At 40.7% G+C, this 905,756-nt stretch overlaps 3 protein-coding genes across 10 annotated transcripts; 2 read left to right on the top strand and 1 right to left on the bottom strand.

Moving 5' to 3' along the window:
* Positions 1 to 276,785: 276,785 nt before the first annotated feature.
* LOC124171785 (plexin-B) lies at positions 276,786 to 892,510 on the top strand. Of its 6 annotated transcripts, none has more exons than XM_046551100.1 (23): positions 276,786 to 277,316; positions 279,447 to 280,721; positions 386,452 to 386,628; positions 553,093 to 553,236; positions 650,996 to 651,096; positions 762,249 to 762,381; positions 848,930 to 849,322; positions 849,582 to 849,818; positions 851,677 to 851,934; positions 852,089 to 852,337; positions 852,425 to 852,841; positions 853,207 to 853,506; positions 854,062 to 854,482; positions 857,638 to 857,694; positions 865,743 to 865,879; positions 866,596 to 866,729; positions 866,847 to 867,195; positions 877,977 to 878,130; positions 882,282 to 882,404; positions 884,960 to 885,145; positions 886,055 to 886,412; positions 886,942 to 887,305; positions 887,405 to 892,510. In XM_046551100.1, the coding sequence occupies exons 2-23, from the start codon at positions 279,480 to 279,482 to the stop codon at positions 887,510 to 887,512; spliced, it is 6,042 nt and encodes a 2,013-aa protein (XP_046407056.1). In that variant the 5' UTR covers positions 276,786 to 277,316; positions 279,447 to 279,479; the 3' UTR covers positions 887,513 to 892,510. The 6 variants fall into 6 exon arrangements, with proteins under 6 accessions (XP_046407056.1, XP_046407057.1, XP_046407060.1 ...); XM_046551101.1 differs by having other exon boundaries at positions 848,930 to 849,295; XM_046551104.1 differs by lacking the exon at positions 882,282 to 882,404.
* LOC124171786 lies at positions 418,542 to 424,993 on the top strand. 2 transcript variants are annotated; one of them, XM_046551106.1, is made up of 5 exons: positions 418,542 to 419,583; positions 419,665 to 419,847; positions 422,543 to 422,780; positions 423,354 to 423,489; positions 424,911 to 424,993. In XM_046551106.1, exons 1-5 carry the CDS (start codon positions 419,440 to 419,442, stop codon positions 424,939 to 424,941), a joined length of 732 nt encoding a protein of 243 aa, XP_046407062.1. In that variant the 5' UTR covers positions 418,542 to 419,439; the 3' UTR covers positions 424,942 to 424,993. The 2 variants fall into 2 exon arrangements, with proteins under 2 accessions (XP_046407062.1, XP_046407063.1); XM_046551107.1 differs by having other exon boundaries at positions 419,674 to 419,847.
* On the bottom strand, positions 422,703 to 426,211 carry LOC124171787 (putative nuclease HARBI1). 2 transcript variants are annotated; one of them, XR_006867962.1, is made up of 6 exons: positions 425,579 to 426,031; positions 425,308 to 425,504; positions 424,725 to 424,857; positions 424,502 to 424,643; positions 423,534 to 423,920; positions 422,703 to 422,790 (listed from the first exon to the last, which is right to left on the bottom strand). XR_006867962.1 is itself a non-coding variant. In XM_046551108.1 (5 exons), exons 2-5 carry the CDS (start codon positions 425,813 to 425,815, stop codon positions 424,578 to 424,580), a joined length of 633 nt encoding a protein of 210 aa, XP_046407064.1. In that variant the 5' UTR covers positions 426,081 to 426,211; the 3' UTR covers positions 424,232 to 424,577. The 2 variants fall into 2 exon arrangements, 1 of the variants encoding a protein (XP_046407064.1); XM_046551108.1 differs by lacking the exons at positions 422,703 to 422,790; positions 423,534 to 423,920 and adding an exon at positions 426,081 to 426,211 and having other exon boundaries at positions 424,232 to 424,643; positions 425,579 to 425,815.
* Positions 892,511 to 905,756: the final 13,246 nt, after the last annotated feature.

The following is a 905,756-nucleotide window of genomic DNA, read 5'->3' on the forward strand; positions in this document are numbered from 1 at the left end:
CGTGCTCATTCCGTGCCTTACTGTTGGCGCGCATGCGCTAAGTTAACGGTCGGATGGTTGGCCTTCCTCGGCGTGATGACCAGCGGCCATAATTCGAACGATGGCAAGCACATGAACATTGCAGTCGCATGGTTCGTTCTTCTACGCATCAAGTGACACTCCACCATGTTAGTAATGGGTTGATAATGTGACGAGTCTCGGTCCAAACGACTCCATTCCCGGCTTCCGTAAGCAAGAGCAGTGGAAGCCAGACGAGGGTGTTTCAAGGTTTATCCCGGGGGCACATGAACGCTTTCATGGGAGCTGTAAGAAATGGCGAGGAGCACTAAGCAAGAGGTTCAGCAGCAATGGGGAGCGGCCGTTTTCAACCTACTTTTATGATCCTTTGGAACAAAGTAAAGAGTGCCTTTCTGGAGGAACAGGGATGAGGAAATCGATGAAAATAGAAGTTGCCCTGCACTCCACTAAATCCACTAAATTACGGGTTACTTCGTCATATATTGTTTAAGGTATTCTCAGTGCTCTTCTTGTGTGCTACAAATATCACTCTAGGCATTTACTCCTGCGTTTGATCGTGAAAATCTTTCCTCTTTAACAGGAAATCATTGAATTACGTTCATTCTTAACGCAAATGAACATGAAACACGTCAAGCATCATTAAACTCCATTATTTATTTTTATGGTGCGTGTAAAACTATTTTTATTTTTTTAACCGTTCCTAAAATAATTCAAAAGCAAAGTATACTTAACGTTAATATGTTTTCGATGAACTTATAACTTCATGATGGCTTTTATTCTCTTTTTTCCCAGCGGAGTTTATGTGTATGTTGGCGGAGGTCATGAGAAATTTTTTTCTTGAAATATCATCAAATATTAAACGCATAAAAATTCAACCTTTTTCAGGATTATTTCATACCCTATGGTGGCATCTTTGAGGAAAATCTGACCCCCCTTATCTCATTCTCGGCTTTTCTCCCTATTTCTCTGGCATATATGATTATACGGACATTATTTCAGTAGAGCATCCACCAAACACATTTTACTTAACCAAAATAAGCCACACAGGCTTTATTTGTATTGCCATAATTGCTCTTAAAATGTGAAATAATGTTATGAGCCTTGAAAATTTCTTCTGGAATGGCTTATAGCAACGTTATCCACAATCGTATTGATTTTGCGCGGCATATCTTTTCTTGGACAACTAGTCGTTCACAACTCTTCACTTTCCCCTTCACTTGGGCTATTGCACCATTTCCTTCTTGCTTGGTCCATGGCAGCTGTCACCCACGCACCACATTCCCTCTCCTCCTCTAGTGTGGAGTTTCCCGGTTTCAAGCTTGTCTTTGCCTCTTCCCTTCCACTGCATACCAATACTTCAGTTTTCTACTCGATGATTTTCATATCGTATCTAGTAATTATGTTTTCCATATTTAATAGAATGTCCTCGCGTCCCTCTCTGCCTCTGCTATAACTGCTGTGTCATCGACAAATCACAGCATGCTAAGTTACTCAATCCTGGCAATTTCTCTTTCATTACATTCTTTTTCTGAACATGTTTAGTCTATTTGTCTCTTTCATTGATGGAATCTTACAGTTGATTTTAACCCAATAGGTAAGTTTCCTTCATCAAAGAAAACGAAAGGCATTGGTTGCGATTCGTTACCCACCATTGGTATATTCATAATATGCAAATCGTTTGGTTTTAGAAATCCCAGTTAAGACGAATGTTGATGGTCAATTTTAGCCTCATTTCAAAAAGGTCAAATAGGCTCCCATGCGATTCCACTCCACGTGACGTCACAGGAGCCTAGATGCTATACGAGTAGTCAGGAGTTTTACATCGTCTGAGATTACCAATGCATGCATGAGGCACAGACTTCAGGGAAACATCTTTTAATGATCACCTATTAAAACTACCTAAGGTCGGAAAGTTTCCTTCGTTTGATAGAGTATTAATAATCCATATTTAAGCCAAGCGCTACCTGCTAGCAGGGTACTCTGCTACCTTTCACAATTTTCGCTTTTTATTTAATCGCGAAAAATAGTATCGTCATTTGAAAATGTAATAGCGTGAAACATGAACTCAGGAGTAATAATCTTTCGATTTAAGCAGTAAAAAAATAATAGGAGACCATTCTATTCCTATTGTCGGATCTGTTTAAACTTTGGTACACATTCCTGCTTCTGATGACTAGGCAATATTCAAGAATCAGACATTTCAGATTTTGTTCAATTGTTCTCAACTTTATCAACTTACTTCCATAGGGAAAAATATTTTTAAATTTCTCAAAAAATGGCGTATGTTTTAATTTTTTTGGCAGAAATTTCTTTCACAGCTATGGTTTATCGATTACAAGTTTCAACACTAAAACGTAAGAAAAAATAAAATAAGATTTAACTAAATCACACTTTACCAAAAAGGGTAAAAAATGTAATGAAAAGTAAAAATAATGTTTTCATCACTTCGAGAATAAATCTTGATTACGTTTGGAGAGAAATGTTCCTGGTCGATCCTTCCTCGCCAATCTCTCTTGCTCTTGTCTACTCATTCCTAGATGACCTAATCAGCACTCACTATTCACTCTCCCAGTGCTAAATATATATTTTTTTACTTCTTACTGCATTCCATAGTACTGTTTTTGGATAAATCGAGCTTTTTACTTTTTATTTCGTTGCCTCTGATGAAACTGATGTGCCATCGGCAGCGTGTTCAGTTTCTCATTGTAAATCATTACTCCTGGCGCTTTCTCAATGAATACATTTAAAATTACCTCAGAGAGCACACCCTTGTCTCAACCCATCCCTTATTCTTGCTTACATTTATTACTAATTGGTTTTAAGGGTGTTCTATCCTAATTCAAAAATCCAAATTCAACCGTCGCCGGATTTTAGTTGCGAAGTCGGCCGCTACGGCAAGTGGAATGGGAAGCCTCCTTGGGTGGAGGGGAGTGTTCGCTGATCGAAGGAAAAAAAAGGAAAGGAGGAGGGGTCGAGCTTCGCTCCGACCGAAAAAAACACCCGACGCTGTATCAAGTTTCACTGCGGAGGGGCGATATTGAGAGTGGTCAGGATTCGGAGGTTGATTTTTGCTCTCTGGCGGCATTAGTCCCACCTCAGCCACTCGGTTGCCATTTCTTGGAAGAATCCAAATACGCACGCTCTCGACGAGGCTGGGAAGTGCGGCCGGCTTCTATGAAGAAAGGCGATTACTTGCATTGTTCTCTCCTTATTCGACTCTCCTCGAAGGGGAGAGCTGGTCAACGTTCATATCACAAAATTGCTAAGTGCTATTCAAAAAATCGTAAAAGTCAATTACGCTAGCCGAAATGCGCGTACTTCGTGAAACTTTTTTTTTAAGTACAACTTTATATTTTTACGTTATTCCTCAGTATGAATGAAATAGTAATCACCCACGTCCATTTGAAAACGTGTATTCAATACAGTTACTTTCCGGAACATGTTTATTCAGGGAGAACACTAATGAGACAAATGACAATTAATGCATGAACGAAAATTGATTTTCTATCATCTTTAATATTTATTGATTTAAATGGTAGGAATATCATAAATTGCATATTGCATCAGACATCACATACAGCTTTAATAAGGCCAATAACCCTGAATAGATCGCATCGGGTCATATTGACTTTTTCTTCGATGTTTTTTTAATAAAATGATGTCGTTCGAACTAGAGTTTTTCTGGTCTCTAATTTCTTGTAATTCTAACTCTAAGTAACGTTTAATATTCAAAGTGTTCCCTAGTTTTGCTGCAACCGAAGTTTTGACCCGATGCGACCGAAAGTGTTACAATTTATTCTCGCTTCCGATCCATCGTGAAGACGATTAAAATTCATTCGCTCGCATTTGGCTTGATGAAATCGCCGATGACTCATCTTCCTGGAATACACCCATGTGCAAAAAGTGTGTGTGATGAATCATCAGCATTTCGCCTCTTTTTGCGCAGAATTATTAGTTATAATTGTGAAAATCACAAATCTCTACTTTAATTCTGTTTCTGGAAATTATGCAAGAGATCGTGATACTAGGCAGTTGAGTGAAGATGAACTAGCTCTTATTAGTCCCCTTTTTCTCTCAGGTGCGTATAAAATTTCCCGTGTTGATATTAGGGAGATTTGGAGCAAAGAAGTCTATCAAATTTTTTCCCGTACACTGGGCTATCGGATTTTTTTTCTACGGTGCATTAGTTTATATGACCTTAGCACTAGACTACAAAATAAGAAAATTGACTAGTAAGTCGCAGTTACTGAGTTCATTAATAAAATATCCAAAAAAATTTGAATTTACAAATACACCATCAGAGTACATCACGATCCTTGACCAACTTATACCATTTCGAGGCCGATGTCCTGTAACGCAGTATCTATCCAAAAGCAAAAGAAATATGGTATTGAAGTCATTGCTATGGTGGATGCTAGGAAAATTTACCTAAAAATTGAAATTTATATGGGCACGTAGCCAGATGCCCTTTCAAAGAATCCAATTCACCTCATGAAATTGCCAAACGCTTAGCAGAGCACATTGAATGCAGAGGAAGAAATATTACCAGTAACAATTGGTGTACCAGCATGCCTTTAACAGTAGAACTTTATCAAAAAAAGATTGGCTACAGTAAGGACGATGAGTAAGAACAAAGCAGACGTTCCTCCTGAATTTCCCCCAAGAAAAAATAGAACCTTACATCATAGGCGAGGGGCAGGGGGGGCAGCTGCCCCCCCTCCAGAGGCAAAAATCGCAAAAGTCTTTCATCATAATCAGTACTGAATTGAAACGAAAGTATTCAACAAATTTTCTTTAAAACCACGAAAAATGATATGCATTAGTAGGTATAAGATATGTAAGTAAAATAAAAATATTTTTTCTAGGAAATGATATCATAATCTAATAATGTGCTGTTATGATTTTCTTAAAATATTTGTTTCATTCACCTTTTCCATGCTAAAATGTCACAACTTGGCTTGCGCCCCCTTCTAGACTATGGCTTGCCCCCCCCCCCCTAGTTATGACCCTGGGTATGCCCTTGTCTTACATCCTTCCCTTTTTGGCTTTACTCCCGACATTTCCGCATTGTAATACCTACGTTTCAATAAAATCCGTATAGTACTTACTTCTGCCATTATCCATGACGCAAGTATTACTGCCTCAAGTGGTAACAAAATGCTTCCTGACATTATATCATTTTACAAAACTATGAAGGGGGTGTGGATTCAAATGATCAGCTTTGCTCAAATTATAATTCCTTCGAATTCACATGTAAAATGACCTCCTAAATCCGAATATGAACTCTGTTTTTCTCCATCACCCACCATTTTTGGGGGAACTCCCCCCCCCCCCCTCCAATTTTTACCACTTTTCGGTCATTTGGAGAAATTAAAAGGATTATTTTAGCATTTAAATTTTTCCTAGGGATTTTGAGGGGTGCAAAATTCTGAAAAAAATAATATTAATGGTAAAGATGTAGATTTGAGGGAAATTAGTCTCCGTAAATTGTGTAATAACGCATTAAAATGACCAATTTTGCCATTTTTCGCAAATTTTCACGTATTTTAAAACATTTCCAGCTTCTATTTCACATCATCCTCCCCGAAAGATAATAATACATTACAGCAAGAAACTGCAGTATTAATAAAAATATTTTGCTGTATAGCATAGCAACAATAATTAAAATATGTAGCAATAGCTCGGAAGATTCACTTTACTACTCTGGCCCTCGCAGTGCCTCTCCCGCTAAGGATTGGACGGCAATTCTCTTGATTTCGCAGCTAAAAAAAAAGAAATGTAATACTTTCTAGTTCCATGCAGAATATAAAACTGAGATTTTATATTTTCATTGGATTAAAAAAGATGATTTTTAAAGTGTTTTTTTTTAGTCATTAACGGAAACTAATCCCCCTAAATGTACATCCTTACCATTAATTATCATGTTTTAGAACTTTTATACTCTCAAAAGCCAAATAAGAAATATAAATTCTAAAATAATCCTTTCCATTCCTCCAAATTATTGCAAAATTGATGAAAATTATAGGGGGCCTTCCCCCAAAAAATGGTGGGTGATGGAGGAAAACGGATGTCATATTCGGATTCAGGTGGTCATTTTATATAAGAATCAGCAGGAATGGTACCAGGGCTCGAGAAAAATTATTTTTTCCGTCCAGTGTTACAGTATCGGCCGAAGAACGAAAATGTGTCCCTTTCCATGGGATATTGTCTCCCTTTTCCGACGCAAAGCGACTGATACCCTTCCCGTATTATATTTAATTTCTTTGCGATTTCCCTCCACCTGTTCCAGTAGTTGCACAATAAATGATTTATGCACTCTATTACGGTATCAACTGCCCAGTACTGGGCAGTTGATACCATAGGGTGGTACTTCAATCAATTTCTTCGTAACGCTGCTGTCGCCATCACCTACGAATGAAATGACAGTATTATAGTATCTTCCAGAACAATAACAATGAATTATTCCGTGCCTTATATTATCGTACCAATTATCCAATGATATTTTAATTCGCGCATCTTTATACCTGTTTCGAACCCTTCGACTAATATGTCAGCTTCCATTGCTGTCGAGGATTTGCTCCAATTTTTGTAGCATTGCTCTTTCACCTCCGATTTTGTATCGCTACTTCTCGCCCAAATACAGCAGTATCTGTTCCTCACTTCAATAAACAAGACCTTCTGAGTTCGAAAGCCGACAATACGGGCCTGTGAAATGAGAGAGAATTTTAATTTTAATGCTATCAAAATGTAGTTTAAAATAAAAAAATTACATCCAATATTGTCCTACAGAAGAATCTCTCTCTTATTCCAATAGTAGATATTAATGCCAATGTGTTGACAAAATTCATACTGCTACATTTGGGCAATAGTAAAAATTGTTGGACTAGTGTGCTTCTCAATATTTCTGCTCTTCTAGGTACCGAGGGATTATAGGTATGAGATCATAATTATTAGTCAACAATCCTAAGATTGATTTGACGCAGCTCTCCATTCGTCTCTCCTACCCGCTAGCCTCTTTATAGCGACATATGTCTTCCCTTTTGCATCCTTTATAACCTTTCCAATGTAACTCATTCGGGAGCGTCCCTTGCCATTCTTCCCTTCCACTTGTCCTTCTATGAATGTTTTCATCAGGCCATCAGGTCTCATAATGTGGACAAGTAAGTTGTCCCGTCTTCTGCTTAAGGTTTTTAGAAGTCTTATTTTTTATCCCACTTCTTTTGCACTCATTCATTATTTACACGTTCGATCAATTTTATATTCATCATTCTTCGGTAGCAACACATTTCGAATGCTTCCACTCTTTGACTTCTCTGCTGCTATCAACGTCTAAGCCTCACTTCCTTAGAGAATCATACTCCATATGTAGCATATGATGAATTGTTTCCTTACTTCTATGCTTGTATTCTCAGATGTAAGAAGATTCATCTTTTTGTAGTAAGCCCTCTTCGCCAGCGCTATTCTACTATTTCTTTCTTGCTTCGTCCATCGTTGGTAATTCGGCTTCCCTGGTAAGAAAACGCTTTCACCTCTTCTAACTTTTGATTTCTTAGCTTAATGTTTGTCCTAGCCTCCTCTCTTTTGCTCCATACTAATATCTTAGTCTTCCTTTTGTTGATTTTCAACTGATATCTGGCCATATTCCTTTATATATTTGTCAAAGTCTTTAAAAATTCTTCTCTGTCTCGGCTATGACTGCTATGTCGTCAGCGAATCGTAGCATACTATTTTCTCTCCGTTAATATTGACACCCAAAGCCTTCTCCTTACAATCACCTAAAATTATAAGGTTTTCTTCACCTGTTTGATTACTGATTTGATATCTTCATAGACGTCTTTAACTTCTTCATCCTAGTAGTCCGTCGTAGGTATGTTAACATGTACCACTACGGTATCTACCGGCTTAGTCTCAAGCTTTACCATAATTATCCTTTTATTTAGCGCGGAACCTTTTTCCATGAATATCGATCGTATGATCCTTATCTTTTACATAATTAACGGAAGGAGGAATATTTCTCGCAGTTTTTCAAAGGAAATTAGTAAAGGCATTAGAAATAATTTATCCCCTACGAAATTAAAGCGGGCCAAATGTTGGCAAAGTCGAATCCATTAGTTCGTAATCAGACATAGCTTAGTCCCAAGAAGATACATTGAATGAATTACACACGATTTGTACGTTGAAGATGTTGTTATAACATTGAAACTTCACACAGCATTACTGCTGGTCACATTAACTTTTCTTATAATCGTGGAAAATTGCAAGTGTTTCTTTCAATATGGAAAAATTCCGCTCCATCACGTTTGAATCTTCGGATTTTATTTGTAAGTTGAATTAAGTATATGTTTTTATGTAGAGCGTTTTGAAAATCATTAATCATTCTACCAAATAAAGTTGTTAAGCATGGAACGGCAACTAAAAATTATCTACCGTGTAGTGGTTAGAGTTATTCGTAAAAGAGGATATTCCAGCGTCACATGCAAAAGGTTTTGTGCTCTCACTCATACAAAGTACTACATTGAACAAGCAAATTTGTACGCAGTCACGCGCACGAGTGCATAGTTAAATACACTAGTGCATAGTTAAATAAGTATGATAATCGACATGAAAAAATCATTTGACTAACCTGGGATTCGAACCCGGATATCCCCGATGGCCGGTTAAATATGCTACCACTTATACCACGAAGCAACCTTTTTCCTTGAATATGAAATTCACTGACTCTTCAATGACTCTTTTTACTTGTGTCTAAGATTCGCCTAGAAAAATTTACTTGGTAATGTAACGGACCGGCAATCGGGAGGATCTGGGTTTGAATCGCGGCTAACATAAGCGAAATGTTGTTGAAGTTTATTCGGGATTGCCACCGGATAAGGTTCTCCATCTCTGCCGACGTTTCGATGGCCGAGTCGTCTATCGTCATCAGGGCATCGTCATCAAGCCCTGATGACGATGGACGACTCGGCCATCGAAACGTCGGCAGAGATGGAGAACCTTATCCGGTGGCAATCCCGAATAAACTTCAACAACAGCATGCGCCGGGAAAACCTCAGATCTTTCTTCATAAGCGAAATGTTTTTTTCGTGGCAAATAACAGTCTTGGTATACATGTATTCTCATTCATATTAAATAATAGTGGAGTATAAGATCTAAAATTCCCTTCGAAATTAAAAAAATGGGAGACATATTAAGTACAAGACCTAACTTCAATGCAGGGTTCCATCCCGGAAGGGTAATACAGTGTACTCGAGGGGTAGAGAAAAATTGATCGGGTAATGCTCCTGAGAAATTTTAGTTTCTTCCCAATGACTACAACCGCCCTGCGGTGATGTTAGAATCATTCTAAACTGAAGAACTTTTAATGATATTACATTTAGTTGTCATAAATTTCTAGACGTCTTACTATGCCGAATAATTTCAACAGTTAAATATAATGAGTCTACCTGATCCTGCGCACTAGTATTTTACATGAAGTCTCGCATATTTATACCGCAATGTGGTCGTTTACTCTGGCACGAAATCTTAATTTTAGTTAATAACTCGGTCGATGGATGGGTAAAAATAACTAACTACCTCGTTCAGTCATTCTCACAAAAATTAGCATTGAAAAATCGCGGAAGTTGCCGCCCACTTCTGAGAAAAGTTGCATTCATCATCAGAGTTTCGGTTCATTACGACCTGTAGTGAGAACAATTCATTGAGAGAATCAATCGCTCAGAAGAGTGTAAGCAGCACGTGAAACAGGTTGTTGGTGAGAGATATAACGCGAAGTTAGTTTGCATAACTTCACTCGAGCGAAATAAATATCCCACATTCGAGTTTTATCCGTGTGTATTGTTTGTTTTCTCGTCACTCCTGCTACACAAGTAAAATTCTTGTCTTATACTTGTAAAACTGGTTTGCAGGTTCATTGGATCTCGTGTATCTAATTTTTGCATACAACAAGCATATTTACGCAAATAGTTAGATAGATAGTTAAAGATTAAATTCGGTCATCTAGACGTCGTCGCTGTATTACATCGACCAAACATCAACCCCTGCTTAGTGATACGGTGGTTCAAGTTCAAATTCTTTCTTTTGGGTGACTCATGTAATGATTATTAATAGTAATTTTAATAAATAAGAATATTTTTATAAGAAAATAACTTTTCGAAGTTTTCTCCCTCGGTTGCAAGTTATCGAGAAACATATATGTCGGAAACACGAGACAAATAAACCAACGTGATACTTTTCATATCGTGTTTTGATGACATAACGGTTACTTTTGAAAATATTTAGACACGAAATGAAGATATGCACGTTATATTACCTACTCGGTGAAATATTTTTTCTTGGTTAGCGTCAGCAAGAACTTAAAAGGCAATGGTGCAACCTAGAATCTAATTGATAATGTGCAGTATATTCTCTGTATTCATCTTATTTTCAATGCTTGGTTACAAAAAATTAATATATTATAGTCACAGCCAATAAATTATCGAGAGGTAGGTACTTACTTTAAAGCAGTTTTTCCTTCTGTAGTGTAAATAACATCTATTATTGCAGGTTTCTAATGAATAAAATGGTTAAAATAATTTGATAGTCTATTTCTTAGCTGCATCACGTTTTTACAGATTTTACGTGGATGAAAATACGTGTCTAAAGATATACTAACTGTTAATAATGTAGCACACTTAAAAAGGATTTATACATTCACCATTATTCCTAGTACTTCTTTTCCACCTTCCCACAAAAGATATGCTTCCTCTTTGATTTCCTTTCACTTTCCATGCATAAGAACAGAAAACTTGAAAACTCCAGCTAGCCCCGTTTCAAACATGCCGCTCGCAACACAAGAACACAGGGCTTCGGATAATAACGAAAAGAAAACTGTTGGCCTGCTGGGTCAGACGGGCTTCTTAGGTCGAGGAAAGCATAGAGGAAAAAAAAAAAACAGATGGAGGGGACCCAAGAGACGATGGAGGGGAGGTAGTGAGAGAGACTGCTGTGGGGTGAGAAGCTCTTTCACCGAGAGTGGGGGATCATACAGCAGCGCCATGGAAGAAAAGATCGTAAGCGCTTGACGTTGAGAAAACACGCTCGGGAAATTGAGCTATAGTGTGGTTATTACAAATATTACATTAATGAAACGTATCTTATTTCTAAGAAGAAGGATGAATGTTCTCATTTCCCGAAAAAAAATTCAAATCGCGTTTTCTACGTGGTAGAATTACATCGAGAAAATAGGCGTTTTATTGTGTTTTTCAGCGCAAATAACTAATTAACAAATGCTTTTCAAATAATTTTTTTTCACTTGCCAATAACAATAATCTTAGCTTAAACCATATCCAAAACAAGTTCTCTCCAGAGTGTATAATAAGCGAGCAAATGGCGAGCAACCTAAAGTCTGCAGAGCCGTTTTTCGCGGAGGTATAGAACACCCTTAATATGAATTTTGAATAATCTTCGGTCATTGTAAAACAACGCATTTTTTCAGTATCGCGAGTATTTCATTCCATTTCACGCTATCAAAAGCCTTCTCTTTCACAATCGCAATGAATGTAGGTTTTCTATACATATATATCTCTCTTTTTTATGTGCTTCTGTGTTTTTTTAATGGTAAATTTTGTCCGCTCGATCGGTTATATACATATGAATTCATATGTATAATATGCGTTCTCCTCTCATTGCTCCTTTCATTTCTTCAAATTTTCCCCACTTTCAATTAGGAGAACGCCGTTTTTGGTCGTAATGTCATCGCATTTGCCGCTCTGCATACTTCAAGGAGTAAGCTGCGTCTACTTTTCCACGTGAGAGGTTATTCTGAACATCTTCGCAGATCTTCTTCATCCGCATTTCTCTAGCTTTCCTCTCTTTCGTACCTTCCTTTGTTTGAGTGAAATTGCCTTTCTTCAGTTTTTGTATTCTTTCTTTTGTACTTTTTATCTTTCTTCAATGAGTTCTAAACATTCAATTGTTATCTATGAATTTTTCTTGCTACTTTTTATCTTCTTCGAAGAAAATTTTGACGGCCTCCGTTGTCCTCTTTAATGGTCTTTCTAACCATCATCCTTTTTTCACTCTCTACTGCTTCTTGAAATCCCAGCTGATGCTGTGCCTTTTTAAATTTTTTATACCTGCCAAATATTTTTCACAGCTCTCTTCAGTTTCATGAACATTAGGTGACATTTCATGTCGATATCTGCCCCCAGGTAGCTTTTGCAGTCTTTTTCCTGGTTTTTAAATCTTTGTTCAATATAGTCTTTTTTAAATATCTCACTTCTCCTGGAATTTTATTATGTTTGGTTACGTTTGTTGTCACATGCATGTTTTTTTTCGGTTATGATTTTTAAATAGTGTTCGCAACCCCTAGACAGTATTTCATGCAAAATTCCTCTCTCCTATTTCATTTCATTTACCTTATCCATATTCTCCGCTTATTTTGTCCGTCTTGACCTTCTCCAACGACAGCGTTCTAATCTACAAAAATAATTATATTCTCTTCCCCTCCTTATTCGATTACTTCCGCATTTTTCTTGTACACGCCTTATATTTCTTTATTCTCATAGTACGTCGTAAGCATATAAACCTGTACCACCACGGTATTTACCGGTTTAGTCTTGATGTCAACCATGATTATCCTGTCATCATACTGCCGGAAGCTTTTTTCCGCATTCTGCTGCTCCTTCTTTGCACTCTCCACACCCCAGTTTTCCCATTTATCGATCTTGTGTATATGATTCTGTAGCTTCCGCTCCAGAAGTCTCCGTCTTCAAGGTAATTAATGCCACTCTTTCCTAAAACGTGGAGGTTCATTCTTCTCATTTCCACCCTCAGGTTCTCTATCCTAAAGCAAGTACGAAGTGATCTCGCATCCCATATTCCTATCCTTATTATTCTAACCCATTTTACCGATGGACCCTCTTGAGTCGTCCCCCGCCGGAGACTCGAATCGGGGACTTGTTTCTCTCCGGAATACTTACCAGAGAGAATTATGTCGTGATTTTTATATAAGTGGTTGGAGTAGCTGAGACACCTCGGGATAAGAATGTGGTGGTTTCTCCTTGCATTCCTCAGTGTAGTATCTAAGCTGTTAAAGTTGACCGCGCCTGCAGTGATGCGAGTGTTGCTCTGGTCTCCGCCTTCACTCACTGTTGAGTGGAGGTGGAGATGTGAGGAGTTGCTGCCCAATCCTCCGATTGTTGGAAAAGTAAGATTTTTGGAGGCATTCCGTCGCCAAGTCACGGCATTTTCGCAGATTTCGGTGTCATTTCAATTGCCTGCTTTACCAAATGATAGATCAACACTCCCACCCCCGCCGTTGCCATGTGTCCACGACAGCTTATTCAACTCGCAAACTCGCTTCTCTCGCAGCTAACCTCTGTATCTTGACCCATCACCCGCAACCCGGTGGACGAACTCCAAATGTGATAATGTGATGAAATTCTTGCTACAATAGCCGTGTGATTAAATCCAATGGTGGTTATGGTGAGTTGACACATAAAATATCTCCGCGCAGCTAGTATATATCGAGTTGTAAATGTGAGCGTGAAATTTGGACAACAGTCTAACATGACTTACAGGGACATTTCCGCAATGTCAGTGATTTCATAGGAAGCCATTATCAACATTAAAGTAATATCAGGGTGAGTCCTCTAAATCAAGGGTATATATGAGAAAAATTTCATGAGAATTCACTTTTAACTGTTCATTTTTATGAAGCACATATTTTTTAGACTAAACTTATGACTATTTCTTAAAACGGCCCGAGTTCATAGCAATTTTAGCATGGCCCAAAAAACTTCATTATCTCATTCCTAATGCCACAATTCGTAATCCGTGTACAAGATGACACAACCAGACTAGAAGGATTTCGTCATTACGTTGAACTTTTTGATTACCCAGCAGAAGATGTGGAGGAGCTTTTTGTCTTTGGGGGCATACAGAGTGATCATTCCAAGGCATCGTTGCCCCACTCGGAAGCTGTAACGTTTTATCAAATTAATAATTTTGCACGAAACTTGAGAATATCACCTTGATTACATCGAAAGCTTTTCTAGCTCAACGTACTTTAAAGATGTGATTACTTTCGCAATTTACTTGATTCATCAAGGCTCTGTTCTTCATAGCCTATATATCATTCTTGAGTATTTCTGCACCCATTATCCTTAAAATATAAAGCTTCCAATGTCTCTAATACTGGATTGAATTTTTTTCTTTCATTAATATGAGGTGTTTTCGGTTTGCTACTATCTCCTAATTTATTTGAAAGGCAATATGGGCCCCTATGGACCAGTGCTAGCCCATTACCTCATATCCAGTTCTGGGAGTTGGTCCAAAGCACAATCCCTATCAAGAATTCACCCATCAAAATGATTCTCTAGACGAGTTTTTGAATTGGCATAAAGACTCCGTCCCAGGGGTGCAGCAAATCCATGGCGTTTTGTTCGGAGCATGCGGTGTTGAAATGCCCCCAGGAATTGATTACTCTCCCGACGACCCCGACATAATCTCCCCGGAATAATTCCGACCAGGAATTGGTTTCAACCACAAACCCCTCTGGTTATTTCATCCGCTCAAAGCGAGGAATCAGAACGTTATGTCCCACGGGCCACCGTAGCTTTACAGCCGCTCTGGCATGCGTATTATATCATCAATGGTATTCCACTGCATGACAGGTAAGCCATCAAGCATCCCTGCATGCAATATCAATGATCACTGGGTTCGTCTTCACAAAGATCATTGAAATCTTTACTTATTATTTTGCATTCCATTGGAAAGAGATGAAGATAAAATTCAATCTGTATTTATAGATTTTGTTATCATTCCAGTAGTCTTTACAGTGCCACAATTACAAATATTGAAGCGAGTACGCTGAATGGAAACAAATCTTTTTTTGTCAGATTGCTGATGTGTTGCGAGAAAATCAAGTTAACATTAGTCAAATTTTACAGCTAGTCAGAGGAGACTTGCTACTTGACGGCATTTTCAGAGCACTAAATTGAACTGTTTCGACATTAGGAATAGATTGCATCAGGATGGGATGGAGTCGAAGAGAGCTGTGAGCAGGCAGAGGTGCAGAGCCCTTCGTATTCAGTGAGACGTGCCCAGATTTCAGTTCTTCCTATTTTTTTAAATGAACGCCATTTTATATATTAATTATAATTACACTTCTTGCTATCTCTTTCCCTTTCACATTTATACAGTCCGTCCTAATCTCACATGGTCCATAGTCTTTAGCATGAAGTGACTAATGTGATTATCGTCACACAAGTGTTTTGAGATAGTTGAATACGGTAGAGTTAAATTAGAAATTTCTTTTGGTATTTATCGATAAATGCGACTCATTTGAACGATATTTGGTGCGTCACAATTTTTACTATATTCTTGTTTTTCCTACAGTCGCATTTCCAGACGAGTTATTTTTATCCTCGGTACCGTAATGTTAGCTTTAATTTTTGTCACGAAAAGCTATTCTCATGTAGTTCGTGCGGGAGATTAATTCCATCATTTCCATACGCCATCGTGTCCGCAGTTGAATTTTCCAATCCATTTTCAGGCAGGCTTTAATTTTATTCGTATGAACTGTAATCGTTTCCATTTTCGTCGGAACGATTGTGACCGGGAACTGCAAAATCTGCATATGTATCCACCAGGAATACTTAATAAGAGAATGCAATTATTACTGATACTGAAATTCATTCCGCGTCAATCAGGGCTAGTGAAATCGTCTTCTTCTGGTGTAAAATAGAATGAAATGTAATCGAAATAAACATAAAATTGGAGAGTTTTAAGCACTGAAGGATATTTAGCCAGTTAGTTTACTTGGGGGGCAGGTGAGAGTGGTGCGGGTGGTCAGATAGGACTCGACGAGACGCTACCGCACTTCACAACGTCCCTCAAGTCTTGGTTATCACTTCAACTCGCCTTGGTCGCCAATTTGCTATCACAACATAGAAACACAAAAAAAGAAACACTCACACGGGAAAATAAAACTGGGAGCTTTCGAAGTAGTGACTTCTTCATCTTCTTGATTCTTACTCAGGTTTATGAAGAAGTCACTTCTTCGAAAGCTCCCAGTATTATTTTCCCATGTGAGTGTTTCTTTTTTTGTTTTTCTATGTTTAGTGATATTGGATATGAGAAAGAGATAATATGTATATAAGAATTAGTTCCAAACGCTGTTGCGCACTGTTTTAGAAGAAATTGGTGCAAACGTAGAAAGCAACCTATAGGCAGGCTTAAAGAAACCTGGAGTAGTGCCTATGGACGAAAATCAGATTACAAGCCATTTTCCAAATCCATAAAAATCCAAAGCAAATGCAGACTTGTCTATGATTAAGAATGCATTTCTTCAATGATTTCAGGAGAAGAGAGGTGAGTTTGTTACACCTCACACTACTTAGAAGAAAAGTAGTCCAAGTGTCACCTGGATAAAGAGTAAGAGTGTCTTACTTCTTCTCTACCAGTGCCTACGTGGAAAACAGCACCCACCAGGAAAAAGGTCCTAAAGTGAGGGCGCCATAAGAAACCAAGACCAACATTCGAAAAAAGAAACAAAAACATTGGAAGACTCTGCATCAGAAGAACATGACGGGTACAGCTTTAGAGCAGGAGCCAACAGCGAAATCAGCCTCTGAAATAGTGATGAGGAGCATATAGGACACGTGCCTATGTGTTATATCCAAGCCACATCATCATCAGCACCGGAATTTGGGAGGAAAGATGACCTAGAAATAGCCAATTTCGTTTTGGTAAAATATGGAACGAGAAAGAATATCTTAGAATCATCCTGGCTCTCAGAGCAGAATGTGTGAGAGTCGACTGCATGGAGCCCACGATCTAAGCTTGGAAGTTGCCCAAAAACATGGTGTCTTGTCGTACTAATTTGAAGATGTGGCCTTGAAAATTGAACCCCCAAAATCGATAAAAAGAAGTTAATTTTCTTTTACTGGATTCTAAACATTGCTATACGCAAATCTGCTTTTGTTTGTACAATATCTTTACGTTGTTGCTCAAACTCTTGTTTCAAGTGCATTTTTGAAATTAATATTCTTAAATCATGTTTTTAATAATAATTTATCTTAAAATTTACGTTTTGAAGCTTACGGGATGATTATAAATTATTTATTTTAATAACTGTTGCTGTATTTGAACTCAAACTGCCTACAAATGTTTGTTCCTATGAGAATTATGGTCTGGGGCCATGTAACCCAAATTTAAGGTTAACTTCAGCCGAAATAAAATTTAAAAAATAAAAGTATTTACTATGTCACAAAAAATTCGTTTTGTGTGTTAAAGTATTCATAATTAAATATATTTTTAACATATAAAATGATTATGCCAAAAAATATGTTTAGCCACGATTTAAATGCAAATGAAATGGAGGTTGAAAAACTAGAGCTATCATTAGTCAACAATCCTAGGATTGTTTTGACGCAGCTCTCCATTTCTCTAGCCTTTTTACAGCTACATATTTCTTCTCTTTTACATCCTTTATAACCTGTCATTTGTAACTCATTCATGGCCTCCTTCCTTTTTCCTTTCCACTCGTCCTTCAACGATAGTCTTCATCAGGCCATTGTGCCTTAAAATGTGGCCAACTAAGTTGTCCCGTAGGGTGTTGCTTATTTTTTATTTTTTCTCAGAGTTTTGATTTCTACCTCTTAAAATATGCTATAGGTTGCAGAATGGATATCCTAAAAATTAAAGCTCAATTGTTTAACATTTAGGGGTCGCTCAAAGAGCATAAATACAATAACATTAAATTTCCCCGATTTTTTGAAGTAACATCATTTTCAGGGGTAACGCACGATTTTGCAGTTCTTAAGGGCCAAAATTTGCTCCATTTTAACGTCTGCTCAACAGTTTTCCAGGAATGCAATACTTTTCCGCGAGCTACAGCAGCGCGTCACACCCCTGAAGGCGAGCTGGTCGCTCGCAGGCCGCATTCACAGTCAGCGACCGTCATTGCCTTAAGCAGTGCGTAATACGCACCCGTCGCGCCTTCCCTAACGAGAGTCGGTGGAAGAAGGGGGGAGTACCTGAATTGTTTTACATTGTTATAAATTCACCAGAATTTCGTTGAGATTAAGCAGAATAGATGGAACCATGGAGAATGATGTTTAGAGACAACTATGTGTATGTTTTCTTACCCGAGTTTGCGTGTTTCACACCCCCTTTAACCTCATCGCAGTTGGATTTTGAATGGCGTGGAGTAAATTTTCGGAGTGGAGACGCTATTGATAAAAACAATGTCGTTTATCGCGCGCAAGTCTATTGAAGTATTCCTAATCGGCGTCCCAGCAGCTATAGCCGCTTGTTTCGCGAAAAATAAGCTACCTTTGAATCGTGGAGTGCTGCAGGTGTTCTATCACCATCACTTAACCCTGAAACAGGGAGTGTGTGCAAATACGAGACTAACGATGAGGTTCGTGGTTCCATTCCGGACCATTATGTCGAGAATTCAAATTATTCAAGAAATACGTGGAATATATAAAATGGAGACACTGTGCAGTGAGCTGTAATAATTCAAGATTTATTTTTGACGGCGACCTATGCAACAGCTAAAGAATGGCATGGGATTGAATGAAAAATTGGATCGGTTGTTTGATATTGCCGCGGTAAATGCTCTGGGAGTAATTCAAAATGATGTGGATAAAGTGCTCTTGAAAATACAGAGGCGAGCAGGATACCTGCTTCAAAAGATACTAAGTTAGCACTTAGAGAGTTTTCAAAATATTTTTTTTTCTGAAAAACTTCCTCACAATTATTACTTTCAAGTTTCTGCTAGCACCAAAAAACTAATCTCCCACATCATAGACAAATGCACATTATATGAAATGCATTTTAAACTGGCTGATTGGGGTGGACTTAGTTTACCGGGATAGCTATAACTCGCCTTTTGCTTGCCAAATAATGAGATCCTTATCTAGCATTTAATAGAGTGAGGAGTCAGAGAAGTCAGCGCGTCGATTGGAGAGGAAGAGAAGATATGACGAGTAGATAGAAGAGAAGATAGATGGGAAGCAAAATCCTAATTACACCCCAAATTGCACTGATCTTTGATGACTTGGGGATTAGCGCGAGAGGAGCGGCAACGGTTCTTGTTGCTACTATGTTGTGGTAACAGGGGTTACTGTCTACTAAAGGAAATATTTGCTAATTCGTTGAATCAAGTAAGTAGATACTATTTTGCATATTACGTCGTTAAATGGTTCTATAAATCTCATGGCCGATTGATGAAATAAAAAAAAACATTAAAGATTCCATAACTCACCGGAACTGCCAGTGGCCGGGCCACTGCTGAGATTGTTCATGACTGCGTTGAATAGTGGAGATTAGCGAACATAATAAAGCATTTTCAATTGATTCGACAAGCGTATATAGTATTAACTAACTACTTCCATATCTTAGGTTCTCAGTCTATCATATTTTTTTGGATTCTTAACATGAAAATTGCTTTTTTTAATCATTAATTAGGTTCGAAGAACAGTGATGGAGTTATTTTAAAGGATAAACTACAGCAAACACTCGGTATGGAAAACGCCAACATAGTATTCGACTCCTTCCTTATTCGACTCCGACTTTCGCCTGCAAATGACGGTCGCTGACTGTGAATGCGGCCTGCGAGCGACCAGCTCGCCGTCAGGGGTGTGACGCGCTGCTATAGCTCGCGGAAAAGTATTGTATTCCTGGAAAACTGTTGAGCAGACGTTAAAATGGAGCGAATTTTGGCCCTCAAGGTCTGCAAAATCGTGCGTTACCCCTGAAAATGATGTTACTTCAAAAAATCTGGGAAATTTAATGTTATTGCATTTATGCTCTTTGAGCGACCTCTAAATGTTAAACAATTGAGCTGAAATTTTTTGGATATCCATTCTGTACCCCATAGCATATTTTAAGAGGTAGAAATAAAAAATCAGAGAAAAAATAAAAAATAAGCAACACCCTATTGTCCCGTCTTCCTCTTAAGGTTTTTCGGAGGCTTCTCTTTTCTCCCACACTTCTTAGCACTTCCTCGTACCTTACAAGGCCAACCCATTTTATCTTCATCATTCTTCGGTAGCACCACATTTCGAATTGCTTCCACTCTTGACTTCTCTGCTGCCGTCAACGTGCAAACCTCGATTCCATAGAGAAATACATGTATAATCCATATGTAGCATCTGATGAATCGTTTCCTTACTTCTATGCTTGTATTCCCAGCTGTAAGAAGATTCTTATGTTTGTAGAAAGCCCTCTTCACCTACGCTATTTTACTGACTATTTCTTTCTTGTTTCGTTCATCGTTGCTAACTCGGCTTCCCGGGTAATAAAACTATTTCACCTCTTCAAGCTTATGCTTTCCTAGGTTAATCTTTGTCTTAGCCTCCACTCTTTTGCTACAGACTAATATCTTAGCCTTTTTGTTGATTTTCAGCTCAAACCTGGCCCTTGTCCTTTCCATATTTGTCAAATTCTTCTTCAAATCCTTCTCTGTCTCGGCTATGACGTCAGCAGTTCGCATACTAATCTTTTCTCCGTGGATATTGACACCTGAAGCTTTCTCCTTGATTTCATTGATGGCTTTCTCTATGCAAACATTAAAAATGAAGGGGGAAATTGCTCACCCTTGTCTCACCCCTTTTCTTATTCTTACTTCTGCACCGTTGGGTCCACATTTGATCACAACTACTTGGTTGTTATACTAACTATGAACTATTCTACGATCATTGTAGAGCACTCCGATTTCTTTAAGAATTCTAAGCATTGAATTCCATTCCACGTTATCAAATGCCTTCTCTAAATCGACAAATGCTATGAAAGTCGGTTTGTTTATCTCCATTCTCTTCTCTATGAGAAGCCTAAGTGCCAAAATTGCTTCTTTTGTGCCCTTGCTTTTTCTAAATATTAATCTTGTTAGAATCTTCGACGCATTTGTCGTAGGGCTTAAGGTCCTAAAGTCTTCGCACTTCTCTGCTCTCTTCTTTTGGGGATAGTGATGATGATGTTCTTCTCGAAGTCACCAAGTAAATCTCCTGTTGAGTACATATCGCAGATAGTTTCATACAGCTGAGTTAAGACATTTCCTCCTGCATTTTTGATTAGCTCTTCTGGAATGTCATCTATTCCTGGGGCCTTTTTCTTTCGCATGTCTCTTATTGCACCGTCAAATTCCGATCTTAAGATGCTCAGTCCAATGTCATCCTTTTCAATTTCACTTTCCTCTTCGAGAATTTTTTAGCTAAGTTTGCTTCCGTTGTATAATTCCTCTTGGCTTTGTCTTCGTTATCAATTAGAATATTTTCATTCTTATCCCTTATGGTATTACATCTTTTGCTTCGTTCTTTGAAATCGTTCCTCACTAGTCATAGGCCGCTTCAACTTTCCCTTGTACGAGATTATTTTGTACGTCCTTGCATATGTTTCTCATCCACGCTCCTCTGGCTTTTCTTGTTTTGCGACAAATCTCGTTCTTTATCCTCTTGTAACAAGCATGTCCTTCATCAGTATTTCTTTTATAATACTTTCTCCATTTTTCAATATTTTCAGGTCAAAAACTTCATCCGTGAGCTATGGCTTTTTCTCAACACATTTTCTTCTCCCTAGAACTTCTCTAGCGACCTCCTGAAGCCCACTTTTTATACTTGTCCAGCTATTCTCCAATTATTTGTCAGTCTGGTCCAATGCTATCTTGCTCTCACCACTTCTTAAAATCCTGTTGATTTTTTTGGCTGCTTTAGTTTCTCTAATTGCCATGCGTTCTTCGCTGATTTCTTTAATTTCTTCAATGTCAGATGGCATTTCATTAACACTATATTATGATCACTGTCGATATCTGCCCCCGGGTAGCTTTTACAGTCCTTTATCTGGTTCCTTAACCTCTGCTTCACGAAAATATAGTCTAGCTGAAATCTTCTTTTGTCTCCTGGCATTTTCCATGTAAATCTTCTTCGCGTGTGATTCCTAAATAGCGTGTTGGCAACCACTAATTTGCATTCTGAGCAGAATTTCATGAGTCTTTCTCCTCTTTCATTTCGATTTCCTAATTCATATTTTCCAGTTTTTCTTCCATCCTGACCTTCGCCGACCACAGCGTTCCAATCACCTAAAACAATATGATTTTCCTCACCCCTTACCTGTTTGATTACTTCCCTAATATCATCGTAGACGTCTTCAAATTCTTCATCCTCGTAGTCTGTCGTAGGCATGTAAACCTGTACCACTATGGTATCTACCGGCTTAGTCTCTACCTTTACCATAACTATCCTTTCATTGTACTGTGCGAAGCTTTTCACACGCATTCCGGCGCTCTTTCAGAGCTTAATGCCAACCCCAGTATTACCGAGTAATTTTAGTTGTACTTTCCTTAAGCCAAAACTTGCTGTTGCCAACAAGTTTAGCATTCTAATGTTCAAAATATGCGTGCAAATAATTAAATACCACACAACAAAAAACATCTTTTAGTTTTAGTGTGCACAATAAAACTGTTATGACATAACTAAAAACGTTTTATGATTCATTTGAACTAAGTTTCCATTCCGTGCGGCGTATATCCCGCGTGAGGGAAATGCGGCATGTGTACCGAAGTTTCAGTGTGGCGTCTCTCCGTCTCTCTATAACCTCGTGACTCTATGGCCTTTAAGGCCAATATGGCGTGGCTAGACTGAAAAAATTCCAAGCAGAGCTTACTGTTGATGCAAACCTCGACCAATCGTAATATAGCGGTAGTTCGATGTCCGATACGAATTTAGTGTAAGACGAGGAAAAATTTTGAAGGTAAAATACCATACTTATCTTAGACATTGCGCTTTAAAATCTGTAAAACAAATATAACACAAACGGGACATTCTCACTTATTCCCTGGCACCTACTGTGTGCCCCTCTATTGCGCAGCAATCTGTGAGGAAACGCCGAAACTAAGGGGGGTGCGCAGTCTATTCCGCATGCGGAGTCTCTCCCCGAATCACCCTGCTGTAAATAAAAGTTCAGTTGGCATGGATTTAATTATTTAAATTGATATATCAATTAAAGATTTCATGGAAGAAATAAAGTTTCCGTTAAAAATAATAAAAATTGAAGCAATTAAACTTAAGCTGTATTGATGAAGTTCCCTGTTTTATTCGCTCTACTTCTCACATAGTATTATTTGTACGAGGAAATTTTCTTTTCATTCATTAAGAGGGAGATGAGAGGGATTCATTATCTTCTTTGACAATGACATCTGATAGAAATTGAAATAATCTCCGTAATGCAACCTCAACTTCCCAGCCAAGTGACGCTGTAGTGCACCTATTAATGGAGAGTCCGACTCAAATTACGCCTAAGGTTAGCTACCCTTTGCACCAAAAGTCGACTTTTTTGTCATGAAATTTTATTTTACTAAAAAATTATCAAGAGATGCATTTAATGTATGATATATTAAATAAAGAAAACATAACTGATGAAAAACCATTCTTTCTTGCAGACTTAATTAATTCTTATTCTTTGAAGGAGATTTTCATAATTGTAAAAATTCAATCAAATGTTTTTTTCTGTTGGGTGAGACGACAGTTATTATAGTTTGAAATCATACATAGTTTTTAGTCTACTTTAACAAGCGTCTCATATTCATAGCTCATATATACTTCTCAAATATATTTCTAAGTACCATGGCTTTTCTTGGCGGCGTTCTAGGTTCGGATTTTCTATGAGCGCTTTCCACTTATGAAATCTCCATTTTCATGCGATCAATATCTCCTAAAATGGCTCTGAGAGCTACAGGTTCCCTCGACAAGGGTCTCAAATGCAATAGAACGATGCCATTTTGCTGTTTTTTTCCTCCCAAACCACAATCTTCCATTGTACGTAATTTCTTTTGGCATTGTCACAATGCCATCGTGTATAACTTCTCTCCCATCAACTCTGTAAATTTATTCTTGCTATATATTTGTAATAATGAAATATTTACACGTCAGGCGCTATGGAATTGTTTCTTGCCCATTTTTACGTTTAAAAACAAAAATTCATAGAAGTACATTTGTGGATGATTGGAACTAAATGTACCGATTTGAACAGAATCACAGGGTGTAAATTTTATGATTTTTTTACCGTGATAGCGTATTTATCTGCTAATTGTAGTGCTGCCCTCATAATGGAGCTTATTAAGTATTTCATAGCAACTTCATTTCAAACTTTCAAATGCTATATGCCATACTTCATTCGATGCTCCCACAAACGTAATGTTAACAGTAAAACTTGCGAAATGGAACAAGTTCGAAACCTAGGTCAGGTTGAGGAATGAAGAGTGGAAGTTTATAAAAGCGAACGAAGTTTCTTTGCTTCGAAATTGATGAGCACTGTTATATTAACAGCACATACGCCGAGGACGGGAGGCTGCCTTCGCCTCACCCACTCGACGCAGCTGTGCACCGATCAAAATTACATGATTTTGTCTGCAGTGGCGCAAGTGTAATTTTCGTTCGTCTTGCTGCAGGCGGCGCCGCTGTAGCGTAGGTATTCTTCGCTCCTCTAAGCCTCGCCGTGGGCAGCTAGCAAGAGGAAACTGTTCTTCGGGCTTCATCGCCCCCCGCTGTGCCGTGGCGATTCATTCCGAGCCGTGGATAGATGGCGCGGATGTCGTGAGGAGGGCACGAGGCAAGAGAGGTGGTGGAGTAAATTGTTCTCGCCAGGCCCGCCATCAATTGTATTGGCTCAGGGGCCGAAGATGAGTAATTGAATTAACGCTCTCACCAAACGGCGGGCGAGCAGGCCAGAAGGAAAATGTTATTTCATCGAATATCTTGCGCGGGGTGGAGATAACTTGGCGGCTGATTGGTGCACCTCCCACCCCCGCGCTTCCTCGTGAGGTACGAGTTTAAATTTGCCCAAACCCCTCCCCCCCAACCATCTCCCGCCGTCGCCATTGTTATGTCTATCGCTTGATCGATACATTCCTCCGATCCACTCCATTCGTTTGTTCCGTTGATACCTGCTCCGCTCTTCCCTTCGAAAGTGAACAGAAAACGAAAACTTGTTCCCACACCTCTGTCTTCCCGCCACTCTCATGCAGGTTGCCAATTATTTCTCTCACGGAGTCATTGCTCCACCGCTCCACGAAGTGGTGTAAAGTGGCTGAAAGAAGATGTGCGCGGACAACTCACCAGCAACAGTCGATTCAAGTGGAAGGGGCTCAAAGTATGAGATGTGATCGATTGACTATTTCTCACGCACAAAATGAATATTTATGTCCCTTTTTTAGGTTTAGGAAACCATTGGGAATATGCGCGGATCGCATCAAAACATCTTCTTATCTGAGATTTTATCTTTTTCTTGTGAAAGTACGCAATAAAAATGAGGTCAAGTGAGAACTGCGCTTATTTTTTGCTATTATTTTTGTTACCATAAGCCCTGCGTTTGTTTACCTTTAATTCTCGCTTGCTCCCGTATGTCATTTTATTGTTAGCGTATCACTAAGGAAGCCCAGACTTATATATGCAGCGCTGCATTCATGGAAACCAGCCTCTCACACAGCAATTTATCCGAATTAATTTTCTCTCTCGCTGCCACACGCGACTCGTTTGTATTTTGTTTGACGTGCACCTATTGGGAACGTAATCATCGGAGAAATTTTATTGCTGACATCAACAATGATGAAGTGTCATCGCTTCGTCGAAAACTGTTCCCTGAACATTGTCATATTCTCGGAGTTATTGGGAAATTGGCTCAAACCCTGGCGTTAACCTCATGGTTAAATAGAGTCAGCACATACGAAAAAAAAACATTTTCGGCAGACTTTGTATTTCTAAAACCTTGAAGAAATTAACAGTTTGGTTATAGGCATTAATTACTGTTTTTATGAGTGCGATGGGTATTGTTGTTAATATTTATTCTCAATGAATTGCATTACAAACTGATAAATAATCGTATTTTCAACAATCAAATCAAATTCCTCGCGGAATACACAGATGTAAAAGGTATTCGTGTTTTTGACCTTGTTTCACCAATTTAAAAAATCTGAAAAAAAACAGGAATATTCTTTGATATAAGGGTAACAACATATATTTTTTCGGCGCGTCTATTGCTTCCTAAAATTTTTTAATTAATTTAAATTTAACTTCCTGATATTTAAAAATCTACGTAGAATTATATTTTTCGGGCAAAAAGTTTTTGAAAAAAATGAGGATGGTAAACATAATAGCATATACATATTAAGAATAAGAAAACGTTTTTCCAAAAATAAGAACTGGAGATATGGTTAAAAAACTAAAAATCGTGTTTCAATATTTTTGGGGTTAATTGCTATTGTTGAGGCCTGAAACTTTGGAGAAACACATGATTTTTTATGTGCTTGAAGTGTTTATTTTTTATTTTTCAAAACATCTGGGGGCACTTAACCTGCTAGACTTTTACTTCAAAACGAAAGTATTTTTTTTGTACCAAAGAAAAGTGATATTAGTACATACAAATCATGTAATTAAAATATATATATTTTTCGAGCAAATAATTTTAAAACCAACAAAGCGCTGTTATAGTTATCTTGAGATTTTGGTTTCCTTAACCTTTTCTGTTTTGCAACTTGAACAACCACGACTTGTCCCCCCCTCCCTCAGTTTTGATCGGTACGCCCTTGATATGGACCATATCCTCTTTGGTTGTGCCCTTGGCTATATTGTTTTCGTGAAAATTTTAACGTCACAGTTTATCTTGCCTTTCACCGAAAGTCCTCGTGGTGCTTAGAAAATAGGTTCGATGAATGGCTGGTATCTCTGGGTGCGATTGAAAACAAGAATATCGCTAAGGTAAGAGAAAGTTGTTTCAACCCTGCTTTCCACCCCTTCGGTAACATTTATAATTTGCCTCACTACCCTTCTGGAATTATTTTCCTCCTATTCATTTGATGCTGCAGTTTATCTCTCTGTATGCTCAAATAACTAGTTTGGCGTATCAGCTTTTCCAGCTTCCATCTATTACATTATTTTATCCTCCTGTGGCCGATGGATCATTGTTATTCCCGTTTCAATAAAGTCCACCGTCTGCTCTGTCGCTCAGGCCAAATATTCTCCATTTTGTTCTCCTCCCATTTGTCTCGTTTCTTTTTCCTTTCCCAATCTACATTCCACTGTCTTCTGCTCTTTGTTAGTCCATCCTAAGCTCCAGCCTCTCACGCATCTCCGATTCTCCATTATAGTTTGCAATCGTCATATTATTAGCTAGTGATCACAACCTAACAACAAATCTATGACGATGAGTGCAGAATCTAATCTGGAATAAATTTGATGCATTCCTTCATTTCTAAAATTCTTATATTTATACATGCGTATGTACCTATGTATGTGCAAGAATCCTTTTTTAAATCCATTAGTGTTTACTGATTTTTTTTTACTTTCGCTGTTTTGAGGAAATATTCATTCTTGTTCCCTACCCAGCTAAGCTTAGTGTCATGCAAAAAATTCACTTAATTTTTCCTCAATTTATACTAGCCATACCTCGTTCGTTTTGACCATCTGAATCCCACTTTTGGTTGTCTCATCTAAATACCCGAAATTCCTATTTTTCTTGTGGTAACACTCCAAACCGGTTTCTTCCACATCTTGCTTCGTAATAACACCAATAATGTCCCCTCTTTTTCATCTCGCTTCATTCACACAATCCATGCCTCAATGCTTTTCTCATTTCACGTTCTATTTTCCGCCGTTGCTCTCTTATCCACATCTTGATCTTGGTCTTGCATTTCAGCGATCAATTCTGTCGTGGCTGCTCTAACGTCCTTGGACTTCCACTACCCTTATCTTCCGACCGTGGTGGGCGCGATGCATTTCCCCTGTCCTCCGCTCAAATGGACGCAGTCATTGAAAGCATCAACACTGCTGGCCTCGCAATGTCTTTGAAGGCGACATCATCTCACGGACGACATCTCGCCTGCCTCCTTCCTGTATTCGCGCCCGTCTCTTCCCCCTTTAAGCGCAAATGGGAGTCGTTGTGACTTACAAGTGCTGTCAATATGGCTGTGTAGCAAGCCAACGGCATTTTACCTGAAAATTTTGAATTGCAGTGAGACTTTAACATCAACAGTTATCATGATGGCATTTGAGTTTCATGAGAATCGGTACTAAAAATCAAATTATTTCTTAGGCCTCTATAATCCCCAAGTTCGTCATTTTTCTCTAATTATTTTTATTTGTAGGCATAAATACGTTCTTGCCTCAAATTTCACTCTGAGAAAATGTCTAACGGGTACTTATGCCTGAATTATCGATGCGCGGATCCTCAAATGTTTTCCTGGATTAATGGGATAAAATTTTATCCCCTCAGACTTCCTTCAATTATTACATTCAAAAAACAATTTGACTCAGGATACTGTGAGAAAAGTATCCAGTATCCAGTAAAATGAAATAGATCGCTGTATGTTATGCATGAAATGAAATTATCTTTGGCATAGATTATGATAAGGGAACTATTATTCATATGCATAAGACTAAGAGTAATCATTCAATTTTAACTTTCAGGACTTCACTCGTTTATACATGGTCAATCCCATTGAAAGTGCGGATTGGTAAAAATATACCTGTGAATGTTTAATGCAACACAGTAAGTATCGAAATCTTTGGGGCTGGAACTCAGGATTCTCAGGAACATTGCTCAAAGTGAAGGCTAGGTAATCCTGGTGAGTTTTCAAATCGCTATACGATATAAAGAACTGTAATTTCGGTGGATGGACTGCGTAGAAATGCAACTCTCTCATTTCACACAAGTGTTCATTATAGCGTAGAGATTGGAGGGTGTATATTTTGTGAGCAGTGGGGCTAGTACAAATGTTGGAAGAAGACAAACGCGGAATAGAGCTAAGCGTTTAACATACTTAATTAAACCTGTTACTCCGTTGGTCCTCTAGTTTTTAAAAGACGAAAGTTCTTAGCAGAAGGAAGTAATGTAATTATGATTTTTTTTACAGCTGCACCATTTAGGCAACGCCATTTTTATGCGATACACTTTTACTAACTCCACGTTATTCCCGCAATCCATGTTACAAGACAATTACCAGTTAAGTGAGAAGTTCATTATTGAGAAGGAGAAAAAGAGGTATTATTGCTAAATAAATTTCTATAGGAATTACTGACTTTGGCAATTTTTGCCCTTTCATGAATATGCACGTCTTTTTTATATTTGTTATTTTATTACCGCGTGGTGTGCTTGTGGCGGTCCTCATGCATTTTGGTAATTGATCACCCCCTGCCAAACACCTTAGAGGTTGCTCGCACAGTAGTATGTAGATGCACTTGTTGATGATGGATGAAAATAAGTTAACAAGGATGCAAATAGCTCGCAGGGAAAGAACACTTTTGAAAGAGATAAGAACCTGTCGAGCCAATGGGGTCGTTTCCTATTATTTTTTTAATTGCCTAAATCGAAAGATTATTATTACTCCTGGAGTACGCATTTCACGCTTTTAGATTTTTAAATGGCGATATCTATTTTTCGCGATAAAATGAAAAGTGAAAATTTTCAAGCGCGCGAATACGCGACGGATAACAAGGGGAGACCACGTACAGTCGGATTCAAAAGTATTGCAACAAATGGAGCGGCGCCACTTTCGCCACAGTTTTGAAATCGAGTTTCGGTATTTTCTATTGCACCAGTGGGAGGGAAATTTGAACAACATTCCCACTTCCCGCAATAATTTTGTAACAACTATATAATCCTTTTGGAATAATATCCACCATTTAATATGCGCATCGCCCGTACAGCTAGAACCTAAGCAAATGAGGAGCATGGTTATAAGGTGGGTTTAATGATATAAGTTACAGTTATTATCCATTTTATTTTAAAGAAACCACTATTTCTTATTACGAATAAATTTAGCCTTCATAGCATTAATGCAAATAATAGTCTTTCGTAGCTACATTAAGGCCAAAAGGAACGTCCATCTCGATCGAGGCATTAAACATTCATACATCAATCGAAGTGTATTGAATGCGTTCATCGCTACCAATGAAATCTAGTAAACAACCGTTTATACTTAGAAAGACATGCAGCGTTTTTAAAATCAAATCATGGAACACTCCTCCAGAGATTATTTAGGACCAAAGGGCACGTTCAGAGGAGGGTGTTTGTTATCCACAGTTGAAAATGTTGCTTGAAATGGTTGGCTTCCCACCCGGTGGGCTCGGGTTCAAATCCCGGCGGTGGCAGAGAATTTCCAGAGACTGCCCGATCCCTGCTTGAGTGTTGTGTGGAGGACATTTCAAGCATAGCACTCCGTCCGTTGGATGGGACGTTAAGCCGTGGTCCCCTTTCCTCAAGAGCAGGCTAATGCCTACGCCGGGTTTCTCTCCACCCTTCCTTCCATACCCTTCCCTCATGGCGCAAATGACCTCAGCTGTCGGTCGCCTCTATATTTTATTCTAAAATACCATACTATATTTTATGGGAATGTCACTACAAATTCAATTTCGGTCTCAGATGTGAAATGTCTACCTTTAAGGTACAGGCGCATTATGACAGACGTCATCTCCATATCCCAAGAAGCTTACAAGACATTAGCCTAGATTTTAAACGAATAACATTATATGAAGAAAACTCAAAACACGCCCTATAGGCCACTCAATGAAAATACCTTTCGCCCTCTCAGCAGAGAAAGCTTTTCAAAATGTTTCACTCGAGCTGCCACACTCGCCTCGCAATGAAATGGAGGATTATCGCGATTTTTAAAATAATATTCAATCTTAAAGAGGACCCGTGACAGTGAAAATGTTCATAATATTTTGCCTAAGTTATGAGCATCACGTGAGGGGAAAGCCAAAATTGGAGCGGTTGAGCAAGAGTAATTCCCATCCTTCGGTAAACTCATCCTTCCCTCCCAACCCGTCTATTGTTCCCTTCAAACGTTCGCTTTTATCTAGATATTGTTGGAGAATCTAAATTAGGCCATGATCAACATGCTCGATTTCAAATTATAAAATTTTACCTCAGTGTTTTCTTATATGTAAAAGCTTTATCCTTGAGGAGCCATAAAATATCATTAACAGTCTGCGCAATGTACTTTGAGCAATTGAGGAGCATCGAGTAAATTTCAGGAGACGAAGAGGTCACCACAAGAGACGGCTGAGCGTTGACGACGCCTTTTCTCGAGTCCATTCCTCTAGCCCTTTCATCCACCAAGTGATGCGAGGCGAAAATGTGAGGGGATATCGTGTCGCGAGCCCCAATTGCACTTGGCGGTGTGACGACAGAGCGTCCATTCCGTCCGCCGGGCCGCACCGTGGCCTTCGACCCCGTGTGCTGCGCTCGCGATGAATGCCCTCTTTGAGCCCGGTGTCGAGATGCGGCTCGGTGGACGAAGCAAAGCGCTCTCGTCGGGAGCAGGGCTCGTGTTCCCCAGGAGTAGGCCCCACCCACTCGGCTACCACTACTCTAGTATCCGGATAGGTATTACAGTACCAACATGGGTAATCTAGTACTCAAATTGGCCATCGAGTACCTAGGCAAGTATACGAATGCCAATGTTGTCAGACGAATTTTTTTCCTCTCGAGTCAACGAGTGTCTTCCTTCCCAACGACGCGGCTATTTGGATGCCTTCGAAAGCAATTCGACGAAACATAACGGCTGCCTGGGTGAATGCCGCCATTTGCCCCTCCGTTTGTCTGATAAGTCGATTTCTCGAGAAATAAATTGATGAGTATTGAGAACTCTAGCAATTCAACTCAATTGCAGTCTAGTCGAATACAATCTGGGTACTCCAACGCCTGCGCTTTAACGGATTCGCTGCACTCCCAGAGAGTAAGAAAGTTGGAAAATGACTCCACGGGCAAAACGATGTGCATTCATTACCTTGTTTTTATATATCGAACCCCCTTCGCAATAGCGTCCATAGCTAAATATTTTTTACTGTTCTTTAATATTTAGTCATTTGTATTTTATTAATTACGGAATGGAAATCATAATCATCAAGTTACGGTCAATATAAAATTAATAAAGTTATTTGAACACTTTGGAATTCTAATCGCCTTAACGTTTTAATGGCGCCCTTCCCTGAACTGATATCACAATTATAATCAGTATTTCCCGTCCTCAGCAGCGTCACATTGAATGTAGGTATTTGGCGTTAAGAGTCACTATTCACTTTATTTAGTCAGCTTGTGCCAATAAAGGTGCGAGTTACTCGTTGTTGACAGAACTGAGTACACAGCCCTGGTCGTCGTTTGAATCTATTCAGGGTGAGCTAGTATTCAGGGAGCGTTCCATCCGCGTGCAAAAAATGGGGAGGCGCTGAATAGTAAAACCATATATATAGTATAAATTGTCAACTCAAAAGCGTCTCCACTCGCCGAGGGGAATTATCACTCCTTAATTCTGCATTAATGATAATTTTCCAGCACCCACCCTACATGAATATTTCAGTCGATGGTGCATTGACCCATTTCTCAATGTTTACTCTCGAATCGAGGGCAAAAATCCGTGTTCCGAATGTCACGGGCATGGAGGCGAGCGATGCTATCAAAGGAATGGGTTATTTTGTGGGTGGCTTCATTGCGGGTCTTATCGATAAAGGGAAGGAAGGGAAACGATGGAAAGGCTTTTAAATCCATGCAAATTGATCCCTTCGTAGATATCGTGTGAATGACATTCGAGAAGGGTTGGAATTTCGTCCAGCGTACGCCCTGCAGGCTGAGATTATTTTTCTGCACGATTGCGATTAAGGATAGTATCCTTAAATATTTTGTTCACGGACTCCTGTTTGTTTTCTGCAGTGATGTTGAAAACTTAAGAGCCGGTGATCATGAGCTGATGCTAATTTAGCTTTTGCATGGTTTGTTTTTAAACAAATGCAACAAAAGACTTGCCTACATAAATATTATATTATATATTCATTCTTTCGTATAGATTACACCAAAATTAGGATCGATGGAAGCATGATTTCAACAATTATGTTTCTAAAAGAAATAAAAAGGAGATGATTGTTTGAGTTTTAAAATTTAATAAAAAACATATTTCCGATGCATAATTTTCGGCCATTTCTCCGATTGACGGTCCAAAACGCCTCCAAACGAGCGCTTGTGATGGCATGGTGAAAGTCCTTGTTTTCCCGCACGCCTTGATTAATTCGTTCCCTCTGACATATCCTCACACCCCACCAGCTTGCAATAAGCATTAGAATAAATATATCGGTATCGATAGAGTTGGAACAAATGGAGAAGTATTTTCATCTCACTACGGAAAATACATTCTAATTGTGGATGGATATAATATACAGATCTAATGATGATAGAACTCCGTGGGGCCTAATTTGAAACTTAATCTAACCATGGCCAAATTTTCTGGACATTCCTTATTGAAGAGCCTCCTTTGTGCAACAAAGTTCAAGACGCGTATTATTTGAGAGCCTATATTTGTCTTATTACTTCATTTGATAAAAAAATATGCCAACTCCCACTTGATTCTAAGGAGAAATTTCTAATTTTGGTCCTATGAAGTGGCAGCATTGGATTATTTTTTTGTTTGTTTTCCCCTTAGAAATAATCTATATGGACCCACTCTTAATTCGTTAGTCTTTTTCAACATGAAACATTAATTATATTTCTAATTCAAGGCCTTTATAATGAGACATTGTATGTATTTTTTCTTTCTCATCAATGGGGGAATAGCTTCAAAGGCGAAAATTCAGACGTCACGGCCTTTTTACGTCTACTTCATTTATCTCAATTTTATCGGGATTTGCAAAGAACGAAGTCAGCCGACAAGATGATGTGAAAAATTTGCTAATTTGAAAGTTTTAGCAGAGAAACAATGAGTCAGACGTCAAGGTATCGAGCGAAGATTCTCTTTGAATTTATATTTTGCGGTAAAATAAGTGATTTTATTGAAATCTAAGCAATGTTCACCTCGTTATTCTTAATCTCAGTCAATTTATGCAATTTCATGTTGCTCATCAGATACAAAAAAGCCAAAATTTCAGTTTACGTGTGTCTTTCCGATTTGTTAGCTCGCCGACTATGCTGATGGTCGTGGGTTCGAATCCCGTCAATTTCATTTCAAATTTTCTATCATGGGTTAACTACAGTTTATACATCTTTATCTTTCACATCGTATCTCCTTTCCAAAATTACAATCGATGGAAACATCCTTTCAACAATTATTTTTTCCAAAAAAATTAAAAAGGAGATGATTGTTTGAGTTTTACACTTTTACTTTAAGTTTAAAATTCAGAAATATTCCATGGAAAACACACACCATACGGTAACAGGATATTGAGCAATATTATTGTTATGAATTGTTCGAGGCCCGAGGCAATGCGGAGAGAGAGGAGCAGGATAAACTTGAGGTGATTCGAGCGAGGGAGACTCCGAATTCTTGGCCAGCTGCGGAGAAGAGATATTATTCACTCGCTGGTTGTTCATTGGATAGCGGTGTTGAATGTGTGCCAACAATTCAACGATAATCAGTAAAATTAGTCCAAATTTGTGAAATTTCTATTAATTCTCGACCATAGTTACAATTTATCTCGGCCGTAGCCGAATTTTCATTGGATCTGTTCCTAAATTGCTCGGGGACATCTGAGGATAAAGCGCACTATTCGTGTTGGATGTGGATTATCGTAATGGATCCTACTCATGATGGTGATGTGACTCTAGCTGTGGTCCGACTGCGTGTCCTCCTTGCAGCGCACTTCGCGAGACGCATCAACTGATTCTTTGGGTTTTCCTTCCTCTGCATTCATTGATGAATCATTTGCTTCGAAAAATGAACGAAAACCTATAGGAAGAGTATTGGAGGATTAGAGCTCTTTCAGGGGAGTGTATACATAAATGCTAGTATCTGATCAAAATGTAGGATTACCTGGGTGAGCACCTTCTGCGATGATCCTAATTCAAAAGCAATTTGGAGGATGTTATTATGATTCTTTCTCACTTGACTCAATTATATCATAACGAAATCTCTACTATGTGAGAGTAATGGCATATCCAAAAGGGTTCCAGAAATTGAGTTAAACGGGTTTTTTCTAATTTTTGCTGCAGTTTAATATTTTAATTCTTGGGAAAATTTTATATATTTTTGTTACTCACTTCAAAATTTCATCTCCTCAATGCTGATAGATTTTTTACCTTGACTCAACAGTGCTTTAGCACTGGCAAATTGTTTAATGGATGATAAAAACTTCAATACTGAATGATTTATCTAAAAACAGGAATGCGTCAGAAAAATCTTTGATGTAAATATTCAACGAGGGTAAATAGAGTCCACCATTTTCAGTATATAATTCTATCTCAAACATACAAATTTTACGTGTGAGAAAGAAAAAAAATAGAAATACAAATATTAGAAAGCTTCACTCTATATTTTCTAAATGATTCTTGATATTATCAAAAGTTTAAAACATGTAATTCATGGCATTTAAAGACGGAAGGAGTGGGAGTGTTTTCCCGGTGAATTCGAAGTTTTGAGCGCTCCGAGAATTCCGCCTCCCATAAGGTGAGACCACGTGTGATTACTGCACTGACCGCCTCTCACTGAGGATCGGATGGCACCATTTGCGGCATTCATACGCAGTTGGCATTCGTCGCGAGTGAAGATGCGGTTTCCATAGCAAAGAAAAATCTTCTCCTGATCGAGTGCACATAAACAATCAACTAGTGGCGTGAAATCCATTATTTAGCCGTGTGGTGTAAAATAATTAATGCTTTTAAAAATCAACGAATAAAACTAAGTGAAACTTTTCCGTAACTACAGAAGCTTTGTGCGAACTTGAGTGTTTTCTTGCATCATTAAATTCTATCAAATAAGTTAATTTAGTCCTACGAATGGAGGCATGTTTTCATAAATGGTTAGTTATGATACGTATTTGCCTGAAAATGTTTGATGCACTTATTGTGGTCTATGAGTACTGTTACTTGTATAACGTGAAAAAATATCTTCCTATTCCCTCCCTCGTTGGGAACAAGTTCATTCGCTGCGAAATCGAAAATAAGCGTGAAAATATCGAAATGGATTAAATCCGGCATCACTTCTCTCAGTGTTCTATTTTAATAAATAATTTCGATTTTTCACAAAATATAACTTCATAAATTTATTTGAGACTTAAGAAGTAAATCCGCGCTGAAACGTGTGCCACCTGCCATCTAGAGGTGACTACGACAAGGCGGAGCACTTCTCCTCAGAATCTGCTCAATATCTATTCTCTTTTTTTCCGGGCATCGCCAAAGGTTATTTGGACATGGCCTCTGTGCGCAATGGGGAGACTGAAGGGATGGATTGGTCTAGCTTAGATTCTCTCTTGTGAAGGGTGACCGCTTGTTTGTTTGGCGGCGTGCAGGAAAAGGTCGTCGAAATTGACATTTTTAACGCCCTTGTCCCTCCACCCCACCGAATGCTAGGCGCCTCCACATACTCAAACATTTCTCTCTCCTTCGTAATAGTCACGCTTTTGCGCTGCGGTGGGTCTCTTCGGCGTACCAAATGAAGTGGTGGAACAGCAACCAAGTTAGAAACGAAAGTGAAGAGTCGAGTTTAAGTCAGCATGACTCGCATGAGTGCAGCTCAATATTTGCTCCAAATATTATTGAGAATGGTTAAGTGAATACTAGGTTCATCATTGGTTAGGGGTGCCATAATATTTTTTTCCATTGGATTTTTCCCTCTGCAATTGGTGAACAAGGTTTTTATTTCTCCTTATAAGCTATTTAGAAATATATGGACACAATAATGCCTTATAACGCACATGAATATGTATCTAAGTATGGATAAACTCCCGCCGATATCATGATAAATCTAAGCGTCCGGGTAGCGCAACTGGTAGAGCACCCGGCCGGCAACCTGCAGCTTCAGGGTTCGAGTCCCAGTCAGGCCAGATCTTTACCCTCTGATTTATATATTTTTCCATCTACCGCAGCACCGTTGTCCTCGTACTTTTTCTACTGTGTGTTCCTATCCCTTTCTTTCCATCTCATTTTCATGAACAATCATTGGATTGGAGGATTCGGAAATGCATTGCTTGTATCCTAGTATGACGTGGTACATCCTATTTGAATTCCTATCTGATTTCCAGGAATCTTCTTTTACCGAAATGGAAATCGAAACACTTGACATTGGGGAAGTGTATCTCAGTGCCTTGAACAATTGAAGCATAGTTAACAAGCAAAATTATCTCGTTATCTCATTTGTTCCTCGATTTATGTTCATTCATTGTTCACCAGACAATTGTGGTGCGCCATGAGTAGTTGAAGGACGATAACCTAGGCATCATTTCTCTTTCTGTCACTGATTGTCGGTTGCCTCCTGTCTCCATTGGTCGTCCTATTCTGTGATCGAGTGGGAGTATAGTAGTGACTAATGATATTCATGCGCTGGTGGCCTGATGAACATACGCTGCAGTGGTGAAAACTATTCGAAGCCGAATTCTAGAACCTGACTCAATCTTCAATCCTCCCTGCACCTCGCAGCTTTAGATCTCAAACTCCCGCTTCAATTTAGTGAGTATTTAGAAATTAACTTCAACTCCACTCAGTTCAGCTGGATTAACTGCATTGACATTTACATACCTATAAATGCATTTATCGAAACTATTTCCATGCAAGGTCTCCTGCTCGTCAAAAACTATCGTTACTGGAGTACATCATCAATTGGAAAAGTGTCTTTACGGGACAAATTTCATTTGAAGCGAGAAGCGATTGCGATGGACATCTTGTAACTTGGCGACTCGATTTGAGTTCGGATTTGATGAAGGTCCAGCAATACCAGCGTAGCAACCGAGTTGAGTTGGACTCGGGAGCCAAAGCTGAGTAACGTTCAGGAATACAGGCCTTGGTCTTAAGAGCTGAAGCAAGAGATGCCGGTTTCGTTACTTAATAATTCTGGCGTGATATTTAATTTCTTCTCTGTTACTTCTCCATGCAACAGTTTCCCTTCTCAATGGGTTGTAAACTATTGAATTCCACTGAAGGTCCATTCTGTCACCACGCCAATCTCTCTGCGTTACGCTGGAACTTATCTAAGGCTGGTGTCACAACTGAACTGTGTTGTGAGCTTCCTTAGTGTGTGGTATTTCAATGAGGCACGCTCAGTTTAGCGCAATTTCCTTTCATTCGTATAAATCGCATTTAGTGTTCCGTTGTGACTTACGTGGTAAATCATGCATTTCCTAAAGGAGAGAGTGAAGATGATACCAAACCCTGAACCGAAGATTCTTCGCACCACATACAATTGATTTATACACCAACAACTGCATTCTCTCTTTAATCTGGGATAACGTTCAAATAATATTATAAATGCAAAGCATCAATTATCTGGAGCCCATTCATATCAGGTCCGGTCAATATATAGCCAATTCATGTTAATTATTACAGCAAAAAATGAAAGCTTATGCTATTCAGGGAACGCTTCACTATAGTAATTATAAAAATGTATATTTAAGGGCAATAGAAATTCAAAGAAAGTATTTACCGGTGAAAATAGGATTTGAATATCACTACCCTTTCTCTTTGACTTTTATTCTTACATTCTACTTTGTATTTTTTAGCCTAAATTTTTGTTCTAAACAATTTTCAAATAACATTAGCTCTCGAATTTAATAACAGTAACATGGCAAGATATTTTTTCCGATTCCGGTACAAAAAATCAAAATCTTTTAGATCTTATGAACGTTTTCGGTTGGAAACCCTCTTTTTCCAAAATTTCCTTCAATCTGCTCTCCCTCCATTGGAGTAGAGATGAAATTTATTATTGTCATTGAATAAATATTATTCGTTAAAGTTGATTGGTCGCGAGGGGTGGGGGACATCATCGCTGCGGGACACCCACTCCACGTCACTCGCGTCCCTTCGTGCGAGTGTTGCTTCTCCTGTGTTGAGGAGCGAGGGGTGGAGCGGGGGGGTTGGGGATGAGGGGTGCAGGGGGAGGGGGGAAGCGCAAAAAAGAGAAAAGGTTCCCGAATTCCGTCGGCGGCGATGTTTTCAAAGGAAACAGTCGCCCGGGGAATGGGGGCGTTTGCGAGGGGGCAAATGTGATTATAGCGCGGTCGGGGTGGGTGCCTCTCCCCCCTCCGTCCGCCCCCCCCTCCTTCCCCCCTTCCTCCCCACCCCCTGCCATCGGACGCCCACCATCCCGCGATGCGATCATTTTCATGGAGACGAGAGCAGAGTTTCCCGAGTGCCGTGGGAGCAGTCCCTGCCTCGTGTGTGGCTACTGTAAGCAAGAGCGATTTTTCACTTGTGTGCATGCGACCAAGATGTCCACGGCGTGGCCGATGTATCTGATTGGCTGACCACGACGAAAGCGATCGTTCTCCTGCAATTTCTCTTTATTGTAAATTATATTTATATTAAATTTAGTTCTCACGAAAAAGAAGCAGCATCAGGGTTTTATAGTTTATTAATGTGAATTTCATGGACTAATTCTATACATTCCCCATTCAGAACTGGAGTTGGGTTTCGTCCAACTGGTTACTCCACAGCCAACTTAAAGCGCTCTGTCTTAACTCTGAGGTCATGGTATGCCGAAAGGCCGCTTTATAGAAACAATTATCAATGAATTATCAATGAGCGATGCCGTACAGCGCACGCTAATATTCTTCTATGAACGCCCCGTAGCTAATTTTATCGTTAATTTTATTTTGCCATAGCCGGCCGGCTTTCAATGTGATGGAGAGACAGATCAAGCGGTCCTCAACGCGTCATGGAAACAAAGGAATTTAGCATCCCTTGCGGAGCACTTGTAAATATTTACAAATTGTGTTTGGAGAGTTCGCCATATTTTGTTGTTAACTTCAATTGTATTCAGCTCACAGTATTCAGTGGCTATTTGAATTTTGTTTAGTTTTATATTTTAAATATGTGGGGATTTGTTGAAAAGAGACCAACTTGCTCCAAACCAAGCGCTACTTTGCATGCACCTCGTCAACAATAGCGAAATGCATTCTAGCAATGATACAATTATTTAAGTATATATAGTCATAGCATGAGTATTTTTAATTAACACTTGCTGTTTGTTATTTAATATAAAAGCGTTGTAATTGCTCTTTAATTTAGTACTGTGCGACCTATGTTTCGGCGTGGCACGTCATTACTAATTTGATGGATATGTGGTTCATAAGTAACGATAAGCTTTCACGAACATGCGTGCTACATTAATGCCATTAACTCCATCGCCTAATGTCTCAACGAACTTAAAAGGGGAATTATGTTTGAAGATATTACAAGCATGATAAATTTGCGCATTACTGGAATTGCTATTAAATGGTTGGTATATAATTTATTATTGAAGTTCTGGGCATTAAACTTAAATTCCATCCGACATTACTTGTCAAACTTTTTGAAGCTTACCAATCAATACATTCAATTGATGATCCGTGAGTTCGAGTTATATTTTCTTCTACATCCAGCTTCTTTCTTGCCCTTATGGTTGAAGGTCGGTAAAACGTAAATAATATCACACTTAACCCTTTTTCACTTAACGGGTAAATTGTTTAATTTATATATAATCGCTACTTACGCCATAATATTTTAATGTTATGAGGTTTTTTGGTCTCCGAAGCCATTTTCTGATTCAATATGACTCCACAAGTCCACAGATGCTGATGTCCAAATTTACTCATTGCATGCGAACTAATACCAGAAACGCGGACTTTTTCAAAGAGTTCTCAGCGCGACAGGGTAATCTTGACTCATCTTAAGTTTCACAACTTTTTCTACTCTTTTGCAAATAATTTCTGATATTCCATTGGTGAATTGTTAGGTTTAGACTTTAGGATTGCAGTTAATTTATATAGTTGAGTCATTCTACCCAAATTCACACAGGAGTTTACCCCTTGGATCACCGATTTCGACCAAATTAGGCAGATGGTCTTCAATTTATTAGGAAACGAAATCATCAAAGTCTTTTTGTAATGCATGTAACTGTTTGCAAGATGTTGAAATGCTGTAAAACTGCAATTTCATGAAAGCACTTTGGCATTATACGTTATATCTCCGGAAATAAGGAAAACTGCTGTCAATGCTACTTTGTCTTCCTAGCACCTATCATTATTGGCGGTGAGGAACACGAGCAAATTTTAGTTCACGCGTAGTTTAAAAAAATATGCTTATCATTATTAGATATTAAATATTTTAGTGAAAAAGTATATACTATGGTATAACTGCGTTGTTTTCCACTTTCATATGCATGTATCAGCAGAATAATTGAAAGTATGTGAGCGTTAAAAAATGTATTCCACCCGATACGAAGAGGCATATCATCGGTCACCGCAGGATATTGTTTTAATGGTCTATACGTATTGTATCAATGAATATATTAATATATCAGTACATTCATTTTCACAAGGATGAAAGAGTAACGACTGCTTTCGTTAAATCAGTTACAAACAACTCATCTCACCTAAAGTTCACCTTAAAAGGCGTTCTTCGGCCGGCAGCGATCCCGAAGGATTGTCCCCATGTTATCCATAGCAGATTGATTTCACGCCATATGCTCTCTAGAGACATTTTATTTTGATAAAAAATCACTTCAGGCGAAAGGTATTCATAAATGATGAACGAAGTGACCTTTAGGCAATAATATTTTTGTGAAAGTTTAGTGGCTCATACTTGCTTTCCCACATGATTGGCGAAGGACAAAGGTTCAAGCAGCTGTCTATCCCCAGGCTACCCAGAGCCTCGTATTGAGTTCTGCCAAACTTACATGATGCTGCAGCAGGGTGCGGGCAGTGGGTTCATCAGGAGTCGGTAATGCACTCAAGTGGGTGGCCCCCTGTGTGCACGCGGTTAATGAGTGATGAAACATCCGTCCATTTCCCGCCCTCCGCGCCCCATCAATCCGTCGGTCGAATGGCGCCCACCCTCCGCCAATCGGAATCGCCGCTCGCCCTCCAACATTCCCTCCAACAATTCAATATTTCCGGAGCGCGTCTTGCGAGGCGGCCAGACCATTAATGAGCTTCGAACGGCCCCAGGCGGCTTTCCCGCTCGCCCGCGAAATGAGAAACGATTTCAATTGTTTCCGTGCCCACCACAGTCCTCTCGTGTTATCAATCTCGCGAAAGTGAAAATTGAAACTTGTGTTAGCCCTCCACTTTTAGTCCTCGAATGATTTTTTTACGGGCACCAGTTATAGCCTACATAACAACAGTGCTGCCATTTCATGCGCTTTAACACGCATACTTAAAACTAGTTCTCTTGCGCGATATTTTAATCGAAGGATGGTAAAAAGAGGTATCGCAACTATCGCAACCAATGAAAATATATCCAAAATCCTATAATATTTCTTTATTTAGCCCTAAAGTCATCATTCGTACGTTTATTGCGATTGTATCCCATTGAGACTCATCCGCACTAGAACGCCAGGACGATCACTTGGACCGAGTTTGAGATTTAAAAAGGCGCCGATTCTTTATTTTTTGCCGCTTAAGATTATCCTATGGCGTCTTTTCCTTACGTAATTAAGGGGTATTTTAATGTTATAATTTCAGGATAGTGAACTGTTCTCTTAAAAAAGTTACTTCTACATGGAACGCCGATGCACAGGTGCAAAATACGAAGACTGATTCGTTTTCATTTATTATTATTTATATTTTATTGTATTTAAGCCGTACGATTGAAAAGCAGACATGTAACGGAGTTTATTAGCTATAGTCCCTCGTTTTTATGGTGGATAATAAGGATTTTGGCGAGATGGATTCTTTTAATTTTTCATTCTGGTATTATGCGATGTCTTTCATGATATTTCTGGAATTTTTTGCTGTACTGAATATAGAAAAGCGTCAACGGCAGTAGTAGATTCCTAAACATAGTAATCTCTTCAATTGGATCAGACTTCGGAGCTAGTATACCACTCTTAAAACAATGTAACACGTGCCGTCACTGAATTATTTAATTATCGAGGTAAATCTGCCTCTTATTCAAATATTGTTATTGGCCCAATAAACTTCAATTCAGTGTTGCAGTGCGTAAAAAATAGTTCCTAAATCAACTATAACACTGTCGCTTGTGGGCGAGTGTGAAGCATAGCTAAGGCTGAGAATTAAAGGAATTTCTTATGATTACTATTTTATTCTAAATGCAGCGTAAAAATTTGCGTAATTATGCCTCGAAAAATAGTAATTCAGGATTTCTGAAAGCCAATCCCTAATATTACGAGTACCATGGAATATAACAACCAGATGAATCGTATGGATCCACAAATTGAGGTGAAAATCGAAATAAATAAACTGATCTTAGCCAGATGAGCCTATGAGTCCTTTATTAAGTAGTACTTATTAAAATAATATACAACTGTTCTTGAGGTAATTGTTCCTTATTTACACAAAATCATATGAGTTACCTTATTCAACATCAATTTCAGCCTTAATCTTCATTTGTTCTCACTAATAAATTAAAAAAATGTAACTATACGAACAAAATAAGTAAAGAAATATTGGCGACTTTGGTTATTTTTTTATTAAAGCTTGATTCATATTGGACCGGTCTGGATCGATTTGAAAATTCTTACACATTCATAATAAACCTGATGAGTAAAGTAGCTAACGCTTCGTGGCAGGAAAAAAATTATTTTTTAAATATTTTACATTCGTTATTAGGACGAGCTACCAATTTTTATTTCTGCGATAGTTATGCGGCTATTGATGAAAAATGAAACAAGTTCAACAGATACTCAATTGGTGGAAGTTAGACATGTTTAAATAAATAAAAGATCGTAGCACTTTTCCACAATTTTTTTACTGCGTGCAAAAAAATATGGAAAAGTGCTACGATCTTTCATTTATTTAAGTAGAAAAATGAAACTTTTAGGTGCAACATGAAGTGAGGGATTTGAAAAATGCTCCTCTCCAGTTTTTGTTTCACATTTGAATTTAAAATAATTCAAAGTTGTACAACATTACTTACTTTATATTGACTCTTTAAAAAAATAACACCCTTCAAAATGATATTTTTCCCAGTCAATTGCAAGTGGAGATCACAAAAAATCACATTATACACATAGTTTTCCTGCGAAAATGTGGGAAAAAATAGGTATTAATTACGTCAAAAATATTTTATAAATTAAAAGGTCTTGAGATAAATTTTGCAATGATTAAACAACTAATTATAATTTATGATCAAAATGTCATGCCTCAATCGAGATGGAATTGACTGGAGTGAGCCGAAGTGACGGGGTGCCGAGGGAACTCGATTCCGGACTTCCGGCTGACCTTTTCCTTGCTCTTGGTCGTTGCAAGCGTTAACACACCCTTGCTCCTGCTCTGATCATGCTGGGGGCTGTCCTCTCGGAAGCTTAGGACCTCAACCGTCCGTCGTTGAATTCTTTCACTTGAATTTGAACAATAATATCTTTAAAATCCGCTCATTCCATTTGAGAATAAATTTCTTAAAATTAATCTCGTTAATTTTGAACTCTCTGATTGGTTGCAAACTTTTTCGTACATTTAATATTTTCTTTTCGCGCTCAAAAACAGAATTTTATTCGCTGGTAAACGGACGGATGCATCGAATATTCGAGTTCGTTGCAGTAAAGCGGATTAATGTATCAAAATCCGCTTTGAATATTTCGTGCGAGCTTTGTTTATGTTTACGCTATGTTTCATGAAGCTCATCTCTGTTACAGTCATCTTCGCATGGGTAATATTAAGTTATTTCCCATTCGGCGCCACCAAGGAAATCATTGTAAAATAATGCAATAAATAATCGTTATTTGATCCGGCATCTTGAAATCTTAGTCGTGCAAATGAAAGGAAATGAGTTGGAAGGCTAGGGAGGGGGAGGCGAGGAGTGAGCATATGGCATGTGTGGTCGGTGGGATGACGTAAAAACGGTCATCTGAGCCGTCATGGTCAGTTTGACTCGTCCAAGTGTATCGACCGCGGATCCTTATTTTCTACGCCGCACAGAGGTCCCAATTAGAAAACAGCTGGCCGAAATTCATTTTTTTCGAATTTTTGCGAGGAATTTTTGGATGTTGTATTCAGAGTATGCTCTAAAAATTACGCTACTTATTTGAAAATTTCGTTGATCAGAGCGGCTACAGGGACCCGTCAAACATGGAGCATTCAGCGTAAAAATGGCAGATGCGTGGAATTGGACGATTTCGAAGATGTCCAGTTTCGCGGAGGACAAACTTTACACAATATATTTATCCAAAAATCATTTTACCTATAAATATAAACGTTAGCGCATAGTGTAAAATATAGTTCATTCGATTTTTATTATGTTTACTGTTTTATATTTATTTTTAAACTTTTAGCGTTTTTTACCCAAATTTAAAATAAAATGTACCTACAATATCGTTTAGAGCGTCACTTTCCGTTGCGGTGTCTTTTGCATTAATACAAAAGAGATAGTATATGCAATGTGGCGATAAAGAAAATTTTTGCTGCTATTATATACCCTAACCTCAGCATTGATTTAACTACAATGATAGAATACGCTGACGCGGGCGGCTGCCGTGCCGGCGCGTGGTAGGGCTCGAGGAAATCCAATATTTATGGGTAATATTCCATGTTGTTGCATGTGTAATTTTGCATGACAAACATATATCTCATAAATAAATATCTCTTCACATAAATAGTACATTTTTGTGTCTATAAATGGTTTCCAATTGACATTACTTATTATTTACTTGTGCCGATGCTCTCCAAAAATAGCCTAAGAACTCGAGCGGAAGATAATAATTGCGGAACGAAATTAAGCAGCTGAGTATATATTAATCTACAAAAATTTGAATGCATTCAGAACCAAAAAATCTCTCTAAATGCCACTCCATCCTGTCCTATCGTTGGACCGATTAGTTTTCTTCCCTCACTTAGCAAACTGATCCTCTCTCACCTCCGTAGCGCCCTCCTCAACTGCTTGCACAGCAAACGGTTGCCGAAAAGGCAAAGGGATGAATGAATGGAGTGCGGAACCCTTCACACTTGATGTGAATTTTCTTGGAAAACGAAAATAAAAGCATTAACAACCTCACCCTGTGGAAAACTCAATTTACTCGATCGAGCATTCTCAACGTTTTGAGAAGATGACTGCAGGATTGAAGAAGAGAGGCCATAGAGTTTTGGTGTAACGTAGTTCATTACCCCTTTACATTTTTGCGATTATTTTTGGTGTAATTATGGCATTTGATTTGGTTATCTTTGTTTTTACTCTAAAACCACTCGGATAAGAGTTCAGTTGATATGAGAAACTTTACGCGTTTTCAAAAAACTTCCTTGAAGGTGGAAAAGTATCTATATCGTATTGGACTACTTAAGCAACAAGTTAAAGTTGGATGTGAATGTTAATGCAAAAATCGTATTAAAAAGCTATGTGAAAAAGTTTAAATGTCTTCCCAGTAAATGCGGTAAATATATGATACTGGATTTTTGTTGAGTTTAGAGTTGCATCCATATTTCTTACTTCAATATGTAAATAAAAACGCAACTGTTGAAGGTTAAACAGATTTAGCTGATATTGGTCGATCAAAAAACTCTTTGAGGATTGCACTGACAAAGAGAAGGAAAAATGATACATGGATCAGTCATCGCCAAAAAAGCTGCCCCTGTATTGGGACACATGTCCGAGGAAGCGATGAAGGCGAGGGTTTGCCAGATAATGATTATGAGTGTATTTAGAATTATTTCATAGCAATATCATTGAAATGTAAGGTAAATTGTTAATTTATTGATTTGACGGCTAAATAAACCCAAGTGAATGAAAAATCTCATTAAAATTATCATCTCAAATGATGTGCCCGATAATTTGATTCCCGACCACGAAAAAAACTTATTGCAAAGGGAACATTAAATTTGGCGTTTCACTTGAATTCATAGGATTCATGAAATATTGTTCAAGATATTTCATCGCTTGTATTAATGCCTTCATTGAACGTTGTGAAAGAAAGGACACAGTTTAAAAGTGATTCCAAATCTGTTGGCTCGTTTCATGCAACTTTTCAATTGACTGCGTCGACAGAATTATGATATGTTGTTATGCTATTTTTTATTAAAGCAGTCCAATAATATTTATCATAGACTTATTATATAAAATTCCAAATATTATTAACTTAGTATTAAATACAATCAAATATACAAGAGAGTTTACATTGTTATCTTGGTTTATTCACAATCAATTGTTTAAAGATTATCGAAAAATAAACAACAAAATTCATGAAATATATTGTTTTAAATAGCTAAATCAGTTTTATAAGATGCATAAATTGTTTTTACTACCGCGGAAATAATCGTAAAATCTATTGGCTTTCTCGAATTATCAGTTGTTTAAACAAACTGTGTAATAACAATAAAAGTATTGCAAATATATAAAAAATAGTTTGAAATTCAGAATAAGTGGATAAAACACTATGGTATAAAATATTTGCATGAAATATTTACGTAATAATAACAGCGTTATTAATTTTGGCCAGGTTTTGGGACCACTGTGTGCCGTCCCTGCGTCAGGTTCAGCTCAAGCCTACTCTTATCAGGTGTATTTGCGCCTCCTCCGTAACTCAATACGACGAACAGCCGAAGGCATTCATATTTGTTGAAGGTCAATGTCAAAGAAAATCGAAAAATTGGTCCATTGAAAATGCCCATCCACGATCGACAGCTGGCTCTGAGATAATAGGCATCCGGTCTCAACAATTGTTCTCCGCGCAATGCCGTAAGCTTCAGCGGATGCTGTACCTTGTCGCACTCTCTGCCTCCAGGGAGATGCCTTCCTCTGCACGCCATCAAAATATCATTCAACTGTCAGAGGGATGGAAGGAGGACGTCATGTCCCTCTTCCATCTGTCCTCCGTCTTCTCTTTCGCTGACTCCACGAGCCCTCCAAACTGCATCGTTTTGACCCAAAAATCACCACCAGAGGAAAAAGGACAAATTCCTCCGTTTTTTTGCGGAATAACGCGGTTCAATGGAGTTACCCTCAAAGGAGGAAGATATTTTCTGCGAACAAAATATTTTTTGGAGTGGCATTCGTCAGAAGATTGTGCTCACTAAACCCTTGGCCGCCCCAGATTTGCCAAATAATTCCGCCGCACTTGTTGTGACCCCCCTGCACCCCCAATCCTCTTTCCGCCGCCCACCACACAATCCCTTTGATTCCTCCTCCCCCCCCCCCACGAAATTCCCCCCAAAGACGCAACGAGTGATCGCGAAAGCCCCCTGGATGGTGCTTAAGCGGCGACAAGCGCTCCGAGGATTACGCCGGGGGGTGGGGGGGAGAAGCGGGGGTGAGGAGGCCCCAAAATGCCCCCCATTTCCCTCAATCATGTCAATATTTGGACCTTTTGCAGAGATGGAACTTTGTCAATTTTTCCGACCGAGTGGAATGCTCGTTTTTATCACGCTGTAAATACATCTCATCCATTTGGACAACCTATCAACATTTCACTCCTCTTATCGACTAGTAAATTAGTGATTTTGTTAAGCAATATCTTTCAAAAATCAATTGAGGAATAAACCGCAGAAATGGGCTTGGCCTTGAGAGCCGTGGAAGATAATGACTGGCTCATCGCGGAGAGTACCGACCACCTTCGTCGATGATGACAATGTCGCGACTGGACGACACTGCTACCTACTGGTATGTCTTCTGCCTGGATAAGGTCCCGAAGGGAGAGCGAATCAAATGCTCATTGGGAGTAATTAACACAGCTTTTATTGTTCGTTCTTATTCAGTTCTTGCACTTGCACGGGGGGGGGGGATTTGAGGCTGGCGCGCACGGAGGTGGAATGCTTGGGCAGAGAACTTACGTGGCGGCGAGTAGGGAGAGGCGGTGCCGATGTACGTGGACCTTGTTGTACCCGGCTCGATTCCCACTCGAGTCGTCGTTCGAGATCTACCGCAGCTCCCGCGTCTAGGTCCCGAAGAGTCCCCGGAGGAGAGTCGCAGCAGTCCCCGAACGACGAACTCGCTCTGCCCAAGCACTCCGCACTTGCTGTACTGCCCCGAAAAACTGTCCACCGCGGGCCACAATTTCTGCCCTATATAGCTATTTTCTGGGGGTGCGGGTGGAGGGAAAGGGGTCGCAGCGGGAAAGGGTAGAGTACCCTCGGGCGTGGTCCGAATTCTAAGAACTGCTACTTGGACCCACGCACCCTAGGGCGGGAAGAGTAGCGTCCCGCCTCCTTTCCCGCCACGCAGAGTATCTTCCGATTACCACATCACCCCCTTGGCAAATAAAGCTACGGGGGGGGGGGGGATTTGAAAAGGAGAGGGGTAGGTTTCATTGCGCTCCAGCCTCAAGTCAACATAAATATTTCAAATAAGAACTCATACGAAAAAAAAAACAATTCGCAAACACAATTGGCAAAAATAGACAATTACAACATACAATAAACATTGAAAGAAACCAAATGAAAAAATTCACAAAATTTTCAACGAGGGGGAAAATCAATTTACAATGCAAATATCAAGAATAAACACTTAAACAAAAAATACCTTGAAAAACACGAACATTTTTTAAAATCACTGAATGTTGCACTTAATGTGTCCAATGTAACTGTTTAGTCTTAAAATAAAATATAAAAAGCTCTACAACTTACGCTACAAAAGAATAACTGTGTCCATCGTCACTATAAACTCCTAGAATAAAATATTTAAAGAAAACACTGCACTGCATTTAATAAAAAGAATCTCTAAAATCACTGCACAAAAAATATCACTTGTGTGTCCAAAGTCGCACTGAGGAACAAAACAAATAAGCATAACATATAGAGCATAAAACCGAGTCTTCTGTCCTTTCACACACAAAAAACAAATTGACGGCTCGGAGCACTAGGGGGGTGGGGAATATTGTCCTGGTGTCCTCGGGCGTCCGACGTGTCAAATCGGTGGATCCTTCTCCTCCAACGCGTACCACCGAACGTTCCCACCAAAAGGGTGGTGAGTCGGAGTGCAGGGCGTCTCCGAGGGTGCGGCATGGTGAAGGGAGTGATTTCTAAGGGTGGATTCCACGACCTGGTAAGGGTCGAAGATTATAAGGATGACTTCGGGGGGTCGGGGGAGTGGGCAGCGACGCACTTTCTTCTTCGAGAGGTCTCAGAGAGGGCGTCCGGCGAGGCTCACAAGGGGGGGAGGGGGATGAGAGATCACTGCAGTCGGCCTGGAAAGTGGGTTGCGTTGGCACAGGATCAGGTGGTAGGGGTAAAAGGTTACGGCGGTGGGCAATGAGGGTTCTACCGTGCTGGGTGCTTTGAATATCATAGGTGACGGGACTTCTCACCTTAATTACTTCATATGGCCCAATCCACCGAGAGGCGAGCTTTTTACTCGCGCCACCTGGAAGCTTCATATTTCTCAGTAGGACCATTTGTCCGACCATCAGTGGGGGAAGAGATATCCCTTGATTATTCCTCTCCCTGTCGCTCTCTAAGTTCTCTTTACTGAATTCTGCGGCTTGCGAATGCGCCATTTGCAGCCTTCTTTTTATTACCAATTCGTAGGGGGGTTCCTCGGCGTAAGAAACGCTTGAGGGTTCTAATACGGCATCCCACGGCATTATAAGTTCTCTTCCGTACATTAAATAGGCAGGGGAATATCCTGTGATCCTATTTTTGCTATTCCGGTATACAAAAAGAGCAAAATTTAAATGGTCATCCCAGTCTGTGTGGTCCTGCGAGACATAGTGGGAAATTACATTCGCGAACGTTTGATGTGCTCGTTCTAGGCGACCGTTGGCAGCGGGGTTGTAAGGGGAGGTAAATATCGACTTAATTTGCAAAAGTTTACAGACATTTTTCATTAGGTTGGAGGTGAAATTCGCACCACGGTCTGTCAAAAGGTATTTCGGTACTCCGTGCCGACAGATAACATTTTCCACAAAAGCTCGCGCGATTGTTTCCGCGGATTGGTTGGGAATGGCCACGGCCTCGGGATACCGGGTGAAGTGGTCCTGGCAGGTTAAGATGTACTGATTTCCGCGGGAAGATTTCGGAAGAGGCCCCACGATATCCAATGCTAATTTTTCGAGGGGGTAGGAGGTTTCTTCTGTGGGCTGAGTCGGTATCCTTTGGGTTCTTGCCTTTCTCTTCTTGCACGTTAGACAGCCGTTAACATAGTTAGTCGTATCGACCGAGGATCCATCCCAAAAGAAGTGCCTGCGAACAAGTTCCAAAGTCTTCGTCACGCCTAGGTGTCCAGCTAATGGATTGTCATGACATCGCTCCATGATGTATCGACGCATAGCTTTTTCTTACGCCGAGGAACCCCCCTACGAATTGGTAATAAAAAGAAGGCTGCAAATGGCGCATTCGCAAGCCGCAGAATTCAGTAAAGAGAACTTAGAGAGCGACAGGGAGAGGAATAATCAAGGGATATCTCTTCCCCCACTGATGGTCGGACAAATGGTCCTACTGAGAAATATGAAGCTTCCAGGTGGCGCGAGTAAAAAGCTCGCCTCTCGGTGGATTGGGCCATATGAAGTAATTAACCTGGATCCGCCCAAAATATTTTTTTTGAGATTAATAATTCATATTCTAGGGGAATGGTAAGGGTCTCATTTTTACAACATTCTGAAAATATTTCGTTGATCGGTTGTGTAGTTTCCGAGATACAGGCTGTGACATAAATGTCACATTGGGCGGATCTGTTATCTTTTGGTGCAAGGTAATATTTCCCCAGAAAAAGCAAATATTTTTCGCATTTGAGCTGCACTGTTCATTTAAATGATAAAAAACATTATAAAAACATATTATTAATTACGTACACTATTTTCAAGCTTTTGTTTAAATTTAAAGTAAATTGTTTAAAAATTTAGCAATAATTTTTAGAGTTCCATTGCCCGCGATTCATCAATTTTTCGATGTAAATTGCGATTTTTTAAGATGTAGAAGTGTTTTGGATTTTTTCAATGCTATTTCACAAGTTTGGGGTATATTTAAATTTATAATGTTTATATTATAAACTTGTCAAATACACATCAAGAAAAATTATTTTAAATTTATGTAAAGTTTTCGGCAGTAGTGTTATGAAATTACAGAACCTTGAATTGACACAATCAATGGATTTGTTGAAGGTACATTTAAATAATATTTTTACATGGCTAATAAGTAACACAGTTGAAAATGCATTTCCCAATTTTGGAAAATACATAGAATAAATATACATGTTTGAAAAATATTCTCACAACATATAAGGGTGTAATACAGTAAAAAATTGAATTAAATTTGAATCAATTTGTTTCATATAAACTAAAGATTGCTTTAGAGTTCAATGCCGGCGTAAACGTACCATTTTGAGTGGTAAGTAGTAAAGCAATATTTGTCCATATTACATGCATATTGCAGTGCATTTGACGGAAGCGCAATGCTCTCCAGCACGGCGACGCAATCTTTTGAGACTAATTGATCATTAGCATCGTAACATATTTCACTGTCTGCCTCTGTTGAAAATGAAGTAGTACGGCGGCTATCCTTGCCTTTGCATCGATGTATGGTCAGTAATGTTTGCATTACTACACGCCTGATCTCTAATTGTGACATGCAATGACCAGATTTTGCTCGTGAACAGATTGTGAACAGCTTCAGATTGTGAACAGCTAATTCCAAAAGTCAAGGAAAATATTCCACCACCATCACCAAAACTGATTGTCTTCCGCCGAATGAATTACATGCAAGGATGGATACCAAAATACTCCACAATCATACTCCTGCCAAAAGAGAGTTTTCTCAGTGGGAAAAATCCCTCTGAAACATTCTTTCAATGTAGTGATCTACTGCGAAGCTACCACAATTTGTCTATTATGTCGGGCATCGTATTGTCTGCACAGTGAAGGTATCTACTCATCACAAAGAACCTATTCCTTCGCTAGGCTACGGTAACCATTGAGTTGTGAGCACCCCCAGAATCTTCCCAGGAGCATCGCTTGGATGGAAACCAGTTACAACCTCATAACAGTAAAATTCAAATGAATATTTTCATCTCCTCTTTACTGATGTTAGAAGATGAAAAAACTATAGAAGTAGTATAATTATCTAATTCTGCCATGAGAAAAAAGAATGTCATCCAAAAAAACTATTTTAAAAATTTCTACACCTAATTTTTCCCTCTATTCAGGAAGATCTGTTTCGGGGAATAACCTATTTCTTACTAAATGACCTTCTTGTCGCAAATTGGCTGCTTCTCTTTTTACTTTTTTCTATTGGAGAAGTGATGTAAGCTTCGTTGACTTCGAATCCTTTTCCTTACATCTAACTGGTACCGAAATACTTCCGGGCTTCTCTTGAAATTCATTAGTATTATCATTATCAAGCTGCAAAACAAGCTCCACTCTTGCCCGAAGTTGTCTTCCCGTTACATTTTCCACAATTCCACCAGCCTGGTCATCTCAATGTCCTCATCAGTGACAATGGCTGCTTCTGGTGGCTCAAGGTATATTGTACTTCGTCAAAGTCTTCGTTTTCCGGAAGCTATTTGGCTTCACACAGTGTAATATCTCTGAGCTATCGATACCACTAATATTAAAACATTTAATTCAAAAGTAATTACCGGTATAAAAGTTAATAAATGCAAATTTATCGAATAATTGATAAATAATAAATCTTTTGGCGGGAATACGAAGGAAAAAACGTTGAAAATTGAATAAATTCTGACTAGAGCATAAAATTCGAAACTTTGAAGATTTGCATAGGGATCCGCCCAATGTGACATTTATGTCACAGTAACATTTATCAGAGTATATTACAGAAATAGAAAGCAATACCAAACATATTAATGTATTATTAATAATTTTGTATCATTATGTTGATACATACCAAAAATTGTCGCTGTAGCGCATACAGTTAATGAAAAAATTAAATATTTACACAAAGCGAACGTCCATTTTTAGTGTCTAGGGAAGGCGCATAAGTACCAGGGGTACTCAAAGGATAGGTCTTCACTCTAACTTGACAATTCTTACCCTGAATTGAAGCACTTAGCTTCCTCTTTCTTATAAGGTATAAAACACAATAATATACCGTGCCCGAACGATGCAAGAGCCATTACAGTGGAGCGATACAGGGTGTGACATTTATGTTACATTGGGCGGATCCAGGTTAAGGTGAGAAGTCCCGTCACCTATGATATTCAAAGCACCCAGCACGGTAGAACCCTCATTGCCCACCGCCGTAACCTTTTACCCCTACCACCTGATCCTGTGCCAACGCAACCCACTTTCCAGGCCGACTGCAGTGATCTCTCATCCCCCTCCCCCCCTTGTGAGCCTCGCCGGACGCCCTCTCTGAGACCTCTCGAAGAAGAAAGTGCGTCGCTGCCCACTCCCCCGACCCCCCGAAGTCATCCTTATAATCTTCGACCCTTACCAGGTCGTGGAATCCACCCTTAGAAATCACTCCCTTCACCATGCCGCACCCTCGGAGACGCCCTGCACTCCGACTCACCACCCTTTTGGTGGGAACGTTCGGTGGTACGCGTTGGAGGAGAAGGATCCACCGATTTGACACGTCGGACGCCCGAGGACACCAGGACAATATTCCCCACCCCCCTAGTGCTCCGAGCCGTCAATTTGTTTTTTTTTTTTTTTTTTTTTTTTTTTTGGGAGTAATTAACACAGCTTTTATTGTTCGTTCTTATTCAGTTCTTGCACTTGCACGGGGGGGGGATTTGAGGCTGGCGCGCACGGAGGTGGAATGCTTGGGCAGAGAACTTACGTGGCGGCGAGTAGGGAGAGGCGGTGCCGATGTACGTGGACCTTGTTGTACCCGGCTCGATTCCCACTCGAGTCGTCGTTCGAGATCTACCGCAGCTCCCGCGTCTAGGTCCCGAAGAGTCCCCGGAGGAGAGTCGCAGCAGTCCCCGAACGACGAACTCGCTCTGCCCTAGCACTCCGCACTTGCTGTACTGCCCCGAAAAACTGTCCACCGCGGGCCACAATTTCTGCCCTATATAGCTATTTTCTGGGGGTGCGGGTGGAGGGAAAGGGGTCGCAGCGGGAAAGGGTAGAGTACCCTCGGGCGTGGTCCGAATTCTAAGAACTGCTACTTGGACCCACGCACCCTAGGGCGGGAAAAGTAGCGTCTGACCTTGTGACCAAGGGAGAGATATGCGACATGTATGATAAAAACGCTGATCTCCGACAAGAAAAGTTTCGAACGTATGCATATTTAAAGAAACGAGAAAAAATTACCCCCTATTCTGCAGTATTAATCGCCGCCTGGAATGAAGAAATAGCTGGAAAAGTCGTGTCAGTGGAGGGAGCGGACAATGAGACACTTGTAATCCCCTCTGTCTCTAAAGTTTCCGACGATGGAGCCGTGAACGTTCTCCTCAGTAATCTTACTAGTTCCGAACAAGTCCTGAAAGCTGGAACAGGGATTTGTGTGGAAGAAGAAAATGAGGAAATTATGTTCTTATCCATTCAGGAGGGAAAGGAAGAACCACCAATTTGGCCAGAAGAGGCGAAAAATGGTGATTTGCTATCACTATCTAAATTCGATAGCGTACCAGAAGGCGCGAGAGACTCCCTGAAAATTTTAATCAGCGAATATTCCGATATATTCACCCACGGATCCATTCCTCTCGGATGTACAAATCAAGTGAAGCACGTTATTAACGTTGGTGACGCCCGACCGATTAAAAAACAACCTTATCGCGTCCCCCATGGCCTTCGACCTATTCTAGAGAAATAAATTAATGAGATGCTCGCTCAAGGTGTCATATCACCTTCTACGAGTCCTTGGGCTGCGCCTCTGATTCTGGTGAAAAAGAAGTCATCATCAAATAATGGTATCCCGCAGTACCGTCCTTGCGTAGACTACCGGGCGCTTAACAATGTCACCGCTAAGGAAGTTTTCCCTCTGCCAAATATCGAGGAGACGTTTGATCAATTAGGAGGGGCAAAATATTTTTCTACGATGGACCTCTGCAGTGGGTATTGGCAGGTGGAGATGGATGAAGCAAGTAAACAATACACGGCCTTCAGTACACCAGACGGGCATTACGAGTGCAACCGCATGAGCTTCGGACTCGCGAATGCACCCTCCACGTTCATGCGCTTAATGATGAAGGTACTTCGTGGGATGATCAACCATGGCTGCGCCTGCTACCTGGACGATATCATACGCTATGATTCTACCCCCGAAGACCACATCAATGGGCTCCGAGAAGTTTTTAGCCGATTACGTAGTGCAAACCTACGACTTAAGCCGCAAAAATGTAACTTCTTCAAGGAGCGAGTAGGATTTTTGGGCCATGTGGTGTCGGTCGATGGAATACGGCCGGACAAAGAGAAAGTTGAGGCCATAAAAAACTTCCCTATACCTAAGAATGTTCAGGCAATACAATCCTTCCTCGGTCTCGTCGGATACTATAGACGTTTTATACCGGATTTCGCGGACGTTTCTTGCCATCTCACACGGCTGATAAAAAAAGGCAACGAATTTGTTTGGGAAGAGGAACAGCAACAGGCGTTCGAGAAATTAAGATTGGCTCTCTGCACTCAACCCGTTCTAAAATTTCCTGATTTTTCGAAACATGAATCCATTATTTCGGCCGGAGCATAGCTCGGATTTAATTGATTTTCGTCCATTAGTTAATACTATAACCCCAAATCATTCTCAGAATTTACCTAATCCGCCATCCCCTTCACCTATCTCCGCCATCCCTCACACTCTTGGGGGACAAGTATATTTTATTCCGCTATTCAGTGGGGATGATGACATATCAGTAGAAACTTTTTTCGAAAAATTAGATTTAATTCGCAATTTAAGTGCTTGGACCGAACATCAAACGTTATGTGTCGCGCGCTTACGCTTGGCAGGTTCCGCTGCTGAATATGTCTCTTCTAATCCACACGTAGTCAAAAGCTTCAGTGATTTTCTTAGATACTTAAAACAAAGATTTTCTGCCCGCATTTCACCTCTGTCTCTCGAGCGCTTATTTTCCTGCTGCACTCAGCAGCCTCTGGAAACAGTAGCAAACTACGCAACACGGCTGCGGAAAATTGCAAGGCAATTGGCTGAAACACTCGCGGATCCGTCCTCGGAAGTGGCCACGGCGATGATAGGAAACAGGCTTCTTTTGCAATTTTTGTCGGGATTACGAGAAGAAATAGGTCGCTTTGTGCAAGTCAGACACCCAAAGAGTATGTTAGAGGCCGAAGAGTATGCTCTGCAGGAGGAAGCGACTGTGAAGAGTTACGCCGCCAAAAAAATAGACGCGCAGTATGTGCATATGTTGGATAGCTTTCCCTATGACCCTGCCTTCCACATCCCTTTACCCCAAGCCGGGAGAATACCCTCACTCTCCCTTTCCTCTTCCAGCTTTCCTCGAGTGAACCACATCCCTGACAGACAAGGCCTTCGCCCACACCCTTCTCCTAGACCCTCTCCTGCCCATAAACCTGTCGTCCAAGATTACCCAACAAATGACAACCGAAGCTGCTATTCTTGCGGAAAGACAGGTCATATTTCTAAGAACTGTCGCTCGCAACCCCATCGCTGCTATAATTGTGGGGAAAATTCACACTTCTCCAAGGAATGTCCACTTCAGTGTTGTGGAATTTGTAAAGAAATCGGCCATCGCCCGCTCCATTGCCCCATCAAGAAGACCTCCGAGAAACCGGGAAATGGGATAACCCCGGCCGCGAGGTCGGGGACGAAGTAATTTTGGCAGTATCACCAGTATCGGGTATGGCAGTAAGAGTTCAAATATTGGGAAAGCCGTACCGTTTTTTAGTGGACACCGGAGCAGCAGTTACCATTATAAATGAGAAGAAATTTCCGCTTCATAATCTCCAGGTTCTGCCCTACAATCGACCAATTAAGAGCGCCTCGGGTCATTGTTTAAAAACTTCTGGCCAAAGCTACCTTCCATGCTTAATAGGTGGAATACCATACCCCCATGATGCTCTTATTGTTGACTTGGGAGAGACGGAGTATGATGGTATAATAGGATTAGATTTTATGACGCAGTATGGAAGTCAAATATGCCTCGCTAGCGGCACATTCAAAATTACACCGGATCACACCGTGGAGTTGCTCTCGAGAGATGCCCCTTTGGAAGAGATAAAATTAATTTCTTTCGAAGAGACTAGTGGTAGCAAGGAAAATAAATCAAACTATATTCCAATTAACGATACGGATTTGCTTTTCTGTATGGAAGAAGAAAAACATAAGGACTTACCGGAACCGATATTACCCCAACAGGCCTCCATCGCAGTAGGAAATTTGATCGACATTGACACATCCTGGTCGGTTGAAACAGAAACGCAAAATGGATTGAGTAATTTTCGGGAGACAAATGATATAATGCTTGAGGAATTTTCAGGACCTTTAAGGAGAATTAGTGAAAGTGGAGAGGAATACGAGAGAACGCCAGTGGACGAGTCAAATGGAGAGGATAAATGTGAGGTTATCGAAATCATCCCGGCCGAAAGGCAAGAACAGGATCATCTTGGAGAAATGGGAGAGATTGACGAGTATTATGGGCTGTCGGGGACTCTACCAGGGAAATTTTGGAGTACTGACGATGAAAGGGTATGTACCGCAATCTCTTCCGCCGAGAGGCAATCGCGAGATGACCTTGCGACCAAGGGAGAGATATGCGATGGTTATGAGCAAAGCATCACTGATCCTCTAAAGAATTATTTTGGGCCGTCAGGGACTCTACCAGGAAAATTTTGGAGTACTGACGATGAAATGGCGTGCACCGCAATCTTTCCCGCCGAGAGGCAATTACAAGATGACCTTGTGACCAAGGGAGAGATATGCGACATGTATGATAAAAACGCTGATCTCCGACAAGAAAAGTTTCGAACGTATGCATATTTAAAGAAACGAGAAAAAATTCCCCCCTATTCTGCAGTATTAATCGCCGCCTGGAATGAAGAAATAGCTGGAAAAGTCGTGTCAGTGGAGGGAGCGGACAATGAGACACTTGTAATCCCCTCTGTCTCTAAAGTTTCCGACGATGGAGCCGTGAACGTTCTCCTCAGTAATCTTACTAGTTCCGAACAAGTCCTGAAAGCTGGAACAGGGATTTGTGTGGAAGAAGAAAATGAGGAAATTATGTTCTTATCCATTCAGGAGGGAAAGGAAGAACCACCAATTTGGCCAGAAGAGGCGAAAAATGGTGATTTGCTATCACTATTTAAATTCGATAGCGTACCAGAAGGCGCGAGAGACTCCCTGAAAATTTTAATTAATTTTCCACCTGACACCAAAATGTCGCGACTGGACGACACTGCTACCTACTGGTAGGTCTTCTGCCTGGATAAGGTCCCGAAGGGAGAGCGAATCAAATGCTCATTGGGAGTAATTAACACAGCTTTTATTGTTCGTTCTTATTCAGTTCTTGCACTTGCACGGGGGGGGGGGGGATTTGAGGCTGGCGCGCACGGAGGTGGAATGCTTGGGCAGAGAACTTACGTGGCGGCGAGTAGGGAGAGGCGGTGCCGATGTACGTGGACCTTGTTGTACCCGGCTCGATTCCCACTCGAGTCGTCGTTCGAGATCTACCGCAGCTCCCGCGTCTAGGTCCCGAAGAGTCCCCGGAGGAGAGTCGCAGCAGTCCCCGAACGACGAACTCGCTCTGCCCAAGCACTCCGCACTTGCTGTACTGCCCCGAAAAACTGTCCACCGCGGGCCACAATTTCTGCCCTATATAGCTATTTTCTGGGGGTGCGGGTGGAGGGAAAGGGGTCGCAGCGGGAAAGGGTAGAGTACCCTCGGGCGTGGTCCGAATTCTAAGAACTGCTACTTGGACCCACGCACCCTAGGGCGGGAAAAGTAGCGTCCCGCCTCCTTTCCCGCCACGCAGAGTATCTTCCGATTACCACAACAATATTTGGATCCTGGCGCTTTAAAATGAAGGAACAACTTGAAATTTACCTCCTTGTAACACGCGTAGTTTGTTTATCTTACAGCATTAACGAATATTCAGCAAAACCGGATAAAAATAAATTAAATTTCTTATCTGTTCACCTCATAAGAATTACCTGCTCTTCTTGTCAAAAATAGAGGTTTTACGAATGAATGTTATGGGATAAACTCGCGGGATATACTGGCCAACCATACCAACTATACCAGGACCAACCTTCGGGTTTGATCCACGAGTCAGTGACGTTATGCAATGGGATCAGTGAAACATTGCTGTCTGAAATTGGGGTCCCATCACATCCGTCGATAATGTCAGCATTTGGAGAAAGCCGATTTACACAGATGTAACTTTGAGCTTGTTACTCAGGTTACCTACCGGCTAGGTTGCACATTTTAATCCAGTTTTTAGGCTAAATACGACGAGAGCCTTAGTTTCACATAATTCGAATGTTCCTCAAGAGATGGTACCACCATCGGGAGACCTCAGCGCCATAAGATAGTAATTACGTTACGTTACGTCCACCCCTCATACGCGTTCCTCCTCTCCGAAACCACCCAAAAGCCCTAAGATACCCAAGGCCATGGGTCGCGTAGATTACACGTCACGAAGACATTAAATCATTAGCTCCGAAAGAAAATATCATGTTACACGAAAACAATGAAACGTGTTTCACTCCTCCCCCTTTCGTGTCTAATTTTTAGCCTCCCTGCTTCAACTCTCCCTGTTTCTGGAGGCCAGCTGCTGCATGAGTCGCCGATTGAGCTCAAGAGTGTCTGCCAATGAATTTCGGAAATTATTATTGGATCATTATTGAACTAGAGTATGTAATATACCCGTAATTCATAAAAAATGAGACCAAATATGTTGCACATCTTTTATGCATCTTGAGCAAGGAACTAGTTGGCCCATGAAAAATTACAAATGGAATAGAATGAGGAGATTGAGGAGATAGAGCTCAGAGCTCCGTTTCTGGAGAAAGATTCATTGGCATCGAGCAAAAGTTTCAAGTTAACTGAGCACTGGTGATTCCTTTCAAATAATCTCTTTCCCATTCCCGTTTCATCAGTAAGACTGTTCGGACGATACTGCTCGATGATTCTTACAGGATATCGTTACGAAAAGACTCGTTTGAATAACTTGCGTTTATTTTCTCGTTTGAATAATTATTACAAAGACTGGCAAGGAGACGGGGCTCCCAGGCGACTACACAGAGACTAGCAGGCAGACTGGTGACTTGATGACTCGGCGACAGACTGAATGACTGCTTGTGACTGCCTGGCTTGACTGCTCCCGTTCAAGTCCCTGGACGACACATCATCGTTCGTCTCGTGCGATCGGTGCGTCAGCGCCCCTCGCGGCTCCCTGGTAGACCAACAGCGATACCAGGCGCGAACGACTCAAACATACCGCCCGCCTCGTTGTCATACTGCAACGATGAATCAAAGAGAAAATACAACAAAGAAAAATAAACTTACACAAGAAAAGTAATAAACTTCTGTTACAAAAAGAATCTCTGTGGATTTACCGCCCGCCGTAAAGGGACGGTTTTTTCTCAAGTCAGGCTCAGATAAAAACTGATGGCCTCAGCATCAGTAGGTAAACGAATAAGCTTTACGATAGGTCTTATCAGTTCCATTGTAGCTGTCTTAACTGTTGCAACACGGACCAATCCATCCGGGCCGGGGTGAAGCTTAGTGATCCTCCCAATGGGCCATCTTGTTGGGGGTGAGAGCTCGTCCTTGAGGATGACGATGTCTCCCTCTCGTAGATTCCGTATAGGCTTGAACCATTTATTCCGTTGTTGCATCTGATGTAGGATATCCTTCCTCCATGTCTTCCAGAAGGAGTTACGCATGCATGCCATCTGCTTCCATCTGGAACCAAATGTCTTCTGAGGGTCATCTTCCATAAATGGCTCTGGAGGTGCTAATAAAGATGAACCAATTAAAAAATGACCTGGGGTTAGTATGACAAAATCATTGAGTTCACTGTTGATGTATGTCAATGGCCTGGAATTTAGACAAGCCTCAATTTGCACCAACAAGGTCGACAACTCTTCATAAGTGAGTGTATTGTCTCCTAAAACTCTCTTTAAATGGTGTTTGAAGCTCCTCACTGCTGCCTCCCATATTCCACCAAAGTGTGGTGCCCTTGGTGGGATGAAAGTCCAAGAAGTACCCTCTTTGGCTATTTGTAATGCGACTTCGGCTGTCAATTTGGATGTAGCAGCGAATAGTCGATTGATCTCCTTTGCAGCACCTCGAAATGTAGTGGCGTTGTCGCTGTACAAAATTGAACAATGACCTCTTCGCCCTGTAAATCTATGATAGGCTGCTAAGAAAGAGTCTGTAGTCAAGTCAGTAACAATCTCTAGATGAATGGCTCTAGTTACAAGACAAATAAATACTACAATATAGCCCTTGTGAGATTTAGAACCTCTCCCTTTAGACGTTCTTAGCCATATAGGCCCTGCATAGTCTAATCCTGTGTAGGAGAATGGCCTTCTTGGGGTCAGTCTTTCAACTGGCAGTGGTGCCATTTGCTGTGACAGCGGTTGACCTACAAACCTAGTGCATTTTATACAGTTCCTAAAGACTCTTTGGACTAGTCTTCTTCCATGAATGATCCAGCAAAATCTATTTAGATAGCTTAACATAAGTTGGGGGCCACCGTGCAGTGTGGTAATGTGAGCATATTCTACCAGTAACTTGGTAAGTGGCTGTCTTTTGGGAGAATGATTGGATGTTTCTCCTCAAAAGGTAGGGTTGAATATTGTAATCGTCCTCCTACTCGGAGTAGTCCACTTTCACACAGAAAAGGGGACAAACGACGAAGTGCACTTCCCTTAGGTAAAATTTGACTTTTTTGGACACAAATAATTTCCCTCTTGAAATGTTGGTGCTGCACATTCCGCCAGAGAACTGTCTTTGCTTTCGCCAATTCTGCCGTTGTCAGCCACATTAGTTTTCTTTCATGGACCGGTAGCATCCACCTACCACAGTATGCCAAAATACGAATAATCTTTGAAAATGATGAAAACCGTTCAAAGTATTGTATGAAGGGCTCATCAACAGTTGAAGTGTAAAGTGAAACCTTTGATTTTTGCTCAATGTCTGTGGATAAAGAAATGCAATCATTATAAAGGGGCCATGTTGTTGGATCTTGCGAAATCCACTGTGGTCCATTCCACCACAACGATGATTCACGGAGTTTTTCTGATGTGTATCCTCTCGTTGCACAATCTGCGGGGTTATCTGATGATTTTATGTGGTGCCATTGTGCATTAGGACATTTTTCCAAAATTTCACTCACACGATTGGCAACAAATGTCTTCCAATTAGAAGGGTGTCCTTTTCGCCAACTCAAAACAACCTTAGAATCGGTCCAACAGTGTATTAACAGAGGCTTTGATGAAAATTCGGAAAGGATGTATGATATCACTCGTGCAAGTAATAAGGCTCCGCATAATTCTAACCTCGGAAAACTAACTGTTTTTACTGGTGCGACCTTGGCCTTTGCAAAGATGAGTCTTGCTTTTCCTTCTTTTGGAAGATAATAAATCGTGGCCGCATAAGCTCTTTCAGAGGCATCTGAACACCCGTGAAGTTCCCAATGCTCTGAATTAGTGACTCCAAGCCATCGCGGAATTTTCAACTCCTGAAGGGCTAACAGTTGTTTAGTGAGAAAGATCCAATCATCTGCCAGCTTGCCAGTGACTGGACTATCCCAATCAATCCCTGACAACCACAAATCTTGTAAAAGTATCTTGGCTGCAATTACAACTGGGGATAACCATCCCAAGGGGTCGAAGAGTTTAGCTACTTGGGATAGGATTGTCCTTTTAGTGATGATTGACGAAGAGGTTAACCAGTTAACATTGAATGAAAAATAGTCGAATTCTGGTGACCATTTTAGGCCTAGTGTGGGCACAGTGTCTGAATATACAATACACTTCTCATTGGACAAGGCAGTGTGAATTCCTGTGAGTAGAGTGGGATGATTTGATGACCACTTTCCTAATGGGAATCCGGCTGACTTGAGTATCTCAATAAGTTGATCTCTCTTGAGTATCGCGTCTTCAATAGTGTTTCCACCAGAAAATATGTCATCAACATAGGTTTGAGTTCGAAGAATCGCGGATCCCATCGGATACCGTTCTTCCTCATCTTCTGCCAATTGTAATAATGTTCTGATTGCAAGATAAGGTGCTGACGCTGTGCCATAAGTAACTGTTGTCAACTTGTAGTCTTGAATGGGTTTAGTGGGGTCTGATCGCCAAACGATTCGCTGATAGTCCGCATCATCCTCCCGCACTAGAATTTGCCAGAACATTTTGACAATGTCAGCACTAAACACATATTTGTACATTCTCCAACGAGTTAAAAGCATTGGCAAATCAAGTTGTAACTTTGGGCCTGACTTTAAGAAGTCATTGAGAGAAAACCCCGTGGTACAGCTTCTAGATGCATTGAATACTACCCTAATTTTTTGTGTTCCGTCAGTGCGAACAACTTCGTGGTGTGGCATGTAATAAGACGATTGTTTATGAGCATCTGCATGTGGAACTGTCACCATATGTCCCAAATTCTCGTACTCCTCCATGAAGTGGATGTAGGCTATGTTTAGTGTCGGTTTTCTTTGCCTACGATTTTCCGCTCTCAGAAATGTAGAAAGGGCCGTGTCTCTCGAGCCTGGAAAGTTTGGTGTGTCAAATAAAGGTAACTTTACCACATAGCGTCCCTCTTTGTTGCGATATACAGTCTCCTTGTAGAGTTGCTCACAGCGGCCATCCTCGGGTGATCTCCTGGGCTGCGATGGGAGTTCCTCCAATTCCCAAAGCCTGGAGAGCATTTCCGATGTATCTGGTTGCACCGTTGTCTGGAACGCGGCAATATGGTGACATGAAGAAACCTCCGGTCTGCCCGCGGCTGTTTGGCCTGTGAGGATCCAACCGAGGGCTGTCTCTTGTGCAACCGGTGTAGCCCGTGGTCCGCGCTTAACTCCATTTCTCAGCACAGCGGCATAGACATCAGCTCCAAGGATGCAGTCGATTGGTAGCCGCTTATAGTAGAAGGGATCTGCCAACTGCAGACCTTGGATATGAGGCCAGTTGTTGTGAGTGACCTCCCGGTTTGGTAAAACTGAAGTCAGCTTATTTAGAATAAGGACTGGAATTTTCAGAGAAAACGATGTATGAATGTTAGAACATAAATTAAGAGTGGCTGAACCATGTGAGATAGCATTAACCATTCCCCCCACTCCAGTGACTGAAACATTCACCTTCGTTCTTTTTAAATATAATGAATTGGCAACACTTTCTGAAATAAAGGACCTTTCTGCTGCCGGATCCAGTAATGCTCTAACAGTAATGGCACTACCAGTATTTGATTTTAGCACTACCCGTGCAGTGGCAAGTAAAACAGTTTTGCCAACCAATGACGTAAACACTGCAGCTGTTTCGTCAAGTTTCCCAGCTTGCGAAGAATTTGACGATTTTACATTATTGGAACTTGAGTTCTGTGTAACATTTGTCTTGGGACTCTCCAAATGTAACTTAGTATGATGTTTCTCATTACAAATTAAACATCGACTAGTGATATGGCACTCTGATAACAAATGATTTTGGCGAAGGCAATTCAAGCAAAGTTTGTTTCGCTGCACTACTTCCTTTCTTTCTGCCACCGTCATCTCACCGAACAGTGAACAAAAGCTTAAGGAATGATCACCCTTACATAAAATGCAAGATAAATCTCTCCTTTTCCTAGTGTTTGACTGAGCAACATTGACGTGAGTCTGCCTGAATTTATGATTGCCTTGCTTTGAGCTTTGAGTATTAGCTCTTTCGAATTTTTCTTCAAAATTAACTTGGCCTAATGATCTCACCCGTTTTTCTAAAAATACATTTAAACTTTTGTAAGTCGAGAAACCCTCAACGGTTTCCTGCGTTATTTCCCACGCTTCCCTTGTTTCTAAATCTAATTTTTGACAAATTAAATGAACAAACCATTGATCCCAATGATCAACAGGGCATTGCAAATCACGTAGACCTTGAATGGCTTCCTCAGCTATATCTATTAAGCGATTAATTTCACCAGGTGATTTATATTTCACAGGTTTTGCATGAATTAGCCTTTCTAGATGACTTGCCAAGCGAATTCGTGGGTTGTCATAGCGACGTAATAGTTTATCCCACGCCACTTCCAGATTCACGTCTGTTACATTAATTCCCTTTACTCGTTGAGCAGCGGGACCTTCCAAACTGTTTAACAAATATTGTAACTTTACAATAGGAGTAAGCTTGGGATTGTCTTCTATGATAGAACTGAATAAACCCTTAAAGGTTTCCCACTCTCGCTGTTTCCCGCTAAATTTCGGGAGGTTCAGCGAGGGTATAGGTTTAATACTTAAATCATAATTTTCAACTTGAACCTCGCATGCTTAGTTTTGTGAGTGTGAGCCAGAAGCCTCGACTACTTTACACTGGTGCTTATCGGCCATCAATATGGCTTTCGCGCTCAAGTATTCATCTTCGATTGCATTAAATGAATCGAATTTAAAATAATCATCTTCGTTCAATGACTCCTCAAATTCAATCAGTTTGTAATGTCTGGTATAGAATTCTTTCCAATAATTATCGAGTAATTCTAATCGACTCTGGAAGTAAAATTCCGTCTGAATCCTTTGAGACTTCTTCTCTTTCGTATTCTTTATGAAATTTAGGATTCGATTTGCAGTTACATTCTGCTTTCGTAACAAGGATTGCCCGTCGGATATCACTGCGAGAATAATTACTACTTGCGTAAATGAATTCAATTACGAAAAGAAATTTATACATTAATAACCAAGTTATACTGAAACGACTTGACTCCGTTAATTGGAGAGAGAAATGCAATCATTCCGAATCAGCGAGAGACTCCGACAAGAAAGAAAGGAATTATTAATACGTATCAGTCTGGGTCCGGGCGTGTTGAGAGAACAGCTGATTCTCCCCAAGGCGATGCACGAGCCGGTGTGCGTCGTGTCGAGGACAGTGGAACTCCACCCGACTCCTCCGGGCCGTCGGTCAAATGGACGACTGGAACTCTTGGTGATGTGGGCCACTAGCATCGCTCAGAAGTTCGCCTGTTGACTCGTTGACTTCGTCTTCATTAATTTTAGGCAATTAAGGGTGTTCTATACCTCCGCGAAAAACGGCTCTGCAGACTTCAGGTTGCTCGCCATTTGCTCGCTTATTATACACTCTGGAGAGAACTTGTTTTGGATATGGTTTAAGCTAAGATTATTGTTCTCGGCAAGCGAAAAAATAATATTTGAAAAGCATTTGTTAATTAGTTATTGGCGCTGAAAAACACAATAAAACGCCTGTTTTCTCGATGTAATTCTACCACGTAGAAAACGCGATTTGAATTTTTTTCCGGGAAATGATAACATTCATCCTTCTTCTTGGAAATAAGATACGTTTCATCAATGTAATATTTGTAATAACCACGCTATAGCTCAATTTCCCAAGCGTGTTTTCTCAACGTCAAGCGCTTACGATCTTTTCTTCCATGGCGCTGCTGTATGATCCCCCACTCTCGGTGAAAGAGCTTCTCACCCCACAGCAGTCTCTCTCACTACCTCCCCTCCATCGTCTCTTGCGTCCCCTACATGTTTTTTTTCCTCTATGCTTTCCTCGACCTAAGAAGCCCGTCTGACCCGTGGTCGGGCCCCAGCCCAGTTATTATCCGAGGCCCTATGTTCTTGTGTTGCGAGCGGCATGTTTGAAACGGGGCTAGCGCGAGTTTTCAAGTTTTCTGTTCTTATGCATGGAAAGTGAAAGGAAATCAAAGAGGAAGCATATCTTTTGTGGGAAGGTGGAAAAGAAATACTCGGAATAATGGTGAATATATAAATCCTTTTTAAGTGTGCTACATTATTAACAGTTAGTATATCTTTAGACAGGTATTTTCATCCACGTAAAATCTGCAAACACGTGATGCAGCTAAGAAATAGACTATCAAATTATTTTAACCATTTTAGTCATTACAAACCTGCAACAATAGATGCTATTTACACTGCAGAAGGAGAAACAGCTTTAAAGTAAGTACCTCTCGATAATGTATTGGCTCTGACTATAATATATTAATTTTTTGTAACCAAGCATTGAAAATAAGATGAATATAGAGAATATACTGCACATTATCAATTAGATTCTAGGTTACACCATTGCCTTTTAAGTTCTTGCTGACGCTAACCAAGAATAAATATTTCACCGAGTAGGTAATATAACGTGCACATCTTCATTTCGTGTCTAAATATTTTCAAAAGTTACCGTTATGTCATCAAAACACGATATGAAAAGTATCACGTTGTTTTATTTGTCTCGCATTTCCGACATATATGTTTCTCGATAACTTGCAACCGAGGGAGAAAACTTCGAAAAGTTATTTCCTTATAAAAATATTCTTATTTATTAAAATTACTATTATTAATCGTTACTTGAGTCACCCAAAAGAAAGAATTTGAACTTGAACCACCGTATCACTAAGCAAGGGTTGATGTTTGGTCGATGTAATACAGCGATGGCGTCTAGATGACCGAATTTAATCGTTAACTATCTCCTATTTGCGTAAATATGCTTGCGGTATGCAAAAAATAGATACACGAGATCCAATGAACCTGCGAACCAGTTTTACAAGTATAAGACAAGAATTTTACTTGTGTAGCAGGAGTGACGAGAAAACAAACAATACACACGGATAAAACTCGAATGTGGGATATTTATTTCGCTTGAGTGAAGTAATGCAAACTAACTTCGCGTTATATCTCTCACCAACAACCTGATTCACGTGCTGATTACACTCTTCTGAGCTATTGATTCTCTCAATGAATGGTTCTCACTACAGGTCGTAATGAACCGAAACTCTGATGATGAATGCAACTTTTCTCAGAAGTGGGCGGCAACTTCCGCGATTTTTCAATGCTAATTTTTGTGAGAATGACTGAACGAGGTAGTTAGTTATTTTTACCCATCCATCGACCGAATTATTAACTAAAATTACGATTTCGTGCCAGAGTAAACGACCACATTGCGATATAAATATGCGAGACTTCATGTAAAATACTAGTGCGCAGGATCAGGTATACTCATTATATTCAACTGTTGAAATTATTCGGCATAATAATACGTATAGAAATTTATGACAACTGAATGTAATTTCATTAAAATTTCTTCAGTTTAGAATGATACTAACATCACCGCAGAGCGGTTGTAGTCATTGGGAAGAAACTAAAATTTCTCAGGAGCATTACCCGATCAATTTTTCTCTACCCCTCAGTACACTGTATGACCCTTCCGGGATGGAATCCTGCATTGAAGTTGGGTCTTGTGCTTGATATGTTTCCCATTTTTTAATTGCGTAGGGAATTTTAGTTCTTATACTCCACTATTATTTAATATGAATGAGAATACATATATACCAAGACTGTTATTTGCCACGAAAAAAAAACATTTCGCTTATGTTAGCCGCGATTCAAACCCAGATCCTCCCGATTGCCGGTCAGTTACATTACCAAATAATTTTTTTCTAGGCAAATCTTAGACACAAGTAAAAAGAGTCATTGAAGAGTCAGTGAATTTCATATTCAAGGAAAAAGGTGGCTTCGTGGAATGAGTGGTAGCATATTTGACAGCAGCGTTACGAAGAAATTGATTGAAGTACCACCCTACGGTATCAACTGCCCAGTAGTAGAGTGCATAAATCTTTATTGTGCAACTACTGCAACAGGTGGAGGGAAATCGCAAAGAAAATAAACATAATACGGGAAGGGTATCAGTCGCTTTGCGTCAGAAAAGGGAGACAATATCCCATGGAAAGGTTCCAATATCCCATACATTTTCGTTCTTCGGCCGATGCTGTAACACTGGACGGAAAAAATAATTTTTTCTCGAGCCCTGATACCATTCCTACTGATTCTAATAAAAATCACCACCTGAATCCGAATATGACATCCTTTTTCCTCCATCACCCACCATTTTTGGGGGGAAGGCCCCACTCTAATTTTCATCAATTTTGCAATAATTTGGAGGAATGAAAAGGATTATTTTAGAATTTATATTTCTTATTTGGCTTTTGATAGGTGAAAAGTTCTAAAACATGATAATTAATGGTAAGGATGTACATTTAGGAGGATTAGTTTCCGTTAATGACTAAAAAAACACTTTAAAAATCATCAACCTTTCCTTTTTTCGCTTTCAAGAGAATTACCGTCCAATCAAGAGAATTACCGTCCAAGCCTGAGCGGGAGAGGCACTGCGAGGGCCAGAGTAGTAAAGTGAATCTGCCGAGCTATTGCTACATATTTTAATTATTGTTGCTATGCTATACAGAAAAATATTTTTATTAATACTGCTGTTTCTTGCTGTTATGTATTATTATCTTTCGGGAAGGATGATGGGAAATAGAAGCTGAAAATGTTTTAAAATACGTGAAAATTGCGAAAAAATGGCAAAATTGGTCATTTTAATGCGTTATTACACAATTTACGGAGACTAATTCCCCTCAAATCTACATCTTTACCATTAATATTATTTTTTCAGAATTTTGCACCCCTCAAAACCCCTAGAAAATATTTAAATGCTAAAATAATCCTTTTAATTTCTCCAAATGACCGAAAAGTGGTAAAAATTGGAGGGGGGGAGCTCCGCCGAAAATGGTGGGTGATGGAGAAAAACAAAGTTCATATTCGGATTTAGGAGGTCATTTTACATGCAATTACCAAGGAATTATAATTTGAGCAAAGCTGATCATTTGAATCCACACCCCCTTGATAGTTTTGTAAAATGATATAATGTCAGGAAGCATTTTGTTACCACTTGAGGCAGTAATACTTGCGTCATGGATAATAGCAGAAGTAAGTACTACATGGATTTTATTGAAACGTAGGTATTACAACGCGGAAATGTCGGGAGTAAAGCCAAAAAGGGAAGGATGTAAGACAAGGGCATACCCAGGGTCATAACTAGGGGGGGGGGGGGGCAAGCCATAGTCTAGAAGGGGAAGCAAGCCAAGTTGTGACATTTTAGCATGGAAAAGGTGAATGAAACAAATATTTTAAGAAAATTATAGCAGCGCATTATTAGTTTATGATATCATTTCCTAGAAAAAATATTTTTATTTTAGTTACATATCTTATACCTACTAATGCATGTCATTTTTCGTGGGTTTAAAGAAAATTTGTTGAATACTTTCGTTTCACTTCAGTACTGATTTTGCTTAAAGACTTTTGCGATTTTTTTCTTCTGGAGGGGGTCAGCTGCCCGCCCCCCCCCCCCCCAAATCTTTTTTTGATAAAGTTCTACTGTTAAAGGCATGCTGGTACACCAGTTGTCACTGGTAATATTTCTTCCTCTGCATTCAATGTGCTCTGCTAAGCGTTTGACAATTTCATGAGGTGAATTGGATTCTTTGAAAGGGCATCTGGCTACGTGCCCATATAAATTTCAATTTTTAGGTAAAATTTCCTAGCATCCACCGCAGCAATGACTTCAATACCATATTTCTTTGGCTTTTGGATAGATACTGCGTTAGAGGACATCGTCCTCGAAATGATATAAGTTGCTCAAGGATCGTGATGTACTCTGATGGTGTTTTTGAAAATTCAAATTTGTTGGATATTTTATTAATGAACTCAGTAGCTGCGGCTTACTATTCACTTTTATTGCTTTCTAGTCTAGTGCTGAGGTCATAAAAACTAATGCACCGTAGAAAAAAAAATCCGATAGCTCAGTGCACGGGAAAAAAAATTGATAGACTTCTTTGCTCCAAATCTCCCTAATATCAACATGGGAAATTTCATACGCACCTCAGAGAAAAAGGAGACTAATAAGAGCCAGTTATTCATCTTCACTCAACTGCCAAGTATCACGATCCTTTGCATAATTTCCAAAAACAGAATTAAAGTAGAAATTAGTGATTTTAACAATTATATGTAATAATTCTGTGCAAAAAGAGGCGAAATGCTGATAATTCTTCACACAAACTTTTAGCGCATGGGTGTATTCCAGGAAATTGAGTCATCGGCGATTTCATCAAGCCAAATGCGATGGAATGAATTTTAATCGTCTTCACGATGAATCGGAAGCGAGAATAAATTGTAACACTTATGATCGCATCGGGTCAAAACTTCGGTTGCAGCAAAACTAGGGAACACTTTGAATATTAAACGTTACTTATGGTTAGAATTACAAGAAATTAGAGACCGGAAAAACTATAGTTCGAACGGCATCATTTTATTAAAAAAACATCGAAGAAAAAGTCAATATGACCCGATGCGATCTATTCAGATTTATTGGCCTTATTAAATCTGTATGTGATGTCTGATGCAATATGCAATTTATGATGTTCTTACCATATAAATCAATAAATATTAAAGATGATTAAAAATCAGTTTTCGTTCATTCATTATTTGTCATATGACTCATTAGTGTTCTCCCTGCAGCGCTATGATTACTGAATAAACATGTTTCGGAAAGTAACTGTATTGAATACAAGTTTTCATATGGACGTGGGTGATTACTATTTCATTCATACTGAAGAATAACGTAAAAATGTAAAGTTGTACTTTTAAAAAAAGTTTCACGAAGTACGCGCATTTCGGTTAGCGTAATTGACTTTTACGATGCTTTGAATAGCACTTAACAATTTTGTGATATGAACGTTGACCAGCTCTCCCCTTCGAGGAGAGTCGAATAAGGAGAGAACGATACAAGTAATCGCCTTTCTTTATAGAAGCCGGCCGTACTTCCCAGCCTCGTCGAGAGCGTGCGTATTTGGATTCTTCCAAGAAACGGCAACCGAGTGGCTGAGGTGGGACTAATGCCGCCAGAGAGCAAAAATCAACCTCCGAATCCTGACCACTCTCAATATCGACCCTCCGCAGTGAAACTTGATACAGCGTCGGGTGTTTTTTTCGGTCGGAGCGAAGCTCGACCCCTCCTCCTTTCCTTTTTTTTCCTTCGATCAGCGAACACTCCCCTCCACCCAAGGAGGCTTCCAATTCCACTGGCCGTAGCGGCCGACTTCGCAACTAAAATCCGGCGACGGTTGAATTTGGATTTTTGAATTAGGATAGAACACCCTTAATAACGACGACAGCAACCATATGAAAAGCACGCTGGAGACTTGCACCCTCGTGGCGACTCGAACCGCAGCTCTGCTACCAAATGATGTTCGGACGATACTGCTCGATGATTCTTACAGGATATCGTTACCATAACCCAGAGGTCCGTGGATCGAAACCACGCTCTGCTACCAAATGATGTTCGGACGATACTGCTCGATGATTCTTACAGGATATCGTTACGAAAAGACTCGTTTGAATAACTTGCGTTTATTTTCTCGTTTGAATAATTATTACAAAGACTGGCAAGGAGACGGGGCTCCCAGGCGACTACACAGAGACTAGCAGGCAGACTGGTGACTTGACGACTCGGCGACAGACTGAATGACTGCTTGTGACTGCCTGGCTTGACTGCTCCCATTCAAGTCCCTGGACGACACATCATCGTTCGTCTCGTGCGATCGGTGCGTCAGCGCCCCTCGCGGCTCCCTGGTAGACCAACAGCGATACCAGGCGCGAACGACTCAAACAAAGACCCTTTCCACTCGACCTGTCTTCCAATTTTTTTACTAGCTGTTTGCATCCACCGTGTTTTCGGGTGACAACCGATTACTTTCCGCAGTTAGTTTTTTTGGCTCCATAGGATTCCAAGATTAGTAATATGCAGCTTGTATAAAAACAGTGAGACCATGCACGATGAATTCCTGACAATATTTAAGTTTGTTAAGTATAGTGCGATAACTTTCATTTATCGATTTGCTCTCGAATTTCGAGTTAATGCATTTGTCCGTACACAAAAAGCTCTTGGGAGTTTTCACTGTTAAACATTCTTTATATGTATGCCCTTTTTATGCCCAAAAATCGTCATTATTGTTTTCGTTTCCCCGCACGATACATTTCTTCACAAAGCAGCCCCTCCTTCTCCTCACTACGAAGAGAGGACGAAGCAATATCCAATGATATAATTACGTATTTCCTCCATACTTAGTGCATATTATATTTTTAAATAATAATTACGTGCGTATGTCTTTGTTTTTACATGTTTATACCCTTTTGTTTCTTAATTCTTTCTTAACGAATACACTTTCCAGATTGCGATTTGCAAAAATTTGAATAGATCGGGAAAAACTAGTACCATTTTTGAATTTAGCGAACATAAATGCATCGTGGCCCATCAAAAAAAACTTGGTAGAACCGGAGAAATTCACGATTTCATTTTTACCATTTCACTCAAACAAAGCGAGACGGACTGGAAACCAAAACTGCAAAAATCACTTACTGTTAGCCCACCCCTGTTTGCCTTGAAAGTAACGACATCACAACATTGTTCGAATCGATCTAACGTGTTCGTTCCTTAACTCCCTCGTTCGTAACCTTTCCAGAGCCTCGCAGCTAGGAAGACAGAACACGCTACATCCACTACACCGCGCCTCTCCTCAACGCACCTCCTGAACTTATTTTCCGATGATTTTTATGTATAATTCGATGTCAATATTTCTTTTTTCAGTGTTACATCAACTCTGAGTGTGGTTTGAAGCCCCTGAAGTTTACTTAATCTAATTCCCCGAGGTACGACGAAATTTCAACAATGCTCGTTCTCAAGGCCACATATATTCCACTGTCACATATTCTTCAAATATTTTTTACCATCTTTACCTTATTCTCAGTTTCCAGCTATGTGGAAAAAAGGCCTCACTACACCTCTACGAAAGGTCAGTAAAACCGAAAATTCCTCTATTTAATGACCTATTTCCATTCCCTGTGGCTCATCAAAATCACTGGAGAGAACTTTATACGCACAAGTCGCTGAATACCTCAAATTGCACCACAAGCTTTATCCATATCAGTAGGGCTTCCATTAATACTTCAGTGCCCAGACAGCCCTGCTCTAAGTCACGCACCGCATTCGCCCTGCCACTGACTACAAATAGATCGGAGTTATGGTACTATTTCACTCTACGGCCAATGGAAGTTGGCGTTCCTCAAGGATCCATTCTAAGTCCGCTTTTATTCACACTATTCGTCAACGACATGCCACATACATCAAACACTACCCTACACATGTACGCCGATGACACCGCTATAGCAGCGACGTCTCGGCGGGGAGACACAAACATTAACAAACTCAACACCCACCTGAAACTCATAAACAAATGGACACACACCTGGAAAATACAAATAAACGCCGCAAAAAGCACTCATATACACTTCTCACAAAGACGTAAATTTCCTCCACAGACATCACCTTACATAAACAAGAATAGAATACCAAGAGCACCCACCCACAAATTCCTCGGAGTCTTGCTAGACGAAAAACTTTCCTACCAACCCCACCTAAAGTACTGCACCGGCAAGGCATTGGCTGTTAGGCAGGCAATTGCCTCACTATGCTCTAAATCCTCACCTCTCTCTCATAATCACAGAGTGAGACTGTACACCTCAACAATCCGACCAGTTCTTCTGTACGGCTGCGAGATATTTGCTTTATCCAAAAATATAAGAGACAAGCTGGAAGTTTTCCAAAACAAAACCCTACGCCAACTCCTTCACCAATCCAGGTTGATCAGAATGTCCGATGTACGGTCCAAACATAACCTTCCCGCCATTAACACATTCATCACCAAATTAGCGATTAACTTTAAGTCCAGACTCGGGGCAACTAAAAACACATCAATCACAAACATATGGGATTATGATCCAACTATCCCCACCACATACAAACTGCCTCAACTAATCACTCGTCTATGAGTCTTTCCTATGTCTTTCTCTCTTGTAGAATAGTCTCCCAATGTAATATTATATTGAAGGTATCCTATATAAATTTCTATGTGCACTCCAATAATGAAAATGATGATGATGATGAAAAGAAAAAAAAATATAAACAATATATAAAGAACAAATCATGGAAAAAAAATACAAAAGATTGGAAAAGATAAATAAAAATATATAAATTTAAAAAAATAATAACAAAAAATAATAAACAAAATACAAAAAAGAATTTTAAAAAAAATATAAAAAAATGATAAATACTTTATTCAAAGAAATGAATAAAGACAAAAGAATGTCCATATGCATCATCAAAATTAAATATAGCTGTTAAAACCATGTTCTATCAATGTCAAGAAAATCTATCATTTTTTTTAGTTCAAAATGAACCTATGTATCAAATCAAAAATATGTATATGTAAAAATCCTCACTAGTTATAAGTTTCAGCTCACACAAGCAAAACACCACCCCCACAACACAGACAACTGCGCACCAAATATATTCAATGTAATCTGGCTGGTTAGGGTGAAGGAATTCACCGGGACAGCGAGACAGCGCCTTCGGCGCGTTATTTAATGAATGAGAGTACTATTTCACTCCAGCAAGGCCTTTGATCGAGCGAAACATTTTGTGCTCTTGAGCAAACTGAAATCTCAATTTCACTAGCTCCGACCCAAACTGGTTCCACTCCTGGTTGTCGGGCAGAACTCGAGCAGTTGAAGGACAGGGTGGTGAGCTATGTTCCTGGACCCAGGTATCAAGGCTCCGTCCTTGGGCCCCTCTTGTTTACTCTGTATTCTCTCGATCTGACAGAGAGCATCAATCACTGTTAAATAAATGCTTTACGCAGACGACTTACGAGTATATGCTCAATCTTCTTTAGAATAATTTCCATACGAAATCGGCATAATTAATTCCGAGATTCGCTCAACCTGCGATTGAGCTAAACTAAACTGTCTCTTGTAAAGCCCAAATAAAAACAAGCAGTATTTTTATGAAATAAAAGTCTTTCAAATACAATTGTTTATCGACCTTCCAAATTTATGAGCCACTTCCACCACTGGGCCGGTTACTAATATTGTCCGATATCTGGGACCCACGCTCCCCTGCAATCTATCATGGGATCAGCATGTCCCTGATGCATGTAGCGAAAGGAGTAAGGCTCTTTATTCATTGAAACTGCAAAAAAATAGTATCTTTTTCCACTAGAATTGTTTTTTTTTTTCATTAGTTACTTTACCTTCCCCATTAACGAATACTGTATACATTAGTTTGCAGTGACTTACCCAGCGTACTTGAAAAGAGTTTGCAACAACGAATTAACTCTTACGATTAAGATTCACTTTTGCTTTGCTTAGATATGTGTATTTTTCCAAGTTTTAAATCATATTTGAATTGGTTACCTCTTACCATTGCCGAGGAATTACTTCCTTAGATCATTTCATTTCTCAATATTTCAAAATAACTGCATACTTGGGTGAAATATTCATTCTCCCGCGAGAGAGTTACTGCGATGTCCACCCGATCTAATTCTGACCTCTTCCAAATTCCTGAAGCCCGCACCAATGTATATTTAAACTATTACCAACTTACCGCATCAATATTTTCGAATTCACTACCGATAAACAGAAAATCATTGCAATCCCTTCTATCCTTCAAAGATAGATTATGCACTTATTTGAGGGCCCGCATTTACGTTTTTCTGCCATTTTTTTGTGCTGATCGAAATATTCTACTCTTATGAGAGTTCGTTTCGATTTCTTCAAAACTGAACAGTTTAATTTTTGTGTCACTGATATTAAATATTTTTAATGGCATATATTTTTTTCTGACAGAAGACGATACGTAATTTATTTTCTTTTCTATTACAGGTCATACTACAGTATTAGTAAACCATTTCATAATTAATACATTCATAATAAGGAAGTTCCAGTTCAGTTTCGGGCCCACCCCATGTAATTAACATTGAAGCATTTATTTTTGAGCATTGTACCTTAAATGGGTTTTGATTCCAACTATACAAATCCTGTAGATATCTATACAAACCGACAGGCGAATTCAGTTAAACCCCAAAAGTTACAATATTTAGTTCCAAAATTATGAGCACGAAAGAATTGCATTTTTTATTTGTTTCAAAGGGTAAAAAACTGAGCAATCAAAATTATGGAAGTATGACTTTTTCACTCATTGCTGACTAATAATTAATGGCCTAAACTTAATCACGTCTCGGTTTTGAAATAGGGACTTTCTCCTTTGATGAGCACCTCTTCTGAATGTTTATTTTTGCAATTGTGATTCGTTTTGGAAATAAAAAATGGGAATTTACCTTAAGTAACGAAAGAATTCATTTTTGAACATATGACAACCACAGAGCCAGTGCTGAAGCCTCGGTGAAATTTTTCTGGGGTGGGTAATCTTTAACTCAATATGTTTACGTCATGTGTTTGAATATCTTAAATCAAATTAAGAAATTTGTACTAATTAGGCAATAGAGGGTGCATTTTCACATTTTGGTTCACGCGTATTAGATCATCCCTCACTAGTGTATAATATTTTAAAATAAATCTTTTGATATCTAAATACTTTCTAAATTTTTCCTGCTAAAACAACGTAGACCAAATTCGGTATTAACGAGGCATCTTTGGAGATTAACTCTGTGTCCTGACTTTTCGTTCTAAAAAAAGGTGAATTAGGGAATGTCCTGTCATAATGTAAAGGCACTTTGCTTGAATACTCGACATTAAAAAAATGCTATGCAATACTGATATCCTTTGTTGCCTTCTTATTGCCACTTATGATAACCTTGCCATATTGCTTTGAAATAACTTCGCTGTTTGAGCTCCAGAGCTAACAGATCGATCGCGCAAAAGTTCATTACATGGACTTGCATGCAAGCTACTCATGAAAAGAGCAAATTTTGGTCTTACGGTACCACTGAACTCATTTCACTTTTCTCCTCTGACTTTTATCCCGTATTCTCGGCTTTTTAAAAGTAACGTTTGATGACCTGCGACAGCATGGCTTACATCAATTTGAGGTCATGAGCGTGGAGCTTTTGAGCTGCAGCGCTAAGGGCATTTAAAGAGCGCCTGCAAAGTAGGCAAGATGTTAGCTCGTGTTTAAAAGCATGCCTCAGTTCCATTAATATAAATTAGGGATAGCGTTGGCCTTTCTCTCTCTCGTGATACGCCGTCGGAGTACTTAATGCAGGCTGAACCAGTTTGATCAGAGTCAGTGGATTTGCGCTCCGGGGACGCGAGTGTTCACGCCGCTTACTTTTGGCGGAGTTCTCTTGCATTTTGTCGCAATTCAAAGTTTCCATCGAATGTCCGCTCAAGTTCCAGAAAACTTCGATCCTCACCGAGTGCTCCAAAAAATCCCTCCTTTTCGAGAACGGAACCCTATCAGTGCTTGTTTGTCCTCAGTTTCCCGCTGGTACGTGCCTGCCTTGCTGCTTTGCGTAAACACTACGGGGCGTAATTGCAGTCCAAGTACACGATCCCATCATCGTGTACAAATTTCCACTTAACTTCGTTCACGTGCAGTTGATGAAAGCATTCATCTCCGCGAACCCAAGAGACAAACCGAAAACTTCATAAACGTCACCAAAATTCCACACCGGATTCACTGTGACTAAACACCACCTAAATTTCAAAAGGAGTAATATAAGATGTGGTATGGTAGAATTTCGTCGAAATCAGCAGCCCATGGCGGGAAGTATAGCATGACAGCAAATATCGTAGGAAAAAAGCACTGAGGAAAATACAAAGTAGTTGATATTTTAAAATGAAAGGCTTTATTCTCCTTTGATATCCTTTGATGTTGATTAAAATTACACTCGACTATATAGCCGTTACTTAGGTACAGGCGCTTTCAAAATTTATAGCAGAATCTTCACCACTTGTACTAATTTTTCTGTCGACTACATTGCCTGGTAGGGATTAGCCATTCCTGATTCTTTGCATGAATGTAAAAAGTTCAACTGATAAGCATTGACGAACAACTGTGGTAAAAAATGAAATAGCAGCCAGAACGTGTGAATGAGAATATCGCTCATGAAAGCTTAGATTAATGGCGAATTTTGATATCAAGGGAGGAGCTTCAGAACATACACTGATTCATCTACAAAAATTTACTCCACTAAATGCGACACTTGAAGGCAAAGTCATGTTGGCATTGAAGGCATGTATTTCCACAACTTGTGCCCCGGCGATGCGACAAAGTACTTTTCAATTTACGCACAGAGGGTTTAGTCATCATCGGAGACTCCTCGTGATGTCTGTGCCTCACTTTAAATTAAATATTGCCATTGAGAAGGGCTTCCAGTAAATGAATATCAAGCAATCTTCCTTTCATTCTTGCTTTTATGCTGTTATTTTCGGGTTTCGTGCGGCAAAAATGTCCACCCTTGTTTTGGTAGTATTTTATTTTTACTGTTCTATAAAATATAAAGCAAACCACTGTGAAATATATAGATGCTGGTTATACGTCACGAGCGTGTTAATAGTTTATTATGGATTTGTTTGAGATAAGTTCGTACTGATATGCATTTTACATGGGAAATAATTTCTAATTAAAATTATTCATTAATTTATTCTTTTGCTAAATTTTTCAAACTGTTGTGTTTACATTCTGAGAGGAACAAATTTTAGCTGTGTACTAAAGAACCACCAGGATTTTTTTAATGTTTCGGTTTTAGCTAACAGGTAAAAACCCAGTAAAAATAGAATGTCGTCGGGTGCTAGCTTTCTTTCGTTAGATGAGGGATGCCTAAATTAGGAATGAAGAATCTTAGAATCTCTTTTGTGATGCCATGCAAAGTACTTGATGGTCTTGAAGCTGTCACTCACATCTTGTTATTGAGTTCATTTCCATAGAATGCGTAATGGTTTTTAAAAATATTTCTGTTTTCCTCGATCTCTCGGCCAAAATGGAAATCTGCATTTCGAGCCATCCATCCAATGCTCTTTTTGATCCAATCGATGCGACATGTTCTTCAAACAAAAAGAGCTTCCGCCCTCAGAATTTCGTTGCATCACGTAGCAAACAAACCAGATGCTGGGCTACCTGGCAGTATTTCAATACTACCCCATTGTTTGCTAATTTCTCTCCATCCGTGTCTTGAAAGTATTACATGTATGATCGCAATCCATCCACAATTCATTTCAGGAGGTGTAAATATCATGTACTGTCAACTGGGCTGACTCTGTCTCAATTTGTGGATATTATTGTATAAAATATCGTCACACAGCCATTATATTATAGGCTCTTATTTGACATATATTTTCCCTTCAGAATTAGTCTAAAAGTCTACGCTATTAATCACTTCTTAGATTTTAATTTGTTTCCAAAATTTTTGTATATTTTTTTAAGTGGGGTAACTTTATCTTGTCATAGGGTGACTCAGTCGTATAATATCAATTGCATTCCAAGCAGGAAAACTCGGAAGTTGAATGAATGCCATTCTTATTGTTAGTATTTAAATAATGCTCTGCGTAGCGAGAGGCAATGTGGTATCTGAAAAAACTTTCATGTTTCTAATGTAACATATTACAGCTCAGAAAAAAGAAATAATTTCAGACTGGCACGATCAAGCTTAGATCTAAGTAAATACTGCAGGGGTAAGAAAACCAGTCATGCATTTCAATCATCATCATTAGTCAACAATCCTAAGATTGGTTTGACGCAGCTCTCCATTTCTCTCTCCTATCCGCTAATCTCTTCATAGCTACATATTTATTCTCTTTTACATCCTTTATAACCTGTCCGATATAACTCTTTCGGGGCCATCCCTTGCCCTTTTTCCCTTCCACTTGTCCTTCAACGATTGTCTTCATCAGACCATCGTGCCTCAAAATGTGGCCAACTAAGTTTTCCCTTCATCTGCTTAATGTTTTTTAGGAGGCTTCTCTTTTCTCCTACTCTCCTTAGCACTTCCTGGTTACTCACACGGTTAATCCATTTTATCTTCATCATTCTTCGGTAGCACCACATTTCGAATGCTTCCACTCTTGACTTCTCTGCTGCTGTCAACGTCCAAGCCTCGCTTCCATAGAGAATCATACTCCATATGAAGCATCTGATGAATTGTTTCCTTACTTCTATGCTGGTATTTTCAGCTGTAAGAAGATTCTTCTTTTTGTAGAAAGCCCTCCTCACCTGCGCTATTCTACTGTGTATTTCTTTCTTGCTCCGTCCATCGCTGGTAATTCGGCTTCCCAGGTAAGAGAACTCGTTCACATCTTCAAGCTTATGCTGTCCTAGGTTGATGTTTGTTTTAGCCTCCTCTCTTTTGCTGCAAACTAATATCTTAGTCTTCTTTTTGTTGATTTTCAGCTGATATCTGGCCATTGTCCTTTCCATGTTTGTCAACGTCTTCTTCAAATCCTTCTCTGTCTCGGCTATGACTGCTATGTCGTCAGCAAATCGCAGCATACTAATTTTTTCTCCGTGGATATTGACACCCGAAGCTTTCAGCTTGATATCGTTGATGGCTTTCTCTATGTAAACATTAAAAATTAAGGGGGAAAGCGCACAACCTTGTCTCACCCCTTTTCTTATTATCGCTTCTGCACCGTTTGGTCCACATTTGATCACAGCTACTTGGTTTTTATACAAACTATGAATAATTCTACGATCATTGTAGAGTACGCCGATTTCTTTCAAAATTCTAAGCATTGAATTCCATTCCACGTTATCAAAGGCCTTCTCTAAATCGACAAATGCTATGAAGGTTGGTTTGTTCTTCTCCATTCTCTTCTCTATGATCATCCTAGGAGCCAAAATTGCTTCCCTTGTGCCCCTGCTTTTCCTAAATCCGAATTGGTCCTCATCCAGGAATTCTTCTGCTCTTAGTTCAATTCCCCTGTAAATGATTCTTGTCAGAATCTTCGACGAATGTGTCGTAAGGCTTATGGTCCTAAATTCTTCGCACTTCTCAGCTCTCTTCTTTTTGGGTATTGGAATGATGATGTTCTTCTCGAAGTCATTAGGTACATCTCCTGTTGAGTACATATCGCAGATAGTTTTATACAGTTGAGTTAAGACCTTTTCTCCTGCATTTTTTAATAACTCTGCTGGAATGTCATTTATTCCTTGGGCCTTATTCTTTCGCAGGTCTCTTACTGCAGCGTCAAATTCCGATCTTAAGATGCTTGCTCCAATGTCATCCTTTTCAACTTCACTTTCCTCTTCGAGAACTTTTGAGCTAAGTTTGCTCCCGTTGTATAATTTCTCCAGGTATTCCTTCCATCTCTCGGCTTTGTCTTCGTTTTCAATTAGAATGTTTCCATTCCTGTCCCTTATGCTATTACATTTTGTGTTTCGTTCCTTGAAATGGTTCCTCACTATTCTACAGGACGCTTCCACTTTCCCTTTTACGAGGTTATTTTGTACGTCCTCACATATGTTCCTCATCCACGCTTCTCTTGCTTTCCTCGCTTGGCGGCAAATCTCGTTCCTTATTCTCTTGTAGCAAGCTTGTCCTTCCTCAGTATTCGTATTCTTATACTTTCTCCTTTCTTCAATGAGGTCTAGGATTTCATCCGTGATCCATGGCTTTTTCTTAACACATTTTCTTTTCCCTAGAACTTCTCTAGCGGCCTCCTGAAGTCCACTTCTTAAGGTAGTCCAGTTATTCTCAACTGAGTTTTCAGACTGATCTAGTCCTATCTTGCGGTCCACTCCTTCTTGAAAGGCCTGTTGATTTTTTGGCTCCTTTAGTTTCTCTAATTGCCAGGTGTTCTTTGCTGATTTTTTCAATTTCTTGAATTTCAGATGGCATTTCATCATCACTAGATTATGATCACTGTCGATATCTGCCCCCGGGTGGCTTTTACAGTCCTTTATCTGGTTTCTAAACCTTTGCTTCACTAAAATATAGTCTAGCTGAAATCTTCTTTTGTCTCCTGGCATTTTCCATGTGTATCTTCTTCGCATGTGATTCTTAAATAGAGTGTTGGCAACCACTAATTTGTGTTCTGTGCAGAACTCTAACAGCCTTTCTCCTCTTTCATTTCTATTTCCTAATCCATATTTTCCGGTTATTCTTCCATCCTGGCCTTCGCCGACGACAGCGTTCCAATCACCTAAAACAATTAGGTTTTCTTCACCCCTTACCTTTTTGATTACTTCCTTTATATCATCGTAGACGTCTTCAACTTCTTCATCTTCGTAGTCTGACGTGGGCATGTAGACTGGGCATGTACCACTACGGTATCTACTGGCTTAGTCTCTATCTTCACCATAACTATCCTTTCATTGTACTGTAGGAAGCTTTTCACACGCATTCTGGCGCTCTTTCTGAGCATTATCCCAACCCCAGCATAACCGTTCAGGGATCCTGTGTGTATAATCCTATAGCTTCCACTCCAAAAGTGTCCCTCCTCTGGCCATTTCATTTCGCTGATTCCTAGCACGTCGATATTCAATCTTTCCATTTCCACTTTAAGGTTTTCTAGCTTACCGCAAGTGATCTCACGTTCCATGTACCTATCCTCATAACTTTATCAAAATTGACCGATGTACCCTCTCGGGTAGTCCCCGCCCGGAGATCCAATTGGGGGACTAGTTTACCTCCGGAATTTTTTACCTGAGAGAATTCCCTCATGTCAGACAATTTAAAGTTGGAGTATCTGCGCCTCCTCGGGATAATAATGTGGTGGTTTCCCCTTGCCTTCCACATCGCAGTACTACAGCCGTTAAAGTAAATGTTACCACGCCTGAAGTGCAATGAGTGTCGCTGTACTGACCCTCGTGATCTCCACCTTCACTCATGTGAAGAAGAGCTGCTGCCCTCTCCTCCGGGTGATGTGAGGCATAATTGTTGGCGGCCTCTCATCGCCAAGTCACGGTATCTTCACAGGTTTAGTGTATTATTTAAATGGCCTATCTCACCCAGGGATAGACCCATACCACCTCGGATAACCGCCGCTTTTTGTCCACGACTGCTTATGCGGCAAGTAAACTTGCTGATATCGCAGCTAACCTTTATATCTAGAGGTTGACCCACCATCCGCAACCCGGTGGACGCACTCGGTGGCTTAAAGCTCAGCCGCGAGATGCATTTCAAATAATTATATAAATAACCATTTTAGCGACATTTTCAATTGACTATTCTAAGAAGATATATAAACCAAACCTAACCATCCAATATGAAAGAACTTGACTCTACTATCGGATTAGATAAGAAACAGCTCAACTAGTAACCTTGTCGTAGAGATGGAACCAATATTGCTCTATTTAGAAAAAGACATCGCAATTAACAGACCACAAGATGTGGTATTGATTCCACCGTTAAACAAAATGGGATGATGATAAACGGTACCACCATTGTGGTACCGTTTATCATCATCCCATTTTGTACTAAATATAAATTCTACTGCTTTCCTAAATAAGTTTTTCTATCGCACCAGTTGTTTCTTTGATCGGAATACACTTTTATTTGAGCAGTGAATTAGCATATTTAACCGTCAAAAAAGCGCTAGATGCATCAGTGAGGAACGCATACGTTAGTATTTGAGACGTTAGCAGGAAAAGAAGTTTTACATAAGTGTTGAATATATGAGGCTAACGTTGTTTGCTTGGACAAATAAATATATTTCTAACATAGATATTGAATGAATTTGCCTGATCATTACTCGGACATCAAGGTCAACAGTTTCTTTCAATAATTAAACATTTTTCTTTCCTTACATTAAATTTTCAATCGCACTCATTTATCGTGACGGGAAATGCACAAAATTCGTAGCATTATCTCAGCATATTTTGTGAACCTCCTTTGGATTCATAGCTTCATTTTCAATCTTACAGGTAAACACAGGTGAACTCTAGCTGATGCATATTTTTCTTTGCTGGCTCTCCTTGAACGTTTGTCCAATACATCGATTTCGTTTGATCATGAGCTCTCTTATTTGATTGGTCTTATTACTCCGTGCGTTCTACGCTGTTTCGCAACGTACCTAGTACATTAGGTTACATCATATTATTTATAAAATGCCTTTTTCAAAATGTTCCTTTGATTGATTTTAAGAAGTTAAATGTTCAAAATTGATATTCCTAATTGATTTTTTTAGGAAAAAGAGTGGTATTTTTTTTAAAGTTTTTTTGACATTTCATTATTCTTTGCAAACCTTGCAGAAAATGTTATTAAAATTACCTTTACGGAAATCCCAAATCGCAGTCACCAATACAGCTTCTAAATCTAAAACGGTTAGAAAATGTTCTCAAATAACTTCACGAGTATTGAGCTTTTCTACTACTAATAAACAGCACACTTTTAGTAATTTGCCAAAATAAATCAAATCAGTTATTAGCATTTTGAGCATTTAGCAGTTTTTTGCTTTCACGGCGAAAGACTTCTGTATATTTACGAAAGCTCGATTATCTCATTTAATAGGGAAGCCGGGATCATTAGTGCACTCCCCGGCAAAACCTTGGAAACGAGAGTTTTTTTTTGTTTAATGTAAAAGCTTTGTACGATTCCGCTGAAGTACAAATTATGCCAATCAATTTTACGACAGACAAACGACAATTATACGTGGATTTTATTTTACTCTGCTGAGAGAGATTTGTTTCATGTACTGGACATCGACATGGTTTCAACTTATCTTTATTGATACATTAAATGATGTATTGAAACCAGTTAATTGTTATTCAAAGCGCAAATACAAATGTAACTATCAAGTCTTTCTCTAGTTTCCTAGATTTTCTGATGATGGATAAATATATAAATAAACTGCGATGTGTCTTCCCTTGCCAAAGTTATTCCATTATCAAGAGCAAATCATACACAGAAAAGGGAAACATTCAAATCTCACAGTAATTATGACAAATTATTATGATTGTCGAGGCATGAATATTTGTCCTTCGATTATTGCTCCATGTTCTTCCTAGAATCTCTGAGGTTAATCATAGCTTTATTTATTTGGTAATATTTCCTTACAGATGACAAAAAAGGCAAATAGAAACTTCGCGTCAGGCAAGGTACGAGAAATTCCGGGCCTCAAAGTGAACAGGGCCATTCCTCCCGCGTCCATCGAGTGATGGTGCTCGCCGCCCATGTTCACTACACATTTCCTCATGGGGCTATTTCATCGTTGGAAAATCCCGCGAAGTCCCGGAAAGTCTCTTGTAGCGACTTTTTAAAATTTCATATTTAAAAATATATTTTATTCCATAGGTAATAGAATAATGAATATTTGCATTTATTTTTTATTTTTCAGGAAAAGTTTTGTACTTTCCACTCTTACTTTCGAACCGAACCGAAAAGCCTTTTTAGCGTACCTTACTCTATTATTTTCAGGTATACTGATTATCCAAATGATTTCATAAATTGAAACACTAGGGTCGGTTAACTGATGAATAAACCATTAGGCGGTGAATAGTGCTCTTATGTGTTGAGAGATAAGTTTTCTTTGGTAATCCAATCTTTGGATTGTATTCACTGGACTGGACTTTGGAATGCATTCATGCCGGGGATATCGATATGGAGTTGTCCCTCCTTGCAATACACGAGATTCTAGGGGACCTCAGACACGTCGATTCACTGATATTTACAGCAGTGTTTGCGAGCACTTCCTATGGCAGGAATCCATAATATTTAAGTTAAACATAAACATTTGGACGAAGAATTAAAAAAAATCCCTTTACCGCTCAAATGTGCTTTGATATCAGTCAGGTTGAAGCGCTAATCAAAGGCCCGATGCTCTTCTATATTCTCTCATGGTTGTCGCCGTGGCGGTCTGTTCTCTCTACACTTCCTTAGGAATTTCATCGTTATGCGAGTCGTCATGACATTCTAGATTCGCGAGATTTGTAGCCATGAATCACGGATTTTGTCTGAGCAGGGCTCTTTTGACCTGTGCTTCTCTTTTTCCTGCCCAAATTCCTTGGTGACCACTAATCCCCCGTGGGAAGGAAAACTGCCGAGAGTCCATAATTCGCATCGCGGAGGACGCGTGTGCCTCATCATTGTTCAAATCCCCCAACTCACCCTCCAGCCGATTGAATGTTCCATGAGTCTCGAGTGGAGCGGGCGCCGCTCACCCACCGCCTCATGTCTTACTCATTATTGATTTGGAAACTTTATGCTCTGCATTCAGTTAATGTCAACGCCTTCAAAGAGTCACGACTAAGCCGAGGCAAAGCTCCCGGGTGGCTGTTATAACCGGGGCTCGGAGTAAGCGCTCACTCATCAGTGGGCAAAGCGGGGCTCTTGTGTGCTCCCGTTTGCTTTTAAGGCGTTGAGGGCTGCTGTGTAGATATATATATTTTTTTTTTTATAGCTGCTCGCACCAGAGGAACCACTTCCATCGAGCCAACGTGATTCGCTCGGATTCATTGCCTCCAGGATCATTTGGAGCTCCTTGTCGGTGCAGTGGTCATTTTTCTTCCCTTCAATTCGATGATATGAAGAAGTGGATTGAAGTCGACGCTGTGTTTATCGATAGAGGGCGAATTTTTACCGGGGAGAGTTTATTGTTTCATTCATCTTTTACTTGAAATTAAATGCTGCGTGACGCTAATTTGATATTATTTAAGCCATTGTATTAAATTTTATTCAAAACTTCAGCGATTTTTATCCATGCATGAGACACGTATGTTAGCACTAAGAGGAGGTAGGACTGACGACCCTTTGCATCTTGCAATTGACATTGATGCAGCCAAACTGAGTCATCGCGTATTCATAGATTCGATGCTTGTGGTCTAAGCCTTGATGGGTTTTTTCTGTGGGTGTGGTTTCCTCTTCACTTGATATTGATGTGAAATACGTATCGGCAATTTTTCTAGATACGATGAATATTAATATTCCCGTCATCTATACAATGAAATATTCCGTACATAAAGCCTGCGCAGAAATTTTCGATCGATTCGAGTTCGAAACACCTCAAATTTTTGAGAATATGTGATGTCTTCGAAATCATTGGTGGCTGTGTCTTCCGCTCCTTCGCCTGTCCAAAGGTGACTCGTCGCCTGCCCTGAAACGTCTCACCCAGTGATACACGGTATTCCGGAACAAATTCAGTAGCCTTTCTACTTGGACAGCTGTTTACCGCCCTCCACCATGCCTATTATCATTCCACGTAAGGCTGGACTAAACCGCGTGCTCCTTTGCTCTTTCATAGCTCAGAAGTTCAAGACTGGGTCTGATTTATCGATGAAGTTTTTTTGTGAACCACAAGCTTTTCTATAGTTTGCTATTCCATGGTTGACGATTCCTAGGTCCTGTTCTCATGATTACCAATTCAAAACTATGGTAATCTTTTACTTTCACGCACTGGTAATTCTTGAAATGGGCAAGTAGCTAGAACGTTAAATTGCTGTGATGAAGTCTCAGGTTCGTACCCCCAATGAAGCTAATATTTTGCTCTAGAGATTCTATTATTTCATTCCATGCTTATTATTCAGTACTTACTCACAGTTTATAAATAGTTATAATGTTTTTATACCACTATATTTAATTAAAAGTTAAAGGAAGGCTGGGAAAAAGGAAAATTTTAATGTGCCTTTCCATACACTTTTCTTTTGCACGCTTCACCATCGTTTACGGTGCCATGATTCAAGTTTCCATAGTTATCACTGGAAAAATATTGCCTAAACATGCATTAGCGTCCAATTGATAACGTGGTGATATGGGGTGCGTATTGATTGATTGTCCTCGCTATTGGATGATTACTGAAATCTCTAGAAACTTAAAACCAAGATGTGCCATAAAATGCAAGATCCCTAGACGAAAAGGATTTCTGAGGATAAGGGTGCAATCCTTTGCTTCCTCATGAGTGTTGTTTAACTCCGAAATGGTAATAATAAGCAAAGCTGTCATAAAAACAGAAAAGTTATCAGAAAAAAATAAACAGATTAATTATATTCATAAGGGAAACTTGATACATATCATTCTTTTTTCAAAACAAACTGAAAAGCTTTCTAAACCTACTTTATTACCATTATCAGGTATATTAATCATTCACGTGAACCCATAAAGTGCATAACTTTGATCGGATGTCTGACGAATAATTAATGAGGATGTGAGCAATTTACCTTTGTGTCGCGGGAAAAAATTTTGCTCAGCCAATAATATTGGAATGCATTCGCTTCTTCAGTTTTTACCCTGAGATACTTGTTAAAATACATTTGAAGTGAAGCGTTGTACTTCCTTAGTTGAATCATTGGCGTTTTAATATTGAATAATAATAAATAAATGTCATATAAAGATATATTTATTGTGTTTAGGACTTTTCGTATAGTTATGAAGGTATCATATTGAAAGGGCGGACCTCTGCCGTCGCCGTGGGTAGTTGCAATAGCACCTTTTTCACCCACCTGCATTCATGCACGCTATCTCGGTTCACGGAGACTCAAGTTTGCGACTTTGCATCACTTAAACGGCTCTTCAGGTATTCAACTTGAGCGCTCCACGTGCTGGTGATTTTGTTCGCTAGAGGAACTTAAGGGACTTATGGAAGTAAATTCCAGGCGTGATACAGAATTTCAAGCAATTAATGTCCTCTCTTGATATTTTCTGCCACGACGTACCTTGAACGGCTCGTAGTAACCGAGAGATAGGATCCAGACAAAGAAAAATATGCAAATTCGTCAGTATGGAGAGCAAGTTCCGTCTAAAAGTATACTTCAAGCTTTGTGGAACTTGAGCCTGTCTCCTATGATAGCGCACGTATTATTTTGAATGATAGGCAATCAGAAAGATTCCTCTAGAAAGACCGGCTGAAGTAAATAGAGTTTGTGTGGTGGCTGAGTAACGAATATTATAATAGAGTCGGCCTCTATTTGTGTTCTTGTCGACCGCTCATTTAAATGTCTTTGGATAAGTTGCCACTCTCGTCGCTGACTGGCAGAGCGATTCGAATTTCTACGAGAAATGAGCTAACGGAAGAGCTGTACAGCGAAATTTATGATGCGATCTACGAAATTCATAAATTGTGATTTCTAGTCTTCACGATTGTAAACTTAATAATTGTTGAGAACCAATGGGCTGCTCTGATCTCAGCGCCGCACTGCGGGCATTAGCGAAAAGCAATTGAGTTACGCCCAAAAGTGGCGACAAAAATTAAACGTCAACAGGACAGACGACACGTCCATGCCGTCCCCTTGGCTACAGTGTTGGACTCCAATCCCAAGGAATCAGGTTCAAATTTCGGCGTAACTGTTGATCTTTTGACATAGTTTGGTTCTTGCGTGATGTGTTCAATTTACCGTAAGTACAGGACTCCAGCCGTCAGAAGAGACGTCCATCCGTGCTTCACCCGGCGCCTTTGATTGAGAGCAGTTTAGGTAACTGGTTTCTGTCCTACCTCCCTTCCCTACCCTTCTATTAGAGCAATAAATAATACGAAGTACTTGAGCCTTCCCCGAGCAGGCCCCGAGCCTCCCTACCATACATTACCGAATTCTAGCTGGTTGGAGGTACTCTGAAATGAAGTCCTTAACAAATTCATTCGTCACATGAGACAGGCTACCACTTGAGGAAAGTTCAAACGGAAGCGAGCATTACGATATTAATTTTCGTAGCCTCTGGCCGCCAAACAGTAATATGGGATGGAGGGGCATTTGGCGTAGACATTGAATCCTCCATTAGAGTTTTAACGTGAAATGAATTTACCAGAAGGAATGTGCCTCGATTTTCAGCCAGAAAACTTAGACTTTTACATCTCAGAACTATTTTTATTCCGTTGAGACATCCCACCGGGAAATAAACAATGATTTGTTAAAAAATTCATGTATGCTCCTTTCATGATCTCCATCGCACACTGCTATGTAAAATTTTGGGTTTTCAATATTTTAGTGTTTGGAGACCGCGAAATAGATTTTTTGCGAGGCCTGCGTTCGAAATGAAAAAAGATAGATCTCAACGAGAATGGCCATTTTAAAAGAACGAGTATTATTAGTGTCATTATAAACTTAGCATGTGTGTGGAAAGTCAGACACTAAATCACACTAAATTCGGAATAGTTAGCCAATGGAGGGTATGATGGAGCTCTTTACGTTAGGGTTACCTACGCTTAAACGGTGTATGTGTTCTATTAATTTTTAGCTGGTTGCGCGGAATGAAAACGAATTCATGTGACTAAAATCAATTGCTCGTCTCAATGTGAGCCATTTATCTCTATCAAATGCAGCCAAAGATCGAGTCTTCCACTCGACAGCTCACAGTGAAAGCTTTTGCATTGAAATAGTTTTCAATTTACGCGAAAGGTTTTGAGGGCAAGTTTTCTCTTCACATTCCTACACGCCTTAAAATTATATTCCGTGAGAGTTGAGTCGTTCATGAATGAATCGTTTAAATGGACGTTTCACTGACATGATCCGAATGAATAAAACTGTAGCTCTCAAATGAAGTCTTAGAATATGAATGAAATCTTTCATAGCGATTGATTAGTCCAACTCCAATTGAGTAAATTACGTTGATAGAGAATCGAGTGATATAGATGCTAACCAAATCCGCCGTTCTTAGTGAACGATTTATATTCAATGGATTCATATCGTAGCAGATTTATGTTTTGTGGTAAAGATGAAGAGGAAATTACAAGTCACTGCATTCGAAGAAAATTGTGTTATATGCAGTGCTTCAAATCGAATTACTTCATTAAAAGTGAATTACCAAATATATTCGTTCACTTGCCTGCATAGTAATATATTACATTATTTGTGGCTTGATTTTTCCTTTGCGAACCCAAGAGTGTCGACTGTGAGAGCATTTTATTGTGATGATGTTTACGATATGATGGATATGTCTTTTTAACCCTATAACCGTACTGACATCGTATTGAGCTCAAAAATGTTTTGCAGCGTACACAATGCACCTGAGGAAGATAGCAAACATTTGATACTAGAACTGAGTTATTTAATAAAGAACTTGCGTGCTCTCTTGGATGTAGCAGTACATTACGAATCTGCTATTAATACTTCCGCATCTTGTATGAGATAAGTTTAGTAGCTACTGCTTTAGATTAATTCGTCGCATTCATTTACAGAGGGAGACGAAATACTCTCCTCATTAAGTACGATGAATTTACCGGTGAATCAGAAGAAATTTGGAGCAATTTCATGGTATATTTAATGACTAAATCCAATATACATAATATTTTTGCCAAATACATAATGCTTTCTTCAGAAATAAAATGAAAATTAGCTGCCATTATTTTTTTCTTTTCAGCTGCTATAAGTGTTTTACAGTTTTTAGTAGTCAAACCCTTACATCAAAATGATAAATTTCCTCTTGAATTTCAAGTGCTTCTCAAGCTCATGTGACATAAATTATGCCGCATGACATAATAGATACATTCAAACTCATTGATATTTATCCGTATTCCATTCGTGCTCGCAAGTGCAAATTGTGTGCCATTATCGCCTTGTGCGAATGGTCCTCCCTTGCAGTCCCAACAAAAGTGTTGAACTGTCTAGCATTTCGAAAAGTACGGAAACTAATTCTTCTGAGTTGTTAAATTCACCATCATTCAGTAATACTAACGTCGCGTATGACTGTGTCACCATATTAACTCTGAAAATATTAGTGGTGTATTTTCACTCGGATTTTTTTTTGTATTTTCACCTGTCTAAGTATATTTATGTGTCAAATATGTAAAGTTTGGAGTTGTGTATAGCATCAACCGTAGTCGGAATAGTGAACTCGAAAGTTGGACATCTTGGGTACTTAGGCTCATATTGACCATTTGGTTTCACTATTCAGCTGCCTGGAGTTGTAAACACCCCCACAGCAGTGATAACATAATGATTTAGCCATTGAACGCGTTTCATTCCTAAATGCGAGTAGTCTCGAATCAGATGTTGTCATCACGTAGTAATAGGTGGATTAAAGCATTTTCAGAAAATATCCAAAATATCTCTCGCACGCTAAAATATCAAATTTCAGAGAAGTTTTCCTGAATTATCCACGTTACCCACGTGTTCCTTCAACGAGGCCGTCTGAATAATGCTGTTCTTTTCAATAATACTCGTACTCATCGGTGAGTGCGCTCGAAAGACAGCGGAAATACATGAAATCTAGATAATGACAGATTTTTCGAAATCCACGCCAACTTATAGTAACATTCTGTGGACCATAAAAACGTTTTACCATCATCATATTCCTTTTATTACTCATACTACTGAAATATGTTCATTAATTACTCTTCACGCATTTTAATGGCACTATCGTGCCCGTTATACTTCACTAATTTTAATGAACCTTTGTGGCATGCGTTCTTACATTCCTATGGGTAGTCAAAGGGTCGAGAAAATCATTTCATCTGTGAAACTGAGCATAAATTACTTTCTTTATTAACTTAAATGAAATTAATTTTCATAAGTAACAGAGGATGCAATTTTATTCACAACATTATATCTCACGGTGATTTTTTTTAGATTTTATTCGCCTTATGGAAAGTACAGTATATTAATTTCCTTGGATTTCTTTTCTTAGGAATTTCGAAATAATGCTTCTTATATTTCATCGTTTTCATTACCATGTAAAACTTGAGGGGTCAAGTTATGTATATTATTTTTGTTGCCCTCTTTCTTTTGAAGCCCGATGTAATTTCAGCGTAACTTTTTTATGGGGCTGGACGACAATATCCACCATTGAAAAATCTCTGCTATTTAAAGGTTTGATTATTCATCATTACATTTAAAATTTTGTATGGAAATAGTTGCAAATTTACGTGAAAAAGGTTTCAGATGCAGATTTTCTCTCCATATTCTCACACGGGTTACAATTCTCAAAGCTTTCGGCATATTTTTGGTACTGGAATGATTGCTTTATTCATCATATCATTGCATAAATCCAAAGTGCTATTTTGTGACAAGCCCATTCTTGATAAATCTGTCTAAATTTTGAATTATATTATCGTAAAAATGGAATTATTTATTCCATTTATTTTACTGATTATTTAATCATTTTAAGGAAACTAAGGATAAAGATCAGGAAGTGATGAAACTCTTTTAATGCACAACGTTAGGCGCTGATATTCTGCCAGTTCGGAGAAGACGCCAGGGCAGAGTGATAAATGACAGGGGATGCCTAAGGAAGTTCATTTAAAGCATGAATTATTAATCAGGATAGTTACCTTTTGTACCAAAATTGGCGAGTAAGGCGAATGCGTTGAGAAGCCTTCTGGTGAAAGGAATAAGTTTATTACTGTGAGTGTTCCATGTGGAATTTTCATCGATAGAACTCTTCGAGACATGAATGGAAATAATCAGTGTATCCGTGGAATTTATTGCAAGTGTCAGATTCCGGGGCTTTCGCCGAATATATAAAGAAAAGTTAGCTAAGAAAGATTTCCTCAAATCGTTTCACCCATCAACAATATGACAAAAGTAATTTTAAGCTTTAAGGCTTCAAAGAAAAACAACCATTATATTAACATCTTCATTCTTAGAATGTGTTCCAAGACACAATCATTTAAAGAAGTTTCGATAGCGGTTTGAAAGCATTGACCTATTCTTGCTGTTCTGATGATGGTCCCTCCGGAGAGTGACATTATCTGAAATCTATCATGTGGTCAGAAGTGAAAGAGGTATCATGTCTGCATATATGTCTACCATTTGAAATATGCGAAAACTAGGCACCGAACTCAATGATTTCCATACACTGGGATCTGGAATGGAGCCAATGTACAGTAAAATTGTTCCGATTACATACCTAGTTTGAGCACTACACCACTAAGGCTTCCTGCAATTTTTAGTACTAATGGGCTATAGAAATTTTGCTCTATTAAATATCCTTTCCCGAAGAGTTCTCTTTCCTTACATTCTTAGCCAGCCATTTCGCACACACACACGCATACACCAGCTCATAATAATTTTAACTTCTCCCTGGCTAATTCTAAGCTGCGCCCAACGACGGTTACGTTGGCCATTGAACGAAAAATTGTTCGAATTCATTGTTCTCTTCCTCGATGAGTGGGGCTTGGCCCACCTGAAGGCTAATACAGCCATCAAATCTGGGACGTGGATAAATCATGCGTAGGTTCTGCCCTCATCAGCTTCAGTGCAGTCAAAGGTTCAATAACGCCGCTAATGCGATTATTCTTATTAAATTAATAAACTTTGGAAGTCATGCAAACAATGAATAATGTTGCGGAGGATCATAATCGAAGCGGAAAAAGAACTATGTTCTAAATTTTCTAAACGTTTTCTTCTATCATTCTCATTTCACAGGTTTGAAAACTAGCCTATTTTTATAACAGTTGGTGAGTACTTCCGGCATTTAGCCAATTAACTACTGTAATATGTCATTCAAATATAAGAAAGGGTAGCATAAAATTTACACACATATGCATATGGAGGTGAAGAAGGGAGAAAATGTGGAATGAGGTCCTTTCCGTAAGCGCAAGCTTAAATCGTCGTTGAAGAAACAATACAAGGGATATTCCAATCTCCATTCTATATTGTTCAGAATAGTGAGATTGATGCCCTGAGCAAGTCCTCCCTGGAAAGAAATGCTTTACCCATTATTTTGAGCAAGGAAAAATATAGAAATGGTCAATCATCATCAGCACAGGTAAAAGGCACTTAATATGTAGCTGTTGTAGCTTGAATTTTGGAGAGGACGGAATTATCCGTTTACATTTCTAGTGTCATCTGCGTAGAAAGTGAGTTTAATACAGGATCATTCTGGATAATCATTAACCCAGCAATGCAGCATTGTGTTTTTCTCAAAATTCAGTATAAAATTTTTCCAGATAAATAGAAACTTTTGAGACAAGGAGTAATTTCGGAATCGTAAATAGTAGTCATGCAGCTTGTCGATTGCAAGCCCGTTTGATTGCTTTGGCGGACGCCTCGGAACAGAACTCCCGGTGATATCTAACTTCAATCACTAAATAGGTATAGCGAACATAAGTGATTAATAGTCAATGGATAGAAGTCAAGTAAGCCTTATACCGTATCATACACTCATTATGTGATAAAAAATCATGTATTCTCAACATGGAGGGTCACGAAAAAAATTTAGTAAATTTGTCCATTAGTCGTTTAATTATATTTGAAATTAGATGTGCCCATTCCAAGAGTAATTGCGTACTATGGCCGTCCTCAATTTCCGTGCAGCATTCTTTAAAGTGACGGTAAAGCTTGTTTGATTCCACCTTTTATCACCCATGAACTAACCAAGATTTCGGAATTTGATAACTCTTATTACACGTAGATATATGTAATCAAGAAGAGTTAAACTAGTTAAAAAGTTAAAGAGATCTTTAAACTTAGGTTTAGTTATTTCTTACTTATAAGTGGTTGATTTCTGAATTTCAAACTCAGAATCAAACTAAGTTGCCCTTTCAGTGTGCGCAGCGTGAAGTTGTAACGGAGACAGTTGTTTTATGCGTGCAGAGATATTTCGAGCCTCTGAAGAAGTAAGCGGCCACGCGAAAATTCCCAATTCCTTGCACGGACACTTTGGCGGTCCAAGAGTGATGTTGTGGTTGACAAGATCCCTCGCTCAAAACCTTTTCCGCCCAAAACCCGAATCCGCGACGCGAAGCAAGACGGTGAGTGATTTAATTCTTGGAATCGGATTCCGAAACTACTTTCCTAACTTTCCGCCAAGGATATGACACATGGGATTCATCATGCCTCGTCGAAGTGGAGGGCAAAAAACTGGATCGCTGTAAATAATTTATACCATGGAATTATTGATACACAGATCTGAATTTGTCATCGTGAGGTTCGAAGGGAAGTAATAAATTCTGCAAACCAAGAGGGACAAGTAGTGATGGCTCAGGAAAGTCCTAATATCGTGGCATTCGATTTAAAATCAGCAATGCATTATTCATCTCGACTGCGGAGAAATCTACGCAGCGATAAAACATTTCTTCCTTGGATTTTTGACCAGTTGTAAAACACTAGGCGAAATTTAAAATAATAAGTTGAAATGTTTTCCATTTAATGGAAGTACACACTCCTTCGCTGCTCTATCCTTTCCAGACGATTTAATCATTTACGTCTCAGCTATTTTCGTGTTCTTTTCTTATCGTGTGCGTGCTCGTGTACGAAATTATCGATTTCGAGAAATGAATCCGAGAGACACATGTCAGCGGCGCACGAGGCACAGACACAATTCTAGAGGTTTCCAAACGGGCGCCGCCGTTATTCAATCTAATTGGTTGTCATTAATCGTGAATTCCATGCATGGCGAATGTAAGTGCGCCCACTGGACACTCACTCTCGTTAAATAATTGTCGGCGGGCGTGCAGTGGCCGTGGAATGTGTGGTGGGCTCCCAGGGGCGAGGCGCGGGTCGATACGGGGATCGCGTGGCCACCCGCCGCCGACCGTTGACGCGTCGGCAAATTCAAACCATGCATAATTCCGGTCCGAGTCAAATTTGATTTCCTCGCCATTTTTAAGTTTAGGATCCCTGCCGCGCGGAACAGGGACGGGGTAGCGCCACTGTTTTGTTACATGGAGACAGAGATTCCGGTCCAACGTCCGCAATCAAATAACTTGCATATTCCGGAGAAATAATCACGGCAGCAAAATTTGGGGAAATTAGTGACATACCGTAGCAATCACGGCCACGAGTGTACAATGGAACTCTTATTTGCGATCCGTTTCGCAAACCTGTTGTCATATCGGCAGCGTTGGGCAAGAGACAACCGGATTCCAGCATTTGTTCTCGTAAAGCCCTTAGCAATGGATTTTTTGGCTCTTACTTTCATAGATTTTTCATGGAGTGCATATGATATGGATCATGTAACCTGCATGCTCAAATTACCTTGGGCATTCTCTCATTGGCTTGGTAGATGAATTGAATGCAATTTGTCGAATTATGACTTCTCCGGCATACATTAAACGCTAAAGAAGAGGAAGAGCGTCGCGATGCTTTCCAATTAAAGTACTATTTATACATAGATTGAATTTCGGGAACAAAAATTGCTCGTGGGTCTGTTTCCTCATTTTGTGTCAGTATTAGGGATATTTCATCCAAGCTTTGAAGATAAGGAGGTTATTGTTTCTAAAAATGATTCTTGGCCGTATTCTGAGATCAACTGCCTGCTATTTCCCTCGATATCCTACGCATAGTTCATTTTTTGTTTGAGTCTGAGAACGTGCGTGTATTCCCTAGTATTAGTTGTGAGCAGAGTCAGAGTATGTGAGCTGAATGGATTTGTGGTTGGTTCTCCGTCCTTAGATGTCCCCATCGATAAAGCATTTCCCCGCTCTGCATTCCTGGCTTATTGCCTCACAGAAGGCATTTTCATATTCAGGTTGGTTGGTCCTCCCCAGGTCTGAGGTGATCCCTAGCTCCTTTTTTACCCTTTAAATCGAATCAACCTTTTCCACAGACTGGTTCGGTCCTCCTCATCTAGATTTTCTCTGAACGCATACGCAAACGCTCAGTGGGATATATTATTTGACCGCAGTGTAATCGCTTCCCTCCTTTCTATGATGGAACTTGCCATGCAAAATATTTCTACCTGTATACTCGTGACGTAAGCTCCAAACATACTTCTAAATTCATGAAAAATCGTGCGACCATAAATGTTTGGACTAGTTTCTCTGTCATACGTCATACGTAAAGCTTTCATCTGTACCATAATTGTGCAATGATTCGTAATGGACTGATACTCTTAGTATATACCTCCCCGTCGATCTCATTTTGATATCATAAGTCCTTTGTGATCCGCTTGCCACGTGTTTCCTGCAAATCAGAATCTCAATTAAATATTTGATATCCTCGCGGTCATGCGATTTGGCATGTCACCAAAGTAAATAATTCCCGCAGCTTATTCATTCTGAATGTTTGCGCATACAACAATCGCGTTTTAAACTCTCCACTTCGGTCAAAAATCGTAAAACTCGAGGTAATTCGTGCTGATGTGTGAGTGCCAGGGAAAAAGTGTGCTGCGAGGCTGGAGGGAATGCGGTGAAAAGGAAAATAGGGAACGCTTCTAATTGAAAATTTGGACAGGTCATGCGATGCTATTTCAGTTCAACTCAGAAGAGCATTAAATTTTTTAGACGAAGAGCATCATAATTAGCGTTTATACTGTGGCGATTCCATTCCCTGCGATATCCGGAAAATATTGCATGACGAATTCTCATTTAGCTCCACGTGGATATTTGTGTTTTCCAAGGCATATCTCGGGGTAAGTTGTTCAAATTGATTTCTCGGCCAGAAAGAGATGTTGCAATGCTATTATTTCTTCACCGCACTGCCACGGTGATACACTAGGAGATAGATACTTCCTTCCCTGGTCTTCATGGTCTTCATTCAATACTTTTTCCTTGAATGCTATAAAAATGAAACGAAAGCGGAAATTTATGGTATTCATGGTTCTTTCTCAGGACGCAACCACTCATACCGCTAGAGGCAATGGAAAACCTTTTTTTGCAATGGTTTTGTCTCCCTTGCATATATTTATTATTAAAGTAAAATTCTGGATAATTTAAGGTCTATTTCGGAAATAAATTCATAGATTATAATAAAATCAGAAGTTCTCCATCGGCTTCTTTGAAGCGCACTATTTCCCAGACAAAAACGGAAGTTAAAGCAAAAATATTAATATGATTTAATATTGCAAGAGTAGGGTTGGCGTCATGCTCCTGAGTGTGAGTGCGGGCGTGGAGGCGCATGAATTCGAGTGTATGAATGAGCGTGAAACTAGATGGCCATATCATCACAAGCAGCTTCGGACCTCAATTATTCTCCACCATTCAGAGCTGATGAAAAGTATTCAGTATGAAAGAAAGAATACTTCCATTCACTAGAGTGCCATTGTCCGTTGAAACCTCGATCTACATTTTTCGATACACTCAATTAAATGAATATCAGCTTTCAATGACGGGAAAGAGGAAAATTTCAATTCACATTGTGGTCCAAATTAGTATTCATCGCCACAAAACCATGCACGCTCACTGAAGTGGTTCGTGAATGATTGCTCAAGTTCAAATGAAGGGTCGAACCAATATTAGTCCTCGTGTTTTTAATATTTGCCATAGCCCTTAATCTGATTACAATATCGATAAAAATATTTCTACATATTTTTCAGTGATTATGATGATTAAATATCCAGGGAGCAGAGGAATGAAAAACAGTTGCACGCAGACGTAGATATTAACTGTTATATTTCAAAAGGGAAATAATGTCGACTTTAGCATTTTGAGCGGTCCCAGGAATATGTTCCACGAGTATGTAACCAGAATCACGGAGGTGAATTTTGCTATAGGTACCTGCTGCGAAGCATTGACCACAGTGTACTGTGGTATAATTTTTATTCACATTTGTTGTGAGCATGACCAGTGTATGTTCATTTCATTTTATTTTTGACTGTCAATGATGAATGAGGGGAAATAGGGAAAAAACAAAGCATCATTTTGTTTCGCATTCTGTGAGTGTGAACGACCACGGGGAATGATTTCAAGGTGATGCAGAGATATAGGGATGATTTTTTTACTGTTTCCATTATACTCTTGCAAGGAACTTCATGGAAAATGTCCGTTGCATTTCTGTCACAATAAAAAGCAATCATACTAATTCAATCTATCGGTACGTTAGTTGAGAGAACTTTTTTTGGGCACTTAAATGTGCAGAACTTACTTAACGGAGGTGTCTGAAGCCAAGAGCACGAATTCAAATACATAACAAGTTGTGGAAATAGTGAGTTTAAATTTTCATGGAATGTATTTTAATAAAAGGATTTTAATCTGTTTACTCCCACACTTCTTTTTTATTTATTCACTTAGTTTAAGTCTGCAATGCTCAGAAGATGTTCAGTGTAATGAAAATAATGGTTACTGCTTATGTAAATCCTTTTGCGTTAATTTCGATGAAATGTCGTTTGGACTGTGCGATAACATTATTCCTAACAAAATCATCATCTTCCCTTGTTGAATTTTAATGAAATGGCATAAGTTTTTGTGAAGCTAGATGGCTATTATTTGAAGAAATTCGTACTGGGCACGTTTTGTAGGCAATGAATGAAATAGTTGCACTTCCAAAGCAAACATCAAATTCATGCTATCACCACAGATTGACCATAAAGTGACTTGTTCGTCTCATCTCTCTCTCTCTATTCTCCGATCTAAGCATGTTAGCAGTTGTTTCTAACTCTATGAAATCCAAAGCCTTGTTGAGGTACCCTTTTGCATTTTCTCGGCGCTATCATCTAATTGCATTATATTCCGTTCCTACGGTCACAATTGATTCGAACAAGCAGCATAACTTGCCGATATCGTTGTTTTTATGTCTTTCTACCATGAAGAAATGCGATTAAATTAGTCATGAACCATGCATGGAGATTAGCCATGTGGAAAAATGAGATCGAAATTTCAAGGAAACTGCATTTCGTCAAACTTTTTGACCCTAAAAGTACTCTATGAGCGAGCGACAATTGTTTAACTGTTCGGAATGCTATCGATTAAATGCAGGAATAACACGGCAGATGGCGCAGTAATGTTTCCCAGTTTTCCTCCCCGTCGATTTATCTTCGTGACGACAGTTTCGCCAGCGTTGCAAGTTCTTCCCCGTTTTACAGAGGACTTGGTTTGTGCCACGTGCGTCCTAATTGGTCGGTTTGTGGAAGAGTCTCCTCCAGGAATTGGAGAGCAAATAGCAAAAAGTCTAGGTAGCTGTCCTCCCTGTTGAAAGCGGATGTTTCGTCTATTTTGATAGCCTCTCATATGAGTTGGGGATAGTAATGCTCCTCTCTAGGCATAAGTCTAGCAAAGTCTACATTGTGCGTTGGACCTTCCCATACTTGCTCGACGATGGCTGATAAGTGCAACTGCATATTCTTGGTGGCCCTTCGGTGTTCCTCCGTTCTGCAGTTCCTGTCTCTTGACGTTTCGCCAATGTACTCCGCAAGAGGACTTGACTTCGTATATTCCGATTTGTATCTCCATGAGTACGCAGTCTTTGGCCTAACATAGGTCGGCTGTCTTCATGACACAATTGAAGCGTGTCATAATATTGTTATTTGCAAGAATTCTCGCGACTTTTTCGGATGTTCCTGCTACAAAGGGAATTAATGTACAATTGGAGCTTTTCTTCTCTTCTATTTCCCGCTCCGTTTCCCCGACGACCCTTTTCTGTACTTGCACTCGACAATCCAAACCAGAAGACGCCGGCGAAACTATCGCCACGAAGGCGAGTCGACGTGGAGGACAATCTGGACACTTCGCTGCGCCCTTCTTCAGCACCCCGCGGAAGCCTACATCAACAATAAGGCAGATGCTTAGGCCACCATCATGGAAACCATCTGACAGTTTTTGATTCGGCTTTTGCACCGTAATTTGCTCGGGCGAACTCTGTGGCGTGATCCTTGAGATGTTTTGAAGTGAGTGAGGGTGGGGGGGTTGAGGAAGGGTGTGCATCGACACTCCCCCCTCCACACCTGTTTTCCCTTCCGCTTCGCCATCTTTTTGTCTACACTACTGCTGCTGCACGTCCATGATCCTGCACTAATCGTAATAGCCGCCTATTGTTCATCCACCAACAGACATCTCCACGAAGTACCCTTAAATCAACCTCATATGGTGTTTGGTAGAGGGTGACATGCTGTCGTGATCGCCACGATCAAGGAGGGAGACTCGAGTGGCTGCGTCTCCCGGAATCGGGTTTAGGGCACCAAAGAATTGAAATTCACGCGAATCAATCACAGAGAGTTTAATGACTTAGGTTGGTTATGAGTTTTACAATTATCTGCGACGGGCAGCACACCCCGTCGCTCTCGTGTCTTCCCACCGACTGCCCCGGATTCCCGCGCTCGTGTCGTCAGGGCACAGGTCAACGCCTCTAAGACCAGGGGAAGGGTGGCTTCACTCCACCCACCCCGGGAAATGAGCAACCCATCCCCGTCAGCAAGACAATAACCTTATGTCCAGAAAATCCAGACGTTTATGACTGGTCGAGGAGACGCTGGCCCCAAAGGCCTCGACGACCGACGACCCAAATTTATGAACCCTTGCCCTCGACAATCCGGTGACGAGACGACAGCACCGCGCTCAAAGGATCGTCACGCTACCCTGGGATAAGACACACAATGCACACCGGATACATCCGACCCTTAGTCGTACACACTACAAAAAAACAAACACACAATATGACACACATTCATTACAATGCTCCAACATGCAGCATGCAGTACTGTACATACACCCTTCGTGTCTATTGATGAAAATAATTATAGCAATTATGGTCCGTCTGAAACTGGTGGCGCCTGCGCGGACCTCGGTTTCGAGCATAGGTGAAGGGGAGCCATCTGAGGGGGGCGTGAAATCTTGAAATCGCCTTTCCTCTGCTTGCGACTTGACTCTATTCGAGTCCTACGTTTGGCTCAGTGCTTCGCCTTCCCTCCGAAGTTAACCAAAGCCTCACTTGCTATATGGAGGATTCAGGGGCCAACTGTACTCATGTGAGCGGGTGGCGAGAGGTCGCACCTTGCATCCATTCAGCACAAATACGTATATAAAAAGAATAAAACAGCAGACATGGAAAATTAGCTAACGGTTGGTAATGTAAAATGTGCCGAAGCACACGAATTATTTTAGCCTTGAGAAGGTCGACGTATTTCGCCGATAATAAAAAAAGATAAAATCTTTCCTTATTACTAATGTTTGGTCTTTGTAAGTAAGGATAGCATTGGCCCAATCGAAGATGTTTATGTTCCAGAATGACGAACTCGTTTGAAAATCATAAACTTGAATTGTAAGCCATATTTATGAAATTCCTGATTGCTCCACATATTCCTCGTGATCGTGGCTGACTGCCAAACCATTACTTCCCTTAGCATGCATTTGCAATGCCCGCGGACCGAAAATTTCGCAAATGCATGCCGGAGTAATTTTTGGCATTTCATCCGTGAATTTTTTAAGTGGTCTAGGCAGTAGATTCATGACTGCGTGATCCAAAGTTAATACTTATCGCATATCTTTCTACATTCAATTGCGATTTTCATTGCGATCATCATCATCAGTCAACAATCCTAAGATTGGTTTGACGCAGCTCTCCATTTCTCTCTCCTATCCGCTAATCTCTTCATAGCTACATATTTATTCTCTTTTACATCCTTTATAACCTGTCCGATACAACTCATTCGGGGCCGTCCCTTGCCCTTTTTCCCTTCCACTTGTCCTTCAACAATTGTCTTCATCAGACCATCGTGCCACAAAATGTGGCCAACTAAGTTGTCCCTTCTTCTGCTTAATGTCTTTAGGAGGCTTCTCTTTTCTCCTACTCTCCTTAGCACTTCATGGTTACTCACACGGTCAATCCAATTTATCTTCATCATTCTTCGGTAGCACCACATTTCGAATGCTTCCACTCTTGACTTCTCTGCTGCTGTCAACGTCCAAGCCTCGCTTCCATAGAGAAACATACTCCATATGTAGCATCTGATTAATTGTTTCCTTACTTCTATGCTGGTATTTTCAGCTGTAAGAAGATTCTTCTTTTTGTAGAAAGCCCTCTTCGCCTGTGCTATTCTACTGTGTATTTCTTTCTTGCTCCGTCCATCGCTGGTAATTCGGCTTCCCAGGTAAGAGAACTCGTTCACCTCTTCAAGCTTATGCTGTCCTAGGTTGATGTTTGTTTTAGCCTCCTCTCTTTTGCTGCAAACTAATATCTTAGTCTTCTTTTTGTTGATTTTCAGCTGATATCTGGCCATTGTCCTTTCCATGTTTGTCAACGTCTTCTTCAAATCCTTCTCTGTCTCGGCTATGACTGCTATGTCGTCAGCAAATCGCAGCATACTAATTTTTTCTCCGTGGATATTGACACCCGAAGCTTTCTGCTTGATATCGTTGATGGCTTTCTCTATGTAAACATTAAAAATTAAGGGGGAAAGCGCACAACCTTGTCTCACCCCTTTTCTTATTCTCGCTTCTGTACCGTTTGGTCCACATTTGATCACAGCTACTTGGTTTTTATACAAACTATTCATTGCGATGCAAAACCAAAATAAGGAACAAAGAATTTTGATATTTCAATCTTGATATTTTAAAGTTAACACTTTCACGATTCTTTGGTCGACAGCTCCTTCTCCACGGTGTAAACGTGATTTTCTTACAGTTAAAGAATTCATTTTCTGATAATGTGAAAAAAATAAAGTTACGACTAAAATTTTTGCTTCTATCATGAACCCTAATGTGACCCCTCCCTATTCCATAAGGTCCATAATGTAATCCCTAATCTTAATTTTTCGTTGGCCAGTATAAGTTTTCGCAAAAACCTACATCAAAATGCGAATTTACAGATGAAATACGCAAAATATGTGGTACAGAAATCTATTTATTGTCTGGCAGTCAATGAAGTATGATACGAAGATTAAATTACGAAATTTCTAGGTAAGTGACATTTGATTCGCTTTTCGCATCAATTTTTTTGTGGGGTCGCATAACTCTCCACTGCTCGCATTCCATGCGACGCGCAAAAATTATCTCATATTTATGAAAATTTTAGACGGTAAAGAGTTAACCTTTTATTAAATTTACTAGTGCCTATCTCTAAATGGAAAATAATTCCATAAAGAAATTACTGCTGTGACATTTTCATATTTTATGCTGAGACAAATAATGGTAATGGTTTCCCCGGGCGCTTCGAATTTTTCAAGATGAAAGCGTTCGTTTTCAATGAGTAGCGGGGCGGAGAGGGGGTGGGGAGCGCGTCCGCATTTTTCCCGCGCGTATTCTTATGTCATGGAGTTGGAGGGATGTGTGCGCAGGGGCTTCGGGAAACCTTGGCCAGGCGGGCGGCGACTCACTTCCCGCTTGAGTCACGGGGGGGGGACCCTGCTGGCTGGGTTTGAAATGTTCCCCTTTAGAAGCGGGGAGAGAAGGAATGAAGTCACGAGAGCCTCACGTACAGGGGGGAAGGTTCATTCTTCCAGTAATCCATGCCAACCCGTGCGAAGTAAAGGGACTCAAATTGACACGCAGGCGAACGAGACGGAGTTGATCTGAAAGCTGAGTGATGAGGATTTTTTTCTTCATTTTTCGCGACGCACCCCACGCGAAGAAGCGAGCCCGCCGCTGTTGGAGGACATGTGCACCTGCACAGTACTTGGAGGAGGGGGGGGCGAGTGATGGGCTGGTGGCCAGGGATGCGATGCATTGGCGAAAAGACGCGAAAAGAGCGGCGCGGATGTTCCCTCCTTGGCTTTCCCGTGCAAATCCCTCGAAAGAAATGCGGTCGTGTTTGATGAATGCCCACTGCAAAAGAGAACGTAGAGATCACTCCCACCCATTCGGTCGTAATACGTCACTTTTCGGTTCGTATTAATTACTTTGAACGTGAGCTATCACCTTGAAATGCTCAGATTAAAGGAATAGGCATTCGGCAACATTTATATGTATGGCAAAGAAAAAAACCTTTTGAAATATAAAAAATATTGAGATAAATGTTAAGTACTTGTCATTCAGGGAAACTCGAGGAAGGCATACTGAATGAGACGACAAAATTTCAAGGTTTTTCAGGATTCAAAAAAGTAATACGTCAAGAAAAATACTAGTTGAGCGGGAGTGATAAGTCCCCTTAAGAGGCATTACTTTAAATATGCGGTACAGGCAGGCGTTGAACAGGATTTACTCATTACATCCAGAAAATTCCAATAATACGGCGTGAGTTTTCAGTGAGAAATGAGTCACGAATGAGACTAAACATTGAGAAACCGACATGAGCTCAAAAAAATTCAAATTGGAGACAATTTTTCACTGGCCTACTCTATATGCCTAGAAAATTTTAGAACAATTGAGCAGAGTTGTTAATTTACTCTTGCATTTCATGGGTGAAATTTTCTTGCTGAGTACCTGCATGCCGTAAGAACTTGAATTGAAATCAACACATTGATATCATATCTGAAACTTAAAATATTCATGTGAAGTGTTGGAAGATGGGTAAGTCATTACACGGTTAATATTCTCGTAATTCTCGTATTCTCGTAAACGTATTCTCTTCTATATTGAAGCTGGAAAAATTGGATTTCGTCTTATAAGCTAGAACATACGTTAGTCTGACATTAGTATAGTGCGACTGCAAAACAATTCATTCGTCATTGAAAACTCATGTGAAGAAGAGCTGCTACCTTCTTCTGCCATCTGGTGATGGAAGCCATAATTGTTGCTGGACTTCTGTTGCCAATTCTCGGCATTTTCACAGGCTTTGTTTGACATTAAAATTGCCTATCCTACCCAGGGATAGACCCATACCACCTCGAAATGTCGCCGCTTTTCGTCCACGGCTGCTTATTCCACTAGTAAACTCGCTTATCACCATCCGCAACCCGGTGGACGCACTCGGAGGCTAACAACGCCTGAGCTCACGAAGCTTGTCAGCCGCGAGGACCGAGCTGTCTCCCATCGTCCGAGTTGATTAGAGAGACCACGACGTTGTGGTCACTCGAGTGGACTGAAATATAGCGTTCGATCGTTTTGCTGGGGTTTTTCACTTTTTCGCCTCCTGAGGCACTTCCATGAGTTCACACATTGACTTGTACCTTCCTATTCGCTTATTGAGTTTAACAGAGCTGCTGGCCATGATTAAATAAATACCTGTATATGCTTCTATAATGAACTATTTATTTAATTATATTCTTGTATAATAAATTATTTTATCAAAACCCATTTAGTCGCAAGTAATTTATTTGCCTAAAAATGAAACCGAACTCTTTTAATGAAAGTAATAAATCCACAATTTTTCATGGACTTAGTGATTAGTTAATAATGATTCACATTTTATTTGGATATTGTTTGTGGAAAAAGGATTCGGATTGCTAGATTATAATAGTCGTAAAAGAATATGGTTTGATGAGCATTTTTAAAAACTCGTGTAATTTTATTATCTCTCTACATTTCCCGTCTACGAATTTCTCATATTTTGTACTTGCTAAGATTTTAAGAATTTATATTAGTTATAATTTTCCGTTTTCTTTGCTTTAATTGTTTTAAGTGGGATTTTATACTTCTTCTTTTATTAAGAATGTGGGTGTGTGTTAACGAAGTCCTGGTACGCGGAAAATAATTCTTTTTAAGCGTGTGTCGCGACTGGACGACACTGCTACCTACTGGTAGGTCTTCTGCCTGGATAAGGTCCCGAAGGGAGAGCGAATCAAATGCTCATTGGGAGTAATTAACACAGCTTTTATTGTTCGTTCTTATTCAGTTCTTGCACTTGCACCGGGGGGGATTTGAGGCTGGCGCGCACGGAGGTGGAATGCTTGGGCAGAGAACTTACGTGGCGGCGAGTAGGGAGAGGCGGTGCCGATGTACGTGGATCTTGTTGTACCCGGTTCGATTCCCACTCGAGTCGTCGTTCGAGATCTACCGCAGCTCCCGCGTCAAGGTCCCGAAGAGTCCCCGGAGGAGAGTCGCAGCAGTCCCCGAACGACGAACTCGCTCTGCCCAAGCACTCCGCACTTGCTGTACTGCCACGAAAAACTGTCCACCGCGGGCCACAATTTCTGCCCTATATAGCTATTTTCTGGGGGTGCGGGTGGAGGGAAAGGGGTCGCAGCGGGAAAGGGTAGAGTACCCTCGGGCGTGGTCCGAATTCTAAGAAATGCTACTTGGACCCACGCACCCTAGGGCGGGAAAAGTAGCGTCCCGCCTCCTTTCCCGCCACGCAGAGTATCTTCCGATTACCACATCACCCCCTTGGCAAATAAATCTACGGGGGGGGGGATTTGAAAAGGAGAGGGGTAGGTTTCATTGCGCTCCAGCCTCAATTCAGCATAAATATTTCATATAAGAACTCATACACAAAAAAAAACAATTCGCAAACACAATTGACAAAAATAGACAATTACCACATGCAAAAAACATTGAAAGAAACCAAATGAAAAAAATCACCAAATTTTCAACGAGGGGGAAAATCAATTTACAATGCAAATATCAAGAATAAACACTTAAACAAAAAATACCTTGAAAAACACGAACTTTTTTTAAAATCACTGAATGTTGCACTTAATGTGTCCAATGTAACTGTTTAGTCTTAAAATAAAATATAAAAAGCTCTACAACTTACGCTACAAAAGAATAACTGTGTCCATCGTCACTATAAACTCCTAGAATAAAATATTTAAAGAAAACACTGCACTGCATTTAATAAAAAGAATCTCTAAAATCACTGCACAAAAATATCACTTGTGTGTCCAAAGTCACACTGAGGAAAAAAAAACAAATAAGCATAACATATAGAGCATAAAACCGAGTCTTCTGTCCTTTCACACACACAAAAAAAAATTGACGGCTCGGAGCACTAGGGGGGTGGGGGAAAATGTCCTGGTGTCCTCGGGCGTCCGACGTGTCGAATCGGTGGATCCTTCTCCTCCAACTCGTACCTCCGAACGTTCCCACCAAAAGGGTGGTGAGTCGGAGTGCAGGGCGTCTCCGAGGGTGCGGCATGGTGAAGGGAGTGACTTCTAAGGGCGGATTCCACGACCTGGTAAGGGTCGAAGATTATAAGGATGACTTCGGGGGGTCGGGGGAGTGGACAGCGACGCACTTTCTTCTTCGAGAGGTCTCGGAGAGGGCGTCCGGCGAGGCTCACAAGGGGGGGAGGGGAATGAGAGATCACTGCAGTCGGCACGGAAAGTGGGTTGCGTTGGCACAGGATCAGGTGGTAGGGGTAAAAGGTTACGGCGGTGGGCAATCAGGGTTCTACCGTGCTGAGTGCTTTGAATATCATAGGTGACTGGACTTCTCACCTTTATTACTTCATATGGCCCAATCCACCGAGAGGCGAGCTTTTTACTCGCGCCACCTGGAAGCTTCATATTTCTCAGTAGGACCATTTGTCCGACCATCAGCGGGGAAAGAGATATCCCTTTATTATTCCTCTCCCTGTTGCTCTCTAAGTTCTCTTTACTGAATTCTGCGGCTTGCGAATGCGCTATCTGCAGCCTTCTTTTTATTACCAATTCGTAGGGGGGTTCCTCGGCGTAAGAAACGCTTGAGGGTTCTAATACGGCATCCCACGGCATTTTAAGTTCTCTTCCGTACATTAAATAGGCAGGGGAAAACCCTGTGATCCTATTTTTGCTATTCCGGTATACAAAAAGAGCAAAATTTAAATGGTCATCCCAGTCTGTGTGGTCCTGCGAGACATAGTGGGAAATTACATTCGCGAACGATTGATGCGCTCGTTCTAGGCGACCGTTGGCGGCGGGGTTGTAAGGGGAGGTAAATATCGACTTAATTTGCAAAAGTTTACAGACATTTTTCATTAGGTTGGAGGTGAAATTCGCACCACGGTCTGTCAAAAGGTATTTCGGTACTCCGTGACGACAGATAACATTTTCCACAAAAGCTCGCGCGATTGTTTCCGCGGATTGGTTGGGAATGGCCACGGCCTCGGGATACCGGGTGAAGTGGTCCTGGCAGGTTAAGATGTACTGATTTCCGCGGGAAGATTTCGGAAGAGGCCCCACGATATCCAATGCTAATTTTTCGAGGGGGTAGGAGGTTTCTTCTGTGGGCTGAGTCGGTATCCTTTGGGTTCTTGCCTTTCTCTTCTTACACGTTAGACAGCCGTTAACATAGTTAGTCGTATCGACCGAGGATCCATCCCAAAAGAAGTGCCTGCGAACAAGTTCCAAAGTCTTGGTCACGCCTAAGTGTCCAGCTAATGGATTGTCATGACATCGCTCCATGATGTATCGACGCATAGCTTTTGGTGCATATAGGGAAAATTTAGGATCGGGTGTGCCGGGGATAACTTTATAAAGGAGTCCATCTTCATCGTAGAAAAAGGATGGGTCATGAATTCGGGCCAAGTCATGGAGGGATTTTAAATGGGGACAGTTTTGTTGCTCATGCAGTATTTTCTCCTTATCCCACGTTGGCTCGTGAGTGACCATCTCCACCTCGAGGGCGTTAATCCCGGGAATTATTCTGGATAGCGCATCTACGTGGGGCAGTTGTTTGCCAGGTCGGTGTTGGATGTCGAACGTAAATTCAGTGATCTCCATGATCCAGCGCGCCAATCGCGGTTTCGGCTCTTTCTGGGTTAGCAACCATTTTAGCGGCTTATGATCTGTATAGAGGGTGAAGGTTCGTCCGAGCAAGTATACGCGAAATTTTTTAATCATTTCCACCACTGCTAAGCACTCTAGTTCTGTTGCGGAATATGACTTCTCAGCTTTACGCAACTGCCGGCTGGCACAGGCCACAGGGTGCTCACCATCTTCAAAATTTTGCGCCAATATTCCTCCCAACGCTTGAGTAGAGGCGTCCGTGTAAAGAAGAAATGGTTTCGAAAAATCAGGAAATTTTAGAACGGGTTGAGTGCAGAGAGCCAATCTTAATTTCTCGAACGCCTGTTGCTGTTCCTCTTCCCAAACAAATTCGTTGCCTTTTTTAATCAGCCGTGTGAGATGGCAAGAAACGTCCGCGAAATCCGGTATAAAACGTCTATAATATCCGACGAGACCGAGGAAGGATTGTATTGCCTGAACATTCTTAGGTATAGGGAAGTTTTTTATGGCCTCAACTTTCTCTTTGTCCGGCCGTATTCCATCGACCGACACCACATGGCCCAAAAATCCTACTCGCTCCTTGAAGAAGTTACATTTTTGCGGCTTAAGTCGTAGGTTTGCACTACGCAATCGGCTAAAAACTTCTCGGAGCCCATTGATGTGGTCTTCGGGGGTAGAATCATAGCGTATTATGTCGTCCAGGTAGCAGGCGCATCCATGGTTGATCATCCCACGAAGTACCTTCATCATTAAGCGCATGAACGTAGAGGGTGCATTCGCGAGTCCGAAGCTCATGCGGTTGCACTCGTAATGCCCGTCTGGTGTACTGAAGGCCGTGTATTGTTTACTTGCTTCATCCATCTCCACCTGCCAATACCCACTGCAGAGGTCCATCGTAGAAAAATATTTTGCCCCTCCTAATTGATCAAACGTTTCCTCGATATTTGGCAGAGGGAAAACTTCCTTAACGGTGACATTGTTAAGCGCCCGGTAGTCTACGCAAGGACGGTACTGCGGGATACCATTATTTGATGATGACTTCTTTTTCACCAGAATGAGAGGCGCAGCCCAAGGACTCGTAGAAGGTGATATGACACCTTGAGCGAGCATCTCATTAATTTCTTTCTCTAGAATAGGTCGAAGGCCATGGGGTACGCGATAAGGTTGTTTTTTAATCGGTCGGGCGTCACCAACGTTAATAACGTGCTTCACTAGATTTGTACATCCGAGAGGAATGGATCCGTGGGTGAATATATCGGAATATTCGCTGATTAAATTTTTCAAGGAGTCTCTCGCGCCTTCCGGTACGCTATCAAAGTTAAATAGTGATAACAAATCACCATTTATCGCCTCTTCTGGCCAAATTGGTGGTTCTTCCTTTCCCTCCTGAATGGATAAGAACATAATTTCCTCATTTTCTTCTTCCACACAAATCCCTGTTCCAGCTTTCAAGACTTGTTCGGAACTAGTAAGATTACTGAGGAGAACGTTCACGGCTCCATCGTCGGAAACTTTAGAGACAGAGGGGATTACAAGTGTCTCATTGTCCGCTGCCTCCACTGACACGACTTTTCCAGCTAATTCGTCATTCCAGGCGGCGATTAATACTGCAGAATAGGGGGGAATTTTTTCTCGTTTCTTTAAATATGCATACGTTCGAAACTTTTCTTGTCGGAGATCAGCGTTTTTATCATACATGTCGCATATCTCTCCCTTGGTCACAAGGTCATCTTGTAATTGCCTCTCGGCGGGAAAGATTGCGGTGCACGCCATTTCATCGTCAGTACTCCAAAATTTTCCTGGTAGAGTCCCTGACGGCCCAAAGTAATTCTTTAGAGGATCAGTGATGCTTTGCTCATAACCATCGCATATCTCTCCCTTGGTCGCAAGGTCATCTCGCGATTGCCTCTCGGCGGAAGAGATTGCGGTACATACCCTTTCATCGTCAGTACTCCAAAATTTCCCTGGTAGAGTCCCTGACGGCCCGTAATACTCGCCAATCTCTCCCATTTCTCCAAGATGATCCTGTTCTTGCCTTTCGGCCGGGATGATTTCGATAACCTCACATTTATCCTCTCCATTAGACTCGTCCACTGGCGTTTTCTCGTATTCCTCTCCACTTTCACTAATTCTCCTTGAAGGTCCTGAAAATTCCTCAAGCATTATATCATTTGTCTCCCGAATATTACTCAATCTATTTTGCGTTTCTGTTTCAACCAACCCGGATGTGTCAATGTCGATCAAATTTCCTACTGCGATGGAGGCCTGTAGGGGTAAAATCGGTTCCGGTAAGTCCTTATATTTTTCTTCTTCCATAAAGAAAAGTAAATCCGTATCGTTAATTGGAATATAGTTTGATTTATTTTCCTTGACACCACTAGTCTCTTCGAAAGAAATTAATTTTATCTCTTCCAAAGGGGCATCTCTCGAGAGCAACTCCACGGTGTGATCCGGTGTAATTTTGAAGGTGCCGCTAGCGAGGCATATTTGACTTCCATACTGCGTCATAAAATCTAATCCTAGTATACCATCATACTCCGTCTCTCCCAAGTCAACAATAAGAGCATCATGGGGGTATGGTATTCCATCTATTACGCATGGAATGTAGCTTTGGCCAGAAGTTTTTAAACAATGACCCGAGGCGCTCTTAATTGGTCGATTGTAAGGCAAAACCTGGAGAGTATGAAATGGAAATTTTTTCTCATTTATAATGGTAACTGCTGCTCCGGTGTCCACTAAAAAACGGTAAGGCTTTCCCAATATTTGAACTCTTACTGCCATACCCGATACTGGTGATACTGCCAGAATTACTTCGTCCCCGACCTCGCGGCCGGGGTTATCCCATTTCCCGGTTTCTCGGAGGTCTTCTTGATGGGGCAATGGAGCGGGCGATGGCCGATTTCTTTACAAATTCCACAACACTGAAGTGGACATTCCTGGGAGAAGTGTGAATTTTCCCCACAATTATAGCAGCGTTGGGCTTGCGAGCGACAGTACTTAGAAATATGACCTGTCTTACCGCAAGAATAGCAGCTTCGGTTGGCATTTGTTGGGCGATCTTGAACGACAGGTTTATGGGCAGGAGAGGGTCTGGGAGAAGGGTGTGGGCGAAGGCCTTGTCTGTCAGGGATGTGGTTCACTTGAGGAAAGCTGGAAGAGGAAAGGGAAAGTGAGGGTATTCTCCCGGCTTGGGGTGAAGGGATGTGGGAGGCAGGGTCATAGGGAAAGCTATCCAACATATGCACATACTGCGCGTCTATTTTTTTGGCGGCGTAACTCTTCACAGTCGCTTCCTCCTGCAGAGCACACTCTTCGGCCTCTAACATACTCTTTGGGTGTCTGACTTGCACAAAGCGACCTATTTCTTCTCGTAATCCCGACAGAAATTGCAAAAGGAGCCTGTTTCCTATCATCGCCGTGGCCACTTCCGAGGACGGATCCGCGAGTGTTTCAAGCAATTGCCTTGCAATTTTCCGAAGCCTTGTTGCGTAGTCTGCTACTGTTTCCAAAGGCTGCTGAGTGCAGCTGGAAAATAAGCGCTCGAGATACAGAGGTGAAATGCGGGCGGAAAATCTCTGTTTTAAATACCTAAGGAAATCACTGAAGCTTTTAACTACGTGTGGATTAGCCGACACATATTCAGCAGCGGAACCTGCCAAGCGTAAGCGCGCGACACATAACGTTTGATGTTCGGTCCAAGCACTTAAATTGCGAATTAAATCTAATTTTTCGAAAAAAGTTTCTACCGATATGTCATCATCCCCACTGAATAGCGGAATAAAATATACTTGTCCCCCAAGAGTGTGAGGGATGGCGGAGTTAGGTGAAGTGGATGGCGGATTAGGTAAATTCTCAGAATGATTTGGGGTTATAGTATTAACTGATGGACGAAAATCAATTAAATCCGAGCTATGCTCCGGCCGAAATAATGGATTCATGTTTCGATTGAAAAGGAAATTTCCCTGCGACCAGTCCATAGTGAAGTAATACCAAAATTCAACACAAACAAAAGTAAAAATAAAGCACGAAAATAACAAAAAATCGGAATAAATGTCCTTTAGATTATTCACTGTAAAACTAGCTCCCGAAAATTACAATTAATTTTCCACCTGACACCAAAATGTCGCGACTGGACGACACTGCTACCTACTGGTAGGTCTTCTGCCTGGATAAGGTCCCGAAGGGAGAGCGAATCAAATGCTCATTGGGAGTAATTAACACAGCTTTTATTGTTCGTTCTTATTCAGTTCTTGCACTTGCACCGGGGGGGATTTGAGGCTGGCGCGCACGGAGGTGGAATGCTTGGGCAGAGAACTTACGTGGCGGCGAGTAGGGAGAGGCGGTGCCGATGTACGTGGATCTTGTTGTACCCGGTTCGATTCCCACTCGAGTCGTCGTTCGAGATCTACCGCAGCTCCCGCGTCAAGGTCCCGAAGAGTCCCCGGAGGAGAGTCGCAGCAGTCCCCGAACGACGAACTCGCTCTGCCCAAGCACTCCGCACTTGCTGTACTGCCACGAAAAACTGTCCACCGCGGGCCACAATTTCTGCCCTATATAGCTATTTTCTGGGGGTGCGGGTGGAGGGAAAGGGGTCGCAGCGGGAAAGGGTAGAGTACCCTCGGGCGTGGTCCGAATTCTAAGAAATGCTACTTGGACCCACGCACCCTAGGGCGGGAAAAGTAGCGTCCCGCCTCCTTTCCCGCCACGCAGAGTATCTTCCGATTACCACACGTGCACGATCCTCCGTACAATTGCTAGAGAAATGGTATCGTTATATTTTATGTTTCAGAGTCACGCTTGGCATAGTGCTGGAGATCTGTCATCGTCATGCGTGTTTTATGTCGGCGTGCGGTGCGCAGTGTTCTTCAATCAGCTGCCTTGGATGGACAAGGCAAACCCTTGTGATGCAATTTTCTGGTTTGCACAACTTGGCTGGAAACCGCAGGTGGGCCAGGTAGAGGAGCTCGGGCCATCAAGTGGTGAAAGTTGCACGCCTGCGGGCTCAACTGGAAGTGGGATCCGACCCTAACTTTCAAAACCAACCTTCCGGCAATTGAAAGCAAGTGAAATTTGTTGCCTCGGACGCGCTGCTTGAATGGATGGACGAGCTGTGTGAGGGCGGAGCATATCATCTGAGGCATTGATTGAAACGGCGTCTTTGCTCTGAATCGTGCGTTTCATGCAGAGCAGCATGTTTTACATTCAAGTGTAAAACTGCGTTTATCCATTCCCTATCTCATTTTCCTCATCTCACTTGAAACTGCCGCCTGCATCTACATCTACATAATACCCTGCGATCCACCTCTAGGGTGTTTGGCAGGGGGTGATCAATCACCAGCAAGCATCATGCAATTAGAACATGCACACCCACACAGTACAAAATACGTCACGCATACTAACAAATTATACTACCATATGCTGTTATAAATAATAATAAAATTAAGAAACATGCATCAAGTTTTACATAGGTTAGTAGGCTACACTGCAAGCCATCTAATCTATTTATGAGTTTTATCGCTGCCGTTATAACCTCTTATTGATCGTGGAAAAAAAGACATTCTGAATCTGTCTGTTCTGCAGTCTATTTCTCTTATTTTATTTATATGATCTGATCTTCCGTAGTATGTTGGCGTCCGTAAGACATGGCTAACTTCGTTAGAAAAGACACTGCTCCTGAATTTATCTAAAAGGTTCAGTCTATTTTTCAATCTACGGTCTGACAGAGATTCGCATCCGAGTTTATCTAAGAGGTCAGTTACACTTTCAAGGCTATCGTAACGACCTTTCACGTACCTGGCAGCTCTTTTTTGCACGCGTTCTAACTCTGTTATTAAGCCTTTTTCATGAGGGTCCCAAACATTAGTAACGTATTATAAATGGGGTCTAACGAGGGAAAAGTAGCTAATTTCTCTCACTTTGTCGTCGCACTTTCCTAATATTCTTTTAACGAAACCCATTTTACGATTAGCTTGACCGGTTATTTCCCGAATATGTTTATTCCACGATAGATTATTATTGAGTCTAACTCCTAGATATTTCACGGATTCAACTGCCTTTAATTGGGTGCCCCTAATTATATAGCATCTTTACTTCACATGCTTACGCGCCTCATTCTTGAACTAACAATATATTAATCTCAAAATTTAAATTCTATTATCCACGAGATAGTCAAATTATGTTGAATAATGATAGTTGTAATTATTAGTGATGGAATTTTAAGATGTTGAAAGTCTTCTGGTATCCATTTTAACAAAAAATATACCATTCCTGGGATGCTCAATGCCTAAGATTAAACATCCAAGAGGTGCGTTTGTCGATTTTTAAGTTTGTACCCCTCATTTTAAAGTATTCTTATTCAATCTTCGGCAGCTCTGTAGGACAATTAGAAAATGAGTTTTGTATTCATGTCACGATCGAAAGTGTATCGAAATCCATAAATAGAATTCCTTCACAGTTAAATTTCAAAATTCACTATTGGATTCGAAATTTTGAGGATTATATTCTTAGAGGGACTTGTCTACATGAATAAAATTTAGCCTCGCGTTTTTCGTCAATCCACAATTATGCTTCTCATACGCGCATTGACTGAACGGAGGTTGCACTGACGCGATGAAGGCATAGAATACCATTTTCGATAGAATCTTGACACTTGTGCAGCTTCGTTTTATATATTGACGCTCGTTTATCTAAAGAATAGCTTTCCAAGTTGTGCGTTTAATAGTCAAATAGACGTTTTCCACCGTAATAATCATTGTTACTTTGCGCCACCTTTTGGTCATCTCAGCAATCTCGAAATATCAATTTGAATCGCACCTTCCAAAATAAAATATGACGGGAACGTGGAATTTGAAATAAAATTTTCTTGAGATCGCCACTCTTCATTTGTTAACCTCTTTCATTTATGATTCTATTGGTTGGCATTCAATCAAGCTGAATAAAAATGTCGCGCTTCGTGTGGGTCCTAAAGGAGTTGAAGGAGCATAAAGGCTGCCCCTGATGATAAGTCACAAATTTGACGATACTTCAGCCAAGCCCATTAGGTTTTTTTACCATGAACAAACATCCGTTGATAAAACCGTATAGAATTATCATAGTTACCTTTTGATTCTGGATGTCCACTTATAAATTATAGAAAACGTTCGTAATGAGTGCAATAAATATACGGTGAAAAAGAGGCACGCTACAAGGTGTATTGACGAAGGGAAACTGGGTCGTGATGGCTGAGTCACGGCCAGTCTGTCCGGCCGCGCACGCGTGCAGTGTTTCTTCGGTCCTTCCGCAACAGAGCAGAGGCTGCCTGTCGCTCTATGGCCTCGGACCACAATCCTCTCGCTGTGCCAGTCCACCACCGACTGACTCACAGAGCGCCGATTCAAGTGCAAGGGCAGATGCAATTAGTGCGGCAATGGGAGTGGCGAGCATTTTAATTCAGCCTCGCGGCGGATTCGCCGCCAATCCCTGCTCACGCACATGCGAGTTGCAGCTGCACTCTTTCCACTGCAATTACGGGATTTCTCCCCCCCCCTGCCACCTCTCCGCTGATATTTTCCACCTCATTCCCCGATTTATTTTTCTTTTGTGCTCGCTTTTCCTTTTTCATCTATCATCCCACTAAGCGGGGCAGCAGGAGAGCCTCACTCTTTAAAAAATAATAAAAGCCTTTTTTAGTGAAAAAAAACGCGAAAAAAGGACGGATGAGGGAGAAAATGAAATGTGGGTGAGTGCAGCTCGCGTCGTTAGGCTAGTTGGATCGGCGAATTAAGGTTTTCTTTTTTTTTCAAAACACTCGCGAGAGGAGGGGGTAGGTGTAGAAGGAGGCTTGCTCATCGAGATGAGGCGATCGCGGAAAGCTAAACAATCAAACGGCCCACGGCGCAGCGAGGCAGAACAAAAGAGTGGTGGGGGGCGGGCGGGCGGAGGGGGAGTGCATAACAGATGAATGGCGAGAACACTCTCCATTGGTGGCTGTTGGAGGAGTGTCTGCGCTGGTCGAGTGGCTGCTGCGAGACGTGCCTTTCGCACGTGCGTGCCCCCGCCCACCCCTGTGGCTCCATTATCCCGCATCGCCCATCCCAACTAGCCGTGCGCTTCCGCGCGACCCTCATCCTCCCGAAACACGCTTTCCCGCCAATTCAACGCGACGGTTTTTTTTCAGCCCCGCGAAGGTATAATTGCCGCGGGAGAAGAGTGACTTGCAGTGCATTCGCGACCTCTCCGTGCCCTGAGCACGCGTGCGTGAGCGCTTATGCGCCAGCGGGGTCGCAACGGGGTCCTCGAGCCGCCGAGGAAATGATGGTCGAATGCATGCCACTCCACGGTGTTATTTCAACATTTTCCCGGATCTGGATGCGTGGATGAGACAAAAATAATGAGCATTTTTCTCTCGCCGATGCATCGAGTACTCGAATCCACTTCCGGTGACTTAACGAGCGAGATTTGCTTTCGACAAAATGACCGGGGGAGGTTTGACATCGTTATGTTACCCGGGTCCTTAGCGCCGAGAATGATTCAGTTTGGAAAAGGGATCGACGGCTTGTATAAGCTGTCACGGGCGTTACGTTTTTGCGCTCGTTTATATACTTATATACCCAAGAGTAAAATAGTTTTACGACCCAATTATTATTGAATCCTTTAATGCAACTTCAAACGATAGCTTGCTTAGTGTATCCAAATCTTTGGCTTTTCCCACATGTTATTTTTATTTTGAAGAGCTAGAAGTAAATTCCAAGTGAAAATTGGGCATTCAAGTCATAAAATAAAGAGTAGTTTTATTCAACGTGTGTGGTTTACGATATATTAAGAGTCATAGCACATATCATCCGTGTGCTCTCATAGATGAGAAGTATTAGCAATATGAGATGTAGTTCCAACTTTTATCTATTTGATAGGAGGATGTGAAAGTCATTTGAATGCTTGAAAAGGCGAGTCAAATCTATTTTTCGAAAATAATTGTGTGTTCATTCGGTCCCCTTCAGAAATTTTAATTACCTCACTTAATGAATCCATGCTCAAAGAGACTTATTATCAGTTTTGAATACGAAATGGTTCATTCTAATTAGAAAAATAGTAGGCCATTAGTATAAATTCAGAAAACAAATGATTGAGAAAATTTAACTTTTTGCTATTCGCATTGGTATTCTTCCCTCACTGATAGGACCACTGTAGGAAATAAATTTTGATCCCCAAACGTAGTGGCCTTAATAATTGACAATAATATACATTTAATTTTTCCAGGTTTTTCAGTGAGACAAATCTCAAATTATATTTACTGATGATATCAATTCTTGGAGCGATTTTTGGAGAGGCGTTCCACTTTCTAAATAACAAACCGAAAGTGGAAAATATATTATAATAACGTAGCCATGAACCCATTTTTTGCGATTCATAAATCCACTTAATTTAACGAAAGTAGAAAAAACTAATTTAATTTCTTTATCAGTGAATAAAGTGAGGCAAATAAATATAACGGAAAACATAAATTGGAGCGAGGTTTAACATGGAAGAGAATTTTACCATTCCATCTCTTTCTGTTTTTCGTTGGAGATATCAAGTGTGCGCAGGCAAATTAGTCATGGTCATGGCAGAGAATATTCCTCCCATAATCCCTTCCACGGTTGCATTCAAACTAATGAGAGTAAATGAATCTTCAAATTTGAGAACAATATTTGAATTGCTACATTAGACTCTCGAAGGATTTTTGTCAGAAAAATATGAGCAATTGCCGTCCAAAAGTGAGCAATCTTTTTCATCTCCTAATTTTTGATGAAATATTTATTCAAATCCGGCGTCCGTATTTGAAGCTAACATATGATTTAAGAGGAATTTTTCCTGGTGAAAGTTGGATTGTGTATTATTCTATTCAATTAGGGATCTTTTATTTCCAGACTTTATTCAGCTTAGAGGGACAGTTGAGCAATTGAATGAGGACGTTGACCCATTTGACAATTTCCCGTTATTCATTTTCAGCATAATTTTATTTGTCAAGTTTTGCTGGCCATTGCTTAATCATTATATTTTCGCCTTCGAGTGTTGCTATGTTAATCACATTGAAATATGTTCCGTAATTTAGGGCTCTGTGTCGGAATGCTTACTTTAATATTATCCTCTGGTTCTGATTATTTATGAGCGCTGAATGAATATTCACTTAATTGAGTATACTATACATCTGACTTGCTGTCCATGGACGATACTTGTTTATCCTCCCGAGTTCCACAGTGAGCACTATAGTTTTGGAACTACAACCCAATCATTATCACGGATGCGTGCCGTAGCGAAGCTAACGTTTCGAGTAATTGCATAAAATTAACTGTCATGGTGCACATTACTGTGCGGTCGGTAATCAAATTTTGGTGTGTTTCTAGTCTAATTGGCTCCGTCTATCTTTGCGGTTACCCTCAGCACCAGATAACCAACCGAATTTTTCCCCGTTTCCTTTGTTTGGGCCATTGAAGCGAGGATTACGGTGAGTGAAAGGCCTGTTCTCAGCACAGATTTATTATTCATACTGATAGCAATGGCGGCACAAGCCAATTCAACGTAATCTTAATTAATTCAACGGCATTCAACGTAATCGTATCGTAATAAACAACGGGCTCTCTGAAAGCTCTGAACGTACTTACTAGCATGAGGGATACAGTGAAAAAATATGCAAAAAATAACTCTATTGTACATTTAGGCCAGGAGCTGACCAAAATTACGACCCCTGTCGATCCGTCCGGACAAAAAATCGGAGATTTTCCCTTCAAATGGGTTTCACCAATCAACAGTGTGTCACCAATGTTTTACACTGAGTTCTCTGCGCGTAGCTCACCTTTTCCTTTCACTCATTGCCTGGCAGTTTTGATCTGATTGTCCAACCATTTTTACCGTCGGGACATTTTCCTTGCCAAGCGACAGAGTAATTGGCTTTGTATCAAATTATTGGTGATCCGAGGATGCATATTTCTTGAGTTTATCAATGACGTTGGTTCGGGATTAGAATAGGATCAGCTGCCTGCTGAAAGCATGGCACACAAGTGACTTAATTCCCGGAAGAGATTAGTCGAGAGTCAGCGATGATGGAGGACAAGTTGAGTCGCCCATTTGTCGACGGAATTATTTACGTGACATTTTTATCGGTGAGTGCTGATTCCCGGTTTGATTTTGCTCGGCAATTGAGAGTGCAATTAGGGGGTCGTTGGAGGTGGTCGGCCAGGCGACCTTGCCCCCTTGCTCACGGCGGAATCACGCATTTTCATTTTCGGTTTCACTTGAAGCCGCTCCTCTCGTGACGATGGGAATGTTTGCCAGCAGCGCGATCATTTCATTCAGGGCACTTCGAGAGCGGCCGTTGAGCATGGAATACTTGGTGGAGCACTTATTGGAACTTTGTCAGGAGCCAAAGAGAAAGCCGCTGACTCGTCAATTATATTAATCTGTGAGAACGTACGGCGAAGTTAGAAGCAGTCAGGTGTCATCACGCGATAATAATATTAACAATGATGATGAAAATAATAATTTCATTTATTTTCTCGTGCACCAGGCCCATGAGAAAATAACTGTACATCACTTTTTGCAAGTTCCGAATCGATCCATGGATAAAATAAAAGAAAGAAGAATTCAAATTCAAACAAACGCACCGTGTGCGGACCGCCTATAGTGTGGACACAATTCATTATTACAATATTGTCAACGATAGAGGAATATTGCACTGTGATGTAACAGAAACCATTCACATCATAAGCGATGCAGAAAAAAATGTTCGCAACGTGATTTAACTGAACCAGAACTCAATTTGTTTTCAATTAAAATTTATAGCAAGAAAAAAATTTAAAAATGTATAAAAAAGAATTTTCAAAGAGTTCAAGCAAATGCATCGTGTGCGGACCGTCGATAATAAGGAGACAATTCATTATAACAATAATGTCAAACAAACAATAGTATTTACAAAAATTAGAATCACACTGTGGGTTAACAGAAACCTAAACTCGATTAACCATTAATTGACGTGAGTATCAAGAAAAAATTATTAAGCTATAAATGAATACAAACAAGATGACATGATTATATACGATGTTACTGAGGTATTTTCAGTATCCCGTACACACAATCACATTGTTTGAATACCCTAATGTTTATAGCATTTTTAAGTTGAAATGGAAGAGAGTTCCATAATCGAGAGGAGGTTACTGTGAACGATTTATTCATGTGAGGCGTGCGATGTTGTGGGATATGGTTGGTCAATTGTATGTTTTCGGGTAGGTATGTTGTGTACTTGTGTTTTTCTTACGAATTTCTCATGCAGGTAGGGCGGGCGGCAGATACTGAAGGGTAGGATTATTATCAGAAGGGTAGGACCCTCTTCATATTTAAGCGAGGTTATAAGAATAAAAGATATAGTGTCCGGCGTGATGCGGTGGAAATCTTTGATATTCAGCTTATTAAAACAACTTGTCTGTTTCCACACTATTTTATTTGGCACAAGTCGCCGAAACCATGGTCGGTGAAAATGAATTACTGTGGAAACAGACAAGCTGTTTTAATAAGCTGAATAGGTTATAAGAGTCGCTGATATGGTCCCATTTTTCAAAGTCGCAAATGAATGTAAGAGCTGAAATCATAGTAACTTGGGGTCTATTATCGTTGTCTTCGTTTGTGAACAAGGCTGCAAAATAAACCAAGTGAGGAAGGACTAGTGTTTTTACGAGAGTAATGCTTATATCCGGGGTTAGTATTTCACTAGCTCTAATAAATTGATGTAGGGATCCTAAGAATTTACGCCTGCGTAAGGGTTTGGGGCTTCCAGCTAAGGGTTCGATCAAACAACACCGAGGTTCTTTACAGTTTCCTCGTATGGCAAAGTGCTATTACCTATTCGAATTTTGGCAATTTTCAGGGTTTTATTGGGAAAAGAATTAGTTTCTCCCAATTATTATTTCTTTTGTTTTCCTTTTATTCAGAACCAAATGATTAATCTGTGCAAAACTGTTTATTTTCTCGATACCCGCAATGATTAGTGAGATTGGCAAATAGAGTCGAAAGCCTTGGTGAAGGCAAAATTTACTAGAATCATCACCTGACGTTTCTCATTGCATCGCGAATGTTCTCGGTAATTTTTAAGAGTGCTGTTAGGGTGCTATGCCCACCATGGAAGTCAGACTGCAAAGGGCTTAGTATGCTAATAGCGGAGATGTATGAGCTTGGTTGTTGAAATGCAAATCGCTCGAATATCTTGTCGGAAGAACATACGATTCCAATTGGTCTCAATTCGTCAGGTGTGGTGGGCTGGGGGCATTCAGCAATTGAGTTATAAAGGCCGTTTCACATGGGACACGTACTTGCACTATCTGTCGTTAACGAAGGTACAGTCAAAATTGCGTCGTGTAGAGCGTTGAATTGCTAGAACTCATGCGAAAATACGTGGATGTGAGATGGCAAAATAGCCCCTGTTCTAATTTCGTTCAAGCATTCGCGCAATTCCACGCCATTTTAGAAAATAATGCAGTTCCAACCCGTGTTCCGTGTAAAGTGGCCTTTAGGGAGTGCTTCCCGGTCGCAAGATAATGTGCAATTTAAAGTGCGTCTATTATATTTCAGAGTTTGGGCACAATGACCGGTAGAGCCTTTTCAATGCAAGAAATAAGAATTTTATCATGTCCTTTGGCATTGGAAGTGATTTTTTCCATGCGCTGATAACTGAAGACGGAATGACATATGAGAAGAACTGATTTTGATTTATTGGTTTTGGGATATGAGATCCGAGGGATATTTGCGGTTCAGTTTTGATAAAGTGATGGTTGAGGACTTCTGGATGGATATTTAAGATATTTTTATTAGTTTTTGGTGGTAAGATTCCAAAATTACGGAAGGATTTCCACTTAGATTTAGGATCAGTTTTTTTCCTTTTTCGTTGCGTACGAAATAAATCATTTTTTTACTGTTTATCATATTCATGGTGAAACAAAACACAGTACTATTCCACAAACTTTTATTTTAACAATCTACTAGTTTCGACGTTTACATCGTTTTCGACGTTTATCATATTCTTCACTCGGTTACGCAGGGTTCTATATCTAGTGAGAGTAACTGGAACTTTATAAAGAGACGCCAATGTTGAAGTTCCAGGCCTCTGAGGGCGTAAGTTTGACTTCTCACCCTTGCAGGCTTTCAGTCATTTATGCTTGATGTGCGCCTTCACAGCGCTCGCACGTGGGCGCTTCAAGGGTTGATGTTTTGCCAATCCCGTTGACTAGACCGGCCGCCTGCATCGGTCCCACCAGTGTGGAATATCTGCGGCCAGCATAGCAATGGTGTTGTGTCGGCTGTTCGCGGCTATTTGGTGGAAGTTCTTCGCTGCAGTCTCCGGACCATGTTGAAGCAGCAGTTTTTCTGTCAGGTCGCCGAAACATTGCTCGAGTAATAACTCTTTCTTTTATCTTCAACTTGATTTCTGGTGTGAGCCGCGATGTCGGAGTATGGGTGGCACACACTCTTCGGATTAGAGCATACGAGTCCAAAGTGTTGAGTAGTTGGAAGTTTAAGTCGTTTATATTGCTATCTATGGATATCTGTCTACTGATACAAAACCAAGTAATCTGGCTGAGATCGGTGATGAATTTTTCCTCGTCAACATTTTAGAAGTCTCTGAAGGATATAATTTTGGCTTCAAAGATGGAATCAATATTTTGTATGTTCGTGACATGATAGTGAAGGATCCGATGCTTGACCAGAGAATCTGATCCTATTAAGGTCATTAATACAGATGATATCAATCATATTTCTGATTTTCTTCGTATGACAGGTCATTTTGGACAATATTCAAACCACACACTTGTAATTGGTTAAAGATGACATCTCTATCTGCTGTTTCTTTTAAAAGATTGATGTGAAAGTCGCCCATGATTGCTAAATTTACATAGCAATGAACATTATTAAAAAGAAAACTTTCGAGTGCAAGCAATCCGTTGGACTACATACAGCTGTCACTAGTAATTTAAATATGGGCTGCTAATATCGAGAATGATCTACTCCAGTTGATTATCAACTGCATTGGCTGATCGACCACATCTTTGACTTTTAATGATGAGCGTATATGTATACCAACCCCTCCTCCTTGTTTTCCTTCTCTATAATTTCGGTGCAGTGCGAACCCAGGTAAGGAAACCAATGCAGAGTCAATTGATTCTTTTAGCAACGCTTCGCTCACACCGATTATATGAAACATGTTCGTGCAATAGTGATGTCTGACATCTTCGATGTAAGCTTGCAATGACTGAAAATTGTGAGCATTGACATGAGATACTCTTTTTTCCTCATGTGAGGTGGATACCACAGGTAACTGTACTGGAGCCCTTATTTGTTTTTCCATAAAAAGGTAAAGATCTTCCTTTTTTACAAATTGCATTTGCAGAGGATCCTGTCAATTTCTTCGCCAGAATTTGCCCACCACTGACACAGGTGAACTTGATTTGTCCCGCTTTCTTTAATTCTATCGTCAGCGCAAACAGCTTTTTGTTGACGAGTGCGAGAGACTCAACTTAATGTTTGGACTGGAGGAGTCCATTCCTATGTCCTGGGTGTTGAGATTCCTATGTGTTCGTCGTTATTTTAGAAACTCGTCTCTAACAAGCGGTCTTGTGAAACGAACAACAATAGGAGGAATTGTGGTAAGATCTCCCGGATTGAGAGAGCAACTTAGTCCGAAAACTTCGACGGTATCTTCTGGGATCACTTTGACACCTTATGCCCACTCCAGCTTTAATATTGTATCGATCAAACTGTAACAGGTGTTAACAGGGACGCCCCGAACTTCGAAAATGTTACTTTTGCCATCCTGTTCGTTCTAGTTGATTTTTAGATCAAGATCACATACTTTCTTTTGCAGACTTCTATTTTAAGCTTCCACTTTTTCCAGTTCATTGCACATCACTGATAGTTCCTTCTGTAGCGACCCTAGGAGCTTCGACAGATCGCTCAAGGAGGCACTGTTAGCACTTACCAGGTTAATTACTTCATATTGATTGGCCTGCAGAGCGTCGAGAATTTCTTGTTGCATGGTGCACATAAGTTGACTGTGGGAAGGGGTGGTCTCAGAAGACTCGAGTCTTGGTGCAGCTACCACGGCACGACACGGCATTTTGGTGCAACACGGGTCACAGTACCGTTGTCTGCACTGCTCACTCAGTACCTTGGAGTCGTCATCGGATATTGAGATGCATACCGAATGGTATAAGTCACCACATTCGCGGCTAGAAAGCCACTTTGTGTCTCGCTCAATGGGTTTCAGGCAAGCACTACAGTTGGGCATTTCTTCACACCAGGGTTCACGAGCAAGAGAGACAGACAGCGATCTGCACTGGTCTAAGGTTGAGCTGAGACTCGAATTGAAATATTTAAAGTTTTCCCAGGGAATGAGTCTGATAAATTTTTCCACGGAGTTAAGACCTCGGTAACGGATGACGAAATTTCATTTGGACACATTCCATTTGACTGTAGATCTAATCACGTTATCATATTATTATTATTATTGAATTATTTTTAAGGTAACAACACCACGGTAACGCAATGACTATATTTAAGATGTCAGTTTGTGGGTAGTAAAAATCCCCTAACGAACTGTGAATTTTACTTTTTGACATAACTTCTTGCACCTATTGGACAAATTACTAGTAAATTTTGGATAAACTTCTTTCACGTGTTTTTTCCTATATTCTGGTTCTGAATGCTAGTACATACACAATGAATAGAGTAAACACCATGCTTACATTAGATCATAACATTATTCTCTGCCACATCAATGGGCCAATGGGTTCAATCAATGGTTTATTTGCAGTATAATTTAAAAACGTTTTTTGGGGTTTTTCTCATTCATCAAATAATCGCCAAAGCTAATAAATATATGAATAAAACAACTCTTTGTACATTTTTGTATATGTTTGTGCGGAATTTCACATAGATATTTATCTGGAAATAAAAATTTTTCTTTACTTTTCATTCTTTTAATTAGTTTCCATAAAGTCAGGCCTGAAACAGCTTATTATATGAAGGTTCCCAAAGTTGAACCGGCTCCTAATTTCTTCCAACTCGGTAAAACGGAAGGATGTGGAATTTTGAGACTTCTGTAGTGCGCAGCTTCAACTTGGTCGTACAAGACGCCAACATACCAATCGCCCGCTTAATTCGTTCAAGAACGGTCTGTGCGTGAGAGAGCTAACTATTTTGCAGTTTTAAAGCAATTTTTTCTACACGTGGCTAAGGAAATAGCAACAATAAGGTACGAGGAAACAAACTGTATTACTTATTAGCTGAATATTCATATATTCGCGTCTGTTTTCACGAATATATTATTCTTTAACTCTTACGGTTAGTTACAAAGGAAATGACGATGACAAAGTGGCGGATTTGCCCATAATGTGCTACTTGCTGTTTCATATATAATACCGGTACGATATCGGGCAGCGTATAGCTATTAAATGAAGATTTGGCAGTTCTTTATATGTAAAGATATTTCTAGTTGATGTACTAGAGTGAATGTTATCCATTACTAATGTGCTACCAGAGCTCCAAGATCTGGACAGGGAGCTTGTGATTTGACGAGTAGTCAATATAAGGGAAAACTCAGATAAGCGAAAGAGGGTATGGCCAAACCTGCAAAATTACCCGAAAAATGAAATTTTTGGTGACACTGCGGTTAAATCAACAAAGAAACTAAGGGATGGAGCTGCGGTAGATCGAATGATATTGTGACCTGGGCGAGGGTGATAAATGAAAGAGATGATGCAATGAAAATATGGGTTATATATGAACTGCAAAATATGGATTCATGCTAACAGGGCGGGGGTTGGAAATGGAGTGAATTAGTTTTATGCAATGTCTGTAAATAGATGTATTGACTTGAAGGTACACTTATATTAATACTTAGATTAATAACATTACATACTAATAAATTAGTTAAATACTTATATTAATAACTGCTCTGAACCCAAATGGATTTATTTAGCATCTGCCACATAATCGTTAAGAGTAAATGTGTAGTCCAAATTATGAAACCACTGGTAAAAATTAGGAGACCAGTGTCCTAATTTGTACCACTTGCAGATATGTTTGAATTTAGAAACATTTTCCTTTAGACGATGTGATTTGGAACATTTTACTATCGAATTCTATACAATAGATCACACTGAACAAGATAAAATGGTATCAATCACTGTGTAACTTATTGTTTGAGCTGCATAAAATAAAATGTAAAAAGAGTACAATATAGGAAACTCTTCCCTAATATGTAGTTGTATTATTATTTTATACAAATACCGCATGCATGCTACCTATGCTGTCAATAAACGGAAAAAATTAAATGAAGAATGTGCAGTGAAATTCTTGTTTGAAATGAAAAGTTAACCACAGGAGGTTGTTTTATGGCGTTAATGAGTGCCGAAACTAGTGATACTTAAGAAGCTTGGTTGAATTGGGAAGCTATCGAAAAGGCGTCACTATTTTAACTAAAAAATTCAATGGTCCGAGTAGGTAGTGTGTTCATGGAGTTGCCAACCTATTATCTACTCAGTAAATCCATCGCGGGCCTGCGAAAAAAGCGTCTCATTCCGTCAGCACTATCTACAGTCGAGCATGCGTCACAGAAAAGGGCAGGATAAAGAGGGTGAATTTGCGAAAACGGTGGCGTCAAACCACGCATTTTGAATATTTTCCAAAGCTTTTATCATCGCTTTTTATCCGCGCCAGAAATTGATTCCCGAGGGAGTGGAGGCCTTTCCTCGTCTCGTATCGGCGCTCTCTTGCTTATCTCGCCTCGTGCATACATTCCCTCACCTTTTATTTCTCGAGGCGGCTCGGGGGGACCCTGGTTTCCCGTGGGGGGGGGCAGGGGGTGCCAGTTTATCATCCCTCGGGAGTCGCCGAATATTTCTTGGCACAGGTCAGCATTTCTCGCCGCTCCGCGCCCTCTATGGAGGACTTCCGGTGCGAGAGAGCTGAATTTTTTCCCCGTTCGGTCTCCGAGAGATTTCGGAAAATAAGGAGACATATTTCGGGGAATCGTCTCGATGAGACTTGTTTTTGGGAAATCTGTTGCGGTTTCATATCCCTCAAAGCTGCACATTTATCTCGGAAAACATCATTGACAGGAGTGAGAGTATAACGTTGAAGGTGAAGCTCCCTTAAGCTAACGTGATCTAAAGCAGTGTCGCAGCCAAAAAGTACTTGAAAATTATTTTCTCTCCGTCATCCAGTGTGTTTAACGTTGATCTTAAACTTGATGAATTGATCTTTCGTGACAAAAAATGAAAAATGCCCGTTTTCCATTTCAATTTCACTACCACATATGGCTACCATTCCTATCTATCACGGGCTCGATGTTCAGTTATTTTTATATTTCGGTGCATATATTTTACCCATTGAGCCACCGCAATTTCCTTGTGGTGGGTGTGGCTTGATCTCCTGCCTAGCGCTTGCAAAGTATATTAATAAGTACACGGAAATTTTTTTCATTTTTTCGTATATGGTCCTTTGGATATGAAAAATTTCACTGCCTTTAGTTATTTATTCCGTAATATTTGAGCAATTTATTTCGTATGTCAAACAAAAGGTCTCAGTCCATTGTAAATATTCATGTAGCCTCCTCATTTTGAAGGTATCGCGTATCAGCCAATTTGAGTGAACTTGGCCTCTGGTGTTTGTAGACGTTTTTCAGGTACCATTCATGAACCAATCATGAGAGAATCCTTGGTGAGGGGGAAAGGGTAAAGGAAACCTTCGGTAATCGGCAAACACTTGACATCACCTTGTTGCATTTCATGTCATGGGCGTGTGATGCTTGGCCGTCGGCACAATGCTCCGAAGTGGGAATGAGAGCGTCGGAAGAGCAGCGAGCACGATGCCCGCCATCTGCAGATCCTCCTCCCGTCTGTTTGCCACCGGCGGAGATAGATTCAGTGGTCCTGCCGCATGCAACCCCTTGTTTGGATGGCAGAACAATTGGTCCAGCAACAGGATCGTTTTGGGGCTTAGCGTCCTCGTCTCTGTTCCCGAGCGAATTGCTTTCGGAGAAATACCCATTTCACTCTCACAATCAGTGAGACTCACGACACCATTGTCTTCATGGTAACGATAGCGTGACTACATCATCATGAACATTACCATTGCGCGGCATATCTTTGATATACCTACGCAAGGCGAGAGCGAGCGCGATAGCCTTGTAGGTAGGTAACCAACCATAGCTTTCTGGGTCCACATCCCTGCCGGAGCAATCAAGACACTACCGAATGATAGTTCCGTATGTGTTTGGTGGCCTAGGAAACGGAGCTGTGCCCCCCGCAGACATGTCAATGTGAGAAATTCACTCGGAATGTAGCTTACTGTGGAGTGAGCTCTACCCTGACCACATATCGGGTTGAATCGCTGAGAGTGCTATTTCCGGCTCTCCTGTGTTTTCTTTCTCCAAGTCCAAACGCAGTGAATCCGCTCGAGCCTTTCAACCCAGGAAATTCTCCAGGTTTTCCTGTGTCTCTCGCTTGCTCTGGCCAAAATGCCAGAAGTTCCAACTCGGCGCGAGTCCCCGAGATCAAGCAGAGGCAAGTTGCTTTTCCTGCTTGAGTTATGCAGTTTTTCACGACTCTAGTAAGGCTCGCTATTCCGCCGTCATTTCTCAAATTGTTCTGAATGACTATAACGAGATTCTAATTATGATATCGGGATATTGTGACGCCGACATTTTTCGTGAAAGAAGTATCGGTCATTTTGTAACGCACGACAACATAATTATTATCCCGAACTTTTCTAATTTAATTAGCATGAATTACCATATTTACCGAATGAGACCGTAGATGCCGATCCATGAGCTTAATTTAAAACAGTAAATCTGGACGTTTTGTTCCATCTTCGTACCACCTAGCACCGGTCGTGAGATAGATCACCCGGCTGCTAACGCGATCCGTATGCAAGCGAGATTCGTCCGCGGAAACTGTTTGGGGCCGCGTTGGACGGTCACGTCGCGAACGCATTTGAATGCTACGCGAGGCGGAATGCAGACGAACGCGCGAAAGTTAAGATGTAAATAAAAGCAGAGGGAGCGGGTGGGAGGATGAGGCAGGGTTTCCACTCGGCCCCCAACCGCCCCCAACACAACCTCCCGCCCCCGGGGGCACGCCTTTATTCAAGGGAAGAGAAGGACGTCCCCGCTGTCTTACATTCTGAAGGAAAAGAGTAGTGCCCACGGGTCTCGGGGAAAAAATCAATATGGGAGCATAAAAAGGCCTCACAGACACTTGTCCTGCCGCCCACTCAACTCATTCACTCGGCCACTAACTCAACAATGACTCATGGCCAACGATGATTGCCCATCGCCAACCTGAAGAAGTTTCCGCCTCCTGCGATTCGCAAAAAATATCCACTTTCAACATTTACAACGCTGTATTTATGTGTCATAGTTTTCACAGATAAAACTACGAAGCTCTTGGACAAATCTAGGGTACGCAGGCGGCTGATTAGCGTATGTAAATGTCCCGAAGAAGTATTGGAATACAACATCAGTTTCATTCAGGCGTGATTTAACTCCAGTTACCGTATTTTATTTGCTAAAAAGTATTTTCTTGAGGTTCCTTTGTTTTATTTCTATAATAAACTTAACGATGGGACGGGCCTAAAGGTGAATATCAAAATAATTTATCTTTTTCATTTCACATTGCCATAAATGCATTCGTATTTTTTTTTTTAATTTGAGAAACAGTTTCCAATGAATATTTGAGTGAAAGTCCTATTATTTAGCAGATGACGGTGGAGGACCACATAAATGACCCATTTTTATATTTTTTGAACATTCATTTACTTCAACTCTCGATGGAACTTCCATAAGATTTTTTACTACCGAGATTATTATTTCTTTATAGTAAGTGCTAGATTAATTTTTCTCGCGAAATCATCGTTTCGTAATAGACATTTCTCAGTACATATCATGGAATCAACCGTGTCTTCATACGTAGTTCGATGATTTCACTTGATTACCATATTATTACGTTTAAAATGGCAATATCAAGCTATAAATTTCCAACGTAGTGCTATGTGGTGGTTTTTCTTAAAATCGTTCATGATACGTTACCACCCGGCCAAACACACACGAAAAAATGTTTTGCTGGAGCATTCGAAGCATCTGCTTCATCCTCAACATCCACACTGTAAGGTATAAGGGAGGCAGGGTCAAGGAAAATACTGGGCGAGGGAAGGGGAGAGAGGGGAGGGGTCATGAGGGGGGGTTAGGGGGTCAGCAGGCCACATTCAGACCAGGAGGGTCACACGCCTGTATCGCCAAATGCATACTGATTCCGGGTGCAGAGATTGAGGGCGGAGTCAGCGAGGGAAGGATACAATAGCAAAAACTTTGAAACAGTCATTAAAGAGGGAGTCGTGGGACAAAGAATGTGTGGGTGCTAGGAGAGATGCGTGGGGGATGACGGACAACAGGAGGCGAGGTGATTATTTATTCTGAGAATAAGGGTGGTGGTGGTGCATTCGCCTACATAGAAAGCGGTGCAGAAGTTGCAATGAAGGATGTAAATAATGTTGGTGGAGGTACGGGTGGCGGAGGGAAATGTCGGGAGGCATTTAAGTCAGAGAGAAATGAGGCAGAGGGTGGAGAAAATATCTTACAGGTTTTGCATCTGGGACAGTTAGAATGTGAGGGTGGGATGGTGGTGACTGGGTGGGATTTTTGAAGAGTACGTGTGGCTTTAAAAATGTTGCTTAGATTTGGAGGCCTTTTGGAAGTTATCCGTGGCGTAGTAGGGAAAATCTGGGAGGTGGATTGGTGGTTGGCGAGAATGGGGTACAAATCCTTCAGGATATTCTGTATGGCATGAGAGCCAGGAAAGTAGGAGGTGGGCGGAGAGGGGGAGCATTTTTATCGCGCGGGGTTTATTCGGGATATAAGGTTTTTGTCTAATTTTACGGTTTAAAATCTTTTCGGAGTACCCACGGTGAAAAAGAGAGGTGTGCAGTTTGGAGAGGACTTCCGCAGATCGTCAGGGTTATTGCAAATCCTATGTCCACGGATAGAGAGAGAATAAGGGGTGGAACATTTGGTGTGTGATGGATAGCAGCTATTGTAGTGGAGGTATCGCTGCTTGTTAGTGACTTTGATGTGAGTCGAGGTCTTTGATATGCTATTGCTAGAAAGGATTTATGTCCACATTCAAGAAGGAAATGTTAGTATAGGAAATAGAAGAAGTGAAAGAAACAGAGGCAGACGAATTGAGAGTAGAGACGAAGGTGTTAAGGGAGTTGATGTCATGAGTATGATTGACAGAATAAACTAAATGTTTCGTATTGTTAGAAAATGATCAAAAAACCGAATCAATGTACGTACTCTTCCAATTGCTATAATACGAGGAGAGAGTTTATTGACACAAGTCTCCACAAATGAGTAAAACTTTTTCGTTTTCAAATTTTTACAATTTAATTTTGCGAAAAAAACAATACGCACTTGAACACTAACGCGGTCAAGGTTACTTCCTTCGTCATCCATATGGATATCTTTAAGAGCGACACAGAGAACATAATCTTAGAGCCACACTATATTTCCAGGTCCGATAGAAGCGATAAATTAAGAGAGATGTTTTGCCGAACGGATAGATATGGGAATTCGATTTTCCCCCGAACCATAAACGACTTTAATAAACGCTAGTACCAACCTCGTTAGAGTACTTCATTTTTTTTAGCTGTAAACGGCTGGTGTCCTAGCACCCCCTGCCACACGCCTTTTAGGCGGCTTGCGGGGTATTATATAGATGTAGATGTATATATTACCCTGCAAGCCACATATAGAGGTGTTTGGCCGGCGCTAAACCAACACCACATGCAAGTTCACTTTCACGAGCATGCACTACGCAATATATACGCTACATATGACTCATCACCTATGGGAATAACCTATAACCTTTTTATGAAAGCAATCGGCCAATGAAGCTAGATCATGCAAAACATTTTGTTAGAATTACTAGGAAAATTCTAAAACATGCATTAAGGAATGCATGAGTTAGTAAGATTACACCACTCAATTAACCTATTTCTAAGTCCTGGCGATGTATTTATATTCTATTCATTCTTTTAGACATTCTAAATCAATCTGTTCTAAAGTACATCTCTTATTTAATTTTTATGATCTGATCTAATATAGTATTTGGCGTTCGTAAAATATGGCTAAATTCGTCGGAAAATAAGCTGCTCTTGAATTTATATAATTGGTTAAGTCTACGATCTGACAAAGATTCCCATCTGAGTTTATCTAAGAGGTCAGCGACACCAACAACACTATCGTAACGACTTTTCAAGTACATGGCTGCTCTCCTCTGCACGCGTTCTAACTCTGTTTCTAAGCCTATTTCGCAAAGATCACAAGCCCTTGCAGCGTATTCCTAATGGGGTATAATGAGGCAGAATTAGCTTATTTCTTCCATTTTTGTTGTCGCAATTTCCTAGTATTCTTTTAAAAATCTCAATTTGCGATCAGCTTGACCTGTTATTTTGCGAATATGTTTATTCCACTATAGATTATCGGTGAGTCTAACTTGGAGATATTTTCCGGAATCTACAGTATCTAATGGTGTGCCCTGGATGAAATGGCTGTGTATTGGGGGGATATTATTCCCTTGGCTTTGGGGATGCGTTGTCGTGCGTTCAGACGTGTGTTCTGGAGACCGTGGAGGGAGCAAGACGGCGATAAGTGGCATTTGAGTGCAGATCGGAGAGTTTCCTGTTCAAATTCCGGCTGAAGTCATCAGAGAATCTCAATGGAAATTTCTCGGAAGTGCGAGATGGAGCAGGGAAAAGGACATGACCCCATGCCCTGATTGTGTGCAATTCACACGCCAGTGGCTTAGTACAGGGTGAGCTCTTCCCCGCACTTCTCAAAGCTAACTTCGGGTTGAGGCGTGACCACGGGGATATATATTTTTATATATGGGGGAGAGGAGGAAACTCACCTACTCCAACGCTCTTGCTAATGTCCGCCATTCCTTGTGTGCTTAGTTTATTTTTCATATTCTACTTTTTTTAAATTGTGAAGGACTTATATTAACACGATTTATTTAGAATATGTTTAGTTTCTTTCCGTGTGATATAATTACGAAAAGTACAAAGCGAGGGAGACTTCCTTATTGCGTAAAATTTCCCACCAAATACGCGAGGCAGGAATGGTTTCGAGTCACCCATCGTCCTGAGATCCATCAATCCATAGTTTCCTCCCTTCGACCTCTAAGATGAACGGGTCTTAAATTCATCGAAACCTCAAAATAGGTGAAGTCTTTTCACCGGCTGCGAACACGAGGAAACTTCTTGAAATGTGATCACCATGAAAGCCTCGGACACTTTGTCAATCGGTTTTTGTAGGGCTCATTTAGCATCGGGTATAGAGTGATAGCTCCATTTGTGGGCTCGAGAGAGAAGTTGCTAGGCATCTTAGCGAGGAGTCCGCGCATCGATTCACGTTGATAAGATGAATCCTGAATCACACGATCATTTTTCCCATCCCTGTGAGTGTTAAAGTTTGCTTTGGAGTGGCCAACAAAGTGATTCCTCGACCCATCATTCTCTTAATGCACAAAGGTTCACTTCTTCCTTTTACCACCACTTTTTTAAAGTGTTTCTCGACCATAATGCTTATAACAGTCAATCCATTTAAAGCCAAACATAGCATCACAAACACCTTTATTGGTTATGCGTTCTGATTGGCTGAAAGACAGTTGGTTATCAGGACGAGAAACTGGACGTGCGGAGTGAAGGGATAAAGGATGGGATTCCCAACCCTGGATCTACCACGGATAGTGAGAGCGATAGTGAGAACGGACATTTCGCCACCATCATTGTGGCGAGCTATCGCTTCAAAGGGATGGAAAAAAATAATCGAGCGATTCAGGCGTTAGACAACCCCGAGCAAAGCCTTCGTGTGGTGAGGATACTCAGGGGAAGACCCGCTACCCTTTACCAGATCGCGAAAAAATGTGAAAGCCTGTTGCTAAATGTAGGGTGGGTGAGGCCATATCAATCCAGCTAATCTTTGCGTTGAACCGCATGAGTGATTAGGATCGGGGATAAGAAATGTAAGGAGATGGCAATTGCAGCGAGGTGTTTGAAACAGTGCCTTGGGAAGCGCAGTGATCCTGCTGATACGCGGCATTGGCACCCACCGCAGGAAGGAAGTCTCCCCTCTGGATTGCGAATGAAAATATTTTACTCCACCCCCTCGCTCATTCCCTGCGCCTACCCTTTCCTCGCTCCTAATTGAATGTAATTACCGCAACCAGTCCCCCGCCCCGATGCGAGAAATGCGGAATGCTCGCTTAAAATTCCATGGCCACGCGAGCATTTCCACGCGTTTTTTTTCATCGTCGCCGCGGCCGCGAAGTCACCTCCCCCCCCCCCCCCCCGCCCCCGTTCCTCACGCCGCCCCCTCCCCACCCCCAAAGGGGTCCGTCCGAAAGGGAAAAACAGTGTGCGGACGCAAAGCGAAGCTGTCTCACGTAGTATAGTGTTTGCACTCCTCACTCCTCGGGTCTCCTCCTCGAGACTCACGTTCGCAGCAATAGTGTGGGATTTGGAGGCGAGAACGCCGCTCACTCTCTTGGTTTTCATATCCACGGCTTCCTTGCTCGCCCACCTGATGGAGTGCTTTTAGCATGGGTGCTAAGACGGCATTACTAATTGCAGACTTCTCTCCTCATTATTCAAATTAAACTCTGAATAATTCTTACACTTCCACATCTAAGATTTCTGCTAAGTGAGTTCCATTTTGGCACCTGTTGGCCCTTGGCCTTGTTTGCCTTTAATGAATGTTTTGTAATAATAAACGGCTGTACATTGCCGTTTACAAGCACACGTAGCCATTATGTGCTTATCGTTCCCAGTCAATACGTTATATTCACATAATAAAGTTATAAACCCGTTTAACGTGAAAGTAGCATGTACTTAGAATATAATTAAAATGCATCGAAAAGAAGGAAGCAGTTAATTAGCTTTATCTAAAGTAAACTTATAATAAAATTTAAACTTTAATTCAACTTAAAATATAGCACTATCTTTTTCCATGAATAATGAAATGGGAACTTTTTGTGAGGTAGTGGCTTAAATGTGAGGTCTTTATTATTCCTGAAATCATATTTTAACGACCGTTTTTGGTTAAGCAATGGAAATGCGCCTTGTGCTCTTCGGATGAAATGGGAAGCATTCGATTTGGTGGTGCAAAGCCTCGATGGTCAGATTTTGGAGCGATGTTTGGGTTCGGACAATCGACGGCAAATTGGAAATTCAATGGATGCAACGACCCATGGATCCACGCATGAAATCCAACCAATTACTCGCATTCCACTTTATTTCCGGACTAAGAATTGGAAACGGAAAAGTGGAGTAGGCCACTAATCTTTGGCTTTAAGGGCTCTCTTGCTCATCGAAAGGATGCCTGGGAAACTGAGATTAAATTTCCGGCCAATTTCTTTCTTTGTTCCGAGAGGGATATTTTCAACGAAATCCACATTTTCCATGCCCACGGAAAATGGCCTCGAATCTAGAGGAAGGTATAAGGTTTCCATTCGGTTCAGTAAAAAAATCCGAAATGGACTTGAACAGTGAACAGCAGTTATAAATAATCAATAAACCTATATAGTATAATTAAAGAAGTTAGTTATGAACTTTTTACGATCGAGCAACTTATTCCTCTCTCATTGACGAATTTCTTACGCTCGAACAGTGTTTTTCCGCGACCAATTATTTGTTTAATAATAACGTTTATTATCTTGGAACGTGCAGGGTATAGAGAGTCGGCCCTTTTCAAAAAATTACCGTATCTCCAAAATTAAAATTGTGTTTTATTGTCTTGTCGGATGTATTATTTGGCACTTGAGATACGGGTAAATTGTTCAAAGGATTTAGGTACTTCATACCCATTCTGAACATTTCGAACAATTAGCTTACCTTTAAGACGAGTAACATGCCATGAAAGTGGACAAAGACCATCGCTAGAAGAGATGAGAGGCATCCTCGCAAACTTTTCAGCGCCGTTTTTTTCTATTTTTCGGGCTCTCCACGGGGTCAGGTCTTCATGGTGGGCGGCATTAAATCCATTGACGCCCAAGGGCTGAACGAGGGACAAGTGACTTTCTTCAACTTGAGCGCCGGAAAAATTTCCTATTGTGTATTTTTAATGAAACGTTTTCTATTTCAAAATCCATAAGTTCTTGAAACACATAAATAATCATATCAAATACCTTTTGCGAATTTTCTCAAAATTGTTGCTTTTCCAGGGTAATAGACTTCATGAGTCAGTAGTTATGACTTGAATTATGCCATTTTTGTGCCTTCTTTGAGATTTGAAGAATATATATACTTTTGAATTTTGAAGTCCTATACATTCACTTTATTTCCCTAAGAATGGGTTTTTGGAGATTAATTAAAATTTATTGCAATGTATTTGTGATATTTCAAAACTGATATTATGCTTACATTTTTTATATTACCTTTTCTCAGTCTATTCTTCTCTTAATCTCGATTAAAAATTAATGACCTTCTGCTTTATGGTAGTAGTTTTGCCTGGGAAATAAGTTTTTTTAAATTCCATTCTACTATTCATATTGGTAAATGAATGACAGTTCCTTTTTTTAATTTTTCTTTGAAAATCAGGAAATAATCGTATGCATCCGTCAATGATCTTTTTCAGCAATATATCTTCCAGCAATGAATGTTACAGTATTACGCTCTCCCTAAGACGGGCGTAAGTCATGACGGAAAAGTTGTTTGACTCTGGAGTCGTAGCGTAGGCAGAGGATTCGTAGTGGCTAAAAAGATGAGGAGGAGAAGGCGTCTGGTGAAGCCGTGCAGGAGTCGAACAATGTTGAGAGGAGGAGAGCGGATTGGTCGTGTGACTAATGAAGAGTGTGCTGCTGGAGGAGGAAGCGTTGGGGAGATGTTGACAAGGGGATGGCGACTAATTGGACACATTCGATTGGGGGCGATGATTGACGGAGGTGGGGGAAGCCACGGCCAAGAACGGAGGCGCGTCATCGCTGGATGGCGTCCACACACCACACACTACACTCCCATTGCTTTCATGCACGCTGAAAACCTTCTCTGGAATTTTTCAGCTGAAGTTTCTCCCAAATATTATTGAGCTAAAGCAATCACTGAGTTGAAGTGACTATTCAAATATTGCTTACAGTTACATTATTAGCTTAGAAAATTTTCCATCGCCATAAGAAACGATAACTAAGGAATATATTCTTCTACACAAAGTGACTCCCCTATGCGAGTTTTTTGCTCTGGTGAATGCGTAAAAAGCAATTAACTGAACAAATTTCCTATAGCTATGGGCTATTTTTACGTTTTCTAATTACTATAAATTTGTGTTGCGTTATTAAAGGTAGGTATCACATATTATGTATCATATTAATTTATCTTTTAATAAAACTAAATTATCTATCATTTTCAAATGTAATGCTTTTAAAAATGCGCAAGTAGATCTGAAAATGTGTTTTACTGTGACTGGGAGTTACAAAAAGCTTTCCTGATTATATACTACGAATTTATTTCGTTTTTAAATTGAAATTTACGTACTTTTTACCTCAGAAACTCTCTGTGGAGCAAATTTATGAGGCATGCAAGTGATAAAAATAAGAGATTAGGATGAATAATAAGAAGGTGGAGTTAAAGCCGAGTACACACGTTAATTAGTTTGGTAAAATTTGAAGGATAATGGTCGAAGTGGTGGGGGAAAGTCGGTGGGCGATGAGCTAGGGCGATGAGATGGAGTGGGAGTAAGATGTGAGGAAGGTGGGGAGTGGAAGTGACGTCATTGAAGCGAATACACTTTGAAGATTGGATGGAAGCAAAGGAGAGACGCTTTGATTGGCGGAGGGAGGGGGACGGCAGGCGGAGATGTCCGACTAGAAATGCTAAGTTTGGAAAGGAAGTCATTGAGAACAAAATTTAGGAAGAGTAATTAACCGTGGCCAATGGATTAAAGGAGAATTGGGTAGAGAAAAAGGACATTAAAAATATTGGGATATGGTTCGAATTGAGAAATTTTTCTTTATCATGAGAAAATTTGACTACCCGACTATGTCGCATAATTAGTATTTGATGGACACCACAGAGCCCTGTTGTTCGTTTCTGCTACGTGCGTGTGTTTTTAGCACCAATATAATGCCCAATAGCAGTAGATTTCGTCACAAATTTACCAAGGTAAACATTGTTAATTCCTCAAAATAATTTGCCAAAAGTATCATTATTTGCTATGAAATTTCTTACCCAATGAGCTATGATAGACGTATACGTATGCATCCTAAAACCTATGTTTGTTTGTTGAACTTGCATAGAAAACGACCAGTCTTCTTCTGTGATACTTCTGCTTGTTTCAGCAAATATAAATTCATGACCATTCGTAAACTTGGCAGAGTGTGTAATAATATGCGATTCCTTATCAGTCAGAATATATTTTTATCTAATAAATTGTCGTTACCTTGAAAATGGAAGAACGCAGCCAATATTGCTCCCGCCATGAAATTTTGCTTGTATTAAGTATAATTAAATCGCAGTAAGGCGCCTTTGAAATCAATTTATAGGCCACAGTGACTTTTAAATTTCGTGTTTAATCTAAGTGCTACAAACGCTATCCGTTGTTTTCACCCGAATATGTAGAAATTGTATGGGGATATCCTGAAATTGCATTCGGGTGTATAGCGTGTGGAGAGGATTGACTTGAAAATCGTTGTGGGGACATATTTGATATGAAAAGTCAAAGTGTTCTCTCTCGCTCATTTTTTTCAGGATAATGTGACTTGCTGACTTGCTATTAATTCTAGAGTACTTAGTTATGAAACAAAACCGTGGTTAATCGAGCTATTTTTGATGAAAAATATCAGATACCTTTACAACCTTGGATGGGGCATTCCCATCCGGCGACGGTGCATAAAATATTGAAATTGAAATATATTTAGTGGACTACTCATCGTGGAATTGGTATTAGTTGATTATGTTTACACATATTGGCCTAAAGAGGCTGTTACATCACTATGTTTATGATGTATGTGACGCTGGAAAATCTTGGAATTTTAACTATATTTGCTGATTTCGAGTGCTGATAATTCAATTTTGTACTAGAACTTACGCTAGACATTTATCAGCATGTCGTGGAAATTTATTAGTGGAAACAAGCCATCACAGAGAAAATAACCATGGACTTGTTAAAAATTGGCATCTGTAAAGGTATAAAGCAAAATCGGTAGCACATTAAACCCTTTATGCTGGGAATCACACCGAGGTCACTTACGATCTCTGGTCATGAGCATCAGGGAGCATCAAAAGTCGTAATTGATTTCAGATTCCCCTTGGCCCCCTAGAAGCCACAGAAAAACATTCTCGAAACATGATTCAATAAGAAAATGGGCTATTTTTACGTTTCCTATTGCTCCGGAATATTATTAAACATGTAGGCGTTTTTGGATGTTAAACCCGAATTCAAGCAGAATTTCACCGAATATCTTTAATGCTTTCGCGGAGCTCTGACAATTACCAACGGCTTTTTGTGATTCAAATGGAGAAGTATGCACCGTAAAATATCACTGTAGATGTTAGGAATTTAAAAACATCATCTCTACAAATTAAATTTAATTCCAAGTTAAATCATCTACATTAAACCTGAAATTATCAATGGAACATTTCAGCACCGTCCGCGGTTTTAGATACATAGTGAATTGCAGCCGTTATAGTATTAATCCTTATGGAGGACAAAAGCAGAATGGCTGGTCCAAAATTCTTACTTTGTACCAACGACAAATGTGAAAGGATCAGTTAAGAGTCAGTCAATGGTTTTGCTTGCACGCATTAATGGAGATATCCTGGCCAAAATACGAGGTAGACGTAGAAGGGTGCGAGGAGCGGTTTCAACGCGGCCGCGGCGTCGCCCTTCTATCGCTTGTTCCACCTCATCCTCGCCTCATCATCGCTCATCTAGTGGCCAATAGATACCATTTAGCAAAGCCATCAGAATTGAGCCGATAAGCTATGAAAAAACTAAACCTCGACGGCCACTACCCTTGAGGTCCAATCTCTTTAAGTTGCACTCCTGATGCATTACCTACACTAGCTCCGATTACAGACGTTGATGGTAATAATATAATTTGCTCAAAGAATGGCTGCTTTGGAGTGGTGAAGGAGTCTAAGGCATGACTTCGATATTTTCAAGTATGTCATAGCCAAAAGTAAACTTTCGCCAACAGATATCTATCTATTTATCAGTCATCTATCACTTACGATCTCTGGTCATGAGCATCAGGGAGCAGAAAAAGTCAACCTATATGTATAAAAGAGAGGATGTCTGTTTGTCTGTCCGCTGTGCGTTTCCATACGACTGCACTGACCAAAGGTAGTGCGTCGGTGCATCTCATGCTGCCAAACTCCGTTGTGCTAATTTCGGTTGCATTCCACGCGTCTTTTGCGTCGTGTTCTCATTACCGTTTCTTCTGTCGCGTCGTACAACTTCTGCGGTTGAACATCCTACCGGATAGGCACAACTCTTGACACGCTCAAAGGAAATAGAGAAATCAAACGATACTGCACTTACCTATTTATTTTCTCGGTGCACGCCACTTTGCTGGGGTATGCGGTCACATGACGTTTTTGTTCTTCGCACGTGCGGACAAATATGACGATCATTATTGTGGAGCGGGGTTAGCGTGGGAGCTGATCCGTGCTCGGTAACCGGAATTCGTTTTTCTCCGCTGTTTGCTGTTCAGCGTCTTCCGCTCACCGTCTCACTTCAATTTTGAGTCTATCGTGGGATACATTGGGGGTGGGACCGTCACCACTCCTGCTTCGTTCCTTTGTCTAAATCCGGCTGTGTGTCCATGAATTCCAAGTTTCCCAGATATCTGAGTGCCTACTATTCTTCCCGGGAAACGCCTCGTGGCCTGCTAGTATTCCAATATTGATTGCTGCAGCTCATTTGTCCTCAGGATTGTGTACACTTAATTAGAATATACCAGTTGTAATTTTTACGCCTATTCTTTGCTTATGAGTTACATTATTGCTAATCCAACGTATTTTTTTATCGTTTAAGACGAATAAAATAATCTCCCAGTAGAGATGTATGGCGTCTTCAGGCGTTACTGATTGAAAATAAAATAAAATATGGCCTTTCATTTTCTTCGGTAACAATTGTTTCTCAACGATAAGATAAAATGTATTTCTCAATGCTCTAAGTGAGACTTTCCTGTAAATTACGAAGTTTTTAGTGGTCGCTGATTGTAGAATCACTTTTAAAATACACGTATCCAGACAACAAAGTAACCCATAAACTAAGATAAAACGAAATGGCCCTAGGTTGATGAGACCATTTCCTATATTTAATATTTAGGAATGATGGTCGTTATTTTCTCTGAAGAAGACACTACCATCTTTTGGTTACTTTTACAAACTGTAGTTATTACTAAGGAGTGAATACAACATTCTTTCGTTCATGGTTAATGATATTCAAGTTAAATACAAAAGGTGCGAGTGCACTACACTGCGAAGGAGAAGTTTTATTGAAGTATTCGGGCGTAGATGTATTCCTGTTAAGAGCTATTAAAGCCATTGACGATGGTGGGAGAGATGGGGGTGCCTCTGTTTTCAAATCATGAGAACGTACACCTTCCTGACCTAGAGTCAACAAACTGTAAGCAAAAGTTTTAGGAGCATGTTGGTCGCCCAAATTTGCCTCCGCATTGACTAGATTATTAAAATCCTAGAAAGGTTGGTCTCCCTTGAGGTGAAATAAGCAAAAAATAAATGTCTACGGTAAGAAAGAGAAAAAGTTTCTCTTCAATTCTGCGTTGGGAGCGAAGCTGTTTCGCATAAATATTGAACACACAGCAGCGGTAACAAAATATTTTGCTCCATTGAGCTTCTTAAAAACCATGTGAATCCTTTGTCGGCTATAACGTTATATCATCAATCCATTTATGTGCCATTTTTATTCGAGATTATTCCACCATGTCAGCAAATTATTATTTTGCATTAAGTTTTTTTCGTTTTAATGTATTTCCTATCTACAGACATATTAATCATAGCTTATACCATTACCACTGAGTATTAAACACCTCAATTTAAACTTTCATTGATTTATTTATATATATTTATTACTCTTTAAAGATAAGTGACCCACTTCATTCTGATAATAATATGTTAAAATCATAAAACTTAGCTATCCTAAAATATACACAAGTAATGAGCTAGTTATTATCACGCCGAAAGAATGTGTTTATCTTCGAAAGTAACTTTTTACGCCAACGGGTCTGAGCTCTGAGATTTGAAGTATCCTGGAAAGAAACCCGTAAAAATACTTCAATCTTTTGTAAAACGCAGTCAAGCTCTCCGTTTTTCCCCAAACTTTTACTTAATTGGCTATACATTAGGCCGGCCCTTATTTTTCAGAATTGCGAAAAGTTATGTTTTCTTAGTCTCAAAATGACCCAAATGAGGTTTGTATTCACGTGTTAAAATTTGGTTACTTTAACATAACGGCAACCCGTGCCCCAAGGGCCCTGAGTACTGAGGACCTCAATTGAGTTTTTTGGGGCCGAAAAAGTGCTACCCCTATGTAAAACGTAAAAGTATAGCATTTTAGGGCCGATTTTCTGTTTGTTTTGACCTATCTTTAAGCATTTAGGAGATATTGTCCGTCGTAATGCAATCCACCCCCCAGGGCGCCACCCCGCACCGCAGCGCCGCAGAGGTACGGCCCGCTCCACTTACTAGAGACTTCCCCTCCACCCCCTCCCCTCCCTCGGCCAAGACTTTGCTCCTGATGACATGATCTAGCCTCTGAAGAAATATGGTCACGTTAGAAAGAATTTAATTTCGATGACAATATTTCCAATCAAAGCACTCAATTTATTTTCACTGTCCATGAATTTCAGCATATACCAACCAAAATAAAATACATTTTTATTGTATTTCTAATCTTTCATATTTGACAATCTTTGTGCATGTTAGGGATTGTGCTACGATGAAAATTCACACTTAGTAATAAATTTGGGAGCTCTCTTCGTGCTACGTGACTGACTTAAAATCTTGAATTAGATTCACCGCTCTCTCTGCACAATCATTTACCACTTAAGGACCCCGAATAATTTGCAAATCGTTCTTGGATGTTCATCCCATTTTCGCATGGGCACATCAAAGAATGCAGTGCATACTTACAATGTAAGAAATAGCTTTCTGGAATTAGTGGTGACAACATTTTATATAGATACCTTAGCAATGTGTTTATGTTTATAGAATGCCTTCTTCGGTGGATCATATTTTTCCTCACATATTCTCATACGGCGTATCACGCTTTCCGATTCACGCCTAGAAAAGGATCCGTCAAAGATTAACGGGCCTACCAACTCCTCACTCAAGTACCACAAGTGGTTTGAAAACCTCTTTTTAACTAGTTTAGCTATGTCCAGGTTAATACTTTCATAATCAACAAGTCTTTTTAGGAACTGCGGGTCACTGTTGGGAGCAGATGCAGCACAAGAAGCGGACAACCACACCTTTTTCTTTCTTCTTGAATATATTGAAATCTATTCCACCAATAACTACATGTCGTGCTCCTCTTTGATTACGTAAGAATTTTACTTCTTCAGCCCAAGCACATTTATCTGAGACATTTACTGTACTATCCTCCTCGTGCGTCAGAAATTCAATGGTACCGCCCTTTGCAATGTGAAACAAATCATCAAGTTTTGTCACAAAAGATTCCCTCCTCTTCATCTACACTGTAGTTCGCGCTCTCTCTTTGTGTCGTCGCACGTTCATCCATTCTTTGCGTAATTTTTCTAACTTTTCAACCGCCTTTTTTACCGTAATAACAGCAATTCACATTTTGTACCATGGATGAAACGCATTTCTTACGGTTTTCCTCGCCCTAAGTCTCATGCATTTCGAACCCATTAGATGATAGAGAAAATACACAGTACTTCTCTCACTGTAGGTAACTTTGAGCCTAGTTTTTCTTCACTTTCTTTTCCAATCAGTTCAATGCCTGGATTTAGTCTTGATTTCATGCCTTTCCTTGTTGGCCTACTTTTAAAATGAACGTCACGTGTATTCATGATAAACTACTAGTAGTTATTTCACCACTTTTCTCCTCAAATCCTAAAAACACCTTAGCGCTTCCTATTCTTTGCAGACTATACACAAGAATTAACTATCTCTACACATTGATCTACACCCGTGCACTGACTGCCTCGTTTCTTCTTCCTTGAATATTTCTATCTACTGTTGGAGCCCTGGAAGCCCTGCTCATTTCCTTCATTCCTTTATAAATCACAGACAAAATTGTATCACATGATTATAATAATTTGTACATAAAGAGCATTTTTGAACAAAGCATGCTGGAATGGTTCGCGGCCGTATGGTGGCAACAAATTAAGGTTTAAGGGGTCGGTACCCAGTACATAGGACGGCGTTTAAAGGTTAAAATTGACATTGTAGGCATTGACAAAAATAATTATGACACAAGAGGAACAACCTGTTCAATTCTGTATCACTAGCATGTAAATCTTGACATTAGGAGCAAAGTCTTGGCCGAGGGTGGGGAGGGGGTGGAGGGGAAGTCTCTAGTAAGTGGTGCGGGCCGTACCTCTGCGGCGCCGCGGTGCGGGGTGGCGCCCTGGGGGGTGGATTGCATTACGACGGACAATATCTCCTAAATGCTTAAAGATAGGTCAAAACAAACAGAAAATCGGCCCTAAAATGCTTTACTTTCACGTTTTACATAGGGGTAGCACTTTTTCGGCCTCAAAAAACTCAATTGAGGGTCCTCAGTACTCAGGGTCCTTGGGGCACGGGTTGCCGTTATCCGTAATTGCCGTAATCCCTTTTTATAGTAACCAAATTTTAACACGTGAATACAAACCTCATTTGGATCATTTTGAGACTAGGAAAACATAACTTTTCGCAATTCTGAAAAATAAGGGCCGGCCTACTATACATTACCCATTGTACCTTCAGCAACTTCTATATATTTTAAAATGAATCGAAAGGTTACGTGTAATATCTCTCGGCTACATTGAACTCATTTCATGACATGGTTTTATTTCAACAATTACGTACTTCAGGGGGAATTAAAATATATTTATGGTGTTGCCGATGCTGACTTATTCAATCATATTGGTTATATATACGTATAAATTCGTCAAAGAATAGCTTAAGTCTGTTTAAGAAATTCTTCTTTTTAATTCGTCATCTAGTAGGGATATGGATCCATATTGTAGGCATAACTAACAAATACAACTAACAGAATTTAAATTTCGATCTTGTTTAAACTTTTGTCGAATAAATGTTGCTTTGAAAAATGAATCGAAAAGAGTGGGCCAAGCCCGATTCGTGCCCTCCTCCCCTTAAATTGTTTACCCCGCCTAATGCCCTGCGCCACGTTAAGACCGCTTTACACGGTGAATGATTTCGGTGAATTTTCTGCGCAGAAATGATGCGCACAGGTGCGAATATCGGTAATGTATTTCGATTCTAACGATATTTCCGACCGTTTCTGACCACATGATTTGTTTTGAAAGTCGCAGACGACGAAATGCTTCGTTTACATGTGCACTTAGACGATTAGAACGGTCCGAATTGATAGCGGAAAACCACATCACCGTGTCTCTTTCTCTGTGTTGCCACAGAGTTATTTCGGGGTTGGTATACCCTCGTACACTTGTCCCCCATGTCTACTCGCTAGCTTCCTGCTAGGCTTTCTTTATTTTTAATAAATCGGCTTCACTGTTTCCATGTTTACTTCAGAGCGCGAGGGAACGAATCTCTTCGAACTCGCTCGATAGAAGCGGAAAACCACTTTCATAAATCGTGCGTTTTGTGATCCCGTAACGAAGTACATAATAGGTTATTCTCGCTGCAGAGCACCGATGATTATGCTTCAAGATAGTGCGCTCTAGAACATGATCATAAGGAAACTTACTCTTCGAATGGTCTTTTCCCTTACAATTCATTAAATTATAAAGTAAGTGAAAAACATTATTTGGGGCAAAACTGCACGTTGTTACTCGCTCAGAAAAATCCTACCTTGTGAATACTAGTCCCGTATTGACGCCGCAACGTCCAGCTCCAATTAAAAAAACACAATAAGCAAAGGCTCCACAAGAGTGACGGCCGGTCGACAATGAGTTTTTATGTTTGGGGTTCCGTCGGGTGCACAGCCTTCACAATTCAGTCGAACAAACGTCATTCCTGTGCGAGAGAAGAAAGGTACCGGGAAGAGAAAAAAGGAAGGGACCTGCTCTATTTTCGAAGGAGTGCGCTTCAGCATCCTCATACTTTCAAACATTGAGTTGGCTCAGTGTTATCTCATTGCTTGCTTCCCCATTATCGCAAGGCTACGAATGTTCTCAAGATATCCTGTGGGATATTGTGCGAAATTACAGTTAAAGGCTTTATGAGTACCTAAAATATTCACCACAGAGAATTCACTATTCTTTAAATATCGATGCAGGGGAAGAAAGTGGACTGTGGCATTCATGGCCTAGTTTATGGAGTTGACCCTTGACTTAAAGGCAACACGGTGAGATTGTGACTTCCTAGGTGGGCCAATTGATGTCACGGCTCGTTTTCGTTAGAATGTGTTCACCGAGGAAACAGAGATTTTGTCATTAATTGGGAGTCCTACCCCAAACTTTAGCGTTCAAATCATTAAATATATTTTAATTATTGTGAATGAAACAAAATATAGATGCAATGGATAAAAGCGACGTTATCATTCGTTAAATATCACGAATGTTAATTCCCATTTACCCACTTTAGAGAATTTATGTTTGTGAATTTATGTTCTCTCAAAGTACATATTAATTATTTGAGCTATCGCATGGGTTACTATGCTTCCAAAGTTATTATATATGATCTTAAACTTCCGAGGTGGTGCCAATGGCAAGATGGACGCCGTGGGCTCATATCATTCAAGCAAATTAGAACATGCCTGAAATTTCATTCAAATGATCATTCGAATGCAGGAAATTTCCGTTATACACGGTGAATGATGGTTATTCGCCTTTAAGAACGCCGTCGCGTTCCTCAAATCAAGGCGAGAATCACCGCTCCGTGACAGCCTAACATCTCCATTCCCCTCCATCCCCTCGTCCCCCGCCCGCTGCATTCACCCGTTCGCCCAACCTATCCTTTGCGGCGTTTCATCTCCAGGATGATCCCTGTGCCACAGGAAATTTTCGTGCCACAGAAATTTCCCCAATGTTTCCCAATCTTTTGATTGCCCAGGGATGCAAAACTATTAATGATTGATATCGAATAAATCATGGATTTTTACCTCATCAATTACATACAAGGGATTTTACTGTATGAAATATTCCACGTGTTGGTTTTAGATGGTAAATTGTTCTACTCGCCAAATCCCAGCATATCCAAATACTGAAATGATATTTTCGATATTGTGTGCAATTAAAAAAGGAGGTTAAATGGTAGAAAATATTTTAAAGAAATCATTTTCTGCACCTCATAGATGGTTATTCCCATGAATACTCTTCTAACGTCTTGTGCAATGTCAGTGTTTTTGGGGTCTCGCTTTATACGTTCTCAGTATCTATGTCTCGGGTATCAATTCCTCTTTAAGTCTGGAATTTTCTTTCACCTGGCGAACTCAACTAGAAACCGATTTTCAGTTACTACTTCGCCTTCAATCATTCGTTTCCAGGACACTTTCGGCGTTTTCCTGAAACTCCTCCATGCTTCCAATAACAAATACTCTCTTGTTCGTTGTACTTATTTCTGTTTATCGAAACCAATTCGTCTATCTCAATTAATATTTTCATTTATCATGATATTTCATTTCCCCGTTTTGTTTATCTTAAATGTGGCTTCTTCCACCGAATAATGTGCCCAACTACTTATTATATACTTCAGATAAACGCATTTATTATGATTGTAATGAGAATCCGTAATCCCTTTTTTATGAACCTTATTTCATGAACACTCATTATACTTCATAGTGGAGATCTCTATTTGGAAATTATCCGAGGTACGATATTAGTGTTGATAAGCGTGGAAATCTCTCATAGTTAGTGCGTAATTATTAGAAACGCAATAATTTAGAATTCCGAACCGGTGACTTCCCGCGTATGAGATGCACGTGATAACTCCCGAACTACGCTAAATTTGTCTTTCAGTGCAATTTAGTAATTCACTGCGGGATAAAAATGTGAGAAGAGGAGTATGTGTAGCTCGAACCACTGCTTACTTATGTAGTTTTTATTGCATTTCTTTATTTTTACGTTTATGTGGATCAATGGTATGTATGACCTGCATTGATAGCCAGGAAATGCGCATTGGAGGCATAGCATATTTCCGCAGACAATTTTTACAAGTTCAGAGCGTGCCCAGTCGGTTACTTTGACCACGATAAATAATGCGCTACAAAGGTTTCATGATAAATGAAATGTTGGTAAAATATCTTAATCTTTAATGAATGCTCCATGCATGAAACCTCCATTTTTCTCGGTTATGCTCACCAAAACTATCATGGAAATGAAAACGTTATTTCTCAAATATTTTCCTTTATAATTTCTCATTTTCCAATTGTTTTTGACCTACTAAAATTACGTCAAAGTCTCTCCGCCATAGCCGCAAGGTTGACATTGAAAAGCACCTCATTTTGGATTAGAAGCGCTGCACTTCACTGGGCATTTGAGTGGGACGACGAAGACCTCGAAATGTCTATCCTATTTTTTATTTATGCATGGCTGTTTACCCAGTGGAGTGCGTGCGGAGCCATGATTCATGCCATTTCATTATTTTTTGTTTCGAGTTTCGGTCATGACTTGGGACTCATTCGTGGCCGAAATGGCCGGAGATTTGAGTGGAGTTTTTGCAGCGGCCTGCGTTCCATCCATTCCAGTCGACTGCTGGGTCACCTCGCATCGGGGTCATGCACTCCGAAGAGTGACCCACAGTCCGTCCCGCCATCGCAGCCTGACCCCTCTGAGTGCACTTGCCGAAGCTGGACTAACGTGGATGCAGCGAGCCCTTTGCTGTGCTGACTATGCCGAGCACACCTCTGATGAGGACTATGAAAAGCCTCCGGATAAGACCACAGCAAATATTGATATTAGTTCCGCTCGTCTACCCTCTTTGCAGCAGACTCGACAAAAACGAAAAAGCCTAAGAGAAATTGGCCTGTTTGGTCTCTCTAGGTGACCACAATACTTCAGATACTTACGTTGCTCTTCCGCTAATCCGATTGAAAATGGGCTCTAGTTTGTGTGGTAAGATGTAATTGTCCCTCCATGTGAAAATATGTCTATTAGAGCCCTAAGTACGTATTGCAGTACTTCGATGGTAAGGGGCCAGAGTGCCAAGATATGTGTGATATATCTATGATATTTCCGAGTGAATGTTTACAACATGGTACTAAGGATGTATTTTATCTACAGCTGGCTAAGTCAGTACATGCGTGTCCCTCAACCATTCATTTACATCATCAATAATCCTTCTTCCTCTCCTCTACCCATGCTTTACTCTAAAAAAAAAGAGTATATCTACTAGAATACTAGGTAAGGGACACAAGGGGCATTGTGATACTCGTGGAATAGGCAGTGGATTTCTATGCGATCTTGGCAAAAAATGTGCGTTATCCCCATAGACATTTTCTCACTTTAGAGATTGAAAATTCAGATCTTTCCATTTATTTTCAGCTGTGTCGCCAGATATTTCAATGTTCGTGGTATTATTCCTCCGATTGTTATTCCAATCTTGCAGAATCCATAACGGAACCTGAAGCAGTCAAAACCTAGGTGTGTGAAAATTTGTTCTGAGAAAATAAACCTACCTGGGAATATCTGTAAACTTCTGTAAACAACTGTGGCTGTGAGGTTATAATTAAGACACGTAACTTTTAAAAAGTGATTCTACCTCTCTCAATAGTGACGATTGTGTTACGGATCATAGAGTAAATAATTCAAGTGTTTACTTCTGGTATCGAAACGTATTTCATTTGATAATGGCTGTAAGTTATCCAGGATAAAAGTTACTTCCGCTATTTGAAGGTGAAGCATATTAATTTATCTCGGAGGCATTGCAGTTTTTGTTCCACAATGCGGGAATAGTGAAAATACTTAAGCTGATGCTTTATAATTGGTTCATTAAGCCATTAATCCATACTGAACGGTCTGTAGAGAGGGTAGCAGTAGCTATTCTATAGTCATCAATTGTTTTTAGTCCGTATGTTGTCATCGAATATTTGCTTTGTTACCTCTTGAAGTGTCTCTTGATTACTGTACTATATTTGCGGATAGCTCTTGATAAAATTCATAGGCTTACAATAACTACATATTTTCCTCGTTTATTTTACTCGTTTACATTACTATTCAAACCATACTTTTGGACGTCACTCGCAATAGTTCACGGGTATTCCTCGGCAGAATATTTTAATGAGTACTAACTTTTTGCATGTCCGGCTAAGTTTCAACGATGAAATGTATAGGATAATGTAGGTAATCTGTAGTAATACGCGGAACATAGACATTTTTCTAACTCCTTGGCTTCTGCCACTAGACATTTGAGTTCCAAAGTACTCTTCTCGTTTGCTTCTTCCATGCATGTTTTAGATTTCAATAAAAATTAAATCACGGGACTTTAAAGTGAGCACGCTCAGCTCGTCTTGTATTTCGTAGGCTCAAAAGGGCTGAATAATTCTTTATTCAGCCCTTTTGAGCCTTCCCGACGACATATTTTTTGCTCCTAAGTGGGGAGTCATTGTCACTGTGAGTAAGGAAGTGCAAAGAGTGTTTCTCTTCGTTTTCCCCGCTTTTCTCTCTAATAACCTTTTATTAACTATAAATTAACATTTGATATCTGAAATAAATTACTCGTCAGCTCTAAAACTTGATTAACTAGTCAGCAATAGATTTTTGCGCTGCTCATCTTCGGACGGCGAGGTATGTGTGAATCATAGCAAACTAAAGAGGACTTGCTCACCATAGGCTTCCTGTTTGCCTGTTGACCGAAGATATCTCTCATTCATCCTTTTCCTTGGCCGCGTACGTAGTATTGCTTTCAGAACACGATGTCGTTCGGCAGGCCTTGAGACATGTCGGCTAAGCATTGAATGTTGCCGCCGATTGATTATTTAACTCCGCTTTATATCAAATTAAGCATCATCGGTTTGGTAGCACTGCTATTCTCGTACCCTCCCCTTCTCATTGTCCTACCTCCACCTCATTGGCATACCCCTTCCTCGATTCTTTGTGGCGTCCACGTGACCGCAAACAAGTTCCGTCTCCCATCCGGTAGGTGTTGGATTTGGTACACAGCGTCTGGTTGGAGCTTCATGAGCTCCGGCGGAGAGCAATCAATGATGAAGCAAGAGGAAGCTAAAAGCGATGCGCCAGTCCACCCATCGTATTGTGTGCCGAAGAGAGGATTCGCGTCCCATTTCGCACCCCTCTCAATTAGCCGCTTGTCTATGCACGCTCCTTCACTGCACTTCGACTCCACCTGATGCTCTAGGATAATGCGATTCGGAATGCATTGCACAGCTTAGGAGACTGCTTTCGCATCCTGTCGCTTTGGCAATCTCCTCATCGTAACTGCTTCCGTTGAGCAGCGGCGGACTCAAAAGAAAGTTGTATCCGGGCAAGAGTGAATTAGGTTTTTCGCTTATTCAGTGAGTGAAACCAATTCCTGCTTTGGATAGGTGAGGCTTGAGCTCACCCTGAGCTAGTTTACAGGCGTATGAGTTTCACACATTCAGGGTAGGTTCAGCAAGTAGAATCGGCTGCTTTTCTGGGCGTCGCAATTCGAGAAGTATTTCTTTGTAGAAAGACCAAATGCTTCACCCTAGTTGTGAACCCTTCACTTAGAATTCAAAATCTCTGCTCACCTGGGCCACCTCAAATTTGATTAGGGCCAGTTTTATGGTGTATGGCTTAAGTTTTTCTGAGTATGAAAACCGGAGTCAACAAATCCTTCCGTTAAAGTTCATGAGTTTATCCAAGCGTTACTGTGAAATACTATCACTTATTGTAACTTACAATTCTTCCCCAACAAGTGTTATGGCTGTATCATGTTCCGGTAAGCGCTGACCAGACATTATAAGACCGGCCCTTGGTGATGTAGGAAAAGCCAACATTTTATTCAGCCAAATGCGCTACTGGGAGCAGGTTGATAGGCGTAGAGACGTGGGAAGCGTCTTCACGAGGCCGATTCTTCTCATTAGCTCAACGAGGAGAATCCAAACCAAGTTGTCTCCACTCCCACCAACAAAGCTACAATGCTAAGAAAAAACACAATTTTTACTCTGTTCGAATATCGCTGCGCAACTGTCTTCGGGCCACGTCACATGCGGCTCGGCGGCAGACAGACCAGGCCATCATATCACTCGCTTACGTTCGCCTGTACCTGTGGCCTCGACTACTCCGGGGGAGAAGGCGTCGATCCGGTCACATATTCAAGCCCGACTCCATCGTTGTGTTCCTTTGTTATTTTGCATTCTAATACTACGAATATAGTTGTTTTTAATTAAGTGGAACGACGAATTTCATTTCGATTACCTCAACCACAGAAAACTCATCCTTAAAAAATTCTAGCATCATCCGAAGTAATGGTTCGAAGACCTGCAGAATCGGCGCGCACATACTCTTTGAAATAATGTTTCCCTCAAGAATCGATTACGCTTGGGAACTGCGTTGCTATAATTTGATATTTCTCAGAAAATTGAATGAATAAGCCAGTAGTGAACGTATTCCGCACATTCAGTGATTAAAATGAATACAAGAAACAAATATAAGGTGTTTCAACAACCATACTGTTCACTTTTATTTAGCGCAGATCAATCCCGTTTTAGAGAAAAACGTTCACTCATTGGTGTTTAATTAAACCCTGACTTACCCTAATAACCGTGAGCAGTAATACGTACCATAAAACTCGGTTTGGGGATGAATAATAACCTCATTACTATTTTCATGCATGAACTCCTGGGAAAAATAGTGAAATATTCTTTGGATCATATTAAACCGTCGCAATCCTTCTCGAAGAACTCCTCGAAAAAGAATGGGAGGTGCTGCTATCCCAGATGTAAGCCATGAGAGGCCGCGACTGGAAATGGGTAGATTTAGGAAGTGGATCAAGAGTGTTGTATGATTAATGGAGCCCAGTGCCGAGTGAACCCGGTCATGAGGTGCAATGGATGCTGCAGGAAACACGAGCGCTCAGACGGAAGAAAAAAACAAAAGAATCACCGTGGGCCATTGGTCGGGGAAAAAGACGAGGGCGAAGCGATCGAAAAAGTTGGGGGGGAGGGGCGTGGGTTGGGGGGATTTTTGGGCCGTAATCGGTGGGTAGGAAGTGCTTTTTCCGATCACTGGGATGTTCTGTGCCACGGGGGTCACAGGCAAACTCGCGCTCATCTCGTTTCAGACAAATTCAATCGATGGATTATTGAATCGATTCAAAGCTTAGGCTCGATAAATACTCAGGGGCTCGCGGGATTAAAAACTAATATTTACTCACACACTGCTCACCCTCATTTATGCTATTTACGGTTATTAATAATAAAATGGTACTTATTGTCAATTCCCACTTATTTATTTATGTTTTTTTGGTCTATGGCAACTTATGTCACAGTTTGATTGAAATTCGAGTTCTTTTGTAATTAATAATCGTGGATTAAAATAAATTGCTTTTTATTGAGTCATTAACTGTCGTAAGTTTAATTTTAGGTGATAATTTATATATGTGATTGTATGGTTTGAAACGCAGTACAGCGTTGTAGCAAGGTTTCGGGAAAGTGTTGATCACATAATGGCCTAAATTAATATGTCAAACTTCTTTCCAAAGGGTATTTCCTCCGACACTTCGAATTGAGACATTCGAGTCATGAATCCCCTCCCAAACGTCTCCTTTGCTGAATCCGCACTGCTTAACCTCTCGCCACTGGTGTCCATAAGTTAACCCACTACGTTCAGGATGATTTAAGTGCATTTGGAAGAACCACTCGTTCTAAATCAAGCAATCCTTCAGTACAAAGCGAATTAGGAATACTGGTTATTGCTCTGGCTTACTACCCAGAGAACTTACGCTTTGCCAGTCGGTTACATTTCTACTAATGCCGAAGCATTTCCCTGAAGAGGTATTCCACAGTACTTACCTTTTTCATTTTCATGATTCTTTTTATGCACACGTCATCATCACCATAAATTTTATATGGCGCAGCGCTCCACTCAATTCTCTTATGCGCTAAGCTTTTCACACCCTCATATTTTTTCTTGACGCGAACATTAAAATTTTGTTAATAAATGAAATTAGTTCTTAACTAATATTTCACTTACATTATGTTAACGTTTTTGTGCTCGAAATGTTAATCAGAACTGTTTCAGTTCCAATTTGGAACAAGATAATCTACTTTGTTCAGCATTGAAAATGATTTTGCTTAATTATTTTCGAATTTGGTATCCAATATTCCGTATTTAATAACGTCAACATAACTTGCATATTTTTGTACTAAGAAAAACGATGACATTGGTCTTCAATTTAATTCATAAAATGGTTTATTTCAATCATTTTTTATTCACTCGCCTGAAGCAAAAACATCAGCTGAGTACATCTTGTCTCCAAATATAAAGTTATGTCAGTATTTAAAGTTTATCCAGCTGATGACCTTCAAGCAAAAATATGACCATAATTTTCCATTCCTATATCTCTGGTCACTGATTTAAGAATGGAGAAACTCCTGGCCATACAAATGTATAAATATGCAAGTTGAATCGTGTTCAAACATTGCTACTGATGTAAATTATTGATGGAGTAACGGTTTCAATCTCATTTGAGGTGAAGTATTCTGCTCGCCTGTGAACATGGTTTTGGCAGTGCATTTGTTTATCCGATATAATCATTCAATAGACTTAGCTTCTAAAATAGCTTCTAAAATAGCACCAAAGTTTAAAAATTTGTGATCTAATAGGTGCACTATTGCTGAGCATTTATTTTGAGTGCGCGTAAGTTGACTCGTTAGAGTAGTAGTATTCGATGAAGAGGGGAATTACTTGAAGGATAAAGATTAAGGCATGAGTCTTTTTTTCGAGACAGAAGCTTAAAAAAGAGCGTATTATCTAACGAACAAAGCACCACACTTGAAAAGCTATCCAAACCATATTCTACTCCCAGGCCATCCATCAAAAGGATAATTTTTTCTTCGCTGGAACTTTTCCCGGAACAGATGCAGGAGATGTAAGAATGAATGAAAATGTACCCATTGTCGGTGGACTTTTAATTTCTTGATTTTAGGGCAAGATGAAGAACCTGAGTTACTAATGGAAATTTGATTTCCTTGAGGATGATAACTACTTTAAAATTCTCTAGCGCAAAATTACGAATCTCGCTTTCAATTAAATGTACGTACAATTTTAATGTAACCTCATTCAAGTTAAATGGAGCCAAAATGAGGATTTGACTGCCGACTGATATTATTACCGTGATTAAAACCGATAAAATATTTCAGCCCTTTACAGGAGCCGTGAGGGAGTCATTCGCGGAAATTCTCGCTCACCTTTGCGCTGCGAGATCGGGCCAATCAGCGCCCTCGAGTGCTTATCCACGGCCCATTCAGTGCCGCCGCCGGGGGAGAAATTTAATAACGGGCATTAAAATTTAGGCCCTAATGCCGAAAATGTCAGATTTCAGCGGCGGGTGGGGGAGCGAATTCCGCGGGGTGTCAGGAGGTGGCGGGCGTGGGAGGGGTCGGGTGTGGGGGGGAGCGTACCCCCCCCCCCCTTCCAACCCATCCCTCTCTAAAGCCTTTCTTTCAACGGCGTCCATCTTCCGGCGCTCCTCGCTTCCCTTCGCCGTAAATAATGAAATAAAGGCTTCTTCGGTGGCAGATGAATGCCCCGTGGAATTCCGTCAACGACCGGGATTAGTCTCGATAGGCGCTTGTCAATTGAGCAACCGTGGAGCTGGGTCGTTGCGCCGCATCTTCCTGGTGAACTAAAGTACACTTGCCGGCAAGGACGGTGTCAGCGGTATGCGGTCTATGGGGGGCCAAACTCATGCTTTAAAGATACGATCTCAAACGTACCCACTGTCCAGGAATCTTCCCGAAATGTACCCCCTGTACCTAATGAACCCCCTCCCCACACCCAATTTTGTTATGTCTGCAGAATTCCATACTGGGATCGGTTTAGCCTGTGTAGAGTCAGCTATATTGGCAAGGATTTTATTAATTGGATCCTACGGCTTCACCCAGGATTAGATTCTAGGGCCATCCGTTCAGTAGGCAAGGAATCCACCTTGTAAGCTGCAAGTTTACAGATAAAATCGTCTAACAACAGTCTACCTCTGAGCTAAATCACTCGCCTAGAAGCGCTGAAGTAAGACGGTGGCTAAGATGACTCATGTATTGAATGAGGACATTGATAAACTTATTGATTATAACTCGGGAACGGAAATAAACTAACAGCAATTTACATCGAACAAAAAAGTAGGAAGGTGATGGGTGCGAATGCGGAGCTTGTCCAGAGCATTCCTTTAGCTGTCTTTGCGCCCGTGCTAATGGACTGACTACGCCACAAACACGTCCATCCTTAACGGCTTTTGGCGACGTAAAGCTATTTCAAGGATCTTCTTGTATATTGTGTGCCAACGGTCCAGAGCTTACTCTATTCTGCTCCATTCAATTAGCTGGTGAATAGGGCATGGAAGGGACTCTTGGAAATGACTGTACATTGCCGCTGCTTCGATGACCTTTTATTCTTTCCCTCATTTACCGAAAACTCTATTTTGATGCCTCTGTTCACCCTGGCTATGAATCTTGAGCATACGGTCTGCATAACCAGGATCTCGCAACCGCCGTAGAACTTGCGTCGTGGAAACAAATTTTGAGTCGTTCGCCCGCACTGTAACGAAGACAATGGGCGGCTCGTCAATCAACACGTTTGCATCAATAGGCTAGTGGCATGGTTAAGCTTCTGAGAAAACTTGTAATGCCAATGCTGATCCACGTTACTTGGTGGTATCAATGATGATTGCAGTAACTTCGTGTTCCACACAAATTACAATAGCCTTCAGCCTGCAAAGCAACCTTGAAGTTGCGGGCTCAATTCCCGTCTGTCTGGCTTTCTCACCACCCAACACATTGATATACGTCATTTACTCACAAGTAAATGGCTCGAGAGGACTACATTTATCCACATTCAAAATAGAAGATCATCCAGAAGCAAGGGCATTTTTCCTGAAAATATTATAGGTAGCAACTACTTCCAATATATGAACTATTTCATTCTCAAATCATGAAAAAAGCCTTTATTAGTAGCATGTATGGTTTTTTAACAGTGGTGGGTAAATGCTTGAGGTCAGTGGCACTTATCGGATCTGAAATATGAACCTTTGGTAAGGCTGCTCAGAAATTCATTTAAGACTTGTAGACGTGGTTGTTGCGGTAGATGCTGAAGGATAGGTTGGAAAATGAGAAGTTGGTCATAAAAGTGTTATGAATGGAAAAATGGAAAGTAAATGCCTCAAGGGAGCCAGGGGTACTTGGGGGGGGATGAGGTAGACGAAGTACAGAAAGACGTGACCGAGTAGTTTTGCTAATCTGTTTACTTCGACTTTCAAATCTTGAAACTAGATATTGCTAGGATCATGGACATTTACTGCCCTAGTGGTACTGCGTAAACAATAAATTATTATTTTACTGCCCATTGTAATCATGTTGCATTAGGAATGCGTTTGCAGGTAAGTAAATTTAATTCTTACATATTTGCAATGTTCGTGCTATTGACGAATTCGAAAATTGATAGCAACAATTTCCTGCATACGCATTCCTAATGCAACATGGTTGTAATGGGCAGCAATATAATAATTTTTCGTTGACATATTACCGCTGGGGTATCATATCAGTGGACCTAAATTATCTCCATTTTTATCGCTTCCATATTGATTTTTCAACCTATTGTTGTTACTCATTTGATGTAGCCTACTTCTTGACTGAAAAAAAACTGGCCAAGTTTTCCCTTGAAACATTTTAAATGATTTTTTCTGTAAAACAATTTTCTTTACATATGTGAAATTTTCGCACATAAAATTTTATTCTACAGTATCACGAAAAGGATATTGAATTTTTTAAAAGTTATGATTCATCGCCTTTGAATTATTTCATTAAATATCGCAAAAACATTCTACATCGTTAGCGTCATCATTATCATATCATCATATAAGGTTACGTTATCATTCCATATCGTAAATAACGTTTTCATGTTTTCGCAACTATCGTAATAGAACTCCAGACACATTTTTGAGACTGAGAAATCCAGTCACCCGCTCGGAAACGAGTTGACATTGGCACGTCGAATAGTGATGACGCGGCAAGCAATCCGAAGGCTCGTAGTTAAAAATCTATATCAATGGATATATACGTCAGTATTATAGGACGAACGTTGCTAAGGCCTCTGTCATTTGGATGACATGATCTTTGATTATTGATGATCTGTTTTCGGGTTGGGCAAGAGTAAAATGGCGATGACGCTATTGGACATGTGTGCTGCCTGAATTGGAATCAGACTGTTAAAAAGGTTTCCATCTACATAAAAATACGTGTCTTAACAGCTCAATTTCAAGCGGCGTAAATCCTTGGAATTGTAAGAATGCATAACAAATAAAAAACTTTGGGATTTCCACTTTTAAATAGTGAAAGACAATAAAACAGTACTCGACTATTTCGCTTGACCCAAATAATATTACCTTGAATAGTGAATGACTTTGCCAAACAATCGAATAAGTATTTTTATACCGAAAAAGAAGTAAGCAAAAACATACTATCGCCCCCGAAATCCATACTTGCCCCAACCGGTGCTCGACTTGTAGTTGATAATAAAAGGGAATGAGTAACGAGTACCTTTACTGGCACTGCGAGCAACAAACAGTGGGAATTTTAAATCACATTGTAGGTGTGCCTTCACACACCCAGATGTTCATTTCGAAGATAGAATTTCTTTCATCGGCACTATTTAATTCACGATGGCCTCATTAGCACATTTCATGGAATTGAAAAAAATATTTATCTGACGAGTTTCCCTGGGTATGACTGCATTTGGTAAAAATATAATGCTAAAATGAACTCATCAACATGATTTATTTGTCTTAGAAGCTGCTAAATTAATATTAGTAATATATGTAATCACGATCACCGTCCGTGGCGTTTACTAGAGACAGGGCTACAAGGGTTGCATGCCTCGATGTCTTTCAAGGTAGCCCTGGAACCAATTACTTTTTTTACCGCATCGACTTGGAGCGATTTTCAATGCTTATAATATAAAAAGAATTAAGTTCAAACGAAAACCGACTTCGAGGAAACAGCTACTTCGTAATTGACTTCAATCATTCAATCTCGACACCCTTCCAGAGCTTAATTGGCGTCATTTCCGCAATTTTATTACGCGCGCGACTTATCGCCAATATTGCAAAATAATTTAAATACCTAACTGCGATACCTGATTGAAAATATCGCCCGATTTTGTCACCCTAATTATCAGAGACTTAATGTCTCTATATTCTATAAGGTTTTCAACAATAAAAATTGTGTTTGAAAATATTAATTTCATGTTTTGCGGCCGAATTTTATTGCTTAGGTCCTGTCGGGTTCTGCAAAGGAATAAAAACACAAAAGCAACCGATACTTCATGAAACGATTTTTGGTTGTAGAGTGTGAAACGAAAAGAGGGAAGATTGTGTCAATGGGCGAAACTCCGAAGCGATCTGAAGCGATTTGGTTCGTAGTTGATGCTCAAGATGAGACGTCGACATTCGTCGCCCTTGGTTAGCTTAGTGCTAAAGCATGGTTGGCTCTTTAGCGAAATTCTTAATTGTACTTAGCTTTTCTTCCATTATTAAGTCGTATGTTATTTATGGCGTCTATTTGTCGGAATGATTATTCGATCAATTATCTGCATAATAACAATGAAGTGAAGATAGTGTTTGGCTACGCTTAGGCAATGGTTGTGTTGATCGAGGAAGATAATGATGAATGAGAGAAGCGTAAAAGAATAGAAAGTGCCACCTCTCATTGGCTCACCGTTTCTGATGACTTGAGACACCAAGTAGTAATGAATCACGGGAACATGTCAGTCCATTTCAACAAAATATATATCCATGATTGCAGCGTTGGTTGTATGGAAATTTTAAAGATAGCCCACGAACAAAACGTGCTGTCTGAATAAATTCACCCATTTTAAACATATGACTGGCCTTTGGGTCTCAGATTTCAATCAAAAGTTTTGTGTAGGTATATATTCACCTCAAACTAAATATACTGTTTTGCGAAAAAAGTTTTCTATTAGTAAAAATAGTATGCCATAGCGGTCAAATAAGATTAAGAATTATTTATGAAAAGATACAATTTATGTTTATTCTTATTTAAATACTGCCGTGACGAATCCGGAAAATAACATATCGATATTTTGAGAATAAGGACTGCTGAACGTAACGCAAGATCACCTTTCATGTACACTGGCTGCTTTTACGGATGACTGACGGCGTTATTTTTGCACTCAACGCTGCAAGTAAGTTGTCTTTAGCGAAGTAAATGCACTTTACTTGAAATTGATCTCATAATGTGATCCTGAAAATGATCCTCACCAATGCTGTGTTGCGTCAAAAATTTCGCGTGTACTCAGTTTTGGCGTGTTGAACAGTTTTTCCAACCACCTCAGCGTTCAAAACGTGTTAGGCACTTCTTATAATCAGGTTGATCTCAAGGTCACGATGTAACTTCCCAACGCATATCTATGTATCTTAACTCATCATTTTACTGGTATGATTATTTTCTTCAAATGAATCTGAAAAGAGTCCCTCCAAGATTGAATACATTGGAGCACCAAATCATCATGATGTATAATTGTATAGAACAGAGAATATTCGTAAAAACAAATGAGTACCTACACTCTGGGGATAAAATTAATGTTGAAGAACAGATGGCATACGTTCCAGTGTAAAGACCACTGTCGGAATCACAAGATGGGGTTAATTTTTTTTAAACAAAGTTGCGACTTCTCCTGATTCACATGGCACTGTGTGTCGTATTCGACGCTAAATTTCGGGCGACTCCTGTGATATCGTTTTGTGGCTGAAAGCGCTAAGTTTCCTCCGTCGATATGTTACGCATCTCCCCTCCTCCAAAAAAAATGCCTTCAAATGAGGCAGATCACCTGAGTGGCTGGTCGGATCGGCAAATAACCAACCAAGTGGTCCTTGTGTCCAGAGAGAGAAATGTTCTGGCCCGTTCTTGATTGATATCAAATCGGATTGAAAAGGGCATTGGAAATAATTTCACTCCCAAATGGTTCCCCTGGATTTCCCTCGCAACACGGCAACCCTCTTTCCCCCGAACCCCCTCCACCACGCGAGGAAACCCCCTCCCCCATTGGATATTTCTTTCCCCTCCCCCTCCCGAGGCTTCTTTCCTCGCACCGCCCCCGCCCCAGCCCCCACCACACACCCTAAGGGTTTCCCGAGTACGGCAACTTCCCCTCCGACACTCAGCTGCCTTCCGAAAGGGCCCCGCTCCCCTCGCGCACGTTTCCGGGTTGTACTCCGGTGGTGGCCGATCAATAACTCCCCCGGCGTCCCCAACGCGCCCTCTCGCAGCCTCCTACTCCGATATTGGGGGTGGAGGATGTAAGGGGGAGGAGGGGAGGTTCCCCCCTCCTCCCCCTCTCCTCCTCGACGCGTTAATTGATGTGGGTGGGCGGATGGAGGTGGGCAAGGAGTGCACGCCTCCTTTAAGGTGGGAATCTACTTAGCGCGCACGTCACGCTACGTCACGCTCCGTGACGTCCAGTCACGCCCCATCCATTCGCCAGCGCTGCTCCCCATGCACTTGGGAGGGATGGCGAATTGGAGGCGAGAGGGTGTCCCCACGACTTGCGGAGGGCACACTGCATGCGACGCCGGCCTCAGTCGCACCGGCTGATATCCTTGGCACATGACGTCAGAGTCGATCTTACGAGTGTTCCGGTGTGTCGGTTGATTTTGAGAGAAAAACAACAATTCCCCTTTCGCGTGGACTTCCTCAGGTTGAGTGAAATCAATGGCCATAAGTAATGGACGGGGCTTGTCAATGTCCTGGCAAAGGCAGTTGGTCACTTGGTAGGTGGCACGGATGTGGAAGCGCTCTGGTATGTGCGAGCACGATGGCTTTGCTGTGTCCTGCAAGGAGTGATTGTAGTTATGCTAGTGCGCACTGAAAGTCACCCTCCGGCACGCATCAAGCACGTGCCTGCCATGGTTCCTAGGAGTTTGTCAGATAGACTCTAGTCAAGATAGTCCAGTACTCAGATGATACTCAAGCACCAAGAAAGGCACATGATTAGTCGTGTATTCGACGATTTATGCGAGTACCTACTTGTCCGTTTTAGACAACGCATCGTCACGCAAGCACACAAGCATCCCTTGATCCTTTAGAGTGGGATCTAATGAACTCGCATGTCACGCCACGTCACGTTGCGCCACACCCCATCCACTTACATGAGCCAGATGGTGTGGAGTACAGATATTCGAGTACTCATATTCTTACTCGAGCAGCATGAGTTGAGTACCATGAATTGAAATTGAGTTCCATTGCTGGTTAAGTAATATACATGTATTCGTCTGGTTTCGCATATCATTATCGATATTCACCGGCGACGGAATTATTCAATGCAGCACCCCCTTCGTATTCTTAGTCGTCTACTTACGGGGGGATTCAAGTACCTACCTCAGGTCGGGCCTCGGAAGGAGTCTGACTGCTTGCCAGTATATTCGCATTCGAGAAATCGAATTCGATTACGAGTACATGGGATATTGAGTACCCGTATGGGTTATCGAGATCCTGTCCGAGTGACCGAGTACTATCTAGGTAACTGTATTCTAGTAAATTTTTCTCAGTCCTAATGACTCGTCTGAACTCAGCGCGGATTAAAATTGAAAGCGAGAAAGTACGGGGTGCGAAGGCAATGTTGAGAGTGGAAAACATTGAGAGAGATTGTGGCGACGTGCCTGACGCCAGGAGTCTCTCCGTAGACTTTGAATCTAGTCACTCGGGCTTTTCTGTGCCCAAGCATAGGCAGTATGTGAGCTAACGTGCCGGTTGACAAAATCGTGTTGGCGTTCAAAACACCTTCAACCCGCCGTGCACGCTTTCCTGAAACTTAGGCTGTGTATATGGGAGTCCTGAGCTAGAGGCCAATCTCATCCTCAATTGCATGTACTCATTGTGAATGGTCCATGGTTGAGATCTGGCATCCAGCACGTGGCCCATCTCTCCTTCACCTCCGTGACAAACTCTCCGAATATTCAAGGTAAAAGAATGACATTGTCCAAACGATTCTATAGCGAGGATAAATGGTTAATGGGTCAGGGCATCACTATCATAGGTTTTTTTGTGGAACGGTAGCGGGCATAAAAGAAATAAGTGATATCTTTTTAACCCTTGGTAGTAGGATTTATTAGCTGCGCGCTTCAAGAGTCGTTTCGTCACGACACGCCATCGACTAGGGGCGTGCCCAGAGAAGCATCCCAGCGCTCGGGTTGTAATTTCATTAAAGGCAAAGTGGAGGTGAGAAAGTCACTATGTTCAGCGTGCCAGTATGTAAATGTAGTAGTAGCAGTACCTAAGTGACGAATTGTTTTAAGCTGTTGACGACAGTTGCTTTGGTATAGTTATATTAAATAAGGGGTATTTTTCAAGTGCTATTTTCAGAATGTGCAATACCATGGAGATTGCTTTGTTATAATCCCAAATTTTCGCCTCCAAAGTTCGGAACTGATGGACCGATAGTCCAGAGTAGGAATTGGAAATTTAAATTCAGAATTGATTTTCAATAAATCGACTCACGAGGATGGATTTCGTTCTTTCCCGGCGAATGCCGTTGATGAAATCCTCTCGGGAAATCAGCCGGGTGATGATGGCCATTGCTGCCAACGTTTCGATGGCCTTCTCTGCCATCGTATTCGCCCTGAAGACGATGGCAGAGAAGGCCATCGAAACGTTGGCAGCAATGGCCATCATCACCCCGCTGATTTCCCGAGAAGATTTCATCATCGACTCACGAGTTTTTGTTTTTAACGGTAATTATGTGGACATTCGATATTTTTCCAAATTAATCGAAAAATCGAAATAGATATTTTTGTATAGTAAAGTAATTGCGTAGTGAAATACTTTGTTGTAACAAAATACAAGATATAAATGCAATTAGCTCAACGCATGTTGTACGCTCAACAACGACTATGTCAAGTCATCGGCCAATTTTATCCACAAATTTCTAGATGGGCAGTAAGTGCCATAAATCCATCCGCAGAAGGCTCGTTTTTTGTCACTCTGAGATATTTACACTTAATAATTGACGCTCACGCAATGACGCAGAAATTCGTATACTTAGTATCAGGTCCCTTCATAGCATACCATTTATAGTCAATTGTTTCTTCATAGTAGGCAAGTACTTACTACGGCCAAAACTATCGATTTAACTTCGAGAATAACAATGGTATTCATTGAACAATAGTAATGTTAAATAGGGTGAAATAATAAGCGACCATCGGCAGTACATTCGAGAGAGGTAGTAAGTGGATTGAAAACGCTTTGAAAATATACCGCCTCTTTCGTAGAGTTGTATAAGGTAACAATTTCTTACGCATTCCTTATAGGATCCAAGCTATATTCGCTATTCATTGTCAATAGAAGTAAGACATTTTATTAGTTTGACATCAACGTTATTTCTTCTCCGAAAACAAAAAATATTATTTCTTACCACTATCTTTCAACTTAGCGTGTAAAGTAGTAGTTAGTATACCCCCATGTGTACTTATTGTTCCCATTTTATTATTTTCCTTCAAATCGTTTTATTATTGAGAAGCTATAACATACCATATGAACCACTGGACAACGGTACCTTTTTCTTGTATTTATAGGTACAACTATCATGAACTACTATTTTCTCCGCGGAGTCTGGTAAGTGATAATTTCAATGTGGGCCAAGATTTTGTTCATCAGCATATATATTGTCCATGCATAATGTTTCTGTTCAGCAGCAAGCTATTATTATGATCCCGTACTTGTGTTGCTAGGCGTGTAAACATAGAATCTTCATCCACCACAGAAATGCGGCAGTATCTGGCACTATAAGTACTTCGTTCATATTGAAGGAGTCCCGAAAATTAGTGACTCAAAAATGGAAAACATGCAATCATCAAACCGGGTTAAGAGGGTTTTTCCTAGGATTGGTATTATTCAAGAATCTTTTAAACTCTTAGAATTTGTTGCAGAAATGCGTTTCGTTTCAAAATAAAAGAGCGTTGAACTCATTTGCATCTGTCACAATTTTTAAACGTTCATATCTTCAACATCAGCTTTACAAAGATAAAAAATGAAGGTTCAATTTTTGCTCTCCAGCAAAAGGTGATTACTCCCAAAAAGCCTTCAATTATGTTAAGGCCGTTTTACACGGTACACGGAATTGCACAATCTGGCGTACGTGCGAAGGTGCAATCAAAATTGCGTCGTGTAAGGCGGTGAATTGCTGGAACACATGCGAGAATGCGAGGATGCGAGACGGCAAAATAGCCCCTGTTCTAATTTCGTTCATGCATTCGCGCAATTCCACGCCATTTTAGAAATTAATGCAGCTCTAACCTGCGCAATTCTGTGCCCCGTGTAAAACGGCCTTAAGGCAGGTTTTACTTGCATCTCTTCGAAAAAGAAATCTTGCCAACCAGCTCCTTATTTTACAGAATATTTAGCAATAGATCATCAATATTCTCGGGATCGCCACCGGGTCAGGAACTGCGTCACTTCCTAAGTTTCGATGTCCGACTCGGCCGTCGTCCTCCGGGCTGTGAGTGTCGAGTGAGATTTTTCCTTGCTTATGTACAGTCACTCACGTGGTCAGGTGACTGCTGATTGGCCGGCGTGTTGGTGATGATTTTTGCCTAGCCATTTTGATTGTTCGTGGAGTGTCATGCTGATTTTGATTGTTTTGAGCACAGGTTTCCAAGTGTTGCTCAATGCATATCTGGAATCTCTATTGAGTTTGTTTTTGGCTAGTCTAATTTCAGTTACCTTTGATAAGTCGATCCCAAAAATCTTTGTGTCGGCAGAGCATCATGGTCAACTTACATCCCATGGCTACACCGTCAGATTGCTCGTAGAACGGTCCATAATGTTGGAACATGGGCACAGTTCATTTTCTCCACTCACATCTTGACTACTTCGCTGCAAACCTTAGAGATGCGAGTGAAGAGCAGGGTGAAAGATTCCACCAAGACGTCAAAGACATGGAAAGAAGATATCAAGGAAGATGGAACGTCAACATGATAGAGGACTACTGCTGGATGATAAATAGAGATGATCCTCAAAGAGTCAACAGCCGGACAAGCAGTAAAAGAAACTTCGACAGAAAGCGAAAGCGTTATTATAAGGACTTATGGGGTTAAAGAGAAATGAAAATATGCAGGAAAGGTATTTTAGAACATTATTTATGAATGAACTTAAATGTTATAACGCTGGAAAATTTTGAAAAATTGTTTACATTTCGATATTACACCCAAACATACTCCCTACTTTTGAAAAAAACTGGACGTGAAAGACAAAATTGGATTGCATTTTTTTAAATCGCCGCTGAAAAGTAAATAAAAGTCAGTTATCAAATGTCAAACAACTTTCATAAAATATTTTTTCCAGACGTGTGTTATATATTTTCGTAAAGGTACAGTTTCTACCTGCTGATTTTCTAATGGTTTCCCGGTTTTCCCGTGCTGCGTGGGAAATAATTGATGCAGATGAGCGGAGAGAGAACGCACGAGAACGAACGATGGGTGAACTAGGGGAGCTCGGGTGAGCGACGGTTCATTCAGTTGACCTGATTCTGGTCACAAAATGATTCGTTCGCTCACGACGGACCCATGAATAATCACGATGAATTGTCTACATTACCATTGGCAACTCTAATTTAATCAGAACCTCATTGCATCTTTGATTCTACAATGCATAGAAGAAATAGGCTAGTCTCAGATGCGAGATCAAAGGTGTGTGTTTTTTTTCTGCTGGATTATAGCTGCATTGAAGAACGTTTGTTTGTTGAACTGTAGAATAATTTTTCTATTTCTGTTAACCAGGCGTGATAATTGATGTACTGGAGTAGTCAAACGGCGGGTATTCTTGTAATCGAGTACTTAAACAAATACGACTAGTTATCAGCCTCCGATACACCTGAGGCGGATGTTTGAATGCCCTCGTGAGCCGACGATTACCTTGACGAAAACAACTCCGCTATGACGTTGAATACAACCGCCTCTGCCAAATGAAAAAATGGGTACTTATTTGCCTGTCTTGCTACTGGAGTATTTATCTTGGCACTAAATTACCTATTTGTGAACTGGAGTACCATCTGAATTCTCGAATATGTTTTCTCGTGCGCATTTGGCACAAAATAGGCTAGTTTCGTGGGACTCTCTCTCCTTTTCGAGTATGAACAACCCTTTTTTCCATCAAATGGATGTTTTTTGTGGCTGGTACCCTTGCGGTATCTTCCGCGCTAATATTACGGCAAATGGCTAAGTGTCCTTCATTTCGCTGCCGTGTGGGTCGTGATTTCACAGTAAGTCAGATGTCGGGTCATTCGTCAGCCTTTGGCACACGAGTGCGTCTCGAGCGCCGAGGGAGAAGCGGCAGTAGGGCCGGCCAGTGCGACGTTTGAGCACCGGCCCTGATGGAGGGGGAGGTTGCCTCCAGGGGGTGGCTGGCTCACGTGAGACCATCCGGAGGCTCATTCATGTGAGGTGGGGGGACCCTTCCCTCTGCGGCCTTGCGCGGGGTCATCCGCAATAAAATATGCATCAGAGATTAAAAATGGATCTGAGAGCGCAGATTGCGGGCGAGCGGAGGGATTATTAAAGGTCCCTTGTCCACAGATTAGATGTAGGTTTGGGATGCTTCCTGAGCGCCATGCTTGATGGCCTAAAGCCGTGCGGATGCTTCCAAATCGAATCAAATCGACTCGTTTCAGGTGTTTTTTTATTTGATTCGCCAGTAGTCCTTTGTGACTGAAGGATTCGGAATTTTCAGTGACATTCGTTATCGGATCACTATGTACTTGACGAACTATGAACTTACACTATCTTTAGCTACCCTTGGCAAGTAGATTGGCATTTACAGCACCGAAAATTCTTAAATATCCACCATTATCTACCTCCAGTATCCATTAGTGTACACCTTGGAGTATCCATCATTATATATCTTTCAGAATACCCGTAATAGATAACTGCCAAAATATGGAGGTAGTGGTGAAGCAATGAGGTCTGTAGAAATCAGGATATTATAGTATTCGGTTAAATAGTTTTTTGGTTTCATTTACGTAGAACACAGTTCTTACGGAGACAACCAGCGGCTAATATATGGTGCGGTATTTCTTTGAACTGGGCCCCTCTGGGCTAATCTTTTTGGGAAGCTCATGTTTCACTGGATATTTATAAATGTAAACACTCTTTGAAATGGTGTCGAATCGGCGTTAATTTGATGTCATTCCATTCGATTCTCCAGAAGTTCGTTAAACTAGGGTACCGAAATATTCGAAATGCGACAGTTTTGAGTTGCTCGTTTTTCAATATTATCATCATATATTTATCGTTTTATGCACGAATCACATTTTTATGATTGGTTTGAAAACATTTTCCGAAAAAAAAATTGTTGTTTTTGTCAAATCTCGTTCAAATATTTTCATTGCATTGTCTTCGCATAGCTTTTATTTTGAAAGGAAAGTCGATTCCTAAAGAAAGTTACTTATAAGGGCAACGCTTCAATATTATGCGATTAAAATCTTTTTGTATTTACAAGTGCGTGTAGGTTTACATGGGGCATAGAACACCAGTTCTTTAATCTCCCTATCTCCACATGTAATCTGTAAACTTCCCAGAAGGAATTTGGTAGCAAGATAGCTGAAATTTAAACGTAGATCTCTCTTCAATTCTGTTCAAGGCTGTACCGAGCTTACAAACAGTACTAAGAGGGCAACATGATTTGTTGATATTTGGCGGAGAGCCACCAAGGCCGTAGGAGAGTAGACTTACCGTAGGTTGATGCTTATAAATTAAAGATAAATTTAATATTTAATGACCAGTACATCTCTTACAAGAATAACACAACTAAGTAAACAGGTCAGTGCCGTGTAAAATATTTCTTCATATTAAAGTTCTTCATGAAAACACTGCATAATAATAAATAAAAAGAAACATACAATTAGTTCATTTCAATTGCTTCAGGCATTAAAGGAGAAGAATATCTTCCTCTGAAAAGCGCAAGAAATCTAATTGATTAAAAATTATGTAACAACCTTACCACCAGTTTTCTACCACTTACAGCAGGTTTGCATTGTGCGTTACATCTTTGCTAACTTATCTGGATACTGTTCAAAAACATAAAAACTTACAACCGCTGGATGGGCAGTCGTTAACTGCGCAGTAGTAGAGCATTTCAGACGACACTCCAAAACTAGAAGCACTGTTACGATGCGAGAGACGCTAGTAATCGTCGCAATTCTTCGATTTCACCACCGAAATCCAAAACAACCACAATTAATGCTCCTTAGGAGCTCAAATGAGAGGATACGGATGACGCCTTCACTTGTTTTTCCTGTAATACTTCGACCAAAAACATGAGTAATTAGAGAGAGAGTTTTTCTTGTTTTAAAGAAAGGGAATACTGCTTAAATTTGAAAGTTATTCTTACGTTAAAGAGATAGCTCATCTTGAGGAGTATCTGTCGACGGGTGTATGCTCCAGAATAGTAAATTCTGTGTGAAATCTCGTGATGTTATATTAGCAATCCATGCAACGGATGCCACCTTCAATGCTATCCCTAAGGAAACATAACGTGCATTTGTGGTTCGGGAAGCTGTAAATATGTTGTCAAGAGCCCCCGATGGTTCCCGAAAGTGTACGTTTCCCCAAATGCCATTTAGCCGTAAATTTAGTCGATAAAATTTTTTTCAGTTAAAACGATTTTATAGGAGCATCGCTTTTGGAAACCATCTCATCCAGGGGTGGTGTGGGGTGCTTGGAGGCCCTCGGCTGGGGCTCGTGGTAGGGTCCCCCTTACCGGGGAATTCGGGGGTCGTACTCCGGAAAAAAAATATAAAATTTCATGCCCAGAAATTTGACGCTATTATGGCTATTAAAAACTAGATAAAAGGTAATAAAAATTAGCATTACGAATAAAAAACACCATGGAAAGCAATAATTTCAAGATTATAAAATTTAATTATGTGTTACGGTCCTATTATCTATTTAATGAATTTGTTCCCTAAAAGTACACTGACATCAAAAAGCTTCTGAAATAATCTTTTCAAATAACTCTTTCAAAAAAGCATCAGATTCTCTGATGCTTGCTTCATCAGATGTAGATCAGGTTCTCTTTTTTCTGCTGAAACCTTTATTTTATTAATTTTTACAAAATCTTTTTATAATGAGTATATAGTAAATATATCAGCCAATGAAAACGCACAATTATTTAATTGCAAGGAAACTTGGGCTTCAATTCATCTGTGTATTTTTTATTTCGCCTTTCATATACGCTTAACGATAGATGCGAGTATCGTAGGGCCCCCTGAGCTCGAGGCCCTCAGCGATCCGACCAGCCGACCTGGCCAGACCGCCCCTAATCTCACCAACTTTGGTTATATCAGTCAAAATATTCTCAGGCACCGTCAAAAAATCGCGAAAATCACATCACGCGCTCAGCACACTTTAATTCGTGTAATCACCCATCCGAAGCTTCGATTGTTGGACGTCTGGTTCAAAAAGTTTCGATTGTCAGACACTAAGTTTGCATTTGCGAGTTAAAATTGGTAAAGGATTCAAGCAGTGAGTTCACTTGCCTTTATCTGCCATGAAGTGAGGCGAAATAAACTCTATGAGATGAGCAGCAAATATTACTTTTGCGTATTAATTACGAAATATGAATGCATAGGATATGTGTACGACATCGCTCAAGTAAACCATTGGAAGTAGATGCGTGTCAAGGTGTGTGGATTTGCGAGTTGGTGTGTCAGCCAATAGGGTAGTTTCCTTCATCAAAGAAAACGAAAGGCATTGATTGCGATTCGTTACCCACCAGTAGTGTATTTATAATACACAAATTATTTGGTTTTAGAAATCCCTGTTTAGACGAATGGCAATTGTCAATTTTTATCGCATTTGAAAAAGGCCAGTTTGGCGCCCAGGTGATGCCACTCCACGTGACGTCACAGGGACCTAGTTTCTATACGAGTAGATAGGAGTTTTACATCGTCTGAGATTACCAATGCATGCATGAGGCACAGATCTAAGAGAAACATGTCTTAATAATCACCTATTAAAACTGGCTATGGTCGCAAAGTTTCCTTCGTTTGATAAGGTATTAATAATCCTTATTTAAGCCAAGCGCTACCTGCTAGCAGCCTGCATCGCAGCGGCGCACATGTTCTCGCCCCAAGGTCACCTCACACGGCGACAGTGGGAACCAGAATGAGGTCACACGGTTTTTTCCCAGCATTCATACTTAGCCGTCGCGTTTTCGCGCGCTTGAAAATTTTCACTTTTCATTTGATCGCGAAAAATTGATTTCGTCATTAAAAATCTAAAAGCGTAAAATGCGTACTCCAGGAGTAATAATCTTTCGATTTGGGCAATAAAAAATCATAGGAAAGCACCCTATTGGTCTGCTGGGAGCATTTGTGATGGGAAGTACTGGAGCATCGACGTCATCCCAGACAATCTGTACTCTGCATCATCTGCCACAGAAACCTTGGATGCATGGATGCCTCGGTGGCAGAACGTCATGTCACCGACAAGTGGACTGGCGGTCCAGTCAAATTTCTGTTACGACATTGCCTCCTGAGAGATAGATACCCACTCCTACTCTGACCTTAAGATAACCCACAAAATATAAAATTAAACTCTGAATTCTCTGAATCCTGTTAGAAGACTTTTTGAAGCTGATATTTGATGCATGTTTAGCTTCCTTACCTCATCAACAACCATCAATCCTAAGATTGGTTTGACGCAGCTCTACACGCACTCCTCCAATCTTTTAACACTGCATTATTCTTCTGATTAATATCCTTCGTCATCTACTCCCTCCGTGGCATACTCGCTTCTTCGTCCTGTAAATCCTCTATTTTCCACACACCCCTCTGTATGATTCATTGTTAATATCTCCGACGCGTGGTCCGATGATTTTCACAATTCTCGACTATCTTGTTTTTTGGAATACGAATGATGATATTCTTCTCGAATCCCCTTGCCATGTTTTCTGTTGTTTACCTGTTTCAGATGGTTTTGTGGAGCTGAGTTATGCCATGTCCCCAAGCTCTGCAGGAAATATTGTCAATTCTAGCTGCTTTATGTAAATGTGGGTCCTATATTGCGGCGTCAGATTCGGATCTTAAGATTGAAGCTTCCATACTATCCTTTTTTACTTCACTTTTCTATGCAATTATTTCCGTACGAGATAGTTCCGTTCCGTTCCTCTTCCAGATACTCCGTCCATCTCTTTAATCTGCCTCTATTTTCAAACTGGAGCTCTCCTTTCTTGCTCTCATTGGATTTGCATTTGGCGCTCTGCTCCATGAAGTGATTCCTCACCATACTATCGGCAACTTCTACTTTTCAACAAGAGATGTTGTTATGCACATCTTCGTAAATATTCTTCATCCACATTTCTCTAGCTTTCCTCGCCTTGCGACTTATTTCTTACCTTCCTTTGTTAAAGTTAAATTACCCTTCTTCGGTTATAGCATTCTTGTACTTTCTTCTTTGCTCAATGAGTTCTAAGAAATCACCTGTGATCTATGGATTTTTCTCGGTAGCTTTTCTTCTCCCAAGAACTTCTTTTGCTGTCCCTGGTCATCCGTCTCCTGTAGCTTTCTTAACTCAGAAGGGAATTTGAGTTTTATAACCATATCATAGGCTATTTTAGTGATGAATAGTCATGGTGATTGCTTCTAAATTGTTGATAACTACTTATTTTACCAAATCCACATTTTAGTTGTCATTTTGTAAACTATACTAGAAAATAAAATACACGTTTATGAATCGCATTCGCCCAATCGTTGATTCAAATTCAATGAGTGAATATAATTTTCCGTTTCACGCTTATTCTTGTCAATGAGTGCATTTGACACCCGCAATGGCTTGGATTTTTTATTCACCCTCTCAACTAATAACTATAGATTTTATAAAAAAATGTTGTCAAACATTCTAATTTGTATATTTATCGTTTAAATATCAATGGAAGTACTAGAATAAGACTAACTTTACGAATTCAATATTATTGAAATAATCAAGAATAGCAAAAGAATAATTTTCTCAAAATATACCGTATTTCCGATAACGGTAAATGTAACATTAAAATCAGCCATCGCATCAATAAGGAGTCTAAATGCGACTTATGTTCGTGCTTAGAAATATATATCGTACATGAATAAATTAATTATGCATGAAATGTGTGTGCCTCCAGGGATTTAAAATTTTACAATTTTGTGAGCACTGATTAATGATATCAATTGATAACATTGCTGTTTAATTTACATGTATTTAGACTATAAAGTCAACAAAAATGTATCATTTTTCACCAAGTCATTGATCACTTATTGACTCTCTCCTGTTTTTCCACAGTCATCAAAACTTGTCACTTCTTTACTCGATCTCTCACATTTTGTCGAAGGCAAGAGCGAGGGGGAAGCCATACATTTCACTTGGTCTGAGGAGAGTAAATGAACTTAACATACTAATTAGTTATATAAATTTTGACAATGTTGACCCCAGTTTGCTCTTTTAAAGATGTTTCACTGCAAGTAGGAGCTGCAATTCTGAAGGAAACATCCGCTAACTTGCGCCAGTTTCGTCTCAGTCTCGTTTTCTGACCTCGGGTATCGTCTCTAGTCTCGTCCCGTGAACCCCAGTCTCGTCTCGGTCTCGAGTCTCGGACGAGACTCTCGTCTCGTTACCCCCAAAATAGATTTAGCTCCATAAAAAGCTGTTTCCTTTGCGTATTTAATCGCTGAATCGGTACCTCGAAATAAGAAAGCCATTAATACAAATTTTGAAAATGTATTCACCTGGACACCAATCACGTCAATGCTTGTTAAATTATTGATTTTAATGATACTTAATGAACAAACTCGTAGCTTAAAACCAGGGGCGGTCTGGGGTGAATAGTGGCCCTCGGCTGGAGCTCATGATGGGGCCCCCCTAACCGGAGGATTCGCTCGCCTCCACTCCCTCTCCCCCCCCGGAAAATTTTAGGATTTCGCATGCCCGAAAATGGATTGAGACGTTATTTTGGCTCTAAAAAACAAGATAAAATTTCAAGAATAAAATTTTAAAAGGGCATTTTGGGGCAAGATAAAGACTTTTGGTTGTTATGTTTTAACTATGTCTAATTAATTTTTGCATAGCATATAGATGTAGTCACAAGTACGTAGCTTTTATCCATACTCGTTGGCTTTAATTGTTTTAAAGTGTAGATAAAAACTTGCGCAAAAATTGAGGCACTAATTTCGTAGAAAAATTAAAGCCTGAATTAACAAACATATCTCAAACTATTTTCTTTAAGGATAATGTGTGACAATTTGTTTCGTCCATATAAATCAGCTATCCAATAAAAACTGTTGGGTAGAGAAGGAAATAACAGGAAAATATTAGGATACAATTTTAATATTTTCATTTATTTTGATCTTTATATTAGAAAAGCTGTATTTTAAAATTGTATTTTGTCAGTAACTGTCAAATATGAATGGACCGATTCAATAATTCAATTATATAATGTGCTTTCCTTTCTAAGTGATTTTGTATTCAGAGACTCACAAAAAATACTCACAATATAAATAATTATAGCTGTAGTTATACAACCAACTTCTACACACTTAAGGTAAGAAATAAAACAATAGCATTTAAGGTCAATTCTACACTATTGACATTCTTTAAATGTTTGACTCAATTCCGAACTTGAAATCTAAAGTCTATCCGAAAACTCCCTTCAAGTAGCAGATGAGTATATGATATCAACACGGAGAACATGCATATTTCAAAGAACCGGGAAGCAACGCGCCCGCAGAAAATCCAGAGGAATAGTTCAGGAGATCAATTTCCTAACTTTTTCGGATCATTTTATTTCAAAGGTAGATTTATAATAGACGGCAGAGGTTTCCGAGGAGTCCATCCTCATGAAGGCCACATACCCTCCAAACTATCAAGATTCGGGACTCGTCAAAAACTGCTGCTGGTGTACAGAAAGCGTTACACGAATGTTAAACTAATTGAGCTGGGAGCCGCTAGAGACTCGGAGGCTGCGCGTTAGGCTTAGATTGCTTGGGAAGTTGAGAATGGATATCTTTAATTGTAAGAGCGACACGGAGATCATCATATAAGAAACCCCACTACATTTCCAGGTGCGACCAAAATGATTAAATAAGAGAGATATTTAGGCGATGTATATTTATATGGATGCGGAAATTCGTTATCTCCTCCGCACGACGAAGGACTTACGTACATGCTAGGCGTAATTTCTTTGGAACATTTCCTTTTTAAAAGGATGCGGCGGGTGTCCTGACATCCCCCACGACACGCCTATTGAGGCAGATTGCGGGGTAGTATGCAGATGTAGATGAACACCATAAAACTTTTACTAATGAATCGGCCTACTACGTGTACATAGTAGTCTTTATTTATCAAAGAATTCGCTCCAACCCGCCGTTTTTGAGTCTTGAAAATCCCAAATATCCCATATCCCCGAACCCCCTTCGGCCGACCCTCGGTTCCCCCCCCCCCCCTCTTTGGTCCAAACTTGTATCCGCCTCTGGTATCAGGTGTATCACTAGGGTGGTCCTTATTTTTTAAGTTTTCGAATTTCTTTTAGGACGCCCACCACTTTTGTTCTATTTGGTGAGAATATAAATCATGAAAATTATTTTTGCAATCGGATACCGGGAAAACACATATCCACATCGCACTAAAAGTTTTCAAATATTGGTATTTTTGGGTGTTTTTCGGACATAACTGAAGATGATGTCGCTCCTCCAGTCTTTTCTCGTCCGAAGTGTCCATAATGTATATAATGCACTACTCGATGATAATTTTCAAGCAATTTTAATAAATATTTATTTTTTTATGTATCTTGTTCTCTAAAGTAATTAATAAAATTTCAGTTTTCAAGGATTTAAATTTAATTTAGATTAAGCTGCGACAGCTCTAACATTCCATGCATTATTTTGTAATTTAAACATGATGTATTTTAGTGATTTGGGGTTGAAACTTTCATAACCAATTGGATGTTTTCGATAGGATTACCCGTTTCGCCTACTTGAAAATTCATAACTTCGCCCATTTCTTTGACTTTGTTATATTATTACCGAATTTTTCACATAGGCACTTACATTCTGTTGTTTCAAACATCAATATGGAAATTTTCAAATGACTTTACCTAAGTAATTCCGCTTTGTATGACATAATTGGAAGCAATTCATGCATAAGCTCACTGCATTATGTTCACACTAGAACACGCTGTTTCTTATTTTCCTATGATTGGTACAAAGTGCACACCTCATTTGGGGGTTTACTTCACAGCAGCAGGAATTCTCCTTACGAAATGTCTTTCGGTGAGTCTTGGTACTATATTGTCAAAGGAGTGACGGCCATGTCCAGACTGTCCGTATGGAGCTGCACATTTAAAAAATATTACCTCAACCAGCTGCACGCGAAGTGATAATGGGGCCATTTTTTATTCGTGTTTTCCCAGTGGATAACATATGAATTAATGACTGTTGAATACAATAGTCTCTTAAATAGCTTCATACACCACTTATTATGGCAAATCAAGGGATTTTGGTTCAAATCCCGGTTAGGGCAACTGATTTTTCATCTCAGAAACTTCTCACAGATCTGCAAACAGATTTTTTCGAGAGGTTTCCGGCCCCTTTTAGAATCGACTGCATGAAGTAATGCCGATCAGATGATCCAGTATGGACTTTTTCATTAAATGGACTCTTGGCTATCAAAATAAGGCAATGGAAAGCTAATTGTAGTTATCCTTTTTAATAGTAACATCCTGAACACAATTTAGCGACATTATGCTAAATATCCTCACAAACCTCGGAAGATATATCAAACAGGAAGAGGTACATAGTTATTTAAATTATCATCCGTCTTTCTGCCGAGGTAACGTGCTCTGCGCAATTCGAAATGGGCCATAATTTTCCCTTAGCAAGCAAACTATAAGAAGGATTGCAAGTGCCGCTGAGCGATACTTTACACATATGCGAGTACTATCCAAGATATTTTTGTCGTAGGAGTAAGCACTGAAAATTTCCTCTTTGGAAAATAGTTCAAGTTTTGCCGGATGAATTTTACAACGTTACTATCGCAGGAAACAAGGAAATGTTGTCAGCCATTAGCACTCCCTAACATGGCTCAGAAGTCACGCTCATGCATAAAATTCTTTTTTATAGTTAGATAATTTATCGGAAAGTTATTTTTGAATTATATTTCAAATTTAATGCTTAATGAAAACGCTAACGTTAATTCGTCTCAACAGTAGGATGTAGTTTTAGGGATAAAGCTATACCAAATATGTACCAAGGACATATATCTGTATTTCGAGAATTTCGAGAGTCTCGTGAAAGTGGTCCCGTCTCGAGTCTCGTCTCGAATTCTACCCAACGGTCTCGCCTCGAGTCTCGCGGCAACACTACTCTCTAAATTATTCCGCAGCTATTTTTGGGTTATCCAGCCTAATTGGGTTTTCATGGTTGAGACGAATTTTTGGTTTCGTGACATTAGCCATCTGTCTTTTTTCAGTTCAGGACAGGCAAAGTCTTAGGTTATGGGGATGGTAAACAGGACTTGAAGACGGGTGCCACATTGTAGCTAAAGCGGCGCAAATGGAGATTCAGAGTGATGGAGAAAGTTTTACTTAAAATATACTATCCTTTCCTCTACATTATGGCATACCTTGGCAACGTGGTATTACTTTTCCGTGTTCCATAACTAAATACCAGGCGAAGAGAGAATCTACTAAAAAAATAACACTATTATTTCCTTCACATATATTCGACTACCAAAATATCTCATGAAAATGTGATTTAAAAAAATTAATATTGTATTTTAATGACTTTGTAAAAAAAACGCCAGGCGTTTATTTTGCATTCGCATTACTTATGTGTGCTGTTGCGCACTATACGAGAGAGTGTTAGTATTTTCTACTCAGTACTTCAATCAACTGCGTTGGCTAAAATTCGCATTGAATGACTCTCCACCTATCCCATGTCAACGCTTCATTTGCAAAGCACTTTTTCAATTCTGAATGTGAGCATTTTATTTCTTCGATGAAAGATTAGAAAGTTTTGTGACAAATGATCGTTTTTTGGTGTTTCGGGTGCAGGGCGTTCGGATGTCCGATTAGCACTTGTGACCACGCCCAACATCACTGCTGGGATCCCTCCTCAGGTTGAGTCTCGTCCTGAGTTTGGGATCCTCCGATGGCTAATGGAACATGCCTAATGCATTGAATGGCCTAAATGCATTCCAGGGTGCTTTGCAGGGGAGATGCAGTTTCGGATAAAAAGCCCCCCCCCCCCCCCCGCTTTCCCCACCCCCCCACCACATCAACACCTCGCCTCTGTCAAAGCGCGCGCATTGGCCTCATCGCTCGCTCCTTCTCGCAACACGCCTCTTAGTTGATTGCTTGCTCGCCGTGCATCTCAGATGAGTCGCAAAGAGCCTCTGAGCCGGCGGCGTCATTACGAGCGTCGCGCTCTGCTCTTGAGACGGAGCCTCACGTGGGAAGTGATTTTTATCACCTCGGGGTGCGGTTGAGAGCCGAGTGCTTTCGTTCTCCCCGTGATCGACTTCAGCGAAACAGTCACGAATGAAATGAAGAACCAATCCGTTGGATCGAGTTTTCTTGGGTGTGCAGCCGTGGAAAAGAATGCATCGCGTCCGACGTCCCTCGCTGGTCACGCTTCTCGTCTTCAGGGACTGAAGAAATGGGACTATGTTATACTCAGATGAAATAGTTTATTGCCTTGAAAAATCCTCTTTTTTCGGAAGATAGAATACTGTTAAGTACTTATAATTATCTATCCAGGAATCTATTCAGCACAGTCGTATAATCGCCATGACTAGGCCGTAGGCGATTACTTAGTGGAGGTGATCCATGCTGACTTTTCCTATTCTCTCGTCTTTCCGCAAATTTTTTTAAAGAGAACATGAACTTCTGTCACGAGTTGGTGATCTTTTTTGTGAAAACCCTTGTCAAGCGCTTTTCAAAAATTTAGTGTGTCTTACTTCTCGTCCCGGAGATACTCCACATTCTTCAATGTTCCCGCCATATTAACGGGGAAATCTCGGAAAATATGCTCACCACTCATTAAAGTCTGCTTGGAAAAAATGCAGTTTCTCATAGACTGTTTGACGTCGCTTTATTTCCCGCTATAAATACATTTCACTGCACCCGCTTCTTCACTGTACGGAGAGAACAATGTATAATGTAATCAGGTAAAATTCATCCCCTCTCTAAAAGTACTGGAGAACCAAGGTAATGCCTTTTGGTCCTTGGTTCAATGAAAGGAAAATCCTGATGATCACCTCCTCGTGGTAGAGAGGGGGCAACGTTATTAAAAACGGCTAACGACACAGGGACCGAGTATCTCCCGGGATAAGGAGACCCCCCCTGTCAAAGCCAACAACCTCTGTAGAGGATGGATGAGCGGACAGGGGTTAGGGCACCCTCTTGCCCTTGGAATGGGAAATCATTCCAAAAGGCGGATGAACTCACAAGGTCAACGGCATAGGATGCGGAAGGCAAGGGGAAACCACCGCATTAAAGACCCTTACGGTATCCCTAGTCCCACTGGTCTACAATGAAAGCATGGTGATTCCTGAGAATATGAAATATTCCGGAGTAATATGCCCACATTCGGATCTCCGGGTGGGCACTATCCCAGGAGAACTGTGTGGTTTGAAAGAGAAGAGAAAGAAGAAGGGAAAGGTAACATCAGCATTGAGAATAGGAACATGGAATGTCAGAACAATGAATAGGAAAGGGAAGTTGGAAAATGTGAAGAAAGAAATGGTGGGACACAACATCAGTATTCTAGGATTAAGTGAAGTAAGATGGGAAGGAGAAGGAGAATTTGATTCAGGAGATTATAAGATTATTTATAAGGGAGGGGAATCTAAGGAAAATGGAGTCGGGTTGATATACAGAAAGAATTTGGAGAGAAATATAACTAAAGTTATGCCAGTAAGCGATAGAGTAGTGGCTATCAAGATACTGAGTAAGCCAGTAGATACATTAATTATCCAAGTGTACTTGCCAACATCAGATGCAGAAGAAGAAGAGATTGAACGGATATATGAGCAAATAGAGGAAGTATATGAAGAAAATGGAAAAGGCAAAGTAAGAACTATAATGATGGGAGATTGGAACAGTGTAGTGGGGAATGGAAGAAGGACGAATGTAGTTGGAGATTATGGTCTTGGAAGTAGAAATGAAAGAGGAGAAAAATTGATAAATTTTTGTGAGCGCTTGGAGTTATGGATTGCAAATACTTGGTTTAAAAATCATAAAAGAAGGTTGTACACGTGGAAAGCACCTGGAGATATTTCAAGATATCAGATAGATTTTATTATTGTCAATCAAAGGTTTAAGAATAGTGTTAAAATGGCAAAAACCTACCCAGGAGCAGATGCTGACTCTGACCACAATCTTCTAGTTACTGATATAAGAACACGATTGAAGCTTGTTAAGAAAGGGAGGTTGATAAGGAAATGGGATGTAATAAAGCTGAAAAATGAGAAGAATGAAGCATATAATAAAAATGTTGAGAAAAAATTGGAAGATGTAAGACAAAGTAATGAGGTATCAGAGGAATGGAATAACATTAGGGATGTAATATGGGAAGTCTTAGAAGAGGAAGTTGGTGTTGTACAAAAGGAAAGAAATAGGAAGGAATGGATCACTCAGAGCATGATAGATAAAATGGAGGAAAGGAGAAAGGAGAAAGTGGAAAAATGTTCACACTGAAGAAGGAAAAGGGCAATATAGGAAACTTAACAATGAACTACGAAGATTAACTGATAAGGCAAGAGAGGAGTGGCTGGAGAGAGAATGCGAAAAGATGGAAGTCCTAGAAGAACAAGGGAGATTGGAAGAAATGTATAAAACAGCTAAAAAGTTCACAAAAAGAGAGCCAAAGAAAATAAGTAAACAAGGAATGTTAAATAAATACGGAAAGATAACAACAGGTGTTGAGGAAAACAAAAACATATGGAAAGAATATGTGAAAGAACTATATGATAGTAAAGATGATCATTCTGAGATGGAGCTGGAAGAGGAATGGGAATGTGAAGAGGTGAATAGAGGACCAAACATACTGAGAAGAGAAGTGGAAAAGGCAATCAAGGATCTCAAGGAAAGGAAAGCAATGGGATGCGATAGAATACCATCAGAAGCATTAAAGAACCTAGGTAACAGTGCAATGAGTCGACTAACAAATTTAATCAATAGGATATATGATACCGGGAGCTGGCCTGATGATCTACTTAAAACTATTCTAATACCAATACCAAAGAAATGTAATGCCAAAGAATGTAAAGACTATAGGACAATTAGTCTTATATGCCATGTTACCAAAGTAATTACAAGGATTATATTAAAAAGAATCGAAGGAAGAATTAAAGAAAATATGGGAGAAGATCAATTTGGATTTAGAAAGGGTAAAGGGACTCGTGATGCAATAGGATGCTTGAGGATGATAGGAGAAAGAATGATGGAAGTGAATAGAGATTTGTACATTTGCTTTATTGATTGGGAAAAGGCATTTGATAAGGTTAATTGGAATGTGTTATTGAAAATTTTGAAAGACATTGGCATTGATTGGAAAGATAGGAGATTAATAAAGGAGATGTATTGTAGGCAGGTAGTAGTTATAAAAATTGGAGATGATGAAACAGAAGAAATTGGCATAGGAAGAGGAGTGAGGCAAGGGTGCTGCCTTTCTCCAGAGCTCTTCAATGTTTATGCAGAAAAAATGATGGAGAAAGCTTTAGAAAAAGCTAGAGGAGTTGTAATAGGAGGAGAAAGAATAAAAACAATTAAATATGCAGATGATCAGGCAGTGCTGGCAGAAAGTGAAGAAGATTTACAACAAGTGATGGATGATATAATGGATGTGGGGAGGGAATTTGGAATGAACTTAAACATAAATAAAACCAAGGTGATGAGAATCAGCAGAAAAGAAGGTTGTGTTTGTATATCCTTAGAAGGAAATATCATACAGCAAGTACAGACTTTCCAATATTTGGGAAGTCTGGTAAGATGGAATGGAAGTTGTACTGAGGAAATAAGAAGAAGGATATCAATAGGTAAAGGAGCGTATGGAAAGGTAAAAGCATTGTTAACAGCAAAAAGAATTCCAATAGAGATGAGGAAGAGGTTTATGAAATGTTTTGTGTGGAGTGTAGTGTTGTACGGATGTGAATCATGGACTGTTAAAAAGAAGGAGGAGAGATATTTAGAAAGTTTTGAAATGTGGGTATGGAGACGAATGTTGAAAGTGAAGTGGACTGACAGAGTGAAGAATGAGGAAGTTCTAAGAAGAATAGGCGAGGAAAGAAAATTAATACATATGATTCATAAGAGGAAGGCAAGTTGGTTAGGGCATATATTAAGAAGGAATTGTTTGGAACGGAGAATAATAGAAGGGAAGATAGAAGGAAAGAGAGGAAGAGGGAGAAGGAGGATGGGAATGTTGGATGATATAAGAAGAGGAAGAAAATACAAAGACCTAAAGGAGGATGCTCAGGATAGAGAAAGATGGAGAGAAGTCCAGTGGAAACCTGTCTAAGGACAGTAATCACTGATGATGAAAATTCATCCGGGGTGCTTCGCGGGATAATCCCATTGCGCAGCGTAAATATTCCACCATTGTGAACCGCTATTCGACGATAAAACGACGGGATCCGGCCTTTGATTGGGCGGGCGGCTTCTCCTCTGGGGCTTCATTTCACCCTAATGGCATTGGCTTGCAAGTAACCCATGCAGATGCAAATCTCGCCCTATCAAATCCACCAACTCTGTTTGACTTGAGCTTCGATGCGTGGTGGGAGGGGGGGCGAAGCCGTTGACGCGAGCAACTTCCAAAGTTCGCCGCGAGGGCGCGCCGCAGGGATTGTGCAAGTTGATGGCCTCCTCGCGGGAAACGGTCCAAGTGCTTTGGCCTTCCTCATCCCTCCCTGCGGACCCGAATGCTCATCCTGAACTCGAGCGTCGGTGGTCGAACCCAGGCCCCTGAGAATTCGTGCTCCATCTGTCGACATTCAATTAGAAGAATAAAGAGTAGTTGCTCAATGGGTTAAGCAAAATTTTAGAAGACATGACAGTCGAAATTCCAATAAAAGTTGGGAAAATTTATTTCAGAAAACGGGTTTCGATTTGTTTGGAAATCGTGTGCAGCGGGCAGGTAATCACCGGCCAAGGGCCTCGACAAGTAATAATGTTCTTGATCCTTATTAGCCGTTAGAATGCAATCGCCTATTCCTCTATCTGACGGCGATTGCCAGGTCAATCGAAAAAGCAGTATAGGAGAATTATTTTTCTTACTTAAATTGGCTTTCCGATTTCTCTGTCTTAGGTCCATTGCGTAATTTAATTAAAGGTATCAGTCAAGTTTTGGTGGAAAAGTAGTTGAACTTATGAGACTAACTTAACTGTTATTATTGTCCATTATTTAATATCACGAAAAAGGAAATGCTTGTGTGATATTGTGTTAACACTTGTAGTATATTTATAAGTGGTAAATGGTGAACAGTGTAAAAATTGCAAAATTTCACTAATTGATTGTCATTCAATCAATGTTTTGCAGTAATTTCAACGGAGTATACGACATGGGGCTGAAATGATCAATTTAAGGCCCGCAGACGCTCTGGAGTATATGGTAATGAGCTAATCCTTGTGGTCTGCTGTAATTTTAATGAAACTAAAGCACTCGCAGAGTAGAATTGAAATAATATACGTGTGTAATAATTATATGCATAGAAAATAAGTCAACTCCAAGGGAGATGTACAGTGTGAGCACTATCCTTTACTTTCATGTAGTGCACGTATTCTGTCAATACACCCATTAACTATATCCGAGGAAAAATAGCATTGTAAATATCCATTCATAAAATCCTGATTGTTATGCCATCTGCATCATTGGTGGCCGGTGAAAATGGCATTTATGCAATGACCGATTATCGTGGAACAGCTTGAGCAATAATTTATTACTTGAAGACATGAGCAAAATGAGAGGACTTGGTCTGCAATCGCAATTGTTTTTTCGATCCATATCGTTGCCATCCGATGTCCGTGGCTGCTTTCAGCTCCTCCGGGATGGTTTCCTTGCCGCCATGGAGACCAGTTCCATTATCACCTTGGTTCCCTTCCGTAAGTAGAAGCCTCGAGTGCGAAATGGCTGGCCCTGCAGCCCTTTCCACTCCTCGAGTGCAATTACTGGGAATAGCTCTTTCAGCTTGGTAATTATCGTTTCCGGCTAAACAGGGACCACAGGCGTCTCAAATTTTGTGGAGAATCGGTTTCTCTCAGTTGTAAGCCATCCTTTCCAGATGGCTAGAAAGGCTATTTGGGACCCGTTTCCAGGGCATAGAGAGCTATTCCAGGCATAGACTTTGCAAGGCGGATAAATCTCTGTGAAGCCGAACAAACCGTTTTTACCCAACCAATCAAAGGTCTCCACTTGCCTGGTGGGCTTTTTCTACACTTGCTTCGAGGTGGCGGCACGGTGCATCTGTCACTCTTCCGCTCACGAGTACTCCATTGAGGAGTGGCCATTCTATCCAATGAAAGGTTGATTTCTGTTCTGTCGCATTTTTATCGATTTTCAAAAATGCCCACAGCGCGGCGATGACCTCTAAACGATCCAATTTTTTTTTAATATTTTCAGTACAGCATTTTTAATTGTGAGGAATAGTAATGAGTAGTTATTAATTTGATAGGTTACATTAATAACAACATAAATTATTGCCAAAAGCCCTGATTTTAGCTTATTTCTCCGTAAAATTGGGATCGTAATTTTTGTAACAGTCGTACCTACACTCTTCCAGGACATAGAGGGTCTCTGCCCTCATAGCTCTGTCCTCGGAGTAAGCGTTAAAAGAGTATTTTCTTTAACCCGGCGCATTCCACCAAGATTGGCAGGAAAATTCCCAGATTGTCCAATCTTCCGCTCTTCCTCCTCCGAATTCTGTACCAGGGAAGATTGTCGCGCTTGCGTTTTCATAGTGATTATTTAGATTTAGAATTTAATTTCCATTAAAGTGAACCCCCAGGAAGGAGGAGGGGAGCCAGCATTTTAAAAATTTCTCATAGTGAAACGAAAAAAACGCTACCTTGTTCTAAATCGAACGCGTAGTCGTTTTAGAATCATAGCAGCAGCGATTACAACCTTGCGTTCAGTCATTTGTATCCATTTTTTTTACTGGCTACAAATTTACGATAAAAGATGACATCCTGAAAATTTTGACCCTCGGACAAATGTGAACGAGGAGGATGTGTCACAATGCTGTCTGTAAGGATGTGCGAAGGCGGGGCAATATTGTTACAGCGACACAAATTTCACTACAGGCTTTAACATTTACTTTAACGGCTGTAGTACTGCGATATAGAAGGCAGGATGAAACCAACACATTCTCATCCCGAGAAGTCGCAGCTACTCCACTCGCTATATATGACACGATGGTATTCTTTCGAGTAAAATATTCCGGAGGTAAACTAGTTCCAAATTCGGATCGGAGAATAGGGGAGGACAAGACCGATAAATCAGTGGAAGAGAGTTAGAAAACCATTATAAGTGGTCTGCAGGCAGAAGCTGAGTATTTGTTTGGTAAAAAAAGTCGTTATGAAAAAAACATGGATCACGCAGGAAGTATTCGATCTCATGGGAGATATAAGAAAATACAAATCTGCGAAAACAGTGGAATAGCGGAATTGTTACAATAGAATAAGTAACGGAATATGTCGAAAAGGTAGAGAAGTTATGGAAGGGCAGATGAAAAATATCTGTGAAGACGTACGAAACAATTTTTTGCATGTAAAAGTAGAGGCCGCCTATAGGATAGTGAGGAATCACTTTAAGGAAATAGACGTAAAAATTTGGAAATACACTTAGGAAAAAAACGGAGAACTAATGATTGAAAACGAAGACAAAGGCAAGTGATTGGGAATTTCTGGAAGATTTGTACAAAGGAAGCTGCCTGAGAACGAATGCTATCGAAAACGAGAGTGAATTGGATGAGGATGACATGGGAGCACCAATTTTAAGACCAGTTTTTAAAGCGGATGTGAGAGACTTTCGGATAAATAAAGCACCTGGAGATGATGATATTCCGGAAGAGCTAATTAAAAACGCAGAGGGAAAGAAGTTGAATCCGCTGTACAAATCAATAGTGAAATGTATTCGACAGGTGACATACCAAAATATTTCGTGAGAAACATAATAATCCCAATTAATGAGAGGAAAAAAGCGGAGAACTGCCAAGATTTTGAGGCCATAAGCCTGACTTCACATGCATCGAAATTGGAGTTCTTTACAATGACAGAAGAATCATCCACAGCTTATACAAAAATCAAGTGGCGGTGATAAAATCAGGGCCCAGCTGTGAAGAAACAATAAGGAAAGGAGTACGACAAGGCTGCGCTTTGTCACCCGCAATGTTCAACGTTTTCATCGAAAAAGCCAGTAGTGAAAGAAAATACATTGGGTGTGAATATCTAAAGAGAAAAAATTATCATGCTAAGATTTGCCGATGACATAGCGGTCATTGCAGAAACAGGGAAGAATTTGAAAATATTCTGGTTTATATGGGTAGGGTAATATCAGCTGAAAATAAGCATAAAGAAAACCAATGTAGTGGTATGCAGCAGAAGAGAAGAAGTCAATACTAACTTCAAAATAGGGAAGCAAACACTGAAGGAGGTGGATGGACTCTGTTATTTGGGAAGCAGAATCACTAGCGACGGGAGAAGCAAGAAAGAAATTATCAGCAGAATAGCCCAAGCAAAGAGAGCATTTCACCAACAGAGAGAACTGCTTACATCGGGAAACTTAAATATGGAATTTAAAAAAATGTATAAGAACCTACATTTGAAGTATGCTTCTATACAGAAGTGAAGCATGGACATTGACAGCAGCAGAGAAAGCAAGAGGCCTTCGAAATGTGGTGCTACAGAAGACTGATGAGTATAAAATCCATCGGCCGAGATAATAATGAGGACATCCTCAGAAGCGTAGGAGAGAAAAGCATCCTCATGAAATTCATAAAAAGAAGACGGAACTACCTTAGAGGCCACATCTTGAGACATAACGGCCTGATAAAGACAATCGTCGAGGGACAAGTGGAAGGCAAGAACGGAAAAGGAAGACCTCGAACAAAATATATGGAACAAGTAAAGAGGGATGTGAAAGAGAAGAAATACGTAGGTGTGAAAAGATTAGCTGAGAGGAGAACTGAGTGGAGAGCTGCGTCAAACTAATGTAAGTATTGTTGACCAGTGATGATGATCATGATCATTATTTTGGAATTAGTTGGCATTTTCATGTTTCACTAATAAATTCATATCTCCAAATCGTCTCAAATTCACAGCTTTTGTAACAATAAATTAAAGGCGCTTTAGGTAGCTTCAGTGGTTAACACCAGTATGGATGCTATCATCCTCATATTTGCACAACCCAATATTGGCGCTAATAGTCCGCCATCTAATTTCACGTCTACGGGTTACTTCCGAATGCGATTTCTTTGAGCGGAAGCGAATTATCTGAGTCATTTTTGGGGGTGTAGCGTGGCATATTTCAACGGCCGCGAGAGTCGAGCGCTTAACATCTTTCTTTACATGTTCGATCTGTGGGTCCTTGCGCCCCCTGCCCAAAGGAGCGCCTCCTCCTCACGCGTGTTCCAACGATGACCACACCATCCTCCCCAATTGTCGTCTCTCATCCCCGGCCCTCATTCGAGGGGTGACGGTGAAGGGGACACTATCCTTTGGCGCGAGGGGCGGCTGTGTAGGGGCGGCTGGGCTTCACCCTCCACCCGAGCGGGAGCCGAAAAATGGGGCTAAAGCCGTTTTGGTCTTCCAAAACTCTAAAATTCAAAATATATTGAACAGTAATAGAATGATGTAAAAGAGAAGAAATACGTAGGTGCGAAAAGATTAGCTGAGAGGAGAACTGAGTGGAGAGCTGCGTCAAACTAATGTAAGTATTGTTGACCAGTGATGATGATGACGATGACATACGATTCCTCTCTGAGAGAACGTTTAACATTCTTCATCCTTCTTAGATTTTATTTTTTAATTCTTTTGCCTTCTTATGTTACGTTTCTTTGGTTTAGTTATGAACTTAATGATTTGTTAAACTTTTTTTTTAAGTTTTGGATAAAAAAATATGCCTTGGGCGAATGATCGACATGGAAAAATCGAATTTAGGTCAAATTAAGAGGTAGGTAATAAGTGAAATTTGAGATTGAGATTGTTTTTTTTTTTTTTTTTTTATCGATTTCCCCGTAAACAGCACATGGCGGCCTTTTACAACGAGGGTTTCCAATATTAACTAAGCACAACACAAACATCCATGCCCTGGATAGGGATCACCTACCCAGGCGGGTTTCGAACCCACGACCTACGGTTTGGCAGGCGAGGACTTTACCCCACCGCCACCGAGGCCGGCAAAAAGTCAGTGATTTCCCGTTTAAAATGATGCCTCATTCATCACTCTAGGTGCGGTATTAACGGAGCGTATACGAAATGACAGAGAAAGACCTTTCTGTAATAACATATATTATTACGCAGCGTTTGGTGGCCAGTCATATTCAAAGTGATGATTGATTATTCAACCTGCAGAGTACAAGGGACGAGGTATGACTGTTATTCACCTTGTCTTTTGATAGGTAACATCGTTATTTGGATGTTTTGGATCATTACTAATTTCGGTCACTATGGATTCATTTATCGAGAATTATTTTAGCCTGGACATTTGCAGGTTGACTACACCACTAACGGAAACAATATCGTTTTAATTTATCAAATGTGCCTGGCAATTGAAAAATTACATGATTATTTTCAGCTTTTCTTGGCGTCCAAGGGGTGGTCTGCTAGTGATGAAAAAACGATGGAAACCTTGGTTCCCACTCCAGAAGAGGCTCGCTCGTTCTGCGTCTTGTCCGATCAGCGTTGGTGTCCTTAGCTTGAAATTTAATGTACCCAAGGCGCGCTCATGGATCAGTATTTGGCGCATAGTCTACGTTATGAGGAATCTGATCGCAGTTGGATAAATGTGGCACCAAATGTAGAATTATTTATCCCCTCTTTTTCACTGATGAGATAGTTAAAATATTCTCAATGAAGTCTTAACTTTTTTGCTCGAGCATTCTTGTGATGGGCACTTAAAAAGCAATTCCTAATTTTAGAATAAAGTATCTTCTCACTAATACAAAAATTCAGCTTCTATTCGACTGCTTTTCAACCTCCGGTCGCTCGGCGAAAACACCAGACAAGCGACGGATGGGTACTGCGCGGATAGGGCAACTGTGCATCCTCCGCACCACACGATCAAGTCATTTCTGATCGCAAGTTTTTAGTTTCAGGTTAGTGGCAATCTTATTAGCTACACTGACTCAACAGATTCTCCCACCAAATGTGCTCTGTGGAGCGACAGCCAGAGAACTTGCCGAATGGCTTCAGCATTGACGTGTCTTGACCTTAATGTCGATAAAAGAGAATTTTGAATGAATGTGGCTACAGATGAGACGGATTAAATACGGCTATCCTGAATCAAAACAAAAATCGCTACGGTTGATGCACCAAAAATCACCAGGCAAGCAAAGCCAATTCAGACGATCCTAACAGCAATCTTACACGTTATGCCACCGTGTTTCGGTTCAAAACAATGCTTTTCTCGTGGATTTCATGCAGCCAGTGACATCGTTAATGCAGCTGCTCGCTGTGAAACATTACTCCCATTCCCATACAAAACAAATGAAGAGACATCCTGACTTTGGAAATTTTACGATCCGTGACAACGCCCGTCATCTCAGCCCTGATGCAGCCCAACTGCTCCTTTAGCATGTTCAATGGGACATTTTTGACACCCGCCTTACGTTGCCGACCAAAGGCCGTGTGATTTCTATTATTACACTGAAATAAATATGTGGAAGAAGATTAGCGTTTACAAACGGGCGATGAGCTACAAGACTAAGGCAACATTCATCGGAAATCATAGGCGGCGACATTCTATGAGGCAGGTGTAATAAAGCTTGTCCACAGCCACGACCAATTCATCAATCGCCGAGGCTAATATGTCGCAAGGACATCACAAGTGTGCTCAATGTTTGCCTGTAAATTAATTTTTAATACATCATTTCGTCTTCTGTTCATAGACCATCGGAGCTTGAAAATTGGCCCTCGTATATAAAAAGTAAGTAAGCAATTGAGAGTTTTATGAAGTTTTATTTTTGATGCACAGGTCACAGTAGTAAATTAGTGGAGCTCGGTATACTAAGGCAATCAAAATGTCGTTGTGCAAAGCAGATTCCTAGATAGTTATCGATTCCTGGCTACATGAAAAGCCTTGGATAAGGACGCTTCGTCGAAGAAGAAAATAGGGCTTATGGGTAAAGTGCGTGCACTTGAAAGGCATTTTAATTTTGCTCATTGCAAACCGATGCAGGCTAGAATACACCCGTTAAACCTCCGCCCGCCTCGAATTGTTTTATTTAAGAAGTAAATCCTCTAATAATCGACATTTGTCACCGATACTTTTTTCTCATCCTTTCAAGGAGGGAGTCACTCCTAACTTACCTAAGACGATCTTTAGGTGTACAGAGCCTGCTAGGATTCCCCATAGAGGAATACTGCAACCCTTTCAGCAATTGCATGCTACTTGATTCCAATCAAATATTGATGTTCAAGTTGGGTGTTTGTGCTCGTGTGACTCAGAGGCGGAATATTGCGAGTCGCTTTTACATTGCGCGAGGAGAAACGCGCATGAGATGTGTGTTGGCTTTGCTCATCTCCGCTGAGAATTCGGTGAGTGCTGACTGTTGGAGCGAGCAGCAGTGTACGTTATCAGAGAAATTTGATACGTGCCACGAAATATATTCGAAAATAGCTAGGAGTAAATAATTTCTCCAGTCAATGTTTCGGGGTTATCAGATACTCTTCTGTGCTGTCGTAACTTATCCTTGGCCTAATTTTTCATGCAAAATTGTGAATAATAAAAGAATTTGAAAAACAATGGAATAATAAGAGGTTATTCCGGAACAATTTTGAGTTGAAATCGTTATTTTAATCTGTAATTCATGAAAATATGGGCAATTACCAAATAAGCTCGTCATGACAGATGTTAGTTAATATACATATCGTGTAAGGTGTGAATCAATGCGAAAATATTATTATCATTCCTTTTTTAGTAGTTTTTCACTTTCATTGATATGGAACTCCAAATTAGGTAAAAAATATATCAGTTCACGTGGGGAAGTGTTGAAGTTCGTCTTCTTAGCTTATCCTCTTATTCAATTGTATTAATTAAAGTATTAAAATTTATTCCTGAAATTTTATGTAAAAACAATGAAAAATAATTTTACTTTCAGTCCAAACAGTACAATACAAACCTAGTTGATAATACTTAAGGGCTGTCCCATATCTCGGTCTTCATTGCTGAGTTCACTAATTAAATGCTTGAGAAGAAGCAAAGTGAAATGTTATCCCCTACGCTCTAGTTAAGTAACTGGAAAAATGTCCTTGTTGGAAGTTCTTTTGGAGTTTACCTTGCTTTTTTTGATACTATAAATATTCTGGCTCCATAAAATATTTAGCAGAAGCATTTCGGATTGAAATATGTTTGCACTGACCATACTTGTGTCACTCAAAGCAGTTTATATGGTTCGATCTTTGAGAATTCTTTAGAATGGATGGAGGAGGGGAAACTGCTGAGAGGAAAGCGCGACAATAACTTCTTTGGATGCACAACGAGAGGACATGAGTGATTCGGCCGCAGCAAAGAGCATTCGCTCTCGATGGAGGTGGGCTGATGTTCGCGACACAGTCGTCCACGAGGCGGCCGTGTCCCACCCGTCGATGTCACCGTATCGCAACTGGCCACACCTGTGTCTTCTTCAGCCGGCGCGGTGGCCACTGGGAATGCAGCACGTGTTCGCCACGGGCAAAAAGAGAGGACAGCGAGGCCTTTCAACGGCGTCGGGTGCGGGCTTCGGGCGGAAACGCGACCCGGCCGACACCTGAGACGGTGGCCGACGGAGGGATGGGTGGATGGCGGCATCTGCGGGTTTCCCTCGCGCCATGCGACTCGACGCGGCGGGGTCGAGGTGCGTGCTCTCTCTCTCTCTCTCTCTCTCTCTCTCTCTCTCCAAGCATCGGGTGGGGTGGGGAAGGGCCAGTTTGAGGTGGCCCGCCAGCGAGAGCGATTTTCTCCGGTACTGCGAATATGACAAAGGTTGAAATGGCGAAATCGCAAGTCAAGCAATGGCTCTGATTGGATTACTAAAACAATTGTGTTTGTTTTCATTTTATTTACTTCAACGAAAAATTGTATTTACAATAAATTTAATGTTTACGAAAAATGATAAGTATCGATAATTTGCGGGATATACATGTGCATCCGTACAGGCAGGTAAACTTTTGGCACGTTTCACGCCCAATCCTAGTGGCGTCCAGAGTTCACTTTTCACCGGCATTTATCATTCCGGAATTCATTTCGTACACTCACCACCATTACAATCTCATTTTCCTTCTTCACCTTTTACCAAATTCCCATCCCTCTTACTCGTCCCAGTGACTGTTCAAAGCCGCCATCAAGTCCGTGGGGGGCGTTTGGGGAGGCTCAAGGATTTGAACCCCCTCCTCCCAAGTGACGTAGCCAGGAATTTGGTTCGGGGGGGGCCAGAACTAGGGGGTAAACTTTTTGAAAAACATGGTACTAAGTAATGGGTTTTAAACTAATGTTAACACTTTTCATAATCGAAAAAACTTCATTTGTTAAAGAAATATTTTGTAAACTCATGATTTTTCAATATTTTGTTTTCTTTTATGAAGGAACATAATTGTATTTTTATATTTCAATGGGGTCCGGTCTCCCTCTGGCTACGCCACTGCCCCTTCTCGAGAATTCTCTTTCGATATAAGGACACTCTTATGTGTACCCTACCAAATAAACTCCTCCCATAAAAATTTTTCTGGTCGCTGTCTTGGCTGCTGACTTTTTAGTCTATACTTTTCTAGCTCGTGGCATCTGGGATTATGAGTATTTAAACATTCTAATTGTAGTGATTGTTGCTGTAATCTGCGAGTACCTACCAAGTAGGTCATATCAGTTTCAAACTAACAGACCTGCGAGAATGGTATTTTTCATTTAAACAATTGCAGTCGTCAAGCTCATCGAGTGAAAGGACCGTATATAGGAGCCAAACTAGACGCTAAAACATGTACCTACTTTCCATTTGGGATTTTTTGTCAATAATTAGGCTTACATTCCTAGAAAACGTGAGATTTAACATTTTTATTCCGTTTTACCATGAGCGGTCATCGCCACCACGTAAACATATTTTGTTGTTTATCATCTTTTTCAATGTTTATTTTAATGATCATGATCATTAGCCTTTATGATGGTTGGAAACAAAATCTCTGTTCTCATCCTAGACGAGAATTAAATGTTTTTGCGTAGACGTATGAGGCAAAACATAAATGATTATCCCATGAATATGTACGAAAATCTCATTTTTTTCGGTTATCGAGGGAAAAGCAAACTTGAATTTAATAATTTACATGTGATAGGTCACAGACTACAGCTACGATGGCTAAGTGGTCTTCATATCCTCTCGAGCATAATTGAAAGTGATCATTCTATGCCGCAGGAAAGAGAGACAGTTATAGGGAATATGGAGACTTGTAAACTTAATGCAATGAATGTGCGTGCATAGGGTAGAGATGCGTAAAGGAGAATGGAGTTACCACAACGACCTGATATCTGAAATGAGCCTGTTCTAAAATGAACAGTTCCCTTAAACTCCTCGTTCACTGTTCATGTCTGAACTTCAGTCGTATTCGGGCCAGGAGGTATGCTCACCAACAGGTACTTTGCTCTGCACCTTAATCGCAAGCCAGCACTCTAGCAAGTGCGCTGTGGTTTCAACACTCATGTCATGAAATCGGGAAACTGCACAAAACCCAAAGTTTTTATTGTCGACGCAATCGATGTCACACTTAATATTATACGCTTAAAGAGCGCGCACACATAACTGTACAAATATTTCTCGTAAGCTCCGTAAAACATCTGACGACAATGTAAGCTTTTCAATTCAGGTGACGATGAGAGCGAAGAACGATAAGGCAGAGGGGTAAATGAGTGTTAACAAAATACCTCCCTTGATTTGAACTACTTCACTGAGAATAATATTATTCATGCAGAAGTCAGTTCAGTTATCAGAAAACTGTTAATCTCATTATTGACTTGAAGGTGGACGTAAATTTCCAAATCAATGAACTTCGTTCATCATTGCTATCGTGGGTCATGTTTTCAATGCTATAAAAAAGAATGTTTTGCAAAGCTGACATTAAAATCATTGAATCGTGTTATTGTTCCATTGGATCAAAGGTTTTCATGAAAAAGAATATGCGATGAAAGAGTTGATTGGACGCGTGGCGTCTACCAGGCAACGAGCCATTTTCTTTCCTTTACATGCATCGTGTTTTCAAAGTTAGGAAACTGTCCTTCCTTGTATCTTATTATTTTATGCTTCTGAATTAATCACCAATATGATTTAATGCTTCGTCGCATTTCTGGAATTAATACGAATATTTTGTTGCTTTTGATGTCTGGTAGACGCCACGCGACGACTTAAGTTACAATACGTTATATGCTAATTCCTTCGCGATATCCATTGCAAAGTTTTTAAATGCGTTTAATAAATTAAACGAACATTATTAACAACTATATAAAGCATTAAATTTGGCGTATGTGACTTTTAGCTACACATTTATGATTGTAATCAATGTATCACATGAATGAAACTATCATTGCTGTAAAAACACGTGTATTAAGTATTTTATTTACACGGATATCTCCATCATTATTATGCATATATTCGATGCCCATGCATGAAATATATGTTATATGAATAATTTTTTGTAGTTAAAACTGTTATTTCTACTAGCATGCATTTTTTACCATTTCTAAATGGCGTACTGGAGTAAATATCTCATTTCTGCACCTAAGAAGTTCGCAAAGAGGACTAACACATTGTTCTCATAGCAATATGATCCGTGTGAATCGCCCTCGACGAATAGCATTAAATGGTTTCGTGTGTCACGGGTATTAGGGAGGTGGAGAGATCTCATTTCATTTGTTTACAGGACTGCTTTCACATGGTAAAGTGATAGCCATAGGAACCCGAAATATAAACCTTTCCTGTGAAGAGACGGATTAAAAAAATACTGAAGTCGCAACGAAGGATGAACCATAGCGCTGTTACTCTGGTAATATAATCCATGTGGGACTCCAAAAGGTAATGCGATAGCTACCTTTTCGAGGCTCTGTGTAATTATAATAATAAAAAAGTCGCAAATAAGGGTAAACACGCTCTGTTCTCCTGGTAATATAATCCGTGTAAGGCACGAAATGGTAGCATGATAGCCGTGGGAGGTCGAAAGTGGACGTTTCCCGGGCGCAGATGACTTGAAAAAAATATCAAAAAAATCTCTTGGAAGTGTACACCGTCGCTATGGTCTCATGGTAATATGATCCATAATATGTCTCGGTGGAGTTTTAAGGGGGTGAAATATCTTGTCATTTGTTTGGAAAACAGAAACCAAGAGTTATGCCATAGCCATAGGAACCTGAAGTATTGAAGTTTCTGATGGCTTTTCAAAAATTAGGACCTCGCACGCACAAGGCGTCTGAGGGGGGAAATATACCCAGGAAATAAATCATGAAGGTTGATCGGAAACACTGAATCAACTCAGCAATACACTGGATGAACGTGGATATAAAATTGAGGACAATAATTCAAAAAATTAATACTTTCCTACGTGAATCATTTATAATTTTTTCTAATTGATCTGTGAAACATGTTTAAAAATTCATTACAGCCGGTGAAAAAGCCGTCACAAATAATCTGTTCTTTCGAAAACCATTTTATAAAATCATTCTCATTGTTAGTGAGCGTAGGAGTGATATAGTAGGTATGAATTACAAATTTTTCATTATTTGGTGGAGGGAATTCATAAAGACTGACATAAATAAATCCTGATAGCAGAAGGCATCTATAGGCTTAAAATTATTTTTACGAAGAATAGAATACGAAGCCCTTCAAATACTTTCTCAAGATGTACAATTTACGTGTATTCATAATGATTGCGCTCAATTACATTTCCTGTCTCTCCTAATAAATGTAATTCTTTCTCGTTACCTACTTCTTTTTGTTACGTCAATTGTGTAGTAATATTAAAACATTAAATACTGGTATAAAATGGATAACAGATAAAATTACATACATTTCCGCGCATGACAGTTGTTGCAAATTTCACCGACGTTGACGCAGCAAGCTCGAAATATTACACATTATCTCAAACATTAAATACCGCTATAAAATGAGGAGCAGAGATATATTTTTTTTCATGCTGGCAGCTGCGTCACTCCATGCGTATTGGCAACGCAGCTGCCAGCGACCTAAGTTTAAAAGTCGTCTACGCCGTCATAATGTGAAATTAAAAAAGTTATTCTTAAATAAGAAGTGATATGATGAATCTAAAATTATCGCGAAAAATACGAACAAAAATACATAAATTTCTAATTCAAATTAAAAATTTATTGCTCCTTCGCCCGATCACACAACAAGTTGTTTTGTTGCCTTAGCGTGAACCCCAATGTAATTTTAGCGCTATTTACACTTAAAGGATACGATTTTTGGGACTTTTGAGGAACCTAAACAAAATGATTTTGATACTGGATAGAAAGGGTTACAGAAACATTAATTCACTGCCGCTCTCAGTGCTTAATGGTTATATTCCCAGCCATGAAGGGGACATCAAAGTGATATAAGCTTCTGTCAGGAATTAAATAGGTGGCATTACCGACACTCCAGAAAACATTAAACAAAAATACAATAGTTAGTGATGATTGCGTGATCAGTGGCTAAGAGAAATGCTAAGAAATGTGTAGTAATGCAGAATTGTATTTGTTGTTTTGTTTTAATTAATAGCAATTGTTTCCCATTCAATTAATTTAGGTGATTTCCACTGGGAATTCATGAATTTTCCACCAATATTAAAAAATAAGCTTAGCTAAGAAAAACTAATGCTTCGTGTCATCATAAAAGATGTCAAATGCATTGATTGGGTTATTTGATAATTTCTTTCTGAAAAACCACATGAAGATTCCCCTAGGTGCCCCTTGGGAAGTGATCCCCTAGGGGCCTTCTGGGGAAACGACTATTCATACGGCCCTAGAAGAATCCTGAGTTTGAAGAAAACTTGCTAAATTTATTGAAAGAGAGGGGAGGATGATGATAACCGAACATTTCTAATAGGTACCTCGAACAAAATATATGGAACAAGAAAAGAGAGATGTGAAAGAGAAGAAATACGTAGGTGTGAAAAGATTATCTGATAGGAGACCTGAGTGGAGAGCTGCGTCAAACCAATCCTAGGATTGTTGACCAGTGATGATGATCCCTAATTACACCCATGAAATTATCAAACCGTGATCAAACTCCACTCTCAGGAGATCCAACTCCTCTGTTCGTTTAAAACTCAGCCAAACGTAAGTTTTCCCACCTTTCCTCCACACAACTTTCCGTAACGAACAATTGTCAATTTCGGTCCACCTCTAGCAAATGTAAACCGTCCCCAATCAATGCAATTGCAGCTGGGTCCGTCCCTTTCGAACGATGTCGCCACCCCTTGTAACTTAGCAGCAGTATCAAATGTGTTAGTATCGTCATGGCAGTCCTTGTCATAGTTATTCTAACGAGCGAATAATTTATATCTGAGTTACCCTTTCTGCAATTAATTAATGTTACCCTTTCGTGATCTGCGGAACCCTTTGAGGTATTTGACATTTTTTATCTAAAACGATCAATCCTTCTGCCTTCAGATTAACATGCCAACATCCTCGGCAACATCCTCGGCAACTGCCACTCACTCGGTCCGAGAGGTGGGCAACGTGCTCGGATCTTCGAGAGTGAGGACATCTCCCATCCTTCCAACAAGCCCATCAAATGCGAGGCCGAAGCGTCACGTTCAAGCCTAGTTAGTCATCGTATGCATGGCGGGTGGCCCGTTTCCAGGGTCGATTTATTTCATGAAATTCAACCTACGTGGACGACACAATTCTTAAAAATTAAGGATCAAGATGCATCCAAGGTGGGGCCCCTTACCTCTCTCACTTATCCGTTTAGTTTTCACATTAAAAAAATTGTTTTCATACTTAAACTCTATTTTCGCCGATTCACTCTTTTTCCCCCCTTAGGTTAACAGTCCCCCCCTGCACTTAGGGTACTTTTAAATGTTTGCTTTACACGGAAGCAAAAGGACTTGAAATATACAAGTAACCGTTCAGACATCAGGAAAATGGCATGCTAGTTTCATTGTGTTCCAAGTATAGCGGCATTCCTGACTTCGCTTTCACCAGTTTTAAATTAATTTGTTTGGGTGTACCAAAGTACTTACCTTGGTCTCGACGATTTACGGGAATGAAGAATTTTTTTTGAACGCCGAAAGATGTCTTTTGAATTTTATTCAAGAAGGGAAAATTAAGGGATTTTTTCCTATAGAAGCATGATTTAGTTAATTTCGATCACTATAAGTCATGCTAGCGCAACATTGATTCTTAATATTTGCCATATAATAATTACAATCGTGAGGAACAGCAATGAAAAGTAATGAATTTGATAAATTACATCATCGCGAATATATATTTCGGTAACAGCCTTAATTCTTATTTTTCCTTGATATTCGGATCGCTCTGCACATCAGCGACGCGAGTGGTGACTTTTGTAAAACCATTTAAACGCGCGGTGGGCGTCAACAGATCTGGATGCCGTCTGGAGAATCCTCTTTGGGAAATCTTCAGTGTATGACAATATTAAAAATACAACCATACCATTGGCAGGTCTTTGCCTAACCTAAAACCTTCCATATGTCCATGTCCCTTCCATACCTTCCGTGCACAGAGCGTTGAAGGCGGCTACAAGTTGTATGGCAGTCTGCCGAGGACATTATCCGCTTCCCCGTGCCGTCGCTACGAAGGTCGCCGCACGCGCATTTTCCATGTTTTATTTTGAGTAATAAACCTCTGGAGCAGATGGTAAAAGATTAGAAGTATATGTAGAACTGGTGGGATAAGTTACCCTCCACGGGATTGCTTTCACAAGTGTTGAATCCGGTGAAAAAAGTTACGATTCTGGAAAAATGCGCACCACAGATGTATAGCATAAGAGCAATGTGCACATCGACGACATCTTTTGAGAAGACTTTTCGAGTTCAGAGTAGAGTAACTATGATGACTTCCGCAAACATTTATAAAATACCAGGTCTAGTTCATTGAAACGCTATATATACTCCCTCGTGATGAATTCCATGCCATAGAGACCGCGTCCATGCCTGCCTCATAGAGTATTGTTCAACTTTTTCTCACGGCCGTATAACGCCAAGTCTTACATAACCGCCGCTATCTGCCGGAGCACCAAAATGGCAAGAGAAGAGCTCAAAGCCGCCCGTTGGGTTCCATTTAACGGGGGTAGAAAGCTCGCGAAACTAATTATGAATACGGCCAGGTGAGAAGGGTGGAGAAATGAGCTGTCGGAGCCAGCCAAAACTTCATGGGTGTTAAGTTTTGATCCGGATAGATAACACTCTCACGCGCCATACAACACGTTTCCCTTTGCAAGTTTTGTCTGGCAGATGCATCTGATTGATATCTCGCCGCATGCCCTGGATTCCTTGCATACTGTTACTAGAAAATGAAGAGCGGTTCCAGTGGAGGAAGGAGCGCGAGTATTTCATCGCCACAAAGCAAATAAGTGCCCTCGCATTCTCTCCGTGCTTTGGCCAAACTCGTGCAGTGGCCCGGCGCCATTCTCTCCGGAATCGCGAATATCTCGCGCGCCGAATGCCATTTGGTTATGATGAATGTAAAATTAGGTTAATGGGCAATTCAAGGCACACGGATGGGATCACACGCGGAGGACCCGAGAAGGATGCAAAACAGATGACTTGCGCCATGCGCCTCTGTCAAAAGTGCACTCTAACTTATTAAAGGAAATTTTTTTTGCATTGATTCGTGAAAACATTTTAAGCGTATCCTCTTCCTCAGGAGTACATCAGCCAAATGATTTTCCATGTAGCGTCGACCTCAAGGAGTTCTGTTTAATTGTCCAAAATAAAACGCGTTCATTTCCTTTAAAAGAATTTTTCCGCCAGCACTTTGAAGTTCTTCATGGAGGTAAACGTTGATGAAGGAGTACGGCTTCTTTCCCCATGGGTAAGGAAGAAAATCGCTGCTACAATGCATGACTCACAAATTTTGCAACTTATTCCATTGCTTCTCTGTTTTTAATCCATCTGCTTAAGTAAATGAACTACTTTGACATTACAAAGAGTGCACTGATTCCTTTGGAGGTATGCTTAAAATGTACACCACCGTAAAGATTTATTCCTATAGGTACCGAATTTTCACGAATATCAATTTTAAGTACAGCTTTTTTTTCGTAGCCATTATTGTAATTAAACTTAAAACTAGGTATGCCCAATGAGTATGATTAACATTTTAAGTAGTCTATATCACAGTCATGTAAATACAAATCGTTTTTCTGGACTCAGACTTCATTATTTGCGAAAATTCGGTGCATATATGTGTCACCGAAGGAATGTCACAGGTGTTAACTGGTTAGAATGTTTTAGGAAATGGATACAATCTCATCGGTAGTATGTACTTCCTTGTGCGAATAAATGTGTTTACTCCTCTCAAATTCTTCATTTAGAGTTACTATTGTTAACTTTCTGTGTCTATCAAGTCATATCCTAATCTTAATTAAAGCTGTGAAATGGCTTTTGGCACCATATGGATGAAATTATCAACGTTGTGTCAATGAGGTGTTTTGAAAATTTTCCAATGAATTTACTTTATTTGCAGCCCCTTTCGTTGTACTCTACTGCACTTTCCAATGCGAACTGCTTCCCGATAAACAACTTTCCTCCCGAAAACCATTTTCTCTCTCCTCGAACACCATCTCCTCCACTTGCCCAATTCGGCAGAAACGCCAAACTGATTGAGAGCATCGGTGCACTCTAGAACGTTGGATGCGACAGCTGATCGCGTCGTGCAGAAAACAAATTCAGAGCCAATATCCGTAGCCCCTCATTAAGACAATAGTTGTGACACTTGGGATGCGCCATCTCATCGCAAGATTTAAAAAATCAACTAAGTATTCCTTTTGAAAACACGCGACGGAATATGTGACAAATTTTTGGAACATTATGTCCCTTAGTGAAAAAGGTGATAAATTTAAGTTTCGAAAGAAATTGTACTTTATATACTCTGTTCATACAATGGCTAAAATCTGATGGGGAATAAATCCATCCCATTCTAAACAAATCATTCGATTTATTTAAATTTCGTTAATCACTATGGGCTGTTCCAACCATATTTGATTAGGTCACACTTACGTCACCGATTTCATTTAACGTTTGGCAAATCGGAATCATCATTTTATTGGAAAATAATAAATTTTAAGTATGCTTGTAATGAATTCGACCATTTACAAGATGCTGAAATATTGTTAAACTGCAATTTTACGGAAGCGTCTTCGCGTTAGACGATTTATCACCAGAATTAGGGAGAAATAAAAGCGTGCAATGTCTCATTGTATAGTTATAATATTTTTATGTAATTTATGTATAGGTTGAAAAATATTATTTATTGATTGATTTATTTAATTTTAGTAATTGAATTATGTTTATAACAAATTCAAATTTTCAAATAGATTTTTGACGGTGAAGCTATCTGCAAGGTGTTTCTGATTTAATCAGAAAAGATTTTGCTGTTACAACCTTCCTCCGTAAATGAAGGAAACAATAGAAGTTACATGCCATTTGAGAAAGGAAACAATTTCTTGAGTGGGTGCATAACGCTGGCCTTACGTCGCGTCCGGCTATTCGTTTTAGACCCCATAATTCCATTTAAAGGAGGATAAAAATTCATTCAGTGGCTCACGTTCAAGGCCTTGCTTTGAGAAATATTATTCATGTGTTTTTGAAAAAAATATATACAAATTAAAAAAGTTCATAGCACATTAAAATTTTCAAAACGATATTTCGCGATGGAGCCTAACCTCATTAAATTCTAAAATATTTCCTGCTATTCCATTTTCCTGGAATACCCTTAATTATTATATATTCTGAGAAACTTCATCAAATGCGTTACGACCAATAGCCGCCGCTCATCCTTTATTAAATGATTAACCCCATGGCAAAAAAGCAACGGTAAAGTAAGTCCGGATGAGATGCCCCGACAGTAGAGATCCCGATCCTGGTAGTTTCAATAATATCCATCAAATTGCTCTGCTGATAATTTTCGTCAATTAGGTGAACAACTTTTGTAAACCTACAAGATTTTTGTGGTGATTTGTTTTTTTACGCTACCTAAAAACATCATTTCAAGTAAGTTCTCTGAATAACCCGCTCTCATATAAGGTAGGGTATAATTTTTCTGGTCGGCATCACATAAAATGTTTGAATACTTAGAATTCAACAGTGAAAGCTTGTATAAATAGGATCACCTAATGCCCATGTGCAGTGACTGGGCATCTTAAACAAGGTGTACCTAGCTCCGCTGGCTGTGAGGGCAAATCTCCCGTCCTGAAAGGAGAGACGCCTCACCTTTCCTTGGAATAGATGCCCCTTAAGGTATAGATATCCTACCAGTATTGGTTTCAGTTAATGCTAACTAATACGATAGAAGGAAGTACATCAATAGAAGAGTGCGGCTGGCCAATGTCTAGGTATAGCATAGACGAGTGTGGTTGTCGGCTAAATAACGTCCTAGGGAGGGTTTTTAGCCAGACTAGATATTCAGGTTCTGACTTCTACGGAGAGAGGGAAAAACAACCCCGTGATTGCGTGCTCCGACGCTGAAGTGCAATTTCTTCCTCCGGCATTAATTTTCAAAGGTGTCAGACCGAAAAAGGAATTTTCTGACTTTGAATGGACTCTCGCCAGGTTCTGTTTCATGAGTGTTGTTTTCATGAATGAAAAGTCATCCTACATAAGTACAGACATATATTTGGCTGAAAAATCATTTCACCTCAGAAAGCCTCCAAGAAATACTAGGCTGATTTAAGATAGTCATACATCCCATGTTAATTACTATGGTTTGATTGAATATGCTGATATTCATGATGTTATCATGTTATGGTACAAAGGAAGTCGCCTCAGAACGAATGCTATCGAAAACGAGAGGGAAGTTGATGCCGATGACATGGGAGCCCCAATTTTAAGATCGGAATTTGATGCGGCTGTAAGAGACCTCAGGATAAATAAAGCGTCTGGCATTGATGACATTCCTGCAAAACTAATTAAAAATTCAGGAGAGAAGACGTTGAACCAGCTATACAAAATCATTAGTGAAATGTATACGACAGGTGAGATACCAAAGGATTTCGAGAGGAACATTATAATCCCTATTCCTAAGAAGAAAAGAGCGGAGAAGTGCGAAGATTTTAGGACCATAAGCCTCACTACACATGCGTCAAAGATACTGACAAGGATCATCTATAGAACAATAGAACGAAAAGCAGAAGAGTACTTGGATGAGGACCAATTTGGATTCAGGAAAAACAAAGGCACAAGGGAAGCAATATTGGCCCTAAGACTGCTCATAGAGAAGAGAATGGAAAAGAACAAGCCAACATTCGTTGCGTTTGTGGACTTAGAGAAAGCATTTGACAACGTGGATTGGAGCAAAATGCTTGGAATCCTAAAGGAAATTGGGGTTCTTTATAATGACAGAAGAATCATCCACAGTTTAAACAAAAACCAAGTAGCCGTGATAAAATCAGGGCCCAGCTGTGAAGAAGCAAGAATTAAGAAAGGAGTGCGACAAGGCTGTACATTGTCACCCGTAATTTTCAACGTTTACATTGAAAAAGCCATGAATGAAATCAAAGAAAAGGAATTGGGAGTGAATATCCATGGAGAACAAATTAGCATGCTAAGATTTGCCGATGACATAGCCGTCATAGCAGAAACAGAGAAGGATTTGAAAAATATTCTGGTTAATATGGGTAGGGTAATGAGTAGATATCAACTGAAAATAAGCACGAAGAAAACCAAGATCTTAGTATGCAGCAGAAGAGAAGAAGTCAAGACCAACATTAAAATAGGGAGGCAAAAACTGATAGAGGTGGATGAATTCTGTTATTTGGGAAGCAAGATAACTAGTGACGGGAGAAGTAAGAAAGAAATTATCAGCAGAATAGCCCAGGCGAAGAGAGCATTCCACCAAAAGAGAGACCTGCTTACAGCGGGAAACTTAAATATGGAAGTAAAGAAACAATTTATAAGAACCTACACCTGGAGTATGCTCCTATACGGAAGTGAGGCATGGACAATGACCGCAGCGGAGAAAGCAAGGATAGATGCCTTTGAAATGTGGTGCTACAGAAGAATGATGAAAATCAAATGGATCGACCGAGTTAGTAACGAGGAAGTCCTAAGAAGGGTAGGAGAGAAGAGAAGCCTCATAAAAACCTTAATAAGAAGACGGAACAACCTTATTGGCCACATCTTGAGACATGATGGCCTGATGAAGACAATCGTCGAAGGACAAGTGGAAGGCAAGAATGAAAAAGGAAGACCCCGAACAAAATATATGGAACAAGTAAAGAGAGATGTGAAAGAGAAGAAATACGTAGGTGTGAAAAGATTAGCTGATAGGAGAACTGAGTGGAGAGCTGCGTCAAACCAATCCTAGGATTGTTGACCAGTGATGATTATCATGTTATGCTTTGCTAGCCATACAACACAAGCTCGTCTACCCCTTGATGGTTCATTTTTAAAACTTTAAAATATTATTTCAAACAAGTAGCGAAAAAATGGATTGCTCACCACCAAAGCCGCTTATTTCCTGAATTATCGCTGCTTCTTAAACGAGGAAGCATGGTCCAAGGCATCTTCTGCTGATACGGCTGTTAATGGTATCAGAGAGATAAACATATTTTCTATGTACCCATCATAAATACCTGAACACTTTTTCAGCATAAGTGATGGAATGGTTGCTGGAAGAATCCAAAGCTCTAAACAACTGTCCGGAGTACATGACCCTAGTTCAATGCCTGGGACATCTAGAGAAGCCTTTCGGCAACTTTAAACTCGTTAAAAGATCACCAAAATTCAAAAATGGCACCTACGAAAATGCAACATCAGATATCACCAATCCCAACCTTCGAAATAAAACCTAAAAAATTGAAACAGACAGCAAAAGTGCTGACGTTTTGCGAACACGTGTAATGAAGAAAGTGAAGACGACGAGTTAAGAATACAACCTTTCAAAAATAGTAAATTTGGAAAAAATAAGGAAACACTAATCATTGATGATGACCAGAAAAGATGTTTGGAATATAAGGATAATTATTTTAACACAAAATTAACAGTAGACTTGATGAAATGTTGCAATTGTGATCATCGGCCACACGAATCCTGCATAATAGCATTTGAATTAGGGCGCCCTAGCGTTTGAATTTCCCAATTTAACGGCTCACGAAGGCCTCCAGCCGCAGCGCCGGGACATGGAGACCGAAGCCGAAGCGCCTCGAGGGAGAGAAAGGGGGCGGGGTAGAAAAAGGCAACCCTCCCAAATTAGTCTGCGACGATTCCGAGGAGAAATTTGATACTCGTGATAAATTTGATACGGGTCGCTGGAACAGGGGTCGCAGTCGGAGTTAATATGTGACACCTAAGTGGTAGCGAGCCAATTAAAAATAGTAGAAGCCAACTTAATAGGGCCGTTTTCCTCTCTCAAGGCCGTTTTACACGGGGCACGTACTTGCACAATCTGACGTGTGTACGAAGGCGCAGTCAAAATAGCGTCGTGTAAAGCGATGAATCGCTAGAACACATGCGAGAATGCGCGGACGTGAGATGGCAAAATAGCCCCTGTTATAATTTCGTTCATGCATTCGCGCAATTACACGGCATTTTAGAAATTAATGCAGTTCTAACCGGCGCAATTCCGTGCCCCGTGTAAAACGGCCTTCATGCGCTGAAAAAATAGGCCTGTGAATGCGAAGGCCCTTTTTTGTTTACACCTTTTCTGAAATTGCTGACGATATTAATTAAATTATGTAAGCAGGCATTTCGTCAAAATCATGTCGCCGACTTCGGTGGCGGCTGGGGAAAGTCCTCACCTTCCAAACAAGAAATCGCGGGTTCGAGTCCCGCCTGGATTGTTGTCCCCTATCCAGAGCTTGGTTTTTCGTGTAATTAATTGTTTAATTTTTGAAATACCCAATATATAATGGCTCTATATTATCTATATTCGGTGGTTTGGGAATAAAACAAAATTTAAAAAATAAAATTTCAGTATTATATTGTGGTTTATGATGTTATTTTGACGGAATGTAGTCTTTTTACGTAATTCAACTAGCTTGCTTGAAAGTCACACTTGGATGCGAAAAATAATGTTTACTAAAGTTAAAGCTAGAAATATTTTTTTATTAACACCGATGTAAAGAAGCAATAAAACAGAATACGATGAAAAAATTCTGTGGGAGAGCCGAAACCTGCGTTTCAAGACATAAGTAGTAGTTTATTAAAAATTGAACTTTGTGTCATCATTTTTTCTGATATAACACTCATCAGAAATCACCTCGCAAGCATTTTATATTTTGAAAAAAATTCGGTTGAAATCATAAAATTATATATGAACCATTGTAAATCAACATAAATACTTCAATCATAAGAAAATATAAAGAATAAATTCACCAGCTCTACAACTTGTATTCATTTGCATTCAAGGGAAAAGTTGACCCCGTGATCATTACTGAATCTTGGCATTGATGCTATGATGCGCGAGGGTGTGTGATTCAGAAGCCCTTGAAGGTCCACTTAAAATTTTTTTCTTCCACTGATGTCCCCTCTGGGTATGAAGATTTTTTTTTTCGTCTAGCCCTTTCATAACTAGGATAAAGCTGATAGCCACAGATCTTGGCAGTCTTACGAATAATTTTGGATAGAAATTTTGTTAAATTGCCATCAACAATCAGCGAAATAGCTTCTTCTGGCATCAGTTCATTTTAAGTTGCAGGTATTTTCCTCCATTTCTGTAATATCCGTTTCCCTCGGGTGGGGGTGGTCGTGGTCATTTCCGCGATCATCTTCGCTGCTGCATCATTCCCTTACGAGCGCAGTGTGGATGTGGCTAACGATAGCTCAGCTGTTGATGATTTCTCAAATCAGTCACTTTTCTGCTCTTATTGTTAGATCTATCACTAGACCTCTTAAAGTCTTTCTTAGGCCTTTCTTTGCTACTTTACCCAGAAAAAACAGGAATTAGATACCAATAGTGATATTAAATCGCCATGTAGGAAAGTAAAGCCAATACGAATACGCTAAACAACAATAGGTTACAACATGAGCAAGGAGTCTCAAGGAGGTTATAATGCATGTCAGACTACGCGCGGGGCAAAACATCGATTTTTATTCTGCTTGATGCTAACGGTCGTAGTCGATTTTTTTGGATTAACACTAAAACGTTTGATGTAATTCAACGTAAATATCTCGAGGTAACTCGGTTATCCTTTTTTATAATCGTGCATGAACACAAAATTTCGACGAAAACAGAGTCCTCCAATTTTTATCGTATCAACGATAAATATCGCATGACAGCGAAGAAATTAAGCTATAAGTATTGTAAAGTAAACGTGGCGCTAAATAAATTATATCTTACACACAATTCACTTGCTAAAAGATTCACTTTCCAACGTCCGTCGAGCACAGTAATCCCCGTGGCCCGCAGCAAGCTCCGAACTGTGCCGCACGTTCGAAAAATCGATCCTAATTTCGGCGTCGCAGGTGGTCGCAGCTATCCTTCTCGCATCACACTCTGTTGTTGTACATGTTTTGTTGTATAAACGGTGTAAATATCTCGAGGTAACTCGGTGAATTTTTTTTATAATCCTACACGAACACAAAATTTCGACGAATAGCAGGGTCCGCCATTTTGTATCGTATCGGCCACAAATAATGCAACTGAGTCGTTAAAGTTGCCAAGAATTAACAATATGTACTCATAATATAATAATACTCATAATAATATTGTAAATTTTTGTTTTTATTGAATTGCTACAGAAGTTGTGGCATTAGTTTTAACATACTGAATTTCGAAAATAATTCACTGAGGGCTTTTTTTGCGAAATTTGTTCAACTTAAAGGCCAAGTAATTTGTTTAAAAATTTACCTATGAAAAACGGTTTGCGTAAAAAAATGCAATAAGTATTGACAACAACTGTGCAAAGTTTCAATTTCCGCACTAAAAAAAATCGATTTTGAGGTTTTGTCCAGCTTTTTTCGATTTCAGCCCATTGTGCACCGGTCTGGTTTTGAATGTGGACGAGAATTGATGCAAGTGTGATGTGAAAGGTGGAATTAAAAAATAGCTCTTAATCATTCTTTCTCCCCTCCCTTTCCACCATCCAGCCCAGCTGAAGAGTCGACATAGGAAGCGGTGCTTCGACCAAAATCGCATGCATTTGTCCGAGCAACAATTGTACCGAATTTCATGCTTGCTTCGTCAATTTCAGGGCTTGAACTGTGTCGCTTAGATTAGCTGAGCATTGACGATGGGCGAGCTCTGCCTCCGCCATCAAGCGATTGGGTTGGCTGACGGCGACAATAAGGCGGGCAGAAATTTCCAGCCCTCCTTATCTTCTTCCGTGGTTTGAGTATAACAGGAACCCTGTCACTCATTCGAGCAGTTTCCGAAGTCTGGCGTTGACGGCAATTATTCAGTAAGAATCATAATTCATTTTCTGCATCGATTTCGCCATTGCAGTTGGAGGTGACACAAGACGAGTTTTAATTTCAACGCGCCTCTCTCGGTTGGCGGGAAATCGAAGCTTTTAATATTATTTTCCGGTCAACGTCCCGGTTCGGAAGAAATAGAATTCAGTGCGAATTGCATAATATGGATCCCCGATACTTCTCCCCAAAGCTCACCCACGCCTACTGAAGACATTCACCACAGAGAATAGAAGGAAATGTCATGCTCATGGAAATTCCAAAATGTTCCATTTTAATTGCTCTTTATTCACTGAAGATCAAAATAAATTGGACTTCCCACTCTAATTCAATGGCGGAATAGCCCTAGAAAAATTTTCTTTCAAAGTGGAATGCGAGTATCCTTGCGAAAAAAAGTGATATTAAGTTCGCTATACCATTAGATTCATGACAAAAATAATACGTTTTTATGAAAGGATACATTTTTCATTTTTTGGCGCATGAGAACTGCGATTGAATCCAAAGCACATCATTCGCAATAAATTGGCCCCAGGGTCGGCCCATATAGTTTAAAAATATTCTTGGTTTAATAATATTAATTTTGAAGTTCCCAAATTTTATGCACCTTTATTTATTTCACGAGCAAAAGGCGTCATTTATGAAAGTCAAACTTTTTTTGCAAAAAATACGATGGATATTTACTGTTCATTGATAATTTCTGCTACATACTGCTCTAAAATGCACATTGACGGCTATTAGGTCGGTTTCGGGCGCCAGCCCTAGCTGAGCTCTCAACCGACTCTCTTTGGTTTTTGTTGGATTGAACAATGCGAGTAATATGTTGGAGGGGAGGGCGGCGGGCCACTTCTTCTTGGCCGGCCACATTTCCTCAGTTACCATTGGTTCAAAACTTGCAATCTCATCGTAAAATTGTGATTTTATGAATGCGCATTGTTTAATAATTACTATTTCTCCACTTTCGCTAGTGAAGGCAAAATGAAGAGACACCACTTGTTGAGAAAATTCACCCAGCAGAGCATCTGATTTGTTATGAATAGATTGCATTTAGTGACGAAAATAATTTTTAAAAACCTACAACGATTAAATAAAAAGATATTATTGATACGTTTAACTCAATATTTAAAAACTCAGACTTGAGTTTGTATTTCACCTAAATATTGCAGAACACCGAAAAAGCAGGCAAACGCGCAAAATAATGACATTTCTCGGAGTGGGGGAGTGGCTGGGGGGAGTAAACGTACTCAACAGGAAACATTCCCAGCGCGTCCATCTGCGCACGATTGACATTGCGACAGCACATTGCATTTGACTTTTTTCAACCGCAGCCTGTGTCTCAAAAATGGAAATGCTCTCCTAACACCTCCTCTGAATTAAAGTTTTATTCTTCTACTTCAGTTATATGTTGAAAAGGGTGCATAAACCATGAGCATTTCTCATGATGGCCATTGCGGAAATATAAGGATTCGTTCCGTCATATCATCTCCACCAGCAGCTCGATTCTGTAAATGTGATATGGCCGTCACAAGCGGATTTCGTCAATGTATTCACGGCTTTGACGCAGGAGCGATTCTGAAACTTTTTAGTGACGTCACTCTCACAGCCGCGTCCGTGAAAGTATTCACGCCCAAGAGGGCCCGTGGTAGCTTCGTCGCGGCAATGCGCTCTAATTTTTCATTATGAATTTACGCTGTGATTGATAATTAATAGCACATTATTAATTAATTACGATGGTGGCTATTTCATATTGTCACTTCCCATAAGTAATATGTATTAAAAACAAATAAAAGAAATGCGTAAAGTTAAATTTACATTCTCGTCGTATTTAAATTGATTGGCCTTCATTGCGATTGAAGTTGGTGGGAAGTTAAACCTTGCGCTGAGGGTTTGACAATTATCTTATATTTGTGCATCTTCTAGAATGTACAAGTAATATACTCACAACTTAATGTTCATAATAATTTGGAGTAGAACCAACGGTAAAAGTATTGTGCGGTATTGAATGTTAACAGATTTATTTAATATTTGTTGCGTAAGTTCAAGCCTTCGATTTGTTTTTATTAACGAGAATGGAGGCTCTTTACATACCTCCGCTACTGTTGCATGAGCACCAATGTCGACGGAGGCAATAGATGCACATACTTCGGCGGCAGATACGCGATATCAACAATCCCTTCGAGACGTGAGATTGGCGATGGATCACTGAGTTCACACCACGATTAATTCGTAGACGTTTAGATGGCTTGCCGGGGCATACTTTAGTACGTTAAGATAAACATTGATCATCTATTCCATCTCTTCCATGCATTATTGCTGCCGTTTAGTAACACGACCAACATGATTCGTTTTTCTGTTGACATTATAGAAATACTAAGACATGTAAACATCTCGTCCTCTAGCAGAAACTGTTGATAATCTACTCGTATTCGCGCCAGAAACATTTTCATCAGTATAAATCGTGAATAGTGGCATGTGCTTGCATAATCAGACATATATGTATACGCACCACAGCGCATTTAAAATTATGTACTGAAATGATGAGAACAGCTCAAACGCATACGAGAATGAACCATTATTAAATAATAAAATAACACTTGTTCTCATTCCGCGTAAGCATTAGCTCCATATTATGAGGAAATTAGAGCTAATTGCGCAATTACGAGCCCGCTACGTGATAACTGACTTTGATACGCAGCACTTGACAACATATAAAAGAGGTAATGTACAGTTTATAGCTATAAACTAATTAAACAACCGTAACTTATCATTAATAGGTACTTTTAAAAGAAAAGACCTCACTCAAAATTGAGTAAAGAAGTATTATTTACTTTGGGAGTGAATATTCCACGGCATTGTATATGTTTCTCTATGGTAACTGAAGTTGCAGTTGGCCGCTGAAGTAAGTTTGTATCGGAGATTCTGATTCGTTCCTCGCGTCCGCACAGCTACCAACATAAGAAACTGAAGTGATCGTTCGCAATCCGTCAAACATCTCATGACACAGGCTTACAGGATCGCTTGAACGTCTTTCACGGTGAGAGGCGTGAGAACTCCACTGTGGTTCGAACCACGCGAAGCACAGGTATGACATTTACAGAATCGAGCTGCAGGTGTCTACGTTGTCGGTGTAATGTAATGTTTGCAAGGAATATAAAACTATAAGCATTTTTTAATAATGCGATGATTGAACAGAGAGTATTGTACTCTGTACTGATATTATCTATCTTTTTTAGTTATTGAGTTTTGTATTTAAGCAAATAAATACTCTATTTGTCGAAAATTCAAGTCCTCGCGTAGAATTTCTTCTCACTTTTCTTCTACTTTTTTTCTTTTTTAATTATTTTTCTCCAAAAGAAGTGAGCTTTAAATTTTTCAACTATGAAAAAATAATTATAGGAATCGAAACAAGTATAAGACCTGATAAGCATCGAAATGAAAGAAATTACTCATTTATGACCAATGCAATTGGAAAGTATTTTCGTTCTCAAAGCTCACCATGCCTATAATAATTGTGTTAATATTTTCCGTCGGCGTGGAAATAACGGAGGTAGGGGTTTCATTTTTATTTTTATTCAGGAGTTTGGTATGAGAATAGAAATAAGCAAACCACACCGTAAGATTTTTTTCAACGGGTCGGAAATCGAGCTCATGGATTTCCATTTTATTATTAATTTAATTGGATTATGTTATTCTGGGTTGATTTCACTGGGTAACGGGATTTTATGGTCCAAATTTAGGCGGAATTAACGGCTGTTTAATTATTTTAGTAAGGATTTCCTGGTGATGACGATCTAATGCGAGGGCCCTATAAAATGCAAATCTGGTTAACCCTTAATCATCATCAGTTATTGAGTCTTGCGTCATTCTTGATTTGATGGAGATATGTGTAGAATGATGAGATAAGACAACGGTAGGGAATGAAGAATGGAGAGAAACCCGGCGCACGGTGGGCTGAAATCGAGAAAAGCTGGCCAAAAATCGCTGTAGTCATAAGTATTGATAAATTAATGAAACTTTTTTGCGATTCGTGTATTGTAAAGATGCGATGAAACTTTTATAGGATGATGCAGTCCACAATAATGTTTAGAAGGCCAATAGCAATTAAAAATAGGAAAACGTCATGCGGGAGGCGTTGTTGCCAGGGGCCAATTGAAATTATGTTACGGGAACATCTGGGAAAAGATAGAATTACTTCTGTTATTAAAAATAGCTGCACATAAGGTGATTAAATATTGGTGCATATTAAGGTTTTCAACTTGATATGTTGGTAATTAAAATGTATTGATACGATAGATTTTAAATCTATTATAAAAATTATTTATATTTAAAAAATACCATTAACACATATTTTATTGCTAATTGCTCAAACACCGCTTTAATTTCCATTCTGAGTGTGAATATGATAAGTTCTGATATTCCAAAATATTTTGTTTATCCATCAGAAGATTTTTCACCCCCTCTGTTTTTTTACTTACAGGGAAACCCTCGCGAAACAAGAAATAAAAGGATCTGGAGTAAGCGGAATCCTCTTCAGAATGGTTTGTGGCTATCCTAGACGCTTTTTGGCATTTTTTTTACGCTATCTTCTTATATCCTTGAACTGCTTCCAGTGCCTCAGTGAAAAGCTGTCCAGTGGGAAGAAAGGCATGTTTCACTATTCCCACTCCGTGTATTAAAACTTGTGGATTATTGGTGGCGTGTGATGTCATGGATAAATGTTTACATTGAGCTTAGTTGTTTTTAGGCATAAAGCTGAGATAACTGTACCATATACTTGAATTCCTTTGTATATAGCACTCAAGATTACTGAGAAGCGGGTTTTTAGGTCGCCCAAAATTCCAAGAAAATGATTTTTAGGTCTATTAGGATTGTCAATTAATGATTATTTACCAACTAGAAGATACTTAAGAGATATTTTAACACAGGAGCATTGTTCAAGTGTTATTGGCTGTTTCAACCAAATTTTTTTAAACTTCAAAAATCTACTCTTCACTCGAGATCCCACTTTCAAAAATGTTGATAAAAGCACTTTTCGAATGACGGCCGCAAGCATTTTTTATTTCTCGCCACCTTTCAAAAAACTAACTATAAATCTTTATAAACAAAGTAAGAAAGCCCTCGGCACAGTACTTCACAATAAACTTTTATAAAAATTACAGTCATGCAGATTAAGTGCAACAGTGGTAAACTGGATTCGCGACTTCCTGAGTGATCGTAAACAAAATGTTCTTGGTGGAATTACCTCTGATGTAGTTAAAGTGACATCATGTGTTCCGCAAGGAAGCGTAATCGGCCCCCTGTTATTCATTATATACATTAATGACGCCTGCTCCCACATTAGCAGTAAATTACGATTATTTGCTGGCAGCGCTGTCATCTATCGTGAAATTAGGGATCACTTTGACTATGAATTTCTATCATCGGATTACAACAGCGTGCGGATCCAAGAATGGGTACTCAAACTTAATCCAATCAAATGCACGGCGGTACATTTTTTGCAGAATTCGTCCAAAGATAACCATGCTTATGCTGTGGATGGTATTAAAATAAAGGCAACAGACGAGTTGAGTACCTGAAAGTTACGATAACTTCGAAACTCTCGTGGAGAACATATACTAGGAATAGTTGCGGCATAGCCCTGAATAAATTAGGATTCGTCGAGCATATTAAGGGAAGATTTTCGGATTATTACTTAATCCGCGAACTGAATAAAATACAAAGGAAGGCTACGCGGTTCGTCAAAAACTGCTACTGTCATACAGACAGAGTTACCCATATGTTAAGCAATTTAGGCTTGGAGCCGCTGGAGACTCGGAGGCTGCGCACTAGGCCTATAATTGAGAATAAATATCTTTAAGTGCGACACGGAGAACATAATACTACAGAGCCCTACTATATTTCCAGGTCTAACATAAGCGATTAATTAAGGGAGATATTTTGCCGAACGGATAGATATGAGAATTCGTTTTTCCATCGAACCATAAAGGACTTTAATAAATGCTAATCGTAATTTCACATTTCCTTTTAATGTGTAAATGGCTATGAAAAATGAAAAAGAAGGATCATATGTTTCATTTCTTTTTCATTTTTCTTGATGAATCGCCTTCAAAAAGTTACGCCACAAACCATCAATTTTGTGTGAATGGCTGTTGTCCTAACACCTATGCCACACGCATTTTTGGCGGCCTGATGGGTTGCATGTAGGTTCGCATGCAAACGTCCAATCATATTTACATAAAATAATCAGAGGGGGACAGGTTGGGGCAGGCTTTTTCTTTTAACAATTAAAGTTGACACTTTGTTTTATAGTAATATTATGTTTATAGAACATGTGCAAAACAATTTTGAAGAAAAATGAAAAACAAAGTTTGGCTCTATACTAAGTTGAAAATACGTGAAAAATAGGACATTTTAATTGTTTAATAAAAAGTAGTTAAAACTACGAATAGAAAAAAATTTTCATTAAAACGGGTTCTAAAAATGTTCACTTTTATAATGAGATGCTTCTCATTTGGGTATTTTAAAGTAAAACGCAACTGCAGCAAAATATTTCAGTCAATAAAAAAATAGGGAAAAAATAAGTAAAAATAATTGGGATTATTTTATATCAACTTTACAGGCGTCTACTTCTCTAAAAAAAATGACTCGGAGATAAAAGTATTAGAGTGATACAGAGCGGCCGCGGACTGCGCGCGCTGCAAAACATCGACTTCTTATTTTACTTGACGCTAACGGCCGTAGTTGATTTTTCTGAATGGACACTCTAAAACGTTTGATGTCATTTAACATAAATATCACGAGGTAACTCGGTGATCTTTTTTAATAATCGTACATGAACACAAAATTTCGACAGAAAACAGGATCCGCCATTTTGTATCGTATTGGCCACAAATAATACAACTGAGTCGTGAAAGTTACCAAGAATTAACAATAATAAACCGCATGATAATATTGTCAATTTTTGTTTCTATTGAATAACTACAAAAAGTGTGGCATTAGTTTTAACATGCTGAATGCCGAAAAAAATTCAATGTCGACAAGTTTTGCGAAATTTGTTTGACTTTGAGGCCAAGTAATTAGTTTAAAAATTTACCTATGAAAAACGGTTTGCGTCAAAAATGCACTAATGTATTGACAACAACTCTGCAACTTTTCAATTTCCGCGCTCAAAAAAATCGCTTTTGAGGTTATGTCCAGCTTTTTTCGATTTCAGCCCACTGTACGGCGTCGGCATTAGCCAAATGAAAGGCGCCTATGGGACCAAGGCTATGGGTAAGAAGGAAGAATAATTTGATTTGGTACTGTATGCATCAAATCCTTACTAAAAGCGCTAACCAATCATAAAATCCGTCTCATTACCATAACATATCCAACATACTGAAATCAACCCATAATAACATAATGCAATACAGTGTATAATAAAATGGAAATCCATGCGCTCGGATGAGTAGACGGAGGGTAGCGGTGTAGAATGGTGGTGGAGAGTAGCGGTGGCGAATATCTGGGGGCGTTTTATTTCATTGAAAGCGTATTCTGAACTTCAAAAATAGCACTAAAAATCGTTAACAAGTGCCCAACAGCGCTATCCTTTCACCCGCGAAAACAAGCTTTTAGAGTACCTATACTTTTCCTATCTATGCCTTCATCGCAAGGCCATACGCTTTTTCTATTAATGAATCCGACGAGCAGTGCTTGGATAGCAGCAGAGGGAAGACGTCCAGGGGAGGCAGACGGATGACTCGACATTGCCTCATCGAATGGTTTATCGTCAGTCCAGTGAGGATGGTTCCCATCCGTCGACTCTTCGCCAGTCCAAGCAAGTGAGAGACCGTTGAAGGACATTAACTTATTTAAATCGATGGAATGTGTCCGACAATTAAAGTATTGATTTGCCACATTGTATTTTTAATGCAAAAAGTTGAAAGTTTGCAGTATAATTCCGGATTACTGATTTCATGATCTTGTAAGGCATGAGTACAGTCGGATTCAAAACTATTGCAACGAATGAAGCGACGCCACTTCCGCCACAATTTGGAAATTAAATTTCGGTATTTTCTATTGTACCTGTTATAGGGATTTTGAACAACATTCCCATCTCCCGCAATATTTTCATAACAACATCATTAAAGAGAAATGTATGCAGGGTATGTGCAATGTTTAATACCTCGTAAATTGTGCAGCTCGTGCTCGGTAACAAATCCACCTCCACAGCTTCAATTTATTTTCCCTCGTTAATTGGGCGATTCGTCGAAGGATATTTTCTTACAATGAACGCTAAAGCTTTTCGATTAGGGATAGCGAATATATCACGTATATTAAATTTCCGCTGCAATATCACAGCCAATAATGCCACTGCGTGTTAAAATTCAGTTTCATTTAGTGGCACTAGAAGACTGTATCGTCCTCTTGCATAAATTAGCAAATCTCGTAGAATATGTGATTGATTTGGCCTGGTGGTAGAGGAGAGGACCGCGAAATCAATCCGATTTTGGTGGTTTGAACATCTCCGTTATGTTTTTTCAAAGACATAGTTTGGAAGTAACCTATTTTTCTATTCCAATTTAACCCATATTAACCTAATTAAATATTGCTGTCGTTATAAAATGTTTTTGAATGTCGAAAATTCATTTTTGTTTTTCGCGGTTATCATTATTCGTTTTACCGAAATCTCAATGCCCGAATAATATGGAAAATATTTCAGTTAGGTATTCTGTTCCATCAAGTCATTGTTGGCGTTACCAAATGTTCTATCGTATTCAATAATATGTAGACACTCACGAGACCCACTCAACTGATGGGACCAGGTCGGTGAAAACTTGGAAGGTTGGCACGTGAAGCAACCAGCATCCTTTGCCTTCACAGCAGCAAGGGCCGACGGGGACGGACGCAACTGAGTAATGAACGTGGAGTCTAACTCCAGGAGAAAATGCCCCATCGAAATTTAGATTAGCGGACGGAATTCTCTGAAGTAATTCATGTCCCCACAGACGTTGGGCCATCGCACAGTGGTCCGAAATCAGAAAAAGCCGGACCAAAAAGTCCAAAATGCGTTTTTTGTGGTAGAAACTAGAAACTTGGTATATAAGCTCACAAATAACTGATGATTATGAAACAATAAGTCATTTTTCATAGATCCCGTCCGTTGCTAAGATACAGAGGACCAAAAATGACCGAATTTCCAAAATCACGCCCGATCTCGTATTTCTTCGAAAAACTTAAAGAGTTAGGCTGGTGGTAGAGTTTGGAAGGGTTTTAATGAAATTAAAAGCATTATATTCCAGTAAAACGTACCTTTTTCTAAATTTTCCTTCATTTTTTTATATTTGGGTTATTATTAGTGTCGTATAATGTCGAAAAATGGTGGACCCTTTTTTCTGGCAAAACCTGACATAAAGTAGACAATACTTTTAATTTGATAAATAAAAGTTCTCATAATTTTCATCAGAGTATTTACTAGAGATATTGTAAGAGTATAAACAAAAATCTTGGGAAAAAGCTTGCGGCTGCGAAAATGAACGCAATTTTTCGATCGCACTTCTCGTCCCAGCTTAGTCTTTGTGACACTGTTGGATATTTCACGTTCTTTGGAACTTAATTATTTTAAATTGTCAAAAATTATTTTTTAACCATTAAAAATTATTCAAAAGGAGTATTAAGTATCAATTAGCTTAAAGTCTTTCATAATCTTTTAATAATTCGTCTGAGAGGCTTTCGACTTGCAGATGTTGCACCTCATTGTAGCAGTTTCAGTCAACACATTTAGTGTTGCCGCGAGACTCGAGACACGAGACGCGAGATGAGACCGTTGGGTGGAATTCGAGACGAGACCACTTTTTTTACGAGACGAGACGATACCACACCCACGGCACTCTCGAAAGTCTCGAAATTCATATATATGTCCTTAATTGGTATTTGGTATAGCTTTATCACTAAAACTTTCCTTCTGTTAAGACGAAGTAGCGTTAACGTTTTTATTAAGCATTAAATTTGAAATAGAATTCAATAATTAATTTTCGATAAATTATCTAATTACAAAAAAAGAATTTTTGCTGAAAGATCAATTTCTGAATGCATGAGCGTGACTTCTGAGCCATGTTAGGGAGTGTTAATGGCTGACTACTTTTCCTTGTTTCCTGCGATAATTTTTCTTGTATAATTTCCTAAATAATATCTCCTTGGAAGATTTATCCTGCAGAAATTGAATTCTTTTCTAAAAAGGAAACTTTCACTCCTTCCTTTTCGACCAAAATATCTTGGATAATACTCGCATATGTGTAAAGTATCGCTCAGCGGCACTTGCAATCCTTCTTATACTTAGTTTGCTTGCTAGGAGAAAATGATGGCCCATTTCGAATTGTGCAGAGCACATTACCTCGGCAGAAATACGGATGATAATTGAAATAGCTATGTACCTCTTCCTGCATGACATATGTTCCGAGGTTAGTGAGGGTATTAAGCATAATGTCGCAAAATTGTGTTGAGGATGCTACTATTACTAAGGATAACTACAATTGACTTTCCTTTGACTTATTTTCCTAGCCAAAAGTCCATTTAATCAAAGAGTCCATACTGAATCATCCGATCGGTATGTATTCATCTGCCATTCAGTCTAACTCCATTCATCATATTTTCTCCAGAAACACTAGTTAGGGGAGAGAAATCTTATTTCAGCAGCATGCAGTCCATTCTAAAAGGGGCCTGAAACCTCTAGAAAAAATCTATTAGCAGATTTGTGCGAAATTTCTGAGAGGAAAAATCGTTCGCCCTGACGGGGATTTGAACTCAGATCCCTCGATTTGCGGCCAAGATACTGATTACTCTGCTTTTTGAAGAAATTTTTATTTCATTCCAATAAACTATTCATTGTGATTTTATGCCTTCAGATTTTTTCAATGTTTCGATGATATTCCCTTTTAAACCAGCAAGTTGACGAATTTAGTCTTAAAATCAACATCTTTATTCAACTGAACTATCTTGAAAACTGCTGCCCATTCTGCTTGCGAGACGTTGGGCGCTGGGGCGCTGATCGCGTCTCTTCTCCCTCTCCTGTCCCACGCTTAACCCCAATGACGAGTTCGTGTGAATATCCCTCGTGAGATGAGACCAAAGTGGCAACCTTAAGTGCGACCGTGCATATGTCAGTATGGTCAGTATATTTTGGGGACCATTACGGATCATGTGACATTCCACTTTTTCCCTAGTCAGCTCTTCCCAAGGCCTCCCCGTAGCGAAACCCGATCTCCCCGCAGGTGTCTCTGGGTATTCGATAACCCAATTCATTCATTGAGAAAAAATATCAGATTACAACGTCTGGGTATAGTTACACATCTCACTTTACTAAGTTTTTTTACTAGGGGTATCTAATACCGTGGAAATCAGTGCCAAGTAGTTCTCCCAGGCCCGGAAGTAGGGAAGGAAGCGATGTTGGAAGGGGGAAGTTGCGTGCGCACAGCACAAATATTCTCTATTTTTCCTCATATAGATCGTGAAATCCGTAGTACACCTTAGTGGTTCAGTGAATGCTGGTTTGGTTATTGAGAAATTTACATCCTATTTGAAGTGTTAATATGAAACGTGTTTACAGAAGCGCTGCGCAGAAAAGAAATGAGAAGAAGAAAAAACTCTTTTATGTTAATAATATCTCATAAAACTCCAGTGCTTGGCTGAACAAGAAAAGTGGTTCCTGTATCGATTTACTACACAATGAGAGTTTAAATACAGATTCAGGGACGTTGGAATACTCGTATTTTCATTTTAATAGTTAAAAAAATACCTTCTTGTGACGCGCTTCGAGTGAACTTTCCGTGCGGTTCTTTCTTCTCTCCGTAATTGCGTTTATTTTTTAGTTCGTTTTGTACGTGAATTTTAATTTTTTGTGCGCTTAGTTTCTATTTTCAATATACGTATTGCGCCAAACGCAAACAAAGGAAAGAAACGATCTACTATTTCACAACCTACAGTGATACAAACCACGGATATGAAAGGCGGATTTAACTTTAGACCAAAGGGCAGGGGACCGGGGGTCTGGGGAATTCCCCCCTGTTTATTTGGGATTTTTAAGCCTCCACTTTAAGAGTCCACTTTAAGAGTCCACTTTCTTCCACTGCATCGATATTTAAAGAACAGTGAATTCTCTGTGGTGACTAATTTAGGTACTCATATAGCATTTTACTGTAATTGTGAGATAACTTGAGAGCATTAGCAGCCTAATAGGGGGGTAGCAAGCAATGAGATAACACTGACCCAACTTATTTGTAGGAAGTATGAGGATGCTGAGGCGCAATCCTTTTTCCTCTTTCGGGTAACTTTCTTCTCTCGCACAGGAATGACCTTTGTTCGACTGCATTGTGAAGGCTGTGCACCCGAAGAGACCCCAAACATAAAAACTCATTGTCGACCGGCCTTCACCCTTGTGGAGCATTAGCTTTAAGATTATTGTTTTTTTTTATTGGAGCTGGGCGCTGCGGCGTCAATACGGGACTCGTCTCCACAAGGTAGGATTTTTCTGAGCGAGAAACAACGTGCAGTTTTGCCCCAAATTATTTTTTCACTTACTTTATAATTTACTGAAACGGAAGGGAAAAGACTTCGGGTAGCCATTTTAAGAGTAAGTTTCCTTATGATCATGTTGTAGAGCGCACTATCTTGAAGCATAATCATCGTTGTTCTGCGGCGAAAACAACTTATTATGTAGGTAACCACTTCGTTACAGGATCATAAAACGCACGATTTATTAAAGTGGTTTTCCGCTATCAATTCGTACCGTTCTAATGTCTCTAATTACTTAGTACGTCATATCCTTGCCAGGGATGCCGACTTACAAAAAATATTGGGGGGAGGGGGCCCAAACCGGGGATCTTGCCCCGGGAAATTTTATAAGTACTTAGTGAGTTTTGAATTTTTTAAGCATTTTAGAAGAGTCATATGATCAACATTAGAACCCTGATAACTCGAATCTCGATATCTGGACACCCCGGGGAAAATCGACAAGCCTGACACATTTTTTCCTCACACCCATAACGAATTTTTGAGGGGGCTCGGGCCCCCTCAGGCCCCATGGAGTCGGCGCCACTGACCCCACCCAAAGTCCCAATACCCAACCTACCCATTACAAAAAATATATTCAAGCCAACATGTAAACGAAGCATTCCGTCGTCTGCGAGCAGAAACGGTCGGAAATATCGAATACACTATCGCATCATTTCTGCGCAGAAAATTCGCCGAAATCATTCACCGTGTATAGCGGTACGGGCGAATGAATTTAATTTGAAAGATCTTTCGAATGATAATTCACAGTGTAAAGCGGCCTTAAAACATAATTAAATTTTATATTAAGCTGCGAAGTTCCTACTTTTCATTATATTTTTTCTTGTAAAATTTTATCTAGTTTTTAGAGCAAGAATAGCGTTAAAATCCATTACCGGGCATGCAAAATCCTAAAATATTCCGGAGGGCGGGGGAGGCGGGTGAATCCTCCGCTGAGGGCGGGCCCATCATGAGCGCCAGCCGAGGGCCCCCGATCACCCCAGACCACCCCTGCCTGCCATTACATTCGTACCTAATGGAAGGAAAACGCCATAATAAGTGGTGTATGAGGTTATTTAGCAGACTAATGAATTCCGCAGTCCTAAATTCGAATGTTATTCACTGGGAAAACACGAATAAAAAATTGGCCCTATTATCACTTCGTGTGTGGCTGGTTGAGGTAATCTTTTTTGAATATGCAACTCCATACGGACAGTTTGGACATGGCCGTCACTCCTTTGACAATTTAGTATCAAGGCTCACCGAATGACATTTTCTAAGGAGAACTCATGCTGCTGTGAAGAAACCCCCCCAAAGGAGGTGTGCAGTTTGTGCCAATCATGGGAAAATAAGAGACAGCGTGTACTGGTGTGAACAATGTGCAGTGAGCTTGTGCATGAATCTCTTCCAATCATGTCGTACAAAGCAGGATTACTTGGGTAAAGTCATTTGAAAATTTCCATATTGACGTTTGAAACAACAGAACATAAGTACCAATATGAAATATTCGTTTATAATAGAACAAAGTCAAGGAATGGGCAAAGTTATGAATTTCCAAGTAGGTGAAACGGGTAATCCTATCGAAAATATCCAATTGTTATGAAATTTTCAAACCCAAATCACTAAAATACATCATATAATTATTAAGAAATGCATGGAATATTTGAGATCTCGCAGCTAAACCTAAACTAAATTTAATTATTTGAAAACTGAAAATTTATTCATTAGTTTAGAGAACGAGATACATAAAACAATAAACATGTATTAAAATGGCTTGAAAAATTATCTTAGAGTAGCTACTAGTAAATTACGCTACGAGATTATTCATTGATTATCAATAAAATCAAACATTTTACAAAAATTGACGTGATTGGTGTCCAATAAATATGTATTTAAAATTTATATTAATGGCTTTCCTATTTCGAGGTACCGATTTAGCGACCAAGTACGCACAGGAAACGGCTTTTTATGGCTGCGGCTGAATTCATTTGGGGGTAATGAGTATAGACGAGAGTCTCCTCCGAGACTCGAGACCGAGACGAGACCGGGGCTCACGAGACGAGACGATACCCGAGTGCGGAAAACGAGACTGAGACGAGACTGGCGCAAGTCTCGTCTCGTCTCGCGGCAATACTTAACACATTACATATCTGAACATTGTTTTTGTGTTTTTTAGCAATGTCTAGCACTAATTTTTTTTTTCATCTAAAGGAAAATTTAGAAGTACCATATTATTGGAATATAATGTTTTTATTTCATTGAAATCCTTCCAGAACTCTGCCAGCAGCTTCACTCTCAAGTTTTTCGAAGAAATACGAAATCGGGCGTGATTTTGGAAATTTGGTTAAGCTTGGTCCGCTGTATCTTATCGTCGGGTAAGGTCCATGAAAAACGACTAATTTTAATATCAGTTTTTTGTGTGCATATACACCAAGTTTCAAGTATCTACCACAAAAAACGCAATTTTGGACTTACGCCCGGCTGTTTCCGATGTCGGACCACTGTGTTGGAGTGTTTTCTTTTGGGCTCCGTGGCGAGGTTTTTCCTATGTTTAGATTCATATTCGGACTCGCCGTTTACCTCGGCTCGGTGGCCGAGTAGGTCCGTACCGTGAGCGGTAGTTACGGTGGAGTGGAGGATGTATATACGTGGAGTCAAACTCCAGGAGCAAATGCCCCATCGAAATTAAAATTAGCGGACGGAATGCTCTGAAGTAATTCACGTCCACACGGACGTTGGGCCGTTGTCAGAAAAAGCCGGACCAGAAAGTCCAAAATGCGTTTTTTGTTATATATTATTCAATTAAATATATTATCTAAACTTGTAAATAACTATTAATGTATCATACCAATATGGAAATATACCAATTTTGAAATGTATTGGCCTTGCCTTCAGTGGTGTCATGGTGCCCGAACGCCGTTCCAGCACTGCTTAACAAAAGACACAATAGTCAAATAATACTTTTACCAATTTTGCTGCATAAAATTTCTAATATTTTGAAATAAAATTTAAATAATAACGTGAAATAAAAAACACACACAGTAATATTTCACTTCTAAAAAACTTAAGTAAAGTGCGGTCCGGCACTACTAATTTTGCCGTGACGTCACTCCTAGACTACTGATTTCATTCCTGGCAACTTAAGAGAAACACCATGGCAGGCTCATTCATCTTCAGCTGGCCGGCGTTATTCAGGCGGGCGGAACCTAACGCATTAATGTTTCAAGTCCTTCGGAGGGTTTGAGAACATAGAGAATGCTTTATAAGAAACTCAAAATATTTACCTTCTCTTTCAAATTTTAAGGAATTTCATTAATCAATGCATTCACGTCTTGTAAAAAAGAGTTGGTCATGAAGGGTAAAACTATAATTTAATGAAATTCTCTTGGAAAGGTTTGTTGTAAAATGAAACGACCCATGTCAAGGTAAGTAAGGTAAGTACGTATTTTTTAGTAAGTACAATAAAGTGCCTTTATTTATGATGATAAATGCAGCATGTAAAAACATTCGCCTTGTGCTGAAGGCGTAGAGTGAAACTGGGCCAGCAGCACAATGCTCCATTTACGGGCCGCTCTATTAAATCTCGCAAAAATCCGCAAGGGACAAGGGTGGTCCCTTGGCAGGTCTCCGCATTCCACCGTAAAATGACTTAAATCCCATTAAATTCATGTTCTGGCAAACTTTGAGTAAAAGTGGTCCTTTTGATGCGAACAACGAAAGGTTGCCTTGTCATGAATATTTTCTGTGAAAAACTCTCAGGTAACGATGTATGCAAAAAGAGTAAAACTGAAGAAAATGCATTTTTTCCATTTAATGAGTGTAGTTATAGCTTTCAAAAAGCCGTTCCTGCAATGAAGGAGAACCTTTATAAGTGAGTAGTAGCAAGCATTAGGCTCCCTATTTTTCTAGAAGTTATGCAATCAATGATATATAAAAATAGCCAAAGATTGTCTGCCCGTTTGTCGCTTCTCGAGGCTTTTCTTGGTTCCCTGCTTCCTACAGAAGTTGAGAATCAAAGATGCAGGCCGAAAACAAGCATTAAAAAAATTCTGTAAATAATCGTCGAGAAAGGAAAGAGTAGGAGGTTGACTTGCTTGACGTTTTCAATTGACGAGAGAGGCCGATCTTTTGGCGGTATCTCGTGACGGAAGGGCTTACATTCATTTGTCCCCATTATAAGATTATTAATTTCTCCTGTATTTGTTTGAGGTGCAATTCGAGCATACTATAGTTCTAATTATCATTTTCCCCTCTTTTTATTTGCCACAAGGTATGCGGATACGATCTAAATCATGAAATCCTGGCCGTGGAAACAAAAGATGCAATTCTATTCACAGTTTTGTAATAATGGTATGACATTATGAAAAGGAAAACGTACAATAAATTTTATAATTAATGTATCAAACAATGAGGATTTCAACACAACGTGTCTTGAATAAGTAAGTTAATGGAGCAAAGAGAGGAACTGCAGAATGATATGGGCCATTCTGGAATTCGTAGGCCGTATTCACCGCATTCAGAGAAGACGATACTTATGCCAATGTCTTCCCGTGCATACTGTTAGTTTGCATCATTTCAACGAAGAAAGGTTAGATTTTTTCAAATGATACGCATATTAACATTCTATAACGTCTAATCAGCGTTACGTTGTCACGGACTCCACCGCGACGTCTCCGATCAGCTGATCGAAAGCTCCAGTTCGTGGGTTCTCCGGGTTCGGCAGCGCTAGGTTCGGTGGCTCAACTCTCACTTCGACTCCCCTCCCCTCCCTTCCTCTCCTCCCCTCCCTGGGAATTCCCGGATTGGCGTATTCCGTGAACCGGTCTCTCTCGCATCACCGTCACCTGTGAAGGTCCTCTCCGACGCGCCTCCCGAACAACCCGTCTCGGGTGTTCATTTCGGGCCAAGAATTTCATTTCCTGCATTTCTTAATTCCACCATGTGGCTGTAGAGAGGCTGTTCTTCCTCTCCCAATGTGCCTTCAGCAGTGTCTTCGTCATGACAGGAGTCATATTTTATTTTATTTGTTTTATAATCTTACCAAGTGATGTAAGGTATCGGTGATGGAGAGTGTGACCTTTGTGTGATATTCAAGAGGAAACCACCTTAAGAGACAGCAAAATATTGAATTACTTGGTGGTTTACTTGGTGGTGCATTTTAGTCTGAGGTTTCAGGCGAGATGGAGTGGAAACGTGACATAATGAAAATGAAAAAGCAGGAGCAATTTCCACAATTTTACATTTATTAATACGACCGGTTTCGCTTTTCAGCATCATCACCTGATGATGCTGAAAAGCGAAACCGGTCGTATTAATAAATGTAAAATTGCTCCTGCTTTTTCATTTTCATCGTGGTGCATTTTCCTGGCGCCCTCTCTAAAATTATTCGTCAACCAAAGCAGAGGGAAGCACCCCTAACTCTACCATCGGCGGTGCGATCACTTGTGCTATGATCAATGCAATGCTATGGGCAACGGACCGAAATTTTTCGCAATCGCGTTTCCTGCACTGTGGGAAGCAGTAGATTTGAGGTCGCAACGTTTAGTTTTAGCGGGTTATTTTATTATTTGTAAAAAAAATATAAAATGAGTGCAGTTTGAATGGTATCAACGGAACGGAGGAAATAATAGGAATTCCCAAAAATAAAATAATGAAAGTTTTTCCTGTTTGTTGAGTTGCCTTACCTACGAACACCGCTAAGATAACAATATTGAAGAAATGCTATGAGTGTCATTTAGACCAGTGTCGGTCAAAGTTACTTGATGCACATTGTTATTTTCATTTTAATGTACCTATCTACGCTATTTGATGTGAAAAATCAATAATGTAATTCATAAACTACTTTTTTTTAAGAGATCTCTAACATTTGATCCACATATATATTAACATTGAACAATGTGTCTGGGTACATAAAGCAGTGGTTTTGTCAGTAATTACAAGACATACGTAATTGAAGCAAATAAATAATTAACGGTTGAAAAAGATCTGACACTTTCCCTGCGCATGCTGATGGTGAAGGTCGCTCGGGGGCTCCTCCGGGTTACCTCCTCCATGGCTGCCGGCCGGCGCGGCGTCTCGGGGTACGAGTCGAACTCCATCAGCTCTGATGACGTTGTACAACTCGTAGCCCGAAACGTCGGCAGCGATGGAGGAGATTACCCGGTAGAGCACCCGAGCAACCTTTACGACAAAATAATAAACGGTCTGTTTCTGAAAGTTACAATGAAATGAAGACAGAAATTGTCTCGGAATTATTTGGCTCGAGGATTTTGTGAAAGACCGTCATCTCCGCCTCAAAATGCGTAATTGCGTGGCAGTGGACTCGGGGGCTGGGGTCTTCTCGTGACGCCTCATCATTCCCTGCAGACATTGTCACCCGCGGGAAACCTCCCCCCCCCCCCCCCCCACTGGGCCCTCCCTGGGCGCCGTGGGTGGTGGGTGGGGTGCCGCCACACATCTAGCATCCGTGGCGATGAGTCACTGTTATATTTTCGCTCTCCTCCTGGGATCGTCCGTTTTACGACGGCTTCTCCCCCACCAAAGCGAAACCTCCCCGCGGGCGAAACCTCCCCCTTTTATTGGCGCCAATAATTTCCGACTTTTAGACGTCGCCCTCAGGCAGGGACTCACGCCTCTCGCAACTTCGTCGGGATACGACCTAGGGGTTCGGGGAGAGTTTCAGGGGGGGTTGGGGATGGGGTGCAGGGCATTGATCATCCAAGGATCAGAGGCATCCCGTATTGTCATGACCCGCTCTTGTCTTTCTTCTCGATGAAACAAAATGCGTGCGTAAGAATGCGTGCAAAAGTGCTCGAATATCCGGAGGCGATGATGACGGTCATGCATGACAAGCAGGAAGGGGCGATGCGAACGGACGAGGATCTTATGGATGGCAATACCGTAGAATGCGTGCCCATTCTGAGTGGAAAAATCGTAAGCCTATCGAACAAGACGAGGACTCTCTCCGTCCGGTGTCCTGGTCAATGACGTACTTTTCCTTTCGATTCCCTTAGATTACGATGTATGGGATATATGCATTCCAAATTGCTTGTCTACGGACCGTTATTTCTGTTAACCTAGTTGCTACTCATTGTACACTGGGATGATCTCTGCATAGCTATAGTTACGCTAAAGCGAAGATGAATCTCATTTAAAGCATATTTTACTCTCTATTCAAATTCAGTCGTAGCACTGCAACCCTTGTGTCGATTATTTCTCTTCCTACTGATGGGCGACGAGGCATCAAAATCCTAACGTTTAACCGGCGAATGGACATGGGAAGTTATGGTCATCACTGGCTGCCCACATTCACATACAAACGGCACAATTCACGTTTCCCCGTCCAGAAATTTCTAAACCAGAGATTTAATACTGTCTCAAAAGTTTAGAGTACTCGCAACATGTATATTTTTAGTACAACCAACTACATGCACAACACATGTATTTTAAGATTGAGTGGTGGAGCTCTTGTCTTCTGATGAAAAGGCTCGCGGGTTGACATCCCCATCCGATCCATCCTTACTAATATCTTCGAATCCCATTTATAATCGCGTGGCTTTCTCTGAGGTGAGCTCTACTTTTGCTCACCCAAAGCAAACACCGGGTTGAAGCAATGAGTGAGTGGGTTATTGCGTGAGATTTTATTCGTCAAAAAATGTTGCCCGGTCCAACTTAGGGCTTTTTGCATGAATTTGTATGGAGGATTACACGAGTCCATTGGATGATTTCCTATCGACTCTTAACCGAGTTATTACTGCAGCGTTTCTGGCTCAGAGATATACATGGCATAGAAAATAGGACATAAGATACATATTCTGAAGGAATTTACCTGTTGTAGCCAATTATCAGGAATGGAAAGTATTGACGTCTATCTTGAGATTGAGAAGTTCTCGTGCATAAGCACATTCCTAAGCATAGAGGGCCATCGGCAATACGCGACCTACAAGCACATAAATATTATAAATAAATTTTATCCGCATATTCTCTCCTATTTATTCACTAATAATGGTCATGTGACCCTTCAACTCCGAACAGCGATTGGTTGGCAAAATCCCGAAGGTATGCATTGCTTTGAGGCGCCAATCGGGTAAGCCCGTGTCATCAACTCATACTGACTCTTCTGACGTCGCCGAGACGCAAAAATCCACAGGAAAAATTAGCCTTCCGATTTTATCCGGGAATTCCATTGCATATTCGACCATTTGGAATCGCTTAACCATAGCACTAGGGATTCACGGTACGAGCGGCGTTGCAAGGGTCAGCGTACCCTGGCGACCACACCAAAGCATAGAAAGGATAGCATTCCTAAGAGTAAATCAACATGAACGCTTGATTGTGCTTTCATTTAAAGATTGCATGGCAAGTCAAAGTTAGCTTAAAGATTCCAAAAACTTATTTCCTGCAAATTATCGCGTATTTCAGGTTTTTATGGGAGTCTTTCTCGTTACAAGAGCTACATTTCGAATGCGCGGGCAGTTATGAACGCAGTACGTACCGATTTAGACCTGCGTGTATTTGCACAAAGAACACTTACCGTTTGATTGTGTCCCCTTTCAAGATCTAGATTTTGTATTTCTTCTTTTTGTTCAGACAAATTGTTTTTTTATTGACCGTTTATGCTAGTGAATTTATTTCCGGAGACAATAACAACTCGCTGGCATTGGAGAAAATTCGTCAAATACTCCTCGAATGCATGTTATTCGACGATATCCTTATTAAGATATTAAATATGTATTAGCATTTTTGCGACGGTAAAATATCTGGAGCCTCAGTCATAGGTTTTCCTTCACAAAGGTCAATACCACAAAGTGAACGTCAACAAGAGGTTCGAACCACAACAACCTCGAACCTCTCGTGGGGAACACACATAAGGAATAATTGATGCATAGCCCTGAATAAGTTATGATTCTTCAAGTGCAATATGGGAAGAATTTCGGATGAGAAAGTGAAATAAATGTGCTATTTCGCACTCGTCCGACCGCACCTTGAATATGCAGCGAGCATATGGGGTCCAGTGCAGAAAGACTTCACCCGTGGACTTATTAAAATACAAAGAAAGGCTGTACGGTTCGTCAAAAAACTGCTACGGGCGTACAGACAGTGTCACCCAGAAGTTAAGCGATTTAGGCTGGGAGTCGCTGGAGACTCGGAGGCTGCACGCTAGGCTTACGTTGATTAAACAATTGAGAATGGATATCTTTAAGAGCGACACAGAGAACGTAATATTAGAGCCCCACTGTATTTCCTGGTTAGACAGAAGCAATGAATTAAGAGAGATAATTTTCCGTACGGATGGATATGGGAATTCATTTCTCCCCCGAACCATTAATGACTTTAATAAATGCTGTTCGTAATTTTTGCATTTCCTTTTTATTTGTAAACGGCTGGTGTCCTAAAAACCCCCGCCACGCGCCTTTTTAGGCGGCTTGCAAGGTGGTATAAAGATGTAGATGTAGGCAGTGGCTTTTTTATTACCAATAGCTGACGCCCCACTTCGACGCTATTTTGGTACATGGGAAAAGTGAGGGACACACTAACAATTACATTGTTTTCATCCCTTTCCTTCTCCTTCACCGTAAGTGGTAAATTAAATGAAATAAAATTTCCAGTTGAAATAAGGCCTATTAAAAACACTATTCAAATTCAGCCAATCATATTCGCCATGCGGTCTAAAGAATCGATATTTCAGTTTTGCTCAGAAGTCGAATTTACTCGTGGCGATGCCGCCTCCGTGACAAGCATATGCTCTCTCACTCTGCTATGTGGGTATACTATCCGATAGGCGACCAATCCCTCTCCCCAGAGTGAACTTTGGCCCTCCCGGACAAACCCCCGACACCTCCCGCGCTCATCTAAGATAGCGCCGGCGCCAATGGGAGCCGCCGCGCCGCGGCACCCGCTCGGGTCGGGGCCGCAGCCCACCCCCCCGGCACATCCACCGTCGCGCCAAAGGAGTGTGTCCCCTTCACCACCACCCCTCGAATGAGGGCCGGGGATGAGAGACAATTGGGGAGGATGGTGTGGACGTCGTTGGAACACGCATGAGGATGAGGCGGTCCTTTGGGCAGGGGGCGCAAGGGCCCACAGATCGAACATGTAAAGAAAGATGTTATGCGCTCGACTCTCGCGGCCGTTGAAATATGCCACGCTACACCCCCAAAAATGACTCAGATAATTCGCTTCCGCTCAAAGAAATCGCATTCGGAAGTAACCCGTAGACGTGTAATTGGATGGCGGACTATGTGCGCCAATATTGGGTTGTGCAAATATGAGGATGATAGCATCCATGCTGGTGTTAACCACTGAAGCTACCTAAAGCGCCTTTAATTTATTGTTACAAAAGCTGTGAATTTGAGACGATTTGGAGATATGAATTTATTAGTGAAACATGAAAATGCCAACTAATTCCAAAATAATGATCATGATCATCATCACTGGTCAACAATACTTACATTAGTTTGACGCAGCTCTCCACTCAGTTCTCCTCTCAGCTAATCTTTTCACACCTACGTACTTCTTCTCTTTCACATCCCTCTTTACTTGTTCCATATATTTTGTTCGAGGTCTTCCTTTTCCGTTCTTGCCTTCCACTTGTCCCTCGACGATTGTCTTTATCAGGCCGTTATGTCTCAAGATGTGGCCTCTAAGGTAGTTCCGTCTTCTTTTTATGAATTTCATGAGGATGCTTTTCTCTCCTACGCTTCTGAGGATGTCCTCATTATTATCTCGGCCGATGGATTTTATACTCATCAGTCTTCTGTAGCACCACATTTCGAAGGCCTCTTGCTTTCTCTGCTGCTGTCAATGTCCATGCTTCACTTCTGTATAGAAGCATACTTCAAATGTAGGTTCTTATACATTTTTTTAAATTCCATATTTAAGTTTCCCGATGTAAGCAGTTCTCTCTGTTGGTGAAATGCTCTCTTTGCTTGGGCTATTCTGCTGATAATTTCTTTCTTGCTTCTCCCGTCACTAGTGAACCTGCTTCCCAAATAACAGAATTCATCCACCTCCGTCAGTGTTTACTTCCCTATTTTAATGTTAGTCTTCACTTCTTCTCTTCTGCTGCATACTATTCCCTTGGTTTTCTTTGTGTTTATTTTCAGCTCATATTACCCTAGCCATATTAACCAGAATTTTGGTCAAATCTTTCTCTATTTCTGCTATGACGGCTATGTCACCGGCAAGTCTGAGCATGCTAAATTTTCTCCATGGATATTCACTCGCGGGGACTTTTCATCTATTTCACTAATGACTTTTTCGATGAAAACGTTGAAAATTGCGAGTGAGAAAGCGCAGCCTTGTCTCACTCCTTTTCTAGTCATTGCTTATTCACAGCCGGACTCTGATTTTATCGCCGCTCCATGGTTTTTGTGCTAATTGTGAACGATTGCTCTGTCATTGTAAAGAACTCCAATTAATTTTAGGATTTCAAGCATTGTGTTCCAAAAATGCCTTCTCTATGTCCACGAACGCAACAAACGTTGGCTTATTATTTTCCATTCTCTTCTCTATGAGTTGACAAAGGGCCAATATATTTGTGCCTTTGCCACCTTTGCCACCTTTGTGCCTTTTTTTCTGAATTTGAAAAGGTCCTCATCCAAATACACTTCTGTTTTTTGTTCTGTTTTTCTATAGAAGATCGTTGTCCCTATCTTCGATGCATGTGTAGTTGGTCTAATGGTCCTAAAATCTCGGCAGTTCTCCGCTATTTTCCTGTCAGGAATTTGGATTATAATGTTCCTCTCTAAGTCCTTCGGTATCTCTCCTGTCGAGTACATTTCAATATAGATCTTGTCCACCTGGTTCAACTTCTTTCCTCCTGAGTTTTTAATTAGCTCTGCGGAAATATAATCAACTCCAGATGCTTTATTTATCCGAAGGTCTCTTACAGCCGCATTAAAATCTGGTCTTTAAATTGGTGCTCCCATGTCATCCTCATCCACTTCACTCTCGTTTTCGATAGCATTCGTTCTCAGGCAGCCAGCTTCCTTTGAACAAGTCTTCCAGATATTCTCCATCACTTCCCTTTGACTTCGTTTTCAATCAATAGTTCTCCGTTTTTTTCCTAAGTGTATTTCCAAATTCTCTCGTCTATTTCCTTAACCCATTAATCCAAAGCGTTGCGTTAATGCAACATTATTGAATTCTAATTCTCAGAACATGTTACTACCTCAGAATAATTTTTTCTTCGATTTACTGGCTTTTTTAAGTATCTCTAGTTCTAAGTTTGTCATTTCCACCAACATTTTCATTTATGTTATTGTATTTTTATGACTGATGGCGTTTGGCATAAAAATCGATGCGCACATACGAGACACCCAAGGAAAAATGACATACCCCAGCATGTCCGTCAAGGTAGAATGGGGCATTTCCTCCAAAGGAATACTGATAACTCCCGGCGAAGATGTCGAGTGTATAAATCAAGATAAATAATAAAAGATGTAACCTTATTTTTAAAAATTACTTTTTTATATTTATTTACTCGAGTTTTCCCAGCGTTGCGTATAAACAGCATTTTGAAAATCGTGTAATATGATGAGAATGTGTTGTTTCCAAAAACTCGTCTGAATTCGGCCAAAATGAATGGGAAAATGCGCAACAAGCGAAGTCAAAAGCCGTGCGTAGAGTCCATAGGGAGCGATGGGTTGAAAGCGGGAAGTGGTTCCTCACCATCCGACCGGCGGCCTCTACTTTCACATGCACAAGATTGTTTCGTGCGTCTTCACAGATATTTTTCATCCACCCTTCCCTAACCTTCCTCGCTTTACGACATATTCCGTTCCTTATTCTATTGTAGCAATTCCGCCTTTCCACTGTTTTCGTAGCCTTTTATTTTCTATTTCTTCAATAAGATCTAATACTCCCAGCGTGATCCATGGTTTTTTTTATAACGACTTTTTTTTCCAAGGACGTCCTCAGCTGCTGCCTGCAGACCACCTCTAATGGTTTGCCAACCTTCTTCCACTGATTCAATGGTCGAATCCTTCCCTTTTCTCTTTTCTACAGCTTCTTGTTTCTATGACACCTCTATGAGGGACTCGTGGCTGTTCTCGCATGTCCTTCGTTTGCGTTGCATGTGGATCTGGACCTGAATGCTCTCACGGTGGCATGAATGGTCCATGCTGGGTGATATCTAACCCCTTCCGCGGCTGTGAACGCATCTTTCTGCTAGCACATACTCTATGTGGCTTGGCTCATGTTGGGGAGGAATGGTCACCGTGTGCCGAGCGCCCTACTGTGCAGGATGTCATGTGCGTGCAAACCAAGTCCAAATGCCGCCAGTGGCAAATTGCTTGGAGCATGAGAGGCGTTGAGGAGGCTTTTAGAATGTCTCTCGTTGGATGGAGAGAGTCACCTTAGCAGCCTCACGAGCGTCATTAGGGGGAAGAAATCTCACCTGCGCTTGAATCATGTGTCTAGGGCGTGGGTTGCAATTAATTGATTTCCATCCGGATGTATTCAATCTCAGCGTTTGACGGGTCATCGTCGCCCATTAAATGGATTGCATTCACTTTAATAGCCACCAAACCCTTTCCATTCTTGGTAGTGAAATGGAGCCCGAGAAATCATTTTGGACGAGTCATCCTGGCTTTCCCCTTGCTTCCATCTTTCCCTACTCCACTCCCCTCCTCTACACAATTATCTTCCTTCACATTTTTCTCACGTAATAGCCCAAAGCAACAATTCTGTGCTCCTATTGCCAAGTAACACTGCCATAAGTTCCATATTCATAATTTTATATTTCATTAATGCTCTAGCGTTTTTTATAGTACTACAGCCATGGATATGGAGAGGTTATACCAAAGTCGAAGCCGTATATGACACTTCACCGGTGTAGGCAGTCAGATAATTGCTAGTTATAATTAAACACCAGGTTTTTATTTTAGATATTGAAATAAAATTTAGATACCGGGCCTTTTAACTCTTAGAATTCATCATCACGTTTCATTAATGATGGGAAAAAAACGTTTTTCTCAGATAGAAGTTTGCAAACGTGGAATAAATAACGTTTTTTCGCAAAAAACAGTTTTTTCAAACTTTTACGTTCATTGAGATTCATTTTTACCTGCAAGGCTGTAAATTTTGTCAAACTACTTACGTTTATATCAGTCCTAAGCAATAAAAAATCATATGTTCCCTTTACCGAGGACAATATTTTCTATAAATTATTGAAATTTACAGTGACATTATTGCATTAAATGCGACATCCGTTCAACCACAATTCAACCCTCATTGTCAGTTTTTTCGATCACGCAAACATCGGGCACTCGTTGTACTAAACAACTAATGAAGAACTCACACGTAATTTCATGTAAGTATATGATTAATTTACTACACATTCTAAGCTGCTAGTCGTTGAAATGATTCGGCATTTTAGAGCAAGGCACGCATTTGGATGTACAACAGGCGAAACCTTTAATCGTTAGGGTGCCTGGTTATCAGCCCTGTGGATGATGGGAAAGTCTCCCAACGAAACGTCGGCCTCCGCCGTGCACACCCTGACCCGGTTGGAAACCCGAGAAGCTTTCATCCTTGACGGTGCGGTCTCTTCATTATTAAGGCTCCACATACTCAAAACGATTGCATGTTCGAATCAATTAGGTTGTGTTGAGCTACTCTCATGCAGTGTTGAGTATTGATTTAAATAGTTTCGTAATCACTTTTATTCCCTTGCCCTCGTGAGTCAAAGCTCAATTAATGTAAGAAATATCTGATTTTCAATACAAGATCTTAAGTTTCCAAGGTATCATAAATGATGAAGAATTTGATTTACATCATTTTACATTATTTGTTTTCGCCATAAGCAATATCTGCAAATCATTAGCTGTGACCTAACCAGTATTTAAGGCATACCTTGAGGAAGTTTGACTGCAGGTTATTGTGTGCCGTAAAATTATTAATATACAAGTTAATAAAATCGAAAGAGACTTGGTGAAATTCTTCTGAGTCTACGTCAGTTTCTTCACTGCACCCCTTCAAATCTATAAAGGTCGTTTTACACTGGGCACGCACGTGCACATCGGACGTGTGTACGAAGGCGCAGTCAATATTGCGTCGTGTAAAGCGGTAAATTGCTAGAACACATGCAAGAACGCGAGGACGTGAGATGGCAAAATAGCCCCTGTTCTAATTTCGTTGATACATTCGCGCAATTCCACGCCATTTTAGAAATCAATGCAATTCTAGCCAGCGCAATTCCGTGCTCCGGGTAAAACGGCCTTAATAGTCATCACTTCGACATTTCCCCACTAACAGATAACTATTTACGTAAATGATTCATTCATGGGAAAGCATCGAAGCAAAGTCTCTGGCAGTCTCCAAAATATGCACAAAAATTGTTTATCCCAAAATACCGCCGGATGGATGTAGTCACGGCCATTATGGAGTTCATGGTTTCAACAGGAGAAGAGAGTTTTAGAGGGAGCGAAACTACGCATGAGTTGTTTCTCGTACTCATTTTCGTCGTGCAATTAGCCATTGATGGACGCATTTTTGTAATATTTTCTTTGCTGAAGGTGGTAAGACCAAAAACTTAGAAGGTACGTTAGAGAAAGGTATACATATTGACTAATAAGTATATCGCTGTTAAGCGTTGTAACAGTTTATTATGAATTGCTATACTTATTATTTTTAAGTCATTTATTCCAGCAAAACGATATTTACTGCATATCCCTTTTGGAAGCAACAGAAATCGCACGACTCCAAACGCACTAAATGAGGAATGACAAAATCAGTCTCTCATCACTCCTGAATTGAATTTTGGAAAAATGTATAAGAATTTTCTCAGGCGTAGCTCATGGCTTTCCATAACTATTACTTATTTTTTTGTTTGTATGATGCCTTGCAAATTATTTGTATTTTAAATACAAAAATCGTCCAATTGCTTTCGTTTTCAACTCTTATAATGCAATGTAAGCGCTAAGAATCCCATCATATGGAATGAGAGCCGAGCACTGAATTTGGTGGAAGCAATGCGTGACAACGAGATGTCATGAAAACACTGTGAGAATTTTTTTATTTATCCAGCAGCTGAGTGGTAATCAGTGATCCGTATGGAGCCCATTTTTCAAAATTAAGGTGGGCATACAGCCAAAATAATTGGTGTAATGCATTTTAGCTATAAAGGTAACGTAAATCTTCTCAATCGGAGAATTTAATTCTACCACCCGACCAAACTTCCCCCAGTGTGATAAACTAAGTTTATCACACATAATTACACAAATTGTTATTCAAAATCAGTCAAAAAATTAAATCAAGGCATTCGTTATCGGCCATTAAGAGATATAAACCACTGCAGGCTCTATAGCAGTTAGTAAAAGCCATTCAGGATGATTAAATAGCAATATATGTATATAGAAAATAAATAACAGTATATATGACGAACAGCGCAGTCTACCATATGAATGAAAAAGCGTTTTCTTCACCATCTTTTGGAAACTAATGAAACACACGCTTGTTCCCAAAGTTTAAAACGTTTCATATTTTGTAGACGCCAAAATTGAACTTTTTATGCTCAGCCACTTTAAGCTTCGGTCGCCATTGAACGACGTGGAAATAAATTTGGAAACAGTCTCACTTCCAGACGGTTGGCCGCAGCAGTCTTGTTCGCGAAAACTCTCAATTGCATTTTTGGATATCGACGTCCCTTATAAGTCTGTTTTTGAGGATTATTTTACATAGAGAGTGGAGTCTTCCAGGAACTCATAATGTATACAGGTAGCAAGAATATGAAATGAAAATAAATTTAAATGTAATGGTAATAGGTGATACTCTCTGAGTAACACCTATTACCTTTAACTCATTGTCATATTTATTTATTTTCATCTCCCCGAAAATAGCTCATTTTAGGCCTTTTACTTCGGGGGAAATAACATGACATAACGCTATCACACACAACCATTCCCTGGGTAGGGGCAACCTACCCAGGCGGGACTCGAACCCGCGACCGTCGGTTTGGCAGGCGAGGACTTAACCCCGCCGCCACTTCCCTAAGCGAAAAATTTCAACATATCAGCCTATCAAACTTAGCAGTGCCACATTATCCTTTCACATTACCTAGTGGTAAGAAGGGTAAAAATACATTGTTAATAAATCTTGACACAGTCGAGTGGCAAAAGTAATCAATCACAATAGTGGTTCATTCGAAAAAAAAGCAGAATTCAATCTCTATATATCACGCAAAAAAGTTTTTTTCACTTTTCTTCAGCTCGGACGACACATTTTACACATTACTGGTGCCAAGGGCTCCATAACGGTAACAATGGGGTGTTTGCATAAAAATTTTTTTCACTTAAATATTTCTTCATCGTATAGAGGAAAGGAAGTAGATGAAGAAAACATAGGTTATAATGCAGTTAAATGGAGAAATATATTATTAAATGAGTAATAAAATCGCTAAAAAGCCAAGGAAATCAGCGGGAGAAGATACGGTTGGTGACGTCACTTGCCCGTAGTTACCGGTATGAGGCCTCATTGCGACTGGGAAAATTGTCGAAAACATGGTATTAGACGTAAATTTTGATAAAGGAAATACAAATAATCTACCAAAAGTAGATGTATTTATGGTGGCGGAGTATTTGGAGGGAAATGACTGCTTCAGCATTCCGGAAGTTGGAGGAACGAAGGCACTTCGGTAAGTTACCTGATGATTTCATCTCCATAGTACAATGAAAGGTATGGAAAGCTGCCTTTTTATAGTCACCCTATAAGGCAATAGATCAGTTCCTTCAATGTGTGTGCCAGTATTGGCACAGTTCTGTTAAAAAAATTTACATGCATGGCCACATGATATGAAAAATTGATCCGCGAGCCTTTCAAAAGAATCATTTACCTTGATTTTCATGAGAGTAAATACAATGTCTCTATGGCCAAGTTTAGTGTATTTCATTATCAAAGACATTGCATGAGGAAACCACTCATCTGGCACGCCAATATACATTTTGGATTTCCTATTTACACAACAGAGAATTGCATCAGGGTCCTGAAATTCATGAGCAGACTCATCACTCTCAGATGAGCATGGCTCATATTCACTCCCACTGCCATTTTCCATACCCTCAGTCGTTGTGACAGACTCCAATTCCTCTTCATCCACAGCCCCACCTATTCTCTTCAGTGGATATGTCGACACATCTCTCTGTAACTTGATGGGTGATGTGGTAATGTTACGTACTTCCTTTTTTGTCATATTGCAATTAATACCCTTACTCCTGTGAGAAACAGAAGTTTGGACACTAGCATCACTAAATGTCTTAGTAAGAGTCAATGGCTCATAGCTGGATGCAGCATTTCCACCCTCATGAGCTTCAGAGCAGTCTAGTTCTATGTCCACTGACTCCTCATCCAAATCATGACTGGTTATATGGGGAGGGATATGTTTATCAACCTAAAAGAAAAGCATATATTTTATGAGTTGTATAATCCAGGCAATAATTTGCAAGTAGCTGACATACATTTAACGAGACCCTTATCTCCATAGTACCAAGTTGATTTTTTTTATTTGAGTACCTGAGCAGCACCAAACTCTTCACTTCAAATTTTCAATAATCACTTGAGCTTATATGAAAATATTCAAACTCCTACTGGGCATAAAAGTATAGAATTAAATATATGAATAACAACATTTTATTTCACTTTCAAGCTTATTATTTTGCCCATTTTATTTCAGATATAATGGGGTTAGAATCCAAGTATAGCCAATAGTTAGAAGCCAAGGGTATGGATGCCACATTTTAATATGAAATATTTTTTCAGAAATATTAACTGTTCTGTTGTTATTAGACTTCAATGTTGCACAGGGGCGGATCCAGGATTTTGTTCAGGGGGGGGGGGGCACAAGGATACCTCGTCATACAAAACGAACGAAATGATAATGGGACCGTATTAAAAATTTAGCACAATTTTAAGGGTCTGGGGGGGGGCACGTGCCCCCCCCACCTGGATCCGCCTATGATGTGGCAGCATATCATATATTAGTCAATCTATACCTGTAGAACACATTTATATGTCTCTGTAACTGTTTCTATTTAGTGATTATCATTTATTTTATTCATTTATTAAAATATTAATTTATTTAAAGGGCAAATATAAACAATGCAGTCTACACTTAAAGTAGGTACCTATAAATAGTTCCCATAATAAGACTGTAATATTCATCAATTCACATTGAGGCTACAAATATCTTTAGAACCAGCCTAGGGAGGGCTGCATATGTATAACTTACACTCAGTGCGTCTTCTATTAATCTCTGCTGAGTCCTCTTCATGGGTAATTTTCGGGTGGTTGACGCAAATGCTCTCTGCCGATCTTCCTGGTAGCCAAATACGTGGGGAAAAGCACATTTTTTCAATAGTTTATGCCCTCCTACCATTTTGCACCTCATGAAATTTCCCATGTCGTCCTCCATCTATGAACAAAAGCATTACGTATATATTTTTAACTGTACATACCAAAATCATAGCTCAAACTGTTTACTTCTCATCTACTAGATGCTTCTTCCAAGGTTTTCTTCGTCAACAATTTACATCCTTTGAATAGCAGTTTTTTGGAAGCATCTATTTTCCATTTCATTACGTTGGCTATTTTGTACGATTAATGGATTCATTCAGCAGATGTTAAAGGCTCTTCATCATGAATAATTTACGTTTCATATACATACATTAGCATCTATTCAATAAGCGTCAGTAATAAGTATTAAAATACCTTAAAATGGTCCTCGCAGCAATAAAGGGTTGATTTCAGAGAGACATTGAAGTCCCTTCTTGCAGCTCTAAACCATTTCTTCCTCCGTTTCTCTTCCTTCGGAACCGCGAAAAACACTTTGCTAGGGTTCCTGCTGCTTGTATTTGTACACTCAGGTATAAAACACCATTTATACGCCGACATTGCGCACAGTTTATCTCTGACTTTCGTTCAAGAGAGCGCGTAACCATTAACTACAGCATACCCGTACGGCAAGTACTCGAAGTTACGGGCACGTGACGTCACAGGCGGCCATGTTTATTTTTCTTGTTTTCGCGGACGTTCAAACCGGGTAATTTTTAACGCAGCCAGAAATGGCCAAAATTACCCTAAATTTAAGTTTAAATAGCATTTCCGTATCTAGGATGAAGTGAAGTTTCCGCATATATCGCTAAAAAAATCCATGCAAACACCCCATTCCACATGCCAAGAATTTGGGATAAACCGTTTGCATGTGAGGAGAATAGTAGCCTAATGGGTAGTGAGTGGTTGAGTGCTGAACGAGTGGTCCGGGGTTCGAAGTCCGGGTGAAACCTTCGGACAACCCCACGCTCTGGGCCACTGAAAGGATCCGGCCCCTATACCCTGAATGCGTGAAATTCCTAGTATTAAGACCAGGGTGAAGTGTACCCCCACCTCTCCAAACCAACCATGCTTCGAACTACATGACTGAGTGAGTGTTTCCATGCGGTGATTTGGGGCTGCTAGACCCTTATCTACTTTTATCTATGAGAGGCTATCGCATGCACTACTCATGGTGAATGGTCAAAGTAATGGCTTTGAAGATGAGAAGAAGTAAAGGGTTGCTCTCGGAACTTTTCTGAATGGATTGTCGCTGCTTTGAAATTCGCGGCTTCAGTTCATTAATTCTGGGGATGGAACATCACCTTGGGACGGAGGTGGCCCTTTAGCCAGAATGACACCCAATGAGAAGACTCTCCAATTTCCGAGATCTATTTGTGCGGCGCGGAAAAACGTGAGCGGCGAGTTGAGTGCTCATAAAATGGCCGACACTTCCGGCACGTGGGCGGCCCACCGCAGCGATTGCCATGTCATCCTGTGTCCGGACAGACCGCAAGCACGGCTGAGTGATTACTCTCCGCTCCTGCGGCAGTGGTTGATCAATTTCAACAATAAAATCGCAATACAGTCCGTGCTATCCGGGTCAGTGTACGCCGCTGAGATTGAATCAGTCGGCCACGTCCACTCTCCGCCGGCAAGTTGATCCTTTTTACTCCAGGTCATAAATCCATGCGAAGAGGAAAATGAGCTCCTCGTCCCGCTCTCCGCGTCGCCATCTGTAGGAAGAAGCAATGAATTTGATTTTCATGGTATTTAGGCAGTTGCTGGAACGTGGGGGTCAGCCCAGGAATACGATTCGCATTTAGTCCGCCTCTAAGCTTTTGACAATGAAGCTCTCAAGGGAGTAATTTTGGGCTATATGTTTTGACGATATTCAACGTAATGTTCAGTCAGTAACATACATTGCGTGAATACCTTTTCCCTATCGCCTCAATGTCTGCCACCACTACGTGCAAGTATCGGCGGTAGGCTTAGTTCTCCTCGAGATACTTACACACCCAGAATTTACATAAGAATGACGCTAAATTTTAGTTCCTTTACTTTCGTTTTTAAATATATGGAAAACCTTCGGCTTCGCAAAGCAACGACAAAAACTTACAGATGCACCACATTTTAAATCTTAAGGATGAATTTTCACTCTCACAACACATTTGTAAATCAATTCCATACCTTTGTATCCCGAAATAGTCTCACACTGCCGTGATTGCTCGAATGCGATGCAAAATTTGCCACTTTCTCTCATTCAAAAAAAAAACAAAATAAACATTCTAGAGAGTACATTTGCTATAATTTTACTGTGTCCGTTATTGAAGAAATCAATTGTTTCACTCGATGGAATTTTATCCGTCGTAATAATTGCAAAACCATTGTATGCTTATCATTCAATTCTTGGCACGGTAGGCTTAAATTGAAAACAGTGAACAAAATTATAAAATGACGCTTTTTGAGGTGGGTACCTAAAAATTTGGCACAGCATTAAAAAATACTTGGCAATCAATGCACGGGATGTCAATTGCTATGTTGATTCGTTGCCGAGTAGATACAACCATGGACACATATTCACTGACATTTCCTCCATTAGCGGTGATATTCATAGGAATTTAATGCGTTTATGGCAGTTGGATTCAAAAATTGGTTGAAGAATATAATTGTGCGTAAATCTTATCTTTGGTACACATATCAAATTTAATTTGCCCCCTTGATCGTTCTTTTTAAAGAGCGACTTGAAGGGAAGGCATGTTGCGTTCAGCTCGGTTTTCACTGCGCAATGAGCACCTGGAAAACGTATCTTTCGCACCCTCTCAAACATTACTCACACTTGCTCGGCAGGGTCATTCATTCGGTTGGATGGGCCTTCGGGCGAGGTATTCATATCAAGCTACAGAAATATTGTAGTTATGAGTTTCGCCAAAGAATGTAAGTGTATAGTTTCATATCCATTTATTATATAGCAGGACAATAAACAGAAGCTGGAAGCTTGGAATCGTGGCAGCTATTTAGGCAGAAAATAGGCCACATCCTTAGAATGATGCTGTCACCACTGCTAACCAGCTTAAAACCTATCGAGCCCAGTGGATCACTTCCAATAGAAATCATTCACGGAAGCCCGCTGAATCCAACTCTTTCCACGGAAATCCAAATCGCGTTACGCGAGTACTCAAGATTTCCGAGCGCTTTTCTCCCGTCGGAGTTGGAGCGTCATTTCCGATGAGCTACTTCGAGGATCGAATGCCAGTCAGGACAAAGGGAATCCGATGGCGCGGAATCCATTGCCTTCGAGCAAAGAGGAAATGGAAATGAATAATTTTGCATGACTACTGCGTACGCAGAGACGTGCGTTGTGAAATAAGTTGATACCACTTTTTCCCTGTGTTTGCGACCTTTATTTTAAGCAAAGTTTTGTCATACCCGTTATTATCGTGGTTAAAACCCAATGATATCATTTGGGAATTGCAAGTATTTATTTCAATGTTTGTCCACAATCGTCCATATTACCAGCCCTAAAAATGTTTTGAGAGGCAAAATCGTCTCCTTGCTCATTCACCAAAAGCGACGTTTAAGACATACTTTCCATAAACTGAGCTGGAAGGAATCAGCTATGTTTGTTTTTTGTCTTCATTACCTTGGATACGTCATTTGTACTAATCCACATGGAAAGAAATCATCGATGGTAAAAAGTATTGTTTTGGCTAGTCCCGCAATGATACCTACTTTTGAAATAAAATTATTTCTTCATTGCAATACACATTATCATTCATAAATGTAACTAGGAACAATGTTTGTGAAATAAGCAATGAATTATGAATGAGACAATCACATACGTTTATGCTCCGGAGGAGGTTCGCTGTTCAGGATTTATTTTTATAATTTAAATCGTGAAATGCCATGTGGCGTGTAAAAATTAAAAATAAATTGAGCATTCCATCAATTATTCAAACTGTAGTTTGTGCTCACATATTTTGCCAGAAAATAGGCATACATCACAATTGCTTTATAGATTTTCGCAATTCCCTGATTCAATGACAATTTACTTGGGACTAGATTTATTTCATTTTCACACGAATGAGCAGGGGTTATTTTCGATATCGAATGTAATTTCCTCCTCGTGTAACGGTGTGATAGGATTGATTTATGAAAAAGTCACTCTTATCATTCGTTTTCCACCGTCACGGACCATCAATTAGACTCCAATCGAAACGAAAGAATGTTAAATTGTAAACCGTTGGATTCAACAATTATTTTCAAAAATAATTCTCTTTCAATACATAGAACGGATATACTTCCGTATAATATCTTCATTTACTTTAGGTGAGTACATTATGAGAAAAGTTTGCCATTGTGCTTTGCTTCCAGTTGGTTTATCATTAAAATACCTAACATAACATCAAAACGATTTACTCCCGACTGCCGCTCACTGAAGTCACCCATTTCATTCTGTGTGCCACTGCTTCAAGATTCCAATTGCTTATAGGTATATCTCTCTCAGTTTTATTTGTTCACAAAAAACCTATTTCCAAGGTATTAATTCCTATTTTAAATGGCTTTAGGGGATACATCTCTAAATTTAATTTCAGCCAATTAGCAGCTCCACCCATTTTTCTTTAGGAAAACAATCATGATGTTTGTTTAACCCTCGCCCTGCCCTCGCAGCCAGGGCCCTACCCCGCCACCCAGAATTCGAGGAAAATTCTATTCGCTGTACAATAGATTTTATGAGAATGGTGTAACAGGTGTCTATGGAACATAACATAAAGTTCAGCAATGCTGATCATTTTAAAGGGGAAAACAATTGAAGGGCTCTAGAGGATGAGGGCTACAGTTGAATTTATCTCGCTTAGGCTTCTACGAGCATGAAATAATGTGATATTGTCATATGCAATAACTTTTGATGTGGTGTGTTATGATATCAAATGGCTCATGAATGCCAATTAATTAACACTCTTCTTCACTGACCCTTTTTATGCCCCCTCCATTTACATCTTATATCGGTATCATTAATTTGCCAACTAAAGGCATTTATACATTCTTTACTATAAGAGCTTTGTACCGATTTCATACTAGTCAGCGATCATTCAACATTTTTGATAGCATCCCTTGCTGCTTCCACAACTCCTCCATGGCTATTTAAAGAAAGTTCTTTCAGGCTTAATTTGATGGAATTCTAACGTATTTACTGGCAGTTTTTCAGAAATATTTAATTTCCCTGCAACTATGATTAAAATATTTGTGAAAAATTGGCGATTACTTTTTATTTACTAATGGCCGTTTATCTTCCTTAAAATCTTTGAATTCACAATAAAATCGGAAAATAATAAGGTAGTTTTGGTCAACATAGGCTGAAAATGTTATTAAGTATATTTCATAATTTTTAATTATGAAGGGAAAGCAAAATGGGATGGAAATAAAACTACTGATATTGACACATATTTCGAATCACACATTTTAATTAAAGGTGGTCATCCAAAGATAGAATATTCGAACAAGTGACGCAAGACCGCGATATGGTATGGTGTTTCGATACCAAAGTTGTCATGCAAAATGGCATTTCAGAGATCTGATTTTAGTTACTAGCCTCTATTGTTTCGACGTAATCTCATCAAGTGATAAATTCTGACGAATCGAAATATTTTATAAAACTCTCATACGCGCTTGGATCGGAGGTGAGAAACCCATTATGGGATTCCACGAGCATGCTCCGCTTCCGGGAAAAAACGGGACCAAATATGCGTCGTGGGTCAATCAAGGGTCTTCAGTTGACATTTCGCCCAATGGAGGCATCTACTCGTGCAACAGCCTTTTCCCTTCCCCGCAATAGTTTGACTCAAAAGGAGCGCACTCAAATATTTCACTCTTGGCATTGATGCTCAGCCAATTGAAACCGAATGATATTATGTACTCCGTGAGGATAATGTACTAAATATTTTATTGTCCAGCATAAAACACAATATAGGCTCAACTTCAGCCCGAATTACACGATCACTTCTCCGTCCCTCAGAGTGATAGCTTTCCAAAAAGGCCAAAAAAGCGATCGATCGACCCACCAATTTTTTAATCACACAGTCATTCCACGGTCCCTTTTTTTTATCCATTCTTCCATCGCATACCGTGATACAATGTTATTCCATTAAAAGCCAAACTTGTCGTTACAAACACTGTCAGCGGCCGTGCGTCCAATTGGCTGAAAGACACTGACAGAAATGGTTTCAGCGGCAAAAAAAAAACGTGCCGAGTGGTGGAAAAGGGATGGCATGCTATCCGTGGAGACAATGATCGCGTGGAACGCCCTCATCAAAATGATCACTGGAGCTATAGGTGGGAAGAAATGATCATGTGATTCAGGCCCTGTGATTTAGGCTAATCCGGAGAGCAACTGACGGTCAGGGGTTGTTGCAGTTAAAAATAGACAATTCGCGAAATAAATTACTGCACTTACCAGAAAATATAAGTGCGCGGTATTTCCCATTATCTTTCAGCGGTTAGTTTTAAATTTACAAAAAAATGTTAATGATAGCCTTGCATGGATTTGAAAAAAAATTATATATTGTTTTTCAATAACTAATTCTTGCTTCATATGTAAGTGTATTTTATAGCGGTAGTTTAGTGTAGAGTGGATCGATACAGGCTTGATCGGAACTCATTTACTCATTACTCACTTGCGCACTTGTTATTGCATTTTCTCGATGGCCACGAAGTGCGCATGCAACGCATTACAGTGCGCATGTTGGTGATGAGTCTCCCCATGCCAGGAGATGGCCGATTCCAATATTTAATATCAGAATTAATTGCCTTATTATAAATTCCGAAAAAGTCACGACCCGTATGCCCGACCCGACTGCTCGCCTAGTGCGTGAATATTTTTCCATCGGTACTTCGTGCGCACTTGCAAAAGAAATTCCGCCAGGGGACACCATATTCCATCCGTTCCACAAACTCATTTTTCCCGGAAATGTACATTTTTGCGGTGGCTTTCAACGTCGCCTTTTCCCACGCCTTCGCGGACACTCGCCGTGTGGCACCGGACTATATTTGCGCGCCGCTTTCTTCCATCGGCTCCGCATTGCTCATCCACCCGCTGGACACGCATGCCATCGCGGAAGATTATTGCACCGTCTCTCCACCATCGCGAAACGAACAATGTTTTCCTTCGCCCGTCTCATTCCCATCCAAATGGCGGCCATCATTTCTGGGGTGAATGAGCATCCCCGGGGCGGATTGAAAACATTCCGAGCGGCGTCTGCCTTATGACAGTCTCCGGGAGAGATGAGGAGGAGGGGGCGTCACGAAGAAACTCCGTTCCCCAGGCAACGAATAACAGCGAAAACGCGACGCATTTTTAGATAAGTAAATGGTTCTAAAAAATATTTCGGCCGCCCAACACGGAATGAAATAAAAAATAACATAAACGCGGAATTAAAATGTAAAAACTCATGTGTGATAATTCTTTGGTGGCATCATGGCGCCATGAGTAGTGTAACCTAAGATGAGGAGTGACGGAGTGATAACAACTGATTAGAAAAAATAAACAATTATTTCCGATTCATGGAAGTAAACTCTATTTTCTCAATACAGCCTTACCAACGTGTCCAAGCAGGAAAGTTGTGACTACCCCTATCGATAAACGTCAAAACTTTCACCTATAATTACCACTTTTGCAACACGTGGTAATTATAGGTGAAATACGTTCATTATTTTTAATAAAAAATTTTGCGTGTTACAACGGTAGCTTTGACGGCACTAGCTTCTCTCGCGCATAAACATTTAAGGGCATTTTCAAACAGTTTTATGAAAAATTATTGTAGCTTTACTTATAATAGCGACAAGTTACTTTAAAAAATTGCAATGGGGAACTTGCATGGGTCGTCGATTGCTATAAAAACTATTTTGATCAGGTAAAATGGATACATTCGCTCGCAAAAATACCTACAGTTTCTCCATTCATCATCAAAAGAAATAAAAAAATTGACTTTAAAATCGAGAAAAATTTCTATGACCACTGCGCGAAGACACCCGAGTTCTGCCGAAGCAAAGCGTGACGCCATAGGTGCCTGAACTGCCGTACGGAGTCGGGAAATACACTGACACTGAGCGCATGCTGTAAACATTGTTTTGAGGGAGGATTTAGCCGCTCATCGTCACTTGCTTATGTGCTGTTATTCTTGGTAAGTTTTCATATTGATATGCGACATCGGGATGATGAAGTACAAGCGTTTCACTTCGTATGTTTCAGTTATCAGAAAAATGGATGATAGCGTTTCCGCTCGTTCGAGTAGTACACCTGAAATTTATTTACATCCGCATACTACCACGTAAGCCGCCTAAAAGACGTGTAGCAAGGGGTGTTATGACACTAGCCTTTTTTAGGTCACCAAAAATTGATGCCACGACCCTCATGGAATTTGTATTGACAAATTATTGCTATACATCGGCGGAAAATCGAGATGTAAAAGAAACCAGTAATACTGGAGGATAACGATCGTAAGCTTACGAGCCGTGCTGTTGAAATCGGCAACGCCGTATTAGCGGAGAAGGTAGTCCTATCCATCCTACGGTGGTCCGATTCTCTTCCTGCTTAAAATTCATCGCGAATACTTAGCTGTAGAGCCTTAATAACAGATAAAAACACTTAACTCCTGTGAAAAACAAATAATCTGTTACTCTGCTTCTTTTCAAGTAAGAGGAGGGTTTTGGAAAGTTAATGCCAATTCAGAGAGCACAAAAAATAACTTTCTTTAATTATGAAAACTAACTCTTAAGCTGTTATGTATGAAAAGCAATGGACAGTTAAAGAAACACGAGGAATGCATTTATTGTTAAAAGAAACTTTTATTTCATGATAATGTGACAGATTTTTACGAATACGTATTCACAGCAAAACAGTCTGCACACAATTCACATGTGAGATCACAAACCGGTTCCGCTGCCAACACACACGCACAAGCTGCAACCCATTTCAATAATACAGGTAAATCCATAAACGATATACTAGCACATACCAGAAATATATAATGGGAAATAGACAAACACAATTATCAAATACTGGAAGTCACTACCATTCTTATACTCACCACGTACAACTTCCATATCCACATAATACCCCGCAAGCCGCCTAAAAGGCGTGTGGCAGGGGGTGTTAGGACGCCAGCCTTTTTTTTGGGGGCACCAAAAATTGACACCGGAATGGAATGGAATTTGTTAAGACAAATTATTGCTATACGTTTGCGGCAAATCGAGATGTAAAAGAAACTTGTAATACTGGAGGATGACGATCGTAAGCTTACGACCTGTGTTGTTTAATTTGGCAACGCCGTATTAGCGGAGAAGGTAGTCCTATCCGTCCTACGGTACGAATTCACAGCAAAAGAGTCTGCACACAATCCACATGTGAGATCGTGAATCGGCTCCGTTGCCAATACACACACACAAGCTACAACCCATTTCAATAATATAGGTAAATCCATAAATAATTTACTAGCATGTACCATAAAAATAAAGTGGGAAATAGGCAAATACAATTATCAAACCTGGAAGTCACCATCATTCTTGTATTCATCACGTATAACTTACAATAACAGAGCTCGTTATGATAAAAACAACTATTTATTCACTGATTTAAAGCCTTAAATTAGCCCACGCTAGTAAGACAGGTGACTTTTCTCACTACTACTTATTTGTTGATACAATACAAAAACAAACTTCACACACAGTTTTGATCTTCATAGCTTGTTCGTGAAATGTCATATCTACGATGAACAACGGAGGTAAACACGCCACTGAAAATTTTAACATTACTGTCAGGCATTTATCGACAGCGTAATAGCACTTTTTGCAATTCAATCACGATGGAACACTGATTATTATAACTCTTTGCCAATATTTTCAACCTTGTCAAACTTTGTGCGTTACAACCACTGGCACTTTGATTATTAGAGGTAGCTTAACGGGAGTTGTCACGTTGAAAATAACACTATTTTGGCACAAAAGATGTTCCTGGATATCTCCAATCAGCGAGCAAAAGTTGCATTGACTGGCATTCTTCTTATAATACAAGCACAGGCAGTCCTAAACGACGAATTTTCCGATACCTAGGAATAAATGGATGAAGTTATTTTATATAAAAGCATAGCGGTCTTTAGAAAACATCAAAATAGTTCTAATTACATAAATGAATGAGGTACCGTCGAGAACATCAACTTACAATTAACGTATCCCCCTCCAATGGCTGTGGCTCTGTTTCCTTCAAAGATGTTAGTTTGGTATTGTAAAATTTTTGGTTCAACTGTTCCAGTTTTATGTTTTTGCGCTTACTCGGATATTAATATTATAAATAATACAAAGTATGAGGGCTTCCGATCCTCTATCGTCGGATATTTTGCTTTAAATTAAAAATAATCAACACGCCTCACAAACGAAGCTCTCATAACTGCTGAAAACTATTATAAACAATCTCAATAATTGCTTCAAGTGATGTTTCGGCATCTATGACGTCATAGAGGCTTCGTCAATAGTGGCTTGGGGGGTAAGGGAGTTTTTGGCGCGCTTTAAAATTCGTTATATTTATCATTGAATATCTCGCGAAGGAAAACGCAGATGTACATGCGGTTTTCTTTGTTGAATTCAGAAAATAATTTTCTGTCTATGTGTTAAATAAAAAAAATTCTTGCAAGTTCCCCATTGCCTCTCTTTCAAGTAATGAAAAGTAACTCCGAATAACCCCAGTTGCTCCTTGTAGCACTTCATCTATCTTTGAGTCACATGCGTAAAATAGTGTTTGGAAGGACTGTGCAGTGTGAAAACTACCCTGAAACTACCCAGTGTGAAAACTTCCATGGTCACTCTCCCATTAACTTTCGAAATATGTGACGTATTTTATGGATTAAAAAAAATGTCGACATATCTCAGTATGCCTCTCAAGAATTATTTCTGAGCATTTTGGAGGCCAACTTACACCTGAGTTGTATTCAACGGTGTTCGGCGAGATATTGTGGAACATAATGATACAATGGTAAATGAAGAGAAAATTTAGTGAATGTCCACAGTATTACTGTGGACATGCACTAAATTTGCTCTTCATTTACCATTACACCTGAGTTACCTGTCGGGCCCAAAGTTGACAATGGCTACCGGCAATTGGTTTCATAAAATTGAAACATCAGTAGTAAGCATGTAATTCAATAACGAATCAGACCAAATACGTTGCATTTGCGACATTATTTAAGTATGGTAAGCAAGGAACAAGCGGGCCCGTGCAAAATTATAAATGCAATGAAATGAGGAGGTGGAAGGGTCGCTCGAAGGGAAAATAGCTCGGAGCTCCTTACAATTAGACGGAGAAAAGTTCATTGGCGTCGAGCAAAAGTTTCAAGTTCCGTGAAGAGTTCTCGGGATCAACAACAGGTCAGGAACTGCATTACTGCCGACGTTTCGATGTGCGACTCGGCCATTTCTTCAGGACTGTGAGGGTTTCGAGTTACATGTTACAAAGTTTCAAGTTACCTGAGAACAAAGGCAAATGGTTTCTTTCGAAGATGCTCACCCCCCTTTCCCTTCTCACCAGTAGAGCTCCCTTCACGCGACCTGTTTTCTCTCTCCATTTCGTAGAACCAGGGGAGCTATTCGGGAATACCACTACAGGTTACATTTCGTCATCAAATTCTACTTTTTGGCGATAAGACGCCATAATATGGCACCAAATCACCTCCATAGGCTCATTTCGTTCAAAATGTCGACAAAATCACACTCCGATATCCCCGTCAGAAAAAGGTGGATTGGCGCAGACGCAGTGGCGCAATTCCTTCCGCTCCGCCTCCACGCCCCCTGTTTTTGTAGTGCTTCAAATTTGGTGCTATGTTAAAATTTTAGGCTTTGAAAGAAGAAGTTGCCAAATCTTCAATATGACATCTTAAAAATTGTCTCAATCAGAATCATTTTCCCGTTTCTTCAAATGTATACTTATCCATGGGTTCATAATTGAATACTTTTCCGAGATCGCCGTTAGATAATGACGAGATATTTAATAAAGGTCAGTAAATAATCTATAGGTTCCCCGAGTGAAAGCCTTTTTATCAAAGTCAACTGTTTCGCCGACCTAAGGCTTGAGAGTGTGCAGAAGTTGTTAGACGTAGATTATTTTTCAGGAAATACGTGCGCCTGATTAATCGATCCAAACTTTGTTGCTGACATGTAGGTGTATGCTAATCGTGATGTTGCCCATTCCAATGATTCGCTGTTCATGATTCTTGCTCGGCGAGAGGAAGGATGGACAGCGGCGGCGCGGATGAGACGAGGTGAAATGGATGGAGCATCTTTTCTCGGTCTTTCTAGCAGCGAGGCTCCAGAGAGGTTATGAGCGAGGGAGACAAGGAACGAAAACGTTCGATCTTGCAATTTTGTGATGGCATTACTTTCAAGGCAAAAACGGGTGAACTAAGGGAGTTTCGCAGTTTGATTTTTCGGTGTCTTTTACATACCAAAAACGTTATATGCGCATAGTACTACTTCTAAATACAGGTAATCCTTATTAATTTAATCATTTGATACATCTGTGGAAATTATGCTATAATTATGCTAATTTAAGCAGTTTTATCAAAATACTTCTCTCTTCGTTGTGAATAAATATGTATTATTTCTCACAACACTGTAGCTTCGCACGGTAGTAAATACAACACCGACAAAACGCTGCGAGAAAATAATGCAACTGAGCGATACAACAAACCCAACGTCAGTCTCGAGAAACGACGAGAAAAAGTCTCACGCATTGTAACCAACGTCATCGAAAAATCGTTTTCTCGATACGGACTCTTTCTTGACATTTTCTGGGAGGATAGGTGATTGGAAAAAGATATAAAGTCGGCTATTACGAAAGAAACCGATTTGATTTCATAATTACCATACAAGCACAATTTCAAATCGGTGCGAGAGATAATCCCATTTTGAAATTTCAACTGCCAATATTGGCGCCACCGTTGGTTCGTATCATCCGCGACAAAACTCATAGGAGCCGGCGGATACCCGTGGGTTACATGTAGGGAAGAATTCGAATATGTTCCTTAGTATTTTTCCGAAACTTCACATATTCCAATATTACACCCATTAAAAATAAAATCAATGAGTAAATGATCGTAATTAAATGAGATACAAACCAAGCTCTAGATTACTAGCGAACGAGAGTTGATTTTATTTATGTTTCATTTCCATTTCGCGGCATCTCAAAGCCGCGCGGAGAAATCTTCATTGCCGGAGAATAAATAAGCAACCATGAATTAATTTGCCTTCAGAATGTTCCTTGAATGCGCCTTTACGAAGTCGGAGTCAGCCTTTGCGCAATACGCACACCGTAAAATCTTTAAAACTATTCACAACTGTTTTTCACACAACCTTCAAGTTATGATTCACTATCATCTTTGCTTTTTGTTATCGCCACTACCGTATGTTATCGCCATGGAGAGAATCCGCTTACTCGCATTCTGACGTCACAGGGCGTTCTTGTAACACGAAAGAATTTTGTAATTTCCGCGAACTTTGAAGCTCTGAAGCAACAAGAATATTGAGAATTATGATGTCATATTTTGCATATCTTATTAACTTTAAATTAGTTATCTATAAATGTAAAAAGATACCATTTTAATTTAATGAGAACACCCCATTACCTGGAGTAGATGGCTCATAATCTGAATCAAGTGAAGAAACCAAGGATAGCGAAGAGTAGTACAATCAAGGAAATTCTTCACGCAAAGTGGACGAAACAATTTGATGGGCGACTTGCATCTAACCGAAACGCTTCATTATTTCTTGGTTCAAGCTTAAAGAAAGGAATTAGCTCGCAGCTGGCGCTCTGCTTTCCTCATTCACAGGAAACTATGTTATTGCATATTTTTCGCAAGAAGAAGACTTAGTATTGTGTAATGATGCTTGTGGGATGTTTAATGCAATCTGCATACCGTACTGATTGAAGAGTACTGATTGGAGAAAATTCATCGATTCGTGGGAAAGAGTCGTTAGCGCTATCCTGATTCACAACGGAAACACGCATGTATAAATACTCACAGAGCATTCTGCACACTTAAAAGCACATTACGATAACTGACAATTTGTTCACATGAATATTAAGTACGACGATCATAAAAGGCTCATGTGTGGTATTCTCAAGGTAATATCAGTGATCTATGGACGGTAAGGTGGGTTTACTAAGTTACCATTTTACTTTACTGTGAGTGGGATAGCGGAGACAAGGAAAATCGACGGATAAAAAGAATGCACACAGCGGATTTCGTTGGAAGCTGGAGCATAAAAATACATTCCAGAAACCTCTCATCGAGTCTACGAAAGTTTTCCCACACATCAAATTAGGCTTGATAAAGCAATTTTTAAAGTCTTACCTAAAGATGATACGTGTTTCTAGTGCATTTTTAGCAAATTTCTGGCCTTGTCAACCGCAAAATTAAAATAGGATATATTTAATGTTCCGGACATTAGGATACTTCGTAAAGATGGAATTTTTGAAAAAGAAATGCAAGTTACTGAAAAAGAAGCCTGGATTGCCTTTGAAAACGTGGCGACCGAGTTTCTAGACAACAAAAAGGATCCTAGTTTTAAGTCGACCGTAGGTATCACGTTGCGGAAGAACCAAACTTTAGGCTGTTCTATGAGTTTGAGGGATCATTCCCTTAATGCAAATTAAGACTTCTTTCCTGATGGTATGGGTGCGGTTAGTGAAGAGATAGATGAGAGATTTCGTCGGACATCAAAGAAATAGAAAAGCATAACCGATCAGATGGAATATTTTGCTGGAGGATGCACAGAGATTATCCCAGAGGAGCACATACACGGGAAAGCTTGATACAACGTATGGCTGGTAAAAAGAAGCATCGACAAAACAACTAAAATTCTGAATGTTCAATTCTCTATTACTTAAATATACTTTCTGTAATTTACTTTTTATTGTAAATATTATATTGTGGAGTATTTTTTGTATTATTTTGTTTATGGCCATTATCATCACCTTGTGGTGTTCTGCCCGTTGGCAGGTCCCCCACTCCCTCCTGTCTCCGCCCATCTCCTTCAAGTCTCCGTATCTTCCAATTTTTACGTTGCCGATGAACTTCAGCCTTCTCCTTCCCCTTCCTCTGATCCCTTCCACCGTTCCCTCCAAAGCTACTTTCAAAATTCCATTCCCTCTCATCAAATGTCCTAGCCACTAACCCTTCCTTTGATTTGTTTTGTCCATCAACGTTCTTTTCTCATCTATCCTATTTAACACTTGCTCATTCCTCACTCGATCCGTCCACCATATTCCCTCCATATTCCTCCAAACCCACATCTCAAACGCCCCAATCCTGTCCCTGTCTCTCTTCCCCATCGTCCAAGTCTCATATCCATACATAAACACACTCCACACATAGCATTTCACCAATATCTTCCTCAATTTTAATTCCAGTGCCTTGTTACACAAAAGGCTCTTTTCTTCTTCTTGAAAACTTCTTTCGCCATTCTCATCCTTGATTTTATTTCTCCTATACTTTTCCAGTCTTCTGTTATCAAAGTTCCAAAGTAGCTGTAGGTTCTCACATTCTGTATTTCACTGTCTTTTGTCTTCACCCTCATACCATCTAAATTTCTCACTTTTATCACTTTAGTCTTCTTAACGTTTATTTTCATTCCATATGTTTCCATTCCTTCCTCCAACCCTGTTACCAATATCTGCAATGACTGTGTCCTCGGCTAAAACCACCATATCATCAGCAAATCTAATGCATCCTATTTTTACTCCACCAATACTTATTCCCTCTTCTCTATCATCCAATGTCACACTTATCATGCCTACAACATGCATATTGAACAGAGTTGGTGACAAACAACATCCTTGCCTAACCCCTCTACCTAGCTCCACCCATTCAGTCATGTTTTCATTCACTTTCACTGCTGCCTTTTGTCCCAAATACAATTCGCTTAGTAGTTTTCTTTCCTTCCAGTCTACTTTCTTCATCTTCAAAATTTCCATCAATTTCTTCCAATTTACCCTATCGAAAGCCTTTTCCAAGTCTACAAAACACAGACTTATTCCTTTTCCTCTTTCCATATATCTCTCACCAACCATCCTTAGTAGTCCTATGGCATCTCTCGTTCCTCTTCCTTGCCTGAAACCAAACTGCTCCTCACCAGCATTTTCTTCCATTAAACTTTTTAACCTTCGATTTAGCACTCTTAGCGGGATTTTAGCAGCATGTGAAATTAAGCTGATCGTTCTATATTCTGTGCATTATTTTGGTCCAGCCTTTTTTTGGAATTGGTGTCATCACAATCTTTAAGAAGTCTTCCGGCCATTTCCCAGTATTATATATTTTGCTGCACAAATCCACTATCTCATTCAATTCCTCTTCTGTTAAACATTTGAAAAATTCTATTGGAAGCTCATCCACTCCAGTAGCATTCCTATATTTCATTTCCTTTATTGCCTTCCGCACTTCACACTTCAGTATTGATGACCCTTTATACCCATCCTCTGCCTCCCGTTCACTTTCTATATCCCATGCTTCAAGTTTTTCATCTGTTGCATATATCTCCTCTACATATTCTTTCCACCATGTGTTCGCTCGCTCACGTCTGTAATTTAAGTTTTGTCAATGGCGTATTTCCGAGCCCTTTGAAGAAAGCTGTCGTTATACCAGTGCATAAAAAAGGGGACAGACAACAAATAACGAATTACCGACCGATATCTCTTTTGTCTGTATTTGCAAAAATTCTAGAGAAACTTGTTAAAAGCCGCCTTCTGAAATTCCTAGACAAGACCAAATTTTTTAGCGAAAATCAGTTTGGATTCAGGCTTGGATTGGGAACTGAAGGTGCTCTAGAGAAGCATATGACCGAAGTATACAATTCAGTCAATTCAAGCTCGCGAACTATTGGGTTATATCTAGACATAACCAAGGCATTTGATACACTCTCGCACAAAATACTGCTAATGAAACTTGAGCAAGCTGGAATACGAGGATTATCACTGAAGTGGTTCGAAAGTTATTTGTCGTCGAGATCACAATGTATAAAAGTAAATAATTGTTTTAGTGAATATGTTACAATTGAGACGGGAGTACCACAGGGCTCTGTCTTAGGACCTATTCTGTTTTTGATTTACGTAAACGATTTATGTGAAAATAAATTCAATGGTGAACTCACAGCCTTTGCTGATGATATAGCACTGTGCCACTCAGCTCCCAATTGGAGTTGTGCTGAAACATTTGTTAAAGAGGATCTATGTTTCTTGCGAAAATGGTTTAATTTCAATGGATTAGAGTTAAGTGAAAAGACGAAGTTTATGTGCTATGACATATGTAATACAAGTATTTTTAATGGTAAACTTATATTCGGGATCGGGATCACACCCGACTAAACAGCTGAATCCAACTCCATTCGACACAACATTGAATGCTTGTTATTTTATCTGGTGCTGCCGAGGACGTTTTCCGTGTAGCCACTCTATCCCGGAGATACTGTTATCGCAGCTAGGCTGGAGGCGGACAGCGATGCGGAGTCGAACCCTTGACCCTTCGGTCAGAAACCAGGCGCTCCAACCACCAGGCCACCACATTAAACCCAAAAAGTTACCTCTTTTCGGGTTTCTGCCTCCCCATTTATACGCTCCTGTATTAAGTTACTATCATTATTGTGAATTTTTGGTTTTTACATGCTATTAACGCATTCATTTTCTTTGAAACCCGGTTCTTGAGGCACGTAATTTGAAAGCTGTAAAACGTTCAATGGCTTACAGAGAATACATATTAAATGAGGCGATGAAAAATCACCTTTTAGCAAGTTTCAGTTATTGTAATAATTTTATGTACTATATATATTCCCACCGTAAGACAGAGGCCGTGAATCAGCGGATCTATTCCAATTCTGTAATTTCGCAATAGGAATAATCTAATATTGCGGATCCCTGTTATTCAGTTTAATTCGCATAAAAAGGGTTGTATTCTCCTTCAATTCTATGAGACACTGACGCCAAAGACTCGTTTAATTCGCTAATTACCCTGCTCGCTTTTTAGGCGCTTCCCTCCGTTCACATTATTGCGGAGAAGGAGCGCGTTCACCCCCAGCCTCTTTTTACCGGCACCTCATTTGATGTTAGACTTATCTCCCCTGAGCTTTCATGCTTTAATCTTCTATGTATTTAATTTTTCATCGCCCATCTTCAGCACTTAGATTCGCAAAGCTCAGCGCCGTCTGTGATGGGATTACGCTAAAGACCTCCAGTGTGTTCCGTAGAATGCCTTATTGATCCTGAATCTCCGAAAACCACTTCGTCGTTTGTTAAGGATTCGCCCAGTGGAAATTAGCTTATTCTGTATCTATGGTTAAGATATGGCGGAAAACGTTTCATAAATAACCTCTCGATGCAATTTCTGAGGAGTTGCATAGGTTAAGTGGCCGTATGCCAGAACTGAAACTCATTTCGGTTGCCACGATCGAGGAACATGATGCTGCTCCGTATTGCGAGACATCACTCAAGTCCCGACGCAATTGAGTCGCCAAATCCCAAGACGTCCGCTTCCGTCGTCTGACGTTTTAAAAATGACAGATCTCTCGTAAAAATACCTCCAAGTGCGATATTGTAATGCTTTATTGTTGTTCATGAGCAGAAGACCATGAATGAACATAGTTTAGTTTAATGTATTATTTTTAGATTTTACCACATTTTATATAGCTCAGCTGAGCTGAGTTGAAGTTCGCTCTTTAACCACGAACTCTAGCTCAAATTCACCTTGAGTTCAAGATCTGGACCACCGGGATAGAGAATAAAGTTTGTACAATGTGAAGTATAATGTTATGTCAAGAAAAAATGAAGGCATGTCTCAAATTCATAGTCAGTAGGGTCATTAAATGGTTACCTACATCTATTTTCTAAATGGGTAACGAAGCGTTTAAATAGACCTCATTTTGACTGATAGAGATTGCGATACTAGAAATAAGGCTTCACTCGATAATATGATTTTTATCCGTCTAAATTATGCGCGCTATGCGCTTGAAATCCGAGCAAAAACGTGTATATTTGAATGAGTGACTAATTCCTTAAGGATGGCAGCGGAGTTAGCTGTGTAAACGTCGCCATGGAGCAAACTTTTCCTCGATAGGGATACAATGGCGGTCAAAAAAATAGAGCCACCCAGGTTTTCTTTAGAGAGATGAAAATGTATGCGTTTTGAAGAGTTTAATTCTATCTGATGAGTACATTGTTAATTGCGCAACATTTTATTTAATAAGTTAAGAGCGTGGCACTGAAACTCAAAGTCATCATTTGAAAATGAAATCAACGAATAGAAAATTGAACACTAATCACCAGGTCAAAATTCTAGAGCCACTCAAGAAATTGGATGAAAAAATGAAGCAAATCGACAACAAAAGTTCCTGTTATTGGATTTATGTTTCAGTACTTCGTAGTAAAACCCTTATTTTACAAAACATCCGTCATTCTTCAACCCAGAGACAACCAAATGTCTGCATTCTTCTTTAATGAGAGCACCACACTTTTTGGTTCACTCCCTTAGCTGATCGAGATAAGTATATTTAGAGCGGTCAATTTTCTTATCAACGCTGTTCCATAAGTTTTCAATAGGAATGAGATCAGGTGACCTAAGTGGCTAAGCTAGGAGCATTACTTAATTCTTGTCAAGAAACTGTTTCACCATCTTGGCAGTATGCTTTGGATCATTGTCCTGCATGAATTTCCACTAGAGTTGCATCTCTTCCTCTGCATATGGTATCATATCAACCTAACAAATGCCGTTGTACATATTAGTATTCATTATCCCGACAATACGGTGTATCGGACCCATACCGTACCACGACCAACAGCCTCAAATCATGTCACTCCCCTCTCCATGCATCACAGTTTTAACTGTGTAACTAGGATTGTTCTCCTGGTTTAGCAGATGTCTGACATATCTATTCCATCAGCGGAAAATCTATTCCACTTTGATTCATCGGACCACCGCACGTTGCGCCACCAAAAATCATCCTTGTCCTTGTTCATTTCCGCAAAGGCTAGTCTCCTTGATATGTGCACTTTAGAAACGTGTGGTTTCCTCCTATCAATGCAGCCGTGCAGTCATGAAGCACGGAGTCTTCTTTGAACGATTTATGTAGACACATTTATATCAAGTGTGTTGGTTAATTTTTGCTGTGGATGTGATGCGGACATTAATGGGTTCTCTCCATCATCCAAGCAAATCTATCAATCTGTATGTCAGACGTTCGGCGAGATAGATCGTGGTTTTCAGGTGTTGGCTTTTGTTGTTTTGATTATCGTATGCATTTTTAATGCGCTTTCAGGAGATATTGAAGTTCCTAGCAAATTTTTAATAGGAATTCCTTCTATCCACGTTTAATAGATAAGGTGACGTTCATCCTCAGTGGTGTGCTACGTCCAACTCATCTACAATGATTTATAATGAAAACAATTTAGGATGTAAGAAATATTAAACTTTTGACCGGGGCAGATACGAATCGCTTCGTTAAATAGGCTATATTTAAACCGGCGCATTTATTATGAACACTGGAAATAGTACCTTTCATGACTGTTGTCCTGTGGACAGATTCTTAATGAAGTCTTCTGAATGCAGATGCCACATGATGTGTCTGTTGCCCGACAGATAAGCACTGAACGATGAAAGGGCTATACCCACCGCAAGGGAATGCATGGCAACTGTGGTTCATTCACATACAACCAAGGAGGCTCTATTTTTTTGACCGCCACTGTTTTTGTTTAGTATCCAACTTTCTCATTTTTCTCGTACATTTTAAGTGCACGTAACCCACGCAAAAGACTTCTCATCTGCTGGAGATCTACCATGTTATTTTTCCTCACACAGCGTATTCTGTTCAATTTAGAATGCATGGCTTGCAGTACTTAAAGAGGGATAATGGCTGCGATAGATTAAACTCTCTGGGGACTATCCCAAACGCAAGGTACCTACATATCCGGTGACGAGAAAATATTCCCGTGGCCGCGCTGCATGTGCAGGCACTGCTGCCTGCCTTCCGATCATAATGGACAACTCCGTGTTGCGTTCCCCGTATCATTGTCCCGGAAATGTCTTCAAGCACAGGAAATGTCCTACATATGCGCACGCCACCATGAATGTTGCATTTGAGACAAGGAGGTAAATCCCCTAATATTTCATCTTGACTCTTATTTGTGAGCATGTCCTCATACTTCCTCTCACAGTAATAATAGCTGCTAAAGAAAACAATTCCTTCCCGAGGCCAGGTTGTACACTTAACGGCAAGTGTGCGGAGAAAGGAAATAGTCATTTTCTCTCCGAATTGAAAGACGAAGCAAAAACCACGATGCGATTTGCTAGTTATCTTTCCTTAGGGCGACGAATGATAATTGTGGAAGTCAACTGCTCAGCCAGCATGTAAGATAACATCAGCGGTTACGAAATTGTGGTGTTAGCGCAAATAGCCGTAGGAATGAGTCATATCACTGGTAAAGGAAAGGGAAGTGTGTGACTAAGTTTAGTATGATTAATAGGAAGCCTGGAATATCACGGAGAGTAGGCCAATGTTTCTTTGTAAGCGTCAGCTATAGTAGTGTTATTTTCGTACTCCGACGCGTAGACGGTTGGAAAGCTGCTGAGAATGCGGTTCCAATCCGAGAATTTCGAGAGCTGAGTAGGAAAAGCTTCCTTTTGTGTGTTAGTAGGAGGTAATTGAACTTTTTCTGAAAATCACGGCTACTGGATCTGAGGTGGAAGGATATCATATCGATAAATGTAAGAAAATAGAGTCTTTTGGTGTTACATATTTAAATATGTACGCTTGCATAAAGATGAATATTTTAATTACAATAGTTTCCATTATCATCTACGGGAAAGACACGTACTAAATTCTACTGAAGAAATTGACGTTAGATTAAATATTATTAATATAGTCAGATAGATTTCATACCAACTACGAAAGCAGTGGTGAGATTCGTGATGAATTTATTGATTTTCACGTTAAAAAAGTCCCTAACATCGGTATCTCTTCTACGGACCTTTGGATATCCGAGGTGAGGTACAGGCTATTATTCTATTTTGGGATTGTCGTTCTGCGTCTCAGCCCTTAAGTAAAAAAATTGTCCTTTGAACGATATTCGTAATTATTTTTATGATTTTTTTGCTGCAATGGCCGAATACATATTTTAATCTCTCTGGAGACGATAGAGGACAAACGAATGCCTTTACATGTGGTGTTACTACAACTATCTCTCATGAAGTCGTATTTGAGGGAAGGACATGATTTCAGCGCCTCTTTCCTTCGAACTCGGTCCCTTCTTCATGGCTGTCATTACTATTTACGTCAAGCATGGAAAGAGAACACTTCCCATTACTACTTCCCATTCGAGTCCCATTATTCGCGGAGCTGCCACCATGACATTTGTGGCGCCAGCATAGCTGCCGCTGACTTCGAATTCAAAAGAGCACGACAAACCTCACTTCCAACGGTCACCCTCGAGCTTTTATATTCAGCGCCAGCGGAATTTGCCCCAACTCGTGTAATTGAAGATGCTTGTTTGTACTATTTGCAAATTATTTATTCATTTACCTATTCAGCTATAGTTTTATTAAACTATTTACATGCCGACTCGTTTATCCAATTTATTCATCACTGGCTAATGAGAACGGTAATTAAATTCCCAGCTTGGAAGGTTTGGCTAAAAATCAAATTTATGTGTCAATATTTATTATTCAAGAGAAATACAAACGCATGATGTGATATTCGTGGCAAGGGTACTCTAAAAATCACCTAGGTAATGGTTAGGTAATGGATGATGACTATTTGCGTAACTTCTCAATTCTGCAACGAGAAAAATAATTTAACGATAAATTATATTCGTAATTTCTTATTTTAATATTAGTTGTCATGACTGGACGAATGTTTTCCACTCTCTTGAGATGCTATAATAATGCCTCTTTACATTTCATAACTTTTTAATCATGGCTAGATTTTAATTTTTTTTTAATAATTCCTTCCATCGAATATCCAAGAAGAATAGGGTAGTTTCCTACATCAAAGAAAACGATAGGCATTGATTGCGATTCGTTACCCACCATTAGTGTATTCATAATATATAAATTATTTGGCATTAGAAATCCCAGTTTAGACGAATGTTAACGGCCAATTGTAACCTCTTTTGAAAAAGGCCAAATTCGGGGCCATGCGATGCCACTCCACGTGACGTCAGAGGGACCTAGATGCTATACGAGTAGTCAGGAGTTTTACATCATCTGAGATTTCCAATCCATGCATGAGGCACAGAGCTCAGGGAAACAGTTCGTAATAATCACTTATTGCCTAAGGTTAGAAAGTTTCCTTCGTTTGATATGGTATTAATAATCCTTATTTAAGTCAAGTGCTACCTGCTAGCAGGCTGCATCGTAGCGGCGCTCATAGCCTCGCACCAAGGTGGCCTCTAATGGTGGCTGCTGGAACTAGAATGACGTCACACGATTTCTTCCCAGCTTTCATACTTAGCCGTCGCGTTTTCGCGCGCTTGAAATTTTTCACTTTTCATTTAATCGCGAAAAATAGATATCGTCATTTAAAAATCTAGAAGTGTAAAATACGTACTCCAGGAGAAATAATCTTTCGATTGAGGCAATAAAAAAGAAATAGGAAAGCACCGTATGCTCGATTCAAAGTATTTCCATTGCATTCTTGGAACTCATACGGAAGTCATCTAATCAAAGAGATTATGCTGATATTTGTTGATGGAATTATCTGAATTTAGTTTTTACTACATTTAAGTAAATGTTCAGTTATTTTTTTCGTTAAAGTAGCTGTGTCATTTTTCCCGGTACTTGCATGATATACATAAATATAACATAATTATTAGCGTATATGCATAACACTTATTATAATAATTATAATATATAAATATTATTATCATATCATTCTTTTTCGTAAAATTTTCTTCTATTTTCACAGGGCCTTTTGTAAACAGCACGGGTTCTCACCAAAGTGTCTCTTTACTGTTGCGTTGAGAAATTTTTTCGTGATTTGGTGAGTTGAGATAATTATGGCCTTTTACAGTTTGACATACATATAAATTCGGATGAAGATTAAGTATTGTGAAATTATTTTTTATTTGTTTTGGGATGATACCGGAACAGAGGGGAAAATAGGCGCAATGAAATATTCTATATTCTTTTTGATTTTATTTCCATTTCTTGGTACTTATTTATTTTTCTGGCTAATATCTTTTAGATGTTATGTGTGAGTGGTACAGCAATATCAATTATGTAAGTTCTATTTTTCTTGTCAATCAACATAATATCTGGTCTCTCATTGACAGTGGTTTTATCTGTTTGCATCGGAAAATCGTAATATAGTTTACATGAACGGTTTTCAAGCACAGTTTCGGGGTGGTATTCATAATATGGGTATCTATTAATTTGTGCAGTTAGGCCAGGTTTTGGTGTATAATTTTTACGACCTCATTATGTCTTTTTATATATTATGTATTGGCTATCATCTTACGACCAGATATGATATGTTAAATATACAAATACCGGGTTTCTCTCCACCTCCCTCTCTCTACCCTTCCCTCTTGGCGCAATTGACCTTAAGCCGGTCAAAGTTTTTCTTAATACATTAGCGTACTTTCGTTTCATGAAGTCGCTTTCAACAACGGATAACCCCACTGCTACACGAGCGCACAAATCATGAATTATGTGCTGATTGCCAGACGGTGTGCTAACATGATGCATGTTTTCAGTGCGAACCTGCGCAATAACGTGCCCCGTGTAAACGGCCTGTAGAGCATTTCGTTTTTACATGTTTGCGGCTGGTCTGCTAGAACCCCCGCCACACACCCACAGATACGGGGTAGAATGTAGATGTAGATATTGGTGTGGTTACAGGATGAGTGCGTGGAGTGTGAATCTGCTCTGCAGACGTGTTCTTGATGATTAGGGAGCAGGAACTGAAGAGTGCATTTGGTGGTAATGGAGACCGAGTTTCATGAAGAATGTAGAATTTGGTTCAATAGGTAATAAGTGAATTTATTTCCCTCCTTTGACTATTTATTTATTTTCCTCGAATTTTGGCGCCATCGCTTCAGCGAATGCGTTCAGCAAAAAGTTTAACTCTATGGTTAAACGTAGACACGCTTTCCTCTTCCACTTTCTGACAAGTGACTAATGTGGAGGCAAACTCATCTCGAAAATCCTTTCAAGCCATCGCTCCCGGAACAAATGGCCCCTCGATGGATCTCCCGTCGCCCATCTCCTCGCGCTATAAAAATTGAAATTGCAGATCTCGGAGAAACCGCGAATACTGCCGAAAGAAATTCAAGGATGAGATTTATGACGATACCTATGGGATTATCGTTTTATTTTTTTTCAAGAACCTTACTCTATGCAGTAGCTTGCAGCGACTTCTTACTTTTCCGTTATCTTCATGTCCTACTTGCGGTGGTTGAAATTTTTCATCAATACTTGTCATTCCAGTTGAATATGTATTCTCGCCTTTAAACCGGAGTTTTATATAAACAGAAGAAAAATATGGTATGTTATTCTGACCTTCACACTGCGTTAAAATTTTCAGTATGCCATTGTCACAGGGGATGGTGCTGGTACAATCCTGCCATTTCTCTTGTCTTCCGTTTCCCTTCGGCTGGTTTCATTGTTGTTTCCTTTGCACCGTGCATCGCAGGGATTCAGTCGTCCTTTTGCCCGGATTACTCCATCGCCTCCATTACATCTCCGAGGAGGTGACTGAGTACTCGCGCCTGGTCAGAATTTTACAGCTCTCGACGGCTTTTATGAGAGGCGCGGCGTCGACTCCTCCCACTGCGTCGATCCCGGCAAAAGGATATTGGTCCGAAGGTCGCGGCGACGCAGTTTAATTTTCATTCAAGTGGACATCAAAATGATCTAAAATGAAATTTAGCGTATGATTAAATCATAGATTTCACAAATGAGGTCCTAGTAAATATTTAGAAGATTTATCACCTATATTGATATAGGTGGTGCATTATAAACAAAAGCAACATTGGTTCCGCGCTTTTTAATGAACAAACACTAGTAGTGAAATTGCTCCGCCTCTTTTGCAGTGAGAAACAGAGTACTAATCCTAAACTAAACTGCTAACCCACTGTGATGAATCACAAACGGCTCGTAAATTACAGTTCCGTCTTGAATGTCTTTAATTTTCTCCATGAACTGAAGATCTGAGAATTGAGGCGGAGCTACTGGAAACGGAGTGAGATGAGTTCAGTGGAAGTAATACTTAAATTTGAAATTAAAGGATAGGATTGCGCAGAACTTATCACGATGAGTGAACAAGAAAAAGAAGTGCGTTGCCTTAAGGAAGATTATCGGGAGCAAAACATAAATCATAGTGAATACCTCCATATGAAGTGCCTTTGATGGACTAATGGTATTACATGGAGGCATAGGACAAGCTAAATATGTGAAATCCGGCTGATAGTCGAATGAGCTGATTCAACTGGTACTTGAAATGGCATGAATACGCATGCTTTGTGATAATTCTCAGTTTAGAGTTTAAACTTTCTCATTTGGATAGGTTATCATACAATATATATCCCCGTTTTTTAATTAAAAATGTGCGTGAAACTCAGTCTAGCTTATTCTTGCGAAATTCAAAACGCTTTACTCTAGCTTTCCCCTTTAATATGAGTCACCGACATATAATATGAACATGATTAATGCCTATAAAGTCAAACGAAGTGCACTTTCGTCCTCCAACGCTGGTGTTTTAAACACTATTGTGAAACTCAACGTCCATCAGCATCGAATGATGTATCAAGAGAATGAATTACTTAGCGTATTCTCTTCCCTTAATTTTATTGTTATCTATATATCGGAACTTCGCCACTAAATCTCTTCACAATTATCAGTCGCCGGTATTTGTACATAGATAACCGGCAAACAGTCCTTCACGATGCTCAGCAGATATGCTTTTACCATAGTGTAATGGATTGTTAGATTCCACAATTGATCGAGAGTAAAAACCGGCCAAGGATTCGCTACCCGTCACAACCTCATCCAGGTCAAAATGAAGGCATGCAAGATGAACGACGTAGCTGAAAGTGAGGTCGTTTTGATTCCAATGAAGAAATAAATTTGAAAATGTGTTTCCCTCGAAGTGGTTTGAGTCTGGGGCCAGCTGCATTGGCAGACCAGTATTTGATCAGCGCGCTCCCCTTGGTCAGTCACAGTGCATCGGTGCGGGTGTGTGGGCAAGCCAATCCAAACGCCAAAGTGTCTTTTAACGCCTAACCTGGATGCGTAGGTTTTAGTTTTGCCACATCTTCATTGTCATAATATAAGAGTAAATCTTTTATAAATAATTTTAAACAAATTGGAGTTACTTTCAGGAAAGAAATTGGTCCGTACAGCACGTTCAGCTAGTTGTGCACACCCCGCTGTAAGCCGGACGCGACTGATAAATCGATGTAGTGTTGTGCATGGTTAATACTTAGACCTGAAAGAATGGTTCACCTCCTACATTTTTTTATTTCATCAGGTCGTCCTCGTATCATATGTTTATCGGATACTTAATATTTAATTCGAGTCGATACGTAAGTAAAGCACTCTTAAGTTTAAGCTTAAAATCTGATTAATTCATCTTAAGTTAAGAATAAAATTCTTCCAAACCACTGATTACTAATCTAACAGATCTATTCTATCGACATATGATCTGCAGATGCTGATTTCTGAATGGAATGCTTATATTATCGTTCGATATCGACGAAATAGGTCCAGATATCACCCAAGTATGAAACGACGAAGTTAAATCACCGAACGAAGAGAAAATTAACGTAATCTGGAAATGAAAGGAAATTTATTTCCACGTTGCTTCAATATCATCGGAAATTTATTCTTGTCGTATTTTTTAAATCTGGCTTTTTATGAAAAAGGTACGGTTTTTTAGCTTTGAAAACAGTAGCTACTTTTTTTATCTTTATTTACGCAAGAATTTCTCCATGCATTTATATGTGGTTTCATGCAATGAAGAATCGGGCTATGGTAAATGAAATCTATAGTAATTGCACTAAAATAGTATCAAGAGAAGACTCCGCCATTTTCGTTATTTTAAGACGCATAGACAATTTAAAAGCATAATTTGCACTGCATGCATGCACAGTTGACGAAATTTGGAGTTAAAGTCACAGTACTTCTTTAATTAGCTTTGTATCAGCTTGTATTCGTTCCACAATTTTTATGCGGCCATCTCCTCCCTCCGCGGAGTTTTTCTTGGCTGTGTAATAGGTGCTGCCTCAGCAAAGAATGTCACAGTGTGATGTGACCAATCCCACGACGCATAATTCCCGAGGCTGTAGTCAAAGCTTTTAGTGCATCGGCGTTCACCAAACAAATTAATAGCAATCGAAGCTCACAAGAAGACAATTTCTGGTGCGTATTTGGGAGAACCGGGTTCCAATACAAATGATTCCGGGACAAAGGGTTCCGGGCAAATGATTTTTTCTCATGGGAATTTTCACACTTAGCAAGCACTTGCCGATGACTTCGATAAGGAAAATCACTGACTAATACTAGTTATTCCCTCGAATGATTCACTCCCTCCTGTGAATTGGCGTAACAACTTGGAGATTAAATCATATACTAAAGAATAGATGACGAATAAATGAAGAATGGATGGTCAAAGGATGTCACATAATTACCAGATGATTTTAGTTTTGAATAATCCACCGGCGCCTTAAGCTTCAAAGCTGTCCAAGGTAGATGCCCTTTCACGCTCTCTTGTGCTGGAGCAGAAGCAGAGGAAACGACAAGGAGTTCATGGCAAGATGCGGTGCACAGCTGCCGGGCAGACCGGGTCCGAGTGCGACGAGCCATTCATTGCCCTCGAAACTACCCTCAAGAGTCAATTAATTGATTTTTACGTCCAAATTGGTTTGATATTTGGAATAGGCATATGATAAAGGAACCTGTTTGCATCATGCGGGATAGGTAATCTGGCAAACAATAAAAGGGTTAATTATTCTATCGGTGGATTTTTCATTAGTTAGAAAGTGCAAATATGTCGGTAATATTTGAGGAAGATATAACTATTTTTATATCCAGGCCTTCTCGTTAGGTATTTATGTTCACTTGATTATAAGTGGCACTTGCGTATGCACATTCCACGTATGTTTTTGTTCCACCTTGATAAGGACTTACACTATGCCTTTATCAAGGTATTGTCAATGTCACCAATCATCTGAAAACACGTTATCACCAATTAATCTGAAATTGATTACTAGTTCATGGGTAGGCACGATCATAAGTGTTCGTGGTGCCTTGCGATAGCCTCACCGTGAACGCATGTTCAATGATAATCAGGAGTCCCTGGAGTGGAATGGAAAAAATAAACCGTCCATGAAATGTTTGAAGTTTACTAAAGACTCGATATGCCCTCTTACTTGTATCTCTTTTTTTGCTGAAAAATATTCCAACACAACTGATGGGGTGAGCATTTCTAAAATACTCCACTGGCATGTAGCTGGATTATTTTTCAAGAGCGATTTAGACGAAATGTGTAAAATAACCCATTTCCTTTCACCTTGAATAAGCGGTTAATGGATATGTTTTAATTGGAAATCAATTCTCACATTATTTACATTCTGCTCTACTAGTCTGCATCAGCAGCCATTGCATCTACTTAATCACTTTCTCTAAGTAACGGGCTTATATTCTGTTGAAACATGCACGTATTATTAACCCTGTAAATGCCGCATGTTGATAAACATGCATGAACTTAGGTTCCAACTCAGCTCATTATCTTCTAACATCTTCACGACAAATCTGAGATGAACCGAGTACATGAGTGTTATGAGCATCGCCAAAAGCGCATGAAATTTATTCCAAGGAATACTTCATATTCAAGCTATTGTGTTACTTTGGCGTATCATTTTGAAGCCACCTCCGTTACAGCCATGTCTGAAGATTATTACGGCACATCAGGAGAAAAGTTGCCATCACAGTGAGGCAAGCGAGACCTTAAAAAGGCCTAAATCCAAATGCTAACTGATCGCCTTTTTTCATGGGATATCGCCGAGTGCACTTAAGAGGCTGCAGCACTCCCGATCCATTACCCGTAGTTCATCTCTTTCCTTGGCGAATTATTTGTTGGAAACTCAAGCTATCATCCTCGCATTTACAGGAAATGAAGAGCTGTCACCGATTAATATCCAAATATGAAATTTTAACGACGGAGAAAATGCTGAGGAAAATTTTTCGTATATGAGATACAGACATGTAAATGATAGGTTTCTGGACTAAAAATGCCTCGAGCATTTGAGGTGATGACTTAAGTGCCAAACAGTGATATGCGAGGGAAAATGACCGTTGAAGCCGGAGGGACGCCCTTCTAAGTTGACTGTTTTAAAAGATAATAGCAAAACCATAGTGGATGCCTACGCTGGCAGATAGAATAAATGGAAAGCATCATTTTTGCAAATCAATGGTATTGTGGTAACCCGAGCTAAGGCCTAATTCGGCTCTAAACATGTTTTGTAATTATGAATGCTATTTGATATCGTGGCCACAGGCTATCGATACTTGAAAGTGCGCCGCACTAAAATGGACATTTGTGGCGAGTTCAGTGAAGGAGGTTCAGATGGGTTCCTCTTCTTTGGCGGTGGTCATTCTTTGCAACCAAAATAACATGCACTTTGCATTGGCTGCTAACTTTCTGCCAGTCTCACCATTGAAGAGCCAAGAAGGAAAGCGAATTGAAGCGTACGAGTCCTCGTCGAGTGAATTACATTTTTCACGTGCTTGACAAATTAGCGCATGGCGAAGGCTCTTCAGAGTCATAAACTCTTCTTTAAGGAGAGTTTAGGGCCCTCTCTTGTCCACCACGCTCGCCAACTCAAAAGGAAATAATCACCGTCACAGACAATCTCCGGCCCTTTTTTCTGCTTGGCATTAAAAAAGATGAAGGCGATGCGAGTAGGAACAAGGAAAAACAGCAGCCGCAATTCACGTTTCATGTTCTATTCATTTCATTACAGTCGTATTAGCCTGGGACTGATGGGAGTTTGGTCAACAGGGAGGGAGGTCGACCTTGTGGACCTTAGGCATTGGAGGGATGAGGGAGGGGGGGAGAGAGGGGAGGGGTGTGGAGGGGGGGCGAGGCGTTGGGGCAATGGCCGACCAGCACCTAACTCCTCAACCCTTCCCCCATCTTACGAACTGCTCGAGCTCTTGGAGGTTGAAAAATGATCCTCCAGAATTACACGACGTCATGTATTCATAGATTTAGGGCCGATGAATGTTTAACCTTAAGCTCGTTTAGTGTTGCTAAGCTCCGGTGTTTTGTGGCCATGAAGATCGCTGAGGCGGATTAAAAAATTTGCCGAAGACGTACACTTTCTCAGTCTCCCTTCACCATAACTCGTAAGCACTCGGTTAACTCAGAATGCCATTTTTTTCAATGTTAAAGACATTGATTTAAGATGCCATCAGGAAGGTATTTCCTTTGAAGCGATTTTGCTTCGGTTATCCACCATCATTCATTCTGCGCCGAGCAAGTCATACAGGCGTTTCTTTGACCTTCTCCGCTAAGTAATGCACCAGTTCAATCGCATTGCCGCGTCTTACGTTCCTTTACCAACCCCATCCTCCTCTATTGCTAAGAAACGGGTAAAAGCGCATTTGCCGCCATTCTCAACCGTCATGAGTTCTAACTTCGTCGCTTGCTTCCGGAATGAACTTCTCTGAATCTCCGGGGCAATACTTTATCGAAGTACACCATTCTCTATGGACTAGTAGTAATTTTTGTCAGAAATCCCTATCAGCTGTTTGAATTTGCGGCCTTTTAAGCCCGATTGAAATTTTCTCTAAATAAATACAACAGTCAGTGGAATTCGACGACATAGTTGTAGATTTTCCCTTATGTTAGGAACGAAGTACCCGCATCACCGCTGGTCAGAGAGCCTTTGTGCTCCTCAGCAATAAAAAGCTTACTAGTTTGCGGACTACCCTCATTTCTTCTGCTGTTACGCGTGATGAAACAATGATATAAGTACTCAACGCTGAAAAATAAACCAACTTCTTATCGCCTCGCGAAGCGGGATGCGTACGCTGCAAACCTCTTGTTTGGAGATCGACTGCGTGATGCTTTATCCCAAAACTCGTGTTCTTGCCGCTAGGATTCCAACCTCTGTTGCCGTTCCGCCGCCGCGCGCGCCGCCTATCACCCCTTCAGGGAAACAGTTGCTAGCCGTTGAAGGAAGCGCAGGGAGTTCAGTGCGTTTGGAGCCACGGTGGAGGAACGTTGTGTACTCCCCTATGTGTCGTGCTCGGCCTTCACTGTCAACAAGGCCCGAATTCTTCCTCCCCAGGTCGCATTTTTGAATTTTGTTACGCAAGTAATTCGTATTGTGAACTCTTATTGCTGGTGTTTTTCAGTAGATCTCGATACGAGTGTTTATCAGTTCTAATAAAAGCGATTTACAGTCAAAACATGAAGACTGCCTCTGTGAGCTTCCATTTGTGTAGTTGAGTTTAGCCGCTGACGAGTGCCAACTTTTTATAGTGCGAATTGCGTGTGTGCAGCATCTTGGAAAACTGTGCAGGAAGTAAGTTTCTTTTTAAGATTGTGTTTACTTAGTCCAACTGTGAGACGCTTCCTCGCCCCCATAGAAGTGTGGCTGGGGAAGTTCGATGGCCGAACGCAAACCTCAGCGCAGCCGATGACTTATACTGTGTTTAGTGTGAGCATTTATGGAGGAGTTTCAGTTTAAAGAAGTGAAGTGCAAGTGAGGAACTTCTTAAGTGCTGCTCTTTATAGGAACGGTGGGTAACATTGTTCGGGATATATTTCAATTGATTTTATGGTCTCTATGCATGGTGCGTTCTATTCAGTGTAACTTAAACATTACTCGCGGTCATTACATCTTGGTTTGACATTCTTTTGCTGTGTTTATTTTAATTGGTCATATTTCCTTATCATATGAGTTTAATAATGGTGTGTGTTTCAATTCCCATGGAGTAGCTATATTACAGTAGTGGCATGGGTATCTCCCCATGAAATCTAGTTTCAGTAATATAAAAACTTGTTGCGAGGTCATTGATGGTTTTGCTAATTTTTCTGTCACGTGATTTTTATTATTTATATGTGTGAAAGCATTGATTTTGTTCTCAGTTATTTAAAAGTGATTTGTTGTGGGCACAGAAATGTGAGAATCACAACTATCTCCCTCTATATTTATTTCAAATATTGCCTTCCTGAGTTCTACGTTATTGTTTTTCGTCGTAAGGATAGAGGATAGTTCTTACTGTTAAACTTAGCATTTAAAAATTAGTAATGAATGTCTGCTGGGCTTTAATGTTGACAGCGGGGTTGATAGGCGAGAAGATCTCAGCTGTGCACCTTAATCTGTGTACAAGGCTCAAGAATTAACATGAGCCTAATTTTTTCAAGAGTAATTATTCCGTCACTTGAACCTGTGGTGGCAGGAAAGTTTTTAGTTGATGAAGTGGAGGACGTAGTGTTGGATGAGGGTGGTCATACTCCTGCCCTTGAATGCAACGGTCTATTGTTCTCTTGAAAAAATTCCCTCCAGAGATTTCTTCTGTATGATTTCGTAAGGTTAAGGTGGTTAAGAGGAACCGCTCCAGGCATAGTTTTATTTTACCTTCGATTGTTATATATTAATTTAATTTGCTGCTGCTGTTACGGCATGACAATGAAAATCTAATAATCTCTGATATACTGGGTTTATGTATGGCGAAAGTGAAAGCATTATCTCAATCAACTCGTCTCGTGCTCTAAACCTTTTGTTATAAGTAAACTGCATTCTAGGATTTACTGAAACTAAGGTTAGCTTTTCAGTATTTCGTGTAAAGAGGAAATTTATACAATATGAATTCCAATTTACTTATTTATTCTTTGAATTAATTAATAGCTAAACGAATGTTTTCCAGCTGAGTCACGTGGTTTTTTTTAAATTTAATACTCCACAGATATCTCTCCTACCGTAAGGGTAGTGTATGAAAACGATATGAAAGCATTTTTTGCCATTTTAAGCCATTCACTCGCAAATTAATAGCCCGATGTACTTTCCCCCTCTCTGTCATGCTTGCATACTTGCTCCCATGAATGTTGTCACTCCGCGGGGCAGATGAATTTTCATTCATGGATAATTAAGTTTTAGCGATGATGGATAACCCAAGTGTTAATTGAGAGGTATTAATTTCTTTTGGGTTTTCATCTTGTATACCGAAATCTTGGTGTCTCCGTGTCCTTTCACTTGCGGCGTACTCTTTGAGCATTCAAGCCTGCGTGTTGCCTCGCAGTCCACCTCTAGGGTCCTCCTCTATTCGGGCTTATGAGAGCCTCTCTCCACGGTTCGGCGCTGCGTCCAAGTCCTCGTGGGATTTGCGCGTCGGAATTAGTGGGGCTTTGTGTCACGGCGAGACTTGGAGCATCTTGCGTTGAATTCCCACGGCTCAAGCGGCGTGATTTCGAGGATATACTATATCCAGTCATATCGAGGCGTAACTCTCATGACTTTGACTGCAAGGTACGTACTCACACATGCAGCGTACTCCACTCCTGCTCTTGTGCGACGGTGCCGGCGCCCCCTCCCTCCGGAAGCGGCGGATGGTGGAGTCCCCGGTTCGGCCCCCCTCGCCTCCCACCCCAGGGGTACTTCGTTCATTGCGCTTGCGCTTGCCTCTCCTTGCTCCCCCCTAATATTTCCGCTTCTGTTCCCTCTTCCATTATTCCTCCCCACCCCCTTCTACGAACCCCGAGACATGTTCTATGTAACATTTTCCTCGCGACCATCAGGCAGATTCGAGCCCCACGATCCTTAGTTTCGTCTTTCCATATCCATCCACTACCTACGCTCAGTCCCCCCTCCCCCAAGTGGGCGGGTCCCCCCTTCGTCTGATAACCTGGATTGCTGTGCTCCGTTGCAGGTCAGCCATGTCAACTGTCCGATTGTCTTCACCATGGTGAGGAGGAGGATCCCCGACTGGAGGATGGGAGGTTCGTGGCCCGCGCCGACCCTCCTGCTGCTCGCCGCGGCCACCGGCGTCCTGCGGCCCGCGCTGGCGGTCGCGCCTTCGCCCGCGCCGCCGTCTGCCGGGGGCCCGTCGCCGCCTGCGGCACCCGCGCTCCGCCACATCTACGCCCGCTTCCCGGCCGACGACGCGGCCGCCTACCGCTTCACGCACATGGCGCTCGATCCTGAGTCCGGTCGGCTGTTCGTCGCGGCCGTTAACCGCCTATTCCAGCTGGACTCGTCGCTGCGCGTGGAGGAGAGCGTGGCCACGGGCCCTCGGCCCGACAGCCCACAATGCCACGCGAGCGGCTGCTCTGGCTCCACAGACATGGCCACCACGCGCACCGACAATGTCAATAAGGTGCTGGTGGTGGACACCGAGTCGAAGGTTCTGATAGCCTGTGGTTCCGTGTCGCAGGGTGCTTGCGAGAAGTACAACACATCCAACATTTCCTCCACACCGGAATTCATTGCAAAAGGAGTGGCGGCCAACGATGCAGTGTCCTCGACTTATGCTTTCATCGGCCCCGCCCGCTATAGCCCCTGGGTTCGCACCAACGTCTTGTACGTGGGAACCACGTTTACCAATAACGGCGAGTACAGGCACGACGTCCCTGCCATATCCTCCCGTAATCTTCACAACCTTGACTATGCGGAGTATTCATTCTCCAAACAGTCGTTCCTTGACATTGAAGTGAAGTATAGAGACCACTTTCTTGTGAAATACGTCTATGGCTTCAATGCGAGTGACTTTGCGTACTTTGTGATTGTCCAGAAGCAGTCCCATCTGCCCGCCAGGGACGAGCATGGCTACGTGACGCGTTTGGCCAGAACGTGCATTAACGACGCCAACTATGACAGCTACACGGAAATCACGCTTCAGTGTCAGTCGCACAACGGCGAGAGCCACAACTTGGTTCAGGACGCCAAAGTGGCGGCTGCAGGCCAGGATTTGGCTGCCAGTTTGGGAATAGCCGTGGGTAAACCTATCTTAGTGGGCGCCTTCTCTCCCAGCCGAGGTATTACCAACGAACCGAAGAAACGGTCAGCATTGTGTGTGTACAGTTTACAAGATATCGAATCAAAATTCAATGAAAATATTCACATGTGCTTCAATGGCAGCACCAAATCTCGGAATATGGACTACATATCTGGACGTATCCTCGACGGGAAATGCCCTGTTGCGGGGGTGAGTACTCCAATTATTCCTTTTTTCCTTAACATCGCTGATGTAATTTAGGCATTATCTTCAAGTATTACTTTATTTATGTGTTATGCCCATCGAAAGGAAAAAGTTTTTGGCGACCAATTTGCGGTATTGCCGCAGATCTATCCCATTGTTGCTAAGGTATTTTCTTTTGAAGTCCCACTATTAATGGTCATAGGAACGCTTCTATTAATTTGTAAATCTCAGTCCTCATCGGAGCGCATCCTGTCGGCGTATATCAGCTCATTGACGCATACATGACAATATCAATTAAGTAAAAACCCTTGGATAATAATGTTTATCACTTTTGTCCATGTTTGAAAAAATCGTAGGCATGAGGGAAATACAGAGATGCTACGAAAATACGGTGCAGTTGGCTTTTTTTCTTGGCCTTGTGAAGAAAGGATTACTTGTGCAAAACAAGCTCTGAGTCAGTTACACTCGGTAGTCAAGGATATGTGCTCGCTTTTGGTGTAACCCCGTTATCGGAAGTGTACAACGTAATGCTATACTCAAATAATTTGATCCCGTTCGTCATGCGTACCGTAAGATAATACGTAGTACTAACCACTTAAATTGAAGAAAATTTTCATAGTGAAGGGGTTCTTTCATATTTACTACGATAACTGCAGTGTATAACTTTGAGGTGCATCAACGGTCAATTTCCAGCCGAAATGACTGAATTTAATTGCAAATTTGATGGTGTGTAGCTGTAGTATTCATCGTGTTGCAACCATTAGCGAGAAGCCACCGTAAGACCAATGAGGAGTAGGATATACATTTTTATTTCTAACGAAATTATTGAATGTTGTTATTCAGTAATATTTGTTCTGATTACAATCATGAGGAATGAGGCGGTTTAGCTATTCTTAATTTGTACTTTTCAAAGCGCCGGCAATGATGTTTTCGACTGTAAAATTTTGTCACTGGCTACCTTTCTGGCCATGTCAATTCACGTTGAGAGTTTCGGGTGGTGCTCGCCGGTATTTTCAACGTTTCTCTTGCTTTGATTCCGTGTCGTGCGGATGAGTTCCTTAGGTGATGTTTGTCTAATTTTAATATTTCCATGGCGAAACTTCTGCTGTAACTTAGTGTCGGAGACTCGTGTAATTTATGAAGATAATGTCTGGTTTGCGTCTATTTTCGGCCATAAATCCGAGACAATAGCCAAGGTTTGATGTTGCGCTTTGACTCATACTCTCAACATAGAGCGCAGCATCATCACGAAAAGTGATATCGCCTCTGCTATTGCCGGTGGCTTTATATATCACCCTTGACTTGCATGATATCTCCTAGTCTAGCATGTATTCATTTCTTATGTATATATATTAAACCCCACTCATAGGGTTGGAGTTGAGGAATAGTGATAGGAGAAAAAAACTGGCAATGTTCTCCTTCATTATGGAGTTTTCTGTTCGTGGGCTGAGATATTTAAATCTTGGACCAGCCCTGGCAGATAATTTCGACAGATTTTTATGTTTCACTAATACATGCATGATTATACTTGTTCCTTAACGAGCAATCTTGAACTAACTCGTTATTTTTCCAGTGTGAATTCGGTCACATTATTAAATTGGCGATCTCAATATATGATATCTTTAAGTTGATTAATATTTCACGAGCAATTATGCAATCTCGATCAATCATCCGATGTTGTTGAAGAATAAAAATTTCCCTTCGTTTGCATCTCAGTGTCTTCTAATCGTTACAATTTCAGTTGTTGATGTTGTTTGAATATGACTGAATGATAACTCGAGGAATATTGCAATAATTGTTGTGTTTTGATTCAGTGTGCTTCGTAAGTTGGCCTTCCACTCGGTGGCTGTTTGCAACGAAAGCGGCGCGGGGGGCTCTAGGCAAATTTTGGGCTGCAGCGTCAGCCAGAACCGGTCCGTCTGGATTTGGTTGCCTCGCCGGGTTGACCAGTTGATGTTCGGATGGCCACGGAATGGTAGAGTTATTTTTCCCTGTGCGTGAAAATCGTTTCGATGTTACCTGTGCCGTCTTGTCGTGATTTCGTAATTGAAGCAGGTGCGGGTCGTACATATTTTCCCCGTCCCGTTCTACTTCGCTTTCTTGGTCAGTACCTTTCGTGCTCGAGTAATGACTCAGTGCGGGCAGTAATCGAATCGATCGCATGTACCTAAGTCTCTCCTCGAGTGTCTTCGCTGACCCTCTCCCATATCGCTCTCTCCAGTACTTCGAGACTGTTCACAATTGCCCTTCGCTGCAAGTAGCGGCCGCAACTCGCATTGGCGCATCCTAAGCCGCCGCCCACGACCCCGACCGATGACCGATTGTTTATGTGGTACACGTACTCCGCTCTTGCCTCCATTGAATTATGCGAGTTGTTGAAGCCGCGGCCGGAAAATTTCTTCTCGGCATACGTTTGTGCTCTTTTTGTCGCGTGTGAAGGCATTGCCGTCAATATCACGCACAATGCACTTAAAAATTTACAGCAAATCCCGACAAACGTAAATTTGTTGCATAGGAAAATGTAAAATGTAACTGAGTTTGCCTTCAGATTCTTCTTCTTCCGAATTCACATGCGTGGTAGCTTATTAGCCTTCACTTAAAGATCTACCATAACCGTTGTGTTATGCCAAGCATCTTATTGCAAAATTATTTAGCAGCACCATTGTAATATTTATTGGTAGTGTTATTGGCTACCCCTTCGTCTCAAATTTTAACTAATTTAGGCGTTGGAGGAATCTATAGCTTTTGTTGTTCACGTGCGTTTCACATTTAAAAGTATGAATATCTCATGCCTACCATTCAAGTTAAGGGATGAGTCCCTCATTCGACAGACATGATTTAATAAACTGTTAGTGGGCCGTTAATCAATATCAAATCTGAATGCATCACTATCCTTGCAGAACGTTTCAAGTGTTTGTATTCTGTGAGTGAGCATTGCGTGTCATCGGTGTGCTATATTTCCGATGGAATCTTTCCGCGTTCTTAGTGCTTATCATTTGCAACTCCCTGTTGCTCCTTCCTTGGCGGCAGATCGCACGCTCGCCTGTGGTTTGTCGTCGCTGTGGTCCCGGCAAGTGGATGTGCGCCCTGTTATTGTCGCACCCCTTGCGTTGCCTTTCCTTTCCCATGGAATTCTTTTCATTACGTGATCGTGCATTGCGAGTTTGTTCAAGCGAGTTTTCGTTTGCATATTCCAGAATTGTACAAGTTGTTTAGTTTTCCCTATTGTACGTGCACTCCTTTCATTTCTACTTATTTGTGGCAAATACCTGTAAAGTATTGTATTCTAGCCGATAAACCGGTAATATTTGCTCGTAACGTCGATGAAGTCTTCTCGGGAAATTAGCCGGGTCAGGATGGACTTCGTTGCCAACGTTTCAATGGCCTTCTCTGCCATCGTCTTCAGGGCGAATGATGGACTTGGTTAGTGCCGGGCTTATATACACATTTGAGGCGGTTAAATCGTCTGTGATTGGTCAGTTTTAGGTGTTCTTCCTCTTAGCTTACTCTTTCTTTTGATCATGAGATTCCATGTTTTGCTGAGGTTGAAACCCGCATCTCTATTCATGTTATTATTTTCGATTCTTAATTCAATGGCCTCTTTTCTAATACGGTCCCAATATCCCTTTTCCTTGCAGGGGATTTTGTTTTCATTGAACATTTCCTAGAAGACTTCATCAACAAGATTCGCCGAGGAAGCTCCAAATCCTTCATTTGGCAGTAACGTTTTATATTGCGAAGGATTAATTATTAAAGTTGTATGACATGCTGTAAGCTTACCCTTGCTTGCGGTAGTATTAATACCTTAGAAATGTGGTCAGTATGCTCCGCCAGCTATAAATCATCATAGTGTATGAAGGTATTGTTCATTCTTCCCGGAAGCTATAAATGTTGCGGTGCATCTCTTCTTCTGCTTTCCTTTCAAATTCTTTGGCTTTCACTGTGGTGAATGTCGATTTAAGAGTAGCGTTATGAACAGCTTTTAAACAGTAATTTTAAATTTTATGCTTATTTCTCCCAGTGGCCCTCGTCCGTTTTTGTTACATTTCGGAAATTGTTTTTCATATCTTTGCATCAGCTTTCCATTTTTCGATGCTGATCATTTGAATGCGATACATTCAATGGGACTTTAAGATCTTTCCTTATGCATTATTTCACTTTCGATTCCAGAGATGCATAGTTTTATTTTAGGGCCAGAGGGCTTCTTTACGTCGCAAGCGTATTAGTCGTAATCCGTTTTATGTCCATAATTTTTAGATGTTTTATTTGAGCCGAACCCTACTTAGCTTCGTACTTACTTATAATCCCCTAGTCTTTTGCTTTTTTTCCATCTGCCGGGCAGTGTCTTCGTATCGAGAATTGATCGAGTTCTACTTTTTACTAAATTCATACGCTTTCGAGAAATAAGTACCGTCTCATCCGTCACGTTTTATAGTAAACTCTAACTGATAGGGAATAATTCGTTTGCCATTTCAGATAATATGTTGTTCGTCCAGGAAATGGCTTTCGAAAATAATATCATGCCATATTATCTTACCGTCCCAATCCATGATAGGCGGAGGGAATGACACGATAATTCGGTCTTGGCTCTTTGAAGTGAAAAGTAAATGTGATTTGATGCCGTGCCATTACGCGAGTTCTTTCTGAAACAGGAAATTGTGTGGCTATGTCTCTGAAAAGGATGAATATATACATATAGTATATTATTTCAATGCCTCGTTGAATTAGATTAACCGAGAGTCCAACCATTCTGTATGTCTTTTTCCATCCTGTTGTGACTCATGAATAAGGGTAGGGAAATACTACGTGCGTTTACCAAGTTTTCAGTTGTACCATTTATAAGCGATAGAGAGTATCGTGGCATTTGCGACTGGGACCCTGAACTTGACGCTAAGGTATATTATCGGTATTTTTATAATTGTTATGGAAATTTCTTACTCAATGTAAGTGATTGCGCCCTTCTGCCTTTTACCGGGTAGCAGACTTGTTTTTCTGTTAAGTATTGATTTTTATGCACGCCTAGCAAGAATGTGTAACCTTTCTGCATCATAGTCTGCATTTACCTACAAAATCGAGAGTCCGTTATCACATGACCGTCGAGTATTTCGCTTATTTGCTGATCAAATGCTCGCTTTGTTTGCTTCCCCTATCTTCTTCTTATGGCTTGAATCAGTCTTTCAGGTCAATATTTGTCCTTTGGTATTTCTCCGTTTTTGAGATTGCTTTCCTGCTCTTCATATGACTTCCCTCATAGCTTTATTTATCACGATAACGAGCGGACAATTACCATCACATAGTGTTAAGTTACTTTGTATAGTTTTATTTTCGAATAAATTTCCGGTTTCCTAGCCAAGAGAGACCTTATATGACGCATTTTATCTTGAAATATGGATTGAAATTTCGGAAATTAGCTTGATGACGAAGAAAAATGATGATTTTCAGTCGCATTAAATTATGGATAATCAATTTTAATAATTATCTCATCGACTTTTCTGATTTAAACGTAGTAATTTCTGCATGAGCTTACGTAGTGTGTTGGTACTTGGTCGTAGTATTTTGGATCTTCTATGAATCATATGAATTGATTCCTGTTTCTGCTTTGAAAACAGAAAGTTCATGCCATCAGCTGGTAGTTCCTCGTTCTTTATTTCTTCTACATCGTTGCTGTGTATGACATTGGGAGTTTTGCCCTGGAAATGCATTTCTTCTATGGTCAATCATTTTTTATTGCATTTTTCGCTATCAATTGTAAAATTTGGCGCTGATTTTGTCATCTCAGTGAATGCTAAGTGAAACTATGTGATCATTTCTAATTTAATGCGCCGCTAGGGCTTATGATTTCGCCGCCCGGCTGATTCGTCGCTTCTGACGGAGTATGAGCGAATAATTCATGCATGTTAACTTTTGGTTTTCATATTTTTCCGTAATTTATGTTTGAATGAAATGTATGATTGAATTTTCCTCGATTGTGGGTCGTAGTATTAGTTTGATAAATAATATCAACATTGGTGAGAATCAATATTCTTGTTGAATGTTAAAGTTTCTCTAAGGGTGACAAAACAATTTCTTTATTATATTTCACTCAGACGTGTCCTTTTTGGGTATTATAAATTTGATCGGTAAATGACTTTGAAGTGTGAGTATATGGTTACAACAAAAGATATCCGATTAAATAAGGATCATTGCTTCATTCTATCCTTAAAAAATGGTGAGAAATACCTTTTTACTTATGAATCAGGTCAGTAATATTACATTTATTGCATAAAAAATTTAATAGGAAGCTAATAATCTAGACCTGGATGGTAAAGTACGAAAGTGTATTCGTTTGTTTCATATTTTAAAAATTTCGTCTTCGGATATTTTATGGTACAAAACATTAATTTATTGTATAATTGTATTTTAGAATCATCCGCCCGTCCTGATACCTCTGTGACATGATAGGCTGAATTCCAAGAGTAAAATGATACTCAGTAACAGATATACCACGGTTGAGCGTTACTGTGAGTGAAGGCAGTTGATATATATTATTTTGTCTGGTTTTCTCAACTTTCTATCTCTACGCCATATGGCTGCTCAAGGAGTAAATTTGCGTATGCTCGAAGCGCAATTGGAGAATGGTGTTACAATGGTAGCTTGTTTTGTTTGTGTTATTCCACAAAATGTTCAAAGAAACACGCTGGTTGCGGAGGAGGACGTGGGCGCTCCCTTCAAGTCTGTGCGGACGGTGGGAAGTCCGTGGAAAGAATTGCAGCGGGAAAGTCGTGTGCAGGTCGCATTGGAGGGGGGCGATGGGATCATCGATCGGTGGGATGCATTAGGGTGGGATGGGCAGGGGAGGATTGACAATCATTTAGACCCGTTGATGGGATGGGAGAGGGGGAAATCTTGCTGATGCCCAAGAATTTTGGTCCTATGTCGCACGGCCTTCCCCGAAAGCCTTTGCCTGCTTGGACCGGAGAATAATCTTCACTTTGCTTGCACACTTCTTTATTCTGATGGACCGTGGTTCCGTCCTGCGCAGAACTCTCGCAAACCACGTCCCTAAATTCCTTTAAAGGCTTATTTTTACGAGATTATAGTTACCCCGGTGGGTGGTCCGGATGACATAAGGTCCCTTGTTCCCATCCTGGTCCAGGCGTTGTTTTTTACCAAGTAATATGTTTTACCAATCATGGACTGAGATCTAATGAAATAAATGTCATTTTCGTAGGAATTGTGATTCATTATTGTTGTAGACACTACGTGTGGTCAGAATGGTGGAGTGTGGATGGCGACGGTTTTTTTTCAACATCGAACTTCCACTATGTGAAACCATAGAGTAAGTACTCTATGGTGAAATATATTTACACTTCACATTGTGTCCGTGTGTGGAGCTCCCTTTGACAATTGAGTGAGTCAAGTGCATTCTTGCTCCAGCATTTCTCATCCACGGCCATCTTCCCACCACACCCCGTCGTGAGGCCAACAAAGACTCCTCAACAGCTGAAATTGTTATAATCGCTAATAAATTCTTTAGTTCTAAATAAATTCTTTCCCAAAAGCCATTTTCATGCAGGAAAACGTCGGCCGGCGGTAGCTACACGCCATTCATGATTTAATGATGCCCGCTGTGTTATTCTCCATATTTTATACCATGGCATCCTCGTTATTACTTTTCGATCAGATTCCATTGCATACCCTTGACTCTTTTTCGTGGATGACCGCGTATGATTGCCTGTGTTATGCCGCTTTCAGTGCGTTCCAAGTCTAATTCTCATTACATTCGAGTTTTATGGATGTATGCTTCAATTCTACCCCCCATTCCGCCGCACTCCTTCAACAAGGTGGCGCATGACCGTTGTCCAATCTACTGTTTAGCTATTTGCTCATTTCTTTCCCATTTCCATCCACTTTCTTCACATCTTTCGTCATGCCTTTCCTCTAATAATTGGTCCGCACTCGCTTTGAATTTGCCATTCCTTCTCCCCCCTCATTCTCCCATTTTGGTCCTTCATTCCTCGCCAATTCCTCCACATTATCTGTTATCCTGCGTCCCTCCTTTCGACATCCGTGGATGATTTTGAAATAACGCTGCGTTCACTTGTCAGTGATCACGTGGTCGCTGCATTCGGCTCGGTCCGTGGCGTGGTCCCCAAATGACCCCCTGCACCCACTTCTACTCCCTCCCTCACTCCTCAATCCCCGCTTTTGCCCTGCTTCCTCGTCTTTCTGCGCTCACTGTCGCTCTACCCCCCCCCCCCCACACCCAACTCATGAGCAAGCACCTCTGTCTTTCCGCACCCGTCCGCCCTCTCCGAGGGCGTCATCCTCCCATTCCTCTACTCTTAATCAAGCGGCGGAGATGCCTCGCTCAAATATTTGTGCGTCGGAAACTCTTCCTTCCGTGGCTAAGTGCCGAGTGATTATGAGCATTGATTGCGCGAATGGGTGAATTCTTCCTCGAGTCTCTTGGCACGGCCCTCTCGTGATTGTCACCTCGTGAAGTACATATATGCACCTGCGGATTGAATAAATACTATAAATCAACAGGAGTCGAAATTTAGTCACCAAATCCTCGGTCGTGAATACCACCATTAAAACATTAAAATTAAAGAGCAATGCTTGAAGATTGGACGGAACATTAGCTGTTTTTCTGTTGTCCTGAAAGATTTATTCCCGATGTACAGTCATAGTCATTCGAAACGAATTGGACATTCCCAGCGTCAGCCGTTGAGCACTCGTTTGGTAGGTATCGACACGAACCAGATGTTGCGTTTGAAGGAGGCGAATATACCTTACCTGCTGTTAGATGGTACGGGGTCTTGTCTAGTCTAGGGCAGGGCAGATGACCAAGGCCAATTCCATCCGAAGGCGCTTTGTCCCAAGCACGTGACTGTGAAGTAACTTTTGTGTATTGTGCAGTTTCTGGTAAAAACATTGGGTTCTATTTTCAGATATCGTCAAATGTATTTATATCCTTATAACCAACGTATTAGAGTAGAAAGGTACGATATCTTATTAAATTGTTTCGGTGCCTTGAGTTGGTGGATAGCAGTGATGTTGATTTCATTGGGGTGCCTCTTTACTACGATTTTTTTCTGTCCAACTATGCAAAATGCGAAGTGTAAGACTCTTTACGGATTTATTGCGTTCCTCGGAAAACTCTGTATGAAAACTTTTGATATGCTATCGTGCCTTCGCTTTCACATTGCACCAAGGAAACCGGAAATGCGTGGCGCGTTGATTCTTCTCCGCGTGCACTTTGAATACGGTTGACGAGACTTCGAAGGCGCCGCTAATTCCTACCCGTGTCCGCGGCAGACGTATCCCAGCCTCTTTCCCAGTGGGGTGCGTGTGGCGGGGCTTGCTATTCCTCAGATTTCTTTGTTTTCCTACTAGCCTTAAAAATGCGCATTTTAGTAATCCTAAGCTCGGCAGCAAAACTTAAAACGTTTATTTCTTGTTTTTTATTGAGTAAACTGATGACGCTCGAAGTACGATTCATCACAACGATAATGCCGATTAGTGTAGAGAAATATTTCATGAGATATAGTGTGTATTATCCCATCATCTGCAATAATTGTATATGTAAAAGTATATTTTCTGCGAAATAGCGCGCGTCTTGCGGTCTCATTGATTAAAATTTCGTCTAATACGAAGTGCGATCGCTCTTCTCGCTCACAGTCACCCGGTTTGAAATGGAAAAACTTATACAGGGAGTTCTCTCAGGAAATTTATTGTGTAATAGTTGTTTCAGGACTAATGCGCCAGAGGTCGTAAGTATTATACTGATTTCCTCGACAAAAGTTTGAATTATTAAATATTGCGATCCAAATGTCTGTTATTTGTGAAGTAGAGAGAACAACGGAAAATACAGCTCATAGTAAAGAAAATAAAAAAATTGAAATTATAGAGGTTGAAGATGGGATGGAATACTCGCTGTTATAATCTTCAAAGAGCGAGAGTAATCAGTGGAATACACTACTGTCGAAACATGATGCTTCTTTGATTAAAGGTTATTCCCTGCACTATTGTCATTCCCCACGAATGAGACGAAATCTGCCTAGGAGTGTACGTTCTTCAAAGTTTCTTCGATGGTTCAGAATGCATGTTGTTGATCTGTTAGTGAATGGAAGTACCATGGGACATATTGGAACTGTTTGCGTATCTTATCGTAATGTAAAGGACTAACCTCGGCGAAAAGAAATCATCTCCACCTCCTCCAACCGCTCCGAAAGACGTCGTCTACTTATAGGCTGCCTACTCAACGAAAGGCATGCTGCCAACTTATTGTGGTGAGACAGTAGCTGAATTGTTGGAAGTTGTGTATTTTCTTGTACTTAATGTACCTTTTATTTAAAGAACTATCGTGATAGCTTTTTTTGCTTTAAAGGTACTTGAGTTGAGAATTTGAATATGGAGCGACACGTGAATACCCTTTGAGTGAGATGTCTGAGAGCTTGTTTTTGGTGTGCAAACCATTTACTAACTTTTATATCCTCGTATTTATCTTCTATGGTTTACTTTAACAATGATACCTATAACACCTAATATAGTAGCTATAAAATACCCAAGGAGTGAAGCCTTCGTCCTTGAGGAGTAATTCAAGAAAAGCGTGAACGTCGTCACTTGTAAGTATTGTTAGTTGTAAATGCAATTCTATCAGTTCACATGCTTTGCTGTTTTCCGTTGGGCATTGGAAACGTGCACCTATCGGTGTAGTATTTAATCTATTGGAAAAGATTTTCGAGAACATGACTCCTGTATTTTTAATGATCTTAATAATTTATGAGCTTTATCCTTTATTAGAAGCGTGTAAGATTTGGTAAAATTTGCTTGCTCTGTCATACATGCATCGCCCCTTCCATATGCGTATTTGTGTCAACATAGTCCCGCGGTATCGTTCAGTTTACTTTGTTGGTAGCAGGACTTACATCTGGTTACTTACCTGTAGTCTTAATGCCGTTCCTTGGTAAAAAATCGACTGAATTAGATGAGCTGCTAGAGCACATCCGGACGGATACGTGGAACTAGGCATTTGTCCGAGTATTTTTTTTAATCGGGCATAATCGAGGTAAGTTTCTTACGGGAATGGATTATATCATCGAACGTTACCCGCATATCCTGAATTACAAATATGTATTTAATTCTTGGGACTCTTTATGTATTGGTGATTTTTTTATTTTAAATGCAATTTCATATGTGGTTGCATAGTACTTCCAAATGCAGCCCTTGCGTAAACGGATAATTTGTAGCGGTCGTGGCTAGAATTCGTCAGGGAAATCATGCGTTTCAGCCGGGAATTAATGAATGACGGAATGTTTTTGGAAAATAAAAGTCATAAAATGGTCTTTAAAAAGAAGATTGGCGTGCATGCAGTGTCAAACATTTTCCATGGGATATTCAGCTTTTTTATGGGATGTACTTGAAATCAGGGTTGGCAGGGATTCATTTTTGGCACGAGCCGCATCCGCTGACTTTGTGAGAACATAGAAACGGCAGAAAATGAATAAAATCCATAAAAATGAAAAATGAGAAAGTAATTAGAATATTCTGTAAGATACATAATTTTATTTCTCAAAATGCCTAAATTTTAAAAGTTATCAAATATTTTTAATTCTTCAAAAAGTGTGTGAGGTCCATTCTCAAATAGAACGTGCTTTAAAAATCCAAATGTGAAGAATTGTAAACATTATAGATTCTGGAAAAATCTATTTGCAATTTTAGTTCCCTATTTATTCACATTCTCTGAGTTGCTTTCAATGATTACATAGGCATTAAGGGGGAAAACCTTGTATTTTAGAGGTACGCGCGATACGTATGTAGGGGGTTGTCGGCAGATTTAGGAGCACAAAATGGATACGAAATTGGAATAGAGTTACGTAAATAAAATCATTGAGCTGGCGCTTTTTCGTATCCCTCGTGTTTATGACACCGAAAACAGGTAGTCTCATGTCTAAATTTATAATGAGGGCATTGAACTGATTCGAGTTGCTTGCGTTGTGTTCAGAATTGGCTTTAACCTTTCGTCGGGAACCGATGACCGGCTAATCAATTGCAAAACTGTTCGCGCCACGTGTGCAGGACGCGCGCCGCATTGTCCGAACTCCGAAGGAAATAGCAGCCCGCGATCGTTCACAGAAATAGAGGTCCACCATCAATCGGACTATTACTGCCAATTTTCTATCTGCTACGTCTAATTGGAAATTTAACTTTGGTGTGAATTTCTGTTAGCCGTGAACTGAAAAGTGCCTGAGAATTTCCTCTGTCACTGCTATTCGCAAGTTTCTAATTTTTTAACTCTGTATCTAATTCATTTTCGTGTCACTTCTGTGAAATTTGGTAGCCGTATGCATATTGTGGTGGCTATCATTTCCAACGAAAATGATTTTGCTAAGGCTTGAAATTAATTTTAACGGTCATCTTTTGGCGAATGTTATCAACGGTGATATAGCGATATCTTACACTTGGCATTTTTAGTTTCTTAATACGCTCTCATTATACTTAACCAAATTTTTCAATTGAGGCTGCTCTAGTATTTAGTTTGCAACTATATTAGAGAAAAGTAAGTTTGTGCGGAAATTTCCACGTTTTAGAGAACAACTACATCTTAACATTACATACAGAATTATCTCTTTTGCGGCGCACGAAAACCTTTCGTGAAATCTAGTGGTGAGAGGAAAGACTGCTCAGAATTGGAGGCTGAGGGGCAATGGCCGAGTCTTGTATCGTGGACCCAATCATTATGAACTTAGATTACATCTGCACAAGTTAAAGGTCTCGTATTAAGTGAGAATGTCTTTTGATTTTCGTTTGTCAATTGAGGATCTCTATGGAAGTGTATGACGCAGAGAGTCTCGTTTTTCGTATAGTTGAAACGCGAAATCGCTGTTATTCCAGGGGTTTCAGTTACAAAAACCTCGAATTTATCAGTTTCAATATGAACCGCTTTCGGTGTATTTATCGGTAATACCATCATAGTCTAATCAATTGGTGCATCGGAATTTCATGGTGATGATCGTCCCCAATTTTTCGGCTCGGGCAAATAGTTTTGGGTTGGAGTCTCCTTGATGGTGGGCAGACGGTGTGAAGTCTCTTGTTTGTGATGACTCACGTGAAGCAATTGACGCTTCCGCCGAGAGAGTGGCGGCCAGAATCATCGATGACAAGATTAACCGCGTTCGCTTTTGCACGTCGCCCCACGGCGAGCGATCGAGACGACGTGAAAACAAACGAAGTTGCGACATTGCTGATGTGAAGGGACGCAGACTGTCCGTCACATCCACTCTGGCCATTTACAATTCAATCATTTGGTCCGGATCGTCTGGGCCGTTGATGATCTCTCCGACTGTACCTTTTGCTTTTCCGTTGCCATACTATTTGGCGTCAACAAAGACAAGTTCAGTGTCAGTTGTTTGCTCGTGATTTTGTCGAGTTCGCCATTGCAGCGGCTCCTACTAATCCCTGGTCTGCCCTCGGGAGCTGAAAGGAAAATTATTCTCTTGAGCACAGAGTGCTCATGGGTGGGAAAGTGACGAGTAGTGTTTTTTCGATTTTTAGAGTCTAATACCCTGTTGAATCGCTTTTTATGGTTCGTTGGGCTAATTAAAGACCTAATTTATTTGTTTTAAAGATAAATCATTTCTGAAATAGTATATTCGCAGGCTTGTTATCATAATTTCCCTTTGAGCCGTGCAATCCGTCATAAAATATTTGTAAGCGTCATAAGTTTGTTCATATTAATCAGTTTTGTGTGTCAATGTTCTTGGATATTACTATATTACTTATACCACTTCTACCTTACATAACGCGACCTAGGTTTCGATAAGTTATCGTCATCTTTATGCAGAGATAGCAATGGTGTCTACGTGGGGCAGGCAGAAGGAAGCTTTGTAGTCATAAGGAAAGAACATTTAAGTGCTTACAAAAATAACAAAGATGGAAGAGGTAATTTTGCTAAACATTTAATATGCAACTGCCATAGGAGCGATTTCAAAATCAATATTTTAAAATTATGCAATAACCGCCGTGAATTGGACTCTACAGAACAGTTGGACATTTAAAAAATTATAGAAAGTTAGTATAGTACTCTGATACATGAAAATCTTTACCCATCCTTTTCTCCTATTCTGGCGTCCGTTTTAAAATTTATCAGGTAACTAGGCAACAATAATAAGATAAATGGATCATAATTTTCCCCTGTAGATGACGATAACTCATCGAAACCCGGGTCGCATTACGTAAAAAGAAGTGGTATAAGTAATTATGCAATATCCAAGAAAACTTATAATGGAATACCCCAAAGTTAATAATGAGTTAGTGAATTTAGTTTTGTGTGTCATTAAAAGCCGGTTGAAATGTATTTATTAATTTCGAAGATGAGGCAATTTTAGGTTGGGGTTGAAATGCAATTGAACCAAGGTAAAAAAGTTTTTATTGAAGTTGTATCGGATACTTGCCTTTGACGTTTGCACGAATACAATTCGGTATCGAGAGAAAAATTATTGTGATTGTTAATAAGATTGCAAATGGCATTCATATACATGTATAATTTAAAATATTCCCTTCTTCTACTACAAGCTTGCGTTACATTAACCTACATTAACGTTCAACATTTTTCTTTTTATGTATCGAACAAAACCAGTTCATGTCCATTTTAGGAATGGATTCATTTTAAAAATTAACATTCGATCCATTTATGAAAGAATACATTTTTATTGAGTTACTTCTACTCTGAAGAGGTAATGTATTTCCTAGAATTTGTGAATCCGAGTTCCTTTTCTTCCAAGTAACTTCATCTCAGTGGAATATATCTTTTGTTTAGAGACATTATTCTTTTTCGTGATTTTGGAGCCATTTCCTTTTTGGAATGTTTCGTAATACTAATTGGCGAACGATTGATTTTTTTATCCATTTTTTTGTTTTATACTTGAATAAGAAATATTGCTTACTACCACGAGTGTTGGAGGAAAATTTGCAATTTTTTATTATTATGAAAATCCTATGTCGCAGCAGATAGGCTTTGAGGCTCTTATTTCTTGATTATTGGCCAACATCCCTGCAATCACAAGGAGTATTTTTCCCGGGGCTACTTCGAGCGGCTTCTCCCTCCATCATTTTCAACTCTTGATCATTTAATGCTGAGGTAATTTGCGCCATAACAGTGTAGACTCGTCGAATGAATTTGGCTTCCAGTGATACCAACCTCTCTCATCCTATTTTCTTTTCTGGGGGGAAGTTGCGTGCTCCTTTGATCTGGAAGCACCCCGCCCCCCTGATCACATTCGGCTGGAGAGGAGTGGGCTGATAATGATGGTGCTGGAGACATTTCGCTTCTATTGATTCAAAGCCTTCCCCGCCCCCCTCCTCACCTCTATTTCTCCCGACATTCTCGCTAGGCCTCTTGTATTACCTCACAGTCTTTGAGGAGCCTGCTTAGGAGCAAATGCCGTCTTTTCAATATTATTCCTGCCCCGTTCTTGCAATAATGAAAATTGAGATCCTGGCAAATTATAATAATTTCTCGGTTGCATGTTTTGATCTTTGGCCGTAAATTATGTACAGGCGACCTCTCTTGTTTGCCGTAATATTGTATTTTGTACGTTTTTTTTCACCTCCGTAGGATACTCATGAAGTTGGTTGATCTTTGACCCCGATGGCTACAGATGTCTGTTGTTTTTTTGAAAACTGCATCCAGGTGATTGTGGTAGGGTAGATGTTTTTATATCTACGCAAATGTTTTTCCTTAAACATGAAATGGGTTAATCGTACAAATATAATGCACTCCGATAGTTCGCTAATCTCATTCTACATTTTTGTGGCTGCAATATTCATATGAATTTCTCAGGTTTTTGATGCATCTGAAAATGGTGTATCAAAATTTCGTGTGGGAAGTATATTTCTTAAAGGCATACACCACTCTTCTAGGCGGTCGTGGATATTCATGTAGTAAAATGGAGTAAAAAATAACAATACTATTTATACCTATCACCAGCGATAATATATATGTCGGTTTTAACTCAAATTTTATGTACATGTAATTTTTTGAAGCCAAACGATCTTCTTACTTTAATTGGCTTTCATGAGTGATTTGAACTTTTAAATCCTTTGTTTTAAAATTTGTTTTTTTTTAAACGTCGTATTAAATTAATGTTTTTATCATTCAAACCCTGATACGTAGTTATGACCTTTACTTAGTGAAGACTATGATGCGTTTTCCGTGGTCTTAGTTACACAGTGTCGTATGCATGCCCCGCCTTGAAGCGGCCTAGTCTGCATTTGATGTTGACCAGGTGGCTCAGTGGTAACGTATCCAGTGATACTTTGGCCAAAGGCCTGGGAGTGTTGGAGGCAAATCCCACTCATAGCCTGGATAGCGTGTTGTGCCATTACTGTGGAGACTGCTTTGCATTCCGCTGCGTATGTACCATAGCTGTCGGAGATAGCTGAAATCCAGCGAAATCTCATTGTGGTCATATCATGTCGTGTGGCCACGTCATGCCGTTTACGTCCGTTCAAATACCTTCTTGTGATCAAGGCTGTGTTCATTGCACGTATTCATGGCGAGTGTCTGATAAGAGTCTTGCCACGATCTCTCATCCCCTGGCCCAGCAATATTTCAAATGCCATAAAAAGCGAAGTTGGTCAATTGAATCCAACGGTCAAGAAAATAAATTCTCGGAGTCCTCAGCTTAAATATTGAGACAAGCGATCAGGCAGTCGTCGTGTATTACGGAATTAAATGCGAGCCAATTTTCTGGAACACACGTTTTTGAATCGCTAATGAAGTTTTTCTTCTTTTTATTGTTTCTCAGGGAGCGCCGAACTATTTTTAAGCATTCAAATATTCTATTTAAATGTCGTAACTTGTATTCTTGGGATGGGCGTCCCGTTAAACTTGTCCTGTCGACTTCTGCTGTAATCGACTTATTTAAAATCATAATTCTGCCCATGTAGAAATTCGTTCGGGGAGGTAAGCGTCAGTTTAAATAAATGATTTGCGAATGGGCTCTTTCAACGCTATACTTTTGTAGTTGAATCTGCGCCGGGTGCAGATACCCAAAACCTTCTACGCGTGAATGAGTCTCAAAATCGAGAAAATTTGTGTGGCCAGTCACAAAGCTGCCAAAATATCACCGTAAATATTTTAGTTGAATTGCTTCTTGAGCGGAAAGGGTTATTCAATTGCATATGTTTTCATGGGTAATTTATTCCAATGTTCTTATTGGCTACCACGCTTATTTATCTTTATTTACGGTCGTATTAAGTAGTTAAGAGCAGAGATATTTTTCGGAATGATTCATCAATAACTGCAGTTATTGCCGTTTTACGGTTTTCCTTTTTACGTCTTGCCTTGAACGCTATGGAATTGAATGTTGGCGTTCCTCAAGAGTTTCAAAGGGCCGTTTCTCATTTTTTCTTGAAATTTTTTATTATTCCAGCGAATGACGTGATATGCAATTATTATTATGACTTATAATATTGTTTATTTGCAGATTTTTTCCGTAACAAACAATAGGATATAAAGAAATTGTACCTATATAGCAACTATATTAGACTTATTTGTTTCAATCGTAGGAACAATGAATGCAATCTTGTGATTAACTAAACATTAATGCTCCTACGGCTATGTGACAGCTTTCAATACATTGCAGACTCTTTTGGCAAAGTTTACTTCTAGATTTACTACGGCAACATGGAGATGTTGCACGTTGCTCTGTCGTAATTCACTCTGGGTCACACTTCACTTTGCCACTCTTCGTCGATTGATGCGTGGATTTGGCACTGTCCCAGTAACTTGATGAGGAAAAGTCCGCATTTTTTATGCCACAGAACCCCCGTCCCTTTGCTATCAAAACGTTCTGCATTTTGAAATTCAGATTTTGGCCCATAGCGTTGGCTGCACTTGTGGAACTTGCTTCGGAAATTGTCGCCATTTGCAAGTAGCGATGAATGGTTTTTCGTGTCTTATTTGCTAAGTGTACTCTCTTCCGGTATGGAGCGAGCTGGATAAACATGAAGGTGAATCACTTTTGCCAGTCGGCACTCACTCAAGTTCTGTTCATGCCTCAAGACCTCCGCCGCGGTCATTGGTCGAATGCCCGCTAAATACCGCGCGGCAGTGAAGACGGTGCATATTGTTTTCCTGAGCGCTTCAATACCTTGCGAATGTCATTTTCCCCCAAGACACTGAGATTTCCAGAAGAATAGTTACGCGATGCGTAACTTCGCATGCGCTTTTGTACGCTCCAGGAATATCTAATGTGGCTGAAGTGCACGGTGGAAGCGTCGAGAGCCTCTCCCAGCTCTTGCGTATTGATGGTGTTCAAATTATTTTCTCAGTACGCTTACAGTGATACTCAAATTTTGAGCAACCCGTGGAAGAAATGAACCCACTCAGTATTCATTATTTTCAGCGAAAACAGTTTAAAGTTTATGACTTTTCCATCAGGACTAATTAAAATATTAATTCTACCTGGGGCCGATTAATCGCTTGTTATTCCGATAAACACATGTATTATTCATTCGGAAGAGAAATTACATAGTTCGGGAATAATTGTTGGTCTGCATTCATTTGTTCATGATATCACAGAAGTGCTGTAAATATTGTTTTGAAATGTATATTTTTCCATTAATGGAGTTCGAAGGTTTTTAGTCTCTATTATTATAAAATATAACCGAAGCACCAGTTGTGTGTGCCATTTAGTAGACTCGTCAAAGAGCTATCGATTGAATGAATTGATCCCTCATTAATACTCTAAGAAAATACAATTTGTACACAGGGACTTACACCTATTTCAATAAGCTTTAAGTAGTTTTAGAGCATAATTTGTTTAGCCTCGGACCTATTTCAGTCTAAATTTTTTTATTGTAATCATATTGGAGGAGTTATTTTATGATGTTATTGGAATGATGTATTGCAGTTCTAAATATACTTTTACTTTAATTAAACTTCTTCTTTTGTGTGTATTGCCTGCCATGATGTGGCAGACCACGCCGTTAGAACGGACTATGTTGACAGAATTTCGATATTTGCGTGTAGGGTAATGCAAATGCCGAAAAAAATCGTCCTTAAATTTGTTTCTCTTCTCGAGGAGGCTCCGCAGTGGCCCAATCTCCACTTTTTCCCTTATTCATGTACATTTCAAAGATACTCCAAACGAATAAGTAATGCAATGTTAAGTTTGAATGACGTGATTTTATTGGTGCGCCGCATTTCAAAGCAAGGGCGTCATAATCACTCACAGAGTGAGAAATTGGTTTATACTTTTTCTATCAATTCTCAAATGCAAATATGAATATCAAGAATAGCATTGCTTAATTCATTCTAAATATTAACTCATAGTTCCCTTTGAAACGTACGAGTTTACAATCTTTTAACAGGTATCAGTGATGTGTCTCTTGATGTTGTCTGTGATTACGGTCTTAGGAATTAGCCAAAAGAAATTGAATGGCCGCATCGTGTGCTGGCGTTGGTTCCATGCAGTGCGTCCGTGATTAGAAGCGTACAAGTGATTCCGCCGCAGAGGACGTTCCGATCCGCCAACCTGCTTTTGGCGGCCTCTGTGATTCGTGAACGTGACTGGGTGTACAATGCGCGTGAGAGAAGGTGCCGCCTGTCTTCTCCCGGTCACCGGACCCTGAAATTCTGTTCCGCTGGAGGGCGTTCTTTCCAGCCAACAAAGTGAAGTCACTCTCGTGAATCCAGGCGGTGAGCCTCTTGGTCATAGCATGCTGCCACAACGCCATCTAGTTGCAAAGGCCTGAGTGCTTACTCGTGACGCCACACTAGTAGGCCATGGGAAGCCTGCTGGGCCTATGGTTAACCCCCTCACGCTCCGCCTTTCAAATGCGTTTTCTTAGCAGTTGACAGAACAATGCCTTTACTATGAAGGTGTGTTTTTATTATTATTATTTATTATTATTATCCGCCCCTACTTTTATTATTACGATTTTCACCGATGCCACAATCCTAAAAGCAATAGCTCTAGTAGACGGCATTTCTTTGTCGATGATCACTTGAAATCAGGTAATATGATCAAAGCGAAGGTCTAGACAGTCGACTTAAAAGAGCTGTATGCCCTTTAGGCTATTGTAAATAATTTCATTGGTTTTGAATTCCCATACATAGTGAAAATGCTCCTAAAACGATTTGATGGAAAGGTGTTAGATCGTCGAATGGTAAGGTTTTACGGCACCCATGTATCTAATGATGAATTCACCAGTAGAGCATCATATGAACATTGATATATGACGGATTAAAGCAGGCAACGAGGGAATAATTTTACATCTTGATTCCCCTCACATTCGTTCAAAATGGGTATGATTTTCAAAGTATTTATTTCAGCCAATTCAAAATAGACTGAGTCGACTACTGTACTTCTCTGAGTTTATGGCACTCAAGAAAGTTCACGCATAATTTTATGGTTTCAAAGCAGGTTATGGGGATAAATTGAACAGGATGACAGGAACCTTGAATGAACCTCGGGGTATGTAAGTAGTAGGAGTAAAATCCTTCCACGGAATACCTCTCTTCAACTGTCATCTCTCCTGTCTCGGGCAAGTTAGGCAAGTGAACATTTTGTATATTTTTATAATTCCCACGGCAATTGGCCGCCCAAAATTTGTACACCATGTGGTAAATGCGCAACTTTGCGCTAAAGGTGTACTGGTGTTTCGTTCTACCTTTATTACAGCAACATATAGCAACACAAAGAGCTGGAGATGATCAGTCACTTCTTCGGATTTGCTCAAGGTTAGGTGTAAACATAACTCCGAGCTTCACTCTCATCGACGATGGACAGGGAGCAAATATGGAAGCTCATTCATTCAGATTTTCAATGGGACGGTTTTGGGAAGCAGTTTTGACCTTCGTGTCGAAATACTTCCACCGGCAAAGTGTGAAGTTCACCGAGGATAACATCCTTTGGCTTAGTCGTGATTAGATGCACCGGGAGCTCGCGGTCGACGGTCACGTATGCTACCTGTTTCGCCACCAAGCCAAGTTGGCTGGTCTAACTGGTAGCATATGTGACCGGTAGTTGGGTGATCCGGGTTCGAGTCCTAGCTAAGCCAAATGACTTCCATGGCGAACTTTGCCCTTGGTGTATATTTGAACACACGTCCTTACAAAGTCACTTATTTCATGCTATGCTCTGGAAAGGGTTCGATCCCTCCTTGTGGCAGATTTCCCCTCTTGCTGCACACAATTGAAGCGTTGACATGTTAAAGGTAGGGAGGCATTAAATGTGAATTTTACAGGAGACGAAAGAAAGAGGTTTACCAATTTACTTTCTACCTTGCCCTTACCATTGGAATGTGCATGTGCTACCTTCTCCACGAATAAACGGAATTTAGATTTTTGGTGACTAACTACCTTTGCCATGTGAACACTTCAATTATCCCGCTGCGGTTGAGGCTAAATTCCTAATGCAGCTTGAGCCCTCTTCTCACAATTTCTACCAGCCGCACGGGACGACTTTCTCTAAATGCTGTGAAAATTATCTCATCGAAAAGATTATCATCGTCAGTGCGTCTCTCTTACGTGATAAACCCCGGGCCAGCGGTGGCACCGAATGAGCCACTTTCCTTGCGTCGTGTGCCCGTAATTACCCCAGCGCAGCTCATTCCTTAAGAGAATTTCGGTCCACGGAGATTGAAAATGCAATTGGAGTCTGGTGAGTAGTGGCGACACTTCAGTAAGTTAACTTTATTCTAACTTGCCAACTATGGTAACTAATTTAAGGTCGATTGGTGACGTGAATTAATTGTATTTTTTATCTATTGTCATGTAGGTAATTATTATATGGACACTGTAGCCTGAATCCTGCGATAAAATTCGTTTTATATTACCTTTGTCTTAACCAAAGGTCATTGTATCATTCCCTTAAAATATAGCTCTTCGAAAATGAAAAATTAGCGCCACTTCCCTCCCCTAGGAAAAAATTAAAGGCTTCCACGCAATAAATAGTCATGTTTTTAGGAGCTGTAATTTTTTACATCCAATTTCAATTGATTTAATCAGAAAACATAAAATTCGGAAAATTGAAGTTCTCCTCTATGTACCGAAGTTTTCCCCACTATTGCAATGTATCGTATACAGTGTGCACAAAACATTCCAAGTATTTACCTCGAAAAAGCGCTAAATTTGATTCCTATCTAACTCTTTACCTTGACATACTCTATTTCATATACGACCTATTGACTAGGGGATTTGGTCTAGTATTTTTTTTAAAGTTTCTCTTGTGGAGCTTACATTTTGTATCAATTTCTGGGTTGGATGTAGCAAAAGGAACACAATGGCAATCGCAGATGGAGGGGAAATTCGAACAAGCGTTTTCTTGAAATAATTATGATTTCACGCCTAATCCCATCCTCTGAATAAAAATGTGAAACGGTTACCTTATATGAACGTTAGTTAAATAGAGTCAATACAGAGTTTAGTAATATTTTTAAAAAAAATTGCTGATATTCTATGTTTATGTCTGCAATTATTCGTTTTTCTTTTTTCATTCTGAATTTGTTCAACTTGACTTTATGACCTATTTCCTTTTTTTATTTTTATATCGTCTTGCACAACTGCCGGCAACGAAGTACAATGTATTTTATTATTTCGAGAATAAACTTTCATTTATACTACCCAAATATGTTTGAAATTATCATTAGATTGGTTGATACATGTATTCAAGAGAAGGAAATAAAATTGATGAATCGCGATCATTTTCACCCACGTGTTTCCCACGTTTTCATGCGTTTTCCCTCGTTTTTTCCCATCAAGCAAGCCAGAGAACATAATTTTCATCGCCTAAAAAAAAGAGTTCACGAGAAGTTTGCCAACGAATTCAGTTTACCCGCCTAGGAATGTGCATCTTCTGAAGAGTTTTACGTGATATTGAGGCAGAGACTACGAGAAAAGTAATACTGTTCACCTAAAATAACGAAGATCGTATGAGTTGAGGTTTGCCCTACTGTAACAATGCACATCCATCAATAGAGCCATCAACAGAGCCCTATTCAATGGCATTGATCTTTTAAAAATCAATGAAGTTAGCTTTTCTCTCATGAGAATCACATAGATTTGGTTGTGGGTCATAATCAGTGGAACGGGCCCCTGAAAAACCAGCGAAGAGAAGAGTAGCTCCTGAAAGTCCCCGGAAGTGCGTCGATAGGCCAGAATGGTCGCCGCTCGCAGCAGAAATATTTTCTGCGTCGCGGTCCTGGGTTTCATTTCTCTATGGAATAATTTTCTAAAGTTGTAGTGGAAGAATATGTTGTCCCATCTCATGCAAGTCGATGTGTTTCAAGGTACTTCAGTTCACGGAAATATCCATTTTACGCCGGTGACTTCTCATAATCATGCGTGTATTCAAGCACGTAGTCACTTCTGCTTGATGTCTTTGGCCTTTGCGAAAATTTACGGTGAAACAACCTCCTTGATTTACTAATTGCTAATTGACCTTTTTTTATTTATTCATAAGCTTTAGCGATTCTTCTGGTGGCAATGTGTGTTGAATACTTTTATCTCGCGTGGATTTTTTTCTTTTTCTCTTGTGTGATTCTGGGATCTGGGTTGTCCTCCGCTGTACTTTTTTCCATTTCTTGTTTTCTCTTACTTTCTTGCCACTCATTCGTTTACCCCTTTGTTTTTTTATCCGTCTAGGCAAATAATTTTTCCTCTGTGGAATTCTCACGCGTTAGCTCTTTGTATTGGTTTGAGTATTCTCTTGTAAAACGTTAACACCCAAGCGCAGCATATCCGTGTGCCATGTCGTTTAGCAGTAGTCTTTAGTCAGTAGTACAGCGGTCACCTTCGACAGAAGTGTAAAGCTCGTGATTGTGGATTTCTTCCTTTATTAACGGGTATTCTCTTTTCCAGGGGTAGATTCTGCTGTCTTTCCTATGGTACTGTTTTTCTTGGTCCATCATTTATGTTATTTGTATTTATTTTGATATTCATTTGTATAGTTTACAATTTTCTTTATACATTTATTCATTATACCATCATGCATATTTTATGTGGCTCACTCACCTTTGCATATGCCCACTCGGTGTTGCCTTGCATCTTAGAGGTGTTATTTTTTAATGTCTTTGGTCTTTCGTCCACCTATCAGTTTATCCTTGTTCTTCATGGTAATTCATATGTCTTGAGTTATGGTATCGGTGTTTTGCGTGAAATTTTGTGACATTTCCGTTCCATTATTTCCTAAAACCTCTTTACGTGAGCAGTTGTGAAAATCATTTCCTCCCGGAATGTGCTGTAACTTTTCATGAAAATTTGCATCCTTGGCTTTGCCTAGAAGAGAGGGTATTTATGGTCGGCCCTTTCCTATAACCCTTAGCGGACATACATCCTTAACTGCCATATTCGTTATCATATGAAATATTTATGTCAATATATTATGCAGAGAGCTGTGTTACATCAATTACTTACTATAATCCGTTCTTCTAGTAATGGGCGAGTACTCGAAAATTCGAGTCGAGTCGAGTAGTTGGTACTCGACTCGAGTGATTCGAGTATTGTTACGAATGTCGAGTCGAGTAGTTTCGGTTACAGAGCTGTCGAGGACAGTAAGTTCAGAAATCTGCCGAAAGGAGGTGCTATTATGGAACTCCTTCAATGATATCGCTTGTAAAGGCGATAAGTGGCTCTAGTGCCTTGGGCTGGGAGTTTCAGCTTGGTGTACACGTAGTAGTCAACCACAATGGGTTGTAGTCTGCGTGGGCCCCGAATACCCTTTCGTCAGCCGCGGCGGCCGACTGTCCTCCGACCCACCGGCGTAATCGGAGTGAACCACTGTATCGTTCATACTTTTTTATGCGATCCTTTTATACCCTACCATTCTAACTTTACTGAAACGCCGAGATAATGCGTAAAAATTGTTAAGATGTCCATGGAAATAATCAAATTTTCGATTGTAGCGGACAATGCCGGTTTTTCCCGGTGTTTGACGTCACAAGTGGGTGCCATCATTTAGACTTTTTGAGTTCTACGTACGTCCGATATTAATCTTCATGTATTCCTTTATTGAGTTTAGTTTCCTTCTTGAACTTACAAAGAAAAGCTGCTATGGTTTATTAAATGAATTACGGAATGAAGAAAAAAGTATTTGGCCTACTAAGCTAATGCTAAGTCCTATAGTTCGTTCGCTTCGTCCACTTAAATTCCGTGAAGATTCAAGATCCATAAAAATAGTTGATATACCTTTTTATAAAAATTCCCAAAGTTCCCAAATCATGTAAGTTTGGCAAGAAAGTACTTCTATAGCCACACAGGTGTGTTGAAATTTTCTACAGGCAGTACTAGTGTAACATGGAGATGTCATAATCTGCTGCTTGAGCATGTAGAACAATTGCTTTTTCTGTGTGAGAATGTGAAAGGATCAAATATGGCATGATTCATTTACGTATACAATTTTTGTCACAATTTTGCAAATCCCTTTACTGAAGGCTCTTCTGAGTAGTTTGAATACATGTACTAATTAAATTGACGATTTATTACTACACGTTAATTCATTTCAATTGTGCTCATGGAAGTATTTAAGGCACATCAATTTTCATTCATCTCCTAATTCTGACACGATTTACATCAACGTTTCTCATTATTTTTTCCTGTATACGTCAATCAAAGCGCTTAGAATAGAAAATTCACAAGGGGATAGAAGAAATGGGAATATGTTGGAGCATGCATTGCTGTATTGCCTGGCTCAAGAATTACCAGACTCGACTCGGCCCGATACTCTCGAGTAGTTTTCAACTCGACTCGAGATCAAACAGTACTACTCGCACATCCCGCCGTTCTTCTATCCTAAAGTATTGCCCATACATTAATGCTCTCCTCTCTGACATGCTCCGAGTGGTTTCCTTTATACGCTGCGTATTTTCTCCGCTCATAACTTCACGGCTATGGATGTTATTTAGCGAGAATGCTCGGCGCCATCCAATTCCTTTCGTCATCAAGCTCATCCCCTCCCTTGGATTCTTTGTACTCTTTTAGTTACCCAAATATCTCGCATCCATCCCCACTCGTCAGAAGCAAATTGAGTGGAGTAATTTTGTGCCTTGCAGGGAGGAGGGGGGGCAATGGTTTTTGATCTCCTGACTGAAGCAATGAGACGCGACGTAGTCCTTTCGTCTTATTAAAGGAATCCGTTTTTGGCGCATATTGATCCACTATTTCCCAGCTTCGTGTTTGATCTCTGATCTAAAACCTTAAAAAATATTTTACCCTTCGGATATATTTTTAAATGCTTTTAGGCCGTATTGATTTTCTGAGCTTTCCCTATCTTTCGGGTGCACAGAGTTAACGCGAGACCTGATACTTTTTTCTTATTTTTCCTGTCATATCAACATCTGCTATGTATAAATTAAAACCATGAAGACATAGAGGTATTGGTTTCACATACCAGGCGCGTATTTTTTAGTTTAATGGTAGTCTCTCTTATGACTTTTAACTTCGATTCCATAGCAGTTTGCCGAGAAGCAAGGTGTGGATTTTTTTGCAAAAGGTCGGTTTTTCGTTTTATGGGTTTTGGTCGAGTATTTTTAGTTTCTGGTGAATAATCAGACAGGGTGGAAGTAATGAAAAATCCAGAATATAGACGTAAAGATATCTAGAAAGAAAGCCAAAGAGGAACAATGCGGCTCTTAAAAAACTTTCTCGAGGTCCGTATGTTATTAATTATGGTCCATTTTCTTGGAATTTGATGATAGAAAGTGATTCTCTTGCTGTCGGATTTTGTATTGCATTCATTTCGACACCTAAGTAAAATAAATACTCTATTTTTAAATATTTTACAGTATTTTAGCGTTGTAGTGCTCCATTCAGGAGATCAAAATGTCTACGACTCCGGCTAAGGAGAGCAGAGTTATTTCCTCGCCAAAATGTCCAAAAAGTAAATTTTCATGAGAAGTAATTTACCGTTGTAATCATGAATGTGTGCGGGAAAAGTTCCTGTAGTAAATTTCTAAGGTTTGTTTTGGATTTTCTCCGTGTACTTGGTGCGTCATTTCTTAAATGAGAGGGTTTCCTAATTTATAAAATTGTTTTCCTCTATTTTGTATCCCTATAGTTTCAGTATTTTGCAGTGCCTTAATTGTTGTTTTAACAACCATTTATTAATGGCAATCGATGTGTATTTTTCCTATTTCGCCTTCTCGCGATGGGGACTTCAGTAAAAATGTGTCTTAATTTTTTTGCATTGTTTTTTAATGATAAGTTTACGATGTTTTTAAAGCCGGTATTGATATTTAGCTGACAAAGGTTTTCTCGTTCATTTCTTTCTATCATCCCTTTTTTCTCTTAGTATAGTTATCGAATTTCAGAAGTTCAAAAAAGCTGTATTTGCCGACCATGTATTTAACAATCAGAAATAACGGTGACGATCGTATCGTCAGTGTAATAGATCTCTGGTATTTATTTCTCAGTTCTTTCGTTCCCTATAACTTTAAGCCCTCTTATCTTTTTCTTGTCTTCATATGTTTTCTGGAGTCCACAGTCTTCATTCTTTTAGAAAAAGTCTTCATTTTTCTTCGTTGTGCAATTCATTCTCTCCTTTCCATTTTACGATCATCCTTTTTCTTGGTCCTGATTGGCTAAACCCCTCCAAAGAACTCTTCCTTTTACAAATTTAGGGATTTATTTTTTGTACATAATATTATTTTTATAATTAATATTGCTCTATTATTCACATTTATTTATTTTATATCCTCTCTTAGTCGGCCTCTGTGGCGGCGGGGATAAGTCCTCGCCTGCCACACCGTAGGTAGCGGGTTCGAGTCCCGCCTGGATAGTTTGCCCCTTTTTAAGACATGGGAGTGTGTGATCGTCTGTTGTTGATTGTTTAAACTCCCGATATAAAAGCCTCTTTGTGCTATTTTCGGGGGTATGTGAGACAAAATAAAATTAAAAATATCAAGTGGATCATTGTACTATCGTCTACTAGAATGTTATAATTATTGTATTTGACCTTAATTTGTATTGTCTCCAAATTAGTTAGTTTGCCTTTCCTTTGGAAATAAAGGCAAAGTGTGCGTGAATAGCTTTGAATTTGCGGCCTTCCTAGCAGACGACGGAGAAGCTTAAAGCCATCACTTACCGCTTCACCATTAGATTCAAGTTTTATCTGATGACATATCGCGCTCTTCTCCTCCAAAGCTGTAGTTATTTTTTAACATTAATTTCCTAGTCATAGTTATCGATGTACTTGGCGCATGGGGAACAGAAAATTTGGTTCTTTTCATGGTTCCAAAATAAAAACCGTATTTTTTGTGAAAAAGAAACATTTTTTATATTGTTCTATAGCCCTGTGTTCCACTGGTTAAGAAGTCTCGCGTAATTCTAAAATGACCGCCTATCTCAACCTCCTCTAGGATGCAATTCGCCGATATTGTCCTCTTTGTTCCCTGCTCTTGGGCTTACATACGTATTCCTTTCTTATGCATAATATGCAAAGCAGTGAACAGAAAAAATGATTTTGTATGCGTATACGATACAAATTTGGTTCTTAGATTTGATTCGCTATGAAAAAAGTCATCTAATTTCACCATTTATGGGACGCTAATTACCTTATTGCCGATTTTACGGTGGGAGCATACCCTGCTGATAATTGGAAGATCCGGCTTAAAGTCCAAACCACGTCGAAAGATTTACACTCAGTATTTAATTCTTTGTTGTGACGTTAAAGTATGTTTTCGAATGCAGGGTGATAATTGTAATCCAACTTGTGATATGTCTTACTTATTTGAAAGGAATAGTCGTAGACAAATCCAATACGAAAGCAATTAGTTTTTTTCAATATTCAAACGGAAAGCAAGCTTTATTGCCTTACTTGAACAATTTTTCAGTGCTAAATTTATATAATTTTAATATTATATTTAATCAAAAAGCACAGTGAGTATTTTTAAGTTTCACTTTGTTTTGTTTCATTTTTCTTGTTTACAAGCTGCTGCTTCATTATGTTTTTCATCCTTTTTATCATGACCACCGAGTTTAAGAGCGCTTTTGCGTACTCCAGGGCATAATGGCGAAAGAAAATATTTTCCGTTAAAATTACTTAAGGTGAACGAAAATGAACTCTTTGAAAATCTAGAATTCTTTAATAAGTCACGCATCGTATTTTTACAATTGCGTTAGTTTTTTTGCATGCACTCCCCTATTACAAGTACTTTTTCCATTTATTTCGTGTGAATGTTTCTAGTTAGCTGACGTGGTTCGTTCTCTCGATGGTGTGTGGCAGGAAAAGTTCGCTGACTATATTTATTCTTCGCGTTTTAGGGAGTGGAATTTTTGTTGGCGCGGGCGAATATCTTCCACAGTGATTTCAAACGTACCTAGACGGGGGCATTCTTTGTCCTAGCTGAAGCCTGATTAGAGGAGGTGAAGACGTATTCTCAGGAATTACCTCACGTGATCCAAATTATAATGACGTGTTCGAATTATCGCGAAAATAAATGTATAATTGTAAGTTTAAGTTATTTTTTGTTTTGTATCTATTTCATGACGACTACATTTTTTCTGTCACATTCACAGTGTTGTTCTCAGTTCGCTACTTTGATTTACTCGTTGATCCGCCCACGGAGAAGTTGGCCGGCCGTATGCATTCCTCGCGTTCTCGCTCGCGGGTGTCAATATCTGTTTTTCTTTTTTGAAGCGATCACTGCCGTATTCAAGGGCGCTCTTGCGGGGGTGGGGGGGCGAGGGGTGGCGGGGGTGAGCCGCTAACGACTGCCGTGAGTCGTCACGGATCGAAGGCTGGCTGATTGATCCGTGCAGCGCTTAATGAAGGAGAATGTTGCTGCTCCAGCGGGATCCTCCTCGCGCTCCGATAAAGTGCCCCACTCCGTTCCAATCATTAAGTTTCGCATTCCCCATATTTCCCTCGGACTCCCGAATGTCAGGTTTGTTTTTCCGGAAAGGGGTGGGGTGGGGGTGGGGCGGTTTTCGTGGCGATCGCTTTTTTGTTCGCTTTCCCTTAATATCCAGGATATCGCTCGGGTGGCTCAGGGGTATTTTTTATGCGCTGCGGGAATGATACAAAAGTGGACGACGGCGCGAAATGACGAGCCGAACCGGGCTATAATTACGTCCGCAGCATTTTGGGGGATCATTTTTCACGCGGACGCGATGTCTTCATTGCGAGTGTCCGTTGTGTTTGGAGTGGGTCGCATCCGCTGCTGCTGCCGATGGCGCAGTTTCCCTCCGAATGGGAGGCGTGCGTGATTGTGGCACTTGCTGTCATTCGTTGCTGTCCTTTTTTAACTCTCTTTTTTATTCACTTTCGATGGAGATGATCGCCATCTGGAGAGTTGCGCAAATGAAATGCAATGTGCACGGAGACATTTTTTCACATTGCGGTAACTGCCAGCATCATATGCGGAGTTATTTTTTCATGCGAGTTACCCGTTGGGGTTGTAGTTATTTTCATATCCTGATATCGTGTGGGTGCAGATTCCATTCTCAGTTAACTTCCTCGTGATTAATTACTCCTTGAATGCGCTGGATGTTCATTCAATATGATGGAGAGGTAATCGTGTACGTTGTGAATTTCAAGTACCTCTTCATTGAAATACATATGATTTATCGTTTTTGTTACTAATGCTCATTTTCTGTACTTGTGGAGGGTTTGGTATGCATTTCAAATCCGCAAATGTCCCTTCGCAGCAATGGAAAGAGTAAAACAGGCGCTACGAAAGAGGTAGACAGTTTTTATTCTAAAATGCATTTTAGTTGCAAATTAAAAATATAACAAAGTACTAGAAAGTTAACAAATGACAAAATGTTGAATAAATTTATTTGAATCAGTAATCATTATTAATTTTAATCATTGTCCACGATTTAATTTTGAAATACTTTATTTGACGTACTTTTACATGGAGTTCATCTGCATAATACCCCGCAAGCCACCGAAAAGTCGTGTGGCAGGGGGTGTTAGAACACCACCCGTTTACAATTAAAAAAATATGAAGTGCTCTAACGAATTTGGGACTAGCGTTTATTAAAATACTGTATGGTTCGGGGGAAAAACGAATTCCCATATCTATCAGTTCGGCAAAACACCTCTCTTAATTTATCGCTTCTATCGGACCTGGAAATATAGTGTGGCTCTAATATTATGTTCTCTGTGTCGCTCTTAAAGATATCCATTCTCAATTGTTCAAACAATCTAAGCCTAGCGCGCAGCCTCCGAGTCGCCAGCGGCTCCCAGCCTAATGCGCTTAACATCTGGGTAACACTGTCTGTACGCGCGTAACGGTTTTTGACGAACGCACAGCCTTCCTTTGTATTTTGTTCAGTTCGCGGATTAAGTGTTTCTGCACCGGATCCCATACGCTCGCTGCATATTCAAGGTGCGGTCGGACGAGTGTGTAATAGCACCTTTCTTTTACTTTCTCACCCGAAAATCTTCCCACAATACGCTTAACGAATCCTAATTTCTTCAGGGCTACGCCGCAAATATTCTTTATATGTGTTCCCCACGTGAGGTTCGAGGTTAGCGTAACTCCCAGATACTTCACTTCGTCTGTTGCCTTTATGTTAATACCATCCACTGCATAAACATAGTTATAGTTGGACGAATTTCGCAAGAAATGTACCATCATGCATTTGCTCAGATTAAGTTCAAGTCCCCACTCTTTGCTCCACAAAGTAACGTTGTTTAAATCCGATGATAGAATTTCATAGTCATAGTGATCACTTATTTCGCGATATATGTTTGCGTCATCAGCAAATAAATGTTTTTTCTGCTAATGCGGGAGCAGAGATCATTAATTTACATAATTAACAACAGGGGGCCGATTACGCTTCCTTGTGGAACGCCTGATGTAACTTTTACATCATCAGAGCTTATTCCGTCAAGAACTACTTTTTGTTTACGATCACTAAGGAAGTCGCGTAACCAGTTCACAGCTGTTTCGTTTAATCCGCATGAGTGTAATTTGTATAAAAGTTTGTTGTGAGGTACAGTGTCGAAAGCTTTCTTAAAATCTAGAAATAGTGCGTCAACTTGTCTTTTCGATTCACCAGATTTTATAATGTCGTGAAGAAAGAGCGCGAGCTGTGTTTCGCATGATCTACCTTTTCGGAAACCGTGCTGACAGCCATGGAGGAAGTTACGTCTGTCCAAGAAAGTCATGATATTGCTAACGACAATATGCTCAAGTATCTTGTCCATAATCGATGGTAATGAAATCGGAAGGTAGTTGCCTGGGTCGTGCCTGTTTCTCTTTTTAAATATGTGTGTAACGCTTGCAATTTTCCAGTCTAGCGGTAACTTCCCTTCGGAGAGTGACTTCTTGAATATGATCTCTAAGTAAGGTGCGATCTTTGGAGCTAACTCCTTGAGGACACGCGCGGGGATTCCCTCCGGACCCGGAGATTTCCTATTCTTAATCGATTGTAGTTGTTTAGTTATCCCATAACGTTCTTTAGATATTTCTTCCATCGATTCCTCAGTGTATGGGATGTCTAAATTAAATTGAGTATCGTCAGTAGTGTATAGTACCCTTTCGAAGTGAGAATTTAACATGTTAGCTTTGTCAATATTTTAGGTGACAAGTTTACCATCTTTATCAAATAACGAATCTACCGTTGAATGTTTTTCCTGAAGCTCTCTCGCGTGCGACCAAAAGGATTTCGGATTTTCTTCGAGTGATTCAACGAGTACTTTTTTCTTAAACTTTCTCATAGCAGTTCGCATTGATGTCTTGGTTGTTGAGCGTCGTGCAGCGTAACTTTCTTTAGTTTCAAGTTCCTTCGATTTATTACATGACGTTTTCTTTTTCTTTAACGGAGTTTCTCCGCATTGCAAAATATAAATAAATTTGGTGTGCAGGACTTTGATTAATAATGAATTTCCTCTTTTCGAAATGGCAGGTGCAATTTGTATAGGTTATTGATGTAAGATCTTATATTTTCCTGGCGTATCACGTAAATGAAATATTTTTGGGTGTTCCTCCGGGTAATTATTTGGTCCATGTCTCCAGATGAGTTATTCAGAAGATCTCCTGAGGACGAAGAGCGAGTCGTTCTTCGAAATGTGGAGCCAATAACCCGGTGGAAAACCCGAGAATCCTTTTTGCGCCATTCGTAGACTTAGTCGATTTAAAACCATGGGCGAGGACTAATGAGCCAACTGCCAAGCGGTGGTGTGAGACTAGCTCCCCACCGCATATGATTTTCTAACCGCGATTGGAACTTTTCGTTTCTTGCCAAACGCCTTCTAATTTCCCAAACAATTCTTTGGGTGGTGTCGGAGCTGGATCGTTTGAAATGCTTACTTCACCTTTTCCCGAAATGAATAATGTGAAAACTCAGCTTTCATTTCGATCGACACTCCCTCATGTGAGTGCGAAAGGGTTGCTCGAGTTTGTGGAGAGTCGATAAGCGATTTTTTATTCGCGAGCCCCCATTGGGCGTCATGTCTGCTCGGCCGCTTGATTCCCCTGGGTCGATATCCGAAATTTTAAACGTTGACTCGATTGCGTGCACAGCGCGAATTCGTGCCTCGCGCCCCATGGAGGTCCTGTGCTCTCACATCCGATCAACGAATCCGCGCGGTCCCGAGCTGCTCGTCTCGCAGTATTTGCGGCCCTTGTCGTGCGCTCGCTGCAGAAAGGGTTGCTATCTGTGTGCTGCCTGCCCCACGTGACAATCCTCGCAATACTTCCGACACACCGGATGAGGCTATTGCACCCACTTTTGAGTGTTGCGTGGCTCTGGTTGGCACGGGCACCACTCGGAACCACCACTAACCGCTCGTCATGTGTCTCCAATGAGAAGACAATCGTGGCGCGCGTGTCCTTGCGCCTGCATCCACTAAAGAGATGGCACGAAGAGGTCCAATCACTCCCTCTCCTCTGAATCATTTGCTTGACGTTTTACTAGTTTGAAACATGGCTATGACGTTGAACTTTCAGGGTATTTAGTGTAATTCCTATTCAAAATTTACCTTTATCTCAAATTCAAAATTTTAATTGCAATGGGTCTTCGAGCAAATACTCCAAGGAAAACAAGCGTTCATACAGGGGTTACCGTAATCATTGTACTTCAATGTATGCCTTTTCATTAGTCTAAATACCAATATAATGTTTGCCTCTCATATTATGGTATCATCAAATATGCACACATATGAGTTGAAACAAAGAGACAGGAACACACTCACATGACGATGACACAGCAGTGGAGTGGAGATGGAATTGTGGATGGAAATACATAGAAACATCTCACCTCGACCGGGAGTCGAATTGTGGACCTTCTGCGTCGCCCACACATAGAGGGGAATTGGTCACATAAAGCCCCGCCGAAAACACTGGTGATAAGAGTGACTTCGGAGGTGTGAGCATCTGGGAGGAAAGCAGAAGGTTTGAGGATCGATTCCCTGTCGAAATGAAATTTTTCCATGTGTTTCATAGTTTCATCATCATGTCACTGTGTATGCGTTCCTGTCCCTTTGTTTCAACTTTTATCCGTACTTATGTTTGAATATTCGTATGTGGCGACTTGAATGAATGTGAATTTGATACATAAAATATCTACAAGAATGTATATAATCTTAAGAAAACACTTCTAGCGATGACATTTAAATTAATGAACAGCTAGATTTTAAAACATAGAGACACAGAAAAGGAACACTCGCAAAATGCTTTATCTGACGCCTCACAAGGGGACACCGCGTACTTTGTTTTACCTTTTATCAATTTTTTTATGGCATTCGGAATGCCAAACGCTTCTCGGAATGGGCAGTGGTTTCACTGAATGACCCTTAGTTTTCTGTAATTAATTATTTTACGTACGGTACGATTAGCATAATTTAAATAATAGCGTCCCCTCAACAATAAGGTGTGCAGGTGTAGTAGTTAGTGTCCATTTTGTGAACCCAAGGTTCGGGGCTTTATCATGGCGATGTGTTTTATTGTCTTCCAATTGGTCATTTGTTGCCCAGTTATAATTTAATTTTAGTGGCAGCAAGCATAGGTAGCGGAAGAATTTTAAACGACGTAATGTCTTTTAGGTACTTAAACAGTCTTATTTCGAACGTGGAGATACGAAGACTACACCAGAAAGGGTTGGTGTGCGCTAAAACATTAATATTTTGCATTGCCTATGCTGATCAACTTCTATGTTGAAAATGAAAACGACTTTATGTGAGAGCGTAAATGTTAAATGATGAGAGTATGTGTAGTATTTAAGCTCGAGTTGAGTGACAACATGCATACTAATGTAATAAAGAAGAGCGCTAAACGAATAGTGATTGCCATATCTCTCGAATACTTGTTATTCACATTGCTAAAAATAGAGTTCTCGTACAAAGTACGTAAATAATAAAACAACTATTCCGAAATATTATTTTGATCAAACAAATTTTATGATAAAAGGTTGATTATTTAAAGTCAACTAAATATGCCAAATGCGTCTTCTGCTTGCAACTTCCCAAAATCTTCCGTACCCCTTCCTGCATTGACACAGGTGAACCAACGTCATTTCTTCGAATTAAAAGCCTTCTATAGGCTCCCCTTTAATCTGTCGGCATGTTTTGGAGGAGGGTAGCTCGGGAGACATTTTTTGGGGCGCACTATAGATATTCCCATGTTTCAGCGTGCCTTCCTTCTACAGGGCTTTTCGTGGAGCGAACTCACTTTGCACGCTCCTCGTAACTTCTAGAGTGGTCTTGACGAGTTTTACTGCAACTGGGAGCTACAATTTCCCTTTGTAATGTAGTCTTCCTATCTCCGCGCTCGGAATAAGACCGCTGAAGTACCTTAAAAAAGCTATTATGACATTAAAAAATGTCTCCTCCTGCCTAAACTGGCAAGGATTGAATTAAATTGCAATAGGTGTCAAAAAATGAAATTGAAGAATACACAAGAATAACACCGTGAAGAAGCCGAGAACCGTTAGAAGCGGAGGAAGTAAACAACGCTAATCACTGCACCATCAAACCCACATGGTGATGTTGCCACTATTTGGGACTAATCTAGTGCCATGTTACCACATACCGCATGAGAAATAATTAATTTCAGCCAAATTCAGTGTACAGAATGCCGAAAAATATATGGCATTAAAAAGGCGAAGCAAGGTACGTGGTCTCCCCTTGTCTGTTGGATAACCCCCTGAATCGCCTGGTATAAATTGTGTATCCGTGTTACGATCAATCACTTGACTTTGAGTACTAATCCTGTGATTTCCGTAAGTGTTTGGCTAGAGTTAAGGCCGCTTTACACGGTGAATTTTCATTCGAAAGATCATTCGAATGATTGCGAATGACATCATTCACCGTGTATAACGGAAATTTCCTGCATTCGAATGAAATTTCAGGCATATTATAATTTGCTTGAATGATTTCCGTGAATGATATGAGTGCACGGCGTCCATCTTGCCATTGGCATCCACCTCGGAAATTTAATATCATGTATATAAACATTTGAAGCATAGTAACCCATGCAATAGCTCGAATGATTAATATATACTTTGAGAGAACATAAATTCACAAACATCAATAGTCTTAAGTGGTAAATTCGGAAATAACATTCGGGATATTTAGTGAATAAAAACGTCGTTTTTCTCCTCGATTTCGTCAATATTTTGTTCAATTTACATTACTTAAACTATATTTCATGATTTGTGCACTAAATTTTGGGGTGAGAGTCCCAATTAATGACAAAATCTCTTTTTATTCGGTGAACACAGCAGAACGAAAACGAGCCGTTACGTTATCTTGGCTCACCTATGAAATGACAATATTGCCTATCTCTCATCATTCAATGAACGCACCCGTATGAAATTTCGAGCATGTCCTAATTTGCTTGAATGATTCCGTGAAATATATGAGAGCACGGCGACCATCTTGCCATTGACACAACCTCGGAATTTTAAGATCAAATATATAACTTTGGAAACATAGGAACCCATGCGATAGCTCAAATAATTAATATTTACTTTGAAAGAACTTAATCTCACGGCCATCAATTCTCTAAATAGGGTAATTCGGTAAAAACATTCCGGATTTTTAAAGTTCAAAAACGTCGTTTTTCTCCTCGATTGCGTCTATATTTTGTTTAATTTACAATTATCAAACTATATTTAATGATTAGAACGCTAAAGTTTGGGGTGAAACTCTCAATTAATGACAAAATCTCTGTTTATTCGGTGAACACATTCCAGCCAAAACGAGCCGTTACATCATAATGGCCCGCCTGGGAAGTCACAATATAACAAATTTGCCTGTAAGCCAAGGGGCAAACCCCATAAACAAGCCCATGAATGTCACAGTCCACTTTCTTCTCCTGCAAGGATATTTAAAGAACAGTGAATTCTCTGTGGTGGATTTAGGTTCTCATAAAGCCTTCAACTGTAATTGCGCGCAATATACCACAAGATATCTTAGGAGCATTCGTAGCCTTACGGTAATGGGGAAGTAGCAAGCTATGAGATAAAACTGACCCAACTTAATGGTTGAAAGTTTGAGGAAACTGAAGCGCAATCCTTCGAAAATAAAGCACGTCCCTTCCTTTTTTCCCTTCCCGGTACCTTTCTTCCCTCGCACAGGAATGACGTTTGTTCGACTGCATTGTGAAGACTACACCCGAAGTGACCCCAAACATAAAAATTCATTGTCGACCGGCCTTCGATCTTGTGGAGCCTTTGCTTTAAGTTAATTGTGTTTTTTATTGGAGTTGGACGCTGCGGCGTCACTACAGGACTCGGTCTGTTTAAGGTAGAATTTTTCTGAGCGAGAAACAACTTGCAGTTTTGCCCCAAATTATTTTTTCACTTACTGAATCGGAAGGGAAAAGACCTAGGGTCTTTTTGAATTTGATGAGTAAGTCTCCTTATGATCATGGGGGTGTTTCAGAGTCTCATAGGATTAGCGGCGTCGGAAACGGATTCATTCCGAGTCGATCGGGAACCTATCCTACGCTCGTCTTCCGTGCGTTTCACACGTACTATCGGAAAGCGTTCCGCTTTTGGTATGACGTCAACAGTCATCCTAAACGGGAAACGAGAAAACGTCACCATTTTCAAGAGACAAGTGAGCAGCGCATATAACCTCCCGCGAGGTTTGACACTTCACAAGGGAGGCGAAAGGTATATACGGGCATAAATAAGTGCTAATTGATACATTGTCACATAATTGACGTTGCTGCCGGGTAAAATTATTTTACAATTGTTCGTCTGTGGTTTTTTTTAACGTAATACACTGTCGTTTTAGCAAATTACGGAAATCAAGGAAATTTTTGAACGAGTTTGTTCTTTCATTCTCGTGAGAGCATAGTTGACTGTTCTTAAGAACAGGTAGTCGCGAAATCCATCATTATTTCCAACAACATATGGTTTACTTACTCAATTGCTTAACCAAATTGTCATATTTTCATTCAGTATCTCAATTAAATATGAATATTGACCATCATAAATGATGTTATGGCCTTCATGATATGCCGTAAACGTCTTACAAATTTTCCGTGAAAGTGGAGGTACGCTGGAAGAAAATACAGCGATTACATTAGGTTGAATAGTGTCCATTATTAGCAATGGCTCGACTTATGTGCGTTAAAATAACGCAAAATAATTTGGTTAGTTTGTTAACTGTTTTTCACGTTCTCGGTTATTTTTATGACACCACTTTATTTGGTACGAAAATGACAAACAGTTCCTATCGTTGCACCTTTAAATACATCTTCTAAATTATATTTCGGTGTGCGATAATTCAACGAAGAAAAAAAATAATCGCTGCAAAAGTGAATCGTACTCATTTTCTTTACCTCGCCATATAAAGCCTTAACCCACTGCGCCACCGCCTATCCGTATAATTACGCCGAAATTTGTGGACTATAAATGACAAGCTGGTATGAGGGAACTTCAATATAGTTGTTACCGTGGCTATTCCCGTTATGCTTGAACTAATGTTTCATATTAAAATGAATATTTAGAATGTACACCATGGAATCAACTGAATTAGGTACATAACCACGTCTAATTTCGATGTAACTACGATGCCAAGTCACGCACACAATCATATCAAATTAGACAAATTGTTATAATTCCAAACCCACGGACACGTATTCAATGCATTATGCTACCTACATATGTGTTAGTCATTACGCCATGCATTACAACTTGTTTCACGTTCTTTTTGCCAAATTACTCGTCCAAATGAAATTCAAACGAACTTGCACCCACAGTGATACAGACTGCCCATTTATCGTCTAATTTTCACGAGAATTAAAGTCACTTACACCTATATTACTCTATCAGAATATCCTTGTATATCAGCACTCATGAAATAAAGTGGTATGATTTTATTATAGCCAAATACTTAATAAAAAACAGCATTATAACATATCTGCACTCGCAACCGGAATGAGTTTCCGGCACCTCTAGCCCAATCGACTTCTATCCGATCGGAAAGCCGGCCTTGAGTCGATAGGAAGGCAGTCTGAAACGCACGGATTGCCTGGCCGATAGTAACTAGTAAGTGACGTAGAATACGCGTCAAGTCTCCCGATCCGCTCGGAAAGGGAGACTCTGTAACACTAGCATCTAACATGTTCTAGAGCACACTATCTTGAAGCATAATAATCAGTGCTCTGCAGCGAAAATAACTTATTATGTACTTCGTTACGGGATCACAAAACGCACGATTTATGAAAGTGGTTTTCCGCTATCAATTCGTACCGTTATAAATCCTCTCGTTACTTAGTACGACATACTCAACCGAAAGTCAAAGCAATACAAAAGTATATTGAAGCGCACATGTAAGCGAAGCATTCCGTCGTCTGCGACTTCCAAAACAAATCATGTGGTCAGAAACGGTCGGAAATATCGTTAAAATCTAAATACATTACCGATAGTCGCACCAGTGCTCATCATTTCTGCGCAGAAAATTCGCCGAAATCATTCACCGTGTAAAGCGGTACCGGCGAATGAATTTAATTCGAATGATTATTCGAAAGATCATTCGAATGAAAATTCACCGTGTAAAGCGGCCTTTAGAGGCTGGAAGAATAGTCAATTGAAAAGTGAAAAACTTTTTGCATGCCATATTACCTCCATTTGATTTTTAGTACAGCAGGATTCCGTTAGTTAGAGCACAATGTTATAAAGATTTTCACGATAGTTTGGTGTTAAGTATCCGATCCAATTTGCGTAAATGCTCCGGAGTACCAATGAATGTTTAATTTCCTTTGGAACTAGTTTCGGAGCGTACGGCATGAGCGTGTGAAGCAAAGCCAAGAGAATTAGACGTGGAAAGTGCTGGATGAGATCCGCCGTGGACGGCGTGCGCGTCCCAGAGATAGAATGGCGTCGTGTGGATGCGGGCGTGCCATTGAGGAAGCGAAGCCCACCTCTAGCGGCGTGTGCGTACGGCGCCCGCGTGCGATAAAAATAACACTTCAAGAAATTACGTCTACGCCCCTTACCCGACTCCCGAAATTCGTCATTTTATCAACGAAAGCGCTGTTATTGCAGTTAGAGAAATAGGAAAATCGAAGTTTACGACTTTTGCTATTGGAAAATACAGGAGGCGAAATTGCAATCACTATTTGAAGACCCTCGGAGGTAATTCGAAACTCAGCATACATTTTAAAAACTTTTTTACCACTTGAAATGTCTTTTCAGCAATAACTTATCAATTTCTGGTATGGACCAGGCACGCGATACGGAAGTTTTATAAGCCCTAACATATGAAGGATATAGAAAGGGATGATGATTTATTAATTCCTCGTTGTAATCCGCAAGGGTACGATGGTAGTGGCCTTAAAGGAAATGAGCAACGAATGGTATCTGGTAGTATCCCGCCCTTAAACAATCCACTAGAATGCGGACACTTAATTCAGTGCCGGTCTTTTTGCGGTTGCACTCTGGCGTTAAATGCATTCATGATTTTGTGCGTAAAATTTACAGTTGTATTTGTTGGTTGTTGGGGAGAAAATATAGTGAATATCTTCGAAATGGGGGCCTCAAGCGCTAAAACTGCCAGGGCCGCTGGAGTTTGTAATTCCTCGCAGAAGAAAACGAAAACAAATTTGAGCCAATTTATTTTGTTAAGAGACGTTACCTATGAAAAACGGTGGGCGTCAAAATATGCATTTATTTATTCGCTACTACTGGAAAAAGGTTTAGCTACCGCACATTAAAAAATAAAAGATTTTTGCCGTTATGGCAGGCTTTTATTCCGATTTCAGCCCATTTTGCGTCGTGGTGTTTCGTTCTAGGTAGCGTTGTGATCTACTCGCCCACGTCGTCACCAATATGCCATTGATTTTTGCCTTTGATTTTTAATGTTTATGGTGCCTTTAATTTTTATAGACTGATATTCTGCGCCAATTTTCGTAGATGTTGAAAATGTTCCGCGATCACATGAAAGTGAGCCGGAGTGGCATCAGCATGGAGTGTCCACCGCCACCATCGGCAGCAGCCGCAGTGGCGGGCGACCGCGTGGAAGGGCGCAGTGCATGTTCTGCTGCATCACCCGCCCTGCAAATGCATCCCCCAGCATCTCGGCGACGCTGTGCCCCCGAGCGCTGTCTCATTTTTCTTTTCTCCAATGCACTTAGTCCGCACAATGGCTGAGCGGCAGCACTCACACCCTGGTCCCTGAGACCCATCCGAATCGGAGTCGTGCCATTAGCTGGGCGGTCAGATCAAAGAATCGGGGACGCGGGGTGGGCACTTGAACTTGGTGGCTGATCCGTGGACCGCTTAAGAGGGCGCACCACTCCACCTCCACCGCTCGTCCCCTTTGCTCTTACCTCCTGACCTCACTCACTCTGAGCCTCGGCCCGAACATTGGTATGGATCGACTTATCGCTTTATGAAACTTAGCCTATCATCCTTATAGGGATGTGCGAGTACTCGAAAATTCGAGTCGAGTCGAGCAGTTGGTACTCGACTCGAGTGATTCCAGTAGTATAACGAATGTCGAGTCGAGTAGTTTCGGTTACAGAGCTGTCCAGGCGAGGATGTTCTGAAATCTGCCGACCGGAGGCGCTGTCATGAGACTTGTGTAGTAATACCGTTTACAAAGTCGTTCTAATGCCTTGGCCTGGGAGTTGCAGCTTTTGCATGCGTAGCAGTCAACCGCTATAGTAGTCGCCGTAGGTGCCGAATACCTTTTCGTCAGCCAGACCGTCTTCCGCTACGGCGCCGCGGCGGCGTATTCGGAGTAATCGGAATGGACCACAGCATCGCTCATGCGTTATTATGGGATACTTTTGTACCCTAACATACTATCTTTACTCAAACGCCTTGGGAATACGTAAAAATTGTTAGGATTTCTATGGAAAAGTTGCAACTTTTATGTTTCAGCGTGCAATGCCAGTTTTTCCCGGTGCTTGACGTCAAAAGTGGTACTATTTTTTTGCCTTTTTGAGCACTAAGTACGTCCAATTTCAATTTTTGTTTATTCCTTTGTTGCGTTTAGTTTCCCTCTTGAACTAACAGAAAATAGAGTCTACGGTTGATTAAACGAAGTAAGAAATAAGAAGACAGGGATGAATATTCAAAAACTACATAAATCATTGATATAACTTTTAATAAAACTTCCCAAGGTTCCCAAACCTTGAAACTTTTGAAAGAAAGTACTCGTACAGGGAGAGACGTGTTATGAAAGACATTTTTCTGTAGGCAGTAATGCTGTAACATAGAGACGTCATAACCTGCTGGCTCAGCATGTAGAACGATTGGTTTTTCTGCATGAGAATTTTGAAGGATCAAATATCACATGATGCATTTACGTATACAATCTCAATTTCAATTGTACGAATATTTTTATTGAGGGTTCTTCTGAGGAATTTTGATACATATAATGACGACATATTACTAGAGGTTAATTCATTTCAATTGTGCTTATAGAACTGTTTAACACACAATAATTTTCATTCATCTCCTAATTTTGACTTAATCACCATCAACGTTCCTCGTTATCTTTTCCTTTTTATATCAAGATAAGTATTCAAAATGATAAAAATTCGCAAAGGAATTGAAAAAAATGAGAATATGTTGGAGCATGCATTGCTCTGTGTTGTCTAGTTCAAAAGTTACCAGACTCGACTCGATACTCGCGAGTAGTTTTCAACTCGACTCGAGGTCAAAAAGTACTACTCGCACATCCCTGCATCCTAATATTTTTAGGCGTACGATGAAAATCACTTTTAATCATTTACCTCTATCTCAAGTCAAAAACTTCAGTCAGAGATAGCAGGGAAGTTTCCATATTTGATGTGCAGGAAAACGTGGGCAGGGGTGATCGCTATCTACCAGTAGAGAATTTCAAGACGTGTGCATCTTTTTACCGGCTATTCGTCAGTATAGAGACGTCTTGGCTCTTCTGGGAGGCTGGCCTTTTATTTTCGAGGTGAGGGGGAGGAGGCGTGTCTCTGCTCGCAAAAGAGTTGATGATGTACACCTGTCTGGCATGTAGGTTTGGAACGAAACTAAATGAATCGAAACTCCGCTGCTCATAGTTGAATTTCGACCCCAGAAGTTGAGTGAAGGGGAATACGAGGGGATAGTTTCGACCCATTTCATGACAGAATATAGAGAGGATAAAACGTTGAGCTTAAAAATTGAATGCCCAGTATGCGTTCACCGTTCTCCTGTTTGTGGTAAAAATATGTGCGCCCCATGCATCTAATGGCCGAACCTTCACTTCATTCAACAATACTTCGTGCTCGGTGTGAGGATGGAAACGTAACTGTTAGAAGGTGAAGCGCGTGGTCCCACCGATGCGAAGCATAGTCTGTGTTTCGTTTCGTCCCAGCGGTTGAGTTTAGCTTCGATCCGAAGTAGTTTTGTCTCCGATAACGTTTCGACCCTAAGGTTAGCTCCCCGGGTTTAATTTATGTTCATTTCATTTCTATATTTCGCTCCCGGGAACGGAACTATTGAAATTTTACTGATTTTGACTTTCGTTTTGTTTCAATAGCCATCCCTGGTTGAGCCCGTAGGCCTGGTCTCTCAGTTTCAAATAAATGTGAAAAGTACAATACATGCATTATTATTCAGTTACTCGTTCCGTGGGGATAAATCTCTTTGGGTTCATTGCGACTGTTTAACGAATTCAAAAATTTTGACGTTGCTTTGTTTAATTTTTAATAATGGTATGTAAAGGTGCGTGTTATTTATTTTTATCTTCATTTCATTCTATATTTCTGTAATGATCTGAATTTCTTGTCCATGAATATTAATTAAGTAATTGTACGAACAAATATCCACTGATCTAATTAAATGCGGCTTTTACGCTCTTGAAAATTGCATGAAGAATATGAATCGAAACCTGAAGGTCGTTATATGTTCTTGTTCTTTCCAAAACAGTGTTCTGCTTATTGTGTGGCTAAATTTTCGTGGTGTTTTTGCCGCATCTTGTGATAATAGCCTGCGTGCAGCCCCGTATCACATTGAGCATCCTCATGATGTTTTTACGATGGTAATTTGCAGACGTCATTAAGAGTTATGTCATACCTTTCTACAGGCTCCATATTCCAACCGATGATGTTCAGTGAGGGAGATTCTTGGTAATAAACGTACAAATGACACTTTCGAAAATTTATATTAGTCGTGCAGGGAGTTAATTGTCCGTTGGCGTGGCTATCCACGTAATTGAGCTCTGCAATGTTGTACGGTTGTCGGTAATAACTTCACGGTGTTGAATTTGGAGAGGGTCCCCAACCTTTGTCCCTTATTGTATCATCACTCCATACCGCGCTTCGCGTACTGGAATGCTACAATGCCATTTATTTGAAGCGGCTTCATGAGTGGATCTTGCAGCTCGCACAGAAGCTTGGCCGCGGCAATATCAGAGGAAGTACATCTCCGTCGTGCTGCAAACAAAATAAATATATAACCACGAATAATAGTAATATTAACGAGGTGACACAATTTTCCTTACTCTTCGCTGGTATATTACTTCAAGAAAGAGATAAAAAAGGAAGGATCTGGAATAGAAGTTCATAATATGTATCTGGTTTTCAATGGAGGCTTCTCTCTTGGGAAGTCAACTCGTAAGGAGTAAGGGGCGTAGGCAATTGCCTTCAGAGAGAGGAAGAACGAGCAAATACCAGTTAGGTCACCAGAACTCACCCTTAACAAATTAATTTCATAATTTTTGACAAAATATCACTCTAAAAGCAAGATAATATCTAATAACAAGATTGCTATGGACACTATTGGACTGAGAGTAAAATAGAAAATAGTTTATTAGTACATATTCGTTTTAGCCTGTTAATGTCGCGAATAATCAAACGTGTATGGGAAGACGCTCCTTGCACAGTGCTCTTATCTCGGCCAGGAGTTTCGGTTACCTACTTGCAGAGTCGATTTTCGGCTAAACCGTTGCCATCGCCAGCTCGTGAAGCCCCTACCAGTCGACCCCGACGTGGCTCAATCACTCCTTACCACGCACTTTCGCGTGGCAACGTGCTATGTGCTTATTTGCGTGCGATTGCGAAATACTAGTCCGTAAATCTGTTTTACCGATGAGGCCTGGCGACGTGCAGCCATCGGGAGGCATTGCGGATGAAGATAGTTTTGTTTGGCACTGCAATGATGCAGCACTGATATACTCCTCAGGACTTAAAAACTACTTCTCTGCTTTCTGCATCGTTCCCGATTCCTACGCCTTGTTTCCGTCAGCCTGATTATTAAGATGAACCGGTGAACCTTCCCTTACCAAAATGATCCTATTCGTTCACGTACTTCTGAATGGTACCCGAATCCATAACGCATAATTTTTTTAACTGCAGTAGTGGAGAAGATTGCGAAAAAATATCAGATTTACTGTGGTTCACAATTTGTAATAACGCCTGTAAATTGTCAGGCATGTGGCTTTCACTGACGTGAGACTGTGCTTTTTTGACGACGCCTTTCACCAATAGTGGGCAAACACCAACGACTCCTGGTCACTATCGATCTGCTTCTAGGTCGAATGCACTCCGTGGTTGAACGTCAAGCATACTAATTAGCACAATGTGGGTCAGTTTGTGGCTTAAGTGGCAGCCCCAAGATTCTATGCTAGACCGACAAATATTGTTTAAAGGTATGAAGAGAAAGCGTTGCATGGTTAAAATTTAAAGGGGTATCTTGACCGTAATTGCTTTTACGCTAAAAATTCGTTAACCGGCTTTTAACTGGTGTTTTAATGTTTTATTTTCCCTCTCTCTGCATGGTAAGAGTTCCACGGAACGTAGACTACCTACATTTAAATTTCATCTCCGTTTCATGATTTTCTCCATTTTACATTGTCTTCATGTGCGTCTAAATTTTGTGAACTAGATATTTGTCCAACTGCAGTCAGCCAAAGTATATGAAGCGAAACCTGAAGGTCATAATATGTCCTTGCCAAAACAGTGTTTTGTTCATTTAGTGGCTAAATTTTCGATAGCTGTGCTGCTGTGGTGGCTGGTTGCGAAGTCGTTCGCATCAGATCTGTACACATTTTCCGTTTTGATCGTCGAGTACATACAACCTTTTAACACAGACTACCTTGCTCCTTTGCGTTTATTCCTGTCACTGGAAAACGCCTCCCTTACGTTGCCAAGGCAGAGTGAAAGGCATATGACCCGCTAATTCAAGAAAAAACTCTAGAACTTGCCAGGGGCGTAATATCACGGAGTCACGAGCAAGGTAGCCAAAATGGTGGAGCGCCTGGCTTGGATTTGAGGGATCCGGGTTCGCACCCGGTCAAGGTTAAATGAATTTTCCATGGCGGTGTTTTCGCATGTATTCCGTTGTTATTAACACCCGGTATTTTTTCCCTCTCCCAACGTCTGGTGAACGCTTAGATTCAGTTCCTGTTGCGGCGAGGAAAAATCCGCCGAGCGTTTTGGCGCCGCCACAATGATTTCGAGCGTGGCCTGCTAATCCGCAAACTCAAGCGCAGCGTGAGCCGAAGCCGCGAGTCGAGGGTTGCTTGCGAACACCACTGCCCAGCCTTTATCCTTCTCATCTTTCATTCACCTCTCCGCCAATCCTGGAAATTTTCCCTGAGGGGGGAGGGGGCGTGTAATGCTTAGCACTGATCGGAATTATTCCAAACGGTTTTCATCCCGAACGGTCAATTGCGATCATGATCGTAAATTTTCAAACATAACAAATTCCGATCGCGTTGAAATCGATCAGATTCGACCGTTGGGGATGAAAACAGTTTGGAAAATTTCCAATTAGTGTTAAGTACAGTCACTTTCAAAAGTTTTAGGACTAAGTTTGTGGCGCCACGTCTGCTTCTCGAGGAATTTTAGTTTCCCTTACTCTTTTTGTTTTCCTTGGTTACCCACAGAAAAGATTTCGTTTTTGGGTGAAGATATATGCATTCAATGGATATATTACTTGCAAATTGATCATTCTGTTGTGATTTATTTCGGATTTAATGATTATTTCGTGTGCATTTACTGTGTACTTCCCCCGGTTTTCACTGTTGGTTCGTATTTTACGTACTACAACACATTTCCTGCAAGCCGTTACGGTGGCCTAGTGAAGTAAACGTGCCACTCGCTTGTAATCGCTTGTTCAATCCGTGATTTTTGCCTTTAAGGCAAATTTATTGCATTGCCAATCGTGATAGAATCAGGTAAATAAAGAGTTTTTTTCCGTGCCATTACCTGCTTCTCTAGCTACGGTTACGAAAAATCGACCCGTCATCTTATTAGTCGATGACGTCACGAAGTCGTGACGAGTGGGTCACCGCTTTGTGCCATTTCGCGGTTCTTTAGATTCCTCTCTGAACTAAAATGAAGTCGCAGACACATGGAACATTGAGGGCCACTCTCGCGTTTTTATATTTTAAGCTTTTGCGATCATGGCTGAGTGGGAAGAGGTTTTGTCGTCACCGATATTCATAGACGGCATTCTTTAAATGAATCGCGATTTCGGGTCTAGGCTAGCGACCCCATTGGCGAACTATTGCTAGACAAGCATTAAGGTGGCAAGTTCGGTGCTCCATTCCTGTAATGGGTGGCGAATGTATTTAGTCATCTCTGAGAATAGAGGAAACTTTTTACGTATTTATGTTGTCCTCATTAAAATATCATTTTCAATTTTTCGGTAGTGCTATTAATCTAGTACGTTTTCCAATATAACACATTCTTTCTGTGTGATTGTAAAATAAACTGGTGCAATTTCCGCATAATTTTAGAATAAGTGTGTAGTCTGTGCGCTATAGGTATTTACTCTCTTATGGGTGAGTAGTGTTAAAAGGTTGTAATTGTATACAATTTCAACTGCGATTAATTGTGTTATTACTGATCCTTGACAGTTGGTGCAAATCTTAACATTTTCGTGGTTACTTAGTGCCTTTTTTGTTGTTACTTAGCATTGCTGACAGATCGGCATCTTAGCTTTATTTACCTGAATTTATATCCCATTGTTTAGTAATCAAAAATGAACAAAACTTAAAGCAACACATATTTATGCCTATCTGATTTGTAGTAGGTATTCGCGTACATAGGATCTTGTAACATATTGCATGTCTCGAACTACAAAAGTTAATGTAGTATCAAATTTTTTTTGATAATTCATTCACGAAAGTTATTAGGCTGTAATTGTCGCTTAATTGATGTATATTTATTTGACGTCTTAGATTTATCGTCCAATTTCAAATGATAAAAACTGTCTTTCCATTTTCTATTCAGTAAAATGCTCCCGACATTGTAAACTAGTGAAATTTATATAGCAGTTCAAACTCATAAGTCATCAATATAAGAAAACTTCTTCGATTAACTCGGCGGCTAAATATCCAATTTCTTTTCAATTTTAGATGTATTTCGATCCTATTATGAAATTTTGATTAACAGGTAGTTAACTATTTGACAACATTTTTTTCACTTCATAAATGATTAAGTAAAGTACTTTTCTTTTCTTCAATTTTGTATCAGGTTTGCAATCTTTTCAATGCGGCCACTGCGTGAACCTCGAAAAATGTTGTTTAAATGGGCTTCCGGCATTTAATTGAGCTACAGTTTTTAATTTGTGTTTTTTTAATTGCCTTCCGGTGTACGGTTGTTTCATTAGTCAAAATTAATATCTTCTCTTAGGTCGTCGTGATTTTCACTTATCAAGTGGCCTTGTTGATGACATGACTGTTTGTAAACTATTTTTGCGAAAATATATTCTTTCGCAACCACCTTTGTACGGATTCATTAAATGTAGTCTTGAATGAAAATGAGCGCCAGGGCTATGTATCACGTGTATAATTTTATTTCCATTCAGTCATTCGTCTATTGCTATTCTCTCTTGCAATTGTGAGATTGTGTTTCATTATTGTTCTCACTATTATTTTTCGTGAAAGCCTGATTAAAACGTGGTCTCTGCAAACTCCCTGGTGAGCAAGAAAAGGCACTCATTTATTGGACTGACTCAGCATCAGAAAAACGGACGGTAAAAATATTTTGGGAGCTATGGTGCGAGTCGTGGTAGGAATTCGCCCGTTATTCATTACTATCCGTTATTCATTACTATCCGTTATTCATTACCGTATTTACTCACGTTTAATTTCCTATTTATTTATCCGCTTGATTACCTACAGTTTTTTTATTTACCGGGTAGGCCTTACTAATGGCCTATTTGTAATAACCGTTAACGAATAATTGCAATAAGACTTGAATTCCGATTTGGTGGTTGTGGATTTTTTCAGTTGCGCAGATTTCATTGGCGTCTTCAATTATTTTTTCAATTATGAATAATTCATTTTGAGGAAGATCTATGAAGCATCTTTTGTGATCTAAATATAAGGTAAACTGCAAAATAATGCAGTCATTTAAACTGTGTAGTTTTGTAGCTTACAAATCGTAAACATTACGGTTACCATGCATCATCAGTTACCCTATCCTGTGGGCATAAACCTTTCCAATATCTTTTATAGGGTTTGCGTTTAAAAAAGACCATTCAACATGGATTATATTCTCACAGCTGGTCCGAAAGAGAATTAATTGGAGAGGCGAAGAATCAAATCTTCTAATTAGTGTCAGCTGGTGGCCAAGAGCGTTGAATATCTTTCCGGTGATAATCCATGCCAGAAATATAGCTTTACTATTTAGTCATGGTGTTACACCTTATATCACCTGATAGCGTCGAATTTTAGTATATGGCTGTTTTTACGAAAAATGTTTAGTATTGAAAATGAATTAGAATAATAATAGTAAAATGTAAAATTAAGGCTAGGCCAAGCACAATTTGACTTCAACAGTGAGATTAAGACAATTTCAACACGTTTTTTTAAAGTCACTCTCCTGTCTCTTTGTCCTTCCGGTCAAAATCTTGCAACTCCAATTTAATCCATTTTCCGATTAGCTATCGACTCAAAATTTTCAATACTGACCAGAACCAGATTACAATTCATTATTACGCTATTTTAAGCTCTTATGGGGCTGTGTGAGTCGCCATTGTGGACCATCATTGCACATTTATATCAGTCGCTCAGCTGCAGCATAAATTTTTACGATTTACTTCAAAACTTTCCCGCTCTTCGGCGCTCATAAGATGCATGGAATCGATTTTAGTAATGATACGCAATAAGTGTAAAAGCAATTTTTAAAAACACACTTTTTTGATTACACAAAAAAGAAGAAAATTAATAAACTCTGCCCCAAAATCCGGCGCAAAATTTTTTAAGATAAAAGACTTCATGTTCAAAAGCAAAAACGTGGTGCGCATGTTTCAACTTCATACATCTTCATAACAAAATTTTATAAAAAAATCTTTACTAAAATCATTTCTCTGTGATAGTACTAAAACTAAAATGCCAAATATTAGTGATGAATTTATGTCACTCCAGTGTCACTTGTAAGGCGAATGTTCACCACTCTTTTGATGGTGAACATTTTGTCTTTTATCTGTAGAATTTGAACGTGGGACCTTTGGGCAAGGGAAGGTGATTTTTTTCTTCTTTTTAGTTCGCTGTGGGGTTTTTGTTGATTTTTTAAAAATTCAATGATTTATTTACAATCGGCCCCTAACGTGAGTGCGCGCGAGTAGTTCGTCTCCGGCAGCCGTCTCCATTGTGTCCGAAGATGCAGTCTAGGTGGGGCGGAGCGGCTGCCGCCTTCTGAGATCAGCGGAGCGCGAACCGAGGAGCTTCCCATACAATGCCCTCCTCCCCCGCCCTTCCGCCTCGCCCTGCAGCGCCGCGTCCGGCGGCGGCAATTAAAGTCATTAAAGCTCTTTAACCTTCCCTTAGGTCTCTTCGGGGAGACGTCCGTGGGATGGCTTTACGATCACCCACTCTTGAATCACGGCTCTTTAAGCGTAAATAGTTCTTAAGGTTAAAGTGAAAGTTAAGCGTATATAAATCACACGTTCAGGCTTCGTTTGCTGGAGTGTTAAAGGAGAGCTAATTGGTCGAAGGAATTCTCATTATAAGCCTTTCACTTCCGAGACTTACACCTCCTATTTATGAGATCGTCTCTCTCCGGATGGCGCAATTTTTACTTAGGTGTCAGAGGAGAGTAGGATTCGTTTTCCGCGAAAATTTTCATTCGCTAGAAGTGCATTCATAGATGTAAATAAATGAATATCCTCTGTAGCGTTTTTTTAAACCACTGACTCCCAGTTGAGTATTTTGATGATCTTTGATTCTAAATGTTACGCTACGCTACGCTTGGTAACGGTAACCAGTTATTGTCGCGATGTTCAGCCGTTGCTGGTAATCGGAGTTTGGCTTTTAATTGAGGTGTGTCGTAATTGCTTTTAGTGGCTATTCTTGGTGTAGTAATGTGTGGGACGTGTTATTGCATTTTAGGATCTGCTGTATTTAACCCTTTGCATTCCATTTTTTTTATTCAAGTAGTCTGGTTAAAATCATGTCTGTTTTTCATGTATATACGTGTTGCGGACGAACCAGGGGGCGCCCGTGATTGTCCTCAATAGTGTCGCCTCGGGACGAGACGAGACTTGAGCTAGTCTCGTCTCAGTCTCGTTTTCCGCGCTAGGGTATCGTCTCAAGTCTCGTCTCGTGAACCCCAGTCCCCTCTCGAGTCTCGGACGAGACTCTCGTCTCGTTTCGTTTCCCCAAAATACATTTAGCACCATATAAAGCCGTTTCCTTTGCGAGCTTAATCGCTGAATCGGTACGCTACGCTACGAAAGCCATAGTTCTGAAAATGGCCACTTTGTAAAACAGTCCAATGTTTGCTGGATAAATTTTCTAAGGTTATTATCGCAGGAAAAAAGGAAACGTAGTCAGCGTGTAAACTCTCAAGAACGGCAAGTACTTAATTAAATCCCATCCCAGCGGGTGGATAACATTGAAATGGCTTCGCCTTTTCGGCATGCTATCTTTTTGTTAACTTACGTAAAATAATGTGTTACTGTATGATACTTTTTCAAACAATTTGAATATATATTTATTGTTTTATACATCTCCTTCTCGGAACACAATGGATAAATTTTCAGTGTTTTAAATTAAAAATTTTGTTTCCATTAATCAGCGAGGCCTTCAGCATGCTATGCATTAATTTAAATTAATTGCATGATATAGTTTAGCGATATACAGTTAGAAATTTCCTAACCGATTGGATATTTTTTATTGGATTACCCGTTTCGCCAAAATGAAAATTCATGACTCCACCCATTTCTTTGACTTCGTTCTATATTTACCGAATCATTTCATAATGGACCTTTCGTACTGTTGTTTCAAACATCAATATGGAAATATAAAGATTTTACCTTGGAAATTCTGCTTTACGTGACATGTTTCGAAGCTATGCAAGCATCACGGCCATTCAGAAGATCCCCAGAGGATGAACAGCAAGTATTTTCCCGAAGCGTCGGGAGACATGGAGAACGTAAACCGATGGAAAACCCGAAAAACTTTTCTGCAACTGATACGTCGGGAAAACCTAAGATCATACAATGAAAGAAAAAGCTCACTGCACATTTTTCGCACTAGTACACGCTGTTTCTTCTTTTCCCGTGCTTGGCACAAACTACACTTCTCCTTTGGTGCTTTGATTTCTTCCCAGCTGCAGGAATTCTCCGTAGGAAATGTATTTCTGTGAGTCTTGGTTCTAAATTGTGTACGGAGTGACGGCCTTGTACAAACTGTCCGTATGCAGTTGCAAATTTCAAAAATATTCCCTTGAGCAGCGCGAAATGATACGAGGGACAACTTTAGATATATGTTTTCCCTGTTAATAAAGTATGAATTTAGGACTGCGGCATTCAATAGTCTCCTAAATAACTTCTTAGACCTCTTGATATGGCGCTTTCTTTCCATTACGAACGAATTCAGTAACAGGTCCTTGAGATCCACCCCACCCACGAATTTATTATAATCTAACACACAAACAGACTTACATGTCTCTTTTTTCCTGTTAATACTATTCCCATTTCGTCATTGTGGAATGCGGAGATGAATACGATTGTTTTTCTTTCTATTTGAGAACAAAAACAGGCCCAGAATGTTTTCCACATATTTCGTCCTCTGCAGTTTCATCTTCTTCACGTATTTTGTTACATCCTTTCGGTTCAACCTCAACGTCTCAACGCAGTCAGTCTTCTATTTGCTTTTCAGTAGTCTTGCAAGAGCAGGAGAACCATAAAAATTGCCCATTCAAATGCAGCGTCCTTGAATGCGCTGTGTTTCAGCCGTATTGCGTGAATTTTAGAGTGTTCGTTGATATAATTTTCTCCATCACTTTCCGAACTTACACTCTCGTCTGAATCACTTGCTCGTAATTCTGCAATATTTCAATTCAATTGCAATTTGTAATATTTTTCTACTTGATAAAGCCATAGTACGGATCCCTAATTACAAAAATAACCACGCACAGGAAGTACACCCGACGAGAATCACAACACGCCGCCTAAAAGAACACGACACAGCATGAATGGATGGAGAGGAGTGAACTGAAACGCGTGATTTCGAAACTCTATCAAAATAATATCTCGAAGTGGCCCTAGTATACGCTGACTGTTTAGAAGGACTCTTACCTTCGTTGATTACTGTCCACGAAAGAAGAAGTAAATAAATGCAGAGCGAATCACATGGCCCCGTCGCTTAGTACGCTTAGGACTAACGAGGCGAACCAAACACACTTGGGGCTCGAGGTGATGACACACAAGGGAAAAATAGAGGGAGAACAGAGAGGGAGGAAGATATCGTATCTCATGCTAAAGGAGCTGACCCTTCTTGACGTCTCTCAAGCAGAGTAAGCAGCAGTTTTTTAAGATAGTACAATTGAAGAAAGTCGATCATTTTTAAGGCTAAATTCATGAACTCGCCGGTTTAAAACAAAATTTCATCGATAAAGACCGTGAAGACATAAAATCACTATGAATATTTTATTGAAATGAAAACATAGAGTAATTTGTTTTCATTTAAAATGCAATATCTGACGACAAATACAATATCGACAATATCTAATTTTTTAGATAAAGAAGATCAGGAAGCGTACTGGGAAAGCATGACAGCGTTGAGGTGTTACTTTACTCAAGAAGTCACGCTCTTTCATTCAGAAATTTACTTTTCGGCAAAAATTTTTTTTATAGTTAGATAATTTATCGAGAAGTCATTATTCAGTTAAATTTAAAATGTAATACTTAATATTTCAAGAAAAACATAATATTTATTTCATCTTCATAGAAGGAGAGAGATAATACAGAGATAATACAATATGAAATAGCAATTTAGAACATACATCTGTAGTTCGAGACTTTCGAGAGTCTCGTGGAAGTGGTATCGTCTCGTCCAAAAGTGGTCTCGTCTCGAATTCCACCCAACGGTCTCGTCTCGTCTCGTTTTCGAAACGAGACTCGAAACGAGATGAGAAAGTTTCGAGACGAGATGAGACCGTTGGCCGGATCATGGCCGTGTACAGGATTGTCTTTGTAAGAAGTCCATATTGTGGACTTTTTAGAAGGGGACTAATGGCTGCAGCTGCCCTTTTCGCCTTTTGAACTGTCGCCTTGGTGTTGGCGCTCCACGTGAGCTTTTCGTTGAGCGTTACGCCCAGGAATTTGGTTGTGGTGCTGCTGCGACTGATCCTGATGTTGCTCTGATAAGTTGGAGTGGACAGTGAGCGTTTGAATTTCCTGGCGAACTGCATGATTTGACTTTGGCCATTCGACGCCTATATAGGAGCGTTTAATGAATACTTTCTCGTCTCGCCAGGTTATTTTCTAAAATTCTAAAATCTTGACGCCGTTTTTGTTTTTTTACGCAGACAGGATATAATTTTTCATCGCAATCTGTGGCAGAGTGGGTAATTTCCGTGCAACGAAAGTTTTTTCGTTCTTGAAAAATGAGTTATTTGTGCTACGGCTTTTATTTTAGAATAATTGGAGCCGAAGTGTTTGGTTTTTGCAGGAGATTCTGAACTTGTCGTTAAAATGAAAAGTTCCAACTCCTATCGTAAAACCTATATTATTCCCGGTTTTGCTGCTATTCCATAGCTAACAAATATCTCATGGCCATCCATCTTCTCAAAAGACTCCGAAAACAACGGTTCAAGTAAATCACTTCTCTCACTTTCCGTACGCGTTTTGTGATGGATTTGTAAATTCATTTTACCATGTTTATTTTAATTTTCATTTTTGTTTTTAATCCTTAAACACTCCTACTTGCTAGTTGCACACACCCACCTACTGGTGGTCTATATATCTCTGTCGATATATCGCAATGGTACGATGTCGATATATCGCGGTCGTTGTGTCGGAATGCCCGTCTCGCCCAAATCCTCGCCCCCTCCCATTCCTTGAATGTAATTGGGGAGAGGGGTTGGCTGCCAAGTTCTCGCACCAGTGAGGCAGATAATGGTTTTGAAAAGAATCACTCAAGGAAACAGGAAATGATACAAGTTCTTACTTTCCCGGCGCTCGCTTTCAAGTCCTCAGGACTGCCTCTTTCCTTCCTCCTGCTTTTCGCTTTATTTGCCCTTGCCCTGGCCATTGTTGGGGCTGCGAGGGTCCTAATCGACGACTGCTGACGTCGGTGACGACGGAGGTAAATCGACAGACGCGATGCGGGGAAATGAAAAAAAATAGTATCGGTAAAGCGGTGCCATTATCTCTTGCGATCAATCTTTTCGGTGCGAAAACGTTGATAGAAATCGCAAGAAAAAGATCGAGCCGATAGCATTGTGTGTAATCTTTTTCTGCGCGATAATGTCGTGGCATTGTGCTGTTATATGAACGGTGAAATTAGCCACTTTTAGTCCCTGCCTGTAATTTTATCCTCTTCCATTCTGATGGTAATCGCTTCCCAATTTTTCATTTATCTCCTTTTAAATTACCAGAATTTCCATTCATGCTCACTCGAGAGCCCATGCGTGCACGCCTCTCCCCCGTGTAACCGGTGGCAAACAAATTAAATCTGTGCCGACATGCATTACGCTCTAATGCTAGGCATTGAGTACCGAAGTATTACGCATCGGTGTGTGAAAAATATTCAAATTACTATTCTCTATCATAATACTTCCTGGTTTGTTCCGGGGGCGCAAATTTCGCACTGCCATCACATGTGAGATAATCTGAATGCTTTTTAAATTTAAATCCTGCCTAATGTGTGCTGTAAATTTTATTCTGTTGTAACTTAATATACCGCAGTTTATAGTTGCATGCGTGCGTGGAGTCTATTAAGGACTCCACGTAACATTGTTTGCGGCTACTCTTTTGATATCGCGTTTAAAATATCACGGAACAACTGAAATAGATGCTTTCATTCGCTACGCGAGACTCTGTATTGTGTATCTTAATATTTTTTTCCATTCAGCTTGATTTTACGTAATAAAATAAACAACTAAACTATGAAATAATTTGGAAAAGAGTTTTAAATAATTTAACCAGTTACCATGTACAGTTATCGTCATGGAAATCTATGTATTCAAAATAGTCTGTAAGAACGGTGTAAAAATCTTCTTTCTTACCCTTCAGTTACATGCTACATTCAGCTCTATATTGGAAAATTTAACAGTGTTTGGACAGGCGGTAAAGGTTAATCTGTGAGCGGGAAACAGTATTTTAATATTTATTCGGTGAATACTGTGTCTTATAGCAATAATTTATCACTATATCATGTATAAAAACAGCAAAAATGCAAGAATTATGCTTCGATTATTTTTGTTGCTGTACATGAGATTCGGCATTAAATTATGAAGAAAGGAGTCAAAGGTGCATTTTAAAGTAACTAAAATCCTCAATCTAGTGCTTGTGCACGCAAGTATCGCATTGTGCACGCGTGGACCATCTGACAGTAGGAGAGAATGAAATTCGTTGATTTGTTAGCTCTTGAATCGTAATCCATATCTCTCCTTGTATCTAGATAGACGAGGTCGAGCAACCGTGACCTTTATAAACAGCTGAATTTTATGTAATGCTGGACTACTGATTCCGTATAATTGTTTTTTTACATCGTCGCAATACAAATCAGTGAAACTGATTGAACTTTTCTGGTTATAACTGGTACATTCACGAAGTTTCACTTAATCACCACAATGATGTTTAATTGGTGTTGAAAATGATTTCTCGCATCTAAATAATACATCATATTGTGATCATTACAAAAATCAAACAGAAACCTTACGAAAAAATAATAAATAACGGGTCTTTGATTTCGAAATTAGTCTGCTTTGTCCCGAACTGGTCAAAGAGTTGGAAATATTTCTTTTCCGAGGGTGTATTCATCGATGGTGGTGATGGCGTTCATCGTTTCCGCCTTGTAGGGATTTTTCCCCCCTTTTCGTGTCTTCCTTTCGTTCCCCGAATTTCAATGGCTGCCGGTATGCGTAGGCCGAGGGAGCCATAGCGATATATTCGTGTGCACTTGGCAGGTTTTAGTGATTCCTTTCTCCTGTTTGTGTTACTTTGCATATCCCATTTATTCTTTGTGCATGTGTATTTCTCTCCCCTGAAGGCGCACGAAATATATTCTGGAGAGTTTTTGCTTAAGCATAGTGGAAAACGGCGAAATCTGCTGTTGCTAACGAATTTTATAAAAGATAAACTATCATTTTACTTTTTACAGGTCTGTATTTTGCGTGCATGTCAGTGCGCTCATGCGATTTGCTTCATTTGAAATGGGATCGCATTGCGGAAGGGGTGATGCGCAAATCGGAAAAGGCCATTCATTTGGTTCGTTTGGATCGACTTAAGTGATTTATTGCTCGGGAAACTGTTCAGTTGTCAGTGTCGAGGGGCTGTCTGGGGCTCACCCGTGCGGGCCGTTTGGTTTGGTGGTCGCGGGTTCGCACTCGAGGGGTGAAATCCCATCGGAGTCCTTGGCTCCAACCTTTCGCATCTGCATCATACTGTGCTACCCACTCCCAAAGATTTTTTTCGGTTGGGGGTGAATTTTCGTCAATTTGGCATGCACTGTCATTATATGCGTGCCTATCGTCATCAGTCAACTATTCAGGTTTTGCGCATCTCACCTCTCAAATCTCTTATTTGCTTGCCCAATTATATTAATTTTTAAAAATTAATATTTCCTCTGTTTTCCATCCCTCATGACCGAACCTATTATTCGAGGGGCGGGACACCTTGCTCTTCCCTCCTCATTGGCTGCGTTAGCCCTCCTCTTGCATTTAGTCTCTCGGAGACATCGGATGTCCTGAGGAAATGCTACCTTTCCTCCGTTCATGTCTCACGATCCAGAACGCCGGGAACTTTTAAAGGGCCCTTATCGAACAAATTATTATTTTGACAAAGAATATTCCTTATTACTGACGTCTAAGCCTAACTTTGCCATTGATTTAAGGAATTTTATTAATTCATCCTTATCATTAACCTAGAATGTCCTTCAGCACCGAAATATGTATATTGCGCTTCGTGTAAAGAGGTCAGTTGAATTTATAGAGTATAAAACTCGTTCTTGTTTCTCGTATACCAGTAGGAATTCGCTAGTTTAAGTTGGCTTTTAATAAACGTCGAAAATTGAAGCCTACGTAAAAAATCGAATTTAGGTTAAGGGAGTCAACAATGGACTAAAGTTGACTTCGTATTTCTATTCGCGGGTTAATGAAGGACATGGAAGGCTACAACTCAACTATTGTCGTATTGCGTCTGTTTATTGTCCAATATCTCGTGTGAGTTGTTTTAAGCTTCAACTATCATCGTGAAATGTTTACGGTACCCACACATTTGTTAGCATTTGGCTGCATTACAAATATGAAAATTCTTTTATGATAAAACACTGTTGTAAAGTTTTCAAATTTGAAGTGAAGGCAAATGTTGACAAGTCTCTGCTCTGCCCCGAGAAATATAGCGTTTTGGCTCAAGTTCCATGTGGGTAATTCGTCACGGAAGAACTTGGTTTAGAGCGGTTGATGCCTCCTTTAAATACAAGGCAAACCGGATATGATCGTAGTCGGGAAGTCAAATGTAAAAACGAGTGGAAGGCGTGTTTTCGATGGCCGTTGCGAGCATTGGCGACTGCGATTTCTCCCGTTGGTGGCATTCCACTTTGCACTCGAGATCCGTCACCCAATTCGTTGGGGAGGGTTGGTGGGTCGCGACCCGGCCAGTGACTTGAGCGCTGCGCGCCACCCCTGCATGCTCGTGCGGTGGGCGAGCGAGTCTCCGGCATTCGCCAGGGCACCCTTCCCTTCCGCCAAGGTCGAGGCTGGCATCATTGTTGCCAATTCTTGGAGCGGGGCGGGGCGGGGGGGGGGAGAGAGGGTGGCGTGGTCGGCCTGCCGTGCTTGCTTGCTTGCCTCGCGAAAAGTCCGCCGGGAGTGATCGGTGGGAGCATTCGCGGCCTTTCCATCCGTCGCAATCCAACGCAAAAGCGCTCCTCTCTCCCTCTCACCGCGACTGCTTCTTTCTTTCATTCCATGTGTAACGTTATGGTTATGGTTAACGACACCGAATTTTCTCTTATTGTAGCTATAAGTACAGTTTATTTCATCTATATTCATATCATCATAGTTGTAAAACGTACCTACTCAGCCTTCAGTTTATTCATATTTAATATCCAAGTAGAAAATGTCAAAATCATGTAAAAATGAATCGTTTCACTGAACACTGACTGAGCTTTCGCTCACCGCGAAAATTCGGTGCCTCTGAATGAATGAAAAAACTTTTTTAACTTCACATAAATTCCTCGATTTCACACGTTTCACCATTTTGACGGCGTTATCAAGCATATAATGGCGTCAAAACTTGAGTACGCGTAGTGTGAAGCACAAGGCTTCAAGTAGAATATATACCTATTGTCTTTCATTCATTTAGTACCGGTTCCAACCGAAATGCTTTTTTCATATTTTTAGTAAAACTCTTGGCTAGGATGCGTAGCATTCAGATTTTTCAATAAATGTGTACTTTAGTTGTCACTTCTTCTAAGCAGTTTGAGTCAATTGTGCCATCAATTCCATTCCACCGTGGTATTTTGATTTCAGTTGCAGCGTTACTGTGCTTTAGAAATGGGTGAGGTGCCTAAATAGCATTCTTTTCAAGATTTACCTATGTTCAGGTACACATCGAGCCAGAAATATGTATTGAACAGCACATGAGAAAATTCGTATTGACGTATATTATTAATATTGCCTCTCATTCATTAAATAACGCGCCGAAGGCGCTGTCTCGCTGTCCCGGTGAATTCCTTCACCCTAACCAGCCAGATTACATTGAATACATTAGGTGCGCAATTGTCTGTGATGTGAGGGTAGTGTTTTGTTTGTGTGAGCTGAAACTTATAACTAATGAGGATTTTTACATATACATATTTTTGATATAATACATAGGTTCATTTTGAATTAAAAAACATTAAAATGATAGATTTTCTTGACATTGGTATAACATGGTTATAATAGTTATGTTAAATTTTGATGATGCATATGGACATACTTTTTTTCTTTATTCATTTCTTTGAATAAAGTATTTATCTCTTTTTTTTAAAATATATTTATTTGTATTTTTTTGATTCATTTTTGTATTTTGTTTATTATTATTTTTTTGTTATTATTATTTTTTATTTTTTTATTTTTTATATTTTTATTGCCACCACGTTGGGTAATTTTAAGGGCCATTTTACAGAAGAGGCGAATTGTGAGAAACTTAATTTGCAAATTTTCACGAGTTGTTTCATTTACGACCTCTCTTATGGTATATACTGTTGCCTCTATCTACCTGAATGAAGTAAAACTTTAATTGTGATTCCTACTTTAAATAATCGGAAGGTTTCCTAAAATTCAGAATTTCAGCTGTTTGAGAGGACCTCCGTGCCTGAGGGCATATTGAGTTTTGTCGTGTCGCATTCATGCGTGATATTTGTCTAAAATAAATTTTACTTAACATGACCCAATGTTTCATACACCTCAGCGCATACGTCGAAATGTTTGTGAATATGTCTCGTGGAAACCGTCTCTTCGGCGTATTATGAGGGAGCGTTCACGATTGTCTTGATGATCTTTCTGTAAACGGAACCTACTCCAATTTCTCCTCTCTTGATATCGGGTTACTATTTAACTATCCATATTTTATTCTATTTATATATGATTTATTACGCTTATTTCATTACGGAGGAATTTGGAGTGTTCTATTTTAAACAAAAAGTTGATGGAGATTAATAGTCATCACAATCCCACACAATTACTATCGCTGACGATCGAAACACGTGTTCGTAGTCAGTTGACTGAAAAATGCAATAGAAAATACCCGAGAACTGCATTTGAGCCATGATGTGTAACAAGTATATATGACGAAGGGTTTTCTGTGCTGTTGGTACTTCACCTTCATGTAAATTGTTCACCTTTCCACTAAAGTTTCTATTAACAAATTGAACTCGAAATGGGCTTTTATTCATGAGAGTTTTAGGGATAATTCTGTGGTCATTGGTAATTCTATTGCAAAAAAGGTTTGCAAAACTTTTGATCAGTTTTTTCTTGGAAAATGCAAAATACTTTTTAGCTGTTCATTGGTTTTGTATTCCCTTTAAATCCATGAATCCTTCTCTTATATACTTGAAATTTTCGTCTCTTTTCACACCTTAATCTAGTTTGTTTTCTAGACTGCGTGGGGTGTCAAATTTGATTAAAAACCGCCAGGAGACACCATACTATTTTCAATTTTTTTTGCCAATGCATGCAATTCATACGTGCAGTTACCTTGCCCATCCCTGGCATATTTCCGTATCTTAACCATTACCTCGTCTACCCATGAGACACTATGTAGTGTTCAGCAGTATTCTGGAGCAGAAGAGCCTTTACGATGCATGTATGGTTGCGGCTTAGTCTACACTCGTCGTTGACTCTAGGACCATTTCGCCATGCCTAACATATTATTCCGAAGGCCCTGAAGTTTTAGGTGTGAACTCGTTTCTCCCCTCCCTGTCGCGCTAGCCAGTGGAGGTGGGGGTTTCAGATGTCAGGGACGGAAGGATGACCGATGCGATTGTCTGCTGTTGGTATTTACACAACTGCAAACTCTAAATGCGTCAACTCTCCGCCCTGCGTTGATGCAGGAGGGCCAGGCAGCGACGTCCAGGGAAGGTGTTGCTCGGCTCACTCTGGGAGAGAAGGTCTTGGCAATGCCACCGAGTGAGGGACGTCAAATAAGTCGCACCATCTCGTTGCACGCGCACCATAACGCTGAGTTACAGTACATGAATTAGAAACAAATTATCCGTAGGAAGAATTTTGCGTGAGATTTCAGGGATGAGGTTCGTCAATGGCTGTTTTTAATGGACGCTAATATTATCCCTTATCGTAATTGACCTTTAATCCTAATTTTTCCAAGAGCCTTAAATGTGTAGGGAGGACAGATGAAGTGGTGCTCAACGCGTCATGGAAAAAAGGAACTTTGCATCCCTCGCGGAGTACTTCTATTGATAAACCCGAGTTTGGAGAGTAAGCCATTTTTTTCTCAACTTCTATTGCATTTTACTTCATTTGTATGACCCACTAATTTGATGGATGTGTGGGTCATGAGTTTAGGTAAACTTTGACGAACATGCGTGCTAAATGAATACCATTAATTTCAGCACCTAATCTCTCTACGAACTTAAAAGAGGAATTACATTCGCAGATATTGCAAGCATGGCATGTTTGCACATAGCTAGAATTATTATGAAGTGGTATGTATGTAATTTTATATTAAGAATTGGGAAATCAACTTAAATTCCATCCGCCATTGCTTGTCTTACGTTTGAAGCTTGCCAAAAGATTTAATTGGTGATCAGTGTGTTTGATATTCTATTTTCTTTCTGCATTTACCTTCTTCCTTTCGTCCATATGTAGATGGTCGGCAAAATGTAAATACTTTAACACTTGATATTTTTCACTAACCGAATAAGTTATTTAATTTTTATATTCCCGCCATTTTCTTCGAAATGTTTTTTATGTAATTAGGTTTTTTTATGGTACAAAGTCGTTTTCTGATATTAGATGAACCCGAAAGTCGAAGTTTGTTGTAAACTTTATTTATAGTATACAAACTAAGAGATTAATGTTTGAAAATGAATTCATTCCGGCTACCAGCCGGAATCTGTGTATCCATTTGGACAAAAAACAAACAATACTATACACGGATCTACAAAGCTCCCTTTTCGAAAACAATCCCAGAGATCCTGAATTATTTCCTTTATTTTATTTGAATACTTAATTAAATTTCTGGTTTAGTCGGTGTGAAACGAGATGGCTTTTCATTTAAAATAAATGTATGTTTGGAGTGTTTTATTTCGAAACGTATGGCAGAATGGAGCGTTCATTTCCGATAGTTGGACGCTTGGGAACAAATAACCTCTTCATTTATTTTCAAATATGTCCAGAGCTCGTCTTTTTTAAAAGCATTGAGATATTTATTTTGCACCATTTGAATGCAAAGTTTTACGCTGTATATGTGTGTGATTCCCTTTTTATATTTCCTCATTTTGGCACGAGGGAGCTGGGATCTTTTGTGGTAGGATGTTAGCGTTGAATAGAAATATTACTACCTTACTTTTCCTCAATTTTTAATAAATGATAAGTCATAAATAAATCATAGAATAATGGAATGGAATAATAGTAAAAGGTAGATGCATCAATTCATTGTATTAGTGATCAAGTAAGTTTCTCATTTTCTTTTCTTTAGCCATTTCATCGGCTGATTCTGAGCGAAGTTTATTTGCATGAGGGGATGGTTCAAAATTGTTAGTGTTTAATTTTAGTTCCGTGATAGTGGAAAGGCATAAAGTTTTTTGTGTCCCAAAAATAGGTTGCAATAGTTTTGTAAAAGTTGATGAACTGATCATGTGTGTACTTCCAAAGTAATCTGGTATTCTTGTTGCGCTTTGTCCTGTAGCTGAAGGAATTGTGGTTTAAGTGGGCGGAATTATCGGAAATCGATACCAAATAATCGATGGGATAAGAACTGGTACCGCTGAAGTTAAATATGAAAATCAATGTTGAACTCATTAGGTTAGAAACTCTCGTCGCTGTCAGTTGTGTCTTTAATCGATTTGTATGTGAGGTAGGCATTCAAATACGTTTCCGTGGTTGCCAATTGAAATGCGTTCCTTAGGGCCTCCAGCGCTTGCTGGTGATGTGAATGGGTCTTTGAAACGTTATGGTTAACCTTTGTTCTTTGGCTCACCTTGATGAGCACACGTCACAGCTCTTGAGTGAAAGTCCTCAGCTTCCAATCCTTCTCGTGCAGACTTGAACGGACTGCGAGCCGAAGAGTCTTCGAATTCCTTTCCTCTCACTCCCATCGATGCTGAGGATCGTAGACCTGAGCGGCAATCGTAACTTCCTATTTTTTTTCGTTGGACTCATGTCTTTTTACTCCCATTTGGGTTCAGTTTCTACACCTTAAGAACACTATATGCATCCGTGTGTCGAAAGGGAAGCTGCATTCCTCTTGCAACGCCCTTTTCGCGTCTGTGGCCACTCACCCAAGTGCAGAAGTTTTATAATCGATTGCAATTTTATCATTGTTTCTCTCTCGAGAGGAGGGAGACACTCAAAACGTCTCGATGAATTTACTTTAATCGAGTGAATGACGGATTAAGTCGCACCGATGCATTAGAAATAAATGTGTGCAGGATTTGCCTGTCTTCCGAAATCCATGTTTTATGTGTTTAAAGCAAACGTGTCAGGTGAATGTCGGTGTTTGAAATTCTTTTGGTTTATTTTTTGTATTTTATCGTGAAAATATAGTAAAGAAGATTTCTTCACTTGTGGGTGATGTAATTATTTGAGGAAGGTACAATACGGCCACTCCATTGTTTACTGCTTCGCAACCACAATTAAATGTCACTAGGCAGTCCATGAATTGAAGTCTAAAGCTTACGTTTCCATTCCGAAAATTATTTATCAATGGGTATTTATGGAGCCTGGAGAGTATATATTCATCCCATGGTTGAATTATCATTTTAATATTTACTTCGCAATAGATATAAATTGTAGAAATCCTTTTCTCTTGCAACATTAAGGGCACGGAATGACGATGTGAAAAATAGTCTAATGAATAGTAGTCATTTGTAAATGGCTTCACCACGTGTTGCAATACGTAAAACTCGTAGTCCCCTTTGTTATGTGCATAGGTTGCTCGAAGAGTACTCCTCCAATGCTCAATAGCTTTCCGCCGGAAGCTTTTATAGAAGTAAACTCATTTCATCAGCCTCCCAAGAGCCCATTGAAGCCCTTTCTCGTGCCATCATGCTTATTTTGATAATCGGGCCAGCCCGTGGGATTCAGCATGTGGAGCAGGCGGAATGATTCATGTGGGCAAGGGGGGGGGGGGGTTGCGAGTGAACTCGGAACGGAGCGTGTGGCTGCAGTGGAACGAAAGCATTGCCGAGGAATTGTCTAAGGAGTGCTTTTGTCATCCCGGTCGACGTCGGATCCCTGGCGTCAAAAGATGCCTCGCTCTCGTGGGCTGTGTGTGTGTGTGTGTGGGCTCGCTAGTCCCCCCCCCCCAACGCCCTCACCCTGCATTAAAGGGAAGAGAGCAATAGGGGCAGAGGCCTGGGTGTCGCTGCGCTCGATGGGTGGACATCGGCTGGCTTGTTGGGTTTGGGCCGTCGACGGACGATTGAGCGGTCTGTTGTGTGGCCATGGGAAAAGAGATGTCACGGGTCCTCTCTCTTCACAAGGTCACGCTTGTAAGTGTTCTTGTGTGCCTCTTTTTTTTCTACATGTATTACTTGCAGACAAACCCTTCCTTTCGGGGTGTTCGCCTAATAGGGTGGCCCTGGTTTTATTGCGTTCCCGGGGGCGGCGGGGGCCCGGCCCCTTTTCCTGCCCCCCCTTTCGCACGGTTCGAGTGTTGCCCGCCGGGAACTTATTGCTAAGTGGCTCAGAAATGCTCTCTCAGTGGTCTGACGATGGTTGGATCTACCATCACCCCTCTGCAGCCTTACCAGGAGTAGCAAGAGCACTCAAGGCGAATCTAATCCAAAGCCTTAACCAAAGCTAAAACCCCAACCCTATTTTGGAAATAGAGTTATTAAATTTAATACCGAATTTTATTTAAATCCAGAAACTTTTCGTTCTTCCTGAAAATTGCTTTCGATGGTCATTTTTTTCTAAATAAAAAGTGAATGTCGTCATTCGTCTCAATGAACCTACGTGCGCATAATCATTCAAGGAAAATGAGGACATGTTCTATTGTGCTCGCATGATCCCGTGAACGATCGCGTGATCATTCAGCACGATCGTTCGCATGATCATTCGCCGTGTATAGCGGCCTTGAGGAATATACATTCAGTCACCTGCTGCATGTGTTGCTTGAATTTGAGTTGAATGGGCTCGTTTCCTTTGTTTATTTATTTATTAAATGGCGATAGAGTTCGAGAAATATAGAGGGACATAATTTTCCGTTTTTCGATCCGTCGCCTATCGCTATTCGCGGCGAAATGTCTTCGCCGAAAAGTTCATGACGTCACTGACTCTTGGTGAGCGCTTCACTGCTTCCTCACTCCATCTCGGGATCGCGTATCCCTCTGACGTGGTCCGCTTTTATAAACACTGTAATAAGCGATTCTATCCGTTGTCTTTGATGAACCAGAACCTTAATGACGTCACAAACTCATGAAAAGTGGGCGGAAATTGATTTCATTTTCAAGTTGTGAGTTAATGGCTGAATGAGAAAGAATTTTTTCGTTATAACTTGCCCTTCCCATCTATCTATGGAATTAACTTAATGAATCGTGATTTCGGGTGGCGACTCGACTTATGACACACTGGTGTTTCACGCTTCTTGTTGATTAGTTGAGCTAACTTTCAGCTTGGGGTTACAAATGGTTATACTGTTTAACATCCATGTAATATATATTGGTATTTTTGCCGATTGAGGAAAACTTTATTGCTGATATGTTAAAGCTTTATGTACCATAACTTCTACCAATTTTTGTTATGTTGTTAGTGAAAGACTACAATATACCAAGACTACTTCCTAATAATTCGACTTCGAAATTTTTTTTGTTTTCAATATTGTGCTGTGTTGTCATCAGGTTTTAATAATATATCTTTCATCATCATCAGTTAGATATCTTTCCGATTTTTAGCTGTATGGAACCACACTCAAGTATACATCACTGTGGCGCCACGTTGCGACGGCGGTCGATGCGTAAAGTATTGAGCGTTAATAGAAAACTCATCTTCGTTGCTACAAAAATCATCGAGGATGAATATTAGTTTTGTAATTTCTGATAGCTGGAAATTGTGTATAGCCTTTTCTTTTAAGTTTTATAAATGGTATATTTTCTTAAACCTCCCTTACTGTTTCGTATGCTTTACGAGTGTTATTGCTGTTGATTTTTTTAGAATTAAGGTACAGATGATGTCGAATTCTTCATGGCATTGCTGTCAATTTTCTTTAGATTTTAGTATTTTGAATTTGTACAATCCGTATCATTCAATAGTTCGGTCGTCTTTTGTATTTTGCTCGTACATTTCCGTACGACTTGCATGGTGTTATTTCCTCGGATGGGTCCGTTGGCTCGTGTACCGTGGGACCATAGTAGGAGTAGCATATCCACTGGTTTTCTTTTATTGTCTGTAAAATTATTCAACTCCTCAAGAGAAAAATCTTTGCCTATACGTATTTAAAATTCTTTCTGGGAAACAATAATGCCATGTAGCCATTAGTTCTTTAAAAAGTTATATTTTCATAAACATCAAGTGGTATCGTGGAATTTGTTTGAATTCTTTCCTCAAATAAACTCATTTTGAAAATATTAACCTACAATGACACAACTGAAGTGATCTCATAGGCGAAGTTATGTCACAAGTTTTTTTTACCTGGATTCAATCCTTCTTACGTGTTTGTGATGAAGAAGATGGATTGTTTTATATAATCTACGCTCCGGTCGATGTATTTATGACGAAGGAAAAATGTTTGATGAAATCGCGAGAGGAGTGGGTAATATCTGCTCCTGATTGCCAGACTTCGTATGCCAACTGGATGCCCCTGGCCAATGGATGTCACTCCTTACGCAAGCCATTGCTCCTCGTAGCGCACGCATCGTTACTGATAATTTTTCTCTGGCGTTTCCGCCGGTGAACAAATGCTGCTCAAATTTCCCTTAATCTGCATTAGCTTGCTCGCTACCGTGCCAATTAGTCCTGCTATCAAGTATCATTGGCTTGGAAAAATTGCCGTCAAAAGGTTGCAATTCCTCAATGATTGGTTGTTAAAGGACGCGGTTTTGCTTTCTCTTTAAATATCATTCGATCGATTGGGGTACCTCGTGTGGGTTTTACATCATTTAATGCTTAAAGAGAAATTTTTGAATAATGGAGCCTGTCATTTCCATTGATCGTTTTGGGATGAAGAGCCAGACTTCTGCCAACACATTCATTTTTATGACTTATTAATTTTAGGATTAACTAGTTTAAAATGAGAAATATTTTTAGAAATTCGAATAGCAGTTTTTTTCTGGAAGTAATTTTTTAATTTAATCTTCATTTGAAACCTCTCTCGGCGTTGCTTTTTCACGTATGTTAGCTTAATGCAATCTGTAAAGGTCCTTTTCGAGTAATCGTCATCTACATCTACATATTACCTCGCAAGCCGCCTAAAAGGCGTGTGGCAGGGGGTGTTAGAACACCACTCGTTTACAATTAAAAAAATATGAAGTGCTCAAACGAAGTTGGGACTAGCGTTTATTAAAATTCTTTATGGTTCGGGTGAAAAAGGAATTCGCATATCTATTCGTTCGGCAAAGTATCTCTTTTAATTCATCGTTTCTGTCGGACCTGGAGATATAGTGGGGCTCTAATATTTTGTTCTCCGTGTCGCTCTTAAAGATATCCATTCTCAATTGTTCAAACAATCTAAGCCTAGCGCGTAGCTTCCGAGTCTCCAGCGGCTCTTTCGCTTAACTAATTCGCTTAACTTCTGGGTAACGTAACGTTGAAGAGGGCGAGTCAAGTGCAGCCGTCCTAGTGTACTAGCTCATGCTCCAGTACTGTAGAGCTTTCTTTACTTTCATTCCTTTCTATAGTATCAGGCGCCAGTGAATCACTGGGCGATGCCAGTAAGTATTTCACTGTGCTATATATATCTCGGAAAAGTACGAACCGTCATTATGGATGCTGCAGGCTTGGATTTAGTGCTATGAAGGTGCTATTCCTTCTCTTCTTATTCCTCCTTGTTAGTTTTTTTTTGGTCATTTCATCCTTGAGTCTTTCTTATCTTTTTTCTGCTCATTAGTAATTTCTTCTTGTTTCAAAGCGTTTGGTCTCATCATTTGGCTGCCAGCATGCACTCGTTTAGTGTACCTTTTTAATTGAAATTAGAGCTCCATAAATGCTCATTTGTTGACTTTAAAAGAAACCGGTCAAATCTTTGACCCCAACACACCGAGAAATAATTCACAACTTACTATATATTTTGTTGTTGTTGGCTGAACAAAATTTTAAAATTAGATTAATTCGGAGATCTCTTTAAATATTATCAATATTTTAAGCGTCGAATGAATGGGAAACTAGTTTCGTATTTATTGAAAATATTGATTAGGGCTTAAAAAGAATTCGATCTCCGAACGATAAGCGTATCGATGGCAGAATGTCATTGACGGATTTGTCATCTTGAGAACGGAATTGTTCTCAAGAAGCCCTTCCCAGGCGCAGCTATGCCATTGATATCCTGAGTCTCGTGTAAGTAATACCATTGCCGTTTGAAAATTACGAATTACCTCCGTGATACTTACTGTTGAATTTGGAAGCATGGCTGGCGGATCGCTCGTCTTGCTCCAATGGCCTTCTCTCTGCCTCGAGTCGCTTTAGGGATTCCTTCGTGGCGATATCTCGCCGGTGTCCGCGTCTCCGGCGTGGAATTCGGGCTTCATTTCCTGGGAGCTCACCGTGCCTAGCCGGAAGTTGCTGGATAACCCGAAATCCGGCTCGCCGTCTTAACCCCAGTCTCCGCGCTGCGTGAAACGGCCCGAGAGAGCGAGCCGCCTAGTCCGGGATGAGCGCGGATTCCTCCTCTGTCCCGTAATTGACGCTTGCATCTCTTCCAACTTGCCCGGATTCCGGAGGCTTTGACTGCAAGCAAGGAGCAAGGGACTCTCCGGTTGAAAGGAGTCCGGCCTGGTCGATGGGGTCGGCGAGGTTGGGTGCGCCGGGGAGGGGTCCACGCTGCCGGGGGGATGCCGCCGAGGAAAAAAGCATTTCCAGGATGGAGCGCAGATGGTGATCACCGGCCGCGCTTTTGACCGCCAAGAGAGGGGCCATTGTGGGCGCGGGCCCTCGCCGGGGGGTTGGAAATGGGTCAGCCGTTTTACGGAGAGCGGCGGTGGGGTGCGTGCGTGGGAGAGAGTCAATCTCCCAGCAAACGGATCACAAATGGTAACGAGCGCTCTCCGATCCTCGTTTTTTTATACTGTAGCCTCTTCGTTCGATCCGCGCTCGGAGACGTGAAAAGGTATTGTAGGGAGCGTAGGGGAACCGCTACCAACGTAGCAGTTTTTTAAGTTGGGCAAAAAGGTTTTTTTGAGGGATAGGGGAAAAAATCGCGGCGGCATTAGCATTGTTGAACCTCGCCGTTTCATCCCGTGGTTAGGCGACCCGGAGGAAAAAATGTGAATTCCGAAATCCTTTCAAATCCGCGGCACTGGGGTGTCCCGTTGAGGGCGGAACCCGCGGACAAAACCGGGATTAAAAATTACGGGGTAGCGAAGAAAGAATGTTTGTTGAAGCCGATGAATGCGCCTTCTTTTGCCGGTCGATTTCCGTAAACAGGCGGCGTTCCCTGTGCAAATCCTCCTGCTCCAGTTCACGGGAAGCGCGGAAGAATGGCTCACGACTCTTCCAGCCGGCCTGCGGAGTGGAGACGAGAGGTGATTTTTGATGTCTCCAATTGTGTGACACGTGGTGAAATTAAGCCGTGTCTCCGCGAGCGATATTGACCTAGCAGGTGTTGCGTCGTGACGCTCGGCGGAACGGTTGAGTGCAGGTTATAATCCCGTGAAGTGTTTGTGTTGAAAGAGAGTAATCTTCTATTAGGCCCTCAAGTGAATCGTGTTTAATGTTTACTAATGTGGAGAGCGAAGCCCCTCATGTTTATATAGTTCGTGATAACTGTAGGGGAAATTGACCCCTGTTTTACCTAGCTCATCAATCCGTGACACATTTCAGTGATTTAATTGAATATGTTTTTCAACCGACGCCGCTATGCTTAAAAAAACGACACACGGCCCGCTTTCGTACGGACGTTTTTTTGATGACTCATTACTCGCGTCAAACTAATGCTATTATCTTGAAAATTTCAGAGTAAGCAGAGTGGACGCTGTTCTACATTTTCCTTTGTCTCAAACAATTAGAATTCCATCTGATAAAATGATTAAAAGGTAAAATTCTCATATAATAGTGAACCTGACAAAGTTTTACTCCTTTATTTCCAGTAAAATTATCAATTTTCCGATAGAGCTGAATGCTGACAATGGTCTACTTCACTCATCCAGATTGTTTCAAGATGACACCATAAGTTTAAAGCGAGTACTCCGACTGCAAATAAGGCGAGTCGAACGGTAGATATGCATCCTCTTAACTGAGCTGAATTTGAAGAGTTCATTTTTGTTAAGTTTATCTGGCTGACCCATGGTCCTTTTTTCCCAATATTTTCTAGGTCTGTAACTGGGTACAAAATGTAGTTTGATTTCTGAAGTGTGATATTATTATTTTATAATAACAGTCAATAAATGTGGAGAATATAGTACCGTATGCTTGCATTACTTTTCCATGCGAGGTATTGTTCATCCGCTATAGAACGGCCATAGTGTTGCTCAGTCGTTATGATCGCTCTTCTGCTTTAAATAATCAGTTGTACATTTGATATACGTAGTACTCTCAACCTTATTCATTTCTCCCTTCACGATTTCAATGTTGCATACCATGGCTGCATGTTGAAAACTGTGCTGGTGTTACGCATACGTAAACTGACGGTTCAAATTTGGAACATCTCTATCGTAGGTAGTTTGTTGGCTTTAAGTTATATCCCCTGGATGCCGTCTATGTACCTCATCTCAATCCAAAGCGTTCCTTAGATGGCCGTGTTTGTCAGTGGGCCGTATGTGCAGCACGCTTGCAAAATTACGTGGGCGGGGATGTACTTAAAGTGCAATTTTGATCATGTCAGAATTGGAGTCAAGGCTTACTTAATTTCCTAAGGAATTTTATGGAGTACTGTCGCCACAAACCATAGGTATAGATACCAATCATTCTCGTATTCTATTTCCATGTGGAATGCGATCCGAAAGATTTAAATTGAAACTTCCCGTTTTAGGTTGAGTGCCGCTTTTAGAGTGATGTGTTCATCGTGAAATTAATGAGGAGGCCATGAAAAAAGTAATTTATGGCATTTTACAGGCAAGTCACTGCCCATTTCTTCTCTCGACAATGAAAAGGCGTCGGTCCTTATGGCATATTTTGGTGGAAACTAAGATTTGTGAAACCTGCTGTTAATACAATCTTATGATTCCTTAATTATCATTGAGGTAATTATATCAGCCAACTCTTTTGTTAAATCTTGATTTTAACACTATATCATAAATTAGGTCTATCATTAAACAGACCAATTGATAGTCGAACACCCAAATATCTTTAATAATTGGCTATTTTTACGGCGTCCTTATCTTAGCACTAAAATACCTACAATTTATCTCCTAAATCTTGAATGCTTTCTCTTCCCTTTAGGCATTCCGATGGCCAATATTGTCGCTTCCGAACCTTGACTATCGAGTAGAGGTTTCAAGACTTGTTTCGATAAGCTATTCTTGCTTCATCATTAGTCTTTTCTTGAACCTATTTTTCTCTCGTAAACTCTGTTTTATTTGCACTCTTCCGAAAATTATTAGTGATTTTTATCATCATTACTTTTTTCATTTATGATTAGGTATGCCATTGTACGATATTTGAAACGTCGACATTAAAAAAGGTTCGTCCTACCGTACGACTGTTTGTTGTGACATGACGTAGTCTATTTTGAGGGAGACCCATGAGGAAGGTGATGAGTAAGGTTTTTTTTTATTGGCCGAGTTGCGCCGTGGGTCACTTTTTCTCTACTTGGTACTTTTGCATTTTTCAGACTCTGTGTGAAAGCATGGTGTTCGGTAATTCAATTATTATTTTTGTCCAAAACAAACTTAAGCATATGTCACTCAGCATGAGCGGGAACTGTTTTGTTGTCGAAATGATCCTGGACTCAACGAGTGATTCATGTATCCGCACTGGTTATTTTTTGAGTGAACTTAATTTTATGAAACGAATGTGTCGAGAGCCCTCTCTTAGGAATCTCTAAAATATGCATACGCCTGTGGATATGAGTGACGTGAATTTATGAAGAGATTTGCAGATGGGAAAATAGAAGGAATAGCTTCGTTAAAAAGTTTCTTTTGTTGTGCTCGTGTTTGGTGATCGTGAGTGCAGGTGTGGATGTGGGGAGGCATTTGGAAAGTGCAGTCCGCGCCGTTTGCCCTCCCGGGAACGCTAACAAATAAAACAAAAACGACTGGGCTTGGTCTTCACTCTGGAAGCCAGCAGTGTAACATGCCACTATGACAATATGTTGGTAGAAAAAAGAGTAACAAATCAGGCAAAATTTAAGGTCGCGAATAAATATGGTGGTTAGCGCGGGTGAACTGCCCTTAGTGGAATATTTCTGCCCTGCCCTGCCCCCTCTGCCCTTAGTGGAATATTTCGTTATTTGTGCCCGTATGAGCGTAATCATGATCGAGTAATTTGTTTCCTTCAATGAATCACGCGAGTGAAGTATTCGCCGCAAAAGCCTCGTTTTCCCAGCATTGAACATGCGTGGACGCTCGCTCTCATTCCCCTTTTTAAATGCATATCACCCCCACGCATCCTCAACCCCCATTTGCACTCTTTCTTTCCATGCCGTTCGATAAATCCTTTTAGCCGTGCAATCCTCCCTTCCTTTGTAGTGATCACAGGCACCTACATTCGTCGTTGCGTGAAAGCGATAGACTCTCTTTTAGTCTTCTCCCTTCGCGATCTTTTATTTATATTTGACCACTTCAGGAGCGGTGGCTGCGGACTGGCATGGTCCAAATCAATCAATGCCATCTCCTGTTCTTGACGTCGGGGGGCGATCAATGGGTGATCGGTTCGAGGGGTGCTTGCGTTCAGTACTGTAGGGGACGCTCTTTCCCGTGCCCTGGGCCAGTGGAAAACGACCCAGAGAACTTTATTTCACTCACGTCACGGCGCTAGAAAATCCTTTTTTTTTAGAATGTGGCACTGTTGTCATCGTTATGATTTACGGATAGTTTACTGCCAGTTTTTCGTGCTTATGATTTAGTTCACGCGTGAAACGTGAACTTATTTGATAATTCTTTTTGGTGGCACTCTCTAAAAACGTATATAGGGAACTCACAAAAAGATCGTATTTTGCCTATTTTACTAATTCTTCTCTAGGACTAGCTCGGGAATGCTAAAAAGAAAATAAAATGACTAAGAAGGATTTTCTGGTCAGTAGTTAATCATTCATCTCTATCTTATTTCCACTGGTTAGTCAAAAAATATTCGTTTTATTATGCTTTCGGATACCTTGTAACCAATAATAAATTTGTTACTTTTTATTTTCGAAAACGAAATTAATATTGATGGCTATCACGTTTATCTTTTACTAAGCGCTTACCCTTCCCTTCCTCCTCAATGCTTGGTTAAAATAACTTTTCTAAGGTATATTTGAAATGTGAATATTTTCTTTATCGACCGAAGGTGGTGTGAATGTCATGGAATTGGAATTTCAGTCAGCGCTGTTCAGCGAGGATCCCGAAGGCGCGGTGACTCCTTCCACCCGTCCCAATCTCTCTCCGAAATAAGGCGCTCTCTGCTCCACGAACTCTGTGCCGTTGAATGATAGTGGTGCTAATGGCTCTTTTAATTATGCGAGCAAGTGCCTCGCGGTACAGCGGTGTTTCCCCCTGACTGGTTTGGGGTCGTACGCACATGTTAGCTCCTCTTTTGCCTCTGCATTGATCCGTAGTAATCCATTGAAATCACTCGTCACGGTGCTTGCCATTTGCCCTCCGCTGGCCACGTGCACTCGAAGCCGATGTCAGCCCCACTTTTGCGTGCGCTTTTGATTAAATTTCCCGTTACTTTCGTTGCTTTCTATGCATGAAACAGTTCTCCATCACCGTTTCCGCCTTTTCACTAGATGTTATTTCGATTCGAGTCATATTCAACCGATTGATCTGTAAAAAAATGGAGAAGCTCCACATTTATGTATTTATACCCACTATAGAGGGCGATGCTTCAACGCGGAAATCACATTGCGCTTGCATAGGGTCGCACCTCAAACAATTACTGCTCGATTTATGGCCGCTGGGATGTGGGTGTGTTTGCCGGCGCCCGAAGACGGAGTAAAGAGGAAGGTGAGAAGGAAGAGTCCATTTGCACCTCTCAAGGAGAAATTGGTAGTAATCAGGACAGTGGCGGGAGTAGGCATGGAAAAAGGGTCTTTTAATTTGGCCTTCTCCTCGACGCCCGAATGGCTTTCTATACCAATCCCACTGTGTGTTCTCGCTGCTCCGATGCGCGTTTCGGCCAAACTGCATGCGATTCTGATCTGCCTGAAGGAATATATGCGTCGCAGTCCTGAAAAAAACCGAACGGGTGGATATGGGAATTCGTTTTTCCCCCGAACCATAAAGGACTTTAATAAACGCTAGTCCCAACTTCGGTAGAGCACTTCATTGTTATGTGTAAACGGCTGGTGTCCTAACACCCCCTGCCACACGCCTTTTAGGCGGCTTGCGGGGCATTGTGTAGATGTAGATGAACAAATATCGATAGAGTTTATATTACTATAGAAGGCTCCACTAGGTGGCGGTCGCAGTCCTAATGTGAACCCGGTCCCCGTGCATTAATTCACACTCAAAAATTTGTCACTAATGGCGCTAGGATCGGTAGGTGTCGATGTATTTGGTTATAAATTCCTTTCAGAACGAACTTTAAGTGAGTGTGTTCCTATGGCTACGGTGTTCTCCATCCGTGAGTCCGAGAATCCACCATTGAGTATTTATTAGATCATTTTCATGATTTTCGCTGAAAATTTCATTCTTTGTGAGAAAATTCTTTTTTTTTACACAGGCGGCATCTGATTTCTTAGCACAGAAGCTACCTTTGAATTTTTTCCGTGTCTCAGCATGACGTATTTTTAAGATACACCTTGTTTTCCTTTTATATTTCTATGCGGTATTGTGGACTCATTCTTATAATTTAAGCTTTCCAGTCGTTGGGAAATAAGCGTTGAAATGCAGAGAGGGCCAGCCGGAGTTGATGACGATCAACCATCTTTTCAGCGATTGGTGCTCACACGCGACCTGAATACGATCCATCTGTAACAAGAGGCTCCCGAGATGCGTCCTGTTGGTAAAATTTGCTTTTACTTCTTCCATCAAGAGAATTATCAGTTTTTATGTGTAAATCTTGTAGCTTTCCGGTTAAGTTTTTTTCCTGCTCCGAAGAGTGTTGAAATTTCAACTTAAAAGGAAATTCAATCCGTAAACTGGGCTTGAAATGTGAGAATGAGTTCATAACATCATATTGCAACCTAAAAGGAAACCAAGTACAGCGTATCTTAAAAATTCGTCGTGTTGCGAATTGAAAATAAAATAATTCAAAGAAGCTTTCGTGTGAAAAATAGGAAAACTTCATACGCCGCATGCGCACAAAAATTTCCTCACACAAAAAAAATTCAGTGAAAATAAATTTGAATAAATGAAAATTTTGAAAATATTTCCTCAGACGAGGATCGATCTTGGTAGTTCGGCACATCATTTGATCACTGTAACCAGTGGACCACAGTAACAAGTACTTTTTAAGGGAGTCCATTACTCTCGTAAAAGTTAAAATGCATTTTTTGTTCAAAATATTGGTTTTGGTTCATATTTAATTGAGCTCATATTAATTAATTGAGCTTAATTGAATGTATATTGAGATTATTTTTTGCAATAAAGGATTACATTCGCCACATACCGTATCTCTTGCGTGCTAATACGTATGTTAACATGTATACTAACCTCCAGAGTGCCGCTATTTCTTGCGACCGGTGGGAATCGTTGGAATCGTGGGAGTGGAGAGTCCTGTGAGCAATAGTTAGGCAAATATCAGTGGCCCAGCTCAGCTGTTGTACACTTTCAAAGACATAACATGTCTTTACCCGAATGTGAAGCGGAAGAATTTTGATTCGCCTTTCTCTCCACGCCTTCGTTTATAGTTAAAAGGTGTAAAATAAATAACGTTGAGCGTAATTTATCCTTTTCGAACCTTTGCATGTATATATATTAACAAAAAAAATTTATATCGTTTTTTTGATTTATGATGAAAGATTTAGTTTTTAAAGCTTGTCTCGTTTCTTGACGGTAGAATTATGGCCGCCTTGATCGTAGTTTGGAAAAGTGAGCATTGCGCTTTGTAGTCAAGCGGTACCGATGATGGTTTGAGAGAATATTCTGATACCAGACTTCATGAACCCACCCAGGACTCCCTGTGCTCAGACTATGCTTGGGAGATGTTCATAACTGTAGCGGACGTGAGTTTATTGTGTGAGAGGTATCGTGTATCAGTTTACCCTATATTGAGAGAAAATCTTCAAATATGCAAACTGAAAAAAGATAAAATATTGAAAATGAAAATACGCATATGCAAGGAAAAAGACGATGTAAAAGAGGGAAAAATCCAATTCAAAACAATAAAAAATTGAAATTAAAAGTTAAATCAAAGCACTAGAACAAAGTCTCTGTTAAAAATGTGACGTTTTAATGGAAAACATGAGCAAAAGATCCTGTCTGATCTGGTTTCTCCAGGTAAAGCCAGTTATTGAGTAATGCTGTACTTATTCTAATTATAGACTCTTGTAGCTAATCAATTCACTGCCTACTTCTGCATTTAATTTCATCAATCATCAATCGCATTGATTCACTATTTTCCTTGTTATTTTCGTGCAGGAAGATGGGGTCAGAAACATTTTTCTGAAGTTGTGGTGTGGAAAACCCTGAATTTCATCGATAAATCGTCATGGTTATCTTCTGTGGATATAGTTCCATTATTTTAATTATCAGTAGTAGATCGTTTCCAGTTAACTTAAACGGGTAGTGGTGTATAATGTTTTGGTGTTGTGGCCTGCGGTGCAGCTCGTGTGCTCTCCTGCCAAGTGCGCCTGTGGCAAAGGGCGAAGGCCTCTTCACGAGACGAGGGAAAGATAAGGTTGGCGTTGAAGAGGCGTTGGCGGCTGGGTAGCCCCTGAGGGGCTGCTCGTGAAGAAGGCTTCACCGCGGAACTTCTTTAATTTCATTTGCTTAAAAATAAAAAATATGCCCTCTTTGCTCTGCACTACCTATTTTTGTTCAAAATTTTGCAATGGGGAACATGCACAATTTTTTATAACCAGATGAATCGGAAGACCACTATCTAAAATGGATTTGGTAAAAATTTCACAGGTGACCTGCGGTTTTTTACTGAGATATCACTCTTTAAAAATAATTCTTTCTCGGCAGCCTGAAAACACTGCGTCATGGGGCAATGGACGCGTGACGTCACAGAACGATATCGCTAGAGACCATTGTTTATATTTTGACAAGAAAGTAAGTGGATGAATGATGGAACGGCATTTAGAGTAAATTATTGCTTTTGCTTCTTAATTAGTGATTTTCACTAATCTTAATTGATTATTTCATTCAAGCATAACAAGCATAATGGATGTAAGTGAGAAAAAAGAGAGAAAGTTTTACAAATCTTGTCTCGTGCCCAGTTGCTCAAATACCTCAAATTCCACGCCGAAGAAGGTTTTCATTTATGTCCCGAAAGATTCGAAGAAGATATTAAAATGGTTGATAGCATGCAGAAGAGACGTAAATTCTATCTCGAAATTATCAACAACTTTCTGTTGTGAGGATCATTTCAGCGTACGTGCCAGTAAGGTTGCAAATCTTATTTCTGTGAGTTAAAAAAGATTGAATTGAGCCAAAGGATGTTATTGCCATGTAATATAAATTGAAAAGTTACAAACAATCACATCAAAGGAAAAACTTAATTATGAACGGAAAAAGAGTTATTATATTTCAAGAAAAGTATTATTATAAGATTTTTCTACCGTGTTCATGGAGACTTTCGCGGGGTGGTGAAGCATGCGCAGCAAGGTTTTCGGGTTGACCTTGCTGCGTATTTTTCTACCGGTTTAAGTACGTGTGCATGGAGCTTTGATACTTGCATTTTTCACTTCATATATATAAATAATTGAGCACAGGTTCCAGTGGAAATGAAGCTGACAAACTATGTGAACTTGAAGCTGAGTCAGAGGATGACCGGGAGAGTAGTTCAGGTATTTCCTCTCAAGTGTCATCAAGTGTTGGGGTTCAAGTACGCACTAAATTCAGGAGCAAACAAACGCAAATAAAGACATGTGTTTCTGATAGGGCGACATCACCAAAAAAAATAAAATACGTAAATACCCAGACACCCCCCATTCAAAGTTTGAAGAGAAAGAAAGTCAGTGAAACTTGTGAGGAGTCGAGCTCTGAGGAGGATATGAGTGAAGAAGATGAGTACAGTTTTTCTGATAATTCATCTAATGACACAGAAGCTGAATTTCTTAATTAAAATGACTCATCTGAAAGAGAGCAAGTAGCAATTGCACGAATAAATTTAGTTAATAGAAACCCTAAGCTATACATGGGTGTACCTGAAAACTGTAGCTTCATTCTGGGCACTCTTCAGAGAAACAAAAATTTACATATGTCCATGATCATGCTAACTCTAAGAAAGATTAGACTTAATGAATGCTTTACTATTCTCTCTGATGACTTAAGCATATCATTCAGCACAGCTAGTAGGGTGTTTCATGATGCTGTTCCAAAAATATCCCAATGTATTAAACAGCTCATTATATGGCCAGCCAAGAAAAAGATATTAGAGTTACTGCCCATACCATTTTGATCAAGGTATAGCCATGTACAATCAATTATTGATTGCTTAGAAGTAGAGATAGAAAAACCATTGGACCCTGTAAAACAAGCTCTAACATGGTCGAAATACAAGTCTGCAAATACTCTGAAGTACTTGGTGTCTAGCTCACCTGATGGATTAATAAATTACATATCTAAGGGCTTTGGAGGTCGGATATCTGATTCACTGCTTGTAGAGCAATGTGATTACTTTAAATACTTGCCTTCTCATTGTGCTGTGATGGCTGATCGGGGTTTCAAACACCTTGATAGCTTTCTTGGTACAAAAGGCTGCACATTAATCCCACCCCCCAGTGTTAAGTCTGAAGTTAAGAGCACCAAAAAGGAAGTAATGGAGACGAAAAAATTGCCAGCTTGAGGATTCATGTTGAGCGTGTTATCAGACGCATTAGGGAATTTAAAATGTTAGCTCCTCATGCCTGTATAGATCACAATTTTATTACCTTGATGGATGATGTGATAATTATATCTTGTGGCTTAATTAATCTTAAGGCTCCATTAATAAAGTAGCATACTTGAAAAAATGCCGACAATGAAAGGGAGTGCAAAATAAATATATTACAAAAATACAACAAGAAGGATATGGGGCCAGTTCTGGGCTAATTAAAAAAACTAATCATGTTTACAGCTGTTGAAAAGAATAGCAGAAATATTTTTCTCCCAAAACCTCGTGGCGGCAGCCACAACATTCATTACAAAATCATGGTTATACTCAATCCATTGACAAGAAATATTCTTTGTCTTCTCAAAATCAGGAGCAGCAACACAAAGTGCAGCTCTTTTTTCTTTTATTCAGAGACCGTGTCATATTATGAGACACATTTAGTTTACTAAATGCCGAATCGTATTTTTGGTGAGTGAAGATGTTGTAATAATTCAGAATTATTAGGCATTAATCATACCTGAAACATATTTGTACATTAGTCTATTATTTCATTACTTATATTCTAACGACTATGGAGCTGATATAAGAGAACCGCATGATAAGTTTGGTATTAAAATTATGGACAACTAATAATTAACCGCTGATGAAGGATAGTTTATTTGATTTCAAAAATAAGTATTTATAAACAGAAAACAATGTTAAAACTTAAAAATTTTCCTATGCATTAAATAGCTTGCTTACCTGCTTGCTTTCACTCCACGCATCCAGGCGGCGACGAAAGAATCACTGTTTTTAAGGAAGGCGGCCACAATAAAGGAGTCAACCATAGGTAAATTGTCTGACTGCGCCTTCTTAAATCCCACTTCAGTCATTTTGTCAATCAGTTTTCTTTTCGCCTCATTCCTCCAACAATCCCCCTCTTTTTCCATCAACAACTCCCTAACGACATTAAAGATCTGTATTCATTGAAAAACAGCAGTATTTAGACATCGAATTTTACGGAGAACCACTGAGGCCACTGAGACTGAATATTGTTCGGTTACGTCAAGCCAATGAGAAAGCGTTCCGGGTCACGTGACTTTCGTCGATTTCGACAGCATTTGTGATCGACGTAGACAACTTTGGCTTATATATTCGGATTGGTGAGAAAATTCTCTATAAGATAGGCTACAATAACGGGAGAAACAAAGTTCATGCATGTTCCCCATTTCCGCGCTATTTTCTGGAAAGTAAAACTTTTTTAATTCTAGAAAAATCTCAGGGCTTCAATGGCAGTACCTATGTGCCTATTTGATCATGACTGGGAAAATCGTAGATTACAGCTAACATATGAAAGCCTTTCTCACAGAAATCTGATTTATTGTACGAAAAAGCATTGCGGTCAAGATAACATTGATACCGAGACACCCAGCAGTATAACTATCTGAATTTTGGAAAAGTGCCCTGGTGGTATGAAAACAACGTTACAGTCCACTCGAGCTAGCTATAAAAAGTGATCATTGAAAAAAAATTATTCGTGAATTCATAAGGAAAGATATTTTTTAGTCTATTTTATTTGTTCCTATTTTCTGGCTGGTATCGCCGCCTTGCGGCATCATTAACGTGTCCTTCACCTCACCATAAAAAATAGAAAAGTCTATATGTATTCTAGGATGAATTTTATTTAATTCTACGCAGTAAAGCCTGAAGCCCTTAGATGCATTGGTTAACACATTTGAGAGTCACTCTTGTTGCATGCAAGGGATTCCCGTGACAGATGTAATTTTTAAACAAAATAACGGCAATCTAGAATTAAGTTGTCTTGATCAAATTTTCGCTGTGAAACTATGTGGATTTTTACTTACCGCTTTTATTTTTTTCGTATTTTCGTCGACAATACTTTAAATGAAATATTAAGAATATAATCAGTGTTTTGTTATTTATTGCTTGTAACAAGCACAAGTCTCCAGGTTCTTGCTACTTAACCCTGCGTGAAAAACAATATGTGGCATGCTTTCGACCGAACTTATCCAGGTAATTTAATAAGAAACCCTAATAAAGGCTTAAATTATAACCTAATAGTTTTATTTTCCTATTCTCGTGGATGATGTTTTCCATTTGAGCGTACAGATTCCAATCAAGGAAACAATAGTAATAGGCACATTCATAAGTCCACGGGCGAACCTCGCGGAGGGCATGAGGGGGCAGCTACCCCCGACCCCTAGAGGCGAAAATAAATTAAGTTCAAAACGAAAGATTTTGAAGAAAAATTTTTCTTTTGAAGAAAAATTATATTAGTTCGAGACATGGAAATAAAATAAAAATCATAATTTCTTCATGCAAAAAATTTAAAAACTAATAAATCGCTGTCATAATTTTCTTAAAATTTTGCTTTCATTACCTTTTTTGTGCTGCAATGTTGCAACTTGAACGACACGGCTTGCCCCCACTCCCCTCTAGTTTTGATCCTAGGTACGCCCTTGCATATATCCTCAATCTATAATGAGTTTCTTTCTTTTGTATCGAATATGATGTAGAATATGACGCAACCTTTCTTTGGATGAAAATTGACCCCGCTTCGTGGTCGCGTTTTAGCGGCGCGGGTCCTTCATTTGATAATGTTACAAGTGGAGGATTTATATCCCTAATACTGAAACCGGTTGGTGAGCGTCAACATGTCGCCTGTCAATGGGATTTTGGTTGAATTCCAACAGACTACTGTCCGCCAGGTTTGGTGGCTCGTGTCATTTCGTCTCCTGCCCTCATCAGCGCGCCAACCAGAAAGCTCTTGTTTCCTTCACGGCGACTCTCCGAAATCCTTAAAAACGGGAGAAGCACATTTCCATACTTGCCTAGCATATTTCGGGCCTTTGTAGTTCGGGGGAGGGAAGACCGCAATATGCTCGTCTCCTCGCCAAGCGGAAATGTCCCGTGCTCGGGAAAGCCAAAGTGGGCCGTAAGTTGACAGGAGGGTGCTATTTTGTTTGCTTGTGAGCTTCCAGGGATAATGCGTTGTTGTGCCAAGAATTCGACCTGCTGGAACTCTGCGCTGACCCTCCAGGTGATTGATGGACCAGGCCTTTCCCTTCCTGCCTTTCACTCTTCGGGGGCGCCGCTGCCCCTCGGAAATGCGGCCCACCCAGGCCCTCGTGGCGACGTATCCTCCAGGTCGGCCAGGCACACTGGAGGAAGTTCTCCACGGCCATTGTGTCCAGGCGGAGAGCAGGGTGGCGAGTTGCTATTCCCATCGTGAGCGTCTTCCTTAGCGGCGATCCCGTGTTGTGAGCGGCTGTGCGATTTACGGCAGTCAAATGTTTTCTCTCGAGTGCGTTGGCGAGAGGGGTGGTCCACTTCATTGAATCGCCATAACTCTGCGCCGCCCAACAAACTCCGTTTTATTATTTCGCAAACGGCCGCCTCTATGCTTTACGTTTACACTGCGCACGAACCGACCACGGACCGCACCATCGTAGCCTCGAAGCGTCCTATAAATGCGCAGATTTACCATCTTATTGAGATGAATATTGTTAAATTTTGGAAAGATTCTCTTAATGAATCCTACATTCTTTAAATTTTAACAGACAGTTCTGTCTAGTTTTATTTTTACCTCATGAAAACGTTTATATCCTTTTCCTACTGATTTTCCGGGATTTCAGTTTCCTCACGCAGTCACTTCGTCGGTTGTTAACTGACAAAATTCCACTACGAGGGCAGCACTGAGATACGATGGTAACTTTAAGACGTGTAAACTTGCCATTAGTTCCGACCGTGGTCGCTACGTGCATAGTGTAAAAAAATAATAAAAATTAGTTGGGCAGGTGCGACGCCTCCCTCCAGACGACTCACCATGCCCGACCGGCCGTTCTTTATATCCGAATTTTTACTCATTGAAACTTATCAACCTTTAATTTTCTGGCTGCATATGCAATACCTTTTCCCACGTGTACGTATGTTTAAAATATGAGATTTTCTATGTGCCATAATATTCTAGGATAAAAAATATTTTTTTAATTTTTTCTCTTTTTACTTGGACATTTTCGAAGTAATGGCATAATATTTAAGCTTTGACCAGACCATGGAAACGAGAAAAATATACGATGACGGGAACGATTTGTCCTCCCAACTGACTTCGTATATTATCGATCAATTTATCAACCAATAGTGGAACGATTTGATGCATAGAGGGCACCAGTTGCCTACCAATAGTTTATAATCGCTCATTAATCTATGTTCATCAAATGTCGAATACAAGCCCACGATTTTCAGGCTTCATCAGCGTTAGTCACGATCATTGACACTAATCAATATTTTACAGTCAAGATTTCAAACAGTGGAAGACCATCGATTTTACCGGACGATATTTTACCTGCAGCAACCATCAAGAATATTAGGCTTTCGACAATCGCTCTACCCTCTACCTGTCATTGGCGATTGACGAACGTGAACAGGAATGAAACCCTCGTCTCACAGTGGACGATAGCTAGCAACGAGCTGACCTGTAATTAGGAGTGTGAGTTTCAATACCCGTTCATTTTGTAACATTTATACGTGGAAAATTTCATAATTTGGTGCGAACATCTCCGCAACTGTGAAAGTTGCTGCAAACAAAGTAATTTGTAGTGTGTGATACTGCAGAGTTGGCAAATAGACTGTTATCGGCGAATTTTAGACTGTGACCTATCTGCGAACCATAGAATATCGGAAGACCGGCGACAGTTCGTCCACCGTCGGCGAGCAATTGGTCATCGAACAGCATTTTGGCATTGGGCGAAACAGGGGAGGTGATGCCCTCCATTGAAAGCAAATTAGAAAGGTGAAAAATTGATGTCTCTCCACAAGTTAAGTCAAGACTCTCGGATTTAACTAGTTCTATAACCCGAGAGATCTAACACTCAGGCGTGTACCACGTCGCTCGAGTATTCGTAACGCTCTCCGATTTATTTATTTCCCCTGGGATTCAAAGTAACTGATCGAACGTCCATTCCTACGAATAAAGTGGTGTCAATTTATGAAGCCCAAATCGTGAGAATTTATCTCTTGCATGAGTAGCAAATACGGAGAATTTTACCCCATTCTTTCACTGTCGTAAAATGGCCAATAAGAGCTGTATCCGGTGGTTTGAGAATAAAATAAAATAAAAACAGTTAACCGAATCGCAAACAACGTGACTTTACTAATCGATTTCGAAGGTTTGAAGCACAATTTTGTGAAATATCATTTTTTCACCATTGAAATTAATGTGGAGGTGAAAGAAATATCAGGGTCCCAAACGCTACGTGACTCAGCCAAATGACAAAGATATCTGTCCGAACGTAGAAGATGGGATCGAGTCCTATTGGACACCGAAGATGCATGGGAAATTTCTGAACTAGAAAATGGAATCGGTATTTTATGATAAATGATCCTAAGGCACCAACTTCCTCGCTTAAATATTATAATTTTCAAAAGGAAAGAAGGTGTTGATGTTATAAACTAGCATGCGACTGCCGGTGAGTGCATGCGGGACGACGCGGGAGTTAGGAGGATGGGTGATGGGCCACCAAACGAGCGAGAGGAACCTTCTATAAACCTCACGTTAGACCAAACATCTTTTAGAAAATGGGCACGTATGTAATTTAAATTTTGAAATATTGTACGTAGAAAATAATGGGTGCTGACTTGACGCCTTGGAACAATTGGAAATTTGAAACTGTGTAGGTACGAGCTGAGGAAAATATTGATAACGACTGTTCTTACTCCGCCTACTCCAAAACCCTTCACTTCCTTGCGTCAGTGTAAAAATACCCTCCACTTCCCTCTGTCCACATTGCCTCACCGATCGGAAGGAGCGCCTCCCCTTATGCCTCTCCCCACCTCGCCTTTATATATTTATGTCGGTGGAGTTTTCACCTGAGGACGGGAACGTCGAAAACGGTCGTCAATAAATTTTATATGTGTAATCACAAAGTTAAAATATTTATTTTCAAAATGATTCCATTTCATAAAGTTGCGCCAGCAACCATTGACTCTACTGTTGCTCTAAGTAACTTGCTGTGGTAAATTTCTATATTATATCTATTTTTTATTTAATTTGTAAATATTATTATCTTGGTCTCCTAATTCTTCTCATTAATAATCCAGGGTAGAGCTACTACCGTATCTTCCGAATTATTTTCAAGTTACGTTGTCTACGTTTGTCGGAAGGTATATTCATCAATTTATCCACTGTATTCTACCGGACTAAGATAGATATCGCCTCTAGTATCTAGGCATCAGCCTCTATTCCACCTGCTCAACGAAAATAGCCAGCGATCTTCCACGCCTACGTGGCTGCATTAATTATTCAGTGGTATCGTTCGCCGCAGTTTGTTCAAATTCGGAAACTACTCACATTTATTACATAATATCACGTTGAGCATAACCATTAAAATAATTATAGGGAATGAATTGTGCATAATTATTTATTTAGTTAACGTAATGAGCTCTAATTTCCGAGCGGATACGTTAGCCGTTTCCCTGGGATCAGACTGATAATGTTAAAATTATGGAGACAATTTAGGAAACGCAGTCTGAAAATTAGTGGGCTCCGCTCGTTATTTGAAATAAATGATACCTCGAGTCCTTTAATTTGTGCGTGCCACTCCCTTTCATTATTAATGATATATTGTCCTGTGTATTTTCGTCAATTCAGTTGTTTAGTAGGAGGAATACGGAACCGTCAGCAATTCGCTCACGTCAGTTTGCCGCAATGCTTCAATTCCAAAGAATGTAGAGCTTTTAGCAGAAATGTGTTGGCGGTGCATATGTTGCTTTAGGGACCCCCAGTGGCTGGCCTGAACATGAAGAGGGTCTCAAAGGGCCCGTACCATATTTCATTCACCGGATGAATCCTTCAACCGCTCCGAATCGGTTCGGCGTGCCAATGGCCCGGCCTCCGCTTCCACGCTTCACCTGTCTAATTCCCAGCTGCTCACGAAACGAAACACTCGACGGGCTGGGGCAAATTTGGCATGAGCTCGTGAGCGCAGGGAAGTGCTCGCAGTTGCTCTGTGTGTGAGTCGCTCCCGTTGACTTGACTGTGGTGGTGTTGGCTCTCGAGCGTGCGTGCTTTTTCGCGGAAACATGCAGTCTCGATATCAAACTGCCTTTTTCGACTGTGTCCCGGGAATTTAGGCCCCCGTGTTTCGCAGACGTAAGTGCACACAGTCTTGAGTCAATAGGATGTTGGGCCAAGTTACTCAGTCCCTGTTTTAGTGTGTATCTAGTATCTTCTCACGGGCGGGAGTGGATTTGTACTCCGCTTGTCTTGAATGATCGTGTGACATCACTGAGGCGAGAAATAATGGAGGAACATACGAGAAAAATCAGCGTAACCCGAGAATTTTTCTGGAATAAATAAGGGGCAGTTCCAAACTTTGACGTTGCTGTCAACATACGTTGGTGTGACGACATTTATGGTACACTGGTGGTTTATGGTACACTGAATGCGGCATTAATTTGCCAATGACTCGAAAGTAATTCGGTGATGTTCCTACGTTTTCTATTTTTCTATGATTCTCATTAGCGAACTTAATTTCCGCTTTCTGTGGTTAAACGGCCACTATATCCTCCTATTAAGAAACGTCTTTCGCATGCTTAGGCAATCATTGCCATTAGTCTGTGCTAAAATTCGGACTTAGTTATGCAATCTCCATGGAATATATCGTGGAAAGCCCATTTGTCGCCGTCAGTCGACCAAGTAGACCAAGCTTACTTGGAAATTTTCCTGTAAATGACGTGTACATCGCTTCAGGACCAACCTCGGAATCGGTTACGGATTACGTGCATTTGATTGTTCTTTTTTTGCGGAAGAGGTTTTGTAGATTAGCAGTGCGAGGACTGTGGTTTTACACTCCCTCAAAGGACGAGCACCAGCCGTTATGACACATCAAGTTTTCTATCTGCATGCTCATATCTGTCACCTTTATGTCCCAATCGTCGGCATATTTTCGTGGCATAGTGTGAATGAGATCATGTTAAAGGGAAAATAACGTGCCATCAACAAATTTTCTGAGACAATTATAATTTTTATTTAACTCACGAAATGAGATAGTTATTGTTATTGAGGCAACCCGTAGAGTAAGCTAATCCTTAATATCAGAAAATAGCATTTGAATAAAAAGGTTTTATATATTGTTCTTTATGCATTTAGACGCTATTTGTTATTCGGAAATAAATACCCCGGGTGTGCAGAAGGAAATAAAGAAATGTCCTGAATGAGAGGTAATGACCACTGATGGGTCGAGTAGATCATAAAGGCTGTTTACACGAGGCACGTACTTCCACAATCTGTCGTGTATGCGAGGGCGCAGTCAAAATTTCGTCGCGTAAAGCTGTGAATTGCTAGAACAAATGCGAGAATGCGTGGACGTGAGATGGCAAAATAGCCCCTGTTCTAATTTCGTTCATGCTTTCGCGCAATTCCACACCATTTTAGAAATTAATGCAGCTCTAACCTGCGCAATTCATGCCCAGTGTAAAACGGCCTTTAGACATCCTTCTACGTCCATTCTAATAATTTCTCTGATTGTGAGTAATTACTATATTTTCCTTTCAGAGTAGATTTATAAGAATAATTTTGCGCATAGTCAAGACATTTCGGAGGATAGGATAAAATGAGAATTAAAAATCATTTTGGGCATTACAAAGGGATCAAAATGGCCCATTTCATCCAACGTGCGATAATTTGTCATGTAATTCAAAATTTCTATTCTTTTCGTGGTGTTGAGATGGTCGTTGCCTCTTGCACGCGCAAATCGTTGGCGTAATCCTTCGGCGCCTGGAAGAACACGAACAATTCGCCGTTTGACGTAATGCTTTAAAGACACCGATCTCTGCCATTGTGGAGTACCTATCCTTAAGCGTGGAAGTCCATTGTGGGCGAGAAATGGCATCACATTGTCGTCAGGGGAATTGATACGGCGGCCAGACTCGACGAAATGATGTAGCGCGGGCTCGCGTAATCATTTTGAAGGGATCCCGTCATTGTTTCCGTATCAGACGGGCAGAATTGAAGGTGATCTCGCCGCTCCAAGGAGCCGCCGTGTCCCTCCCCTCGCCTCCCCTTCTCCCCCCCCCCCCTCCTCCCCCGCCTCCTTGGCGCAGCTGCTACCGCCCCTCCTCAACAACATGCACCGCCACCGCGAAGGCGACCAACCCAGCTCCGAGTCGTCTTCTTCTTCTTCTTCTTTCGCCGTCGGCCGCCACAAAATCCGCCCCGCAAGCGATGCTTTGCCCTTCGACCGTAGAATCGCTAATAATTGCTCATTTGCCCTGAGAGGGTGGCCGTGGAAGGCGGTCCTCGGTTCGCATCCACTTCGCGGCTCGGCTTGCTAGTTTTTTTTCCGGTCATTACCCGGATGAAGTGGAATGGATTGGCTTCCCAAGTGTTGCTCGAGTCTCGAGGACTCCACTCCGTGCTTCATTGCCTATCATTTGCTCGTTCGCTCGCATCTCTGACCTTGAGCTAGTAATAGCTCAGTGGATAAACAGTCGGGCTGGTGATAGGAGGGTCCCGCGTTCCATTCCTTCCCATGGCCGAAATTTTTTACACTTAGACGCGGACGGGTGGTTAGAGTGCTTCGGTGCTTACGCCACTTCGTTCGTTTGCCGGCCTCGGTGGCGGCGGGGTAACGTCTTCGCCTGCCAAACAAGAGGTCGCGGGTTCGAGTCCCGCCTGGGTAGGTTTCCCTGGTCCAGGGCATGGTTGTTTGTGTACGTTTACTGTTACATACGTTGAACACCCCGGTGTAAAATGGCCAATGAGAGCTGTATCCGGTGGTTTTAGAATAAAATAAAATAAATAAATAAAAAATCTCTAGCGCTAAATGTGCGCCTTGCCCGTGATCCTATTGATAAATTGATGACGAGCCGGGATACTGGAAGGGAATGTAATCATGCCGTGCGTTAAGACTAGTGGTTATTCATCGGGATTTATTCGTGAAGCATAATTCATGCAGGGTCCATCGAGATAGATGAATTTTAGTTGGATGTTATTACTTTTCCATGGGCCTAATATTTTCAGAGTTCTATTTGCCACTACATATTATTAGTGATATTAAATATGTTGTCGTCTTCTCCTTGTGTAGCTAAGTGCGTTATCGGCTTTGTTCTATATGCCAGTGGTTGACTGAGGTAATGCTGAAGTGAAATGTATCTTCCTTACCCTATTCCTCTAAGTCTTTATACACAAATCTTAATGCTCGAGGAATTGCATAACTGAGGTTAGCTCTAAGATATCATTATATCCATAGTGATATGAGCCGAGAATTCAAGTCTTGTTTCATTATATGAAATTGGCTTAAGTTACGATAAGATTTCCAATTTTCCTAAAAAAATATTTCGAGTGACATCAGCCTGGCGTTCAGAAGTCACGATATGAGAATTTTGCTGGAAGGCAAAGCTCATTTTACATTTTCGGACTTGTTTTCACTTTGATGTCCTCTAAGAAATTTGTTGATCGATTTAGGACTTCAAGTATTAGGCGGGAAGGATCTTTATTGTCGTATGAACTTCAAATATTTAATCTAGTTTTTTATCCGTATTGTTTGATTCCCTATCGCAGAAGCGAACTTTTGCACTGCACCCCGTCAATGCCATGCTGCAATGAGAATGAAAACGCTCACTGAAAATAATCTTTTTCCAAATGAAATTTAACAGTCGCTTTCAGGATATTGCATTCGAAATATGTACCTGGTGGCAGAAATGTTTTTCTTCATGGTGCATTTTATTGCCATAACTTACCAAAAATATTGTTGACCCCAAAAATGCTAATCCTAAAACCCAATGTCATTCTTGAGAACATTTCAGAATAACATCCTTTTGAACAAATGAGAAAATTTTTTATCTTGGGAAGCTGAAATATCGTAAAATGCATGGTAACTTGAGTAAAAAATTTATTAAAAATATTAATCAATTTTTATTATCCAAAACGTGTATGTTTTAATTCCACAAAGTGAAGCCTGACATCATCGGTCGCTAATCGAATGAGTTCCTTTGAAACGACCTTCCTTTAAATTCTGTATACCTGTGCAAAACTTCCTGTCCCATTTATGTAGCCAGGGAATCTCGTATCATTCACTGAATGCAATTGGCTTTAAGACATGCTTTCCCTCTAAATTCAAAATAAAAGGCTTTGAATATACCAATTTGACGTAGTTTTAGATGTTGGCCATTTTGCAGCTGCGTTCTTCTTCGTCTCGTTAGTTTTGTGGTAGTACTGTGGGGAGGCTGTATCTAGTGTCTGTCCGAAATAAATTTATTTTGCCAAATAGAAGAATTCAGCGGGTGCGAAAGAGCGGTCAGCAGCCCTGCTGTTCATAGATTCCCACCAAGGGGAGCAGCGTGCTGTTTCGCTTCCCGTACTCCGTATTGCCTTCGAGGTACATAGTCTCATTGGCACGTCAAGTCCTTGTCTCCTCCGCAACAAGACTGCAGGGGGGTGTTTCAGAGTCTCGTAGGATTGGCGGCGTCGGAAACGGATTCATTCCGAGTCGATCGGGAACCTATCCTACGCTCGTCTTCCGTGCGTTTCACACATACTATCGGAAAGCGTTCTGCTTTTGGTATGACGTCAACAGTCATCCTCCTCCGGGAAACGAGAAAACGTCACGATTTTCAAGTGACAAGTGAGCAGCGAAAATAACCTCCCGCAAGATTTGATACATCACAAGGGAGGCGAAAGGTATATACGGGCCATAAATACTCTACACAGGATTCTCCACTCCCTTGGTTCCTGTGATTCCCACCGATCGCATCAAATAGCGGCGCTGATGTAGCGAGCCCCGATTGTTCCCAAGCAATACACGCCCACAAGAGGCACGCTACGCGGCGAATTTGAATCCACGTTTCGCAACGCAGAGCTGTGAAGGGCAAAATTTGCTGGCGGAGCGGGAGCTCTCGTGGCGTCGACGCAACGCGGAGCTGTGAAGGCACCCTAATATGGCCGCGAGAGGCACGCTTTGCGGCGACTTTGAATCCATTTCTCAATCGTTCATTGCTAAAAAATAAAGTTCGTGTCAACTGCCCACGAAAATATAACTATCACCGTGAGTTTATGTAGTTTCCAGGTGGTGAAAATGTACATAATCACAAAATCGGTACGCTAATTCACGTTGAGAGAAGGGAAGAATAAGTGGGTAAGGAAACGCTGTTAACTTTCCCTAGCCTGAATTAAGTTTGAGGGCCCATAGATATCAACCATGTCTTTAAACTTCCGGCACCTATGTTTTAGAGAATTAAGAATGATTCCTGCGCAGCTCATAAAGAAAAGCACTCGTTGACATCATTACCAGACCACCTAGGCACACTTGGGGACGGGTCAGATCCGGTATTAGGACCATAGCAAGAATTTTTATCATACAGACTGTCCCAAGGGTCGTGTATCATTTTTGACCTGTAATTTTAGTAACTTTGCATGGAGCAATATTCATGAAAATTGGCACACTTATGGGGAAAGGTCCTAAGTTTTGTTGAGTGTAAGCAAAATTTTAAATTTTGACCTTTTGACCTCACAAAGTGGGTCCAAACCAAAAATTTGAATTTGCCTTATGGGGTTTCAATGTTAAAAAAATCGAGATAGACTAAAGTGTGAATTTCATTGACCAATATGTCAATTCTTAGGTTTTCGGACACGAGAAACCCGAAAATAACACTTTTATTTACGAATATTCAACCGTTGACCCAGTAAGGTCACCGTCAAGGTCATAAGGGTGGCAAAAGGAATAGCATACCAACAAAGGTGTCGATCCATGGGTTTTGTAGGGTGCCCAAGTCATTGGTATTGTCCAAATACCCGTATTATTCACTAATTGACCTCCGAGGGTCACCACGGGGGTCAAAGGTCATATAGTTAAAAGTCGGGCAATCATAAAAACCAAGGGGTCAAACCATAGGTTTTGAAGGGTGCCAAAGTCGGTTAGGCTGTTCGTAGATCCGTATTGTTGATTTTTTGACCTCCGAAGGTCACAATTGGGGTCAAAGGTCCCTTCCGAAAACTTTCCATTCCCTCGCATTCTTTTCCAACAGGCCTCCCATGTCCTTTTATTTTCACGCCGCAGTCGATTATTTATTTCTCGACACATTTTGTGATTTGCCAAAGTTAAAGAAAAAACTCCGTTAAAAAAGATATTGGCTATGTTAGAAACCATAATGTAAAACATAAAAGAAATGGATGATTGAAATGAATCCAGCTTTTATTCAAAGCAATGTGATAAAAATTTGACGATTAAAGAGAGATATCATAAAACGACAAAATTAATAGGATAATAAACTTGAAATGTGAACATGGATTTTTCATTGTGCTAGTCAACCATCCAATTGCAGAAATGGTTTCGGATGCCATGATTTTCTTCTTGTCTCTCTTGCACCATTACACTTTCTAGGGCTTCAAGTTTAAAATGTTTAAAGTTCGTTATAACGCACACCTAGAATTGTCCAGTACACGCTGCGCGGACAATAATGCGCAGCGGCAAATGCATCTTAATGGAGATGCCAAGACGAAGCCACAACTGCATGTCTCTGCTTTGATGATATTGTTGGGTGTTAAACAATCTCATCAAAGCAGAGACATACCGAACCAATTTGCAAGTTTGAATGTGACGTGAGGTCCTGATAAAATTGCTGCCGGTAATGCTTGCATAACGAGGGACAGGGGAACTGCGGTCTTTACAGTCGAACTGGGAATTTTTTTAAACTACTTAATTAACCTATTTTTAGGACTTTCATGGGAGAAAATCACAACCATTAACTTGAGCGTTACCAATGAAGGTCTAGTAAATGAAAAGGAGGATAAACGGGTATTTCTATTCGCTTACTAATCTTTAAAACTAATGGGACTTCAGCGTAGTTAAAGAGAAAATCCTATGTGGTATTTGACCTCCTGAGGACCTTTTCTGTAGAGAGAATTACTGGAATAATGTGGACACAGAGTCGGGCAAAAGGAATTCTAGGGAAATAAATAATCAACAACGGCGTGAAACTAATTGTAAGAGGGCAAGGTAGGTTTGTCGGAAAAGACAGTGGATATGTGTACAAAACCTCTCACTTCGTCACTCTTCAAATCCTTTGGTTGGGGACATTAGTTTTCCTATTATTTCAAAACATACCTCTATGACCTCTGACCCCATTGTGACCCTCGCTGGTAATAAAAATCGACAATATGGATTTAAAAACAGCAAAACTGACTTGGGCACCTTTAAAACACATTGTTACACTCTTTTGCTGTCATGGTGGGCCGATTTAACTCTATGACCCTTGACCCCCATTATGACCTTCGGAGGTCAAAATATCAACAATACGGATGTACGAACAGCCTAACCGACTTTGGCACCCTTCAAAACCTATGGTTTGACACCTTGGTTGTCATGATGGCTCGACGTTTGGCTCTATGACCTTTGACCCCAATTGTGACCTTCGGAGGTCAAAATATCAACAATACGGATCTACGAACAGCCTAACCGACTTTGGCACCCTTCAAAGCCTATGGTTTGACACCTTGGTTGTCATGATGGCTCGACGTTTGACTCTATGACCTTTGACCCCAATTGTGACCTTCGGAGGTCAAAAAATCAACAATACGGATCTACGAACAGCCTAACCGACTTTGGCACCCTTCAAAACCTATGGTTTGACCCCTTGGTTTTTATGATTGCCCGACTTTTAACTATATGACCTTTGACCCCCGTGGTGACCCTCGGAGGTCAATTAGTGAATAATACGGGTATTTGGACAATACCAATGACTTGGGCACCCTACAAAACCCATGGATCGACACCTTTGTTGGTATGCTATTCCTTTTGCCACCCTTATGACCTTGACGGTGACCTTACTGGGTCAACGGTTGAATATTCGTAAATAAAAGTGTTATTTTCGGGTTTCTCGTGTCCGAAAACCTAAGAATTGACATATTGGTCAATGAAATTCACACTTTAGTCTATCTCGATTTTTTTAACATTGAAACCCCATAAGGCAAATTCAAATTTTTGGTTTGGACCCACTTTGTGAGGTCAAAAGGTCAAAATTTAAAATTTTGCTTACACTCAACAAAACTTAGGACCTTTCCCCATAAGTGTGCCAATTTTCATGAATATTGCTCCATGCAAAGTTACTAAAATTACAGGTCAAAAATGATACACGACCCTTGGGACAGTCTGTATGATAAAAATTCTTGCTATGGTCCTGTATCCCCAACCGCTTATTTTCCCTCAGCTCCCAATCGTAGCCGGAGCTGCATCCGGGCACAAAACACCGAGATTTTCCCATGATATTTCGTAAATATCTTACTGGTGGAGAAATACTAAAAAAAAACACCAAAATCGGTGAAAATCTCGGCTCACAGAGGATGATAACAGCCGATCACTCATAAGCCGCCACTGACAACAAGCCAAATGAAGGGGATACTAGTGTCGGTTGCGCCACAAGTGGCAAAAGTTGGAGTTTGAATTAATGCGCGGGACCCGTGTTCAAATTATGACTGCTACTGCCACCTAGTGGGGCCTCCTTAGTAATGTAAACTCTATGATACGGGCATAAATAAGTGCTAATTGATACATTGTCACATAATTGACGCTGTTGCCGGGTAAAATAATTTTAGAATTGTTCGTATGTAGTTTTTTTAACGTAATACCCTGTCGTTTTGAGCAAATTACGGGAATGAAGGAAAATTTGGAACGAGTTTGTTCTGTCATTCTCGTGAGAGCATAGTTGATTGTTTTTAAGAACTAAACTACAGGCAGTCACGAAATCCATAATTTTTTCCAACAACATATGGTTTACTTACTCAATTGTTTGACCAAATTGTCATATTTTCATTCAGTATCTCAATTAAATATGAATATTGATCATCATAAATGATGTTATGGCCTTCATGATATGCCGTAAACGTCTTACAAATTTTCCGTGAAAGTGGAGCTACGCTGGAAGAAAATACAGTGATTACATTAGGTTGAATAGTGTCCATTAATAGTAATGGCTCGAGTTATGTACGCTAAAATGACGCAAAATAATTTTGTTAGTTTGTTATCTGTTTTGCACGTTCTCGGTTACTTCTATTACACCATTTTATTTGGTACGAAAATGACAAATTGTTGCTATTGATGCACCTTGAAATACATCTTCTAAATTATATTTCAGTGAGCGATAATTCCATATAGAAAAAAATATTCGCTGTAAAAGGGAACCGAACCCATAATCTTTACCACTCTGCATACTGCCTTAACCCGCTGCGCCACCGTCAATTGTTAATTGAAGGCTGAAATTTGTAACGTATAAATAAAAGGATGGCATGAGGGAGCTTCGGTATAGTTGTTATCGTGGCTATTCCCGTTATGCTTGAACTAATATTTCGTATTAAAATGAATATTTAGAATGTACATGGAATGTACTGAAACCATGTACCATGGAATCAACTGAATTAGGTACATAACCACGTCTAATTTCGATGTGACTACGATGCCAAGTCATACACACAATCATTTCAAACTATACAAATTGTTATACTTCCTAACCCATGGACACGTATTCAATGCATTATGCTACCTGCATATTTGTAAGTCATTACGCCATGCATTCCAACTTGTTTCACGTTATTTTTGCCAAATTACTCGTCCAAATAACAACGCAAACGAACTTGTTCCGTCAGTGATACAGTCTGCCTATTTATCGCCTAATTTACACGAGAATTAAAGTCACTTGCACTTATATTACTCTATCAAAATATCCACATATATCAGCACTCATGAAATAAAGTGGTATGATTTTATTATAGCCAAATACTTAATAAAAAACAGCAATATAACATATCTCCACTCGCCACCGGAATGAGTTTCCGGCACCTCTAGCCCACTCGACTTCTATCCGATAGGAAAGCCGGCCTTGAGTCGATAGGAAGCCAGTCAGAAACGCACGGATTGCCTGGCCGATAGTAAGTGACGTAGAATCCGCGTCAAGTCTCCCGATCCGCTCGGAAAGGGAGACTCTGAAACACCCCCCAGGAATGTTGAACATGTTTGTCAATGCCTTCTCACACTTCCTTATTTGAGACGAGGCGTTGGCCTAGCTTAATGTCGGGAAGTTACTCTGGGTTTTCCTTCGGGTGAAACGAATTCAAAGTTATCTCATCAAATGATACCTCGAGCCCTTTAATTTGTGCACACCACTCCCTTTAATTACTAATGATATATTTCCCTACGTATTTTCGTCAGTTCTGTAGTTTAGTGCGAGGAAAACGGAATCGTCAGAAATATGCTTACGTTAGCTTGACGTCAAGAAGTTTAACGGTTTAACGCGGTTTAACGGTTGTCTGGGACACGAATTAAGTAGCTATAGACGCTTCGTAAAAAAATAGAGGTTACGGAAATTATACGTGCTCCTCGTAAAAAGAATTGTTCCGCATTTTCATCTTGAAAGATTTATTTATTCTATTTCTCGTCATCTTTTCTGTGAGGCATGCGGTGCGTGTTATTTGCAACGCGATTTGCCATTTTCTTTTCTGTTGGTGTCCTCGACTTGAAAGGTTCAATTTTTCCAGGAGCGCGGTGGGATGACTGCATCTTCCTTGCTGCCGCATCCCCGCATTCATGCCCGCGCCCTTTGCATCCCGCCCGCTCCTTTGTCCACGGCACCCTCTGCATTTCTTCTCCCATTGAGAGAGCGTCGTCGAGGAGAAACACTTAAATATGCGCCGTCCGGCCCTCTTTTTTTCTCCCTCGCATGAAAGCCTCGGCGCCCGCTTTCCTTCGCCCGGAATTGATTCCCCCCCCCTCCCCCGAATCGGCGACCATTTCCCACCCCGGCCGCGTCGCGATAACATCGGCAAACTGCTCGGGGCCCAATGAGTTGATCCGCAGACTGGGGCCGAGGATGAGATGGCGGCGGGAAGCCTGCCTGGCTGCCGCTCATTCGGAGCCCGCATTAGTGTCCGCTAGGAGAGAGTATTATCGGAGGGAAGGGTGTGTATATTCCTTGCCCATTGGCATTATTGACGGATTTAAAAGACGGCACACTTCCATTCGAGGGAAGGGAACAGGTTCTTGTGCGCGTCCGACGTTTTGAGTGAAAAGAGAACGCGCTGCAAAGAGATGCGCACCCGCATTCTTCGATTGTCTTCGTATCCTTAGCAGATCGCGCTTTCATATCATTTGCGCGTCGAAATGTCGTACGTCATTGTCTCAGTAATTTTTTTAGGGTTCCTCGATCATACCTCGGCGGTAAAAGACCGTTCAGGGGTGCAGAACTTTTCCTTCTTAGATGTTTTATGACCTGAGTTTTGCCTTGTGTACCGTTTTTTTGCTGGCTTTTAACAATTATGTTTAGTCGGGTATTTGTTACGCTTTTATAATTGTAAAGTTAATACTTCTTCATGAATAAATAGAAAGTTAGTGATTTGGACTATAAATTACATACATTTTTAATAATTTTCTATGAAAAAAGTAAACAATTGTAGGTTTTGAAGCTCGTTGAGGTACTAAAAGCTAAACCCCTGTCGTCGTGTGATGTTCAATGTTATTGCCCTATGGGCTGAGTAAGCGTTAATTTTATGCTACGAATTAGCGTTCAAGTTCGATTAAGATCTATTGCATAAAAAACTTTGCCGGGTTTTTATTCTGTAGATAGTGCAGCACCAATTGCTGCTTATTTATGTTAGTATTCTTATGGTATGGTATTTGGAGGAGGCGACCGACAGCTGAGGTTATTTGTGCCATGAGGAAAGGGTATGGAAGTAAGGCAGGAGAGAAACTCGGCGTCGTTATTAGCGTGCTCTTAACGAAAGGCGACCGCGACTTAGCGTCCCATCCGACGGACGGATTGTTGCGGTTCTCCACGCAACACTCAAGCAGGGATCGGGCAGTCTCTGAAAGTACTCTGCCGCTGCCAGGACTTGAACCCGAGCCCGCCGGGCGGGAAGCCAACACTCTAGCCACCATACCAACCCGATCCCCGTTAGTCTTCTTAATTAAACCCCATTCGTCACCCAATAGCGTTCCGCCTTGCTGATATTACATTGATTGTCTTTCTTATAGTATACTGTGTAAATGACGTCCACGAGAGGTGGTCCCTGTTTTTTTTAATTTATTGACAAAGGTATTTCGTAAGACATGAGCTTGATGGTGTAGCTGAGCAATTCCCTTTGATATGATGACCCCATTTGATGCCTCCCGACGCCATTTGAATCTTGCTCCTCTGCTCCCACGCTCTCGCTACGTTCTCAAGACAGTTTCGTGCATTAAACCTCACTAAACGCAGGCAAACTCAAAGTTTTAAGCCTTCTTATACGCATGCGATCCCATAGCAAAACCTGACGCTCTTTTTTTTATCCGAAACCCAGTGCTTTACTTTCGCCACAAATCCATCCACTGCCCCAAGATATTGAATTTATTACCCTTTAACAAACAAAGTTCGGAACTGATGTTTTTCTGTCGTTTTCCTTATTGAGAATTCACGAAGCAAGAGATGACTCAGACTACGCGTGTAGGTGTGAAGGTAGCAAACCTTCTTCATATATTTCTCCTTGAGGTCACTGAGCCATCTTTTCTAATTTCGGTTCTTACGCACGAGAATTTCTCAGTGATTATTTTTACGTGTTACATCTTTCGTTTTACTATTCTATAAATGTGCAACGTAAAATATTGGCGGAGATAACTGTTAAAACAAGCAAATTATCCGTTTTGTGTTTTCCGCCAGGGATGAAATATTTCTACTGCGGAAATTGCTATCGTCACTTTTCTTTGTCTTTTGGGCAGTTTCTCATCTTCGTCCGGTGTTGCTAAAATGTATTCTCAATGTTTGAGAGGAATTTGAATCCCCTAGCAGCTTTTCTCCGGGAGAACAATTTCCCTGCGTTCATTATTTTCCCGTCTCCAACATCCAGTCTCTGAATTCATGCCCAGCTACGCTGGCCGCTGTGTGAAATGATTTAGAGGACTTATTTCCTTCCCTGAGTCCATTTTTGTTTACCGAACCGTGTAGCACCTCGTATACGTTTCTCTGTCGCTCCTTGGATCCCCCACCACCATATCCACCACTTGCCTCGACTTGTCGCGAAATGCAATTGAATAACTTTATTTAACCCTTGCTCAGCGGGACGAGTTTCATTTGTATCTCCTGCATATTGACGAGTGTCCATGGTGCGCATTCCTTTTGTTTGACCCCTGCACTCGGGCACGGAAGAAATTCGAAGGTGAGTAACAGCAATGCCTCGCTCTGTCACGAAACGTGCTCAGGCCCCGCGGATTGAGTTCTCATAGAAAATTCAACGCCGTGTCAACACCGTGTAGCCTTCATCGATCTCGCTGTGTGAATGATCTAAACAAATACTGGAGGAGGGGAGTTTATTTCCCCTGGCGAGGGAAGTCCTCGGTCTTTGGTCACATGGCCTGGTCATTGGGCGGCGTTGAGAAATATCCTCCGACTAGCCGATGACATATATTCGATAGTCTCGCACGTCAAATGCCCCTATGTCATAATCAAGTCGGAAGGGCTGCTAATGCCGTGCACGTCAACACGGGCCTGTCTGCGTGCATTATCGGTGTGGAAGCCGTGCGCGTGACTCCAAATCCCTCGGTGGCCTTTGCATTTTCTGACCTCCTTTGTCTGCGCACAAACTATGGGTTCATTTGGACTCTCCAGAGAACCCGTAACCTAAAATATGGATTTTGCGCGGAGTGAGTGTGAGCCAGAATTAAAAACAAGAGTTCTCCGAAAATCGCATTGATTTAAATGGGATCTATAGCAATATAGAGTTCATCTAAAAAGTTAATTCATTTGAACAGGTAATATAATTATCAATAGAATTGGATGGAACATGGATGATTGAGGGAGATTGTCCAAAGTTTCGTTGTTCTTATGAATCAAGCATTTTTAGTGTAGCGAAAATTATTTGTTCGGAATTATGCGAAATGCTTTTGAAGCGAAGGAGCAATTCACAAATTATGTTTCAAGCTCATGTAATTGGTTCCTTTATTTCAGATTTTAACCTTATTTGAGATATTTGGTACTAACTTCAAATTTATAATTACTTTTAATGTCCGGAGATACTTCTTTTAAATTTTCGGTAGCTCCCATCATAATTTCTACATGATGGAAGTGGAAGTTTGCCCTGCTTTGTGTAGTTTCCATGTGGTATCATCGTAATATTTACGTAAATACAAACATTGTAAAGAAGTTAAGTCCGATTTTATCATATGAGTCACGACGCAGTATTTCATTACACGGATATATGTAGTTATAGTAAGGAGGCATAAGATTTGGATTTGAGAAGATTTGTGCCTCATGGCGTATGAAGTGGTTGGTTTGAAGGCCATTTTTATCTAAGTGATAAATTGGCTGTGCTAATTAGATATGACTTAGGGTATATGGTGGGTGTTTGAGACCGAAACAGGCGGGAGCGCTCTTTAAATAGTTCAAGTTGGCCCTTGATGAGGCATCTTTTCAAGCTAGACGCAATAAGTTTTGGAAAAGTTAGCATCAAAAAATAATTGATTTGCGTAAAACCTGGACTAGCCCACCATTATCGGTTATGGACCTATAAAATGATTTGATGGATGTGGATGGCGTTTTTAGGTGGATCCTTCGAGACTCTCGAACAAGCATGCTACTTAAATTTGTGGCGTGGAATTGATGGCATTCCTATAAACCTGGTAAATTATTTAGAAGGTAAATGTCCTGCCAGGCTGGAGAGCCATCTCATTACCCAGATTTTATTTTTGTATCTAGACTTTTCGAGCATAAATTCAACCTTTACATCTTTTATTATTTTTGTTTGACGTGCAAATTCTCTTCGAATTTAATGGCAATCTACCCGGAAGTTACTGTTGTGCTGTTGCTAATGAGTTAGAAAATTGGAAGTTGTTGGAACTCCTGGATGTGAATTGATGATCTGATCATCCTCAGAATCTATAATGCATATGATTTTATCATTGTACACCGCTATTGGTATCCGATGACACTACAATTCGCGTAGCTGTAATTTTAGATGCCCCATTTTTAGGACTCATGTTTTTGAGTAGTTAACTTCGCGTTGCTTCCGACGCAGGTAGTATTGTTCCCAATTCAATTCCCATATTATTTTTGCTCGACTTGAAGGTTTCCCGGTTTTTGACCTACTTTTGATCGTAAACAAAATTATGCTGTGACCTAGGGACGTTAATTTCACTTTTCTTGTTGTATGTTCTCGCAAAAAAATACATTTCGACATATATCCATCAATAATCCGAAGCGGTTGGGAATTTGTGTGTATAAAGTTTGCTTTTTAACATTTGATAGCTAACTTATTGTCCATTTTATGCATATATGTTCATATTGTGTCTTATCTAAATGCGAATTATATATTTGCGATCGTAGAGGTTTTGTTTTGTAGAACTATTCCCCGAAGTTTTAAGTATTCTACGAAATCCATGTAAGTTGTAAACGTAATTACAATGCAAAACCAAGCATAATGTATTTTCACCGCAGGTTCTCTTTTGTCAATTGTAGTAATTGGTAGAATGTGCGATATTCTTATTTAGACAAGCTGTAGTTGGTAAATACGACCGGTGTTTGAATTAATTACCAAGTCATGTCTTATAATACTGGGTGTATGATTTTAAGATATACATTACTTGGACCGTTTGGGATGTAGATTTTTTACTAATACCGGGTTCTGAATTCGGCACAAATTTGGTTGGAAGGGGATGACCATATGAATGCATTGTCATTGAATGTCAAGTCCTTGATTTTTTTCTATTTTCGTGTTCTTAAAATAATTTTAAAGTTGTTGATATAGTTATATCTGATATGTCCTCTTGGTTGGGCGTCTCCAGGGAAAGCCCATTAAATATAGGTAGACTTTTATGCTAACTAAATGAGTCAGTGCGTATTGACTTCAATTTTATATAGCTTCAACTCGTTTCCCTTGGTCTTAAAGCGGCCTTATCCATCAGTTTTATATAATGTTGGAAAGTAATTTTCCTGCAGTTTTCAGTACATTCTTATACTATGTAATTCTCTCATGATGTCTCATGGATATTGTTCTCACCGAAATAAATGTATGTGTTCTTCAATGCGTTATAGCTTATCTAACCTTTTGATAAATTCTCCTGAAACTTGGAAGTATCCAATAAAGAATGCTGAAGCGATTGGCGTCTGAACACCCAATCGATTTCTCGCTCGCCGGTTACGGCCGTCATTTTGCCCTCTCCTCACATCTTTCATCTTTTAATTTATGTTTTTCTGAAAGGACACGAATTTTGCCGTCCATTCGTTTAATTTATAGCGGTTTTGACCGCTGAATCCAGATAGCATAGACTGTTGATAAAACGACGATTTTATATCCTCAACCATCTTTTCTCTCCTCGTGTCTACACAAAATAAATACGGCCGTGTTATCTCTCCAGAATAGCCAAACGATTGCGAATAATTTTGTTCCCGTTCATTGAATATTTTTCACTCAATTTTATGTATGTCTCTCGGAAAATGTATACGTTGAAATTATTCAGTTCCGAAGAGTTCCAGCGGAGATTTGTTACCTTTCGACGGTTAGGTGTTGGAGTCCTTCTGCGCGAGAAAACATGTCAGAATGATGTATTAGAAGGGGATTTTTCAGGGTGCTTTAATATTTTTATTTACGAAATGTCTGAATTTATCTTCTTCCGAGTCGGTTATCTCTACTTGCCGGTCGAATTAGCCTCGCAGTCACCTTATTCCCAATGCCTAGGAGTTCCTCTCGTGCTCACGGGCCAGAAGTTTATTGTCCTGTTATGATTTATGTTCCTCGGAATTTGCGGTGCAAAAGATCTTAGCCGTTTGGTCATATTAAAGCAAGCACTTAAAGTCATTGCAGCTATTATTTCGGGATTTTATTGGTATTTCGCGGCATCATAGGTTGCTGCTTCAACGTCTCCAACCGTGAACGCCTTTCACACCATAAATTTTATGGCACATTGATCGTCACATAAATAAAGGGAAACGGTCAAAAACCTTCTCAGGAATCGAACCCGCGGATGCAACGGCGTGTACACATCTCCATAACACCTCTAAGAGGAACTGAGCGCCTTTGAAAAGACCCATCTTCCTGCGGCTAGACCGCCAAGAGTGGAAATCTTTATAGGATTGGGAAATTAGTACCAACACGGCGTGTACCTCGCAGTCGTAAATTTTAGTCTGAGCCGATATGGCGTGCATTTTTCAAAGAAGCATGAAGGAGTGTATGCCCTACCTCGTACCGGGGAGTTTTCCTAAATCGTTACATATTTAACATGAAGTCAGCACTGAAGCACTTTTGATTTTCTTCTAGATATTCGCGCTAGCCATTAAATTTCGTGTACATTGTTCCACCTGTACAATCGATATTTCCAAGAGATCTATATTTGAAGTTAATTGATGTTTTTATCGTCATGTACAACATTTGTACTTGACTCATTTCCCCCTCCAAAAATATTACTCCATTTTTTGGCCTTGAGGCGGATCCCACTACACCTCATCTTATAATTGGGTATTATTCCGTAATTAGATGCATGTGAGAATATTTATCTTGTCTCCGGGATGAAATTGAACTTTATAAACCGTCTACATGTTGGATGTGAGAGCAGTCTTGATATTAATGCAACGTAATGTATAAGTAGTTACTAAACTGGTTTAGATAAGTGTGCCCTCAAATATCTGGAATGCTTGTCCCAGGTTTCCTTTGATAAAGATTAAAATAAGATTCTTTTAATGGCTCATCTGAAATTCCTTACTCACTAGTTTACTCCTTGTCATTCTGCTTTCTATTTCGTGCAAGTCTGAAACTGGCCTTCTCTTCAAGAGTAATCCTCTTTTACCTTGAAAATATTCAAAGCCAATTACGGTTTTCATTTAATTGCTGAGAGTTAGAATTCGGGAAAGACAACGTTGAATACATTCACTTGAATAATATTCATATTTTGTCAATTCGGAAGTGTCAGAATTAAAGCCAAGTGCGATGTCTAAGAAATGGCCCTTTCTGTGAAATTGACATAGTAGTTGTGTTGAATGACGTGCTCTGTATTGTTCCACATGTGCTCACACGTGCTTCTTTGCTTTGCAGTCCACGGGGAATATTCTCAACTTCTGCGAGGTGGGCCTCAAGATCTCGGGCACGGCTCCCATCTCGGCCGTGGCTGCCGCGGAATTCCCGGACACGCTGCTCACGTCCGTGACGGTAGCCACCACGGAGCTGCACACTGTCGTGTTCCTGGGCACGCGGGACGGCCGACTCAAGAAGGTAAGCCATCATCATCCGAGTGTCTCATCCAAAATGCAAGATCGAGGGCCTCCTGGCATGTCCTTGAAAGAGATTTCTAGTATTTTTTTTCTAGAATAGTCATTTCTAAATTACAAACTAAATTGAGGAAGCAATTGCCTGGAAGTTTTCAAACGTGTGGAGGAGGCGCTTGTCAGTATATAACTATATTTTAATTACACAAATCTATAGTCTCTCATACCGAGGCAAAATTTGCATGTTCTAAATGCAGGAAAATGTTGTTAATCTTCTGCTTTTGTGCTGCCTGAAATTTCAAGATAAAGAATTAGTTTAAAAGAAGCGAAGCGTCATGAAATCAGACCGTTCGGCTGGGTTGGTGCGTCTGTCACTTTGGTGTTACAGTTTTTGTTTCGAGTGTTTTGCTCTTTGCTGCCGCTTCTTACCACTGTGCAGTGGTCAGCGAAGGAATCGAAGGAATAAGTGCGGCTCTCTTTTGTGAGAAATAGGTTTTGGAAATATGGTCTATTTTTTCGATCCGTTGGGCGGAAAGTTGAGCGACTTGTAATTGTTAGTAGTGGCGTTCTTGTCTCCGCGATCGCTTCGCCCATATTCCCTCTCATCCAATCCCTTTCCCTAAACCCCGTCCTCCCGCCTCCAGTGCCTTTCCTACTTCCTTGCCGCTTGTGTCAGGGACCGTGAATTAACTTGGAGTGAGTATTTTGTTAAGAGAGTGAAAGTCAGACGGGTCATGTGCTGGGTGACTGATCTCAACGGTAAGTGGCAATTTGAACAAACAATTTGTTGTGAACTGGAGTAGTGCAGCAGAACGCCAGTTTCTAGGCTTTCCATCTATGTGCACACATAGTAAGGAGAACGTATTACTCCCACTCGACCTGTCTGTCAGCATAATGTACAAATTGTTTAAAAAAGTTGCGCTCTCATCTTGAAACTTTCATTAATGCATTCAGTAGAGTCTGATTAAAATTTACCTCAGTTTTTTATCGGGGTTGAATTATTATTAATTATTATAAAGGCAAATGTTTATAATAGTTGTGCCCTGAAGTTTAAAACAAAATTAAATGACGAAAAGACAAAATCGGGGGGGGAGGTGCGTTACATTTTTCAAGCATCACGAATTTAAGATTTTATCTCGGCCACGTTATAGCCTATCACCGATCGTTTCATGGCGGCTTCAACGACCGCTTATGCTTAACCTTTGGAAAATGCCATCGTCTGTCTTCAAGATTTGAGCCTTTACTTGAGTTTGTTGATTTACTTGATTAAGTTGACTGCAATAGCAGTGATACAATGTGACGGTTGGGTGGTTGTTCGGCCGAGGCCGATGCTCCTGAATGTATATTGACGGTATTGTATCGTTGTCCTTCAGGCGCAGGACGTTGAAGGATTGCGCAGCGTCCCCTTGCAGGTTTGGCAACCTCGCGCATCACTCGATCCCTTGAAGGCTTTAGCGATCTGCCGCCGCTCGCGGTGCTACCTGCTCGGAGACTGGCTCGCGGCTCGAGTGCTATACTTAACTGCCGGGAAAAGGACTTAATCATATGAACGCGTTGGTCTCGTCGGGAAGTCGAACGAGACGCGACCGTCCGTTGTTGGGAGCTGATAGGTGGACCAGGAAAGTAGAGAGCAGAGCACTATCCCACTAGGACTATCCACTCCCGATTTCAGCTCACACTGAGAAACTTTCATTTGATGTCGATGACGAAGGCTATTTCAAGTGTGATTTTGGCGATTGTAAAGGTGATGGAATGAAGGTTCCTCGGGTCTCCCTCCGGGTTATTGGCATTGCTGACCGGCTGGTTGGTGACAGACGCGAGGAGCCATTCAAGACGCTGCACGCCGAGAAAAAACGAGACAGGACTCCAATGCAAGGAAGTTATTTAAGAAGTTGATAATTTAATGATTTATTTTTAATTTAATATTTTATAGTTTAATTTAAGAAGGTAATAATAAAGTTATTTCAGAACATTGTACGGTTAAATACATAATATAGGTAACAGTATATTCCAGCTGTCTTAGAGAAGGGGAATTTACAGTTTATCGAGACTAAAACCCCGGTTTTTTTTCTGAGATTCTTAGTTTTAATGATCTGAAACTTACGTGTGCTGCGTAAGGAGTTCGGAATTGTAAAACCATGGATAGATTTTCATTTGGCCAAGAGAGAATACTTAAGTTGAGTAGTAGTCATTTTTTTCAACATCTTTCATCGTTATCATTTTCAAAATCTTTGTTTGTGGCGGTCTCATTCTGAGTGATGGATCTCTTTTTCTAAGGACTAATCTTTGAATAGTTTGGAAGGAAATTTTACTATACATTCATATGAAAGAAAACATCGCCTTAATTGTTGTTTTTTAAGGCAATCAACATAATTGTTTTTTTTTTTGTCTTAAAAGAAACGAAGGAGTAGGTGAATTGGGGTCCAGATTACTTCCATTTTTTTGGGAGATCATAAATGTTTACATTGTTTACGACCAAAGCTCTGTACGGGAACTCAAACGTAATTTCATGTGCTAGCGTTTATGAACATTTAAATTCCATCCGTTGTGGTCGTAAAAGTTTCTGCTTAATTTGGTGGTGGCGGTAGGCCGCACAATGTTGCCATGTTCCCTCCCCCCGCCTCTCCTCCTCCCTCCGCCTTCGTTTTTATGCCATTCGCAGTCGGCTCGCGTTCCTCTCACGTGACAAATTGAATGGCTGCCGTGAGCGCAGCCGTGGCGGCCATTTCCCCGGGGAATGACGGCGGCTCACGGCCGTGCGGACGTGTCATAGGGCACCGGGGAAGCACGACTCGTGCTCAGCCTGGCCTTCGTGCAGCGTGACCCCGTGAGTTATGCTGCACTCCTGTCTTCGGGAACTATGAGAACCGCGCTATATTTCCTCGTCTAACAGATGCTAATACATATGGAGTTACTTTGCCAAACGGATAGTTTTAGGAAATCCTTTTTCCCTCTGAAAGAAGAGAACGTATAACCCTAAATTTATTTCCAACGACGAAAACTCCAAATGGCGGTATTTTTCTTCGGGGGATATAAGCATTAATAATGTAGGAAAACCAGTATCCACATTCTGGACCGTAGTCATTTGTCCAGCCTGGACTGAACCCACGACCCTGGGGATGGTGGGAGACGACCACCACGTGGTCCTTCAGCAAGAAGAGGCTAACGCAACGCAGTGCTTTATCTCCCGTCCAATTGAACATTTTGTGTCCTCACATGCGCCCCTCTCGACGCATGTGGACGAGTGGACTGCCTCTATGAGCTAGGAGGACACTTTCACACTCCCAGCAGCCCATCACTATTTCCCTTCTCGTTGCAATAACGCGCTGGAGCATGTAAACTTCTGATCATATTCTAAGGAAAGAATGAACCGGTGTTGTCAGCGTGTCTCTTAGTACGCTATCTTAAAAATGGCGTAATATTAAGATTTATTCAACACTGAATCCTTGCACTTTTTTCACGATAAACTATCTAATTAGGTATTTTTCGTATGGGTTACAATAAATAGATTACTTGCTATGATTTTTATTTTTCGTATGGATTTTTTCGTATGGAAACAACGATATTTTATGCGGAAGATCCACAGAGAAAAAAATCATTTTCCTTGACCGGCATTCGAACCCGTATTCCCCGATTTCCGGTCGAGTGCTTTAGCCAGTTAAGCTACCGAGGCGTCATTATTCTTCGTGGATATTTTCGGACACTACCGGACAAGGTGTTGCTGGACTGCTGAGCATATGATGCCACAAGCAGTCCAAATCGTGCGCACAGCGCCACAGCCGGAGAGCAGGCCCGGACATAGAACACAAGGGGTGTTCGCTCTAGACTAGTTTAAAGTATACCGGGACTAGCCGCGGTGATAACTTTTACTAACCGCGGTGGTAACTTGCCGGCTGTGGCGCTGTGCGCACGATTTGGACTGCTTGTGGCATCATATGCTCAGCAGTCCAGCAACACCTTGTCCGGTAGTGTCCGAAAATATCCACAGGAAGAATGACGCCTCGATAGCTTAACTGGCTAAAGCACTCGACCGGAAATCGGGGGATCCGTGTTCGAATCCCGGTCAAGGCGAATGATTTTATTCTCTGTGGATCTTTCGCACGATTGTGCATTGCGGGTGACTCCCTTAAAAGCTATCACCGCGGCTAGTCCCGGTATACTTTAAACTAACGATATTTTACATTTATTTGTGGATAGCGAGCTTCAGTATGAAATATTCTGACTTTTTTTTAGTTTTTGTGCCTGCGTTCCTCTCGCGTAAGTGAAAAAATTCCAAGCATGCCTTCTAATATTCTACATATTTTACATTTAAATTATAAATTATTGTGTTATTAAAGTATTATTTATAGATTATCGTGTGCTTACGAATGAGAGCTCTACTTACTGCAATTTCATTTCGCGCGTGATGCTTTCCGCCTCAGTATAAAGCCCCATAAAGTAGATGCATTCGTAACTATTGATGTGTAATGCACAGATGATAACGGTTCGTGAGTCACATCCTTTAGAGGTACCTCTATCGATGCTCAAAAGTCATTATTGGTGTATTTATGACTTTAAGAGGTGGATTATTTTCTCAAAACTTGCTTCGTTGCCAAAAGTGATTACACGTTAAAGTTAACTTTTCTATTCTTATGTTAGTAGCGGTACTTAAAATTGTAAATTATGCATTGTATTTCTCCTGGAAGTATATGTGTGTAATCTCAATAAGTTCATTTTTATTGCATTATTCTCTCAAATAATTCAATACTAAAAATGTAAATTATTCTCGTATTGCTGCTTAAATGAAGACATTGTCTTCTCAATAACCAAATGGATCGACAATTTGGCGATCTATTTAGTCATCGAACTATTTGCTCGAATGAGTTCCAGGTGTCGCTCCTTAGGCTCTCTCCAGAGTGGCGTTAAGTGGTAAAATATTCGGATGTGATTCCACTTATGTGCTCCCAAAATTTAAATGTGATGGGAGGGATTTCTACCACTTGACATGCTAACTGGCCATTTGTCCGTGCCAACCACTTCACATAGGGTTCAAATTGCAGAAGAAGTCGTAAATTTCTTGTGTGGGCAATCCCATGGAGATGGCATTAGGTACTGCCTTGCCCTCCCACTCTTTCCCCCTCTAACGTCAACCCTTGATATATCCTCGGATAAATTGGCCATGCCGTGCTGCCTATCATGTAATTATGGTACGCTATTTAACGCCGTTAAAATAGCATATGTGGTCACCTGTCTCTTTAGATTGATCCAAATCTATTTTTCGTTGAACTATTCCAGTTTAGTAGGTTTTCCTCAATAACGTCAATGTATTGTTCGTCAAATTTTGGTGTAGGAGCGGTAATTATCATATATCGTCCTGGCATTCATACTTTTTTGTAGTTCAGGATGTGTAGCAAGAAAAAATGAAGACGGAAGAATTGAGAATCCAATTTGTAGGCCATTGCTAAAAAGCCTCCGATCCTCCACGAAATTGATCGCCGTGATAATTTTTGCAACTTGTAATGGTATTGCCAAGTTCATCCTATGATTCTGTGGTTTATTTCGTTGTTGGGGTTAAAATCGTCATCTCCATCTTACGGGCTCGAGCGTATTTCCTGCATGCTCTCAGTTTCATGTCGCATTGGCTCTTCCGCCAATCTGCAGTCCCTTTGTCTCGGGACCATATTTCTCGTACCGCGATGCATTCTTATTGTAATGTTTCATGATTCTTATAATTGCCTCTAAAATTATTGAATGTCTACTTTACTCCGTGGCAACACCTCATATTACGTAACAAACGAAGTTTCATGTACGAAACGACTCAGTTTCTTGGAACATTATAATTAAAATTTGGAGAAAAGGCTAACCAATTGGAGCCAAACCCTTGTTTTTGGATAATAGACGCAGTTAGCCTTAGGCATGGTGCTCGAGAATGCAAGCGTGCGTCAAACCATTTTCGTAAATCGAGAATTTGACTCTCATGTACAGGGAACATGCTTTTCGTGTGGTGTTTGGCATATTCATCGTTTTATGGTGAGACATGTTATTTGCTACCGTGTAAAGATAAAGTACTTATATTTGAGCCGTTGCCTGGAAAACAATGTCGGCGCGCGGTGGGGGTGGGGGAGCGTAGGGGAATGCTTTCATTTGGAGGGGGGCATCTTTCAAAGTTTACCTCCCCGCTCTCTAGGCCTCTTGCTTGAGATACTTCCCGTGGTCGCCTAGGGTTTCATGTCCAGCACCCTGGAAATCTAAAGGCAACGGCGTGGTTTTTGAAACGGGCAATGCATTAGGAAATGGAGGCAAAGCACGGCAAGTGCTGCGTGTGGAGACCTCGAGATGGTGGTCCGTTGGACGGAGCGCTGGGGCGGCAGCCGTGGAGATGGCAAGGTCAGAGCGCCCTGATACAGCGGGGAGGGGGTGGGCGGGCGCTAAGGTGGGCTGGCTGCTTACTTGCTTGCCTGGCGGCCCTCGCAAGGGAGAATTGAAAATTAGGCTAAGATGGAAATGATCGCCTTGTTAGCTCTAAGCGGCCGACGCACGTTGGATTCGGCCTGGACCTCCCTCCCTCCTCCTCTGACCAATCGCAGCGAGTGGACGTCTCGTGCAGGCGTGCAAATAGTGTAGTACTGTGTGCAAACATGCAACCGCCCTCGTGTCCTTTCGCACTCCGAGATGCTAGCCCGTGAATGTTTCGCATTGAGATTGCGTGGTGGCCGAGTCACGAGTATGATATTAGAGGGTTCTCCAGGCGGCCGCTAGATGTCCTGTCACCCACCGCGCATTTTAATGGGTTTACAAAACTCTCCACCCGCGTCGCTGACGAGCAGTGCGATCCGAATTTCATTGAAGTGTGGCCATGATCAATGCTTACAGCCAAAAGTAATAATTCTGGTGATGTGATTTTTCAAATTCACAGCTCCTCAGGGGTTTTTCCTCGCCATTTAATATGCTGTATTGAAAATGGATCCCTCGGCCCTCAATCGCCGCATTTCGGACATTTTTGAAAACGGATTGAAATGCACCCGAAGTAACAGCAAATAGCAGGCCTCGAACAGATGAAATGGGGCCGCCTCTAGCGGAGGGAACGATACAGCTGTCCAGTGTTCTTGTGGTGGTGAGCGTGTTTCGGACGCAATGCTATGTCCTCTCTTCCCCTTCAAAATCTCCATTTGTGGACACGGTTGGAATATTGCTGATGCCCCATATTTTCTCCATCGCCGTTAAACGTTTGCGGCTTATGAGATCCGCAAAATAAATCCCTTCTTTAATGAAAGCACTTCATTTCCTGCCATTGTAATGACACTACTGCGCCATTATCGACGTACCTAAGTGTTAGCGTTAAGTGCGTGTGTGACTTCATTGTCGAATGTTCCGAGTGAATTTTATTATCTTAATTTATTGTCTCTTGAGTCGCAAACGTTAAACAGTGATCTAGACAATATACGACATCGGCAAGCGTCGAAACGTTTGCGTAAATGGCAATTTTGACTTGGCAAATAGCACCCTAAGAGATTGCCCTCATGGTTTTCGGAAGTTGTGAGTAATTTAAGAAATAGTTTTCATTCACTGCCCCCCTGTAGATGTTCGTTCGTGTAGCATGGTCTATTAAGGGGACGAATCTCTCCATCGACCGGTCTGATTTTCTAACGCACCTGTTCAAGAAATACATTCTATTCCAAGTCGTCCTAAATGACACCTCGAGTTCTGGGAATGGAAAAATGTGTCCATTGGCCATCCACGAGAGAGTTTGGGAGGGGCGAAACTACGTAGGAAGACCGGAAACGTGCTGTGCTTTAATGATATCCTAATAGTTAATGGCTGTCAGTCTCAGGCGACTCCCAATCTGTGAGGATAAATGTCGAAACTTGAGTCTTCGATGGCACAGCGTGGTGAGACACAAGAAAAGAATTCATCCGTGATATTTCTCCGCTCTGCTAGCATTGTTGGATGAAATCGTAGAATATTTCATGGAATTCAACCCTCAGGACGAGCCTCTCATCTCCTTTCTTGCTGGGAATTTTCCGGCTCAGGCGTTCCGGCCTCTGTTCGGCGGCCGTGGTCCCGGGGGTGGTGGGGAGGGGGGGGCAGCACATTTTCAATTTTTCTCCCTCTCTTTCTCTTCCCTTCGATCCCACGTGTGCTGCGTGCGTTTTTTGTCTTGCAGGGGGAGCGGTGATTGTTCTGGCCGAGGACTGCGTGTCCCGCCGTGGCTTCGTTGTGTTCGCGTCGTCGTCGTCTTCTTTGTTGGGTCGTCTCACCCGCGTTTCAACTCCCCCGTCGGTGGCCCTAGCACGCATTTCTAACCCCCACGCAATCACATCGGAGTGACGTTCTCGCCTTGGCGATTTTGCCATTACTTCATGGTCTGGCAATTGTGTATCTATGTAATATTTAATCATTTAGTACGTGTTATTACGATAGTCAGATCATGCATGCAACTTAGGATCGCCAGCTGTAGGATTTAATTACGTATGCTACATCCCGTGTCAACGGAGAAATATTAAAGGAAAATCTTTTAAGCGAAACTTTTTACCTTTATGAAGTCCTTTTATTTGGTTAAATATTTTGAGAAAATTTGTTTCCTTTCCCATGCACCAAGCTAATTTTTTACTTTCGATATTTGCGAACTCCTATTCATAGTGCGATAATGATATCTTAAATCATGTTGTATTTATTCTTGCGGCATATATTAGCTGCAATGAAGTGGGTGTTAATTTTTTTCTGGAATCCTAAGAGGTTTGTAGTTGCCGCTGATTAGTTTAATTTTTCGAAAGAAGAGAGAAAGGTCTGCAGATTCAACCCTTAAGAAGATAATTTTGATGAATCTGCTCAGGTAATTGAGAAATGTTTCAATGTCACGAAATAGAAAAATTGCAGCGCAGGAACAATAAATTATATGGAAATGCGTCGCGAAAATAATTCAATTCGTTTAGAAATTCGATCGCAATAGATATTTTTTCTGGTACGAATGGACAATTCATACCCGTTACACTGTCGAATTGCCTTTTGCAGTTTATTCGGATTGACCCAATGATTCTAACCCACAGTAATACTATCAATATTTTGAATTTATTGAAGAAAGTTGTAAAGTATAATATATCCAATACATGTATGGACAGTATTTTCGAAATGCTGAAACCGAAGAATCGTAGCCGCATGAAAACAATTTTTAGCGCGATCCACAGGTTGAAAACCATGTCCCTCAGACCCGTTATGGTTATGACTCTTATGGTTAGCGTCATCGGAATCACTGGTTATTCTTACGATGGTGGAACATTTTGAAAAGCATGAGCCAGATGTAAATCTGTAAACTGCGATTCGTTCCGCGTAGCCTATCGGTGAATTGTCGCATGAAATATGTGAAAATGAATTCTATCTCTTTCTTTTTGCCAATTTCACGAAACGTGTTGTGGAACTGAACTCCATGTCTTAGATCCTGTAAATTTTCCGTTTATTTCTATCCTGGTAAACGGTTTCGTCGTAAATTCCGCTCGTCATGATCTTTGCGAGGACATTCAAATCACCACGTGACACGTGAGCATGTCCAGAATGGACTTGAATTCGCGCCGAGTAGTCGAGATGAGAGGCCTCGGGGCCACGCGAGGGACGCTTGCCCACGACTCCATCCACCACCACCAAGGAAAGGGAAAGCAGATGCTGAAAGTGGATGGTCGCCATTTCTCCTATTACGAGTCTTCCGGATGTTTGGGCCGCGATCCGTTTGCCATGGAGTGCAATGGAATGCGGGCGTTCGACGCGCAACTCTCCGCCAAACAAGTCCGCTTCCACGAGGCTGCTCATGTCTGCCGCTGTGTCTCCTCGGAGGCGCGCGCGTTTTTCGGACGCGAGCTTCAGTGCACGTCCGATGGAGCGCAGGCCAAATGTGAGTGGGGTGAAGAGCGTTTCTCACTGACCGTAAAACCCTCAACGCACGTGTTCGATTGCATTCCCAGCGTGTTGTGAGAGCACTGCTCGTGGCTAAAGATACACCCTGGTCACCTTTTGTAGTGCGCTAGTTGAGAGGTCAATCAGAGGCTTACTTGTTTGGTAATCGTGAGCTAACAGCGGCTAAATTTCCTGATTGTGGAAAGGATTGGAACTTTCGCACTTTCATATTTTTTTCCGCAGGTACTCCTTCGTCTAATTTTGCGATGAAATCGCCCTTTTCGACAGTTTATCATCTTATTTATTGTCAATGGCATGAACTGTTATGCTATATAGATCCATTTTCGATCCGAAAGGTTGAAAATGGCTGTACTCCGCCTATTAGATGGAGTTTAGATTAATAAATTAATATGTCGTTATGTAAAATTCAAATATTAAATTTTAATTAGAGCATGGAAATTCTTCGATGGAGGTTCTTCAATCGTTCCGTAATTGAATAAACAGTCTCTTTTTTCCACATTGATACGCTGTTGTTTCGTAACACTTGCAGAGCACTACAGTAATGCCAATGAGGCTTCACCTCAGGCTTCAATCTTTCCCAGGGAAAGTAGGCGTAGCAATTTTTGTAGCTACTTGGAATTAAATTCGTTGAGGAAAATGTTAAGTCTCTGCGTAAGCAATCTTACGTACTAATTTGAGCCTTGTACATCTCGAATCACTATAGGCTATTCACACCCTAGTGTAATTTTAGCCTTCACATTAGAAATACTTTTTTCTGCATTTTAATATTTGCTTCATTTCTCATTAACTGCCCGATAAAATTGCATGCAACACGACTACTATTTTTATGTTTCTGTTGAATTTGAGGGCTGGTTCCTTATTTACGGTAATATTTTTACGGCATCCACATCGTATGTTGAGCGAAAAGTGATGCGGGCTTTATTTTCCCTTTAACTTCCGTGTATCATCGAGGACATTCTGGTATGACCACGATGTTTTCACAAAATGGCTAAAAATTTAAAAATTATAAGTTTAAAAATGGAAACCGCTTTATGAGATAGAAGCGGATCCATTTTCGGGCGTAATAAAAGAGGTAAGGAGCCCCATTGTTCAATCTCCTCGCCTCCCCCTCCCCCCCCCCCTGAGCCGCAGTTGGACGCGTTGTTTCCTAAGATATGTTGAGTGTGACCCGACCCGCGCTTCCCCCTCCACTCACTTGCTTATCTCCCACAATGCATCTCGGGCGCGTATTCCGCGACTCGTGAGGAAAAGTTTTTCGGTGCTTCTTTCCCGCCTCCTCTCCGCCCCCGGGGGCCTCTGAACCCCCCTCGCTCTGTGTACCCCTTACGTGAGTGGCTTGAGATTGATAAGGGCGAGAGCAGAAGGAGGTGCGCCCAACGGGCTGACGCTTGCCCCGGTGACGCGCGCGGAATGCTCAAAAAAGCCTCCTCTCGGTCGCGCTCTTTTTAGCATTCACAAATGTCCTCCGAGTGTGTCTGGGGACGGGTCCTTGTCGTGGGCCCCCCCTGCTCCTCCCCCACCACCCGTCTTTTTACCATTACGTGCAGGAGGAATGCGCCCCCCCTCCCCTCCACTCCCCTTCCCAGCCTCCTCCCGTGGTTGGGCCAATCGGAACCATCATCGATCCATCAGTTTAGTCATCGAAGATGCTGCAATGGTGATGCAGGCATTGAAGTTTACATTTTATGGGTAGTCTCGCCTGGTATATGACGATATTTGTGTTTTTTTCTGATTATTCTCATATGCTTGGTCATCCAGTAGTGCAGGGTATCGTTTCCGTGCGGAAATTCCGCTGGAAAACCCATTTCGTCGCTTGAAGCTCGCCTTCCGTTGATGCTCTTTTGCTGTAAGGAAGCAGATAATCCCGACCCGTTTTCCATTGTTCATCGTTTTTCATTTCTTCTAGATATCTGGCTAGACTTGGCCAGTGGCGGCTTGCCCATAAGGACTCTCGGACGCCGCCCCTCCCAAAGATTTGAAAAAGGAAAAAAAATAAATACCCATTCAATTATAATAATACATCTAATTAACGGAAGTGTTTTTCCAGTCACATACATCGAAAATATTGGAAAAACACGCAAAAATAGCCCGAGAGGTTCGTATTTGTAGCCTTGGGGCGCTGGCCATAACGTCCCAATCCATCACCATGCAGTTTATACGAAGAGTGGTAGTGGTGGGGGCTGCTGGTGCTATGACGCGTCTAATCTTGTCCCTATGGAATTCTTGGGACGCCGCACGAGCAAGCGCAGGGTGACGTATCTAGTGAGGACATCGCCGCGCCGGCCGGCGGGCGTATAATCTGGCATCTACTTGGTGTTGCAGTGTTGCAGGATATTTTGTTTTGGTGACCAGTTGACTTATTGTGTGCAAATTGTTTTATCGAATGAGTGATTGGTATGTGAATTATTCAAGCTTTATTAGGAAAACTAGGCATTTTCGTTGAAAAAAACGGAACATCTGGCATCACAAATTTTATACCTAGATTGCCTTAAAAACTCTCTAAAATACACAAAATATTATAAAATGTCGACCCCCCGGAGGAGTGTCGACCTCCCCTCCCCCCCAGAATTTGACTCACGAGCCGCCACTGGGCGTTGTGCGCACATTGACGCTTTCGTGGCAGTTGCACATTTTAGCCACGCAACGTGCACACATTCCGTCCCGCGGCACTTTTCCATAGCACCGAGATTTCACGGGTTTCGTTCGGCACCCAGCCGCCACGAGCCGGGGAGCAGTAGGTGCGCTGAGGAGCGAAAAGCGAGAGGTTGGATGTGAGGTGGGCGCATTGGTTATGGGATCGGCGAGGCCCCGCTCACGAGAGCACGGCGGAAAGGGGCGACGGGAAGGGAGTGTTGGCCGCGCTGGGCCACTGCCGGCTGCTGCTGCCCTCTCGCGTCGCTCGCCTCTTCCACCTTCCCAACCCCTCCTCCTCTCCCCCCCTCAACTTTCTTCCTCCGTGGACAGGCCTCCACCTGGCCGAGAAGGACGCCTCCGGAAACACTGTAGACTCATCTTGCGCGGCCGTCGGAGGGCCATGGAAAGATGGTATGCACTCCAGCGCAGTTCCTAGGGGCTTTTGTATACTCGCTCCCTCAAGCACAGCCGCCATGATTTGGGAAACTGGAGTATTAACTGGCGGAAAATGAAGGCCGTATTTTAACTCATCTCCCTCTGAATACTTCCATAACTCCCGTAACTTCCCGTTTCTTTTGTTGACAGACTTTTTGTGAACCTTAAACGATTTCATCAAATCAACGAAGGTACTTCAGAGCTGATTCAAGAGATGTGCCTAACGTCTTCATGTGTCCTGTCCTACCTCTGATAGAAGAACGGAACGTAAGCCGCCACCATGAGGAAACCCTCCCTTTTTCCAGTTCATTTCGGCTACACGTCTATTTCTGGAGATATTTACTTTTTAATCTTACGCATTTGTTGATATGGCAAATTTCCTTCCTCTTTTCTCGTTTAAAAAAGTTTTGGGAGTCCCATTTGTTGGCGAGTCTTATCATTGAATAGATATTCCTCAGAAGTGGTGGTAGCATCGCGTTTTCCATGAAATGGGCGCTAAAATACGAATTTAACAGGGGATATTTTCTAAATTTGCCCGTACTTTGAGAGAGATCGTAATTGGTTGATGGATTTTTGTCATAGGCATATTTTTGACGTATTCTACCGGTAGCCGCTAGCTACCTTTAATTCTCTTAAAACACGAATTCCCGCGAGGATAGTGTACGTTCTTGTTATCCATGGGGGATGTAGTCGGCGGTGCGAGTAGTCTTCTGACCAAATGCTCCCGAAGTCAAAGCCCTTAGGAAGCCTTCGTTCACCCTTGATGAGAATCCTCATCATAAGTGGTGGTCAAGAGAATGGATTGCTGCTCCCATCCTAACTTTGTGAAAATTACATGACTGCAGCTCAGGCCCCATCGTGAGCATTTACTCAGATTCAAGCTCTTCGCTATTCAATGGAATTCTTCTCCGACGGCAACTATAATGTGAGTGATAAAAGTGTTGTGAGTGTACCAAGTCGTGGAAGATAAAATTTACTTTCAGTCACACCCATTATAGACCGTGAAGATTCCCAAACAAACTAAACCAGCCTAAAAATCGCTTTCTCATATGCCAGAAGCTTGAAATCACACTATACCCTCCCTCTCCTAGTTAGGCTAATCTTTAAGCTGATGCGCTAAGTTGGCCGGTGTGCTTGTTTTCTCTCACGAGGCGTTTATGGCAAGCTCTTCTAATGGGGAGTCGTGAGAGGTCTTTCGGTGGGGCGCAGGGAGGCCCCGCCGCCTGCTCCGGCCCACGCTCCCTCATTGTCTAATCCCCCCCTGCTTTTTATTCTTTCCCACCCTCCCCTCGCCCCCCCCCCTCCACGCCGCCTCTCGAGAATTCATCGGATATTATCCGGAGGCCCCCAGACGGCGTCTCCGCCGCCTCCGCCCATTTTGCACTCCTCTTTCTTCGCCACGGACCAAGTCCCCCTCCAATGCCCCCTCACGCTTGTTGCTTCAACTTCATCGATGGTCTTGACGAGTGACTTTACGATCGTGACACTCTTTGTCGTTGGCCGTCGGCAATCAAAGATCATCGCGGTCGGGCCTCGTGGAATAATTTACCTCTCGCATTCGTTGGACAGTCCTTCGAGCGAGCCATTCTCTTGCCATCTAGCCTAAATGAGACAGTTGACGTGAGAGAGGCGCCCCACAATACCTGCGCTTCGCTCCTCCAATGTGAAAATAACCTGTGGGCTGGAGTGGGAGCCGAGTACTGGCTACCAATCCTGGGGACATGGGTTCGATATCCGTTTTTTCGGGCCTGTAGTATGTGGAGGAGGACACACAGATTTGTGTTCTACAGGGGTGGGGAATTTAACCTTTGGTCCTTTCCATAGCACTTTTTGCGACGGTTGACGCGGGCCCTCAACCCCTCCCCTTCTCACGACCTCCCATCCTCCGAACACACACTGCCCTTCCCTGACTGCGACTTGTTTTCCCCGTCGGCCTCAATGTCGCCTGGCACTGCTCGAGCATCGGTTAGGGCGGCGTGAGCCATGTGCTCGGTGGCTCAAAGCCATGAATTGGCCGCACTGCCTTCGCAATGTTCTCCGTGCATGCTCATCCAACGTGTGCACTGTTAACGTGATTGGAATTTCCCGCGGGACCGCTGCGCCGTTGGGAATTACCACCCGCCATGTTATTCTTCCCTAATTTATTTTCGTACCGCAATGACTACTGCACATCTATTCAAGGTCTATGGCCGCGTCATCAATTGTAACCTTTGTACTTACGTCGATATTGATGACCTCATTTTGACATACCAGATCAGACAGGATCTATAACTCAATTTAGCTAGGGACCTTGCATTCAGCTTCTCGACCTGTCGGGCTATTGGAGCAGGTATCTGCGCGGCTTCGCGCGCTTGCCTTCGGGGTCCTGTCTGCCACGACCTCTTTTATAGGTGCACGAGCACGAAGTGGGGAATGACGGCAGAAGTGTAAAGGGACCAGTTTTACCTTTCGAGTGTCAGTGAATGATAAGTTGGTAATAGGAGAGTAGTCAGCGTGTGATCTTAACTCTAAAATTAGGAATTACTTCAGACTAAGAGACTACATGTCGCCGGATGCTGGCCCGTGAACGACTCTTATAATATAATGAATTGTTAAATGCGCACAACGCATAATCTATTGTAAAGTGGCTGGTAAGGTTGAACTTGGTTTACCGGGACAGCTACAACGTGCCTACGGCGCGTCACATCATGATTGAGCATATAAATATTTTATTTTATTTATTTTTTATTCATTTTTATCCAATGTTCTCTTTTTTTAGTGTGGACAATCTTTTACAGGAGAATAAATAAATGTATTTTTCCCTTTTTATCTATTCTTTTTCTTTTTGACGCACCTAGAGTGTGTTTACTTTTGTAAATGTAGGCAGCATCTTGGGGACACGGCCCATGATTCCTCTCCTTCCCCTCGCGTCCACACGGTGGCGCCAGTGGCGGTGGGCGCGACACCATTTCCCCCCTCCCCTCCACCCGAGCGCACCCGTGGGGTCGATCCCCTTGCCTCCCTCCTCCTCTCCCCAGGGGTGTCCTTCGGGGTCAAAGGCTATGTGGGCCGCCGCGCTTCCCAACTCGCAAGTTATCGTCGTGGTCGATTGCTAGGGCCCGTGCGGAGTCTTTGTCATGAGAGCTATCTGCTCGTCTCGTGCTGCTGCGACACTGTGTTATGTTTTCGACTCTGTGACGAATTCATAACCGGTTACTAACTCGTCAGTGCGAGTTGCTGGAAGCACAATAGTTTCATTGGTTCCCTATACTGATTGTTAGTCGGTTCTAATTTATCTGGAATCATGAGTAAAAAATATGATGACTTCAGTTGTTAAGTATCTAGTCAGTCTGGTCTCGCAACTTCAATTACCAGATATGCTTCATTATTTGGTCGGAAAATTAATTTCTGCCGAGTATTTTGGGTTTTCATGAATTTCGTTCCTATAGTACTATGATTTCGTGAATGTAGAGTTTCATTAATTTCTTACGTCATTTTAAATACCTATAATTTCACTTCAATGAGAGGAATGGCTGTACGCTTATGCTGAAAACAAATCCCCGGGATTCGGTAGCTGTCATAGCTTGGTGCTGAGTATTGATTGCTTTCATGCATTATTTCCTTCTTATGACGTCATTTAACGCCCGTTAATACTTAGCGTTCTAAGTTTAAGGCACTGATGGATCTGGTTAATTTCATATTATTATAATCTAATTAATCCCACAAATTATCAACCTAAAGGTTACGGTAAGTTCAATGTTATCGGAAAATAATTGAAGTTACTAAGCTGCGACGATGATCCGTGATCCGGTAGTTGGGTTAGATTGTGGAATAGGGTGAAACAAGCGTCGAGGCGTTTAGTGTGACGTCGAACTCTCTATGGTTGTCAACTTTCCTTTGTGGAGAGAAAGAAACCGTTGCAAAGACGAAACAAATGGAATTGGTTGCGATGGCGATCTGTTTGATGGGGCTGGTCGGCGTTCCCCTGTCGTTAAAACGTCATTAGTGGCTGGTGGATTATATCCCTGGCCTGTGTCGTGGCATAATAAATTGGCCCCCGACGCCCTCCCCCCGCCGCGCAGCTCTGCCAATGCATTCGCATTTTTTCTTCTCGTTAAGTTTTTCATCGCTGCAGACGAGAGATTTCCGTCCAAGTCACTTTTAAATGATGAATCTTTTTCAAGTGCCCTCTCCGTCGAGGTTTAATGAATAATTCTGTCCGCCGTATTTGACGAATTTGCGCTTCTTTTGTCGCGACGGATTAATGGATTTAAGAGATCTCCGCGAAGTTCTGTCGTGGAGCGGACCTAAAATGCCTTTACTCTTCAGAAATTAGGAGTTGGCCGGGAATGGAGTGCAAGTCTTCTTTTGTGTCATTCCCTCCAACTCTTCTCCTCTAAATTTCATTACCCGGGAACGGCTCGGAGCGCCGTGGGTCGTTATGCGTGCTTTGTTAATGAAATGCCAGAAGAGTAATTGTATATCGGGTGGCGTTATTCCATCGAGCGCTTCATGGCAGGGGCGAAGTACCGTGCTTCAATTCATAGGGCCTCGCGTTGAATAAGAGGCCTATTTAATATCATTAAATGGAAGGTATCAGATTGTGGAAATGGTTGCGGGACGTGCATGATGGAGCTGGATGGGTTAAACAGACTGGTAAGGACCTGGTGATACAGAAAGTATGATTGCGCTGAAATGGAATATGTACCCTCGAAATTAGGACATTTTACTGAATATTCTCAGATTTCCTTTTGTTCACATTTTTAGCTCCACCATGACTTGCCTTGAAAAGTTGCCTTGAAGCCCGGGATTGAAATAACGACCGTATCCTGTGCAAAATGGTGGCTGTAGCCCGGTTGATTGAAAGAAGCGATAAATTATCCGTGCGCAGCACTAAGCGTGAGGTTCCATTACGCATATCTCAATGGCGGCATCCATAGAAAATGAGCCCTGGACGTGTTGAAATGAGCGGGGTGGATTTTGAATTGTGGGGAAAAATTGCGTGAAACTTTGGAACGCGCAGCGGCGGATTCATTTCTTTCGTGCTCTTTTCCAGCGTGATTTCTTAGTTCTAAGCGTGAATCGTGAAGACACCTCGGAATGATATATATCAGGGAAATGATACGAAACTAAGAGGTCAACTCGGGAAAAGAAATCGCGGCGGCCAAGAAACGGCTCAACACAATTTCAATGACGTATGCGTGGCAGTTGGGTGTAATAGTTCTGCAAAAGAATGATAGACGGCGTCCCATCCACGCTATTTTCTTTGATGAATGACTGAAGCTGTGGAGCTGATTTTGTCTATGAGCCGGCCTGAAATAGTAAAATGATCTATTCCTAGCCAATCGTTAACATTTCAGGTATATCATTGTTCAAAGTACTCCTTATTTTTCCTGGTCGTACGTAGCAGAGTAACATCGTGCAACCTCATATAATAATGTAATGGTAAAAATAATAATATTTTTGAATGTCTTCCTATTTTTACAAGAATTATGAAGAGGCAATAATATGAAGCGGATTAGAAGTTCCTCTGGATATCCCGTGTGCTAATAGCATAACATAGCGAAACAGTTCATGACATAATCTAGTGAAGAAAGAAGAGAAAGTGGAGAGGATTATGGGGTGAAGTCAATTTATAAAAAGAAATACTATGTGAAAATTAAAATAAAATAAAAATGTGTGTGAGCTCAAGTGACATATTCTAAAATCCTCTTTGCATCTTTGTAAAAAAATATTTTAAAAGTTTATGTAACATTATATTCAAATTGCAGCGAAAAAGATAGCGCCACTTTCTGTTCTGCATTATATTTATATCGCGCAAATTGCAAAATAAAATTTCAAGGCCATCAATACCTAATAAACATCTTTTTGAACTTTCCTCAAAATGATTACAGGTGTCTCCCTTTTTAACAGAATCCGGAAGGTGTTTAAATATTTTTATATATTGTTCATAAATACTTAAAAACACTTGTTTCGAATGAAGGACAGATTCATTCTATAATTTTCTACCTATTTGTTTTATTATTAATATGATGCTCTCATTGCCTTAGCTAATTGTTTCCCCTAGGTATTCATTGAAAAAGTAAAAATAGAAATGTAATAAAACTATTCCTTTGCCAGTAAATATTATTCACACCTGCTCCAACAAATTTAGTAGAAAGAGGATGGTAATTTTGTTATTTTTTTTCTCTTTTTGCATTGGTTGGCATTCCTCAATTCGGTCAATGTGAAACAATTCACAGCATCTCATTTCAATACACTTAGAAAAAAAACTATATTGCGACGGAGTATCCGTGAAAAACAATGAATACAATATAACTGTGTGGGAAATGCATTAAATGTGTCACAGTTAATATACTTAAATTATAATCCTCTTTCCACCCAATTTGTTGGAGCTGGCGAGAATAATATTTATAGGCGGAGGAATATTTTTATTTCATTTCTATTTTTACTTTCGTAGAAGTCGTTGTTCCTTCGTATATTTTAATGCCCGTACTAAAGCAATTCTGTTAAAAGATGCCGCAGGTAAGTACTTAACCGTGTAAGGTTTCCTGCATTGTTTCGTCATTGCTTCATGAACCATCAGCTATCATAAATCGAGGCTAGCCCTTAAATGAGTTTCAGTAATTTGTTATTTTCCACTATAGTTAATTTGATTTTCCTCGGCTGCTTATCATGGTAGGGTCAAATTGCAGGTCTTCTTGTCATTTCCATGCGTTAAATTTATCTCTGGAAATAATTTTATATTTGTTCCGTTTATCTATTTACTTAGCATGTATTTTTAATTTCAAGGAATTAACAGCCCCGTTTTTTTGTTCCCATGTAATATTCAATTGAAGGAAATATCACGAGGAAGCTCTATGTAAAATTGGGATCGGACACAATTTCCCCGAGGCGTGGCTTTTCCTGTACCGGCGGCAGCAGCGGCATTGATCTTTCGAGGAAAAACAGGAGGACCACATTCATCTCCAGGTGAACTTTGCTCATGAATTGCAAAGCAGACCTTCATTATCCTTTCTAGCTGTCTTTGTCCTCAGAAATTCGCGACAGACTTGAGGCTGATATCGGAGAAAGACAAAACACACAGGCGTAATTAGATAAAAAATTACTTAAACCTCTATTTTTCTGAAAAAAACCCGCAGTTATTCTTTGTCTTTGCAGATTTCAAGACTCTAAGGTGCATGCATATTGGATTAGAAACATTCTCAAAGGGTATGAATGGAGGTCAGCTTTGATGAAAAAACTTCAGTAACACCGCAATAAAAATTACTTAATGAATTCATTTCAACCTAACATGGTTCATGATTTTGAGTTCCATCAAATGCTCGAGTTTCCCATCGTGGATGAACTTTTATATTAATTTCCTTAACGTTTTTAGGTCTATGTTTGCTTCCTCTTCATATGGTCTGCAAAACTTCCTCCTCAGGAACGTAACTGGTGTGTGTTTTTCTGTCATCTATTTATCGAGATCTTTTTAGAGTCGTGAACGCGAAGCGTGCGTAACTTTCTTAGAGAATTAAATTATCATAGTGATTTTGGGAAAAGAAACGTTGAATTGATTTCGTGAATTATTATTGAAATATCAACCTCATAAACATGTCGAAAGGATACTGATCGGTCATGAATTTCTCTGATTTCTTATTCAGAATCAGTTTTCCTGTTATTTTTTGGAATTTATCACTTATTTACAAATTTTATTTTCACACTTTTGCATTTACTATTTTTTCCTGTACCGCTAAATGTCACCGCAATAATAATTAAAGTAACGCAATACCTTTATCGATACCAACAGAATGATTTCTTCCCTTACAGTTATTTGGGGATTTTACAAGAATTTGAGCGAAGTAATCCATGAGTCAATGGAGGGAGTGATGGGATATCTGTTTCATTCGCCACTGAATTCAGTGTTTAATGGTTGTTCATTGTATGGTCAACGCACTTGCTGTATGGAAGCCAAATTGCTCGTTTCTGTATCGTTAGTAATGACTCGTGGATGTTATGACAAGTGGACTCATGGGGTGGAATTTTATGAACACTGTTATCAAACCAAAGAATTTCAATTTTCTTCCGAATTCCAGCGTACATGTCATTTGGATTTGTTGGGAGGATTTGCATGATTTCGTTACATTTTTCAAGTTGTGAATAGACTTCCTCTACATTCATGGGCGTTATCAATTTTATTCCGGATTTTTTATATTAAAGTAATATCTATCTTCAAGCAATCAGGTATTCTAATAAGATGGGATCTTAATTCCATGCTGTTTGGTTCAAGGGATAGTGAGAGATCCCATTTATGGTTTAATGCGACTCTAGCGTTGTCTTTCGAAGCAGAGACGGGATACATCACTCATAAGATACAGGTAAAATATTGCCTTCTATCGGGCGTTAAATGGATTCATCAAAATAGTTATTTCGGCGTTCGGAAAGTAATGTGGCATCAGGAGTGATAAATTTGAATAAAAATGTGATGAATATCCCCTACGCACAACGTATCACTTGAAGCATAATTTTTCTATGGGATGCATATGTACAGAACATATTGCATGTTATAAATTCCATTTCAAAATTTTAAATTATTTGCATTGATTAATGCCAGTTACGAAAGTGATCATTTGCTTTATGTGTTGGACTTCGCTATAGTTGTTCTCATCATTGCATTGGGTTACCATAAAGTACTGCGATGATGGCCATGAGAATTAACCATTGCATTCCAAATCTTTTGTGTAGTAACACCGCATTTTGTTGAATCATCTCCGCTTAGAAATTGTTTTCGCGTATTTTGTACCTCAGACATATATATATATATATATATATAACACTGAAATAACTTGAGTTGGTGGGTAGCACGGCGTCCGCAGAGGATGGGGTGGCGCTGGTGCGGGGCGGAGCAAATGGGGTGCAGGTGCTCTCCCCTCTGCTCCAGGAAGTGCTCGGCCTAGCGGGGAGTGGTCAAATGGAGCGGAGTAGTCAAATGAGCCGGAGTGGAGCCTCTGCCACTGGCTCTGGCAAATGTGCCTTTGCGATCTGGCGGAGAGGATGCTCTTCCGCCCAAACGACATCCAGAGCGCCCTCAATCCACGTCTACTTATTAATTGAGTTCTCGGAAAAACTTCCAACTTGAAAGGGATTTGTTTCCTACCTAATTTGAACTCCACAATGAAGGCATTGAAGTCGTTTAATGGGTTTCTATTTTATTCGGAGTTGAAAGCGAAAAATAGACTTTTGGTGCAGTTAACTGTGACTACATCAGTAGTGGGATGGCGTGAATCTAGGGATTTACTTTGCGTGCGTTAATCCACTAGTTAAATTATTCTCTGCGAATGGAAAGGAATATGAATGAGACATGCTTTTCGCTTTTGAGTGAGCTCAACTATTCAACTATTTTTTTATTCTTGAAAACATTCCTATACGATGAGCTATTTTGTATGAGATGTGATGCTTTGGTATTTATAGAAGATAAAATTCGGAATGACGTCTTGGGTGCTACCGGCAAATGAAATGGATCGATAAATAGCATATCTTTTGTTTTTATTCCCATCGGTTTCAAGGTGCTGAGAATGCCCAGACCTGGACATTTTGTGGAGGACAATTCAAGATACTCTCACGTTTTAAATACATTTTGAAATGTTTACTTGTAATGGTTATTCCAATGAGTGTTTGAACCCCACTGATGGAAATATATACCTTGTGCTTCGTTTGAATTCGTATGATTGTTTGTGGCAAGATGTGCGTTGCGAGTTAGCTTAAATCACAAAACTTTGCAATGAAACCTTTTGATATCATTGCTCCGTCAAGCCATACGATTTTTTTAAGTCTGGCAAATATACCCTAATGATTGGGTGTAAATTATAAAGGAAATGGTGTCATCTAATTGGGAAGCATAATGCTGTTTGGAAATGACAAATTCATCTCACACGAGACATTATTCTGTTAAATTGGAAATGAGTTTAATGGAAACAATATTGGTGTTGTCATCAATATAATCATAAGGTGTTCTTTTTTATTCAAAGTGTCGCAACCCTTTTTCATGGGAACTCTTTCATGATCATTCACTTTGAAGCATAAGTACTATAATTACCTTTTTCCGTGATTTCTGAGTTGCTCCATACCTTGACTTAAGCCTTTCCCTCTATTTCAGTGGACTTTGTTAGTGTTTGAAAGTATTTGAATATAAACTATTCCCAGTGAGTAAGTCATTACTTTATGTATGCACATTTAGTGACTAGTCGTCTTCGTCATCGGTGCGCCCTGAATGTGTCTTAAATCTGCTCGTGATTCATTGCTGTGTGGCGTAAAATATAATTCTATATTGATCTGTAATTATAATCCCTTTGAGTTATTCATTTATTTAATTTTAAAACCAGCTGTTTTTTTTAATGAAATTTCTCATTTCACGCATATAGATTGGTAGAGTTTATTTTATCAGAGTTAAAGAATTGATCGCATAATTGTTGGCGATGAACTTCAACTAGACTTCCCTGCTTATGAGTTGAGTTATATTTTCAACGATTTTATGTTCTGCGAACAGCCCTCCTGCTTTTCATCCTTTCTCACGTTCTTGGCCTTACAATCCCGTGTTCATTATTTCCAATGAGGTCCGTGGGAAGAGGCTTTTTTGCGCACATCCAGAGCAGGAAGTATAATTGGCCGAGTGGCCAAAATGCGAATGAAATTACGTTCTCGCCATACCATTGGTGGAGCACATTAGCTTATGCTGTGGATATTTCGTTCTCTAGTTAAGAGAATGGTCACACCACAATTCGCGAATTTAATGTTTAATTTTTGTACCAATCTTTACACTATGTTGCAGCAAATTTACATCCGGTTGCTAAACGGGTCGCGAAGTAAGAAGAAGAAAAGCTTTGGACTGCGTGGTGCTACATCGTCTCGCACGGCGCTCGAATACACGAGTTATATGTTGATAAGTTTGAACTGATACACCTGAGTGCTCATTCCTAAGTTTAAGTGTGTTTGTTTTCATTTTGCTTTAGAAATTGATTCAGTTTTATGGAGGTAACATTGTTTGAAAAACCGAGGTGCAGCAGTGTTTTAAACTCGCTCATGTGCAGTGGGATACGACTTCCCTGTATCAGTTTCAACTGGTCAACAGATTGCGGTCTAAACGAATTGGCTCCATGTTATAATTCTTGTTTATTTACCAATTTCGTACTTCGAATGGGGAAAACGACAAGCAATGATTTTTTAAACCCAAAATTTGCTTGTAAATATAATTTTGAACTTAGTAGTTGATTACATAGTGTGCATTTACCTTTATTTACCCGACCGTCAGCTCAGCACTGCTTCGTTGGACTATTTGTAGCTGTGCGTGGATTGTGCTAAAATGTCGTCCACCAGAGCCCCTATTCTCTCTTACTTGGGTAAACGGGTATTGCGCTGCACTGTCTGTGGTGACGACTGGCTCCGCGTGGCGATTCTCTATTATTTGGTGCCAACAGTTAATTTCGGCTGTAGCTGAAGCGTGCTGGTGGCGGATGTGGCTGCGAAGCGATACTCGATGCAAGAGCCATTGGCTGCCGGAACCAATGGTTCCCCCGGGCACCCCCTGAAACTTATGGCTAGGATGGCTGAAATAACCCCCCGGGCCTGGAAACCTCTCGACCCGTGCCAGGGTAGACGTATGGCATGGGTGAAGAGGAGAAGAGGGGCCGGAATGCTTTAGCTTCGCTTGCGGTCAGCTCATTGTATTTGTGTATTCATTGAAGGCCGAATCAAGTGATCGTGAGACTGTTACCGAGAGGAGCATTCATGTTTAAATTTAACTAATCCTCATTTTAACCGGGTGACAATACGGTAATCCGCTGTTATTGTACTATTCGTATTTTTACGATTGATTTTTAACATTTCTATTGATTTAATGAGGGTTATTTTTTGTACCATTCAAGTTATGAGCTATGGGATTCAGGGATAGTTGAATATTTATCGGGGACAATTTCATTCTCGATGCCAAATTGATTAACTGAGAACAAGTGATTTTTGTGGTCATCCAATGAATACGAAATGATTGTAGAACTCTCATCGATGCGCTCTCAATAATATTTGATATGTCCGCTTTTTTACGATTTTTGGTGATCTTTTGCTTTTGGCTATCAATTGAGCCCAAAAAAATTTTGTATTCGAATGATTTTGATTCAAATATCTATGTTCATTTTTTATGTGTTTTTTGATGGTAAGACAGTCGTACTTTTCATGTATCCTGTCTTCTTGTATTTTTCATTCTATTTCGGATTAACTGAGCAATATCGATCCCTCTGTATTTTCAGTCAGACTTAAAACTTCGAAGGGAACAGACTACGAAGAATAGGAAAAAACGTGCAAAAATTTCATGAGCATCGTTTGGCAGCCGTGTTTAGTGTTAAACTTCAAATTCCTCTTGTCTGTGAGGCTGGTCGTAGGTGGGTTGTTTGTAATATTTATTTGTGGCATTTTTTAAAATTAACGCGATTAGAAGTCACGGAAGCTCTAAGAATCGCGCAAGAACTTCATCGAGAAAGAGAATGTTTGTATGAGCGAATTGCCCGGGCCCAGGCATTCAAGACTTCGTATTTGCACTCCCTCTGGGATGAATTTTCCTACTTGCCATTTCGTGGAATTAATCTGCGGTCATTCATCAGGCTTAGAAATGATATTCTCTCCTGTGCTTTGCGCACACGGAATGGATGACTCGTTTAAGATCTATTTACCGATAGTGAGAAACGTTTCCCCGGGAGCCATTAGTACGTAGCGGGTTCAATCTGCTACTTAGACTTAATGACGTGGCCATCATCATTGCGATGTTTTCGTGGATGCGTGTGAGCCACTTTGAGTGAACCTCGTCCAAAATGTTTCCTTTTCTCCTTTGTTCCACTTCTTTTTCAATCCTTTTCAATGTTTCTTTCTCCTTTCATAATTCTATGGCCTTTCATCTCTGGATTTTCCTGGAAGCGCATGCTGTTTTTATAATTTGTTCCCAAGCAAACATTTCATTTAATATCTTGATGGGCTATTTGGAATCAGTTTCCTTCTTGCTTTCTCTCGTTTGCACGTTGCCCATTTTTAGTTTTTCAAGTTGCTCGTTAATTTTTGCCTCGGGATAACATTCTGGAGGAAAACGAGGATTTTTGTTGTGGGACCGGGAGGAAATTGCGTTCGCAAAAGAAGGCATTCACTGCCGGGAGGTGAAAGGAGCATCGCGTCGTGATTTGGGGAGTCGTGTAACTCACTGGAACTGCCCGCTCTCTACAAGTGAGGGATGTGAGGAGTGTATGTGAAGCACTGGCGGGAGGATAGTGTAGAGGCAGTGTAAATGGTTGCGGTGACTGATGACGAAACTGTGGCCTTAGAAGGGAATGTCTGGCAGCTGAAGAAAATTAGTACGAGGCAGGGTGGAAGTTTGATTTTGGTAAGAAAGATGTGAAATGGCTACAATTTCTGAATTCCGTGTTCCGGCCGCTCTCATCAGGGAAGGTTAGTGACTAGGGAAAGCAAGAGGTCTGTTATCACACGTTTACAGCAGGCATAAATTATTGTACTTAGTGGAAATAATTCTAAGACGAGAGGAAATTTTTTTGTGTACTCTCTCTCACCTGTATAATCTCTACATCTAGGTAGGTATGCAAATTAATATTTAGACATGGGATTGGAGAAGCAATTATATGTTAATGTAGAGTGGGAAAGGGATATTTTCGCGTCATGAAAACTGAGACGGTTTCCCACTCTGTTGGAACTCATGTGATGATCGAAATTCTGATGGGAGGCAAGTGCGCACTCCGCACTTGCGCACTCCGCCCTTGCCTCCCATCAGAATGTTTTGTTAGCATGCCTTTTCATAATTGAGTCAGTGGCATTTTTTTGAAGTGAATACGGCTAAATACTTGTCCTGGTTATTTCAATGATTTAAATAAATTCCTATAAGGGGTCTAGCAGGTTAAGATGGTGAAAAGTGCCCCCACATATTTTGAAAAATAAAAAATGCACACGTAAAGTGCATTCGCTCTGCCAACATGATTTATTTTTTTCAAAAATATTTGACCGAAAACAAAACTTTTTCATAAGTTTGAAATTTTCAAAATTGAATTAAAAATTTTAGGAAACAATAGACACGCCGAAAAAAAATATGTTGTTCCCCCTACCTTGAAGTGTAATCCTAATTTTTTCAGATTTTTAAAATTGATGGAACATGGTCAAAAACACGAATAACTGCTTTGCGTCATTTGCCTCTATGTATTCGAGGAGTATTTTTGATTTGATTGTTGATCAGTTTCTAATATAAGCAGTTATTCATGTTTTTGACCGTGTTCCCTCAATTTTAAAAATCTGAAAGAGAAAGACGAAAAGTTCGTGAAGCTCCCTTCGCTGTATTCTTTCATGGATTCGTCCAAGCAAGGAAGAATATGGGCGGAAGAAAAATTATTCGTTAAATACACGTTGAAAAAGCAATATGCTGACCCTGCATACCTCAACAGCTTTGCTAACCGTCAATATCTCGTTCACTTTAGATGTCAGCACTAGAGGGGAGCACAGGTTTAAACCATCGTTGTGTGAATGCACCATAGTTCCAACGATTGCTGGAACAATCGCAATCTGAACGAGGCATTACGTCTTCTAAACGCGCAGAATAGGGGAGGTGAAATGAGTGGTCGGGGACGGCGGGGAGTGCAAGGACCAACCCCGAAAGGGGATCCGCATTTATCCGATCGGATAATTGCACGCGGAGTGCAGGGTGGTGAGATACCTGGCCGGCCCTTGCCCGTGATGTCTAGGCCAGCTCCAGCGCAGATGGAACTACGCCCTCTTCACAATCCAGTGGGAGAAAGCGGAGTCTTTGAAAGCCATGGAAGACCCGTGACAAATGTCGTAGGTGGCCACGAAAATCACGAGCACTATCTCGGCAGTGCTACACTTCCACGTGCGGCAATGTTTTCAAGCGGGTTAAGGTGAGAAAGGCTTTCAAATAATTTATTTTTCATTGAATGGTAATATATATTTCTAAGAATTGCATTAGGAGTGCAGTGTCATTCCCACTTTTTATTTCTTCAGTATTCTTATGCTGTGGCGCATTTTCTATCAATTTTCCGTTCAAACGATAACCTATACCAATTAGGAAGACTCTTTGTAGTTCGCAGATAGTGATCCGCCGCAAGGGCAGCAGTGCCGCGTCGACCGCGTCGTGAGCGCCAATCCGAAGCCCGCGACCCTCGGGGCTCTTCTGAAGAGGGAAAACACTTTGAATCGTTTTGAGTGAATTCGCCGAAAATCGCCGCTTTTTTCCCACCAATCTTTTTTATTTCCTAATCGGCATCTTTTATGTCCTCCTCATCCATGGTTCTCTTTTTTGTCATCTGGCGATGCGGTTCGTGTGAGGGAAGGGCGAAGCCGTGTCTCTCTCGTTTCGGGAAAACAAGCCGTGCAAATTCATCATGGTCAGGCCGTCATAATGTTCGGACGTGCTCACGTCTCTTTGTGTGCGGTTCCGCGACGAGGAGACGTCGTCAATGGTTGCCACAAAAACGACCAGTTCACGGCTGTTCCGCAGCATTCTTGAAGGGAGGCGAAGTCTTTCAGGCCGTAGTACGGAAGAAGACTCGTTTACTTTGTGGAATGCACAAGTCAATGCCTCCGTGAGATGAACGATTTCATCGGTTTCATTAAGATTAGAGAAATTTCGTGGGGAATCTCGGTCATCGATATAAAACGCAACTTGTGTAGAGCATCGTGGAAAATTGAAGGTTGCGTGCGTATTATGGTTACAATAGCTAGTTAGTCGACTTGACTTACGAATGCAAACATACATATGAGTAAGCGGGTGTTTTGAAATCAAGACTTGATCAAAGTTTTGGAATCGTGGTCTGCATGGGAGTTGTGATCGACCAGTTCTTATAATGTCACTTAAATAACGTGCTGTGTTTCGAAAAAATTATTATTGGTTTTTCCAAGAATATTTCACGGCAGATTGAAATTGACTGAAATGTTTTCCATATTATTGGTGCGTTGATATTTCGGTAAAAACGAAAAATGATATCCGCGGAAAGAAAAAGAAAATTTTCTCCATTCAAAATTTTATAACGACATCAGTGTTTAATTAAGTTAATATACGTTAAATAGGATGAAAAAATTGTTACTCCCATACTATGTAACTGAAAAAAAATAGTCTGGAGGGGTTCGAATCATCGACTTCGGTTAGCTGCCGTGTTAAGTCTTAACCACTTTTCTTAACCACTAGCCCATCTCACTCGTTGAATTCAAAGCGGATCCATAACTAGCTTTGTCAGGCAAGGGACTGAACCAGTCTTCTAGTGTCACTAAATCAAATTGAATTTTAACACTCATTGGCGTTATTTGCTGTGATATTGCGGCGGATATTTTATATGTATGTTATGTTTGCTATCGCTGATCTCAAAGCTTCAGCGTTAATTGTAAGACAATATACTTCGACGGATCGGCCAACTAACGAGAGAAAGTAAATTGACGTTCTGGACGTAGGTTTAATATCTAGCATGAGCTGGACAATTTATGTGGTATTAAACATTGCACGTATCCCGCATATATTTCCCTTTGATGATGTTGTTATAAAAATATTGCGGGAGGTGGGAATGTTGTTCAAATTTCCCTCCCACAGATACAATAGAAAATACCGAAACTCAATTTCCAAACTGCGGCGAAAGTGGCGCCGTTCCATTTGTTGCAATACTTTTGAATACGACTGTACATATAATATAGTAAATATATCAGATGCGCAACTAAGTTCCTGCTGTTTTTAATAGATGACTCTCGCAGTGATTTCCGGTCCATATTGACATGCTGGAAACGTCATGAACCCAGCATAGGCACTTGGCAAACAAACCGCTATGCGTCAATGGTGAGTTTGTGATGGCATCATATCGTAATTGTTGCGTGAATGTGTCTGAGTTTGTGCCAAGTAACTCATGTATGGGAAGAGTGTATTTTTTTCTTTTACTCGTGGAAAACAGTGACTGAAGCTGAGATGGTTCTCAAAAAGAAACAATGTGTTGTAATTGGTTCGTCGCTTCAAAGTCTGTCATTTCAAGTTTGGCGGCCGTCCGTGTGAAGGAAGACCAAAAACCTTCAAATACGCTGAATTGGAGGAATTACTCCATGAAGATTCACGTCAAACTCAAGAAGAGCTTGCTTGTGCACTCGGAGTCACCCACCAAACCGTTTCCTGAAATAGAAAGGAAGTGGAATTCCTCATGATTCGAGAAGGTGATTTTACACCATGAGAATGCTCGACCCCATGCTGACATCATGCTGCCAAACCCGTTAAAACCTACCTCGAAACGCTCAAATGGGTCCTTACCCTCCCGCTATATTCCCCAGGTATTGCGCAGTCCGATGGCAACTTGTTCCGTTCGATGGCACATAGTCTGGATGATCAACAGTTGCGCTAATTTGAAGGAATAAAAAATGGCCTGAATCGTGGATGGCCTCAAAAGATGCACACTTTAATTGTTTCACACTATTCGAGCTCTGCCACGATGATAGGCAAAAGTTGTAGCTAGCAATGGAAAATACTTTGAATGACTCGTTTATAAGCATTTTTTCACAATTAAGTTGTATTTTCATTAAAAAAGCAGCGAGAGCTGAGTTGCGCACCTAATTTATAACACACAAATCGCTTAGCACTCGTGGCCACGCTGCGGACTCTTTTGAAAAGTGATGGGAATGCGCCCAAAATGAAATGCGCTTAAACGGAACGGACTGAGTGCCGCAATCTCCGCTATCTCGTCCCCTCCACTTGCACCGAAGTTGACGCTCTCTCCACCGAGTGACGTTTGGGATGACCTGCTGTCCGTCTTCCGTTGCCATGCATTGGGTTCCTATCAATTGTGCCAGTATAGGCCATCACGGAGAGAGAGATGCGAATTCGTGTATCATTACTTGGTGGATAAGATTAGTCATAGGTTATATTCCGAGAATCGCTATGGAAGAAGGTGGGAATTTTCATCGTGAGTGTTAAAGAGTGTATTCAAAACTGCTCTAGTACTAGAAGTGAATCGTGAAAACATGGGATGCATTTTCAAAATACATTCAAGTGCAATAAAACTGGGATTAAACCGGACTCCTTTGGTGAATGGAATCCGAAATCCGTATGGATTGGAGAGGAGTCCATAGAGTCCGAAATCGTTCATTGCGTGGAGTGCGTTTATGTCTGCTGTGCAGACCGTATTTATTTCGAAACGCAGTTGGGTCGAGGATCCGCGAGGGAGTGAGAATGTCTCACATCTTATCTCTTGGAATCCCCCCCCCCTCTTCCACCGACTCTGCGATTTAAACTTCCTCCACAGACTTTGCAGTGCTCCTCCCCCGCCCAATGGCCTTCTCTCCTCCACGCGCAAACCCTCTTCCTTCAAATTCTTATGTTTCGCCTATCCATATCCATTCGCGTGCTACTCTCTCCCTTCAACTCCCTCACCTCGCACTCGCCCTCACTTCACATTTTTTCTCCTCGCTCTCTCTTTTTAAATACTAGCCCCTCACTCATCTCCGCTAATACACTCATCATTTTCTCTGCATTCCGTTGATTCATGGTAATTCTTGCATTTTTTATTTTCATTTTCCTATTGGTGTTTTTTCGTTCACCTTAATAATTTATTTGTTTATTTCACCCAATGTGAAACATTTGGACTGTCTCTGAGGCGTTGAAAATAAAAATAAAAAATTTCATCAGAACTGTTTTGGCTAAGAAACCATATTTATTTCTCGAAGAACGAGTGCCAATGATTATTTCACAGTTGGCTGGAGTTTTTTGGTTGACATATTTTCTCAAATATCAGACTTTTCATTTTTCACGTCGTGATAAGGTTTTCTCCGGAGTCTCTGGCGTATATTTCTCATCCAGTGCCTCTGTAGCGAGTGCGTGCGATGGCCCGAGAGGTACATTCGCGGAAACGCGTGTGCTAAGCATTTCCTCCTCCAACGGCGGCTGCTCCGTGCTTTTCCGTGTCACGAGTCGGACCAGGAGCCCTATTCAGTAACTAAGTCTCCTCGTTTCCGTGATTTCGGAATCGAGCTTTCCGTTTCCGTGTCCGATTCCGTTTCCGTCACTCGGAAGCGTTGTTATGCTATCCACTATGCTTCTCGGAATATATTCCGTGCCCTCCCCCCTTCTTGGGCAGAAGAGGCGGAGATTGCCGAAGTTACTGATGACGTATCCTCTCGGAGCCAATGGCTGATTATCGTCCGGCAATTGTTTATCATACCTTTGAAAATGGAACGCGGAGGAGGTAAGTGAAAATATGCTAATTTTTAATAAATATTTTTGTTTTAAGTCGCAGGCAACTATACTGGACAATTCTCACAGCATTGATTTTATTCGTAAGTAGCGAAATCGCCTAATTTTACGTTGGTATACCTAGTGTAATTTCACTTTTAAATACTGAAAGGTAAGCGTAAATATCAATGGTAAACATAAACAATATTCAAAGCTTAACTAAATGCCAGTTATTCTCACGGCGACATTGATACAGCGTATTTTCTGGTGATCCATTATTTCTTACGATTGTTAATTATTGTAACATTGTTCCTTAAAATGCAACATTACGTTGCTGCGAACTAATAAAACTTTCGCATAGGATACTGCACAAGACTACTTTCACAAATGGTTCTTTCCTTGATAGTTTTAATATTTCGATGGATATTTCCTGGTGATCTAAGCTAATTTAAATGCTGCATATTTGTAATATCATATTTTGTAAGATGGATATTTCCTGGTGATCTAAGCTAATTTAAATTCTGCATATTTGTAATATCATATTTTTTTCAATAACTGAAGTTATCAAAATTCACAATAGATACTGGCGTAAGCATTAGTGCTGTGCGGTTGACACCCAGGGTGTCACAGGAGCAGAAGGAGGAGCTCCTGAATTTCATGGTGGACCACCCGGGGTTAGCCACAAACAGAATAGTTGGCCCACAAGCTGCTGCCCAGAAGCAGCAGCTGTGGGCACAGCTAACTATTCGCCTCAACGCCTGCTCCAGTGGAGCAACAAAGACGGCGGAGAAGTGGGCTAAGGTAATATTGTGCTTACACTAATCCAATAGCATTGTCTCTAATTTGATTTTTTGACAGTATCAGAGGAATATTTATTGGCAGGTTTGGCAGGATTGGCGGTGCGACACCAAGCAGAAAGCTGCCAGGATTATGGGGCATGCCAGAGGGACAGGAGGAGGGCCATCCCTCAAAGTGACAGCCCTCACTCCTCTTGAGGAGACATTGCTTGGGTTGTTGGGCCAAGTGGCTGTGGAGGGCCATTTAGATGTACCCGACTCCATGCAGGTAGAACTATTTGCTGAATCGTAGAAACCTATAAAATGGAGTTTGAAGGCAATAATTTGAATTTATTGAGCAATTAAATTGAATAGAAACAGAATACGATTGCTAGATAATGCTGACAGAATAATATAGATAGAGATAACAATTTTTAATCAATTTTCATAAATTATTTCATCCAAAACCAAACCATAGGAGTGCCAACACCCTATTTACACATAAGACTACATATTTCAATCTATTATGGTCAACATTAGGGGAATGGATAATATCTTTTCATGCTAATGAGAAGTTGAGTAGTGTACTATCAAAAAAAGAAACTTTATATGGCATTACTTGTCACATTACAGTGTTGGCTTCAGTAATAAAAAACAATAATAAACTATTAATAAGGAGAATATAAGTAACACTTTTAGTCACAAATGGCATGCAATATAGTATTGAATATGTCTGTGAGATAACTTAAAATCTCAATGAAGAGGAAAATTAACAGAAATCAATGAATAATTAGGTAATACTATCAGTTTATTAGTTCAAAAAGCTTGATACATTATAATAAATATATTTATAAATATCCCTTAAAGACAAGTTTGTTAACCAGTATGAACATATCACCATAACTACTCACAGAGAGCAAAATAGATAATATTGTGGTATTTTGATTAGACATAATTGATGATGGTAATGTGTTATTTTTATGTGGACATAGATATCCATTACCTTTTTATGATCACCTGATCAACATATGACAACATATTCCGACTGTTACATTTGTGTAATCAAATTTTTGTTTCAAACTGTTCATTTTTTGTCAATCATAATCACCCTTGAAATTAACATCATTTACATTGCCCAAGGTCACCCTAGGATGCTTTGAAAAAAAATCACATGCTAAGTAACGTAGAAGTTTTTATCTTCCATTGAGTATCATACATATTAACAGAATCAAACACATGAACCAATATTTAAAAATGCAGTTACATAATAGGGCAGGAATAGCACAAATAATATGCTGTGAAACAAAAAATACTAATTTAGCTCCTAATATGGCTGTTCATCTTCTAAAAAATTAACAGAGTGAATAATAATAAGGCTCTCTGCTAAAAATTTTTAACATTTCTCTTAAAACATGATGGTGTTGAAATAAACCTTACCTTGCAAGGAAGCATTAGAAACAGAAAATCTATATTACAATCTACACTAGTGAATGCACTTTTTTGGTCAGATTAGATACCTGTAACACTTTATGATTAATTCCAATGGCAGTACCATCAAAAATTGTAAAATAGCTGTTGTTGTTGATTTTCAAGTTCCAAAACTTTTTTGGCAGTTGTCTATCTGTCTAAAATGTCTAATGAGAAATGACTACACATATACAGCAATTATAGACTAGCTTCTTCAATATATTCCAAAAGACTGTTTGAACTGAAATTGGCCCATAAATTGTTGATTCTACAAATGTCCCATAATAGGATTTGGTCTCAACCTTGCTTGCTATAGGGTTGTAGGAAATCACCCAGAAATGAATGAATAATTTATAATATGACACGATGAAGAGATAACATTATTAAAAGCTTTAATAACCTTTGAGGGAATCTAATCTGGCCCAACAGAAGAGATATTTATAGAATTGATAGCCTTCCTCACCTCAGATGGAATAGTTGGGGACCAAAAATGTAATGACAATGACTGCTTGCTCGAAATAACTTAGACACAGCATTACATTGAGAGATAGAGAAGAAATATTAATTTAGTATGGTATATTCAAAGTTTATGCAATTTCTTGCTGATCAAACCATTTTCCCATCAAATAAAATATTTTGATTTGGTTTGTTAACTGAGGAAGAATTAATATGCCTTAATTAATTGGTATAGCATATTTTTAATTGACAATAGTAGATTTAAATATGTTGACTCATTGAATAAGAAACTCATTTTATCAATGTTGTTGCAATCACCCAAAGAAGACTGGTTTGAAGTGCCAGTTTGACTACAAAGAAATCAGCATTAGTGATATGAGAATACTTATTCATTTCCTAATTGAGAATGAGGTTGAGGTTTTCACACAAAGTTTTCACTGATGCGATTCAGCAAAAACTTTTGTATTCAAAAGGCTTTGATATTTTTTATAATGGACATCTCTAAGAAGAATGTCTAACAAGTCTTATGGTGGGAACTGGCCCAATAATGAGTATATTTTCATTTTCTCCAATGAAACTTATTGTCATATGAGGTGCATTGCAGAACGTACACTTTCTTTTAGCCTGGCATTGGTGAAACCAAAATAATTCCTTATTAATGAGGAATTTGTAATGAGAAACGAATAATTCCGATTGTCTAAATGGAGGTAGGTGGATCTCATATTCAATATTGCTGGCTGTTCTAAATGAATACACTTATTATTGAAGGGCTGAAATTGCGAACTGGTGGATGGCGTGATGGGTGGAGTGGTGGGAAAAGTGTCATTTCCGGGGAAGTTTTTATCCTTCTTATTGGTGCTGTCAAATGCTGAACTGAATCAGTCAACCGGTATTTCAATACCTTTGAATATCCCAATATAGTAATAGGCCTAAGTATTGCGTAGAATCAACATGGAAAAGAATTCAATTCAAACAGTTTACCATAGTATCGAATTTACCATTGTAACCATCAAAGAAATCTGAGGCCTCATGTGTCATAAACTTTTCATTATTTCTCACAGGTTACGAGGCAATTAAGTGACGGCATTCCCAATTCCCACCCACCCATGCAACTTCCTACCCCAACTGAAATTGAAACAGTAACTTTTCCCACCACTCCACCCATCACACCATCCACCAGTTCCCAATTTCAGCCCTTCACTTTTATCCCTCAGCCCATCCTAGATGAAACAACACCGGCAGCATCTCCTCCACCTCCACAGACCAGCAGCCGTAAGAGGAAAAGGCCAGTTGCCCATCGTAAGTAAACCTGAAAATTAAAAGTTACATTAGAAATGCTGTTGTTGCTATTGTTAACTGGTAATAGTTCAGAATAACACATGAATTTTTTTCTTTTGGAGAGGGAAAAATTTAAGCTACTCCATAAAATGTAAAATCACTCTTAGATGCATTAATGAAGGAATATTTGCACTAGGATACTACTCTGAATTATGATTAGAATGAATAAGATGCCTAAATAGATCAACCAGCAACATCAACCTTTATGGTTAATTATTGATATCTATTATATATTATATTGTACCCATTATAACATAGGAAAGCTTACTCGAGGAGGGTTGAATAGTGGGAAAGTGAAATACCAGTGAGCATGTAGGTAATGCATATTGCCAATCTTTTGAATCATCTACTTTTACTCCAGCAAGTAATCAAAGACTTTCTTTTAATCAAATAATCTTTCAATTAGAAGGGGCATTTGCTAAACCTAATCTAAACCTGACCTAGATGAATATAATTCATGAGTTCAAACAATTTATGTAGTAGAAAAGAAATAAGTTCATTCATCAATATTTTCTGGTGCAATTTCCATTGCAGATACCCCACCAGACCAGTACGAGGAGAGACTGGTGAAAGCAGCGGAAGAGAGGGCTGCCGCTGCAACATCCATAGCGGAAACATTCAAGGAGACTGCCCAAGTTTTGTGTGAAACTTTGAGGGAGGTGAAGACAGAGTAAGTTAGTGGTAAAAACAAGCACATTATTTTGAAACACATACCCATAATTTATCTTCGCAAACGGAGAATAATGGACTCCCTCACATTCCTTGCTTCTCCCAATAATGCCCTAGGATGGGCAATAAAAGGCTCTGGTGGGTTGTTTGGCATTTGCCCATTATCCTCTTCCTCCTCCGGTATGGGCAAACCATGCCCCATACACATATTGTGGAGTATTGCGCATGCATTTATTATCCTTCCCACTTTGGCGGGAGCATACTCAAGTGTGCGGTGAAGGCATCTAAACCTTGACTTCAACACACCAAAGCACCGCTCCACAGCACTCCTAGCCCGCACATGAAGCTTAGTATAATTTTCCTCTGGTGAACCTTCCACAGCATCCAGTATGGGTGTTTGCAACCAAGGCTGGTGTGGATAGCCTGAGTCACCTGAACAAGCATATCATGTAATTAAACTGGAGCTGCCCAATAAGCAAAATTTGATAATATTAACTGCCCCCTTAGGGATGAGGTGTAAAAAATGGAATGTAATTAAATGCAGCAGTATTTTCCACAATATATCATTTCACACAATATTTTCAGGCATTCACACAGCTATCTTCAACAGTATGCTTTGTGAATTATGATGGGCCAAAATTTTGGCCCATCATTCAGCCTTAAGGCGGAATCTCATGTTGAAATATGCAATGCGGTGAACAGTACCATTTTTCCAGGTGTAACTTTCTCCATTTAAACACAAATTTCTATTTTAAATCACTGTTATAACATTATATTTTGCAACTTCAACTGCATTCCAATCTAAATTCTCCTTCCCAAATTCCTTTTTTTTTACTTTTCCCGCTTGGTTTGAGTCATAAAACCATTTTTAACGTACTCTTCAGAGCATGCAATAGTTACAACTTACAATTAGCTATCAATCTTATCTTGCTCAGGCATTTTCTTCAATAGTTATTCAATTTATGGGTTTCTATTGGAATGAGATTTAATAATTTGACATGAATCATAACTACCTAGTAACCAGCACCTCTCGCCACTTTCCCACACTGTCCTCATTTCTCTGCACACCTCAGAATTCCTCCAAATAAACTAATCATGTGTGCTGCCAGGATACCTAGCCACACAGTTTAAAATTCTTAGCCTGCTATCACACACCTATAAAATGCAGTATAACACGGAAAAATGAATTGAATGTCCATATAAATAAATTATTTTCACCTATTCAACAATACTTACCATTTGAGCATTGAGGGAATGGTATGATTTTCTATTAACATACAAATTTTCCCTCTCTGATGGTGCTCTTATGGCCACGTGTGTGCCATCAACAAATCCCAGCACACCAGGAAATCCTGTTGCTTGGTAATTCCTGTTGTGAAGCAGAAATCTCTGGCATTAACATCAATATATTTTTCATTTCAGATTTATAACGTATTTGAGGAGGCAGACGTAATGGTGTCTAATTTTTTATATGTATTTTAAATAAAATACTTCTACCCCTGGAAGATGCTGTGTTATTTCTTTATATTTATAAAACCTTGAACTTGTGGATTTTGTTGAAAAGAACTGGGTAAGGTGGAATTTTCATCAGCAATTGCTAGGTGCAGAAGATGCCTAAAGAAAAGAGTGTAGCAGTAAAGACTGACACCAAGTCAAAGGTTCCCGTATCCAAAATTAATGAAAATTTATGTTGCTATTAAATCCATCAATAACTACTTAGAATGGAAATGTAAGGGACATTCAAGTTAAGGGCAAATGCATCTTTGTGTTTCAAAGTATTCTTTTATGTATGCTGTGAGAGAAATCGACAATGGCTTACTCCTGTATGGCCTGCCGTCTTTCATTGCGTGTCTGTGGAAAATGAACCCAACGTGTCAGCACTTGAGGAGAGTTCATCGCCTCAGTCACTTCTTCAATTGCACGGCTGACAGCAGCTTGGCTGAGGCCCAGGTGGCAGTCACTCCCAGCAGACTTTTGGTAGCTGCCTTGCCCAAAAAAATGTAGAGCACATAGGACCTAGGAGCATTTCAGAAAATATATCATTTTGTAATAACAAGAGGCTTGCTGTGCTCATTTATGTGTATTCTCACCTTTAATTTGGTAGGTATTGATGTGCTTCTCTCAGCCTGGTGCATATGCGGCTCCAGCTCTTCAACAAGCTCGGTTGTCAGAGCCTTATTTAGCCGGTAAAGCCCTTGATAAGCAGCATCAGGCATGAGGTATGGGTCGCTTAATTCACGGAGCCGGCGCAACCTTGTCCTGTTGACTTGCCTCAACTCCCTTCTTCTCCTCTCTCTGATTAACCTCAACGCCTGTATTTCGTTCATCTAAAAATGATTTACGTCATTTAATTGCATTATGTTTGTTAATAGAATTGAGATACTTGTGATTTCATTTAACGTTGTGAAGATCTGCAGACGACGTAAGAGAATATCAAAACCCACAAGCTTTTCAAATGTTGTCAAGGAAAGATCAGATGATGAGAGTACTGGAGCCAAATGTGACAAACAGTGACAGTCATACGCCAGGAATTCCCGCAGGAAACGAACTTTCTCGAACAATCAATCATAACTTGTCAAAGATTGCACTTACCTCGCAAGATGTTCCGAGTACGAGGTACTACTAAAACAAAAATCAAGGTCCAAACGGTGCGGGGTCAAAGCGTTAATCTAATCCAAAAATCGAGGTCCAAACGGTGCGAGGTCAAAGCGTTAAGCAAATACTTGCCTAAAAAACGTCAGTAAGTAGCGATTCCGATAAAGAGTAAGTCCAAGAGGTCAGTCAAAATAAGAAAGCAGTAATCCAAAATCTAGCAGGTCGAAATCCAAACACAACGTCAAATTCGTAACAACTGACTCCAAAACAAATTGATTAAGTAAATTTAATGCATTGTTGAAAAGCGTTAATGCCTTTATAAATGCATTTATTTATTTATTTCAACGGATAACACCATTTCCCAAATTGGAACTTATTAAGAAAGTTACTACAACTTGAACAATGATAGGCATTGACTTCTTCGGTTCAACTGCAACTTTATTTGATTCCAAACTTCGTACATAATCATCTATTTACCATTGTATTTAGTACACATACCGTGCCAGTATTGCAAATGATTTGAGATTTCTTACCAGCTTCCACAGCATCACTTTATCGGTAAAAATATTCCATAACTTACCAGCTGGCATATCACTTTCCGTTTCCGAGAAACGGAAAGTCACTTAACGACACCCTCCGTCATTTCGGCCGCTCTCGGACGAGTTCCCGTGACGGAAAGTTCGGATACACCTTAGTGAATAGCTCATTCCGTAATGATGACGTCTTTCCGAGAACCAACCACGAACTATCCGAGAGATTGTCTTAGTGGATAGGGCCCCAGATTCCTGCGTGTGAACCGAAGGGTTCGGTCGCATGCCGTCCATTGGCGAATTGAGTGGGCGTTTGCGTCCGGAGCGTGTCGTGTGATGGACGGAGGAGGGACGGGGAGGAGAGGGACGGGGAGGAGAGGGATGGGCCTTGTTTCTTTCGTCTCGATCGTTTCCGTGCGAGAATTCCCCCACCCACGGCTTATTGATGAATAACCGGAGATTAAGGCCCCCTCGGCTGAATGGCGTGCGCTGGGGGCAGGGCCGCGCTTCCCCGGCCCCTCGTTTCTGAATGGTCCCCCGGTGTCATTTTTCAGTCGCATGACACTTTTCGGGGGTGGGTTGACGTGGGGGCGGGGGGTGGCGAGACGCAGATTAATGAGGGCCATTGCCCGGGTGAGATAGCGGAGCGGGCCCCGCTGCGCGTTTCTGGGGGGGAGGGTGGCTGGGGGGACACAATTTTGGTCGCGATCCGCTTCTGCCGTGGCGGTCGGTGCTGGGCGCGGTAAGGTGCACTGCCTGCCATAGCAAACCACGGAGCGACTGCTTTCGTTTCAGTTGGCGATAGTTGCCCTGGCGTTTTTGTCACTTCCATTATGCCTTTATCAGGCTGATTCTTATATTCTTAGTATCAAGTGAAGCGAAACAACTTTTCTAATTGCTATGCAGTATTCTGCTCATTCAACTTATAACCACTCTCACCTTGGTGAAGCCTTGAGCGGTCGGGGAACGCATGTCCATCTAAAATTACACTGTGAGGAAGTTTCGTGCTTTTTATTGCGAGCTCACGAAGGCCAGAAACAAGTACGAGAATGGTCCAGAGTGCTGTGCGGTAAGTCGCAATGCCGAGGGAAGTTTTCGAGGTTACCTTTCCTATAGTTCGCTTTCGTGGCCATAGTCCCTTCTACGTTTTGGTCATCTCTTTCATTCCCTAATTAGGATAATGAAGTATTCTATGCACACTACTTTTGGCCTCAAGTTGGCGGTTGAAACTCGAGGGTGCCTTGTTATCTTCGCCTATTGAACTATGCGAAGTTAGTGTGCTGACAAAGGGGGGAGACGTGCAAGTGTGCGTGGCTGTTGTAAGGCGCGGAAGGGTTTCTGGGTCCGCTTCGGTCAAGTTCCACTCAAGGCGACACTAGTTTCCCTGAACTTTCTCTCTGGTCCTTGAACTTGTCCTCATGATGATGGGACGTTGAAGTTCAGCCCGTGGTCTCAGTTACGTTCTCACGTGCATCATCATTGTACACTTTTCCTGAGATCAAATCCGAAAAATCTTCTCATCTTGTCTCATAAGACGATAGTTTATTGTTTTTTATTCAGTTCATTATGAATTATATCTATACAGTACTACAGTGCCACTAACACTATGCTTCTACCATAAGTTGGGTACATTCGTTGCGTCTCTTAATTGGTGGACTACGAAACGCTTACAATACATGTTTTCCTCCTGTGTGTCGTTTCAAGGCGTAAAGCCTAATATTTTTTATACCTTTCATTATTGGTTGTTGCTTTAAATGCTTATCTCGACGCCGGTTTTTTCACCTTCCCCAAACGCCGAGGTGTTTCTTCTCTTTCTTTCCACCCTCGTCGGCTGATGCCGGGTTTTTCTCCACCTTTCCTCCGCTCTATCCACTGCGATTCCATCCTTTCTTTTCTGTCCTCAGCGGCGCTAATGACCTTCGTTGTCCGTCGGGGCGTCTGGCCGTTTTTGCTCCGTTGCTATTGGACGGTCGCGTCCACGGCCCAACGACGGACGCCCGACGTACATCAGCCACCTCGGGCCAACCGGTTTCCCACGCTCCGGGGCTCCGGGTTCGAATCTCTTCCGTGGCGCATTTTTTATCACTGCCCTCAACATCCCCACCCTATCTACTTTCTTTCGTGTACATACTTAATTTACTCGAGGTGTGACTTCGCTGTCGCGTTAACGAGTTAAATTCCCTCGTAACCGTGTCGATGGGACGTAATTGCGTCCATTACAGAGTGGCTATCGTGTTCACAAAAAGCTGTGATCGGAGGATGATGTCCTGATACAACCAGCCAACCCTCTCTGTTTTGTGGCTGGAAATTTCGTTCGTTTCGTCGTCATTGTTTAAGAATTTGGGACACATGTGAGCAGTAGATCCCGGAATCTAGATGACGGATGTTGTGCAAAATGTTACTTAACTGATGCAGGGTTGAACCTAAACCTTTAACAAAAGTTTATAGGCCAGCGTAAATACATGATAATGGAACAGGTGGTACCATTCCTTCAACGTTAGAATGGTGATTCAATCACCAACGAAATTTCTCAATTCAGGGCTAAATTAATTGAAATGAATGCGTTAATTGAGGGAAATGTAGTTCCAAATAGAATCCCCACAGATTTTACAATCGATAAAAAATTAATTATCGGCATTTACTCTTTATGATTGACGTATCAAAAATGTCAAGTTACTGTTCTAAACTTTATTACAAACCAGATCTCTTCTGTAGCTAAGAGATCTTGATATTTTGAATTTTTTGTTGTGAAATGTGTGTGCTCTTTTATCACTAGCGTTTTTACTCATCCACAACGTGTGTGTTCCTTTTAAATATCATATTTGTCTGTTTTGTAAGCTTTATTCGAAATCTAGGTGAGAGTAAACTATGTTGAAAACATTATCTTCTTTGTCGCCCAAGTTGACTCTTCATCTCAAGCTGTTATAAGGTACCAAAACTTTCATTCTATTAAAAAACAAACATTTTTAAATCTTAGTGATGCTATTCTGCAGAATCTTAGTGAAACCATCTTTAGCATTGTTTTGATTTGAGAATTACTCATTTCCATCCGATGCGTGGCCTATTAGGGTACGTTCACGCGAATTCATACATATCGTAGTGTCTGATTTCTCCTGATGGAATTCACGCAATTATTGTAAAAAAAATGCGTAGTTTAAGTTACGTTGTGATTGCATTCGATACCCAAACCAGGAACAAAATACATTTTGACGATTCGGACACAGTGGTCCTTAAACACGGTCTATTTAAATGCCCATGGTTATTTATCCATGCTTTTGATAATCCAAACGCGCTCTTGCCCTTTTCGCCTTATTTCGTCGTTTTCACAGCGATGACTCGAATGCCGCCGTTCTTAGCGGCCATGAGCACCTGCATTAAGCTACCAGCGCACGTTTGCGCCGCGCAATGGAGAAGCGTGCCTTTTGGTGTCTGCAGCTTCATTGACAGCAGCCGATGCCCTCCTCTCAAAACGACGCCTTTTCACTCCACTCACACCTTTCCTCGCCGCATTTACTCGTTAGATTATAATTACTCAGCCGCCCAACTATGTAGGTGACACCCTCTTTGCTAGCTCCGAGGCAATTACGGAGGCAGGTCTTTGACTGCATGATGCAGAACTAGAACTTTTCCCGCCTGTTAATAAATGAATGTCTTGCAATCAGCAAACGATATCATTCGTGCCAAAACGGCATAAATCTTGGTTTAGAATTAAATTTAGTGTACATTAGGTGTGAAGAATGTAATTTAATCCTCATTGCTTTGAATGTAGGTACTATTTTTCCACCCCTGTCCTCCCTGACATTTGAGGTCCATATCCGTTCTTCCTTGAGATTGTCCATTTACAAACCTCTCTTCTCACCCTAACTAGTCCCGTCTTCGTTCTTCGGGAGCCTCATTCCCTTCGACATGCTCTAAAAACCTATGCTTTCAATTTCCTTCCTTGAGCTCTGGTACTCTCTCCAATGGTTGAATTTTTACATATTCTCTGGCTTTTCGATATCGCATTAAACTAATGAAGAAATCCTTGTAGTACTTTTTTACGGATGTATTCATGCTTTAAAAAAGTCGTCTCAGCGATTTCACGATTCCATAATCAGTCTCGTAATGGCTGGGTGCCCTCCCCTCAACTTAAGGGTCGGCCGGGGGGGGGGGGGGGTTAGCCACGGTATTCAATGGCCCTCAGAGGGTCTAGCCCCTTTTCTCGCTCGCCACGGAAGATCCAGCTGCCGCTGTTAAAGGGTTGAAACTGGCGGAAGGAATGATTCGGGCTGCGACGGCTCCCGTGCCACGTAAGCGTGTCCTTAGCCGTGTTGCGTGCCGCTTCCGTTGGCGAGCAATGCGTTCTATTCGCACTCGGCAGTCCTTGGGGGTGGTGGTTGCGTGAACCCTCGGCTGGGGAGCAAATGGAAATGTGATCACCTCGAAAAGGTTCGCCAGCCTCTCAGCCCACCAGCGTATTTATGCGCGATGATGCATGTGGTGCTCAGGCGATATGGAAATCGTAGCGAGAGAATGAGCTCTTTTCGGAGGACTAAAGATACTCCGCCATGACTGCGCAAACCAAAGTAAATGCCCTACCCAAAATTTTCGCTTATCTTTTCTGAAAAAATTATACCTCCATAGATCACATGCATGGCTGCCATAAAGGAAACTCATGGCGTATACAATACGAGAAAATCGATTAATTTATTTTCTAGTCACCTTTTCTAATGATTTAAAACGATGAGGTCTTTCAACTAATTTTCAACTAATTAACATTTTTCCTGAAATAGTAAGATTTATTTCTAATGACTCGATTGGAAGTGCGGTAATATTCCTAGTCCTTATTTTTCAGTAATATTATTCTGTGGCGCACGTTCTATCTAAATTTTAGTCCAAACGATAATGGTAACCGAATCCCATTTTTTTCCGTATTCCATTTTTTTTCGCAAATGGGCTAGTGTTGGCATTTGAGCCTGTTTGACATTTCCGGTGTGCAATTATGAATAAATGCGGCATGGACATGCGTGCATGTTATGAGTTCTCTCGGTCAAATACAATCATAACATGACCTTTTGGAATTTCCATCGATTGACACCTACTTAGTTTCTCAGGGAAGCGAGTGTGGTATTCCCCCAACCCCCCTCCTCCTCCCCGTTCCTGGTCTCTCCAATCTTGCCGAGTCGTTTTCTGTTGTATTTATATTATAACTGCGCCCCATATCACACTGCGCACAACGGAGCAAGGTAGATAAGAGGGGCTCGTTTTCTCTCACGTGTCGGCAACAAGTCAGGATTTTTGAGTATTGCGTGGCCAGCCTGTCAGCTAATCTCATCATCAGGGTCGTGGGTCATGCAGCGGGGAAGAGGCTGGCTCTTAGCGGGTGAAAATGGGCGGTGGCCGGGCCCCAGGTGATATTCGACGCCGCGGCGCGCCGCTCGAAGCAGAAATGTCTTCTGCGCGTACGTCGAAGTTCGGGGTCAGGAAAGTTGAGTCTCAGCCATTCCATTTCGGGAGCCAAAATGCCTTGTTTCCTCAACGCTCGTTGTTTCTTGGTCAATTTACATTTAGAGTCGGTGTGACTTGTTTCCGACGAAAGAAATAATTTGAAAACTCGAAAATCCATCGGCATGAAGACATAAATACCAAAACTGCACTAGTCCACATTACAGCAGTTTAGAAGGAACAGATTTTGTTTACTTTTGGAAATGCTGGAACTAATTCTACGATGTTTTCTATGAATATGTTCAACCCATAAAAATATATATTCTTACGCATTTCATAATTTCCGACCGTGGATTCTATATAAAGAGACATTAGTCAGGGCCAGCATTATCCAAGTAACCCCATAAAAATATCCCCGTTTTTTGCTCCTCTCCAAGAAGTACGGGAACTGCGGAGCACAGCATATGACAAAGAAAAACCCCTGGTGGATAGTTCATGTCATTAAACAGTGACTTTGCAATAACTACAAAGGAAGGAAAATTTGTAAAGTCTACCGATGATTGCCAAAAGGTAAGTATTATTGATTGTTGAAGCAAGAAAAAGAACATGAGGGATCAGTAGGAAACGGAGGGCTGCAGTCTACTTACGAGTACCTATAGATAAAAATACTATGAAGTTAATGTGAAGTACTCTGTAACGAAGCTGTGGTCTGAAATAATAAAGTCACCCGTGGGAACCGTTGGAGTTTTTCAACCTCTCTTACGTTATTACTATAGGTTTTGCCGCTAAGTATTCCGCCACTTGGTCCACATATGCCCTGTTTTGATGCTTAGCCGAGATTTCTCCGAAAATCACTTTCGAAACGTCGCGTCGGCATGAAGTCGGCCGCCGGCGGGGTGAGGAAGGCGGCGACAGCGCCCCTTGCGGGAATCGGGACAAGCACCACCCTTTCCTCAATTTAAGGGTGCACTCGTCTGGTGGCTGTAAGTTTGGAGCCGAGGACTCGAGGGTTTGGTAGCCGTCGGAGGCCCTCGTTAGTGGGGCGTAGCAGCGAGATCATTTCAACTTACCAACTCGCCTTCCAGGAACCATTTCAATGGAATGCTGTCCCCCACTCTATTATTCACGCCATGCCTTTAACAGTCGTGGCGAATTCCTTCTTAGCAATAGTTTATTTCGTTTTAACCTAATTTATTCCACCTTCTAAGTATTCCAATGCGTAAAATTCCTTAGACTTGGTCGGAGCAGGGGTGTAGACGTAATTTCCCTCGGAAAATTTCAAATCCCTTAGGGTCGAACTCGAAAATAAACGTTCTGGGAGCTAACCCCATTATTGTAACTGATTGCGACGGTTATTTGCGAATATTTCCATAATTTATGTGGAGGGCCTTTGCAGTTCTTCCTTGCTAGTACATTTTAAGAGCCCAGAGGTTGTTTGTGCGTTTTGCGTCACCGTGAGTGCGTTCCAGCGTCGGATTATTTATCGAGGTACGTTTTAATCGTAGAAGTTAAGAATAAATTAAGCCTCTCGCGTAAAGTAGTGAGAAAATTCATTATTGTGTACTTAATTCTAGCGTTCTCATAATTTTCGTCCAAACTAGAATCAATCATATCCTTCCTGCTTTGAGAATCCCAAGTTTATGAATCGTTCAAGGATTTGCGGGGTATACTTGAAATACATACTGCGATGAATAGCATCACGAGCATCTGTCGAAGACTTGTGAGACGAAGATTGTAAAGAAGCTTTTAATGTAGATTTCATTTGTAATATAAAACTTTTTTGCTGCTGGCAGTTGTAGAAAACTATTAAAATATTTGTGCAATGGAAAGGATGAAATTAGGAGTATATGATGATTTTTAGGGATCCATTGAATTGTTGCACATTTTATAAAATTAAAATGGCAAAGTTTTCTTCGTGTCACTGATAGTATCTTGAAGATCGGGAGATATTCCTTTGATTCGAAGTAGGACAGTTGAACCGATCGGAAGCGTGAAATGGTGTTTTTAATGAAAACTACGCCGCAACCGCCGAAATGTCTTTTTACGTTGACTGAATAAGCTGCAGAAAGTTTAATAGAAATAATTTTTTCTTAATACGATGAATGCTTAGGGCCTTGTCTTTTTAGAGTCCATTTTCCTCATAAATTTTCTAGTAAATGTATATTCATCGTTTTTCTTGCTCTTATTTAGGTCTTCATTTTGACACGGTTCTCTCAGCAGTGTATATTTTTGGGTCTCCTTACAGAGTTGGAGTCTAAAATTTTGCCCCCTCATTTGGTGGCCCAGGGAGTCATAGTTCGTTTGAAGTGACGTGGGAATCCACGAAGCCCGCCAAGTTGAATGAGCTGTTGAGGAGTGAGCCGAGGCGGAATGTAACTTCCGAAGAGAAGGCTCGAGTGAATGTTAAACGCATTCAGCCCCCAGCCCCCCCCCCCCTATTACCCCCGCCACGACTAATGTCGCTTTAATTATTCATCCGGGTCTTACATGAGCTCGTCGTGGGGAATGGCAAGTTGGTCGGCCCGAGGAGCGATTTTCTCTGCACCCACACACACATTCCTCTTCAAGTCAGCTCAAGAGGGTTTTTGGTCGTCCTCGCTATCATGTAATTGTATATGTACGACGCTGCACACTGTATTTCGTATGAAAGAAATAGTATATGATTCAGGGTTTTCCATAAGTCGTGCTTCACGGCAACCTTTCATCCCCTAATGCTTTGTGTGCAACTCGAGGGCATGCAGACTGAAGTGGAGCATGTTCAGTGCCAAAGGAGGCAGCGCAAATTCACGTTTCTCTATTCATTTCTTGTTGTCAAGATATCTGTGCCATATGAAAATCATGAGGACACTAACATGAAGTGCACAATACTGAATAGGGTAGTTTCCTTCATCAAAGAAAACGAAAGGCATTAATGGCGATTCGTTACCCACCATTTATGTATTCATAATATACAAATTATTTGATTTTAGAAATCCCTGTTATGACGAATGTTAATGGTCAATTTTAACCTCCTTTTATCCGTCTTATCTTTTTTTAAATTTTTTAAAAATTTTATCCTTCTCTGTATTGCCCTGGTTGCATCCAATGCATTGAACCCGTCCCACTTATTTTTATTTTACATATATTTAAACATTCAATCAAGTAAACTTGTCGACCTTAGATTTTATTTTTAACGGAGGTTTTCAATCGAAGTTGGCAAAACAACACAAAATTTGTTTTAGCTCAGGGGTCAAATTGATGAAATGTCAAAATCGCTGAAAAAATAAGTTCTCGGACGTCCTCCAGTGACTCCAGTCCAGTATTTTGTAATTTTCTCCGGCCCTTGCCGTGTTCCCCTGGGATCGCAAGGGGCGGCCCTGCCTCTCACTCTTGCTCCAAACCCTCATTTCATCCTCCTCCAAATGCAGGCCCGCTTGTTTCGGGACCGGGGGCGTGCGGGGGGGGGGGCAGGAGGGGAGGGCGGGGGGGGGGGGGAGCTAATTGGGGGTGATTTTCTCCCCGCATCCATTGCCAGCATTTTGAATCTCATCGCTGTAGAATTTGTTGCGATCGCGCTTGTTTTCCCGATATTCCCATGGGCGAGAATATCCCTCGCCCGCGGCTGAACATGTCGGTTGCACTGGCGTGTGTGTGTTGTGTGCTAGCCAGTCGGCCCTTGTCGCTCTCTCGGATTACTCGCTTAGTGTGGTGAATTCGACGACGGGTCGTTCACTCACTCCCGAAATCGCAATCGCGTGAAATAATTCGGTTGATGAACGGGAGAGATAAGCTATGACTGAAAAAAAGTCTTCCTCATTCAGCCATTTTCTCATAAATTGAAAATGAAAAAAAATGCAAAGGTTGCCGCCTACTCTTACGAGTTAGAGACGTCATCATAGTTCCATTTCATTGATTCGTTCAGAGTGTCCAAATCTCGGACGGAAAGAACCGCTCATTAGAGCGTTAATGACAACGAACCAGGTGAGACGCATGCGCGAGGCCGAGAAGTAGGTAGAGGAGAAGAGCTCGGCACGAGTCTAGGACGTCATGAAATTTTCAGTGAAGGGTAAGCCTGTCGATATTTCGTTGCGAATTGCTCTAGATGTATGCGACGTATGGAAAACAGAACAATGCGTCTCTCTTTATTTTTTGAACTCTATCGCAATCGGTATAAATAATAAAAAATTGTGAACGAGCCCATTGCAGTGTAAGAAGCGCAAACTCGAGTGAAGGCCCAGCAAGTGATTACACAAATTTCAGGAAATTCTGAATTTCTTTTCACTTTTTTTCGTTACAAAGGTATCTTTGAAAAATAAATGCGTTACATTTTCATGCGCAGATATCAAGCAATTTCGCCTTCCTCCCCGGCTTCGATACACAACGCCAGGCGCCACCTGACCAGCTTGGATCCATTCGACGGTCCGCTGTTCAGGCCGTCGAGTGTGATGGTCCTCTTTTGGGTTCTGCCGTGGGTTGGCCGACACCCAAGCAGTGTTTCCACATCACCTTCCTCTCTGCACCTTCCTCCCTCCCCCCCTAATCACTCTCCCCCGAGGCAGATGGCCTCAAATTTCAACTGCCTTGCAATGATCACAGCTAATGATTTTTGAAACGTTTCCCCGTCGTTAGGTTTCAATTCTCTGGACAGTGACTGCTGTGTGGCCCCTTCAAGGGCCTCTTTTTTTCTCCTGGGGGCCTTTTTGCCCCACCTTCCGCCCTCCGAGGCCCTCCATTTATCTCACCCTTTGTCTCGCTCTTGGGATCCCGGCCTTATGTTCTCGTGACAGATCGGAGCAGGTGAATGGCAGACACATATCAAATGCGATCAAATTCAGAACAAGACCCCAAAAACATATTTCACACGACGTTTGCCATGAATTAATTGTATGCACACTGGGAATACACAAGGTTACATACACTATTGTCTTGCATCGGATCCGCTGCGTAAGGATCACGTGGGTAGTCCAGTTCTTATCATCCTAAGTTCGTCAATGTTGTAGAAGGAAAACCATGAGCATTTATGCGGCAATATCTTCTCTAGTTCACCATTTCTGTCTCGTTGGCTTTTGCTAAAAGTACTGTCTTGCCATTGTAGATTTCTGAGGCATTTCATCCTTGAGGGTCTATGATCTTGAGAAAAAATGCCCGGCCGAAGCATCGAAGAGAAAAAATCAACGCCTCACCCTCGATTCTTGCTCACTACAGATTTATTATTTAATGATCTTTGTAGCATCCTCGGCTGGTAATCGTTGAATCCCGTCCGCTTTCTAGCCTTCGCGTCTTTTCGGACGATAAGTAAGATTATCCCTCTTTTTCTCACATGTAAAACAGAGAAAATGCTTTAATTTTGGGTCTCACAATCACAAGACCATCTATTCTTTAATTTACATGTTGTATATTCTGTTGAAATGTGTATCGGAAAATGGAGGTTTTAGTTGATCATTTTTCATCAGAATACCTTACAAATATATTTTCAGAAGTCAGTCCGACAAGCACGCTAATATTCCAGTCATATTTGTGACTCGCAATCTTAGAGTTTCCAAGTTATCATTACGTATTTTGAATTCGATGTTTTAACATTGCATTGCAAAAATGTGTGTGGAAGGAGTAATAATTTGGACCATGCATATTGTAGTCATTGTGTACAACTAGTAATAATTAATATTCATCCCTGATTTTAGTGGACAGCGTCATCGTATCCCATCTTTTTCTTGTGGTTCTTCACGTCAAGTTCTGTGAGTTAGTATTCTTGAAGGTCTATGACGTACCAAAGCCTCCGAAGAGTTCGATATTTTGATGGCTCTCTCATTCCTTCGTAGCCTAACGCGGAGTGTATTTATTCAAATCGGGATCTGGGGTAATATCCAGATGTAAGGCGGGTTAAAGCCTGTCTGAATGGGAATCGAAGCCAATGGCCTTGAGATATGCGATCTCGAGGGCTTTCTCGGCTGATGGAGCCCCACTCCGCCTTTTAGATGCTGCTGCCTCCTCCGCTGCTGCCTCAGTGGCGATCGAGGAGCATGTTCAAATTCTACGCTGCGACTGTTTGTGAGGGCGAGCAGCTAATGGCGTCGGAACTAGAAAATGGTACGAGTGGAGAATGAAACTGTGAGAGTATTTTACGACTTGCGGTATGTGCTTTTCATGCGATGCTTCTTTTTACCGACATTGCTATCAAATTTTCATTCATTTCATCGCTAAAGTTTACCTCTCCTAATGCTTTGCTTATGATAACCGAAGAATCTTTATAGATTGATGATTTAATTCCCGTGAAACTCAAATGCACATTGAAATCCTCGAAATCTATAGTTTTCATTAACTATATATAATAAAGAAATATTTGAAGATGTTTTTGTTCGTAGTAATTCCTTGCAGTTAGTGTATTACATCCTTGGAAACATGATGGATTAAATAGGCTAGTTATCGTAAATTTAGCCCATCTTATGAGTACCATATTTTTTATGATTACCTCGGTGTCTGTTCGTTGAGGACTATTACTGCTGATTTACGGGTTAAGGAAGATTTTTATTTAGTACGGAGCGTGCACTTCAACAACAATATCCACCTTTTCATTCTTGCATTATCTTTCGTCATTTCGGAATAGAATGACATTTTTTTCGATCTTTTTATTCAGAATGGAAGACGTTGGAAATAAGAGTATTCATTTTATATGGCTGATTTTTAGCTTGATCTTTTAAGAAGACGAGTCATCCCGCTCTACCTTCTCATCTTATAAAGCGGCTATTTCTTGTGTTAAGGCCTGTTTACACGGTACATTAACACGTACGGGTTAATGTCTAAATGTATGAAAGCCAAAATGCACCGTGTGACCACCTAACTTGTGCGAATTCATGCTCAGAAAATGGAGCCTGTTCTAATTCGGTTCATGCATTCGTAGATGTTCCGTTCCGGTCCAAAAAAAATCATTCAAACAGACATTAACTCGCACGTGTCAATGTATCGTGTAAACAGGCCTTTATACTCACGTTCTCATCTATTTCGCTATTTTCATGTGTGGGTGGAGTTATCATATTTGAGGTAAACGGTACGGTAAAAGGTGGAGTATAGGTTTTCGTGTGTGAGGCGCTCGAAATGCGTAACGAAGAGGTACAAAATGTGACGGCTGGAATGATACTTCCTCTTAACATAGTAAATCAACACGAACGCTTTTGGAAGTGCTCGACATTTGTATGAGTAGTGCTTCGTTTTTCTTCACTCTTCAGTATTAGGAGCGGACTCGATCTTTACAACAGTGCCATAACCTTTGTCGTTGGCATTTGAGATGGTTGGCGGCATAGTTGTGTGACTCCGGGATTGGTGTACAGTGTGTGAGTGTGGATTTGAGATCTTTTGGTCGTCCTCCCCAGAGCGTAGTGTCAGCGGCGGCGCCTCTGCGTCCCCGAGTCCACGGCCCCACTCCCCGCCCCTCTACCAAAACCACTCCCCCACCATTTTCCTTTCATTTTATTTCCATCAATCATCCGGGGCCTCGCATTGCCAGACTTTCCGCTGGCCTTTTCTTTTTTTTCCCTTTCAATGTTTACGGAAACATATTGGCTGCGGGGTAACTCGTAAACATGTCGGGTGCGGTGCTTGCATTTCTGTCTCTCACGCGGAGAGGGTCTCAATTTCCGAGGCGAGGTGCTGGGGTGGCCGCACCCGGCTGCCTCTCCCCCCCACCCCCCGCTGCGATAAGGGGCGCCCTCCGATCGTCTTTTTTTCCTCGCTTGCCAGCGTCTCCCGAGAGAGCCCTGTCGGCGGCGAGCGTCGCGTGGTACGGCCGTATGCTGATGACTGCTCGAAATAGTCGCGAATGCCTCGACGAGCAGAGAAGTCTGACGTTTTTGATAACGCCTATCTATCCATCATTGGAGTCGCCGTCGGGGCGGCTGCCATGTGCTCCCACCCCAACCGTTGCATTGCCACTAATATTCGTATCCATCAGGCCATGTCCCTTCTGGGATGGCTGGAGTCAACCACGCTCTCCTATGGCCACGGTGGGATACTGCCAATGGGCGATCAACTCCCAGCGGCTACAATTAGTTCATGCTCTCTGATTACTGAGAATATCCCGAAAATTCAGTCCAGGACTTCGAGCAGAACGTTCATAATCCAGTGGGAGGAAATTTTATTATTTATTATTAGTATTCTACCGATTAAGGTAAGTTTTCATGGAGTATTCAAGAAGTGAGCTGGGAGCCTCCCTTTCCTTCCAGCACTACCTTCTTTAATTCACAGTAAAGCCTACACTCTTTCAATCTATCCAAAAATCCTATTCTTTTCCTTCCCCTCCCTCGTTTCCCTAACATTCTACCCTCCAACACCATTTTCAACATTCCCTCACCGCTAAGCACTAACTCCATCCATACCTTCTGTCTCCTCCGTATCTCATCTAAAAGCTGCCTCTCCTCGCCAACCATATCCAGCACTTCGTCGTTCCTTTTCCTCTCCGTCCATTTCACCCTCTCCATTCTTCTCCATGCCCACATCTCGAATGCCTCCAATCTTCTCTCGTCTTCTTTCCTCAGTGTCCACGTTTCCGCACCGTAGAGAGCTACACTCCAAATCAAACTCTTCACCAGCCTTTTCTTTAAACTCTTACACAAAGATCCTCTCAGAAGCTCCTTCCTGTTCCTGAACGCCTCCTTCGCTAATGCTATTCTCTTCCTGATGTCCTTACTACTGTATCCGTTTTCCTCTAACGTACTGCCTAAATAGTTGAATTGCTCAACCTGCTCAAGTTTTTCACCACCCACCTTTATCTTGAGTCTCACATTCCTCGCTCGTGATACTTTACAAAACCGCATTACCTTAGTTTTCTTCTGATTAATCCTCATCCCATACTCCTCGCAACGCTCGTATAACGCATCCACTAGAGCCTGAAGCCCCCTAGCTGACTGGCTAATCAACGCCTGATCATCCGCGAATCTCACTGATTTGAACATCATTCCTCCCACTTTTATCCCAGCTTCTAACTCGTATGGGAGGAAATAGGAATTTCTGTAAAACAAGTTCGTTTTTCATGTTTTTTGCAAGCAAAAAGTATTTCGAAATGAGAAATTTAATCAGAATCAGTTTATGAGAACAATGGTGTCCACGAGTTCCATTAAAAGTGTTCCGTTGGTTGACGGAATGCGTACAAGATGCGTAAATATGTCACTTACAAAGATTCGAAGGGAAATCCTCCCGCAAAACTGCAATAAAAAGCGAATTGAAATTGGTTGTTGGTTGTCATTGGGGATCAATTTTTGTTGATCGTTCATCATCGTTCGATTGTTCTCGATAAAGCTACCTGATTTATCGTCGGATGATATCACCACTTTCACCATTATGTCAATTCAGTGACAGCTGTAACCATGATGCAATTGGTTGCATTCCTTGCCCATGATGCTCTTATGTCTTCATTTCAATGACAGCCTCGCTGCGGACGCTACCTCGCCATGGAATTCTTTCAACGTCGTTCACTCGGGTAGTGGACGTTGGAGCGGGGGCACCGGATTCGAGCCCTGATCACGTCACTATTTTAAAATCCAGTATTGGCTGTTACTGTCTTACAGCTTACCGACGTTGGCGTCCTTTGTTACGTTTTTCAAATCGTGCTTGCCCACTAAGTTCCTCTCGATGCGATTCTCTCTGAAACAATTACCGTCCTTGCCGCTTCTCCGTTCCCCGCCCTTCTCAACACGCTCAGATTCAATTGGAAACAATGTGAAGGGCTTCTAACCTCTCCCTCTTAACTTGCCCAGCCGACCGGAAGCACCTCCCCCTTCCCCGGAGGCCACCTCAAAGGCAGCCGCCCCCCCCCCCCCCTCCTCCACTCTCGCTGAGCCGAGTTACTGTTAAAAATAGTAGGCCCTGTAATTGATATGTGGCGTGCCCGTGGATGGATGGCCCTGGCGGCGGTGTTTGTGTTGCTTTGGGCCGTGTTGGGACCTGGCCGCGAAAAACCTGCTAATTCCGTGACAGGTGCACCGAGGGCCATTTGTCAGGAGGTCCGTGAAGCCATGAATCACCGTCGGGCGATTTTTGCGCGCCCGGGAATTTAATTTCGTAATATGTTTTAAATGATGGCGCAGGAAGAAAAAACGGGCGGGCGGCGGCTTCGTCCGCTCCCGCCGGTACCCGCCACGCACCCGGCGCTTTTTTCTCGACCGGAGCACGGCTACCGCTGTCGAGCGGTCGGAATTCGTCGGTGGCAAAAAATCGTGAAACGGGGAGTGACACCGCATCGCTCCCAGCTCCACCTCTTTTATATTTGGGATGGGCGGGGGGGGGGGGGGGCAAATTGAAATCATTTGGCGAAATTGCATCGTGCGGCCCGCGAGTGATGTGTGCCGATCGCTGAGTCGCAGAATGCCAAGCAGAGTGTGATTCATTTACTTCTTTTGCTCGTCTTTGGTTGGCCGTCGTGCGAGCATTTACTCCCTCAATCTCCTCCCTTACCAGTCGGCGTCTGGAATTAGATCCCAGCTCTCTCTATCCCATCATAGATTCATTATAGGGAGCGATGTGATGTTAGCGGCGGCAGTGAAACAAGCCCCTATTTGCGCCCTAGTGGCCCTCGCGCGAGCCAATCAACCCATTGTCATTTCACAAGCTGTAATATTTTCCAAAGGAATGTCGCGAACGCCTTCTCTAAGTGAAGGAAAATTAGTTTTTTTACTCGAGTGAATGAAAATGAAGTAACAGATGAGTCCTAAATTGCACATAGTACGTTGGGGTGGGTATCTGTAGATACAGGATGGAAGTTTTAATTAATCTTTAAGAGAATCGTTGGGAGTGGCCGTTTTCTTGATTTCATGTCCTGGTAACTATTTTCGCCGTCTATGCCTAGTCCTTAGGAATGAAGGATTTAGAAAGCTGTAGTGATTAATAGCCGTTCAAGCATTTTTTACGACTTCGTACGTGTGTGCTGTTAACACTGTGTAAATAGTTACTTCCCTGACGTGTTGAGTTTTACTCTCGAAAATAATATCTTTCTATCTTTATGTTGACTTTAAAACATTATTTTCCTTTTTTCTCCCGTCTTTTCATATTTTCTAAATTAAATATCTTTCCAGCTGTGATTTTAGATTTATTCCAGTGCAGTCACAGAATAAAGGTTTAATTATTTCTTTGTATTGGAGTCAATAGGGTGGTTTCCTATTATTTTTTTATTGCCTAAATCGAAAGATTATTACTCCTGGAGTACGTATTTCACGCTTTTAGATTTTTAAATGACGATATCTATTTTTCGCGTTTAAATGAAAAGTGAAAATTTTCAAGCGCGCGAAAACGCGACGCTTAAGTATGAATGTCGGGAAGTCTCTCCGCGTGACGTATTTCTGGTTCCCGTTGCCGCCCTGCGAGGTGACCTTGAGGCGAGGCTTAGCGCTGATACGTCGCAGGCTGCTAGCGGGTAGCCTAGTACCCTGCTGGCTGGTAGCGCTTGGCTTAAATAAGGATTATTAATAACTTATCAAACGAGGAAAACTTTCCGACCTTAGCCAGTTTTAATAAGTGATTGTTAATACATGTTTCCCTGAGCTCTGCGCCTCGTGCATGCATTGGTAACCTCAGACGATGTATAACTCCTATCTTCTCCTATAGAAACTAGGTTCCTGTGACGTCACGTGGAGTGGCATCGCATGGGCGCCAATCTGGCCCTTTTCAAATGAGGATAAAAATGGACCATTGCCATTCGTCTAACCCGGTATTTCTAAAACAAAATAATTTGTATATTATGAATACACTAATGGTGGGTAACGAATCGCAATCAATGCCTTTCGTTTTCTTTGATGAAGGAAACCACCCTATTAAGTCGCTTATAATTCTTAGCTACTGGTGGTTTTTCTGTGTGTAATCCTAATTTACGAGGCAATAGTTGGAGGCATACGAGTTTTCCGGACATATTTTTATCATGAGTCGATACGGCTTTCAGGTAGAAATTTTAAATTCCGGTCTCAACGTGTATAATTCGTGGGATTTACGTATAACGATCGTGTTGTACGTCGTTTTTGAGGTTACAAATGGTTCGCTGCAACACTATTCATAGCCATGATGGAAGTACTTCCTTTATATCCCGTTCGAAACTACAGGTTTCCGTACCGGGGAATGACGTCATGAAGCTTGTTGGATTATGGCCGACTGAGAGGCTGAAATGCGTTTATCTCCGCTGAAAGTGGACCCCAAAAAAAGTGGTAAAAGGTTCTAATAAAAATTTATTGCGATCCGTCGCCTCAAAATTGTGCTTGCGGTGGCTGCTCTACCCAGATTAGGAAGAGATTCTGCTCACATTACCTATATAATATCTACCCATCAACATCGATTATCGATTAGAATCTGGCTTTTACCTATCTGAGGAATGCAATTACTTTTTATGAATTATATAAATTATACGGAAGGCCATTTGACGGTGATGGGTCCGTTAATATTCTTGCGATGATGGTTCATTTGCAGAGGTTTCAAAGGTTACGCTATTAGAGCCTGAATATCAAGGAGAAATGTATTGCATGAAATCGTTTTAAAGGTAATTGAGATCCTGCTCACATTATTTCCTCGTATTCCTAACATTTGCAAATAATCTTTAAGTGTTGCACTTTTCCTTACTTTTCAGGTCATGCTTTTTTAAGTCAGTATCCGGTATTTATCTCTAATAAAAATGCACAGAGGTCAGTAATTGACATAGTTACAAAATTATGGGACAAAGTTTTGTGTCATTCAAGTGAAATTAATTCTGAATGAAGTTCTAAGGCAACGAGTATTTCTCCTTTTTATAAGTAAAGGGCAATTCTCTTTCATTAGAGAATAAAATACTGTTTTCGCCTACATATTATACATAGATTACGGGTAATAGGAAAAGAGCCAAGATGTCGTCGTACTTGTAAAATAATTTGCTATAAAACGATTATTGTAAATTCATGAAGCAGTCAATGCCGCATATTAATGTTCTGTTAGATTTTTATAGAGGCACTTAAGATCAAAGTTTGCTTTGGAAAAAGGTCGGCAACAAAAACTTAAAATGTTTCCGTCTACTAAATGTGGTGTTCAACTCCTAAAACCATGCTAATTACTTACTGACGCTCATTTTCTCTGTACCCTGAACAGAAAAGGTGTTATCGTCATTGGTAGTGCAACATTATTGAAGGCTAAAATGGTACTCTGCCCGTTATTCTCATTGTGTACCTCTGTATTTGTCGACTTTACCACTTCCATTCGACGTGTGGCGTGAATCCTTCTCCGTTAACCCTGTCACCTTTTTCCATTCACTCATTTCACGTTCTTCTAGCTTACTTATTATTAGCATAACCTGTGATATCTCTGCGACCATCAGTACTCACAAATTGTCAGTGTATTCACATCTTACTTCTCTTGAATATTGCAGCAACCATTCCCCCTTGTCCATGATGCTGAGAACTTCCTCGTTTTTTATCTTTTCCATAATTTGACCAATTCCCACTTCCGTAATTGTCTATAGTGGTCATCATTCATTTAAGGAAGATAGTCATTTTGATGCAAATAAAATTGTTTACGTAAGAGGGGGAGGGCTATTTTATGCCCCCCTCTTCTTACTAGGTTTTCCAACTTTTCCCCTCCCCTTCGATGCACTTACGACTATGTTGTGTGCATGCATTATGAAAAATCATGTAGTCCAGTAAAAATAGTTTCACCGCGCGCGACGAAATGCCTGTTCCTCAGGATACCTCTCCGTCTGACACCAGATGGCAGAGATGGTGTCGCGCGCCCCTTTATTCTGTTGCTTGTTTGTTTTGTTATTCATTTGTCTTCTTTCGGTGTATAAAAGAATATGTAGGTACGTAAACAGCTTTTGGTGCAGCAGCTTTGCTGTTTTTTTTAGGTGAATAGGACGGTGGTACCCTCATCACGTTCAGATGAAGTGCGTTTTTGTATTTGATCGTAGATAAGGTTGTTGGTTGAAAAGTTGGTAAATAAGGTTGATGGTTATTCTTTCTTGTTTAAAAAATGATATTTCGCATTTTTAATTCACTTTGATTTTTTTGTTAGTCTTAGCTCTAATATCAGTGTTCTCTATGGCATTCCTCATTGAGTCGTCTCCCTCGAGGTAACCGCTGCACTCCTCGTGTCGCTGTAGCGTAGATGGTGCGGCGTGGCGTCGTACCCGGGCTGCAGCCAGGTCCCATGGTTGCCGCTTCTTCGCACCGAGTTCGCAATATTTCGTCCATCGATCCGAGAGTGATATCCAAAAATATTGCCGGGGAAGTCAATCAGTCCCGCTATCGGGCGTTATTGATCACATTTGCATTGTGTGAGGGGATGTAGTTAAGCGCGCTCGTCGGGCATCTTGGAGCAGTCAAATGGGGGTTTCGAGTTGTTTACGGACTCGCCGCCGACGATCGGCTGCTGCGGCGCGGGAAGAGCGGCGGCGGGAAGTGTGGGTGGCTTTCAATGAGAGCACGACGCACAGTGGTCCGGATTCGGAAAAAGGTGGACAAAAATCATTTTTTCGACTTTCTTCAAACTCGCTTAGACTATACAAGTTATGTAGTAATATGTCTGGGGTGTCACCTTTCATGCTTACTTTTTTATTAAAAAAAATTACTTGCTTAGATATATTGCGTCAAAGTAGCACTATTTCTAATGGAAACTTGATTTTTCCGTTTTTTCGAAAAATACGCATTTTAGATTTATTTTTGGCGTTACGCCGCCAATTATATTCGTAAACTAACTTTGCACTATAGTAATATAGACATTTCACTGTCATAAAATATATATTTCAACCTTTTAGAGATGTTGATGATTGCTGTAAAATTATTTGAAGGGGAGTAATTTTTTTCGGAAGAAATCGCATAAATGTTGAGTTATAAAAAAAGTGACGTTGATTTGCGCGGATTTGGCTATTTGTGACAGTAAAATACACTATCATAAAGATATTAGTAAAGAAATCAGCTGCAAATCTGTGCGAGTTTGCGAATGACAACGATTTATATTCCTAGCCGTAGTAGACGTGAACGTCGACACGCTAGCATCAGCGCAGTGTAGGCACATGGTGAATTGTGTCTCCCAATGTTTCATGGGCCAGAATCACAAAAATAAGAATTTTAGCATTTTAAAACATATTTTATACTTTGTAATCATCCAAATTTTATCTGTATGTGGACCAATAGAATAATTTCGGAACAATTTGAATTAGATCAAGCGCAGTTGGGACGCATGGAAGAGGAGATAAAATATTTTTTCCGATCGCTTCTTAGAACGACTTCAAGCGCGATTTGGTAATAGATTTAAGTAATTACGACAAGCTACATGCACTGCTACCGGGACACCCCACAACCGCCTTCCCTTTCTTTCAATCCGAACGGGCAAGAGACCCGTTACCCGAATACGTGTCGGACCTCAGGGAAGTGGGAAGGGGTCTTTAGTCGGGACATTTTGCCATCTTTTGTCATCTTGCTATTTTGCCACTTGGCGCACCACCCAACTTGAGTTTATTGCTTTTCTAGGGGCGGTCTGACCTGTAAGTGAAGCTGTACGTGTTAATAGATGAGGTCTTTACCCTCCACCCGCTTCCTTTTGGACGGGTTTTATTGCAGGTCCGCCGCTAGTATGCATTTTCGCACAAAATCCAAACATTTCACATTTTTTTACGGGGTCCAACCTTACCCCAACCAGTTATCCTGGGGAATACCCACATTTCCATGGGTAAAGATTACTCCTCTTTTTAACCCCATCCTAATTTCGGTCGAAACATTTTGGTACCCTTCAGTTTCAACTTTTCTGTCGATGTGAACACATACCCATATCTAATTGCGAAGTCCCATTTTGGCTACAGTTTTTGTGATTTTCAGTGATCTCGCAAAGAAGTTATAGTGTTGTGATAACTAAAAAAATTGTGATTAAGTTATTTATTAGTTCCTGATAACCACATAAATAAGGATTATTGAGAAGGTATACTATGTTTCATTTATTTCCGTTTTTTTTTATTGGTCTGAGACGAGGCAGCGCTCAAGTTTTCCATATTTTCCCTTCTATTTAATATTTAACCTTTTTAGAAAGAAGACTGTTGTGTAGCTTTTTGCAAACCTGTGTTTTATATTGTTGACTGTCAGCAATGTCATGGGCATTTACGCGGCGAAAACTGCACGAAAAAATGCTGGAGAAAAAAGAGAAAACCATGGATGCTCGAAAAAGGAATTTGAATGCATATCTGGAGAGTTGTTTCAGATTACACGGAGATGAGGAGGCAAAACTCGAGCTTAATAATTTTTTAAACATGAAATTTTTTTATTCCTACGAGAGAAGATGGCGAGCTAGTTCGCGGTCAAAATCTTCTTTTCTGAAGTAGAATTGCACTTGGTTGGACAAAATGATTGATTTCCCTGATGTCGTATTTCGCAACCTTCAAAGCACCTCAGGTTCGTATTTTCCTTGAATTCTAATGGTGATATCGGGTTTCCTGGGATATTGTTCTATTAGTCTTATTTTTTAATAGGTACCTCCGTTATAAGAAAGGGTAGGCCAAGTAAACAATTCACTGACGTCACTACGCGCTCCAAAATGAGGAAAACGAAGTTGCTTAGGGAAAGCAATTCCCCTGCAGAGTTATCTTTTGCCACAGCAATGAAACTAAGAGAGGAAGGGCATGGTGCAGAAGCGTCTCTTGTTAAAGAAGCCACAATGACTACCCCTACACGGTCAAGACGAATACGTACTAAGTGGAAGATAGAAGAGAAGCCCATCACGGCAATGTCACCTGACGAGAGTTTAGCACTAGTGGTTAATTCAAGTTTGACAAAAAAACAGTACTTGCACATGAGAAACGCTGCTAGACATCATGGGCATGAGTTATTTCCATCGTATCATTCCATTCTGAGCGCCAAAAAGAATGTTTACCCTGATGGCATTGAATTCTCGGAGCAGAAGTGTGAAATTAAGCTTCAAAATTTATTGCACCACACATGCTTGAGGCTACTTCGTTTTTTACCGATATTTTCAGGTATGATTGGAAATAGTTTTAGTTTTTAAATGAGCTTAAAATTTTGTTATTTAATTTTATCGTTAATTTTTATTAGGTGAATACTCTTTCATTTGTAAATGGGGATTTGATGGCAGTTCTGGTCATTCAGCATACAAGCAAAAGTGGGAAAATGTCGATATGGATGACCATAGCCTTTTTGTCACATCGTTAGTTCCCCTAAGTCTGATGCGGAAAGCTGCGGGGGGTGAGAGTACCGTAGCTTGGAAGAACATGCATCCTTCCTCAGTTCGGTTCTGCCGCCCCATAAGGCTACAATGGGTGCATGAGTCAATTGAAAAATCAAGAGAAGAAGAAGATTATGTTAACTCCCAAATTGAAGCATTACAGCCATGCACTCAGGATTTCTTTAATGTTGAGTTCGTTATGCTGTTGACAATGATCGATGGAAAGGTTAGTTTACATTAAGATCCTTGAAATTAATTTTATTAAATTCTATAGATTTTGATATATATGACTTTCTCAGGTATGTTCAGCATTAACAAAATCATCCGGAATGGTGTGCCATATATGCAAGGCAAAAATATCTTAGATGAATAATCTGAGTGAAATCGGAAAAAACCAGTGGAACCAAATACATATCGCTTTGGCTTGACTACTCTCCATTGTTACATTACATTTTTTGAATGTGTTCTGCATATAGCATACCGCTTACCATTTAAAAAATGGAGGGTAAGTTTAAGGCATTTGATGAAAAATATTCGATTAAAGATTGATAATTAGTCCTGCCTCCTCATTAATATTCGTATTATATTTTCAGGTTCGTAATGAAACTGACAAAATAATATTAGCGGAAAGGAAAAAAAATATTCAAAACGAATTTAAAAAGAGAATTGACCTTTTAGTTGATATGCCGAAGGCAAAATATGGTACATCTAATGATGGCAACACAGCTCGGCGCTTCTTCAAAAATTTTTGCCTATCGGCTGAAATTACTGGTGAGGGTCAATATTTTTGAATGCTTTCTTTTCATTGTTGCAATAAAACATCTTTTTACTATTGCATTATGCAGCATTTTTTACATGAAATAACATAGTTAATTAATTTTCAGGAGTAGAAGAAGAGTTAATCAACCAATTCTCAACAATTTCAAGGTCTTTGTCTTGCGGATTTTTGATTGATTCAGTAAAATTTAAAAAGTTCTGTATGGATACAGCGGAAAATTTTGTGAGACATTATGGTTGGTTTTACATGCCACCCACTGTGCACAAAGTGTTAATGCATGGTGCAGATGTCATCGAGTCGGCTCTTCTTCCTATTGGAGAATTGTCGGAGGAGGCCAGGAATCTCGAAATAAAGACATTAGAAAATATCGCGAGCAACACGCGAGAAAAATATCTCGACTTCACACTATTGAGGATATTTTCCGGAGACTGATCCTAACATCGGATCCTTTTATTAGCACATTAGGAACTGAACTAAACAAATGCCGGGGCCTTAAAGATCTTCCGCAGGAGGTTCGTGATCTCTTGGTCCTGCAAGAATCTCAAAATTCTTCGAGTGAATGCGAAGAGGAGGAGGGGTGGTATTCAGAAGAATCTGATGCTGAACAATTATAATACATAATCGTAAATTTCTGAGGAATTATCCATGCTTTTATGAGAATAAAAGAGTTACTTAAATGCTATTTTGATACTTATTTAATAATTACTTTTAGTCCATACAGAAGAATCTCACGAAATCTGGAAGTCGCACCTTTTTAACGTAAGTCAATGCACCCAACAACCCTACTTTTAGCCGTTTTTTTGTTTATTGAGTAATTTGAAAGATCATTAACTCATTCTATACAACTAATTATCATTTATTTTCATATTTTATCATGATTGCCGTTTATCTATGCAGTCAGCGTTACAATTAGCCCGTTAATAAGTTAAAGTTCCACGATATCGCATGAAATAATATTTTTTTCGTAAAAATAACTGCAGAAATGAAAATAGCTCGCCAAAAAACATATAGGGAGCAATTTTTAAAGACATGCAACCAAAATCTGATTTTTGTCCAACTTTTTCGCGATCCGGACCACTGTGCGACGCGTCGCTGAGGAGGTCGCGATTCGACTCTCGTCTGCGGAGTGGAAACCTTCTTGCTCCCGTGCTAGTCGTCTCCGAATCCATGCTCCGCTTCGCAATATTTTTGTCTATGAAATAAGAAGAGGTCCTGACGCCCTAGCCACGAAACCAGTTTCATTGTGGTAAAATGTACAATCTCTGCGTAGTTCATGTCTACTTCGGATTACGTTCCTTCTCTCATCATCATCATCATCACTGGTCAACAATCCTAGGATTGGTTTGACGCAGCTCTCCACTCAGTTCTCCTATCAGCTAATCTTTTCACACCTACGTATTTCTTCTCTTTCACATCTCTCTTTACTTGTTCCATATATTTTGTTCGGGGTCTTCCTTTTCCATTCTTGCCTTCCACTTGTCCTTCGACGATTGTCTTCACCAGGCCATCATGTCTCAAGATGTGGCCTATAAGGTTGTTCCGTCTTCTTATTAAGGTTTTCATGAGGCTTCTCTTCTCTCCTACCCTTCTTAGGACTTCCTCGTTACTAACTCGGTCGATCCATTTGATTTTCATCATTCTTCTGTAGCACCACATTTCAAAGGCCTCTATCCTTGCTTTCTCCGCTGCGGTCATTGTCCATGCCTCACTTCCGTATAGGAGCATACTCCAGGTGTAGGTTCTTATAAATTGTTTCTTTACATTCATATTTAAGTTTCCCGCGGTAAGCAGGTCTCTCTTTTGGTGGAATGCTCTCTTCGCCTGGGCTATTCTGCTGATAATTTCTTTCTTGCTTCTCCCGTCACTAGTTATCTTGCTTCCCAAATAACAGAATTCATCCACCTCTATCAGTTTTTGCCTCCCTATTTTAATGTTGGTCTTGACTTCTTCTCTTCTGCTGCATACTAAGATCTTGGTTTTCTTCGTGCTTATTTTCAGTTGATATCTACTCATTACCCTACCCATATTAACCAGAATATTTTTCAAATCCTTCTCTGTTTCTGCTATAACGGCTACTACGGCAATCCTACTCTATCCATTGAAATTTCTTTTGGTAGATTATTTTTTGGAGAAGTATGCCTTGTTTTTAAAAACTACAATCCTTTTGTGACACTTTTAGCGCTTATTATTCCTGTATTTTTCGTTATAGTTACCTTTAAAGATGATAAATTGAAGAGTGTTCTTTTCGAAACAGTAATTTATTCATTGAATCATTAATATTACGGAAGCTTTTGCATACAACGTCTATATCTGCGAGCGTCCAAGCCAGTGGCTGAATTGAAAGATTATTAGTAGTGTTGAGAGCCCTAGAATGTCGCAGATGTAGATACGTTGACCATTTGCGTGTATAGCTAGTAGAACTAGTTCAAATATTTTTAGTTCTGACTGGAGAGACCGTGATAGTGATGCAGCTGAAGGCTTTCTCCTAACTACTCATTTCAGAACTACAGATTATTTGTCTGATTTGCTGAACGCGCACTAATCGTTTACTTGTTGTGTCTATTTTCACATAGTGCATTATAGTTTTTGTTATTATTGATCGAATGTTAGATCTTGGTTAGATTCTACATCAATAATATTTTAGTCCCTGTCTGCGAAGAAATATGGAAAGTTTGTAATCAGTATTTGCTTAATTAATATTTGTGATTCAGGTTTATGTTGGCATAAATTATTTAATTTCTGTTTGCCCCATACGGTGGCATTTTTTTGAAACCAAGTTTTTCTTAATAATCTGATAGTTGAAGAGTAAAAAGTAAATTTCTGAGGCGCACTGCAATCCGAATTGCCCGCCTTTAAACATATTACCCTTATTCTACTTGCGGAACGTATGATGTTTTTTCTAATCCTCCAACTGTTTATGTTAAATATTTTTCGTTAATGTAAACGCTATCTGATTAAAATCTCTCCCTTTTTCTCTCTCAATTTAAAAAGAAGCGCCGGCGCCCCACACACGTGCATCTATATCGTGTTATTATTTCAAGATTTGTGGCGCAGCAGCGGACTGGAGCGGGCGGTTGATGAGAAAATTCATCTGATATCCCTACCTGCCGAAATATCCTCCTTTATCGCCGGCGAAAAAACACCTTGGAGTGTGTTTTTTAAAAGAGGACGAATATTTTTTCCTCTCACGGTATCACTCCGATACTTTTTTTCATCGGCGCAGAAGGGATGTGATGAGAAGCAATATTTCGGCGAGCACATTTTTTTTTCAATCTCGCAAAGTAATTAAAATCCGCGCGGTGCTTATTTAATGCTCCGCTGAGAGCGGAGTGGTGGTGATTTCTTCTTTCCACGCGGTCCTTTCCCCGCTCGACGTGCCAGCGATGGCCGCGCGTTATTATGGGACAATAATGTGAGATGAGGGAGGGCATTTGCAAAAGTTTCCTCATTGAAAATGGTAAGCGTCCTAACTAAGTGGCTACGCACACCCGGAGCCGTAAGTCTCTTTCTTCCAAAGGGAGGAATTTGCCGCGGTTCTCTGGGCAAACGTTTTTATGGTCTGAATGGATTCCATTACTGCGGGCCCCGCTCTGTCTTCGGATGATCTTGTTTCGCGAAATTGTATTTTTACCGCCCTCCGCCGCCATCCAGACTTTGGCCTTTCCTGGCGAATTCGTGCCATCTCCCCTCCAAGAAATAATTCGTATTCGCGTGCAAACTTCCGACGGCGAAACAAATGAATTTACACGAATTGGAGTGGTCCTTAGTGGTCCTATAACATCAAGTTTGCACCCACGTGGAAACTACGATATCTGCCGTATCGGCACATATGGCGCATTCCGAGACACTTTTTTCCGTATCTTCTGGTGGGTTGGGGGAGCGACACAACTTTCCCGCCGGCTCTTTGGACGGGTCATAATTCGGTGGACATTGCATTAAAGACGGTAGACTTTAATAGAGGTCTCAATCATCGGTTCCCTCCCCGTTGCATATCTTAATGAAGCTCCCCCAGCTGAAGAACGTTAGTGCTCCGAAGCAATTCTTTCTCTTTGTTTTTTCTTTTATTGTCCCTCAATAGTTTATCAATGATCGCTTTAGTGTCATGGGGCGATATAGATGAGAGAATGAAGCGTTCCCGGTGTTGTTCGAATGTAATCTCGGTGGCGGGAAAAGGCCGATCGCATGGTGGGAAATACTTGGGAGTGCCCTCCTCTTCCTTGCAATGAGTATGTGGCGCAGGGACCGCGATTGACGCTAACCGACTCCATCGACGGAAGAAGGAAAACGGTAAACGATTTGGAACGGTAAATATTTTAAAACTTGTAGCAACGAAAGATTTCCCGCCCGGGACTGGAGCCGTGGAGTCGGCCACAATCCTTCGATTGCTTGTGAGACATTACCCGTTTTTGACCCTTGTGTTGTTTTATTACAATATTTATGTTTTGGACGTGCGAAGAGCCCGCATTCTGGCGGAGTAATCGAAAACCTATGTTCGAGTACGGCCACGCTCGACAGCGAATCGTCGAGTACAGTTGTACCCTACTGTCCGCCCCAGAAATCTCACGTTTCGCAGCTCCTTGAAGCGTCCCTAATAGTTACAGGTTCGAGCCAAGGAAATTTGTAAACGAAACCCCAAACAGTTTATGGACCCTCCGAGTCCGTTCATACTGGGCGATTCGATTCTTCCACCCGACGAGTGAGAGTTGGGAGAGCGAGTTCGGGAGGCGCTTTGCACGACTCTATCCGGGAAATGGCGAAGAGTGAAGGAACATGGATCCTACGATGCAAGGTCGTTCTTCCTATCCCACTTTTTCATCCCCAATCCCCGAGTCCTCGTTAAGACTGTTTAGTGAATGAATCCAGTCTGGAGGATGATAAAGACAGTAGGAGCCGTGATTGAACTCGGTGAATTGTCCGGGCGATCAATCAGCGAAATAGGGAAGAACTCCTACGATTACTTCATTTCACTTTATTTTTACCTCTGGTACCATATTTTCCAGCTGTACTGCAGAAACATGATGTACCACGGCAATAAAACATGTGTATGGGACAAATGTTCGCCATCAGCAATAGTAATTTACTTTTCAGCCATAAATAGGAGAAGGGACTTCAAAGTTAACTTTGATCACAGTTTCAATTGAGCGGCGTACATTTTTGCGATTTGCCAGTGGAGAATGGGGATATAGATAGATGTCAGAGGGTAATTGAAGCATGAACAGAATTAAGGTATGATCTTGGTCACTGATGATCTAGGAATATTCATATGCGTGTATTCGCATGTGCAGGTGAGAAAAAGTGTTCCAATTTTTACGCAAGGAGCAGTTCAGGGCTATCTTCCTCGATTTTTAAGTTGTTATAATAAGTTTATTGCTTCGTACATTTTATGATAAACATTTACAACTCTTGCTTCAATTCTAAAAAGTGTTATGAAAATTGGTAAGGTGTCTGAAATATGCATGAAAATACCAAATGAAATGCTATGAAATGTGAGTGAAAAGGTGTTCCAATTACACTTACTCGCGGAATCACCCGCGACGAGGGAATTCATTTTTTGCAACCTGCTCATGAAATCGAATGTAATGTTTCAATTTCTTGTGAGTGATATTTTAATCCTATGCTGACGCTGCTCTTTCTGAGGCGATGTTTTGATCGCGGCGATGACACACATGGAGTCGCTCTTGATCGCCATTTCTTCTCGATGCCCCTGTCAACGGTCGTTCGGCACTCGTGCAAGGCGCCAGTGTTTTGTTTCTTTTCGGTTCCAATTGAGCGGGTTGTTCGCGCGCCGTCTGTCACACCACTGTTCCGATTAGTTTGGCATCTGCCGCTGCATGGGATGTCGGCGTGGTGGGCCTGCGACGGATATTATAAGCGTGACTATTATCCCCGGGTTATTATATGGGAATAGGGTTATTTAGGGGCGAAGGACCCTTTAGAGAGCATTTAAACCCCTGCTTCTACTACGGGCCACAATGGAATGAAGAAGAATTCGTTCTCCTATTCGATTGCTATCAAGGAGTCTGTACAACGAAGGGGGAATTCTATCATTTTTCAGCAATTTTTCTCCACAGCCATTGTAATTGTAATTTGTCGGGTTTGACTGGCTACAATTCGTTGGCCTTTGAAGAGTTGGAGCTAAGCTGATATCGAAAAATTACATTGCATTGCTCTTCTTAAGAAGTACTCAATCTTAGTAACTGCGTTTTAAGTTGTGTGCACTTCATAACTAAGTGTGTTAGTATAGTAAAATTTATTGTAAACATTGCTTATTTTAAAATTGTCATCCTCTTTCGTCTACGGTAATCGATTCCTCCATGTTTGAAAGAATAATTCAGGTGTGACCTTTTTTCAAATATATCTAAAATTGTTCAATGGACTAGGATTATCAACTAGTCAAATGCTGCGATCTTTTGTTTTGGTAAATGAGTCTAGACACGGCCGGCGATTTTCCGTTCGGCAATAAATGTTGGACGTCACTTCGTTCCGGGCTGTAGCCATTACAAGCGCGATGCGTGGCGTCCCACGGTCTCCTTCGGATTCCTAATGACTAGATCTATCAAATTTTCGTAAATAGCAATTCTAAGTACAGTTTATCCCATATCCTTGCGTAAAAATTTGAACACTTTTTCTCACCTGCACATACGAATACAGGCATATGAATATTCCTTGATCCAGTTTAGTTCATATCCGTATTTGTAGTTGTATAAAGTAAAAATTATGTCTACATGGTATTTACTATATTCCCATGCAATCTACATTGTAATGAAAGTATGAAAAATCTGTTAACTAAACTCAAAGACTTCGCTTTTATCTAGAATTCTGTGCCCCTTCAATGACTTGTCGAAATGCTTACCGTTCTCTAGTTTTTGCTTTCAATTTGCAGATATGTTTTTACCAAAACTGTCTGTTCTCAATGATGGAATTAAATAACCAGTTTGAGTACTGTTTTTAAACTTACGATAGTATCTACTGTTTTTAAACTTACGATAGTATCAGTGTGAAATGGAATTGTGTTTGGAAGCGGGGCCATTGGCAGGGGAAGTTAATCACGACGCTATTAAAGTGATATTGTTACGTGCGCGACATGCGTGATGAGGTGGGCATTACCTAGTAAAAGTTAGTTTTTTGGCATTTTTCTCTTGAATGGATTAGAAGCGTGTCCGTATCGTTATCGCTATTGATTCGCAATACATATCTATTTATATCATTGTCTTTGGTCTATTTTGGAACAAGGAAAATTATCCTCGGTTCGCATGGCCATTGGACAGTGAGGGAAAACACAGTAAAATTTGATATAATGTCTTGCAATGGCATTTAATATTTGCGACATTCATGTAAAGTAATTCCCTTCGTATCGCATCAATGGCGTATTTGATTTTAAAACATTGGGTTTTTCATAAGCTGGGAGTACGGAAGTTCCATGGAAAGAAATATTGAGCTCTAAATAATTGTTACTGGTTATTACTGAGAGGATGACTCGTATAAAATATTGAGGTATTTCACTCGAATATTTGTGACATTTTATTCGATCATACTTGATTACTCCCTGTCATAAAAATTGAACCGGACTGAAGACAAAGACATTTTTTGCTTTTCTCATTCATCCGCATGAAAGGTCAATTAAACAGGGTCCGTTGTAAGCCGGTTTTGTATATTATTGCCCATAATAATAGGATGGAAAGCGAACCACTCATTTTATCAGCTTAAGGTTGGATGGCGATATTTGGTGGAACTTGTTCGCAGGAAACATAATGAAATACACTTTTGTATGTTCCACAAGAGTTTTTAATCCCGACCTAGGTTTCGGCAGTACACACTGTCATTATCAAGGTGAATATACAAACATTTTGCGAGCTTATATAGCTTAGGGAGAGGGGGGTTAAGGCAGGGAGGAGGTGGTGATGGTGGGAGGGGAAAGCTAACGAGGAATAGTTTCCTCAAGGTCAGTGGGTTTACTTGCCGAGTCCAGCAGAACTGATAATAAAGGGGAGGAGTTGGAGGGGTACAAAAGGTCGTTAACCACCCTTACATTTTTGTTTCGACATGCTCTTAAAATTTCCAACTGCTCAAGAAAATCCATCTTTTTACCTTTACACACATTGTGGAGAACCTTGACATTGAAATCACTGCTATGGTTGCAGTCTAACAGATGTTTGGCAAAATTAGAGGTTGAATCGCCTCTTACCCAACACTTCATATGTTCATTTGTTCTAGTTTTTATGGCACGTCCGGTCTGACCAATATACACAGAATTACAATTAGGCTTATTGCAATACAATTTATACACACCGCTTTGGTCCTTGTCAATAAATTTTGGTTTTGAGTTAAATAAAAAATTGCCAACAGTTGTCATATTATAAAATGTTAATCTTAATTTATCTTTCGGGAACATACTAGTCACTCGATAAGATAGGGGGCCAAGGAATGGTATTTTCCCCCAAGATGTTTCAGGTCTATCACTGTTATGAGATGTTGAGGGTAACGTTGTGACGGTTTTCATTGCGTGCTTTTTAAGTTTCTTATTAAGGATTTTGTCAATGGTAACAGATTTATACCCGTTTTGAACAGCAATTAACTTAATAGTGGATAGTTCTTTTTTAAAATTTTCATTTGACATGGGAATAGCGACCAAGCGGTGTATTAAGGAGTGAAATGCCGACATTTTACGCATCACACGCATAAAATGTCGGCATTTCACTCCTTAATACACCGCTTGGTCGCTATTCCCATGTCAAATGAAAATTTTAAAAAAGAACTATCCACTATTAAGTTAATTGCTGTTCAAAACGGGTATAAATCTGTTACCATTGACAAAATCCTTAATAAGAAACTTAAAAAGCACGCAATGAAAACCGTCACAACGTTACCCTCAACATCTCATAACAGTGATAGACCTGAAACATCTTGGGGGAAAATACCATTCCTTGGCCCCCTATCTTATCGAGTGACTAGTATGTTCCCGAAAGATAAATTAAGATTAACATTTTATAATATGACAACTGTTGGCAATTTTTTATTTAACTCAAAACCAAAATTTATTGACAAGGACCAAAGCGGTGTGTATAAATTGTATTGCAATAAGCCTAATTGTAATTCTGTGTATATTGGTCAGACCGGACGTGCCATAAAAACTAGAACAAATGAACATATGAAGTGTTGGGTAAGAGGCGATTCAACCTCTAATTTTGCCAAACATCTGTTAGACTGCAACCATAGCAGTGATTTCAATGTCAAGGTTCTCCACAATGTGTGTAAAGGTAAAAAGATGGATTTTCTTGAGCAGTTGGAAATTTTAAGAGCATGTCGAAACAAAAATGTAAGGGTGGTTAACGACCTTTTGTACCCCTCCAACTCCTCCCCTTTATTATCAGTTCTGCTGGACTCGGCAAGTAAACCCACTGACCTTGAGGAAACTATTCCTCGTTAGCTTTCCCCTCCCACCATCACCACCTCCTCCCTGCCTTAACCCCCCTCTCCCTAAGCTATATAAGCTCGCAAAATGTTTGTATATTCACCTTGATAATGACAGTGTGTACTGCCGAAACCTAGGTCGGGATTAAAAACTCTTGTGGAACATACAAAAGTGTATTTCATTATGTTCCCACTCATTTTATATTTATTTTTTCCGAGGCTTTTGGCTCGTGTGCATGTAATTAGCCGGATAGGAATCATGGAAACATAAACCTTGTTGAAAGTCCACTCATATTTTCGAATTTAATCGCGAATGACATCTTCCCTCGTGCATGTTGGATCCATAGGTGCGCCTGAATATTTTGCTTTGAAGAGAACTACGACTGATGATTTCATATAGATTAATAATTCTATTCACGTAGATGGTGTCAAAATGTTTTCCAATTGGATTGGAATGCCAAAAGCGGCATATTTCCTTTCTGGTTGTCATTTATCAGCAAAAAAATAAAGTCACGGCATTTCGGTGGAAACGCCATTTTTTATTCTTCATGGTTGAGTCGACCATTGTGGAAGCATTTTTTAATCATTACCTTTCAGATGTACTGATTTAATGTTCAAGCCATTTCTCTCAAATACTCAGTCGTATTTTATGTCAAAAGCGCATCAGGTCAGTTTTCAATTCATTGAATTTGCACTGCAGTACACTGATTACACTGATCTTCTTCTTACACTGATTTTGCTCACGGAGGAGAAATACTCGAATATTAAGTGTATAGTTGTATTCCTGTCTGCTTCTATGAGTTTCTTTTTTTTTAATTAATGGAAAGCGATGAAATAAATCCTTTTAGAATTTTTTTTCGACGTGATGTTTGGTCGCTTTGGCGTTTCGAATTGCGTTCCAGAATTGAAGAGATTAATAATTAAAGATTGTGACAATCGGGATTAGTGGAAGCTGAGAATTGGCTCTTAAAAATGCTGTCTTTAGCCAAAGCTTCAGAGTAACGCCAACATTTTAATTGCACAGTGAGCTAAGCGCAGAATTGAATGGATTCCCGTGAAAAATTTTCAGTGGTTTTATTATATTTTCACTGTGCTAATTATTGGGGGATAACAATTGCACTAACTCTAACCCCCCGCGCTGGCAATACGCATGCTATGGTGCTGGACCTAATCTGTTACTTATTTTCTATGTCGGGAGTCGTAAAATAAATCTAACGTAATCAAAGAGAATGCTTAGCGTACATACTTGAATAAAAAACTGATGTATTGCTTTCTCTCTTTCTTTCCGTCCAAGTTGAGTGACTATTTCCGTTGACGATACTCGACCCATATATTTGTCTGGGGGAGTGTGGATTTTCCCGGTTGATCATGAAATGATTACTCAAACTGCTGCTTTATCTAGGCTTTTTTAAGCTGTTTTTTTCGAAGTAGGTGTCTCTGCGTGTTACTAATGTGTCTTATTAATCTTTTGAAATGTTTGTCCCGAGCTGCTTCAGGATATAAAATGTATCGAGAAAAGTAGTATATATTTTTACTGAAATCGAGGAGGAAACAAATCCACTAAGTCAAGGAATCGATCTAATCCTATTTATTCAAATCCGGTCTCTGTGGACGTAGCAATCCAAAACCCAAAGCAACCGTTATTTTCATTAAATCTGCGCTATTTTTGCGCAATAATGTAGGCATCATTTCATTGTAGGTAAAGTTGAGCGCTGGAGAAATTACGGAAGTCCAAGAATTAAATTGAAATGAGAGGTCCGCTTGCGGATTTTTGTATATGACTAACGGATAGGATGCAATAACAAACGAGTATCAGGTGTTGACGTGAGGATCATGACCATGTTCATTTTGACCGTGTATTCCTGCTTGTGAATTATTCGTAGCCCATTAGGTGCATTCGTCTCCAGTCGAGATCGAGTGCGTTCTCATTGCACCGTCGACATATTCGCACTTATTCTATGCGGCGCCCTCCTCCGAATCCGCCTTCCACGAATAATACATCCCGTTTATTCCCGTATTTGCGGAAAAAATGAAAATGCTCCTGTCTCTCCCCTTAGATATTGTATGTTTCAATGAAACGAGACGACGCACAGTGGGCTAGAATCGAAAAAAGCTGGCCAAAACCTCAAAATCGATTTTTTTTGAGCTAGGAAGTTGAAACTTCGCATACACATTCTCAAATAAATTGTGCATAACTACCCAGATTATTTTGGTCCTGTGTTTTCACTTTAACAATATATGCGAGGTCAAAGTTGAGCAAATTTAGCGAAAAACGACAACCCTCGATTTTTTCTGAAGATTGCCGACTTTATCCCCGTGCAGTGGTTTCATAAACAGTTTTATCGACAAAACTGTTATACCATCTTAATTGACACTTCTTATTCTTTCATTTGAAGGGCTTTTAAATATTTTGTTTCATCAATAACCATAGATACATAACAAAATGGCGGAGCCTGTTTTCAACCCATTTTTTCACATAAACGTAGAAAAAAAGTAGACATTAAGTAGACATTAGGCTTACACTAAGTAACTTATATCACATCGTTCTTTGAAGCTTCTACATTGTGAATCTAAATTCAAACCTTGCACCAATTTGCAACCCCGAATTTTAAATCGTTTTTTCGAACGCACGGACGACTCCGGTTCTGGCCGGCGGCGGCGGAGAGTACGGCGACGCGGCAAGCGGGTGGATGCAATATGGTCTCATTCGCTTTTATGTGTGGATAACAGATATATTAGTGACAGAAAATAATCACCAGAAAGTAAAATTTATAAATATTGCTACGAATGACTCTCATTATGCAATCGCTGGGCACTGCAAGAGGTGCACTGAAATGTTTCTTTCTTTGAGTGCATTCCATGGAGAATGGACTTAAATCGCGTGCTTAAAGTGGGGAAACGGACTCTTTTACTAACTAATAAACTTTTTAACAATAAAAATTAATATATTCCTTAAACGTGATGGAAAATGGCTCAATACAGTACTTGATTTTGCCAAATCAAGTACTGTCTTGGTGCTTGAAGAGTTCATTATTCTTATCCAGTAAGGTTATTTAGTTTATATTCTTGATTTAAAGCAATTAATAACTATTCTTTATGCGGCACAATTTACATGTTGCTCTAGTTTACCCAGTGCAGATGGACGTCAATTCATGTTTTCAGGGTTGTATCGAGAGAACGAATAGGAGGAAAACGAATGCAAAAGGAAGATACAGTGACCATCCTCGGAGGCAAGAAGAACTCTTGCCAAGTGGATAAAATGCAACCCCGAGTATTATGTTATGTCAGATTAAGAGGCCCTCTCACTAAGTAATTGTGTCCATGTAGCTCACAAAATTTCGGTGCAAGGGTCTTCGAAAATCTGAAATGCCAGGGATATAATATTAACCCCAGCGATGAAAGAGTGACGCGAGCATATGATTTCATTTACCCGAGTGAAATTATTGTAGCAGAGGTTATATAAGAAGTTTCCGAAAATGGTTTTGCATCTTACTGCGACTCGAATCTTAACGTGCATTTTCACAGATCCAAGTTTCGCGTCGCATATAAAGTGCACTTTAATTTGCAAACATGGCTTTGACAGCAGTTAGGACATGCGCAATATAATCGCACGTGGGAACGAGGGCCTATGTCTCATGAATTATTGCTCGTGAGCATCTTTGTGCCTTTTTGTTTAGGTAAAAAATGCTGTTCCTTTGGCCAAGCATGAAACAGGCACGAGTATTCAAAAGTCATCACAATTATTCTAGATTTCCTCTCCAAATAATTTAATTTTTTCTCTCTCTCACTGACGCTTTAAATACAATTATAGTATGCCACCAACCGTACATAAGGTCTTCATTCAAGGAGCTGACATTGCAAAAGAGTCCATTCTTAATTGCGGCAACTGACAGGGGAAGCAATATAGGCACGGTATAAGGACGTGAGAAAGTTCCGTGAACGGTTGACTAGAAAAATGGCACGAGTGGCCACAAATAGGGATTTATTCCGAAGACAACTCTTAATGTCATAACTGATAGTGACAAAAATTACGCCAATTAAACTGGAGGAAACACACAGCTTGCCGAAAAATGTAATGGATCTGTTTTTGAAAAAGGAAAACAATGCTTTAGCTCAGACAGTGAAAGTGATAAAAATTCGTCAGATAGCGAATGAAAAACAGTAACCTTTTATTGCTGACAGTGCTAATTGCAGTATGTTAGTCGGGAAAAGTGTAAATTGTGTTGCTTTTGTTTATGTTATGTTTATATGGTAAAATATTTCTGAAAAATAACCATTTTGTCAGCAGCACAGTTTATTAAGAATAATGACGTTGATATATAGGTAAGAGATTTAAATCAATACTTTAAATTGAGCATAAGGCATAGATTAAAATGAACTGTATTTCTTAGAAAGAATACATTATTTGATGTGAGTAATATGCCTTCCGAAACTTTTAAATCCAGCAGGAGTTCAAACCAAAAACAAGTTCGAAGGGCTCGGCACTACAACAATACTATAAAACGACCGTTGTCAGAAGGCCTTTAAATATGTATGGCAGGTTAGGAAGTGGAGGCCATGGATCATCGAGGGCTCTTGCCTAGAAATAGAGCTTGTTAGTTAATAAAAGAGTCGATTTTGAGGTTTTGGCCAGCTTTTTTCGATTCTAGCCCACTGTGCGACGGCAAAGCTGAAATGTCATTTTTTTAAGTTACGTATGTAATTTCCATCTCGATTTAATCCATTTTAAATTTCATAAAGTATATACTCTCAGTATTAAAAAATGATCTCATTTCGAATAGCGAATGTTAATGTACTCTGATAGCGAATTTAATATGCGCGTAGATGCTCAATAAGGGTAAGTAAGGATTTGTATAAAAATCTTTAGTACCACAGGTATTCAAAGGCATAAAAGTTGTAGTTAATAAAACCAATTGCAGATTAAGCGGGGAGGTTGCCCTCCAACCCCCCAAAATTTCTGGAAAAAATAAACGATGGCAATCTTTGTGGTGGCTTACCGATGAAAGTTTTTATTTCACGAGCTAAATAAACGACGATAACAATTACTGATGAAATATTCTATGGATATTTATTACAGACGAATTAGCGCGGAGAGACATGTCTCAACAGCGCCGCTGAAAGTAATGAACTCCCCTCCTCAAAACAAAGCGACCTTAATCCGCCCATGAAAGAAATGCAGGTATTCACCATGGTAATAATATAGCTATTTTCTGCCAATTTTGTAACTGAACTCGAAATTCTTGGAAAAATCAGTCGAATCATACAGCAGGAATTAGAGGGACTCGAAAGAATTGTCATCAATGATTGCTTACGTTTTTTGGCCCTATGTCGAAAGATGTCATAGTTACAGCATTTTGAAACAATAATTATGTGAAGGTTTAATTAAGTATATGAATATAATGTCGCGTCGAGGACCTTCTATGAATAGACACATTTTCCTGGACCATAGTCACTGTCTGTTCAAGGGAGGTATAATGCCTCGCATCAGAATCATCAGTTGCGCCGACGGGCTTGCATCACTTGATGGAAAAGAAATGCGACTTCTTCAGTAAAAAAATCAATTTCACGCCTCGTGGAGTGCGGAGCAGGAGCAGCAGCAGCAGCAGGCGGTGGCAGCCCTCAGTGTTTTTCTCCCGTCGCAAAGGGAGCCTTGATCATTTCTTTCTCGTCATTTCATCCGCGTCGCAAAGAAAGCCTTGCTGGACTTCTTCGTGACCGATGTTTGGCTGATTTTATCGTCTTTGACTCGTACCCCTGGGTTTGTTTACACCCCGAAAAAATCATTATCATTAAAGTTTGGAATCGCAAAGAGAATAGGGCCCAGACTTCTAATTCCCGGCGTCGCTATATCCTAAATGGTCACCAAATTGACTTTGTGAAGCCTCTTGTAGTTACATGCTAATCTAATATGTTACTGTAATTTCAGCTGCACATTATTGTCTCTAGATAATGACACGTACTTGTGGAAACCGGTGTGGATTTGTACCAGGCCTTATTTGAGGGGAAATGTATTTCTGCGGATGTCACTTGGAGGGAGTCCAACTCGGACGGTATCCTTGCAGTATTTCGTCGTTTTAAACTCCCCCGATACGCGCGGCCTTAAATTTTTGCTAGAATCGGTCAAGTTACCAACAATACAGTTTACTTTATTCGCTAAATATTCCCATTTTCCATAATAATATTGGCACAATTCAGAAGTAACTTGTCATAGTGTTGGTTCATCTTGTCTCGATGTGAGGGTTCGGCGGCTCTCGCGAAAGCGTGACGCGCTTTGATCGGGCGCTGACGTCACTTGTTTCGTCGGACCTCGGCCGGGCGCTGGCAAATTAATTGCCTACTTGGAAGGCTCTTTGGGCACGCGTTATCATCGGGCAGCGGAGGAGGAGGGCGTGAAAGATGAACGAATGCTCACTTGTCTCCGAGAGCTCATCTCTGTAATTAGGGCCAAGATTGATTCAGTGTTGTGGGGTCTCAAGTGATTGCCGAGTAGCCATCTAATAGTGTCAGCCGTTGACATGTATGAGGAGGAATTCGTAGCCTTTCTTATCATACGTGTGGCTTCAAACATGTGTCTGTCAATTTCTCATGCCATGATAGAAAAGAAATCAGTCGAATGCTTCCTGAATCATTCTGTGGGAGTGCATCAGTGTTGGAGCACATTTTTTGAGGAATTCCTTGTAGCTCCATTCCACAAGCATCTCTCTTTTCTGCGCATATTTTTCTGTTTAGCTCAAATAAGAGAGATTTTTTAACGCATTTTTTATTATTTTAACCTGACGAAATTGTGATTATTATTGAATTATTCTGCCGATTAGGGTAGGTTTGCATGGAGCATTTAAGAAATATTCTGCCCCCCCCCCCTCCTTCATGAACTTCCCTCTTCGATTGAAAATAAGGCCTACTCTCTTTCATTACATCATTTCAATCCTATTCTCTTCCTGCCTCTCCCTCCTTTACCCAACATTTTACCCTCCAACATTGTTATCAACTTGCGCTCCCCTCGAAGTACTAATTGTGTAAAACAAATCTTAGACCTCAGTTATTAAAGCTATTAATACATGTTCTCTTCAAGACTAGTAGTTAATTTCTGTGCATCTTTCAAACCATGGCGAGGTTAGGCTGATAGATTAGTCAAGTACACAACCTCTGCCATAATTTCGTAGAATTCCATAATGCTTTAATAAGTATATATATTGCTCTATTTCACAAATTAGACTTCCGTTTAGTAGGGAATTCTGATAATGGTTGTGTAGAAGGGCAAAAATTGGAATTTTTTTAACTACTTAGTATATTTATTGAACCGGGATTATCGTACATAAATTTCCCATGAATTTTATCTTTTCGTTTCGGAGAATGGCTGCAATTCTTAGAAAAATATTCATTTCGGGGGTGGGTGTCAGACGCAGGCAATCGTACTGGCCTGCTGCCCGTCACCTCTACTGTTGATAAGACGGGTGTGTATAACCGCCGTAAGTAAGAAAAGAATGAGATTTTAAAAAGTTTTATTGTAAACAGTTGACCTCTGAAGTCAAATGATGCACCCTCTTGCGTTATTTGATTGCACTCTAGGCCCAAAAATTGTGGCGTTCACCAACGGCAGAGAAGAAAGAAAAGAAGCACTTAGCCTGCGGTGGACTGCTGATCATGTCCACAGCTGTTGAGAAAGAGTGTAAAAAAATTTAGATGCCCGACGCCGATGGTAACATTTGATGGGAGCGAAGAGAGTTGGTCTGAGGTGAGGTAGTTGACCGCTTGTGCTCTTTTTGACTTTCCTTTTTGTCGCCACTTGCCATGTGCAAAGGGTGTCGAGTATTGACGAGTAATGGGCTAGAAGAGAACTTAAACATCCAATACCTTATTGATTCTTGGCAAATATTTTTTAGACCAGCTTATGCGTTGGGTCCTATCCGTAATGGTTTTATGGGGGTAGAATTATGATAGCATGCAGTTTCTTCCGGAACCCTTGAGATTCAAAGAAAATATTATTGCCCATAATGAAGTCGCCATTCACTGTCATAAGGAAACTTAAGGTATCGCGAGACGGTGAAACACATATAATAAAATTGTGGAAATTGTTGAAGATACGTGGGTGATAAATAAAAAAAGTTATCATATTTAGCAATATTCCTCATTAGCCGTAGTTTAGTCTGCAGTTCTAAAATTAGCCATGGAAAAAATAAGAACTGTGATTATAAGGAACCGAATCACTGCTTTGATAGTGTTTGTATCAATTTCTACGTCAAGTGAATGACAAAAAACATTTTTTCTCCCTTCATGAAAGCGACAGCTAAATAGCCGCTGCCTTCTCCGGAAGAGTCACAGCAGGATTGATGCGAAAATGAGATAAAAATTCGTTTTTGTGCCTTATCGGAAAACTTCGGGGTGGGTATGGTACAAAGAAGATGGGTGAAGAAGCCCTGCAGTGCGCCCCCCTCGCCGCCATTGTTTTTCCTCTCCACCTGCGCCCCAAACTCCCTGCGCCCCCGCCCCCTATTCTGCAAGTGCCCGCGGGAAATGACGCCCCGGCGGAAGGAGAAGTATTAACGGCTTCCAGTCGGACAACAGTTGGGCCGCATTCTCCCCTTCCACCCTTCATGTCCTCCCTCGAAAACCATGCGAGTGCAGTAAAGGCCAAGAGAGATGAGCAGTAGAGAGCAAACAAGCCGCCCTTCCACGCCCCCACGTCCGCGAGCGGCCAGCTTCACTACACCGGCGTCCGACGGAAATGACGACGTCAGCTGAAAGGGTGTCCTTTGCGGATTACAACGGTTGGATGTTACAATGGTTACGATGTGCTAGCTTTTTTCCAGTAACAGTCCCGAGTGAGAGATTTCGGTTACTCTTCCCGTGTGGAATCGGAGGAACCTCTCCCCTATTCCTCTTGAAACATCATTTTTAATTTTTTGTCGCAAACTCAATAATTGAAGTGCACTACCTCACAAATATGTACGCCTCATCGCTCAATCCGTATTTAATATGAAAAATCTGTCCAAGCCTTCGTCGGTACTTGAAAGTCATGAGGACTGTAATCGTTTAATTCTTATTAGTTGATGATAATAAATTTTATTTCACTAATTGATGCGTTTATTTGATCTCGTTGGTCACCTATATTTTAGAATTCCCGTAAAATTTCTTCTTATCTTCTTTTAACAAATTTCTATTTTAATTTTTATAAACAATTAATTCCCATTCCTGTGAACGAAATTTGAAAGTACAATTCATACATATGTGTATTTTCTACCAAATTATCGACCCTTGCTATTCATTGGTTATTTCATATAAGACATTTGCTGTTGGTAGTTTTCACGCATGTGATATTTGAGTGCCTTTTTAAAGGGTCCTGAGTGCAAGGGTCCCACAGATTCCATTTCCATGTGAGAATCATGAAGTCGAGCTGCGCATTGGCTCGGGTGAAAATATCGGAAGGGGGAGAAATCTGAATTCAAATGTTTGTCGGAAAAATGCATCTCTGGAACAGCTTTTTCGATTGACGTGGCAATCTTCCGCAGGGAGGAGGGCAAGCGTTAACCGCTGAAGGCTGGGCTTAAAAGGGCTTAGGCGAGAGTGCAGTATTTTCCCCGCTATAAATACTTAGTTGCCAATTTTTTCGAAAAACTGGTATCGTAGTTATGCTTCAACTTTAATTGGTGGGGTTTTCCTTCCGTCTTAATATACGGTCTGTTAAAAAGCATACTCTCGATGTGTAATTTTAATTAATGCGAATAATTTAAAGAAATCTATTAGTGATATCGCTTTCTCCATTAGTTTTCATAGTATGCTCCTCCAGCATCTTCCACGCACTTCCGCTGGGTAATTTTCCATGCTTCGTACGCTCTGTGGAGGTGAGCAAGCAAGCATCCTCAAGAACATGCGTGCGAGTAGTTTTGACAGCATCCAGGGTTGTTGGCTGCCGTACACCTAGCAAATTTTATCACCGCAACGAATCCCCAGCCTCCCCGGTCTCACCCTAGCAAACTCTTTGCAATATTTGCAACTGTATCCCAAAGTGAAAATCACCCTCGGGGTCGTCATCACGGGACGCTTTGAACGGTGTCAAAGCGGCTTGCACGCGTTTTCTGAAGGATTTTTCGCTTGTTCACTTCGTGGGAGCGTGCGAAGCGTGGAAAACTCGCCTGTGGAAGAGTGTTGATGCTGAGGGAGCATACTTTGGTGTCCACTAGAGTTTTTTAGCGATGTCTGTCGTTGATTTATTTCAATGACTTTATTCTCCTTATTTGACAAACACACTCTGTATATATTTGAAATATCTGACTCCTGTCATACTGGTCATCGACAATTGCTTACGTACCCTTTAAGACTTCTTTTTCTCTTAGTTCAATGCTACAATGAGGGGAAGCGTCTTCCCACTACGCCAACGAACTAGTGCTCTCCAACTTAACGCCTTACCTTACTTTATTACCGACATAAACTCAGCTCTGCACAAATGTAAGTGCCTTTTGCAGGCAAGAAGCGGAAAAGACGAGGGCAGTTCGACGAAGCGCCTCGTCAAGAACAATTTACGCAATCGGTCGTCAATCGCTCGTGATTGGAAAGCCGAAAGTTGGAAACGATGTCTTTAGCTGTCGGGCAATTGTGTTGGAGGGAGGGCGTACTCATTCCGAAATGGCTGTTGTGAGGGCGACCGTAACGCTAAGGTTTAGGCGCGCCACCTTTGAGAAAGGGCGTGAAGCGGTGGCGATGGGCGCGTTCAAAGTGCCTGGCCATTACCGATTGATGGTGCCTTGAAATCTCCGCACCTCTGCTCTGGCTGCACCCACCTGCCTAGCCACTCATCCTCAGCACACATCTTTGGCCTAATTGATTCTTTTCCCGCCCGATCAATGTTTCGAGATTGCTTCTTTCATCATTTGTTTCCACTATTTAGAATTTAGTCCACCCCTTTGGCGATATTTTTAGTGGACATGAGTAAGGCCTCACCATAGCGCGTCAGAGTTAGTTGGTATTAATTTTACCTAGGTTAACATATGCCAGCTTTGTAAGCAAATACATACAACCTGCATGCCCAGATCCACTTATTATTTTTGAGCCAAATTTTGTTATTTGCCTTTACTTGAATGAATATAAATGCTTAAAATGAATAAAAGCACGCGTCACTTGTCACTTTTTTGTGATATTCAATGAAATATTTTGCAATTCATGAAACTAAATACACCGTGCTTATATGAGAAGGTGGTGTCCTAAAACTTGACGCTATTTTTCCTGCTGGAAAAAACCACATCCTCCTTTGTACTATCATGCTTGGAAATGAGAGATAAGCAAACATTATCGTTTCCTTCGGATCGTGCTCACCTTAAAACTAATTCCTAAATCCTTAATTTGGAATGATGAGCGTGTAATACTTTTCGTGGTATCGATAAAATTGACTTGAAGGGGTGAGGTAAACAAAGAAGGCTCTCGGTCCATCTCATTAGAGTCGGTGACCGATGTGAGCTCTGCGCACCAAATGAAAAATCTTCGACGAGGCGTTAATTGAGCGGATTGGGGATTCATCGTCAGTGGCTCCGAATGGGAAGAAAACGCCCCCGGCGTGGCCTGAGGGAGCAGTCGCCATTGTTCGATGCTCTTGGAAATGGACTGGGAGGGGAATTGGTGTCGACGAGGCCTTGATCTGGATGCCGAATGGAAGCAGCACTCGTCGAACTGCAAACAGCTCACTCAGGTTGCCAACATCGTGGCCAGGATCGGCTGCAGCCGTGTGGACCTTGAATGAGTAGATGGGTCATGATGTCATGAAAGTGATGTTTGTCCGGGTCACGTGACACTCAGAAGATCTCGCACACCGTGAATGGCAGTGGGCAGCACGTTCTCATGCTCAAACGTAGGCGAAGTGAAAGCGATAGCACCATCTGGACATGGATCGGATGTGAATATGACCGTCTGAGGAAGTACCGAATTTAAATATTTAAATTTGAGACGCATGGTCAGAGTGATGTTAACAAATGCTACATACCCTAAACATTTCAGTATGATTTTGTGAATTTAAGCAAGCAGCTCGCCAAGGAAGTTGCCTCGCCGATGGGATAACTATGCATTTAATATTTTCATTATTATCATTCAGGTATTCTAGTTTTTATGCCATCGGAATATGTTTTGTTAAGAGAAGACTACATGTAATGCATACAAGAAAATGGAAGAGCTTTCGTTGAGGCGAACAGATTCTTGAGAATCAAGGAAAAACTTGCATGTGCAAATGTGAATCGTATTTGCTGAAAAGCGTGAAGAAGCATGCATACATGAAAAATAAATCAATAGATAATATTTTGTCAGTCTATCGTAGGAATTTACGCCTTTGCGTTGCCTACCTCTCATCTACCACTATTATTCATCAGTAGCCAGTGTGTGATTCTGCACAACTCGAAACAGTCTAGAAAAACATTTCATGTATGAGAACAGGAAGCGAGTTTCATAGGTTGAAATGTATACAGCTGTAGTGCAGTGCGATATGGGGCAGCCGTCAAGGGCTTGGTGTGAATTGAAGCAGAGTTGCAGATTGAGAAACTTGGAAATGATTTCTTCTCGCCAGATAAGCACGAGTTGTATGCGACTCAAGATTTAATATCCAGTGTTTCATGCGTGCGGACACGTTGAAATTGATGTCTCTTTTACGCAAATCTTCGCCATTACTCATTCTCTCGATGGATGTTGCAGCTGCTAGTATGATAAAGAAAAAACTAGAGCCGCTGCATTCTCTGGGCTAGTGGGTGGAGTGGAGTGGCGTTTTTATCGAATTACTCGTGCGCACTTCAGTGCCTCTCCTGCACTGCAAGGCTATTTTTAATGTTTTTTTTTCTATATTCGTGATACCTTTATGAGCACTTCATTTATTTCTATTTCGCTTTAGTTGCCTCAAGCGTAAATTATCACGATGGAAACATTTATATTCCTATAAATCATATTTCAGAATGAAGTTTCAGGGGCCGTATGATTTTTCTCGATAGGTTATTTTCTAATGATTATGATCTTGTGACGGATTTGGGAATTAATTTGAATATGAAAGGCTATTCGTAGCTAAATGCGCGGTGATGATAAGTTTTCTGTCCAAATAATAATCCTTCCTCCGTGATTAACACTTCACCTCGGAATACGAATATTTTTGGTCGGCGGCACATTTGAAAGAATGTTATTTTCGTTTCCCATTCATTCCTTATCCACCTCATAAAAGTGACTTCATTTTCAAATTCATAATGTTCTCTGAATTTATTTGAAGAAAAATTTAAGCAAAACTCAATGACGTTTATGCACTGTATACAATACGTCTTGACATGATTGTAATTGCTGTTCCTAGATTCAAAATATGATGATCTCAATTCCTTTTTAAAAAAAGGACATTGCTTTGGGGTATAAATCGTAGATGTGCTTTTATTCGCCCATGTAATTGTGCCTGTCTCCATTTTTCAGGTGAGTTTCCGGCCCTCGTCAGCGATCGGGAGTGTGAGTGAATGTGGCTGCTCTTAAATTCTAAACTCAAGCACCCGAGGCTGCCCCCAATGTGGCACTAACCATGCACCGCGTAATCACCCATTCACAGGAGGTGATGTCTATTTGGCGTGGTGTTTATTGCACCGTGGTGTCTTTCATAATCAATGCTCGGCAGAAAATGTCTTCTTTGCATGGCAAAATTAAAATCCAAGTGTTGTCTTTCTGAGTTGAGTGAGTCACTGATGTGCAACGAGACGAGATTGCGAACGTGCTAATAATTTTTGCCATTTTTAATTCTGCCAAGGTGGCACAGTTGATGGAATATATATTTTATCGTCATTTTTCACTAAGTTCCCCGAAGAACGATGTTATTCCGTACATTCATGTGGTGATTCATTGTAAGTGGTACACGTTGCTCACTTAATTGCTCAGCATTCAAAATGTAGCGTGAAACCGTTCTGCGAGCACTTTTAACTGGCCATGTAAATATTTTATACTGTGACATTGTCAATTTAATAAGTATTTCGCGTTAGCTATTCCCTTACTTTTTACTTGCGAAAAATAAAATTTTCTATTTGGCTGCCTAGCGCAAGTGTGGTAATAAGTACCATTTAATTGGAAACGTCGTTGAAGTAAATGGTGAGGTGATCAATGTCAATATGCAGTTACGTATGTTGTTGTGAAATCGTCTTGTACAACGTTTGAACTAATGTATACTAATATCATTTTGCATTGTAGTAGTTCAACCTCATAATCAATATTTCTGTGTCAATTACCATTTCGATTGCATGAAAATAAGTCGGGAATAAAAATTTTCATTCCAGAAAAGCATAGTCCTAAAATCTTTGACCTAATTCCTTTCCTAATCTCGAGCACGAAATCCAGCGACTAATTGCTTAAAAAAAGCTCTTCGGATTGCAGTAGTTTTCAGTGGAAAATCTGTCCTCTGCGAAATAAATCAGATTTAAAGTCAGGTCATCCACTACCATGTCTCTGTTTCGAGCGAGATTGTGGGAGCTATTACGATAGGAGTCATGCTCAAGAATTGATTCTTAGACTAAATCTCAGCCTTGCTAGTGTTAGTCTGAATCGCAGAACTTTTTACAGGCTTTAAAGTGGCTTAGTATCGTTTTGCGCTAAAAGCTTAGTCTTCAAATTATGATGTGAATTTCACTCTCCGAATGCATCTAGCGTAATTTGAGGTTCGGTTAAAGATTCCAATTCGACTGTTAAATGAGTAACCTCACGTTTAATTTCTACAAATGCATCACATAGAAGTGAAAATTTTGGTTCTTTAATTTAACAATAAAATTGTGAGTCTTGGACCCTCTGAATTGTACTTAAAGCTGTCATTAGCGGCAAATAATCCATGGGTTAATGAGTTAACTCTGTCCAGTTTCTGGACTCTGCTGAAAAATTGTGATTGTAACTGGTTAACGTCATGGAAAGAAATTTTTGATAGCCATTATTTTATTTTTTTATTACTCTTGTTCCTGTTTTGTGCGAATTACATAAAAATGTGATCCCTTACATTTTTCTATCCCTCAGCAGGTCTTTACTGAATGGAATAGGGATTTTTTTATTTGTTTTTTTTTTTTTTCAAATTGATTGGAAAAGTGAATTTAAATTTTACCTCCTGCTGTACCTAAGTCTTCACCGACTCGGACACTACATCCCGTTTTCGATATGGATGGAGGGAGAGAAAAAGTCCGATAGCGCTTCCGCGCCGCTCCACTCGCTTTTTTTTTTGCGATATTCGCGCGGTGCTCCTCGGTGCGTCCTCTCTCTGCGCAAACCTCGCCAATGGCCCACTTGAATAAATGAAATGGCTGGGGCAGACTTGGTTTCGGTAATTGGTGCCGAGACTTCGGGGTCTCCGTCATCATCCGATTAATGTAGGTGACATTTTTTTATTTGCGACCGTGGGTTGGGGCGAAGAATGGCGCTCGGACAATGGGGCTGCGGGGGCGGGAAGGGCGCATGCCCACGACGCGGGGGCTATCCACGCGACGCCGCCCCCCGTCCTCCACGACGCCGCCAGAGACTGGCGGCGCCGCACCCGGGTGCGGGCCCTGATTTAAGAGTCTCCCTTTGTCCATTCATTAGATCGTTGATTCCGTCGCTTCATTCGATTAAGTTTGCCCGTTCGCTTGATATGGATGCCTTTTTTCACCGGGAATTCCTTTTGATGGCCAGTCGGCGCCAACGGGCGCGATAATGGCGTGCTCTTTGCATTGGCGAATGTGTTTATGAGCGAGCGAATGCGGAGGCAGACTCCGTCGAGGGATCGGTTGATGAATTGAAAGGGAGCCGATTGATCTTTTGCCTCGAGTCGCTCTCCACCGTGAAAAATTCGCTCTTTACGTTCAACCGAGAGGGAAAATCCGTCTTCAATGTTCGAGGTGTGCATTTTCACTACTTGACGACAAGAAGGAAATAACAAAGTGATATGATGTCGCTCTCTTCTTGGGTGAGCTATGCGCCTTCTAATGCTCAGAAACTTTCATCAAAAGGACGATTCCCCCCTCCACTGGTCATTCTTGTTTACGGGGTCCTCGCATAAAAAGTTTGCTATCATCTTGAAATTTTTAAGGTAAATAAAGGTGACTGTTTTCAACATTGTTACCGTTACTCTACTTACCGTGAAAATTTGAAGATAATGGCATCAGTTTGATGCAAGTAATCCGTAAAGCAAAAATGGCCGGCCAGGCGGTCGGCACGTGTCCTTTAAATAAGTTACTCTAGTTGATATTTTGATAGGAAGAGGAAAACTTAGCGAATTTCACTGTTTTTATTAAACTCACAGTTTTACGCAGCTCAGGTCACCTTCCTGTGGCTACAGAATTGGGTTGTTATTTTATGTTTAATTTTGCAGTGTGTTTTGTCCAACTAGGAGAATTTTCTCCCAACTACCCCTGTCATTGACAATAGTTTGCTCTAAATTTAATAGAAAGAAAATGGGACGATTTATAATTACCGATTTTATATTGAGGTCGCCGTGAATCTAAGAGTAGTCATGATGCTTTTAAGTGGAATAAAAGTATCGTTAGTCTTAGTTTTTTAAGGTCATTGTGAGGTACTTAAATTTTATACCACGGAATCTGAAACTTCAATAATGGTAGCTGTAAAACGAAGATTCAAATAAATCCACGAAGGGAGTTCTAAGTCTGATAAACCACCCTTGGGTAGCACAGTAGGTAATTCGGAAAATTTCGTCTTAATCTTGAACTCCAGTGAACTGATCAAGTTTTTAGTATGTGGAATTATCACTCTTTGACGCTCTACTTTGTGACTTCGGTGGGGGATCATCTCTTAATATTTCTTCCATTATGTTATCAGCCAAGCAATGAGCTTAAGTTCCTTAAATTATATATTTATGGAGATAAAAGTTAAGAAATCGATTTTGAAATCAATCTGTGGAATAATTTATAACCGTAAGGTTCCTAATATTCTTCAATCAACATAAATACATCATGTTTTACTTCATCAAAATGCTGTTGCACGTACCAAATGGCGAGTGTAAATATTCCGTCAGTGCATTTTTGAAAGTTATGAAATTATTCTTCTACGTACTTACCGTTAGTTGTGCACGCATTGTGAAGCGTAAGGCATTACTGGTGGGGTGCACGGGATGCAGTGATGAGGAACGTTGAGCCCTGCATTCGATGCGAGGCTCAATTTCATCTTCGCGACGGTCGCGTGGCGTTCAGGATGGATCTGTGATCCTGACGGCGCATATCGCTCTCCTCCTCGAGGAGCATTCATGTTTTTCGAATTCGCAGCATCGCCCTCCCTCGGTCTCCGTTGTGGCTTTGGCGGCGTGTCCCCCCCCCCCCCAGCCCCTCATCGCCACCAGCGTGAAGGGTCCTTCGCCGGCTACTTCGCTACCCATTCTGCCGCTCACAAAAAAGCCATCCTCTCTCTTCTCAGCTAGGGGGGATATGTTATCGGAAGGACGCGCATCTCCCTCGCTGCGTTCGTGTGGGAGATCATTCCGAACGCTATTGAAACTTTGAGCTCCGTGTGATGTACTTAATTGTTATTAATCAGGGTTAGTTGAAGAATGGAAGCAGTTCCGCATTTGCCCTTCACGCCTCCCCTTTCTTCCTTTCCCCAATTGAGCTTCCTTCTCCCAATCGGTGTCCTTTCTGTTAAGCCTGTTCCCTTTCGCTTCACATCGCCCTTCAATATATTCTCCATCAGCATCTTCTGCTCTCTCTTGGTTCCGTATCCAATTTTCTCGTTTACTGCATCCATTGCTTTTCTTATATCCCATACCTGTGCTCATTCTCCCTCGTCGGGACCTGTGTGCTTCGACAGTGCAAGGCTCTTCAACATCATTTCTTTCATCGCAAACTTTGATCTGCCTTTTCTTTCACTCTTTGCCATCAGCTCTTTCATATTGGCCATTCACTCTCATGCTGGTAGTGGCTTCTTTTGTCATCCAGGACTATTATTCTCCTGATTTATCACTTAAACTTCCCGTATTTCTATAAAGTAGTGCAAACATTATTTTATATCTCTAAATCCCCGTTCTCAACGTTCATTTGCATGTGCGATAAGTATCCCCTCCTCTTCTGATGTTATTTAAAGATAAAATAGTTGCTCTGGTTATAAATCCGGCTTTTAATCCAAAACACCTTCGTTCAAATCTCGGAACTCTTCGAGAGATTTCTCGAGGATCACCATATCTACTTTTGTGAAATATAGAGCAAACTTCTGGTCAAGTCCATGGTCAGAAAAATTTTTCGTGGAGGTTTCTATGGAGGGAGAAGAAATTTAGGGCTATGTGGTTCATTCGAATTGGGATCCTCCAAGTGTGTATCACTCAAATATTTCGGGGGAGGGGGGTTGAGCCCCTTCATCCCACCCTCATTGCTACGGCCTTGCCTCTAAAGAATTTCCGCATTTCATTAACTTCGAATTGAGCGTTTTAACGCAGTTCTGTTAGGCAATATTTCGTTTCGAACGGGCCAAATAGCAAAGCATACATGAAATGTCCAATGTGTCTTTGTCTATTTTTTCGTGATATAAGCGTGATATGTGCGTATTTCTCGAGATTTTCGTTTTTCGTAATTATATTCCGCTAGATATTTCTAATCCCATTCTAATTATGTCATGTCTTTGCATGTGATTTGAACTTCCGACTAATTTCAAGTTTCTCTCGTATCGAGGCTAATATTAACATGTTTTACCAGTGATGCGTGCTTTGAGGTCTAAATAATATTATTTAAGGTAGATAAACTCGATTTTAAGCCTTTAATCCTTATTTTTATATAGAATGTAGTCTCTTGCTGAAGAACAGTAATTATCATTGGTAATAGCTAATATATTTAAATAGCTCTGACTTTCGACCCGCATTCTCAAATCGGTTATTTTTGTCTCAATTTTTATGGGAAAAATTTCCATGTATATGCTCATTAATAAAGGGGTAATAATTGATGAAGTAGTTTATTTACCGAAAATTCGGCCTCTATAAGGCATTTTCTTAAGTGATGCCACACGTAGGTGAATAGTTTGTGGTATAGGGTTGCCTACACTCCAACTTAATCGTTCATTCTCACGCATCTTAGAACCATAAAATTCTGCAGTTAAACTCTAAGCTTCGATAATTAAATGCTAAAAGGTAATATCATCATTGGTAATTGCCGAAAAGGGCTAAGTTGCAGTTATTTCATACGTATTTGTCTCCAAATTCAGCCTGAATTTCCGCCAAATTTTAAACTTGAAGGCTCGGACGGCAGAGGTGAATATTATTCGATTTATAAAAAAAATCGGATCTAAGGCCCCGGTGTAAGTTTGCACCCGGGCCAATCGGATCCAGAAAAAAGTCATTTTTATCTCACCGTAGAATAGTGTGTGCATTGCAGGTAATCAGTTCGTTGCGCCCCCTCTTTTTATCAGGTGCTCTTACAGCTTGAAATCTAAGGCAAGCGAGGGTAAAAATGGCCGTCTGCTTGCTCAGTTCACCAGTTCCAATGGCTGTGTGTCTACTAGAAGTAAAGCTAGAGGTATTAGAGATACCGGAAACCAGTGCACATGTTAGGCGCCTAATTCGGTAGCTATTTCGCGGCGAACCGTTCATGGTCAAGCTAAGTACATACTCCTTTCCAGAACTGCAAGTCAACCTGCCGTGTTGTGAGTAGCATATGACGTCATGATGCGCAGAGAGGGGTGCGCATTGGATCGGCGGCCCCCCTTGCGTGTTGGCATCGTTGAGCGCGCAGTCGACGCGGAGTAAGGGGGGGCGAGTCGCCCCCGGCGCGGAGGGGGCGCCTGTCGAGGCCCCCGCCCCCCGCTCGATATTCCTCCGCCAATCGATGCCCCCGCCGCCCCCGCGTGCTCCACGATGAGAGTGCGTCCCCATTTCGCGGTCACGGCCCCCGCCCCCACCGATCCAGTCTACCACACGCTGCCCCTCTCTACCGTGTCTGCTGCTCCCCTCCCTCTTGCCACTTGCTCTCACTGCTCTCGAAGCATTTTTGTGTGTTTTGTTTGTGCAGCCAGCACTCATTGAAAGATCTGTTTTATTTTTCTAAAGCGGGGATGGTAAACCTTTTTCCAACAGTGTGCCAAAGTGTATTTTATTTTACGGGTGTACTCGTAACTGATACACTGTCACGTTAAAAAAACTTAGTTTTGGACGCTAGTAATAATTAATTTATGGGAATGAATTCCCAGAAGTTCCTCAACTTGAGAAACTGATTGGATTTTGTACCTTAGCAGTATCGTGGGTTTAGGTTTTATGTACATAAATACGCTTTCTATGAGAATGTACGTGTGGAAGCATTTGTGTGGGTGGTGTTAATCGTTATAATGTGCTCGAAATATTTGTTTGAAAGATGGCTTGTTGGCGTTTTCGCGCCCTTGGCTCTCACTCGTGGTGATCCCTCGTCACCCTTTACTTGTGCGCAACCAATGCTTCCGCATTTCCACGTGCAAGGTAAATGTGTCTCGTGGCCCTCGAGAGAGAATGTTCGATGCTCCGTGCAAATGCACCGGACAAGTTCACTCATTCATTGATGCAGCCCAAACATTGCCAAGAATAGGTGAAGGTAGAGTTCAGCCCGGGCTAAGCAACGGCCGTATTAATTTCACACGCTCATGTTTGAGAGCTACGCTACTTTCTGTAGGCCACTTTGGCGGAGGATTTTTGTTTTTCCCAAGGCTTCATCAAGTAGGCGCTCTGCCCTCTTGCCTACCACGCTTCCCAAACAATGCCTAGATCCTGAATTTTCAAAAATGCTGGCGTAAGTCAAATGAGGAACTTGCATGGGTCGTAGATTGCTCTAAAAACTATTTTGAATAAGTCAAATGGATACATTAGGTCGCAAAAATACCTTCAGTTTCTCCATTCAACATCAAAAGAAATAAAAAAATTGCATTTAAAATCGAGAAAAATTTCTCTGAGCCGACCACTGCGCGAAGACACCCGAGCGTTGCCGAGGCCAGGCGTGACGTCATAGGTGCCTAAACAACCGTAGGGAGTAGGGAAATAAGCTGAGCGCATGGTGTAAAATTTGTTTTGAGGGAGCATTTAGCCGCTCATCGTCACTTTATTTTGTTCTGTTATTCTTGGGCAAGTTTTCCTATTGCTATTGTGCCTAGATTATTACTTGGGATATTAATAATGCGGCATCGGGATGATGAAGTACAAGCGTTTCACTTCGTGTGTTTTGGTTATCAGAAAAATGGATGATAACGTTGCCACTCGTTCGAATAGTACACCTGAAATTCATCTACGTCAACATAATACCCCGCAAGCCGCCTAAAAGGCGTGTGGCATGGGGTGTTAGGACACCAGCCTTTTTTTAGGACACCAAAAATTGATGCTACGACCCTCATGGAATTTGTTAAGACAAATTATTGCTATACGTCGGCGGCAAATCGAGTTGTAAAAGAAACTTGTAATACTGGAGGATAACGATCGTAAGCTGTGCTGTTGACATTAGAGTAAGCTGTGCTGTTGAATTTGGCAACGCCGGATTAACGGAGAAGGTAGTCCTATCCGTCCTACGGTACGAATTCACAGCAAAACAGTCTGCACACAATCCACATGTGAGATCGCGAATCGGTTCCGCTGCCAACACACACACAAGCTACAACCTATTTCAATGATATAGGTAAATCCATAAACAATATACTAGCATATACCATTAAAATATAGTGGGAAATAGGCAAATACTCTTATCAAAAACTGGATGTCACTATCACATTCTTATATTCATCACGTACAACTTACAATAACAGAACTCGTTATGATGAATAGAACTATTTATTCACTGATTTAAACCCTTAAATTAGCCCACACAAGGGACACAGGTGACATTTCTCACTACTATTCGTTGAAATAATGGAATAACAAACTTCACACCCAGTTTTTATTTCAATAGCGTGATCGTGAAATGTCATATCTACGGTGAACAACGGAGATTAGAAAGCCACTGACAATTTTTACACTACTGTTAGACATTTATCGATAGCGTAATAGCACTTTTTACAATTCAATCACGATGGAACACTGATAACTCTTGGCCGATATTTTTCAACCTTGATTATTAGCAGTAGCTTAACGGGAGATGTCACGTTAAAAATAACACTATTTTGGCACAAAAATGTTCCTAGATGTCTCCAATCAGCGAGCAAAAGTTGCATTGACTGGAATTCACCCCATAATACAAGCACATACAGTTCCTAAACGACGAATTCTCCGGTACCTACGAATAAACGGATGAAGTTATTGTATATAAAAGCTAAGCGGACATTAGTAAACATCAAAATCGTTCTAATTACATACTTAAATGAATGATATGCCGTCGATAACATCAACTTACAATTGACGTATCCCCCTTCCAATGGCCGTGGCTCAGACTCCTACAACGATGTTATTTAGGTATTATAAAATTTTTGGTGTAACTGCTCCAGTTTTATATTTTATGCCCTTACTCAGATATTAATATTATAAATAATGCAAAATACGAGGGCTTCCAAGCCTCTATCGTCGGATATTTATCTTTAAATATAAAATAATCAACACGTCTAACAAACGAAGGTCTCACAACTGCTGGCAACTATTACAAACAATCACAACAATAGCTTCGCGTGATGTTTAGGCACCTTTGACGTCATCGAGGCTTCGTCGGCAGTGGCTTGGGGGGTGAGGGAGTTTTTCCCGCGCTTTAAAATTCGTTATATTTATCATTAAATAACTCGCGAAGAAAAACTCAGATTTGCATGCGGTTTTCTTTGTTGTATTCAGAAAATAATTTTCTGTCCGCCTATGAAATAAAAAAAATTCATGCAAGTTCCCCATTATCCGCCACACATGACGCTTATTATGCGATTTTATATTTCCACGGTGATACTAAAGAATTAATAGGGGGTAACAAGTCACTACGTTTCCTTGAATGGCATTGTATAGACAGTGTTATCTCACATCTTGCTACTAACATATTTAGTTCAAAGTTTCCCCGCTTGCGTGAGTTCAGTCATCTTCAGCAATGAACAAATTCAAATTTAGGATAAATCCGCTTGCAAAATGAGAAAGTCGACAGTTGTCGAAAGTATGCTTTGTGCGATGTAGTGCTTGAGATGGGATTGGTGTCCGGGTGGGCCAATCAGACCCCCAAAGATGACGATGTTGATTTATAATTTGGGAATGAAGAAGCTACCTGTCGTGGGTATTCCTCGGCACGATATTCTCCGAACATAATATTGGAAGGGACGGAAAGCTTCCCAAGCATAGGCATGAGTGGATACGTCAGCCAGATATTGGGATATGTAAATGGAAGAAGTTGTGAAGAAATGAAGAGGTTGGCTGAAAGGGATTGGCTACTGCTGGGATTCAATCTGACGATCCATCGCCATGCATGATGGTACATAAATTTGAAAGGTTTCCATTTTTCGCAGTCCTCACCGTTGTATGGGGGAATTTACCTGTTTTCATGCGCCGCACTCAAGGGAGACATCCCAATTTTTTATGGATAAGGGAAGTGCCCATCAAAATCGCTTCGGAATCTCTGCTTTAGTCTGCTAAGGCAGGGTTGGGAAACCATGACTCCTCGAAATACACGTCGGATGCGCTCGGAACGACGGGAATTTGCAGAAAGCGAACGAAATAAAGGCCTATCCAATACAGCCATCATTCAAGCGGGATAAAAAATGTTGTAATTATTCAGGTTTCGTCGGATCCATCAATAACCAAACGAAGCAATTTATGTACTTAACTTGCTTTAAAAGATTCATGGCGTGAACGGAAGCAATGTGGGAAGAAGTGTTCTGCTGAGAATTTCGTTGAGCATCTTTTTTATTATTTTTTTTTTGTTACGATAGTCACTTAGCCCGTTTTACGTTGTAAAGTCTCTATGAATTAAATATGTTGAAGTTTTAGTTGCTTACTAAGCGTAAGAATGCAAGTGGATCGTGAACTACTGCATAATTGTGTCTGGCATGTAAGTAGTTGTTGTATTTTTTCCGTTTATCATCTAGAAAATACGGATATGTGGAGCGAAAAAATGTACCTGATTACGAAAATGGCTGAAGTTAGCCCAGCAAAATAATTCAAAATAATTTATGAGATCTACGAGCCTATTTCTTATTTCAAAAGTTCTGATTCTGACACATCCGTCAGTGCAAAGTTTTGTGCAATAAGTTCTCCCGTAACGAATGTTGTGATATATTTTGGAAATTTGAAAGAGTAATCATTTTGAATGAGATGTGACTTCGGAAAATTCTATTTTTTCTATTTTGGTGTGATGTAGATGTGAATTACTTTCTCAGATCGATGATAGCCGAGTCAAATTGACCGAGATGCGTGAGAGGAGTGGATGAAACTATTTCCACAGTCAAAGTCTCCCGTTCTTTCACTTACAATTAGTTCATACATGATTTTATGAATTTTAAAGTTTCATTCTGCGAGTAACTTGTGGGATTATGCTTTTTAATTATTATGCCTATGTGAAACTATGGCAATTTGTATAATACATTGTGGGAAATTCTAGCATTTGGGGAAATCAATTTTTTTTCCTCCCATAAAATTTTGGACTGATGTATATTTTGGACGTCTAGTGCACATGCCTGCTCCTCTCACCTGATGCCCTCCTTACGTCTCCTCATTTCCGACACCCATTTAGCAAATTACCTCTATCTTCGCAAGGAGAGGAAGCTACGAATTCAATTAAAAGCGCAGTTATTAATTCTTTAGAATTCAAGGATCTTAACAAAATTTGATTAAATTTATCGTTTCAAAACGACATTCCTTTGTCAGTAATGACCCCGACCACTGCTTACATATTTTTCTCATCTTTGTAGGATACCTCTTCAGGCCTTCGGGTCAAATTTATGTGGGAATACTAAGACAATTTTCAGCTTTTTCTTGGCGGTACAAATGTGTGGGAGTAGTGGGGCGGTAATCGGTGGCCATTCTAATGGGATGGCGTATAGGTGGCGTGGGCGTACGCGAATCAGGAATGACTCTCGTCTGGCGAGTGAGTCCCTCTGGAGGCAATGCCCATTTACGACTGGCGAGGAACAAAGGAGTCCTCTTCCTCCACATCGCCTGAGCTTCATCAATTGCCCCAACGGCTGCGTTCCCACACGCAAGTAGCCTCCGCGCAGACGGCCTTGGTGCCTCGCGGCGACCACCGCTCCTTCATTACCGCTCCTACAAGAAATCATCGCGAGAACGCATTCTTGTGCCGATGTTTATTGTTTCACTCGTGAAATATAGTGGAGCTTACCTTATATGAGAGTCGATCGTCTTAACTATAGCGTTATTTACGTAAGCATCCCTTTTGATATTTCTTTGTGGCTTGGAGGCGGGGCTGACATTTGTAGTAGTGGGTGCGTCAAGTCAAAACTAAGCCGTTCGTAATAGACTCTGTACAAGTTGGTTTGGAAGCCCTCCATTTTTTAAGTGAAAGGATGATTTTTATTTCATTGAATAAGCATGATCATGTTCCGCTTGATTGGTGCGTGCTCATATGAACTTCTATAGGGCACTTTGAATTATTTATGTAGTCCCCACGGCTCCATATCATTCATGTCACTGTAGAAAACTTACTAGGCTGTCAATACCATTGGGTTTTTCATCACTTGGTTTATGCCGCGATCGATATTAGAATTTTATAGCATAATTATAGTTAATTAGTATGGATGGAAATTTCTTTACTGATAGTTATTTCCGCACTTATGTTGTTGGGGATATTAAATGAAATAAAACTGGACGAAGTGATGATGTGTGCGAGAATAATTAGTAATTACACGAGGCGTGGTAGTCATGACCTCAGACGATTGCATGGTTGGCGCATCCCGCTGCAGTGCTCTCTCCCTTCGAGTCGAGTCCGCGACGTCGAGCCCCGAACAGCTTTTTCCCTCTCGGAATTCGTCCGTCGCATGCTGTGCGCGACCTGGATGGCTCGCCCGAGATGCAGCGAAGAATCGCCTCCGTCATCTCCGCGCTCCCTCCGCCGGCCTCCGCGCCCCCTCCCCCTCGAGGGCGACGCGGGATTTCCGCCCCGCGCATCCACTCCGCATTTCGGATCCGTAGCAAAAGCAAAGGCCCCGCGCACACACCTTTTCTCTCTCTCTCTCTGAACCACTGTGTTCTCGTCCCTAAACTTACCCCTCCACCTCATGTAATAATTGAAGGACCTACTGGTGTTCGTGTTCTTTTCTGGGCTAGGTGAAGAGATTTTATTTCTTTGTCTTTATTGTTGATTTCGGTTAGTATTAGCTGCCGCCTGCTCAATGTAGCGGAGAAATGAGCTACTCTAGCTTCGATAACTCCCCTTTCTTTCCGGCGCGAGATGATTTCAGCTGTTGATAGCACTAGAAGATGACAGAAATGGAATAAACCTGATACATTCTCCATGTGGTTACGAATGTGCCGAGTGCTGACGTATCTTAGTACAAGTATTTCATATGTAGAATACATTAATCGGCAGTAGACATCAATCGCATCGTATCTATTGATCATATTAATCGTCTCAGGCACTCGTGGTCATGTCCGAAAAGACACGACCGTCGCGACGGTCCCCTAAGTACAAAGCAAACATGGGTCAGATTTCACTTTGTAGATAGTAAAATTGCTTGCTTTAAGTAGTACGGCGAAATGCCTACTTTTTATTTACTTAACGATCCATATGCAATAACGTGCGTCATGTCCCTTTGTTGTCGAAAAGATAATTATTTTCCGTTTATTACCGATATTTTTTACGGTCGAAGTGGAAATTTTCTTTTTCTTGAAGGCATATTCATAAAATATATGCTAAAAGGTCTAAGCTTCTTTTATCGTCAGTTGATTGTGTACAATTACATCTACATTCACATGATACCCTGACTGAAGACTTATCCCTAGCAAGTTGTATGCCATCCGCATATTTAATGACCAAGTTCCATTGGTTGAATAGCGCAGCTAGTCATTAAAGAAAACAGTAACTATTCTGGCCCATTTGTGCACGCCGTGTGAACTCCCAACAAGAATTAAACGCAAGGCTAGAGCACGAATGCACTTATATAATAAGCAAATATTAGCTATTATTATAAGTAATTAAATTAAGTTAATCCATGCAAGGTTATCAAAGAATCCAGTTGAAATGCAACATTTACGAAGCACTGCTAATGAAAAGACAAAAAAGTGTGGTCAGTCGTCCTGGCGAGTGGAGCGATTAGTTTTATGTATTGCGAAGCACATTGAAAGCATTTGCAGACGAGTATATTTGGTGATCAACGTGAAAATGTCGTATTATTTGTTTCTCGAGTGAATGGAAGTTGTGCGCCTGGCCTCACGTTCCTCTGCCCACCGCTCCAATCGCCGAATTCCCAAATTGCGCCGCAACACGTACCCACGCCGCCGCTCCATTCCCCATCGGGGTTTTTCCGGCGCCGCATCGTCGTTCTTCTGGCCTCGCTATCGAGGATCGGTGACCGCGGGACTTGGTGAAACTTCCCCGCTCGTCTTTTCTAGGATTCGGGAGATAACCGCGGTCTAGACAGTGGTGAGCGGAGTCAAAGTACAATGCGAGAAGTCCTCGGAGGAAATATCATCTGGACTAGGGCCGCCGCACAGTGGTCCCAAATGGAAAAAAGCTGGCCAAAATTAATTACGCCGTTGTTATTATGTATATATTTGACCTAAAGGTCTTTTCCTATTGTTTTTGACCCGCTTATTCTGAATTTATAACTATTTTTTAAATGTATTTGCAATACTTTTATTGTTATTTCACATTTTGTTTAAATAATTAATTTTTTTAACATTGAAAATTGAGATTATCCAGGCGATAGTAAATACAAATTATACTTATCATAAAACTGAATCAGTTATTTAAAGCATATAAATTTATTCATATAAAATTATTGCATTGCTTATTTTTGGGCACTCTTTGAAAACTGATTTTGAATGAACCAAGAGAACATTTTCTACTTTCTAATATTTTTGATCGTATTTGATACGAAAAATAAGTTAATATTATTTATAAATGTATTTTACATGTCTAATATTAATATAATTGTACTGCATTAATTATTTTTTAAATTATAACATCTAATTCTAATTAGTAGACAATTTTATAGTTCCTTGAAACGTGCCAATGGATTTAATGGATTTATTGTTACGCTTGCAATAAGCTCTTTACGCGGTGGGGCATCAATTTAACGGGCACATGATTTGGTGCGAACAATTAAATGAGATTTTCCATTCATTTGGGTTTTTTAATGATCAAAAAAATAAGTTAACATTTCTCCTTATCTTTCTCAGTCATTGTTACGAAAAAAAATTAAATACATTCATAATCACTATCCGAAAGAATCCTCATCACTGTCGTCATCACTCTGCTCACTCAATTCTTCCAGGATTAATAAACTCTTTACCTCGACTGGTAATTGAAGTAATTTCCTTCTTTGAACCTTAGAAATACTTGATATCATTGCATCTGAAGTTAGGAGGAATCTTTTAAACAGGTCTTCATTCGTTGCTATCCAGGAAAATATCCTTGCAAGGTGCTCCCTGAATCTTCTTATGTCCTTTTTCCTCGCCTCATTGCCTCCTCGGACAAGTGGCCAATAGGAAGGGCAGCTTCTTTAGATGTCCGTCGGAGGAGCAAGGACTGATGTTTCGTGAAATTACCAGAAAGGATCATGGAAAGGGCTTCTTCCTGGGAGATTTGACTTTGCCTCACCTCCTTGGCTCTGCATTTCGATAACACTCGCCGCGCTCTTGAGAGAGTGGCTGTTGTCACCTCTTTTATTATTTTCGCCACGAACTCATCACCTTTGCTTCGATAACTCATGGGTGCTCTGCTGGCGATGTGCTGGCTCCAAGTTCCTCCGTTTTCCTTCTCTTGGCCCTTTCACTGGACTTCTCAAATTGTTTTTCTTTTGGTCCACCAATTTCAATAAACCTGATGAACCTTCAAAAGTAGCAATTTTGATTAACATATTGAATTAAGTGGAATGAATATCACTCTTAATTAATCACAAATTCCGCAGTAAGTACTTACTGGATGTAATGGGTTGACGTTTAAATAAAGGCGGAAGAAATTTCAACTTCTCATTTAGGCAATCAGCGAACTTTCTTCTAAAAAACCTGTCATTTCTTTTGCTTTCCTTCCACCGGCGAAGATAATTTGAGAAAAAAACACTTCTCCGCAAATTTTTTTAGGATAACGATTGAATTAGCGTTCTCATCTAACTCTAACTTGTTGCTCCAGCAATCCAATAAGTATTGGTTTTTAAACGATACGGACCCTTTTCCACTTTCAAGAAATTTTTCATGCATCTCAAGACTCATGAAAATTTTCATATCCGCTGAGGTCTTAGCCGAAGGCACTAACAATGACAGCTAAATCAAATACCCTTATTGCACCATAGGTAATAACAGAATTGTTTGGCAGGGGTTATCGAACTAAAACACTAGGGACACTCTTCTTCAACCCTACAAGTCTTCTTTACAAAAGTTCGAGGAATCTCGACTTTTTCAAGACTCGATCTTCACGCTTGAGGAAGCTCACTTTCACGTCTTTCGTTTGGCAAAATCTGAGTAAAACTGAATTTTGGCGAGAAAATTTCGGGCAAGCGATGTCTAGAAGTAATTTGGGTTTTCTACAGTGTGAGGTTCGCGATGCTATTATCCCCATTTTCTAGGAAAATTTACATTTGAAGGGTGAAAAGGCTCACTCCGTTTATCCCCGGTGGCCAAAGTGCAATTCATTACAAGTGTACAGAGAGTTGTGGTTGTGTTTTCCCGGTGGGCTCAATGAATAGGCTAGGCCTTTTCGGCAGTCGTTTGCCGTGCATGCGGTTGAGGAGTCCGCTAAGGAGGCGACAGAGGGACAATGTGCCGCGTGAGGGCGAAAACTAATTCGTCTAACGGAAGGAAAGGGTGGAGTAGCATTTGAGGGATTCCTTTTGTTCTGAATGCATTCAAGTTTTTGACGATTACTATAAGCACAGCTGCGAACTTTCGTTCCATAAATATATCCTTCCGCTCGAGTCCTTAAGCAATTTTTATGAGAGCATGGGCACGCGTAAATAAAAGGTAGGGTCAACTGCAAACTATTAATGATAAAATGTTCTACGCATAACAAGAGATGTTTATTCATAGGGTAAATATTTGTTATAGAAATAAAATATCTAACAATGTAGAATAACACCCATAAATACTGGATTTCCTCGAGCCCTACCACGCGCCAGCCAGGCCGCCGCCCGCGTCAGCGCATTACATCATTGTAGTTAAATCAATGCTGAGGTCGGAGTAGCAACTAGTAGCAAAAATTTTCTTTTTTTTGCGTTGCATATACTTTTCCCTTTGTATTGGTGCAAAAGACACCGCGTCAGAACGTGGCGCTCTAAACGATATTGTACATTTTATTTGAAAATTCGGGTAAAAAACACTAAAAGTTAAAAAATATATATAAAATAGTAAACTTAGTAAAATCCGAATAACATTTATGTCCCACTATGTAATAATGTTTATACTTGTAGTTAAAAATGTTTTTTTGGCTAAATATATCGCGTAAAGGTTGTCCTGCATGACGCTGAACTTCTTCAAAATCGACCGATTTCACGCAACTGTCATTTTTACGGTGAATGCTCCGTGTTTGACGGATCACTGCAGCCGGTCTGATGAACAAAAATTCTAACTTAGTAGTGTATTTTGTATACCATATCCTGTAAAATCCGAATATAAGGTCCAAAAATTCCTTGAAAAAATTCGAAAAAACAACTTTTGGTCGGCTTTTTTCGATTTGGGACCACTGTGCGCCGTCTCTCGATTTTACCTGCCAATTTTCATTGCTTTAGTTGGTCATCTGAGCTTCAATAAAAGACTAGGATGGAGAATGATGCTTTTTGTCTCTAGCACGGAACGAGGTAACTGTCCCGCTCTTAGCCACGCCGACCGTGATCGTGGGACCCTTAGTCACGGTGGTGCAATAATAGGGTAGTTTCCTTCATCAAAGAAAACGAAAGGCATTGATTGCGATTCGTTACCCACAATTTGTGTATTCATAATACACAAATTATTTGGTTTTTGAAATACCGGTTTAGACGAATGGCAAGGGTCAAATTTTATCCTCATTTGAAAAAGGCCAGATTGGCGCCCATGCGATTCCACTCCACGTGACGTCACAGGGACCTAGTTTCTACACGAGAGGATAGGAGTTATACATCGTCTGAGGTTACCAATGCATGCATGAGGCACAGAGCTCAGGGAAACATGTCTTAATAATCACCTACTAAAACTGGCTAGGGTCGGAAAGTTTTCTTCGTTTGATAAGGTATTAATAAACCTTTTTTAAGCCAAGCGCTACCTTTCAGCAAGGTTCTCGGCTACCCGCTGGCAGCCTGCGACGTATCAGCGCTAAGCCTCGCCTCAAGGACACCTCGCCGGTCGGGAGGGGGAACCAGAAATACGACGTACGGAGATATTTCCCGGCATTCATACTTGAGCGTCGCGTTTTCGCGCGCTTGAAAATTTTCACTTTTCCTTTAATCGCGAAAAATAGATATTGTCATTTAAAAATCTAAAAGCGTGAAATACGTACTCCAGGAGTAATAATCTTTCGATTAAGGCAATAAAAAAATAATAGGAAACCACCCTATTGGTGGTGATGTAATTGAAAAAGAGCTACTGTGTTGAGGGTGTTGGTGTTTAATTTTTTTGTACTTCTTGAATTTCTTAGAAGAACATTATTCTGTAACGCTGGGCACTCTATCTATAGTATTAAATGTTCCTAATAGACTTGGAATTTTTGTGCAAATCAGAAATTATTTCCCTCAAGTTACATCGAAAGATGTCTGCTACAGTAACTAAGGCAATTTTCCTGTAGCGCGAAATCTCTTGAGTCTCTAGTAGTTCCCATCATATTTATTTTTTAAATCTGTGTAGCACAATTGGTTTGCCCATAATAGTTGTTAAGGAATTTTTCCACTCTCATTATCTTTAATTTAGCTAATGAAATGAATCTTCCTGTCCCTTGCCTCGTAATCGAGGTGTGTTGCGACGGTCGTTCTGTATTTTCCTTGGGTTTTGCGCTGCATCCCCTTACCTTGTGCTTAGCTCGCGTGCCGTTGCGTATCTTTTCTTCCGTGAGTCGGCGACGAGCTCGATCCGGTGCGTCCTTCGCTTTGCGGATCCGGTCATCGTAAGCTTTTATGACGCGTGTGAGGGGACAAGGGTGAGGGGGGGCTGGGATTGAGTGCCCCCGTCCCTCATTATCATGTGTGTTCCACCGGTTTAACTTTGACGATTCGGAACCATGGACTTCCTCCTCTCAAACGTCTCTGCTGCAATATGTCTTACTCTGTGAGTTCGTCCTCTTTCAAGTTTCTCCTGTTTTTTCATGTTGGATATTCGAATGATTTTATCCGCCTAACTACCACAAATCTTCCAATGATGCTTAAAAATTGGACGGAATTTGATTATTTATATATTTTGATGGAACTTTATCTTTTAATTTGTAAGAATGCGAAAACCTAAGAACATTTCCGTGAGCACAATCGCTTGTAATCATCCGTACTTGTAGTGTAACTTGTTTGCATGAATCGAATAAGGTAAATAATCACCCAAAATTGAGTTTTTTACTTGAATTTCTGTATTTTGTCTGTATGAATTAGAAATTTTGTCTCTCAGCTTTCACCTAACTTTGTCAAGTGAGGGAGTTAAAAGGCTATGGAAATAGTTTATTTCGAGTACTTTAAGATTTTCGTAGTACTGGAATTCTTAAATTTGCGGTAAATTCTATTAAAGGGTTAAATGGTGAATGGTGAATTGTAACGGGACAATCGAACAGCGATTGTTCCTGAAGAGATATTCTGATCACATAATCCTGCGGAGCTTTTCTTTTCGGCGGAGATGTTCTACTTGGGCTGAGGTCTTTGTATGCACATTATCTTCTTCTATGCTCCTTCAAGTGGATTTTTGTCGGAGTTTTTTGTTGGGGCTTACACGGACTGTAAAGTCAGAAGGCCACGATGGGAACTTTTTCCCTTGGTTATGACTAGGTAAAGAGAGACAGTCGGACTGTTTAAATATCCTGTCCATGAAAAATCCCTCCTTGAACTTCAAGAAACGAGCTTTTCGGAAAACCGTAGTGGCATATGAAAAACTCCCAAGATTCAAGGAAGTGCGCAATGTCTGACATGTTCGTCGAAGGAAATCCTGAGGGATCCCCTGAGAATGCCAGTTTTTTAGTGAGGAATGGAGTGCTTTCAAGAAGTGTTTTTTCGATTATTTCAGATTTTATTGGACCAAATTTCCACAATTATGCTGGCGTCATGAAATGGGCAAGCGATACGGGCATCGATTCGACAACTTCTTCAGTGGCATTATCACATTGTGATGCCTTCATATGTACCTATTTGCAAATGCGTATTGCATCCCTCAAAATCAGCCACCCTATCCGTGATGCCTATCAAATGAAATTCAATTCAATGAAAGGTAAAGAGCATTACATTTGTGGTGATGTGATGAAAGTTTTGTCTTTGCTGAATCCATTTTTCGCTTGCAGAGCATCCAGTGTATTGCAAAGGTCTTCTTTTGATTCTTTACAATTGGCCAAAATGTCTGATTGAATTTGCGCTCTGCATCGTAATCATTGGAAAATCGTCAAAGGACTTCCGTATGTTCACAGATCGTATGTTCACAGATTTGTCATTTGAGAGGCATTCGCTATGATGCGTCGTGACGGCGTTGTCAATCCTCTCTCGTGCAACAAAGGCCTCGTAACATTTTATATAACGAAGCTGTTTTTAAAGATTAGAATTCTTCGTGACGTTTTGTAGCTTTTATTTTGTAGTCTTCGGTAGAAATGACCGCTGACGGAATGGAAAAGAGGAAAATTAGTTTCTTCGGTCAAAGGAAAGTTAATGGACCCGAAGACACTATTTGCGATTAGAAGGATGGTTTATATAAGATAGGTTAATATTATTTTTAATTAAATTGAAGTATATTGAGTAATTTAATATCTTTGGTGGAGATGGAATGTTTCTTTAAATTCTCGATTTACTTAATCATTGTCCATTGTCGACTCATTTTTTTGTCACTCGAGGCCACGCTAGGGGATTTATTTACGATATCCATTGATCAATGAAATGATCTCTCAGCAGCCCGTGGTGATGCTTCTCCTGGTAAAATGCTCTACAGCCTAAGGGAAGCTGATACAAATCTACACATTCCGGACCTCGGTGCTGGCCTTCGCACCCTTTACTCCATATGTTTATATGCACTTGGTTCCGTAGTTCCTTTTCCTTAAATTATTTACATTATTTTAAAGTAGTTCATATGCCCACAGTAAATATTTTAGTACCTTACTGGCGATATCCACAATGAAATGCGAGAGATTTTTTTCTTCGGATTGATAGGTTAATGAATTCGCTTCTCCCGCGGAGAAGACTTGAATGAAAATTGGGCTTTCAAATTGCTAAATAAGACTTTTATATCACATACAAAACACTCCCAACGCACAGTGGGCGAAATCGAAAAAAGCTGGCCAAACACTCAAAAATGTTTTTTTTTCGCATGGAAAATGAAACTTCGCACGGTTTTTAACATGAAATTAGTGGATGTTTTGGCGCATATCGTTTTTCATGGGTGATTTCTTTTAACAAAATGCATGGCCGCAAATTTTGCAAAAATTGCCCACGCTGAATTTTTTTTAAATGCAGCCTATTAAAACTAAAGTTACACCTTTTGTAGTTATGTAATAGAGCTAAAAATTTACGATGAAATGTTATAGCAATTGATAAATATTCTGAGCATATCCTCGACAAAGACTATAGATTCATAGCGCTTTGTGGCGTGTGCCGCGCCACGGCATTCGATGTGTTGGGAGCAGCCTTTGACTGCGTGTCATTATCAAAAACTCGATTTCATTTTTGGAGTTGCTAACGGTCGTAGATGAGCTCTTCTCATCGGATCACCCTCTACGGGTTTTTTTGTATATGTGGCGTAAATATCTCGAGGTAACTCGGTGACCGTTTTTAATAATCCTTCATGAACACAAAAATACCTCGAAAAACAGGGCACGACATTTTTTTACGTATTGGTTTTAGAAATTCTATATCTAAGACGTGAAAGATAGTTGGAGTTAACAATAACAAACTGTTTAATAGCATCGTTTATTTTTGCGTTCGTCACGTTGCTAAAAACTTTTTACCATTAGTTTTAATCGGCTGAGTGTCTTAAAAAGTTTAATACGGGCTATTTTTTTCAATTTTGCTTATAATTGAGGCCATGTATTTTCTTAAAATAAGTAACCTTTGAAAAATGGTATGCGTCAACACGTCCACGAATGCTTTGACAACAACTGTGCCAAGTTTCAAATGCCATATAAGAAACATTTTTGAGGTTTTGGCCGGCTTTTTTCGATTTCAACCCGCTGTGCAACGCAATTATCCCTCTACCTGGCTAACGCCTCATGTCCTATGCCGTCTCTGTCACACGCCTAATAAGGCGGGTTGCGGTCTGGTAGTTGTGTACACTAAGGTATTTGAGCTATCTTAATTCTTTGAGTCATTTGAATGGAAAATTTTAATGGACTTCTATGGGCGAATATATATATTTCGCGGATTTGCAATTTTATATAGAAAGGTTGCGCTCTACAGCTATAACTGGGCAGAGTGAAAAGGATGACAAAAGCCTGTGAGGAGAACGTCCCGCGTGTGTTGTGGCTGGCGGCGGCGCAGTGAGGTCCCGATGCATATTTCAAGGCTCTCGTCGGTGACTCGCCGCTGTTAGCTCAGGTGGAACGTGTTGATTATTCTGGACAATTTGCTCCCTTCATTTGCCTCGTGGACGTAGCCTCACATCGTATTTCAGCGGCGCTGGCGCACCACGTCTGTGGCTCGTGCGCCGAAGGCAGCCGTGCACCAATCTGCAAAACCTGCCTACCAAGTGGTGGTCCCACTAACTAGTGAAGTAAGTCAATTATGGCATTTTACTCTTTCACATCCGTGATTCAGTTTAGGCGGTTCCGACGGGATTGGTGCGATTAAAAAAATGCCTACCTTTTGCCAACCTTTTGTAAATATTGTGAAAAAACTTTCATATATCTTTTAGCATCGTTACATAGTGGAATGGAAATTTGAGGCTCGTAGCATAATGATTTTTTGATTGGTTCATCGTCCAATTTACACTTTTTCGGCCTTCTAATGGGACTTTTACGACATTTTCGTTTAAATTTTTATATTTTATTGAACTATTTCGATTTCAGTAGCAATATGAGAGCATCAAAACTATGGCTCTCCGTGGAAAATTGCGGATTTTTGTCATTTATTTTCAGACCACCGTATCCTGCTTGACGTTTTCCTTATTGCTCCATCGTGTTTATATTTAAAACTCGTCGAGGTGACCCAAAAGGTAGATGTTTTGGCCGAATTTCCATTTTACACGCGGGAAACGTGACTGTGACGACACTCCGACGCCGTTGAGTGTACCCCGTGATGTCACCGCATTCTCCTCCGTCCCTGACTTCTTTCTCGCCAAATGGTCCTCTGCTACGCTCAAGCCATTTTTGCCATTTCTTTCTCACCTTTGTCACTAATTTCGCAATTTGTAGGAAAACTACCCGGGGACATCCATTCTTTTGGAAAGATATGAAGAGAAATGGAGCATTCTGCTTGGAGTGGGGAGGCTCTTAAGGGGCCCTTGAAGTTTTCTAGGGCTATTCCACATAGGTTAAAAAGATTTCGTGGTTCATACTAATGTCAAATTTTGTTATAGACGAACTTTATCCTTCGTTACCGATGACTCCTTCAGTATTGAAAACTTAATTGCAATAGAAGCGATGTGAGTTGAAGGAGGGGAATTCATTTTAATTAATTGGATACAGAAATATTCTCCTTATTTTGGTATGAGGAGTTGGTCTCATTATTGAAGTCTGAATGGGAAATATCAGATTGGTATCCTTTTTATGAGAAAATGTTTGGACTTTTTGGGCTTAGTTTTTATTGGCTGGCCTACTCTAGTATCGTACTTCTGAGGCACATAATCAGAAAACGCTCGTGTGAAATTCACATTTTTTCATATCTTAAATAAAATCAAATTGGTCAAAGAATCTGGTATTTATGAAATTATGTCTATGTTTTGAGTACGTGATAGTTGTTCTCTTTATCGTTTGAACATGTAGTAGAGCGCGCTTTTCTAGTGACCATGTAGCATCTGAGGCGGGAAGAAAGCCATGCATGGTATGCAGAAAGCAAGTCTCAATATCTAACGAAAAGTCAATATTTCGCCAATTATGGCGGAGAGAAAACTTAGGAAAACAATGCAATCTGTAAAAATCAGTGTAAGCGTGCGAATGGCACATTTTTTTATTTCTTGGTATGCATTACTATTCTCCCCTCACTCTGTCTCTGAAGTGGCACTGTAGCATTGAATGCGAAGTCGCACACTCATGGCACACGGGATTTTCACGCGGAGGGATCATTGTCCTAGCATTTTTAATTGGTAGTCCTTGCATCAAAATGTTCCATACGTAGGTTTCTCCCGTTCTAAGTAGGAGTGCAAAGCAAAACAGTGGGGCTGAGGAGGTGGTCCTCGGGAGTGTCCAGTATGTGGCTATCATTCGATCGCGATATACTGTTCGTGCTGGTCCATCGGAGGCTCAAGTGTGGAGTGTATTTATTCCGGAGAAGCCTGTGCAATGGGGTGCAATTCCATGTCCACCTGTCGTTTTTAGCTGTTTTAATCCCACTAAAGGTATTCTTGGAATGTGCCACGGTGAAGCCCTGTGGGTGATGACTTGCCACTGATCCCTCTCCCCTCCGGTCTGCGGGGCCAAGCAAATCCGTTTCATCGATGGCAGATAGTTTCAGGCGCTGGAATTGTCCTATATTCGTCCAAAAACATCAGAAACGATCTACTATTCCGTGTTTTCATGCCTACCACCGGTTTTTGTTGCCTTCACTCCAAGTGATTACTCCACTTAATACTGATGTCAAAACTAATGCGTTGAAAGTACAATTGACACTAGTTTTCCTGAAGGCACTGTAGTTGTGAATAATTGCTTTTTTTGCATTCCTCTTATGCCATTCCTTTTGGGAAAAAATAACTTTTTCATTTCCCAATGGTGCTAATGGGACCAATAGTTTTATTCTCGATAAAGGAACGTAGTTTCGTGTTAGCTTGACGTAAAGGAATGATCGATGAAGTTTTGGATATACCAAGGGATTTAATTTAAACGAAGTGATGAATAAATTTTAAGTTAGCACAGGCTTTTTGTCCCGGTGGTATTATAGTCATAAATAAATGATTGCATGATTTTTATGATTAACATTTTCATTGCCAGTCGCTTAAAACGCCGCTCGCTGGTAGACGTCGATTGTCGGCGCGCGCTATGAACTGAATGTGATGAACTGCGTGACCTGTTCTCGGCGAATAATTACGTGCAGCTCACCGACGTGCAGATGTGAATGTGCAGATGTCACATATGAATGGGCAGTTCTTTTTCCATGTGCTCCGATTTGTTACAATTACGACGCCGATGGTCACCCACCCATATGGTCCGCTCAAAAGAATTCGTGCGGCCGCTCGGTTGCAAATTATGCTTGGGAAAATTAGGTGGCAATAATGAGACGCATCACCCATTGCAAATTATTGAATTTTGTAATGTGGAGTGGCGCAATTTGCATGCGGCCGCTCAAAGCGAGGATCCGGCTCAATCTTTTTTGGTCGCGATAATTGAACGGAATGGGTGCGTGGCAAAAAAAAAAGCGAAATGGTCGAAAATACAAAAGGAGGGCGTGCGCTAGGAGTTATTGGAAGGAAAGTCTGCGCTTATCAGCGGGGGTTTAATTTGCGGAAAAGGGGCTAATCAAATCACGATGGCTAATTTACACTGAGCTTTGTCGGAATGCATGGGTGGGAAATGGCGGTGGCTGCTATTATGGGCCAGTGCCAATCATGTCTCCCCGGAATTATGCTCGTGGGCTAACTGACACTTTTCGTGCGAGGGTTTTATTCGCATGCAATTTCCGGCATTTTTATGCACTGTTCTTGTCCCTGACCATTTTTTATGGAATAAGTCTTCTTATTCTTTCCTTATGAAGTGGAATTTTATCCTTCCGCGGTCTGAAGCTGGAGGTATCTTTTCCTTTGAAGTTAATTTGACGTTGGTTAGATTATGTGAAGAGATCATGAAACTTGTGTACAAAGAATTTTTTTTGCTAATATTAGCGAGAGTATGTTTTAACGTTATTATTTTTTCTCCTTCATGTGGATTCGATAAAAACAAATTCTTGTCAGAGAGGCAATTGCCCTTCATCTCACTGCAATTGAAATATTTACGGCTCATAATCATTCATATAGCCATTTTAAGTGCCGTTATTACTATACGACTATTAAGACTCTGACGGAGTCGTTGAAATGGGGACTCTATATAGGAATGTGGTCTTACCCTACTTTACCTGTTAGGTCTCTCAAACTTCGAAAGATTTTCGGCCACACCAGAAATTCCTCGCCATCTCCGTCCAGCTTGCTTTCACTTGTTATTTCTCAGGCCCTTTTATTCAACTTGGTTTCGCTGAATTTCCTCTCCGTCGATTCGACATTTAACAGCGATGATTTGAGGGAGCAACAGACCGTGACAAGATTTGAAAGCCGCGCAGTGTCACGCAATTGCAATAAATGTAATGCTGTGTAGCTTCTCGGATTTTACTGCTCCTGTTCAGATGACACCCCAAGCGCTAATTTCTTTCCTAATCGTATGGGAGCTTTCTTCGTGTTTTCTTCCATCTCGACGATAGTTTATGAGCCAGAAAAATTTATTTATCGTCAGTCATGAGCACAGCATCATTTCATGTGAGAATCTTAAGTTTGAGTTGTAAAGCTTGGTCGTAAAATTTTATATCGTGGGCCGAAAAAAGCTGAAATTTTATAGGCCGTGAGCATTTTACGCATTGAATTACAAATTCCGCATTTTTTAGGATTCCAGTGTTGTTTGTGCATGAGATTTGTAAAAAAAATGGTTTGCATCCAATTCCTTCCCTGGATTCTTGAGAGAATCATTCGTGTATTCAATTTATCTCGTCATATATTCAAAATGTATGCTGCGTGTGTAGCGTTGCACAGAATTTTGATGGCTCCTAAGTCTGCAAATCCTCGCAGTCAACGTCTTAATTGTCCTCGCTTGCTCGTAACTGAATGACGAAATGAAACCGAGTGGGCGGCATGGCCGTGCCTCACTCCCCACCGCTCTGCCAAACATGACAGCGTTGCTCTCGCGAGTGGAAATAAGTTTCTTGTGGATTAATCTGATTGGTTGGCTATTTGGTCAGAGGGGTGAGGTCTCGTGAGTGATCGAAGTGAGACGGGTGGGCATTGACAAAGTTAAGCTTTTGCAGCTGTATTTAATGCGTGAACGCACTCTTGAAGTGCGTGGCACCCGAAAGAATGTATTGTGAATAAATTACATGGTCATTTTAAGCTGTAGAATGTGTTTAAAGCAAAAAAAGTAAATGACACTCGTAGTAAAGACTATGGGTAATGAAAGACTGGGGAACTTTAGCCTGCAAAGAAAAAATAGTGTCACCTTAAAGAATTTGTAACGTCGTACGCCTGTAGCTTTCTCTTAATCTGTTTTGAGCCCTCTGCTCGCCTTTCTAAGCCCATTTCCGGTTTAAACGCTGTAGGAATGAATATTTGACACACTACATGGTAACCCACTAGTAAACATTTTCTGATCAGGGTAAGCTGCAATTTATTATTAGTCCTCTTAAATTGCAATGAGAGAAAAATTCATCTAGACTGTTAAAGAACCTCGAAGATTCTCGGACGGCTGTGCAAAGAATTAAATTATTCACTTTCTTTCATTTACGTGACCATTTTATAAAGGGCCATGAGCCCTCCGGTCTCTTATTCCAGAGAATGCAGAGGAGATAGGTTTTCATTGTAGTTAGTACCGAATCGCATACCAGCTTGGCTGTAAATTTGTAATTTTAAACCTATCAGTCTGATGGCAATGAAAGTTTCATCAATCGATAATGAAACAAAAATATGTCTTTCATTTGTTTTTCATTCAGTGTCAAAGTATTTCTTCAGATGGTCGTTTCATACATATCTTTGCCTTTCAGAAGGACTTGCCAATAACTTGGACCAATTACAAATACAATTGAACGCTTTAGTAACTGTATGGCTGTCATATTTCATAATGTTATGGAATAAAAATTTGCTACCGTAGTATATTGAGGGGGATGGGAAAGGTGTAAACATTTTTAGTGGGGAAAATGTTGGATGAGCGAGGGAAGGAATGAATGAGAATTGGGTTCATGGACAGAATGGAGGGTTATACTCTGAGCTGGAGGAGGATATTCAAAGTAGAAAAGGAGACACGCCAATAAATGTGTACCTAGCAAACCTACCTTTTAATGATAAGATCCTCTCATAGTAACGATAACTTTACTTAAGATTAATTGTGAATGTGTTGTTTATTCATTTCTTTCTGAGCCATTGTAAGCTGTAATAAACCCTAGTACGCGTGCACAACGTTTGAAATGAGGAAATGTTTTGCTATTGGCTGACCAAACAAACAGTATATTAGAGATAGGTTGAAGGATCAAAAATTCCATCAAAAATGAATCTGATCCTTCGCTCCTTTATCGCTCCTTTATGAAACAGTCGGTGATTAAAAATCGTTGTTATATTTTCGGTAAACCCGTGTGCAAAGTCCATCATCACCTCAATCGGGAGTCGAACCATGGGCCTTTCCGGACGGATGCGCAGACCACCCCGTTGGCGTGGTCCCCTTCCGTCGTGGCGTCGCACAGTGGGGCCAAATTCGGAGAAAGTCGGCAAAATATCAAGGATTTGTCTGATTTGCATAAAAATTCATATGGTTGCATATTATGGGCTGGTTATTAGGAATATGCAATAAAATTTTAAGAAACGGAAAAGCGGAAAAATTATAAACAAATTAAAAAATTTGCATTGAACTTTTAATTGTCTTTTTACTAAGAACGGAAATAATATCATATAATAACCTTGAGAAAAACACGTGGACATATATAATCACATTTATATGTTTATAAATTTTATAAATATTGTTTTACAAGACAATTAATAGTTTAAGATATAAAAATTCAACTTCCAATATAGCTTTCACTACATAAATTTCAAGTAAAATATCAAATCAATCACTTCTTAATACAGATAATACCCTTTTTCAAAATAAATTCTAATATTAACAAGTTAAACGCTAAACAAATTCTTAAGCATATATCAGAAAAAAATTTGATTCACTTTGAATTTTTATTAATCGCTTTCTTCGCTTTCACTGTCCGTTGTAGATCTACTAACACTCTGAAGAAGAGCGCAGACATCCGGTTTTAGACTTCCATTCTTTCTCGAAGGTAATGGCCGCAAGGATGAGATAAGTTGATCTGACGATACCATTAAAATGTTGAAAAGATCTCTATTAATATCTTCTCTGGAGGTTTTTCTGCATCTTTTTTCCCGGAATCTCCTGAAATCTTTATTGCGCGCCTCCATAGCCTCTTCACTTAACATTCCGATGGGAAGAAGTGCAACTGCTATTACATCCGAACCATGAATTAATATTCGGTGAACTGATGCGGGAATTGGATACCATGGGTAGAGACGGGCATAGTGCCTAGCTGTATGAATTGCATACTCTTGGAATGCTTGCACATAAACAGCGTAACCACAGGAGAGAGTTCGTAGGATTGTGTCACACCGGCTAATTAGTTCCTCATCTAATTCAGTTACTGCGGCTGACTTTGAAGCGTTCAAGAAGAAACGACGCGCAGTATTTCCGTCGTTACTATTGCCGCTACCTTGCTTGACGATGTCTACTAGAAGACCCATCTCAGACTTGAACTTTTTTTGAATTTCAATTTTCCTTCTCTGTATTAGATCTTTAGTATCTGTAGTTTTTTTCCATTCTAGAGTCTCTAACCGGTAGCTTACGTGTAAAAGCCATTCAAAGAATCGAATATAGGCATGGATAGTTGAAAGTCCATATCGAAATGATTCTGTATTAACTCCCCTTTCCAGAACTTTGTCGATGTTGTTCATTTCCCGGGGGAGTGCGCCACAAAGGCAGCACCGTTGAGACGAAGTGTGTGTAATGGCGTTGCATACCTTACCGTCAATCATTGACATTATCATTGTATGGCGTACTTGAATAGGACCACAACTCGGTATGACAACATTCGAAGGTTCTAGTCTATCAATTTGTGTCTGAACGTTTTGCTGTTCATTAAGAATTGTTTCCTTATTTTCTTTTTTAAACTCTAGCTTTAAAATCCTGCAATACCTTGTAGATGAAGGGCGAACATTCTGCCACACCACTACCTTTGCACTATTGTCTTCTTGGTAGTACAACTGAAGAGGGACGACACACGTCATTATAAGATCACTGTCGATAAAATTGTCTTTAGAGACCTGTTTTTACATAGATTGGAAGCTGCTAACATCAAGCCCCCACCTGCAGATCAAATGTAAATTTTGGAGAACGATGGGAGAAAGGTCTCCATAACGTCCGCTTGCAGCATGGCGATTCTGGAAACAGTTATGTCAAGTAAGGCCTGTACGTTAACTTCAGCCTTACGTTCAGTGATTATGACCGCAGTGTTGCACGGATAACACTCCCGTTTGGCTAAAATATACAAATACATTATAGTGTGCAACAGTACAAGTAATATATCGATCAAAATATTTTAATTAGAATCTAAATACAAAATTATTACGTTGAAAATATTATAAATACCTGAAGTTTTTGTGGTCGTTTTTGTAGTTCCAGGAATATTAATCACAATTTTCGCATCCAGCCAATCTCCATGGTAGCGAAGAAAGTCCTTTTCAATGCGGTGAAATTCCATCCATTTCTTTCTCACTTCCCCACAAAGCCGCCGGGCCGTCCTTTTCATTTTCTCCTCTATCACATTGTCTTTGGGAAAACCAAATACTTCATCCAAATGAAGATATACACGCTGGTAACGTTCTTTCCATGGAAGACGGTTTTCCGTCATCAACAGCTTATATAACTCATGCCTCGATATCGTTAACATAACCACGAGCACGTTTTAGAACACCGGAGAACCCTACTACATACCACTGGCCCTATCTCAATCACCAGCGAAAAAGTAATGGACAAAATCTTCTCGGTGGCGATATGTGAGAGGTTTTGTTGCTTCCTATACCGCGGCGCGCGCCGCGGAGCGCTTACCAAAGTAATACATAGTTGCACTCTAAAGCAATTATCTCAAAAACCTGCGCGAACCAGCACCCAATTTTTTTCTGGCACTTCGAGCACATAACAACCATTTGATTCAAAGTAATATATCGATCCGACATCGTTAGACATTTTTTGTAGCTCAAGTGACATTTTGTGTTATTCTGAAACTTGTAGCACATGTTATGAAGGCCTAAAAAATGACTTCTTCTAGAAGTACTAGGGCCTGATATTTAAAGGCAGTGATCATCAAGTATTGGTTATCTCGTGGAGGGAAACACTTTTTGCTGGTACTTAGCAGTAGCCGTGAAGAACTTGACGAATGAAACCAAAATCTGCGCGTGCTGGCGATGCATTTCTGCATCACTCATGTTTGTAGGGTTGCTGTCTCTACATTAATGATTGAAACGGAAATATTTCTTCAGATTCCATTGCTCCTGACATTGCATTACCTGAGAAAAAAATTTAAATAAAATCCGGACATTATGAATTTTAGGGTTTTGGCAGACCAAAACGGTTTTCGCCCCACTGTGCGTCGCCTCGCGGCCCGCTGCCAATTCCTCGAGTTTGTTTTAAAGGGCGGTGAGGGGGGACCACCCATGCGATGGGGTGTGGGCTTCAGCGGAAGCCGAGCCTCGCCTCGACGGCGTTAATGGCAAAATGTGGACCGGAACGGCTTGCTGCTCTCCACACTCTCTCCACAGCTTCCGACGAGACTTCCCTCCGAGCCGATATTCTTTTTCGTCCCCTCTCACGTCAATCGTCCACGAATGCATATAGATAGCACTTGGGGCGACGGCGCGGCATGCAAAGCGGCAACATCAACATATGCGCTTCACTCCCCACCATGCCGGGCTCATGCATGTTTACTAATTGAATACATTTTTCTGACGCAAGGCTCAAAGTTATTCCTGATATAACCTGTTACTCCGTCTCATACAATCATTCAGAATATCCTCTGCGAAGGCCTGTGATACAATGTAGCTTCTCAGTTCAATACGTCGTACAAGTCCATCTAAATCTATCTAATGGGTATTTTTCGAGACTCCAGCAGTCGCCAGCAGAGGGTGAACTGACGCCAGAGGGCCCTCACATGTGCGCTTCACGTTCATCTAGGCATTGCTCATAATAAAAAACTGCGCAGTCATGCAATGGAAAATCTCGCCAACGGTTAGTAATTTATACAGCAACACATCTATGCAAGGTTAGTACAATGAGAAAACAGCGGGCATAACTTGAGATTTCCTGGTGAGTGGTGCTTTTAATTTCGCTATTTGAGACACCGTAACTATCCTTGATAGTAAGAGGAAAAATAAAATTTAATTGTCGCTGTTTTGCAGTCCATTTCCTTCATTGTCTTCCCGTGATCCCTTTCGACCACAATACGGCGGTAGGCGAAGCATATTTTTCACGTCGTTTGAGAAAAATTCTTCTCCGTATTGTCTAGGTAAATTTAGCCCATATCGGAAACACGACATATTGAACGTTCACTCGAGTGGTGTCAGCTCCCGCTTTACGTGAAGCCCCTTTGCTAAATAGTCTCTTTACTCCCGTTATTCCTATTGTAGAAACATACAAAATAAGAAATAGGAAATTTATTTCCAACTTCCCCGTAAACAGCACATAGAGGCCTTTCAAACGGAGGAATAAACAAAGCACGGCACAGACATTCATGCCCTCAGTGAGGACCACCTACCCAGACGGGATTCGAACCCGAGACCTGCTGTGTGGCAAGTGAGAGTACTTAACCCCACCGCCACCGAGGCCAGCGAAAGCACAACTAGGAAAAAGATACTGGAAATCCATTTTTTTTACTTATTTTTGGACTTTATTATATTTTATTTTTTCCTATGCGGAAAATCCGTATTAGACCTTCGGCTTGTCAACATGCGATACCGGGCGAATACACTCCCATTGAAAGTAAACATACCAACGGAAGGTTAAAATGAAAACGAGTCCTGGCGCGTTAGTTCAGCATCGAACCATGGAGAGTATCTGGCATTGTCGTTGGGAAAAACCGGAAAGTACTGAAAGGGGTTTGAGGGAGCGTCACACCTTTAGAATAGGTCGGTGGGCCAGACGCTGAGGTTTTTAAGGGTTTTCCAGGCTGGGGAGGATATGTGGCCGGCCGCCTCGGAATAGCGCCTCGTGTCTCCGCTCCCGAACATCTGCTATCCCTCCCCGCCTCCAAACCCAACCCCCAAAGGCAGTTGGCGGCCTTGTCCGTGCGTTGTCGCGCGCCCCTCTGAAATTTTATCCACTGGGTGAAATACTTCTGTCCCTTTCTGGGGGGGGTTCTACATGTAGTGGATGGCGTTGTTGGGTTGTCTGGCAGGGGTTCTCAGGAATTCGCATCCTCCGTCTGTCCCCCCTCTGAGTGACGGCGATATGATGACAAGTGGAAGAGTTGGAAAATTGGAATGTCTGTTCGGATTGCATGTGGACCCATCACATATCCAGTGCCTCCTCTCGCGTCATCCCCGCGAACTAAAGCATCTGGCGATCGGGCTTGTATGTTGGCTAGTGTGTACGTTCCCTATCCAGTAGGTCCAAGTTATCTAACTTTAACACCTACTTCATTGGTACTTTAATATATATTTTGATTCTTACATTCGTTAATTACCCTGCTTATTTATCTGCTGTATTTTTATAGCGAGTTTAAGAATATCATGCCAGTTTTTGCCACATCTACGCTTAATTTTTGCTATCGTAGTCTTTTCACCCGTCTGTTTTTAAATTAATTGTTGCTTGAAATCTCAAGATAATTAAACTTCATAATACATTTGAATGAATTACCGTATTTTTCGTTTGTTTGCGTTCTGTTTTCTTATCACCTCGGGCACAGCAAGTGAAAATTAAATACCCTTATTTCTGGCGATGTATATGCCTGCTTGTGCCCTCCCTAACCATTCTACAAGATGGCTCACAGGGCATTACGTCGACGTATATTATGTCTTCAACTAGGCGTGGAACTTACTCCCTTTGAGGTTCATGCATGTTGTGGTAACATGGCGATGCTTCGACTGGTTGCTCACCATCACGAATTCTAGTGGAAAATAGTGGAAGCAAGAAAGCTGAATCTAACGTTGGCATTGTGTGGTGGGCGTATGAAATTAAAGGACATGAATGCCGAACCCCAGATGAATCCATAGCACTCTGTATAATAAGCCGAACGTCCCCCGTATGAATGCATTGAGTCCCCTAGATTTATTTATTTATTTATTTATTTAGTCCAAAAACAGCACGAGGCCAATTACAGAGGACTACAATAACAGGAGAAATAATTACATAACATTAAGCAACGTAACCAACAAAAACAAAAAAAAATTCAACAGTAATTACAAATAATAAGAATAGTCATCAGGTGGTGCGAGGAATAGGGGGAAAATTACGATAGTGATGGTGCAAGTTGGGTGTGGGATGAAAAAAAGGATCAAAATTTGGAACATATTTGGCATATGAGTTAATGGAAGAAGGAAGTCTGAATAGAAAAGAACGTTTAGAAACAGAAAGGCGGGGGGTGAAACAATGAAATAGGTCACTCGACCTCGTCGTGCGCGAAGGAACACGAAGCGGAAAAAAAGAAAGAAGGTCTGATGACCTGTATTTGCCGTTAATGATATTTAAAAAGAGTCTCCGGTCATTGAGGATACGGCGATCAGCTAAAGTAGAAATGCCAAGAGAGGATCTAATCTTATTGAGATAATGGAACATCGACCATTTCGTTGTCCATTTCAATGAGTAATCACCGTCAGCCAATTGGCAAGACACCCATGCAGCAACTGCTCGAAGTTAAGGTCAATTTGATGTGAGGACTTAAGCGGATGGAATGAAATAACGCAATGATAACGACCTGCGCAAATATGTACGTTTTTCGAGTTCTCCCAGAATGTATCATGTTGTCACGAGACTCTTAAAATATGTTCGTATAAAAATATGATTTTCCTCCCTTCAGCTGCTCTGCAATTGTTTCCGCGGATGTCTTTCGGCGAGACGTTATCAGGCCTTCCGTGCCATTCGTACCTGTCGCAAGTGCTGACGTGAATAGTAACCAGTGGGGGTCCTTGCTACCGCTTGGCTTTCTTCGCTTCGTCTAAAATCGTTTTATTTACGTAAAAATACTATCTTCTCCGCGAAATATGATTCCATGGTAACTAGCGCCAAAAGTAGATCATTATCACTGTTAGAGGGTGAGTGAATTATTTCTTTGCCTTGAAAATGCATTTGCTGAGCAAAATGAAAAGTTGAAGCGGTAATGGATCATAAAACGATGGATTGCATTACATCATTGTAAATCAAATAAGATCTTTAGTACTCGGGTTTCTAAGATAGGTATTCCGTCTGTTCGCGGTGCCCCCTCTGAAATTGACCTTCCCTCGGTAATAAGGCGTAATACATTTCATTCCATGAGTAAATCCCTTCCTCCTCCACCTCCGCATGCCTAACACTGCGCTGCCCCCACCCCCCCTCCCGCATTCCGCCATTTGCTCTGCTAGGTGCGTGAAATTTACGCTTAACAATGAACTAGTTTCTATGATTACGGAAGCTACGTCTAATGGTACGATAGTTTATCTGTCGGACAATGAAAATGCTAAGGTTAGTTTTCGGTCTTCAAAAGGTTTTCCTCGTATTAGAATGATTTTTATGAATTGTAATTTAGTTCTAAAATTACATTCGCCCAAAAAATTGGTGGAAAACAAACTCTAAACTCTTCACTATTGATCAAAAGCCTGATGTTATTTTTTTATCGTTTCTGAAAATTCCATCAACTCCGTGATTTTATTTTACTCTACTAGGCACTTAAACTTTTCGAAATCCGAGGAGGTGTCATCGCTTGGTGTGTAATTGATTATTGTTAAGCGCCTGGTGTAAATGGTCTTTACGTAGTCGGCGAAAGATATTCCAATTGGACCATGTAGGGCCGTTTGATAGCGATGGGCAGGTGCAGCCTCTTTTGATCTCGATCAGATGAGCGTTGCATGACCATTGCGTGGCTGCTGCGTTCGATGCGGAGCGGAGGCAGGAGAATGCGGATGAGGAGCGTGCGTGCGAACCGTTGACCCACCCACTCTCCCCAAACCGAAGCAATCTTCACTTGTGATGGGAAGAGGCGTCATGGCCAGGTCGGGTTGGACTTAGTCCGCAAATCAGTTCCTCTGGATTTGTTGACATTCATTCCAGCGGTGAGGTTTTACATCTTATTTCCTGCCCATTGGTTACCAACATTGAGAAGACCAAGAACACTAAAGCAGGACGATTTGAGCGAAGTATCTTTATGGCATCCGGTGAGGAATGTATGTGGACCACTGGGGCTCAATAGATGTCGTATGCTGGATAATACTTATCCCGACTGCATATGCGTACGTTATTGTAATTAGTAAAAATTATTTTACCATCAATTTAAACAAAGCAATGACTTCGGAAAAGTAAGAGAAAAATGGCGAAAAGTAAGACAAGTGCGTTAAATTGAGAAGCAGCCGCTCATTCAGTGTCATTCTTAACCGCAAATTCGTCCAAGGAAAACACGCCATCTTTCATTTTCAGTCTGCTACTGTAATATTCCTGTTTTCGATGAATACGTCGAGTACCCGTTCTATCGTTGTTCTATAATTTTTAGTGTATTTATAAATACTCGCAAGCTAGTAGTAGGAAAGAGTAGAAATGTATGTCTATTGTCTTTCATTTCTCGACAGGCTGAATGCAATTCGGCACTCATTGTCAGTACTGCACTATGCATCCATATTTATATGCACGCGTCAGGATCCATATTTGGATTTGAATGAGACTGAGAATGAGCGAGTGATTGCTCCGTGTAGTACATATGTTTTCGGTTAGTGTTCGAGGTTCTCGCCGAGAAATCCGCTGTCGCTCCGTCTCGATGAATCCCAAATGCCGTGCACGCGCTCTTGCTTCGCCCTCTCTACAACGCTCAACTTCAATCGTAACGTAGTACGCTTCTCTTTTGTTCGCCCCGTTAAATTACCACAGGGGTTAGGATATTTTTTTCGAGAATAATGTCGCGAAATTAATGACCCCACACCCGGTGCTATGAATGCTGCATCGCTTCGAGAGACGGATCAGTGGTGGGAAAGCGCGGCGGTGGCATTGGCGGAGAAGACCAAGTTCGTGATCCTCCTTGCCCGTCCCCCGTCGGCGATGAAAAATGCTGTTTAAATAGCCATTATGTAGCGCGGGGCCGTGGTTGATTAATTCTCCGGTCCCCCCTCCCCCCAAGAAAGCATTGTTTCGCCCAGATGCGCGGCGGGCCAAGGGAGACGGGCCCGCAGGCTTAATATTTCGCTGGCATCGTGGCCAGCGCCAAAGTTACTCATCTGTACACATACCATGCAGGAGAACCGGTTTTCGGATCGCGACAGCCGGGAGAAGAGCTGGCCGCAAGGGCCCGGAGTGAGTGCCCCCGAGGATCCCAACGCGGGGCCCTCCCCTCCCCCTCACCCCCGTCTGGCCTTGCCGCCCCTCCCCTCCCCTCCTCTCTCACCCCCCTCCCCCACCCCACTTCCACTCGCCCACAACTCTGCTCGGGATATATTTTTAGCGTTTTTTTTCCTTCTCTCTCCCCCTCTCTGAGCGTGGTGCGAGGAAAAGGATAGTTATGAAAAAAGTGCCTCGTATATTCGGTTTTGTGCGCCCCCCCCCCCCCCCCCCCCCCCCGAGGGCGCCCTTTTTCGCGTCTACAGAAGTGCAGAAAATATCTCGTGAGCCAGTCGACGTTATATCTCGTCTGGAAATGTTTTCTTTTTATTTAGGTACCTGCGTCGGTGCACGCACTTGTTTCTTCCATGTGCTCGTTTACGTGTACTCTTCTCTTCCCCCTCCCCCTCCTCCACTCCGTACACTATTCCCCCCCCCTTCTCATCTCTTCCCTTAGCGCTCCGCTACGTTCGGACCCCACTCTCCTCTCTATCATTCCAACCTCTAACGCCAAATCCGAAACACTTCTCTTCGCGTCGCACGGCCGTATTTTGTATTTCTCTTCTCCCCGCCAAAGACTTTTGTCAATAATATAAACGTCTCAACGGGGGTTATTCACACACACTTTCATGTCGTTATTCTGTGCCTCTCACATTGTTTACGTAGGATTATCCCTCCGACTCCCCTCCGTTTCGCGCTAAGTTGTAAATATCTCCTTCGCCCCACGTGTTGTTTACGGATTCCGCTGTTTGCCCAGTCGTATTTAGATGATTTTCTCGTGTGTTCGAGGCTGAGGCGGGTGTTGGAGCGGGCGAAGATATATCGAATGGTGGCAAGTGTGACTGATTTCCACGGGAAGGCGGGCGCCACTCTGGGTCTTGAGGGGTCGGGTGGCAGGCAGTGGTGGTGGCGCGGCTGGAAACGACTCGGCACCAGGGAACACATCGGTAATTTAGTGGCTCGAGCGAAAATGCTGGACAGCTGCCTTTAAATCCGTTCTCTATGTGGAGGGAGAATTTTTGAGGCAACCAAAATGGATGGGCGGGCAGGAATCACAGCAAAGAAAATCAAGCAATGATAGTGATAGATTCATTATTGCTGATAGTTAAAAAATCCTATCTTTATAATATATGAAAATGTAAAAAAACTATTATTAGTTTTAAGTTTCTGCTCACAGAAACACAACACTACCCATACAACACAAACAAATACGCACAATAATCAATCCATGGTTAACTGGCTGGTTGGGGTGAACTTGATTTACCAGGACAGCTGAAACACGACTGTGGCGCGTCACTTAACGTGGATAAAATATGGGATAAAATAAAAGATTTATAGAAAGGATAGCATTAATACACATTGTTGTATCATCGAGTATGCATAATTCCTTTTCCCCGTGGGGATACAAATGAGTTTTACACTTAGCTTTATTATTAGCAATTTTAAAATTAGCCTAAGGCTAAACTTGTAAATTAGAGACTATTGAGAAATACTTGAGAAAATACATGGGATCTAAATGATAGGAAGAGAGACACATCGATTCGCTCCTACAAGAGCAGAGATTCATTCCATGACCTCTTGAGGAGAAATACATTGCGGTTTGAAATAAGTTCACGATTTTTAAGTAGGCAGACATGTCGTTGAATTATATGGTATGGCGGAAGGTATTTTTTAATAGTCCAAAAGACGGTTCGGTTGAAGATATTCTTTCTTCGAGATTTGGCGTATCTATTCCACTTTATACATAGACACTTTTCCTTCGCCATTGTAAATACTCCCAATGAAGTTAGAGGAAAACAACCGCGGTAGTGTGCGTGTCTTATCTTGTATTTTACACACGTCAGTTGGGAAAATACGACGAGTATTGGTGTCAGAACTTCGTGATCATCCAAGTTCGAAAATCTCGATTGCATTCTGAATGGGGCTTCCAAGCGTGCGATCTTTAGCCCTTTGGGGGCCCGATTTGCTGATAGGATAACAGTCATCGCAACACGCTGTTCTTTTTTATAAGACGTCGTCTCTGAAGAGAACTCAAAGGCAGCCCTGGGAAGAGGTGGGAATCTTGGCGTGACAAAAAATGATTTACGAGCCTCTCCGATTGTATCAAAAATTCTCCTCTCACACCACTGTCGCGTCACCCGTGACGGAGAGCTATTTCCCCGTCAAAATGTTTCGTCGTATTTCCGCGAGAGCCTCTGGACACGTCCTCCTTCTAACAGAGGACTATGTCCTTTGACTGACTTAGTTTTGCCGGTGGCTGCAATCCATTGTTAGATCCAAGAGTCGATTTAGGGAATTAAGAATTGCATCTTAAAATTATATTTGCACGGCCGCTAGCAGCCTGAACGAGCTTTTGGCTTTTGTAAAGCAGGGAGCCGATCTCATGGATATGGCGTGCCGTTTTGTGACGCCGGCTTGGTATCAAGTACGCTCGCGATAACGTATTTTTCAGGAGATCAAATTCTAGGGACATACAAGCATTAGTGTCGGATTTGAGCCACGGGTAAGTGTTGTTACATCGACGCAATTGTCCCAAAATTCTCTGTTTTGCCTAGAGGGTAGATAGCAAGGACGCAGAGGTTTCGGTGTGGCAATTATCTTGCAGAAAGAGATAATGGCATCCTGAAGCGATGCAACCCACATACCATTCATTAGAATGAAGAATGTTTTACATTTTTTCTGGGTTGCTTCGTAGGAGCGTTGAATCGCGTTTAATTAAGCTGATATGTTGTCCAGTGCAAATTATGTTTTTTTATTTATTCACAATTTTCTGGTTTAAGTTTATTCATCGAAGTATAAATATTTGACCAGCATCAACCGTCAATTCAAATTGGTGAAATACGTCCATTTCTAATCTTAAATTTAGCACACAATCATAATTCAATACAATGAGTGAATCTACGTGCATTTTACCCCATTAAATGCTTTGGGAAATGCATGTAGCTTAGAAATATTCCCAGTTCATATGATGCGGATTAAATTTCAATTTGTTTTATGAAATATTGAGATCCGTTACGTCTGTTTCATTTCATCAAAAAGGTTTATCTTCAGATTTCACTACACGACATCTTTTCTTTTGCTTTTCTAAACTACTTCTACTCGGATCCACTTATCTTGCAATGTCAACGGGTATATTTTGCTACATAAATTGTGTAGTGCTTTCGAAATTATCGTTACTTACGATAGTGTTATTTTTAAATTTACTTCTCCAATTTTCTATGATAGTGTTGAAGTTGGGGGTTTTTGTGTAGTCCTCAGCTTCTAGCCGCCTTGATCACTCTTCATTCCGAGGCGGTGCTCAGCGATCCTCATTCCATTGGATGATCGTCCCTGTTCCCGATTTGCGTCCGCGCGACTGTTTCCGACCTCTGCTCCAGTCGATCCCTTCCGTTTCGACTCTCGCCAAGGTGGGAAGCGACGATTTGTAGCGGCCGGCAGCAGCTGGCCGCCTGCCAATGACACTCGCCGCTGACGAATGGCCTGCCCTCTCGTGGAGAACTCGCCCTCTGCCAATCACGGCTTGCCTTGCATGCCGCTCGGAGGCGAGGGTGGAAACAAAAAAGTGCTATCGGCGTGAGGGAGGTCGATCCTGATTGGTCGGCCATTCCGAGGGGAATTTTTAAAAAGCGACGAAAGCCGCGTGTCTTCGCAAAAGCTTACGTCCTCTCGAAGCGTAGAGTACGGCAGGAAAAATGTGTGGGGGTTGGGGGAAAGGAAGGGAGGCGAAGTGAGCCCTTGGAATGCAGGCCAACATGGCGTTATTGCGAGGAAATGGAAGAGCGAGCCCTGTTGGACAAAGCGACTCCTCTTGGAGCAGATACCTGGCCCCAGCACCAACTCCGTCTGCACTGCGGCGTATGGCTGGGGGCATTCCACTTCACTTGCAGCACGTCACAGATTTCATGTTTGGCCGCAAACGACGTCAACAATGGGTGTTCTCCCATCGACGACGACTGCTTTTCTGAGGAAACATGATTTTCCAGTCTAGGAATCGTCCGCTGTGAAACGCCATCGACTCTGGCTGTAAATGTTTTGAATGTGGGTGAAAGTGTGAGAAAGGGGGAAGATATTGCAAGATCACTTTGCCTTTGTCTCTCTCCCCTCCACCTCCTTCACCTCCTCCCCTCCCACAGCCTTCTTTACCGTGATCCTCCTCGGCCCCTCTACCTCCGTCTCCTCAACTCTCAAGGTCAAGTCCCTCCCCCCCCCCCCCTCTGCGGCGGTCGAACGCGGGGCTCTGAGAACGGATTCAATGCTGCCGCCACTTGGTCCTGAGGTTTTCTGCTTCGCGGAGGTACACGAGTGTTTGTTTTCATTCAAATATAAAAAGGCCTATAAAAACCAAAGTCTTCCCTCTCCTTGCATTGGAGACAACCCTTGTATAGAGTGTTCTTTGCTCGTGTGATTATTTCGTAGGAAATAAGATTCGTCTGATGAGTGGTAGGTAAACATTGACGAGTGGGTACTTACAGAGAAATAATGCGCAAACGTTCTTTCAAGACCACTTTCAGTATTTACAATGATGCTCGCGATCCATTGGAGATAGTGGAAATTATTTAATTCTCGTTATCCGCATGAAGATGTTGGCTTAGGAGGGGCCATTTACTTTCGTGGATCATTCATTGGATGTGGTGGGATGTATGCTGGATAATCTTTCGCATAATGAGGCCGAGTTTACTTCTTAAACAATCACAAAGTAATATTGCACTCTTAACCAATGTAATCTCTAGGTATTTAGCGATCTATTGGCAATACCATTCTGGGCACCCAGTCAAAGACAGTTGAATCCGTGAAATATCTAGGAGTCAGACTCATAATCTCTCGAATGGAATAAACATATTTGGGATATAACAGGTCAAGCTAATCGTAAAATGGGTTTTGTTAAAAGAATATTACGAAAGTGCGACGACAAAGTGAGAGAAATTACCTACTTCTTCCTCGTTATACCCCATTTAGAATACGCTGCCAGTGTTTGGGACCGTCATGAAAAAGGCCTAATAACAGAGTTAGAACACGTGCAAAGAAGAGCTGCCAGGTACGTGAAAAGTCGTTAGATAGTCTTGTTAGTGTAACTGACTTCATAGATGAACTCGGATGGGTATCTCTGTCCGACCATAGATTGAAAAATAGACTAAATATTTTAGATAAATTGAAGATGAGTGTCTTTTCTAACGAAATTAGCCGTATCTTACGGACGCCAACATACTGCGAAAGATAATATCATATAAATAAAATAATAGAGATAGACTTTAGAAGAGACAGATTCAGAATGTCTGTTTTTCCACGATCAATAAGAGATTATAACTGCAGCATTAGAACTCATAAATAGATTAGATGACTTGTAGTGTAGCCTACTAACTTATGTAAAACTTAATGCATGTTTCTGAATATTATGATTTCTAACAGAATATGTAGTATAATTTGTTTGTATACGTGTCGTTTTTTGAACCGTGTCGTGTGCTTGTGAGAGTCCAATTGAAAGTTGTATGGTGGTGATTGATCACCCCCTGCCAAACACCCTAGAGGTGGCTCGAAGGGTATTATGTAGATGTAGAATAAAAATAACTGGTGAAATAATAGCTTTGATAAATCTACCCTGCACTCATCTGATGCAACAATCAAAATCCTACCCAGTGTTTTGCTATGTTGCATTTTTGAAATATTTATTCCTCAGAATTTTATTTTTTCAATGGCACGTGACCAGTTAATTTACAGGTTTTGTACTCTGAAGTTGATTCGAAACGTAAAAATACTACTGTTAGTCCTTACATGAAAAATTTGTAGATGCAATTAGTTTGTTGCTAAAGTTTTTGTAATATGAACTAATGATGATTTTAATTTCAACGCGGAAGTGGCATTGACGTTAATGTGAAGTTGTGAATTCTAAATAATAAATCTTACACCTCTGAGAAGCTATAAGGTTGCAGCGAGTGGGCATCTTTTAGTGGAGAACAGCGGTTGTCTGCCTGCGGGGTTATTGCCCTTCCCAAATGTTAGTGAGAAGTTTGATAGCTTGTTTTTCCGATCTTAAGATGAAAGCAAGAGCCACACGCGACGCAGAGGCTTTTTGGAGCACATGTTTCAGAATGCTTAGTTTTAAAACGGTCTCGGATTTCAAACCAGGCAATGGAGTTGCTCCGCACAGTTGCTTTGACGTAAATTCGCTCTCGTCTTCTTCTTAGGCTATGTTTGATTTCATATTCCTTTGATGACAGCTCAACCCAATTTCACCGCTGGAAATCTTATACTGCTAAGATCGTAATATTCCCTGAAAATTTAGGGTCATTTATCATGGAGGTGTGAGTGATTCCCTGGCCTACTTCCAACTCCGTTGTTACGCTATCTACTTCGTGGTATCCACCTTTCGCTACGCAGCCTGAATTGTAGTGATGGCAGTTGAAGATGTAGCCATCGAAATGTCGGCACCACCGTACATGACCTGGCCAAAGACCCTAGCAGAAGCATTTGGATTGGTCAAATTGAAAATCAAATAACGATATTTCTGTACATGAAACGCCCATTGCATATTGCTAAAACAGTGCAAGGTGTGGCTGAGGGCTTACGGAAGTTCCCAATATTAGGATCTACCATACGTCATTGAAATTGGAGAAAGCGTGTCTTTTTATTTTCGCTCTCGTTAGAGTCGGCAGTATAGTTAATTTGATTGGGCGGAGCCGTGCGTGATATCTCGAAGTCTCTGCCAACTTTAAAGTGAAAGGCTTAAGATCCTGAATGTTTTGCCGCAGATAGCTCTAATAGTACCTGGGATTTCGTTGGGGTGTTAGCCTCACTTGGCCTGGTTAAAATTCTGTAAGTAGAAGTGATTTTGAACAGTTGCACCGATCACTGCTTAAGTGTTGCGATTGGACGTTAGGCCGCGGTCCCTTCGTAGCCTTTCGATATGAGTGGGCTCTTTCCCTCCAGCCTTTGCTTCCTGTGGTCTGAGCTATCGTTTGCCTCCCTTGAATACCCTCTCACCTCGAGCAGGTCGCTCAACCGATAACCCATATGATTTTAATTCCTCACTTCATGCAGTCGGCAATGAATTCAATTTTACTGGATAGGGATAGGGCATTTAGTGACGTCACAAAATGTCTATCCCCCTTGACGTAAATGGCTCGAGTACTTCATTGTTTCTTCGTTGCGCCAATAACTCGATAAGTATGAAAAGCGGCTCAAAAACGTACACGAAATTCGGTCACTTCATTTTTTCAACCCTGTTGGATGCGGAATCAAACTAAATTCGTGGGAAGAGCGTATTGTTATTCTAAAAAAAAAGCCTTAACGGCACTGGCGGTGTCCCACCCATATGATCTCGATCTAACTGAGCACGCATTACTCTTTGTCGTCGCTGAGAGCGGGGATGACAGTGTGAGCGAGGGATCTCAGCGCGACTGATCTCCTCAGATAACTCGTACACACGCATTTTCCGCTCCGCTAATTCCGGTAATGCTATGATGTGAACACGGTTGGCTCCCGAGGCAGGAAATACATTTGGCATTGATCAATACGAGCCTTGTCTGCTTTTTTCCCGACCGCCCTGCGCGGGAGCTGAATGGGCTGAATTTTTCTGTCGGGCGGATAAATTGCTCTTTCGTGTCCTTGTGTGCGGAGCAGTCGTTGAAGAATATTCTGGTGTTCACGAGGCATGAAATAAAAAAAAGGAAAATGCTCGTGTTCCGTAAAATATGGATACCGCAATTCCCGCGCTGTTCCTCGCGTCTCTCGAGTATGATAACGTCTCGTCATTTAGCTGATTCGAAGCCATAAAACACTTTAGACAAGTGAATATCAACGCATTAAGGCCTCTCTCCTTTGGCCATTTCCCGGTGGGAAGAAACTCATCCTTGGGCCCAGCAAGATAGACAATCATGCTGTTGTCGGGTCGATGGTCTCCCTGCCTGAATAAACAACGGAGCTGTCTTGATAGTTTTTTCTGGGATGATGCGGGAGCATGAGCGAGACGTTTCGGCGCTTCAGTCGGGTGGGCCGCGAATCATTTGAAAAACCACTAAACCTCTCATCTCCGCAATGATATGCTTTACCCCCACCCCCCTCCCACCCTCGTCTTCTGTACCATCATCGTATTCCGACCTCGCTGTTTGTCACCGATATTCAGGGTTTCCCCCCAAACGCACACATTTTTATGACCCGCCCCATCTTTACCACTCTATTGGAATAATTTGTTACTGTTCAATGTCGTTATTATTTCACGGCAGTTCCGTTTTGAGAGGCAATGATGTCGGAATTCCTGGTGAGATGTGACGAAGTGATGCTTTTCCGCCTGCCCATCGGAGATTGTCTTTCTTCCGAAAACCTCACCGATGAATTGCTGTGGCGCAGCCATGGAGACTTGTGGGTGTTAAACCCTCAGACTCGAATATGGTACCGTAAGTTTAACTTGACTTACCGTAACTTAACTCCTTGAATTTGCTTAGTTGTTTTTACTGAGCAGAATCCTTCGGTTATTTTGAGACTCGATTCACACCCAAAGAGGTTGTTCTGTTACTTATTTGCCTAGATGATTTAACTTTCTTGAATTTGACTTCTTTTCCAGTATTTTGAGCAATTTTTTGCTGGCGAAGTTTTTGTAATTTTTTTAATATCCAAAGGCAAAAAAATTGCTGTTATTCATTTAGCTTAGTATTCTGCATCATGAAGCAAACAATCTTTGTAAGACCTTATTTCCTTGAAGAATTCTTGCCTCACATAAATGATGATACATTCATTTTAATGAGGTAAAAATAGACAGGGCACTCATTTAGTTAGTAAATATTTGTCATTAAATTTTCCGAGGTTTGCGAGGGTAATAAAATCTCCATTTTTTGGCCCCTCAGTCCAGGGAGTACATGGAGAGCCTTATCAATTATGCAACAGAAACTTTTTCTTGTGTATTACTCTCGCACGTTCTATAATGAAATCCCAGAGGCAATCAAACGTTTCAGCTGGGCAAGGAAATGTAACGCTTACTTTTTCCCACATTTTGCGTGCCTAGCACACTACGGTGATATTTTTTAATAGCCGTGTATTTCCCTGTAAAGGAGTCAAATATCGCGAAACATACGGTGAATAGCTACTAATTTGGGCGGAATGGTTACATCCAAGTAAGGTATTGGCAAGGATCGCATGAATTAGTTGCTATTTCGTATTCATAGATTTATGGCTCAGAAAATATGCAGGTGAATGCCACCTATCCCGGTAGTTACCCGTCCCTGGAGTGTTTTCAATGACTGGTAATGAAGTAAATTATCCATCCTTTCCCGACTAAAAGTCAATTAATCTTTTTCATTGAATCTAAAATGTAAAAAGTTGCTTGGAATAAATGACTTTTAGGAAAGCCGTTGAAGCCGTGAATTCCGTAACGGCGCAAGTCTATCGAGAAAAGTTTTGAAATTAATCACATCATCTGCTCTATCTCAAAGCTACTAAATCGTCACGTCCACTCCTCTGTATGAATAGGCGTTACACTTAGTAATATTCTGAAACAGGAAAAAAACGAAGTAAGAGCAATAGTAGCTTTAAAGGAAAAGAAAAACAGCTTCTCTCTAATTCCGCTAACCTCTTCTGCTCTTTCTTTGGTAGAACTTCAACTGTGCTTCCCCCTCCAAGCAGAGAATTCCCTCTTTTTGTCATAAATTGCCTTTCATTACTTCCTTGTCAATAACGCAAGTTAATGTTTGGCACGCAGCTGGGGATCTCGCTCTGGCCTCGCCTTACGCGTCGAATAATGGAATTTCCAGAGTTGCCAATGCACGGTGGGGAGCTGTATGATTGTTTGGGTTTGCATTTATGAAGAGCCTACTAAACGAAGCTTTTAGGATTTCGCCACCAGCTCACGTCAAGTTCTCGTGCCCAAGTGCTCCTCTAAGTAAGTCATTCCATTATTCCGCGGGGGTGGTGCTGCGCTTAAATATTCGTTAGACGTGTAACCGTCCTGTTTCTTCGAGAAAATTTCCATTCATGAGTTGATTTACGCGTCTGTCAGAGCAAGGTGTCGACTTGAGAACGCTGCAGTAGTAGTTTATTTTTGTATTTTTCTAACAAAAGGCTCAAGGTGTTTTAACCAATGAAGGACTACTCCAAATTCGCACGAGGAATCCAGATGCAAAGACGAGGGTTAAAATGCAAAAAGTGATGTGCGGTGATAACGAATTTTATCCTTGGCTAAATTTCGTAGTTTACGAGCATTGCGTTGCTGTCAAACGTATTTCGTATTTTGTCTGAAATGCGTAGGAGCTCTTTCAGTTGAAAATGCGTCAAATTGGAATCAAGTGTTTCGTCTGCTCCTGGGGTGAAAGAGTTGCCAAGAATTAGGAGTTTTGTAAAAAAGTTTAAAGCTCCTTAATTTTTTATTGGCGTCTGCAAGTATTTTATTCTACTTAGTGAAATTGTCGTGCACCTTGAAACCTAAGAAATTATTTTATTATTATTTTTAAATGGTCATTCCTGATATTCATTAAATCTTGCAGCAACTGTATATTTTATTCGCAGAAGGATTTAAATAATACGGGCCTACATTTGGTGTAATTTTAGTGCGATGGCTCACTCGCTACCGACTATAGTTTTATGTCCGCATTGTAAATCTATTTGTAGAATGCAGACCTTCGCTTGCGGCATTGTGAATTGTTTCATATTGAGGATTGTTATAGGGATTATCACGAAAATTCGTGCCTCAAATCATGGTGCGTCTGCCTTGAGAGAGCCTTATGATATCGTGACATTCGTCTTTCTGTGTGTATAGTTACTTAAATGTAACGTGAAGGTCTTTTCAACGCTTTACTTGACCACTCAAGTTGCAAAAAGAAATTCTGAGGAATTCTCACTTCCACAATTTAATGTCTTATCGATGGTTTCAATGGCAAGCGATGTTACCACATATCGGTTTAGTAAATAATTTATCGAGCGGGAATTGCGGAGTTTGCCTCTCCTTCATTCTAGAACCATAAAACCAATGATGGCCTCAAAATGTTTATTTCACATTGAATGTGTTAATTACGTCAAGTGGTAGCAAATTTGCCGGAGGCCATCTTTCGAGAAGTCTAACCTTTAACACTCAATACCATGGACATCTGTTTCGTGTCTTCGGTCTACTGGTTCTAAACTTCCATGGAATAATGGGACCATGCGAAGTAGACGAAGATATCATTTAAAGGCGACTAGGCCGAGAAAATCTGTCTCTATCCTTTTCATGAAGGTACAAAATATTTTTTTAATAATATTAATTCATCGACTGACCACCACAAAATATATGTTTTCCACGCAAAATATATGTTTTTAAAAATGGATATAGCATTTATAATTGCATCGAATCAAGCTTTACGGCGATACTTGTACGAGATCACGAAATTTGTTGATGCATTGTATAATATGTTCGTCGATTTGGCAAAAAACCTGATAAATTTTCGCTTTAAGAATCGTTATCAAAATAAAATTTCTGTTTTCGCCGGACTTTGTTTTGAATATCTGTCAAATGGTTGCGGTGCTGGATGTCAAATCACATTAGTTTCATGAAATTGGCAATGCGATTGGCTCAAATACCTGGAAAAAAACGTATACTTGAAGTATAAGGTTTAAATAATTTTTTGTGCGCTAGTTTCGCTGAATAACCTAAGTTGATACTGTTTACTATGGATTTTTTGCAACATTCGTGAAAACTTTTTTTTGCCGTGTATTCACTGCTCTCCCTGCTTATGTTTTCATCTCACCACGATCGCCAAGTACCACCCGATGGCATGCCGATCGCTCGCGTCCCGTTTGCCTGCATCATTTCGTTCCCGATGATCCGTGGCCAGATGGGCAGTGCCAATGGAAATCCCCCGATTGATCCGCCAGCAATGAATGATTGACCGACAGCTTGCTTGCTCCAGTCCTCATTCGCTTCAGTTATCATGTCAGCTTAGCGCACGCGAATATATCGCGAGTAATCCTGGGCATATATGTCTGAGCTTCTTTCGGATCTTTTCCAAAGCCCGCAAAAGCGCTTCGACGAGACTCGCGTGACGGTTGTGAGATACCGTTCTCCCGAATGTTTTTCGACAAATTTCTGGAAGAGGTATTCCATGCATAGAAAATTTTCATATTTTGAGCCATCTTTCCGATTTTTGCCGGAACTTATTCTTTCCCAGCGGATACTTCGGTCGCAGCTGAGTGTCTGATTTTGCAGTGTTACTACGTTACGACTCGGGTATCGAACATCAGCTTCGGGTTGCCAGATACCTGCCATTGTAGTTGATCCATTTAGCGAGTTGCGAAGTGTGATAACACGTTGATCCTTCCAGTAAAAATATCTGTTGTTTCTTTCGGCGTTAAGTTGTCAGCGAAGGCTTATCAAACCATGGCTGGTAGTGTACATACATGGTATGGCTTTTTATCGCATTCCCTAACGAAATGGCTGTCATCTTTTTGTTTTGAGAGATGAGGTTGAATGCTACTTCGTATCCTTGGCGAAAAAGTCTCGGTGCCAGCTCGGAGCCCTTGCATTTTGCCTTAAGTAGAGAAAAGGTTTTCTTGTGAGCTTTTGCAGTAGAAGCCCAGGTGAAATGTAAACGTGAGAGTATTGGTGGAACCAAGGATCGATTGGCTGTCTATCGATGGAGTGCGGTAGGTATATCGGAGTCGTAGCACTTATTCACTCTTGGTCTTGTGTCCTCCACATGGCATCTCGACTGGGCGCCCATCGTATGTTTACGTGATGCCTCCCATCACCCGTTTCCAGAATTGCAGAAAGAAAGCACTCCTAGTCTAGCTTTCCTCATTTGGCAGCGGGGGGTAGCCAAGCTCGTCCCCAGATATTCATGTGAGATTGTTAGATTGCCGAATTCCAACCCACTTCGAGGTTTTCTGGCGTACTGAAATGTCCCCAGTTGCCGTAAGTTACGTTGCGTTTTCAACATTGGGAGAACTTCACGACCAAAAAAGGGCGTAATGATTAAGGAACATGGCGGCTAAGGGTCAAGTGATCATCTTATTAGTTATGAAGATTGAATTTTTTCCGGCGAAGCTACACATCTGGGTTGAAAGAGGTTTATAAGTATAATTCAGTTATAAGTTCAACAGATTCAGGCTTCAATTGGTGGAAGTTGGACATAATTAAGTAAATAAAAGATCGTAGCACTTTTCCACTAGAATTTTTAATGCGTACATCGCGTTTCGGCTCACTGAGCCATCATCTTGTACCAGATGATGGCTCAGTGAGCCGAAACGAACGCGTTGTACGCATTAAAAATTCTCGTGGAAAAGTGCTACGATCTTTTATTTACTTAAATAATTCAGTTATATTCTAAAGCCTTTATTTGAAACCCTAATACCTCAATTCCGCAAGTACATTCGAGTTGGGCGTTGGAATATTTTCTTCCCGGACGCGGACTCAAATTCGGCATTTTGTGGCTAAACGCTGGTAGATACGTTGAAATGCACGATATATTAGTGCTCGAAGAGCAGTAACTCGACAACATCTATCGAAAACGACCATAAAGTATTAAATTTTCTAATTTTGATATCCCCCTCCCCTAAATTGCATTTGAGCGAGGGTCAGGAATTCACCTAGAGGCCTCAACTTTCTCAGGCCTTATTTTTGATCAGTCCCACAACTTTTTTCATACGCCCAGATGGGTTTGAAACAAATCGATTTTACCAATCCGCCCTACTGACTGTCCTTCGCTGGTGTCTGATGCGCACACGATTGGTAGCCCTAGTCGTGTTGCGACGATTCTTTAATGGACACGAACCAATTGCAAAAGGGAGTGCGTGGTAAGGTAATCGCGCTCAAATCTGATGTAGTTTATGCTTTCAATCCTTAAAAATTTTGTCGTTCTCCTATCGATGCTATGAGAATTAAAAGAACGCGCGAAAAAATTATAAGGAAATTTAACCATTTTCGGAAAGATGGTACCGTCTTTCGTGGAGTAAAAAGCAATCTGTTGAAAATTGCGGGTTTTTTACGTACGTCTTAAATTCTTCGAAGTCAGTTGGTAGTTCATGCTGACAAAATTTTCGTGATTTCGCCAATATAGTTGCATATGTAGGGTCGATTCAGAGAAGATATGATTGAAATTTTGTTTGCTGTGTAAATTTATGAAAAAGAAGAATATCCCGCGTTTCTGTTTGGCTTTACACGCTCGCATTGCTTTGGGAAAATGGAAGAACTTCATTCGCCATTATGGTTTTACAAAGCTAATGTGAACGTTTAAGGTAAATTTTTGAAATGCCTCGGATGTTGTCCTTTTTGACTGTTTTCGATTCATTGATCGATTTTTTGAACTATTTCACTTAAGTTTTCGCCTCTAAAGCTTTAATGTGAGTATTCGTTGGCGGAAAATTTCCTGGAAATGAGGAAGAGTTTTCTTTTCCGTTGCAAAAAGTTAGATTACATGAATGATTTTCCTTTTCAGCTTTTTGAGTGCGACATGTAAAATGCAAATGCTATGAGCGATCTCTTCTCATCCCGCTTGCGAATAACCGATGAGGTTCTGAGAATTCGCTTGAATCGGAAATGAGACAAAGAAAGCGTTCATCTTAATTTTGCGACCGCTAATATGAGTTGGATCGGGCTAATGTGCCTTTTTTATTAATGCTTTGACTTAATTATGGGCCCAAGATTTAATTTTGGAGCGTCATAAACTTTGCATCCCCCTTTATGTTGCTGGTAATATTGGGGAAATCTTTTTAGGACCCACATCTGTGTTTCATATCAGTGACCTCGTTGCAATAACTTGTCTTTTTATGCAATTTTCGTTTGAGATGGTGGATTGCGCTGTATATTGACATTTCTTCATGTCCTCCATGCTTACTTTGAAATTTTTGTCTCGGCCAAAATCCCAGTGATGTGAACGGAATCAGTATTCAGGTATACTTATTTCATTTTCAAAAAGCCCCATTTTCATTTTCTCACGTGCAACTTTGTGCTCTGTAATATTATTTAGTAATTTTTGAACCTATAAAATCACCATTATGAACATTCAGCGAACTCTTGAAACGCATTATGGATCTATTTTTGATGATATTCCTCCGCTTAGAACAATTGGTGCATTTGGTCCAATCATCTGCTCCTTCCTTCTGATTTCCCTTGCATTCGCTTATAATCATCTGAGCGAATGATTTCCGTCTTCCTTTTCGGTTCAACTCAAAGAGACATTTGGAGGTGCGTAAGAAAAGTAAAATCCAAACATTTGCTCTGTCCCCTGATTAGTTTTTTTGCGGCAGGGGAAGCTATGGACTGGCAGCCGTTGGCATTGGCAAAAACTAGGTGAATGGACTCGGGAGCCCTTCGTCTCAAGAGAAGGCATTGAGAAGGGAGATTAATTGGTCGTGAGGGGGTGGCTGGGAGGCCTGGGCTGGGCTGTGTTCTGGGTCAGCAAACATTTCTTCCGGGAGGGCGGATATTTTGGTGTGACCGTCTGCAACGACGAGGGGCTGGGTGAGGGAGGGGGGCGGGGGGTTTAGTTGGAGCGACATGGCCCAAGTGCCGCGGGAATCCAAGGAAAGGGATGCATTGGATCGAATTCAGCGCTGGCGGCTCTCTCTTTATTCATAAATTTGTTTCGGGTGAGAGGGTGCATTAACATCTCGGTCGGCTCGAGTCCGTCGCTCGCGGTGGCCTAGGCTACATCTCCGTCCTTCAGAGGTTAACACATTCGCCATCACAAGTTTTTTCTCGTGTTTTATGCAAGGTTGGAATGCACCGGAGGGGCCACCGCTGGTTCCGAGCGTGGAGCGAAGTGTGGCAGGAATGGGGGTGCTTGGGTAGGGTAAGTAAGTAAGTAAGGCTTACATTGACCGAAACATTGGCGATCCCTTAAGGGTCAGTGCTGACTGTTTGTTGAAATTTTTGGTTATAACCCGTTAATATATATTAAAATAAACTATGGAGCGCACACCGTTAATCTTTTATTTTTACTTAATTGGTAGGCTTTGCGACTTTATGTCTCAAACATCTTTTCCCAGGGAAAATTTATTATCAATCACCACGATTACGTTCTACAACCAGCTCAGCTTAAAATAAAATTTTACGAGTGAAAACTAGTCATTTTCCTGCACTTATTCTCGTATTTGATTTTATTATAGCCAATGGAAATGTAGCAATTACGGTACAAAAGGATATTTTCAAATATATATCCCCGCCAGTAAAGTGGCGAAAACAGAAAACAGACGTTAGCTATTTTCACTTAATGTAGCGCATTTGCTGAACGTAACTTAGCCAATTTAGAATATCAGTCACGTACAAAGTCCAAAAATTGTCAAAGTGAGATGGCTCTGATCACGCCAAAAACTCGAAAACCGCTCCTCTAGTTATTCCAGCCTCCTTGGTTGTATGGGAACCCTACGCTCCCCTCGACAATGGCCCTCCTACTTCACTCCACTTACTACTTTTTTGGAAAATCAAAATGTCATCCCTACTTTAGCTTATACCGGAATGTACTTATAGTTTTTCCCTAATTTAAACTAAAGCCTGAAATGGGAGCTGACATTTAATGTAGCCACAAAGTGAGAATAAATAGCGAGATACTACGACAAATTCGAGACAAAATGTTGTCAGACAAAGAGAATGCGGTGCGAAATTTTTCCCTCGTTCATAATTGAGAACTCTTCAATACCTCGGATTTTTGGTAAACGAAAGGAAAAATATTTTCTTTGAATTGCAAACATTTTCCGTGGCTTCATATTTTTACATTTATCATTTTTTTATAGCTCGATATTTTCTTATTTTAACATTTTTTTACCCTAAAACATCTCAAATTCTCTTATAAATGGCTTCTCTAGCTCAAACTTTCTGCTTACCTCCACGTATCGAATTTCCGGCAAATCAAATAAACTTTGATCCCCAATACACTTATGATATACCTATTTCATACACTTCTAACGTCTGTGGATGGTGGTGTCTTTACCTGCTCGGTGGACTGGGGCTTGTCAAGCTTGATGACATTAGTAGTTGAGGTTTTTTTTTGTTATTAATAATGCTAACGCTTTTCTTGTTTCCCCGGCGTACTTTTTTATTGGAATGTGGGCGTAGGGAATTGTCTGCGAGGGTGTGAGATGGTATGAATTCTTTCTCTTCGGCCTTGGCCTAAATAATTTAATATGCTGCTGCTGTGTTTTTAAATCCCTTTATGTGAAAAAATACTGTTCGCCTAAATAAAATCGTCTCCCTAATTTATTAGTGTTAAAATAAAATAATTTTCCCCCTTAATTGATTGAATGCATTTATTTACTCTCAAACTGCATATTTTGCCTTTTTGAATGCGCTTAATTTGTTGTATTGGCGCTTCTAACGGTTTATTAGGCTGTTAAAAGTGGTTGTCGAAATGTATAATGCCGTTAAATATTATTCGTTTTTTGGATTTTCATTTTCATGTCGATTGAACGTGCTGTCGTTAGGGAAAGTTTTATTTTATTAGACTATACTGTGTGTGAACAGGCTAGAAATAAATGAGAAGGGTAATTGTTTTTAGTTCAATTCTGGATGAGCAAGCTATTATTAAATTTACTCCTTTTCTTTGCATTGCGATTGAATATTTTATCCGGTGCTAATATGTGCCTAATTTATCCGGCATTAATTTGTACATGTGGATTAAAATAAAATTTAGACCTTTAAATATTCGGCTTGTGTTCTCGCGGACTTCCCGAAGAATCCTTTGCTAGTAACATGAGGACTGAGCTTTGCGGAGTACTTTGAGTTGTTCATTTTGACACTGTTTTACTTACGATATAAGTACATCCACTAAGTATTGGGAGACGACGAACATTTGAACAAAACCTTATTTTATGCGTCCATCCGATCATTAAGTTGAGTTTTTCGTTGAGGTGTGCTGCTTGAATGAAACGACTCGATCATCTCCGCGCTTCGTTCATTCTTAATAGAGAAACTATTTAGTTATACCAGTTTCATTTTTGAAAGAGGGACCATTAGAAATTGTTTTCCCTCTAGTTTACGTGAAACAGTGGTAGAGCGTACCCCTAAATGCCCGTCACATGGTTGTGATTGCTTTCAATTAATTTCACGGAGGAGCGTGACTACAATTGCGAATGGAAATTGGAATGGATCGCCGTGATTTTCGCTCGTTATTCTCCTGCATTCGGAATCTCATATTTTCGCCCCACAGCCTCTGAACGGCCAACACCTCATCTCTGTGTTCTCTTTCCTTTTCTTTTCGCTTGCCTGTGTTTGCGCAATTGAAGTATACCCTTGGCAGGGATGGATGTGTGCGTAAGGTGGAGGGCGGGGAGGGGGGCTTCACCCGACATCATATCCATTCCTAGATGAAAGGCTTGCTCTGCTCCGCCGTTGCTAAGTGAGACATAGCGGAGGCTGCTGGCTGATTCTTACTCGACGGCGTGACGACGCAGATAGCTTGGCGGAGTGGGTCGGGTACGTTTGGATACTTCATTATTTTCTTCCTGAGTGGCTTTAATCCTAAGAGATAACTTCAGCGCTACGTGGAAGGCTAAAGTGGTGGAAATGTGTTTTTAACATCGACTCTTGGGAATGAAATAGGACTGTGGGATGCGCTAATGAAGTATTGCGATAAGCCGGGATTAAAATACTTATAATGGAAAGTAGCGGCAGTTTCCTCGGGGACAGAGTCGCAGCCAAAAAAGGCTTGACGAGAGAGTGCTGTTAGAATAAATAGGTAATTGCTAATTATGAGGGGAGACCACAACCAATAAGCGTGCAGATGGGCAGTGATGAAAATGCATAGCTGTAAACATTGAATGATTCGCTCGAAGGTAATTTAACATCAATTACTTTTTTCTAATAAGCAGCGAAAAATAGCAGTATTAATTTGGAAGGAATCACAATGACTCTCTCTTTGGAAAACTTTTTTTTCCATCACCCCGAAAACAGCTTTATTTGGCCTTAATATCGGAGGGGTTTCAACAATTAACACAGGACAATCACAAACAACCATGCTCTGGTTAGGGGTTACCTTCCACGTGGGATTCGAACCCGCGACTTTCAGTGTTGCAGGCGAGGACTGTACCCCGCCGCCAACGAGGCCGGCAAATGTTACTCGTTATGTTGAAAAAGTTGAGACGTGATTACTCGTTAAATGTTAATGCTTCAGAAAAAAACGTCGCAGCATACCAAAAGGAGATAAGTTGCGAATTAATTAGTGAGAGAACGTAATAGCATTCACGATCATTAAAAATGTCATCCTTCGTCTGGCAGTAAGGATGTTTGTCGGATTAGCGGTTAATTTTTACTAAATAAGTGTATATTCTACAATGGTTCGGCTGTAGAGAAGACTGCATCCGTATGCTTGCATGCAATTGTTTCGCCCTCTTATAACAATGCCGCATTTGGTTCAGTGACCAAGAACACCCAGCAAAGCCAAGCATCCTGGCTCCCTTGGCATTGCATTGGTGTAGTATTACCCGAAAAGCTGTAGTTATATCTTCAGTAGTGCAGTCGCGGGTTGGTTGGCGCCAGTGTAAGGGAATGTTGAGTCTTGAGTCATGCTCAGGGTTTGCCGTTTATATTGCCGTGAGTGTTAAAAACGTTTTTCGGATGGTGTCAGAATGGCTATTGATATGCATCATTCTTTCTCATTGAAAGTAGGACGTTTCAGCTCTCAATGATATCCTCAGTTTCAGCTATGTCAATACAGACAGGCCCTCGTGTGAATTTTTACATTTTTTATCGAATGTATATAGGAGCTGAATGGGATTCATTCTCCGGGATAGTTTTGGTGAGTAGCGTGACTCAATTAATGAATAGTTAATTTGAAGTAACTCAATCGGCGGTGCTTAGTGGGAACCGAGCGTTTAATGAATCAATTTAAGAAGAGAAACGTTCACAAAAGCTACCATAAAAAGAGGATTTAAGTTTTTGTGCTCGCCCGCATTTAAAGTTTCCACTTGCAGATGACCCAATTTCCTCTCATGTAATTGATTCGCGTGATCTGGAAACGACGATGCGTGGATGAGGTATGAGAAGAAAAAGTCGTCGCTCTTATTATGGGCGTAGAGACCTCGTGAGACAATGGCGGTGACACTGGTGAAATGGAAGGAAAACATTGGCGACGGAGTGTGCTTGGAAAAGCGTCCCTTTGAGCGCATTTCGGAGGCAGCCTCTCTCTCTCCCTGCCCACCCTCCCTCGAGTGCTCCATTCAGGGAAAGGCGGATCAGCCATGCGTGCGGCCTTCCATTGCTTCGGCCGCCCTATTACTATTCCCGCCCTTCGGAGAGCGCTCCATCTTGTACTCCACGCTTAAAATGACGGCCAGTAGGGGCTTTCTCTAACTCGATAGCAAGTCTTATCGACGTTGCTACGTCGTTAGCTTATCGAAAATCTTAACTAACGACAATTGGTTTTCTCTACGCTTGCTTAACGATATTTTCTCGGTAGCACTAACGAAAATTGTCGATACCTTATCCGGGTGCTTGAGAGCACGTCTTAAGCTTATCGACGCCCGCTATAATGTTTTTCGGTATCGGTTTTAAAGTTTTAATTCTGCTACAACAAAGCGATAAAGGTATATTCACTTGAAAAATTGTAGGAACACTTTTGCGAAGGAGATGGAAAGCTTTAAAACGTTTTGCTGTAATCAATTAGTATAAATAGTGGCAACAGAGACATAAGTTTTTGCGGGGGAGTAAACGTGCTGTTTGAAGTAGATTTGAGAAAGTTATTAACCTTGTAAAAATTGGTGTGAAAATAATATTTACACATCCCAATTTTGGTGCTTAGATTATTTTTAGTCAGTAGTTTCTTTCGGCTCGATTGATGGGACTTCACTTTTTAGGTAGGAAGCTAATCACTCTTGAGGATAGAGCAAATATAATCAAGCATCTAATGCAGAGAGAACGACTTAGGAATACTCAGAATCCTAATTTTCGAAGGACTTTTAATTCGGAACAACCGTTTGAATAACCCCCGATATGGCCCTAACACCGACAGATCTTTGATACCTTTTTTGGCTGGCTAAAGCCACCGTTCGCGAAAAAAATAACAGTTTCCTTATTTTACTAAGAACTCATTAGTCGTCACTTTTAACTTCTGCAATGCTGTTAAACTAAGTCCCAACGAATAATATGCCTGTGTTTTGATGGGTACATGCATACACTTATTTTAATATCATTTGCAGTTGCTGATTGCAGTGATTTTCTATGCCTAATTGTGGCTACCAACGATTAACCTATGCTACGTTTTGCTTTTGTGTGAGTTTAATCAGTAATTCGATGCCTCAACATGGTGAGTGACTATGAAAATATTATATTACTTCCTTAAATGCGCATTTTTTTCTATGTTTACTTTATTGTGTTTATCTTCGCTTTGCGTAGAATATAATTATAAGTAACAACAACACCAACAACATTAACACTTCCGTAATCTTTATTCAAGAAATTGACACTAAAAAACGTTTAGTTTGTGACACGAGTTCACAATCACAACACTCGCGATGATTCCTTCCATGACATCCGCGTAATCTCGGTATTTTTTATCAACGAATTGATTTCAAACATCCCAAAATATGATGAAAGTATCAATAAGTTTTTCTAATTGAATAACTACCACTGTGGAAGTTGTGGACTTATAGCGGAAATAAGGCAAACGATGTAAACAAGCCGTGGCTGAAGATGCACTCCGAAATTTACATCGTTATAATACTAATAAAAATAATTTTGTCACTACTATAACCACGAGAGTAAAATTATTATAGGCGTAGGTGAACGAGTAAGTAGCAGACAAAGTCCTCTTCAAGATAATTATACTTGAAAATTACGATACATAATGCACCAAAAGTTGCCGATATTCTTCCATCGACGACTGTTGAATACTTGAATATACACGCTTACTTACACTAATTTCCCCCTTATTTTATTTTGTTCTTCATGGAAATATATTACGACACATTATAAAAACAGTAAATGAATCCACTACTAAAATGATACTCATCAGTTTTCTCCATCATTTATTATTCTTTTCCAAATCGACCGGTGCGTTCTTTAGCAGCTTCTTGTTTATTTATGGTGACTATTTATCATTTATTAGTTACCGTAGTTAGGCACTGCTTCTTAATGCTAACGAACGAATAAATCTAGGCATGTGATTGGTTGAAAATTCTAGCCTCACTCGCAGGCGCCGACGGTGTATTGTTTGCTATCGACGAGCCGTGGTCTTGTTTTGCAACGACGAGCTGTCGTTAAGGTGAGATACAGAAATACACTTTCGATAAGAGGGTGTCGTTGCAAGAGAGGACTTTCGTTAACAACCCGTTAACAACAAAACGTTAACGAGTTAGAGAAAGCCCCTACAGAGCCGCTATTATCCCCTTCAAGTATCTTGAAAAAAAAATTTTGGGGCCGGTGGAAGAATATAAGAGTCGGGCTTTTGTCTGCACAGAAATGGACTTGAGCCCTGCATCGTCAGGGTGAAGCCGGGATGGAACTAAATGACACAAGACATTAGTACATTGGGAATCATCCAATTCGGATGACCTTTGCGGTGCGTGTCAATGGCGCGACACAAGGCCACTTCTTCGTTTTGCGTGCTCCTCAGGCCCCTAATAAAGCGGCTCACGCGCAATCGAAGTTTTGAGCTTCGCCTCTTGTTTTACCACCCTGCATGCGCGTTTGGCCTCATGGGATGCCCATGTTCGAGAGTCGGAATGCCCCATCTAATGCTTGTCAAGGAGGCCGACTTACTCCACGCGTTACCTTGAAAATTAGCTATAAATAATGTGTACGGAGTACTTAGCGTGAGGTTTCAGTAGCCATGTGTCAATAGCGGCGTTCGTAGGAAAAATTGGCGCGGGCCATGGTGAAAAGAGCTGGAAAATGATGGTGGGGATTTTGAATGAAGGGGAGAATTGGCGCGACACGCGAGAGCGTGCCGTATTCGTTATTTTAGTGATCTTTGCAATCGTGTTTTCTTTTCGTCCTAACCCTGAATCGCGGAAGAAAACACTTTGGAATGAAAAATGACGCGGATGTAAAATGGCATTGAGAAGTAAACTGCAGACATCGCTGCGGCGAAGAAACGGCTCGACTCAGTTTCAATACCTTATATGTTGCAGTTTGGTCCTTGCCTACCTCACAAGAGGTCGTGGGTTCGAGTCCCGCCCGGGCAGGCTGCTCCTATCCAGGAAATTATTATTATCGTAATCAGTTACAATTTGGTACCTGGCCAGGTGGTAACATGTACATCCAAAAAGAAAACACAAAATATCCACAAAGTCACATAGAAACTAGACAGTGTTAAAATTTTTAAAAATTTATTTAAAATTTCTAAAAAAAACTAAGTTCCTTTTTACAGCTTTTTCTTAAACATTTTTACATTACCAGGAAATGACTCAAATAACTCTGCAGGCAATCTGTTTCAATCTACAATTGTTTTATTGAGGTAGGAATTTTTTTAACATTAGTCCTCTGCGCCCGGCATTTAATTTTGAACTGATGATCGTTCCTACCAATGAAATTAGGTTTTCCCACTTTATTGCTTAGTTATCTCCATGCTTTATCCCCTTTGTATATTTTATACATACTGCAGAGTCGGTTTCTTTTTCTCCTACTTTCCAAAGATACCCAGCCCAGTATTTTTAACATTTCTGAAACGCTCTCTGTCCTCCGGTGCCTACCCAAAACGTATCGAGCCGCTTTTCTTTGAACTCTCTCCAATGCCTTTATATGTCCCACCTCGTAAGGATCCCACACCATAAAGGCATACTCTAGGATAGGCCTAACCAGTGTTTTATATGCCATTTCCTTCGTGCGAAACTTGCTTCCCTTTAGATTTCTCATCACCCAATGCAGTTTCTTGAAGGCTTTCTTAGCAGTATATTGAACGTTCAGCCCCCAATTCAAATCTTCAGACAGGTGGACGCCTAAGTATTTACAGTTGTCACATCTAGAAATAAGTTTACATAAGAACTCAGTCCCGTTTGGTTGAATTTATCTTGCTGCTGAAGGATGTAAGCCTACATTTGCTTACGTTTATGTCCATCCCGTTCTAAGTCACCCAATCTGCCATTTTATTAATGTCCACTTGCAGAGCTTCATGATCGCTCCCTCCTCCGATCTGTTTTTAAAAAATGCAATTGTCGGCAATAAGTCAAACATGCGAGTTAATTTTGTTTGGGAGGTCATTTATGTAAATTAAAAACGAGTGGCCCAAGAACACTACCTTGAGGCACCCCCGATGTAACCATTGTTTCATCGGAACTCATATCCCCAACTTACTCTTTGAGTTCGACCTTTCCGAAAGTCCTCAACCCACAAATGGATGTTCGTGTACGTTTCATTTTTACGTTAAAAAAACCCTGATGTAAAGGCCAATGGTGCTGTTTTCGGTGGTACATGAATAAATAAATAATTTTTTTATATTGTTTGGTCATCACAAAATTATGGGATGGGATTGGAGAGTTTAAATGCTAGACTATTCATAGGAGATTTTCAATGCTAGAAAATTCATTTTCCGTGCCAACGATGAAAAATATTACAGCAGTGTCCGTGATTTAAACACGTCCGCCCGGTCTCTGATCTTCGTAGGTAGCCCCTTGGCTCATACCCTTTACAACTGGACGGTTAGGTGACTTAGTCTCGGCCATCGCTCAAGGTCGTCTCACGCTGCAGTCGGTAAAAATGTCTGCATAGCCTGGAGAGCGAGCGAGTTCATGAAGCCCATGTTCGGAGTCTGGAGCGGATTTTCCCAACGTGAAAAAAATTTGGTAGTCTATTCCTCAAATATTTAGAAATTAGACTTACTACGTTACATGTATAATGCTTTCGTTGAATATATTTCATTTTAAGGGTTTTATATGATGAAGTAGTTTTCCTCATTGCATCCGAAATATATTCCATTTCTATCTCTCCATTGTTCATACCCCGAAGCAGTTTGATATGGGTGTCATGCTTCACTGCTTTTCCTTCTCGTCTGTTAGTCGCAAATCAATGAGTGGTGATATAATGCCGACCATGTTCCACGTACCACGGGATTTGGATTATTCGATCGCTGTTTCCCTCCTCGGTGAGATGAGGACGGTGGGCTGGGCGAGAAACGAACGCTTCTTTCACTGCTTCGTGGAACTGTGTCGCGTGTGGAGCGTCGCAATTCATTCACCGCGCTCCCTCCGCTTGCAGACGCGCAGCTGTTGGCGGATGCAGCGCCTCTCCGCAACTCCCCCCGGCATAAGTTGGAACGCAAATCTTTTCCTGCGGTCCGACATCTCCCATGGGCTTAATGCTGGTTCCGGAAAAACTGGGTGGGTAATTTTAATTTTTCCCTCCAACTATAGCGCCGATCTGAATAAACAGTTACGTCACATACATGTATTCAAATTTCTTAGACTTTACGTATTACGCCTTCAACTTCAGTAAAAATAACTCCATTAACTTTTTCTCAGAGTTTTATTCGTGGGCTACTTATACAACCGGCTAATTACAGTGCCTAATCTATTTTGTGAATTTTTTATGTGGGGATTTAAATTTTGCAGTCAAATTTCAATGTCATATTTAATTTAGAATAGTAGTGAATCCTTATGTGCTTTGAAAACGTTTTTTCCTCGAATATTTTAAATATTCAAATATTTCGAAGCGCTGCATTGATGCACAATAAATTGTCGCATTGCCTCCACTGAAAACAATGTCCCTATATCAAAAAATCATCTTTTTCGTTTAAAGCCGGCCGGCTGGTTTTGCCGGCCTCGGTGGCGGAGGGGCAAAGTCCTCGCCTGCCAAACCGAAGGTCGCGGGTTCGAATCCCATCTGGCCCCTATCTCCGGCATGGATGTTTGGGTCGTGCTTTGTTAATCCTCTGTTGTAAACGCCTCTGTTTACGGGGAAGTTGGAAATAGATAATTAAAGAAAGGAAAATTATTTGTACGAATATCGCTATTTTCGGCTCTCGCAAGTAAGTCGAAGCCAAAGAAATCAGAATACATACAACGTATTGCTATTATCGTAACATCTGCGTAAAAGTGCTAGTCCATTTAAAAGCCCTTTTTGCAATAGGTTTTATAATTTATACAGTTCTCCGTTGCAGGTTTTGTTGGAAATGTCACAGTTTTCATCATATTGTGATTATTTGTGCTGAAATTATGGTCGAATCACCGTGTGATCAATGGCTAGTATTCATTCTCCTGGGGCCGACGAGGCCCTTTAACTTGTATGTGTTCATTGACCCAATTCATACGGAAGGATTAGCTCCGGGGATTAGCTTACCTCCGCAGTTGTTGAGTTCAAGAACAAAGACCTGTGTGGCTCTTTGAACTTCCAAGTTCATTTGGTGATTGTTCCTCCAGCCTCAGGCGAATGTGCCCGACAGCCTCGCCAGAACTCGAACCCATTTGCACGTATTTTGGGCTTACAATGCCTGACGAAGGAGTCATTTCCATATGTAAACCATTGCTGTGCGTTTCAAATTTGGAATCGTGAATGTGAGTTGTAGTATCGAAACTAATCTTTCATTTTGTGTTTTTATATTTGTAAAATTGAAGTGTTACTCCATCCATACGCTTTTAAATGAACCATATGAATAACTTTAGGTTAGGTTAAGTTAGGTTAGGTTTAGGTTAAAGTTCTGTATTCAAGCTTTAACTCATGTTGAGATACGAAATTAATATAATTCATTGAAACGCTCACATATGGGGCTAATGTAGCTTAGTTTTTGATGACGCTATAGTGCAGTGATCATATTTCTGTGTGTAAGTCTTGCCTGGGAATTTAGACTGCGTTTTTGCGTACCCGTTAACAATTCCGCGTATTACAAAGGACTACAGTACAGTTGTTATTGGAAGAATATTAATATAACGAAGAACATAATATAATGAATATTGAAGGTGCTTTTACTAAGATTTACTTCAAAACCCGATGAGGGGTATGCCTTGTCTGCTGTCTGCTGGATTAGGAAAGACACATGGTGACAATATCATCTGAAGTAAAGGAAAGCAGCCTCCTACCCAATCCGTGGTTACCCTTATGCTATTTGACATTCTTGGCTTTCAAAGAAGTTGAGAGCATGTTTTTCGCACCTTTATATCTTATGCCCATTTTCGAAGAAAAATCCTCAACTTTCCGCTAAATGTATTGTCATAACTCAGACCAATTTGCAAGCGGCATTCACTCTCATACAAGCCGGAAATAGCGGAAAATAAGCGATGGTAGGCAGTGTTAATGGGATGGATTAGGGATGAAACATTGCGACAATATTATCTCAAGTGAAGGAAAGCAGCCCGAACCGTAGTTACGCTCATGCTGTCACACTTGCGTATACCTGTCTCTTCCAAGTGAAATGCTTGGGACTGTCCGTCCAATGTATTACAAATGATTGGGCCGATTCTCTAGTCATATGTACCCCGATGCAATACTCGCCCCACTACTCGGCCTGCATGGCTTTACAGATTTGTCATCCTCACCTTTCATTAGTCTTTAATCACGCCCGTTCTTCCCGTTTTCATTTGGGCCCCGTGTGAGGCTTGCCTGTGGTTCCCGCGCGCGGGAAATGCCATTGGCGTGCCAACCTCGGGCATTCTGGCGTGGGAGAGTGTCTCGGGCGCGTTCTTTTTCCTCTCGTTGAGTGTGGGGGTCTTGGTGGTGCATTTGCGAGCGTGTGGAGTCGGCCTCGTGCAAGTTTCACGAGGATCCGAGATGAGGAGGGCGCGGGGACAAAAGGGGCGATATTGGCGTGTGGGAGTTGAATGGGGCCCGCTTTGGGAGCGGCTAATGAGGCGCGCTTTGAAGACGGTGGCGGGGCCTGTTGATGCTGACGTCACCGCCCGCCCTAACAGTACTCGAATCAATATGTGTAACACAAGGAGAAAAGTCTTTCCGTGCGATCAGCCTGGATGATCCTCGCTTGGATGATCCTCGCCGGGATGATCCTCGCCGGGATGATCCTCGCCGGAATGGAACACGCGGATGTGACAAGGAGGGGAACAAAGAGTGGGGCTTAATCGACTCGTCAAAATGCAGTTCCGTTCGCTGGCCTGCAGAATATCCTCTCAAGCAATTTCTGTGAAACGAAGGAAATATTGCGACGGCGTGTTATTTAGGATTCCTGTTTCCTCTTCATTTTGATCCTGAAGGCTTTGTCCCGCGTGGATGGACCTCGGGTTGGAGTGGCGTGTCGGGTTCCCTAGCAAATGGCGACCCACTGGATTCAAGATCAAATGCTATTGATAGGGAAACTCTCTTTCGGTTTGCTTGAAGGTTTTTTTTATCAACGAATTATTAAATACCGATATCAGTTTTTTTTTGGGAAGTGCTGTTAAGACTGGATTAGTGCTGGCTCTGTTGTCCCGTCTACTCCTTTAGGCTACTCTTGGTGGAATAATGATGTGCTACAAAGGTAATTACATCTGTTATTTTATGGATTGTATCCTTGGATACGTGATACGTAAAAAAATCCAATTCATAGCAACCGCAGCGTTTTCAAATCAAAGTTTTTTTTCTTCATTGAGACTGGTTGCGTTTTTAGTGAAAATGGTAAACTACGCTTGAGGAATACATTTTTGCTATAGCTCTACAAATAATAGTGATTTTAAATATATTTCTGAATTATCACTCCTATGTACTCATTTTTCATTGTATGCTGCAATTCTAATGAATAATTTACTTGATAAATATCATTTATTGTGCTTGTCGCTCAGTTGTTATTTAGTCCCTCTATTATTATTATTGTTGTTATTATTATTATCATTATTATTATTACTATTTGAGTTTATGCACTTTCTCAGCTGATTTAAACCAGCTGGAAATATTCACCTATCCCAAGGTCAATTTAGGATTAGGCTCGGATGCTAAGGAAGAGAATTCAACCTATCCTACACTGTCCGATCAGGTCCGACCTAGGAATCTTCTCTCAATCTGGCAGGTCTGTAGTAAAACAGCTTTTTGCCCGAGGTTAATCAGTTGGTTTTTGATTCCCAGGTCTTCGACTTCTTTTTTGAATCTTTTAGACAAGACTCCCTCCGCAGAGATTATCAGTGGGTGAATGCTGACGTCTTTCAACTTCCAAATATTTTTTATTTCACCGGCCAAATTCTAATATTTTTGTGTTTTCTCTTTTTCCGTAGACTCAATATTGTGATTTAGTGGCACTGCTCCATCGACTATGTTTGCTCTTTGCTGTAATTTGTGGATCAATAAAATATCAGGCCTATTGTAATCTATGGTTTTATCTGTAAGTATCGGTCTGTCCCAGTATAAAATGCGTGTATCTGTCTCTAGTACGGCGGGTGGATGGTATTTGTAATATGGTGGAGTATTTTTTAAAAGTCCATAGGTAGTTGCTAGGTTTTGGTGGATAATTTTGGCCAACTGGTTGTGCCTATTGAGATAGTCATTACCCGCAAGAGCTGAGCACCCCGAAGTTATGTTTTCAATGGATTCACCCGTTTTCCCACATTTTATACATTTATCTGCAATTACAAGTTTTAATATGTTTTTTTTCATAGTTGTGAGTTCGTATAACTCTGTCTTGAATTGCCATCACAAACCCTTCAGTCTCCGGGTATAAATAGCCATCTTGGAGCCATTTCAGAGATGCGTTTCTGTCAACCCAACCCTCCTCTATGACTGTTGGGAACTTTCCATGCAAGATTTTAGACTTCCATTCCTGCTTTTGTTGGTTTAGGTCTGGTATTAGAATCCGATATTGGTTCTCTCCAAAATTCAATGGTGTGTATCCCACGTCAGCCTTTATTACCTCTTTCATTAATGCATCTTTTGACGATTTTAAGGAGGATTTCATTGACTGTTCCTGAGATCGGCATTGTCGGAGAATATTTATTAGGCCTCTACCTCCTTCCTTTCTTGGGATATATAACCTGATTACTGAAGCCTTATCATGTAAACATCGGAATTAATTCAAAAGTCGCCTAGTCAGTCGGTCCAGCTCATTTAGATCCGTGTCAGACCATTTTAAAATTCCGAAGGAGTAAGCCAGCACAGGCACTGCCCAGGTATTTATAGCCGTTATCATGTTCCTTCCAGATAGCTTTGTATTCAGGATCTTCGTCACCCGACTTTTATATGCATTTGCTCGGGCTTTCTTTAATTCAGTATGGTCTATCCGATGATTTTGATAAAAGCCTAAGTATTTATATGACCCATCTACAGGAAGTATCTCTATATCGTCTATATATTCCAGTGGTGTCTGAGGTTTTCCCTAATTTAAGTGAACACTGGCACATTTATCCAGTCCAGATTCCATTCATATATCCTCACTAAACGTTTTCGCAGTTCTGATGAGTACCTGAAGTTTTTCTTTGGATTCGGCGTACAGTTTCAGATCATCCATGAACATTAAGTGATTGACTCTAGTATCATTGCTACGATTTAACCAATATCCGATGTTACATTTCTTGTTTACATCAGTTGACAGTGGGTTTATTGCTAAACAGAGCCATAGTGGAGACAGTGAGTCACCTTGAAATATTCCTCTGCGGATGTTTAGGGAACACATTTTTTGGTTTTGCAGGTGCAAATTGATTCTCCAGGTTTTCATCATCTCAGCCAGTAGTTCCCGTACTTTCGGGTCTATTTTATGTATTTCCATAGTTTTTAACAGCCAATCATGGGGTACTGAGTAGAAAGCCTTTGCATAGTCAATATATCCTACATGGAGGTTTCTATGGTTTCGCTGAACTTGCTTCAGAATTACAGCATCTATTATTAATTGATGCTTGCAACCAAAAGAATCTCTAATACATCCTTTCTGTTCTTCTCTTATGAGGTGGTTGGTATCACAGTGTAGGTTATTATTATTATTTTTATTATTCCTTCAATAAGATTTTCGCAAATGTCTGCGGTAATATAATTAATCGGTCTGATGATCATGAAGGTATTGTCCTAGGCTGTAACCTAGTATTGGCGCCAGGGGTAAGAGCACTGTGTGCGTTTTTTTAGCATAAAGCTAAGGTAGAGTTTAAGAAGATTGTAATTCAAAAGCTTTAGCCGCCCGAATTTCATGTCGTAGAAATGTCATGAATAGAGTTAGATAATTGTATTTTCTGGTTTACTGGTTAGAGGTGTATCGATCTTTTTCGGATTTTTGTAGGGTGAATTTATCATTAAATCATTGACTTCTGATAGCTGTCATATTATCATGTTCCGATAGTGTCGTGTAGTGAGGTTATATCAAATATTAGCTCCCACGTCTTCTGTGGAGACCTCTAGGGATCGGATATTTATGTGCGAATCTCGCCTGGAAGCGTGCAAAGTAATCGGCGCTTTGTACCGCCACGGCTGATTTCCGGCCCTGCGTTTGGCGAGGCCGCCGTGGGTGGCCCCTCATTGTTTCGGGGTCTTTGATAGCGGCGGGGCTTCTCCTGGCGGCAGGATACGCGGCCCTTCCTCGAATTTCCGCCCCCTTTATTTGGCACTCATGAGAATTACACTCCAAAAGTTCATTATGTCGGGTGGAGATGTCTGCCATGTGGCATGTGCTGTCCTCGGCCCCCAAGCCATTGCTATCCACCCTCTCTCCGCCAGGCGTAAATTCATCAAAGGACCCAGTCCGCGTCTCGACTTCTCCCCTACTCACCAGGGTGCAGTTTTTGGATGTGCGAGACCCCCAGGCCGGGTGGCCAGTCTGCATGTTCCTTACAACCGAACTGAACAACCGTACATGAATGAATTTTGAAAATTGCGTGCGCTCCGTAATGCAGCCGAGGGCATCACTCACTTTCTTCGAGCACTGCATGTATCACAAGTGTTCTCTTTGGACCTGTACGTTGTATCGGCGTCCGCGTGCCATTTTCGGAAGGTTAGGCTAATGAACACTTATATGTGTATCTATACTTTCCATTTTTTGAGACTTTTTCAATTTAAAAATCTCCTTTCAACTGCTCTGTCATGATTTCAGTTGAAGAGCATATGCTCTGGGGTTGAAGGGCTTCAATCAGTTAATCGATTCTGTTGGGTAATAACGCGAGGCACATTGTCAATTAATAATTGGCTCAAGTGTTTTCAGTTAATGCTCTGGTTGAGTGAATATAATCTGTATAAATGTTGGGACTTTCCAAAAAAATTCGGGAATTATTGAAATATACGTATCATATGCATATGCTCATATACTCGACGTTATGTATAACTTATTGATTCATCATAAGCGAATGCGTGCAGTCAGTGAGGTAATTAGTTATATGGCTTGCTTCCAATAATTGTATTTCTTAGTGAGATGAAGCCCATAATGAGGTTCATTTGCGGTTGAAACGGCCATTTGAATGTCGCTCATAGTCAATTTCAACAAAAATGATACGAATTTCTATTTTGTGACCTTCAGTGATTACTGTCAGCGTTAACAATTGGACCCAAGCCAATTACTTTCATTACTACAGAAAAAATATTTTTACGAGGAGGAATTTGCTGCTGTTCATTGGATTGTGACGTTATTGCAAAATGATGTGTACGATGATTGAGGACTTTATTAGTGACATCTTTTTTAGTTAGAATATCAAATTAGCTTTCACCCAGATTGGGAGGAAAATCTTTATATAATTAATTTGCCTCGGAATGTATTAGATTCTGAATGTATTTCCCAGTTATGTGCCTAGCCGTTTTTACGGAACGGCTCCCTAGTATGTTGAGTATAACAAGTTTGATTTTAGCTGCAGGTAGTGTTAAACTTTCATGATATGATAACTGGCATCGTGATTGCTTGGGAGGTACTCATCCTGTGGGATGTACTATCATTTGCAAAAGTCTTGCAACAAATCGAGCGGCGCCACTTTCGCTCCATTGTCGATTTCTGGCCACCATTAAGTTTGAATGATCACTATCTACGTATGAATCTTCATGGTAGCTCGGGAACGACTCACGAACGGGTCATCGTGACACGGGAGTGAGACTTAGGAAATCATTACGATGTTCAGTTGAGTAAACGAGCGTAGATGTTGTTAAGTCGTCGCGGCGTTTGAGATTATTTTTGAACCCGTGGTTGACTGGAGTAGATAATTGAAAATATTTACCCGTTAAAAGAGTGGGTACCTATGATGCCTGGCTTCCAATGGTAAACCCCATAAGGCCGGCTGGGGCGATTTCGCCATTAGGAACACAGAAATCAACTCGCTCGTAACCCTTTTTTTTTAGGGATTCAACGTCGTTCAGGAGACTTTATATTAAGTTGTTGAAATATTTGTTCGATATAGAAGAATTAATAGATGAAAAAAAATTAACTGGCAATTTTCCGGAAAAAAACACGACTCTGTCGTCTCCACCATATTTAATTGATTGGCATTAAATAGTTTACGTAGGTTGAAACTGATAGCTCCATAAGCTTTCTTCTTCATTAATTATCAATTTGTTAATTGGATAAATATATTTACACCGATGGAAATGTTTCTTCGGGAAAAAATGGAATTTTTATTGCCAAAAAAAATCGCTAGGCCTCATCGTTGCAAGCAGAATGTGTCTCTATTTTTACTTTTTACATATCTAGGAGAGGCTTAAATTTTTACGATAGCACTAACATATTTAGTGATCATGTCGCATTAATCTTCTTTTTGTTGTAATAAATTAGTTACTGTTTCGATTTTAATATTTCGGCCATTATTATATTATTAAGGATAACCAACTTAAAGAGTGACTTAATAGTACGACTTTTCCCTATCCATGAATGCCTCCATTGGTAAGGTTTCCAATAACAACAACGGACAGAGATTAAATTGAAAGTCAATTTTAACCAATATTCGCCCTTTTTTAGGGAGGGAAATACTTTGCGCATCTATTAGGGAGGTAAAATACTTTGCGCATAATTTAGCCGCTCCCTCAGCTCTTAACGCTGAATCGGGTGCTCCCGGGCCGTAGTTTTGGTCAGCTAATAGGTCCTGCACCTCGTCTTGCCCTACATCTTTATCGCAACATTACCAGCCAGGGACGAGGAAGTAGGTTACCTGGAGTAAAACTTGCAGGCCGTAAGTGATTCTCACGTACTTCCAAAATAGTGTAAATAGGGCCAATTTGTAGCATTATCATATACATGTTGATGCCACAATTTGCTTGAAGAAAGTACGCTCTAGAAAAATAGTTGATAAATACCTCAAGATAAGCCATTCCTATATTTAAAAATAAGCGCCATGGTGCGTGCACGATTAAGGATTACCATTACATAGGTTATTCCAAGGATTGTACTTAGTAGATCAGCTAGTCTCACATTCTGTCCCTTTCCAACAAAACTACTGTATTAAAAACACTGATTGCAGAATACTGAAGCCTAAAGTTTAAAAGTAAAATTCTTCACTTAATTTATATATTTTTCTATCTCTAAGAAAAGTTTCCGTCACTGCTCATTTACGAAACGAAAAAGGGTAAATTTGTTCTGAAAAACTTGACTGGAGAAATTAACTTGGTAGGAAATGGCGACAAGTTGATGACAAATAGGCAGCATACTACATAGACGGACAGCATAATCGCTGCAAAATATCATTCATAATTTTCTTTTTAATCAGATAAAATTGATCTATGTAAGTAATTACGTATGTTGAACCTTAGATTATTACGATAGTTCTCATCCCAAAGGTTAATAATGTTGAGCAGTTACGGACCTGTAAAGGAAACCATATAGCACTAGGAATTACATTCACCAGTGATTCTGATTGGAGTTCCTTCAAGAAAACGCAATTGATTCGTTCTACCGCGCTAACTACGCACGATTCCCGTCGCACGGTCATTTAAATTAGAAATTGTTGCAAAAAATGCTCAAATTCAACAGCTGGTACCCTCTTATCATAAATTTCAAAAATAAAAAAAAACTTTTAAATAAAATACGGCTGTGCGGAGGATAAAAATCTTCGGCCACGGGATGGACTTGAACGCAGGGCCCTCCTATCACAAACCCGAATGTTTATCCACTGAGCTATTTCTAGCTCAAGATCTTATAGAGATAATTTTGATTATTTAATGTTATTGTAACACTGAGCTCCTTCATGTGCTTCTGCTACGGCTTCTCACTTGAACGAATTTGATCAAAATAATCACTTTCTCGGTATATTAGTCTTTTATTCGTTTATATGATTATAACTTGAGCACGGAGGCTTTCGCATACTCTATGTTTCGGCTGGTTAGTATATACAATAGGAATATTAATGATGTTGTCGCCTGCGACTTCGGTATGGTATCGTCTTTTTAAGTTATTATTATTTGTTATTATGTTTCAAACTCGGTATTTGTATTTCTAATGAAGCAAGCGCATACATTCATTACAAACAGAAATTCTGTTAGGATTTGCTTACGTCCTTCTTACTCGACTTGAAAGGTTTTATGAAATGAGCTGCAGTTCCACTGATGCCTTAAACACAAAACGTATTGCGAACAAACACATTTCCTAATACAATGTAACCTACTTAATGCAAGAAGATAATTCAATTAATAATGCTAAGTAAGTAATCTACATTATCCCGAATTCATCAGTGTATATGTAAATGATTGCATCTAAATAAGATAACTTAATCATCAACGACATAGTAGCTTAGAGTTATTATTCGCATTCACACTAATTCAGCAGTAGAACATATTATCAAACAATACCTGTTGAAATCCGACAATCATTAAAAATGGGACTTTTAGCTGGAATTAAGTTTTCCTCGTCATACTTTGAATAAGTGGAAAGGAATACATCTTTACCGATTGACGGATGTCGGAGAACTCTGTTATTACTTACGCAACGATTAATGCCGATCAGCTTAACTAATTCATATTTTACGTGTTTGCTCAGATATTTATACGATGAAACACTGGGAATTTCAAAGCTGCCTCGTATCATATGTCGTAGATATTGTATTAAAACATCAACCCGAGTCGATAGATGTAAACAAAAATCTTCCATGTTCACAGTGAACGACTCGTGATTTCCAGCTCTCTGAAAAGAGCTGAGATCACTCAAAAAGAGCCAAGCTACCAACTTTTTAAAATCTCTCCGAGGAATTACCTTCGATCTTTCCTATTGCATTAAATGCTACAATGTGTTTGGGGGAATATCATGAACATTAATTTCACTTAAATGGAAGCGGTCAAATCCCGAGACTGAAAAGGATGACAAAATACCTCATCCACCCAATGACCCGTTCTCCATGCATTGAACCATGAAGACTAATATTGGATTGTTGCATACACCCGAAAACCAAACAATTTCCGGGCACAATCTTTGTGGAGCGAAAGTGGCGCCGCTCGATTTGTTGCAAGACTTTTGCAAATGATAGTACGTTCGTGCAGTTGTTTTGAAGTGGAGCAAAATGAAGTTTTTTTCGCAACACATACGTTCGGGTATTCTAAATTTTAATTATCTGACTGTAAACGAAATATAATTACTCGAGGAGGCGTAAATGTATTCCACTACTTGCGGATGCACGATTCCCATTAGTGAAGACCTACCCACACTGGTAGCTAATAACTTGCGCACGATTCTAAAGACAGTAAGTAACACGTTCGTGGCCTATCCGTTCGTGGCGATAGGGCGATAGGGATTCAAGTGTGGAAAGACTCGTGAAATCTTTGGGAAAGAACAGTCGAAATCCGAATAAAGCCAGCCGGGGAGTGAAATGTGTCTTCTTCCGGAGTTCCAGGCGTTCATCCATCTTTTCAGACTCAACTGTTTACAAACCATCTGCAACGAGAGGCTCCCCAGAAGCAAGGCAATTCCTAAGGGAATGTATTAGGCCTGTAAATGTTTAACCACGTTTTCTTTAAACTATTGGCTATACGACCCCATAATGGGGGGTGATTCGTGGACAGCTCCCGATGGACTACAACCCCACAAAGTTTGATTAATACCTGAGACCCGGTTTTTGTGACACTCCCCTTGTTAGAAGAGGAACATTTGTATGATTTGTGGCACGATGTGGTGGAAGTAATGAATAGGAGTTAAATAAGTCATTGCAAAATTTCCGCTAAATTTATTGTAGAATGGCTTGTATCGTTGGTTGTAGCAACGAAGTGCGTCGTGTTAAAATGAATTTCATATTGAACTAATGAGAGTATTTTTCTTAAGCACTAGCATAAGCGGCATTCCTTCTCACTACCACTATCTTTGTGCCCACGTGCTAAACATTTGTGATGTAAACAATCATGTGCATGCTGCTTGTCCTTTTGAATTCGCTGTGGATTTCCCATGTTTATTTTCCTCTGGTGGAGCGTGTTTTGTATGAATGGTAAAGACTCGAAGGAGTGTCTGCTGCTTAGGTATTTTTTTCGTTGTCTGCGGAGGGATAGAGTTGCCTCGGAAGCTATTCTCTCGCCTGGGATCGTAGGTATGGCCCTAGCATGGAGCGCAACGCCATCTAGGCCCTGCCTAATCCTCATCCTCGCCTCACAAGTCCTCCTCTCTGGCTGTGGGTGAATGCTTCGCATTCCACTATCCGCCCAACTTGTGCTATAAGTACTCGCGGAATCATTTCACTTGCGTAAACTTAATCGCTTGACGCCTCGCCAGTGAACGGGGCCCGGCTAAGAAGGGCCAATCTCTTGGGACCCCACGGGAAGACGGCCTCGTGGCGGCTAGATGAAATGAAGTCAGAGCAACCAAAGTGGCTGCGCAGTGGCCAAAAGCTGAATGCGGTGGTTAAAACCTCAAATGCAAGATTTTTTTGCAATAGTGCAAGAAGGTAGCCAATTAAATGGTTCGAAATAAATCGATTCCCATTATACCGGATCCGTCTCTCCTTCTTCCACCTTCGCACGCCTCTCGTGAATAAATCGTCCACAGTAACCGCCTCTCGAATATGGAACTCTCCTCCAGTTCGTCTTAGAAACGGTACAGATATTAAGAAATTTAAGCGTAACGTAGCGTACTGAAATATATTTATTTATTTCCCATTTCCCCGTAAACAGCACTTTGCGGCCTTTATAACGGGTTTTTCAACATCAACAACTTACAACACAAACATCCATGCCCTGGTTAGGGATCACCTACCCAGGCGGGATTCGAACCCGCGACCTACGGACTGGCAGGCGAGGACTTTACCCCACCGCCACCGAGGCCGACAAACCTCATTTATGTCGTGTTGAATCATATCCTCATGTTTGTATTCATTTATAGCCTAATGATTTTTTCTTGATAAACATGTGAATTAATGGTTAGTTTAATTTAGGTTTCTATTAACTCATTGTGTGATCCTATTTTTTGAAAATATTATTGTTTGTTTGACATTATTGTCATAATGAAATGTCACCGTATTATCGACGGTCCGCATGCGATGCATTTGCTTAAACTTTCATTCTTTGTTATACATTTTTAAACTTTTTTCTTGCTCTACATTTTAATTGAAGTCTAATTGAGCTCTGGTTCCGTTAAATAACGTTTCTAACATTTTTTTCTGTGTAATGTGGAATGGTTTCTGTTACATCACAGAGTGATATTTCTCTATCGTTGACAATACTGTAATAATGAATTTTCAACACACTATCGGCGGTCCGCACACGCTATGTTTGTTTGAATTTGATTTCTTCTTTTTTTCTTTCCTTTTATGCATGAATCGATTCGGAACTTGCAAAAAGTGATGAACAGTTATTTTCGCACGAGTCTGGTGCTCACGAAAGTAAATGAAATTATTATCATTATTATTATTATTATTATTAGTATTATTATTAATATTACTATTCGTTATATTGATGGGAGTTTTGATAAAAATGATAGTTACATCATCAAATCAAGTAAAATTGACCATAATTGATGAGCATCTAGGTCCTGCTTACCCAAAGGCTTTTCGGGTAGTGTCACCGCAGTATAATATAGCATAATGTCAAGTGTGTCACAAAAAGAGAATAAGAATGCAACAGAATATTTTGAATAGCCGAAAAAAGTTCTTGTACGTAAGTTTACATGCAACATATAAATCTCACAGTCAAAACCAATTCATCACTGCATATGTTATGATTTGAAATGCATACTTTTTAACTCAAAGCATTCCATAAATCGATCGTTTATATCGAATTAGTTTCGGAATTGGTAGCACTTACTTGTTGTTTCCATTAAGTATTATACTAATTATTTCTGATGGATATGCTATCATTTGATTTCGTTATTCTGCATTTTTCTAAAAACTATGCTTTGTTGTGTCCCAGACTGTGATATTATATCGCAACAAAGGTCCTGGACAAATTCTGGTATAAATTATTTTCATTTGCATGGGGAAGGTTTGTTGCTATTATGATCATTGTTAGTGGGTAAATCCAAGTTTTTCACGCAAGTGATTAAGTGCAATACATAGTCAAATTTTCCATCCGGGAGTAGCGTGCAGACATCATTGTGAAGAAGCGGAGCCGATCGCTCGTAGTTGTTGCCTCGCGTGATAAGAAATATTTGAATTGAGGATAGAAAACCTCATTACCAAGAATGAGACAGAAGACGAGGAAAATTGCGACGAGTTGTTGGGATTTCAGAGGGTCGGAATGCTTTTATGGGTGGGCATTGAATCCATTGGAGTGGATGGAGACTAACTGTTATAACATAAAATACGCTCTCGGAACCCTCTGCTGGTGTCTCGGTGGATGAATAACTGGTTAATTTCGAGGAAATAGCTTTCTTTACCGCTCGCAATAAGTTGCAACCTTTAACGGCCTCGTGCATCCATTGTTTTTACGGAAAGGAATTTCGGTTGACCGAGTGCCCAATGTTGAATACATGGTGGAAATGTCTGGGATTAGAGTGGAGGGCGTTGGGTGCGCCAGTCGTGTTTTCCGAGCGAGCGTGTGCACGCAGTCCGGCTGGGCGTGGCGTTGATGTACGTGCATAGGGTGGACGCATGTCAAGGTGCGTTTGCTGCTTTGGGAATATCTGAAAATAAGTGGTCAGTCTGCAGCACGTTGGAAGCTCATATTTTTTGCCCACTTCCATGGTAGCATTTAAAAATATTCGATGATGCCGTGCTGGAGTGACAACTTGTATGTGGACCATAATAGCGCTGTTTGAATTATCGCCTCATTTTAATTTTTTACTCTTGATAGACGCTGTGTTACGTTGGCGATATCATGTGGAAAAGTAATCTCCTAGAATGTTATACTCTTGAAATTATAGATTTAGGCCCTTCTTATCTCACATAATGTCGCTTGCATTTCGCAGTGGAGTGAAAACGAAGATTCGTGTATGCTACGTGTGTGTCTGAAGGATCATTTTGTATGGATTTGATGAATGTAAATATTTTGAAGTGTTATTTCCCCGAGGAAACTGCGCGGCGCTTACTGTATCGAGTTATTCATTGAAGTAATCTCATGCGAAATATTATCTGAGTGACCGTGTAAAAAGTATGCTCGGCGTAGTAGCCCTCTCTGGTTGCCCCGTCATAGCGACGTAGCTTTGCTTTTACATGGAAAAAATCAGTCCCACTTAGAAATTAAAAGTCAAGTAAAATTACTTCATTCCCTACGCACGGTCCGCGCAATTCATTTCTGCGGCTTGTTACTCACTCTATTTCTCCAAATTCCGCGTACTATAAGAGAAGTTCCAGCCACTTCAATTAGGGTTTGTAATTTTGTAGGAAAACTCTTGGCATTGACCACCTTATGAAATTGCCACACACAATGTTTCGATAAAATACAGCAATAAGGGCAACCTCTTAGTATCACTCAACGATACTGGTACCAAAAAAGTACGTCCCCATTTTCCGTGATTCTCGCGGTCGAAGTCTGCAATCTTGACTGTAAGACTGCCTTCGATACGGCGCGAACAACTCGACCTTTGATCCTGCGGAGGGTCTTAGGCGCACTGTTTGAAAGATGGCAAATCACGTACGCTATTCCATTCTCGTCGAGTCCGTTGCATAGGCCTAGAGTCGACGTGTGCAGGTTCCGTAATGCCTCCATGGAGTCACTTCTTCGCATCCGCAGAATGGCACTCCTTTTCGCGTCTTTTTAAGAGACTCAACGTATCAAAACTAATCTTAGCTGACATCCTTTTGTTTTAAAATGCGAAATATGTTGCCCCATAATAGTGAAATTTAATAATTTTATGTATTATATAATAGAAGGTATTTATGAATGCATTGGATTAAAAATAAATGTTCATATGCACACATAGCTGAATTGACGTGTAACTAACGTGATTTGACAGCAGTGAAAGCAGCAAATTTCCAAAATCGTAAAAAGTGTACTGACTAAAAGCCTGGGTTCTATTTTTGCCTCTTTCGGTATTAGCGAACTTAACATCCGTTTTTTCGAAACGATGTGTATATGTTAATTGGATTCAACATTTTTCCAATGCATTGACCTGGAGAATTGATGATAAATCTGATTTTGAAAGGCAGCTTCGAGAAAATAAAGCATGACCAGCCAAATTTGTGGAGTGCTATGCAAAGTTGAAGAACAAGATTCAAAGTGGGGAGGCTTGGGTAATAAACAATACTGCCATTAAAACAGCCCTTAACAGGCATATTCCTATCATGTCGAGGATGAGCTACGATGAGAAGAAAATATTTTGGAATTTCCGCGAACGTCGCATTTCCTTTCCTCGGAAACGTCTTCCTTCCCCACGGTGATCCGGTGCATGGCAAGGGGGGGCAATGTCCAAGGGGCGGTGTGCGTGGTCCCGTCCGGCTCTCTGGTCCACTCGGCCACTGGCGCCTCTTTGTCCCATCCTGCTTCTCTCTGCCACGCCGTCACACACTCCAAGTGCCACATTTCCGACGGGTTATTAATCGTAATCAACAGACTTGCAGTAAATTCTTCCGAACCTTCCCGGCGTCTGCAAACAATAGAAATTTACATACGAGTACCTCTCCTCTGTATAGTTCATTAAAAGTCGTCACTTTGTGTAAACGTGGAAGGCGAGGTTTGAAAGCGTGAGTGGCCGTCTCCCCTGCGTGTCGTTCTTGGCATTGCTGCGTCGTGGCAGGCGTCGGCTGAGGTGTTTGCTCCTTTGTACTTGAAGGTGGAGTGTACTTATACATGCTTCATGCTTATTTTTTTAGTGGATATTAGCGTGGGGTTTGTGCGAAGAATATATTCCGTGCAGAACCGTAAATTGGCCGGATTCTGTGTGCACTTTATGATTTACATTGACAACTTTTGAAGCTCTGCTTTGGAATGTTTAATTTCATGATAACCACTCGCAAGTCAAATCTCAATATCGTGGAAAATTGGTTTTTCGTATGCGAATCATAGAGCTAGAGGTGATGTTTGTTCGCATTGTCTTGGAGTACGACTTTGGGCCTATGGCGCGAACTCCTCCTCCCTTGAAACGGCTTTGTTTCAGTGGACGCTTATTCTCCTAGGATATTTAACAAATATTTTATTTAAGACAGGAACGAATTCAGAGCAATGTATTCGTGTGATTCTCTCGCTTTTCGTCAAATAGACCATAGATTTGTGTCCCAACCAACGGACAAATTCCGCATTTGACTGCTTCTCCACACGGATACCATGCGCAATAAGGCATATGAATTTTGTTTAAATATAGTAGCACGCAGTGCCTCGATGCGTGACAATTAGGATTGCAGAGGAAATAAATGTTTGTTGTGTGCGAAATCATCGTGGAGCTTTTTCATTGTCACCCAGCAAACGGAGTTTCGTCGTTCGAGACCTATAAATGTTTCGGTACTTCCTTGCCAATTTCCTCGAGGAATTCCCCAAATTCTCCCCTCTTGGCCACTCTCTTTACTTAATGCCCTCGTTGAAGCATCGTACCCTGCAATTTTCGTCATTAATTCTAAAAGAATTGCCTTGTTTATTGCCGCGCGCATTATCATTTTCCCACGACTCGGCATCAATGTTTACTTTTTAATATCTTAATAACAGGAGCGATTGTTCTCTACGCTTCCGCACTACACTTACACTTGCGTGGCATGACCGCCACGAGGTTGTCGCCCGTTTAATTTCATCGTCAAAGCGCTGATCTGGACCGCGAATCTCATATTCTCAGCAGACGGGCATTTACGTCTCTTTTTATCTCCGAAAGCTCTCAATTTGCCATTCACACTAACACGATCCATTCTTGTGCTCATTTGTTATCTGATCGGAGTCGCTAATTGGCATCACCATCAAATCCCTCTGCGTCATTGTTTTTTGGCGTTTCCCTCCTCCCCTGCCATCCATTTCCGCTCTAAGGATCCCTCCCAATCGCACAAGAAAGAAAGGGGAAAAAACTCGGCCACATCGTCGGCTCTTCAGAGTCAACGCCGATTGTGTATCTGTAGGTTGGTATGGAGTGGCTTTCAAAAGCGAGAGTGCATTTCCCACGGGTGTGCTATCAGCGCTCGAGGAGAAAAAACCCACTCAAGTCCTCTCTCTCTCTCTCTCGTTGCAGGTGCTGCTGACGAATGCTACGCAGGCCTCGGAGTATGAGGAGATAGTGGTTGACAGCGGGCGAGCCTTGCTTCCAGACACGGCGCTCGAACCGGCACCCCCCGACGGCCATGCGGAGTTCATCTACGCGCTGTCCACGGACAAGGTGAGTGAGGCTGCACTCGAGACGCCAGACGCCGCCATCCTCCTTCCGCTGCTCCTCAGTCGTCGCGCTCTCGAGTGGTCGCGGTGCACCTCCACCCCCACCCTCTTCCTCGTGGTGCGGAGGGCTCAAATGTGTCCCTTCCCACGTTCTGAAACCACCACCCCCCCCTCCCGGCCCCACTCGAAATTTTAACCTTGTTGTAAAAAAAGTAGAGTTTTAGTCAAAGTTTCCCTCAGATCCTGAATTCAAGTAACGATTCCTGTCGGTTCGTCAAAAATGTTCAGAAAAGGCACCTAAACACTCGGAGCAGCGGGAAGATATCGTTTAGCACTATTTAGAATAGTTGTGGTACGATTAATTCTCTGACCGGCTGTGGAACGTGAAAATAATTTATCATTGCTGTCCGCCAGGAAAGCCGCATTTCTTCCATCAAATGTGAGATGTATTTTTGTAGAGATCGTCTTTCATCCTTTCAGCATCAAGCTTCGTGTCTCGGGGGAAGCTTTTATAGAGGTGGCATTCCATTGCTGTTATCAGGGTTCGTGGAGGTTGTTTTTTCATCCGCTTTGGGCATTCGTGAGCGAAGGGCGCCGAGGGGACAACGGCTTTAACGTCCCACCCGACGGAAGGAGTGCTCCACTTGAAGTTCTCGCCGTAAAGCACTCATGTAAGGATCGGTAATTCTGTCAAAAACTCCACTATTTGATCACGCGCTCATTGGAAGCCTAACACTTATGCCACCATACTTACTTACTTCCTCGGCACTACAGCCCGGTATGGGCTTTGGCCTCCCTCAAGACGCCTGTCCATTCTCTCCTGTTCTGCACTTTCTCCCACCATCTGACAATCCTCATAGCCTTTATGTCTTATTCCACATCCTGCATCCATCTTTTCCTCGGTCTTCGTCTTTTTCTCTTTCCATCCATATTTCCATGTAGAATCTTCTTAGGCATCCTTTCTTCACTCATTCTTTTTACATGACCTAGCCAAGCTAGCCGTTGGGTCCTCACAAATCTCACTATGTCTTCGTCTAGGATAATATTTTCTATTTCCTTGTTTGTTCTTATCCTCCAAGTTACCCCATCTGTCACGGGACCATATATCTTTCGCAAAACCTTCCATTCAAATATCCGCAGAGCTTGCTCGTTTCCAGTGGAGATGCTCCACGTTTCTGCTCCATATGTCACGACCGGTCTGATAAGTGTCATATAGATCTTGAATTTCATCTCCTTAGATAGAAGAGTTGACTTCAGGAGCTTAATATTAGCAAAGTAAGCCCTATTTCCAGCCATTATCCACTTGTTGATCTCTTCTGTCATTGAGTTCTTACAGTTTAAATTAGTACCGAGGTAGCTGAAATATTTTAAATTTTCAAAGTTGTACTGCCCAAATGTAACGTTTTGAGTCCATCTTCTGTCTTCCGTGGTCAACATTTTCATGTATTTTGTTTTTCTCTCATTGATTCTGAGCCCTATATTACTCTTCTGTTCTAAGATTTTTAATATTTCTTTCAGAGAATCCATATTCCGTGCCATTAGAACTATATCGTCGGCATAGGCACATGCATGAGTAGATTTATACACAATTTTCCCCTCTAACCCCAGTTATTTCATGGCTTCATGTTGACACAGATTAAATAGTACTGCTGATAGAGAATCTCCTTGTCTTACTCCAATTGTTATCTTAAAGGCTTCACTAGTCTTGCCCCCGATATAGGCCTTAGCTTGAGATCCTTCCATAGTCATATTTACCAACTTAATTAGTTTTTTTGGTATTCCAAATCCCTCCAATGCCTTCAACATTTTTCTTCTATTGACACTGTCAAAAGCTTGCTGGAAATCAATGAAAAGCATATGTAGGTCAATTTTGTACTCATAACATTTCTCCATGCATTGTCTCATTACAAAGATTTGGTCGGTTGTTCCTCTTCCCGGCCTGAAGCCACATTGGTATCCACCAAGGATTTCTTCAGCATACGTGTTAAGTCTCTTCTGCAGTATACAAGAAAGTATCTTATAAGTGACATTTAGAAATGTGATTCTCCTATAGTTGCTGCATTGCAATTTATCTCCCTTCTTGAATATAGGGCAAATTAAACCAATCTTCCATTTCTCAGGCATCTCTTCTTTCTCCCATATTTCACATATCAGTATATGTAGGTTCTTTGTTAAATTTTTCCCTCCATACTTGATTAACTCCGGTACAATTTGATCTTCCCCTGGAGCTCTCCCATTCCGCTGCCGTTTTAACGACTCCTCCACCTCCTCAATTGATGGCCTACTAATATTGGTGTCCACCGTCATGTCCAACATTTCTCCATCCTCCTCATCTTCCTCATCTATCTCATTGACATTCAGCAATTTCTTAAAGTACGCGGCCCATCTTCCCATTACTTCTTCCTCTGTTCCAACCAACCTCCCATTCTTATCCTTACATGCGTTTGTTCTTCGTTGAAATTTATTTGTCATCCGTTTGATTGCCTGGTATAACTTTCTACTTTCATTTTGTGTGTTCAGTTCCTCAATCTTTTCCACATACCCTTTTAATACTGCTTTTTCTTTTTTCGTAAAATTTTATTTGCTTGTCTTCTGCTTTCTTATCTTTCGACATTTTGTCTTGTCTCTTTCTGGAAGGTGTTCCTTCGATTTATATTCTTCCTTTCTATAGCTTTTCTGCACTCATTATCAAACCATTCTTCATTCCTTGTTCTCTTTCTTTCTCCTATGGTCTCCTCTGCAGCCTCTTCCATAGCCTTCTTTATATTAAGCCATTTTCTCTGCCGAGTCATTTACACTCAGGTTCTCTGCTCCTTCTTCTAGTTTCTTACCCAGTATTTCCTGGTATTGGGCTACAGCTGCTGGTTGTCTGAACTTTTCCACACTCCACTGTATTCTCTTGGTTCCTTTAATACGTCCCACATTCGCAATTCTTTCCCTGAGCTTGGCCTTTACCAAATAATGGTCTGAATCACAGTTCGGGCCTCTTGCAGACCTTATGTCAATGACTGAAGATGAATGTCTTCTGGAAACCAGAACGTGATCAATTTGGTTGACCATTCCTATACCTGCCATTTTCCATGTTCCCTTATGAATATCTTTGAGAGCAAAACAGGTACTTTTGATTATTAGCCCTTCAGCTTCTGCCAGCTGGCTTATCATCATTCCGTTTCCATTTGTTTCAGTATGTAAAGAGTGTTTTCCAGCTGCATGCTGCAGGAAGTCCTCTCTTCCTATGTTTGCATTGAAATCTCCTAGGAGAATCAACATATCATATTTAGGTATCTTGCTGCATTCTCTATCCAGTTGATCATAGAAGGCATTCTTCTCATCATCATTAGCATCTTCTGCGGGTGCATAAGCTGAGATGATGGATAAGTTTCTAAAACGTCCTTTGAGCCTTATCTTACACATTCTATCCCCCAGAGGTCCATACCCTAATCAGCTTTGCTTCATTTTTTTTATTAAGGATAAACCCTGTTCCACATTGTCCAGTTCTCAGTTTAGGCCCACTATAGAACATTGAGTAGTCCTTTTTATCCACTCTTCCATTTCCGTTCCATCTTATTTCTTGTAACGCCATTACATCTATCCCATATTTCAATACTTCTTCATCGATCTCTGCCATTTTTCCAGCCTTCAACATGGTCCTTACATTCCATGTAGCTAAGGTCAATGTTGTATTCCGTTTTCGAGTTTCTGATCGTTTGCCAGTGTCATTATCCTTAAATCCTTCCGTATTCCGAGGCTTCTTTATGGGTTTCGTAACAGAACATTTTTTGCGGTATGAGATTGTTAGCCCCACGCCCAACCCCCAACCTGGAGGACCAGGGTATCTCTTTTTGTCTGGCCTATTCCCTTTGACCTGTCCGGCTTGGGTGGCCCTACCAGGAGCTTTCGCTCCCGCCGGCATAGCTCTCAGGTTCACTTAGGCACGTAAGCCCCCTCATCACGACAAGATAGAGATACCAGCGAGGGGGACTTTTGCCACCATGCCAACCCGTATCCCTCGTATATTTTGCAATTTGCAGCGATATGGGGGATATTGTTATAGAACTTGAATTTATGCTTGATGCTGAATTAACTCCTCCTTTTCTTGTGCACCACATGATTTTTGACTAGAAAATTAGTCCATTAATTATTTTCTAGGTCGGAAATAATTATGTTTTTAGTTTGTATCGCGTACCGGCTCTTCACGTTAACTTTCGGTCAGGGAGATCACATCTATCGAATGTTTTTTTGTGAAGTATCTTCGAGGATTCTTTCCATAATAAATGAAGTTTTTTCCTATCTTTCATTTGTCTGTTCAATTTTTTTACCTGCCTTCCAGAAATGGCATCGGTCTACTACACAGTTCTTTTAATAACTCTTCGAACTCGTTTTCATTACACATTTCGGAGTACACGCACTGTTCCCATCACCAAGGACTTTGGGGAATGGGCCATCTGGGTCTTCTCGCTCTAGTGTCTATGGATGTGACGACGTCTTTGTGTACCGCGTATGTTGCTTTTACGGATTAGGGAGATATCCGTGGGACCGCATTTGTCCTCCTGGTAGTTCGCGTAGCATCCGTGTCACTCGAAGCTTTTTTTGGACCCATATAGCTAGATGGTGTAGAATGTTGCACTTCAATTATAAGGATCATCGTAAACGGTACATCCCTACAAAGCATAAGGAAGCCGGGTAATAATACGTGGGTATTGCTATTTCTATAGTAGGTGTAAAAATCTAATTTTACTTGCTAATATTCCCTTATATAACGAAATATTTGTGATTGCCTTATAAATAAGGTTAAAATTAACTATAGAAAACTGCCATTGGAATTGTCATGGCGTTTATTTATTAACGTTTGCCATGTGGCATCTTTTTCACTCTAAAGCATCCGTTTAGTCCTGATTACTCCAACGGTATTTGTTTTTATATTGCCGTTAATAATAGTCCTGTGTGTGAGCTTGAAATACGCTGGCATTGTAGAGAGATGATGGCATCAAATGCCTTTATGTGCATGATCTTGCCAAGTGGCCAATAGGGTAAATGTTCCAATCTAATGGCAGAAGCCAGCGCTTAGCATCCCCTTGATGAGAATCCAATTCCACGGCAAAATCTCCCTTCTTTGGAGAAAATTGAACGGACAACGTGATCTTCAGGCAGTCCTCTCGCCTCCCCACCCATCACACCGTTACAATTATGTTTTTCTGGTCAGTCGTTCTCTCCCTTATTATTTTACGTGTTTCTGAAAAATAACGTTTTCGCTCCATTCCTAATCACTCGGATTAATCGTCATATGTCCCAGAAGAAGCGATAGTCCAACGAGAAGGAATCGATTTTTCTACGAGATAACTTGCGGAGTTTTGCGAATTAAAGAATTTTATACGATCGCATAATGACTATTTTATTCCATTTCCATGTTAATAATCGTGGATTTTTGGCCACTGGTCCAAATTGACTACGATACTCCTATTTGAACGCAAATACTCCTGGTTCTAGCTGATGTTGTAATTAATCATGGTGTATGCGTTTTGCGATGGCGTTTTGGATGGCGTCCGCCTCAAAAGCATCGTGCGTGCCGCCTTTTTTAATAATTCCACAATTATTGCAATATTTGATTCCAGGTAGACTGAATGATCGGTGCGTTCCGTCTAGATGGCTGTGTCACTGCTCCTCTGTGGCGCTCGCCGGCGGTCTCGTGAATGGCACGCAAGCGTTACTCTCGTCTCCATAGGGCCGTAGTCGCATCATGGCTGCTAGTTGGATTGATCCAAATAAGCAGCGATTCAACTGTTATTTTTAATGTCGAGAGATGGCATCCACAATTGCTTAATACGATCCTCAACTATTGTAAACCATTTTCCATCAGCTGTCATCAGTAATGCAAGAGCATTAGCAAGCTAGGATTATGCATAATGGAATGTAATCCACTGTAAAAGCACTATTATGATTGAAAATCGTCAGCATTTGTATTGAGTACTATCGTTGACCATCCACAGTGCTCACAATTATTGCCATGGGAAAAAAATCCCCTGCACCGGAAATTGAACCACCGACAATAGGCTGTCCAGGCCACTACACTTTCCAGGTTCCTTAATTCCGTGTCTACCATTAACATCTAGCACCAAAGATTGCGTTGGGAGTCAAGGAACTTGGGTGGCGCATTGTCTGCGAAGCGGCCCGGAAAGGCGATGGTCCGCGGTTCGATTTCCGGTGCAGAGGAATTTTTCCGCTGCAATCATTGTGAATTTCACCGTCGTTAACATTTCACGTATGAAATCTATCACGTCCACAGTGTAATTGCCATGCATGTGATCATCATATTTCTATCGTCCACCTCCCTGAACTTTTTTCGTGAAAAATGTTCATGATCAGGTGCCAAGAAATTGCATTAATTTGCATGAAATTCCAGGAAATATTCCAGCAATTTATGCTCCAAATCTAGTCCTAATTACGTAATCCATGAAAATATTTTAAATGCCATTGATTTCCCACGGACCCAAATGCAACCCACCGCTTGGAGGTCTTCGGTAAGGCCGAGTGCGTGCTATTTTGGATTCATGAGGAAGGTGGGTGGGTAGTCGCCATTACATTCCTTGATCTATTGTCGAGATAAATTTTACCCGGAGGCTAATGATAAATTTGAACCATAGAAAGTATATATTCGAAACGGCCCGTGGTGCAGGCGAAGCGGTAAACCACTGAGCAGCCGTGAGCAAACTTCGGGGGCACCCATCAGCAGCTGCCCCCTCTCCTCTCTGCCCCCGCCGCCCCCGGGGGCGGTGGTCCTCTCCACCAGAGCCGCCGAAAGTGCTCGCGTGGGTTCCACAGCGAAGCGAATGAAATGGCCTTTTCGAGAGAATGTCAAAGCAAGTCCGTCGTCGAGCAAGAGTGTGCAGGAAAGGTTAGTGACGAGCTGGGTGTGGAGCGTTGTGCTTTGCGGTGTGGAAACGTGGCCGCTGTGGGGAGCGGAGGTGCAGGTGTGGAGGTAATGGAACGCTCGAAGAGGAGCGAGGAAGTGCCAGGCGTGGTGGGTGAGGAGGGGAGGCGTGTGGCGTGGAGGGTGTGTTCAATGAATGGGACGCTGTGGAGGGGAAGGACGAGGACATGCGCGCCACGAAAGGGATTCATAGTCCATTCAATCGGCAACTTCCATTTGGGAAGGGTGATTCGCGAAATGCTTCGTAAAATATCCATCTTAACCGTTTCCTATAAATCTTGAACAATAATTACCATACCCTACCCATAGTTGTTGAAAATTGTCTGTGATGTCTGAATGATATTTTCTAGAAGTTGCATTTTCGAGTCGCCAAAATTTCAATGAGTTCTCTCTTCAATTTATGCCAATCCATATGAAATGTGTAGATTTCTGCCGAAATAGGTGTGACACTTCATTTTTTAACACAATCTATTGTGAGATTCCACATGAAATGAGTCTCTGAGTATGTATCAAGTGTATTCTCCTCACTGTACCGCTGTGCTAGTTTTTCGTGATTCAGCCCCGTAGTTGGAGTCGGTACATATCCGTCAATTGGCAACGATAACATAGTCGATGAAGTAGCTTGAGTAACTGGCAATTGATAAATGCTTATAAGTATTTATTGGGATATTATGTTCCAATGTATTTTCATAAAAAAATATCGAATTTATGAACAAATGAGGTATCTTTGAAACTGTATTCGCCAGACGTTGTGGCTGAGAATTTGTTTTAAATCGGTCAGATGCTTTGGCACTTCCATTGCGTGAATGTGAAAGTATGTGGCAATAGTTTTACGACTTATTTTGTGTTTATTTTGTGTTTAGTTGACCTCGTCTCCTGATATCATTAAGAGTATTTTTCGTAAGTACGAGTGTGGTCACTGGCGTAAAAGAAATCTTCGCAAATTTGGGTGCGTGCGTTCTTTCGGCCGACGGCGAAGTCCTCCCTCTCGGCCAATCCCCTGCCAGTAGATGAGTGTGTGAACGAGTGCCATTTTGTGTTTTCTTCTGTTTATTCCTTTTGAGTTTCAATCTTTTCGTATTTGGCGCGTTTAATGTCATCTTTGCCTTTTCTCCATGCAATGCCTTCCTTTACCCAATCCCCCTGCGGAGGACGGAATTGAGGAATACATTTTGTTCAGTGAAAATGGGAGCGGTGTACGCCTAGAAGGGAGGTGTGCTCCAAGAATCAATTACTTTGGTCTTTTGTTTGGAGAGGGTGAGGTATCTTGTCATGAATAAATGGCACTTAATTTGGTCGTGACGAGATACCGCGTCTGAAAGCGAAACGAAACTAAAGTAGAGGCCACCTTGTGATAATTAAACTCCCTAATCGTATGTTCAAAATCAAATCGAATTGAGTGGAATTTATTTCAAGTTATTCAAAGTGAAACATTTTTGGTTGATCAAGCAAATGGCTGAACACTGTTAATGTACATTTTTAGATTCAGTGGGCGCCCTAGTAAAATATGCTTGCCAATGCAGTGACTGGGCACTGAATGTTTTTATTTGGGAATCGCTAGATATTAATTGTAACTTTCCATAAATTATAAACATTTTGTCGCAGTGCGTTCGTATGAATGTTCCAGAGGGATGTTGGGTCGTCATATTGTTATTAGTAAACCCTCCTGTTCATATCATCACACCAATAAAGGTGAGGAGAGGGTGAATCCAATGTAAATATGATGTAATAGTGATTCCTCGCGGTTCAAATGCATGACATTATTTGCTGTCGTGTGGATGATTAATGTGTTAAATATCAGAATATTTTGGGGCTCCGGTGCCCCCTCTCATAAACTGTAGCACGCCCAGCGTTTCCTTTTCGAAATCCGTTTTCTCTCATTGTGTTTGTGAGAGCAAGTGTGCGGCCTCTACTCTACTATCAACGACGCCCCTTTCACTAGCCCCCATTCACTACCCCCCCTTTCCCTCTTACCTTGTCCCCACTCCGAGCTCACCAGCAACTGTCGCGAGGGCCCTGGCTGGCCCTATGCACCGGTCCTCTAGTTCAAGGTCCTCGCTTCAGTACTTTATCCAAGTGAGTTTATTGTATATTTATGCCAATGTTCATTCTCTTTAGTTATTTCAATCGCTTATCACAAAATTTGGTGACTTCGCGAGCGCCACCTATTTCAATCCGAAATTCTCCCCAATGACGTAGAATTTCCGAAATCATTTTACCCTGTGGGGATCTTTAATCTAAGCATGAATTTTCCTTTTGCTTCCCCGGTCATAAGGTAAGGATTTCCTGTTGTCATCAAATTCATGCTGCCTGCGTGCCATTGTGTCCTGCCAAATCGTCGACGAAGTTTTAGGCATCGATTTTTCCCGTTAAATGCTGTCACAGTCAAGCCGTCTCACTTCATCTTATTGTTAACAATACAATCAAAGCATCGCCCTTTCATTGATTTATTTCATTCTATAATATCATTATTTTAATAACGCTCAACAAAGCTGTTTTCCTCAGTTCATAATTTTTTGTTCAGGATACCGACGAAGAAGTTACTCAGGATACGCTAGTGTAGAGAGGAGCTTCTAACTTTGTACCTTCTTATGGTTTTATGCTGAGTAACTTGTTGCCTCCTAAGCTTTTGAAAGTTAAAAATGGTGCAAAATTTTATTCCTTAAGTTGTTGTTGATTGCATTGGAACGAGAGCGGGGCAGGTTTCGCTAAAATAGAAAATTTTCTGTTTGGAAATGCGCAGAAGTGGTGACCAACGGACATGCTCCTTCCGTGTGATGATCATTCAGGGTCATTTATGCTTAAGGAATTTTAGTGGGATCTGTGTTGTCATCTCGGCATAGTTACGCCGTACCTTCCATTGCTAGCTGCTTAGCTTGCAGCCACATTGCTCCGTCATGAGACTTCGTCAGTGAATTTCCACCTTATCAAATAACTGTGTGTGGCATTATTTTTATCTTAAGGAAATTTCGTGTTGCACATTCTTCAATGTTTATTCATGGTCTGGGTCATAGTTGAGAAGAAATATATCCACGGCGAAAAATGGGAGAGAGTCGTTTTAGGCACTGTCTTGGTTGTGATTTCCACTTCGTATACGCAAGCAGCATTTCAAGTGAAAGCTATTAACTCTGTGGGAACTACTTTATCTGAAGGATATCACAAAAAGAATTTAAAACTAGAAGCCAATGGCCTATTCTTCAATAGAACCAACATTACAATCATGCATCTTCTCATTTCATTTTGAGACGATTAAAAAAATTGGGACATTGGACATGAAAGGGTTAAGTGTCGTCCACAAAGCACCCGAAGGAGGATCGCGCGGTCTGAATCATTTCCGCCACCGCCGGGATTTGAGCCCGGGCCCACAGTGTGGGAAGCCGGCGATCCCACCCGAATCTCACTCCTCCCTTTTTGCCTTGGCCCCTTAGTTAGTGGCTAGACTTTGGCGTGGAGTGTGTGCGTAGAGCGTGCGATGGCCTTCCTGGATACGCCTAACATTCGGATTGACGACTCCTCGCTTTTATGTGATGAAATCGGCCCCGGAGAGCAAACGCTGAAGAATGGAGACGGCAAAGTAGTTGAGGAGGCTTCGCTCGATTGATAATACCTCTTGGTGGACTGGGCAGAGGCGCGCGATCTGATTGGTTCCCTCCGGCCACGCCCCCTCCTCTTACCCAACCACCCTATCCCCCTCGTTTCTTTTCTCATTAGAAAACGGAGTGGTCAACGTATAATCAAAATCTTGTTATTCCCTGGGCGGAAAATTCAGTTCCCGAACCGGGTACTAACGTATCTGTATTTATAGGTATTAAATATTCGTTGAAATCCCAGTGATTGCTTAGAAATGGTGAAAATTCCAAATTACGTCGGTGATACATAGGTGTGATCGTGTTTTAGAGAGTAAAGGTGGCCTCGTCGCTCTAGTTTCGATCACGCCTCGGGTTTCTCTCGGGATTGCCGGCCCTGTCGGCCACTTCCCATTCGGAGGTGACCTCTTCCTCCTCCGGTTTCTCGAGTCATGCACCAATCGTATGAAGGCCTGGACAGTTTCGCTAGTACTCTTACTCTTTGCGTGGTTATCATTCAATCCATCTGTAAATAATATTTTTTGTCAGGGAGTGAATTGCATGTCTTCAATTGCTTTAAAGCACCCTAGTGAAGTATTTACTTATAATTCTACGCTTCCCGAAAAATCTTTCTCCATTTTTACATTCGGTCCCTATTTCCTACCTCTCGTGTAAATGTACTTAATTTCTCGTGATTAGACTTTCATATTTGTGTGCAGTGACGGTTGGTTGGTGCTAATAGACGTAATTGCTTCCATAGGGTCGTGAGTGACTATTTGAGTGAGCTTAAATCAGTGTGGTGGATTAAAATATTTTGCTTAATGGTTTAATTGGTTTAGTGGTTAAATTGGTTATTCTTTTCTGCTAGGCCTGGATGCACCACACATTATAACGTGCGAGTTAATATCTAAATGCATGAACGGGAGATTGCGACGCCAATATTACGCCAAAATGTGACGACCACGATATTTAGGTACGTGAAAAGTCGTTACGGTAGTCTTGTTAGTGTAACTGACCTCTTAGATGAACTCGAATGGGAATCTCTGCCAGATCGTAGACTGATAAATAGACTAAACTTATAACGTAAATTCAAGAGGAGTGTATTTTCCGACGAAGTTAGCCATATCTTACGAACGCCAACATACTACGGTAGATCAGATCATCTAAATAAAATGAGATAGATAGGATGTAGAAAAATAGATTCAAAATAGAGTATGTGCACTCGGGAGGAATACGATTGAAATGCAGTTTATTCGATAAAGTGTATCGTAAATATCATTACTTTCGATTAACAGCATTAATTGTTGCTTAGTTTGTTTAATAATTGCTATTTAATATGCATTGTTTTCGCAACGATATTAGGCAGACGAAAACGCTCATCTATTGGCTCCTCGGTATGTGACGTCATTCTGGTCTATCTCATCAGCGTGCAAGGTGTTTATCGTGTTATGATCGTGTTTATGATTCAATAAACTACGTGTGCATTGGAAAAAGTTGGTGGATCTGATCCGTGTAAAGGGAAATACGTTTAAGTGCTTATTATGGAATCAGGTTTCGTGAGGGTTTCTTCAAATAATATCCCGAAGGTGGATGCTTCAATGATTGACCGTGCTGATTATGTTGGACTATACCTACATGCCTCGGCACGAAGTTTTAATGTTGAACTGGAGCTTTTCTGTTGTGTTGCCTCAGTCATGATAAAGAACAATCGACGGGAAACCTCATCGGAGATTAGGTCTAAGTGAATTAAGTAAGATTGTTTACAGTAGGTAATTGGCCAAAAGTTTGTTAGCACGATTCGAAGGTTTATGGAAGTAAAAGTGCCGGTACATAGATAACTATCGATATTTGTATTGTTATCATTTCAAATACCGATCATAATTTAATTTATCTATTTAACTATTTTCTATTCTATTATTATTTAACCTACTGACTCGCGAAAAATAATTTTTCATATTCAGTTATGGCCCGTGGTGACTGGCTGAATAGATAATTCATAGTTCATTAGTTAATTGCCGCTAATGAGCTGGGTTCTTCTTCTTCTGGGCTATTTAAGGTTTGAAACGTAAGCACAAATAACTGAAGTTACATTTTGGTCCAGTCTAAGCAGTAATCTGATCTTAATTTCTTTAAAAAACGCACTTTTTATCGATGTATTTGTTCTTACGTAGAATCAATGTATTCAAGAGCAGAGTTCTGATTATCTCAATGTTTTACAAGTTATTTTCATTTCGCTAACAGAGATATGTCAGTCAGATATACATTTGCTTGGTTGAGGTTTATGAGTAGCATTTGTGAGGTATATCTAAAAATAATGTTATTGAAAACTTGGTCCGGATGAATGACGGAAATCTCTCGGGCTGGAAATCAAATGTTTGATAGTTAGATCAGACGATTACTTTTCATTCATTCGGTTTCAATATGCCTCTCGAAGTATTTGTTAGCACAATTTAAAAATTGGTTCATTTTACATTTCTTCACAACGTAAATTTATAGGTTTTCAAGGTACAAGTGTCTTCTTATGACTACTCAGGGAAAAATTTTTGCTTTGCAACTGCTTTGGAAGCCTTTTGAAACTGCTTTGGAACACCAAAATCTGCATTGGAACTGCTGTGAAACTCATTTTCACTCATTTGTACCAAAAATTAGAAATATGAAGACGTTTGTAACTCATTTGTGATCCCCTTTGGAACTCCTTTGTACAGAGTGTGTTCGTTTGGAACTGCTTTCTACTCATTTGGAACTACGTTTGAACGATTCGGCAGGATTTCCAGACGTCATCATTCGTATTGTAACTGCTGTGTACGGAGAAAATTCATTTGGAACTCCCTTTGAACGAGATGACAGGATTTCCGGGCGTCATCATTCGTATTGTAACTGTTGTGTACTGAGAAGATTCATGTATAACGGCTTTCCATACGTTTGTAATTCTTTGTGAACAAATCCATGCGATTTATATACGTGATCATTTTTTTGGAACTGTCTTCTACGCGCCAACATACCATGGCCAGGTTCAGTCTGATACGTTTGGTCGAGAAAACGAAAATTCTAAATATATGCAATAAAAATGCATACGTGGTTTAATAAGAAATAATCGCAAGTCAGTTAATAGAAACGGAACTCCCAAATAATCACTCGAATTAGTTAAAAAATTATTCTATTTTCCTTGTGGCTTAAACAGCTTAAATCGTATTTTTGGGTCCGATTTGAAATGCGACGAGATTATCTTCATTACGTACCGAGAATTTTGGTTGCGTATAATAAAGGCCGCACTTCTATTCGTAATCTTGCCTAAATATCCGGAACAGACTAGAATAAACTTCAAGAAAATTGAGTACGCCATCTTGAACTGCTACAAAGCAGGTGGCATGGTGTACAAATGAGTTCCAAATGGGTGTCCAACTGGTACAAATCAGTTTCAAAATGGATGAACGAGTGGTACAAACGAGTTCCAAATTTAAATCCAAATGAGTACCATAGCAGTTCCCAATGGAAATCCAAGGCAGTTCAAAATATGTTACAAATGAGTTGATGACATGGTAGGATGCTAAGACGTCATGAACTGCTGTGTACCGTGTTTCAATTCCACAGTAGTTCAAAAGCACATACAAATCAGTGGTACAAAGCAGATAGGTGACAGTTCCAAATGACTTACACAGCAGAAATTTTTCCCTGAGTATGCATTAAGCGAGGAATCCCTACGCGCGGTGCATTTCCAAAAAGTAGTCCCGACTTGTGATACGTAATAATGAGCTTATTTCACATCCGATTTGGAAAATATTAGCATCACTGTGTTTGGAATTAAATTACAAACATTTTGAATATCCAAACTATCACTTTTTATCGAAAATTAATTTTCCGTTTTTAAGTTAGTAAGTAGTACGGGTACTGTTACTAAGTTAGTTAGTTACTAATTACGAAATTCACGAATTAAGTCGTACTATTTTCAAGGATCATCACTGTTTAAGTGTCTCTTAATTTTATTGTCACTATAAATCTGCAAACGAACGCAAATGCGAGAACCAAGGAGTAAGAAATACGATTCGGTAGTTCAAGGTAGAAAAGTTGATAGTCTTGTCGTCAGCGTAACCGAGAAGTAAATGAATTAAAAGATGTAGATGATGGCATGTACACACTTTTAATCAAGTTTATAAGCCATTCCATGGCTTCTTTCCAAACTCAGTATACGCTGTAGAGGGGCTCACCCCAAGGAACAAGGTATGCCTGAGAACGCATCGAACAAAATGACGTCACAGCCTTGAGAATATGGCCGACTGGTGTTTCAGCGCATCATTAATTTTGAAAATTTTAATAATTAATATCTCACTTAAAAAGTACCTCTCTATTCTTAGACTCTGAATTTAGCCTAATAGAGGTTTATATTTTTTTTTAAGATCACTTCCCAAAAACGTGCACATACTCTATTGTAATGAATGTGTGTCATATTGTGTGCCTTATCCCAGGGTAGCGTGACGATCCTTTGAGCGCGGTGCTGTCGTCTCGTCACCGGATTGTCGAGGGCAAGGGTTCATAAATTTGGGTCGTCGGTCGTCGAGGCCTTTGGGGCCAGCGTCTCCTCGACCAGTCATAAACGTCTGGATTTTCTGGACATAAGGTTATTGTCTTGCTGACGGCGATGGGTTGCTCATTTCCCGGGGTGGGTGGAGTGAAGCCACCCTTCCCCTGGTCTTGGAGGCGTTGACCTGTGCCCTGACGACACGAGCGCGGGAATTCGGGGCAGTCGGTGGGAAGACACGAGAGCGACGGGGTGTGCTGCCCGTCGCAGATAATTGTAAAACTCATAACCAACCTAAGTCATTAAACTCTCTGTGATTGATTCGCGTGAATTTCAATTCTTTGGTGCCCTAAACCCGATTCCGGGAGACGCAGCCACTCGAGTCTCCCTCCTTGATCGTGGCGATCACGACAGAATGTCATTTTTCCGCGATCTATAAATGACTATAAAGGCAGCGTTAGAACTCACTAATAGATTACATGACATGTAGTGTAGGCTACTAACTTATGTATTCTTTAATGCATGTTTCTGAAATTTCTTATTATTTCTAACAGCGTGTATTTTTTTAGTTCTAGCTTTTTTGCCAGATTACCTTAATGAGTCGTTGGCAAGTTTTGCCTTTGCATGAATGTGGTAGTATAATTTGTTACCATGCGTCACGTTTTTTGCACCATGTAGTTTGCATGTGGGAATCCTATCGCTTGCTGGTAATTGATAGCCCCCTGCCAAACACCCTAGAGGTGGCTCACAGAGTATTACTTAGATGTAAATCGCGTCACAGTCGGCGCATTAAAGCGATGCACTCCGCTCCGTTCTTTTGGAATTTCCTTGTCCTTAGGCGATCCGAATATGCTCCTAAGCGTTCGGTTGTAGTAAAATGCTGGTCTTATTTATTCTTTAGGGAGTTGTCGCTGCATTTTTAAGGATAATTTCCCGAGGAAAGAAATTCGGCACCATTTTGGTGACCCCTGGGGAAGTTCGCGTTTTGTATATTTGCCGTTGTGCCATCACAGTCCTTTTCCGCCGGAAAATGGTGTCCACTAATTTTTCTGAGAAACCATTGTTAACGTAATGGTGCGAAGTTCATTCGCCATATTAATTTCGGACATGGGTATTCAGCATACCCTTATACTCATAGCTTGTAAAAAGGCCGTTGATTTTGTGCAATAGGTGCACAGGCACTCGACAAAATACGTCTTATCGGGCTATCTTCTTTATGAATATTTTTAAGTCCGTAAAACTTGAGTGCTTTTGGGTTCATTAGTATAAGCTTATGCAGCTCATGAATGGAAAATAGTGTAGCACTTGATGACATTGGCTTCTTGCACTCTTTCTGATATTCCATTGTTGGATCTTTATATAAAACTTCAACTTTATACAATGAGATGAAATCTTCACTCTTATTTATGTTTGTGTGTTTTTCCATGATAACTAGTGAGTTGCCTTTATCTGCTTTGCATGTTATTAGATTGCTTTGTGATAGAGATTTTTTCGAGGACGATATAGCTTTCTACTCACTATTTGAATGGTTCTTGATAGACGGCCCCGATTGACTGATGTGGTCGGATGTCACCTTGGCAGTCGTTTGTTTGGCACCTGAATTACCATTCCGGAGAGCATTCCGCTGCCAGGGTCTTCAAATTTTGAATGGATATTGTTATATTGCGTCCATATTTAAGTCATTTCGACATCATTTCCAACTCCTCCGCCTGGAATTGGTGTTGGGATAAGTTGACGACGCTTGGGCCGAAATGTTACGAAACTGTTACCCTGTAACGAAAGCATAGTCATGCAGAATAAATCACCATGTGGACGAAGCAGTGTTTTCTCCTTCAACTCATATGAATGGGTATAGCTTTAGGATTTTATTTCATATATTTTTTACAACACCAAAGAAAGAAGTACTATTTTGGCCTTTTTCATCTTTTTTTTAGCTTAACAAGTAAGCTAACATCCATGGCCTGGATAGGGCAATCTATTAAGGCGGGACTCGAACCCGCGACATCTTGTTAGGTGGGCGAGGACTTTACCCCGCCACCTCCGACGCCAGCAAAGCACGTTATTACGATTTTTTGTTATTTTTAATGAAATAATGAACGAGGTAAAATGAAATTAATATTTTATAACAAAAGTAATATCGTACGTAAGATGCTTATTATTCTTCCCGGCTCTCTGAATGCAGACCTCCGTTTCCGCTTGTTTTGCGGGTTTTTGTGTAACTGTTCATGAATTGCATCGATACCTCTTTCTTACGAGAGGCTTGCCTTCATTTTGTCTGATCATCTTGGTGTTTTGATTGCACTGTCTGAGGCCAAGGATTGCTCCACCTAATACGATATGTATAATTTTTCAAAAAAATTAGGTTTGTCCTTATTTCTTGTGTCGAAATTGTGCATGAACTGCATTTAAGGTCAAAATCTTTTTCAATCACAAGATTGTGCTCGCGTATCTCCAATAATTTTTACCGTATTAATTATGTATGCATTCGTTATATCCCGGACACTCTAGGTATCTATTGAAAAACTCAATAGCCATCGGATCGCGGTCGCAAGAACTGCCATTGCTTTCGATGGCGCACTTTTCATTTTTCCAAGAAAGGGAAAATCCGCTCCGAGAAATGCCTCTATTCACCATTCTCTCTCCTCCCTTCCGTGTGCGGGGAAAGTTCGCCTTGCATGTGGGCAAGGGCCTCGATAAATCCAGGTCCTGAATGGAAATGCCGCGCAGACGTCCCTGTCAACATAGATTCAGCAACCAATGGATGGGCCCAGAATTCAGCCTTCGCCCTTGGCCCTTTGGACCTCCACTGTTTCAAGTACTTCAATGGATTTCATTTTCATTAGATTGCGCGAAGAGCTCAGTGTTTGTGTTGTCCACGCGGGAAATCATGGATGGAAAGTTCATCACGTGACCTGGGCTCAGAATTCCGTAATTTGCTCCAGAATTCCGTCCTCATTGGCTTTTCTGCTTCCGTGTGTATTTTTCAGTTGATTCGCGTCTGCCGCTCCTCACCGTATTATCTTGCTCTGGTGCATAATCCCCACCTTCTTCATGCGAGCCGCATTAAAATATTCCGTGCTACTTTAAACTCGGGAGGGAAACAGTTTGGAGGTATTTGTCTAGCTTCCCTCTCTCTTTTGAGCTCCGTAATTCATAATGTATTTCTGAAAGTGGTCGCCTGTTCCTCAGTCCCCTAATATCGAATTGAAAGTTTATCCCGAGTATCTTTCAGGTTAAGAGGATTGGACTGTGGAATTCATTTTGAGGAAGGAGTTGAGCCTCTCAATTCGTTGGTTCATTCACTAGTATTTGCCACAAAGCTCAATTCAAGGGAAACAATGAGTCGGTCTACAGATTCATTTCCAAGTCAAAAGCCGCTCCTTATCTTACTCTGGTGCGTAATTTGCCTGAAAAATTGTATGAGCTTACCATGGGTGCCGGTAGGAAAATCGTAAGGGGCGTACATTTAGTGCCGCCCCTGAAGCGTTATATTCCCAGGTTTGGCGATTTGTTAGTTGTTTCGAAAACTTTTGTTAGAGCTGTCAAACAATTGTAGTTACTGGAAATAAAGGAGTAAAACTTTGTCAGGTTCACTAGTATATTAATAAGGGATTAAAACTTTGTCAGGCTCACAATTGTGGACGTGACAAAGTTTTGAATTGAATTGTGAATTTATTTTCAATATGGAGAGGTTTTACGAAGTCAAGCCTGAAGTTCTCAGTTATAAATTGTAGTTAAGTTGAAGTGGAGTCTTTAGTTGTTCTTATTTGGAATGTTTGCCATAACTTAACATTGCTCCTATTTAAAAAACAAAAGTAGTCGCTACAATCATTTCCCAAAAATTTTCATGAGCCTCGAGGGTGCAAGTGCGCGTCCCCCCCTCCTCCCCGACGCCCATGGAACTTACGTAGAAAGGGTTGTTCATGCACTGAGTAGTGAGTGGTGAGCGTGAGTGAATATCGGCTGGGGATTTGGGCTCGCCATGAGCGGGCGATGTTCGAAGGGGAGCCGTTTGAGAGCGTTGAGGGGCAAATTGAAGGCTTGCGCCGCGCCATCCATCGCTTGGCCTTTGTTTCCGTTCTTCTTTCGGTGCGATGTGAACGTGACTCGAGATCAGTATGCATAGGCGAGCGCCCGGAACGACTCGAATCGTTTAAGCAGGGGAAAAAAGGAAACTCACCGTCGCTGTGTTTACCAACTTATCTCTCCTGGGTGTGTGTTATTCCGATGACTGTGAAATGGTGGGCCATCGAGGGAGCATTACGAAAGACACCCCGCTCTATAATTTGCATCAAAACGGGTCGTTTGGTGACACACCTCGCTCTGATTATATGGCACTTGAAGGTTCCCTTTTTCGGGGCGGGCTCGTGCCTGTTTGGAAGTCGTGGAGGGAATGGCCCCGGCTTGTTGCCTCCCGTCCCTCTCTTCACTGCGAGGCAGGAAGGAGGTTTCGGCATCTGTTCATTTCCAATGCTTTTATTTCGTTTGATGGCAGTACATGTATTCGGATTTGAAGAGACTTTTGGCATATATATATATTTGAAGAAACGCAATAAAATGAGCTGAGGTTTGGCCTTTACATTTGGGTTTTAATTTGAGTACTTTTCTCGTCTTATGTTCTCTATTGATAGTGACTCGGACCTTATATTCGCAATCATCTAGTTCTACTCTAGTGCCCGCTGAAAAAAATGTGTTCGTACGTGTCACACATTCCCGATTTATTTCATGAGAAGATTTCCGGACGAGGTTAGCATCTCATAGACGTAAGATTGCGGAATTCTAACGACTCCAGAGATTCTATTATTATTATTTAAGTCACTTCATATAGTTTAAATTTGCATTCCTAGTCCTGTCTATAATGTCAGAGCGACAAATGCTACAAAGTTTTAAGTTTCCTCTTGTTTTCACCACAGAATTCTCCATCGTCGCAATGAACTTTATTTAATGTATCATAGACATAATAAATAATTGGTATTTAAAGATTCGTATTTCGATTCAGAAAATTACACTTGTCATTGGTGAATTCCGGCTCCCCGAAAGAAATATCCACCCGCAAAGACATCTCTCTCGTTGAAATCTTGTCGAAGCCTCGGTGGCGGCGGGCTTGAGTCCTCGCCTACCAAACCGAAGGTCGCGGGTTCGAGTCCCGTCTGGGTAGGTTGCCCCCACCCAGGGCATGATTGTGTATTACAGTCTTTGTTAGATGTTATTTCCCTCGATGTAAAATGCCTTAAATGACCTATTTTCGGGGCGATGAAGATAAATAAAGCATTCGGAAGGAGGAGCAATCAATGGGCTGTCGTCCTCTGAGTTCACCCTCAAGCACCCTGAAGGTCGATGATGGCGTTTATTCGCGTGCTGAGGGTGGCTTCTCCTGCACCTCACCAGCAAGCGAGTCCAGGATTAGATTCCGCGCCTTCCCAGCCGAAGGTCTCGGGTTCGAGTCCCGCCGTAGTTGGTAGCCCCTATCAGGGCATGGCTCTTAGTGATCGTCCATTGATGCTGTTCGTTGAGCTCCTCCGATGTAAAGGCCTTCATTGTGCTGACTGGGGAAGAGAAATGCAAATGGAATCGAGTGATTGCCGTGGGCCACGAGGCGAGTCCTCGTCCGTGAAGGTGGTCCGGGGTCTATCCTTTGTGAAGGACGTGCTCGGCTTGGAACTCTCTGAAGGGGGATTCCCTTCCCTTGTAAACCCGTGTGTTGCATTGATCGCATGAGGGTGAGGAGCGCCTCTCGGATGGACCGCACGCCTCTTCTGCCGCTCTGGCACGCTCTCACAGTCAATGCAAACAGCTGAGATTTTGTGCGCGCGCGACCAAGTGTGACATGGCGACACCACCGTCTCTCTCACCCATCCCATTTAAACTTTGCGGTGTCTACGAAGATGGCCAATTGACTGATTCCCACCGCAGAGTTTGTTTCATGTTGTGTGTATTGAGTTAAAGTTACATACCCCTAAAATATAGCTAGCACGTAGAGAAACATGCATCAAGATATTTTTAAGATTTGAGCATAGAAGTATGTTAAATATGTACTGTACTGACTTTTGGTGCTTTTAAACAAATTTTTTCGCATGATTGGCTTCTAAGTGACTCTCCTGAAATGCTTTTACTTTTGGATTTTTGAAATCAGGCTTCAAGTTTTTTAAACCTCTCTCCGTGTCGTATGGTTGGTCAAAGAAATGATTCCATTTTCATCATTTTCCCCCCTAATTTCCTCATGAATATTCATTCAATCTTCAATCCCTTCCTTGAGTCATGAGGCCGTTAATCAGGTGAAAAAGTGTGAATAATATTTTTTTACGTCTTGCATTGTAGCGATTATCAGAGAAGTCATTGATCTCTCAAGAGGCAGTGATTATATCGGTGGTTTATCATTTGAGTGAGTACTGTCTGCGAAAGCGCAATAACGAGATAATTCTGTTTCGTAATAAAAAAGCTAGGTGGGCATTAATTTATATAGTATGCGTAATTGGTCGATATTGGTTTTGGAAAAGGTTTTAGAGTTTTTTTAAAATATATAATGACCGTCAATTTGTTTCTTTGATGTAATTCCCTTGCTTTGTTACCATGAAATCCTATCCTAATTAGAGATCATGAGGGGAAAATGAATTATGAAAACTAATACCTTCGATTGTTTCAAGGGACGTTTCAATTTTTCTCCTCACCGAAGTAATGTGATACCTTTGTACTTTCCTTGTGTTCAGTAAATGTTCACCATTGTCATCTCCTTTGTCGTTTGAAAGTACTGCCCTGCACTCGTGTTAGCCATTGATGATTTATGTTATTAGTTCGGAGGCTTGCGCTGCAACCAACGTGTGTTGTTATTTATTAATCGTATTTAGAGATAAATGGAAAATCGTGTGTTCACCAAATCCTCTTTTAATTCCGTACTCAAATAGAATTATCCCATAGCGTAATAATATGCAGGTAGTGCCTCAACGAGGGTTGGTAATTTTCCTTTCGATTTTTAAATCCATTATCGCCTTTCAACCCCTACTTTTTATTATTTTACATCTTGTCATCATCTAAATTACAATGCATATGCTCATCACCTGAATTGGCTTCCAACTATTCGCTGCGATTTCCAGTTACCATTCTTTACTCTTCGTGTGTGAGAAATATTATCTTTCTCACCTATAATAACCGCTCTTCAAGGATCACCTTTATAGGGTATTGTGATTCAGCTAGGGAGAAATGGTTTTCTGTCATAGCAATAACTAAAAATGAGTTTAGAAATGTACTTTATTCTTCGATACGTCCTGATATTGTAATTGCGGTGTGCGCCGGCTGGCGATCACCAGAAGCGCTGAAGTTTCACCGCCAACCGTGGGGTTGGTGGTCTCGTTCTTATGGTTCTGCAGAGGCCAGTGAGTGTTCGGATGGGCAGGTGGCGCCCGCGACGATCCACTCCGCCAATGCCACGCGCCCTTCCAAAAAGAACGGAAGCGCCACTTTCAAGAGTTCCGATTGCGCAGATTTGTGATTAGTGTGTGTATTTCGGGTGAATAAGACAATGTGTGTGCGCTTGAAGCACCCATAAAAGGATGAATGGCAATCCTATTCAGGCATTTTTCCTCTTCTCCCCACCACACACCCTCTGCTTCCCTCACTCTGCTTTTTGTTTCAACTGCACATCTCACGAGCACTGCAATTTTTTCTGCGTATGGGAACCCACCCGCGGCGACTTTTCAACAGTTCTCCAACTCGGCTATCACTTGATGTTGCCCTATCCCTCTGGACTTCGCCTTCTGAGCACTGACGACCGTAGCAATGCCTTTAGGAGTGTTTTAATTAAATTGCTTACCGAATTCTCTTCCAAAAATATATAGTTGGTGCACTATTAGTTTTTCTTGATTTCAGCCTTATCTCTCCTTAGTAACGCGTTTTTTCTCGCACATTGATTTCAAAATTGTGATGACGGATGGCTAATACTTTATCTTAAGGTCATTTTCAAAAAGGTATTTTCCCAGATGCTTTCCAATAGCCTGGGTTAAGTTATAATTACTATGTTCATGATTGCCTGTTGTCGTTTACTCTGCTACACTTTTTTTTGACTGCATAGCTGTCCATATCATGCAGTCATTGTGTCTATTTTCATGACTTATGACGCCATCTCCCCCACCCCTCCCTGTCCCTGCTGTCTCCACGCACGGCTTTCCCCGTTGGCAGCCATTCGAGGCTTATCCAGCGCTCACTTATTCCCTCGCCTGATTCCCGCGGCCGTCAGAACTCACTTTTTTGTTTCCGGCTGCCATAATGTTCGGGGACATGTGTCCTGTTTCCTATTTTTATTTCGGGAGAGGTTATGCCGTAATGAAATCACGTGGTTCGAATATTGAACCTTAAAGTTTGAACCATAAAGTGTAATTGACGAGCGTCTCTGAGGCCCCAAAGTAACCGTCATTTAGTGGTTGCGAGAATTTCATGTTTGCTGGAGGAAGTTTTGATTGGCATCTTCGTTAATGTTGATTACTACGGTATTTTTTTGTTTTTCTTCCAAATCAGGTCATTATTTAATTATGAGTCGTGATGTCTAGGTACAGAGTGGGATAATTCTAGGCTATTTTCTCATTTTATGAGTCTTAGAATTCATCATAGTTAATTCCGAATATATTAGCTTAGAAAATATTTCCTTTTAAAAATGAATAATCCATCCGTGACGAATTTCATTTATTGAGCATTTGTTTTTCATTTTATGCATGCCAAAGGTCCACTTCTGCTATTTGTGCCCGTCGTATTACGCCTATCAAGAGTAATTTGAACCTATGATTCCGTAAGTGGTCTTTTGTGGTTAAAATATGTTCAAATTCAAATTTCAATTTTGTGAATGGATAAGAAAGCCGTCAGATGAATCATAATTTTATATTACATTGTGTAGCCCTCGTAAATTCACCATTTTTAAAAGTGGTAATTCATTCTACTTATGTACTAAGTGACGAGTTGCATACGCATAGGGCTTTTTATGTCGCATGGAACATAATAATAACAAAAAATGAAACAATAGGGTAGTTTCCTTCATCAAAGAAAACGAAAGGAATTGATTGCGATTCCTTACCCACCATTAGTGTATTCATAATATACAAATTATTTGGTTTTAGAAATATCGGTTTAGACGAGTGGCAATGGTAAATTTTTATCCTCATTTGAAAAAGGCCAGATTGGCGCCCACGCGATGCCACTCCACGTGACGTCACAGGGACCTAGTTTCTATACGAGTAGATAGGAGTTTTACATCGTCTGAGATTACCAATGCATGCATGAGGCACAGAGCTCAGGGAAACATGTCTTAATAATCACTTATTAAAACTGGCTAAGGTCGGAAAGTTTTCTTCGTTTGATAAGGTATTAATAATCCATAATTAAGCCAAGCGCTACCAGCTAGCAGGGTACTCTGCTACCTGCTAGCATCCTGCGTCGTATCAGCGCTCAAAGCCTCGCTCCAAGGTCACCTCACTTGCGGCAGCGGGAACCAGAACGACGTCACACGGATTTTTCCCGGCATTCATACTTAGCCGTCGCGTTTTCGCGCGCTTGAAAATTTTCACTTTTCATTTAATCGCGAAAAATGGATATCGTCGTTTAAAAATCTAAATGCGTGAAATACGTACTCCAGGAGTAATAATCTTTCGATTGAGGCAATAAAAAAATAATTGGAAACCACCCTATTGAAAAAATAGGTTAGAAATATTTGTAAGGGCACACTGCTGGAGATTTTTTTATGCCGCAAGAATAAATAAAATCTTCCGTGACGAATGCGTAGTGGAGTGGAGTTCATGGCTATCAAAGTACTTTCCCCGAAACTCCAAATTATCTGCAACTGGATTATCTGCAGAAACTATGGCCGGAGAAAATTTGTCTCCGCGGAACGTCGCAATTATTTAATCAGTACATTCTTATGGTTAAGTGTCTATGTCTTTCCGACTTAATTTTCGCCGCCATTTATGCAAGGGAAGAATCTTTCAACAGGGGCACCAAAAAAATTGGTGGAAATTACAGTAAAAAGTGTTGAAAACACGTGCATTGTCGAAATGTTTACCACGCATTCGATAGTTTAATTTGTGTGCGTGAGTGTGTGTGTTTGGAACTGGCATGTACTAAGTACTTCAAAGTACGTCTCATCCCTTGCTCCGAACTAATGTGTTAATGTGACACGAGGAGTTTGAGGGCGCGTCAAAAGCCGCCCGTGGGCGAGTGACATTCCACGCCCCCCTCCCTTACCCTCCCCTCCTCCTCCTCCTTATCCCCCCTCCCTCCCTCCTTCCTTCTCCCCACGGCACTCTTATAAAATTCCTCCTAATCCTCGGGAGAGCCGCACTGTCAAAACAAACGTCTCGCCGCTCCACGCTCGTGGCGCTATTCCCCTCTCTTGTTTTTTTTATCTTCCTCTCTTTCTGTCTTCCTCCACAAAGAGCGCATTTCATTCATCTACATCTACATTGTGCCTGCCTGCAAGCCAACCTCGAGGCTCTTTGCGCCCTCGTCCGATTGCCACGCGCACTATGACACATTGTTTTGGAAACTTGCGCGAGCACGTGTGTGGATGCGGTTTGGGGCGCTGTTGCCATGGATACACCTCCCATGCTCGTCGAAGCGTTGCGTGCCCGTGACATGTGAAATATCTCATGCAGGGAAAAAGTAGATCGCCACTGTGCGTGCGCATTGCTCATTTAGCACTGATTGGTGAGTTTAGTAACAACTTATAACTTCCATTTCCTCGCCAAGTTTAATGTATAATTAATAGCAACCGTGCTCATTCACCGAATAGATAAAAATAATTTTGATATTTGATGGTTATCATCTGCTTCCCGAATGTTACACTTAATATCCGACGGACCTTAATTTCCCAGGCACACCTGCGACAGGATTTCATTCAAATATGTTATAATGGTTGAAAAGTGTTAATTTATATCAAATAGCATTATCATACTGTTATGTTACTTGCATGAATGGATCTCAAGACTGCTGCCACAATTGTTTTTGAGCTTAAGGCCCGTATCCAGAAACCTCACTACTGCTATATACGTCATCAGATGATGACGTAGCCGCTGTAGCGGCCGAGCACCGCTACGCTCACCGCTGCAAAAGTCTAGTGAGGTCCATGGCATGCTACTCGCTACAAGTAATATGGCCGCCGGGTTTCGTCTGCTTATCGCCTCGCATTTATTATTAATAATTATTGATGTTTAAAGGGCTATAAGCTCATGATAACCATTTATTATTACTTAAAAATATAGTAGGAATGCTTCAATAACCAGATATATATATATAAGTGCCCAAATAAAGTTGCAATCACCAGCTTTGTGCCTCTGACATCCAAAATTTGCGTAAAATACTCAAAGCAACAAAGCCGTCTTCCAGTCAGCTACATCCATACTCAGTTACTGCTAGTTTAAGTAATATCAGTTCCGAGCCATTGAAAACCATGCTCAATTACGTTAAAACTTACCTATAATGATTTATGCCGTCACAAAAATGATGAGTTAAAGTTTAAGGGAAGGGTCGATGGAAATGGCATGTTGCTTATTGGTCCGCTTACAATGGCACATGATATTCATCTCATAATGAATGTCACGTATACCTTTGGTCATTAAAATACTATACATGTATCTATTATATTACCGCAATGTCTAATATATCCAACTACACCAATACGATCGACAGAATTGTACGAGTATATTTGTCAACCACAATGACGAATTGCGCTAGTGACGTCAAGGATTATACAGCAATAAATACCATCACAAGAAATACTGAGTACACAAACTTTTCTTTATTAACGACGTAAAACTCACTTTCAATTCAACAAAAAAATGATCACACTTTACAAGAACACTTGTCCAAGAAAAGTACTCACGAAGAAAATTTAGATCAATACGACACATATACTGTTACTTCACAAGTCTAATTAACACAAATTGCAAATAAAATTGTCCAGGAAATGTTCACACGAAGAAAATCGGTTGCGATACTGCGACACTAACTGTAACTTCACAAATCAAATTGCACACATTGCAAACACAAGAAGTAATTAGAGCGAAACATCGGCAGCGACGACCCGTACAACTTAATAACGGCACAATTTTTAAAAAATGCTCACTTTCCTTTCATTTCGCATTGTCAACAATAATTGTAAAAGAGGAAAACATTTTATTAAAAAAATCATCAATAAAGCCAGCACCGAAACTTGGATGTCCTGAACAAAACTTCATGAGGTTATTCTTTTCCACCCAGCTTGGTACATTTTCGGCGTGCGGGGCCTGGGGCATCGACCGGCTTTCCCCGGCGGCAGAGCCGAGGCCAGCCGGCAATCATCGGCGATCGACACTGTCGAGACACGGTACACATCGCGAGATTTCTGAGCACGCAGATTCATCAGCATGTACCAGCTGGTTCTCAATGATAACTTTGACGATTTAAAGGGACACTTTTCACACAGTGAACGGAACCAGATTCACAGTAGAAACTTGAAGGACCAGGAAAATCCCTTGGAACGGAGAATAAATTCCGTGTGAGATACCGCATCCCCTAAGACACCTTATTTCCATGAACACCACTAAAAAAGAGAAATTATATCAATAATTTCCATTCAGATTTTAAGAACAAGACAAAAGATTTTCTGCTGAAATTTCACAAATCATGGCCTACTAATGTGCTTACCTTCGTTACGCCATCGTGCCGATTAAATTCGACCTCCACCTTCTTCCATGCCATAATCTTTAAAGAAAGACCCACAGCATCGGTTTTCTTGCACTCCAATACAACCTTCCTATCAATAATTAGTTTTAAAATCAAACTCTTCTCCTACGCCGAGATTCTACTTCCAACCCGTTTCCATTTTGCTCACAAACAAAGTCGCGTTGCGATATTCGTTATTCAATTGTCGCCCTTAGTTCCTCCCAAAGCCCGCATAAAAATGTCGCTAAATTCGTCTACGTCATCAATCCAGCCCAAAATTAATTTGGCAACACTGCCCCCACCCATTTGGAGCGTTTTGGTGTAGTGAGGTTTCTGGATAGCAAACACAAGAAGTAATTAGAGCGAAACATCGGCAGCAGCGACGCTGGAAGCGCGCCGCTACAAGCTGAAGCATGGTTTCTGGATACGGCCCTAAAGCTCTTGTCGTAGCACACTAACAACTTATCATATTTTTCCCTGTAGGAGAACTAGGAATTGATAGAAACATTATCAGTAATTGAGAAAATGGAATCCATTTCATTTCCTGCATGGATTATTCCCGCTCAGGTTAACTTTTTTCTTTTCCTGTCTCTCTATCTTTAAAATATTTTAAATTTATATTTAATTTACGGCTAAAAGTCGTAAGGTTTGATATACGTGACAGTCTGCGGATGAGGACTCGTTTTTCCATAGATATCGTGCACAGGAAGGAAATCGTACATATAGTACTTTATGCTACGGCAGATCCCTGTTGATGTGTATATCCGCTGAGACTGGCCTGCTAGATCTCGATGCGGAATGCAATCATATTTCTGTTTTATTTTTTACGTCTGATCTTTGTGTTCCGCAGAGTGGTCCGCATTAGCCCGGGGGAAGGGAATATTTCTCGCTTCCACGGCTTATCCCTCCTCACTCGTGTGCTGTGCATTCCATTTGCCTTTCATTCCTTCCCTCTATACTTTCCACCCGCGATCCTATGGATCGCCCGCATTTTTACGGCCCTCTCCTCCTCCGTGCTCTCTGGATTCAATCCACGGGCAGTTGTTGCCGCTGGGATCGTTCGTTTGGCTCTTCGATGCCATCTTTCACGAGTCCCGCCACAGATCACTCGTTTTTGTCTTTGGAAAACCCGGCTACACCTTTAAGCTTTTTCGAATTCATGGAGCACGAACCCTACAATGGAGTATTTAATGCTCGGCATCTAAATGTGCTGAGATTCTCTGCGCATGGAAATGGGTTTCAAGAAGTCGCCGCTCGTCGGCGACAGGTTCGAATTTAACGAAGAAGTGAGCTGTAATTGGGGCTGCTAATGGAAATCATGCTCGCGATGTTGAGATTAAAAACAATCATGATTTCTGAATGCCATTCCTCGCGGTTGCAAGGACTAAGTTTTGTCACTTAATGGATAGCTCTGCAGTCATCGTCGCGCTGTGTACATTTTTGAAATGCGAAATGCGCGTGAAGTGGCCGCGTGGATGTGGAACGGGCATCCCCTCTCTTGGCGTCTGCTTGCGCTTGCCTCGAGGCGTGTCTCGCCATCCGATTATTCGGTCGCCAAGTCGTGCTTCCTCGCGATGCGACTGCCCTCAACTGCGAACGGTTTCCTTTCCCTCTCCCAATTCTTGATTTTGTGTGACAGTTAGAATGATAGGATTCTGTAAGCTATGCGGCCTTGCGCGTCAATGCCTTTGCAGCATGATTCCCTAGGATCAGTTTTACCTCATATCATTATGTGTTTGGAATTCAATGATCCTTGCGTAGTGGCTTGTCTACCTCTATTACCTTCCTTCTTTTTTTTATGTATCCCTTCAGTCTGTTTGTTTGACTTCCACTGGCTTGTTTTCGCTCCATCTCATTATTCTATCTTCCCGCTATTTATTTCTTTTTGGCTTGTTTGCCCACAATGCCTCTCTATTTTGCTCTCCCCCATTCCCAATGTGTCTATTCCACTATTTTCTTTCTTTACCCACCCTGCCATCTTGTCTACTTCCCAGTCTTTTCGCTATTTCTCGGCGTTTTTCTTCTGAATCTCCTCGCAGCCTTAGTTTTCGCTTTCTCAATTCCTTGTTTTGTTATTGATAGTTCTCTGAAAGACGTCTCTAAATTTTCTCTTGAATGTGGCTGCCCTGGGCAATTTCTCCTCGACTGGGAGGATGCCTATTTGAGCCTGAAGTAAACGGGTCCAATTTATGTCTTACACATTTTCTCAATCCTATTTATTGACCATTTCATATTCATTGCGTTAGAAAGCACTTCCATAAACTGGCACTGGTTGTTCTCGTTCTGGTGTTCATTTTAGATACTCCGTTTCTGCCATGCTAACCCAAATGCCACTTTATGTATGCACCACGTTAAACTTAGGAGTGATTTTTTAACGGCAAGGTTTAAGTGACCTTATCAAATAGTATGAGGGTAGGGTTTGCAGTGTGTGTTTTTGAGTTCTGACGCTAGTTCCAGGAAAATGAGCGCGTATTTAATTATTGCCAAGGGATTGAAACTCATTTCAGTGTTGGGAATGGTGATCCGCTTTTCCTCGCCGCCTTTGCTGACGCAGTTTTCGCGAACGTATCCTGGCAAGAAAAGCGGCACTGCCCCAACTGCGATGTCTGCACGGAGCACACAATATGTTCGGGACTTGCACTTGGCGATATAATTCGGGGGGGGGGGGGGGGGGGGGGGAATTAGCCGGGGGGAGGTGGCTGGAGTCCATTTGGTGGGATTGTGCGAGCGGTGGCTTTCCATCCCTCGGGTAATGGGCGCCTCTCTTGCCGGCCCTACGTGCTCGGGGCGTCGGCTCTGAGGATTCCGTTTCCATTTCGATATCGGCCCACGCTAATTCGACCATCGGACTGTTGACTTTGGATCGTTGAACTCTCGACCTTCGCCCATGGCATTCCGGACGCGAAGCCGGCCCTTTTCTCCCAATGCCCGCAAATTGATTGGATCGGCTTACACACGAGCTGTAGTTCCGGGAATGCTCTTGCTCGCGTACCCTTAGCGGTGTGAGACGGAATCGTCTGTTTTGGGGTTCACAAAAATTGGCCATCTCCCATTGGCCATCGATTGGATTTCATACCCTTGCATTCCTTTTATTTAAATTTTTCCTTTTTTCTGCCATGAGGTAACGCCACCAGTTTTTGTTTCAACCCATTTTTTGGTCAGCTAACGAGTTACTAGGGCATTTTACGATAACTGTGTACGTATTTGTGGAGGAATGCGAAAGGTGAGGCCAGCCGAGTGTTCATGTTAGAGGTTTGAATGAAGAAAATGTATTTTTGCTGTGGGCGAAAATGGAAGATATATCTAGTATCAGTATGAGTCTGCTTCAGATCTCGACAAATCCAATGGTCGCCGTGTTCGGAAACCAGAGCAATATTACCAACCGCGTTGAATATTGGTGAGGATTATATGCCATAAAGTTTTAGGTATTCGTTAACGAATGAGTATTGAAGCAAACCAATTCAAAATATTTCGTTTTCGCGTATGCACAGTGTTTTAGTGGTCACCCTCGCCGTCTATGCTCACAAAAATTATGGCCCATATTTAGAAATGAAAAATTACGCCATGTCGTTAGAATATTTTTATGAGAAATTTCATGGGCAGTATATTACGTAATCATCATGTGCGGCGATTATCTGCAATTATCATGGCATCAGTAGAAGCTGTGACGTTGGAATGGAATTGGGAGCTTTTAAGCCAAGAAAATAGATTTATCATACATTTGGAATCTCAATGAAATTCTATCGTTGTCAAAGCAGCCGATTTAAATTTTTCACATTATTTTCGGTGTATTTCCAGCCTAGAGCCTCATGCTGAGAGAGAATTACTCTTATTTACCCTTGTGCTAAACACGTTTGAAAAACATGTGCCTGTCATACATTTAATTTTTTATCTAATGTTATTTTATTTTTAATTATTGGAAATATTCCACGTAAAATATTGAGCACCTGCTCTGTTGAGGATAACCCGCTTCTGCTTGCTCGTGAAAAAGGTCGCGATGGTTTTTGAATATTATTTTTCGTCATGGTTTTGCTAGTTGAGCAGCGCCTACGTTCATAATACCTGCCTTTTTTCTCTTTTCATGTGAGCGTTACAAATGGCTCGTATTTGAAAAAGCCTTCGCCTCGGACAAATCTAAAGTGAACATGAAGGCATATCTGTGAGTGTGTGTGAATTTATTTCCGCTCGTCATTTGAGGAAAAACGAGATGACATTGTAAGGTTCACACGTTTGTATCCCGTGACGGATTAGGAGAGACCAAACGCAGGTTAAGTGTCTCATTATCCCTTTGGGATTTTTAGAAGAAAAGTTAGGGCTCTTTGTGAAGCGCGTGCTAACTAGAATGAATAATGTAGCCGAGCGAATAACCCTGAAAGATGGGGTTCGACTATGGTTGCACGTGCCCTCTGAAAAAGGAGTTTGCATATCCTAAACTTGATGAAGCCAGTAACGAGCGGTCTATTTTAAGTCTGAAGGGGACTGAGAATTGGCCCTACTCAACCTCAGTTTCATTGATTTTCGTCATTTATTGAACACTTTTTCTACCTACGATTTTTATCAGCCTTTCTCCTTGATTGATCCCTTTGTTCTTAAGTTTTTACTTTGGTGGGACTGATAATTAGGAAAAAATCTATCACAATTTTATCTTAAAAGCTATTTTTGTTTCTTGTTATTAATTCATACATTTTTAGTTAGAGCACTAAATATTTGTTATTGCAATGTAGTGCATGATATGTGCCAGCACAGCTCAATCCTTTTCTTATCCTTATCGGAGCTTACGTTTTTTTTTCATTTCAAGTATTATATTTGGTTTGCCACTGTCCAGTCATAGTGGGTAAGGGAGCCGAACATGTTTGCCAACCGTAAGGATTTGTGTACAAATTCCACATGGGTGAGGTGAGCACCATTCAGGGTATGATTTTATGGCGTTGTTCAGCGAATATTAAGAAAAGAATTAATGGCCTACTAAATGCACCAGATTAATTTAGACGGAATTCATGATAGATTTTTATTCTTAATTTGATGAGTTATTTTTTATCACAGTGTCATTTCTACGTTTGGATTTTACGAATCCCATCGAAAAGATATCATTGATTGATAAGTATCATCATAGGAATTCCTTTGGTGTGAACTGAAGTTATCTTAGCTTGACTTCTGGTAAAATATATTCTTTCTTCGTGGAATTTTTGGATACTGCATCTGTGGATGAGGGCAGAATTTCTACTCCTGCTAATTCTCAGCATATATATTTACAATTGATCGGCAAAGAAAATCCATCATGCAGTTCCTAGAACGGCCTGAACTTCGAGGACATCAGTTTTCCCCTCTAACCGTGTTTTTTTGTCAGAACAATGGGATGAATAAACTCCTTATATTTCATATGCCTCGTTTCTGATTGCTGTATTATTTCCGATTCGTCCACGAAAAGTCAAAAATTAGAAGTCACTGAAAAGAAAAAAGGAGGCGAAAAAACTGTAAATAACGTCAGAGTGGGTATTTCTTCCGCGGAGTGCGTGCTAGAATTTTCCTCGCAGGTTTACGATCGAACTGTCCGCGACAGAGGGGTGCGCGTTTTCATAAATTGACGCTAAATACATGCGTTTCTCTCCTATTTCAATTTTCTCCTGTACTTAATCTGTCTATTTCTGTGTTATTTGTGGTCGTTTAGCGTGTTATTGCTAGTGAACTGAATGTGGTGCAAGATAGTGGCATTTGTGCCCGCGTGTTCTCCAGGCCTGGAGCTTACGGCATTCTAGTTTACCCTTTCCTGATTGCATTTGTTTGTGAAAGACAGTATCGACCCTAATCCTTGACGCTTACAAACGCCGTTTCAATTCGGCGACAGCGCTCAGGGAAACTCGGAGACAAGTCTTTTCACGCTCCATCTCCCCGAGATATTTCGATCGAGGTTTACGTTTTGTGTGTGTGGAGATAAGAACCCGATCGTGTGGAAGTTAACGCTTGCCCTAATGTTGCGAATAAAAGTGGGAAAAATGGCGTGAAATGTCTTCCTTCATGCACGGATGATGTCGAAATGATTACTCGTAGTATTTTCCGGTAAAATTCTTTTTCGCATTCGTTTGCGTAGTTGGAACCCCGGCTACTTTGTAATCAATAAGGCTAGTAAAATGAGGATCTCCTTCAGACATGATTCGCTGTAAATTTTGCATGAGGAAATTTAAGGCTGAATTCCAAAATTCCTTTCTTTCCGTAGCTGCATAAACCTTGCTGTGAATGGTGGCTTCGAGAAGAGACCATCAAGAAGAGACCAATTGCTACGTAGCTAGGGATTAGTGGATTCTCTCTCACCTTATACCAAGCCTATCGTGCCCCACTTTACGAAGAGATTACTAGGCCACTTACGTTATTGGCTTTGACATCACTGCGTTGGAGAAATCGCGCAGCCCTAAACTCAGTCCATGAAAGCGTCCCGTTATTGATCCTCTTTTTAATTATGCTTTGCACTGCTTTTTCGTGCATTCTTTGCTTATTTTTCTTCTCTTTTTAACATCAATCGGAAGTGATTTTTTTCAAATTCACTGTTGCTTCATTGTTAAATATGGTCGTGGCATACGCTCGAAGCCTCAGTAACTACAATCGTCGTTGAGTTGTTTTTCCAGTTAGGCCTTGTTCAATTGTTCCCACCAATAAACTGTTTGGCGATGGCATTAATTTATCCTGGAGGTCTTTGTGTTGTGAGGTCTGAGGATAATTTATCAATCTCATCGCAAATACTCATCATAATAGCAATTTTTTTCTGCAAAAGTTTTTAGTGCTAAGGTGAGGAAAACTAGAAACTTTACTGTCTCATCTTTCAATTTATAACCGGATTAATTCGCTCTTTGCTTATAGTTTGGTGATGTGTGACCCAGCGGTAGACACTCCTTTCTGCACTCGCCTTCTGATCGCATTTCCGTTCCTGATTTAATTAATGTCTTAAAGATTTTTCGGACTTCACCCCGAAATGACTTGTGTACAAGGGGACGTGTTCACACGGGAATTCCATGGATGGGTGTAATTTTTATGATGTCGCGCAGGCTGGTGCCAAATTTTAGGGGCATTTTTAATTATTCCTTCATAATGTTCCCCGCAAATTCTTTCCTTCTCGTATTTCTCGAGCCTCGAAAAAAAATTTTTTCTCCAGGGCTTGTTTGCAAATGGCGTGATGGGGTCCTATTCACCGGAGGTGCGTGATTCCCGCCAAGTACTGCGATTTTTTCCCCGTCGCTTCAACACGTCCGTTCTTTTTTAGGAAGGGACGCGCCATAGTTTAAGATGGCGGGGATCATGGCCCTGCGGTGTACGGTCCGCAGTGGACATCAGCACCGCGGGAAACAAGCTGCGATGCACTCTCAAACAATCGTGAGGCGCGTCACTTCTGAAGATTCCGCGGTCGTCTGCCGCGCAGTGCGGCACTGTGGGTCCGCTGAATCCCCGACGAAAGACGGCTTCGCCCCGACAGGTCGCAGTGGCTCCACTAGGCGGATGGAAGTCAAGTTGTCGAGGGTTAGGCGATTGCGATTGGCAGCAGCGTGCCCTGCCCGACTCATTCATTCACTCATCATCGCACCAGCTACTCGAGATACTGCCAACGAATGTTCCGGATACATATTGCTCGCGTCCTTCGTGGACGCACCAAGAAAGGATTTTGCGAGGAACATTTTTTTGCGTTGTTTTTACCCCATTAATGTTTGCTTTTTGACTCCCATTCGGAATGCAGTGAATCCCGTGGAGACCTTTTTTCTTTAGCTTTTTCAAGTTACTCTTGAGATGTGTCGTGGAATTCTATCTCTTAGCGTGGAAAAAGAAACTTTGTATGCGATTCTTTTGTTCAATGTGTTTCTGTGCTTTATTTCATCCAGGTGATATGTTTTTTAATCCAAAATTTTCCATTCTTTGCATTTCAACTATAGTAATCAACCGTTGCACCGTGGGCCAAGTATGCATTCTATTCATATTTAAAAGTATAACTGCTTTTACCTAATCAAATTTTAGCAGTAAACCACTGCTTTTAATACATATTTATTGTCATCTTTCACTGCCCATTGAAAGTCACCGGATACCTTTCTTTGTTTCACATTTGCTCTTTCAATCGTAATTTCATCATGAACTGACGCTCAGAGATCGGGATGGCAATAGGTACTTTCTGGAAACTATAGTTGACCATCCACATTTTTATTCGGGCTCCTATGGCTATCCATGTGAAATATAGTCGTTCTTCGTTTTGCTTTTAATTTTAAGACTCCTGAATACTTCTTTTTTAATACAATTGAAAGTTTGCTCCCTCTTAATGCCACCATCCATATAATGTTGGCCATCAAAAAAAAAAAAAAACCCCGGCCGCGGCTCCAGTGAAACGCAATACGGCACCCAACAAGGTCGGCTGCGCCGTGAAAAATCGTGAGCAAAAGGGCGACTTCTCGAGGTTTAGTGATGTAAAGTGCAAGCAGCGTGCATGTCTCGTGGGCGAGGAGTAATTAGGGCAGCGCGGGGACCTCAAGAGGGTGATTATAGGAGTTGGAGGGTGAGGGGCAGGGGGGGCGGTGGGGGGGTGTCGTCCGTTGCTGTGCGACTAGGCGTGAGATTCCTCTCTTGCCAAGGGCCGAGGTTTTAATCTTCATCCCGCGAGAAATTGTTCCCGAAGCATTAGTCTTTAAGCCTGCCCTCATTTTAATGGGTTGAATTGTCTACACTGCGGTCGGTATGAGCTGGGGTCTGGAAGAGAATCACGTGAATAAATGGCAAGTCGGTGCAAAGGTCAGGCTGGATGCAAATCGTGTCTGTGACTTTGGCTCGAGCGTTACATTTTGTCCTGTGACATGGGTTTGTGGGGCGGGTGGACCACGTTGCGAATTAGTATGCAGTGTCGAGTACTATTCCCTATTTAAAGAGGTGATTTTTCATATGAAATTCATGTATGTAATTCTCATAAAAATCACCTCTATACATTTACCTTTGTTCATTTCTTCAATGAATCTACGGTCCAATTTGTGAATGAGTCGATATTGCGCATGCCTTTCGCACTTTCTGCTTGCGAAATATGGGAGTAAGTTTTGAAATATATATTTGCTCGGTAATCTATCCCGGCCTTATGTCTTTGGGGTGTTCTAAACTGTCAAGCTAATGAATGGCTTTAACGATGCCATATCTTCCGCGGCTCCTGCCGCACATTCACGCGGCTCGCACGCTGATTGCGGGAGGCAACTCTAACTAAGCTCCCTCTTGCCTTGTCTTCTTTTCACCGCAGTAATTTATTACTGCGATAAAAGTTAGCGGTGAGAGCGCTATGTTAACGTCAACAATGGCAACTATTCCCGCACACGTAAAACTACGTGGCGTGTGCGTAGTGTTCGTTTTCGTGGGGCGTTCAGCGTGGTGTTGGGAGGGGAGGGTGAGAGGGTCACGTGAATGGTGGAGATGCATCGCTCGTGCGTGGCAGGGAAGGGACGACGATAGGACTCGAGTTGTGCAGTTTTTGGTTCGACGGCTTCACGCACTGGCGAGAGAGTGTGATGTTTCGCGTTGCTCCTGCTTTAGACATCATTTTAGTCAACGGGAGAGAACCAAGAAAACGATTGGGGGAGTTCGAAATAGTTCGCTTAATGTTGGTGTGAGCCCCACTATACTCCAAGCCCCCCTGTCCCCCTTGCCCCCCAGTTTAGCTATAGCACCAAAATACATGGTGGAGTAAATACCATTAAAAAGTCCTCGTATATTTTTTATCATTGATTGTAATATTAATTAATGTCTTTCTGTTCTTCGATGGGACTTCCATTGTGTGTGAACTCCTTTGGCTCTGAAACGGGCGGGTGGGCTTAATATTAAAAATCCCTCCAGCAACTTCACTACATATTTTTGCTGTGCATAGCGTTTGTAGGTCACTTCTATTGCAACCAATGTATGAGTTGTACGATCCCGAACATTCGGGTCGTGTATAGGCGCATCCTACTGAGATAGAACTCGAACTCATAATCTTTAGGTTCAGAGGAAGTATACAATCCTACCACCATCAATATTTGATATGTTGAACATGGATTTACTTTTTGAAGTGAATTTATTTCAAATTATAGAGTGGAGTATGTATAGGATGTAGAAAGTCGAGATGGATTTTAGTACCTTATTGGATATCGGTATCTTAGGATGACCTCGTGTGAACGTTTGCCTTGCAGAAAATAGAAATGAGGCCCCATTGGCGGATTTCACTTGAATTGCGATTGAACTTCAACGCTCGGTTTCACTCTAGTCCATCCGTTTGAAGACAATATAATTTTGATCCCTTTGCGTTCGTGGGGGAGTATATTGTAATTCCTCCGTATTGAATATAAAAGACTCAGAAGATTTCCACTGATGACATAATAATTTACTTCGCGGTTTGATCTTAGATGCCGTTGAGTAATCGAAACTCGGGAATTCACATTGTCTTTGGCGCTTTATTGAACAGCAATCATGTATTCATTATATCTGTGATAATACAATGCTAAGCTTTCTATTCCCTCTGGTGCTCAAGGCAGCAGAGTTCCTTCTCAAATGGGGACGTGGGGTTGGGGAAGCACCACGATGTTGCTTCCGTGGTGCTTCTCACTCCCTCGTCATTTCTTCCTCCGGCTTGCGATCCACCAACCGAACGGAACCTTTCAATCTATTACTTCAGCCTCGCTCATATTTTTCATGGTAGTCCAATCTGCCAGCGTTTTTGGCTCCCGAATAATTCCTTCGTTAATTCTTAGGATCGGGCGGCTCTCGCTGTGGGGGTGGTTGGGCAGGTCCCGGGAAACACGTATCCGGGCCCTGGGGTCAGGGGAGGGGTGCGTCGGCGTGTAACCAGCCATTTTATGGCCCGGGGCAAAATTGAAAAAAATCGTTTGCCACCCTCGACCGAAGATTCCATAGGATGCATGCTCCTACCCTTGCGTCTTCCCTCATCCCTGCCGCTGTATACTTAAACGCAGTACAGTTGACTCATGTCTCTGTCAGTTTTCCTTAAATTTACGTCGTAAGAGTCTTTAATTTACACAAATTGACTAGTTTTCAATCTCCACGATTACTATGCATTTGAAGCCAGGGACATGGTATTTGACGAAGTATGTTAGAAATTATTTGTTTGTGTGCGTGACCTTTGTTTTGAGTGGGTAACCCTGGGAATTGCATTGGCAGATATATCTGGAAGTAATGGACGTCAAGGTCGATAGAGAAATCTGGTTATTAACTTCTTTGCACTTATGACGCCTGCGTCATTTATTAGGCTGAAAAGTAAAAGTGGGAAGAGGTACCTTTTTCTTTTTTCTTTAAATGCGACCACGAAGTTGCTTAATGTTATTTTCGTTATCTCTTTGAGGGATATGGAATTTAGGAAAAATTTCCTGAAGTGGCTTTAATATGATGCAATCAACAAGTCAAATACATTATACAGCAATCATTTAACAAATTACGCATTCAACGCAAGTAAGCTTTCGATGTATCGGTATTCCCTTTAATTAATACCTGATATCGCCTCTTACGATAATCTTTCTATGATGGTAAACATGTGCATACGTTTGATGATATATTCTCAATTGAGAGTGCACGTGTCATTTCGGGGTGGGCGTAATGCTAAGAAATAAATGCGCTAGTTTGCCACACTTTTGCTCGCTAAATGCTTTTAACGATCACCTCCCTCGAAAATCCGCCATGTAAAGGCTGAATTCCCTCAATTCCTGTCGGGTGGCGGCGAGGGGTCTCCCGCCTTTAATGAAGTTAAATTTTAAACGGTGCGATATCTGATTACAACCAGGTGGATACGTTTAATTATTTACCGCGCCGACAATTCGAAGGGTTTGACCCGGCCCACTTACGGGGCCCCCAATGTCGGTTTTGGGCGTTCTCGGCAGGGCCCGCCCGCTCCCTCGGCAAGGGGCTATGGCACTCGCTGTCCCTTTCTCCCCCGCTGCAGCAGCACAGGGGGGGGGGCGGGGGGCAGAGGCCTTCCGCCCGGCCCCTCCACGCCGAAATCGATCCAGAGGCGAGTCTAAGCGGTGTCTGGCGAAGGGAAAGACACAAGCCGCCTCTTCCGCTCCCTTATTTTACTCCCAAGGGATACGCACACTATTTCCGAAGCCACCCCCCACCTCCCCTCCCCCGCCCCCTCTCCCCGCCCTGTTTTATTCGCCCTCAAAGTGAGTGCGTAAACCTCCAGGGCCATGTGCGGTTTTCGCTTTCCTCCTGGCTGGCCCTCCTTCACTCCGGCCCTCTTCGGATCCTCTCCTCCGCGTTGACCATCCCCTCTTTTGTCCTCCTCCTCCCACACCCCCTTCCCCCTCCCCCCGGCCAGCCGCCGCTTCAATGGGAGGAGGCATTCCATTCGGATTGTAGGCTCGCCGGCTGGCTGCTTCCCCTCAGACGAGCTCCTTGGCTAGCCAGTTTCCCCGCTTCTCGTCATCTCTTCCCCTCTCATGCCTCTTCTTAAAGGTAAGCCGAGAGCATCATGACATTCACCTCGAGAGAGAAAACGCGCTCGTTCTCAGACCGAAAAACCGTGTTGCCGCAATTATGTCCGTACTATCCGTGGACGTTGAGTAAAAGTAGACGGGGCTTCGCGTCGTGGAAGTGAAGGTGAGATGGGCCACGTGCCCAAACGAAAATCTCTAAAATGCCGAGAGTACTTGGAATAAACCTATCGCTGCATGGAGTAGCGTCGCACGTGAGTTCTTTGGTTTGCCATCGCCACAGCTATGCGGGCTCAGCGGATTAATGTCTTTGAATCTAGCCGCTATTTTGCCATATGCTCGCTGTTCATGTTGGCTTCAGCAACCTAGTACTCTAGAGCATTGAAAAGCACCACTGTATTCAGGGCCTACGATTGGGCGTGATTAGGTGCTGGGTTTGCACTTGCCGAAACAGATACTTCATCAGATCCAACAAATGGGGCTCTAGGTAACTTACCAGAAAAGGCAGTGATCTTCGGCATCGTGACATTGCTTTAAGAGCATTCGCTCTATGCTTTAACCAGAAGCTAGTTTAAATATCACTAGAGGTTATTTAGAAGCCATCGAGAGGTTGGATTGGAGCCAGCCGATTGAGAAGTCTTGAATCGTAGCGAGCGTGTATACAATCAATCCGTTTCCCTGCTCAAAGTTGGCCCTCTTCATCGGCAGTCCTTGCCTTTTCACGAAGCGTGTGCCTTGCTCCGCGCGTCGAGTGTCCGTGTCCCGACGTCGCTTAGGCGTCCTCGGCGCCGACTCGTGAAGTATGGGCGAGGGTCGCCTTGAAAGCTGTCGGCGACCTGAACTATTCAGCAGCGCTGGGCTCTCTCCTTCTGCGGCAGCTTTTCGTGGGGACGGGCAAATCGGGATTTGTTGAAGTGCTTTCGATGAAGGGTGCGGAGGGGAGCCTTGCTGCGCTCGGATGCCTATAGGAAGAAGCGCGGAAATGTAGCGTTGATCACCAAATGACCGCTCGCATACATTGGCCCGGTTGCAGCCGTATGCACTGGTTGTGTGCGATTCATCACACTATCTTTTGATTGTCCGCTCATAGTTTAGGGGGTGAGTTATATAAGTTATAATGGGAATAAAAAATATGAGCCAAGATGACCTAAAAATTGGGTTGTGCCATTTACAGAACCCCCCTCAAAGATACGTTTTTCTTGTGATGGATTCGGCACTTGCTTTGTGCTGATTTTGCGCGATTTTTCTTATTTCAAAATTTTCCGTTTTCGCCCCTACTCGCACTATAGGCCATCCATCGCCCAATTATTCAGTGTAACATATTTTCTCACATATCAACATTTACATTCGTTGAAGCTCTCTAAAGTGATTCCTTCTGCGGAAATTTTGCTGATTCGATGGAATTCGCTTCATGATCGTTTCTTCGGAGGGGATTACTACCATCAATTGAAGGTCTATTGTGTTTCAATTTCGTAATACTTAAAACGTAATTTTCAATCTATATTATGAATATTCTTTGTTTTGCTGTGGTGAAATTCCCAGTCTGCGGCTGTCTTTCCTAAGATTCTTTGAATTTTGGAAACTGGTCATTAAAATTTCGTATTTCCGTATTTTTTATAACGGCTGAGTTTGTTGACGCTTTTGAAAATATGACAGTGCAGATGTATGTGTGGAAGCAATATCGAGCGGGCCACATGGCTACAACTATCTCAGTTATACCACGTTGTGTCTTTCGACCTTAGTTATTGAAGTTTATCTTAAATTTGAGCTTCTATTCTGAAGTATATGTTTTGATTTTGTTTTTGCTATTATTTTTTATGAATTATTTCTTCTAAAATGGACAAATCCTACTCATTGAATCCACTACCATTACTCTACTTAACTTGCTGGCGATAAACACCCTGCTAGTAATTTCCGTAGAATATTTTCGGAGGAATTGAAGGAATTCTGCGCGAAGAGCGTCGTCGCTTCCTTATAATGCGTTTCTTTTAAGAAAATCTTAGTAAAACTCACTCACCTTCCGTTCAGATCTGTGGAAATAATTTCACGTTGAATAAATATGGAGGCCTCATTTATTGTCTCCGATCTTTTCCATAGAACATAGCATTAGGTGTTCCTTTTTTAAGATTTTTTACAGAACACTGGGTCATGTTTCGCAGAAAAAAACTATAAAACCTTGCTGACTGATATTGTACAATCTTTCCTTAGAACATAAGGAGTATCCATAAAATGGAGATCGCTTTCATTCCACACACAATATATGGCACACAAGTTTACGTATGCGCTCCTGCAGCATTAGTTTCACTGAAACTAATGTAGGGAAATTAAAAAAAATCGAACCAACGGTACATTATATTTTTAATAATGCAAGGGTCTTCAATATGATGGCGAATGTACCCACGTTTTCGTGAGAAAAGTATGTGTTCGCGTTTGGCCGGCCTCTTTGGCGGCGGGGTAGCCTTCGTCTGCCTAACCGAGGGTCGCGGGTTCAAGTCCAGCCTGGGTAGGCTATCGTTTTTAATGGCATGGATGTTGGTGATTGCCCCATGTTGTTACACGCTGTATAACCCCCGCGTAATAAGGCCTTTACTGAGCTTTTTCGGGGTAACTAAGATAAAAAATATGATTGACTTGTCTTAAGAAAATGTATACTATTTTTCATAGTTTAATCATTACTTTGTATAATAATAAATTGACATATAATTGCCGTATTGCCTGAAATTCGTTAAAATGCTAGAATAATGGTTAAAAATGCATGTACCAAAAGCAGCGGAAGTCCTCACGACTCAATTTCTAAAGAGGATCTCATTCACTCTGGAATATTGTCATCTGCTGGTGACTTAAGAGTATCAGGTAGCATATTTTAATTTTCTTGATATTTATCAAGCTTCAATTCTTGCACCTTAAGTTAATAATTTAAAAAATAAATTTTCCTTGCTTGTGACTTAAGGCTCATCGCAGTTATTCACGGCTTTTCTATTTTTTCCACGCCACATGCTGATTTTAATATGAAAAATTGAAGTAATAATAATTCTACCCTTAAAAGAGCCCATTAAGTACTCTACTTAAATGTCCCCAAATTCAGGAAGATCAACGGTGACGACTGAACTCCGATGCTATGACTACGACGATGGTACTTGTTTACAGTATGGTTGTCATATCGGCAGAGGGTTAGAGGATTAGCACAATCAGCAGTTTTAGGGTAAAAATTAACTTGCATGAAAAACCATGGGATATTGCAATAATTAGTGGATTGCATCTTCATGAGAATTGGATTGATTAAATATGCTCGAGATGTCATTTCACGGATAGCGATTTACATCATAAAAAATTACAACTCGTCAGCCGCAACAAAGCGGGGGAAAAGTTGGACGTGACTATTTGGGTAATGAGGGTCGTCAATGGAGGACCTTGAGATGCCGTGGCCTGAAGCTTGGTTGGCCTGCGAGCGGTATTACAAGGCGCAGTAGCTCATCAGCGTAAGAGCTCTTCGCTGATCACCCGTTCCATGAGATGCAGTGGACAATAAAGCATTTCAAGGATATCGGCTCCCGAGACGGGGGCTCGCTGCCTCCATGGAGAAGTTCTATTGTGGCCGTCATTGGGGGACTTGAACCGTGGCAGGTTTCGGGTGACTTCGCTGTCCGAGCCCCATGTGACCCCTTGGAGGGGGGAGGGACCACTAGTTAATGACCCACCCCCGGCCCATTCTACGGCGTGGAGGAGTTATTGAAATGGCGATTTGCTCTCAATTCAATGTGCTTCGAGGCCGCATGGTTAATCATCACAGGCTCCACTAACTTCCCGCAATAGGCTGCAAAAACAGGAGTCGTCCGCGGAGAAGCGTAAAGCGAAGCGTGGATATAGTTATGAGGAGGGTGGACGAGTGGCGGACAACTGCCACCATTGTCAGTGCAATTCGTCGTTAATTGAATGAGTCGGCTTGGATATTACTCGAGGAAAAAGAATCTACGTCAGTTATTTAGGACTTGGATTAATGGAAATCATCCAATAAAATGCATTGATACTATTAATGGAAGTAATCAAATTTAAGTATAAAAATTTATGTTTTTTTACCGGAGGACATTACCATTGGACGAAAATACTTTTTTTTTCGTCTAAACAACTTCAGACTGCGAACTTAGTATCAATAACGTGTGGAATAGCTTTCCTATGTATGAATAGTATTTTAGTTTTTTTCTTATGGTGAATCACAATTTTTTTATCGTCTCATAACTCGTATTAGAAATTTCTACAATTTCGAATGTAAGTCTAGCATTGTATTAGAAGACTTTAAATCTCATGAGAAAGTAAATGACTGTCACACTTAAATCCCCATCCTCATGTTTTAGAATTGTCAAAAAGAAATCTCAAATAGAATAGATGTAGGTATGCAAGATAGGAGAATTCAAGGTGATCCCTTGAAAATTTCCTATTTTCCTTGGCCCAACGCTATTGGTCACGACTGGATCCGTATTTCGACTCCATTTACTCCATTTATTTCTGTGTACTTGTCACCTTAAATGCGTAACTATCATTGGAGAAAGGACCTCTATTGGTTGTGGGCGTGATGGAATGGATTCTGTCGATGGCGAGGAAGGGTAACTCGTGTTTGTTTGCTTAGCGGACAAGAACTAAGGCGAAGCCTCAAATGTATTCTTAGTCGACCCTGTAGGGCCAACCGATCCTGAATACGTCATCAGCCCCTACTTAAACCGATCTCGCCCTACATATGGCCGCTTTTGGAACTAAAGGGTCTACTCGATGTAGGGTACTTGAACCAGCCCTACACCCCACAAGAACATGGCGGCCAAATTTCGTCTGCTGATCACTTCGATTAAAGAATCTATGCTATAATGCATATTAACGGAGACGAGTTCAAACGAACCATTTTAAAATGTACAGAAACACAGCAGGGGCGTAATAATACTACCACATTATACACATCAATTGAAATAAATACTAAAATTGGCTGAAGTATAATACGTACAATATAGTGGTATGCATGCACCTTGTTTTTGCGAACACATATTAATATTCTTCACGTTTTGCACTTGGTATGGTTTTGAGAAACCAATAATTCGTTTACGTGTAACCAAGGAAAATGTATTTTCAGGCGACTGTTTGCCGCACAATAAACTTAATTACGGAAGGTAAAAGCGAATGACGAACCTTGATGATGCATCGTTAGTTATCACGTCAATGATTATATTTGCCCCGTACTTATCACATTCTTGTAGAGACCGCTTTCGAAGCAATTTATAGATAATGTCATCCTACTTTTGGCACGACATGAGAGTATTTTTAGCGATAATTAATGTACCGACTCGACCTGGCGGACGACTCCCCATTGTTTATTTACCTCAAGCTGTTGCCCTAACAGTACGCCCGAAAATTATCGGACGTCTTTTCTTAGTTAGGTCCTATTACCCAACCAGAGTGGAAAATTGGCACTGCGCCACCGTCTACGTCATGATATACGTCATCTCAGAGAACTTGACGACGGATTTACCCCCCACCACTTATGTAGGGTTGACTGAGAAACGCATGTGGGGGCCTCTTGTTATGTGGGGACGGATATGTAGGGTCGGCTAAGAACACGGGCCTAAATGTTTTGGCGGTACTATTGTTTATTAATATTCTAGTGTCATGAATAAATTACTTTCCTTGTCAACTTCAAAAAATCTCTTTGTGAATTATGACGATAGTACCTCCCGCGGACTAATTTATCACTTCTCCTCTTAACTTTTTTGTGCTACGCACAACACCGCAATACCAGTTGCTGGAGTTTCCATTGAGGCCGGGCTGTTTGAACTACTACGTGATCTCATATTGATGTAATAATACTTCTACACCTTCTTCGTCGAATATGCCTCATCAAAATTATTTTAATAAAAACGTTATACAATTCCGAGAAATACAAAGTGCCGGCATAGATAAGCTATAGATTTATTGACGAACAAATATTTCAAGAAATAATTTTTCCGGAAGTTTTTGCCTTCTGTCGCACCATTTTTATTCAATATGAGTATTTTGATTCCAATCGCATCTGTTATAACTCCGAATCTAGGGCAGTTACGTCCTCTTAAATTATAATATCTGCTATGTCACCACTGATATCAATTTGTCAATAAGGCATGCATATCCTATTTGCAATGCACTAATTATGAAAGTTTTCAAATTTCTGGAGTTGTAGGGTGAATAGCTCTTCTATTTCTCTTCTTTGGAGCAACAGTTTTGGCCTTTTCATGTTTATCCCTTTTGGCCGCTCAGTTTCCTTGCTCCTCAACCGGCATTTGATTTTATTAATTGCGGCACCTAAAATGGCACGTATGTATTTCCTTTATTTACCCTGTAGTTCTGGGAAACGCTCAGTGCCACTAAATAAATTCCATGGATGAGGACGAAGTTTTCACTCCAAGATTCGTAAGACTTCCTCATCTGGAAGACCGAGATGTTGTTCCTGAAAAGTGTTGAGTGACTTGGTAGGCCGTGGCTTGAATGGCAAGCGCACCGCCTTTCTCCATCTCCTCCTCGCCCGCTTAATGAAGTCGTGTGTTTTTACGGCAGCCATTTTTCCCGAGTGAAGCAGAGCCGTGGCTGCTGTTCCTCCCAAGCTAGTCCGTCAACTGCCGCTCCCGCGGCCTGCACCTCTAAAACGACTGCGCGCCCTTCCCACGGCTCTGCGTGTTTCACTCGCTGGATTTGCGAACTCCCCTCCCCTCTGCGTCTCCAGTGAAATTTCTTCCGGGCGCAGTGAAATATGCGCGTGGCTGCGGGTGCTGCTCTTGCCGCGCCTCGATGCTCTGGGCGTCGGCCCGAATCCGAGGCTCCGTCTGTTGCGTCTAATGCTGAGAGGTGGTGTTGGCCGCTTGGACGTGCTTGTCCGCGCGCTTATTAGCTCGTGGGTGCTGCGTGTTTGTGATGATGACGTCTCTGTGCACAGAATGGACCATTTTCATTTAAGTCATCGCTCTTTTTTTCCTGTAAACGGTTTTATATCATAGGAAACGGGTGGTGGCGTGACTGAAGTTGAATACCTCGTTTTAAGTGAGTTGAAGGGGATCCAAATCATTCTCTTGCCGAGGTAAAATATTTTTTCTCTTTTTTTTCATCCTACAGGGCAGAATGTTTTTCAATGAACGAAAAAATTGGTCACGTTATTCATCAAAGTAACTTTCTTCAGAGGCAAACTCGTGTAAATTTTTCTCAGTACTATTTTAGCAAACATCCTAAAACAATCTGCGTAGCATAGCGTGGGTCAGGGTTTTCCTTATGTGATTCGTAACTCAGGGTTTTCCCCTGATTGGTTGGCCCCCTCTTCCACACTCATCTCCCGAGGTGCATTTCGGCGTCTCCCTTTTCGCCTCTCGAGTTATCGCGGACAGTCCCGCTCGGCGGAAGACAAAGTTTTAAGACTCCTGCAAACTTGGCAATTTCTAACGAAGCACGGGAAGCAAAGGCGACCAATCCCCTCTCGCACAAACGAATTGATGAAAAGTTCACGAGTAAGTCTCGGCTATTTTGTGAGCAATGCTATTCTAAAATGCAAAACTTTCGGTAAAAAATTTAAATAGTTGGAGGACATCTCTTAAATATGATAATGGCGCATTCCTCATTTTTTTTGTCGGCAGCGAAATGAGTTGTGTTGCCGAGTTCCCTTGAATGTGGGGCATTAGTTGGTGATTTCGTAAGGATTCCTCCAAAGGGAATTTTCGCGATCGTTGATAAGTAATGGTCGCGTCTTGGAAAGAAATCGCTCAGCTTTCCGAATTATTATCCTTTGGTGAATCCTGTCTTATATTTTAATGCTGAAATATATTTTATGAGGGTATCAGTAAAAAAAACTTAAGCTAACGGAAATTTGGAGGTGATCGGATAAGGTTTGGTATACGAGTGAACTTCGTGGCTTAAAAACTTATGGACTCAATATTAATAAAAGGGGTATATGAGCTTGAGAATTGATCAGATTTGTTTTTTAGTGAGTTCTGATAGTTAAGGAATGTTAACTTAAAATTTCATGTGTGTTAGCGCTCGTTGATAAAAATTTGTCTCGTGAAATTGCGTGTGGTAACTGGAAGTCAAGGAAAGGTCAGAAAAAGTATGTCTATAGCTGTTTATGCTATAATCGTATAATTTAGCCCTAGGTATTTATTGGTAACAGCTGAAACAAGATTTTTCTAATTTATATTTTTGTTAATAGTTCCGATTATCGCGTTTAGTTAGTATCATCATGTCTTATAAACTAGACTAATTTCTTTCGCCCGGAATAGAAATTATCTGTATATTATTGAAGGGAAACGCGATTCCCTTACCGCAATTCGTTTTCGTAAAATTCGCATTTTTCGTAGATAATACACATTGCACGCAAGGGCGTTCCGCAAGATAAAAACTGATCGTGCAAGCCGTGATCGTTCAAGTTGTGACACGAAAAGGGTTATGAAACAAAAACTTCAAGAAAATTATAACAGCGCTTTATTAGTTTTCAAATAATTTTTTCAGAAAATACTTTTATTTTAATTACATGTTTTATACTAATATCACTTTTCTAGGATTTTAAGAAAACTTGTTCGAAAATTTCGTTTTGAACTAAATTTACTTTTGCTTCTAAGGGGGCAGCTACCTCTCCCCCACCCCCCGCTGGGTAAACCCAGGATTGTGCGTGGAACAATACTTAGCTCACATGTGGTAGTCGTGGTTGACGCTACTTTTTTACTCTTAATCAAGTATTGGAAATATAATAAGTATTAATTTCACTTACGAATTTATTGCAACCGGTTTCAGATACCGAGTACTTATATCCCGAGAAAATGATAGTCAATAAACCGGGGATCGGGTTGGTGTGGTTGCTATAGTGTTGGCTTCCCACCCGGTGGGCTCGGGTTCAAATCCCGGCAGCGGCAGAGAATTTTCAGAGAATGCCCGATCCCTGCTTGAGTGTTGTGTGGAGGACATTTCAAGCGCAACACTCCGTCCGTCGGATGGGACGTTAAGCCGTGGTCCCCTTGGCGCCTTTCGTTAAGAGCAGGCTAATGCCGACGCCAGGTTTCTCTCCACCCTTCCTTACCTACCCCTTCCCTCATGGCGCAAATGACCTCAGCTGTCGGTCGCCTCCTCCAGATACCATCAATAAACCTTTACCAAACCGTTCGCAAAAGCTAATAAATTATGTTGTGTATAACGGCCAATGATTTTCTTTTCTGCTCATTTATCCGTGGAATTTTGAGGTCGAAAACAAGAATGTGTAAGTTAGCGGAGCATTATCTTTTTCTTCCTTTCCAATTATTTTATCATGCTCTCCCAGATATTGCTGCAAACCATTGTTGTCTGCAATGGTTTCGCAATCTGATAATTACACTTGGTTGTTATGTATTAAGTTTCCGATAAAGGTGTGTTCGCTTCTCGGACATGAAGAGTGTTAAGATTGGATGTGTATTAATTAGCTAAGCCGTCATTTGAGTGGAAAGTGCGCCACCAAGTTCTCTGCATCATGTTGGTCAACGGATGACGTGCGCTTGACGCTTGCGTCCAATGCGTGGGATTCTCTGATTGGCTGAGGAGGCGAGTGAGGTGACGAGCCGCATGGAAGGGAAATTGAAATTTTCCAAATACTAGCATGAAATGTTTCCGATGTACGAATACGGGCTTTGATTCAATCTCCTAAATGAACATATTTTTTTGGCCGCAGTGGGCGGAGTGTTAAGAATCGTGGCAAATTAAGTCCTCCTTAGAGCATGTTAGGTCATCCTGTCTTCCTGGGCCGTCATTCGGATCAAATGTATTCCCACTCAACTAGCGTTGTATTCACTATGCACGTAATCATTCTACTGTGCACATAACGAATTAATGTGATATTGATATTAATGTGATAATGAATGTGATAATGGAGAATGTAGCAGTATCGGATTTCTGTGTATATTGAAGACGTATTGAGAACAATGTGTTCCCGTTCAAAGATTGCGAGCGAAATGTCTCGTGCAGTTACGATACTCGAGAGAGGAATACATATTTCTTTGAGTGTGTATGTACACTGGATATATGTATTGAAACAGTGGAGTACCATATCAGACGACTCTAGGGTATTTTCATGTTCTAAATAAAAACCATTTTCACGCCGCAGCTGTGGTTGATTCTAGATTGGAATTTATTTCGCCTAATTAGGATAGGCACACCATCTCAAAGTAATAATATCGTCTCTATTTATGTATTAAGAATATTTAACAAAGACATATGTGAAAACATCTTTTTTGTTTTTCCTTGCCTTCGTTGTTTTCATTTACGTCTCGATCGACAGAATGTATTTTTTTGCTTCGGGCGATCATATTTCCAAACGTTAGTTATGTGTGAGAATATATTTTCGAATTCTGTGGAGTTAAAACAAAACAGATGGAAATCTGCCCTGAGCGTCGTAAAATATAAAGAATCTCCATTTTATGGCCGAAAATGAGCTCATTGCCCTGAGTAAGAGCCGGATCATCCTTCGCTCACTGGAAAACTGCGTTTATAGAAAGGCTGCCCGTGAATTTTATTGCGGGCTCTATGGAACTGTCTTTTAGATGCGTATAATCGCTCAAAACCACCACTAACAGCGGATGAATCGCCAATGCCAAGGCTTATCATTTGCCCTATGAAATAAAAGCCCCCGTACCCCACACGTTCTTGTACCCCACACGTTTTCCCATCGAGTCATGAGAGTTTCCCATTTTATTACACGAAGTGGGTACTCATTTTTATCTTGGATGTCATACCAGTTTTATTGACGTTAAGTGCGATCATTTTCCAGTGGTGAAGAAGAAACTTGTAATAAATGTAAAAAAAAAAACAGTTATCCTATATGTATTTATGCCTTAGAATCGGGTACTTTTAAGAAACATAGGCTGTTTTTTTCATTACGAAATTTCAACTGCGTTCAACCGTACGAAAGTGATTTCTAACCCACAGAGAGCAAAGACAACCGGCATACCACATTCAGACATGCCACATTCAGACATGCCACATTCAGACATGCCACATTCAGACATGCCACATTCAGAATACCACATTCAAACATACCACGGGGGCCAGAGCACTATAAGCGCGTAATTTGATCCGCTGCTAGCGTCTTCAGGAGTGGCTGACTCATCGCACGTCCAAGGACCATAGGTATGACCATTAATTGGATGACTGAGCCGTAACTTTAAGGGTGGCGAGGCGTTTTTTTACTTTCCCGGGCCTCTGGAAATAAGAGATTTTTTTCGGAGCGCTTTCCTTTCGCTGTCGGGAGCGTGTTCGTGAGAAGTAGACGAGGCAAGGAGAGGTCGCGCATGCTCTTATGTCGCGAGGGATGGCTGGTTGGCAGTAAATATATACGCGGCATTTCATTACAACCCGAGGTGGCCATAAGGGAAGCACAGCAAGGTTATAAACCCCCAAGCAGCCCTATTGTGTTTCGCGGGAGGGCGGAAGAACCATTCGCGCGAGCTTCTCGCAAAATTGTTCAATTTTTATCATCGTCGCCGTGTACGCACTCGCCCTCTATCGGCAAGATGGCGAATGAGCGTATTATTGCGCGAGGCGATGGGCTCGTTTCACATAAATTCCATTTCATGGCGTCGCTTTTGTTGAGCTCTCATCATCCACTCGGGAGGAAAAAATAATCAATACCGAAGTAAGTCGTAACGTGCTCTGTCCGAGGCAATTTTGTGATTTTATCGGGGAAATAGATGCTGCTCATGACAAACATGTTCTTACGCGAGGGCAAAAATGTTTCTCAAAGTATCCTAATCTGTAAATAGCAGCAGATCGGTCAGATTTCTCATCCGGCAGTATCGTATCTAGTGCAAATTGATGGCCACCATTTCTTCGTTTATGGGGCAGGCGAGTGCTGCCGAGGGAAGTATTTATTCTAATTTTCTATTTTCTAGTCCAATTTGAAAGTTTAATTTCAACCTGCAAGTGGAGATGAATTGGGAAATGAGGAAGAAACCAGGAAAAGCGTAGAGGGTGTGGGAAGACAAGTGCAGATAGAGGACGCAAACACTTGAATTACCATTAGGCCTGGCCTGGCAAATATGTAAATTTTCCAGAACGTTAAAACAGGAGTATATTTCAAATTCTTGCTTCTTTTCCCAATTATAACTTTATTTGCGAAAGAGCCGATCTTTGTTTTTTCATATAGCTGGTTGACACAAAAAACTGCTTGATGATTGAATATGCGGTCTAGAATGGGATTGATTGCCTGTAGAAAATTATGTGTTACGTATTTAAATTTATTAGACAGCTGATTGTGCCCGTGAATGAGAGTATACACTTGATAAAAAGGCCTTTTGCGTTAGTTAAACATTAATTTTTATTCATTGCCTCTTGCTAAAAACACCTGGAAAATTTCACTATGAGTATATTGAATATTAGAAAATTATCCTATTGAATCCGTCTTCTTTAACATCTTAGGAGGTAGTTTCATCAGTCTTTCATGATACATATGTCACAGCTGTAAGAGTAAATTGACTCTATTTGTGTAGCTTAAGGCAGTTCAGAATTTTTAAATGGTAAGCTACCATCCATATTTTACTATGAAAAAGAAAGCTTTTTTGTTAGCAGTTAACAGTTAAGGCGAGACCGTGTTTGATAAGCAATTTGAAATGGAAGGGATGTGAAGGAGGGATTCCAGTTTTAGCTCCCGTGCCATCAGTAGAAAAATACTAGTGCATCGCATGCATGTGGCCGAAGGTAATGGGACAGAATGTTACTATTAACCCTGTTATGTTAATTGGATGGCGCCGTGCTGGCTTAAATATAGATGGAACTCCACAAGTATGCGACTCCACTGGACGATATTCCACAAGTGCCTCATGCACGGCGATGAAAGATTGAAGCGAGGCGTCTTGCAAGTGCGCTCCTTGAAACACATTCGAAAACGGCGCAAGAGCCGTTGCATAATACCGCATGGTGCCCACGAAGCCCACATGCCCACGCTCCGTCCACAAGATATTTTGTTTCGTTTCGTTTCCGTGCCTGCCTTTGTGATTGTATGTCGTGCATGTCCCTTGTAGCGTTTAACATGCCTCACCAACGACAATGCGATGGATATTTTATCGCGCAAAGTGAGAGAGGGTGGAAATATATATTGGTGGCCGGCAGGCTGAACTCGGCATTCAAAAAGATATTTCCTGCATTGCTTCTTGGAAAGGATCCGTTTTACCACCAGCACGTGGCTTTCAACCTAAAATATAATACCATTTCTATTCTTGGAGTCTCCGAGTAAGTAAGCGGGTATCGAAATTTGAGGCTGTTTAGTGCTCGTTTGAAATTGTTTTCGTTAGTTTGTTCTTATCGGACAATGGAATGAGGTGAGTGCGAGACCAATGAAGTAATGAAGTGTTTAATATGAATTTATTCTGAATAACCGAATACTTTCAGTATTAAATTGTTTTCTCGGTTGGTTGTTAAATCACATGGTCATCAATGGTTTTTCTCAATTTATACGCGATCAGAAAGTGAATATTTCGTAATAGGTAATACTCTATTTATTTGCAATAAATTTACGATGTTTTCCGAGCAAAATGGCAATAGCGTTAATGAGAAGTGTTTAATGAACTTTATAATGTAATTCTCGGCTCAATTCTTGTCCACGGCCAAAGCCTTCTGGGTAATTGATTGGCTACATAAATTTCACTTGCCGATCGGTTTGCTGAGCTCCATTGTGTATCCTTACACTCTGCTGTCAGTTTTAGGGCGATTACTCTCTGTTGCATAGTAAACTCCTCGCCCAAGTTGAAGCGATCGAGCTAATAGGCCTGCGGAGCGAGGAAATGATCTTTGGAAGGGGCTACCGCCACGGGCATCCCAATTAAGTCATACGGAAGCCACTAACGTCCTATTAATCGGGAACCAGCCGTGCACTCAGTGCGAGGGACGTGCTTGCGACAGCCCTCTAGTTCTCCGTACCGATCGCAGCGCCAATTAGAGATTTCCCGGTTTATTTGGTCTTTCGTGTCATTTTTCCTTCGAGCATACAATGTTCGTTTTACTACCTCTAAGTTTGCGTCTTAGAATTGCACTCTTAGCGGTATAATTTATTCGGTTGCGTGTTTTCATCAACATGTAACACATGTCTCGTTTTGGAAACAATATCTGAAATCACGTCCACATAACCTTTGTTCTTAATTTTCGATGGTCTCTTTCCGATCGTTCTCTGCTCGTCGTGTGGACACTTACCATACGACGCAAAATATTTGCAAAGATTTTTGCTCTTATCTTAATTTCCGTATTTGTAAAATCGTGCTAACTGACCATTTGCGACAATTAGATCGATTAATTTAAAGTTTTAGTAATGTCATGTTTTTTTCAAGCAGTTTCGGTCGCAAGAATGCAGTTTTCCTTTGTGGAATCCATTAGAGCCGAATTATTTGGCGCGAAGTCGTACACCGCCGTGGCTTTCTCGTGCATGTGAATTGTTCCATCGCATTTAGCAGCTCATCTAATGGTATTCACCCACTTATGTATTAACGCATGGTTGGGGGTTGTGTGTGAATGTGGAGATTAGGTGCAATGGAAATGTTTAACCTCTCCATTAACGTGTTCAGTGTACAATATTTGTTGGGAAAATATGTGAGGAAAAAAGCGCATTTGCTTTTAGTGAGAACATCCCATTATTAGTAAAATTAGACATTGCAATATTTCCACCTGATTTTATTTTAACTGGTCGCGTTTCGTTGTTACAAGCAACATTATCAAGTGTTTGTTATAGCGAAACGCTTCCTGTTCAAATAAAACTCATTGTCTGTGGAAATATTGCAATGTCTAATTACTAATATTAAGAACTTCCACCACATCGTACCTCATAACATATAAGAACATCCCATGAAGTTTGTTGGAAAATTTCCGCTAATTTTCAGCTAATAAACTAGTTTCATTATTTTTCCCTGATTTGTAAGGCTTTGAATGATTTTCTTACGATTCTGGAATTTCAATGGCTGCCTGCCAATTCCTCCTGTGGATCATGCGAGCTAAAAATAAATGCACATATCAAAATAAGTATATTATATCGTCGATAAATAAGGAAATGATACGTGTTAACGAAAATATAGATGAACGGCTAAAATGACCGAACGCCGAACATGATTAGTGTCATATTATCGAAATAGCTAAATTTGCCCATCAATTGGATATCATTGCTCTGCGACTTGGTACACTTAGTGTCCTTATGTACAATTTGAAATGTATTACGTGCGCAACTAAGTTCTCGATGTTTTATTAATGAAATCACTACTTTATTGTAAAAATTGTTCAAATGAATCATTCAAAGTATCTTCTATCGGTAGCTACAACGTTTTCCCATCTTTCTGGCAGAGCTTGAATACCGTTAAGGGAAAGGTGTTCATCTTATGAGGATATCCACTAATCAAGCCATTTTTTGAGGTCTTAATGTGAGTGAAACTGCTTATAAGCCTGTCCATGTGCCATCAAACCGAACAAGTGATAATCGGACGGCGCAATATCTGATCAATGTAGCGGGTGGGTTAGGACTTCCCATTTGAGTGTTTCCAGGTAGGTTTTTAACGGGTTTGGCCACATGAGGTCGGGCGTTGTCATGCTGTAGAATCACTTTGTCGTGCCTCTGCTCGTATTGTGGCCGTTTTTCGCACAGTACTCAGCTCAACCTCATCCATTGGAGTCCATACCGTTCCCCAGAAGCGGTTTTATTTGGTTTCGACAGTTCATAGTAAATAAGTGTCCCACTAAACAAACAGCATAACCTTCGCAGCGTGAATATCGGCCGAGCCGACGACATAGAGCTATGACCACGCAGTCCCGAAGACTTTCTTCTCCTTAAGTTTCTGTTATAAATCCATGTTTCATCACTACTCATGATGCGATGAAGAAAACCTTTCTTTTTTTGACGTTGGAGCTGTTTTTCATAGATGAAAAAACGTTGCTCAACGTCCCGTGTCTTCAAATCATGTGAAACCAAGTTCCTTACTTTTCAATCATTCCTATCGCATGCAACCGCTTGGAAATGGCTAGGCGAGTAACTCCTAATGCTGATGTTCTGTGAGCTTCTTGAGCTTGGCTTGGATCTTCATAGAGCAAGGCCGCCATTTCAGTATCTTTGAAGGTTTTTGGTATTCCTTCACGCGAACTGTCGTCAACGTTGAAATTACCGTCTTTTAAGGGACGGAACCAATCACGGCACGTTGTATAACTTATGGCAGCATCTCCGAAAACTTTTTGGAGCCATCGATGCGCTTCGACCGCCGTTTTATTCGAATTAAATAAGAAAATCAACTATTCCCGCAATTAACGTTTACTTGGCCATAACGCGGACATTTACGTGCAACAGTAAGGATTTGACGCCAACACAAACTCACGATTGTCGTGAAGCGGTTTATTTACCAAATGTCTAAGATTGGTTCATGACGTTTCCGATGATGAGTCGAAATCGACCTGCAATCACTGCCAGATCCATCGAATGACAAACAGCGGGGACTTAGTTGCGCACCTAATATTATCAAAATGTCATTTCTTATGTACTTCGTTATTTATAAGTTGGGTGACATTTCAATTACTTGATGAGATGGAGTGAAGTTATCTACAAAATGATACTCATCATTCCTCTCAGAATTTCCTCTGCGTGCAGTCATCATGCTGGACTGTAGTTTCGATCACATTCTGGAAAGTTTCTTCAGGAATGAAGTGTGCGTTACTGAACGGGAGAAGCTTGTCTCTCGAAGATTACTTCCGGCCGGAAGAAGATTCCTGAAATTCTGGCGAAACGTTCACAGTTGACCCAGGAGAAACCCCGAAAGATATACTATTTGTATGATAGGTTTTTAACGTAATTGATGAATGATGATGATTTCGAATGCGTAATTGATGGCGATTATAGTGGCTGACCAATTGAAGCCGATCGTATGAAGCAGTGCGAAATAGCCTTCCCTCAGTTTGTTGTGAACCAGTGTTTCTTTGAAGGAGGTTCTATTCTTTTACGCTTATCTCTTGGTAGCTGCTAAGTTTCGTCGTCTTGCGAGGAATTTTCGGCGTGAAAGGAAGCACGCAATCACTCCTCGGCTGTTGATTCCTTTCGTGCGGAGGCCGCTTCTATTCGCGGAGGCTCTGCTTTGTGTTGAAGTGTCGAGGCGTGTTTGGAGCGGGTGGCGTCACATAGCAACGATTCCTCCGACACCCTTTATTCTTGCTGCAGGCTCAACCTGATCTAATTGTCTCCCGTGTCTTCCCGTTTTTTACTTTTATTGCAGGGCTCTCTGAATTCTCGAAGGATCCAATTTTGTCTCCGCGATATTCTTCATGCTCCGAGTCTTTTGAGGAGCGTTCAGCCCTCGCATTTTGGCGCTGAGCGCGAGCGTATTAAAGTGGCCAGGTGAGTGTAAAAAGTAAGAAGTGACTTTGATTTTGATTCAAAGGGAAATGCTGTGATGATAACTGTAAAACGTTCTCGCTCCAAAGCATAGAAGAGATATTTGCGGGTTGGAAAAAAATATTCTCTTACTGTTGGATTGTTTCGAAGAAAGAAGGGACATGGTTAATATAAATGCCGCATGGTCTTTAGAGAACGTGACACTGTGCTGAAAATGTGGAGGAAATATTGTTCCTATCAGCTATGAAAACTGGTGCATTCCTTTGCTTCGATTGTGTCGATTGTGTTCGGTAACACACCGTTGCCCTCCTCCATGCATTCCTCCTCATCATTTGTTGTGACGCGACATTTTCAATGGCTGGCACCTTAAAGTCCTTGCTGGATGGACTCAGTGTAGAGAGCGCAATAACTTAACTCATTTGTTACGCTGGGTAATGCATACTCTTTAATTCCATGAAATTATCCATTTAGTTGCCTTTTCAATTGCCTCGTCCATCACTGACTTAAATCCATCGAAGTTCCTTAATATTTAAGACTAGATGTGCTTCCATTTCATTAATATTTGCCTTTTTCTGTGGATTGGTTTACGTTTTTATCTCTCATCAGCTTTAACTCTCACTATCTTGAATGATCTATTAGTGCTGTATATTTTTGCAACTGTCGTCATGAAGACGGTTGTTACATCTAGTACCGACTGAAGCGCGAACGCCGCTGCGTGGAAAGAACTTTTTGATGCAAGGGCTTTCTCCTCCCTCGAGGAAGCACTAATTTCTTCTTTCCTTAGTTTGTCGTCGTGTTTCCACAGCTAGCGTTCGGTTTCCTTCCAGATTTCCTTCATTCTGGAAATAATCCAGCCCTTACCTGCCAGTCTGCATATCTGTTATCGTAGGCAGCGCAGGTAACCTCAGTTCACGGCAGTCTTCTCAAAGGAACCAGGCGATCTAAGCTGAAGGAAGCGTAATTCCCTTAAGCAGACTCTAGGTTATTCACACTCTGCGTTAAATTCTTTTATAATTTTACTTGCTCTTTCACTCACTTTAACGGATTAATGATCTGAAGCGTCATCCATACGAAATGGCTAGCTTGCTAGCCTTTCGAAAATATTGGATGAGCTGCTACATGCTGGGATGACTATGAAGTTCGTTATTGAATTTATGTCGGATAATGGCCTTGATTCAATGTTTAAGAACGGATTTACCGTATTATTAAATTGTTTCTTCATTTGTATGCATTTACTCCTGTGGAAAATATCGAAAAATGGAATCCCGGGAAATTTTACTTAATTCATTTCAAAGAGAGGGACTGCGAGAAAAACGTTTAGTGATCAATTATAATTTGGTTTTATAATTAATTTTATATCCCTAAAAAATCCCGCAATTTACTGAAATTATTCTTCCTTCTCACTGCACATGATTAATTGCCGAATCCCCTCATGTCCCCATGAAATCATTACACAATTTATTTCATTCGTTGGCTTGTATTCATTGTTTGAAGTAATGGTGTATAGTCTGTGAATTTTTGTTGATAAATTGTGCTAAAAACCAGGGCATCATTTGAATATACTAAGTTAATTATTTTCTGTGAAATACATGTATCACTCACCTAAATTCCACGTGGTGCTTTCCTTTCCGGAGTAACATTGATTTCTGCTGACATTTTCAAATCTTTGCACCATATTGCTTTTTTTACCACCGTTTGCAATTCACTCGATTTGAGTGATATTTGATGCCTTGGCTGGAACTTGAAAGGCAGCCGCAGACTCTTGCAGCCTAACCAGGCCTTGACTCTTAGTTCACTGTGGAAGACTTCTCAGTCTCCTGCATTTCTGTCTCACAGGACAGCCAATTCAACTTTATCAAAATCCCCACGAAAGATATTATTTACTTGCTCATGCTCTTCGCTATATTATCCCATCTGTATTGAATAACCAAGTAAATACTTCGTCAAAGCGCATGAATGGGCTGCAAGGGACCACCTAGTGTATGGATCAAGTGCTCTCTGACTTCCAACCGGGCCTGAGTGTCCATTATGACTCACGTTTCAAAGTACGTCACCGTCCTCGTCTTCAGGGAATGATGAATATTCAGTGGGTCCAAATGATGCTATAGTGTTCAGCACAATTTCTATGGAAAAATTCATAGCCGATAGAGTATGGCTTCGATTGATCGCACCATTCCGCGAAGACGGGGAACGTGAAGTACCTTGTAACGTCGGATGAAATTGACTCTCTCACCCGGTTGAACACCTGAGAGCGCTTCATCCAGTTAACTCGCCGGGAAGATACCAGATCATTCTTCACCCAGCGTATGAACTTCCAAAAATTTTCTTATGATTTAAGAGCATTGTGAGGCTGAGTGGTGAACGCAGTAATCAGAAAAGCTCCAGGTACCCGTTATCTGTATTGTTCGAGGAGAATTATGACTCATGAGAATACTTGCAAGGTTTGTCGACGTGCGAGTGCTAGTCTCAAAATTAATGCATTCAAACTTAGTAGACGGCATTGAAAAGCCCAAAATATGCTTTATAATAACTTTAAGCAGTATTTGTTGCAAAATGAAACAGTTTTTGCATTTATTGCCATTTTCTTTCGTACATTGAGTGAAAATAACGCTAGGATGTCGAAACCGCTGTAGTGTGCGATGAAAGTTTGAAGTAAAGATTAGTTTATGTTTTTCAATCTTTACTTCACAAGACTGCCATGTCAGTATGCTGCAGTATATTCGTTTGTATTTTTAACCAAGATAAACTTAATTTAAGGAGGAATTAGCGGACGTCACCGAGAAAAATCGCTCAATGAAAGCAAATGCAGTCGGGGTACGATCTCCCTTTTCGGGCATCTCTTCATTTCTAGGAAACAAGCAACAGGCGAAATTACTCCCCAGAATATTGCGTCAATTGACGAAGTGAGAAGAGAAATCTCCCGGGAGAAGAGGCCCTATGAACGCTGGCCCCACCCCAACGCCTGGGTGACATTTTATGCTCTCTGCTGAATAATTTATTCTTACTCCCCGCGCTATTACCAGTTTCGGAGGAATCCTGGCGTTAAAAACAGCTTTACGACCGCCATGGGCTTCCAGGCTGTCTCGTTCCCTTGTCCATGAGGTGGGAGGAAGACAAGGCATGAAATCTTCGTGAGTGCGATTCTAGTCCGAAGCGCCCACCAAAGATTTATAAGAGGGGATATCGTGGAGATGGTGGCTGAGGGTCCGTCTCGAATGTCTTTTCGGCAGCCGCGGTGCTGGAGCACGAGAGGTGCTCCTCGCTCCCCTCACCAGCTGCTTTTCACCGAGTGTTCATTCATCCGGGTCCGGGAGGTGAAGCGTGTTTCTCCGGAAGTAGCCGCTATCAGTGTGCCTGCATTGGGTGGCCTACGCGTCTCTGGTTTCCTGACAACCCTTTTAGGATGGTTTATCAATTTTTTGTTTGGCGATTATTATTATTATAAGGGGTTTATGATTGCCAATTGATTAGCATGGTAGTCTGCTGGTTAAATAAGCCCATCCTGGCTGAACTGCGCTAAACTAATATTTTTTACTCAAAGGAAAAAATTTTGCTTGCATGTGTATGTTATTCATTGGCACTGAGAGACAATATACATGATAAAAACAACTCAGCACGCGGGTGTATTTTAAAAATTCTCATTCTCAAACTACACGAGCCAACCGTAGCGTTTTTAAATTGAAACTAACTACATATAACTTCTTGTACATCATCATTTGCCTACAAATTCAAAAATTTGTGTAATGGCTCAACTACTTTTTGCTCTGTAATAATTCTTAAAGTATACTTAACTGTGATAATTTAAGTGTACCGGAACTAGCCGGTGAAAAATTTACGGAGTCGCCCGCAATGCACAAAATGTGCGAAAATTCCTCATAACAAGAAAAAAATCGCCTTGACAGGGGCCACGGTCGAAGCGAATGATTTTTTCTCTGCGGTATTTTCACGAAATGAGATATTTATTTTGCTCAACAATAGTTATTTTATGATTGCGATCAACATTTTTCCTATTCCCAGCCTTGCCGTTTGAGCCAATCTATATATTCTTATTGTTTTTCGGAGAATATTACATGGGAAGCTTTTTTCGTCAGTCGAAGGCGTACAATTAAATGAACATATTTTGGACATTTTCTGGGAATGGTATTTCCCTCGTTTTAAGTGGATTTTTTAAAATTTCCTTTCCTTATTTACGAATGTTTGCTGAGCGTGTTCGTTTTTAACACCACATACAGCTTCCGTGAGATTCGATGGTAGCATCTCCGTCTGGATCAAGGGTTATTGGTTGGGGGTCAATGTTCGTATCCATCAGTGGATGAGGCGAAGTTGCTCTTGGCCCGAGTCGATGAAGCGTCACAGCAATTCCGCTGCGTCGCCAACTTTCAATATCACCTCCTGCATGCACCTCATTTGTGTGGGAGGGAATCTTCATCTTCTTTATACCCTGCGGTTCACCCCTTTGGTGTTTGGCAGGGGGTGAGTTTTTCTCCCTAGTAAGCTCATACTGTAGCTAAGAGCATACTAGGCACAGTTAGCTATAGCTACACGTGCATGTATGTGGCTGGATTAGCTCTCGCCAAACATTCGTCATTTATGCGTGATTTGATGGTGGTGGGGTTAAAGTCCTCACCTTGTACTATTGAAGTCGCGGGTTTGAATATTGCCGCGTTTGTTTTTCAACATTCAGGGCTTTGGTGTACAAGCACGTCCACTGTAGTATACTGTGAGAGGGGAGTTAATAATCCCTTAACTTGTGCATGACAAATAAAGAGCTTATCAATATTCATTCATCTACGCCATTTTTTAGACCTAGGTCGACTTGCCTCACAAACTTAAAGCATGCAAGAAAAGATATGTATGCAGCAGTCAATGCTACTGGACATATAATTTGGCAATTTTGAGTCAGGGATTAGTGCGGCCTAACGAAATGCCAGGTGTCAAACCGCAGCGAATTCTATTGTGGTCTTAAGTTTTTCTCTTCTCTAAAGAATTTCAAACCTCCAGCTTAGCGCTTGAATAACTCCGCTTATGCTTACAAAGCCTACCGTGTCGTGGGAAATCGTTGGTGCTACCCTTAAGACATGCACCGCTCTTCGTCTAACAGTATTAAATTGTCTGTGGCTAAGAGTTGCACGCTCGTAAAAATATGCTCTCGTTACAGGAGTGTTCTCCTCATTGCAACCTATTCTCCGATCGTCTTGGAGCGCAGAGTATTCGCGGAGGTTTTGCTAGTAAAGTCGCGGAAACGGCCGCGAAAAAACATAGTGGCTCGCTCGTAATACGGCAGGTGGCTTCGTGCAATAAGCGGGCTATTAGTGAGCATGGGACTATGTTGGAATACTTCATTAAAGGCCAGGCCGGCGTCTTTTAATTGCCGAAGTAATGAACCATCGTCATGATATACTTTACAGCCCGTAATTGATTTTTCCCGGGTAACCAACCTTGAAGGAAAAAAATAGGTGCATATTCTTGTAAGGTTGTAAGAAATAAATTTTCGAATTTTTTTCGAGCCTTGCATGCTTCGACGCCTCAAATTAAACGCATCGTAAGGTTTTGCCGACATAACTTATTCATTAAAGCAAAACTGCACGCTCCGACCCCGTATTTTTTCGTCCGGTCATTAAAGGGGTTCACTTTGTAAGGGCTGTCGTTAAGAGGCCGCTCGAGAACTTGGAAAGCCGTAAAAAAGAGGAGCAAATCGACGTGGGCTCATGATTTCTCGTTGGCGGATACTGTGGGGGGGGGGGAGGTTGGCGAGCGAGCCTGTCCTCGGGTGGGCCTGCCCCCCACCAGACGGCCATCTTGTCATCTCACACTGTTTGGATTCGAGGTACTTCGGCCCGGGTGATCTTGGCTACCATTCACGAAGTGGCCTGCGAAATTGTATACAAATACTTTTTCTATGCGTTTTTCCATCACAGGCAATATCGATCGAGGCTCAAAATCAAAATCATGATACCTAGAATATGTATAAATTAAATATTTTAACTTTATAATGACACCTTTCCATCTATTGTGCCGTAGCATCACTGCCATGTAACTAACGCGATTTGACTTCAATCGCAACCTTCAGTTGCTAATAACTCAAGGGGTAGTCTGCTTATTCCCCAAAGATTCATTTTTCCGTGGTATTCAAGGTTTAATAAATGTATCAGCTTAATTTAAAAACAGCATACATTCTAGCATTGATTAAAATTAACTTACATGTATCTTCACGAGTTCCTGTTAAAAAATATTCAATTATAAAAAACGTCCGAAAAGTATAGAAAATTTCATCTGCATATGTAGAAGAGGATGTCTGTTTGTACGTCCGCTTTGCATTTCCATACAGCTGCACTGATTTCGACCAAAGTTCATCAAAGCTCCATCATCGTTATCTCATTACCGTTCGTTACGTCACGTCCCGTCATAAAACTTCTGCAGTTGCACATCCTGCCGGGTAGGCACACATCCTGACACATTCAAAGAGAAAGCATTAAAATCCTATATGATCATGGAATCTAAGTCACAAATCTCCCACTTCTCTGGGTACTGTCCTTCCCAAGCAACGGCGAGAGGCCTTCTAGTAGTTAATAACTGAAGTGCAAGAAGAGAGTACTCCTGAAAGTGACATGCATTTCATTTCTCTTTCTAACCGCCTGGAGCACTGATGCCCCGACCTCAATACCCGACACACCCCTCTCCCATTTGGTGAAAATGTCGCGTAATCATGTGTAGATTGCGGAAGGACGTGTGAAATGGCACACTTGTGATTATTACTGCCAAGGGATGATTTCTTCGGCCGTTTCAGCTGTGTTCATGTCAACTTCCTTGCATATTTTAGAAACTTAGTCCTTAGCATGAGTGCTGCTTTCTATAACCTTCTCCCCATAGAACCAAACTGTATTTCCTATAGGGGCCTTATCAAATTGAGCTCAGTCGAAGAAAATATCGAGGTTATTAAGTCGTTCATAAATAGAATTTAATGAATGGCGATGGGTTAATTCCAAATTTCAACTGATTTCGATTCAACTCCATTGTGAATTTTCTGATTCTTATTGCGAATATGCTCAAGCCATGACACCGCTACTGTCAAAGAAACACTATATAGAAGTCTCCCTGCACAGAAGTTTTTTTTATGTATTTTATCTTCTAATATTTAAATCAATGTTTATTTGAGGAAATAACGATTTCGAAAGGAGTCCCTTGGCCTTAACAAGCAATGTTATGGTATATATTTGATTTTACCTTGCAAATGCGTCATGTGCCTCAGTGGATTCCGTTCAGAGGTCAAAAGGTGATTTTTCCTCACGGCTATGAGGCGCTTACATAAGTATTATCACTAAGAGACCTATCCATTGTTTATAGTATTTAAAGGAAAGAAATCAATTCCTAGCTCTTCGAAATACTCGACTTTGATTGCTATTCTAGGAATAGCTCGGAAGAATGAAGGAATAGACAAATCGAGTTGATCCATAACTTGCCATTTCGAAATATTTCATTTAATTCATTCAATAAACTAATTTTGTCATTTTGATGGTATAAAATTTAAGCTACCTTTGAAATGCTGTTATTACGTATAATGGAATACCTCCTTCAGCTTGGGCTTCCCTCGAGTCGGCCCGTATCACATTCAATAATGTCAAATTTCGCTCTAGACTATTGTCAGATTTTTCCGGTGAATTCTCTGTATTTCATACTATAGTTCTACTTAATTTATATATTTTAGATGTCACAGGAAGTAGTCCTCAAAGCTTACACCCAGATTTTGCGCTGTTGATGTTATATTGAGCCATCTCAATCCTCTGACCCACTATTTATGGCGGAAAGTTTGTGTGGGCGGGGTTCGAGCTCGCGACTCCTCGATTACGAGGAATTTGTCATACCTCTGCTTCACTGAAATAGTAAAAAAAAAGAAATAGGCTGGCGTAAATATATTAATGTCTCGCGCTGTGGAATGCCCTCGCCCACGAACATATTGCTTACGAGTTGCTTGCTGATTGGTGGTAACTTCAGTTCATAGTCGTGACTTCTTTTTTCTGCTTACCTGCGCTTCAATGGGTCTTCCTCGTTTTAGATTCACTAGATGCTGTGCGTCATAGCGGCACTGTCGTATTTTTTACATGTTTGCTAATATATATTAGTTTTTAATATAACAAGTGGTAATGAGTAAATATGCGAAGGGTAATTTTCCTTGCGTAATTTCGGTTCGTGGTGCATAAGAGAAAGGAAAAAAATATATTGAGAAATTATCAAAGATTTTATTCAAATGAAGTGTAAAATTAATGCACCTTGGATTTATTCCAACTATTCACTTTTATTCAAGCTATGAATTGCTGGAAAAATAATTGACACAGAGAGGATAAAAAAGTCAATATCTTGTACTTGTTGCCCTTGGAAAATATTTCATTTTACTGGCGAATAATTCTTTTATCTTTTACAAAGCTCATCTAATTTTTTGGTGCTTCATTTTGAATGAAATATTTTCTGAAATCGAAATTTGTTGGGCTGAAATCGAAAAAAGCTGGCCAAAAATGAATTTTCACTTTTAAATTTGGAAAAAAACAATTATATTTACAAACTATAGAATAATCAGTGGCCATAATGCTGTAATAATTTTATTTATAAGTAATTTTTTAAATCAGGAGACGTCCGTCAGTTTAATATAAAATTATGTCAAAATTTTTTCCACATATTTTTAAAAAGTCGACTGAATAATCTCTATCGTAACAGGCTCAACTTTGTGGAGGTTCATTCTAATAAATAAAAGCGAACAAACTATGTATAAATCCACCAATTTATTTTTGTGGTACTACTAGTTTCGACGCAGCGGCGTCATCATCTGATGGTACCTGATGATGACGCCGCTGCGTCGAAACTAGTAGTACCACAAAAATAAATTGGTGGATTTATACATAGTTTGTTCGCTTTTATTTATAAGTCGACTGAAGTTTATTGCTACCGTTGCGTTATGTTTTAAATTGCCTGAATTTAAATCATTGAAGAGTAAAAATTAACATATTTAGAATCCATTGTAGTGAAATTTTTAATTTTAATGATAATTATTATTACTTTTAATAAAACAATTAAAATGTGTTATTTTACACATATTTTTAACATAGTGTTGAGGAAAACTGTTTTCAGTTTGCTTCACAAAGTGTTTTGCACCACGTAAGCCGGTGTCCCATGGTCAGATTTGCATCAAAATATTTGTATCAAATTTTGACACAACTGATGCGCTAGACCTTGTTGTATCCCACACGGTATGCATTAAAAAGGTCATTGAAATTATCGTTCACCTCTTAATAATGACCTGAAAAGGTCGAAACCGGTTGAGGTTTTTCATAAATACTGTGTGGGATGCAAAAAGGTTTATTTTTGAATCTATACTGTCACCATGCCACCGAGTGAACTCGCAAAACATTTATCCGAACATATATACATGTTAATGATCGTCCATTTCATCGCCTGGTGTGGTCCTAAAAGTAAAAATGAGCAAAAATTGGTCTCGAGAGGCGATGAAGAAACTCAGCTGGGAAATCCGTAATAATGAGTTCATGTTTAATAAGAAGGAAGCGATCTATTTGAATCGCAATACAAGGAGGAGTGTTTTGGAAAGAATTAAAGGTTTACTTCAGATATCGAGGCCGAATTCTACAGGTTAGCTTTGTGGAGGGCACGCGAAACCGAGCGAGCGAGCGAGCAGCTGGAGAAATGGCTATATGCTTGTGAAACACTACAGCTGCCCGTTCCGATCACTATGATTATACGAGAAAGACTTTATTTTAGCAACTGCTCGATTAGGAGAGAGAAAATGTGATTTCAATGCGCGTTTCTATGCACGACATAACCTCAACTACAATATCCATCATTTATTAATAAAATTTTCCTTGCGGGAATAAACTGTCTCACGTTTGTATCCTGGCGTTTTATTCTGCCCTCAACCTCGCTGATACCAGGAAAATATCTTCACTCATCGTCAATTAATGTCGATAATTTACGGGAACATCGGCAACCATCTCCTTCTCCAACATTGTTAGCACGCCTATTCCTACACTTTCATACCCCTTACTGGCCAAGGCCAATCCAACACTCCCTCCGTTTTCTTTTTTTCGCCTCTTTAATGTGCAAGAGGCCTGCTCAGACAATTTTGACTGCTAAAAAAAACAGAATCCTCCGCTTCACAAGCTTACACATTTGTTTACATAAATATCGTCTTTCGTTTGTTTTCCATCCTTTGGTCCAAATGAGATGCATCGTGGGAGACCCCATCCCGTTGCACACAAATGGTTGGACCAAATACGTTTGCATCAAAATTTTTGGTCTTAACATTTTGATGCAAATTGTACCGTGGGACACCGGCTTTATGAAACGAAGTGTCAACTTTAATTCTCAAATGAAAAATCCTGCCCCAATTTGCCAACCCGCCTCTCCTATCAAGTTATGTGCGTTAATGTCTAAACGCCCGACGCAGTGGTTAGACGCCAACATTTGTTCAGACCTAGGTTTAGTCGAGGATAAGTCTCAATATGTGTGACAAAATTACATCTTTCTACACTTGCAAATATTTAAAATTACATATTCGTCTTATTGTTCCAATTTTTCAATGGGCACATAACGATTTCCATCACAAGACATATGTAATGGACTCAACAATTGCGCTGGCAAGTCAGAAGCTTGTCTCGAGGAGCTGGCAGTTGCGAAGTAATATATTTTCATTCTTGAAAAACGCAATTCTAGCGACTATGTGCTTATTCTGCTACCCGCTCTCTCTTAGGCCTTTTATAGCTCCCATCAGCTCAAACACTGGAAAAGGCAACCGGGCGGCGGGCACTACCCTTTCGACCGCGTTAATACCTAATGTACCCAACCTCCGTGTTATGATTATTATCTAGCGTTTAAGAAGTCCTGTAATCGATACATTGCTGTCCTTTTGTAGTAATTCCGATTATTTCTTTTTTGCTTCGGTCTATGAAGGGGTTTTTGTAGAGGATCGCTTCTCTTTGACATCCGCGCGAGCGATTTCTACGAAGTAGCACGCACGGGGTTTTCCACAAATGCTTCTTTCCAATTGGTTGAAAAATATTCCCTTTCACAATTTTAACGAGAAAATCAGTCAGTGTATCTTAGTGAGTTCGAAAGGATCTCAGTGCTTGTGCTGCGGAAGCGAATAACCAGGGTTTATTTTCCCTAGATCGTGAAATTCCAGCGTTGAGGCCAAACTACCTCAACTGGTAGTGAAGGATATCTCGGAACGATAAAAAGGTACGTTTTCCAAGTAAACTACCTCAGTGGCAGTGTGTGTATTATCCATGGAATGTTATTCTAATTTTGATTGCCTTGTCCGGTGAGTTAGACTGTTGATATTTCGGATGAGAAAAAAATGGAGCGCATTAAAGTAATCCGCTAAAATGTACATGACGTTATTGTTAATGGGAGTGGAAATTCGTTGTTTTCAAAACGTTAATTGGCCCTTCAATATCTTCATCACAATTTAAAGTTGGGTAAAGACGAGAAGACAAAGGAAATTTTGAAGACCATAATGAACAAATACTTTTTCAGTAGGTATTTTCAGAAATTGGAAGAATGCAATAGAACTGGCGACAGGTTTGAAATAAAATTTCGATGTTGGTTAATCTTCTTGAGACTCCTTGCTCAGGTTGGTACCTGTATTGTTCATCGTATTCGTAATAACTATTATTGGCTATTCGTACTACACACGCGAAAAATGTTGCACTTGGCTAAAACGGGAGATGTGACTGCGTAGGTTTCCGCGGTGTCGAGGTTCCAAAATCTCCATTCTTCCGGTGCTACCGTGTCTGCTTGTTTGTTGATGACAACAGTTGTCATCTGTTGTCATCAACAAACAACCAGACGCGGTAGCACCGGAAGAATAGAGATTTTTTTTAATCGGGAGATCTTTTCCGAAGGCTCCTCTTACTTCGGATCCTCTTATATCAATAGCTATATTTGTGGAAATGTAAAAAAAATGTTTCAAAGGATATACGAAACTCATTTTTACTGGAGGAGCCAACTTCTGATAAGAACAGTGAGGCCTGGGAATCCGAAGAGAACTGGTAGTTTGCGATTGCATTTTTATATAAATCGTTTGCTTGGTGATTTCTTATGTGTGTTCTCTCAGGAAAATTGTTGACACAATGTTCAAGTGTTAATTGGCTATATCATTAATAATGTTTAAAAATTATTTTATGCATTTCATGCGAATTTTTTTATTTCAATAATTAAATTTAATGTTACAATACTTACTTTTTTATTGCTAACTATTACTTTCAATGAAATGTTCCATCCCTACTGAGGTGGTCCGAATAGTCGATTTTTTTATTTTATCAGCCTCCGCTAATTTGTTTAAAGAACTCCCGTTGTCAATTTTTCGGCAAAATGTCATTAGATTCATGTTATCTAGCCTAAACAAAAATATTTGGAAAGATTTCATCTAGCTACTTATAAAAATATGGACTATATTATTTTTTGCCAGTTTTTTTCGATTTCAGCCCACTGTGCGCTGCTATGTGATTGGAAAGCTCCGCTTGCCAAGTGAAGAATTTGTGCGCACAGCTTTCGTACATAACCCCGTTTTTGAAATTCGACATTTTGTGGTTCTGCTGTTGTGGGAGGGAGCCGATAGATATCTCGCTCTGCCATGAAATTCTTCCCTCCACGGAACCCGCTCACGGTGGCAATCTGAGCGTTATTTGGTCAAATGGACGTAAAAAATAATTGAAAACACTTTCCATTCATGTATTTTGTGTTTATTTCTACTGGTGTTCATTCACAATGCCGCGTTCTTACCGTTTCCCGTCCTGTGAGCATTTGAATCCCCATTGTCCTGTTTATTGCCGGTGCAGCCTTTGCCGTGCTCCAAATTACTCTTTACAAATTATTACAAAGTTCTCGCTTTCTGAATACGATACTGAGTGGCAATACTTGAAAGTTAAATACATTGCAATGCATACTAGGTATACTATGTGACACATTACTTTAACATCAAAGTACATAAAGTATTATTCAGTGTATAACCGAGGAGTATATCAATTTCTATTGCTGTCAAATAACGTAAAGTTAAAGTCCATCCGCTTTCTTTCATAGTTAAATGGAGCCGATGATTGCCTACTTTGGGGATGAATGTGCACCTGGGTGTTGCTACGAATTTCCTGCATTGGGTTTTAGGTAATTAGTTTTTATATGGCGGTAAAACGTTTCCTGCGGAGTGGACGTACATATCCAAAATGGATATTCGGATGGCTTCACTTCTTGCATGTAAGGCCGTAGTCGCTCTGTGCGTGCCACGAAAATGAGGGCCTTTTCTCTAGTGTATTATTCAAAACGCTAATAAAATCTCACTCACAATCGCTAAAAAAAAGTTTATATTACCGAGGCCAAGTTACGAAATATTCTTTAATTTTAGGGTCATGTTTATTTATTGTTCTTTCATCGTCTTTTCTATTTATTCTTAGTGCTAGAAAAATGCTAATAGGAGACATATTTGGCCTAAATATCTAATTGTTGGACTGGAAACTGTAGTCATTATTACCTCACCCCCGTTGTGACCCTTAGATTTACCGTAGTCTAGCAATTGGTGTGGTAAACCAGCGTTCCATCATCTACCTAATCCTCGAATACATCGTGAAATAGTGGAATGGCAGTGGTCGTGTTGGCTTGGTGTTGAGGCCCGTGAATACTATAGGGAAGGGGCGAAGTAATGTGTGTCGATTGCTACCATGTGGGAGGGGTAATTCCCAGTAAAAATTCTAAAGTAGGGTTTTCCACCCGGTATTTATTTACAGTGGCATGCACGCAACAAGAAACATATCAAGGGACTTCGAGGAAAGTAACATCATTTGTATTCCGTAAAGAATAGAGCGTGGAAGTGTGAAGTTTATGGGACCATCGTTAGCCTAGCGATATATCCATTAAAGTTATTGGCAGTAATGATTTATAGGAAAATAGAAGGAAAGCAGAGGAGTAATGGGTGAATACCATTTTGGATTTAGGCAAAATTAGGATTCAAGGGAAGCAATATTAGCCCGCAGGCTACTTTAGGTAGAGAATGGATAAGGGCACTCCTACAATTGGTAGTTTTAGAAATGATGTGAATTAGAATGTAAAGCTCGCACTCCTCAAGGAAGTTCGATGTTATATAATGACCAGGGAATTACCCACAATGTATGTAAACACTAAGTACGTTTGATGAAATGAGGATCGAGGTGCGAGGAAGCAAGGAGGTGAGAGGCAAGGGTGTGTTCTGGTTGTGGAATAGGGATGAAAAGCCTCTCAGCCCCTTGGAAAGAAGCCTTTGCCCACTCTCAACGAAGTCTTTTCTGCTTCCATAAGAATATTATTTGACCTTCAATCTCTTTCCTAAGTCATCTGCTCTCATCGATCACACTTTTCATATTTCTTAATAGCCCAAAAACATATTTTGGTGATGTTGCTGGAGATTTATGAAGGGTAGGCGCTTCACGCCTGCATCTCCCCGTTGGACCGCCAGTATACCATTTGAGATGTTAAGAGTCAGGAGTCAAATCATCAGTCAAGCCAAGTCTAGGAGTTAAGTTGAGGGTTAGCTGGTGGACCACAGCATCAGACCCCAGTCTCTCGGTAAATCAACAGACTTGAGGCAGTCATCCGCAACCAGATTCTCTCTCGCTCAAAGATCCTATGGCGAGTTATGACCAAAGGATCACTGTTGCAATTTTAAATATAAAGTGGTGTCTCAGAATAGTAGGCAGCATTAATACTCTCAATTGAAGTACACTTTTTCAGTTTCTCCCACTCCTGATCTGCTGACAACCGGGCAAGGTCCTCATTTTCCGTGTTGGTGTACGCTGCTAAATTAATTCGTTGCTTCGCTGTCCGTGCACGCAAAATTAGAATATTGGCAGCTGTGCGATTCTTATGGAATCCTTTTGAATGAGGCGGGGAAGATCAAATCAATCTTTCTTGAGATCACATTTCAAAGATTGCCCAACAATGTGTACTTTTTTAAATCGGTGATTGAGGAAGAAGGTTCAATTTTTCGAGACAATGAGGGAAGTAACTGAGGATACTCTAGAAAATAAAAATACTGCCCCTAGATTGCTTGAGCCTGCCACGTAAAAGGCGATTAAAATCACTCTTATAGTCCAAAAGTTCCCTGTGTGTATATAAGATGTGATGATGCAGTGGTTGCCTCATTTCATTTTGATAGTGCTCATCGTTTTTCCCTGATAACCAAATTACAATTTTTTCGGTATCATGCCTTGAGTTTTTATTTTTATAATCTGCCCAAAATCGGCCATATCACTCGGAAACCAGAAGACCAAACGCAGTTGTGACCATGAAAAAAAACTTTCGAAGATCTTTATTACCTCCTGCCAATATTTTCGTTTGGTTTCATATTTTCCCTCGGACTACGGAATTTATCAGCGCTCTTGGCCTTCAGCCGCGGTAGTGCAAGAGCATATGCTGAGCCCTTGATCCTATCTCCGGCGGGGAAAATCGACTTGCGTAGGATATCGCCTGCTTGGGCTTCCCTCCGTCTTTCCCGTTGACTGGGATTTCGCGGACAAAGAGGACGCTGGAGGTGGGGGCGGAATTGGGCGAGGTCAGTCTCACATTTCCGTGGACTTGGATTTTCCACTCCAGAGCACGTGAATAGTGCTCCTCCAGCAAGTAATTCCCGAGATGGCCGGATATGGTCTCAGCGCATTGTCAGCTGCTGCGTCCCTTACCACCCCTTGCGCCGGTGGACCACGCGAAGATATCGATAGCGAACGAATGCCAATAAAGCGACGCGACGGCTTTTTAAGAATGGCACCCGAAGGCATCATCCCCGTGACCCCCAATGCTTGCATTCTCGTGGTTTCAAAACTATTTTTCTTCACTGCATCATCCATACGTTGTTTCCAATCAATATCAGGAGTTGTTCGTGCATGAGATGACTTTGATGCCAGCGGCAGCGAAAGGTTGAAACAAATAGGTGGTATCTCTGCAAGCATGTTTCTTCCTCTCGCCGTCAATAGCTGCGCGTTTAAACTCGCTGTACCCGTGAGAAAAAGACTCACCTCAACCAGCGTGTGTACAAAAGACATGTTTGCTTTGTCGGTATATAGTGATGTTTTTGTGAAGATGAAACTTACAACTACTAATGTTGCTGCTTCGGCTATTTGAAGAATTATTTTCCACGAAATGTTGGCATAAAATTATTGGTGAAGACCGTTGTTAAAAATCACTTTATTGAGGCGTAAAATTCTGGTTTTATCAGTAACAGCACGTTTCGATGAATTACAAGGGTATGCGAATAAGCTCCAATTTTCTTGTTTAGGCTTCCGCGGTAAATGGTTAATGTGATCATGTTTGCTAGGCTTTCACCACGTTTTTTGTACAATTTTTCGGACGTTCCCGTCAGCATTTTCAGGTTTTAAGTGCGGGATTGCCGGCGAAACTGTCATCATCAGAAAACAAATCAGTGAAAGCCTTGAAAAAATAATCTCGACGCCTTCTGATTTCGTTATAAATCAGCAGACGTCGCGAGATACAGGGAAAATCTTCTTATGGCAGGTTTCAAACTAGGTTTTCCCGTGGGTGAGTTACATTGTCATATTTTTTCGTCGCAGCACATTCAAGATTCGGGGATTCTCTGCGGAGAAAAAGTTCCGACTTTTTTCCGTATGTTTTTTAGAATAGCTCGACAAAGTCAACTGAACGCAAGAGTGTGTGGGCGGGGGAGGGCTTCTTAAGCAGCGACGCTCCCCCACCAGACGACGCCATTCATTCATCCTGCCCTCCAATCTCAAGAGCCGTGCCCTTAACAATAAGAAGCCCTTCACATTAATGACCGTGAATTCATTAAGATGAGAGGCGAGGAGAAAAAATATTCGCTACTTTTCGATTTTTCCCGAAACGGCTCAAGTGCGGCAAAGACGGTAATTGGCGGGCGTGGAAGCATCGATAAAGATTTGGGCTGGGGGGCGGGGAAAACTCCGCAGTGGCGCGCTCAAAATGTACAAAATATTCTCACGTGAAATCCTTACGGAGAGGAAATAACGAGGGATATTATTCATCATAAGAGATCTGTGTGGAGACACTGCCGTCATTGCTAACCGGGGCTCAGTTTGTGGTCAAAAAACAAGTTCTGTCGAGTGTATCCGTGGAGGAAGATTTTTATTTTCGGTGTAAAATAATCCCTTCTAACGATGCGAGCTCTTATGTCCTCATGCAAGTGCACTCTAGGATATTTTTTATGTATTCTGAGTAGATCATTACGGCTGGAGTATTTTTGCTCTGCCTAATTGGGAGATTAATGCTGGCATCTCCGTTGGAGGGAGAGTTGCATCACACCCACGCAATTAGGAGACAGCCTCTCTCTCTCTCCTTTGATATTGAACGGTCAGCGTCCCACAGCCTCTCTCTCCTGCCCCGTACGACTGCGACAAGAATTCGCGGCACACCAGCGCCTAGTTCAGCGTCGCAGTCCGTCCAATGGAATGGGCGTGTGTCTTTGAGAATGTCGGTGAGTGAGCTTAACGCCATGCGTTCGGATGACAAGTTTGCATTCATAATCATGGTGGCCTTGTCAGCGTCTTTCAAGCGGTCACTAAAAACTCGCGTATCCCATGCTTTAAGTTTCCTCCCTAGTGGGATTAGTTTCTATTTTTCATAGAAAAAACTTCAACTATGACAATTCTTATTTCTGCTCTCCATAGTATCTCTTGCTGTTACATAAACGAAATGAAAATTTAATATATAAATGTGAAATAGATATATGATCATTGCTTATGTATTTTGTCGCAGTTGTGAGTGTGGGGATCAGTTTCCCTCCTCTCCATGTATTATTTACTCCTCACTGTTTCCAGCTACAAAGATGTGCGCAGTTGTTTTTAATCTCTGCAAGTCTCAGGTTGACGAATCAGCGCGAAAGCATCACTTAAATGTCGTGGATATTTCAGGTGTTTATGTTTACGAAAAATACTGAAATTGAATTATTCACATCTCTTGTATGATGTTGGACACGATATGGTGGAAGTTCTTAATATTAGTAAAGTAAGACATTGCAATATTTCCACTGATTTTATTATGACACTACGCGTTTCGTCGTTACAAACAACATTATCACTTGATAACACTTGCTAATGTTGTTCGTAACGACGAAACGCGTAGCGTCATAATAAAACTCTGTGGAAGTATTGCAATATCTAATTTTACTCAATTATTCACTTAGCAAAATGGCGGTGGTGGAAATCATAAATAGGTGTGTATAATCTATAAAATGGTATCAGATGCGCCATGGCTTTACAAGGGCTTCTAGTAAGTGAATTATTGTCTATACAAATTAAACTGCGGATCATGCAACCAATGTTCTAGTATGGGACATAAATATGGAAAATGTCTGAACCGAGAGAAAGAGATGATTATTTTCGAAGTAAAATTATAAGAAGCATCTATGGCCCCATTAACTAAGATGAAATGTGGACAATCCGAACCAACGACGAGGTAAGGGCAAGGGGGCGACATACCCATAAGGATAACGCGTATAGGTTTTGATACATCAGTGCCATCTATGCCAGTGGTCCAAGGCTGCCGCGAAGTTTGAATGCACATCTCGGCGCGTGTTTCAAACTTTTTTTACGCGTCAGGATAGGGCGTGCTATTCAGGCTTAATAATGCTACTGCAATTTACGAGAAACTTAAAAGCAATGAATGTAGGAAAATCTTCATGATGAACTTCCCCAGGTTACTAAACTAGTAACCATAATACAAGATTAATGTACAAAGTCAACTGGCGATCTGGTGGTTGGTAAGAATAGTGATCTCGGAAACTTACTTCAGTGGACATTGGTATTTATTGATACAATAACTGGAAAAAGAAATACAACAATTACAATTTAAATATGACCTACTACAGATGAAATCTGTGGAAGTTAACAATTCTACAAGCACATGAGATGCACAAGCTACAAATATCAATGACAACAGTACATTGCAATGAGAGGTGAGCAGCCTTTGCGTAATAGGAGACAGATTCCATTACTTAAGTAAGAACTCCACACTTACAGACAAAGAGGGTGACCCAATTTTCCTTGAGGTAGATGTATCTTGCAACAGCTCTGGGACAGGGAAAATAATGCTAACCCTGAAATTATAGACCATAACACCACTTCACTAGAAATAAGCATGCAAGTTTGGATATCATTTCATGAAAGATAATTATTTAATTATGGAAGAAGGACATTATTTCGTAGGAAGTAGTTCATGATGAGTACCCATTAAGATCACATATCTTGGCAGCGGAGTCTTAAAATGAAAGGTTCTTAGACGTTAATATCCATCACTCATACGAAAGAAAGTACTCCAAAAGTATAAAACGAGAAAAGTGATGAATACTTTATACCATTGTAGTAGAAATTAAGTTCTTACTGCAAAATGAAAGAGAAAGTTTTAAGAAATGTAAACATTGTAGAAACACTTAATGAATTATGCTCAATTGATGACAATTAAACAGTTGAAAGGACAGAGTTGAAATAGCAAATTAAATACATAACAACAAAATGATTAGCATTAAACAAACCAAAGCGTAGCAGTAGTGATTCATGAGTAGTTTGAGCACTAGAAAAACTGCAAATACAATGAAAAACATATTAAAATATAAGGAATACAAGACACCATGAAATGTTGAAAACATGAGAAAAGGTTAGCTAATCACAGGTTGAAATAGGAGATGGTTTTTGACATTCGGAGGTGTGAATTGCCGAATAGGTAAGGCATATAGTCATTCAATCTTGCCTACTTTTTTCCTACAAACTTCGCTTTTTCTGTCAATGATTAGTCAAATATTTGCTGATCACATCATAGTAGTCGTAGATATTTCATGTACCTTGAGTCTTCTCAAATATTTTTCTGATTGGAAACCTGCCTAAGTCGGGCAATGTTTTCCCGTGATTTAAATTTAAGTAGCTGAAATTATTTTGGTGTATGACAAAGCAGGCAGTGCTGTTATTAGTTAGGTCTTTTCGTAATTATCATTTTTATTTCGTTGGTGTACACGATTGCGTGTTAATCTTACCTGTGGCTACTTGAAACAAGATTGTTTACTCTCTCTTTTGCACCGTTCCGACCAAGATGTCGGTGGGGAAATAGGACAGCAGTTCCCGAGCGTGTTCCATCGATTTTTCTCTTCGCCACTATCCGAGTACGTGCCGAGAGATATGAGATAGTGCGAATGGGAACGTTAAAGGATTAGCAAGTGTTTTCAGATTGAGCCTTTGTCTTCGGTTGAAGAATATCGGACTATCGTTACCAGTAAATTTTCCAGATCAGAATTGCCGGTTTTAAATAACATTTCCTTAATGAACAACCCAGTCTCATTATTGGTAATTTGAGGAAAGTGCCTTTTGGGCTGGTAATTTATGATGAGAAGGTTAATTTAAGATCTCTGCTTCTCCCTCCTTTAAACGTGCTGCAATTTCTTCGCTCTCATCCAGAACCGGTTTCTCAACCATAAAATAGCCGTTTAAGAGTATGGACTGTTTTTTTGGCAATCGGAATAAAATATTGAAAAAAACGGAATCCTTTGGTGTGAGTTCTTGATTCCAAGGATGTAATGTGGAGGAGATGTGTTCGGATGCCCGGAAAGGGTGTCCAAAGAGTGGAATGAGTCATTTGCGAATGCGCGTGCACCAAGATGGCCACATCCGAGTCTGAATGCAGGATTTCGATGATTATTTTTCTATTATTTATCAATATTTGATCTTGCATTTGGAAATACCGTGGATCGGAATTTACAACCTATCAGCAAATAATATTTTTTTCTTTTTCACCTCCTGCATACTTCTTTTAAGTTCACTTTAAGTATAGTCCAGCTCATTTTTCCTTTAAAATCATTAAGGAGCTCATTGGTTAACATAAATCCCATCAGATTAACCTTCTGTCGTTATTACCACCCATTAAATTTACTCCATTATACACCAACATTAATTGCAGTCGTGGAGATTTTTAAGGGGCGTTGAAATGGGCTCGAATTGATGATAGCAAACTATTCCTCGATTATTTACTGGGTGTTTTTAGAAATACGGATTGAAATACTGTCAAATTATTCTATGCATTAATTATGGTGAATTTCCATAATTTTAACGCGAGCCTTCAATTTGATTTTACCGAATAACTGGCCACAGCTAGGAAAGAAAAGGAGGCCGTGATAGTTAGAGGAACTCAACAATGCGAATACAAAATAAAGGGTATCATCAGCATGGCCACCAACATATTTTGTGGTATAGTTTACAACTAACGATATAACTACAACTACTTACCGATTTGAAGGGAAATTGGAAGAGCTCAACTTTTCTTCGAATCACACTGGACTGAATTCTTAATCATCACTCCTTCGTTTTCGTCATAAACTGCTCATTCTCACGAAACAGTGAATGCAAAGGTCGGCGATCACAAATGCGATGCTCGAGGGTAATCCTCGCCTTTGTCAAATTCACCATGGAGATCTCAGTCTCCTGGGCGTCACACTAAGTTGCCGCAAGGTGGGCGTATTGACAAGTTAAGCCACCCATATTCTATTGTGAATTACAGATTCATTGGTGAATGCCCTCGGAGCGAGATTCCTGGGTCATAAGTTCAAGGAGTCCCAGTTTAGGAAATGATTTTGTCCGAGTGAATAATGCAAATCCATGTGTGTCCAGTGAATTAGTGACGTTGTTAAATTTATTGGGCATTGTCATTCGCATTTTTTTCTTTGTCGTGGCCCTTCAAACGCATAGCTGGAGGCAGTTAATATTCGCTGTGATCGAATTCTCCGATTTCAGTGGTGTGTATTATTATTATTTGAGAGATAGTACATGGCATCAATTAATATTTCGTCGTTCTTTGATGTTTAGCGGGTATTATATAGAATGAATCGTAAAAATATTTGAAATTATTTTAATTCAATGCATTTTTCAGCTGTGTAAAGTTATCAGAATGTGGTCTCAAATGAAAGAGTACTTTCATGGGCCGAAACAAAATGTAAAACAATCCTCATAAGAAAATATCTACCGTAGGCGTATTTTCATAATGTTTTCGAAAGTCATGAGCTAGCAATCTATAAATTCCAGAAAACTTTGTCATTAATGCCTTGAGAATAATGAATTTTAGTATAAATATTTTCGCTGCGAAGAATGCCACTCTGAGTATGTGGAATGGTACAATTTAGCAAATGTAAGGGGAGATTGTGACTTCCCACAAGATGTATCCCTCGTCTGCTTGTGACGCTGGAATTCGTGCATATGAGCATAAAAAAATCTTTTCGTGTATTCAATAGCACTGATGTTTTATTGGTAATTCATTTTACGAACGCTTAAGGTAAATATTGTAGATTTTCAACAAAAATTATCGCAATAAGTCAAACAAAAGATCAATTTCACCGGCATGCGCCAATGATATTTTGTTTCATTATGATCAACTTTACGTGCAGTCTTGCTCGCGTCTGCTCGTATCTCCTTCCACTAGCCTCTTCCTTCGCTTCAAATTTCCGCCCTGAGTCGTGGCGTGGCGATTCATCTGGCATCGTTAAGGGTGAGTTGTCACTCACTGTATGCCCTGCGAGGGAGCCTCATGTCGCTCCACCCCCAATGCCTCCCACCATCCTCCGGCCACGGCAAAGGTCCAGAGTAAACAGATTCATTGACGCAGCCGTGCGCCACTCTTCGAAACAAAGAATGGGGCCATTGTCCGGTTGCTCTCTTCCCACGGCTTGGGCCAAATGGCCCCCTAAGGCAGATGGCCCCGCACCAATCACGTCCTCTCGAGGCGTCAGTCGCCCTCGATGAGCATGGACCGCATTTCGAGGGCCACACGCGACGACGCTCTCCGCTTGTCCACTGATATGAAGCGAATCTGCGGCTGCCCGGCCACGGACAGCCAAGGCTAACGTTGGAGCCACGTGGCTTGTGAACAGTGCCATCATTGTCGTTCGTGACTGGTCGCTGAAGTCAATACGATGGAATGGAGTCGTGCCTCCCCCGAGTGAAGGCAAGACATCGAGCATTTGTCCATCTTGAGGAGGACCTCGAGAACCGCCATCCATTCAATTACATGAGGAACACACATTGTACATTTTTCTCAGGTCAAGCAATTTGGATGAGATGTCGACTTGGAGGTTACACGCCTGGGATCCCAATCGACGCCCTCCACCTCCCGTTCACATTGTGCTCAGTTTCCCAATCGAAATTCATTGTCATATTTGGAAGTCCCGGAGCCTGGCTTCACCTGATCCTGCGCGCGGTGTACAGCGATCATTATTCGACCATTTTTAGCTCGATGTTATTTCTTTCAAGATTTGGTCTGGTAATTCGAATAAAACCACCGCTTCACCGACGATAGGCATCTTTGGATAAATTATGGTGGCCGATAACTCTACATCTACATAATACCCCTGCGAGCCAACTCTAGGGTGTTTGGCATGGGTTGATCAATCACCAGCATGCAATTAAATTCCCACATGCACACCACACGGTCCAAAAAACGTTACGCGTAATAACAAATAATGCTACCACATTCATGCAAAGGCAAAACTTGCCAACTACTCATTAAGGGTAACTGTCAATAAGCTAGAACATACAAAACATGCTGGTAGCAGTAATAAGAAAATTCAGAAACATACATTAAGGTATACATAAGTTAGTGGGCTACAGTGCAAGTCATCTAATATATTTGTGAGTTTTAATGCTGCCGTTATAATCTCTTATTTATCGTGGAAAAAAGACATTCTGAATCTGTCTATAATGCAGTCTATCTCTCTTATTTTATTTATATGATCTGATCTACCATACTATGTTGGCGTTCGTAACATATGGCTAACTTCGTCAGAAAATACACTGGTCTTGAATTTATCTAATAGGTTCAGTCTATTTTTCAGTCAACGGTCTGACAGAGATTCCAATCCGAGTTTATCTAAGAGGTCAGTTACGATAACAAGACTATCGTAACGACATTTCACGTACCTGGCAGCACTTCTTTGCACACATTCTAACTCTATTTTTAAGCCTATTTCACAAGGGTCCCGAACACTGGCAGCGTATTCTAAATGGGATCTAACGAGGGAGAAGTGGCTAATTTCTCTTGCTTTGTCGTTACTTTTTCCTAATATTCTTCTGACAAAACCCAATTTACGATTACCTTGACCTGTTATTTCTCAGATATGTTTATTCCACATTAGATCATAATTGAGTTTAAATCTTAGATATTGTACGGTTTCAACAGTCTTTAATTGGTTACCCCGAATGATATAGCTATGTTTTCGCATTTTTTTTCAAATGTCTAACTGCCACGCATCGCACCACGCTTGGATAGCTGCAAGGTCGTTCGTCAGTTCATCCCTATCTTTACGGGAACGGATTTTCATATTAACTGCAGCGTCGTCTGCAGATAATCGTAGCTTATTGTGTATTATTTCACCAATGTCGTTTACAAAAAAAAGGAATAGGAGTGGGCCTATGACTCTACCCTGAGGGACACCAGAAGTGACTCTAGCCTCGTCGGAGACCGAACCGTCTAATCCTACTCTTTGCACGCGGTCGCTCAAAAGTTCTCTTATCTAGGAAATGACATCTTCATCAAGGCCGTAAGATTATAGAATTCGTTGAGTTCCGTTGTAAATGCAGAATGAAATACTTCCGCGCTTCATTACTCCTATGAATTTGGTGTAGCTAGTCAACAAGTTTGCAATTAAGCTCTGTCCTGATTTGTTCTGGTGATACTTACTGCAGTGCTGTGAGCAAGCGAGCAAGCGCATGCTCCCCTTGGCTCTCATGAACTTGCATTTAAAGATATGCGGTTGAAATCCGCCCCCTGCCAAGTGACGCATTCACTTTCATGACGTCATGCTCGGTGTCCATCTATTCAAGTGGTGTGAGCAGTGGTGCGGTTACTTCGGGCCGCACGCACTCCTAAGCGCGATGGATTCACGCATCACCATCGTTTGCAGAATCACACAAATCATGCGCGCATCCACCAACGGTGATCACTAATCTACTACCATCAAGCACCAAACGGCTGAACTCTAATATGTTGCTCCAGTGTACATTACGAGGCAGTAATTTTTGAAATGGTGCCTGTAACTCTCAATGATGAAATGATTTTTATTTTCGGCGTTCACTGAGTAAAAAATGATTCTATAGTGGCTCTTGACCCCATTTGAGTACTTCTGAAACTTTTCTCGTCGCTTCCACTTCCGAAGTCGCAGCGCCTCATCATAAAGTAGCAGCGTTCTGAACTAGGTCGTACTACTATACGGACATTCATGCAAACTGTGACTTCCGCTTACAATCGTGAGGTAAGTGCGATGGTGGTGTGAAGTGGGGAGCAGAGGTGTCAACGGTCACTGCCTAATTCGGAGCTGCCGAGCGTTGCTCTCCACTATCAGCGGTCGACAGTGTGTCCACGCGAGCCATGTCATCGCATTTAAATTACATTTTATCTCCACTCTAAATGCCTGTTTCGAATGTTTTTTGTATATCCTGCGCCATCCAGGATCGGATTAATTACTTAACTTGTAAATAAATTAGAGGTGCGCAATTGGACGACATTTTTAAACATAGTGGAGCTGACGACCGCGCTATTTAGAAGTCCCCTTTTGTTGTGCATCCTGTTTAAAGCGTTAAATTTATTACGTCTGAATATTTAGAGTTAATAAATTATTAGAGTTGTCGGCTATGATGAATATTTTATGTAGTATCGCTTCGGATCATTTTTCGCATTTCTACATTTAGAATTATCGGCGTTTCTCTATTGCCTGAGCTATTTTCATGGCAGCTGTGTTCATGGCTACGCCGTTTCGTAAGATAAAGAACTAGTTTTTTACTACTCATAATATTTCCGTAGAGATGTCATACATTATCCAATTAGGTTTTCATATAATGCATTAACCAAACCTAGAATCGCTTCTCAAGTGACTATCATAAACGTTCATTATATAAATTCTTACAGGTGTTCCAAAATATTGAAACAAATACTGTATTTTTGGCTTTCAAAATACTGTTTTCGTCGAACATTCGTTCATTTAGAGTTCTGTTATAAGGAATCTTGCTTTCGGCATCTTCCCTAAAGTCACTTTGATTGAAGACAATTTTTATTAAAATTCTCGCTAGTTGTAAAAGATTCAGCGTGATAAATGAAATCGTGATGCCTTTACCTTTTACCTTATTAAAACTGAAGAATCCTTCGTATAATCATCGGGGTCTATTGAAGTTAGTGGCAGAATTCGTACTCAAAACCTGTCCAACTACTCGGGGTGCATATCAGTTAGTTAGACCCTAAAATTATCGGGGCCATTGAACCCTATGGCCTTAGGATGAGCCAGTGGAGTTGGTAAATCCTCGAAATGGGAAGATTTTCGTGCTTGTTCAATGGCTGCCTAATGGATGGAATGACCCTCGGCGTTTCCTCTGATCTTCGTGGATATGCATTCGTGGGTGGAGTTTGCAGTCAGATTCGAAATCGCTTCTCTGAAAGCAGCAAAGGCTTCTTCAAAGCCTCGGGCCGAGTCAAGGAAGCTGAGCGTGTCTGGAGGCAAAAGAGGGCCTTCTCCCCTCATCCCTGGAACATTTCTGATACGTTGGAGGGAAAGCATTGCAAATGTAATCAACATAACCGTCAGAAGATTCTGGATTACCTGTAATGTGATTATTTTCTTGCTTTTTATGGTCTTCCATAGTGACATACGAATGAGAAATTGCGCCGAAAGAGTTTGGTCTTATTTCTCAGAATTTTGTTGTTAACGGTTTCCAACAGTGAAAATACGCTATATGAGGATTTTCATGAATATTTGATGCTGGTTTCCAACCTATTTCAACGTTAAATATGCCATTTTCCAGAGAAGTTACTTGACTGGAGGGGTGGAAGTGCCATGTTGAACGTTGAATTCGTTTAGAAACTGAAATAAAACCTCTAAATGCACAAAGAGTATCTTTTACATTCAGCATGGTTAATGCTAAGAGATTTACTTTCCAAATGAAATCCATTGGAATATTATTAAAATAATTAAAAGACAAAATATTCTTCATGAAATAGATTGTTTCAACTTTCACCCTGACTGAATGGCATAATGAAATTTATATGAATAAACATCGCTTCTTCCACAAATGTTGTCCAATTTTTTGTTGGTCGTGAAAATTTTAAACATGAATGATTAATCAACGGTGATCTTGTGAAATATTCTTGTCGGCTGAAATGAAACTAAAATTATTCGTTAAGTCTAGAGTTAGAATTTAAACCAAGATGTGTATTATTCAGAGCTGAAATGGTATCGATTTCAGCACCTTATTATTCGTATTGATTTCAACAGGTTATTCGTGCATTTCAAGGAATCACTTATCAGGGTAGATCTTCTCGAGCGTGTCATTTTCAGGGCAGAGTACACCTAAGCTAGTGCGAATGCCGGATACTGCGATTCGAAAACAAGTCCTAAAGACGCCAATATTTGCGAAACATCCTCGTTTTAGCATTTTAATTCATTGACCAATGGAATCAAACTGGTTGAACTTCCGTCGATTCGATTAATTTACGAAGCATCTGCGTGGATATCATTGCACAGGTACGTTTCCACCCATTTAGCGCGTTATTTTTGCTTCTCCTTTATTTTACTACCATTGGTTTTGAGTCAGCCCCTCCGACAAACGCATAATATATTTTACTTGTCAAGTGCGCAAAATCGACAGCAATCATATTCAATGAAATTAGCTTTCTGCTGGAAGAAGCAACTCAAAATGAATGTATGTCTATTTGAAAGAGAAAAAGGATTTGAGGCATCGTTGGGCTTTTTATATTGTGTATTAAACCCCTTGTTATTCACGTGCGTCACTAGCGTCTTCTCAATGCGCACATCATTCTCGAAAATCCCAAACTCCAGCCTGCTCAACTGCATGATTTCGGATATGACAGTTTTACCGGAATTCTCTCAGTTAACGTCCCTTACTTCGTCTAATATTAACTTCAAGAGTTACATGTTTGCCTTCTTTTTAAGTCCGTCTTCCCGTAAGACCCATTTTTACCCCGTCCTCTCTTGTTTTTTTCCCTCTATGTTTCATTGATGTTTCTCCTGTTTTTGCTTCGCCATTCTTTTCAAACGCCTCACTACTATTGTTTCCAATTTTCTTTTCTTCGCCGCTGTTAACGTTCATGCTTCACTGCCGTAGAAAATTACACTCCTGTGTAAATGTGTCTGTGAAGTGCTTACTTTTGTCCGTCACACTGTCAGTGTGTTTGTTGAAAATTTTTTTCACGCAGATTGTCTTATTTTCTTGGGCTATTATACTCAACGTGTCTTTCCAGTTTCTTTCTCTTAAAGAATTCTTTCTTTTCGGGTGCCAAAATTGTTTCCCGTGTCCCAGTTTTAACTTTTCAAGTTGTATTTTGCATCTCTCGCCGACTGATCATTATTCTCGAGCAGCTAGGATTAATCAACAGCGCAGTAGTAAAGGCGGAAGTGTTGTGAATTTTGTTAATTGAATCACTGATTTAAAGTTAGTGTGGAAAATTACAAAATTTCGTTGGGTATCGGACTTTTTTCCATTTAAGGACAATAGAATTAAACACCCATGTACAAAGTCGCAGTTGTGTTTCAATTTATCTTTCATTCTTTATATCCAGTGCATAACGCTTGCCCTGTAATTCAAAGTATTTTTGTCATGATTTTTTTCTCTATCCCATTTTTGTAAACAATGATTCCTCTAGTGGGTCATTATTTTAACATTTATATCCGTAACACTGTTGTCAGTGAGGTGGAAGGTCGGCATTGATTAATTAATGTTTTGCTTATTTTGGACCCGTTTTTATTCGGAACTCATTGCAAAAGCAATTTTCACCGCTCCTCAATGTGACTAACTCTATGGAATTCCATGTAAATTAATGATATTTCCTTTTTTAATTTGCTGTTTTTAAGCGTTCTTTTGCTGCGGTTGAGAGTACTGGAGGAAGACTCAATGACGTGTTGAAGCGTTTTCCTGGATGCAATATCTGATTTTACGTCGTAGCCCCGTTCAGTGGTCCGTCAAGCGCGGATATGTATCTGCGAGTGTGTGATGCTCTGAACTCCGCCAATTTGCACCCGTTTTCCCTCCTCGTAGCACCCGTCCTCGTGTGCCAAGATGAAGACGTTCAACGGTCCATTTGCCTCAGCTCCCCGTTGTGAGCGAACGCCCTGCACTGCCTCGCATTCCATGTTCCTCGGTGACGGCCAATCGTCGTCCCTTTGTCCTGCGGATCCGTTGTTGTTCGCTCGTGGCAGTGGTGAGCGTTGCGCCGAGGACGCTTCTCAATGTTCACGGATGAAATCCCGCACTCGGCCGAATCCGTGTCTCTCGAACCTTATTGTTTGCCCAGGACGTCTTCCTCGACCTCCCTATTTGAATGCGTGTAATGAGCATTTGGGTGGCGGGCTCTCTGGCCGCGCTATACCCAGGTTCTTTTGCTCCTCCCGTCTCCTCTGTATCAGATGCTGCTCGCTGCCTAAGGTAGTCGCTGCACTCTCGGATATGAGTGCCCGAAGGCTGTAGAGTTCCGCTCCATAGCCCTCCGCAAGGAGAGCGACTCCCATTGCTCTTGTGTGGGCCAATCAATAGTTGGGACGCTATTCGTATCATTGACTTTGCGTGGAGTTCTCTGCAGGCGTTGCGTAAATGTTTCGGTCGGCCTTCCCTTTGAGTGGAGTTGTGCCGTGTTGTGCCGCCCAGGGCGATTGTCACGTCCTCTGGGCTGGCAAGCGCACCGCCCAATTGGCGAGTGCTATTCGCAGCCCGCCTGCCCTCCAAAATGCGAAGACGGCGTTCCATTTCCTCGCGACCGAGCTCACTCGGCGTCAATTTCCACTTTGTTGGTAACGAGTCTTTATTTCCTCATGAGAAGGTTGCGCCGTTGTAACAAAAAATATGCTGCTTTATTACCTTATCATAATTGTTGTTACAATTTTTTTTCTTCCTTCATAATCTGACATAATTTCGTGTCAAAAATTGGCTCCGTGGCATTCAGTTTAGCCGCTGAATAGAATTATATATCAATGGGCTTGCTCCCCAGTTTTAAGTTTGCATTATGATAATTTTTTGCTGGAAATGAATGGATTTTCTGTTTTACGATTCGTCTGGTATTGCTCGAGCTACTTGCGTTGAAGTATCGGCGGCCATAATCCATTATAGATTTATCCATTGTATTATTATTATCTGTCGATGTCGCGAGGATTTTTCGAGGTGCTGATTATCTCTTAGCCACTCCTGGGTCTCGAGCCGTTCCATATTGTTCGTTGCAGTCGAATCTTGTGTTACATTTCACCAGGCTACGTGCTTTCTCTTTCGGCTGTAATCGGTTAAGAAACCAATACCCTCTTGGCATCGTCGGAAGTAAAAATTTACCCAATATTTTAACCTTAGAAGTTCAATTAATATTATTCTAGACTTTCCGTTCCGTTATCTATGGGCAGATGTCGCCAGAGCTGCATGTTTTATTCTGGATCAAGTATCATGTGAAACGGTCGTCAGCGGCTCTATCTCCCCGAAATATGATACCGTCCGCTGAGTAGCTTAGTGTGTGCTTAGCGTGGCATAGGTATTAATAGCGATTTTGGGGTTTAATTGGACGACCCTATTCTAATATTTATTGATATCAAAATTGTTTAGGCTATGTGTATGAAGCGTCTGCATAGCGAATTATGTTATGACTTTTTTGTTTGATCCATATTTTTCATCTCTTGCAATCATTCAGAGAGTCATCATCTGAGTAGATAGTCATGAAATTCATTTATTATGCATACTTTCAGACGTAACGATTCATGATGGTATCGATAGGCTATCACCAGAACATTACCCTCGTATCCAAAGCGCTGGTTGGGAATATGTTGAACAGGAACTTCTGGCCCCCATATCTTAACTTATTACTCATTTTTGTACTAGAATCTCGAAATTGATAGAGTACTTAGGGTAGGTCATTATCAATATTTACCCATACCTATAAAACGAAAATTTTATAGCCGTGTTTTGTCACACATAAAAGTATTCTATTTTACATAAAGTTATTGTTCACACGGGTCTATCCTATCTTCTATGAGAAATTCTAGATCATGGTGCGTTTTTCAAACACAGAGGAAATATGGCAAATATTACGATCGTAATCGGCGAGAGAGACCCCTTGATGGCTGTCAACTCGTATGTTACTTTGCTTAAAAAAATCGAGGGTATAGGAGTGAGCATAGGGTGACTCTCGTGGCTGTGCACATCGTTCGCCCCGCTCCGGCTGCGTCCACTCGGGGAGACCTCGTGCGGCCAATACTTCCGATCCGAATGAATTCAAACCTTCTCTCTGGCTTTCGGCGCGGCTCCGCTTCCCAGGATTCATTTCCTTTGCCATCGTCGAGGCGCGCAGCAGTGAATGGCTTCGTTAAGGGGTGTCGCCTTTTGCCCTTTTTTATTATGTAGCGGAGCAGCGCCCTGTTGACGTGGCGTCCCTCAGAGCGAATATTTTCACGAGGGCAAATGTTACGTGTCCACATTTCCGTGCATGCAAACAGCTGTGTATAAATGTATGGCCTCCTTACTCCTTTGCTCTCCACCCAGCCTGCCTTTCCGCCCCTTTCCGTGTTTATGAGTGTTATCGACCGGTGAGTCAGGGGGGGCTTCGTCTGTTGCTGCCGTCGCTGCCAAGGGGACTCCATTACACGAGGCCCGAGAACATGTCGAATTCGCTTGTTTTCTGTTGCCGTTTTGCGCGCATTTTATTCGTTCGCCGTCATTGGCCGCAGAGCGGCGCTGATAAGCAATCATACCAATTTCATTTGGCCATTATCATAAGTGGAAGTGGCATCACGTTCACCGTCGTCAATCTTTTTTTGCTGTGATTTTGCAAATTAGTGTTGTGGATTTAGTTTTTCGTGCTTAAGTGACGAGACCTAGAATATTTGTGGTCTCTTTTGCGAGAGGGTTGCGGAAGATGGCCCTGGCTAGCCACCCGTTGCCAAGCACGTCTGTCCTCTCGTCAAATAAAGCTTCGTTTCCTCTCTTTCTAATCTCAATGAATAGAACGACGTATCGGCAGCACCTCGGCGGCTGTTTTTAAAGTCTGAATTGATATGAGTTTGACTCGTGCTCGATCGTGCCAGCCGGCTCGTAATGATCCGGATCAAGACATTTTGTTATGTCGATGCGCAATGAGGTTGTGTCCATCCTCGGGGATGACCGTTGAGTTGACGACTTTTCGGTTGACTTGCAGCAGGCAATTCAAGCAAGAAGCGTTTCGTTTTTTGTTAATTTGCATGCGTTTACAAACGTTCTCAAGGAGCAGGTGGATTACTTTCATGTAGCAGCTTCCATCTGCCATTTCGGTTGTCATCATCCCAGAGGTTGTTAAAATAATGCAACTCTCATTTAGTCAGGGACGTTTCCGCCGTGATTCCATCAAGTCAATTTTATGGTCTGAGCTAACCGGCCTACTAGGGCCCCGGATGTTGTCCGATTGCTATAAAATTATCACTGCCCAGATGATACCTAATTTTCCGGCATACGTGCATGTGATAAACCAGCGTAGGGTGACCGTGTCCCAGCTATATAATTGGAATGGTCATTTGTAATTAACCGCTCACCTTCCTGATTCCTCATGTGCGAGCGTATGCTTTTCGAGCCAAATCCTCATAGCCAGGATATGTCTGCCGTTATTGCTAGGCAAACGTTGACAACACCGTCAAACGAGCGCTAGCAAGGTGAGTAGAATACCTTATTGTACTCACTTCGGCTATGAATGTGGCCGTTCCTTGGCCACTGTGGGAATGCCGCCGCCATGTTGAAGTGACGATGGGATAACTACGATCCCAATCTATTTACCTCCCGGCTGATTCGAGCATGCCTCCCCGTCTCAAAACCGAACAGATCTAAGTATGAACTCAAACAAATGGTCGAAAATATCAGCAAAGCAAAATCCTATTTCATTCTCTATTAGATATGGCACAAGATCAAGGATACCTGCTAGATCTCCAGTAATTGGCAGTTAATTTCCACTGAACATTATGCTCTTATAGCTACTGATACTCTTCCTCGGCCGAATATTAGTATGCTAGTATCTCTCCATAGAAATTAGTGGCTGTCTAATTATCATGTTAGATTTCAACAGGCGCAGTGCTGCTTCCACTTTTCCTTTCACCTACAATCGGTAAAGATGCCAATGCTATCTTGAGATGCTCGCAGAAAAAAATCAGCCTCAGTGTAAACCCCTCTAATTGGACGCTAGGTATTCTGGACTTACCGTTCCATTCTCTGCGGACACTTATTGCCAGAGTCGCAGGTTTTATTCTAGATCGAGCGTCGTGTGAAACTGTCGTCAGCGGCTTTATTTCCCCGTAATATGATGCCGTCGGCTGAGTGTCATAGCGTCAACTCCAGCGGGAACGGACTTCCCCTTGCTGGGCTACCAAAAGATGCACTTCTCATGGAGACCGAGGGGTCAAGGAAAGGTAACCGGAATGGAGAGTAATGCAATGATCATGTATCACTTCCTCCTGGAAACAGAAACTATTTTATCGGCGGGAATTGTTTGGCTCCAGAGCAGAACGCGCGCATAGGGAAGAGGAAAAAAATTGTTTCGTTCGGCGGGCGGAACACCTTCGGTGAGTGGTAATTAAATTAATGGAAGCGTCACGAGTGAGGTTTTTAGTTCCGTCTGAAAAGTGTTGGCGGAAGGTACACGTGGAACGGCTGATTCGAACACTCGTGACCATGAGAATGAAAACAAGTGTGACTCCCCACAATATCGTCGGTAGTGCTAAAAATACGCGTTTATTTGTTACTGATTTTACTGCAAGAAAGAGAAAGGAAACTGCTAGAAGTTGAACCATCGGATTAAAATGTGCCGTCGTCACCCACTGTTTTCTCCTACTGTCAGCCCAAATTTTTAAGACCAGCGTTATTAACTGAGGTTTGCTGTTATAACCGCTGAAATTTACCATTAGCGTCATTGTAAAATTGTGGATTTTTATTTAATGTGCTGTTACATTTTTTGGAAAATTAAATACTAGTGTGTGAATTCCGTAAGTGTAAGTTTCTTATTCTCATATACATATGTATACTACACACAAAAGCCGCACATGTACCACCTCTGCAGCCCATGCCAGTGTTTCAAGTAATTTCTATTCGGCAAAATAAGGTTTCCAATTGTTAGAGTACATTTATGAAATTGGATAGTGTGCGGGCTGAAAATGTGGAATAACATATCGATTGATTGTGTTAATTGAAACGTTTACGCGGGGGCCCAGTTAAAGTGCTTATCGGGTGCATCCATGCTGATGTATTCTATAATTTCTGGCAGTCGAAATAGGTTATGTGAATATGACCGGCGGAGAATTATATTGGCTTTATTGTACCCTTCTACTTCAGCTACTCTACTGATTTTTTAAACTCTTTCTCTAAATAATATTATAGTAAAGATTATTTTGAACTTATGTCATTTCGCGTCAGCCATCGTGTTTTTATATTTTCCTAAAGAGAAGAATCTACCCCCGAGAACGGCCGATTAAATTTTTTTTTTTTTCAATGCTTTCGGTTTTACTTGCAGGTTTTTGTTTTTTTAATCTCTTGTGACCACATTTTTATATTCTTTTCTAATCGTTCTTATGCCTATTTATGATGCATTTTATTTATTACGACCTCTATGCATGCTCTGTGCCTCTTAAGATGTCCTGCTCTTCTTTACCATGTTCTATTTTTGCGCTATAATATCAGTTAGGCTATGTTAGGCAACTGAACTGATATTAGTGGCCTTAATTTTATTTGGAAATAGCCATGCCACACTTATTGCTATAGTAGAAAAGGAATATGGATAAGACACATGACAATCAGGTATAAGTTTGCTAGTTTTCGCATCACCGTTGCAGCATTCCGGATTGGCGTTCACACATTTCATCGTTCGATCCATGCGTTATGAGCCTCAGTTATTCTCATCCTCCGCTTAGTATTGCACGCGCGAGGAAGATATCGAGCCTGTCCTTCATCGGGTCGCCGCCAAGTTTGTCCTTCGATCTCTCGAGTGCCCTGTATTTTATCTTTTCATTCCATTTCAGTCGTCGTCGTGCTGACCGCATAGTGGAAGTAATGAGGGAGACATTTCCTTCGTTCGGGAAACCGTCCTGATTGCTTAAATCCTAGGCATCACATGAGATGGAAGACGAGTCAACATCGAATGCGACGCCCGCCGCGGCGGCGGGGCGTGCTCGAGCTTCTTTTTCAATGTATTTCATTCGTGATAATGTCACTCCCTTTATTTGATCTCCTGGAGATAATCGCAGGGAAGGCGTAAGTAATGGACCCTGGAAGAAATCCAACAGGCGAAGATAGTGAAAGAATTCAGCAAAAAGTATTAATGGAAGGATTTTGCCTGCAGGAGGGGAGTGGGAGCCAGAGGGAGGAGTACACGAAGGGGGCTGCGCTCCATGGGCGCTCTGCCCGGGCATGAAAGCAATATATCTGCTCTGAAAGCAATATACGCTATTATCATCATGGAAGTCTATGTGTGATATTACTTCATTGTTGCAAAGTTTTGGGTGTAATCCATGGTATGGTATCATAAGTTGCAGCTGCATCGAATAACCCCATGTGCGTGTGACCTTACGGGGTATTGAATCAAGTACAATAATGGAATTACGATCATTTAGTACTCGTGTAGAATGAGTTATCCGCTAAGAAAACTTATTGGTTTGCTGTTTATTATTCTTTTCCACGGGATTTTTGACATAATCTTAGAAAAATTTAGAAGTGTGATATTTTCGTCCTCCCTTTGATGCGTGAAGTCGGTTGATGGGCGACATTGACGAAATACTTCGTTTCAAGTTTTAAACGTCAATTTGTAGTGGCTCAGGGAGTTAGATTTACAGAAAAGAGTATTCATCGGAAATTGCTCAGCAATTCCATATTCTTTTCCCTTGCCTCTACGATACGCTACGCTAGATATGGTACTGCTAACAGTTATGTATTTGATGTTTAGCCGTTGCTGGTAATCGACGTTTTGGCTTTTTATTTTGTATGTGGTGGCATTGTGTTATGTGGCTATATTTTTGTTTTATTTTTCGGGCGAGTAATTGCGGTTTTGGATCTTGAGTATTTGAAGTGTGTGGCTTGTGTGTGTGGCTCCAGAGCGGTGTCAGTGGAGCTTTTTGGGTTTTGTTGAGCGAGTGTTGGAATGATTTTGCAATATCGTTAAGGCATTGTGTCATTGTTTTTATTTTTAGGTTTTCGTGAATGTATGTGTTGCGGACGAACCAGGGGGCGCCCGTGATTGTCCTTTTTGTTTTAGTGATAGTGATAGTGTTTTATTTTGTAGCACTGTGAGTTTGTGTGAGTGAGTGTTTGCTATGGATCCCCATGCCGGGTAACCATACGTGAGGAGTGGCCGTATCATGGCCGTGTATAGAATCTTTTTTGTGTGTAGTCCTAGGTGGGGACTTTTTTTGAGGGGATAAATGGCTGCCGACGCACTTTTCGCCTTTTGTACCGCTGCTGTCGTATTGGCGCTCCATATGAGCTTCTCGTCCAGTATGACGCCCAGGAACTTTGAGGTTTTACTGCGACGTATTCGGGTGTTTCCGTAGTAAATGAGGGTTGAAAGCGACTTTTTGTTAATGACTGCGAAGTCAAATATGAAGTGTATTCGCAGCTTATGGTGATTTGCGATAAACGAGTATTGGTCACCGCATAGTTTGCAGTCGTCTCCAGTTGTCAAGTAATTAGATTACTTATGCAAGCAATCACCCGCCATCATCGCCTATGACTGGCGATCAGGGATGCTCTGGCAATGTGCCACGCGTGTCTTCTTTTTGCTCGTTTTATGATTTCCTGGAAAAAAAGTCGCGATCTCGCCTCCATTTGCCCGCCTCCTATCCGGAAAAATGGTTGAAAGCTCGCCTTTGCCCGAATTATATTTTTCGTGTTGGCAAAATGTGTTCGTTCTCAAACGAGAGGCAGGAAGCCTTCATACTCAATTGTGATTGAAATTCACTCGCTTCAAAAATCTTTTCCGACATTTTTCGCGCAAATCAAATGTATCGTTTTTATTTTCAATATAATTTCCAAATATCTCTTTCGCTAACCAAATAGAGACGGGAATAAGAGGAATGGCTGTATACCTTTTTTCGCTGAGCGATAATCAAATCCTTTGTGCTCTCCTCGATCGCCGAATATTGACGGACTGTTGATTGAATAGCGGTGTATATATTTAATATAACCCTTCCTTTTCGCTGAGAGATGGCTTTAATGACTAATTTAAAGAGGGATTGTTTTCCTTAAATAATAATCGGGGAATAATCCTTGGAGGTCACTGTAGTATTCGGTATATTGTGTTTTATTAGTTTTAACATTTATGATTTTTTGGCGTTGTGTACGATAATCGCTACTGGAAAAAAGAAGTAATCCCAGTGCATGACAAGAATAAGGATTGATTTAATATTTGATTTCTTGAAGTTTTTTCTTCGTACATAATATTCCAAATTCATTCACCTTTTTGCGCATTCTGCGGTGATCGGTTATCATTCATTAAACTCTTGCTGGACGTAAGAAATTAAAATTAACTTTATTTTTTACAGTTACGTGATTTCTCCGTTCTTATGTTAATATACGGCTATGCTTTCCGAACGATAAGACGCGTAACCCCATCTTCATTCCCTGCGGAACTTACGAAATTTACCTGATTCCAATGCGGACTTAATTTCCCCTTGACGACCATCGTTGTTACGGATGACTGGGTTTAGTGCTCCCCGGCCGGGATGCCCATCGCCTTTCGCCGCGCGCATTCCTTCATCCCTCTTGGCGTTTCGGCGGCGGTGTACATTTTTGCTGGCGGGCGTGGAGGAGGGAGGAAATGGGCCAAATCCGCTCCCGAAGCGGTGACAAATTGATGGCGATTGATCGGTGCGCCACCGATCCGTGGGCGTGAGGTTTACGAAACGCCTCGCTCTCCATTCGCAATGGTTCTCCCGATCGCCTCTGTTCAATTAATTATCGGCTACTCTACATTTCACCGCTCGGAGCCGCCTCCCCCATTCCGCGCCAACGAGTTCATACAAACCCCTGTGTCCCGGAAACACGCTGAATCGCGCTCTGCCAACACGCGGCCCAACTCCTTGGCTGAAAGGGCAAGCATATGCAGAGTCAAATATTTGACTCGCTCCAAAATTGATTTAAATGGCTGATCCTTTGTCGAATTTATTTAATGACTTCCGTGGCTGAGGAGCCTTTTGTATCTTAGGAGAAAAACTATGCATTTTTTGTGCATTAAATAGTGACGTCATTTCGGGACTACCCTGCTCAGCCATATTTGCGTTATGTATTGGAGCAACATTTTATTTTTAGGTCAATTGACGGCGATAATCACTTTTGATCAATAGTTTTTCATCTCAAGTCGCCAAATATCCGTTTTATAATTAAATCGAATTCATTCTGCTTGAAATATTTCAACTTTATTTGTCAGCTGCTGACAAATTGTTTTGCTTAGCACATCGCAAGCGACCTCTGTGAATATTATGCATAGACTTTAAAACGAAGACATTTAGATTCAATAGTCTGGCATGAATTTTTCATGTAACTCGAGACGCCCACATCTTATCTCTCGCGAGTTCCGTGTGGAATAATAATTTAATATTTTGCCGACTTCGATGCATCGTTACGATTCCCCCAGAGAGTTGACTTACCATTTGAAATAAATGTAGCCATGGTCGCAAAAACTGAAGTGATAAAATGTTGTCGGCTCGCAGTTGTGTGGAAACTGTGTTGGGCCAAGTTGATACAGCTGTGGTCTTGAGGGAAGATTTTGGAGGGTTGGCCACTCGGTCGCATGCTTCGGCCCTCTACCAATCAATTTCTGTCCACTTAAATGGTATTAACTATCCTCGTTATGGCTACTTTCTCCCCATGTGCACACACTTGCAGAAGCCCGGCTGATATGCATGTTTTTATTCAGCGGAATAGGCGACGCTGCCGTTAAAAATTAAGCCTCGTTGGAGCTCTCGACTCGGTGTATGTGCGTGGCGTCCGGGAGCTCGCGTTTTTATTCGCAGTCGAGTGTCATCAAGGTGACGTGTAGCCTCGACATTTTTCCCCCGCTCATCTATTTCCAATTTCAACGAGCCACTTGCCACTTCCCGTGACGCCCTCCGCGACGGCTCCGCAGAGCCATTTCGTTTCAAACTTCAGTGAGCATATTTCCCCGCCCCATATCACCACCGGCCCATTTCACCGCCCCTAGGCCGCTTTCCACCGCCGGCGTATCGGAGCGAATTTCCTCTCACACCAGTTTCCCGAAAAATATCCTCTTTCTCGAGTGGCGATGCCTTTGGAAGGAGTGGTGGAGTGGAGCGCGGCCAATGCGAGATTTTCGCTTTCATTAGTGTCCGAATGTTTTCGCGAGTCCGTTTCGTGAATGTTTTTCGAATGTGCCTCTCTCTCCCTTCAGTCAAATTGTCCACTTGACTGCATCCTCCCGTGCAGCGGCTGAACAAGTTGCAAGTGTGTGGCGTCCTTTTTCCCTCTCAACGTTTGCATTATTATTGCCTTTATTTTTTAGATGCCTAATCCAATGCGTTGCTGAATAAGGGAGATTGTGGCGGCTTTTTGCGCTGAAAATGCGATATCTTTCAGAGTTTCGCATTTGCTGCTACTGGAATTTTCCGATGCCGTAATGTAACTGGTTCAAAACAGCTCTATTACTTTTGATGTTTTAGTTTTTCACCTTGTTACCTATCGTCTGTACCGAAAGAGGTTGGCCCGATAGACGTTTTTTACTCTTTTTGCCAGGCGGGGATTACTGATTTACATTGCTACAATGTTCTATAATGAATTTTGATTGGAGCTGGGCTCCAAGTGTGCAGTTGGCGGTCACAACTGTGCAGATTATTTTCATCGCTGAATGATAATTCCTTATTTTTTGTCTGGAATTTGTTCGGAATTCATAAATTTCTTAGTAAGGTATTCTCATTGGATTGATGTTCGTCAATATTCGTTTCCTCGACTTTTTGTGCTTTTGGATGTCTATACTGCTCTTATAATTGTTTTATTCTCTCACAAGACGTCCCTTAAGCTTCCGTCATAGGTTAAAGTAAGGAAAGTAGTATAATTGCGAATGGAAGGGAAGTTATGAAAGAGAATAATTATCAGAAGAAGAATAGATAAGAAAATATTTACGTCCGGTGATCAACGCCAGCTCATGAGCAAAATTCCTCTGTCCCTGCCGTCTTTATACCTCCATCTTGTGTACGTTGTTTCTCCTCACTGTAATGTCATTAATTTCCCTCTTCAGTGTTTAAAGAATTGTATTTTTGTCTTTACAGGTCTCGAAAGTGAAATTGGAGCACTGCAACAGTTACACGAATTGCTCGGCTTGCTTGGAGGCGAAGGATCCATATTGCGGGTGGTGCTCGTTAGAGAAAAGGTAAGCCATGCCTTTGTTCTTTTGGTGCCGGGCGGCGTGGTGATCCGGGAAGGAGACGTCATTGCAAGTACTGGGAAAAATCCGAATTGTTGGGTCACCTTTCTGCCAAGATTATTCTTCTTAGAATCTGTTCTTGGGAGATATGAAGTTTTTTTTATACATTCGCTACTTTACGCGTGGGTAGTTTCTTTCAAGACCGAATACAATACATAAAGGCTATTTTGTTATAAAAATAAACTTCATGTATTGTATAGTAATAGTCTACTCATAAAATTTTTTAACTCAAACGTCACAAGACTTCTGAAGAAAGCTTGTGACGTTTGCATTATTTCAGGCTACTGTCACCCTAGTCGTGAGTCAGTGGTATTCACTGGCAAGCTATCCAGATCCACTATCTTATTGATAGTTACTGCTTATTCAGTAAGTGACGTGGCTCTTAGTTCCTCCGACCTCAGTCAGCCGCTCAACTTATTTTCGCTACCAATGCGGTATTTTAAGCCCTTGTATTCATTATTTTTTGTCTTGGCTTACCTGTCGTATGTTTTTGTTTGTCCCGTGCAAGGCTTGCGTTAACGTTTTTTCTTCAGTTTCCATTCTTAGGTAATTGTTTTTCATGCTAAAATTTTGTCTATTTATTGGATTTCTTTTCTTTAGTCGTGTTCACTTAATGAATTTAAGCATACAAGTATCTTGGACAAATGCACGAATGTAGAACAGGATATTGCCAGATCCATTTTCCATTCATATCCTGGTGTCAATATAAAATGCTACTGTGAAAATTCACCGAAAATCCATCTGTTAGACCAGATATTGTTCACAAGATTTTTGTCATTGGTGCAATTTCGATGGTGAGTGTGTTTGCACACGTGCCCGCGGAGGAATTGCATCGACAAGAAACACGCCTTTAGTAAGCCACGGGTCTACTTCCCTTCGCATTTACCTTGTTTTACTTATTTTCTTCGATCTAAATCTAATGTAAATTTCGTGGATAATGTTATCGCGCATGAAGTATAGCATCAGCGTGTCAACTCAGTATATTTCATCCCTTCCAGCAGTATTTTATATTTATTGAATAATGTCATTAGCCCTGGTGCCTTTTCTTGGTCGCAGAATGTTTGCTTTTAGATTCTGTCTTTTTTCTGAGATTGGAGGTTGTGAAGCTAAGCAGTAGGGGAGACCGGGGTAATACCGCACGGCGGGGCAATACCGTGCTCCCATAATTTTAGATCCGCTGGAGTATGTAGTAAGCGCTGGGAAGTACTGCTGCATAGCGGAAGGAAAGCGGAACCGATAGAGACATGCTGGGAGCTTATACCTTTACGCACGTGTATGTGACGATTTCTTTTCTTTTTTGCCAACTTTTCTTATAATTATAAAGACTAACTCGAACTGAGGTAAGAGAAACATGTTATTAGTGACTACACTCAAACTAGTGGTTTCGAATACCCATATCATGGGCTATTTTTAATACCAAACACAAGTTCTATGTACTTCTTTTTTTAGGTTATTTTAGGAAATGATGCGTCTTGTCGTTTTGGGGCATTTCCGTACACGTTGCATGGGGCAATACCGTGCTAGGCGCAATGTGTGCGGTAATGCCCCGGGTTGAACGATAATGCCCCATATAGTATTATAATTTTTCTGAACAACTTGAACATTAAAATGCTTATGTGAATTATGAAGGACCTTTGAATGTGTTCGTTACCAATCCTCCCAAGTACAGGTGAACCTCGATAGTCCGAACACACGATAGTCGGACACACCTCAATAATCCGCACGGCCTTCATCAGTCGTGTCGTCAGTTTGTCTATACTAATTATGGATTTTCATATTTTAATGCTACAATAATGCATTTAAACGTAGATAGAAAAGAATTTTCTTTAATTTTAGTTTTATGTTAGCTCACTTTTATTACAACCAAGATAGGGGGTTGGTATTACTTTAATTTTAATATAAGCTAAAATGCTCTGTTTTACTTATTTCGATGATGGAATAAAACTTTAAATTACATTCTCCATCTTCGTTTTCCGCCACAGTCTTTGCAATATCATCACCTGTTAAAGGCAATATCGCACAGAGGGGTATTGCCCCAACTGGTGTACGGTATTGCCCCATCACTCGGAACAATACCGTGCAGTGTAAGGGTTTTGTAAAATAGGTGTTACACTCAAATTAAGTTAAATTATCCGGATATGATGCAAATAATTGGTGGGAAATCGAATTTCCTTCAAAATAATATGATTGCCTCTTTCGTCTAACTTACCAATTGAGAGAGATAAAATAAAAGTGATTAAGTGTACGCTATTACCCCGCTCTCCCCTACTTCACAGCTTCATTTGTCATCAGCACTCCCGCCTTCTGTGTCGTCGGCGGAGTTGCTTACCTTCAATTTTTCTCCTGAGTTGGGAAAGTGTCCCCTGATTGGTCTTGACCTTTGCCCTGTCGATTCTGCTATGTTTTTTCTAGTGCGCGCCTCCACGAGCCAAGTGTGTCGGGTCCAATTTCTCCTGTCGATAATGTTCACCCACCCCTCCCCTAACCATGCATCCACTCGACTCGCCAATGGGTTTGATGAGCTGCTCCACCCCAACTGGACTTGGAGGGAATACCAGCGCGTGTCCTCAAGGAGTTAGCTCCACAGATCGCACCTTACTTAGACATCAATGAGGAACTTGCATGGGTCGTAGATTGCTCTAAAAACTATTTTGAATAAGTCAAATGGATACATTAGCTCGCAAAAATACCTTCAGTTTCTCCATTCAACATCAAAAGAAATTAAAAAATTGCATTTAAAATCGAGAAAAATTTCTCTGAGTCGACCACTGCGCGAAGACACCCGAGCGTTGCCGAGGCCAGGCGTGACGTCATAGGTGCCTAAACAACCGTAGGGAGTAGGGAAATACGCTGAGCGCATGGTGTAAAAATTGTTTTGAGGGAGTATTTAGCCGCTCATCGTCACTTTATTTTGTTCTGTTATTCTTGGGCAAGTTTTCCTATTGCTATTGTGCCTAGATTATTACTTGGGATATTAATAATGCGGCATCGGGATGATGAAGTACAAGCGTTTCACATCGTGTGTTTTGGTTATCATAAAAATGGATGATAACGTTGCCACTCGTTCGAATAGTACACCTGAAATTCATCTACGTCTACATAATACCCCGAAAGCCGCCTAAAAGGCGTGTGGCATGGGGTGTTAGGACACCAGCCTTTTTTTAGGACACCAAAAATTGATGCCACGACCCTCATGGAATTTGTTAAGACAAATTATTGCTATACGTCGGCGGCAAATCGAGTTGTAAAAGAAACTTGTAATACTGGAGGATAACGATCGTAAGCTGTGCTGTTGACATTAGAGTAAGCTGGCCTGTTGAATTTGGCAACGCCGGATTGACGGAGAAGGTAGTCCTATCCGTCCTACTGTACGAATTCACAGCAAAGCAGTCTGCACACAATCCACATGTGAGATCGCGAATCGGTTCCGCTGCCAACACACACACAAGCTACAACCTATTTCAATAATATAGGTAAATCCATAAACAATATACTAGCATATACCATAATAATATAGTGGGAAATAGGCAAATACTCATATCAAAAACTGGATGTCACTATCACATTCTTATATTCATCACGTACAACTTACAATAACAGAACTCGTTATGATGAATACAACTATTTATTCACTGATTTAAACCCTTAAATTATCCCACACAAGTGACACAGGTGACATTTCTCACTACTATTCGTTGAAATAATGGAATAACAAACTTCACACACAGTTTTTATTTCAATAGCGTGATCGTGAAATGTCATATCTACGGTGAACAACGGAGATTAGCACGCCACTGACAATTTTTACACTACTGTTAGACATTTATCGATAGCGTAATAGCACTTTTTACAATTCAATCACGATGGAACACTGATAACTCTTGGCCGATATTTTTCAACCTTGTCAAACTTTGTGCATTACAACCACTGGCACTGTGATTATTAGCAGTAGCTTAACGGGAGATGTCACGTTGAAAATAACACTATTTTGGCACAAAAATGTTCCTAGATGTCTCCAATCAGCGAGCAAAAGTTGCATTGACTGGAATTCACCCCATAATACAAGCACAGACAGTCCTAAACGACGAATTCTCCGGTACCTACGAATAAACGGATGAAGTTATTGTATATAAAAGCTAATCGGACATTAGTAAACATCAAAATCGTTCTAATTACATACTAAAATGAATGATATGCCGTCGATAACATCAACTTACAATTAACGTATCCCCCTTCCAATAGCCGTGGCTCAGACTCCTACAACGATGTTATTTAGGTATTATCAAATTCTTGGTTTAACTGCCGCAGTTTTATATTTTATGCCCTTACTCAGATATTAATATGATAAATAATGCAAAATACGATGGCTTCCAAGCCTCTATAGTCGGATATTTATCTTTAAATATAAAATAATCAACACGTCTAACAAACGAAGCTCTCACAACTACTGGCAACTATTACAAACAATCACAACAATAGCTCCGCGTAATGTTTAGGCACCTTTGACGTCATCGAGGCTTCGTCGGCAGTGGCTTGGGGGGTGAGGTAGTTTTTCCCGCGCTTTAAAATTCGTTATATTTATCATTAAATATCTCCCGAAGGAAAACTCAGATTTACATGCGGTTTTCTTTGTTGTATTCAGAAAATAATTTTCTGTCCGCCTATGAAATAAAAAAAATTCATGCAAGTTCCCCATTCAAGAAGTCACTCTCCGAAGGGAAGTTACCGCTAGACTGGGAAATTGCAAGCGTTACACCCATATTCAAAAAGGGAAACAGACATGAGACCCAGGCAACTACCGTCCGATTTCATTAACATCGATTATAGGCAAGATACTTGAGCATATCGTCATTAGCAATATCACGACTTTCTTGGACAGACGTAACTTCCTCCATGACTGTCAGCACGGATTCCGAAAAGGTAGATCATGCGAAACACAGCTCGCGCTCTTTCTTCACGACGTTATAAAATCTGGTGAATCGAAAAGAGAAGTTGACGCACTATTTCTAGATTTTAAGAAAGCTTTCGACACTACCTCACAACAAACTTGTATACAAATTACAGTCATGCGGATTAAACTAAACAGTTGTAAACTGGATACGCGACTTTCTCAGAGATCGTAAACAAAAAGTAGTTCTTGACGGAATTAGCTCTGATGTTGTAAAAGTTACATCAGGTGTTCCACAAGGAATCGTAATCGGCCCCCTGTTGTTCATTATATACATTAATGATCTCTGCCCCCGCATTAGCAGTAAAATACGTTTATTTGCTGACAGCGCTGTCATCTATCGCGAAATTAGTGATCACTCTGACTATGAAATTCTATCATCTGACTTAAACAACGTTCATTTGTGGAGCCAAGAGTGGGGACTCGAACTTAATTTGAGCAAATGCATGGCGGTACATTTCTTGCGGAATTCGTCCAACTCTAACCATGTTTATGCAGTGGATGGTATTAACATAAAGGCAACAGACGAAGTGAAGTACCTGGGAGGTACCACAACCTCGAATCTCACGTGGGGAACACATATAAAGAATATTTGCGGCATAGCCCTGAAAAAATTAGGATTCGTCAAGCTTATTGTGGGAAGATTTTCGGACGAGAAAGTAAAAGAAAGGTGCTATTTCGCTCTCGTCCGACCGCACCTTGAGTATGCAGCGAGCGTATTGGATCCGGTGCAGAAAGACTTAATCCGCGAACTGAATAAAATACAAAGAAATGCTGCGCGTTTCGTCAAAAACTGCTACGGGCGTACAGACACTGTTACCCAGATGTTAAGCGAATTAGGTTGGGAGCCGTTGGAGACTCGGAGGCTGCGCGCTAGGCTTAGATTGCTTGAGCAATTGAGAATGGATATCTTTAAGAGCGACACAGTGAACATAATATTAGAGGCACACTATATGTCCAGGTCCGATAGAAGCGATAAATTACGAGAGATATGTTGTCGAACGGATAGATATGCGAATTCGTTTTCCCCCGAACCATAAAGGACTTTAATAAGCGCTAGTCCCAACCTCGTTAGAGCACTTCTTTTTTTTCAGTTGTAAACGGCTGGTGTCCTAACACCCCCTGCCACACGCCTTTTAGGTGGCTCGCGGGGTATTATGTAGATGTAGATGAACTGCTACTCTCTCCCACCACGACTGACTCTTGTGGTCCGTCCAATTAGGTTGAAATAAACTGAAGGCGCTATCGAGAGTTTCCTTGCGTGATCGAAAGTTCGCCATCTTGGTTTGACCATCGATACGCCCTGTCCCTCAAGACTGCGTGCAATCGAACGCGTGGCCTCCGCACAAGCTGAGGCCACCTTTGGAAACTCACACCTACCATATTAGTGGGGGAAATGGAATAAGCTGATAAATTAAATAACCATTTAATTAAGTTAATACAAATTCTGACTCCAGCCTTTATTCGACATAACCCATTCTGTCTAGAAAACTTCCGTAAATATTTGTCAGGGCTACTCGGCCATCGCAATGATTTTTTTCCAAAAAATACCTTATATTTTCATTTTATTCCATTGACTCTTAATTACGCACACCCAAAACAAGTATCACCATTAGTGACCTATATTTCATTTTAATGTCTAAAAAATCTCATTTTCAAGGTTAAACTAAGCTGAAAAAATTAAACTTAAAAAAATTATGGAATACCATTTCATATTGATATCAGCTCTTTATTTGTAATGTATTTTTGATTAACTTTTCTCAATATATATACCTGAGAATGTGCCGAAACCTTTATAATCTAGATATATTTTCCGTAGCATTTCAATAACAAAATTCAGTGGCAACTAATTAACAAATCATGGCGGCATGACGTTTTAAATCTCGGCCTTTTAAAAGAATATTTGAAAAACTTTTTATTTCGTCCGACGGCGCATTGGTTCTTCCATTAGAATTACAAATAGAAACCTGCTACTTTATTAAGAGTATAAAAACTCACAACATGATGGCAGTAGAATGTAGGTCCTGAACTTGAATACATGTATATGAGACACCTACATGTTTCAGGCTGTAATATGATCCAGGGTTTCCATATTAGTCCATCAACACCTTCAATATTCGTTTCCTATTATATTAGTGAGAAAGCGCATGTAGTTTGTGGTGAAGAGACACCTATTCACTAGTGTTGATCAGAATAGAGACTCTCGGGATCAAACGTTCGTCGAGTTGACGAAGTTCTATCAACTCCTTTATCTTAAAGAAACGTTAATGCTGGAATAAGTGGCTAAAAATCAATCTTGATATCGAGTGACGGGTTTTTGGGGTCCTCATGTAAAATGAAAATTAAAATTCGATCGCAATGAACAACTAACTAGTGACAAAATCGCCGCTTCTTGTGAAACGATGCTGTCGACGTAATCATCTTATTACGGATCTTCCGAGACAGGAAAGGGGGTCGCGTGATCTGTGTTGAGCCATTTGACTCGATTGACGACGCACGGTCGTTGCCTGACGAGTCGCGTGCGACCGCTCCCGCGTCTTTCGAGTGCTCTCGCCGCCACACCAAGCCGAACGTGTCATTCGAGATTGCCCCCGCTCAATTGATCCCTCAGCCTGTCAACAGCCTTAGTCTCGTTTCATAAGCTTCTGAATTTGGAGAGCCCGTGCCGTTCACATTCAAGGCTTTGAAATTTTCGTTGTGGATTACTTAAAATATCAACCAGAGGATCGAAGGGAGTTTTTATGTGGATTATTGTCATCTATTCAAAATGACGAGAAATTGAAATATAGGTATTTGAAGAGAGTCACTTACTCAAACCGTCCACTCCATGAAGCCTCTGAAGCAATAGTATTATCAAAGTATTGGGGTGGGGGAAGTCATTCAAGTGATTGTAATTCAGGGCTGAGAAATTGAGTTTCTTAATGTAATAATTAATTTCATTTAAAGAAATGTTAGGATTTGTCTTTGAATCCATTATCTTTTAGTATATTTTCATGTGCCCAGGGAAAGAGGCGTATAAGGTCCTGAGGCATGAGATCAGCAAACTATTTCTAAAACTAGTGTACGTGGGCGTTTAATCAGAATTAAACGTTTATTAATCGTTCAGCATGGATTCTTTGAATAGTTTTGTGGTTTGTGTGCTGGTATATTGACGCCTGATGCGTTACTATCGATTTTTTCGTTAAATTCCGGTGAACCTCTGCTTCAATTTATTGAGAAAGTTGCCGCATTCCCTCGGATATTCGCGTCCGTGCGATGCATTCAAATTAAAGTGGATGGAGTGAAGGCGTGGTCGGTCGCACATTTTAAAAGCGATCTACTAATGTAAGAGCTAAGCCCAGCGGCGGTGGTTTTTATTTCAGTGAGTGCGTTCCAGAACCCTTTGCCTCATCGTTACACTATTAGCTCGAGTTTATTTTAGAGGTATGTGGCTCACGGTCATTTCAGAACGGCTCATTATATTCTCCGTCATGGACTTGATTTTCTCTTGTACATCTTGCACATCTTGTGATGAAATCAAGAATTGCTTGGCATGTTAGCTTAGTTAATTTAGCGTGTAGCTTAGCGCAGTCTCCCTCTTGTTGACATGAATGATATGTTATCAGTTACTCTGACGCTTTGTGCACTAACAAGGCGGGCACAGACAAGGAAATATTTGGTCTCAGTCTTTTTTCGTGATGTCGATCACATGGGGCCGTGATTTTGGTCATCCTAATCTAGAGGTCGATTTCGTGAACGATGTCATAATATTTTGTTCAAAGTTGAAATAAAGTATTTGGTCATTCGCATGTACCTGTATTGCCCACCTAGTCATTGATCAGAGGTTTTATAGACCAAGTATTTCGATCTCACCGCCCTTCTCTCCATTTTGTATCGGCTGCCGCTCCAATTGTCCAGAAAAAGTAAAAAAACCGAGAACTTGATCTCTTCTTGTTCCTTGAAAATTCTTCAATGCTTCTTGGGAAAATTGGTAATTTCACAATTTTGAGGAGTTTATTGCTCCAAAAAAATTAATCGTAGACGGTGACATTCCATTCAAGGCCCTGCATATTTTCCGTTACTGTCTAGAAATTTTTTATGATACCAATCAACTGAGGTATCTGTTAAATCTAGGTCATCTATGGAATCATAAAAAAAACCTACCGTTAGCAGGGGCGGTACTATTCGTTTATGTGAACACTTTGGTTTCCGGATGACTAAACATGGAATGACATGCGATCCTTTTCGATCTTCGTGTTGAGCATTCAATCTACTTTACACCTGAAAATCGAAAACAAAAGCTATGATCATGTGATTAGTGATGGCACTAGGCTAATTAGTATGCGCTCTCATTGTCTGCTATGTGTGGAGCTTTCTCTGTGAGAATGAGCTGCCTTTGGTCTTTCGATATTGGCTCGCCGCGAAAGCACTTCCTGTGGCGAGAACGCGGATTCCAGCGTGTTTCGTTTCCGTATTCCATTACATTGCCGTTTGTCTTTCAATTTTTATTTTTTCCCTCGAAACAAAATCTCAATGCATACACAGGTTGCGGACGTCAAGGTAATGAAACCATTAATTCTCCGCAAATTTTCCTTCCGTCATTACCGTTGGCTAATGATTCCATTCGCCGCGCTGCTCCAAATCGTTCTGCGGATATGCAATTGTCCGGGAATTGGCATGGTGTCTCAATTGTGTTTACAGCCGCCTCGGCTCACTCCAAGTTTTATTCGTGACAATTAAACTAGGCAATTACACGGCGGCGTGAAGGAAAAGCATCGACGCGTAATGAAATTTAATAACGTGGTACGCCCAGTAGGCGGGAAATGCTTGGCGATGCATTATTGAATGGCATCTGCCGCGATGGTCTGTTGAATGGGCTTTGCGTCGAGATCGAAGTCAAATGGTTCGGCCGTTATTGAGTGTGCGATGGAGGGCGGTTGGCTTTCGCTCGGCTGCCACGCGAGTTTCGTGCGACTTACGATTTTAAGCGGGTCGCAGCGTTGCCATGATACCGCATGCTGTGACTGACTGTCGTGATTTTGAAACGTGCGCCGCTTCCGCGGCTGTGCGTTGTCGATGTAAGATGACGATTTTTTGGGGGGACTCTTAGTATGGGGTAACGAGGTTAAATACATATTTGAATTGAAAACTTTTTGCTTTCGTGGCTGACTGCCCAGCCTTGCGGCTCGTTCCTCTTCACTCGACCTTGAAGCTCATGCATGCATTAAAAAAAACACTCCTCCTCCTGGGAAAACAAATTTGAACTCTATTGAAATGATCAAAGGAAGTGCACGTTTATTTATGATTTTAATTTCTTTGATTTATACGTCGATAAATCAAATTGTAATCGTTGTAATTCCTATAGATCTTAAATCACGTTGGTATAGAGGCTTTTTCACGTTGGCAGGCCCTATAATTACTCTTGCGGGAGAGAATCCATTTGACTTCAGTCTTTAGTGTATGCACTTAATATTACCCGTTAATGCCGTTCATAATTACCTTCGAATTGCAAGAATTGCTACTGTTCACTGTTACATCTACTCTTTATGAATGGGAAACGTTTTTAAATGTAAAGGTTATCTCTGGCAAAGAATATGCTGAAAGCAGAAATGATGGAGTGATTTCATTTCAGTATTTAATTTATGTACTGTTGAGTACCGATTATTTCTCCGGTTTTATTTTAAATTTGTAAAACTGTGAGCCTTATGAGGTCCAGGTGGTCCTCGAGAATGTAATAGAAGGAAAATTTTCGATAGTGAGGAAGTCTTGAAGTAATTAGCCCGGTGAGAGCGGATATTTTCATTGGAAGGCCTATTCTTACTTGGGTGCTGTGTATGCTTAGTAGTTTTGCGTTACCATACTGTCCGTCGGAGAGGACGTAAATCCTCCTCCCCGTGGAACCGATCGTTGGGAGCAGCCGCCAGGTTTCCCTCTCTCGTCACCCCCCATTGGCCAAAATGGCCGTTTGCCTCATCCTCCCCAATTCCAATGCGTCATGCAAATTCCCCTTTTTTTACCAGATTTGTGCCCCGATTTGCCTCTTGGCGTGGTGCGCCGTTGGATTGGATGATGGGAGCAAGACTCGAGGCTTCGAACCCGTTCGACCTGCTGGCTCTCCTCCCTCGCTATGATGTTTGCCACAGTGTCGTGCTTAATGTAGGTAGGTAGGTAGGTAGGAAGGATAGGAACTGATTCACCCAAATAGAACGTTAGATTTTCCAAATTTTAGATGGGTGGGCTAGGATGCTTACTTGAATGCTGTAATTGAACATAAGATCCCTGTTACACTAATACGGCGCTGTGGTCGCCTCCAAGAGCTCGAAAAAGCTGTAATGTTAAATTCCAAGTATTTAATTGTCCAATGTTTGTAAATGGGTTAACTGCTTTTTAATTCAGAAGGAGGTGTTGGCCTAAAATATGTAAAAGTGTGTCGTATGTGTTCCAATGCTGTTACTCGTGAATCCTTTTACATTACGCAAGCAGGTTGAAAACTCTTATGTTGGAATGATCATAAGAAATCTAAGATTTGTGAGATCATAAAAAATTGCTTGCTTACTCAAATATAGAATACGAGCATGATGCGCCCGCTCCCAGCGGACTTCCCCCGCTCTTTTCAATGCAGGTCCACAGAGGGATAGGCGCGTTTCTAATTTTAAAATGTAGAAAAAAGGCAGTCTTATGTACAAATTTCATTGGAATGTTCATGTACAAATTGAGGTCAGAGGACCTCTTTAAACACAACATTGGAAGTAATTGCACTATCCTCTATTAATACTTGTTTAGCGTTTTCCTTAATATTTACAAAAATATTAAGTCAAACGATATGTTTACAAAAATATTAAGGCCAGAGAGAGAGAGAGACAGAAAATGGTTCCCCAAAGACTGAGTACGCGTTGAGTCCAAGACATTTCTGAGTTAACTTGAAATAATATGTTGAAAGCGCGTTATATTGCAAAAACCATAATAATATGTATCTGAAACTAAATTGGTATCAATTAAATATCCTGATATAAAGGTTTGCTCTGCACCATGGAGCAATTGCGTGACGTCAACATGGCGGATCGCCTCATCCCCTAAGAGAAATATCAAGGGCCATTTTTTAAAACCAATTTTAGGAAACAATAGCAATATTTAGGAAGTAATATATGCCGTCGCATGTTCTCTGATAGATTCTGTGCATTTTGGTACCTCATTTGTCGAGTTTGGTTGCGTATAGGTTGAGAAAAATGTATCTATACAGTAGAAATATATAAGGAGATAGTCATTTTCTTTATTACAATCCCATAATTCTGACGGGATTAGCAAATGAGATATTATAGTCAATTTCGAAAGAGTGAATCTTGTCAGTGAACTACATGGTTTTCATTTGCTCAGTGCCTTAGTTACTTCCAACCCATTCCTTGCCCCCCCCCAACTGTTCCCTTACTTACCTTGAATGCTAGCCCATACCTTGAAAATGAGCACCGGGTCTGAAATCGGCGTGGTCAAGCAATTACGCGTGGAAAATACGAAGCTTATGCTTATTTTTTTACCAAAATTTGTTTCTTTTAACATTGTTTTTCACCACTTAAAATTGTCATTTTTTTAAGTTTTTACTCGATATTGGAAAAGTGTGTGTTTTGACTTGTTAATGGAATTTGCTATGAGTCGGCGCTCGCGTGAGTCACGCCCTCGACGTTTGGCGCTCACGGCCTTTTTGGAATGCTTTTGTCAGCACGCCACGCGTGCTAAGAGTCTCAATAACGACGCGTTACTCCTGCTTGTCCGTCAATTGCTGTCCCTGCGACTTAGGCCTCGCAGTTGCCGCTTGATATTCGTCCGTCCGTCGACCTCAGTTTATTGTCCCGACTCGGGATATTTGAGCCAAAAAATAACCTAACCCAATGCCAATGCCATGTGTGTGGTTGTTTACGTATAACAGTGGCTCGTGACTTCAGTTCGCATAATTTATGGCGGTATTATCGAATTTCTTTTTGCATGGTGCTGTGGCGTCGAGAATTAGTGGATGGCTATTATTGTTCTCTTTTATCGCTGCCTCGGTGATAAAAAACACAGGAAGGCATGACATTTATCGCTGCCGTTCTACTCCCCATTCGTAAATCTCCTGGCTTGGGATTTTTTCCGTATTAGCTGCGTTGCTCGCGTTGTCGAATGCTTGACGGACTTTTTGAATGCGTTTTTCTAGATTTTTTATACGTGCCTCTGCCTGTCAAGTCTTGAGTTTCGGGACATCTTTCTTTGGGAAGTTTTCTGAAATGGTGGACCTGTTGGATTCCCGTCAATTAAAGCTTTTAATGTAATTTTTACGAGTTGTTCCTACTTTATGGAAAGCACTCAAGTTACTGTCCACTTTGCGGTACGCAACTAATTAATGCCATTCATTTTTTTACGAAAAATTTCTCTTGAAGTATGAAAGGAGAGCCAAACTAGAGATACCAATTATGAGGAATTGAGCAGTGTCGTCTAATTTCATGCCTCGTGGCATCTATTAATACACAAGGTGATTCGTATTTTTGCCGTCTTGTTTATTTTCGTGAAGTGGAATTTTAAATTAGTTTCGGTTACGTAATGCCTCGCTATTTCCTCGTCGGAGGAAATTGAATCTCGCCGAAAATGCATTTGGTGAGGATTCATGAAGCTACGTGTGATAATAGTATTTTACATCACATAGCTGATAGAGTTAGAAATTTTTGAATAACTTTTTAATTATGAAAAGGCTAATCTGGTTTATTTTAATGTCTGACGGAGGTTATGAATAATTCCTTTAATAGCGTCTTCATGTAAACTTAAATTTTGATTTCAGTTCCCAAATAGAGGTGTGCGGGTACCTGTCATGTTGTGTGAGGTGAGGTTTCTTCATCAAATTGAGTCTATAAAAGTTAATTTTTTAATTAGGTAATTTTATCAAGCTTCATTCTTGAGTTACGTACTTTTAGAAGTAAAGTTATATATTTTGACAGAAAATCAGTTAAGAAACCAGCATTTAATGGAGGAACGTTGGTTATGAGATACGCCTTCAGCTCCTAATCACATTTAGAGTATACCACCTGGAGAATATATGCCCGTATCCATAATACGAAATATTTTCTCGAAGGTAATTATTAGAGTTAAGATGCTGTTGAAGTATTGTAAAAGGTTTACTATAAATGTGTTCTACGAACTTTCCAAGATGATGGCTAAAGCTTCAAACAATAAGTACAAAAAAATGAAAAAAAGATTAAATACGACTGGTTGAGCGGCACTTGTTTTGTCTTATTAACGGCTGTATTTTGAAGATATTCCCCTCTGTTTCCCGGTGTGGGCAGGCCAAATTGTTGGTCGCCGCTCTACTTTCCCTCCTCACAACAGTCGCCCGCGAATGGCATTGTAAAAGGCCCGCCCGCCAGCCCTTCTGCGCCTGGGGACATTATCCGTTCGAACGTGGCGGTCCGTTTCGATTGCATGTATTTGCGTTCGAGGCGAGTGCGGCACGTGCTCAGCTCCATCGTCGGGCGTTTACTATATTCCTCAGTGTGGTATCCGATGCGGACGGCCGTGCATTCGTTTCGAATAGCAGCGGCGACGCTCCTGCTTTCCGATGGGAAAAGAAATCCTTTGCTGGCGTGCGAATGTCTTTGGAGGCCAGAACACGACTTTTGCGGCAAACCCGGGAAAGAATCAGATAATTGGTGCTTTCAACCTGCCTGGTGGGAGTGTTGAACGTATCGTTTTACAATTTGGGTGGAAGTATGAGAGCTTACATTGTTAAAATTTAGCTATGTAAGTGTCCCAGATGCCAAGTAACCTTTATTTCAATCCTGTTAACTTGCTCTGCTATCCTCAAGATTGAGTAACTATAAAAAATATTGTTAAATAGCGTAAGTGGATAGATGAGTAAAATTCAAGATGCTCTAAGTGCGTTTATCCTTGAAGATTAAAATTATCATTGTCAAATTGACTAAGGAAAATCGCTGGTAAAAATTAAATATCGCTAAGCATTTTTCATTTCGCTGTAGTTGTAACTCGGAAGTTGCATCTCAGATATTTCATGTGCAAATGAGCAGATTAAAATTTCCCTTCACGGATAGTTACCTTTTTCCTGCTGATGCCCTTGCAAAATAGTACTCCGGTGGAATGCAAAATGTGAAGTCTCTTTTTTTCCCGACTATTTGGCGTCAATGAACTTACCCTGAAAATTTTTCCTTTTATCTCCATCAGAAACTAGGAACTTAATGTCAGATTTAGCGCTCCATATATGGTAAAATTTAGTGTTGATGTTTGTTACATGAGCGCTAACCTGAAACGGCTGATTAACTATGAAACGATGGTGGTAATATTTATGAATTCCATTTTCAAATATAGTTAATGACTGAAATTCACTAACTCATGTCTAACTACATGGTATGCCATTCGAAGTGTTTTTTGGGTGAACATCTACGACTTATACACCTCTTCTTTTTTCAATAAAGCGACTTAAAGGGGTTCCATGACTAATCATCACCAAAAGACGTAAATTACCAGCCATTTCTCTTATGATTAAGAAAGAGAAGGTTTAAGTAATTGATATTTATCCAAAAAACCCTAGTCAATGAATTAATTACTTTGTTATTTCTCGAACTGAAAGCTGAAATGCTTTTAACTTTTCCCGTCTCGTCGATTACACTTAACGTTCAAGATGAGGCCAATGACTCTCCCGAGAATGACTTGTGAACCTAGAAACCGGAAGAGGCCAATATTAAGCCTTTGAGTGAATTTCTGCCGATTAGTTCTCTCATTGGATATTACGTAAAAATTCCAAAAACTTCAGTTGCTGTAAATCGAGTTAATCTTATATAACTTAAAATTAGTAGTTACGTTTGTCCACAATCGATTAGGCATACATACCTTCTTGTAGATGTATATTTCAGGACTGTATGGAAATAATTTTTAGCAGTGGTGACTCTATTTGCGTTCTTACTTAGTGAGTACTGAAAACCTCGTTTTAACGACGGAGGGATTTGTTTAAAAATTTTATTTATTTATTGTTATTTTATCTTTTTTTAAATGAAAGTAGCAGTTTTTCTTTGTTTTTTGTTGTTGTTATTATTTTCAATTAAAAATAATAGTTTTCAAAATGTAAACAAATTATGCAGTGAAAATATGCGTAATAATTCTACAAGAAGGTATAGACAGAAAATACTCGTAGACAAGTAATTTGTTGAGGTAGTTTGTATTTAGTTGGAATTGCTAGATCATAATTCCTTATGTCTGTGAAGAGTGTGTTTTGGGTTGCCAATAATAGGCTATCAATAAAGGCAACCACCGTTCCGGACGATATTCCTTGCATTCTAGTGAGGGAAGTTAAAAGAATTCGGGATCATTTTCCGTGGCAGGAAGGACTAGGCCATAATGGAACGGTCCGTTATCCTCATGATGTGCCTCTAACCTATTGCACCTTTTGCATTATGGCCGGATAATTTGCTCCCACGGTATCTCCTTTGTTAATTACCAGCTTCTTGTTATGATTTACTTGTAGTGGGTCGCTAAACGAGATCCTTGGAGGTAATTACGGTTAATCACGATTCTCTCTCTTATGGTGTACGGCTGATCAAATGAAATGTTTTCTGGCAGTTTGAATTTGTTTTAACTTCAGTATTTTTCAATCTAACGAAAGTTTTGCGTTATCCCTAGTCTAAGAAAGTATGCGGCTAACAAGCCGAAAAATTTCCTTTCATCATGTGTGTGTGTTGAGATTTCCTCTCAACCTCCTCCTTCCCTTTGCAAGAATAAATGAGAAATACTCGATGGCTCTTATCAGCCAAAAATAAAACTTTCGAAGTTTTATGGTGATATTTTAATACTTTTGCCCCTTTTGGTATGTTTTTTCTCAAAGGTGATTGAATGTCACCATTCAATTCATTACCAGGCATCTGGCACTCGCATATCGTTTGCGGCGGTGATCTCTCCAGTTGTTTGAGAATGTTTAGTCAACTCCTTTCAATCGGAGGGAGAAAAGTGTTCGTTCTACGCATGTCGAAAATTCTCCCAACGCGTTCATTAACTTGTCGCCGTCCAACGTTCCTTTCATGATTTTGTGGAATGCTCTTGCTTTGTAGATGTAGAGGAAGTCAGGGAACTGTAGCTTTTTTGTCATTTTGATAATTTAAAAAATCAGTGATCGCTGTGGTGTCGACCATTGGAGTGATGCTCACTCCTCGCCCTAATTTCTTCCGCGCTCTCCATATCGACCCTTTTTACTGCGGAGCGCGCAGTATGGAGGACATTTTAGGCCTTTATGCTTCAGTCCTATTCAGACACGTCTTTATTACGTCTAATATTACTTAATCTTAATTGGCAATGTTGAAGTAATACGTACAGGAATGGTAGTACATGGGACAAATGAGAAAAATCATTTAATTCTCGATTTAATATTGACTCATTTTATAGGCATTTGTGCCGCTCTGCTCTAATGAGCATCGTCGATTACTTGTTGAAAGTTATGATTTATTGAGGTCTACTAACAATCTTGTTTCCGCAGTTTTCACGAAATAAGTACTTTGCGGTTTCTAACATGAAGGTTGTCTTAGTCGCAACAAGCGAAGCGCCGCGCAAATGTGACTTTGTGGTATCTCTTTTGTTTTTAAGGAGAAGCATTGCGTGTGGACAAGTCTGAGAAATCCTAATTCTAAATTTTTTACTTATAATTTTTAAATCGGTCATTCTGCCGTAATGTTTTTTTTGCCTTCTCCTTTGATGAGAATCCCGATTGTAACGTTCCCTGTCAACTCATGCACGTGTTGATCGTTCGAGTTATGGAACTGCGATGTCTGGGTAACTCGTCAAATGTTAATGATAGAAAATAATTTCTTCGCCAAAAGTTTGAGCTTAGCAATTCTCATTTTGCTTTAGATTCTTCGGTTAGAAGAGGTATCCTTTAATTTTCATGGTAGTCCCATTTAAAAAATGGGACTACCATGAAAAAAGTGGCTTTGTATTTTTTATGCTTATTAATTTTTTATATCCTTCCGCTGTCTTATGTTGAAAAGTGTCTTCCTGTGTTGTCCTTCTGAAAATGCACGCTATTTTGATTGCTATGAAATTTAGTTCTTGGCGAGATGAGGGAATTTTTTACTGTGTGGCAAGTCTAAGTTTGCTTGTATTTCAGCGGAAGCGCGGATATGTTGACTTCTATGGGCAGCCATTTCCTTTCTCCATTTCTCCGGATTTCATTACTTTGCTACTCATACTCCAGCACTGAGTCTGCCGTATGACTCAGTGGAGGGCTCATCTTATTCACTTGTCCCTTTAAATATGATACTGGCTTCAGTGACTTGCGTGCAAGTTTGATAAAATAGTGTTCGCTTTGTATAAGTTTTTTTTAACCATTGTTCAGGGAAAAAGTAGAATATAGGAAGAGGAACAATTGAACCGTCGAGATATTCGTGTAAGTCGTTACCGGTGAAAATAATTAATAGTGATTTTTTGTGAAGTAATCAATTCACCAATTTCCCCATAATGTCTGTCTTCATATCGAAAATTATTGTGGAACCTCTTGCCTAAGAAAAAGAAAATCAATCATCAAGTTTTGAAAAATATTATCTATTGCACAGGGTGTCAACATGTATCTTTGCTGCTAATTTCAGTGTACGATCTATATATTCCGTAGTTCGAATAATAGGAGTCAAAATTAAAGTATCATATATATTCAAGCTAGTTTTGTTATGGAATATTATTATCTAACGTATAATGGGAATTCTTAGTCTTCATACCGTGAACGTCGAGTAGGTAGATGTAATTCCATTTTGCCCAACCACTGGAGGTCATGGCCTTCTAAACGTTTGTGACTGGGACTGGAGTTAGCCAATTAGAACCGCCATAATAACGATTATTCAGCCCTTGCGGCTGTGCTTATAACTTGCTCAAGCTGTCTCTGAGGACTTTCGTCTTGCGCATCCATTAAAACGATGGCATTGCCGTCGTTTTCACCCCGAATGACCTTCTATCCACCCGGAATGGTCGGAGACGAGCTCAAGCTTTGAAATCCTGAGGCAAGGTGTGGTCGTTTATGCAGCGTTTCGTCCTATAAGTAGTTGCGGATTTAGTCGTGTGTTAGGCTCCTTCGGTAAATGTGCTCCCTGTAAACAGTTATGACAGAGAGGAGGGTTCAAATCCCGGGTGAAGCCTTCGAAACGAAATCCTAAAAACGCCCTCGGAAAGGAACCCATAATGTATCATATGCACACCCTGAGGCTTAGTCTTAAGTAAGCTCTCCCCTCACCTAGCCATACAAACCTCCAGGTTGAATCACTGAGTACGTGAGTGACCCCTGACCAGTTTTAAAACCGGAGATATTATGTGTCTGAAAGTCCGCAAGAAAGCGAAAAACGACTTGCTAGAATTTCTGTGACCCAGCAGACTTCCTTAGTAGATTCCCAACAGTCCTGTGTTGGCATTAGTTGCCCTTTCACGGGTGTGCTGAAGCCTGATCAATTGAAGATGAATTGTTTGGAGATCTCTGTTGCGATTTATTCACTGATGACGGCAGCTATCACTTAATTTTCGATCATGGGTGATCGCCGATTACTGCTCGTCATGGGATTAGGAGTGTTACCTTCGTGCGATCAAAAATCCACGAATAGCAACTCAAATCGACTATGCTTAACTAGCAAGTATCATCCGCTAGTGACGACTATTGACATTTGTCGTCAATATAACCGACGGCCATCGGCAGCTCAAGATGATCCGCTGCCGAAAACACACGAAAATGGGTAATCAGTGACCGTGGATAACGACGGCTATCGTTGAATGCCTCTCATGAAAAATTTACGATTATTTACCGTCGAATACCGTTAATAATCGAAGACAATCGAAAGTCGACGGCCACGCGAAGCGGGGCTTGCATGTCGGAGGAGACTGATATAGCAGTCGACTATTATCCTCGACTCGTGCGAGTGGACAGCGACTGCGAAGAGCGAATCGATTTTGGTCTTGAATCGATCCATTAGCGAAGTTGAAGTAGTTCGACTTAGAACGCAGTAGTCGTTGATGGCTGTGGATATCTCAAGCAGGTATTGTAGAGTCAACTACTCCCGCAACTACTATAATAAATACTGCTTTTTCAGTTAATTATTACCTATTAGGGTTAAGCCGAAATTTGTTTTAATTTTACCACTAAGCAGAGGAATTAAAGTTATTTCTTCTTCGCGACCGCCACTACATTTATGTTTCTCCCTCTACCATCATGTAAGCCCACTGACACTCAAAGGACACTTCCGTGTCGATGATAGTAGCGAGATATCGCTTCGAAGCTTTTCTTTGTTTTGCTGCTCATCATAGTTGTCGTATGTCACTCATTAATTTCACCAATCAGAAAATCGATATTTCCTATAGTTGCGGATCCAAGTAATAAATCCTACTGTCAGACTTCACCAAGTTATTATATTTTTGTTTTTTCTTGAAATGTTTAACAAATGTTAGTCGCCGGCAGTGTAACTTACACCTTAGGTCGCAAAACAATTTTAGATGAGTCCGTGAGCGGACGCGATTCTTTTTATGAAATAATGAAATCAAAATCTTTTATTTGCCTTTCAGGTTCTATTCGCATAAAAAAATCTCAGTGAAGTTGATCATCGCTCTGCCATCAATTGTTCAGTGCCGAGAGAAGCAAATAAAACTTATAAACGTGGATTCATTGGATTCATGAGGGTAACTTGAGCCCAAAGTAAAAATATATTTTGTCCCATGTAAGTAGGTAAAGGATTAAAGATCGATCTTTAACCAATTGCAGAATCGTGTTACTGAGAATCTAATTTATCATGTCTACCACTTACATGGGATATAATATATTTTTTGCGTTGGACCTTGAGTCCATTGCGAATTGAGTCTTTAGGTTTACGGTATTTCAGTACCTTTGGGTGGTACAGCATATTATATAATACCAAAGGTTTATCCTTGGAAGTAAATTTTAATTTTGATAAAGGTCTTCTCCTCTCGCTATCTAGCGCCCTAGCCTGGTCGTGGTCTCGTCGAGGAGATTGGGCCCAAAAACAAAGTATGATGCGTCAGTTCCATGAAAATATCAAAATAGCCTTTTCTAACTTTACTTCACCGAATGATGGCCACAAAAAACACTATATTTCATACGTATATTAAATCGAATTGCTATTGCTAATTTACATATATTCTAAGATTGTTTTCGGAATTCCGCAGTTTTATAAAGGCTCTAATCGTGATACTTTTGGACCATAGGGCCAATTCTGATGTATGCTAGAACGTACGTAATTTTGAAACATAACTGGTGGGTATAATCTCCGTTTTGCGATAAGAATCAGGAAATGATAAATTTTGGGCGGCTCACCGTGCTACTTTGTGGGCTATTAGCAAATAATTGCAAGTAAAGGTTGAATGAAGTAAGTTGCGCGTAATTTCACGAAGTTTGACTCAAATTTCTGGAAAAAGTATTAACCTAAAATATTTATGGATTTCATTATCCACATTATGTGCATTTTGCTTTCAATGCCGATGAATTCCGTCTACAATGGCTGAATCACCTTTTCTTACTCTTCTTCGAAGCGCCACCGTCCCCTGCTTTGGTGGGCCTGCGAGGCTCTCTGGCCAGCTCCGTTGGCGGGGGTGGGGGAAGGAGGTGGAGGGGGGCGTTTGAGCCCTGGGAACTCGCGCTCTCCTGTGCGGGCAGAACTGTCGTCGAGAGGGAACCGCAGATGGAACGGGACCTCGACTAATGAATCTCACTCTTTATGGGAAGTTGGGAAGGGTCTGGAGGGGCGATGGATGAAAAAAAACCCGAGTTCATTTGTGAGGAAGAAAGTAAGGAGGCGAATAAATAAGAGAAAAACTAATATTCAGTCGTCCCGCTGAATGGAGGCATTACAAAAAGTGTTTGCCGAGTGTACCTTTGATGATGAAAGATTCTTTCTGCATTTTCGAGCTCTGCCAACTCAAGCGTCTCCGCGGGAAGGGCGCCCTCCGCCGCGCGCGTCGTTTTATCGCGCCGTCCACTCCATGCCAACCGAGCCCTTCAATTTGTTTGCGACGGAGAGTTTCATTCTTCCCGCCCTCGTCAACCACGCGGAATTTCCTCATTAATGCGAAGCCAGCCGCCAAAGTTGGTGGATTTCTTTATTTGGGAAGATAATCTGAGGGAAATGTGGTGAAGCTGCCGGATACGTTTTCCTTTTGCTACCGACGCTGGAACCGCTACCACCATTGCGGAAATTTCTTTCGTTTTTTTTTCTGAGTAAGTTGCTCGTATTCCTGAGAATGCTTTAACTTCCTTGTTGCACGTGGTTGACCTGTAAAATTGGCGTTTTCTTCGTTTGAGCAATCCTAAACTAATACTTTCATTTATTTGCATTTGAGCGATTTCGTATTTTGTCCCTCACGGGAATCTTCATTGATTCGGAAAATTAATGAAATATTAGCATGCTGTAGATGCAGTTAACATCTTGAAATTTTTTATTTAATTCAGTGTATTTTTCTGTTAGGGTTACTATTCATCATCATGGACTTTCAGTACTTTTCTCGCTCAATTTTAATGTTCGTTCTTCCGCGCGTAAACCTCCTTGCTCTTCTATGGATGAATTTATGCATCAGGTATATCACATAAAATTTATTACATTAGTCATTTAATATTAATGTTACATACATCTTCAAACCATATCCTTTCTCTCGTGTGCTGGACTAAGCTGGATTTGGCAATATGAGAATTCTCAGGGAGTGGGTACCTTGATCTTATTACCGAAAACTTAGTGATTACAATGTTTCTGAATTCCATGTAAACCTTAGACTGGAACGGGATATCATTTCTTGTCTTTAATGCTTGGAAGATTGTTAGGAAATCGATCGGTATGTAGTCAATAACTGCAAGGAGTCTACACTATTTGACAGTATTATTAGGTTTTAAGATGATTTACGAATGAAAGTGAAAAATGTGCACAGATATTATTTATTCTTGGCGCTTTGCTTAAACAATTAAACTTGAAACTGCGTAATATCTTATCGCACGATGAGCCATGGCCATGTGCGCTCATCAAGTCGTCGCGAGTTCGATTCGCGTCAATCCTGTTTAATTTTTATGTCACGCCACTGACTTCTCAATTCCTGTTTTCAAATTCGATGGTATTCAACGCCGATTCCACGGTGAGCGTAGAGGGGGAATGAGCTGCGTGTCGCCGCGGTGGGGCACGGCCGAGCAGCCTTGCATCCGCGCCACCCCAATTGGCTCCTTTCCGCGCATCGAAATTCCCATCGGGCCTTTCGCGGGCCCTCGTTTTGCCGCCCGCCGATGAGGAGTGACAGGCGGGCGCGGATGATGCGGAGTCGCTGATGCCATTTTTCCCCGCTCCCCCGGCCTCCGATTTTCGTCCACGCGTCCGAGTGAATTCGCTAAAACCGTCAGCGCATGGCCGCGTTGTGACTCCGTGCAATAATAATTGGGAATGCGGCGCGACAGGGCGTCACTTGTCGAATTTCGGACGCGTCCCTTCCGGCGAGGCGACAGGTCGCGCGAGGGAGGAAGCGTCCTCGCCGCGTATCAATATCCCGCGCGCGCACCTTATCTGTCAATTGTCATAATCCGCTTGCGCCCTTAGCCGAGCCAATCGCTGTGTTGCGAAGGGAGGACATTTGAAACCTAGTCCCATTTTTATTCTCTCGCAAATTCTCTCTATGGTCAGTCGATGTGTGTCAGAGAGAATTTCGTCCAATTCCATCGATTGTCGTTACTTTCCCGTCTCGACTGTTTACTGAGAAACATTGAAGATGATGCAGCACGGTACGATTTCCATGCGATACCGCCAGCGATCAAATGGAACGAATGTGTAACATACGTCTAGGCCTCAGCACAAGTTCGACGACCACTCACAAGGCGTCTCATTCTTTGTGCGAAGGCAAAGGGCGACAGCCAATAAGAGCCTCTGTTGCTTTACCGTGTGCCGGCTGCAGTTCAAACCGAAAAAATCATCGTGCTATAAAGTGTCATCGTATGCAGCGGAATGATTATTCATGTGTAATCTGGCTGGTTGGGGAGAACAAGGTTCTCCGGGACAGCTGTATCGCGCCGGCGCGCGTTAAATAATGAGATCTACGGATTGAACGTTAGAACCTGGATAATAACGAACATTTGTAGGAGTGGCGTCTTTGTTGTGATTTTTGGAGAAACTAGTTTTGGTAATTGCTTGAATTGGTTATCTGTAAGGCGAAACCATGACCGATAATAGGAGATCAACACCCGAACTTAACGGTAACAGTAGTTGTCATTATTCCTTTGGAATTAATTCGTATTTAACAGTGTTTCTTCCTTTTTCCTGCACTGTTACGACCTACTCCCCGTACAGTTCGCAGTATTTCTCCTGTACTTTCCGGAATATAAGGAATGTGGAAAACGCAGCTTATCGGTATTTATGAACAATGAAATAAAGTATTTACATAGATTGTTTACCACTGTCATATGAAATTTTTATCTCTGGCTACACATTTGTTTCTGTCATCGTACATTCAGATTTGATATTCTGATTTTCAATGGAGTTTCAATGCTATTATTGTGTATCGGAAATTTTTTTGGTGAATTGCGTTTTTCGAAGAAGAATATTGCTACTGCATCGTTTGATGCGCTGGTACACGTTGACCTGTTGAAATCCTCTTCGCCACTCCGACTGTCCGAATGGCAGGCAGATCCCCTGGTCAATTCGCATGCCAAGGCCACGCAAAAGAGATAGTATTTTCACTTCAAAGTGGTTAGAGATTTCATGTGCTCGAAATTTTCTTCCGAGAAAAGAATATCCGATAAAACAATATAAGGAAAAAAATCATCCTAATGGATAGGATAGTCGATCACGGTGCGAGCTGTTTCAAAATAATCCGCCGAAAACAAAATGATATGATGATTTATGGAGAGACACCCAAATCTGATGTTTCAATTGCACTACTATCATGTGATGATTGTCTATATGATTAGATCTCTTTGTGTGTGGCAAAAGTAACAGCAAGGAATATTATTATTCGAATCGCCTTTTGTTCAGAGGGATTGAGGCAAGTCCGGGCCGAAAACAGTAACTAGGATATCAAGGAAAATGAAGTGTCGCCACCTCGTCCGCAGCAGTCCGATCGCTAACAGAAACAAATATAATGTGGAGTTCATGTGTTCTCGCATGAAAATTTCCATCATTTCATTCATATTTTTCCTCTATCGATGCAATCGATGCGTTAGACAATTCTGTTTATGGTTTGTCCTGAAATTTTTATTTTCTGTGTGGCGATTTTTTTTAGTTGCATAATAAATTCTGTATTAATACAGTAGCAATGCCAAGAGATACTGTTACTGAAGTACCAATGAATATGGAAAGAATACTACTGGGTAGTAATGCTTACGACGACGACGTTCCGTGGCGAAGTTTTTCATCTCTTTAGCTTCATATATAGACTCCCCATTTATGTCTCGCTGATGATGCCATAGCCAGATGCGTTTATTGTTTATTCCATGCTTGATGGTGGTTGCTGTGAGCTAGTGAGAGGTAATCATACTTTATTTGGTTAAAGAGGCGTTCTTAACATCCGCATAATCTGTGCAGATGACTCAAGAAAACCTTAATAATGAAATTTTTAAGGACGACTCTATTTACGGATCCCAAAAGAAAACACTCCGACGGCCCAACGCGTCCGTGTGAGTGACTTTCCTCGGTGCATTCCCTCTTACTGCCGCTTGGGCTTTTGCCCCTGGAATTAGAATTCAGCTTCGATTGGAATTTTCTCCGCGATTATTCTCGTTCTTTTCGGCCCGCCCATCGCTTCACTCGGGGTAACTTCGTACTCTTGGCGAAAGATTGTAACGTAAGCAATGACCAATTACCTATAAGGCAATGGGCATGAGATAATTTCAGCGATCAACACACTTTACCTCCACAGTCCGAAACAATTGAACAGCGCGAAGCGCTTTTGTAAGTTCAAATCATTTTTATGTAATGTATTGTGCCATGTTTTATGCATTGCGTGAAACTATGAAATTGCTACATTTAGTATTGTTGTACAATATTGCTAATTGATTAGTCGTTTTCCGTAGTTGAACATAAAACCATTCTCTTGGTTTTTCATCTTTTTCGTAGAGGTAAACGATAAGTCCAAAACTTATTGGTGAAACTTATTGGTTAGTATTTTAATTTTTAACCTAACCCAGATGGCACAAAATAATACAGTTATCTGTTTCTTACGGTTTTCTTACGGAAGAAAATGATTTATGTAACTTATCGTACGCTAAGGAACTTATGAAAGGCAAGGATAAGATTTAAGTGAAGAATAGGTAAGGAATGCAGTCAAATATGCTCCAGTATGCTCAACCGTGCTGGATAATGACGTCATTATACTCATATCTGTCCAAATTCATCTCTTAATAATTTAACTAACACTCTATGTCCTTTTTCTGAAGTGTGGTCCAATTATATATCCAGAACGAATTCTGTGTACTTTAAAGTTATTTTTCCCCGCCAATAATGCGTAAAAATATCGAAATTGTGGCAAATCTTGTTTCATTTGTGTGCCGTAGTAGTTGTAGTTTTTAACACCGTTTCTTCAATATTATCTCCGTCAAATTTAACATGATATTTGTTGTTGATAAAAATATTTAACCCGGGCAACCCTTGGATTCTTACACCACTGAGGCTGTTATTCTGCTGTTTACGACTTGCAAAGGTTCCATGTATCGAGCCGACCTGTTTCTCGATAGTCGTCCTGCCATGTGGCGCTTTGCGTGGCGTAACGCGAATCAAATGGCTTCTTCATCCCCGTAGACTGCCTTTGGGGCAGTGAATTCGGCAAGTGAGTTAGAGCAACGCTGCACCAATTTTTCGTGCATCAACACTAAAGAGTGCGAAGTTGCGTCGCAACGGAGTAATTACCGAAAACGTCACTCGAATGTTCTCAAGACACCAGTGACTGGCTAAGCTAGCTCGCATTAGTCTTTGTCACGGCTACCTTCGATGTGATATATTTATTTTTATATCTCGTTTTCGAATCATCGAGCATGGTCTTGCTGATTTGGTCTTCATTGCAGAAAACATGGAGGAAATCCTGAAGAGGAAGGCCGTAGGGCAAGGGCTGAGGATTTGTAAATAAATATGTGGAGCCTGAAGGAAGTTGTGGAACTGGCCTGGGATGGGGTGATATGGGGGACCGTGGAAAATTATTTTTAAAACGAAACTATTTTTTGAGCGTCAATCCTTCCTTGCTTCATAAACGTGACTTCATGCATTTATTTTTCTCCCATAATATGAGAAACCCCGTAAGTTCGTTCCCCGTGTTATTCATACGGAGTATTTGTTGTGCCCAACGTAATAAAGCTAATGGAGCGTTGCCTTGGACAAATTATTGGTGTTCATTTTCTGCATAGCTTGTGCTATCTCCGCCACTTAGGCACCACCACCGGCCGAGACTATTGCCGTGAGGGATGGCATGAATTTCCCTATCTTGTTTGGTGGTAGTGAATAAGAAGTGTGTTAATTTCACGCGTTGCCTTTTTTCGCTATTCGTGATAAACTATGATAATAGTTCAAATGATTAACTCTAATGTACAAGTTTGCGTTCGAGTAGAATAAAGTCTTAATGTCGGACACAGGATTTAGAGGAGATAAGAAGAGTAGATAGACAGTAGCATTAGAAAGATAATAGATTTGACAGCAGCAGAAAAGTCAAGAGTGGAAGCATTCGAAATGTACGGAAGAGTGACGAGGATAAAATGGGTCGACCTTTTAAGTCACGAGGAAGTGCTGAGAAGAGTGGGAGAAAAGAGAGGCCTTTTGAAAACCTCGAGCAGAAGACGGAGAAACTGGCCACATAAACAGACACGATGAAAACAGGACAGGTGCAAGGGAAGAAGGGCAAGGGACAGCCTGGAATAAGTTACATAGGACAGGTTTTAAAGGATGTAAAAAAGAAGAAATACATCGCTATGGAAGGGCTAGAAGAGAGAGGAATGGAGAGCTGCATCATACCAATCTTAGGATCACTGACCAGTGAAGATGATGAATATTGGTGCAAAACGGCGCTCCCGCATTGAGATTTTCACCGTGAAATGCAGTAGACCAACATTGGCGTATATCTCAGGTGTTAAAAATTTGTTCCCGACAAAATACGGAGACTTACGTAAAGTATTTGAAGTAAAGCTAATGTTGACTCGGAACTACTCATTATGTTCTGAAAACTTCAAGATGGTGGTTGAGAAGATTCAAGAAATTTTCATGGTTTCCTGAGTAAACCCTCGACAACATGTTGCTTTATCTCAAATATGTAAGTTTAATCACGGGTAAAATGCTGAGGTAAAGTGTTTGAGAGTAAGGTGTAGCAGGTGAAATGCATATGTGGTCAAGGGCCTCTCTGTGGGAAGATTTCTTGATGATTTCTTTAGTTTTACACCTTCGAGTGGGAGTGATGCATCCTTTAAATACTCATTGACACAGGATTTGTATTAATCTGTAAATGATCAAGCAATATTTTTTCCGCTTTTATGAAAGCATACGGATTTGAATTTGGCTCTAGGGGATGCATATGATTATTTTTTCACACCAACCATTATGTTAGGGCACCTGGGCTGGTGAATAACTGACACCCGATGAGGTGCAGCCTGACCACTTCCGCTCTGCTTCGACCCGGTAAGCACCGCAGAAGGGCCAATGTCGAACCGGAGTCGTCGGGATGAGAGGCCCGTGAAGCGGCCACCGCAATGTCACCGCCACGAAGCAACTCGTGCGGTCTGGCCAACCTTCCGGTCCCGACTGCAGCTCCTCGGCCCTGAGTGGCGACGGTGGCGACCAAGTGAAAAGCCCGCCACAATTTGCCGCTGCTGGAGGTCTGTTGGGCGCCCGCGCGGCTTTTCGATTCGCGTGTGTTTTTTATCCCAAGACAACGTCGATTTGGTTGGATTCGAAGTGTGTGCAGATGTTGTACCAGAATTTGAGAAACCGCAGTGCTAACACAGACGTATATGTGCTCAATGTTAAGTATCACTCTTATGGTCTGCTTCATCGCCACCCAAAAATTCTGCATGCATAACTGGATGTTGGGTTTGTAACAAAAATGGTTGTTGATAAAATGGTAACGTCAAAAGAAGATGATGGTGTCTACCTCGCGAGGCTGTCCGAGTATTGCTAATTGTTGAAGTGGGTTGTGCTAACGATTAAATGGTCATGGAAGTGTGCGTAGTCTGTGTGTTCGTGTAATGGACGTTCTGTTCGTTGGCTTTGACGCTGAAGAGGAATGTATTGTGAAGGGATGGGATTAGGGGGTTAAAATTTGTTGGGGAGAATCGATGAAAATATCAAGTAATTTCCGTGAAAAAATATATAAGGCTTCACCCGGGATATGAACCCGGAACTCCTCGATCAGCTGCTAAGGAATTAACCCACTAGGTTACCACGCTCCCCGACATTTCTAGTAAAATTCTGTTCGTCATTATGTCCACAAATACATAGCCGCATTTGATATTAATTAATAAACCTTTTTAATTAAACATCAGTTTACTTAAACTATAAGAAAAAAATTCGCAGACCCTCTTTTATAGCCATCCAGAATTTTTCCTGCCTTGCTTCAACCAGATGGAGCACTGTTTGGAGTGCTTTGTGGGTTTATTTGTGCATCGGAATGATAGGACAAATACCTACTTACTTAAGTTACATCCTCAGACTGTGGGGTGATGAGCAGCCATTCATCGATGTGATGGGAAGTTGCAACGCCAACAAAGCGATGGACAGCATGGCAGACTGGAAGGAAATCTTCTTCCGAATAAAACGTCAATTTCGGGTTAAAAGTAAAATGGTGGATGACGTTACATTTCTAGCTAAATAGAATCAGTGCAGACGTATGGAAATTGCCCCTATTTATTATATATATATATTTTTTTTAATTAAATTTATTTATAATATTATTAAATATATATTGTAAATTATAGTAAGGTCACGCATATATTTCATAATTATGGCACCTTGATTTTCGCGATCTAATTAAACCCGATAATGGAAGTGGTAGGAAGGCCTTACACCATCCAAAATAATGAAATAATCATTAATAACGCCGCAAATGCTAACAATCACATTGAAAATGCATGAAGCCACGATCATAGTTATTCGCGGAAATTAAGGAGCCCTCTACATGATGTGTAAGTTCTCCTATTTCCTGATGAACGGAGCTTAAGTTTCGAATGTCTCGGCCGCTGGACACCCTTGATCCTGGGGAGAAAAATCGACTCGTGCTGGGTCGGCGGATGAGCCGTCCTTCGTGTCGAGAAACCGAGCCGTTCATCGTGTCGAGCAAAATGCCGCGAGTGGCAGACGCACGGGCGAGGGGCCAAGAAGGCGGCTGAGGAGAGTGGACGAGCACGCGCTTCCAGACGGCGCGGTGTCGGGTTCGCGGCCGACAGTCCCGGAACCACTTGCGGGGCTTCGGTGTGGCCAGCCTAGCGCTGGGCGCATCCCCAACGCCCGGAAGCGGACCCGCGGTCCATCCCATCCACTGCTCATGGGCCATTCACGTCGAATTAGTGGACTCATTCCGCTCGATCGAAAAAAAAACATCAAACCAACAGTCGATGAAACCGATATCCCACAAGTAAATGGGCTACATCATGAGAGTCGGTGTGATAATGACAGCCGCCGCAAGGAGCGCGGAGGGGAAGAATGGCCACGGAGGGCCTCGGTGGAAAAACCTGGAGTCGGTGATGAAATATTAACCCATCGGAGGATTGAGTGGAGGGCTGCGTCGAACCAATCTTGTGGATTTATGATGAGGATGTTAAAAAAGATATATAAAGAGTTATCGTCAAAATTAAACAAGAATTGCTTAGTTGTCAAAAGGTTACCGTATGGGAGAATCGAGTGGAAAGAAGAAGAAGATCAAATCGATTGACGGATCGTTCGTTGAGTGGTGATGATGGTGCGGAAACGAGAAAAGTACTAGTCCCAGCAAGAGTTGCTCCCCTATTTCCATAAGAACGCTTGCGAGGCGAAGGTTGTTTGAAGACGAGACAAAAATACAAATAATTTTGCTGGAATGAGGAACCTACCAAGAACAAAATAGAGTTGTTGTCTAGGAAGTGCGGTAACGGATTAAGTTATTAAAAACCACCTCTTGATTGAAAACTGAAATCTTAGAATATATCGTGTATTGACTCTCGTGTTTTGTGTTACCAGTCTCAGATATCTGTAAAATAGGTGTGGAATGTCGCTAAGATAATACGTATATAATAATATAATATAACATAATTTAATATAGCTTAATAGTATAGAATTCTTTCAAGAAGCCTGGTTTGATTCACTTTAGAAAAAATCATAGTGTATTCGCGTAGGAGACGTAAATATTGGGTGCACTTCCAAATTTTGCTCCCCATTTCATAAAAGAAACAATGATGACAATAGGATAGCCTCCAAGTATGAAACTATGAGATTAGGAACGACGTAAGCTAAAGTGGTTATAAATGTAGGCTGTTCAGTCTAATACTTCATGTCAATATAAAGAAATTATTGTGTAGTTAAAGCTACAATTTTGTGATGGCATCCATCAGTGATGGTGTTTGCCCAAAATGTGATCGAAACCCAACGTTTGATTTTTAACAAAAACCAAATCATATTCATCCTTGTTTATACCAACTCTTACTATTATAGACGAAGTTTTTAATGACCCTTTGGCCATCATGAATTCTAAAATTCAGTCGTGGCTTCATCTTATGAAATTACATGAATAAGATGTTGTTTACAAAATTGTTACCATTTATATTGTAAGAAAACTCGTGCAGCTGTTGTCGATTCTTCTGGGATTTTATGGTTTTATGCCGTCTTAACTCAATGTTATCCGCCTTCAGTCTCGATATTTTCCCCTGCTGATTTTGTATGCTTGTTGAACTATCTTACCAACCCAGATTTCAAACCGTGTCATACTATGTTGCGAAAATATTCGGGCTTCTTTTTTAATGAAAGGAGAATGAACGAGTGAATATTTTTTGCCAGAATTTGGCCCGCTCTGACGTTTTCTCGCTTGTCTTTGTGTGTTTCTTCAACTTCTCTTTTGATCTTCAAAGATGTTATGGCAGCCGATGAAAGGTCAGCTTGGGGATAGTTTTTCGTCGAACATCTCTGAATTCGCCGTATAAGGGTCACCAACGTGTCTTGCAAGTGTCCCGTGTTCATTGATCGAAGTCACAGTTACCCGCTATGGGTCACGGTAGAAGTTTGACGTGCATAATAGGTCTTAACGGCGTCTAATTAGCGGTGAAGCATGCCTATCGCGATGCGATTCATTGGTCGTCTTGTCTGTCTGATATGGCTTCGGGGAATCGCGTGTGAGTGTCTTTTCCCAAGTCTTTGTGGCGCCTCTCTGTGTCTGTGTTACCGTCGTTATTCGGACAATCTCAATCATTGGGTTGCGTGTACCTACCTGTGTTACTACAGCTCGGGCGCAACTTTTTTAGACCACGCGCTGTCTCCTGCGAAGTACCAGCCCTACCTAATGAATTTGTCCTGTTACCATTCAAGTTAGTCTGGATTCAATTTCAAATTATGGGGTGTGCTAACATTATGAGTGAACAAAATTTTTTCATTTCGTTCCTGGAATCTCAAATATTGACCTTGTCATTTCGATAATATTCCGTCGTAGTACATACGTGCTTGGATACTGAAGGCTACTTGCAGAATGAGGTTAAAAAAGATATTTAACTGACAATAGGGCGGTGAAATGAGTTTTGTCGGGGAATATTTGTATCTGTACAATTTTTACTCACTAATTCACGGTGGCTTATAGTAATTTTCATCAATAGCCATTGGATAGCTTTAATTAATTATCCCTTGGCTGGGCAAAAGTATATAGGCGGATGATTTGAATGCCTGCGATTAAAAAAAATAAAGCTCAGAAGGTGAAAATATTGAGCTGGTGGCGGATGAATTATCAAGAAATTTAATATATGATTTTTTTACGTATAAATGTCAACTTTGAGTTCCTTTTTGTGTTTTTGTGCTTTAACCACAGCGCGGATACAGCACTCCGTGGCATTCGACGAAACCATACAGCCCGCAAAATAATGTTTTCGCGGTTTTCGGGCGCTCACGATCCGTATAGCGTGATACGTCGTGTAGTGGTGCGGTAAATTACCCCGATCCTACTGTTGTGTATCACAATGGTTACGAGCATCAAACGCTAAAATCATTCCGTGCTTTCTTCTGTGGTTGCATGAATCTGCAGGCATATGATGCATACAGGTATGCATCAATGATTTGATATCAATAGTTTTTCTTGATTTCTGGCATCAAGCTTGCATTTAAAGCTTTGAAATTAGCCATTATAAAACTTCCAACTCGCTCCAGTGATAAAAAGAGCCCAATTTGAGCCTACAGAAAGGTAATTTTCACCTTCCTTTTGTTCATGCGAATTATGATTCCAAGAAAAAATGTATGTGAATTTATGTGTTGCGTTGGCCTGGTGGTACATATCCTCCGACAAAAACTGAAAAAAAATCGGAAATACGTGCGGGATACTAAATTGCAAATGACCCTGTTGTCGACGCACCCCTAAAAACGCACGGATACTAAATGCAGTATCGTGTGAACATCATAAGTGTTCGTACGGATAAAAATTCCCATTATGTTACTGTTATCAAAAAATGATCACCGAAGTTTTTTGTCAACATTTATTAACTCCGAGACGAAAGTTCTAGCATTCATTGATGTAGAGAAATAAAGATCAGTCGTATGGATACGGTCTATCTTCGCTTGCTTGAGACTACGTTGAAAATGGCCATGATAAGACTAAACTATGTTGGGCTAGGGCAAAGAAGTGTGGATTTTTATAATGTTCAATGTGTTTTGGGCGTTGCTCTCCGGACGTCTTCGAGCGCAGGGTTTCAAGGGTGGTGCAGCCGCGCCCCAAGCTGTCTGGTGCCGCTACCAACTGCGAAGCCCCACCACTGCACCCACCACTGCCCCTCCTCCACCGGATGCGCGGACCTCCACTCAAAGAAAGCAGGTCTTGCATGCCCTCGCCCTGTCTCGTTGGGCCACTTTTATTGCTTTGAGCGAAATGCCAATGCTTAGCACGAGTTACTTGCCCTACCATGAGAAAGGATCCGATTCGTTTTTCTTCGGCTCAAACATTTTTCTTCGAAGCTTCGATATTCCGGCAAAAATTTCAGCCATATCATTCGTTCAGAGTAACCATTGTTACCATTGTGACCAAGTGCAATTCCATATGGTTTTTCCTTTTTTATGACGATACTGGACATCTTCTCCCGAGCTCCTATGAGCTCTGCTGCTCTTGAAGGAAATCACTCATTTGCTAATCAACATGGTGATCAACAGCACTTTGTACCCTTTGTTAAGCACTACATAAATAATTTTATATCAGTTTCATTTGTTCTCGGTACAGGTTATTTTTATTCAAATGTTAAATAAGCGTACACAAGTATATTTAAATTTCTCTCAAACGCTTTAAATGTAGAGATTATGTTTGAAACTGTGTTTTCCGTCTTTCATTTACTCGTTTTTTAATTTTTTTAGTATTTTTTTCATTCTTGGAAATGGAGCGATTAATTTCCTCGTTCGATTGTCGTTTGGGCAGTGTTTCCAGGAAACGGTGGCCTCAACTGTGGCTTATTGTGAGATTCAACGAATGTACATTTCAGGTGTATCAAATGCTCTGAGAGCTTAAACGAAAAACTAAAATGCGATCATTTATCTCATTTTCGGTAGTCTTTTATGAACCTTCATTTTTGAGTGTCCACAAATGGCCAGTGAATGGGTCACGACAGCGGTAGCAACGATGTAATCCCCTTAATTCCAAGTCCCCTCTTCCTTTTTCCGTCGGAGTAGATTTCTTTCCCTTACAAGATATTATTTTGCTTTCGTGTCTTTCTATTCTGGCATTAGTTTGCATCGGCCTATTTTCCTGGTGAATCTAAATACGGGAGTTAAAAGCAAAAACAATTCTCCTCTGATGCTGCGACGACACCGGAGAGAATCGTCCCCATTTCCGATTTCTGAGCGGTTTGAAATTGCTTGTGTATTAGCATTTTAATTTACAGTATAATCTAGCTAATGGAGTATTAAAAATTGTTATTTATCAGGAAATACTGGTTTGATAAAACAGTCGAAAATAATTCGAAGTATTCGTGATTCCATCAGTGCCTTTTTGCGTCGAGTTTTATCGGCTTAATTCAAATGTGCTCTTTTTAAGAGATTAGCGAAGACAGGATTGTAGTTATCACTTTTGATTGAGTACAAAATTTAGTTTTTTTCTTAAATTTATAGTTAAACTTAGTATTTGTAGTGCCAAATTAATCTGAAAGATTGTAGAATCGCGACTTCATCAAATAATTGTATGCTGTGGTCACGATTAATAATCATAATTTCTTTTTTCATTGCGTAGTAGCGTGTAGTAGTATCAGTAGTATGGTGTCCTGCGATTAATTCCTTATATTTTTTGTAGATCGTGGAGGAATGGAATTACCTTAATTTGAGTATATTTTGTAATAGTATGTGCTCTAATCACGGTTTTTATGACAATTCATTGATTTTAAGAAGCAAAATAGTTTTATTGATAAATAGGGGTCCTGAAGGTACAGTTGATGCGTCTAAAGTGAATCGTCACATTTCGTCAGGATAGTGAGTGTAGCATTTTTCCTTTTCAGTCAGTTTCTTATATGCTAGACGTTGAATTGGTTCATGCTATAGTTTATCCGGAAACACGGTGGCTTATGGCTGTCGAACCCTTCTTCGTAGAAGCCTGTCATGGTGTATGAGGTAGAAGCAATAGGTATGCAGTTCCACATGGTCTTGAACTATCACCAGCCATGTATCAATGTTTTACGGTGAAAATACTCTTAAAATTGTGAGTTAATTGGCTTACTGTGATATGGAGATATTCTTATTATGTGATATGGTGATATGGAGATATTCTTATAGCTGTCTGAGCTAGCTTTCATTTGACCTTATTCTTGGAAATGCGACTGGGGTGGCGGCGGGGGGTCTTCGCCTGCCATACCGAAGGCCGGGGATTCGAGTGCCGCCTGGGTAGATTATCCCTATGCGGGGAATGTGTGTCTGTGACCGTCCTACATCGTTATTCGAGAAATTACCCCACTCTAAAGGCCTTAAATGTACTCTTTTCGTGGTTGTGGTATAAATAAATAAATAAAAATTCGAGAGAAATTTCTTAGATGTGCCCATAACCTTCCCACTTTCACATCACCTCGTGCGTGATTACGGGTGTAGTTCTCCTCCGTATCCACACCAGTATATGAAGTATCATATGTATCTTTTGCGTATGTATCATTTTATTTCCTCGCGTTCGGAGCGGCTCAGCCATTTCAGTAATTTCAGCTGGGTGTTCGACCGAGCTGACAAAGCCTTAGCAAATGGCTTGCGCATGGGTGTGGCAGAAGAGGGAGGGAGGGTGGGCGGACTTCCTTCCCGCCTTCCCGGCGAAACCCTCGAAGAGCGTTGGGGTCTCGGTCCGGAAAAGCCCTTTGGCGGCGGGAGGGAGGTGTAACTTGGAAATAATGAAGGGGGGAGCGATATCCTGTGGGGCCCTGATGCCGGAGATTGCGGCCCACTTGCGACTCCGATTTCTTGCCTTCTCGAAGGATGCCGTACATTTTGGAAAGCGCTTGACTTTTTCTTTCTTCTTTCCTTTTCTAGAGCGAAAGAATACCTCGTCGAGCTCCCGCTCATTTTTTAATCTGGCATTTTTTGATGAAATCCGATTTCTTTTTTGATGTAGTGTTATGTGGTTGGAGTTACTGCTTAGAGGAGAGTGGATGCTGGGAGCCGTGATTGTCGGATGCATGTTTGTTGGGCGAAGGAGGAGGCGTGGTGAGAGGGAAGTGGGGTGGGTTGGGGCCCTGGAAAAGAAAACTCACCACGGCAAGGGCTGACTGGGGATGGTCACCATTGCAGACCAACACACTTGCCTGTGGAACGCCAAAAGTGGTGATAAATTATATTGTTCTTGAAATAGATTTGGCAGAAACCCTCTCCAGGTCGGATCCCTAATTTCATCGGGTGAATCCCAAGCAGTATAATTCTGAATCAAGGCACTCGACAGTACTATTGCTATTGTGTTGACAACAGCAGTTATACGTCATTATCGATAATATCCGTGAGCACATACAGGTATCTATGTCCAGCTCTTATCGGTTATTTTATGCTGTATCTTTGCCCGACGCCTCTCACCGCCTTGAGGCATGTTTAAGTGCGAGATACCATGAGATAGATACGTTGCAGTTCCACGATGGTGATACAAGTAGGTATATTTTACCTTCTCCCTTCCCAGAGATGTATTCTGGCACATACGCTCACCACATTATTTCTTCAAGTGAATCCTTTTGTAACATAACCACCACTTAAGCATGGTCAGATACATACAAGTATACAATTTCATGACATGCATGGAAAAAAATAAAATACGTGAGGATATTTTTGTTTCTTGTACTAAATATCTAAAGGTACTTAGTACTTATTGCGTCGCTATTAAGTATTTAATCATTTTTAGTTGATTTATAAGCTGAAAAATAAATATGGAATATTTTTGATTTTTTATTATAGAATTGTAATGGAAAAGAAGTTATCAAAATATTACGAAATGGGTGTCTAACGTCTGTTTTTACAGAAGTCTTGAGAATGATGAGGTAAAAGCAATCATTTGATTGTATTAGTTATGCTTTCCTATTATGCTTCGTCCACCTAATACCCACTAGCGATATTACAGAGAAAATCGGTGTAATTCCTTAAAAAAAAATATCTTTTAATAAACTATCGCAGCGGTTTAGTGCTTCTAACTGGATCGTGGCAGCTTACGGGCAAATCACTCACGTGTATCACTCGCCATTTGTATTGATTCCTGACTTAAGTCATTCTTTTAAACTTAGACTAGAGTCTTGAAATTTTCCCAAGTGTATGGACCAGACATTAGTCTACAGTTATCTGTATCTTAACAACGAAGTGTTTAGGTAAATGTTGACAAGTTTCTACCCTGTATATCGTAAGCATTTCGAGATGATGGCCTGAGTTTAAAACGAGTAATGCGCCACGAAATCTGACCGTTCGAGCGTGGATGATGAGCCTTCTTTAGGTCAAGATGCGTGCCGACAGCTTTAGAACACTGAGTGGCGATAATGTGGCCGTTTAATCCCGCACGGCGCGTTAGCGTTGCTCGGGTGCGGCGTTGTCGGCGCCCGGCGAGTGAGTGGCACCGCCCTCCCGCACATCCTCCGCGTTCCGATGCAAATGTCACGTCGTAAAGTTGTCGATCCCCGTCGCCGTACCGCGGCGTCAGCGAATCCCTAACCAGTTTCTTCCGCGCGTCACGTCGTTTTGGCGCGCTATCTCGGCGGTGGATCGCGGTCGAATGGCGCTCTCTGCATCGCTGCATCGCCTGTATGGCGGGCGCGTCGCGGGCGGCGCCGCGGTCAAATGTCGCTGTCCCCGCCTCGCCATCTCGCGTCGGTTGCATCCGCCATATCGCATGAGAATCAAGATGGATTCAGCGCGCAGCCGGATGACCCCTGTCCCCTGGGAAGTGGGTGGCAGACTGGCTTTAGAGCCTTGGAGACCTCATTTGTAAACGCCACGGTAAGCTCTTCTTGCGAACAAAGCTTAGGGTTTAAAATGAGCGGTGAACGATTTCTTTATACTGCTTCCAGAATATGCTCTCGGAAGCTGTATTCTCGACTGCGAGATTAATCTTTACGTTCATGTGCAAGTGCAGTGTGCTGCATTTTTGAATGATCACGTTTTTTCGTTTGTTATGGTTTATGGTTCCCGCGTTTTATGGCTGTAAATTACTTGCTCTGCTGGACATTTTTGTTCTGTGCCGAAGTATTGTGTTATTGTGTTATGCGCTCAAAATGAGTTTAAAAAAGGAATCGTTATTTGATTTTATCTTGTTCAATCTGCTTTCATTATTTGCAATACTTTTTCAGTTTGTTTCATGGCACATTTAATTCGGGACAACATGGCATCGAATCAATCATCCGTCATAGTAATCTCGCTACATAATCAAATCACACACAATGAAGTGCGTTGAAGCCACATTGCTTAGCTTCTTATCTCAATGAAGTGTAAAGAGTGTATACCGTTTTTTTTAATATATAATTATTATCATGCTCGCTGCACCAAATTCGCTTCTGCAGAATTTCCCTATTTTCACGGCGATTTCATAAAATGCAAGTGTTTGATAACCCCTAAATCTTTTTGGAGATATCGAGAGTGTGGCATCATAGGTGGTGCGTGTGGTTGTGACTTACCTGTTGTGCTTCACTAGAATATGATGCATCTTTGTGTTTAACGATTAAATACTCTCCCGGCGGATCGAGGAGCCTTACTTGTGGTATACCTCACTTACTGACTACTTTAGATTAGAATAATGAATTGTCGGCTAACTTAAGCTATGTGCTAGTCATAAAGCTGGGGATACATGCTAGTATTAAAATGCGACGCATCTTAAACGAGAAATAAACGACGTAGTTATATCCATATCTTAATTTTTATTTATATGTGTATTATGTGCAAGGGCAATAGATTATTCATATTAGCCTGCATTTTTGTCACCCAGCTTGACTGAATGGAGAAGAATGCGCACTTTCCTAGACTTTGCGAGAGAATGTTTCAAGTATTTTACCAGATGCGTTGGATTGCATTTGCTTTCTCTTATTCGCGGAGACATTTTAATTCGCGCGCATACATTTCACGGTGTGTCACTTGTGGTGAATGCTCTCCACTCATGCGTGTCTTATATTATGAATTCAGCACTCCGCTCGGGGAACAAGATTTAAATGTTAATTTTTTCGAGTCTTCAGAAATGCTACGGAAGACGTAATTACCCCTTTACTCCGCGGAGTCCACCTCCTCCTTTCTGGGTCCCCTGGGGACTCTTCCCCCTCCCCCAACCATCCCTCGCGTACGTAGCGGAAAAAGAGCTGGGCACAGCTCCTCAACGAGCTTCTCTTTAGGTGTCTCTGGATTCTCTCCTCCTCCGGAGAAGCAGTGCTCTCTCTTTGAGGCGGTTTATTAAAAAAGTTGAGGAGGAATTAATTTGGACTTGAATGCAAATACATCATCGCAAATGCTTTTGGGATGGAGGTGTACTCATCTTCCAACGTCATAATTTTACTTCCCACATTGCTGCAAATAATGAGTCGTGCAAGCATGCTGTGCCCGACGAATGTGCTCTTCGAAATTTTAGGCGTTCATATTTCAGTCTTCAGCATTGTAATTCGTATTGTATACGAAAATTGTTCAATTTCGTGGATTTCATGCAATTTAATTCCTATTTCCTCCTCTGTGTATGTATATGGGTACTTAAACAAGCTTGAGAGAATCTCGAAGCATCAAGAGCGTGTTTTTTAAAATATATTTTGATGTACATATCCTTTTCCATTTTAATTAATTGTTAGCAATTTATGAAATTATTTTCTGTGTAATATTGTGATTTTACCATCCTGCAATGTGGGGTTAAGCTAAAGACGAAGCCGGACGTGTGAAATCCTTGACGATGTCCACTGATGTTCGGCCAGTCGCAGGGCCACTGCCCCAATTAAAATCCCTCTATCCGTATTCAAGCATAAATAAATCAATCGTAATTTTGGGCCACACATGCCCCACTGTTATTTACTGCTCGTGTCGTAGTTTAGGAAATGTTAGTGTCAATCGCAAGCAATGTCGTTCACGGAGTTTTGGGTGTGGTCACCTTGCTGCGAGCGCCATGTTTCCTCCATTCTGCTTGCCTCGCCGCGGCGCCATCATGGCCTTCATCCGGGGTGCAACATTTGCACGGGGTGCACGGGCGAAGAATTTACGCGCGGCAAGCACGCGGCCAGGATTGATGTCCCCTCCCCTGCCCAAGTCGTCGTTAATAATTCCGCCTCCCACGACCCGCCCTCGAGCTGAGTCCACTGCTAGACCGTGAATGAATTTCAGTGTTGACGATCGGCTAATTGTTCATTAAATAACTTGCGGTAAAAAAGTTGTGGAGTTTATTTTAGCCGTTATCGCCATTATGAGCGCGCGGGGAAGGGCTCGGTGTGGGCGGTCGGCAATCGTTCATAAATTACACGGAGCGATTATTTTTTCCATCGTTTTTTTGTCGCCCTCCTCCCACTTTCGCTCTGGCCTCTCGACCTTGTCACACCTCGTCACTCCTCCCCTGGAAAATCCGTCAAAGGAAGAGACCTGACTGGTGTCATTTATGGATGATCTCTTATGGGAGGGCTGGCTGATGAAAAAGGATGAGCTCCAACATCGGCCCCAATGCGACGAAAAATCGCGGAACCATCACTATTTTTTTGTGCCGTTCGATGGACAATGGTGTATTCCTGATGGGCTTGTTCAACTTCCGATGGGCAAAATTAATCGACTGATTCGAACGCGTGTGAATGGCGTTGAAAATTCAGTGTGGAGTCGATCGATAATACTGGCTCGACCGTTGTTTGGAGAAATAATATGGCATGTGAATTGAAAACTTAGTTCTATTCCACAGAAAGTTTATTCGCCCGACGCTCCTCGAGAATGGCGCGTATTTGTTGAAACCGGTCGGGCGAGTGAGATGGCTGTGGCAGAGTGTTCTGTTCACACGACGACTCGATGCCCATCAATGGCGGTCGGTTTTGTCGAGCGTCGATTATTTTAAGCCTGGTTCGCGCGTCGCATCTGACAGCTACAGCAGTCGACTGTTGAAGTCGACTCGTACGCGTGGACAATGACCGTGAAGCACTCTTCTCTCCGCGTTCACCGCACGAGTCGAGCCGTGTCAGTCGACTGCCATGGCAGTAACAGCGACGTGCCAACCCATCCTCGGTCTGAATCGATTAGTATTTATTTTAAGCCTTAATGGTTCTATTTCCAGTATTCGACTGCTGCAGTTTGTCGGTTGACAGTGGTCGAAGATCGTCCAAGGCTATTCATTTTTACGGATCTTGAATTGTTGCTAATCATCGGTATCGACCGTGCACATTGCTTACTTGATCAGAGAAGCATATTGTCCTAACGCATATTTTTTTCATTGGAGCCGTTGATTTTTGCCAATGTATAGAAATCTAAAATCCACAATCGGCCTCAATCGACTGTAGGAAAATATACCATCATGTAACAATTTTTCTCCCAATATGTGACCACTAGGACTACTAGATGGATAGAAATACTGTTATCACATTTTAATTCTTCTTTCCGTGGCTGCAAAGATTATCATTTCCTCGGAAAATTTTCCTCTCATTCAATTTGCTGGCGGTCGTTCGACATGCTTCACTACAGCCAATCGGGCATGATGTTTCGATCGGCCATTACTCTCGGGGCATTGGAGATGTTTACCCAACTATTCCCCTTGGTGGGTGGGGTGTGCATTTACGATCATAGGCCGCAATCGTTAATTCGCTCCCTGGGCGTACCGCTGCCCACAGGTGGCCATTATGCCTACTCCCAAGGTGGACTCCCCTGGGGTGCACGATTTTTACGATACTGGAAGCGGAAACCACGTTTTTACGATCCCCGGAGAACTTTGTCACTCCAACCTGTGGAAAAGACATGCATTCAATGTGGGACCCGATGAAATTAGACTCTTTGTTGAAAATGTAGTAACATTATTGCCAATACGAGTCACATTGTAGAAGTAGGGTTGGCCATTTTTTCTCAGCCGCCAACCCCATGCTTCTCTCGTCATCACGAAAAGGAATACAATTACTTGTCTTTCAACTGGACGGTTTTAAAAGCAAACAACGAATCTAAATGTTATTTTTTTAAATGTCATTGACTTTTACTTTCGGCTATTCGTATTTAAAAAGAAATACGTTCACATATTTAAGTAAGGCAGGAAAAGGTATCTAGAAAATTATTTTTTCAGTATACCTGTAAAGTTTTTTCCTCATGAACAACGGAATTGCTTTTCTATCATATTCCAGGTTGTTACACTACGTTGCGATACACCAGGCTGCTATTTTATGTTTATTTATTAATGACATCACGTTGATTCATGCTGTCAGCAGTACATCAAAATGAGAATATTTATTGTATAAGGGAGAAAAACTCCAATACTACCGTTACATATGAGGCCGATGACATAGTATTGAAAAGTCGCAAAGCATCGCGCGGAAATTGCACGTGTAATAAAGCTACCCTTTTACCCAACTTAAGACGGTTAAGATCTTTCATCTTTACACTTCTTGCAAAGTGAGAAATTATTCTTGCTTTAGAGCTTTGTCCAATGTTGTGAGGAAGTGTAATGATTCGGATGTAATGATTTTCAGAGTAGTAGACATCTCAAGTTTACCTTCGAATCATCCTGGACCGAAATTGGCTGTTGCTAAGGTCATGGCTAAAATTTTCTTGGTTTTCCTAAATTAAAATTAGCTTTTAAAAACTATAATGCCATTGAAAAACCGCCGTGGCACCTCTCGGAAAGAATTCTGCTCTTTCAACTGCAGTTTGCGCTCTAGTCAAGTTTGCCATATTGTCACAGTGATCGTGGTCCAAATGCTGGAACAAATGAATTGTTTAAATGGCAGTGAATCGTAAATTTCGGATTTGTATGGTCCTCTTAACTTTTAGGAGACATTTAATTAGCAGTTCCGTCGATACAATTACCTTACCTTAACCAAATATTTCTTGGCAAAACTTCCATTAAAATATTTTTCCTCATCGGGTAGAGGGACGTGTGTGAAAGGTCAAGTTTTACGATTTATCAATGAATTATTAGCTTTGTAGTATTCTAATTCATGTTCACCATGATGTTATGCGTGGCTGAGGTTTAAAAATCCTTTTTAAGCGTTTATATTCTTCGTTACGAATTTGTCAAAGAGTTGCGATTTCCAGATTACACGTTTCTATATTAATGCTACTACTGACTACATTACTAGATAAAGAAACGATGCATTAACGAGAATAAAATTCCATTCCATTCTTAGCCTTCACCTCTGTATTTTACCCGTTTGCTTAAATTTTGCGCACTCTTTAGATCTCCTATGCCGTGGCGCTTTCCGCGAAGGTAGTGAATTCTCACTTACCTCCTCGAACACCTTCGTCGTGTCTTGGATTTATGTGAACACGTCATTTGAGCGCTGACTGCTATTACTCGCGGATTCCTCCTTCTCGTGAATTCTCGCCATGTCCTCAGATTCCTGGTAACCGCAATCGGAGTCCGTTGCCAGGTATTCTTGAAGCGGATGCTCGACGGTCTAAGTTAATGGAACGCGGTTGACCAAGAATTGTGGTACACTTTGACTCATGCTGCCCTTTTCTGTCCTTTGTTTATATTTTTCGTATAATTTCCCAGGCTTTCATTGCATCTTATACTCTAGGATAATGGTGTACGGATTTGAAATATTTTTTTCAGTTAGGAATACATTAAAAGGGAAATCACTTAAACATACGGTGACTTATTGTCTGCATTGACTCGGGTGGTACGCCAAAGGAAGGAAGTTTTAGAATCTGGGAATCAGCCTTCAAGAATGTGTACCAAGTAATTGCTATGAGTTAAGGTTATAAACCAGTCAAGGTAGGCTTTTAAGAAATACAGTACACGAGTGGACATAAATTTCCCCGCCGATCTCTCTTCGAAATCACTTCTTCAGCTCTTTATGAAGCCAATTACTCTATAGTGGTAATATCTTGATCTCGAAAAATATTACGGGGGAAAACTGCCTTAACTTGTTACTACTTGGTAAACTAACTGCATGACCATTTGTCATAATCGGCAGAGTTCCGCTCAAAATAGTTGAACCACTTGGGCCCCCATTGAGAGCATCCTCTCAATTACCGACCCCAATTTTACAATCCCGCGTAAATTGGAGTAATCAACTTCCACAAGCCCAAAGATCGTGTCTTGGAGGTCCATTTACAGCAGTATGACACCTGAACGTACCCCTGGACGGATTCGCAGGTAAAGCTTTCTGCCTTTCTAGAAGCCTTGAGGGATTGGGCTCGGTCGAAAGATATTGGAAATCTCAGCGCATCACAAATGCTTTGAATCCGCTCAACACAACCAGGCGAAAGACTTCGGGGGAGGGGAGGCTTCGGGAATAGATTTTTTTTACATTTTGGGGGGGAGGGTATTTTGTGGAGAGCAAAGTCTATTTAGAGGTGCACTTCAGACCGTGTGATGTCCGCCGGTTTCGCATATATATATATTCCAAAACTGCCAAATATTAGGAGTAAGTATACATTGGAGTAAATAGCGGGGCAAGTCTTCGCGTGACTTCGAAGACATGCAATTTTTGCCCCTCTCATTGTCACAGCAAGCGACCTGTTTGGTGGGCCATTGGACACGCAGAGCAATGGACAGAAATTAAAAAAAATGCTGCCCTAAGCCTCACGATTTTTTTTCTTTGAGCATGGAAGTTGAAAATGTACACATTTGTGGTCAATTCATTATTGCATATTTTTCCGCATACGATTTTTCATACTTTGAGTACAAACTACATGGGTTCAAAGTTGAACAAATGTCGCCAAAGTTGCCCGTGTTGATTTTTATTCGAAATTCAGCATTGAAAATGATGGTACTTTTTTTACAATAATTTCATTGCATTAGAAATCCACAATCTTATTAAGAGGTTTGTCATTGTTAATTTTCATCTAATTTTACGACTTAATTGTACTTCTTACCTATTCGAAACAAAATTGCTGACTATGTTTTTATCTATTTTTGTGTTAATGATGGTAGGATTATAAAAAAAGGGTCACCGAGTCACCTCTAGATATTAACACCACATATACAGAAAATCCTGTGTGTGAAGAAAGATCTGAGGTTTTCCCGTCGTATGATGATGTTGAAGTTATTTCGGGTTTCCCACCGGGTGAGGTTCTCCATCTCGGCAGAGAGTGTGTAGCGTATTGAGCTAATAATATGACTAAACTGTTCGTTACAAAAGCTGTAGAATTCGTCGTGCCTTTTAGTATTCGCGTCAAGGCACTTCACGTGTCCAGGAAGCCGAGTATATGTGGTGTTAATATCTCGAGGTGATTCGGTGACCCTTTTTTATAATCCTACCAACGAAAACTCAAAAAGTCGATGATAAAGAGGGTCAGCCATTTTGTATTTTATCGATAAGAAGTACAACTAGATCGTGAAAGTTAATGAGAATTATCTATATCAAACCGCTTAATAGCATTGCGAATTTTCGGTTTCATTATTGTAAAAGAGTACCATTATTTTTAATATATGCTGATTTTCGAAATAATCAATGCGGGCGATTTTTGCGAAATTTGTCCATTTGAGCCCATTAGATTGTTAAAAGAATCAACATATGAACAAGGGAATACGTCGAAACACGCAATAATGGATTGATAACAATTGTGCACAATTTCAACTTCCATTTTCATAAAACATTTTTGAGGTCTGAGCCTGCATTTTTCGACTTCAGCCTACTGTGGGAATATGCGTTGGTGGAGGAGGGCGACGAAGCGGGAAGAATGAGATCGGAGGTTGTCGGCACAAGCCTTTGCAAGTCCCGCCAAAGGAGAAGAAGAAGACTCGGCGAGTATTTGCTCAGTCAGTCACTGTGTGCTTAGCGGATGTTCCGAAGGCTCAAGGCATTTGCGATGCTAAAGTCAATAGCGATGAATCACAGAGGGAATGCGAAGTGAATAACGGCCCCGTGTACAACTTTAGACGCTGCAATGCACTGTGGCGGAGATTCTCTTCAAGGACGTCTCATCACGACTTAAACCGCTTGAAACAAATATTTTTCACATAACGATGGATGTCCATTATATGGTTGCCCTATTTTGCGATGTTATGGGCATCGAAGCCATCATCTGTTTGGCCCGCAGAGTTGATGTATGCAAGAGAACTTGAGGTTCCTGCGCAGTAACACGAAGCCGAGCTAATGATTCGAAACCCCGATTTCGGTATTATTATGGTATGTGGAGAAAGGTGGAAGATTTTTAAAAACTTATAGACTTTTTGTTGATTTTACAATTTCAATGGAAATGAATTCCCAATCTAAATAAACAAGATGAAAACAAATGCTGTCGTCGTCAGCCAATTAGAGCCATCAGACCCATCACGTGATCTCAAATGATGTCACTTCAATCTTGGTCCGTGCGGGTGTCGAAAATCCCTCTAGTTTATAATTGTTCCATTTGGAGTTGATGTGCATATTATCGACTACGTCCACACCACCCCTACTGATCCAACCCCCGATCTATCTTTCCGCCTTGGCATCGGGCCCACGGATGACTAGACTTTTCGTCGAGGATGGTGGAGGAGCGTTGAAGTATTCTCCATGCTACCGACTCATCCAAAAATGGCCTCCTCCCCCGCCCTGTAATGCGGGATCAGTCTGGCTTTCCCAGTGAAAATGTCGGGGAAGAGCGGCAAGCAATGTGCGCGGTCACACTCTGAGTAATGATAGAAGCAAGCTGTCTCGCGGGATGCCACCCAGAGTAATATAGTATTTCCTCGTTTTTGGGAAGTGATCTTCAAAATAATTTAAGCCTCAATTAGGCTAAATCCCGAGTCTGAGAATAGTGAGGTACTTTTAAAGTGAGATATTAATTATTAAATTTTGCAAATTAATGATACGCTGAAACACCAGGCAGCCGTGTTCTCAGAGCGGTGACGTAATGTTGTTCTGCGTGTTTTCAGGCATACCTTGTTCATTACGGTGGGCCCCTCTACAGTATACTGAGTTTGGACAGGAGCCATGGAATGGCTAATGGTCTAGATTCAAAGTATGTACGTGCCATCATCAACATCTTTTAATTCATTTCTTTCTCGGTTACGCTGACGACAAGACTCTCAATCAACTTTACTACTAGTATTTCTCATTCTTCGGTTCTCGCTTTTGCATTCGTTTGCAGATTTAAATTGACCTTAAATTAATAGAGGCACTTAAACAGTGATGATCCTTGTAATATTACTACTTCATACTTCTACTTAAATAATACACCGTGAAAACAAAGTCTCTAAGTAACAACCATACTATTATTAAAAAAACGGAAAAACCGGGAAATCAATTTTCGATAAAAAGTTATAATTTGGGAATCAAAAATGTTTGTAATTTAATGGCAAACACAGTGATGCAAATGTTTTAAAAAATCTGATGTGAAATAAGCTCATTATTATGTGTCACAAGTTGGGACTACTTTTGGGAATTGCACAGCGCGCAGTTATTGCTCGGATTCCTGGATAGTCGTAACGACACACAGTAAAGACTTGTAGATTGAAAACCTATAAACTAATACTGTGAAGAAATGTAAAACGATCCAATTTTAACATTCTGCTAACAAATACTATGATAAGCATATAAAAACCGAATGAATGAAAAGTAATCGTCTGATCTACCAATCAAGCATATGATTTTCAGCCGGAGAATCGATTTCCATTAAAAGTATTGACATCCGGCCCAAATTTTCAATTACATTATTTTAAGATATACCTCACAAATGTAATTCATAAACCTTCTGTATTGGCGAAATGTAAATAACTTGTAGACTCACTGAGATAATCAGAACTCTGATTTTGAAGGCATTAACTCTTCTGAAGGACAAATCATCGATAAAAAGTGCGTTTTGTCAAAGAAATGGAGGTCAGATTATTGCTTGGACTGGACCAAAATGGTTATTTGTACTTATGTTTCAAACCTTGCATAGCCCAGAATTAGCGGCAATGAAATAATGATTCATGGATATTTAGTTACTATGGGCCACAAATTAATATAAAAATTATTTTTCGCAGTTAATTCGGTTAAATAATAATAGATGAGGAAATAATTCTTCATTTAAATTAAGATCGGTGTTTGAAATAATGATACGAATATCAATAGTTACCTACGCACCGGCACTTTTACTTGGGTAAACCTTCGAATCGTGCTTACAAATTTTTGGCCAATTACCTACTGTTAGAAACACTATTACTTATTCACTTTGACCTAATTTCTGATAAGGTTTCCTGTCGATTGCTCTTTATTATGAATGAGCCTACGCAACAAAAAAGCTCCAGAGCGACATTCAGACATTAAAACATTAAAACTTCGTGTCGTGGCATGTAGGTATTGTCCAACATAACCAGCATGGCCGATCATTGCACCATCCAACTTCGGGATATTATTTGAAGAAGCCTTCACGAAACCTGATTCCATGATATGCACTTAAACGTATTATCCATTACACCGGTATTCAACCATGATAGCCACCCGAGTTGATCACGAGTCTCATTTGATGCATGTTAATGGCTGCAGTATGGGTATTTTAGCATATGTGTTTTATGGAGAATAATTATTGAATACTTTTTAACCGGTTCCATCTTCACCATCCAACCTTTTGCTATGAGAAATACTTTTAATTAAGTTTTTAATTAAGTTTTAAGAAATTTTAACGTATTAATTTTATTTATTTGCTCTTAATCTGGGGCCATAGGGTATTTAACTTCCTTTTTTCTACTTCCAGGTAAATATAACCCACGAGGCATCTGGAGTGACTGAGAGAATTCTCTGCTGAAGAGCCGTCTGTGAGTAAACATCCACTAATGAGCCACTAAGAGGCAAAGAATGTGATTGAGAAGAAAATTAAGAAGTCTTAGTCTCCTCTTACATGATAATTGAAAGGAAATAAACATCATCCTCATTGTTATCATGCAGTGAGTCATTCTATTCCTGAGAAGCGATGTGTGCAGGGATAGTATGATATCATATTGAAAATTCAATCATGCTTACGGGGTACGCCATTTCTCTGAGTGCGTTGATTGGACAGCGAAATATGAAGTCCGTGGGCTTGGTGGTATCCATTGATATTGGGTGAATTTCTTGTTACGTTAAATATCTGGGGCCGTTTACTCAACTCTAAACTCATGTTCTTCTCTCTTGGGTTCGCAAAGGTGTCGGGATGTGTGAAGACGTTCTCTTTTGGAGGCTTAGTGGCTCAACTCCAACGGAGAAGATAAGTCTTCTAGGGGATCGGGTTGGTGCGGTGGCTTGACTGTTGGCTTCCCACTTCGTGGGACCGGGTCCGAATCCCGGAAGCGGCAGAGATTTCTCAGAGGCTTCGGATTTCCTTCTGGAATGCTATTTGGAGGGCACGTCAGGAGCATTACTCCGTCCCACAATCGAGATGTAAAAGAGGGATGATTTTATGATGCTTAGGGAAATTGTCTGAGAACAATGCAAAATTTTGTCCCTTAAACATTGGGAAAGTGTCAGAGAAAACACAATTTTGTAACAACAATACTGACGTTTTCCTCGGTAGAACCTGAATTTGAATAGACCTCGATCGATAGCACTCTTTGGCGCTGAAGGATTTTTACATCCAAACCTTTTTCTGACCAGGCCACATAGATACAAGCATTGATTCGCACAGCCTCTCATATGAGAACTCTTTCTCCCGAAGTATATATGGCCTTTCATTGTCGCGCAAGGAATGATAGTGGATGTTTATTTTGGAGACTATTATAACATGATGAGTTGGATGGAATGGGCGACAAATGGAAATATGTTTCGAGGCGTGGGAAGCGGACGAAAGGGTGGGTGTGGGGAGCGGCAAGGAGTGAGTGGGCTCCTGCACCCCGCCACGAGGTTACATTCAGACCGAAGACACGGAGCAATTTGGCTAAAGTGGTCTATATTGTATTGCTAGGCGTGCGGGATGAGTGATGGTTGTCGTTGACGGCGAAGAATTTCTCAGACCGGATGCGATGTATTTTGTGTTGAGTGAAAGTAATTTGAAATGGACTTCAGCATTTTGAATGCCAAAAACTTCATTCGATTTCTAGAGATTTCCTTTTGTTGCCATGCAGTTTTCAGGAGTACTTATAATTTGAAAAACTTCCGTTTTTTTCACAATACTAATGGGACTTTTACTAATCGTAGCTCTTGATCAATTGTAAATTCATTTTTTGCGTCTAGTAATGTCATCATGTCCGATTTTGATAAATCGGGTATTCTAATTCTCGGACATATATTCTTTTTTAGTTTGAAAGTCAATACTTACGGAAGTGGCAGAATAAGATGGATGAAGAATTATTTGGATTGGGAAGAAAGTATACGTATGAGATTGTGTGGATATTCAAGCTTATAATAAGGCTTATTTGGTTAGGATAATGAGGCCACATCATTTGAACGACTCACTAAGTAGCCTCAGGAGTGAAGGGAATATGAAGCGTTTAATGAGTATGAAGTAAGTATTATCAATAAACTCTTTACATGCGAGTGAAATGCAGCGTTATTTTTATAAACTGATGTGATAATTTGTTTTCCTTAACCATGTTACTGTAGTTCATCTTGTCAAAAAACGGAAGAAAAAGTCTTCTTTACGTCTTCGTTACAAAAAACTATTTTATTCGTCTTCTATATCCCAAGGCCGTAACAACAATCACTTTTATATTGGCAACGTAAATAAATAACAAAACAAACATTCATCATCACCTTGAACGTAAAAATGCAAAACCCTACAAATATTAATTTTCACATTACAACACCTCCCCTCGTTCGAGGATGATGGAAAGGAACACAAAAAACATCATGCATAAACAATACGTTGGCAACGCCTATTCGAATTCCACCCAGGCGCTGCTTATTTTGTTAATAACGTATTCTAACACCTCCCCTCGGGATTGACAAAATAATAATTTGAAATATAAATCTCTAAGCACTCCTTAAGATTTAACATCTTACAAAATTCTTTTGGCTTAGTTCCTGACAGTGGCTTTGTCAACATGTCAGCGACATTATCTTTTGATCTGACTAACTGGAATGAAACCTCCCCTGTTTTTACCATCTCCCTGATACAATGATACTTCTTGATGTATGACATATAATCATATTTAATAATACTTCTTGATATATGATATAATGACACTTCTCCGCATCTGGTCCACTCAGTGCCTCCTCTGCATCCTCCGGAATGTTGCTACCTGGACCTTCTGCAGCAGGGACAGGTCTTGGGATTCCTCTGTCTCTGAGACCTATGTGGTAGACCACCTTCCGCTACTCCTTCATAGGCAGGCTCATTTTCACAGGCGATGATTACCTCCCCTGGCCCCTGGATGGGTGTCACCTCCTCTGGCTCTCCACCTCTCGCCTCGAGCTCCTCCCAAGTCATCGTCTTCTCCTGCTTTCGTTTTTCCATCTCCAGTTGTTTCAAGGCGTAGTCTATCTGTGATTGCTCTTCCTTCAGGCGTTTATTCAATACAGCCATCAATTCCATTAATCGGAGCTTTTCAGCCTCAGCAGCCTGCATCATGGCTCTTAAAGCATACTCCGAGGACTTGAAATTTCCGGATCTCATTGCGGCAATTACCAGTGAGTTATCATTTGAGCCTTGAGAAACATTCATGCTATGGAGGGCTTCTTGTAACTTTTCTACCATTATATTTTTCTTCTCCAGTGTATCTTCCAAATTATTGACTTTTGCCTGTTCTTTCATCAGCTGCATCGTTAAATTTTTCTTTTCTTTCCTATGTTCTTCTGCCATTGCCTTCATTTCTAATTCTTTCTCCTTAATAGTACTATCTTTGCTCTTCAAACATTCATTTAGGAATAGTATTAGCTGGTCACCATGCTCTTCCTTGGCCATTACTGTGGACAAACGACTTTTGAAGGCATCCATTTCTGCCTGGTCAGCCGCTGATATTGCCTTACTAACTTCTGCTTTCCTTTTCCAATCGCTGGCCTCTTTCTCTGCCTCCTGAAGCGATGTCTCCAGCTTTTCTACTTCAGCCAACCTCTTCTCCCGGTCCATTGGTTCAAGGTGTGTGTGCCTCTTTGCAAAAGAAACTCTGGAAGCCTTCTTCTGCTCGACTACGATTCTTTCCCCTTCATGGTGCAGGTGTCCCAAACGGTTGTGCCATGTTGTTGCTGCAATTTTACATGCTTTCATACCTTCATGTTCTTCAGCTTTTTTTCTTATTTGTGAAATAGAAGCACTCCCTTCAGTAGTGAGGTAATACAGGAAACCAACGCGATACCCCTGGAACAGAGTAGCTTCTTCGTCGCTAACAGTAGTCTTTCCGTCTCTCCTCACAATGGTCAAGCCCTTCTCTTCTAATTTCCCTTCCGAAATCAAATTGTCTTGGAGGCAAGGAATATATAACACATTAGTTAACTTTATTTTCCATCCACCACATTCATTCGACATCTGGATGGTCACTGATCCTTGACCTTCTATTTTTAGTGATGTACCATCACCCACAGTTACTTCTCCAGAGAGGGGTTTGAAATCAACAAACAAATCTTTCCTAGGGCTCATGTGATCCGATGCTGCTGAATCCAGTATCCATATGCCGTTGTTTGCATGGTTTGGATTTCTTTGCATGCAGAGTACTTTATAGCCTCTTGATACTACTGATGCTGATGACTTCTTCTCTTCTTCATCTTGCTTCTGTATGGCAGGACAAAATCTTGCAGTATGCCCCTCCTTTCCACATGTGAAACAAATGTATCTCCTCCCAATAGGTTTCTTTGGAGCATTTTGTGATTTATTTTCACTGCTTACTTTAGGTATGTTTGGCTTCTTCTTTACCTTGAGAGCCTTGTGTTCTTCTGTCTTCGCGTAATCCTCATTTTTCATTCTCTTCTCTTCTAGCAGGAGTTGGGACTTAACATATTTGGATGTTATGTCTCCTTCATTTGTTCTGTAAATACTTCGTATAAACCCAGCATATTTTTCTCGAGGCAGACCCATGAGGTAGAACGCAGCCAGTGCTCTATCCGGGAGATTAATGCCACACTTAGTAATTTTACGGTTGTAATTCTGGATCTTGCTCATGTACTCCATCATGGAAAGGTCTTCCGTTTTTTCGGTATTTACCATTTCCTTTAGGAACATTATCTCCTGGAACACGTCGTAAGTGGTGCACATGTCTCTTAATGCCTCCCACATATCCTTCGCTAGGTCCAGTCCCACGATATCATCCAAAAATGAATCATCTACGTATTGTATGATAATGGCTCTGGCCTGTTGATTTTGTCGCTGACGGCGCCTAACCTCTTGTGGTGGGAGTTGGCTTTCGTCTTCCATTTCTATCTCGTTTCCATCACTGCCGAATGTTATGTATGGATGGAAACCTTTTACCGCTTCCCAACAATCTTTCTTCATTAAAAAAGCTTCAATTCTTACAGCCCATACATCGTAATTATCGCTGTCGAGTATTGGGATACACGTCTTCTTTTCTTCCGCCATTTTTGATGATTCCGAACTTACAAAGAACAATTATGGGGTTCACTTCTTCTAACCTCAAACGTATTCGCCGTTCACACCATCAAAAGAAAAACTTCGCTTCGCATCAACACTTAGTGCAACTAAGTCTCATAATCTGTCAAAAAACGGAAGAAAAAGTCTTCTTTACGTCTTCGTTACAAAAAACTATTTTATTCGTCTTCTATATCCCAAGGCCGTAACAACAATCACTTTTATATTGGCAACGTAAATAAATAACAAAACAAACATTCATCATCACCTTGAACGTAAAAATGCAAAACCCTACAAATATTAATTTTCACATTACAACACATCTGATTTTATGGGTAACTGTAATTCATACTAAGAAACGTGAATTACGACGTCTTCCGTAAAAACAATCTAAGGATAGATACGATACAACAGTTGCATATATGGCCGTATCCTGGACTACTGCTGGATACGTCATCAGATGGTAACGTAGCTGCTATACCGGCCGAGCACCGCTACGATCACCCGCTGCAAAGTCTGCTGAGGTCCATGTCATGCTACTCGCTACAAATAATATGGCCGCTTTATTTGTCTGCTTATCGTCTCTCATTTATGACTAGTAATTATGTATGTTTAAAAGGCTATAGGTTCATGATAACCATTTCTTATTATATAAAAATGTAGTAGAAATGCTCAAATGACCGGCTTTGACGATTATGAGTAAATATTTTACCCAATATAACTACCAATAGCCACTGTCAAAAAACCGTGATGAAACCTCTTCGGCCTCACCGTTTTAATTGCTATTAACTTCTAAATGGGTCCCGTCATGCCTTGAAAACCATTTATAATTGAAGAAAAACAAATTAGGATCATGGTAACGTATCGACTTGACGCTTGTGAAATACTTTTTTTACGTAAAATAGCTACCGTCAACACAACTATGCTGAAACCTCTTCACCTTTCCCTTTCTAATAGCTATTAACTTTGGTATGGAACGTGGTTTGCCATGAAAACCATTAATATTTATATATAAGTGCCCAGTTGAAGTTGCAATCACCCGCTTTGTCCCTGTGAAATCCACAATTTGCGTAAATATTCAGAACAACAAAGCCTTCTTCCTGTCTGCTACATCCATACTCCGTTACTGCTAGTTTAAGTAATGGCAGTTCCAAGCCATTGAAAACCACGTTCAATTACGCGAAAAATTACCAATAACAATTCACAACAAGGCATGAAAACCGGGCCTGACACTATTCCTGCTGATTCTTATTTAAAAGGGCCTCCTAAATTCGTATATGAAATCCGTTTTTCCCCATCACCCACCATTTTCGGGGGAGCTCCCCCCTCCAATTCTTATCACTTTTCGGTCATTTGGAGGAATTTAAAGGATTATTTTATCATTTAAATTTTTTCTAGGGGTTTTGAGGGGTGCAAAATCCTAAAACGTTAATATTCGTGGTAAAGAGGTGGATTTGGGGGGAATTAGTCTCCGTAAATTGTGTAAAAAAGCATTAAAATGATCAATTTTGACATTTTTTCGCAAATTTTCAAATATTTTTAAAATTTCCAGCTTCCATTTCACATCATCGTCTCCCGAACGATAAAAATACATAACAACAAGATACCGCAGTAATAATAAAAATATTTTCCTGCATAGCTTAACAACAATAATTAAAATATTTAGCAATAGCTCGGAAGATTCACTTTACTACGCTGGCTCTCGCAGTGCCTCTCCCGCTCAGGCTTGGACCCTCTATTCTCTTGCTTTCACAGCTAAGAAAGGAAAAGTAATACTTAATAATTCCACGAAAAATATAAGATTGAGATTTTTATATTCTCATTGGGGTTAAAAGTATTCTTTCTCCATAATGATGGAGTTCCGCAAAGTATCAGCCTCTCAAATTAATTATATATATTGAAGTTGTCGTCATCTTCCCTCGGTATACCTCTAGCGATCGCAGAGTTAACTCTTCGGTGTTCTGGACTAGGATCCTTTTTTCCAAGTAGTTTAAATTGTACAAAACAGTAAAAGTTATTTTACTCCGGCTTTTTCCAAGTAAATGTCAGTTGGTGGGCATGATTTGTGATTATTACCGTGATTTAATGTGTAATTATGTAAACATCTCAACAATAGCCTCTTTCTTTAATTCTTAAAATTGCTTATAAATTTTACTCTGGCTGCCAAATTGGCGGCTAGGGCTAGTATTAAGTTCCAAGTGTTTGCTGCACCACTTGTTACAGTAATTTGATCAAATATTTGGTCAAACTACTATAGCATATGGCACAAAGTTACGCCTAAATGGATGGCAATCTCTCAGAAAAGGGCATAAAAATCATTTCCTATAGTACAAGACAGTCAGCACTGAAATTACTTTTTACGTAAGATGAAGGCTTGTTTTTTCACTGTAATTAAATGCATTGTTGATAGAAATGATGGTGCCATGTGACCCAGAAAAATGGAGACTGTTTATGGATTCGTCAAAGACAGGCTTTAAAGTGGTCCTGTTGGCCAATGGGAATGAGTTACCTTCTGTCCTATCTGCATACTCTGCTGATATGAAGGATACGTACGGAAATATCAGCCAAATCCTTGAAAATATTAACCATCGTGATTATAATTGGTAAGTTTGCGCTGATCTGAAAGTTGTCGTTCTACTCACGCGACTGCAATCAGGCTTCACGAAATACTGCTGCTTCCTTTGTGAATACAACAGCCGCGCCCGAGAAAAACATTACATCTTATGGAACTGGCCTCTGCGAGAAAGCTTCACTCACAGTTATAAAAATGTTGCTAATATTTCCCTGGTTCCAACGGTTCACTTGCCACCATTGCCCATCAAACTACGACAGATGAAATATTTTGTGAAATCAGTCGGCACGACAGGAGCTGAATTTCAATTTTTAACTTGAAGTCTTCGTCTTAGTGAGGCTAAAACCAAGGAATAAATTCGTGGGCCCCCAGATTAGGAAACTTTTCCAAGATTCGACGTTTATGAAACACCCGAATCAGAAAGAAAATCGAGCTTGGCTTGGATTTTGAAACGTGTTTTAGAACTTTTTGGGTGATAAAGAAGTGATGATTATGTCGCCCATGTCGAGGAATTGCTGTCAGCGTATTAGGCCATGGGTTGTAACGTATCACTAAAAATGCATTTCCTTCATTCACACCTGGACATTTTCATAGAATATTTTGAATCAGTTTCAGATCAACATAGGGAACGGTTCCATGAAGATATCACCAAATATCAGGGGAGATTTTCAGAGAAGTTGAATGCGGGCATGTTGGTATGTATATTAGGCCTACTGCTGGTTTTTGTACGAGAAACTTCTACCTCACTGTGTAAAGGGAAATCAAATACCAAATGACTTATGTTATTCATCGTTCTTCACAATTGTTATTTTTCTCTTTGTTGATGCGCGTGCGGTATTGAGGGCGCCAGCGTGGTAGTGTACTTTCTGAACTGTTGGCACACATTTTCATTATTTTTTCTATGCCGTATGCTTAAATATTATAATTATTGCTGATGTAAGCTGTTGATATATTTTTCCATCATTCTGGGATATTTAGGGTAGGGGAAGATGAAATGGCAGCTGAAATATGAAGAAAATAAGTAAAAAATTGCGAAAAAAGGAAAGGTTGATCATTTTAATGTGTTTTTTTTTAATCATTAACGGAAACTAATCCCCCCAAATCTACATGTTTACCATTAACTATCATGTTTTGGAACTTTTCACCTCTGAAAAATATAATAAGAAATATAAATGCTAACATAATCCTTTTCATTCCTCCAAATTATTGCGAAAGTGATGAAAATTAGAGGGGGTCTTCCCACCGAAAATGGTGGGTGATGGAGGAAAACGGATGTCATATTCGGATTCAGGAGGTCATTTTAAACAAGAATCAGCAGGAATGGTATCAGGTATCGAGAAAAAGTTATTTTTTGCCGTCCTGTGTAATTTATGTTGCCTCTAAAATGATGAGTAAAAGTTTAAGGGAATGCTCAGAGGTCGATGGAACTGGCATAGTGCTTCTTCGTCCGTTTACAAAAATTCGTGATATTCATTTCATAGTGAATGTCACGTACATCTTTGGGCGTTAAAATACAATACACATTTGTTATATTACGGTAATGTTTCATACTATATCCAATTATACTAATGCGGTCGACTGTTGCACGAGTATATTTCTCACCCAAAATGGTGATGTGAAGGATTATTCAGCAATAAATACCATGTTGAATGAAAATGAAACTATCTTTTTCTACGTAAAATATTTATTAGATCACTACCGTGGTTTCAACGCACAGCGTCATCCTCAGGCCACTGGACAGAAGGCCTGAGGATGACGCAGTGCGTTGAAACCACGGTAGTGATCTAATACGTAGCTTAATTTTCATTCAATATGAATAAATTCAATAAAGTTACGCCTCCAATTTTAATAAATACCATCACAAGAAATGAGCGAGCAAACGTTTCTTTATGTACGTCAAGAGGTGTATAACGTTCACTTTCAATTCAACGAATCAAATGAACACGCTTTACGAACACGCTTAACGATTTTCGCTTGTCTAGGAAAAGTACAAACGAAGAAAATCGGGAGCGACAATACGTACTATAACTTCAAAAATCAAATTACACACACATTGCCAACAAAATAAATAAGTAATTAGAGCTAAACGACGCGTACAACTTCACGGCACTATTTTTTACAACACTCCCTTTCCGTTCATTTCGCGTGGTCAACAGTAATTGTTACATGTGACAACATTTTGTTTAAAAAATCATCAATAAAGTCAGCGCCGTAACGTGGATGTCCTGAACAAAACTTGATGAGATTACTCTTTTCCACCGCGCTTGGTGCCTTTTCGGCGCGCGGGGCCTCGGGCACCGGCCGGCGTTCCCTGGCGGTAGAGCCCAGGCCAGCCGGCAATCATCGGCGCTCGGCACAAGTCGAAACACGTGCACGTCGCGAGTTTTATGAGCACGCAGATTCATCAGCATGTATCAACAGGTGCTCAATGATAACTTTTCCAATTTTTAGGGGCACTTATTACACTGTGAACGGAACCAGATTCCCAGGAGAAGTTTGAGGGACCGAGAAGATCCCATCGAACGGAGAATAAATTCCGTGTGAGAAACCGCTTCTCCATAGACACCGTGTTTCCATGAATGCTATTGAGAAAGAGAAATGTTATTAATAATTTCCATTCACATTTGAAGCGTACGACAAAAAAGTTTTCTGCACACATTTTACAAATCGTCGCATGCAAATGAGTTTACCTTCTTAACGGCCTCGTTCCGATTAAATTCGACCTCCACCTCGTTCTGCCATGCCATAGTCTTTAATGAAAGAACCACTGCATCGGTTTTCTTGCACTCAAATACAGCTTTCCTATCAATAATTATTTTTTAAAACAAATTCTTCTCTTGCGCCGAAATTGTTCTTCCGTCCAGTTTCCATATTGCTTAGAAACAAATGCAAGTTGAGACATTCGTTATTCAATTATCGCCCTTAGTTGCTCCCGATGTCCGTATCTAGGGGCACATAATGTCGCTACATTCGTCTCCGTCATCAATCTAGCCCAAAATAAATGTGGCAACTCTGCCCCCCACCAATTTGGAGCGATTTGGAGTAGTGAGGTTTCTGGATGTAGCATGAAGCAGAGGGCTCCGCTGCAAGTTCAGTACGGTTTCTGGATGCGGCCCATAGTCGTAATCACATGTAACACTAAGCTTGGTCTCCGTAAGTTTCCAAAATTTCATGTCAACATGTGAAGGCTTCCGTGAATACATTTTTGTCAAAAATGAATCGCAATGAGGACCGTCTTACTCGGTTTTCATGGACGGTAACTTAAATGGTGTCTAATATATTCAACGTTCGGCTGTAGTTCAAGTCTCTAGAAGCTATTATCTGCGTCGCCTCCTCCTTTCTTCCTATTCTTCACCTTTCGAAAATATTGGCTCTGTTATTATGCAGGATGTTTCAAATGAAACACTTTTCAGATGCCTTTCTGCTTCTAATGCGGCATGTTTCCTGTGAAGTAATCATTTTCCTTCGAAATCCGTGCTTGATGTTGCTTGGTGTTCGATAGGCAAAAGACTCAGTGATTCATTGAGTGGGCTTTTCATTATCCTCCCGTCATTCCCAAGCAAACGCAGCAATTTGGTTGCATGTGCGATCCCGAAATACGATAACCTCGATTCCATGAAAAGTCCCTTCGACAGGCGTCCGCATTGGCGCCTGCATTCATGTTTCAGGACAAGCGACCAGCACGAACAGCTCTATTTTTTGTGGCTAGAAAAGAATTTCCGTGGCAGAAGTAAAGAGTGCAGTTGGTGGGAATGGCGAATTCTGTAGTACTGTCTGAATAAAGTTTAAGCCTTTAAGTCTCGATTTACGCGTGGAAACTCTTTATGTAGCTCGAATAGATAGTGTTTATTGTATCTCAAAGTTGAACGGTATCTGGTCTGATCATATTTTCACCGAATTCAGCCATTACTCGGTGATAAATGTAGTCAGATTCCCTGCTGGCATGTAACAACGTCTTGTTGACGGTTTCACTACATGCTGCTGACGATGGAACTAACTCTAACTCATTGGAATATTTTGATCTCAAATATCAGTATGTTAACACTTCTTAAGCAGATGACTTCATCGAATTACATCAGCTGTTAGTGAAGCTATTTATGTTGAATCCCGACCAGGGTTTGATAGTTAAAATTGGAATTAAAAAGTTTCGGCCGTGTGTATCGATTAGTGATATTTTTTAGTGTCAATTCATTGTTGTCTATATACATTTTTTTCAAGGAACAAAATACCAGCGTTGCACACACCAATGCTCTTTTGAAATTTAAGGGTGCTATAAGTTGGCATGCATCTTAAATAAGTTAGCGTGAATCTTCTATCATTATGAGTAATTAACTTTTGAATCATGCCTTGGGTTTTAAGTCTTGGGAGGTAATTGAGCCATGGCTAATGGTCAATAATCCGGAGATTGGTTTGACGCAGCTCTCCACTCTCATTCACCCCTCAGTATCACCTTTACATGTATATATTTCCACACATTTATCTACCAATACACATGTTATGCAAAGGAAATTCCTCATGTATATTAGGGTAAATATCACTTTCAAAACTATTCCAAAAAATAGGCTTTTTACTTGTTCCATTTACAAATTGGTTGACGGTACACAGTCATTCTGTAAGCCAGAATTTCCTTGACTCTCCGATGATATCACGAAATTTTGGAGTGGGCTGCATTTTACAGAAACTTTGGTTATTAATTTATTAGTGGGTGGGTGAAAATATTTGTTTCATCGAAAACATAACGTTATGCGTTCGAGCTAATTTTTTAAAGTTCAAATGTCGATCGCATTGAACAGTGGACCTTGGTTGAAGAGGGAGCTGCCTCTTGGAACGTGATTGTTTTCGCCTCTGATATTTTTCTCTTTAGGGTCGGATCACAAGTCACAGCATACAAAGTTTTCGCCGTAGTTTTCTTTGTAATATCGGGCCAATGCAACCATTGAGTGTGTCTGTCTTAAAAAAAGTCATTGACAGCTTACGACGTTTGCATTGGCGGACTTCATCTCTAGCTTTCTTCGATGCCGACGCTTATGGTGATGTGGAATTCTAATTAGTTGAACTATCTTGGCGGTATTAAGCAAAAAGTCATTCTTTAGGGCTCAACTGTTGATCTGTCGATGAAATACTCAGATGAAGTGCTCAGTATTTGTCAATTCCAAAACTTGATTCTATCAGATGGGACACAGGTTTATGGAGATGTCAATGTCAATAAATTACAAGCGGGAGGCAAATCATCCGATTTTAATCAATCGGAGCGCAATGACAGGCGATAAAAGTTTGAATATTTTCCCTTCCGTCCAGAATTTGGTTCGTTGAAAATCCCGAGAGCCAGAGATGATGCATTTATGTATTTGGATATTTTTGTCGTCGGCGTCTCGCGGGAGCGTAGGCCTTTATAACCACGTTGGCCTTTGAAGCTCGACTATTCCTTTGCCGTTCTGTGATTCGATTGATTTGGTGGCGGGGAAACTCGGATATTTCTCTGGAGTGGTATTCTGCACTACTTCAAAGAGCTTTACGGACGACGCTTGGCTGGCCCTCCTGGTGACTTTCTTCGCAATGCTGGAAGGACTGATGGATCATGTTTTTGTTTTCAGTTGCGGCGGAATAAAAGGCTTTCTCCTAACCGGTGATGGAAAAGATTTTTATTTTGGTTTGTTTTCTGTTAGTTTAAAAAATGAAAATCAAGTTTTTTGTATTTTTCTTTGCAATGTAATTTGAGGTTCTATAGTCCCGACCATTTAAGCTTACCCAGGATTTCACTTCACCTTCACTATTTCAGTCTATAAAAGGTTTTAAAAAACAGTTAAACATGTAGATGCGTCTTTGTTTCCGCAATTCTGTATTTTTTTAATCGCGTTAAAGGGCAAGAATACGTAACGTGAGGAAGAATTAATACTCTTTAAATAACCCGCTGGCTGGATAAATGGCTGCAGTCGTAGTATTTTGTGATTTAGATGATTTCATGATAGAATATTAGCAACATAGTAGCAGAATAATGTCGTTTGTAACAAAAGATAAGTATTTGCTCTGTATTACTTGCAGGGTTTTTTGTCCATTCAAGGAATTGTTGGCCATCGGACCAAAGTCCTTAGGTTATAAAATGTTGACTGCTTGTCAAGGGAAATCCATTGCCAATTTGAAGGAAGTGACAGACGTGATGGAGTGCCATATATATTTGCCGTCAATGACGCAAATCTTGAGTGAGTAAAACTGTCGAGTCGTTGAGATATAAGTTATTTCCTACTGTCCTGTCGTAGCGTCTCCCGTAAAGATGAGGGAAAGAGAAGCTGGCGAGACGCTGCATATCCGTCGCTGGTAAAATTGCGTGAACGGAATGGGCTTCAGCCAACCACGTGCCACGATGCGATCGACCGTCAATCAATCCGTATGCAGATGGGCCAAGTTGCGACCAATTTCCCGATAGTTGAGCTTACGTGCTCGAATAACCCCGTCTACCCGTCTACACTCCGTCGGCCGTTCATGCTGACTAGGATACAGTCTATGCGAGGACAAAGATCCGCTAGAAAAGGGAATGAAATCGTCGAAAAAATAATCTATATCTCGCGTGCATTCGTTTAGTGGCCCTTTTGATTGCTTCAATGAAAAATTAGGCCTAGGGGGTTAATATCCATGGAGGAAAAATAAACAAGCAACGATTTTCCGATGCGTAGCTGTCATAGCAGACCCAAGGAAGGATTTGAAGAAGACACATATACTTATATAAGATTGGGGTAATGGGTAGATATCAGCTGAAAATAAGCGCAAAGAAACTGATGGTATTAGTATGCAGCTAGAAAGATGAAATGAAAGCCGTCATTTAAAAATAGGAAAAAAACAGGAAGAAGTAAATGAATTCTATTTTTTGGGAAAAATAAAATATATAATAGAAATATAATTAGCCAAGGGAGAAGTAAGAAATAAATAATAAGCAGAATAGCACAGATTAAGAGAACATTCCACGAAAAGAAATATCCTCTTACAGCGGGAAATATAAGCATAGGAGCAAGAAAGTAATTCCTCTAATCTTGTATTCGAAGTGTGCTCCTCTACGGGAAATTGGACAATGACGACTGCGGATAAATCGAGGGTGGGAGATTCAAAACGTGGTGCTGCAGAAAAATGATGATGATCATGTTAATGGATGGGTAAGTTATGGGGAAGTCCTGAGAAGAGTGGAAGAGAAGAGAAGCTTCGAGTTAACCTTGATAAGAAGAGGCAACAAGCTTATCGACCATATCTAGAGACATTGTGGCCTTGTGAAGACTTACCTAGTTGTATGTTACAGTCTCTTTCTACCACGTGGTATATTACATCCATAGTTAACCAGTATTTTTTTGTTTATATTTGGTGGCTATAGCTAGGCCCCTGACTCACGCTTCCCTCAGCCTAATCTACTGCAAATAATGATTCAGTGAATGAAATTGTGATACCAACGAAAACGCCGTAGACGCGTCAACCATTATTTGGCCCATTGCATAATTAATCCCATTAATAAGTAAACCCGAAATTTTCTGGGTATATAGATTAGAGCCTTGCAAAAATTGAACTTATCTGAAAATTTTTCCGTATATTCTCTGAACCAGTCATTGAAATCGTTTCAAATCGCGTTTTTACAAGCATTTAAGAAGAAAGCGATGCTCAGAGGTTCAAAATAGTTGTTTCATCTTACTTCACGGCGCGGACAGTGCGCTTGAAAAAGCGTAAACTGAGTTTATGGGACCATGTGTGAGGTGGCCATCGACAATGATCATCCCTTCCCAGTCTGTTCATGATCATAGCTTCTTTCTGACGGTCTAGGAATTTGACTCTTGATTGCCTATTTCTACGCTCGTTTATCGATTCAAAGCGTGCTTTCTGGCGCGAGAATCCGCTAATTCCCGCGCCTCGGATACGCCATTTTCATATCCTCACCCTACGACATCTAGTTACGCGCTTTTTTCGAGTTCTTCGACCGCGAGGCTGTTTGCTCTGTTTTGCCGCGGCCGGGCGTCTAATGGGGCTCCGCCTCAACGCCACCTAACTATTCCCTATGGAAGCACTCGGCCTCTTTAGTTGGATTACAATGCATCTGCCCGACGCGATTCATTACGGTTCCTTGAGTCGCGAGGAGAATTTCAAACGGAAAATAAATCTGCGGGAAATTATGCGCGTTCCGATATGGTCCATGGAAGGCTTCAGAAACTTCCGTAATTTAATATTTCGTTTGTTCGGGGATATTGGTCCTGGTGGTGACCACTGATTTTGAAAAGTACGAGTAAGTTTTAGATGCGGAGTATTTTAGGCGATGAGCTTCTTTTGTACACTCTTTTTCTATCCTCAAAATCACTGGAAGTGCTCCTTACTTTGTTCTAGAATGGAGATAGTTCGTTGATATTTACGTTGCCCCATTCTTACCCGTAAGCGGTTGCATTTTAGTCATAAAAATGAGGTGTACATTTTATTTCAACAATAACGTGTTTAAATTCCTTTCTGTGGGTGATCGTATGGTATTCCCTCACTGTCAACTTTTTCCAATTGTCCTTTCAAAATACCGCGATGTAAATTTTTGTCTTGTTTCGTCGACTTTGCCATGAAGAAGCACATGTTTCTCTCCCGCGTTCACGATTACCTCGATGCTTGGTCGTGATCATTGGAACTTGTAGCGAATAATATATCTCTTTGCTGTGTGCCTTCCATTGGTTAACTTTCAGATTCCTTTAGGAACGATGTGTATCCCAATTCACTTTCGGGTGTTAAAGATTTTTGACATGAAATTAGATGAATTGAGAGAACTTGTAATTCATGACATCGTTCATAAAACCATGAAATGACGACGTCAAACTTGGATTCATTCCTTTTTATAGATGAACATGAGTGTATGTACGTAATTTACTATAAATAACCAACTATGTTCCCAAATTTTTATAATGGAACCCACCGCTCAGAGGAGGCACTCGGTAGTTTGGTTCTGGGCTAGTACTCTATAGTGAAGAGATATTTGAGGTTGCCGAGTGTATTCAAACATCCATATTTCTTACATGAGGAAATGTTTGAACTTTTCGGTGGAATGCAATGATGGACCAATGTTGTGAAACTAGCGCCGGTATTCATTAAGGTCACGTTTAAATGAAAAAAAACTGATAGAAAAGATAATATATTGAGTCGTTGCTGTTAAAGCTATTATTCCCATATACGGAAGACGAAATATAATCACTCTGCGACATTTTGTCTTTTTTATTTGTATTGCCGTAGGTGCAAAATATTCAACGTATCGGTGTACATACTTGGAATCTATTTGCGTTGTTCATCAATCGTATTTATAATTGATAACATGCATTGTTGACGAAAAAGAAGAAAATAAGCCAAGCCTTCATCATTGACGGATCAGGGTATTTTGACTTATTTTTCTAACGTTTTATCTTCTCTCTACATGGTGTGCATTGAGCTCTAGATGGAAATATTTCGAGGATTTCCCCTGCGTTGAATAGTCGGCTGAAGTTTTCTGCTTGAAAAAACAACTGCAGCTCATCGCTCCGAGCCTACATTGTCAGCAATTTTTCTGCCTTTAATTTGACATCATCATTGTCCTCGTCTCCGCGTATGCGCATCGCGCACAATCCACGACGTGATGGGTTTTTAGTTATTTGCAAACTCGGCTGCCGTGCCTCCCCGTGGGACCACAATTGTGTGCGCGCCGATATCACGATGAAGTGCATAAAATGTATTCGCTTCACTGCTCCATAATAATTGCGCCATGGGTTATGCGTGATCCTCAGTAGGTGCTTACGAGCCTTGTTATTAAATTGCCTCGTTTGGCGGCTTTCAGTTGACTTTAGTTTTTTTGTATTTTGGAGCCTTGGGACGCGGGTGAAAATGAGAATTGCATACGCCTTGGAATTGTCGCTGCTGTGTCGCGGAACGAGCAATTAAAAACCCGCGAATAATAGATGAAGCTAATTGTACCCCATTCAAGTGTCTACTCCTCAGCTTACCGAGAAGAGGAGCGAATGACGCTCCATTTTCGTGTGGCCTTTAATTAAGGCAGCGGGAGCACTGGCGGAGAATTCCAAATTTCTCCCCAATAGTTGATTCTTTTGCGTTGTGAGCTTGATTTTAATTCGCCCCAGCCACGGCGTTGTGTGACCACACTTCCAAGCTCGCTGTGCGATTCCCATTGAATAGCAGCCTTTTTGCGTGCGGGTTGCATGTTCGGCAAGTGTAGTTGTGTGCCTAAGGGAAGGCAAGGGGGAAAATCTCAGGATTAATCGCGTTAGAGTAATTCTTGACTAAGGTCGGGGGGCCGGACGGATATAATTCCGCGAATTCTTGTCGTCAAAGGAGTAATGGTGATCTATCCCCAGTCGCAGCCAATTGCAAAAGAAATAGAAACGGGCGTTTAGTTAAAAACCGTATATTTTGTATGATGCTGGGCACGATATGGTGGAAGTTCTTAATATTAGTAAAATTAGACATAGCAATATCTAATTCTACTAATAAAAATCATATGACAATATCGGTTTTATCATCCTCTCACGTATTCACGACATTCTTAATAGACAAACATGCATACTGGCTTCCCTGTAATTACCTATGCCAACGGATTGAGTAGAAAAAGAGCCAAGGAGGTATGGCATGAGGAAAACAAGACCGAGCACATGCTTACGTGAATAAATACAATTCGGTTGAAGAAAATAAAGGTGAAAATTCGAGATTGAATATTTAAATGTTTACATCCTCGAGTTATTGATAAAATTCATTATTTTAGGAAATTATTATTGATTTTCACGTGCGTTGAGGAGGAAAATTATATGTGGAAGAAACGTGGGGGAAAATATTAACCCAGGAAATTATTCGAATATCAGTGGCGGCTCGTGAGTTAAATGCTGGGGGGGTGCACTCCACCGGGCAGTCATAAGTTTTTAATATTTTATATATTTTAGTGAGTTTTTAAGGCAATCTAGGTATTTAATTTTGTGATATCATATGTTCATTTTTTCCAACGAAAATTCCTAGTTTTCCTAATAAAGCTTGATTAATAAATACTAAATGCAGTAGACTCTCGGTCATACGGATCGGCTTATTCCGGACTCTCGATTGTACTGATCAATGATCTTGAAGAATAAAAATATATTTGCTGCGATATTTTACAAGTACATACGAAAATACGTAACTTTACGTTTTAGCGCCTACTATTTCGCGCGGATATGCCCGCAATACACTTCTGTTAAAAAAAACTGATGATCAATGTGATTCACGTGACTATACTCCAAGGAAAACTCAAAGATGTGGAAGTTCTCATTCCGAGGATTCCCATAATCCCAATTGATTTGCCCTCTGAGTTTAAACAAATTTAATTACAAAATCAAGTCGCATCGACGATTAACACATCACAATTCCAGTCGTTGAGTGATTGTGGACTGCATCTAGAAAACCAAACTGTATTTGTATAGATTGAATAAAGAATATACCCACCCATATGACTAGCCATTGCAATTCTTATTTTGGTAGTTTTACTGATTTTGTCCTTGCAACAAGTCATGTATGATAAAAATCGGTACAGCCGTTGATTTATAAATTGTGTAACGAATCTGTTAATTGATTGTTATGAGGTACGAAGTTCCCCGGGTCAGCCAGTATCTGATTAAGTATTATGCTTCGCCTTCTTCTTTTTCTAACCAGCTTTTAACCAACTTGCGTTCACACACGCATAAACTACCGCCAAGTTGGCGGCGCCAACCATGTTCGGAAAACGGTGGTCAGAATCCCAACCACGGTTAACGGTAGCTTGCGTTCACGCCTCGTTTTGTAACCATGGTCGGGGCTAATCGGCATAAAAAGAACGTAGTTTAATAGAACAAGGACGGCAAGAAAAATGATGAACATGTACACATAAGGTGCATTGCATGCGGCACTTCTTGACTTTCATTTAATTCCTCCATTTAAAGTCACGTTTTACGGGTTAAATCATGTTCAATCCTTCACCCTATCACGCACGCACCTATTTCCTAAATTTTAAATCGGTGGGGAATGTGACCTGGTTTTTTACAATGCTGCAGGTATTTCGATAAATTTATCTGAAGAATAGGTACCGCATTTCTAATCATCGGGAAGATAGGACTACATTGTAAAGGCCTAAATATTATAATATTAGTTTCCCCAAGGTTCTCGAAATTCGTGATCATAACAGAACTGTGGCAAATACTCGAGAATAGTTTTCCTGCGTCAATATGGCCTTTAACCGGTTGGATTTTATGTGTTCCGGGATTCATAATGGGATAATTTATTTTCTGTGGCAATACCTACCAGTAATTTAAAATTAAAATCGTATAACTACACCCAGAACAGAGACCATTCTGATTCCGCAGGTACCTATTCTGTGGCACCACCAAGTAGACACCAGATTTCGTGTTTTTCTTACACTTTCGATGTATGCGATTGAAAAAAACACTTAGATTAATTAGATGTATAATTATAAATTAATGGATATTTATTTTTTTTTCCTTTTTCAAATCTTTGGGAGGGGCGGCGTCCGAGAGTCCTTATGGGCATGCCGCCACTGCCGAATATATTGGTAGCGTTTAACTAGATCGGACGTAAATACTTGTATTGTTCTGAAATCACTGCGAACTCTATCAACTTTCATCAATTGGTATTTGGTGTGCAGCTTAGGAGATAAAAGGACATAAAGTCTCTTTCACAATGATTTCTTGTTGAAGTTTGTGTACTATTTTGAAGAAAAAATCTAAGATATGTCTTCATGGGTTTACCACAACGAATTATTATTACGATCTCTATGCGGCTTTTATTTTTTCTGTAACGCACGAAAATCAAATTTTTTCTCCGTTATTGATATACTTTCACCTTCACCTTTCGTTTTTGTTTAATTTAGCTGTTGAGGTATTAGCCACATAATTATTATATGAATGATTGTCAAAATGTGAGTGGTCCATTTGGTATCAAGTGCTATTTCATTACGCCTGCCTACAGAGGGATGAGCGAATGGAAATCTTTTTATTCTGAAAGGCGTGCTGTATCCAATTTAGGGTTCTACCTAACAATGGGTCTTTCGATTATCACGGGGTGTGTTATTTTCTGTGATACGTTGAGTGAATTCCGCTGTTTAAATGAAACAGTGCAGTGGATTTTACTCCAGGGAATGTGTCAGCTCTTATTACAGCGCTCTCTCCCTCCCAATCTTCTTGTGTCAGTGAAGGTAAGTAGGGTGCGCCCGTCCACGCCGGTTACATATCTACCCGTGTGTGCTGTGTGGAAAGAAACCAATGATTATGGCACCAGGCCCTCAGGGCAGTGCAATGGTAAGGCCCTCCTGGGGATTTTCACTGAGGCCGTAGCGGAGAATCTAATCAAAGCACCCACAATGAAAGTAGGCCTTGCCCATAATTTGATAGCTATGAGTCAGATAGGGTTAATATGCGACTCACCGTAAATGGGAAGAAAATGATCACGTTATAATTTGAAGTTAGGGCTGAGAAATCGTTGAATCACTGCTTAAATAATATCCATGGAAACCTCTCTTAAGGAAATTCCAGTAATTTTTTAATTTGAAGTTCCACCCATATCACTTAATTATTGAAGTCATCGTTCGCCACACGCAATAATGGATCGATTGGGGAATAAGTGAATCGAAACCGCAATACATCGATGTATTTCGTTGTGATTCAAAATCTGCATTGCTGTGTGTCTTGCTTGACGGCCAACGGGCGGGGCAGCCCGTTAAGAGTAAAATGTCACGTTTATTGAGGGGACATTGAATGAAGCCGGCAGTCCGAAGATTTCAGTATCAAGGATCGTCGCGTCGTTCATTTTGCTTCAGCCGTGCGCTTGGCGGTTCCCGTGTGACACGTTATAAGGGCCAATAAACTCCTAACTACATGTCGTTACGCCCTTCTCACGCGAGCTATGAGAAAATGACTGCTTGATGCCGTGTTGGGTTACCTTAATGCCTCGGAAGTGTGTCGCGTGGATTGAAGGTTGCATGAGAATCTGTTGAGAGAGGTCGGCCGTGGATGCAAAGGTCAAATGTTTATCGATACAGAGGCCCATGCTTTATAATTAGATCCACTTAGCATTTTTATTGATGCTACTAGCGCTGAAATTTGATTTTATGCCGCTAGTAATGTTATTGGAATTTGCCCTTACGCTTTTCATTGATGTGTAAGAAATCCTTGTTTGACACTATACTTAATGGAATAGCGACGTGGTATGTTTCAGCAGTGAATTTCCCGCATTAAGTATCGCTACCGGCTTCGAAACTCATATGATTATCAAGTAGATTACTAAATGGTATTAGTAATGTTTCTTAACTAATTGAATTGTTATTAAAGCTCGCAGCTTTGCCGTGGTGGACGGTGGTTGTTATATCCATTAAATAAAACCAGAAATCGTCTTAGCAAGGACCGCTTCTGGTCCGAAAACATCTCTGTGGAGAAATATTTCACCTACCGCAACTTCAACATGGAATAGTTCTATCTCGTCAACTTTCAATCGTAGCAATACTGATTCCAAAGTCAAGTTAAAAGATACAGCGGTGTGGGGCCGAACATTTCGTTCGCAGCCCAACGCTTGCTATTTTTATTTTCGTTACAGCGATTCCTGGAGAGGAGAGCCTCAAAGCTGCGATGCCAACTGGTGGGACCGCGCCATTGTCCTTCGTTTGTTCCTCTACATCTTTGGAGCATGTACGCCATCCTCAAGTCACAGAGTTTCAACAGTATTTGCCTCTCAACTTGTTTTATCCGTTGGCAATTTCGACCTTCCATGTACCTCAACTTCAGTATAACACAATTCCCGGCCGAGAATCCTTGTCATATTGATATGATGATTCGTAATACGACCCAAGGGTGCAGGAACTTAAAATTTCGCTCGTAGCCAAACGCTCACTTTTCATATTTTTTGTTGTGACGGTGAGATAAGCTTGGAAGTTACGATGTCAACTCTTGGGATGGCGTTGTTTGCTTTGGTTCGCCCGCGCGGCGATCGTCTCCCGGTGACGTGACGCCGCGCATTGGCCAAGTGGCCGAGGATATGGCTTCCGCGATGTGCATACATTGCGGTCCGCCGTCGCTGTATACACAATTAGCTCGGCCGCTGCCACTGACGTCGCCGCTGTGATCACTGCCCGCCGCCCTGTGGTGTGAACTATGAGATTGAGTCTCCGGGCTGACAATGGTATTTGCGGCTTAATCCTGCAAACAAGACGGATGCACCGATGCGCGTATGGATGGAGATGATGTGCGTGGACCCCGTACCCTTTGGGCAATTCCTTTTATTTTGGTGCCGCTTTCTGGCTGGAAATGCGATCGCTGACGTACATTCCGTCAGGCTATGTTTTCTCCGCAACTGCCGATCGTACAAGTTAAACAGGACGCTCAAGGTGGTTGCGTGGTAACTAAAAGCTCTGGACGGTATTGATACATACTTAATAATTCAAATATTATGATGGGAAATTTTAAAAAAGTTAATGAACTAAAGCCTCATATTTGCCTAAATATATTTTATTCAAATACTGATACAAATCGTACTTGATGATTGTCTAATTTAGTGGAAGTAAAATTTTTATCGATATAAATAACATGTGATCGATATTCGCGCGAAGAATACTTAGTGGGCTAGGCAGCGGTGTACCATTTTGGACTCGCCTGCAAGTGTACATGATGTACGCAAATTCCATAGGGGCATATGCCTCCGACTGGATTCGGACCCAGATCCCCTTAATCCGCGTATGAAGTCAACAAAAGTCGGCAGAGGAAGAAGATGCGAGCGAATCCGCGGCTGCAAGTCAGTATAGGTCATTATCGCAATTACTCAATCTGCGTTCTTCCTTGACAAGGGTGGGGGTGCGGATCACGTGATCTGGCGTATTTCCGGTTCGATGACGACCGCATGGGCAACAGGCGGGAATCGCTGCTCCTCAGTGGGCACCCTTGCCAAGTGCTGGGGCTCCAGGTGACCAATAGGGTGGTTTCCTATTATTTTTTTTCCTAAATCGAAAGATTATTACTCCTGGAGTACGCATTTCACGCTTTTAGATTTTTTAATGACGATATCTATTTTTCGCGATTAAATGAAAAGTGAAAATTTTCAAGTGCGCGAAAACGCGACGCGTAAGTATGAATGCCGGGAAATCTCTCCGCGTGACGTATTTCTGGTTCCCGTTGTCGCCCTGCGAGGTGACCTTGAGGCGAGACTTAGCGCTGATACGACGCAGGCTGCTAGCGGGTAGCCTAGTACCCTGCTGGCTGGTAGCGCTTGGCTGAAATAAGGATTATTAATAACTTATCAAACGAGGAAAACTTTCCGACCTTAGCCAGTTTTAATAAGTGATTATTAAGACATGTTTCCCTGAGCTCTGCGCCTCATGCATGCATTGGTAACCTCAGACGATGTTTAACTCCTATCTTCTCCTGTAGAAACTGGGTCCCTGTGACGTCACGTGGAGTGGCATCGCATGGGCGCCGATCTGGCCGTTTTCAAATGAGGATAAAAATGGATCATTGCCATTCGTCTAACCCGGTATTTCTAAAACAAAATAATTTGTATATTATGAATACACTAATGGTGGGTAACGAATCGCAATCAATGCCTTTCGTTTTCTTTGATGAAGGAAACCACCCTATTGCCTCCACGTCTCGGATGCGATAGTTTCGCCATGGTTGTCCGGTGGCGGAGGTGCGTGTCGCGGGAGCTTGCTGCAATCCTGCGCATGCGCGGAGGGCCGTTATGCCCCGTTCACACTACGTCCTTTTTACGCCGGTTAGCCCCGACTATGGTTACAAAACGAGGTGTGAACGCAAGTTCCCGTTAACCGTGGTTGGGATTCTGACCACCGTTTTCCGACCATGGTTGGCGGTAGTTCATGCGTGTGTGAACGCAAGTTGGTTAGAAGCTGGTTAGAAAAAGAAGAAGGCGAAGCAGCAACGAGGTGGGATAGGAGGAAAGAAAACAGAAAATAAAGCATTCGAAGAGGAGACGGCCGTTATTGTTGAATTATATTCGTCAGAATTAATTCTAAGGAAAGTGATATTGATTCATTCCGTAATATGTTGTATAGTATGAGATTTTAAACCTGATTTAAGTTATGCGATATACTTTATAGTTCGTAGTGAATTAGCTATTAGCTCGTATTGTATTGTTACGGACAGATTGAATAATCTATATTAATATTTTGCTAGAATTAAGTAAAATGTGCGAAACTACCATAATAAAAATCCGAAGGTCACAATGATTTTAATGTTTTGGTAAGAGTTCTTTGTCCCAGTTTGAAAAAGATCACTTATGTTCATCCTTGAACAAAAGTTCTTCCCATATCAATATAAAGTATCAGGCTAACGGCTAGTCAGCCGTTAGATAGAAACGTCGGGTGATACCACATATCGCTAAAATTACCACGTTCTCTCTCTTATTTCATAAGTTAAATTTCAACAATCGTCACATTTCTGCAAGTTATTCGTCCACATTTGAAGAAGATGTAAAAGAGTTTTAATTTACGGTATAGCATCAGATTGGATCATGTCCTTTTTTAAAGTAAGAAAACAATAATAGCTAAGAATGTAATGCAGCGAAAAGTGTATCTCCATCCCAAATCACAAGTGTCTCAAATTGAGGCTCAAGTCTCAAGAGTAGGTCCTCGATTTTCTTCACCTACATCAATGATTTGTCGACACATCCGAATCAAGGGCAAGTAGTAGTATATGTTGTTGATATCAACCTAATTATCACTAATATTCGCTTTTATTCGTATTAAATAGAGCAGTAGAAGAATGCAAGCCACACTATGGATGAAATGATTAGTTAGACGAACACATTTGAATTACCTTCTACGTAGCAAGGAACAATGATTGTCGACGCTGGAATGCAATTTTTAATTCATAAGCAGCTCATAATATGCACATATGTTTAAATCATTGCAATTAACACAAGAACTTTTCCCTGCACATTCTATATTTCCTTCCAACAAGTTATTCGCTCTTGTCAATTCATTTTTCACTTGGAATTACTTTACCACTCATCAGATGTCGCCAGGGTCTAACCATGGTAAGTGTGAACGCGCGTTGGTTCTGACGTCATCTTACGCTAGTTAAGAAAGATGGTAATGTGAACGGGGCATTAGAGCTCTGCGAGGCGGTTATTTCCCTCATGTCAATTCCCTGCTGCCGTCAACCCGTGCCCCACTTGCACCTGAATTACGGGAGTCCCTTTGCCGAGAATGGTTCGCCGATGCCACGATTTTCATTTGGCCTTCTATTTTATGCCCACTTTTCTGCCCGCCTTGGCTTCATTTTCACTTTGCGGCTCTTCCCCTTCTCTTGAAAATGGTTTGAGATAGTCCTGTCGTTCTTGCTGTTTCATTAGTTTTAGTTTAGATTTTTAGCTGTCATTTTCGGTGCATCGTTCAACTGATCATGCAGTCAGTGAATTTTATGTTTTTCAAAAATTCTCAACACATGTACGAAATATGTACTAATATTTTTTAATGGTAAACGGATCGTACAAACTAAGTTATACTATTATTACAATCAAACTCATAGAATAAATAGAATAGTGCTGCATATGATGCATAATTAATTGGTACCATGTGTCTCCCAGTTTTATTTTGAGTCCAGTTTCTTCACCATAAGGTATGATTAAGAAATTGCGAATTAAAGTGAAAAGAGTAATCATCATCGTTTTAAACGTAAAGATATTCCACTTAGTAACGACTCATTATGAATACGTTTAGTATTTTAGATTGTCATAAATTCTAAAAGAGTAGAAGGTAACAGTTTAAGTTGTGAAATAAATATCACTAGTATATTATTTGTTTCATCTTCAATATATTTTGAGTCTCTACTTTTAAACGTAGGTACGAACTTTTTTCTGAAATATTCCAAATAGTTTTTTCCAGGCTCATATAAAAAACATTCTCATTCGAAAATCGTATCAGTTTACTTATTCAGGTTATTTTATTATTATTTTCACTTCGCAAGGTCAGTTTTCACCCACTTATAATTCCTATCCGTTTGCATTAATAGTCAGTTATTGGTTATCGAACGCTGTAGGTTATGACACGTTTAGAGCTTTTTTGTTATGGCTATCTGTCGCTTTTGCTGCATGGAATGAGCTCGAATCCGTGTGAAGTGCGAAGACTGTAATACATCTTTGAACCCACCAACGTGGCGAGGAAAGCAAAGGTTTATTTTACACCGTTGTGCTGATGAGTATTTCCAAAATGCTAATTCACAAAATTAACTTTTACAAATACCATACTTATAACTTAGAACGTGACACTCGACCACGAATTGCATTCATAATCGCGGCCACTGGGAGAGTGTTGTGCCGCGGAACACTTTTCAACTTTTTTTTATATAAATCACAATATATTTACTGAAGATTTAATCTAATAGCAGCAATTCAATCCACCAGGATTACTTCACATAAGTTTTCAGTTTTATACGTGTACCTTTACTATTAATGGATCTAATTAGAACTTCTAAAAGTGTTTACAATTGGTCCTAGGTACATCATATATGGCCGTCCTTCGGAACATCATATTCACGTACCTATTGTACCAAGGAACACAAGTTAGACTGGAGGGAACAGCAGCGAAACTCGTGAAAAATGAAATTAATTTTAATTTTGTTTATTAAATTTGAAAGTAAATTAAAATGTTACACAAAGAAAATTAATGTAGTTGGTTAAAACTCAGTTTTAAATATAACTCCTTTCAAGAACAAGAACAGATAGCTTCCTTTGAATAGGTCGATTACTAGCATATGGTGGCATAAAGTCGTCATCTGTGAATACACCACGATCCAGAGGGAAAATTGCATGAGTCTTAAATCCACTGATAATGTATTTGATTGTATATTTAACAGATATCTCCTGTGAAAAAATGTTCCTAGGTACATCATGTGCTTGTCCCCCTTGGTACAAGAGGTAGCCATTTTGAATTCCGGCTGATTTTTCAGGTTAGTATTATTTCTAAAATACCAAATAAGTAGCTAATACTACTCACCATCATATGTCAATTTCACCTGTGCTGCGATAACCACTAATGTTGTGATAGATTTTTGGTAAAGCACTTCGATATGCAACTAAAATCGTTTACTTTTCAGCGTCAAAAACTTCAAAATAGCGCCTTCTTTGTAATTAACTCCAATTGACCCAAGCTACTCTCTAGCGCATCTTTCACGCAATAGCTTACTTTAAAGCCCCTAGGTCGAAGCACTTGCCGATAGTTCCTAGGGATCTTAGGTACATTATGCCCTAGGTACACCACCCTCCCCTACTGGTAATAATAATTGTTATTCCACCCAAATAAAAATACACGATTAGAGTTAGTAGAATTAAATAAAATTTTGAAGGAGGGAATGGCGGTCGGAAGATCATTTGTCATTTTCACAGTAAAGCGCTAAAAAAAACTTAGGGTTGAACACAAAAGCAACGGTGGTAACAAGCATCAGCACACGTCGCACTATAACCCTCAACAGTTTCTCCTCCTCATTGCTTTCCTCAGCTATTGTTGTAATTTGGGCGGAAATGCAGCCTTGAAGTTTTGTTTCCACAGTTTGACCAGCATATAGCAGAAGAACTTCGTTGTAAGGTATTATTAGTTGTATGTATGTATGCTTGAAGGCTTCGTTATTTTGCTCTAATGTAGGTACTCATACGAATCCCTGTGTGGTTGCGATTGTCCGTGATTGAGGAAAGCCTTTGAGCGGTTTTTTAATGATATATGCCATTATTTTATGCATAATCATTACATTCCGATCCTCATGATTATGGAAAAAGTGGAAGATATTTCGTTGAAATTAATGGCTATAAATAGCATTTCACATGCGTAATAAATATTCCGCCGCCGTAAATATCCTCTTTTCGCCATTTCTTCATAAAATTCAGCGGCGTTTACACTTGACACACTTATTGCAATCCTTTTTCTGCAAGTCACCACTGTTTTTTACCGTCCAAAACACCAAACCTCAATGATTATTTCCTTTTCATTTCACGTTTCGTGACTTTCTGTTTTTCTTTAAATAGGTACAGTTTTACGTGGAGTGTATTTATGGCGTTTAAGTTCCAGGAGCTTCGCCGATTTTTCAGCCTCTACAATTGCAATGAATCTTATGGTTTTTATTGTCTTTAAAAATTATCCCTGAGCTGGCATAAATGAACTTGTGGGTAGTTAATTATGGTACTTAGCTTAGTAATTTCCCCATAACTATTTCGATTATCTACATCTTCTCATGAAATTGTGACTTCCCTAACTGTCAAGTAGCAGGTGGTTTTAGAACATCTGTCTCGTTTAAGAAACACTTTTAGAAAAAAAAACATAATTATTATAAATATGTTAACTATTTCTCATCATTTGTAGTGAAAAGAAACTAAAGAAATTATTTTGGCTATAAAGGTAAAAATGTAGGGCCAATAAATCAAAATAATCTTAATATTCAATTGTAGCCACTCTCATGTAGGTACTCAGCCTTATTTGATATTAATTATTCGTTAAAATATAAATTTATAAAAATTGTTTGTGTGTATCGCAAGATAATATATAAATTAGTGAAAAACACACCCAAATATGAAAACGCTCGTAAATATTCTGGGTAGCATCGGCTACTGTGCATTCAGCCAGGGGATTATTAATTTAAAACAAATTATCAATATGTATTCTCGAGGAGCAAGGTAAAAATTCACTGTTTTTTTTATCTCTTCATCTTCCAGCGCTTGAGTGTATGCTGGAAACGCTTTGAGTGCGCTCAAGTTTTATTTTGGTCAGACGTTGTGTCGAGAAAGACCAATCCTGGTCCTGCAACCACCTGCTTCGGCACCTTACCTCCATAATTTTATTACTTCTTGTGGGATAGTAAATGTAGTGAGGCTTCGAAGTTACACTCTCGCTGTCCCTCTAAAACATATAAGTAATGCTGTTGTCTCTGTCGCTTCGTAAGAGAATGAATTCTTTGAAATGGAAGGCGCATCATCAGCGCTCATTTTCTTGCTCAGGCTGCTCTGTCCGGCGCAGCGGGGGACGCACGCTTGTGGGGTCGACGCTCTGTCCGGTGGGTCATTGGAAAGACTTGAGCCGTAATTTAAGGAAATTGTGACATGATTGAAAATAATTTCACTTAGTAATACTCCACCTTGTCGGTCGGGGACGAATAAAAAATGGTGGAATGTTACGAAGTGGAATTATTTTCAATAGCCTGGGTACGTTGGACGTGGCCGGCCAACATCAATACGATTCCACCTGAGTTGGGGTATTTTGGGTCTAAAATTTAGCTAATATGAGCGTAATTAAGCGTCACATTTGTTTCGAGCGGATTATTACCAAATAATGACTTTTCGTTTCCTATTCGTGCGCAAAACATTTCGTGCGTCTATGTTTTCTCGATTGGACTCACTGTGCGCGTGCCTCACTTTGGAGGATGCATCATCTAAGCTCTTCCGGTCGTCTTTAGTCTTTTCCTGGCGTGATACTCGCTTAAAACTCAACGAAATCACATCGATGCTGCTGGAGACAATATTTCCCTGTATCTCGATCAGGAAAATTTTATCTCGGAAAAAATACTGATGCCAATTGTTTCATTGAAGTTACAGAAAAATGTTCGTAAGGTAACGTATATTGTAGCTTAAAATTTCAATTCGATAGCGAAAGCATCAAAGTGACAGCGCGTCCTGAAAGAAAGGAAGATCCTAGAGGGGACTGAATGGAGGAGGCATCCAATTGCATCCCATAGAAGGCTGATTTCTGTTGCCACTTCGGTCGCATTTAAATCGGCTTCCAAACTGTCCGCGGCTAGGTGATCCGAGCGACGTGATCCCTTTTTATCCTATATTTTGTAGTAAAATGCTTGTAACTGCAAGGATTAACATTGAAAAGTTATTAATTTGATAAAATACATGCTCATATGTATAAATATTGGTTAACACCCGTGATCACATCTCATTTCGCCGTGAAAGTCGGATCAATTTGTCCGTCAGCGACGCGAGTGGCGACTTTTGTAAATCCATTTGAATGCGCGGTGGGTGACAAAACATTTGAAGGACGACTGAGGATCCTCTGTTGTAAAATGCGTGGAAAGGTCACTGGAGCGGGAGTGAGCGCCGTCTAAATTCTCCCATCTTCAATTCGTGTTTGACCCTGTTCGAGTGCGATGAAGTTGGATGGGACTGAGTGGAACACTGCAGCACGACATGGGCCACTGGCGTTGCTTCCTTCTCATATTGCGGCGAAGTGGTGACGGGTCCTCTATTGCTCCTTGGGGCAGCGTCTGCCCGCGAGACAGGCCTTTATTTATTCCTAGTCCGTTGAGTTCAGGTGGGAATATGGGGAGGCCTTCGCTCCCAAACTCCCTGCCCCCACCCACCCTCCGCCACCCACCCCCAAATGCCGCTACTAGTAGTAGTAGGTGTGTGGAGAGTGTGCGATCGATCCCTCCTTCTTCTTTTATTGTTATTTTTTGGTCCAGCGTCCGCACGACTGGCCATCGGCCCACCCTCCTCGCTCTCTCATCTCGTTATGTGGCGATAATTTATTTATAGTTGCTCGCCATCCTCGACGGACCTCCTGGGGTAAATGTGAGCGTTTTATTTCGTCGCCGGGCCAAATTTTTAAGGTATGGAAATGCGGGCTTCTTGTGAAGATGGTGAGAATGGGTCAAGTGGTGAGAGGAGGTGTTGCGAAGGGGAGGGGAGGGAATTGCTGGTCACGTATCTAAAACTTTGCTTCGGCCACGATGCTGTGAAACTGGTTAATAGGAAAAATATAGAATCGCTTGGCCTAGAGCAACAAAGATAACTTTGTGAAAATTAAATTTGAGAAAGGAAAAATACATAGTGGGAATTAAATAAATGTATTTTTTGAAACGGATGGTCGAAGCATTATCCAATTTTTATCTTTTGCTGACAATATTAGGGCGGAGAACATTTTTCCTTAAAATGTTAGCGCTGAATGGCTGATGCCAGGAGGAGAATTACTAATTACGTTTTGGTCGAGAAAGTTTTAAACCGCAGAAGCTTAGCGCCAAGCCCTCTGATTAGCCGAGTGTCTTCCGTTGAGGGATGCTCTCGACTCGTGTCACTCATGACCTTGCTTCATACTGTACCGTTAAGAATTCGTTTTTTTTTCGCTTTGTTCGTCCGCTAAGAATTTTCTAAATGATCTCTAAAATTGTATGTAAATTCAAGTTAGAATGGTAATTTCAGGGGAAACTTTCGTACTTTGGAGGGATGAAACAATAAGTCAAACAAAAATCCATATCACGATGTATTTCGTGGAATTATCTATTTGTTAAGATCGTCGTGATAGTGCCTTTTTGTGAAATTTCAAGCACGAGTCTCGCACTGTTCCTGCCTCGACCGACCAAATTCTGTCTGACGGGCTTTCAAAGATATCAATGAAGACATTGCTCTGAGAATATTGTGTGTGCAGTGTCGCTACATCTGACGTCTGTGTTTGCTTTTGTAATAAGGTGGTTATGGTAGATAGCTTTCGATAGCATCTAATCAACAAATATTATCCTTCCTTACTTTTCCATTAGCCCATTTTATCTTTCTTTCATTTGGCATTATGTCTGCCTCGCACCACCAAGCGACACCTCTTAATATCCCTTCATCTTGAATACAAGAATGGAGCGAGGGAACTCCAAGTAATTATCTTTTTAAACTCATTTTCAATTCTCTCGTCCACAGCTTCTTAATAGTTGTACTTTATAAAGTTGAATGGAGAGTAGTGCAATTTATGGAGGCATATGTAATGCGCTTCAAGAAACAATGTTGCGTCTCATAAATTTGAAGTAACTTTATTCATGTGCTAGTTGAAAGATTTTTTGCCACGTGGAACGTTGGCTAGAGCGCGCCTATGTGCTTCAGGGGACGCACCACTCTCCTTCGACCATTCCCGTATTCACCTTTTCGTGACGGGTTGGTTGATAAAAACTTCCTCTTTTGTCAAGAAATTTTCAGGCTTGTCGACCGTTACGTATGCTTCAAATGTAAAAGTTTTGCTTGGAGAAAATATTGCTGTAAAATTTAAATATCGAAGTTTCAGGTGAATGTCAAAGGTCTCCTCTATAACACCGGAAAATTTCGAACTTTTAGCTTATGTTTTACTCAAGAGATGCGACAAGGAAAAAAAACAGAAGAAGACCGTTGGAAGGGATGCGTCCAGCGACTTGAGGTCAACAGCGCGAACGGAGATTAATTCGTGAGCGAGAAATCTCCTTCGTTGCACGAGTCACAAGCCAAACGCGGGTCTAAATAGGGCCCGACGAGTGGTCGAGAGCAGACTCGTCTAATCCCATCGCCATTCATTTCATTATTCATGACATCAGCGACGCCTTAACGAGGCCACCGCCGCAGCGACCATTTTCCACGGCGTGATATTCGGACGCTGCTATTGCAGTTGGCTCGCTGCGTGAGGATATCGTTTGCTCGTGATTAAATGAACAGGCACGCGCGTGCCTTTTCCGCTGCCCAGTGCATCAATCCGCACTTGAGTTTTCCGAAGGCGTGATGATACCCAGATTCGGCGGTCCCCACGGTCACGGATGCTTAGACGACGAAATACGGAGAATTAGCGAAGGTGCGTGGACTTCGTGTCATAGGGCGTGAGTTTGCCGTGAATTGGACGTGCTGCATTATATGCCTCTCGATCTCTTGATCGGTGAATAGATTTTCAAAATGTGTTATACTCGAGAGTGGGGAGAATGTTTTGTTTACATGTCTATCATCAACACAACAAAGAACTCAACGATTATCAAATGGGTAAAATAATTTCCAATTTAGGACACAGAGAATTGTTTTTTGATAGCTCATAAATTCAATCCTCATACTTAATTTCATTTGCCATTTAAATTTCTTGCTTTTTAAATGATTTACTCGGGAAATTGGTGCCGTAATACGTGGAACTACTTTGACATTAAGGGTAACTTGGGCAGTTGCCGAGGCTTCTTTGACAGAGTGCTTAAGTATTTGTAATGCTGTGCACTAAGTATGGGGAAGTTTTCCTGGAATGTTTATTGCTCCCGAAACTTCTATTTGAATTCAATATAGCGGAAAAATTTTCTCTGCGATGCTGCAAAGCATCATACCATCAAATTGCGTGATGGTTCGACCAATGCTGCCATTGAATTCTTGCAGGCAAAAAAAGTTGAGGCTACTTTGAAACCTATGAAATTATATATAATAATACTATGGATTGACTCACCAATACATTTGATTACCGTTTGCGAAAGGGGAAATACCAGCTAAAAGCATCCTGGAACATGCTCTAAGTAATCCCAAAGTAGACAAATTAGTTTTCCTTTTGATGTTGCCCAGGGTCTGTTCTGTATGCCTTCAAAATTTCAAGTCGAAGGCGTTCGGTTTAGACAGGTTAACCTGGGAAATCATGCTGGTGGAGCGAAAGTAATGCTTCTACTTGATATTCAAAATCGAGTTGAAAACAAGTGCACACGTTCCATCTTCTCCAAAGCATGATTAGTTAATTCTAATATCGCATGTGGCGTTCAACGACCTGTTCGTCTACATTACACGCGCATTCCCAAATTATATTTCATTTTTATTCCTTTTAATTTCTGCATACTTATGCGGATTTTTCCATAATTTTCGTTCATGCTGTATGTTTTGACTTTCTTTTCAGTAATATTTTACCAATGAGCCCGGAAGTTTTTTGGTTACGTGTTCACGCTCTATTATTATCGTTAGTGTTGTGTTTTGGCCTCGGCTACTAACTTTGTTCAGCTCTTGGTGCAGCGTAGCTTATTATTAAGTACTTAACTAGTCAAATAGCTGACAGCTAGTACACTGCAATTGGATCACTTTATGCTTTGTCGTGAATTCTCCAATTTCATTTTAGCTCGATAAACGAATTACGGGCTTTAAAAAATTAGCTAAAATACAATAAATAACTGGATCAATTGATGGTGAAACTGGGGTATCCATTAACTTTTATATACATTTTTTTGTTTGCGATTTTCACTTGCTTCGGCTTCCTGTGTAAGCAGTTGACAAATACGAAAACATTGGACGTCAGCGTTTGAGTGTGTCCAGGACGTAGTCTTAGTGGAGGTGGGAAGATTTAGTACTCTGTGTGCAACTGGCGAAGAAAAGTTGCGAGTGTGCCCGTGCGCAGCGCAAGGATTGTGTGACGTTGCAGGGGTTGGGATAAAGCTTGGGGCTCTTTGAAAGCGGCTCCCGTGGCTCACCTCCATCCGGTGCGCCTCTCAAGCCCTCCTTCGAGCCTTCTTTTGCACTCATGGTAAACGTATGTCACGCTGAATATCATTTTGGAGCTGCAATCTCTTGATCTGGCTTCCATGTGCACTTGAAAACGATCCGTTCCCGGAATCGATCTTGAATTTCTATGAATTTCTCGTGTCAAGTCGGTGATATATGAAATTATCATTTCAAGGTGGCCTTATTAGGACTCTCTTTTTCTTAACTTGCTGCGTCTCTTTGTCTGTTTCATCGATGGAATCTTTAATTGATTTTTTACCCTCCTCCCATTATCTGATCGGCTCGAAATCTTGCACACTTGCTTGCCTCTGATCACTAGGCAATATTCAAGAATCGCCATTTTAAATTAAGTTCCATTGTGCTCTAATTAATTAACTAAATTTTTATTTGAAAATAGAGTTTAAAATGCTAACAATAGATGGCGTTATTATCTATGAGAACTTAACACACTGAAGGTTGCCGGAGGAAACGAGTGGAAGCTATTTCTTAATTTTTTTTTTCAAATTTTATTTTTTAAATTTCACAATCGGTTATTAGCAAAAATAAAACAAGAAAGATCTATTAAAGCAACCTTTAAAAAGTATAAAATGCGCTCAAAAGTAAAAAAAATAGCCTATCATCAATCGAATAATGAGGCGTGAGTGTTGATTAGGTCTAGATATTAATAATGCGTGTCAATCCTTTCTCCCCTATCAGGCTCTTCTCCACTGATATCTAATAAACCTTACCAGCACCCTCGCTGTATTATCTGAGTGATGAAAAGTGCTTACTTATTTTTTACTTTTTATTATTTATCTTTTCAGTGCATTTCATACTGTTTTGGAAAGAGCATGTTTTTTTAAGTTTCATTTTATTTTGCGCTACTGAAATCACCCGTGAAGGTGGCGATGCAAATAATTGCTCGTGGGCCTATCACATGAGGATTACGTCCAAGCAGATGAAACGGATTTTATTCACCTTTTCTCCTAGGAGTTTAACGTTACATTGCTTTAATAAAATATTTGTTTTTCTTATGGCGTTGGATTAACTTTGGTTATTTATTTTGAGTGACATTCCCAGACTAGTATAATACGAGTCCTAGTTTTGATTCCGTCTTCTTAAAGTCCGGTATAGGAATCATTTCCTATACAACTACTTTTGTAATTGTCGTTGCATTGGTTGGCCTGTAGTCGTTTCAGTAATGTTATTTCACAATTATTTAATAACTATATCATATAATTTAATTGGTTAAACTACGATAACCCGTAACCTTCTTTTAACTTACTAAGTGTCAACGAGGAAATATAAGGAAGCAATAGCATGATATGCAAATGTTTTCGTTAGCTCTGAAAACCAGGAACTGAGCTTGAATTTTATTTTTTGCTTCATTATTTTGGCTTAACTGGACACCCTGTCCAACCTAAAGCGATGAAATAAAAGATTATGCCTTACAAGTAAAGATTTACAGGCATTCTGTGTCCTTGTTCAATAGCTGGTAGTGGTAAAAGTTTCCCTGCCCTGGATACACTACCAGCATGCACCTCTACTCTCACGGCTATTGCTCCAAAACCACGCGCCATACACACACCAAACAGACACACACCATATGTATACAGTAATGATTATTCAGTGAAATTATATTATTTACAGCCTTGATTTCATTGCGGCGAGAGTTACATGTAATTTCAAAGTTACGAATATTGTTTTGTGAATGTTTCATTGCGATATTTTGGTATTTTTTAAGAATCCATTCAGTTAATACGTATATATTTGTGAAAATAATAGTATTGTCAGATGAATGTTGGGAGTTCTATGGCACTGTGGCCAATGTTACGGAATTGAATAAACAAACGCGAATCAGTTTTTTCTGTAACGGTTTAGATTTTACAGCGGAGATTAATCTCGAAAAAGACCTGTAAATGATATGCTAAATTAAAGGTACTTATAAGGAAGTCGTATTGAAAAAAATTCCTGTCTTAAAAAGAATATTTCAGCGGTGCAAGTATGCTACTATCATTTTCTCGCCTCATTAACCCAATGCATTCATGCTTATTGCATGCCATCATTGTGTCTTACTGCGCTCTTAATGTTCTGGAAAAATACCAGCGGCCGCATGAAATGGTTTTTTCAGTGGCGTAACCTGCGTTCTCTTTTTGTTAAACTTAAGTGATTATATGCTCATCAACTTTAAGATAAATTGAGATATATTTGTCAGATTTTCACGCAAAATAACATTTTACTTAGTTGGTGGAGGGCAGTGGATTCTCGTGAACTTCATATTCTATGTCTATCGATGAAGGTGTAGAATTCGAAGCCATTTAGTCAACTTCTTTTTCTCGTTTATGTTTTCCTTAAACTCACCTGTTAACTCATCTGGTTCGTGTCTGCAATTAACATTCTTTGGAATCCGTAATGAGCCAGTTATCCCTTATGGTCACGAAATGAACTTCTACAATTTGTAGCTTTGGAAGTGGAACTCGGGCCTAAAGAGTGATTAATGCATCATTGTAATTACTATAATTGCTTTCAACTGCCTAATTCTCATGCATTGCTTGTAACCAATCGTTACCAGTTACATATGTCAGTGTTTTCTCTCATGATTGAAAGATAATAACATCTGACGAGAGAACTAATCGCTGGTAATGAACTGTGGGATAATTATTCACCATTAAGGTATTCACCAGTGGTACTTAGAGCGCCAATTAGTTTCCTGAATATTGTCCCTCCATTTCTGCATTCGATTAACTGTATGCGTTCTACCGTGGAGTCACTGCAGCGAAAGTTGCGTAAGTGCCCCTTGGGCTTCTAGTGTTTAGTGTTACTCAATTGGACATCTTGTAAGGTGTTGGATTAGATGCATAATGATCTGAATTCGCTTAAGTCCTACATTTTACGCCGTGTTTTTGCTTATAAATGGATCTAAATTCCATGTGATACGTTGCAAGTGGTTAATTAATATTCATAATTTGCTAGCATGGCCAAAAAATTCTCTCTTTTTGTTATTTTGATTTGGAATGTGTAATATAAGCTGTAAATTTTCCTGATTTTACCTTCTTCGGTGCTTCTTTTCCTATGGATGATGAAGTTTTATTCGTTTTCAGCGGTATGGAAGGCTCCATTTGTAATGGACCATGTAAGTTTCTGGTCGGATTTGGGTCTATTTATCCCACTATCGACGTTTAGAAATCTGCTCATCATCACCGATGTGGCGTTACGAACCTCATTAAGGCATTATGAATCGCAAGGTGCGAAATTATTTTCGAGTTTTCGATTTAAACTATTGACGAGCAGGAGACCATGAATGTAAATAGTTCATGTAAATATACTATTAGGTAAATTTGACTCCAGTTAATCAACCTCATAAGCCTGAGTTGAAGTTATTTTCTGAAGTGCAAAGCTCTGATCTCAGACTCAAACTCGGGATCTGAGCCACCGAGGTAGAGTAAGGCCTCAAGATGGAGTCAGGTTTTAGAATACGGCTCTCAATCTCTCCTCAGTTTTGCTGTTTTTATATTTAGTTTTAATCATTTTTATCAGCCTTCTTATTGTATTTTAAGCATAGATATTTTTAAAACAATAACTGTCGCTCGGTGTAATTCGCCTCACCGGAGCCCATGATTTTCATTTCCCGAGGTGTAGAGGTTGGCTTGCTCCTCGGACGGTTCGGGGGAGGCGAAATGATTGGCGGAGGATGGCGTCGCATCCTCAAGGCAGAGAAAGGCCCCCGGGGGCGCTTTCTAGGATTTGCAGGGGCGGCGATTGAAAAGCCGAGGACGTGGGTGTGGGATCCAGCATTAATCACCCAGGCGGGCGCCCGGATTATCGAGCACTACCACCACCAACGGTTGCGCCACCGAGGTGCACGCCCTCCCTCGCCTCTAGCTGCACACCCGCCAACGTGCGTGCCCTGCACCACGCTCTCATCCGCTTTAACAATCTGCTCCGAGCGAGCGCGCCCATTTTGACGTTGCGATCGCCACCCATCGGGCGGAGGGTGCGGATTCTCGGCCAACCGTCGCCCCGTGGCGACCCCCTCGCAAAAATCCCATTCGCGGGAGGAAATATGGGTGATAGCCTCGCTTATTGTACTAGCATTATCATGCAATTGAAGACACGAATTCTGCAATACCTGAAGTCCATTCAGCTATATTTGGAGACAAAGCCTTTTTTCGGTACACATTTAAAGCTGCTGCAGACATCCCTGAGATAGAATGGGTATTTTATTACACGTAAATTCTATTCTTAGAAAAAATCGAAGTTACAGTTCTACCACCCCCAATGACCTACTGAACCATTGTTCTTCCAGAATCGGATAAGAAGATCTAGCCGTTTTCGAATTATTGGATTCAATTTTAAGTCTGTCGTTATCTCTCGGTATCTCCGAAAGACAGCCAAATATATAAACATTTTATGATTTAAGCTTTGATTTTGACGCTCTGGCCAACCGCGGCTAAAACTGAAGGAAAAGTGGAAAAGCGGCTCGTTTTCTCCTGTGCTTCTTCATTGCTATTTAAACATTGGTTATCATGGAATGATATTTATTGAGTGCCCCAGAGAAATATGCGATACCTAACATGGAGACCACCCTCTGCCATATTAACTCAAAACCATTGGGCATTTTTGGGTTTTTGTTTTTTTATCATTAGTGTAATCGTTGTCATATGACGAGTGTTTCAGTGACGAATGGAACTCGCGTAACTCTAGCCCAGATCGGTTGATCTCGGTTTGGACACCAGTGGTGCTTCGAGATAACTGCTCATCATAATGAAACGTAACTGTGGTTTGAGTTAAACTGGTCAGGATGCGCGAAGTAGGAACGAGCCATCTTGGGCTGCTGCTTGGCTGCGAATTAGCCGCGCTTAAACTGTGATTCCGACGGCTAGAACTTCATTGCTGCTTCGGACTGAAGTGATTGCTTATGATTATGCTTATGTAACTGTTATTCCTCTTTACGTCATAGTATAAGTTTCAAGAAGGGCGTCCACATGAGTTCACAGCTATTGAAAGCTCCTCTTGGCCGAGCATTGAGAAGAAAAAGGCGTAAAAAGTTTGTATTTGAGCACTTCCAGTCGCAAAAAATATTGCGTTTCAGAGGATAGTTCTTAACAATATCGTAGGTCATCTACGCGGACAATATTTATAGCAATGTTTATTTCAATAAATTGCGTTAAATTGTACTTTTTCTTGTATTTTTTATGGAGTAAGTTCTCCACCACGAAGAGTTTTTATATTACACATTCAAACGGTAAGTATGAAAAAACCATGTATTTTATCGAACTACTCAGTTTGTGGCCTGAATTGTTTATTTGCTGTGTCTTTTTATGTTTGCATTCTTTATGTTGTAGTAGATTTAGTAATTCTTGTGAAGAGGTGACTATAACTGAAATAGATCTATATTCAGCTGAATAATTCAGTGAAACTTAAAGAGAAAACGATATAGTCAACCCTCAGGCTCATTTTAAAATAATAAATGTTTTCTCTATGCCGAAATGTTGCATTTTTTAACGGTTTCTATAATTTATTCCTTTAATTTTCTTTAAATATTTTCGTTTGGATTGCCTTTTGAACATTATCATCATCAAGAGAGATAACTGACAAAAGACGTTGAAATCGTAGTTGTTGCGGAGTCAAGTGTTTCTATCACAGGCGATAATTCTAGCATTCCACAGTTTCAATAAAAATCTCGTTTAGAGTTCATTTTCAATTACCTCATTGCTGAGCTTTTATGTCGTTTGGTGAGCGTCGTACCTCGAATACAGATAGCACTCCTCCCTTGCTCTCTCTGCCATTTCAGATTCACTGGCCGAAAGTGGCGTCAAAAGACGCCTGAGCTGCCCCCCCAATTCGGGCTGTCGTCAGGGGACATTCGCCGGTGTCATTAAACATTTTAATGATGGCGCGAGCAGCGATGAGCGGCATTTTTATCCCCTCATTTCTACTCTTAATCACTGTGTTAACATGGCTAGAGTCGTTCATAAGAGCAAATGTGAGCATAGGGATATCTGTAATTTAGCTATTTACGTACTCAAATATAAAATGATGACGCAAATAGCTTAACAAGTCTAGTTTAAGTGATGAACTTACGAGCGTGTTTCTCAAAGGTACCTCGGGATTAATCTCACCCCATTCACATTGGCCTAAGCAGATTATGGCTCTTTGGCTATTCCATCCGGTAGGGGAGTCGAACCACGGACTTAATTAATCCGCATGGATTACTTATGCGCGTTGCTTTAGGCACTCCTCTTGATGCCAATGGCAAATTCAGTCGCTGCAAATTGAAATCACTCCTCTCCTTAAAACTGTTGTGCGATATGTTCGGACTCCTACTTAATGATATGATTCTCTGTAAACTGAAGGATGGGGATAATTTTTATTAAATACTAGCCTTCGGAAATAGATTTATGGTGTAAATTTTAAAACCTGAATCGGGAGAGAAAATATAAATATTCATATTTATAGGCCAGCATTCTTGTCTCGACCTTGAGTCAAATGAAATTCCGAGAGCAAGAGGAACATTTTCATCTCGTAGACGATGAATGCTCCCCCGAATATATGCATTTATTAACTCCTCAATTCCGTAACTTTGAGCAGTATTTCCCAAGCGCTTCGAGGAATTGAGATTTTATTTTAAGATTTTTCTCCCCAAAACCACGAAATATTTTCAATGCGCTGCAATGAGTCATGCGCAGTAATGGCCTCTTTTCAAGTTCAAACGTGAAAACTATAGCTGTAAAGACTTACTTCTCGTGACAAATATTTCCGAGAAGACCTGCCGCGATGCGAGTGTGTTCCCAGACGTTCCGCATTCAACTTCCTCTGCGACGTCTTACTGTTGGAAGAGGGATTCCTTGTGACCATCGGCGTGCATTCAACCTGAAATTATCTGTAAACCAAAAAAATATGTCGTCATGCGTACTTCCGGCCGAGCATGATGGTGACCTCTAATCAAGGGTGAGGAAGGGGGCAACTTGGGTCAATAGGTCACGGCGGCCTTGTGATATCATCGGTGTGTTTATCGCTGTCAGCAGCTTCAATTGGTGGAGCCACGTGGCCGGCGAAATGATGGCGTTGAAGTGACTCCTATTGATTGCAGTTTACTGTTAAATGGGAATCATTCACTCGGGCTATCGCTGGGCTACGAGTGGTTGCGGAGACGCCTTCAATATAGGGCATTGAACGATCTACGGCCGTTTACCATTTGAAAGAGAAGAAATTCCGCAAGGCCGTACTCTTTCGTGGTGAAAAAGGTGGGGGGGGGGGGGGGAGTTGGAAGGATGACACTGGGGTGATACACAAAAATTAAGCTGAAACACTACGAAACAAGCAATTGCGCAAGCTCACTCACCTAGCAGATTTGCTCCAAGGAACAAATTTCCGCTTAGGTCTCAATCACACACTCTAATGTTTGCGAAGCTTCTGCTTACCCTCTAATATAACTTAAATCATAATTAGGTACACTTAAGTCTCTTCACTTAAGTTAGTAATATCTCATCTTCGGCTACCTGTTCGGTTTTAATGAAATTATTGGTGTATATGTAGCAGATATTTTGTGAAAATTATCAATACCAGTCGTAATTTTTAAACTCTGAGGTACTTACTACAAATGAGAAACAATCTCTGATAGACCATATAACTCCCGAGAAATTGTTTTTCAAAGGCCTTTTCATCTCTACATTATTTCTACCGTGGATGCTCGAAAGAGAACCTGATATTTATACCATTACTATCGAATTTGAAAGTTTTTCATCGCACAATGGCGTCGTGGTTGAAAGAAAATCGATGATTGAACTTAGTGTTTTCGTTCAAAATGGTTATTGCTGCTGTGCAACGCAGTGGTAAAAATTAGCATCATTCTCTGTCAATTTGGAGCAAATATTTTCTGCAGGAGAATGATGGTTAAGCAATTGAACTAATTGATTTTAATTAACGGAAAAAGTGGCGATAAATCCTGTTGAGTTGTAATAGTCCGCATAAAAGAGTCCGCGGTAAGCAATAAATGAACCTAGGGACTACGCCTATAGTGAGCCAACTAACAGTCTTTTAAGTCTTTTGGTATTTAAGCTGACCCCTCCCACCCAGATTGTGCCTTCAGTATTTCTCGTTTAGTGTAAACTATTTGCGTTTTTTTTATTTTCCATATCCTTCGGTTCATTCCACGTTTTGCTTACTGCTACATTTTTTGTCATACCTTGTCGATGCCTTGAGGGTGGTGGTTATTCCTCCACCGTCAGCTCATTTCGTTCCTTTTGAGCTCACGCACCCCAATTCCCTTGTGTGTTTTCTGCGGGCGTATTCGGACGACGTCGAAAAATTTCCAGTCCTTCCCGATGAAGAGGGCTCTTATTTTTTGTGGTTAAGTCTACAAAGTCCGGGAGGTCCCACCTCATTACCGCAGGCGGGCCGCAAAAAAAGCGCGCGAAGACTATAGTTGCGTGAGCCGACGACTTGTCGCCACCTGTGCTACTGGGCGCGACCTGGCTGGCCCAGAGCACAAACATGGCTCCTGGATACTGGTCTCATGACTTCGCTCATGAATTCTCGGTACAAAAAAGCCTTTGCAGAAAAGAGGGATCCACGAATGCTAGGGAATTTCAACAGTATTTTTTCCATCCAAATTCGGTTCTCGAGTGTAGACCAGAAGTTATTATTTCGCCATCCCTTTATAAATTTTTCATTCCAGTGAGGAAAGCGCTTCAAGTATCGTAATTTGCTATGCCATTTCATATTTATAGATGAAGTATTTGCTGCGAAGCAAGGTGGTGTGTTTGAAGTATCGTTATTTATAATTTACCTCCCTTTCGTTCAGCTCACATTTATTTTTCGGATTTCACTGGAGTTCAGCGCTTAAGAATAGCTCCGGCTCAAAATTATTCTCCTTTCTTTTCTCCCTGCTCTTAGGTCTACGCGATGTTTTCTAAGTAATGCTAAGCTATTCTACTCTGGCACTGGCCATATGTTTAGGGTTATTCTTTAGGCCTACTTACCAATCAATCGTTGAAAACTTCCGATGCCAGATTTAGTCATTTCCAGGGCAATAGGGTCTATTTTTTAGCATAGTGGACAATTTTAACTCGATAACGACGCCACGAGGGCCGGAGGATCGATCGCTGCATAACAGCAAGAAAGTAGTTGGCGCAAGTGCTTCCGTTCATCATGTTTGTCTTTTGATGTGCGGTGTGCCGGAGAGGCATAAACAAAGCTTCATTAGGGAACATCCAAACGCACGCACCCCTCCCTTATTTGTGCTCCGCCCGCCGTGGGGGCCGCCGTGCTTTGTGAATGTCTTTGCGCCTGCGTGTCAAATACACGCGCAAGAGCGCGCGGGCCCCTTCAGTGCGACCCGAGCCACGCGTGCTCCCCAGAACCGCATCCCGCTGCACCCCTCCCGCGCCCAGCCGAGCAAAGCGCATCGAATGAGGAAGCGGAATTAGTCACCACTGGCTACTCAGTCCTAGGATAATTTAGATACTTCTCCTCTCATTTCCTTTCACACTAAGGTAAATCTCCTCTGTCGTATCCTTCGTTATCTTTTCCATTGATTTTATCCCATGCCAACCGCACTGACTGCCTTGTCTCGCTATCATTCTCACCGTTTGGCCCACTAAGTTATCCCGTGTATTCTTCTCTGGGCTTTCAAAAAAGTTCACTTTTCTCTATCCCTTCTAGGACTCCCATCTATCGCAAGGTTTAGGATACTGACATAGTCAATGCACAAACGATACCTAACAATCTTGATTAATTTTTCAAAGATGTCTGGTATATAATCCCTTGTATGCATAGGTTTCAATTTGCCGTAGGGTGAGACATGGTTACTTTCCAATCGATTTTGCAATCATAAGTTCTTCATAAGTTACTTCATCGCCAGTGCTCTTTGTATCCATGAGTGTCTCCCTGAAATACATAATCCTGATAGTTGGCCGATGTATGGCGATTCGTAGCCACTAATCTTCTGTTCTTAACTGCGGGGAATAGTTAGTTTTACGCATTTTACGGAAATGTACAAGTTGGAAAGAGTTCATTCTTTTAGGCAATTCATACCATTCATTTCTTATCGTAACTGCCACAAAGTTTTTAAGCAGGTTAAATCCTCATAATGAAAATACTGCTGCCATCTGCTGCGCTAAAAAGAGTGAGTCATGGCGTTCGAAAGAATTTACCAGGAGATTAGTGTTTTCATGGGAGCGAGCCATAGAATCACATACACACGCCGCGGTTTGGATTTACCGTGAGATGATTATCTTCCCTGACCGACCGGAATAGCTGACCTCTTGCCATGCTCTTCTTTGGACTGGCTTTGGGGCCTTGGTGGTGAAATTCTATTCCGTACATGATGTGTGCGATCCGCTCCCCGTGGTTCACTCTCGTCGACGCTGGTGCGGCAAAGAGCGAGCTGCCTCCCCCTGCCGCGTGCATGCCGTGAGGACGTTTTCATTCCTGCCCCCACCCCGCCCCCTCCCGCCCTCGTCAACCCTTTTCGCTCAATACTCACGGCACACCGTCGACCCCTGCGTTGCATTCATGCGACTGCGACAAGTGTGGTGGGCCGGATTGCTTGCGAGCGCGACACACGCCCCACGGGGATTGAACCCGGCACCTTCTACGCAGCCACGGAATTCTGATTACGATTTCTAGACGCAGCAATCAAATGCAGCCTACACCGACATTTTGAAAACAGGCAAAACATTTGGAGAGCTGGTGGGAACATATTTTTTCACTAACAAAGACATTTTGAAAATAAGCGAAGTAAGTTGAGGCGTAAAAAATGACGGGACTAGGGCTGCTTTAGTCAACTTTTTTAAACAGTTGTGTGAATTTTCAAGTTAAAGTGATATTTATTTGAAGGCATTATGATAATTATTTCATTGACAATCGTCTATGCCGGGAAATTGTGCTCAGATTTTGAATACAGTAAAGGGTGTCGCTCTGCATTTTCTTCGTGAGTGATTAACTTTTTTCTTTAATGGTATTCTGGCACATGTTATGACGGACAGCGGTGTAAAATCGGTGGATTTTCTAGCGTAATCATTAGAAATTTGGCCATTTATATTATTTGTAAGTGTGACTCTGTCAATGGTTACTTAATCCATGGATTTCTTGGTTTGCATTGTCGTCTACTTCCGTTTACGTTCCTACGGTGTTTTGGGAGTGAATATTGGTGCCTTTGGCTTTATTTATTCCTGGTTTGCTGCTTTCAAGGCATCAGGAGACGGCTTCTGGGGATTAGCAGCTATGAGCAAACACGCTACTCCTTTACCGCTGCTGACATTGCAATTTCTGCGCACGGTTTCCATGCATATTTTATGTACCAGTTTGATTAATGGGTAATAAATTGCACCATGTAATTTTGAGTTTGAGATACTCTGAGACCTGAAGAGTGCGTTCGAAACGTTCGATCCTCTGCTGCTATGAGCTTAGGGATTCTAAAGTTGAAAGTTGGGAAATATTCTAAACACTGCTGATTGCACGTGCCATTTTTTGGTAGCGGTAGTGCTAGAAAAAAGTTCCCTTGTCATTCAAATCATACTTTTTTGGCTTTTATTCAGTACCCCGACCTTGGCGAGAGACCGCTTGAAGAAATGATGAGATTTCCTCGAGTTGAAAGAGTTTGTCTTGTCCCTTACGCCTTTTTTGCCGCATTCCGCCATTCCTATACTTTAATATTTGTCTTCCACTATGCTTGAAGTCCCTTTGCTCGGAGAAGTTGGAGGAAAAAAGAAATACCAAGGGGTCATGCGAACATAGCTGTTTTGTCTTCGCTGCATTGGTCAAGTTCCTCTCTTTCGTGACGTATAACTTTCGGTAAGCACCTCCTCTTCTTGAGGCCAAGTGAATCAAGAAGTGACCACGCTTCATCTTTGACCTTTTTCACGTTTTAGGAGACGAGGGTATATCTTCATACTACCCCGCAAGCCGCCTAAAAAGGCTTGTGGCAGGGGTGTAAGGCCGTTTACGCATAAAAATGAAATGCTCAAACAAATTGACGATTAGCATTTATTAGAGTCCTTAATGGTTTGGGGAAAAACGAATTACCATATTTATCTCTCTTAAGTTATTGCTTCTGTTGGACCTGAATTGTCAAATATTTGTATATTTTCAAAATTTGGGCTTAAATTGTCCTATTCATGAGAAATAAAAGTTTCTTCGCAACGACCCTTCGCCAATGGCGATTTTCCGTGGACCGTAGAAAATATTTTGCGTTTAGTCATTGTGGGTGAGTGGATGCTGGAAAATCGTGAAAATATATTATGCATGCGACAATTTGCTGCGCTTCCCTTTCGAACGGTATATCTACCATTTTCTATGCTGTTGAATATTTTTCCTGTAGATTCCTCATTTTATTTTTATTGCTTCTGTTATGGATATCTCTGAATTGCAGTCTTATCCATGTGCCTATGGTCTCAGTAAATTGAATTTAATTTCAAATACTCCCTCATAATTAAGGCATTAAAAATAGCTTGTTGTGACTGCGGTCTTTGAATGCGCAGTGTAATCAACGATGAAGCTTGCAATGCAATAGTACGCATCTATTCCTACTGAGTTTGAAGCTTCGACTTCGCTGAAGGATTGAATCCACATGGCGATGGCATCCTCAAACGATTCGTGCTGTGATTGCACTTCTTTCGCAGTCGCTGTCCACGCGCACATGCCAGTGGAGCGCCATGGTTGTTAATAGTCGACTGCAGTAACAGTCCAACGTGTAATCCCAGGGCTAGCTTGGAGGCATTCCTCCGGAATGGTTTGAGACTGTCGTGTGCACTTCCGTTCCCTTGTCTTCGCGTGTGGAGAGGGGGACGAACCACCCTCCCTCCTCCTCGAAGGGGCCCGCCTTCCACCGCTGCTCGCCGAGCCCCTTTTTTAATTGGAGGGCTGGCTGGTGCGGGAGCGGCCGCCTGTCTCTCCTTTCATGCGTGCGAGCACCCGGGCGTGGAAAAAATGAGCAATCGCACGCGCTTCGTGTGTGCTCCGAAATGCAGCGCGAGTCAAAGCAAAGCGGGATGAGGACGCAACGATTTTTGCTCGAGAAAAAGCCATCAAGGAGCAAAAGGCTTTGCGAATGGGGCGAGGGGCGGCGGTGCGTGCCAACACAGCGCTCCCGCTGGGTCCGCTGTGGCTCAAAGCGGAGCCAAACATTGAAATCTGCTACTTCAGTCATGGAAAATAGATAAAGTTCATAAATTGAATTCGTATGAATACATTTTATTGAAATCGATATACCTTCCCTTTTTGTGAGGTGTTCAATTTTATGGAAATATAAATTTTGAATCGAAGTGAAACACAAAACAATATTTAAATTGACTCTCCGCTACAATTCGAGTATTGCCTGTAGCTCGGAATTGGCAAATCCGCGATCTTCACCGACACGAATCTACATAATTTTTCAATTATAATCTCGGTGGCATGAACATGAGCCGAAGACAGCTGTTGCATGCACATACTGTTGATGGGCGATCATATCATCGACCCCTCGAATATTGCAAAACAGGATTTTGCAGTCGGCCTCGAGATTCGCAGTGACACAGTGCGCCTTTCAAGGTCACTTTGCCTTGCGTTGCTGACGAGAAGAGCGATCCCGATTCCACGAAGAAATACGCTTTAGTAGTGATTGGAAGCGAAATTTATGATCGTGATGATGTGCTCTATCGAATTCACGGCCTTTCAATGCTATTGTTCACGATTGCATGCATTATATAATAAATACTGATAATAAATGAATCGCTCTGGATTCATCGTCGCGCTGCTGACATTTTTGAAAACCGATTAACATGCGCCCAAAGTGGAAACAAAAATCAAGCTTGAACGGGACGGACTGGGTTCTCCTCAATGAATAGCCCTTGATCGAGCCATTGAACTGCGATCCCAAACCTTTTTCTGTGTGCCCGTCAACCAGCAATCGGTACGTAGCCCTGCGGAGTGAAGCGGAAACAGTTAGTGAAAATCATTTGAAGTTCTATTTTTACTCTCACATCAGAAAAAGTAAAGCTATGGTGCTGAAAACTGTGGTTCCATCTTTGCCGTAGAGCGGTGTATAGAGGACGTTCTTCACGAAATGAAAATGAGTTTTAGGCCTACAGTGGAGATGGCTTTCAACAGCGGGGTCCACATCGTGTCTACGTTCATAGTAACATTGTCAACTGCACTCATCTTTTGAAGAATGACGTAATCTATATCATGCCATATATGATCATATGGTTTCGTTTCTTAAATAGGCTGTAATCCGGGAATCGAACCCCTCGATTTTACGTGAATTTTATCCCGCACAATATAGCACTCATTAATCTTTAATATGGAAGAATATTTCTCAGAAAATAGTTACGATCGCCTTTTATCCACCATGGAAGCATAAAAACGTAACGGTGAAAATGTGAATGAGCGGAGGTTATTAAACATATTGATTGCATGTGTGTACGACCGCTAATTACTTACATTTCACTAGAAGCGTACCCATCGGCGAAGTTAATCACTTGCCCACCAATGAGAGTAGTTGGTAAGGCTATGTTGGAACGAAGCGTCGTATATGAAATATCATTGGGGCAAATGATTTAAGGGTCAAAGGGCAGAAGGACTTCATTCGGCCAATGACCGTAAGTTGCCCTTGTCGTTAGATAGTGCCTCGGGTATCGAAGGATCCCCCCTTGTCAATACTTAAGTCATAGGTAAGCTAAAAAAAATACTAGTTGACCTCGATCATCGTCAGTTCCAATCTCAAAGCTTGTATCCCCAAACTTAATGTTTTATAGGACGTCTCTGTGCCCCGCAAAGATGTTCAGGGGCACACTAGTCTCGCGCCTCTCTCTGTGCCCCGCAAATATGTTCAGGGGCACACTAGTCTCCCGCCTCTCTCTGTGCCCCGCAAATATGTTCAGGGGCACACTAGTCTCCCGCCTCTCTCTGTGCCCCGCAAAGATGTTCAGGGGCACACTAGTCTCGCGCCTCTACGCCAATCTCGTAATCTGCCATTTTTAACGTTATTCCCGGGAAAAAGCCCTGGTAATTACTTTATTTTAAATATTAAACATAAAATAAATTCATGTGGAGCATTATAATTTTAGACCCTTGGGATTACCTCCGCGAGCAAGAGTGAAGGAATGGGTTTTCTGGTGGATTTCCAATGCTATTTCGATCCTTTGCTTGGGTCACTCGTGCCATTCGTCCATGACCAAAGCCCGTTAAGTGGCATATGAATAATTAAGTGCATGGATAGTACTTAATCATCAGAAATTACTATCACTTCGGAGGGATGAAATGGAGAGTCCGTTAACCACAACCAACCCATCGGCATGTGCCCTGTCCAAGAAGTTTAGAGACGGGCGTTGCTATTCTACTCAAATCATCTGCATCTATCGGGAGTCAAAAATTCCATTATTGTTTCTCTTTTTGTATTAGCTCGTCATTCGTTATTGTATTTTTGTCAGGGATGGCAATCGAAACTTAACGAAAGTCAAAACCAGTGAAATTTCATTAAACCCGGGGAGCTCTACTCAGGGTCGAAACGAAATCGGAGTCAAAACTACTTCGAATCGAAACTAAACACAGACTATGTTTCGCGCCGAAGGGACCACGTGCTTCACATTCGAACAGTTTAGTTTCGACCTACACACAGAGTAAGAAGTAAGGTTGAATGAAGTGGAGGTTCGGTCTACCGCCATTAGATGCATGGGGCACTTCTCCACCCATAAAGTGCAACGCAGTATTCAGTCGCAGTTTCACGATAAATGCTTTTAACCTCTGTACATTCTGTCATGAAATGGGTCGAAAGTATTCCCTCTTTTTTCCCCTCCACTCAATTACCGGGATCGACACTTAACTGAGAGCAACAAGAGAGGAAAGAGAGAGGTTTCGATTAATTTAGTTTCGTTTCCGGGAGTAAAGTTTCATCCCGGGTCGAAACTAAAATCCTTGGTGATTTTAATTTCCTGTGGGAACGAAACTAAACTTAGACCTCGAATTTTCGCTTCTCTCCGGGTCGAAACGAAAAATTTTTCGTTTCGTTTCACTTACCATCCCTGATTTTTGTGTTAGCAACTACTAGCTAGAACATTGAACTAGCGTGAACATTAGTTGCCCCATAAATAAATGTTCTTTTAGCTGCGAATGGCAGGAAAAGTGGAGGATAGGATGGACCGAGGAAAAAGTCTTTCTGTTTGAAACTGAGCGAGTTGTCTTCCGCCTATTTTTACTCGCCATTTCCCTCCATTTCCACAATCCCTTCCATACTATTTGACGCATCGTTCTTAATTGGCCCTTAGCAATGTTACCTCTGCATGCCCGTCTACATTCCCTTCGCTCCTCCTGCCGCTTGCTCTCTCTTCCGAGAACATAGACATCGTAGCGACGGTGTGTGGCCTTCCTAGAAGCTCAGTGCCGTCAGTTTCCTCCATGTTAAGTACTCCCTCCTTCTAGGAGATTCTCTTGCCTGTTAGAAATTTTAATCTCTTATTTGATTCCAACCTTTTTACGCATATTTTTCAGAGGCGTATTGCTTTCTAAGATGTGCCAGTTGATATTAAAAATATGGATTTGGGTACTTTGGTTGCGGTTCAGTTAATAAATATATTTTTATAATGTATGCATCTTTTATGCCTTCTTTAGCGTCATTCTCTTATAACTTTAATACTTCAACTGAAACTACCTCTTCAATTCGTGAATAACGTTTAGAGCAGCAAGGTGAAGTCAAAGTGTTTCATTTTTGCCGTATTTATAATATTATGGTGCTTATTATCATTTGCTGTGGATTATAGATGAGAATCAAAATTATCCTTATTTTTATTTTTATCTGTTTTCGTTTACTAACCATACTTATAGCTACATTTTTCCAACGTATAAGCAAACATTATGTTACCAAGAGAGGAAGATATGCATGCTTATATTTTTAGCTTCTCCCGCAGAATTTTGCAATTTTTCATTTGTTATTCACTGCAATCATTTTATGAAATTTTATTTATTTAAGACAGCCGATAGTGCTCACCTTTATGAAGATATTTTGGTGTTTTAACAGAAAATGTAGATATTATCTTTGTCGTAATAAGTTTAACTTGGCCAAGAAAGCCATTCTTATGATTTTCATGTAATTTGCTCCAACTGTCAGGAAACAGTGTCGTCAACCTTTGTCTACATGTCACCGGATGTGATTATCCAAGTTTCATGTAACGCTCGTGGTTGTTCTTTTTGAGGAGGCTGGAAAATTAGCTCGCAGGTGAGAGTCTTTTGAGCAAGGTCTGTTGCACCTGTTAAACCATGCGGCTTGATGTAAGTTGGAGTTGTAATTGGGACTTCCTGACTTTTGAAAAGACCTGGAAAAGAAACAAATGCTCTCGATATAGTATCCAATCATTGTCCTCTTCGATCTAATTGGTGGATTCGAACGGCATCATGTGCTTGTCTTGTTACCCCTGGAATGCGGACGTAGAACTGTCGAACGCTTTTCCATTTGATTTGCGCGAGGTTGACTGGCTTTTGTTTTTTAAGGGAATGGATTTAACTTCGTGTCTCGGTAGTTTTTCGATTAAACCGCCGTGTCATTTCCTTTAATCCCTGGATCTTTGATGCGTAATTGTTTCTCACTCGGACTTCATTGGTATTAGCTGCTTGCTACTCAGTGTGAAAGATTTAATTAACTTGCTTTAATTGCTAAGGAAAGGATATATTTGAGAGGTTTTGAGTGAAATAGGAGCGGAAGGTACTGAAATACGGGAATTAAAAAGCAGTGATGCTGAGAACGTGATTGAAGTGATTAATGGATTGACTCGACCTAAGGGTTTGTTTAGGAAAAGGATTCTCCTGGTAACCATAATGAAGATGAAAACCCAGTTATTGAAGCTCTTGTCACGCCCTACGTGGAAGAAGGTAATTTCGATGCTTTCAGTTACATCTACGTGGTACCGTGCAAGCCTCCACCACGTGTGGCAGGGGGTGATTCCCCACCAGCCATGCAGCACTCGTCTTTAATCAGAATCGCGTTCGTTTCATCGCCGGACATTGGCTGAGCACTCAGGACAACGACACGCGGTCAGGCCAGAAAGTAGGAGATTGCTAAGGACACGAAAAGGCTACCATGCAAATAACTACTAGTTAGTAATTGAAATACTAAAATTTACCGTAGTAAGTGGCTATAACGTACCAAAAATTCATGCAGATAGGTAGCATTTCCAAGTCATCATCCACTGATTCTCTGCCCTTCACTGGCAGATGTCCCAAACACCGAAGTCGTCTCCACCTCACTCTGTCCAAGGCCTCCCCTTTCGTTTCCCTGTAGCTTCTTCCTAACCTCACCGCATCTGTCATCTTAAGCCTCTTTCTTCCTATTCTCTTTCCTCCTTCCACAGTTCCTTCGACTGCTGTCTTTAAAATCCCCTTCCCTCTTCAAATATGCCCGATCCAATTTCCCTTTCTCTTTAGTACAGTTCTCAATAATGTTCTTTCCACCCCAACTCTTTCCACCACCTCCTCATCCTTTACTTTATCCACCAATTTACAAATATGATAAGTTATTAACCACACATAGAGAGACTATTTTACCTTGGTAGATTGGGCTATCCTACAGATAAAATATCGTAAGTATTGTGGTGCATTATTGTACGCGGAAATAGGAGCTTCTAAAAACTATAGGTTCTACGGTATATTACCATAATCTTATCCATTTGATCGTTTGGAGCCTAATAATCAGAATCTCTTAAAATAGCTTGAACATTACCCAAAATGCAAAAGAAATCTACTCGAAATTTTCTTAAAAGATTTAATATAATTTTTCCCATCGATTGGTTAAATTTTTCCCTTCCTAATTCCTAATGAATTCATTTACACTTCTATAGGGTGGCTTCCTATTATATCTTTATTGCCTAAATAGAAAGATTATTACTCCTGGAGTACGCATTCCACGCTCTTAGACTTTCGAATGACGATATCTATTTTTCGCGATTAAACGAAAAGTGAAAATTTTCAAGCGCGCGAAAACATGACGGCTAAGTAGGAATGATGGGAAAAGTCCGTGTGACGTATTTCTGGTTCCCGCTGCCGCCCTGTGAGGTGACCTTGAGGCGAGGCTTGAGAGCTGATACGACGCAGACTGCTAGCAGGTAGCAGAGTACCCTGCTAGCAGGTAGATGAGTACCCTGCTAGCTGGTAGCGCTTTGCTTAAATAAGGATTATTATTCCCCTATCAAACGAAGGATACTTTTCGAACTTAGGTATTTATAATGCGTGATTATTAAGAGATGTTTCCCTGAGCTGTGTCTCGTGCATGCATTAGTAATCTCAGACGATGTAAGACTCCTATCTACTCATGTTGAAACTAGGTCCCTGTGACGTCACGTGGAATGGAATCGCATGGACGCCAATCTGGCCTTTTTCAAATGAGATTTAAATTGACCAATGCCATTCATTTAAACCGGGATTTCTACAACCACATAATTTGTGTATTATGAAAACCCTGATAATGGGTAACGGATAGCAATCAATGCCTTTCGTTTTCTTTGATGAAGGAAACTACCCTATTGTCATCGTAACAATTTGAACAAATCTTGCGACTCGCCTCTGTATTCTAACTGCAACCGAAACCGTTCCTTTTTCATCTGGGTCCCACACGCTAGTGGCGTACTCCAAATGCGGTCTCGCGAGAGAATAATAGCATCGTTTTTTTTACTTGTTCATCGCATTTTCCAAAAATTCATTTCTGTACATTTTTTAAGTTAACTCTAATTTCCAAGTGTCACACTACTCGTTTAAAGCATGGAAATCTCTCTGAAGCGAAAAGAAAATGTTTCGTTTCGACCTGGAGGGAAACGAAAATACGAGGCCTAGGTTTAGTTTCGTTCCCGCGCGAAATTAAAATCAAAAGGGAGTTTAAATTCGACTCGAGACGAACCTTTACTCCCGGGAACGAAACTAAATTAATTGAAACTCCGCTGCTCATAGCTAAGTTTCAATCCCAGAAGTTGAGAGAAGGGGAACACGAGGGGATAGTTTTCACCCATTTCTTGAGAGAATATAGAAAGGTCGAACCTCCACTTCATTCAACCGTACTTCATACTCGGTGTGTGGGTCGAAACCAAACTGTTCGAAGGTGAAGCGCGTGGTCCCTCCGGTGCGAAGCATTGCCTGCATTTCGTTTCGTCCCAGAGTGTTACTTTAGTTTCGATCCAACTATTGAAATTTTACTGCTTTTGACTCACGTTTAGTTTCGATTGCCATCCGTGGTCCATGTCCCTGCAGAACACTGCGTCGTCCACAAAAAGTCGAATATTACTGGATACAACGGTAGCGATATCAATAATAAAAAATGGACCAATAACATTTGCGGTATATTGGAAATTGGGGCACTACGGATTTGACCTTCGCCGTAACTGAACTAACGCCATCTCTAACGACCCTTTGATCTCGGTTGTTTAATAAATCCTTAAATCATCATATGATATCAGGATATATTCTTTACGCTTCTAGATTAACTGATAATTTCACTAGCGGAACTTTACTGAAAGTTTTCTTTGAAATCTAAAAATATCGCATCTACTTGAACGTGCCCGAAGACAGAGTGTCATGTGGAAAGAGGGCGTCTCGCACGACTTACCTTTTCGGAATGCATGCTGAGTTTGACGTAATAAAGTTTCGCGATGTAAATACCTCATTACGGAGGTGACGAGTATGTGTTCTAGTATTTTACGTGAATTAGACGTAAGAGATGCAGGTGTGTAGTTACTAGTATCGTCCCTATTACCACTCTTAAATGTAGGGGTAACGTTCGCTATTTTCCTATCTTGAGGGACACAATGCTGAGCGAGGGATTTTTCGAAGATTAATTTCAAATTTACATTTGCCTTCTTGACGGAAACACGCGGCGGACACCCAAGACGGTGGGAAAGTCAAGCGCCATCCAAGCGCCGCAGATACCTGAATGGTCACATTCTTAGTGAACTTGTCGATGCATAGAGCATGCAAAAATGCATTCCTTCCAATGAATGCACTTCGTCATCCCCAAGGAAATCACGACGAAGTGTAGTATCCTGAAATCATACGACCCGCTTAACATATATGCCAATGTGGTGGCCTTGAAATAGGTATGTCAATCATCATGTCGTCAGTAATTTAGTCGATGCCTGCGGGGCATGATTAACGACTGCGAAGACGTAGGTATCCCGCAACCTTCTTCATATCCCTCGGCAGTGATGGTCCCGCGTGAATCACTCACTCCACATGCCTCGCACCCTACACACCCCCACTCATTCATCGCACTCGTGCCGACGGCGCAGCGTGCGTCTTTTCAGCGTGGACGTGCAAACGTGACTGTGCACGAGATAGTGCCCAGGGAGCGCATCACGTGACTCCTTCCCCCCCCCCCCTCCCACGCCGCTCGCGGTCTCGGCGACTCATTTGGTCACCGACGGCGATTTGTCGCCCGTCCACCATAGCTAGCATCGCTCTCCTCCGGATTCGCTCCCTGCCAATTGCCGCCTCGCACATCGCTGAAATGCTCGCCGAGACTCCTTGGACCAGTTCAAAGCGTTGTCTTCTCGGACATGCCATCTTTGCGGTCGCGTAAGTTCGTCCAAAATTACTCGGTCAACAATGAAGTTTCCACATCTCTCGGGTTCGTCTCCGGGTGAGAAAATGGAAGGTAGCCGTTGGTTTGTACTTCGGCTGGTCGCCCATTTTCAAGGCCACTGATGCCTTTTCGATGTTCTTACACTTCGTTCACCGGGAAAGTGTTGAATTATCCTCTATTTTGAAGTATGCGTGGGGGAACATGATTGGGGAACCATCGCTTTCGAGCATTTCTCCCGGGATCAAATCCCAGGGGAAACCCTTGAACACCTCAAACGTAAATCCTCGAAAAAAGGGATAGCAATAGCCCCTCCTATTATGATGATTGATTTTTAAATGTCTATGGGTAAGTTTTGGGTGAGCTCCGTCCTCTCCTATCCAAACCAGCTTTAGAGTATAACCAGTGAGTGAGTTAAGTTTTCTGGTTTTTAATACAATCAGAAATATTTACCTGTCATTTAACACGATCTGTGGTTATGATTTCGGTCACAGAGACTTCCCTTTATTTATATAAAAATAAAAATCGGTTTCAAAAGTGAGAAATTTTTTCAAGCAAGTAAACATGGCAAAGTATCATCTACGATGCATCATTTTGTGCTAGCTCTCCGCGTCTGATTTTTACGCAGAGAAGGAAGTCCCCTACATCCGTGCGTCCAGCCGTTATAGTCGTATGCGAGAAAGCTTCACGGAATATCTTATACAGTATATTCTTTATTTCATAAAGATGGTAAACTTGTCACCGCGTGTATTGACAGAACTAACACGTTGAATACCTACCTACTTTGAAATTTTTGTTCGTTGAATTTCTACTTTCTTCGGTTTACTACGCGCGAGCAGAAAACGTTCCGCAGCTTTTATGCAAATTAGGTTGGCAACCGCTAAAGGATCGGGCGCTTCGTGCTAGACATAGATTGCTTAAGCTACTAAATATAGATATCTTTTAGAGCGACACGGAGAACCTCACACATTTCTAGGTCCTACAGGAAAAATAAATTTGCCATCTGCCTATTTAGGCGGATTGTGAGATATTATGTATGCTGAGAGGAAGGTTTGCCCTAGCAATGCGTTCAATGTTTACATGATCGAAGATCACCCTAATTCTCTCCTTAAGCACTTATGATTTCTGCAGGACCAGTTGCGTGTCCTGGATGTGTGACGGGAAACGGTTGGGGTCCGGGTGGCCGCGCTCCGGGAGGCAAACCCATTGCGGAGGGGAACCATAGCCTTATTGAAGACCCGTGAAGCCGGATGGCCAATGGAAGGAAATACTGGCGGGCCAAATATCAAAGAGAAACAAAAATAAATTAATCTCCTTTCAACCCGGACATGAGACGATATTGAATCGAATTACTGCGGCGGGTCGGAGTCGAGCGTCATGCATCCCATCATGCCAGCCGATGCGTGCGTGATTCGATCATAATTTCGGACCGAGGATGAATTTATTTTTTCCTCCTTCACTGGCTCGAAGAAAATGCCATCTATACTTTCATGTCGCTCAGTACGTGCGTATACATGTCGGAGGAGTCGTTCGTAGTGATGGATATTACTGTCACGGATTTGATTAATATAAAGTGCGTGTTTATCTGCCTTTAGAGAGGAGCACGTTGGGCTGCTAGCCGAAGGGTTGCGGGTTCAAATCTCAGGTGAAGCCCTGAAGGCGCATCCCTTACCAGAAAAGAGTACAAGTTTTCCATCATGAATGTGTTCAATTCCACGCCTGAGGCCACGCCTGTAGGCTGATGTCCACCCTCACCTATTCGAACAGTCCTCGGTTAACATTTTGAGTGAAAGAGGCACTCCTTGGTAAGAATTTCCACCTAGAGCACGAGTTGCTCTGTTCGTACGTTCATGAGAATTTTGATGCGAACGTGAACATCTTGGCCATCCTTTTCGACTGTCACTGTAATATACTTGTTGTGATCTGGCCTGAGTTGGTTGCAGAACTGCCTTGAAGCCGTCATTCACTCTTGAAAATTTCCTTGTCGGGTAACCTTCTTTCATGCTCGCGCTCTGCCTTGCTGCTACGCGCTCTACCCTAGCTGCTACGCGCTCTACCATAGCTGCTACCACGATCGCCAGCTAAGTTCTAGCCTCTACACACTCAGGATGCGTGGCGTATAGGAACCTGTCCATGCGTAACCGGCATGGCGCTTCATGCTTTTTATTAACTAAATATGCATTAATACAAATAATTCGACACTAGCAAAATGGCAATGCGAGGGTTTAATTTATTTTCGTGGCTCAATGGAGGGGAATTGAATTGAAAATTCAGGGAAGTAGTGGATTCAATCCCGTAATTATGGGTAATAAAATGAAGGCAATTTTTTCAGTAGCTGAAAGCTGTGGTTAATGGAGTCCAATAGCATTAGTGCAAGGGCAGTATTTTTTCACTCGGCTCGGGAAAAAAAGTCATTGAAAATATATCGGATGGTTTGGAGGGATGGATTATGGGTTCAAAATTTCCCTTCAAAACGATTTCTGTTGTGAGAGTTATAATATGAGTCCCTCGTGACGTGTATTGGTGAGTTCAAAAGAGATTATTATTATTATTGGAAAAAGATGAATATCGATAATTCTAAAATTTGTTTTTTTTATTAAAGTTACTCGTTCAGCCTCAGTTTTTCATATTCTATCTTGATTCTATGTTAATACAGTCAGATGAGGCATGAATGACGAGGTTATCTGAAAGAGGTCATTTTCAAGGTGTTTACTCAAGGGCTACTCTCTGGAGAGGCTTCTGGGTCGAGAAATTTCAGATAATATGGGAATCTGAAGAGGTCTATCCTTTGTGAATACTTAACCTTTCCCCGAAGTGCTTACAAGGGCTTTTGAGAATCAATGTCCATTTGGTCAAACTTCATTTAATTCCGATTCGGAATTGATGAAACTTTGCTGCGTGACCTTTAAACTTCGAAAATAGTTCGTGATAAACCAATTTCGTGGCATATGTGGCTGAGAGAGCCGCTGGGCGCCTTCTCGAACGCAATCCAATTACATTGCAAAGCATTGAAGAGACTCGCATGGTGGTGATCTGGTGCTGGATAGGTTGCGAGGAGTCCTGACAGGTGCACAAAAGGTCATTTGCGAGCGAAGACGAGCTGGCCTTACTTTGATTCCGTTCGAGAGCTGTTAATGATCGGCGAGGGATGAGGGCCCTCGGGCGAGGAGGTAATTGGCCATTCGGACTGCGGCCCAACATTTCCTTTCGTGGTGCACCATATGGAAGTCATATCGCTGCGCTTTCTGTGCACGCGAGTGCTATTTCGTTGCGTGATGAAACCGCTTGATTCCTTCTCGGTACACAAAGAATTTTTTGCGCTTGACTTCAAATGTAAAGTAAACGTATTGCTGATTTAACAGCCTCTGCGAATAAAAACCTTTCTCAAATTGAAGTAGTAGAATACTCTCTTCCAGATAAAGATCGTCCATGGTCGCCACCGTAAGAGTCGAGAGTGGTAGAGTTAGCGTAATAAGAGTCTATCATAACGGCTTTCCAGTTAAATAATAAGGTTGCTCCATCTCCTCTTTGTCACATCGGTACATTTTTTATCACTTTACTTAAGATTTGGTTGTTTCTATGATGGATTTTTCTTCTACTTGGTGATCGTGGTGTTAAGATTGGGATTGGATGGAAAGGGAGCATACGATTGGATCGTGATTAGAGCATAGATATCATTGCATTGCTTATTTGAGTTCGTAATTTTTTTCGTTCGGTTTTTTATAATTGATACAACATACCTGTCTCCCATTATTCGAATGGAAAGTACGGATCATGTGTTTCTCTGAAAAAACTTTTACTGGAACTCGCTCTCCCGTACAAATTTTGCATTAACATCATAAAACTATTAATTGGAATTTTCGTGTTGTGAAAGATTATTTCTGTACTTGGTCGTTGTATTTCCATGTCCCTTTCTTGGACGTACCAAAATCCGTTATACAAACGGATTAAGAACGACCATTGCTATATTCATTAGTCACTGTGCAATATTGTGGTAATACTATGTCAGTTTTCGTTCAAATACTTCTGGTGCTAATTTCACCTCAACATTATGTAAGATACAATTGTTTTGTTGAGGCCTAAAATAGCTCACAAATGAGTTTGAATAACCTTCGTGAACTTCACCGGGGTAAAAAATGTTCCAGTTCCTTGCAAATATTCTTACAAAGGGAGAAATTTTAATTGTTTGAACTCATGGGAATTGCTACCTCACCTAATGGGGAATTGTCAGCATTTGTCCTCTGTTCTCCAATACTATTCTTTGAGGCATTTCCATAACCCCTTGATTAGTTGAACAAGACTGATCGATTGACAACGTGAAGAGCAAATCAATGAGTGTTGCGCGTTTTTCTTGTCTTGCCCTACTCAGAACGAAATCTCTGTCTGAATTTCCGAACTTTAAAATTGTATGTGCTGTGCCCTAGAGGGAGTTTAGGTCCATTTCCATCAGAATTGACTGGCTCCGTTTTATGCTGGGCTGGCGGTAGTTTCTTCTAAAATTTCCCGATTCTCTCTCTCTCCTTCATAAAAGAGACGTAAGTTGGGATGAAATTGTATGCTTTTCATCGGAATATCGGCAAACAAAACTTGATTATCGTGCTAATCTTTGTTTTGGTTTTGTTGTTTCTTTCACTATAGGCTTTATAACGCGGATGCTGAAAATGCTCATCTGTATTGTATTATTTAATGCAGCTGTTTGCACACGAGAGAAAGTTCTGGTATTCAAGTAATTTTTTTCGGTTCATTGAAAGACAGTATACATACTTTCTATTCGATTCATCGGATGTAATTGCCGTTTTTCTGTCTTTTGTATGCATTGAAATGATGATTTATACCAGGTGTTGCGAACTTGTCGCAGGACTAACTTTCCTGATGCGAGTGCGTAGCATGTCATCCTGAATTTCCTGGTTTCGATTGAAGATATCGCCCATCAGTGTCGCCATAAATGATGCAAATGGACGCTTGTGTGGCCTTCATCCCGCCTGGAGCCATCGGATGTCGCAAAATACATCACCCACGGCCAGTGATTCTGTCCATGAGGCATTGGGTTGGGAGGCACCCCCCACCACCCTCCACTTCTTCCATCCCCCCTCTACTTCTTCCATCCGCCCTCTCACCTGTGCGAGTCCATGCTTCAATAATCGCCGCCTCATGTCGTGTTTCCTCAACGAAAGCTCTGCCGTGGTCTGATAGTGGATGGTGGATAACCCGAATGCCGTCTCGAATGATACACAATTTATCTTCTTAGCGGCCAGTCTTCTCGAGAAATGTGGCTGGAATGAACATCAATGTAGAAATGAAGTTCTTGAAGCAGTGAGAACAACTGTAGTTGGGACGGTAGACGTAAAACATTTCTATCAGGTTTATTAGGGGTGTATATCTTGGCAGGGCAACATTTCTGGCCAAAAAATTTGAGAGTGGGGTTTGAAGCCAAGCTCGCTTAACTCTTGATGAGAGATTAAGTAATTGCAGTCTTAGGACTAGAGGTACCACTACGATTCCTAACTTTTGATGCCGGCTGGCCCGCATCAGCCAACTCTGGTCATAAATGTGGTTTGTAGCAACTGCCGTTTACGTAACGAAATATGACCATTATTAGCGCGAACCATGTTAAGAGGAGGGCAGTGCATACGGACCCTCTCCACATTCCAAGAGGCTTAAGTATTCTCACGCCCCTGTGGCCTCACCGTGGAACCGCGGTCCGTCATATTTTCCCTCCCAATCTCCGCAAACAATTGAAACGATCGTCTTTTTTCTCTTCCGCAGGTGCACCGTTCGGAGCGCGTGTCAGAAGGCTGCTCACAGTTCTCCGCGATGGCTCACCTTGGGCACGGGACAGCAGTGCATAGACTTCGAGCACGTGTATCCGGACCGCATTCCCATCAACCAAATGACAACGGTGAGTTGCATGCGCAGTTCTTGCTTTCGTTGTCCGCGGGGTGCGTTGGACTGCGGCGGCTGCATCCCGTGCCCCGGGCAATGTCCGCCACGAGCCGAAAGTCCCGGAAGAGCTCAACTCGCCACGGTTTCCCATGAAAATCTGTGGAATATTTTTATTATAGAATTTTCATTCATTTCTGTAGAATAAATTAAGCTTGGTTTCTCTTATAGTGGTTCACGTCGCCTTGATGACGGCGTGACGTTCCCTACCCTACTCCTTCCATTCCTATCCTCATCGTCGCGGCGGCGCACAGTGGTCGGAAAGGCCGATCTGGCTGGACAAAAGTCAAATATTTAAGTTTGGGTAAATAACGTGGAAATATGCTAATTTCATAGGTAATGAGTTTCAGTTTAAGGTAATTTACTGTTTTGACGGATTTTTTCAAATTTATTCCACTGTAATCCCTAATAAGTTCGATTCGGGACTTGTCATGATTTTACAGTGCCAGTCACTGACTTTTAGGCGTCATTATCAATGACATTAAAACCATAATGATTGAATATTTTTACGGAAATTATAAGTAAATAGACTTATTTTTATATTTTATCCATAATTTGGACAACACTTATCGTTATTATGAATACTTTTGCCATTGAAAACAGACTAACTAAAATTGTAATCAACGTACTTAGTGGTGGATTTTAAGAAAAGAGGAAAGGACAGGAAAATATGACATCTTTTTCAAGGCGCATAGAAATTACACGATCTAGAGGAGAGATAAGCTAATACTTATATGATTAAACAATATTGGAGCATGCATTGTCTCACTATAGTGTATGTTACTGGCTAGTAAAGTAGGAAACACATAAGTGATAATGTGAATGTACGCTCCCATGTACTGTTAATATCTACTATCTGTACCGTGCTATCAGGACCGTGACCAAAAATAAGTATTTTTTTACTAAAAGGAATGCCGGACTCATGATTTTTTTCTCAGGATCTTTGCTCATACATTAATGATTACTTTAAACTGAACCATGAGTCTGTATTGGTATGGCCTTTCCCTGTGGATGCTGACAATGAAAAATGGTACAAGCGAGATTTTTTTGTACTTTATTTTTTTTGCGGCTGAATTACTTCGTGCAGTGAATATTCAATGATAACCGTGGGATCATTATGGACTACTTAGCTCTAGAAAAAAAGCATGACTTTTCATCATGCAGAATGGAGAGTTATGGATGAATATAAAAATCACCATGCGTTACACGTTGCGGCACTTTAGGGGTCACGCCCAAATTTCAATTGCTCATATTTCATTAACAATTGACATTTGGAGGCTAAAATTGTACACAATCTCTAATCATACCAGAATGTATGACTATGGCAAGTTTCATGAAAATCCGAGTCGGTGGGTTTCAATTGGTCAAAATATTGGTTGATTTGACATGACCCGTAAACGGCCATTGGAGCCAGATGTTGTAGGGGGACTATTCTTAAGCGGAGATATCTTGTCCCTAGATTGCTTGTTGTCGAACTACTGCACATAACAGCTTCGGCGGTATCTATGGAAATAATCAGGAAACGTGCCGCCGAAACCAAGGGTGGAAACTTCCCGCCAGAACAATAGTTTGACGCGATGGTCACGTCTTCGATTATTGTTTCCGTTAGTAAAGACTTTCATTGGTTTCAAGGGTGCCTAACGATGTTAGCATGTAATGGTGGATTCCAGTGTCATAACTTGCGATCCTAGTGGGAAATAGCCTTTCGTAAGTCTGAATTGCACCCATTGTTGAGGAGGCCCTTCTCACGCTCCCTTACTCCGTGAGTCCATGTGAAGGGATAAGGAATTCGTAACAAGTAAGCCCTGTATGTGCGACCAAGCTGTATTAGAGCTACAAATACTCAAACAAGATAATATTAGACCATACATAGTGCCAGGCCTCCCACTCAACCGTGAATAAGCCGTGAATTTTGTCCACCGTGAAAAAACCTGGAAAAAGCCGTGAATTTCGTCGTAAAACCTTAAATATCTCTCAAAATTTATTTTATAACTACGATTGACGGGTCAAAAGATAAATGGATACGTCGATCATATTTAAAGGTCACACGCAGACACTGTCCACGTCTATTCGAAGCGCAATTATTGGTCCGTGTGCCATGACGACACATTGACCCTAAGCCTGTATTAAAGCCGGAAGTCTGGTAACCAAAGTGTTCATTAACACTGGCGAAAATTCAGACACTTTATAACTTCCCTGGCATGGTCCCTCCATTTGCCACCCACAACCTTTAGCTGGAGCTGAATTTTGCAAACGATATGTGACGTCAGGAGAGAGAGAGAGCACTTTCATTGCTGCGTTTGCACTCACAGCGTCTGTTGCGTTTGTGAAATTTTTCGTTAATGTGCGACCGGTGATTGTTACGTGTTCAATATTTATGCCTAAAATGCCTAATCAACAAACCGTGAATTTGACGACATTTAGACCGTGAAAACCTGGAAAAAACCGTGAATTTTATAATTTACTTTGAGTAGGAACCCTGAGTGCGCATTATTACTTTATGGCATATGATTTGCCTTCTGCTGGCATTACTTATTGATATGGGTCTAGAACCTGTTAGAAATGATAGAAATCACTTTTATGAATATCAATGCATTTGAATTTAAGAGTAATATTCCTCGATATAATCGAATTGAAAATCGTTGCAATTCATTGTATAGTACGTTCATGTGTGTTATGAAGAAACAGCCTTCGCCTGTGTCTTCCTCGCAATGCATCTGTGAATCCCTCAAGAGTAAGTCTTGCTTGGCCATTTTCATTCGTGATATATTTCGTACAAATCTATTGATTTGGCCATGGGAATAATCTGGAAATTTACAAGGAAGTTAAATTTACTCTGCCTGTATAGTTGCTAATGTTCTTCTTCAACCCGGGGCCTAATATCGTATTTGCATTATCTTCTCCACAGCCCTCTGAATTGATTTTGGCAAGGCCTGTTGGCATGTTTCTTCACGGTTCACCCGGAAGCTAAGAGAAACGACAGCGAAAGTTGCCCATTGATTGTTTCCCCTTCTTTGTTTTTATGATCTCATATGACCTCAAGTGTGGAAGGTACGGCTCCCTCGCCTATACTCGCTCCCGTATGCATATGCCTCTCCCGTAGATAGACGCCTTTCGAACATGATTTCATTATAAATTCAAATTTATTCGTTTTTCATATTCATGTCCTTGATAAGATCACGGGTGTCTAAATCATTTAATGATAGTGATCCGTTCAAAATGCGCTGCGCAACAAGTTCCGTCATATCTTCACTTTATTTCACCCAATATCTCCTTCAAATGTTTCATTAGATGTGGTAGGTAATTGTTTCGTTAATGTGATTTAATCCTCATGTAGTTTTTTTCTCCGCCTTCTTGGACTTTGTATCTTGAAGTTTTTTTAGCTAGCATAAAAATCTGGATCCTGCACCAAGGTCTGGTTACGCGATACATTACCGCGTACAAGTTAAAATATGAATACGTGAACCGGAAAGTGAACGCGAAAATTCTCCACAACGTCTCCCTATTGCCATGTATGAGAATCTATGCTGCTTCACCCGGGCGTGAAAATTCGTGATTCCTTGCACGTCCGTGCGGCGTCTAAACCGACTCCACCGAAGAGGTACGTTTTCGGACAATTAAAGTATTCTCAGCCACTCCTCATTCGACCTCTGCCCTCAAAATTCCTCCTCGTTAACTCGGTCAATTCGTGAACGAAGCCCTTCGTTGGACCGTGTTGCTTTTCTGTGAATCAATAGGCCCCCGCGGCAAAATCATTCCGCGCTGGTGGAAGAAACTCCGTCAGAAAAGTGTCAGCCGTCTAGTTTTGCCTTTCAAGAGCCAGCGTCCGTCGGAATGAATTTGATCAGTTTCCCGATGTACTCTTTGCGGCCGCTTTCTCGGCTGGAACCGCCCCGAGAAAGCAGTGGCTGCGGTCGGGAAGATTATTGGCAATTCGGCGAAAGAGGGAGAGAGTGTTCATTTTTCAAACGCAATTCGGTGATTGCAGAGAGCCTGGAGAAATTGCCATGAGTGTGCGCAGGTTGGTCTGCCTGCGCATTCCTTTTTGTGGCTTTGTTTGTGGAATTGGTGGGGTGGCTATAGTGTTGGGATGCCGTCTCTGGTGCCCGGGTTCAAATCCCGGCGGTGACTGAGAACGATCGGATGGGTGGGTGGGTGGGGGGGGGGATGATCGGATCACTTGGTTGGGGGGCGCTGGATTATTCCATTTGTCAGATAAGTGGGTAAGCCCTTGGCTCCTTTCGTTTACTTGTCTCGGTGGCGGCGGCGAACATTCTTGCATGCCAGTAGTAAGGTCGCAAGTTCGGGTTCTGCTGAGGTTGAAAGTATGTATATGTGGAGAGACATAGTAAGTAGTTATCTATTCAGATCATGGCAGTTTGTTGCTTTCCTTCATAAAATTTCTTATGATTGGAGGAATCTGTAAGCAATCATGAAGTTATAACTAAGACCAACGCCGGATTTCTGTCCACCCTTCCTTCTTAATGGCGTAACTAATCTTTTGGTCTCCTACTTTAATTATGTGCCCAACTACGCATCTTGTTTCTATGATTTCCTGGCGATTTCCATTTATGTAGATCAGAGCTCAGGAGGGTTGTGTTTCAACTGCTCGGCATTAGTCCGAGCGAGAAAATCACGATCTAGGAGGAAGCAACCTCGTTTGTTGAAAGCAATTTAAAATCCCGCACGCCGCAGCCTTTGCCATTGAGTTTCCTCCCTGGGAATTCCCTGGAGCGGTTCAAACCCAACCTCCCAGTATTGCCATGACCAACACCCGTTAAGACTCCTGACTCAAATCGCCTCCCTCGTAGGGGGACTTAAGATTGCCCTGGGGACTAGGAATTTTGTATTGCGGTAAACCTCTGACAAAGTGATGGCAAATCGTGCTTTTCATTCGCAAATATCATTCCCTTGCCGATTAATTTTCCGTTCCATAGAACATTAAACTTTCAATAGAAATATCATCTGCTCGGTGGACTATATTTTGAATCCAAGGCTTTGGGCTGGAAATGAAAAATTATGCATATTTAGATTTAGTTCAATGTGAAAATCGGATCATTTGTGCCGACAACTTTTCTTGTCTCTTCTTAAATTCGCTGAAGGGGGGAAATGTGAACTAATTTCCAGCCTTTCGCTGTCATGTAAATATGCATCTTCTAAGAGAATCTGTCAGAGGGCAAATCCATTGAAAACGTTCCTCCTGCGTTATGGTTAGATTGAAGTTTAAGATGGAAATCACTCCGTAATGCAAGTTCAGCTTTAATGCGAAACCTATTGTTGCTCAACTTACGGTAATTCCAACTCGATATTAATATTTATCGGGTCACCTCCTATCAAATTTTTATTTTCTGAGGGGCCTCGGCATCCAGATCATGTTTGAGTGCGGGAGAGTTCCCTTCGTGATGGCAGACATAGGCAAACGAAAGAAATTGCAGTGGCGCAAGAGAAGTACTTGTATCTCTTTTGGTTTGTTATACGATTTCTCACTAATAGGAAATTAGTTACCTGTAGCTTCATTTTTAACCTGCGTGATCACGCCCTTGCGTGTCTATAGTCATCAATTCGTTTTTTCTTTGCTGTTTCTATGCGTGCGTGCTGTTATAGCCAAAGAGTTTTCAATGTTAGATTGCTATGGCAGTCAACTTCGGCGTGTAAACCCATTTTAGTGAACGCATGCATGATTTGTACGGTCGTGCAGACAATAGTAATGCGAACGGGGGCATTCGGCTAGGGAGAGAAGTTTCCGAGGAGGAGGGTCCCGCGCTGCGCGAGGCTTTTCCGCTGCTCTCTTGTTTGCTCGAGTTGAGTGGACGCCATTCTTTGAGGCCGCGCACTTCGCCTCGACCGCTTCTCCTTTTTCAACGTCCGCCCGTTTATCACGTGCCGACCACCACGTCCGTTCCGCATCCCGTCTTGGAGTTCGGCATTTTTTCCCGCTCGCTTTTCGAGTGATGGATGAGACCGTCCAATGATACGAGGGCGGTTCATGAAATGCCCCCACAGTGATCGCCATTGACAAAGGGAGTGGAGAAAAAAGCGGAGCCTAGTGCGTATCTGGCCATAGATGCGCCCCTGGGAAGCGAGACAAAAACGCTCCGTAGACTGTCGCATTATTTTGCCGGATGCGAGGGTAGCCGAGGGGTTGGACTGCGGAGACGTGATTCCTGACGAGCTATTTTCCCGAAAATGTCTTTGTGGCAGAGAGTAGGGGCCCTGTGGTAAGTTAGGGAATAACCCAAAACCCGTGTGAAGCCGCAACAATGGGCGTATTTAATTTTAATTTTTTCTCCCAGTGCTTCAACACGAAGGTTTGCTTAGATAGGTGACGTTAGAGCTCACCCTAACCTAAGGTACAAATGTGTGACTTACTTACATTTAGGTTTTGGGGGCATTTATTTACCCTGGCCCTCTTCTCTGAGGAGGGGAGTATACTAATAATAATAATACTAATGATTAACGTCTCGGAGTATAGGTCTAAGAATGATATGCGAAATTTTACCAACATTTCTATGCAATTTTTATATCTTCTTCAGGGCTTATTTGCAAATATCTGTTTGACCAGTAAACAAATATTTGCAAATAAGCCCTGAAGAAGATATAAAAATTATATGGAAACGTTGGCGAATAATTCCGCATATCATTCTAAGAATGGGATAGTTTCCTTCATCATAGAAACCGAAATGCATTGATTGCGATTCCTTATCCACCATTAGTGTATTTATAATATACAAATTATTTGGTCTTCCCAGAAATCCCAGTTTAGACGAATGTTGATGGTCAATTTTAACCTCATTTGAAAAAGGCCAGATTGGCGCCCATGCGATTCCACACCACGTGACGTTAGATGGACCTTGTTTCTATACGAGTAGATAGGAGTTTTACATCGTCTGAGATTACCAATACGTGCATGAGGCACAGAGCTCAGGGTAACATTCTTAATAATCGCCCATTAAAATTACCTAAGTTCGGAAAGTTTTCTTCGTTTAATAGGGTAATAATAATCCTTATTTAAGCCAAGCGCTACCTGCTAGCAGGGTACTCTGCTACCTAATAGCATTCTGCGTCGTATCAGCGCTCAAAGCCTCGCCCCAAGGTCACCTCACACGGCGACAGCTGGAACCAGAAATACGTCAAACGGACTTTTCCCAGCATTCCTACTTAGCCGTCGAGTTTACGGGCGCTTGAAAATTTTCACTTTTCGTTTAATCGCGAAAAATAAATGTAGTCATTCAAAAATCTAAGAGCGTGAAATGCATACTCCAGGAGTAATAATTTTTCGATTAAGGCAATAAAAAATAGTAGGAAACCACCCTATTGAAGACATTTTGCTTAGAGACGTTAATCATCTTAAAAAAAGTTGAGGTACAGGAAAAGAAAACAAATCGAATAATACTAAATTTAGCTGAATTTATTTGATAATAAATTCAATTTAATTTAAATTGAGTAACAAAAAAATAAGAAGCTTTAGGTGACTTTAGTGGTTAAAACTCCAGTGTGAAAATTACCATCCTTAAATTTAATGCAACCTTAATATTAATTTTTTACATTGTAAATATATATAATTAAATATGACAAATTACAAAACATAACATGTGAAGAAATGTAGATAGAGGAAGAGATAAATAAGAGCATACAAGATTTTTTGATACATTGTCGTTTCAGGAATTGAAAAAGAGACAGAAGTATAAATTTTAGGCGAAAGAAATATAACTTTTTTCTTTGCACAAAAAATGCGATAGGAACACGTACGCATCAAAAAAGAACACTTATAGCAACAACCATTCTTTAGCCTTTGTAAAAAATTATTTATTCTCTTTTTCTGTTAAATTGCACAATTAAGTATTATATGTAATTTATATTTAAGTAAATATCCTTTCTATGGAGATACGAGGGAACTCGTCATTACGCGGGACAACCAGTCACTCTTATTAATATGTTACCTCGCGTTTCCATCCGACATTTTCGGTTCGGGCGAACTCACAGCAATTATTTCTGTGGGCGGCGTGGAAGGGGTTAAGGGGCGGCGGCGAGAGGGGATCGGGTGGGTGCTGTGGCCTGAGTGCTGGCTCCCTTCCTTGTGGGTCCGGGTTCGTGGCCTGGTGGTGGCGGAGATAGGTCGGAGGCCTGCTTGAATACTTCGTGGAGGGCACTTCAGGTGTGGCACGCCGTCCGTCGTATGGGACGTTAAATTGTGCCCCCCAAGACCCCATATTCGTTGAGAGCAGATTGAAGCCTCTTTTTTTCTCTCCACCCTTCTTTCCCTACCCAGGATTCATCGCGCGTATTCCCTCGGCTGTCAGTCACCGCCTCTGAATATCATACCGTGAAAGCGAGTTATGCTAGTGTTGATGAGTGAGAAGAGCGTCCAACGCCCAATTGATGTTGCCAATTTTTCTCGGAGGAAGGGTTAACATCTTAGGACGTAACTCGTAAAAATTTCGGGGGGGTGGGTTGAAATATCCCGCTCGTGACGCTTCTTTCCTGTCTTGCCGTCCATGATATCGTAGAGAGGAAACGTTTATATCCGGAACGTTAGCCAGAGTATGGTATTTTATTAAGTTGAACTCAATTGGTTGTTTGTCAATATCGCACAAAGTTTAGCGAACGAGTGAAGGAAGGAATAGGATGACGGTTGTGCATTCAATTCTAATGCCTATTAGCCTCGACACTTAGAAATAATATTGTGTATGCAATTAAACTCGTTGTATAAATTACTAAGTGAAAATTTTCCAACTTACTCAAGAAATGCGTATTAGAAATTGAAAAAAAAGTGTGGTCATTGGAGGACGAGCGTCGAAGTTTTCGGCGAAGAACCCAATTAACTCCGCAGCCATGTTATACTACCAACTTGTAGTGTTGGTACGCTTATCGTTAAACGCCTCCGTGGCTCGGGCGAAATCCGCGACCAGTTATGCACTTGTATTTTGATAAGCTTGGGGTTGTATTCTTAAATTTAATGGATTTTATTTTAATTTTTGCATGGAAGAGGTAATAAATAGTTTGTATAAAATGTATCCTTTATCATCCCCGCGATCTAGATACAGTTGGTTGCGTCCAAATTATAGGCCAGCTGCCTGGAGCCCGGCTCTCGCCTGATTTGGCCGCGCAGATAAGCTGCCCCTCTTCTCAATATATTCTTACTTTCTGCTCGCCGAGCGCCTGGTTTCCGTGATTAGTATTTTTTATAATTGAATACAAAGTTTTAAAGTCTTCCACGATTGTTCGATCTAATTGAATATCTCGGCCGCGGAGAATGCTCGTAGCATAGTATGATTAGTGCGCGCGCACATGAGACCTTGTTTTCGAAAAAATAGTTCGATTACAATCTTGTTCGTTTCTGTTGGCGCCCGAGTTCCAAATTCTTAATGAATCGCATATCCTCTGGCTCGATATGGATTCCAATAGCTGGAGGCAACCATTCTACCACCTCAGTAATTCTCCGCCATCGAGTTTCAGACTCCTCACGCATTTCCAATTCATACATATTGTTGTTATTTTGCTCATTAAATTTGAGGAAAAAATGAAACAATGGTTTTGAAAAAATGGCGCTTATCGTCCACAAAAGTAATTAACTTCAAATTTGAGGAAAGTTGTGAGCTGAGAGCAAACTCAGTGCATTCAATAGAATCTCATCAACAAATCGCTCTCGATCGTCGTATTTCAAATTGTCGGGCGATTCAACGGCTTAAGAATTATATTTTTCATGCACTGTTTATGTTCCGTAGTCTCTTTCCTAGAAACAATGATAGCGTTTTCAATTTAAGGTCTTTATGGAAATGTAATCGATTCAAGCGCGGTGGAAAAACTGAGTCTGCAGCGAGGGTGAAACCCATTTTTTAAATATAGACTGATCCAAGCAATCAAAGTGTTTGAAAAGATCTTTAATCATCTGCCTAATAAAGGTCTTTTCAAGCATGCTTGATTGCATTCCCACGCGGGCCCTGCTTACTATTTTTAGGTCAAATTTTGAACTCGTGCACGATAGTTGACACCTAGGAACCTTAAATATTTATTTCATTTAATGCGCTTAGTTTGAAGTAACTTTTTCCTGGTCTACATAAAGAAAATAATTTTAGCGGCTTGGCTGTTTTATGTATTATTTTTGGATGAAAATTGAATCAAGTTAACTAACATTTCAAAAATGTTCAAGCATTTCACGAGGAGAGTCACCGTATAAAGGATGTCTTCCGTATCACCTAACGCTATAAAAACTCGCATTCTAGTAATAGCAAAACGTTTCCTGAGTACATGTTGAAAAAATTGTTTTTTTTGTGTTTTTTATTCTAGTATGAAGCCGCTTTCATTGGGTTGGGTTGTCGTCCATCGAGATTTAACGGTCGTCCGACAGATAATCTAGGCTTCAAAAAATCTTATCACTGAAGCCACTCTACATGATGCGCCCGTAAAGCATGGACCAGAGACGCAAGTAGTTGCAACATGACCTTGTGAGACAAAGGCTGTCTGCTACATTTAGGGGTGGAGCGGTGTGATAGGCCTTGTTTAATAGCCTTTGCGGCCTTAGGGCTACACTCGCACGCTTCACGGTGAAAGTACTTCACCCTCAAGACGTCCAATCACCGAGGAGATTGACTCTCCTGGGTTTAAGTGGCGTCTGCGTGAACCAACTGCTAATTGAATCTTGGCCGCTTGGCTGCGCGGGAAATTTTCATGACCCATGCCAGCACACCACTTAATGGCGGAGAAATGTGACTTCCCGCCGAGTGAAAAAGTTCCACTTGATTCGCAGTGGACTGGGCCCCAACTCAAGTTCAAGTGGCTCTCGATTGAATCGCATTACGCAAGATTCCCTGCACGACACAGCTCAGGAGAGATTGTGCCGCGTTGAGCTATCTGAATGCGATGATCTGGGCATAGATTGAGTTAGTTCCTCTGTGATGGAACACTTCAAAGCAAATACTGTCCGCGCATTTTGTCAAAAAGTGTAGCTCACTTAGATAACATGTATTTATTCAAAATAGCAGCACGATAATACGCGACATGTTAACAATTAGAAGCCTGTGTTTATGATCTAATGCTTTTTTAACCCTATTTTGGCGAACGTAGTGATATATTTTTCGTTGATTTGAGTCAGTCAATGTAATTATATGTTTATAACTCGGAAAGTGCCGTGGTTATGTGCCTACGTTTCTTAATTATAGTTCTTTTAGTACTGCTAATTATTTTTTACCGCCAAGTTATTTAGATTCTTATTGTAGTCAATATTTTTCAAATGCCCAGACCAGCATTGCCGTAAGAGCCTTTGTAACTGCTATGATTTAAAAAATAGTATATTCCGGAAATATAGCCCAATATACCGTAGTGTTTTATCCTCTGGCGATGAAGTTTTACTTGAAGGTTACATTTTAAAACTTTCATGAAAATGAAGTGACCTTCTCTCTCGGTATCGACTTGCTCAGGAAGTGAGTGGGTCTGCGTGAACAGAGGGAGAATCGCCGTTGATGATCGTAAATGGTGGATGATACTTTTAATGAGTTATCAATTGTTGTGATCTTATGCTCTTCTCAGCTGCATTAATGAAGCTATCCTGGGATATTGAGTTGAAGTTGCGTGTACGTTGTTTCCATTGAGTGGAGACGTGTAATGACGCCACGAAGACGCGCCCTTCTGTCTCTTCAAAGGATTGTGATGGCCGGACATCATTGCTCCAAGTTTGGACTTTGTCATCGACTGAATGAATATGTATTTGAGCTATCGCATAGGGATCGTTGCCGTTTATATTTGATTCCAATGGATGAAATTTCGTATAATTTATCTATTCCGGTGTATTTTTACCTCTCCCGATGGAATTGTACGAGATAATACTTAATCAGAGACAATTTCGTTTTAGAATGTTGAATTTATCTAAATTTATAGTGTCGTTGTTAATGCATGTTTCTAATTCCTGTCCTGTTGCCTTGTTCTCTTCGAATGAGACAATCCCATCGAAGCCCATAATTAGAACATCATTGACTCAATAGTGAATCATTTGAATTATTACAATAGGTATTAGATAGTCATTTTATTACTGTCGTTTTCTACGTCATTTATTATTTCTGTAAGTGAAAATGTTTCACTGCATATGCCCGCAAAAGTAGAACAGGATAGTAACCACCTTTGAAATGCATTCTGCTTACACCCCAAATTGCACAATTGCGTCAGCGAATGTCAAATAAACAGAGCTTGATCTTATTCCGTGCAATTTTTTCTAGTCGCTCACGCAGCTTCCCGCATGGGTATGTTCCTCATCGAAGCGTGAGAGTAGATTACATTCGGACATTAACGGCGGCTGTTTACACTAAATATTCTGCCTTACCTTACTGCATGTCAGTCGACTCTATCGCCGTCCGTACTATTAAAACGAACATTTCATATAATGCCGGGATCCGGTATGAAGTTTCAACCTTTCTTCAATGACTCATGCTACTTATCTGAAATTATTTTTTTGATGGGTAATTGTTTGTCAGTCGTTGCGCAGATGTACGTCCGTTTTCATCAATGGAGTGGAGCTGTAGAATCCTCGTGGATATACTCGAGCGAATCAGTGGTTTCAACAGTGGATAAAGCTGTTGATTGTGTCAGCTTTATTACTTACAAACTTATGAGCTATGATGATTTTAGTGGTAGAAAATCTGTTACACACCATAGGAGGAAGAGTTCTCGTGTTTCCCACCGTGTGTACATTCTTTCGACGTTTTGAGGGTGTATTCTGCCATTATCTTCGGGGAGGATTCCTTGAAGATGTTGGAATGCTACGCTCACGAAACGTCCGAAGAAATGAGCCCACGCCGGAGAGAGAAAGCGCGAACTCTCAATTCGCCGAGAAAGCCTGAGATCCTCGTGTCGCACACCACACTAGTCCAAAGATTCATTGCAAAGTTATATTGAGGGTAAGTTGCTTTGATTGAGGAATTTTTGATACAATCCCGGACGATGGTAATCTTAGGCGTTTTTCTCAAGCCAGCGTCAACGTTTTTAGAGGCGTACCATGGCATGCCTCATAGTATGAATGACGTGCATCCCTCTGAAATTCTGTCTTCATATGGAAAATTTAACTTATAAACATTCCTTAATCGGAAACTTTCGTGCATGCTACATGTTTATCTTCTGTCGGCCCAGTAAGAGCTTAAAAAATATCCTTTCGAAGCGGTGCTTCTATCATTCAGGGTACAATGCGGATCCCGTATCCTGGAAGTGCATGCATTGAATGTTGATTTATCTAGCTCGGGTGCTCATTTATCATGCTCTAAAGAATGGGCATTGTTGGGTCGACCCTTTTGTGAGATACACGTCAATGCAAAGGAAAACTAGAAAAAAGTGACGCAGGAATATTGATTAGTCTCCGCGTCTTGGAGTTGACGCATTTACGTCCTGCATAATTTATTTAAGATAAAAAACAGCGCTTGCGGTGGATTCAGTGCACTTAGCGACGACAAGGACCCATGGCTCTCAAAGTGAAGCTTATTTGTGCCGCTTATCCATTCCAGCGTAAACGAGTGTATTTCCCGTGATGGCTTGCATCAGGTTCCAACCCTGCTACTTAAAGCAAATGCTGATTGCATATTTCAACGGTGGAAGTATTGCTTTCATTCTTGGCATCCTTGGATTTGAAAAATCAAAATGAGAGTGTAGTCTATATGGAAAATTCAAAGCTTCTATTTTCACATTGATTCTTTTTTAAGCTTTACGAGCTAACCGTGACGCTACTAGCTCTAATTAACGTGATTTGACTCTAACTACAGCATTCATTTGAAAATAGCTCAAAAAGTAATGCTTGGATGTGCCTAAGTTTAGTTTTTCACAAAAGTAATAGTGTTTCATATCGCTTTTCTTGGGGGAAAGACTTTTTTCCGACATTTTATATTTGCTTACTTGTCTTTATTACATGTCTGCCGAGAATTTTGATGATATCTGAAGCTAAGTCGCACGCATTGGGTATATCTCCTTGAATGAATAAAATTAAGAGTCACTGTTGCAAAAGTGGCGTTTTAATGATCCAATTCATTTTCCTTCAAGCCATGCTCGTTTGAATGACTGGATTGTTCTACGTGAATCTCTATATTGCTATTTGTTTTTTATTATCTTCATTGACATAAAATTATATGATCGTTAAAAGATTTTCATGGATGCCTTTTTGGTTTCGATGTGTAAAATGGTTACGAGCATGAATGTATGACTTGGTGTGGCAAACTTGGGTAGCCAATCAACGAAGCAAAAATTCCCTCCGGCAAATCGTTCATCCGCATGCAGCCAGGCATCCACAACCACCGGATTTTTATCCACCCTGCGCTGCATGTCGTCTGCACATCATTCTCAGCATTAGATTTCGTGGTGATTGCGGTTCAACGTTTTATGCGAAAGTGTGCGTAGGGTTGAGATTGGGGCCGTTGTATCTCCCACCTGCTCCTCGACAGTTTCAGATCCTGTCAGTTTCGGTCTCGGACTGTGAATGTTTGGGGAGTCTCCGACTAAAGTTAAGAAGAATGGCAAATTAGTCGCAAAGACATACAAGAAATTTAAAAATATACTCAACTGCGGAAAGCAAAGCACGTGAAATGGTATTATTTTTGTGTATTTTTTTCTTTTCAAAAATAACTAAATTTAAATAAAAACACCAAATTCCGCTTGATAATCTCGCTCACCAGACATTTTTATTGGAAAATTTGAATCGATTTTGTAGTTTATTAGTTAAACGAAGCTAAAGGGAAAAGCGGCTGAGATTATTGGCCGTCGTGAGGGCATTTACTCGCTCAATTTCTATCTGAATAGCTAAATAGAAAATGCATCATATGTTTTTCGTTGGATGCGAACGCCGAACTAAATCAAAGTGGCAATTGGTGGGAAGTTATATTGGCTAGTCTTTCAATAAAAATGCTTGCATACGTAAGTTTCGAATGATCAAAGCCACCTGTGAAGATATATGCCTTATTTTAGAGCAAAACTGCCATGCCATGGGCAATTCCTCCCTAAAAACAGGCCCATGTGAAAGAAAGTGGTTTTCGGACGATAAGGAACTGTGCGCTGTTGAGCTGCATCAGCTTACATGAGTTCATTCGGGCCGAGCCGAGATTTTAGACTTGTTTCGGTTGTGCACTCACCCGGCCCGCCCTCACAGCGGTCAAGAGAGCCGATCCGTCTTCCAGCGTGGCACTCCCAGGCAGATCTCAGGTCGTTGGGAAACAGCGCTAGACGAGTAAACGGTCGAGGGATGCGTCCGAGATCGCACTTACCCTCTGCGTTTCGCACTCGCCTGCGTGCGCTGCATCGCCTTCTGCGCGTGAGGGAAGCGGAGTTGTGGCTCCCAACTCGTCCGTGGTCGCTCTACATTTTTAGGTTTTATAAATGAAACTCGGCCGTGCGTTAGGAAAAAAATTGAGCCTGTATACATCGGAAGTACTGCGTGCTTCTTTCTTTTTCGTCCGTCTGCCTGTTGCCGCTTGGCTCGAGGGAGTTGCAGGCCGCCGTTCATATCCGAGAGCGCCGCTGGAAGGTGCGGCCCGCTGCCGGAAGTTAGAATAAGGGTATTCGCCCACTCCCTCTACCATTCGCGCTTTTCTCAAACAGCGCCAATTGTAAAAATAATACGAAAAGTTTGATGTGCTTTCAGGGCAGTTCGAGTGAGTTTAATCTCGCCCCCTGTATCCCCAACTATTCTCGTTCATAATGGACAAATGAGGTGAGGAAAAATGCTAATGCAATGCAGCGTATAGAGTTATTTTTACTGTTGTAGTATGTTTGCTAAGAGGCTATGAGTATGGCTCTCAGTATAGCCGCGGGTGACAGAGTTCCAGTCGACGCTATATTTTCAGACTTCAGATAGGCCTAATTAGGTCCGACGTTCAAAAGTGTTATGCATATGGTATTTATAAGCAAATAATCGGTTGGATCAAGGTTTTCTTAAACAATCGCGAGCAGAGGGTGGTTTTGGATGGAATTAACTCAGAGGTCCTCTTTTGTTCCTTTCTTTACATTTATGACGTTAACACCGCCGCCACAAGAAAAATCCGCCTCTTCCTTGATGATAGAGTTGTTTACAAGGAAGTTGATGGCCTTAGCGATAGATTGGCATTAGAAAATAACCTCGCTGCCATAAATGAATACTGCCGTTCTTGGGAGTTAAAATTAAATGTTGAAAAGTGTATGGTGGTGCATTTTTGGGAAAAGAATATCTCTTCGAGGAGTTATACCACTAACGGGATTCAACTATCGAATTCCGAGTCCATAAAATTGTAAGGGACCGTCATTGCTCGGAATCTCTCGTGAGGAAACACAAATGCAGTATAGATACAGTATCCAGGAAAGTCGACCGTAAATTGGATTTTTTAAACGAATTATCGTTAAATGCCATAAAAAACTGTGTGAGAGATAAGGTACTTCGCTTTAGCAAGGCCCCATTTGGTTATGCTGCTAACATGTGGGACCCTAATGAAGTAGGACTGATAGCTGAGATCAATAGAATACAGCGCATGGCGGCCAGGGTCGTGATGAGTTGTCACGATAAATAGTGCAGCGTTTCCAATATGTAGGGCGAGTTAGGATGGAATTCATTACAGGAGCTTAAGTAAAGAATAAGCTAAATCTACTAAGTAAATTCGGAGAAGAGTTTTTCACAGACGAAGTGAAAAATATCCCTCGTTTACCGTCGTATAATAGAAAACATGATCTTGAGAAGAAAATAAAGGAAATAGTTTCAGAAACAGATATTTTAAATGTCATTATTTCCCCGTACTATCAGGGACAACAACCGTGTCCCGATTAATAGAATTAAAAATGATTTAATCGGAATAAATATTTGTTTGACAAAATTGGAGCTGAAATTTTTGCGTGCCTGTTCAATCTTAAACCATTTTTATTTAATAGATTTGATGTGATACTTTATTGAAATGTTTTCCAAGTCTGCCAAGCATTATAGCTCTCTACAGTTCACATTGAATCCATAATTATTAATCCAATTCACCTAATTCGGTTGTATAATTAGGTTTTACATTTCGGAGGGTACTCTGCTGTAATACTCAGTTCGTAATCCCGTTTAATTCCAGAAGGTTCTCTCAAAGACATAGCCATTTAGCCATTACAACTTGAGTTCACGTCTTTCGTTTAAACTTGGTGTTGAAACAGATATTCTTTTATGAGCGTCCGTGGCTACGTTTCGTCCATGGTTCACAGTTCACCCTCGGATTTTGATTGAAGTAAATTGTGTAAAAAATGAAATTCCTCTCTCCAGTCACTATGAGATATTCGCTTACTCAACTCGTATTTTGGATTCTACCTCCCTTAGTTCGACTTTTGCTAAATTCTCTTTAGGGCTGCTAAAATTAAGTTTTATTAAATGCTTTAGTTCTTTTTGGTGGCAACGACATGAAATATAGGGTGAGTAGCTTTGTCGCCATTGTCAGACGCCATTTGGAAGAGGGCCAGTGCCCTCCCTAGATGGGATTGGTGGAGATGAGTTTCATCTGTGACCCTAGGGTTCATTCATTCCAGTCCCAGCGTATAATCCCCCGATCTCGTGTCCAAATGGAGGAAAGGGCTCTAAGCCAACGCTCTCTTCATTTTCAAACCTCTTTCATCCTCTCCTAATTTGATTGCCAGTCATTATTCACTAATTATTAAATTGATTATTCACCAACGAAGTCATTTTTATGAATAGTATGCATCCATTGCTATTTTTTATTTTCATTTAATTTTATCATCAGTGTTCATACTAATCCATATAATGCAGAAAATATCTGTTCACGTACAAATAATAAAAAATATAACTCAACTTCCTCCAGGATATGACGGATTTATGGCATTCTACCTGAAACTTATTGGTCCCGTGTCCCCTTGCAGAACTTATAAACGATAAAAGAAGTTAGAAATACAATGTTTCTAACGTCCAATCAAGGAGTAGAAAAAGTATGTTATCCGAACCGGGATAGCGACTGTGCTAACGTCTGGGAAAGTGGTCGCATTAGGATGACTAACTGCTCGTATTGCGGGCATTGCCGAGAGCGCGACGAATAGCGAGTGATACTGCAGCGAGTACATTTAGTTAGAGGGCAGTAGTGAAAAAGTTCACAATGCAGGTGGGGCGGTTGCATTTGGGGAGCGCACCCATTAAACAAACGAAGCCGTCATCGCGCCAATGCATCGCCTCTCTTTTTCCCTATGTGCGAGGCTAAAGCATCCCCTCGCCCAATAGCTTTCATCTTGTCCGATCCCCTCCCTGACTGCCTTTTATCCCTGATTGTATTTCTACCCTTTACTTCACTCAAACGTCCACTCCCCTCGCATCCCTCTCCCCCGTGCATCAACAATGTAAGCGTATTCATCCATGGACCACCTCTTTTATTCGGTCCTGCCCTGCGTAATTCAAATGTTTTGCCTAAGTACGCTTTCTGTGTTGGTCCCTTCCACTGTTTCTATTTCGAATTTCATTGTTCTTAGTTTATGTAGGTGGAAATTTTAGGTACGCCATAGTCGTAAACAAAACCATCGTATTGACGATAATTGAAGGGCTTTGTTACAACTTTTCCACAGAGTGTGGTGTATGCATGAAAAAAAAAATGATGCCGAAACACCAGTCAAATTTTCCATTCCTTCCTTTTAAATGTGGAAAATAATTGTCAACATTCGTTAACAACGTAAACAATTGATAGAAGGTAATAGTTCACACTTAAATGAAGGTCTACTGGAAGACATGGATGAGCCCACGTGTTTTAGTGAGGGAAGAAGAAAGTGGCGCTTCAGGAAAAGCGATTGGTTAAAGGGGATGAAAGGGATAAATATTAGGCATGTTTTGAAAGCTGTTTGGATGGAGGTTTAACCGATGGTTCTCGCGGCGGTGTCTGGGTGGATTTTAAAGGTAACTAAGCCTCTAAGAAGGATAAGATAACGTGGGAGAGAACGCATCTATCTAAGCGAGAAAAATTCCATTACACATATTTTCTGGATGTTGTCGTGTGGAATTCTATTAAAATTTATATCGTGGGCAGTTTATAAATGGCAATGAAAGTAAAGCTCGTTCAGCAGTTAAATCATTAATTAGCTGCCTTCGAAAACGTCGAAGTCACCGTCAAGTAAAAACCTTCTCACATCACATGAGAACAACCAAAAATCTGTGTGCTGATGGTTAGTGAATAATAAAAAAGATGAACAGCACAAAAATAAATTCATGAACTGGTCTAGTGGTTTGCGTCTGTAAGCATAGGATGTATTTCGGGCCTGAAGTCTATTCTAATTACTTTCTCTTGCACCATCACCTTTTCTCTCTCTGCTTGTATGCGCTGTGCTCTCTTCTAACGGCCCTTTTTCACGAGTAGACTTAGAGGCGGCTCACGATTCACTCAATTCGCTCCAATATTGTTTTCGAAACGTAGTCTTCGAACGAGCTTTCCTATTGCGACACACGATTATTATTATTAAATTCTTCCTTGTTAATTAATTTTAATATTTAATGCTTGATACATTTATAGAAGCAGTTAAAGTAATCTATTTATGGAATTAGGTTAGTCAACATGGCGATAAGCCTGACTCGGCATGTAATTTGCGGGCATAATAATAATAATAATAATATCGTTTATTTTCGTAGGCACTGGGGCCCATGAGAAAATATAAGTACATTTTTACATTTCACATTGAGATAGATAAATAAAAGAAAAAAGTAAATAAATATATATACATATACAGTCAAATGTGAACAGTGCATATCGCCTAGTGCATGAAAAAAACAATACAATATTTTCAACAAAAAAAATAAATAATCGCACTTAGATATAACACACTAATTACAAAATTTAAGGTGACAAAAAAAAAGAAATATGAACAAGAGATATGAGCATAAGAAAGTGAATATAAACAAGAAATATGAACATAAGAAAGTGAATATAAACAAGAAATATGAACATAAGAAAGTGAATATAAACAAAAGAAATTTAACTTGGGGATAAGGAGGCATTCTTCAGAAACCCATATGTGCTGTGTTTAAACCTATTGATATTTGTACTGCTTCTTATTTGGGCTGGGAGAGAGTTCCATATTCGTGAGGCGGTTACTATGAATGATTTGTTCATATGAGGCATGGAAACTTATTATACCAACATTACACAGTATGTATATCACCTGTGAAGGTATGCGAAATGAACGACATTTTGTGGGTGAATGAAATAATTATTTGTCTGTTGGCCAAAATATCGGCGATAACATTAAGGAAATATGCTGACCTGCAGTAAGGCGGGGTTTTCGCATGAGAATAGATTGTATTTCGGCCCGTTGCTTACTCTGCCACCCTCCCCTCCCCCATCTCCTGCCCTATGTAACATGTATCGGAGTATGCACTTGGGCCATTCACGACTCGCGGATCAATTCGCCGCGCTTGAGGAAATGGCCGATGTGCTCCTTTTCCGACTGCATCCCATTTGCGCTGCCTTGCTCTTTGGCCCCCCTCATCTTCATTTTAATCTCACTCGCTCTTTGACTCCCCGGCGAAATCCAGAATATGCTTAAAGGGCCGTGTGCTCGCATGAATAATTCATCGCTGCATGCGTCGTGTAAGTACCAGTTGAAATAGGGAAATACCAGATGAATCGTCGGTGGAGGTACTTGGGCCTTTAATATTGTTTTGTGGGTGAATGCACCGCCAATTTATATGGTAAGAAAGGAGACTGTGCGCGTCTTTTTTGGGAGACGTTATTTCCATAGGCCGTTGCCAGTGAAAACCGTGGTTGAAAAAATCTTGAAGTTTCTCGACGAATGTGCTTTAAATCTGGCTCTTTTCTTCCCTTAAGACTAAGGTCATGCCTCAAAGGAAATTGAAAAGCTATGTGTTGAGAGTGAGAATGCAGCTAGATTATTTCTACCGCCCTTTTTTCATGGTACCAACTCCAGTCCATCTCATTATCACCATTGCAGTATTATATGTATATCTATTGGAATATCCCGTTGCTAAATTATGTGGAATATATCTTAAATACAATTCAAAACCGTGGTCACTATAAATTTCAAGAAGGCACAATGGAATGGAATTGCTTGTATTTTAAAACTTAAATTCGCTTTAAAGCCCTATGTCCGTGCACCTGGCGTAAGACCGATATATCGTACTATTTTGTTGGAAATTCATGAAGAAGTTAGTCCTTTTCACAACGCCTGAAAGAGTATATCTTTGCCGTTTATAGTATTTTGTAATTTTGTCATAAATTTTCTTCTCGCATTTTCTTCCGTTAAACCTCTGTGATATCTGCAAAATGCATTTAACAACCGTCTCTGCCATAACATTTCGCATGAAAGTGAACAGGAAGCTCTTAATGAACGTGGCACACATCAGGGCTAGACTGTGTGGCATTCTTCAATGGGAACACCAGTTAGCGCCTTCTCTATCGAGTCCAATATTGCTGTGACCAGCCAGAGATCGAGCTTGTAATCCACACGTCTCTCGTGTGCTGTTGGCTCCATTTTGCCGTTTGTGTGTGCGAAACAGCCTTCGCTCGGTGGCTGCATTGGAAGGGAGCATTCATTTCTCATCATTGCTCCGTTGTTTTGGCCGACTTATTTCTGTTGCGTCCTGTGAATTATATTCTTGCATTTTCCAATTCTCTTCATGGACATAATTGCTGATGCGCATCTTTTATTGCGATTTGAGCTGCCAATGTGTTGGAGAATATGATGGCTTCGTCTCGGTAATATTTATCTAAGGGGGAAATATTGTACGAAGAATAAATAAGGCTCGCGTTTTTCTTTTAAATTCCTCTGAAGGAAAAGCGTGAGAAAAATTCATTTGTTGGTTTAAACTCCCGATAAAATAATAATCTAGGTGCGGGTCCACCGCTGCGATTTTATTCCATCGATTTGGTTTCTAGTGAAAATGAAAATTCCAATTCATGGCGTACTAAATGAATTCGTGTATTACGGTTAATTTGTTAATTTTTCGAATACACATTCCCATGGCATTTTATTTTTATCCTCGTGAATGTGAAGCTGTGTGAGCTTAGCAATGCAATAGACATTCTTCTCATTGAAAATTAGAGGTTTTTATTAGTTTTGAGATTCAAGTATTAATTAATTCATCTTTTATTGTCTTTTTGAAGTAATGGGCGGCATTATATTTACGCAATGCTGCGATGGTTATAAGTGATGTAGATAATACCTGTCGACGGGATATTCCTGTCATCAAATTATCACTTCTTTTTTATACTTCTTTCTTCTTATATATCTCGCGAGCTAGATGAGTCGCAGGAATATCTGCCGTCTGTAAAGGATGAGCAAGATATCCGAGTTTGAGGAGCTCAATTGCCGAAATGAAGCAGCCTATTTCCATGGAAAGCGTGGGAGTGAGCGTTTCTGTCTACGGTGCATCATAGGTTTTAAATATCCTCTGTTCCTCACCACTCCTCGCAGGTACTTCAATTTTTTTAAACATACCCTTTTTTGCGGGTATATTCACATAGCCGTATTTTGAACACATGGTATTCCCCCAGTTTACATTCCTTTGACTTGCATTGAAAGAAGAAGTAAGGAAGTTATATCTATTCCTAATTTTGGGGACACGGTCAAGAGTATATTATTTCAGATTATCTGAATATCCCTATTTCCGATTTTCTGAAATCCCAAGTGCGTTCTACTTCTTCCTTGGCATTGCCAAAAGCGCTGTCATTGTCATCTGTGCCAAACGAACGGTGGTACCTATTTGGCTATGGATTCAGTTGTCCATTGCACAAGAATTCGTGAAATTATTTTTATTCCAAAAAGGCATAAAAACCGGGACAGTGCGAGGCGCAGGTATTTCATATATGTTCCTCGTGCAGTGGTCGTGTTATTCAAGGTAGCCTCGGACCGCATTCCTCAAGCTGCCCGCTATGCTCGAAAGTCTTTCACACTGCGCAGTACCAAAGTAATTGAACTACATCTTCCGTGTGCTTCGTTCCATAGATATAGACACGGAATATATACGGAAGCACGTTCCATATCTATATGGTTCGCGAGCTTACTTGGTGGAATTTAGAGAGAATTAACTCATATTAATTTTGTGGATTCCACTCGGTTAATTGGCGACTTCGACAGTTTGACTGTCATTGGCTTGAGAGTGATGGTACGTAGGCTTTGAAACTGGTTTGGTCTCCCAGCAAGCCGCGTATGATGTACCAATTTTATTATATTTCACAATCAATATACGTGCTCGAGTATTTTTCCTGCAACGCCATGATACAGTGCCTTTAATTAATTGCATGCATTAGGAACTGTCCATCATCTCGGTTATAAACGGCAGTGGGAGATAAAGAGCGGCAGCCAAAATAAACTCCGCGCCCTCGGTCGCGTAAATCCAGCAGAGCGATGTGAACTCGTGAACTCTACTCATCATCATCGAAATAGAGTGGTTTCCTATTATTTTTTATTGCCTAAATCGAAAGATTATCCTGGAGTACGCATTTCACGCTTTTAGATTTTTAAATGACGATATATATTTTTCGCGATTAAATGAAAAGGGAAAATTTTCAAGCGCGCGAAAACGCGACGGCCAAGTATGAATGCTGGGAAAAGCCCGTGTGACGTCATTCTGGTTCCCGCTGTCGCCGAGCGAGTCGACCTTGGGGCGAGGATGTGTGCGCCGCGGCAATGCAGGCTGCTAGCAGGTAGCACAGTACCCTGCTAGCAAGTGGCGCTTGGCTTAAATAAGGATTATTATTACCCTATCAAACGAAGGAAACTTTCCGACCATAGGCAGACTAAATAGGTGATTATAAAGAGATATTTCCCTGAAGTCTGTGCCTCATGCATGTATTGGTAATCTCAGACGATGTAAAACTCCTATCTACTCCTATAGAAACTAGGTCCCTGTGGCGTCACGTGGAGTGGCATCTCATGCGTGCCAATCTGGCCTCTATAAAATGAGGTTACTATTGGCCATCAACATTCGTCTAAACTGGGATTTCTAAAGCCAAATAATTTGTGTATTATGAATACACTAATGGTGGGTAACGAATCGCAATCAATGCTTTCGTTTTCGTTGATGGAGTAAACTACCCTATTCATCAATTCTAATATTGGTTTTGCGCTGCACGCCACTCACTTCTCCTCTCGGCTAATATTTCAATTCTGCTACATTCTGCTTTTCGTCCTTCTTCAACTGCTCTTTGTATTTCATTTCTCTGCCGTTCTCCCCTCCCACCGGTCCCCTATTTGAATTCCTCCATCTTGTCTCACGATGACCAAACTGTGCCGTCCTCTCACGCAACGCTTTCAAACGCATTCCTTCCTCACCCACTCTCACTCCGAATAACTCACACCACCTATCCTCTTGGCTTTTGTCATTTTTCTACGGCGTATAAAATGATTTCAATTTCTCAGTAATGCGTATTATTCCCCTTATTACTAAATATGGCTCATGTCATTATGCCATTGTGAATGCACGGCGAAACTTCAGGACAATCGTGAAAATTCAACTGCTAGTGGAAGGAAGACTGAGGTTCCCTAACTACGAAACGTCTGGTCCATGCGTTTCAAGCTCATTTTTCCGCATTTTTATCGCCATATCGTATTGTGCGAGGGAAAAATGCTTGCTTATCTATCCTAAACGATGCCAGGAGACTAGACAACATTCCGATGGCGGAGAGGAGTAGATTCGCCCGCCAGGCGCTTGATCGAAATGATGGGATTCTGTTCTGTGCGTCGCTTAGACGTGGTCACAGTCACGTGGCTTCTCATCCGCGGGATATGGTTCTCGGGTCCTATTCCCATCCATGGAAAAATGCGTGCGATTTATTTTGGCTCAACCCAGAGGAATTCCATTTCGAGTTGAAAAGAACTTATTGTTAGTTATAAGGAGCGAAATTGGTAGTCATTTAAGTGATACATTAAAAGATAGCTAGTAAATTTAAAACGAAGTAGGTTTTAGCTGATTCTATAGTTTATTCGATAATACTAGGTGCTGTCGATTTTTATTTCTGTATTAATCCAGTGGAAATAATTTTACTGCCGGCAGAGGTACATTTCCCTCGCTGATATTTCGATAATTCTACTTTTGCTTATTGGAAGTCTCAGGCTGTTCGTCATTGCTTTCAATAACATGTTGCTGATGCGTCTGTGAATCACTAAGTTGTTTTCCTTTTTAATTGTAAGTAGGGTTGGAATTAGGTGTTTTGAGAAGGAGCAAAGCGGTACTTTAAAGTGAGAAGTAATGTACTTTAATCTAAATATTTCCCTGTTTTCGCGATAACCTGAACTTTATTTATATTCACTGGCACCAGATAGGTCATTTCAAAGTGTATAAAAGTATCATTACTTTATTATAATAAAAAAGTTTATATGGATGACTTTTCTCTGTTTGCCTAATTATAACTGAAGATAACTGCGTCATTGGAAGAACCTAGAAAAAGGTATTGCTAACTTTAAAAATACACTTATTAGGCATCGTATAGGTTGTATTTGTTATAATGGCATGGGTCCGTCTTGTCTTCCGCAGCAGATTGTCATAAACAAATGAGCACATTGTGTTACCTTTGTTCGACTCACCTAGGAGCTAGGAGCGGTATCCATCGCCCCTCGACGATTGCCATCTATCGTCATAGATGGAGTGCACGCGACATTATATCTTCTTTATTGTTAACCCCGTTTACGACACAATACTGATGGCCCAACTCTTTTGCGTGTCTCAGGAATATTAGATCGCATTTTCGTTCAAATCAATCGAGAAAACATTCCGTCCCTAGTATGCGTGTCTTGAGTTCGAAATACACTTTCAAAACCTTCCTTTAAACAAATGAAGGAAATGAGCACTTTAGGGTACATTGCTCCTCATTTCGCGAGTTCGAAAGTCATTTTCCAAGTCAGTAAGAGGTATTTTATGGCTAATTACCATTTCTAGGACACACTTTGTCTCAATTCGCGATCAGTGGATGTTTATATCCCTAATTGCAGAGGTATAAAATCATTTTGGTGCTTAAAATTATAAAGCCGATATTTACTATACTTGGAATGTTGATTATTAATATGTAATCAGTATTTTTCTACATGATCTACTTTTGTAGATACAGCATTTTCATCCTTCAAACCTTCAGAAAGCCTTTTCTGCCCAAAGTCATTCCAGCATTTCTCTGAAGCTCACACATGCTAACTTACTCTTTTTCAAGGTTATTTTCCTCCATTGAGGTGTACTTGTAAATGCGTGCCCACAATTTACTTTATGATGAATTTATATTTATTTTTATTCATCCCTCCGAAAACAGCATTAATATGCTTTTAAATTTGGGGACTACTGCCAATGGCGATGGACTATTACAAGCTTCCGTGCCTTGAGTAGGGGAAGCTCCCCAGGCGGGAATCGAAACCGCGACTTTCAGATTGGGAGGCAAGGAGGCGCCGCCACTGCGGCCGGTAAATTTTCAGTTTCTCGGTAAAATTTCAAAATGTTAACAATCAGTGAGATTTTAATTTGGTATCTCATTGGCACCTTTAATTTTGCCAGGCGTATAGCAAATGTTTGCCAAAATTGCCAATTATCTAAAAAAACTAGATCTCTAGTACTGTTGCGCAAAACTAATGCTGGATTTTAATTCAAGTCAGTTATACCTTGAGCAATCTAAAAAAAAGAAATTCTGGCTCCAAATCCAGAGTCATAGGTAGATTTATTTTGTTTTTTATCAATTCATGAAAATTCCGTTTTAAAGTTGAGACGAAAGGAAAATTAAAGGCTTATTGAAATTTTAAAGAAAATATAAATATAAAATAATTTTGATTAAAATTAAATGCATATTTGTTTTGATAGATTTGCAGTATCAATTGTTTTGTGAAATTTACCTTCTGCAATTCATTGTCCATGCAAATAACTAAAACTTTTTTAATTTTGCTAACAGCCTGCGAAAAGGTGTTGTTTGTGGCTGCAGGCACTTATCAAAGCTAGCTTCATAACCATTTTTTCTCAAATCCAGCTTAATAAATTCTTCTGCTCCTGTCAATAAGTTATTTTATTAATTTATTTCGTTAAATTTAGAAATTATTTTCTTCTCATTAAAGTAAAACTTTAATTCTTCTTCGCAGTACTACGCATTCATATTTACCTTATGTCACACATTTTCACGGTGTATTACAGCCTTTAACTTCATGGGATAAATTACGATGTAGTGTACCGCAAAAAATTTCACGATAAAGGAAATATTTTTTGCGATAATAAATTGCTATTGGAAGGGCTTCAGTAGGTAACGGTTTACATTTTTTATAGTTTTTTTGTAGTAAATGAAGATGATATCTTTACTTTTTTGAAATATTCTTAGATCCTTGGCGAATGTCTAGGATCTAATATGGCCTCTCATCCCTAGCGTATACCAGGTGAATGTTTATTTATTTTGTGAAGTTATTTGTCAACGTTCATCCGTGAAATGCTATTTGGCAAGAGATGGAATGAGCTCGTGATTCGTTTGTTTTTTCCCACGCGAACGTTACCTGCCAATCCTTTATCCGTGTTTTGACCACCGTTGAATTTATGCATTCATGGAACCTCTAATCTTAAATCGAAGCAGTCTCATCGTTAGGGTATTCTATCGACGTTTTTCATTGCTCTCTGAGTGTCGCGCAAGCTCGTGTGCTCGTTAAAAGTGCTCAAATAATTTTCAGCGATCAGTGGCCGTGGTGTCGAGGAATGCGAATGAAAATTATGTAGCGGAAAAGCGGAGCGGATCACTAGATGTTCCAGAAGTTCTCTGATGCTCTGTCTTCGCTAATTTCATCTGATTGATGGTGCGCTTGGTGTACGTATCTTTTTTTACTCGCGCACTCCCTGTATTCTGTTTTTAATTCCTTCCCTTGTGCAATTTCTATCACTTTATGGCTTCGCCGTTCCAGTTTGCACGAGAGCATTCGCCTCACGCATTCCTGGCGTATGCATTGACGCGAAATAGTGGAATAAATTTCATTGAAGCGGAGGCTTTTCTTGCGACTCGATGAATGGAGGCAAGAGCGCCGTTTCCCCGCGTTTCACGCGGACACCGTGGCGCGCGCGTAGTCAAGCCCATGAAAATGGAATCGGGCCGGAGGGTCCGGAATCCACCACCGAAATGATGTCGATTGGCGGAGACGCTTTTACGAATTCTGAGTATTTGGAAAGCGTTGGAGCGGAGTGGGAGTGAGAGCTTGGTCGCCGATCGAGAGTTTCCGGGTTCTAATCCCGGTTGAAGTCGTAGGACAGTCTCAAACAAAAAATCCTCGTGATGCGAGATGGAAAAGAACTGCCCCTCCCGAACGAGTCAAGTTCACGCGCCTGTAGTTTAGTTGGATGTGTCGACAAAGAAGGAATGAAAATGGATTTCTCAAGCATTTTCTGCCTTTCATAATTGAAGCTAGCCAAAGGCTCTCGACGCTGGTCTCCACATTTTCAGATCAATTGCGTGTAGCTCATTCAAAGGGGCCCTCTATTTTTTCTTTTGAATTACGAATTTTTAGTTTAGTTTTAGTTTTAGTACAAATTGGAAGTGATAGGATTTGGTTTTATTCCTCATGTCTTTATTGGAAATAACATTTTTAATTGATTTATTATTACGTGGAATGAGTGCAGTTACAATTTGTGTATGATTTTACGAAAATTTGATGAAGTGGAAATTAATTATACGAATTAAAAACCTTTTAAAGCTAATGATATGACATAAAATTTTCCAAATTTGAGTTATGAGCCGAAATTTTCAGTACTAATATGGATATAGCTTTCTCGGGAAAAACAAATTCTTTAATTTCGCTCGCATTTCCTCATGGATTGCTCTAGGAAATATATTGAGGTTCCAGAATGATGTTTTGTCTCCCATTGAAATCAAAATAGCATTCTATTTAACCTTAATTACATTACTTTTACGCTAAGTTACGCCACTATTTAATTTACAAGTATTTTTTCAATTGCTAGCAGCGTCCAATTTCGGCCGCCAACGAGGAATTAAGATTTAAATGCTCAATTTTTCTGGAATCTTGCCCGTGAATTCAAGAGAGAGCGGGTTTATATGCGTAGACTGAATAAGTTTCCTCGGTGTGGAAACTAAGGCATAGGAGTTAAGTCCGCCCTTTGTATAGTGTCGGCCGGCTGTGGCCGTCGGTAAACTGACTTGTGTGGAAAGATTACCTTGCTAGGCGTCTGGAGTCATCATGGAGAGTGGGCCCCTCGTTTGAGAAGAGCCATTGCAAAGGTAAGCACCGAATCCAAGCCCAATACTTATTCATTAGACAGAATTCCGAGCTATTTCAGTCTTCTAAAAAAATTGGTCTTTGTATTAGCTTTGGAGACCTTATCCCGAGTCGTTCGCTACTTGCCGAATCGTTTTATTCTGCAGCTATATTCGCCCATAATTGTGCTATATATTCTCATCTGTCGGAAAGAACCCTTGAGTTATGAGCTGGGAGTCTTTTGCCCGTCGAGAAGCCCATCAATCAAGCGTAAAGTTTTGTTATGTTCTCCCTGGATGGCGACTAATCGAGTAAATTCACGTGGTAAGTTCCTTTTTATTACTGAGATGGAGTTTTAATATTTTTATTGCACACAAACATAAATCGGTCGGAAAAAACAGAAAATGCATTCTGGTACTCGCACAACTGAAGGGCATTGCTGAAGTTAACTCCAGTTTTTGGAAAGTATTTTGTGGGTATGTCGAACTGTGGGGTCAGCGATTGATTCTCCTGAAAACATTTCCCTAATGTTCCTAATTCCTCTACTTGAAATAACACATTGATTATTCATTGTATTGATTTTTTTCCAGCCAAGAGCTGTGCTGAATTATATGAAAATTACCGTGCATTGAAAATAATTTCAGCGAAATAAGGCCAATTAGAATTTTTCCTTTGACACTAAATCCTCTGAATTTGAGTTAAAAGGCGAAAAAGTTCATTCATTGTTCCTGCTTGCCTTCATATTTGCATGGGAAGCCTTACTGTAGAAACTGTATTGAGTAGGATAGTGGCACTTAGTCGACTGTCTTCCCTCAGCGGAGGAATGATTGGCGGCTTGGCCTCAAGCCAATTAACGTCCATTTTCGAATTTCGAGGAGACAAAGAGAGTCAGCGCCTCTTTGCACTAAGTGACTGTGCTGGCTTCTTCTCTGCGAGTTGGGGTCAGGAAAAGTGTTTGTTTGTATTGTGTGTCGCAATTTCATGGCATTATAATGAAGGCTTTCTATCTGGCATGACTGACTATTTAATTTAGACAACAAAGGCGAGTGGCATTCAATTGCAAATGAGTGGCTAAGTTGCTTCCTAATCGTTTTATTTTTTATTTTCTTTCTTTCGGTCAGAATGTTTTTAGTTTTCAGTTATGTTAATGAGTGATATCTCTCTCTTTTTAGTTGCATATTTTTCGAGTGCAATCTTGTGAATTAGGTGAGCACACGAAGCAAAAAAATATATTTACCTGCATGCGCACAGTAATAAATGTGAAGCAAAATTCAAGATAATCCCTATAAAGTCACTTCTTCATGAAGCAAGCGTGCGCGTGCCCTAAACAAGACTACGTACCAAGGAACATCTATGCTCAATCTTCTAGTAATTGTTTGGGAATCACTCGTCAGAGCGACGAAGACTTTGATAAGCCCTGCATTATCTTAGTATGGTGGGTATTTACCATATTATGCGAAAATTTTCCTTAACTCTTGTAGATTGTAATAACTCATGTGAACATACTTGAAATTGGTGGAATAATAGCGATATATGGTTAATTAAGTGTTTTTGAATTTTAGAAGCCCTTTGTATCGCAATGCGGAGCTCTCTTTTTGATTTAACTTCGCTTCTCCACCCTCGCATTAGGGGCGAGAAAATAAATTACGTTTTTTTAACCAGTTTTATTCATCAAGTGAAGAAGGAAATCAATATTTGCTGGTTTATTGGCGTGTTATTTTGCCTCCTTTCACATAGAATGGACGTCCATGACCCCCATGTCGGGTTCAGCGAATGCAATTGTTCAGCACTATGTAGGTTTGAAATAAATTCGTCGTTAAACACTCAGACGGCGCGAATACGTGAGGCTGTGAGACTTCGGGACTCTCAAGTCGGACACGAGGCGGGAAGGTTTTGAATAGGAGGCTTCGTCTTAGTGTGTCTTATTTGTCATTTCAGGCAGTAATTGCGCGCAACTTCCTGCTATACCCTCGGGAAGTCACTCAAGCTGCGACAGCGCATCCCGCGATGCACCACAATTGCGGAAAAATCACTGATTTACGTTTTATGACTCCACATGCCTTCCGAAAAAGTATTGGGCAATGTGAAGAGTTTTTCAAAATGCTTAGCAAGATTTAAAAAATTTAAATTATACGCGATATTTCTTTTCTAGGCCATTTATTACTAGTTAGAATGCCTCATATTTTTTCTGTGCAGTTCTTCCGTTTTTAATTGAAAACATCACTAGGAAAGCCAAGTAGAGTTGGTGATCTACTATTACCGCCGCTATGCATACGCAACCTACCTGTTCCTGTTAGACACGTATTGCTTAAAGTAGTTAATTAAATCTGCCTGTTACCTACAGCTGTCTACGTATTTTCTACGATAACAGTAGCGTTTTTTTTTACTTTTAAGCGGTAGTTTTCCATTCAGATACTTTTTACTAATAGTTTCTTCGTCTCACAATCAGTGCTTTGTCATGCCGAGGTATAAGATACCCTACCAAAGATATGAGCTCGTGTTTAATGGAAAATCTTAGTATTTCAATACTGTACTACTATTATTGTTTTGTAAAACTGCCTCATGACGCGTTTCCCCACTCCATTGAAAGTTGTGAATCCGTCAATGATGACAAGTGAATGGTCTGTTTAAGATTCATTGCTGGACACTTGGGCCGTGTTTCAGAGATCTGGTCTCATAATGAGGCGTCCATGTTCGCGAGAAATACCTTCCGTATCTATAAGAGGATGGAGCGAGTTATTTGCTAGTGCTCCTGGTCCGATGCCTGTTCGATGAGTTATCAAGAGTGCCCGGCGGGTACCCATTGTGTGCGGTCTGGGTGGATGTGGGCCAGGATGCGGCCACCAGGGCAAATTGGGAAAAGACTTTTCCCAGTTCCGGCCGTGGTGGGGAAATCCTATCAGGGAATCCATCGCTGTAATTCGCCGAGGCGGACTGGAAAATATTACCCGCCGTTTCCTTGCCTGGGGTGGCGTCGGAAATGATTCCTGCGCCGAGAAGCGATTCCTGACGGCGCGCCGCGGCGGCAAAAGGAAATAGGCACTAGTCGTGTTTGCCACGGCGCGACGCGAGCCTCGGCCCGTGAACACACCCACATTGCCATCGTCTCCTCCGACCGGATCTCGTTTTTCGGCGTCGCTCGGAAGTGGACGTTTTTCTATTTCGATTCGGCTTATCATCGGGCGGAGGGAGCATGAATCTTCGCGATGCTTCTCCCCTCGTTTCGGCTTCGTTGAATGCGGGCAAACAGAAAACATCTTCAGATATCCGCCTATTCGTCTCAGGCTGAGTTTATTTTTTCACCTCGTTTTTAGTGTCGCTCCAACTCCTAAATTGTGTATTCGGGTAGATCTGTGCACAGTGCAATTAATTGGCGATCATATTTTGCTATCGTAGAGCAATTTCAAGATTAACAGCGCATAGGGAATAAGTATTTATGTAGCCATCGGAGTACAAGTGGCAAAAATTGAATTACCATTAATATTTGCCTTGAGTTGCCTTAGCCTTTAAGGCGCATGGTAACTTTTGAGCTCCAAGATCCCTGGATTAAACATAAACGAATACAGCATGAATCAATTAAATTATTTTAAGAGATGCAATCTCTATAGTTCAGGAAAGAAATTTTTAGCTTAATCCCTCCAACATTAAGCTTAACTAACGAGCACATAGAATTTCCCGGCTTAGAAATTTCCTTTTCCTGAATCATGAATGAGCTTCAAACGAAGAAAAAATGTGAGGAATTGGTATTTTTGCTGACTAACAAGATAATTTTCAACCTCTTCTGAAAAGTAAACCACTAAAGCTGGATTAGGAACGGCAAGAAACGTTAAGGTTTAGTGGACAAGTGAATTGTATGACTGTATTTCGAAATAGTGCCAGCGATATTAGTAAAGATGTCAAGAATAACTTACTGTCGGCACAAAAATGGTCGAGGTTTGAAAAAAGCTTGATAATTTGACCGATTAAGAGATTCTGTACGAATTCGGCGTATCATCCAGTTGAAATCGGAAATCAATTGACTCTTCAAAATTCTATCTACTAGAAATGAAATTGTAAATAGAGCGATGCCTTAAAATTAGAGGCAACTGCTTGAATATTGCTCTGCGTTAGATACTTCAATACAGTTTACGTTCATTATGTTAAGTTACCTTGAATGTTAATTCTATCATGTTAGTATTCCTTCGTATGTACAAAGTATTGTTGAAAGTAATATTCCTGCAATAAGACAGGGATTGGTTGATTCCACACAGCTAGAAATCGAAATCTGCCCGTTCGTATAATTAATTCATGGTGTAACAATTGGATGAGCGAGACAAATCTGAGTGGCTGAAAGGGCCAAGGAAGAACTTGGGTGATGTCGAGGTCATGTGACATTTCTGAGTTGAACGTCCGTCTTCATCGGGCAGTTTGGAGATGACCTCTATGAACATTTGATAAGGAATTCGAAAATAGGGTGAAGAGAGCCAGGGACAGCTTTGTGTAATACATCAGTGGACAATCACAAGTGTTTTTTCTTCGCTGCGGACGTCGACGAGGGAAATGTCCGGCAGTTGTTGACTTTTGGTGTTGCCCACTCGGCTGGTTGTTCTCTTGAGTCGCAGCTGGGGCAAGGGAGGCAAAGTCAAAGTGTGTCCTGTGTTTTGTTCGTATTAATGGCCTCTCTTGGAAATGAATCGTGTTTACCACTTCACGTGCTCCCATCATTCTGCTTCATGTTTTCCTTTTGTGTTTTTCTATCATCTCATCTTTACCCCTTGATATGGTATTACGTTTCGTAAAATATGCTCTTCTTCTCATTTTAGATTTTATTTGTAAAACCTTCAGGAATGCAATGTCTATTGTGTCAAACTCACGGCTAAACAAAGCGTCACGCATTTTTCTCTCCGCTGAGCAAATTCTGTTTCGGTTGTATGTTCTGCTGGAAAACCTGCCTAGATTGATCGAGTACCGCATTTACAAAAAAAACAAAAACTGAGTAAAATAGAATTAAATAAGATGGGTAATTATGTTTCATTGTACAGGCCTATGACGATGCTGTTTAGCGTCGAACTAAATTAATTTTAGGTTGTGAAGTAATAGTTCATGTGAAAGAGTTTACGAATTATCATTTATATTCAGAATCTGCGCCATTATCGGTCAAAATTGTTATGAGCTAAAGGTTTTTTTTCTGGGTGAATATCTAATTTTGGTTTACCTATTCGGTCATTCTCTACGAAAATATTCTATCGGTAGACTTTCAAATAAACTCAGATATTATGTAATTAACTCAGTATAGAAAGGTTAATTAGGATAGGGGGTGACATTATAGCGAATTTTGGGTCATGAGAAAGCATGCAATTGTATGCACTAATTTTGTAGCTTGAAATTATGGAATTCGACCATATATGTTTTTCGTTTCATTTTATCTTTAGCTCCCTTCTTGATTACTGTTTCGACCTTCATCTTCCAATGCTAACAAAACGATTTTCATTTACTTCTGCTTGAAAAATTCTTACGATGGACTTGTATAAATACAATGCGCTGTTATTTGTCTAATTCCATCGGATGACTCATTTTTGCTGAAGTTTGGTTCAAAGGCTTTCCCAATTCTTTGTGATCGAGTCAAGACGATTCCACGCAATTAAAACGAGTGGTTCACTCGTGCGGAGAAAAAAATCCTGCTTTGGAAGCATAGCGTTCCGCGGACGCCGTGTGTCGTAGCTAAAGGATGGGGAAGGATGCATTCGTCTAATAATTGAAACGTAGGCTATTGATCCTCTCCGCATCCGTTGGTCAGCTAGCATGGAAAACTCACTTCCTCGCATGCACTTCGGTATCACCGGCACCAAGCCTTTTGCGCTGTGACTATTGCCCACCGAGTCGCTATTCACCGTGCGGCGTCGAGCGAATATTGAATCCCTTTTAAGTCGCACTGCGGAAAGAGGGAAGATTTCATTGGGCATCTCTTCAATGCGCCAGCAGAAATCCCATTTTATTCAAATGGTGATTAACATTCTCATTTCCGATGCAAAGTGAATCATAGTGTCTCCATTGCGTGGTATTCAGAATCAACCTCTAAAAAATAGGACCAATTTCGTTTTACTAGGGAACACTTACAGTTTTGATGCGAAATACACTCTATTGGTAATCCGGCCTTGAAGCTGGAGCGAGAGGTGTGGTTGTGGGGGTGAATTGAGGGAGGGAAAGAAGCTCAGGGATGGGAAAGTGAGTCGAAGGCCTCAAAGGAGCACCTGCTCTCATTTCCTCATCGAAGTCGATCGAGCTGCTTGCATGCACTGCGGGGTTGACCACGATTGCATTGCACTTTCAAGGAGGCGATACGTCCGATGCATTATGCTATCTGCCGCCATGGGTTCAGATACTCTCTAAATTAGTAGTTATTCACGCCAATTCACTCATTTCTCATGCAAGTTTTGTGGAGAGAATGTAAGGCAGCTTTACTAGCACTGCGCTCAGCCAATCCGCAGACATCAAATTAAAAAATTCAAGTACCTTACGCCGGGTAGCATTGTTAGGAAAAACAATATTTAATTGAAACATATTTGTCATACCCTTAATTTGAGGGAAATGTATAAATATTCCAAACCAAACTTTTCCGTTAGGCGTGTGTCAATCGGAAGGGGTGTGATTGTGTTGTTCATACCTGCTTCAAGGTTAATATCAAAACTTTTCGTTATTTAGTTACAGTCCCCCTCTGTTCATCATTGATTGTTTTGTCCGGGATATTTTTATCCCAAATGTTGAGCCGAGTGTTTTTTTCCTCCAAGTCGGAAATGAAGTGCTTGCGCCTCTCATCTTCTCGAACAGCATCATATCTTGGTCTTTATAGCGCTCACTGAAATGTTTGATTAACTTAACGCCGAAAACTTAAATTCAAAACGTGCGAATAAATCTATTTCAATTACAAATGCTATGGACTCTATACGGATGAAGGCAGCTTAAAAAACAGTTAACAAATAATTTAAACCTACTTTAACCCTCTCTTAAATGCTGCATGCGACCAAAGAAAAATGTTGAGCATAAGGTGGACGCCATCCAAATCAATGGCATTCGTGAAGTGAGTTTCGTGAGCAAGATAACTTGATGTGTGAAGCGTTGGGCTGCCAATGTTAGCTGTGTTTTAATCGTCATGAGGCCTTCGTACACTCTGAATCAAATTTTCGCGAGCAGAAGTGTCCCAGGGAAAGGAATTCGCCGTCCTTCCTTGTCAATTTAACGTTCCTTGTTTGAATGCCAAATGAGAATCCCAAAGCCAAGAATCAGAAGCAAGAGCTCAATCCACGCGTTTAATGTGGTAGTACACTTCGTTGGGAAAATAATATATAATTATTTTCGCATGGTGGATACAGCAATATTTTCCTTTATGCATAATTTTTTCTCGTGATGTAGGTATGATGGAGAGGAAGCTCGTATTGGAGATGAGAAGGAGTGGGTTGTGGCTGGATGGAGTGCTATGCGAGGAAGATAGAGGACAATTATAGAGTTTTAGGATTAATTGATGCAATAAAATCGAGGGCGCCTAATTGAGAACAAAAGAGAGAATTTCGGAGTGGAGGGAGAGAGGCTGTGGGTGATTGGCTAAATGCTTCACCTAAGCCTACCTTTGACCCCCGTCTTCGATGATAACCGATTCTTTCCGCCTTGGGTAAAAAATGCGGAATGTGAGGCTGGATACGTCTCAGTCGTTGGTAAACGGTGCGGACGGGAGGGGATTAAACTTTCGGGTGTGTGGAGTCTGGAATGAGTGTGACTTGCTTCGTCCGTTCCGTTGGGTGAAGTGCGCCCCTGAATGTTCGTTTGTCGGTGGGATTGTCCCGCGGAGTGGAGTTGAGGCGCTCGCCACTCTGCGGCCCTCTCTCCCCGCATTCTTACGACTCCCTGCAAACGGTGCACCAAGTTTGTCGTGGTGTCGTCCGTGGTCGTAATTGCTGTTTTGATTGCGAAACGTCCATAAAAATGATATCACGCGGTAAATGTGAAAGTTTCGCGCCCTTTTGGTGTAGATGACCACCGCAGTCTCGATGGTGCCCTGTGCGTCAGTGACAGTGAACGTCGCGAGCGAAGTTTGCATGTGTTTTTGCCTCTTGGCAGTGGTTTTAGTTTGTCGTAATTACTTCTAAAGGCTATTGGAAAATATTATTGGAACAAAGAGGTCACTACTTTAATTGATTGGATCCATTCATTGTCCTTGTTTGGAATATTAATTTAACAGTTAATGAGTCCTGAAATATAATTTTTCCCTCCCCCTGATTAAGCGTAGAATCATTGAAATTGACAAACAATTTATCACATGTTATGGAGGTCGTGTCACGCTAATTAATAACAAGCGGAAGTGACATTTTTCTGTTGAATATTACGGGTATCAATTGAGGTGGAGGTTGTAATATGACAATTTCCTTTAGGGCTACGGTAATAGTCGCTAGGTTTACTCCGGCAGTAATGTGGAGGCATTTCCATAAGCATAAGTAACGCTCCGCTGTATGTTTTTTTGGTGCCTCCTGAGAGATAGACGTAGCTCTGGCATTCAGTGGAAGCGTCCTTGGATTGATTTTGGGTAAGAAGTGTGCTTGGGTAATGCTAAAAATATTCCTGATATTCGGCTAGTATTTATCAAAAAGAATATTAACCGGTAATCGCTATCTGAATCGTTGAATAAAACATCAATTAGTTGAAAATTAAAATTTAGTGTACGATTTTCTTCTATTGATTAATTAGCTACCGTCAAGAATGACAACCCTCAATCGTGTCACTTTTCTATCTATTTTTTTAAAATTAATACTCCTCGGTCATATGTGCGTGGTACCTGATATTCGATAAATACCTTTTCAATTTTCCTGGTGACCACTCGCCTCATTTTGTTCGTCTGATTTTATATTACTTGTTAAATAATCTAATCTCATTAATTGATGCGCCGAAGGCGCTTTCCTGCTGTACCGGTGAATTACTTCACCCTAACCAGCCAGATTACAATGATTATATTTGGTGCGCAATAGTTTATAGTATTCTGTTGCTTCTAGCTTTAATCACACAATAAATTATATCTTTCAAGGGCCAGGTTGATGACATTGAAACGTTATGGTAATAATTATGTTCTTCGTTAGTTTATAAATTTTAATCGTATTAACGTACTGTCTATCTGATATTGCCAATTTGGAACACTCTTCAGGAGCACAGTGGTAGAAATATTGTTACTTGCTACTACCGTAGAGCAGTGCTTTTGTTTTGTTCTTTATCTAAAGGACCTTTAGTCGTCTTGATTTGGGGACCAGAAAATCTTCCATCTTCTCGGGTGTCCGTGGGAGACACCGCAGGGTCACAAGTTCCGCATCCAATCCTGTGGTGGAGCGGTTCTGCGTTACTGCAAAGTGAATCCGTGGCTCGGATTCGTTGGGAGCATTTGTACCATATAAAGCGTTATCTGAGGCGGCGCTTGGCCTCGCAGCAGACTTCAGATAAATGCTCTGACGTGCTACTCCCCACTCCTCCTTTTCAGCATTCCGGAAATGGCAATTTTACGGTTGAATATCCGGGAAACGGCCAGAAATCCTCATGTGCTCCACTTAAAAATTGGCCGGGAGTGATTGGGTGGGCGATACGGAGCAGCGACGGTTTGCTCTTCTCTCCGAGGACATGGTTGCGATTTCAAAGCTGCGCTCCGGCGTGGTGGGAGGTGCGTGTCCTCATCACAGGGAAACAACTGGACGGGCGGCCTTTTCGAATTATTTGGCGCTTCCTGCTGCGTCTTCGAAAATAAAAGCAAATCGTCGTCGTTCCTTTGAATGGAAGGGAATCATTTTACTCGATCGAGATCTGCAAAGGGGAGCGATTTTCGCTGCGCCAATGCTTCAGAATAGAATTGATTTTACGAGTCACTGCAAATCGAAATGCTACTATCTTGAGATTTGATCTTGAGATATTTATCGTTTAAAGAGACGACCTTTTTAAACACATAGTTTCTCGAATAGTTAGCCTCTGCATTTTTGCGACGGCAAAAGCTCATATTTGATATGTTGATAAATTTTGACCACGGATTTTTTTCTTTAATAATGATAATAGTAATAATTATTAATTTACTACTTAAGTAGTTACAATATTTCGTAACAAATTAGCCTGTGTCAAGATGGCCTTTCGTAAATAAACACGTGCAATTCCTGATATTGTCAAGACAAAAAAAACATAAAATTTTCGAGCATATGTGTATACTGATTAGGGCGATTTCATTTGTGCGTTTTTGTGAACAAAATACATGCATACGATATGGAATATAATACGGGTTACAATTGTAATGCAAAACTTCGATTTTATTAATTGATAGTATCCATCCCTACATCTAGATAATAGTGTTGCCGCGAGACGAGACTTGCGCGAGTCTCGTTTTCCGAACTCGGGTATCGTCTCGAGTATCGTTTCGTGATCCCCAGTCTCGTCTTGGTCTCGAGTCTCGGACGAGACTCGAGACCAAGACGAGACTGCATTTAGCACCATAAAAAGCCGTTTCTTTTGCGTACTTAATCGCCGAATCGGTACCACGAAATAGGAAAGCCATTAATATAAATTTTAAACACATATTGATCTGGACACCAATCACGTCCATGCTTGTATAATTATTGATTTTATTGATACTCAATGAATAAACTCGTAACATAAACGAGAAATTTCTAAAAAGGGAATGTAGGTACAAATTTACAACAAAGAAATCCACAGAAGGCTAAAGAAAATAAACGCAAAAATAATGTTAACCCCTCGAGCGCAGCGGGCATTTAATTACATCCCATCCCAGAGGGGCCGGATGAGATTTAGATGACTTCGCCTTTTTGGCACGCTATCATTCAATGGTTTATGAGTTTCATGACATATGATCAGTATCGTTGAATTTTTTTGTAAACATGCGTTATATAATGCGCTACTCTATGATAATGTTTCAAGCAATTTTAACAAAGATTTATTGTTTTATGTATCTCGTACTCTAAACTAATGAATAAATTTTCAGTTTTCAAGGATTTTATTTCAGTTTAGATTTAGCTGCGAGATGTCTAACATTCCATGCTTTTTTTCAATTACATGATGTATTTTAGTGATTAGGGGTTGAAAATTTCATAACCATTTGGATATTTTTGATATGATAAACCGTTTCGCCTACTTGAGAATTCATAACTTCGCCCATTTCTTTGACTTTGTTCTATTATTACCCAATAATTTCATATTAACGTTCTGTTGTTTCAAATGTCAATATGAAAATTTTCAAATGACTTTACCTAAGTAATTCTGCTTTGTATGACATGCTTGGAAGCAATTCATGCATAATCTCACTGCTTATTGTTCACACCAGTACATGCTGTCTCTTCTGTTCCCATGATTGGCACAAACTGCACCTCCTTTGGGGGTTTTCTTCCCAGCAGCGGGAATTGTCCTTAGGAAATGTCTTTCGGTGAGTCTTGGTACTAAATTGTAAAAGAAGTGACGGCCATGACCAAACTGTCCGTATGGAGTTGCATATTTAAAAAATATTACCTCAACCAGCTGCACGCAAAGGGTCAATTTGTTATTGGTGTTTTCCCTGTGAATAAAATGTGAATTTAGGACTGCGGAATTCAATAGTCTCCTAAATAACTTCATACACCACCTATTATGGCGTTTTCTTTCCATTAGGTACGAATGTATTCACAGGTCCTTGAGATCCACCCTACCAATGACTTTATTATAACCTAACACACAAACAGACTTCCGAGCCTCTTTTTTGCTTTTCAATACTATTCCCATTTCGTAGGTTCCCTAATTATTAATAAAAATAACCACACGCAGGAAGTACACCCGACGAGAATTTCAACTCACTGCCTGAAAGAACACCGCACAGCATGAGCGGTTCCAGTGGACTGAAGTGCGTGGTTTCGAAGCTCCACTCTCTGGTTTAAAGCGGAATATCATTGAAACATAAAAAATCTGAAGGCATAAAATCGCTATGAATATTTTATTGGAAAGAAAAAAGAACATTTCTTCAAAGTGCAGAGTAATTAGTTTTATTTAAAATACAATATCTGTCGGAGAAAAAATATTAGATACAGAAGGTTAGGAAGCGTACTGGGTACGCATGACGGCGTTGAGAGGATGAAGAACTTGGCCGCAAATCGAGGGATCTGGGTTCACATCGCGGTCAGGGCGAATGATATTTTTCTCTCAGATATGTCGCACAAATCTGCAAATAGATTTTTTCTAGAGGTTTCAGGCCCCTATTATATGGGCTGCGTGCTGCTGAAATAAGATTTCCCTCCGCTAACTGGTGTTTCTGGAGAAAATATGATGAATGGAGTTAGAATGAATGGCAGATGAATAAATGCCGATCAGATGATCCAGTATGGACTTTTTGATTAAATGGATTATTGGGTAACAAAATAAGTCAAAGGAAAGTTAATTGTAGTTATCTTTTTTAATAGTAACATCTTCAACACAATTTAGCGAAATTATGCTAAATATCCTCACAAACCTCGAAAGATACATAATGCAGGAAGAGGTACATAGTTATTTCAGTTACCATCCGTCTTTCTGCCGAGGTAATATGCTCTGCGCTATTGAAAATGGGCAGTCATTTTCTCCTAGCAAGCAAACTAACAGAAGGATTGCAAGTGCCGCTGAGCGATACTTTACACACATGCGAGTATTATCCAAGATATTTTTGCCGTAGGAGTAAGCACTAAAAATTTCTTTTTTATAAAATAATTCAATTTTTACCGTATAAATTTTCCAAGGTTATCATCGCAGGAAAAAAGGAAAAGTAGTCGGCCATAAAACTCCCTAACATGGCTCCAGATGTCATCGGCTCATGTATTCAGAAATTGATCTTTCGGAAAAGAATTCTTTTTTATGGTTAGATAATTTATCGAAAAGTTATTATAGAATTATGTTTCAAATTTAATGCTTAATGAAATCGTTGACGTTACTTCTTCTTAACAGAAGGGCATAGTTTTAGGGATAAAGCTATATCCAGTACCTATTAAGGACATATGTCTGTATATTTCGAGACTTTCGAGAGTCTCGTGGAAGTGGTATCGTCTCGTCTCGTCAAAAAGTGGTCTCGTCTCGAATTCTACCCAAAGGTCCTAACGTAATTGTGAATTTGTGTTGCCTAACTCTGGAGAGAGCGAAAACGAGACGGGACTCGAGACGAGACGAGAAAGTCTTGAGTCTCGCGGCAACACTAATCTATATGGCCTGAGCAGTGCATACCGTAAATTTTTAAAACATAGCGTATATTTTTAACAAGTAATACGTGAGGAAATGGTGGAGCAGAAGCGATGCGTCCCCTTAATTCGACCCTTTCCACACCCAACCCCTCAAGAACCCCTGCCCCCGCCCCCCCATAACCCGAAAAAAATTATTTCCCGCCGCCACGGCCTCTGTCGCATCTTGACCCCCCTCTCAAATCTCCACCATGAATCGATCCATTCTTTTCGTCGGCGTTCTCTGATTCTTCCGTCGCGCTCCAGTGAGTCAGCGTCCACTAGTCGACCGTGGTTGCCTGGAGGTGGGAGGGTTTGGCTACTAACCCAAGGGTCCGTGTTGTAAGTCCTGATGAAACCCTCGCACGCCCCGTTCAATGCAAATCCAAAGGTGCTGGAGGTCTCCTAACGTAATTGTGAATTTGTCTTGCCTAACTCTGGAGCGAGCTCTACCCTCGCCTGTACCAACCAACCCTCGGTGCAATCACTGAATGGGGAGAGATTTAGCTGGCAATTTGGCGTTATATATTATCCACAGATTCCGGCGAAAGGTCGTAGAAAGGATTACTTGCCATAAGATGATTCTCAACTGCTGCTCGTAAATTTTAACGGAGTATTTTCTCAGGAATAGTATTTCTTTGTTTGAGATGAAGTGAAATATTAGCAAATGTCTGGTCTATGCATGTATAAATTTTAAAGATGATATCTGTAGTTTTATACAAATATAATACACCCAGAAAGAAGACTAGATACGCCTCGGTGAGCGGCAGCGATGTGTCCTCTGTAACTCATGTTTCCTCAATAACACGTGAGTCTACATCGCTGTTATTGAGCCGACGTTCTCATTTCAATTTTCTCAATGTTAAATGAGACTTTGAATATCTAATATTTCCTGCGCGCTTATGTAGCAAATTTGGTGATTCTCGTGGGTTAAGCAAGGCTAAGCGTGGCATGTGCTCTGAGCGTCGTAGTCAATCTTCGCCGGCGCTGTAGATTGCCGGGGCGTTGCTGGAGCGCTTCGTGCAATCTTCCTCGCGTTCCGGACGAGTGTCTGTAATGGCAGCAAAGGCGGGCGCAGAGGTGATCGCGCTGCTTTGTCAAGCCGAGTCGGCTCCCATAAATAAAATCCGCGTGATTGGGGAGGAGGATTAAGTTCGGTGACGCAAAGTGAGCTCCTGCGTTCCTAATTACGGCGTCATGTCCTTCCCGTTGACGTCACTAGTCGCGCATGAGCGCAATCGAGACATTTCCGCAGAACACGGCCTCTCCTCCCGTCGAAGTTTCACTTCTCGGCAAATCGGTAAAAGTTTTCTTTCCGCGACCGGCGAGCCCCCGAAGCAAAGCCTCTTCCTACCGCTAATTGTCTCTCGGATCCATGTTGAGTTTCCGTCCCCCTTTTTCTTGTCCCTTGCGTCTGAAGCCAAGTCGAAGCCCCACCTAATGTTGTGTTTTCCCTTGAATCAGTTCCTATGATATTCCTTTGCCTTCCCTCCAGCTTTTTTCCATTTCTAGCTACGCGTGGGTGGAGCTACGGTTTTTATGCGTTGAAGTTAAATTGTTTTTCATTCCGTCCGTATATTATAAATCCTGGTGCTTAACCTTGTCCATGAGTTTCTTCGAACAGCCGCAAAATATGTTCTCCATAAAAATATTCCCCAAGCCGAGGGTTGATAATTGGTTTTATCGTTGTGAGTCACGTAAAGCATTGCTTAGTGTGAGCTGGAAGGAGGATCTGAAGACGGTAAAATTTCTTTTCGTGACGATTCATCGTTCGCTAGGTTTAGCTCCGTCTTAATTTTGTCTCCTGTTTCATTTCTTCCTCACCGGTGTCAATGCAACCACGGGTTTCCGTAGCAACGTATGAAGTCTGTTCCACATTCAATTATCGCTTTATTTTCCTGCCGTGTGGTATTGCAGCCGATGTTATTATTCTTCTTTTTTGCCAAGGCCTTTATCCGTTACGGTTTAATCTGGTGGTGATATAATTGCTTTGATAAAGAGGGGCTGTAAGAGTTCAGGAAGTGCTAAAGCCAGTGAAGTAATTTGGCTTGGCTTAAGTAATAATGCGTTAATGCTTCGCCATCAACAGAGGTAGGAGCTATGGCACGGCTGTTATGTAATATTAAATTAATGTGAATTCCTCTCCAAGGCTTTAGTGAGCGTCGAAGCTTGATTGGGACCCACTTTTTGTCCCCTGCAGAGATTTATTGGCCATAGAAGGTGAAATACTGCGGAAGAAGCACCACATTACGACTGCAATAACGGCAGCGATTTTCTTTATATGCAAAGCAGAACAATTCCCATTTGTGGATGTGCAAGAGCGCCCGCATATTTCTTGTACGCATTAATGCATTAATGATTACTGAGGAATGTTTAATTTTTATTCGAGGTATTTTCTATGTTTTTTAATTCCTCAATTAGGCCTCAGCTATTCAAAACAAGTTAATAATTCAACATAGTTTCCAGATGCCTATCTTATCAAAATCGTGCATAATGTTGTCTAAAATTAAATTATCTCCACAGTTAGTTATTTCATTGCTTATATAAATTTAGAGAGATTGCAGATGGCTTACACTTCTGATATTTTTTATTTAGTATTTGATAACTATATGAATTTGATTATCCTATCCTTCCTTTCACAAGAATACAGAGAAAATATTTTGTGTGAATGAAGTTGTCTAATTAATGTACCAACGTTATTGAAACTAGTTGTAAACATCCCAAGTCATTTTGAGATTAAGGTTGTGACACCTAAGTTCTGAAAGCGGCCACCGTAAGAGTATGACTGCGGAGTTCCCAGTTCCAAGACTTCAAAAAGTCATTATCATTTTCAATTCAATTTCAATTTTCAAGGTAGTATTGCCAATTAAGTAGGCATTCAATTTTGATTAGTATATATTCGACTTCGATTCGTGTCCGATTAAGAAGTATATTCTTAGCTTCCTGGGCGAGGATATAGAATGCTGCGAATGAGAGTGAGTGAAGCAGGGAGAATGAGTGATGAATGAGGAGGAGGCAATGATTATTCGTTCCTCGTGCACTTTGTTCCACCTGCTGCATCAACCAACGGGCGCCTTTCATTTTTATTTTCTCCGCCAGGATCGCTGGAGTGGCGGGCTGGAAGTGGTGTGCATTACCCTGCGTGCATCATCGTCAGAGGAGTCGAATGGCAGACATCCTCTCCAAGTCTCTCTCTCTGTGCTGCTCGCCCCATTAAACTTTCCTCCGTTGTTCTTTAATGGTTTTTCGATGGCGAGCGAGCCGAGTCGTCGTTGAGCTCATTCTCTTCAAGTCCCCTCGCAAGCACTCAAAGGACTACGACGTTCAATTAAAAACCGCACCAAGCGCTCACTCTGGGAGTTAGTGAGCGGTCCAAAGACTGAGATTTTTTGTCGGCCCTCCCGACGCTCCTCAATGTGAAAACTGTAAGGAAAATAATTGGCTTCATTCAACTTTTCACTCAATTTCTTTCCCTCCAGGATCTGTAATGTCGGTCAAAATATATTGCCTGGTTTAGTTCGCCAGTGTCACGAAAATAATGCCAGGACATGCGCTGGTCGTCGCAAACCCATTTCGTATATTTCGTATGAATTGTAAATCTGATGATGCATTCAAGTAGTATTTGTTCATTTACTCATTCTCTCTGCTTTCATAAAAGATAGAGGCTTGGGGGAGATTTCATAACAAAATTACCGTAAACCCGAACAGATGGGGCAATATTCTTGTTTACCTCATTCCTCATCGAGATAATTGTCATGTTTTTTCTTGTTGAGGCCTAAATATTTAGCGTAATATTTTGTACAGGTGCAAACATTTTGCTTTGGACTTAGCACGTAATGCGTTCTTATGGATTTTTTTGCGTCGGAATCCTCTTTGTGGCTTGAATGACATCCCATTCAGGGTATAACGAAGGGTTACTGCACCAGCGTTGTAGCGCAGTATTAGTTCACCAGTACTTAATAACTAAGCTTATTTTTCATTGTAGCGTGCATTTTTTACCGTAGTTAACTCTAAATTGCCCCACTTATTTGCTTGAGGGAACTAATGTAAAAATTCCTGCATTATATCCCGGCGACCTGGTGCTCTCAATTCAGGCACTGAATAGGAGGTTTTTTCAGTGCGTCAAATTTTTAAGCTTGAGCCAGGTTTCTTCTTTTAAGAGTCCATAACATTTTTCATTATTACTCGTGAAAATTATGTACGCTAAATTTAGTTGTGTATAAATAAAATGTATGTCGAATGTAAACCGCTGCATGACTGTTATTTTACCATGCGTTTGCATTTGCATTTTTAGAAAAAAGTGTCGACGTTAATTATGTATGACGTGTAAAATTGTTGTTCTTTTAGGGTTGTCACTATTTAATACTAGTGCTTAGGCTATTGCGTACAAATCGGAGTCAATATTGTTACAATACACGCATACTTCACCGTTAAGTGCCAGCGTCTAAGAAACCTCTCACTTGCATGAAAAATATGGCAATTCTTCATCAGTATCATGTCCTTTCTGTCTCATATGTTCAACGCCTGCGTGAAAATGTCTGTATTTTTTACAAGGGATTTATGGTTATTCAAACAAGGTAAGTAATTCATTTTAAGTTGGTAATGAAGAACCTCCCTTTTTCTAAAATAAAAATCGAATCGGGAGGATCGATCGTCGAGCGAATTCCATTGCATTCCATTGTTGAATCTGCATAATTGTCAGAGGACGAATCATTCTAAAGAGCATCAGTGCATATAAAAGTTGTTATGTTGAAAATATTTTTCTTTGACGAATAAGGTGCAAAATTGCATAATTATGATTTATAGTGCCGGTGCAAACTAAGTAGGTGAAGTATTTTAAAGCGCGCAAAATAAGCTCAGATCGTATCAGCCGAAACCATCGTAAGTAGAGCCCATTATCAATCGAGGGTCTGCTGAAATTACTTATGTACGCTCTGGGTGTACTTGGCTTATTTCCCAACTTGGCGTTTTATTCATTTTCCGCAAATATTTTCCTGGAGTTTAAAATGAAAATTTTTCTCTTCAATTCGCTTTATCTTTTTGATCCTCGTGCACGTTCTAATGTTTTTCAAGTTGAAACAATTGGTCAAATAAATGGCAATTTTTTCATCTTTCTTCCCATGAAAGCTTTTTGATCTCATTTAATTATCAAGAAGAGCATTTTCTAATTGTTACTGATATATGTCCTATTTTTGGCTAAATCTGTCGTTCCCTACGTGGCAAGTGTTAGAGCCGCTTGAAATAAACGCTAGCGTCTTTGAAAAATGTTTTAGTTACCATTTCAAGTTCATAGTTAGGAGATTTTCAGGGCTCTTTCCATCGAAAAAATTGACTCATGTACCTGTACACCGAATTCCAATTGCATGGGTCATGCGGGAGAAGGCTTTAGAATATTTGTACTTGACCCAAACTTTCTTCTTTAACGTTCGGGGGTGGCTCAATGAAAAACTTGGGTCGTTAAATTGAATTCAATTCTAGTTATGTCTTTATTCCGTGGATGAGTTTTTTCTTCCATCGGATCCAAAATGTGAGTTTTCGGAAGTTTGGCGTCACCGCTTGCAATGGTTGTGCGGAAGCCCTAAATAAATGCGTTTGGGAATAGCAGCGTCGGAAGATGAGTTTTGGAAACTTCCTCGGAGGCAAACGAAGGATGCTAAACGTATGGAGGTGGGCGGGGTTGCCACAGATGAGTGATGCCTTTGATGAGGAATCCGTGATAAATGTTTTGCTTTCCAGTTTTTAGAGCATGGACGACTTGGCAAATATTAATGACGCATCCGAAAGCCCAATCTGGACGTCGTGTCAGCCTTATTTTGAGTTCATCAGAGATGGGGGTTTTTTCCTCAAAGTAAATTTCTCCAGCATTTATCTATATTCCACGTGGTGTTATAACATTTCCTCGTGGCGTGGCATGGCATGGAGGGAAATGATGGCTAGAGATTCATGAATTTATACTAAACGATGAAGTTTAATGATTGGGTTAATTCATGACATTTTTACGTAAATTAACGTTCAGAAGGGACAAGTATATACTTTCCTTAATAACGGTTTACTTTGAGGTTGTTTTCGATGTTTCTTGAGGTTATTTTTTTCGCGACCTGTATTTAAACTATTTTGGTTCCAAAAGATAATTTATCCTTTTGTGATCGTATAGGCGAGTGCCTTCACCTCACAATTTTAAACATTTTTTTTGGAACAACTGTCAAAGTAACCTCAAGTGTGGAGCTTCTTTGTCATTATGTTGAACGAAATTGCCACATTTATTTATCGAAAAAACATTTTACCCATATCACTTTTCATGCCATTACAGGCACTTCATATATCTTGTTATTAGCACTGGCATCGAAATCATCCAGTGGACAAATTATAGCAAAATTACAAAAATAACATTCTATTTCTTTGCAATCCTCGCATTCAAAGGCAGGATTGGCCCAGAATTCAAGCAATTTGATGGTATGATGTTTTGCAACATTGAAGAGGCAACGCTTCCTTTACATTGAGTTTAAATAAAAGTGTCAAAGTTACCCTTACCGTGGCGGTCACTCCGTTTGACGGCAATTTGTGGATTTTTTCCGAAATCACCTTTTAGGCCGGCACTATCTTCATCCATATTTCAGGGCAATCCAGTGCCATCGTGACATTTCTTTGCGTCTAAATTAATTAAGTGATCTTGACTGCGCTGAAATTGTTACTTGTCACTTAAATAATTTCTTCTTAAACTTCATGAATTTTGGGATTCTTTTTATTATTTATAGTGATCATCGTCATTTTAAAACTACCCTAAAGGAAGGTGTAAAATCACTGATAAGTCTCGTGAATTCCATGGTGAATTCATTGATAAGTTTTCAATATGATGCAATTTTAGTTATTTATGCTTTATGCTAAATGAGGTTTATTTGTTTATTCTTCGTGTAGTTTTCAAGAGTCCCGAGTAGAAAAGGTGACGTAGTGCTGTTAACATGAATTTTGATCAAATACTCACTTCAATTCGCGACGTTGGCTGAGGTGGATGACATGGAAAAAAATGTTAATGGACTGTTTACTAAGTTGATTGCTGTATGATTCCACAAACAAAAAATTAGGGGCTTTTGGAACCTTTCTCGTGCTGCTCTGCCCAGAAGTTCCTTCATTCAGGCATTCCCCAATTATGCATCCTGAAAAACCATTCAGAATCGTTGGACTAACTGCTGTAAAAGGTAGTCTATGGGTTGAAGCCTGAATAAAAGGGAGATACTCTCCAAATCCTGCCGAATTAGAGTCATGTTTAACGGCTGAAACTTTCGCGTGTAACGGTCGCTCAGAATAAAATCATTGTCGAGTGGCTGCGCATGAGTGGTGAAGTGCGCAGCGTACTCCCCCTCAAGAATCGGCCGCCGCGGCTCTCGGCCTGTCCCTCGAGCTCCTGGCTGCTTCCTGCCGCCACTGCTTCTATTCCTTCTCCCTGGAGCAGCGTGGATATCAGCGCCCGAAAAGGCTTTTATCAGCCTAAATAAATAGTCTAAATAAAGTGGATCGTTTAATTAGATACGTATTAGATTAACATCAGGGTGTCTAGCAGTATGATTTGCTGAATTTTCGTGGCGTTTTTGCCTATTTTCCACATTTGTCCACGTCCAGATGATCAATTATCCTGCCAAAGCGGCAATTGAAGAGAGAGGTCGTTAGGATTCTCAGAAATGTTTTGATCAAATGCAGAGAGGCGGTGGATTCCTTGTGAGTCGTTTGATAGTCCATCCTTGAAGTGAGTATTGCGTGAAAACTTAGCTTTTTGGCGAGATAAATCAATTTGAAAAATTCGCCAGTGGATTTCAAGAATTTTTCTGTTAATTAATATGGTTGAGGCGCGCCACTTTTATTTTATAGTCTAAATAAAGAATTTATTTCCTATGTATTGAGAGGATGAGTTTTACTTGCTTGAAACAATCGTACTTTCCTTCCGTCATGGATTGGAGCCATATCGTCAATCCAGAAAACATATGTTTGTTTACAAATTTGTCTTCGAAGAAGTGGTCGGGGAAACGTAGGTGACATCCTGTCGGAATGACTTCACTCGTATTTTGTATCTCTGTGGACTTGGTCTGAAAGGGGGCGTAGTTGTCGCGAGTTTGCGGTGGAGGACCGCTTGGTGGGAATTTACTCGCATGGATGGGGTCGGAGAGGGTCAGGTCGTGTTACTCTTTCGCTCACGGCGACGCTGTCCCTTTCGTGACGCGCTCCCAGTGCACGCGTGCGGCAAATTTCCACCCGCAAGACCACGAGTTTGACTCCCCGCGAGGGCCTTGCCTCTTCCCTCCCCCAATAGAGATTGGTAACAAGTACTCTTTAGGAATTTTCAACTCTCAATCAAACTTCAAATTCACATTTCGCCTCTAATGTGATCCGAAATAATCCGCTTAGTATGCCTTCGGCGGGAAGTGACACTGCATGGCTGAATTCGATGATATAATTCTTCTACTTGTTATTTTCGATTGAAAATTTTATTTCTGCGAAGTATAATAGACTCGGAGAAGGAGAGTGATAGGTGTTTTAATGGAATCTATTTGTAAGTATTTTTTCCAACTTGTTTCATTCTCTGTAGAAATGTTTCTCGGGCTTGGCTCACCCGTTGCTAAGCCTAAGCAACTTTTTACACTTAGCTCTCTTATCGAAAATCATTCATTCTCCCATTCCCTATTACAAGATTGTAGCACGAATTTTGCAAAAGAGGATTTTCAAGTCGTCCTCTAAATGTGTTGTCACCCACCGCACATAAATTGAATTTACAAAAGTCGCCACTCGCGTCGCTGACGGACAAATTGATCCGAATTTCACGGGGAAATAAGGTATAATTAGGGTTATTATCCGAAATCTTTACATGATTCTATGATCTATCAAATTCATTAATTTTCAATGATATTCCTCGCATTTGCAAAGACCATACTGCAAAATATTGGAAAACAGTGGATCGCAATGCACTCATCACCTTGCCTCGGACATTTTTGAAAGCCGATTAAAATGCGACCGAAGTGACCTCAGAAATTAATCTTCAATGGGATATAATTGGGCCTCCTCTAATCCCTTTTTTTTTAAACCTCTTGGATTGGATTGGTCCCCGTTTGGATTGGATCCCCTTGGATCGATCAACGTTTACTTTTGCATTTGGCTTCTCTGCGTAGCCACCTCGAGTGCTCCGGTCTCGTCTTCCCTGCGGGTCGAACCGAACCCGGGTCTTCCGAGACGTGCCATCCTGTGGTGGTCGCCCTCGTCGTGTCGGAAGTGGCCGAAGGTTGAAGTAATTCCTTTCCACGAGCCCCTCGAATGTTTCTGCGTCTCGGCGCAGGGGGCAGGGACGCTGCGCTGCCTCCTCCGTGTGCGAGGGGCTGATCCGGGGGCGGAGAGACGCTCGGACAATCCTCGGAAGCAGCCCGCCGCTTTTATTACGGCCGTCTCGAGAGAGGAGGGCACTGCCTATGTCCGCACTTAGTCTATCGACCCGCATAGTGGTCGGCCCACCTCCTGCCGATGAGGTTTTCGGCGCGGCCCGTGGCGCGGCGAGGGGTGTGGGGCGGAAGGACGTTCCGTGCTCTCGGGTGCAGCACGTACGTGTTTGCGTCACAACGTACTCATTTGTTTGTTTGAAATGATCCGCATCAGCGCTTTCGATAGTTCTCCCCCTAGCTCGGCTCATCTTCACTCCATCACGATCACGCTCTAGGCTCAAAGTTTCAAGGCATGTGTAGGGGAGCTACTATTCGGTAAATACTTCCGTCTCAAGTATTGTGCCTCTGAGAGGTAAAATTAAAACATTTGAGGCATGGAAAATGCTCAGAAAGGTTTACTTTAAATGCCGTGGAAATCTCCGTGGACACCGAGAAAGCGTCGCCAAAAAGACGCTAGGGCCGGAGTGATGTGTCTCAGAACGCGTCCGTCTTCGGAATGGAAATGGAATAAACCCGGGGGAATATTTCTTTGTCTTCCAATATGAGTCTCTTTTATTCCTAGCTAACGTGGCAATTGTGACGTGAAGAGCTCTTCTCGCAACATTCCTGCAAGTATGAATTCCTCCGATGGACGGAAATTGATCTTGAGCATTTTCAATACTATATATAAACCACTCATCTCATTCAATTGTTTTAAAAAAGTGTAAAATTGCAATTCATTCGACAGTACCAACATGTTGAAGCAGTTCGATCCTTCGTGCGTTAACTTAAAAATAAAATACGGCGGTTTGGACGGGTCCGACGGGTCTTCTGTGAAGCGACACGACTCGCCTCGGTTGAAAATTTCGGTGGTCCGAGGCCGCCTCCTTCCCATCGAGAGAGCGAGAAAGAGACGGATAAGACTATAAATATATTATATATATTATATATATATATATATATATATATATATATCATTTATATATATGTATGTTTGGTTGTATGTGCTACACACTCCCCAATCTTTTTCTCCTCTACGTATGCGGCTTTTCCTCTTCTCTCTGTGGAACAGGATATGAAGGGGTCCTGGACCTTTCCTCCTCGGGGATCAGTTTCTCATCGCCTCCGTGAAGGGCCGCCACTTCAGACCACCACCCCCTCCGACCACCACAACCTTCCCCCTGCGCCACGCTCCATTAGACGTTCCCCCCTCCTCCGCATGGCGGCAGCACGAGTGTGTCACCCTTAGCGGGCCCTCGGGGATAGGCGCGCCAGCCGGGTTTCCCTTTCCGTCCTATTCCCCCGATTAGCGGCGTCTCTGTTGACACGACCATCACGCCTTCCACGTTTTTCGTCTCGTAACCGTCCCATCGTGACGCGCACGCCCTTCGCCAGGCCTCACCCCCTCACCAGGAAACCCCCCCCCACTCCATTTTCGTCCTTCGGAGGCAGCGTCCACATTAATTCGACGCGATTCCTTCCACGTTGTTTTTCCTCTCTCCCTGTTAACCCCAATCGTCCGAGACGGAACATCGCTCCGTGACGGACGAGGTGTGACAGTTTTGTGACTCCACACATACGTAAGGATTTGTTGGATTTACTGCGGCGGAGATGGAGGCGTGCAATAAATTCTTGAGGCTGGGAATTACAAAGATTTTTTTGTCCTCGCCGTCAACATGTCTGCTTTTCGTGGCAACAGCCCCGAATTTCATGTCCCAGCGCGAAAGGGACTTTTAGATTCATATTTCGTATTCACACTGTCATAAAGCGATGCAAGAGTTTCATAGGTCTCATCGTCGTAAGTAATGCCTTTTTTATTTCCCACCCTGTTTCTTCAATGTGAACGAGGCATCTTGTGTGCCCTTCAACTCCTTAACACTTTGACGATGCTCAATACGTCCGTCATGACTTTCGAGGGGAAAAGCTTTCTATTGAACGAATAATTCTGACTTATTCTCAAGTAACGATTAGATTATTTGACATTGAAATTCATGGGAATGGTTAATAGTTCTCTATTTTGTAAAGTGTTTCCTTTTTGTTTTTAACGAATTGCTTTACTTATGCCAGCCTTGATTTCGATTGAGGCACAGCTGAAGTCTAAATGAAGCTCTTTGGAAACCGGTTAATGCCACAGAGTGTACGTGTACCTACACTCAGATTCCAAACTCGAGCCTCATCAACAAGGGGCATAGCATATCATTTCCAGCAACCATCGATATGCCAGCCGATAAGATTAAGACCTAGTATCAACTGTTGTCGCTCCTACGAACCAAAGCGTATGCATTGTCTGTTAATTTGAATCCTTATTGTCGATCCCGGTCTCGAATTAACTGCATAGCTAAGTGGCATGCGAGAAGGTTATTCATTGTTTGAAAGGTCGAGATAAGGCATGAATGCTTAAGTCAATGCAAAGTGGAGAAGTGAGAATCTTTGTCATGCGGGTCCATCGCCCACAAGGATACAAGGAAAATCAACACGTTATGCTCATTGATGGAATCTGCAGCGAATTTTTAAGTTCTATACGCATATTTATACTTTTTAACAGTTTATACTTTTTTTTAACTTTTAGGTATTACTATCCATTTATGCTGCATTCCATCGTTACACTGTAACAATAGCCCAATCCATTCCATTTTTTTCCTCGTGGTCATTCCCACTAGTTGCGTGTTGTGACTACTGGAATCTACTTACCCTCACTGTGAAAATATAAACTTAAATCTTCACGTGGCTGGGCGGTAGCAAAACGTTTTAGCCGAAATTTAAGCTCCAACGTCGGTATTGTTCTGGGAAAAAATAATAAGTTACCTAATGAAATACTTGAGCATGGATTTTATTAAAATCCTAATACTTCTCCTTATTCCTGAGACTTAAAATGCTATGGAAGTGAAATATCCAATTGATACAAACAGCATGGAAACTGACTCTATCATTTTGCCATTTCAAACTTGACCGCGTGCACAATATCCTAAAAGCTCTCTCGCTTCTATTTACTCCAATTGTCATCAATTCTCATTGAGCAAAATCACGGATGGAGGAGGTGAAGTTATGCGTGGAATGAATCGAAACGGGTGCTGAAATGATCGCGGCTCCGCTCGTGGTGCGGGCCGCCGCGAGGTGAGCGGCCCTCGCTCAGTTCATGTGGCTGTCTCGTTGGCGCACATGTCCGCGTACTACAAGTGGCCGTTGTTTTTCCACGCATGGCCCTTGACTTTTGTCTCATACTTGTCCCAATTAATCAGTGGCCCTGCTCACTTGAATGCCTATTTTTAGAGGTCTAACTATCAATTAAGAGTGCTCAAGATGGCTCCGCAGTATCCCGAAGCTGAGGCCTCCATCGAAACCCCCAAGCTTCGTGTCATTTTACAGTATGAAACATTACATTATATCACGTGGGTGATAAACGGAAAGAAAAATTTCGATTGGAGGAAATATTTAAGCAAATACGATCTTCGGAGTCCTTCAATCAAAGCCATCATCCCGCGGCCTCAGATTTGTCCATTTGTATCCAAATCGCATGCGCATGCAGAGAACTTTTCCCTTTTTCGTATTATTGCAAGTGCATGGCGTTTGAGCTGGAACACGCATTTGTCCTAATTAATCGTTGGACCTTCATAATGGATTCCCGTGTATTAAGAGCGGTGTGTCCGGCGCGCAGTCAGCATTCGGCGTGCGAGTGAAAGATATGTTGAATCGTCGGAGATATTTCGTGCGGCCCAAGTGCTTCCTAATGATCCGTGCGCATCGTTAGTCCTCGGTGAAGCTTAGTGAGGCACGTGTCAAAAGTCAGCCGTTGGGACTTGGGCCGGGGATTAACGCAGTTCCGATTAATCCTCAATTGAGTTTCCATCGCTCTGTTTGTAACCTCCTTACTTGCGAGGCACATGAAGTAGAATCCATTGAAATGTAGGAACAATTGAGCCGGGGGGACTGAAATAACTGCACCAATGCGGAAGGCAAAATGCAAGGAATTAGCTAGATGATGTGGTGCTATGCCGACTTTTTGCTGCTCGAATGCTTTTTTCATGTGTTGTCGTGTTCCTCCCTCTGTACTGGGATTGAAATAACTGGGTCAGCTGTTGAAAATTCTTAAGAGAAGATGGTTCCTGTTGATTCAAATTCACTGTTCTAAGTACCTCTAAATGTCGAAATGCATAAATATGACTATGTTGAACGTCAACGTAGTTCTCGTAAATGCATTGCTAATAGTATTTTCGGGTCATTGCTGCAGCAGCGGAAAAATCCACTAAGGTGTTATAAGAACACGGGCCCCCAGGTTAAGAGGGCGCAACCCTCTCGATCGGTATTCTTTTGGTGTCCAATTACTCGCGTAAACTTCATGCTTTCAGCCTGAAATGTTTCCATGCCTTCCTGCATCCTGTCCTTGCCCATTATCAATTTTAATTTTTGAGTAGTAATTATAGTTCACAGTAACCAAAGCACAGAAGTACAATTTTCGATTTCCATAAATTTTCAATTCGAGATATCTGAAGTCTCCTAAACTACGAATACGAATGCAATTAATCGAACTAGTCGAAACAGAACTGTGCTGTGAAGTTTACGGCGTGGTATCGGAGAATGAATGGAAGTCGTTGATAAAAAGGACGGATTCGTATTTGAGGTTTTATTTGCAACGTGATTTAAGGAAACGTGGGACGTGCAAAGAATCCTACGTTGTCGCGTACTGTATTATTTTCTGCCTCATAACTTTTGCTCTTGTAGTTAGCTGTACAAGAGTGGAATTCCGCGATTGCTCCGCGTGTACGCTTCTCAAGATCCATTCACCAATCATTTGGCTGTTTTTCAAATTTTACTGCACCTTAGTCCTAGTTTTTCGGCTTCATTCCAAATTGCAGAGCTTTAAAAAAAAATCCACGATACTTCCCAGCATATGTTGGTGGACGAAGGCAAACCTTCAAAGGGAATAAAGGGAGGCTGCGTTGGGTTTAGCTTGCCAGGAAAAAATCAAATGTGTTTCCATTTATTGTGCTCATTCCCCTCCGCTTATCTTGGTGAGATGGAAAGATGGCCCAAATTCTACGACCGCCCTAGCTCCTCCAATTTCAGCGGAAAGGTTCGATGTGTAATATGGGTGCGACGAGCGAGGGATTGCCATGAGAAGGTCTCATTGCAGCCGTGCGGGGGTCAACACACGCGAGTCTTCCACCGACTTCAAACTGATGCCCTTTAGGCGGGAAGTCGATCCGTGCTTTTGATCCTTTCACTGGTGCATGCCTCCGCATTTCCGTGCTCCTGATCTTTTTCCCGTCTTACCAAGAGAGTGTGGATGTAAGGAATCGAGGTCCGCAGGCATCCTTGAACTCATTGGAACTAGTGCATCAAGGATATTGCATGGAAATCAATAGGACGGAAACTTGAAACTGTGGCATGCAGAAGAGGGGAGTTTCAGCGTCTCGGAAGGGAGGAATAAGAGCTAGGACGGTCGAAAGGGCGACTCTGAGGAAATGTTACGTCACACATGATGTTCATCGCTGTGCGTAATATGTTCAATCACTGGTAATTATTCCACGTAATGCATGAATCCCGTTTCCATTGATGCAAGTGAATGTTTCGCTTTGCAGTAATCACAGCTCTTACCCATTGAAAATTAGGCTCGTTTAATAATTAACTCGGCTCATATTAATGTACAGGGATGGATTCCAGTTCGCACGTAATTGGCTCGCAGGAGAGGGAAGCAAAGATTGTTTTCTTGTCGGCGGTCCAAGACTCATGGGCCAGCTTATTTCAGTGCTATTAATTCTTCGTAGTATCCAATCAAAGGCATGAACGATTTGACAGCTTCATTTTGTTGGCTGATGTGCTAGTTGATTGTTGCTACGATGATTCTTACGATACTGCCTACGATTATATTTAAGAATTTTTCGTTTATTTAATTTTTAAGAAATAATGATTTGCGTCTCCGCTCTAATTGAATAAGTTTTACTTTAACTTTTATAACTTTATAATATGTATTTTGTTGATAAATTGTCTTTTTCTTTAATGTTCCTTTGACGTGGCGTAATACTTAATGTCTTACAATGAGTTCTATATCTAATTACTATACTTTCATTCGTATACATTATATTACTTTTATTATTATTATGCATTACTAAACATACACTTGTTGGTAAATTATCAGAAATTACATATAACTTGTGAAATTATTGCTCGCAAAATGTAACTAGAAAAGTTCACCATGAAATTATTGGCACACATTCTACTTCTGTGATGGGCCTAATCTACGTCGAAAACTTTCAGGCTAGGAGTCGTTTGCGTGTAAAGCGTATGAATGTTAACTTATTGGTAACTGACCCTCAAAGGGAGTGAAGACGTGATGGTGAAAGGCTGGGTAGGCAGGGAATAAAAGTTGGTCGTGTGTATTTGGGGATTATGGGAAACGCAGTTGCGTAAAAGACGATATTTATGACCCAAGTAAAATAAGGTTAAACCCAATATCAGGAGGCTTTACCACGTGGAAGGTTATGGTTTCTGGGAAAGAGAGCTCTCTCATCTTCATTGCTTCTACGAGCAATTTCGAAGAGACGTATCTTTATTAAGTTACCAGCTGGTTCTCTCAAGGCTAAGCGTTGCTTTAATAACATGTGTCTAAATCATGGTCGGTGACGGAACACTATGAGCTATATTTTGACACAATACGGTTATTGACACTGCAATGGGAAGGAAATCCTTCGAAGTGAAACTAGACTCAAATGTAAGAATGGCCCAGAAAATGAGGCACGTAAATATTGAACAAGGAGGGAGTTAAGAAAAGCGTTCGCAGTTGAAGAACTAGCGTCAGAGGAATTAGGCGAGAAAATATGGATGACTTCGCAGCAGCTGGAGGTGGAGTGTCGCCGTAATCATTATATGCGTCCCTCCTACGTTCTCATTTTTTGTCGAGAAAATTCCGGTGCGCGTGTATGTCGCGACGCTGCGTAGGATCTGGGTTCGGATGTCTAGCAAGCAAAATCCATGGAGAGGAAGGTGGAGGGGCGTTCGCGGGTGGCCGATCATGGCTTGGCTCCCGTAATATAATTCTTTTGTGGCGCCTCGGGCGTCGCCTTTCTTTTTTTCCCCTCGCGGTAATTGGAGGAGGCGTCTTGCGAGGAGGGGCAACCGCGGCCTCGCTCTATTCCGATCGAGCAGAACCGCTCAATCGAAACTCTTCCCTCCCGCACTCTTTTAATGAACTTCAGAAAGAGATTTACCGAGAGCGCGTGATGTTGCTCGCATTTTCGCACCCAATCACCTCTTCCCCTCAACTTGCCTCAAATGGCTGCCGTCGTCCTTACCGTCGAATGTAGATTCACGTCGCCCAAGTTGGTTTTGCTTGTAGACCATGTAGATTCTTCTGGGATGTTTGGGGGAGTAGCATTATTTCTCGTGACAGTTGGGGAAATGTGGCGGGAGGCAATGCTTAGTATGTTTGCAAAAAAATACTCTTGGCTGATTATGTGAGTCTAAGCCTTCCCGTGCATCGATAGCCGAGAGGCTTGGTGACTTGCCAGTGATTCTCTGTGCACGTAAACTTAATTTACATCGCAAATGGGTTACAACGGCAGTATCGCCAGATGGGGAGTGTTTATTTGGCCCTGAAGTCTTTGCACTCATTGCGAAATGTCATTTTCCTTCAATGACATGCCCAGTCGTGGCTTACTCCGCCATCCTACGGTGTCGTTGATGGAATTCATCTAATGCATTTTTTAATGGGGCAGATTTTCATATCCAGCAGTGGAAGACTTTATGAAAATTACTTATTCCTCCTTGCATACAAGTCATCTACATAAGCTCTACCATTACTGCCTGTGTATTCATTTTGAAATATTCCGTGTACGTATCGTGAATTATTCCAGGCACTCTTTTCTTCATGTTTTCTCATTTCATCTCAAAGAATACTAATGAGGTACTTACGAAATTTGAGTTTGCGCAGTAGCCCATGGGTGATCTAGTTCTTAAAATCGGCTCACAATTTCTTATTTTATTTTTTTCGTCGGCTAAGTACACGTTCCTTATTAATTATTTGCTTCCACCGTTATCTGGAACGGGGAATGATATAGTGTACCTATTTCGTGACTTTTTGCCCTGCTACCACTTTCTCATTAGTTTTCTGTATTTTCCGGGAATGTCCCCGTAAATTATTGACCACTTTAGCCTGTACAACAGGTACATTTATTCTTATCTGCTTACTCCATTCATAATCCCATTAAACGTTTTCCCGTGAAAAATTTGAGCCACCGTAGGGAAAAATGCGAAGGAAGCAAAGGATTTTGGACTCCGAGCGCCGTGTGACTGAAAATATGATCTGTAATGATGTTAAATTAAAGCTGCAGAGTAAAAAAGGATGGGATGAGAGTGTAGAGTCAATTTACGGCCGGGAATGCTACAGTTGACTGTGTTGTTTCCACCGATCGCCGCTCTCTGCTCTTGTAATTCACGTGTTCGGAGTCGGCCGAGATGAGAGGAGCATCTCCTTGAAAGCGACCTGAGTAAGTTAAAGCCGCCCGCTGGAAGGGAAAGAATATTTTATTCATAAGTTCCTCTCTTATAATTACGTGTATTTACTTTTAAGAGTCCTTCGCCGTCAGGAACTTCTGGTGTAATTTCCGAGAGGTATCTGTGATCGTGTTCCATTATAGTGCCCGCTCATCCGCTCCGTGCACTTGGCCCTAAGTATTTTTTGCGCTGCTTTAAAATCCCGGAAGTGATTTAATTTCATGCAATTTTTGTGCACGTATACCTTCATTTTTTGGGGTCACATGAAAGAATTCAAAATGGCTCCCTCCCCTAGAAGTCACCCTTTAAAAATCCCCTTAAAATTCTTCGCTCACATCTCTGTGGGAGAAGGCACTCCAGCCACGGCACTTGATTTTTTATCCCTCGTTTTATTTATCCCCGTCTTTTTTTTTCCTCCGGGGAATTATACGGTCCTCTACGTTCATTCTCATCATCGGCGGCCCTTGCCTCCAGGGTTATTTCGGCAGGGCGCCTTTTTTTCGTTACTGTGCTCACGCAGCTAGCCTCTCGGAATTTACTGGGCCGCGCATGTATTTATGGTTTTCGATTAGGCTTTCGCCGGACCCAAACAGTCGCGAGGAACACATTTATGGCCCGCGGGTCGCCATTCGAAAATGAAGAGTGATGAGCGGTCGCTCTGTCGTGGCGTTTGTGGGGCCGTGTTTTTTTTTTAGGGCTAGGTTTTGAGGAAGGATTAAAAAAGAAAAAAAAACAACGAGAACCCCCTCCCTAAGGGTCTTCTCCTATCGCGGTAAATTTATCCTGTGTCTCCGAGGACCATATTTAACCAGCGTCAACGTTTTATTCGGGCATGTATGCAATCGTGGCGCAGATGCGTGGCTGACGCTTTGGGGTGGGCTCCTTCCCGCGCAATGCGACGCGGCCCGGGAAGCGTCGCCGGCGACTCCAGCGCCGCGACGGACGGAAAAAGAACCAGAGACACGCCGTGCTCGGCTGCTCAGAGCAAATACGAACGAGATGAATAATCTGCTTCAGCGAATTTGGCAAAGATTGACATGGTAAAATCCGAGGTCACGAGATTGGTGTAGTGGTTTTGATTGGCCATCGCCGCCATTGAAATTATCCTCAGAGCATATCACTTCCTGGTCCACGATCTAGTGTCAGGGGTTGCACATGTATTTTAAGGATGGGATGGCATCCTATCTCGCAGGTTTTGGATAAATCCACACTGAGAGAACAGGTTTGGATGCTACACCCAAAACCCTTTTGGGCGGGGAGATTTGGATGCGCCATCAAGAATCATGCGACGTCAGAACTAACTCTTTGGATGTGAGAACCAAAGGCAAAGAATGTCACACCAAACACGTCCAGTCATCGTCCTTTGGATGGGAGAACCAAAGTTATGGTTAGTGCACTCAACCGGTTTAGGTACGAAATCTAAATCTATTGTTACGCGCTCTGGTGGCAATCTCATGAAGCTCTCTAGCACCCGCAGTTCTGTGTTCAGCCGTGGAAGCCGTAGACACGTGTGGACTTGTTGTGGGCAAAACGGGTGAACTCTGCTGCCGCTTGTGCTTCGTTGCTCTTGCTGCTCGAGATTTTGTACGAGGGGACGGCGAATTTCTTATCGAAGGCTGGACTTGGAGCCTATATCCATGTGTTCGCTGGTAAGTTGCGAGTTGTTGTTTATTCTCACGGCCATTTTGTGTTTATTCTCACCGCCATGTTGCATTAATTCTCATGCCCGCACTACCACTATTTGCTTATGAGTTCTTCATATTCCCATTGTTATCTCTATGTGCTTATTAAAACAAAGTTCAAACTCTCAGATCATATTTTTTCGGAAGTGCTGCTGTGCTTATTAACATTGACCTTTATTTATTGAGGTTAAATTGTCTCACGTTTCTTGTATTTCCCGATGATATTTATAATATGTTGTGATTGTATTTTAATAATATTTTATGTTATTGGCATAAAATTTGGTAATGATATTAATTCACTGTGTTTTGTGCACTTTTTATGATATTATAACGGAGGATTCATCGAGAGCCTTGCGGAGTAATCATCGAGAGCGTTGGCACGGAGTTTATTGACGAGGAAAGGAGAATGAACAAGAAGAGATTGAGAAAAATTGTGTGTTTGGAGTGAATTTTATGTAACTGTGTGTTTATATATTGGAAATAAATGTTCTTTCTAGTGTTCTACAAATATGGATATTTATTTTTCCACCCGCGCATGTTACAATATGTTGAATTATGTGATAATAGATATTATGATAATCACAGAGCTAGGTTTTCTCATTTTTTAGTTGCACTGTCTTAGTGGCCTATTTCAAAATGTGTTGAAAAAGAACAATACTAAGGTGTAGTGGAATTGAACAGGAGGGAGGAAGGGGTAGGGGCGCCATCTTTTGGGCAGGTGATCTAAAGTTTTCATTCGGCATCCAAACGTTGTTCTGATGAGCTACCCAACGCTTTGGTTCTCACACCCAAAGTACTCGTCCATCTTCTTTGGATGTAGCAACCAAAGGAGTAGTTGGAACATCCAACTCCTCATCACCCATTCCCTTTGGGTGACATAACCAAATGTATGGACAAGTCCTTTCCTTCACCTCAGCTTTGGGTGTGACACCCAAACCTACGATTCTCATATCCAAAGTGTTTTTTCAGTGCATGTATGGGTTTTGGAATACCCTATCGTGCCATGGCCCATGTATGGAATACTCCCTTCAGTGTTTTTTGTATGATACTTGTTTCGCCCTCCCTCCACCCCTCGTATCCGCCGGTGGCGCTCACTTCCGACCATCAAGAGCAGGCGCCGGGAAGGGCCCTCTCTTGCCGCCCCTCATTGTTGGGACTAGGCCCTTGTCTCTTTAGAGGGCTGTTACCATTACGAAGCCATGGTCCTTGTTGGCGCCCGACAATGTGACGCTCACGGAAGACGCCGTTCCCGCCTTCGCGAAATCACGAAAGCCTCCACTGTGTCCGAAAATATTAACTAATGCACTCGTTCACCGCTTTATTAACATTGTCGATTGTGATAGAATTACAAAAATAAAGAGACCCGTATTTTTCCGTTTATGCATCCGTCGTCTACTTCTTGAGCTATTCCGAGTTAAATGTAGACGGGCTTACAGCTTTCGCTGAAAAGTTCGTAACGTCACTGACTCTTGCCGAGCGGCTCGACGCTCTCCGCTACTCCTCAGCCTCGCGCATGCGTCTCACGTGTTTCGTTGTTATAAACAATCAAATGAGCGATTCTTTCTGTCAAACATCGGTCTCTCTGAATGACTTAATGAACCAGAAGTTAAATGACGTCACTAACACCTGAAAAATGGGCAGCGACTGAATCTTTTTTTTTCAAGTTATGAGAAAATATCCATAATGAGGAAGGCTTTACTGTCATAACTTATCTTCCCCTTCCATCTCCGAATTATCTTATTAAATTACGATATCGGGTCTCAGTGAACGACCCCATGGTTTTCTTATAGTGGTACGAGTTTCCTTAGGAGGTAATTTGAGTGTGAAGACTTATGAATGTGTCTCTGTAAACCTTTGGGGCTCCTATCGGTGTTACTTCAATTTTTTACAACCACGTACATTAAATATCTCTTCGTAGGGCCGAGTGTAGGGGATGGCTTTTGGTACCTTAATCGATGGGCGAAAAAAACCGTTTGTCTCCAAACGTTTCTGAATGGACCTATACTGCTTTGGAATGGATGGCTTCTACGAGTAACAATAAGAGAGTGTCCATCGTTGGAGTATTATAACAGGCAAGTGTTGGGATCATTGTCATTTTGACTGCGCAATGTTTCCAATTAAGTGGTTGGTGATCAGGTTTGCGATCAACGAGCGTAGTTATGTCTTCATTAATAATCCCATTAGCGCGAAAAGTTAGCCTTATAAAACTACACACAGAGCTAATGTTATGTCTTATTTACTTTTTATCAGCTGACGAGATGCTGTTTTAAGGAATGATGCTATGATAACTCTGGGTAGTTTTGGATGCCAGTAATCAAGGAGTTTAACAAAATGTCCCGTCGTGACAAACCTTAGTAATGGTCACTTAACCTTTGATCATTTAAAGGAGCTGTTTTCCGTTGGTCGGGGCGGATTTCCCGAGGTTATTCGTCTCATTTTATTGGGCTCATGGACCAATTACAGAGCAAAAACAATTGGCTCAGAAAACAAGTACATTAATTGCAATACTCATTCACGAAGAGGAATAATATTTGCGAATAGAATCAGTATTTGAAACTCTGTCCCTCTATAGCAATGCGTGAATTTTGTGTGTAACATAAATTTTAGGTATGACCAAGTTATCCTTTCATGTAATATTTGCGGTCATTTTACACTCCCAAAAACTTTTAATGGTGAAGGAATCAGGCCCTTTGTTGCTTGGGGATCCAAAACAAATGCATCGCTGCTGTATGGGACATAATCATAAAGTTGAAAATGTAAAAATGAAATATTTAATAATTAATAGGGATAACTCTTAAACTTCTTCTCTTACACGGACACCATCGGCGTGGATTTTCTGACTCACCTCTGAAAAAATGGAGATCTTTCTCCTTTAAGAAAGTATCTCTCCCAAGTGAATGAATAGTTCGGTGTAAGAGCTGAACGTAAATTGTGCAACCGGTACGGCAATGTGCATACTTACTGGGAATGAACGAAAGGGTGTCCTGGAATGCATTCTTGGAAATGCTAATCCTATATTCTAGAGCTCGTTGTCGAGGTGTGCGTGGGGCCCCGAGCCAGCGGTTGTCAGTCCACAGATAATACAACTCGCAGAGGGGGAATAAACAAATTGGGCCTTGTTCTCCACGAGTGGTACACGAACTTTAAGGCAAATAATTTGCCGTTCTCCGCACCTCTTTTGCAAGAAAAAGCGCTTGAATTTGCGGTGGTTGCTTTAAATATTTACAGCATAATAGATGCGTGGTAAAGTGAACCGTGAAAAGGATATTTTATTTGGGTCACCCATCACTAATGGAAACATTTTCTGGGTTCAGCAAGTCCGTAAGTGAGAGGTTTCATTGTAATTTTACGCGCTTACGTGCATTCGTGGTCGAAATCTGAGGATACAGTTTTAATTATGCGCATTCTTGCTGCTAACCAACCTGCTTTTAATTTCCATTCAAGTTTCATTGATTCATTTTAAATTTATCTAAACTGAAGTCTTCAGGCGTTACTTCGTGGTACTGCATGTTATGTGAAATAAAAATACTCTGCCTGCTCCACGCGGTAATAGAGCATAGTATATACAAAAATTGGTACCGTTGCATCTCCTTCTCAAGAAGGCGTCGATGAAGTATTTCAGTTCACTGTCGCGACTTTTTTCGTTGGAACAGCTGGCCTGCCGACCTTAGACTGAGGGTTCGTTCCGCCGAATTCATTGCATAACCGCACGGCCCTCATAAGTCCCTTCCGCTTCTCTTTGTGCACACGAGCAGCTTCCCGATGTGAGATACCTACGTCTTCCCTGTTTGTTGACGGAATAGGAAGTGTTTCCGTGGGCAGACAGGCCGATATTTGTGTTCGAAGAGTGAGGGTCATAAAGTGACGTGCACTCACCGCGAAGTGGCGGGGAGAATTTTTTACGTCCGCCTTTAAGTATCTCTTTATTTCATTTTTATTGCCCATTTCCGCATTTCAATGACTATGTGTGTGCGTTTGGGAGACGGAGACGTCAGACTTAGCGCTCACGTGGTGCCGATGGCCCGCTCTCCGTGATAATCGCGCCAACTGCACCTCCGGCCGCTTTACGGCGCCACATTCGCCAACGCTTTTACGGGAAAGGGTCGCAGTCCTCATTCGTCCGCGGAATTGACCAGTCCTGCATGGGAAATGGGGGTAACGTTGGCGAACGCCCAGGCGGTGGTTGCGGAGCTCCCCTTCACGAATGAAGATGTGAATTATCCGGATACACAGACGGCATTTATTATACTACGCCCACGTTTAATCGAGGCTCATGCATCTCATATGATTGGCTTCTCTCCCGTTTACAGGCCGAGCCAGATGTTTTTCGGAAGGGTGGAATTAAGAGGCAATGAGTGCAAAGCGATTCATGTATTGTAAAGATTTGCAGTATTGTTTTAAGGACTAGTAATGAGAAGTTATGAAAGTGAGAGATTACACCATTACGATATTAAATATCGACAAACATCCGTAATTGTGGCTCATATCTCCGTGATATTCGGTTCGCTTTGTCTGTCAGTGGCGACTTAAATGAACGCACTTAAATTCAACACATGCAGTGGGCGAGTGGAGAGTCCACACATCCGTGATTGCCTGCATTGCGTCTTTTTTTGCCAACGAAACGTCGAGAGTGCGTGTGCGGTTATCACGCGTCCTCCCCTTCCGGGTCCAATTCCTCGCAAGAAAGGGAAACGTAGTTACTTGAAGCGATTTTCCAATTACACGCCCTCGAGCGTGCAGTAAATCGCTCGGCTTCATTTCCAAGTCTCGAATTCCATGAGTGGGGGTACACGGAATAGCGGGCTAATAATCTCACGACGGGGATCGCTTGAAGCAGTAATGTTCGGGGTTTAATGTAATTTGGAAGTTCTCTGCGCTCGTATCTTATCTGGGTCAAAGGCATGTTATTAATTGGCGCTGCACCCTGGCGAACATCCTCTTGCAACAAGCCTCGAAGGGGCTAACGAAGAGCGCGCTGCGTGTGCTCTTTTGTTTTTGTTCGCATAGTGCATTTCTTCGTATCCTTCGTGACGCGGAGACTGTCGGCGATTGTTCTTCCCTTACGTGTCCTTTTGATTATTTTTCAATTACGTTCCAGCCCGCGATTTCGCTTACCATGCTGAGAAAATTGTGCGTCCTGATACAGAAACCACCTCCGTAATATCTACTTTGCATGTGAACATTTGATTTCGGGTTGATGGCAGCCGGAGTTCACCGTGCGTAGCTGAACAGGCAGACGGTTATCTTGTGTACCCCTTTCTCCTCGACTTTGAGATCTTCATTTTTCGTAGTGTGGTGTAAGGTAGTGGATAAGTGGGTGGAGCTTTTTGCAATTCATCGGAAGGTCCTAGGTTCGACTCCCGTGCATTAAAAAAATCATCGAAGTGTGAGTTGTGCGAGGGAAATTAATATGCCTGAATATTAATAAAAATACTTTTTACCGCCAGCTTATTTCATTAAGTGTTAATATTTGAGAACGGGTTGGGAGGAGCGAAAAATTTAGTTGACGGCTTGGGCGGTGGGAGGGGGAAGGGGTTGCACTTACCCCCCGATTCATGAAATATTTCGGTAAATTATTGTACCGACTACTTTTGTTGTCGGAATGGGAACCGTTTATGTAGAAAAGGAACACATTACGCATTAGAAGAATTTAAAAAGTCCTTTTTAACAAAACTGCTGTTGCTTTACTATTTAAACAAAAGCTTCATCGCCACAACTGGCAACGTGACACCCCAGGGGCGGCGATGAAAACCTGCACCCCCCTGAAAAATTTTTGCCGGCGACCATAGTTGATGGTGACAAATACAGTAACGATAGACATCAAGGGCTTAACTTCCAATCTGATGACTGCTGTTTTTGAGGTACTCTTTTCACGTGATTGCTGAGATTACAAAAGATGAATGATCCGGAGGGAATTCGATGCGGTCCCTAATCCACGTTTTTTGTCTATAGATTTATGTGGATGTCATCGCCCTAGAGATCGCCGTTGAATCTAGTCCTTGTCGTTTGCACCTAATATCCCTTATCTCGTCTACTTAAGCACTGGAGATTTTCATCATCGCCCATTTTCTGGTCTTTTCTTGGATCGCCATTGTTCTATTAAGCCAAGCAGTTAGAGAAAGAATTATAAAAAGTCGAGACTCGGAATAAGTATCGTAGTACTTTACTGTAGACTTTGGTCGATGTCGCTTTGCCGGGAAAATTTCAGAAGGCTCTTCCTGTAAGCGCTCTATTCTCTTAATAATTTGCCGAGGTTGGCTTGCATGAAGTTGGATCGTGGCCGTCGGATCGTGCGCGCGACCAGTGCCATCGACATGTCTCGCTCCCATCTTAATCACGGTTATTGACCAAGTTTTAAGAACGAGGACGGATACTAAAAGGGTACCCGAGGTAATAATTCGTTTAGGGCGGGGGAGGAGCAGTTTTATGAGCGAGTTTTTCACCTCGAATCCAATAAGACTTGTCGCGCTCGCACGGCTCTATGGGATGTCTGTCCACTTCGGATGTTTCTCGAGCAGCCTGTTAGAGGGTCACAATGACCGGCGGTCGCCATGATAATTTTAAATCCGCTGCGGGTAAGTTCACGTTTGACGTGTCAATAGCCTAGGGCGGGCTAGGTGAATAGATTATTCATCTTATTGATTTTATGCGTTCTGTTCTTCCTTTGAAGTGAGCATTCCTTTAGGAGAGGGGGTAACACTATTGCTGACTTTGGTGACAAGTGGCAAGGGAGAGTCACAGCATTGCTGACCTCAGGCGGGAAGGCTTCGAGGAAGTGGTCGAGTTGAGCGCTGCCTTGGCTTTACGCTCGAAGGAATTATTCTCCGAAACACTTAATGCCCCGTTAGTACTTATTGTTACACATACTAATAATAATTTTCTAATCGACACTAATAAATGTAATTTACCAATAAACTCTTCTACGTTCTCTAATAGTACGATTTCTTATAGTAATCATGCGACATGGGGACAGAAAAACTTCAAAAACACCTTCAAATGTATGAAGCAAGTATAACGAATGGAGATATCTAGTTTAAGAAAGTGGGTGAGGGCGAAGGAGGGGTTTGACCAATGATTAATTTTGCTTGCATGGGGGATGGGTCGAAAATGGCCAAAAATGTTCTCTCACAATGCTTGAGTATAGCTAGTATAACGAATAAGTGTATGTTTTGAGTAAGTTTTTCTCACATTTTTCACGTTTTTTAATCAATTGCATTGAGGGTAAGAATCCCGTAAAACCTCAACATAGGCATGCCTATGTGATAAGTCCACGTATCATTTGAAGTACTACCTTCAATTTTAGGCTAAATTATAGCGTATGTCAGGGACGTGCAATTGTATGATGAATAAATAGAACAAAAGATTTTTTATTAAAGGAGCCGTATGTCAGGTTATAGAGCAGAAAACATACTCGAGCACAATCGAAACATGTGATGCATGAATTCTTGACAAAATCTTTGGCTACGTCACAGGGTAAGCGGTTTCCCATTTTTGTGGAATTAAACATTTTTTCGTCACGAGAAGTGTCTGGTCAGAATTAATTCGGATTAGGGAGATGAAAGTGTGATTCGGATTAAAATCTCATTTTAGTGTGGTTAAATCACTCAGCAAAAATTCGGGGAGCCTAATTCGAGCCTAGGGCGGGCTAGGTGAATAGATTATTCATCTTATTGATTTAATACGTTCTGTTCTTCCTTTGAAGTGATTATTTTAGCGACGGAAATAATTTCACAATGTATAGACAGCGAGATGATTTGTGTTTTTTTTTCCTTGCGAGTGCTCCAAAATTCTCTCTTCGCTGCTGATATTTCTACTCAATTCGAAACCAAATTCGTTTGCATAGAAAATGAGTCAGTTAGGGATTGGGATAAGTTGAAGAAATTGTTGAGTACTAGTGAGTAATAGTTTCTTGTCTATTTCTGTGGAAATTTTATGGGTTTTGGTAAAGATTAAAGGTTTTAGTATTTACCTATCAGTTATGGAAATTTTTAGTATTTTATTTCTGTAAGTTCTGAAACTGGTTTTCGGTGTCAACACGGTAACATACAGAACAGTGTAGATATACTTTTTAGTCGACCTGGAAAACGTAATATATTATTTTCTGAGGGGGCATTGAGCACGCTGAAAGTAATTCATCGCTCAAATTTCTCTCATTTTCTGCCTAGGGTTTGGCTGGAGTAAATGCGCAGAACTGTCGTTGTAAGTGAGCAGTAGGAGTATTATTACTGTGTGGCGGCACGAGGTTTGGTGCCCAGGTGCACATTTTGCTCTTTCGCGGCAAAATTCACCGTGGAGGAAGATGCCTCTCCAGCTTAATTGGTTGGAGTAGCGGGCGCCAAATCCAGGGATCTGGGTCCTAATCTCCGTCCATGCGAATGATTTTTTAATCCTGGGAGTAATTTAAGTCTTTCTCGACGAATCGGTGTGCTGCACCCAGAGGGGAAAGGCATTAGGACAAGAGTGAAGCGCAAGCGTGACATTATCCCGCTCTTAGCGAAAGATGTCTCGAGGACGTGGGCTTAGCGTCGTGTCTGACGGACGGAGTAATGTCCTTGAAGCGTCCTGCCCTCGCCATTCAATCAGGGATCAGTCCCAGCGAGTTTAGAATATCCGCCCATGTCGAGAGCTTTATCCGCATTCTACGATTGGATTATCATTACACTGAGCCACCTTTTGAGAGACGCCAGCCCTGAATCCGCTAAGGTTCGTAAGTTAAAAATGTGCATGCAGTCTAAATACCAGATTAATACAAAAATCACTTACTTTGATAGTTGATACCTTGATTCATAAGTGAGGAGATGGCGGAATACAAATGATGAAAGTGAGTAGGTACTTGCCCTTAAAAATGGGAGGAGAGTATTTTGGCTGATATGCCACCACTAAACCCAGGCGTAGCTTCCGTCCTCGCTTACGCTAACGTTCCAAGTTCTTCACATTCCAAGCTGCCATGATCATGCTAGTTTACCCCTTTTTTACCATGGGGAGTAATTTCCATAGTCGAGGGTCAGTCTGTGGGATTTATTTTCACTATGTCTAGTGAAAAAATGTAAAATATTAGGGAAGGTGGAACGATTCTTTTTTGTTCTTCTTTCCTCTTATTTTTGGCCCGACGAGTGTGGAAGTCAGTTAATATGCAGTTGTGCGTCTTTTAAATATAACTTTTATGGTAAATAACAAATGAAGAAACACTTTTTAAAAAAACATGTGAAAATCATTATTGAATGGCCTGGCGTGAGGACTGTGCATAAGCATTTGGCAAACCTAGTCACACGAGAGGCAGAGAAGGAAGGATGAGCCCGCAATTGGAAGAGAAAGAGCTCCGAAGTGACCTTAGGGGAGAAGTATGTGTGTTCATTGTTTATACTCGGTCTAATTCTGCTCATTAGGCCGTGAACTTTCTCTGCGCTGGAAGGCGATGTGAAGTGCGCCCAAAGCCTCGCCAAGTTATGCGTGTTCCTGAGAAACCAATCGCGTGGTTAAACGAGTTAATCCGCGCTCATGAGACTTATGCCCTGATGATCAAATTACATTTGAAACACCAAGCACCTGAAGTGTTTTGCTTGCATACGAAGTTCCTTCGAGTGCTTGGCACACTATGAAATTCCTCGCGGCGCAAGAGAGTTGCCCGTCGCCATTTTGTCGCTAGAACTGCGAGAGGAGAAAATGACCCATTGAAATTTTTAATTCATATTTTTCGCTCATCTTGCTCAAGATTATGAGTTAGCTTTTTAAAATTTTCATGAAAATGTACTTATACATAATATCCGTTTTTCCACTGCTACGGTCTGTTTAAACATATCGAAAATTGGTTGAGCTGTAACATCTTTCTTTCTTTTCATAACATTCTTTTTATCCTTAGCTAATTTGTTCCCGTACCAGATGTATCTCGGTGTCAACTCTCGTTTTTAATAAAAAAATGTGAAAACTGTGAGAAATAACTGACGCAGAAGGATCATGTCAGGAAAACTGAAAACGACTCTCTCCTTAAGATGAACACGGATTGCCTACCTGTTGTTGACCTGTGAAGCTAAACTAGGTCACGGCCACTTTTAAGCCTAAATGAAGCACAGCCTACACTGAGGGATCCAAATATCTTTCATTTCTGTCAAAAATTGTAAAACTAAGCAGCAACGTGAAAGCACAGTCGTGAAAAGATAGGAAAGATGGCGATGTCTGCTGCATTTTCTGTATTAAATTCAGTTGTGAATTTATCGTATTTAATCTGTTAGTGATTTTTTCCAATTTCTCGCAAACTAAACCTCGGTTTATAATTTCTTTACGTTCCCATTGCTATTCATTTAACCATGAGTTAAGTGTTTCTATCGTCTCTCAATGGATTTCTAGTAAAAATTATTATTCGCTCTTGCAATGGCCTGTGGACCGAAATTTTGACCAGAATGTAGAAATTTGTGGCTCGTGAAATAAAGAGGGCGAAATGAATGTGTTTGGAGCTGTTGAACGCCAAAGACCATAGGAAGCTCATGTTCTCGCCAGCGCGCAATGTGTGTTTTCCCTGCAAGTGTTTTTCCTTCCACGAAAAAGTTTCAGTCGCTCTAATTTATACTTGGTCGACATTTTTTGGCCCCCGTCGTTCATTTTTTCGTGGGGCTTATCAATATTTGTCTTCGTTTGTGGTGGAGTTGTGTTTCGGCTGCATTCCGGTCTCGTGTGTGCGGAGGGGCCATCAGCAACAGTCTATGAATGTGTTCACTCGTTGGAGCTGCTTTGTGAAAGCGAGCCTTACTCGGTAGCCATCTGCAGTACTTCTCATTGTAACCTTCTACTCTTGTGACACATGGAAATTCACTTTAGTAAACGCTCTTGTTTCCTGGATTATTTTTCTTCCCCCATTTGCAAATGGTATTTGAAAACCACTGATTTGCCGTTTCTATTCTAGTCCGGATGGGATGAAGATCACTTTGTGGAAAAGTGCCACATTCTATTCTGCTCTGCTGTTCCCCGAAGAGAAAGCCTAATACTGTAGATTATAATGCCTCTTCTGTGTTGTGTATGTTTTATTGGTCGACAGGAATTGGCATTATTGTTATGGACGCTAAAGGTTTAGTAGTAAGCTGGGGAGAGGTGTACCAGCGGCATGTCGTCTGGGGGATGAGATTGAGCCACGGCGTGGCGCCTCTACCGCGGCAAAAGTGGCCTTTCTTTCGAGTTCTCAATAAGATGGGCGCAGGAAATATTCCTCTTCGATCCTTGACTTAACTCCTGGCTTACCGTTTTGCCGCCGTAATAAACTAATTGCACATGCAATGAAAAAGGAGATTTTAAGGAGGAAACGTGAGAATAGGCTCGAGGCATTCGAGATGTGTTCCATGTTAAAAACCATGAGATTGTCAGAGAGAACTAAGAAGCAGATTTGGATTTAGTACCAAGAAAAATTAACTTGGTTTATTTACAGTAACTTTTTATCTCCATTTACAATTCTGAAAAGGAACTGGTTACATTTAGTAGTGCATTTATTTACTAGTACTTCTTGTTAAACTATTTGAGCGTGTTCTAAAAGTTCAATGTGCAATGATGTAATTTTGCTGCTTTTTAATTGTCTTAAAACCGCGGATGCAAATGTTTTCATTTTTTCTCACCGTAGTCAACAGTTTTTTACTCTAGCCAGCGTCGTATTGGACCAATTGGCCAATTTTCAGTAACCAATGAGGACCAATGGGTACTAGCATTACGTTAGAAATTTTCAGAATTTTTTTATTAAGTTGTAACTAAATGTAATTGATGTTTTCCATGGTGTAATTTTTCAGTCAGTTTTTAAATTCCAGTTTTGGCTTTATCAACTGGGTGAAACTACCAAATTGCACTTTAATTTTTAATATTTACCAGTAGACCAACCAATAAATCCGAAGATATTTATCAAAAGATAGGTAAGGCTGAATATTTTGGTAACTCGTAGCCATATCAAAATAAAACGGTCGATTATTAAAACTATTCGACGGATGTCTGTGTCCACCCGGTAAAAAAGAAAGAGGGAGGATAGATGGCGTGGGGAATCTCGACGGAACTCGCACCGGAGATGCAAATGGGAAAACTCGGGATGCGAGGAGAGTGGAAGGACAAAAAACTCGGGGGGGGGGGGGGCGGCAGATACACCCCGGGAGTGCAATTCCCAGTGGCGATGCGTCAATCTGGCCTGTGGTAACAAGCCAGCCAACCCGCTGCCTTCCCGCGGGAATCCTCCAATGGAAACCTTCCCCTCTCCACCCTCCGCGTCAAAATAACAGCCAACTCCGACTGCGGCAATATATGGGATCCCATCATACCGTCCGGGTTGCACCCTTCGTTTCCCTCCGCGAGCATGGAGATTCTACTTGGCGTCGGCGGAAATAGGTAACCGATTTATAAAGCACACTTATTCTCCGAGGCAACGACGGAATTCGGTTAGAACAAAATTTCTGCGAAATATCAGATCGCCACCGGCAGGAATTCGGGAGAGCGGGCTCTCTATTCTATTGAAAAAAAATGACCTAGATTAAAGAAAAAATCGAATATCCCGCGTGCGGAAGCCAAGCCGTGTTTGATATGAACAATAGTTCCCCTAAATGAGGGAGTTCTTGCTAGTATTCATATTAAAGGCTTCCATATTTTTCGAACCGTTTACCCTCACTTCCACCGTTTATGGTAATTTTATAGTTTTAAATGGTTCTCTGTCAACGCTTGATGCGTCAAACTTTTTATTGCCTCTCCCCGCAGCGCGAAAGGAATCGCGTTTCTCCATTCCATTCATCAGGTTCACCGTGTGGAATCGACAAAGCATTTAATTGCTGGCTAAATTTCTGAATTCCCTCGTCCAATCGGAAAGCTAGTCAGGAACTCGTAAACTGGTAGAATGAGCTTTTACTGAATAAACTAGCTGGCGCAACACTTTCAAGTGGGAAAAGGTTCCAGTAGTCAGAACCACCGCCATCTCCCGTCCGTGTCACGCACTCAGTGCTTCGCACGCTAAAGCTGGTTGGGGTAATTGAGGGTCGAGCTCCTTCTGGAATAAGCCTAAGGTGAATTTTGGTCGGAGGACCAGTTCGTGGGTCACCTCGCATATCGAGAATATTTATTTGAGGGTGTATTTGGGCTAATGCTGACGCCTGGTTTCTCTCCTACCTTCCTCCCCTGTCCTTCCATGTGACTCGAAGCTGTCGGTCGCCTTTTTCAAACACCAAACCTCCATTGTCGATCAGTTGCCAAGCGCTTTAGCGCCTTTGGCAGCCCCTCGTCAACCATTGTTAATGCTATTTCAACGGTCTAGGGGATTGCACTTGGAAAATGTTTGCGAATCACTCCCGCTTCTATCCCTTCCCAACTAAGAGTTGTCTCTTCGTTTCACAGTAAGGCCTACTTCCTTTCATTCTGTCTAAAAATCTTATTCTCATTTCATTCCTCTCCCTCGTTTACCCAGCATTCTACCCTCTAACACCGTTTTCAACATCCCCTCCCCGCTCCTCCATCCAAACCCGCTGTCCCCTCCCTATCTCATCCAAAAGTCCCCACTCCTCTTCCCTCCATGTCCAGCACTTTCTCGCTCCTTTCCCTCTCCATAGCCGTCGTAATTTTATTGCAGAAATCATTATTGGGGCAATCTGGAGGTAGGGGGGGCAAGGGGTCCACTCCCCCCCCCCCCTTCCCCCTGAAATGAGTGAAACAAAGCAAATATGAAGTACGTATTCTGAATTATTTAAATATATTTTACGAGATGCGTGGTATTCAGTGATAGTCTCAGTGTTCGGAGGAATCGTCAATTGAATACATCAGGGGCATAGGCGAGGATCTAGTTGGCTGCCTCGAACTCCAAAGGACGCCCTGGGAAACCCAAACACTCTGGTTCGAAAATTCACTTGCAAGGCTAATTTCAGAAAATTACAGGTAAATACTATGTAAAAATTTTTAATTAATCTCATCATATCACTCACAGAGTGAATTCTATAGCAGAGTAGTTTTATTGGAGCTCAGAAGCACTTCCGGAAACCATGCGAAGAAATCGGAAGCACGGCAATGATGCCCTCATTTGTTGCTCTTCGGCCCCTCAATTACAGCATACCACCTTAGTACATATTATGTATTCACTCAAGTACATAATTGGGGCGCACTAGCAAAACGGAACGTACCTACGTACCACCGAAGCGCTGATATACCGATGCGGCCGTCTAACAAGAACTGTAATTGGAACTGCTATGGGAGTAAAAATCCAGAACTGCATGATAGAAAAACTGAATGCAAATAACAGGGTACAGACGAAGGATGCATTAATTGATACGAGCCTTGCATTGATCTTGGCCCTCCCAGTCTGTCGCTGCGTACTGAGGCGGCAGTTCGTAGAACTGTATTACTCCCCCGATCCGCTTGCATGTTTTTCGTGTTGTTTTTTCTTTTTCTCTCCGTGTGGGAGGGAAGGGTGCTTCCACTTCCTGCGATGCGTGCCCGAACGTGTGTCGGCCTCTTCAAAGGCCCTCTTTGCCTCAACGACTGCCAAAAAACATCCTCACACACCGCTCGGTTTCGCTCTCCTTGCGCCAGATGGCTCTCATTTGTCAGGTCCCGGCGCCAATTGTTGGCGCCATCGGCCCCCACTCTCTAAACCCCCCTTTCCAGCTCTCCTGCGGTCACGATTATTGTCGCCTTTCATTTTTTCCATAAACGTATCGAATGGTGTGCCGAGGATCCGATCAACGCCAGCGCTCTGGCGCCAGTCGTTGTTTCCTCTGTTTGTACGTAATGTGCAAGGGTGCACGTCATGTCGTCGTTTCTGTGTGAGACCGTGGGCATCATGTTCCACCTCGGCCGCTGGTGTCGCTTCACTGATGGGCTGCATTGTTTGATGGAGTGGAGGAGGCAAGTTATATAGTGATAGAGTACATAATTGATTTTGATGTTGGTGATGGAACGCTTCGCCGTATTGACTGCTGGAGCAATTAAGAATCTTTCTGATCGACGCGTAAAAGATCATATTAGAACCCAACTATATTTCCAGACCCGAGAGAAACGATAAATTAAGAGATGTTTTGTGGAATAGATAGGTATAGGAATTCGTTTTACCCTCGAACAATAATGGGCTTACCTAAATAAAAGCTAGGCCTATGCTTATTTCATTTTTATTTTGTGAACGGCTGGTGTCCCCTGCCTGTTGAGACTGCTCGCGGGGTAGTATGTAAATGCAGATGAATATTTCCGTTTTTTAATGCCAAGTTTTGCTAACCGTTCATTTTTAATTCCTTTCCGTGGTGTTAGTCACTGTGTCATACAGAGCTGTCGCGGAGGTTTGTTATACTCGAAAGTTCGTATTTTGTGATTCTCCTGATTTGCTGGGCCAATTGCGAAACAGGTTTTCGGTCAGTTCATCAGCTGCGTTCAGTTGGAATAGGTGTATGATGTAAGATGGGGTCCCGCTTACCTGGTGCTCAAATGATGCATTGAGTGTCTCCATGACAATGTTTTAAACCGATAATATTCACCGCCATTTCATTTGGCATAGGTATACGAATTCACGTTGATCAATTTCTCGGCAGGTGTTAAGGTAAGTTTCATGGTCAACGGTTCTGCATAAAGGCAAGGGTGAGGTTACTGCGCCGTCATGGGCGTACCCAGCGAGGGGCAGGAGGGGGCAGCTGCCCCTCCAGAAGCAAAAATCGCAAATGTCTTTAAGGAAAATAATATTTTTTAAAGCAAATAATTTTTAAAACTAATGAACAGCAGTTAGTTTCCTTAAAATGTTTGTTTCATCCGCCTTTTCCATGCTTAAATGTTACCCATAACTTGAACAACTATTGCCCCGTTCACACTGCCATTATTCTCAACCAGCGTAAGATGACGTCAGAACTATCGTGCGTTCACACTTACCATGGTTAGACACTGGCGACATCTGATGAGTGGTAAAGTAAGTGCAAGTGAAAAATGAATCTACGAGAGCGAATAACCTGTTGGAAGGAAATAGAGAATGTGCAGGGAAAGGTTCTTGTGTTAATTGCAATGATTTTCAACGTATGTGCATATTATGAGCTGCTTATGAATTAAAAATTGCATTCCAGCGTCGACAATCATTGTTCCTTGCTACGTAGAAGGTAATTCACATGTGTCCGTCCAACTAATCATTTCATCGATAGTGTGGCTTGCATTCTTCTACTGCTCTATTCAATACGAATAAAAGCGAATATTAGTGATAATTAGGTTGATATCAACAACATATAATACTACTTGCCCTTGATTCGGATGTGTTGACAAATCATTGATGTAGGTGAAGAAAATCGAGGACCTAATCTTGAGACATGAGAACTTGTGATTTGGGATGGAGATTCACTTTTCGCTGCATTACATTCTTATAGCAATTATAATTGTTTTCTGATTTTGACAAAGGACATGATCCAATCTGATGCTAAACCGTAAATTAAAACTCTTTCACAAATGTGGACGAATAACTTGCAGAAATGTGACGATTGTTGAAATTTAACTTATGAAATAAGAGAGATAACGTGGTATTTTTTGCGATATGTAGTATCACCCAACGTTTCTAAATTTATTTTCTATAGTTATATCTGACTAGCCGTTAGCCTGATATTTTATATTGATATGGGAAGAACTTTTGTTCTAGGATGAACATAAGTGATCTTTTTTAAACTGGGACAAAGAACTCTTACCAAAACATTAAAATTATTGTGACCTTCGGATTTTCATTATGGTAGTTTCGCACACTTTACTTAATTCTAGCAAAATATTTATATCGATTATTCAATCTGTCCGTAACAATACAATACGAGCTAATAGCTAATTCACTACGAACTATATAGTATATCGCATAACTTAAATCAGGTTTAAAATCTGATAATATGCAACAAATTACAGAATGAATCTATAACACTTTCCTTAGAATTAATTCTGACGAATATAATTCTACAATAACGGCCGTCTCCTCTTCGAATGCTTTATTTTCTGTTTTCTTTCCCCCTATCCCACTTCGTTGCTGCTTCGCCTTCTTCTTTTTCTAACCAGCTTTTAACCAACTTGCGTTCACACACGCATGAACTACCGCCAACCATGGTCGGAAAACGGTGGTCAGAATCCCAACCACGGTTAACGGGAACTTGCGTTTACACCTCGTTTTGTAACCATGGTCGGGGCTAACCGGCGTAAAAAGAACGTAGTGTGAACGGGGCATATGGCTTGCCCCCCCCCCCCCCTCCTATTTTTGATCCTGGGTACGCCCTTGTTTGCCGTGAGATCAATTTTATATAAAAATGGTCAATATGTATCAATTATTTTTTACATTCAATTGAATCGTAATTTTTAAATTGAAATGTAATTCTTCACTTGAAAAACCTGTATGCTCAACGCTTTATTCACACTACGTTCTTTTTACGCCGTTCAGCCCCGACCATGGTTACAAAACGAGGTGTGAACGCAAGTTACCGTTAACCGTGGTTGGGATTCTGACCACCGTTTTCCGAACATGGTTGGCGGTAGTTTATGCGTGTGCAGTGGCGGCTGGTGGTAATTTATCTAGGGTGTGCATTAGAGCAGATATAGGATGATTTAATTATATTATGTTAATACTAATTCATGAGCATCATATTTCGTCGTAATAGAATACATAGCAAGCAAAACATATCACTGGTATATTCTACCCTTAAAATTGCATGAACAGAAATAATACCAGCATGCATAAAAATAATTATTCTAAACACACCTTTACAAGTGACGGTAGGTGAAATTCATTCTCCTTTCCTTACACCCTATGAGGAAGTAGTAAGGAAAACGGCCATACAGATGACTCTGTAGACGGACTAGGATCATGGGCGCAGGTAGCGTAGGTGGCGGCTACACCACTACACTACCTGCGAGTCACACACCAAAAATATGCGCGTGCGCACTCGCATCGTTTTGAGTCTGCTCCCATCACCCATTTGAACTGTACATACCCCCCCCCCCCCCCCCCCCCCCCCCCCCGCTTACTTCGTCCCGCCAGAGCACCCTCAAGCCAAGGTGCGTATAATAGGCACCTTGCCCTATTATACGCACCTTGCCCTCAAGCGATCGCATAGACCGAAAATGCGCCCGGCGCGATGCCACGGGATCGCACACTTGTAGAGCGGTGAATTCGAAAAGGAGATAGCTGTAGCGTTCGGAGCTTCATGTTTCTTGCATATGGAGACAGGATTTTTATCCTTCTCGTTGCAAAGGGATAGTTTTCTTTTAAAATTCATTCATCTTTGGGTGTGCACTTGCTAACGTGCGTATACGCACGCGCCGCCACTGTGCGTGTGTGAACGCAAGTTGGTTAAAAGCTGGTTAGAAAAAGAATAAGACGAAGCAGCATCAAGGTGGGATAGGAGGAATGAAAACAGAAAGTAAAGCATTCGGAGAGGAGACGGCCGTTATCGTTGAAATATATTCGTCAGAATTAATTCTAAGGAAAGTGTTATGTATTCATTCCGTAATTTGTTGTATATTATGAGATTTTAAACCTGTTATTTAAGTTATGCGATATACTATAGTTCGTAGTGAATTAGCCATTAGCTCGCATTGTATTGTTACGGACGTATTGAGTATTCTCTATAAATATTTTGCTAGAATTATGTAAAATGTGCGAAACTACGTTAATAGAAATCCGATGGTCACAATGATTTTAATGTTTTGGTAAGTTCTTTGTCCCAATTTGAAACAGATGACTTATGTTCATCCTTGAACAAAAGTTCCTCGCATATCAATATAAAATATCATGTTGTCTGCTAGTTAGATATAACTAGAGAAAATAAAGTTCGTAGCGTCGGGTGATACTACATATTACAAAAAATACCACGTCCTCTCTCTTATTTCATAAGTTTAATTTCGACAATCCAGTCACATTTCTGCAAGTTATTCGTCCACCATTTAATTGAAGTAAAATAGTTATAATTTGCGGTAAAGCATCAGATTGAATCATGTCCTTTGTCAAAATCAGAAAACAATAATTGCTAAGACAGTAATGCAGCAACAAGTGTTTCTCAATCCCAAATCACCACTAGTAAGGCTCAAGATTAGGTCCTCATTTCTTCTCCAACATCAATGATTTGTCAACACAACCGAATCAAAGGGCAAATAGTAGTATGTGTTGTTCATACCAACCTAATTATCACTAATTGGCGCTTTCATTCGTATTCAATAGAGCAGTAGAAAAATGCAAACCACGGTATCGATGAAATGATTAGTTGGACGGACACATCTGAATTAACTTCTACTTAGCAAGGAACAATGCTCGACGATGCTGGAATGCAATATTTAATTCATAATCAGCTCATAATATACACATACGTTGAAAATCATTGCAATTAACACAAGAACATTTCCCCGCACATTCTCTATTTCCTTCCAACAGGTTATTCGCTCTCGTAGATTCATTTTTCACTTGGAATTACTTTACCACTCATCAGATATCGCCAGTGTCTAACCATGGTAACAGTGAACGCGCGTTGGTTCTGACGTCATGTTACGCTGGCGGGCCTAAGAATGATGGTTATGTGAACGGGGCATTAAAAACAAACATCAGGGCTTCCACCAGTGGCGGCGTGTGCATATACGCATGTTAGCAACTGCACACCCAAAGATGAATGAATTATAGAAGATAACTATTCCTTTATAACGAAAAGGATAAAAATCCTGTCTACTTATGGATGTGTTATGAAGCTCCGAACGCTGCAGCTATCTCCTTGGCGAATTCACCGCTCTGTTAAGTGAGCGATCCCGTGGTATCGCGCCGGCCGCAAATTCGGTCTATGCACGCACGCAACGTATTTCACTTTCTCTATGGTATCTGTTGTTAGTTCCATAGATCTTTTATACAGAAAACTTATACTTTCTTTTATACTTTCCTATATGAAAGATCTATGGTTAGTTCCCAGCCAAAGGCTGCGATTAGGCATGGGCAAAAAATACCGGTATTCGGTAGTACCGAGTACTATTTTTTTTCTACTTCGGTAGTACCGGCCAGTATTTTTTTAGTGGTACTACCGGAGTACCGGTACTAGAAATACCGGTATTTCGACGGCGCTGCCATCTTGTGCGTTATAAATCAACTACCTACCCAGCTACTTAAACAGTTGAATGTTGATAATATATCAATCTTTCCGGTTGTTAATATATTTAGTTATTTTAATAGTTAATTGTTAGTATTTACAACCTCCTTGGCCATTTCCAAGAAAGAAACACCAATTCACATTGGCTTTCAGCAAGAAGTGTTTATTTAATTAATGAAATGGATATTTTTCTAGTAATCATAACAAGAGACAAGAAAATGTAGATGCAGACGTATGCAATTTGTGCACAACTTGTATTTAAGCACACATTAAAAATAATACCATCTGTTTATTTTAATTTAAACTGATGGTATAAGCACTGATACAGTTGATCAACGTCGGAAGAGACTGAAAAATAGCGATGCTATCATGCTATAGGCATTTCTATCAAGCTTAATCTTGTTTACAATAGTTATCAACTTTTTAAAGTATTAACAACGTTCATCCGTTTCTCGTTTTTTAATTACAGCCAATCAAGTGAACCACCAAAAGACGACCAAATTAATTTTACTTCTTAATTATTAAGATGTGTCCTCCTTCATTAGTTTCTTTCTTGTTTTCTCATCATTTAACGGTACTTCTACAAAACTGTGAGTTCGAGACAAGTGTTATCATTATTGATATAGACGATATTTATTTACTCAAATAAGGCAAGAAAAGTCAAAGTGATCGAACTCCACATATGTATTTCTTTCTCTGAAATATATGGAACAGCGACCTACACGTCAAATTTTATTCGATCGCAGTATTTTAGCCATAACTAACACCGATTCTTGTCGTGTAAAATCATAAAATTAAATGTCTTAACGTCTGATTAAATGTCTAACGTTAAAAATTAAATGTCAGACGAGCTTTTTCTAGGTTATCACAGACTGACAATGTAAGCTCTGTGAATAAGAAGACTTTTCATCATAAGTTCTCGGCAGAAGACGTTCTAATGTTGGTCTCGAGTCCGACAAAAAAACCGGTGGCTTTATGAAAACAAGTCATCTGATAGAGTTCCCGTGAGAACTTCACACTTCATATACCCCAGGTAAACAACAAAATTCAATGGTATGCACCAAAATCATTGCCTTTAAAAACTTCATCGCTATCACCCTTCTCACTATTAAAGAATCTAGCCTCCGTCTATTTTTCCGATAAATTTTCGTAAAAAAATCCAGTTAATGATTTTTTCAGTGTATTCTTTCTGTATGTTACGCTAATTTGCCGAAATACCGGATAATTAGGGTAAGACAAGCGTTAAATCTCAACTTTTTAACATATTTTATTAATTAGGAAAGTACCGGCATACCGGTATTTTTTCGCCGGTACTACTTACCGGGAGAGTACTATTATTGCTTTTTAATACTCATCACTAAAATACCGGTACTTTTTAAGTAGGGGAGACCGGGGCACGTTGGCCATAGGAGCAGGATGGCCCAGTCGAGTTAATTCATACAATAGACACTGAATCATGCTAGGAATCTATCAGAAGGTTGGTAGCACACTTCCCCTTTCTCCACAACACCATTATGACTGGCGGAGCAGTTTTTGATAAGTTGTAGCGATTAATTTTATTTACGCGTGTTTCAGTAAAATTCGACTCCTAGGTTAAATGTGTGTTATTTAAGTTTTGATCAATTTGGGCCCAATAGTTGACTACTATAATTAAAGCTCATAGTTTAAGGATAGCGTCTGCGTGGTATACAATCTAAATTGCTTCAGTGAGTTTAGTAACGAATAGAAAATATTGTAAACATGCCGATGGGGCAGGTTGGCCCAGCGACGGGGCACGTTGGCCACCCGGGCCAACATGCCACGTCCTATGCATTCCTTCGTCAAAAATGGCCTAATTTTGAATAGACGGTCACTTACATCATGAAATGAGTTATCATTCAGGTGTAAATGACTTAATATTTTTTCAAGTCGATTACAATGCATTCTTGCCAACAAGAGTGTGGGGAAGTCCCTTTTGTTAAGTTTTGTTACCTTTTTGGACCAACACATACGTTTATTAGGGTATTTATCGTAGTATGACATTAGTATTACATGTTATATTACCCGACTTTATCATGTCATACGTTCCTCCTTCTCCAAAGTTAGATTTACATTTTTCTGGTTAGCATATATGTCACTGTTAATGCAAATGTGCTTAAGCAGTTCGTCCGAGAAAAATAAAAGAAGTCGAGTGGACTTACGCATTTTTTTGCCTCTTCAGTAGGAAGAATTGGATTACAATTTAAATTGATCTCGAAAGCTGGATTACCCCTTCCTCACTTACATGGATTATTTTCTGTTACATTTGAGGGTAAGCTTGCATCAATAGTCAACTCCAGAGATTCCGCTGGGTCTGTGATTAGTCGTCTTTGGGAGCGTTGGGTTTCGTCTGAACTGATTAGACACAAAGACTCAATTAAATTCACAGAGGCTACTAAAATATAAGCGCAGTGGTGAAGACAGACATTTATTTGAACGTAACATAGTATCACAATGTAACGCATGTCAACTGGAGCAAAAAAAAAATAAAATACGTGCGTCCGATATAGGAAGATGAAGATTCGTTGTGCCTTAAGTGTGCCTTTTTCGACGGTCAGCCTGGAGCACAATGTATTTAGTGCACAAATTGCGAGCGTTGTGCTCATTAGACATGTGTGAACAATGAAATCCGCTAACTCTTACGCAAGAGCAATAATTGTGCTGATCCTTTGCATCTGGACAGTCACAAAAGTCAAGTGGTTTGTATTAGCACGCCAGAAATCCTAATAATTTAAAGCTTTCCCGTTGTTTTAGTATAATGGTTACATTAATTGAAATATATTTCTTAATAACTATTAGTTTTATTTTGATTTCCAAAAATCATACTAGTTCAGGTTATCAAAAAATACATGGGCCAACGTGCCCCAGCCGCTGGGCCAACTTACCCCGATGTAGGGGCAGATTGGCCCACCTGTCATATGCCCAGTATTTATTTATTTTTGTGAATTTATAACTCATATATTCAAGTTTAATTATTGCCATCCATATTTAGAAAGACTGTTCTATAATTTAGCAATAATTTCATAAAGTTAACTATGCAAAAAAAAAATTTTTAAATGTAAAAAAATTGGGCCAACGTGCCCCGGTCTCCCCTACCGCCCATGTCTAGCTGCGATCGCTTGAGGGTGCTCGGGCGGGACGAGGTAAGCGGAAGGCATGCGCTCTTCAAATGTTTAAAATCAAGTTGCCCAGCTTTGAGCGCTTGGTATTTTCGTAGATTTCGTTCCATTAACTTCGAATTTTGATGTATGAAAGCCAAATCTATTATTAACAGTTTTTAGAAAACAAATTGACGAAAATTGACAGATTTGATTTAATAAACGCAAGAAAGAGGATTTTTTCAACCCTTAAACGTGTTAAAACATTCTTACGTAGCCAGATGGACGAGTACAGGCTCACTGCTTTGGCGATGTTGTCAATTGAAAATATTTCCAGGATGCTATCGAAGGTTTCAATGACAAGGTGATAGACAGGTTCGCTCGGAAGAAGGAAAGGAGAATGAATTTCACCTACCGTCACTTGTAAAGGTGTGGTTAGAAGTAGTTAGTTAGTTTTCAGTAGCATGCTTTAATTATATTATGTTAATACTAATCCATTTCTGTTCATGCAATTTTAAGGGTAGACTGTACCAGTGGTATGTCTTGCATGCTATGTATTCTATTACGACGAAATATGATGCTCATGGATTAGTATTAACATAATATAATTAAATCATCCTGTATCTGCTCTAATGCAAACCCTGGATAAATGACTACCAGCCGCCACTGGCTTGCACTGATCTGTAAGATATGGAAAAATCATGGAATTTCATCAATGCAGAAATATTGTTGAATCGTCTGGGAATTCAACTGAAATGCCTGGAAAATTCTACTCTCTATACTGTTGTACATCCAAAATTATTCTCGCCCTGTAATGTCTATGTCTGTACTCTATGATGTAATGATGCCTGTAGTGCATATTTTTTTCTTGATACTGCACTGCATAATTCTATTTTTCTACGGCTTCTCGGTTTTCTTTATATTTTTTATAGAAACAATATATTGTGGTTGAATGGAGATGTAAAATTTATTTTGATGTTAATGCTACTGCTTTGGCCCCTGGACAATCCACATGGTCTATGCATCCCTCAGATCCAGACATGCCCTTGGCGATTCATCAAGGAGGTGACCAACTGCAACTAAATAATGTGTGGTTTACTTCGATGACAAGATATATAGTTCTTAAATCAGGGCTCTAAAGAAAATACTTCAAATTATGTGTCATGGGATATACTTATATGTAGCTGGGGGTAGCTTTTTCGTACTATGGAAAGAAATGAAACTGAATGGTTTCTTAACCACTTGGTTTATTTGACATTGGCTGATTTCAGTATATTATCTACATTATTGAGAGGTTAATTAACTAAAAAATTAAGAAAAATAAAATAGATTAGGTTCTATGAAATGTTCACTTTCACTCCTCAAAGGACTACCTTTTATAAATATAATTACTGTGGCTGTATGTAGAAATATGGTTGACATGGTGTTTATTGTTTGTCCTCTGCAGGTCCAACTGACCATTAAGACACTACCTGATCTTCCATCCGGGGCCAAGTATCGTTGTGTATTTGGTGGTGCTGAGCCCATTGATGCTGCCGTGACCGTGACTGGCTTATCCTGCCCCACTCCTCCTGTTTCATCCCGTCCAGGAATACCAGAGGACAAGGATCATGTCCTGGTTCCATTATCCGTCCGTTCCTCGGAAACCAACAAGGATTTTGTCAGCAGAAACTTTGCCTTCTTCGACTGTGCCCGCCATGTCACCTGTATGGATTGCGTCAAGTCTCAGTGGGCATGCAACTGGTGTGTTTATGAGAACAAGTGTGCCTATAACACAAGCTCCTGCCAAAGGACCGTTATCAGTGGAGAAAATGTGAGAACCCTTCATATGCTACAGCAGGTAACTGAATGTATCTGGAATAACCCATAGTCACCATACTCTCTTGTGTACCCCATCTCGATTCTCATTCAGCTCCACCTCAGATGCCTAAACTTTTTGCTCCTTTTCTTGCTGAATTAGTTGTTTATTCCATGTAAAAGTAATGTTGGTTCAATGATTGATTTTGGCTTTATTGATTGCCATCTCTGGGACCATCCCCTGAGATAATATGCAGCTGATAATGATTTAACTGATGTTTCGATTTCTGTTTACTTTGCAGAATCCTTCCCACTTAGTCACTCATGGCGCAAATTTCTGCCCTCGATTCCGCCTGCCACAGGAGAGCATACTTCTCCCAAATAACGTTCCAAAGGAAATTATTTTGGATGTGGAGAACCTTCCTCATCCTCAGGCTGGTCATACTGGATTCCAGTGCATAGTCAACATTGAGGGTGCAAAAATGATGGTACCAGCCAGGGTTGAAGCCAATAGATTTGTTATTTGTGACAAGACCACAGTAAGTTGAGGGCGAAGATGAGTATACATTAGCATCTCCCAAAGTGGGAGGACAGGTCTTGCGCTGAGTGATCAAAGTCTATAATTTATATGAAAATCCTGAATTTATGTCTAAATCTATGATCGCAGTGTTGTGTTGCTGCAATATTTTTGATAAAATCTTTCAGTAGGTATTAAGAGTTCTGATTTGCCACCTTAGAAAATTAATTTTCTGTTTTATTTATGTATGTTTTACAGTTCTTCAGTTTTTAAACATGCAGTCATTAAAAGTATGTTCTGAAGAAAATTACTTTCATATTGAGTTACCTTATGAACTTTGGTATTATTTTTTCGTTACTTTTCTTGTGTGATATGCATTGTATCAGTGGTATTCACTCATTCACTCTAGTAATCTGCAAAAATATATTGTAGAATTTTTCAATGGGTGCAAAATTATGACTATATATTAAAGCCTCTTTGATGTGGACTAATTTATTAGCCAATAAAGTGACAATTTTAGGACCAAGCTGCTATTAATGCAGTAAGTGGGAAATTAGTTGGCCTATTTTCCATGCACATGGTATTCTTTGGATAAAAATTTTCCTTTTTCCATGCCTATCTAAAATTATATTGAATGTGTTTTTAGGAGTTTCTTATGTTGACCACAGGTTATCATATGGCTAAACTTTGAGCAAAGTTATCTGTGAAGCTACACAATGCCAGAGTCCACTGTAGTCTCCAAGTCATATGTTGCTGTGGTTAAAAGAGAGGAAAATCATTATAATTTCAACATTTTAGTGATTATATTACCCAGTTAACTAGTATTGTATGTTGACTGGTACCATGACTTAACTGATTAATTTGTGAACAGAAAAAAATATATTTATATTAATTTTGGGGATAGATGGATCCAGTATTTTTTTTGGATCCGGATTGGATCCTTGATTTCAGATGTCAGATGTTTTCAGATACAAATGCATTTTGAATTGCTTGTTATAAAATGTTGGGTGTCGTGTTTGGTCTCATTGTTTTATTAAACTGATGTGTGTGATCCAATTGCCAAAAGCTGTTGTTAGACATAATTGGATCCAATAGGTCACTAACCTAGCAGTAGGCATCTAGAAACAGGGAGCATTGAAGCAAGTAGGTCAAAAAGGGACAGTTAGTAAAACGAGGGAGGGATGAAACGTATTAATATGTTCAAGTGTAACTTGAAATTTTCCTTCAAAGCTAATGACTTATGGTCTGTGTGGTTTTGGAGAAGAGAAAAAGTCAGAGGCATGGACTGTAGTTACTATCACACTATGCTGAGCTTCCCCCAGTGGTTTTTCAATCCCTTGGGAAGATTCACACTATGTGCCTGTCATATTTTGCCCTGAAATAGTCAATGGCTGAAATTGTGTTGCATATCCCCTGTGAGAGCTTTTCAATGAAATGTTTCATGAGTAGGACAAGCATCGCAATGGATTGGTGCATGAAAAGAGAGAATCGGAACTCTTTCCACATTTTAGGAACCATTAATTTAAAATTTCTTATTCAGATTTGATGTCTTCAGCCAAATTGGATTCGATTTCATTATCAAGTGAAGTGCAATATCTGTGGATATTTGGATCTGATGTATCTGATTCGACCATTCCTAATTACTTTACCACCTATTGAGAAATCAGTATTCCTAATGATAATATTTATTACTGTATGAATCACTTTCCAGCTCCTCGGAAAGATTTTTCAATTCTGATTATGTCATTAGTAAAGGTGAATATTTGCATGTGGTGCATTGTTAATACTGCTGAAGTGATGTAATATTACAGAGAAAATTAAAATTCATTATTTCACTCAGTCATGATTAAATTCCCTTTTTATTTCCATTTGTTTTACAGTACTCATATGAAGCTAATACTGGGGAATACCAGGCTAGTGTCACCATTGTGTGGAATAGGAATCATCACGTTGACACAATCAATGTTTTCTTGTACAAATGTGACATCCTTGGGTCTCATCGAGAGCATCCTGATTGCTCCCTCTGTGTCACTCGCAATGCCAAATACCAGTGCACCTGGTGTGCCAACACCTGCAGCTACAGTGAAAGTTGTTTGCAGACAGCAGTGAATGAGTGTCCTAAACCTCGGATTGATATGGTAATTCTGGACTTCCCTAATGCTTTTTTGCTTTTTACCTATGACACAAGTAAAATCAAAAATTGATGTAGTTATAGTTTAGTAGTGAATAGCTATTTGATTCACATAATGAAATGCAAGCCTTATTTGTATATTTCTGTCTTTATTTTCATAGATCAAGCCATTAATTGGGCCAATTGAAGGTGGTACACTAGTTACAATTGAGGGCAGCAACTTGGGATTGAAAGAGGAAGATGTCAAAGGAAAAATTAGCATTGGGAACACTCCTTGTGAGTTGATCCATTACCAGGTGTCAGTTCGCATTGTGTGCCGCACGGGACCGTCAGATGGGGAGCATAAAGCTGCTGTAATTGTTGGAAATGAAGCTGGTTACACTGAATCTGCAGTACATTTCAGCTATAAGGTAAATATTTAATGATTATTCTTCGGGTGGTTTAATAGTGTAAAAGCCTCATTTATGATCTCTAACTCTCTCCTCTTTGAATTGCAGGATATTAAATTGGAAGGTGTGTATCCACCATTTGGACCCCAGAGTGGTGGGACTCAATTAGCAATCACTGGGCAGTACATGAATATTGGAAGCAGTATTGCTGCGTACTTGGATGAGTTACCATGCCACGTTAACACCACGCAAGCTTCCAGCAGTCGTATCACATGCATCACATCGCGGAGTTCTGGGCCAATGACAATTCAAATGCTGACCCTCGTCATTGATGGCGCTAACCGCACCTTGAAAGGAAATCCCTTCAATTACACTGTGGATCCAACTATACTGGAAATCAAACCTCTGAAAAGTTTTGCGTCTGGTGGAAGAATGATCACAGTTCATGGAACCAACCTGGACACCATTCAGAAACCTGAAATGCTTGTATTCCTGAAAGACGAGCCCAACACAATCAACAAAACAGTATGTGCACAGAATTTCAGTTATTCTTTTTTTGTCTGAGCCATCTCTAATTTATGTGGAATCTTATTGGCTAGTTGCCACTGTCCTTAAAGTAATCTCAGAGCCTAAGAATATTTGTCCTGAAACATTCTGATTGTTTTTACTCTCCCAGAAAAAAGTTTCAAACTGAGATTCATGCTGGAAATATTGCTTATAAAGCATCGTAATAACTTGAAAATATCTTTTCATAAAGGTTTCATTGTGAAATATTTACTCCGGTAAACATTTCAGGAAAAATAATGGAATTTTCAATCCACTCGTTACTCCAGTATTAACCGTGTTTTAGTCTTTAATCTTCTATGTTTTTGTTTCATTACATCTTGCAGGTATGCACTGTATTAAATCAAGCTCAGATGGAGTGCCCATCTCCTCCTGTTAACCACAGGTATCTGTTGAATTCCAAAACTCAACGCTCCCTCAGGAAGACTTCACGCTCCTTGCAGTTATACCAGGAGTCTGGCTTATCATTGCGGATAGGATTCCTCATGGATAACGTTGAAGCTGTGAAGGATCTGGAAAAGCATTTCCAGAGCTTAAGGTCTATGTTAACATATGTTGACGACCCAAAGTTTTTCCAGTTCCCTAACCTCATAAAGCTCTACAAAGGTGATACATTGGTGATTGAGGTAAGAACTAGGATGGAGCCTTTTTGATATTCATGATGAATTATGCTTATTAGGAAACTATAGTTGTACATTTGGAACACTTCAAAGTATGAGGAATATTTTTATTTTTTACTGGCTCATGCTTATAGTTGTTAATAGTTGGTATACTGGAAAATGATTTTACCCACACACATGCTTTAAATTCAAATGTCAGTCAGTCTTTTCTTATTTTCCTTTTTAATTAACAATATTTTAAGTTTCGTCTGGAAGAAAATTTTCATCCAATTGCCTTCACTTTTCTCAAATTCAGTTTGTCATCAAAATTTCCATTGTAGTATCTTATTGAGCCTCAAGAAACACCCCATTTCTTTCAGATTGAAAACGATTATCTTTGCTTGGCTTAAAAAGAGGCTTTGGAATTCTGTGTCTTTGTTTGCTTCTCGTGGACAAAAATATTCCCTCCAGACGGAAGTGACATTCATTCGTTATTTATTCATTATTGATTTATCATTCAAGTATAACTGATTATGGTGTTAATCTTGTCCTGAAATGCAATTTTCTTGTTTCCTTCAAAAGGGGGAGAATCTGAATCTTGCCAGTGATGAATCGGATGTTAATGTGACGATAGGGCAAAAGCCTTGCAATGTGACGTCACTGGCAATGACCCAACTGGTGTGCACGCCTCCAGACGCTCAGCCATCCGGAACGGATGAAAATGGTGTGATGACTGACTCAAATCTTCCCCTGGTTGTAGTACGAGTTGGCAGAAGTTTACGATTCCCTATTGGATACTTGAGATATGAAGTCATGAAGCCATATGCATTTCCTCCTGAAGCAATTGCTGGCATTGCGGCAGGAACCTTTCTCCTGGTTTTCTTATTTGTGATAGTTCTCATTGTTTACCGCCGCAAATCAACCCAAGCTGAGCGAGAGTACAAGAGAATCCAAATTCAAATGGACACACTCGAGAGCAATGTTAGATCTGAATGCAAACAAGGTGAGCACTTGAAAATGTTCTATAGAAACATTTATTTTCATTCTATTTTGTTTGCATACCCAGTGAGGGTTCAGTTTTTTGTGTGTTTGAAGAGAGGTGTTGTAGGATGTGATATCAAGCACGAGCTCCTCTTGGGAAGTGGGTTTTTCTCCCTTGTAAAATGTCTTTCCTACATTTTTCAGAGTCACTGAATCAGAAAAAATGAGCTTTGCCTCCTACCAAAAGACATGGAGTGGAAATAAGTTTGGGCCATGAGTGTCTACTATTTTTTAGGCATCATTCATAACTGGCAGCATGTTTGAATTTTGATCAGTTTGTCAACAGATAGGTTTTGAGTTAGTCCTGGCAAGTCAACTGTTGATGTCTCACCTTCAGACCAGATCCAACGTTGAGGTTAAAGATAAATCCTATAAATCCTATTTTCCATTAATATATACATTTATCATTTAAGTAGTAGAGAAGATGAAGCAAAGAGATAAGAGCACAAACACATGACGTTGACACAGCAGTGGTGTGGAAATGGAATGATGGCCAAAAACACTTGCAAAAATTTCACCTTCACCAGGAATTGAACCACATACTTTTTGCTTTCCTAGCAGATGCTCAGGCCACCAAGTTTCCAAGATTACTCTTATCACCAGTATTTTTGGTGGGGGAGTCATCCCACCAATTCCCCCCACATGTAGCCCAATGTGTGGGCCAAGAGATGGCTCTGTGCATGGTTCCGGTCACCAGGAAAGAAATGCTCAGAAGAGGAAATGAAAGATTGACACACTCACAGAGGCAGTAGGATAAATATAGTCGATGCATTTTGGGGAATGCCAATCCCAACAAGAAGAAATTAACCATTCTGGTTACATTGATACAAAATTCTCATTCACCAAGGTCGCCATAAGCAAAAATACAAATATATATACAAATAGAAGATGAAGCAAAGAGATAGGAAAACTTACACATGACATTGATGCAGCAGTGGTGTGGAGATGGAATGATGGCCAAAATTACATGGAAAATTTTCAGCTTGACCAGGAAGCAAACTAAAATGCATGTGCTATACTTATCCTGCTGTGTACGTGTGTCAGTATTTCATTTCATATCCTCTACTGTATGAATTTCTTCCTTGGTGGCATGAGCCATGTCCGGAGACATCTCGTGGCCAACACAATGGGCTACATCTGGAGGGAATGGGTTGCATAAACCACTTGTATTAAGAGCAAGGATGAGTCGGTTCTTAAATTTTTTGGTTCTTGGTACTGGTCCGGTTCTCCCCCATCGGTTCTCCGTTCTTGATACTCGGTTCCAAGGATGAACTCTTATTATATGAATTAATAGCAAATTTAAATGAACAACCACAATCGGTAAATGAAAATAATTTCACTAAAGATGTAAATTAGCAGGAAAGCTCTGTAAAAAAAAACTCAAGATTGTCTCCATAACTTAATTTGTAGAGCAAAAAAGTTTAAATAACACATTGTTAAAGAATGCATGATTGACCAATATGTCACATTACATCAGGCAGCCGCAGCTTCTTTCTCCAGGTTTTGATTTCAAAAATTCAACATTTTTACCCTAACTATTCTTTTTTTGGCAGAAATATTGCCTGCGGTACTGAACAGGTGTTCACTAATAACTGTAGCAGTTGATGTTGATTTCAAAGGGCTGTGCAGAATATGCTTGGAGCACAGTTTACACACTGCTTAGATAGTTAGTATAGCATCAGGATCAATAGTGAAACTCCCCCAACATTTGACGGCATCATCCGTTAATTCATAGGCATGGGGGCATGTGCCCCCCCCCCCCCCCTAGACCCTTAAAAAATATGCAAGATTTTTAATATGGTCTCATTATCATTGCATTCATTTTGCATTACAGGGTACCTTGTGCCCCCCCCCCCCCCCCCCCCCCCAGAAAGAAATCCTGGATCTGCCCCTGCGTTAATTTGTTGTAACTTGTGAGTCAGTTCAAAATATATTCTGTATTCTGCAATGCAGCTTAAATTGTTACTTTAACCCTTTCACTGACGTTCAATCTCCAAAAACCTTCTCCTCACATGCGGCAAAAATGTTAAAATGCGTTTCATTGGGCCATGGAGCAGGTACTTCCAGGATGGGCAGCAAGCATAAAGTCAGCTCATTTAAAGGTGGCCTAAGCGGCCATGGCTACGCAAATGTTACAATGCTGGCAAGAGCAACAAACTGATAAACCCTTAAATGCGCACATCAGCCAGCAATTCTCAAAAGAAAAAAATGTGGATGCCATGCAATCGGAAAGTAATATACGAGTTTTTAAATCTTATTTCACTTTTTGGCCTTGAATTTGCAGCAGACCATTTCGGCTTTTGGTGCCAAATTCTAATCCTCGCAACCATTCTGAATCCGGTTCCAAAGTACCGACTTTATGCGATCAGTTCTCGATAACGGTTCCACAGGCCAAGAACTGGCAGAACCGAGAACCGGGAACCGGAACCAACCCATCTCTAATTAAGATTAATCTCAGTGGAGTGGCATTCTGAGCTTGTGCCTGGAAAGCAGAAGGTCTGTGGTTTGATTTCCGGTTGAAGTGAAATTTTGCCATGTGTTTTCAGCCATCATTCTACCTCCATGCCATTGCTGTGTCAACGTCATATGTTTGCATTCTTATATCTTTGTTTCATCTTTTATTAGTATTTTTGTTTGTATATTCGCTTATCAGGCCTGTGCTGGGCCGCCAGGACACCAGGATGTATCCCGGTGCGCCCTCCAGCAAATCTTTGGAGCCCTCCTGTTCCAAATCTGACAAGTTTTATAGTCAGAATACCAACATTGAGTAGTTAACTTGATTTCGAAGGTGTCTCATTCAACAGCATAGATAACCTAGTCTTGAGTAAGCAAAACAATAATGTAAATTAGCATAATTCATTCCGGATCACTTCGGTAGTCCTCCCCCTGCATAGAGCTGCCACCCTCAGGCCGTGGCCATCCATCGTCCTAAAAAGGGGTCCAGCATGGGCCTGTCGCTTATTGTGTGAATTTGAATTTAATATGTACATATCTATTAGAGCAATACGTTTGATATTGTAATTACTATAAGCAATGATTTGAAAAATAAATCTTGGAGAGCATTAGCCTCAAGAATAAGAAATTGGCTGCAGCTAAGACTTTACCAATTTTTTTCAGCATTCACTCGGATGTGTACATGGGACCCTCAACGGGATGGTGGAGCATACGTGCATGGTATTTCCATGTATTCTGATTTCATGTACTTGTTTTTTATGTACTCACATTTCCCAAGCTTTTCCTAACAAATGTGTTCTTTTACAGTGTGAGCAGCATGCCCTACTAATGGAAATAAATCTTCTCTTTTAGGCTGGATTTTAAAAATTGATGCATGACCCCCTTAAATTTGCTAAAATCTTTGCTAACACAGTTGCTTCTATTTCTACAATGATTAATATTGCCACGTATACAGATTTTTCACAGTTTTGTTTCAATTAGTATTTATGTTAAGTTACTGCTCTTATTATGCATTGAAATCTTTCATTTGGCATATTTAATTTAGCACTTCTATTGTCAGTGAAAAGCCTGCAAAGTTTCAAATCAGGAAAGGAAACTATTCCCAACTCTTGAGAAAACATTTACAAATATGGCCAGTCTTAGCGTAAATTAGAGCTTATTACAATGGTCATCGGAATGGCCAAGCTAGAATGGATATTTCAGAAAATATAAAGCTAACATTTTACTTCCTGCCATTCACCCTTACATTTTTCTTACCTATTTGTCTTGCTTTAAAAGGTTTGTCCTTTTTTCTGTCCTTGTAATAAGGTTGTAACAGTTGAGATAAAGCAATGTTCCTTTTGAATGTCAGTGAATGTATTCTGAAAATGGTAATGTGAATGTCACTGTTGTGTCCTAATGTTTAAAAAGTAGAGCAAATGGTGATGGATGGTGCAGTTGTACAGCCCATTGATCCTGTGATTGTCTGTGATGTTTAAAGTGTCCTTGCTCTTGTCCCAATGTTCATTTTCACGTCAATATGCCTGTCTTTTGTGCCTTGGATATTTATCATTTAAATTACTTATGTTATTTATATAATTTAACTTATAAAATTATATAGTCTCAGTGATTTGGCATGTGACGCCCAATTGAAGACATAGAGGGCTATTCTGTAAAAGATAGCGGCTACACTATTATGACAAGGATGCTATTTGTGGTGCAATATTATGCCCCCCTGATTCTCTATCTCAAAATAGTGCCCCTTAAGTGAATTTGGGGCTGCTTTATAGCATTGAAAATTCAGGTGGCATAATTCAGATTGCAACCTCCTAACACAGATCGTTGCACTAAATTGCTTCGATGGAGATGTAGGGATGGAAAAATTTACCCCTTCCATTACTGTGATTACACATCCTGCACAAGTTCACTTAAGAGAAAGGTAATTACTCCCCTTTGGAAAGGCTCGAATGTCAATAAAGACAGAAAAGAAGATTTTATTAGATTTATTCAAGCGACTAAGGAGCTAGGGAGACACTTGTGCCAACGATTAAAAGTGGCATTGCTGAGGAAAGGCCAAAGTGGCTTAAAAACACACCCAAATAGTAGGTAAAATAAGATTGTCTACTCCGCCTAAAAAAATATAAATCAGCATATAAGTACAATCGGAGAGCATTTATTATTTTGTCTATACATAGTTTCGAAAAGTTTTGCATATTTATTGATTTTGACCTCTTTATTCCTCATGGCCACCCTATCAGCACAGTCTAAAAAGAACAATACAAAGTAAACAAGACTTATGCTTAGACTGTACTTTCAGCACATAAACAAGCATTCTTCTTCCTCGCCTTCCCACAAAGGTCCGTCCTTGTCTAAGGATGGATGGATCCAGGATTTTTTTCGGATCCGGATTCGTATCGGATCCTTGATTTTCGAAGCTGGACCTTTCAGATCGGATATTTTTTGATCCAAATGCATTTTCAAATTCCTGCTATTAAATGAAGTAATTGTTCAAGTTAATTCGAGGTACATACAATCAAAGGAATGCTTTTTAGATTTTCATACACATTTCAATATTTTTATAAGTTAAAAATTATTTTTGTAGGCATTCAAGTTATTTTTTAAAAACATCTTTGCATTCTCAGGACCTAAACTGTCATGCTTGAGTTTGGAAATGAAAATAGGAAAAATCTTCGGATAAACCACTGACCAGTGGCGTAGCGAGAGGGTGAAGTCTGGGGGGTCCGGACCCCCCGTAACATAAATACACAAATACTGTCATTCATAAAAGGAATCAAAGTATTGAAAAATCATGAATTTAGAATAGATTTCTTTGAAAAATGAAGTTTTTTCGATTAGGAAGGGTGTTAAAATTAGTTTGAAGCCCTCTACTTTGTACCCTGTTGTTTAAAAATTTCCCCCCCTGGTTTTGGACCCTCCTCTAACGAAATTCCTGACTACCCCACTGCCATCGACTGAATTCAAATTTTCCTCACGCACATTTCCCCCAAATTTTGTCACTTTCTCATTGCATACCGACTTGTGTTTCATCCGAAAATGCTTCAGTATGGTGAAGTGGATTTAGCACTTCCTCGAGATAATTTCATGCCACAGTGCACGCACATGGTTTACATTGCTCTACTTATCTCAATAGAAATGTTTCTACTCAATGAAAAACATTTTTATCAATATATCATTAAATTAATTTACAACTGCACAATCAGCAACACAATTAACAGTATTTAAAACAGCATTAATGTCACGTGCGATGAGGTGCTCGACTGCTCAGCATGAGGAAGGGGTGGGCAGCAGAAGTGTGTAAAGGAGAGGTGGAGAGGAAGGAGCATGCTCCTTCCCTATTTCAAGCAACGAGGCTACAAACGAGATGGTCAAGGACGAACAAGTCAGATCTTGCTTCAGTGACGTTGTTGCCTTCAAAGCGAAGCCGGGTGGCTACAACATATATGCAGTTGGCATTTCCAATCCCTCTCTACTTGTTTGAGGGGTTAATGCTGTGCTTTGAAAATTATGCTGTTAGACAATGTTGCATATTAGTATAGTGCAATTGTAAATAGAAAGCCTGATGCCAATCAATTTGAGCTGAAAAATAAACAGAAATATCGTCAGGAATTCGTCATGTTTGGTCTAATTCTTTTTTAAATATCGTGCATGTCATCTAATTATCGAAGCTATCGAGACATCTTCGGGCCCAGAAAGTCACTCACCTAGCATTTGTCGTCTAGAAACAGAGAATTGAAGCAGCTAGGCCAAAAAACGTTAGTTGGTGGGACAGGGTATGGATGAAACACGCTTCAATTGTTCTCATGTAATTTGATATTTTCCTTAGAAGACAATGATTTATGGTCCGTGTGATTTTGGAAGCAAAAAAAAACAACAGAGGTACGAGCTGATGGAGAGTCGAGGGTGGTTTTCTAAAATCTGTGACATACAATGAAACCTCGATATAACGACACCCCACGGTGCACTAATTAACACTCGCTATAGCGAATTATCGCTTTACCGGAGGTGGAGCAAATAATAGACAACATACCTGTTGCGAACAGATATACAGGAACAGGAGTGGTGCGGCGACAGATAAACATCTATCCGATAAACGTAAGCATAAATCCAGACGAAAGGCGATGTTTTTTTGCATCACTAAACTTCCTTACTCAAATAACGACCAATTATTCGAACAATTTATAAGCGCCGCACTGAATAAGAATCGTGCAAAGCATTGTTTCGTCAATCATTATATTTATCGAACGACAGTTTAACGCATAAATTTGAGGCTGAGCACTCCATTAACTTCATTTCTAACAGATCGCTAGCAATTACAGAGGTTAAGGAGTCTTCATGAAAGTCTTCCGGCGCTGAAACCCTCGCTATGGCGAGAGCCAACACCGAAAGGGTCTCGTAAAAACGAATTTTTTAACACGCTTATTATAGGGTCAATTGACGGTGCATCGGCTATCTCTCGTAATAGCGGGGGTGTCGTTATAGCCGGTACTCGCTTTAACGAGGTTCCACTGTAGTTACTTTTGATGTGGTTACATATCACCCTGTGATGCTGAGATTCCCCTGATGATTGTTCAATCTCTTGGGAAGAGTCACACTATGTGCCAGTCGTATTTTGTCTTTTTTATTTTCCACAGCTGAAATTCTGCTACGTAACCTCTGCAAGAGTTTTCAAACAAAACGGTTCATAAGTACAGTCCAGCCGGCGAGAGTTGTCCGATGGAAGTTCAAAAGGAGGGGAGGAGATCCTTGCGTCAGTACGGTTTGCAGCCAATCGCTGTCCCCCAAACGCCCCTCACACCCTCGCCTAGTCGTACAATGTTGTCACATGCATATCAAGTACTGAAAATAGCCTGAGCAACCAAAAAAACTCTTTCTTCGAATCCCCTAAACAAAAGATTCTTCCTATGGGTCCTTCATGCTCGTCCTCCCGTCTGCCTCCTTTCTTCATGGAACCCTTTTGTTTACATGTGAGGTGGGCGTTTTCCTTTCTTACCTGGCAACCTTGCCCCTTACCCCGAACTAGACCCTTCTAAAAGTCATCGGACAACTTTTGGCGGCCGGACTGCAGGACAAGAATCGCATGCGACGGCGCATTCAAAGAGAGAATAGGAACTCTTTCCACCTTAATGGGGCGTTGCATTCACTGAAGCTATTATTTGAAATTTCAGATCCAGATGCGATGTCTTCCGCGACTTCGGATCCGATGTATCCGATGAAGGCCAATATCCGCGGATATTTGGATCCGAGGTATCCGATCCGACCATCCCTACTAAGTACTATTACATTAGATCAATTATATTGAATATAAATTATCAAATTCAAAAGATGGATTAGGGATCTAGCGTTGCCATAATATTTCCCTAATATAGTTTATTATTGCATGTGTATGTATTCATATTTAAGCATAAATGCCACAGTGACATTAATGCTGTTGTCACTGTATTATGACTAACCTTTCCATTGTGTACCCTCAACTCTTATTCGCCGCTTAAAAATTTATCTTTACATTCGATAAGTTCGATCATAGAGTTTGTTCAATAATACTGTACGATTTTTGTTGCCTGTAATGAGAGGAACTGTTTTCGACCGTCAATTTTTTTATCTTGCTCCTGGACCTCTTGGATCAGAAGGTAATATCATAAAATCTAAAATAGGCATTCGCTGACCGCTTGATAATGATGAAAGAATTAAAAAAATATTTTTTTATTACTATTGTATCTTATAGTTATGTACATATTTACAAATAACTTTCTGAATTACTCGACTTGTAGCATTTGCCCTACATATTTTCATACTGACTATAGATTTCACCGGGGCGATATATTGCGCCCTCAAAATCAGCGTAATACAAAACGGTGCAAATTGCAGAATCAAAATCGATGCTATCTGAAAAAGGGAAATATGGCGGTGCAATATTGCACCTCCAAGAGACAGAATAGCCCTGTTGAGTGCAAGAACCAGATAATGACCAATTTGTGCAAAAATGAGATTTCCAGAAACACATGAAGTCCCTCCTCTCCTTTACCAGTAGACATTATTATTTTCAACAATGAGTGCCAAATAAGTTCAGCAGACCTTGTTGAAAACTTACAATCTACTCTCTGAGTGCAAGAACCATCCCACACGGATATCTTTAGAATGTACGGTGACTGTCCGCCAAGTGGCCTACGGATGTCCGTAGGCCGTCTGCATTTATGCCAAAGGATGTCCGCTGCATGTCTGTAAAAAAAGGCTGCCTACGGACGTCCTGAAGGTGTCCACTCTGGACACCTTCAGGATACTAAGGACACATTTAGGTTAGGACTGAATTTTGTTCGTTACCAATAAATACTAGGTCCGGACAAGAATTTCAAATAAATAAGGCATCAATTTCATGCACAATATTTATCAGACTTCTTTGGTACAGGAAGCTAACACAAGAAATTAAATATAACTTATATTTCTTCTTCGTCTGAAAGCAGTCCTTGGTGTGCGTAATCCAATTTCTAACAGTCACCTCTATATATTTTCCTGGGGCAGGCATCTTCTCCTGCACTGCTCCTGTAAAGATGAATGATATAATTATGGCATTGTTTCAGGGAATCATCTCTTGTAGATAAAGGGCTGATAACATAAGACAAGGATGCCACAGCGTCATTACTCTTGGGCTTAACATACTTAAAAGTCTTAAAATTGTGAAACCTGTCCACAGTAGGCCCTGAACATTTTTAAAACTTTTCTTTAAGAAAAACGTGTTGCCTTATTGAACTTGTTATAAAATGAACATTTAGAAACCATGGATGAAAAGATACTTTTTCTGTGGAGAAGCTAGACAGCTGTAATGAAAAGCCAATAGGAATATACTTACGGATAACAATCTTAGCCAATCTAAGGACTGCGAAGGATCGCTCGCTATCATTATCAGCTAAGCTAAATTCTGTTTCCATATCATCACTGATTACCCTTCTCATAGTTCACCAGGTGGCAGCTGAGGCAGTATTTCTTCCTATTATTCTCAAGTAGACTTCTTGTTTAATATGATTGGTAGCTTAGAACATTGTTTATATAGCCAACATAACATATGACACATTGAAATGTGAATGTCAAATATTTTTGAATTACTTGTCTTACCATCTTATCAGCAACAAGTTCATTCTTTAATTACTCTTCCAAGGTCCTTAACTCAGCCTCTGTGGATGTATTTAAGAATACTCAATAAGTTAAAATTATATTGTGGATTAATATTCTCTCAGGCTTCCCACCGGGTTAGAAACTCCATTTCTGCCGACGTTAAAAGCTCCGACTCAGGGCATGAAACGTCACAACGCTGACGCGTCGGCGGAAATGGAACTTATAACCCGCTGCAAATCCTGAGAGAAGTTAACCCACATCATTCGCTGGGAAAGCATAAAATCTTTTTCAAAATTGTACTCAACTTCTAAGAACAGCTGGTGCTGGGCTTCGCGGTACGATGGTTGCTATTTATATTTGGAGTCTTGACGACGCAGCAACTTGAAAAATTTGTCTCCTTGAAAAAATGTGTTTAACTCACGGACACTTTCATGTGATGACTTTTTACAACTTTCGGTGTGAATTATCAAGACGTCCAGAATATTTGTATTAAATATCTCTCTTTATGACATTATACTTCATTTGATGATCATAATACAAGCACGATGTAAATTCGTTGCGTAAAAAAGGGTAAATTAGCAATTTTATTTGGATGACTCAATTTTCATTCTTTTGCGCCTAAGTGTGTGACCTTAAGGAATTTTACGAAAGATTGTACGATTTTTCTGAATCCCCATAATTCTGTACAAAGATCTTTTGATGTCTATGATATGACTTCAGATTTTAGTTTTTTACTCTGCTATTTTCTTTTATCATCATTCCGTCCTCTCTTGAGCCAGTTGATGGAGTTGTAGTGTGATCCATCAGAATTTCTCAAAACTGTGTTTTATCTTTCATACAGAAATCCTAATAATTCCATTCCTTTTTCTAATGTTAGCTAGTACCAGTGCTTTCCATTTTTGTAGAAGAAAGTACAATACGTTTATTGATTATTATCTGCTCAAGAGTTACATTTGTTGATTCTTGGTTCTTAGTGCAGAAGGTTGGATGTTGAGGAAAGAGGATGAGAAGAGACAAGATTTGAAATGTGGGTATGGAGAAGGTGAAGTGGATGGATAGGAAGAGGAGTGACTAAGTGCTAGGCATGGTGAGCTAGTAGAGAAAGATTCGTGATGAGATACAGGATAAAGAGAGGGTTAGGATTGTGCGAGTGTTGAGTGGGGAGGGGATGCCGTGCAACGAGGGAAGAATGCTTGGTAGGTGGGGGGAGGGTGTTGGAAGATAATAGGATTTATGGGCAGAATAAAGGGGAGTAGGCCATATTGTGATTAGAAAAGGGAATTCCATGAAGTGAGTGGGAAAAGCTGGAATGATTTTCAAATGGCCCATGCAAACCTACCTTAACCAGTAGAATACTTGCATAATAATAACAGTGGTATGATGGTTTATGGTGCCTGAAAATCCATCATCAATAGCAACCAAAATTGCTTCTGTGAAATTTACTTTATACACTTTGCTCTCCTCCTCTCTCATCATTGTATTCTTAGGGAGGTTATCCAAAATATTTATATTATATTATATTTCTATGTTATTAGCAATTGGATTTTCATAACATGGGCATTTGTTTTTGTTTCTAAATTTTGCAATATGATGTAAACTTAATATTTTGCTATTTGATGATACTTTTAATGAGTTTTAATATTTTTTCATTTCCTTTATAGCATTTGCTGAACTGCAGACTGACATGACTGATTTGACTGCTGATTTAGAGTCCTCGGGTATTCCTACTTTGGATCATAAGAATTACATAATGAAGGTTTTCTTCCCTGGTGTCAGTGACCATCCAATTTTGAAAGAGGTATGTCGTACCTTATGATAACATTCTTAAGCTACTCTTGGCTAAACTTAAAAATTTTGACCATGGGATTGCCATTAATGCCAATAGAATCAGTGTCTGGAAGGTAAATTGAAATAGATATTATTGTGTTGGTTTCTCTCTGCTGAGCAAGATTTAATGTTGCCCCAATTTAAATGTCATGTACCTACCATCTACCATGTCTTGTGGAATGATTATTTTGCAAATTATTTAATTATGGCAGCCACAAGATATGATATCCCAATGATTATTTGATTATGCGAAAGATCCACAGAGAATAAAATCATTCGCCTTGACCGGGATTCGAACCCGGATCCCCCGATTTCCGGTCGAGTGCTTTAGCCAGTTAAGCTACCGAGGCGTCATTATTCTTCGTGGATATTTTCGGACACTACCGGACAAGGTGTTGCTGGACTGCTGAGCATATGATGCCACAAGCAGTCCAAATCGTGCGCACAGCGCCACAGCCGGAGAGCAGGCCCGGACATAGAACACAAGGGGTGTTCGCTCTATTTGATTAATTCTCAAACTCAGTATTGATCCCCCCTATCCCTCAACATGTTAAAACCTTGAATGAGACTAGTTGAAGCAATTCACATAATTATCTATGCCAACCTCTTTAATTATGTCCATGTTTTCATATTTATGTTCCATAAATGTTTCTATTCCTTAACAATATCTTCATTTATGCTTTTCAGGGAAGAATCAGTGGTCCACGGACTAACTATGATGCCGCAATGCTCCAGTTTGAACAACTCATCAATAACAAATATTTTATTCTGACTTTTATTGAAACATTAGAAGCTCAAAGGACATTTAATATCCGTGACAAGTAAGGCAAAACAGTTACTTCATGCAATTTTTAGTAATGCCTGTGTTCAATAGGCTGAAATGAAATAGCTTGAGAAATATAACTTATAGTTAATGTTATTTGATTTTTTCACTCTAGGGTGAATGTTGCTTCCCTGCTGATGGTAGTTTTAATGGGAAAAATGGAATATGCCACAGACATTTTGAGGAGCCTTCTGCTGAGGTTGATTGACAAGTCTGTGAAGACAAAATACCCGCAGTTGATGTTGCGTCGCACAGAATCAGTTGTGGAGAAGATGTTGACCAATTGGATGGCTTTGTGCATGTATAACTACTTAAAAGAATATGCTGGCTCCTCCTTATTCTTACTTTTCAAAGCCATCAAGCACCAGATAGAGAAGGGCCCTGTAGATGCTATCACTCATGATGCACGCTATTCACTATCTGAGGAGCGTCTTTTGCGGGAGCAAATTGAACATGGCATGGTGGTGAGTGCACACAATACCGAAATTCAGAGAGTTAAAGTTTTACGAGTGACTGTATGGACAATGTCCCCAAATGCCTCAAATTTGAGCCCAGGAGGTGCTATTCCAGAGTTGTTTGTTCTTTTTAAATAATTAAACTCAATATAAATAATTTCTATCAAAACTATCATGCATGTTAAATGCTGTCAACACTCCCTGTTAAGTTCTGCTCCTATAAATTTGGAATTTTCTAAGATTTTTATGATGTTTAAGTTTTACTTGGCATTGGATTACTTTGGGACACAAAAAATTTTTCATTTCATGAGCAATGGAGTATGCTTTTCCCTCATGAAGAATTACTAAAAATAGCATGCAAGCATTTTGAAATTTTTGTGTGAAATTTTAACTGTGGTTATGCATTATCAGGGTTCCCACTCAACCGTGAAAACCTTAAAACCGTGAATAAGCCGTGAATTTCGTCCACCGTGAAAAAACCTGGAAAAAGCCGTGAATTTCGCCATGAAACCTTAAAAATATCTCAATTTTGATAATAATACTACGATTGACTGATCAAATTCGATATGTTAATCATGTTTCATGGTGAGGCACGTGCAGACTCTTAGTCTACGCATTTCTCTACACACGAATATTCGAAGTGTGGTAATTGGTCCATACTATATGATGACACATTCACCAATATTTTCCATTTTAATGGAGGAAGTCTGCTATTTTGTCTAAGCGTTTCAATTTCAGTGATAGCTTGGGATGGTGTATTCGAAAAAGAACAAATGAAATAACTTACATTTCTAATGGACCGAGAATGAACCATTTACGAAAATTATCTGATTTGTAACTCGAGGTTCGGTTCCCACACAAAATTAGGGCACATGCAATATGCTTCGAAATATTAGTTTGCCATTGGAATTTTACTTAAAGAAACATTTCTACGTCAAATAGGCTTTCAATTTATGGCAATGACTCTCAATAGACTACGCTCACCTCGTTTGAATCTATGTGAATAATAAGGTAAAAGTGAAAATAACGTGTTTCAATAGGTATTTATTTTGTATTAATGTATTTAAAACCAAGTGCATTATACAGTGGAACCCCAATCTATCGTTCCCGCATTCATTGTTAGCCGTTCGTGGTCCCAAATAAAGTTCCCTAAAGGCAATGTAATTTTTTACCGCATCCATCGTTCTCCAAAGTATCGTTTTCCCTCATTGATCGTTTGAAGATTGCTGTCCCGTCGTATAATTTTCCTGCATCCATCGTTTGACGAAAATGAGACGAAGTGTTTACAACAAGTTTTTTGTGGCTCATAACGACAGACACCCCCAGGAGATTGAATTACAATAGGGAGAAGCTGAGTGCCGTGGGATAGTTACATTAGCGCATTTCCCAAGATCCGCTGTCCCCCTCCACTCAGAACTCGTCTCCCCCCCCTCTGAAGCTTTCCTCTTCTCCGAAATAAAAAAAAGGTCTCAGCTCGCGCAGGGATTGTATTAGGAAGACCTTAGCTTCGAAAAAAATATCAAGTTACACGAGAACAATAGAAATGTGTTTTGCGCCCCCCCTTTTCTCACCCACTGACCTTTTTCAGCCTAACTGCCTCAAAGTTCCCAGTTTCTGGAGGTCAACTGCAGCATGAATCACCTATTAGCCCAAAAGGTGTCTAACAATGAATTTCGGCAATTGGCATTATACTTAAATTAGATTGAAATATTTGTATAGTGCACGTAATTCAAAAAAGAATGAGACCAAACACGACGTATTTCTAACGTTATTTAAGCATTTAAAACAAGAAAATAGTTTTAAAAATATAATGATGATTTCTGGCAAAACTTGATATTCTCGTAGCTGAGCTTCTCGGCAGTTAATGTGGCATTTTTCCAAAAAAAGGATATCAGGTCATCATCAGTTATCAATTTACGAGTTATACTATAAGTCTCAGTTGTAAGAGTTACTGAGGAAGGGATATCTTCTCAAGATATTTTGTTTCTCCCAACTAACAATCCGAATTCATCTACTCATCTGGCGCTATGATAATTAGAAAAGAATGTGTGAGTTGCCTTCTCTTTAGAACAAAAAATTTCATGGCGCAGTCATATGTTTATGCTTCACCCTCTGCAGTATGTTCTGCGTAAGATGTACGCGATAGCATCAGTTCCGAACTTCACCTCGCACGAGTGGTTCCGTACTTTCCAGGGTGGGTTGACTTCAAACTAGGGAGTTTTTTTCATGAGGGTTTAATAAAGTAAGTTTTCATTTTTTTAGTTTTATTTTTATCCGTCTTTGGACCATCGCCCTTCCGAAAAAAAGTGAATACTTTAAAAGATGGACTGAAAATAATTGAATATGAAGAAAAGCATCCGGGATAGAAGCGCGTGAATATTGGAGAACGCCTCGGGCTGTCCGCTAGCACATGACGGTAGGGGGTAGAGTGAGCTACCAGGTGAAAACAAGAAGTGGAATGAAGCCGAAGCTCAGGCGGGTGTGCCGCTGACGATTAACGCAACGTTGTTCACGCTTTACACATGGCCTAAATTACATGAAAAATATATTTATTAGACAGGAACATTACAAGTAATGGACTATTTTTGGCCTATATGATCCATCTCACAACCAAACACTGCGCCGGCGAAAGCGGTTGTTTTAGGCATAACATTCACATGGCTCTCGTGAATACGTGTACTGGAAATGGTGTTTCATGGATTTTTATATCATAGAGAAATCCATAGTAGGAGGGTGAGTGTAGAGCAAACATTTTTAGTGAGGTGGCGTGTTCCTTTAGGATATTTGAAAGAGATATTATTTGAATCAACATATGGCATAGGTGTCTCGATAAAGTACTAGTATTCCTGTAATTGGCCAAAATCTTCTTTGAATCCTTTAACAAATATCATAATTACGCGCCAAAATCCTGCATTTCCTGGGACATAGTGTCGTATCCCGCTCGTCTTCGAACGAGATATTAGCGACAATACGAGCGTCTCTCGAATGGAAGGATCTGGTGCCGGAAATAAATGGAGTCACTCTGAATAAAAAGCAGTGACTTTATTCCCCTTTCTTATGAACAAATATGTCCCCAGCCTCCTGGCCGGTCCAGCTCAGCCAGTCGCCACGCCACAACTCAGCCCCGAGCCTAGCTAGGCATACCCTTTTAATCTTCCCCACGGGAAGGTCCAAAAAACCCTCTTATCTACCCCTGGACCGACATCCGCCGATCACGAGCGGGTCCTCTCGTAGACTTGCACTTTGGACTTACAGCATGCCTACGTGCCGACTCACGCGTAGCAATGGCTGCTGGATAGTACACCTTCCCCCTTAGAAAGAGAGAAACACGACAAGTTGTTTCTCTCGAACCCATAATATGTAAAATAACTGCAAGTACACCATACACCACAAATTATATCCTTTTAAAAAATGCGTAAAAGAACAATGACCAATAATATAAAGGTCCTTTAGAAGTTTGGATTACATCACAATTTTTAACAATGCAAAAACACTTTGGCAACTAATTGTCTTTCTAAGCATTTCACTACCAACAGTTTGAATTGCTTAATTACCACTATTATTTATAAAGCATCAGATAGCAATCTGGTGTTTATCTCTTATTAAGTGAGGGCTCTCCTGACTCATAACCTTGCAGTTTTAATTCCTTTTGACTCAGGTTCATCATTTCGGCACTTTCACCACTAACACAGTCTTTAGCCCTATTTGAGGTTGTGATATGTTCCAATGACCCTCGAATGTTACTCACAATCTTGGGTTTGAAAATTATGCACAAGTCCTTGCAACTTTCACCTCTTCGTCCTCTTGCGTTTGGACAACATTTTTTTTTCATGCAACATTTACATAAACAGCAATACACAGTTAAGCAAAATATGAATCCCAAACACAGATAGCTCAGTACTGATATATTAAGGTGATGTTTTACGTTACTTTTTTCACGACTCTCATTCTCAATTATTTTTTAAAGGTCCCTTACTTTAGTACTAGTGTAGTCTAAATCATCCACATGTTGTACCAAATTAATAAGGGGCAAATGATCATGTATTTTATCCAAAGAATACCCGTGCTCTGGATTACAGCAATCAAATGTTAAGGAGAGTGGGGGAATGAAATCGTTCTTAGTGCGATTCATTGTAGCTATCATTTCTCCTTGAAGGACAGTCCCCGTCCCATAACCCTTGCAGTATTGAAGAAAAGTTAACCTTCCCGTTCCGTTCACCACCACGTCATACGGATCTTGTTGATTGCACAATATAGTCACACTCTCCGGCTTTGGAGCCGTGTACAACCACTCATTTGCGTCTACTTGTACCCATAAAGTTTGGTTTAACCCAACAAGTCGACGCTCACAAAGAGAAGGAATCTCATTAATAAACTGCATCATTTTAGCTTCGCAATCTTCGTGAAGCTGTAATAATTGCAATGGATATAATTGCTTGCAAACTCTCCAATTTGTTGCAACTTTCTTGCACCTAGAGAATTCCTCCCTTGAAAACTTAACATAATATCTATTCATTTTATCAATTAACAAATATTCCTTCTGGGGCTTGATATAAATAAACTTATTAGAAGTTCCATTCACCAAAGTGGGTAAGGGTAAAACACGATATACATTAAATCTCAATGAATTGCAAAGAGGTAAATACAGCACATACCCTAAAACTTCCTTAGACAAAAATACATCTAAAGTTAACAATTTTAACATAGCGTTACTGTAAGCCACACTTGGCGGGAAAGGAAGGGACAGTTCCTTGGGCAACTTCGTCTCTTCCTTCTTGAACACACTGAAGATCTCTCCTGGACTAACTATCTGTGGCTGTAACACTCCTTGTCGCGCGTTGGTTATAGCGTCCAGTATAATCTCGTAATTACGGGTCACTTCCTCTATTACAAACGCAAGTTCTCTCACATGTTCCTGACCCGTTAGTGCCAGCTTTAAGTAGTTAGTCTCGTTTATTAATTCTCCAGTCGCTTCATTCACGTATCCCTTCAGCTCGTTCAAACCTTTCGATAACCTTTCTTCATTGGTCTGCACGTCTGCAAGTGTGCTATTCACAGCGCCTATAGTCGCCTTGATTAGGGTCACATGTTGCTGTGCAATAGTCAGAAATTTTGACTGATCCTTCTCTAATTGACTAATTTTGTCCATATAATATGATACATCAGTCTCATCTAAGGTGCCAAATAATACCTTACTGACTTCACCCAAAAAATTGAAAAGTCCTCTCCTTTTCCTCGTATTGCTCCCTGCAAACTGCGAAATCAACCACCTCAGCCTATCTACATTTAACATTTTTTTCTCCAGCGTCGGCATAGTGGTTAAACATCCAGTTAGATGAATCCACTGCGTGTGTTGATTTAATAAGCAGAATTGACTAGTCTTTTCTGCGTACTTAGCTACGAGAATCGCGTTTCTTTCCAACTCCGCCAGACTAATATAAGTTATCACCTTCCACTACGCATAAAAAACAGGAAGGGTATAGTGGTAATCTCCTCTTGCCCTGCGAAGAGTTAGAAGAACAACTTCAGACGATTAGAATGAACCTTAACCTCCTTTCCTTTCGCCTTTTTTATGATCACATTTACTCCGTCAACACCTACTACCGAGAAGGGTCCTACCCATTGAGAGGAAAGCTTCTTCGACCGCCCCCTCCTCACCGTCTCGTCGAACAGTAAGACTTTATCACCCTCCAAAAACAGTTGAGGATTGGAATTCTTATCATACTCCGTCTTGTTCTTCTCCTTCGCTTCCATCAATAATTTTCTGACCTTAGAATGACTTTCCTGCATTCTCGATTTCAACTCCTTCACGATCTTGGATCTGGATCTTCTCAAATCATCCTGGAACGTCAAGAGATACTTGTTTTCTTGCGATGTCACTGGAAATGGCCCCACTATATCCAAATTACATTTTTCGAAGACTGTCTCTGGCGTTTGAGTAATTACCATCGGCATCTTGGTTTTTGGTTTAGTAAGTTTATTCTTTTGGCATTTATCGCACGAGCGTATGTATTTCTCCACATCGCTCTTCATCCCTGGCCACTTATGATACAATTTCACTCTTTCATAGGTTCGATTCATTCCTTGGTGGCCGCCCACGGGTGAATCATGTATTTCTCGCAGAATTTCTTCCTTCCTCTCCTTGCTGATCTGCTCACGAGTCTCGACCTCCGATGACTCGTTCTCTGAGGCTTCTATCGCCCATATGCGACTTAGTGCATCCGCATTTGATTTCAGCTTCCCTTTCTTGTATATGATTTCATAATCATACTCCTCCATCTTAATTCGCCATCGCATTAACCTCGAACTTGGATCCTTCACATTAAAAATCCAAGTCAACGGCTTGTGATCAGTTATTATTGTAAACTTTCTGCCGTATAAGTATGGCCGAAAGTATTGTGTTCCCCAAACAATAGCTAGTAACTCCTTCTCAATGGTGGAGTAGTTTTTCTCTGCCTTGTTTAATGCTCTTGATGCATATGCAATCGGCAGGTCTTTTCCCGGCGTACCTTGTGATAAAATGGCTCCTAATGCCTTATTGCTGGCATCCGTAGTCAAGAGGAAAGGGCGAGAGAAATCCGGATACTGCAATATCGGTTCCGTCATCAAAATTTCCTTTAAATTCTGGAAAGCTTCTTCTTGCTCCCCTTCCCACTCGAACTCCGCGTTCTTTTTCAGCAACTCATGCAAAGGCCTCGCAATTTGACTGAAATTGTGGATGAATCGCCTGTAGTAACCGGCTAATCCCAGGAAACTCTGCAGCTGCTTAGTATTTTTCGGCCGTGGAAACTTATGAATCATTTCCACCTTTCCTGGATCGGGTTTCACGCCCTCTTCCGAAATTACATGCCCCAGATAATTAACTTCAGTTCTTAAAAACTCACATTTCTCAGGCTGCAATTTAAGTCCATATTCCCTCAATCTCCCAAAGACTTCTTTTAACCTGTCATTATGGGAGTGAAAATCATTGCCAAAGATCACAATATCGTCCAAATACACGAAGCATCGTAAGCCTTGCAAGCTACTTAGGACGGTGTTCATTAATCTTTGAAAAGTAGCTGGCGCTCCCTTTAATCCGAACGGCATCCTCTTAAACTGATAGTGACCTTGAAACGTACTGAAAGCCGTCTTGTGTTGATCATCTTTTGCCATAGGGATTTGGTGGTAGCCACTAGCAAGGTCCAATGTACTAAAATACCTGGCCTTTCCCAATTGATCCAATATTTCCGTAATGAGGGGCAACGGAAATGCATCTCCCACCGTCACATCATTTAATTTGCGGTAATCCACCACAATTCTCCATTTCTGCTTGCCGGAGGCATCCTCCTTCTTAGGAATTACCAGAATAGGTGAATTCCAGGCGCTCTTACTAGGTTCAATTATTCCATCTCGCAGCATGCCTTGTATTTGCCGGCTAACCTCCCTTTTGTGCACTTCGGGGATGCGATAAGGGCGTGTATTAATGGCATTATTTCCTTCACGCGATGGTGTGGGAATTTCATGGGCCACTGCCGTAGTAGCGGTTAGTTTATCGCCCGGCAAGAAAAATACATCACTATAATTCTGACGTAAGTCCAAAAAATCTTCCAATTCCCTTCCACAAAGGTGGCTTAATCGCAATTCTCTCTTTAAAATTTCATTTCTCCTGGCGCCTCCCTCTTTTAGCTTTGATGAAGCGTCTTGGGAAGTTATTTCAATTTTTTGCAATACCTTTGGAGACAATTTACACTCGACGTCCTTATCGGTCGTGTTCATTACGCTGGCCGTACATTCTCCGTCCACCCCAATGGTCGAAACTTCAGCCAGATACACACCATCTTCTAACTTCTCCTTTGCTAATACTCCTTCTCCTTGGGAAGTAGTAGGTACTTTTACTATGCATTCACAGCGAGCGGGGATTCTAATCCTTCGCTCCACGACGGGATCACATTCAAATTTCTTTTTCTTATCCATCTCAAGTTGCAACCCTCTCATGAAAACCTTTCTTTGCTCAACGTAAATTACAGCTCCTAATGCCCTCAGTAAATCTCTTCCAATAATTCCATCAAAACTCAGAGAGAAACGGGAGCCATCAATGAGTTGAAAATATAAAATGGCCTCTTTATTTTGGTCTTCTAGCGTTAAGGTCACTCTTCCTTCTGTGGAAATGAGATCCTCTGTGATGCCTTTCACCCTCACATTCTCAGCGGGATAATAATTAGTCCCTCTTTTCAATACTGACGATTTTACTAAACTTACGTCAGCACCTGCGTCCAGCAAAAGACACAACTTTCCGCTTTTACTTTCAGGACAGTGCAGATTTTGGTCTTCTAGCGTTAAGGTCACTCTTCCTTCTGTGGAAATGAGATCCTCTGTGATGCCTTTCACCCTCACTTTCTCAGCAGGATAATAATTAGTCCCTCTTTTCAATACTGACGATTTTACTAAACTTACGTCAGCACCTGCGTCCAGCAAAAGACACAACTTTCCGCTTTTACTTTCAGGACAGTGCAGCGTTATCGAATCTCCATCGCCGACTTCAGATATGCTGCCGACGTGTATCTGCTTAGGCCTTTTCGGGTTGAAACCTCTCTGGCCCTCTTTTATCTCTTCTTTATCTCCTGCGGAGAAGGACCCTTGCGTGCTCACTTTATATCGGCACTCTCTCGCCATATGCCCCTGTTTCCCGCACCGAAAGCATTTGATTCCCTCTATTTTCCTTATCCCCTTTTCTTCGCAGGGCTTCTTATTTTTATAATAGCACTTGCTAGCTAGGTGGCCCCGCTTTCCGCAATTATCGCAGTGTACCCGACTTCGAGCATCAGATGATTTTCCTCTCTCAATGGCAGACAGTATAGCGCTTTCTTCCTCTAGAGCTACTTCTACAGCTGTTGGCAATAGCAGCGCCTCCCCTTTACTTCGCACTATGGTTTGGATCCGCTCATTCTCCAGCCCCTGAATGAAGCAGGCCTTGGCTAAATGATTCACCAATGCTACGGCACCAGCCTCTTCCCTCTCATTCGACACTCGGCGAGCCGCGTCACGCAATTCCGTTTGCATAGCATCAATGCGCGAGCCCCAAGACGCAATACTCTCCCCCTTGTGCTGCTTTGCATTAAACATGGCACAAGCATAAAAGTCAAGAGTTCGCCTAACTGCATAATTCTCTTCTAAAATCGCCTTAACTTGCGCCCATGTATGAGTAAGGTCTCGCACCATTAACTTTGATCTCGCGTCACCGGTTATTCTCGCCTTCACAAATTTTAGAAGTCTATCATGCTGAGAGGGATTTACTAATTCAAACACTACATCCACATTTTCCACAAACTCCCGTAATTTACTTTTATTTCCATCAAAGGGTTGACTAACAATTTTCATCGCTTCTGCGATACTGCAATAATCGCCATTTTCAGAAGATTGCACCGCGTTGGCCATCTCAACACTTTTATTTACTTCACTGTACACAATGAGGGAATTGGGGGGAATTAGAGGACCAAGTGTGGCTTACTCACAATTTTTTCTCTTCTGGTGAGTCGGGCTCTTTCTGAAGGTCCCCTCGGCGACACAGGCAACGCTCCCTCCTGGCTGATAGCGGGCGACTCCTGTTGATCCTTCCGTGTTCTCCAAAGACGACAGCTCTCAGGGAGTGATGGAGTCCTCGACTGCGACGCCAATTAAGACTGCCAATCAATCCGCGTACCCGAACACCTGACACCAGTTTTATTATGTCGTATCCCGCTCGTCTTCGAACGAGATATTAGCGACAATACGAACGTCTCTCGAATGGAAGGATCTGGTGCCGGAAATAAAAGGAGTCACTCTGAATAAAAAGCAGTGACTTTATTCCCCTTTCTTATGAACAAATATGTCCCCAGCCTCCTGGCCGGTCCAGCTCAGCCAGTCGCCATGCCACAACTCAGCCCCGAGCCTAGCTAGGCATACCCTTTTAATCTTCCCCACGGGAAGGTCCAAAAAACCCTCTTATCTACCCCTGGACCGACATCCGCCGATCACGAGCGGGTCCTCTCGTAGACTTGCACTTTGGACTTATAGCATGCCTACGTGCCGACTCACGCGTAGCAATGGCTGCTGGATAGTACAATAGGCAACCCATCCAAACATTCCCGCATCGATCGTTTTCCCGCATTCATCGTTTTTTTCGCCCATCCCCCTGAAAAACGATAGATCGAGGCTCCACTGTAATTATATGAAATTGATTTATTACATTCTATAAACATTTTTAATAAATATTTTCCGCGATCTCAGAAAGATTGGGTTAGGGAAATTTGGTTACTGTGCGGTAATGACCACGTGCGCAAAAAACAATCTCTCAGCGAGGAATTCAAAAAGGATTTCCGGTGTTGAGACGGAAGAAGGTCCTAAGGGCATTCGCATATTAAAGAGGCCATGGTATTCGGCATCCGGGCAAGAGTGCGGTTGGGTTGGGCCTTTAGTTGGCCCTGAATTTTCCAAACGTTGACGTCATGACAGATATCACTTTTCATTGCTGCATTTACATTTACAGTGTATGCCGCGTACGTTAATTTTTAGTTAATATATGGCCAGTGATTGTCCTATTGTTGACTTATAAACGGACCATGAATTTGACATTGAGACCGTGAAAACCTGACAAAACCGTGAAAACTTGGAAAAAACCTTGAAAACCTGGAAAAAACCATGAATTTCATTATTTAGGTAGAGTGGGAACCCTGATTATGGAAATACTATGCCTTGAGCTGCTTATTTTCAATGACTGTGAAATTCCATAACACCATTTGTGCTTCATGTAGATATTTCTTTTATTATTCCAGACACTCCATGTTCTACAAGATGACTTAGATGAGAAGATTCAATGCAAAGTACTTGACTGTGACACAATTTGTCAAGTAAAGTCAAAGATACTTGATGCTCTGTATAAAAATACTCCTTTTTCACTGAGGCCATCAATTTATGAATTGGATCTTGGTATGTATTTGGCTGTAATGGCATGAAAAATGTTTTTCATTTCTTGTGATTATTTAATTCTTCTGTTGCTCTTTTTTGCTGTCATTTAACCACTGTACAAGTGGCTCCTATTTCTGAGAATTTGCAGATTCTTTGGCTTTCAATAACTGACCCCATCCTGCATATGCTCTCAATTAGTTTCATTTAATATTTTACTAATCAATGCATGCTGTCATTGGCCTACATTTTATTTTTTTAAATTAGTGCACAAAGTTGCTATTGGATGTATAAGCTAAAATATTTTTCCTCTAGTGCCCATTAATATTTTTCTCTCTCATTTTTCCTCATGAATCTTACCTTCTTCCTTGGAGAACTTTCATTCTGATAGTGAATTTCAGTCCATCTTGTTGATAAATAGATGCTGAAGCATTTGAATTTCAAATTTGTGATGAATCATAATTGAAACATGCATCTATGTTAGTGCTTGTTCCTTTTATGTAAGTCAGGTGCAGTAGGTACCTTTCTTATAAAGAAATTACCTTAGATGAAAAATATTGTTTAATTTTTAAAATGCCTCCAAATTATTCTGGGACAAGTAAAAATTGCTCTGAATTTTTCAAATGAGGAAAGGCAGACCTTGAATTTCATGGAAATTAGTGGTCTTAAGTATGTTGAACTGTTGAGTATTTAGCGATTAGTTTGCTCTTGGCTATTCCTCTTATACATAAAGATGTATAAGTATAAAGGAAGTTATCTTATGCTTTGTTCTGAAATTGTAATGATTTCTGTTGTTCTTTTCCCCTAGGGCACATTTGCATTTAATAAGTTAGAATATATGTACCACCATTGAATTAATATAAAATGAAGCACATCAGTGCGTCTCATTCAGCGAACGTTTTTCAATATTTTGATCATGACATTAGGAGACAACATTGTTGTAGTGCCCTTAAAAGATAGTCTTCATGTTTACACATAATCACTCTGTTCCTTAATAAATATGTTTGGGATTAAGGAATTGTGATTAGCCTATATAAAATGAAAAAATTAAAGTACATACATTTATGTCAACCACCAACAAGAGAATCGCCTCGAGTCATAATGGTATTCATATAATTGATATTAAAAATGAACGGCTTAGAATAAATGCATGCACATGATCAATATCTTTCATTTAACATAGGTAGGTATGTATTTGGTCAAATGCATTATCAATAAAATGTTTGCTTTATGTATGCAATGGAACTAATTACGTATATGTATCATGAAATCCAAATAAAAACTGAAAGACGTCAGCAAAAGAATTTACAGTAGACTGATTATTTATCTAATGGAAATAAAATCTTAAGCAGATACTCAAAAGTGAGATACACTTCATTGTGGATCATTTTCTTCTGTTACTAAAATATCATAGGTATTTAAAATTGCTAAAATCTAAACTTTGAGTGATTTTGCGTCAATCCCCTTAAGATATAATCTATATTCATTCTCCTCTTACTCAAGTATCTGCTTATACTAGGAGAAATGATTTTTTTGACTTGTCAGTTATGAAACCCTACTTCCAAAGGTTTGATATCCAATGCTTAAGGTGACAAGATCCTGGACAAGAGCTGTGAGGCCCAAGAGAAAGCCTCTATGCATAGGGCACAAGTCTCAGAATAATCTCAAGGTTCACATTACAGTTGATTGCAACTACTGTAATTTTAACATATCTGCATTAACTCAAAATTAGCTCTTCAGTGTTGTGATAAATGAAAATGGCCTGCTTTTTGCTAAAAAAAAATGTTGTGAAAATGTCATTTTTAAATTATTGTGTTAATAGGGTTACTGGACAGTCTTTCCTGGGAAATGATAATTGTTTTTTACTTTGAAAAATGTAAAGAATTGGTAATTATTTTCCATCATTTAGAATAGTTTCTGTTCATTGATATTTATTTTGAAAGGAAAATTTATTATTTTAAATTGGCTTGCTCAATGTGGAAAATGCATGTTATGTGATTTATAAATGTTGACTTAAGTGTATGTATAACTCTGTTTGAAGAGATGCAACTGCAACAATGTGAATGAGCCATGAAATACAAGGTCTGTCTCTAATGTTGGTTTCAATGTGCCATTATGAGCTCATATTTTCATTTAATGCTAGATGATATTTATTTGGTAATTCCTCAAAATAGAATAGATGCTCATTTTGAATTGTCCTTAAATTATTAAAGTAGCTTTTTATTTGTCCTTTTTGGGTGTACACCATCAATACTGAGTCTTTGATAAAAGATGTCATTGCATTTAAGCATTCTACTTCTAATTGTTAATAGCATAATTAATAAATGCTTTTTATGTTTCTTTAGTGTGTAATAGGAAGAAAGTACTGAAAATATGACTGATGTTTTCCTGACTACTTTTGTGAAGTTACTAATTATTTTGTGCTGAAAGGTGGTTAATGGAAATATGTACATAACTTCAAAAATTCATTTGCATTATCCAAGGCTGTAGCCAAAAAATGATCAGTTCACTGAGTGAAGTTCATTGTGGTTTTCATATGAGGAGGGATTTCTTTGTGGTGGTTGGATTTGTAATGTCAGTGGAAAAGAACATTATTCTTTGTAACTGATGCCAGTGGTAGAGACTAGCGATTCCATTGTTCAAAATTTTGGGATGGAATTCACCTTAGACTATGGCCTCAAATCAAGCCTTCCCTCATTTTGAAATCTTCCCTGGCTTGCTTCAGCCTTGGGAGTACCTGTTCATACCTATATTTAGATTGTAGTGGATTTTTATGGTCTCAATTTTTTTATCTCAAATTTGATAAAAAAAATAACTCTACTATCCTAACTACTTTTCTGTAAGATTTGATATTTTGAGCTATATAATTAGGGTACAAGTTACTCATTAATTTCTAGGTCTGTAACCTTTAATGTTAATAACCTATTTGCATGAATCTGAGACAGTCACAATTCTAAGAGAACCTCCTTTTTTAGTTAGTAACTCTGCTCAGGAAAAAATTTAATTAAAAAAAATAATCACTGAATATGTATCTCCAAAGATAGTCCCATCTGTCTTGCTCAAAATCTCATCTCATAATGATGAGAAGTAATAGCCATTCAGTCTGTGTCATAGCCTCCTTTAATTATTTAGTTTTAAATGAGACATTGCCTATATTGGAGTGCAAGTACTTGAGTGACTAATTAGGCAACTTGAACATCACTGTCAAGGTACATAATATGTCATGGTGGATGTATTTATTTCATATTCTGTCATTTACACTAATTAATTAAGATGTTTTTAGTTATTGGAAATCACAGACCAGATTTCAAAGGAATACTTGCAAGAATTTGAATTGCAGGCATTTCAATCGTAGTTATTCTTTTGTTTCCATGAAGTTTTACTTTATTTTGAAATATCTTGTTACTTATCTTATTCAAGTTCCTAGCCTCAAGACCATAATAAGACGATGTGCACTTTCCTGAACTATTTTGCCTCTTAAGAAAAGTTGCAGCAGGCCATTCTCTAACCCATGGTCAATCAAATTATGGAATTTAGTTCTCAAAGTTATATTTATGAAATCACTATCTAGCCACAGGAGGTACCGTTGAGACAATTATAATCGGGTGCTTTTCCAAGCCAAACCAATGCAGGGTAATGCAGGCGAATTTGTTGACATTACAGAATGCACTGGATGTCTGATCAGTGCTGGCTGAATCTTTGCCTGCTGCTAAAACAAATTTTTTTGTTTTAACATGATGAATAAAATAATTTAAATAATAGTGCTACTATTTTTAATGTCGGTTTTTGGTATAAAACTATCTGGTGGAAAACTCGGGTACCCATCATTTAGATTATACAAGCAGCATTGGAAGTAGAGAATTTTGCATCAGATTTTAAGACTTTTCTTTTGGAATCAGGAGGGAATAAAAACTCGTCTTAGATTCTTGCAAATACGGTAAGAATGATTAAATTTTTTAATCCTAGCTCATTCATTATTTTCCTTAGTGTTTTTGTGGGGCCAAGAACTGTGGGAGTTTTGCCATTTTCCAGACTCTTGAGAGCCTTTCATGACCACATGATTAATAACCACAACAATGACCTCTTTTTCAATGACTCAGCATTAGCAAAAATTTTGGCAAAATGAAGGTACCATACCAGGGGACACTTCTAAAACATTTTGTGTGGTTTTCCAGAAATTCAAGCGATCGTAAATAATTCTAAGCCAAGCTCTGAGTATGCACTCCAAGTGACCTGCGAAGGAGGAGACAGCACACCAAAATATGCTCTCAGTTTGACGAAAAAAGGTTTAATAAAAAGTGCGTATGATCCTGTAATCATGATATCATTACCTCCATTCATTATATGAATTATTGCACATTCAAAAGTGTCTATTTTTTTTATTTTCATATTTTTTCATTTTTGTGCCAAATGGCCAATAGAATTGGTAGTTGATGGAAGAAGTGCTAGGAAATTATCTAAAATGGTTTTCCTCTGCCAATAGTTATAATTCCACTATCTAATGACAAGTATTGTAGAACATATTACGTATGTACTTTTGAATCAAATCAAGGCTTTTGATTAAGGTGTGATATTTATTTTTTCTTTGCATTAAACTTGTTGTGTTGATGCAAGTGGGAGTTTCCATATCTCTTCAATATTTTAAGTTTTATCGAAGGCCTATGCGGTCATTTATTTGAAAAATTATCTATATATTGTGGCCTTAAGTGACAAAATTTATGTATCAATCCAATTTTATTTCTAATCATTTAAAATTTTGATTGTGATATGCATCATTAAATTTTTCCATTTTCCCTCTCTCCTCTGTAAAATTTTTGTCCTTATTCATTACATGGGAATTTCAGTTTTATAACTCCTATATTGTTATGATGCACTGATTTGAATTCACCTCTATGCTCAATGGTTAAAGCTTGATTGTTTTTTTACTTCTGTACGGTAAAGCCTGACACTTTGACACCAGTTCCTCCACTATGAACTTGTTATTGAGTTGGTAGTTGTGAACTAGCTCTTTGGGAAAAGCTATATATTCTTCCTCTCTTTAATTGTCTTGAGCAGGTTTAATAAGAGAGTAACACAAGTTTTATTTTGTGGTACTTGTCAAATATGTGGAAATTTTATTGGTTTGAGTAGTTGCATTTTTAATTTATAAGTATTACTGCTTAAGAATTTTCTTGTGCGTCAGTGTGGTGGTGGTGGAAAAATGACTGTAATATCAAGCACATTGTCAGAGTTGGTTCCCAAACTCAATGGTGATGGATATTTTGGCTAAATTTTCATGGATTGATGTAACTGGAAATGCATCTACAAAGATCATGTTAATAACTGCCCTAGATATATTGTATGTAGTCATATATTGTGCTTGGATGGTGAGTTTTATATTTATAGGAATGCTGAGCATTTTTTAAGTGAATCCATAGTTTTCAATATTCATTTTGAATCTCTCCCCCCCACCCCTTATGTTACTAGGAATTGAGATAAAATTAATGTTGATTAATTGATTAGTCCAGCGAAATTATCATGTCTATTATTTTTTAGGAGTTCAATAATGATGGGATATACTGCAATATTTAATGCAATCAATGAGTAATACTTCGGGCTTGCATGCTTCACCATAGACCTCGGCTCAAGTAAACATATTTGTGTGCTTAAGGCCAGTTTGTAGAAAAAATAAGCTGTTAATCATCCGTGTGCAATACTTAGCTTGAGATTCCATTCTCCAGGTGTCAATCGCACCATTCATAGACAAAATTAGTGAAAAAATTGGCATTAATTTTGAATTAACAGGAAAGATAGCATGAAAATTTGGAATGCAATATGTTGTATTCATTTTTTTCATGTGTTTGCTTCATGATTTGTTAGTTCTTACTGTGAATTTTGGAAAAAGACACCTCGGAATGAAGAATAACATGGACAAAGTGTGGAATTGAGAAGTGAACTCCTGAAAATATATTGATGCTGCTAAGAAACAATGTTGCTCAATTTTTATATCATCTCCATGGCAGTTTGCAGTTATAGTTCTGCAGATGAATGTTAGATGGTGTCCACACCGTGATAATTTATTTCCAAGAACAAAGCTCTAAAGTTAATTTTTTTGTTCATCCTAATTTATATTTTTAGCTATTTTTTTCTGCAAACCGACCTTTAGGAGATGCAATGTCACACTTTGAGAATACTCTGGTGATATTGAGCCCATTTGTAGGGAGATGGCCAAGAATGTGCCACTGTAGCGATGCATGGTTGTTGTTCCCTAAGCATTTTGGCATCACTAGTATTCCATTAAAATAGAAAGCTGTAATACCCTTAGTTGTGATTGATAATTGCCATCCTTGTTGTCAGCCTCAGTCACTTCCCTTTTAGGCTTTCTTGCTCGTTGTTGGCATTTGGCTTGGTTAAAAATAAGTAGCCCTGTATGCTTTTTGTCTTTCTCCTTAGTAGTCTGAGCAACCAAATTCAAATTTTACCCCAGGGCCAAGAACTGCAATTTTTAATGCACTGCTGATAAGATCTCTGTCATGTCATGCTAAATTTTCAAAGTGTCATTATAAACTGTATACAACTGAATGATTGTGTACTAGAGTGCTTCCAAAACAAAAAAGATCCTTTCAATTGTTGGTAAAAATAATTATTTGTTCATGGTATCTAATTGTTCCTTTCATGAAGAATGTCACATGGACAAAATAGCTCCACTGCCATTGCTTTTCAATCAAGTGCTTTATCTTACAATAATTTTGACAAATTTCTTCTGTTTCTAATGTTTAAATTTAATTGGTAGAGAAGAATGAGAAAATCATAGGTACATGCAAGTTTCTCTCGTGTAATTGTTTCTAAATATTCTCCTTTATTCTTTATCAAGAGTGGAGACATGGGAGAGGGGGACATCTTACTCTTCAGAATGAAGACTTAACCACCAAATCGATTGGTGGCTGGAAGAAATTGAACACGTTGGCACACTATGGAGTAAAAGAATCTGCTGTTATGTCTTTAATCCCTCAGCAGAATGATAGGTTCAACACTAACTGCAAACCTCCATGCCATAACTGTAAGTATTTACAGCTGTAACTATATCATATTGTTGAACTTCATTCGTTTGTGGTCACCAGCCTACTTGCATTAACTCATAACACTAATGAACAGGGATGCCAACTAACAAAAAATATTGGGGGGGCTCTTTCCCTGGGAAATTTTATAAGTAGTGAGTTTTAAGTTTTTTTAAGCATTTTAGAAGAGTCACATGATCAGCATTAGAACCCTGATCACTCGAAACTCGATATATGGACACTCCGGGGAAAATCAACAAGCCTGACACATTTTTTCCTCACACCCATAACGAATTTTTGAGGGGGCTCTGGCCCCCTCAGGCCCCATGGAGTCAGCACCACTTGTAATGAAAATGTGGTATCAATGTAGGATTGCAAGTTGTGGAGATGTCTTTGTTTTGTGTCCTTCTCTTCTTATCCAAAAAGTGTTTTTTCTCGAATGGGCAGTAGTGAGTTAATTTCAGTACCATTTTCTCAAGTAAAAGATGAAGTAATTTAACATATGTAAACAAATAATTTCAGGATGATTTTATGCCTACATTCTTGTTTTCCATGCAAGAAAAATATTAATAAATATTGCAAACCTATGTGTACTACCTATTTTGTTGTGAGTTTGTAGATCATAAATAGTACAGTTCTTGCACTGAGAGACCCAATGTCTATTATGCAATGCAAAGGAAATTTGCAAGTGCTAACTCTAAAAATATTGGAATCATTTGTGAGGTTATTTGTGGAAACTTATGTCCTGTCATATTTCATCTGTATTGAATGGTATCCAGAATATTTATGTAAATATGTGTTTTAATATGGACATTGTGAGGGATGAGGGCTGCAAAATTCATTTTATCACCTAAGTTAAGTTTCTCTATTTCAACCCTTTTATTTGATAAAAATTCATCCATCTTTTTCAGGCACTGGTTCGAGTACTTACTTCAGCAACTCCATATCTCAAATTAATACTGCCAATGGTGACATTGAGTCAAGTGCTAACATGAGAGTATATCACCTTGTAAAGCCCATAGATGATCCTCATTATCAGAGTAACAAGTCCGAGAGAACTCATAAGGCCATTCCAGAAATATTTTTGACTCGTCTCTTATCAACCAAGGGCACCATTCAGAAGTTTGTCGATGATTTCTTCAACACCATTCTCACTGCAAATGAAGCTCTTCCGCCAGCAGTCAAGTGGCTTTTTGATCTTCTTGACGATGCTGCTCTCAAATATTGTATTTATGATCCAGAAGTGGTGCATGCCTGGAAATCTAACAGGTTAGCCCGTTTTCATATATCCTGTCTGTATTAATAAATAGCTCTTTTTATGTAAATAAAATTTAAAAAAATTGTTTGTTGGTGGATAATATGTGGGTATGTTATAATTCAATGAAAAATACATTACTCACATCAGAAAATATTTACTACCGTATTCCTCCGAATGTAGTCCCCCTCTGAATATAGCCCCCCCCCCCCCCCTAATTTTGAGGCTTGAGTTTGGGGAAAAAATTTAAAAAATGGGTTTGAATATAGTCCCCCCCTTAACTTTTATCACGGGCATTTTTGGAAAAAAAGGGGGGACTATATTCAGACATATACAGTATTTATTGAAACCTTATTGTAATGTGTTTAATTGAAGGAAATGCCCTATGTTGAAGAACTGTCATTGTGAAATGGATTTTCTTTGTATCACCATGTCACTGATTTGAAAATAGAGAAAGCATTAAGTGCACAACTCTTATGCCTGTGTAATTTCTTTTCTACAAGGTTGATGGCCTACTTATGTTAATCTTATTTTTACTTGCAGTCTTCCTCTGAGATTTTGGGTGAACTTCATAAAGAATCCAGACTTCATATTTGATATAAATAAAACTACTACAGTTGACTCATGCCTATCTGTGATTGCTCAGACGTTTATGGATGCATGTTCGACCTCTGAGCATCGCTTGGGGAAGGATTCGCCATCAAATAAATTGTTATTTGCCAAGGACATTCCTATTTACCGAGAAATGGTATCCAATTTCTATTGTGATGTTCGGAGGTTGCCTCAAATCACTGACCAAGAGATGAGCACTGCCATGCAGCAGCTATCTGTTTCACAAGCTGGAGAGTTTGATATTATATCTGCATTAAAAGAATTGTATATTTATGTCACCAAGTATAGTAATCAGGTAAGTGGGACCGTGCACATTTTTGAATAAGCAGATTGAACTTAAAGCCTGTGATTGTTTGAAGTGAATGATTTGAATGATTTAAAAATCTTTCCACAGATCTTGGAGGCCCTTGAAACGGATCCTTACTGTAAGAAGATGCACCTGGCCCACAAGCTGGAGAATGTGGCATGTACCTTGGAGGGAGAGGAGACGTCTACATGCTGACAACGTGGGTCACCTGATCTTCTGCTGGCCAATCTCTACTGAGACTGTGATATGCTACATGCACATGCAACTGAAAACTGTGATCTTGCAAGTGTGTATAGATTTGAAAGAGAGGCATTATGTTCACTAGTGGGATCAGGTGACCGTTTTACAGTGCAGCCACATGTTTAGTGAGGGCCCGTGATTGTTGTACTAATCGGCAGGGTGTCACCGGCCAAACTACCCTCATCAAGTTTTTCCAAATGTGGCTTCATTAATTGAAGAAAGTAAGACTTGTCTCTGTGAATGCACAATAGTTTCCTAACATTGAGTGCCTGGAATATGACACAGTTTTTGTGTCAGTATCCTTTCAAGGATATAGAGAAGGGAGGATTAACAGAGCAATTATTTTAAATCCCCTTTTTTATATTGAATGAAAAACTTATGATACACAGAAACAAATTTTAACTTTGTATGCAAAAGTAACTAATATCCCTTTTTTGTAGCCATGGGCCAAGAATTGAATGACCTATTTCAGTGTGTGTTGTACATTGTGCATTTTTCTTTGGTGATATATCCAGAGCTAATAGCTTCCACACCTGGGTGAATTGAATTACCTTTGTCTTTATTTACACCGAAGGTGTAGATTTGTCCATTTGGTATCCTTTACTCTCTGAATTGTGTTAATTGATGCTGGCATCGACGTACATAGGTGTGAAAGACTGATATAAAATATGACTCAAATAAGTTTTTGATGAGTGTTTCAAGTTACTCTGGTAATTCATAAAAGATTGGATCCCTGATCATTAAATTGTTCTTTAATCAGTTGGAGATCTGTTTACTGTTTTGTGCTGTGATTGGGTGTTGGCCAACATTTGTATGGCAGTACTAGTCCATAGAAGCAGCTAGGTGGGCGTATAAAAGATTGTATTGATGGAACTACATGCACAGAGTTTTGGGACCAAGGAAGGAAGTATGCCTGACATTTGAAAAGGAAGAGCACAAGACCACAAGATTTATTTACAATTCTTTGTATCAGAGTAACACTTGTGTATACTTTTTAAAATCAAAATTTATGTGTGAAAAATATTTTGGCACACAGTATGTATGTGAATGAATTCTATATTTCTTTGCATTCTATCCATTGATCTTAATCTCATTTGCTCCATCATTCTACTTTGTGGATTTCAATGTTGCAGCTCTTAATTGTATGCCAAAGTCACGAAAGCTTGTTTAAATTATGAGCCTAGTTTTATTTCCAATACTATGTTGTCTGTGTAGCCCTTTTTACATTTGTGACATTAAAGCAGAGTGTGCCATGGGGGAAATTTTCTAACTGTAAGAAATTATTACATAAAATCAGTATTACAATAACTCAGTATTACATAACCAGTTTCTTTCTAATCATGCTAGTTTATTTCCTTAAGATGAGTTTGATTTCCAATTTTGATCAAAATTTTATGGAACAGGGAATTTCATGTTGGAGAGAAAGTGAATCGTTAATGATGAATTCATAATTTTTTGCATTATAACTAGTCGGTACTGTTCAAAACTATTTCATGGTTAAGGTTAATGGCTCTATAGTATTTCACTCACTAATGTCCTGATGATGTTGTCCTGGTGGGAGTTGTGCATTCATAGATGGTGTCTCCTAAAGTCTGCCTTTGAATTTCACTTTGGAATTATAACCTCAAATAATATTATGCTCAAATTTCCAAAAGAGAGAACAAGGCCATGTTTTTTTCCATTACCCGGAAGGAGGTGTTTTGTTTGCTCTAATATCACCTCTTGAAAATTTAATATTATATGAGGAAAAAATGAATTTTAGAGAAGGGAAGTCAGCCTTCAAAATTGTTGAGTTAAATTTTATTGAAATGGGAAAAATGAACTTTATTCAGGAGATTTTATTAAGAGGTGAAGAGTACTACCAATTTTGCCATTTACATTTTGTTTCATAACCTCTAATGACTTGAAATTGCTGACAGTTATTTGGGAAACTCTCACAATTTTTTAATTGATTAAGTCTGTAATTGTTCTCATTACTTGAGGACTTTTTTCTGTTAAATGCTGTTGAAAACATTAATTTATATGCTTCTGAAATTTGCTCCATTCCTCAAAACAGCTGTACTTAAGGACTTTTCAGATGTGGAATGAAGATTATGTTAACTTTTCTAATTCTCAATTAAAATTTTCCTCTTATAGGAATTAAATAATAATCTAATGTCTCTATCCTGTTGCTGAAATACCATGGCCTCTAGTGTAGATTCAAGTCATGAAAAAAAATATTTCTCACATTCACTGGGTTACGAGTGCTGCGGCAATTTGTCAACAGCTGAGAGTTATTTTTGCACCAATTTCCCAGTCAATAAAGAAATGAAGTAATCATGCTCCTCTGCAAAACTTACCTTCTTTCTGAATCCATCCACCATTGTGTTTATTAAGTTGGAAATGTGATAAATTTCTGGTGTAGTTTAAAAAGATGACAGAACCATTGGCTATAGTTATAAATAACTCATGAGTAACATATAGATTAACATAGTCTTGATTATCATATGCATCTTATTTTTAAGAGGAGTAGGATATTGTTCAATATTTTTCATGCCCTCCATTTAAATGCTTGAATGCGCAAACTCTCTGCCTTCTTCCACCCTCGAACCATGTTTAGATTTAACCTGTTCTAATAATGCACTCGTTAAAGTTCAGGACTAAATACCCCTTCATTTAGCAATTGGATTGAATTGTAATTCATTCTCATTCATGTGCTTGTTTATAAAAAAATTGCATTTGGAAACCAAACTCTAAATCACCTCTGAAATTTCATGCATGGCAATCATTTATTTTAGGTGAAAAGTCTTTTGTTCTAGCTAGCATTCTCTTCTCAGGGTGATGAAATGCTGCTCTTGCTGCTACATATATATTTCTATGATCTCCAGAATGGTGATCCTTTATGCATCCCATCAAAACATACATCATTGCTTGTGCATATTTGTTAAAGATTACTGTGCATTTTTTCAGAGCAATATACCCATAAATCTTAATCCTAAATGAAGGGATATGGCAAACTGATTACTCAGAAGTAGTGACTCTGGCAGCACAGTTTACATTCAATGATGCTCAGCTTGGATGAAGAATATTTGTACCCTTGAATGCAACGATGGGTAGAACACTGGTACCAATGTGTAAAATATGGCATCATTTGAAAGGGGCCAAGTATTTATTTGCACCTCAATGACATTTTATGCACCTGTAAAGAAACGTCATAGTAAGGACTGTTTAAAATATATTTGTGTTTCCATGTTTTCTGTGATGAAAAAGTGAATGGAATAATGAATGCAGTCAAAAATTTGTGCCAAAAATTTTTAAAACATCACTAAATGTACTGAAAATTCATGCATCATCATCATTAGGGAATGATTTTTATTTCATAATGCTTATTACATAATTTTACTCATATACCAAGGTAGATAAGCATTTTGTAATGGTTAGTGCATTTGTGCGTAATTTTGATGATTTTATGAAAAACAGGAGTTTTTTTGTAGTTAATACCATCATTGCCATCAATGTTTTTTAAGCATCATTTAAGTGCCATATCACACAAGGGTAGATCATGCAAATCTCACCATATTTCATCATATTTTTCCATGTCCATGATCAATCAAAATGATATTTAATAGAGATTTTATAGCATAAAATTTGTGCAATAGATAACAATTGTTAAGTGTGATGTTGAAGGAATTTGTCTAGTTTTCATGATCTTGGCAATTTAAATGCAACAGCTCTGATGTATGCTTGGAAGCTACTGTTGTTTATTTTGTTAATATCCTATATAAGGGCCAGTGGCAAATGTTTATTCTCCTTTATCATATTTTTCATGCAAGAGGATTTGCAACGAGTTGTTCAAAAAACAATTCCTGCCAACGATATAGCTGTTTAAAGGTAAAACATAGAATAAAATTATGCTAAGTGTGCACGTATTGTTGATGTGCATAAATTAGTGTATGTTAGATTGGAATTATTTATTTTTAGTTTTAAGAATTTGAAATCCCATTTATTGGTATCTGCCAGAAATGATTGATTGAAAATTGTATGATATTTCATCTGTGAATACATCACTTTCTCATTTTTAATGTCAATCTACTGTTGATTTTCTAACGATTCCATTTAAGTATAAATAATGTATCTTTGTATTCATTATTTCTTAATTGCCAAAGGGCACCTACTGACTTTTTTATTGTAATGGAATGAAATCATCAATGCATTGCCCTAAAGAAATCCATTTTTCTAACCTGATTGCTACAGATAAAAAATGTTGAAATAATTTTTATGAACTTGAAATATTTGATAAAGAAGTTAAACTTTAAAATACCTAATCCATGGATCCCTTTCATTAAAGTTTTAAAAATATATGTACGGTTAACTTAAGAGAGATGACTGGCCTAGCATTCATTAAGTGAGTGTCTGGTCTCTTGGTGGTGAAATTTATTTCCCATCATGCATTTGTTCTCAATGTTGACCAATTATTCTAAATGTAACATCCATTCCTAAGACCAAGGTTGGAAGTTCTGGCTAAAATGTTGATCAGTGAGCGCTTATTACACGTGGCTGACATGAAATATTTACGTGTGTAGCAGTCCATGAAGTGTCATGATACCAGCAAAATTTTTATCCAGATGTCGATGCTAAGAGGCTGTTTTTTACAATGATGTGTATGAAAAATATAATGTTGAATAGTCCACTCCAATTAGGAAACATTCCACAAGCCTATGAAATTTGATGGTTTTTCAGTTGTCTTGATATTTATCTATTGATGTTTAAATTGTCATGGCTGTGACATTTCCATGTACATAGTATGATTCTGCTGAAAGTAGTGTTGAGCATCAAAGGAACTGGACTGGGTCTGAGCCTGAGGGCCTTGGCCCATCATAAGGCGGACACGTACCCATTGAAACACCTGAACTGGAAGTTAAGTTGCATAACCTTGTAAATCATCATAGAGAAATTAAATTTTCAATCCAAGGATTCCTCTCTTCTTTCTCTCAATCTTGAGTTCTTTGCATGCCACTCGAGAAAATTGTGCGAAATATGCCCAATTGCTGAGCTTTCCAGATTAATTGTTTTGGATTCGCCAATCCTATTTTGTGTGCAACGGTGAGGTAAAGTTGAGAGTATAAGGTAAATGAAGCAGTGAATATATATTTCTCTAGATCAGCACCATGAACTACACAGTACGTATACCTATGCAATAAAATTAAAAATCAACTCTCCATGGACATTCCTTAAAAAATCTTATTACAAGCCCATGTTAATATGTACTTCTATTCCAATAATTTTGAATTGAAATTGTTGGAATCTGAAAGTACAGTCAGCTTTCATATTTCACAGCCAGTATGCTCAAACATAAGCATTACTCATTGTCACATATTGTAAGGGATATCATCTCCTCAGTTTTATGTGAACATGATTTCCATTTCAGTGTGATGTAGGAGACATGCAAATGTGTGTTTAAATTAAATCATTGTGATCAAACAGGGTAGGTATAAGGAGAGGCTATTACTCCAACGCAATTATTCTTTGTTCATTGATGATTTAAACTAGGTACTTTCCAGCCTGGCACATTTACTATTCCTTCCCATTGCTCTACACTAATACTCAACTTCCCCCTTGCATGTTCATTTCAGGTGCTTCTCTGATCACCCCTCTCGTGTCTTGCCATTTCACCTTCCCTTTCACACTTTCCCAGTCACTCCACCCTCATCTCTTTTTATCAGAGTACATTGGTTAGAGTATTTGGTCAATTTTGTGCTCGGCAAGTTTGTCTGAATTAAGATGGAGCAACATTTTTCTCTACTACGAAATCAAGGAGGTTGTAAATATGTGGAGGTGCTGTTTCCAAGTCTTTAGCGTGGTCAAAGTTCCGCCATGTTAGTTTGACAATTTTTGGACTTCAGTCTCTGACTGATATTTTGATTTGTTCTAAAAATTAACTGAATTAAGAGAAAAATGCTACCATAATCATTAGTATATTGCCAGTGATTGTCATAGAATTTTTCTCACCATTTGCGATACTTCTATTAATGCATAAACTCTGTTGTGTCTGTCAGCCACTTTACTGGTGGGGATATCCTTGAAAATATACTTTATTACTGTATTTGTTAATTTCCGTTGGCTATAATAAGATTCAATGCCAGTATAAGTGCAGGTAAATGACTAGTTTACTCATAAAATTTTATTTTCAGCCGAGCTGGTTGTAGAATGTAATGATGGTGATTGATAATAATTATTCCCTGGGAAAAGATATTTGTGGCATAACTTCGTGAAGCCTACCAATGAAGTAAGAAAAAAAGGTTTACATTGTGCATTCCATAGCTTATTTTAATGTATTAACGAGTTATGACCAAAAATTTCACCAAATAATTAGCATTGACCCTCATAGGGTTGTCAATGTTTCGGTCAAAGTGGCGTGGCTTGGCTTCCTACCCAAGCACTCCCATTCTGGGCACACTTCGCTCCACGCTCGAAACCAGTGGTGCCCCCTCCAGATATTTATAACCTCCTTGAATGAAATGCTTTATTACTCGGCATTATATTATTAATGGAGTACTTCGTAAAAAAATCCTTCAGAGAATCAAGCATTTTTCTAATGCAATCTCTCATAATATCAGGCATGAAATTGTGCAAATGTTAAAAAACTTCATTAGTTTTCATTTTCATCAACCAAGACCAGGTAATTTAGTCATTGATGTATTTTTAGTCGTATCCAGATCTATACAAATGCATTTCCCATTATAAGTTTTTCATCTTCAATGAGTCTCAAAAAGTATCTATGCACTTCGATGAGAAAAGGGTATCCCTAAAACTATGCAACACATCGTACGTTATTCCTGGAATGTATGTAACACGCTTCACGAATTCCATACACGTGCACGGGCGTATTTTGTTGTTGTGCAATGTCTTCGTCGTACGCCTTATCTGAAATTTATTAGTCACATAGTTATCTTCGTTGGCTGTAAACGTCCTCAAATTCTCATGGAGCTCCACACTCAATCTTTCCCGCCATACACAGATAAGAAAACCAATCCTGGAAAAAATATGAACCCCTTCCTCGCGTCCTTGGGATAAAGCTCGATAAAAATTTTGCCATTTTTAATGGCTTACTTATAAATTTTACTACTTTTTAACGATGGAAAAATTAAAATCCATTGGTGAACCACTAAGTATTTCTCAAAAATACTTATTTTTAGTCACTACGATACAATTACCAACACTAAACTGCTGAGAATATTTTATAGCTGAGCTAAATTCTACGCTAAGACCTCTTGGTAAGCTAATATAGTATTTCACCGAAAATATAATACTGCTTTGATACCGTTTGCCTATTCTATATTATTCAATTTGGCCAATATCCCATATTCCCTGCCTTTTGTCATAGTCTGAAGATTATGATTTGCTCCCGAGCGCCCGTCTGATTTATTGACGTAAAACTTATTTGAAACTCACGCTTATATCTTGAAATCCTCACGACACCCGGAGTCATCGGCGGAACTAGGGGGGGCACGTGCCCCCCCACCAGATCCTTAAAAAATATGCAAGATTTTTTATACGGTCCCATTATCATTGCATTCGTTTTGTATTACGAGGTATCCTAGTGCCCCTCCAGAACAAAATCCTGGATACAGCCTTGTTTGTGCCCCACCAGAAAGAAATCCTGGATCCGCCCCTGCCCAGAGTCGACTCTTGAATATCTACATGTACGCCAAATATGAACATTTTGCATCAATACCACCTTCACTCCCACAAGGGAAACACACCATTACTTGTGGAGTAAAAACTCCCTCTAAAAACTATTGAAACCTTTAAAAATTTATTAAGACACCCATGAGCCGTGACTTGCGTGCGAGTGGTAAACAGATATGAAAAGGCAAATTAATAATTAACGTCAGTGTATGAGAGACGGTAGTGGCTTACACTTGCTATTGTAGCCATAAGTGCATTCTCTTAACTTGGAATTTAGGAAGTCATAGAGAGCTGGAACCAAGGGAAGGGGGAGGCTCCAGTCCATCCCGTAGACCAGGGTTCTTCAACCTTTTTTAATTCTAGGGCCAAAAATCGACTGCACATTGTCCAGTCCAATAATGCTCCATGTCAATTTAGTACGATAAAGTAAAAAATATATGTAATTTCAAAGTGCAAAAAATATTTTCTTTGGCCTCTAGGGACCGCGGGTTGAAGACCTAATAAAAAGTCCCCTAGACGCTTGTTTTTTCTTACGTAACTATTTGAGCCGATTTTCCGATATGTATGTGCGCAGCTCGGCGTAGAGTGCGGAGCGATCCAATTATTCAGGATATTTGCAATAGAGTATTTTCCTCCTCAAGGAATAGTATTATAAGTTATGAATTTGATGGAATATATCATCGCGAATAACAATTTCGGTTAACACCCTTCATTATAGCACATGCTCCCGTGAAATACGGATCTCTCTGCCGTCAGCGACGCGAGTGGTAACTTTTGTAAGTCCATTTAAATGAGCGGTTGGTGATAATCCTTTCACTTAAAATTCTGTATTTGGCCAATGGCTTGTTCTTCCTCTCCAATGCACATGTTTTTCAACCGTTTCCTGGGTCTTCCTATTCTTCGTGAACTATTTGGTATGTTCTCTCGAGCTGTCTTTACGTTTCTGGTGTCACCAATTTCTATTCGCGTGGTTGCTCCATTCATTCCTTTTGCTCGCTCACGGAAAAAAATCCGATCTCTCACGCTCTGTTGATATTTTGCCTTTGGACAATGGTATTTCCATATTTCAGCCTCTTTCAAATAAATTTAATTACTTTTGTTATATTTTTGAGTAATATTCTTCTGGGATGGTACGTAAGTATCCATTACATGATATATCTCTTTTAATTTATTATTTTAACACATCGCACTACGGACTGACAAATCACCGGATGCATTTCATTATTCGACGGCTCAAGCAGTGGTATCGCTTCATTATCGATGGTGTGGGAGTCCTATGCTTCAAAAATCAGATGACGCTGAACAAAATTGAATTTCAATTTATCATGCAAGATACTGATCGAGACAAACAAGTATTAAGGCCTGGCTACACGGTACAGTAACAAGTCATCATCATCATCATCACTGGTCAACAATCCTAGGATTGGTTTGACGCAGCTCTCCACTCAGTTCTCCTCTCAGCTAATCTTTTCACACCTACGTATTTCTTCTCTTTCACATCCTTCTTTACTTGTTCCATATATTTTGTTCGAGGTCTTCCTTTTCCGTTCTTGCCTTCCACTTAATTGCCCCTCAACGATTGTCTTCATCAGGCCATCATGTCTCAAGATGTGGCCTATAAGGTTGTTCCGTCTTCTTGTTAAGGTTTTCATGAGGCTTCTCCTCTCTCCTACTCTTCTTAATACTTCCTCTTTACTAACTCGGTCGATCCATTTGATCTTCATCATTCTTCTGTAGCACCACATTTCGAAGGCCTCTTTCCTTGCTTTCTCCGCTGCGGTCATTGTCCATGCCTCACTTCCGTACAGGAGCATACCCCAAATATAGGTTCTTATAAGTTTTCTTTACTTCCATATTTATGTTTCCCGCTGTAAGCAGGTCTCTCTTTTGGAATGCTCTCTTCGCCTGGGCTATTCTGCTGATAATTTCTTTCTTAATTCTCCCGTCACTAGTTATCTTGCTTACCAAATAACAGAATTCATCCATCTCTATCAGTTTTTGCTTCCATATTTTAATGTTAGTCTCGACTTCTTCTCTTCTACTGCATACTAATATCTTGGTTTTCTTCGTGTTTATTTTCAGTTGATATTCACCCATTACCCTACCCATATTAACCAGAATATTTTTCAAATCCTTCTCTGTTTCTGCTATAACAGCTATGTCATCAGAAAATCTTAGCATGCTAATGTTTTCTCCATGGATATTCACACCCAATGCCTTTTCTTTGATTTCATTAATGGCTTTCTCAATGTAAACGTTGAAAATTACGGGTGACAATGTACAGCCTTGTCGCACTCCTTTCCTAATTCTTGCTTCTTCATAGCTGGGCCCTGATTTTATCACCGCTATAACTTGGTTTTTGTATAAACTGTGAATGATTCTTCTGTCATTGTAAAGAACCCCAATTTCCTTTAGGATTCTAAACATTGTGCTCCAACCCAGATAACACGGCATTTGTATTACATCAATAATACACAAAAAATACGTGCCCAAATACATATGTATAAAATGGAATACGATCGTATTACATCGGTATATTTCACGTAGAAGTGGTTCAAAAGTCCCTATGGATGTATGTATTCGTGCGTATTACAAATTGGAAATCTGAATACACATACATGAATTATACATATGTATACAAAGGAATACAATCGTATTACGTCTGTATATTTCACGTAAAAGTGGCTCAAAAGTCCCTCAGGATGTATGTATACATGCGTATTACAAATTGGAAATCTGAATATCCTTACATGTAATATACATATGTATCTGCAGGCCCTCGTACACGAATTATACATATTGATTTTCTGACCCACATCCACTTAATATCAATATGGATCAAACGGATGAATAAATATAAGGAAACCAGAACATACAGATAATAAAACATTTATTCAAAGAGAAAAATAAAATAATACACACAAATAACAAGTGTGGCCATGAATATTGCTAACAAGCATTAAGGGCCAGCAAACAGTAGGTGAAACTTAGTTTAAAAAAATGGCACAAAGATAAATCAAGTACAAACAATGGTTTGAATTGGAAAATAGAAAAAAAAGTTAGCACGGAACAAGCGTTGTAACCCATTGCACAAGAAGAAACCTGAATTCAGGAAACCAACTCTGCACAATTAACCACTTTCTGAAAGGAGAAAAGAAGAAGTCAAGTTTAAAAGTCATGCAAAAATATATCTTTTTGTAAGATCTGAATAGGAGCTCAAGGCCTTTCAATTTTTTTTTTCAATTCATATAGGCAGTCAGTATTCTGTGAAGTCTGTAATTTTAGTACTAATTCTGTATTCTGAATGCAAATGAAAGTTTGGCTTCTCTGCTAGATTCCAGACATAAGTTTTAAATTTTTTCATTTACCAATTATGTCGAGGTCCCAGCTAGAGCAGATTAGACCTTGTCCTTTGAGAAATCATATATTTTGGGGAAATGCTTTCATTTTACAAAATTAATAGCCTTTCTCTTGAGAAGAATGAGAAATATGAGAAAAGATCATATGACTACTTTTAAATATAAATTAACTAGGAAAACGTGAATCCATTGGTATGCTTATTTAGTACATGATACTAATATATTATAGTACCATGATTAAGTAGCGGATGACTCACACAGAAAAAATATAAACTTGTGATATCAAATTTTCAAACAAATAAATTTCATACATAATAGATAATTTCAGGCTTAACTTTAAGAAACCTCTCGATTATGGTTAAAAAAAATTTTCCCTCATACCTTACCTCGGTATTAACAATTCCACCTGGTCTTCTGGCTTTGCTTCGTTGTCTTTTCCGTAATCCATTCTCCTCTTGTCCAGGCCAAGCTATTTACATCGTCGCCTGCTGGGTATGCGCGAAAGAGCATGAAAAGAAAATTACAATTACCTAATTAATTTGGCCCGTACGCACCTTTTTCTTACATATAATGACAAACTTTCGCATGAAAATTACGTATTTATCTTGTGTTAATAATAATGACGAAATGCACCTTGATTGACTGCATTTCAAGATGAAAAAAATATTACATTTTGCTTTAAGGGAACCGATATTACACGACCAATACTTCTTGTTCGTTAAATAATTAGAAGTAGAGGGCAAAACCGCTCGGAACCTCGAGGAATCTATTAGTGACAAGGCTACGCTGATAAGTCTAAGGTCAAAGATGTTATGACTAAAGCATAGGATAACTAGGAATGCAAGAACTACAATACAGTAGGTTGTGGTAATAAACAGCGATAAAACAACTTACACGTGAACGAAAACATTCCTTTAAACAATTTTTTCTGCTCTTAATTAAGAGAAGAAAAAATGTAACTTCAGCCGCGAAGCACGGAATTACTATACGACGCATAATCTATTAATTTATACGTACAAGATTGACATTACTATGTTTTACCATATAACTTCAATGGACACCAGTCTCCTCGATACATAACTCAACAAAAAAGGAAAACAATAGCCAAACATAAACAAAATAATTACCTCTATTGGCGCAATGTGGTCAACACATTGCGCCAATAGTTGTATCCAAATATACTCAAATAACATAATTAATGTAGTCTATGTATGCGTACAATATAATAAAAGATAAATCATACCTTACCTTAATTATCCAGTGACAGGAAACTGTTGGAGCTGGCTTGCACGAATCGCAATAACGTGCGGGATTGAAGCACATTTCCAGCAAAACATAGCTTCGGTTTGAGCACACCATCCACACGCACCGGTTATCGAGGATTAAAACACTATGTCAATTCTTCCAATACGTATAATAATACAAACAAATATAAAATTAACTATACATCAGTAGCCGGAGTTCCTCCTACAGCACGTTCTTGACGTTCTCGTAGTCTCGAACGAAATGCCGAGCTAACTGTTAACGAGATTATCACTCCCACTCACTTCCCTAGCTTGTTGCGACAGAATTGAGAATTTAATTTTTTTGTTTAAACAGTTAATTTTAAATATCGTTTAAAAAATTAAACTTCGCTTTTACTTTTGCGCTGTGCAAGAACTATTTTTTGTATTTTTCATGTATTGTGAACCATTTTCCATGTGTATATTTCGCGGATGGAAACTGAATTTTACATATGTAATACGTCTGTATTTCGCGTGCATTTACAAATTAACATAAATATGGTCGCCATACTACCCTTGCTCACATCGATCAGTATATGATTTATTTTTAAGCTTCCTGGGTATAAATTCGAATGGATGAATGATCATTGAAATGAGGAAATCTGGCGTTTGCAGTGAACATATTATTTCTGCAAAAATGTTTCTGAACATTTCACTAGACGCCACGAAAATCCACCTCTCAAAAATTACAGGAAATATACATAATGTATATTCTGTGTAGTTTTGACCACATTTACATATGTATTTCCTCTGTATTCATACATATGTAAAAGTAACAAGTGTTACACGATATTTACATTTGTATTTTTGACCACATTTACATAAGTATTCAAATTTCAAAAATACAAATGTATTTATCGTGTAAACACGTACCACTTTTACATATGTATGAATACGAAGGAAATACATCCAATAATACATATGTATTACACATGTTATACATAACAAAAATACATATGTATGTGACCCATGAAAATACAATATAAATACATTATGTATATCCAAATGTGTGCTGTTGGGGAATCCACATTGTCAAATGCTTTCTCTAAGTCCACAAACGCAACGAATGTTGGCTTGTTAACAAGCCAACATTTCTTTTTTTTTTCTTTTCCATTCTCTTCTCTATGAGCAGTCTCTATGGGCCAATATTGCTTCCGTTGTGCCTTTGTTTTTTCCGAATCCAAATTGGTCCTCATCCAAGTACTCTTCTGCTTTTCGTTCTATTGTTCTATAGATGATCCTTGTCAGTATCTTTGACGCATGTGTTGTAGGGATTATGGTCCTAAAATCTTCGCACTTCTCCGCTCTTTTCTTCTTAGGAATAGGGATTATAATGTTCCTCTCGAAGTCCTTTGGTATCTCACCTGTATAATACATTTCACTAATGATTTTGTAGAGCTGGTTCAACATCTTCTCTCTTGCATTTTTTATTAACTCTGCGGGAATATTATCAATGCCAGACGCTTTATTTATCCTAAGGTCTCTTACAGCCGCATCAAATTCTGATCTTAAAATTGGGGCTCCCATGTCATCGGCATTCATTTCCCTCTTGTTTTCGATAGCATTCGTTCTTAGGCTGCTTCCTTTGTACAAATCTTCCAGATATTCCTTCCATCTCTTCCCTTCGTCTTCGTTTTCAATCATCAGTTCTCCGTTTGTGTCCCTAAGGGTATTACATCTTACGCCCCTTTCCTTAAAGTGGTTCCTCACTATCCTATAGGCGTCCTCTACTTTTCCATATTTAAGATTGTTTTGCACGTCTTCGCAAATGCTTTTCATCCACGTTTCTCTAGCCTTCCGTGCTTTACGACATATTTCGTTCCTTATTCTCTTGTAACAATTCTGTCCTTCCTCTGTTTTCGCAGCCTTGTATTTTCTTCTTCCTTCAATGAGATCTAATACTTCCTGCGTGATCCATTGTTTTTTCATAACGACTCTTCTTTTACCAAGAACTTCCTCAGCTGCTGCCTGCAGACCACTTCTAATGGTTTTCCAACTCTCTTCCGCTGGTTTATTGGTCGTATCCTCCCCTATTCTCTTTTCTACAGCTTCTTTAAAAGCCAGTTGCTGCTGAACCATGGAAGAAGAATCATGGCTGAACCTTCTTCAATTTTTCAACCTGCCATACGTTTTTCACGGCTTTCTTCAATTTTTTAAATTTCAGGTGGCATTTCGTCATAACTAAGTTATGGTCACTGTCGATATCTGCCCCTGGATAACTTTTGCAGTCCTTCACTTGGTTCCTGAATCTTTGTTTCACTAGAATTTAGTCAATTTGGAATAAAATAAATAGGTAATAAAACTATAATGCATTATTTAATTTTGTAACATGTGAAATAGGGTAGTTCCCTTCATCAAAGAAAACGAAAGGCATTGTTTGCGATTCGTTGCCCACCATTAGTGTATCCATAATGTACAAATTATTTGGTTTTAGAAATACCGGTTTAGACGAATCGCAAGGGTCAATTTTATCCTCATTTGAAAAAGGCCAGATTGGAGCCCATGCGATTCCACTCCACGTGACGTCACAGGGACCTAGTTTCTATACGAGTAAATAGGAGTTTTACATCGTCTGAGATTACCAATGCATGCATGAGTCACAGAGCTCAGGGAAACATGTCTTAATAATCACCTATTAAAACTGGCTAAGGTCGGAAAGTTTTCTTCGTTTGATAAGGAATTAATAATCCTTATTTAAGCCAAGCGCTACCAGCTAGTATGGTGCTCTGCTACCTGCTAGCATCCTGCGTCGTATCAGCGCTCAGAGCCTCGCCCCATGGTCACCTCACTTGCGGCAGCGGGAACCAGAACTACGTCACACGGAGTTTCCCCGGTATTAATACTTACCCGTCGCGTTTTCGCGCGCTTGAAAATTTTCACTTTTCATTTAATCGCGAAAAATAGATATCGTCATTTAAAAATCTAAAAGCGTGAAATACGTACTCCAGGAGTAATAATCTTTCGATTTAGGCAATAAAAAATAATGGGAAACCACCCTATTCTCTCTTTTCATGGTATTTCTTCCGAAATTGCTATTTTTTTAATTATCTTTTATCTAGTTTATAAGAGCCGGGCGTGCAATATCCTAAAATTTTCCTTGGGAGGACTCCCGAATCTCCCGGGTAAGGAGGGCCTCCATCATGAGCTCCAGCCGAGGGCCCCCAATCACCCCACACCGCCCCAGGCCTCCAAGGACTGTTGACATAAGTACCATTGACACGGAAAAGAGTGATTGCGTGGACGATTTTGAGGGACCGGAACGGAACATGTACGAATGCATGAATTAATATATATTGTGTTTTAGAGAAAATCTACATTACTAAACACCATCTTTACAATAAAACCTACTGGATATGCCTGAATATGGATTAATATCAGCTGTAAGAATTCGTATGGGAAGGAAAAAAATCAAATTTGTTGAACTTTTATAAGTGAACCCTTGTATTCCGCTTCTACTCATAGTTAAATTTCTAGAAAAAGTGTTTTTTTATGAGTAATTATTTTTAGAGCCCGTGCAAAAAAATTAAATTAATTTGCTACGATTGAAAACATACGCATGAGTTGAACAGGAGCAACGAAAATTCATTTCGGGAACATTAATATTGTGCCTTCGTCTGACTTGAAAATGCAGAATGAAGAACATTTTCTTCGAAATTCAGTACTTTATCATTTATTTGCAAAATAAAGGCACTGATACCAGCTATAGTATTGAGCGTTCCACATTTAGTTGACAGTATGGGCTCTTATGGAGAATCGTTTCCCATGTTAATCTCCATAAGGCCAGGAGCGCGGTGTTGTCAATAACAGCACGAAAATTAATGTTGCGTTATGCACTGATTAAAAATTGCATTCTAATGTAGAAGGAGATGCTGCATACAATGGTGCCAATAGTTTTTCGATAAAAATGATAACAAAAGCTATAAAAAACATTTCCTTAAATTTCCGCCAGAAACATGTATTTTTTTACTTTATCTTCTTCTCGCAATTTCTGCCTGACCGTTGTCTGTATTGAATTGAATCTTCTGCACAAAATTCTTCACACTATTTTATCTTTAAAGGTCTTCACCAATTGTGCAAATATTTAGTTAAAATGTTGTTATGCCGACGTAACACCCTTTAGGACAAGAAAATTTTGATTTTTGCAAGGTAAAAAGTAGTTGCTTACTAACTTACGTTTCTTACGTCATAGGTCCCTATATGCTGCGTATCAAATGTGAATAAAACTACAAAGTTATTTTTGGTGAAAAAATAATTAACTTACTTCAATTCTGAAGCGAGTTACAAGGTTTTGATCTTAAGAAAAAATATTACGGCGCCGCTGGGCCGGGCTTCTTGCTTTTTCTTGCGCGCAGAGGGAAAATTCTCGGGCGGAAAAGAAGTTTTTTGTCAATGCATACTATGAAATGTATTTATCTATTCGTTTGATATCCTAAACAGAGAATACTCATACGTCGTAACACCAGTGTTTTTATCTGAATACATTGATACACGAAAGAAAGCAAGCGGCTTGGAAATAAGACGCTTTCGCCTCTGGTGTTTCGGTCCCATCGCGGAAACCAAGAAAGAGAATATCTCATAATCTGTGCGAAACACTACCCCATCCAGTGCACGCCTTTTACAAAAGGGGGCTTGGGTTTTTTCTGAGTTCCTATAGCAGCGGCGCCGACTCCATGGGGCCTGAGGGGGCCCGAGCCCCCTCAAGCATTTGTTGTGGGTGTGAGGAAAAAATGTGCCAGGCTTGTCGATTCTCCCCGGAGTGTCCAAATATCGAGATTCGAGTGATCAGGGTTCTAATGCTGATCATGTGACTCTTCTAAAATGCTTAAAAAACTTAAAACTCGCTACTTATAAAATTTCCCGGGGCAAGATCCCCGGTTTGGATCCCCCCAATATTTTTTAACTCTGCGCGTTTACACGACGTTTTGAGGTTACGCGCGTACGGATCAACGTCGCGACGATCTTTGTGGGGCACTGGGGAAGGGAATCGATTGTCACCTGCACCCCTGCACGAATATAACAAAAGAGGATCCTCAATGCGCCTCTATGAGTAGTCACCGCGCATTTAAATGGGTTTACAGAATTCGCCACTTGTGTCTCTGACGGACATATCGATCCGAGTTTCACGGGGAAATAAGGTATCATTAGGCGTGTTAAGCGAAATTTACATGCATGATTTAATATATCGCACTCATAACTATTAAATGCTATTCCTCGCCTTTGCAAAGACAATACAGCCAAATATCGAAAAAAAGTGCATCGCATTGTACTCATCACCGCGACGCGAACATTTTTGAAAGCCGTTAAAAATGCCACCGTAGTGACGACAGAAATGAGCCTTTCATGGTATTGCATTAGGCTTCCTCTTTGCAGTCCCCTAGGTTACCTGGTACCGCAGAGGAGAAAAGGAAAATGAACCTGTAGGAGAAAATCCTTATATTTTAGCTTCAAAGTTACAAATTGGATAAATTTAAAGCAAAAATAAAGTAATAAATATTTGAAAACAATCAGAAAAAAGTAATCCTCATCATCATCATCAGTGGTCAACAATCCTAGGATTGGTTTGACGCAGCTCTCCACTCAGTTCTCCTATCAGCTAATCTTTTCACACCTACGTATTTCTTCTCTTTCACATCTCTCTTTACTTGTTCCATATATTTTGTTCGGGGTCTTCCTTGTCCATTCTTGCCTTCCACTTGTCCTTCGACGATTGGCTTCATCAGGCCATCATGTCTCAAGATGTGGCCTATAAGGTTGTTCCGTCGTCTTGTTAAGGTTTTCATGAGGCTTCTCTTCTCTCCCACTCTTTTTAGGACTTCCTCGTTACTAACTCGGTCGATCCATTTGATTTTCATCATTCTTCTGTAGCACCACATTTCAAAGGCCTCTATC

This window comes from Ischnura elegans, chromosome X (genome assembly GCF_921293095.1).
Source record: "Ischnura elegans chromosome X, ioIscEleg1.1, whole genome shotgun sequence".
In the NCBI taxonomy this organism is placed as follows: domain Eukaryota; kingdom Metazoa; phylum Arthropoda; class Insecta; order Odonata; family Coenagrionidae; genus Ischnura; species Ischnura elegans.

Excerpts from the sequence above, each read along its gene's own strand:
- LOC124171787 (XM_046551108.1), bottom strand. The coding sequence starts at position 425,815 with ATGAACGAAATACAGGCGTTGAGGTTAATCAGAGAGAGGAGAAGAAGG. Across the intron at positions 425,505-425,578 it reads CAATACCTACCAAATTAAAG|GTCCTATGTGCTCTACATTT; the intron begins GTGAGAATACAC and ends AAATGCTCCTAG. Across the intron at positions 424,644-424,724 it reads ATTCCCTCAATGCTCAAATG|GTGTGTGATAGCAGGCTAAG; the intron begins GTAAGTATTGTT and ends TGCATTTTATAG.
- LOC124171785 (XM_046551100.1), top strand. The coding sequence starts at position 279,480 with ATGGTGAGGAGGAGGATCCCCGACTGGAGGATGGGAGGTTCGTGGCCC. Across the intron at positions 853,507-854,061 it reads GTGATACATTGGTGATTGAG|GGGGAGAATCTGAATCTTGC; the intron begins GTAAGAACTAGG and ends TTCCTTCAAAAG. Across the intron at positions 885,146-886,054 it reads CAAACCTCCATGCCATAACT|GCACTGGTTCGAGTACTTAC; the intron begins GTAAGTATTTAC and ends CATCTTTTTCAG.
- LOC124171786 (XM_046551106.1), top strand. The coding sequence starts at position 419,440 with ATGGTGGACCACCCGGGGTTAGCCACAAACAGAATAGTTGGCCCACAA. Across the intron at positions 419,584-419,664 it reads CGGCGGAGAAGTGGGCTAAG|GTTTGGCAGGATTGGCGGTG; the intron begins GTAATATTGTGC and ends ATTTATTGGCAG. Across the intron at positions 419,848-422,542 it reads ATGTACCCGACTCCATGCAG|GTTACGAGGCAATTAAGTGA; the intron begins GTAGAACTATTT and ends TATTTCTCACAG.